Source organism: Hyperolius riggenbachi, chromosome 4 (genome assembly GCF_040937935.1).
Source record: "Hyperolius riggenbachi isolate aHypRig1 chromosome 4, aHypRig1.pri, whole genome shotgun sequence".
Lineage (NCBI taxonomy): Eukaryota > Metazoa > Chordata > Amphibia > Anura > Hyperoliidae > Hyperolius > Hyperolius riggenbachi.
This window is the reverse complement of record NC_090649.1, coordinates 242,611,310-243,661,210: the sequence shown is the minus strand read 5'-3', so window position 1 is coordinate 243,661,210 and position 1,049,901 is coordinate 242,611,310. Positions and strand designations below refer to the sequence as shown.

Genomic DNA, 1,049,901 nt, shown 5'->3' with positions numbered 1-1,049,901 from the left:
CCTCGAGTACTCTGCAGGGGTTCCTATGCATTTTTCCCATCGTGGGGGAAGTATAATAGAGCGCACTATAATAGATGGTACTGTAACAAGAAGCACTAAATTGGGGGGTCAGGAGACAGTATAATGAGTGGCAGTGTAATAGGGGGTAGTGAAATAAACAGCCACACAGATTTTTAAGATCATGCCTCCTGCAAAACAAATGCAGGGGTTCCTCTGGATCAAAAAGTTATTTTCAGGGTTCCTCGAGAGTAGAAAGGTTGAGAAAAGCTGCTTCAGAGTCTCTTTAAAAGTAATTATGCTGTTGCGAATCTTTTAGAGCAGAGGAATTTCTGAGTTCAGGTCCACTTTAAAAAGTGATTACATATTTTCAAGGAAGCTCAGGTCTTTTCATAAGGAATAGTGTATGTGACTGTAGTCCATTTACTTGGCCAAACATTTAACTGTACATATACATGCTAAAAGAAATCATTCAGCTGGTTAAGTAAACCTGTCATCTGCAGAGGAATTCCAAGAGAGTGAGTCAGTGTTGAAGGCAAAGGATTGATATGACAGCCAGGAAACTGGAACTTTTTGGACAGAGGTTAACCGTGTATTATTTCTGGCAATGGAAACTGATTTTAAACCGGATGCTGTGCAAGCATTCTAATTGAGGTCCAAGGGATTAAAACCTGTCTGTACCAATGACAGCTGGGAGAGCTAAAATATAACTTTTATTCAGTCAATTAAAATCAAATACACAAGTGGAGTTCCTATTTTTCCCACTTGCTGAGAAAGGGGGTGACTAAGGGGTGTCTCTGTGTGTGTGATAAATGGGAGGTCTTTGTGGATTCCCCATAGCCCCCCCATCCCATGTGGCATGCTAAGAATGGGGGGGGGGGGGGGGGATTGTTGCCAGCCCTCAGGTCCACCGGAGGTCAGGAAGCACTGCACCGACTAAAATCAATAGATCCTAGTCATGCATATACATTTGTAAGCAGGAGGACTATGTGAGCATCAATGGTATTGGGCAAGTGCTGCACACAAGTGAGGACATGGCTGGTGTACTGTGGATGCCACAGGTCAGCCACTGCTGGTGAGTAAGCAACTATTCAGCCCCCTTGAAGTTTTCCACATTTTGTCATATTACTGCCACAAACATGAATCAATTTTATTGGAATTCCACATGAAAGACCAATACAAAGTGGTGTACACGTGAGAAGTGGAACGAAAATCATACATCATTCCAAACATTTAATAAACAAACTGTAAAGTGGGGTGTGTGTAATTATTTAGCCTCCTGAGTATACAATACTTTGTAGAACTACCTTTTGCTGCAATTACAACTGCCAGTCTTTTAGGGTATGTCTCTACCAGCTTTGCACATCTAGAGACTGAAATCCTTGCCCGTTCTTCTTTGCAAAACCGCTCCACCTCAGTCAGATTAGATGGACAGCGTTAGTGAACAGCAGTTTTCAGATCTTGCCACAGATTCTCGATTGGATTTAGATCTGGACTTTGACTGGGTCATTCTAACACATGGATATGTTTTGTTTTAACCTCCCTGGCGGTTTAATTATTTTGCCAGGGAGGCTGCGGGAGGGTTTTTTTTAAATTAAAAAAAAAGTATTTCATGCAGCCAACTGAAAGTTGGCTGCATGAAAGCCCACTAGAGGGCGCTCCGGAAGCGTACTTTCGATCGCCTCCGGCAATCGAAAGTAACAAGATAGGCCGCAATGAGCGGCCTATCTTGTTTCGCTTTCCTCGTCGCCATGGCGACGAGCGGAGTGACGTCATGGACGTCAGTCGACGTCCTGACGTCAGAGCCGCCCGATCCAGCCCCTAGCGCCGGCCGGAACTGTTTGTTCCGGCTGCGCTGGGCTCGGGCGGCTGGGGGGACCCTCTTTCGCCGCTGCACGCGGCGAATCGCCGCGGAGCGGCGGCGATCGGGCAGCACACACGGCTGGCAAAGTGCCGGCTGCGTGTGCTGCTTTTTACAGAATCAAAATCGGCCCAGCAGGGCCTGAGCGGCGACCTCCGGCGGCATACCCCGAGCTCAGCTCGGGATTACCGCCAAGGAGGTTAAACCATTCCATTGTTGCCCCGGCTCTGTTTAGGGTCGTTGTCCTGCTGGAAGGTGAACCTCTGCCCCAGTCTCAAGTCTTTTGCAGACTCCAAGAGGTTTCCTTCCAAGATTGCCCTGTATTTGGCTCCATCCATCTTCCCATCAACTCTGACCAGCTTCCCTGTCCCTGCTGAAGAGAAGCACCCCCAGAGCATGATGCTGCCACCACCATATTTGACAGTGGGGATGGTGTGTTCAGAGTGATGTGCAGTGTTAGTTTTCCGCCACACATAGCGTTTTGCATTTTGGCCAAAAAGTTCCATTTTGGTCTTATCTGACCACAACACCTTCTTCCACATATTTACTGTGTCCCCCACATGGCTTGTGGCAAACTGCAAACGGGATTTCTTATGCTTTTCTGTTAACAATGGCTTTCTTTTTGATACTCTTCCATAAAGGCCAACTTTGTGCAGTGCACGACCAATAGTTGTCCTATGGACAGATTCCCCCACCTGAGCTGTATATCTCTGCAGCTCGTCCAGAGTCACCATGGGCCTCTTGACTGCATTTCTGATCAGCGCTCTCCTTGTTCAGCCTGTGAGTTTAGGTGGACGGCCTTGTCTTGGTAGGTTTACTGTTGTGCCATACTCCTTCCATTTCTGAATGACCGCTTGAACAGTGCTGCGTGGGATGTTCAAGGCTTTGGAAGTCTTTTTGTAGCCTAAGCCTGCTTGAAATTTCTCAATATCTTTATTGTATCATTCACAGACACCCCTTAGTCACCGCCCTTCTCAGCAAGCGGGGAAAATAGGAGGAACCTCATCCACTTGTATAATTTAATTGATTTGAATACAAATTATATTTTAGCTCACCCAGCTGTCATTAGTTATATACACGGTTTGCTTGGACCCATGTTTCACAGACTACTGCTCCTCTCCTTTCCATTGTATATGGTACATATAACAAATCTACGACAGGATAGATGTAATTCATGAGGCTCAAAAATACCATTGTTATCTGAGAAGAGCTCTCAATGTCTTCTATTGCTCCAGGACAAGGGGTCTCCTACCCATTGTTTGGCTCATTGTATCTGTAGGCCATATTCATGAGGAAAGTAGGTGAACTTACAGGTTTTATTTCAGGTACAGTATATAGGAGCAGAGAGTATGGCTTTGAAGTGCAAACACTCAAGGCAAATCTAATAGAGCTTTCCTCTGACTTGCTTAATTCTTGTAGTGAGATAAAACTCAAATTTTATTTGTGGTCTAAAGCATTAAACAGAGCATAAAACTAATAACCCTAAAAAAAAAAATGACTGGTTTCCAAGTTACTGGAAGGCTTAACACTTTACAATTTCCGTTTTTAGAATCGCCCACATCTTCCCCAGCACAATTTTTTTCTAGGGTGCTTGGGAGGATGTGTGCGACTCTGATAATGGATCAGGACCAGTGCACCAGAGGCTCTGAGCTGCGCACCAGTGGTGGGGAAGGGGTTGTGTGGCCCAGCATCAGTTGCAGGGGTGGGTCCAGCACCAGCTGGTGAGGATTAAAGGATATCTAACATAACTCGCCTAAGAGCCTTCCCAGTCCTCTGCGTCCCTTTTGTTGCAGCAATCCCACTTTATTGTTGAAGCCTCAAGGTCTCCATAAAAGGCTTTGGAGGAACTCTGGTGTCTGAGTACTCCGAAGACGTGTGGCTGTGCATGCACGATCACAGTACAGAGCCATTTGCCTTTGGAAGTACTAGGAGACCTGTGTACTTACGAGGAGACCCAAAGATGCAGCTGGAAGGAAATTTGAATAGGGGAGAGCAGAGCAATGAGACAGATGGACTGGGCAGGCTCTATAGGATTTAGAGCCTTCCCTCTTCTATATATGTAACTTTTTTGTTTTTATAATGCTACTGGTGGTATCCTTTAATACTTTACATAGATGCTAATTGATGATTGCCATTGCCGTCCTGTGTAATCAGATTGTGTTGGAAGTGTGCTAAGCTGTGTAAACAACGCAGAAATGTTTCTGCTGTATCCAGGGGGAAGCAGAGAACATTCTGTTCTTATTTGCTTAGTGGTTACTCAATTACAAGTCACTCTGATAATTTGTCCTGCAGCCAGAAATTATTTAAATTACTGTATTTTTGGACTATAAGACTCACTTTTTTCACCCCTAAAAGTGGGGGGAAAAGTCACTGCGTCTTATAGTCCAAATGCAGGGAGTTCCTGACTTGTGAACACCTGCCAAACACCTGCCAATCTGACCCTCCAAGCTGCCACAATGTTTGGGACTGTACTGTGCCCATGCAGAGGAGGACACGGGGACAAATGGAGGACACGGGGGCACAAAGGGCCAGAGAGGAGGAAACCAGGACAAAGGAGGACACAGGGAGACGCAAGAGGTGTAAGGGGGCATGAGGTACAAAGGGGGCTTAATACACAAGATGCCCCTTCACCATGGATGCACCAGATTTAGTGTATATTTTTTCCCCTGTTTTTTGTCCTCTAAACCTAGGTGCGTCTTATGGTCAGGAGCGTCTTATAGTCCGAAAAATACCGTAGTTTCATTGATTTGTAAATATACATTCAAATGACATTGGGCCAGTCTTCGTGTTTCATATTTATTGTGTACTGTGTTAAATGTTTTAGAACTGAATTTAAGCTCCGCAAGCAAGAAACAGTCTGAGGAACAAAATTTTAGGATAGAATTAAAACTTTAATAATCTATTGCATTTTAGCCTGACCAACATTAGAACTGTGCTGTCCAGTTTTTGTGTATGGACTTACACTTCACAGTAACAAAATGCAAAAAAATAAAGTTTTTGGACCAAAAAGTCTTGTTCCTATTCGCATTATTCTTTGGAGAGCAAAATTATGCATGGTGTAACAATCCCTTTAACGTTTCGTGTCACAAGTGTAAAGTGAAAATAGATTTTTCAATGAATATATTACAAAATGACTTTTTTCTTTGTCTTTACTGCAAGAAAAAAAGCAGGTAGGGAACAATACATCCATTGTACATAATAGTATGAAACCTGCAACAATGAAAGGTGATTTGTGTAGTAAACCATAAGTATAACCCAAAAAGGCACTATACAACAAAGAGAAAAACAATAGCAAAAGGAGTGCAACGTCTTCCTATTAAATAAAAGAAGGCAAGATTGGTAGATTCTTTTTCAGGCCAATTCAACAAATCTACGTGGCAAAATTCTTGCTATTTTGGAGTTCCTGGTTGTCCATTTATTCAGAAAGCTGGAATTATCTGCTCATTTGTGGGGGAAAAATATTACATGCCTATAAAATATGTAGCAAACCAGATAGGTATTTTTATCCTCCTTGTACTGTAAACCAGGTCAGTTCTGTTTTTCTAAAATTAGGTTGGTTATGAAAGTGGATATGTAAGTAAAAAAGCCCCTGGGGGAAACTTATCTCGGGAGGAGAAAGCCTCTGGACCCTAATGAGGCTTCCTCCGTTCCAGCGCTGTCATCTGCTGAAAATCCTGCCAGGCTTCAAACAATCCTGTGTGAGCCTTGCGCAGGTGCACTAGTGGCTTTCGTTCAGGCTCACGCCGAAATAGCACAGCCTGATTGGATCCGTTCTACTGCACAGGCCGGATCCAATCAGGATCTGCTAGTTCAGCCTGAACGAAAGTTGCTACTGTGCCTGTGCAAAGCTCACACAGGATTGTTAAGATCCTGGAACCTAGCATCACTGACTAGTTTTTCAGTGGCTGGCGGCCTTGAGGTGGTCCTCTATTGCGCCTGCCAAGCGCTGCTGTCAATAAAGTCCATGTTGTCCGGACTGTACTGTGCAGGTGCAGAACTACTGCGCCTGCGTAATACAGTCCGGAAAACGTGGACTTGACAGCAGCGCTTGTGCAGGCGCAGTAGAGGACGGCCTGGTGAGACACAGTCTGGGATCCCGGGCCGGCAGCTGAGAGCTGAGCTGCGGCATGAGACATGTCAGTTGCAAGGGGCTGGAGGAACCCCCTCGGTAAGTAGCAGGGGAAAGTATTTATTTGCTTGATGACTACTTTTAAGGGATAAAGAATTTTCCAGTAAATATATTGCCCTCTGCCCTTTATTTTAACCCTCCTGGCGGTTTGCTAAAAAATCGCCAGGGGGCAGCAAATCTTTTTTTTTTTTTTTACATTTTTTTTTTTTTACATTTTTTTTTTTTCATGTAGCGAGACAGTCTCGCTACATGATAGCCTCCGGCGATCAGGAGATCCCGTTCAAAGAACGGGATCTCCTGGAGGGTTTCCCCTGGCGACGGGGCGGGATGACGTCACCGACGTCAAAGGGGATTCCTATCCACCCCATAGAGCTGCCTGGCACTGATTGGCCAGGCAGCGCACGGGGTCTCGGGGGGGGGGGGGCGGCTGCGGCGCGGCGGATCGGCGGGTAGCGGCGGCGATCGGGCACTGCACGCAGCTAGCAAAGTGCTAGCTGCGTGCAGCAAAAAAAAAATTATGCAAATCGGCCCAGCGGGGCCTGAGCGGTGCCTTCCGGCGGCATAGCCCGAGCTCAGCTCGGGCTTACCGCCAGGAAGGTTAAGAACATATCTATTCGGTAGCATCTCTACTCACGGTTTCAGCAGGTTTCCACCACAAATGCTTAGAATCACTATGAAGGGGAAAAGGTACCAGCAGGATAGCCAGGCAACTGGTATTGCTTAAATGGAAGTAAATATGGCAGCCTCCATATACCTTTCACTACAGTTGTCCTTTAACATTACTCACTAACCTGCCCACTGTGGTCTGTTATACACAATTCCTTGGAAATGCTGTGAGTGTGCTACTGGACCCACTCCTGTTAATGCTAGTTGGCTCTAACATTGCTGTGATGAACTGGGCACCCCAGACAGCCACCATGCCTGGAAAATAATTCGTGACACCCTGCTGTGTGCAGACATGGTAAACTGCAACGTGGAAATCTATTACTGATTTATAAATGGGCTGGAATTGCTGGAAGCCGAATTATTGTGTTTTAAAAGCAACTTCAGTGCCGAAGTTACTCCCTGTGCGCTGCTATAGCCGTAATTCCTATTACGGCCTATGGTGGCACCGGCTGCGCCCAAGTCTCCTGCGCTGGGTTAACCGTGTTCGTTCCAGGCCTGAGTCTTGCTGGGAGCATCTAAATGTGTTCTTGCGACCATGCTCCTGTCTGTATTAGCATGGCTGCGCTGCCCTGTTCAGTCCACACCTGCACAGAGGGTCCCTGTGAGCTTTGCCTGGGTAGAGGAAGATTGGAAAAACCTCTATTATCCAGAGGCTTTCTCTAAGTAACTATCTAACTTTTTTTCCACATCACAGGTTTGCTTTAAGAAAAAGTTGTGACTTTAGAGATACATTCCCATAGCCGGTAGTCGTGATTATGGTTTATGGATGTCCATGTGTTTCTGCTACCAAAACCTGGCATGTGTCCCTACATAAGCAAGTATTTGTAGGAATATGAAACTACACCTGCTGAGATGCAAAGTATTTTGCCTGGGACAACTCCTGCAGAGTATAGCAGTGAGATTAACCACTTCAGGACCACCAGTAATATTAAAACGTCCAAATGGACTTTTTTAAAATGTTCGTGTGCGGGCATGTGCACAAGGACCTGTGGGTGCACGTGCATCCGCACACTAATGTGCACTGTAAAACAGCCTATCTGTCCATTGCCACAGCTCTAGCGTCCCGGGATCCCCTCCGATGCAGATACCGACCTTGCCAGGTCGGCATGCTCTGTGAATGCACGAGCGCGTGGCCGCGCTGCTTGCGATCATGCTCGCTCACGTGGCCAGGAGCGTTTTGCGCAGGTGCAGCACTTCTGCGCCATATTCTCCAGCCAACACTCGCAGCCAAGCCCTCGCACAGGCGCAAAGGATAACGACCTGACGAGGTCGGCATCTGCAACGGAGGCAGAACTGCAGTGAGGGACAGATAGGTTGCCAGGGGCTGGTGGAAGCCCAGGTAGATATTTTTGTTTTCACCTCGCATCTGTTTTTTAAGACTGGGTACACTCTTGCAGGGCCGTTTAGCTGCGTCTCCATCAGCTTTTGCGTTTGCGCATGTACGTTTTTCCAGGAACGTTTCCACATTTCTGACGGCATGTACATTATGCAAATGTGCACGTCGTGCGAAAAAAGCAGAAAGTTGTGCAATTTAACAATGCGTGGAAAAACCCCAAAACGTGAACAAAGGGTCGCGACACACGTTTCCCGCAGGAGGCTATTGACTTCAATAGCCTATAGAATTGTGTGTGTTTTGCCATCCATGGGAAAATGCGCACAAACACGTCTAGTGTGTTTCCTACCTAAGGAACCTTAACTTCTGTGCGTTTTTAAAGCGCACAGCTTTCTGATTTTTTTTCCACACAACACATGTTCACATACAGTACATGCTGCCGCAAACGCAGAAACGTTTATGGAAAAACCTTTGCATTAAACACAAACGAAAAAGCCAGCAAAGACCTGGGAATTGCAGGGGAAAATGGCCATGCAAGTGCGTTCCCTGCCTTAAAGTACATGTGTCGGTGCATGTGCATTGTAGAATCGTGCACGTTTTGCCGTCCGTGGCAAAATGCGCACAAACGCGTCTAGTGTGATCCCTGCCTAAAGGGAACCTTAACTTCCACACATTTTTAAATTGCACAGCTTTCTGCTTTTTTTTCTTTCTGCCTGATGCACATTTACATACAGTACATGAAGCCGCAAATGCAGAAATGCGTAAATGTTCACAAAAACGTTTGCGGTAAACATCCTCAAAAAGGCGAAAGCCAATGAAGACCTGGGAATCGCAGGGGCAAATGGCCCTACAAGTGTGTTCCCTGCCTTAGAGTACGTGCGGGAGCGTGCACATGCTGAAGCAGGGGCGTGTGCACTGTAGAATTGTGCGCGTTCCGCCCTCCGTGGCAAAACGCGCACAAATGCGTCTAGTGTGTTCCCTAAACTAATAAAAAGTTTCACTTACCTGCTGCCGCCCTGTACCCATGACGTCCTGGAACGATCCTCTGGTCCCCGCAGTGGCTTAGATTTGATTCCAGCAACAGAGTCGCCAGCAACTGCACGGCCCTGAACGTGCACATCCTCAATCATGCTCCTGCCTCCGGGAGTGTCTTGCGCATGCACACTAGGAGAAAATGCACAGAGCGCTCCCGGGGGAGGATCCCATTCTAGTTTTCAGAATGGTAACATTGACATGTATCAAATATTCTGTCACTCCAGGGCCTGCGATAAGATAGAATGACTGTTACATTTGATGAAAGAACAAAACCGCCTTTAGTGCTACTGGTAGTTTATCATCTGCCATGTGCCCAAAAACTGATTATGTATATAGGTTATGATTTTAGCTGTGACAAGCCAGATAATAGAATTTGGGTTGTTTGAGAGATGAGGCCTATGTCATTTAATTTTTTTTTTTGTGCCAATGTGAAAAACACTAAAAAATAATAAATACCATTTTTAAAGTTATGGTACAATTGCAGCAAAACCGCATAAGTACAAATGTTACAAAATACTGTATGTATATTTGAGTAGACCTGGGTCTCTAGTTTTCAGAATGGTGACATTTATGGCTTTTCTTGACTGTTCAGATGCTCCCTGGGCTTTTCTAAGAAAGAATGAGGGCCCATTTCCACTTGTGCGGTGCGAATTGCCGCGGTAAAATTTTGCATGCGGATGCGAATTTTGCATGCGGGTGTATGCTGAAATTTTATGCGAATTCGCATGAATGACGCTGTATGTGAATTTAACCATGGCAGTGCCTGTGTGCTTTTCCATTGATTTCATGCGAATTCGCATGAAAATTCGCATACACCCGCATAGCGGTATGCGAATTCTGATTGCTCTGCCATGTGAATTTTTACCGCAGACGAAAATGCTCAGAAATCCTGACAAGTGGAAACCGTTCCATCCACTTGTATTGGCTATGCGAATTCGCATGCGGCAAACGCATGCAAATTCACTATAGTGGAAACGGGCCCTGACTATTTCTTTTGGTGAAAAAAAAAATGGGCTTGAAAAATCAGTTTGTGCTGTTTATGGTTAACAGTGTATTGCGTGGCCAAAATCGGATGATGTGTATCGGGCAGTGGTGGCAAACCTTTTCGAGACCGAGTGCCCAAACTTCAACTCAAAAGTCTCTCTTTTTTTTCTCGTAAAGTGACAACACGCCAATTTGAACAAAATGACCCCCCCCTCAGAACATAAGAGATGACAAATACCAGGCCCTCAAACCTACAGTGACAAGATTTTTCTGGGTTCAACCTTGGACAGGGCAGGAGGGGGGTTGTTTGTGGCGTGTGCCGAAAAAATGGGCATGGCCATGACATTGTATGCGCGGAGCTATGTAATGATGTAACAGCAAGGCATAAGAAAGCGGTGTTTCTGCCATGATGTGGTGAAACGAGGATTCGCATCATGGGTGTGCAGAAACTGTGTGATGCTATTTATTAGTATACCCGCCATAACCCCAAAGCAGCAAATATAGCCAACTATGACCATTAAATAATAAATGCAGCAAGTTACCCCAGACACCAGAAAATAAACGCAATGTGGGCAACATTTTCGACAGAAAATACCGTAATGTTGGCAACATTTCAGCAGAAAATAACACAATGTGGGCAACATTTTTAGCAGAAAATAACGCCGTGGGCAACATTTCGGCAGAAAATAACGCAGTGGGCAACATTTCGGCAGAAAATAACGCAGTGGGCAACATTTCACCTGCAAAAAAAGGAATTTACTCACCTGACAGAAGTCTCCTCTCCCGAGCCGGCCTCTGGCGCGCAGCTCCCCCGGAGATATTGCTCCTGCATATCTCCCGCGCTGAATGCAATAGCAGGGCTACGGGAAGATGGCGCCCGAAGCCCTGTACTGGAGACTCAAATAGTCTCCAGTACAGGGCTTCGGACGCCATCTTCCTGTAGCCCTGCTCTGCCTGCCGGAAGACTGCAGGCTGGAGCGAGGCTGTGGGCTATGAACTGGTGCGGCGTCTATTAGACGCCGCGTTCAGTTCATGCAATCGGACGGGACATAGTGCAGCAGCAATGGCGTGCAAGCAAATTCGGCTACGCGTGCCATAGGTTTGCCATCGCTGGTATAGGGTATCATTTTAATCGTAATGAGCGAAATAATAGAATTTGGGTTGTTTGTGATGAGGCCTATGACATTTACAATTTTTTTTTTTTATGCAAACTAAATGAGAAGCAAAAACTTATTTTAAAAAAAAAAAACCTAAAGTGACAGAATTGAAAAGAGAATGCAAAAATAGTTACTTTAGGGCCTCAGTTTTTTATATGTATGCCATGAGGGTGTATTACTCTTATTTTTGCTAATGAAGGCTCGTAATCATTGGTAGTGTGCAATGAGAAACCAGGACAAATAGGCAGATAAAACGTGTGTGTTTTATGGATGGTAGCATTGTATATTTTATAACTATAGGGTATGGAATTGGAGAAATTGGGGATTTTTCATTTTTTTTCCTTGTTTTTCCCTTTAAAATGCATAGAAAGTAAAGTAATTACTGAAAACAAATATCACCCCCAAAAGCCTAATTTGTGGTGAACAATACAAGGTGTATATATCATTTTGTTGTGATAAGTAGTGAAAAAGTTATTGGAAAATGAAAACTAAGCGTTGACAGGTGAAAATTGCTCTGGACCGTTAGGGTAAAAACTCATTCTGGCAAGCAGATGCAATATGCATTTTCTATGCCCTTTTAACTGCTTGACGAGCAGCCCCAGGACCGCCTAACGCCAATTGGCGTCAAATCCTGAGGCAGGGTTTTGCAGGAGATCGCAGGCGCCAATGCGCGCATCTCCGCTTGAATGACAGAGCTCTATCTCCCAGAGGCGATCGCATCTAATAACATAGTAATCTCAGGCAGCGCTGTACTGGGGACAGCTGTGTGACACGGCTGTCACCCTGGGAGGCAAGAGAACGATCGGCTGTCATAGACTGATGCCTATGACAGCTGATTGCACCGATTTGCTGGGGAGGGGGGGTAGTAAAAAAAAAAACAAAATGCAGAAATCAAAATAAAACATAAATGTTTACAAAAAACAAAACAAACATCCTGGGAGTGATCACAGCCCACCAACAGTTGGTGGGCAGAAAAGGGGGGGGGGGGGGAAGGAATCACTTGTGTGCTGAGTTGCGGCAAGGCCTTAAAGCTGCAGTGGCCTATATTGTAAAAAATGGCCTGGTCACTAGGGGGGGTGTAAGCATGTGGTCCTTAACCTCCCTGGCGGTCAATTAAAACCAGGGGGCAGCGCAGCACTTTAATTTTTTTAAAAATCATGTAGCTAGCCTAGCGCTAGCTACATGATAGCCACTGTGCAGCGGCATCCCCCCTCCCCTTCTGATCGCCGGAGGCGATCAGAGCAAACAGGAAATCCTGTTCAGAATGGGATTTCCTGTTTGGCTTCCCCCATCGCCATGGCGACGATCAGGATGACGTCATCCACGTCATGGCGCACGGGGGAGTCCCGATCCACCCCTTAGCGCTGCCTGGCGCTGATAGGCCAGGCTGCGCAAGGGGTCTGGGGGCGGTGCGGCGAATCGGCGCGGAACGGCGGCGATCGTAAAGTACACGCAGCTAACAAAGTGCTAGCTGCGTGTAACAAAAAACCCACAAGTACAAATCGGCCCACCAGGGCCTGAGAAATCCTCCGCGGCGTATTAGCCCTAGCTCAGCTCGGGCTTACCGCCAGGGAGGTTAAAGAGACACTGAAGCGAAAAAAAATGTGATATAATGAATTGGTTATGTAGTACGGATAATTACTAGAACATTCGTAGCAAAGAAAATATTCTCATATTTTTATTTTCAGTTACTGTATATAGTTGTTTTTTTTTATAACATTGCATCATTCTCTAATATTTGCAGTTTACACACTACTCGCCATTCTAAATTATTTTATAGAGCGGGCTAGTGAACTGTTCTCTGCAGAAAAAAAGACAAAACCGTGCCAGACACTTGAGATAATAAGCTTCAGAAGACAGAGCTCTCTGTGACTTTGAAAATCGTGGAGCTCTCAATGGCTCTTTTGCATAGATAACTGGAGTTTCTTAGCTCTTCCTGTATTGGAAACAATATTAGACTTATGTCTCTGCTCCTTATGTTTTATTTCTTAGCTGTACTACACATAAAAATCATATCATATTTTTTCCGCTTCCGTGTCTCTTTAAATTGATGAATGTGTATCTCATTTTCAACCTAACTATGGAAATGCGTTTGCCCTTGATTTTGAGCGGTCTGTTACAAGCTGGGTTGTCAGATGTGTCAATAGACATTTTGACAGCCAGTATAAGTCAGGTGATTCCTAGTCCCTCTTTTTCTTCAATAGCTGTGTGTGTGTGTGTGTGTGTGTGTGTGTTGCCCCGTTGGAGGCAGCTGTGCCTCCCTCCCCCCCACCATCATTTGCAGTTGCTGTGCTCCTGAGCAGTGAGGGAGCCTGGTGTGTTAGCACTGCACCCCGTTCCCAAGAGAGAGGTTCGGGTGGGGGCATGGGAGACCTAAACGCTGCTCCGCTGTTGAGATGCAAAGCATTTTGCGTGGACCAACTCCTGCAGGACATAGCAGTGAGTTAATTTAAGACCCTACACTTTCTGGCAAGCAGATGCAATATGCATTTGCTGTGCCCATTTAACCTCTTGAGGACCAGAGGTTTATGCCCCCGTAGTGACCAGGCCATTTTTTCCAATTCAGCACTTCACAACTTTAACGGTTTATTGCTTGATCATACAACTTAGTACTCAAGTGAATTTTACCTCCTTTTATTCCCACTAATAGAGCTTTCTTTTGGTGGTCTCTGATTGCTGCTGCGATCTTAGGTGGTTGTTTTCTTTTTTTAAATGATCACTTTCTTTTATTCCTCCCACCCCCCCCACTTTAGCCCCGGACTGCAAACCATACACTACACTACACTACACATACATAGCAACAGCCTATGATTGGGATTCGATTGTGAGCCCCGTCAAAGTCCTCAGTACAGCACTGCTCTAGATCGCAGCACTGTATATGTGTGTACACAGTGGGTTGCAAAAGTATTCGCCCCCCTTGAACTTTTCCACATTTTGTCATATTACTGCCACAAACATGAATCAATTTTATTGGAATTCCACATGAAAGACCAACACAAAGTGGTGTACACGTGAGAAGGGGATCGAAAATCATACATGATTCCAAACATTTTTTACAAATAAATAACTGCAAAGTGGTGTGTGCATAATTATTCGGCCCCCTTTGGTCTTAGTGCAGTCAGTTGCCTATAGACATTGCCTGATGAGTGCTAATGGCTAAATAGAGTGCACCTGTGTGTAATCTAATGTGAGTACAAATACAGCTGCTCTGTGAGTGCCTCAGAGGTTGTCTAAGAGAATATTGGGAGCAACAACACTGAAGTCCAAACAACACACAAGACAGGTCAGGGATCAAGTTATTGAGAAATGTAAAGCAGGCGTAGGCTACAAAAAGATTTCCAAAGCCTTGAACATCCCAAGGAGCACTGTTCAAGCGATCATTCAGAAATGGAAGGCGTATGGCACAACTGTAAACCTACCAAGACAAGGCCATCCACCTAAACTCACAGGCCGAACAAGGAGAGTGCTGATCAGAAATGCAGTCAAGAGGCCTATGGTGACTCTGGACGAGCTGCAAAGATCTATAGCTCAGGTGGGAGACTCTGTCCATAGGACAACTATTAGTCATGCAGTGTACAAAGTTGGCCTTTATGGAAGAGTGGAAAGAAGAAAGGCATTGTTAACAGAAAGCATAAGAAGTCCCGTTTGCAGTTTGCCACAAGCCATATGGGGGACACAGCAAACATGTGGAAGAAGGTGCTCTGGTCAGATTAGACCAAAATGGAACTTTTTGGCCAAAATGCAAAACGCTATGTGTGGAAGAAAACTAACACTGCACATCACTCTGAACACACCATCCCCATTGTCAAATATGGTGGTGGCAGGATCATGCTCAGGGGGTGCATCTCTTCAGCAGGGACATGGAAGCTGGTCAGAGTTGATGGGAAGATGGATGGAGCCAAATACAGGGCAAACTTGGAAGAAAACCTCTTGGAGACTGCAAAAGACTTGAGACTAGGGCTGAGGTTCACCTTCCAGCAGGACAATGACCCTAAACATAAAGCCAGGGCAACAATGGAATGGTTTAAAACAAAACATATCTATGTGTTAGAATGGCCCAGTCAAAGCCCAGATCTAAATCCAATTGAGAATCTGTGGCAAGATCTGAAAACTGCTGTTCACAAACGCTGTCCATCTAATCTGACTGAGCTGGAGCTGTTCTGCAAAGAAGAATGGGCAAGGATTTCAGTCTCTAGATGTACAAAGCTGGTAGAGACATACCCTAAAAGACTGGCAGCTGTAATTGCAACAAAATGTGGTTGTACAAAGTATTGACTCGGGGGCCGAATAATTACGCACACCCCACTTTGCAGTTATTTGTAAAAAAAAGTGTTTGGAATGATGTATGATTTTCGATCCACTTCTCACATGTACACCACTTTGTATTGGCCTTTCACGTGGAATTCTAATAAAGTTGATGCATGTTTGTAGCAGTAATGTGACAAAATGTGAAAAACTTCAAGGGGGCCGAATACTTTTGCAACCCACTGTATATACAGTATATATAATTATTTTTTTTCTGTGAAAATCACCCTGCCAGCTCCGATCGTGGCGGCCCCACTGTGTTTAATGCAGGGAACGCACGCTCGAGTGAGCTTTCGTTCCCTGCAAATCTCGGCTCTCAGGACGTAATGCCACATGGCGTGACTGAGAAACCAGAGAGCCGCTCCTTGGCTGCCACTCTGCATTTGGCGGTCACAGAGTGGTCATATTTGTGAATAGACATTTTGGCAGCCAGTATATGCCAGGTGATTCCTGGTTTGAGTCACACCTTTCTTTTCTTTTTTAATGTTAACCTCTTGAGGACCATGGGCTTAAACCCCCCTAGTGACAAGGCTATTTTGTTAAAAATTGGTCGCTGCAGCTTTAAGGCCAAGCTGCAGGGCCGCACAACACAGCACATAATTGATTCCCCCCTCCTTTTGTCCCCACCATTGGTGGGGTCTGATCGCCCCTGCAGTGTTTGTTTGTTTTTATATAAAGAGTTGTTGTTTTTTTTTAAGTAAATGTGTGTATTTTTGTTTTTGTTTTTTCCCCTCCGTCCCTCCCACCCCCCAGGCAGCCAATAACGGCAATTGGCTGTCATAGGCTTCAGCCTATGAGAGCCGATCGCTTTCTAGTCCCCCAGGGGGACAGCCGTGTCACACGGCTGTCCCCAGTACAGCGCTGCTGCAGATCGCAACACTGTACAGTGCAATTAAGCGGCGGTTTTGCCGTTAGTCTCCCGAGCGGCGATCGCCACTCGGAGACTGAAGGCTCCGCTCTGCCCACCAAGCAGGAGATGCACGCGCAGCCTGCGCGCGATCTCCTGCAAATGTAAGCCCCAGGACTTTACGCCAATCAGCGCTAGGCGGTCCTGGGGCAGCCGCCGCGGCCACGCCCATTGGCGTGACGCGGTCGGCAACTGGTTAAATCACATTGGGTCCGCCCTGGCGAGTCTGATAAAAATGGGGGCCGCACAGACAGCCAGCGACATTTGGGAGCCCCCATAGGCCATAATGTGAATTACGGCTTTAGCGGCACTGTAATTTGGGCACTGGCAAAAGATGAGTCCAAATTACAATAAAAACAGCGCACTTTTGACAGATCGCAATAGCTGGAAGCTGAATTGCATCTTGCCCCCACTGTACAGTGCTTTGGAGGGGGAATAGTAATTAACACTGCCAGGAAATTAGCCACAGCAGGGTGAGCCGTTTTTCGGCTTCACCTTGCACCTAAATTGCCTGGCGCCCTTTATTTATTTATTTATTTTTTTACATGTATGCCTGCCCTGGAGCTCATGTTTTTCTCTGTGCTTTCTTTATTTTTATATGAGGACTATAATTATGATTTTAACCAGCAACACAGGATTATAAAGTCTTAAGTTGTTCTTTGTAATTTACAAAGATCAGCATCATTTCCTTTGAACTGAAACTTATGCTAACTTCCAATTACTCAAGTTAATGTGAATAAACTGAAATTGCAATAGAATTAAACTTCATTACCTCTTGCAATTTATCTTAGTCATTTTTGATCTTTTTAGGCATCACTCATCACAAACCAAAGGCAATTCAAGTGATGGGAGTTAATATAAAATATTACGATTTACCAAACTGCAATTTTTTCAGTTGAAGTCTCATACACTAAATCATTCTTAATAGGCTTTAACAAAGATTCCAGTGCTAATAATTGAAGTTTATATTTATCCAACGCCTCTTGCGGTCTTACCTCTGCTAGTGCCTTATATACAACTTATTAAATTCGCTATATGCTTCCTCCACTTCCTAATGTACATTATTATTATGGATTTATATACTGCCATAATTTTGTCTAGTGCTGTACAAAATACAAGATGCTGGTGTACAACATAAATGAGACCATTTATTTATTTATTGTGTTTATAAAGCGCCAACATATTACGCAGCAAAAATCTATTAACCCTTCGCACTCTTGCATGCAAATGTTCAAACAAATGCATTCACAGATTCACTCATCCAGGCACAACTGTTATCCCTACAGCTAAGTTAAAAGCCGGGGTCTTAGTTCACAGAAGAATGCATTCTTATGCTTAGTCACCTATACTGCGCAGAAGTACCCAGGTAAACATAGGTGTCCTAATTACACCAGAGAGGAAATGTGTGCATCAACCAAGTGAACCTGACAAATCTGGCTTTGCAAATTTGGCCTATTGGCTAATCACGAGACATTGCTCATGCAAATATGCATTTGCTTTCGCATGCCTAAATATGCAGGGTCAAATACCAAAACCGCAAAACAATCGCCCTGCGGGAATTAGTTCATGCTACATTAGCACTATCCAGGGGCGCCACGAGGAGGCTTCCCAATGCCCCATACAACCGGGGGGCCGCGGGGGTCCCAGGCTCTGTCACCGCCTGGAACCCACACAGTGGCACTATCCAGGGGCCTGGGACCCCTGTGGCCCCCCGGTTGTATGGGGGCAATGGGAAGCCTCCTCGTGGCGCCCCTGGATAGTGCTGTGTAGCATGAACTAATTCCCGCAGGGCGATTGTTTTGCGGTTTTGGTTTTGACCCTGCATATTTAGGCATGCGAAAGCAAATGCATATTTACATGAGCAATGTCTCGTGATTAGCCAATAGGCCAAATTTGCAAAGCCAGATTTGTCAGGTTCACTTGGTTGATGCACACATTTCCTCTCTGGTGTAATTCGTAAACATAGGTGTCCTAACTCTGGCCCTGTAACATGCATAGTGCAGACATGCAAACACATTCATTGCATCAAACCTATCAATGGATTAGGAGCACACATCCTGACGTCCTCTCCTGGGACAGATAGTGCATCTTACCAATCGCACAAGGGAGCTAACGTAATGTATCCATGTGCACCATGCACATACACCAGCATAAGCGGTGTGCATGCTGACAAACACATACAGGGGAAGGAGGGAGTGCACTGAATTAGACCCTTGCCACAGGGGTCAGTAACAAGAAAAAAATTTGAATTCTGTAGCCTTGCCAGATGCATTTGATAGTCTGATAGCTCCCGGGAAACCAGCACAGTCCCTGGCTTTGATTAATACAGACCTATCTAGGTTCAACTAATATAACATTCCAAATTTGGAAAAAAGATATTCCGGAGGAAGATATTGGTTGCATTATCATACAGGGACTCTGAGAATATAGATCCTTAATTAAAAATGAACAGCACAGAACGTCACATCTACTATTTTTGCACAGAGCGAAATATGCATTTAACATTAAAGGAATACTATCGATTCACATATTTTTTTCAATTGCCACAGGAATTGTTTGGGAAGTGCTGCTAAGTACTGGTGTATACATTTTAGTAGAAACTTCTTTGTTTACTGTTAGCAAAATACATTCAAAGTTTACTGACGCCAAAACGGACAGCTGACTGAGCCATGAGGAGAGTGGAAATTCCCCTCACACTTGATCAGTTACCTCTATGTGTAGCTCTGTGTGTGACAGAGAGAGACAGGACACAGGAGCTGCAGCTGTTGGGAGCTCTGTTTCTGACTGAAGTGTCTGAAGATAGCAGAGGAAATGTAACTAATTGTCACAGCTTTTTCATATTGTTTTTGCTTTCAGAGTTTGATATGTTTGATATTTGCTTTCTGTAGTCTGATATGCAACTCTGGCTGTGCATTGAAGCAGACACCCCTTCTGCAATTGATTTGTCCCAATATAGCTAAATCCTACTCTCAATAAATTACAGCTTTTGCCTCTGATATTTAACATGAAAAGTAGGAAAATGTTTACACAGCTACTTAGACATTATTTGTACACTGTCATTTTAGAACACTTGGGTATCGATAGTATTCCTTTAAGTATAAAAATCCTCCAAGCTACTATGTCCCACAATGCCCTAAATGCAAACATTCACAGGCAGATTTACTACATTGTATTTGGGGATGTTATGCTATAGATCATTTTTGGGACACGGTTATTAAATATGCCAATGCTATATGTCACAAACAAGTGGTAAAGGAAGTGAAACTGTGCCTATTTCACTACTACGACAAGCAGCATGAAGCCTCCTCAAAAAAACCATCGACTTTATTCCATATAATACTGGCCTCAGCCAGGCGTACTATATTTCAACAGTGGATTTCACCGAACTTCCCTACCCTGTCACTACTCAAACGGGACCTATCATCTTTATTTCTATTAGAAAAACTTTATACACTACAATCCCTGGAAAAAAGGACTAAATCCTTCTTCAAAATCTGGAAAAATTATATACTAGAAACTTTCACTCAAGAAGAAATTAATACTTTGATGGGGAACTTTACTTTTACCACTTGGTACTGCCTGGAAGATATAGGTGACAGTCTGGGAGCTCTCAAATATAAGCCATAATTTGCTCAGAGAAGTGTATCCTGCAAAAGCTTGACATAAATAAGAAATAAGGGGGTAATGTATGACCTTGATTTATGGAGAGAGTTTTAGTCAATAAAACGCCTTATACTACAAGTGATTCTTGGCGGCTACGTGTTCATATCCACCGCTGGCATTGAGCACGGGGGGGAATAGGGGAGAGGGAGGAAGGGGGGAGGGACAATAGGAGGGAAAAAAAGGGGAGGAGAAGGAGAAAATGATTGACATAAATGTATTTTTGTGTTAGCATGTACATCTGTTATTGTACACCTTTCCTTACCCTCAAATTATCAATAAAATAAATTTAACCTGTTTTGGTTCCTGGACGTAGAAACTACGTCCAGGAACCATGCGCGCTCCCGCGGCCATCCGCGCACGTGCACGCGCTCTCCCGGCCCGCGGTTCGTTAGCCAGGCAATCAGTGAATGGGGCTATGGTGCCCGATCACTGATTCCTCTCCCCCGCTGAAAAAGCGACAGCTTCTCTCGGAAGCTGCGCCTTTTCTGGCTGTTACCTCCCCCATGCGTCTTACCTCCCCGATGCGTCGCTCTAAGCGTGTGTTACGCTTAGAGTGACATCATGTAAACAAACTCATGGCCGCCATCTTGTGGACAAAAAGTAATACTACAACTAAAAGTAAAAAAATGAAAATCAACACACATTTACATTATAACACTACTGTTTACCTCCCACCCTCCCAAAACTACCCAAATAAAATGTTTAATATAAAAAAAAAACATTACAATAAAAAAACAATGTAAATATTTACCTAAGGGTCTAAACTTTTTAAATATCAATGTAAAGATGAAATATTTCTATATTTTTTTTTATTTTAAACTTGTAAATAGTGATGGATGCAAAATGGAAAAAATGCACCTTTATTTCCAAATAAAATATTGTCGCCATACATTGTGATAGGGACATAATTTTAACGGTGTAATAACCGGGACATATGGGCAAATACAATACGTGAGTTTTAATTATGGAGGCATGTATTATTTTAAAACTATAATGGCCGAAAACTGAAAAATAATCAATTTTTTCCGTTTTTTCTTATTCTTCCTGTTAAAATGCATTTACAGTAAAGTGGCTCTTAGCAAAATGTACCCCCTAAAGAAAGCCTAATTGGTGGCGGAAAAAACAAGATATAGATCAGTTCATTGTGATAAGTAGTGATAAAGTTATAGGCTAATGAATGGGAGGTGAACATTTCTCAAGTGAAAACGACGGAAAGCGAATAGGTTAAAAAAAAACAAAAAAAAAAACACCTGTTCAGTTTGGCATTTGCAGAATTATAACTTTTGTTGTGTGAATACTTCATCCTACTACCAATTACTGAATCTGAGAGAGCCTAAGCGCTTTGAGCTATGGGAGAAAAGCGCTATAGAAATGTTATTGCATTGTATTGTATAAAAAGGAGGACCCTGCCCGAAGGCTTACAAAAATAGTTTTTTGTTATTTTAAAAACAGTATATATATACCGTATATACTCGCAAGCAAGCCGAATTTTTGACCCCCCAAAAGTGGGCCAAAAGTTGGGGGGTCGGCTTGCTTGCGAGTCATGGGTGGATAGGTGCTGTCCCTCCCCGCTCCCCCCGCGGCTGCCGCTGCTATTACCTTAAGCGGCGCCGCTTCCTCTATCCCCGTCCTCCTCCGGTAAATAACTCATTCACAGCAGCGCGCCCCCCGCTGCTGTGATGACGCAGGAAACCATAGAGAGCGGTTCCCATAGTAACGGCATCGCCGCTACAGGAAGCCGCTCTCTATGGTTTCCTCGTCATCACAGCAGCGAGAGGCGCGCTGCTGTGAATGAGTTAGGAGGACGGGGATAGAGGAAGCGGCGCCGCCTAAGGTAATAGCAGCGGCAGCCGCGGGGGAGCGGGGAGGGACAGCACCTACCCACCCATACTGGGGCACTATGCTAGCTATATGGGGCACTATGCTAGCTATAATGGGGCACTATACTAGCTATAATGGGGCACTATACTAGCTATAATGGGGCACTATACTAGCTAAACTGGGGCACTTACTAGCTATACTGAGCACTATACTGGCTATACTGAGCACTATACTGAGCACTATACTGGCTATACTGAGCACTATACTGGCTATACTGAGCACTATACTAGCTATACTGAGCACTATACTAGCTATACTGAGCACTATACTAGCTATACTGGGGCATTTTACTAGCTATACTGAGCACTACCTACCTATACTGGGCACTATACTAGCTATACTGGGACATACTGGGGGGATCACGCGGCCAGCGTTTCCTACCCCCGGCTTACATGAGGGTCAATCATTTTTTCCCTTTTTTGGGGGTAAAAGTGGGGGGGTCGGCTTACATGCGGGTCGGCTTGCTTGCGAGTATATACGGTATTTATTGGTTTGGGTAAAAGTTATAGCGTTTACAAACTATGGTGCAAAAAGTGAATTTTCCCATTTTGAAGCATCTCTGACTTTTCTGAGCACCTGTCATGTTTCATGAGGTGCTAAAATTCCAGGATAGTATAAATACCCCCAAATTACCCCATTTTGGAAAGAAGACATCCAAAGTATTCACTAAGAGGCATGGTGAGTTCATAGAAGATTTTATTTTTTGTCACAAGTTAGCGGAAAATGACACTTTGGGACAAAAAATAAAAAATAAAAAAAGTTTCCATTTCTGCTAACTTGACAAAAAAAAAATGAAATCTGCCATGGACTCTCCATGACCCTCTCTGAATACTTTGGGGTGTCTACTTTCCAAATTGGGGTCATTTGTGGGGTGTTTACTATCCTGGCATTTTGGGGGTGCTAAATTGTAAGCAACCCTGTAAAGCCTAAAGGTGCTCGTATGACTTTGGGCCCCTTAGCGCACCTAGGCTGCAAAAAAGTGTCACACGTGGTATCGCCGTACTCAGGAGAAGTAGTATAATGTGTTTTGGGGTGTATTTTTACACATACCCATGCTGGGTGCGAGAAATATCTCTGTAAATGAGATTTTTTTTTTTTTTTTTTTTTTTTACACACAATTGTCCATTTACAGAGATATTTCTCCCACCCAGCATGGGTATGTGTAAAAATACACCCCAAAACACGTTATACTACTTCTCCTGAGTACGGCGATACCACGTGTGACACTTTTTTGCAGCCTAGGTGCACTAAGGGGCCCAACGTCCTATGAGTACCTTTATGATTTCACAGGTCATTTTGAGGCATTTGGTTTCCAGACTACTCCTCACGGTTTAGGGCCCCTAAAATGCCAGGGCAGTTTAGGAACCCCACAAGTGTCTCAATTTTATAAAGCAGACACCCCAAGGTTTTCCGTTAGGAGTATGGTGAGTTCACAGAAGAATTTATTTTTGTCACAAGTTAGCGAAAATTGATTTGTATTGTTTTTTTTTCACAAAGTGGTATTTTCCACTAACTTGCAACAAAAAATAAAATCTTATATGACCTCATCACACACCTAACAGAATACCTTGGGGTGTCTTCTTTCTGGTGACAGGGGGTGATTGATGGGTGATCAGTGGGTGATTAGAGGGGAGAACAGAAGTAAATAATGCACTGGGGAGGTGATAAGGGGGGGGGGGGGTCTGAGGGCAATCTGAGGGTGTGTGCGGGTGTTTGGGTGCCTGCAAGGGGCAGATTAGGGTCTGATCTGATGGGTAGCAGTGACAGGGGGTGACGGGGTAATTGATAGGTGATCAGGGTCTGATTACAGGGGAGAATAGATGCAAGCAATGCACCGGCAAGGTGATCGGCGGGGGGGGGGGGGGGGGGGTAGGATCTGAGGGTTTGGGCGGGTAATTGGGTGCCCGCAAGGGGCAGATTAGGGTCTGATCTGATGGGTAGCAGTGACAGGGGGTGATTGATGGGTGATCAGTGGGTGATTAGAGGGGAAAACAGATGTAAACAATGCACTTAGGAGGTGATCTGAGGGGGGGTCTGCGGGCGATCTGAGGATGTGGGCGGGTGATCAGGTGCCCGCAAGGTGCAGATTAGGTTCTGATCTGATGGGTGGCAGTGACAGGTGGTGATGGGGTGATTGACAGGTGATCAGTGGGTGATTACAGGGGAGAATAGATGTATACAGTACACGGGGGGGGATCTGAGGGTGTGGGGGGTGATCAGAAGCCCCCAGGGGGCAGTTTAGGACCTAATCTAAAAAATAGCATTGACAGATAGTGACAGTGGGGGATTAGGGGGGTGATTGGGTGCATACAGTGGTCTGGGGGGGGGGGGGGGGGTCTGAGGGGTGCTGTGGGCGATCAGGGGGCAGGATCAGTGTTTGTGTGTGCTTACCAGGGGGGCTGCCTCCTGCCCTGGTGGTCCCTCGATCACTGGGACCACCAGGGCAAGAGGCAGCCTGTATAATACGCTTTGTATACATTACAAAGCGTATTATACGCTTACTATGCGGCAGATCGGGGGTTGACGTTGTGGGTGGGCGGAGCCTAATGCTGGCGGATGCGCTCAATCCCCGGCAGTTCAGTCCCCCAGGTGCCGCCGCCAATTGGCGTTACGGAGTCCTGGGGGTTCCACTTTGCCGCCGCCAATTGGCTGTGGGCGGTCGGCAAGTGGTTAAAGGACCACAAATGCGAAAATCATAAACTTTTAAATGCATATAAACACATTCAAAAAGGAAGTACGGTATATATATATATATATATATATATATATACACACAGTGGAGGAAATAATTATTTGACCCCTCACTGATTTTGTAAGTTTGTCCAATGACAAAGAAATGAAAAGTCTCAGAACGGTATCATTTCAATGGTACGTTTATTTTAACAGTGGCAGATAGCACATCAAAAGGAAAATCGGAAAAATAACCTTAAATAAAAGATAGCAACTGATTTGCATTTCATTGAGTGAAAGAAGTTTTTGAACCCTCTAACAATAAAAGACTTAATACTTAGTGGTAAAACCCTTGTTTGCAAGCACAGAGGTCAAACGTTTCTTGTAATTGATGACCAAGTTTGCACACATTTTAGGAGGAATGTTGGTCCACTCCTCTTTGCAGATCATCTCTAAATCCCTAAGGTTTCGAGGCTGTATCTGTGCAACTCTGAGTTTGAGCTCCCTCCATAGGTTTTCTATTGGATTAAGGTCCGGAGACTGACTAGGCCACTCCATGACCTTAATGTGCTTCTTCTTGAGCCACTCCTTTGTTGCCTTTGCTGTATGTTTTGGGTCATTGTCGTGCTGGAACACCCATCCACGACCCATTTTCAGTTTCCTGGCAGAGGGAAGGAGGTTGTCGTTCAGGATTTCACGATACATGGCTCCGTCCATTTTCCCGTTAATGCGATTAAGTTGTCCTGTGCCCTTAGCAGAAAAACACCCCCAAAGCAAAATGTTTCCACCCCCATGCTTGACGGTGGGGACGGTGTTTTGGGGGTCATGGGCAGCATTTTTATTCCTCCAAACACAGCGAGTTGAGTTAATGCCAAAGAGCTCTATTTTGGTCTCATCAGACCACAGCACCTTCTCCCAGTCACTCACAGAATCATTCAGGTGTTCATTGGCAAACTTCAGACGGGCCTGCACATGTGCCTTCTTGAGCAGGGGGACCTTGCAAGCCCTGCAGGATTTTAATCCATTGCGGTGTAATGTGTTTCCAATGGTTTTCTTGGTGACTGTGGTCCCTGCTAATTTGAGGTCATTCACTAACTCCTCCCATGTAGTTCTAGGATGCTTTTTCACCTTTCTCACTTTCTCAGAACCATTGACACCCCATGAGGTGAGATCTTGCGTGGAGCCCCAGAGCGAGGTCGATTGATGGTCATTTTGTGCTCCTTTCATTTTCGAACAATCGCACCAACAGTTGTCACCTTCTCTCCCAGCTTCTTGCTAATGGTTTTGTAGCCCATACCAGCCTTGTGCAGGTCTACAATTTTGTCTCTGACATCCTTGGACAGCTCTTTGGTCTTTCCCATGTTGGAGAGTTTGGAGTCTGCTTGATTGATTGATTCTGTGGACAGGTGTCTTTTATACAGGTGACTAGTTAAGACAGGTGTCCTTAATGAGGGTGACTAATTGAGTAGAAGTGTCTAACCACTCTGTGGGAGCCAGAACTCTTAATGGTTGGTAGGGGTTCAAAAACGTATTTCACTCAATGAAATGCAAATCAGTTGCTATCTTTTATTTAAGGTTATTTTTTCGATTTTCCTTTTGATGTGCTATCTGCCACTGTTAAAATAAACCTACCATTGAAATGATACTGTTCTGAGACTTTTCATTTCTTTGTCATTGGACAAACTTACAAAATCAGTGAGGGGGTCAAATAATTATTTCCTCCACTGTATATATGTGTATATATATATATATATATATATATATATATATATATATATATATATATATATATATATATATATAGTGTGTGTGTGTGTATACATACATACATACATACATACAGTGGGTTGCAAAAGTATTCGGCCCCCTTGAAGTTTTCCACATTTTGTCATATTACTGCCACAAACATGAATCAATTTTATTGGAATTCCACATGAAAGACCAACACAAAGTGGTGTACACATGAGAAGTGGAACGAAAATTCATACATGATTCCAAACATTTTTTACACATAAATAACTGCAAAGTGGTGTGTGTATAATTATTCGGCCCCCTTTGATCTGAGTGCAGTCAGTTGCCTATAGACATTGCCTGATGAGTGCTAATGACTAAATAGAGTGCACCTGTGTGTAATCTAATGTCAGTACAAATACAGCTGCTCTGTGAGGGCCTCAGAGGTTGTCTAAGGCCTAGTGCACACCAGAGCGGTTCTGCTGCGGTTTGCGATCCGCTTGCGGGTGCGGATCCGCTTGGGTAATGTATTTCAATGGGCTGGTGCACACCAGAGCGGGAGGCATTTTGCAGAAACGCATACTCCCGGGCTGCTGCAGATTTTGGATTGCGGATGCGTTTCTGCCTCAATGTTAAGTATAGGAAAAACGCAAACCGCTCTGAAAAACGGCACTTCAGAGCGGTTTGCCAGGCGTTTTTTGTTACAGTAGCTGTTCAGTAACAGCTTTACTGTAACAATACATAAAATCTACTACACCAAAACCGCTTCACAAAACCGCAAAACGCTAGCTGAAACGCTACAGAAAAATAAGAAAAAGCGTTTCAAAATCTGCTAGCATTTTGCGGATCTGCTAGTGGTTTTTGGTGTGCACCAGGCCTAAGAGAATATTGGGAGCAACAACATTGTGAAGTCTAAAGAACACACAAGACAGGTCAGGGATCAAGCTATTGAGAAATTTAAAGCAGGCTTAGGCTACAAAAAGATTTCCAAAGCCTTGAACATCCCACGGAGCACTGTTCAAGCGATCATTCAGAAATGGAAGGAGTATGCCACAACTGTACACCTACCAAGACAAGGCCATCCACCTAAACTCACAGACCGAACAAGGAGAGTGCTGATCAGAAATGCAGTCAAGAGGCCCATGGTGACTCTGGACGAGCTGCAGAGATCTACAGCTCAGGTGGGAGACTCTGTCCATAGGACAACTATTAGTCATGCAGTGTACAAAGTTGGCCTTTATGGAAGAGTGGCAAGAAGAAAGCATAAGAAGTCCCGTTTGCAGTTTGCCACAAGCCATGTAGGGGACACAGCAAACATGTAGAAGAAGGTGCTCTGGTCAGATCAGACCAAAATGGAACTTTTTGGCCAAAATGCAAAACGCTATGTGTGGAAGAAAACTAACACTGCACATCACTCTGAACACACCATCCCCATTGTCAAATATGGTGGTGGCAGGATCATGCTCAGGGGGTGCATCTCTTCAGCAGGGACATGGAAGCTGGTCAGGGTTGATGGGAAGATGGATGGAGCCAAATACAGGGCAAACTTGGAAGAAAACCTCTTGGAGACTGCAAAAGACTTGAGACTAGGGCTGAAGTTCACCTTCCAGCAGGACAATGACCCTAAACATAAAGCCAGGGCAACAATGGAATGGTTTAAAACAAAACATATCTATGTGTTAGAATGGCCCAATCAAAGTCCAGATCTAAATCCAATCGAGAATCTGTAGCAAGATCTGAAAACTGCTGTTCACGAAAGCTGTCCGTCTAATCTGACTGAGCTGGAGCTGTTCTGCAAAGAACACCCCACTTTGCAGTTATTTATTTGTAAAAAATGTTTGGCATGATGTATGATTTTCGATTCACTTCTCACATGTACACCACTTTGTATTGGTCTTTCACGTGGAATTCCAATAAAATTGATGCATGTTTGTGGCAGTAATGTGACAAAATGTGGAAAGCTTCAAGGGGGCCGAATACTTTTGCAACCCACTGTATATAATCTGTTACAAGAACTGAGAAAACCATGTCTTTCCGAGTTTTCAAGCTTTGTCCTTTCTTCTTAATAGCCCTCATAAACAGCTGCAGAGGCATCTTCTGTAATACTTTAACCTGCCATGTTCTCTACACAAATAATCTGCTCAGCCTTTGCACCCCTCATTTGGGACTGTTGTATTTGATGCACTGTCATTCTGTAAGGCTCTCTAATTCCAGGAGTTCTTTCTATCTAATTCATAATACTTCCACCTGTTTGTATGATTTGTATTGTCATTTCCTATGCTCATGCGTCATTGGGTGACCTTCACACACAGGAAGGATGATCCAAGTATAGGTGTCACGGGGAAGTACAATGATTATGCTAAAATAAACAGTTACTCATGTAAATAATCTGTAAAGCATTACCGAAGCAAGCTGAAAAACATGGGTTATCTAAGGAGAGGGAAGGTTCTGGATCCCATAGAACCAGCTTGGTCCTCTCATACCACTGCCAGGCCCCAGGGAAATTCTTCAACTAGCTTGGTCGAATATGTCTTCGGCTCCCTATGGGCAGCCTTTAAAAGCACTTGCTCTCCAAATACTTCTAAAGATGAGTGGATCCGTACTGTGCACGGATCCGAATGTGCAGAAATTCAATGGTAGGGACATTGGTGAAACAAGGGGATGAAGAGCGGACCAGGAAGGCTCTATAGGAGCCTCCCCTCTCCATAGGTGGATAACTCATTTTTTGCAGTCTTTCAAGAACCACACATGTGCAGAAGGGCACGTGATAAGGCCGGATGCGTGGATGGGCGCGCATGCGTAGTTGCTCACGACTTCAGCGGAAGTTGCCGGAGCCGCCAGTGGGACAATGGAGGAGATTTAGAGAATGCCAAGGGACCTCGCTGTTGAATGTTAGACTTTCATAGCAAACATTTGAAAAAGTTGCAAGCTAATTTAGGCACGACGGTAAATAACGATATTACTAGCAATATCGGTAAATCACAATTTAAGAGTAACATTAAATAACAAAAACGGTACATAATTTAATTGCTATTATTGGTAAATTTATCGATAATGTCGAACCTAACTATAATCTAACCCAGTGATCTGCAAACTTGTCTCTCCAGCTGTTAAGGAACTACAAGTCCCACAATGCATTGCGGGAGTCTGACAGCCACAGTCATGATTCATAAAGGCAAATGCATTGTGGGACTTGTAGTTCCTTAACAGCTGGAGAGCCAAGTTTGCAGATCACTGATCTAACCTCTCCCTACTATCACACAGAACCCTCCCCTGCCTAACCCCCCGTGGTGCCTCACCCTAAAACTCCCCTGGTGGTGTCTAACCTTAAGACCACCACCGCCACTTTTTCAACTGCTCCTACTTTGCATATGTCTTTTCACTTTTCTTTTTTATATGCTCCATTTATAACATATGGAACCCACAGTGGGTTGTTTGTATGCTATATCTTGAAGACATGGCCTTTGTGCCTAATAAAATAATTTAAAAAAAGAAACGTTATTGGCAAATAATAAAGTAAATAAAAAGCATTTACGGAGGTATTATAATGACATATAAAAGATTCTAGTATACTATTTAGGCTACCTACTATATATTAACCAGTTCGGCCTATCTGGACAAGTAAGTTGGTCCAGATAGGCTCTGCTGCTGCTGGGTGGTGCGCGCTCCCGCTGCCTGCCGCTAGCCCCCCGAACAGTGAATGGGAATATAATTCCCATTCACTGATCTAACTCCCCCGCAGAAAAACCGACAGATTCTAATTAGAGACCGCAGTTTTTTTGCCCCAGAAACATTTCCCCAGCCTCTTTGTAGTTCCTGGATGCGAGATTGTTCACATCCAGGACTTTTTTGACTGTGGCCATCTTGTGGCCAAATAGTAAACTGCACCCACATGCATTTTTTATTAAACAATTAAATTATTTTACATTTAAAATTAGCTGTTTCCCTCCCACACCAAAAATTACCCAAATACATTTTTAAATAAAAAAAATTACAATAAAAACAAAAACAACAAATAGTTACCTAAGGGTCTGAACTTTTTAAATATGCATGTCAAGAGAGTATATTTTTATATTATTTTAACCACTTCACCACTGAGGGGTTTTACCCCCTGACCACCAGAGCAATTTTCACCTTTCAGCGCTCCTTCCATTCATTCGTCTATAACTTTATTATTACTTATCCCAATGAAATGAACTATATCTTGTTTTTTTCGCCACCAATTAGGCTTTCTTTAGGTGGGACATTATGCCAAGAATTATTTTATTCTAAATGTGTTTTAATGGGGAAATAGGAAAAAATGTGGGAAAAAATTATTTTTCAGTTTTCGGCCATTATAGTTTTTAAATAAAGCATGCTACTGTAATTAAAACCCATGAAATGTATTAACCCATTTGTCCCGGTTATAAAACCATTTAAATTATGTCCCTATCACAATGTTTGGCGACAATATTTTATTTGGAAATAAAGGTGCATTTTTTTCAGTTTTGCATCCATCCCTAATTACAAGCCCGCAGTTTATAAAGTAACAGTGTTATACCCTCTTGACATAAATATTTAAAAAGTTCAGTCCCTAAGGTAACTATTTATGTTTTTTTTTATTGTATTTTTTTTTTTTTTAAATTACAAAAAAAAAAAAAAATTGGGGAGTGTGGGAGGTAATGAGTTAATTTATTGTGTAAATGTAATGTTTGTATATGTAAAATGCTTTTAGGGTGTAGTTTACTATTTGGCCACAAGATGGCCACAGAGTGTTTGTTTACATGCGACCTGTAAGCGTCCGGAAGGACGCTTACAGAAAGCAGTAGGAGGCTGGGAGACGCACAATGATCTCGCTGTTTCTGAAAGAAGCAGCAGATCATTGCGGGGGCTAGATCAACGAACGGGAATGGATTTTCCCGTTCATTGATCTCCGGGCGAGCGGGCGGCGGCGTGCACGAGCGGCGGGTGCGCGCGCACAAGCGGCGGGAGCGCGGACAGCGGCGGTAGCGCGGAAGGTACGGATTTCTCCGTCCCTGGTTTTTTAGGAGGGAAAAAAGGGGCGGAGAAATTCGTACCGCTGGGGGTAAAGTGGTTAAATTATAAGCTTGTAAATAGTGATGGACGCAAATTGAAAGAATGCACCTTTATCTCCAAATAAAATATAGGCGCCATAAATTGTGATAGGGACATCATTTAAACGGTGTAATAACCGGGACAGATTGGCAAATAAAATACATGAGTTTTAATTACGGTAGCGTATATTAATTTCAAACTATAATGGCCAAAAACTGAGAAATAATGAATTTTTTTCATTTCTTTCTTAATCTCCCTATTAAAATGGATTTAGAAACAAATAATTCTTAGCAAAATGTACTACCCAAAGAAAGCCTAATTAGTGGCGGAAAAAACAAGATATAGATTAATTAATTCTGATAAGCAGCAATAAAGTTATTGGCGAATGAATGGGAGGTGAACGCTGCTCGGATGCATGAGATTTTCCACACTGTGGGGCTGAACCGGTTAATTATCTTGGTTTCAGTATCAGAAATGCACCTTAAATTTACAGAGACATCTCAAAAATAAATAGACCCCATGCAATGTGGTGAAAAGTGATGATTGGCATGACAAATGTTTTCCTTTTTAGGTGTGGTTAGTGGAATGGATTTGCAAGAGGATGAAGCATGCCTCGAACAAAAGTTTCCATGTAATTGATTTGAATTGATTTCCAAAAAGGGCGGATTGTTTAATAACATGAACGAGGTGCGAGCCAAAGGGGAAAAGCCTGTTCCCCTACAGATTCAATTATTTTTCATCAATAAGGTGATTATCCAGTTTGAAAAGGAATAAGGAAACTGTTCATCCACGCCCAGGTTCACCAGTAGTGTTGGTGTTCAAATTCGGGTTGTTGAAATTAGGAATCCTGAATTCTCCCGTCACCCAGGTATGTCAACGGGTCAGGAGGAATTTAATTTTTTTGTGCTTCACATGACTTACATTAAATGCAAATAAGTGAACTCCCCCTAATCCTGTCCACTTATTTGGCTACAAAAATGTGGTGATGGGCGAATTCAGGTTTCCTAATTTCAACAACCCGAATTCAAATACCAACACTGTCCAACAGCTTGACAATTGAGGGTTAGCAAAACAGTTCATGGAATAACCGCCTGATTGCACTGCTGCCACCATGGCAGAAAACCTGCAAGTGAGTTGAAGCACAGTTGTTCGATATCTGCATCAACTTAACTATAATGGGAGAGCTGCAAGTGAACACGAGGTGAGAGGGATATGGAGGCTGCTATATTTATTTCCTTTTAAACAATACCAGTTGCCTGGCAGCACTGTTGATTTATTTCGCTGCAGTAATGTCTGAATTAAAGAGACACTGAAGCGAAAAAAAAATGATATAATGAATTGGTTGTGTACTATGAATAATTACTAGAAGATTAGCAGCAAAGACAATATTCTCATACTTTTATTTTCAGACATATAGTGTTTTTTCTAACATTGCATCATTCTATAATATGTGCAGATTACACAACACTCAGCATTCAAAATGAGTCTTTCAGAGCAGTCTGTGAAGTAATGAACTCTCCTCTGGCAGAGGAAAAGTAAACAGTTCAATTACAGTTGAGATAATAAAAGTCAGATACTCCCTCTCCACGACTAACTTAGTCGGAGAGCTTAATAACTTTTTTGCATAGAGATAACAACTGGAGTTTCTCAACTCTTCCTGTACTGGAAACAATTAGACTGATGTATCTGATCTTAATGTTTTATTTCTTAGCTGTACTACACATACAAATCATAATATCATAATTTTTTTTTTCGCTTCAGTGTCTCTTTAAACCAGAAACAAACATGCAGCTAATACTGTCAGATCTGACAATACTGTCAAACACCTGATCTGCATATGCTTGTTCAGGGTCTATGGCTGAAATGATTAGAGGCAGTGGATCAGTAGGACTGCCAGGTAACTCGTATTGCTTAAAAGGATATAAATATAGCAGCCTCAGTATCACTCTCACCCTGGGTTCACGTTAACAGTGGGCCACAAAGATGGCAAAGCATTATGTGAACTTATGGCAGTGTATAATTTTCTTGAATAAGTCCACCACATTTACCCAGTTTTTCATGTAGTGGATGCACGTGGGTATGTCAACAACCCATTGAAGAATTCCACCTGAATCACAACCCACAGTCAAACTTAGATTTTACCCATAGAACATATATGGGCTAATCTCAATCGTGCCATACAAAATTGTCCCTTGAAACTAGCTTCCCATTGCTAGACTTTTTGCAGTGTTTCAGTGGTGCAAAATTCCCCAGTCCCAGATCAGAGAACCCATTGTTTCGATGCCTGAGTGAAGACTGCACAAAGCTGGAGGTGGATCAACAAAATAATGTATATTGTGTTTAGTTTCTGTATGACACTGTGTAAATCGGGGTGTATATTTATGAGATGACTCACGCGTAAATCATATTGCTGTATATTATGTAACACTGCCCTTTCAGCGATGCTTAGCCTAGGCTATGAAGAAGTCTTCTCCCAGTGTACTTTGGGAGACCAGGCATCGTTTCTGCTCACTCCGCAACAAACATGCATTCCACAGCAATGCACCTTGCCAGTAGTAAAAATGTCATTATCTGTGATAACATAACGTGAATCAGGGTGAGAACAGATTTTACGATGGGAAAACATTGACTAAACTTACAAACAAATATTGTCCAAATTAGCAATTTTATTCATTAAGCTGTAGACAAAGAGCCACGAGCGAATAAGAATGAGCGAGTGCAGTTGTGCGAGAAGTGCCTGTGTGAGCAGGGGGCCAGGGGAAAGAGTTAAAGTGTACAAGAGTTGAAAATAAGTGAAGATTTGATACTTACCCCGCGGTCTGCCATTCAGCCGCGATCAGCCCCGGTAACAGCTCCAGTCGCGTCCAGTTTGGGTCTTCTGCACATGCGCGGGTGGTCATGTGCAAAAGACCCAAACTGGACACAACGGAGCTGTTACCGGGGCTGATCGTAGCTGAACGGCAGACCGTGGGAGGACGGTGTAGGACTCGGGCAAGCTTATGGGGCTGGAGGAAGCCCCGGATTGTTTTCATCTCTGGTTCACTTTAACTTTCTGGTCTCACCACCTCTAGTCACTGCGCTGCACTCCATCTACCCAAAACTTATGCTTTCACAGCACATCTTCCAGCTGTGAAGTCAGCAGTGTCAGAAGGATAAGAGTGCAGTGCTGTATCTGGAAGTTAACTCTCTGTTCCGGCTCCCCATTTGCACACATGCGAGTAGGATTTTGCTTCTCACAAAACTGTGCTCCTTCATCTCTTTGATCCTAAAGAAGGATTAGTAAATACCGGGTTCCTAGGGCATCCAGACTTTTCCTTTTGCCATAAATATGGTTTAATTTGTCCCTCTGTTTTAAAGTCTACAAAACTAGAAAGAACTGTATTCAGATTTGCAAATACAGTTAGGTTCTTAAATATTTGGATGGAGACAGTTTTTTTTGTTTCCTAATTTTGGTTATGTACATTACCACAATGAATTTTAAATGAAAACTCAGATGCAGTTGAAGTGCAGACTTTCAGCTTTAGTTCAATTGTGTGAACAAAACGATTGCATAAAAATGTCAGGTAACTAAAACATTTTAAAGAGTAACTGTCAGGCTGCAGAAGCTAATTTAAACCTCTATTCTCCTGTGTTAAACAGTTTAGACAGAAGCCAAAAAGACATTACTAAAGATAAAGATCTCTCTTACATTTAATGTGTGCTTATCAGCACATCTAAGCTCCTAAGGAGGACGCAAGCCGCATTCCATACTGCAAAGCATTCTGGGGCCCTCCCCTCGGCTGCTAAGGAGAAGACGGGATCAAGTTTCAGCAGCTTCTAACGCAGTCCAGCCACAGCACAGATAAATCTCCGGGAAGATTACTCTGCAGGAGTCCGCTATTGTTCCTAGCCACATGGCTCATTAATATTCACTGCACACTGTGTTATTCTGTACTAGCTCCTCTGTGATCAGAAGCAGGCAGGACATGACGACACATTTGGCTTCACAAACATGGAACCTGCCATGGGCTGTCAGGAGCATCATTCTCTGCATATACTATATAAAAATTCTGTGAAATCCAAACGTGGACAGTGAAATGCATATGTAATGTAAGTACAGCCAATCTTTAGCTACTGATATATGTGTTTATTTTCTCTGAGACCTTATACCTAACAGCTCCTCTTTAACACAATTCCTTCATTTTAGAGGCTCAAAAGTAATTTTGTTCACCCCAGTACATTAAAGATTAAAGTCTGCACTTCAACTGCATCATCATTGTGGTAATGTACTGAACCAAAAGTTCAGTTAGGTCTTAATATTTATGGACGGACCCATATGTATTTTTAACAGGGCTGTGGAGTTGGAGTCGAGGAGTCGGAGCAATTTTGGGTACCAGGAGTCTGAGTTGGTGGTTTCATAAAATGAGGAGTCTTGAGTCGGGAGTCAGATTATTTTTGTTTCGAATCCACAGCGCTGGTAAGTATTAGACTAAGGAGTAATTTTGAGTAACTGGAGTTGGAGTCAGAGTTGGTGGTTTCACAAAACGAAGAGTCGGATGATTTTTGTACCAACTCCACAGCCCTGATTTTTAACACACTGCCTGCACCAGAAATGTACTAATTTTCACATACTTAATTGGCCTAATATGTAATAATGCCAAACTACCAACAAAAAACAAACAATCAAAAAAGTTAAACATCACATTTTATTTCAGTAACTGTAATATTATAACGTAGAACTATGAATATTCTGTACATTTTGGTATTTTACAGCAAATAATTTTTTGGCATTTTTATGAATTCTATTTAAAAATATATTAATCCTTGAAATGCAAAGTTGTTGCATTGATACACGTATTGATATATAAAAATATTGACTGCATAAATAAATTTGTGTATTGTATCAAATAAATTACATTTGTAACGCCCATCGTTTCAGCAGTCTTTCTTACGTTTATCTTTTCCTCTAATTTCAAAGGCTGCAAACACTTTTGATGTCACATAAACTGTCCCAGTTTTTATTTTGTGTTGAAAAGAAGAAGACTGTGTGCAGCTGACCTCACTTTGATCTTCCCATTCTTTCATTTCTTCTTCCCGGATAATTATCGACCTTCCAAGTGACTGCCCAACGAGATGACAGACTTCTTGAGCTTTGCGTCGAGCATTGTTTACTGCAGTTAGGCAAACTTCACGCCTAAAACAGATATTTCTTATTGAATAATGTGAAAGCCATGTAGTTTTCTTTACAATAGGTCACCCATAAGCAGTATGATACTTGCAGGAATGGATAATCTCACCATTTAATTAGGTAATCACACTGAAGGACTTAACACCTGAACAGTATATAAAATTACTGGAAAACGTATTCTCCACTATATTAGTCACTACAATATTCATATCTATCTATCCAATTTACGGCACTGTTAAATTATGTCTACTAAATTATGTATAATCCATATCCTCAGTTTAGGTTCCCTTTAAACAACAATACAGTAGAATCCCATTATAGTAAACTCCAAGGGGCCAGGAAAAGCAGTTTACTATATCAGAATTGGTCATACATTGTATATTTATACAGACTCATTTGCTGGGACCTGAGGACAGAGTTTACTATATCCAGAAGTTTACTATAATAAGATTCTAGTGTACATAGATTAAAATAAATTCTCTTCCACAAAGACAATCTACTGTGTTGACCAGAGTTGCCTGTGTGTCACTGATTCATTCCATATAACTGTACTCCAGAAGCTGGATTTAAACTTGTGACCCAAGATTTTTGTAATGTTTCTGTTGAGAAGCTTTTGGCTCATTACCTGAAAGTTTTCTTTTTATTTACAGCCATATCAGTAAATACCTTAATTTTTCCATATTCTCTGGAGAGTGGTAGAAATGAGGAGAAGAGATGGTTACAGAATTGTCTAGTTTTTCAACAAGCACATTGCAAAGGTTCTGCAATTTTTCAAAGTCCTTGAAAACAACGCAGACCTAAAAATGGAAGAAAAAGAGAATTACCAAAAGAACATTTGAAGTAAAGTTTCAGGAACTTAAAAGAAAATCTAGTACTGCCCCCCCCCCCCCCCCCCCCATACACAGTCTATGAACTGAAAAAAAAAATCTACCTTTTAAAAAACTTTTTCACTGCAGAGAAACACAAGACCGCTATAACTATTGTATTGTAGATCTGAGGCTGTCTAGGGAAGAGTGACAACATGACATCTCAGGTCTTATCTCTCCTATAAGGTACTCAGGACTTGATTTGATGTAGGATACTACACCCACTTTATATACAGCAACCCTGTTCCAGTCATGCGAGCACAATTTAAGATCAGGGAGTAATTGAACAGGAAAGGAAAAGACAGCTGCACTGTCAATAGGAAGGTGGGGGATACCATTAATCCAGTTTACTAGAACACACATATTACACACGACATGTGCTAAACAACAGAGCAGCTTTCGTAGGTGGGGCTATTGGGAAAACAGTGCGCTTGTAGGTTGACAAGTATGGCTGACAGGCTTTAGGTGATGTTGGTGGGGGGTAGGGGTATGGTATAAGGGGCAGTAGTGGTATACGGATAGGAGAACTACAACTTAAAGCATGTAGCTCTCCTCTCCTTATACCACTACAACCCATTATTTTAATGATGTGAGAGAGAGTTTGTAGTTCCTTGAATGGCTGGCTGGATGCATATGAGTGTTTCCTCTATTTAATGGTTAAGAACCCCAGTTGCTCCCAGGCTAAATGTCAAATTGTATGCACGGATCATGAATTGTCTACTTGTATGATGGTATAAGTGGACCAATCCCAAGGAGGGAACCTTGATGATTTTGGTGGGTTGGCCTAATTTGAAAATGCTGCAGCATTTTGGAGATCTTCCATTTTGTTATTGCTGTTTGTTATGCACTGTTCCACGTGCAAGGATTAAAGAAAACCTGTACTAAAAAAAACCATCCCCTGGGGAGTACTCACCTCAGGAGGGGGGAAGCCTTAAAGAGAACCCGAGGTGTGTTTAAAGAATGTTATCTGCATACAGAGGCTGGATCTGCCTATACAGCCCAGCCTCTGTTGCTATCCCAAACCCCACTAAGGTCCCCCTGCACTCTGCAATCCCTCATAAATCACAGTCGTGCTGTGAGGCTGTGTTTACATCTGTAGTGTCAGTCTCAGCTGCTCCCCCTCCTCCTGCATAGCTCTGGTCCCTGCCCCCGTCCCTTCCCTCCAATCAGCAGGGAGGGAAGGGATGCAGGCGGGGACTGGAGTTCTGCAGGAGGCGGGGAGAGCAGCAGACTGACACTATAGAGATAAACACAGGCAGCTCTGACAAGCTGTTTGTCAGCAGCGTGGCTGTGGGAATTGCAGAGTGCAGGGGGACCTTAGGGGGGTTTGGGATAGCAACAGAGGCTGGGCTGTATAGGCAGATCCAGCCTCTGTATGCAGATAATATTCTTCAAACCCACCTCGGGTTCTCTTTAAGGTCCCAATGAGGCTTCCCCCCATCCCTGTAGCTGCAGGCAGTCCAGTGCTGGCTCCCCCGAAGCGTCCCGCAATCCTCCCCCTTTCCCCCAAGCGCTAATTTATTTACCTTGCCGGGATCCAGCGCAGGCGCAGTAGCAGCTCTTCCTGTGGGTAAGTAGCCGTACCCGATCCTATCAGCTCTACTGCGCAGGAGCAAGAGGACTCGCGCCTGCGCAGTAGAGCGGATCGATTGGGTTTGGCTATTTCCGCCTTAACCCAAAGGGAGATCCGCTAGTACGCCTGCCGCACTTTGGGGGCCTGCAGCTGGAAAACGGAGGGACAGAGAAGAACGGGGGAAGCTACCTTAGGATCCAGAGGCTTCCCCTTCACGAGGTAAGTACCCCCCAGGGGACTTTTTCTTAATTACAGGTTTTCTTTAATATTCATTTGCATTTGATTTGGCCACATGTCTTTGCACCTCCCTTTCCCATATTTATGGTTTGTGCATGATAAGCAGTTATTTTTTCAGTCCAAAAATGTCATCTCATCTGCAGCAATATATCATATGGTGCTTATTGAACCTGTGTTCCCACCACTTACAAGGTAAAAACCTGAAGCTTGCAGTATTGTAATGGTTGTTTGAAAAATGCTATGATATACTGAGCAAATTCTGTAACAGGAATGTGGAAAGTAAAAATATTTTAAAAGGAAATTATTTCATAAAATCAAGTAATAAAACAAAAAACTGAAAAACAAAAAAGGGGCAAGAAATATATCAGATTATGTCATGTGTTAATTCATACCTCCGCATCCATCTGATATGTGTTATAGATTCGCAAAATTTCTTTGGAAATGGTTTTGTGTTCATCCTAAGAATTAAACAGAAACTTTAGTTAACTAAATTCTTACTAGATATACCAGCACTGCCCAACTTCAACACCAAGGGCTGTATTTTACCCAAACTGAACTGCAACAGAACCAACGGCTGTATTTTACTCAAAACTAGATGCTGGAGGGCTGGACAATGCCCCCATCACATCTTCACTCACTTTAGAAGATAAAATGGCAGCAGGGGATATGGTCACATGCAACAAAATTTCAGTGCTTGCCTTCAGCCTTTCCTAGTGTATCCATCTAGTGTGTCCCAGTTTATACCTACCCTCCCCCATTTTGACCGCTGATACTTACTGCAGAGACTGGGACTAGGTACCACACCACTGACAGGCACTATGCTGGCATTGACAATGTCATGGAACTACATCAAAAAGATGCAGCAGTGTCCCTGTAATTACCCCAACCAAAAAGGAATTGCACAAATGCTGCTTTTACCTCCCATTACACTAATAAAATGCTTACAAAAATAAATGCAGCATTACTCCACCATGACACTCCCCCAACCAAAAAAATCCAATGAAAATACAGTAAACAAATGTGTTGCAATAACATCACTTACCCCAAAACAATCACTGACTGTATAATGACCATTAACCCTCTTCTCCCCAAGAATTATTCATTTTCCCCCAGAAGTAATTCAGTGATAGACCCCAGTGTAAGGCCAAAACCCTGTGTCAAATACACCTACCCAATTACAGGTCAGATCCCAGTGACACAGAAGACCCCCAGTTACAGATCAATTCATCAGACCCTAGTGACAAAGAAAACTCCAGTGACACAATAGACCAGCAGAGTTACAAAACAGAATCCAGCAGATCCTAGTGACACAGCAAAACTCAGTTACAGGTAAGACCCCAGTAACACATCAGTTACAAAGCAGGCCCTAGTGACACACCAAGAAGATCACAGCTGCCCAGTGACTCTAAAGGCCCGTACCAGCTCGCTATTCTTCCAACAATTTTCCCAACGACTGACGATTTTTTTAAAGTCATTTACATGATCTCGCAATGTGGGTACAGACACACGATCACGCGAACGTCGCTTAACGTCGTACAACTATAACGACTGTCACAGCTGATCGGATCTTTAAAATCCCAGATGACTCCTGCACAAAGTACCGTGATCGCTTGAAGTCTCATCGCGCCCGTCGTGTAACATCGTGCATACCCACCGGCCGGAAGAATGATTGGCGGAGCTTTCGTCGTCAGGGAGACGTCGCTAGATCCTTCTCCCTGCATCACGAGGTGAGTACTTAGCTTAACACACCAAGGTTTTATGCCTCATGCTGTTGCCACCTGCATATACTTCTCTTCCTAAACATGGCATGCTGATTGAAAGGAAAGACTGCATAATTCTGCATCTCATTAACCATCCCTTTGTAAGCTGTGAACAGAATGGTGGGATCTGTGCCATGGTGTGAACAGAGGAGGGGTCAGAGGATACAGTTGTACTGTATCCAGTGTCAGACTGGGAGTTGGAAAAGCTGAGGAAATCCACCTGATGGCCAAGCAGCAGAAATCCTGTATTATCACTCCCAATAGAAACCTGTAGCAAGTCTTCACTGCAAGCAGCAACACCTGATTACTGCTGCTTGGCCAGCAAGTGGATTTCCTCAGCTTTTCCAGCTCCCAGTCTGACGGTATCTATTCTTTATAATTTCATAAAGATGTTAAAGATTGACCACGGGTGACCTGATGTCTGAAAGCCCAAGAAGCCATTAAAATCTACTTCAATTGGGAACAGTGGTTTGCTACTGTTCTTGTTGTATGCTTTGGTATATAAAATGGTAATAAATGGTTAGATCTAACATCCAACTATAGTCAACAACTATATCCAACTATAGTCAAGTGTCAACAAAGACTTTTTTTAAGGCTGGAAAGGATGGCGAAGAGAACATTAATAGAAGGTTCTTATTAACCCGATTACATCAAAGGAGTGCAATTTGTGTTATTTCCAGTGGGTGGGGCTAAGGCAGAATGACTACAAAGGGCTCTATTTATAAAACATTTGCGAGGGAAAAAAATCTTGGAGGGAAGACACTGCATTGGCATTTTAGACTTTTGTGTGCTAATTCATAAAAAAAGTTTACACTTCCGATAAAAGGTCAGGGAATTCCCGCACTAAACTAGCGGTGCTGGCTGAGTTGATACATTTTCTCTGTGTAGAGGCAGAGATACTATAAAGGAGGCACCCCCAACTTCCCTTTAGATGTGCATTTTTTTTAAACTGCCTCTCCTTGCCCTGAATCTTCTCTGAATCTGTCTATTAGTCTTTCTAAACAATCTATTTAATTGCCACAGCTTAGAAGAACTTCAATAAATGTTACACATGCAGGCTTTCTTATGTGAAATTTATCTGAAAACAGGTACCCCAGGGGTTAAAAAACACAGCCTGGGATGCCTTTTTTTGTTCTGCTCTCACTGCTGCTGCCTGGGAGGTCTGTCTCTCCATTAGCTTGCCTGTTACCTCTGGCTTATCTCCTTTTCTAAACAGTTGGTATTCTCCATTCCCATTCCGCCTGCTCTAATCTTTATGAATTGACATTTAGTGACATGTGTTGTGATAATCACCGCACAAGGCGGTAATTTCCTGCACTGCTCAGGAATGTCAGCTTTTCATGCGGAAACAGCTTTTATGAATGGACACTTTGCTAAATGGTCGGTAAAGTCAGCTGTTTTGAGCATTACCGCATGCGGGAATGCTTTATGAATAGCGGCCAAAGTCTCTGCTCAGGTGGAATTCAGAGAATAACTTGTTTAGAAAGCCTGAGGACAGGTTGTCCTTTTGTGGAATGAGGAATTGTGGTCTTGCCACTTTGTATATTTGCCTGATAAATATGCGAAAAAATGACATGCATGTTGCTGGGTTCACTCTGCATTAGATGCACAATGCTGTGGTACACCTGGTTTCTCAACTCATTCACTGGTGGTGCTGCTGCTGCCAAGGTTGTGGATTCGGAGTTGAAGAGTCGGAGCAATGTTGGGTACCTGGAGTCAGAGGTTTCAATAAACAGTCAGATGATTTTTCTACCAACTCCACAACCCTAGTAAGAATATGACTAAGGAGTCAGTGGTTTCATAAACTGAGGAGTTGGATGATTTTCGTACCGACCCCACACCTGTGGCTGCTGCCACCGTTCAGGTCCACCACTGCCGCTCAGGTCCACTCAGGGGACAAATGCTGCTATGCACATCGAAGCAAGGCAAGTTGGTTTGGCGCCTGCTTTGCATTGCACCTGAACTGGACACCGCCATAGGCCATAATGTTAATTACAGCTAAAGCGGCACAGGCGTCGCATTATAGGGCTCTCCATTGGGTTGCAACAGACCAATGGGAATCCTCCCTTGCTTGTGAGGATTTTTATTGGTCCACCACTCAGTGAACCTATGAGAATTCACCCTGGTGAGGGAGGATTCTCATTGGTCTGTTGCAATCCAAAGGAGAGGCATGCTTCTGCCAGGGCTCTGATCTGTAGAGTAACACTTGTCCCCTGCAGTGGATCCAAGCGGCAGTGGTGGCAGCAGTGGACCCAAAGGCAGGTGACAGAAGACATGAGAAAAGTGCTGGAATATATGCAGCGAATAGCCTAGTGTCAATGGACACTGTCCATTCTCATTTGCTTCTGTCATAGATTGATCTCCATGTTCGGAATTATCCCATAGGCTTCTGTTCTGCTTGTCGGACCTGAATGAACGGAGCAGTTCCAAACTGAACCTAATGCCTTGCATATGATCTGTTTGGCCTCGTTCACATCTAAAATCGTAATCGCAAACGTTTTGCAATTTTGTGTGGCTTCTTTCCCCCTCCTGGCTCTCCACTGCACGCTGCGTTTTTGGTAAAAGCGCTTTTCCAGAGCAGTTTTTAAATTCACTCCCTGACGCAAGTCTGGAAGTGAAATCTTTGACCCGGAAAAGAATACAATGTATTTATTCTTAAAAAAACGAACACAATCGCTGCAGAAAGCGATTTTTTTAAGCATTTGCATTTTTCCTATACATTCCATTAAGGCAAAATCACCCCAAAAATGGTACAGGCACCGCTTTGCTGAACACACAGCGCACAAACTGCGCTGATATGAACCCTCTCATAGAGATTCATTGCACAAGCGTTTTGTGAGCGATTTTAAAAATCGCCTGCGCTTGAAAAAAGGCAGAAAAAGCTCTTAGTGTAAAGGAGCCTTCAGTGTGTCTGTTAATCAGCTCAGATGAACAGAACAATTTTCCTCCCTTCTCTCTCCTTCAGAACAATTTTCATGTCAGTGTGAACTCACCCTATTATTATAACCTTTCAGCTTGAATGATTCATCAGCTGTTGATTTATTAATCAATAACTTCCTAAGTTGATGAACTCTGTGCCAAGTTCCTGCTCTGCCCACAGGAATTCTGCTTCCTGTGCAGCAGGGATATTCAGTGTGTCCGTCCGGGTGTCTAGGCAAGAGCACAGGCTATGGGCATCTATGTAACCAAAACAGGCAGAGATTGGCTGTTATGTTTTTTCCCTGAGCTTTATACTGTAGGTTTATCCTCGTATTTCCCGCTGGCTTCCCTCACCGGCACGGCACGAAGTCGGAGGCTCTGCTCGATGTACTCCAGTCTCCGCTGCACGCTGCTCCTCGCCTCGGCCGCAGTCCCTTTGCTGCTCGTCACCCGAATGCACACCCGGGCTGTGTCCGGAGCGGCGCTCATCTCCGCTGTCCCGGTGACTTGCACCTCCCGCCCTCCCCTCTGTCCTATCACTATGCCCGGCCTGTTCTCCTGCTCTTCCCCGCTCCTTTCCGTAATATCCGCCGGCTGCAGGGCTGCGAACATACGAGAGAGCGGGGCCGCCATAGCTGGCAATTGTTGTTAGGGCAACGAGTAGGCGTCCAACCGAGAGTGATGCGCTGCGTGCGTCCTGCAGATGACGTACGCGTATAGCGCCGCTTGCCTCTAGGAGTCCATGACATACAGACTGGGTGTTCAGTGGGTACATCATAATACATGTTAGTTTATGTAATGTAAAATGCTGCCCATGAACATGGTCTATCAATGGCAATAATTTAGAATTTACATTGAAAGAGTACCAGAGATGGGAGCCCTGCCATATACATACCTGGGGCTTCAGGGCCGGCGCTACCATAGAGGCAAAGGAGGCAGCTGCCCCAGGGCCCCAGAGCTTGTAGGGGCCCCCAGTGGCTACAAGAGGAAAAAAAAATTTCAAATCGGCCTTATAGTTTTTGAGAAAATCAATTTTAAAGTTTCAAAGTAAAAAAATACACATTTAAAAACCTGCCGACTTTAAAGAGACTCCGTAACAAAAATTACATCCTGTTTTTTATCATCCTACAAGTTCCAAAAGCTATTCTAAGGTGTTCTGGCTTACTGCAGCACGTTCTACTATCACCATCTCTGTAATAAATCAACTTATCTCTCTCTTGTCAGACTTGTCAGCCTGTGTCTGGAAGGCTGCCAAGTTCTTCAGTGTTGTGGTTCTGTGATGCATCTCCCCCCTCCTGGCCCCTCTATGCACACTGCCTGTGTATAATGATCTCTTGAGATACAAAAGGAAGGATGTATACAGCCTGCTTGTGTATGAATGAATTTTCTATGTGTGGACATACTGTACATCAACCTACTTCCTGTTTTGGTGGCCATTTTGTTTGTTTATAAACAAACTTTTTAAAACTGTTTTTAACCACTTTTAATGCGGCGAGGAGCGGCGAAATTGTGACAGAGGGTAATAGGAGATGTCCCGTAACGCACTGGTATGTTTACTTTTCTGCGATTTTAACAATACAGATTCTCTTTAATGGTTGATAGCAAATCCACCTTACATGCTAGAAACCCTAAATTTGCAGGATATGTTAAGGAGATCATTAAGAATAAGAGGAAAAAACAATTTTTCAAAAAGACCTTATAGTTTTTGAGAAAATCGATTTTAAAGTTCGAAGAAAAAACGTATACTTTTAAATGCGGTAAATGTCACTTTTAGTAGCAAACCTAACGGTAGTGTAATGTTACATGCATCAAACGAAAGCGCAATACATTTCCTGACGGGGTTTCCAGGGGGTCTATACGCAGCCGCAGCGCTTTGGGCAGGGATCGCTATACAGCTGCAATATGGCTGTATGAAGATCCCTGGCATTTTTTCCTATTTTCCCAATTTTTTTTTATGTTGAGAGTGTGGGAATTTAAAAAAAAAAAAAATAATTATGTGGGGTCCCCCCCTAAAACGTTTTAACCCCTTGTCCCTCATGCAGGCTGGGATAGCCAAAATGTGGGACTTCACACCCTGACTATACCAGCTGCAAGAAAGGTCCCCTAATGCCGATTTTTGTTCCGGGGTATATGTTGGGGGGGCCCCCCAGGTTTATTTTGCCCTGGGGCCCTATTGTTTCTTAAACCGGCCCTGTGGGGCTTTCTCCAGCCCCCCTTCAGCCTGATCGCTCCCACGGCATCCTCTTCTCGCTCTCTGTTTGCCCACAACTGACTCCGAAAAACCCTATAGTTGGCGTAGGCGCAGACTGGCCAGGCTCGCTCCTGTCGCTGGGAGCGTTCTGTGCCTGCGCAGGTGCAGAATGCTCGGGTGACGTGAACGTAGCAGGAGTGCGCAGTTGACCCCAGACCGGAGGACTTTCTGCGGCTAATTGCAGAGAAACGGAGAGTGATAAGAGGACGCCGTGGGAGCGATCAGGGTGGAGGAGGCTGGAGGAAGCCCCAGGTATGTATGTTTTATTGCAGGGGTCACATCTCAGTTTTCAGATTTTTCTTAAAGAGAACCTGTACTGAGTAAAAATATTTAAAATAACCACATGAGGTAACTTCAAATGAACATTACATAGTTACCTTGCCATCAGTTCCTCTCAGAAGCTCACTATTTTCTTCTGACAATAATCCCTTCCAGTTCTGACAATATTTTGTCAGATCTGAAATATATCAGTTGCTGTCAGTTATAGCTGAGAGGAAAACTGATGTACCAGGTAATGTCCATGTTTCCCCATGGCTCAAGTGGGCGATGTTACAGTTTAACTGTGTCCTGACCAGAAAGCTGTTATGGGTAATGGCCATTTTCAAAATGGAGGACGGAAAATTCCCTTGATCACAGTGAACAAACAGGACGCGGGACAGGAGGAAGACGCTGAGGAGTAGACTACATGGAAGGTAAGTATGACTTGTGTATGCTTATTTTGACTTTTAATTTTCAGTTCAGGTTTTCTTTAAAGAGAACCTGAACTGAAAATTAAAAGTCAAAATAAACATAAACACGTCATACTTACCTCCTGTGTAGTCTACTCATTATTCTCTTTCTCCTTTCCTACGTCCTGTTTGTCCACTGAGTCTGTGATCAATGGAATTTTCTGTCCTCCATTTTGAAAATGGCCATTACCCCATAACAGCTTCCTGGTCAGCACACTGTTAAACTGTAATATCGTCCACTTGAGCCATAGGGAAGCTTGGCCATTACCTTGCACATTCAGTTGTAACTGACAGCAACTGGTATATTTCAGTTCTGACAAAATGTTGTCAGAACTGAAAGGGATCACTGTAAGAAGAAAATGGTGAGCTTCTGAGAGGAACTGATGGCGAGGTTAGTATGTAATATTCATTTGCAGATACGTCATGTGTTTATTTTAAATAATTTTACTCAGTTCAGGTTCCCTTTAAAGGATATCGGAAGTGAAATGAAAAGATTAAAGTGAAGCCTTGCATCGTAGCCAATAAGACTATTCGGGCTCTTTCACATCTACAACGCATGCAGGAGCCGTTCTCCTGCACGCGTTATATGCCCTACGGCGTGTCATTGGGATGTAGCAGTGCGATGCTATTAGCAGCGGTAGTAATTAATCAACCCGACGGGAAAACGCTGGCTCCCGACGATTAAAAGCTCCTGGGTGCATCGAACCGCAATGCATCGAAACGCAGCGTCGGGTGTGAAAGGTAAAATGAAAGTCTATGGACTTTTATTTTACCTTGGTTAACGCAAAGTTTCGACTTTGCGTTAAACTGCACAAACGGGCTCTGGTGTGAAAGAGCCCTCATCCATGGAAAAAAAGGTGCCTGGAAGAAAGGGCGCAGGGTTTGTCAGAAGTAGAACCTTTGCTAAAATTAGCGATATTCTACTACTGAATTTCCATAGTTGAATATCGGTAACATTTACCGATATTTCACTATGGCTTAACCTAACCCTACTATCACACAGAACCCTCCCCTGGTGATGCCTAACCCTAAGAACCCCCAGTGGTGCCTAACCTTTAGACCCCCCCCCCAGTGGTGCCTAATCCTAAGAAACACCCCCCCCAGGTGGTGCCTAACCCTTAGACCCCACTGGTTGTACCTAACCCTAAAATTCCCCTTGGTGGTGCCTAAGCCCCCGCTTCCCCCGGTGGGGCCTAAACCTAACCCCGCTGGTGGCATCTAACCCTAAAGCCTCCTCTGTAATTTAACCCCTCCTCTTCCACAAAGCCGTGAAATGCGGCTATGAAGGTAGATTTGGGGCCCCGGAGGTGCCCGATTAACGGCAAGGGGGGGCATTTTGTTTGGAAAGGCTTGCAGAACATAAAATGGCTTGCGGATAACTACACTGCAGCATTGCATAGTAGTAGTAGTGTGCTTAAAGAGTAACTGTCAGGCTGCAAAAGCTAATTTAAACCTCTATTCTCCTGTGTTAAACAGTTTAGAAGGAAGCCAAAAAGGCAATACTGAAGTTAAAAATCTCTCTTACTTTTGATGTGTGCTGAACTGCAAGGCTGTTAGACCCAAGCTCTCAAAAGGACGAAAGGCCGCATACCATACTGCAAAGCATTCTGCGGCTGCTTGGGTCCTCCCCTCGGCTGCTAGTGAGAAAGTACAGGCTCATGTTACAACAGCCAGCACTGAAAAATCTCCAGGCAGAGTACACTGCAGGAGCCCGCTATTGTTCCTAGCCACATGGCTAATTAATATTCACTGCACAGTAGTGTTTTCCATTACGGATCTTTTGTGTGAGTGGAATCATCAGGAAGCAGGGAGGTCATGACAACACATTTGGCTTCATAGGAGACAGACAAACATGGAACCTGCCATGAGCTGTCAGGAGCATCATTCTCTGCAAATACTATATAAAAATTCTGTGAAATCCAAACGTGGACAGTGAAATGCATATGTAATGTAAGTACAGCCAATCTTTAGCTACTGATATATGTGTTTTTTTTCTCTGAGACCCTATACCTAACAGCTCCTCTTTAAGACAACTCACTAGCAAACTGGTAGGCAGATCCCTTGTGTGATCGCACACTAGTACACATCATCTTCGGCCCCAAGCTGTCGCGAGAAGTCTGCAATTACAAAATTGCATCAACTACAGTGCTGTCATTTTTAGGGATGATCAAAGTATGCAAATCCTTCCAAGTTGATGCAATTTTTATGCAAATATATGCAGCTTGAAAATGGACCAATCAATTTAAACCTGGGTTTAAATTGATTGGTCCATTTTCAAACTGCACCAATTAGCATAATTTCGGAAGAATTTGCATCTCATTGATCATCCCTAGTCATTTTCCTCCTACTCCAAAAGGCATTCAGCAATGGACACGACCCCCCAGCCTCTGGCTGGGTGGCTGTGGAAGGGTGCATACAGCAAACACTCCTCCAGTAGGCAGAAATGAGGCTGCTCTATGGAGAACACACTTCCTTCCACAGCCGTCTAGTCAAAAGAGAGGAAAATGGTGGCTGGGCACAGCGGTCACAGTAATTTTCTAATGGTGTGGACAGAGCTCCTGGGGAGAAAAAGGACACCACTTTCAGATACTAGTGTGCAATTACACTGGAGGCGTCTTCTAGTCTGCAGGGCATGCAGACTAGTGGGTCAACCCAAGCACACTAGTACAGTACCAGTAATTCTGGCTTTAATGGAAATATAATGCACTACTGCAGCCTTGGACAAGCAAGTCAGGTTGTTTCAGTGCTGGGCTGCACCTTATTTTGGCACTGCTATAGGGATGTAAATTACTGCTGTAGCGACACAGCCAGAGTTCAGTACATATGTTCAGTAATTGAGGTGGCAGCAATAGCTGGACCCCAAATTACGTGGTCATAGAAAAAAAAATTGGTAATCAGTGGAGGAATATATTTGTTATATTCCCCCGAGATTAGCGCAGGGAGAACTGTCTTTCAGCTTTTCCCTGTATCAAAATTACCACATGGCTTGAACATATGTACTTTGGGCAAGGTTCTGGTTGTAATATTGAAAGAAACATCCGAATTTTGATGTTTTATTGTAAAAATGTATCATGCCACTAAAACATTCAGTTTTGTTTTAACCAGACAATGGATTTAATTTTGTTATGTTCAGGAGACCATTGAACCTCCCACTAGTAAGTGGAGCATTGCCCAGCTGTGGGGTCTAAGTGACCACCAGAGCACCCCACAAGGGATGATGGTCTTTGCTGCCTAGTGCCCACCAGGACACACCTAGGATAACTCTGGCTAGTGGTTAGGAGAACGGCGACACCCTAGTAAGGAGACTCCTAGACCCAGGAAGCGAAGTCAAGGTGGTAAGTACCTAGCAGAGTTCAAGAAGGTGTATCCGGTATCCAGGCATAGGTTCAAGGCAGACGGCAAACAGGCATAGTCGGTATCCAGGCAAGATTCAGTGCAAGCGGCAAACAAGTGTAGTTGGTATCCAGGCAAGGTTCAGGGCAGGCGGCAAACTGTTGTAGTTGGTATCCAGGCTAGGTTCAGGGCAGGTGGCAAACAGGTGTAGTCAGGATCACGGGCAGAGGTCAGTAACAGGAATGGCAGATCAAGGATAGTCTGACAGGCTGGGTCACAATGGGAGTACAAGCAAGAAGCAGGGCTGGTCAGAGGCAAAGAGTCACCAGGAACCAATACTAGCTGTCAGAATGAACAGCACCTGACCCAGGGGAGAACTAGCCTTTTATACCTTTAAGATGGCGAATTGGTGGGAAAGTATGTACACCGTGCGTGTGCTTACATGAAACTCTGTGAATGCTCGTGCAAAGCGGGCACATGTCCCTAACCATAGTATTCAACCTGCAGCTGGTGACGCGTGCACGTACGAACGGGAAGGATGCCATCACTGGGACACAGGAGCATAAGTATTTTTATTTATTTATTTATTGTATTTATAAAGCGCCAACATATTATGCAGCGCTGGACATTAGTTTAGGTTACAGACAATATTTAGGGGTGACATACAGCAAAATGACAATACAGGAATACGAGAAAGACCAGATCACGCAGCACAGTATGAGTACAAGGTAATGCTTAGTCAGTCACTGGATGGTAGTGTTGGGCGAACACCTAGATGTTCGGGTTCGCGAACGTTCGCCGAACATCGCCGCGATGTTCGGGTGTTCGCGCTGAACTCCGAACATAATGGAAGTCAATGGGGACCCGAACTTTCGTGCTTTGTAAAGCTTCCTTACATGCTACATACCCCAAATTAGCAGGGTATGTGCACCTTGGGAGTGGGTACAAGAGGAAAAAAAATATTTGAAAAAGAGCTTATAGTTTTTGAGAAAATTGATTGAAAAGTTTCAAAGGAAAAACTGTCTTTTAAATGTGGAAAATGTCATGTTTCTTTGCACAGGTAACATGCTTTTTTTCGCCATGCAGTCATAAATGTAATACAGAGAAGAGGTTCCACGAAAAGGGACCGGTAACGCTAACCCAGCACCAGCAGCAGCAGACGTGATGGAACAGGAGGAGGCGCAGGAGGAGAAGGCCACGCTTTGTGAGACACAACAACCCAGGCCTTGCATGAGGACAAGAAGCGTGCGGATAGCATGCTTTGTACCGCCATGCAGTCATAAATGTAATAAAGATAAGTGGTTCAATAAACAGGGACCACGCGGCAACGCTAACCCAGCAGCAGCAGACGTGATGGAACAGGAGGAGGCGCAGGAGGAGAAGGCCACGCTTTGTGAGACACAACAACCCAGGCCTTGCATGAGGACAAGAAGCGTGCGGATAGCATGCTTTGTACCGCCATGCAGTCATAAATGTAATAAAGATAAGTGGTTCAATAAACAGGGACCACGCGGCAACGCTAACCCAGCAGCAGCAGACGTGATGGAACAGGAGGAGGCGCAGGAGGATAAGGCCACGCTTTGTGAGACACAACAACCCAGGCCTTGCATGAGGACAAGAAGCGTGCGGATAGCATGCTTTGTACCGCCATGCAGTCATAAATGTAATAAAGATAAGTGGTTCAATAAACAGGGACCACGCGGCAACGCTAACCCAGCAGCAGCAGACGTGATGGAACAGGAGGAGAAGGCCACGCTTTGTGAGACACAACAACCCAGGCCTTGCATGAGGACAAGAAGCGTGCGGATAGCATGCTTTGTACCGCCATGCAGTCATAAACGTAATAAAGATAAGTGGTTCAATAAACAGGGACCACGCGGCAACGCTAACCCAGCAGCAGCAGACGTGATGGAACAGGAGGAGGCGCAGGAGGAGAAGGCCATGCTTTGTGAGACACAACAACCCAGGCCTTGCATGAGGACAAGAAGCGTGCGGATAGCATGCTTTGTACCGCCATGCAGTCATAAATGTAATAAAGATAAGTGGTTCAATAAACAGGGACCACGCGGCAACGCTAACCCAGCAGCAGCAGACGTGATGGAACAGGAGGAGGCGCAGGAGGATAAGGCCACGCTTTGTGAGACACAACAACCCAGGCCTTGCATGAGGACAAGAAGCGTGCGGATAGCATGCTTTGTACCGCCATGCAGTCATAAATGTAATAAAGATAAGTGGTTCAATAAACAGGGACCACGCGGCAACGCTAACCCAGCAGCAGCAGACGTGATGGAACAGGAGGAGAAGGCCACGCTTTGTGAGACACAACAACCCAGGCCTTGCATGAGGACAAGAAGCGTGCGGATAGCATGCTTTGTACCGCCATGCAGTCATAAACGTAATAAAGATAAGTGGTTCAATAAACAGGGACCACGCGGCAACGCTAACCCAGCAGCAGCAGACGTGATGGAACAGGAGGAGGCGCAGGAGGAGAAGGCCACGCTTTGTGAGACACAACAACCCAGGCTTTGCATGAGGACAAGAAGCGTGCGGATAGCATGCTTTGTACCGCCATGCAGTCATAAATGTAATAAAGATAAGTGGTTCAATAAAGACATCCATGGCTACAATTACTAGGTTATGCCTAATGATGTTGATCCAGGGATTTTATCTGATTGCCATCTGGAGTCAGGAAGGAATTTTTCCCATTTGGGGCTAATTGGACCATGCCTGGTGGGGTTTTTTTCGCCTTCCTCTGGATCAACAGGGGTATGTGGGGGACGGGCTGGAGTTGTACTTTGTACTGGTTGAACTCGATGGACGTATGTCTTTTTTCAGCCAAAATAACTATGTAACTATGTAACAGGGACCACGCGGCAACACTAACCCAGCAGCAGCAGACGTGATGAAACAGGAGGAGGCGCAGGAGGAAAAGGCCACGCTTTGTGAGACACAACAACCCAGGCCTTGCATGAGGACAAAAAGCGTGCGGATATAGCAGCAATGCTTTTTGCCGAAATGTAGTCATAAATGTAATACAGATGAGAGGTTCAATAAACAGGGACCGGAAACGCTACACCATCCCAGATGTTCATTGGTCATGTTACTTGGTTGGGGTCCTGGAGTGTTGCGTAGTCATTTCCAATCCAGGATTGATTCATTTTAATTTGAGTCAGACTGTCTGCATTTTCTGTGGAGAGGCGGATACGCCGATCTGTGACGATGCCTCCGGCAGCACTGAAACAGCGTTCCGACATAACGCTGGCTGCCGGGCAAGCCAGCACCTCTATTGCGTACATTGCCAGTTCGTGCCAGGTGTCTAGCTTCGATACCCAATAGTTGAAGGGTGCAGATGGATTGTTCGACACAGCTACGTCATCTGACATGTAGTCCTTGACCATCTTCTCCAGGCGATCGGTGTTGGAGGTGGATCTGCACGCTTGCTGTTCAGTGGGCTGCTGCTGCATGGGTGTCAGAAAATTTTCCCACTCCAAGGACACTGCCGATACCATTCCCTTTTGGGCACTAGCTGCGGCTTGCGTTGTTTGCTGCCCTCCTGGTCGTCCTGGGTTTGCGGAATTCAGTCTGTCAGCGTACAACTGGCTAGAGGAGGGGGAGGATGTCAATCTCCTCTCTAAAGTCTCCACAAGGGCCTGCTGGTATTCTTCCATTTTGACCTGTCTGACTCTTTCTTCAAGCAGTTTTGGAACATTGTGTTTGTACCGTGGATCCAGAAGGGTATAAACCCAGTAATTGGTGTTGTCCAGAATGCGCACAATGCGTGGGTCACGTTCAATGCAGTCTAGCATGAATTGAGCCATGTGTGCCAGAGTCCTACCAGAATCCTCATCATCCTCTTGTGAGGGTTGTGATAGTTGTTGTGATGCATCATAGTCGTCACCTTCCTCCTGGTCTGCTTCTGCTGACCATTCGCGCTGAATTGTGGAAGTCCAACGTGCACCGCTCTGGCCCTCGTCAGTGGTGGCATGAAATTCCTGCTCCAACTCCAGCTGTTCCTCCTCCTCTTCTTCGTCATAGCTGCTGGGGCCAGCGTTCCCTGAGGCGGATGGCCTGATGTTGGTACCATCACGCTGATCGTTTTCTCCTTCAGATTCCCCCAGTTGCATCATGACAGCTGTTTCCTTGATTTTCAACATTGACCTCTTCAGTAAACACAGCAGTGGTATGGTAATGCTGACTGAAGAGTTGTCACTGCTCACAAGCAACGTGGATTGTTCAAAATTTTGGAGGACTTGGCAGAGGTCCAACATGTTGGCCCAATCGGATCCACAGAAGCTTGGCAGCTGTCCGGATGCGCCTCGGTACTGCGCCGTCATGTACTGGACCACTGCACTCTTCTGCTCGCAAAAGCGGGCTAGCATGTGCAGCGTAGAATTCCAGCGCGTAGGGACATCACACAGCAAGCGATGGTGGGGGAGATTGAAGCGCTCCTGCATCTTGGCGAGTGCCCCCGAAGCAGTACTGGAATTTCTGCAATGTTTGGCCACTCGTCGCACCTTCAACAGAAGATCGGCCACGCCTGGGTATGTCCTCAGGAACCGCTGAACTACTAGGTTTATCACGTGCGCCAGGCAAGGGATGTGTGTCAGCTTAGCCAACCTTAAAGCGCGAATGAGATTACTCCCATTATCACACACAACCATGCCCGGTTTCAGGTCCAGCGGTGCAAGCCACAAATCCGTCTGTTCCTTTATTCCCTTCCAAATTTCCTCCCCTGTGTGCTGCTTATCCCCAAGGCAGATCAGCTTCAGCAACGCTTGCTGACGCATGCCAACAGCTGTGCTGCACTGCTTCCATGATCCTACTGCTGCTGGGTTAGCGTTTCCGGATGAGGTACAGCTTTGAGATGCGTTGGAGGAGAAGGAGTCAGAGAGGTAGGTGCTGCTGTTGTTATCCAGTGGGAGGGACGGCGGTGCAGCTGTTTGCGGCATGGGCAACACCCGCGCCGTAGCAGGTGAGGAATCGCTGCCAGGCTCCACAAGGTTCACCCAGTGCGCGGTAAGGGAGATGTATCGACCCTGGTCGAACGCACTCGTCCAGGTGTCAGTGGTGAGGTGAACCTTGCAGGCAACGGCATTCTTCAAGCTTCGGGTTATTTTGCTGACCACGTGCTCATGCAACTCAGGCACTGCAGAGCGCGCAAAGTGGTAATGGCTGGGAACCACGTAACGTGGGATGGCCACTGACATCATGCCCTTGAAGCTGTTTGTCTCCACCACTCGATATGGCAGCATTTCGCAGGCCAGAAGCTTGGCTATGCTGGCTGTTACTGCCACGGCCCGGCGGTCATTTGCTGGCAATTTCCTCTTGCGCTCAAACATCTCCGACACAGACAACTGAAACGTAGCGCTGCACACGGAAGGGCTGTTGGTTGTTGTGTTTGATGAAGACTGGGAGACCTCAAGAGCACTACTCCGGAAAGTGACAGTGTCAGCGTCGTCTGATGTTTGTGAATGTTGTGAACCACGCAATGGCTGGGCTACTGCTGCTGCTGAGGCGGGTCTGGTGGTGAGTCTGGTGAACCCAAGGGAGGCAGTGTTGCTGGTACCCTGTCCTGCCGCGTTTGCCCACAGAGTGGGATGTTTGGATAGCATGTGGCGGCTCATGCTGGTGGTGGAGAGGTTGTTAATACTTTTCTCCCTGCTCAGGCGGGTCTTGCACACCTTGAAAATCGCCATGGTAACATCCTCAGTGCAGTCTTCAAAGAAAGCCCAGACTTTGGAGCACCTGCCTTGCTGGCGATTTCTGTTTGCTCCTCTTTTGCCTCTCACTTGAACTTCCACGCTTGTGGTGCCTGAAATTGCGCGCCGCCTACCTTGTGGCACAAGGCGAACTCGTGCAGCAGTGGGTTCTTCAACAGACTCATCTGTGCTGCTGCTACGACGGCGATGTTCTCGTTCACAAACAAAATCTGGGTCTCTGTCCACATTGTCCATACCCTCCTCTTCCATCTCCTGAAACTCGTCATATGTCATTGTGGGGGGCCGCCGCCGTGGAGTAGAGCTCCCCAGAACAACCTCTGCGCAGCTCACTCCAACGTCGTCTTCCAGATCTTGTCGGCCGACCTCCTGCAATTGCAACCCCTCCTGCCCAACTTGCTCTGGGATTTGGGTTTCCGAGTCCTCCTCGGACTCGCCTTGTATTTCAGTGCGCGGTGCATTTCCCACAGTTAATGGTTGTGAATCCAGGCACAACATTTCTGGCTGTTCCTCCATTGACCTTTGAAAGGTGGAAGTTTGTTGGGCTGGGAATAGCTCCTGCGAATACCCCATTGTGTCCTGAGGTAATTCATCGGACTGGTTATCTGGCAGTTGTGTGCGTGGTGTCGCTGCCGGTTGTGTCAGCTTTGTGCCCACTGGCTCCTTGTAACTGGCTGAGGACTCGGACCTCGTGCGTGATGTGCTGGTGCTGCTTAACCCACTGCTGGACGCTTGAGAGGTCATCCAAGTAATTATCTGGTCCTGTTCTTTTGGATTTGTGAGGGTTGTTGTCCTGGACAACATGGGCGGTATTGAGTGGGTTTTCTTGGGTGCTCCCCTGTGGCCTGTACGTGAACCGTCAGGGGAAACACCTCTTCCCTTGCCCCTCCCTCTTTCACCGGATTTCTTCCTCATTTCACTTATCCTTACAGTACACGCTGACTGGCAGCAGTACAGTGGCAGTACAGAATGCTATACAGTACCACTATTCCCAGCAGCGACACAGAGCACAATGCTATACAGTGGCGGGTGAGCGGTGTACCACTATTCCCAGCAGCGACACAGAGCACAATGCTATACAGTGGTGGGTGAGCGGTGTACCACTATTCCCAGCAGCGACACAGAGCACAATGCTATACAGTGGCGGGTGAGCGGTGTACTACTATTCCCAGCAGACACAGAGTGGCAGTAAACAGAATGCTATATAGTGTGGCTGAGCGAGGTACACAGAGTGGCAGTAAACAGAATGCTATATAGTGTGGCTGAGCGAGGTACACAGAGTGGCAGTAAACAGAATGCTATATAGTGTGGCTGAGCGAGCGGTATACTACTATTCCCAGCAGACACAGAACAGTAAACAGAATGCTATATAGTGTGGCTGAGCGAGGTACACAGAGTGGCAGTAAACAGAATGCTATATAGTGTGGCTGAGCGAGCGGTGTACTACTATTCCCAGCAGACACAGAACAGTAAACAGAATGCTATATAGGGTGGCTGAGCGAGGTACACAGAGTGGCAGTAAACAGAATGCTATATAGTGTGGCTGAGCGAGCGGTGTACTACTATTCCCAGCAGACACAGAACAGTAAACAGAATGCTATATAGTGTGGCTGAGCGAGGTACACAGAGTGGCAGTAAACAGAATGCTATATAGTGTGGCTGAGCGAGCGGTGTACTACTATTCCCAGCAGACACAGAACAGTAAACAGAATGCTATATAGTGTGGCTGAGCGAGGTACACAGAGTGGCAGTAAACAGAATGCTATATAGTGTGGCTGAGCGAGCGGTGTACTACTATTCCCAGCAGACACAGAACAGTAAACAGAATGCTATATAGTGTGGCTGAGCGAGGTACACAGAGTGGCAGTAAACAGAATGCTATATAGTGTGGCTGAGCGAGCGGTGTACTACTATTCCCAGCAGACACAGAACAGTAAACAGAATGCTATATAGTGTGGCTGAGCGAGGTACACAGAGTGGCAGTAAACAGAATGCTATATAGTGTGGCTGAGCGAGCGGTGTACTACTATTCCCAGCAGACACAGAACAGTAAACAGAATGCTATATAGTGTGGCTGAGCGAGGTACACAGAGTGGCAGTAAACAGAATGCTATATAGTGTGGCTGAGCGAGCGGTGTACTACTATTCCCAGCAGACACAGAACAGTAAACAGAATGCTATATAGTGTGGCTGAGCGAGGTACACAGAGTGGCAGTAAACAGAATGCTATATAGTGTGGCTGAGCGAGCGGTGTACTACTATTCCCAGCAGACACAGAACAGTAAACAGAATGCTATATAGTGTGGCTGAGCGAGGTACACAGAGTGGCAGTAAACAGAATGCTATATAGTGTGGCTGAGCGAGCAGTGTACTACTATTCCCAGCAGACACAGAACAGTAAACAGAATGCTATATAGTGTGGCTGAGCGAGGTACACAGAGTGGCAGTAAACAGAATGCTATATAGTGTGGCTGAGCGAGCGGTGTACTACTATTCCCAGCAGACACAGAACAGTAAACAGAATGCTATATAGTGTGGCTGAGCGAGGTACACAGAGTGGCAGTAAACAGAATGCTATATAGTGTGGCTGAGCGAGCGGTGTACTACTATTCCCAGCAGACACAGAACAGTAAACAGAATGCTATATAGTGTGGCTGAGCGAGGTACACAGAGTGGCAGTAAACAGAATGCTGAGCGAGCGGTGTACTACTATTCCCAGCAGCGACACAATGACTGGGGGGACCCTGGCTAGCGTGGCTGGAGCGCGAACTACCCTGCCTGCCTACCCAAAGCTAAACCCACAGACAAATGGCGGAAATATGACGTGGTTCGGGTACGTGACAGTTCGGCCAATCAGAGCGCGTTCGGGTCCGAACCACGTGACCCGTTCGGCCAATCACAGCGCTAGCCGAACGTTCGGGGAACGTTCGGCCATGCGCTCTTAGTTCGGCCATGTGGCCGAACGGTTTGGCCGAACACCATCAGGTGTTCGGCCGAACTCGAACATCACCCGAACAGGGTGATGTTCTGCAGAACCCGAACAATGGCGAACACTGTTCGCCCAACACTACTGGATGGGAGCATGGAGATTAGGCAAGTTAGGTACACTCAGATGCATAGCATGGGTAATGGAGGTGCATGATCAGGTAGGTCACAAAAGGAGGAGGACCCTGCCCAAAGGCTTACAATCTAGAGGGAGAGATAAGGACCGGAAAGGTAGGGGACCAGAGTTCAGCTCTGGGTTTAGAGCACTTGTGAGGGGTAGTAGGCCAGAGTGAAAAGGTGAGTTTTGAGGGCCTTGAAGATGTTGAAGGAGGGGGCTGCCCTAATGGGTGGAGGTGGGGAGTTCCATAGTGTTGGAGCAGCTCTTGAGAAGTCCTGGAGGCGTGCATGGGACTGGGTGATTCGGGGGGAGGTCAGGCGAAGTTCATTGGAAGAGCGGAGTGAGCGGCTAGGTGTGTACCTCTGAGTAAGATCGGAAATGTAGGTTGGACAGGTTTTGTGGACAGATTTTTTAGGTCAGACACAGTATCTTGAATCTGATTCTGGACTGGATAGGAAGCCAGTGGAGGGATTCAAGGAGGGGATCTGCCGTGGTGGAGCAATGGGAGCAGTGGATAATCCTGGCTGCCGCATTCATGATGGACTGCAGTGGGGCTATTCGGGTCATAGGGAGACCAGACAGAAGGGCATTGCAGTAGTCAAGGTGGGAAATTATGAGGGCATGGATGAGGAGTTTGGTGGTTGGAGAGTTTAGGAAAGGGCAAATCTTACAGATGTTACGAAGGTGGAAGTTGCAGTACTTTGTAAAGATTTTGGATGTGTGGAGTGAAGGAGAGTGTGGAGTCCAGGGTGACACCCAGACAGCGGGCTTGAGGGCTATGACAAATTTCTCTGAATGTGTAAGCTCATCACTAGTAAAGACATTGGAGGACATCTGTGCACATACTACATTTTAAAGCCTACAGTTAGGTCCATAAATATTTAGACAGAGACTACTTTTTTTTTCTAATTTTGGTTCTGTGCATTACCACAATGAATTTTAAATGAAATAACTCAGATGCAGTTGAAGTGCAAACTTTCAGCTTTAAAGAGAACCCGAGGTGGATTCTAAGAATCCAATTAGCATACAGAGGCTGGGTCTGCATATAATACCCAGCCTCTGTTGCTATACTGTTTTCTCCAGTCTCCCCCCTGCGCTCTGCTATGCCCCCATAAATCAATTGCCGTGCTGGCGACAAGCAGCGTGTCGCCAGCCGGCTATTTACATGTGAAGTGTCAGTCTCTGCCGCTTCCCTGCCTCCTCCATAGCGCCTGTCCCCACCCGCGTCCCTTCCCTCCAATCAGCGGGGAGGGAAGGGACGCGGACGGGGACCGGCGCTATGGAGAAGGCAGGGGAGCGGCAGAGACTGACACTTCACATGTAAACAGCCGGCTGGCAACACGCTGCGTGTCGCCAGCACGGTGATTGATTTATGGGGGCCAGCAAAGCGCAGGGGGGAGACTGGAGGAAACAGTATAGCAACAGACGCTGGGTATTATATGCAGACCCAGCCTCTGTATGCTAAAGGATTCTTAGAACCCACCTCGGGTTCTCTTTAATTCAGAGAGGTGAACAAAACGATTGCATAAAATGTGAGACAGCTAAAGTATTCTTTTTAACACAATCCCTTCATTTCAGTGGCTCAAAAGTAATTGGGCAAATTAAATAACTGGAAAGAGAATGTTTATTTCCATTACTTGGTTGAAATCCCTTTGCTGGCATTGACAGCCTGAAGTCACTCAAGGACATCACCAGATGCTGGGTTTGAAATCCTACTTTTTAATGCTCTACCAGGCCTTTACTGAAGCAGCTTTCAGTTGCTGTTTCTTTATGTTCATTTCTGTCCAATGAAGTCTTCTAAAAGTAAAATGCATGCTCAGTTGGGTTAAGATCAGGTGACTGACTTGGCTGTTCAATCATTTTCCACTTCTTGCTCTAATAAACTTTTGGGTTGCTTTGGTTTTATGTTTTTGGTCAATGTCCATCTCTATGGATGTTTAGACAGACATGGAATTTTACACTGCTGCAATGGTTTCTACCTAAAGTTTCCCCCCACATCCGTCTGCTACAGGATTAAGTAAATGACAAAAAGGGAATGCCAGGCGGCATCTGCAGTCATACAACACTCATTGACTTATATTGTTCAGTTATGTTTAATGCTGCAATTATGTTGTGCGTTGTGCCTCTTCCCTCCATGAATCTGACATGAAATGTTCATATGATTTTGTCGAAAGAACGTGACATGAATGTTTTCATACCATGCATTAGGGCCGGTTCACACGGACGGCAGGCGGCGTCTACCGCCAAGCGTTCGGGACCCATCGGCTAAACGCTCCCATTCAAGTGAATGGGAGCGTTTAGCATTGCGCGGTTACCGTTGATTACCGTCGATAGCATAAGTGCGGCGTTCCAATCCCGATTTAACGCGTCGTTTCGTCCGTCCCTAGAAGCTGCATGCGACGTCCAGGGACGGCTAGCCGACGCGGCTTCATGTCCCCCTGCGGGGAGGAGAAACGCCGATCGCGACGATCTCAGTACTGCCGCCAGCGAACAGGATGTCACAGGACGACACGACTTCCTGGCCGCCCCAACGCCGCCTGCCGTCCGTGTGAACCGGCCCTTAACTATACAGTATATGCAACATTGTTTCTGTTTGTGCACATTCCATGTATTTATTGTACCCACTGTAGTCTGAAATTTACTCCTTACAATGCATGGGAGATGATGGTATTATATTAAAAAGGTCTATTGACCTTAGAACACAGTTTCAGATTTTAACATGATTATTGCCCAGGTACTTTATAGTTTGTACAATATTTTCATTCTCTAGGAATTAGGAAAATCATCCCATTCAACCTGTCAGAGACCCCACCCTGCTTGTCATCATTATTACTCATGACTAAGTAGTGTTTAACTAGCAAGTAAGCAAATGTTTCTTAAAACTGATTAGAACTGGAACTTTTACCATATCCTAACTGTTTTATGGTTATGCTGACTTTCTCATTTGTAAATTATATTTCTACTTCTTAAAGGATTCCAGAGCCGAAACACATATGAGAAACGGGGGGAGCAGGCATGTATGGTGAGCTGTCCAGATGCCCAGCGCTCACCCCGTTCTCCTTTCTGCCCCTCCGCTGCTTCTAAATGCCCTCCGGCACCCTCTCCGAGTGTAGGGGCATAAAGGAGAATGAGGGAGCGGTGGGCATCAGGACAGCTCACCATACATGCCTACTCCGCCCGTTTCTCATATGTACTTCGGCTCTGGTATTCTTTAACTGATTGCATTGCTGAAGTTTACAAGCTTACAAGGTGTTCAGATTGTATAGATTATCATAACAGTCAGAAAACACCATCCCTTACGGTTGTTTTAATATTTCATCTTTAATTCTTATAGTAAATTACTCTGTGCTTAAAATTTTATAAGGGAATTTCCCAGATTTATTTCCTAGGTATTACATTTTTTTAATTTATTTTTTAAATCTGATAAACAACTTGTATGCAGTATTTGTTTAAGCTACCGTATGTCTGAGTTGTATTAGTACAGAAAGGTTTTGATGTTGAGGATTCTTTTTATGCAACTCTGTCATTTCATCTACGGTATTTTTGGATAAGAAACTTCTATTTTTTCTTGTTGCTCTCTTTTCGTTGTGTGCCATATTTAATCAAAATTCTCCTAATATAGCATTGCATTGTCTCCCAGAATATAATCTCTGTTACATCAGGACTTACATTGGTACAATAAAAAATATCAATTTCTTATTTTATTATATTTACTATCTCAGTATCTTTTATTAGTTTTTCATTTATTTTCCAGTGTTTATTACAATTAATTTGTTTGTGGAGTACCCATTATAGAGAAAAGAAGACTCAGGAATGATGAAAAAATATAGAGTTTCCGATTTTAGCTTTACTATCATCCCACAGCAGAGATTGCTGCAAAATAATAAAACAAGGTCTATGCCAGAGTAAGTGTGAACCTGAAAATAAGCAAATATAATCCTCCCCCCCCGCCCCCCTCATTGGTGCATCCTTCAAACATTGATCAATTGATTGAAAATTACTTCTAAGAGATTTGGGTTCATTTTTTGATATGGCAGATTTATCAAGGGTGTTGTCCATATCATGGTCTACAGTGTATTTTGTTCTTTTTATAATATTATGGTGTATCATAGTCTACAGGTGTATTTTTAACACTTTATAATATTATGGTTCCATTTCTATATGGTGCTTAAAGCAAACCTGTGAGAATTATTTGGGAAAAGATTACTTTCCTTGGTAGAGGTAAGCCTCTCGATCCTCCAAAATCTTCCCACGTCCTCCTTCCCACCACCGGTCCTGTGATGGGACCCCCTGAAACCCGCGCCCATACTCCCTTATGAGAACAAGCGCGGCTTCACTGCATCTGAGCAGTACCACGGACCTGCTCAGGCTTTGGCGGAAAAAGATGAGCCCAATCAGATCCATGCTAGTGCTCATGTGCAGTGCTGCTCGTGCCTGTGCAGCAGCATGGACCTGAGCCTGATTAAGTCTGTGCTACTGCGCAGGGACAAGGTGAGCCATTGACTGTTTTTGGGAGGACAAAGTCCTGGAATGGCCCAGTGGAGGTGTATGGGGAAGACTCTGGATTGGCCGACTTTGACCTCTATTCATAAAGCATTCCCGCATGCGGTAATGCTCAAAACAGCTGACTTTACCGACCATTTAGCAAAGTGTGCATTCATAAAAGCTGTTTCCGCATGAAAATCTGACATTCCTGGGGCGGAGCTAGCCATGCTTCCGTGAGGACGTGTTTTCTTGGAGCTCCTCATCCACCCGCCTAACTTTGGCTCAAGATACCGAGTTACCTACCCCAAAAGATCCCACAGCATGTCAGGAAGATCAAAGGGCAAAACAAGATCAAAATCAACTCCCTTCAAGAACGAAACACAGCAGCAAGTCACGAAATATCTTAAGAGGAACGAAGCAACGCAGACACCAGTCAAAATGGCCGACGGGTCTCCGTCCTCCGGCAAGGCGGCAAAGGTCGCAGACACAGAATCAGCTACCATGAAATCTCTCAACGAGATACGGGACTTTCTTCACACCTTACCTACTAAAGATGATCTCACCGATCTGGCAGAGCGCATCACAGCGGCTTCGCGAGCCGAGCTACAGGTGATCCAAGATGAAGTTGATCTGCACGACAATCGAATAGCCCGGCTGGAAAGCGACATGGATGACCTGAAGGCGGATCTTAAACAACTAAAGGAGGAAAAAGAAAAGCAGGCCGTCACTAACTCCATGCTGCGCGCCGGCCTGGAAGATCTTCAAAATCGCAGCCGCCGCTGCAACATACGGGTGAGGGGTCTCCCGGAGTCATACGGAACGGCACAAATAGAACCTGCACTGATGGCGATCTTCAATAAGGTCCTTAACCGCCACGCAGACAACTCTATCAAATTTGACCGGGCGCATAGAGCACTAAGGCCTAAACCAGCAGAGAGAGATCCGCCACGTGACATCATCTGCAAGCTACACCATTATAGCCTGAAAGACGCTATCATGCAAGCAGCAAGACAGATGGACTGTATCGAATATGAAGGCCAAAAAATACAGCTATATCAGGACTTAGCTCCGGGAACTCTAGCTCAGAGAAGAGCACTACAACCGCTGCTGAAGGCGGTGGTCGAAAAAGGCTGGAAATATCGCTGGGGTTTTCCCTTTCACCTGATTATCCTGGAAGAAGATAAATCCCATATTCTGCGGAACCCTGCAGAGCTACCTGAGCTCTTTGAAACACTGCAAATGCAGCCAGTTGCCGTGCCCGAATGGAAACCTGACCAAATGACCACCGGGCTACCGCAAAGAAATAGACGCAAGAGGCAGATTCCACAAAATGGCGAGAATGCTTCTCCTTAGGCCTCACTCTTCCCCAGGCCTCCTACGACGCTGAATAAGGTACTGTAGCCCTATTACATTTATTATCACTGCGTAGATAGACATGCCCCCCCTCCTATGGAGTTTGCATTTAAGCCATATTGGCTCCTCGTGGACCCCCACATTGAGCAGGGCACTTATGGGAGCCCAAGTCGCCTAACACTCACTGTATGATGCTACCAGCACCACTGAACACCCAAAACGGTCGCCCAGGGCCGAAGTAGCCCACCCAGAGAAACTCGATATGGGACGGACCTATATATACGAGGGTGATGTGACATTCCCCACACAAGATAACTTTAAACCACTTCAATCAGAAGACGGCGCACGTCTGATCGTGCTATAATGGCTATTCTTTAAACTTGCTTGGAACACGCCACCACAGTGACTTTGCATGTGCAGCATTCCTGATACATAATGAGATTGGAAGTCTCTGGTCGGAAGCGGCTATGATAATACGCCATCAAAGTTTCATGATATCTACTGTAAGCCTCGAAGGGGGAAACCTATTGTGGCACTTAAGTTATGTACTGATTGAAATGGAGGACTCTGTGCCCGGGGGAAGGAGCGGAAAAGCTGCTACTCAGGCATATGGCCTTAGAGACTTCTAGTAAGCCTGTCATACTGACACGGGGAGTACTGTGTCTACACTTCTAACCTGCAAACATTCGGTACACTGCCTTTAGAAAGCACAGTACAGGGAATTGGGCACGCATGATTGTTATTGCCATCAACTCTTACACGCATGGCTGTGGGGTTGGGGGGAGGGGGGTCCCAGACCAGACCAACAGGAAGCTCAAGAGGGGGAGAACATCTAGGCCTAATAATAAATGGGGCTGCTAAACAAAGTCGTAGGAGAGTCAGAAAGTGTCCTGACAAGGTTATAAAACTCGGTATTATAATAAGTAACGTTTCAACTATATGGGTGGGTGGCTGAGAGGGCCCCACTCCTCGCGTTTGTTATGGTTGCTCGGAGCCCACATAGGGAGACTCTGGTAGTCATTTCCCACAGGTGGGCAGCAGCTGACATTAGTTTCTCCTTCACGTTGAAGGTTAGGAATAGATTTCAGTTTACTTGTTCCCATTCCAGGTTGCTTGTTCTTACACTCATGACACACACCGCTGGCACAGGTATCATGCGTCAACATGGCTGATGTGAAGTGTGTTTCCGTCAACGCCAGAGGTCTCAATACTCCAGAGAAAAGGAGAATTCTCTTGAAAGATATGTGGAAGCAGAAAGCGCAAATTGTCTTTGTACAGGAGACGCATTTTAAAAAGGGACACCACCCCAACTTTAGAGATAAAAACTTCCCAAACATATATTTGGGAGTCTCCCCTGAGACAAAGACAAAAGGCGTTGCTATATTAGTAAACAAAAACCTACCCTTTTCTGTTCTGGATGTGAAAGCTGACGTTAATGGAAGATTTGTACTAGTAAAATGCACTATAAAAGACATAAAATATACACTGGGCTCAATTTACGCTCCCAATGCAGATCAAGTCACCTTTATGTCTAGATTTCTGGATGGCCTGGACTCCTTCGCGGAAGGAAGTATTATCCTGGGGGGGGGATCTCAACACAACATTGAACCCTAAACTTGATAACTCCCAGGGTAGGGCCTCCCTTTCATTCGCTAAAATTAACAAAATAAAACGGATGCTACACGAACGATAATTGATTGATGTATGGAGGGCCACCCACCCTGATACAAAAGATTTTACTTACTACTCCAATGTACATCAGACCTACAGCAGAATTGATTATATTTTGATATCCCATAATCTGCTGACAGAACATGTCTCTGCGGACATTGGAATAATGTCATATTCAGATCACTCCCCTGTAAGCGTAAATCTAAACTGCAGACATAAGAAAGAGTGCCCGTTCACATGGAGACTTAATACGGCCCTTTTACATGATGAAAGCACACATACAGAAATCCTGAAAGAATTAAAAGATTATTTTAATATAAATGATACAGAGGATATCTCCCCAACGTCTCTTTGGGATGCCCATAAGTGTGTGTTGAGAGGCTTCCTTATCCAGCTGGGATCGAGACTCAAGAGGGAGAGGGGCCAGGCCATCCAGACCTTAATAGAAGAGATTCATGTGTTGGAATTAAAACACAAACGCAATCCTACACAGGTGAATCTCACACCCTTGCAGGAAAAAAGAAGGAAACTTAATACATTCCTGCAGGAATACGCGAAGCAAGCAGCCTATCGGTGCCAAAACACCTACTTTATGCTGGGCAACAAACCAGGAAAACTGCTAGCAAGAGCCCTTAAACAACAGAAGCAGAGAACTTACATTCCCCTAATCATAGATAGTAAAGGTACTAGACACGCCAGGAGCGGTTCCATTGCCAGTAGCTTTCAAACTTTCTACACAAATCTATATAACCTACCCCGAACAGGGGGCCTTAATGAATCACAAACAAGACAAGCAGCAATCGAAAATTACCTCAAAGCAGCTAAGCTTCCACAAATAGACCCAGAGATAGCTAAGGATCTTGAAGCCCCCTTTAATGAAGCGGAAATCAAAGGAGTGATCGGGAGTATTAAATCCGGTAAGGCCCCTGGCCCAGACGGTTTCACTATCGACTACTATAAAAAATTTAAAGAGACCCTCACCCCATACTTATGCAAGATGTTTAATAATATAGCTGAGGATACGCCTAACTCCGGCTTCTCGACACAGACCCTTGAATCCCATATCGCGGTGATACCAAAACCCAACAAAGATCCATCCAACTGTGGTAGTTACAGGCCAATATCCCTGCTAAATATAGATATTAAAATCTTTGCAAAAGCTCTAGCAAATAGATTGGCACAGCAGATGAACTCACTAATACATTGGGACCAGGTGGGATTCATCCCCCACAGAGAGGCTAGGGACAACACCATAAGAGCGCAGATCCTGTTACAGCACGCCCGGTCCAACAATATCCCTTGTATGCTCCTCTCTACCGATGCCGAAAAGGCATTTGACCGGGTGAGCTGGGACTGGATCATGGCGATACTTAAAAATACAAATCTAGGACCACATATGCTACGATCCATAGGGGCCCTTTATACTAACCCCACTGCACGAATTAAAATTAATGGAGATCTGTCAAAACCATTACCTATAAGAAATGGCACTCGCCAGGGATGTCCCCTATCCCCACTGATATTTGCACTGGCATTGGAACCGTTCCTACAACACGTGAGAGACAGCAGTGAGGTCTCGGGGATTGCGGTGGCTGACAGCTGTAATAAAATAGCCGCTTACGCGGATGACTTGTTATTCTTCCTTACAAAACCTGAGTCATCCCTCCCAAGTCTGCTCGAAGAATTTAAGAAATTTGCTGAACTCTCTGCATTTAAGATAAACGTAGATAAATGCGAAGCCTATAATGTAGGGATATCTGAGCAGGTGAGGCAAGATCTGGAACAGAAGTTTCCTTTTAAATGGAACAAACAATACATACGTTATCTAGGCACTAATATAGCCCACTCTATGAGTGACACGTTCACATTAAATTTCCCACCTATATTGAAATCCTTTACAGAGGATCTGGAAAAATGGAACTTTCCACACCTATCTTGGCTTGGGCGTATTGCTGTTATCAAAATGAACACTATGCCGCGGCTTTTATACCTGTTCCAGACTCTGCCGATACCAGTTCCATCCAAATTTTTGGCCCGCATCCAAACACTTTTCAACAGGTACATCTGGAAGGGCAAACCGCCCAGAATCAAGAAGGAAATACTTTATAGCACTAAACAATCTGGGGGTTTAGCCGTGCCTAATGTTAGGTTCTACCACTATGCTGCAGTACTCACTAGAGCGGTAGACTGGGCCAGACATAGGGACACGAAACAATGGACCAATTTAGAGCTGAACCTATCGACCTACCCACTTCTAAATTTATTGTGGATGGTAAGGGCAAACAGGAGCGATCAACTAATCTCTCCGCTAAGCCTCTACACATTAAGCTGCTTAAATAAAATTAGATGCCTGCCTGAGGTGTCTCCCCATCCTTCACCTCTCCTTCCTCTTTCCCATAACCCAGAGCTGCACCTGGCAGTCAAACAGGGGAACAGACACCCTAGCCAACGAGATGGTCTGACTTTGGAGAAATTTTGTGGCCAAAACGACTGGTTACCATTGGAAGACCTACAAATTAAATTTCCCAATTTGAAGCTAAATTGGTGGACCCTATTTCAAATTAGATCTTACCTACGAAGCCACAGAATTGCTCCTACAATGGTCAGAAAACCATCTGTTTTTGAGAACCTATGCACAGAGGGGGAACCTATACAGAAAACGCTCTCAGTCATCTACTCCCTATTAATTGAACAAACTACCCCAGATATGTCATTTATCACGAAATGGGAGACAGACACCGGGACATGCTTTAGCACTGAGCAGAGGGTCAAGATATGCCACTTTTCCCATAAAACCTCTAGATCAGCAGGCATGCAAGAAATTAACTATAAAATCCTTACAAGATGGTATTTAACACCCTCCAGGCTCCATGAGATTTTCCCATCCGTCAGACCAGATTGCTGGAGGTGTAACACTGAAAGAGGCACTCTATCACATATTCTATGGTCATGTGCCAAACTTGAAGACTTCTGGAAAAAGGTACATAGCTTAGTGAAATTGGTTATAGATGGTGACATTCCATTCACTATGGAATTCTACATCTTGCACGCCAACTCCTGGTCCTTTAAAAAGTACAAAAAATCAGTAGTAAGACACATACTGAATGCAGCAAAGCGGGTAATAGTCCGGCGATGGCGAAATCCCATTCCACCTAATATTAGGGAGGTACTCTTAGAAATGGACCAAACCTATCTAATGGAAAATATGGCACATATTGGGTCCAATGACTTGGAAAAATTCCAAACAACCTGGAGATTCTGGTCCAGTCTACGAGACTCTGAGGAGATAGGCCTGCTACTTGATGAAGGGTAACTAGGCGAGGTATCAAACATGGAGGGGAGACCTTATCCTGGCGAGGATGGGAAACTGCACTATTACTATATGTTTTCTACCCTGTTGCCAGCAAGAGATGTTGTGTCATGTAATTACAACATAGCATAAGATGGGCGACACATAGGCTCGCACCTGGTAGGCGAGCAGATGTGGTCATATACGCTACAACCTGGAATGTTCTGACTGTTGTGTTTAGATAGTTGTGTTTTTCTTTTATTTAGATAACATTGTTTAAATAAGAATTTATGAAGGCAGACTGGGGAAACATAGTAACAGAACGAGACATTAAAGTCTCATGCGAACTTTATTCAATATAAACATCTCTCTGCTAGATGCACGCTGAGCTTACCCCGATCTGCCAGATATGTATAGCTTTCTTTAAGTTTAATGCTAAAAATATGACCTGCTGGTACATGTTATATATAGCAATGTATGACATATTTCTGTATGTTGAGTGCATTATTATATATTTAGTTGTACAAGGTAAAAACGTTTGTAATTTTCTATATGCCTTTGGATCTAAATAAAGAATTTATAAAAAAAAAGAAAATCTGACATTCCTGAGCAGTGCGGGAAATTACCGCCTTGTGCGGAGATTTCCACAACACATGTCACTGAAGGTTAATTCATAAAGATTAGAGCAGGTGGAATGTGAATGGAGAAACCCGGCTGTTTAGATAAGGCGATAAGCCAGTGATAACAGGCAAGCTAATGGAGAGACAGACCTCCCATGCAGCTGCAGTGAGAGCAGAGCAAAAACTGCATCCCAGCAGAGCCAGCCTTTGGGGGTGGCAAGTGGGGCAATCGCCCCAGGCCCCGCGCCTGGAGAGGCCCCACACTCTCTGCAATGGTGGGGAGAGCAGGCATAGTTGTTAAAAACTTACGTTTCTTCCTCGGATGCTCACAGCTTCCATCTCTTTCCTGTGCCGGCATCTGTGTATTGGTAACAGCGCCCCCTGTGGTGACATGCGGTCACATCATCCCAGGGGGCGCTGTTACCAATACACAGATGCTGGGACAGGAAAGAGATGGAAGCTGTGAGCATCGGAGGAAGAAACATGAGTTTTTAACAACTATCCCCACTCTCCCCACCGCTGCAGCCACCTTCCCATCTAACATGTACTGCAGGCACCTATCTAATCTATACTGCAGGCACCTATCAAATCTATACTACAGGCACCTATCTAATGCACCTATCTAATCTATACTGCCGGCACCTATCTAATCTATACTGCAGCAACTATCTAATCTATACTGTGGGGCACCTACCTATCTAATCTATACAGCAGGCACCTATCTAATCAATACTGTGGGCACCTATCTAATCTATACTGCGGGGCACCTACCTAATCTATACTGCGGGGCACCTACCTAATCTATACTGCAGGCACCTATCTGATCTATACTGCAGACACCTATCTAATCTATACTGCAGGCACCTATCTAATCTATACTGCAGGCACCTATCTAATCTATACTGCAGGCACCTACCTATCTAATCTATACTGCAGGCACCTACCTATCTAATCTATACTGCAGGCACCTACCTATCTAATCTATACTGCAGGCACCTACCTATCTAATCTATACTGCAGGCACCTACCTATCTAATCTATACTGCAGGCACCTATCTAATCTATACTGCAGACACCTATCTAATCTATACTGCAGGCACTTATCTAATCTATACTGCAGGCACTTATCTAATCTATACTGCAGGCACCTATCTAATCTATGCTGCAGGCACCTATCTATCTAATCTATACTGCAGGCACCTATCTAATCTATGCTGCAGGCACCTATGTAATCTATACTGCAGGCACCTATCTAATCTATACTGTGGGGCACTTACCTATCTAACGTATACTGGGGGCACCTACTTTTCTAAACTATACTGCAGGCACCTACCTATCTTACCTATACAGAGTGTGTGTTTCCACAGTGTGTGCGTATGTTTCCACAGCATATCTGTGTGTGTGTGTGTGTGTATACAGTGTGTGTGCAGTGTGTGTGTGAGTGTATACTGTATGTGTGTGTGTACAGTGTTTGTGTGTGTGTGTGTGTGTGTGTGTACAGTGTGTGTACAGTGTGTGTACAGTGTGTGTACAGTGTGTACAGTGTGTGTACAGTGTGTGTGTGTGTACAGTGTGTGTGTGTACAGTGTGTGTGTGTGTGTCCACAGCATATGTCTCTAGGCCCCGCATATGACACTCGCCCCAGGCCCCGCGTACTCTAAGGCCACCTCTGATCCCAGAATACCAAGGCTGTGTTTTTTAACCCCTTGGGTACCTGTTTTCAGATAAATTTCACATCAGAAAGCCTGCATGTGTAACATTTCTGGAACGTCTTCTAAGCTGTGGCAATTAAATAGACTGTTTAGAAAGACTAATACACAGATTCAGAGAAGATTCAGGACAAACAGAGGCAGTTTTAAAAAGAATGCACATGTAAAGGGATGCTGGGGCTGCCTCCTTTATAGTAACTGTCTCTGCACGGAGAAAATGTATCAACTCAGCCAGCAAATGTATCAACTCAGCCAGCACCGCCAGTTTAGTGTGGGAATTCCCCCCCCCCTCCCCCCGACCTATTATCGCAAGTGTAAACTTTTTTATGAATTGCACACAAAAGTCTAAAATGCAGATGCGGTATTTTCCCTCCAAGTTTTTTTTTACCACAAATGTTTTATGAATAGAGCCCTTTGTCTTCTGCCTGCTGACCTTGTTGCTGACCTCTGTCAGAACTGTGACCACTGCAGCCTAGCCTGATGCTGGCCACTGTGGCCTGGTGGCATTTAGCAGCAAAGTAGTAGATTGCCCATTGGGGGAGCAGCCCATCATCCTGTACAGGGTACACTGGTGAAGACCTTGCAGCCACTAAGACTATGCATCCTGGGAGGTGGTTTATCTTACCCTGTTCTGAGTATAACAGTCCCATTGTTTTATATTACAATTTTGTGGCTTTACCAAACTGGAAATGAGTTCCACAAAGCCACTATCAGTTTTATTTATTATCAGTTATTTTAACCTGACTGTTTATAAATCTTATCCTTTAGCCTCTATTGTACTGAATCTAATACCTTCCATATATTGAAATCCAAGTAAGAACATACCTTCCCAACAAAGGGACGATGATCAAGAATGTGTTGTTTTATCAAAAAATTGCAGGTTACCTCTAGTTTCACAATTCATAAATGCACCAATTCTCTATTACTTCTCCTTATTAGCATCCCACAATATTTATTTTTTTTGTACAAAAGAGCATACCGTACTTTGCTTCTCCTACATCTATGCATACCCTTTGGAGGAGGGACTGCTGCTAACCATTTAGTCCTTTTATTCTGTTTGCTGGTACTTTGATCCTCAGAGGAAACCAACTGTTTCTTTAGATTCATGGTCCTCCTTGCCACCATTAAAGGTTATAGACCTACAATTTGGGCAATTTCAGAAGATGCCATCAAAATCGGCCATGCTTTGATCAAGTTCTCTCTCAAAGGATCCCAATGGGAGCCATATTGTGTCACAATTCTTTCCCTATTGGCATTGTTCAATCCATCCCCATTTTTTGGACCAAGAAGGGAAATCCAGTCCCGTTTTTTAGTTTTTTATGCTGCTATTTGACAATGTTTGTGACAAGTGTATAGATAGCCATTAGCCATGTGGGATGCATGGATGGATGCGTGATGTATGTGAAGAGATCGCCTGTTATTCCTGATATGATTTTAACACTTTTTAAATTGTGTGTGATTTGATGTTTCCGGTTATAGACTGTTTGCAATAAAGCTTCATATACCTCTCATTACAGTTGCCCTTTAATTTTGGAAGAAGCATGGCCTGGAAAAAAACATATTTTTCCTCCATTTTTGCTAAGTTTATTAACTTGTTTGCAGGCTCGCAAACTGTTCTTGAGGACATAAGAGTGAATGCTGTATCAGCTACCTCTTGCCCCAGAAGTCCAACAACTCTTCCTATACAGGAGGGACAACATTTATATATTATTAAATGTAATGATCCGCTCAGCTGGATGCACTGGCAGACAGCTGTTTGACTATTCTTCTAGTCTGTGGGCTGCAGGTCTCTGCAAGAGAGACCTGCTTTTCCATTACAAGTTTCTGGTCTGTTCTGCTGCTGAGGAATTTGCATACACTCGTTATGCAAATCCCTTACCTGCCTCCTTTGATGACTGGCAGTATAAAGAGCTATGTTTCCCAGAGTCCTTGGCTGGTCATAAGGGTTAGTTCCTGTGTAACACTCGCCTGGATTGTCAGCCTTGCTCTTTGTTGAAGATTAGCCTAGAGTAATTCCTGGGACTGCACTAGGCAGGTTTCCCTAGTGCAGTTAGGATTGCTTATCTGTTTTGTTTGTCTGTTGCGATTGTCCTGTCCCAGCGGTGGTCGACAGGAAATCGTTCTGTGTGTCTGGGTGCTAACCGGAACAGCGGTTGTTACTGGTAGCCCCTTCTGTTCTGTTTTCCTGGATCGCACTAGCCTCTTGCGCTAGTGCTGTGGATCATTCTGGTCTGCTACCCTCTTGCTGTACTTGGATCGCACTAGCCTCTTGCGCTAGTGCTGTGGATCCTTCTGTTCTGTCTTCCTGGATCGCACTAGCCTCTTTTGCTAGTGCTGTGGATCCTATCTCTCGCTTGTTCCTGTTTTCTTGTGTCTGTCTTGTCTGCAACGAACGCTTGCTGGAGGCTCGGTGAGGTAACCGTTAAGCAAGCGCTCGCGTCCTCTGTTTCATGTTTGTCTGTCGGTGGTTAGTTAGGCGTGCTTGTCTCTGTTGTGCTTTTCACACGGGGACCGCACATAAATGCGTGCACTGTTGCGAATGAGTGCGGTGTTCACGTTTAGCTAGCATTTGTTATTTTCCGTATCTCCTCATTGTATGATTTGCTGTGCCTTTGCTACTCTCGTGCTCTGCCTTGCTGTAGCCTTGTGTCACCTCTGGCAATCGCCTCTCTCGCGATTGCGTTCCTACTTCATATCTGCTGTTGTGTATGCACCGTAGCAGGTTGGCGACTAGTTTGGTGCACACACATACAATCTGTCCCTGTGCTCATTCTCTTCCGCAATCGCTTTTCTTGCGATTGCGTTCTCACTTGGTTTCTTCTGTTGTGTGTCTGCCGTTGCAGGTTGGCGGCTAGATTGGTGGACATACATACATTTCTCATCTGTGCTTATTCGGTCTTGTGTCGCTGTTAGCAATCGCCATCTCCGGCGATTGCCTTCTCGCTTTGCCTTCCTGGTTATGTGTTCATCGTCGCAGGGTGGTGACTAGTTTGGTGGACACACATACCCTCTGTCGCTTTGATCTCTCTCTTTCAGGGCTATCTTTGCCTGCGTTTCTTCCCTTCGTACAATTCCTGTCTGGCGTGTGTGGTAGGGCAGAGGAGCTGTTCCTCTGCACTCCACAGCTCCCCCTGTTGACAGGAATTTCCCTCTACAGGTGCATTGCACCTTTTGCTGGGTTCCCGCAAATTATACACTTGTGGAGGATTTCCGCAGTGTCAGCGCACGTCTTGTGCGCTGATCACGGAGAGAATTCCACAATCGTTACAGTATGAACAAAACAGATAAGCAATCCTAACTGCACTAGGGAAACCTGCCTAGTGCAGTCCCAGGAATTACTCTAGGCTAATGTTCAACAAAGAGCAAGGCTGACACTCCAGGCGAGTGTTACACAGGAACTAACCCTTATGACCAGCCAAGGACTCTGGGAAACACAGCTCTTTATACTGCCAGTCATCAAAGGAGGCAGGTAAGGGATTTGCATAACGAGTGTATGCAAATTCCTCAGCAGCAGAACAGACCAGAAACTATCTGCAGCAGAACAGACCAAAAACAGGTCTCTCTTGCAGAGACCTGCAGCCCACAGACTAGAGGAATGGTCAAACAGCTGACTGCCAGTGCATCCAGCTGAGCGGATCATTACATTAAAACAACTAATCTACCTACCACCGCCGTGCGCGCACCCACACGCCCGCCGCGCACGGCCGCCCTGCTCCCTGACCCGTTCTCCTGTCCCAGCGGTTGACTGTACTGCGCATGTGCAGGGACACACAACCATTCAGTTGATGACGCAGGGACACTTGCATTTTATTGTATAGGATGATAGTAAGTACCAGACAGGCTAACCCAAGCTGACAACAAGCACTAAGTTTAAGTGAGGTAGGCTTTTACGGGAGAGGATTGGACTTTTTGGTGTTAACCTTGGGATGCCGTGCTTGTGCTTTAGATGTACTTCTGTAAGGTTAAACAAAGTCAAAGCCAGTCTCTCATTCATGTGCATTAACAGCAACAGCCTGCTGGCCTTCAGGACAGTAAGTATGACAGTTCTGTTGTTATTGTTATTCGTATTATTATTATTTTGTCTAAGGCCCTAAAGAGGCCCAATAGAGAATTTTCTCCATTCCAAAACATTGTGGTTCATACTGTTAGACCAAGGGATTGATAGACTCTCCCAGTCTTTACTTTTTAATATTGACTATTTTTAGTATTTATTTTGTAGGGTGATTTCTTTGCCATTTTCAGTTAATGGTTCAGTTACGGGTTTCTGAACATTGGCTTAAAAAGTCATTTTGTGTATATCATTCTGAGTGAACAAATCTAGAGTCTTAAAAGGAGATCTTTATTATTTTTTGATAACTTTAGTAAGAAATGCCTCCATTAGTTTCAAGAAATATCTTGCAAAGGACATCTGTCATAGTGCATTTCTCTGTGGTGAACACTCTACCAATACAGTGATTCTGTTTGAGTTGGCTACTTGTTTCCCAGAATTCAAGAGAAAATAACTTGCACCAATTGTTCTACTTATCTTAAAGATATTGGGAATACAGTCTTGAACACCTCAAATTTTAGGATTACGTCTTGAACCATTTACTTACTCACTTTTTGTGAACTTGAAGCGATAATATACTTATGAGATAATTAATTCGATGTGTAGCACGGATGATAAATAGAACATTAGTAACATGGAAATGAGTCTTATATTTTAATGGCTCAATTTATAAGATTGCCTAAGACAGTCACAGTTGCTGCTTAAAGAGTAACTGTCAGGCTGCAAAAGCTAATTTAAACCTCTATTCTCCTGTGTTAAACAGTTTAGAAGGAAGCCAAAAAGGCACTACTGAAGTTAAAAATCTCTCTTAGTTTTGATGTGTGCTTATCAGCAAAGCTGTTAGACCCAAGCTCTTAAGAAGCCGAGAGCCGCATACCATACAGCAAAGCATTCTGGGGCCCTCCCCTCGGCTGCTAGTGATAAGTTACAGGGCTCGTGTTACAAAAGCAGCAGCCCACAGCACTGAAAAAACTCCCAGCAGAGTACACTGCAGGAGTCCGCTATTGTTCCCAGCCACACGGCTAATTAATATTCACTGCACACTAGTGTTTTACATTACCGATCTTTTGTGTGAGTGAATCATCAGGAAGCAGGCAGGACATGACGACACATTTGGCTTCATAGGAGACAGACAAACATGGAACCTGCCATGAGCTGTCAGGAGCATCATTCTCTGCAAATACTATATAAAAATTCTGTGAAGTACAAACGTGGACAGTGAAATGCATATGTAATGTAAGTACAGCCAATGTTTAGCTACTGATATATGTGTTTATTTTTTCTGAGACCCTTTACCTAACAGCTCCTCTTTAAAGAATCTACACTACTCTGCCTTGTTAAGCTAAAACAAAAAGACTGTTTCTCAGCTACTTTAGCCTCTATTTATTTTTCAGGAAACTGAACAGAATTTGAAAAGCCGTCAACAAGCTCTTTTGCATAGATAACAATTCTAGTTTTTAAACTCTCGCTATCCTGGAAAACAGAAAGGGACTTCAGAGAATTAGTTACAAGTGGTAGGATTATATGTTTATTTGTTACTAGGGTTACTAGTATTATACATGTCACATTTCACTTCAGGAACGCTTTAATGAGACTTGCATGTTTGCATATCTAGAAAAAAAGCCTTCTCCATTCACTCCTTCAGAGTTTTGGCATCCAATTCTAAATTTGCTATTGTAACATTTAGTTTTATAATGGCATCTTTAATTGGCTTAATTCATGACTTGTATGTAACAACTGTTTGTATCATTTCTGTTGATTGTTGTGGAGATGCTGTCATTTCTTTAAACATATTTTGTAAGACTTGCCCTGGAAGTTTGTTTGACTGAAGCCGCCGTTCTATTAATTTTCTCATTTCCTTCCTGCAGATTAATGTCTGCATGTGTATTGTCAGCCGGTAAGTTCTTCTGAGTGGTATTACGATCTCTTCTTTGGGTGTGCGTATTCCTCTCATCTTGTGATGACCTTGGGGTCTGGACTAAATTAGTAGCGGCTTCTGAAATCTTTTTGATATGCCTTTTAATATCAGAAGGACTAATAGACCCTGTCATTTTTTCCTTAATAGAAATATTCAAAGCTTCAGTTACTGTTGCTTGGCCCTGTAATTTATTTTACTTAGATGTTTGGATCACTTCTTTCCTGATTTGTAATATCATGTTGAGGTAATTGTGTTTCAGCATATCAAATTTTTGAATTATTCCTGATAGCCGTTGTCATTTTCTCATAATCTAATCTCAAGAAAGCTGAGAAAGGACTGTAAGCTTTGCACTCTCTGGTGGGGAGTATACAAGGATACAGCTGCAGTCCTGGTACTTGTGTTTCTGTCAGGCTACATGAGATTTTTTACCCAGCATAAATACAATATTCCATTAGTGAGCGAAGAGCTTAGGGAGTGACTAAAAAAAAGCAAAACATTCTCACAACAGCCAAGTAGATTTTAGTATATAAATGTATCTTAATTTATAACTGAGCCATGTGCATACCCTGCTTTGTATTCTGCTGTGGTTCCACTGACCAGAGTACCAAACTAAATGGCAAACATATAAGCCAATGGATAAGATAACAGTTATAAAGATAAGGCTGGACAGGAGTTCACAGGAAATCTCTGTACACTCGCTAGCATGTGTATGGTGCCTCCAATGCAATCAGTTTTTGAAGAAAATATTGTTCCAAACTCTGGAAAGTCTGTTCATCTTTCAACTGAGCTAGGTGGAAGTATGTGTGTAGGGTAGGGGTCCAGATCTGTCATAAATTACCCCATTTAATTGGGAGGGGGTGAGTGTATGGGGTCGTCCCTTTATATAAGTCTCCATGACATTTCGCCATATGTGTGGGTTTGTTACTCCCACCTCCCAGAGCATACAGGCAGGGATGAGTCTCTTGCCCTTGTTATTGGCTTTACAAGAAGGAGGAAAGATTGCCCTTTTCTTGCAAAGTCCTCCTCATATTCAATCTGGTATCGATTAAGCAGCAGCTAATACCAGTGGCATGGGGGGGGGGGGGGGGGGGAGTGGGCTATAGAGGTTGGGGAGGGCAATGTTGTTTTTTTAAACAATGTATACAACATATAATTTTTTATTAAAATAAAAATTCAAAAGTGATGCATAGTGCTGAAGACAGCTCCATGTCCAGCATTTCACTTAGGAATCACACACCATCTTGCTAAAGGTCCCCATTACTCTTGAGGTGATTTGTTCAATGTGGTGAGTGAATTTAACCTAAACTCAGCATTTAAGCGCACTAATTCTGGGAATACACTATGGGCTTAATTCACTAAAGCAGCGCAGCTTAGTTTGAGCAGCGCGAGTCAAAATCCTCAGCGCATGCGCTGCGAACGAACGCAGGCTCCCTTGAATTTAGTGGCCGCACCTTTAATTCTGCCCTGAGTTCTGTCACGTCCTGTAGCTGTTTAGGACATGATCCCCGTACTTTGATTGGCCCAATAGGGTGCCTGTCAAGTGACAGGTTTTGGTCATTTTTCTGATCGATTTTCTCATAGAAGTGAATGGAAATCAATCGGAAAAAGAATCAGCCAGTAAATCTGCCGAAAAAACTCCTCGTGTATTCCCAGCATAACTTCTGTTTGTTGTTGAAGAGATATGTCTTGCAGTGAGCTGTTCTTTCTCTTGGAAATGCATGAGACCCCAGGCACTTTATTGAAATCTGACCTTATGCTGGGAAAACACAATTAGTTTTTTTTGGCAGATTTACTGGCAGATCGATTCTGGGATCATTTTTCCGAGCAATTTCCATTCACTTCTATGAGAAAATTGATCAAAAGAACGACCAAAATCAGATCGGTCCTGTCGGAAATTATAATAATTCGAACATTTGTACAGCGCTTTTCTCCTGTCGGACTCAAAGCGCTCAAGAGCTGCAGTCACTGGGACGCGCTCAAGAGGCCACCCTACAGTGGTAGGGAGTCTTGCCTTGAACTCCTTACTGAATAGGTACTGACCCTAGCCAGGATTTGAACCCTGGTCTACAGTATACTATCCAGGCACTGCATTATCCATTGAGCCATGTATCTGCCGAAAAAACTCATTGTGTATTCGCAGCATTATACCACGCGAAGGTCCACAGCAAAGTGGTAATGACAAACATATCAATTGTTTACCACATCTAAAATGCGTAGTCCCACCTTTCGGCATAAATCTGTTAGTGTTGTTCAACTCTGGATTGTAATCTTGGCAGACATGATGTTGGGATAATAGCTAATAAAGCCACATGTTCACATCAAACTTTGCGAAATCTAGGCAAGGCAGATGATTGGTCAATGGTCACAAAGGAGATGTAGAAAGTGTTTTGATATGTGTTCATCCTTATTACGCAAGCCCTGTTACTTCAGTACTTGGCTTTTTAAGCCTGAAAACTTTGCTTTGCTGATTGGCATATATATTCTATTGGCTTGGACAGCACACAGAGCTGACTACCCATTGCCGAGTTTTGCTTGGAATGGGTAGTGGAACAGGTGTCAGTAAATGTTCTCATATCAGGTTGGTGTATTTCCGTTTTCTTTGTGAACCTTGGAAATGTTAAACATGATTTAAAACAGAAAAAGCCTAATTTCAGCCCATGAGCTGTTTCTTCTTTGTGTGTTGACAGCAGAAAGGAACTGGAATTCTAATTGAATTGTTTTCTTTTAAACAATGCCAAGTGTCTTGCATTTTTATTCAATAGTGCTACATGTGAATACTACAGTTGTATGGGCCATGGGATCACATGCCATATTATTGTGCTAGGAAGGCAGCATAATGTGAATGCAATTTTTTATAATTCTTGCTGCAGGATGTTACATACTGTATGTGTTTTATAGAATTTTGTAGATTTAATGTCTATCCACAAAACTCATGTCACATCTGATCTATGTTTCAGTTTATTGTAACCATGTAAATAATGAGATCATTTCTGGTTGCACTTGGAGGTCACAAATTCGGCACACGTTCTTGCATTCTGAACTGGTATAAACCAGACAGGGTAGCCTTGGTTGCATTTCTGCAAAAACTATTTCACTGGGTAGCACTAGATGGCAGCATTACACACAGAATACATTTTAAACATAAAATTGATCAATACGTGAAGCTTTCAGTGGACTTAAAAAAGATGGATGAAAGAGGTAGTAAAATTGCTTAAATTGTTAGGGAGCCCAGGATCTTAAATGGTCTTAAAATGATCTATAACGCTTGAAAATCTCTAGGGACACGGTAAAGAAACAGTGTAGTAGTAACAAGTATATAATGGAATCACATTTTTTTGGCCAACAGTTTCTATGTATGTTTTCTTTTAATGTGCTGGAGTTTACCTCGCCTTTTGATTAGTCAGCTGGATGACTGTGACCACACTGTGTACCCTAAATGTTATTTAGCTCTCTCTGACAATTAATTCATTATCCTGAATATTTTACTTTACTTTTTTACAATTTACATTTTTATGACTAAAGGTGGCCACACACCATACAATTTTTAAAATATCTGTTCAATTTAAGAATTGCAATCAATTTTTCTGACTGATTGTAACATTTCAAAAAATATGACCAATATACCACACACCTATGTTAAATTGTTCCCCAATTATGATAAAAATGATTGAAAACTCTGATAAAATTGCTTGGGTGTGTATATTAATAAATTGACAATCTAACACACACCATACAATCTTTAGAGAAATTGAAGAAAAATATCTGCATTTCAGATAGATAAAAATAGAAAAAAATGGGAAAACCGATCGGATTTTTCAGTCGAATGAAAAAAAAGCTTTCGATTTTTTCGGGAGATCCAATAGTTTTTATCGAATTGCCATAAAATCGGATCATTTTATTGTATTGTGTGTGGCCACCTTAACCTCCTTGCCGGTTATCCCGAGCTCAGCTCGGGGTAACCTGCGCAGGAGGATATCTCAGGCCCCGCTGGGCCGATTTGCATAATTTTTTTTTTGTTACAAGCAGCTAGCACTTTGGTAGCTGCTTGTAACTTCCGATCGCCGCCGCTCGCCGCCGATCCGCCGCAATCCGCCGCGCCGAGTCGCTCCCCCCGCCCCAGAGCCCTGCGCTGCCTGGCCAATCAGTGCCAGGCAGCGTTGAGGGGCGGATCGGGATTCCCTATGACGTACCAACGTCCATGACGTCGGTGACGTCATCACGCCCCGTCGCCATGGCGACCGGGGAAGCCCTGCAGGAAATCCCGTTCTCAACGGGATTCCCTGCATACTCTGATCGCCGAAGGCGATCGGAGTGGGTGGGGGGATGCCGCCGCTTAGCGGCTATCATGTAGCGAGCCCTTGGCTCGCTACATGATTTAAAAAAAAATAAAATTAAAAAAATGTGCGGCGCTGCCTCCTTGCCGGATTTTTTAGACCGGCAAGGAGGTTAATACCATCATTTTCACAAAAGTCTCATCTCTTCTGATTAAATGATAAATATACTCCAGCACAAAAAATTATACAAATGGCACCCTAAAGATTTAGATCAAAGCAACCTCGCAAAGAAAGATGCTGACTAAATCTAGGGCATGCAATCATTAGAATGAATGTTTCAGAAAACCAGCAAGACTGACTGAAATGTGTACACATTGCTCCCACTTCGTATAAAGACACAAACACAGTTTCAACTCCAGGTGCGTGAAATGATCTTTAGTGATCTCCTGGAATTGTCTGCTCCATAGAGAGGTAAGGGTGGGATGAGGGCAGTGGCATAGCAATAGGGGTTTCAGAGGTCTCGACCGCGCCCGGGGCTCTTGGGTCAGAGGGGCCCCCTAGGGCCCTCCCTCAACTGCAGTATTGCTTTTTGCTTGTAATAATCACTTCTATAGATGCTTTGAATGGTAATTATCATTAGCAAGCTTTTCTTCTTCCCCTTCTTGCACCTCTGACACTGTGGTTGTTCTTGGCAGGTTTTGGTACGCCATATCAATTTTTATGTAAAGAGTACTTGGGGGATTCAATGTAAAACTCGCACCAGGGCCCATAGCTCCTTAGCTACGCCACTGAATGAGGGGCTGACAACTCTCTGCAAAACCTTCAAAGTAAGTTCCTACAGGAACAATAATGTTCGGTGGATAGAATTCTACCCTGCTGGAATGCTGAATAGGAGACTGGCAACGTAGTAAGACTCCTCCACACACTTTAGATTTTTGACTGGGGCAACTGGGAAGGATCAAGGAAAATCTAAAGTGTGTATGTAGCTGAAAAATACTTTGTAATATGAGAATTTGGTGTATATCTGTTGTAGCAACATGCAGGGCTGGATTTTTACTCGTTACCACCCAAGGCTACTTTCACCAGCCACCCCCCTTCGGTATAGGTAGCGTGATGACACCTCCCCCCTTCCCCCCAGTATAGGTAGCCAGATGACTCCCTTAATCCCTCCCCCCCCCCCCTTCAGTATGGGTAGCCAGCTCGCCTTCACACCGCAGCAGCCATCTGTGTCACTTATTTCTCCACTCGTCTCTACTGCATAAGCTTCCTCTTCCTCTCCGTCTCCAATGCTGCCCAACTCCAGAGCTTATGGCCACAATGCAAACGTGCACAGAGAGCAAGGTGGCTGCAGCACAGGCGGCTAGCAGCAGAGTACCGCGGTCAGGCGCTCACCTGATCTCCCTGCATTTGCAAGCTTGCACCAGTTTAGCCTGCAGATTTGGTGCCCTTGCTCCTTTGGTGCCCTAGGCCATGGCCTCGGTGGCCTTGCCCTAAATCCAGCCTTGGCATCATGGCATTGTCCTGCATAGCTACACTACAGTTAGAAATCACGGGGTTAAAAGGGTACTATGTTTTATAGTAGGCTTTCCATTTTTAACTGCTGGGCTGAAATTCCTTGTTGCTGCTAATTAACTTCAGACTATTTTATGGTAGCTTAGAACCATAGCTCAGGGTGCCAGCTTTCAAGGGGGCACCTATAGCTGGCTACCTATACTGAGGGAGCCACCTACACCTGATTTTCTATACTGGGGCACCTATAGCTGTATTAGCTGGCTACCTATACTGAGGGCACCTACACCTGACTTCCTATACTGTGGCAGCTATAGCTGGCTACCTATACTGAGGGAGGGAACCTACTCTTGGCTACCTATACTGAGGGTACCAACACCTGGCTACTTATATTGGAGGCACCTACGCCTAGCTACCTATGGGGGGAGACCTACAACTGACTTCCTATACTGGGGGCACCTATGCTTGGCTACCTATATTGAGGCAGGGAACACACTTGACTTTCAGTTTTCCGCGTGCGTTTTTCTGCATACTTTTTCTGCACACTAAGTGTGTTTCCATGCAGGAAAACGCGCGCGTTTTTTCACAGCAGCTGATGTAATTGATACAGAAAACTGCCAAAATGTGCAGAATCAGGATGCAAAATGTCAGTTTTTTTTTCCAAACATTTTTTACAAATAAATAACTGCAAAGTGGTGTGTGCATAATTATTCGGCCCCCTTTGATCTGAGTGCAGTCAGTTGCCTATAGACATTGCCTGATGAGTGCTAATGACCAAATAGAGTGCTCCTGTGTGTAATTAATGTCAGTACAAATACAGCTGCTCTGTAAGGGCCTCAGAGGTTATCTAAGAGAATATTGGGAGCAACAACACTGTGAAGTCCAAAGAACACACAAGACAGGTCAGGGATCAAGTTATTGAGAAATTTAAAGCAGGCTTAGGCTACAAAAAGATTTCCAAAGCCTTGATCATCCCACGGAGCACTGTTCAAGCGATCATTCAGAAATGGAAGGAGTATGGCACAACTGTACACCTACCAAGACAAGGCCATCCACCTAAACTCACAGGCCGAACAAGGAGAGCGCTGATCAGAAATGCAGTCAAGAGGCCCATGGTGACTCTGGACGAGCTGCAGAGATCTACAGCTCAGGTGGGAGACTCTGTCCATAGGACAACTATAAGTCATGCACTGTATAAAGTTGGCCTTTTTGGAAGAGTGGCAAGAAGAAAGGCATTGTTAACAGAAAGCATAAGAAGTCCCGTTTGCAGTTTGCCACAAGCCATGTGGGGGGGACAGCAACCATGTGGAAGAAGGTGCTCTGGTCGGATGAGACCAAAATGGAACTTTTTGGCCAAAATGCAAAACGCTATGTGTGGCAGAAAACTAACACTGCACATCACTCTGAACACACCATCCCCACTGTCAAATATGGTGGTGGCAGCATCATGCTCGGGGGATGCATCTCTTCAGCAGGGACAGGGAAACTGGTCAGAGTTGATGGGAAGATGGATGAAGCCAAATACAGGGCAAACTTGGAAGAAAACCTCTTGGAGACTGCAAAAGACTTGAGACTGGGGCAGAGATTCACCTTCCAGCAGGACAATGACCCTAAACATAAAGCCAGGGCAACAATGGAATCGTTTAAAACAAAACATATCTATGTGTTAGAATGGCCCAGTCAAAGTCCAGATCTAAATCCAATTGAGAATCTGTGGCAAGATCTGAAAACTGCTGTTCACAAATGCTGTCCATCTAATCTGACTGAGCTGGAGCTGTTTTGCAAAGAAGAATGGGCAAGGATTTCCGTCTCTAGATGTGCAAAGCTGGTAGAGACATACCCTAAAAGACTGGCAGCTGTAATTGCAGCAAAAGGTGGTTCTACACTTCTAGTCTTGACTCAGGGGGCCGAATAATTACGCACACCCCACTTTGCAGTTATTTATTTGTAAAAAATGTTAGAATGATGTATGATTTTCGATCCACTTCTCACATGTACACCACTTTGTATCGGTTTTTCACGTGGAATTCCAATAAAATTGTTGCATGTTTGTGGCAGTAATGTGACTAAATGTGGAAAACTTCAAGGGGGCCGAATACTTTTGCAACCCACTGTATTAATAGTATTTTTTCTATTATACATATGTGGTGTATCACAGAGATCTGAGGATTTGGCACAATGTGTCACAACTTCAAAAAGGTTGGGTACCACTGTCCTAGGTGGTAACTCAGGAGAAAAGGTGGGGGGCCATGCTCAGAACACCTGGCTCATTGTTTGAGCAGGACATCTTCTTGATACTGTTTAACTAGGCTTCCTTTTTCTGTTTGCTAATACTTTCATAAGTACTGCCGCATATGATGGTGCATGTGGACAGATTCACCTCTGTCATGCTACATCTCCTTGATCTTTGCCAGTTGTAAAAGTGACCATGATTTTTGTTTATCCTGTGATTGTACTGGTTCCCCTAGCCTAGACAGCTTCCTGTGGTCTCATCCCTGCAAAACTGATCCCTCCTAACCAGTGACATGGAGAGTCCACTACATGAATGAGGTGGTAAAGCTGTATAGTATACAAAAGTTCCTGAGAGAATAAATTAGAGTGCTCTGAGGAAGCCATACATTTGTGAAATGCATCATGTTATTTCTGGGTTGATGCAAGGAGACATTTTTTATGAAGCAAGTGTGTGGACTTGGCCGTGGCAACTGCACATACAAGGCCAGGGTGGCCAGCATTGCATGGATGTTTTGCTTGGATGCATGAATAGCAGGCCAAGTGTATAGCATATAAAATATAAGTAGTGCTTCGGGCATATCTCAGTCCATGATTATTATGAAGAGGCTTCAGTTTGCACACAGCTTCCTGGGAGCTCACAGAAATGTTATACTGTATATAGGTAAGGGGAGCTTGCGTGCACACATGGGACACCATGCTGCCCTGCTTACCAAGCTCTGCACGAACCAATAAAAAGGCAATCCACCAACCTGGTATGGTATCCACCTGCATGGTCATTGCAATAGTCCGTGTCCCCACCCTCTGCTCCATGCACACTTCATGTTGATGCACAAACACTGCTGGTGAATCAGGAGTTGGCTGGATCTTTCTTACCGGACTCCACAAGTGACCACTCCTATACATCTGTAGGATTTACCTCATTCCAAGACGGTATCAAGGATTAGTGGGACTTTGACCTGCTGTTCCTGCAGTTATGTGCAATGCTATTTCATCTCTGTTTCGTTTATGTCTTGAATGCAGCTACCTGTGCTTTCTAATTTGGGACAAGTTATGTGCAGATATATCGGGATAATCCAATTTCATCATTTCTAGCCTAGACATAGGGCAATCCTGTCTAAGGCCTCTTGCACACTACATTTCAGATTCAGATTTAGATTTTTAATTGATTTTCACATGCGATTCCGATATTTAATTGGTACTGCATGCTGCATTTTTTCAGCATTTTTCTTTTGATAGCATCCAGGGAAAATCAGAATAGCAAATCGGAATCGCAAATTGGATTTGCAGTGTGCAGGGAGCCTCATCTGTCTGTTTCGCTGGTCATCATTACCAGCAAAATCACAACTGTTCAGTGTTGTTGCACTTAGTGTGTGTGGTTTTGGTTGTTGCATGGTGGTTTGGCCATTCCATACGCTTTTAATTTTATACTGCTGTGTGTAGCTGTCTATATTCTTAATAAATAATCTTTATACTTGTTATGCTAATGTATGCTTCTGTATTTTGTGTTTATATATACAATACAGGGCACACATGTCAAATCATGTTTCTCTACTCCTTAATTGTGTATATTGTATATAGGTAAAGTTGCCACCAACACTCCACGTGGGTAAACTCACTTCTGTGATGGGAGGAGCAACTGGAGCAACTTGGGGCAGTTACCAAGTCATCCCCCACCTCTGTACCACTTTCACATGGGCAGCTGAAGGTGGCGAATTCCCCACCTATTATAGCTGCTCTTGTGCACTTGCCGGTTTAGCCCATGGTCCTAGTGGTTGACAGGTGCCCCCCCCCCCCCCCCGAGTGACAACTGAGCACAGAAGTGGTCAGACACATGTTTTCTGCTGTGGAGTAGCACCACCCCGTGCCAAGCTCTGACATGCATGGTTTTACAGCCGCTGCCATTCAATTGCACTTAACCACCTCAGGACCACTGTTAGCTAAAACTATGCTGCACTTGTGGCTGCCTAAGCCTGATGCAGCATAGTTTCAACTCCATCGGCTCCCCTGGTCGGGAGGCAATCTCATGACCCCGCCGCCACAGATTTCCACTGTGTAAAGACAGCGGAGTTCTGTACATCAGTCAGGAGACATTTTCATTGGCTCCGAACTGCCTGAGCACTGTGAGCCAATCACACTGATCAGGAAATGTAAAATTTAAAAAAACTCTAGTCCGTAAGGTACCAGAGCATGTGGGTGGCAGACGGATGCTAAACTGCTTCACAAGCATGCCTTAGAGGCCTTAGTATCACCTTCCTCTCTGTACCACTGTGCACTACCTTATTGGAATACCATCACTGGACTGGATACACCTTTACCATTTCCTCAGTAAAAAATAAACTTTTCATAATGTTATACTGTTTTGACTTTTGTTAAAAAATTAAAAATGTGCACTCACAGGGTAATAAAAACAAAGTGCATGAGTTTTTTTTTACAGGTTCTCTCCCACTCACTGACCCTTAGGCTGGCTCACCCCTGCCTGTGCTGACCTGCACCCACCTCTCTAATGTTCCCTATGCGGTACATGCACTTCACTTCCTAGTTCTGTACAGAGGTCCCACCCAACTTGTTTCAACCATCAGCATAACTGATCAGGATCTCAACCATCAGGGGCAAGTGTATGGCATGTCTAGAAGTGATGAGGATAGGAGACAGTCCTGCATTTAGACTCATTGAATACGTACATGCCTGAGACAAAAGGTGTATAGCTTTATCCTTAGTGAAGCTGGCCCAATGAAGGTTGATGTAGCTCACTGAAAGAGTTCCAGCATTCATGAAGGACATCTGAATGCTATGTCATGCTGGTGAACTTAAAGAGAACCTGTACTGAGTAAATTTATTTAAAATAAACACATGAGGTAACTTCAAATGAACATTACATAGTTACCTTGCCATCAGTTCCTCTCAGAAGCTCACCATTTTCTTCTTACAGTGATCCCTTCCAGTTCGGACAACATTTTGTCAGAACTGAAATATATCAGTTGCTGTCAGTTATATATCAGTTGCTGTCAGTTACAGCTGAGGGGAGAATTGATGTGTCCATGTTTCACTATGGCTCAAGTGGGCGATGTTACAGTTTAACAGTGTGCTGACCAGGAAGCTGTTATAGGGTAACAGCCATTTTCAAAATGGAGGACGAAGAATTCCATTGATCACAGTGGACAAACAGGACGCAGGAGAGGAAAAATAGATTGAGGAGTAGACTACACAGGAGGTAAGTATGACTTGTGTATGTTTATTTTGTCTTTTAATTTTCAGTTCAGGTTTTCTTTAAAGAGGAACTCCAGTGAAAATAATGTAATAAAAAAGTGCTTCATTTTTACAATAACTATGTATAAACGATTTAGTCAGTGTTTGCCCATTGTAAAATATTTTAAATCCCAGATTTATATTCTGACATTTATTACATGGTGACATTTTTACTGCTGGCAAGTGATGTAGCTGCTGCTTGCTGTTTTGGCAGTTGGAAACATCTGCAAACAGCTATTTCCCACAATGCAACAGGGTTCAGACAGGAAACCAAGAGTACGTACTCAGAATTTCTTTGTGGGAGGGGTTTTAGAATCAGAATCAGAATCAATTTTATTTCGCCAAGTAAGTTTGCACCTACAAGGAATTTGTCTTGGCAGTTGCTTAACAAACACAAACACAGACAAAAACAAGGGCAGACAGTGTGTATATTACAAGTCAAGGACATTATAAGTATAGTGGCAGTAAGCAGTGTGAGAATGGTTCATTTACAGTTCTGTGCTGATTACTATCAAGTCCTAGCAGCTCTAACGTGGTTCAGCATTAAGTATGGCTACCGCTTGAGGAAAAAAGCTGTTCCTGTGTCTGGAGGTTTTGGTAGCGATTGACCGGAATCTTACTCTGGAAGGCTTGCGCTGGAAGATGGAGTGAGCTGGGTGAGAGAGGTCAGAGGCAATTTTGGTTGCTCTTTTTCTGCACCTGCTAGCGTAAAGATCCTGCAGGGAAGGTAAGCTACAGCCAATTATCCTTTCCGCTGTTCGGATGATGCGCTGAAGCCCCCCCTTTTCTAATGCTGAGCAGAAGCTGAACCATACAGTCATAGATGATGTTATGGTGGATTCAATAATTGCAGTGTAGAACTGCACCATTCAATTTTGAGGTAGGCCAAACTTTTTCAGCTGCCGTAGATGGTACACCCTCTGTTGCGCTTTCTTGACAATAGTGACCGTATTGTTATCCCATTTTAGGTTGTGTGAGATCGTGGACCCAAGAAGCTTGAATGACTCTACCTGGGTTATTGTGGATCCATTTATGGTTAAGGGGAGGTGCTGGGGGGGGGGGAGATCTCCTAAAGTCTATTATCATCTCCATGGTTTTGAGAGCGTTTAGTTCCAAGTTGTTGCTGCTGCACCAGGAGGAAAGCTGTCCCACCACATGCCTGTATGCAGATTCATCCCCGTTTTGTATGAGACCAACTACTGTTGTGTCATCTGCAAACTTCAGAACCTTAACAGATGGATCTGTGGAGATGCAGTCATTGGTGTACAGTGAGTAGAGCAGTGGGGAAAGCACACAGCCCTGGGGTGCACCAGTACTGATGGTCAGAGAGCTTGATGTGTGTTTACCAAGTCTAACACGCTGTCTTCTATCGGTTAGGAAATCGGTTATCCATTTGCAGATGGATTCAGGTATGTGTAGCTGGGAGAGCTTGCTGTGTAGCAGAGATGGCATTATGGTATTAAATGCAGAGCTGTAATCTATAAATAAAATCCTGGTGTACGTTCCTGGGGTGTCTAGATGCTGTAGTACATAATGCCACAATATCAGCCATACAGTGCCCCCTGATGGTCTGTTTGTGAAAAGGAATAGATTTCTCATGTAAAAGGGGGTATCAGCTACTGATTGGGATAAAGTTCAATTCTTGGTCGGAGTTTCTCTTTAAAGTAAACCTGCATTCAGCTGTTGATGGCGTGAGTGTTGAAAAAGGGTATTAGCTGTGGTTGAGATGATGCAGTGGAAGGTCACAACGCACATCAGGGCAGGTGCCCACGTGAAAGAAGCCTGGGTCTGTCACACCAATTAAGTATGGAGATCAGATTTTCTGGCTTTGTTTCAGTGTCTCCACTCTTGTTCCATGTCAGTGACAATACCATGCATTTCTGCATAGACAGGCTGAGCAGACAATGGCAGTTTTCTCAGTACAGGTTACATTATTACTACATTATTAAATTCTCCTAATATAGAACATATTTTAATATGACTTTAAGTGATTATAAAATACATTAAATCACTTATTAGTTTTACATTATTTTTACTACATTTTTATGTTCAATGTCAACACAGAGAACATTGCAGCACTTCTGACTGTGCAAGTGATAATAAAGCACATTATGGAGTAGAAACATTAATATTGGCCATAAAATTAAATTAAATATTCTGTGATATGTGAAATATATGGCTCTAGCTTAACATTCTTCCCTAATATCTGCGTTTGTCACACTTTTAGTTCTTAGAAAGTTGGCAAAAAAGCAGAGAGAAAACAATGGCTCCAAAGATATACACATGCCCCCTTATAAAAATAGGTTATGAATCAGGCAAAGCTTCAGCGCTGCGTAATATGTTGGTGTTTTATAAATATAATAAATAAGGGTAGAGAAGGAAGATCCGCACCAATGTCTCCACATCCAATAAACTTTATTCAGGACGTATCTGAGAGGAAACGCGCAAAAGCCGCCGCGTGTACTAACGGCAGGACGGCTGAATCGGCATCCAGCACAGCGGCTGGCATGCGGAGACGTGCGCCTGGCACCACGAGAGAACGCGGAAAAGCCGCCGCGGGTACTGACAGCAAGGCGGCTGTTTCCGCGTCCAACGCGGTGGTTTGTACGCAGCGGCGTGCAGGTGGTGTGGCTGGTTCTGTTAGTTCACATGGGCAGATGGAGAACTACGCACGCGCGGCCCAGATGTCAGGACCTTTATACCAGCAGGGGAAGTGTCAGCTGATCAGGAGGATCAGCTGATTCCAGCTGGACTCATGATTGGCTGAGTGGCTTGGGCGGGGCGGCAGACTCCAGCAGCTATTTATACAGCTTGCTTGCCAGTTGCTGGTTGTCTGCCATTGCAAACACTTACGTGGAAGCATTCAGACCATAGTCAGATCCTACAGTGTGTTAGAAGCGGGAGGACCTGGGAATTCACACTGAGCTAGATTACTCTCGTATGTTATGCTATAGACTAGTTCCAGGGTGTTGTGACTACGGACCTCACACCCAAGACTAGGGAACTGTATTATCCCTTGTGTTATACTCCAGACTAGTTCCAGGGTGTTGTGACTACGGACCTCACACCCAAGACTAGGGAACTGTATTATCATTTGTGTTATACTCCAGACTAGTTCCAGGGTGTTGTGACTACGGACCTCACACCCAAGACTAGGGAACTGCATTATCATTTGTGTTATATTCCAGACTAGTTCCGGGGCGTAGAGACCAAGGACCTCACGCCCAAGACTAGGGAACTGTATTATCATTTGTGTTATACTTCAGACTAGTTCCAGGGTGTCGAGACTATGGACCTCACACCAAGACTAGCCATTGTTTGATATCTGTTACTATCTTGGGAACTATCTCTCTCCCTTAAGAGATAGTCTCCTGACCTACTAGTGACATCCACCCTTCAGGTGTCACTCCCACTCAGGTTCCTCCTACCTTCAGCCTGACTCCACCCCTTGGAGAGTCTCAGGCTGTTGGAGGGTTCCTGTGTCCTCATAAGCAGTATTCCAGGCTGCTTCTGATCACCTGCTCAGCAGGTGCATTACTCAAAGTATTACTGTTACACCAAACACTCACATACCATAGGTGTCCAGAGGTTAGCAATATATCTGTATTATCGGTGATTCTGCAGATCATCAATAATCGGGTATATAGCTGCATTTTTTGTGATACTGCAGACCACCAATAATCAGATTCTCTCTGCGTGCTGACACCAATCGTTACAGTATCCAGTTACAGGTAGTAGCACTTGACTGACATGTTTCGGACTCCAGGTCCTTAATCATAGTCATTTCATGGCTCTCTGAGTGTGAGTTAAAAAAGGAGAGGGTAGTAAGAGGCGGGGCATGGCCCAACCCATCCATGCCCCGCCTCTTACTACCCTCTCCTTTTTTAACCCACACTCAGAGAGCCATGAAATGACTATGATTAAGGACCTGGAGTCTGAAACATGTCAGTCAAGTGCTACTACCTGTAACTGGATACGTCCTGAATAAAGTTTATTGGATGTGGAGACATTGGTGCGGATCTTCCTTCTCTACCTCTGTTTACTGGGCTTGGCTGCTCGTGTTCCTGCACTGTCCCACACAGTACGGTGAAGCGGTACTTCCTGCTTTTTTCAAATAATAAATAAGGCCAGGGGCGCCTCTGGCCATTTTGTCACTCCAGGCAAGGAAACCTGTGGCGCCCCCCCCCCCCCCTCCATGAAAATATTTACAATGCGGCAATATTCGCAATACTACGAGCCGCCGATCTACTGCCTCTATACCGCTGTGTCCAATTGTAAAAATGTACTACTTGATTGTACTTTTGGTACATTTTTGCCATGGATTGATTGAAATTCTGATCGATGTGGTGGTTGATAATCACCATATTCGATCATTTTGAAAGAATCTGTCTGTAAAAATGAATGCATGTATTGACAGCTATAGGCTAGGGTTACTAATAATAAGATTGGGTGATTCAATTGTAAGGGTAAGATTGGGTGGAAAAGTAGAGAGTAACAAGGAACATTTATAATTACTTTTCTCCTGGCAGACTCAGTGCTGACTTGCTCAGTAGGCAGTAGCAGTGTTAGGGAGTCTTGCCCAAGGTCTCCTACTGAATAGGTGCTGAGTAGGAAGAAGTAGAGATTTGAACCCAGGTTGCCTGTGCCAGAGGCAGAGCCCTTAACAATTACACTATCCAGAGAGAGGCAGATGAAACACACCACAGCTAAGAGCAAAGAGGACTATGTGGAAAAATGGAGGAGTGAAATAAAACAGTCACAAAAGCTAACCATATACCAGTCTCTACAAAGAGAATATAAAATGGCCCCATACCTGGAAAAGCTCCAAAACTCTCAAGAGAGGAAAATCCTGAGTGTCTACAGATTGAGTGCTCACAACCTCGAAATAGAGTCTGGGAGACACAGACAGACGTACAAACTCAGGGAGGAGAGACTATGCCAGCACTGTGAGCAGAAGACCCTTGAGGATGAAAGCCACTTCCTGCTGCACTGCCCCAAATATACTGCAACCAGGGACACTTCCTTTAAGAAATTGTTGGAACTATTCCCAGACTTTCTCACATTAGAAGATGAGAGAAAAACATATATCCTACTGGGAGAAGAAGAATCCACAGTGACAATCGCTGCACACTATGTCACAGCATGCCACAGACTGAGAGGAGGAAATCACAGTAACAATCGCTGCACACTATGTCACAGCATGCCACAGACTGAGAGGAGCATAACGGAACTGTAAACCTAAAAAATGTCCACAGACTGCGTAGCCATTGTCCCCCTACCCCACCCCCTCCCATGTCCCACTGTTCTCCTTGCTATGGCAATACCTGTAATTAATCTTGGTCATGCGAATAAAGCTATATTTGATTTGATTTGAGAGGAGGAAAAGACAGCCAGCACTAGGGGAGGGGGGGGGGGAGGTGAATGAGGGAGAGAGGAGGAGTGGAGAGAGACTGAGAATAGCCTGACATGGAGCAGAGAACTTATCTGTATTGCAGCCACATAACACAGAGGCGCCTTGCCTGTAATGTGACTCCTGTCTCTCACACAAGTCAGAAAGCAGCCCTCCTGGAGTCTAGGGACTGTCGAAAACTTTTCAACCTGTGTAATACCTTATCTAGCTGACCACATGCGGTCTTTACAATGATGAGAAAGCAGACAGAGTTTTTTTCTAAGGACACTGTAGGAGGCAAGCCTCTCTTCTGCATCATGCTGTGTACATTTACCAGCTTGCCATCAAATTGTACATTTATTTCCCTCAGCCAGCCTAGTGCTTCACATTGCCTTATATATTGTGCACATGATTTTAGGTGCTGTGGTGGTGGGCTGAACAGGGAGTAAGCACATAATTGTAGGTGCTGGGGGGAAGTGATGTTCTGGGAGGGAGTGAACACATGATTGAGGCCTGGAACTCACGACAAAACGCTATGGCTAATCGCAATCACTAGCATTTTGTATGAGCGGTTTGTAAGCGATTTCATGAGCGTTTTCGGTAGCGATTTTAAAAAAGTGTAATCAATATGCCAGCGGTTGTGTAGCGATTAACTTCAAAACGCTAGCAAAACAGCTCTGTGCAGGATTTGATGAGCGATTATGCCAGCGTTTATATACTTTACATTGCAAAAACGCTAACCGCTAAAAAATGCATGTCCTGAGTTTTGCGATTTGGTAATCGCAGTCGCTCCAATGGAATTTGGCCCATCCACTAACATTAGATGAGCATTTAGGGAAATCGCTAGCGGTTTGAATTGCTCCCTAAACGCTCCGAAAATCGCTCTAGTGTATTCCAGCCCTCAGGGTGCTAAGGACCAGGAAAATTAATTAGGGCCTATTTCCACCAGCAACCACAAACACACTGCATTGCGATCGCACAAGCTGCCTTTTCCACTTGCCGCATTCGCGCCATATTAGCGTCGGGAATGGAGCACAATAAGGTTTGCGCAAGCCGGCAATCTGCGTTCTGGGAAAAAATGCCATGCACTACTGGGAAAAGAGCACACCGCAATAGACATGTAAAGTGTAATGTAAATCAGCAAAATGGCTGTAATTCACTATTTGAAGCAGATTGCAAGTGGGAAAGGATATGATTTCCATAAAACTATAAATATCGTTTTGAAATGTAAGTCATAAAATGATAAATATCATTTTGAAATGTGTTGAATATGGGTTTTGCTGTGTGTGTGTGCGTGCGTGCGAGCGTGCGTGCGTGCGTGTAGGGAGCTTATAATTGAGGACGCTGATAGGCTGGGGAGTGAGTAAGCAAATAACTGGTGGTGCAGAGAGAGCAAGGGCAAACTGTATGCTACCTGGTGTAAAGTGAATGCTGGAGGGTGGTTACAGCTAAGTGAAGGAGCTGGGTGGAGGGGATTTGTGACTAGGCTGTGTGTTTATGCAGGGAGATGGGGCAGCAGGCACAGCATGTGAGCAGATGGGAGATAGCACACTGACTCCGTAGATCATAGCTGTTTGGAGGATGTTATAATGTGTAGTACCTGGCAGCCTTTTATCCGTAGTCCATGCTGGCTAGAGAATGCAGCATTTAAAACTCCCGGCTAATCCTCTCTCAGCTCTGACATGGACAGCGCTGCTAGCTACAAGCAGGTAATTACAGGCTGATCCTCTCTCGTCTCCACTCTCCAGTGTTGTTCAGGGGGGCGGGGTGGGGGGGTGGGGGCGGGCGAATGAGTCACTGGCTGCTAGCACTAGCAGGCATCTGGGAAGAAGCCTGGAAGTGTAACTGAAAAAAAACTCTTCTTCTGCAAATGCAGGAAAAAAAGTGTCCTTGTGCTACTCACATATGCCTGGCTCTTCTTCGCCCTCCCCCTCCCAGCGCCCTGGCAATAGCAGCCCTGCAAGGCCATAAAAACTGCCCTGATAAGGAGAGGGGGGCAGGACAGGAGTCACTCAGACACACTCAAGATCCCTCTAGAGATAACACTAACATTAGGGAATAGACAAAAGGTTTGTAGATTCCTTATTTGAGGCTGAGCAGCAAAGGCTTTCATTAGAACTTTTTATCCCCGTTCCCTACGTTTTCAGTCTCTAAGGACAGGAAAAATAAACTTTTTTTCCCTCAAAGCGCCTGCCATAAATCTGGCGCTCTAGGCAATTAGCTGGTCAGCTGGTCTCTAGAAGCACCTCTGAATAAGGCTTACCCTTGCAACTTCTCATGAAGCTGTCAGCCTGCGACCCTGACAACTTATTCTAAGCCCCTCAGCTCCTAAATGGTTGGTTGCAAGTTGGGCAAGCAGGGCAAACTGGAAAAATCTAGGCCTGCTCCCACACCAAAAGACCATGATCTAAGATGGAACTGGGCACAAGAAAACATGGGCCCATATGCAATTCACTTTTTCACCTGTGTTTTCTCCTTGGAGATAATTTTTCATCTTCGATTTATAATAATGTTTTAGCACTTTGTAATGGAAAAAGTACCAAAAAGTATTTGAAAAAGTACTATAAAAACTATTTTGAGTATTTGTTTGCTTGCTGGTGGTTTAAAAGGTATTTTATTGACAAGTTCGAAAATATCACCTAGGTGAAAAAGTGAATTGCATATGGGCCATGGTGTCTCCCCAGGCCCTGCATCTGACAACATTAGCACCTCCTCATACCCATATTTTTCGCTAACAGTGGTCTATACTCCTTCCGGGAAGGACCTTCCCCATATGCCTCCCAGCACAGACAGAAAAATCTGCCCCAGCCTCCCAAGCAATTAAAGAGGTATCAAACCGTGGCCAAATCTTGATTAATAAATTTAAACCATCCTGCAGAGGGAACTCGAAGATGAAATGGTCCATATCACCTCGCCACTTACAGTAAGAGAGAAATTAGTGACTTAGGTTCCCGCACTAATGACTTGGAGCAATTCATGGACAATGCTGGTTCTAGATGCACAGGAGAAAGATATCGAACTGTGTAGGCAGACATTTTGTCTGTACAGTATGTCAGTTTACTTGGTTTTGGAACCCTCAGGTAACATTACTTTGTTCCGATTTAAAATTGTTCCTCATATTTAGTCTGTACTCACTCTGGAGTGACTTTCTTCCAGGGTCCATGGCCTGCTGTTTTTGTTCTTTGTTAACTGGAAGTTACTGTGGTTGATTTTAAACTATGTAGCCCGACCGACAGTATGCAGTACTTCACATTGAGTGCTCTAAGTTGCGCTATGATTGATATGACTATTCACTGACTGGTGTTACATACCACTGGATTCCTCTTCTAATGGAACTGGGCATAACTATGCTTGCTCCGGACCCTGTTATTGCAACTTAATGTACGCTGTTTCACTTACACTTCTGGTCTCAAACATAAATTATTTTATCAGTATATTTTACTTGTTTAAGCAATACTTTATATGCCTCAAATAATGCTGATTTTAACTATGATATTATCATGTTATCTTTTATTTATCTGAGTATTAAACCTGGAACATTTTGAATTTAAGATCATGCTCAGGAAGGCTCTGCAATTGTTCCCGCTAGCACTAATATTTTCTCAGTTCACAGCTACCCTTTTCCACCCACCCCTCTCTCCTTCTGCATCTTCTTTCTTCACCCCCCTTTTTCCCCTCCCTCTCAACATATTTCCCCCCTCCCATTCTTCCCTCTGTCATCCCAGTGCTTTCCCTCCCCCTCTTTCCTTCCTACCAGGGCTAGATGTCTACTACCCGGACCTATTTAATATGTATGGATGGTTCTATTACTGCAGCTGCACTTCTCAACTGGGTTTATTGTTAATGATGGTATCCCCTTTTAAGGTTTTTCCTTATCAACTTACCCACTTGGGAAGCAGTTATCAAGGTTTGACATCATGACCCCCTAACCTGTGTCTTTTCTAACTTTCTGCAGACAATCTTTGGGGTGTAAGATCAGCAGGGCACTCATGGTGGCGGAACGCCGAGACCCGGGCTGAAGCGCAAGTTTCCGGGTCTCAGCAGGCCGCTGACGTCACTGGAGTGCAGCCTGGTGCTCAGCTCCCATTGAATAGGCAGCGGACGTGCTCTCAGTACGTGCTCTGCCACTGTAAACAGTAACCACGTGTGTGTGTGTTGCGTGTCAGCTGATCAGCAGACACACTGAGCCTCTATTAGTTGTTTTCAATTCTGTTTGTTTCTGATTGCTTAGTCCTTCTATTTAAGCATGGTGAGCGCCCCCAGACATCGCCCATGGATAGAATTAGCTTTTGGCTCGTTGCTGGGTATGCGCTCACAAAACATTTTGACTCCTGTTGCGGATTCTGCCTTGTATCTTGACCACGCTTACTCTAGATTGATTCCCTGGTGCCGACTCTGCCTGTATCCCGCCCACGCTCTATTGGATTACCCGTTGCCGACTCTGCTTGTATACTGACCACACTCTACTGGATTACCTGTTGCCGACTCTGCTATTGTACCTGGACTCTGTCTGTTTGCCGCCTTGATCGACCTCTGCCTGGATAAAGACTTGCAAGAACGCTGCCTGGACTGACATCTGGCTAGTACTGACCACGTTATCGCTAAGTGCCTGAACTGCCTACCATTACTCCTGCTTGCAGTCATCTGACTCTCATCTGCATTGCCTCATCCTCCAGGCCTCAGGTGACTATTATACTTGTGATAATGTGTCTTGCATTATTGTTATTGGTTCTGTTTGGTGGATACTATCTGTCAGTCTGTATGCTACATCTACCTGCAGGGTTATTGTAGTCCTTTGTTCAGTGGGAGTTTGTGTAGGTGTTGCGGGCTGGGCTAAAGGTCAGTCCTATGGGCATATAGTCTGACCTATAGTCATTGACCAGACAAACCTGACATGGGGAACCTCAGTTATGCAGATTTATTCTACAAGTGCTCACATTCTGTTGTTGAACTTGCATAACCCTGACACTGTTTTACTGTAGTTGTCCTGTTTGCAGTACTAATGGGGTAATATTTTGAACGTGCACAATCTTGGATGCATCTACTCGGCATAGGGCTGATAGGTGTTGCTCCATCTGCTACCTCAATATGATTGGTCTCTCCTGTATTTATATTAACCCTCCCCCTTTCCTTTTTCCCTGGCAGGACTCCTCCTATGAGGGTTCCCCTATATGTTTAGCCGCTCATGATAATCAGCATGGCTGCCCTGTTGGGCTACCTTGCAGTACATGCTCTGAAAGAGGATAGGTGCCTTATTTTCCCCTTATCTTTATTCCCTAGTCACAGTGCTATCACTGTTTCGCAGCATTTTCTTGAAAGTACATGAACATTTAAGCTGTTAATGTTTATTGTTTTCTGTGCGGTTCACACTTTTTCTTCTTGCATTTACGTGCCCAGCATTAACCTTGAAGTAGGTATATTGTTATTTTGACTGATTTATAATGCAGGGGTAGGTCCATGACTCCCTGCGATGATGATGATTCAAATTCTCATGGCAACATGGGCATGCTCGTCCAGTCCTCCCCCCTTCTGGGAATGAGACTGGTCTTGTTTGTTCTTGGGAAAGCCCCTCCCTGTTTTGTCTCCAATTGAGGGACAGTGTACTGTTTCTTTTTTTTTTCTTTACCTCCTCTATCGCTTTTTGTTCTACTCCTCTCTCTCTCTTTTGGTTGTTTCTTTCTCCTAATCTTTTCCTGGTTGCCACCACCAGCACCACCACCACCACAGATTGTGAACGGTTTCAGGCTGAAATCAGTTCACAATCTGTTTGCAGTAAGGCAGCCATACGATCCCTCTCTGATCAGATTTGATCAGAGAGGGATCTGCCGGTATCTGTTGGTCGAATTTGATGGCAAATCGACCAGTGTATGGCCACCGTTATGTCTCTGCTCCTAATGCTTTATTTCTTAGCTGTACTACACATACAAATCATTATATCATAATTTTTTTTTCGCTTCACTGTCTCTTTAAATATAATTTATGTAACTGCGGTTGATACAGTATAATCAGCCTACATATTGCATTAAATAGAATGAAATTTTCTTTATAGGACTACATTAAAACACAACTTTTTATAGGACTGATTATATTATTAAGTTTCTATGCTGTTATGTGAGAATGTACTATACTAAATGCTGCATATTTATAGTTTAGTTTATCTACTTTGCAGCGTCAAGTTTTTCATTTTTGATTTGCTTTGCATTTGGCCTTCTGCATTGTAGACCAATAAGCATTTTTCCCTTGAGAGGAAATGAGTATTTAATTTGCATAACACTATAAATTTGATTCTTTATAATATCAAAGGAAGGGACAATAAATATAACTGTGGAGTTGAACATTTTAGTCCGATTCATTGCACTTAAAGTACTTAAGTGCTATTGTTTTTTTTATATTTTATTTTTCACAGTTAATTACCTGGTAATGTATTTTTAACTGAACCTAATGTAAGGGAAAAGCTCATGTAAAATGCAGCCAGCGTTATTAAAATGTTGCAAAGTGTATTTTCTAAATATGTTTTATGTAGCTTGTGAACAGTTCTAAGGGCTCTTTCACATCAGAGCTTGCGTTGGAGAACGCTCCAAGCATGCGTTTTGTTGTATGCCTTTTAATGCGTTTTGATATGCGTTGCACTGCAGTGAGTGTGCGTATTTAATCCGTTTTCAATCCGTTACAGCACATAGAAAAACGCAGGTAATTTTTTTTTCTTTCAGTTTTCAACTTTCTACATTGTTCCTCTGTTGCATTCTGGGACTGATTGCCTGCGTTAACGGATTGAAAACGTGCATAGTGTGCGTTTTACATTGACTAACATTGTAACGCATAAAGCTAGCGTTGGCTGAAAAACTGCGCCTGGGTGCAGTGTAACACAACGCACAAAAAGGCTGCGTTACATGTGAAAGCTAAAATGAAAGTCTATGGACTTTCATTTCACCTTAGGTAACGCAAACTTTACCCTTTGCGTTGAAACGCAGAAAATCTGCCCTAATGTGAAAGAGCCCTAATGCAGTGTTTTCCTTTTGATTGAATGTAGCAGGTTGAATCTGCTCAGACTTGAAGCTGAAAACAGCAGGCTATGCAGAGAATCATTATGTATTGGGTGAATTAAACTTTGCAGCTGTGATATTTTAATTCTTTTTATTATTATTCATTTGTAACTGTGAAACTTGTGCATATTCAAAGAAAAATACACTCCAAATATCTTTTTTTTTATATGAACCCCAAATAACTTCATTCTGCAGTGCTCCTGTCTGGGATAGTTCTCAATGCTATCCATTGTTAAAATATTGAATTATTGACTTTTTGAAGCAGCCCATTCGAAACGAATTTGTGAAATGACGCAGAAGTCTGTTTTTAAGTTTGCATTTTAAAGGCGAAAATAAAGATAAAGATGCAATGAGGCACATTGTTAAAGCATTGCTGCATTTCTATGCTAGATTAACTTTGTTTGCTCAATGGTAGTGAATACTTGTCAAGTCTTTGGGGCCACGAGGAGCTTGTAGTTAGTAGTGATTACAGTAACACATTTGTCACATGTATTGCTTTGTATGACTTGCACTACATTGCTGAAAGAGCAGCACATGACCCTGTGATGTTAGAGGTCGCTGTGATATGTGTGACACTTGATGATTGTTATTGTTATTGCACAGTTTGCATGGTTCAGTTCCCCGATAATGCTGTCATAATCAGAATGAAGCTTGTTGCCTGAAGGCCACAGTAGGGGGCTCTGAAAAGATTTCTTACAAAAACTCATCCTCTGTTCTAATGGATTGTAGTGGTAGCAGTTATCCGTAGTATATATGTGATATTACTTTCTCTTTTTGCTGTAAGAGATTTTCCTCTTAATGCTGATACTCTGCTGGTGCTGATCGTTCTGATTCTGCATCCTTTTTGTTGGAAGTAATCTGCCAAAACTCTAAGATGTTTGTTCATTTCTTATAGGTCAGAACACATCCAGTAGTATCTGGTGGCCTGACTGTATAATATTGCTTAATTGGTTTGTGTGTGTGTGTGTGTGTGTGTGTGTGTGTGTGTGTGTGTGTGTGTGTGTGTGTGTGTGTGTTTGTGTGTGTGTGTGGGGGGGAGGCAGCTGCACCTGATTTATCCAGTATACCCTCTTTCGTGGACACTGTAGTTTCTAAGGAATTTTGAAAATTCATAGAGTAGACAATCTATAAATTAATGGATGAATTGCTTTAAATTGAAGGTGGGATTGTTTTAGACTCGGCTCTCTTCCTGTCTATATAATAAAAATATATATGTAGCAATGATAAATTAGTGGATTCTGCTGTAGGTCAACATGAAAAGGTTTGCAGAAACACATTCACTTTGCAGCCTACTCTTTGTACACAGACCCATCATTTCCTCTTTAACTACTTTCTCTCAATTGTACTTGTACCGCCTACAGCTGATACAGAATACTGCTGCCAGGCTGCTAACCAACCAACCCCGTCACTGCCACATTACGCCAGTCCTGCACTCCCTTCACTGGCTACCTATAAAATGCAGGGTCTTATTCAAGATCGGCTTACTGACATTTAAATCACTGAATAGCCTGGGCCCTGGATACATAAAAGATATGTTGCAGCTGCGTAGCAATCCCCGCATTCTCAGATCCACAGGTTCTAATAATCTAGTCATACCCAGAGTCCACCTGAAAACTTTTGGTCCCAGAGCCTTCTGTCATGCTGCCCCTACGTTTTGGAACTCCTTACCTCAACAGATCAGGACAGCTCCATCCCTGGACGTGTTTAAATCCAGACTGAAAACCCACCTGTTCAGTTTGGCATTTGCAGAAATATAACTTTTATTGTGTGAATACTTCATCCTACTACCAATTACTGAATCTGAGAGAGCCAAGGCGCTTTGAGTCCTACGGGAGACAAGCGCTATAGAAATGTTATTGTATTGTATTATTGTATTCAATTAACGTTTTGAAGCACTTGCAGAACTGCACCCTTGGGGGCTGCATCTTTTGGAGAGAAAACCTCATACAGTTTATAATAATTTACATTCAATAAAAACATAAAATCTATTAAAAAGGAGTCTCGCCTCCATCAATCGTTGATCAGGAAAGGCCGTTACTTAGGAGTTCAAGAGGACTAGTGTGGCACAACATCGAGGCTCTGTAGCTGTGTACTCCTTTGATCTATACAAGGCTTTGTCTTCCTGCTGCGAGGGAACTCCACTCAGGGAGACAGGTGCACACGCTGCAGCCTTTTTGGCACCTTAATTGAAAGAAGTCTTTGAAATGTAAAGATGATGCATCATGCAAGTACTGTATTAAAAAGTGCTGAACAGAAAAGACTATATTAAAAAAAATTGGCAATTTTTTGAAAAGCATCCTGAATATTGAATCAGAATTTAGAGGCATCTACATTCTGGCTGGTGAGATCAGTTGTGGGATGTAATAAGGTAGAGTGACCAGACGCATCTCGGATTCGGGGTCCGCTGTCCCAGGCTGCATGAGGTCCCGGGAAACGTCCCGCTTTCAGCAGCGGGACGTCCCGGCCTCGGGACTCTGGTCACTCTATCCTCATGAACTGGCAGTGGCGTCTATAGACGCCGTGCTAGTTCATTGCCCGCAGCCCTGCTCCAGCCTCCTTAGTGTCTTCCGGTGTCTTTTCCGACACCGGCAGGCGAGCAGGGCTACGGCAAGATGGCTGCCGAAGCCCTGTACTGGAGACTATTTGTGTCTCCAGTACAGGGCTTCGGGCGCCATCTTGCCGTAGCCCTGTCAGTGCGGGCGACGAGCAGGAGGAAGGTGGTCCCGGGAGCAGCGCGCCAGAGGCCGGAGACTTCTGCCAGGTGAGTAAATGCTTTCTTTTCCAGGTGAAATTTGCTCCCATTACGTTTCTTTTCTGGGGAAATGTTTGCCCGCATTGCGTTTCTTTTCTGGGGAAATGTTTGCCCGCATTGCGTTTCTTTTCTGGGGAAATGTTTGCCCGCATTGCGTTTCTTTTCTGGGGAAATGTTTGCCTGCATTGCGTTTATTTTCTGGTGAAATGTTTGCCCGCATTGCAGTAATTTTCTGGTGAAATGTTTGCCCGCATTGCATTTATTTTGTACTGACATGTTGCCCGCATTGCGTTTCTTTTCTGGTGAAATGTTTGCCCGCATTGCGTTTCTTTTCTGGTGAAATGTTTGCCCGCATTGCGTTTACTTTCTAGTGAAATGTTTGCCCGCATTGCGTTTTTTTTCTGGGGAAATGTTTGCCCGCATTGCGTTTCTTTTCTGGTGAAATGTTTGCCCGCATTGCGTTTACTTTCTAGTGAAATGTTTGCCCGCATTGCGTTTCTTTTCTGGGGAAATGTTTGCCTGCATTGCGTTTCTTTTCTGGGGAAATGTTTGCCCGCATTGCGTTTCTTTTCTGGGGAAATGTTTGCCCGCATTGCGTTTCTTTTCTGGGGAAATGTTTGCCTGCATTGCGTTTATTTTCTGGTGAAATGTTTGCCCGCATTGCAGTAATTTTCTGGGGAAATGTTTGCCCGCATTGCATTTATTTTGTACTGACATGTTGCCCGCATTGCGTTTCTTTTCTGGTGAAATGTTTGCCCGCATTGAGTTTACTTTCTAGTGAAATGTTTGCCCGCATTGCGTTTCTTTTCTGGGGAAATGTTTTCCCGCATTGCGTTTCTTTTCTGGGGAAATGTTTGCCCACATTGCGTTTCTTTTCTGGGGAAATGTTTGCCCGCATTGTGTTTCTTTTCTGGGGAAATGTTTGCCCGCATTGCGTTAATTTTCTGGTGAAATGTTTGCCCGCATTGCAGTAATTTTCTGGTGAAATGTTTGCCCGCATTGCATTTATTTTGTACTGACATGTTGCCCGCATTGCGTTTCTTTTCTGGTGAAATGTTTGCCCGCATTGCGTTTCTTTTCTGGTGAAATGTTTGCCCGCATTGTGTTTACTTTCTAGTGAAATGTTTGCCCGCATTGCGTTTCTTTTCTGGGGAAATGTTTGCCCGCATTGCGTTTCTTTTCTGGTGAAATGTTTGCCCGCATTGCGTTTACTTTCTAGTGAAATGTTTGCCCGCATTGCGTTTCTTTTCTGGGGAAATGTTTGCCCACATTGCGTTTCTTTTCTGGGGAAATGTTTGCCCGCATTGCGTTAATTTTCTGGTGAAATGTTTGCCCGCATTGCAGTAATTTTCTGGTGAAATGTTTGCCCGCATTGCGTTTATTTTGTACTGGCATGTTGGCCGCCTTGCGTTTCTTTTGTACTGACATGTTTGCCCGCATTGCGTTTATTTTGTACTGACATGTTGACCGCATTGCGTTTATTTTGTACTGACATGTTTGCCCGCATTGCATTTATTTTGTACTGACATGTTTGCCCGCATTGCGTTTATTTTGTACTGACATGTTTGCCCGCATTGCGTTTATTTTGTACTGACATGTTTGCCCGCATTGCGTTTATTTGTACTGACATGTTTTCCCGCATTGCGTTTATTTTGTACTGACATGTTGCCCGCATTGCATTTATTTTATACTGACATATTGCCCACATTGCGTTTATTTTGTGCTGACATGTTGCCCATTGTGTTTATTTTCTGTTGTCCGGGGTAACTGTTACTGCATTTATTATTTAATGGTCATAGATGGCTATGTTTGCTGCTTTGTGGTTACGGTATACTATTAGCATCACACAGTTTCTGCACACCCATGATGCAAAGTCTCGTTTGTCCACATCATGGCGTAAACACTGCTTTCTTATGCCTCGCTGTTACATCATTAAGTTAGCTCCGCCCATACAATGTCATGGCCACACCCATTTGGCCATGCGCGCGCCACAGCCCCCCCGGTCTTCATCGCTGCGCGCTCCTCAGTCCTCCCCACTTTTTGCCCCCCTACTCCCTGCGCCCCCCCTCCCTGTCCCAGGTTGGACCCACAAAAATCTGGTCACTATAAGTAAGGGTCAAAAAGATAATCCATTACTTAGGGAATTTGTCTGTGCTTATACTATCCACAGTGCAACATTTTTTGAAGGGAATTCAATGTTTCATCTTCTGAGTAGTAAGAAAAGTTTTTAATTAGGGGTAATTTTGACTGTAACCTAATATATGTAGTGTATAGTATCAAATGTCCATGTGAACTTCTTTATATTTGAAAAACTCTGAAGGTAATGGACCAGAGCCACACAACGTATTTTGTGCCATAGTTGAGACGAGGGAGTGAAAGAAATAAATGTTCATGTAGACTGGTGGCCCGGTGTATAAGGCATTTGGAAACACTTTTCCCTAGGGGGCTTAATAGCTGCTTTGGTTGTTGCTTTATTTATTTAATTGTAAGTACTTTTACTTTGCTTAGGTAATCAGATTTTTCTTCTTTGGCTGCTGTTTCCTGGATAACCACAAGTGGTAAGAACTACCAGCTGGTTCTGTATTATAATATTTTACATTTGAAATTACCTTTGTGTGGGCAATTACCCATACATAGCATTTGTTCCTGAGTTTCTGTACAATTTAAAGCTAGCGTAAGTAATTCCTAAGCTGCCATTACACTGAGAATGGTAGTCTATACTGACATTGCACAGAAACTTCAGTTTAGCCTTGAGCAGATACTGACTTCCCTCTGGCACATGACACTGACAATTCAGTATACAGCTGGCAAAGACTGCTTTACTGCTGCCTGGACTTGATGCCGATCATGCCGTGCTGGACAGTCTCATCTTTATGATCAGTTTCATATTTTGAGTGCTAATATAAAGGAAGGTTTTTCACTTGAAGCTCATTGCGTGAGCTATAAACTTTGTATTCAAAATGAGAATGAGAGGCATGTCTCAAAGATATCTAAAATTATGGCTGCCAAAGGAGTCGTAGAAACAATAGAAATTATACAATGCAAATTATAATTCCTTTCTTTTCTCACACACCTGTTTCTTGAAGCCTGAGAACTCCAGGCAAAAAACAAAACAAAAAGCACATAAAGAGATAACTGTGCACCTGTCTCTCTTTAAGACCTTTTATTCAGTAAACAGCATACAGCCACGAATGCAACAGTTTGACAAATAGTAGAGATACATCAAACCTGGGTGGTGGAGGGTGTCTGGTGAGCTGGGAAGGGTGACCAGGGGGTGAACAGGACGTCACTACAGCCGTTTCACGCCAAGACCGGCGCTTGCTCACGTGCAGTGTCCTTAGGGAGACAACGCCGTACGGCTCCCTTCATAAGATCTTCAGGCCGCGCCCTCGGCGCTGTCTCATTGGCTGGAGTATGTGCAAGGAAGAGGTCAAGTGTGAATGGGCGGGGATCCGCTATCATGCGGCTAAAATTCTGCATGGCGTATTAAATAACATTGCTGGGATGCGTGCTTAATGCGTACACAAATTTGGGTAGCGTGATTCATGCGTACAAAAATGTGGCATGGGTGCAAAAGCGTACAAAACTACAAAAAATGAACTGTAAACCTTATTAGACATACAGAAGAGTCCACAAAGGGCTTAAAGTGAGTGGCATATTTTATAACACGCGTGACCTGGTGCATACATAAACATTGTGCATTATAAAGTGCACCCCTAAACATCAGCATTGTTGCATAACGCAGCTATTGTTAATACCTAACCTTGTTTAAAATCATGCTTTTATTATCACATATTAAAAAACAAAGAAGCCCCCTTAACACTACCCTCAAGCCTACCCCATTAAAAGAAAGAGGGAAGTCCGGGGTGACAAAGCGAGTCCAATAACCCATCAGGGTGAAATCACCCTCTTGCACACCACCATATCGCCCCCTACCGGGGGAGAAAGATAACCTAAAATACTTAGGAAGGTTAAGTGGGTCCCTCGTTTTAATGAACGAAGGATCTGCGGGCATATTACATCCCTATCTATGCACTGCTCATAGGGTCAATAGATCAGACAGAAAGCTAGAAAGAGCAGAACAGAAGACCAGGAACCTCACCAGGACAGTGCAAAATAGCGACCTTACGTCCATAGAGGAATAGGGGAACCCCAAAAAAGAAGAACAGCCCTAAAAGGGCATTAGGAGAGTACCCTGTGTTGGTAGGAGAGAAAAACAAGGAAAAAAGAAGAATAGCCCCCAAAAAACCTGAATCCATACCGATGGAGGGTGCTAGGATCTATGGCTGGTTGTCAGATCCAAGTATTTTCATTTCAGGAACGCAGGAAATATTATTTAAGTAAATATTTTTGTGTGTTTTAACAAAAATATGAATTTACCAAATAATGAGGCATTGATCATGTGACAATTCTATATTTTAATTCTATAGGATGTCTGCTTTCAGAAATGTATATTTTTTTCAGTCTGTACCTTGTATATATGCTTTATTTTCCTGGTGAACATTAAAAATGTTAAAACCGGCTTTGGTAGGGAGAGCTTGGCAGAGAAAGAGTTGATGCACAGGAAGCAAAGTGTTTTTGAATGACCAGATCATTATTCATGTCATGTGGTGTTGTAGTGAGTTTTGATTATTATTTATAGTGTGCTTTGAATAATCCACAGATTATCATAATATTGTAAACCTGCATCTTTTTCATTGTCCATGATAATAAATCTGTATCACAATAGCAAGATTTAATAATGGCACATGATTGCAGCATGTTTCAATTCAGCTAGAAATTATTTTCAATGCGATTAGGCACTGCAATATGTCATAACCTCGTGAAGGATAGATGTTATAAAAGAGAATATAGATTTATTGATTAAACAGAAGAAAGAGTGAGCAATTGAAAACCCATGGTGAACTGTTATCCTGCATACTCTACCTGAGGCAGAGTGAAGGTTTGAAGATTAAATGTTCTTCAGTTGTATGCACTCTTCCCACATAAACATCGTCTTTGCTAAATGTTAGCAGATTCAAATATTTAAATGGTAAAATGAATAATTACACAATCATCTTAATGGTTTTGTTTAGTCACTTTGATTAAATACAGACTTGTCCTTCATAGAAGTTATGAAACACTGTATTAAGTATTTCTTTTGACAGCATGGTGACGTTTTGCTGGCCCTGTTATTAAGGCACTGTGTTCATACAGACCTGATGAAGTGGACGTAGACCCGTGAAACGCATTGTCCTTTTTAGTGGTAAAATAAACTTTTATCCAGTTATTCTGGTCCCTTGCTTTTTCTACAGGAGAGGTAAGAATTATACCTTGTTCATCTGGCACCTGAACCAGTTTATCTTGTTTATCTGATTTGCATGCTTGTTTCAGCAGTGGTGTAGCTATGGAGCTTTGGGTCCCAGTACAAGTTTTACATTGGGTCCTCCAAGCATTCTATGCATAACCATTGATATGGCACAACAAAACCTGTCAAGGACATCCACAGTATGAGGATGTAAGCAGATGAGGGGATCAGTTCAATGATTACACTATTCAAAGCATATATAGAAGTGATCAATACCATCAATGCACCATTGAAGAGCTATTAGTGCGGTTGAAGGAGGGCCGATTCTTTGTGCGATTCGATTACGATTCTATTTACGATCCGATTAAATCCGATATGTCCGATCGGGATTGGATTCGATTCAATTCGATTTGCCATTGTTTTGCAATGGCAAATCGGATTGAATCGAATCCTATCCCGATACAATGGCAAATCGAATTGAATCGAATCCAATCCTGATCGGACATGTTGGATTTAATTGGATCGTAAATAGAATCGTAATAGAATCGCATAAAGAATCGTATCGTGTAGATTGGGCTTTAGGTCAGTAGTCCTTTAAATGGGGCCTTGCTGAGTTCTGGTGAAACCGTATACATTTCACACACACTATTAAATGTTTTCAGTAGAATAGACAGTATGTCACCATTGAAACAAATTACTATTACAATGTAGGGTCATGAAAACTGTGTGCAGCTTGTAATTAAGCTAGTTAAATTCACTCCACAATGATTCTACTTTGCTCGGTTCCAAGCTGCGTACAATTTACATTAAATTTGCATGCTAGTCAGAATTCTTGCCATATCATTGACCATCTCTAAAACTGATGTATTAACATGTATAAAGATTTTTTAGATGAGGATCTTTGAGGCGTTAAAACATAGCATTTGAATGTCAGTAATATAATAGGCCTTACAGGATCTACCTACAGATTTTTGTAGGGTGAGCTATAATTGAGCATTATACTATAGCGTTGGATGTTAGAAAGAAAACAGTTTATACTAATATGTAAGTACCGTATATACTCGCAAGCAAGCCGACCCGCATATAAGCCGACCTTCCAACTTTTACCTGAAAAAAAAAAAACAGGAAAAAATGAGTGACCCTCATATAAGCCGGGGGTAGGAAATGCTGGCCGCCTGATCCCCCAAGTGTGTCACAGTATAGCTAGTATAGTGCCCAGTATAGCTAGTATAGTGCCCAGTATGGGTAGGTAGTGCCCCAGTATAGCTAGTAAAGTGCCCAGTATAGCTAGTATAGTGGCCAGTATAGCTAGTATAGTGCCCCGTATGGATAGGTAGTGCCCCAGTATAGCTAGTATGGTGCCCAGTATAGCTAGTATAGTGCCCAGTATAGCTAGTATAGTGCCCCAGTATAGCTAGTATAGTGCTCAGTATAGCTAGTATAGTGCCCAGTATAGCTAGTATAGTGCCCAAGTATAGCTAGTATAGTGCTCAGTATAGCTAGTATAGTGCCCAGTATAGCTAGTATAGTGCCCAGTATAGCTAGTAAAGTGCCCAGTATAGCTAGTATAGTTCCCAGTATAGCTAGTAAAGTGCCCAGTATGGCTAGTATAGTGCCCCAATATAGCTAGTATAGTGCCCCAGTAAAGCTAGTATAGTTCCCCAGTATAGCTAGTATAGTGCTCAGTATAGGTAGGTAGTGCTCAGTATAGCTAGTAAAGTGCCCAGTATAGCTAGTATAGTGCCCAGTATAGCTAGTATAGTGCCCCAGTATAGCTAGTATAGTGCCCAGTATAGCTAGTATAGTGCCCCAGTATAGCTAGCATAGTGCCCCAGTATAGCTAGTATAGTGCCCAGTATAGCTATTATAGTGCTCAGTATAGCTAGTATAGTGCTCAGTATAGCTAGTATAGTGCCCAGTATAGCTAGTATAGTGCCCAAGTATAGCTAGTATAGTGCCCAGTATAGCTAGTATAGTGCTCAGTATAGCTAGTATAGTGCCCAGTATAGCTAGTATAGTGCCCAAGTATAGCTAGTATAGTGCTCAGTATAGCTAGTATAGTGCCCAGTATAGCTAGTATAGTGCCCAGTATAGCTAGTAAAGTGCCCAGTATAGCTAGTATAGTTCCCAGTATAGCTAGTAAAGTGCCCAGTATGGCTAGTATAGTGCCCCAATATAGCTAGTATAGTGCCCCAGTAAAGCTCGTATAGTTCCCCAGTATAGCTAGTATAGTGCTCAGTATAGGTAGGTAGTGCTCAGTATAGCTAGTAAAGTGCCCAGTATAGCTAGTATAGTGCCCAGTATAGCTAGTATAGTGCCCCAGTATAGCTAGTATAGTGCCCAGTATAGCTAGTATAGTGCCCCAGTATAGCTAGTACAGTGCCCAGTATAGGTAGGTAGTGCCCCCTCCTCTCCCCCCCCTCGGCCGCCGCTATTATCTGAGCTGGCACCGCATCTTCTACTATTCCCCTCTCCGCTTGTAAAGTAATTCACAGCAGCGCGCCCCACGGCGGCTGCTGTGATGACGAAGCAGGAAGCCATAGAGAGAGAGCGGTTCCCATAACTACAGGAATCTGCTCTCTCTCTATGGCTTCCTGCTTCATCATCACAGCAGCCGCCGTGGGGCGCGCTGCTGTGAATTACTTTACGAGTGGAGAGGGGAATAATAGGAGATGCGGCGCCAGCTCAGGTGATAGCGGCAGCCGAGGGGGGGCGCGGACCACAAGTGACTCGCAAACAAGCGACCCCCCAACTTTTGACCCCCTTTTTGGGGGTCAAAAATTCAGCTTGCTTGCGAGTATATACGGTATTTATGATGGTAGAAGGAGATACTCCAGCCAGTTAAATCCAAAGCATGTAGGGATGCAGCCTACTGAAGAGGTTAAAGTGTACCTGAGGCGAGATGTGACATGATGAGCTAAACATGTGTATATACAGTGCCAAACATATTAATAACCTAGACTGTGTTTCTTTTTTTCTCTTTTTGCCTGAAAGAGTTAAACCTTTGGGTATGTATGTGACAGTTTCTCTTGTCAGATTATAGTGTAACCCTCACTGATAAGGAATTACAGCCATAGAACTCTTTCCTAGTAGAGAAGAGTTTCTGACTGCAGGGGATAGATAAAAAAGGTAAATAGTTTATGTAGCTCTGGGACTATTATAGACCACCATTACTTAGTAAATGTTTAAACATAAAATAAAACCATGGAGCATCTAAAAAAGTGTCATTTTTAGGAGTAGGAGGATAGATACAATAATTGTTCATCTCATCAGTTTATTTTCACCCCCCGAGTTCACTTTAAGGGATAAATAAATACATATACAGTGCCAAGTGTCACTATTCCACAAGAATAAAACATCACATTTTTATTAATATATGATTAAAAAGTTTTCATAAATGCAAAACAAGTACAAATATCTAGTCATCAGATTAACAGACTGGAGCCTTCTAGCCTGAGCTCTGTGCAACAGCTCATAATCCGTATCAGATGAGTATTGGCTGTGAGGCAGGATCTGCCTGAGTGACCCGGCAGTGTACTGCATTATATATAGTCCGGCTTAAAGCAGTAACAAAATATAGTTGCTAATTATATTGTGATAGATAAACTCCATACCTAATTCAGCTAAGAAATCAAATAATTACATAGGCTGGGAGTGCCCATATAATTTACATGATTTGTTAGCTGGATGAAGTTTGGAGCTTACTGTATCTATCTCAATATAATTAGAGAGTAAATTATGTATGGATACTGGTTCTGAGCTATTGCTCAGTTAGCACTATTACAGTCTGTTAATGTGATAACAAGAGATGTATACTTGTTTTGTAGTTCAGAAAACATTTTAAAAACATAAGTTCCCATTTATTCTTATAGAATACATATATATTAGAACAACAGTAAATTTAGTGACATACTATTACCGCTATCCTGCGCACTTTGAAACGCGTGCCTTTATCAAATGTACACCTCTTTAGTGAGCTGCATGCCCAAAATGTTTGGGTTTACTAGGTTGGAATTCAAAGTTTAGGTCTTCATGCATAACCCGTTCCCTTCTTTAGGCTGGGAGAGGCATTTAGGGTGGAGAGCTCATGATTTAGAATTCTTTTCTACTAAGGGTATTTATGATAGTACCTCGGAAATCTGTACAGTATATTTCCCTTTGTTTTTCTATTCTGATTTTTTTTTACCCTGATAATGTGTGGTTTTCTGTTGTTCAGTATACAGTTGCACCAAGTTTAGACATAGACCATGTTCTAAAAGAAGAGCATACATTTACAAATGTTTCATGCAGGGGACAAAAAAACAAGACTAGAAAAAGGAAAAGGGAACAGGAACCATCTCTGTCACCTTTAATTTAACACTATATGCTATTTGAGTTAATCTTGCGGCCATTATCCAGCAAACTATGATCTATTTACATTTTGTCTTGATCTGGTATGGACCTTTATTTTCCCAGGAGACACCCATCCCCATAACTTGCCTGCCTTAGTATAAATTACCCAGGGAGACCAAGGCAGCATTCCCCAAAAATGTTTTTAGACTAACGTAGGGGAAATGGGGAGGGACCAAAAGGCACCACGTGATGCTGCAAAACAAAGTCCAAGTGTGGACTTAATAAAAATTGGTAGGTGGTTTGAATCAAGCAGATGTCCTATTCTTCATGGGAAGGTTGTCTTAAAGAAGGATCAACTCCCACTCACCCATTCATAATTTTTTTGTATTCTGTTTCTACAAAAGAGTATCATTCATACCATTGTTTGCAGTGCTGTTTTTGCTTATCATGTAACATTTATGTGAGTTCCTCTATTTAATTCTAGATCTCTAAAAACACTCTTTAGTTATTGGGGGGGGGGGGGGGGGGGGTCAGGTGACTTTCAGTGTCTAGGAATAAAAATTCATGCTACATTGATAGAAAATTAAGTAGGAAACTATTTAATACCTCTTTTAGGTAATACTGGAGTGAAATGTAAAAACAAAATCAGATACTCATCTATTGAGAGGGAAGCCTATCCTGTCCTCGCTCGGTCCCCTCATTCCAGCACCATTACCCCCGGTCCAGGTATTCGACCAACTGGTCAACACCCACAGAGGACTGGGAAGGCTCTATAGGATCCAGAGCCTGGATCCTATAGAGCCTTAATTCTCTACAGATTCGCCAATACTGGTATTGCACAATAGATAATAGAAGGCACCACCTGGGAAAGGTGCCTGTCCTTGATGGGTACATCATAAATTATTATCAAACTTATTACTAGCTATTAGCACATGCCTTCCTGGAAGCCTTTGGATTGATTGCTGGGTATGGCCAAACAACAGGCTCCTTTCTGTGCAAGTGCTGTAGTTGCACATTTCCAGAGGAGAGCAAGGATATGGCATTATGGTCTAGCTATAAACCAATCTTCCTTCACAACTAGGATCTTATCCTGTCTAACAGACTATCCCTCCACCTCCAAAAATTGCGATACTGCAATCAGGTGGGATCTATACCACACCAGGAAGCCAGAGACGACACCATACATAGTCAGGATCATATACAAAAAACTCTTTTTTAAGCATTTTTGTGGAGCGATTAATTTTTGCACTTCCTGACATCAGTCAGGAAGTGAACTCTTGTCATCCTATGGGAATTATTTTCAACATTTTTCCTAACATGAACGTATTGAAAGAAAATGCTTTCCATTGTTGGAGAGAAAACCGCGCATGCTTTCTAGCTGGGTTTCTAAGAACTTCTTCATAATAGGCCATTAGCCTGATGTACATTTTTCTGTATAGTACTGCAATCTGGAAACACATTAGATCTGACCAATGAGCTCCTTCACATCTAATTTATTTATAGCATTTGTGGTAAAAAAACAAACAAACAAAAAAAAAACAATAAAAACAAAATCTGCTTTTTTTGAATGGTGTGTCCATTTTCATATCAAATGTATTTTAGTTTCAATATTTAAATTTGACAGCATCAAAAATACAGACGTGCCAAAATTGGCTCATTGGGTACGTCTTCCTAACATTCAGCAGTATAATAAATAAACGTAATTACTTTGCTAGTATTAACTGAAGTTGCCAATGAACACAGATGAAATGTAATTCAGTAGCTCTCTTTCTTTAGCCGCAGCAATAATAGTACTCAAACACATTAAATAGTGTAAATTTGCCCTTAAGCTGTGTAACTGTAAGCTCAGAAATGTTTCACTTTTTGCAGTGCCTTCAATGACATTATCCCGTGGACAGTATCAGGGTAGTTAAAGTCTAATAAACAAAATTTTAATAACCAATTTGGCCCATGATTTGTTTTAGATTTCATAACCTTACGTGATTGACACGCCTGAATTCGTTGATTACAGCAACATTAACCGGTTCTGGACCTGCACGGTTGAAATCTACTCTCTGCTTGCGGCTGCTGGCTCTGGCTCTGCTTCCGGCTGCTGGCTCTGACAGGACGTAGATTTCAAAAATCGTGGCCACATGGTCTCTCCACTCCTTCTGATTATGCTGCTCTGTCCCCACCGCAACCCACTCGCCCTGCTGTCAGTATGATGGCAGAGCTCTGTGAGTCGGTCAGGAGCCGATTTCATTGGCTCCTGACCCTGTCATTACTGACCCTGTCATTGACTTACATAGATGGACGGGTCATTGGCTTACATTGATGGACTGGGTCAGGAGCCAATGAAAGCAGCTCCTGACCCACGCACAGAGCTCTGCCGTCATAGATATGGCAGAGAGAGGGACCTGCAGTGATGTAAGAGTGGCATGACCGGCGGGTATATGCGGCGATACGTCGGTAAGCACCATTTTGCGGCACCAGCAGTCTCCGGTCCTTAAGTGGTCAAAGACTGGCGGACATGAAGTAGTTAAGCTGGAAGATAGCAATGGGCAATACCACAGCTTAATTAATGAGGCTTTTAATGTTGCTGATGGTGTAAGCAGTTGGCTGATGGTGTAATGGTTAAGGGCTCTGCCTCTGACACAGGAGACCTGGGTTCGAATCTCGGCTCTGCCTGTTCAGTAAGCCAGCACTAATTCAGTAGGAGACCTTTGGCAAGTCTCCCTTACACTGCTACTGCCAATAGAGCGCGCCCTAGTGGCTGCAGCTCTGGCGCTTTGAGTCCACAAGGAGAAAAGCGCAATATAAATGTTATTTGTCTTGTCTTGTCTTGTAATTTGTTTTCTTTATCCAATTTGAAAAAAAATGTACATTCAAGTATTGTAAACTGAAAATCTTTCATTTGTTCTTGAAGATATTTTTTGTTACTACTACTATTTAACCCTCGTATTTATACAGATAATCTATTTACTCCAAACGGACCCACCTGAAACCTATTGTGCAGATGTCAGTTGTTGAAGCTTACTGAGTGATACAGTATATGTTGGCAGTATCTACAGAATTATGTTAAACTGCAGTATAGTAAAGCAACCACAAGATGTCACTGTCTGTAGAATGATGTGAAGATCTCTATGGAATTGTGATTTTCTGTATCCATTCTGAGCTCCTCTTTGTTCTATGTAAGCTTTTTCTCTTGCGTTATCTCCAAGTACACAATTTTCATCTTCTCTTTTAACTAAAATTTCAGCATTTTACAAATGAAGAAGTACCAAAAAGTTGGTGAAAGAGCACTATCAAATTTATTTTGAGTATTTTATTGCTTTCTAGTGGCTTAAAGGGCATTTTATGACAAGTTATGAAAATATCCCCGGGAAGAAAACTCAGGTAAAAAAGTGAATTGCATACGGGCCAGTTTGTGTTAGTTTTGTATTCTGGAGTTTTCAGGATACTTCACTTGAATCTGGACTTCATCAGCAGCCTTGATTGCAGTGTCTTTCTTGTTGACAGAAAGCATCTCCATGTGTTGATCACAACCTGGTTCCTGTCCTGTGGATTGCCATCTGTCAGTTTGCTTGAAAAGGGTCTGGTGGACACTCTTTGATTTCTTTCCCTCCACTAACAGCTTACCACCACTGGCTCCCCTTGTTTGTAGACTTAGCCACAGGCCTGATTTAGTCTGTGTAAATAGAGGAGAGAAATCTGGGGATTACCTGGTTACACCAATGTAAACACATTAAATTGCCTGTGTAGAAAAGTCCCTTACTTACATTTGAATACTTTTAATAGTTGAACTCTTAATATTTTATACTTTAAGAGAGGGAGATAATGTCAGGCGTGTCAGTAAAGATCTGACATGATCAATCTAATAGTTGGGGGGAGGTATATGTCTGTAAAGATTTCTCAGGAATATACACATCTGTTTTCTCTGAGTATTCTCCTCTCCCAACAAATGAATATCTATCTAGACCCACTGATCATGAAACCCACATCCAACAATACCGAAACCCTACATGTTTCACCTCCTTAATTGGAGGCTTCATCGGGGTGCTATACAAGGGGTGCAAAACTGCAAGTGAATAAATAAATAGTTGTGTACCAAATAATATCAATTCAACAGCCTGCCTGTCCCATAGTCATCCATTAGTTAGTAGAGGAGAATACTTTAATATAATTTATAAACCAGGGATGTCACCAGAGTAGGTGAGAGCAGAACATGTCCTACACTTGCACAGGTCCAACAACAAATGTGCTAATAAAGCTATAGCCACACTTAACCACTTGAGGACCCACCCTTTACCCCCCCTTAAGGACCAGCGTTGAATTCTGTGATCTGTGCTGGGTGGGCTCTACAGCCCCCAGCACAGATCAAACACCCGGCAGAGAGATCAGATCACCCCCCTTTTTTCCCCACTAGGGGGATGATGTGCTGGGGGGGGTCCGATCTCTCCTGCCTGCGTGTGGCTGGCGGGGGGGCACCTCAAAGCCCCCCTCCGCGGCGAAATTCCGCTTCCCCCTCTCCTACCTGGCCCCCTGGTGATCGGGGCTGCACAGGACGCTATCCGTCCTGTGCAGCCTGTGACAGGACGTCCCCTGTCACATGGCGGCGATCCCCGGCCGCTGATTGGCCGGGGATCGCCGATCTGCCTTACGGCGCTGCTGCGCAGCAGCGCCGTACAAATGTAAACAAAGCTGATTATTTCCGCTTGTGTTTACATTTAGCCTGCGAGCCGCGATCGGCGGCCCGCAGGCTATTCACGGAGCCCCCCGCCGTGAATTGACAGGAGGCTGCTTCCTGATTAATTAGCCTGCAGCCGGCGACGCAGAACTGCGTCGCTGGTCCTGCAGCTGCCACTTTGCCGACGCGCGGTATGAGTGCGCGGTCGGCAAGTGGTTAATTCTTATTATTTTTTTATTAAGACCCAACTGCAGTAACTTTTATGTTACCTTTGAAGTCAGGTTTCCAAACCACAGGTAGCGGAAGCTATTAAAAAGAACATTCCTATAAAAAATCCTTACATTTATAATAATGAAGGCAAACTTATAACAAAGAAGACTTCATGTTCTTAATGTGGACATTCTGAAAATTACTGATTTAATGCCTTCGTATCCATTGTTTGTGGCAATGTGGTAATAATCTCTTCACTGTAATAGCGTGATCATCTTGTGTTTCTGACGGCAGACCTTTACAACATGGACTGAGAACTAGCAATTTGTGCTAAAGTAACATTGCCAATACAGATGGCCTTGTCCTGAAGCTTGCTGACTGTGTCCAGTGATTTATTTATACTGGGAGAAACAAAGCTGTAATGCAATTATATGCTGAAGAATAAGGAGTTGAAACTGAAAAGTGCTGGACTCTGCTTGAAAGTGGAAGAATCAATAAAATGTCAAGTGTATGTGTCTTAACCATCACTGTCTAGAGACACGTGGATTCTACTATAAGATATAAGTTTGAAACGTATTTATAAGGAAAAGGTTAACAGTTGACAGGTGCTGACAACCAAAGTCAGCTTGTTCTTGGTACGAATTAAACACTTTAATGTGTTCTGTACCATATTGTTGTAAGGGGGAATCTGTATTTCAGTGCAATGAACCAATGGGGTTGATTCAAAAAGCGCAGCTTAATTCCTACAGTGCTTGTTAATAATTCTAAACGTGCGCTGCAAAATTACGCTCTTCATTAATATTTTTATAAGCGGCTTGTTAAACTTAACGAGTGCTCCACTGAACCCGCCCGGCGGGTCCAGTAGCTTTAAAGACCATGATTCCTGCACTTTGATTGGCCCAGTAGGCTGCTTGTCAAGTGACAAGTGTCAAGTGCAGGAATACTGTTCTTTGAAGCTACTGGACCCGCCGGGCTCCGGGTGTGTTCAGTGGAATGCTCGTTATTTAACGAGACGCTCATTAAAATAGCAATGAAGAGTGTAATTTTGCAGCGCATGCTATGACTGCATAGTGTGCGCTTACAATTATTAACAAGCACTGTAGTAATTAACCACATAACGACCGCCCCCAGCCGATGGGCGGCGGCAAAGTCTGGGCCCAAACGACCGCAATACGCCCATCGGCGGGGGCGGCTGCGGGAGTGGCTATGCGGCGATCGCGTCATTCGTGACGCGATCAGCCGCCGGGGACTGGCTCCGCCCCCCGTTCGCCGTAACCCGCCGGCCGTTCGGAAGCGCCGGCGGGTTACTGGCATCCGGATCGCCGCTGCAACAGTGTATAATAGGCTTTGTAATGTATACAAAGCCTATTATACTGGCTGCCTCCTGCCCTGGTGGTCCCAGTGTCCGAGGGACCACCAGGGCAGGCTGCAGCCACCCTAGTCTGCACCCAAGCACACTGATTTCCCCCCCCCCTGCCCCCTGATCGCCCACAGCACCCCTCAGACCCCCCCCTGCCCACCCCCCAGACCACTGTTTGCACCCAGTCACCCTCCTAATCACCCATCAATCACTCCCTGTCACTATCTGTCAACGCTATTTTTTTTTTAAGTCCCTAATCTGCCCCCTACTCCCTCCTGATCACCCCCCCACCCCTCAGATTCTCCCCAGACCCCCCCCAGACCCCCCCCCCCCGTGTACTGTATGCATCTATCCCCCCTGATCACCTGTCAATCACCTGTCAATCACCTGTCAATCACCTGTCAATCACCCGTCAATCACCCCCTGTCACTGCCACCCATCAATCAGCCCCTGATCTGCCCCTTGCGGGCAATCTGATCACCCCCCCACACCAATAGATCGCCCGCAGATCCGACATCAGATCACCTCCCAAATCCATTGTTTACATCTATTCTCTCCTCTAAACACCCACTAATTACCCATCAATCACCCCCTATCACCACCTGTCACTGTTACCCATCAGATTAGACCCTAATCTGCCCCTTGCGGGCACCCAATCACCTGCCCACACGCTCAGATTGCCCTCAGACCCCCCCCTTATCAATTCGCCCGTGCAATATTTACATCTGTTCTCCCCTGTAATAACCCACTGATTACCTGTCAATCACCCATCAATCACCCCCTGTCACTGCCACCCATCAATCACCCCCTGTCACTGCCACCCATCAATCAGCCCCTAACCTGCCCCTTGCGGGCAATCTGATCACCCACCCACACCAATAGATCGCCCGCAGATCCGACATCAGATCACCTCCCAAATCCATTGTTTACATCTATTCTCTCCTCTAAACACCCACTAATTACCCATCAATCACCCCCTATCACCACCTGTCACTGTTACCCATCAGATTAGACCCTAATCTGCCCCTTGCGGGCACCCAATCACCTGCCCACACGCTCAGATTGCCCTCAGACCCCCCCCTTATCAATTCGCCCGTGCAATATTTACATCTGTTCTCCCCTGTAATAACCCACTGATTACCTGTCAATCACCCATCAATCACCCCCTGTCACTGCCACCCATCAATCACCCCCTGTCACTGCCACCCATCAATCAGCCCCTAACCTGCCCCTTGCGGGCAATCTGATCACCCACCCACACCAATAGATCGCCCGCAGATCCGACATCAGATCACCTCCCAAATCCATTGTTTACATCTATTCTCTCCTCTAAACACCCACTAATTACCCATCAATCACCCCCTATCACCACCTGTCACTGTTACCCATCAGATTAGACCCTAATCTGCCCCTTGCGGGCACCCAATCACCCGCCCACACCTCAGAACGCCCTCAGACCCCAGCCCTGATCACCTCGCCAGTGCATTGCTTGCATCTATTTCCCCCCTCTAATCACACCTTGAGACACCCATCAATCACCTCCTGTCACCCCCTAGCACACCTACCCATCAGATCAGGCCCTAATTTGCCCCGTGTGGGCTCCTGATCACTCGGCCAAACCCTCAGATCCCCCTCAGACCCCCTTCCGATCACCTCCCCAGTGCATTGATTGCATCTATTTTCCCCTCTAACCGCCCCCTGAGACACCCATCAATCACCTCCTGTCACCCCCCTAGCACTCCTATCCATCAGATCAGGCCCAATACATCCTGTCATCTAAGAGGCCACCCTGCTTATGACCGATTCCACAAAATTTGCCCCCTCATAGACCACCTGTCATCAAAATTTGCAGATGCTTATACCCCTGAACAGTCATTTTGAGAAATTTGGTTTCCAGACTACTCACAGTTTTGGGCCCGTAAAATGCCAGGGCAGTATAGGAACCCCACAAGTGACCCCATTTTAGAAAGAAGACACCCCAAGGTATTCTGTTAGGTGTATGATGAGTTCATAGAATATTTTATTTTTTGTCAAAAGTTAGCGGAAATTGGATTGTTATTGTTTTTTTCACAAAGTGTCATTTTTCACTAACTTGTGAGAAAAAATAAAATCTTCTATGAACTCACCATACCCCTAACGGAATACCTTGGGGTGTCTTCTTTCTAAAATGGGGTCACTTGTGGGGTTCCTATACTGCCCTGGCATTTTAGGGGCCCTAAACCGTGAGGAGTAGTCTAGAAAACAAATGCCTCAAAATGACCTGTGAATAGGACGTTGGGCCCCTTAGCGCACCTAGGCTGCAAAAAAGTGTCACACATGTGGTATCGCCATACTCAGGAGAAGTAGTATAATGTGTTTTGTGGTGTATTTTTACACATACCCATGCTGGGTGGGAGAAATCTCTCTGTAAATGGACAATTGTGTGTAAAAAAAATCAAAAATGTGTCATTTACAGAGATATTTCTCCCACCCAGCATGGTTATATGTAAAAATACACCACAAAACACATTATACTACTTCTTCTGAGTACGGCGATACCACATGTGTGACACTTTTTTGCAGCCTAACTGTGCTAAGGGGCCCAAAGTCCAATGAGTACCTTTAGGATTTCACAGGTCATTTTGAGACATTTGGGTTCAAGACTACTCCTCACGGTTTAGGGCCCCTAAAATGCCAGGGCAGTATAGGAACCCCACAAGTGACCCCATTTTAGAAAGAAGACACCCCAAGGTATTCTTTTAGGTGTATGATGAGTTCATAGAAGATTTTATTTTTTGTCACAAGTTAGCGGAAATTGATATGTATTGTTTTTTTTTTCACAAAGTGTCATTTTCCGCTAACTTGTGACAAAAAAAAAATCTTCTATGAACTCACCATACTCCTAACAGAATACCTTGGGGTGTCTTCTTTCTAAAATGGGGTCACTTGTGGGGTTCCTATACTGCCCTGGCATTTTAGGGGCCCTAAACCGTGAGGAGTAGTCTAGAATCCAAATGCCTCAAAATGACCTGTGAATAGGACGTTAGGCCCCTTAGCGCACCTAGGTTGCAAAAAAGTGTCACACATGTGGTATCGCCGTACTCAGAAGAAGTAGTATAATGTGTTTTGGGGTGTATTTTTATACATACCCATGCTGGGTGGGAGAAATCTCTCTGTAAATGGACAATTGTGTGTAAAAAAAATCAAATAATTGTCATTTACAGAGATATTTCTCCCACCCAGCATGGGTATGTGTAAAAATACACCCCAAAACACATTATACTACTTCTCCTGAGTACGGCGGTACCACATGTGTGGCACTTTTTTGCACCCTAAGTGCGCTAAGGGGCCCAAAGTCCAATGAGTACCTTTAGGATTTCACAGGTCATTTTGCCACATTTGGTTTCAAGACTACTCCTCACGGTTTAGGGCCCCTAAAATGCCAGGGCAGTATAGGAACCCCACAAATGACTCCATTTTAGAAAGAAGACACCCCAAGGTATTCCGTTAGGAGAATGGCGAGTTCATAGAAGATTTTATTTTTTGTCACAAGTTAGCGGAAAATGACACTTTGTGAAAAAAAACAATTACAATCAATTTCCGCTAACTTGTGACAAAAAAAAAAAATCTTCTATGAACTCACCATACATCTAACGGAATACCTTGGGGTGTCTTCTTTCTAAAATGGGGTAATTTGTGGGGTTCCTATACTGTCCTGGCATTTTAGGGGCCCTAAACCGTGAGGAGTAGTCTTGAAACGAAATTTCTCAAAATGACCTGTGAAATCCTAAAGGTACTCATTGGACTTTGGGCCCCTTAGCGCAGTTAGGGTGCAAAAAAGTGCCACACATGTGGTATCGCCGTACTCAGGAGAAGTAGTATAATGTGTTTTGGGGTGTATTTTTCCACATACCCATGCTGAGTGGGAGAAATATCTCTATAAATAGACAATTGTGTGTAAAAAAAATAAAAAAATTGTCATTTACGGAGATATTTCTCCCACCCAGCATGTGTATGTGTAAAAATACACCCCAAAACACATTATACTACTTTTCCTGAGTACGGCAATACCACATGTGTGGCACTTTTTTGCGGCCTAACTGCGCTAAGGGGCCCAAAGTCCAATGAGCATCTTTAGGCTTTACAGGGGTGCTTACAATTAGGCACCCCCCAAATGCCAGGACAGTAAACACACCCCACAAATGACCCCATTCTGGAAAGTAGACACTTCAAGGTATTCAGAGAGGAGCATAGTGAGTCCGTGGCAGATTTCATTTTTTTTTGTCGCAAGTTAGAAGAAATGGAAACTTTTTTTTTTTTTTTTTTTTGTCACAAACTGTCATTTTCCGCTAACTTGTGACAAAAAATAAAATCTTCTATGAACTCACCATGCCTCTCACTGAATACTTTGGGATGTCTTCTTTCCAAAATGGGGTCATTTGGGGGGTATTTGTACTATCCTGGAATTTTAGCCCCTCATGAAACATGACAGGTGCGCAGAAAAGTCAGAGATGCTTGAAAATGGGAAAATTCACTTTTGGCACCATAGTTTGTAAACGCTATAACTTTTACCCAATCCAATAAATATACACTGAATGTTTTTTTTTTTATCAAAGACATGTAGCAGAATAACTTTCGCGCTCAAATGTATAGGAAATTTTACTTTATTTGAAAAATGTCAGCACAGAAAGTTAAAAAAGTCATTTTTTTGACAAAATTCATGTCTTTTTTGATGAATATAATAAAAAGTAAAACTCGCAGCAGCAATCAAATAGCATCAAAAGAAAGCTGTATTAGTGACAAGAAAAGGAGGTAAAATTCATTTAGGTGGTAGGTTTTATGACCGAGCAATAAACCGTGAAAGCTGCAGTGGTCTGAATGGAGAAAAAGGCTCTGGTCCTTAAGGGGCGAAAAGACTGTGGTCCCGAAGTGGTTAAGCTTCAGCAGCGCAGCTTTGTCAATCAACCCCAATGAGTGGCGAGATAAAATATCTTATTCACACAGCACACTGTTTTCAGTGAGTCAGCCCTGACTCATAGCTTTACCTTAAAATAGTAAAGCTACTTACAGATATTAAAATATTGTCATTCAATTTCACCATTTTTTGTTGTATTGGACAACAGAGAAACATCTGTAGTTTTTCTGATGCCTGCTTACACTCCATTCCTATCCTTCTACATGAAAATATGGATTGATTAAGTTGGACTTTTACTGACTATCACTTATACTCGCATATAAATTGAGTCTTTGAGGCCAAAAAAGTGGGGGTCTTGACTTATACACAGGTCCACTATAATCTGTGCCCCCCCTACCTGCACCACAATGTGCTTTAACCACTGAAGAGTTTTCACCCCTTTAGGACCAGAGCAATTTTCACATGTCAGCGCTCCTCCCATTCTTTCACCAATAACTTAATCACTACTAATCACAACAAAATGATCTATATCTTGTTTTTGTTGTTTTTTACACCACCAATTAGGCTTTCTTTGGGAGGTACATTATGCTAATAATTATTTTATTCTAAACACACTTTAATTGGAATAATAAGAAAAAAAATGGAAAAAAAATCATTATTTTACAGTTTTTGGCCATTATAGTGTTAAAATAAAACATTCTTCTGTAGATAAAAGCCACACATTTTATTTGCTCATTTGTCCCGGTTATTGCAACGTTTAAAACATTTCCCTAGTTCAATGTATGGCGCTAATATTTTATTTGCAAATAAAGGTGCAGTTTTGTGTCCATCACTAATTACAAGCCCGCAAATTAAAAGTTAACAGTAATATACCCTCTTGACATAAATATTAAAAAATGTTCAGTCCCTAAGGTATTAAGTATTTTTTTTATGCCAATTTTTTTTTCCTGTACCAAAAAAAAAAAGTTTGGGTACTATGGGAGGGTGTGGGAGGGAAATAGTTAATTATAAAAGTCAGTGCTGGGATTTTCATTAAATAAAAGTAGATTTTGGTGTAATTTACTATTTGGCCACAAATAGTCATTATTTCCGATTCACGCACGTAAGTACATGAATCAGAAGTAATGAGTAGCACTGTCACAACAGGAAGATAGAATGAATGCAGACATCTCATAGACATCGGCGTTAATTGCATGGGGGACTGCATTCTCATTCATTCATCTCTCCGCTAACAGGCGATGATGGAAGCGTGCATGGCGGCCCCCCGTCGCTGAAGACTTATATTCATGGCCCTGGTACTTCAACTGAAGTTTTGCCAGGCCGTTAATCTACTGCACAAAATGAAGATAAGTAGTTTAACAAGTCAATGCAGCCACGTAAACGGTGCCGCCATTGCCATGTGCATAGTGTTTTAAAGTGCGTATAAGTGGTACCTGTTATCCACCACCCCCCATGCGCCGCTAGATGGGCATTTGTTCTGCAGCCATAGCTTTAACATGGCCTCTCTGTCCCCCTGTGTCCTTGTCGGGTTATGCAGAGCGGGAGTGTGTGCGCGTTTCACTTACCAGCCGCACTGACTTGACTTGGCTATGGCTGCAGCACAAATGCACATCTGTAACACGTTTTATACCCAATTTAAAGAGAGCCAGAGGTGGGCTCATAATGAAAAAAAACCTAGGCTACCTGATCCGGGGGGCTGGGCGGATCAGGTAGCTGCCATCCTCGCCGCTCTTTGCCGTTCCGCTGATTCATTGGCCTGCAATTATTCATTTTTGCTTTCATGACCTCTGGGTCATGACACTGGAAGGAGAGAATTGCTCTTTCCCAGTGAGCAATGAGGCAGGGGAGTGGCAGGGGGTGCAGCCAAGGAGAGAGAGCTGCCCAATGGCAGCTCTGGAAAGCCTGCAGGAAAGCCCCTAGTGGGTATTTTGAGCAGGGAATCCCTCTCCTCCCATTACCCTCTGAGATAGCGTCAAATAATAATAATTTTGGTGGGCTATAGCGCAGCGTGGTGGGGCAGATTGCCTCTGTGTTCCATCTGCCCTCCACACCGCACGCCTCGGTTCTCTTTAAACGCTGCACATGGTGAGGGGGGTGGGGCTTATGCAGCTGCACTGACCTGTTTAAAGTGTACCTGAACACAGGACAGAAGGAAAACATATAGAAATGCACCTTGTCTGTACGTATTTAAAGAGTTTATGCTGTCTAATTCCGCCTCGTCTGTGACTAAGCAAGAGTTATAATTTCATCTCCCCCTGTGTCACCTGATTGCCACAGCAGAGAGCTCATTCGTAAGCACAGGATGTTAACAATATGTCTGCTTCCATGAAAGCAGGAAGTAGACAAACTGCAGATTTATTGTAGGATTTGTTATTATATTGTTGCTTATCTTTTAGAACGAAGGGGAAGTTCTGAGTTTAGGTCTGCTTTAATGCACATTAGGTACCTATTGTATATCCTGACGGACCCCTCTTGTGCCCACAGAGCACTATGTGACAGCAACACTGTACACATGGCAGGGGAGGAATGTGGCAGTGAGAGAGCATAGGACACTTCAAGGGTCACTTCTCTACTAATCTCCATCCTTGGTGAACTTTATTTAATTGCTTTCAGTACTAGGGGAAGGGGAGGGGGAAGTTAATGTTTTAGGGTATAATCAGGAAGATGGAGGTTTCTTACTGACAGATGCAGCTTGTTTCTGTACGGTACCTGTCTTTATACCAACCTACTGTCACCTACACCTACTGCCCTCCTCTGGCAGTTTTCACTGCATATGCCCCTTCTACTTTCTCCAAGTCAACTGACTTCTCCAAGCAATGCTTTGTTCTACACCATAAGGCCACTGCATTTTCTACCCTCGGCTTATACACAAGTCAATCATTTTTCCCAGTTTTTCAGGTAAAAGTTGTGGTATCGGCTTATACACGAATATATACAGTAATTGCTATTGAATTCTGTTTAAGTAATATATCTAAGCAGGCCTCCTGCATCTCTTACTAACCTGTATATTTATTACTAACTATGCATTTGAATAAGTTATTTACAAATAACAGATTAAGGAAAGGATGTCTACATTTCTGCAGCTTTACTTTGTACATTTCTTCTCCTTTCCAAGATACCCGGGGCCATATGCAATTCATTTTTTCACTTGCGTTATCTCCAATATAATTTTCATCTTCTCTTTAAACTAAATTTTTAGCATTTTACAATTGAAAAAGTACCCAGAAGTTGGTGAAAAAGTACTATCAAATTATATATTTTGAGTATTTTTTGCTGGTTGGTGGCTTAAAAGGCATTTTATGACAAGTTTTGAAAATATCACCTAGGAGAAAACTCAGGAGAAAAAGTTAATTTCATATGGGCCCCGGTCCTTAGAATTGGTTGTATGCAGACACAGGAAGAAAACAACATATTGCTGTGTAATTTGATGATTTTCCCTTACCTACTTCACTGTCAGTGTCAAGGATGATTTCAAAGGCACAGAAATAATGGTGGACAAAGATGGGGAGATGAGAAAACCTCTTCTTGAATCCCAGTACAGGTTACAAAAATGCTGGTCCCAAAGCCGAAATGTGAAAATCCAAAATACTTTATGCTTTTTAAGTTTCTTTTATGTACAAATAATCTCTTCTATATAACCAGAAAATGCACATATTGCCTTCATGGACCTACAAAGAATATTTAGGAACACTGGAGAGACTCCTTGCTCTAGGGATGACAGTAGCACAGAAATGTTAAGCCACTCTAAACCTCAGTGGAAGAACGGTGCCATCTGCGTACTGATATAACATGACATTCCTGGTGTTACAGTTAATGTACTATTCAGAACTGATAACCAGGGAACTGGGTTTACAGGTGGCCATACATCAGGTGATTTGGGATCATCAATTCGATTTGATTATTATAATCACATTGGATGAAAATTGGTGCTGCCAAAAGCATGCCCGATTGACCATGCGACCAATTTCGGACCGATATTTGCTGCATGTATAGATTGCACATGCTGCAAGATGTCGGTCCAACGTGCTTGAACGGGTGCGTGGCAGTAACAGAGTACGATATAGGGAAAATTATGGAACCCCTGGAACTGTCCACCCTTGTGTATAATGTTTCCCCCCAGTGCCCGTGCATGAATACTTTACCTGTTGTTGTCCGCCATTGACTCTGTCTGTGCTCTCTTCCTCACATACACACACCCCACGTGATTGCCGGAGTAATGTGGGTGTCGAATCTGCCTATCATCACTACATTTATGGCCACCTTTACAGTCAGAAGGTGTACGTTACAGCAACAATAGGAAGCATGTCCCCATGTGTATAAGCCCACAGTCCCACACAACCAGGCAGACTAAAAACAATCTAATCATAAAACAACACCCTTCATTTAAAAATCAAGTAAAGATCCACAGAGAGAACAGGGTCTTGTTATCAAGCATGGATAATAGCACCGTGAGTCAAAATGGGAGCGAAATAAGGGTAATAGTATATCGGTAATATTACAGATATTCACTATTATCCATTATAGTAAAATATCATTCATTTTACCAATATTTTACCATGTCCTTACCTAACCCTATTCTCACACAGAACCCTCCATCTTGATGCCTAACATTAAATTCCCCTGGTGGGCAGTTAACCTTAATCCCCCCCACATACCTAACCCTTGATGAGTAACTATTTTTAAACCCACCCCCCCATGGCTAACTGTACTGCAGGTGGGTACCTAATCTTAACCCCACTTGTTATGCCTAACCCTAAAGATTCCCCTCCCCCCCCCCCCCTCCCCGGGCACCACCACTGGTGCCCATTAAAAATTTGGCTATGACTTTAGATTCGGGTGTGAAACTCATCTGATAGAATAGCGAGCATCGTGGTCGTCTGTGCTCCAAATTGCGGCTTTTGTTGTCACAGTTCGAGATTACTTCAAGATAAACCTATTGGGAATCCATCCTCCACAAAGTCATAATGAACAGAGCGGTTTTGTACCTCTGCAGGGGTACTGTACATTTATCCTCTATAATTGTGTTGTGAAGAGCTGGAGCTGTTGGGACTGCAGTTTCCGCAACATTTTTAGACTATTGCATTAACAGAGTGTCAATTGAAAGACCTATCTGGATTAACCGTGGGGAGTGTAACGGTTTACTTCAAAAATATAGATCAATGGTGGGCACTATAGAGTCAACGGTGACTATACATTACTCCAATATGCAGTATATATTAAAGATCAATCCCCATAACGTGGATAATTGTTTGCTCCTAAATGTAGAACACACAGTGATGCCCTAAGGCCCGGTTCACATTAGCGTTCGCTGTTCGGATTCGCCTGATCGGATCCGGACCATATACTGTACAAATGGAACGTACGTTCCACATAGCAATGTAAAGTCTATGCGGACGTTCACACACGTCCGTTCAATACGGAACGGAGCTGGATCGGATCTGGACTCCAGACACTTTTCCAACATGCACTATTTTTTGGGGTCCGGATCATCCGGCCCACGCACCCGGACCGGAGCCTAACTGCACCATGCGCTCATAGAAACCAATGGGAAACGGAAAGCACAGAACACACTGGCTATAAAAACAGGACGTTCTACCCCACTTCCTATGCGTTCTCTATGGTACTGGCTGCCATTTTGGATGTGGACACATGGGCCCAGCATTTCTGGAGTGGAGCAGCAGTGACTTTTTGCTGGAGCTGTTTGAAAGTATGTCGGAGGTGGAGTTGAGGCCCTATACAGCAGAGGACCTGATTCTACAGGTGAAGCAGATACTACAGCAATGTGAGGCTTTGCAGAAGGCTGTGGCAGAATATAGCAAAATTGTATGTAGAGGGTTTCGAAAACCTGAACCGCAAACAGCAAACGGCAGAGGGTATGTTGACTACAAGTGTTGTTTTGGGGAGTTTGTGGCTTTTCATATGTGTTTTGGTTGATTGTGATGTATTCCACTTTTGCTATTGATGTGTGTCACCCACCCACGTGTTGCCCACCCACCTTTTGCCCTGCCACCTGTATCCCACCTATGCCGTGTCCCACCCACCTGTGCCATGGCCCACCCACCTGTGCCATGGCCTACCCACCTGTGCCGTGGCCTACCCACCTGTGCCGTGGCCTACCCACCTGTGTCCCACCCACCTGTGTCTTGGCCTACCCACCTGTGCAATGGTCTACCCACCTGTGCCGTGGCCTACCCACCTGTGTCCCACACACCTGTGCTGTGGCCTACCCACCTGTGTCCCACCCACCTGTGCCGTGGCCTACCCACCTGTGTCCCACCCACCTGTTCCGTGGCCTACCCACCTGTGTCCCACCCACCTGTGCAGAGGCCTACCCACCTGTGTCCCACCCACCTGTGTCCTACCCACTTGTGTCCCACCCACTTGTGCCACGGCCTACCCACCTGTGTCCCACCCACCTGTGCCGTGGCCTACCCACCTGTGTCCCACCCACCTGTGCAGTGGCCTACCCACCTGTGTCCCACCCACCTGTGACCCACCCACCTGTGTCCTACCCACTTGTGTCCCACCCACCTGTGCCGTGGCCTACCACCTGTGCCGTGGCCTACCCACCTGTGCCGTGGCCTACCCACCTGTGTCCCACCCACCTGTGCCATGGCCTACCCACCTGTGTCCCACCCACCTGTGCCGTGGCCTACCCACCTGTGTCCCACCCACCTGTGCAGTGGCCTACCCACCTGTGCCCTACCCACCTGTGTTCTGCCCACTTGTGTCCCACCCACCTGTGCTGTGGCCTACCCACCTGTGTCCCACCCACCTGTTCCGTGGCCTACCCACCTGTGTCCCACCCAACTGTGCCGTGGCCTACCCACCTGTGTCCCACCCACCTGTGTCCCACCCACCTGTGTCCTACCCACTTGTGTCCCACCCACCTGTGCCGTGGCCTACCCACCTGTGTCCCACCCACCTGTTCCGTGGCCTACCCACCTGTGTCCCACCCACCTGTGCCGTGGCCTACCCACCTGTGTCCCACCCACCTGTGCAGTGGCCTACCCACCTGTGTCCCACCCACCTGTGTCCTGCCCACTTGTGTCCCACCCACCTGTGTCGTGGCCTACCCTCCTGTGTCCCACCCACCTGTACCGTGGCCTACCCACCTGTGTCCCACCCACCTGTGCCGTGGCCTACCCACCTGTGTCCCACCCACCTGTGTCCTACCCACTTGTGTCCCACCCACCTGTGCCGTGGCCTACCCACCTGTGTCCCACCCACCTGTGCCGTGGGCTACCCACCTGTGTCCCACCCACCTGTGCTGTGGCCTACCCACCTGTGTCCCACCCACCTGTGCAGTGGCCTACTCACCTGTGTCCCACCCACCTGTGTCCTGCCCACTTGTGTCCCTCCCACCTGTGCCGTGGCCTACCCACCTGTGTCCCACCCACCTGTGTCCCACCCACCTGTGTCCCACCCACCTGTGTCCTGCTCACTTGTGTCCCACCCACCTGTGCCGTGGCCTACCCACCTGTGTCCCACCTACCTGTTCCGTGGCCTACCCACCTGTGTCCCACCCATCTGTGCCGTGGCCTACCCACCTGTGTCCCACCCACCTGTGCAGTGGCCTACCCACCTATGTCCCACCCACCTGTGTCCCACCCACCTGTGTCCTGCCCACTTGTGTCCCACCTACCTGTTCTGTGGCCTACCCACCTGTGTCCCACCCACCTGTGCCGTGGCCTACCCACCTGTGTCCCACCCACCTGTGTCCCACCCACCTGTGTCCTACCCACTTGTGTCCCACCCACCTGTACCGTGGCCTACCCACCTGTGTCCCACCCACCTGTTCCGTGGCCTACCCACCTGTGTCCCACCCAACTGGGCCGTGGCCTACCCACCTGTGTCCCACCCACCTGTGTCCCACCCACCTGTGTCCTACCCACTTGTGTCCCACCCACCTGTGCCATGGCCTACCCACCTGTGTCCCACCCACCTGTTCCGTGGCCTACCCACCTGTGTCCCACCCACCTGTGCCGTGTCCTACCCACCTGTGTCCCACCCACCTGTGCAGTGGCCTACCCACCTGTGTCCCACCCACCTGTGTCCTGCCCACTTGTTTCCCACCCACCTGTGCCGTGGCCTACCCTCCTGTGTCCCACCCACCTGTTCCGTGGCCTACCCACCTGTGTCCCACCCACCTGTGCCGTGGCCTACCCACCTGTGTCCCACCCACCTGTGTCCTACCCACTTGTGTCCCACCCACCTGTGCCGTGGCCTACCCACCTGTGTCCCACTCACCTGTACCGTGGCCTACCCACCTGTGTCCCACCCACCTGTGCAGTGGCCTACCCACCTGTGTCCCACCCACCTGTGTCCTGCCCACTTGTGTCCCACCCACCTGTGCCGTTGCCTACCCACCTGTGTCCCACCCACCTGTGTCCTACCCACCTGTGTCCTACCCACCTGTGTCCCACCCACCTGTGTCCCACCCACCTGTGTAGTACCCACTTGTGTCCCATCCACCTGTGCCGTGGCCTACCCACCTGTGTCCCACCCACCTGTTCCGTGGCCTACCCACCTGTTTCCCACCCACCTGTGCCGTGGTCTACCCACCTGTGTCCTACCCACCTGTGCAGTGGCCTACCCACCTGTGTCCCACCCACCTGTGTCCCACCCACCTGTGTCCTACCCACTTGTGTCCCACCCACCTGTGCCGTGGCCTACCCTCCTGTGTCCCACCCACCTTTTCCGTGGCCTACTCACCTGTGTCCCACCCACCTGTGCCGTGGCCTACCCACCTGTGTCCCACCCACCTGTGTCCTACCCACTTGTGTCCCACCCACCTGTGCCGTGGCCTACCCACCTGCGTCCCACCCACCTGTGCCGTGGCCTACCCACCTGTGTCCCACCCACCTGTGCTGTGGCCTACCCACCTGTGTCCCACCCACCTGTGCAGTGGCCTACTCACCTGTGTCCCACCCACCTGTGTCCTGCCCACTTGTGTCCCACCCACCAGTGCCGTGGCCTACCCACCTGTGTCCCACCCACCTGTTCAGTGGCCTACCCACCTGTGGCCCACCCAACTGTGCCATGGCCTACCCACCTGTGTCCCACCCACCTGTGTCCCACCCACCTGTGTCCTGCCCACTTGTGTCCCACCCACCTGTGCCGTGGCCTACCCACCTGTGTCCCACCCACCTGTTCCGTGGCCTACCCACCTGTGTCCCACCCATCTGTGCCGTGGCCTACCCACCTGTGTCCCACCCACCTGTGCAGTGGCCTACCCACCTGTGTCCCACCCACCTGTGTCCCACCCACCTGTGTCCTGCCCACTTGTGTCCCACCCACCTGTTCCGTGGCCTACCCACCTGTGTCCCACCCACCTGTGCCGTGGCCTACCCACCTGTGTCCCACCCACCTGTGTCCTACCCACCTGTGTCCTACCCACCTGTGTCCCACCCACCTGTGTCCCACCCACCTGTGTAGTACCCACTTGTGTCCCATCCACCTGTGCCGTGGCCTACCCACCTGTGTCCCACCCACCTGTTCCGTGGCCTACCCACCTGTTTCCCACCCACCTGTGCCGTGGCCTACCCACCTGTGTCCTACCCACCTGTGCAGTGGCCTACCCACCTGTGTCCCACCCACCTGTGTCCCACCCACCTGTGTCCTACCCACTTGTGTCCCACCCACCTGTGCCGTGGCCTACCCTCCTGTGTCCCACCCACCTGTTCCGTGGCCTACTCACCTGTGTCCCACCCACCTGTGCCGTGGCCTACCCACCTGTGTCCCACCCACCTGTGTCCTACCCACTTGTGTCCCACCCACCTGTGCCGTGGCCTACCCACCTGTGTCCCACCCACCTGTGCTGTGGCCTACCCACCTGTGTCCCACCCACCTGTGCAGTGGCCTACTCACCTGTGTCCCACCCACCTGTGTCCTGCCCACTTGTGTCCCACCCACCAGTGCCGTGGCCTACCCACCTGTGTCCCACCCACCTGTTCAGTGGCCTACCCACCTGTGGCCCACCCAACTGTGCCATGGCCTACCCACCTGTGTCCCACCTACCTGTGTCCCACCCACCTGTGTCCTGCCCACTTGTGTCCCACCCACCTGTGCCGTGGCCTACCCACCTGTGTCCCACCCACCTGTTCCGTGGCCTACCCACCTGTGTCCCACCCATCTGTGCCGTGGCCTACCCACCTGTGTCCCACCCACCTGTGCAGTGGCCTACCCACCTGTGTCCCACCCACCTGTGTCCCACCCACCTGTGTCCTGCCCACTTGTGTCCCACCCACCTGTTCCGTGGCCTACCCACCTGTGTCCCACCCACCTGTGCCGTGGCCTACCCACCTGTGTCCCACCCACCTGTGTCCCACCCACCTGTGTCCTACCCACTTGTGTCCCACCCACCTGTGCCGTGGCCTACCCACCTGTGTCCCACCCACCTGTTCTGTGGCCTACCCACCTGTGTCCCACCCACCTGTGCAGTGGCCTACCCACCTGTGTCCCACCCACCTGTGTCCCACCCACCTGTGTCCTACCCACCTGTGTCCCACCCACCTGTGTCCCACCCACCTGTGTCCTACCCACTTGTGTCCCACCCACCTGTGCCGTGGCCTACCCACCTGTGTCCCACCCACCTGTTCCGTGGCCTACCCACCTGTGTCCCACCCACCTGTGCCGTGGCCTACCCACCTGTGCCCCACCCACCTGTGCAGTGGCCTACCCACCTGTGTCCCACCCACCTGTGTCCTGCCCACTTGTGTCCCACCCACCTGTGCCGTGGCCTACCCTCCTGTGTCCCACCCACCTGTACCGTGGCCTACCCACCTGTGTCCCACCCACCTGTGCCGTGGCCTACCCACCTGTGTCCCACCCACCTGTGTCCTACCCACTTGTGTCCCACCCACCTGTGTCGTGGCCTACCCACCTGTGTCCCACCCACCTGTGCCGTGGGCTACCCACCTGTGTCCCACCCACCTGTGCTGTGGCCTACCCACCTGTGTCCCACCCACCTGTGCAGTGGCCTACTCACCTGTGTCCCACCCACCTGTGTCCTGCCCACTTGTGTCCCTCCCACCTGTGCTGTGGCCTACCCACCTGTGTCCCACCCACCTGTGTCCCACCCACCTGTGTCCTGCTCACTTGTGTCCCACCCACCTGTGCCGTGGCCTACCCACCTGTGTCCCACCTACCTGTTCCGTGGCCTACCCACCTGTGTCCCACCCATCTGTGCCGTGGCCTACCCACCTGTGTCCCACCCACCTGTGCAGTGGCCTACCCACCTATGTCCCACCCACCTGTGTCCCACCCACCTGTGTCCTGCCCACTTGTGTCCCACCTACCTGTTCCGTGGCCTACCCACCTGTGTCCCACCCACCTGTGCCGTGGCCTACCCACCTGTGTCCCACCCACCTGTGTCCCACCCACCTGTGTCCTACCCACTTGTGTCCCACCCACCTGTGCCGTGGCCTACCCACCTGTGTCCCACCCACCTGTTCCGTGGCCTACCCACCTGTGTCCCACCCAACTGTGCCGTGGCCTACCCACCTGTGTCCCACCCACCTGTGTCCCACCCACCTGTGTCCTACCCACTTGTGTCCCACCCACCTGTGCCATGGTCTACCCACCTGTGTCCCACCCACCTGTTCCGTGGCCTACCCACCTGTGTCCCACCCACCTGTGCCGTGTCCTACCCACCTGTGTCCCACCCACCTGTGCAGTGGCCTACCCACCTGTGTCCCACCCACCTGTGTCCCGCCCACTTGTTTTCCACCCACCTGTGCCGTGGCCTACCCTCCTGTGTCCCACCCACCTGTTCCGTGGCCTACCCACCTGTGTCCCACCCACCTGTGCCGTGGCCTACCCACCTGTGTCCCACCCACCTGTGTCCTACCCACTTGTGTCCCACCCACCTGTGCCGTGGCCTACCCACCTGTGTCCCACTCACCTGTACCGTGGCCTACCCACCTGTGTCCCACCCACCTGTGCAGTGGCCTACCCACCTGTGTCCCACCCACCTGTGTCCTGCCCACTTGTGTCCCACCCACCTGTGCCGTGGCCTACCCTCCTGTGTCCCACCCACCTGTTCCGTGGCCTACCCACCTGTGTCCCACCCACCTGTGCCGTGGCCTACCCACCTGTGTCCCACCCACCTGTGTCCTACCCACCTGTGTCCCACCCACCTGTGCCGTGGGCTACCCACCTGTGTCCCACCCACCTGTGCTGTGGCCTACCCACCTGTGTCCCACCCACCTGTGCAGTGGCCTACTCACCTGTGTCCCACCCACCTGTGTCCTGCCCACTTGTGTCCCTCCCACCTGTGCCGTGGCCTACCCACCTGTGTCCCACCCACCTGTGTCCCACCCACCTGTGTCCCACCCACCTGTGTCCTGCTCACTTGTGTCCCACCCACCTGTGCCGTGGCCTACCCACCTGTGTCCCACCTACCTGTTCCGTGGCCTACCCACCTGTGTCCCACCCATCTGTGCCGTGGCCTACCCACCTGTGTCCCATTCACCTGTGCAGTGGCCTACCCACCTATGTCCCACCCACCTGTGTCCCACCCACCTGTGTCCTGCCCACTTGTGTCCCACCTACCTGTTCCGTGGCCTACCCACCTGTGTCCCACCCACCTGTGCCGTGGCCTACCCACCTGTGTCCCACCCACCTGTGTCCCACCCACCTGTGTCCTACCCACTTGTGTCCCACCCACCTGTGCCGTGGCCTACCCACCTGTGTCCCACCCAACTGTGCCGTGGCCTACCCACCTGTGTCCCACCCACCTGTGTCCCACCCACCTGTGTCCTACCCACTTGTGTCCCACCCACCTGTGTCATGGTCTACCCACCTGTGTCCCACCCACCTGTTCCGTGGCCTACCCACCTGTGTCCCACCCACCTGTGCCGTGTCCTACCCACCTGTGTCCCACCCACCTGTGCAGTGGCCTACCCACCTGTGTCCCACCCACCTGTGTCCTGCCCACTTGTTTTCCACCCACCTGTGCCGTGGCCTACCCTCCTGTGTCCCACCCACCTGTTCCGTGGCCTACCCACCTGTGTCCCACCCACCTGTGCCGTGGCCTACCCACCTGTGTCCCACCCACCTGTGTCCTACCCACTTGTGTCCCACTCACCTGTGCCGTGGCCTACCCACCTGTGTCCCACTCACCTGTACCGTGGCCTACCCACCTGTGTCCCACCCACCTGTGCAGTGGCCTACCCACCTGTGTCCCACCCACCTGTGTCCTGCCCACTTGTGTCCCACCCACCTGTGCCGTGGCCTACCCTCCTGTGTCCCACCCACCTGTTCCGTGGCCTACCCACCTGTGTCCCACCCACCTGTGCCGTGGCCTACCCACCTGTGTCCCACCCACCTGTGTCCTACCCACCTGTGTCCTACCCACCTGTGTCCCACCCACCTGTGTCCCACCCACCTGTGTAGTACCCACTTGTGTCCCATCCACCTGTGCTGTGGCCTACCCACCTGTGTCCCACCCACCTGTTCCGTGGCCTACCCACCTGTTTCCCACCCACCTGTGCCGTGGCCTACCCACCTGTGTCCTACCCACCTGTGCAGTGGCCTACCCACCTGTGTCCCACCCACCTGTGTCCCACCCACCTGTGTCCCACCCACCTGTGTCCCACCCACCTGTGTCCTACCCACTTGTGTCCCACCCACCTGTGCCGTGGCCTACCCTCCTGTGTCCCACCCACCTGTTCCGTGGCCTACTCACCTGTGTCCCACCCACCTGTGCCGTGGCCTACCCACCTGTGTCCCACCCACCTGTGTCCTACCCACTTGTGTCCCACCCACCTGTGCCGTGGCCTACCCACCTGTGTCCCACCCACCTGTGCCGTGGCCTACCCACCTGTGTCCCACCCACCTGTGCTGTGGCCTACCCACCTGTGTCCCACCCACCTGTGCAGTGGCCTACCCACCTGTGTCCCACCCACCTGTGCTGTGGCCTACCCACCTGTGTCCCACCCACCTGTGCAGTGGCCTACTCACCTGTGTCCCACCCACCTGTGTCCTGCCCACTTGTGTCCCACCCACCAGTGCCGTGGCCTACCCACCTGTGTCCCACCCACCTGTTCAGTGGCCTACCCACCTGTGTCCCACCCAACTGTGCCATGGCCTACCCACCTGTGTCCCACCCACCTGTGTCCCACCCACCTGTGTCCTGCCCACTTGTGTCCCACCCACCTGTGCCGTGGCCTACCCACTTGTGTCCCACCCACCTGTTCCGTGGCCTTCCCACCTGTGTCCCACCCATCTGTGCCGTGGCCTACCCACCTGTGTCCCACCCACCTGTGTCCCACCCACCTGTGTCCTGCCCACTTGTGTCCCACCCACCTGTTCCGTGGCCTACCCACCTGTGTCCCACCCACCTGTGCCGTGGCCTACCCACCTGTGTCCCACCCACCTGTGTCCCACCCACCTGTGTCCTACCCACTTGTGTCCCACCCACCTGTGCCGTGGCCTACCCACCTGTGTCCCACCCACCTGTTCTGTGGCCTACCCACCTGTGTCCCACCCACCTGCGCAGTGGCCTACCCACCTGTGTCCCACCCACCTGTGTCCCACCCACCTGTGTCCTACCCACTTGTGTCCCATCCACCTGTGCCGTGGCCTACCCACCTGTGTCCCACCCACCTGTTCCGTGGCCTACCCACCTGTGTCCCACCCACCTTTGCCGTCGCCTACCCACCTGTGTCCTACCCACCTGTGCAGTGGCCTACCCACCTGTGTCCCACCCACCTGTGTCCCACCCACCTGTGTCCTACCCACTTGTGTCCCACCCACCTGTGCCGTGGCCTACCCACCTGTGTCCCACCCACCTGTTCCGTGGCCTACCCACCTGTGTCCCACCCACCTGTGCCGTGGCCTACCCAGCTGTGTCCTACCCACCTGTTGCCCTACCAACTGTGGCCCTGCCACACCCTTGTAGCATGCGTGTCTGGGCTGCAAGTGCAATCCTGTGACCTAGACACGCATGCTCTGAGAGCAAACAACATGCAGATGGACCAATGAAAATGTAAACCACATTTTTATTGCACATTTAAAAAAAATGTAAAAATATTAAAGTAAAAACTGTTAAAAAGTAACAAATGTTAACAAATGGTAAAAACTAACAAACTACAGTAAAAACAAAAACAGTATTCAGGGTCGTCCTGGCGGGGTATAGAAATAGTTTTTCAGTAGGTCCCTGTTACGGAGGGACACTGCCCTTGGCCTGGTGGCATACCTCCTCAACGGCAGTAGTGGAAGCACATTTGGGGGTTCCGAAGTGTCATTTTCCTCCTGGCACACAAAGTTGTGGAGGATGCACGCTGCCTTCACCACGTCGACTGCGTTGGCCGGCTTCAACAGCATCGGCGTGTGGAACGCCCTCCACTTTGACTCCAGGATCCCAAATGTGCATTCCACCATTCTCCAAGCTCGGCTCAAACGAGCGTTGAAGTGTAGCTGCCTGGCATCAAGGCTCCTGTCTGGGTATGGCCACATCACATGGTTGGACAAGGCGAAGGCCTCATCCCCCACAAACACATAGGGGTAGGCCGGTACCCTTGTCCCAGGCCAGGGTCTGTCACCAAGGAGATGCAGTCTGCCTTGCTCCATCCGCTGGCAAAGGGCCGTACGCTGGAAGATTCCAGAGTCATTGGAACTTCCGTACGACCCCACATCCGCATAGACAAAGTTGTAGTCCGCATCGGCCACTGCCATTAGCACAATGCTAAAGTATTTTTTATAATTAAAATAATGGCTGCCACTCCCCACGGGTTTCTGAATCCGAATGTGTTTGCTGTCCAGCGCGCCAACACAATTTGGAAACTTGCACTGGGTCCAGAAGCGCTGGCCGATCTCCTGCCATTTCTGGGTGTCTGGCACTGGCATATATGTGGACCTCAGTCTTCGCCAAATGATCCTTGAGGTCCTCACAACGATGCCTGACACCGTGCTCTTCCCAATCCGAAAAGTGACATGTAGCGATGCATAAGTTTGTCCAGTTAAGATATACCTACAAGAGAAATAATCAAAATCAATTTTTTATGTCTTTGCAGGTGAAAAGTACAAGACACGCTGGCGCAGTATTCGGGACGCCTATGTCAAGTTTCTGCGGCGCAAAGCCGAGGAAGAAAGAAGTGGCAGTGGGGCCTCCAAAAAAAAAGATTACCAATTCTCCCAACAATTGACGTTCCTAAATGCAAGCGTGGAACCGAGAGAGTAAGTACCACTATTGCGACCATGAACTGAGAAAGCATTGTATATGACGTTGACAGACAACTACCATGACTTTGATTATGTATTGACAAAACAGGCCTCAATTCACAAGGCTTTATCAAACATTTATCGAACACTTTCTCAAACGTTTGCTAATTTACCTAATGTTGTTTGATAAAGTGTTTGATAAATGTATGACAAAGCTCTGTGCATTTAGGCCACATTGTATGTGATGTTGTTTGGCAAACCAATATATCATTTTTATCATCGACAGGACTCAAGACAATTTTGAGGAACAAGAGGAGGCAGAGGCACAGTACACCAGCGAGGACTATGATGATGAGACGAGGGATGTCACATTTGTCCCAGAGAGAAGGAGGAGGAGGCGGCAGTCATTAAGTTATGTGGAAGACGTGGACCCGACTGGCCTAGAGTTGGGGGAAGACATGGAAGATGAGGTGGCAGGAGCTAGTGCCCCAGCTCCTAGTGATGACGCTCCTCAAGCTCCTACGACCCAAGAAGAAGAAGAACAACAAACGGCAGAGGACATTCGGGCACAACCGCCACGCAGGGCAACCCCTACGCAAGGCAGAGGCCGGGGTGATGAAGCTACCCCCCCACTGAGGCCTTGATTGGCCCCTGTCCACCCTCCAACTAGAAGGGAGACCGAAGCTGAGATGTCCGGTGCTGTCTCAGGACTTCTCGGCATTCTACAGAGCCACGAGGCACTAATCACCAGGCAGCTACAGGATGGGGACAGGGGACATTTAATCGAACAGTATAAGAGACACATTGATTCACTTCAAAGTGAGCTACAATCGGTGCATGGACACTACCGGGAAGAAATAAAATTGATGCACGAGGTGCACCGGGCACAGTTTGACCAGCTGAGTGCGGAACATCACCAAGCGCGTGCAGAACATCAACAAGTGGTGGCACAGCTGCAGCAGATGATGCAGCAGATGCATCAGCAAAGTAGTGAACTCTTGAAACTGCAGGCACACCCGGCATTCCACACAGTCATGTCTCTCCTGCCGTTCTTAGAAAAGGTGCCAAGCAACAACATGATGGCATGCCATTCAAGTATGCTCGATGCTATAAAACAACACATGGAGACGCCATTGATCCTACCGCCAACATTTAGACATTCTCAACCTGCATTGGTGCCCCCCTGGCAATCTTCATCCCAGTCGTACACTGGCTTCAGAGGCAGTCAATACACACCGCTGCTGTCAGGGTCCAGCACCTCCACGACCAGCACCCAAGACAGTCCCGAGTTCCAGGCAGCACCTCCCATGTTCCCAACAAGTGCTATAGACCCTAACATTTGACCAAATTTCCTCTTGTTCCTGGACATGGTCCTCTGAATCCCTCTGAACTTTGGAGGAAGGAGACCAGCACAGGGCTTTAGCCAAAACTTTTCCCTCACCCGTATCAATCAACCAAGGTTCAGAGGGGTTCCGATGATCATGTCCAAGTACTTAGGTTTTTAAAGTGCTTTAAACTTAGGGCCTGGTGTCCCCAAAAGACACCTTGGGCAGCTATGCCCTGCACCTCTGCATAAGCTATGCCCTGCACCTCTGCCATTTGTTGTTGTTCCGCACTCTCTAGTTGTTCCTCACCCTTGCAAGTGATCCTTGGAACCTTGGACGAAGGAGACCTGGACAGGTTAGAGGCAAGCCTTTTCCGGCCCTGTCTCCTTCATCCAAGGTTCAGAGGACCGCGTGCAAGTGGTTCGGTTTTTAAAGTACTTAAATTTAGGGCCTGGTGTCCCCCAAAGACACTATACCTGGGTCACAAGAGTGCCTTTCGGGCAGCTATGCCCTGCACCTCTGCACAAGCTATGCCCTGCACCTCTGCCGTTTGTTGTTCTTGTTCCTCACTCTCTAGTTGTTCCTCATCCTTGCACGTGACCCTTGGAACCTTGGACGAAGGAGACCTGGACAGGGAAGAGGCAAGCCTTTTCCGGCCCTGTCTCCTTCATCCAAGGTTCAGAGGACCGCGTGCAAGTGGTTAGGTTTTTAAAGTACTTAAATTTAGGGCCTTGTGTCCCCCAAAGACACTATAACTGGGTCACAAGAATGCGTTTCGGGCAGCTATGCCCTGCACCTCTTCACAAGCTATGCCCTGCGCCTCTGCCATTTGTTGTTCTTGTTCCTCACTCTCTAGTTGTTCCTCATCCTTGCACGCGACCCTTGGAACCTTGGACGAAGGAGACCTGGACAGGGAAGAGGCAAGCCTTTTCCGGCCCTGTCTCCTTCATCCAAGGTTCAGAGGACCGCGTGCAAGTGGTTCGGTTTTTAAAGTACTTAAATTTAGGGCCTGGTGTCCCCCAAAGACACTATACCTGGGTCACAAGAGTGCCTTTCGGGCAGCTATGCCCTGCACCTCTGCACAAGCTATGCCCTGCACCTCTGCCGTTTGTTGTTCTTGTTCCTCACTCTCTAGTTGTTCCTCATCCTTGCACGCGACCCTTGGAACCTTGGACGAAGGAGACCTGGACAGGGAAGAGGCAAGCCTTTTCCGGCCCTGTCTCCTTCATCCAAGGTTCAGAGGACCGCGTGCAAGTGGTTAGGTTTTTAAAGTACTTAAATTTAGGGCCTTGTGTCCCCCCAAATACACTATACCTGGGTCACAAAAGTGCCTTTAGGGCAGCTATGCCCTGCACCTCTGCACAAGTTAGGTCCTGCACCTCTGCACAAGTTAGGTCCTGCACCTCTGCACAAGTCTTTAGGACCTGCACCTCCGTCGTTTGTTGTTGTTATTCCTCACCCTTGCACGTGACCCTTGGAACCTTGGACGAAGGAGACCTGGACTTGGAAGAGCCAAGCCTTTTCCTGCCCTGTCTACTTCATCCAAGGTTCAGAGGACCGCGTGCAAGTGGTTCAATTACTTACATTAGAGCCTGGTGTCCCCCAAAGACACTATGCCTGGGTCACAGCTAGGTATAGCTAGGTATACAGGGGTGAGGTGTTGTGGGGTGTTTAGAGATGGTGTGTTTAGGTCTGGATACTTACAGCGGTATGGACATCCGGGTATAGCTGTAGAACTTCTCTGGGTGTTGTCTCAGGTCCTGGTAGAGGGTCTGGAACTCTCCCTTCCTCTGCCTCCTGGCTAGTAGAGGATGCACCCACCATCTCCTGCGAGGAGCACGCCTTCTGCCCACATAGTAGTATGTAAACACCAAAAAGGAGAGTATTCCCAGATAAAAGGTGTACAAAACCACTGGATCCATGGTCCAAACTGCAGTCTCTGTATACAAGGATGATCTGCACACGTCAAGCTCTCTCCAACAATGACCCCAGCGCTTCTGCTCACCTCCCAGACCCCTGGAATTTATATAGTGTGTTATCTCTTTAAAAAGACGGAATCCGCATCGCAGCCGTATTCATACCGGACGGAATACGCGTGCGGATGTGGACCGGATCCGGATCGGATCCGGATCTGAACTGTACGGTTCCGATCCGGTCCGGATCCGGTCCGGCCATCCGGTCCATTTGTCAAGAAGCGCAAGTGTGAACGGGGCCTTACTGAATCCACCATGGTGCTAGTTTTTTCAGTCTCAAAGTGACTCTGAAGTGCTTTGTAACATAAGGAGATAAGCATGTGCATGTACAATACTAATGCCTCATAGAGCTTGCCTGTGATTCTTTTTTCTTTTTCTTTTCCCCCTTTTTTTTGACTTTTGGAGAATCAAACTGCAGAGTAGCTCTAAGCTATCTAATTAAAGGTAGTAAAACATTTATGTGGCAGATAAAAACTCCTGGGTGCAGGAAAAAAAGTTGAACACATCTTGTTTTGTTTGGATGCTGAGCAAAGGTTAAAGGACACCTGGCCCAAGACAAAGCTACCGAAGGTAAAAACATAGGTATATTCATGCTGGATCCTTGTCTGTTCCTTTCCTCATTCCTCCCAGTCCCTGTGATCACTCCTTGAAAGATGGGACTTTTGGCTAAAGTAAAATTTTTTAACAGAAAGAGGCAGGCTTGCTGCACTGTTCTCTCCTATCACCTTCCCATTCCTTCCTGATCCATGCTTTAACCCTTTCCACTCTGAGTTTTTTCCTAAAGGGAGTTGCTTCTACTCTACTGCGTTTTTTATTTATTTTTTTACAGAAATGCACTCTCCCTTTTACTCTCTCTCCCATTCTTACATGGAACGTAACACAGTAACATGGTATATCTTAGTTTAACCTCCTTAGCGGTAAGCCGCCGGAGGGTGCCGCTCAGGCCCTGCTGGGCCGATTTACATAATTTTTTTTTTTAAACATGCAGCTAGCACTTTGCTAGCTGCGTGTTTGTTCTGATCGCCGCCACCCGTCGCCGATGCGCCGCTACCCGCCGCGATACAGGCCCCCCCCCCCCGCATACCCCTTTGCGCAGCCTGGCCAATCGGCGCCAGGCTGCGCTATGGGGTGGATCGGGATTCCCTGTGACGTCACGACGTCGGCAACGTCAATGACGTCACTCCGATCATTGCCATGGCGACGGGGGAAGCCCTCAAGGAAATCCCGTTCAGAACGGGATTATGGGCAAGCAGCGCCGGCGGCGATCGGACGCTACGGGGGGGACGCTGCAGGGAGGGGGGAAGCATGTAGCTAGCGCTAGGCTAGCTACATGCTAAAAAAAAAAAGTGAAAAAAACCCTTACCGCCAGCGGGGTTAAAGAACACATTATAATGTTTAATTTAATACCTTATTTGGACAGCTTGGTGTCTTCTATTGGCTGGTAGCAGAGAAGTTGGCCAAAGTATGGTACACTTTAAAACAATTTCCTGGGTGTAATCCTGGCCTGCGTGAGTAAGTTTCGCAATAATAAGGTGTTTTTTCGCCTGCCACCTGGTGCCTTCCTGTCACTGCACACTGTGCAATCTTTGGTGTTTCGATCGGGATTATTAGCAATAAAATGCTGGATGCCATTTAGATGCTCCTCCGCGTCCAATGAAGAAGGGCGGCCATATCTTCGCTGAGGCATTGAGGCTCGTTGTTCAGAACCAACTCGAGAATTAGGTTCTTGCGGTAGCTGATATGATCCTTTTGTTCATGTGGATGCAACTGGTTGTAAATGATGACGCTATTCACTACTGCCAGCTCCAACAATAAAAAAAAGGTCTTCCTCCACCACTTCACTGAGTAACTACTGGTGTAATGATCGAATCGGTCAACCGCTCCCATGTGTTTAGTATATTGTACAACTGCTGTGGGCTTCTCAACATTTTCAGTCACTCTACCTTTCATTCTTATCTGCTGTGTCATTGTAGTAGCAGGGTAGAAAGTGCTAAGCATGTGTATAATACGCTTATCCTTCCATGCCAATACCATCTCTTCACTGTCAAGTTTCCAAGCAGGAACTTCACAACTCTTCAGTTTCAGTTTTTTTATTTCACTTGGTAGACCTTTACGATTGGGCATGACCGTTCCAGTTATGTGAATTTTTTCTTTTAGTAACTCTTGAGCCAATATGTGACTGGTATAAAATCGATCTGTAAATAAATGGTATCCATGTCCAGGAGTGGCTTGTTTCAGATTTGTACAAAGATGAAGGACAATGCGAGCTGAAAATGGCAAGTCTGGCCTTGGCAAGCTTTCCGTAGTTGCAGATCCATAATATGGTTCAAACGCAAAGAGGTATCCAGTCTCACAATCAGCCATAGAAAACACTCGTAGGCCCCACTTGCTTGGTTTCTGAGGATTGTACATCTTGTACTTTGATCTTCCTTTGAAACTAATTGTGCTTTTGTCAATCACTACATTCCTATGGGGTATAAACAGACTTCTGCATCTTTCTTTCATATGTTCTGTCAAGTTCCTGACCTTCCAACCCCTAGTTTGAGGGCCTTCAGGACCACTGATGGGTGGAGAAATATGTAGCGTCCAATGGATCTGACTAAATCGCTCACGAGAAAAAATATCTCCAAAAAAGGGAGTGTAATTGATCCACCGAGTTGAGAAAAAATCCTGGATAGGTCCCCTTTCTTGCAGTGCCATCCTAAGAATTACTCCAAAGTAGGCCTTTATTTCCTGCATAGTAACATCAGTCCAGCTCCTCCAGATGGATCTGGGTGAAGGAGGGTTATTTTCTAACTTCCTTTTGGCATAATCATTTGTTTCATTAATAATTTCTTTTAAAAGGGCCTGTGTAAAAAAAAGCTAAAAAAACTCACTGACAGTTTCTGGAACATTAGCTGCAGGCAGTTGTACCCCTGCATTACACACAGTAAAGGGAAAATTATGCAGCAAGCAGTCACTGGTAGGAGAGAAGCTTGCCCATTTTCTGTGATCACCATCACCCTCCCCACTTTCAGCAGGCTCCCCACTTTCATCAGCTTGCCCACCTTTATCAGCCTCGTCAATATCAGTGTCATCACTGTAGCAATAGTCCTCATCATCAGTGACATTATAGTCACTGTCATCACCAGAATCCGGCACATCTGATTCTGAGCTGCTGTCATTCATAATCTGCTGTGCCACCTCAAACGCTGTCATTTTTCTTTAATGTGCTGCAGAGGATGCCATTGCTCAGCTCTGTAAGGAATTTGCAAAGAATCTTCAAATAAATAACCGGAAGGGATCTGCATGAAGGAACATGCAAGGGATCTGCCAGGAATCTGTCAAAAGTAATCTGCCAGGAATCTGCAATGGATCTGCAAGAAATCTGAATGAAAAAACCTGCAAGGGATCAGCCAGGAATCCACTAGAAGTAATTTGCCAGGAATCTGCCAGGAATCTGCTAAAAAGGCCATGCAGAAAAGCAGGAACAATCAGCATCAACAAAGCAGAGTTGATGCTGCTACTTCCTGCCAGCGGTGATAACCCACTTCCTGTGTAGGGGAGGGGGGTACCACCTGTGTGGGCATGTAGTTTTACATGCCCACTAAGTATAGGGACAGAGATCGGGCTTTCCGTGCGGCCAGATGAGCCGCAAACCTCCGCTGAAAAAATATCCTGCGTGGCGGGACATACGACTGGAACGCGGATTTCGCAATGTCCCGCTATGCGGGATATACGAGTGGAAAGGTTTAAAGAGTACTTGAGCCGAAGCTCGGGTACAAAATTAGATATTTATCTAGAGAGAGGGAAGCCTCAGGATCCCATTGAGGGTTCCCACAGTGCTCTGAAGCCCCGTGCTGATGAGCGTGGCTCCCCAGGAGATTAGCGACAATGCACCGTCGCTATTCATATCAGACCCCGTCAGCTCTTCTTCATCTAGCGTGTTCGCGCAATAGCTGACTCAGCCAGAGATGGTCGTAGTCAGCCAACTTCGCTACGCTAGAACTACGCGTAGTTTTACGCAATTACGCTTCGCCAAACTACGGCTTTGAAATCAAATATTCACTTCATATGCATTTCGTAGACTACTCGTTAAAATACGCAATTACGCATAGTGGGAGGCGTAGTGTATGCAGATGCTTATGCCCTTATGCAGAAAATTGTATGCATTAATTTCACTTTAAATGCTTATACTGGGAACTCTTCTATGCGTACATTCCCCTTTCCAATGCGTACATTTGTAAGCATACAATCGCACGTGGAAAATTAGACGCGAGTAACGCATTCGTAGTACACTACGCAATACACATGTTAACTACGCGTAAATTCGTAAGCGTAGTTTTGAAACTTCACCTACGAACTACGATGCGTAGATGCGAACTACGATGCGTAAATTCGCACTGGCGTTGTTTCTGCTCATCCCTGGACTCAGCCCACCCACTCATACGCAGTAAGCCGGAGCTGCTGGCTCTATGGTACAGTACATACATGGGCGGGCTTACGCGGCTTCGCTTCAGGAAGAAGAGCAGCAACGGGAGGCTTCACATCAGCGAGGGAAGCCTCAATAGAATCCTGAGGCTTCCCTCTCTTAAGGTATCTATCTGATTTTGATCCCAAGCTTCGGCTCGGGATTACTTAACGGAGGAATGAATGGGGCAGAGAAAAAGGAGGGATTGAGAGGGTGACAGGAGAGAACATCGCAGCAAGCCTGCCTCTTCCTGTCTGAAGATTTTACTTTAGCCAAAAGTCATTTTTTTTTCAAGGCATTATTAGTAGGACCTGGGGGAATGAGGAGACGAATGAACAAAGCACAGAGGTATTTGGATCCAGCATGAACATACCTCTCTCTGTGCTTTCCTTAGGTAGCTTTGCCTTATGTCAGGCAGCCCCGTTTCTATGGGCGTGTGATGCGTGCAATCGCCCGGGGCGCTGTATTGTTGCGGCCTGAGGGGGGGCGCTGTGGCGGTGGGAGCCGGTATAATAGTAATAACTCACCTTCGTTCAGCAGAATAGCCGATCTCGTCCCACGCTGCTTCAATGTACTTCCTTTCTCGGCATCTGTCTCAGTAACAGCGCCCCCTGTGTTGATGTTCCGCATGTCAACACAGGGGGAGCTGTTACTGAGACAGATGCCGGGAAAGGAAGTACATTGAAGCAGCGTGGGATGAGATCGGCTATTCGGCTGAAGAAAAAGGTGAGTTATTACTATTATGCCCGCTCCCACCACGCTGCCTGCCCACCTACCTAACCTATACTGCAGCACCTTCCTACCTACCTAACCTATACTGCAGCACCTTCCTACCTACCTAATCTATACTGCAGCATTTACCTACCTACCTAATCTATACTGCAGCTCCTACCTACCTAATCTATACTGCAGCTCCTACCTACCTAATCTATACTGCAGCACCTACCTACCTACCTACCTATACTGCAGAACCTACCTACCTACCTAATCTATACTGCAGCACCTACCTAATCTATACTGCAGCACCTCCCTACCTAATCTATACTGCAGCACCTACCTACCTACCTACCTACCTATACTGCAGAACCTACCTACCTACCTCATCTATACTGCAGCACCTACCTAATCTATACTGCAGCACCTACCTACCTACCTAATCAATACTGCAGCACCTACCTACCTACCTAATCTATACTGCAGCACCTACCTACCTACCTAATCTATACTGCAGCACCTACCTACCTACCTAATCTATACTGCAGCACCTACCTACCTACCTACCTACCTAATCAATACTGCAGCACCTACCTACCTACCTAATCTATACTGCAGCACCTACCTACCTACCTAATCTATACTGCAGCACCTACCTAATCTATACTGCAGCACCTACCTAATCTATACTGCAGCACCTACCTACCTAATCAATACTGCAGCACCTACCTACCTACCTAATCTATACTGCAGCGCCTACCTACCTTATCTATACTGCAGCACCTACCTACCTACCTAATCTATACTGCAGCACCTACTTAACCTACCTAATCTATACTGCAGCACCTACCTACCTAATCTATACTGCAGCACCTACCTAACCTACACTGCAGTCACTTACCTACCTAACCTATACTGCAGCACCTACTTACCTAACCTATACTGCAGTAACTTACCTACCTAACCTATACAGCAGTTACTTACCTACCTAACCTATACTGCAATCACTTACCCACCTAACCTATACAGCAGTCACTTACCTACCTAACCTATACTGCAGTCACCTACCTATCTAAGCTATACTGCAGGCACCTACCTTTCTAACCTATACTGGCACCTACCTATCTAAGCTATCCTGCAGTCACCTTCCTAATAAGCTATACTGCAATAACTTACCTACCTAACCTATACAGCAGTCACTTACTTTCATAACCTATACTGCAGTCACTTACCTACCTAACCTATACAGCAGGCACCTACTTATCTAAGCTATACTGCAATCACTTACCTACCTAACCTATACTGCAGTCACCTACCTATCTAAGCTATGCTGCAATTACTTACCTACCTTACCTATACCGGAGTCACTTACCTACCTAACCTATACTGCAGTCATTTACCTAACCTATACTGGCACATACCTATCTAAGCTGTACTGCATTCACCTACCTATCTAACCTGTACAGCAGTCACTTACCTACCTAACCTATACTGCAGTCACCTACCTATCTAACCTATACTGGCATCTACCTATCTAACATATACAGCAGTCACTTACCTACCTAACCTATATTGCAGTCACCTACCGATCTAACCTATACTGCAGTCACTTACCTACCTAAACTATACTGTAGTCACCTACCTATATAACTTATGCTGCAGTCACCTACATATCTAACCTATACTGCAGTCACTTACCTACCTAACCTATGCAGCAGACACCTACCTATCTAACCTATACTGGGGGCATTTACCTATCTAACCTATACTGCAGGCACCTAGCTAATTAACACATACTGGTGGCACCTACGTAGCTAACCTATACTGTGGGCACCTATACCTGGCTCCACGGTGGGGGGAGGGGCGATTTTTACACCCTCGCCCTGGGTGAAATTTAGCCTAGAAACTGCCCTGATGTCAGGTATCCTTTAAAATTGCCATGCCTCTGAGACAGTCAAAACTTCAAGCCTAGACTTAAACTTTAAATCTCAAAATAAGAATATGGCATTCTAGGAAAGGCATATTTAGGATTAGGATTAGGTTTGTATATAAATATTTATCTCATCAGATTATTTTCACCTTAGGTTCACTTTAAGAATGTATTTATATTGGTTTTGTAGAAAACAGAACACCCATGACATTTTTTTTTTCTTTTTTTAATGAAATGTGTTTTTCAACTATTACTAAGGCTCTATGAAAATTAGAAAGGATTGTATATAGACAGATTTGTTTATTTATTTCCCAATTATAGTATATGCGGTGCTATATGGGTACAAATAGTTTGCGTGTAACTAAGGCTGATGTGGGAAGAACCCTTCGTGGTAGAGGATGATGATTAACCAATAGATGGCACTATTGTGTTTGCTTTACAGTCATTGTACATTGTAAATGTTGAATCCAAAATATGCAGTATAGTGGCATTAAAATGTAAATGAATATTATCGTAATTGTTCTGTTATTTGTTATTTATTTTGTTTTAGGATTGTGGAAGGCTGAAATGAGTTATGCAAACTTGGTTTTAGTGAATTAATTCCTAAATATGGAATGTGCTAAAATGAACAACAGCAGTGCCCCATGGGCAGGATATTTTTGCATAATTTGATCTCATGATAAATTATTTCAAGTTTTGCCAATCAGTGGTTTAATCAACTTCATTAACCTCCTCCTTTGTGGGAAAGATAACTATGTGTTAGTAAAAAAACCAAAAACCTTTTAGCAAGTATTGATCAATATTTACAACCTTTGGGGTTAGTGGGAGGAGACCCACATCTTTGCAGATATGAATCCAATATATTGCGTGGTATGGGCAATTACACTGTTTATTTATTGTTAGTGTGGAATGGAATGTCTACTTTGCTTTATTAATTTTCTTGATTTTGTTCTTTGAATTTGCCACTAGAGATGGCCGAACAGTTTGCCAGCGAACTTCCGGTGCTTCGCGATCGCGGAGAACCGCAAACTTTTCCGGAAGTTCGGTTCACCCCCATAATGCACCATTAGGGTCAACTTTGACCCTCTACATCACAGTCTGCAGGCACACTGTAGCCAATCAGGCTACACTCCCTCCTGGAGCCACTCCCACCCTTATAAAAGGCAGGCACCGCCGGTCATTATACTCACTCGTGTGCCTGCAGTAAATAGAGAAGGGACAGCTGCTGGCAGACTCTCATAGGGAAAGATTAGTTAGGCTCTTGTAGGCTTGTTAGCTTGCTCCTTGCTGATTCTTATTGCTAAAATAGCACCCCACAACAGCTCTTTTGAGCGTTTAATCTTGTTCTTGTGATCTATTTTTTTTTCTGTGTGTCCCACTGACACTTGTGTTGCATAGACACCCTTGATAGTTCATACTGTGTGTGTGCCACTGCCAGGCCCAGCACATTCAGTGACTACCAATGTGTGTGTGAGAGGTGCACATTGTAATACCCATTACTGCATACACCTACCTACCTGTTGTTCACAGTGCACCCACCTACCTACGTGAGTTGAGCGCACGCAGTGCCACTGTGCCTGTCCGCTACCTGTCTGTGTGTGACATGTGCACATTGTAATACCCATCACTGCATATACCTACCTACCTGTTGTTCACAGTGCACCCACCTACCTATGTGAGCGCACGCAGTGTCACTGTGCCTGTCCGCTACCTGTCTGTGTGTGACAGGTGCACATTGTAATACCCATCACTGCATATACCTACCTGTTGTGTTCAGTGCACCCACCTCATCACTGCATATACCTACCTGTTGTGTTCAGTGCACCCACCTACCTACGTGAGTGCACGCAGTCCGATATACCACTCCGTGCATACCTGTTAACTGCACCTGTGTGACTGCACATTGTATTAGTCAAGTCAGTGCATACCTTTCACTTCATCTCCCCCGATATGGACACAACGGACAAAACAGGCAGAGGTAGAGGCAGACCCAGAGGAAGGCCACCCGGCAGGTCTGTGCGAGGTCGTGTTGATGTGATTTCGTGCGGCCCTCGACCAAAGTACAGTGCTCAGAAGAAGGCACATCCCATCAACTCCCAAGATTGTCAGGACGTAATTGACTATTTAACACAGAACACCTCATCTTCCACAGCCACCAGAGCTACTACAAGCACCACATCCGTTGCATTTGACACTTCGCAGGAGTTAATTGGTAGGGAATTAACTAATTCACAGTCATTATTGTTACAACCAGATGAAGGTGCCAAGCAAGTTACACCACATCATATGTCTTTAGGCGGCGACACTATGGATGTAACGTATGAAGATGATGAAGTACCTGCTGTTGGTGCAGTTTTGGAGGTGTCTGAGGCAAGCGAAGCTGGGCAGGATGATTATGATGATGACGATGATATGGATCCCACGTATGTTCCCAATAGAGGAGATGAACAGGGGGACAGTTCAGGGGGGAGTCAGAGAGGAGTAGGAGGAGACTAGTTGCTGAAAGCAGCAGGGGGAGCTCGTCGTCAGAAGCAGCTGGTGGCAGTGTCCGGCGCCATGTATCGCCACCTATGTACAGCCAGACAACATGCCCTTCAACGTCAGCTGCTGATGCCACCATTGTGCCCTCACCCCAGGGGGACTCAGCAGTTTAGACATTTTTTAATGTGTCTGCTTCAAATCAGAGCAATGCCATCTGTTGTCTCTGCCTCTAAAAATTGAGCTGTGGAAAGGCCAACACTGCAATGGGAAGAGCACCTGAGCAAAAGCAGCGCACAAAAGAAAAGCCACCCTCCTTCTCCTCTTCCTCCTTCAGGTGCAGCATCTTCAGCCGCTTTCTCCCTTGCACCTTCACAGCCACCCTCCTCCACTCTGCCTCTGCCCTTGAACGGTTCCTGCTCCTCTTCCCACAGCAGCCAGGTGTCCGTGAAGGAAATTTTTGAGCGGAAGAAGCCAATTTCTGCCAGTCACCCCCTTGTCCGGCGTCTGACAGCTGGCGTGGCGGAACTGTTAGCTCGCCAGCTGTTACCATACAAGCTGGTGGACTCTAAGGCCTTCCGTAAATTTGTGCCCATTGAGACACTGCAGAGGAAGATACCAGGCCGCAATTATTTCTCTAAAAAGGAGATACCCAAACTGTACCGGGAAGTTGAGAGGCAAGTGGTGTAATCTCTGGCCCACAGGGTTGGGTCAAGGGTCCACCTGACCACGGATGCCTGGTCTGCCAAGCATGGTCAGGGCTGCTACATTACTTACACAGCCCATTGGGTCAACCTGGGGACCGATGGCAAGCAGGGAGTACGTGGCTGTGCAGCGGACCAACTTGTGACACCTCCACGGCTTGCAGGCAGGCCTCCTGCCACCTCCTCTCCTCTTGATACATCCTCTTCGCTGTCGTCCTCCTCTTCCTCCTTGGCTGAGTGGCAGTTCAACTCTACTGGTGCTGCAATCTCCTCTCCAGCTACACAGACCCAGCTCCTCAGGGCCTATGCTGCATGCCAGGTACGATGGTGTCACGCCATCTTAGACATGTCTTGCCTCAAAGCGGAGAGTCACACTGGACCAGCTCTCCTGGCTGCTCTTAACAAACAAGTGGATCAGTGGCTGACCCCGCACCAGCTGGAGATCGGCAACGTGGTGTGTGACAATGGCAGCAATCTCCTTTCCACTTTGAATTTGTGAAAGCCGACACATGTACCCTGCATGGCACATGTGCTGAATATAGTCATTCAAAGATTTGTGTCAAAGTACCCAGGCTTAGAGGATGTCCTGAAGCAGGCCAGGAAGTTGTGTGGGCATTTCAGGCGGTCTTACACGGCCATGGCACGCTTTGCGGACATTAAGCGGAGAAACAACTTGCCGGTGAGACGCTTGATATGTGATAGCCCGGCTCGCTGGAATTCGACCCTGGTCATGTTTTCTCGCCTGCTAGAACAGGAGAAAGCCTTCACCCAGTACCCCAGTACCTCTACAATTTCAGTAGGATGACACAATCTGGGGAGATGGGGGTGTTCTGGCCCCCGAACTGGACACTGATGCGAAATGCATGCAGGCTCATGCGGCCGTTTGAGGAGGTGACCAACCTGGTGAGTTGCAGTGAAGGCACCATCAGCAACTTGATCCCGTACGCTTACTTCCTGGAGCGTGCCGTGCGTAGAGTGGTGGATCAAGCTGTGGAGGAGCGTGAAGAGGAACAGTTATGGCAGGAACAGTTGTGGGAGCAATTTTCATCAGAAACAGATATTTCCTCAACACCTGCGGCAGCACAGAGGGGGGAGGAGGAGGAAGAAGAGTCGTGTGGGGGAGAGGAGTCAGACTCAGATGATGAGGAAGGTGTTTCTTTGGAGCAGGAGGAGGAGGAGGCAGCGGCAGAAGAACAACCGCAGCAGGCGTCGCAGGGGGCTTGTGCTGCTCGACGTTCCTGTGGTATTGTTCGTGGCTGGGGGGAGGAGGAGGACTTACCTGACGTCACTGAGGAAGAGCAAGAGGAGATGGATAGTACGTCTGGATCCAACTTTGTGCAGATAGCGTCTTCCATGCTGTCCAGCATGTTGAGGGACCCCCATATTAAAAAAAACTCAAGGGGAATGAGCTGTACTGGGTGGCCACGCTACTTGACCCTCGGTATTGGCATAAAGTGGCGGACATGTTACCAACTCACCAGAAGGCAGAAAGGATGCAGCACATGCAGAACAAGCTGGCAACTATGCTTTACAATGCGTTTAAGGATGATGTCACAGCACAACGCAATAAAGGTATCACTGCCAGTAATCCTCCTCCCATGTCCATGCAGGCAAGGACAGGACACTCCAGCGATCTCATGGTGATGTGGGACATGCAGACATTCTTTACTCCAATGCCAGATCCACCCTCCACCCGACTCCCTGGCCTTAAGTGTGGATGTAGACACTGTGAGCAGTAGTGATGAACCCTTGGACTACTGGGTGCGCAGTCTTGACCTGTGGCCAGAGCTGTCCCAATTTACCATTCAACTTCTGTCTTGCCCTGCCTCAAGCGTCCTGTCAGAAAGGACCTTCAGCGCAGCTGGAGGCATTGTCACTGAGAAGAGAAGTCGCCTAAGTCACAAAAGTTTTCAGTACCTCACCTTTATCAAAATTAATGAGGCATGGATCCCAGAGGCCTACTGCCTGCCCGAAGACTGAGTCAGTCCGCACACACAGCATCTCTGCCTGCACGCCGTGTGACTGGCTGCCAGCCCCAAGACTAAGTTGCTCCCCACACAGCACCTCTGCCCACAGGCCGCTTGACTGCCTTCTCCACCACCACCAACAGGGTCCAGGACTTCAGGCGAATTCCTGAATTTTTTAGGCCACTGCTAGCAGCGGCCGCTATAATGATTTTTCTGGTGCGTGTACATGCCTGCCTAATTTTTCTGGCTGCACTGAGGCTGCAACAACAAAACAAAAGGCATGTACATGTGCCCATTCCCCTTCGTGATCATTACCTTGCCGCGGTGAAGGGGCTTGCGTATCACAATGAAGCAATGCCCGCCGGCTATATGAGTGTCTCGGGGGTGGCACACCAAAGATAATAAGGTCGTTGTTTCATTGTGGACAGACCAAATTTGATCAGCTGGACAGTCACTGTTGTTCTATCATTGAGCTACCACAGCCCAGCGACCATATAGGCTTGAAAACCGCCAAGGCCTGCACTCTGGCCATGGTGCGCACCTGTCCAGCACAGCCGTCACTACACAAACAGCTGTTTGCGGTGCGTTACACAGTGAGTTTGGTGTGTCAGTGTGAAGCAGTACTCTAATTACACTCCCTGATTGATGTATACACATGCAAGATGTTTTAAAGCACTTTAGGCCTGCAATTTAGCATTCAATGTGATTTCTGCCCCTAAACCGCTGCTTTGCGTCCAATCCAGATTTTTCCACGGGACTTTTGGTGTGTATCCTACTCCGCCATGCCCCCCGCCAGGTGTTAGACCCCTTGAAACATCTTTTTCATAACTTTTGTGGCCAGCATACATTTTTTTAGTGTTCAAAGTTCACCTCCATTTGAAGTCTATTGCGGTTCGTGAAAGTTTGCGCGGACCGAACTTTCGCGGGGAACCGAAAATCGGAGGTTCAGGCCATCACTATTTGCCACTGCACTGACATAATCCTCCCTTTTGGATCACAAATAATCACATGAGGAGGCACTCAATCTCGATGAGGAGTCAATCTTATGACATATACAACATATTTTGTGTTATCCCCATTCTTCAGATTTACACTTAAGTAGAGGGGGGATCTGGAAACATCTATGTATGTCCTAAGATTGACAAACACAAGTTAAAGTCAGTGGAGTGCCTCTTCGTGTGATTATTTGTATTGTGGATTGAAGTGGAGTTGGTGACTTATGAGAGGTGTGGCACTGGGCTGGCAACCAGGGGTAAATGCTTGTATAATAACCTGTTCACCAGATTCTAATTTACGCACTGGCAACCAGGTTGTTTGTACCTGGAAGTATAGCTGGGGGGTGAATTACAAGATTATTACCCTTTTGCTTAATCCAGCTGATTCCATAAATAAGGGCAGAGTCTTTGAGATTTCAGTCAATACAGAAGGCTGCATTCAACATGGAGAAGTGCCCGGCTGCACCCAAGCTTACAAGGTTCTTCAACAGCTTTGAAGCAGACTCATAGTAAGAATTTAAACAACCAGAAGAAACAACAGATTAAGATGAGGGTCCCAGAGGATAGTGAAGGTGTCTAGCAACATTTACAATTATACAATTAAAACTCCAGTGGAGTTTATTTACGCCTGTGTACCCTTTGTGGTAGATTGGTATGTGGTCTGCTGAAAGACTCCTTTTACATGTTAACCTGAGTAGGGTTGGGCATTTGGCCACCTCATTTTTTGCTTGTGATTGTATTGCAGACATTGCCAGGAACACAGTAATGACTAGGAATCACATTCCCAATGTTCCATAGTAGGTTGCATGAGGCCTAGATTGTTTCGTTTATTCAGAATTGTTTTTTTTAACCATGGATATAGTAAATCAGGTCCTATGTTTACTGAAACGCTGATAACGCTGCTCTGCTAGCATCCATTTTTTATCTGCAATATACAGTTAGGGGCATACTAGTTGGTGAATTTGTTCAGGCAAAGTGGAATTGCTGTAATCATTAGAAGACGTTGGTGGAATCTGATGTAGTTACATCTAGACTACTGGCCTGTCAATACCCACAATGGATGATAGATAGGGCCAGGGCTGGTTCTAGCCACCATGGCATCCACTTGCCCCAGGAGAGGAGTGTTCAGATCTTCCTTTGTTGTTTACATATTGTCATAAGTGTCAAACATCGGTAAACTGCACCTTTTTTAATATTGGTAAACTGGAATTAGCGGACACATACAAGTACTTTATTGCAGTACTTTCAAAACACAATAAATGGTTTTATGTAACTATATAGTTACATACAAACCATTTCTTGTGTTTTTAAAGTGGATAATAGACTTTTGCAGAAACCTGCAAAACAATGATTTAAGCTGGCCACTAACGGTCCAATTTCTAGCGAAAAATCGTTCGAGTGATCAGAAATTTTGATCGGACGAAAAAACGTTCACTACACCATCAACTAACCAATCATTGCTTCCTATCTATCACGACCACCAAGAAAATCTAAATTTTCGTTTGACGAAAATTCATTCAGGCGACATTTTTTTCACTCGTTCATAATCGATTGTGTCCACCAATGGAAATTATTTACAACCAATCCGATCAGAATTTCTGATCGCTCGAACGATTTTTCGCTAGAAATTGGACCGTTAGTGGCCAGCTTTATGCAAACATGAGTTATCAGTGGTTACATGCGTACAAATTTCCTTGCACCTTTTTTATATATGCCTTCCCACATACAAGCAGTGATCATGGTGCTTGCTTTTACTGATGTCATCAGATCAAAGGATGACATTAGATCAAGCTAAAGCTGGCCACTAACGGTCCAATTTCTAGCGAAAAATCGTTCGAGCGATCAGAAATTCTGATCGGCCCAAAAATCGTTCACTACACCATCAACTAACTAATCATTGCTTCCTATCTATCACGACCACTAAGAAAATCCAAATTTTCGTTCGACGAAAATTCATTCGGGCGACATTTTTTTCACTCGTTCATAATCGATTGTGTCCACCAATGGAGATTATTTACAACCAATCCGATCAGAATTTCTGATCGCTCTAACGATTTTTCGCTAGAAATTGGACCGTTAGTGGCCAGCTTTAGGGAAATAGCTGATCCCTGTCAAAGTGGAGAGGAGTGGGGTTCATACACCAGGGTAAAACGCCCTGTTTAGTGCCATAACTGTTGTCTGGAGTGATGAGCATGCTATTTGGCACTACACACTAACATTTAACCCTTCTGCCAAAATTTGTGTCAGAGAGGACATTGCTATGCTGCAGTGCCGACAACAACTGGTTAAACATACCGGTCCATATGTAATTAATTTTTTCACCTGAGTTTTCCCCTAGGTGATATTTTCACACCTAAAGGCCCAGATGCAATTACCTTTTTCTCCTGCATTTTCCCCTAGGTGATATTTTCACACCTAAAGGCCCAGATGCAATTACCTTTTTCTCCTGAGTTTTCCCCTAGGAGATACATTTTCAGCTCCTTTTTAAAATAACTTTTCAGCACTTTTCAATTGAAAAAGTACCACAAAGTGGGGTTGATTCACTAAACCGTGATAACTCAAATATCACACCTTATCAAAGATATCACACCTTATCAAAGTTAACGTGCCTTATCAGAGTAGCATAGCGAGTGTTACGAACTTATGCCTGTTAATTGGCAATGGCACTCATCCTGCCCTGAGCCCCCACGGATTTGTAGCACTCGCTATGCTACTCTGATAAGGCGTGTTAACTTTGATAAGCTGTGATATTTGAGTTATCACGGTTTAGTGAATCAAGCCCAGTAGGTGAAAAAGTACTATTAAATATATTTTAAGTATTTTCTTGCTTGCTGGTAATTTAAAAGGCATTTTATTGACAAAGTGTAAAAATATCCCCTAGGAGAAACTCAGGAGAAAAAGTTAATTGCATATGGGCCACAATATCTTTAAACCACTAGCAAGTAAGAACATACTCAAAATAAATGCGCTTTTTTCTTTTAACTGAAAAGTTATTTTATAGAGAAGATGAATAATTTTTCTCCTGGGAGTAAACATAGGAGAAAAGGTTAATTGAATAAGAGCCACTGAGGGCTCAGACACACTATAAGCACTTATTAAGTGCTTTTTGGCTCTCAGAGCTTTCTGAGAGCTTTTTAAAACACGCTCCCATTGACTTACATTAAAATCACGGTAAAATTGCACTATTTTACCGTGATCCTGATTTTACAGTGATTTTTAGTGAAAGTCAATGGTAAGGTTTTTTAAAAAGCTCTCAAAATGCTCTGATGGCCAAAAAGCACTCAGAAAAGCGCTTATGGTGTGTCTGAGCCCAAACTGCGTGTGTTCAGTATTCCGAATTCCAGGCAAAGGAGCGTGGGATACTGAACACTAATGCACATAAAAATGATTATGTCAAAATAATTAGCAGAGTAATTTATCATGCTAGCAATGTTTGTTTCCTAGCATATATATTTAATTTACCTAATTATAATCTGTTTTGTTCAGAACAATTAATCTTTACAAAAGTGGCAGTAAAACCGTCCAGGAAATTCTGCATTTAACTTTTTGTTTTCTCCACGGGGAAGTATTTTATCAAATATTGTGCTTGTTACATGTTGCAATCTATTAAGCCTCATCAACTCACCACTGCTTACCTTTGTAGCAGTCGCAGAGTGAATGTTTAGGACCAGGGAACTACGAGGTTGTTATTATGATTGTTTTAGAACATGGGACATGCATAATTAATATTTGCTTTTTCCCCTTTATTTTTTTTTTTAGAGCCTGAGCAGCACATCCTGCCAGGCACAACTCAGTATTCTAAAATCCACACAAAATGAGAAAGCACAATACCTAATACAGTTCAGTGATAAATATATAAATGGCATTGTAAACTTATTGGCTTCTTGACATTTTCAACTCTCAAATATACAGTAGTAGTAGAGTCAACATCATCTGGCACAGGAGGGGATTACTTGATGCTGGATTTGTGCCATTTAATGCCTCAATGTAACCCCCCTTCCCCACACACACACACCCCGAGCACATGCAGAGCAGCACACAACGGAAATCACTTGCCAGAGTTCCGGGTGCCAGTCCTCTTCACTTGCAGCTGCTGGCTGCTTTACTGCATCCTCTGTAGGGCTCCTGATGCCTCATTTGACCCAATGCAGGTCAGGAGGATGACCCCAAGGTGGAGGATGCAGCGGGCAGCTGTAGCAGTTGCAGCTGTGAAGTAAAAGTGAAGAGGACAGGTGCTCTGGTAAGTGGTTTCCACTGCACGCTGCTCTGCTTTAATGAGAGAGAGGGAGAGAAATATGACTCCCCCACTAACTGCCAGTTAGTTGAGACTGCCAGTTGGTTGAGTCAGGGCCAGGCCGAGACAAAGAGGCTCCAGCCTCAGGGCGCAGTATAGGAGGGGGTGCAGAACTCACTCAACTATTATTTCCCTATTGTGTTTGAAGCAGAGAGAAATAAGACAAGGAGATACATGGCAGTGACTGCAAGCCAGATAACTAGAGATTAGGGTGTTGGGGGCCCTGGGACGCCTTTCAGTCTACACCGCTGGTGTATAGCAAGCCTATAGCTTTTAATATTACACAGCCACATCAACGCCACATGTAGACAGCCTGTTTCGGACTTGGTTAGTCTGTTGGACTTTTGGTCCTCATCAGTACATGGCAGGAATTGATATGGCTCTATGGGATAGGGCTTGGACCACTAAGCCCTATCCCATAGAGCCATATCAATCCCTGCCATGTACTGATGAGGACCAAAAGGCCAAAACAGGCTGTCTACACGTGGGGTTGATGTGGCTGTGTAATATTAAAAGCTATAGGCTTGCTATACACCAGTGGTTCTGGATGCTTGCCTGGCTTACGGGGGAGAAAGGCTAAAGGCTCGCAGGCTAAATGTAAACAGAAGCGGAAATAATCCGCTTTGTTTACATTTGTACATCGCTGCTAACAGTAGCAGCGTTGTACTAGATCAGCGATCCCCGGCCAATCAGCGGCCGGGGATCGCTGTCACATGACAGGCAGGAGCCTGTTAGAGGCTGCACAGGACAGATCCGTTCCTGTGCAGCCTCCGATCTCTGGGGCAGGGAGGGAGAGGGGAAATCCTGCGGTGGAGGGGGCTTTGAGGTGCCCCCCCGCCAGCCACACGCAGGCAGGAGCGATCAGACCCCCCCCCCCCCAGCACATCATCCCCCTAGTGGGGAAAAAAGGGGGGCGATCTGGTCATTCTGCCTGGTGTTTGATCTGTGCTGGGGGCTGTAGAGCCCACCCAGCACAGATCAGCGAGATCAGCGCTGGTCCTAGCAGTACTTCCTGCGAGAGCGTGATAGGTCAGTGGAGGAGACGGAGACCAGCCCAGCGGCACACAGCGCTATTGCTCTGATCATTGCCGGTAAGTGATTTCTCGCTGCTGCCGCTGGCTGACTGCACTTTTGGAGGGAGGGTGGAGCGCGGAAGGGGGGGCCCTAGGTGAGGGAGGGGGGGAGGCTTCCCCCCTCCCCGCTGCTCTGTGCACAATTTCACCCCTTCCTGCGCTGTGCCCCCCTCCTCTGCTCTGGGACCCCCACTAACTTAGGGGCTGCATTTGTAGGGAAATCTGCAGCCAATCTCGTCGCATTTGTGGGTCAATCTGCTGCCAATCTCGTATTTGTGGGGATATCTGCTGCCAATCTCGTTGCACATGTGGGGAAATCTGCTGCCAATCTCATCGCATTTGTGGGGCAATCTGCTGCCAATCTCGTATTTGTGGGGATATCTGCTGCCAATCTCGTTGCATATGTGGGGAAATCTGCGGCCAATCTCATTGCATTTGTGGGGAAATCTGCTTCCAATCTCGTTGTATTTGTGGGGATATCTGCTGCCAATCTCGTTGCATTTGTGGGGAAATCTGCCAATCTCGTTGAATTTGTGGGGATATCGGCTGCCAATCTCGTTGCATTTGTGGGGAAATCTGCTGCCAATCTTGTCACATTTGTGGGGAAATCATAAAATTGCATTTGTGGGGAAATCTGCTGCCAATTTCGTCGCATTTGTGGGGAAATCTGCTGCCAATAAGATTGTATTTGTGGGGAAATCTGCTGCCAATAAGATTGCATTTTTTGTAGAATCTGCTATCACTCTAATTGCATTTTGCGGTGAAACTGCTGCAAAAATTTTTTTTGTGGGGGTGGGGGCGGCCGGCCCTCCACCATGTGGTCTGGAAAAAAAACGGCCGTCCGAGCCCGCAAAAGTTGGACAGCACTGTTTTAGAGGATAGGGGTCGTGGGGGGTGGTAGGTCGGAGCACTTTTACAGGCTGGGGGTCGGGGGGGGGGGGGGGGGGTTGGAACAAAAAACAAGCTGAAGAGGCTCCATGTTATGTGACAGATATCACAATTCTGTCACAGAACTGCATTTATCATGTGGTAGAGGTAGGTCTAATTATGTGAGGTAGAAGACATGCAAACACGCACCTTATTTCACTTCAGAATTCAAGTGTGAGGTATTTTACTACTAAATACCACACATTTTTAGTAGAAAATTACCACATGAATTACCTCATGAAATTACATGTGTTAAAACATGAGGCCTTCTCAAAGGACTAGAGGACATGAGCTGCGCATGGAGGAAAAACGTTTTAGCCATTTATTTAGGAAAAGGTTCTTTACAGTAAGAGTGATTAAGATGTGGAATGCATTGCCACAGGAAGTCGTTATGGCAAACTCTATACCTGCATTTAAAGGGGGCTTAGATGCTTTCCTTGCGTTGAAAGACATCCATGGCTACAATTACTAGGTTATGCCTAATGATGTTGATCCAGGGATTTTATCTGATTGCCATCTGGAGTCAGGAAGGAATTTTTCCCTTTTGGGGCTAATTGCACCATGCCTTGTGGGGTTTTTTTCGCCTTCCTCTGGATCAACAGGGGTATGTGGGGGACGGGCTGGAGTTGTACTTTGTACTGGTTGACCTCGATGGACGTATGTCTTTTTTCAACCAAAATAACTATGTAACTATGTAAAACTTTACTTAAACTACCAGAATTCAAAAGTTGATTTCCCTCATGAGGTAAACCCAATTATATGAGGTAATTATTTACTAAACGCTACCAGAATTGAGCCCAATGTCTCCAGAGGTGTTATGGGGGCTCTATGCTGCAGTTTCTGAAAAATAAGAAAAGTGATTCCAATGTTAAGATATAAATACAATACATATTTTGATTTGCATTGATAAGTATTTTTTTCTAGACAAATCAATGGTTATAAAGCAGCCAGAAATGTCCTGCTGATCGTCACCTGGAGCGAATGAGGTAGATATGCCATGTTAAGCATGCCTTGATAAAGGGGGACCCTGCGTGGCCCCCGAAACAATTGTTGGTTCATGTTGTGGAAACTGGCACATTAAAAAGTATGTGCTTTTGAGACTGGTTTGCTGACTATCTTTGCAACTTGCAGTCGTCACCTGGTGCACACATTCTTTCACATTTCTAAGTAGTATTTTTGTTTTGTCTAAACAATGAAGGTTTGTTATCAGCTGCATTTATCTGGTGATAAGCTTATATCTAGATCTTTTCGGTAATCTTCTCCTGCTGTGTCAAGTCTTTTATAACTATTTGTTTTGATATTATAGTCTGCTTTCCTTACTTAATGTACAGTGCTGCATATTATGTTAGTTCTTTATGAATAAAATATAATACATTACTCTTATTTGCTTTGGTTCATCGGTTTGCATGAATTATGCAATGTAAGCATATATTAACATGACAGCACACGTCACTGCTAGCAAAAGCAAGATATACATACTGCAAGTACTTTGGTTAAACACAGATACTGCACTACAATAGGTTTAGTATTCTAAGAAACCAGTAAAGCTCCCAGTGGATATACACATAAAAGTAAAACATATTTTAGGTCCATGGCAGTTTTACATTTGGTCATACATACTCCCAAGTCCCAATACAAATGGCACATCCATTGCTATGACATCACTTCCACACTGAAAGACAAGAAAAAGCAGATCACAGAGAGCTTGTCAGAGCTCCATGGGACATTTCCAGTAGTGAGTAAATAACACAGGGGCACAGAGGGAGACACTGGAGACCGAGGGGGCACAGTTTTTTGACTTACATACATGGGTTGGTCTGGCTACTGGCTAGTCATGGATCTTGCTTGAATGGCCCACTGTCTGGGTGTTTGGGGTCCCATTCTCTGATTCTCTGGCTCTGTGTGTTGGAAAAAAGGGACATAAAATTGAATGCATACAGCTCTATATTGCACTTACTAAATAAAAACATGTTTATTAGGCATATCATATGAAGGCAAATGCTGAAACCCCAGAACAGGAAGTCATATACAGATATGGATCAGTTGGTTTTAATGACAGGCAGATAGTGATAGTTAAATTCAAGTAGCAGTGACAAAGTCCAGTGGCAGGCACTAGGTAAAAAAGTAGTTCTAGCTAGATGGTAATGCTCAACGTAGCTGTAGAACCACACCTCCCCCTGAACAGTGGTGGAGAGCGGGCGAGAGAGAGAGAAAATAAAAAAGAGAGACAGGCAAAAGCACTGCCCCCCCTCCCAAATGTCACTGTGGGAGGTTTAGCCTCTGCGATAACATGGAGCCTACCTCCTACCTCTCGGCTTACCAGTACTTTTAAAGTACCCAAGGCAACGCTACCTAAGATGAGCACAGAGGTATGTTTATGCTGAACTCGCATAACTCATTATGCATGTCCATTCCTCCTCGTTCCCCCTGGTCTCTATAAACACTCTGTGAAAAAAGTTATGTTTATAGTCAGGAAGAGGCAGGCCTGCCACTAATGAGGAGAGGAATGGACAACACACAGAGGTATGTGGATCCAGCACAAACTTACCTCTGTGCTCACCTTAGGTAGAGTTTTCTCGGGTCAGATATATTTTTTAACAGTAGAAGATATACTTTAAATCTAATATCCTGGCTTCTCAGCAATAGAGGGAAAGCATAGGCCAGGAGGTCAGGAGACCAGAAGACAGCAAGGCACTGGAGGTGTGTGCCTGTGGGGTATATTAACTGGTTTGGGAGTGGGACCAGTCATAGCTAAAACTATTCTGCATTTGTGGCTGCCTGAGCCAATCAAAGTGACCAAGAAGTGAACAAAAAAAAAATCCTTAAAGAGGAGTTGTCAGCCATACTATCTCAGAAAAAAACACAAATATAAGTAGATAAATACTTGCTCTACTTACATAACATATGTATTGCACTGTCCACGTTTTGATTTTAGTGACTTTTCTACAGTAAAAATAGAGAAAATCCTTCTTAGCATTTCCCATTTTAAGTGTGGCTATGTTGAAACCAATCCTGATGTCATTTCCTCCCTTACTCTCCTCTGCCTGATTGCGCATGCATTGCTCGCCCTTAAATATAGAAAGTGCATGAGAAATACAGTATTGGCCAATCAGAGAGGAACAGAAGTGTGGGAGGGGAAAACAGTAGGGAAAGAGGCTTCAGCCCAACAGGCTACATCAGTTAAGTCTGAGGGGAAAGTAGAGAAGCAAAAAAGGACAACCCAGCATGCCCTGCAACTTCCTTTGTGTGTACCAAATATGAGTCAAGTAAACTGGGAATGATCATTTACCAACAAGAAAAGTAATAGTAATTTTAACTTTTGGATTGCCTGGTAAGCAACCTTACTACTTGTTTACCAGATAAAAATTGACAAAGCTGTGATACCTGTCTTTATTGTATAACGGACATTTTGTTCTAAATTAGCTCCATTTGGTGATATATGAACAAAATGTGTTAGAAGAAGGCCACATGATGTGTACGTGTTCAGGGACACTTGTTACTCTTGAATATGTCATAATTGTAGATTTACCGTTATTTTGCAATGTCCTAGCTTCCTTGACTTTTAGTGGAAAAGGGGCCCCACAGACAGATTTAGACAAGTGATGTGTTGTCCAGACTGAACCACTTCCCCTTGTGACCTTAAACAGAAGGTTGAGTAAGAGAACAGTGGGTGGTGAAACTCATTATAATATGGGTGGAGAGTTCTAAGAATTAAATGTTAACTGCTTCATGTCTGCACTGATTATTGAACTGTGATTGGTTTTTGTAACACTGACAAATATCCTGGCCAGCCCCAGGGAGTGTATATTTTTGCATACTTGTAACCCTATAAAATCTGCTGTGTGCTAATGATCTGTAGCATTACTCTGATGATGCCTGTATCAACGGCCCTTGATGCATGAATAAATGTGTTGTCTATTTGACGAGGTGTGTCCGAGTCTTCCCTGTCCTTAAACATCTTGGACAGTTTTGGTGGAGAAACGCGGGCAATGAACGACTGACTTTGTGGCACACCTCTGGAGGGACCCTGGACATCTTGAGGAGCGGAACCTTGGAGAAACAGCCGTGGAGAGGTCCAGATATCAAATCCCTAAACAGCGCTGTACCAGGTGAGACTTGATCACCTACTTGATATTTGCACCTCCCTGCTGGTTGCAACCCTACTCCGCTCAGCAGGGTTTCCGTGAGGACCTCCCATGACAACGGTCTCCTGATATGTGGTATGTCATCTTCTATTTCTTACTCTGTACTCTGTATGCATACCGTCTTTTTCTTCTGATTAACTTGGTGCTTGAGATCTAACATATGTTATGTATGCCGTCTGTCTGCTGTGATTAACTTAGTGCATGGAATCTGACTTAGTTGCTATTGTATGGAGTATAGTGTTGTGTGAGTAACGAAAATTCATTACAGTAGTATATGAATGTGGATTCATGTTGAGTAATGTCATATTTCTGAAGAGAACATTCTATGTTGGTATCTTGAGTATTGGGGGTCGACAGAGGAGAGCCAATCTAGATTACAAACTCTGTGAGTCAGCATACTATTGTGTGCATAGCCCTGTGGTGCTGCAACATGCAGCTATTACACAGGATACACACTGTGGAGAAAGTTTTCAGAAGGAAACCACAGGTTGAAAAACTATAGACCGTGGTCATAAATCACAGACAGAATGGAGATTCGCTTCCTTCAAAGCAGAGAACTTGTGGGCTGGCTCTCCCCTGAGACAACATAACTTTGGATGGGATACTTGTAGCAGGGAGATTGAACATGTGTTTAAACTGATGGTGATGTGTAATGGGGTTTTATTGGCTGCAAGGTACCTAATGTGTGCAGCTCAGAGATAACTGTATTTGACTAAGTGTTCTCTTATATGTGTAGGCAACTGTCTTCTCCTTCCCAACAAACACCAAGGTGGAATACACATTAAATTACATCACACTATGTAAAGTCTAGTGGGGCTCATCAGTGGGGCCTACTTAATTGGTGTGTGGAAAGGAGAAAACTAAACTTGCCTGAACTGTGCTGTTTTTGTACTAACCTCTACAGACACTTTAGAGTGTGCCCAGAGTGTCTCACGTCATTGGAAAAAGTACCCAGTATAGTTGAATATTTGATCAGGAGGAGAGTGACCTGCGGCATCCCCAATACCTCTCTAGACAGATACAGGCCAATTGTAATAAGGCCCTATGTGCCACGCCTCCCAGGCAGCACTCAATTCCCCTTATAGTCAACACCCTGGGAGTGTGCAGAAGTGGGTCTTGAATACCAGCCAAAGCCTAAAATAGTCGCTCAGCATTATATTTTCTGTCAAAAATTAGTCGCCCCCTTAGGACCTCCCAATCCCTCAACTATTAGAGAGGGTGGGCCAGGGACTAGACAACTTAGATGACTCAGAAAATTCTGAGGATCTGGAATTAATTGTCCAATCCCTCAGAATTGTGGAGAGGTTGGATCCACTACCTGAGGGTTCTAAGTGTTCAGATAACTCTGATGGCTCACACATCTGAGACAGTATGGCCTGTGTACACCCCTGGATGAGTGAGAAAGTGACCGCATGCTCAAAAGGTCTTATCCTGATCAAATAAATATAAATTTCTCACAGTGTGCTGTTACTTGCCCTAAGAGGGATTGTGAGACACTGATTTATTGGCTCATTGCTACAGTTAGCAGTATAATCATTCTGATAGTCTAGTGGTGTTATATCTGGTGGAAGAATTTGTGTTGTCCTGATTTGGCTGATGAATATGAGACTCAAGCTGCCTTAAGAGGAGGTTTTGAGGTTTGGCTTTGAGGTTTGTCCACCTGGGGAGGAGCTTCCCGACCACGAGAGAGAAGTCTCCGCTCAGCCAGATCCAATTCATTGCCGATCAATAGATTACTGGATGTCACAGGGATTGTGATGCACACCAGACCATTGCCTGCTGGACACAACTGGGCGACCAGGTGAGCAGTACAGCCGAACTTAGGGTTTTGCTGTTCCCCAGGTCGCCCAAGCAGACAGGTGAGCCTTTGTGAAACCTCACTAGTACTGGTGTCTTGCAGGATAATCAGGCAGCAAGGTGGGAACTTTGTAAGCTCTCACTGGGGCTGGAGGGTCTAAGTGGGGCATTGCAGACTTTTGTGACTGTAGTCGGGACTTCACAGGGATTGTGATGCACACCGGACCACTGCCTGCTAGACATGATTGGGCGACCAGGTGAGCAGTATAGCCGAACTTGGGGTTTTGCTGTTCCCCAGGTCGCCCAAGCAGACAGGTGAGCCTTTGTGAAACCTCACTGGTACTGGTGTCTTGCAGGCTAACCAGGCAGCGCAGTGAGAGCCTTATAAACTTCCACTGTGGCTGAAGGGGTCTAAGTGAGGCATCGCAAGCTATTGTGAAAGTCACTAGAAGATTGGCGGGATTGGCTGACCCTTGTGTCAATAAGTGTATTGCACAGAAGCAACACAGAGAGTGTTGCTCGAGTTGCTCCCACTGGGAACCAGAGGATTGGCCACCTTTGGTGTGAGAATTGCGTGGAATTCAGGGTGAACACATGGTCTTTGTTCGGGACTTCACAGGGATTGTGATGCACACCAGACCACTGCCTGCTAGACATAATTGGGCGACCAGGTGAGCAGTACAGCCGAACTTGGGGTTTTGCTGTTCCCCAGGTCGCCCAAGCAGACAGGTGAGCCTTTGTGAAACCTCGCTGGTACTGGTGTCTTGCAGGCTAACCAGGCAGCACAGTGAGAGCTTTATAAGCTTCCACTGTGGCTGAAGGGGTCTAAGTGAGGCATCGCAGGCTATTGTGAAAGTCACTACTGGATGTCACAGGGATTGTGATGCACACCAGACCATTGCCTGCTAGACACAACTGGGCGACCAGGTGAGCAGTACAGCCGAACTTAGGGTTTTGCTGTTCCCCAGGTCACCCAAGCAGACAGGTGAGCCTTTGTGAAACCTCACTAGTACTGGTGTCTTGCAGGATAATCAGGCAGCAAGGTGGGAACTTTGTAAGCTCTCACTGGGGCTGGAGGGTCTAAGTGGGGCATTGCAGACTTTTGTGACTGTAGTACAGATATGGACTATGGGTTTCACGGTATTTGGAGGAGTGGGAGCGGTGGACGAACCATAAATTTGCTAAAAAGGGTACCTTTAAGCCAAAAATTTGGGAAAATCTGTGGGAAACACACAAAATGAGAATGAATCGTCCTAATGAAAGAAAGGCATGGAGTAGATGGATGAAGGAGTCCATCCAGAAATCAGAGGATGTGAACATATTGACAGTGACACAATCTGCAACTGTCACAGGTGAGATGAGACCTACAACTGCAAGCACTGAACAATTGTATGGGTCAGAGGATGAGCAAATAGAGGAGAAGGAGGTAATGGAGATGGGAGCATACCAAGCTTGGTCTGCAATCATGTCCAGGGAGCTGCATGAGTCATTTAATAGAACTGTGTCACAGGACGTGAGCAATAAAGCTGCTGCAGAACCTCTTACAAGAGGCAGTGCTGCAACACAGCCTCTCATTGACCTCACTGAAACAGAGGAAGTACAGTTTCACATAGATCAGAGGCAGAGACAGGATGTGCCAGAGTCAGCAAGCCTAGGAGCTCACAGGGGAAGAGGGGAGCTAGGGAAACTGCGTCATCCCACTATATATCCTCAGCTAACTACTGAAGTAAGGACGCCAACTACCCTAGCACAGTTAAGGGAAGAATCACCACCTGCATACGGGACAGGGAGAGTGTCAGAATACACTCCCCTCAACTATGCTCTGAATACAAATGATGGGATGTACCCCCTCCAACCAATGATGACGGGCACACCTCACTGCTCCCCTTATGAAGTAATCCCTACTCATCTTAGTAATATAAGCAACTACGTAACACACTATATGCAGCCTTCCCCCTTCATGGATCACCCATTATTATCTCAAAGCTGAGTCAGAGAGAGCATTGAGGTTCGGTTTTGGTATCAGGGCATCAGGAGAGCAAACTTAGTGCCACTTCAGAGAAGAGCCCAATCAGTTAGACTCGGTCAGTTGCCATTCAATAGAGATTGTAGATGGTGGTGTCGAGGTTAGTCCATCGGGAGGGGACCCTCTATCAGACCAAGCCAGTGAAGGGTCCACTCAGCCAGATCTAAGTGTTTGTCACCCGCACAATTATTGCAGTTTGGATTTCACAGGGTTGGCAATGTTCACCAGACCAATGCCTACTGGGCAACAGTAAAGGATCGGGTGACCTGTTGGGCAGCAAGGACAAACATAACTGTTTGCCAGACCACGTGAGACAGTGTAATTATTGTGACTCCCTCTACTGTGTGCTGGAGTGAGCACAATATTGCCAGACCACGTGAGACAGTGTGATTATTGTGACTCCCTCTACTGTGTGCTGGAGTGAGCACAATATTGCTGAATAACAAACATAAAACCTTGCTGTTTGCCAGACCACGTGAGACAGTGTAATTATTGTGACTCCCTCTACTGTGTGCTGGAGTGAGCACAATATTGCCAGACCACGTGAGACAGTGTGATTATTGTGACTCCCTCTACTGTGTGCTGGAGTGAGCACAATATTGCTGAATAACAAACATAAAACCTTGCTGTTTGCCAGACCACGTGAGACAGTGTAATTATTGTGACTCCCTCTACTGTGTGCTGGAGTGAGCACAATATTGCCAGACCACGTGAGACAGTGTGATTATTGTGACTCCCTCTACTGTGTGCTGGAGTGAGCACAATATTGCTGAATAACAAACATAAAACCTTGCTGTTTGCCAGACCACGTGAGACAGTGTGACTATTGTGACTCCCTCTACTGTGTGCTGGAGTGAGCACAATGTTGCCAGACCACGTGAGACAGTGTGACTATTGTGACTCCCTCTACTATGTGCTGGAGTGAGCACAATAGTGCTGAATAACATCAGTAAAACCTTGCTGACCCTTGTGAAAATCAACAGAGGGGTGACGGGATTGGCTGACTCCAGTGTGCTTAGTGGTTCACACGGTAGCAACAGGGAGAGAACCTGTTGCTCAAGTTGCTCCCAGGCGAAACCAGAGATTGGCCATCTCTGGTGTGAGAATTGCTTGGAATTCAAGGGGAACACATAGTCCATATTATGGGGAATTCAATTGCTCAGAAGCGAGCGTCAAATCGCGGTGAGCCGCAGCATTTGACGCCGCGAGAAGAGATGTGTAGCAAGTATGGACCGTGGGTCTCCCGATACTTGGAGGACTGGGAGCGATGGACTAACCAGAAATATGCCAGAAAGGGAACTTTTAAACCAAAGGTGTGGGAAAATTTGTGGGATGTCCACAGGGTAAGGATGACTCGCCCAAACGAGCGAGAAGCATGGAGTAGGTGGATGATGGAGGCGATTCGCCGATCCGAAGACGTCACCATCATGACAGTAAAACAATCAGGCACAGGAGGGTCACCACAGCTAGAAGATGAGGGGACTGAAGACACTGATGTGCTGGATATGGGAGCACACCAGGCTTGGACAGCACTTATGTCCGGGTCTTCTCGTAGGCAGACTGACAAGGCCGTGTCTCAGCATGTGAAACACAGAGCTGCTGCAGAAGCTCTTGATGACAGTGCTGACACATAGCCACCAGTTGATCTCACTAAGAAAGAGGAAGTACAGGCACACAGCGACAACAGACAGCTAACGCAGACCTCATTAGAGACAACACACAGTAGCAGTGACAGGCTGGCCCACATACAACCTGACAGGGAGAGAGATGACTCTACATCTGTATGCCAATCCTCGTTGTATTCAGGACTGACTAATGAGTTAAACAAACCCACAGCTCCTACACAGCTAAGGGAGGAAACACCAACAGCCAGCCATGCAGGGTAAGTGACACTAACCCTTTTAAAAATGACATAAGTCTCCTTAATCAACCACAGATACAGCAAGCTTCAAGTAGGCCAAGGAGCAGTGTCAACCTGTCACGATCTCCTGCTGCTCCTAGTTGGGAAGAGGGTCCTCAGTCACCTGAGCTTTTATTCCCCGTTAGAGAGCAAGTGCTATCAGATAATCAGGGTAACCAGACAGGTACTGTTAGACACCATATACCCTGGACTCCCGCAGAAATGAAGGGACTCCTGAGTACCATACCCCATCCAAGAACTGACCCTGCCAAATTTGCAAAGGGAATAATAGATACACAGACGTGCTACAAGGCCACATGGGGAGACATGTTTCGACTTATCAAAAGGGTGTGTGGGGAGAGGGACCTGAAAGAAATAGTCAGCAAGACATTTATACCGAGGGATGTGTCACAGGACTCCAGTGAAAAGGGATATTTTTGGACAAACGCTTTGGCAAACCAACTCAAAATTGTCTATCCACCTAGACCTCGTAGGCGAGGTTTGAGGGTATGTTACAGATGTGGAAGCCCAGGGCATTTCATCAAACAGTGTAGCTACACACCTCAGTCTAACTATAAATCAACACAGACAGATAGGGACACGGAGGCTGAGTTATCTGACTCTTCATCTGACTCTCCAGCTGACTAATGTGATTAGCTTTCAAAGGCAGGGGTCCTCCCATGATGGAAGGGCCCTCAACAGGTGCTTGTCAGTTTCTATGTATAAACTTCCTAGACCTGAATTGAAGGGCTGGACCTCCAGCCTTTCACAGATATTTATACAGCTTCAGTTATGTCAGGAATAGAGAGGGTAAGGACAAACTATGCATTAAACATTAGAGATGTGTGTATAATCATTACATAACCCATGTATACAAATTGCATGGACAAGTTGTCTCCTCTATTTCAGGTTCTAAATTCGGTGACAACTGGAGGGGAAAGGTTCTCTGGATCCATGCATCTCATTGCAAAAGAATACAGGAAAATAATTAAGGCAACTATGCCAACAGGGGCATTTATGTTAGTCTGTATGTTATGTCGTTTGTCAAGTGAATCCACAGGGACTGATAGTTAGCATGTCCCAAATCACCATCAGGAACCTTGGGTTCCACCCAAATCTTATGAAATATGGGGAATAAAAACCAAAAGGATGGGATCCATCCCACCTTCACAGGATAGAGTATAAACATGGGAAATTAGTGCCAAGATACACTGAATGGCATATCCTAGATGAACTTTGTGGCATTGCAGAATGATTCCCCCTTTCCAGGAGTATCCAAAACAGAAGTTGCAGGGAAGACCTGAGATTATTTTCTTTTTGACATATGTCCACGACAAAAATATACTTGACTGTGAGGGACATGAGGACCCTGAAGTAGACATATGTACCATGCTAGAAATTTTTTTTATTACAGACCCAAATGACATAGATGACGACTCGAGCCACTTGACAGTGAAGATCTGAGGGACTTATCCAATTTAAACAATAGAACCTCAGTTGACCCATTGCCAGTAAGAAGTGACAAAGGAAAATTATATCCTGAAGACCCGACAAGAGGAGGGTATGACGACTGGAACATTATGTACATGGTATATAATGTTGGAGAGACAGGACAGTATAGGAAAATATTCTATGACCAACCCAAACCGGTGCAAGGTACTTTGTTAAATAAGTGTCATAACCTAGCAGATGGGATTATGGAGTTCCGAGTACATTGGAACTGTAAACCCTCTGACATACTTGACTCAAGAAAGAATTATGGTTGGACTGAACTGAAGTGTAGTCAAACAAGTCGCCTAGTATGAAGACACTGAAAAAGTCAGACTTGGTGCCTATTTTAGCACCCTGGTATTGCATGTACAAACAGATGCGGAAAGTAAGTCATTTGAACACACCACACCTAAAGAAGGTATAACAGTACGTCAGTATATGGTCAGAATTATGAGAGAGGCCTGTACATCAGACATTGAAGGTCATTATATTAGTGACACAGCGTACTGGTCATCAAATCAGTATCTCTCCTTCAATGGATCAAACCCTTGGAGGTGGGATGTGCTGTGCAATGGGATAGATGCACCAAAGGTAAATGAATGGATGTATGGGATTCCCATGTCTGAGGGATTGAGGGGAGTGTATCATACCACGGACTGGAAAGATTCTCATGGATGGGGAGAGTCCAGTTCCTGGTATGAGCAACCTGTCGATAAATAAAAAGGGATGGTACACATGGGAAGGAAAAGATAAAGTATGTGTAACTGTAGTTCAAGTAGAATGGGAAAAGGATGTTGTGGTCCATGATAAGGTGAGTTCAGACACATGTGAGGTCCCAGCTGTTAAAGCGGCGGATCTAATTGTTCCCCAATTAGCCGCACCACGGGCAGTGTTGGTGGGTACTCAGTTTGTTCTGTACACATGGAGAGTAACCCTAACTGACTTTAGGGTGAGTGCATGAGACAGGAGGTGTGGTGGGTATGTCAAAAATCAGATATACATGCTGAAAGGGTGGTTGGAATCAGGATATAGCCACAATAAAGTAAAAGGGATTTGATGGGTACAGCACTAGGGGCTGGGGGTCTCGGTTTGGGAGCTTTTTGAACACTATGGATTTAGAGGGGCTACAAAATAAACTTGGAGGGTTGGCTCAGCATGTAGGGGAGGGAGTGAAGACCCATTTTGATATAAATCATCTATTGGAGAATTTACAACATGACCACATTGATGCTACAACATCACTGTCAGAAGTAATAAAGAAGAAGTTTAAGGGTTTAATTGCAGGTCTGGTTAAACAACCAGAAGACGTCCAGTTGGCATTGTCATGTACGCAGGTTCAATTTGAACTTTCACAAGATTTAAAGCTAATGATAACCTCGCTGCACGCTGGCCATTTTCCTATAAATTTACGTAAACAGGCTGAAAGATCTGTCCTTGATTTTGCAAGACACATGAAAAATGGTGGCTTACTCAGTTCCATGGGTGTCAGAGCCTCACAGGCACTATTTCCTTCTTAGTGCCTGTTGCTGGCAAAGAATACCAAGCTTATGCAGTGGTAAATCTGGGTTCTATTCTATCTGAAGGTGCGGGTTTTGCACTCCTGGGTTAACCATGAAATTTAGTGCTGTATGAAGAAGGGGAGCCCAGATTAGTAGATACATATGGGCACTGGAAAAAGGAAAATGTTCTCTTATGTCAAGGACAACAACATATAATTTTGAGACAGCAACGCTGGGACAAGGAAGGATAATGTTTGATGGACGCAACAAAAAAGGTGCCGAGCAGGATGAAATGTCTGGGACAGGGTTATTGGTGCTGGTATCAGATGGAGAATGTCACTTCTTATGCAGTGTACACATTGAATTGTACTCAAGGTAGAACACTGACACGAGGGGTGTACTGCACCATTGGCCCAGTCCTAGGGATAGATCTGGCACAGCCAGAAGGGCGAACACCCATAACACCTGAAAAGAGACTCGACATCAAACCTGATACACCTGTCTATTTACAAAAAGATTCCTTTAGGGTGTGGAGCAGAATTGAAAGGGTGGTTATTGGATTTTGGGAAAAAGGATGAGATCATACAAACTCTCGGAGCTTCAGAAAGGCAAGCAACTGTGCTCCTGGAGCATAATCGTGAGAAACTGTTACAGGTCTCACATGCCCTTGAGCAAGATGCTAGTGTGTCCTGGTGGGAAAGCTTATTCGGGTATAGTCCAAAAGCAAGTGCCTTTCTGAATCTCATGCTCAACCCAGTAGTGGTACTAATAGCCCTTACCGTATTGTTTGACCTTTTTCAGTTATTCATGTTTTGTAAAATGAAGAGGTTGAGCCCAAGGATAAATAAGAAATAAAAAGAAATTCAGGGATGTTTTAGTGGTGGTATCCCCGGATGACGAATATGGATAAATGTTGTGTAATCATGGTAATTTTACCCCAATCCCTTGTAGTTAAATAGTGTGAATGGACACGAGTGACTGGAAATCGTAGGGTCCTCCAGCGATGGAGAAAACAAGTTAACATAGGTATGAATGAAACTGATAATTATACAGACTCTTCTTGAACCGGAAGCCAGCGGTCAGACTGCTGAGCTAGGGGCGGGAGGAGTCTGTTAGAAGTGAGAGGGTAGATTTATTAGGCATTGTAATCCCCTATGTGTTATTATTGAACAAATATGATATGGCTCTATTTAAAAAAAAAAAAAAGAGTAAGGGGCCACAGACACCTGGGGCTTGGTACTAGGACTTTATAAAAAAAAAAAAAAAAAAAAAACTTTTTCCTCTGTCCTGCAGACATGTTCTTGTGTTTTCCTTGTGCACCTAGGCAACAACCACATCAATCACCCTCTAGTTCTACCTTAAGATCTACCTCAGAAGACTTAAAGGGGTCCTGGCTTATCACCAAGAAGACACCTAAGAGACTTGTTGTCCATAAGTGTGGCACCTACCTCATGATTTCAACTCTACCTCATGTGTCATCATATAACCTGTTATTCTACAAACCAGTGGCAAGAGGTCCCAAGGATGTGAGGAAAGAAACCCCAGCTGGACAGGTGACAGCAGCTGAATCCTTGGTAAGACATCGCTCCACATCAAAAAGGAGCACTCTTCATCCTGGTATGACACTTTGCTTCAATGGAGGACCTCAAGGAACCTTTTCTGACTCACCCTGAGGAGAGACACAATAATGCTCTCCCAGGGTGCATCACCCAACTCAGAGTTTTGGCTAAGGGTGCGGCTCTGGGGAGGGAGAAGATACTACAATGCCATCCGGTGATATCAGCTGGGGCCCCCCACCAAAGGACCAAGGAAAAACTTTTGATATAAGTAGTTCACAGGGATGAACTAGAGGAGGGAGTGACAAAGCTGTGATACCTGTCTTTATTGTATAACGGACATTTTGTTCTAAATTAGCTCCATTTGGTGATATATGAACAAAATGTGTTAGAAGAAGGCCACATGATGTGTACGTGTTCAGGGACACTTGTTACTCTTGAATATGTCATAATTGTAGATTTACCGTTATTTTGCAATGTCCTAGCTTCCTTGACTTTTAGTGGAAAAGGGGCCCCACAGACAGATTTAGACAAGTGATGTGTTGTCCAGACTGAACCACTTCCCCTTGTGACCTTAAACAGAAGGTTGAGTAAGAGAACAGTGGGTGGTGAAACTCATTATAATATGGGTGGAGAGTTCTAAGAATTAAATGTTAACTGCTTCATGTCTGCACTGATTATTGAACTGTGATTGGTTTTTGTAACACTGACAAATATCCTGGCCAGCCCCAGGGAGTGTATATTTTTGCATACTTGTAACCCTATAAAATCTGCTGTGTGCTAATGATCTGTAGCATTACTCTGATGATGCCTGTATCAACGGCCCTTGATGCATGAATAAATGTGTTGTCTATTTGACGAGGTGTGTCCGAGTCTTCCCTGTCCTTAAACATCTTGGACAAAATAAAGAATTGATTTTCGATTTTATGCCCGACAGTTACAGCAGCCAAATGCTACAGTCAAAAATTATTTAAAGGAGGGAAAATGGGAAAGCCTGGTTCAGCCACTGAATGTAAATGTTACATGGTTATGGAAAGTGGCGGACCCAGGGGAGCTGTCAGTCTGTCCTTATGGTGGATAAGATGTGTAATTTAATTATAATTATTATTAAATGATTAATGAAATGACCCCACCCTAACCTTTCCCCTTTAGTGAGGGGGGCTGTTTAAAAGGTTGTGTAGATGTGTTCCTAGTACACTAATGCCCCACAACAAGCCACAGAGTAATTTTGCAGAAAATATATTTCTGTGAGTGACAGCTGAAAGCTTCTTTATTGTTCTAATGGCTGTATGGCTGTGAAGGGCTGATTTTCCTTGACTTCACTTTTATAGTTTACACACAATCCCTTGGAGACTGATTTACTCTCTTAAAACAATGTGTTGTGTTCTCTAAGTATAGTTTGCCTTCTTATAACAGAAGGGTTTCAGTGTTCTCTAAAACAGCCCGTTCTTCTATTTTCTTTATGAATTCCTTACTTACTACTAAGTCACAGCTGCACCAGAATATATGTCAGCTATACACAAATAACAATGTTTCAGCAGTGACCATGTCACTATAATGCTGTATCTGAATTAGAGGGGCAGTTGGAAGACCTGAGTTAATCTGCTGCAATCTAGCCTTACTATTCAGAAATAAAGCTAATTTAAAAAAATAGTATTTCTAATTTTTATTTGACTTGTCATCCTACATTTGTTTTTCATTTTTTTATAGCTTCAAATTAAACATATTTTCTAGTTCTGCTTGCAGTGTGATATTAATATCCTTTTGTGGCACCACAAGACCGGAGTTTATCAGTACAGGGTGCAAAGCTATTTTCCAGCAGGTTGAATATGCAATGTCTTTCTCTCCTAACCCCCCCCCCCCCCCAAAAAAAAATAAATAAATAAATAAATACAGGAGAAATATATATATATATATATACATATATATATATATATATATATATATATATATATATATATATATATATATATATATATATATATATACACACCACACACGCACACAAAGAATGATAAGTTATTCAAAATATAGCTATTAAACATATGGAGATCGAGGAAAGTGAGAATAATTTTACAGATGGATCAGTGCTATGTACCAAAAGTAGATATTTCAAAATGTTGCCTTATTCAGTCTCAGTCTACAGCTGTATAAAAATACAGTAGTTGAAACGAGCTAAAATCCATTAAGAAATTCAAAATGACCAAATGTATTTTAACAGCTTATGGGCCTGATTTACTAACGCTCTTTAAACTTAACTCTGGAGAACAATGTAGATCAAATGTGTTCCAGCAAACCTGGCCTGAGTTTATTAATGATAATCTGCTATTAGAAGGCAAGGAGGAAGGGCCCGACCCAGCTATGGAGAGAATTGTATCATCGCTGTGACTGTGCATTGTATGGGAGTATATGCAGTATATGCAGATTCCACTCCTAGAGGTCAGTCAAGATCCAATCGCAGAGGCACATTTCCCACATGCAGATTCCACTCCTAGAGGTCAGTCAAGATCCAATCGCAGAGGCACATTCCTCGTTACTTGGATACATTGGTGATGGTTAAAGACCATAGACTGGTTACTGATCTCTTTACAAAGCCCACGGATGTGAACTCCCTTTTACATTTTGGGAGTTTCCATCCGTGGGCTACTAGGAGATCCGTCCCAGTGGGACAGTTTCAGAGAGTACATAGGATAGTTGATGATGATGTGGTCAGGTCACGGAGGATAGATGAGATGCAACAAAAATTTATTAGCAGAGGCTACCCGGAGGACATTGTCCAAGGGGCGAGATCTAGGATAACTCAAGAGAGTCCTGAAGGGAGGAGACAACGGAGGGATGTCAGAGAGAGAATACCATTTGTGACTAGATATAATACACAGAGTGATCGTATAGCTAAAATTGTTAAAAAACATTGGTATTTGCTCTCTGACAGCTTTCCGGATATTGAATATTTTAAAAACCCACCACTCATCTCCTATAAAAGAGCTCCTAATTTGCGTGACCAATTGGTTCATGCAGATTCCACTCCTAGAGGTCAGTCAAGATCCAATCGCAGAGGCACATTTTCCTGTATGAACTGTGTTCATTGTAATTCAGTGATCAGGGGTGATCAGATTACACACCCCCACAGGGGTATTAAATTTAAAATTCATGACTGCTATACGTGTGACTCAAATTATGTAGTGTATGCATTAAAATGTCCTTGTGAACTACTTTATATTGGACAAACTACACAAAAGATTAAAAAACGGTTGTCTTCGCATAAACATGCGATTAGGGAGTCTTTGATTGACCAAGCTGTGGCTTACCATTTTCATAGGGCTGGACATCATGTTAGCGAATTAAGATATATGATCATTGAACAGATTGGGCCCCTTAGGAGAGGGGGTGATAGGGTTAAGAGGCTACTGTATAGGGAAGCATTTTGGATCAAAAAGCTGGACACAATGGAACCACGGGGCTTAAATAGAGAATTTGATTTATTACCATTTATTTAGAATCTTTCTCCCCTGGTTCCATTGTGTCCAGCTTTGGATGTGATGTCATATATACGACATTGTATCCAATAAGAAACTAGTGATTTATTGATTGTGTCATTTGTTTATCAACCCCTTTATTACTGTTGCTTTAAGGTATGATTATCTAATAACAATCTTTGTCTCCCCCGCATAGAGTATATATTCATAATGTCCATTATATTTGTGGTCTCAACGCGTCTTTTTTCCCTCATGTTGGTCTCATCTAATGCATTATATTGTAGAGATAGATAGAGATAGTCCGCTATTTTGTATGCATTCTATATAGCAAGCATGGAGAAGTGAGGGGAGGTGTCCTCCCATTGGTTGCCCTGCGGATACTCCCACTGTTTACATCGTGCAGCGCATGGCGGCGATATATGCCGCCAGCGTCTGCAGTTGCCAGGGAGATGCCGGGGGCGGGGCTTAGTCCCGCGCCGTGCGTCACACAGATATGTTCCCCATCAGGTCCGCCGGAGCGGCGGCCTGGTGGGAGACACCGCTGTGAGTACCTGGCAGATGTGGGAGTGTCGTGAGGGCTGCCAGTGGTGAGGTTAGAGATGTGGGATGGTTCTGTTTGAATCCACCAATGGCATATAGGAAGGTTAGTTCCCCATCAGGTCCGCATGAGGCGGTACTGACACGATTGACTAGATTTTAGCCAGAATCGTGTGATTGGATAGTAATGGCCATGGCTGGTATATAAATAGAGGTATATGTTTCAGTATGTCTTTGAGCATTGACAGCATAGCTTGACAAAGGGGTGGTTGCCCTGAAACGTTGCTTATACTTGCTGCAATGTGTTATACATGAAAATAAAAGAGCATTAATACATGGATGGTGCCGGTTATCTTCTCTTCTACTGCTGAATCGTCTGGAGTGCAGCCGGATTGACTGTGGCACATCCACCATTCATATGCAAGGAGTGCTCTGCGATCACTATTGAAAAAATTATATGGGAGTATATAAATATTAAGAAGAGTGACTTGTTTATTAATGATGACATGGCTTTATATTTGCACTATGTATAATTTTGGTCTTGGTATTTTATAGTAATGAGATGAGACTTTAGAAAATAGTGTGCAGTTCCCCATCTGGTCTAAGGGAACCTGGCTTGTGATCTCATCGGCCAGCTCCCAGAATTATGTGATTGGTTGAAGGGGGTTAATGAGACATACAGTATATATGAGGATTTTGGCAGCTCAGGATTTAGTTTAGCAGCTTGAGAAAGGGTTTATGACCCCACATTCTACTATAATTACTCACTTTTGTTGAGGGTGGCTGTACCTTTTGCTATACTATGTTTATTCACCTTTGTCTTGGATGTTTTTAATGTCCAATTAATAAAACAGCTTTTATCTATATTCCGGTGCTGACTTTAACTACAACAGTAAGAACCATTGGCAATGTTCAATGAACGTAGAATTTTTGACAAACTTTACAATGGCAACACCTGTCTTGGCATATCTATATAGCTCACAGGTTTGTCTTAACATTATTAGATATTGTGTCTGCTCCATTTTTTTCAGTGAAGGATTTTGGGCCTGATCTAATTTACTTTTTCTTCTAGGAGATAATTTTTCATCTTCTGTTTAAAATAACTTTTTCACTCTGCAATTGAAAAAGTGCCAAAAAGTAAGTAAAAAAGTACTGTCTACATTGTTGCTTGATGGTGAGTTAATTTTATTTATTATGTAAAATATCACCTCAGAGAAAAAGTAAATTGAATCGGGTGCTTTGTCTTCTGCTGGAACTTGGGGTTAATATAAAAAATTGTCAAGAGAATGACATCCCCCATGATAGAGGAAATGGCCCAAGTTTATTTCATCACCCCAGAGATAGCTGTAAGCTCTAGTACTGTGACCCTTCCTACTATACTTCTGCCATTTCTGCTTCTGGCTGCCAGCCCATCCACTCTAAAAGCTCATACCCATGTTCCGACTTTTTGCTAAATGTTTCCAATGGCCGCTGATTTTTTGCGCAACGGGCAATTGTTTCAGTGATTCGCAATGTGGGTATGTGTGTGTGATTAACGACTACGTTTTGCGATACTCAGTGATTATGGCAATGCGAGGTGGATGGGACCTTTTAAGATCCACAACGATTCCTGAGAAAAGTGCCACGATTGTTTAACCTCCTATTCGTGCCCGCCGCGTGTTCCTCAGGTAGAAAGATGGATAGGGGAATGCTTGTTCTTCAGGACGCAATGCTGAGAGGTTCCCCTATCCATCTTCCAGCGTCTCCAGGTGAGCATTCAGCTTAATACACGGGGAATGCGTTAGTGGCTAGAAGTACTGCAGAGGTTATAGTAGAGTTCTTTGAAGAGGTTCACTGTGTCACTGCGTGTGCTTATATATATATATATATATATATATATATGTATATGTATATGTGTATATATATATATATATATATATATGTATATGTGTATATATATATATATATATATATGTATATGTATATGTGTATATATATATATATATATATGTATATGTATATGTGTATATATATATATATATATGTGTATGTGTATATATATATATATATATATATGTATATGTATATGTGTATATATATATATATATATATATATATATATATATGTATATGTGTATATATATATATATATATATATATATATATATATATCTGTACATACACACACCGTATATATCCAGACTTTTTATATTAAATGAAAAGAATATGAGCTACTTATACTTATATAGCTACTGAAGATGAATCTGTTTTACCCAGATGCTATGACTATATATTTTTTTTATAAGTTCTGTGATTCAAGGGCTTTTAGAGAAGGTCTTCGAGAGTCATCTGCTTAATAGCTGATTAAACTACTTTACAATATGTTACTGGGACCAAATAATGGCAATACTTTCTTTTAACATTTAAAGAGACTCTGAAGTCTTTTTTTACCTGATTTTCTCATAAAATCCTCTTCAGCATGATTGTCCCACTTGAATCGCCGCTACCCCGCGGCAGATGGGTGATTTATTACAGTGAAATAGCCCATCAAAGCTCCAGGGGCTCCAGGGCTTTACTTCCTCGAAAAGGCAGAGCTTTACGCTGTAGCTCTGCCTCCTCCGCCGTCAATCTCTGCTGATGGCCGCCTCTCCCTGCCCCTCTCAGTCTTCTTTCACTGAGAGGGGCGGGGAGGAGGCGGAGATCCATGGAGATTGATTGCGGAGAAAGCAGAGCTACAGCTCAAAGCTCTGCTTCTCCAGGGCAGCATAGTCTGTGACCTGAAAAGTCATGGAACTTTGCAGGTCGTTTTCACTGTAATAAATCACCCATCTGCGGGGGCGTGGCCTGCAGCCGCTCAAGCTGGACGTGTGTTGAGCGAGCTCCGCTCTTCCCGGCTGCATCGGAGTTTATCCAGGCATCCGACCAAGATAATAGTGGTCGGTCTGTGTGCCCTTTCTCCCGGACCACCCCAGCACTCAGATGGGAGGCAAGGGGAAACGCCAGAACGAGGATTCCGCCGCTGAGAGACCCTCAACAGCGCGCACCCCGAAGGCCAAGATGGCGACGAGCATGAGCAAGCACGAGGACTCGGACCACGGAAACGAGTCAGACGGAGATAGTCGCTTCTCAGGTACAAGGGGCGCCCAGACTCGCAAACAGAAGCGGGGGACCTCGGTGGCAGGGTCCGGCGATATAGACACCCGAGATCAGGACTTGCTGGACAAATTTAAGGTTATCTTACAGAGGGAGTTGGCGGAGTCCTCCAGCAAATTAGCCTCCCGCCTATCCAAGGAAATCAGGGAGTTGGGGGCTAGAACAAACGAACTAGAAAGACGTATGGACAATACTGACATAGTCATAGATGAGCACGAGAAAGATATTGGGGAAATGCGATCGGACCTCCGAGCGACTAACTCTCGTATGGAGGACTTTGAAAACGGCGCCCGCAGAGGCAACCTGCGTGTCCGGGGCCTTCCGGAAAGTATTACGGATCTCACTTCGACAGTTACAGCCCTGTTCCAAGAGTTGGATCATACTATTCCGATTGAGAGGTTGGAGTTTGATAGGATTCACAGAGCACTTGGGCCACTAAGACCCGATGGCACACCCAGAGACATTGTTATCAAGTTTACGTTCTATAAAACGAAAGAAACCCTTTTTCAGGCCGCCAGAGCTAAAGATAAGCTAGAGTTCCAAGGGCATCAATATCAACTATTTGCCGACCTCGCGCCGGCTACAATATTGCGCCGCAAAGAGATGAAGCCAGCCATCAAAATCTTGCTTTCCCATGGCATAAAGTACAAATGGGGTTTCCCCTTTAAATTGATCTTTACGCACAACAATATCACACATACTGTGACGACGCCTGAGGAGGCCCACAAGAAATTAGAACGTCTCAAACTTTCTCTTCCGACCGCATCCCCTGCACGTAGTCAAGGGAGTCAAGGATCCATACGCTCGCAACCACTATGGGAAACAACTAGATCACAACGCTCGAGGAACCGGGGCAAGGAAAAGTCGTTACCCTCGATAGCCTCAGACCCAGGATGACTGTTGGAGCATTCTTATTGGCCCAAAACTTAGGGCCTGCTGCTGAGTTTTGCCTTTGGGCCCCCTGGTCATGTTTTTTTTTTTTTTTTTTTTTTTAATGTGTGTCTTTTTCTGCCCCCAGATACGTACGGAGAGCATCTGAGTTGTACTTTCCATCACCACTGTGCCCCCGATTCAGAGTGCTTTCACTTTAACAGCCTAATCACCATATTGTTGTAATGCAAGCTCTTGAAATATATGACATGCATTCCCTTTTTTTGTTACAGGCCTGATATCTCAGACTTTTCGGGGCATTAGGATTTATTGTTCTTGGGGTAGTAGCTTCAGCCGGGAGCCTTATCTTGCCCCACTGGGCCACTTATTTTGACTAGACCATGCCTGTTTACCCCTCCTTGCAGGGCTTATTTGTTTTACTACAAATCCTTTTTCTACCGACGTGGGGGGGGGGGGGGGGGGGCGGAGGGCGGAAGGCTCTCGGCTGATAGTTCCGGAAGCTTCTGGCTCCCTTATATTTCTATGTTTTTTTTTTTTTTTCTTAATTATTCACTGTTATGCTTCTCGGGGGAAAATTTTGACGGGGTCTAAGGTCCAGGGGATAAGAGGGGATGGGGGACACAGACGGACCTATATAGGTAATTAAGGTTATGTTATAGTGATGCCTTTTAATTGAATTGAAAATGTTTATTATTCATGCAGCCGGGGAGGGCCTCCTCCCCGGGTAGGCGCCAGAATTTGGTTACGCCTACTCTATGGCCTAGGCTGGGTGAGTTTCTCCACCAAGCCGGATGGCTCAAACATGGGCATGGTTCTCCTCTGCCTCTTCATTTTTCTGAAGAGATCAGAGGTTCGGGGTTCTCTCTTTTTTCTCTTTTCCCTCTCCTTTCTTCTTATTTCTCTCTTCTGCCTTGCTCTTTTCTATGCTCTCTCTACTCTCTTCCTCGGGACTCGTGTCACAGGTCTGCACCCTTAGCTCAAATTCACACTGCTATGGGGAGGCACCCAATATTTATACTAGATCAGCCCTACCTTTCATTCTGCTTTAATGGCTCTAACTCCAGCCTTGATTATGGATAGTCTACCCCTAAAAATCATTACACACAACGTGCAGGGTTTTAATTCTCCGCAGAAAAGAGGGAAGGCGTTCCACTACTACAAGGCCTGTCATGCAGACATAGTGTGTCTCCAAGAGACTAGGTTTTCAGCATCCAGCCACCCAGCCTTCCTTAATCGACACTTCCCTCTAGCATACCACTCTTGCGCACCTGACAAGGTACGTGGAGTTACGATTGCTTTCAGGCGCAACCTCCCTTTCAAATGTGATTTTTCTATTCTCAACCCAACAGGGAGATATGTCTTGCTGAAAGGCACCCTTTTTGACAGTAAAGTAACTATAGTATCATACTACGCACCGAATCGGTTCCAGGACCGTTTCTTATCTCACCTTATGCAGGTAATTGATCATCATGTAGAGGGGTCTCTTATATTATGCGGGGACACTAATGTCACCCTTAATGTTGATATAGATAAAGCCCCAGGCCCTAATTCTGCAGCAGCTTCCCAATCTTTTTCCACCACTACCTCACAGACAGTCGGGCAATTGCTCTCTAGTAGGGGCCTACTCGATGTCTGGAGAGAACTCAATCCGACTACAAAGGATTTTACTTTTTATTCCAACCCTCATGGAAGCTTCTGCAGAATAGATCATTTTTTTCTAAACTCCTCAATGATTGCTAATGTCATGTCAGCAAAAATCCTCACAGTCCCATGGTCAGACCATGACCCTGTGCAGATACAAATGTCTTCACTGGTACCAAGAGGCCGCATGTTTAAGTGGCGTATGAACGACTCCTTGCTATCACACCCTGATTGCCTCAATAAGATTCAATCCTGCATCTCTGATTACCTGGATAATAATGAGGGCTCAGTCAGTTCAGCAATCACCCTTTGGGAGGCCATGAAGGTTACGGTTAGGGGAGGAATTATTAGTGTAGCGTCCCATCTGAAAAGGGCAAAAACCCAAACCATATCAGATTTAACTGCCCAGTTGGAGGAAGTTGAGCGTAATTGGAAGACCCTCCAGACACCAGCCCTTAAAATAGAAAGAGATAGACTCCGCATACAACTAGATTCCCTGCTCAGCGAGGTCATAGAAAAACAGCTTAGGTGGCAGAAAAATAAATACTATCGTTGGGCCAACAAACCCCACACGCTCTTAGCTAACAAACTTAAAAATAGGGGATATAAACCACCCACCTGTAGAGTTCGCAGCCCAAACCACCCACCTACAGCAGACCCACATAAGATAGTCTCCCTCTTCCAGGAATTTCTCCAGAATCTATACTCCTCAAGGGTAAATCCTGACCCCTCAGGCCTGGAATCTTTTTTCTCCTCTATCCATCTCCCTCGACTTTCTCAAGAGGCAATTGAGAATTTATCCAAAGAAATTCTCACAGATGAAGTCCTCACTGCAATTAAATCTTTAAAACCCTCTAAAGCTCCAGGCCCGGACGGGTTCTCCCCCTTATTCTACAAAAAATTTGCTACCTCAGTGGCCCCCCTACTTAAACAGGTTTTTAATGAATACAGAGGAGGCTCAACTCCCAACTTTTCCTCACTACAGGCAGATATTGTAATGTTGCCTAAATCGGACTCAGACCCCATAGATATTAACAATTTTCGGCCCATATCCCTTCTAAATGTTGACATGAAACTACTCAGCAAGATACTGGCCACCAGACTTAACCCTTTGCTTTCTAGTATGATAAATAAAGACCAAGTTGGCTTTGTCCCGGGCCGACAAGCTACAGATGCGGTCTTCCGAGCAATCCAAATCTTTGAATGTCTTAGAGCCAGGAAGATACCGGGGGTCTGCCTCAGTCTTGATATATATAAGGCATTTGATTCTCTTTCATGGGAATATTTATATTATGCCCTTCGCCACCGGGGCTTTGACTCTACCTTCTTGAATTGGATCCAATCGTTATACTCATCTCCCTCGGCTAGGGTTAAGTATGCTGGCTACTCCTCTGATACGTTTCGAATCACAAGAGGGACCCGACAGGGTTGCCCCCTGTCTCCTATTTTGTTTATACTGGCTATGGAGCCATTGGCCCAGGTAATCAGGGATGCCGGGGAGGTTAAGGGCCTAGAAATAGCAGGCACCCATCACTCAATCAACCTTTTTGCTGACGACATGCTGCTCTTCATGACGGAGCCCCAGGCCTCTATCCCACATCTATTGACCATTTTAAAAAGGTTTTCACAGGTTTCGGGTCTGACCATCAATCCGCATAAATCCGTTCTTATGAACATTACAATGGACGATAGCGAATGGTCCTCACTAATCAAGGATACTCCTTTCAGAATCGCCACAACACATATAGAGTATTTGGGGATCCGCCTCACTCCCAGGTATGATTCCCTTTTTCATGCTAATTACTATAATTTATCCAAACAGATCTCTCACCTCATTTCCCTATGGTCTACCCTCCAACTGTCCTGGTTTGGGAGGGTGCACTCCACCAAAATGACCCTGTTACCAAAGATCTTATATCTATTCCGCCTCCTCCCAGTCAGGGTCCCACCACACTTTTTACGGTTGCTGCAATCTAAGCATGTAAATTTTATTTGGGGAACCTCTAAGCCTAGGGTAGCTAAAACCACTATGTTCGTACATAAAACCCAAGGGGGCTTGGGCTTCCCCAACATTATGAAATATTATCAGGCTGCCCAGATTGCGCCTATGGTAAGCCTATATAGGGGCTCTGAGATGCCACTTTGGTCCCTCTTTGAAATCGTGGCGGCTGCACCCCAATCAGTCCAATGCTCCATCTGGTTGCCACCTAGGCTGAGGCCCCCTTTATTGGGGAAAATTTATAAGCATTGCCTAAATGTATGGGACTCCTTTAAATACTCTCAGGGGCTTCTCTCTCCCACTCTACCTTTGTTACCTATCCTGGAAAACCCTCTTTTTAACCCGGCATATGATAATCCTACTGCGTTCCGTTGGTGGTCCTCTAAAAAAATATACTTGGTGCAAGACCTGGTCAGGAACTCAAAAATGATTTCTTGGTCTGATCTCCAAGAAAAATACCAGATTCCTACCTCAGAACTCTTTAGATACCACCAACTGAAACATTGGATTAGCTCCCTTCTTGCACCTCACCAGGATCATAGCTCCACATTGTCATGCTTTGAAAGGGCATGCGCCCAGAACCCGGGGGGACATGGTCTCATTAGCTCATTATATTCTGTTTTAAATAGCCCACCGACTTCCTTTTCTCATGCCTACGTGAAAAGTTGGGAGCGTGACCTAAAGGGATCCAAGGATAAAGAAGATTGGAGGTCAGTTTGGGATACTATTAATCATATTTCTATTAATACGAACCTGGTAGAATCCTCTTTTAAGATCCTAATGAGATGGTACTGGGTGCCAGCTAGACTGGTGCATCTGGGCGGGTCTGGCTCCTGTTTTCGAGGCTGCGCAACTAAAGGGGATCTACTTCACACTTTTTGGAAGTGTCCTATGCTAACCCGCTTCTGGACTAAAGTTTATAAACTGCTGCAAGCAGTTTTTCACACCCCCCTTCAGAAGGACCCCTGGTCAGCTTTATTGCACTTCAAAATAGATTCTCTCTCAAAACACCAGAGGGCACTATGCCACTTTATCTTTGTTGCGGCCAAGCAAACAATAGCCAGAGCCTGGAAACAGCAAATGGTATCATTTGAGGAAGTTAAGAATAGGATTATCAACTTCATGACACAAGAAAGGCTGGCAGGAATACTCATGGATAGGCTGGCAAGGGTCGACAAGATCTGGCAGCCCTGGAAGGATTACCTTACCATAACAGGCAGGGGATAATACCCTAGTCAGGAGTGCCCTGCAGAATCCTGGAGCGTGTGGCTGTGGTCCTGGTGCATGAGTCCTTCTTTTCTCTTCTCTTCTTTTCCTTTCTTTCCTTTTCCTCTTTCCTTCCTTTTCTCCTTCTCTCTGGGATGGGGGGGTGGGGGGTGGGTTATGGGTGGGAGGCCCTTCAGGGAAGGGAAAAGGGTCAGTTGAGGGACCAAGTCCACCACTGCCAGGGGAGATCGGCTGTCCTGGGTCGGCGTCCCCTGCTAGATGTATATTGGGGCGGCTCTTTGCCCTCCCACCTTTAATTGTTACTGTGCGGTATGTCATCTTTTGCCTTTGTGATGTATGCTAAGCTAACATGGTTATTGTCATGCTGTCCAGTTCAGGGTGAATATTGATCCCTCACTGGAGTTGTATCTTATTATTTTTTAAAAATTCTCAATAAAATATTTGAAAGAGAAATCACCCATCTGCCGCGGGGTTTCGGGGATTTAAGTGGGACAATCATGCTGAAGAGGATTTTTTGAGTCTCTTTAAGCAGGGAATCATGCAGTACTGAAATTCATTCTACATTACTAGAGTTAATATGAATAATTTTGTTGTTTGTTCTGTTTCATGCTCCTATTTTATATTCTTATTGATAATGATCATTGAAATGTCAGTTGTCAAAAATATTGAATAAACATCTGTCACAAAGCAAATCACCTGTGTGGCTGCTAGGCTCTCAGGAAAGTAGCTGTTTTCAGACAGATATTCTAGCCAGTGAAGATGCGTACATTAGATTTCGCTCACCCTGCTGCTGGTGAAATTCCAGGCTGTGTTAATTACTTTTCTCCCTCCCTCGTAGCAACTTGGAGGGAGAAGCAATTCAGGGTCTGGCATTTGCCGGATCACTGAATTACCCGCGTGCGGGCCGCATACTATACCACTGTTGCTGTAGACACGCCAAACTCAGGTGATACGCCATGTACGCCGAGAAGCCCTGCCTCGAGTAAAGAGCCCAGGTATTTGCTTTCTGACTAGAAATATATGTGAATAAATACCTAGTTAGCACCTGGATACTGAAAACATTTTTGTGATTCTACTATGGTTAGTGAGTTAGCAAGATGTCTTTTTTATTTGCCTGCAGAAATTCCTTAGAAACATTGCCTGCTACTTGAACAGTACAGTGTCAGGCTGTCAGATCACCATACCACGGCCTTCTGGTGTTTTTGGAAGAGGATATCAACATTACAAATCCCAAGAAAAAACAGATGGTCCAGTAGGGAGTGCAAGCATTTGTTGAGCAGTAATTAAAGTAAACCTCAACTCAATTTCCCTACATTTGAGCACATTCCTGGCCTGATCCACGTACCTAAATAACATCATTTTAATACAGCATATTGCTCACTCTCACCCTGCAAGACAGAGCTGAGCTGTTTGCAGCTTCTGCTGCATAAAGGTTCCATTTTATTTATTTATTTTGGGGGGCGGGGGAGGAGAATGGGAATTACCTTACCAGCTGAGCTGATGTCCCAGCCAGCTAAAAGTCAATGCAAATACTATTATTATTTATATATAAATGTATATAATGCCAACATCTTCCATAGTGATTTATAGAGTAAAACTCAGACAATAGTGGGTAACATAGATATACAAGTAGTTCAACATACACTCCAATCAAAAATACATACATAGTGCATGTGTGGTTTTAATCATCACTAATATTGATATATGCTAATTTGAAAAGGTACAGCAAAAACAGGAAACAATATGGGAAAAACCTGCCTTTGCAAGCTCACACTTAGAGTAGGGATGCAAAACTCCAATCCTAAAGGGCAGAGGTCCTCACACATTTTTGGTACATCTTAAATGAATTGATGGCACTGAAACAGAAAGGTGTGATTGAGAAATGTAGAACACATTTCTCCATTCCTCAGTCCATCCTAAACACTGGCATGGATATGGCCTTTGAGGAATGGAGTTCGACACCTGTGCTCTAGAGCAGTGTTTCTCAACATTTTATTGGCATTTACCCCTTTTAACCTGTTGCCGACTGCGTCACGCCGCGGCGGCAGCCTCAGGACCGCCTAACGCCGATTGGCATAAAGTCCTGGGGCTTACATTTGCAGGAGATCGCGCGCACGCTGCGCACACATCTCCTGCTTGGGGGGCGGAGCTCCGCCCCACCTTAAGTCTCCGAGCGGCTATTGCCGCTCGGGAGACTGTTAGACGGCGATCATGCTGTCTATTTATATGGTGCAGCGCTGCGATCGGCAGCAGAGCTGCACTGGGGACAGCCGTATGACACGGCTGTCCCCCTGGGGGACAAGAGAGCGATCGGCTCTCATAGGGTGAAGCCTATGAGAGCTGATCGCCGTGATTGGCTTGCTGGAGGGAGGGAGGGAGGGAGGGAGGGAGGGAGGGAGGGAGGGAAGGATTTTAAAGGAACAGGTCTTTTTTTCTAAAAACACAAACAAAAATATTTATTTAAAAAAAAATAAACATGGGGGGAGCGATCAGACCCCACCAACAGAGAGCTCTGTTGGTGGGGAGAAAAGGGGGGGGGAATCACTTGTGTGCTATGGTGTGCGGCCCTGCAGCTTGGCCTTAAAGCTGCAGTGGCCTTTTTTACTAAAAATGGTCTGGTCACTAGGGGGGTTTAGCCCTGCAGTCCTCAAGAGGTTAAAACCCTGTACTCACTAAGTACCCCCTAGCATAGTAAACACTATCACAAGTACCCCTTGACAAATACATATTTAATCGTACGTAGTACATGATAATTGGTTCTAAACAATTTCCAAGCATTGACTATTGTTTTTCATTAGCTAAATTAATAATTTGTTGTTTTGTGTAAATAAGATTTATAATTTTCTAAAACTCTAAATTTGTTATTCTTGGTTAAGTATATCAAGCATGAGTACCCCCTGGAACCATCAGGAGTACCCCCTGGGGTACGCGTACCACACGTTGAGAGCCTAGGCTCTAGAGGGTAGTAGGATGAAGACACTAGGTGAGTGGATGAAGTGGTTAGCAGATACAACTTTTTTTTAAAAATCTTTCTGTTATTTTTTATCTTTCTGTTATTATGTTATTATGTCCTTGAGCACACGGAACCTCTGACTGTTCTCCATACACGAAAACACACACGCACACACATGGAATGTTCATATAAGAAAAGAGAGAGAGAGAGCGAGAGAGAAAGCAAACATGTGCACTCCAACCCTGTAACCTAAAAAACTAAATATGTATCTGCAAAGCTTCTGTTTTATGGGAATGTCACATGTGTAGAGTTAAATATCTTTGTTTTTGACACATTAAACAGCTTCTGTCACAAATACAGTAGGCACTTGCTTTGATCTGACATAAGAAAATCTGCTCCAAAATGTTATAACTGTTTGCAGGCTTTTCTTTGAAGGAACAGTTAGATTGTCTCTCTGAAACCATTTTGCTAGAGGCAGCACTTGGCTGGCTCCCTGGTAATATGATGTAGTAGGATATGTCTATGCATGTCTTTTGCATAGGCCAGCTCACTCACAGATGCAGAGGAGGTAGAGATTCTTGAATGTCTGCTATGAAGGCTCACAGAGACCTCCTGGACTGAAAGGGCACTGTTCAGTTAAAATGTAGTTCTTACTTATTGATGCAATTTATCGTTAATTAAAATTAACCTGTATCTAACTGATATCTGTCCTTTAAACGTATTTCCAAAATGTTTTATAATGCAGACTAATGCGTATTCCCACACGGTTTGTTTTTGAGCCATTTAGATGACATGTCCGATCTCCCGCTCGATCATTTCGCCGCTCGATTTGTGATAGCATTAAATGGAAAAAGATGAGAAAAACGAGCGAAAGATATGAGAATTGACTGCAGAAGCGAGCGGCGAAACCATCGAACGGGAGAATTGAGCAGCAAAAATGAGCCGTGTATGCCTAGCATAACACTTTGGAGGTGTAAACACATCTATGCTGCCTATAGCAAGTAAGCAGGCAGATAACTCACTTAGTTTTATAGTAACAGAAATACTTTATGTTCTGTCAGATTTTATGAATGTTGTCCTTGATCTGAAAGTAAAAAGTGTAGCAAGCTGGCTAGATAGACTGTTGACACAGCCAGGTTGGCGAGAGAAGGTCCGTATTAGATGAACAGGATTACAATGTAATCATTTTCCTATTAATTTTACTTCACGAGTAGCCTATTATTGAGTACATTTTCAAATCAGATTTATGACTAACTAGAAACTTTAAAAAAAAAAAATCCCTGCTTTGTGTAGCCTGTGACAAACACGTTTCTGGAGTTAACCATTTTGTAATATGAATGTAATGCTTTGTGGAGGTTTGATAATGGCATTCCACAGGCAGTTGTATCCTGCACTGTGATCTCCAAACAACAGAATCCATTGCGTTGGCACAGTGATTTATTCCCCCCCCCCCCCTTCTAATGGAAACATGTAAAAGCTAAATTGCATTTAATGTTAGTTTATGTTTGCCATCATGGGGAATAGATACTCTGATAATTGTCTGTATTTCTATTACTACCATTCCTGCTTCATTACTTTTGTAATATTGACCCTGAGGGTTGAACAGATGATTTACACTATTACAATCTGTCTTTCTTATTGATCCTCGCCGTCCATCTAAACTCATTTGTAATAAAATGAGCTCTGTTGCACTGAATGGCTTCAGCCAAAACTTGTATTAGATTGTAGATGAAGAAATAGGCAGTTTGCTTTATTATTGCGTGTTTGTGGTCTCACTGTAAATAATTATGCAAAAATCACAGAATGAACAAGCATAACTCTTTATTTATTCTCATATCCCTGAACCTGTTTTATGTTACCATCCAGTAGTGTGGGGCTGGAAATAAAAACAACCCTGGAATATAAAGTATGCCAACCCATATTTATATTAACCACTTGCCGACCGCGCACTCATACCGCGCGTCGGCAAAGTGGCAGCTGCAGGACCAGCGACGCAGATCTGCGTCGCCGGCTGCAGGCTAATTAATCAGGAAGCAGCCGCTCGCGTGCGCTTTGTTTACATTTGTACAACGCTGCTACAGTAGCAGCGTTGTAGTAGATCAGCGATCCCCGGCCAATCAGCGGCCGGGGATCGCTGTCACATGACAGCGGGGAGCCTGTTAGAGGCTGCACAGGACAGATCCGTTCCTGTGCAGCCTCCGATTTCTCGGGGAAGGGAGGAAGGAGAGGTAGAGGGGGGATCCTGCGGTGGAGGGGGCTTTGAGGTGCCCCCCCCCCGCCACCCACAGCATGCAGGAGCAATCAGACCACCCCAGCACATCATCCCCCTAGTGGGGAAAAAAGGGGGGCGGTCTGGTCGCTCTGCCTGTCATTTAATCTGTGCTGGGGGCTATAGAGCCCACCCAGCACAGATCTGAAAAAGCAGCGCTGGTCCTTAAGGGGGGGTAAAGGCTAGGTCCTCAAGTGGTTAAACTAAATCTAGTGCTTACACTTTATTTTTATTTTTTTTTCATCTATTTTCTAAGTGTCATATCCTTTCATGTTGTTGCTCTTACAGTTAATTGGATAGAACGAATCTATTAATTTTTGCATGGTTGGAGTATAGTGGATAGGTGGAGGTACAATAATAGACATACAGGTGGTTCTATTCTTCACCATCAGAACACAACACTGGGCAATAAGGCTGTGCATGGCAGGGTTACCTGGAGAAAGCCACCACTGTCCAAACACTGTTGCTCTTCTACGGTTTCCTAAATACCACGTGCATGAGCCAGAAGACTTTTGAAAGAGCATTCTTTTGACAGATAAGACAAAAATAGAACTTTATGACTTGAAACAAAGAAAGTGTTATTTGGTGAAAAGCAAACAATGCATTCTGCAGGAAAGTGTCAAGGTATCTGTAATGAACGGTGTTGGCACGCAGAGAGAATCTGATTATTGGTGATCTGCAGTATCACCAAGAATGCAGATATATACCCGATTATTGATGATCTGCAGTATCACCGATAATCAGATATATTGCTAACCTCTGGACACCTATGGGTATGTGAGTGTTAGGTGTAACAGTAACACTTGAGTGAGAACCACCAGAGGAACTGGAGGTCGGAAGATGAAGGGAGTTCACCCCAAACTGTGGGTGAATCCCTATAAGCCCGAAGGCTCCCTAGGAGAGGGGCCTGGGCTAGGTTGCAGGAAGCCCTGCTGCTAAATAAACCAACTTGCCCTACTGGATGAGAGATCCTGGCTCTCTACACCCTAGTGGCGGGCGTAAGTAGTATAAATACCCAGTGCTAGTCTTGGGTGTGAGGAAAGTAGTTACAGCACCCCAGAACTAGCATACATGACACTGATACAGTCCCCTAGTCTTGGGTGTGAGGTCCGTAGTCACAACACCCCGGAACTAGTCTGTAACATAATATAACATAGAGATAGTTCCCTAAGCTTGGGTGTGAGGTCCGTAGTCACAACACCCTGGAACTAGTCTATAGCATAACATAGCATTGAGACAGTTTCCTAAGCTTGGGTGTGAGGTCCGTAGTCACAACACCCTGGAACTAGTCTATAGCATAACATAGCATTGAGACAGTTTCCTAAGCTTGGGTGTGAGGTCCGTAGTCACAACACCCTGGAACTAGTCTATAGCATAACATAGCATTGAGACAGTTTCCTAAGCTTGGGTGTGAGGTCCGTAGTCACAACACCCTGGAACTAGTCTATAGCATAACATAGCATGACAAGCGAGAGAAATCTAGCTCAGTGTGATTTCCCATGTCCGTCCTGGTTCCAACACACTGTAGGATCTGACTTAGGTCTGTGTGCTAACACATTAAGCATTTGCAACGGCAGACAACGTAAGACTGAGGGACGAGTGGTTATATAGTGCAGCGCTGATCAGCGCCGCCCAGTCCCTTCCAGCCAATCCGCAAACATCCAAGGTTTAGTAAACCCAAGGAGGTCAGCTGATCCCTTTCTGTTTTCCATAAAGCTTCTGCCTCTCCGCGCGCGCGCGTGTATTCCTCAGCCTATGTGCACAGGAAGGCTGCACCAGATCAGACACATGTCGCCGCGCGTAAACCGCCGGACTAGACGCGGAAACAGCCGCCACGCCGTCAGAGCACGCAGCGGCTATTCCGCTATCCTTCACAGTACCCCCCCCCCGAGAGGTGGACTCCGGACACTTGCCACCCGGCTTCCCAGGATGTAAGTCATGGAACTCTTTCCTCAATTCCTCTGCGTGCATGCGGCATTCTGGTACCCAAGTTCTATCCTCCACACCATAACCTTTCCAGTGTACCAAATATTTCACAGAATTTTGCACCAGCCGGGAGTCCAGAATCTTCTCAACCTCATACTCGGGTTGATCATCAATAAATACGGGAGGGGGGGGGAGTGGAATCCACCTGTACTGCCGGCTTGAGCAATGACACGTGGAATGATCTTACACCACGCATACTGGTAGAAAGATCAACAGTATAAGTGACAGCATTAATTCTCTTGGTGACTGGAAACGGCCCAATGAACCTAGGCCCAAATTTGGGTGACAGTTGTTTCAGTGCCAGATGTCGCGTAGACACCCAGACCAAATCTCCTGGTGAAAAGTCCAATTCAGCAGAGCGTCTCTTGTCAGCCTGCTTCTTCTGAGACTTGAAAGCCTTCCCCAAATTAGTTTTCACCAGCGCCCAAATTTGTTTTAACGCCACCTGCCAATCCTCTAATGCTGGAAAAGGAGTAGATACCACTGGCAAGGGAGCAAACTTAGGAGACCTTCCTGACACCACCTGAAAAGGGGAAAACCCAGAGGAAGAACTTTTCAGGTTGTTGTGCGCAAACTCCGCGAAAGGCAGAAATTTTACCCAGTCAGTTTGTGCATCAGCCACATAGCACCTGAGAAACTGCTCCATGGATTGGTTGACCCTCTCGGTCTGACCATTTGTCTGTGGGTGGTAGCCTGATGAAAATGAAAGATCCATGCCCATAAGATGACAAAATGCCCTCCAGAACTGAGAAACAAATTGGACTCCCCTATCTGACACTACATTCTCCGGAATGCCATGCAGCCGGAAAATGTGCTGGATGAAGAGATTAGCCAGCTCTTGGGCGGAGGGGAGTCCTTTCAGAGGGATAAAATGGGCCATCTTGCTGAATCTGTCTACTACCACCCAGATGACAGTCATACCCTCAGACCTGGGGAGTTCACCCACAAAATCCATGGACAGATGGGTCCACGGTTCATTAGGAACCGGCAAAGGCTGTAAGGTCCCCACTGGAGCCTGTCGGGAAAGTTTGCTCCTAGCACACACAGCACACTCTCACACAAACTCCTTACAATCTGTGGCCAGAGATGGCCACCATGCACACCTGGCAAGGAGATCCTGTGTCCTGGTGGCCCCGGGATGACCAGCGTTCTTATGGGAGTGAAACAGCTGTAAGAGCTGTAAACGAAAGGGCAGAGGCACAAACAACACTCCGTTGGGCTTTCCTTCTGGGACATCCTGCTGATATGGGGCCAGAATGGCAGCCCAATCCTTCCAGGTCTGTGTGGCTGCCAAAACCACCCTCCGAGGCAGAATAGTCTCGGGTGCCGAGGACTGTGCCGTCTCGGGCTCAAAACACCTGGACAAGGCATCAGCCTTAACGTTCTTGCTACCAGGAGTATACGTAATTATAAAGGAGAATCTGGAAAAGAACAGTGACCACCGGGCCTGTCGAGGACTGAGTCTCTTAGCATTCTCTATGTACTTCAAATTTTTATGATCCGTGTAAACTGTAATGACATGTTCTGCACCCCCTAACCAATGTCGCCATTCCTCAAAGGCTAACTTGATGGCCAGGAGTTCACGGTTGCCTATATCGTAGTTTCTCTCTGCTGGAGAAAACCTACGGGAGAAGTAGGCGCAAGGATGAAGCTTACTCTGCAAACCGGAACGCTGAGACAGCACAGCCCCCACCCCCACCTTAGAGGCATCAACCTCTACTATGAACGGGAAGGTGACATCGACATGTCTCAGGATAGGGGCAGAACAGAACAGTTTCTTTAGGGTATCAAAAGCCGTGAGAGCTTCCTCGGACCAGTGGTGAGTATCAGCCCCTTTCTTAGTGAGACTGGTGAGGGGCACAACTACTGTAGAGTACCCCTTAATAAATCTCCTGTAGTAATTTGCAAAACCCAGGAATCTCTGGAGGGCCTTCAGACCTACAGGCTGTGGCCAGTCCAGTACTGCGGAGACTTTCCCAGGGTCCATAGAGAGGCCCGAGGTAGATATTACATACCCCAGAAATGCCACAGAGGTCACCTTAAAAATGCACTTTTCCAGTTTGGCATATAATTGATTCTGTCTTAGTCTTTCCAGCACATACTTAACATGTCTCCGATGCTCGGCCAAAGTGGCTGAAAAGACTAGTATATCATCGAGATATACTAATGCAAATTTACCCAAAATTGGTCTGAAAATTTCGTTAATCAGCTCTTGGAAGACGGCCGGGGCGTTACACAACCCGAAGGGCATCACTAAGTACTCGTAATGCCCATCGGGTGTATTAAAGGCCGTCTTCCACTCGTCACCGTCCCTGATGCGCACTAGGTTGTATGCACCCCTTAAGTCAAATTTCGAGAAAATGTTAGCATTGGTGATCTGGGAGAATAAATCGTCAATCAGAGGCAACGGGTAACGATTTTTCACAGTGATCTTATTCAAACCCCGATAGTCTATGCAGGGACAGAGGCCTCCATCTTTTTTTTTTTACAAAAAAGAACCCAGCGCCCGCAGGTGACCGGGAGGGCCGAATGAAACCCTTAGCTAAATTTTCTTTGATGTACTCCTGCATTGCCAACTTCTCCGGCCCGGACAAGTTATAAAGGTGACCCCTAGGGGGCATACAACCAGATCTTAATTCAATTGGACAATCAAAGGGACGATGGTCGGGCAATCTGTCTGCTGATTTAGGACAAAAGACATCAGCAAAATCTTTATACTGCTCCGGCAATCCTTCCACCTGAATACTGGTGTTACCCATGGTTACCTTTGCCAAACAATGATGAGAGCAGCAGGTAGACCAGCTCATTAGCTGACCAGAGGCCCAATCAATCTGAGGGGCGTGAAGTCGTAACCATGGCAGACCAAGAATAATGGTGGAAGTTGCCATCCGTAACACAAAAAACTGCAGACTCTCCTTATGTAAAACCCCTATAGTGACCCCCAACTCTGGAGTCTGGGACAGAGGGTATTTACTCTGCAGAGGAGAGTCGTCCACCACAGTAACCAACACCTTATGACTTAATGGAACAATAGGTATTCCCAAGTTTCTAGCAAAATCATAGTCAATAAAATTGGCGGCTGAGCCAGAGTCGACAAAGGCCTCAGTAGAAACTGTCTGGTCCTCCCATGAAATGGTGCATAGGAGGAGCAGTCGATTGTCTTTAAAAGGTAAATTCTGCGCGCCTAGGGTGTTACCTCTGACCACTCCTAGGCGGCAGCGTTTCCCGACTTTTTGGGACAGTTCTGCGCTTTATGCCCCTCCTCTGTACAGTACATGCAGAGCTGTTCAGCTTTTCTACGACTCTGCTCAACTCGGGACAATTTTGACCGTCCAATCTGCATGGGTTCAGGAGGCTGTGACGTGGGTGGAGAAGAAGCATATGTAACGTATCTCACACTACTCCTACCCCGACTTTGTCTCTGGTACCGTAGGCGACGGTCCACTCTGATCGCTAGAGAAATAGCTTCATCAATAGTTTTAGGCTCAGGATATCCCAGTATTAGATTAGACACTGCATCTGACAATCCTGACAAGAAACAATCTAACAATGCAAATGAGCCCCATCTATCTGACACCGCCCACTTCCTGAGCTCCGCTGCATAAGTCTCCACCGAATCTTTGCCTTGCCGCAACATCTTGAGCTTCCGCTCAGCGGTCGAGGCAAAGTCCGGATCATCGTAAATTATTGCCATCACTTTAAAGAATTCCTCCACAGAGGTCAGGGCCCCATCCCCTGGTTGAAGGCCATATGTCCAGGTCTGGGAATCCCCAGTCAACTGTATTAACAGTCGTCTGAAGGGCTTGTATAGACCCAGACAAGACATTGATCTGGGTCTGATGACTATCCAGCACGCTGATGCAATTCTCCACCGAGGTGGTGAGTGCAAGCAGACGACTGTCAAGTGTGTCCATATTGTTTTGGTCTGCCGTTCTGTAATGAACGGTGTTGGCACACAGAGAGAATCTGATTATTGGTGATCTGCAGTATCACCAAGAATGCAGATATATACCCGATTATTGATGATCTGCAGTATCACCGATAATCAGATATATTGCTAACCTCTGGACACCTATGGGTATGTGAGTGTTAGGTGTAACAGTAACACTTGAGTGAGAACCACCAGAGTAACTGGAGGTCGGAAGATGAAGAGAGTTCACCCCAAACTGTGGGTGAATCCCTATAAGCCCGAAGGCTCCCTAGGAAAGGGACCTGGGCTAGGTTGCAGGAAGCCCTGCTGCTAAATGAACCAACTTGCCCTACTGGATGAGAGATCCTGGCTCTCTACACCCTAGTGGTGGGCTGAAGTAGTATAAATACCCAGTGCTAGTCTTGGGTGTGAGGAAAGTAGTTACAGCACCCCAGAACTAGCATACATGACACTGATACAGTCCCTTAGTATTGGGTGTGAGGTCCGTAGTCACAACACCCCCGAACTAGTCTGTAACATAACATAACATAGAGACAGTTCCCTAACCTTGGGTGTGAGGTCCGTAGTCACAACACCCTGGAACTAGTTTATAGCATAACATAGCATTGAGACAGTTTCCTAAGCTTGGGTGTGAGGTCTGTAGTCACAGCACCCTGGAACTAGTCTATAGCATAACATAGCATTGAGACAGTTTCCTAAGCTTGGGTGTGAGGTCCGTAGTCACAACACCCTGGAACTAGTCTATAGCATAACATAGCATTGAGACAGTTTCCTAAGCTTGGGTGTGAGGTCCGTAGTCACAACACCCTGGAACTAGTCTATAGCATAACATAGCATGACAAGCGAGAGAAATCTAGCTCAGTGTGATTTCCCAGGTCCGTCCTGGTTCCAACACACTGTAGGATCTGACTGAGGTCTGTGTGCTAACACATTAAGCATTTGCAACGGCAGACAACGTAAGACTGAGGGACGAGTGGTTATATAGTGCAGCGCTGATCAGCGCCGCCCAGTCCCTTCCAGCCAATACGCAAACATCCTAGGATCAGCTGACCAAGGAGGTCAGCTGATCCCTCTCTTGTTTCTCATAAAGCTTCGGCCTCTCCGCGCGCGCGCGTGTATTCCTCAGCCTATGTGCACAGGAAGGCTGCACCAGATCAGACACATGTCGCCGCGCGTAAACCGCCGGACTAGACGCGGAAACAGCCGCCACGCCATCAGAGCATGCGGCGGCTATTCCGCTATCCTTCACAGTATCCATCCGGGACCTGAAGCTAAAGAAAAACTGGGCCATGCAACAAGGCATCAATTCTAGTTTCAAAATATTTTATTGAATAAGAAGTTCAGTTAAAACTTACAGCTTTTTGATTAGTCCCTTAGCAAAGGGCATTCTTTCAGTCAAACAGTTCAACAATTAACAATAAAGAATAAACATTAACCAGAAATGCAGGTATTTTCATTGATCATTTGTAGGGTCAACCGTAAGGTTGGGAGTAGCACCTAAAATGAGAGGGCGCAGGACCGCAGACCAAGGGAATTCGAGGCTGAAAGCCAGGGCTGCCAAGTTCGAGTGAAGGTCAAAGTTGTGTCATTAACTATTGCCAGCAATCTTTCAGAAATAAGAATGTTCATTATGATATCGTCTGCCTGATCAAATGATAGGGAGGGTTTAAGCCATTGGCGGGCAATGTGGAGGCGGGCGGCCTTAGCCACATGTTGGGCCAGTCTATGTTGTGGGTACTTCCACCTCTGAGGCTTGTGTCCTAGAAGGAGTTGCATGGGGTCCGGGGCGATATCTATTTCGAGAGCTGTACCTATGGCAGAAGCCAGTCGTGCCCAGAATCTTTTTGCTATGGGGCAATACCACCAAATGTGGGCAAGATCCCCCACCTGGCCGCATCCTCTGAAGCATAGAGGGGATTTGTCCCTATAAATGGTGTACAATTTTTGTGGGGTAATATAGGTGCGATGCAATACTTTGAAGTTAGTTTCAATATGTGAGAAATAGTTACTTCCTTTAGCCAAGGTGAGACAGCATTTGGCCCATTGTTTTATAGTGAGAGTTTGGCCCAGGTCCTCCTCCCATGCAATCATCGTTTGGGTTTTGACGGCCTCTAAGGGTTGTGAAAATACCGAGTATAGGTGAGAGATGAGACCCCCCTCGAGGGGCCTCTGATCACACCAGTGCTCGTATATAGTACGAGTTGGAGTAGTGTGTGTCTTGTGCATTATACCTTTTATAAAGTGATAAATTTGTAGCGCTCTGAAGTATTCCCTGGGGGGGAAGGCAGTGTAGGAACAAAATGCGGGCCAGTTTGGAAGCTGATCGTTGACCAGAAAGTTTGCGAGTGTGGTAAAGTTGTGGTTTATCCACCATTGGAAGGGGCAGGACTGCCATCCTGGTGGGAAATCAGGATTTCCGAATATTGGAAGTTGCTTTGGGGCTTCAGATTGTAGTTTTTTAGTAAACCTCAATCTTTGCCAGACAGATAGTGAGTGAGCCGTTAAGGGCGACACTTTTTTATATTTTGCGGGTGAAAGGTGTAGGGACCATTGGAGGGCAGCCAAATCAATTGGATTTAATAGGTCATTTTCAATGTCAGCCCATATAGGTCTATTGTGGGAAGCATGTAACTGAGCCAGTTGAGCTATTTGGGCTGCTCTGTAGTAGTTGTATAAATCAGGGACACCAAGACCTCCTCTCTCTCTGTTGAGAAACATAGTGGATTGTTTAATTCTGCTTTTTTTATTGTTCGCGATGAACTTAAAGATGAAGGTTTGCAGGTCTTTAAGGGAAGCCTTGGTTATTTGTATTGGAAGAGTTCTAAATAGATAGAGAATCCGTGGTAGTATATTCATTCGTACAGAATGGATGCGCCCAGACCAGGAGATTGATGGAGAGTTCCATTTTGTTAAATCCCCCTTCAGCTCAGATATACCGTATATACTCGCATACAAGCCGAATTTTTGACCCCCAAAAAGGGGGCCAAAAGTTGGGGGGTCGGCTTGTATGCGAGTCATGTTGGTCAGCGGGTCCCCCCCCTCCGCTGGTCCGCGGGTCCCCCGCTCCCCCCACGTCCGCCGCCGCTGCTATTACCTGCCTGCATCTTCTATTCTTCTCTCCGTGCTTGTAAACATTCACAGCAGCGCGCCTGGCGCTGCTACTGTGACGAGGCAGGAGGCAGGAAAGAGCGCGGCTTCCTGTTACTATGGGAACCGCTCTTTCCTGGCTCGCCGCTCGTCACAGTAGCAGCGCCGGGCGCGCTGCTGTGAATGTTTACAAGAACGGAGAGAAGAATAGAAGATGCGGGCAGGTAATAGCAGCGGCGGTGGGGGTGGGGGGAGCGGGGGACCAGCGGAGGGGACCCGCGGACCAGACTATACTACCTACACTGGGCACTTTACTAGCTATACTGAGCGCTATACTGAGCACTATACTAGCTAAACTGGGGCACTATACTATCTATACTGAGCGCTATACTAGCTAAACTGGGGCACTATACTATCTATACTGAGCACCATACTAGCTAAACTAGGGCACTATACTATCTATACTGAGCACCATACTAGCTAAACTGGGGCACTATACTATCTATACTGAGCACCATACTAGCTAAACTGGGGCACTATACTATCTATACTGAGCACCATACTAGCTAAACTGGGGCACTATACTATCTATACTGAGCACCATACTAGCTAAACTGGGGCACTATACTATCTATACTGAGCACCATACTAGCTAAACTGGGGCACTATACTATCTATACTGAGCACTATACTAGCTAAACTGGGGCACTATACTATCTATACTGAGCACCATACTAGCTAAACTGGGGCACTATACTATCTATACTGAGCACCATACTAGCTAAACTGGGGCACTATACTATCTATACTGAGCACTATACTAGCTAAACTGGGGCACTTTACTAGCTATACTGAGCACTATACTATCTATACTGAGCACTATACTAGCTAAACTGGGGCACTTTACAAGCTATACTGAGCACTATACTAGCTATACTGAGCACTATACTAGCTATACTGGGCACTATACTAGCTATACTGGGACACTATACTAGCTATACTGGGACACTATACTAGCTATACTGGAGCACTATACTAGCTATACTGGGGCACTATACTAGCTATACTGGGGCACTACCTACCCATACTGGGCACTTTACTAGCTATACTGGGACAAACTAGGGGAATAAGGCGGCCAGCATTTCCTACCCCCGGCTTATATGGGGGTCAATCATTTTCCCCTGGTTTTTCAGGTAAAAGTTGGGGGGTCGGCTTATATGCGGGTCGGCTTATATGCGAGTATATACGGTAATTGGTTTATAATTTAGAGCATACAAGTCTGCTGGATTGGTTGTGATTTTAATGCCCAAGTAGGTAATGTATTTTGATTGGTAGGAAAGTCCTAGTTTTGTAGCCAGTGCCTCTGCACTGTGTTTAGGTAAGTTAGCGAATAGGACCTCTGATTTGTTGATGTTTAGTGTGAGTCCCGAGAGTTGGCCAAACTGCTTAACTACTTGGAGGAGATTTGGAATGGAAGTGTGTGGGGATGAAAGGGTTAATAGCAGGTCATCTGCGAAGAGGTTGGCTTTGTATTCTGAGTTTTTGACTTTAATGCCCTGTATGTCCACGGTGGAGCGAATTTTGTTCGCTAGGGGTTCTATAACTAATGCGAATATAGCAGGGGACAGGGGGCAGCCCTGTCTGGTGCCTCTTCGAATGGGGATCGGGATTGGGGCGTCAGTGGGAAGTTTGAGTTGGGCTACAGGGTTGGAATATAGGCATTTGACTGCATTTAGAAAAGAAAAGATAATTTCAGCGCTCACAATTGATTTAAAGTCACCCCAGATGGCACAACCACCTCTCTGGGTGTTTAAAGTTCCAATGGCACCTAGCCACAAATGTCCAGATATAAATAAACAGTTATATGGGGTGCTGCAGGATATGCCAGGTTGTACTGGTAAAGTTTATGCAGGTAAGTGATCATGCGCTCCCCCTCATCCACAATAAGCACGTTTCCAAAGAAATTGTAGAGATACAGATCCCCTTTCGGGTACAGACTCACCAGATCCTTAGGTCTCAAGTGACCAAATCGCGCATCCGGGGGTGTTGGCCCCCCGTTGCCTCTCTGGCCACTGTTTATCCTCCAGTGATTGCTGACTCTGCTGGGCTCCGCTGGGCTCTCCTTCTCACTCGTGCAGGATGTTGAGAAAAAATAAAAACAAGAGGACCAGCCTCTAATCGTGTATTACCTTCTTTTATTTTTCCAAGAAAAGTTTAAAAACATGCAGCAAGTTCATATGGCAGTTGGATAACAGATAAAGTTCTTTGGGCTAGGTGGAGTTAGCTCCCGGGTGGCCGCCTCTCACCGTCCCCTCTGCCCCTCCACACTGCTTGTTAAACTGCAAAAAAACGCCCTACGCGTTTCGCTGGTAACAGCTCATCAGGGGCTGTTACCAGCGAAACGCGTAGGGCGTGGCTTGAGTGACGTCAACGCGTACATGCGTAGCGTGTGACGCGTACGCCAGGAAGTACAGCCGAGAGGAGTCACTGGAGTGATCCCCGGCCTGGCGTTTTTTTGCAGTTTAACAAGCAGTGTGGAGGGGCAGAGGGGACGGTGAGAGGCGGCCACCCGGGAGCTAACTCCACCTAGCCCAAAGAACTTTATCTGTTATCCAACTGCCATATGAACTTGCTGCATGTTTTTAAACTTTTCTTGGAAAAATAAAAGAAGGTAATACACGATTAGAGGCTGGTCCTCTTGTTTTTATTTTTTCTCAACATCCTGCACGAGTGAGAAGGAGAGCCCAGCGGAGCCCAGCAGAGTCAGCAATCACTGGAGGATAAACAGTGGCCAGAGAGGCAACGGGGGGGCCAACACCCCCGGATGCGCGATTTGGTCACTTGAGACCTAAGGATCTGGTGAGTCTGTACCCGAAAGGGGATCTGTATCTCTACAATTTCTTTGGAAACGTGCTTATTGTGGATGAGGGGGAGCGCATGATCACTTACCTGCATTTAGAAAAGAGCCTCCGACACCTGCCCTGGTCAAGGTAGTATGCATGAAAGGCCAGTCTATAGTGTCAAAGGCCTTTTCCATGTCGAGGGAGAGCAGGGCAAAGGGTGTCTTAGAGGCCCTGACAATATGTAGTAGGTTAATTACCTTTCTAAGATTATCAGGAGCCTGCCTCAATGGGACAAAGCCCACTTGATCTCTATGTGTAAGTGGGCTCAGGACTTTATTTAGCCTAGCCACTAATATTGCTGTTAGAAGTTTGTAGTCAAGGTTTAAAAGTGATATTGGCCTAACATTTTTAATATCAAGGGGGTCTCGTTTTAAGGCATCAATTCTAAACACACAAGTCAGTCTACAGAATTTTGATTAACAGCCTGGGGAAAGCCACCAAAAAATTTCTACGTCCTGTTTGTGGTTGTTCAAATGTTACTGTTTACTGTTCCTGTGCCTCACACTGCATTCAAAGAGGCCCACACTGGAAAAGACAAACATGGGGTGTCTGCTTTTTGCAACCTCAACTTTTTCTGGACTCTGCTATTTACCACAGAAAAAGACTAGCCACACATACAGTATGTGGTATCATTTTATTGAAAATGACTAACCAAATCACCTTTGAAGTAATTATCTGCAATACCCCAAAGCACATATGTGAAACAACTGAAAAACTGAAGCATCTGAGTAAAAATATGACGTTATTTTCTAGCCATACATTCCATCAAACTCCACAAATAATCTAGACAAAATATTAAATGCACCCATGGATGGTTACTTGAGGGGTGTCGTTTACTGAATGGTAGTATTTTGGTGGTATTTTACTGCTTCAGTAGTTTACACCTTTAAGGAATGTGATGATCACTGCAAAAAAAAAAAAAAAAAAACATTGTCACTCTTGTTCACATAAAAAACAAAAACACACGTTACATAAAATGCTGTGATTATTTGAGTTATTTCCAAAAACATGTGAAAACATTAACCAGGAGTAGATGGTGGCTGAGTATCTAGCACTCCTACCAAGGAGCATTGGAGCTCCAGATTCATTCTTGACCGGAGCACTAAGAATTTTGTGTGTTACTCTCATGTTTTTATGTGTTTTAAGCAGGTACTGTAAGGATTCCTCCTGTGGCGTGTTCTGTCCATTGCGGTGGAGCCGCAAACTGACAGTTCTGGCTTGTCAGCCTGCATTCGGTTTTACATTCGCAATAGGTCACATTGCCATTTACAATTGCTCTGCAGTTCTGGGCAGCTCAGGATGTTGTCATCATTCCACCAATGGTTTATTACAGCTGAGCTGCAGCCTGATAGCCCTGGATTTCCTGCATGCATGTTGTTGCATAGTACTCCATGCATTTGTTATGATAGTCTTTCAGCTAGCAAATGTTAATCAAGCCAGCTCAGGATTGAATTATTACCATTCAGCTGTGTGGAGATTTGCATGCTTGCATCCATTGGCTAATGCCAGCATAAAAGTCTGCCTCCCCTTTCAACCCTTGCCCATCATAGCGTTCAGCTCTCTAAGTTGTCATTGGGTCTATGCGTGAAAGTTGTTATTGTAAATGTATAATGCCTTGCTCTGTATTGCCATGTCTGCTGGATGTTTGCTGACCTGCGGGGGCTCATTGAAATCCTTCTGATCCTGATAGTTAGATTCTGCCAGCACCACGTTGGTGACTGGTAGTATTCCTTCTAGCCTTGTTCTTGAGGATGAACTATAGCAGCGGTTGCCATTCGTTCACTCCTACCTGTTAGTCTTGTCTATCTCAGTGTGAATGTCGCCGTCGCTGAAACAGCGACTAGATAGGCTGAGCATTCCGTCTGTTGTCTGTCTTGTTAATCACCATTAATTGTGCTTAGCTAGTTCTTGATAAATATATTTGCAGACTTGCTAATATATATTTATCCATTAGTTGAGTCGTTTGTTATTTTCTTTATTCGAGTTACAGAGATTTCTCAGTTACTGTGTTAGCTAGTCAGTTTACCACGTTTCAGTAGGTTGCGCTTATCGTGACCACCCGTGCTTAGTTAGCATAGTTGTGTTGCTATTAGTTACGTTCTTTCCTGTAGTCTTGCCTGTGTGGATGCTTGCTGGTGACTTTTGTTAGCCTGCTTGCTCTGCTTCTGTGGTTGTGACTGTGAGCTGCGGTTGCTACTAGTTACGCTCCAATCTATAGTCCTGTCTTGTATCTGTCTAAATGCTTGCTAGCGCAAGAGCAGCGCAACATCACACTGCGCTGCCATTGCTTCTTATTTGTAGTGATATCAGAAGCCCAGAGCTGCAGTTGCTCTAGGCAGCCTGTGTAGCCTCTTCCATTATCCAGCTCGTAGCCTTGTTGTGCTGGGTGGTCAGAAAGTATGACCCCCAGCATTAAATTATGATGGGCCAAACACAAAATCCCATGGAGGAGGCCTCTGACACCGTGTGTTATGGTTCCCTGTCTTTTGAAAGATTTCAAAAGCTTGACTGTGAATCAGCAAGCAAATTTATGCCAGAATTGCATAGATTTTTGTTAAATCCAGATTTTCAGGCTTCTGCATTTTCTACCTAGGCTGATCAGATCGTTTGCACTCAAGGGCAAGCTTTTTGATTGGGCAGTTGATGTTTTAGATCACACTACTCTGAGACAAAAGTCCTTAGAATTCATAGCTTTTGTGATTCATAACTGGTTAAATATATCTCCATTAGGGCTCGTTTCCACTATCGCGAATCTGCATGCGTCCAACGCATGCAGATCCGCACATGTAATACAAGTGGATGGGCCTGTTTCCACTGTAGCGTTGTTGAGGTGCGTTTTTTTCAGCGTGAAAAAAACGCACAAAAGAGCCAACGATTTCGCCTGCGTCGGGAATCCGTGCGAATCGCCGCTAATGTATTTAATAGTAAAAACGCATGCGTTTGTTACATGCGTTTTTACCCGCAATTTCGCGTGCGATTTCGCACCTTTTTCAATTTTATTTAGCCCTGGCAGTGTCATGGTTAATTTCGCATGGCACCCTGCCATGCGAAATCGCATGCGAAATCGCGGGTAAAAACGCATGTGGAAACGCATACGCATGCGTTTTTACAAGCGTCGGAATGCGGCCGAAATCGCGTCGCAACAGTGGAAACAAGCCCTTACCATATCCTCTTAATGAACTCCTGATTGCTAGTCAATCAAATGTCCCTTCAGCAGCATTTAAAAGCAATCTGTATGCAGCAAAGTCTAAAGTCTTGCATAAAACTACGCATCAGACTCTGTCATTAGCAGATAATGAAATGCAATTGACATTCATGGAAGTCAAATGGACCTATGAAACTACCAATGAGTTTTCCTTGCTAGCCATGGAAAATAAAGATTTTTGTTTAAAAGAATTGTCTGAATATTCTTATGAGGAAATATTACAGAGTATTGAGCAAATCAAATTGTTTGTGCAGCAAGGAAAATTGTAATATTCTGCAGTTCAACACTTGTTACAACTCCTGGACATTAAATAGGAATATCCTAGTAATGATCCAGTTAATCGAGTTAATTCTCTGTCAGGAGTGAACCAAGCCAAGTCCACTCCAGCTAGCTTCCTGCAGACTGGTCTAACTGTAAATTATACCCAGAATAATTGTTTAGTTCCTGACAAGAATGAATGGGATCCTCCGTGTGAAAAATGGGAAATTGAAGCTTTGATTTATGAATTGGAGAATTATCAAGAATATTTCTATGAATTTTACACTGCTAAGAGCGACATGGTTTTGCATGCATGCATTGAGTCTGCTTCTTCTTTGATTGAAATGAATCTGTGTGTGCATGACTTTGTGATTCCGCTAATTGATGCGTGGAATGAGATCTTGAATGATCGCTCTGGGAGTCAGTATTAGCAACACTCAGTAACCAATGTCAATTTGGTCTCTCTGTTGCCCATAGCAACCAATCATTTGTGTAGTCACACTAACTTAAGACGTTCCATTTTTGGTCCTGTGATGCTGAGAATCCCTAAGCAATTCGTTTCTGTAAAGAAAAATGCTAATTCTGTTTTGCACCTAACAACGACATCGCCTGCTAGCCTTGTTTCCCTACAACCAGGAAAAGACGCACACCTTGCTTCTCTAACTCGTTATAATGGAGGCAAAAAGTATTTTCCGTCTTTCTTGCAGAATTGCAAAATTTTGAATTCATGTTCTTTTTTCAGATCAGCTACAACATTTCAGCAGTCCAGGTTCATTGTCTTATACCTGCTTGATAGCCAGATGAGAATTTGGGCTGAGGAAGTTGCTGATGAAAATGAGGAGGTTTTTGATGAACCCCTAGGAATTTGTTAAATTAATCGCAAAACATTTTGCGAGAAAATACAAACACATTTCTACTGATTTGTTTTCTGCATCCTGCAAACCATACAATCCAGCAGACACCAATAGATGCACTACATCAGTTCCTGAGTCTCAGCAATCATGTTTAGTAACCTTAGAACCCTAGCATCTGAATTTTACAATTTTACAGTTGAAGAACGGTGGTTCAGATGCGCAAACATTGTGTCCATATCTTCCTGTTTCAACACCTCGCTCTGGTTCAGTGAATGGTTCAGAGCATCTGTTATGTTAACCTGAAATCACAGAATCATTGCCTTGTCCAGAAAATGTTCCAGTAAATTCACCCTGTACCATGAATTACGCAGTAGTTCTGTCCAATGAAGCTCAGGTCACAGAATCATTATGCTGTCCAGCAGGTGCTTCCATGGTTCTGCCCTGCAACATGGACTGTTCAGTGATCCTGTCCAGTGAAGCTGAGGTCGCAGAGTCTTATGCTTCACCCAGTACTTTGAATACTTCAATATCTCTAGCAGAGGACTCAGAAGCACTGCTTACCTCAGTTGGTATTGCAGTAATATTCACCTGTTTAGCAGCTGTCTTAGAATTACAGTCCACTCTAATAAAACTTGATGAATCTTTGTCCAGTGAAGCATTGTCCTTGTCAGCGGGTATTTTGGATACATTGCCCTGTACACAGTCTGATTTTACTACGGTTGTGGAGTCCCTGTCTGATGTTGTAGCAGCCGGGGAACTCCAGCCCTGTCCTCTGAATGTTTCAGAAGTCTTGCCCTGTAACGTGGATAATTCTCACTCTCTGGTAAAAATAATAGAAGTCTCAGAATTTCAGTCCGGTTTAGTGAGGGTTCCTGAAACCCTGCCTTGTATCTTAGAAAATTCTGGTTCTCTGGCCGGTGTGGCAGAGGTTCCAGAGTCCCCTTCCTGTCCAGTGAGTTCCTCAGTTTTGCCCAGTTCAGTGGGGGTTGCTGCAATACTGACTTGTTTTGCAGCTCTTTTGGAGCTCCAATCCAGTGTACTAGATGAGTCGCTGTCCAGTCCAGAGGAAATTGTGGAACCCCTATCTAGTTCGGTGCATACATCAGAAGATTTGTCCTGTCCTGTTAATGCCCCTGAACATGATTCGTTAATAACCTTGCTAGAATCAGTGACATCTAAGTCTGATTCTGCATTCTTTAGTGAGAGTCCAGTAGCTGTGAAGTCTAGTCATGATGATTTTCTGCCTTGTCCTGGTTTCGGTCCTATCGTGACTGACTCTGAGGTCCGCAGTTCCTTGACATGGCCAGAAGTTTCTCTTGTACCAGTGTGCCCAGATGTGCTCTGTGTGCCAGAATGCCCAAGTGTGTCTAATGTGTCAGCATACTCAGATGTTTCCTTAGTGGAGACATGTTCTGATATTGCCAGTCTGCCTGCATGCCCAGAGATGGTTCTGGTCCCTGAAATCCCTGATCTTGTTGTTTGTCCTTGTAACCCTGACTCTGGAATTGCCCTAGGTTCCATAGGGGTTCTTGATAGTTCTCCATGTGACCCTAAAGGGCGTTCTAACCTCTTGGGATCTCTATGGAGCTTCAAAGTGTTCTGGGAGTTTTCTGAGGAAACTTGTCCTGGTGCCTTGGACTGGTTCAACAGTGGGTATTGTGTTGGTAAGGACAGTTCCGGTGGACATTGCAAAAGGTTTGGCATTTTTGGACAGTCCCTGGAAGGTGGTGGGTATCGCTCAGAGAGTTTCGGGGAGCTTCTTCCTGGAAATCACGGTTCCGATGGGTATCACACTGGGGCTTGTAGTACTTATGGGCATTGTTCTGTAGGTTCTGGTTCCAATTGGCCCAGTCTTGGTGAGACTGATTCTGGAATTTGGTCTTTTTGGGCTGTCCCGACCTTCATGAGTTATCAGTCAGATCAGTTTGCTGGATTTTCCACATCTAGTTTTTTTGGTTTGAGTGGTTCAGAATTGTGCCAGTTTCTATAGGCGTCTGGAAGCCGCCTATAAAGGAGGGGGGTACTGTAAGGATTCCTCCTGTGGCGTGTTCTGTCCATTGCGGTGGAGCCGCAAACTGACAGTTCTGGCTTATCTGCTTGCATTCGGTTGTGCATTCGCAATGAGTCACATTGTTATTTGCAATTGCTCTGCAGTTCTGGGCAGCTCAGGTTTCTGTCATCATTCCACCAATGGCTTACTACAGCTGAGCTGCAGCCAGATAGCCCTGGATTTCCTGCATGCATTTGTTATGATAGTCTTTCAGCTAGCAAATGTTAATCAAGCCAGCTCAGGATTGAATGATTACCATTCAGCTGTGTGGAGATTTGCATGCTTGCATCCATTGGCTAATGCCAGCATAAAAGTCTGCCTCCCCTTTCAATCCTTGCCCATCATAGCGTTCAGCTCTCTAAGTTGTCGTTGGGTCTATGCGTGAAAGTTGTTATTGTAAATGTATAATGCCTTGCTCTGTATTGCCATGTCTGCTGGATGTTTGCTGACCTGCGGGGGCTCATTGAAATCCTTCTGATCCTGATAGTTAGATTCTGCCAGCACCACGTTGGTGACTGGTAGTATTCCTTCTAGCCTTGTTCTTGAGGACGAACTATAGCAGCGGTTGCCATCAGTTCGCTCCTACCTGTTAGTATTGTCTATCTCATTGTGAATGTTGCTGTCACTGAAACAGCGACTAGATTGGCTGAGCATTCCGTCTGTCTGTCTGTTGTCTGTCTTGTTAATCACCATTACTTGTGCTTAGCTAGTTCTTGATAAATATATATGCAGACTTGCTAATATATATTTATCCATTAGTTGAGTCGTTTGTTATTTTCTTTATTCGCATTACAGAGATTTCTCAGTTACTGTGTTAGCTAGTCAGTTTAGCACGTTTCGGTAGGTTGCGCTTATCGTGACCACCCGGGCTTAGTTAACATAGTTGTGTTGCTATTAGTTATGTTCTTTCCTGTAGTCTTGCCTGTGTGGATGCTTGCTGGTGACTTTTGTTAGCCTGCTTGCTCTGCTCCTGTGGACGTGACCGTGAGCTGCGGTTACTACTAGTTACGCTACAATCTATAGTCCTGTCTTTTATCTGTCTGAATGCTTGCTATCGCAAGAGCAGCGCAACATCGCACTGCGCTGCCACTGCGTCCTATTTGTAGCGATATCGGAAGCCCAGAGCTGCAGTTGCTCTGGGCAGCCTGTGTAACCTGGGTAGCCTCTTCCATTATCCAGCTCTTAGCCTTGTTGTGCTGGGTGGTCAGAAAGTGCGACCCCCCAGCATTACAGGTACTCTGATTTCCTTCCTTATGTCAAAACTATACTACTAGGGTAAATTGGCTTCCCCTTAAAAACTGATCCTTGAGTATACTAAGGTCTGTGAAACTTTGAGGAACAATGACTTATATACATTGCTCAATGTATTGTAAAGTGCAGTGTAATATGTTGGCACTTTATAACTACAGGAGATAAGCAATCAAATAATGTAAAATTGTTACCTTTGTTCAGCAGAATATCCACAAATTCCTATTTTCTTGCATGAGTATTTTTGCTGGACAAAGTAAATGCTTAACATCCCTTCCTAGATTTAATCAATGTACACATGCTGGACTAAATTCGGCTGAGGAGGCCATTGAAATGTCGCTTGACAGATGTAGTCCCAATCCTTTCAATACTAGCTGGAGTTTGGATATGTAATAGCCTAACTTTGATGACTCTGGTACCCAAATGATATACTGCATAATACTGTGGCCTATGGTGGCGCCCAAAATACCAGTTGGCTGCAGGCGCCCAGATTCTCTGCTTCCAGCTGTAAAACACACCGAACAGTTATCAGGCAATGGGAAACACTTATGAAAATGTGCCTGAAATGACAAAGAATGATTATTTCTGGTGATCTAAGTCTGTACAGGCCTTAAAGCACATCTAAGTGATAGGAATATGGAGGCTGACATAATTATGTTTTTTTAACAACTCAAATTGCCTGGCAGTCCTGCTGATCCACTGCCTCTAATCATTTTTAGCCATAAACCCTAAACAAGCATGCCGACCAGATGTTTCTAACTGAAGTCTGACTGGATTAGACACATGCTTGTTTCAGGTGTGTGATTGAGACACTACTGATGCAAAAAAGATCAGCAGGATGCCAGGCAACTGGTATTGTTTAAAAGGAAATAAATAGGGCAGCCACCATATTCCTCTCACTTCAGGTATCCTTTAAAATAAAACTGAAAGAAAAACAAGTTTTGGGGACTAGTACGTCTTCCTTGTTAAAGTGAACCTCCGGACTAAAAATCGACTCAGCAGCACTGAAAAGGCCTGGTGTTTCTTTAACAGTTTCACAGCATCAGACCTTTGTTTCTCTTATACAAGCCTCATTTTTAGCTGCACAGAAGAAAACTGCCCGGGCTTTTTTCCCCTGATGCTGTGCAAAGCATGATGGGGTTTCTGATTTTGTTGTTCTCATTCTGCTGTTTTGGTGCAATTTTTTTTTTTTTACATTTTGAATTTGACATTTGAAGCCTAGCATGTGCAGCTGGGAGGGGTTATCAGGACACAAGACAGTTGGAACTGTGTCTCCTGCTCCTTGTCACCTCCTTTCAACCAAAAAGATGGCTGCCCCCATGACAAAGATGGCAGCCCCCATGAATCACAAACATTTGCCTGTTCTTTTAAAACAGAGTGGGTAAGAGATTATATTACCTATCTATTCTAATAAACATAACTAATGTAACTTGATGTTTGTTTAGGCTGAAGTTCCCCTTTAAGATGTTTTATTGAGAAGGTTCTCTTGGGAAGAATCAGAGCTAAAAGTGTAAAGTTTGGTTCAGGTATAAAAGCACAGAGTGATTTACACACTGCTAATCAGGAATATTCTGTTTAATTAACAAGGTATTATGAGGACATCCATTACCCAGATGTGCTTTTCCACAGCTCCTCTTTATCTTTGAAAATATTCACAGACACCTGTGCAACTATCTTTCAATGCCATTACCTCTGAATTGCAATGGCTTATTGTTCTCTAAAACAGAACATTTCTACATGAATTTCCAAAGGGATTGTAAAAGAATATGACAAGAGCACAAAGCAAAGTAATTAAACGTACAGGGTAGATGGACTGATAGAGATTGACGGTAGCAAAAGACTAATTCTATTTATTAAGTGTGAGCGGTGTCAGTTTAAAGTATCCAAAAATGTCTGTTGAAAACCACCCAAAATAAGTTCATAGTTTTTTTTTTCATATTTTATATGAACACTGCAAGTGTGAAATGTCTATTTGAAAAGTTGACACCTGCAGTGAATACAGAATTTGACATCTACACAATGCATTATTTGATTATTATTACTGTAGGTTGTCAGATGTGTCACCAACAAAAGCAGAAATTCAGAACTGCAAATAACGTAAATAAAGTGTTCAATGGTTCAACATCAAGTCCATATGAGCCTCAGATATACATTGACTTGATGCGCTAAAAGCTAATATTGCCATGCACAGACAGCAATATTACCGATACTTGTGCTTGCGGAGTACTGCGCGTTGCACAAGTATCGCGACTGTTGCTATAGTAATGCGCACTACCCTATTTGTTTGGCGGCAATATTAACAATGTCTGTGCATGGCAATATTAACTGCTTTTATTGAATACTGCCCTTGTGGTACCTAACACTTTGGTAAAATCAATTTAGAATGAGACTGGTCAAAAAAAAGTCTAAAGGTAGCCATACACTAGCTTGATTTCCCATTGATATATAGCAGATTCAATTGCTGTGATCCAATCTGCTGTAAAATTAACGCAAATGTTGATCGACCGAACGATTTCCATTTGACATCCGTTGATTCAGTCGATTGGTCCAGACGGAAAATTTTGCTCGTTCGCCGGTGGATCAGGAGCACGTTGCCAGCAGATTTCGATTTGGTGAAAAACTACGCAGCATAGCGGCAGCAATAATCTTACCTGGCTGGCGTGGGTCCCTGGGGCTCGTGCTGTCATTTCTTCTGGCTTGTCTTCTTCTCCATGTCTTCTTCACTTCCTGTCCCACCCTGTGACAAGCCGAAGTTCAAACAGTAGAGTGCCCCTTTTTGAACTTCGGCTTGCCACAGAACAGGAGGTAAAGAGGACAAAGAAGAGGAGAGCCAAAAGAAGTGACAGCACGGATCCCGGTTACCCTAACCGGCAGACAGGTGAGATTATTGCTGCTGGCCGAGGGAGCCCAAATGGAGGGAGACCTGAGGGCGACGAGGCAGGCGGCAGCAGTGGCAGCTCCACAGGTTTTGAATCTATTTCATCCTGAAAGTGATTCAAAATCTGTGTGCAGTGTGTGGGCAGTCAATAGATCCCTCTCTGATCAAATTTGATCAGAGAGGGATCTATCTGGTGGTCGATCTGGTGGCTATTGACCAGTGTATGGCTAACTTAAGGATGGTTGCATCCAGCAAACCAATGATAGCTTTTGCCACTGATTAGCCACAGGGTAAATCTAATGCACAAACTAAACATTTCAGGACTGAAATGTAAAGATAATAGAAAACCTGATAAGGTTACATTTTCTGTACCTTGGCAAATGTATACAACCCAGCAGGTTCTCAGTATAGTTTTTTTTATAGCTTTAGTATAGCTGTAGAGATCACGAAATTCCATGGCCAATTCTGAATTTGTCTTTCCGAGTTGAAATTGCAAAGCCAGGCTGCTAACCTTTTTTGCTATCATCAATCAACATCAGTCAATCATCAATCAATTCTATGGAGGTCAGGGTCACTTCTAGGAACATATAATAAATCACTTTTTTTTGTAGTGAGCAAATCTAAGAGGAAAGAAACTGAACTAGGGATAGAACTAATTCCTATATGGAGCTGCGTCACTAAATATTCTAATCTTTACAGTTCATTGATAACTCATGTACAGATTAACGGGTGTATAATGCACACTTTGTATACAGTATGTCACAGCTATTACACACATCATTGATATACTGTATGTAGCATGCATAATGGAGGTTCCAATACTGTAACTTGGTAATGTGCTTTACACACTTTATGTAACACCCGCTAATGTTTAAGTGTGCTGTCGGTGCACAGTAAAGATTACTGAATCAGTCTCATTTTCTGATGGGAATAATTTACGAGTCATAAAACTCTTCGCTATCTTTCTTCCCTAATTAACTTCTTAAACATAGGATTGAAGGGTTAAAATAAAATGTACACATTACACTAAAGTAACAGGCTAATGAACATGGATTTCAGTACATTTACTGCAGTATATAAAATTGCTAACTAATGTAATATCAGTGCAAGCTGACCACACTCCAGTCCAAGCACTTTATAAGGAATAGGGTAAGATCATCGTTTTCTGCAGTCATATTTTCTGCTCTGTTGATTAAACTCATTCTTTTTTATTAGAAATCCATGTTATTTCTGTGATCAGGCAGTAAAAAAAGGTCCCTGCTGTGTCCATCAATACCCACAGCAGTGCACAGGAGGAAAACCACAGCAAATCTAATAAATTAAAATTAACAGACTGTAATATAACATAGCAGGAGCAAGTATTCTTATGCTATTACCCTCTTATAATCAATAACTCAGCATCAGTATTAAACTATTAAGCTAATTAACAGAGACACTGAACAGAATAGATTGTAACTTCTCTATATGCAGTGGTTATCCATCCCTATCATAATGTCCCTCGCTATAATGTATGGTGTCATTTTATTTCATTCAAATTAATTGTTGTTTTACTTTCTTTAATAAAACACGTTGATAGAATTCAAACAATTTATTCCAGCTGAGAACATTGGCAATATTTTATCAAAATGCTTGAGGGAATTGAAACCCCTTTTTGTTCAAGAAGAAGTTTAACCACTCCTGTAGGGCAACTTCACAGATCTAATAAGGTCAAGGCAATGACTACCAATAATCATTATATGAGTACAGGTAGTCCACTCACTTCTGCCAACAATCTAGCTAATTGATACTATTGTGTAGATCAGTGGTGTATCTACAGATCAGTGGGCCCCGATGCCAAACTGAGACATGGGGTCCTCCCACCACTGTGCAAATTTCCTTCCAATCTAGTTTGACGAGCCCAACACCCCCGATTTGTTGCAGAGTGCACACAGTATAGCATCCTCACCTGTTAAGCATAGGTACTTTCCCTTTCTTCCTTCAGTGCCCTTCTGTTGTCATGCGGTGTCTCTGTGACCTGGTGGCATGTATGCAGCTTCCTGTTGGGTAACAAGGACCAAGATGCCAGAAGGATTGAGAAAGAGGGACACTGTATTAAGGAGGTGACAGCAAGCATGCTGGACAGGTGAAAATGCTATGCTATGTGAAATCTGGAGGAGAGGGGGCTGCGGGTGGCCCCTGATACTGCTGATTTGGATAGTGGAGATATGGACAGCACCTGATACCAATATTTGGGTAGAGAGAGGGGATACCCTGTTAACATTTTCCCAGGGTCCCAGTTTATTTTATTTGATGACTTCTGGGCAGCTGCACTCATTGTACAAAGTTGTCTCCACCTGTATTTAGCTGGAAGCAAAGCGGCTGTAAGATATCCCCTCAGCAGCGGCTGTTTTCTAGTGTGCCTGTCTCTGCTCTTCTCTCCTCCAGCCACAGGCATCTGTTCTCTGTTCTCAGTCACTGAAGGGAGAGAGCAGAGCAGAGTGCAGATGCCTGTGATTCGAGAAGAGAGCATGAATAGGCACATTAGATTTCAACCGCTCAGCTGCCGGAGGGGTAAACTTATAGCTGCTCTGCTTCTAGATCTGATATCAGTAATTAGCTATGTCCTTTCCTAGGACCTCTGCATATGCACGCTGGCAGTATTGGGACTTGGTAGGGAGGAGGAGGCACAGGAAGTCACTGTCTTGGGCACGCATGGGTCCCCTTAAAAGAATTGACCCGAACTGTGACTATGGGCCCTACCCTAGTGGCGTAGATGTTGTTTGTTTAAGTGCCTGGCAGAAGTATGTACTGTGTCAAAAACATCACAGCAAGAAAGAAAAAACATCATTCTTTGTTGATGATGAATAGTTGTGAGATTCCTTCTTCTTTCCATTAAGGATGATGGTCCAGTTTCATATAAATGGTGTCTTTCACCCCTCTTGAAAATCAATTGTCTTCTTTGTCTGAAACGTTACCTCACCACCTTAGAAGAGTGTACTTTCTTTTTAAGGTTTGTGGTGAGGATACACTGAGCCATGCACTTTAAAGGACTTCCGAGGCCAAAATCTGCCCCCAAAATGTAAAAAAGTTAACTACCTGCATGACTTTCTATGGCACGGAGGACGCCGTCCGCGCCCTCCGTGCCGTTCCGCCGGGTCCCCGCCTCTCAATATGACCCCGAATGGCTCCCGACCCCACGGCCAGGGTCGGGCTCTGCTGCCTGCATAAAGATGGCCGCCGGCCCTGGCCGCGGCTGCGCACTCCGCATGGCCGCTACTGCGGCTGCGCAGCACTAGGGCCAACCCCCCGATCGACGCAACAGGCTGTTTCCTGTTGCGTGGATCAGGGGGTTGGCCCTAGTGCTGCGCAGCCGCAGTAGCGGCCATGCGGAGTGCGCAGCCGCGGCCAGGGCCGGCAGCCATCTTTATACAGGCAGCAGAGCCCGACCCTGGCCGTGGGGTCGGGAGCCATTCGGGGTCATATTGAGAGGCGGGGACCCGGCGGAACGGCACGGAGGGCGCGGACGGCGTCCTCCGTGCCATAGAAAGTCATGCAGGTAGTTAACTTTTTTACATTTTGGGGGCAGATTTTGGCCTCGGAAGTCCTTTAACACCATTTGTCATTTAATGGTGTACTATCATGTTTTTGTTTTGAAGACAGTGCACGCCTTCAGCCGTACCATGCTAACAACAACTGTTCCTTAGCTCCTTACAGGGACAACAAAGGGACAATTTGCATATTCAGCAGTGATGCATTGTGAGAGACCTTATATGCTCACTCCAACCTGAATAACTGTTTTTAAGTAAGAGGGTTTTTTGGTCCTTCTTAGCCCCTTACACACTCCTAGGAGTTCTGGTTCACCATGAGATTACTGGGCAATCTGTAACTCAACTCCTTGCGATTTGTGTTAAAGGACTACTGTTTTTATACTTCCCTTTTTACTAAGACAACCTCTTTAATTGTTTGCCAGGATGTGTGCAAGCAAGCAACACTTCTGCACAGCCTCAGGCCTGAAATGTCTTTTGTGTGTGGGCCTTTAAAGAGGAACTGTCACAAAAATCTTAAAATTTAAAACACATACAAATAAGTACATTTCTCCCAGAGTAAAATGAGCTATAAAATACTTTTCTCCTATGTTGCTGTCACTTACAGTAGGTAGTAGAAATCTGACATTACCAACAGGTTTTGGGCTACTCCATCTCTTCATGGGGGATTCTCAGCATGGCATTTATTATTTATAAAGATATTCCCTGAATAAAATTTATACAAAGATGCTGGCCAGCCTCCCTGCTCACTGCACACTATTTTGGCAGTTGGACGATGCAACTGCCATTCACTAAGTGCTTTTAAACATAAAGAAAACCCTGAGAACCCTCTCCCCCCTATGAGAAGATGGGCCAGTCCAAAAGCTGTCGGTAATGTCAGATTTCTACTACTTACTGTAAGTGACAGCAACATAGGAGAAAAGTAATTTATGGCTCATTTTACTCTGGGAGAAATGTACTTATTTGTATGTGTTTTATATTTTAAGATTTTCGCAACAGTTCCTCTTTAAAGTGGTATAAAATCCTCACATTAAAATTCAATATTTGTAAATGGCAGGTTAGAGAAAAGTGGGGAGTAAAGCCAACAGATCCTACAGCTAATATGAATGTCAAAAAAGTTTTTATTGTATCAAAAAACAGACAAACACACAAACACTTAACATTAAAAATTAGCTGGGTGGCCACCCTACGACCATGCCGGCACCTTCACACTCATACAAACACAGTAAACCCTGAATGGCTGGATCCACAAATAAGCTCAAAGGAAGGGTTATTCCGGTTATCCTCAAGGGAACCGGCTGGAAAGACCCATAAACACAATGTTCCCAGAAATAAACTCCGAACATCAGCTGTATTAATGAGCATTAGCTGCCAACATTACTGGTAATTGATGATAGATGATATGCTCAACCATGAGTTCAAACAGTCTGAATGGTTTATTTACCATTGCGGATACAGAAACAGCGTAGCCATCAAAGTGCATAAGCAGCGGTAAGAGCCAAAAAGCCAGCGTTCCATGCACAATGTCAATTGTATCTTACCATCCAGATGTCATTCATGTGCGGTTGTACAACCCTATTAGCTCAGGCAATTACCCAGATCCGTGATGGTGATGACCAACTGTATGTCCCAGCAAGCAGGATGCCAGCCAATTGTGGCTACCGTGTAAAGGGTCATTAAGGTTATTGTCACCCAGATAGGTCCCCAGTAGGAGAGTCTCTCCCATAGCAGTGGATCCTGCGGTTTGTTGCACAGTGTGATGCAGATCAGGGTTCAGCGAAACATGTCAGGGACACCTGACATGTTTCGCTGGCAAGCGGCCAGCTTTCTCAAAGGAAGCGTGGTGAATGGCCCTGTACAGCGGCGGGAGCCTTTTAAGAACGCCGCCGAAGCGACGGAAGTGCGTCAGCTCCCAGCGGCACCCACGTCCACCGCCCATCGGCCGGAAGCAGGAAGACAAGACACCTGCGCTCCAGACGATGCACAGGGGAGCGAGCAAACGCTGTGCTCCACCCCAAACCCCCGCACGTGGAACGCAGGGAAGTGATAACACTGCGTCCACCACGGGAGAAGGGGGGGAGGGCAAACGGAGCACACATCAATCAGAACAATTCAAAAAACATAATAACACATAAAGTGATATTCGGCCAGAAAGTGTACTTCCCGGCACATGCGTTCACCATTATCACTGAACTATAAAGTTAAAGTTAAACAAGTAAATGCCTAAGAATATCCCATGAAGAAAATTCAATAAAACCATGTTTTCCTACTTTTTATATGCCATACGGTTATCATATTTGCTTTTGTGCATAAGTATTAGTATTCATTTAGAAATTATACGTTCCCCAAGTACACTTTTTTTTGCTTTTAAAGCTGACCTTGCATTTTATTTATAACTTCTTTATTCCTTATTCATGTACTAACAATCAGAAATGCTTTCTAAATTGTGTGACTTTGTTCAGGGGACCTGGCAGTATCTGAGAAGTGTTTATTTGCATTCCTCACTTGATACAATTAAACTCAAGATAACATTATCTACAACTTCGGATGCGTCCAGATTTCTCTGCACTGAACTTTCAAGTCTTGTGCGTAACCCTTTGAAAGCTGTCCTAGTAAAAAAAATGCTGGTTGTACATAATATGCTGTAAATAATCTATTAGAGCAAAGAAGAAATGCTGGGTTTCATTCCGCTTTACGGAAAAGAGCAATTTGGACAGAGGTTTTACAACCAAATAATAGGAGATCTAGAAAATAAGCTGTAAAACACTACAATATCCCTTTATAATCTAAATTGAACATGACAGCAGAGATAACATTCAGAGCCCACCTTTATTGGGGAAACCCAACAATCAATAAAAGATTATAATGTGCACAGAGATCTATTAATAAAAAATAGAGTTAAGCAATTTCCTTTAATAGGTCTCACTTTTAGGCACAAATATTGAACTCTAATGCCTGATGCTTACAAATAAGTAGGAATCATTTGTAAAAGTATAAACTGAACTACAAAAAAATTACACTAACCAAAGATCATAATGTTTTCCCTTTAAAGTTGAAAAGAAATAAAAGCTGTTGTTTTCTATTTCCATGAGAGAGCTTTCTTTTCACACCTATGAGAGCAAGAAATAGCTGCTTGAAGAGGCTTTGCAACTTTATGCTTTGCCAGCCTGTAACAAGCTTCCTCAAGAAGAATGAGGGCATTATATTTCCTGAATTGTTTGTATCTGTTACATGAAAGGTGTACACTTTGGGTACATTTTAGCAGGGGATGCTTCAAGACATTTTGCTACGTCATATAAGTTTTAAAATGAACATCTCCCAAAACTCATACAAATTGGGATGGTGTCATTATGTCATTCTTATATTAAATAATTGAACCATTGTTGAAGTATTCATTTTTGAACCCATTGACTGTAGCCTCTCCTCAACTCATTGTAGGTGTGCCCCTCCATAATTACCAAACAATTCATAACGAAAGTGTGGTTTCATTGCTCAGCCTACCACATCAACAACTGCTATGTTTGAATTTCTCCTCACTACTATTAGCCATAAAAACCTGAAATACTCATTAGTGTTGGCTTTTAAAATCGATTACTAAATTAAGTTTACAACAATATACCTTATCATTTTCTTATTCCCTTGCTTTTGTTTGCCCTAAAATAAATTCTGTGGTGGTCCCAGCGTCTGAGCCGAAGAGCTATATAATAAAAACTATTTGGTATCCTATTAGTAATCTCGCCCCCTACTCCCTCCCCTTACACCATCCCTTACTAATATTACATACTATTACATTTGCAGATGCTGGGCTTATAGCAAGCCTGGCATAAGGGGATGATAACATTTTAAAGTTATCCTGTATTGAGAGGAATGCAGGTTCTCTATCTTTGATCTTGCTCCTCAGTCTCTAAAGGTACCATTTTTGTTTAACGTTTCAGAATTAAAATCATTTTTTTAGATTGATTGTAATATTTGAAAAATTCTGACTAATGTGTCACACACCTGTGTTTAATTTTACCTCAATTATGAAAAAAGATTGACAACTCTGAAAAAGACTATCACACACCTTCCAATTTGTAGAAAAGTTTATCAGAAAAATCAGTCACTCTGAATCAACTAAATTAGGAAAAATGGGAAATTTCTTGCTTGAATAGATTTTTTTATTTTTTTTTCCAAAATTGCATAAAATGGAATCTTTTTATTATGTCATGTGGCTCACCTTTTATACTTTTAGGCACTCTCTAAGGATGAGTATGCAGTCCAGATGCAACTACTGGACCTCCTCCGTAGTCAAGCCAGCACCATCCGTAGTAATATAGCTCTTTATTGGTTAAAAAAGTAGCATGACAGACATCTCCAACAGCGACAGCAGCGCTGTTTCGGTCAACAGACCTTTTTCAAGCTGCACAGAGTAATGCCACACTAATACAGCACACATCATGCCTTAAATAGTCTTCTCAAACTCCCACAACCAATCAGTGACCAGATCCTATAACCAATCAAAGCGCAGTTGGCAGCTAAGCGGACTGCAAAGAAAACTGCAGTCCTTAATATTAAAATGTGGACATCCCATAATGACACCCAAAGCAATACATCCCTCCCCATAAGAGAACACCCTCTACCCAAGGAGCGGACCAGATAGAAAACCACTCATGGTATATGCAAATCCTATGCACATCTGCGCAAACACTCACCAGATACTGACAGCCGTGTTAGCCGGCGTGCGGGTCCCATCACAGGCCGCTTCCTGCTTCGCAGCATCATCACGACGTATCTAGTCATGTGACCTGCCGTCACCAAGGGGTGTACACACGACGCTCCCACCATGGCAACCCATAACGCGTGTACCCGGCAACCAAAGCCGGCATCACGCATACATATATATTGCAAAGTAATGCGGCTATAGACCACAACTCACCAACCGCCTCCCACCGCTGCAGTAAATAAAGTACAAAGGGAGGGACAATACTTATAGCCACCACTACGCTTGATGGTAAAGAGGATTCTTGTCACCTGTAAAATATAAAACACAAGATTAAAATGAGATCAACCCTCAAAGAAAGTACCACACTCTACACTCAATCCTCACCTAGATACATGGCAGATTATACTCTTTATTAAAGCCACCCCTCCCCAATGTCCCCAATCTGTGGATCAATCCTGCCTCTTTAGTAAGTAACAATTTATTGCGATCACCCCTTCTCGGATGCAGTGGGGCATGGTCAATTACTTGTACCCTCAACTGGGTAACTGTATGGTCAAACTGCTTAGAGTGACTGGAGACTGCCTGTTCATCATCACCCCCTCTAATCGCGCTCTTGTGCGACGAGATCCGATCTTTAAGGGGCTGGGTCGTTTTACCCACATACCCAAAGCCACACGGGCATTTCAAAAAATAAACGACAAAGGTAGAATCACAGGTATAATAATTATTTATATAAAATTTCTTGCCGCTGGAGGGATGAGTAAAGCAGTCCCCTTTACTAATCAAACTGCACATATGGCAATGTAGGCATGGATAGGTACCCTTTCTAGCACATCTCTGTCTAGGCTGTTCAAATGTGTGTACAACCTTATCTTTAATTGTAGGTGGGCGTCTAAACGATAACAAGGGTGGATACCTAAACTCCTCAATATGAGGAAAGGCATTTTGTAACATCTTCCAATGCTTTTTTACAGCTCCTCCTATACGCTCACTCCAACTATTATAAGTGGTCACAAGGGGAATTCTAGGACCAATAGGACTCCTATTTCTTAGTTGCTTTGGCTTAGTATATACTTCTTTAGGATAGCCTCTCTTCTCAAATTTTACCTGCATTTGCTCCACCCTCTCCACTCGTTTTTGTGGGATGTCTGTCATGCTACTTTTTTAACCAATAAAGAGCTATATTACTACGGATGGTGCTGGCTTGACTACGGAGGAGTTGTGGGAGCGTCTGGAGTGCAGAGACGCTGCAGGTCATAGCACATCGCTTTTCCCATCCATTAGGTGCTTGCTATACACTGATCTTTGTTGGATGCAACTACTGGATACATGTTTCATCATGGCAGTCGGGTAACTAAAAAGAAAACAAAGATGGAGGCTTCCTTGCTGTGCTAATAATAGGTTTCATTAAAGAGGAACTCCACTGAAAATAACGTAATGAAAAAAAGGGCTTAGGTCTTACTACAATAATTATGTATAAATGATTTAGTCTTTCCTCTACCTGATTTACATTCTGACATTTATCACATGGCAACATTTTTACTGCTGGCAGGTAATGTCTGTGGAAAGAGATGATGCATTTTTGGCAGTTGGAAACAGCTGTTATTTCCCACCATGCAACAAGGCTCCCACAGTGTGATGTCAGCACCCTGGTGCTGACATCACACTGTGGGAGCGGTTTCACCACAATATCAGCCATACAGAGCGCCCTGATGATACGTTTGAGAAAAAGAAAAGACCTGTCATGGGAAAGAGGGTATCAGTTACTGATTAGGATGAAGCTCATTTCTTGGTTACGGTTTCTCTTTAACTTTCCTAGCGGTAACCCGACCTGAGCGCGGGGTGGGAAAAATGAGCTGCGAGCGGTAAGCCAGAGCTCAGTTCAGGGTAGTGAATTACCTGGGTTTTCATGCCTTTAGGAGTCCCGCACGCGATCGGTGCTGCGCAGCGGGACTCCAGCCTCTGTCTCTGACTGTCTGCAGCCTTTCTTTGGCCGCCGGGATCCCCATACCCCTATTGTTCCGGGAACCCGGCTTCCAATCAATGCATCGGAGCGGCGGCGGCGTGACATCACGTGGGTGGGGACAGGACAAAATTTTAAAGTGGCCTGAAGATTCGCACAGGCCTGTAAAGAAAACAGAGAAATGCGCCCTTTGTTTAATGCACCCTGCATACAGTATACCGTATTTTTCGGACTATAAGACGCACCTAGGTTTACAGGACATAAACTAGGGAAAAAACAAAAACTAAATCTAGGTGTGTCCATGGTCCAGGAGTGTACTATGGTCTTTTAACCTCCCCCCAAGATGTCTTTAAGTTACACTGCTCAGCTAACCTTCGCTGCCTCTGCCAAATACACTACACTTCACTAACCCCTGATGCCCCCACCCGCAGCTACACTACACTTCACTAACCCATGATGCCCCTACCCCTAGCTACACTACACTTCACTAACCCCTGATGCCCCCACCCCCAGCTACACTACACTTCACTAACCCATGATGCCCCCACCCCCAGCTACACTACACTTCACTAACCCCTGATGCCCCCAGCTACACTTCACTAACCCCTGATGCCCCCTCCCCACCCAGCTACACTACACTACACAAACCCCCCTTGCTACATTAACTAACCACTACAATTTCATTAAGATCTCACCTATCCAGCCTGGGTGGCAGCTTCTCCGGAGTTCCAGTGTGACATCTAGCTTGTCCCCAAGCTTGTCCCCACGTTGAAGCAGCAGCAGCTGTGCGATCTGGAATTCCTGTGCAGCATCTAGCTTGTCCCCAGTAAGGCAGCAGCAGCGCGATGTGGAATCCCCGTGTGGCATACTTGTCCCCCAGTAAAGGCAGCAGCACATCCGGAATTTCTGTGCGGCATCCAAGTTTCCAAACTCCCATCTCCGAGCGGCATAGCAGCAGCTGCTGTAAGATTTACATTGCTGGTCTCCTCTTCTCTTCGGGGTTACGTGTCTGTGTGTATATATACAGTATGTATACATATGTAAACATATATATATATCTATATATATATATATATATATATATATATATATAGTGGCTTGCAAAAGTATTCATCCCCCTTGAAGTTTTCCACATTTTGTCACATTACTGCCACAAACATGAATCAATTTTATTGGCATTCCATGTGAAAGACCAATTCAAAGCGGTGTACACGTGAGAAGTGGAATGAAAATCATACATGATTCCAAACATTTTTTACACATCAATAACTGCAAAGTGGGGTGTGTGTAATTATTCAGCCCCCCGAGTCAATACTTTGTAGAATCACCTTTTGCTGCAATTACAGCTGCCAGTCTTTTAGGGTATGTCTCTACCAGCTTTGCACATCTAGAGACTGAAATCCTTGCCCATTCTTCTTTGCAAAATAGCTCCAGCTCAGTCAGATTAGATGGACAGTGTTTGTGAACAGCAGTTTTCAGATCTTGCCACATATTTTCGATTGGATTTAGATCTGGACTTTTACTGGGCCATTCTAACACATGGATATGTTTTGTTTTAAACCATTCCATTGTTGCCCTGGCTTTATTTTTAGGGTCGTTGTCCTGCTGGAAGGTGAACCTCCGCCCCAGCCTCAAGTCTTTTGCAGACTTCAAGAGGTTTTCTTCTAAGATTGCCCTGTATTTGGCTCCATCCATCTTCCCATCAACCCTGACCAGCTTCCCTGTCCCTGCTGAAGAGAAGCACCCCAGAGCATAATACTGCCACCACCATATTTGACAGTGGGGATGGTGTGTTCAGAGTGATGTGCAGTGTTAGTTTTCTGCCACACATAGCGTTTTGCATTTTGGCCAAAAAGCTCAGTTTTGGTCTCATCTGACCACAGCACCTTCTTCCACATGTTTGCTATGTCCCCCACATGGCTTGTGGCAAACTGGAAACGGGACTTCTTATGCTTTTCTGTTAACAATGGCTTTCTTCTTGCCACTCTTCCATAAAGGCCAATTTTGTGCAGTGCATGACTAATAGTTGTCCTATGGACAGATTCCCCCACTTGAGCTGTAGATCTCTGCAGATCGTCCAGAGTCACCATGGTCAAGAGGACTGCATTTCTCACCAGTCATGATCCCCCTAAGAGTCCCTACAATGCTAGAAAATTTGGTACTGCTGAAAAGATTTGAGATTTTGGAAAGTGAAATAGGGAGCCAATGAAAGCCTATGGGGGATTTTACCACTTTTGCACCCCTGTAACTCTGGTTTGCAGAGATGTAGGGAACCCATCTTTGGATTCCAAGTATAACAATATGCCTTCTACCTGCATGAGACATGTCGTGAGATTCAGACGTTGCTAACGGCCATGGCTGCGATTTATGTTCGTCAGAATTTCCACCATTGACATTGCCCAAATAAACAGGTTTTTGTGACCCAAGGCTATGACCTCTTTGGCCTAGGGGCCCAAAACTCACCAGTCATGATCCCCCTAAGAGTCCCTACAATGCTAGAAAATTTAGTACTGCTGAGCCATTGCCCTTTGAAATGGTGTGAGATTTTGGAACGGTAAATAGGAGGCCCAATGAAAGCCTATGGGGGATTTTACCACTTTTGCACCCCTGTAACTCTGGTTTGCAGAGATGTAGGGAACCCATCTTTGGATTCCAAGTATAACAATATGCCTTCTACCTGCATGAGACATGTCGTGAGATTCAGACGTTGCTAACGGCCATGGCTGCGATTTATGTTCGTCAGAATTTCCACCATTGACTTTGCCCAAATAAACAAGTTTTTGTGACCCAAGGCTATGACCTCTTTGGCCTAGGGGCCCAAAACTCACAAGTCATGATCCCCCTAAGAGTCCCTACAATGCTGGAACGATTGGTACTGCTGAGCCATTGCCTTTTGAAAAGATTTGAGATTTTGGAAAGTAAAATAGGGAGCCAATGAAAGCCTCTGGGGGATTTTACCACTTTTGCACCCCTGTAACTCTGGTTTGCGGAGATGTAGGAAACCCATCTTTGTATTCCAAGTATAAAAATATGCCTTCTACCTGCATGAGGCATGTCGTGAGATTCAGACGTTGCTAACGGCCATGGCTGCGATTTATGTTCGTCAGAATTTCCACCATTGACATTGCCAAAATAAACAGGTTTTTGTGACCCTAGGCTATGACCTCTTTGGCCTAGGGGCCCAAAACTCACCAATCATGATCACCCTAAGAGTCCCTACAATGCTAGAAAATTTGCCACAGCTGAGCCATTGCCCTTTGAAATGGTGTGAGATTTTGGAACAGTAAATAGGAGGTCCAATGAAAGCCTATGGGGGATTTTACCACTTTTGCACCCCTGTCGGGCGCTAGCCAATCGGAAGAGGCAGAGAGAAGAGGGGCGGCGCAGCGGCAATGGAGGACGCCGCGACGTCATAGCGGGGGGTGGTGCTGGGCACAATGCTTCAGCGCACGCTGCCCGCCGCCCCCTTCGCTCGCCGGAGTCTTCTTCTATGCCGCGCATCTGCACTGACTCTAGCCAGCGCGGCCGAAGGAGGGGAGACCAGGAAGAGCCCCAGACACCGCCGCTGGAACTGGAGGGAGGTGAGTGGCACCTACACCTAACTACTCTATACCTGGCTAACTATACTGAAGGCCCCTACACCTAACTACACTATACCTGGCTAACTATACTGAAGCCACCTACACCTAACTACACTATACCTGGCTAACTAAACTGAAGGCACCCACACCTTACTACACTATACCTGGCTAACTATACTGAAGGCACCCCCACCTAACTACACTATACCTGGCTAACTATACTGAAGGCCCCTACACCTAACTACACTATACCTGGCTAACTATACTGAAGCCACCTACACCTAACTACACTATACCTGGCTAACTAAACTGAAGGCACCCACACCTTACTACACTATACCTGGCTAACTATACTGAAGGCACCCCCACCTAACTACACTATACCTGGCTAACTATACTGAAAGCTCCTACACCTAACTACACTATACCTGGCTACCTATACTGAAGGCCCCTATACCTATCTACCTATACTGAAGGCACGTATACCTAGCTACCTAAATGTTGGTAGATCTCCTGGGCTTGGCAAATTTTAACTACTTCCCGACCGCCGTATAGACAAATGGGGGCCGGGAAGTGGACGCCGCAAGGACCGCCGTATTGACAAAATGCGGCGGTCCTTGTATGGGCATGGGCAGAGCGATCGCGTCATCCGTGACGCGATCCTCCGCCTGGCGCCGCTCACCCGCCGCAACATCCCGCCGGCCATACGGAAGCGCCGGCGGGATGTTAACCCGACGATCGCCGCATACAAAGTGTATAATACACTTTGTAATGTTTACAAAGTGTATTATACAGGCTGCCTCCTGCCCTGGTGGTCCCAGTGTCCGAGGGACCACCAGGGCAGGCTGCAGCCACCCTAGTCTGCACCAAGCACACTGGTTTCCCCCCCCCATTGCCCCAGATCGCCCACAGCACCCATCAGCACCCATCCTGCCCACGCCCCAGACCCCTGTTTGCACCCAATCACCCCCCTAATCACCCATCAATCACTCCCTGTCACTATCTGTCAACGCTATTTTTTTTTTATCCCCCCCCCCTTGCCCCCTGCTCCCTCCTGATCACCCCCCCACCCCTCAGATTCTCCCCAGACCCCCCCCCCATGTACTGTATGCATCTATCCCCCCTGATCACCTGTCAATCACCTGTCAATCACCTGTCAATCACCTGTCAATCACCCGTCAATCACCCCCTGTCACTGCCACCCATCAATCAGCCCCTAACCTGCCCCTTGCGGGCAATCTGATCACCCCCCCCCCCCCCCCACACCAATAGATCGCCCGCAGATCCGACATCAGATCACCTCCCAAATCCATTGTTTACATCTATTCTCTCCTCTAAACACCCACCAATTACCCATCAATCACCCATCAATCACCCCCTATCACCACCTGTCACTTTTACCTATCAGATCAGACCCTAATCTGCCCCTTGCGGGCACCCAATCACCCGCCCACACGCTCAGATTGCCCTCTGACCCCCCCTTATCAATTCACCAGTGCATTAATTACATCTGTTCTTCCCTGTAATAACCCACTGATCACCTGTCAATCACCTGCCAATCACCTATCACCCATCAATCACCCCCTGTCACCCCCTGTCACTGCCACCCATCAATCAGCCCCTAACCTGCCCCTTGCGGGCAATCTGATCACCCACCCACACCATTAGATCGCCCGCAAACCCGCCGTCAGATTACCTCCCAAATGTATTGTTTACATCTGTTATCTTCTCTAAACACCCACTAATTACCCATCAATCACCCATCAATCACCCCCTATCACCACCTGTCACTGTTACCTATCAGATCAGACCCTAATCTGCCCCTTGCGGGCACCCAATCACCCGCCCACACGCTCAGATTGCCCTCAGACCCCCCCCCCCCCCCCTTATCAATTCGCCAGTGCATTAATTACATCTGTCCTTTCCTGTAATAACCCACTGATCACCTGTCAATCACCTGCCAATCACCTATCACCCATCAATCACCCCCTGTCACTGCCACCCAACAATCAGCCCCTAACCTGCCCCTTGCGGGCAAACTGATCACCCACCCACACCAATAGATCGCCCGCAGATCCGACATCAGATCACCACCCAAGCGCAGTGTTTCCATCTATTCTCTCCTCTAAACACCCACTAATTACCCATCAATCACCCATCAATCACCCCCTATCACCACCTGTCACTGTTACCCATCAGATCAGACCCTAATCTGCCCCTTGCGGGCACCCAATCGCCCGCCTACACGCTCAGATTGCCCTCAGACCCCCCCTTATCAATTCGCCAGTGCAATATTTACATCTGTTCTCCCCTGTAATAACCCACTGATTACCTGTCAATCACCTATCAATCACCCATCAATCACCCCCTGTCACTGCCACCCATCAATCACCCCCTGTCACTGCCACCCATCAATCAGCCCCTAACCTGCCCCTTGCGGGCAATCTGATCACCCACCCACACCATTAGATCGCCCGCAAACCCGCCGTCAGATTACCTCCCAAATGTATTGTTTACATCTGTTATCTTCTCTAAACACCCACTAATTACCCATCAATCACCCATCAATCACCCCCTATCACCAACCGTCACTGTTACCTATCAGATCAGACCCTAATCTGCCCCTTGCGGGCACCCAATCACCCGCCCACACGCTCAGATTGCCCTCAGACCCGCCCCTTATAAATTCGCCAGTGCATTAATTACATCTGGCCTTCCCTGTAATAACCCACTGATCACCTGTCAATCACCTGCCAATCACCTATCACCCATCAATCACCCCCTGTCACTGCCACCCAACAATCAGCCCCTAACCTGCCCCTTGCGGGCAAACTGATCACCCACCCACACCAATAGATCGCCCGCAGATCCGACATCAGATCACCACCCAAGCGCAGTGTTTCCATCTATTCTCTCCTCTAAACACCCACTAATTACCCATCAATCACCCATCAATCAACCCCTATCACCACCTGTCACTGTTACCTATCAGATCAGACCCTAATCTGCCCCTTGCGGGCACCCAATCGCCCGCCTACACGCTCAGATTGCCCTCAGACCCCCCCCCCCTTATCAATTCGCCAGTGCAATATTTACATCTGTTCTCCCCTGTAATAACCCACTGATTACCTGTCAATCACCTATCAATCACCCATCAATCACCCCCTGTCACTGCCACCCATCAATCACCCCCTGTCACTGCCGCCCATCAATCACCCGCTGTCACTGCCACCCATCAATCAGCCCCTAACCTGCCCCTTGCGGGCAATCTGATCACCCACCCACACCAATAGATCGCCCGCAGATCCGACGTCCGATCACCTCCCAAGTGCAGTGTTTACATCTGTTCTCTACCCTAAACACCCACTAATTACCCATCAATCACCCCCTGTCACTGCTACCTATCAGATTAGACCCCTATCTGCCCCTAGGGCACTCAATCACCCGCCCACACCCTCAGAATGCCCTCAGACCCCAGCCCTGATCACCTCGCCAGTGCATTGCTTGCATCTATTCCCCCCTCTAATCACACCTTGAGACACCCATCAATCACCTCCTGTCACCCCCTAGCACACCTACCCATCAGATCAGGCCCCAATTTGCCCCGTGTGGGCTCCTGATCACTCGGCCAAACCCTCAGATCCCCCTCAGACCCCCTTCCGATCACCTCCCCAGTGCATTGATTGCATCTATTTTCCCCTCTAACCACCCTCTGAGACACCCATCAATCACCTCCTGTCACCCCCCTAGCACTCCTATCCATCAGATCAGGCCCAATACAACTTGTCATCTAAAAGGCCACCCTGCTTATGACCGGTTCCACAAAATTCGCCCCCTCATAGACCACCTGTCATCAAAATTTGCAGATGCTTATACCCCTGAACAGTCATTTTGAGACATTTGGTTTCCAGACTACTCACGGTTTTGGGCCTGTAAAATGCCAGGGCGGTATAGGAACCCCACAAGTGACCCCATTTTAGAAAAAAAGACACCCCAAGGTATTCTGTTAGGTGTATGACGAGTTCATAGAAGATTTTATTTTTTGTCAAAAGTTAGCGGAAATTGATTTTTATTGGTTTTTTTCACAAAGTGTCATTTTTCACTAACTTGTGACAAAAAATAAAATCTTCTATGAACTCGCCATACACCTAACGGAATACCTTGGGGTGTCTTCTTTCTAAAATGGGGTCACTTGTGGGGTTCCTATACTGCCCTGGCATTTTAGGGGCCCTAAACCGCGAGGAGTAGTCTAAAAAACAAATGCCTCAAAATGACCTGTGAATAGGACGTTGGGCCCCTTAGCGCACCTAGGCTGCAAAAAAGTGTCACACATGTGGTACCGCCGTACTCAGGAAAAGTAGTATAATGTGTTTTGGGGTGTATTTTTACACATACCCATGCTGGGTGGGAGAAATTTCTTTGTAAATGGACAATTGTGTGTAAAAAAATCAAACAATTGTCATTTACAGAGATATTTCTCCCACTTAGCATGGGTATGTGTAAAAATACACCCCAAAACGCATTATACTACTTCTCCTGAGTACGGCAGTACCACATGTGTGGCACTTTTTTACACCCTAAGTACGCTAAGGGGGCCAAAGTCCAATGAGTACCTTTAGGATTTCACAGGTCATTTTGCGACATTTGGTTTCAAGACTACTCCTCACGGTTTAGGGCCCCTAAAATGCCAGGGCAGTATAGGAACCCCACAAATGACCCCATTCTAGAAAGAAGACACCCAAAGGTATTCCGTACGGAGTATGGTGAGTTCATAGAAGATTTTATTTTTTGTCACAAGTTAGCGGAAAATGACACTTTGTAAAAAAAAACAATTAAAATCAATTTCCGCTAACTTGTGACAAAAAAATAAAAACTTCTATGAACTCACCATACTCCTAACGGAATACCTTGGGGTGTCTTCTTTCTAAAATGGGGTCATTAGTGGGGTTCCTATACTGCCCTGGCATTTTAGGGGCCCTAAACCGTGAGGAGTAGTCTTGAAACAAAAATGACCTGTGAAATCCTAAAGGTACTCATTGGACTTTGGGCCCCTTAGTGCAGTTAGGGTGCAAAAAAGTGCCACACATGTGGTATCGCCGTACTCGGGAGAAGTAGTATAATGTGTTTTGGGGTGTATTTTTACACATACCCATGCTGGGTGGGAGAAATACCTCTGTAAATGACAATCTTTTGATTTTTTTACACACAATTGTCCATTTACAGAGGTATTTCTCCCACCCAGCATGGATATGTGTAAAAATACACCCCAAAACACATTGTACTACTTCTCCCGAGTATGGCGATACCACATGTGTGGCACTTTTTTGCACCCTAACTGCGCTAAAGGGCCCAAAGTCCAATGAGTACCTTTAGGATTTCACAGGTCATTTTGAGAAATTTCGTTTCAAGACTACTCCTCACGGTTTAGGGCCCCTAAAATGCCGGGGCAGTATAGGAACCCCACAAATGACCCCATTTTAGAAAGAAGACACCCCAAGGTATTCCGTTAGTAGTATGGCGAGTTCATAGAAGATTTTATTTTTTGTCACAAGTTAGCGGAAATTGATTTTAATTGTGTTTTTTCACAAAGTGTCATTTACCGCTAACTTTTGACAAAAAATAAAATCTTCTATGAACTCACCATACTCCTAACGGAATACCTTGGGGTGTCTTCTTTCTAAAATGGGGTCATTTGTGGGGTTCCTATACTGCCCCGGCATTTTAGGGGCCCTAAACCGTGAGGAGTAGTCTTGAAACGAAATTTCTCAAAATGACCTGTGAAATCCTAAAGGTACTCATTGGACTTTGGGCCCTTTAGCGCAGTTAGGGTGCAAAAAAGTGCCACACATGTGGTATCGCCGTACTCAGGAGAAGTAGTATAATGTGTTTTGTGGTGTATTTTTACACATACCCATGCTGAGTGGGAGAAAGATCTCTGTAAATGGACAATTGTGTGTAAAAAAAATTAACAAATTGTCATTTACAGAGATATTTCTCCCACCCAGCATGGGTATGTGTAAAAATACACCCCAAAACACATTATACTACTTCTCCTGAGTACGGCAATACCACATGTGTGGCACTTTTTTGCAGCCTAACTGCGCTAAGGGGTCCAAAGTCCAATGAGCACCTTTAGGCTTTACAGGGGTGCTTACAATTTAGCACCCCCCAAAATGTCAGGACAGTAAACACACCCCACAAATGACCCCATTTTGAAAAGTAGACCCTTCAAGGTATTCAGAGAGGGGCATGGTGAGTCCGTGGCAGATTTCATTTTTTTTTGTCGCAAGTTAGAAGAAATGGAAACTTTTTTTTTTTTTCTCACAAAGTGTCATTTTCCGCTTACTTGTGACAAAAAATAATATCTTCTATGAACTCACTATGCCTCTCAGTGAATACTTTGGGATGTCTTCTTTCCAAAATGGGGTCATTTGGGGGGTATTTATACTATCCTGGAATTCTAGCCCCTCATGAAACATGACAGGGGGTCAGAAAAGTCATAGATGCTTGAAAATGGGAAAATTCACTTTTTGCACTATAGTTTGTAAACGCTATAACTTTTACCCAAACCAATAAATATACACTGAATGGGGTTTTTTTTTATCCAAAACATGTTTGTCCACATTTTTCGCGCTGCATGTATACAGAAATTTTACTTTATTTGAAAAATGTCAGCACAGAAAGTTAAAAAAATCATTTTTTTTGCCAAAATTCATGTCTTTTTTGATGAATATACTAAAAAGTAAAAATCGCAGGAGCAATCAAATAGCACCAAAAGAAAGCTTTATTAGTGACAAGAAAAGGAGCCAAAATTCCTTTAGGTGGTAGGTTGTATGAGCGAGCAATAAACCGTGAAAGCTGCAGTGGTCTGAATGGAAAAAAAGTGGCCGGTCCTTAAGGGGTAGAAAGCCCTAGGTCCTCAAGTGGTTAAAGTAGCTCGCGAGCCGAAAAAGTGTGGGCACCCCTGCCCTAGGCTATGACCCCTTGGCCTAGGGGCCCGAAACTCACCAGTCATGATCCCCCTAAGAGTCCCTACAATGCTAGAAAATTTGCCACTGCTGAGCCATCGCCCTTTGAAAAGATTTGAGATTTTTGAAAGTGAAATAGGGAGAGTAATGGAAGCCTATGGCAGAATTCAGCACTTTTGCACCCCTATAATTCTGGTTGGTTATCATCATCACCCGCCGACTTTAGCAGTTAAGGCCCCTTACATCCTAGCAACACCAAATTTGCAGGATATGTTAAAAAGATAGCGGGAAACAATATTTAACGGACTTCCTAGGCCACAAATGTGAAAAAAGTTAAATACCTTTTCATAATCCAGATCCATGGAGGACGCCATCCGCGCCCTCCTGTTCATTCCCCCATGGCTCCCGCAGTAATACCGGCCCCGGTCGGGCCCCGACCCCTCCAAACGGGTCAGGTTCTCATTCCCCCCTCAATATGGCCGCCACAGATTGCCGCTGCTGTGCAGTCTGCATAGGCGCGATTGCGGCTGTGCAGCTCTAGGCCCTCCTCCCACCGCGTCTTCAATATGCGTGCATACATCGGATGCATCGGGAGGAGGTCCTAGAGCTGCGCAGCCGCAATCGCATCTATGCGGACTGCGCAGCCATGGCAATCTGTGGCGGCCATATTGAGGGGGGAATGAGTTGAGAACCCGACCCGTTCAGAGGGGTCGTGACTCGACCGGGGCCGTTATTAATTCAGGAGCCATGGGGGAATGAACGGGAAGGTGCGGATGGCGTCCTCAATAGATCTGGATTATGAAAAGGTATTTAACTTTTTTTCACATTTGTGGCCTCGGAAGTCCTTTAAAAAATGTTTTTATTTTTTTTAAATTATTTTTATGTGCTGTGTGTGGGAAATCTGAAAAAAAAAATGGCGTGGGGTCCCCCCTCCTGAGCCTCTGTAACCCCTTGTCCCCCATGCAGGCTGGGATAGCCAGAATGCGGAGCCCCGGCCGACTGGGGCTTCGCACCCTGAGCTATACCAGCCCGCACGGTCCATGGTATGGGGGGGCTCTGGGGGGGAGGGGCGGCCAAGTCGTCCCCTCCCCCCCCCCGGAGCCCTTGTCCAATCCATGGACAAGGGGCTCTTCCCCACCTCTGGTGCCCCAGGAGGAGGTGGGGGCGACGACTCCCTGGGGGGGGGGGGTTCATGGTGGCATCTGGGAGTCCCCTTTAAGAAGGGGACCCCAGATGCCCACCCCCTCCCAGGAGAAATGAGTATAGGGGTACAAAGTACCCCTTACCCATTTCCACAAAGGGTTAAATGAAATAAAAACACAACCACGAGAAAAGTATTTTATTATTCTAAATTAACCATAAATACTAGACGCAATGTTTGAACCTGTAGGGACTTTTTTCTTATCGGTTGGAGTGTGCGCAGTTTTGTTTTGCCTATACTGTGCACTGCTCGCTGGCGTCCTTTTGTATATAGACGCTTTTGAGCTATATTTACAGATGTCCCTTTATCTGGATTTTTCTTCATGATGATTTCTTCTTTTCTCCTTTTTTATATATATATATATATATATATATATGTATATATATATATATATACATGAATTACAGGGTGCCCAGGTGAGGGATTATCCCTCTGTTCCACCTGAGCAATGTGCGAATGGGATGAATGTTACTAGTTTGGCTGACCAGAGCCACTGTAGCTCGGAGGTACAACAATGCGGACCCATGTGATGCGGGGGCGAGAGCTTGCTGTCCACCTGCTCGCTCCGTTGGCCCGCACGCATCACTTCCGGTCCGGAAGGGCACTTCCGCCTAGCTTCCATTGGCTCTGCAAGCAGATTTATTTCCGCATTGTTGATACAGAGGCACGCCTTCTGATGACGCCGTGAGAACGGCAAAACATGTAAGGGCCATGCCTGTATGAGACGCCGTCTCCTCCCGCGGACCCCTTGCTCACCTTGTCCTACTGCACAATTTTGGGGGACACCGCGCAGCATCTGACTAGCGCTTTGGGCGCTTCCAGCATACCAGGACTGGCACCTCAGCACGTGGTTGCGCACTCCTTTGAACATACCATCACGTCAGTGGATACCAACAGCCACGGCACTGAAAGCTCTACGCACACCAGTTTGGCAATCAGCTGGTCAACCATCTTTAAAAGACAGTCTGCCTGCATCTTTGTACACACGTGGATCACAGGAAGGTGAGATACAGACAGTACCCATATGGTGATCATGATTGATACAGTGTGATGCATGGCTTTAAGCTACGCTTTCTGCTTTTCCACATATTGCCAGCTTGCTCCTGTCTTTGCTTTGGACTGTGAAGTGCTTCCTCCTGCAGTGCTTGTTCTGGATTGTCCCTCCAACAGCGATCTAGTGTTGAATAGCTCTTTTACAGCCATATGAGCTCATACCATTACCTGGCCAGTGATGTGTGTTAGAGGTGTGCATGGGGTCTATGTGAGGAGATGGCCATCTCATTGTTTTTTAATCACTACATGATTCTTAGATGGTATTTCAATAAAATTTATATTTTTATAGATTCTTGATATATCATTTTTTCATACCTGGTAATATCACTGACAGCATCTGTGGAACTTTACCTTCTCCAAATCTGTGTGTGTATTAACCATAAATACTTACCTGTACCTTTAAAAAAGTTTTCCCACGCCAATATCCACGGTAAACGATCCAACGAACTGTATCCTCTTATGTTGTGATCTCCAATTAAGTTGATTGAAGATCTCCGACGCCTCCCACATAGCAGAGAATGCCTCCTTTCGGACGCATAGCTGCCGGCTCCTGCTGTCTCTCCCCACCTCCTCACCTGTCACCCTCACCTAGCCTGGCACCCATGGGTGCACCGGGTGCCAGGCTAGGTGAGGGTGACAGGTGCAGGCAGGTGGGGAGAGACAGCAGCGGAGCCTGCAGCTTCACGTCTTGCTCAGGACGCATTCTCTGCTATACCAACGGTTCATGAATCATCCGGTTCTTTTTAAGGAATCGATTCTTTTTTTTATGAATCGGCTCATTTTACTTTGAAACTTTAAAATTGATTTTCTCAAAAAGTATAAGGTCTTTTTGAAAAAATGTTTTTCCTTTTTGTTCCCACTATTCCACTTAATATTCCCAACAATTTTGGTGTTTTTACTATGTAAGGGGGCTTTGCTATTAACCGCTAAAGTCGGCGCCATTAAAGTCTATGGGCGAACCGAACTTTTTGGAAAAACGGTTCCCGGTTCTCTGCAAAGGCGAACCACCTGAAGTTCGCCTGGAACCGTTCGCCGGCGAACCGTTCGGCCCATCTCTATTACTGACCTCTGCCTGGATTTTGACTACTCTCTGCCTGCTGCCTGCACCGGCCTCTGCCTGGATTTTGACTACTCTCTGCCTGCTGCCTGCACCGACCTCTGCCTGGATTTTGACTACTCTCTTCCTGCCTTATTTGTATAGTTTCAAAAATGTTTACGTTTATTCATACATTTAATTATTTCAACAAATTTGTGTTCTAGTCTTTTATTTATATGCAAAATGTCTACCAGGCTTTTATTCTGACATATTTTGGTGATGTATGACTTAAGAATAGGAGGCCTAAAATTATTGAAAAAAATGTCCTGCTTTTGACTCATAATTCCAGACAGAAATGCACCGCCAGGGAGGTAAAATTTCTTCTACTCCTAATTAAAAATGTCAGACTTTCTTTATGATTAAACAGTAGAACTGTAAAATATTTTTAGTAACACTGCGAAAAGTATAGCATATGCTCCAGCTTCAATAGGATTGCATAGACATAGCTTTATATTTCACCTACTATTTATCCATGTCTATTCCATGTCATACAGTGGCGTTGCTAGGATTGCAAAAGATCGAAAGGTCTCCTGGGCACTAAAAAGTGAGTGGGGCTATGATGGGTCATGGGCGGGGACAAAGATAATTAAACCTAGAAGTAATGTAATTTAAGACAATGGGCCTCTCTTTTAATAAAAAATCAGGCCTTAATTACCATACAAACTGCCTTATGAGATGTAACAAAATAGACATTTTCTGCAACATTTACATTTCACAGCCTCCTAGCAACAGCCTCTGTCCCATTCTCCCTTCTGTTCTTAGATTTATGGTGTTTGCACACACATTTTGTTTGTGAATTGTAAGAGTGCAATAATATTACCATTGGAAGATTTGTTTTAGCTGACATGCTGTTCTCTGTCCGAAGTACCCGAAGCACTGGAAATCTAAGAAGACATAAGTGTTTTGTAAAACTTGTCAATTAACATTTATTTTAATGTTTTTTGACAGTCATCTGTTTCTAAAATGAGAATTATAATATATGCAGTACCATATGTCACTGTTTCTTATCCATACTTGCAGCAGATGAAATATTATGGGTTGATTATGTTGTAACATAGGTTTTCTGTGGATTTGTGGCTTTACAAATTACTTCTGGTTAAAGTGGACCCAAACTAAAAATACAAGATTTCAGAAATAAAATCTATTTTCTAAATTATAATAATAAATAGCAGGCTATTTTTAGCTGCATGATGACAAATATAAAATATTTTACATTTATTGGAGAAACCCCTCCCTTCCTTTCATATTGACGGGACAGAATCCGGCAAACTGGTGGAGTAGATGGTGTACAGCAATGGAGGAATTGCTAATGGCTGCCACCTGTATAACCCTAGTTATGCAAAGAGGAGGGTGAAAAGCATGCACTGAAATGCTCATAAGCTTGAAGGAGTGTTTATTTATATTTGTATGTGTCAGAGTGGTACAACTAAATATTTTGAATTAAAAAAATGTTTGGTTTGGGTCCGCTTTAACTAAAACAAGTTAGTTCTCCTCATTTCACACCAGATATAAACTTTTCTTTTCCTAGGGTATAGGATAAATATTATACTCACTCAGTTTGAGCCCATCCGAGGTGCCCTCTGGGATTGCCCAAATGCTGTCTTTCAGCTTCTCGATTATAGGCTGCCAGCAAATGTGTATGTGTGTGTGTGTGTGAGTGTGTGGAGTCTGTATGTAGGGCATGTGGTCACGGCTAGTCTAAACAGTACTGGTGTTAAACCATGGCTAAACAGCACTCAGTGTTGTTTGCTTCTTACAGCTTCAGCGTGATTCACATTGTCTCCTCACCAGAAAATCTGTCAGTCCTGTTCCCTGGCCTATTAGTCAGTCTGTTGGTCCTGCTATCCTTGTCTGTCAATCCAGTCCTGTCTGCACCAGTCATCCTAGTCCTTGTCTTGTCATCCTGCAATCCAGTCGGCATCTTCCTGTCATGCCAGTTATTCAGTCCTGTCCACAGCCTGTGATCCCAGTTCCTGTCCTACCCCACCCAACCATTAGTTCACTCCACTGTTGGTCATCCATGTCCCTTTCTGGTAGTCTATCAGTACAGACCACAACCTGCACTCCACCCTTGCCAGTTCACTAGCCTATCTTAATCCAAGTCTTATCCTCCTAACACTGCATAGTTTCTCTTTCTTCTGGTCACCAGTGGGGGTATCCTAAAGGGGTTGCAAACTGGAGACCACTTGCAGTAGAGCAGTCCACTGCCTCCTAGGGCTGATGTCCTCTTGCAAGATGCTCTAGTGAAGGCCAATGACCACTTAGATACTGCACCCCAGGAAAACTCCTCTCCTTCTATTGGTGCTGGGATGTGCAGGCTCCTGACAATGAGCTACCTGATTCCCGATAACAGTCACCAGTCCTGATGTGAGCTTGCTCTCCCCATGTGAGCCTACTGAGCTTGTCCTGTCAGTTTTTTACTATAGCACATTTTGAGAGTTGTCGTCTAGCCCAATAGCTGTTTGGTGGCTATCTTATTACCCAAGACAAATGTATGTTGTAGATCCCAGAGTCCTCCAAACTCTTATTTCAGTTAATAGTCGCACTAGTACAATACTTGCCCTTGTGGAAGCGGCTGTTTATTCCCGTAATACTTGTGGGGCACTTCCCAGGGGACCTCCGTTATGCGTGATGCATGGACTTGTATGACTAAATAAACCCGGCGTATTATTTTTGCACCCCATTAGCACCTTATTCAGTACATCTGTATGCTGCTTCATTATTTCTGTGCTTTAGATGATTGTGGGTTTATGATTATAATGTATTAAATGGTTTTGCTCAAGGCATTTTGGCATAATTTATTGCCTCAATTGTACCTGGGTTCATCAGTAAAGCTGTTCAGTAACAAAACCATGAATATGATATATATATATATATATATATATATATATATATACATATTGCCAAGAAAAGGTCAATCATTTGTGGAGCATTTTAGAATAAAGTTGTTTGTTTGTAATTGATTTGGCCATTCTTTTTCTCTGTTGAGTGTCTAGTTTATGTGGTCATTGTACATGTTGTGTGGATGGTGCGGCACAAATCTCAAGACTAATTATTTTAGGAGAACTGAGTGATTTTACAGTAAAAAGTTGGACATTCTGCGAAAGTGTCTGTTAATTCTGCAATGCAGTGATTCCATCCTGCAGACTTCTTGCACTTTCTCTTTCTATCAGTTCCATCAGGAAACTGAGTGTTCCCCGGTGCCATTGAAAAGGCTGGAATCATATACAGAGAGTCTTGTTTATCATCATTTAGCCATCATCCTCCCGCCCAAATGACATATCCCTAGCTTGCCTGAAAACCTGCTCTCGGCAACTCGCTCCCATCCTCTCCACATATTTACCAAGTCACTGAAGGAAGGCAAGGTCCCCGCATGCTTCAAGAGGTCTACTATCATACCTGTCCCTAAAAAGCAGGGGACCTCTGACCCTAACAACGTTAGGCCCGTGGCCCTGACGTCCATTATCCTGATAACCCTGGAGCATGTAGTTCTATCCTTCCTTAAAGGGAAGGTTCAGGGAAACCTTTAAAAAAATGAAAATCCATATCCACTTACCTGGGGCTTCCTCCAGCCCGTGGCAGGCAGGAGGTGCCCTCGCCGCCGCTCCAGAGGCTTCCGGTCGTCTTCGGTGGCCGCTCCGACCTGGCCAGGCCGGCTGCCAGGTCGGGCTCTTCTGCGCTCCAAGGACGGGCTCTTCTGCGTCCCACGCGGGCACGCTGACGTCGTCGGACGTCCTCCGGGCTTTACTGCGCAGGCGCAGAACTACTGCGCCTGCGCAGTACAGCCCGGAGGACGTCCGGTGACGTCAGCGCGCCCGCGTGGGACGCAGAAGAGCCCGTCCTTGGAGCGCAGAAGAGCCCGACCTGGCAGCCGGCCTGGCCAGGTCGGGGCGGCCACCGAAGACGACCGGAAGCCTCTGGAGCGGCGGCGAGGGCACCTCCTGCCTGCCACGGGCTGGAGGAAGCCCCAGGTAAGTGGATATGGATTTTTATTTTTTTAAAGGTTTCCCTGAACCTTCCCTTTAAGCACTCCACTTTGCCCATCCTAGACCCCTACCAGTTTGCCTACAGGGCAAACAGATCCACCGATGATGCGATAAATATCTGCCTGGAACCCATCTATGACCACCTCATCAGGCCAGATGCGTACGCCGAAATACTACTCCTGGACTTCAGCTTGCCCTTTAATACCATCTGCCCACGTATTCTTCAGGAGTCCTTGGAGTCCTCCTAAGCCTACACCTTTGGATCACAGACTTTCTCACCAACAGGTCCTAAGTCACAAGTGATGATCACAAACACAGGTGCTCCTCAAGGCTGTGTCCTTTCTCCTCTGCTGTTCTCCCTTTACACAAATAACTGCAGATCTGAGGCATTCTCTGTCAAGGTCATTACATTTGCTGATGACACCACTATCATTGGTCTAGGCACCAAGGATAATGTCCAGGAGTCCTGTCAACAGGTGGAGAGATTTTACAACTGGCTGGTGCAAGAAGAACAGGCTGGTGCTCAACCCTGCAAAAACTGTCAAGCTAATTGTTGACTTCAGGAAGTCTGCTCCCACCCCACCTCCAATTTATATTGATGGCACTGAGGTACCTAAAGTGCCCTGCGCCTGGCTTCTGGGCACTACTATCTCCAGTAATTTAAGCTGAAAGCCGAACATCACTGCCACCCAGCAGAAAGCCCAGAAGAGACTTTACTTCCTTTGCAAGCTGAGGAAGTTCAGCATGGCCCAAGAGATTCTGACTAGTTTCTACTCCGCCACCATTGAATCGATCCTCGCTCTTCCATGTGGTCTGGTATGCTGGCGCCACCACCAGTGAAAGGAATAACCTACAGGTCGGTGGAGAGGATCATTGGGAGCCCCCTCCCCTCACTTGCCCACCTACACAACAAAAGACTGCGATCCAGGGCACTGAGGATTGCCAATGACACCTCACACATAGGCCATAGCTACTCCAGTCTGCTTCCATTGGGTTGGAAGCTTCGGGCCATCACCACAAAGACCTCTAGACACAGAAACTCTTTCTTCCCCTCGGCTGTCAGCCACCTAAATTCCCTCCACATACTCCCATCAGCGCAACCCACAACGGGCTGCGGCCTGGCTGTGACTCGGCCAACCAGTCAAATGGTCCATAAGACTAATATTTGAGTCATATTTAGAACTGTGATGAATAATTTAACTGATGCTCCTGTTGCTAGCTGCTGTCTGTCTTTGTCTTCTATCTATGCCTCTTCTTCAGCTATTTGTATTGTGCCAAAACCAATTCCGGGCATGGATCAGTCATGCTTGGCGAAATAAATTAATTCTGATTCTGATTCTGAATTCTGATCCTCCCTATGCAAGAAGGTTGGGCTTGGAACATTCTGTGTGCAGTTTATGGAAGGAGAGGATAGACACAGAGTTGATTTAGAGTGACAGATAAATGCCATTGCTTCTCAGCTTTATCTAGCTTATTATTAGGCTAAGAAAAGCATTGTGTAGACAGGATGAGGAGTATATTTTTCTCTGTCTGTGTTTGCATCTCTCTGCTGCTGTCAAAGGTAAAGCACAAACAAAGAGAAGGAATATGGTGATTGTCTTGTCATCCTTTGCCTGGCTGTAACACCTACCTGTCTGCTGATTTGCAGAGTTTTTGTTCTCTGTTTAGCTGTTATCTACCGTTATTTTGGATTTTTTTGATAATACTCAAATCTATTTCGATTACTGTATCCAATCTTATTAGCTGCCATAAAACATATTTCTGTGTAGTCAAATAATCCTTCAAGCCAGTTCAGTTTGGTAGTTTGTGGACAGTGCAGGGAGGATTGCGTACTTCATGCAGCATTTTGGGTCTTGTTCTGATTATTATTATTATTATTGATTTATAAAGCACTAACATATTCTGTGGCACTGTACAAAGTAAGAAACAAACATGGGGTATGTAATAATACAGACAACGGTATAAACCTATATACGAAATACAGAATCGGTACAAAATACAGAATCGGTACAAAATAAAGAATTAGTAATTAGTGAGAAAATGAATATGAATAAATGTGTAACAAATTCCAAGACACAAAAGGGTGAGAGAGCCCTGCCCTTCTGAGCTTACAATCTAATATTAAATTATATTTTCAATAATTGTATTGATTCATTCAAGTGGAGAGAGGTCAGAGAAGTGGCTGGTGGGCTCCTTGATACCCACTAGGCCCCAAGCACCTGCCTAGGTTGCCTGATGGAGAATCCTGCTCTGCTTTTGCCTAACATTTTAAAAATAATAAATAAATCATTTAAAATAAAACATATCCATGTGTTAGAATGGCCCAGTCGAAGTCCAGATCTAAATTCTAAATCCAATCGAGAATCTGTGGCAAGGTCTGAAAACTGCTGTTCACAAATGCTGTCCGTCTAATCTGACTGAGCTGGAGCTGTTCTGCAAAGAAGAATAGGCAAGGATTTCAGTCTCTAGATGTAAAGAGCTGGTAGAGACTGTCACACTCACCGTGGAGGCCGGTCACGTCATTCTGGGATGTCGTCCTTGGTGCGCCCGCAAAGGGGCTCATTCTCTTTCCCGTGTTCCCTTCAGGTGCGGCTGTGCGCATGCGCGCAAAGGATTGCACGTGCAGAGGGTTGCGTGCGCATGCGCGTGCGCAAAGTGTTGCGCACGCTCTGCGCATGCGCGGAGCGTTAATTTCGGCGCCAAATTTAAGTATATAAGCAGCACTGCCCATAGCTGCAGTGCTGCTCGTTCTGGCAGTTTGGCTAGCCTGTTGGTGAACCGTGTTCCTGTTACTGCTGATTCTGATCTGATTCTCTGTTGTGACCTTGGCCTGTGACCCCGACTACCGCTGATCTCTACCTGCTCTGACCCTTGGCTTGTTACCCGGATTACCGCTGTCTGCCGCCTGCTCTGACCCTTGGCTTGTTACCTGGATTACCGCTGTCTGCCGCCAGCCCTGACCCTTGGCTTGTTACCCGGATTACCACTGTCTGCCGCCTGCCCTGACCCTTGGCTTGTGACCTGGATTACCGCTGTCTGCCGCCTGCATGGACCGCTGGCTTGTGACTTCGACCTTCATAGTACGCCTTCTGGCCTGGATCTCTACACTTCATCTGCTCAAGTCTACTTCACAATTAGTGTCACCTGTTCTCCCAACCACTCGCTGAGGCAATCCCAGTAGTGACCTGGTAGGGCACTAGGCAGCGAAGTTCCACATCCCCCTCCTGGGGTTGTGGTCCTGCACTCCCCTCAAGGGGGTGTGGATGAAGACCCGTGGTCACCTAGACTCCACTACTGGGTAACGCCTCTTCCTTCGTGGGAGGGTCAACAGGGACTGAAGAGAACCTAACAGTAACGAGCAGCCAAGATGGACACTAGTGAAGCTCGTTCCCCTGTGGAGATCCTATATGAATTAGTTACGCAACTGCGTGTGTCTGTAGATGAGGTCCAAAGGGGTTATCAAGAATTCCGGGATCAACTTCGCAACACTCTTCCTGTCTCTGATGGAACATCTGCTCCTGTCGCACCCCCTGCCTCTGCTCCTGTGATGCCTTCTCCGGCTGGTGATGGATCAGCGCCAGTCGAGGGGGCTGCTTCTCTTCCTCCGGAACCCAGACTACCTTTACCTGAGAGGTTTTCAGGAGATCGCTCCAAGTTCAGGTGGTTCCAGAGCGCCTGCTGTCTTCACTTCTCTTTACTTCCACGGACCTATTCGAGCGTAGAGATTAAAGTTGGAGCCGTGATATCGCTTCTCCAGGGGGAACCCCAGGCCTGGGCCCTTCGTTTGGTGGAGCAGCAGCATCCCTCTCTCAGTAGTCTTAATACCTTCTTTGAGATTATGGCAGAAATCTATGATGATCCTGGGAGGGCCGCCTCCGCTGAGACTGCTCTCCAATCTCTAAGACAAGGAAGAAGGCCGGTGGAAGATTACGTTATGGAATTCCGCCGCTGGGAAGCAGATGTGACCTGGAACGATTCTGCACTTCGATTCCAGTTTCGTCAAGGCCTCTCAGACACACTCAAGGATGAACTTGCCAGAGTCGGAGTTCCGGAATCATTGAAGGACTTGATCCAGTTGTCTATCCAAATAGACAGACGTTTAAGGGAGAGACGTTCCGAGAGATCAGGGGCTGTCAGACCAGCCTGGAGCTTGCCTAGTCCTAAAGTATCTTCTGCTCCAGTACCTTTTACCCCTGCTGTTCAAGACGAACCCGAACCCATGCAGATAGGCCTGGCCCGTCCGGCCCTTTCACAGGAAGAAAGACAACGTCGGAGATCGTCTAACCTTTGCCTATACTGTGGGGTGTCCGGTCATTTCCGCATGAATTGCCCAGTCAGACCTTCTGGTGAGCCTGAGTTGTCAGTAGGTGCGGGAGGTTTCCCTTCTCCTCCGCTTTCCTCTTCTCACATACCGCTCACCCTCTCGTTACAGGGCCCGCAAGGAGAGACCGTCACGATTAAGGCCATCGTAGACTCCGGAGCCTGCTCCTGTTTTTTGGATTGTCAAGTGGCCCAACAACTCTTGCTTCCCACCTGCCGAAAACGCTCACCTCTCGCCATCCAGCTGGCTGACGGATCAGCTATCGGCTCCGACCCTATCACTACAGAGACCCTGCCACTTCTGGTCACCATCCAGGGGGAGCATCAAGAATACCTCAGCTTTGACCTGCTACCCTCTCCTTTGTTTCCCGTGATCCTGGGGATGCCCTGGCTGAGAACACATAACCCTACCATCAATTGGGTCTCTCGTGAAGTATCTTTCCCCTCAGATTACTGTCGATGCTCCTGTTTTCCATGTGCCGGAACTTTGTTTTGTTTGGATTCTCCTAAGAAAGACATCATTCCGGCAGCATATCACGATTTCTTGGACGTCTTTGACAAGACTAAGGCAGACGCTCTTCCTCCCCATCGTCCATACGATTGTCCTATTGAGCTTCAACCTGGAGCTCCCATTCCTTATGGAAGAATGTATCCACTATCTGAACCCGAGACCGCGATACTCAAAGACTATATAGAGGAGAATCTCCAGAAAGGTTTTATCCGGCCATCCACATCTCCCGCTGGTGCTGGGATCTTCTTCGTCGAAAAGAAGGACGGTTCTCTTCGACCCTGCATAGATTACCGGGAGCTCAACAAGATTACTACCAAGAACCGGTACCCGCTACCTCTCATGCCTGATTTATTCCAGAGACTCAGATCCGCTTGCATCTTCTCTAAGCTGGACTTGCGAGGAGCTTACAATTTGATCAGAATCCACGAGGGAGACGAGTGGAAAACCGCTTTCCGGTCCCGCTTCAGGCATTTTGAGTACCTGGTAATGCCCTTTGGACTGTGTAATGCCCCGGCCACGTTTTAACACTTTGTAAACAATATTTTCAGAGACTATATTGACAATTTCATGGTGGTCTATTTAGACGATATCCTGATCTTTTCTTCATCCCAAGAGGAACATCGAAATCATGTGAAGAAGGTTTTGAGTCGCCTACGCACTCATGGACTTTATGCCAAACCTGAGAAGTGTGAGTTCGATAAAGTAAATATCCAGTTCTTAGGCCTTAAGATATCTCCAGGAGGAGTTGAGATGGACCCTCAAAAGGTATTGACTATTCTCGATTGGCCTGTCCCGGCGGATCGAAAATCTGTACAGCGCTTCATTGGCTTTGCCAATTTCTATAGGAGATTCATCCAGAACTTCTCACGGATAGTAGCTCCTATCACCCGGCTGACCAGCACCCGACAAACTTTTTAATGGACTCCTGAAGCTCAATCGACATTTGAGAAGTTAAAAGCCTGCTTTACCTCCGCACCCATTTCAAAACACCCCGATCCTTTCAAAGCCTTTGTGTTAGAGGTGGACGCCTCCGAGATAGCTGTGGGGGCCATCTTGTCTCAGCGTTTTGGCCCAAACGCCGTTCTCCATCCAGTGGCCTTCTTCTCTAGGAAATTAAGTACAGCAGAAAGGAACTATGATGTGGCTGACCGGGAGCTTCTAGCTATTAAAGTAGCTCTCGAGGAATGGCGCTATCTTCTGGAGGGTGCGGAGCAACCAATTCTAATACTCACTGACCACAAAAACCTGAAATACCTCCGTACTGCAAAAAGGTTGAGGCCCCGACAAGCCCGGTGGTCTCTCTTCTTTTCCAGGTTCAATTTCCACTTGACATACCGTCCTGGGGCTAAGAATGTTAAACCAGATGCTCTGTCCAGGATGTACCAGCCGGAAACCACTGTTGATCCTGCTCCCGAAAATATCCTGTCTTCCCAACATTTTCTGCTTCTGCAGCCTAGCTTGCTGGATCGTATCAAACAAGCCTCCTCCTGCCTCAGCATGGTCCCAGATTTGCCGATTGTGGAGGGTCTTTACTACTTTCAGGACAAGGTTTATGTGCCTGCAGAAGCGCGGTTGTCCGTTCTTCAATCCTGTCACGACAACTGCTTAGCTGGACACTTTGGGGTCAATCGTACCAGAGAACTTCTTCAGAGACATTTCTGGTGGCCGGAACTGTCCAAGGATTGCAATTCTTATGTTTCCTCGTGTGAGGTCTGTGCCCGATCTAAAAGCACCCGTACTCGACCTTGGGGACTTTTGAACCCTTTACCGATTCCAACTCGACCCTGGAAGAACATTGCCTTAGACTTTGTAGTGGAATTACCTCCCATGGAAGGATTCACCACCATCCTGGTGGTCGTGGATCGATTTTCAAAGATGACCCATTTTTTGCCTTTTAAACATGTCCCTTCGGCCTCAGAGACTGCTCAGGTTTTTATCCGAGAAATTGTCCGTCTCCATGGATTACCGCCAGATATTGTATCAGATCGTGGAGCACAGTTTACTTCTAGGTTCTGGCAAGGACTCTGCAAGGGTCTTGGAATCAATCTGTCTCTCTCATCTGGGTACCATCCTCAATCCAATGGGCAGACGGAGCGAACAAATCAGACATTGGAGCAATACATTAGATGCTTTACTTCCGCCGCCCAAGATGATTGGTATCCGTTGTTCGCTCCTGCTGAATTCGCCTTTAATAATTCTACACATTCATCCACACTTCAGTCTCCGTTTTTTATCAATTATGGCTTCCAGCCTTTGTTCCTGCCTGGGTTGGATGTTTCCTCATCATGTCCTGGAGTACAAGAGAGAATCTCTTCTCTCCAAAAGAACTTCGACACTGTTCATCAAGCTCTTGAGTCTGCACAAGAAAGGGGGAAAAAGTTAGCTAACAGACACAGAAGAGAAACTTCAGTTTTTTCCCCAGGAGACCTCGTGTGGCTGTCTACCAACAATCGTAAACTTCGTTGTCCCTCCAAGAAATTAGCTCCAAAATTCATCGGTCCGTTTCCTATCCTACAGCAAATTAATCCGGTGGCTTTCAAGATTTCTCTCCCTGCATCTCTACGAATTCATCCGATTTTCCACGTCTCCTGCCTAAAGAAGGTGATACCTAATTCTTTTCCAGGTCGTTCTCCCCTTCCTCCTCAACCAGTCCTCATTGACGGATCAGAAGAATTTGAGATAGAAAAGATTCTGGACAGTAGGAGAGTGAGGAATTCACTTCAATACCTTATTAAATGGAAGGGTTATGGAGTGGAAGAAAATTCCTGGGAACCTGCGAGTAATGTACATGCTCCTAGACTGGTGAAACCGTTTCATCTAAAATTCCCTGATAGGCCAGGCCCTAGGGGCACCTGGAGGTTGCCCCTAGGGGGGGGGGGGGCAATGTCACACTCACCGTGGAGGCCGGTCACGTCATTCTGGGATGTCGTCCTTGGTGCGCCCGCAAAGGGGCTCATTCGCTTTCCTGTGTTCCCTTCAGGTGCGGCGCGCGGCGCCCTGTGCACATGCGCGCAAAGGATTGCGCGCGCTCTGCGCATGCGCGGAGCGTTAATTTCGGCGCCAAATTCAAGTATATAAGCTGCACTGCCCATAGCTGCAGTGCTGCTCGTTCTGGCAGTTTGGCTAGCCTGTTGGGGAACCGTGTTCCTGTTCCTGCTGATTCCGATCTGATTCTCTGTTGTGACCTTGGCCTGTGACCCCGACTACCGCTGATCTCTACCTGCTCTGACCCTTGGCTTGTTACCCGGATTACCGCTGTCTGCCGCCTGCTCTGACCCTTGGCTTGTTACCTGGATTACCGCTGTCTGCCGCCAGCCCTGACCCTTGGCTTGTTACCCAGATTACCGCTGTCTGCCGCCTGCCCTGACCCTTGGCTTGTGACCTGGATTACCGCTGTCTGCCGCCTGCACGGACCGCTGGCTTGTGACTTTGATCTTCATAGTACGCCTTCTGTCCTGGATCTCTACACTTCATCTGCTCAAGTCTACTTCACAATTAGTGTCACCTGTTCTCCCAACCACTCGCTGAGGCAATCCCAGTAGTGACCTGGTAGGGCACTAGGCAGCGAAGTTCCACATCCCCCTCCTGGAGTTGTGGTCCTGCACTCCCCTCAAGGGGGTGTGGATGAAGACCCGTGGTCACCTAGACTCCACTACTGGGTAACGCCTCTTCCTTCATGGGAGGGTCAACAGGGACTGAAGAGAACCTAACAGAGACATACCCTAAAAGACTGGCAGCTGTAATTGCAGCAAGAGGTGGTTCTACAAAGTATTGACTCAGGGGGCGAATAATTACGCACACCCCACTTTGCAGTTATTTATTTGTAAAAAATGTTTGGAATGATGTATGATTTTCGTTCCACTTCTCACGTGTACACCACTTTGTATTGGTCTTTCATGTGGAATTACAATAAAATTGATTCATGTTTGTGGCAGTAATGTGACAAAATGTGGAAATGTGGAAAACTTCAAGGGGGCCGAATACTTTTGCAAGCCACAGTATATATATATATATATATATATATATATATATATATATATATATATATATATATATATATATATATATATGTATATATATATATATATATATATATATATATATATATATATACACCTTATATACTTGCGTATAAGGCTAATTTTTTAGCTCAAAGAAAATGTGCTGAAAGTTACCCCCTCGGCTTATATGCAAGTCAGTGGAGCAGAATGGATGGTGGAGCAGGTTTTGTTACTGGCAGAGGAGCGTAAGGATTGTGCACTAGTGATCCTGCTCTTGCCAGTTGGCTCACTGCTGTGTCTGTGCCCCACCATCCCCTGCAACATGGTGCACAGAGTGTGCTGCTCAAGACTACTTGTGTCCCCTGGCTTATGGAGAGGAGCATGCCAGCAACGTGTTAGTGGTGCAGTGATCGGGGCAATCCATGTGTCTCATATCTATATGCCATCCAGTGGCATCTTGAGACATGGCTGTATGATCCTCAGGGCACATCTGGCTATGGGGAAGGAGGCTGACTTAAACTGGGGGCACATCTGGCTACTGTGGAGGGGGCTGTGCTGGGGGGTGAGCTTATAGGCGAGTCAATCATTTTATCCTGATATCTGAGGGAAAAGTGACTACCTCAGCTTATATGCAGGTCGACTTATATATGCGTATATACGGTGTATAATATATGTGATATTCCAGCTTGCTGCTATAGGAACTGTGCCCTGCATGTGGAAGAACATCTAGGAGCAAAGACATGCTTTCAGAGCCTATGACTTTCATTCCTGGTAAACACATTCTTAGCAAGGAATTTGGATTTGGTCATTTTTTATCAATGCAAAAATTTCACAAAACGTCAGTCTTCATCCATGCCTGAGTTAAGAAAAACAACCAAATAGAACAAAACTTGCCAAGTTACTTTCAAATGTTTAACACCTACTTCCATGGAATCCCCAAACAACATTAACATTTCCTGTCCTGGAACGCATAATAAGAAGGGTTGAACAGTGTGACATGAAGTGGCACAATATGCTCTAGAGGTTTTTCCATGCTTGACCTCCAGTGTGCTCTCAGAGCGTGTCTGTACTGCCGCTGGGGGTGTCATGATAGATAATAGGACCTGCTGGTAACATGAAAATGTGGACAGGTTACCAGCCATAAAAATGACAGGTGGATCATGACAATGTCTTGTCTCTCCTTTTTGATTCATTGACTAGCCTGTTGCAAATATTCCAAGCATTTCTATATATTTTTGGCTTATTTTACAACCATATCGTTAGTCAAAGAGTCCCACTGTTAGTTACTTATAAGAAACAACATTTTGGGGCCTCTTTTAGACCTTGGGTTAATATATTTAAAAGAGCCTAGATTTCTAAAAGTGACATCTTTATTTTAAAAAAAGTAAACATAATTTTCTAGGTGAAATATATATCAATATGTGGTTGGAAGCTCTTTTTAACCCTTATGAGCAACCGTCAATTATTCGGCAAGAAAATACAATTTCTGTTATGATTTCACAAAATACAGGTTTTTTTAATATGTGGTCTAAAGGTAAAGTACTTGACATAGTTGAAATGGCCAAGTCTTATTATCTTCGTACAGTCTCTATTGAAGATCAACTCAGTAGCTTCATTAACAGCGGCTTGTCTAATATGTCATTGTCTGACACATGGAACAATAAAGTTCCACCTCATTAAATATATTATAAACTGTTTAATCACTGATTTCTCAGTGAGCGTTCATGTACATCCTCTGATTCTTCAACTAAGCCTCAAAGACATATATATATATATATATATATATATATATATATATATATATATATATATATATATATATATATATACAGAGGGGCTGCAGCACACAACAGGAAAACTGTTTAAGCTCACCAACTGCGCCAAAGTGTCCCCGATCTGGTGAGTCCTACTCTATCCAGGCTAAAAATGCTAGATTTAATCAGCGTTCTAGTGGGAACCATACCAAAAGCCCAAGGGTCAACTAAATGGAAGAAATTTAGTTGACCCTTGGGCTTTTGGCATGGTTCCCACTAGAACGCTGATTAAAACTAACATTTTTGCCTGGTTAGAGTAGGACTCACCAAATCGGTGACACTTTGGCGCAGTTGGTGAGCTTAAACGCGTTAAAGCTTAACCAAGAGCCCCTGTCACTGTATCCCTGTTGTGTGCTGCAGTACTCTCTGTATTTATATATTTCTTATGGAGATCGGGGTTCTCCAGTGCTGCGTGCATGCTTTGCATAGTATTGCATAAAATTTGGTCTGTGCTGCTCACCCCCTGACAGATATATATATATATATATACACACACACTAAGGGGGTCTGCCTATAAATATATATACACTAAAGGGGATATCTGCCTACATATACAAGACTAGTAGCCTATATACACTAAGGGGAGGATCTGCCTATTGCAGGCAGATCCTCCCCTTAGTGTATATAGGCTACTAGCCTTGTAGGCAGATCCCCCCCCCCCCCTTTAGTGTATATTGCGTTCCAGGTGCGTTTGCGTTGGGCATTTTTTAATGCCCTTTTTCCCCTTCCCGGCGATTTCTGTGAGTTGGGCGATTTGTGTGAGTTGGGTGGTTTTGGTAAGCATTTTTGTAAACTTTTTTGCAGAGAGATTCTGTTTTTTCACTTCCTGACATCACTCAGGAAGTGAACTCTTTAATCCGGAAAAAGAATAAATATAATGTATTTGGGGGGGCATCAAAATCTGGTTACGCTCAGGGCGCTGTGAAACCTAAGGCCGGCCCTGTAGATTTACATCCTCAGCGATTAATACAGACCAAGAGCAAGCATGAGGATCAATAAAGGAACAATCAGGGAATTTCCCCCTGAGATCTGACCAGCCCCCCCCCCCCCCCCCCCTGCAGATTAGTAAATGGAAACATGTTAGGACTTCTATTAGGTTCTTATTCCTGTCCTGTGTCTCCATCTGTGAGAATTGCCATCAGTTACAGTCCATACACAGAGGTTGGGAAGCTGACTATATCTCGCCAAGTGACACAGAAGCAGGGAGTGAGGGGAACATTCTCCATTGGGCACTCAGAAAGCAATATCCCTTCTATCTCCATACTACTCAAGGAATTGGCCTTTAAGCCTGCCTTAAAGGGAACCAAAACTGAAAGGGATAGGGAGGTTTCCTGTTAAACAATACCAGTTGCCTGGCAGTCCTGCTGATCTCTTTGGTTGCAGTAGTGGCTGAATCACAACCCTGAAACAAGCATGCAGCTCATCCAGTCTGACTTCAGTCAGAGCACCTGATCTGCGTGCTTGTTCAGGGGCTGTGGCTGAAAGTATGAGAGACACAGGATCAGCATGAGAGTCAGGCAACTGGTATTATTTTAAAAGGACATATCCTTCTCAGTTTAGGTTCCCTTTAAGGTGGCCACTAACGATACAATATTTTTCATCCAATTTACCAAATCTATGTAGTATACGGTTAAACTCAGTAAATATATTGAATGGATAATTTAGGCAGTTACCTTATATTACATAGAAATGGCAAGATTGGATGAAAAAGATTGGACCGTTAGTGGCCACCTTTAGAATATGTGTTGGTTCCAATCAATTTTAGACAGGCTCAGTGATCTAATTGAAAATCATCTAGTTCCCCTTAAACTGAATATCAATAACACTGCATTGATTTTCAAGGGGTGTATTCCTCTGAGACAGTGATCACAGTTAGTTCATATTGATTGTGTCAGTTGCAGGATGACTTGTATCATGTGTTGAACAGCACAAAACAATCCATAAAGGCTGCCGCAACTGATTTCTACAAATTTCAGCTCTCGGTGCAGAGTGATAAATCAACAATCACTACTTCCTGCTCTGTACTGTGGTAGGAGAGTGTACTAAACATTGCAATGATCTATCCGCTGTCATTGTGTGGCAGCTTATTAATTTAAAGTGTCACTGAAGTGAAAAAAAATTATGATATAATGATTTGTATGTGTCGTATAGCTAAGAAATAAAACATTAGGAGCAGAGACATAAGTTTAATATTGTTTCCAGTACACGAAGAGTTAAGAAACTATCTATGCAAATAAGCCATTGAGCTCCACGACTTTCAAAGTCACAGAGAGCTCTTTCTTCTGAAGCTTGTTATCTCAACTGTCAGTCACTATATTGTTTTTTTTCTGCACAGGACAGATGATCAAAAGTTGACAGCCTGCTCTGTAAAAATCATTTAGAATGCTGAGTAGTGTGTAAACTGCAAATATTAGAGAATGATGCAATGTTATTAAAAAACACTATATAACTGAAAATAAAAAAATGAGAATATTTTCTTTGCTTCTAATATTCTAGTATTTATCCGTACTACACAACCAATTCATTATATCATAATTATTATTTTTTTCGCTTCAGTGTCTCTTTAACACAAGCAGAGCATATAAAAATATAAACAAATCTGTAATAAGAGGCCATGCTACTTTTCATCAATTTTTATGGGTCACATTAAAGAACATGAACTGACCTGGGAACAAAATGTCAAATATTTACCTAAGTAGAGGGAAGCCTCTGGATAGTCCAGAGGCTTCCCATGTCCTCCTTGACCCCACCTCTGCAAGCAAGGGCTTGTCGCATATGTTCTCATGGCTGCGCTCCCCGCTGTGAATGAGTGCCAGCACAAGTATGGCTACGCATGCGTGGTAAGCAAAGCCGCTCATCCACAAGCAGCACCACACTACTGCGCAGGTGTGGCTGTACACACGCATGTGCAGTATGGCACGCTTGTTCATGAAGAATGTTGCGGCTGCAAATTGTCAGAGGGTCCTGTCTTGTGGCAGTGGTGCCACCGTGGAGGACCCGGGAAGCCTCTGGACTATCTTTTTTGTTTCCCGACAAGTTCAGATTTGCTTTAATTTGTAGTTGTACTACAAATTAAAAAAAAAATTCCATGAGCCATGAACACCATGGATTCTTTATCTGCACTGCATAGATCTGCATAGATCCTATAGATTTTCACCTAAGGATTCCTGCTTTAAGTTGACAGTAGTCTTATGTTAGGTTGATTTTCAGATCGATTTTCGTATCTTTTCTTATCAATCTCCATTCACTTCTGTGAGAAATCGATTAGAAAAATTATTGAAAATAAGATCAGACATGATGGAAATTGTCTATCGACCATCTATCTGCCAAACTATCTTATGGTGTGTACCTAGCATTATAGAGAAGCCCTGCCATACCTATCTGTGATGCGCTACTTCTGAAACCATGTTCAGGAGTCTGAGTAGTTATTTTAAAGTGTACCACTATACTGTATGAAAGGGTTGTTGATCAGGTCACATTGCAGTAATAGGATACTTTATAAAATGAAGTGCAATTCATTCAATGACATATTAGACTTGCTTTCAGCCTGAAAAGAATAATTGTAGTTGTCATAGAGAGCTTCAGGATTTTATGCAAGATGTGCGGTGCATCAAGCTTATAATATTCTCCTGAGATTTGTATTATGTCCCTAATTGTAGGTTTTGTAACCAATGCCTTGTGAGATGATTCACACTTGTATTAAAGTAATATTAGTCATATGAACTAGACTACAACAATAGAAAAATTGTAATACAGTATATCTCAATAAACTTTTTCAGTACAATGATGATACTTTTTGGAAGTTTTCTATCTGATGGGATGGGAGAGTACATTATTGTAAAATGATTAAGTGTTGTAAAAAGGCAGAACAACATATAGAAACAAATTAATCTTACCTGTCATTTGGAAAAAACTCTTGTCATACGAAAGTCTGCCTGCACCAGCAAGTGTGGAATTGTGGGAAGACAGACTCGCTGGGTGAATTTGGCAGGAACTAAACTATTTGTTGTATGGTGGGTGAAACAGAACACAGCATTTGTTGACTATTCGGCACTATTATGTGCAGAAAGGTTGTAGAACAAGGGCATTATATGCTCACGGATGCCAAAACCCTATGGCATTGATAGATGTACTAGAACCTCTGTTATTGTTTTAACATTTTATATAATCAATCTTTTTTGTAGCGCTGTACAGAATAAGAAGCAAATATTGGTGAGCAAAACAATGTATTCATAAATAGATCATATCTAGTTTAAAAACATACAAGAATTACATTTATACGCGGTTGAGGAGGCGAAGCATGTGCAGCAATAATGAGAAGCAGTAAGGGGATATTCCTTGCATTGTGATGTTACAATTTAGAAGAAAATAGAGTAGAGACACTATATAAGGCACTAAGTATACTGTTGCTGTGGTGGGATTGAGAGTCTTGCCAGACCATGCAGGAGGAAGCAGAGGTAGATTAGTGTCTGGATGTCTGTAATGTGAGTTTTAGGGTGTGCATGAATGTTCCAAGGATTGGAGAATGGCAGATACAATATGAAAGAAATTCCAGAAAAGGCGTCAAAGTTGTGAGAAGTCTTGAATGTGTTAGTAGGAAATTATAGGCTATGATTAAGTATGTGCTGTCCAAAACATGTTAGCCAACCATGATGGATGTCTAAATAAAGCTTAGATTTTATCTTCCACTCAATGAGTTGTGGACTCATCAAACTACAAACTGTGTTACATTTGTTTGCAGCACCGCTGTCTGGATGGGAGTTGTTTGAGTGCAGCACTTCCTGCTGGGAGTAGAAAAGGTAATAAACATTAAAGATAAGAGATAGTTTTCAGGGTTTCAACTATTGAGATGACGTTTAGAAATAGGAGAAATTAATATTTTGGTGATTAAATGTAGTTATGCCTAAGAGCTGAGAGATCAAGGGCATTTCCACTCAAACTTGCGTGTTCTGCATTTGTGCATTTTTCTAGACACCATATGTGCTTTTACCACAGCAGTACAATGTAATATATATTGAAAACATTTTTTTTTTGCCACATGCGAAAGAAGGCATTGAGTGTAAACCAGCCCATTGATTAACATGAGATGTTTGATCCAAGTCATTTTCATGTGCAGAAAAACATTGAGAGCCGCAGGTAGAGGAAATCAGCCCATATATATTACTTAGGTTCTTCTTGGTTATGTGCAACATTGACCAATAGTGATGAACTCAAATAAATTATGCATAGTAGTAACGTCACAAAATTTGCAATTACATTGTGAAACCATAATATGCAATTTCAAACTATGTTGAGATTAACTTCACACTTAAAGTGTACCTGTAGTGAAAAAAGTGCCCCAAATGGGTACTTACGGTACCTAAGTGGAAGAAAGCCTCTGGATAATCCAGAAGCTTTTTGTCCCCCAACTCTTCGCCATTCCAGCACCACCCTCCTCCACCCCAAAGTCAACAAGAGCTTGTTAAAGGAGCTCGGCCACACTGTGCAGGCGGAGATGGCTCTTGCCTGGGAAGTAGCACAGAGCCATCCTGCGTCTGTAGGATCAGTGGTCAGGAGGAGGACATGGGAATTAACTACTGAGATTTGATAAACACAAGTTTATTGAGCCACTTGAGTGCCTCCTCTGCCTTTATTATTGAGGACATGGAAAGAAGCTGAAAGCTTCCCTCTACTGAGGTATCAACATTTTTGTCCTATGAAGTACAAAGGTTTGCTTTAATAGTAAGTATAATTTAACAATGAATCATAACACAGTGGATTTACACATACTGTACATATTTTCACAAAAAATAGATTTCTTTCATGCTCCAGAACTTCAATGCAATTAGCAAAAATTACGTTCTTCGATCCCATGTATTTTTGTAGATATTCTCATCTTTATGAAAATTTGGTATTTTTGTGGAAATTATGGTGAAACGAAAATGGCTATTTTTCATTCATCACTGCTCAGTAGACAGTTACATGCATACCACAAATGCTCTTTTGCAAGTGAAGCAAAAACACGTTTATGAATTCCATAACAATAACTTAGTGTTACTAGTGAAAATTAAGTGAAATCAATATCACCCACAAACTCATAATTATTATCAGACATGTAACTGTAAAAATTAAGCGAAAATTCAGAAAATCAAATTTTCCAAATACAACCAAAACTGTACACCAACACTAGTAGTAAATTGTTAGTATTGCATAGGAGATTCAGAATTTCCTGGATTAGTACCACAGGTGGATTCAGTACAGTAATTTGTTTAGATATGAGTGGAATTATCTGCAGGGGACTCCAAGATAATCTTATTTGCTGAGGGGCCAGGGTGAATATTGTTACGCCCCCTGGTTAGTGGTGATGTCAGCTCCTGTAAGGCAATAACTCCACAATATTCAGTAAAAGTTTCAGGAAAAATGCTGTAACACTCAATTTTCCTGTAGGCTTTGCTTCTGACACTGCTCTGCTGCTCGATCTATGTACAAGTGACTAGCTTTCATAGAGGGCAGGTTGAGGACAAACTAGGCCCACATAAAAATCTTCTGGACTTCATAGAAGCCAATGGCAGCGAGGGATGGATATTTCTATGCGTTTGGTATGGTAATAAGATATGGCAAGCCTCATTTCCCCAGTTTAAGCTGGAGGCTGTAGTTAGACATCCTTGGAGGGGTCAGTTAGTGCCAGGGGTGAGTATAGGGTAAGGCATCATAAAAATGGTCCTGATAGGTAGGAGGTGTGGCATATGTGCTGGGGATGCATGATGTAAAAGTATAAGTTCATTATATGAGAGAATAAAATATTGCAGCTATCATCAAATACCTCAGAAATGTCAAACAATTGGAGATTGCAGGGTGTAAACAAATTTTACAATTCAGGAGAGCAAGAAACTAGTAGTGTAACAAAAGGTAACTATATTAGGAATAAGAAGGAAGAGTAGATAAAGACAAAGGATTGTCACCTTGCGCTTCAGGTAACCATGGCTTTGTTGTCAGGTTATTTCAGACCGGTTCTGCAGCAATTTATTGCATTTAAAGGGGTTCTTTCGCGAAAAAAGTAGGCAGTTAAAAAATGTGACAGATGACAGGTTTTGGGCCAGTCCATCTTTTTAAGGGGGATTCTCAGGGCTTTCTTTGTTTTCAACAGCATTTCCTGAACAACAGTTTAACTGCCAAAATAGCAATATACCAGCCGGCCTCCCTAATCTCTTGCACACTATTATGTCAGTTAGATTTTGCAACTGCTGTTCAGGAAATGCTGTTGAAAACAAAGAAAGCCCTGAGAATCCCCCTTAAAAAGATGGACTGGCCTAAAACCTGTCATCTGTCACATTTTTTAACTGCCTACTTTTTTCGCGAAAGAACTCCTTTAAATAAAGCAGTGTCAGTTCTATACCGGCTGTTTGTACACATGGCCACAGCCAGAAACAAGAGCAGCGATTGGCCCCAATGACAGAGCCATTAGTATAGGGTAAGGCATCATAACAGAGGTTTAGTTAGGTGTCATTTTATTTTATTTTTTTTACTTTTGGTCAATGAAAGCTATTATTCCAAAATATCACTTGAAGTGACAGGGCAAACAGAATATCTGTGATCAGTTGTTTGAGGGAATTGCTGTGATCTTCTTGAGCTCGTAAGCCCTTTTGTAACAAATGCTTTACAAAACACGTGCTGCCATAATAACACATCATTTACTGTATTATCTATAAAGCAGTAGGACTGAGCTGTAAGCAGGCTGATTCCAAATTCTGTATCCCTTTTAGCCTGGCAATATATGGTTTTACAGAGGAATGTTTGATGTGTTCTTTTCAAAAACAAATAATCTTGGTCTTTTCAGTCAATGATATCCTTTAAAGCTTTAACGGTGGTTGTTGTTCCTTTTTGGTGTTAGATTTGATGCTCAATTCTGGCCAGTCAGATTATTGATGCCAATCTGTCACTATATCATTTCAACTGCTCTTTATAGATTGACAATTTTGTTATATAGCAGAGGAGACTTAAAGCTCTTGAGGCTTTTTAAAGCAGCCAGTCTTTTCACAATGGGTCAAAGATTGTTTCCAAACATCAGTCACTAAACAGCTTTATTTGTAGCATGCATTAGATTCCCTTTGCCGTTGTGGTAGAAACTGTGCATCTGTCACGGTTCTTTCTTTTTCATCAGAAATGTCCGTATTGTCAACAGTTTCAAAATTCACTTGATTGTGTACTAAGACATTTTGCTTTGTAGTTGTCATTGTCTTAAGCTGTAAGCACACTGCCTTTCTCCGGGATGACTATAAGCTAGTCATTTCATGAAGTGCCAAGCTGACCCGAGTGGATGATGAGATGTCAGGAGAAGCTTGCTCACTGAACTATGTAAATAATGCATCACTACAACATTTAATCATTCATGTATTTTAGTCACTTTTGCTGAATCCTTCAGCTGTTTGGCACATCGGAACTGTGTATTGTTTGAAGTCAGTTATATTTTGTCCTACACACTCTCCCAGCGACAAATAACACATCATTTATTTGTGCTCAGTCTTGCTTTTCATTTCTGTTTTCATTCGCTTTTATTTCAAAAAAAGGTAAACCAGATCTGGAATAGCTCAAATCAAATAAAAAGTACTAATACAGTAGAGTCCCAGTTATCCGGAACTCAACCAACCAGCAGTCTTAATCAACCAGCACAAATTGCCAGAAGTACTCACAGTGGTGAAGGCCAACTTCTTAGCCTGTGTTGTGGGCTCTGCTGTGCTTAACCACTTCAGGTTCCAGGGATTTTACCCCTTGAAGGAATGCTGTAAGGGGGGGAAGAGTTGAACTTACCGGGGACTTCTAATGGTCCCCCGCAGATATCCTGTGCAAATTTAAAGGGGGAAAAATATATATACTGTACCTGGTGTGTTCCCTTCTATCCCCAGTGTGGCTTCTTCTGTCCCCCTGTTTTGCCTCCTCTGTCCCCGTTTTGCCTCCTGTGTCTCCCATTATGCCTCCTGTGTCCCCCATTTTGCCTCCTCTGTCCCCCAGTGTGGCTTCCTCTGTGCTCCCAGTGGGGCTTCCTCTGTCACCCATTTTGCTTTCGGTGTCCCCCGTTATGCCTTCTGTGTGACTCCTGTATGTCTCCCACTCCCCGTGTAGCCTGCTTTTCCCCCAGTGTGTATATAGGAGAAGTGGCAGCATATCTCATCTAATCAATGGCTCCAGTGGGAACACAGACCTCTTGTCTCCTGTGCGGCTCCCCCTAGTGATGGCTTCTGCTGATGATGAGTATATTATTGAAATTCCAACTCAAGTTGCAATCTTCTTAGATATAACCTTGCCTGATCCAATTATTTAAAGAAATATCCCCAGCAGCAGGCATTAGCAGTCTCAAATTAATAAGGTGGTTTGTGTGCCAGGTCCTGATGGGTAGGAGTTGTGGCGTATGTGCTGGGGATGCATGATGTAATAGCATGAGTTCATGTTATCATAGTACGTATTATCCCATCTGGAAAGTTTGGCAGCTTTTTGTTAAATTTCTGTTTGCTCCCCCAGGAAGATCTGACCAGTCCTGGCTTTCTGTTGCACCGGGTCCCGAGTCGGTATGATGCTCAGTTCCCACGTTATGGGGTTTTGAAGGAGGGGTGTCCCCTGAACTTGGCTGCAGAAAGTGCAATTACAGAAGCACGGGATGAACCCGACATGATGATAAGCAGCACACCCGGTTTGTCTTCTTCTTCCTTCGTAGCATAAATCTGTGTCTTCAAAACTTATGTCAAGTGCCCTGGGTCTCTCATTACAGATGAAGGAGCTGCGCAGCTGTGCACCCTCATCTCCTCTCTCTCTTACTGGCGTAGACAGGAGAGTCAATTCCACTGTGCTCTCTGCTGCAAAGTGCAGGGTACACCTGTCCCCCAAACCCCCCCCTAACCTAAGAACGGGGCATCACATTGACTCGGGACCCAGTGCAAAAGAAAGCTGGCACTTCCAGCTTTCCAAAATAGATCTGGCTAGGGGATCAAACAGAACTTTAACAAAAAGCTACCAAACTTTCCAGACGGGATAATACGCAAGTACCGAAATTTCAAACAACTGGAGATTGCAGTGTTTTAACACATTTTAGAATGTAGGAAAGCAAGAATCTAGTAGTGTAACAAAGGTAAATCTATTAGGAATAAGTAGGAAAAGGTGATAAAAACAAAGTGCTGTCACCTTGAGCTTTAGGTAAGCATGGTTTTGTTGTCAGGTTATTCAGATCAGTTCTGCAGCAGTTTATTGCATTTATTGCATTTAAATAATACTGCAGTGTCATCTGCTGGGTGCCTGCTCAGAGCTTGTTCCTATGAGGAATACATTGTACGCCAGCTATGGAAGGGGAGCAGGTTTCGGTGCATGAGTTTACACTTCATCACTGCACTGTACTAGGTCCAAATTGTATTATTGGGACCATAAGACACACTTTTTCTCCCACTCTTGGGGGAGAAAATGTGCTACTTATGGTCCAAAAAATATGGTATGTTATATTAGTGCCTAACCAATCAAAATGTTTAAATAGTTGTGCTTATGCGTATTCTTCTATGGCCTGGATGAGCTGATATTGTTAAAATTAGGGAAATAGATATTAGCGGACCCAGGGCCATGTGCTAGTGCTTTCTTGGCCTGGTTGGGCCACTAAGGTTAACTGAGCTTCATGGTCTAAGCTAATAAAGCTTTGTATAAAAACCATGGCTACCTGCATTTTAGAGCAATGTAATAGTGTGCCCAGACCCTTTCTAGGTTTATTGGAGCTGACGTGATTATCTAACTTTAATTTTGCTAATTGTTATATTTGGTACATATTGCTTAATTACGGTATGTAGTTTGGGTAACATGCATCCTAATTGTTAAGAAATAGATGTTATGGAAAATGTCTATTTGGATATCTCATATGTCTTCAAATAGAGATGAGCAGTACAGGACTTCGCTCAGGACCACAACCCGCATGGTACAAGACAGGAGGCAGAGCAGGTAGCAGCATGCAGGGAACCAATGTCTCTTCACAATCACATACCACTGTGTAGACAATATCAGGGTGTGGCTTATGATATATTCACCAACTTTATTTAATGAAATTAAATTACCAACATGAAAAGGACTAGGGAAAAGGAGGTAACAAAAGGGAAATCGGCCAGCAGCTCTATAGCACCATTGCACTAGACTATATACAGTATGCACAGTGGGAACATTTCAAAAAACAATATGAACAAATGAAATCACTGCATAAGAGCTCCATGATTTGCTGTAATTTTGACAGAGGCGGATTTCCGTGCTACATATGAGCCTGATGAAGCGGGCCTTAGACTGTGAAATGCGTTGCATCTTTGGAGAACAGTACAATAAATATATATTTACTTGAATCTAACAGTAATCATGTCTGCTTTCTGGAGGTAAGTCCACCACTGCCTCTCTAGCAAATTTTAAAGTTTTTAGACCATTTTATCCTACTGACGCCTCTGTTCTCTGGCAAGTCTATAGGGCCATGGCACTAGATGATATATGCACAGTGGGAACATTTCAAGCCTTGAAACCAGGGACAGATTTTTCCTTATAAGCTAATAAAAAAATTGCACACTCAGACTATTTATAAAAGCACTATTTAAACTGCAGTGATTCTGGTTCTCCATGCTGTAATTACAGCCCATCCTAGGATGTGAACTAGGTATATTGATGTGTAAATATTTGTGAAATCCTTGTTAATATCTTACCTGAGGAAATAAATTATATTTTATTTATAGATAACCAACTAAAATTATTGCCTTTAACATCAATCATCTTTTATTTTCTTAATCATACTAATATTTTATATAGATACCGTATATACACAGATGCCAGCCTGTACATGAGCTCTTGACTACTACCCATTAATTGTTCATTTTCTTTGATCTGACTAGGTTGGTGATATTAAAGACATTTTCAATGATCTGATATGTTAAAGTGGGATTATATTTCCAAAACTAAAATTTCAATAACTACCCTTAGGTACATAAAAGAGCATTTGAAAGCATTCCTAAGTATTTCCTGTGTGTAAATGTGTTTATTTTCACTGCAGAGAGAAGTAGAAGCTTGCTTATCTCTGGTCATGAGCAAAGGCAAGAATCTTACTGTGCCATTTCTGCTGAATAGACACATCCCACTGGCAACAGCTGAGTCACTTGCATAGAAAAGGATGGGGGCAGAAATGTTCTATTATGTGACTAAGTGTAGTTACTAAAATTTTAGTTTTGGAAGTATACTCCCTTTTTAAGTGATATTCCCTGACTTTTGCTCATTCCCCTGTCCATTTAATATAAATGGTATTTGGTTACATCATACATTCAACAAAAAGGGACATAATGGTAGCATAATGGTAGCCTTGTGTTAAGATAAGCCATAGTATATTTAGTGGAGTTAAGTAGCCATGCATGGTTATTGGTCTAGCTAGTAGTCAGAAGCATATTGCTTTAAAATCCTATAGATTATCATGGCTTTATGGCTGTATCTCCATGGACTGCTTGCAAAGACATATAGAGAACGTTTGGGGTGTTTGTCAATCATAGATTAATCAGGTTTGAATCAGGTGCCAGAGTTCGCTTAAAGAAGGCAATTCCCATATGTATACAACGTTATGGATGCTGCATGGTTCGTTACAGGTCATTTTGATTATTTGTCCATTAAAATAGTATGAAACTCAGTATTTCCTCTTAACTTTAAAATATTACTTACAGCATAAAATCTACTACCACAAAAACTGTAGCAGAACAGCATCCAAACCGTTAAACACAGCACTTTGTTCTTCAGTGGAAAGCTCCTTGCCGCATCCGAAGAGGTGATAACATTATCTTTTGTTTACAGTCTTTTGTCAGAAACAAACAGCAGCAAACTGCTGAAACTGAGCTCTCTCTGTTTCTAGTATGTGTGAAGCTGAGGAGTAATCAGATAGATTTTTATATATAAATACAGGAGCTATGCAATACAATGCATTGGCAGCTTTCAGAGTAGATAAAATGTACTTTGTGAATTTTAAATTTGTAGACAGACAATATTAATTGTGCTCAAAAAGCAAATTTGATAACTGTATGGGTATTAAAAAAGCAGGAAAACACATTTTTATTAAATGTTTTGTGAGAGTTTTATACCACTTTAAGTATTATAGAAACAATGAAATATGTCTTGTTTTCTTTGTGGGTACGTAGCAAATGTATTGCAAGAAAGTCCAAGAAATTTCTGTGTTAAAGAGTGCAGAGTATCACAGAGCTAAATTATGTATTAAAACTAAAATGTATAACTTGGGAATGGGCGGATATAGCAGGTAAGCTTTATCTCTTGTTTTCTTTTTTAAACCAGGGCTAATGGAAGCTGTTAGGGTGTGAATGGCATTTAACTGACATATCAGCATAAACGTTCATGTGAATCAACAAAGAGACTGTAGCTGGAGAAGATAAACTTGTGTCTAGTTTGTTTGGATTCCTGTAAAGGTTAGCAGAAAGCAATCTTCCTCACCTTCATTTAATGCTTTTCAGATGAGCACTCAGACATAGTTTTACCTACTTTGTGCTGAGGGGTGTGAACAGAAATGCAATTAGATTTTGATTACCTGCTCTGCCACTAAACTAAATCCCCTGACTTTCTTGTTTACAAATATCTGACTGCAACTTTTCCACTTTGAAAGCCAGGGGAAAACAAAATATCAAATGGAAACGTCTAATATCGAGTCATTTACAAAAAACAATATGAGCAAATGAAATCACTGCATTAGAGCTCCTTGATTTGCTGTCATTTTTTTTTTTAATTTAGCAACATGAACATTTTCTTGTTGAGTTTCCACTTAACGATATGAAGTTATAGATTCTGCACCTTCTTCTTCCCCTGCAATGCAGTATTTCAGTAGAAGATAAGTGAGGGCTTGCAGTAATATGGAAAAAGCTTGTGTTTGCATGACTGTGGTATTTAGTGCAGGCAGGGCCGCCATCAGAAATTTTGGGGCCCCTCACAAATCATCAGTCCGGGCCCCCCCCCCCAAACTGAGAAATGTGCGTAGCCATTACATGTTGGCAGAGCTAGTTGGAGGCTTGCTGTCCACAAATTAATCACGAATAACCACGGTGGATACTCGTGATTCAAGTTAGCTCCAATTGCCACAGCTGAGCGGCTAGATGCGGCGGGGTTAATTACCCAGAACGCCACTCTCCGCCCAGCGTTTCAACGAGGTGCAAGTGTCCGAATGGACGCGTTGCAAGCCTCGATATCGAGCACTTCCTCCTTCAAGCCGGAAGGAGGAAGTGCTCCATCATTTTTTTAGAACCTCCCAGTTTTCTTTTCTGTTTAAAAAAGCTAAAAAAAAGTAGGTTTAATGCTATTGTCTCATATGGTAATGATTCAGCTTTTCCCATAGTCTCGCAGTTAGCAATCATGTGACCCCCAACAAACCATGAGGCCCCCAACAAGACAAATTCAGCAATCATGAGGCCCCCAACAAGACAAATTCAGCAATCATGAGGCCCCCAACAAATCATGAGGCCTCCAACAAGACAAATTCAGTAATCTTGAGGCTCCCAACAAATCATGAGGCCCCCAACAAGTAAAAATGCAATCATTAGGCCCCCAACAAGACAAATTCAGCAGTCATGAGGCACATAAATAGACAGCATTTCACATAAATAGGCAGAATGACCCCTTATGGTAGACACCTCTCACCTGGATTCTGACAGGGACCCCCAGGTTAGGTAGTGAGTGACAGGGAGCCCTTTAGGCAGTGAGTGACAGGGAGCCCTTTTAGGTAGTGAGTGACAGGGAGCCCCTTTAGGTAGTGAGTGAGTGCCAGGGAGCCCCTTTAGGTAGTGAGTGAGTGCCAGGGAGCCCCTTTAGGTAGTGAGTGAGTGCCAGGGAGCCCCTTTAGGTAGTGAGTGAGTGCCAGGGAGGCCCTTTAGGAAGTGAGTGAGTGACAGGGAGCCCCTTTAGCAAGTGAGTGAGTGACAGGGAGCCCCTTTAGCAAGTGAGTGAGTGACAGGGAGCCCCTTTAGCAAGTGAGTGAGTGACAGGGAGCCCCTTTAGCAAGTGAGTGAGTGACAGGGAGGCCCTTTAGCAAGTGAGTGAGTGACAGGGAGGCCCTTTAGCAAGTGAGTGAGTGACAGGGAGGCCCTTTAGCAAGTGAGTGAGTGACAGGGAGGCCCTTTAGCAAGTGAGTGAGTGCCAGGGAGCCCCTTTAGCAAGTGAGTGAGTGCCAGGGAGCCCCTTTAGCAAGTGAGTGAGTGACAGGGAGCCCCTTTAGCAAGTGAGTGAGTGACAGGGAGCCCCTTTAGCAAGTGAGTGAGTGACAGGGAGCCCCTTTAGCAAGTGAGTGAGTGACAGGGAGCCCCTTTAGCAAGTGAGTGAGTGACAGGGAGCCCCTTTAGCAAGTGAGTGAGTGACAGGGAGCCCCTTTAGCAAGTGAGTGAGTGACAGGGAGCCCCTTTAGCAAGTGAGTGAGTGCCAGGGAGCCCCTTTAGCAAGTGAGTGAGTGCCAGGGAGCCCCTTTAGCAAGTGAGTGAGTGCCAGGGAGCCCCTTTAGCAAGTGAGTGAGTGCCAGGGAGCCCCTTTAGCAAGTGATTGAGTGCCAGGGAGCCCCTTTAGCAAGTGAGTGAGTGCCAGGGAGCCCCTTTAGCAAGTGAGTGAGTGCCAGGGAGCCCCTTTAGCAAGTGAGTGAGTGCCAGGGAGCCCCTTTAGCAAGTGAGTGAATGACAGGGAGCCCCTTTAGCAAGTGAGTGAGTGACAGGGAGCCCCTTTAGCAAGTGAGTGAGTGACAGGGAGCCCCTTTAGCAAGTGAGTGAGTGCCAGGGAGGCCCTTTAGCTAGTGAGTGAGTGCCAGGGAGGCCCTTTAGCAAGTGAGTGAGTGACAGGGAGCCCCTTTAGCAAGTGAGTGAGTGACAGGGAGGCCCTTTAGCAAGTGAGTGAGTGACAGGGAGGCCCTTTAGCAAGTGAGTGAGTGACAGTGAGGCCCTTTAGCAAGTGAGTGAGTGACAGGGAGCAACCCCCCCCCCGCCGCCCGCCGCCGCCGCCGCTTCCCCTACCTTGCAGCCAGCAGCCCAGCGTCAGACCTCAAGATCAGCGGCGACCCGACCAGTAAGAGCGGGCACCGGAGTGATGTCACTTCCGCATATCAGTGCGGGCGCTGGGTCCTAGCGCCCGCACTATTGTCGCCGCCTGATCGAGGTCTGACGCGGCGGAGGCGGCGGCGGCTAGAGGGATGGAGGGAGGGAGCAGCGCCCAGAGGGGTTGAGCGGCGGCCGGGCGGCACCCGCAGCACCGCGGCGGGGATGGGGCCCCCCTGCAGGACCCGGGCCCGTGACGGGAGTCACGGATGTCCCCCCCTGATGGCGGGCCAGAGTGCAGGGTTCCAGCCTTTCATTTTTTAAGCATTTTATAGTAAAGATTAACTAATTTGCAATGAAAAATGTTTTATGCATTGCATGTATATTCAAAGCATAGACACTTAGCCAGATTCTGTTGATAGCTTAACCACTTGAGGACCTAGGGCTTTCTACCCCTTAAGGACCGGCCACTTTTTTTCCATTCAGACCACTGCAGCTTTCACGGTTTATTGCTCGCTCATACAACCTACCACGTAAATGAATTTTGGCTCCTTTTCTTGTCACTAATAAAGCTTTCTTTTGGTGCTATTTCATTGCTCCTGCGATTTTTACTTTTTATTATATTCATCAAAAAAGACATGAATTTTGGCAAAAAAATGATTTTTTTAACTTTCTGTGCTGACATTTTTCAAATAAAGTAAAATTTCTGTATACATGCAGCGCGAAAAATGTGGACAAACATGTTTTTGATAAAAAAAACCCCATTCAGTGTATATTTATTGGTTTGGGTAAAAGTTATAGCGTTTACAAACTATGGTGCAAAAAGTGAATTTTCCCATTTTCAAGCATCTCTGACTTTTCTGACCCCCTGTCATGTTTCATGAGGGGCTAGAATTCCAGGATAGTATAAATACCCCCCAAATGACCCCATTTTGGAAAGAAGACATCCCAAAGTATTCACTGAGAGGCATAGTGAGTTCATAGAAGATATTATTTTTTGTCACAAGTAAGCGGAAAATGACACTTTGTGACAAAACAAAAAAAAAAAAAAAAGTTTCCATTTCTTCTAACTTGCGACATAAAAAAATGAAATCTGCCACGGACTCACCATGCCCCTCTCTGAATACCTTGAAGGGTCTACTTTCCAAAATGGGGTCATTTGTGGGGTGTGTTTACTGTCCTGACATTTTGGGGGGTGCTAAATTGTAAGCACCCCTGTAAAGCCTAAAGGTGCTCATTGGACTTTGGACCCCTTAGCGCAGTTAGGGTGCAAAAAAGTGCCACACATGTGGTATCGCCGTACTCAGGAGAAGTAGTATAATGTGTTTTGGGGTGTATTTTTACACATACCCATGCTGGGTGGGAGAAATATCTCTGTAAATGACAATTTGTTAATTTTTTTTACACACAATTGTCCATTTACAGAGATCTTTCTCCCACTCAACATGGGTATGTGTAAAAATACACCACAAAACACATTATACTACTTCTCCTGAGTACGGCGATACCACATGTGTGGCACTTTTTTGCACCCTAACTGCGCTAAAGGGTCCAAAGTCCAATGAGTACCTTTAGGATTTCACAGGTCATTTTGAGAAATTTCGTTTCAAGACTACTCCTCACGGTTTAGGGCCCCTAAAATGCCAGGGCAGTATAGGAACCCCACAAATGACCCTATTTTAGAAAGAAGACACCCCAAGGTATTCCGTTAGGAGTATGGTGAGTTCATAGAAGATTTTATTTTTTGTCAAAAGTTAGCGGAAAATGACACTTTGTGAAAAAACACAATTAAAATCAATTTCCGCTAACTTGTGACAAAAAATAAAATCTTCTATGAACTCGCCATACTACTAACGGAATACCTTGGGGTGTCTTCTTTCTAAAATAGGGTCATTTGTGGGGTTCCTATACTGCCCTGGCATTTTAGGGGCCCTAAACCGTGAGGAGTAGTCTTGAAACGAAATTTCTCAAAAATGACCTGTGAAATCCTAAAGGTACTCATTGGACTTTGGGCCCTTTAGCGCAGTTAGGGTGGAAAAAAGTGCCACACATGTGGTATCGCCATACTCGGGAGAAGTAGTACAATGTGTTTTGGGGTGTATTTTTACACATACCCATGCTGGGTGGGAGAAATACCTCTGTAAATGGACAATTGTGTGTAAAAAAAATCAAAAGATTGTCATTTACAGAGGTATTTCTCCCACCCAGCATGGGTATGTGTAAAAATACACCCCAAAACACATTATACTACTTCTCCCGAGTACAGCGATACCACATGTGTGGCACTTTTTTGCACCCTAACTGCACTAAGGGGCCCAAAGTCCAATGAGTACCTTTAGGATTTCACAGGTCATTTTTGTTTCAAGACTACTCCTCGCGGTTTAGGGCCCCTAAAATGCCAGGGCAGTATAGGAACCCCACTAATGACCCCATTTTAGAAGGAAGACACCCCAAGGTATTCCGTTAGGAGTATGGTGAGTTCATAGAAGTTTTTATTTTTTTGTCACAAGTTAGCGGAAATTGATTTTAATAGTTTTTTTTCACAAAGTGTCATTTTCCGCTAACTTGTGACAAAAAATAAAATCTTCTATGAACTCACCATACTCCGTACGGAATACCTTTGGGTGTCTTCTTTCTAGAATGGGGTCATTTGTGGGGTTCCTATACTGCCCTGGCATTTTAGGGGCCCTAAACCGTGAGGAGTAGTCTTGAAACCAAATGTCGCAAAATGACCTGTGAAATCCTAAAGGTACTCATTGGACTTTGGGCCCCTTAGCGTACTTAGGGTGTAAAAAAGTGCCACACATGTGGTACCGCCGTACTCAGGAGAAGTAGTATAATGCGTTTTGGGGTGTATTTTTACACATACCCATGCTAAGTGGGAGAAATATCTCTGTAAATGACAATTGTTTGATTTTTTTTACACACAATTGTCCATTTACATAGAAATTTCTCCCACCCAGCATGGGTATGTGTAAAAATACACCCCAAAACACATTATACTACTTTTCCTGAGTACGGCGGTACCACATGTGTGACACTTTTTTGCAGCCTAGGTGCGCTAAGGGGCCCAACGTCCTATTCACAGGTCATTTTGAGGCATTTGTTTTCTAGACTACTCCTTGCGGTTTAGGGCCCCTAAAATGCCAGGGCAGTATAGGAACCCCACAAGTGACCCCATTTTAGAAAGAAGACACCCCAAGGTATTCTGTTAGGTGTATGACGAGTTCATAGAAGATTTTATTTTTTTGTCAAAAGTTAGCGGAAAGTGACACTTTGTGGAAAAAAAACAATAAAAATCAATTTCCGCTAACTTTTGACAAAAAATAAAATCTTCTATGAACTCGTCATACACCTAACAGAATACCTTGGGGTGTCTTTTTTTCTAAAATGGGGACACTTGTGGGGTTCCTATACTGCCCTGGCATTTTAGGGGCCCAAAACCGTGAGTAGTCTGGAAACCAAATGTCTCAAAATGACTGTTCAGGGGTATAAGCATCTGCAAATTTTGATGACAGGTGGTCTATGAGGGGGCGAATTTTGTGGAACCGGTCATAAGCAGGGTGGCCTTTTAGATGACAGGTTGTATTGGGCCTGATCTGATGGATAGGAGTGCTAGGGGGGTGACAGGAGGTGATTGATGGGTGTCTCAGGGGGTGGGTAGAGGGGAAAATAGATGCAATCAATGCACTGGGGAGGTGATCGGAAGGGGGTCTGAGGGGGATCTGAGGGTTTGGCCGAGTGATCAGGAGCCCACACGGGGCAAATTAGGGCCTGATCTGATGGGTAGGTGTGCTAGGGGGTGACAGGAGGTGATTGATGGGTGTCTCAAGGTGTGATTAGAGGGGGGAATAGATGCAAGTAATGCACTGGCGAGGTGATCAGGGCTGGGGTCTGAGGGCATTCTGAGGGTGTGGGCGGGTGATTGAGTGCCCTAGGGGCAGATAGGGGTCTAATCTGATAGGTAGCAGTGACAGGGGGTGATTGATGGGTAATTAGTGGGTGTTTAGGGTAGAGAACAGATGTAAACACTGCACTTGGGAGGTGATCGGACGTCGGATCTGCGAGCGATCTATTGGTGTGGGTGGGTGATCAGATTGCCCGCAAGGGGCAGGTTAGGGGCTGATTGATGGGTGGCAGTGACAGCGGGTGATTGATGGGTGGCAGTGACAGGGGGTGATTGATGGGTGGCAGTGACAGGGGGTGATTGATGGGTGATTGATAGGTGATTGACAGGTGATTGACAGGTAATCAGTGGGTTATTACAGGGGAGAACAGATGTAAATATTGCACTGGCGAATTGATAAGGGGGGGTCTGAGGGTAATCTGAGCGTGTAGGTGGGTGATTGGGTGCCCGCAAGGGGCAGATTAGGGTCTGATCTGATGGGTAACAGTGACAGGTGGTGATAGGGGGTGATTCATGGGTGATTGATGGGTAATTAGTGGGTGTTTAGAGGAGAGTAAACGCTGCGCTTGGGTGGTGATCTGATGTCGGATCTGCGGGCGATCTATTGGTGTGGGTGGGTAATCAGATTGCCCGCAAGGGGCAGGTTAGGGGCTGATTGATGGGTGGCAGTGACAGCGGGTGATTGATGGGTGGCAGTGACAGGGGGTGATTGATGGGTGGCAGTGACAGGGGGTGATTGATGGGTGATTGATAGGTGATTGACAGGTGATTGACAGGTAATCAGTGGGTTATTACAGGGGAGAACAGATGTAAATATTGCACTGGCGAATTGATAAGGGGGGGTCTGAGGGTAATCTGAGCGTGTAGGCGGGTGATTGGGTGCCCGCAAGGGGCAGATTAGGGTCTGATCTGATGGGTAACAGTGACAGGTGGTGATAGGGGGTGATTGATGGGTGATTGATGGGTAATTAGTGGGTGTTTAGAGGAGAGTAAACGCTGCGCTTGGGTGGTGATCTGATGTCGGATCTGCGGGCGATCTATTGGTGTGGGTGGGTAATCAGATTGCCCGCAAGGGGCAGGTTAGGGGCTGATTGTTGGGTGGCAGTGACAGGGGGTGACAGGGGGTGATTGATGGGTGATAGGTGATTGGCAGGTGATTGACAGGTGATCAGTGGGTTATTACAGGGAAGGATAGATGTAAATAATGCCCTGGCGAATTGATAAGGGGGGGGTCTGAGGGTAATCTGAGCGTGTAGGCGGGTGATTGGGTGGCCGCAAGGGGCAGATTAGGGTCTGATCTGATAGGTAACAGTGATAGGGGGTGATTGATGGGTGATTGATGGGTAATTAGTGGGTGTTTAGAGAAGATAACAGATGTAAACAATACATTTGGGAGGTAATCTGACGGCGGGTTTGCGGGCGATCTAATGGTGTGGGTGGGTGATCAGATTGCCCGCAAGGGGCAGGTTAGGGGCTGATTGATGGGTGGCAGTGACAGGGGGTGATTGATGGGTGATAGGTGATTGACAGGTGATCAGTGGGTTATTACAGGGAAGAACAGATGTAATGAATGCACTGGTGAATTGATAAGGGGGGGTCTGAGGGCAATCTGAGCGTGTGGGCGGGTGATTGGGTGCCCGCAAGGGGCAGATTAGGGTCTGATCTGATAGGTAAAAGTGACAGGTGGTGATAGGGGGTGATTGATGGGTGATTGATGGGTAATTAGTGTGTGTTTAGAGGAGAGAATAGATGTATACAATGGATTTGGGAGGTGATCTGATGTCGGATCTGCGGGCGATCTATTGGTGTGGTTAGGGGGGTGATTGGGTGCAAACAGGGGTCTGGGGGGTGGGCAGGGGGGGGGGGTCTGATGGGTGCTGTGGGCGATCTGTCAATACTGCGGTCCTTGCGGCGTCTGCTTCCCGGCCGCCATTTGTCTATACGGCGGTCGGGAAGTAGTTAAAGGGACACTTAAGTAAAAAAATAAATAAATGAGTTTTACTCAACTGGGGCTTCCAATAGCCCCCTGTAGCTGTCCGGTGCCCTCGCCGTCTCCCTCCGATCCTCCTGGCCCCACCGGCAGCCACTTCCTGTTTCGGTGACAGGAGCTGACAGGCTGGGGACTCTTCGATTCTTCGCGTTCCTGGCCACAATAGCGCCATCTATGCTGCTATAGCATATATCATATACTATATAGCAGCATAGAGGGTGCTAATGTGTCTGGGAACGCGAAGAATCACTCGCGTCCCCAGCCTGTCAGCTCCTGTCACCGAAACAGGAAGTGGCTGCCGGCAGGGCCAGGAGGATCGGAGGGAGACGGCGAGGGCACCGGACAGCTGCAGGGGGCTATTGGAAGCCCTAGCTGAGTAAAACTCATTTTTTTTGTTTGACTTAAGTGTCCTTTTAAAGTACTAATTCATTGTATTATCTGTTATGACCTTCTGCTTCCGTTGACTGTTCTCCTGCTTACTGTCTCTGTACCTCTGCCCATCTGATTCATGTTGCCGACCCTGCCTGTATCTAACACTGAATCAGTCTTCTGTCTTGGTACCTTATCTGTCCGTACGTTGCCTACTCTGCTTGTCTGACCTTTCTTACCTCACCAGTGGGCCTAGCCACTGGCGAGGGATCTGGGGCATTTCACCTGCTCCTCAGGTGAAGCCCAACTGCAGCACTGTCTGTAACACCTGCTCTTCAGGTGTCCCTTGGCTGCAGTGTAGTCTTATTCACCTGCTCCTCAAGTGTCCCTTGTCTGCAGTGTAGTCTGTAACACCTGCTCCTCAGGTGTCCACTGGCTGCAGTATAGTCTTAATCACCCGCTCCTCAGGTGATCATTCTCTGTAGCTCAGGTGGTGATACCTGCTCCACAGGTGGCCACCGACTACAGTACAGCCTGACTCGCCTGCTCCTCAGGTGGTCATAGGCTGCAGTATTGTCTGAAGCACCCGTTCCTCGGGAGACTTCTTATTCCTCATTACTGTTGCACCAAACACTATCTCATATTGGTAGTCCTGTGTCTGGCTATACTGGCATTATTGGTGATTCTGCAGATCACCACATAATCAGGTATAGCGCCTGTATTATTGGTGATACTGCAGATCAACAATAATCAGAAAATCTGTTTAGCTGACACCAATCGTTACACCCATATACAATTAAGTTCTCTCCTAGGAGATAATTTTCATCTTCACTTTAAACTAACTTTTGAACAATTTACAATTGAGAAAGTACCAAAAAGTAAGTGAAAAGGTACTACCGGTATATATTTATTTTGAGTATTTTCTTGCTGGCTGGTGGCTTAAAGTGAATGGGAACCGCATTTAAAAAAATGAGACAAATACCCAAGGAGAGGGAAGGATCTAGGTCCTATAGAGCCTTTCCGGCTCCTCTCCTGGTCCCCTCTTTCCAGTGCTGGCTTGCCCGGTAGCAGAATTTGACTAAATTAGTCAAATACTGCGTTATCCGGCCGAAGGAGGCTTCAGAAGTCTTCAGAGAGCCCGAGTGCTCCTGAAGAAGGGCGGCCCTGTACTGCACCTGCGCAAGCACGCTCTCTTGCACGCTCATGCCTGTGCAGTGTGGAGCCGCATGTCTTTGGGAGGACACGGCTCCCAAAGACTTCCAAATACCCTTTCGGTGGGGGATTGAAACGGGGGGGGGGGGGGGGGGGGGAGCCAGCACAGGATAGAGGGCACCGAGAGAGGAGACGGAAGGCTCTATATGACCCAGAGCCTTCCCTCTCCTTAGGTAAGTATTTGCTTCATTTTTTAAAAAATGCGGTTCCCATTCACTTTAAAAAACATTTTATGACAAGTTGTGAAAATATAACTCGGGAGAAAAAGTAAATTGCATATGGGCCAAAGTATCTGGAAAAATCCCTGTACACAAGCGACAAGGTTGCAAGCCTATATTGGATGGTTGTAATCTTTGGTCACTCAATGAAACTAGACATGATACTGTAGTGGAAACACTGCATGGGCTCAGGCACCGTATGCTGCATCCACAAATGTGAGTTAAAATTCTATCATGTGATGTAGGAACAATACACTGTATTAAAATTATGCAGAAACACTGCTGCCTTGCCTAAACTCAAGATCATTTAAAGGGAACCTGAGGTGAAAGACATATAAAGGCTGAGATGTATTTCCTTTAACATAATGTACATTGCCTAGCTGTTCTGTTGATCTAGTAGCTCTATTACTTTTTGCCATAGACCCTAAACAAGCAAGCAGATCCTAACTTGAGAAAAGAAAAAACACATGGACACTGGGAGCTTAATGTGGTGTAGTAGGGTATGGTAGTGTGGCACAAATATATCAAGGATAATATACTCACAAGTGTTGGTTGCTGAGGAAGCAACCACTCATATTAACACGTGGGAAAGTGCAGTCCCTACTTTATTATCATTAATTATTGTATTTATTAAGCGCCAACATATTATGCAGCGCTGGACAATAAATACATACAATGATACAAGGATGACAGACGTAACAAGATTATACAACATTGGACAAAGTTATACAAGGCAAACAGGGTACAAAATTTATGATCATGCGATTTTGGGCTGGTTTGGTAGGCCCAGTAATACAAGTACGAGGCTGTCATAGGAAAGGAGCACACGATCATGTAGAAATCACTAGGGAAGGGAGGACCCTGCCAATGGCTTACAATTGGACTTGTCAGAGTAGTATATGCTGGTCTCAGCTCCAAGAAAAGAGTTCACTCTAGGATAACCATGGAAGCGGGTCACCCGTGAAGTCCACCAGACTTTGGGGCTCAGTGTTTCCTGATACTCCGTTCCTCCTCATCCAACACGTAAGCACTACTTTCATTTGGGCTTTCTTTTTTTTTGCACCGCGCTTTGTTCATACTGCTGCTGAGTCTTGTTTATTTATTATTCAGTAGCTCAGAGTTTGCTTATCAGTTTTAGCATGGATGCACTTTCTTGCCATTCTATTTATCCTATATAATAAATCCTCTGTGTCCCTTCATCCTCCTGTGTCCCTGTGTCCCTGTGTTTTGCCTAGTGTGCATGCGTGGCACGCGGGCGGACTTGGGACAGCAGTAGGACGGATGTAGGGGAGCAGGTGTGTGCATCAGGGGGCACGGTCATGGACGTGCGGCGGAGCGTGGCCATTGGTGGGGGGAGGAGGTGAGGGGGGTGGCGGCAGAGCCCTAGTGCCTGTTTTTAAATGGGTGGGCTTATTTCTAGTATGTGTATAATGTGACAGCATTTTTTTGCACTTTATTGCATATTATTCAGTCTATTGTTTGACAAGCTATATATTGCATAATCTATTCCACTATTATTATAAATGTAAATATTTTATTATGGATATCACCGGTCCCTATCACCTTGTTTGATTTTAATTTGTTTTATAGTGTGTAGCTTTTTCAACAATGTTTTTTTCACTATCAGAGTGGTGCTGTTCATGGGATGTTCTTTTGTGTGACATAAATAATGTTTCTTTCTTCCCTAGCACACGCTGACTTATTTACAATTAATATTTATGTTGCTTTTCCAAATTTAGTTTATCAATTTAAAGGGAACCTTAACTGAACGGGGGGTTTAGAGTTTTACTTACCTGGGGCTATTACCAGCCCCCTGCAGCAGTCCTGTGCCCTCGGCGCCGCTCTGGAATCCTCTGGTCCCCCGCTGTCACTTAGTTTCGTTTTTGACGACTCACCAGTCGCCGGCCGCCTTGCGTATTATTGGACGCATTCACCAATGCAATTAGCGTTATTGCGGACCGCAACGCGTACAAAAATACGCGTTGCCGCATATCTACGCGTGCAGAATGCGGCAACGCGTATTTTTGTACGCGTTGCGGTCCGCAATAGCGCTAATTGCATTGGTGAATGCGTCCAATAATACGCAAGGCGGCCGGCGACTGGTGAGTCGTCAAAAACGAAACTAAGTGACAGCGGGGGACCAGAGGATTCCAGAGCGGCGCCGAGGGCATAGGACTGCTGCAGGGGGCTGGTAATAGCCCCAGGTAAGTAAAACTCTTTACCCCCCGTTCAGTTAAGGTTCCCTTTAAGCAGACATCTATACAGCAGCACACACAGGTACCTGTTAGGCTGTTCTGTCTGCCCTGATGCTATCAGAGGGTTCAGGCACCTGCAGCGCTCACAGGAAGACTCTAATGGGAGATGGTACTGTGAGAAGGTAGTGCAAATTGTTACAGTATAACCTGCATTATACAAGACTCAAAGTCAGAAATTCAGAACCGTGTATAAGTCACCCTATGATTTACTTTAACAAGTCAGACCTACATTTTTTGACTTATAATGGAGTATATACGGTATCTGGGTGTTTTTTTTATCAGCGCACAGTACTGGCATCTGTGATGGTAAGGGAATGCAAATGTGTGTATAGCTTTTGTAGGGAAGACACCAATAATGCTAAATAATAATGAAGGTGATGAAGCAATGTATGCTGCCTTCTAGATACTGTTTTTTTCCCCAGAAAGTGGCCCCAGAAAGTGCTTATTTCAGCAACAAAATGCTAAACTGCAAACATAACAGCACCACTCGATAATGAAACAGGAGCTAAACTGCCCTGACTGCAGTCTGCCAACTATTAAATAAAAGAATGTGCAGTGGGTAGTGGGTTAAAAGCAAGTACTTACCACGCCTCTCGTTCCCCTCCATCACTCGCCATTCTCCTACAATCAGTGCCGTTCTCCTCGGCAACTTCAGCGACTCTGGTGACATCTGCATGCACAGTATGTCCGTTCTGCTCCCCTGTGGCTGTGCAGTGATGTTACAGGACAGGAGCGCGCTTGCTCCCCCTGTACCTGCATTCCGACGTCGGGACAGCCGACAGTTTCTCCAGAGTTTTTGAGCTCTGGTATCCTTTAATGAATCATTTTTCCACTTCATGAAAACACTAGAAATAGAGAAAGAAGATTAGAAAAATAAAAAAGAGCATTGGAAAAATGTAGCTCAGGGTTTAAAACCTGCATATCCTACCAATATTTGACACTACCGTTCCGAACCAATACGTTTGACACTTGTCAAATGAACTCCTGTGCTGTCTGTGATCCATAGAAAGTTATCCACATGTGAAAACCTGCACTTCCACTTGCTCTGGCAATTTATAAAGTGAAACTTCCTTTTATACTATGTGCTTGCTACATATTAATTAGTCAGCAGGTGGTGCTGTTTCACCAAAGTGCCTGATATGCTAAGATTCCTGTCAGCGTTCATGACATAACATAATGGAGATTACAGGTATAGAGTGATGACTGTTCTGCCAGTTACTTGGGAGGAATAGGCAATTTGTTCTTCAGCTGACTGGTTGCAATTCACTGAGATTGACAGTTTATGAATTTCAGAGCTAGAGGGACCGTAATCCTATATCTTTAATAGAGTGTCAAGCATATGTGTCTTTTTGTGCATATAAACAGATATATTAAAAGTGCAATTTAATGAAATTCATCTTAAAATATAGGCTGTACTAGTTTTCAGACAGCTGTATTCCTATATATATAAATATATATATATACATATATATATATATATATATATGTACTCTCTCTCTCTCTCTCTCTCTCTCTCTCTCTCTCTCTCTCTATATATATATATATATATATATGTATACATGTACATTGTATACATTGCTTGAGGGCCCTCTACTTATTTATTGCTGTCCGTTTTCTAATTAAATAATAAATAACCATTAAAAACTTTAAAGGCATAATTTTAGTTCTTAATATGAGCTGACATTTTCTCCCAAGTATGGGTTGTGCTGTTGCTGGCTCTCTGTTTAGTAGTTGCAGGCCAATATTACATAGTTACATAGTTATTTTGGTTTGAAAAAAGACATATGTCCATCGAGTTCAACCAGTACAAAGTACAACTCCAGCCTGCTCCCTCACATATCCCTGTTGATCCAGAGGAAGGCGAAAAAACCCTTACAAGGCATGGTCCAATTAGCCCCAAAAGGGAAAAATTCCTTCCCGACTCCAGATGGCAATCAGATAAAATCCCTGGATCAACATCATTAGGCATAACCTAGTAATTGTAGCCATGGATGTCTTTCAATGCAAGGAAAGCATCTAAGCCCCCTTTAAATGCAGGTATAGAGATTTTAATATGTTTTGTTACCCCACTTCAGCACTTTAATCTAGCTCTTAATAGCTTCCCCATACCCCTCTTTCTGTTTGATGCGAGGTTAGATTGTTTGGGGATTTCTGCCCCTTAGGTTGGGTGCCCAGGTGTCAGAGCCGGGACAAGGTCCTTCAGCACCCAAGGCTGAGACAGCCCCTCCATCCCTCCCACCCCAGCCTTCACACACTGATTGCTATTAGACTAATAGGTGCACCAGGGCCCCCAACCTACCCAACACCTTAATCTCTAGTTATCTGGCGTGCAGTCACTGTCATGTATCCCTTTTTCTTATTTCTTTCTGCTTCAAACACAATTGGGAATGACAGCTGAATGAATTGTGCACCCCCTCCTGCACTGCGCCCTGAGGCTGGAGCCTCTCCAGCCTCTGCCTCGGCCCGGCCCTGCCAGGTGTCATCACTGGGTGATTTCTGTTATGGACATTTGCTGGATGCTACTTGGGTTTTCTCACAGGGCAGCTGTGTTATTTAACTAAAGATTGATTTGGGTATTTTCATCCTGATAGTTGTTTGTTCAAACCCCCTGGTGGTATTCCTGAGTGTGGCTAGGGGTTACTTACAAGTGCCAAAAGCAGTAACCCCGAGCCACCCTCACAGATACTAGTAGGGGAAAAAGTGCAGAGAGGGCAGCAAAGTGGTATCAACTCACCTCTTCAGATGTATATTGCACCACTATGAACACTGCATAGGGGATGGGGCCCTGTCTGGATACCTATACTGAGGGAAGGGGGGGGGGGGCACTGTTTTACTACATATACTGAAGGGGGGGAGCTCTCTGTCTACCTGTACTGGGAGCGGGCTTCTCAAGCGGCCTTCACACTATCTATACTTGAGGAACCGCTCTGTTTACCTAAACTGGGGCGGGGGGGGGGGGGCTTTTGCTACGTATATCCTACCTATACTTGCATTAAGAAGTGACACCACGGGATCAGGACGCTCGTTCACAGGAAGGGAGTATCTGCTCCCTAAGGTATATTCAGACATCTCCAACAATATGCAGTGGTCACACACTGCTAAGTGATCCAGCACAGATAGACTAGACTATGCTTTCAATACAGTTGAATTGATACATCTTTTGTGTGCTGTCTCCATTCTGTTACATACTAGACTAGACTAATGAAGAATTGTCAGCTATCTCCTTCACTTGGGTCAGAAGGTCAGAAGTAAATAAGAAGCCTTGTGAATGAATGGTGTTTGATTGCAGCTGCAGGCACCCTCCCCAGGAAAAGGTGCTTTTTTAATTAAATCCAGCACAACCTAATGCTGGGCACACACTATACGTTTTTCCGCTCGATTTTCCACCCAATCTATTTTTCCGCCCAATTCTCCGCTCGATTCTGCTCTCAATTCTCTTATCTTCCACTCGTTTTTCTTATCTTTTTCCATACACTTCTATGAGAAATCGAGCGCAGAATTGATCGCGAGGAATATCGGACATGTCGGAAAATATCTATCGAATCCATCGAGAAGAAAAACTTATGGTGTGTACTCAGCATTAGTTTATAAAAATAAAATAAACACATCTCACTGAAGGCTCAATGAGACTGCAATCTCACATCCAGTGCTTTACTATCCTTTCCGAAAGTCCCACCATGTTCTAGTTGGAACAAGCATCAAGAACTGCCATCTTTTTTATACCCAATAACAGACATTTTAAAGCACAAATGAAACTATTCAGAAAAATTGCTGCCAGGGTTTGCCTCTCAGGAACTGTGCACAGTAGTGCAGGTCTGACATGCTAAAAATGTTTCTTACTGCTAAAGGATATTATAATGCAGAGCTGCCAGCAGCAGAGGTGCTTTCTCAGGAACAGACTGCTGCACTCAGGGCAGAATTCCTAGCTATTGGCACAGAGGATCAGGTGCCTTAAACTCCACCCCTCAGACCTTAAAGGGATACTGTAGGGGGGTCGGGGGAAAATTAGTTAAAGTTACCCGGAGCTTCTAATGGTCCCCCACAGACATCCTGTGCCCACGCAGCCACTCCCCAATGCTCCGGCCCCACCTCTGGTTCACTTCTGGAATTTCAGACTTTAAAGTCTGAAAACCACTGCGCCTGCGTTGCCGTGTCCTCACTGCCGTTGATGTCACCAGGAGGGTACTGCGCATGCCCAGTATGGTCTGTGCCTGCGCCGTACGTTCCTGGTGACATCAGGGGGGGCGAGGACACGGCAAAGCAAGCGCAGTGGTTTTCAGACTTTAAAGTCTGAAATTCCAGAAGTGAGCCAGAGGCAGGGCCGAAGCATCGGTAAATGGCTGCGCGGGCACAGGATGCCTGCGGGAGACCATTAGAAGCCCCAGGTAAGTTCAACTCATTTTCCCCCGACCCCCCTACAGTATCCTTTTAAAGAGAGTCTGAAGCGAGAATAAATCTCGCTTCAGACCTCATAGATAGCAGGGGCATGTGTGCCCCTGCTAAACCGCCGCTATCGTGCCGCTAAACGGGGGTCCCTACACCCCCAAATCCCCTCGGTGCAGTGGGGGAGCGCTTCCTGGTTGGGGCAGGGCTAACCGCCGCAGCCCTGCCCCACGCGCGTCTGTCAGCGCGTATCTCCGCCTCTCCCCCGCCCCTCTCAGTCTTCCTTCACTGAGAGGGGCGGGGGAGAGGCGGCGATGCGCCGCTGATAGACGCGACTGGAGGCAGGGCTGCAGCCGTTAGCCCTGCCACCAGGAGCGACCAAGTCTGCGACCAAGTGTTGCAGTGGGGGGTTTGGGGGTGAAGGGACCCCCGTTTAGCGGCGTGATAGCTGCGGTTTAGCAGGGGCACACATGCCCCTGCTAACTATGAGCTCTGAAGCGAGATTTATTCTCGCTTCAGAGTCTCTTTAAAGAGAAACTCCGACCAAGAATTGAACTTTATCCCAATCAGTAGCTGATACCCCCTTTTACATCAGAAAGCTATTCCTTTTCACAAATAGACCATCAGGGGTTGCTGTATGGCTGATATTGTGGTGAAACCCCTCCCACAAAGAAATTCTGAGTACATAATCTTGGCAGTTTTCTGTCTGTGAACCCTGTTGCATTGTGGGAAAAAGCTGTTTACAGCTGTTTCCAACTGCCAAAACAGCAAACAGCAGCTACATCACTTGCCAGCAGTAAAAATGTGACAATCTGATAATTGTAAGAATATAAATCAGGGATTTAAAAGATTTTACAATGGGCAAACACTGACTAAATCGTTTATACATAATTATTGTAAACGTGAAGCACTTTTTTTATTACATTATTTTCACTGTAGTTCCTCTTTACTTATACCAGTAAGGCTTAGGGAGGCACTTTTGCTGCAATAAAAGACTTCAAAAAGGAATAGTTAACAGTGTCGCAGAGAAGCCATTACTTGTACAGCCATTACCCATATAGAAGATGCAGCCATTACAATCATGTATCCCATAGCACTTCCATCCACCATATCTCCCCATATAACAATTTCTTTCCTCCTATGAATCCTCAAAAATACGCTCAAAACACACACACTGCAGAATCTGAATAAGATTTTGATAGATTGATGGTACCGAAATGGCAATACTGACAAGTACGAATTGTATTTAGCAATGAACATTCCTCCCTGTCCCTCAGCCTTGCCACAATCTTTATAAAAATACTAACGAAGCTAAACAATTCTCTGTGATCTTACATGTTTCCATGATGATGCAAGGAATGTGGATATAAAATCTTCCTTCTCTGCAAATCCTGACTCCCTAACCTAGGAAATTCTTTCCGCATTCATATATTGTAGTTCTGAGGTCATGATCTCATATTTATTTTACATACTGGCAAAATGAACTGCATTCTAAGTGATGCAAATCATCACTTTCCTTGACATCACCACGAGCTATATTGAATTTACAGTATTGTTGTCATGAGCATGATAAATGTAAACATAAAATCAGAGAAACACTTTAGAAAACATTGGAATGATTCAGCTCTGCCAAACTGGATTTGCAAGTTTTATATCGGTAATATGTGCTTTCAGCTCATAATATTTTAATGAGTTGTTTAATATAGCTATTTGCACAGTTGTATATTACAAGACCTGAGATTTCTTGTAACCTTCAGCCCTTTTCTGCTATTACAACAAAAATGCATGCAATAATAGCCTTACATATTAACCACTTCCCGACCGCCTAACGCACAGAGGCGGCCGGGAAGTGGAGCCCTTAAGGACCGGCTCACCCACAGAGGCGGCGGTCCATTTAAGGGCATGGGCGGAGCGATCGCGTCATCCGTGACGCGATCCTCCGCCGGCGCCTGTCACCGCTCGCTCGCCGCAACATCCCGCCGGCTATACGGAAGCGCCGGCGGGATGTTAACCCCGCGATGGCCGCATACAAAGTGTATAATACACTTTGTAATGTTTACAAAGTGTATTATACAGGCTGCCTCCTACCCTGGTGGTCCCAGTGTCCGAGGGACCACCAGGGCAGGCTGCAGCCACCCTAGTCTGCACCCAAGCACACTGATTTCTCCCCCCCCTGCCCCAGATCGCCCACAGCACCCATCAGACCCCCCCCTGCCCACCCCCCAGACCCCTGTTTGCACCCAATCACCCCCCTAATCACCCATCAATCACTCCCTGTCACTATCTGTCAACGCTATTTTTTTTATCCCCCCCCTGCTCCCTGCCCCCTCCTGATCACCCCCCACCCCTCAGATTCTCCCCAGACCCCCCCCCAGACCACCCCCCCTGTTTACTGTATGCATCTATCCCCCTGATCACCTGTCAATCACCTGTCAATCACCTGTCAATCACCCGTCAATCACCCGTCAATCACCCCCTGTCACTGCCACCCATCAATCAGCCCCTAACCTGCCCCTTGCGGGCAATCTGATCACCCACCCACACCATTAGATCGCCCGCAAACCCGCCGTCAGATTACCTCCCAAATGTATCGTTTACATCTGTTATCTTCTCTAAACACCCACTAATTACCCATCAATCACCCATCAATCACCCCCTATCACCACCTGTCACTTTTACCTATCAGATCAGACCCTAATCTGCCCCTTGCGGGCACCCAATCACCCGCCCACACGCTCAGATTGCCCTCTGCCCCCCCCCCCCCCTTATCAATTCGCCAGTGCATTAATTACATCTGTCCTTCCCTGTAATAACCCACTGATCACCTGTCAATCACCTGCCAATCACCTATCACCCATCAATCACCCCCTGTCACTGCCACCCAACAATCAGCCCCTAACCTGCCCCTTGCGGGCAATCTGATCACCCACCCACACCAATAGATCGCCCGCAGATCCGACATCAGATCACCACCCAAGCGCAGCGTTTACATCTATTCTCTCCTCTAAACACCCACTAATTACCCATCAATCACCCATCAATCACTCCCTATCACCACCTGTCACTGTTACCTATCAGATCAGACCCTAATCTGCCCCTTGCGGGCACCCAATCACCCGCCTACACGCTCAGATTGCCCTCAGACCCCCCCTTATCAATTCGCCAGTGCAATATTTACATCTGTCCTTCCCTGTAATAACCCACTGATCACCTGTCAATCACCTGCCAATCACCTATCACCCATCAATCACCCCCTGTCACTGCCACCCAACAATCAGCCCCTAACCTGCCCCTTGCGGGCAAACTGATCACCCACCCACACCAATAGATCGCCCGCAGATCCGACATCAGATCACCACCCAAGCGCAGTGTTTCCATCTATTCTCTCCTCTAAACACCCACTAATTACCCATCAATCACCCATCAATCACCCCCTATCACCACCTGTCACTGTTACCAATCAGATCAGACCCTAATCTGCCCCTTGCGGGCACCCAATCGCCCGCCTACACGCTCAGATTGCCCTCAGACCCCCCCTTATCAATTCGCCAGTGCAATATTTACATCTGTTCTCCCCTGTAATAACCCACTGATTACCTGTCAATCACCTATCAATCACCCATCAATCACCCCCTGTCACTGCCACCCATCAATCACCCCCTGTCACTGCCACCCATCAATCACCCGCTGTCACTGCCACCCATCAATCAGCTCCTAACCTGCCCCTTGCGGGCAAACTGATCACCCACCCACACCAATAGATCGCCCGCAGAACTGACATCAGATCACCACCCAAGCGCAGTGTTTCCATCTATTCTCTACCCTAAACACCCACTAATTACCCATCAATCACCCCCTGTCACTGCTACCTATCAGATTAGACCCCTATCTGCCCCTAGGGCACTCAATCACCCGCCCACACCCTCAGAATGCCCTCAGACCCCAGCCCTGATCACCTCGCCAGTGCATTGCTTGCATCTATTCCCCCCTCTAATCACACCTTGAGACACCCATCAATCACCTCCTGTCACCCCCTAGCACACCTACCCATCAGATCAGGCCCCAATTTGCCCCGTGTGGGCTCCTGATCACTCGGCCAAACCCTCAGACCCCCTTCCGATCACCTCCCCAGTGCATTGATTGCATCTATTTTCCCCTCTAACCACCCCCTGAGACACCCATCAATCACCTCCTGTCACCCCCCTAGCACTCCTATCCATCAGATCAGGCCCAATACAACCTGTCATCTAAAAGGCCACCCTGCTTATGACCGGTTCCACAAAATTCGCCCCCTCATAGACCACCTGTCATCAAAATTTGCAGATGCTTATACCCCTGAACAGTCATTTTGAGACATTTGGTTTCCAGACTACTCACGGTTTTGGGCCTGTAAAATGCCAGGGCGGTATAGGAACCCCACAAGTGACCCCATTTTAGAAAAAAAAGACACCCCAAGGTATTCTGTTAGGTGTATGACGAGTTCATAGAAGATTTTATTTTTTGTCAAAAGTTAGCGGAAATTAATTTTTATTGTTTTTTTTTCACAAAGTGTCATTTTTCACTAACTTGTGACAAAAAATAAAATCTTCTATGAACTCGCCATACACCTAACGGAATACCTTGGGGTGTCTTCTTTCTAAAATGGGGTCACTTGTGGGGTTCCTATACTGCCCTGGCATTTTAGGGGCCCTAAACCGCGAGGAGTAGTCTAGAAAACAAATGCTTCAAAATGACCTGTGAATAGGACGTTGGGCCCCTTAGCGCACCTAGGCTGCAAAAAAGTGTCACACATGTGGTACCGCCGTACTCAGGAAAAGTAGTATAATGTGTTTTGGGGTGTATTTTTACACATACCCATGCTGGGTGGGAGAAATTTCTATGTAAATGGACAATTGTGTGTAAAAAAATCAAACAATTGTCATTTACAGAGATATTTCTCCCACTTAGCATGGGTATGTGTAAAAATACACCCCAAAACGCATTATACTACTTCTCCTGAGTACAGCGGTACCACATGTGTGGCACTTTTTTACACCCTAAGTACGCTAAGGGGCCCAAAGTCCAATGAGTACCTTTAGGATTTCACAGGTCATTTTGCGACATTTGGTTTCAAGACTACTCCTCACGGTTTAGGGCCCCTAAAATGCCAGGGCAGTATAGGAACCCCACAAATGACCCCATTCTAGAAAGAAGACACCCAAAGGTATTCCGTACGGAGTATGGTGAGTTCATAGAAGATTTTATTTTTTGTCACAAGTTAGCGGAAAATGACACTTTGTGAAAAAAAACTATTAAAATCAATTTCCGCTAACTTGTGACAAAAAAATAAAAACTTCTATGAACTCACCATACTCCTAACGGAATACCTTGGGGTGTCTTCTTTCTAAAATAGGGTCATTAGTGGGGTTCCTATACTGCCCTGGCATTTTAGGGGCCCTAAACCGTGAGGAGTAGTCTTGAAACAAAAATGACCTGTGAAATCCTAAAGGTACTCATTGGACTTTGGGCCCCTTAGTGCAGTTAGGGTGCAAAAAAGTGCCACACATGTGGTATCGCCGTACTCGGGAGAAGTAGTACAATGTGTTTTGGGGTGTATTTTTACACATACCCATGCTGGGTGGGAGAAATACCTCTGTAAATGACAATCTTTTGATTTTTTTACACACAATTGTCCATTTACAGAGGTATTTCTCCCACCCAGCATGGGTATGTGTAAAAATACACCTCAAAACACATTGTACTACTTCTCCCGAGTATGGCGATACCACATGTGTGGCACTTTTTTGCACCCTAACTGCGCTAAAGGGCCCAAAGTCCAATGAGTACCTTTAGGATTTCACAGGTCATTTTGAGAAATTTTGTTTCAAGACTACTCCTCACGGTTTAGGGACCCTAAAATGCCAGGGCAGTATAGGAACCCCACAAATGACCCCATTTTAGAAAGAAGACACCCCAAGGTATTCCGTTAGGAGTATGGTGAGTTCATAGAAGATTTTATTTTTTGTCAAAAGTTAGCGGAAATTGATTTTAATTGTGTTTTTTCACAAAGTGTCATTTTCCGCTAACTTGTGACAAAAAATAAAATCTTCTATGAACTCGCCATACTACTAACGGAATACCTTGGGGTGTCTTCTTTCTAAAATGGGGTCATTTGTGGGGTTCCTATACTGCCCTGGCATTTTAGGGGCCCTAAACCGTGAGGAGTAGTCTTGAAACGAAATTTCTCAAAATGACCTGTGAAATCCTAAAGGTACTCATTGGACTTTGGGCCCTTTAGCGCAGTTAGGGTGCAAAAAAGTGCCACACATGTGGTATCGCCGTACTCAGGAGAAGTAGTAGAATGTGTTTTGTGGTGTATTTTTACACATACCCATGCTGAGTGGGAGAAATATCTCTGTAAATGGACAATTGTGTGTAAAAAAAATTAACAAATTGTCATTTACAGAGATATTTCTCCCACCCAGCATGGGTATGTGTAAAAATACACCCCAAAACACATTATACTACTTCTCCTGAGTACGGCAATACCACATGTGTGGCACTTTTTTGCAGCCTAACTGCGCTAAGGGGTCCAAAGTCCAATGAGCACCTTTAGGCTTTACAGGGGTGCTTACAATTTAGCACCCCCCAAAATGTCAGGACAGTAAACACACCCCACAAATGATCCCATTTTGGAAAGTAGACCCTTCAAGGTATTCAGAGAGGGGCATGGTGAGTCCGTGGCAGATTTCATTTTTTTTTGTCGCAAGTTAGAAGAAATGGAAACTTTTTTTTTTTTTTTTCTCACAAAGTGTCATTTTCCGCTTACTTGTGACAAAAAATAATATCTTCTATGAACTCACTATGCCTCTCAGTGAATACTTTGGGATGTCTTCTTTCCAAAATGGGGTCATTTGGGGGGTATTTATACTATCCTGGAATTCTAGCCCCTCATGAAACATGACAGGGGGTCAGAAAAGTCAGAGATGCTTGAAAATGGGAAAATTCACTTTTTGCACCATAGTTTGTAAACGCTATAACTTTTACCCAAACCAATAAATATACACTGAATGGGTTTTTTTTTTTATCAAAAACATGTTTGTCCACATTTTTCGCGCTGCATGTATACAGAAATTTTACTTTATTTGAAAAATGTCAGCACAGAAAGTTAAAAAAATCATTTTTTTGCCAAAATTCATGTCTTTTTTGATGAATATAATAAAAAGTAAAAATCGCAGGAGCAATCAAATAGCACCAAAAGAAAGCTTTATTAGTGACAAGAAAAGGAGCCAAAATTCATTTAGGTGGTAGGTTGTATGAGCGAGCAATAAACCGTGAAAGCTGCAGTGGTCTGAATGGAAAAAAAGTGGCCGGTCCTTAAGGGGTAGAAAGCCCTAGGTCCTCAAGTGGTTAAAGTGTATGCTACAGAAGCAGAGACAGAAATCTGAAATTAACTTAATGGGGCTTTTAGTGACATGACTTAATGGTTAGTGACATGAGGCGCCTGGAGATGGCAGCCTCGGCAGCTTGCTCTGTCTTTCTATGTTTGTTTTATGTATTTTTGTTTTTCAACATTGCCTTGTGCAACCCAACCCGGATAACCTTCACCAGTGAACAACTACTGAGCATTCGGAACTTAGCTAAATATAATCTACCCCTGGATATTTCATCTACTCTTGATCTTCTGGGGATTCTGACCAGTGGAGCTACAGTGCTGAACCAGGCAGTGAGGCTTAGAAGAAGAGGGAAACGCTCCGGGATCCAGACTCGCTTTCGACGCAGAGGACTGCGCTCTCCACTACCTGGAATCATACTCTCTAATGTCAGGTCCATATGCAACAAACTAGATGAGCTTCAACTACTGATCAGAACAAAGAAGGACTTTTATCTCTCTGCGGCTATTTGCTTCACAGAAACTTGGCTATCTGAGCTTATTCCAGACAACGCTCTGCCGATAAATGGATTTACACTCTACAGATCTGACCGGGACCCACTTACTTCTGGCAAAACCAAAGGTGGAGGACTCTGCTTCTATATTAATGATAGATGGTGCACGGATGTTACAGTTATTAAGAGGACATGCTCGGCTGGGCTGGAAACACTCTTCATAAACTGCAAACCCTATTATTCACCCCGTGAGTTTTCTTCATTTATTTTGGCTGCTGTGTACATCCCTCCACAAACATGTATGCAGCCTGCGCTCCAAGATCTCGCAGATCAAATCACTGAGGTGGAAAGGGAGTACCCAGATTCTTTTTTTATCATACTAGGGGATTTCAACAGTGCTAATCTTTCCAAAGAACTCCCCAAATACAGGCAACATGTCACAAGCGCAACTAGAGAAGGTAAGACACTTGATCACTGTTACACTATGACTAAGGACTCGTATCACTCTGTCAGCAGGGCAGCTTTGGGGAACTCTGATCATGCTGTTATACAGCTTATCCCAACATACATCCAAAGACTAAAAACTGCCAAACCTGTAGTGACCACAGTTAAGAAATGGACTAGTGAAGCTGTAGAAAAACTGCAGAGCTACTTTGATTTAACTGACTGGAATTTATTTAAAGAATCCTCCAGTGACCTAAATGAATACACTGACGCTGTGACATCATATATTACCTTTTGTGAAGAGTCCTGCATCCCCACAAAAAAGTGCACCAGGTACAATAACGATAAACCCTGGTTCACATCACATCTTAGGAAGCTGCGCCTCGATAAAGAAAGGGCATATCGTACAGGCGATAAAGTCCTCTACAAAGCTGCGAAATACAAACTGCAGAGAGCCATTACCGCCGCAAAAAAAGATTATTCTCAAAAACTTGAGGAAAATTTTTCTAACGCAGACTCATCCACAATATGGAAATCTCTACATGAAATTACCAGCTACAGGAAGAAATCTCCTCCCCCCTCACTACATAACCTGCAGCTTGCAGATGAACTGAATACATTTTATTGCAGGTTTGACACTACTAACAAAAGCCAAACACAACAAGTCAATTTGCATCTCTGCCACAGGCAAACTGAACACTCTTCCTGCCAGCCAATGTCTCCACCCCCTGCGGTGCTTCAGCAACTACACAACACAGGAGGCCAGACACAATCTGCTAACCTGTCCCCAGATGTGCATGCTCTAACAATATGCCAATCAGATGTAAATAGACTCTTTAAAAAACAAAACACCAGGAAAGCAATGGGACCAGACGCTGTGTCTGCGAAATGCTTGAATCTCTGTGCCGACCAATTAGCGCCTGTATTTACAGACATATTCAAAGCATCTCTAGAACTCTCAATTGTTCCTGCCTGTTTTAAATGCGCAACTATTGTACCAATTAAAAAAACAACAAAACCTACATGTTTAAATGATTACAGGCCGGTTGCCCTGACATCACTGGTCATGAAAGCATTTGAAAAACTGATAATGACTTATCTGAAATCCATCACAGATCCCCTGCTGGACTCTTTGCAATTTGCCTACAGACCTAACAGATCCGCAGACGATGCCGTGAACATGTGTATGCATTATGTACTACAGCATTTAGATAACCCAGGAACCTACACCAGGATTTTATTTATAGATTTCAGCTCTGCATTTAATACCATAATTCCATCACTGCTGCACAGCAAGCTCTCCCAGCTACACATACCTGAATCCCTCTGCAAATGGATAACCGACTTCTTAACCGACAGAAGACAGCGTGTTAGACTTGGTAAACTCACATCAAGCTCTCTGACAGTCAGTACTGGTGCACCCCAGGGCTGTGTGCTTTCCCCACTGCTGTACTCACTTTACACCAATGACTGCATCTCCACAGATCCATCTGTTAAGGTTCTGAAGTTTGCAGACGACACAACAGTTGTTGGTCTCATTCAAAACGGGGATGAGTCTGCATACAGGCATGTGGTGGGACAGCTTTCCTCCTGGTGCAGCAGCAACAACTTAGAACTAAATGCTCTCAAAACCATGGAGATGATAATAGACTTTAGGAGATCTCCCCCCCAGCACCTCCCCTTAACCATAAATGGATCCACAATAACCCAAGTAGAGTCATTCAAGTTTCTTGGGTCCACGATCTCAAACGACTTAAAATGGGACAACAACACTGCCACTATTGTCAAGAAAGCACAACAGAGAATGTACCATCTGCGGCAGCTGAAAAAGTTTGGCCTACCTCAAAAGCTAATGGTGCAGTTCTACACTGCAATTATCGAATCCACCATAACATCATCCATGACTGTATGGTTCAGCTCCTGCTCAGCATTAGAAAAGGGGAGGCTGCAGCGCATCATCCGATCAGCGGAAAGGATAATTGGCTGTAGCTTACCTTCCCTGCAGGATCTTTACACTAGCAGGTGCAGAAAGAGAGCGACCAAAATTGCCTCTGACCCCTCTCACCCAGCTTACTCCATCTTCCAGCGCATGCCTTCAGGAGTAAGATTCCGGTCAATCGCTACCAAAACCTCCAGACACAGGAACAGTTTTTTTCCTCAAGCAGTAGCCATACTTAATGCTGAACCACGTTAGAGCTGCTAGGACTGAAAGTAATCAGCACAGAACTAAACATGAACAATTCTCACATTGCTTACTGCCACTATACTTATAATGTCCTTAACTTGTAATATTCACACTGTCTGTCCTTGTATTGTTTTTTGTTTGTGTTTGTTAAGCAACTGCCAAGACAAATTCCTTGTAGGTGCAAACTCACTTGGCGAAAATAAATTGATTCTGATTCTTTATCAAGATAGGTGTAAAGAAAGCTGAAACAAGATGGAACAGTGGGCCAGAGCAACCAATCAGAATCCTTGTTTTCTTTAACACCTGATACCTGAATAGTTGTCTTAGTCAACCATTCCACTTTTGTTAGCTTTATTTCCACCTGCCTTTGAAACAGGGGCGTAACTACAGGATAGCAGCCCCTGCCAATGCAGGGGGGCCCAGAGGTGTTGGGGGGGGGGGGGGGGGGTTGAGGGCTCAGCTAGTAACCTTCCCTCCCTCCAATACTCAAGATCAGGTGTTTCTAAGGTTACACTTACTATTGCTGTGAAGATCCTGATTGCCATGTTTTTTTTGATAGGCAAATTATATATTTTAATATAATCAATAGAGATAACCATCACAACAAAACATTAAAATAGTAATATTCCTAGATAATAGATTGCGGGAAGGATGCATGAAGATTATCTATGTATGACCAGCCTTAGCATTAGAGAGACAATGTCATTGCAATGATAGGACTGCACTGATGAATAGAGATGTCCAAATTTTTCCGCAAATGTTCTCGAACAGGGAATATGGCGAACTGCCATAGACTTCAATGGGCAGGCAAATTTTAAAAGTTACAGACTGTTTCTGGCCACAAAAGTGATGGAAAAGTTGTTTCAATGGGTCTAACACCTGGACTGTGGCATGCCAGATTGGGATCCATGCCAAAAGTCCCACCAAAAATTACGGAGGTGACGCAAAGTTGGGTTTTAATCTCTAAAGGGCAGAAATCACATTATGCACAGCTCTGGGTGTCAGTGGGCTGTGGAGTGTCACACACAGAGTAATGCAATAGTACTATCAGAATACAGTGAAATAATAATGCACAGGAGTGGTACTGTGCGCGCAAATTAATGTAGCAACAGCAGTAGTGTGCACACAGCTCTGGGTGTCAGTGGGCTGTGGAGTGTCACACACACACACACACAAAAAAAACACAGGCGAAAGATGTGCTAGCCCTCAAAAGAGCTGTTTGGGGAGCTTTCACAGCAAGTGAGGAACAAGAACAAAGGCCTTGTTAATGCTTTCTCTACCTATATGCAGCAAGTCTGACCCTGCTCTCACTAATAACAGTCAGCAGCCAGCAAAGAACGAATCCAATATGACTGTCACAACTGCTTTTTGATAGGGGGTTGGGGGGTCCAGGAGGGGATGCTAGCTGATTGGCTACCATGTGTCTGCTGACTATAAGGTAAGGGGTCAAAGTTTAGATCAATGATGATGTATAGGGGTGGGTCAAACAAGCCAAATGTTCGCTGCAAATGCGAATAGAGGAAGTTCACAGAATACTGTTCACCGGCGAACTGCTCCGGCCATCTCTACTAATGAACACTAGAGGTCACACACACCATCTGCCAGCAGTGAGCATCCAGAGACACAGGCAGTCCAGGGTGCCAGTATTGGCAATATGCTCATGTTCAGGCACAGACAGATAACACACTCACAGCCAGACTGTCAGTAGTTTTGAGCCCTCTGAGGGAGGCCCCTGCCTCAATCTCCTCCTCACTGCATCGATCAGGACCATGTGGCAAAATGGCTCTGTGGACTGACTGAAGGCACCGTTTTTAATTAGACCCTGCGTCTCTGCATTGGAGAGAGAGTGGAGGCGGAACTAAGTGGAGGAGTTTGAGGACAGCACACAGGCAGCTTACCTGCTTGGCAAATGCTGCACTAAGCCACTACAGGGCAGCGTTGGTGTGCAGACAGAACCCAGCGCCACCGCCGCTAAGAGATGAGATTATGATGACACAGAGTAAGTGTATTGGGCCGGGCAGAGCCACAACTGCAGGAGCTCACAAGAAACGACAGCTTTTGGACTAGTCCATCTCTTCATAGGGGATTCTCAGCAAGCCTTTTATTCTTTATAAATATATTGCCTAAAAAGGATTTAAGCAATGATGCTGGCCAGCTTCCCTGCTACACAGTTTTTTGGCAGTTGGGCAGAGCAACTGCCATTCACTAAGTGCTTCTGAAAATAAATAAATCCCTGAGAATCCCCCCATGAAGAGGTGGACTAGTCCAAAACCTGTCGCTTCTGTCAGATTTCTACTACTTACTGTAAGTGACAGCAACATAGGAAAAAAGTCATTTATGGCTCATTTTACTCTGGAAAAAAAACGTACTTCTTATTTGTTTATGTTTGCACATGTTTTCAATTTTACAATTTTTCGCCAAAGTGCCCCTTTAACAAAAGAAAACCTGTCTGCTAGACCCTAATTCTGAAACACTTGAAATTCTGCATGCAGTCATTAGGCCTCAATTAGACTGAGGTGTAAGAAGAAAGTGAATTATATATATTTCTCCTTTAAGAAAAAAAAATAGTAAGAGAAATAAAACCAATAGAACATAGAAAGCGCACAGAATCGATTGGGCAGACAGCAGTGTGAGAACAATGCGAAAACATTCTCTTTTAAGTACATTAATAATGGCAGAAAAATGTATTACCACTTTGGAATGTTAATAATACATGATATGTAATTGCCCTTTGGACACAGCTAAACATTAAAAATGCAGGAAAATAGTCTAAAACTTGTTTCCTTGCATATTTTAAACTAATGAACTACAAAACTTCGTCATATGGTGAGCTTCCAGTAATAAAATGTACAAATTGTATCCAACAAGATAATAGAACAGCCATTGAACAGCGTACAATGGCCACATATACTGAGAGATAACTGCTTATTGTTCACATCTTTAATTTAATGTAGAAAGAATGGTCATCCAAAAGTGCCACAATCCATTCATTTTATAGGCACAACCAAGGTCAGACGAGTAAAAAGGCTCCTCAGTCCCGGAGGCTCTCAGGGCAAAGTAATTGAGGAGCATGTGAGTGTAATCAAACCAGATTCATAGAAAATAATACCTTAAACATAGTAAAGCATATGCAAGAACAAATATTAACCCTAGATAGCCTACATCTTGCCAGTGCCAGTTACGTCTTGCCCAAATGTACGTGTACCAAAATTCATTGAGGTGCAAATACATTTAAAATGGTTGAGAATCGTTCTAATTATTATGATACATAATTATGCTAATTAATATGAAAATCTATTGTAAAATGGACTAATGAAATCTTGCAGTGAAAGCAATTGATTGGTCCATTTTCAAGCTGCAGAGATTTGCAGTAACACTTGCATAACTCTGCATCAACATAAAATTATTTGCATATTTAACGTTAAGTAGAAAGTTGGCCCTGAGCCAAAACTTTATACTAAATGGTTTGTAGATGTCCGTGGCACAGGAATATGGGGAAAAATGGCCTATAGATGTCCATTGCAGGTGGAAGGTACTATAGATGTCCATTGCAGGTGGTTGTACTAAAATGCCTTTAGGCATATGTATGTGAAAACAGAATACCTATAGATGTCAGCGGCAGTCTAAAGGCTCATACACACATCAGACTATAGTCTTTGGAAAAAGATCACAGACCAATCTTACCACCCTTCATGTAGTATGAGAGCCATACTCTACACAGTCTTTTCTATAGAGGTGAACTCCCCATCAGAAAAAAAATCTTTGCAAGATGCTGCACACAAAGAAGCTGTACAGACACAAAAGATCAGTATCTGCAAAAGATCTGTTCCTGCCAAAGATCCATTCCTGCAAATTGCATTCATAGTCTATGATATCTGCAGATCATCATACACACCTTGTTTAACTGACATTCATCTGCAGATCTGAAAATCCATCCTGGTGGATCTGATTTGCAGATGAATGCCTGTTAAACAAGGTGTGTATGAGATCTGCAGATATCATAGACTATGAATTTTGCAGGAACTGATCTTTTGCAGGAACAGATTTTTTGCAGGTACTGATCTTTTGAATGTCTACAGCATCTTTGTGTGCAGCATCTTGCAAAGATTTCTGTCTGATGGGGAGCTCAGCTCCATAGAATAGACTATGTAGGTATGGCTCTCATACTACATGGAAGGGGGTAAAATTAAGAGAGACATATGCACATCACCAAACAGGTACATTAAAGCTGCTTGATGAGTCTGCAGCTCCATTCACCTGTCAGTGAATTGCACACAGAGCAAGTAGGAAATTTTGGCCAGACCAGCGCACAGGAAGTTGCGTAGGACTGTCAGGAGCGACACAAGAGTCGCCAGAGACTAGCATATACACGACTGCACCGACGTGAGACTAGCGACGGTTTTTGCGACAGCTATTGCCGGCGATTGGCCAAGTCAATCGCCTGGCGACAGCTCTGACTAGCGACAGTTCGTGGCACGTGCCTCATACACATGGAGGACCTGTTGCCGCAACATGCGCGCACCATGTATTGCCAGTGGCAGTTGTAGCCCGTGTGTATGGGCCTTAAAGATCAGGCCATTTTTTACTAAAAGGGCCACTGCAGCTTTAAGGCGAAGCTGCAGGGCCGCTCAACACAGTACATAAAGTGATTCCCCCCCCCCTTTTTCACCCCACCAACAGAGCTTTCTGTTGGTGGGGTCTGATCGCCCCCAGATATTTATCTTAATTTTTTAAATAAATGTATGTTGTTTTTTTTTGTTCACCCTCCCTCCCTCCCCTGGCCAGCCTATCAAAGTGGAATTGTGATACTGTGCTCAAATGCCTTGCCCTACAGTTGGTCATTCAGAAAACCAATTAAAAAGAGTATTCTTTTGAATAAAAGATAGGACACCAATAACATAAAGGGGAGCCATGTGGATAGTATTTTAAATGGGAACTCCACCCACAACAATTCTGCAACATGGGTGGAAGTTAAATGTTGTTTTACATGTCACATTTACTAGTAAAACAACATAGATAGATCAAGGAACTTGGAAAGAAGGAATGAAGGACCTCCTTTCTGTGACTGTTTTCAAAATCAGTTATTTTATCAGTGAAAGACTCCAACAGTTATCTTTCATCAGTTGACTAAACAGACCACCAGGAAGCTGCAATCCAGAAGCATGATGGATCTGTGTACAATTGGCAGGATACTAAATAATTTAAAATACCTCATATTCTTTGTAAACTGGCCTCTTAAAGATGAAAGTATGACTGAATGTGACTTAAGGTGGCCACACACCATACAATTATTTAAATATCTGTTCAATTTAAGAATTGCAATCAATTTTTCTGACTGATTGCAACATTTCAAAAATATGACCAATGTACCACACACGTATGTTCAATTTTTCCCCCAATTATCATAAAAATGATTGGAAACTCTGAAAAAATTGCTAGGGTGTGTATATTAATAAATTGACAATCCAACACATCTTTAGATAGATTGAAGAAAAATATCTGGCAGTCCGGATCGATTAAAATCGAAGAAAACGGGAAATATGATCGGATTTTTCAGTTGAATGAAAAAAAAGCTTTCGATTTTTTCGGGAGATCCGATCGTTTTTATCGAATTACCATGGTGAAGGTAGTGAAAACTCATTAAACTTCTAGTTTAAATGTAATGAATAGCGGAGATGCCGCCGCGCGGTCTGGCGGCGGGGTGGCTGTCTCCGCGTTCAGACCGGCGGTTTCCGCACAGCAGCAACATGTATCTGGTTTATCACCTGATGAAGGAAGTAATGTTCCGTAACATGTAGTGTACTTGTTCGTGAATACAACAAGTTTGTTGCAGCCAGTGGTGTGCCGTCTCTTTTGTTGTTTGGACATGTATCTGGTTTGCCTGGGCCTTCTAGTGCACACAGATGGAGAGCTACGCGCGCGTGCTAGAAGACAGGACCTTTATGCCAGCAGGAGAAGTATCAGCTGATCAGGACGATCAGCTGATCCCAGCAGAACTCCTGATTGGCTGAGTGGCTGGGGGCGGCGCTGCAGAGCGCTGTAGCATATATAGATCTTGCTTGTCAGTTGCTGGTTGTCTGCCGTTGCGAATACTTACGTGTGAGCACTCAGACCTCAGTCAGATCCTACAGTGTGTTAGAACCAGGTGGACCTGGGAATTCACACTTAGCCAGATTCTGCTCTTGTTATTTACTGTGTTATACTCTAAACCAGTTCCAGGGTGTTGAGACCAAGGACCTCACACCCAAGCTTAGGATTACTGTGTCATTGCTGTGTTATACTTTAAACCAGTTCCAGGGTGTTGAGACCAAGGACCTCACACCCAAGCAAAGGATACTGTGTTATTCTTCAGACTAGTTCCCGGGTGTCGAGACCAAGGACCTCACACCTCAGACTAGGATTGTGCTTGACCTTTTGCTCTGTCGACTTCTCTCTTGCTTTCTGATTCCGTACCTCTGCCTATCTGTCTACCAGTTGCCAACCTTGCCTGTACCAGGTTACCGAATCAGCCTTCTGTCTTTGCACCTTATCTGCTCGTGTGTTGCCGACCTGGCCTGCCCGACCCTTCTGGCTGTCACTCATCCCTCGAGTGTTCAGTCTGTCTGTACAACCCGTGACACTATTCCACCAAGTGTCAGTTAGCTGCAAGGACCTCCTGCTCCTCAGAGAGTCCTTCCTGCAGTGCAGCCAGTGGTCTCTACCCAATAGGAGTCTGCCGGCTGCAGTACAGTCTGATTCCCAGTTTACCAGGGAATCACTGGTGGCAAGATTATCTCTATCCCCTTCTCTTAAAAAGATAATTCCTGCACAGCCGAGGGCCACCTGCTCCTCAGGTGGTCACTGGCCGAAGTAATCTGTGTCTCCCGCCCCACGGGAGATAGCCTACAGTTGCACCAAACACTTACACTTTATTAGGAGTCCAGAGGTTAGTCATACTTGTATTATTGGTGATTCTGCAGATCATCTATAATCAGGTATACATCTGTATTGTTGATGATTCTGCAGATCATCAATGATCAGATTCTCTCTGTGTGCTGACATATATAATTTCTTATGTAATGCTTTATCATTTCTTATGTAATGCTTGTTCATTTGTACAGTAGTTACTAGCATATTAGAAAAATCCATTCCTTAATTACATATACTATATATGTACCGAACAGCAAATATAATTATCCATTAAATAATCATTGCAAACAGCGACTTAGCTGCTCAAATTACTTAGCAATAATATTAACCTTCATTTAATTGATTTACTATCTAACAATATTCAAACTTTAATTAGCCAATTTGAACAACAAATTGCAAGTGAAGGATTATTTTTGGCTGCATATGTCCAATGATGAGGAAAAAATTAAAGTGAAACCCTATCCAATGCTTTTTTATGGTAAAATGAGTGGAGTAGACTAAAGCTTTTTTTAAATATCGGTGGCTACCTATCTGCTGCTCCCACGCACTGAGCAGGCACAGTGAGGAAGCAACACATGCATTTAGTCAGTTCTGGGCATGGCCGCGGCTGCACTGAGATGTGACTTGCTACGGTTTTCTGCTGCCAAGTAACTGCAAGTCGGGTCAAATGCTGACAGACAAGTGTGGGGTTACAATCATTGTTAATAAGCCGCATTACATTGCAGCCAGGAGGTTCTTTAATTTTAATTTGCAAATGTAGTAGAAGACTCGCCACAGCAGAAAGCAGCTCTACTGAAAAGTAATTACAGGTCATAAAATTATGATGCAAGGCTAAATGTAGACTCATGTTACGACAGCTGTTTCCACACATACACCTATGCACTGTACAGAGAGATTATAATGAAAGGATTTCTTTGTATATTATTCCTTTCAACTCGCCATATAGTAGTTTGCTGTGGTCCAAATGAAAAAGCAAGATCTCTCAGTAGGACCAATTATTGCCAAGGTCAGTTTTAATATGTGAACATAATTACCTCTTAGCCATCCTTGTATGCCTGTGTTATGCTGAAGTGTAGTAGAAGAGTCAGCAGGAGTTGAAGAAGCTTAATGGAGTGCAGAATAAAAGCCGGTCGATAACCAAAGCATGTTATGTACTGAGGGTTAAGTAATGAAATGCTGTAGTACATAGCTAAGAGCCATGTGTTCATAAATTGTGGCTGTTATAAAATTCACGCAGAGTTCATATAATACAGACAGTGGACTGTACGGTTTAAGCAGCGCTGTGTGCAACTTAGTGTAATGCTGGATAGTTGTTTAGTTTGTTATTTCTTATTAATTACTTCAGTTACAACAGTACCAGTAACTGGTGTTTAATATTTTTTTTTAAAGAGTGCAACAATCTGAGAACTAAAATACAGCTAATTGTCAGCAACAGAAGGTACAGTAAAGTATTTTAGTTTTTAAAAATTGGTCACCATCAATCTCAGTAAATTGAAAGCGAGACATTAGTAATGGAACAACTAATAAAAGAGGCTGGAATAATCCAGGACTTCATATATAGAAAGTTTAATGAAGATGTTGCAGTAAGCAAATTGGCATGAGATAGTCACCCAGTATAAAGGATTGTAATCTGGGACTGCAAGTGCAGCAGGTGTAAGTGGAGAAAAAAATATGAATTGAGAGGTAGATCGGCACTAAATGCCATGGCATTGCTGGAAGAAGCAGGTGTGATAGTCTTGCCACCAGATGAAGAAATTGCAGTAGTGGATAGAGAGAAGTAACAGATCCGGGCACTGACCACATGCGTAATGCAAAAGCCACCTGTAATCCATCTCCAGCAACCTGACAGTAAGGTGTATGATACGCCTAAGGCATATCACAGAAGGAGGGGATTGCAATGCTGAGACGAACAGAAACAGTGCGGTGATGGCGAACGCGACGGTAAGAAAACAGTACGCATATCTACGCCCCTGATCTGCACGTGAATTATACAAGGATGTAGATACGGGTACCAAGGATCCTGAAGTAGTTAAACAATGCAATTTGCCTGGCTGTCCTGCTGATCCCCTGCCTAAATCACTTTGTCATAGACCCTGAAAAAGCATGCAGATAAATCAGATGTTTGGCTGATGTTTGACTAGATTTGTCGCATGCTTATTTCAGGTGTGGGATTTGGACACTACTTATGCATGAAGGATCAAAAAGATGCCAGGCAACTGGTATTGTTTAAAAGGAAATAAAAATGGCAGCCACCATATATCCCTCTCATATCAGTTGTCTTTTAAAGATATGCTTTAGGCTTGCTTTTGCAACCCAAACTGTCAGTTGAAACGGATCCGTTGAAGTCCGTTCCGGTCCGGCTCCCCTCCGGTTCCGTTCAGTTTTCGTTCTGTTTGTATCCGGTTTTTCATATGTTCTGCATACATTTTAGATCAGTTTCCGTTTTTTAAAGAGATAAGATACTGTATACAAACCTGGGGTCTGGAAGGTGTGGAAATGCACTGTGACCATTGTTGGAGAGAGCCTGCTGTGTGGACGTCATCGGTGGAGACAGAGACTGCTGTGTGGACCATGGATCCAGTGTATTCATACAGCTTCTGGCTTGGAATAGCATCGTTCCTTATATTTACCTACTACTGTGTGGGTCGTACGCGTGCTACTTGCAGGAGATGGTGAGTGCACCCTCTACTAATGAAAAGACAGAGGAAGGGACAGTTCCAGACGCTGTACCAGGACCTGAGACAACACCCAGAAAAGTTCTACAGCTACTGCCAGATGTCCATATGCCTGTAAGTATCCATACCTAAACACCCCACCCCCACAACCCCTTTATCCATACCTAAACTACACCCCCCCACAAAACCCATACCCCTTTATACATAGCTAAACACCCCACCCCCACCCTCCCCACAACACCTTGTCCCACAGCAAACTCTATTCTTCCTTTCGATCTCCTGTCATAGGTTTGATACCCTCCCGGACATGGTGAAGGATGACCTCAGGAAGAAGGATACCAGGATGCGGAGAGCCGTCACACCACAAGAACAACTATTGATTACTCTAAGGTTAGTAAAAACATTTTTTTTATTACAAAACAAAAATTCCAACACTTCCAACATGGAAGTAAACAACATTCTTCCAACAAGGAAGAGATCAAACAAAATGTAACAAATTGTAGATAAATGGTACAACAAATGGACACAATTGTCCACGGGTACGGGTACAATGGGCCACAGAGCCCAACTAGTGCAAAGAAGGGACACTAGTCCATGGATAAATTGTACAAAGTAGATACAGAGCCCCTTGGACATGGCCTTCTAAACCTGGGCCAAAGGAAAGTCAACATGACATGACAAGGCCAAGGTACCAGTGGCCAAGCCATGTCATGTTGTGTGTTTCCTGCGTCACAGGTTCTGAAGGCCATGTCCAAGGGAGAGGACCAAGTGCTAAATTTGTGCAGAGCAGCAGATGCAGCAGACAGTGGTTGCAAAATGGGCCACAGAGCCCAACACTACTAGTGCATAGAAGGGACACTAGTCCCTGGATCATAAAGTGTACAATGTGGGTACAGAGCCCCTTGGACATGGCCTTCTAAACCTGGGATACAGGAATGTCAACATGACATGACAAGGCCAAGTGGCCAAGCCATGTCATGTTATGTTTCCTGCGTCACAGGTTCTGAAGGCCATGTCCAAGGGAGAGGACCAAGTGCTACATTTGTGCAGAGCAGCAGATGCAGCAGACAGTGGTTGCAAAATGGGCCACAGATCCCAACACTACTAGTGCAAAGAAGGGACACTAGTCCTGGATCATAAAGTGTACAATGTGGGTACAGTGCCCCTTGGACATGGCCTTCTAAACCTGGGATACAGGAATGTCAACATGACATGACAAGGCGTGGTGGCCAAGCCATGTGATATTATGTTTCTTGCGTCACAGGTTCTGAAAGCCATGTCCAAGGGAGAGGACCAAGTGCTAAATTTGTGCAGAGCAACAGACAGTGGTTGTAAAATGGGCCACAGAGCACAACACTACTAGTGCAAAAAAGGGACACTGGTCCCTGGATCATAAAGTGTACAATGTGGGTACAGAGCCCCTTGGACATGGCCTTCTAAATCCCGGCCAAAGTAAAGTCAACATGACATGACAAGGCCAAGGTACCTGTGGCCAAGCCATGTCATGTTGTGTGTTTCCTGCATCACAGATTCTGAAGGCCATGTCCAAGGGAGAGGACCAAGTGCTAAATTTGTGCAGAGCAGCAGATGCAGCAGACAGTGGTTGCAAAATGGGCCACAGAGCCCAACACTACTAGTGCAAAGAAGGGACACTAGTCCCTGGATCATAAAGTGCACAATGTGGGTACAGAACCCCTTGGACATGGCCTTCTAAACCGGGGATACAGGAAAGTCAACATGACATGACAAGGCTAAGTGGCCAAGCCATGTCATGTTATGTTTCCTGCATCACAAGTTCTGAAGGCCATGTCCAAGGGGAGGCCAAGACTAACAACTTCCTTTACAATTTGTGTTCTGCACCAGTTCCATAGAAAAGGTTTGGTGAACTTGCGAGGTCAGGAGTGTCAGGGGTATTCACGGTGGAAGTGCTTGAACTTGTTCCTAAGTACCTTCTTTCCTCAAAAGCACTCCCTGTATACTCTTGGTAGCTTTGGGAATTTGATTGCCAGGTGACAGGTGGAGGTGGAGGCGCTCTGTACATGGGCTGTTGGGTCTGAAATTGTGGGTCCATGTGAGATTTGACGGCCTCTAATAAACTGTACTGGCACGCGAGCATGCTGACACTTGGGACTTTGTCCACAAAAGGAAGAAGGGACATGAGGGTGTGGTAGGCTGGGTGCGATTGGTGTCGCATAAGGTCAGCACTTTGATTTTGCATCTGTTGCATCTGCTTCTGCAATTGTGAAACTTGTTGGTGGTGTTGCATTTGCAGTTGGTCAAACTGTGCTCGATATTGTTCGTGCAACAGTTTCAATTCATCCTGGTAGTGCGCGTGCACAACCTCTAGCTCTTTTTGTAGTGACTCGATATGGGCACGATAACCCTCCATCAAATAACTTCTGTCCCCATCCTGCAGCTGCCTAGTTAGGATAGTTTCCTGGCTTCTAAGTATGCCTAATAGGCCTGAAACTGCACCCGACATCTCGGCCTCGGTCTCCCTTCTTGTGGGTACAGGACCAGGAGCAGCTCTACACCTTCTTGCTGGAGGGGTGTCCTCACTTGGTCAGACTCTGGTTTGGGAGACTTGGGTGGAAGTAGTGCAAGGGGGTGCGGGTGCCTGTGCCAGTGGAATGTCCTGTGTGGGTGGTTCAGGGTCAGGAGTACCAGGGAGTACAGGGGCTGTAGTACCAGGGAGTACAGGGGCTGTAGTACCAGGGAGTACAGGGGTTGGAGTATCAGGGAGTACCAAGTCCTCACTAGACCTCCTGGAGTCAGACGAGTCTCGTCTTGCTGGTGGAGTGTAGTCTTAGTCCAAGATAGGGTCATTAACGATGTCATCCTCAAAATCTTCCTCACTGTCCTTTAGATAGACCTCATTTCTGTCCATGTCCACATCCTCCATAAAACTAACTTCAGTCTAGTAGATAATACAAAAGAGAATGTTAACATCATATACCATGTGTTGTAGGTGAACATCATATACCATGTGTTGTCGGTGAATGGTCAGTGAATGGTCAAAGTAGTTGAATAGTTGAACTTACTCTCTAGGGTCCACAGATTTTAGGAAAGCCAGCTGTCTCGTGTAGCAGTAGGGTGTCCTTTTTGAGGAGCCACTTCCACTCCGGTGTTCTTTAGCCGAGATCCTCAGATCCTTTACGTAGGCATCACGAACACTTCGCCATCGGGTTTTGAATTTTTCAACTGCAAAGACAAAAAAAATTAATTTGATTATTTCTCTCCTAGGTTCATTGCAACTGGACAAACGTATGCATCACTACACGTAACATTCAGGATAGGGAAGAGCACGGTGGCAGGCATCTATGTGAGCACCTCCAGAATCCTCTGGAGAAGGCTGAGACCCACAAATATGCCTGTTCCGGACACCCAAAAATGGGAGGAGATCGCAGACCTATTCTGGACCCAATGCAAGTTTCCTAATTGTGTTGGTGCGATCGATGGAAAGCACATTAGGATTCAGAAACCATTGAGGAGTGACAGCCACTACTTCAGTTATCAAAAGTACTTTAGCATTGTGCTAATGGCTGCGGCGGATGTGGACTACAAGTTTGTGTACGTGGATGTGGGGTCATACGGGAGTGCCAAAATGACTCCGGCATTTTCCAGAGTTCGACCCTGTACCAGCGGCTGGAGCAAGACCAACTACAGCTACCCTGTGACAAACCATGGCCTGGGATGAGGACACCCGCATACCCCTTTGTGTTTGTGGGAGACGAGGCTTTTGCCTTGTCTACTCACGTGATACAGCCATATCCGGACAGGGGCTTCAGTGAGAAGCAGACCCGTTTCAATGCTCGGCTCAGCCGTGCTCGGCGAATGGTGCAGTGTACATTTGGAATCCTGGCGTCAAAATGGAGGATGTTCCACACACCTTTGCTGCTGAAACTGGACAACGCTGTCCACATTGTCAAGGCAGCATGCATTCTTCACAATTTTGTGCGCCAGGAGGAAGTGGACGTTCCTGAACCTCCAAATGTACTTCCACTTCAGCCGATGCGGAGGTTTGCTACAAGGCCCAGAATAGTCTGCCTCCGAAAATGGAGGATGTTCCACACACCTTTGCTGCTGAAACCGGACAACGCTGTCCACATTGTCAAGGCAGCATGCATTCTTCACAATTTTGTGCGCCAGGAGGAAGTGGACGTTCCTGAACCTCCAAATGTACTTCCACTTCAGCCAATGCGGAGGTTTGCTACAAGGCCCAGAATAGTCTGCCTCCGAAACAGGGACACATTGGCAGACTATTTCATGTCCTCTGCTGGACAACAATAAAAACTTTTTATTTTGTTCATATACATTTGTTTAGTTGACCTGTTATGTTGGGTTTTTTTTGTATTTTTGTATTTGTTTTTAATACATTTTTGGTTCTACATTTTTAATGGACATCCTGTCGGTTATGTGTGAACAAAGCATGCGTGTCTGGGCCGCAGGCCTGTATGCCTTGCGCCTGCGGCCCAGACACACATGGGTGGGACACAGGTGGCACAGACACATGTGGGTGGCACTGAACGTGGGTGGGACACGGGTACACTCAGAGTGTGCGTGTCTGGGCCGCAGGCCATCGCAGGCCTATAGGCCTGCGGCCCAGACACACGTGGGTGGGCAAGGCCTGCGTGCTACATACTCAATATGATACCCACCCCAAACAACAAAACACAGATGCAACACCACAAGCCCCCCAAATCAATTGGGGTAAACATACCTTGCGCAGTTTTGCGCTTCCGATTCAGTTCATCTAATCCCTCCGCATAGATTTTGGCGATTTCCTCCCACAACTTCCTGCACTTCCGAAGGTTACTGTGGTCTGGGTGCCCATTATCCCAAAGGGCAGGTTGAGCCTGCACTTGGACAATCAGGTCCTCTATGCTGTATAGTCTGATCTCTGCCATCTTCTCCAAATAATCGAGCACAAACTGGGAGGAATCCCAGTCAAACCCTGCTGGGCACATGTGTCAGCAAACAAAGATGGCCGCTGTACCATAGAAAGCATACAGGAAGAGGGCTATGAAGGTCAGTTTTTATAGGCAGTGTATCATCAACTTAATATTGTTATTATTTATTGTATTTATAAAGCGCCAACATATTACGCAGCGCTGGACATTAATTTAGGTTACAGACAATATTTAGGGGTGACAAACAGCAATATGACAATACAGGAATACAAGAAAAGATCACACAGCACAGTATGAGTACAAGGTAATGCTTAGTCAGTCACTAGAGGGGATCATGGAGATTAGGCAAGTTAGGTTCACTCAAATGCATAGCATGGGTGCACAGTAATGGAGGTGCATGATCAGGTAGGACACAAAAGGAGGCGGATCCTGCCCAAAGGCTTACAATCTAGACCAGGCATGAGCAAACTTGGCCCTCCAGCTATTAAGGAACTACAATTCCCACAATGCATTGCAGGAGTCTGACAGCCACAGTCATGACTCATAAAGGCAAATGCATTGTGGGACTTGTAGTTCCGTAACAGCTGGAGGGCCGAGTTTGCCCATGCCTGTGCTAGAGGGAGAGGTAGGGACACGAGAGGTAGGGGACCAGAGTTCAGCTTTTCCTTTAGTTCCTATTGAGCTGCAAAACCTTCCAGATCAGTTCCGCAGGGCACAAGGTTCCGGAAAAATAGTGTCTGCAGAATTTTTCCGGACCGGCTGCCGGAACGTAAAATCCGGAAGGAAACAGATCTGGTGGGACGGACGGATGTGTACGGACCCATAGGTTATCATTGGATCCAATCTCATCCGTTCCGTTTCTACAGTATACGTTCAGTACAGTATCCAGTCCGGAAAAAAACGCAAATGTGAACTGGGCCTTAGTGCTTTTAAAATTTTTATATTTACACTGTAAACATTGATCTCACATTTAGTGTAACAATGGCCCTGATTCATGGAAGGCAAGTAAAATGTATGTGCACAGACTGAGCATGTAAATTTTACCAGTCGTGCAAATCTCGATAGGTACAAAATGTGGGCATTGCTAGCATAACGCACTGTATAGATGTAATGCTCACATTGTGTACAGAACACAAATTGTGCTATTTCTGCAATGCATGTTATGTTGCTTGCATAAACACAGATACAATTTACATGCTTTTTTGTGCACACACATTTTACTTGCCTTTTGTGAATTAGGGTCAGTATAAAAATAAAATGCAACTTTAAATGCTGAAGGTTTTTTTATATAGTCACTGTCAATTTCAGCAAATAACCTGGAATGAAAATCACACCATCTAGTATAAAGGTATGCAATAAGACTGTATATAGATTAACCACTTGAGGACCCACCCTTTACCCCCCCTTAAGGACCAGTGCTGTCTTAGCTGATCTGTGCTGGGTGGGCTCTGCAGCCCCCAGCACAGATCAGCGTGCAGGCAGAGCGACCAGATCGCCCCCCTTTTTTCCCCACTAGGGGGATGATGTGCTGGGGGGGTCTGATCGCTCCTGCCTGCCGGGTGTTGCGGGGGGGCACCTCAAAGCCCCCCTCCGCGGCGAAATCCTCCCCCTCCCTCTCCTACCTGGCCCCCCCTGGAGATCCGGGCTGCACAGGACGCTATCCGTCCTGTGCAGCCAGTGACAGGCTGTCTCCTGTCACATGGCGGCGATCCCCGGCCGCTGATTGGCCGGGGATCGCCGATCTGCCTTACGGCGCTGCTGCGCAGCAGCGCCGTACAATGTAAACAAAGCGGATTATTTCCGCTTGTGTTTACATTTAGCCTGCGAGCCGCCATCGGCGGCCCGCAGGCTATTCACGGAGCCCCCCGCCGTGAATTGACAGGAAGCAGCCGCTCTCACGAGCGGCTGCTTCCTGATTAATCAGCCAGCTGCTGCCGACGCAGTACTGCGTCGCTGGTCCTGCAGCTGCCACTTTGCCGACGCACGGTATAAGCGTGCGGTCGGCAAGTGGTTAAAATACAGCAAGTTGTCAGCACTCAGCAACAGTAAGAGCGATGTAATATTTCTTTTTTTTTCTCTTCAAATTATAGTATAGAGAAAATGTAAAAGTCCTACTGCCAGACAGAAAAAGTATGATGATCAATACTGTGCTAACATTCACTGGCACTATGTCCCTGTCTTCCCCACTGACACAGCCCCGTCCCTGACTAATGGTATTGAGTAGTATCCTGTAAATGCTTTACTAAAGCGCCTTAACAGCAATATAATCTCTAATTTACTCTCAAATACCACCAAGCTAACTATTTCTCCTGCAGCAGAGAGATTTAATCAGCTAAGCACAAGATGGAAATGAGTGCTGAAAGCATGACTGCTCTCTTTTTATACTTTGAATGGTGAAAAATACCAGATGATGCATGCATTGTATACATTGCCTGCCTCCTCCAGACCAGTGGAAACTATTTCCTGCCCCTTCCTGGCTGCTCACTGAAACCTGGGCGCTAAAAGCTAATCCACGACCTCTCCTGAATCTGGCAAAGGTGTTTCTGGTCGGACTGAACCAAAGTAAACTGACTATATTCGGTCCAATTCAGACTTGCTGGTCCTCATTATTGCTAGGCATGAAGTAATATGGTTCTATGAGGTGGGACTTGGGCAATTTAGTGTTACAGGGTCCCCATTTCATTTATGGTGAGCCAGAACCACTATGATTTTGTATGGGACCTTTACTAAAAAGATATGCTGCATATGACTTTTTTTTTTCTTAAAACAGTTATTTGCAAGTATTCAGCTTTACTGTATGTGAGCAAGAAAGATCTCCCATTTAAACTTATACTGAATCAATATTGTAGTAAAAAAAAGGCCTCTGTGGATGAATAGAAAGGTTAAAGATAAAATAAAGAGGAAAAATAATGCCTATAAGGTCCTAAAACAGGACGGGACCGAGGCTGCACTAAGCAATTATAAGGAGTGCAATAAAAATTGTAAAAAATAAATTAGGCTAGCAAAGATCGAAGCTGAAAATCAAATCGCTAGGGATATCAAATCTAACCCAAAAAAGTTTTACAAGTACATCAACTCTAAAAAAAGAAAGGTTGACTGTATAGGACTCCTAAAGGATGAGGGTGGGAACTCAATGGTGCATGACCAAGGTAAGGAGGAGTTATTAAATGCTTTCTTTGCTTCTGTCTTCACAAAGGAAACAGCACTGTTGCAAATTACAGAGGCAGAAGAGTCTCAATCTTCTAACTGTAATATTAAATACTTAACGCAGGAAGAAGTGAAGGCAAGACTAAATAAATAAAAATAGACAACGCACCTGGCCTGGATGGCATGCATCCTCAGGTCCTAAGGGAATTAAGCTCAGTTATAGATAAACCCCTTTATCTTATCTTTTGTGACTCTCTTTCAACTGGCAGAGTCCCAGTGGATTGGCGTACAGCCCACGTTTTCCCATTATTTAAGAAGGGCAAAAAATCAGATCCAGGAAATTATAGACCTGCAAACTATTTGAGGGGTTACTAAGAGATACTATACATGACTTCACAGTAGAAAATAATTTTATTTCTCAGCATCAACATGGGTTTACTAAAGACAGGTCCTGTTTGACTAACATGCTCAGCTTTTATGAGGTAGTGAATGCTAATATGGATATTGGGAATGCTGTAGATGTGATATACTTGGACTTTGCAAAGGTCTTCGACACTGTTCCCCACAAAAGTCTGGTGCAAAAGTTGAGGATGCAAGGACTGGGGAAGAGTCTGTGTGCATGGATAGGGAACTGGCTAATGGACAGAAAACAAAGAGTTGTGGTCAATGGATCATACTCAAAATGGGAGACTGTTAGCAGTGGGGTACCACAGGGGTCTGTTCTGGGTCCAGTGCTCTTCAATTTATTTATTAATGACCTAGTAGACGCAGTAGTGAGCAATGTTGCTATTTTTGCAGATGATACAAAATTGTGCAGAATCATCAACTCTCAGGAAGATAGTGTCATATTGCAACAGGATCTGGATAGGATGGCTATATGGGCACATACATGGCAGATGAAATTCAATGTTGAAAAATGTAAAGTCATGCATTTTGGACGTACTAATGGTCTAGCACCATACAAAATAAATGGGATACAGTTGGGGACATCAAACTTGGAGAAGGACTTAGGAGTACTCATTGACAACAAGTTAAATAATCGTACTCAATGCCAAGCAGCTGCAGCTAAGGCTAACAAAATTTTGGGATGCATTAAAAGGGAAATAAAAACTCGAGATGCTAGCATAATATTGCCCCTGTTTAACTCTCTAGTAAGGCCACATCTGGAATATGGAATTCAGTTCTGGGCACCACATTACAAAAAAGATATTGCAGTTTTAGAGCAGGTGCAGAGACGAGCAACAAAATTGATACGTGGGATGGAAGGTCTCACTTACCAAGAAAGGTTAGATAAACTGGGTTTATTTAGTTTAGAGAAAAGACGCCTTAGAGGGGATCTAATTGACATGTATAAATACATCAGCGGGCAATATAATAGCTTGGCGGATGAGCTTTTTGTCCCTAGGCCTTCTCAAAGGACTAGAGGACATGATCTGCGCATTGAGGAAAAAAAGTTTTAGCCATTTATTTAGGAAAGGGTTCTTTACAGCAAGAGTGATTAAGATGTGGAATGCATTGCCACAGGAAGTCGTTATGGCAAACTCTATACCTGCATTTAAAAGGGGCTTAGATGCTTTCCTTGCGTTGAAAGACATCCATGGCTACAATTACTAGGTAATGCCTAATGATGTTGATCCAGGGATTTTATCTGATTGCCATCTGGAGTCGGGGAGGAATTTTTCCCTTTTGGGGCTAATTGGACCATGCCTTGTAAGGGTTTTTTTCGCCTTCCTCTGGATCAACAGGGATATGTGAGGGAGCAGGCTGGTGTTGTACTTTATACTGGTTGAACTCGATGGACGAATGTCTTTTTTCAACCAAAATAACTATGTAACTATGTAACTATGTATAACTTCCACTATCATGAACTAAGAGCTACTAAGAACTGAGGATTAGTGTACATTATAAGTACACTTCATTAAAGGGACACGGAGCAGTGGTTAAAAAATGAAATTTGGAATTACCTGGGACTTCCTCCAGCCCCCCGTAGCCCGCGAGGTCCCCCGCATCCTCTTCTTCCCTTCCGTGGACCTGTTGCCAGCTCTGGTAATCCGGCAACATCAGCTGAAGTCATGCGTGCGCACCATCACACCAGTCACTGTAAGAGTCCTGCGCATGCACGGTTCTCAAAAGACTGCAGACACCCGAATTTCAGCCGAAGTCCCTAGATTACCGGAGCCAGCAGCGGGACCATGGAAGGGAAACCTCCTGGGCTGGAGGAAGCCCCAGATAAATCCAAAGGTAATGTTTTAGCCACTGCTCAGGTTCCATTTAAAGCATGGTGGCTGAAAACACATATAAAGAAGGTGGGCAGCCCTGTTTAACAGCATTTTAAAAAAAAAATGGTAGGTTCAACCTTTTTCTATTTTAGAAAAGGTTTCTACTTTTTACAGATTTATGGTTCCTGTACCGATTTGGTGGCCAATCGACCATCTGATACAATAATTATTATGGAATCGGATGAAAATCAATGCCACCAAAAGCATGCCTGATTGACTTCGATTTCAGGCCAAAATTGGTTGCATGTATCAATCCAACATGCTGCAAGATGTCAGGCTCATATGCTCGATCAGCCACACGGTGGTAGCAGTGCTCGATAATCACAAATGATTAATGCGATGAGAACCCCTGGCCACTGTCTCCTCTTGTATAAAAAGCTCCCCCTCCCCAGTGCCCCATGCAGTAATACTTTACTTGCTGCCATACGCCACTGTCTCCAGACTCCTCCCGGATTCCTGCCCCACGTGGTTGCCACCTCATTATGTTATATCACGTGGGGCACTTGTGTGACATCACACACACCTCACTTGCTATAGCTCAAATCACCTGCAACCATGTGGGGTGCAAATCCAGAAGGAGTGTGGAGACAACTGCAGGTAAAGCATAATTGCATGGGGCTGTGGGGGGTACATGTACATTATAGGGAAAATGGGCAGGGGTGGCAAGGCAACGAGGTGGCGTCATGAGGCCAATTCCCAAAGGATTTCATTCTGAAATTGCTCAGGAATCGGCTTGCGGTTTATGACGCCCAACAGATCTCACTCTGATCAGATTCGATCAGAGAGAGATCTGTCTCTTGGTCAATCTGCCCATACATCTTATGATGTATGCACACCTTAAGTTGAAGGACATCACTAGGCAGATTTAGAAGTACTGGTAATACTCTTATTTTTGTCAATAGTCAATCTCATTCACAGTATTATGCAAATGTTAATTATCTGAGTGCCTATCCGAGTGTCTTGTACTAACTTCAAAACTTTAGAATTGTATTTGATGACATGCCATGTTTATGGATACAAAGTAGGCTTTTTTTATTCTTTGCCCAAAATGTGCTCCACCGCCCATCCTGAAAAGAGTGTAATTTCTCCTTGAGGTGTAGATAGACTACAGAGAGGCTCTTCAGCAGGAGAGATGGCCCCAACCTCCGATTTTCGTTTCGCGAACCAAGTTTGCAAACTACCGCAATAGACTTCAATGGGGAGGCGAACTTTGAAAACTAGAAACACTTATGCTGGACAGAAAAGTGATGGAAAAGATGTTTCAAGGGGTCTAACATCTGAGTTTTTGCATGGATGAGTGGGATGCCAAAAGTCCCGGGGCAAAATCTGGATTTGATGCAAAGCAGCGTTTTAGGGGCAGAAATCACATTGAATGCTAAATTGCAGGCCTAAAGTGCTTTAAAACATCTTGCATGTGTAGACATCAATCAGGTAGTGTAATTAGAGTACTGCTTCACACTGATGCACCAAAATCACTGTGTAATGCACCACAAACAGCTGTTTGTGTAGTGTAGTGACGGCCGTGCTGGACTGGTGTGCACCATGGCCAGAGTGCAGGCCGTGGCGATTTTCAAGCCCATATGGTCGCCGGGCTGTAGTAGCTCAATGATAGAACAACAGTGACTGTCCAGCTGATCAAATTTGGTCTGTCCACAATGAAGCAACGACCTTATTAACTTGGGTGCACCCCCCCCCCCCCCGAGACACTCATATAGCCGTCGGTCATTGCTTTATGTGATACGCAAGCCCCTTCACCGCAGCAAGGTAATGATCACGAAGAGGAATTGGCACATGTACATGCCTCTTGTTTTGTTGTTGCAGCTGCAGTGCAGCCAGAAAAATTAGGCAGGCATGTACACGCACCAGAAAAAATAGCACAGCGGCCTTAAAAATTCAGGAATCCACCTGGAGTCCTGGACCCTGTTGGTGGTGGCAGAGAAGGCAGTCAAGTGGCCTGCGGGCAGAGGTGCTGTGTGGGGAGCGACTTACTGTAGTCTTGGGGCTGGCAGTCGCACGGCGTGCAGGCAGAGATGCTGTGTGTGGGGACTGACCTAGTTTTCGGGCGGACAGTAGCCCTCCGGGATCCATGCCTCATTAATTTTGATAAAGGTGAGGTACTGAACACTTTTGTGACTTAGGCGACTTCTCTTCTCAGTGACAATGCCTCCAGCTGCGCTGAAGGTCCTTTCTGACAGGACACTTGAGGCAGGGCAAGACAGAAGTTGGATGACAAATTGGGACAGCTCTGGCCACAGGTCAAGCCTGCGCACCCAGTAGTCCGAGGGTTCATCGCTGCTCACATTGTCTACATCCACACTTAAAAGAGAAACTCCGACCAAGAATTGAACTTTATCCCAATCAGTAGCTGATACCCCCTTTTACATGAGAAATCTATTCCTTTTCACAAACAGACCATCAGGGGGCGATGTATGGCTGATATTGTGGTGAAACCCCTCCCACAAAGAAATTCTGAGTACGTACTCTTGGCAGTTTCCTGTCTGTGAACCTTGCTGCATTGTGGGAAATAGCTGTTTACAGCTGTTTCCAACTGCCAAAAAAAACTGCAGCAGCTACATCACCTGCCAACACTAAAAATGGCACCATGTAATAAATGTCAGAATGTAAATCAGGGATTTAAAAGATTTTACAATGGGCAAACACTGACTAAATCATTTATACATAATTATTGTAAAAATGAAGCACTTTTTTTATTACATTATTTTTACTGGAGTTCCTCTTTAAGGCCAGGTAGTTGGCTACCTGCCAGTCCAGGCGTTGGTGGAGGGTGGATCCGGAAGCGCTTAGGCTTAAATTACAGTTGGACTAAAGAATGTCCGCATGTCCGATATCACCATGAGATCGCTGGAGTGCCCTGCCCTTGCCTGCCTGGACATGGGAGAAGGATTACTGGCAGTGGTACCTTTATTGCGTTGTGCTGTGACATCACCCATTACATATTACAATGCGCACCTGTCACACACAGACAGGTACCGGACAGACACAGTGACACTGCGTGCGCTCACATAGGTAGGTGGGTGCACTGTGAACAACAGGTAGGTATATGGAGTGATGGGTATTACAATGTGCACCTGTCACACACAGACAGGTATCGGACAGACACAGTGACACTGCGTGCGCTCACGTAGGTAGGTGGGTGCACTGAAGTGAACAACAGGTAGGTATATGCAGTGACGGGCATTACAATGTGCACCTCTCACACACAGACAGGTACCGGACAGGCACAGTGACACTGCGTGCGCTCACGTAGGTAGGTGGGTGCACTGAAGTGAACAACAGGTAGGTATATGCAGTGACGGGTATTACAATGTGCACCTCTCACACACAGACAGGTACCGGACAGGCACAGTGACACTGCGTGCGCTCACGTAGATAGGTGGGTGCACTGAAGTGAACAACAGGTAGGTATATGCAGTGATGGGTATTACAATGTGCACCTGTCACAGTAGTAATTATACCACCAAGGGGCCAAAAGCCAGCTGCGACTGACTGACAGGGCTGTATATAATGCAAGTGGGCCACACACACACACACACACACACACACAAAAATAGATCACAAGAACAAGATTAGCTCTCAAAAGAGCTGTTGAGGGGTGCTTTTTTTTAGCAATAAGAATCAGCAAGGAGCAAGCTACGAAGCCTACAAGAGCCTAACTAAGCTTTCCCTATAGGTCTCTGCACAGCAGCTCTCCCTTCTCTAATTACTGCAGGCACATGAGTGAGTGAAAAGCCTGACGCTGCCTGCCTTTTTAAGGGAGGGTGGGGCTCCAGGAGGGAGTGTAGCCTGATTAGCTACAATGTGCCTGCTAACTGTGATGTAGAGGGTCAAAGTTCACCCTAATGATGCACTATGGGGGCGAATCGAACTTCCAGAACCACCGAAGTTTGCCGGGAACCGTTCGGGCCATATCTATTCAGCAGTGTTTTTTTCTGCATTATTAACCACTTGCCGACCACACACTCATACCGTGCGGCGGCAAAGTGGTAGCTGGAGGACCAGCGACGCACATCTGCGTCGCCAGGTGCCTCCCTAATTAATCAGGAAAGGCTGCTCGCGTGAGCGGCCGTTTCCTGTTAGATCGCGGCTCGCAGACTAAATGTAAACGCAGGAGACATTTGTCTTCTTTGTTTACATTGAACGGCGCTGCTAGGCAGCAGCGCCGTAAGGAAGATCGGTGATCCACGGCCAATCAGCGGCCGGGGATCGCCGCCATGTGACAGAGAACATCCTGTCACAGGCTGCACAGGACGGATAGCGTCTTGTGCAGCCCCGATCACCAGGGGGGACAGGTAGGAGAGGAAGGGAGGAATTTCGCTGCGAAGGGAGGCTTTGAAGTGCCCCCCCCCCCCCCCCCCGCAAACATCAGGCAGGCAGGAGCGATCAGACCCTCCCCTGCACATCATCCCCGTAGGGGGGAAAAAGGGGGGGCGATCTGATCGCTCTGCATGCACCCTGATCTGTGCTGGGGGCTGCAGAGCCCACCCAGCGCAGATCACAAAAAACAGCGCTGGTCCTTAAGGGGGGGTAAAGGCTGGGTCATCAAGTGGTTAATGATATACAGGTTTTATCAATGTAAGAGATAGATTTATAAGTCTAAGCATATGGAGAGACATTGCAGAAGAAGTGAAGTATTTTATTATTTGAGACTGATTTATTAGATTGTTGAGAATGCAGTTTAAGTCATAAATCTTTCCCTCGGCACTCGCTTCTTTAGTAAAAAACTTGCAACTGACCAATTCTTATTCATATGCTGTAAGAACATTCTCATAAGTATAGCTGTAGCTTTGCCAAAAAACACCTGAAAAAATGTAGTAATTTGCTTTTAAGAGATACAAATACAAATTGCAACACACTAGGCATCTCTACTTCGGCATTGTTTACAATGTTTTTGTAAACACCTGGAATAAGCATAAAGTGTCTTTTGTAGTTATCAATACTTTTTCCAAGCATTTATTGTGAATGCAAACATTTTGCTCTATGAGTTTATCAGGATTGTAGAGCAGATGAGCACCGTGTGTGTATGGCTCGTCAATCAAGGTGTAGAGCACAGGTGTCAAACTCAATATCATTAGAGGCCAAAATCTAAAACAGTCTTAGTTGTGGGCCAAATTGATTTTTAAGATTTAACACGAAGCAATCTCAGTTGGGCACCCTAAAACGTCAGGTGCAATACCTCAATGTGGCCACTGCACTGGTGTGTTCCTCTGGATAAGTGTGTCGTCCTATGCTGAAAAAGGAAGAAAAGAAGAGCACCAACACGTGCTGTAAAATGTAGTCCATGAACATACGCACAGCAAAGTGTAGGTTATATTTGTATTGTTGGATGTCCAGGTGGGTGAATGATAAGGATGTCGGCTCCAAACAGCTAACAGCTGTCAAGGGCCAGTTCAAGCTAAAATAGGGCCCTGGGGCAAAGGTAACTTGGGGGGTCCCTTAGCAATGTCCCCTCTTCCCGCAGCCTCTGAGCCGACACCCAGGACACATCCCATCACACTCCCAGTCACACAAAATCAGTAGCTGTCCATCATATGTCCCCAAAAGCTTTTTTTTTTGGGGACCCCATGATTCCCCTTCTCGGTACCCTTACAAATACGGAGTGTACACACAGCGGAGTCTTACCTAATCCAGGCAGGACACAGGAGGCAGCACCATGCGCTACACTCTGGACTTCTCCCAGCGGCGCCTCTCTTATTCATTTTCTGCAGGCATGTATGGGGTCACCATAGCTGGAGGGGACACACAGCTTGGGAGCCCCTACAGACTCTGGAGCCTTGGGGAAATTGCCCCCTTTGCCTCTATGGGAGCGCCGGCCCTGCAGCTTTAAAGAAAACCTTTCCCTTTGGCTAAAATCTCTTTGGCTGTAGTGGTGTCTGAATCACACACCTGAAACAAGCATGCAGCTAATCCAGTCTGACTTCAGTCAGAGCACCTGATCTGCATACTTGTTGAGGGCCTGTGGCTAAAAGTATTAGAGACACAGGATCAGCAGGAGAGTAAGGCAACTGGTATTATTTTAAAAGGAAAAATCCATATCCTTCTCAGTTTAGGTTACCTTTAAGTCACAATTTGCCAGGGGTATGAATAATTATGGGCAGCACTGTATAAGTCACTGGTCCAGAATGAGCTTGCAGATCACATTTGTTGACTCTGGTCTGACTCCACTCTCTGCATGCTTGTTACAGGTGTGTGAGTCAAGAACAACTAAAGCCAAAAGCTCTGCATGACAGCCAGGCAACTGGCATTGTTTATAAGGGAATGGAGTTGACAGCCTCGATATCTCTCTCACTTCAGGTTTCCTTTAAGAAAATAATTTGCCACAAATCTTGTGGTGTGACCGTTGCCTGCTCATCCCTAATGCTTATGTAGTTCTAATGATAAAATATCAAAATCCTTTAGTATAACATATAAGATTTCATAATACATCTCATTTCAATAAAATTTTACAACCAATATAACATAAACCCACAGTCCTTTGGATTGATTTTGCACATCACTGCAAATTGACGTAGGATACTATTAACCTCCTTGGCGGTTAATTTTTTCTGCAAAAATTGCAGAATTCCAATTTTTTTTTATTTTTTTTTTTAATGTTTCATGTAAAGCTACCAGAGTGGTAGCTACATGAAACACCACTGGAGGGCGCATGTGGCCCTCTAGTCCGATCGTCGCCGGCATCTATAGCAAACAGGGGAACGCGTATATAACGCGTTCCCCTGTTTGGCTTCTCCTGCCGCCATGGCGACGATCGGGATGACGTCATGGACGTCAGCCGACGTCCTGACGTCAGGCACACCCGATCCAGCCCATAGCGCTGCCCGGAACTCATTGGTCCGGGCAGCGCAGGGCTCTGGCGCGGGGGGGGGCCTCTTTCGCCGCTGCGTGCGGCCGATCGCCGCAGAGCGGCGGCGATCAAGCTGTGCGCGCGGCTAGCAAAGTGCTGGCTGCGCGCACAGCAATTTACAGAATTAAAATCGCCCCACCAGGGGCTGAGATCTCCCCCTGCGCGGCATAGCCCGAGCTCAGCTCGGGCTTACCGCCAGGGAGGTTAATAAATGTTAATCAGAACCTAGTGTGGCTCTTCAGTAGTCAATTCTGGTACATCACTAAGTAAATACCGTATTTTTCGGAATATATGACGCTCTGGAATATAAGACGCACCTAGGTTTAGAGGGCAAATATCTGGGGAAAAAAATGTATACAGTATATACTAAACCTGGTGCGTCCATATTCCAGGAGTGTATTGTACAGTACATGTTCTCCCCATTGTCCTCTTGTGTCCACTATGTGTCCCTTTCTGTCCCCCTGTGTGTGGCATCCCCTCCTGCCCCATGTGTCCCCTCATGTCCTGTGTGTCTCCTCCAACCCCCCTCTGTGGTCCTCCAGGCCCCTTGTGTCCACTCCTGTCCCCCTTTGTGTGTGTGTGTGTCTGTGTCCCCTCCTGCCCCCTTGTGTGTGTTTCTGTGTCCCCTTAACCCCACCTGTGTGGTCCTCCAGTCCCTGTGTCCCCTCCTGTCCTCCTGTGTGTGCCCCCTCCTGTGCATATCCATGTGTGGACAGGGGCAGCACGGTGGCGTAGTGGTTAGCTCTCTCGCCTTGCAGCGCTGGGTCCCTGGTTCGAATCCCAGCCAGGGCACTATCTGTAAAGAGTTTGTATGTTCTCTCCGTGTCTGCGTGGGTTTCCTCCGGGCACCCCGGTTTCCTCCCACATTCCAAAAACATACGGATAAGTTAATTGGCTCCCCTAAAAAAAAAAAATTGGCCCTAGACTACAGTACTTACACTACATAATATAGACATATGGCAATGGTAGGGAATAGATTGTGAGCTCCTTTGAGGGTCAGTTAGTGACAAGATATATATATATACTGTACAGCGCTGCGTAATATGTCGGTGCTATATAAACACTAAATAATAATAATAATAATGTGTGCCCCCCCCCCTCCTCCACCCCAGTCCCCATCCTGTCCTCTGCCCCCCCCCCCCATGTCGACGCTCTCCCTTGGCAACAATGATGGCAGAGCAACTCACCTTCCTATGGATTCCAGCGCTGTGTGGTCTGCTGTGTGGTCCTCCGCCTCCGGTATGTCAGCTACACCTGTAAATGAAAAGTTAGCGGCAGAGAAGCTCACCCACTCAGCGGCGGCAGCGACGATCTGCAGACATCTGGTCCTGGGCGGCTTCCCCTAGTGACGGCTCCTGCTAATGACTCATTGAGTCATGGGAAATGACTCATTGAATCATTAACAGGAGCCGTCACTAGGGGGAGCCGCGCAGCTTCCCCTAGTGACGGCTCCTGTTAATGATTCATTGAGTCATGGGAACTGACTCATTGAATCATTAACAGGCTCCTGTTAATGATTCAATGAGTCATTCCCCATGACTCAATGAGTCATTAGCAGGAGCCTTCACTAGGGGAAGCCACCCGGGACCGAGATGTCTGCAGATCGTTGCCGCCGCTGAGTAGGTGAGCTTCTCTGCCCACACAGCAGACCACACAGTGCTGGAATCCATAGGAAGGTGAGTTGCTCTGCAGTTATTGTTACCGGGGGAGCGGGGACCCGGCAGACCACACAGGGGGACAAGGCAGGGAGTCCCCGACAATGCAGCGGATCGGCGGTTGGCATGGGCGGGCGGTTCTGAAGTCAGGGATTCCCTGCCTTTGGAATATAAGACGCAGGCACTTTTTCTTCCTATTTTTGGGGGAGAAAAAGTGCATCTTATATTCCGAAAAATACGGTAATAATATGAACACATTGAAATGAAAGGCTGGATTAGTAGAGCTTGTTTCATTAATCTGTTTTATATGATATTGGTTACATTGAAATGAGATCCGGAAGAAAATCCTACATATAGGAGCAGGCCTGGACTTACATCACAGGAGCCTATAGGCACAGATGTCCTGGCACCCTAGACTTCCCCCTCCATGAACCTACAAACCCCTGCCGATCTGCTCAGCTGTCACTTCTCCCTTACTTCCCTTGCCCATCATAGGTAGCTACAGGTGCCCCTTAGTATTAGGTATCTAGAGCTATCCTCAGTATGAAGTAGCTAGAGGTGCCCTCAAGTATTAGGTAGCTAGAGGTGCCCCTGCGGAAAGGGAGATCTCATCAGTGGAATGCAGAGAGCTGGGCGAGTAATCTCTCATTTCCACTCTTGTTAGGACTCTGCATAGGGAAGGCAAGAGGGAGACGCTCGCACATGCCTACAGTGCCTTACGGTAAATCCGGCTCTGTATAGGAGGCTTTTTTGATTGTTGACTGTATTAACTGAACTTTAGTTTAGGGTGCACATGCCTACATGTAATTGTATCATGTGAAAGTACAGTTGCACCTCCCCCCATCTCAAGCCATTTTCTTAAAGGGTATCAGATTAAAAAAAGTGAAGTATGAAGTGAAGTATTTCAATGAGAAGTAAAAGTAGAGACACTGGTCGGCATAAAAGAGAGTAACCAAGCAGCTCAGGGTGACCCAAACTACTAGGAATGTATAGGGGGATAAAAGGGACCAAAAAGCCCTACTACTAAAAAAAGCAAAGCTTGGTGTATTTGCCTTCTTAAAACAGAAGGAAATCTGCAATAATTCAGCTATAAGTGGACATTTGTGGTTACTCACAATGCACTACTACTGAATATGCAAATGATCCCTTTTTGGTCTGCATAAAGGCATGTGAAAAAGAGAAATACAATATGTTGTTTTTCTATTATGTTAGTTGGAAGCCTCAATTAAGCTTCAGATTTTGTGTGTTTACTCTTACAGATGTAGTAAACTGACCCTTTAATCACTGTCCTCAAAGCTCAAAAGGCAGGTTTTAATGTTAATTACCACTCGTGAGGCACTGGACATGTTTCCTTTAATAGCACATTTCTCTGCTGGCTGCTATGCCACAGGCGCAGATGGTTAAATGTGAATCGCACAGCACTAAGGACAAGACCTCGCTAGATAGAGTTAGTTCTGCTTCCAGTATGTGTACTTGTTAATCAGACATGCTGTTTGATTTTTTTTTACTGCAGCATTTTCCTTATATAATGTAAAGGAATGCTGATGTTTAATACTAGGAAGGTTTTCTTCCCTTCTTGCTTTCCACTAAGGGAATCAATTAATTGAATTTCTGTGTAAATTGCTAGTTATTCTCTTGTGTCTGAATGAAAAAGAACAAGGTCACTTTTAAATATGGTATGGCAATCATTAATTGCTGGCTGGTCACAAAGTACTGACCTTCAAATTACTAACATTTGGAAAAGTTATGGAGGCAATGTTGGTACCACTGATAAATAAAGCTCAGAATCTTACCATGCCGCAGGCTTTCTAGGCTTCAGTTTTGTCTTCTTGTGTAAAAAAGAGTAATGTCTTCTATTTTCAGAGGTGTTTTCATTGTAGCACCATGTTCTTCTGTACTACGTAAAGCTAATCACAAAAGGTGCAATAGTTATTGTAGAACTTTCAAAAGTAAATAATCCTTTACAAAAAATATATATATTATACTGTATATGATTGATACACGGGCCATTTCATAATCCACAGTCAATACAAATTCCCTTTCTGTCTCAGTCTACAGCCAGCTAAGCTTTAGAGATGGCTCGCCGGCGAACGGTTCGCGGGGAACTTTCGGGGTTCGCGATTGCGGAGAACCGCAAACTTTTCCAGAAGTTCGGTTCGCCCCCATAGTGCATCATGAGGGTCAACTTTGACCCTCTACATCACGGTCAGCAGGCACATTGTATTTGTAGCCAATTAGGCTACACTCCCTCCTGAAGCCCCCTTATAAAAGGCAGGCAGCGTCAGGCTTTTCACTCACTCGTGTGCCTGCAGTAATTAGAGAAGGGATAGCTGCTGCAGACGCTCATAGAGAAAGCTTAGTTAGGCTCCTGTAGGCTTCTTAGCTTGCTCCTTGCTGATTCTTATTGCTAAAAAAGCACCCCACAACAGCTCTTTTGAGAGCTAATCTTGTTCTTGTGATCTATGTGTTTTGTTTTTTTGTGTGTGTCCAACTGACACTTGTGTTTCATAGACAGCTTTGGTAATTCCTACTGTGTGTGTCACTGCATGGCCAAGCACTTTCAATGACTACCTGTGTGTGACAGGTACACATTACTCATCACTGCATATACCTACTACTACCTGTTGTTCACTTCAGTGCATCCACCCACCTACGTGAGCGCACGCAGTGTCACTGTTCCTGTCCGCTACCTGTCTGTGTGTGACAGGTGCACATTGTAATACCCATCACTGCATATACCTGAAGTTGTTCACTTCAGTGCACCCATCCACCTACATGAGCGCACGCAGTGTCATTGTGCCTGTCCGGTACCTGTCTGTGTGTGACAGGTGCACATTGTAATACCCATCACTGCATATACCTACTACTCCTACCTGTTGTTCACTTCAGTGCACCCACCCACCTACGTGAGTGCACGCAGTGTGATATACCACTCCGTGCATACCTGTTAACTGCACCTGTGTGACTGCACATTGTATTACTCAAGTCAGACCAAAGTACAGTGCTCAGAAGAAGGCACGTCCCATCAAGATTGCCCCAAGTTTGTCAAGACGTGGTTGACTATTTAACACAGAACACCTCATCTTCCGCAGCCACCAGCACTACTACAAGCACCACATCCACTACATTTGACAGTTCGCAGGAGTTATTTGGTTGGGAAATCACTGATGCACAGCCATTATTGTTACAACCAGATGAAGGCGCAAAGCAAGTTACAACACCTCATATGTCTGAGTTAGGAGACACTATGGACGTAACGTGTGTGGAGGGGGATGATGAAGTACCTGCTGTCGGTGCAGTTTTGGAGGTGTTTGAGGCAAACGAAGCTGGGCAGGATGATTATGATGATACAGATCCCACGTATGTTCCCAATAGAGGAGATGAACAGGGGGACAGTTCAGAGGGGGAGTCAGAGAGGAGTAGGAGGAGATGAGTTCCTGAAAGAAGCAGGGGGAGCTCGTCGTCAGAAACAGCTGGTGGCAGTGTCCAGCGCCATGTATCGCCACCTATGTACAGCCAGCCAACATGCCCTTCAACATGCCCTTCAACATCAGCTGCTGATGCCACCATAGTGCCATCACTCCAGGAGGGCTCAACAGTTTGGAAAGGTTTTAATGTGTCTGCCTCCGATTGGAGCAATGCCCTCTGTTCTCTCTGCCTCCAAAAATTGAGCCGTGGAAAGGCCAACACCCACGTAGAGACAAGTGCCTTACGAAGGCACATGGAGAAAAGGCACAAACTGCAATGGGAAGAGCACCTGAGCAAAAGCAGGACACAAAAGAAAAGACACCCTCCTTCTACTCTTCCTCCTTCAGCCACTTTCTTCCTTGCACCTTCACAGCCACCCTCCTCCACTCCACCTCTGACCTTGAGCGGTTCCTGCTCCTCTGCCCACAGCAGCCAGGTGTCTGTGAAGGAAATCTTTGAGCGGAAGAAGCCCATTTCTGCCAGTCACCCCCTTGCCCGTCGTCTGACAGCTGGCTTGGCAGAACTGTTAGCTCGCCAGCTGTTACCATACCAGCTGGTGGACTCTGAGGCCTTCCGTAAATTTGTGGCCATTGGGACACCGCAGTGGAAGATGCCAGGCCGCAATTATTTCTCTAAAAAGGCCATACCCAAACTGTACCGTGAAGTTGAGAGGCAAGTGGTGTCATCTCTGGCACACAGCGTTGGGTCAAGGGTCCACCTGCTCCTTTGCCCACAGCGTGCCTGCTGACTTCCTTTGATGTGTGGTGGTGGTAGCCGTTTCTTAGGCTCCCACCCTGGACTGGAATCGAACCGTGATAAAGTTGGTGAAATTGTTGGGGAGATGGGTAAGTGTTAGGGCAAGGATTAGGTTTAGTTGAATGTTAGGGATATCGTTAGGCATTAGGTAGGGAAGGGGTTAATGTTATGTGCAAGGCTGCAATGCTTACAAAGGAATTCCGTTTAATGGTAGATCGAAAAAAGGAAAATTAGGGTTATGAAAAGGCTTAGGATAGTGTTGGGGTAGGTGGTAGCTGTAACATAGCAGGGGGAGAGGGGGAGTTTACAAGAGTATGCACATTTAAGCTTTCTGTCTGCTCCTTCGTAATAGCAGCTGCTAACCCCTTTTCTTCCCAAACAAGGACGAATGGTGATGTGACTCCCAAAAGTCAAGGAGTTGTTCTGACACTATGACCATTGACATATATGGACATAGTGCCAGAAAACTCTCCCTTGCTTAAACACCTTATGTATTTTGTATGTAGCGAGAGGGGGTGACATCACCATTTCTTATGAATGAAGGTTTATGCCACAGAGGACAGCATAGCTTAGTGTAAAGGGTATTGCTTCATCTGAAACCCCCATGGTATCTGCAGAAGTCATTGGAATGGTCCAACGTTACTTCTACAGCCTCCTTGAAAGAATTATTGATTGATAAAAATAAGACAATTGCCTCCTCTGTATTTCCCTTCACTAGTACCTTATATACTCTCGTATAAGCCTAATTTTTCAGCACAAAAAATGTGCTGAAACGTTACCCCCATGGCTTGTATACGAGTCAGTGTAGCAGAACGGATGGTGGAGCAGGTTTTGTTACTGGCAGAGGAGCTTAAGGATCTTGCACTAGTGATCCTGCTCTGTGTCCGTGATCTCATCCCCTGCAACATGGTGCAGAGTGCATTGCTCTAGACTACCCGTGTCCCCTGGCTTGTGGAGCAGAGCAAGCAAACAACATGTCAGCAGTGCAATGATCAAGGATTCTTCCTTTGTGGCAATCGCTGTGTCTCATAACTATGACACCATCTAGGGGTGTCTTAAGACACAGCTGTATCACCCTTGGGGCAATGGGGAGGGGGCTGACTTGTACTGAAGGGCACATCTAGCTACTGGGGAGGGGGCTTATATTTGAGTCAATCAATTTTTCCTGGTTTCTGAGGGAAAAGTTGGTACCTTGGCTTATACACGGGTCGGCTTATATGCAAGTATATACAGTAATTTCAGCATTATAAAGTATTACTTTTGTGGATGAGGCTTTAATTATTGTTATTTAACTCATACATCTACATATGTATAATTGTAATTGTATAATTGCAATAATGTAATAATTTATTGTGTAATTAGTTTTGTAATTGAAATTTTATCAATTTAACCATAATGCCCCTTTAAAGCAGGATATAAAACTAAACATATTATTTATAAAAAATAAACTGTAATGTAAAAAATTGATTTTTGTAATCTCAGAAATCAAAGTTTTTTTTCCTGTATTGTCAGTGATGTTGAATCCAAAACAATCAATGTTTTCTGTTGAACTTAAACCACAGGGGTTGGAGTCAGAAGTTAAATACTATAAGTTCTCTGTGTGAAACCTTAACATTATTTCAGACAACTTTCACTGTGATGGGCACACAGATAAAGATGTCAACTTGAATGGAAGCTATTTATCCAATGAGCAAGATACTCGCTATTAAGTATAGCAGGTTAACCCTATGAAAAAGTCATTATAATCACATGTATGTCCTAGTTGGAAGGCATTGTGTGAAGTGTTAATTTTTTTATAACCAATGTAATTTTTTTCTATATAATATCACAATCCATGCATCGCCATCCATTGTTTTTGTATTGAGAAACAAAATTGTTCATTATTTGTCATAAATTACAAATCCTTTATTTGTCATCTTTTTATTTATTTTAGTATTTATATAGCACCGACATATTGCGCAGCGCTGTACAGAGTATATTGTCTTGTCACTAACTGTTCCTCAGAGGGAAAAAAGAAGGGAACACCGAGAGCCCAATGAAGTGTAGTATGTACAATAATGGGTAATGAGAGGTATATAAATGAATGTACTCACAAGTCAGGGCTACTGTATAGGTAACCACTGTAAAGGCAGGTGAGGAGATTAGACCTGTCCTCACTCAGGATTAGGATGTCGCTCTCCGTAGATAGGGAGAAGAAAAGGGGGATTCAACCCCTCCACCAGGGGTGGATGCTGATATTGTAAGGAGAACAGAGGAATGAAATGTATTAAAAAACTTTAAAATTCCTCGGGAGGCAGTGGTGGACTCATCTCCCGAAGTAAACATAATACCGGTAATTTTAATACAAACAAGTTTATTTATATACTCTAATAAACAGTGCAATGCGTTTCGCAGGTATATTCCCGCTTCCTCAGGCAATAACAAATAGGAGTACACACAGTACAGTCTCAAGGTAACGATAAGCGCCTCTGTCTAGAGGTGATTATCGTGACCTTGAGACTGCACTGTGTGACGGTATTATGTCTACTTTGGGGAGATGAGTCCACCACCGCCTCCTGAGGAATTTTAAAGCTTTTAATACATTTTATTCTTTTGGCACCTCTTTTCTCCTTACAATGTCCCTCAGAGGGGATCACAATCTAATCCCTACCATAGTCATATGTCTATGTATGTATCGTGTAGTGCATGTATCATACACTAGGGCCAATTTAGGGGGACGCCAATTAACTTATCTGTATGTTTTTGGGATGTGAGAGGAAAACAGAGTACCCTGAGGAAACCCACACAGACACGGGGAGAACATACAAACCCCTTGCCGATGTTGACCTGGCTGGGATTCAAACCCAGGGCCCAGCGTTGCAAGGCAAGAGCGCTAACCACTACGCCACCATGCTGCAGAGTGCATCTGCAAATAAAGGCTTCAGTAAAGATGTAATATTATCAATAGGGATGGGTGTAAATAGCAGAGTTTCTGTAGAATGTATTGTAGTCATTATAGGGAAAAAATGGTAAATGAAAATATAAAAGGGCTCCAGAGATTTTTGAAAATGTCCCTGAATATACACCAAGTTGTTTTAACCATTTCAGCCCATGGGTATTTTTCACCTTATGGACAACAGGAATTTTCACCTGTCAGCGCTCCTCCCTTTCATTCCCCAATAGCTTTATCAGTACTTGTTGTCACAACGAAATGATCTATACCTTGTTTTTTTCCGCCACCAATTAGGCTTTCTTTGGGTGGTAAATTATGCTAAGAATTATTTTATTCTAAATGCATTATAAGGGGAATAATAAGAAAAAAATTGAAAAAATTCATTATTTTTCAGTTTTCAGCCATTATAGTTTTAAAATTATTCATGCTACCATAATCCACATCCACACATTTTATTTGGCCATTTGTCTCGGTTATTGCAACAATAAAATTATATCCCTAGTATAATGTATGGTGACAATATTTTATTTGGAAATAAAGTTTTACATCCATCACAATTTTTTATCCCATTATTTAATAATAATATGCCATCTTGACATAGATATTTTTTTTTTATTCTCTAAAGGTGTAGGTATAATTTTACTATTTGGCCACAAGATTTCCCTGCTGGGCAAAATCCTATAGCATACAAAGTACGCTACTTAGGAAACAATGTATTGCTACATTGTAACTGGGGAGGTGATGCAGGCTTCCACTGAAGTCTGCGATCACAGTGCCTGCGGGGACATTAATGAATGGGAACTTTGTTCCCATTCATAAATTTAACACTCGGGCAGCAGAAACCGGAGATGTGTGAGTGCGGCGGCTCTATTTAAGAATAAACACTGTTTTTGAACAAAAACATTGTTTATTTTCGGCAGACATGTACGGATTGGCACAGGGGACTTTTGTGCCCTGCAGCTAATCCCCCCTTCACACAGCAACAGAGCGATCGCGGGCACCTGCCCGCAGGATCGCCCGCACAGCACAGCAAACTGCTAGGACGTGACTAGTGCGTCCCTGGGGCTGTAGCAGCTGCCGCTGCGGACGTGGAGAATAGTGATGGCTTGGGATCTTCCATTTAAGAATTCCGAAACACACTGCGTTCAGTTCACTATGCATTACTGCATTCGGTAATGCAGAAAATAGCTGATTTTAGCAAACATCTTGCCAAATGCCAATTCATAAAACCTATTACCGCTGGAGATGGGAAGTTCGGATCTTTTCAATGATCCGGATGATTCGAATAGGATCATTGAAAAGATCTGGATCTTTGATCCGAATCTCGGATCATTTTACTACCGAAGCATTCGGGGGGTGAAATGAACAGCAGGACAGGTCTTTCCCTGCTGTGGACAGGAGAAGGGGAGGGGGGTGGACACACAGAGAAGGGGAAAAGATGGACAGAGGGCAGGGAGTGGACAGAGAAGGGAGGAGGGACGAGCAGAGAGCAGAAATGTTTGCACACAATACCCACATGCTGCAATCATATGATTTACATATATATGTCACCTATATGCTCATCTGTGTACTTTGAATGCAAACTTCGCACAGTGAAAGAAAGCATTCCCCAAAGCATTCCCAGAAGTAAAGTGCAGCTGATCATATTGCGCTGCAATCAGTGCCTGCAAAGTTACTGAGCTGTGCTGAGCTGAGCCAAAAGCTTCCCATGTGATCACTGTGCACAACTACGGAACAGGCAGCTTATAATGATCAGCACATTTCAGCCAGTATGTGTGCTCTACACATATCTGGCAGTGGCACCCATGTCCCCTCTCTCTCATCTACCTGTCTCCCTGCAAGGCTGTCTCCCCTCCAACAGAGCGATCCATCTTAGCTCTGCTTCCAGGACCCCGCTGCTACCCGCTGAGAGGGGGCGTGTCGCTCCTGGTCACGCCCCTTTTGCGATCCGAATCACTCATTTTGATGATTCGGATGATTCGACTCAAAAAATAGATTCGGATCAAAGATCCGAATCGTTCATGATCCGGACAACACTAATTACCGCACTAAAAAAAGTAAAATTACAGACTAGTGAGATGAATGTAAATTTACAAAGATTAAAGCACTCGGCAAGAAAAGATTCAGTATTTAAAGACCTGCCTGTTGATAACCAGCAATCCTTGTTCGGTAAAATAAAAAATTGATTAATTCTTACAGAAATCTTTTTATCAGTCATAAAACACTTGCATGGCAGAGAAGCACAAGATGTGAGTTCAAAACATTAAAACACTGTGTCATTTAGCTAAGACAATAAAAAGACCCATACATCTAGCAATGTAGGGTCAGATCGAGCAAGAGATATATCTCTTGGCTGCCCATACACCGCAGACCGATTCCCAATCTATTGTATTTCAGCATGAAATATTTCCGGAATAACCTCTTGACACCCACTCACTGTCCCCAGACGCTGTCCCCCAAATATTACATGTGCTTCCTGTACGTAAAAGTACTTTACCTGTCCGCTGTCACCAAGTGTCCGCTGTACTTCCACATTTGTTCTACACTGCAGGCACATAGCACATGGAGTGTGTGTGATGCCCCACACATGACACGCCTATACGCAGACAGCATGTGGGGAGCAAATGCAGAATACAGTGGACACTCTGTGGCAGTGGACAGTATTTTCATGCACAGGCACCAGGGGGGCACTTAGAACATTTGAAGGGAACAGCGGCCTGAGGTTCCATCGCGATATTGCACTCCACTACCACCACACACCTGATAGACCACATTGGCCCGAGATTTCCTAGCATGTTCGACAGATACATTCAACCAATTTTGACCTGAAATTGGTCAAATTATCGATTGGACATGATTGTTGCGGAAGTTGATCGGCTGCAAAATCGTCAGATTTAGGTCACCTTGAGAACACTTAACATATGATTTTGCACGGGGGCATAGTGGTTAGCTCTCTCACCTTGCAGCACTGGGTCCCTGGGTTCGAATACCAGCCAGGGCCTATCTGCACAGAGTTAGTATGTTCTCCCCGTGTCTGCGGGCGTTTCCTCTAGGTTTCCTTCCACATCTTAAAAACGTATAGATAATTTAATTGGCATCCCTCTAAATTGTCCCTACACTACAATACATACACTACACTATATAGACATATGACTATGGTAGGGATTTGTTTGTGAGCTCCTTTGAGGGACAGTTAGTGACAAGACAATATATAGACTCTGTACAGCACTGCAGAAGATGTTGGCACTATATAAATACTAAATAATAATACATTTTAGCTTTTTAATCACATAGTAAAACTGTGGAAATCTGTGAAAGTCCTATTTAGGAGTAGATACAATTGTTTACCTCTTGCTCGGGGCCACCTAGCAGCTCTTTCTATTGTTTTAAAATGAAACTCTTAAGCTGGCCATACACTAGGCCGATTCCCCGCCAATCGACAGCAGATTCGATCACTGGGATTGAATTTGCTGTCACATGGTTCACGCTACACGCTAAATTTCCCGTTGATTGCTCCATGCGGGAAATTACCGTCGATCACCCGCGGGTAGGGAGCGCGTCGCAATAGAGTGGCAATACATTAGCTGCTCCGCCGGCGCGACTCACCCCAGTCACTGCTGCTCCGTCTCCGCTCTGGTCTCCGGGTCCGGCATGCTTCACTTCTTCTAGCCCGGCCGGAAGTTTAAACAGTAGAGGGCGCTCTACTGTTTAAACTTCCTGCCGGACAGGAAGAAGTGAAGCATGCTGGACCCAGAGACCAGACCAGAGCGGAGAAGACAGCAGAGACCTGGGGACTGGAGTCACACCGGCGGAGCAGGTAATGTATGCTGGCATGCGGGAGGGGGGAGCGGCGGCCGCACCACCACCACCACCACAGATTGTGAACGGTTTCAGGCTGAAATCAGTTCACAATCTGTTTGCAGTAAAGGCAGCCATACGATCCCTCTCTGATCAGATTCGATCAGAGAGGGATCTATCTGTTGGTCGAATGTAATGGCAAATCGACCAGTGTATGGCTACCTTTAAGCCTCGTACACATGCATGCCTAAAGTCAGCTGAGGCGGCCAATAACGACCGCCTCAATCTATAGTCAGGTCTGTGTACATAGACCCCTGACCTGCAAGCCAATCGCCTGGCAGATCAATTTGGCTGAGCCACGGCTAACTCCTTTGAGCACGCCGCCCCCCGCTGGCTGCATGATGTCATGTACATGCCACTCCGTCATCCCTCCACCCCCCGCCATAGCAACAGAATGCATTGTCAGCTACACAGCTGACTCTGCATCTGTACAGGCTGGCCTGATTGGTGCCATCAGACAAAGGTGTGCACGCACCTTTACAGCATAACTAAAAAAAAAAAAAAAAGAACTGATGACTGAAGCAGCCAGGACAACACATGTGCCTTCAAAGATGGTTAAAACAAAGAGCTTAGAGACCAGGCAAACATAGACATGAAAGGTGGTGAAGCTGCCTCTATTCAAAAGCTACATTTTGCATTTCATTTTCTTTGTAGTCCAGGATATTTATTTTGTTAGAGAAAGGATGAAATTAGACATTCATTGTAAGATGTGCTTTATTGTCCGGTCTTGCTTTGTATAGAATGAAAGCAAAAGTATTTATTAATTTATTTACAGTAGAAATGATCCTGGCTCTTTCTCAAGGCAAAAGAAACACTAAGATTAGCACAGATCTCGATTAGTACTGCAGCAAGCTATTGCTTCTTTAGTTGGATTTATAGAACAATGCTGTATGAATTTCCTAAATAAATGGAAATTAAGCTTTTTACATTCATTGTCAGTGATTTATTTCACATAAAAGCAGCTACCTGTGAGACCATTTTGAAAAGGAATAAAATATCTGCAATGCTCAAAGGTTCAATATATTGTGTAAAACCTCCTGCCATTCTGGAAACTAGAAAATGAATTCTGTTACATGAAACAGTGTTGTTTTAAAAGTGAGACCCTGGTGGATTACAAAAACTGTAAACTTGTAGCAAAATAACACAATGGCCTCCAGTTACCGAACTGTGAGGAAATACAGCAATATTTTCAATTTTCCACAGGGCATTGTAAAGTATCTCCCAAGATTTATCGAAGTCGGAATCTAACACAACATTCACATTTCACTGCCAAACACTTTCAAGAAGACCTTGGGATTTCTTGTCATTCCTTTTACAGAGATATCATGACAAAAAAAACACAAGTGTATTATTTGTGAATGTCATTTAAATGTGTCATCTACCAGATGAATTGTGTTCCCTCCCTGGCTTGCATGCAATGTCTTGCAATCTCCAACAGTGTTATCAAGACAATTATAACTGAACTGATGGCGCTCAAGTGCCTCTAAACCTGGGTACAGAAAGCACAGGGTCAACTTGGTCAAATGTACCTGTTCAAAGTTATGAAGGAGACAAGGGTAGTGAGCAAGGAAGTATGCCTGATGCCAGCAATCTCAGAGGTAATAACAGCAATTCACAGATTAAATACAACTTAGATTATAAGCCTTTGGCAGGGTCCTCCCTTCCCTAGTGTATTCTACCTGATTTTGTGCTCCTTTCCTGACAGCCTCATACTTGTATTACGGGGCCTACCTAACCAACACAAAATCGCATGATCATGTATCTTGTACCCTGTTTGCCTTGTATAGTTTTGTCTCACGTTGTATAACCTTGTTACGTCTGTCATCCTTTGTATCATTGTATGTATTTATTGTCCAGCGTTGCATAATATCTTGGCGCTTTATAAATTCTAATGGATGCAAATAGCCAAACGTGTTATAATAGTGAAGCAGAGCTAGACTGTACTATTACAAAAATAAAAAAGCACACAAACAAAAACACACATGACACAGGTTCAAAGGTTTGTATTGGTTCAGAGGGTGAAGGAGTGATAAGGGATCTGTCTGCACTTCCACTACATGGAAATGCAAGCATTAGGGCATACATGCAACAAGGGCATTGGGGAGATTTGGGTGTTGCAAATAGCCGCTAGTAGGATATTGGTAAAATTAACAATATTCTACTCTTGGGCAGGAATAATTCCTATAGTAAAATATCTGTCAATTTTACCAATATTCTGCTAATGGTAAACCTAACCCTATTCCCACATGAGCCCTCCCTCTACTGATGCCCAAGTCTAACCGACCCCCAACGCCGATGCCTAACCCTATTTGACCCAACAATGCCTAATCCTAAACAACCCCCCACTGCTGCGTAACTTTAGCTGATCCGCCCACTGATGCCTAACCCTAACCATCCCCCACAACGCACACCCGCAGATACCTGAGCCACCTTCCCACTATATACACTAAATATCAGGCGCCAGTGAAGTTATGGCGCAGGGCACCTGATATTTGTAGATGAAGTTTGTATAGCAGGTGGCCCCAATGCTCACTATTTTATTGGGTGCCTCTGGTGCCCCAATTTCTGATTACAGCCAATATTAACATGGGCACCTATGAATTTTCTGTGGCCCTAATAAGACCCACTATGAATCTTACAATGGTTAATTTAGCAAATAGCCAACAGGGATTGGGAAGTAATGCTGCTATAAATCCAGGTTTCATTTTGTTCTAGTGCAGGTCTGCTTTAAAGAGAACCGTAACTGAGAGGGATATGGATGTTTCCTTTTATACAATACCAGTCACCTGGCTGTCCTGCTGATCTCTTTGGCTGCAGTAGCGGCTGAATCACACACCCGAAACAAGCATGCAGCTAATCCAGTTTGACTTCAGTCAGAGCACCTGATCTGCATGCTTGTTCAGGGGCTGTGGCTAAAAGTATTAGAGACACGGGATCAGCAGGAGAGCCAGGCAACTGGTATTATTTTAAATTAAAAAATCCATATCCTTCTCAGTTTAGGTTCCCTTTAAGGCCAAAACTCTGGTGCAGTTTCTATATTTATGTAGTAGAATATGGTTTTATATGGATTATGCATACAAAGGTGTGTAAAGATCAGAATCAGAATCATTTTTATTTGCCAAGCACGACTAGCTCGTGCCAGGCATTGGACTTGGCACAAATAGTAAAAGTATAAAAAAAGGACATTCAATTTACAGCAGAATAACACTATTTCCCAAACAGAAGAGTAACAACAATTCCAAAACAAAAGCAGCTACTACAAAAAAGATATTGCAGTTATTGCAAAATAAGATATTAAAATACCTGCTTAATGATTTACATCTTCGAATTTCATCCTCAGCAATCTTCAGTCGCTTTGTCACCCCGATTTCCCATTCCCAGTCAGGGCTAGTTCACAACAAAATTGCAACTGGAATTGCTAGCGCTTAGCGATTTGCAATTGAAATTTTGTAAAGTGATTTTCAGAGAGATTTTTAAATGAATGAGCATTTTTTAAACATCCATTCAAACTGAATTACTCCAAAAAATGCTACATGCAGCACGTTTGCGATTTGAAAAAAATCCAGACACTGCTGTGGGAACAGCCTTATAGGGTTACATTAGCCAAGCGCTTTTCCAAGAGCTAGTGATGTGGTGGCGTGCATCAGCTCTCAATGGGCCACATGCAATTCACTTTTTCACCTGAGTTTTCTCCTAGTTTCTCCTAATTTTTCATCTTCAATTTAATATAACTTTTTGGCACTTTACAATGGAAAAAGTACCAGAAAGTAGGTGAAAAAGTACTGTCAAAATTATTTTGAATATTTGCTTGTTTGCTGGTGGTTTAAAAGGCATTTTATTTACAAGGTTAAAAATCTCACCTAGGAGAAAACTCAGGCGGAAATGTTAATTGCATATGGGCCCTGGTGTGAGCTGGGGATGAGCAGGCAGCTATCAGTCCATCAGGATAGCTGAAGAAGTAGAGCAAGTAGTTTACTTTTTAAAATGCTAAAAGTTTCTACCTATTAATTTAACATAATGTTTTATAAAAAGCATATGAAAACAGTGACTAGAATTTAAAAAAGCCCTGTATCAAATATATACATACATGTTCAATATATTGAGGACCGTGTTACTTTGATTTTGCCTCTTACATGGTTATGTATTTTGCTGCTCTGTTTATATATTTCTAGTTTTGTTGCATAAATGGAATAACACAACCTTCGTGCAGTTGCTATTTGTCCAGTCTATAATACAGTTTTTTCCCCCTTTCTTCAGTTTCCAGTGATGAACACAGCATGATAAGAGTTTCCTGTAGATTTGGTAGCACCCCTAGTTGAAGTGTTGATTGGTTATTTCCCTGAGGTTTTCATGCTTGCTTGGCTTGGTAGAATTGTTCTGCCCACGCAGTACTACAATAATGTTCTATGCAATTGCCCTGATTTCATCTCTAGGACTATTTGTCCACAGTAAAAGTTGTATTTTGATTTGAAGATTTAAAACTTATACTTGTCCCTAACTGTATATCTCTGAAATTTGTGTCCATTTTAAGGATCTGGACATATATTATATGTATGTTCTGAATACACCTTTGTAGAATTTGTTTGAGTAAGCATTAAATGGTAATGCTAAACTTACATTTCAATATCAGTGTCAGGTACTGCTTATTTGATAGAAGAATAGGGACTGTGTGCCGTTTTTAGTCATAGTTTGTTATTTGGGAAAGGCAAGAAGGACAGTGCGATCTATTCTGTCTCCTGAAACCATTATTATAATTATTTTTCTAATAATTATATTTATAACATGTATTTTCATAGTCAGGGAGCTTGAAACAGCTGCAAAATAATATTTTATTACTAACCTCTATAAATTCTGAAGCAGTGTTTGAGGTGAGACAAGTTTTCATGCTGAAACTGCCATTGTGATTAACTGGAAACTGAAACAAACAGCTTTTTTTACCATTTTTCTTTGATTTTGCTCTTTTCCGAAATCTCTCCTTTAGTCTGGTAAAAACAATATTTTAAGATTCATTAAAAGAAACAAAAGGTGAAAATAAACTGATAAGATAAACAATTGTATATATCCTCCCTCTTCTAAAAATGACCTATTTTTTTAGATATCCCACAGTTTATTTTATATTTAGATCTACTTTTTAAAGTTTTTTCAATGTTTAATTGTCTCTGCTGAATGACACATTCAATGAATTATTCCAGAGCTAAACTCTATGAACTATTGACCTTTTTTAACTCTTTCCTGCTCTCAGAAGCATTTTTCTGCCTGGAAAGTGTTTTATGGCTGTAATTCCTTGTCAGTAAGAGTTATGCTATAGTCTGACAAGGTCCAAACCTGGACAGAAGCGGTCACTTGCATACCTGAATATTAACTCCTTCGGCAGAGAAAGAAAGTAACACAGCCTAGTTATTGTTATGCTTGGTACTGTACATACACATCTATCTCATCATGTCACATGTTGCCTCGTTTATCTTTTAAGTAATGTAAAAATGCCACAAAATACCTGAATATTAAAACTAAGACTGGCTTCAAGATCCCATTAGGTTTAAAAATGCAACCTCTTACTTTGTTATTTAAAAAAGCAATTTTAATTTTAGATAGCCACTGTAAGGCCTAACTGAATCTTTACAATGCAATTTTATCTGCATGAACTGGGAAAGGATATTGTAAAGCACCATGACTTCCCTTTCTCTTGGAGCCATTCCATTTTCTTCTGATCTGCATTCATGTTTATATCTGTGACATCAACAGTAAATCTTCAATCAGACTAACTAGTAGTTCTGGCCAATAAAAGTTGGTATCCCAAGACCAATGACAATCCTGGGGCATTTCCACTGTGTTTTATCACCCCAGTACTAATATCCAATAAGTGTGAGGATTCCATGACAACATTGCAGACATAAATACTGTACGTATCAGCTCAGCTGTTTGGACGATGTTATGTGTAACAGGGTGGCCACCCTCCCCCGCATGAGAAAGGAGCTAAACTGCTTTGTTGTTATCTGCCCTAATCGTGCACATAATGTTGACTTGGTAAGAGGTTCATTATCAATATATGCAGTTATTATTACAACCAGACATTGTTTGTAGCCAAGCAAAATTTTCATGATGAGCCTCTTGTAGTAGTTTGGTAGTGAATGGTCATGGGTGATGTTGTCAAAAGAAAACTCTGATAGACAAAACATCTAGACCTATCCTCTACACCTGATATGGATACCACATATACCCTTCATGTGGACCACTCTAATATTATTATGTATGGGCTTAGAGTCCAGTACTTCCCTTATAACTCAAGAGAAAAGTATTAGGGTGGCATTCACCTTTCACATCATCATGTTTTGTAATTTGTAGATTTATAGTACAATGTCACCTGCAGCTCTAAGCATTCTGTTTATTGACACACAATTTACAGCACTCTGTTGGGTGTATGCAGCAATAGTAGCAACATGTGGCTCTCAAAGTCTTTGATATGTTTTAGTTATTATTTTTTAGAAAGACGAGCAACCTTTTTTTCTTAAATTGACTCAAGTTATGCAATATAAATAGCATTAGGAAAAAACTGTTTTACTAAAGTTTATGTATGATACAACTATGCTTCATACACTTAAATTGTCAGTATAGTTATAGAAAGAAATGCCATTGTTGACTGAAAATTCCTATGGAAAGAGACGCAAAGAACGGCATAAAGACACTGCTGACACTAACTTAGTCCAGATAATAAGTAGCAGCTGGACATAGATTTCCAATAGAACTAAGACAGCAATCCCCGCAGGAAACCAACAGACATTAAATTGTTGTTTTTCTTATACAGCAACTGTTATCTCATGTACGTTAACAAAGACTTATCAAAAATAAAATCACCACATGGAAGTCAAAACAAAGGCAGAACTGATTGAAAGTGCCATCATGTCAGTCAGAAGCATTGTAGGGTCAAACCAATATTCAGCAAATTAGACAGACAAATGAGGTCATAAATAGGCGGCAGTTGGACAGAATGGGTTCCAGGCAGGACAGAGTAAGTCAGTCAAGGTCACGAACATTACATCTGGTTACAGGAACAAGTTTTATTTAAACTACACTCAGACCATAGAATTGTATCCTTCAAGTATAGAGGATTCAGGGCATACATCAGAAAATGGCATGGGGAAATCTGGGTGCTAGGAGAAACCACTTGTAGAATATCAGCAGTGTTATCAATACTCTACTATTGGGCGCTGGATAATGCAGATGGTAGGATATCAGTAATTTTACCGATATTCTACCGTTGATTTACCTAACCTTCCACTCACATTAACTATCCACTACCTTCTACAAAATCTAACGTACTCCTTTCTACACCTAACATTAACCTACCCCTACCTAAGCCTAACACTATCACTTCCCCCACGGCTATCAATATTACTACCAATGTGGATATCATCTACATAATAGCCAAAACCCATGTGCTGATAGCATACCCCCACCACTGCTAACTGTCCCTCTGCCAATATCTTCACCACAATCTCTGCCACTACGTGCTCTCAGCTACCATCTCTGTTGTCATATAGGCAGCGCTCCGCACTTTGGCTACACCCAAATTGTCCACTGGGTGCCGCTATAGCTGCAATTAACATTGTGGTCTATGGCAGTGCCCAAATCTCCAACCAATTGTAGGTGCCTAAATTTGCTGTTTTGGATTCAGGATTATCCCATGCAAGAATCTTGCATTTATATACATCTCCAGTGATGATATTTAGGGATCCCTCATAATAGATCACTAAATGAAAAATGAGTGTACTATACTGTAACTTGCTCATTCTTTCCAACCTACTTTCTTCATAGACCAGAACAGGCTGCTCTTAGTTATACCTGACCAGTAGGCCTGTAAAGTGATCATTCCCACAGCTTTACAGTGTTTTATCTGGCGCTTTGAATGCAGACTGGTTTCATTCTTCTTGATTGCACATTTTTGCTCAAGTTTATTGCAGTCTGGCTCCTTTCCTGTTGCTTGAAGGCTTCATGTATGTCATGTTTGAAGGGCATCAGAAGGGAGTCTGTTCTCTTCCTCAAATCAGCTAAGTTCCGGCTGCCAGCTGTACCTCTGCTTATAGACTCGGCCAGGGTTTTTGGTGGGGTAATACAGTTGGGAATGTCAATCACTATGGGAAATTCAAAAGGGCTTATTTATATAGAGATTAGAGTACTGAGTATTGAACTGAAAAAATGGCATTGAGGATAGTTTCTGAATTAGCACCATATTTACAGAATATAAGGTGTAAGAATGCCACAGGAATGGTTTAGTAAAGTTACAGTGTTCATTTCAAACATCTAAACTGGACATTTTCTGCACTTGATTAGTTGATTTGAAGTGAAACATTGCTGCGTTTCACTGGACATCTCTATTAGTAAATCACTATTCATGGGTATATGCCAAAAAAATTGGTAAAACTTACAACACATTTTGCAGAAGTTTTGTGAAATATACCCATATGGGTGCATAAAAATACATGTAACCAAGACTACACTGTAACAACTGTAATTTATTGTAAAAATCTATTTTTGACAAAGTTAAAAAACAGTATCTAAGAAAATGGAAGCCTCTGGATCCTATACAGCAGGGGTCCCCAAACGTTTTGGGCCCAGGGCCGGGTCAACATACTTCAGACTGCTGGGGGGCCGGAGTATACATAAAATGATGTAGAAGTTTTTGCAGGCCAGACAGTGAAGCATACCTAGGTGATAACCTGCAGTCCAATTGGATAGCAGTGTCACCTGATGTGGAATTTGATTGGAAACCATCGAATTACTGCTTTCTTGCTTCCATGTGGATGGGTGGTGCCAGCACTGCTATTCTATATGCGGACCACCAATATTTAAAGATGTAGCTGACTGCATCTATCTATCTAATCAACTAATACAATTTGTGTGTGGGGGGCCAATAAAAAAGCCTCAGGGGGCCACCTTCGGCCTGCAGGCCTTAGTTTGAGGACCACTGCTATACAGGCTTCCCATGCCGTCCTCTGGTTCTGTTGCCAAACATGGACCCCCAGAAGATTACCAACAAGGGACCGTCAGTAATCTGATCGGGGCAGCGCTCCACTTCAGGCACGAGTATGGCCATACTGCGCCTGCATGAGTATGGCCGTGTCTTCGCAGTAAGCCGGAGCAGCATGTGCAACAGCATCTCCATATTACTGTGCAGGGTTGCTGTGCTTGCACTGTTACAGCACAGCCATAATCATGCCGTTTGTATGGAGCAGGCCTGTTTCATCTGACCTCCCAGAGTGCCGAGGAGAGCGGCGGGGGGGGAGGGGGCGGGGTAATTGCACAGCTGCGGGGAAGAATGGGCATAGAGGAGTTACAACTCACCTTCCATGATCTTCACATGCAGCCTCTATCGTCTTCCTGTCCTAGGCGTCCATCGCATTGGTAACAGTGCCCCCTGTGATGACAGAACCGCATGTCATCACAGTCGGCGCTTACACAGGCGATGGATGCCTGGGACAGGAAGAAGATAGAGGCTGCGTGTGAGGCTCAAGGAAGGTGAGTTGTAACTCCACTATGCCTGCTCTCCCCTGCCCCTGCCTATGCTTGGCTACCTATACTGGAGGCAACTCCCTTACTAACCTATACTGGGGGCACCTGCCTAACTAACCTATACTGAGGGCACCTACTTATCTAACCTATACTGGGGGAACCTATCTATCTTATAATCGGGGCAACTATACTGGCTATCTATATTGGAGGCACCTAAATAGCTAACCTATACTGGGGGTGCTTTATTTATTGTATTTATGAAGTGCCAACATATTATTCAGTGCATATTACCTATCTAGCTAGCCTATACTGGGGGCACCTACCTATCTAACCTATACTGGGGGCACCTACCTATCTAACCTATACTGGGGGCACCTACCTATCTATCCTATACTGAGGGCACCTACCTATCTAACCTATACTGGGGGCACCTTCCTATCCTATACTGAGGGCAACTATACTGGCTACCTATATTGGAGGCACCTAAATAGCTAACCTATACTGGGGGCACCTACCTATCTAACCTATACTGGGGGCACCTACCTATCCTATACTGGGGGCAACTATACTGGCTACCTATATTGGAGACATCTAAATAGCCTACCTATACTGGGGGTGTCTACCTATCTAACCTATACTGGGGGCACCTACCCATCTAACCTATACTGGGGCAACTATACTGGCTACCTATACTGGAGGCACCAACCTGGCTAACCTATAGTGGGGCACCTACCTATCTAACCTACACTAGAGCAACTATACTGGCTACCTTTACTGGAGGCACCAAGCTGGCTAACCTATAATTGGGACAACTATACTGGCTACCTATATTGGGGGCACCTGTACCTGGCTACCTATACTGGGGGGACATATAGCTGGATACCTATACTGGGGCAACTAGACCTGGCTAACCTATACTGGGGGCACCTACCTATCTAACCTATACTGAAGGCACCTACCTATCTAACCTATACTGGGGACAACTTCCTATCTAACCTATACTGGAGGCATCTACCTATCTAACCTATACTGACTACCTATATTGGAGGCATCTAAAGAGCTAACCTATACTGGGAGCACCTACCTATCTAACCTATACTGGAGGAACCTACCTATCTAACCTATACTGGGGGCAAATATACTGGGGGCACCTACCTATCTAACCTATGCTGGGGAAACTATACTGGCTACCTATACTGGAGGCACCTACCTAGCTAACCTATACTGGGGGCAACTATACTAGCTATCTATACTGGAGGCACCTACCTGGCTAACCTATACTGGGGCACCTACCTATCTAACCTATACTGGGGCAACTATACTGGCTACCTATACTGGAGGTTGCTTTATCTTTCTACCTACAGTGGTGTGAAAAACTATTTGCCCCCTTCCTGATTTCTTATTCTTTTGCATGTTTGTCACACTTAAATGTTTCTGCTCATCAAAAACCGTTAACTATTAGTCAAAGATAACATAATTGAACACAAAATGCAGTTTTAAATGATTTTTTTTATTATTTAGTGAGAAAAAAATCCAAATCTACATGGCCCTGTGTGAAAAAGTGATTGTCCCCCCTTGTTAAAAAATAACTTAACATAGGTTTATCACACCTGAGTTCAATTTCTGTAGTCACCCCCAGGCCTGATTACTGCCACACCTGTTTCAATCAAGAAATTACTTAAATAGGAGCTATCTGACACAGAGAAGTAGACCAAAAGCACCTCAAAAGCTAGACATCATGCCAAGATCCAAAGAAATTCAGGAACAAATGAGAACAAAAGTAATTGAGATCTATCAGTCTGGTAAAGGTTATAAAGCCATTTCTAATGCTTTGGGGCTCCAGCGAACCGCAGTGTGAGCCATTATCCACAAATGGCAAAAACATGGAACAGTGATAAACCTTCCCAGGAGTGGCCGGCCGAAATTACCCCAAGAGCGCAGAGAAAACTCATCCGAGAGGCCACAAAAGACCCCAGGACAACATCTAAAGAACTGCAGGCCTCACTTGCCTCAATTAAGGTCCGTGTTTACGACTCCACCATAAGAAAGAGACTGGGCAAAAATGGCCTGCATGGCAGATACCCAAGGCGCAAACCACTTTTAAGCAAAAAGAACATTAAGGCTCGTCTCAATTTTGCTAAAAAAAACCATCCCAATGATTGCCAAGACTTTGGGGAAAATACCTTGTGGACCGACGAGACAAAAGTTTAACTTTTTGGAAGGTGCGTGTCTTATTACATCTGGCGTAGAAGTAACACAGCATTTCAGCAAAAGAACATCGTACCAACAGTAAAATATGGTGGTGGTAGTGTGATGGTCTGGGGTTGTTTTGCTGCTTCAGGACCTGGAAGGCTTGCTGTGATAGATGGAACCATGAATTCTACTGTCTACCAAAAAATCCTGAAGGAGAAGGTCCGGCCATCTGTTCGTCAACTCAAGCTGAAGCAATCTTGGGTGCTGCAGCAGGACAATAACCCAAAACACACCAGCGATTCCACCTCTGAATGGCTGAAGAAAAACATAATGAAGACTTTGGAGTGGCCTAGTCAAAGTCCTGACCTGAATCCTATTGAGATGTTGTGGCATGAGCCTTAAAAAGGCGGTTCATGCTAGAAAACCCTCAAATAAAGCTGAATTACAACAATTCTGCAAAGATGAGTGGGCCAAAATTCCTCCAGAGTGCTGTAAAAGACTTGTTGCAAGTTATCGCAAATGCTTGATTGCAGTTATTGCTGCTAAGGGTGGCCCAACCAGTTATTAGGTTCAGGGGGCAATTTCTTTTTCACACAGGGCCATGTAGGTTTTGAGTTTTTTTTCTCACTAAATAATAAAAACCATCATTTAAAACTGCATGTTGTGTTCAATTATGTTATCTTTGACTAAAAGTTAGCGGTTTTTGATGAGCAGAAACATTTAAGTGTGGCAAACATGCAAAAGAATAAGAAATCAGGAAGGGGGCAAATAGTTTTTCACAACACTGTATACTGGGGGCAACAAGACCTGGCTTACTGCAGGAACCTATTCCTGGCTCCATGGGGGGAAGGTGGAGGGGAAGACGCAATGCTTACATCCTCGCCCTGGGTGCAATTTTGCCTAGAAACTGCACTGGTATGAAGCCAATGGCAGGTCTATGTTAAAATAAATCTAAGACTAAGATAATCTATATGCGTACAAAAAGCTCTAACGTTTGCTGCAATGGACATGATTGTAAATCAGTCAAGATTTGTTGGATAAATAGTATTTCTGCTTTAGGATTCTGCAAATATATTTCTTTTCATGACATACAGTGCAAAAAAAGCACAGCGTATTCTTCAATGTCAACTCCAAGATATTTAAACAACTTATGTGACCCCCTTTAAAGTGATCCTTAAGTAAAAAAAAAATGACTTTTACTCACCTGGGGCTTCCAATAGCCCCCTGCAGCTGTCCGGTGCCCTCGTCGTGTCCCTCCAATCCTCGTGTCCCCGCCGACAGCCACTTCCGGTTTCGCCGTCAGGAGCCGACAGGCTGGGAATGCGAGTGATTCTTCGCGTTCACAGCCACAATTGCGCCCTCTATGCTGCTATATGCTTCATGCTATATGCTATATGCTATAGCAGCATAGAGGGCACAATTGTGGCTGGGAACGCGAAGAATCACTCGCGTTCCCAGCCTGTCGGCTCCTGACGGCAAAACCGGAAGTGGCTGCCAGCGAGGACACGAGGATCGGAGGGGCTATTGGAAGCCCCAGGTGAGTAAAAGTCATTTTTTTTTTTTGACTTAAGGATCACTTTAACTTTCAAATGCTGTTAAATTTTATTTGGCATTCAGTCATTAAAAGTGTACCAAGCAACAATTATTTGTAATACCATTGAAATCACATGAAGAGGAGAGGACTCAAACCCTGCCCTATAACTCAATGGGCCATATGCAATTCACTTTTTCACCTGAGTTTTCTCCTAGGAGATAATGTTTCTTCTTCGATTTAAAATAACTTTCCAGTACTTTTCAACTAAAAGAGTACCAAAAAGTAGGTGAAAAAGTACTTTCAAAATTATTTTGAGTATTTTCTTGGTTTCTGGTGGCTTAAAAGGCATTTTATTGACAAGTTGTGAAATTATCACCTAGGGAAAAACTCAGGTGAAAAAGTAAATTGCATATGGGCCAGTATCCTAATGTGACATTTGTGCAGCCTATCTCCCTGGACAAACTGGGCAAGAAAAGTATAATATCTTCATTGTTGTCCCATGGAAAAAATATAATAAAATATTTACAAAATACGAGAAGCGTGTTCACTTTTGTCAGTTACTGCACATGTATACATAGCTGTAACAATGAAAACTAAAATGGTAAAAAGCTCTCAAATAGGTCTATGAAATCGTGGTGCGACACATTCTTAATGCTGCCAGATGTTTATTAGTTCGTAGATGGAAAGATCCTACACCTCCTGGCTCATCAGAGTAAGTTACAGAACTTGAACATATAAGACTAATGGAAGACTTAGCCCAGACGGCCCTGCACAAAACAGAGAAGTTTCATAAGATTTGGTCTTATTGGGGCACATTTAGAAAATCAGATGATTTCGATAAGGCGTTGGGGGGAAGATAGGGCCAACCTGAAGGATACCGGTTAGAGTGAAAATACCATGAGTTGATAGAGTGCAATCAACCACCAGAAGGTTTGAACATTCTAATACCGTATGCGAGATAACTGAGACACACCATATCTGCCTATGTCAGTTACGGGACTACATTATTATCGAGTTGTATACTGTTCGACATGTGTGCTGACAAGTTCTATTATTGTCTTTCTACCATTTGTAGAAATAGTGGTATACCTTGTAGTTTTGGTTGTTGTTATTAACCACTTTACCCCCGCGCGTACGGATTTCTCCGCCCCTTTTTCCATCCTTTCACCCCCAGGGACGGAGAAATCCGTACTTTGCGCACTCCCGCCGCTGTCCGCGTTCCCGCTCGTAAACACGCCGCCCGCCGCTAGTAAACACGCCGCCGCCCGCTCGCCCAGAGATCAACGAACGGGAAAATCCATTCCCGTTCGTTGATCTAAGCCCCGCAATGATCTGCTGCCGCTCGGCTGAGCAGCGCGATCATTGTGAAAAAATAACAAAGTCCCAGCCTCTTTCTACTTCCTGCAAGCGTCCGGAAGGACGCTTGCAGGTCGCATGAAACAAATTGGTAATGTTGCCATCTTGTGGCCAAATAGTAAAACTACACCCTAACCATTTTTTACACACAAATAAACTTGTTTTACACAAAAAATTAACTCCTTACCTCCCACACTCCCCAATTTATTTTTTTTTGTAATTAAAAAAAAAATAAAAAATTTACAATAAAAAAAAAACATAAATAGTTACCTTAGGGACTGAACTTTTTAAATATTTATGTCAAGAGGGTATAACACTGTTACTTTATAAACTATGGGCTTGTAATTAGGGATGGACGCAAAACTGAAAAAAATGCACCTTTATTTCCAACTAAAATATTGGCGGCAAACATTGTGATAGGGACATAATTTAAACGGTTTTATAACCGGGATAAATAGGCATATACATTTAATGGGTTTTAATTACAGTAGCATGCATTATTTAAAAACTATAAAGGCCAAAAACTGAAAAATAATAAATTTTTCCCCACATTTTTTCCTATTTTCCCATTAAAACACATTTAGAATAAAATTATTCTTGGCATAATGTCCCACCTAAAGAAAGCCTAATTGGTGGCGAAAAAAACAAGATATAGTTCATTTCATTGCGATAAGTAATGATAAAATTATAGACGAATGAATGGAAGGAGCGCTGAAAGGTGAAAATTGCTCTGGTGGTCAGGGGGTAAAACCCCTCAGTTGGGAAGTGGTTAACCACTTTACCCCCGCGCGTACGGATTTCTCCGCCCCTTTTTCCATCCTTTCACCCCCAGGGACGGAGAAATCCGTACTTTGCGCACTCCCGCCGCTGTCCGCGTTCCCGCTCGTAAACACGCCGCCCGCCGCTAGTAAACACGCCGCCGCCCGCTCGCCCAGAGATCAACGAACGGGAAAATCCATTCCCGTTCGTTGATCTCAGCCCCGCAATGACCTGCTGCCGCTCGGCTGAGCAGCGCGATCATTGTGAAAAAATAACAAAGTCCCAGCCTATTTCTACTTCCTGCAAGAGTCCGGAAGGACGCTTGCAGGTAGCATGAAACAAATTGGTAATGTTGCCATCTTGTGGCCAAATAGTAAAACTACACCCTAACCATTTTCTACACACAAATAAACTTGTTTTACATAAGAAATTAACTCCTTACCTCCCACACTCCCCAATTTTTTTTTTTTTGTAATTAAAAAAAAAATAAAAAATTTACAATAAAAAAAAAACATAAATAGTTACCTTAGGGACTGAACTTTTTAAATATTTATGTCAAGAGGGTATAACACTGTTACTTTATAAACTATGGGCTTATAATTAGGGATGGACGCAAAACTGAAAAAAATGCACCTTTATTTCTAACTAAAATATTGGCGGCAAACATTGTGATAGGGACATAATTTAAACGGTTTTATAACCGGGATAAATAGGCATATACATTTAATGGGTTTTAATTACAGTAGCATGCATTATTTAAAAACTATAAAGGGCGAAAACTGAAAAATAATAAATTTTTCCCCACATTTTTTCCTATTTTCCCATTAAAACACATTTAGAATAAAATTATTCTTGGCATAATGTCCCACCTAAAGAAAGCCTAATTGGTGGCGAAAAAAACAAGATATAGTTCATTTCATTGCGATAAGTAATGATAAAATTATAGACGAATGAATGGAAGGAGCGCTGAAAGGTGAAAATTGCTCTGGTGGTCAAGGGGTAAAACCCCTCAGTTGGGAAGTGGTTAATGCAATTACTAATGACCATTTTAGATAGCATTCATGCTTGCAAATGCTTCCATTCTGTTGCCTTATTTTGCGAAAGAAAAGCTGTTAACTCTGCTGATTGGGCAGCTAAATGACCATTTAACAGTGTGAAAGAACACAAACTCTGTGCTCTTTCACAAACTACACAAACTATATTGTAGGATGTTATGTATCTAATGTGCTTCTTGCTTACATTGGCACACACTTCAAATGCATACTTTAAGTAAAACACCAATCAATAAACAAGGTCAGTACATTAAGATGGCTATTAATGCCCCCTTCTTAAATACAGAACAAAAACAAAAGTACTGCTCAAGCACTCTACTGACATTATGACATTAATCGCACAAGCCTTTGTAGAGATTATTTCTGTCTCCCTTTAACTCCCCAAGAAACTGCACCTTCCCCCCGTCAAGTCAAATTTTCAGATAAATCAAACAGATCAGTTTTTGTTAGTAGACAGCGGGCCATCAGCACAAAACACATCAACCCCATGCAGGTCTTATAACTTTGTTTACTGCCAATCTGTGTGTCTCTGTGCCTAGTAATCCCCAAATTGTGCCTGCAGTGTGTGCTCTTCTGGTATATGCACCAAGTGTGCTAGCATACCTTGGCCCAGCTAACCAGGCACACCTCCAAAACCACCCAGGGACCAGCTAAGAATGCTCCATGACATCATTGCACAATGTTTACCTTTGCTTCATATTGGGTTATTTTTTTGAGGGGGGTGGAAGTCTCCATTATTAAATGATCAGCCTCAGATAATCTGTTGGTTAATACAAAAATGTAGTTAATCTATTAATATTTACAAATGTTTTCTCTAATGATGATTTAAATATGTTGCACTGTTTTTGTTGTGCTTAATTACCAATGGGCTTTATTATTAAGGAATTTGCAGAATGCTCTCATGTGTACATCTTAAAAGTAACCCGAGGCGAGACACATATGGAGGCTGCTATATTTATTTCCTGTTAAGCAATACCAGTTGTGTGGCAGTCCTGCTGATCTATCTGGTCAGCAGTGTCTGAATCACAGACGTGAAACAGGCATGCAGCTAATCTTGTCAGATTTTTGTCACACACATCTAATGCCTTGTACACACCATACAATAATAGAGATAATGACCAGTCTCTACCAGTGGCGGCGCCAGGGGGGTGCTTGGGGGTGTTTGTCCAAGCACCCCCAAAGCACCCCCTGGCATGAACTGACTTCAAGCGTCTAAGAGACGCCGAGTCAGTTCACAGCAGCAGCACGGAGCAGCAGGCAGGGCTACGGTAAGATGGCCGCCCGAAGCGCTGCTCTGCAGACTTCTGCAGTGCAGGGCTTCGGGCGGCCATTTTCCCGTAGCCCTGCTCGCCGGATGCAGGCTGCTGCAGGAAGGAAGAGGATCGTGGGAGCTGAGCTGCGCGCCACAAGAAGGTCGGAAGAGGAGGAGGTAGGAACAGGAGGTCTTCTGGCTGTAGGTGAGTAAATGGGTTTTTCTTTTCTTTTTCAGGTGGTGCTGCTGATTGGGGTCAGATCTGATAAGGATTGTGCATATTGGGGTCAGATCTGATAAGGATTTTGCATATTGGGGTCAGATCTGATAAGGATTGTGCATATTGGGGACATATCTGATAACAGTTGTGCATATTGGGGTCATATCTGATAACGGTTGTGCATATTGGGGTCATATCTAATAACGATTGTGCATATTGGGGTCATATCTGATAACGATTGTGCATATTAGGGTCATATCTGATAACGATTGTGCATATTGGAGTCATATCTGATAACAATTGTGCATATTGGGGTCATATCTGATAACGATTGTGCATATCGGGGTCATATCTGATAACGATTGTGCATATTGGGGTCATTGAACATGTTTTTTGTTCAAATCTGCTCACATTATGTGTATTTTCTTGAGAAAACCTGCACAATTATGTGAATTTTTTGAGGAAAGGGTCACCACAACTTGGGCCCTCTGTCTTTGCGTTGCACTTATAAAGAGACCCCGAGGTTAGAATAATATTGAGGCTGCCATATTTATCTCCTTTTAAGTAATACCAGCTGCCTGGCTGCCGTGTTGGTCCTCTGCCTCTAATTCTTTCAACCATTCAACCACCTGAACAAGCATGCAGCAGGTCAGGGGTTTCTGACAATATTGTCAGAACTGACAAGATTAGCTGCATGCTTGTTTCTGGTGTAATTCAGTTCACTACAGCAGCCAATCAGATCAGCAGGGCTGCCAGGCAACTAGAATTGTTTAAAAGGAAATAAATATGGCAGCCACCATATCACTCTCACCCTGGGTTCACTTTAAATTACAGTTAGCCCCGCCCTCATCCGGTCATGACCACGCCCATTTTTCGGAAGCCCACCCATTTTTTGCTACGGCGTGCAGGTCGTCAGCTCCCCCGGAAATTGGTCCAGCACCTGCATTGGTCTAGCACCCCCTAAAAAAAATTCCTGGAGCCGCCACTGGTCTCTACCAATACTTTACAGAAAATAATCTAATTACAGAAAATCTTACAGAAAACCTAACAGAAAAATCTAACAGAAAATTGTATTATGTGTACTAGGCAGTTCAGGGCCTACGACTAAAAGAACTTGAGGCAGTGGATCAGCAGGACAGCCAGACAATATGCAATGTTTAAAAGGAAATACGTATGTCAGCCTCCATATCCCTCTTATTTATGCCGTCTTTAACTGCAGCAAAATCTGTGTAGAGGAAAACTGCTTTGCATCACTTTATTTCCACCTATGCAATATTACTAGGCTGTGCAGCAATGTAAGGCTTTTGGCTGCTTCTGTGCACAGGGAATACTAGCTAACAGATACTGACAAAGGAGCCTTGCTTTAGGCCATTGACACTGATAAAATGCAATCAGGACAGCTGCACAATTAAAATAACTCTTGAGGAAAAGCGAAAAAAACCCCCATCTTTTGTCAGTCAAAGCTAAGACAGGGCATACTATAAGGTTATTAATTCTATTAATTCTCATTTTGAATTGCAGTGTGACAATGAAGCTTAGGACTATTTATCTTTTCTTTTTACTGTTCTTGCAAAACTTTAACATAAACTTAGCATTGATTAATTATCCTAAAGTTGATGGGAATTATACAATAACCTATCTAGCCCAATGCAAGGGAACTTCTACATTTGTACATGCAAACTGAATTACAGATCGTGTATTAACCTCCCTGGTGGTATGATTATTTCTGGATTCTAGGGTCTAAAAGGGGAACAATTTCAGATCTGCAGCAGCCCAGCACTTACTCACCTCCCTGGGGTCCAATTCTCCCTCCATCCTCTGGGTGGCGCTGTAACCCTGTAGTGAGATTGTCGTCTGTTGTCATGATTACAAACCTCACCAGAGGCATACAGCCTCTGAGGATAGGAAGGATAATGGCTGCCAACGTCTGGATCCTGGGGGAGGTGAGTTGAAATGCCTACTGCACGCTATACTCTGCACAGAGCTCCTGGCAGCTACCATGAGTCAGACTCAGGGTTACCACTCTGAGCTGCGGTTTTCCACCCTGATCCTGACTTGGGGTTACCGCCAGGGAGGTTAAAGATAGCAAATACAAAATAAGAAATTGTAATAACTAGAATCCCCCTTAAAGCTCTACTAACAATGTCGCTTAACTGTCCGATAACAACCTACTATCATGTAAATTAAAGTAGACTTAGGTTTAAGCAAGCATAGTATATGGATACCATAAGGGAGATTTTTCCCTCACTGTGGGCCCTTGTGGCAAGTCTATATACTGTAATTTTCTTCTGCAGGGAAAGTTGCATAAAACACTGCCATGTCTCAGAGAATTTTTGTTCCTGAAAACACTTTTTGACTTTGATAATATAACATATCTATCCTGTGGCAGCTTCCAGCACTTACATACTGTGAACTGAAGGAACTTGTACACAGGTGATATTACTTTGCAGGGGCGTAGCAATAGGGGTTGCAGAGGTAGCGACCGCATCGGGGCCCTTGGGCCAGAGGGGCCCCATGGGGCCCTTCCTCAACCAAAGCATTAGCTGTTTATTGGTCCTGTGGTGGTAATAATCACCTCTATAGATGCTTTGAATCGTAGTAATCATTAACAAACTGTTCCCCATCCGATTCTTGCACCTCTAATACTATGTATGACCAAGGCAGGTTTGGTTGCGCCGTATCAAGTGTTATATATAGAGTGCTGGGAGGGGCCCCATGTAAAACTCGCACCGGGGCCCATAGCTCCAAAGCTACGCCACTGTTACTTTGGGATAAAAGCAAGTAGGATAGCTGGATGTGCAATAAAGGAGCAGGGAAATAAGTTTGCATTGTATGTCAACACATTGTCAACAGGAGACAATGAAAGGGGAATACTCCTTAATAAGGACTAACAGTAAAAAAAAGTCAGTTTTATACTTTTTTCTGCCTTATCCAGAAGTAATAATAAGAAAAAGCTTTTGCTTTAGTTGAGCTTCAACAAGCGATATGAACATGCCATCACACAGTACAACAAATGTCCTATCTGTATTCCAAGTGACTGCATTTATTAACAACTAACTGCAGAAACACAGTAATGCTTTATTCACTTACCTAAGGGAATTAATTAAAATATATTGCTAATGGCTTCTTTAGATTGATAATGAATAACCTCAGATTAAACATTGATGATGTTTACTAATTATACAAATATATTTTCATGACTATTGCAGGCACCCCCCTACTGGGAAATGCATGCCCAATAATGAATTGTTTTTAAAACGTGAGACATTGTACAATGTTTTGCTTATAACTTAGTAACAGCTTAGCATGGTTTGCATTTTGATGATTTAATCCATGCAACTGAAATCGTGTTGTGACTGACCCCTCCTGACTTTCTCTCAGTAAGACAACATGGCTGCTGAGAAAAATTACATAAATATTCAGCAATTTTAATAAGTCAAAGTCACTCTTTAACCACTTTACCATCACGGGTGCGTGTATCTACGCTCCTTTTATCATCCATTCCCCACCAGGAGCGTAGATACACGCACCCCCCCGCCGTTACCGCCGCTGACCGCGCTCCCGCTCGCTCGTGTGTGCGCTCCCACATGCCGCCCCCCTCTTGTCCGGAGAACAATGAACGGGAAAAACTGTTCATGTTCATTGATCTAAGCCCCCCAGCAATGATCGGCTGCTTCTATGAGAAGCTGCGTGATCATTGTGAAAAAAAAAAAGATTCCCAGCCTCACTGAACTTCCTGTAAGCGTACTTCCTACGCTTACAGGACGAAAATAAAAAACATTACTGTGGCCATCTTGTGGCCAAAAAGTAAAACTACAGTCAAAAACATTTTTCCTATACAAATACATTCTTTTACATTATAAATTATCTTATTAACTCCCACACTCCCCAATTTTTTTTTTGTAATAAAAAGAAAAAAAAATTACAATTAAAAAAAATACATAAATAGTTACCTTAGGGACTGAACTCTTTAAATATTTATGTCAAGAGGGTATAACACTGTTACTTTATAAACTATGGGCTTGTAATTAGGGATGGACGCAAAACTGAAAAAAATGCACCTTTATTTCCAAATAAAATATTGGCGCCAAACATTGTGATAGGGACATAATTGAAACACTGTAATAATCAGGACAAATGGGCAAATACCTTTGATGAATTTTAATTACAGTAGCATGCATTATTTAAAAACCTAATGGCCGAAAACTGAAAAATAATGATTTTTTTCCCAAATTTTTTCCTATTTTCCCATTAAAACACATTTAGAATATAATAATTATTGGCATAATGTCCCACCTAAAGAAAGCCTAATTGGTGGCGAAAAAAACAAGATATAGTTCATTTCATTGCGATAAGTAATGATAAAGTTATAGACGAATGAATGGAAGGAGCGCTGAAAGGTGAAAATTGCTCTGGTGCTCCAGGGGTAAAACCCCTCAGTTGTAAAGTGGTTAAACACAGTTGTTTCTGTACATTACCGTAGAATATAAACCATCATTTGTTTTGAACTTTAAATACAAAGCATACAGAAAATGGAAAGAAACAAGTATTGGTAAGCTTAAACTTCTGCTTAAAGAGACACTGAAGCGGGGAAAAAAATATGATATAATGATTTGTATGTGTAGTAAAGCTAAGAAATAAAACATTAGTAGCAGAGACATACAGTAAGTCTAATATTGTTTCCAGTACAGAAGGAGTTAAGAAACTCCAGTTGTTATCTATGCAAAAAAGCCATTGAGCTTCACGAGTTTCAAAGTCGCAGAAAGCTCCGTCTTCTGAAACTTATTATCTCAAGTGACTGGCATTGTATTGTTTGTTTCGCTGCAGAGAACAGTTCAAAAGTTCACTAGCCTGCTCTGTAAAATCATTTAGAATGCTGAGTAGTGTGTAAACTGCAAATATTAGAGAATGATGCGGTGTTATAAAAAACACTATATAACTGAAAATAAAAATATGAGAATATATTTCTTTGCTACTATTATTCTAGTAATTATCCGTACCATGCAACCAATTCATTATATCATATTTTTTTCCCGCTTCAATGTCTCTTTAAAATGTCTTTAAATAAGGACATGATCATTCATGTAATATATAATGATAACGTTACCTCCAGTTTGTGCGGAAAAAAACATTACTCTCCTTTTCTACTGAAAATGCTTTTGGATCACACACGATTCCACTGAATGCATTTTCGGATTACACATGATTTGCCAATTGCAAGGAAGCCGGCAAAATAATTGAAATTACCGTGCTCCTTTACCACAAACACAAAACAAAAGCATGAAGAATTTTGAGGAAAACAAAATAGCAAAATGCAAAAAACCTTATAAATAAAAAAAATGTGGACGTCATGCTGAAAAGCTCTGGGAGAGTCAGAAACAGCATATCAAACATAACCATAAGTAAAATAAAACAATCTGCAAAAAGGCAAAACATAAAAAACAAAATAATGTTCAAAAAAGAATTATGAAATCAACATAATTCTGCAACGCAATTATGATGATGACTAGCAGATGCAGTTTCTACATTTTTGGAGTATCCTAAAACAGAGCTGAAATCAATGATGCATATGTAGCCTCATTTTGAGATACTTTAATCACACTTTGCTAACCTGTTGTAAAGTACATTCTCCTAAAGGTGGCCGATAGCAGTACAATATTTAGCGAAAAATCATTCAAACATTCAATTAATCGGACTGACAGAAATTAAACTCTGTTGATGCTCCCAATCGATTTCAAAAGATTCTAAATTGTGATTGTTTGGTGGCAATTTTTTTGATAGGAAACAATTTTATTGTATAATTGGTTGTGGTGGATAGGAAGTACAGGTTAGTTAGTTGATGTCGAAATAATCAGTGTTTTACTTAATTTATTTTCCCATCATATTTACCTTGCTCAAATAATTCTTCACTAAAAATTCTACTGTAGTGGCCAGTTTAACTTTTGCGAGAGAATGGTATTACCACACTATGCAAATGCTGCCATGGAGTCACCAGGAAAGGCACATTTCTCAGTTTTTCCAATGTTTTTTAACCAGTTAAGTACAACGCTAGTTGAAATGTAAACCCTGTTTTGATGCTGTTGTGGCTGCCAGGGCGTAGATTTCAGCTCCCCGTTGCTGCGGGTTCTCCTCGCTCCCACCGATTGCGTCACTCTCTAACCACTGCAGCTCACTCGCTCTGCCGTCTCTATGATGGCAGAGCCCTGTGAGCAGGTCAGGAGCCTTGTCTATCAATGTAAGCAACTCTTATCGGCTTACATTGATAGACACAGTCAGGAGCCAATGACAGGGGCTCCTGACCCGCTCACAGGACTCTGCCGTCATCGAGACGACAGAGTGGGTGGCCTAAGGTTCCCGGCGTGTGGTGTGGATGGTGGTTGCGGTGGGTATGCATGGCGATTCATTGGTATTCTGCCGTTTCTTGTATCAGTGGTCTCTGGTCCTCAAGGGGGCAGAGACCACTAGTATTAAGTGGTTAAAATTGACACTTGTTTTTTTTTTTTATTTACAGCTGTAACTAAATGCTTTTTTCAATATTTAGTATGTTTAATTGAGAAATTGCATGAAGGACTGACCAAAGTATCCTCCTGCCAACATGGGGTACATGTAGGAAATAAATAACATTAACAACCCTAAGGCTAAGTTCACAGTGGGACATTGCATTGTGGTGTGACGTTAAGGGTGCACAACGTAACTATAACACAATGCTAAGTCTCATAATGTGCACTGTGGTCGCATTGGAGTATGCGCTTATAGCGCAAGGGCTATTGAAAACACAGAAGTAATGGATTACAATTGATTATTTTATTTACTCTGCATCTGCTACAACATCAGTACACCTGTGCAAACAGTGTAACTTCTACAATAGATAGTTTTAACCCACTGCATGCACTACTTTAGCCTAACGTAGCATGTTACACTTCAACGCAACGTGTACACTGTGAACGGTGCATAGATTTTTCATTGCAACGCGCTATTTTGCGTTAAAAATGTTTATAACGTGCAACTGTAATGTTGCACTGTGAACTTAGCTCTAAAGCTCAAAAGAATTTTAATCACCTAATAGTACAGCTAAGCCTGTACAAAGAGGCCCATATGACCGCTGTTACAGCAATATTACAGCAAAAAAACTTTTGTGAGTGGTTGGATATATAACAATAATCCATCACTAGATTAGTTGCCAACCTCCACCTGATGAAGAAAAAGGGAAGTGGGGTAGAGATGATAAGTTATTAGAGGATCAGCACAATGGCCATGTAAGTTGCATAGGAAGTTAGAAATGGTGACCTCTATATATCTCAATTTTCTGTGATTGGATACGTTCCTACATTTCATTTGTTTACCTCAGAACACAGAATATGAAAATACTCAGCCACTGAGAAAGCAAAAACGGATGTCAGACTAACCTTGCTATAAGTGTGAGAAAACGCGGAAAAGCCGCCGCGTGTGCTGAAAGCAAGGCGGCTGATTCCGCGTCCAACGCGGAGGTTTGCACGCGTAGGCATGCGTCTGGTAGTGTGGCAGCAAAATCCACGGGGGAACTGGTAGTGTGGCAGAACGCAGAAAAGCCGCCGCATGTTCTAACAGCAAAGCAGCTATTTCCGCGTCCAAGGTGGCGGTTTGTACGCAGCAGCGTGCCTTTGGAGTGGCTGGGTCTGTTAGTCCACATAGATGGATGAAGAGCTACGCGCGCGCGGGCCAGAAGTCAGGACCTTTATACCAGCAGGGGAAGTGTCATCTGATCAGGACGATCAGCTGATTCCTGCTGGACTCATGATTGGCTGAATGGTTCGGGCGGGGCAGCAGAGTTCAGCTACTATATATTCTGCTTGCTTGTCAGTTGCTGGTTGTCTGCCATTGCAAACACTTTGTGGAAGCATTCAGACCATAGTCAGATCCTTACAGTGTGTTTGAACCAGGAGGACTTGGGAATTCACACTGAGCTAGATTACCTTGTACTGTTTATTTGTTAGACTAGTTCCAGGGTGTTGAGATCAAGGCCCTCACACCCAAGACTAGGGAACTGTATTGTCTTTGTGTTATATTCCAGACTAGTCCCAGGGTGTTGACGATCACGGACCTCACACCCAAGACTAGGGAATTGTATTATCATTTATGTTATACTCCAGACTAGTTCCAGGGTGTTGATGATCACGGACCTCACACCCAAGACTAGGGAATTGTATTATCATTTATGTTATGCTCCAGACTAGTTCCAGGGTGTTGTGACTACGGACCTCACACCCCAGACTAGGATTGTGCTATTACTGCATTATGTTAGCCCAGTCCAGGGCAATACCTTTCATATTAGCTGCAGGGCTTCCTGCAACCCAGCCTCGGTCCCTCGCCCAGGGGTCCACAGGCTACAGGAATATCACCCACAGTCAGGGGTGAATTCCTCAGAAGTCTTAGGCCGCCAGCTCCTCTGGTGGTCTCCACTCAGAGTTGTTACTGTTACACCAAACACTCTCACTATTCTGGTGTCCAGAGGTTAGCAGTACATCTGTATTATTGCTGATTCTGCAGATCATCGATAATCAGGCGTATATCTGCATTCTTGGTGGTACTGCAGATCGCCAATAATCAGAATCTCTCTGCGTGCTGACACCAATCGTTACAATAAGTTAAAGATGCCCTGGCAAGGGAACAAAAGAAGTTCAATGTTTCACTGCAGTATTGTCATCTAGGCTCAAATGTTTGCTGACAGCAACGTCAGAACACATTTCAGGGAAACGAATCCTGCTTTGCACCTGAACATTATGCATTCTGAATCTAAAAATCGCTAATTACTATACTACTGTGTGCCTGGCAAATTGATTATTGTAATTTCTTATTGGTTTCTCTCCCAGAATACACACAGACGTGTTGCCAGCTGGTGTGCAGGTACTGCAGTGAGGTTAATCACTAGCATAAAAATTATTTCTACAGAGGGATATTTCCAAGAATTCACTTATTGTGTGTCCTGGAAGAAAATGGGAAACGTACGGATGGTTAATACGCGTGGAATCGAGATATGTAACTTATGGGGAGATGTTTGATTAGTTTAACACTACTTAGCAATATTTAAACCCCCCTTTACTTGGAAGTACAACAGAGCATAAGAGTGTGGACTCCAGTTAAACACTCCTCTAGCTTCCAGACAGTGGCAGTGCCTTTAAATGTGAATTGTTTTATTTTCAAAGTAGACCTGTAGCAGAGTGATTCCAGAATGGAGAAGAGCTTGTACTCTGAAAAGAAGTTCCACCTTAAGATGGAGGGGCATGGAATGTGAAGACATTCTAAAAAATGCTGGACACGCAATCAAGAGGGGCATTATTCAAAAGATTGTCCCAGGAACAAAAAGATGCGGACCCATTAAACCAGAGTGCCCAGCTGAGAGGAATCCCATGGCTGGGAGTCCTATTGAACAGGTTCCATCTAAAGAAGATAGGACCAGGTTAATTGGGGGACCCCTATAGTCCAGGTTCATTTTGATGGAAAAAGGTAGAGTGCTCACTGGATACTGGCTCACAATGGGCATGATTCACAAAACTTTTTCACCTGTTTTCACCCAAACTATGTTACTTTTTTAAGCTCCCAAAGAACAAAAATATAATATAATGAAGGTAAGAAGTGTAATACTGAAATGAAGTTAATCAGGAATCACTTACTTTAAGTGATTATTTTGCTTGTAAATGTGCTGAATTTTTATCAATTAGGTTATAAATAAGTAATGTATGAAAAGTTTTGTGAATAGAGCCCGATGTCACCATTATGAGTGAAGGGCTTTACCGCATTCTGTTTCCAGGCTGGAGGACAGACTCCCAGGCCTCTTGAGTAACAATCACAGCTGGCAATAACCTTCCTATGCGTGTGGCAGGAATCACCTGGATAGATGTGAAACTATGGAGTCAAGACCTAGGAAACAAAGGGGTGATCAACTCCAAACAGGAGTCTTCGCAAAAAACCATAGCCATTCTGGGGATGAATATCATCCAAGATGTTTTGGAGACAGAGGTGAAACATTCTCACCCACCAAGGATATTATTCTAGCATGTATGGTATCTTTGTTATTAACTGCTAAAGTTGGTGGCCATTGACTTCAATGTTAAATGTGCACGCAAATTTTGGGCACATGCAATTTGTAGTAAATGCAAAAAAGTTTGTTCATCCTTACCAGTAAGTTTCAGGGGCTGCAGAGCAGTTGTTCACATTATTGAAGTACCTTGTGCACAATGACAGCAGGGCTAAGAGGCTGTTCTGGCTTCCGGGTCCACTTCACTGATTTAAATTCCTGTGAAGCATTTTGCTTTATCAGTAATTTGCCTGAGCAGAGCCAGAGCACTCTCATCTTTCTGATGTGAGAAATTAAGTGATAAACCACAGTTCACTTCCCTCACACAGTACAGCATACAGTGCATTAGCCAAGCAAAGCAGATTCTTCCCTCCTCCCACCCTCCACCCCCATTACTCTCTTCCGATGCCGACACATTTGAGACAGACATAGGGCTCATGATTACACAAGTAAATAGAGACACACAGTGCATGAGGAATATTACTTATTTTTTTTATTTAGTATTAGTGGCGTAGCTAGAGATCAGATCATGGGGTCCCATAGCAAATCTTTCACGGGGCCCTCAGATGTAGGCACACTCAAGCAATGCCACCTTCCCCTGCCCTATGGATATGAGTTATTTGGGCAATTTACATTCTCATGCAATCTACACTGCACATAGTTCATGGGCACTGAGACAAATTCAGAGGGTAAATGATCACAAGAAAGTTAAAAGTGAAAACATCAATTACCATTGGGCCCCCTCTGCTCCAGGGCCCCATAGCAGCTGCTATGACTGCTATGGCTATTGCTATGCCCCTGATAAGTATCCTGATATTGTTTGATGATTAGAAATGTTTCCATTGAGTGTTGTTTTTTTCTATTTGAAGTTCTCTAGACCAGTGGTTCTCAACAAGTGGTTTGCGTACCCCAGGGGGTACATGAGACCACTGTCGGAGTTACACAGCGCAATCAGCATAGGCATAGAGACTGCTATGGAGCCCGGAGCCACAGGCCCATCAGTCCTAGCTGCCTGTGTATTTTTTTTTTGTTTGTTTGTTTAACGTTTTCTCTTAAGTGCAGCCACTAGGCTGCAATTTCCAGAAGTAAACCCCCCAAATATTGTTACAGAGATGCAGGCAGACAGGTGAAAGGGACTATTTTCACCCTCCGCCTCTCTGAGATCCCTGTTCCTAGCCAACAATTAGTTTATAGTTCCGGCTGGGAACACACTGCACAGGACATATCTCCGCCCCATCACCCTCCCCTTCACAGCAGAGTCTGGGTGGAGTTTTAGAGTGGAATACAGCCAGAGAGGGAGGGAGTCTGGTTACTAGGTGAGGCCCGCCCCCCACATGCACAGCATTGAGGAGAGCTGCACCAATCCACATGGTTTGAATCTGCCAGCAGAGATATGTCTCTGCTCCAGCAGGTCCACCTCCTCCACGAACTGCCATTGCCTGCAGGTATTCTGTTATCTCTCCCACCCTCTGGCTCCCACATTTCTCTCAGTCCCTTCTTCTGTCAGCCTGTTCTACAGACACTGTCTTTCCCCCTCTCCAGTGCACACACTGTCCTGTCTCCCTCTCCCAGCACTGGGCTGAGCCTGCACCAGCTGTCAGCTCTTCTCTTTCCTGTAGTTCACCCATCTCACCATCTCCACTATTTTGCAGACCTTTTTATCCTTCATCATTCTCTGTATTTTTTGGGGGGGTTTATGTATAGTGTGCACTATCAGGTTTTGCAGTTTATTGTAATCCTGGCTTATAGTGATAGCATTTGCACTCTATATTTATGACTATTGTATGCAGTTATCGTCACCCTATTAATTTAACATATCTAGTTGTTTGATCACTGGATTACCTGCTTTGCATTACCTGACTGTCTCGTACTCCTCCTCCCCCTCTCATCTGCTTACCTCTCATCTCCTCTGCCTAATGCCTGGTAAACTCCATGCAATTTCCTGTCAGATTTCATATTGAATTGATATTTTTGAGCAGGTGCGATCTGATTTAAAATTGTTTTTCTGAATGATTTTGTACAGAAGTGATTGGAAAATCGATTATTGATTTGACCCAAAATCTGACAGGAATTTGCATGGTGTGTACCAGGCATAACAATACACTCCCCTCGCCTATGCCTAATGCTGACTTTTTTCTGCCTTATGGTGGTCATTAATTCTCCAGACGATCAACTATCTGATTTGATCACAATATCGAAACGGATAGTTCGTGCCCACTACTGGAATGGAAGCGTCTATACAATTACAATTCAGATTAATGAAAATAATCCATTTTTTCAGATCGATTCCATCAATCTGATTGGATTGGTTAGCTGCTTTACTTCTGTTAGTGATCCAGAATGATAATTTCCGATTGATATTAAAATTGAATCAGACTGTTGATCATCCGGAGGATTACATTGTTAATGCCCACTTTTCCTCTGCCTAACAGTAAGCTCTTCTGCCTATGCTAAGCTAAGCTGTTTTAAAGTGTAAGCTCACTTATTGGATCACCCATTTTTCCTTACTTATTAAGGCCTCTTTCACAATGCGACGTTAAAGTCGCACTTTAGAAAATTTTATGACGCAGACTGACGCACAGCAATACAAAGTCTGTGTGACATTCACAGTGCACACAATGCGTTGTGTATAACTAGGTAGCAATATTTAGAAAGTGCTGCATGCTGTGCGTTTAGCAATACATTTGCCGCGTTATGTGTGTTGCACATGCTGAGTAAGGTTTTTTTAAAAAAATGTAACGCATGCGCCGTTTTCGTTCCATCAGTATGCAACGAAAACAGCGCACCGAGAGACACATAACGCAGCGCAAAATAACATCCAGTTTTATAACCTACATGCGCTGCGTTAGGGGCACGTTCCCAGTTCCCACTGTGAAAGAGGCCTTAGTCTTATGTGACCCTCTACTCTCTGCCCCATCATCACTGCAAATGTAGTAGTAGTAGGTTATTGTAATATGCACACTAAGGTGCCTTATAATTTTTAAGGGAGGGCACCAACCAAAACCTTGCTATGGGGCCCCATGGTTTCTAGCTACGCCCCTGGCTGGCTTACTGTGTCAACCTGCCAGCCACGCTCTGCATGTAAACTGCGCCAGCCGCCGGCAACTTGATCAGCTTCGCTCTTCCTGGGGGTACTTGGCTGTAACTGAATTGCGATAGGGGGTAATTGGGACAAAAAAGTTGAGAAACACTGTTCTAGCCAATTATTAGTCAGTCGAGTTTAATGGCAATGTTTGTGATGTCCCTTCCTGGTAAATTGTAATTTATTCAATATATTGTTTGACTATAGTTTGGTTGCACCTGAGAAAGGGTTCCTACCAAAATATGTAGTGTTTTCTACAATACTGTCTTGTGGTACAATGTACCCACAGGAGGAGCAGCATCAGCATTAAGGAACTAGCTCATTTATATCATCATTAAAATAAAAAGGATGTTTTTTTGTGATAGTTATCCATTATTGAGTTAATAACTAGACGGTTACTCTGTACAACACCACGGAAGATGATGCTATATATGGTGTCACGTAAGACCCGTGAGAAAAGAGAACGCAATCGCAAACGGTTTGCTGCACTGATTGTCGTTGACGTGCTAGATCAAAATCGTATGTTTAGGTACAGCAGACTGTGAGCCTGAGGTATCTGGCTTTCACAGCTGCTAGCAGAACTCTTTTCATGAGGTATGTTTGTTGACCAGTGAAGTTAATGTTTTTTATAATTAACTTGATCAAAAGCAGTTCCTTTATGGGCCAGTGACACCCAAGAGTGAACATGTCCCTTTGAAAGGATACCATTTGGTGATCCTAGCAAAAGCGAGCTTCCCACACAGCAGGGCTCTATACACCGTGGAGCCGTGTAGCCAGCCTTAGGAATGCATGGAGTATATGATTTTTAGCCTGTTTAAGGAATACCGTTTATATGAGAGGTATGAAAGTTATATAATTCTGCTGGTCTGGATCTGGTAAATATTTGAATATTAAATTGGTGTCGCTGACATACCCAGTCACCAAGGCATTCAGCTGCTTCGGGCTAGAACATGTTACCCTAATCAAGTTTGATTTCCTAAGAATTTTTTATATTCTGAGGAATATGAATCTGTTACTGTTATGTGTGTGCGAGAAGTGTGAGCTGAGATATGGAAAATGTCATATTTGATGGGCGCAAGAAACCCACCCAGAAGGTTAACCGCGCCCTGTCCAGCCCCTGGGCTGAACCTGAGATCCCACCCCAAAACTAGCTTCAATAAAACCAAGCTTCAGGCAGAGAGGAGGAGTCCTCCACTTTGAAACATCATCCCGATTATATCCTTGCCAGCTTGAGGACATGCTAGCATACGGCTTGTTTGGACTTTGACGCTGAGTCGCCTGACTCTGAAACCAAGGACTTAGCATTTCTTTTCCAAAAGGACACTTTCACCTAAGCTTAAGTATCTGTTTATTTCTTCCCTTATTTTTATTTTCAAACTGCGCTACTATTGTCTCTATAATTGTTGATTTTAATGATTTTCTGAATATATTTTCAAACTGCGCTACTATTGTCTCTATAATTGTTGATTTTAATGATTTTCTGAATATATTAATTATTTATATTGCATTTATAATATAAGACTCTAAAGTCATTTATTTGTTCAGCTACACCTACTATTCAGCAACACAGAAAGAATCCTAGCATTCTGAAGTGTCGCTACAACTTTTGATAGCTAGATAAAATAGATTGTGTTTAACCGTTTTATTTGCAGGTATTAGTATCAGTGAGATTAGGTCTCCTGCCCTTCTGCAGGATGGTGGCAGTTTCCTACCCTAAAATACTGTGTAATTTGTGTTACCGTAACTGACAAGCTCCCTACTAGCCAGCCTGCTATCAAATTCCAGGGGTTTCTGCGCACCGATTGTGACCACAGATTGCACGGGCTATGTGCTGAAACCGATTGGAAGGCATCGTGTGGTCTGGCCACTAGGGTGTGTGTGACATATGGTGCTATAAATCAATAATAATAATGATAATAATAATTCTGGGTGAATATAAGTATGTCACGGAACACATTGGTCTGCTGATGATGCTGATGATGATCACATACACCCAAGATCCACTTCTTTCCACATACAGTAGCTACAAGGTGATATACCTCAAGCCCATACACATTTTTGTAGGGTCAGAGCCATTCAGATGTTGAATATTATCAGCTACAATAATTTAGTGAAGAGTACTGCAAGCTGCATACGATGAATGCCTGTACAAAATGACAGTCATTTAGTGAGCAGCACGGTGGTGTAGTGGTTAACTCTCTCGCTTTACAGGGCTGCGTCCTTGGTTCAAATCCCAGCTAGGGATTTGAACAAAGGACCACTATCTGCATGGAGTTTGTATGTTCTCCCTGTGTTTGCGTGGGTTTCCTCCAGGCTCTCTGGTTTACTCTCAAATTCCACCAAAAATACAGATAAGTTAACTGGTTTCCCCTAAAATTGGCCCTAAACTATGATACATACACTACACAGTAGACATAGACATATAACTATGGTAAGGATTAGATTGTGAGCCCCTCTGAGGGACAGTTGAGTGACAAGACAATATACTCTGTACAGCGCTGCAGAAGATGTTAACACTATCTAAATACTAAATTATTAATAATAAAATAGCAATGAGTATGGTACATCCCATAGTAAATATAAGTAAAACAGTAAATGTTGTGTTACTATTTGCCCTGAAAGTGAACCTGAAGTGAGAGGGATATGGAAGCTGATATTTATTTCCTATTAAACAAATTGCTTGGCTCTCCTGGTGTTTCTCAGCTGCTAATACATTTAGCCATATATGCTGAACAAGCATGCAGATCAGATGTTTCTGATTGAAGTCTGATTGGATTAGCTGCATGCTTGTTTCAGGTGTGTGAGTCACATGATACGGATGGCAGAAAGTTCAGCAGGATTGCCAGGCAACTGGCATTGTTTAAAAGGAATTCAATATGGCAACCTCCATATCTCCTCACTTCATGTTCCCTTTATTCTTTTTATTGTATTAATACATATTACTATTTGATTTTATATATTGAATAAACTTTTTACTGCAAGAAAAAGTCATGTAACATGGAACATTTTCAAAAGGAAAAGTCAATGAAATTCTTTCTTTATGGTTTCCAATCATAGTCTAATAAGGAGGCTAACTATTCAATTACTTCTTGCCTCTGTAGATGCTCATTTCTCTCCATTTCCAGTCACATAAGAAAATTGGATTCATATTTCCTCTTTTAATTGATAGAGGAGGTGAAGCACCTAATTATCCTTTTCCAGTTCTTTAATCACACTCAGTAATGCTAGAACTAAATTAAATTTCCTCTGTCAGTTTTCAGAACCATAGCAAATGTTGCCTCGTCTTTGCAGGCTCGCATTAGACACGTCAGTTCATTCCTAAAGGAGAGCTCTGGCTAAAACAAATAATTCAAATGATTATTTGGAACGAAAAGATTCACTTGTGTCTGCACTTTAGTTTAGGGTAAGCTGTACAGAAGAAACCCCATTATTCCATGAAACTTTTGGCTTGACATGAAAAAAATGAATATGTTATAACATTTAATAAAAAATCATGTCATAAGACACTAAAACCACAGACAATATTGCCATTACAATTTGATGCAAACCTTCACCAGCACAACCCCAAGGGTCTAATCTTGGAGACATTATTCCATATGCTTTAGATTCTACAAAGATGACTACGGATATGTACAATATCCTATCCTGGGATCACAAGGTGATAAAGCTGAAGGCTCACCCTGACAGTACAGCTGAGCCCCAAACCACACACATTTCTGGACATAAGAATAATCATGAGCAAACCTGTTTACTGTCCTCCCTACAAGCAGGTACAGGAGACCACACATAATCACAAAGCCAAGTTAGTGGGAACAGCGTAGATACAATCCAGTGAAACTAGCTGATGATGATCACATACATCCAAGATCCACTTGTTACCACAGTTACAAGGTGATATGGCTCCAGCCCATACACAAAGTAAAGTCAGCTGTATTTATGCTGTCAAGATCTGGCAGATACCTGTAAAACATACTATGCAATATAATTCAAAGTCATTGGATGCAGATCCACTCTTGTCATTGGATCAGGTATAGTCAGTGTCAAACCTCCACCAGAGGTTGCCTCTCCTGGTGGTTGTACAACAAACAAAGAAGAAAAGAGGCCGGCACACCACTATTAAGCTTACCTCATAACAGCATCATTGTGTTCACACTGGTAAATACAAATCATTTTGACATTACTTTTTAGGTGACTTTTCGGCAACTGCGTTTTTGGATTCTCATTATAGTGACACAATCGCCGGGATAATGCTGCATGAAGCGCATTTGCAAACACTGCAGTGAGAGTAATCCCACAGGATTACTTTTGCAGCACTTGTACAGCAGCGCTTTGCTGATCCCCAGAGATCAGCAACATGCAAATCACGGGCAAAAAGCGCCCAAGTATGAATGGGTCCTTACTTCTTCAGGAGCAGATCCCAGCTACAGAATTCTTGGACATAAGCTTGAATGTAGGACTAGAATCTAGTATGATGAAATGTGTTGAGAAATTTAAATTTAGCTTTGTAAAATTAGCTAAAATGTATGCCTCAATACTAGGGACAATATTTCCAAATTATGGGTGAAAAGGCGGTGTAATATTCACATACGCCCACCCCAGTAGGAGAGAGTACACTTGTTTCCTCTCCTTTATAAATTGGGAGTAGGGGATTTATAATAAATACATCACAGATGTGTGCATATTTTTGCAACTTATATTGGCAAATTAGGGAGTTTTGAATAAGGACAATACTATTTATTGGCTAACTTAGAGATGAACAAACGGTAAGCTTTCGGCTAATAATAAGCCTTCGTCGGACTTGGTTCGACAAAGGCTTATTATTAGCAGGGCAGTTTCTAGGCTAAACTGCACCCAGGGCAATGGTGTAAAAAGTGCACCCCCTTCCCCCCCTCACGAACCCTTACTCTTTAGGGACAGTCACACAGCCACTGGTCACAAGTAGATCTGCCTATTTACTAGTGACCAACCGCTCATCCAGGGGGAAGCAGGGACCAGGAAAACACACAGGCGAAGAAGCCTGGAAAGCCAACTCCTCCATGGGTACCATGCACTGACAGCTTGCAGTACCACTACAGGACATCAGGTGTCATCACCCAGTGGTGATGTGATGATGACTTGACATCAAATGCATGCAGCCCAGGAGGAGTCAAGGAAGGTGATCGTGCTGGTAATCTTCTTTCTTCTTCCATTTGGCTGCACCACACATCACCAGCTCCCTAGCAGTTATGTCCTGCTTGCGCCGGTCAGCGCCCAGGGGGGTCGCCCTACCCATACTGCCCAAGAAACGGCCCTGATTATTAGCCAAAAGCTTACTGTTTATTCATCTCTAAGTTAGCCAATAAATGGTATCATCCTGATTCAAAACTCCTTTATTTTACTGATGGCTAACACAGTACAAACACTCTACTGCTTTTTCAAACATTATTAACTGGTGTCACCTGTGAATTGTTCCACTTTGCACATTTTCACAGCTTACTGCAAAGCTTTACACGGGCTTTATTGTTTCTGTGCACTCTTGCAAAGATTTTTCTCTTCACAGAGAACTGACATGTTAATTTCATCAACTCTACCCTTCTCCATTCTTTCTATACTAAAAGGTGACACCAAGCATCAACAGGGTACTGGTTGCATTATGAAGCCGCGAATAAAATTCAAATTAATTGAGTTAAGTATTGTTCATTAATCGCACCTTGGGAAAACTAACAAGCTCCTCAAACCCCAGTCTAATGTCACATGAGTGCTCAGACTATCTGCTATTGTATACAATGTACTGAGCTAATTGAAACCTGTTACTAAAATTCTACTTCAATGTATCAATAGGGCACATGTAAACCTTGTTCACGTTTTATTCCACGTAAAAAATAATTCTTCTCTTCTGTGAATAAAATACATTGATCCCTTATTTTGCCTTTATTTCATATAGGAATTAAATGTGTATTGAGGAGTGTTTCATGTCATCAGAGACAGGAACATCAAGTCTGTTGTTTTTAGTCAGATAGGCATTCTTAACCACTTCCTGCAAAATAAAAGGAATAACAGTTTATGATTCCACCAACTCCTCCACTCTGACTCCTCTAATTTGCATATAACAATGTTGCTGATTGAAAGTATGTAACATAACAGTCGTTTCATCACTACCAAAGCATACGAATTTTAAACCTTTACTAAGATGGCATCTGCTTTTAGGAACTTAACAAAGCCTCTGGCCAGGAAGCTGACACTCTACACTGTTGACCATTGCAGCCTGTCATTGCCAACGTGAGTGCCCCAACACATTGCCCATATAATAAGATTCACCAGAGCCCATATCAGCCAGGTTCCAGTGTGTAGCCCTGCCACTTTGCAGAAAAAGGCCCCTGCCTTTTCTATATATGATATAGAAAAGACCAGGGCCATTTTCTGTAAGGGGGCAGATCTATGCACTGGTACCCAGTTGATACGGGGTTCCATTGAATCTTATTAAACAGACACTGTGTTGGGACATTCCAACATTTAAGCATTAGCCTACCTCTGTGTGTTTTTCATGTACTCTATAGATGCATTTTAGCTAAACTTAGGATATAGATGTAGAGTAGCTGTCCAATAGAAATCAAAACTAGTCTTTAGTAAAAGTACATGTATGGCTGCAGACAGAAACAGAAAACATCAATTGGGCCCTAGGCAGTCTAACTGTGGGTACATGTAAGTGCCTAGGTCGTGTAGGGATTTTAATGTTCAGTGCCTAGGTCGTGTAGGGATTTGAATGTTAGCATTCCAATTTTGAAAAGGATTCTACATTTTAGTGGTAGCCAGTTTAGTGAGCAAATGATTGGTGTTATGTGGCAATTTCAGGGTTGGTTTGTTAACAGTCTTGCGGCAGCATTCTGTACTAGGCATTATAGGTCTTTACTCTGAAGGCCTGCAGAGAGGGCATTGCAATAGTCTAGCCTTGATGTGATGAAGGCTTGAACTAGGGTTGGAAGATCCTCTGAAGGAATGAGGTGCTTCATTTTTGCAATATTCCTTAGGTAAAAGAAGGAATGTTTCACCAAAGCTGAGATTTGATTCCTGAAGTTTAATTCCCCATCAGTCAGTAAACCCAAGCTGCTGGGTTGGAGCTAGTAAGGTCTGAGTTCCCTAACCTCAGTGGTGTTGACTGTGTCTGGAGCTACTTTGCTGTTAGGTGTTGACCTCCAATGACAAGAACCTCAGTTTTGTCAGCATTTAGTTTAAACCAGTTAGCTAAGCATTTGTTTATTTTTGGGATGGGGTCTGTTATGTCAGGTTTGAATAACATGAATTACACATTCTTCATGTATGATCTGAACTAAGTTTAGGAGTGAGAGACAACACATCTGTGTTCAATGTGCACAACATTCTCAGTGGATTCACAACAGCTCTTCAGGGAGTACATATGGAGAGTATAGTACAGAAAGGTTTTTTGTGTGATATTGTTTTTATGTATGCGTGTATCATTGTTAAGATTTTCTACAATAAAAAATATTCAGCCCATGACATGAAGTGGTTAATGTGAACCTTAAGTAGGCCGGGAAAAAAGTTGTTTGTTTTTGGAAGCACTCAGGGATGCGAGTGCATCTGAAGTTTTCTGAGGATTCCTAAAGAATGAGATGTTGGAGAGAGGACCAGGAAGTCTCTATGGGCCTTCCTTCTGCATAGGTGAATACCTAACCTGAAGCAAGTTACTTCAACCACTTAAGCCTATCTGGACGAGTATTTTTGTCCACATAGGCAAACTGGACGAGAATTCATTGTCCAGTTTGCAAACCGCTGGGGTGTGCGGGCCGCAGCCCGTGCACCCCGACGGTTTTCCGTGTCGGCGATTGGGGAAGACAAAGAAAGCTTCTATGAACCAATCGCAATGCCTGTGATGGAAGGAGATGCCCCCAATCAGAGGCCGTGTCCCTTCAAAAGAATGTAACATTTTTTTTTTTTAACTTCATTAACGTTAAAACACTGCCTTGTAAGCCAAGGAGTGTTTATCGCCATCTAGTGGCGAAAAGTGAAATTACCCTGCACAGATTTTGTATTAAAAAAACAAACAAACCAGTAAATACCCACGACATACCTATTAATAAAAGATAAGTCCCTAAGGCAACTATTACAGTAATGGATTTTTTTTTTAATATTTTAAATTGTTTGCTTGGTAACTGGGGAGGGGGCTTTGGAAGTGGTTTAATTATATTAATTTTAATAGCTAAGGGCTTACAATTGATGGAACACAAAAAAAACCCACAGGAAAAAATACACCTTTATTTACAAATAATATATTGTCACCATAAATTGTACTAGGAAGATAATTTAAATATTGTGATAGCCGTGACTAATGGGCAAATACAATGGGTGGGTTTTATTTATAGTAGCATTGCTTATTTTAAAACTATAGGGGGTGGAATTGGAGAAATAGTGTACGTTTTCTTTTTTTGTGTGTATTTGCCTTCAAAATGCATAGAAAATAAAGTAATTACTGAAAACGAGTATCGCTGACAAAAACCTTAATTTGTGGCGAAAAAAAAAACAAGATGTAGATCATTTACATGTGAAGAGTAGTGATAAAGTTATTGGCGAATGAATGGGAGGAGCGCTGACAGGGGAAAATTGCTTCTGTCCTGAAGGTGAAAACACCTGTGGGCTGAAGTGGTTAAGAATTATTAAAGCTGATCTATCATCTACACTGCAAATCTGTGTCTGTTAAATTTATAAATGTAACTTTATAAGGTACTGATTAGGTGATCACCAAATCTTATTTAATGAGGGAAAGTATAAATAAAAAAACCCTACTATAATCAACACTCTTCTCTTGCAATATGACCAACTGGAGGGCAAAACCCTAGAAGAACATCTAAGGTAATTGTAAATGTAACCTTCCTGGCAGTAAGCCCGAGCTGAGCTCGGGCTATGCCGCGCAGGAAGATATCTCAGCCCCTGGTGGGGCGATTTGGGCCATTTAAAGAGAATCTGTATCGTTAAAAATCTCACAAAAGTAAACATACCAGTGCGTTAGGGGACATCTCCTATTACCCTCTGTCACAATTTCGCCGCTCCTCGCCGCATTAAAAGTGGTTAAAAATAGTTTTAAAAAGTTTGTTTATAAACAAACAAAATGGCCACCAAAACAGGAAGTAGGTTGATGTACAGTATGTCCACACCTAGAAAATACATTCATACACAAGCAGGCTGTATACACCCTTCCTTTTGAATCTCAAGAGATCATTTGTGTGTTTCTTTCCCCCTGCAGCTATCTTCCACTGAAGTGTCAGGCTGTTTCTTCCTGCAGAGTGAAGACAGCTCTGCCTGTATCAGAATCAGAATCAGAATCAGAATCAGAATCAGAATCACTTTATTTCGCCAAGTACAGCAAAAGCTGTAATCGGAATTATTTGTGGTACACATGGCATAGGCCTAAATTAGTATAATACAAGACAGACGCACAACATGTACACTTTAAATGCATTGCTATTACAAACACAGGTAAATAATGATAATAATGATAATAGTAAAGGTGCAGGTAGTGGCCACGAGTCAATTTCGATGAGCCCAGCTAGAGTGCGCTGGTATGCGGGCCAGATAGGGGGAGGTTGGAGTTCAGAAGTCGAACAGCTTGGGGGAAGAAGGTGTTCTTCCGCCTGGTGGTTTTGGATGGTATAGCCCTATAGCGACGGCCCAGCGGGAGGAGCTTGAAGTAGCGGCTGCCAGGGTGAGCGGGGTCACGGGAGATCATGGTGGCCCTCTTCCTCATCCTATTTGAGTGGAGGAGGTCGAGAGGTGGAAGAGGAGATCCGATGATCTTCTCCGCGTCCGTTATGACTCTCTGCAGTTTGTGTTTGTCGCTGACCGTTGCACCAGCATACCAGACAATGACTGAGGAGCAGAGGATGGATTCTATGGTGGAAGTATAGAAACTAGTCAGCAGCTCCCTGGGCATGCCAAATCTCTTCAGTTGGCGCAGGAAGAACAGCCTCTGCTGAGATTTCTTCTGGATTTTGGTGGTGTTCTGTTCCCACTTCAGATTGTTTGTCAGAGTCGTGCCGAGGAACCGCACAGATGTCACTCTAGAAACTTCGGTTCCCCCAATGAGGACAGGTGGGAGGGGGGGAGGGTTTCTCCTGAAATCAGCGACTAGCTCGACAGTCTTTGCTGCGTTGAGGACTAGGTTGTTGTCCTTGCACCAGTTGCATATTCTCTCTACTTCGCTGCGGTACTCCAACTCCCCGTTTCTACCGATAAGGCCAATGATAGTGGTGTCATCTGCGAATTTGATGACTTTCACAGAGTCAGTGGATGAGATGCAGTTATTGGTATAGAGGGAGAACAGTAGAGGTGACAGAACACAGCCTTGTGGAGCCCCTGTATTGGTGGTACGAACACTGGAGAGGTGGTTGCCGAGCTTCACCTGCTGCGTTCTGTTTGTCAGGAAGTCTTTGATCCATGCCCGAAGAGTAGGGTCAACTCCGAGCTGCGTCAGATTGGTGATCAGGATGTCTGGGCAGATCGTGTTGAACGCTGAGCTAAAGTCTAGGAACAGGATCCTAGCATAGGAGGCAGGGCTGTCTAGATGCTCGGTGATGTATGCCATGCTGGCATTGATGGCGTCCTCTACAGATCTGTTTGCTCTATATGCAAATTGGAGCGGGTCTAAAAGGGCGTCCGTGGACTTCTTCAGGTGGGCCAGGACTAACCGCTCAAGGAGCTTCATGATGTTAGAGGTTAGGGCCACTGGTCGGAAGTTATTGTGCTCGGAGCTGCCTGATTTTTTTGGGACTGGTACAATTTTAGATCTCTTAAAGCAGGAGGGGACTGTACCATCCGATAAGGACTGCTTAAATAAAGAGGTGAGCACAGGAGCTAGTTGGTCAGCACAGGATCGCAGGCAGATAGACGACACTCCGTCCGGGCCAGAGGATTTTCTTGGGTTTAGCTTACGGAGGTGCCGGAGTACCTCCGATTCCAGAACAGAGACAGGAGCCAGGGGGACGAGTTCCCCAGAGGGAGGGGTCACCAAAGTCGATGCTGTTTGGCCCACGGGCTGGTTGGGATGCTGCTCAAATCTGCAGTAGAACTCGTTAAGCTCTTCCGCCAGTCGAAGGCTCGGGGGCGCCGTATGGGGTGCTGGTTTGAAGTTCGTGGCTGCTCTCAGGCCCTTCCATACGTCCCGTGTATTTGAGGACTGTAGGCAGAGTCTCAGCTTATGTAATTCCTCAGTATATGAAAGCCCAGCAAGCTCAGAGGAGGATGTATCCAGCTTGTAAAAGATAAGAGAGAAGAGAAAAGCTGCCCTAATCTAAATAATACACAGGCAGTGTGCCTGTGAGAGGGGCCTGGAGGGGGAGATGCATCACAGAACCACAACACTGAAGAACTTGGCAGCCTTCCAGACACAGGCTGACAAGTCTGACAAGAGAGAGATAAGTTGATTTATTACAGAGATGGTGATAGTAGAACGTGCTGCAGTAAGCCAGAACACATTAGAATAGCTTTTGGAACTTGTAGGATGATAAAAAACAGGATGCAATTTTTGTTACGGAGTCTCTTTAAAGTGCTGTACGCGCAGCTAGCACTTTGCTAGACGTGCGTATAGCTTGATCGTCGCCGCTCTACGGCGATCGCCCGCACGCAGCGGCAGAAGAGGCCCTCCCGCCAGAGCCCTGCGCTGCCCGGACCAATGAGTTCCGGGCAGCGCTATGGGCTGGATCGGAGGCGTCTGAAGTCAGGACGTCGGCTGACGTCCATGACGTCATTCCGATCGTCGCCATGGCGCCAGGAGAAGCCAAACAGGGGAGCGCGTTATATACGCATTCCCCTGTTTGCTATTGATGCCGGCGACGATCGCACTAGAGGGACACATGTGCCCTCTAGTGGTGTTTCATGTAGCTACCACTCTGGTAGCTTTACATGAAACAAAAAAAAAAAACAAAAAAAAAAAAGGATTTTTGCCTATTTGGCAAAAAAAAATTAACCGCCAGGGAGGTTAAAAATAACTACTGACCCTGCCAAAACTGCTGAAAATAAAGGTTATCAGTGGGGAACAGAAAGGAACAATTATAGCTTTACTGGAACAATTGTAGCTTTACTGGCACAGGGGTACAGTGAAGGTCAGGTTGCTTCTATACCTAAAATTTAAAAAGCAGCATTACTCTAAAACAAAGTCAAGCAACAGGCACTGGGGACAACAAAGCTGCAACATGCCATTGGGCATAAATGATTCAACCATAAGAGGGTTGACTACAAGCTCACTTGAATGTCTTTCAAGTACTGTAGGCTGACATCAAGTGACCTACAAACAAAGTGAGACCAGGGTAAAGTGTTCATCAAGAATGGTTCAAAACAGGCCCCTACAGGCAAGGATAAAGTCATGCAAAGGCAGAATAAAGCCCTTTATCAGTGAGTGAGTAGGGATGGTCAATGAAATGCAAATAATTCCAAGATGATGGAGAATTATCAATATTCTGAATGCAAATGTATTCAATTGAAAATGAACCAATTAAATCCTGATGAGGTCAAATTTGGTCGGTCCATTTTTTAATTTGCATAATCCTGTATGAACTCAGAATTATTATTTTTTTCACCCTTTCATGCTCGCATACCCCCCTACACCAGCACCATAATATGTTCTGTTAGACACCCTCTCAACAGATACACCTATTGTCTCCACCCCCACCCTTTAGATTGTAAGCCTCTGGCAGGGCCCTCTCCCTTAGTGTTTCCAGCTTGATTATGCAATCTTACTGACAATCACCCCTTTTGTGAACTATAACAATCTCTATTTTGACCTATGACACTGTATTATCAAAATATTTGCATGATCTTGTTTTGTTGTGAGTTTCCTGTATGTCCTACCTTGTATGTTACCCCTTTTATCTATTGTGCAGCGCTGCGTAATATGTTGGCGCTTTATAAATACAATAAATAATAATAATAATAATTATTATTATTTGTGTCTTATTAACCATCTCTATCAGGGAAAAACAAAGAAGAGGCAGGCTGAGATTTGCATAAAACCACAGGAATTGGATTGTAGAGGGATTGGAGTAAGGTCATCTTCTCTGATGAGTTCAATTTTCAGCTTTTCCTAACACCAGACAGCGATCCGGAGAAGCCTGCCACTCACACTGTCTTACACCAGCTATAAAATATGGATGAGGTTCAGTGATGATCTGGCCGTGCTTCAGCAAAAAATGGAATTTTGTAGATGTGTCTTTGTAAAGGCTAAATTAATAAAGCAACACACAAGGTTAGCCTAGAAAACCTTTTGCTTCCTTCTGCTTAGAGGATTGGTATTTCCAACTGGATAATGCTCCATGCCACATAGCCAGGTCTGGATGGAGGATCACATAGTTTGTCTTGGCCAGCCCAATCTCTATATTGAAAATCTTTCAAATAAAATCAAGAGGAAGATGTCATTATAGCAGTATTGCTATTTTTGTTTTAAAGGGAACCTTAACTGAACGGGGGGTAAAGAGTTTCACTTACCCGGGGCTATTACCAGCCCCCTGCAGCAGTCCTGTGGCCTCGGAGCTGCTCTGGAATCCTCCGGTCCCCAGCTGTCACTTAGTTTTGTTTTTGACGACTCACCAGTCGGCAGGCCGCCATGCATATTATTGGACGCATTCCCTACTGCAATTAGCGCTGTTGCGGACCGCAACGTGTACAAAAATACACGTTGCTGCATTCTGCACGCGTAGATATGTGGCAACGCGTCAGTAGCAGTGCTAATTGCAGTAGGGAATGCGTCAAATAATACGCATGGCAGCCGGCCGACTGGTGAGTCGTCAAAAATGAAACTAAGTGACACCGGAGGATTCCAGAGCAGCTCCCAGGGCACAGGACTGCTGCAGGGGGCTGGTAATAGCTCCAGGTAAGTGAAACTCTTTACCCCCCCATTCAGTTAAGGTTCCCTTTAAGCATGAACAGCAATGATTTGGTTTCTTTGAATTATTCAAGTTCTGCAAAAACTGCATCAATTAATATGTATTGCCATTTACTTTAACCACTTGCCGACCGCGTACTCATACCGCGCGTCGGCAAAGTGGCAGCTGCAGAAATAATCCGCTTTGTTTACATTCGTACAACGCTGCTAACAGTAGCAGCGTTGTACCAGATCAGCGATCCCCGGCCAATCAGCGGCCGGGGATCGCTGTCACAAGACAGGCAGGAGCCTGTTAGAGGCTGCACAGGACAGATCCGTTCCTGTGCAGCCTCAGATCTCCGGGGAAGGGAGGGAGGAGAGGGAGGGGGGGAATTTCGCCTCGGAGGGGGCTTTGAGGTGCCCCCCCTGCAACACCCAGGCAGGCAGGAGCGATCAGACCCCCCCAGCACATCATCCCCCTAGTGGGGAAAAAAGGGGGGCGATCTGGTCACTCTGCCTGCACCCTGATCTGTGCTGGGGGCTGCACAGCCCACCCAGCACAGATCAGCTAAAACAGTGCTAGTGCAGGAACATCTACACATACATTTTTACGCGTTAGTGGTGCAACGCGTAAATTTTTACGTGTTGAACCACTAACGCGTAAAATGTATGTGTTAATGCTCCTGCACTACCGGGAATGCGTAAAAATGTACACAATGCGGTGCCCGACCTCCGAGGTTGGCAAAAACTAAACTAGCTGCCAGTGGGGGACTGGAGCAACGGTGAATGACCACGAGGGCACAGGATGGCTGCATGGGGCTGGCAGAAGCCGCAGGTAAGTGAAACTCATTTCTTTTTTTTTGCCTGGACCTTCCCTTTAAAGGGAATCTGAGGTGAGAGGGATAGACAGGCTGCCACATTTATTTCCTTGTGAACAATCGCAGTTGCCACCCTTTTGATCTTCTGGCATGAGTAGAGTCAAACTCCTGGAACAAGCATATAGCTAATCCAGTAAAAAAAGGAGTCAGAGTACCTGATGTGCTGAATGCTCGTGCAGAGTCTATGGCTAAAAGTATTAGAGACACAGGATCAAGTGGAATGCCAGGCAACTGGTATTGTTTAAAAGGAAATACATTTGGCAGCCTTCATATACCTCTCACCTTGGGTTCCTTTTAAAAGAATCATATTTTAATTTGAAAATATTGTCAACAGTACTGAAAAACTAAGAAAAAGCTGATCATTTCAATACTCGGACATACAGTATAAAGAAAACCAGAGGAACTGGTCATTTATGCAGAGGTCTCTTATTTTTTCAGAGCAGTATATTCTATTGCCAAAGAAACAACATACTTTATATGACAGAAAGCTTCCTTGGAGTGATGGGAGCAATGTTATCTCTAAAACGTAAATAAGTCAAGCAGAGTCATGGAAAACAGGTGTGTGTTTGAGCTATATCACCAACAGGAATAGAGCTATATCACCAACTGGAATATGCTAGTCCAGTCCCAGAGCTAAGTAGAGTCAACCTTTGTAATGAACAAATATGGCTCCCATGCATATGCAATAACAGCCTAATCATATGAAGGTTTTTGAATACTGACCTACATTGAGTAAATAATCTCTAATAATGAAATATGTGCCACAAATGTATTCCATGTATTAAGAAGGACTATATTTTTGCTTTAAAGTGCATGAAATATGATTCACAAAAGTGGTCCCCCTGGTCAGTAACACGGTAGCTTTGTAAGATTTAACGTGACATGTAACATAGTTTAAAAAGCATGAATGCAATCTCCACTTCTCAAACATTATAGCGTGCACAACAATGTCAGAGACAATACCACCAACCTAGCTAATAAAGTAACCTATAAACCTAGAAGCAGCAAGAGACAAGGGTAAGGGGATCACCTGTGTATGGTGATGACCAACATTTCATCATGGTCATAAAATCACACAAAACTGCAAGCTGTGCCTTATTGGTTTCTCTGTAGATATATCAAAATGTTCAATCTCTTTACGGTCTTGAAATAGGACTCTTGCGCCCTTGGGTCGTCCTTAACAAAATCATACCTAGAGAATAGGATGGCTACCTAGAGTTAAATCCATACATGCTGTAAACAAAAGCAAAAACGAAGACCATTTAGCAATAAATCAATTCAGTTGTAAAATGCAAGAGTTAACTATTTTCATGGATGAACTGCATATGACAATATTTGAATTTCGCTAAAACACAAAGCTATTTCATTTTGCTTTGAGGCATAATTTTATTCACAGTTGTACCATATGATAAGCCAAAGGTTTCGGAAATCCATGTGCTCTTTCTGCAGCGTGTGCTCACTGAAAGGCTAATGATGCCCTTGTATTCTGTCTCTTAGTGTGTTTCAGCACACATAGTTACATCCAGAAAATGATCTTGTTTTCTGTTTGCAGAAGCATGTTTTCAATAACAATTTATCAAAACAGCCACTTGATTGAATGTGAAGTAGTGCCCCGTAATTGTTTTTCTTTTTAAGGGTGACTGAAAATGGAATGTGCAAGTGCATCTACTTTCATTCATACATACTGTACTCCAAACATCCATTATACAATCAATACAAAAAAACCAAGAAAGCTGAGAGCTAGTTGAGACTCTTGTGTAATGAGCTATTTGCAGTTTGCCTGCTACTCTGCAAATACATTTTACTTTGGTAGACTATACGGATGTAATTTGCTGCATATGTACAAGGCTGAGAGAGATACATTTACAGGTATTGCTAAGCACAAGTTCACACTGGGCACTAATTAATGTTTTTCTAGTAGCACTTAACATGTACATAGCTTGTGTGCCTCTGACAATGTTAAATCCTGTTCCCAGGAAGAAGAATTTTGTGAACTGGGGAAAGAATTTTTAGAATGTTTATTGCAGTCGGTGTTACCATCTTAAAGAATTTCCACCACTTCCTGTCCCAAACCAAAGATATAAGCAATGTTAAACTATTTATGAAGGGGGGAATGCCCTGTTTACAGTGCTTAGTTGTGTTGCAGAATAATTCTGCATGTCAACTCACTGCACATACAATTCCATGGGCATGTTCACATCCCTGCATTGTAATGTATTGCATTATTTTAACTAGCTGCATGCAGGATTTGTATTAAAGTCTATGTTCTGTCTCCATTGCAGTTAACAGTCATTATAAAAAAGGTGGGGGGAAAGGCTGCACTTCCCTAAACACATGTTGCAATTGAATGGTTAATCGCACAGGCATACACCGCCTCTGCCAGACTGAAAAATGCATGCCCTGCATCCAAGACAAGTGCTAACATTTATTAAACTAGGAGGAACTTTAGCTTCCAATATGGTTTGCATGCAAAGTATATTATACTATACACTTGCGCCACGGTGAGGCAAACCTCCGGGCAAGTGACCTAACCTAAATTTAAAACCTTGGGAGCAGCTAAGCAAAAAAAATGTGTAACTTACATTTAGTTGAACAGCGAGGAGAACGCCAGCGCATACCACTAAGGCTGCATCCCAAATGACCACCAGCTCAGTGTGTAGCACCTAAATAGATTTTCTGCACACTTTGCATTCAATTCAGATGCAAATCATACGCAAATCTGCTACTACTTATTATGTAAACAGGAAACTCAGGAGGAGGGGCTGGGAGCAGCTAACCTGACAGTTACATAGTTACAAAGTTAAGAAAAGGTGGGGGGGAAAGGCTGCGCGTCCCTAAACACATGTTGCAATTGAATGGTTAATCGCACAGGCATACACCGCCTCTGCTAGACTGAAAGCCCCTTCAGGGCTATCTTGCCCTGCTTTTCTTCCCTTCGTACAATTCCTGTCTGGCGTCTGTGGCAGGGCAAAGACAGAAAACTGCACGTACTCAACCTCGTAGTGGGGCCTGTATACTGCTGAGCAGGAATAACAGCGTTCAACTGGGTGTCAAGCCCGTAGAAGGCGGGCGCAACGCGTAGGTGGGCGGGGATACAACCCGCACGTTTGTCCTGGAGCTATCCGGAGTGTATCTGAGGCGGGATTCATCATAGGCATTGCTGGCTTGCCTTTGGATTCATGTGGCCGGGAACCTCTCTTTACGGATTGAGGTCCGGCGAAAAAGTGTAAGTTCCCCCTGTGCGCACAGCAGCTAATCAAGGACGACACTTGGATGAAGAGTGGTGAGTCCCGCGACGCGGGCGAAGATTCTTTACTTACCTGTTGCCGTTACCCTGGAAGCCATTTTGACTTTATCCCGGCCAGTAGTTTGACACTTTGCAGGCGGCCTAAATCCCCACTCTGCTCCATTCTCTCCCTGCAGGGTTGATATCCTTGTCGGTGGTACCGGTACCCTGTGTGGGAGGTGTTTTGAGTGTGTGTTTGTGGCATGTCTGGGTACGGAGCGCTCCAGTGCTTTTAAATGGTTTTATGGCTTTTTTCCCATGTGTGTTATTTTTCTACCATTAAAGTTTACTCTATTCATTCAGCCTGCAGAGTGATGGCACTTGTTCTTTTGATACTGCGTCTGCGGCAGGGCAGAGGAGCTGTTCCTCTGCACTCCACAGCTCCACCTGTCGACAGGAATTTCCCTCTACAGGTGCATTGCACCTTTTGCTGGGTTCCCTCAAATTACACACTTGTGGAGGATTTCCGCAGTGTCAGCGCATGTCTTGTGCGCTGATCACGGAGGGAATTCCACAATCGTTACATTATCTATTTAATACATTTATTCAATTTACCCTTTTACTACATAGATTTGGTAAAATTGGATGAAAAAGATTGGATCATTAGTGGCCACCTTTAGAGCGATAAAAAAATTCTGATCAGATTGGTTGTAAATAATCTCAGTTGATGGGCACAATCAATTATGAATGATTGTAAAATTAGTCATCCAATTGTTTTTTCATCAGACCAAAATTTGGATTTTCTTGTTGGTTGTGATAGATGGGAAGCAAAGATTGGTTTGTTGATGGTAGTAAATTATTTTTTTTCCGATCAGAATTATCTGATTGCTCAAACCAGTTTTCACTAGAAATTGGATCATTAGTGGCCACCTTTAGAGATTAATCTGAACAACCGTTGGTTCCCCAATGATATTTGATTTCATGATGCAGCAACATCCTTCTTTTGAATGCAGTTGGCCTAGAAGCACCTCCCATGTCCTCAGCTGCTACCCTTTGTTTGTGAAGCTTTGCCTTTACCTTGCATCTCCATCCTATTTACCTCTAGACTATAGGCCCATAAAATGAGGGTGTGATGAATAATGAAGTGCACTTGCTTTACTGGCTTTAATTCTTTTTAAAAATACAATCATGTCACCTTTGTTGTTTACATCACAAAAATGACTCCTTTTTAGTTCATATCCTGCACTCAGTGTTTGCCGAAGTGCTGATAACATATGTGCAGTGTCGCATCTGTGGTACACACCCCATACACTGTAGATGGTGAACTATTATTTAACCACTTGAGGACCCACCCTTTACCCCCCCTTAAGGACCAGCGCTGTTTTAGCTGATCTGTGCTGGGTGGGCTGTGCTGCCCCCAGCACAGATCAGGGTGCAGGCAGAGCGACCAGATCGCCCCCCTTTTTTCCCCACTAGGGGGATGATGTGCTGGGGGGGGTCTGATCGCTCCTGCCTTGCCTGGGTGTTGCGGGGGGCACCTCAAAGCCTCCCTCCGCGGCGAAATTCCCCCCCTCCCTCTCATACCTTTCTCCTCTAGCAATCTGGGCTGCACAGGACGCTATCCGTCCTGTGCAGCCAGTGACAGGCTGTCCCCTGTCACATGGCAGCGATCCCCGGCCGCTGATTGGCCGGGGATCGCCGATCTGCCTTACGGCGCTGCTGCGCAGCAGCGCCGTACAATGTAAACAAAGCGGATTATTTCCGCTTGTGTTTACATTTAGCCTGCGAGCCGCGATTGGCGGCCCGCAGGCTATTCACGGAGTCCCACGCCGTGAATTGACAGGAAGCAGCTGCTCGCGCGAGCGGCTGCTTCCTGATTAATTAGCCTGCAGCCGGCGACGCAGAACTGCGTCGCTAGTCCTGCAGCTGCCACTTTGCCGACGCGCGGTATGAGTGCGCGGTCGGCAAGTGGTTAAGCCTATAGGGAAATCTGGCTCTGTTTCTTACTATAAACATCTTTTGTGTGTGTTATCCAGCCCTATGGAAAAAATATTGCAGTTCAAGTGTGAAACAGAATGTGTGCTGTTACTAAACACATTTGTTTCCAGATATAACAGTGGATTTATTAACATTGATCTACTACAATGTTTCTTTTATGTTGGAGAGGAGATGGTGGTGTCAGTATGTAGCTTCCTGCTCTGTTTTCTATAGTGATTATAGGAACACTCAGTGATTCAGTATGTAGTGCTTGCAATGGTAGCATTTACGATTCTCAGGTTTCATAAAGGCAGATGGATTGCAACTGTGCTCTAGCAAAGCTATTTTGATGTAATTTATTTATATATTGACTTAATTTCAACAGAGCTGCATGTTACCAAAGGAAATGACTTTAGAAATGTATTGCAGAGCACTATGAGAACAGATACAGAGCTGAATACAATGGAACATTAAGCTATGACAGGTGAATGTCACCTTAATTTTTTTCTCATGCACCATGCTGTATTTGGGAGTTTGAAGTAGGGGTGGTGGGACAAGGAAGCACATTAACTTGTCTCATGAACATCCATTAACCGATTCAGTACTACAAGTACAGGTTTCTTTTGCTAGCAAGTTGTATTTGTATTCGGCATGAGAGATATGGTATGCAAGCACTGTGTAGGTTAGCTGAGAGGTCAAGAGGGAAGAATGTATCAGGTCGAATTCCAATATTTTTTCTACAGCTGAGTAGGATGTGTCACTGAGATGCGATAATGGCTAACATGATTTTTCTGGCAGTTGATCAGGAGCCTGTCTTGTCTCAACATTACGTTCCAAATGATTTTGATCAGCAGAAGTTATCATTTGCATTGTGGGAACGTTAGTGCTGACATTGTGTTAAGTTGGTGAGCTCCGTCACCGATTCTGTTCCTTGTCACGTACAAGTGATGAGACAGCAAATCTTGAATGTCACAAAAGAAAAAACGAAAAAGGAGATGCTTTGTCAATCTGGCATTTAGTGTTCCCCTTGGACGACATCAGGTTATCTCTCCTGTGCTTCAGGGGAACAAAGAATAGAGAAAGTTGGCATCTTTAATTAAATCAGATCACACAAGAGGATCCTGGGCTATTGAAAAACACCTCAGAGCTGCTTCAAATTGACAACATACTACTGACCATAAACCGTGGCATGTCACTGTCTACATTTGTACGCTTTAATTAAAGGTGCATATATTTTTCCTCTCCGATTTGGGACTCCTTCAACTCTGTTTTCTCTTTTTCTTGCAATAAATAATTTGACAATTTGACAATACCTTCACTTTGAACAGGAGGCTGCCCAATCTACTGGAGCTTTGGAAAGAAATTAAACAGATTATTTGAGTGTTTTTTATTACTTTGTATTTGCATTTACATTCTACATTTAATTTTGCCTTATGTTTTAGGGATTAGCCTTCCCTTTTTTATTGCTTTATTCCAATCCTTGCAGGAAAGCAAAGACTGCAGTCAGTTTATTTTTAAAAGCAAGGTCAGTGAAGTGAATTAGTGGAGGGGGCAAAACAAAGGCGTTATAAAAAGAAACAATTGTAACAGGTGAGTGTGTTTGACTGGCTACTCTACTGCCATATCTTTACACATTTTATTTAATTAAATCCACATCAGGTTTAATTATGGTATCCATCTTGAGCAGTGAGGTGCAATGTACATCTTGTGCAGTGTACACATACCTAGAGCTAACTTTCGAGGGTGGCTACTTTTGTACTCGTTGTGTGCAGGTTGTTCAATTACAAACCATGGTAAGGAACTAAATGTAGCTTGCACCACTGAAATCTACTGCCAACATGGAGAACAGCCTTCAGGTCAACGAACAGGTTCTGACGGGTCTCAGTGAGGACAAGGGTGGAGTACAGCAGGGTCAGGATAGCGAGGTTGGTAGATGGGTCACCGTTACAACCAGAAGGGGAAAAAGTGTAAGGGAAGCTAGTACTGAGTAAGCACACGCTAATAAATATGCATGTTTGCATGATGCTGGGGGTGTGCATTCTGGGGTAGGGAGGCTGCAAAAGGATCTGTCCTCCAGCAGCCAGGATAGAAGGTTGGAGGACCTTTTAAATTAGGAGCTGGGGGAGGAGGGAGGTCTAGAGATTACATTGGAAGTAGCTAGTGTAGACAGACAATGAAACCCTCAGATTATAGCAGCTAGAGAGGGAGGTAGAGGGAGCTCAAAGGGTATGGCGGTCACTAAGCATAAGAAAGTGTGGTGGCGTTCAGGGTGTAGATTCCGGGTCATCCCCACCAGGACCACGAGGCACAGGAACTCTTTTTTTCCCTTCTGCAGTTAATCTCCTGAGCTCCACCCACATTTCACCTCCACCCCATCCTTCTTAGGTTCACAGACGTGGTCCTGTCACAGTCATTCTGTGCTTGGAATCTATGGCACTGGTTGCCCTCATGGGCTCAGCCCTCATAGCCTGTCACCACTAGCTGTAGTATCTTGTTAAATCCTTTATCATGTATGTCTCTTGTATATTGCACTATTTTTCATGTCCTTGTAGATGCTGAGCTCTGTATGTGCCAAACCCAATTCCAGGCATGATCCTGTCATGCTTGCGAAATAAATGATTCTGATTCTGAATAACATTAAATGCATATTAACCACTTTACCCCCACGTGTACGAATTTCTCCGTCCCTTTTTCCATCCTTTCACCACCAGGGACGGAGAAAACCGTACTTTCCGTGCTCCCGCCGCTGCCCGCGCTCCCGCTCGCTCTAGCGCACTCCCGCTCGTAAACACGCTGCCAGCCACTCGCCCGGAGATCAATGAACGGGAAAATCCATTCCCGTTCGTTGATCTAAGCCCTGCAATGATCCGCTGCTTCTCCGATACGCAGCGCGATCATTGTGAAAAAAAAAAACTTTCACAGCCTCCTAGTACTTCCTGCAAGCGTCCGGAAGGATGCCTGCAGGTCGCATTAAACAAAAAGTTACTGTTGTCATCTTGTGGCCAAATAGTAAAACTACACCCTAAAGCATTTTTCACATACAAATAAATTAGTTTACACAAAAAATTAACTCCTTACCTCCCACACTCCCCAATTTTTTTTCCACAAAATTCGCCCCCTCATAGACCACCTGTCATCAAAATTTGCAGATGCTTATACCCCTGAACAGTCATTTTGAGACATTTGGTTTCCAGACTACTCACGGTTTTGGGCCCGTAAAATGCCAGGGCGGTATAGGAACCCCACAAGTGACCCCATTTTAGAAAAAAGACACCCCAAGGTATTCTGTTAGGTGTATGATGAGTTCATAGAAGATTTTATTTTTTGTCAAAAGTTAGCGGAAATTGATTTTTATTGTTTTTTTTTCACAAAGTGTCATTTTTCACTAACTTGTGACAAAAAATAAAATCTTCTTTGAACTCGCCATACACCTAACAGAATACCTTGGGGTGTCTTCTTTCTAAAATGGGGTCACTTGTGGGGTTCCTATACTGCCCTGGAATTTGAGGGGCCCTAAACCGTGAGGAGTAGTCTAGAAAACAAATGCTTCAAAATGACCTGTGAATAGGACGTTGGGCCCCTTAGCGCACCTAGGCTGCAAAAAAGTGTCACACATGTGGTATCGCAGTACTCAGGAGAAGTAGTATAATGTGTTTTGGGGTGTATTTTTACACATACCCATGCTGGGTGGGAGAAATCTCTCTGTAAATGGACAATTGTGTGTAAAAAAAAATCAAACAATTGTCATTTACAGAGGTATTTCTCCCACCCAGCATGGGTATGTGTAAGAATACACCACAAAACACATTATACTACTTCTCCTGAGTATGGCGGTACCACATGTGTGGCACTTTTTTTACACCCTAAGTGCGCTAAGGGGCCCAAAGTCCAATGAGTACCTTTAGGATTTCACAGGTCATTTCGCAACATTTGGTTTCAAAACTACTCCTCACGGTTTAGGGCCCCTAAAATGTCAGGGCATTTAGCGGAAAATGACACTTTGTGAAAAAGGAACAATTAAAATCAATTTCCGCTAACTTGTGACAAAAAATAAAATCTTCTATGAACTCACCATACTCCTAACGGAATACCTTGGGGTGTCTTCTTTCTAAAATGGGATCATTAGTGGGGTTCCTATACTGCCCTGGCATTTTAGGGGCCCTAAACCGTGAGGAGTAGTCATGAAACAAAAATGACTGTGAAATCCTAAAGGTACTCATTGGACTTTGGGCCCCTTAGCGCAGTTAGGGTGCAAAAAAGTGCCACACATGTGGTATCACCGTACTCAGAAGAAGTAGTATAATGTGTTTTGGGGTGTATTTTTACATATACCCATGCTGAGTGGGAGAAATATCTCTGTAAATGGACAATTGTGTGTAAAAAAAAATCAAACAATTGTCATTTACAGAGATATTTCTCCCACCCAGCATGGGTATGTGTAAAAATACACCCCAAAACACATTATACTACTTCTCCTGAGTACGGCAATACCACATGTGTGGCACTTTTTTGCAGCCTAACTACGCTAAGGGGCCCAAAGTCTTATGAGTACCTTTAGGCTTTACAGGGTGCTTACAATTAGGCACCCCCCAAAAATGCCAGGACAGTAAACACACCCCACAAATGACCCCATTTTGGAAAGTAGACACTTCAAGGTATTCAGAGAGGAGCATAGTGAGTCCGTGGCAGATTTCATTTTTTTTTTGTCGCAAGTTAGCAGAAATGGAAACTTTTTTTTTTCTTTTTTGTCACAAAGTGTCATTTTCCGCTAACTTGTGACAAAAAATAAAATCTTCTATGAACTCACCATGCCTCTCAGTGAATACTTTTGGATGTCGTCTTTCCAAAATGGGGTCATTTGGGGGGTATTTATACTATCCTGGAATTCTAGCCCCTCATGAAACATGACAGGTGGTCAGAAAAGTCATAGATGCTTTAAAATGGGAAAATTCACTTTTTGCACCATAGTTTGTAAACGTTATAACTTTTACCCAAACCAATCAATATAGGCTGAATGTTTTTTTTTTATTAAAAACATGTTTGTCCACATTTTTCGTGCTGCAGGTATACAGAAATTTTACCTAATTTGAAAAATGTCAGCACAGAAATGTAAAAAAAATCATTTTTTGACAAAATTCATGTCTTTTTTAATGAATATAATAAAAAAGTAAAAATCGCAGCAGCAATTAAATAGCACCAAAAGAAAGCTTTATTAGTGACAAGAAAAAGGAGCCAAAATTCATTTAGGTGGTAGGTTGTATGACTGAGCAATAAACCGTGAAAGCTGCAGTGGTCTGAATGGAAAAAAAGGGTCTGGTCCTTAAGGGGGGTAAAGCCTACGGTCCTCAAGTGGTTAACACCCAGTAAAGGAACACAATCAGAGTTGTGAATCAACAAAGAACCTGCAATTCCAATCAGCCACTTATGTGATGCAGACAATACCAACATACATACTGCCTATCTCTCCAGCTTCCTGTTATCTTGGCAACTGCCTGTCCAATAAGTCTTCATTTTACAGTACTTTACTGTCTAATAAGCAATCAGATAATAACTGTAAAAAAACAGAAAACAGAAGTACAAATACAGATCCTGTGACAGATAAAATGATTCATGTATATCTGTGTATGTAGATGTTTGCCTCACGTTACATGGAAAATTGCATGCTTTAGGCTAATTGGCTATTTAACATATATAATACATTTTCCAAGAAACGTGAGAGCTGTCCAATGAATGTGTGCAATTTTTGCCATTTACATTCAATGTAATTTAGTGAAATAACAATTTCTTTACTTGCAGCCTTTCTGCATATCATGCTATATTTGCATGTTATTATCACAATTAGCTTTCAGGTTCTCTAGCCATATATTTATAGAGTGGTGAATGTCGGATTCACCCAACATTCCCATTTGGGGTACTATATAGTCACTGTTGTAAAATTACTTTTATTTATAAAACATGTTGCCAAAATTCACAATTCCCTGCCATTATTTGGCTAGTTCATCCTATAGAATCATGCTGCATTTGGATATGTAATCTTTGTTATATTTTCAGAGTGCTGAATATTAAACACTTTTGGACCACGCTGATTGAAATCTAGGCACCTGTTGTTTCTGCCAGAGCGTAGATTTCAATCATCCCCGCAACACACACATGCTGCTACCACTGATTAAGCTGATCTCCCGTTGCTCCAATTGATCACAGGGTTTGGAGTACATGAAATCGGCTCCTGACAGGTTCAGGGAGCTCTGCCATCATAGCGACAGCAGAGCAAGGGGGATACAGAGATGGGTGTATGGCATGAACGGCGACAGGGTGGGTCCATGCAGTGTGATGTCGGTAAGCACCATTTTTTCAAACCAGCAGTTTCTGGACCTAAAAGGGGTCAGAGACTGCTGGTTCGTTAGTGGTTAAGATACCCATAAACATTATACCATGCAAAAAAAAAATATATTTTCTGGTTAAATCCCCAATCCGAGAGAATGGGAGATTTCCAGCATGAATGTACTGCTGATAAATCTGCAGAAATTGCATGATGCAATCATGTCAACATCCAGAATCTCAATTTCAAAATAATGTCTTCATCATCTTGTGAAATTGATGGCATGAACAATAGCGGTTTTGAAGGCAAAGGGTGGTCCTACCCAATATTACTATAGTGTGCCTGATAAAAGACCTAATGAGGGTACATACATTTCAAAAGGTCATCAGAAACAGTAAAGCACTCCTTGTAGTGGCTTATAATAGGTAGCTTATCTGTTTACTGTACAATTAGCACTTACAAATGCACTTTTTTTGTGGTCAACACAGTCTTAAAATGGAATTGCAATTTAATTTTTTCTCTACGTCAAAAGATGTGATACACAATTATAGAGTCTAAGAAAATAGCCATGTTCAATACAGCACCCAAAAACGGTTAAACTTCTCTGCTTTTACATTCTCTTGCGATAGGAACTGGGCTGGCAAAGGCCGTATTTCACTTTTATGTATAGATAAGCAGAGAGACTGTTCTGTTTAGTCAGGTAAAGAAGACGAAGACAACTGGCTTAATGATACATTTTGCTTTTAGAATAGCAAAGGGGGTCATTTGGATTGGGAGTTCTCCGAGTGGGGAAGCACTTGGGGAGCATGGCGGTGTAGTGGATAGCACTCTTGCTTTGCAGCACTGGGTTCCTAGTTCAGATCTGGGCCAGGACACTATCTGCACAGAGATTGTATATTCTCCTATATTCTAAATACATGTAAATAAGGTAATATTATTTCCTGAAATAGGCCTTAGACTATGATGGACATATGATAATTTTAGGGATTATATTGTGTGAGCTCCTCTAAGGAACAGCTAGTGACAAGACTATATACTCTGTAAAAGCACTCTGCAAAGTGTCAGCACTATATAAATACAAAGAAAGAAAAAACAACAACAAAGAACAAAACTAGAGAGTTAACAACAACTTTGTAGAGGCTTTATGCACTTTTTCAAAAGCCAGAAAAATTGATTGGAGCACAGACTTAAACTGTAACAAATATCACACACTCTCCCCAAAGCAATGCTACAGAGTAACCAAGCAGCTCAGGGTGACCCAAACTACTAGGAATCTATAGGGGGATAAAAGGAACCAAAAAGCCCTCCTACTAAAAAAGCAAAGCTTGAAATTTGCAATAATTCAGTTATAAGTGAACATTTGTGGTTACCCACAATGCCCTACTGAATATGCAAATTATCCCTTTTCGCCCTTGTTAAGCCAAGCAAGCATCCGGAACCGCTGGTGTATAGCAAGCCTATAGCTTTTAGTTTTACACAGCCATATCAAACCCACATGTAGACAGCCTGTTTCAGACTTTTGGTCCTCATTAGTACATGGCAGGGATTGATAAAGCTGTATGGAATAGGGCTTGGACCAATACAACAGAGTAACCAAGCAGCTCAGGATGACCCAAACTACTAGGAATGTATAGGGGGATAAAAGGAACCAAAAAGCCCTCCTACTAAAAAAGCAAAGACAGCCTGTTTCGGACTTTCAAAGCAATGCTATTCAGTCACTACTGTACTCTTCTGTTATCATCTGTGCCTTACAACAAAAAGAAATCCTTATTATAGAACTAATTAATATAGAGAATGAGTGTAAATTCCGGTTCAATGTACGGATATAATAGTTAATAATACTGTAGTATTTCTGAAAACCACATTCATTTGTAATCCTTATCTGTTGTCAATTCTTTTTTGTGTGTATAACAGAATACGATGGCAATGCTTATTGCTCTCATGTTTTTAGATTAACTCATCTTATTTAACTAAAATCCATTCTGTGTGGCTCGGTATTGTTCCATGGAATGTTCCATATAACAGATGTGCCTTTGTTACATTTTGCAGAGAAACATAGCAAATTTTAAGCTTTTCAAGACTATACATTGCAAATGTGTTTTGAAAAGGAAATTAACACTGTAGGAATGTTCACAAGGTGTCTGATGAAAACATGCGGGAAACAAATTAGCATGGGAAACTTAGGCTGATGGAGGTGTCAGGAACATTGTGAACAGCAAACGGCAAAAAATGTTTACCGGCTTACAAATAGACAATTTTAGTAAAATGTAAAATGCGTAAGGAATTGTGAACAAAGATGACAGCAGTATAAGAAGGCAATGCCCTTTTGGATCTATTTCAAAACAAACAAAAGAGGAGAAAATAGATTTCACTGCATTCTATGAATTAGTTCACATGAAAATGTGTACCAAGTACCACTTATTTGACAGTATTATTACACTCAGGTCTGTATACTTAAATCCATACAAAGTTTAACCTCCTTGGCATTCAATTTCCCCAGGATTTCTGTGCAAAAAGTGATCCAATTAATTTTCATAACCTTTTTTTTTCCTGTAACTTGCCAAAATGTGTTAAGCAAGGGTCTAGTATACAGTGCAGGAGAGTATTGACGTGTATGCATGTCAATACTGTTCACAGCATGTTTTGTATTGATGTGTATAACCGCCAATACCGCTAGGGAGGTTAAGAAAGTTGACCATAGGAAAACTGCCACCTGTATGTGTAAACGGTGAAATTAATAAATATTCCGGGGAGCTCTTTCTTAATCAAAAACCTCAACAAAATTCAGTAGATTCCTTGTCCTTAACCATGAATTGAAGAATTCACTGCTAAACTTAAAGGATACCCGAAGTGACATGTGACATGATGAGATAGACATGTGTATGTACAGTGCCTAGCACACAAATAACTATGCTGTGTTCCTTTTTTCTTTCTCTGCCTGAAAGAGTTAAATATCAGGTATGTAAGTGGCTGACTCAGTCCTGACTTAGACAGGAAGTGACCCTCACTGATAAGAAATTCCCCTTTTTATCTCTTTCTTGCTCTCAGAAGCCATTTTCTGCTAGTGTAAGTGTTTTATAGTTGGAATTTCTTATCAGTGAGGGTCACACTGTAGTCACTTCCTGTCTGAGTGACTACAGCATAGGAACACAGCATAGTTATTTGTGTGCTAGGCACTGTACATACACATGTCTATCTCATCATGTCACATGTCACTTCGGGTATCCTTTAACTCTTACCTAACCCTTTAAAGTGAGCCTAAACTGAAGGGTAAAAAAAAGAGTTTAACTTACCTGGGGCTTCTACCAGCCCCCTTCAACCGCCCTGTGCCTGCACCATGACAAAGCAATCCTCCAGTCCCCCACTTCGACCCTGCTCTGCGCGCCTCCTGATTGCATCTGTGCAGTATGCAAAAATCTCTACTGCCGGTGACAGGACCGAGATGACCGGCCAGAAGAGGATCGCTGCGGGGTGCTTTAGGATCGCTTAGAGATGGTGTGGGCACAGAGCAGCTGCAGAGGGCTGGTAGAAGCCCCAGGTAAGTTAAACTAATTTTTTCCTTCAGTTTAAGTTCCCTTTAATTTAAAGAGGAATTTCAGTGAAAATAATGTAATAAAAAAGTGCTTAATTTTTACAACAATTATGTATAAATTATTTAGTCAGTGTTTTGCCCATTGTAAATTCTTTCCTCTCCCTGGTTTACATTTCAACATTTATCACATGGTGACATTTTTACTGCTGGCAGGTGATGGAAGGAGATGCTGCTTGCTTTTTTGGCAGTTGGAAACAGCTGTTATTTTCCACAATGCAACAAGGCTTCCAAAGTGTGATGTCGGAACCATGGTCCTGACATCACACTGTGGGAGGGGTTTTACCACAATATCAGCCATACAGAGCCCCCTGATGATCCCTTTGTGAAAAGGAAAAGATTTCTCATGGGAAAGGGGGTATCAGTCACTGATTAAGATGAAGTTCAATTCATGGTTACGGTTTCTCTTTTAATAATGAAGCTCTTAAATAGAAATTCCACTCTTGCTAAAAATGATCTCTAATAGTGTACCAGCACAGCACAAATGTTTGTATAATTTAATGTTAAAATTTACCTTTACCTTTCAGTCTACAGCTGGCTATACATTTTGAAAACGGACTGGAAATTAACATTTTGAAACTATTGGTGGCATATAAAGGACCCACAGTAATTTTCTTCACAATAAACATCTCATATCACCTAAGGTGCCCATACACTATACAATACAATATACAATACAATAACATTTCTATAGCGCTTTTCTCCCATAGGACTCAAAGCGCTTAGGCTCTCTCAGATTCAGTAATTGTTAGTAGGATGAAGTATTCACACAACAAAAATTATATTTCTTCAAATGCCAAACTGAACAGGTGGGTTTTCAGTCTGGATTTAAACACGTCCAGGAATGGAACTCTCCTGATCTGTTGAGGTAAGGAGTTCCAAAACGTAGGGGCAGCATGACAGAAGGCTCTTGGACCAAAAGTTTCCAAATGGACTCTGGGTATGACTAGATTATTAGAACCTGTGGATCTGAGAATGCGGGGATTGCTACGCAGCTGCAACATATCTTTCATGTATCCAGGACCTAGATTATTCAGGAATTTAAATGTCAGTAGGCCGATCTTGAATAGGACCCTCCATTCTATAGGTAGCCAGTGAAGGGAGTGCAGGACTGGCGTTATGTGGCAGTGACGGGGTTGGTTGGTTAGTAGTCTGGCAGCAGTATTCTGTATCAGCTTTAGGCGGTACAAGACCTTTTTTGGAAGGCCAGTGTAGAGAGCATTACAGTAGTCCAGTCGGGATGTGATGAAGGCATGGACTAAGGTTGGCAGATCTTCTGGGGGGATGAGGTGCTTGATTTTTGCAATGTTCTTCAGGTGAAAATAGGAAGATTTCACCACAGCAGAGATTTAAGTTCTGAAGTTTAAATCCCAATCAATTAGAACTCCCAGGCTACGCACATGATCAGAGCTGCGTAGAATGAGACATTCTTAAGCAGATTCGAATACTGTGATCAAATCTGCTGAAGATTGTTGCCCCAACATGCTGCCTGATTGTAATTTAAATCTAGCAAAAATTGACCCACATTACCAATCGAACAGGATGGTTCTTTGTTGGACAATTAAAAAAAAAATGCTAAAATCTATTAAAAATCAATGTGCAGTGTGTGGCAGTGAAAGATCTCTCTCTGATTACATGTTAGTCAGAGAAGGATATATCTTTTGGGCATGTCGGTACAAAGTAACATTACTCAGTTATTTAAAAACAAAATATTTGCAAACTTATCATAATTAAAATTCCATTGTTTTCTTGGTTTGTAACATTCTTACAAAATGAACGTAGAGATCTCTGAAAAGCAGAAAGGAAGATAGTAGTTTTATTAGCATACGATTTTGGTTTGAATGCTTTTGATCTATTAGCCTCTCTTGTAAGCCATACGATAAGGAAAAACCATGCAACCTTGTATTTAGCATGTCTTCCATCATTTTTATTTATGATTTATTAAGTTGCTTTTGCACTGTTCAACCAATGCCATACCCTTGAACACAGTAAGTTACATGAAGGTGTTCTTCAATACTGAAGTCAGTTTTGAAAGCTTCAAAATCTCTTTGATGGAAAAGCCTGGTCATAAGCACAGAGGGATTCTGTGTCTGACAAAGTAAATCACATCTTATATTTTCACATTATAAACCTAGAAAAAGACTGATTACTTTGCAAGCCTTTTGGATTTCAGAAAAATTGACTTGATGTCACTTAAATTTAAGTGGGTTTGGTACATGGTCAAAGTGTGTGCACCAGTTGGCACTGCCAGTGATTTAAAATATATTTTTAGACTTGAAAATCCTTGAATGTGTTTGTCAGGGCTTTAAAATATTTATATACCTTACCTTATTTTTCAGGTTTTTACTTTATGGAAGTAAAAAAAATGAAAGAATAAATGCAGTGACTTATTAGAATTATGTCACACTTTTAATTAGTATGTTAAAGATAATTTACATTTATTTTTGTTTAAAAATTCTTTGATTGTAATCTCTGCAATTACAAATTATTCTTCAAACAAAATATGCCAGTCTGACAAAATGATGTCCGCAACACTGGGCAATATAAAGTGTAAATGAGTGTGCTAGGGCCCAAACGAAAATGTTTAGGGAGAGAAAAGAAAGCCCAAAACAACAGCACCACTCAAGAGTAAGCAAAAATTTATTGGTACATAATTACAATATTAAGGACATTTATTGAAAATTCAAATGAAATGAATAAAAACACTAAAAACAGACCACATATACCCACACTAAACAGCTGCAAACAATCCTGCCAAATGAATGACCTATACACTGAAAAATGAATACAGAAATGTGTGTATATACACCACTAAATCACATGTGTGTATAGGTCAGGTCTGGATGAAAATAATACTGAATGGATAAACATGTATGTACCTTGGTGGGCATCAATGAGAGCCCAACAAAGTTTGAACCCGGGTTCAGTAAAGTGCAAAAGTGCCAAATATAATTGTGCATACAAGATACATCACATAGGACCATATACTGTAAAGTGCAATACAAACCACAAGTGAAAAATAGCAAAAATAGCTGCAAATAAATAAATAATGAATATATCGGAGCAGCCTATATCTAAAGTGCATGAGAGGATGTGCGCAAAGGAGATACTTAGCCCAGGAAACAGTAGAACATAGACCAGGCAGCGCGGCTGAAGGTGGGAAGGGTCCCCTCACTTTAGATATAGGCTGCTCCGATATATTCATTATTTATTTATTTGCAGCTATTTTTGCTATTTTTCACTTGTGGTTTGTATTGCACTTTACAGTATATGGTCCTATGTGATGTATCTTGTATGCACAATTATATTTGGCACTTTTGCACTTTACTGAACCCGGGTTCAAACTTTGTTGGGCTCTCATTGATGCCCACCAAGGTACATACATGTTTATCCATTCAGTATTATTTTCATCCAGACCTGACCTATACACACATGTGATTTAGTGGTGTATATACACACATTTCTGTATTCATTTTTCAGTGTATAGGTCATTCATTTGGCAGGATTGTTTGCAGCTGTTTAGTGTGGGAATATGTGGTCTGTTTTTAGTGTTTTTATTCATTTCATTTGAATTTTCAATAAATGTCCTTAATATTGTAATTATGTACCAATAAATTTTTGCTTACTCTTGAGTGGTGCTGTTGTTTTGGGCTTTCTTTTGTCTCCCTAAACAAAATATGCCAGTCTGAAATAAACTAGAAGCACATTAAATGCACACTAGTAAGAAAGTATGAGAAGACAACATTTGGGGTGTCACCACCAACACAGCCCCTTTCATTAAAACATACGTTTTCAGATGTGTAGCTAAGGAGTTGTGGGCCCTGATGCAAGTTTTACAATGGGGCCCCCTGGCACTTTATACATAACGATTGATATGGCGCACCAAAACCTGCCAAAGGCAACTGCAGCATTTGAGGTGCAAGAAGGGGATGGGGAACAGTTTGTTAATAATTACCACTATTCAAAGTATCTATAGAAGTGATTATTATGAGCACAGGACCAATAGAGAGCTAATACTGTAGTGGATGGAGGGCCCTTCAGGGCCCCTCTGGCCCAAGGGCCCCGATGCGGTGGCTACCTCTGCAACCCCTATTGCTACGCCCCTGTAGGTTTTATTGTTTTCACAACCATAAATGTAATGCAGCATGCAAGTGTAAAAGATGCACCTGAAAGATATAAGCATCATTAGCCTTGACAGGTCGACCTTGGGCAGAACTGACTAGGTGCAGAGCACTAGTCCAAACTGAAACTTGAGCACTCTGGGAGACTATGACCTCAATTCATCAAGACTTATCAAATCAATTACCGACAGCTCCGTAAAGTACCGAACTCGATAAGTTGATTTCAGGATTCACTAAAGTTATCCACAGTTGTTAGCGAGCATTCGGTAATCATTCGGTAATCATTCGGTAATGATGCGATAAAACAGAAGAAAGTGCAATTTATGAAAATGAAAGTGGGCGTGGTTTAGCGTTAAATTTAGGATTAGTTATCTCCTTCACTGCTCCGTCGTTATTCCTGTCAGATCACTGCTGACAGAGAAGATGGAGCCATTGGAAGTGGTTATGTATCAGCTGAAAGTGATTCAAAGGCACAAAAGGGCATAAATAAGGTCTAAAACCATATCAATTTGCAAGAGAATGGATTTATTTGCTATACCAGGACATCTGCATTACCCTTGAATCATCCTGTAAGAGAACACAGGCAGTGCCAGGGTTAACTAAATTGCTAGCTGCACTACATTTTTTCAGAATAGGCTCCTATCAAGCCGTAGCTGGCGTAATTGTGGGATTGTCCCAAGCCACTTCTAGAATCCTGGTCCAGGTGTTAAGCCCTATCCGGAATGTTGCTACGTTCCACGGGAATCTTATGGCCTTGTGTTAAATTACCGCTGTGAAATGGAAATATCAAAACGTTACCAAATGGTTACCGCATTGTTATCGATATTTTATCGAATTCACACCGAATACGGAAAAACCTTGATGAATACAACTAGAAATTGATAAACTTCTAATTCGGTAATTTTACCACTTAAGCCCGAAGGGTTGTTTGTTTTTGTTTTTTTGCATCTGAGCAACTTTTAACTCCCATTTATTTGCCAATAACTTTATCACTACTCATCACAATGAATTGATCTAAATCTTGTTTTTTTTTCTGCCACTAATTAGGCCTTCTTTGGGTGATACATTTTGCTGAGAATTAATTTATTCTAAATCCATTTTAACAGGAATATTAAGAAAGAAATGGCAAAAAATCATTATTTCTCAGCTTTCGGCCATTATAGTTTGAAATTAATACATGCTACCATGATTAAAACCCATGTATTTTATTTGCCCATTTGTCCCGATTATTACACCATTTAAATTATGTCTCTATCACAATGTATGGCGCCGATATTTTATTTGGAAATAAAGGTGCATTTTAAATTTGCATCCATCACTATTTACAAGCTCATAATTTAAAAAACTATATTAATATACTTATTTGACATGCATATTTAACAATTCAGACATTAGGTAACTATTTATGTTTTTTTTTATTATTGTAATTTTTTTTTTATTAAAAATGTTATTTGGGTAATTTTTGATGTGGGAGGGAAACAGCTAATTTTAAAGATTAAAAATGTATTAATTTAATAGAAAGTGGTTGTGGGTGTAGTTTTGCTATTTGGCCACAAGATGGCCACAGTCAAAAAGTCCTGGGAGCGATCGATCTCGCTTCCAGGAAGAAAAATGAAGACGGGGAACTTTTTGAGCTCAGAAAAACCGCAGCGTCTGAAGAGACGCTGTCGGCTTTTCTGCGGGGGGCTTCGATCAGTGAAAGGGATCTATAATCCCTTTAATTGATCGCTGGGCTAACTGCCGTCAGTGGGAGCATGCACAGGGGGCCCCTGCGGGAGCACGCGGGCCTGTGGGAGTGCGCGCAGCCCAACTGGATGAGAATGTTCGTCCAGTTGGGCTTAAGTGGTTAACAAACTGGAAAAAGTTATCTCAAAGACAATGATGAATTGAGGCCTTTGTCATGTACCAGCTCACTTCACAGAAGGAAAAAAAAAACATTCCACAGTGGTTCCCTCTGCCACCAGTAAAGATGTCACCATCTGGGATACATTTAAAACCTGGTACACATTTCCAATTTTGATTGGCCCATAATTGGCCAATTTTACCACTGCAATGTGGTATGAGAACTTTCCTAAACAATCAGCATGATTCACAAAGCTTTTTCACCTGCTTTCCTCTGTTTTCACCTTATCTCTGTTAAATTTTTTAAGCTCCCAAAGAGAAAAAACATAATATAGTTAAAGTGGACCCAAATCAAAAATACAAGATTTCAGAAATAAAATCTATTTTCTATATTATAATAATAAATAGCAGCCTTTTTTCAGCTGCATGATGATACATATAAAATATTTTACATTTATTGGAGAAACCCCTCCCTTCTTTTCATATTGCCGGGACAGAATCCGTCAAACTGGTGGAGTAGGTGGTGTCCGGCAAAAGAGGAACTGCTAATGGCTGCCACCCGTATAACCCTGGTTATGAAAAGAGAAGGGTGAGAAGCATGCACTGAAATGCTCATAGGCTTGAAGGAGGTTTATTTATCTTTGTATGTATAAGAGTGGTGCAACTAAATATTTTGAATTAAAAAAAGTTTGGTTTGGGTCCGCTTTAAGGTAAGAAGTTAATCGGGAACAACTTACTTTGAGTCATTTATGCGAAGTTTTGTGAATAGAGACTAATCTGCTCATAGTATTCAAAGTCTGTTGTCCCTCATACTACATGGAGGAAATAAAATTGGATAGTAATGGGCCAATTAAAATCGGATGTGTGTATGCACCAATAGAAAGCAAATCAAGATGGAGAAATATTTTGCAGTAAGCGGCTGTTGCCGCGTGGGTGGGTCACGCTGCTTCTAGCGCTCATTTTAGGCAGGCCTAATTACCTAGTTATGTAATGATTATACAGAGTTGATTTTTTTCACGGAAAATGATGTTGGCAATAGGAAGTGTAATGTGAGTTCTTTTTGTCCAAGATTACTATTATTATGGCGGTGAGAAGTATTATTGTAGGAATTGAATGCGCATGACTGCAAACACAAAGCAGCTATGTCACCTCACCAGTCTTACAACAAACCTTGCTGTGGTTTGAAATTAACCTAATGAAGATTGCACCCTCTTGCCACCTAAAAGCAGATACGTTTCTGGCTTGCATGGCCACTTAAGTAAAGATCTTAAGTTCTGGAATATCTTAGTAAATCTTGATGAAAGAAATGTGAAATTCTTTATTTGTATATGCAATAAAGATCTGTTTACTAAAAACTTATTTTTCATAAGACAACACATGAAAAATAAGAGTTTTCTATACCTTCAACTATTTTTAAACCTACTAAAGCACAGGTACCAAACTCAAGGCCTACGGGGTAAATCTGGCCCTCCTTGCCATTTTTATATGGCTACTGAGAGCTTCAAATGTGCATGACGGTAAGCAGTGAAAGAAAAGGCAGTAATGGAGAGCACCAACCTGCGCCATGCGCTTCAAACATTTAAAAGCACAATGGCTATAAATCATAAAGCATTACCGCATGTGGAAATGCTGAAAACAGCTGACTTTACTGAGCACTTAGCAAAATGTAAATTCATAAAAGCTGTTACCGCATGAAAAGCTCAAATTACCGAGCAGTGAGGTAAATTACCTTGTACTGCCTTGTACAGTGATTACCATATATACTCGCATACAAGCCAAATTTTTGTTTAGTGCTGCACATTCAAGCAGGTGGCTTATCCCCCCAGCGCGCCGCTTTGATGTGTCCACTCGCTGCGTCTCTCGCTGCGTAGTAAAGTGGCATCATTTGCTTACCACCGAGCCGCTGACATTCCTCCGTAACTGATGTCCGTAGAGGTCTCATCTCTATGACGCCCTCTAGTGGCGCCTTGTGTGACGCAAGTATCAGAGAGAGGAGACCTCTATGGACATCTATGGACATCAGCTACAGAGGAATGTTGGCGGCTTAGTGGTAAGCAAATGAAGCTGCTTTACTACGCACACATCTGCGGAGACACTCGGGAAGGAGGGGGAGAGACGCAGCGAGCGGACACATCAAAGCTGCCAGACTTTCTTGTCTGACGGCGCGCTGGGGGGATAATGGCCACCTGCTTTAATGTGCAGCACTAAACAGTGCGCACATGACTGGGGGGGGATCACGCGGCCATTATTGCCTAGCTTTCTATTTTACATTAAGGTGGGTGCTTCACTCGGGGAGGGGCCAGTTACTACCTGTTGGGGCATGCAGTAGGGGCTGCATGGAGAGGGGGGGATCTGAGGAGGACTATCCTGAAAGGGGACCTGAACTCAGAATGTCCTCTCTGCTCTGAAAGATACACAACAGCATAATCATTACAGCAATCATACAGTAATCTTTAAACAAAAAAAAATGTCTTTGTTACAGCTAATATAAATCCAATCACATAAAATGTCATTTTATTACAAATACATTATAAATATAATGATCCGATCAGATCATTTCCATCTGCACCAATCCAGCATTTCCTACCCCTGGCTTATATGGGGATCAATCATTTTTCCTGGTTTTTCAGGTAAAAGTAGGAAGGTCAGCTTATATGCGGGTCGGCTTATATGCGAGTATATCTCAACACATGTCACTAAATGTCAATTCATAAAGATTAACGCAGGCGGTATTGGGATGGAGAATACCACTTGTTCGGAAGAGGCGATAAGCATGCGGATAAGAGCAAAGTAGGCTGTGCAGGGAGCCGAAGTCTCTGCGAGTCTGTGCAGGGAGCCGAAGTCTGTGTGAGTCAGTCTGTTCGAGTCTGTGCAGGGAGCCGAAGTCTGTGTGAGTCAGTCTGTGCGAGTCTGTGCAGGGAGCCGAAGTCTGTGTGAGTCTGTGCAGGGAACCATAATTACAGCTTGCCACAAAAGAGAGATAACACCACATTTCTGCTGTACCGCTCAATGGGCTGCAGTAATTTACCGAACTTCAAAGGCAGCTGTGAAAATGTTTATGAATTAGCACACAAAGGTCTAAAATACAGAATGCGGTGTTTTCTCTCCCAGATTTTTTTACCAAACACACTTTTATGAATGATAGCCAATGTATTTTGCCCTTTCTGCCCATAGTTCCAAAAGTTGCTAAGAAGTGTCCTTTTTATGCAAAACAGCTGTTAGCTGCTCCCCTTATCACCCACCTGCCCGGGGATCTTACAATACAAATGTAACATTTTTCGTTTTCTGTAAGTTTGTTTTCATATCTTATCCATAAAATGCCTTTTGAGCCATCATCAAGCTAGAACATACTCAGAATAATTTTGACAGAGCTTTTTTACCTACTTTTTTTGTACTTTTTCAATTGCAGAGTGATGAAAAAGTATTTTAACTACTTTGGCCTCCTGGACGTACTAGCTACGCCCAGGAGGCCATGTGCACGTCCGCTCGCTCCCGCGTCCGATCGCACGCGTGCACGCGCGCTCCTGGCCCGCGGTTTGTTAGCTAGGCAATCAGTGAATTGGGCTATGGTGCCCGATCACTGATTCCTCTCTCCCGCAGAAAAAGCGACAGCTTCTCTCAGAAGCTTCGCTTTTTTTGGCTGTTGCATCCCCCATGCGTCCCTCTAAGCGTATGTTACGCTTAGAGTGACGTCATGTAAACAAACTCATGGCCGCCATCTTGTGGCCAAAAAGTAAAACTACAACTAAAAAAAATAAAACTCAACACACATTCACATTATAAAACTGCTGTTTACATCCCACCCTCCCAAAAATACCCAAATAAAATGTTTATTATAAAAAAACAAAAAAACATTACAATAAAAAAAACCATATAAATATTTACCTAAGGGTCTAAACTTTTTTTGTAACACTATTTTTATTGAGTATTCAAGATGAAAACAGTTACAATCAGTAATACGGAGTATATAACAGAAGTTGAAGATCTTATGATACATAGGTCAGGCACTTTTTGGTTTACAAAAGATGAGAAAAGAGTATTTTTATGACAACATCTTCAGCCTAGAAGTATAGGCTCAGACAAGTTTCCCTACAAGGCTGGAGGATTATAAGACCATTCAGGGAAAGCCTACTACCGAATATTTTTTAACCCTGGTTCTCACTGATAATATATAAGAAAGACAATGATATTTGACCTAAGCATGATCGAATGTTAGTTATATAAAAAAAAGGGTAGAATGAGAATATTTTAAAGAGCTGATATAAGGTCCATTAGAATGTCTCTATATAGAGGAAAAATATAGTGAAAAAGATAGGAGTGAAAGTAGAGAATCAGAATGTGGGGGAAAGGGTCACCATGCTCAGAGTCCTATTATAAAAGGTAGAAACAATTCACTATTTAGAGAGTGGAATAGGCAAGGAGCCTTAAACATTAGTGTTTAAGTCCATACATTTGTTTTGATATAATCAGGATGTCTCGACAGTTCTAGAATACTGAGACTGCTTTATAATTGAAAAAGATGAGAGGTAAGGGGGATCAAGGGGGTAGATGGTCTACGGTGTATTGAGACCAAGGATCCCAGGTTTTTTGGAATTTATGTTCTGTATTTCTCAAGGAAGCTGTCATTTGCTCCATGGATTTAGTCCAGTTTATTTTATTAATTATCTCAGAAGTAGTAGGAGGAGCTATCATTTTCCAAGATGAGGCTATGGATAGTCTGGTGGCCGTCAAAATATGTGTGATCAGATGGGATTTAGAAGAGTTGATCCCCTTAACTGGCTTATGGGCTGGAGCTGACGAGTTAAGCGGCCATCTTAGTTGCGCCCCGCATGCGCCTCTTTAAGGGTCTAAACTTTTTAAATATCAATGTAAAGATGAAGTATTTCTATATTTTTTTATTTTAAACTTGTAAATAGTGATAGATGCAAAACGGAAAAAATGCACCTTTATTTACAAATAAAATATTGTCGCCATACATTGTGATAGGGACATAATTTTAATGGTGTAATAACTGGGACATATGGGCAAATACAATACGTAAGTTTTAATTATGGAGGCATGTATTATTTTAAAACTATAATGGCTAAAAACTGAGAAATAATGATTTTTTTTTCTGTTTTTTTCTTATTCTTCCTTTTAAATGGATTTCCAGTAAACTGGCTCTTAGCAAAATGTACCACCCAAAGAAAGCCTTATTGGTGGCAGAAAAAACAAGATATAGATCAGTTCATTGTGATAAGTAGTGATAAAGTTATAGGCTAATGAATGGCAGGTGAAAATTGCTCAGATGCGTAAAGTGAAAACGACTGAAGGCTGAAGTGGTTAAACGGACAATAGAAAATTATCTCCTAGGAGAAAACTAAGGAGAAAATGTACATTTTATTGGGCCCATAGTGTGTTATACTAAGGTACATCGACTTACATATATTCCTTTGTAAAATCTGAAATATTAATTTCTACCTATAGCAACACCTCACTATAAAGCAGGACACCAATAGATTGATGGAAACTGCAGTCCAGATTTCTGCACAAATGTCTGTGAACTGATTCTGAAAAGCTTAGGCCTTAGCACAGTGAGAAGAAGAAGTAAAAATCACTGTTAATGTGTTACCCCATTAGATTGGGATAGCCAATTTAGGAAAGGTTTGGTACTGATGATCCAGTAAGTGAGTAAAAATCAATCTTTTATAAATATGGTGACAATCATATTTTTGAAACTGGAGAATGAGAAAATGGCAATTTAAATAGCCCCGTACATTTTGCTCCCTTTGGTTACTAAATTCATAATTGAAATTTAAACAATCCAATCTGTGAGCATAAACAAACCTTTGAGTCTCTGGAACTTTATTATATGAAAGGCGTTGGGTTTAATTACTAAAAGCAGCACGACTAAACCTATACACAGCCAGTAAATGTTTGATAACCAGCTATTCACGGTAATGTCAAGTTACGGTATACTGTCTGCAAAAATATTTTTTAACATAAGCCGCATTGCCTTCAGCCATCCCCCAAGCTAGACAACTTCACCCAGAAGCTATTATGTTTCTGCAGTTGTTGCTTTTTGATTGTACCTCTCCTCACCGTCTTCTCGCTCTATAAAGCGAAGCATATTGCACAGCAAGTAGGCAAACATAGCAAGCAGGTAGGCAAACCTGTCTGTAAAATTACATTCAGCAATTCATCACCAAAGCAATAATGAAAGATTGTTTTGGGTAGCAAATGTCCTCAGTGTGAATGTTGTTTTAGGAAGAGATTAAAGTCTTATACAATCCCCTGTGACCAGGGCTGGGCCGAGGCAGAGGCTGGAGAGGCTCCAGCCTCAGGGCGCAGTGTAGGAGGGGGTGCACAATTAATTCAGCTGTCATTCCTAATTGTGTATGAAGCAGAAAGAAATAAGAAAAATGACTGCACACTGAAAAGTGACATAGCAGTGACTGCAAGCCAGATAACTAGATATTAAGGTCTTGGGGAGGTTGTGGGCCCTGTGGCCCTCTTAGTCTAATAGCAATCAGTGTGTGACGGCTGAAGTGGGAGGGATGGAGGGGCGCACTTTGCTGTCTCAGCCTTGGGTGCTGGAGGACCTTGTCCCGGCTCTGCCTGTGACATACAAAACAAAATTAAGACTGATATCTATTAGTGTTGATCGAACAGTGTTCGCCACTGTTCGGGATTCGGCAAATTTTGTGGTGTTCGAGTTCGCGGTGAACATCATAATCCGAACACCTCAGTGTCCGTGATGGATGATCGGCCACGTGGCTCGAACTTGTCCTTGGCCGAACGTGCGTCTCGCGCTGTGATTGGCCGAGCGGGTCACGTGTTCGGGTGCATAAATACCCGAACGCGCGTGATCGGTGCTATTTGCTTGGGGTTTAGCTTTGGGTAGGTAGGGAGTTTAGCGTAGCGTACTTTCTGCCAGTGCCAGCCACAGGGCTCCAGCCTCCAGCCTCACTGCTGACAGCAGCACCCACAGAGCCTCACTGCTAGTCAGGCCAGCCACAGTGCCCCAGCCTCACGCTGACAGCAGCACCCACAGAGCCTCACTGCCAGCCAGGCCAGCCACAGGGCCCCAGCCTCAACGCTGACAGCAGCACCCACAGGGCCTTACTGCCAGCCAGGCCAGCCACAGGGCCCCAGCCTCACCGCTGACAGCAGCACTCACAGGGCCTCACTGCCAGCCAGGCTAGCCACAGGGCCCCAGCCTCACCGCTGACAGCAGCTGCAGCACCCACAGGGCTGTTAAAAATCCACACGTATTTTTAGTGACTTTTGCTGCATATTGTTTATTAAAAAAACACTTTCAGTGCCGCCAAGTGGGATCACTTGCGTACCACTGATCCACACGTATATTCAGTGACTTTTGCTGAGTATTGTTTATTAAAAAAACACTTTCAGTGCCGCCAAGTGGGATCACTTGCGTACCACCAATCCACATGTATTTTCATGTGACTTTTGCTGCATATTGTTTATTAAAAAAACACTTTCAGTGCCGCCAAGTGGGATCACTTGCGTAGTTGCGTACCACCAATCCACACGTATTTTTATGTGACTTTTGCTGCATATTGTTAATTAAAAAAGCACCTTCAGTGCCGCCAAGTGGGATCACTTGCGTACCAGCAATCCACACGTATTTTCATGTGACTTTTGCTGCATATTGTTTATTAAAAAAAACATTTTCAGTGCCGCCAAGTGGGATCACTTGCGTAGTTGCGTACCACCAATCCACACGTATTTTCATGTGACTTTTACTGCATATTGTTAATTAAAAAAGCACCTTCAGAGCCGCCAAGTGGGATCACTTGCGTTCCACCAATCCACACGTATTTTCATGTGACTTTAGCTGCATATTGTTTATTAAAAAAACACTTTCAGTGCCGCCAAGTGGGATCACTTGCGTAGTTGCGTACCAACAATCCACACGTATTTTCATGTGACTTTTACTGCATATTGTTAATTAAAAAAGCACTTTCAGAGCCGCCAAGTGGGATCACTTGCGTACCACCAATCCACACGTATTTTCACGTGACTTTAGCTGCATATTGTTTATTAAAAAAACACTTTCAGTGCCGCCAAGTGGGATCACTTGCGTAGTTGCGTACCAACAATCCACACGTATTTTCATGTGACGTTTGCTGCAAATTGTTTATTAAAAAAGCACCTTCAGTGCCGCCAAGTGGTATCACTTGCGTACCACCAATCCACAAATATATTCTGTGACTTTTGCTGAGTATTGTTTATTAAAAAAACACTTTCATCCAAATGGGATCACTTGCGTACCACCAGGTGCGCAGAGGTTGTTCTGATGAGCTCTACTCCACTGCACACATATGAGCCCACCATGAGTTCCTTACAGACCTCCGCTGTAAGCAGCACTCCCAACAACAGCAACAGCCAACGCACCACGCAAGTTATAACATCCACTCCAGCAGCCAGTGATCAGCAGCAGCCCTCCCCGGACGAGAGCATTGTGTCCCTCAGTTCGGTGCCAGGGTGATTATTCAGGGTTACCATTAAGGAGATGATGGGGCCTGATGTGGAGGAGGAGGTTTGGCTCAGGCCAGCATCCCAAGTTAATGTTGAGGACAATGAGGGGTCTGTGTCTGGGGATGTTGGGGTGGCAGAGGTGGTGAGGGGGGGGGGGTCAGGAGAAGAATTCTATGATGATGGTGATGATGATCGGGACGATCTGTATGTGCCTCAGACCCTGGAAAACATGTTGTATTATGTGTTTAGGTACTAAAATCTGCGTTCCCACTGCCTTGGTCCACGGATGCATATAATTTTTGGGCAGCACTATCAAACTGTGGTACTATCAGTGAGTTGCCATGGTCCTTCTCTGCTGCCGCACTGACCGTCAACTTTGTCCAGTGCCAGCATTACATGATCACGTGGTCGGCAAAATCACCCGAAGCCTGAAAAATGCCGTTGCCTGCAAGGTTCCCCTTACCACTGACACCTGGACAAGTGCGTTTGGCCAGGGTTGGTACATCTCCCTTACGGCGCACTGGGAGAACCTTGTGGTGCCTGGCAGCGACTCCTCACCCGCTACGGCACAGGTGTTTTCTAACGCCGCAAATTGCCGGACCGGCTTCCCTGAGAGTCAATGACAACAGTGACCTCTCTGGCTCCTTCTCCTCCACCGCCTTTCCAAGCTCTACCTCATCCGGCATCGCTAACCCAGCAACAGGAGCGTGGAAGCTGTGCAGCACAGCTGTTGCCATGCGTCAGCAAGCCTCAAGCCTTACTGAAGCTGATCTGCATTGGAGATAAGCAGCACACAGGTGCAGAAATTTGGAAGGCAATCAAGGAACAGACCCAGTTGTGGCTGGCACCGCTGCACCTGGAACCAGGCATGGTTGTGTGTGATAATGGGAGCAATCTCATTCGCGCCTTACAGTTGGCAAAGCTGAGACACATCCCTTGCCTGGCCCACGTTCTGAACGTAGTTGTTCAGTGGTTCCTGAGGACATACCCAAACGTGGCGGATTTTCTGCTGAAGGTGCGGCGAGTGGCCAAACATTTCCGAAAGTCCAGTGCCGCTTCGGCCGCACTCACCAAGTTGCAGCAGCGCTTCAGTTACGCCTGCATTCTGTCACCATGCCAGGCCTGGGTTTTGTCACTCACAAAGCGTGGCCTTGCTCTCCTGTAGTACATCCTCTTCCATCCTGTGTGCTGGGTTAGCGTTGCCGCTCTCTTTTTAAGGAATATCTCATTCTATTATATTTATCACTGCAAGGTGACAAAATGCTTTGCTGTACGCATGCATTTTGTCGCCAGGCCTGGGTTGTGTCACTCACAAAGCGTGGCCTTCTCCTCCTGCACCTCCTCTTCCATCCTGTGTGCTGCGGGGTTAGCGTTGCCGGTCCCATTGGTAGTACTACAACAGCTTTCCAGGATCTCATTTGCCCCCCCCCCCCCCCCCCACACACTATTCCCAAGCCATTTTGCAGAAGTTTCCCTCATTTTTTAAGGTTTTTCTGGCCTGCAAAGCAGAAATATTCGGGTCCCCATTGACTTGCATTGGGTACGGAATTCGGCCCGAACATGCCGAATATCGGTTGACATTCGACCGAACCGAACCCGAACATTTTGGTGTTCGATCAACACTAATATCTATGTACTATACTAGCAGGTGTCACAAGGTTTTGTCACTTGGACTAGCTAGTGTCACCTAAAAACTTGACTTTATTAGAAACATTTTTATCTTCCTGTCATCAAGCTCAAAATAAATGGTGAAAGTTTGCCTTTAAAGCTCTAGTTACAACTTTGCTCTTTTTCCAAACTGTTAAATGTGTTTTGACTTTCATTCTACAAAAGTTACTTTGCCCGCTTTGAAATCTTAGAAAAGACCATGAGAAAGGGACAGCTAGCAATAAAGATGACATAAAAAGATTGAGGATGGCATGGAGATAAAATATAGTTTTTGTTATCAAGTACAGATATCCTTCAAAAATAATTGTAACACAACAAAAAAAAAGTCTAAAACGTAAAGCTTGAAAACTATCCAACTTTCAAGAAAAAAAAGGAAAAGAAGAAAACATGACTTTTCATGAATATTTTATGATAATTGATTTAGTCTAAAAATCTAAAAACAACTGGATGAGCAGAGATTAGGATTTTTCACAATAATTTACAGATTTTAATGTGAACTACTGACAAAAGCAGAGAAGGTAAATCATGGTCAGTATTAAATAAACAGTATTCAACACTTTATTTCTTAAAGTAAAACCTATATGCAAAATACTATCGGTAGCTTAAAATTGAAAAGAATAATCTTATAACCCAGTCATAGGTGTGTGTACCGTATGTTGTAAAACAAAACAAAAAAAGAGCTATTGCAAGGTAGAGACACAACAATGGAAGCCTGGGCCCCCAGCAATACATTTATTCTTCAGATAACTGCACCCCCGTGTGCTGTCCAGTCATTGATTAGTGGCCACATGCCTTCCCACCGTCAGAGTATTATTGCAGTGGGGCTATGTTAAAATATTTACCTGCTCCCGCTGCCTTATGCATCTTCTCTACCTCCCAGCAGCCCAGAGGTAGATCATTCACAAGGCAAACCTAGGCAGTTGCCTAGGGCCTGGAGTGAATCTAGGGTCCTGGTGGATGCTAGCCCCCACCAAATCTTACTAAAAAAGCCAGGTGATCATCAGCAGTGGGTAAAAACTGCTATACTACCTAGTGCCCCATTTCAACTTACCATTAATCCTTTTCTGCGGCAGCCACTTGCTCTGTGTTGCATACATGGCTCCTCATCATGGGACTTGCACTGGGAGCAGTGTATGCCAATTTCCGGTCGGAAATGCTGAAATTTTATTTATGCAGAATCTGAATGAGCATCCCTACAGCCAAATTGTTTTTTTTGAATCTGCAACAAATCTCTAAGAAAAAATATTGTTCTGGCTGCCTGTGACAATTACTCATTAATCTGCTGCAGCTCCTTTGTCAGTCTGCACAATCCTGCAGACACTTACACACACTCAGTGTTAGCAGGGGCACAGATGCCATAAGGCACGGTTATGTGGCAGGCTCAGGCAGTAAAGATCCTAACACAACAGTAATTGCTGTAAGTGGGGATAAGTGTAAAGGTGGCCATACACTGGTTGATTTGCCATCAGATTCGACCAACAGATAGATCCCTCTCTGTTCGAATCTGATCAGAGAGGGATCGTATGGCTACCTTTACTGCAAACAGATTGTGAATTGATTTCAGTCTGAAACCGATTCACCATCTGCTGAGCGCCCTCTATTTGCACTTCCGCTGTCACTGCAGTGACACAGGAAGTTATACACGGATGCCGGATGCCGTGATGCGGAAGGTGATGCGGAGAAGATGCCAGCCGGCAGCCGGGAGGAGATGCGTAGAAGATGCCGGGAGCCAGCTTCAGGTAATGTATACCTGCGTCGATCGTACGCCAATGCATCAGAGAGGCGTGGGGATCCCTGCCAATGCACTTGACACTGTTGCTCTCTGCTCTACCATGATAAAGGGGAAAGTGGCGTTCAGAGAAGATAAAATGCGTTAAAAACAAATAAAATGAAAAAAGTGAGGTGGCTTACCTCAATGAAGACAAATTCACGTATTTATAGAATTTTATTGCACTGGCAACGCGTTTCGTGGGGGCATACCCACTTCTTCCGACCAAATAGCAGTGCCTAATAGTGCTTGTAGCCACAAATAATGCGCCTCTATAGAGGCTTTATTGTGGAGACAAGCACTATTAGGCACTGCTATTTGGCCTGGTGAAGTGGGTATGCACCTACGAAACGCGTTGCCAGTGCAATAAAATTCTATTGATATGTGAATGTCTTTATTGAGGTAAGCCACCTCATATTTTTTTTGTTTTATTTGTTTTTTAACACATTTTATCTTCTCTGGGCGCCTCTTTCTCCTTTATCCTGTGCCTTCACCTTCCTTTTGGAGGGGGATAAACCGTTTTTGACCAGTTTAGGTCATTTGAGGTTTGCTTTTTATCAAGAGTGCAACCATCACCAGCTCCACCTGGTCACCCGAGTGGAGTTGGGGTTATACATCTCCATCTGCTTCTAGTGGTCGGTTGCCCTTCTGCAACCCACCTTTGTGAGTATAATTCATCCGCATATTTTACATACTTCTGGTACTGTGACATACTGCACCATTTCGGCTCCTGTTGTCTCTGTGTTTTCTTTCTGCAGGGTGCAATTTTTATTATCCCTACTTTTTGTCTGCTCTACCATAGTCACCGCAATGGTGACACAGGTCAGTCCTCCTATTGCTGCACGCACTGGACCATGTTGCTGGAGGGGGAGGGGGGCACAGACACGGAAAACAGCGAAAATCTCCCCCCTTCATGGTGGGCTTCTCTCTCTACTTGTCTCCACTGTAAGGGGACACAGGTCAGTCCTATTACTGCACGCCCCACACTGTCCACGGGTACGGGCACAGGGCACAGCTGGGAGATGGGGAGCACAAACACACCTGGGGACACAGTACATGACTCGTGTATAAGCCGAGGGGTTAACTTTTCAGCACATTTTTTTGTGTTGAAAATTTTTGGTTATACGAAAGTATATATGGTATGTTGTAAAACAAACAAAAGAGCTATTGCAATGGAGGGATGTAACATTGGATGCCAGGCCCCCTGCAGCAACAAAATTATCCTTCAGATAACTCCAACCCATGTGTGCTGTGCAGTCATTAAGTAGAGGCCACATGCCTTCCTTCCAGCAGAGTATTATCACAGTGGAGTTATGTAAAAATATTTACCTGATCCTGCTGCATCGTGCATCTCCTCTTCCTCCCGGCAGCTACTCCCTCTCTGCTGCATACATGGCTGCCTATCATGTGACATGCATTGGATGATGTGTATACAGTACAGAGCAAGTGGCTGCCAGGAGGAAGAGGACATGTGTGAGGCAGCAGGATCAGGTAAATATTTTTACATAGCTCCACTGTGATAATTTATATATAATAATATAATAATTCAGCCTGTGCCTGCAAGTCAACAATAAGGAGCCTTTCCTCTATGTCAAGACTAGTGAAGAACAGAGAAATCACTACAGAAACATGTATTTCATAGCACTGTAGCCTTTACTATGCAATGCTCTAAAATAAAAGTATTTTGTACGACCAGCATCACATAAAAGGCTAAACCAGAGGTATTTCACAATACCTCGCTCTCTTCACTGTCATTTCACACATTGCTTACAGCAATCTCATTATAACCAGCCAAGGTGAGAAGCTGCCATAAGCTAGAAAGGATGTCTGTTCTGTCTTGATGTCTGTGTAGTATCATTGTTTATGCTTTATTATTCTTTGACTCTTCACCTTTTTAATCTTTTTACTTCTTCTTAGAATCTTGTTTTTTAAAAGGTATCAACATTATATGCAAGACTGCACAAAAAAGAAGAAAAAGTGCATCTTATATTCTGAAAAATACGGTAGTGTAATTGCTGATAAAAGATGCAAGCTTTTATACAGAGTTGGAAGGATTACACTGTCAGATTTTTATTGCTGTCTGTATTCCACTTAGGAGGACTTTCCTCACTCTCCCAGTCAGAGACACAGGAGGAAGCTAGAGGAAAAGTCCCCAATACAGATTTATTCACAACACTCTTTTTGGGTGAGAACTGTAAAAATGTGGAGTTCACAAGGACAGATAGTGATAAGAAATATTCATAAAGGAAGAGCAGAGCTAAAAAAAAGAACCTGGCATATAGTGGCGAAGCAATAGGGCATGCAGAGGTGGCAACAGCAGCAGGGACTCTGGACCAGAAGGGCCCACTAGGGGCCCTCCTTCATTCATCTTGTTAGCTTCTCATTGGTGCTATGCTAGTAATGAACACCTCTATATGTGCGCTGCATAGTGGTAATCCTTCGCTGTTTCCTCAATATAAATACACCTCTCCGACACTCCTGCTGTCCTTGGAGGGTTGTGAGGCTCCATATCAATAGAGTGCTTGGGGCCCCATGTAAAACTCACATTGGGGCCCCAAGCTCCTTAGTTACACCACTGCTGACATAAGGTCTAATATTGCTCTGAAATTGAAAAAAAGTAGACCAGGAGGCCATTGTAAAGAAATCTTGTCATTTGTCTTTCAATGTAATCTCCATAATACTATTTGAAATAAAATTACAAAGACAACTTTATAGCCTGACAAGTAACAGGAAGGGGAGACTAAGAAACACTGATCTGATGTAGTTTAGAGCAAAATAATAAATGTCACTAAAGGTCCCCATATATTTACTTGATTTCCCGCCGATAGACAGCAGATTCAATCACTGTGTTTAAATCTGCTGTGAAATTGATTACGCAAACACGGACCGATCAACCAATTTCCAGCTAAATCAGTTGATTCTGTCAATCTGTCCAGGCGGAAAATTTCATTCGATTGCCGGCAGGTAGGGAGCGCGTCGTTACCGGTGTTCGATTCGGTGATGACCGACACTGCAATAATCTCACCTGTTGTGCTGAAACGAGTCCCCGGGCCCATGCTGACACTTTCTTTGGCTGGCCTTTGTTAGAATTTAAGTATTATATGAATTCGTAGGCCTTAGTTACTTTAACTGAGTTTAGTTAAAAGACTTGATTTGCAAAGTATACCTTTAAGGAGCATTTCTAGAAGCACTGAAGAACAGTGTGATGCGAACGGTACAAGGCTACGATGTACAGACAGGGAGGCAGTCTTGTTCTGGAAAACATCGAGTGTTTTCATATTTTTGAAAGGTAAACAATGTTCTTTTTAGATTAAGAGTCAGGTCCCTGGAACATGGAATTTTCCAGGCCATGCGCAGTAAAGACTGTGCTTGTCATGATATCACTGGGTCTTATCAGCCAATAGCAGGCGATGAGGTATTGATCCGTCCCTGCTCAGATGATGTCAGAGTTAAGAGCCTGTAATGCAAAGAGGATTTATTACAGGCCAATTGCTTTCGCTGAGGTGTAACGAACATGTAAAGATAAGCATCTGTATATCTGTTTACTGAATAAACTCCTGAAACTTTGACGACGTCTATGAAGTCCTATCTCCTATGCTGTTTGCTGTGATGAGAGTCAAGTTATCACACTTCCTGTGATATGGTGCCGAACGAAGGCGTAGTGTTGTTGCCAATAGCAACCAACAAAGATTTATTAGAGCCTTCTTCATATTCACTTTACTTCCTGTCCCATCCTGTGACCAGAGGAAGTTCAAACAGTAGAGGGCGCTCTACTGTTTAAACTTCCCCTTCTCACAGGATGGGATAGGAAGTGAAGTGAAGATGAAGAAGGCCAGCCAAAGAAAGTGTCAGCATGGACCCGGAGACTCGCGCCGGTGGAACAGGTAATGTATGGCTGCTGGTGGGGGGACTAGGGGCAGAGAGGCAGATGGCAGCTTCACAGATTGTGAATTGATTTCATGCTGAAATCGATTCAATATCTGTGTGCAGTGTATGAGCAGCTATTAGATCCCTCTCTGACAGGGGCGGCGCCAGGGGGGTGCTTGGGGGTGCTCGAGCACCCCCTAGAATTGTCCAAGCACCCCCAAAGCACCCCCTGGAGTGAACTGACTTCAGGCGTCTAAAAGACGCCAAGTCAGTTCACACAGCGGCAGCACGGAGCAGCAGGCAGGGCTACGGTAAGATGGCCGCCTGAAGCCCTGTTCTGCAGACTTCGGGCGGCCATTTTCCCGTAGCCCTGCTCTCAGCATGCAAGCAGGAAGTCTCGTCGTGATGTCGGGAAGGAAGAGGATCGTGGGCGCGCGGGCGCTTCGCGCCACAAGGAGGTCGGGACAGTGGTCGGGAAAGAAGGTCTTCTGGCTGTAGGTGAGTAGATGGGTTTTTCTTTTCTTTTTCAGGTGGTGCTGATTGTGCATATTGGGGTCATTTCTGCTACGGATTGTGCATATTGGGGTCATATCTGCTCTGGATTGTGCATATTGGGGTCATATCTGCTCTGGATTGTGCATATTGGGGTCATATCTGCTACGGATTGTGCATATTGGGGTCATATCTGCTACGGATTGTGCATATTGGGGTCATATCTGCTACAGATTGTGCATATTGGGGTCATATCTGCTACGGATTGTGCATATTGGGGTCATATCTGCTACGGATTGTGCATATTGGGGTCATATCTGCTACGGATTGTGCATATTGGGGTCATTTCTGCTACCGATTGTGCATATTGGGGTCATTTCTGCTACCGATTGTGCATATTGGGGTCATATCTGCTACCGATTGTGCATATTGAGGTCATATCTGCTACCGATTGTGCATATTGGGGTCATATCTGCGGCCGATTGTGCATATTGGGGTCATATCTGCTACCGATTGTGCATATTGGGGTCATTTCTGCTACCGATTGTGCATATTGGGGTTATTTCTGCTACCGATTGTGCATACTGGGGTCATATCTGCTGCGGATTGTGCATATTGGGGTCATATCTGCTGCGGATTGTGCATATTAGGGTCATATCTGCTGCGGATTGTGCATATTGGGGTCATATCTGCTGCGGATTGTGCATATTGGGGTCATATCTGCTGCGGATTGTGCATATTGGGGTCATATCTGCTATGGATTGTGCATATTGGGGTCATATCTGCTGCCGATTGTGCATATTGGGGTCATATCTGCTACCGATTGTGCATATTGGGGTAATATCTGCTACCGATTGTGCATATTGGGGCCATATCTGCTACCGATTGTGCATATTGGGGTTATTGAACATGTTTTTTATTCAAATCTGCGCACATTACGTCTATTTTCTTGAGAAAACATGCACAATTATGTGAATTTTCTGGGGAAAGGGGCACCAATACTTGGGCCCTCTGTCACTTTTAAAGGGAACCCGAGGTTAGAATAATATTGAGGCTGCCATATTTATCTCCTTTTAAGTAATACCAGCTGCCGTGTTGGTCCTCTTCCTCTAATTCTTTCAACCATAGACCCTGAACAAGCATGCAGCAGGTCAGGGGTTTCTGACAATATTGTCAGAACTGACAAGATTAGCTGCATGCTTGTTTCTGGTGTAATTCAGTTCACTACTACAGCCAAATAGATCAGCAGGGCTGCCAGGCAACTAGAATTGTTTAACCTGCTGGGCGGTCTGGACGAGCTCAGCTCGTCCAGTACCGCCGGAGCCTGCCGCTCAGGCCCTGCTGGGCCGATTTGGCTGAAATAAAAAGCAGCACACGCAGCCGGCACTTTGCCAGCCGCGTGTGCTGCCTGATCGCCGCCGCTCTGCGGCGATCCGCCGCGAGCAGCGGCGAAAGAGGGTCCCCCCAGCCGCCTGAGCCCAGCGTAGCTGGAACAAAAAGTTCCGGCCAGCGCTAAGGGCTGGATCGGAGGCGGCTGACGTCAGGACGTCGGCTGACGTCGATGACGTCACTCCGCTCGTCGCTATGGCGACGATGTAAGCAAAACAAGGAAGGCCGCTCATTGCGGCCTTCCTTGTTTATTCTGGGCGCCGGAGGCGATCGGAAGAACGCCTCCGGAGCGCCCTCTAGTGGGCTTTCATGCAGCCAACTTTCAGTTGGCTGCATGAAATAGTTTTTTTTTTATTAAAAAAAAACCCTCCCGCAGCCTGCCTGGCGATCTTAATAGAACGCCAGGCAGGTTAAAAGGAAATAAATATGGCAGCCACCATATCACTCTCACCCTGGGTTCACTTTAAATTACAGTTAGCCCCGCCCTCATCCGGTCATGACCACGCCCATTGCTTCGCGCGCCGCAGGTTGTGGCCACACCCATTTTTTGCCGCGGCGCAGGTCGTCAGCTCCCCCGGAAATTGGTCCAGCACCTGCTTAGCACCCCCTAAAAAAAATTCCTGGAGCCGCCACTGCTCTCTGATGAGATTAGATCAGAGAGGGATCTATCTGTTGGTCGATCTGGTGGCAATCAACCAGTGTATGGCTGCATTAATTGTCCAACAGAAGAGCTCACAAAATAATGGGCCACCATGGTATGTATGCTTGCAGGATGTTGTAGGAAACTGAAGAAAAAAGACATACACATGAGGGGGGGGGGGGCTGTACATACCCTGTACAGAGAGGGTCTTGCTGGGAATCCCTCCTGGGACGTTTAGCCACTGTGCTGTGGATATAGTTCATTAGGCTTAATACAGAGCTGAAGTGTGGTAAGACTGTACAAAACCAGCAAAGTTGATCTAACAATTATATTTTTCTGCCCTAGAAAGAAATCCAGGACAGTAAAACCTAAGTTGGAAAAGAAGTATCACACTTCAGTTGTATGGTGTGCTTTAAAAAGTTATTTCATTGAGTCGGTTTGAAAACATCTCACGTGAGAAGATTCAGGTTAGGAACACACTAGGCAGAATCGCATATGCGTTTTCCACTATGTGCTATGGGGAAAACTCATGTGGTTCTGCCTAGTGTGTTCCTTCCCTCAGAAGAAAACTTGATGATCGATTCAGATCCTGTGTTTCTTTGCCATAGCCTTTGAGGTTCCCTCCCCTGACTTACAAGGCTGCAGTGGGTTTTCTATGTTTCCTTTCCCTAGCTGGAAACCCCTATAAGCAGGGCCGGCCTTAGGTTTTCAAGCGCCCTGAGCGTAACCAGATTTTGGTGCCCCCCCCCCCCCCCATCCTCTTCGCGTGCACACACGCGCACACACACGCACACACACACTTTTACAAGTTTACAAAAATGCTTACCAGGGGAAGGGGAAAAAAGCATTAAAAACGCCCAAAGCAAACGCACCTGGAACGCAATTTGAACGAGGCCTAACTGTATATAGCATGTTTTTTAAAGGAAAGCCAAGGCTTTCTAACTACAAGCATTTATACTTACCTGGGTCTTTTCTCCTGCCCTCTGTAGGCTATGAGCTCCCTCAAATCCTCCTGGTCCTTTCCGCTTCTTCCCTGTCCAGCCTGGTAGTTTGGGATTACTGCGTATGCACAGCGAAGCGGAACTAAGCCTAATTGCAGCTTTAACCAGGCCAGATGGGAGGAACGGACGAGCCCAGGAGGACAACAAGGAAGCCCCAGGTAAGTATAAATGCTTGTAGTTAGAAAGTTTTCGTTAGAGGGAAACTTAAGTGAAATAAAAAAAAAAGGATTTCAACCTACCTGGGGCTTCTTTCAGCCCCCTGGACACATACTGTGCCCACGACATCCTGCTAACCCCCTCTGGCCAGCAGCAGTAACCCCCGCAAAGCTGGTCTGTCACCGCCAGTCGGTGGCTACTGCGCATGTGTGGCCCTAAGCTGTATGCACCCTGGTCGCACTACCGCCGCCAGAAGCACTCTGTGCAGTATGTGGAAATTGCTACTGTGCATGCGCAGAACGCTTCTGATAGTGGGAGTGCGACCAGAGTGCACGCGGCCGCACATGCGCAGTACCTTGCAACTGGCCAACTTCGCAGGGGTTGACGCTGCTTGCCAGAGGGGATCAGGAAGATGTTGTGGCCACAGTAAGAGTCCAGGGGGCTGGAAGGAACCCCAGGTAAGTTAACGTCTTTGTTCTATTTTTCTTAAGCTATTCGGGCAGTAAAATAAAAAAATAAATAAATGGGGGTGGGGGGATCACTGCAAATCACTACACAAACAGACCCTTCCCACCAATAAGCCCACACTGGCTGCAAACACATACATACTCTTCTCTAACCCCCTCCACCCTCCAAAAAAAACCCAAAACCATCCCCTCCTCCCCAATAAACCCACTTCACTAACACCACACGCTTACCCTTCCTCCCCTCACTACAACCAAATCACCTACACATGCAGACCCTTCCCTCCCCAATAAACCTACTCCAGTAACACACACCGACCCATCCTTCCCCCTCCCCCCCATAAAGCCACATCACAATTCCCCAAGTGCTAGACATTAGAAAGATCGAAATTAAAAGGAAAAAAAATATCACCTCAGACCTCCGTTGTATGTGTGCAATACACTCTCTGGCAGTCTGGCTGGAGCCATAGCACATTGTTGAGGAGCCTGATCCAGTCTGGAGCTGAGGGAGAAGGTGTCAGCGCAGCAGCGTAAGCTGCTCTCTCTTCATGCCTGCACTCCTTGGCCTCCCTGATTGCCGTGCTGGCTCTGTTCTCTTCTACTCACATGGCAGGGCAGGCACTGTCGGGGCTGCGGTATGAATACAGAGCGGGGACTGGGAAAGCAGGCAGCGGTATGAACATGTGCCGCCGCCTCGTCACACATGAGCTCCAATGACTTTGCACGCTGGGCGCATGTGACGTGCAATGCGCTGCGTGCATGAGGGGAAAGGGAGATGCGATCAATCGCGTTGAGAGCGGCTAGGCCGGGTGGGGGTAGGTGCGCTCCCTGTTTTACTGTACATACAGCCAGGGGAGCTGTATGTACGTACGGCCGCTGCAGCAGATCACAGCCACAAAATAACAATATGCGGCCAGGGCGGCAGGAACCGTGCGGCGCCCCCTTGAAAGCCGGCGGCCAGGCGCCCTGAGCGATCGCTCCGGTCGCTCAGGTCAAAGGCCGGCCGTGCCTATAAGGTGCCGAGCTAGTCTTTCACCTTTCTCAATTTACAGTACAATGATCTCAGAATGGTTTGCCCAGGGTCACCACATGAAGGATTGCAGTTTAGGTTTGCTGACAGAGGCATATATATTGGAAAAATATTCTGGTACTTAACCACTTTGTCCTCCTTGACGTATAAAAACGTCAAGGAGGACAGGCGCGCTCCCGCGCGCTCCCGCGGCCTATCGCACGCGTGCATGCGCACTCCCGGCCGCGGAGTCGGTAGCCACGGAATCAATGTATCGGGCTAGGGAGCCCGATCATTGATTCCTCTCCCCCGCTGAAAAAGCGACAGCTTCTCTCGGAAGCTTCGCTCTTTCTGAAGCTGTGTCCCTCTAAGCGTACATTGTACGCTTAGAGTGACGTCATGTAAAAAAAATCGAGATTGCCATCTTGTGGCCAAAAAGTAAAACTACAAGTAAATACCCAAAAACATTACACTACACCAATATTTCCCCAAATAAAACACTTTTATATCCCACCCTCCCAAAAATGCCCACATAAAATGTTTAATAAAAAAAAACAAAAAAAACATTACTATAAAAAAAAACACATAAATATTTACCTAAGGGTCTAAATTTTTTAAATATCTATGTAAAGATGAAATATTTCTCTCTATTTTTTTATTATAAGCTTGTAAATAGTGATGTATGCAAAACGGAAAAAATGCTCTTTTATTTCCAAATAAAATATTGTCGCGATACATTGTGATAGGGACATAATTTAAATGGTGAAATAACCGTGACAAATGGGCAATAACAATACGTGGGTTTTAATTATGGAGGTATGTATTATTTTAAAACTATAATGGCCGAAAACTGACAAATAATGATTTTTTTCATTTTTTTTCTTATTCTTCCTGTTAAAATGCATTTACAGTAAAGTGGCTCTTAGCAAAATGTACCCCCCCAAAGAAAGCCTAATTGGTGGCGGAAAAAACAAGATATAGATCAGTTCATTGTGATAAGTAGTGATAAAGTTATAGGCTAATGAATGGGAGGTGAACATTGCTCGGATGCATAAGCTGAAAACGACTGAGATGTTAAGTGGTTAAGAAAGAAAAGTACTTAAATTCTACTGGTATTGGCTGTCCCACCTATATCAGCCTCTTTGACCTCATGTATAAATTAAATGTGAATGCTAAGAACCAATTCTTCAAGATAATACAGAATAAGAGTAATGAAAGAACAGTTGAAGCCAGACACGGGGTGATAAACACTTGTGGGAAGTCTGTACAGAATAGAGTGAGCAATAACAACTGAGAAGTCTTTACTAAAACAGATTGCCCACACTAAGCAGTGCATGGGTTCACAGGAGAAGAGCCAGCGAGGAAAACAAGTCAATTTCAGGTTATACAGTTGTGTTCAAAATTATTCAACCCCCACTGAAATTGAGTGTTTTGGCCAGTTTGACATTGATTTTGATCGTTTCAGTCTTGTTTACAATAACATAAAAGAGGAACTTGTAAGTCTGACAAATATAACATAACATTTATAATGAAATAACCACAAATGTCTTTCCTATGCTCACATCATTATCAGTTTTATCAACCCCCAAGTGACATTCATTCTTCGTACTTAGTACAACATCCTTTTCCAGTTATAACAGCTTTTAAACGTGAAGCATAGCTTGACACAAGTGTCTTGCAGCGATCTATGGGTATCTTAGCCCATTCTTCATGGGCAAAAGCCTCCAGTTCAGTCACATTCTTAGGCTTGCGTTCTGCAACTGCTTTCTTTAAGTCCCACCAGAGGTTCTCATTCAGATTTAACCATGCTCTAGTGGACTTCGAGGTACCCTGTAGGTACAGGGAAGTTTCAGCGTGTGCAAGGTACCATGAATTCTCTTCAGTACCAGGAGATATTGGATGAAAATGTGATGCAGTCCATCACAAACCTGAGGCTTGGGAGACGTTGGACCTTTCAACAGGACAATGATCCCAAGCATACCTCCAAGTCCACTAGAGCATGGATGCAGATTAAAGGCTGGAACATTTTGGAGTAGCCATCGCAGTCACCAGACTTAAATCCAATTGAGAACCTCTGGTGGGACTAAAAGAAAGCAGTTGCAGTGCACAAGCCTAAGACTGTGACTGAACTAGAGGCTTTTGCCCATGAAGAATGGGCTAAGATACCCGTAGATTGCTGCAAGACACTTGTGTCAAGCTATGCTTCACGTTTAAAAGCTGTTATAACTGGAAACGGATGTTGTACTAAGTACTAAGAATGAATGTCACTTGGGGGTTGAATAAAAATGATAATGATGTGAGCACAGAAAAGACATTTGTGGTTATTTCATTATAAATGTTATGTTATATTTGTCTGACTTACAAGTTCCTCTTTGATTTAATTGTAAACAAGATGACTGAAATGATCAAAATCAATGTCGAACTGGCCAAAACACTCAATTTCAGTGGGGGTTGAATAATTTTGAACACAACTGTATAATAAAGAAGACCTATTGATTTAGGTGTTACAAAAGATGATAATTAAACATCAATGATTATCTAGTAAAAGGCTAAAGGGTACTTAACATGACAACCAGAGATGTAGGAAACCAAAAGACATGATTGAATTCAAAATTAAGGGAGCGCATCGTTAGCGGTGTTCGATTCGGTGATCGCCAACACAGCAATAATCTCACCTGTTCTGCCAGAATGAGTCCCCGGGTCCATGCTGACACTTTCTTTGGCTGGCCTTTGTTAGAATTTAAGTATTATATGAATTTGTAGGCCTCAGTTACTTTAACTGAGTTTAGTTAAAAGACTTTAAAACTATAATGGCCGAAAACTGACAAATAATGAATTTGACGCAATGTTGGACGCGGAAACAGCCGCCTCACTTTGAGAGACATCGGCTTTTCCGCGTTTCATCACAGTACCCCCCCCCCCCCCCCCCGAGGAGTGGACTCCGGACAACTCCTACCAGGTTTCTAGGGGTGTAAGGCATGAAACTCTCTCCTCAACTCATCCGCATGCATGCGAGTCCCCGGAACCCACTGTCTCTCCTCAATGCCATATCCCTTCCAGTGTACCAGATACTGTACCGAGTTCTGGACAATGCGAGAGTCCAAAATTTTCTCTATTTCGAACTCAGGTTGACTATCCACCAGGGAAACAAGAGAACAAGGGTGCGCTCCTATGGTGCATTAACTTTTTTATTTCAAACTTCCACGCTAAAAACAATTGCACTTACAGTCTATGTGCAAGTTCTGCACATGTAGGGGGCCGCCAGCGAGTATCACCCACGTCTTGAGCCTGGCCAGAGCTTCAAGGGTCCGTCTGCGATGAAGAAGCAGGGGGACTGGGGAAAGCCGCCGGCTCCTACACTTCTCGGCAAGCCGTCTGATCGTTACAACGCGTTTCGGTGCTTAGCCACGCCTTCTTCCGGTGCTCCAATGCGAGAGTCCAAAATTTTCTCTATTTCGAACTCAGGTTGACTATCCACCAGGACAGGAGGAGGAGGAGTAGGGCCCACATGGACTGCTGGTTTGAGCAGGGATACGTGAAATGATCTCACCCCACGCATGCTGGCGGGGAGATCAACGGTATAAGTGACGTTGTTAATCTTTTTCGCTACCGGAAATGGACCGACAAACCTGGGGCTCAATTTGTCTGAGGGCTGTTTCAGGGCCAAATGACGTGTGGACACCCAAACCAAGTCTCCTGACTGGAAGCTCCACTCCACCGAACGTCTTTTGTCAGCTTGACCCTTCTGACTCAAAAATGCCTTTTGTAAACTATCTCTCACCGTGCGCCAAATGTCTTTAAAAGACCTCTGCCAGGCCTCCAGAGCTGGAAACGGGGTGGAGGCCACTGGCAATGGTGAGAATTTGGGCAATCTTCCAGACACAACCTGGAACGGAGAGAATCCGGTGGAAGAGCTTTTTAAATTATTTTGTGCGAATTCCGCGAAGGGCAGAAATTTGACCCAGTCGCTCTGCGTCTCCGCAACGTAGCACCTCAAAAATTGCTCCAATGACTGGTTGATTCTCTCCGTTTGCCCATTGGTCTGTGGGTGGTAGCCCGATGAAAATGACAGCTTCATGCCCATTTGTTGGCAGAATGCCCTCCAGAATCTAGAAACGAACTGGACTCCCCGATCCGACACTATGTTCTCCGGAATGCCGTGCAGCCGGATCACATGTGTAATAAACAAGTCGGCCAATTCCTGGGCCGAGGGGAGTCCTTTCAAGGGCACGAAATGGGCCATTTTACTGAAGCGGTCGACTACCACCCAAATGACCGACATACCTTCTGACTTGGGAAGTTCACCCACAAAATCCATGGACAAATGAGTCCATGGCTCACTCGGGGTGGGTAAAGGCTGCAAGGTACCCACAGGTGCCAGCCGGGAGGGTTTACTCTTTGCGCAAACTGCACACTCCCTAACGAACTCCTTGCAGTCTGCTGCTAAGGAAGGCCACCAAGCACACCTGGACGCTAGATCCTGAGTTCTATATGCCCCAGGGTGTCCCGCATTCTTGTGAGAATGAAACATCTGCAAAATGCGGAGACGAAAGGGTAGGGGTACAAACATCACCCCTTCAGGTTTCCCTTCGGGGACATCCTGCTGAAAAGGCCTCAGGGTCTCTGTCCAGTCCTCCCAAGTCTCAGTTGCCGCTAGCACTAGCCTCTGTGGGATAATGGACTCTGGGGCAGGAGGCTGGGCTGTCTCTGGCTCAAAGCATCTGGACAGAGCATCTGCCTTAATGTTCTTGCTGCCCGGGGTGTACGTAATCATGAACCTGAACCTCGAAAAAAATAACGACCATCGAGCCTGATGGGGACTTAACCTCTTAGCCCCCTCGATGTATTCCAGGTTTTTGTGATCAGTGTATACTGTAATCGTATGCTCTGCTCCTTCCAGCCAGTGACGCCACTCCTCAAAGGCAAGTTTAATGGCAAGGAGCTCTCTGTTGCCTATATCGTAGTTTCTTTCTGCCGGAGAGAACCTACGAGAGAAATAGGCACAGGGATGTAATCTTCCCTGCAACCCTGATCGCTGAGACAGCACAGCCCCTACCCCGACCTCTGAGGCGTCCACCTCAACAATAAAGGGGTAAGAAGTGTCAACGTGCCTCAGAATGGGTGCTGAGCAAAACAAGTCTTTCAGAGTGGAGAATGCTCGTAGAGCTTCTGGGGTCCAGTGGTTAGTACTATCCGCCCCTTTTTTTGTAAGACAGATGAGGGGTGAAATGACCGTGGAATACCTCTTTATGAACCTTCTGTAATAGTTCGCAAAGCCTAAAAACCGCTGTAAAGATTTTAACCCCACCGGTTGGGGCCACTCTAACACAGCAGAGACTTTGGCGGGGTCCATACACAGGCCCGTGATGGAAATAATGTAACCCAGAAAGGCGACAGATGTTACTTCAAAAATACATTTCTCAAGTTTAGCGTATAGAGAGTTTTGCCTTAGTTTGTTGAGTACAAATTTCACATGCGTTCTGTGCTCAGAGAGGTTGTTGGAGAAAACAAGTATATCGCCTAGATAGACCAGCACGAATCTCCCCAACACCTCTCTGAAGACCTCGTTGATGAGTTCCTGGAAAACGGCCGGGGCATTACATAACCCAAAGGGCATCACCAGGTACTCGTAATGCCCGTCTGGCGTGTTAAAGGCCGTTTTCCACTCATCACCCTTTCTTATGCGTACCAGGTTGTACGCGCCCCGCAAATCCAGTTTTGAGAAGATCTTAGCGTCCGTGACCTGCGTAAATAAATTGTCTATCAGGGGTAACGGATAACGGTTCTTTACCGTGATTTTATTTAGTCCCCGGTAATCGATACAGGGCCGCAGGCCCCCGTCTTTCTTTTTAACGAAAAAGAAACCTGTTCCAGCAGGCGATCAGGACGGAGGAATGAAACCCTTGGCCAAATTCTCACGGATATATTCTTGCATGGCCAACTTTTCTGGCCCAGATAAATTGTACAAATGACCCCGAGGGGGCATACAACCAGAACGGATATCAATGGGGCAATCAAAAGAGCGATGTGGGGGCAATTTGTCTGCTGCCTTGGGACAGAATACATCAGAAAATTCTGAATATTGCTCAGGTACCCCCTGTACATGAACCCTGGTTTGGCCCAGTGTCACCTTCCCTAAACATTGCTGAAAGCAGTGTGCTGACCAAGAGATTAGTTGGCCGGTGGCCTAATCGATGTGTGGAGAATGAAGGTGCAACCACGGCATGCCGAGTATAATGGTGGAAGTAGACATATGCAACACAAAGAATTGTAATTTTTCCCAGTGTAGAACCCCTATGGTGACTCCCACCTCTGGTGTCTGAGACAGTGGGTGACTCCCTTGCAGAGGAGAGTCATCCACTGCCGTAACCTGGATAGGTGGTTGTACAGGTGTGAGTGGAATACCTAATTTCTTAGCAAACTCAAAATCCATAAAATTTGCCGCGGAGCCTGAATCAATAAAGGCTTCCGTGACCTCGGTCTTATCTTCCCACGTAACGGTGCAGGGAAGAAGCAACCGTTTTTCTTCTAAGGGTAAAAGTCGGACGCCCAGGGTGTTACCCCCTACCACTCCCAGGCGGTAGCGTTTTCCCGGCTTATTAGGGCAGTTTCGTACTATATGCCCCCCTTCAGCGCAATACAGACACAGCTGTTCGGTCATTCTCCGTCTTCGCTCCACCTGGGTCAATTTTGACCGACCAATCTGTATCGGCTCGGATGGAAGCAAGACCGGAGAAGACGAAACAGTAGGAGGTGGAATCACTGGGGCCGTGGTGTAAGACACCCTTCTGACACGGGAACTACCCCTGGTCTGTCTTTGGTAGCCCAGCCTGCGGTCGATACGGATGGCCGCTGAGATGGCCTCATCGACTGTTCTGGGCTCGGGCTGACTTAACATCATGTCAGAGACCTCATCGGACAGCCCTGGCAAGAAACAATCTAACAGGGCATAAGTGTCCCACCTGGCCGTAACTGACCACCTCCTAAACTCGGCCGCGTAATCTTCGACCGGACCTTCGCCTTGACGCAACAGCTTGAGCTTCCGCTCAGAAGTCGAGGCAAGGTCTGGATCGTCGTAAATTACTGCCATAGCTTTAAAGAATTCCTCTACAGAGGTAAGAGCTTTGTCTCCGGTGGGCAGGCTATATGCCCATGACTGGGAGTCGCCGGACAACAAAGTTTTAATAAATGTGACCCTCTGGGTCTCAGTACCCGAAGATTGGGGTCTCAACTCAAAATAGGACAATACTCTACTCCTAAAATTCCGGAAGTCAGATCTGTGGCCGGAAAAGCTTTCAGGTACAGGCATACGTATGTCAGAGCTAGGAGGGGATCGCACATGATCCACTGATGTCTGGAGGGTTTGTACAGACCCTGATAGGGCATCAATAAGAGTTATGTGGGTGCCCAGTACTTGATTGATGTTGTCCACCGAAGCGGCAAGTACACCCAGACGGTCAGTGTTTGCGTCCATTTTGTATTTGGTCTGGCGTTCTGTAATGATCGGTGAAGCACAGAGAGGATCTGATTACCGGTGATCTGCAGTATCACTGGGAATACAGATGTATACCAGATTATAAGTGATCTGCAGTATCACCGATAAACCGATATACTAGCTAACCTCTGTTCACCTGAGTAGAGTGTGGTGTTTGGTGTAACAGTAACACTTAGAGGAGTAGGCCTCAGTGCAGCAAGGAGTACTGCACAGATTCCTTCCGCCGACCTGAGCTCTCCAAGACGGGAGGAGTCAGACTGACAGTAGGAAGGATAGTCTGAGAGTGACACTCAGGAGGAGATGTCACTGACAGGACGAGGAACCGCCTCCAAGCGTAAGGTCGGTTCTCGAGGTCGGACAAGCCAGGTCGTACACACACGGACAGACAAAGTACAGGATCATAAGGCAGAGGCGGAGTCTAGGTACAGGCAGGGTTCGGCAACAGGGTATCAGAAATATCGAGGTACAAGATCAGGAGGCAGAAGCAGAGTCTAAGGACGAGCCGGGGTTCGGCAACAGAGTATCAGAAATATCGAGGTACAAGATCAGAGTTCAGGAGGATAGTCAGGCAAGCAGGAAGTCATAACAGATAATCACAATCAAACTAGTACTTTAGCTATCAACAGAATCTAGCTAAGTGTAGGATTACAGCTCCAGCTGGTCCCGGCACACTTACGGATCTGACTACGGATCTGGGTGCTCCCACATGTGTGATCGCACGCCAGACAAAGAGCAAGTGAATAGCCAGTGGTATATATACACAAGGACCTTTCCAGGACCTCCCTAATTGCTGGACCAATGAGAGTGGTGGAAAATGTCAGCTGACCCGCCTGGTCAGCTGACTCGCTTCTGGCTGTTATTTAAGCTCAGCCTCTGTGCGCGCGCGCGTGTCACTCTGAAGCTAGGTGGACTATCAGTCCCAGCCACACCAGTACTGTCTTGCAATGTATCTAGTGAACTGAGTGCGGGAGCCGCCTCCAATGCGGATTCCGCCGTTCCCAATGCGGATTCCACCGCTCCCAATGCGCATTCCGCCGCTCTGCCTATGCGGCATGCGGTGTTTTTCCGCGTTGTGACGCAATGTTGGACGCGGAAACAGCCGCCTCACTTTGAGAGACAGCGGCTTTTCCGCGTTTCATCACAACCTTTTTTTACCCCTTGTCATAAAATGCATTTTAAAGCACCAGGAAGCAAGAAAATACTTAAAGGGAGGGTTCACGGAGAAATAAAAATACTAATCCACTTACCTGGGGCTTCCTCCAGCCTGTGGCAGGCAGGACGTCCCCTCGACGCCGCTCCGGAGGCTCCCGGTCTTCTCCGATGGGTCACCTGACCTGGCCAGGCCGGCTTCCAGGTTGGGCTCTTGTGCGCTCCAACGTGCGTCTCACGCGGTCACGCTGACGTCATCGAATGTCCTCCAGGCTGTACTGCACAGGTGCAGTAGTTCTGCGCCTGCGCAGTACAGTCCGTAGGACGTCCGATCAAGAGCATGTGATAAAAGGTCTTTATGCCTTGAAACGTTTGTATCGATTGATTGAACGCAATGAAATACTGCTCTCTCGCTTTGGGAAAATAGTGTGGGGGTTGTGACTATTCTAAACAATACTGTCACTGTTTTATTGAATATAAGGTTTTATTTTTACTTTTTTTATTGGGAACAATTGCCTGTGTCTTGTGTATGTGTTTGACACTTATATGGTTATACTGTAACCACACAGTAACACTGTGTAATGCATTATTGTAAACCCTATTTTTTTTATCTTAGTATCACTTGTGCAAATGTAATTTACTGTGCAGAGATGAATGCATAGTCTGTTTTTTTCTGCAATCCAGTAAATAGCATACGTGCATTTCCGTACTGATTCTAGATGCCTGCAATGCTTCCTGTCACAAGTTACTTTATCTTATCATTATCGATTATGCCTGTACCTTTGGTCCTGCATTTGGCATCTCTCAGTGTCTTATTAACAGAGTAACATTAGGGCTGCCACCTGGTGTTCCCAATGCAATCAGCATTTTGTATCCTTGGATTCTGTAAAAAGACCTAGGTGGTACTTAGACTCTGCAGGTTGACTCAGTTTCATGGCATCTCTTTGAGGCATTTAGTATTATTAGTAAAGGGATTTTGAATTACTTATACAGTAGCTCATGCAGTAGAGATAAAATTGAGAGTATGCCTTGCACCTTCAATGAAGAACGAATGAACAGGCAGAAGTCTGAAAACCATTGAACGGCTAGGTAAAATGTATAGTGTATTATCAAAGATTATATAATGATCTGACCAAATGCAACTATTTTCTGATATTCATATTGTAGAGCAGCAGTCACATCTAGAAGAAATCCCTTTACCTTGTAGACAAGGCACAGGCAGCATGGGGTGAATATCTGAATCTAATTTTGTCACCTCTACATATTTTTCCAAGAGATCAGACCTGCTGGTGTACTTAGATTTCAGTGAGGGCATTTTTACATTAACTCAGCATTACAGTGGTTACATGAAATTTAGCAGACCCTAATGTGCTTTGATTTGAAAGAAAAGGTAATGGCTGTTTTGTTTAATGCTCAGCTTGAAAAATATAATTACCAGCTAGCTTGCCAAAATTTGTTGAAGAGGATAATATGTACCTTAAGCAATAATTACTATTTCAGCATGGCTTCAAGAATTCTGAGTTGTGCTGCAAGACGTAATTTTATTTTCTGAAGATTAATCAAGCATAGGTAATATGAAAATGCATGTTGACTGTGGATGTTGACCTCTGTAGTTTTTCTTAAAAGGACAGAATGGCACAAAAACTATAAAATTTCAAAAGCCCCATTTACACGATACGATTCTTTGTACGATTCAATTACAATTCTATTTACGATCCGATTAAATCCAACATGTCCGATTGGGATTCGATTCGATTCAATTCGATTTGCCATTGTTTTGCAATGGCAAATAGAATTGAATTGAATCGAATCCTGATCGGACATGTCGGATTTAATCGGATCGTAGATAGAATCGTAATTGAATCGTACAAAGAATCGTATCGTGTAGATTAGGCTAAATGCATATGAGCACATACATCTGTGGGAGGCATTATTGGATGGATCACCCAATGTAAGCTTGCAAGGGCAGGGCTCTCTCACTCTTTCGTGTCTTGGTATTTGTTACACATTTTTTTTAATGTTCATTCTGTCACTGTATATTTACCAATTCTGTATTTTGTAACGATTCTGTATTTTGTTACCAACTCTGTATTTTGTATATTGGTGTATACCATTGCATTGTCTATATTATTTTGTACCCCATGTTTGTTTCTTACTTTGTACAGCATCATGAAATGTATTGGTACTTTATAAACCAATAATAATAATGCAAAAGCTGGGAGATGTACCGACCGAGTGAGCTTTGGAGATTTGTGAACTTTTAGACCTTATAATCCAGGTCTCAGCTTCTCTAATAAGCCTATGTATTCTGGGTAATGGGCAGCATCTAACTGTAGAACATGGAAGTGTTTAACCAACTGCGCCTGGATCTGTGGTGTATATAATCCAAAACCTGTCAGCAAGAGGTTCCGAGTTTTCAGATTTTCACTACTATAAGTGAAACATTTACAGTGTGTTTACTCTCAGACATTTGTTTAGTATGTTTATGGATATGTATCTAAAATTTGACGTTCTCACAATAGTGCCCCTTTAAATTAGCCAGTATGTCACAGTTCTAACTTTGAAATCTATTACAAACTAATAATGAAGTAAATGGATTTGGAACAGCTAATAAAACTAAAGATCTGTTTATGATGCAGTGATAGATTACCACTTTATACTCTGCTCTACATTGCTGCAAATTACAAAAACGAACCTTGGTGTATGTATAAGAGGTTGACGTGTATTTGTTGAAAAAAATGTCACTGTAATGTTCCTTCTCCAGTTACCAGTTCCTAATTGGCTTAATGATTGATACATCATATTACTCAGCTAACAGCGAACTAACGAGAAAACTGAAAATATCCCTCATTAAAAACAAAGCCTGTGATTGGTGGTTGGTGTTGACTTGGTTCTGAACACAATTTCCTCTCTGACTTGCTAGATTTGAAAGGTGTCAAAACTGGAAAAGAGGCAAAGTGTAGCACTATCATTTTAATTAGTGTTGGTGTTTGCACCTTGCATCCATTTCCCAAGTGATGATTGTTAGACACATACAAAACTTTGCATAAAAATTTACATAAAAACCTGAAAATTAGCATATGGGAAAATGTGTGCGAAATGTAATATCCTAGTGAAAATAGTCCCAAAACAGTGAAGACTGTGGTGGAGATTAAGGCATAAAAATTAATAAGAAGGCAGGAGATCCGCCATGCCTTAGGCTACGTTTTCAGTGTGCTCAGCATGCGTCTTGCGAGATGCGATGCCGGTACAGCTGTCCAATGTCTCACAGCCGAATCACTCTAGCCGCATAATGCACGGCTATAGGATTCGGATGGTGGCGTGAGAATATGCTGCAGGCCGTCAGATTTTTCCCCGCCCACAAATTCAGATGCTTCCTATTGACTTCAATAGGCTGCTACAGCCCACCCGCCCACAAATTCAGATGCTTCCTATTGACTTCAATAGGCTGCTACAGCCCACCCGAATTCGTGGGCAGGGAACCTGCCCGGATTTGCAGCAGTGGAAACCTAGCCTAACAGTGAGGATTTTGCAACTGTGAATATGAAACTTATTCAAGATAATTACTATTTGAATTACATTTTCACTCTTTTCATAAATAGCACTACAATCTCAGCACGCCCTTCAAATAATCTACTGCAGAACTCACATTTTATTTATAGCAGAAATCTCCCAAGTGCTGATCCACTGATCCAATCAACAGAACAACAATCTTTAGCTTGAATATGTTCTTTACTCTTTCTTTTTTTATAGAAGCTGAACTCTGAGATCAAGATGCAAGGCCCTCAAGTAACAGCGAAAACTGAATTTATTGAGAAGACAGTACAGTGTATGAGTGTCACATTGTTAAACAGCTACTGACTTAGTTATTTGAAAGTCCAATAAAAATTCATGGAAATGTAAAAAGTTTCCCACCTGGTGTTTTTAGCAGGAATAGATCCAAATCAATTTTCATTCTCAGTAGGGGGCAGTTAGGTATTACATTTTTATCCTCAGAATAACTGATTGCAAAAGTTTATTTAAAAAATATGCAAAGTAAAATCTCACATTTCCCAATTATTTTTTTCGGACTCCTTTGACTTGATTATTACTGTAAATAGCAGAGGTTCAACTTGTAGAGTTTCAGCAGTAACTGATTTTAAACTTGTGAAAAATAGCTATCACTCTCTATAAACAAGAGATGACATATGCTCTAGTCAGTATCACAGTTTCAAGCACAATATTTCTAAAGATGGAACAAGTTCTGTTTACTGATAGATTGGTGGCTACAGGGCATCTTAAATAGAAAATAGATAAAACTTTAGCAAGGTTAGAAGAGGGATATACAGAACCATTAAGATGAAAGATGGAGGTCAAACTTAAACTTAAACTGAGAAATTCAAACTATAAAGTATTGTTTACGTAAGAATTTTATGTGTTAATATAAAATCAAGATTCCCTTATTTAATATTATTTTAAGCAAAATTTGCTCAACACTGTTGAGCATATTAATCTGGACTTAAAGGGGAACTTCAGCCTAAACAAACATACTGTCATTAAGTTACATTAGTTATGTTAATTAGAATAGATAGGTAATATAATCTCTTTCCCATCCTGTTTTAAAAGAACAGGCAAATGTTTGTGATTCATGGGGGCTGCCATCTTTGTCATGGGGGCAGCCATCTTTTTGGTTGAAAGGAGGTGACAAGGAGCAGGAGGCACAGTTCCAACTGTCCTGTGTCCTGATAACCCCTCCCAGCTGCACGCACTAGGCTTCAAATGTCAAATTCAAAATGTTAAAAAAAAAAATTGCACCAAAACAGCAGAACGATAACAACAAAATCAGAAATCCCATCATGCTTTGCACAGCATCAGGGGAAAAAAGCCCGGGCAGTTTTCTTCTGTGCAGCTAAAAATGAGGCTTGTATAAGAGAAACAAAGTTCTGATGCTGTGAAACTGTTAAAGAAACACAAAGCCTTTTCAGTGCTGCTGAGTCAATTTTTAGTCCGGACGTTCACTTTAATTGAATGTCATCTAGACTTAAATGTCTTGTTCTACAGCAAGTTAAAGAAGATTGTTTGAAAACAAAGTGCTGAAAGAAGCTTATTAGAACCTTAGAATCTATTCACGGGACCCACATGTAGCTCACACAAGCACCCGGGTCAGCTTGATCAATATTGAATTTTTTCACAAAAGACTAAATGGGACAATATTTGAAAAAGCTAGGGCTATATCGGTGGGCACACATCCCCCCAATTCAGAAGGTGTGGACCCCACTCCTATTTACCGTAAGTATATTATTATTCTTTTTAGTATATGAAAAGCAATGTTATCACTAAAGTCCTCCTCCATTGTTTTCTACTGGTCTCTATTCTTTACTTTGTTTTCCTCCTTTCCAACTCTTTTTTTTTTTTCCTCATCAGGTTTTCTATTGATATTTTTGAAAAAGGCTATAATGTAAATTGGATTTCTGGGGAATAACACATTACCGAAACTCGGTAATTTTAGCCCAGTCATAGAACTCAGAAGCATTGGACCAATCAGAGAATGCAGAGTAAACTTGGAAGTGTTTGGTCAATCAGAGAATGCAAAACATGACCATAAAAAGACTCCTCAGAAATTGGTGGAATCGGTAATGGGCATTTCTGGAAATTGAACTTTCTACGGAATCAGAAATCGGCATTTCCGACCATCCCTACACATAGGGGCTGCTCCATTTGTAAATAGCAACGATACGTGAAGAAATTGTTGAATTTAACTCTAGCATTTCACGTGTTCTGAACAGTAATCCACTGTTTTAGTTTCTCAATATCCTGTTAATATATGGTTGTATGACTATGGTTATGTACGCTATGGGATGACAGATAAAGCCCCTCAAGGCTGAGTGGGGACAAGCCACAAAGGGTGAAGACTGGGGTGGGGATTGAGGTATAAGGACTGATAATAAGGCAGGAAATATGTCCTTTTGGTTTTTTGAGAGGGATACATGTGAGTGCAGGACAGTTTGGGGGATAGGGGTTTAGACTTGATAGAAAATGTGTTTGTTTTTCAACCAAATTAACTATATATAGTTTTGAACCACCAAGTCAAAGCCTAGTTCTAACCCACTCAAATGGTGTAAGATAATTTACAATAGGTTTTGCATTCTTTGCACAGATGAAAGCTTTTGCAACACAAGACATGGAAAAAAATCCCTATGTCAAAGTCTAAAAGACAGATAAAGTTTACTTACTCACCAAAGGTTTATTTATGTTTTCCACAGACATAAATAATATATTTATTCTTTTTCATAAATTAAGTTATTGTATAGCTGTTTTTTCATATTTTGCATATTATCTTGTTATATAGTTTTGGAATGAAGATTAGCTATAAACATGTCCATATATGGGAACAAAACTAAAACTTTACATAAAGTTAAGTTTTCCATATGATCGTATATATTTTTATATATTGGGGTGTACCTATCAAGTGAGGTTCTTTGCACCAAGCTGGCCATACACTTATAGATTTCTACACAATGTTCCAAAATGACTGATTCCTTTCCAAAAAGAATCGACTCAGAAGGAGTCAATTCCTACCATAGACTGTACATCAATTAACAATAGATTCCAGCAAGGTATCTATTGGAAATTGATCAAACTGGAGCTTTGCATTGTTCAATGCAATGCAAAGCTATGGAACATCGACCTACCAATGCTCTTGCCCTGCCCTCGATCAACCTAAACTTTCCGTCCTGTCTAATCGATACTTTCAATTTATTTTTTGGTCAAAATTGATTATTATTATAACACAGTGAGCGAGTGGGGGCGGATTTATGAACTCAGCTGCTTACATTCGTAAATGGTACATCTGTTATACCCTGCACAAATCTTTCATTATGTAATAAATGCCATATGACAAACTGCTTGCTGGTATATTGAGTAATATTTATCAATATCAATAGAAAGTTATTTGATCAAAATATGCTAATACAATCTAGAATTGCACGCTTGATGCTTGTTTAATAATAAAACATAATTGCTTAATTTTCATCAACAACAAAAGCAACAAGAAAACATTTGTAAAGCGCTTTTCTCCCATAGGACCCAAATCGCATAAGCTTCATCACATACACCAATAACACCACCTGCAAATGGGAACTAACTAGAGATATACAATTGATTTGCACACGTACAAAAAAGCTTCCTGCTATTATTACTCACACTATTCCCTAATGAGGCTGCAATACATCTCTCTCTGTTAGTAGAGACCAGCATTTTATATCTTCATACCTCCAAATGGTTGCCATTTGCAAGTGATGTTATTGGTGTATGTAATGAAAATCAATCAACTGCAGGTTGGTAAACTCAGTTATTAGACCGAGCAGACTCAATGTTATATGTTATTGCTATGTTCCTTTAGGAAATTTACAATACGTTTTTTTTAAGAATTGCTATTTATTTTAGCAGGAAAAACTGCTGATGAAAATATATGTGATTTACATATGTGATGCAGAAGCTTGACAGGGTTGACAATTAAGTGCTATGAGTACAAGTAAGTCCTGTGTCAGAGGCTCTGCCTCTGACACAGGCGACCAGGGTTCGAATCTCGGCTCTGCCTGTTCAGTAAGCCAGCACCTATTCAGTAGGAGACCTTTGGCAAGTCTCCCTAACACTGCTACTGCCTATAGAGCGCGCCCTAGTGGCTGCTGCTCTGGCACTTTGAGTCCGCCAGGAGAAAAGCACGATATAAATGTTATTTGTCTTGTTTTGTTGCTGTGTACGTAGTACACATAACATATCTCCATAGAAAACTACATAGCTTAGATATCAGTTTAAAAAACACAAAGAAAACCAGATCAGTATTTGCTATGGCTGCCCTTTGCCTGTAAAATAGCATCAGTTCACACAAGTAAAATGTGTGGGCAGTTAGGGGTATAGACATATGGTAGATGGCCCAGTCAATAACTGAACGGGTATATTAAGAAGGCACTAATGGTGAACAAGATAACATGTAGGTTAAAACGCAGTCATTAAATCAGACAGAATCACCTGTGTAGGTGGAATGAAACTGGTGAGGAAAAGCAACTAAAGACAGTTTTTATTCATATTATTTAGTATGTATATAGTGCCGACATCTTCCGTGGCGCTGTACAGTGTCTTGTCACTTAACTGTCCATCAGAGGGGCTCACAATCTAATCCCAACCGTAGTCATATATCTATGTATGTATGATGTTGTGCATGTGTCACAATCTACTGCCAATTCAGGGGGAAGCCAATGAACTTATCTGTATGTTTTTGGGATGTGGGAGGAAACTGGAGTGCCCGGAGAAAACCCACACAATCACAGGGAGAACATACAAACTCCTTGCAGATGTTGCCCTGGCTGAGAGTTTAGTGTAATGCGTTGGCATGGCAAGATTAGACACAAGATCAAGACACAGGGCTGTCTTACAGCATCAGCAAAGTCTTTCACCAAAAATTTCTAGGTGAACAGATGGCATTTCCAAGCTGTTCTGTGGAAGCAAAAGAAACTAATAACACTGAGGCCTGAAAAAACTGTGATCCACCAAGCAGATGCTGACTTTTCTTAACAATCAGAAGAGGTCAGTGGCAATTTCAGGACAGAGGTGACAAAAAACAGTGCCACCCTAGTATGTCTGCCTACAGTATGGAGAAGTCTGACCAGAAGTGGTCTTCATTTGAGCGCGCAGAAAAAAAAATACGAACAACATAGAAACACGGTCACTTGCCTACTCAGGAAAACAGAAAAACTAGTGTGCAGAAAAAAGACAGGAGATCTTCTGAAACTTGAAATATTTGGCTGTCACAAAAGAGCTTGTTAAGCAAAGGCCTGGAGGCAACAGTGAAGCATGGTGGAGGTATACTCTAGATTTGGGCCTGCATGGATGTGAAAATTTGGTCAGTCTCCTCAATGCTAGGTACAATTATCTGACTAGTACTATCAGGGAAGTATGAGATCAGACAATGGGTCTGATGCAGTAAAGTACAGAAAGGTAGTTGTGCACAATTTTACCTTTACTACCACAGGGGGAGCACTGTCCATTAACCCTTAGCGCTGCATGCATTGTCAGGTTAACATGTGCATTGCTATGCTAATACCACGACAGTGGAACTGATGTGAGGGACAAAGAGACTTCAAGGGGCTGTAAGAAGTCCCAGGTAAGTAAAAGTTTATGAGCTGCAATCAGCTTATGTATCCTTTAAGGTCAAGTGAGTACAGTTCACTCAGAACATGAACAGTTATCCATAAACTCAACATTTTAAGGGGAGTGGCACTGAGCAGAGGTGTCTAGAAAGGCTCTATAAATTGCAGTCCAGGAAAAAAAAGTTTATTTTCCCATCCTGAGAGAATGACAACTAAGGACGAGTAAAGAAAAATCTTTCTGCTCTCTGCACAATTGTTCTAATGACTGCATCTGCTCAGCCACTGGTAAGGAATCATACAAAGTTTTGTAGAAACATTTTTGTAGACATTATTCAGTGTGCAGCAGGGTCTTGTGTACAAAGGCATGCCCTCAGGCTCTCCACCCTGCCCCAAGTACTGTGTAGCAGTGCGTTCCTTCCTGATTCTCTGTCTTGTCCCCTCAAGTTTGCAACATAGTCCATGACTCCATCCCGTCCTGACTTTGGAGAACACAGTAACTGTATATAAGCCATTGTGATACAGCCTGACTGTGGCTGTGAGCCCAGTGAATGTTGCATGCAGTTAGCATGTAAATTGTCTGTGATTTCTCTGTCCCTCCTAACTTTCACATAGCTGATGACTCTCTGCATGCCTGTCTCATGATCTTTATGTGTATCTCTCATTCCCTTTGCATGTAATGGTCTCTCTGTGTTTACTACGCTAGACCTAGCCCTACTCTCACATAGAAACCCCCCCACCACATCTAACCTTAACCCCCCCATGCCTAACCTTAAAACCCCACCTACCTGATGCCTAATATTAACCCTTACCTTGCCATAAATCAGTCTAAAAGAAAAGCAACATTTTCAGGTGCTGCCGTAGGTGCTCATAGTAATATTAGTTATAGATGGAAAATTTGGCACCGGAGGCTGCCCACTATGCAAACTTTAGCTACATATAGCAGGCATCCAACTTTCCATCTGTAGCTGATATTAATATGGATGGCTATGGCAGTGCCCAAACTTATGCAATGCAGCCAGTGCCTTATTCTCCTGCTTCAGAGGAGGGGGGACCAAAAAGTTTTGCAGGGGACCCAGATATTTCTAGTTGCGCCCCTGAGATGGAGACACATTAGTATTAACAGAAAACAGAATAAAAGCATAAAGCTCAATTCTGAATTCAACAGATACATTCTAAAAAGCCTAAAAAAAGTATATCAATACATGTAGTGTATGTACCTTAACCACTTCTCTCCCACAGGGTTTTTCACCTAAAAACCACAGCAATTTTAACATTTCAGGGAGGCAAGGGTTAATGGGCTTAATGGGGGTATAATTTATTTTAAAAAACCCTCACTGATGCTGATCACTCACTAATGCTGTATTGGTTATCTGAGATCCTCTCACGAGTGATCTCAGTAACTGTAACAGCATAGTGACTGATTCAATGTTTACACACATTCTGAATGAATGAGCACTGTCATTGGCTTTGGCAGTGCTCATTCAAACTTGTAAGCACTTTGATTGGCTGACCAGCGGGTGCCGAACGCGGCTGCACATCCGCGTGCACGCGACCGCGCATTCGCGTGCACGCGATCGCGTACGCGAACGCTCACAGCGGGAAAACAAACAGGAGATGCCTATCTACGCCCCTGTGCCCCAAGTGAATTTTAAAGGGGCGTAGATAAGCGTGGCAAGGGTTGCTAAGTGGTTAAACATAATACAATCAACAGTCACCTTGATGGCTAATTTAACAGGAATACAACTACATTAATAGGCAGCAATAAAGAAATAAAATACAATTCAGAATTAAATAGACCCTTCCTTTCCATCTAAACCCTAAAAGAAAAATATAAATGGAAATGAGGCTATGCTGTAGGCAATATTCAGTAGGGACCAAGAAAATGATTAATTTGTATGATCATGTCTCCTATTTTCTTATGTACCTATGATTGATTGTCCAATAATAGTCAGATGACATTTCCTTTCTTCAAGAGCCATTGAATTAGCATGCTCGTTTAAAAGATTTTATGACAGTTTTTGTGTGACAATGCATTATATTTGAGAATACAAAAAGAGTTGGTGATCATTAAAAAAAATCTACTTTTATTTTCTTGCTAACAGAATGCCTCTTTGTGTGTAATCCTGAACGATTCTCTACAGCAATCATTTTTCCAGCCGGTAGAATTTTTTCAAATTTTTAAAGTTCGCCTCCCCATTGAAGTCTATTGCGGTTCGCAAACTTTTTCGTGAACCGAACCTTTCGCGAAGGTTCGCGAACCGAAAATCAGAGGTTCGCAACATCTCTATTGAAGAGTACTCATGTATCTCTAGGTCAAGGAACTCCATTATTTTTCTTTTGGGACTTAACTTGGAGTTGCTGCATAATAAACCCTAACTTCTAACTATAGTAGTTTGGGGATAAAAAAAAGTTTACAGTATCCTGTGATAACTACTTTGCAGACCTTATAAATCCATAAGTCTTGCAGTCATTAATATGAATAACTAAATGTTTGTCTAGATGGATTTTACATATAACTGAAGGAGAAATTGATAATACAAATGTGATTTGATATTATGTATTCTGAAGACTTTTCTTAACTTTCTTTCAATTCAGAACATTTTCTCCTGCCTCAGCATATGTATTAAATGCAGAATAAAGCTTTATTGATTCACCTACTTTCTGAGAATTCAGTTGACCCTTGTGGACTTTGGCTGCCCTTTTGTGTTGTATGTAAACTGCGAACAAGACAGACTGAAGCCAATGTAATAATGGTCCTAAGTCAATAATTTTTTTTGCTCCTGAGTTTTCTCTTAGCAGCTGTTTTCTACAAAACACATTTTCGGCTCTTAGAATGTAAAAAAGTACTAATAAAAAGTAGGTAAGAAAAGAAACATCAAATTTAAGTTACTTTAAATCTTTAAATCTGTTTTGAGGATCGTTTTTCACCTTATGCATCCGAAGAATTTTCAAACTCCTAATCATTCGCCAATAACGTTATAACTACTTATCACAATGATTTGATCTATATCTTGTTTTTTTCCGCCACCAATTAGGCTATCTTTGGGTGGTTACAATTTGCTAAGAATTATTTTTTTCTAAATGCATTTTAACGGGAATATTAAGAAAAAAATGGAAAAAAAAAACATTATTTCTCAGTTTTTGACCAGTATAGCTTTAAAATGATACATGCTACCATAATTAAATCTATGTATTTTATTATCCCATTTGTCCCAGTTATTACACCGTTTAAATGATGTCCCTATCACAATGTATGGTGCCAATATTTTATTTGTAAATAAAGGTGAGTTTTTTCAGTTTTGCGTTCATCACTATTTACAAGCTTCTAATTTAAAAAATAATAGTAATATACCATCTTGACATGCATATTAAAAAAAGTTCAGACCCTTAGGTAACTATTTATGTTTTTTTGGGTTTTTTTTAATTGCAATTTTTTATTTTAATAAAATTTTTTATTAGGGAATTTTTTTGGAGTGTGGGAGGTAAACAGTTAATTTTAAATGTAATTGATTGTGTGTTTAATAAAAAAAAAGTATGTAGATGTAGTTTTACCATTTGGCCACAAGATGGCCTCAGTCAATTTTTTTTCTCTTCCTGTAAGCGAGCGCTCTCGCTCTCTATATAAATTTTATTATGGGACATGACTGATGTATACATCCTAAAATAACTTCTTAAGTCTGAGATTGGATCTACACCTATTCATTTTTGTATATGAGATTTACTTTATGAAAATCGTTTTCTTACAGTGTTGCCATTTTCCCTTACTCTTAACTATTTACTATTGAAAATGCAGCTGCCGGAGAGATACGTATAGAGCGTACTACTCTTGCGTCAGACTGGCCACGACTGGCAGAAGTTACGGGACCCTGTACCGGCAACTGAGAAGGCTAAGGACGGTGGTGTGGGAGCAATCCGTGCGCATGGGGTGGGAGGAAGCCCTAGGTATGTATAAAATGTTTAGTTTGTTTAGTCTCTGGTTTCCTTTAAATAGATTCCACCATAGGTTTCCTCAAACTATAACCCAAAGCTTTTTTGGTGGAATGGAGGTGTGTGTGTGAGTGTGTGTGTGCCTGCGTACGTGCGTGCGTGCATGCATACGTGTGTGGGTGTGTACTGCATGTCCCTCAACAATGGAGTAAGGTTGTTTTTAGTGTTGGGCGAACACCTAGATGTTCGGGTTCGGGCCGAACAGGCCGAACATGGCCGCGATGTTCGGGTGTTCGAGCCGAACTCCGAACATAATGGAAGTCAATGGGGACCCGTACTTTTGTGCTTTGTAAAGCCTCCTTACATGCTACATACCCCAAATTTACAGGGTATGTGCACCTTGGGAGTGGGTACAAGAGGAAAATTTTTTTTAGCAAAAAGAGCTTATAGTTTTTGAGAAAATTGATTTTAAAGGGAAAACTGTCTTTTAAATGCGGGAAATGTCTGTTTTCTTGCACAGGTAACATGCTTTTTGTCGGCATGCAGTCATAAATGTAATACATATAAGAGGTTCCAGGAAAAGGGACCGGTAACGCTAACCCAGCAGCAGCACACGTGATGGAACAGGAGGAGGGTGGCGCAGGAGGAGAAGGCCACGCTTTGAGACACAACAACCCAGGACTTGCATGAGGACAAGAAGCGTGCGGATAGCAATTTGCGTTTTGTCGCCATGCAGTCATAAATTTAATACAGATGAGAGGTTCAATAAACAGGGACCGGAAACGCTAACCCATCACAGATGTTCATTGTTCATGTTACTTGGTTGGGGTCCGGGAGTGTTGCGTAGTCGTTTCCAATCCAGGATTGATTCATTTTAATTTGAGTCAGACGGTCTGCATTTTCTGTGGAGAGGCGGATACGCCGATCTGTGACGATGCCTCCGGCAGCACTGAAACAGCGTTCCGACATAACGCTGGCTGCCGGGCAAGCCAGCACCTCTATTGTGTACATTGCTAGTTTGTGCCGGGTGTCTAGCTTCGATACCCAATAGTTGAAGGGTGCAGATGGATTGTTCAACACAGCTATGCCATCTGACATGTAGTCCTTGACCATCTTCTCCAGGCGATCGGTGTTGGAGGTGGATCTGCACGCTTGCTGTTCTGTGTGCTGCTGCATGGGTGTCAGAAAATTTTCCCACTCCAAGGACACTGCCGATACCATTCCCTTTTGGGCACTAGCTGCGGCTTGTGTTGTTTGCTGCCCTCCTGGTTGTCCTGGGTTTGCGGAAGTCAGTCTGTCGGCGTACAACTGGCTAGAGGAGGGGGAGGATGTCAATCTCCTCTTTAAAGTCTCCACAAGGGCCTGCTGGTATTCTTCCATTTTGACCTGTCGGATTTTACCAATTTTGGACCCCTGTAACTCTGGTTTGCAGAGATGTAGGGACCCCATCTTTGGAATCCAAGTCTAACAATATGTCTTCTACCTGCATGAGACATTTCGTGAAATTCAGACGTTGCTAACGGCCATAGCTGATATTTATGTACGTCACCATCACTACCATTGAAATAGCCCAAATAAACAGGTTTTTGTGACCCTAGGCTATGACCTCTTTGGCCTAGGGGCCCGAAACTCACCAGTCATGTTCCCCCTAAGGGTCCCTACAATGCTAGAAAATTTGGTACTGCTGAGCCATTGCCCTTTGAAAAGATGTGAGATTTTGGAAAGTGAAATAGGGAGGCAATGAAAGTCTATGGGGGATTTTACCAATTTTGGACCCCTGTAACTCTGGTTTGCAGAGATGTAGGGACCCCATCTTTGGAATCCAAGTCTAACAATATGTCTTCTACCTGCATGAGACATTTCGTGAAATTCAGACGTTGCTAACGGCCATGGCTGAGATTTATGTACGTCACCATCACTACCATTGAAATAGCCCAAATAAACAGGTTTTTGTGACCCTAGGCTATGACCTCTTCGGCCTAGGACTGCATTGAACGCGACCCACGCATTGTGCGCATTCTGGACAACACCAATTACTGGGTTTATACCCTTCTGGATCCACGGTACAAACACAATGTTCCAAAACTGCTTGAAGAAAGAGTCCGACAGGTCAAAATGGAAGAATACCAGCAGGCCCTTGTGGAAACTTTAAAGAGGAGATTGACATCCTCCCCCTCCTCTAGCCAGTTGTTCGCCGACAGACTGACTTCCGCAAACCCAGGACGACCAGGAGGGCAGCAAACAACACAAGCCGCAGCTAGTGCCCAAAAGGGAATGGTATCGGCAGTGTCCTTGGAGTGGGAAAATTTTCTGACACCCATGCAGCAGCACACAGAACAGCAAGCGTGCAGATCCACCTCCAACACCGATCGCCTGGAGAAGATGGTCAAGGACTACATGTCAGATGGCATAGCTGTGTTGAACAATCCATCTGCACCCTTCAACTATTGGGTATCGAAGCTAGACACCTGGCACAAACTAGCAATGTACACAATAGAGGTGCTGGCTTGCCCGGCAGCCAGCGTTATGTCGGAACGCTGTTTCAGTGCTGCCGGAGGCATCGTCACAGATCGGCGTATCCGCCTCTCCACAGAAAATGCAGACCGTCTGACTCAAATTAAAATGAATCAATCCTGGATTGGAAACGACTACGCAACACTCCCGGACCCCAACCAAGTAACATGAACAATGAACATCTGTGATGGGTTAGCGTTTCCGGTCCCTGTTTATTGAACCTCTCATCTGTATTACATTTATGACTGCATGGCGACGAAACGCAAATTGCTATCCGCACGCTTCTTGTCCTCATGCAAGGCCTGGGTTGTTGTGTCTCAAAGCGTGGCCTTCTCCTCCTGTGCCACCCTCCTCCTGTTCCATCACGTGTGCTGCTGCTGGGTTAGCGTTACCGGTCCCTTTTCCTGGAACCTCTTATCTGTATTACATTTATGACTGCATGCCGACAAAAAGCATGTTACCTGTGCAAAGAAAACAGACATTTCCCGCATTTAAAAGACAGTTTTCCCTTTGAAACTTTAAAATCGATTTTCTCAAAAACTATAAGCTCTTTTTGCTAATTTTTTTTTCCTCTTGTACCCACTCCCAAGTTGCATATACCCTGTAAATTTGGGGTATGTAGCATATAAGGAGGCTTTACAAAGCACGAAAGTTCGGGTCCCCATTGACTTCCATTATGTTCGGAGTTCGGCTCGAACACCCGAACATCGCGGCCATGTTCGGCCCGAACCCGAACATCTAGATGTTCGCCCAACACTACACGTGACCCGTTCGGCCAATCACAGCACTAGCCGAACGTTCGGGTAACGTTCGGCCATGCGCTCTTAGTTCGGCCATATGGCCGAACAGTTTGGCCGAACACCATCAGGTGTTCGGCCGAACCCGAACATCACCCGAACAGGGTGATGTTCTGCAGAACCCGAACAGTGGCGAACACTGTTCGCCCAACACTAGTTGCTTTAGAAGGATCAGAAGACTTTGCGTTCACTTAAAGAGAACCCGAGGTGTGTTTAAAGAATGTTATCTGCATACAGAGGCTGGATCTGCCTATACAGCCCAGCCTCTGTTGCTATCCCAAACCCCACTAAGGTCCCCCTGCACTCTGCAATCCCTCATAAATCACAGCCGTGCTGTGAGGGTGTGTTTACATCTGTAGTGTCAGTCTCAGCTGCTCCCCCGCCTCCTGCATAGCTATGGTCCCTGCCCCCCGTCCCTTCCCTCCAATCAGCAGGGAGGGAAGGGATGCAGGCGGGGACTGGAGTTCTGCAGGAGGCGGGGAGAGCAGCAGACTGACACTATAGAGATAAACACAGCCAGCTCTGACAAGCTGTTTGTCAGCAACGTGGCTGTGATTTATGAGGGATTGCAGAGTGCAGGGGGACTTTGGGGGGTTTGGGATAGCAACAGAGGCTGGGCTGTATAGGCAGATCCAGCCTCTGTATGCAGATAATATTCTTCAAATCCACCTCGGGTTCTCTTTAACCCTCTTAGCGGTAACCCCGAGCTGTGCTCAGGGTAAGCCGCCGCAGAGGACATCTCAGCCCCTGGTGGGGCGATTTGCCTCATTTAAAGTGGCGTACGCGCAGCTAGCACTTTGCTAGCCGCGCGTCCAGCTTGATCGCTGGCGCTCTGCGGCGTTCGTCCGCACGCAGCGGCGGAAGAGGGTCCCCCCGCCAGAGCCCTGCGCTGCCCGAACCAATGACTTCCAGGCAGCGCTATGGGCTGGATCGGAGGCGTCTGATGTAAGGACGTCATTCCAATCGTCGCCATGACGACAGGAAAAGCCAAACAGGGGAACGTGTTATATACGCATTCCCCTGTTTGCTATTGATGCTGGCGACAATCGCACTAGAGGGACACATGCGCCCTCTAGTGTTGTTTCATGTAGCTACCACTCTGGTAGCTTTACATGAAACAGACATTTTTTTTTTTAAAATGTATTTCTGCCTATTTGGCAGAATTAAAGAACCGCCAGGAAGGTTAACTGTTAAGAGTCAATGATAAAAGGCATGTTGTCTGGTTATGGTTCTCTTTCCCTACTTTGTCTTCCAGAATGAATGTCTGTATAACAGTTTAGGTAGAAAATTAAAAAGGAATCTTATACTGTTTCTTTTTCTTTTAATTGCTACATGCCCCCAGGACTGTGTGGGCTTCCTATGTCATTTTGTTTGAAATACATTGCAATGTGAACCAGCTGTGATTGAGTTTGCAATTTAACAATGTAAATGGACTCCACTGACTTTCTGTATATAATTACACACCCTATGATGCTTTTTATACATTCATTGCACTGAATTCTGCAAATTTAAACATCATAAATGCTTGCTTCTAGCTGATTAGAGTTTAATTTGTTGTATCTGGATGAATTTAGTATTTTCCCAAATGTGAACTCTACTGAGATTCTCTGACAACAGTTCTCTTAGGATGGAAGCGCACTTGTCTGTGCAGAAAACCATGATTTTTTGGCCATGTGGGCAGGGGCGTAACTAGAAGTCCCCGGGCCCATAGACTTTCATTTAGGCTTGGATCACACATAAATCTGTGAAGCCCAGTTCCGGTCCAGTCCAGTTTTACCTAACTGGACTGAAAATGTACACCTTTTATGTGTGAACACAGCCTTAAACACATACAAAACTGATGCAAAACTGACAGGACAGGAATGGACCAAAAACGTACAGATTTCTGTGTGAACACATCCATGGACATCCATAGAAACACATACAAATGCCAACTGTCAAAAACTGACAGGACAGGTCTGGGCACCTTTTTATGTATGAACCAAGCCTTAAATGAAACCAGAGACCATATAAAATAAAAGATTTATACATACCTGGGGCTTCCGGAGCTAGTCTACTTTAGGGGACCCACCGTAAATCCCCATAGAGAATTTGAGCTGTGCTGAAAACGGAACGAATTTCCACTTTCAGCTCTTTTAAACCCCCACAAGCCATATATCTATGGAAAGCTGAGACTCTGCTCTACCAAATGATGCTACTTTCGGTGAGCAAAAGGTGAAACTCACCGTGTACGAGGCGCCGATCGCGGCTCAGTCGGCCATCTTACATCTCTGCTGCTCATATTTTTCTCCCTCCTCATTGGAGGGATTGTTAGCTGGGGGCATGCCAGAAACTGCTCTCCCTTCTCCCCGGACTAGGCTCAAACCCAGAAGTAGCTACTGACTGTACTTTTCCTCCCTGGAAATATCAGCAAGTGCTAGGCATTGCTAGGATTAGAAGACTCACAAGTTACCATCTCTACCGACCTTCAGGGCTGTGAAAATAATAGTTTGGCTGACTGAAATTAAACTGTACCGAACAGAAGGAGTTTACATTTCGCGTTTTTTTTTTCTCTGGCACGCCCCCAGCTAACAATCCCTCCAATGAGGAGGGAGAAAAATATGAGCAGCAGAGATGTAAGATGGCCGACGGAGCCGAGATCGGTGCCTCGTACACGGTGAGTTTCACCTTTTGCTCACCGAAAGTAGCATCATTTGGTAGAGCAGATTTTCAGCTTTCCATAGATTTATGGCTTGTGGGGGTTTAAAAGAGCTGAAAGCGGAAATTCGTTCCGTTTTCAGCACAGCTCAAATTCTCTATGGGGATGTACGGTGGGTTCCCTAAAGTAGACTAGCTCCGGGCTTCCTCCAGCCCCATGTGCACGGATCACTCCCATGCCGCCGTCCTCCGCTGTCTGTATAGCCAGAGCCACCAGAGAGATACGTAGAGTGTGCATTTCTCTTTTGCAGGCTAGCTGCTACTCTCCGAAGTTACAGGACCCGTTACTGGTGATACAGAAGGCTGAGGCCGGCGGTGCGGGAGTGATGGGGCTGGAGCAGTGATCTGCAAACTTGGCTCTCCAACTGTTAAAGAGACACTCCGACCAAGAATTCAACTTTATCCCAATCAGTAGCTGATACCCCCTTTTACATGAGAAATCTATTCCTTTTCACAAACAGACCATCAGGGGGCACTGTATGGCTGATTGTGTGGCGAAACCCTTCCCACAAGAAACAAGAAAAGTACGTACTCTTGGCAGTTTCCTGTCTGTGAACCTTGCTGCATTGTGGGAAATAGCTGTTTACAGCTGTTTCCAACTGCCAAAAAAACATGCAGCAGCTACATCCCCTGCCAACAGTAAAAATGTCACATTGTAATAAATGTCAGAATGTAAATAAGGGATTTAAAAGATTTTACAATCAGCAAACACTGACTAAAAAATGTATACATAATTATGGTACTTGTGTATTATCCCGTCTAGAAGGAGACATGTAAACAGTTTGTCAGTTACACAGGCTGGGAAAGTGTATACAATGTTTCTTCAACAGCTGATTCTTCACTACACAGCAGCTGTTAAGCTACATTGATACACAGCCTGCTTTCTCGTTCAATATAGGTGCTGTGGCGCCTCTTAGAAGGAAGCTCTTCTAAGAGGCAGCTCTGACTTGGGCTATCTGCTGGGGGATATTTTGTTGGTGGGGGGTGCACTATATCTTCATTGTATATATGTATAGCACTTTTTGATAAAGCCGTAGGGTGAAACATGTTATAATCTCAGTATACAAGCACTTTGTAAATAGCACCACCATTCATTCTCAATCTCCCCACCTCTATCTAGGTGACAGGATGTACTTGACCATTTGGCAATACCAGTCGGATGTACATTGGAGCATAGACTGAGTACGGCCAGTACAACTGTCCCCTATTTGATTTAAGGTTCTGATCTTTGAGTGGAATAGCTACACCACACTGCAATTCTGTGAGTGTTGGGGAATAAGCAAAGACCTCCACTTATATATATTTTTTCTTGCATACGTATACGTGTTGAACCTTAAATATAGGAGTCACCTGACTGGATGCCCTTGATTGCTAATGAGTTTTATGTCATTTTAATGAACTACCTACTCTTTACCATATACCTATAGGGCCTGTTCTTATGGACTGAGTGTGTGTAGTGGCTAAAGTGTCAGAACTCTGGACAAGCACATTAGAAGTATCTCTTTCTACTGATGCATTTTTGCTTCCCTTTTGACTGGTTGTAAAAGACTAGCTGGTCATGGCAGTACTGTGACTGTTACCTATTCCTGCTACTAATGGCAGACAAGTAGGCAGCAGCAGAAGCAGCACTACCACCCAGAAAGAACGTCTCCAAATATTGCACAATGTCTTCTTCAGGCAGGCCTAAACACTTGTATAAATCACGGGCATAGCCTGCTTATGTCTGGGTATCAAGAAGATAAACCATTGGCTGGAACCACCTGCCAGTTAGCAGGGTCTTAAAGGACAACTGTAACAAGGGGGATATGGAGGCTGCCATATTTATTTCCTTTTAAGCTATACCAGTTGCCTGGCTATTTTACTGATCCTCTGCCTCTAATACTTTTAGCCATAGACCCTGAACAAGCATGCAGCGGATCCGGTGTTTCTTACATTGTCGGATCTGACAAGATTAGTTGCATGCTTGTTTCTGGTGTTATTCAGACACTACTGCAGCCAAATAGAGCAGAAGGGCTGCCAGGCAACTGGTATTGCTTAAAAGGAAATAAATATGGCAGCCTCCATATCCCTCTTGTTACAATTGTTCTTTAACAGAACGAATGTTGAAGGAGGCTAAAGGGTGGGTGACAGACAAATCCATCTGCCTGTAATATATAGAAAAGCAAAAGTACAGATCATGGCCAGAACATTTACTCTAAGATTGTTTAGCAAGGTAGTGGTCATCTTGGAGGTATACTGCTCCGCATCCCAGTTTCCAAAAGAAGGTGATCTTGTTCTGCTTTATTATGTTGGCATTCATGGTTTCTTCAATGAACTGTAGCTCCCCAATATGGCCAGCAGAGCTCATGCAGCCCACAACCATGACACTTGCACCACCATGCTTGACTGTAGGCAAGGCACACTTGACTTTGTACTCCACATCTGGTTACCACACAATCTTGACACCATCTGAACCAAATAAGTTGATCTCATGAGACAACAGGACATGTTTACAGTAATCAATGTCCTTTGTCCGCTTGTCTTCTGCAAACTGTGGGCTTTCTTGTGCATCATCTTTAGAAGAAGCTTCCTTCTGAGATAACAGCCATGCAGACAAATTTTATGCAGTGTGGGGGGTATGGTCTGAGCACTGATAGGCTGATTACCCACCCCTTCTACCTCCGCAGCAATGCTACCAGCTATGATGTTGAGCACATGCACTCAACTACATTGGTTAACTATGGTGAGGCCTATTCCAAGTGAAGCATGTCCTTTTAAACTGCTATATAGTCCTGGCCAGTATACTGCAACTCAGTTTCAGGGTATTGGCTAGGCTGACCAGGCGTCCACTTTTGCCCGGACAGGTCCACTTTTTCTGACCTGTCCGGGCCGTCCTCCCGGGTTTTTGAAATGTCCGGATGAAGAGAGCCGAACACGAGTGAGCCGAGCAATTAGCCGCTTCATTTTGGCTCTTTAGTGAGCCGGACTTTCCATCACTAACCTAACCACTATTCTGGGCTAGAGATGAGTCTCTGCCAGAGAGTCTCTGGCAGGCTGCTCCTCTGGCTGCTCCTGTGAGTCATGAGTCGACTCATGAGTCAAAGATTGCTGGCCTAGAATTAGGGATGCTCATTCGGATTCCGCGGAAATGCAATGTCTGGAATTCCGATCGGAAATTACATTTCCGCATCGGAATGCGGAAATTGGTAATGCAAGTGCCGTAGGCGGATTTCCGCCGGAAATCGCGGAAATTCCACCCGACTTTAACATCGATTTTCTCAAAAACTATAAGGTCTTTTTGGAAACTTTTTTTGCATATTGTTCACAAGATTCAGTTTATAAATAAACCCTGTAAATTTGGTGTTTCTAGGAATTAATGGGGCTTTGCTATTAACCGCTAAAGTCGGCGGATTTTTACTGTAATGTAAAATGCAGAAAATCTGCATCTGCCTATTTTCTGCATTTTACATTACAGTAAAAATCTGCCGACTTTAGCGGTTAATAGCAAAGCCCCCGTAAGTCCTAGAAACACTATTATACCTATAGTTTTTGAGAAAATCGAGGTTCAAGTTGGACGGAATTTCCACAATTTCCGGCGGAAATTCCGCATTGGAATGCGGAAATTGGTAGCGGAAAGCGGAATCGGTAATTGGTACATGACGGAATGCGGATTTACCGCAGAATCGGAAATTGGCATTCCGACCATCCCTACCTAGAATCTAGGCCAGCAATCTTTGACTCATGAGTCGACTCATGGGAGCAGCCAGAGGAGCAGCCTGCCAGAGACTCTCTGCAGCGTGTGAAACCAGAGAGAGCGGAGGGCGGAGGTAGAGAAAATCAGGGAGGAGGGAGTCAGGAGGTGGGACTGGGAACACTCCGAGGAGCAGAGCAGGAGAAGGGTTGTCTATGGAGGGGTGAGTGCGAGATGAGCTCAGAACATCCTCTCTGCCCTAAAAGATAGTAAACAGCATGATAACCGTTATTAATTAAAGTGGACCTGAACTCAGAACATGCTTTCTGCTCTAAAAGATCCACAACAACTACACAACAGCATAATGCCCTTTATTAAAGTGGACCTGAACTCAGAACATTGAATGAATGGTGATAACAGAGGCGCCAAATTAGGATAAAACAATTAAAAACTGTCTAAAAGGAGGGAAGGTTCGGTGGTAACCCCCTCAGGTATATAATGACCAGCCAATGAGTAATATACATAAACAACAACATTTATTATAAGATCTCCAGGCATGCAACGCGTTTCACGGGTCAAAAGCCTGCTTCATCAGGCAATCAGTGTTGGAGACACACAAGGCTGTGTCAATGCACGCACGCGTTGCATGCCTGGAGATCTTATAATAAATTTTATTGTTTATGTATATGACTCATTGGCTGGTCATTATATACCTGAGGGGGTTACCACCAAACCTTACCTCCTTTTAAACTGTTTTTAATTGTTTTATCCTAATTTGGCACCTCTGTTATCACCATTCATTCATTGATCCAGTCCACCGCTGGTGGAGGGGTGTATCCCCATTTCCTGTCTACAGAGAGCGACTTCTTAATACCTGAGTGGGGTCAGGTCATAATACTCCCCACCTGCACATCCAGTGGTTGCCTTTTTGGTAACCCAGACTTGTGAGTATATTACTCGTAATCTTTATCTTATCTCCTGTTGTCATGACATACTACACTATATTGGGGTCTCGGTTTTCACTTTTTTGTATCCTTCCAAGCTGAACTCAGAACACCTTTCTGCTCTAAAAGATACCTCTACCAGAGGTAACGGTTCATGCAGTTATGTGTCGGAGGAAACTGTTGTTGCATTTCATTCGTCAGAGTTAACGGTTGCTGCATTTATCATTTTGACAGTCATTGTTGTCTGAATGCATTTTGTGGTCTGCCGGCCCTCCACCATGTGGTCTGGGAAAAAAAACAGCCTTCCGTGCCCACGAAGTTGTACAGCACACTGCTAAGGTCTTGTATATTTGGCCTCACCCATGACCACGCCCACATGCTGTTGTGATCGTCCTCTTTTTTGGAAATCAAAATATGGTCACCCTAGTATTGGCAATCTTTTTATAGCCTAGGCCATCTTTATGTAGAGCAATAGGTCTTTGTTTAAGATTCTCAGAGATTACTCTGCCATGAGGTGCCAATGATCATGTCAATTACCTTAAAGAGAATCTGTATTGTTAAAATCGCACAAAAGTAAACATACCAGTGCGTTAGGGGACATCTCCTATTACCCTCTGTCACAATTTCGCCGCTCCCCGCCGCATTAAAAGTGGTTAAAAACAGTTTTAAAAAGTTTGTTTATAAACAAACAAAATGGCCACCAAAACAGGAAGTAGGTTGATGTACAGTATGTCCACACATAGAAAATACATTCATACACAAGCAGGCTGTATACACCCTTCCTTTTGAATCTCAAGAGATCATTGTGTGTTTCTTTCCCCCTGCATCTCTCATGCACTGAAGTTTCAGGCTGCTCTTTTCTTCCTGCAAACAGCTTTGCCTTTGTCTGAATTTCCTCAGTATGTGAAAGCCCAGCCAGCTCAGAGGACGATTTATACAGCTTGTAAAAGATAAGAGAGAAGAGAGAAGCTGCCCTAATCTAAATAATACACAGGCAGTGTGCATAGAGGGGCCTGGAAGGGGGAATTCATAGCAGAACCACAACACTGAAGAACTTGGCAACCTTCCAGACACAGGCTGACAAGTCTGACAAAGGAAAGATACATTGATTTATTACAGAGACTGTGATAGCAGAAAGTGCTGCAGTAAGCCAGAACACATTAGAATAGCTTTTGGAACTTGTAGGATGATAAAAAACAGGATTCAATTTTTGTTACGGAGTCTCTTTAAGAAGGTTGTTTTGTGCTTTCCAGTGTTTTTAGTTCACTACATAAAACCCTGTTGGTCCGGGGCCTCCATAATGTAAACTGGGTACTTAATTTACCTAATATTTAATAGTTAAAGCAGAGCTCTGTTACAAACACAAATTAAACACATTTTAAGAGAAAATAACACATTCACACTCCCAGTAAGGATCCCTCTGACTGCATTTCCACCTTGCTAGTTTTTCAGCGAGTGTCGGCTATGAACGTGTGCAACACTGTGGAAGGTAAGTTGGTAGCACCCTATTAATCAAAGGAACTCCCCTTAATTTCCTATTATTATTTTTGCTCAGAAAGGAATGAATTATGGTGACCATCTTGAAAGACACAGCTGGAAGAAATTAACCAATGTCACCAAGGTCAGACGATATCTGCAAAGTAGAGGATGACCAGGGACCATTGTGAGTCTTCTTGAGGAGGTGAGTTTTTCTCCATACAGGTGCATTTCATGTCCAGCCTCCTGACATCTCTGGACTAGGGCGGTTTCAATATGAATGATACTGGAAAATTAGCCTGGAATAAGTTATCTACTACGAAGTTGCAAATATTTTAGTCAGATTGACATACTTTCCTGTAAATTGAGGCAAATTGTTTAAATTTAATTTGGTAATGAAATGGTATTTTAATAAGCTGCTTGTCATGCTCCTTTATTTAAAATTATGAAGATTAGAATACACTTCCACTTTAGGAATCACTGTAATAGAAGCCCAAATTCCCAAGTTCTACTCACTTTTTGTTATCTGTTTATTATTCTTGTTAAAACTGTGGTTGTCTTTGTGAGTTCCCATAACTACTGTATGTCTGAGCTGCTGTGTCTCATTTTAAATGTATTATTGTATTGCAAATGTTTCATTTCTGTAGAAAGTAACACACTGTTCTTTCTCTTTTTCTACTTCTGAACACTGCTGTCATAATGTGTGCAATTTTATGCATAGTGCAAACTGTGCTTTAAGCTGAAGACATTATTTTGGCATTCTTGCATGAGCGAAGAGATTTGTGCTGCTTACTCTTCTATTACTTTTATACCTAACCACTATCATTGTACAGTATTTTTTTATTATTTTGCTTACTTTGGTAACAGTATTTAGCACATTACGATATGTGACCTTATGTATCATTTGTGTTGTAACTGCAGTTATCAGTTTGTTTTTCCTTTTTGTACAGTGACCTACAGTGTCAGCTCATAATACATCTGCTGATAAGTGCCTATAAAGCTTTCTTTAAACTATGAGCATACATTGTACAAAATGTACTGAAACTTCTATGGCAACATGTTGTGAAGACACAATGTACTATGTATATAAGTGGTGATCAGCTGATTAGTCAGAAAAACATGACCAAAGGAATGCATATTGTAGTCTTAGTTGACCCCTCTTACCCTGCTTTTATGGGGTCTCATGGCTGTAAATTTGGAAATAACTCAATGGGCTCGATTCACAAAGCGGTGATAACCCAGTTAAAGACTTTAGGCGTGATAACCATTTTATCATGCCTAAACTCTTGCAACCACTGGTGATGGGCCTCCCTAATGTTTTAAAAGATACCACCCACTTATTACGTACCATTGAGGGGATAGAGATGGAGGAGGGGGACATCTTGGTGACGGCTGATGTAGCCTCGCTGTATACTAATATAGGACATGAGAGAGGAAAGGAGGCAGTGGAATATTACATGAGGAAAGATGGAAGCTTTAAGGATGAGCAAATATGCTATCTCATTAAGCTTTTGGGCTTTGCTCTCAAATCGAATTATTTTTGGCATAATGGGGATTTTTACACTCAGCACAAAGGCTGCGCCATGGGGGCTAGTCATGCACCTAGTGTGGCTAACCTGTTTATGGGAAAGTGGGAAGAGGGAGTGGTACAGAATCCAGATATAAAAATCTGGTATAGATTTATTGATGATTTGTTTTTTGTTTGGAGGGGAGGGGAGAGCCCTTTAAAAAGTTTTTTGGATTCACTAAATGACAACAACCTGGGTATCTCACTGACGGCCACTAGTAGTACAGAAAAAATCCAATTTTTGGATTTGGAACTTATTGTTAAAAACAGTAAGCTGCACACTATCACTTATTTCAAGCCCACAGATAGGAATGGGTACATTCCTACCAGCAGCTGCCACCATCCCCTATGGAAAAAGAACATCCCTAAGGGGCAGTTTCTGCGTATACGCAGAAACTGCACGGACGTAAGGGACTACGATTCCCAGGCTCTAGTACTCAAGAAAAGATTTTTGGAAAAGGGATATGAGGAGGAAGAACTAGAGAGGGAGATAGCCGGGGTTAGAGATAGGAACAGAGCAGACTTAGTCCATCAGTATAAGAATAGGGGAGGTAATGATAAAACATATGAATGTGCATTTGTTACAGAATATAATGGTCAGTATAGGACTCTCCAGAATATTATATATAGGCACTGGGGAGTATTGAAAACAGATCCAACATTAAGAAGTATCATTCCTGAAAAACCCAGGTTTATATACAGAAGGGCAGAAAACCTTAGAAATATGATAGTCCCAAGTTGTGTGGAGCCACCTAAAAATAGCCTTGTCCCCCGAGAGTGGCAAAAACCAGGGTTCACTCCATGCAGAACATGTGTGGCTTGTAAAGAATGTACCCCTAAGAAAATAAACAGCTTTGTGTCATTTGCCAATGGAAAAACATTTAGGATTAGGCAGTTCATTACATGTAATGACCGCTATGTGGTCTATTTAGCCTGGTGCCCCTGTGGATGGCAATATGTGGGCCGTACCACACGCACCTTAAAGGAGCGGATGGGGGAACACAAACGCAATGTGAAAAAAGGTTTTTTAAATCATAGCCTTTCGGCACATTTTGGGGAAACCCATTCATGTGACACTAAATTGTTGTCTTTTTGTGGTATATTCAAACTGACCCCAAACTGGAGGGGGTGTAACAAACTGCGAGCCCTATCACAGGAAGAAACGAAGTGGATATTCAACCTTGGTACACTGGCACCAGGAGGTTTGAATATTGATGTTGATATAATATGCTTTTTAGGGGAACAGTAAGATGCTACTCTATAGGGTCAGATGGGCAGCTGTGATTGTAGAATTATTATACTTTATACTTGTACTGATATGGGTGGATGTAGGAGGGATTTGACTATATGGTTATAGATGTTACATCACCTCTGTAAACGGAGTTTCCCGAGTTGACATTGGGCCCTGCTTTAAATATGTATAATTAGGAAAGTGCTCTTTATTAAACATTAAATTTATCAAACCTTTGCATTTTAGTAGTAACTTCTTTGAGGTGCATCCCCACTTTGGCCCCACAGCGCAATTCCACCCACAGCCCGCTACGTGGGTAACACGCAGGAGGGATAGTTATCCAGCCTGGGTGGAGATTTTTGGCCACTGTAGCGTTGGCTGCAAGCTAGGGGCAGGTGGAACGCACGAAAGTGCGCAGAAGCGACTTCAAAAACGGCGCTGAGGTGAGCGGACCACCGGCGCATGCGTGAGGCATAGGGGGCAGATGGAACGCATGTAAATGCGCAGATGCGGCATCACTTCGGCCGCTGAGGAGGGTGGAGTGAGATCGGCGCATGCTCTAAGCACGCAGGAAGCGCCACAGTACTGGCAAAACTTTGCCAGTGCAGTACGTCACGGCAAGCGACATGGCCGAGGAGGGGATGGACAATTAGGGGGGTGGGAACATTGGGTATGTATATAGCTCTGTGCGAAACCGTGTCCCCCAGCTTCTGATGAGTCATTTATGACGAAACATGTAAGGCGGGGTGAGACACGGAAACAAGCAGAGCTACACACGTGGAATCCCCGAGCGGCGTCCGGAACTGTGTGGGAAGTGGAGGTGCACCCCATTCCAATCACAGCAGAGGAACTACAGGTGCCAGCCGGGGCCCAACGAAACGGGGGAGAGCCCGTATAGAAATTACTCTGTGCTGATCCAAAAGAAACAACACTGTGAGTGTATTTTTATGTTTTTACAAATAAATGTCGTTGGTTTTATGCTATGTGAGGCATTTTCTTTGAGGAAAAACCATATGGGAGTTTGGAAACCATACTGCAAGGATAAGGAGTGTCTGGTACACCAGTGGCAGCAACATCAGTTCGGTGCGGTGGGGGACGGCCCGAAGTGTCCCAAGGCGCAGATAGACCTAATTGAAGGTCTTTTTGTCTGGTGAGTGTCTGTTCACCTGGGTGCTGGTGAAGGTGATAGCAAGATTAAAGGTTGTGAATTACAAGATTCCTTGGCAGAAGTGGAATTATCCCATTGGACTATTAATGTTTTATTTGCTAGTTGTAAGAAGCGCCACCTTCTAGGTTTTTGTGACTGTGAACTGGATTAGAAGGGGCAGCTCCGACCTCAAGGTGGATTGTGGGAAACCACAGGCAGATTTTGGGGTGTAGCGCTGAGCTCCTTGGTTATATATTTGTGTGATCTCGGAAGGAGCAGCGCTCCCTTTCCTTTATCGGGCAGCATTTTTATTATTATTTTTACTGTTATTTTTACTGTTTTTTAAATATCATTGTTTTTAAAAAATGAGTACCATGGATGTATTTGAGCAAAGAGCACGGCGACTCATTAACTTGGATGAAGTATTTATAGTAGATGGGGAAATAATTAGTAACATGGATCAGGAATTTAAAAAACTACAAAACGTGATGACAAAGGAACAAAACACTTGGTGGGAAGTGGCAACTTTAACCAAATATGATAAAGAAGGGATTATACCAAAGCGATTAAGATGGGATATGATGGCCAATGATGGGGAGGACAATGAGGAGAATGACAAGGAGTGGGAGGAGTATTTTAATAAATGTGGCCAGGGGTTGGTTAAGGTGCTTATAAAAAGAAAAAACAGGAGATTGGACAGATTGGGCAAGGAGATAGAAAACATAAAGAAAAATTTAGATCCATTTATCAGTACAGAGGAGTATAAAACGAAATCACAGCGACTCAGTGAGGTAATGGCCAAAAATGAGAGGGAAATAATGAATGAAAAAAAGAGAAAATTTCAGAGGGATGCAGAGGCAACTAGAAAAAAGGAAGTATATAAGTGGCAAATCAAAAGAAAGGAGGAAAAGAGACAGGCTGAGATACAACAGGTCAGTGAGGAAATTAGAGAAAGTGAGTATTTGGCAACAAGGGCACCTCACGTGGGGGTAGGAGGGAGGGGGGGGGACATATGAGGGAAGGGGAGGGGTATACGAGGGTAGGAACACCCGCATAGGATATGGTGAGAGTGATACTAGACACGTTAGGGGTGGAAGGGAGGGGAGAGGAGCCCCGAGAATTCACACAAGAAGCACCCCAATGAACAGAGGTAGGGGTTTTAACAGTCCTAGAGTTAATGGGGACTATGGAGGAGAATATAATGTCCCCATTTCCAATAGATATGACCCTATCCAACAACACAACACTTATGAACCTTTTTTAGGGGGGGGATTTGGACACGGGGGAAGGGGGGATTGGAGGAGGGGGGGTGGATGGCCAGAAGGGGGAATGGGCTACAGAAGATACCCAGGAAAAAGAGGACAAGACGAAGTGGAAGAGGAGGAGGGAGGAATAAAAAGGCGGAGAAACCTATAGGGACAGGGATATATAATTTGAGTGGCACGGAGTTGGAACAGAGGGAAATATCATTACTTGACAAGGGTTTAAAATACGCACCGAAGAAGGGTTTGGACAAATTCTCAACGTATGTGGATATAAATAAGTTTACAAGACAGTTGCATTTGAAAAAGTACTTTGCGGGCCGCACCAATGTAAATGTGTCCAGCCAGGAATCCTCCAGATATAAGCATACCGATTTTCGTAGCAAATCCAATTTTTTCCCCCAGGACAGTGGGTACAATGCCATTGATGTGTTTAAGAACATGGTGATTGATGATATGAAACAAATTCCAGTAATGAAAAGTGGTAATGAACAGAAAATAGCACATGATATGTTGAAGGAAAAGGACCTGGTCGTTCGACCGGCTGACAAGGGAGGAGGAGTGGTGATTTTGAGTAAGGAAATGTATAATAAGGAGCTGAACAAATTGGTTGGAGACCGGGATACTTATAGCCCACTTGGAGGAAACCCCACAGCCAAACTTATGGCAGAACTTAGACATGTGCTCAAGGAAGGGTTAGACCTCGGGCTGATTACAGATTCAGAGTTTAGATTTCTCATCCCGAATACACCACGGGTGCCCATAATATATCAAGTCCCCAAGATTCATAAGAATTTGGAGGAGCCTCCGGGCAGGCCCATCATCAGCGGGATAGGGTCTGTCACCCATAGATTGGGCCAATACCTTGATTTTTTCTTGCAACCACTGGTGATGGGCCTCCCTAATGTTTTAAAAGATACCACCCACTTATTACGTACCATTGAGGGGATAGAGATGGAGGAGGGGGACATCTTGGTGACGGCTGATGTAGCCTCGCTGTATACTAATATAGGACATGAGAGAGGAAAGGAGGCAGTGGAATATTACATGAGGAAAGATGGAAGCTTTAAGGATGAGCAAATATGCTATCTCATTAAGCTTTTGGGCTTTGCTCTCAAATTGAATTATTTTTGGCATAATGGGGATTTTTACACTCAGCACAAAGGCTGCGCCATGGGGGCTAGTCATGCACCTAGTGTGGCTAACCTGTTTATGGGAAAGTGGGAAGAGGGAGTGGTACAGAATCCAGATATAAAAATCTGGTATAGATTTATTGATGATTTGTTTTTTGTTTGGAGGGGAGGGGAGAGCCCTTTTAAAAGTTTTTTGGATTCACTAAATGACAACAACCTGGGTATCTCACTGACGGCCACTAGTAGTACAGAAAAAATCCAATTTTTGGATTTGGAACTTATTGTTAAAAACAGTAAGCTGCACACTATCACTTATTTCAAGCCCACAGATAGGAATGGGTACATTCCTACCAGCAGCTGCCACCATCCCCTATGGAAAAAGAACATCCCTAAGGGGCAGTTTCTGCGTATACGCAGAAACTGCACGGACGTAAGGGACTACGATTCCCAGGCTCTAGTACTCAAGAAAAGATTTTTGGAAAAGGGATATGAGGAGGAAGAACTAGAGAGGGAGATAGCCGGGGTTAGAGATAGGAACAGAGCAGACTTAGTCCATCAGTATAAGAATAGGGGAGGTAATGATAAAACATATGAATGTGCATTTGTTACAGAATATAATGGTTAGTATAGGACTCTCCAGAATATTATATATAGGCACTGGGGAGTATTGAAAACAGATCCAACATTAAGAAGTATCATTCCTGAAAAACCCAGGTTTATATACAGAAGGGCAGAAAACCTTAGAAATATGATAGTCCCAAGTTGTGTGGAGCCACCTAAAAATAGCCTTGTCCCCCGGGAGGGAGGCCGGGCAGCGGGCGGTTCAGCAGTAGTACCGTACTACTGCTGACCCGCCCGCTGCCCGGCCTCCCTCAACGCTTCACTCTCCGGACTCCTCCTCCTCAGTCACTCACTTCACAGTGCCGCCCACTGCCAGCAACCCACTACCACCGGACCGGTACTTCCTGAAACTTTTGTATGGGGAAGCGGGCAGAGGGGGAAGCACTAGCGGAGGGGGTGGGGGGAATTTCCGACCCCCCCCCCCCCCGCGATCGGGGCATGCTCCCCCCTTATGCCTGCGACCCCATAGGGCCCCCAAAAGCGGGATGTTCGGGGAGTTCGGGGTTCGGCCCGAACATGCCAAACATTGCGGCCATGTTCGGCGAACTTTCCCGAACCCGAACATCCAGGTGTTCGCCCAACACTAGTTCCAACCACCTTATAATATTGTAATAATAAAAGTGCTTAATTTTTACAATAATTACGTATAAATGATTTAGTCAGCTTTTTTCCGTTGTAAAGTCTTTTAAATCCCTAATTTACATTCTGGCATTTTTCACATGGTGACATTTTTACTGCTGGCAGGTAATGTAGCTGCTGCTTGCTTTTTTGGCAGTTGGAAACCGCTATTTCCCACAATGCAACATGGTTCACAGACAGGAAACTGCCAGGACCATGGTCCTCAAAGTTTCTTGTGGGAGGGGTTTCACTACAATATCAGCCATACAGAGTCTCCTGATAATCCGTTTGTGAAAATGAATAGATTTCTCATGAAAAGGGGGTATCAGCTACTGATTGGGAGGAAGTTCAATTCTTGGTCACAGTTTCTCTTTAAAGTATACCCGGGGCGATATGTGACATAATGCTGTGGGAGAGCTAGCGGGCACTCGGGCAAGGCTGTGTTGGCTGGCACTAAGCACCCAGTAAACCATGTGCTCAAGACCCAAAAAAAGATGAAAGTCCTTAGTTATGCAACAGAGATGTGGAATGGTCTGGCACTATGATTTAATGAACAGTAGCATAGACACAAATTAGCAGTGGATAACGTGCATTGCAATATGGTAAACAGCATACGAAGGTGGGTTGTGTCATACCATAGTGTCTTGATAGATGCCTGGGTGTGGATGGGAGGCAGCAGGTGTGGGTGCCAATAGGTGCACGGCCTTACGACTGTTTCGTGTGGCTAACGCCAAACTTCTTCTGAGGCTGAATGTGCAACAAGTGTGGGATGTGCAGTGTGGTGTATAAGGAGGCGCGTGATGACGCGCCTCCGCTACACCAATGAAGACCCACCTCTTCCGGAAATCCGAAATCCAAAGTTGCTCCGCCCTGGGGAAGACTGGTGGCACGCATGACCATGACAGCGGAAACATGTATGCGCGTCATAGATTACGCTGTTGGACGCTGGCCAATGGGAAGGTGCGGATATCCTGCTGTGTACGGAGCTGCTTAGACAAGCGCTCACAAAGTACACCAAAGTGGTTGCCATGGCAGCCTCTGCCCTCCTGTGCCCGAAATATACAGGCAGAGGAAAATGACACAGGTACATACGCCAGGCACACCGCGATGACGGATACACATGAATATTTGTGTATCTGAAGCAGGATGAAAGCACGGGGACATTCACCATGCAGTTAAGCTATATTAGCTAAAATTCCAGCTTACTACCAGGGTTTAATTGGGAGCTTGAAAGGGAAGAGGGAAAGATTGGATGGGGTGGGAACAAAAAGGAGAAACAATGTGTATCACCAAAGTGGTTAGTGAAAAAGGAAAGCAAGAGGTTTGGTGTACTTTGTGAGCGCTTGTCTAAGCAGCTCCGTACACAGCAGGATATCCGCACCTTCCCATTGGCCAGCATCCAACAGCGTAATCTATGACGCGCATACACGTTTCCGCTGTCATGGTCGTGCGTGCCACCAGTCTTCCCCAGGGCGGAGCAACTTTGGATTTCGGATTTCCGGAAGGGGTGGGTCTTCATTGGTGTAGCGGAGGCACGTCATCACGCGCCTCCTTATACACCACACTGCACATCCCACACTTGTTGCACATTCAGCCTCAGAAGAAGTTTGGCGTTAGCCACACGAAACGGTCGTAAGGCGGTGCACCTATTGGCACCCACACCTGCTGCCTCCCATCCACACCCAGGCATCTACCAAGACACTATGGTATGACACAACCCACCTTTGTATGCTGTTTACCATATTGCAATGCACGTTATCCACTGCTAATTTGTGTCTATGCTACTGTTCATTAAATCATAGTGCCAGACCATTCCACATCTCTGTTGCATAGCGATATGTGACATGATGAGATAAACATGTATATGCACAGTAAAAAAAACATATTAATAAGCAGGCTGTTTTACTTGTTTTATTTTGCTTCTGGAAAGAGTTAATTTCTAGGCATGGAAGTGACAGCTTCTGTCTTGTCTGTACCTTATTGGGAATATAGTAAACATTAGAGACAGTAAAACATTCAATCTGCTTTGTAAATTTTGAAATATGGGATACTTAAATAATTGTTTATCTCATCAGTTTATTTTCCCCTTGGGTTCACTTTAAGCATGGGCCCTGGACAGGGTCGGACTGGGCCACAGTAGTACAGTTTTTTCCCTCGGTGGGCCCTGCCTCCAGGTCTCTGGTGCCCCCCCCCCTCCTTGTCTGACAGAGCTCCAATTGCTGCCTGCAGCACAACAATTCTCTTCTCAGTGCTGTAATAACTCATGCTGAGAGCAGTGGTGTAGCTAAGGAGCTGTAGGCCTCGATGCAAATTTTACAATGGGGCCCCCCAAGCACTCTATACATAACAATTGATAGGACGCACCAAAACCTGCCAATGGCAACTACAGTGTCAGAGGTGCAAGAAAGGGATGGGAAATAGCTGTTAATGATTACCACTGTTCAAAGTATCTATAGAAGTGATTATTATGAGCACAGGACCAATAGAGAGGTAATACTGTAGTTGAGGGAGGGCCCTTCGGGGCCCCTTTGGCCCAAGGGCCCCGATGCAGTCGCAACCTCTGCGGTCGCAACCTCTGCAAAGTAGGACATTTCTTTATATTGAAGGAGGGGACTCTATTCAAAGTTTTGCTGGGCAGCAGTGTCTCTGAATTACAATGCTGCTAAGATCATGTACATTTGGCCCTGTCCATAATACATCATGACCACGCCCACCTTCCGGTACATGGTCACGCCCTTTTTTACCGCAATCATGGGATGTGTGGGCCCCAGGTTGAAATTTCTTTGGTGGGCCCCCAGTGTCCCAGTCCGACCCTGGCCCTGGACCAAAAGGCCAGCATATTGTGTGCATACCTGGATCAACTCAACTATCAGGATTTGAATGGGTTGGAGGAATGATGTATATTTTCATTCTCCGAACAAGCAAAAGACAGTCCTAGGTACTGTACATGCTACAAATATACTCATGTCTGAACATTTGATAGTACCTTTAATTGGAGATGGCCAGACAGTTCGCCGGCGGACAGTTCCCAGCGAATTTCCCCTGTTCGTGTTCTCTGTGAATGGCAAACATATGGCGTGTTTGAACCGCCCCTTTACATCATCATGAAGCCAAACTTTGAGCTCTTACCTCACCGTCAGCGAACACATGGCAGCCAATCAGCTAGCACCCCCTCCTGGACCCCCCGCCCCCCTATCAAAAAGCAGTTGCAGTGGCCATATTGGCTTCATTCTCTGCTGGCTGCTGACTGTTGATGTGAAGAATGCTTACTGAATTTCTACCATTTAAATCTGAAACATTTTTAGATTGTTTTAGGATGGCCGACAGCATATGAGTCATTGTTCTGATATAAGCAGCTCTTTGTTTTGGGACAGCTCATCAAAATGTAGTTTTCATGTGGCCAGACTACTGTATATAGAAAGTACAACTCATCCTTCCCTCTAGCCAATCACAAAGCAGGGAAAGGGTGGGATTTTTTGATGCTTTAACCACTTGAGGACCCACCCTTTACCCCCCCTTAAGGACCAGCATTGAATTATGTGATCTGTGCTGGGTGGGCTCTACAGCCCCCAGCACAGATCAGGGTGCAGGCAGAGAGATCAGATCACCCCCCTTTTTTCCCCACTAGGGGGATGATGTGCTGGGGGGGTCTGATCTCTCCTGCCTGCGTGTGGCTGGCGGGGGGCACCTCAAAGCCCTCCTCCGCGGCGACATTCACCCCCCTCCCTCTCCTACCTGTCCCCCCGGTGATCGGGGCTGCACAGGACGCTATCCGTCCTGTGCAGCCTGTGACAGGACGTCCCCTGTCACATGGCGGCGATCCCCGGCCGCTGATTGGCCGGGGATCGCCGATCTGCCTTACGGCGCTGCTGCGCAGCAGCGCCGTACAATGTAAACAAAGCAGATTATTTCTGCTTGTGTTTACATTTAGCCTGCGAGCCGCCATCGGCGGCCCGCAGGCTATTCACGGAGCCCCCCGCCGTGATTTGACAGGAAGCAGCCGCTCGCGCGAGCGGCTGCTTCCTGATTAATCAGCCTGCAGCTGGCGACGCAGTACTGCGTCGCTGGTCCTGCAGCTGCCACTTTGCCGACGCACGGTATAAGCGTGCGGTCGGCAAGTGGTTAAGAGGCTCCGCGCATTGTTTCTCTGGCTCTCTGACTGCTGGACGTCATGATGATATGAAGATAGAAGAGAATGAGCTGTGTGCAGGAGTCTTGGAGTTTCCATTGTTTTGACCTGGACAAGCTGATTGAAGGAGACAATGGACATTGAACCCTGATCATATCTCCAAGGACACAAGCTAAAGGCCAATACACATCTCTGATTTTTACAAACGGCGGGTCGTTTGAACGTCCCGTCGTTCAGTCGTTCAGTCGTTCGCCCGCTAAATCGGGCGTGTGTACAGACTGTCGTTCGCGTGATAAGACTGAGTTTGAGCAATCCGCCAGTTTTCTGATTACATTTGAGTGTTTGCAATGCAGGGTGAAGTTCCAGGCTGCATAATGAACACAGAGCAGTGGGTAAATGGAATTTGATTTTGTGGCTGACAATCCCTCTTTGAACAAAAGATGAAACATTATCTCCTAGGAGAAAACATGATAGAAAAAGTGTATTGAATACGGGTCAAATTCTGCGTGTACATGAAGTGTAAGCATTCCAAAATTCAACAAACACAGACATTTTATTTTGTCTAAATATATGCACTATAGATTCTCACTGTCCTAATTCTGGCTCTGTGTGGAAATTAGCTAAACAAAATTACAAATACTATGGTTTCTAATTTACCACTAACAATTCATTTATAACTTAGGAATTTGTAAACCTTGAGGCTCATGCTAGGTGTCAGCTAAATGGAATGGGATACTGTCTATAAGAGGTGGCAGATGGTGGTCTAGTTAGTGAAAGTGATGTTCTGTGACTGTCCCTAGGCCAGGCACAATTACTGTGTCTGGGGGTTTTGTTCAGGGACTGTGCACCTAGGGGGTACCATACTGGTTGTATGAGAGTGGTAGGAAGCTGATCAGTCTCAAAGAAAGGTTACTTCTATCCCTCATCTGAGAAGTAGGGTATTGTACTGTGTTAGCCATCAGTAAAAGTAAGAAGTTTTAAATCAGGATGATACCATTTATTGGCTAACTAAAAAGAATAAGAATACGCGAGCTTTCGGCATTGCAGCCTTCGTCGGGCTTAAATCCTGTTTGCTTGCAGGTTGATGGTACAGACTGCTTTATACATGCATTATCAATAAGGGGTTACAAAGTGGTGAACAAAAGCTTGAATAAGGACAAAAACGTTTTATATTCATATGAGACTGATGATATTTAATGCTAAAACTCTCTCAGCCTGTAGCTAAACTTGTGAACTCAGAATTTACGATGCCTCTGTGACAGTCCAACTCCCAGGTCTGTGAGCATGGTGTATGTAAACAAGGATTCTTATCTCAGCTAACAACCTCCCACCCCATTTAGATGTTCTGTTTCACTTAAGGCATCGTAAAGTGGATCCGAGATGAACTTTTGCATTCATCAGTAATGAGCCCCTTACATAAAATTAATTGTATGGGGAACCTTCTGAATTTTTTTTAAATTGCTAATAATGACTAATTTCGATTTTACTAACTAAGCCATGCCCCCTCAGATCTCCTAACGCCGCGGCGTCAGGTCCCATGCAGCTTTGAATCATGGGACCTGATTGTGGAGAGGAGGAGGCTTTCTGTGAAGGGGCAAGCTTAGGAGGAGGCATGGGCGTTCCGGACAGGGGCTGCTGAAGTCACGCGATACTAGCGTGAGCAGCATCACCTGTCATCTTCATGCCGGCGATTAGGATTAGCCTGGGTCCGGGATCAGGACAGAGCGGTTGGCAAGCCCTCCAACTGTCCCGGGTTGGGGGCCCCTCCCGCTATCCTGCTGCCACCCCCCAATGTCCCGGGCTAGGCTGAGGCGAAAAAAAACGATCAAGGCACCAGCCGCGCAATGCGGGGAGGGGGGGGGCTGCATCATTCCCTCCCTCCCTCCGGCTCTCTGCCTACTGTGTGTGTGTCCCCGGGATGCAGTTTGTGTTTGTGCAGCGGAGCGGTGTCACCTCACCCATCCAAGCACTCATACCGGCAACCGGCTCTTCTCTGCTGGTTCCTGTTTACTATGACGTCATAGTAAACAGGAACCAGCAAAGAAGAGCCGGTTGCCGGTACGAGTGCTTGGATGGGTAAGGTGACACCGCTCCGCTGCACAAACACAAACTGCATCCCGGGGACACACACACAGTAGGCAGAGAGCCGGGGGGGAGGGAGGAATGATGCAGCCCCCCTCCCTGCATTGCGCGGCTGGTGCCTCGATCATTTTTTTGCCTCCTCTGTGCCCAGGCACCCTCCTCCCTACCCACATGCACCCTCTTCCCCACCTATGGGCACCCTCCTCCCCACCCACATGCACCCTGCTATCCACCCCTGGGCACCCTACACTCCACCACTGGGCACCCTACTCTCCACCCAAAGTGGCACCCTACTCCCCACCCCTGGGCACCCTACTCTCCACCACTGGGCACCCTACTCTCCACCCAAAGTGGCACCCTCCTCCCCACCCCTGTGCACCCTCCTCTCCACCCAAAGTGGCACCCTCCTCTCCACCCCTGGGCACCCTACTCCCCACCCCTGGGCACCCTACTCTCCACCACTGGGCACCCTACTCTCCACCCAAAGTGGCACCCTCCTCCCCACCCCTGGGCACCCTCCTCTCCACCCCTGAGCACCCTCCTCCCCACCCAAAGTGGCACCCTCCTCCCCACCCACATGCACCCTACTCTCCACCCATGGGCACCCTCCTCCCCACCCATGGACACCCTACTCTCCACCTATGGGTGCCTTCCCCCGCACCCAGTGGCACCCTCCTCCCCACCTATGGACACCCTACTCTCCAACCACGGGCACCTTCCTCCCCACCCAGTGGCACCCACTTCTCCACCCACTGGCACCCTCCTCCCCACCCAGTGACACCCTTCTCCCAACCCCCTGGCACCCTCCTCCCCATCCACGGGCACCTTTCTCCCCACCTTCTGGCACCCTCCTCTCCACCCCTGGGCACCCTACTCTCCACCCAAAGTGGCACTCTCCTCCCCACCCCTGGGCACTCTACTCTCCACCCATGGGTACCTTCCCCCGCACCCAGTAGCACCCTCCTCCCCACCTATGGACATCCTACTCTCCACCCAGTGGCACTCTTCTCCCCATCCACGGGCACCTTTCTCCTCACCTACTGGCACCCTTCTCCCAACCCCCTGGCAGCCTCTTTAGTGAAAAAAAAAATACACTCACACGTGATCTGAGGTCCGCTTACAATTTAGTGCAATATATATATACTATATAATATATATATATATATATATATATATATATATATATATATATATATATAGTCTGATCTGAGGTCCGCTTACACTTTAGTGATGAAAAAAAATATATATATATATGTATTCTGATCTATTTTGCACTAAAGTGTAAGCAGACCTCAGATCAGACTATATATACTGTATACTGTGTATATGTGTATATATATATATATATATATATATATATATATATATATATACAGTATACAGTGTATATATATATATATATATATATATATATATACACAGTATACAGTGGTGTGAAAAACTATTTGCTCCCTTCCTGATTTCTTATTCTTCTGCATGTTTGTCACACTTAAATGTTATATATATATATATATATATATATATATATATATATATATATATATATATATATCATACCTCCCAGCATTTAGGAAAGGGAAACTGGGACATTAAGGCCACACCCCTAACCACGCCCCCAATACACCCCTAGTCTTGCATTCCATAAAGAAGGTTTAAAGAATTTAAAAAAACAAAACAAAAAAAATGATTGAGGCGCCAGATGGCAATATAAGTTGCAGAATGCCAGTAATCACAATGTATATTTCATGAATACTTCATCCTACTAACTACTGAATCTGAGAGAGCCTAAGCGCTTTGAGTCCTATGGGAGAAAAGCGCTATAGAAATGTTATTGTATTGTATATTATTGTATTGTATATTCATTCGTACCTTTCTCCCTCTGAATGTGCCCCCGTGTCCCCCTGTTTGCAGAGTATAAAGTGCGCAGCGGAGCGGCATTCATCTTACCGTTATCCTCGCCGGCATCTGGCTCTATTGATTCCTGCTTCCTGTGACGTCACAGGAAGCAGAATGAAGCCGATGCCGGCGAGGATGAACAGTAAGATGAACGCCGCTCCGCTGCGCACTTTATACTCTGCAAACAGGGGGACACGGGGGCACATTCAGAGGGAGAAAGGTACGAATGAATATACATTGTGATTACTGGCATTCTGCATCTTATATTGCCGGCTGGCGCCTTGATCTTTTCTCCCCGCTCTCTGCCCATTGCCGGTGGCCGGGACATAAGGGGGCCATATCAGGATTGCGGGAGAGCCCCCCAAAATCGGGACAGTCCCGCAAAATTCGGGACTGTTGGGGAGTATGTATGTATATATATATATATATATATATATATATATATATATATACATACACCTGAACGATTTGGCCTATCACCCCTCAAGTGCTCTAAACCCGCAGCTGAACTCTGGTCCCCTACCTTTCATGTTCCTACCTCTCCCTCTAGATTGTAAGCGTTTGGGCAGGGTCCTCCCTGCTTTTGTGTCCTACCTGATCATGCACCTCCATTACTGTGAACCCATGCTATGCATTTGAGTGAACTCGACTTGCCTAATCTCCATGCTACATCCAGTGACTGACTAAGCATTACCTTGTGCTCATACTGTGCTGTGTGATCTGTTTTTCTTGTATTCCTGTATTGTCATATTGCTGTATGTCAGCCCTAAATATTGTCTGTAAACTAATGTCCAGTGCTGCATAATATTTTGGCGCTTTATAAATACAATAAATATATATATCTGAACTAAGGTCTGCTACACTTTGGTGTAGTATATATATACATATATATATATATATATATATATATATATATATATATATATATATATATATATCTGTGTAGTAAATCCAGGAACAGCTGTATCTGCAGTTATGCCTGTCTTCTTCCACGGTTTGTGTTCCAATACCCTGCTTCTTTTCAGTGGCGTAGCTAAGGAGCTGTGGGCCCCGATGCAAGTTTTACAATGGGGCCCCCCAAGCACTCTATATATAACAATTGATACGGCACATCAAAACCTGCCAATGGCAACTACAGTGTCAGAGGTGCAAGAAGGGGATGGGGAACAGCTTGTTAATGACTACCACTATTCAAAGTATTTATAGAAGTGATTATTATGAGCACAGGACCAATACAGAGCTAAAACTGTAGTTGAGGGAGGGCCCTTCGGGGCCCCTCTGGCCCAAGGGCCCCGATGCGGTCGCAACCTCTGCAACCCCTATTGCTACGCCCCTGCTTCCTTTCATACAGGAGAGCCCCAGCACACACTGAGCATGCACGGGATTTCGGAGGCAAGGGGAGGGAGAGGGGAGGGAAGGGGGAGTGGAGTTTGCACAGTCTGAGGTGTGGAGATAAAGATAAGATTGCCTGTATAATGATTACAAGCAGAACATGGCAGCTCTCATTGTATAACAGGAAAAAATATTTATATACTGATGAAGGTGTTTGCTGATAGTTTACTTTTGAAAACCATCTAAACTTAACTAAACTAAATAAAGACAAATTACTTTTTATAGTTAGTTTTTCACCTCGGATCCGCTTTAATGACATGTATGTATGCTTGAAAAAAATCTATGTAACCCCTTTTGATGTTGCATGTATAAAGCTGTCTACCATCAGCCTACAAGCAAACAGGATTTAAAGGGACTCCGAGCAGTGCAGAAACTATGGAAAGATGCATATCATTTTAAAGCTCTCTTTCTCCTCTTTCCAATGATATATAAATCACCGCCCTACGCCTTTTAGTTTTCGCTACTTTCGTGATCGAAATTGCCACGGCCGCGATTTCGATCGCGAAAATAGAGAAAACTAAAAGATGTAGGGTGACGATTTAGGTGTCGTCAGAAAGAGGAGAAAGAGAGCTTTAAAATGATATCCATCTTTCCATAGTTACATTGTATTACTTATCTCAAAGTCAGCAGCTCCATTCAGCAGAAAAAGTTGCCCTGTGTAATACAATGTAACTATGGAAAGATGGATATCATTTTAAAGTTCTCTTTCTCCTCTTTCTGGCGACACCTAAACCGCGGCCCTACGCCTTTTAAGTTTCTCTATTGTTGCGATCAAAATCACGGCCGCTGCAATTTCGATCGCGAAAATAGCGAAAGCTAAAAGGCGTAGGGGGGCGATTTATATATCTTTGGAAAGAGGAGAAAGAGAGCTTTAAAATGATATGCATCTTTCCATAGTTTCTGCACTGCTCGGAGTCCCTTTATGCCAGACGAAGGCTGCAAAGCCAAAAGCTCGCTTATTCTTATTCTTTTTAGTTAGCCAATAAATGGTATCATCCTGATTTAAAACTTCTTGCTTTTATCTGAGAAGCAAACACAGGGCATCTGTATATATAAAAGCAAAGTCATTTTAAAGTAGATTGGTAAATGGATGTGTCATTCAGCTTCAAAAAGAGGTGGAGGTAGAGGAAACTGTAAAACTAACTACTTTAAACATTGCATAGAATAATTTATTGTTTGCTAGTATTCATTTTCATGTGTCTCTGGTTGACAGGTTTTTATCGCCATTTAAATGCATTACTACTTTATCTTTATTAGTTTTTTTGGAGGAAGTGTGTTCTGCTCATTGAATGCATTGTGTTACAACCAAGGATCTTTTTGTCTAATAGAGCACTCAATATGTGTACAGTAAGCATTTGCATCTTTGAAGGCTGAATAGCTGATGTTATAGACCACTTATTATAGTTGATGCTTTTTACTTTGTTTTTTTACCTTGCAAAAGTATTTTTCTTTTCACTTATTGAATGTTGTGTTACAAGCAGTGCATGACTGATATTCAACTCATTCTTTTATAAGTACGGTATATAATGTTGACCATGAGAATACCAAGTTGCCATGGTTTTCACTTAATGTTTTTAATATCGTCAGCCAACTCTTCTTTCTAAATATGGTTTTGCACAAGAAAGTCCTCTGCTAACCTATTGATGTTTTTCTTGTGTGTAAGTTATCATTTAAAGATATGGTTTCAGCATATGTAGAATTCAGTATATCTGTATCACATCCCATTCCCAGTATTATTGTTGACCTTGCATTGACCTTGCACTCAGATTTACGGCATTTTGTTTCAGGTGTGTGGTTAGGACACTACTGTTAAGCAGAACAGGCAGGGAATTGTCATTGATAAATAAATAAATATGGTAGTCATAAAATCCCTCACATCATGTATCTACACCCCTGTGGACTTCACTTCAGCACTAGGGGCGTAAATACATGTACTGTGGTGTTTACAGTGATCCCCTGTGACCCCCCATGGCTATTGTAACCCCCGTCTGCACGGCAGAGTACTGATCGGTACTGTGCCAGCAGCGAATGATCTTCTGGCATCAATAAGATGCTATCGTCATTCCCATCTCTTCACTACTGCCTATGTGCTGTTCAGTACGCAGGTTAGTATGGGGAAATCTAGTGGCCAAAAATAAAAATACACATATAAATGTTAACACAATTATAAATGTTCATTAATAAAAAATACACCTAATTTTACTACCTTATTTCTCCTCCTGTCTGTATAACTATAGTTATTGTTAAAAAAAAAAAAAGTGACAGCATAAAAAAATCTTAAATAGTTAACTTAGGGACTCAGCTTTTTCAATATGTATGTCATTGGGTATATCTCTATTACTTTTGAAAATTAGGGCTTGTAATTATTGATCTAGTATAAAGAAATGCAAATGGAACACATACACCTTTATCTTCAAATAAAATATTGTCATGATACATTGTACTAGGGACACAATTTAAACTTGCAATAACCAGGACGTGCCAAATAAAACGCGCCAGTTTTATGTATCTCAGTACATTTTATTTCAAACCTATATTGGCTGAAAACTGACAAATAATTATTTTTGTTTTGATTTTTTTTCTTATTACTCCTTTAAAAATGCAGCTGAAATAAAATAATTCTTAGCAAAAAGTACCACCCCCACAAAAAAGTGCCTAATTTGTATTACAGCAAAAACCCCAATGTATAGATCATTTTGGTGTCATAAGTGGCAATAAAATTATTGGTGGATGAATGGGAGGAGCGTGATGTGTGAAAATTGCTCTGGTTTTTAAGGGAAAATCACCTGTGAAGGGGAAGTAGTTAAAATTATGTACGCTATAAATGGGGGAAGATTTATGTAAATGTTGACCATAGGTGCATCCATGCTGGCACTTAAAAATCCACCCAGTGGTTAGCCATACCTTAGCTATGCCCCTATTTAATGTATTGATGCACATTTTGACATACATGTGTTCTACTTTATTATGTTGCAGTACTCCAATATAATATCATTTGCCCCTCTTCCTTATCCATCTTAAACCCTTCTGTGTTTTAGTTTACCAATAACCAAAAGTAATGTAAACAATCACATCTATGAGTCTTTTGTTGTTGTTGTTGTTGTTTTAGTGCAATGCACTTTAGCGAGGAAAGATCAGTTACTAGATCAAAGTGTTAGCCTAGCAAATAATAGCAACTCATCCAGAATAGAGTTAAATGCTAAGCACCCTTTTTCAATGACAGTATAATTATTTTTATGGTCATTCTGCTTTTCACTTGGGTGCTCTTCTGATTTGTGCACCTGTGAAATCACTGCACCTAAGCTCACATGAGAAGTTTCACTCTGAGCTACATATTTTTTTTTTTTTTTACTAAAATCTGGGGAACATAGCACTGGATGATCACAAAGAGCTTTCTCTAGGGTTTGAAATTATTCTTCTGCCACAGGGGTCCACTTCAATGCCACCACATTTTTACCTTTTCTCAAGACTATCTGAGGAACTGCAGGAGTGGAAAAATGAAGAACAAGAGACAACAAGAATGCTGGAAGTTCCCACTCTGAGGCTCTAGAGTGCGCACAATGGAAGTTATCTACTGGGAGTGAGTTCCAGGCCAGAGCTTCTCCTGACTATTGTGATGTGGTGAAAGGCAGAGGAGTGAAGAAACCTGGAAACGCGTGAGTGTAATCAGCAAAATTACTCTTCAGTATGATTTGAATGGACATATTTTTAAATTGGAATTCCCTATTATTGGAATTAAACTTTGGCCGTTTTTGAAGAACATCCATAATGTTTTGTGACATTACAAACTAAATAGCCAGCCTATTGATTAGCTGAGAGACTTGGAGAACATTTGATGATGGAGATACATTATAAATTGATTTGGAAATTGCCAGTAAATACTTAAGACTGAAGTCTGAGTAGATTAGCTACATGTTTGTTTCAGGTGTATAATTTAATCACTACTGATGCCAGAAAAATCTAAAGGATGTCCAGGTAATGAATCTTAATTAAAAGGAACAAAAAATATGAAAGTAAAAAAGGCAGCTCACTCTTGACTATAAAAGGCTATCTCATCCGGCAACATGTGCAAATAGCTCTATAAGCTTAAGTGGGGTTGCCTGATCTTGCGCTGTGAATTACCTGCCTAGAATTTGTTTGATATCCCCCTACAGCCACAACTTGACTCACTACCCTTGATATGCTCCACAGGTTTGACCTTGATACCTGGATAACATGTTTCTGTGGCTCATCCATCTGCCCTGACATCTGACCGTAGACCGTGCTTTTAAAAGTACTCTGCCTGCTCCGTGCCCTCAGCTTGCTTTCAACTATGACTTCTAGGATCTGCCCCTCACTGTGCCTCATGTTCTCAACATCACTAGTTGATGACCGCTGTTGGAAATCTGGAGGGCACTAGGAAACAAAGTCTATCATCCCTTGGAGAGCACTTTGGTGGAAACCCATAGTCACTTAGACTCTGCCACCAGGAGAAGCTGTTCCTGCTAGTGGTAGTGTCAAAGAGTAACCTGTTCACACAACAATATACAGTACTGGAAACTGTGTTCTTAGCTGTGTGCCTGGAGTTCAAATTTAAACTGATTTATTAGAATTAATTTTCTTTTCTTTTAACATCCAAGTTTATTTGAATAATAACTTTAAATTCAAACTTTTCTTTCAACCTACTTGTACGCAATGTCAAAGTTTTACAGATGAACAATTATCAGCTTTCCAAGGAGAGTGAGCATCTCATTGTCAAGTCTATGTCTTATTATCATCATCATGAATAAGAGAACAAGCTTTCATTTATTTTGACATGCCCTTTCTTTGAGGACAATTGTCATTCACCATAGGGAGGTATTAGGAAGAATGCATTTGAATTTGTTTCTCTATGCAGTACGTTGTAGGAAGGTAGCAGGTGTTTTATAAATCACAGTGAGATTTTATTATGCAGAGATTAATGATAATGGAGATATGCTTAGGGAGCTTATTATGATGTCGAACTGACTATGATGAGATTGGCTGAGCATCTGTAAAATGGTTTTCCATCTGAAATTTAGAATCTGTTCCTAGCATCTGCTATAGTTAGCTGATCTATCGTGTGTCTTTTGTTGCTCACTGAAATATAGGAATATATTTAGTATAAGATTGATACATATGAAGCAGTGTTTTGTGCATAAAGTAATAATGATTTGTATAAACCTTTATACAGGGACTTTCCACTTTAAATGGGTATTCTTCATCTACTTTTGACCCTACCATGTAATACAACAATCTGCCATACACAGATTCTTGTCCTACCACAGCACTTTTTTTAAGCACGTACTGTATTTTTTAATTTCTTTTTTAAACTTACTGTATTTTTCGGAATATAAGATGCTCCGGCATATAAAACGCACCTAGGTTTAGGGGGCAAAAATCAGAGAAAAAAAAAACTAATCCTAGGCGCGTCTATGGTGCAGGAGCGTCTTATGGACCTTTTCTCCCTAAAATACACTGCCCATCTACACCACACTGGCCTAAGCTACACTGCCCATCTACACCACACTACACTTCACTTCACTTACCCCTGCTGCCCCACTACACTACACTTCACTGACTAACCCCTGCTGCTGTAACCACCTACTACACTACACTACATTAACCAACCCCTTCTGCCACCACCAAATACACTACACTAGCTAAACCCTGATGAAACATCTCACCTGATCCTGTCGCCACGATCCTCTCCTCCCCCATCTGGCTTTCTTCATCAGAGGGCGCCCGTCATTCAGGATGCAGGTCTTCAGGGTCCCAGCTGCGGCGCTCCTCTTCAGCTGCAGTCTCCTCTCTTCACCCCAGGACGTCTTGTCATGCATTGTGAACGTCTTCAGAGCCCCAGCTGCCCACTGTCCACTTCGCTGCAGTCTTAGTATAGACTGCAGCCTTGCGATATGCATGTGCTGCCGCCGCCATCTTTCCTAGTTACGGCGTCCTCACCCGACGTCCTCCCTAGTTACAGCATCCTTCCCCGATGTCACCGATAGTTACAGCATCCTTCCCCGACGTCCTCCCTAGTTACAGTGCCCTCTGCTGGTTGATCTGCGGCGCACATGTGCGTGTGACGTCAGAGGCACTGTAACTAGGAAGGACATCAGGGGAGGACGCTGTAACTAGGGAGGATGTCGGGGAGGACGCTGTAACTAGGGAGGACGTCGGGGGAGGACGCCATAACTAGGAAGGATGGCGGCGGCAGCACATGTATATCGAAAGGCTGCAGTCTATACGAAGACTGCAGTGAAGAGGAGCACGGGCAGCTGGGGCTCTGAAGACGTTCACAATGCATGACAAGACGTCCTGGGATGAAGAGAGCCAGACGAGGAGGAGAGGATCGCGGCAACAGTATCCGGTAAGTATATTTCGGGGCCACATTTACCGCATCTTTGGAATATAAGACGCACCCACTTTTCCCCCTAATTTTTGGGGAAGAAAAAGTGCATCTTATATTCCGAAAAATACGGTAAGTTGCTCGGTGGCTTGCTTGCTTAGTTATTTGAAAACTGATGAAACAACCATTATGGTATTTTTCAGTAGAAGGTGGTACTGTAAATAAAGTCTTGCAGTTGCATTCATGAACAGTACATACAGGCTTTTTTAAGTTTTGATTTTGTCCATAACTTTTTATTTAAAAAATGAAAACACCATCAAATGTCCACATAAAACAAAACACAACGTTCAGCAAACTGATCTTCTCATAAAGGTGTGTGTGCTCATATGACATCACACTTTCAAGGCAGATTAAACAACAACCATAAACAGTACCGTCATACTCCTCATATAAGGCAAGATTTGGATAAATTACTGTTTGTAATCAGCAATCACAACTGTGATCCTAAAACAATTAAACTGTGTCGGTATAAACAATATTTCACAAATATCGCAAGGGAAAAAAACAAGGGCTATGGAAGAAAGAGGCAGACAGAACAAAGAGAATTAAAGAGGCAAGAAAAAATGACAGAGGTAATTTCTGATCGGAACCAGGCACTTATAAATGAGAGGTGCCAGCGACAGTAAACTGGCACCAATTTTTTTTTTACTATACCTTGTTTGGTGAGCTAGGTCTCTGAAAATACTGAGGACCTGCTATTACAGCACACTAGGGGTTGATTAATTAAGCTGAAGCAGCGCAGCTTAATATGAGGAGTGCGAGTTGTGCCCATGCAACGCGTGCTGCGTTGTGTACGCTGGTATCTTATGTGCACTTATGTGCGCTCCATTCACATGGTCAAGTGACAGGCAGCCTATTGGGCCAATCAAAGAGTGGGAATCACATCCTATGAAGCCACTGGACCCGACAGGGCTCAGGGCGGGAGGAGAGGTGTGGCCGTTATGTAAATGGAGCGCGTGTATGTTACCAGTGCATGCTACGCAGCACTACCACGTGTAGTGTGCACACAACTTGCGCTTCCACACATTAGGCTTCACTGATTTAGCAGCGTAGCTTAATGAATCAACCCCTTTGGCCCTTATTCAATTAACTTTGTCTTGAGTTTTCTCCCAGGAGATTTTTCCTCTTCTGTGAAAAATATCTTTCTCAGCAGAGTTTACACAATTATATATAAGAATATCCTGATTCTAGTAAATAATATGTAATGGACATATACATTCATAGAAATGCTAGATATAGATAAAATAGGGTTAAAGATAAATCAGACTTATAATATTACAGATAAATATTACAGTTGTCTTGTACTTCTCTCTGAATTACCTGAAGGGGAGGTCATTCAGGTGTGACCATGTGATTGGTTTAGATGACCTATTACAACTGCCTCAGCTCATAATCTTGTTTGTGTACAGTGGCCCCCAACCGACGCCTGGCAAACGATCTGCCAGGCGATTCAACTTGCTCAAGCGATGGCTGATGCCTTTCTTCTCATATTTGCGATGCTCTGTCAGCTCCCCCCTCCCCCCCCCCCCACACACACACACACATAGCAACAGAGCGTGTTGTGAGCTGTATAGCTGACTTTGTACCTGTACAGCATTGGCCTGATGATGTTGCCTGAGGGATTGGGTCCCGATCCCTGTTGGGGACATCAGTTAGGCATGGGTACAGGCCTTAAGATTTCAGTCTGCTGAGAGGAAACTAATCAAGCAAGATGGGTCTTATGCTAGGTACACACCATACAAGTTTCTGTTAGATTTTCTCTTAGATTTACCTGCCAGATAGCTTTTTTCCATGTTGTAGGTCAATCTAACAGAAGAATCTAACAGAAGATTGTATGGTGTGTACCTAGCATTAAGGCAGTTCCAGGGATAGCTTCACACAAATCAAAATTATTGTTTTGAGAATTTTCCTTCTTCAGTTTGGGGTTTAGCTGGGCTTTTTATTATTATTAATTAGTATTTATATTGCTCCAACATCTTTTGCAGCGCTGTACATTGTCTTGTCACTTAACTGTCCCTCAGAGGGGCTCACAATCTAATCCCTACCATAGTCATATGTCTATGTATGTATCATGTAGTGTATGTATCTTCGTCTAATTTAGGGGGAAGCCAATTAACTTATCTGTATGTTTTTGGGATGTGGGAGGAAACCAGGTGCCTGGAGGAAACCTACACAGACACAAACATAGAGAGAACATACAAACACCTTGCAGATGTTGCCCTGGCTGGGATTTGGACCAGGAATTCAGCGCTGCAAGGGGAGAGCCCTAACCACAATGCCACCATGCTGTTTTTAGTTAGATTTGTTCAGTTAGAATGGTACACAGCTCCTCATAGCTGGGCTTTTTGGGTTTAGTTGGGCTTTCACCCCCTCCCAACCAATTGCACATGAAATGCCTAACCTGAACCTTTGCTCTAACCACTATGTCAAATGCCTATTTCTATAGTCAGCCTTTTATCTAAGCTTAACCCTAACCTTATTTTTTATTACCTTTTTTGTTTTTTATAATCCCTAACCTATCACCTAGACAAATTAGCATCTCATTATGCCAAAAAACCTTTAATTATGCCAAATTACCTTTAAGCACAGTCTAAGCCTAAATGATTCAGATGTTACACAAATGCCCAATACTAACTTGCTATGACCTTCCTAGCCTTTCACTGCACTGGTAATACTTATGGGGCTTGATTCACTATGCGGTGCTAACCTACTTAGCACGTCTAAAGTTTTTAGGCGCGCTAACCAGGGTGCTAAGTAGGTTAGCACCGGTGTTCTCAATCAGATCGCACGCTAAGTACCGCGTGCAAAGTTTTGCGCGCGCAAAGTCCTATGCGCGGGCTAAGTCCCATAGTCTTTAATGGGCACTTCGCGCGGAGCACCCTGCGCTCTGTGAAGTGCACGCGTACAGTTTTGCACGCATAACTTTGTGCGCGATGTGGTTCGCGCGCAAATTAGCGCGCGAAAAGCTCTTTTAGGCGTGCTAAGGGGGTTTTCACAGGCGTGCTAACAGTTAGCACTGCTTTGTGAATCAAGCCCATTGACTTTTATGCCCAGATGATTGGTGCCAAGCTGGACTGTTTTTTTTCTTTGCTGTAGGCTACCTATAGGTACATACACTATTATGCGTGTTCCCCAAGGCAAACATTTGTCCAAACATGAAATCTAAACTAGATTCAGCTATGTTGGAATAGCCAATAGTGTGGGTTTTCCTGTATTTAAACCCCCCTACTATTAAAGAGGGAGCACACTCTTTCTTATGGTGTAGAGGTGTGTAGTGTTGGTAGCGCTGAGCTGACAGGCTGTTCAGGAATAAATGGGAGAGAGTGGGCCAGTGTAAATGTATATAGTGCTGTTATGTAGCCTGGGCTGCCTTATGTCCCCTAGCCCAACCATCCCAATCAATAACCCTAGCCCAACCATTATCTAAACTGACCTCAGGCTAAGATTAGCAATTGATACAATTGGTTTATTTCCAACCTTTTTGCATAAAATTAGCATAAACATAACAGCAACTTGTTAGTAGCATCTTATTGACCATAGCCAATATCTATAATAATGGGAGAACACAATAAATGTAAAACAAATAAACTTTTTGGGATGCAATTACAGTGTTGTAATGTACACTATTTAACATGATGGGCAGCAAGGTGGCGTAGTGGTTACACTCTTGCCTTACAATGCTGGGTCCCACATAATTTGTATGTTCTCTCTGTGTCTGTGTGGGTTAACTCCAGGCACTCCGATTTCCTCCCACATCCCAAAAACATACAGACAAGTTAATTGACTTTCCCCTAAATTGGCCCTAGACTACGATACATACACTACAAGATACATACTTAGACATATGACTATGGTAGGGAATAGATTGTGAGCATATTTAAAGTTAAAAATTTTGATGACATAAAATGTTTAGAATTGCTATAGATAAATTGGAAAAACCACATATTAAAGGCCTCTCTGAGGACTGGCATTAATTTCCGGTGGGCAGGAAAAATGGTGTGGCTGCAGAGTGGAGTTTCTCACACCGCACATTTTTCAGGCCTACAGTGGACACAATTACAATGTTGTACATCAGTTGACATGACATATTTGAAGTAAAAATTTTGTGGATGACAAACAATTTTTTGAAATGTAATACATATATTTGGAATAACACAAAAATCAGGCCTCTCTGAGGACTGGGGTTCTTTCCGTCAGGCAGAAAGGATGTGGTGGCTGCAGAGTGAAGTCGTTGGCAATGTGCTGTTCGTTTGAAATATTTGAAAAGTTAACATTTTAGTAAGCGAACACAAAAATGAGCCAATTTTATTTACATGAACAACATGATAAGTGCCATCATGAATGTACAAACAAACAACATACATTCAAAAAATGAATTTGAATGTTAAAATTTTAGGTCACAAAAAATTCAAAATGCAATAGATAAATTTGCAATGACATGCATTTCTGGTCTCTGCAAAAGTGGCTGCATATACATTTTTCTAGGTAGGTAATGGCAGCGGACATACTAGACCTTTATCTGAAAAATCTAGAAACTATGGGGTTGATTCACTAACAAAAATAGCGCGAGTAACCTCCTGTTACGCTATTTAATCAGCATGCCTTAATTTAAAGACCCTGCATACTACACGTGCTAATGACAGCGTAGCATGTGTAATTAACCTCAGCCACAGGAGCGCATGCCCAGTGCACGCTATGCTGTGGTAGTGCAGCATAGCGAGCGCTGGTAACTTATGCCTGCTATTTGTTATAGTGGGCTGCCTGTCACTTGGGCCAGTCAAAGTGGGGGCTCAGGGTGGGACGAATGGAGCACCCGTTATTGGCAAATAATGGGCGTAAGTTACCAGTGCTCGGTATGCTGCACTACCGCAGCATAGCATGCTCTGAGCGCGCGCTCCTGTGGCTGAGGTTTATTACGCCCGCTACGCTGCCACTAGCACGCATAACTTGCAGGGTCTACTAATTAACCACTTCAGGACCACAGTGCTAAACCCCCCTAAAGACCAGGCTATTTTTTACTAAAAGGGCCACTGCAGCTTTCAGGCCAAGCTGCAGGGGCGCACAACACAGCAGTTGTTTATTTTTGTTAATATAAATATTTATATTGTCACTTTAGTAAAAAAAAGTTGCTGCTGCCTCCCCCAGCCAGACTCCCTCCCTCCCCCAGCCAGCCTATCACTGCCGATCGCTCCCAAGTGCCCCAGGGGGGCAGTCGTGTCACACGGCTGTCCCCCAGTACAGCGCTGCTGCTGATCGCAGCGCTGCACTGTGTAAATAGACAGCGATCACACGTCTAACAGTCTCCCGAGAGGCAATAGCCGCTCGGAGACTGAAGAGGGGGCGGAGTTCCGCTCCAAAAAGGAGATGCACCCGCATCCTGCGCGTGATCTCCTTCAGTAGCCGGCTCCAGGACCTGACGCCAATTGGCGTTAGGCGGTCCTGGGGCTGCCGCCGCGGCCACGGCCATCGGCGTGGAGCAGGCTTCAGGTAGTTAAGGCACGCAGATTAAATAGCGCAAGGAGGTTACTCATGCTATTTTTGTTAATGAATCAACCCCTATGTGTGATTTTTTGCCATTTACACATGAAAAAAGCCTATGTGATAAATACATAATGTTTGCCAAATATTTCACCCTTGAACCACCTCCACCATGCTGTTGTCCAGGTTTTGGTACACTTTTTTAAAGAAATTGTAGTTGCAGAGATGTCATAAAGGTTTCAGAAGTTTTCAGAAGATGGAGGGAGATGGGGAAGCCTCTGGAGGATCTCCTGAAATACAGTAAGTATCCCACTTTTTCATTTTCCAACTTCACAGGTTTACTTTAATTTATTGTCCTACTCCAGCACCACTACTACAGCTCTGGCTTTCTGCATCACCTTGTGGTTGTTTAGGGTAGTTCCTTCCAATACCACAAAATCTGGTCAGTCATTAGCTGTATTAGTGGTCATATGATGAGGGTGAAGTACATACCTTAATGTACAAAAATGTAATTGGCATACGCAGGTCAGAACTTCAGCAACAAGGTAGGTCAGGGAATAAAGTATGCAGTTATTGTGCCAGTTGTGTAAAGCAGCCCTTTTCATGGGCTGAAAAATGGATTAAAAGAATGTCTAATTTCCTACAAAATGGTTTCTTTCTTGCAGAATGTGAAAGGATTTTTGAAAAATGTCTCACAGCAATCATTTTATTATCCTTATCTTACACATTATTGTTATTCAAATGTCTGTATTTTGTCAGTAACATCATTTACTATTTTAAAAAATACTATTTTAAAGAATTTATATCTATAAAGTGGTAAAATATCACGTAGCGCCGTGCATTAGATAGGAGAGACATTATAACACTAAACAATGGTACTAAACAATTTAAAAAGTGGGACTTTTGGTTGTTTGGACCCAAAACTTTCTTTGGCTACTTGATAGCCCCCTTATTTTATTGGAGAGTCAGCTTATTTAAAGTGGATCCGAAAATGAACTTTTACTCATTGCATAATTGTGTTCCTTTCCTATAGTTTATAGGGCATTCCTCAAGCCAAACACTTTTTTGTTTTTGTTTTAAAACTCAAATCCCCAATAAACTAAATAAGCCCCACCCACAGTTTTCAGAGAGCCTTGGCAGTAGCAAGGGCTCATGGGAGCTCAGTCTGGGCAGGAGGAGGAGGAGGTATTACTAGCCAGAGATTTCAGAGGCAGAGGGGAGGAGGGAGGAGGAGGGGGGAATTAGTTTTTTTTCAGTCTGAGTGCTGATGGTGCATATAAGCCTGCCTCTGTGTAATGTTTACAAACAACATGGCTGCTGTCATTGTATCACAGGAAGAAATAATCATATTCTATTAAAGCAGTATGCAGACAGATTTGCTGTTTAAACCATCTAAACTGTACATAAGATATATAGACAAGTTACTTGTTATAGTTAGTTTTTCATCTCAGATCCGCTTTAATTACTGCAAAGACGACTTGGTGGCCATGGGAAGAAATAATGGCCAGGGAGCAATTGAGGTGGGAGAAGGTACTGGGGATATGGAAAGGGGTTGTATGCAGGAGGCTTAAGCTACGTACAGACATGCGATAACGATCGTTCGTAAGCAACGACGAACGATCAATTAAGGAGAGAAATGAAAAGGTCGTTAGTAAAGAGGTGTTGAAAGTGGGAAACGATCAGATCGTTTCCGAACGAACGATGCGGAAGTGACGAACGTATGATGCAGCGCATCTAGTATGCTAAACGTTATTCAGATCAATGAACCCGGAACGAACGTCATTGTTAATGGCCAGTAGGAAAGAGGAAGTTGCGTACAGATATATATATATATATATATATATATATATATATATATATACACAGGGAGAGAGAGATATAGATAGATATATCTCTATCTATGTCAACATATATCTATATATCTCTATACATCTATCTACATCTATATATACATATATATATATCTATATACATATATCTATATACATCTCTCTGTCTCTCTCTCTCTGTCTGCGCATGTACGGTACTTAACGAACGATCGTTTTTGTAACGATCAGCATACACACGTACTTTTGCTAACGATCGTCGTTACAAAAAATCCGCCAGGACGGATTTCCAGTTTGCAACGACTTCAGTCGCTGATCGTTACCCTTAATGATCGTTAGCGGTTATTTTGTAACGATCGTCGTTATAAACGATCGTTAGTCGTTCGTTACCAACGACTTTAGTCGCATGTCTGTATGCCCCTTTAGGAGGGCATTTGGGATAACTCTATTTTGGAACTACATTTAATTTTTAAAATGTGTTATTACTTAGGAACTTTTCATGTTAAAGACATTAGCAAGGTTATATGAAACAATTAACATTTGCATTAGCATATTTAAATACTGGCAAACAAAACTGTATTTATTTTGGATTTAATCCAAATGTGTGCTGCATACTTTTGTGTGTGGATTGTTTATGTTAAAGGGAAGCTGAGATAAGATCACAATACAAACAGTGATAATTAGAGCAATCAATACAGACAATGAAATAGAGTGGGGAAATGGATATTGGAAATTAAATGACTACCGGGTACATTTTTTAGCATTTTTCATTTGCGCTTTAGCTTTCTTGTTATTTGATTCTTTCTTTCATTAGCTTTCATGCAAATTAGGTTTGCATTTATTTATTTATATCTTGGAACTTGAAAATACAGTTTTTTTTTTTTTGTTTGTTTTTTTGCTTTGCTATAAATATGACGTACGCATGTCAAATAATAATAAAAAAAAAAAAGACAACTCATCAGTAAAGAATGTGTCAAAATCAAAATTTAAAGGAGCAGTTTACTCCAATATTTTAATGCTAGGTATCAAAACTCTCTAAGGTCTTGAGGTTAAAAATGTCCCACTTAGGAAATCACTTGCATCGTGTTTGTGCAGTATGTTTCCCCTGTATTTGATTGAGCTTTTTGTGCATATTCCAGGCTCATCCTACAAACCTTAGAGAGTTAATTGGCTTCCCCTCACTATTTCTCCTTTGAGGTACGGATATTATTATTATTTTTAATTTTAAATATGTCACTATTATTTAAATAGCGCTGACAAATTTTGCAGCACTGTACAGAGTATACAATCTTGTCACTTAACTGTGCCTCAGAAGAGCTCACAATCTACTCCCTAGTCCCTACCATAGTCATATGTCTAAGTATGTATCATGTAGTGTATGTATTGTGGTCTAGGGCCAATTTAGTGGGAAGCCAATCTATATGTTTTGGGGATGTGGGAGGAAACCGGAGTGCCCGGAGGAAACCAACGCACACACGGGGAGAACATACATACTCCTTGCAGATGTTGACCTGGCTGGGATTCGAACCGGGGACCCAGCGCTGCAAGGCGAGAGTGCTAACTACTACGCCACCATGCTGTACGGATATCTGCTTGTGAGTCCTGCTGAGGGACAGTTAGGTTATGTGGTAAATATCATCCTAATAATCATCTGTGCTGGCTATGAGTAACAATTTACTTTCAGTCATTGTACAGATGGGCTTCTCTGCTCAATGCTTTGCAGCCTATTCTACACCATAGACAAGTAAAGGGAGAGAAGGAGCTGACAGTATCTAACAGCTACTACCAGCAGTTAATCAAAATCCCACTTGGCAGGTTACTGCAGGAGGCTGAATATGTTGGTCATTTATAAATCAATAATGCTAATTATAAATAATACACCCTTATACTGCCCCTATATATGGTGTTCCCACTATTATTTGTATTTATTTATTTAGTATTTATATAGCGCTGACATCTTCCGCAGCACTGTACAGAGTATATAGTCTTGTCACTAAATGTCCCTCGTGAAGCTCACAATCTAGTCCCTACCATAGTCATATGTCTATATTGTGTAGTGTATGTATTGTAGTCTAGGGCCAATTTAGGGGGAAGCCAATTAACTTATCTGTATGTTTTTGGGATGTGGGAGGAAACCTGAGTGCCTGGAGGAAACCTACACAGACACAGGGAGAACATACAAACTCCTTTCAGATGTTGACCTGGCTGGGATTCAAACCAGGAACCCAGCATTGCAAGGCGAGAGCGCTAACCACTATGCCACCGTGCTGCCCACAATGCTCCGTCTCACAGAGCACTTTTATGGAAATGCTGGGCGTGCTGGTATATGGCGGGTGCTGAACATTAGGCTGTTTAGGGAAAATATACAAGCACCTGACAAGCTTTATAGTTGTCTCACTGTTCAAACAAAAAACTTATCAGCTTATTTATCTTTTCATGACAATGATAATGATTCCTTTCTTAAGGGGCCCATACTCTGGTTCATTTCAGCCATCAATCGATCGATTCTATGGAATCGATCGATCGGAAATCGTTTCTATCAAATATATCAATCTATCGATTTGAGGCCGATTTCAATCAATTTCGATCGATTTGCTCTATCTGACAGAATGGAAAATCTAGGTCGATCTGCTGCTGGCAGCAGATCGATGGCCCATAGAGTTGCATTGGATTTAATGTTCCAATCATGCATTTAGATTGATTTCCAATAGATTTCATTCTAAAATCTATTGGAAATCTTTTCCTAGTGTGTGTCTCACATCAGATAGATTCCTGTCAGATTTGACTTCACAGTCATCTGACAGAAATCTGATGATCGAATCTGTTGCAAATTTATAAGTGTATGGCCACCTTTAGATTTCACTGATCGATATTCATTTATGTTGAGATCCACAGCAGTTTTTGTTAGAGAGAGGGACACCGGTTTACCCACCTAAAACATTGACTCTAATATCTGCAATATACAGTGGTTTGCATAAGTATTCGCCCCCCTCGAAGTTTTCCACATTTTGGCACATTACTGCCACAAACATGAATCAATTGTATTGGAATTCCACATGGAAGACCAATACAAAGTGGTGTACTCGTGAGAAGTGGAACAAAAATCATACACGATTTCAAATATTTTTTTACAAATCAATAACTGCAAAGTGGGGTGTGCGTAATTATTTAGCCCCCTGAGTCAATACTTTGTAGAAGCACCTTTTGCTGCAATTACAGCTGCCAGTCTTTTAGGGTATGTCTCTACCAGCTTTGCACATCTAGACACTGAAATCCTTGCCCATTATTCTTTGCAAAACAGCTCCAGTTCAGTCAGATTAGATGGACAGCATTTGTGAACAGCAGTTTTCAGATCTTGCCACGGATTCTCGATTGGATTTAGATCTGGACTTTGACTGGGCCATTCTAACACATGGATATGTTTTGTTTTAGGGGCCCTAAACCGTGAGGAGTAGTCTTGAAACGAAATTTCTCAAAATGACCTGTGAAATTCTAAAGGTACTCATTGGACTTTGGGCCCTTTAGCGCAGTTAGGGTGCAAAAAAGTGCCACACATGTGGTATCGCCATACTCGGGAGAAGTAGTACAATGTGTTTTGGGGTGTATTTTTACACATACCCATGCTGGGTGGGAGAAATACCTCTGTAAATGGACAATTGTGTGTAAAAAAATCAAAAGATTGTCATTTACAGAGGTATTTCTCCCACCCAGCATGGGTATGTGTAAAAATACACCCCAAAACACATTATACTACTTCTCCCGAGTACGGCGATACCACATGTGTGGCACTTTTTTGCACCCTAACTGCACTAAGGGGCCCAAAGTCCAATGAGTACCTTTAGGATTTCACAGGTCATTTTTGTTTCAAGACTGCTCCTCACGGTTTAGGGCCCCTAAAATGCCAGGGCAGTATAGGAACCCCACTAATGACCCCATTTTAGAAAGAAGACACCCCAAGGTATTCCGTTAGGAGTATGGTGAGTTCATAGAAGTTTTTATTTTTTTGTCACAAGTTAGCGGAAATTGATTTTAATAGTTTTTTTTTCACAAAGTGTCATTTTCCGCTAACTTGTGACAAAAAATAGAATCTTCTATGAACTCACCATACTCCGTACGGAATACCTTTGGGTGTCTTCTTTCTAGAATGGGGTCATTTGTGGGGTTCCTATACTGCCCTGGCATTTTAGGGGCCCTAAACCGTGAGGAGTAGTCTTGAAACCAAATGTCGCAAAATGACCTGTGAAATCCTAAAGGTACTCATTGGACTTTGGGCCCCTTAGCGTACTTAGGGTGTAAAAAAGTGCCACACATGTGGTACCGCCGTACTCAGGAGAAGTAGTATAATGCGTTTTGGGGTGTATTTTTACACATACCCATGCTAAGTGGGAGAAATATCTCTGTAAATGACAATTGTTAGATTTTTTTACACACAATTGTCCATTTACATAGAAATTTCTCCCATCCAGCATGGGTATGTGTAAAAATACACCCCAAAACACATTATACTACTTTTCCTGAGTACGGCGGTACCACATGTGTGACAATTTTTTGCAGCCTAGGTGCGCTAAGGGGCCCAACGTCCTATTCACAGGTCATTTTGAAGCATTTGTTTTCTATACTACTCCTCGCGGTTTAGGGCCCCTAAAATGCCAGGGCAGTATAGGAACCCCACAAGTGACCCCATTTTAGAAAGAAGACACCCCAAGGTATTCCGTTAGGTGTATGGCGAGTTCATAGAAGATTTTATTTTTTGTCACAAGTTAGTGAAAAATGACACTTTGTGAAAAAAAAACAATAAAAATTAATTTCCGCTAACTTTTGACAAAAAATAAAATCTTCTATGAACTCGTCATACACCTAACAGAATACCTTGGGGTGTCTTTTTTTCTAAAATGGGGTCACTTGTGGGGTTCCTATACCGCCCTGGCATTTTACAGGCCCAAAACCGTGAGTAGTCTGGAAACCAAATGTCTCAAAATGACTGTTCAGGGGTATAAGCATCTGCAAATTTTGATGACAGGTGGTCTATGAGGGGGCGAATTTTGTGGAACCGGTCATAAGCAGGGTGGCCTTTTAGATGACAGGTTGTATTGGGCCTGATCTGATGGATAGGAGTGCTAGGGGGGTGACAGGAGGTGATTGATGGGTGTCTCAGGGGGTGGTTAGAGGGGAAAATAGATGCAATCAATGCACTGGGGAGGTGATCGGAAGGGGGTCTGAGGGGGATCTGAGGGATTGGCCGAGTGATCAGGAGCCCACACGGGGCAAATTGGGGCCTGATCTGATGGGTAGGTGTGCTAGGGGGTGACAGGAGGTGATTGATGGGTGTCTCAAGGTGTGATTAGAGGGGGGAATAGATGCAAGCAATGCACTGGCGAGGTGATCAGGGCTGGGGTCTGAGGGCATTCTGAGGGTGTGGGCGGGTGATTGAGTGCCCTAGGGGCAGATAGGGGTCTAATCTGATAGGTAGCAGTGACAGGGGGTGATTGATGGGTAATTAGTGGGTGTTTAGGGTAGAGAATAGATGGAAACACTGCGCTTGGGTGGTGATCTGATGTCGAATCTGCGGGCGATCTATTGGTGTGGGTGGGTGATCAATTTGCCCGCAAGGGGCAGGTTAGGGGCTGATTTATGGGTGGCAGTGACAGCGGGTGATTGATGGGTGGCAGTGACAGGGGGTGATTGATGGGTGGCAGTGACAGGGGGTGATTGATGGGTGATTGATAGGTGATTGACAGGTAATCAGTGGGTTATTACAGGGGAGAACAGATGTAAATATTGCACTGGCGATTTGATAAGGGGGGGTCTGAGGGCAATCTGAGCGTGTAGGCGGGCGATTGGGTGCCCGCAAGGGGCAGATTAGGGTCTGATCTGATGGGTAACAGTGACAGGTGGTGATAGGTGGTGATAGGGGGTGATTGATGGGTAATTAGTGGGTGTTTAGAGGAGAGAATAGATGTAAACGCTGCGCTTGGGTGGTGATCTGATGTCGGATCTGCGGGCGATCTATTGGTGTGGGTGGGTGATCAGATTGCCCGCAAGGGGCAGGTTAGGGGCTGATTGTTGGGTGGCAGTGACAGGGGGTGATTGATGGGTGATAGGTGATTGGCAGGTGATTGACAGGTGATCAGTGGGTTATTACAGGGAAGGACAGATGTAATTAATGCACTGGCGAATTGATAAGGGGTGGGGGGGGTCTGAGGGCAATCTGAGCGTGTGGGCGGGTGATTGGGTGCCCGCAAGGGGCAGATTAGGGTCTGATCTGATAGGTAACAGTGACAGGTGGTGATAGGGGGTGATTGATGGGTGATTGATGGGTAATTAGTGGGTGTTTAGAGAAGATAACAGATGTAAACAATACATTTGGGAGGTAATCTGACGGCGGGTTTGCGGGCGATCTAATGGTGTGGGTGGGTGATCAGATTGCCCGCAAGGGGCAGGTTAGGGGCTGATTGATGGGTGGCAGTGACAGGGGGTGACAGGGGGTGATTGATGGGTGATAGGTGATTGGCAGGTGATTGACAGGTGATCAGTGGGTTATTACAGGGAAGAACAGATGTAATTAATGCACTGGTGAATTGATAAGGGGGGGTCAGAGGGCAATCTGAGCGTGTGGGCGGGTGATTGGGTGCCCGCAAGGGGCAGATTAGGGTCTGATCTGATAGGTGAAAGTGACAGGTGGTGATAGGGGGTGATTGATGGGTGATTGATGGGTAATTAGTGGGTGTTTAGAGGAGAGAATAGATGTAAACAATGGATTTGGGAGGTGATCTGATGTCGGATCAGCGGGCGATCTATTGGTGTGGGGGGGTGATCAGATTGCCCGCACGGGGCAGGTTAGGGGCTGGCTGATGGGTGGCAGTGACAGGGGGTGATTGACGGGTGATTGACAGGTGATTGACAGGTGATTGACAGGTGATTGACAGGTGATCAGGGGGATAGATGCATACAGTAAACAGGGGGGGGGTGGTCTGGGGGGGGGGGTCTGGGGAGAATCTGAGGGGTGGGGGGTGATCAGGAGGGGGCAGGGAGCAGGGTGGGGGATATAAAAAAATAGCGTTGACAGATAGTGACAGGGAGTGATTGATGGGTGATTAGGGGGGTGATTGGGTGCAAACAGGGGTCTGGGGGGTGGGCAGGGGGGGGTCTGATGGGTGCTGTGGGCGATCTGGGGCAGGGGGGGAGAAATCAGTGTGCTTTGGTGCAGACTAGGGTGGCTGCAGCCTGCCCTGGTGGTCCCTCGGACACTGGGACCACCAGGGCAGGAGGCAGCCTGTATAATACACTTTGTAAACATTACAAAGTGTATTATACACTTTGTATGCGGCGATCGCGGGGTTAACATCCCGCCGGCACTTCCGTATAGCCGGCGGGATGTTGCGGCGGGTGAGCGGCGCCAGGCGGAGGATCGCGTCACTGATGACGCGATCGCTCCGCCCATGCCCCTACAAGGACCGCCGCCAATTGTCAATACGGCGGTCCTTGCGGGGTGCACTTCCCGGCCGCCAATTGTACATACGGCGGTCGGGAAGTGGTTAAGGTAATACCCTTAACAGCATTACATAGATTACAGTTTTTTAAAACTTCAATAAGGGTTATACATTATTTCTGTACTTTATTCAACACCTGAGGTATGGGTGTTATTTCTTTCATATCACAGAATTTAAAAACAAAAGTCCTGGGTATCCATATAGAAAATAGTAACTTTTTATCTAACTATGGTAAAAATTCTTCTTGATTTTGCAGAGCTTCCTAAGAGCCATAGTGTAAGCATCCTGGGCATAAGAGGATTTATAGAAAGAAGGGACACTGCTGCACATCACAGCAGATGCTTAGCACCATCACCAATGATAATTATTTGTTACATTAGGGTAACAAACAGCTTTCTTTTTCCCCAGAAGAGAGAGCTTAGTAGTTCTTAGCGTCTAGTAAGGCTAGTAAGGGAACATTGTACTGTTTAAATCTTATTTCGTATAAATGTTTTCATTTGAGTAGGTTAAACAGATTTGTCAACATAATTTGTTTTTTATTCCACTGAGACAAAGAACACTCACAGGTAAAGTTTCATATCAGTGTGCGCTGTAGATATTATATTGCTGCTAAGCCCAGAATACTTTCTTCTTTTGATGTGAATCTAAATGGAAAATAAACCTATTATATAAATGGGTATATTTATAGAAGTATCCTAGATAGCACTGTGAGAGATATTCCCTAATGAACTAAATAATCTTCCAGGACAAAAGCAAAACACAAAAAGAAAACCCACAAGGAGCACAATATAGATTAGTAAGTACAACAATGAAAGAGATATAGGTAAATTTAAAAGAAATGCTATTCATACACCAGGTTACTGAGCAACAACCACTTACTGAGCCACTATTAAACACTCAATATAATACATAAACATAAAATATCAGCCTCCTGGCTTACAGGGGTTGGACAAAATAATGGAAACACCTAACATTTTGGCATCATAAACTTTGAACATGTTTTAAGCAATCAAAACTTGACATATGTTAATTTTTTTTGTTTATTATTTTTGTTATTTAATTTGTTTAAATGTATAAACTAAAGTTGGTTATACTTTATAAAAATGGCAGATCTCTCAGACTTTCAAAGAGGCCAAATTCTTGGTGCTTGCATTGCAGGCACTACTGTAACAGAAACTGCCCGAATGCTTGGCATTTCAAGAGGTACTGCCTCAAAAGTAATGACTGCCTTTGAAAGAGAAGGGAAAATGTCCCCAGCAAAGCACAGTTGTGGCCGAAAGTCGAGGTTGTCTGAGAGAGACCGTCAGACTCTAAATCAAATTGTTAGAAAAGCTTGCAAGACCACGGCTCCTAAAATCACTGCAGGGCTGAATAAACACCTACGGAACCACAAAAACTGTTCGTCGGGAGCTGCACAAATATGGATTCCATGGAAGAACTGCAATTAGAAAACCTCTGCTCTCAAAGACAAATGTTTCAAAGCATTTAGAGTGGTGTAGAAACCACCAGAATTGGTCCCTCGAGTAGTGGAAAAATGTGATTTTCTCTGACGAATCATCGTTTACCTTATTTTCAACCTTCGGCTGAGTGTACGTTTGGAGACAGCCGAAAGAAGCATTTCATCAAGACTGCCTTCTCCCAACCGTAAAACATGGGGGGTGGTTCTTTGATGATCTGGGGTGCTATTTCTTGGAAATCCCCAGGGCCAATGATTTCCCTTCATGGAAGAATTAACAGCTGAGACTATTTAGGAATTTTGGGTGACCAAGTTCATCCTATGGTTCAAGAACTGTTTCCGGAGGGGAATGCCATCTTTTAAGATGATAATGCCCCAATCCATACAGCTAGAATTGTTAAAGAATGGCACGAGGAACATTCTAATGAAGTTGAGCATCTTATCTGGCCACCACAACCCCCAGACCTCAACATTATTGAGCATTTATGGTCGTTATTAGAGATTCAAGTAAGAAGTCGATTTTCGCTGCCATCGTCTCTAAAAGAACTGGAGGGTGTTTTAACTGAAGAATGGGCTAAAATTCTTTTGGAAACAATTCGCAATTTGTATGAATCAATACCTCGGAGAATTGAGGCTGTAATTGCTGCAAAAGGTGGACCTACACATTATTAAAATATATTTTGTTGATTTTCAAAGTGTTTCCATTATTTTGTCCAACCCCTGTAGACTATAAACAGCTGGAGGTATCAAAATAAATAAATACAATTAGTAAACCAGGTAAAGAATAGAGGTAGGCTTTGGTTTACCATCAATGAAGCTACTAACCAGCACATTAAATGATACTAGTTTATTGAGCATAACAAAGGGGCTACTTTTATTTTTAGGGTGGCTCCAGCTGTATAGAATTCTAGACAGGATTTCCATGGACTCCATGGACCATGTTTTAGCTACCTCACTGGCAAATGCTGCTTCTCTTTACTTTATTCATCAGTTGTACAGGATATGGATGTGACCTAATGAGCATTTTATATGTTCTCTGCTATCAGGAATATGCTGGATGGAGGGCTTAAAATCAGAAACAAGTCACTGTATTTATCAGTATCGATCTTAGTACAACAAGCCAGCGGTTCTTATCCCCACTTCAAGAACAACTGGAGTGAGAAGAATATGGAGGCTGCCAAATTTACTTCCTTTTAAAAAATATCAGTTGCCTGGCAGCCCTGCTCATCTATTTGGCTGCAGTAGTGTCTAAATAACTCATGAAACAAGCATGTAGCTGATTTTGTCAGATGAGACAATGTCAGAAACACCTGATTTGCATATACGTGTTTAGGGTCTATAGCTAAAAGTATTAGAGGCAAAGGATCAGGAGGAAAGCCAGGCAACTGGTGTTGCTTAACCACTTGAGGACCTAGGGCTTTCTACCCCTTAAAGGGATACTGTAGGGGGGTCGGAGGAAAATGAGCTGAACTTACCCGGGGCCTCTAATGGTCCCCCGCAGACATCCTGTGCCCGTGCAGCCGCTCACCGATGCTCCGGCCCCGCCTCTGGTTCACTTCTGGAATTTCTGACTTTAAAGTCAGAAAACCACTGCGCCTGCATTGCCGTGTCCTCGATCCCGCTGATGTCATCAAGAGCGCACAGCGCAGGCCCAGTATGGTCTGTGTCTGCGCAGTACACTCCTGGTGACATCAGCGGGAGCGAGGACACGGCAATGCAGGCGCAGTGGTTTTCTGACTTTAAAGTCAGAAATTCCAGAAGTGAACCGGAGGCGGGGCCGGAGCATTGAGGAGTGGCTGCGCCAACACAGGATGTCTGCGGGGGACCATTAGAAGCCCCGGGTAAGTTCAGCACATTTTCCCCCGGCCCCCTACAGTATCCCTTTAAGGACCGGCCACTTTTTTTCCATTCAGACCACTGCAGCTTTCACGGTTTATTGCTCGCTCATACAACCTACCACCTAAATGAATTTTGGCTCCTTTTCTTGTCACTAATAAAGCTTTCTTTTGGTGCTATTTAATTGCTCCTGCAATTTTTACTTTTTATTATATTCAGCAAAAAAGACATGAATTTTGGCAAAAAAATGATTTTTTTAACTTTCTGTGCTGACAGTTTTCAAATAAAGTAAAATTTCTGTATACATGCAGCGCGAAAAATGTGGACAAACATGTTTTTGATTAAAAAAAACCCATTCAGTGTATATTTATTGGTTTGGGTAAAAGTTATAGCGTTTACAAACTATGGTGCAAAAAGTGAATTTTCCCATTTTCAAGCATCTCTGACTTTTCTGACCCTCTGTCATGTTTCATGAGGGGCTAGAATTCCAGGATAGTATAAATACCCCCCAAATGACCCCATTTTGGAAAGAAGACATCCCAAAGTATTCACTGAGAGGCGTAGTGAGTTCATAGAAGATATTATTTTTTGTCACAAGTAAGCGGAAAATGACACTTTGTGAAAAAAAAAAAAAAAAAAAAAAAGTTTCCAATTCTTCTAACTTGCGACAAAAAAAAATGAAATCTGCCACGGACTCACCATGCCCCTCTCTGAATACCTTGAAGGGTCTACTTTCCAAAATGGGGTCATTTGTGGGGTGTGTTTACTGTCCTGACATTTTGGGGGGTGCTAAATTGTAAGCACCCCTGTAAAGCCTAAAGGTGCTCATTGGACTTTGGACCCCTTAGCGCAGTTAGGCTGCAAAAAAGTGCCACACATGTGGTATTGCCGTACTCAGGAGAAGTAGTATAATGTGTTTTGGGGTGTATTTTGACACATACCCATGCTGGGTGGGAGAAATATCTCTGTAAATGACAATTTGTTAATTTTTTTTACACACAATTGTCCATTTACAGAGATCTTTCTCCCACTCAGCATGGGTATGTGTAAAAATACACCACAAAACACATTATACTACTTCTCCTGAGTACGGCGATACCACATGTGTGGCACTTTTTTGCACCCTAACTGCGCTAAAGGGCCCAAAGTCCAATGAGTACCTTTAGAATTTCACAGGTCATTTTGAGAAATTTCGTTTCAAGACTACTCCTCACGGTTTAGGGCCCCTAAAATGCCAGGGCAGTATAGGAACCCCACAAATGACCCCATTTTAGAAAGAAGACACCCCAAGGTATTCCGTTAGGAGTATGGTGAGTTCATAGAAGATTTTATTTTTTGTCAAAAGTTAGCGGAAAATGACACTTTGTGAAAAAACACAATTAAAATCAATTTCCGCTAACTTTTGACAAAAAATAAAATCTTCTATGAACTCACCATACTCCTAACGGAATACCTTGGGGTGTCTTCTTTCTAAAATGGGGTCATTTGTGGGGTTCCTATACTGCTCTGGCATTTTAGGGGCCCTAAACCGTGAGGAGTAGTCTTGAAACGAAATTTCTCAAAATGACCTGTGAAATTCTAAAGGTACTCATTGGACTTTGGGCCCTTTAGCGCAGTTAGGGTGCAAAAAAGTGCCACACATGTGGTATCGCCATACTCGGGAGAAGTAGTACAATGTGTTTTGGGGTGTATTTTTACACATACCCATGCTGGGTGGGAGAAATACCTCTGTAAATGGACAATTGTGTGTAAAAAAATCAAAAGATTGTCATTTACAGAGGTATTTCTCCCACCCAGTATGGGTATGTGTAAAAATACACCCCAAAACACATTATACTACTTCTCCCGAGTACGGGGATACCACATGTGTGGCACTTTTTTGCACCCTAACTGCACTAAGGGGCCCAAAGTCCAATGAGTACCTTTAGGATTTCACAGGTCATTTTTGTTTCAAGACTACTCCTCACGGTTTATGGCCCCTAAAATGCCAGGGCAGTATAGGAACCCCACTAATGACCCCATTTTAGAAAGAAGACACCCCAAGGTATTCCGTTAGGAGTATGGTGAGTTCATAGAAGTTTTTATTTTTTTGTCACAAGTTAGCGGAAATTGATTTTAATAGTTTTTTTTCACAAAGTGTCATTTTCCGCTAACTTGTGACAAAAAATAAAATCTTCTATGAACTCACCATACTCCGTACGGAATACCTTTGGGTGTCTTCTTTCTAGAATGGGGTCATTTGTGGGGTTCCTATACTGCCCTGGCATTTTAGGGGCCCTAAACCGTGAGGAGTAGTCTTGAAACCAAATGTCGCAAAATGACCTGTGAAATCCTAAAGGTACTCATTGGACTTTGGGCCCCTTAGCGTACTTAGGGTGTAAAAAAGTGCCACACATGTGGTACCGCCGTACTCAGGAGAAGTAGTATAATGCGTTTTGGGGTGTATTTTTACACATACCCATGCTAAGTGGGAGAAATATCTCTGTAAATGACAATTGTTAGATTTTTTTACACACAATTGTCCATTTACATAGAAATTTCTCCCATCCAGCATGGGTATGTGTAAAAATACACCCCAAAACACATTATACTACTTTTCCTGAGTACGGCGGTACCACATGTGTGACAATTTTTTGCAGCCTAGGTGCGCTAAGGGGCCCAACGTCCTATTCACAGGTCATTTTGAAGCATTTGTTTTCTAGACTACTCCTCGCGGTTTAGGGCCCCTAAAATGCCAGGGCAGTATAGGAACCCCACAAGTGACCCCATTTTAGAAAGAAGACACCCCAAGGTATTCCGTTAGGTGTATGGCGAGTTCATAGAAGATTTTATTTTTTGTCACAAGTTAGTGAAAAATGACACTTTGTGAAAAAAAACCAATAAAAATTAATTTCCGCTAACTTTTGACAAAAAATAAAATCTTCTATGAACTCGTCATACACCTAACAGAATACCTTGGGGTGTCTTTTTTTCTAAAATGGGGTCACTTGTGGGGTTCCTATACCGCCCTGGCATTTTACAGGCCCAAAACCGTGAGTAGTCTGGAAACCAAATGTCTCAAAATGACTGTTCAGGGGTATAAGCATCTGCAAATTTTGATGACAGGTGGTCTATGAGGGGGCGAATTTTGTGGAACCGGTCATAAGCAGGGTGGCCTTTTAGATGACAGGTTGTATTGGGCCTGATCTGATGGATAGGAGTGCTAGGGGGGTGACAGGAGGTGATTGATGGGTGTCTCAGGGGGTGGTTAGAGGGGAAAATAGATGCAATCAATGCACTGGGGAGGTGATCGGAAGGGGGTCTGAGGGGGATCTGAGGGATTGGCCGAGTGATCAGGAGCCCACACGGGGCAAATTGGGGCCTGATCTGATGGGTAGGTGTGCTAGGGGGTGACAGGAGGTGATTGATGGGTGTCTCAAGGTGTGATCAGAGGGGGGAATAGATGCAAGCAATGCACTGGCGAGGTAATCAGGGCTGGGGTCTGAGGGCATTCTGAGGGTGTGGGCGGGTGATTGAGTGCCCTAGGGGCAGATAGGGGTCTAATCTGATAGGTAGCAGTGACAGGGGGTGATTGATGGGTAATTAGTGGGTGTTTAGGGTAGAGAATAGATGGAAACACTGCGCTTGGGTGGTGATCTGATGTCGGATCTGCGGGCGATCTATTGGTGTGGGTGGGTGATCAGTTTGCCCGCAAGGGGCAGGTTAGGGGCTGATTGATGGGTGGCAGTGACAGCGGGTGATTGATGGGTGGCAGTGACAGGGGGTGATTGATGGGTGGCAGTGACAGGGGGTGATTGATGGGTGATTGATAGGTGATTGACAGGTAATCAGTGGGTTATTACAGGGGAGAACAGATGTAAATATTGCACTGGCGAATTGATAAGGGGGGGGTCTGAGGGCAATCTGAGCGTGTAGGCGGGCGATTGGGTGCCCGCAAGGGGCAGATTAGGGTCTGATCTGATGGGTAACAGTGACAGGTGGTGATAGGTGGTGATAGGGGGTGATTGATGGGTAATTAGTGGGTGTTTAGAGGAGAGAATAGATGTAAACGCTGCGCTTGGGTGGTGATCTGATGTCGGATCTGCGGGCGATCTATTGGTGTGGGTGGGTGATCAGATTGCCCGCAAGGGGCAGGTTAGGGGCTGATTGTTGGGTGGCAGTGACAGGGGGTGATTGATGGGTGATAGGTGATTGGCAGGTGATTGACAGGTGATCAGTGGGTTATTACAGGGAAGGACAGATGTAATTAATGCACTGGCGAATTGATAAGGGGGGGTCTGAGGGCAATCTGAGCGTGTGGGCGGGTGATTGGGTGCCCGCAAGGGGCAGATTAGGGTCTGATCTGATAGGTAACAGTGACAGGTGGTGATAGGGGGTGATTGATGGGTGATTGATGGGTGATTGATGGGTAATTAGTGGGCGTTTAGAGAAGATAACAGATGTAAACAATACATTTGGGAGGTAATCTGACGGCGGGTTTGCGGGCGATCTAATGGTGTGGGTGGGTGATCAGATTGCCCGCAAGGGGCAGGTTAGGGGCTGATTGATGGGTGGCAGTGACAGGGGGTGACAGGGGGTGATTGATGGGTGATAGGTGATTGGCAGGTGATTGACAGGTGATCAGTGGGTTACTACAGGGAAGAACAGATGTAATTAATGCACTGGTGAATTGATAAGGGGGGGTCAGAGGGCAATCTGAGCGTGTGGGCGGGTGATTGGGTGCCCGCAAGGGGCAGATTAGGGTCTGATCTGATAGGTAAAAGTGACAGGTGGTGATAGGGGGTGATTGATGGGTGATTGATGGGTAATTAGTGGGTGTTTAGAGGAGAGAATAGATGTAAACAATGGATTTGGGAGGTGATCTGATGTCGGATCTGCGGGCGATCTATTGGTGTGGGGGGGTGATCAGATTGCCCGCACGGGGCAGGTTAGGGGCTGGCTGATGGGTGGCAGTGACAGGGGGTGATTGACGGGTGATTGATGGGTGATTGACAGGTGATTGACAGGTGATTGACAGGTGATCAGGGGGATAGATGCATACAGTAAACAGGGGGGGGTGGTCTGGGGGGGGGGTCTGGGGAGAATCTGAGGGGTGGGGGGTGATCAGGAGGGGGCAGGGAGCAGGGTGGGGGATAAAAAAAAAATAGCGTTGACAGATAGTGACAGGGAGTGATTGATGGGTGATTAGGGGGGTGATTGGGTGCAAACAGGGGTCTGGGGGGTGGGCAGGGGGGGGGGTCTGATGGGTGCTGTGGGCGATCTGGGGCAGGGGGGGGAGAAATCAGTGTGCTTTGGTGCAGACTAGGGTGGCTGCAGCCTGCCCTGGTGGTCCCTCGGACACTGGGACCACCAGGGCAGGAGGCAGCCTGTATAATACACTTTGTAAACATTACAAAGTGTATTATACACTTTGTATGCGGCGATCGCGGGGTTAACATCCCGCCGGCGCTTCCGTATGGCCGGCGGGATGTTGCGGCGGGTGAGCGGCGCCAGGCGGAGGCGGAGGATCGCGTCACTGATGACGCGATCGCTCCGCCCATGCCCCTACAAGGACCGCCGCCAATTGTCAATACGGCGGTCCTTGCGGGGTGCACTTCCCGGCCGCCAATTGTCAATACGGCGGTCGGGAAGTGGTTAAAAGGAATTAAATATGGTAGCCTCTAAATCCCTCTCACTTCCGTTATCTTTTAGGCTCCATTCACATCTAAAAACACAAAACACTAGAGATTACCGCTAGCATTTTGCGACAGTGATTTTTCCGTGAGTAACGCGGAAAAATCACTGGACACTGTAGCGTTTTGGGAGCGATCGCGATTAGTGGTTATATACTTGCTAATCACGATCGCTCAGGAATCGCCACCAAAACGCTGCATGTAATGCGTTTGCAGTTAATGCTAACCGCAAAATGCCCGCGATTGCGGCAGTGAGAACACTGCCATAAGATAACACGGGCTAGCAGTTTTTAAAAACCGCTACCCATTTGCGGTGAGCGGGAATTGCACGATTCCCGCTCAAGTGTGAATGAGCCCTTAAAGTGGAAGAAAAAATGAAAACTGGGACACAGATTTTTTTTTGAACTAAAACTGGTACAATGCTTATACATGTTGATTAAAAAAGTTCCCTTATAACCTATATTTTTCTTATGCTTGCTACTCTACACCCCCTTCACCCTCTCCCTAACACAGATGAGCAATTTTGATTAATTCCACTAGTCAGTTGAAATTATGGAACAATAAATTTGGAAGATGTTTTTCTCTCTTTCTGCTTTACTAATATCTCCTTTCTATTTCTTAATCAATAAATAGCATTTTATTTATTTTATCACACTTGTCATGTTTCCCTTGAGAGTGTCATTTTTCTTGTAAAAATGAGGCTCAGGACACTATTTAGAGTTCCCAGTCTCCACCTCTCTAGTGCCAGCTATAAAGGGACTTCTAATGATCGTCATGCACAGCATGTTCAAAACACATTTTTTTTTTTGTTTAAACAAGAAAACCAGTGAAATAGCATAAAACCCTCTACTGACCTAAACTGCATGGATTCATAAAAGCTTTTCTAGTATTCTTTTAATTAGCTATGCATGTACAGTATGGATGAACACCAGCTGGTTGAGGCTGAACTCTGCCAAAACAGAGGTGTTGGTGGTAGGGATCCTGGATGGAAATCTAAAACTCAGACAGCAGGTATCAGATGTCTTCAAGTCTTCCTCCTTCCATCTGAGAAATATAGCGAGAATCAAACACCTTATCCCAGCTGAAGACCTACCTGCCCTGGTTCATGCATTTGTATCCTCCCGCCTAGACTACGACAACGCCCTGTTCATCAGATCTATAGATAAGGTTCTGCACCCCTTACAAATAGTACATACTGTTGCAGCCAGACTCCTAGCCAATGCCCCCCACAGCTCACACATCACCCCAGTACTGCAAACTCTTCACTGGTTGCCAGTAAAATGGAGAATCCACCACTTAATGACTGCCTAACGCCGATAGGCGGCGGCTGGTCGTAAGTGGCTTTACATGGAACCGTTCCATGTCAGTTCACGGAGGGTGTCTCCGTGGACAGTCTGCGAGCCGCCGATCGCGGCTTGCAGGCTAAATGTAAACACGTTTACATCATACGGCGCTGCTGCGCAGCAGCGCCGTAAAGGAGATCGGCGATCCCCGGCCTCTGATTGGCCGGGGATCGCCGGCATCTGATAGGCTGAAGCCTATCCTAGATGGCACAGGTCGGATATCCATCCTGCACAGCCTATAGCCTGCGGGAGAAGGAGGTAAGGGCAGAAAGGGCGGAAATCGCTGCGGAAGGGGGCTTTGAGGAGCCCCCCCCTGCAAATCATAGGCAACCGGCGGTGATCAGACCCCCAGCAGGACATCCCCCTAGTGGGGAAAAAGGGGGTGGGGGAGTCTGATCGCCATGCTGCAAACCTGATCTGTGCTGTGGGCTGGAGAACCCACGCTGCATAGATCAGGCAAAAAGCGCCTGGTCCTTAAGTCCTTAAGATCTGCCTTTTGACATTTAAGACTCTAAACCACATGGGACCCAAATACATAGCGGATCTATTGGAACTTTATGCCCCTCCACGCACCCTCCGCTCTGCCAACAAGATAAAGCTGGTTATTCCCAGGACACACTTAACATTTGGTGCTCGGGACTTTTCCTTTGCAGCCCCTACTCTATGGAACTCACTTCCACAATCAGTATGAGAGGCTCTCTGGACAGCTTTAAAAAAAAGGCTAAAAACTCACCTCTTTTCCCGAGCCTTTGAGACTGCATAATGCAGGGTCACAGCGCTTTGAGTTCCCTGGGAGAAAAGCGCTATAAAAATAGTATTGTTATTGTTATATCAGCTTATAGTCTAAAATTCCTACACACGTACAGTATGATGCTGTCACCAGCAGGGTTTGGGACTTGATCCCTTGGATGGCACTTCGGGCCATATGCAATTCACTTTTTCTCCTAAGCTTTCTCACTGGAGATAATTATTCATCTTTAATTTAAAATAACTTTCAAGTACTTTTCAACTGAAAAAGTACTGAAAAGCAGGTGAAAACGCATTATCAACATTATTTTGAGTATTTTTTTTGCTTTCTGGTGGCTTAAAATGCATTTTATTGACAAGTTTTAAATGATCACCAAGGAGCAAACTCAGGAGAAAAAGTGAATTGCATATGGGCCTTCATGTCTGAGTGCTGTACAGATGCATTGCTACCCTACAGGCTAGTGATGCATTCTGTTACTATGGAAAGGAACAGAAGGACGGAGTGCAGTGTACAGCAGTGCAGGAGGGGTAAGGAAAAAAATACACTCGGCTTGGGCTCAGTCAAGATGATCTTGCACTCCATATATCCCTTTGTGATGCAATGAGGTCACCGTAAAACAGTAAATTCTTACTGGTGGAGGCCCAAACCAGCTATCTCGACTGAGAACCATCTAGCATGTGTTGCAGTTATGTACTTGTAAAAATTGTGTCTATTAGTTGGATAGTCTGCTAGTAGGAAATGAGATCCTAGGAAAACAAACTGCAATAATAATGATGTTGTCAGGAGACTAAGCAATAGAACATTTGTGAAGAGACCGTTATGGATTATGTCAAGAGAAAGACTATTCATAATAACGTGAATAGGCATGTAATGGGTTACTTTTATTTCTGATTCGTCTCCTGGTTTATGTTGTTTTTTTGGTTTAGGTGTTGAAACAGCTTTCAGTGGATAGTGTGGCAGCTCTGTCTTGCACAGGCCCGTACAACTAGCCCAGCCTTGTTCCTTTATTGCAGCAGCGATCCTAACATATATAGCAAATTTGGTGGTGATAACATTTTTGAAACCCTTGCAATTAACTCAGAAAATTGGCGCCATTGAGCTTAAAGTTCAGTGAGCACCCAGGATGCATTTGGGGGCTGCTCCTCTAGCCCACCATCCGTATGGAGTGCACCATGTTCCCCAGGGAGTGTTTGCAGTAACTGGCAGTTCAAAGCTCCTGCCTATGGAGAAAGCTCCCAGCCATTGCAATACATGCCACAATGCATGAAGGGAGCTGTAGTCCAAAGATGTGAGTATATCTCCCACCGGGCAGATGTATGGACTACATCTCCTGTCATGCATTGCGGAGAAGTGAACACCACAGGCATGAGCTTTGAACTGCCACACGTGGTGCAGCAGCATGCCACATGGATGATGGGCTAGAGGAGCAGCTCCTCCATAGGTAAGTGATGGCACAATCAAAGTTGGAGTCGGAAAGTGGAGATTGAACTCAAAACTCAAAATTCTGACCAGTTTTAATCCAGATTGATGTCCAGTTTGGGACAACACCACTGAGTAGCACATATGCAGGCTGAATGGCTAATAATGATCTGCACAGCGCACATTAGGAATTAAGAGGAGATAAGGGAGTGGGGAGACAAGACATATATTATGAAGAACACTTCACAAGCAGAGTTAAACGAACATTTTAAACTAGTTTACTGTCAGTGTTAGCAGAAAGTAACATCTTTTATTGTACATATTGGAGGGACATGCTAGACAATAATACAGTCGTATTGCATTATTGGTCAAAATCCCATTTTTAAGATATTTTAATCAAATTTAAAGGAAAATGACACTTTTATTATAAAAAAAAAAGTTTTCAGTTTGGCTCAGTTTGAAAGGGTTAATAGCAAACATTTTTATCAGCTTGTTAACTTATGTGCAATATAAGTATTCAACACCGTTTCTAACAGAAACTGGCAGCAGAGAGGTTGCTGTTAGTCAGTGGATCAGTCTAAATGCTGAGAAGGAGTACAAAAGCTTTTGTCCTGTGTAGTAAAGATACTGTAGTTGTAATCACTGACTTTAAAGGCATTTCAATGTCAAATCAATATCGAACTTAAATTTTGACAATTCAATGTAGATTGTCGCAAGTCTATGTGATAGTCACACTTTGGCCTTTTTTGTGTGTGAATTTGTGTGTGAATACAGTAAGAAATGTAAGTGTAGTATGACAAATATGTTGAAGAATGTATGACAATTTAATCCTTAATTTAACAGTTTAACAGAATAATTTCAGTCAGTGTTATTTACCACATTAAATGTACCAAACATGGTCTGGATTTTTTTTCTAACATTATGAAAACAAAAAGGGTCTTACCAAACACACAATTGGAGAACCTCACTCCCAAACAGTTCTCTGCTGCTTTATAAAGCCTGCAGGCTTATAAGCCAATGAAAAGTGCACACATAATACACCTAGCTTGCAGTGATAATCAAGCAAAAGCTGAGCAAGTCAGCCAATTAGTAGGAGAGGGCTTCAGTTGCATATAGACAATGGCTATATGACCAGCAGGGGGCACCAGCGTGCAGGATATTCCCTCTCATCTGCCCCCCTCCTAACTAAACTGCATGGGATACTACAATAATTAAAAACAATGGTGCATGAGCCAGCCTGGGGCCCCGGGAACTCTCACTGCCCGGGGCCCCAGAACCAGCATCTAACACCATATGTGAGCGCAGCCAAAACCTTGGAGCTGCCACATCCAAGGCCTGTCTCCTACTGCTCTAAAACTTACCAAACACACAATTGGAGAACCTCACTCCCAAACAGTTCTCTGCTGCTTTATAAAGCCTGCAGGCTGCTTATAAGCCAATGAAAAGTGCACACATAATACACCTAGCTTGCAGTGATAATCAAGCAAAAGCTGAGCAAGTCAGCCAATTAGTAGGAGAGGGCTTCAGTTGCATATAGACAATGGCTATATGACCAGCAGGGGGCACCAGCGTGCAGGATATTCCCTCTCATCTGCCCCCCTCCTAACTAAACTGCATGGGATACTACAATAATTAAAAACAATGGTGCATGAGCCAGCCTGGGGCCCCGGGAACTCTCACTGCCCGGGGCCCCAGAACCAGCATCTAACACCATATGTGAGCGCAGCCAAAACCTTGGAGCTGCCACATCCAAGGCCTGTCTCCTACTGCTCTAAAACTTACCAAACACACAATTGGAGAACCTCACTCCCAAACAGTTCTCTGCTGCTTTATAAAGCCTGCAGGCTGCTTATAAGCCAATGAAAAGTGCACACATAATACACCTAGCTTGCAGTGATAATCAGCCTGGCTCATGCACCATTGTTTTTAATTATTGTAGTATCCCATGCAGTTTAGTTAGGAGGGGGGCAGATGAGAGGGAATATCCTGCACGCTGGTGCCCCCTGCTGGTCATATAGCCATTGTCTATATGCAACTGAAGCCCTCTCCTACTAATTGGCTGACTTGCTCAGCTTTTGCTTGATTATCACTGCAAGCTAGGTGTATTATGTGTGCACTTTTCATTGGCTTATAAGCAGCCTGCAGGCTTTATAAAGCAGCAGAGAACTGTTTGGGAGTGAGGTTCTCCAATTGTGTGTTTGGTAAGTTTTAGAGCAGTAGGAGACAGGCCTTGGATGTGGCAGCTCCAAGGTTTTGGCTGCGCTCACATATGGTGTTAGATGCTGGTTCTGGGGCCCCGGGCAGTGAGAGTTCCCGGGGCCCCAGGCTGGCTCATGCACCATTGTTTTTAACAAAAAGGGTCTTATCTGAGGTTTACATCAATATAACATTCATTTAAAATAAATTAAAATTAGCACTGTAGTAAAATAAAAAGTTTAACATTGTTTATAGCTATCATGGCAGCATACTGTAGCTCAGTAGTTTAGAAGTAGATCCTATTACACTACATTTGTTTTGTTTTGAAGAGTACAGAATAAGGCTTGTCATAGAAGAATTGAACAATAAGTAAAACAACATTATTTTTCATATTATCAGAAAGAAATTTTGTTCCAAGTTTTGCAGGACCTTTAGGAGCTCAGGTCCCACATCAAGTAGTGGAGTAACACAGGGTTATAGTAAATTATTTACTTTGTGTATGGTAATAAATAAAAATGTTGTTATAGTCTCCAGATTTAAACGTTTGGCTTACACACTGCAGTTTAACAACATAGACCAAATTCTCCACACGTATTGCATGATAATTAGTAAAAGTAGCATTGGTGTTAATAAGTACATACTACTGGCAGGGACAGTTTCATATTGTACAACACAGTTATCAGACTGCAGACTATTGGGAGAAATTAGGAGAAGTAGTATTGGCACTGGACTATATAGCAGGCTTTAAGTTATACAGTACAAAATATAAATATAACACTCCAAAGATAATGGTAAAATGCAAGATAATAAAATGTTAAATGTACACCATTGTCAGAGCCAGGCTCTGTGTTATACAGTTAAATTACGTAGTAAAAGCAGTGGCGTAGGGCCCGAGGTCGCAGCAGTCGCACGTGCAACCAGGCCCGCTTCCTGAAGCCTTGAGGGAGGGCCCAGGCCCCCCCACCTGTGTGCGTGTAATGAGTGAGGCGGCACTTTAACTTACTACTAATTAATGCGGCAGCGGCTCCCAGAGACTGTCTCCAGACAGCCTCCTCCTTCCCAATCTCCTTCATCTCACAGACCGCAGTGGACGCTTCAGAGTGACTGTCTGATGACATTTGTGACTATCAGTCACTCAGTCACTCTGGCACCGCCTCTCCTCCACAGCCACCGGCTGACTTAGTGACTCGCATAAGGTCACTCACTCCTCTCCTTCTGCACCGCCCCCTCCAGGCTCCAGTTGGCCCTTCACTGATCTCTGGCTGGCCTGGCTCATCCCATTTTCCTCAAGTGAGCAGAAACAGCCAGAGTCAGTGTGTGGAAGTCTGTGGTAGACGTGCTTGCTTGCCGCCCAGACAGTGCCCATAACGTGCCTGCAATTCTTCTGCCAAGACTGCCATAGTACAAGCAGTAGTAAGTACAAGCAGTGCTAGAACTACCATTTGCTGCCTGGCTGCTAGGTGTATGGATAGGTGTATTGAATTTCTCTGGCTCGCCTGTCACCTCCACATCAGTGTACTGTCTGGTGGACAGTCTGTCTTTCAGGGAGTAGTTGGCTTCTTTCTTTTACCTGCTTCACCGCCATTCCCACCACACTGACAATAGCCCCTGCCAACCACACATACACAAAAACAGTCAATAGTGGGGCCCCTGAAGCAGGGCCTGTCCTGAATGTGTGCTGGAGGGACCCGCGTGTGTTCCAGGTGGCTGTGGCGGGTACTTGCACGGATGCAGCAGCGGCACGCCAGAGTCCCCTTGTGCCACAGAGAACAGAGATGTGGATGTGGCACAATGGTACTCTGGCATGCTGTGGTGTGAGTACTCGTGGCAGTCGCCTGGAACACATGGGCCCCTCCAGCACACAGATGTGACTGTGGGTCCTATGCCCCTGCTGCAGGGCCCCAGGGAGCAGATCCGCTAAGGCAGCAGCATAGGTGTGTATTAGGGGTTCCCTCAGAGGGGCTCACAATCTAATCCCTATCATAGTCGTGTGTCTATGTATGTAACATGTATCATAGTCTAGGGCCAATTTTTGGGGGAAGCCAATTAACTTATCTGTATGTTTTTGGGATGTGAGAGGAAACCGGAGTGCCTGGAGGAAACCCACACAGACACAGGGAGAACATACAAACTCCTTGCAGATAGTGCCCTGGCTGGGATTCAAACTGGGGACCCAGCGCTGCAAGGTGAGTGTGCTAACCACTGTGCCACCGTGCTGCTCATAAGAATAAGGGACTAATGCCTGGTATAGAAAACCCTGATGTAACAGAGCTTCTGTTGTCAGGGACTTTGGGCGCAGCCGGCGCCTCCATAGACTACTATAGGAATCATTCCTATTGAAGCGCTCAGTGAGTAACGTCGGCTCCGTCAGAAGACGGAGCCGAAGTTGCTTAAAAACATAATAATTCGGCCTCCAGCAATCGCTGGAAGCCGAATTATTTCATTCCCCCACTATCCATGTCGGCCTGGAGGGGGAATAGTAATTAAATCCTGTGCTCATAATAATCACTTTTATAGATACTTTAAATAGTGGTAATCATTATCTAGCTGTTCCCCATCCCCTCTGACACTGTAGTTGCCATTGGCAGGTTTTGGTGCACCGTATCAATTGTTATGTATAGAGTGCTTGGGGGGCCCCAATGTCAAACTTGCATCGGGGCCCACAGCTCCTTAGCTACGCCACTGAGTAAAAGTATCACATATCAGAAGAATTACCACCAAAACAAAAAAAATCTTGGCAGCTGCCATATATTTCCTGTAAGGCCCCGTATCTATTAGAAAAAAACATCTCATATATTTCTTCAGAATTTGCCATGTTGTGTGTTGACATGGGCCACGTTAATAGAGCCAGGATTCTCCTGTCTTTCAAATGTTAAGAATCTGTATTTCAGAAAGTTACTTCTAATATAATTTTAAAGAATCTGTTTATCAGACAGTTACTTTTAATGTAAAAATGTGCTATAGATACTGTAGTATGTAGTCATTTGTTGGGGTCCATTTAAAGAAGGCGCACATTTGATCAAACAAGGGAAATGCATATGGTATGTAATTAAATTGAGAATTCTCTACATGACCTATGAGGGCACATGTCCCGCATTAGGTTGTAAATTATGGGTTACATGCATCACTTCTGTATGGAAATTTTGGCAACATTTACTTGGAGAAGTGGTGGATCCTACATTGAAAATGGTAGAAAAGATTAATACGTTGGTAAAATGACTTTAATTTCTCCTCCGCAACCCTCTTACACAAGGCTTCACTGATCACTGAATTTACCAGATTTTTTTTAAATATAAATAATAACAAGACCTCTTTTAATCATGCAATAAAGTGGCCAATTGAGGCACATCTCAATTTAGGCACACCTCAGATGAAGCTTGGCAATCGCCCTGGGAGACGGTCATAAGGCCGTGCACCAATTGGCGCCCACTACTGCTGCCTCCCACATACCCAGGTACAGCTACGAACATTGCACTGCATTTTACAGACTTTGATCATCTGCTACTGTATGATCTCTTTGCACGATCAACCTACACTGCAATTTGCAATACTGTGTATATCATCTGCCACAAAAACTATAGTGCCAGACTTTTTCCTGCTTTTTTTAAAGACTTTGCAAAGACTTTGCCTTTTTGTCTTGAGCACATAGTTTACACTGGGTGCAACAGTTTGCTAGCCAGCAATTTACAGCATCACCCGAGTGCCTACCAGCTCTCCTGCAAACAAAGTGGCCAATTGACACTGCTAGCAGCACAGCTTTTTGGTATGAATAATAGTAGACCTCTTTTTATTGATGACCCTGCTCCACAATAAAATTGGCAATAACACATAAGGAGCGGTACTTTAAAAAAAAAAAATACTGTAAGCAGTAGCAGAGGGGTAAACAGGACAGTCACCCATACATCTTTATTCTTAGGTGCACATAGGAACATATAATGGCGGGTTTATTCAATAATATTGCATGCAAAGTAATAATAGACAATACATTTTAGGTATTGTACCCTGTCAATAAAAAAAAAACATGGTTACACATTAATATTTTGTGAGAGAGAGGTATTTTCAAACAATTGAACTGTTGACTGAACAATGTATCAAGTGTTGCCCCATAAATATATACAATTGTTTTGGTAAAAGGTTTATTGTGTACGTTGTTTTTCCAACAATAATAATATACACAATAAAGAGCTTTAAAAATTTCTCCATAAATATATGAAGCAAAATATCAGTTATATGCTTGCACTAAATTGCACCTTTTCAGACAAGCATACGATCTAACCTAGGACCACTTTCAACCTCAACAAAGGCCAAAACTAAAATAGACATGCCTAATTTAATTTATAAATCAATAATAATGATAATAAACCTTTTTTTTTTGCTGCCACTAAAACAACAACCTCTCAGAAGTACCAGGGTTTTGTTTGTTTTTTACTTCTAGCAGTATGACACCTTTCACCTTTGCCAATCATAGCTTTTACATCGTTTATTTAAAAATACACAATTTTGGTATAATTTTTGTTAAGATATAGGCCTTTCTTTTCTTATCAAATATTCAACTGCATACATTTTAAAAAATGCATCAAAAGATCTATACAGTAGAGTCCCAGTTATCCGGTGCTCAACTCACCAGCAGTCTAAATCAATCAGCACAAATCGCTGGCAAAACTCACAGTGGTGAAGGCCAACTTGTTAGGCTATTTGTGGGGTCTTCTGTGCTTAAAGACTGGGTTCCATGGCTCTCCCACGGTTAATATACTTTCGTTACTGTATTTTAACATTTAATACAGAGTCCATAGTATGTATATAGAGTGGTGTATAGTCCTGTATTAGCTAGGCTTATTTTTAACATCAAGTAACCAGAAAGCACACTTATCTGGAATCAGCCAATCCCCGCTAGTGCCGGATAACCTAAACTGTATTTTGAAAAACTATGGTCTGAGAGCAATCCAGACATGGACATACAAACGGATACAACAGTGGTACCCAACGAAGAATTCCGTCCCTGTAAATCGATTAAGGAGTTTAGATCCATACCCGGGTCACCAGTGGACATTTTCAACCGTAAAGTCCTGCAGGACATTCAGGCCCTAATATATCCGGAGGCCAATTCCAATATAACAAAGGAAGAAAAGACTGCCCTTGAGTGGCTAAGGAACAATCAACAAATAGTCCTGAAAAGGGCTGATAAGGGGGGAAACCTCGTAGTAATGTCCAAGGAATTCTATTTAGGGGAAGCTCTCAGACAATTAGAGGGACCTGATGGCTTTTATGCCAAGCTAAAGGCTAACCCCATACCACAATATAAAACCTCATTACAGGGTTTGTTGAGGCAGGGAGTGGAAAAAGGATTCATTACCAAACAGATGGGGGAGGGATTGTTGCCCGAATACCCGAGAAAACCTGTCTGGTATTTTCTCCCCAAGGTCCACAAGGACCCGATCTCTCCCCCGGGGCGTCCGATAGTGTCGGCTAGGGGTTCTCTCACAGAACCTCTATCCAAATTTTTATATTTCAAATTAAGACCTTTCCTTAGGGTGGTACGCACCCACCTAGCTGACACCTTGGACGCCCTGGGAAGAGTCGAGGACGTGGAGCTTGGGGAGAATGAAATTCTAGCCTCTATCGATGTAGTTAATCTCTACACCCGCATCCCCCAAGATCAGGGAGTTCGAGTGATAGGGGAGCTGTTACTCGAATGTGGGGAAGAACCCCAATGGGTTGACTATCTTGCGCAATGCCTGAAATTTGTCATATCACACAATGTTTTTCTGTTTAACAATAAATGGTACCATCAGAGATCCGGAGTAGCTATGGGAACTCCGGTAGCCCCAACATTCTCTAAACTTTTCCTCGGCCATTGGTACCGATATGTGGATGATGTGGTCATGACTTGGAGGGGCACGGAGGGCGAATTTGAAGAATTCCTCAGATACATCAATTGCAATGACCTCAACATGCAGTTCACAGGCGTAGTGGCTAGTCCTACATTGCACTTTTTGGACCTGGAACTGTATGTTGAAGGGGATCATATACGATGTAAAGGACATCGCAAAGATACAGCCACCAACTCCGTGCTCCTCCAGTCCAGCTTTCATCCGCCACATACAATCCAATCAATCCCCTATGGACAGTTTGTTCGGCTAAAAAGGAATAACTCCAAAAGGGACGATTTCATCCAACAGAGCAGAGAACTGGCCATCAGACTGTCCATTAGGGGATATAATATGAATGACTTGAATCAGGCCTTCCGTAGGGCAGATGCCCGCAATCGAAAGGACCTCTTGACCTCTAGAAAAAGAGCTGGAAACAGCTCGAGATCTGGTGGACAACCTTTCACCTGTGTATTCAATTATTCGCCCATGTCAGATAGAATCAAGGCAATAATTCAGAAACATTGGTGTGAACTCCAGACCGGTGTAGGTCCATCTGGGATTGTCAGTCACAAACCTCTGGTTTCATTCAGAAGGGCACGTACAATTGGTGATATAGTCACCAATAGTGAGTTCAGAGTGTTGCATGAGTCAAATTGGTGGCAAAAACACACCCCAGTTGGCAATTTTAGATGCGGAAATTGCAATCATTGTGCACAATTTAAAACTGGTAAAAGCACATATCTTGGTGCTAAATTTATCAAGTTCAATCAATTCTTGCATTGCCGATCCAAAAATACGGTGTATGCGATCATATGCTCATGCAACAGGTTCTACATAGGACAGACCACTCGCATGATCTGTACCAGATTCCAAGAACATGTCAATTCCATAGTGACAGGTATAGGGGCTGGCAGATTTATTAAACATATGTGAGACTGTCATAATGGTAGTGGAGCCTCACTGCAGTTTATGGGTTTAAAACAAATTCCCATACCCCATAGAGGAGGCAATCATCAGCAGGCACTGCTCCAGAATGAAGCCAGATTAATCTCTGAAACTGGAGCGTGCGGCCCTCTGGGACTCAATGAAAGAAACGAACTTCATTGCTTTCTATCTAAATACTAGTTAACTGGTCTAAATTCTCTAAGTTTTCTTTCCTTAGTTTGCAGGAGCTATTTGGCTACTACTGAACAAGTTTGTGATCATTATTTGTATGTTTTAAATGACGATTGTGTCCTCTTGTATTTATGCAGCAATTGTTTATGATCACCATGGCAACAAAACCGAGATACGGCCAGCGAGCGGGCAGGCTGTGACGCGTAACCCGATGTATGACGCGACACAAGAAGCAGGGAGACTTGCCGCTTCCCTATTGGTTGAAGCATAGTGCGCGCCATTTCCGGGGGCGGAGCCAATACGCCGGACGCCGCGGCCAGGACTCGGAGGGCGTTGCTAACCACCGAGAGGCGGTAAGTGAAACTATTTAATGCTGCATAATACCTGGGTTAGTTTGTTCTTTACCACGCGCCTCTGAAGAAGCTTTTCTAAGCGAAACAGCTGTCAGGCCTCCCCCTCACCCCCACTGTACACCCCGCTGTGTCTGCAACCTAGGATTAAAGGTACACTTTTCATTGCTTCAGTGCCTCGTTTTCTCTCTTCATCCCATACAACTATATATATATATATATATATATATATATATATTTACCAATGCACCCAGCACTGGATAGAAAAGCTATCATACTTTATTGCAATACCTTGGGGAAATTGGGCTTTCACTTATTTTGTATGCTAATTTATAGCAGCTGTCTCTATAATTGCCCTAGGTATATGTATTTGCATTCTACATACACATGTACTTTAATGACCTAGCAAACACAAAAACTTGTCATTCAATGAAAAATATTCTTTTGGAAGTAGAATATTTTAAGAAGTGATGTGTTTTTATCAGCCTTTTAGTTCTTGAAAGGCTGTGGGTGATAATTTCTTCTATGCCATCTTAAATCTGTGTAACAGAAGGTTAGGGTGACCTTCTCCAGTTAAGGTTAAGGGATTCTATATGAGCAAGCACAGGGAAATGATAGGCTTGAAATGATTGAACTTTGGTTGTCACTTTTAAGGGTCTCTTTAATTCATATTCATACTTCAATTTAATAGAAGTGGTGAGGCTAATGTTTGACCTAACCAACTTAGAGATGATTGGATTATGTAGAACCAAAGCCTCATTTTTTTTGTATTAGGATTACATAAAATATGATGTATGTATACGGGTTGCGGAAGTAAGTGACGTGTCTATATACATTATGAAAAGCTCTGAGGAAAATGTCAGTGCTATAATACTAAATCATAATACTACTACTAATAATAATAAGCTAACATAATCATCAGTTTTAGTGTAATGTGTATGAAAAGGTATTTTTTTTAATACACCACCAACATATTCCGTGGTGCTGTATAAAGTAAGAGACAAACATGGGGTACATAATAATACAGACAATGGTATACACCAATATTCAAAATACAGAATTGGTACAAAAATTTTTTTGGGAAATTACAGCCACGAAAGTAACATGATGCATAAAATGTATAACAAATATCAAGACACAAAAAGGTGAGAAAGCACCGACCTTGAAAGCTTACAATCAAAGAAATAGGGGCTTAACAAGAAGGGTAGTATACAATAATCATACCTAGAAGCCGAGTGTTTTTAGGTTATCAAGTAAGGACTGCAACTTGGCCTTAGGTCAAAGGGGAATGGCCTAAGGTAGAGCATATGCTTGTAGGAAAAAAGGAGTTTTGAGGGAGTATTTAAAGATATCAAAGGCAGGAGAGTGATGTATGCGCTGTGGAAGGGCTTTACAGAGGAGGGGTGAAGCATATGCAAAATCTTGTATACATGAATGCGAGGAGGTGATTCTAGAGGACAATAGAAGGTCATGGGCAAATCTGAGATTGTAATTGGGTTAGTATCTGGAAAGTAGTGAGATGTTCAGGGGAGAGAGATTGTGGAGAGCTTGGTAGGTAAGGGTTAAGAGTTTGAACTTGATCCTCTGGTTAATTGGTAGTGAATGACAGTACACGCACTCGGACTGCTGGAGTAGAGGTTCAGCAACCTTTTGGGTTTTCAAGAGAAGTTCTTATTGGTGAAGAAGAGGAGCTGTTCTCTTGACCCATTCCCAACTTTGGAAACATCTTTGAAATATGCCTGCGATTTAAAAGTTGCAAAGGGTCTCTCCCAGAGTTGGAAATCCTGTTTCTTTTCTAAATCAAGGACCCAGTTCTCCTGTACAACATTGTTTAAAGCCAAGGTGAAGTTGAGTTGAGGAGCAGATGATCTGTCTTCAAGCATGTTCTGGGTGTACATCTCAAAGTAGAAAACACTAAGAGTAGCCATACACTGGTCGATTTGCCATCAGATTCGACCAACAGATAGATCCCTCTCTGATCGAATCTGATCAGAGAGGGATCGTATGGCTACCTTTACTGCAAACAGATTGTGAACCGATTTCAGCCTGAAACCGTTCACAATCTGTTGTGGTGGTGGTGGTGCTGCTGCCGCCGCTCCCCCCCCCTGCCCGCATGCCCGCATACATTACTTGCTCCGCCGGCACGACTGCCCCCGGTCACGGCTGCTCCATCTCCGTTCTGGTCTCCAGGTCCGGCATGCTTTACTTCTTCCAGCCCGGCAGGAAGTTTAAACAGTAGAGCGCCCTCTACTGTTTAAACTTCCTGCCGGGCAGGAGGAACTGAAGCATGCCGGAGACCAGAGCGGAGACGGAGCAGCGGTGACCGGGGGCAGTCGCGCCGGCGGAGCAGGTAATGTATTGCCGCTCTATTGCGTCGGTCGTCGGGCACTCGAACGCCGCTAGCGACGTGCTCCCTACCCGCGGGCGATCGACGGTAATTTTCCGCACGGAGCGGTCGACAGGATCGGACGAAATGGATCGAAATTCGGCGTGTAGCGCGAACGATTGACAGCAGATTCGATCCCAGTGATCAAATCTGCTGTCGAAATGGCGGCAAAACCAGTGTATGGCCAGCTTAAGGAACATGTATAGCAGAAGATTCTTCTGGTCGGGTTGGATACAAGATTTCAAACATTTTTGCCAAACTTACCCAGTTTATTAGCTGACAGTGCCACCCACTCACTTCAAGAGCTAACTGCCCCCACTCTCCATTTTAAAACACTATTTGAGGTTAATTTTCTGATTCTACTCTACCTCTTGATGGCTCATTGACACCAGTACATTTTAGTCATTCTGGGTTATGCAACTTGATATCAAGAGGCTGTCCAACTATGGAACATGTCCTCCAAGCAGAGTTGGTAAGACTGTTTAGACAATGTTAATGAGGGTAGTCACGTGGATTGGGAAGTACTGGAATTGTTTGCTTCCTCCTTTGATTATGGCAGTAAGGGAAGTTTATTTATTCATTTATTGTATTTATAAAGCGCCAACATATTACGCAGTGCTGGTTCCTGCAGTCTTTCTATTTAAATGTTTGTAAATGTTGTACCTGGAAAACAAGACTTGAAAGCAGGACCAATACACTATTATAGATAAATAAGAGGATGTAAACTGGGGAAGTAAACTACAAGGACAGATATAGCATGTAACTTTGACAAAGCTGTAGTATTTATTATCATTAGCTATAGTATAGTAGTATAGCTGTAGTAAGACAGGGAAGATGTGTTTTCTTAAAACATTGTGTGGTGCTAACTGAGGCATGCATTTCAGACACCTAGTCCATGCCTCATAAATTGGAGGTCCTGGAATTTGTACAACAGAGCTGGGGATTTTTTCTGACTTTCCAGGGTGTAAACATGTAATCATTCCATGGCAGTTGTGAAACTCCTTTAATGTGTCTAGATCAGCAGACAGCTCAGGAAAATTCCCTGGGTACATTTCAATATATATACTGTAAAGTATTTATAGCAAATAAACTCTTCTTTGGAAACATGTAATTTCTAAATTAATAATAATATGTGTGCACAAAAGCAAATATGATAACTGTATGGGTTATAAAATGTAGGAAAACACATTTTAATTGAATATTATGTCAGTGTTTAATACCACTTTAAGTAAACAAATTGAGGGTATGATTTAAGTGGAGATCTGTCGGGAGTTTGGGAATATTACAAAATATTTATTCAAAATGTTGTCAGTGTTTCAACCCCCTAACTGAGCTGGAAAGGATCAACATATCTGCTATTGTCTAATAAAGGCGGCCATAGACCTGACAATTATGGGCAGATTCGACAAAGAGACAGATTTATCTCTAATCGAATCTGATTAGAGATACATTTGTCTGTTGGTTGAAGCTGCCCATAAACTACAGGCCGATTCCCGTCCGATTCCAGCATGAAATCTTCAGGGAATCGGCTGAGCCCGCCGCGTCCGCCCCGCCGCTGCCCCCCTAATGTATAAATGTGCCCCCCCCATGTGTGCATTTATACATTACCTGTCCGATAGCAGCCTCCGTGCGGTGACAGTCTATCTTGCTGGACAGCCGCATAGCCGCACACACACTGGTGGTGCACAGTGTCTGACGTCAAAAGATATGCGCCGCTAGTAGTGGTGCTCAAATACCCCTTTTCAAAATTCGAGTTAGGTCGAATTCGAATAGTAAATTATTCGAGATCAGTCGAATATTCGAGTCGAATAATTTTTACTATTCGATTCGACCTCGGAATTCGAGCTCACTATTCGAGTCGGTATTCGAGCTCATTATTCGAGCTGACTATTCGAAATGGCCTTAAATAGCTTCCAACACTTGTTTTGAGGGTGAATGATGCAAGAAACCTCTTTTTTTCCAAGTAACAACAGCAAGTGATTATGTGGGGATGTTCCTTTAAAAAAAAAAGTTGAAAAGAGAAGTTGTGTCCAGAAATTTGTTCAGTACTGTATATACTTCTTCTTCTTCTTCTTTATCTTCTATATCTTCTTCTTCTTCTTCTTCTTCTTCTATATCTTCTTCTTCTATATCTTCTTCTTCTATATCTTCTTCTATATCTTCTTCTTCTTTTATATTGTCTTCTTCTTCTTCTTCTTCATCTTCTTCATCATCATCTTCTTCTTCTTCATCTTCTTTTTCTTCATCTTCTTCATCTTCTTCTTCATCTTCTTCTTCATCTTCTTCATCTTCTTCTTCATCTTCTTCATCTTCTTCATCTTCTTCTTCTTCATCATCTTCATCTTCTTCTTCATCTTCTTCTTCTTCATCATCTTCATCTTCTTCTTCTTCATCTTCTTCATCATCTTCATCTTCTTCATCTTCTTCTTCTTCTTCTTCATCTTCTTCATCTTCTTCTTCATCTTCTTCTTCTTCTTCATCATCTTCTTCTTCTTCATCTTCATCTTCTTCATCTTCATCTTCTTCATCTTCTTCATCTTCTTCTTCTTCATCATCTTCATCTTCTTCATCTTCTTCTTCTTCATCATCTTCATCTTCTTCTTCTTCATCTTCTTCTTCTTCATCTTCTTCTTCTTCATCTTCTTCATCTTCATCTTCTTCATCTTCTTCATCTTCTTCTTCTTCTTCATCTTCTTCTTCTTCATCTTCATCTTCTTCTCCATCTTCTTCTTCTTCTTCTTCTTCTTCTTCATCTTCTTCTTCTTCTTCTTCTTCATCTTCTTCTTCTTCATCTTCTTCATCTTCTTCTATATCGTCTTCTTCTTCACTTATTTCTCTTTTCAAATTTTTTTTTTAAAGAAATGCAGCTATTTTTGAGCGTAACAAATAGCTGGTGGCGCACGCATGTTGGAAGCGCCATTGTATGTGCTCCCTGGCAGTGGAAACACACAGACAGCAGGAGGTAAATTCAGCAGCAGGAGGAGGAGGATGAGTGTGTGGCAGCAGGCAGTCAATGAGGCAGGCAGCGTGACATAATAGCCCTGGTACCTAGCGGTGATACCAGGGCTGTAAATAAACACAGCAGGCAGGAGGTCCCAGACAGCGGTCGTGCAGCCCACATTGTGTCCAATACACAACTGGGACAACACAGTTTTCAACCCGGGCACCTCAGAAAAATTAAACCTTTTTTTTTTTTTTATGGTTTTGTAGTTTTGTTTTTACAACAAATTACACAGACAGATATAGCTATTTTTTGACGTAATAGCTGGTGGCAGAGTGGCAGCAGAAGGTAAATCTGTGTACCCTGGCGTTGGGAAACACAGACAGACAGACAGCAGCAGCAGCAGCAGGAGGAATGGAGGAGTAATGTGAGCAGCTATTGTTTGACGTAATAGCTGGTGGCAGAGTGGCAGCAGAAGGTAAATCTGTGTACCCTGGCGTTGGGAAACACAGACAGACAGCAGCATCAGCAGGAGGAATGGAGGAGTAGTGTGAGTGTGGCAGCAGGCAGGCAGCGTGACATAATAGCCCTGGTACCTAGCGGTGATACCAGGGCTGTAAATAAACACAGCAGGCAGGAGGTCCCAGACAGCGGTCGTGTAGCCCACATTGTGTCCAATACACAACTGGGACAACACAGTTTTCAACCCGGGCACCTCAGAAAAATTAAACCTTTTTTTTTTTTTTATGGTTTTGTAGTTTTGGTTTTACAACAAATTACACAGACAGATATAGCTATTTTTTGACGTAATAGCTGGTGGCAGAGTGGCAGCAGAAGGTAAATCTGTGTACCCTGGCGTTGGGAAACACAGACAGACAGACAGCAGCAGCAGCAGCAGGAGGAATGGAGGAGTAATGTGAGCAGCTATTGTTTGACGTAATAGCTGGTGGCAGAGTGGCAGCAGAAGGTAAATCTGTGTACCCTGGCAGTGGGAAACACAGACAGACAGCAGAAGGGCAGTACACAGCAGCCCACTGTAGGTGTAAAATGTGTGGCTGCAGGCGACGTAATAGTCAAAGTGAACCAGGCTGGCTTAGTGAGCAGGAGCCAGGAGGTGGTAAAGGGTGGTAAGGCACATTAACGATGGTTCTTAGCCAGTTCATGTCCCCCTCTCGCCGACAACAGGGGCCAGGAACTCGCCTTCCACCCACGCCTGGTTCATCTTGAGAAACGTCAGTCTGTCCACAGACTTGTGAGACAGACGTGAGCGTTTCTCGGTGACCACACCACCAGCTGCACTGAAGCAGCGCTCGGACAGCACGCTGGAAGGGGGGCAGGACAGCACTTCCAGGGCGTACTGCGCCAGCTCGCTCCAGATCTCCAGGCGCTTGACCCAATACTCCATGGGATCAACAGGGGCATCGCTGTCAAGCCCGCTGTAGGACCCCATGTAGTCAGCCACCATGCGGGTCAGGCGCTGGCTGTGACCGGTGGAGGATGCTGCTGCATGCACCTCCTCTCTAGTCACTGCTGCCGGAGCCTCTACAGTCCTGTAGAGCTCGTGGCTGAGAGACAGCAGGTCTGTGGGGCGCTTGCTGCTGGATGCAGGCACCTGCTGCTGCCTCTGTGCTGGCTGCTGGACAGTGGGGGTGGAAGGCTGGGGGAAGGCTTCCTCCAAGCGCTCAACAAGGGCCTGCTGCAAGCTCCTTATTTGTTGCGCTGGGTCTCCTCCTGCAGGCGGCAGGAACTGGCTCAACTTCCCCTTGAGGCGTGGGTCCAACATCATGCTGATCCAGATGTCCTCCCTCTGCTTCATCTGGATCACCCTGGGGTCTCTGCGCAGGCACGTCAGCATGTGCGCTGCCATTGGGAAGAGGCGGGCCACGTCTGCTGGCACATCGACGGCAGTGCTGCTGTCCTCATTCTCCTCCTCTGCCTCGTCAGCCTCATCCTCTCTCCACCCCCGCACCAACTCAGCTGCACTGTGCTGATCCCCCTCATCAGCAGCAAGGTCAGGGACCTCCACCAAGTCCTCCTCCTCCTCCCCCTCAGAGGTGGACTGTGCAGCTGCTTGCCGCTCCTGCTGGTCCAAGGCTGCCGCTCCCTGTTCCAGCAAAGCATCGAGGGCCCTGTTCAGCAGACAAACCAGGGGCACCCACTCGCAGACCATAGCATGGTCCCTGCTCACCATGTTAGTGGCCTGCAGAAAGGGAGCCAGCACTAAGCACACCTGCTGCATGTGCCTCCAGTCATCATCGGGGACGATGGACGGGATGTTGCTGGTCTTGTCCCTTCTCTGAGCGGCGGAAACAGTGGCCAGGGCAAGGTACTGTTTGACAGCGCGCTTCTGTTCAACCAGACGCTCCAACATCGCCAGGGTGGAGTTCCAGCGAGTCGGAACGTCAAGGATCAGCCGATGGCGTGGCAGATCCAGCTCCTTTTGCACGTCTTCCAGGCTCGCACAGGCTGCAGCCGAGCGCCGGAAGTGACGCACAACGTTCCTTGCCGTTTCCAGCAGTTCGCCCATCCCCTGGTAGGTGCGCAAGAACTTCTGCACCACCAGGTTCAGCACGTGGGCAAGACAGGGGATGTGGGTCAGGTTTCCCCTGTCTATTGCGGCAACCAGATTGGCCCCATTGTCGGCCACCACCTCTCCGACTCTGAGGCCTCTGGGGGTCAGCCAAATCCTCTCCTGCTCCTGGAGTTTGGCCAACACATGGGTTGCCGTCAGCTTGGTCTTCCCAAGGCTGACCAAGTGCAGCAGCGCTTGGCAGTGGCGGGCCTTCACGCTGCTGCTGAGGCGGGGGGTTTGGCCAGGTGTGCCGGAGGATGGCAGAGGATCGGAGGAACCTGCTGCAGTTCCCCTGACCCTGCGGGGTGGCACCACCCACTGTGTTGCTGCTGCTGCTGTGCCCGCTGCTGCTCTCCCATCCTCACCCCCTTCCACCAAGCTGACCCAGTGGACAGTGAAGGACAGGTAGCGGCCTGTCCCGAAGCGGCTGCTCCAGGAGTCCATGGTGACGTGGACCCTTTCACCAACCGCGTGCTCCAGCCCTCGCTCCACATTGGCCATCACAAAGCGGTGCAGTGCAGGAATGGCCTTGCGGGAGAAAAAGTGTCTGCTGGGGAGCTGCCAGTCTGGGGCTGCGCAAGCAAGCAGCGCACGAATGTCGCTCCCCTCCTGCACGAGCGTGTACGGCAGGAGTTGGGAGCACATGGCCCGTGCCAGCAAGCCGTTCAGCTGCCGCACGCGACGGCTGCTGGGAGGCAGAGCCCTAACCACCCCCTGGAAGGACTCGCTCAAAAGGCTCTGGCGTGGCCTTTTGCTGGCACGGGAATCAGCAGACACAGCGGAGGAGGCCACTGAGGACTGGCTGCCAGAACAGGCCTCAGTGTCGGCGGCAGGAGTTGCAGAGGGGGGAGGAGCAGTGCGTTTCCGCACTCCTGCTGGTGCTGCTGGAGGATCAGGAGGGCGGGTGGCTGCTGTTGCTGCTGCTGCTGAAGGCTGTGCAGTGATGGGTGTGGTGCCACTGCCAGCACCAGATGCCTTCAGCCTCTGGAACTCCTGATGCTGGTGGAAATGTTTCGCAGCAAGGTGGTTGATGAGCGAGCTGGTGCAGAACTTTAAGGGGTCTGCACCTCTGCTCAACTTCCGCTGACAGTGGTTGCAAGTGGCGTACTTGCTGTACACCGTGGGCATGGTGAAAAAGCGCCAGATTGGTGACAGAAACATCCCCCTATGGCATGGAAGCGCTGCTGCCTGTCTCCCTGTGGTGGTTGGGGGGGGGGCTTGGGGGGCTTGGGTGCGGCTGGTGGTGGTACTGGCAGATGCTGCTGCTGCTGAGCCTGAGACACCAGCAGGCTGTGGGACCTGCCTACTGCTGCTGCCAATGCTTGCAATGATGCGCCTCCTTGCAAGGCCCACAAGAGCATCCTCCTCCTCCTCCTCAGAGCTGCTGAGGACGACATCCCCTGGAGGTGGTGGCACCCAGTCTCTGTCTGTCACCGGGTCATCAACATCCTCCCCCTCCTGAAACATGTCCTGCTGGGATGAGGACCCCCCAAACTCCTCTCCTGATGCATGGATGGGCTGCTTGACTGTCGCCACAGTCTTGCTGTCCAATCCCTCATCCCCCAAAGTGCCCATCAGCATCTCCTCCTCAAGATCGCCAACAACAGCAGACAATTTACTCATGATGCCTGGGGTCAAAAGACTGCTGAATGACAGGTCGGCGAGTGACGGTGAACTGGCCTCCTCCCCAGACCCTGCTGGGCGGCTGCTGCGAACAGGGGTGGTGGTGGTGGTGGTGGTGAGGGTGGAGGCCTCAGATGCAGAGCTGATGGCGGGCTGCTCATCCTCCGTCATGAGTTGCACCACAGTGTCTGCATGCTTTTCCTCAATGGGACGTTTCCGACCCGGCTGGAGGAAAATCGGAGCAGGTGCTACACACTGCTGCTGCTGTGTCTCTGCAGCGTGAGTTGCAGATGCTCCTGCTGGGCGGCGCCCAAGGTGTCCACGGCCAGTGGCTATGGGAGGAATGTTAGCCACTGACGCTGCTGCTGCTGCTGCGGAACTGTGCATGGTGGCGCGCCCGCGCCCGCGGCTTGCCACAATGCTGCTCCCTCTCCTCCTGATTCCCTTGCTGCCCTTCCCCTTGCCCAAACCGCGCTGGCTGCCACTTCCAGACATCTTCGATGTTTTGGGCGTATAGACAAAAGTTTTTTAAAAGGGCGGGTGAAAAGTGGGGTACTTTAATGGAGTGGGTTGGTGGGTGAGGTGACTGAGTGAGTGTCCCTAGTACAGTAAGTAAGTAGTAACAGTCAGGAAGTACAACTAGCAGTTACAATAATCAGTAGTAATCACAAGTAAATTTAGTGTGTGTACACTACAGACAGTGAGTGCACGCACGCGCAAACACGCGCAGGAGCTAGCCTATGAACAGTGACTGAGTGAGTGTCCCTAGTACAGTAAGTAAGTAAGTAGTAACAGTCAGTAAGTACAACTAACTAATTACAATAATCAATCAGTTATCAGAAGGAAATAGAGTGTGTGTAGTGTGTACACAGACAGTGAGTGCACACACGCAGGAGCTAGTAGCCTATGAACAGTGACTGAGTGTCCTAGACTCCTAGTACAGTAAGAGTAAGTAGTAACAGTAAGTACAACTAACTAATTACAATAATCAATCAGTTATCAGAAGGAAATAGAGTGTGTGTAGTGTGTGTACACAGACAGTGAGTGCACACACGCAGGAGCTAGTAGCCTATGAACAGTGACTGAGTGTCCTAGACTCCTAGTACAGTAAGAGTAAGTAGTAACAGTAAGTACAACTAACTAATTACAATAAGCAATCAGTTATCAGAAGGAAATAGAGTGTGTGTAGTGTGTGTACACAGACAGTGAGTGCACACACGCAGGAGCTAGTAGCCTATGAACAGTGACTGAGTGTCCTAGACTCCTAGTACAGTAAGTAGTAACAGTAAGTACAACTAACTAATTACAATAATCAATCAGTTATCAGAAGGAAATAGAGTGTGTGTAGTGTGTACACAGACAGTGAGTGCACACACGCAGGAGCTAGTAGCCTATGAACAGTGACTGAGTGTCCTAGACTCCTAGTACAGTAAGTAGTAACAGTAAGTACAACTAACTAATTACAATAATCAATCAGTTATCAGAAGGAAATAGAGTGTGTGTAGTGTGTACACAGACAGTGAGTGCACACACGCAGGAGCTAGTAGCCTATGAACAGTGACTGAGTGTCCTAGACTCCTAGTACAGTAAGTAGTAACAGTAAGTACAACTAACTAATTACAATAATCAATCAGTTATCAGAAGGAAATAGAGTGTGTGTAGTGTGTACACAGACAGTGAGTGCACACACGCAGGAGCTAGTAGCCTATGAACAGTGACTGAGTGTCCTAGACTCCTAGTACAGTAAGTAGTAACAGTGAGTACAACTAACTAATTACAATATTCAATTACAATAATCAATCAGTTATCAGAACTTGGAAATAGAGTGTGTGTAGTGTGTACACAGACAGTGAGTGCACACACGCAGGAGCAGCTAGTAGCCTATGAACAGTGACAGTGAGTGTCCTAGTACAGTTACAGTATATAACTACAATACTAATACAATCAGTAGTAAAGGACAGCAGAAATACTGGTATAGAATAGAGAGAAATAAACAGAGGACAGGAGGACAGCTGCCCACACAGGCAGGCCCTGAGGCCTAAAGCTGTAAGCCTGCAGCAGCTGGCCTGTCTCTATGTAACACAAAAGCTACTAACTAAAATACAATGTCTAACTAACTAACAACAATATAGGTGTGTATAGGAGGTGTATGTGAGCAAAAACGCTAGGTAAATGACCACAATAAAGCTCTTGCTAAGCCAAAGCACAAAGGAGCAACTCTCTCTCTATGCAAGTCTCAGGCAAGGACGGAGAAACGTAACATGGCGGCCGCTATTTATAGGGTAGGGGCTGGCCAGGGTCCCCCTCTGTGATTGGCTGCCGTCAGAGGGCCTGGGAGCCCTCTGATTGGCTCTAAGGACATCAATCTGGGCTATGACGCTTTTCGAGCTCGGTACCGAGCTCGAATAGCGCCGTTTGCTCGAATAGCTCGAATAGTGAATGGGCTATTCGAGTGTACGCGAATAGCCCATTCGAATAGCTACAGCTATTCGGAGCTCGAATACCGAGCTCGAATAGCTGGAAAAGAGCTCGAATATTCGAGCTACTCGAATATTCGAGCTCTGCTGAGCACCACTGGCCGCTAGTGTGTATGCTAGTGTGTCAGCCTCCATGCGATGATAGACGATTACCGCATGGAGACCGACACTGAAAAGGTAATGTATAAATGCACACACCGGGCACATTTATACATTGTGGCGGCAGCGGTGAGGGTTTAGTCGTTTCATTGCTCGCTCCGAAATCAGCCGCCGTACCACCGTACACCCAACCAACTTTGGCCCAACATCTTGTGGCATGCGCGATCGACAATGCAATTAATTTCCATCCCGAAATTAGTCACTTTGTTGGTCGGGCATGCACTTGGCTGCACCTATTTTCATCCAATTCGATTATAATAATCAAATTGGATGGTCAATCGGTCACTAAGTCATCTGATGTATGGCCACCTTAAGAGGAGAGGCGAGAATGGTAGAGGAAAATGCAATCCAGGATTTGAAAACTGCTCATTCTATGGGTTGAGGTGGATAGGGTCTCTTCCATGAGGATACCCCACTGTGGTGGAAGAGTCAAGTACGGAACACTGCGCGCAAACTGTTTTTGGAAGCCATCATCCTCCTTTTAATCTGGTAGTAAGAAAATACTGGAATCAGAAAACCTATTTATAGTCTCATTCTGGTAACAAAAAAGCTTTGGTTAGCACAAGTAACTCTGTCATCTGGGCACAGCACAATACATGCCAGGAGCAAGACAGTTTGGTCAGGTGTATGATAGATGTGTAAGTCTCTGATTTGCTAGTAACGATCATGTGCTAAAGCAGGATGTGATCACAGCTAATCAGAGCTTTGCAAATCTATCAGCTGATCAAGCAACTCACGAGCTTCTCCATGAGTTCTCCTGGACATGATCATCACTAAATACAATACAGATGTTGATATATCTATATTCTGTGCCCCTCTGTCCACACATGCATCTCAGGCAACATAATGCCCATTATTAAAGGGAACCTAAACTGAGAAGCAGATGGATTTTTCCTTTTAAAATAATACCAGTTGCCTGGCTCTCCTGCTGATCCTGTGTGTCTAGTACTGTTAGCCACTGCCCCTGAACAAGCATGCACAGACCCGTTTCTAGGGGCCGTGCAGCCGTGCGGCAGCCCTGAGCGCAGACAGCCAAAGGGCGCTGGGAACTCTCCCTCCCTCTCCCCAGGGGACTGCAAAGTAATTAGTTCAGGGAAGCACTGTATACAGCTACACTGACTGGCCAGGGGGGAAGGGGGGCAATCTCCCCCCAGGCCACCTTTCATTCAGTGATTTAGGGCAGGTCTGGTGTCTGGTGTATTTGGGTTTGTTGTAAGGCAATGTGAAACTTGAGGCTAGCTGATAAAAGTGCAATCAGAAGACAGGCAAGCTGGCAAATATACACAGCATGAATGATGCAGAGCTTGCCTGAAGGGTCTGTGGGCAAACATCTGTCTGGTCTCTCCCCATTGTTATTATGACTGCATGTGTGGGTAAGGTGTTATACAAGTTGAAAAGTTTTTGACAGTCCCTAGACTCCAGGAGGGCTGCTTTCTGACTTGTGTGAGGGACTGTCAGGGACAGGAGTCCTATGATAGGCAAGTAGTCTCTGTGTGATGTGCAATACAGATAAGCTCTCTGCTCCATCTCAGGCAATTCTCAATTTCTCTCCACTCCTCTGGGCTAGTGCACGCCAAAATCGCAATAGCAATCGCTAGCAATTTGTGAGTGTGATTTTGTGAAGCGATTTTCAGAGCTATTTTTAATGAATTGCTCCAAAAAATGCTACACACTGCATGTAGCATTTTTTGGAGCAATTCATTAAAAAAAACGCTCTGAAAATTGTTTCACAAAATCACACTCACAAATTGCTAGCGATTGCTATTGCGATTTTGGGGTGCACTAGCCCAGAGAGAGGAGGAGTGGAGAGAAATTGAGAATAGCCTGAGATGGAGCAGAGAGCTTATCTGTACTGCACATCACACAGAGGCTACTTGCCTGTAATAGGACTCTTGTCCCTGCCAGTTTCTCACACAAGTCAGAAAGTAGCCCTCCTGGATTCTAGGGACTGTCAAAAACTTTAACTTGTATAACACCTTATCCACACATGCAGTCATAATAACAATGGGGAGAGACCAGACAGATGTTTGCACACGGACCCTCCAGGCAAGCTCTGCATCATGCTGTGCATATTTACCAGCTTGCCTGTCCTCTGATTGCACTTTTATCAGCTAGCATTGCCTTACAACAAACCCCAATACACCAGACACCAAACCTACCCTAAATCACTGAATGAAAGGTGGCCTGGGGGGAGATTGCCCCCCTGGCCAGTCCGCCCCTGAACTATACTGGATACCTATACTGGAGGCACCTACCTGGCTAATCTATACTGGGGGCAATTATACTGGGGCACCTATGCCTGGCTACCTATATTGGGGGGACCTATAGCCCTCTACCTATACTGAGTGCAACTAGACCTAGCTAACCTATACTGCAGGCACCTATACCTGGCTCCGGCACGGGGGGGCGCAATTTTTACACTCTCGCACTGGGTGCATTTTAGCCTAGAAACTGCCCTGAGCATGCAGATCAGGTGCTCTGACTGAAGTCAGACTTAATTAGCTGCATGCTTGTTTCAGGGTGTGATTCAGCCACTACTGCAGCCACTGATCAGCAGGACTGCCAGGCAACCGGTATTGTTTAACAGGAAAAATCCGTATCCCTCTCAGTTTAGGTTCCCTTTAAATGCTGCAGAAACATTACATTCTTCAGAACAGACATATTCTCTTTGAAATTAAGTTACTTGAAGGCATTCATTTTATGATTTACAAACAAAACTTTAGCAGGCAGGAAATGAGGAGTTATAATGAAATAATTACTTATGGACTTAGGATACCGCTTAAAGGGACACTTAAGCCAGAAAAAAAATGAGTTTTACTCACCCGGAGCTTCCACCAGCCCCCTGCAGCAGTCCTGCGCCCTCACAGCTACTCACTAATCCTCTGCCCCCCCCCCCCCCCCCCCCCGCTGCCAGCTAGTTTCGTTTTTGCCGACAGGACTGGCCACGCGTAGCTTCCTCCGCATTCCCGACTGTAATTTGCACTATTGCGGGCCGCAGCGTGTACAAGAATACGCGTTGCCGCATTACCAACATATAGATATGCGGCAACGCATATTTTTGTATGCGTTGTGGCCCGCAATAGCGCTAATTGCAGTCAGGAATGAGGAGGAAGCTACGTGTGGCCAGTCCTGTTGGGCCTGTCGGCAAAAACGAAACTAACTGGCAGCGGGGGACCAGAGGATTAGTGAGTAGCTGCGAGGGCACAGGACTGCTGCAGGGGGCTGGTAGAAGCCCCAGGTGAGTAAAACTCTTTTTTTTTCTGGCTTAAGTGTCCCTTTAACAGTATTTTACTTTATCCTTGTGCTGATCTGGACAGGATTTCCATTGTGTTATTATAGCAGCACAAAAAGAATTGGTTTGTTCTTTTGCTTATGACCTGTAACTATTACAATGCTATAAATCTCCCTATTCCTATGCTTGAGTTTTATGGGCCATTGCATGCCATAGATGTGTAAAAAATCTATATTATGTACTCAGCAATTTATTACTCTTCGTGTAATTTGAAAAGCGTGACTTGTGTTAAGTGTTCATATTTCTTCTCAATCTTATGCCGCTTTTGCCATAAATCAGGTTTCACTGCACAATCCTTTGATGTGATGAGATGAGCACTATTTGATATGATATTTTGAAAGCAAGCTAATTCCGCAAATATAGGTCAGGCTCTGTCTAGATAGCAGTGCATTGAAGAACAGAGTGCTCTTTAATTGAAAAAAATTGATTGATTCATTATTAGAAAGCCAGCCTCACTGGCCAGATTATTAAACAAAAAGTGTTTTAGTTTCATTTCATTTACCCATTTAGAAATATAAATATTTGGAATTTCTTACCAGGACTGACTGAACAAGGAAGATGAATTAGAATGTTTAGGATTGTATGTGTGGTGATCAATACACTCTATATGTTTTATTTTTGTATTTGGTTTAAGGCTGCTCTTATGACACGGCGAGGTGAAATTCATAGAGCAAATTGACCTTGGGGATGTTCAATTTTTATATGACTGGTTATGATAAAATGTGTACGGTGTAGGTTTAATAAATACTCAAGTAAATTGTGTTACATTTTATTACCTTCTTTTTATATGGATTTAGTTTAAAGCCTGTAAATTATGCATCAGACCTACGTCTTGATTATAAACTAATTTGCACATTCCTTCGTCCTTAGACCATCTCTGAGTTGACTTCAAGCTGTATATAATTTGTGTTAACATTAATGCAGGAATGCTTGTTTTCAATTAGATTACATTGATAGCACTTTGCAGAGAATTACATTTACATGATTTATTGTTTTTCAAAGGGGCTCACAAGTTTATCATTTTAAGGCTGGATTCACAGTGGTCAGTTTTAATGCACACGTTCTAATAAGTGTGCACTGCAATGGAGACTGGGCATAAGCTTTAATACAAAGCCTGCATGCAGCAAGTTAGAATAATGCGATCCGTTACAATGCAGTACTGTGAACAGGCTCATCGAACTGTATGGGCAGTGAGATGACATGCAGAATTATTCTGCAACACAACTGACGCACTGTGAACTAGCCCTAAACATCTCTTACAAAAACAGGATTCAGAAAATGCTTCTGCAACCTCTTACATGCATTTGGATTTCAGTCACTTTTCAAAAAGCAGTATTTAAAAAAATACATTCTAATATTGGTGTTAACATATAGCATGTATTTCTAAGCAATGGACAGATACCATTAAAATCTTCAGCACATTACGGCCAATATGCAATTGACTTTTTCTCCTAAGATTTCTCCTAGGTTATATTTTTACACCGTGTCAATAAAATACACTTTAACCCCCCAGGCGGTATAATTCCCGCGGCTGCGCAGCCGCGGGAGGGTTTTTTTCACTTTTTTTCACTTATTTTTTTAGCATGTAGCTAGCCTAGCACTAGCTACATGCTTCCCCCCTCCCCGCCGCGTCCGCACGTCCCCTCCGATCGCCGCCGGCGCTGCTTGCCCATAAGTAAATCCCTCTCTTAACGGGATTTCCTTGAGGGCTTTCCCCGTCGCCATGGCGATGAACGGAGTGACGTCATGGACGTCATGGACGTCGTGACGTCACAGGGAGTCCCGATCCACCCCATAGCGCAGCCTGGCGGCGATTGGCCAGGCTGCGCAAGGGGTATGCGGAGAGGGGGGCCTGTATCCGCGGCGAGTAGCGGCGCATCGGCGGCGGGCGGCAGCGATCAGACCAAACACGCAGCTAGCAAAGTGCTAGCTGCGTGTTTGAAAAAAAAATTATGTAAATCGGCCCAGCAGGGCCTGATCGGCACCCTCCGGCGGCTTACCCCGTGTCACACACGGGGTTACCGCCAAGGAGGTTAAACCATTGACAAGCAAGAAAATACTCAGAATTATTTTGTCAGTAAATTTTTACCTATATTTTGTACTTTTTCAGTAGCAGAGTGCTAAAAAGTTATCTTAAACAGAAGATGAAAAATGATCTCCTAGGAGAAAACTTCGGATATAAGTAGTGCACCTTCACCTTCAATAATAATATATAACACCCTATATTCAGTAGTGCCAAGCGCCCACCAGATGAGATTGATGCTCAATTACAAACAGCCTCAAAGCATAAGAAATATAACCACGGTCACTCTTCATTGACATCTGTTCATCCTCACTTCCGGTCGGCTGGCAATATCCATCAAAGTATAAAAGTATGCTCCTGCATGAAGAGTAGAGATGGCCCAAACGCAAACTTGTTTGTGTGAACAATGCGAGTTCGACCCGCCCCCTATACTACATCATTGGGCTAAACTTTGACCCTTTACATCACAGTCAGCAGACACATGGCAGCCAATCAGGCTGCACTGCCTCCTGGAGCCCCCCCCCCCCCTTCCTTATATAAGGCAGTAGCGTTGGGCATTTTCTCACTCTGTGTGCTGCTGTATTAGTGAGAGAAGGGAGAGACATTGGAGAGATAGGGAAAGTGATAGTTAGAAGGTCTGTTAGCTTGCTCCTTGCTGATATTTGTTGATGATAAGCACCCCAAAACAGCTCTTTTGAGAGCTAATGTTCTTGTGATGTGTTTTTTCTTTTGTGTGGCCCACTGACACTGCATATATAGCCCTGTCTGTCGCAGCTGGCCCTTGCTCATTGCTATACTGTGCCAGGCTCAGCACATTCAGTGCCTAGTGTGACTGCTGCACATTGTATTGTAATACCAGTCACTGTATACCTTTCACTGCAGCTGTGTGACAGCACGCTGCTTTATATACCAGTCATTGCATACCTTTCACTGCATCTGTGTGACTGCACGCTGTTTTATATACCGGTCACTGCATACCTTTCATTGCATGTGTGACTGCACGCTGTTTTATATACCAGTCACTGCATACCTTTCACTGCATCTGTGTGACCACACACTGTTTTATATACCAGCAGACAGTGCATCCATTTTCACTGCACCTGTGTGACTGCTGCACATTGTATTATAATACTAGTTACTGCATACCTTTCACTGCATCTGTGTGACCGCACACTGTTTTATATACCAGCAGTCAGTGCATCCATTTTCACTGCACCTGTGTGACTGCACATTGTTAAACCAGCAGTCACTGCATACCTTTTCACTGCACCTGTGTGACTGCACCTTGTTCTACCAGCAGTCACTGCATACCTTTCACTGCACCTGTGTGACTGCACATTGTTATATCAGCAGTCACTGCATACTTTTCACTGCATCTGTGTGACTGCACGCTGTTTTATACACCATAAGTCAGTGCATCCATTTTCACTGCACCTGTGTGACTGCTGCACTTTGTATTATAATACCAGTCACTGCATACCTTTCACTGCATCTGTGTGACTGCATGCTGTTTTATATACCAGTCACTGCATAACTTTCACTGCATCTGTGTGACCGCACGCTGTTTAATATATAGCAGTCACTGCATAACTTTCACTGCATCTGTGTGACCGCATGCTGTTTTATATACCAGCAGTCAATTTTCACTGCTCATGTGTGACTGCACATTGTTATACCAGCAGTCACTGAATACCTTTTCACTGCACCTGTGTGGCTGCCCATTGTTCTACCAGCAGTCACTGCATACCTTTCACTGTACCTGTGCGACTGCACATTGTTCTACCAGCAGTCACTGCATACCTTTCACTGCATTGGTGTGACAGCACATTGTTCTACCAGCAGTCACTGCATACCTTTCACTGCATTGGTGTGACAGCACGCTGTTTTATATACCAGCAGTCACTGCATACCTTTTCACTGTATCTGTGTGACTGCACATCATTATACCAGCAGTCACTGCATACCTTTCACTGCATCTGTGTGACTGCAAACTGTTTTATATACCAGTCAGTGCATACCTTTCACTGCACCTGTGTGACTGCGCATTGTATTATACCAGCAGTCAGTGTATACCTTTTACTGCATCTGTGTGACTGCACATTGTATTAGTCAAATCAGCACATACCTTTCACTTCATCCCCCCCAATATGGACAAAACAACAGGCAGAGGCAGACCCAGAGGCAGGCCACCCGGCAGGTCTGTTCAAGGTCGCGCTGACGTGATTGTTTGCAGCCCTGGACCAAAGTACAGTGTTCACAAGGCACGTGCCATCATCTCCCAAGATTGTCAGGATGTAGTTGACTATTTAACACAGAACACCTAATCTTCCGCAGCCACCAGCACTACTACTAGCACCACATTTGCTCCATTTGACACTTTGCAGGAGTTATTTGGTGGGGAATTAACTGATTCACAGCCATTATTGTTACAATAAGATGATGGCGCTAAACAAGTTACACCACCTCATATGTCTGAGTTAGGCGTCACTATGGACGTAAGGTGTGAGGATGTCTGTTGGTGCAGTTTGAGGTGTCTGATACAAGCGAAGCTGTGGAGGATGATTATGATGACGATTATGATGATACTGCATGGATGTCACATGGGTTCCCAATAGAGGAGATGAACAGGGGGACAATTCAGAGGGGGGGTCAGAGAGGAGTAGGAGGAGATGAGTTGCTGAAAGAAGCAAGGGGAGCTCGTCATCAGAAACAGCTTGTGGCAGTGTCCGGCAATATGTATCGCCACCTATAGACAGCCAGCCAACATGCCCTTCTAGGTCAACTGCTGCCGCCACCACAGTGCCATCATTCCAGGGCTCAGTGATGTGGATATTTTTTTGTGTGTCTGCCTCAGATGACAGCAATGCCATCTGTACTCTGCCACCAAAAATTGAGCCGTAGACCAACACCCACGTAGGGACAACTGCCTTACAAAGGCACATGATGAAAAAGCAAAAACGGCAATGGGATGACCACCTGAGGAAAAGCAGCATACAAAAGCAAAGCCACCCTCTGCCTCCTCTTCCTCCTTCAGGTGCAGCATCTTCAGCCGCTTTATCCCTTGCACCTTCACAGCCACTCTGCTCCACTCCGCCTCTCACCTTGAGCGGTTCCTGCTCCTCTGTCCACAGCAGCCAGGTGCCCGTGAAAGACATCTTTGAGCGGAAGAAGCCAATGTCTGCCAGTCATCCCCTTGCCCGCCATTTGACAGCTGGCTTGGCGGAACTGCTAGCTTGCCAGCTGTTACCATACCAGCTGGTGGACTCTGAGGCTCTGAGGCCTTCCAAAAATTTGTGGTGATTGGGACACTGTAGTGGAAGATACCAGGCCGCAATTATTTCTCAAAAAAGGTGATACCCAAACTTTACTGTGATGTTGAAAGGAAAGTGGTGTCATTCTCTGGCACACAGTGTTGGGTCAAGGGTTCATCTGACCATGGATGCCTGGTCTGCAAAGCATGGTCAGGGCAGGTACATTACTTATACAGCACATTGGGTCAACCTGGTGACCGCTGGCAAGCAGGGAGTACGTGGCTGTGCAGCGGACCTAGTTGTGACACCTCTACAGCTTACAGGCAGGCCTGCTGCCACCTCCTCTCCTTCTCCTCCTACATCCTCTTCACTGTCACCCTCCTCCTCTTTGGCTGAGTGGCAGTGCAACTCTACTTTTGCTGCAATCTCTTATCCAGCTACACACCCCCAGCTCCCCAGGGCCTATGCTGCATGCCAGGTACGACGGTGTCATGCCATTTTGGACATGTCTTGCCTCAAAGCCGAGAGTCACACTGGAGCAACTCTCCTGGCTGCTCTTAACAAACAGTTGGATCAGTAGCTGACCCCGCACCACCTGGAGATCGGCAACGTGGTGTGTGACAACGGCAGCAATTTCTTGTCAGCTTTGATTTTGGGAAAGTTGTCACATGTACCTTGCATGGCACATGTGCTGAATCTAATAATCCAAAGATTTGTGTATAAGTACCCAGGCTTACAGTAAGTCCTGAAGCAGTCTAGGAAGGTGTGTGGGCATTTCAGGGGTTCCTACATGGCATGGCGCGCTTGGCCGATATTCAGCAGAGAAATAACTTGCCAGTAAGGCGCTTGATTTGCGATAGCCCAACTCGCTGGAATTCAATGCTCTTCATGTTTGACCGCCTGCTACAACAGGAGAAAGCCGCCAACGAGTATCTGTACAGCTACAGTCAAAGGTCAGGCTCTGGGGAGCTGGGGATTTTCTTGCCGAGGTACTGGACACTCACGCCTAATGCCTGCAGGCTCATGCGTCCATTTGAGCAGGTGACAAACCTGGTGAGTTGCAGTGAAGGCGCTATCAGCGACTTGATCCAATATGCTTTCTTCCTGGAGCATGCCATGCGCAGAGTGGTGGATCAAGCTGTAGAGCAGAGTGAACAGGAAGAGGAAGAAGAGTTGTGGGAACCATCACAACCAGAACAAGATTTGTCATCAACACTGCGGCAGCACAGAGGAGGGGGGAGGAGGAGGAGTCATCTGGGGAAGAGGAGTCAGATGAGGAAGGTGTTTTTTTTGAGGAGGAGGCAGAACAACAACCGCAGCAGGCATCGCAGGGGGCTTGTGCTGCTCAACTTTCCCGTAGTATTGCTCGTGGCTGGGGGGGAGGGGGAGAACTTACCTGACATAACTGAGGAAGAGCAAGAGGAGATGGATAGTAGGTCGGCATCCAACTTTGTGCAGATGGGGTCTTTCATACTGTCCAGCCTGTTGAGCGACACCCGTATAAAAAACTCAAGGGTAATGACCTGCACTGGGTGGCAACGCTACTAGACCCTCGGTATAAGCACAGAGTGGCGGAGATGTTACCAAATTTCCAGAAGGCAGAAAGGATGCAGCACTTGCACAACAAGCTGGCAAGTATGCTTTACAGTGCCTTTAAGGGTGATGTCACAGCACAACTGAATAAATGAACCCCTGGACTACTTGGTGCACAGGCTTGACCTGTGTCCAGGACTGTCACAATTTGCCATCCAACTTCTGGCTTGCCCTGCCTCAAGCATCCTGTCAGAAAGGACCTTCAGCACAGCTGGAGGCATTGTCAGTGAGAGTCGCCTAGGTCAAAAAAGTGTTCAGTACCTCACCTTTATCAAAATAAATTAGGCATGGATCCCGGAGGGCTACTGCCTGCCTGAAGACTAAGTCAGTTCCCAAACAGCATCTCTGCCTGCCTGCCTGCCTGCCTGCCGGCCACTGCTGCCTGCCCCAAGACTAAGTCAGTCCCCCCACACAGCATCTCTGCCTGCAGACCGCTTGACTGCCTTCTCCGCCACCACCACCAACAGGGTCCAGGACTCCAGGTGGATTCCTGAATTTTTAAGGCCAAACAATATTTTTTTCTGGTGCGTGTACATGCCTGCCTAATTTTTCTGGCTGCCCTGCGGCTGTAACAACAAAACAAAAGGCATGTGCATGTGTCAATTCCCCTTCATGATCGTTACCTTGCCATGGTGAAGGGGCTTGCGTATCACAATGAAGCAATGACCGGCTATATGAGTGTGTTGGGGGGGCACACCTGACCCAAGATAATAAGGTCGTTGCTTCATTGTGGACAGACCAAATTCGATCAGCTGGACAGTCACTGTTGTTCTGTCATTGTGCTACCTCAGTCCGACCATATGGGCTTGAAAACCGCCATCGTCTGCACTCTCGCCATCATGTGCACCAGTCCAGCATGGCCATCACTACACAAACAGCTGTTTGCGGTGCGTTGGTCTTTCAGTGTGAAGCAGTACCCTAGTTACACTACCTGATTGATGTATACACACGCAAGATGTTTTCAAGCACTTTATGCCTCCAATTTAGTAATGCAAGGTGATTTCTGCCCTTAAAACCCTGCTGTGTGTCAAATCCTTAATTTTCCCTGGGACTTTTGGCGTGTATCCCACTCCGCCATGCCCCCCCCTCCAGGTGTCAGACCCCTTGAAACATCTTTTCCATCACTTTTGTGGCCAGAATTAGCGTTTGTAGTTTTGAAAGTTCGCGTGCCCATTGAAGTCTATTGCAGTTCGCGAAGTTCGCCGGTTCGCAAACTTTTGCGGAAGTTCGCGTTCGAGGTTCACGAACCAAAAATTGGAGCTTCAAGCCATCTCTAATGAAGTGGAGCATGGCCATGATAAAAAATCCTATAAGCCCTTTTCTCCCCTGTTCTAAAACTTATTTACTAGAAACATCCCATTTTACCAATTTGTTGAATGCAATATTTATCCACATTTAAGATTGTAAGCAAATTTAACTACTTTGGCCTCCTGGACGTACTAGCTACGCGCACTCTCGGCCCGCGGTTCGCTAGCCAGGCAATCAGTGAATCAGGCTATGGTGCCCGATCACTGATTGCTCTCCCCCCGAGAAAAACCGTCAGCTTCACACGGAAGCTGAGGTTTTTCTGTTCCTATTTCCCCCGACGTCACTCTAAGTGTCCGTGTTATGCTTAGAGTGACGTCATTGTAAACAAACTCATGGCTGCCATCTTGTGGCCAAAAAGCTAACTGCATGAAAATGCAAAAAAAAATTAAAAAATAGACCAGTATGTCCTAAAAAAATTGATTTGCATCCCACCCTCCCAAAAATACCCACATAAAATGTTTAACAATAAAAAAAACAAAACATTACAATAAAAAAAAAACACATAAATATTTACCTAAGGGTCTAAACTTTTTAAATATCTATGTAAACATGAAATATTTATATATTTTTTTAATTATAAGCTTGTAAATATTGATGGATGCAAAACGGAAAAAATGCACTTTTATTTCCAAGTAAAATATTGTTGCCATACATTGTGATAGGGACATAATTTAAATGGTGTAATAACCAGGAGAAATGGGCACATACAATACGTGAGTTTTAATTGTGGAGGCATGTATTATTTTAAAACTATAATGGCCGAAAACCGAGAAATAATGCATTTTTTCCGTTTTTTCCTCATTCTTCCTGTTAAAATGCATTTACAGTAAAGTGGCTCTTAGCAAAATGTACCCCCCAAAGAAAGCCTAATTGGTGGTGGAAAAAACGAGACATAGATCAGTTCATTGTGATAAGTAGTGATAAAGTTATAGGCTAATGAATGGGAGGTGAACATTGCTCGGATGCATAAAAGTGAAAACGACTGAAGGCTGCAGTGGTTAAGCATGATCTTCTCTTATGGCTGTACTTAGTATTTATATAACTTAGTAATTTACTACCAGTACTATTACTAATAATATTCTAACCCAAAACTGACCTCTTTCCAGTAGTGCCCTTTAACTTTTGTTGACCTCCCAAACCCTAACAATTACATAACCTTCTCTATCAGGACAGGAGAGTTCCAATATTTACTTCTTCATAGCTTTACACCCAAAGGAACTCAACCCAAATACCACTATAAATTGCTGCTTGGAATAAGCTTTTTAACCAAATTTGATATAAATAATTGTAATCCTTTTGCAGCTCAGTTAAGAAGACTTGCATTAATGGCTCCTTAGCTAACTAAATTCAATTTTTAAAGTATTTAAAAGTCTTTGCACTGTGTTAAAATAATCGTCACACTACAGCAGGTGTGAGCAGCTGTTGCATGCAATGTTTTCTTGCATGGGTACTCACAACACAATCACAGAGTCAAGGTAAATGGGATTTATATGTGAAGCAGGTTTCCATAGAAAATAAAGGTCATAAACTCTACTTGATATTTACTGTTGTAATGCTGGTAATAACTTCTGAGTTCCATGACATGGATATTATAAAGGAAATCCTTGGTGACTTATTGTCAGCATGGCCTTTGTTGAATCGCGAAATAGGTTTTGTAGAAAATACTTTTTTCTGTTATTTTTGTTATTCCATACTATTGTAGCTATTCTATTCTAGTGTAGCAGTAGAATGCTCCCACCCCCTCCACTCTCTGCAACAGAATGCATTTATTCAGGTGTTATTTTGGATGCCACTACCTGAATCTTGTTTTTGCACATATCATCAAATATAGCAACACATTCAGCACAGTCTAGACACAAATATAGTGTAAATGTTTGCAGATTGTTAATTGTGAATCATGCATATACTTCAAGTGAAATGTGTTACAGCAAACAAAACAGCAACCTCATCAAGCAACAATTGAATAGCTGACAAAAGCAAAACATATACATGGTTCAGAGGCAGCAAAGTGAAATAAAATTATCAGTTTCAAAATAGAGAAGGCAAAGGTAAGCTTATCTCCTCATGGGGGAAAATGGTGAGTTTAAGAACTCTATTTTATTGATTTCACATTAACAAAACTGATTGCAATGCATTACTTTGGACTAGGTTACCACTTCTTCAGTCATATAAAGAAAGCAAAATCTCCAATGAGCCGTAGTAGAGCCTAGCATCTCAGACTGAGACCCCTCTAAACTGGTTGAGGCAGAGCCTAGCACATAACACTTTCTGTCACACATTACATTGCTACAGCAGTTTGTAGAGGACCAGATTATAATGCCCATCTGTACTAGGCCACTTATGTTGCATGATGATCTTCCTATGTTATTTTCAACTGATATTCCCGTTCAGCCAAGGACTACATACATTATGTAGACATGCAATTCCCTCTAGTTTTTAGCAGTAATTACCCTCACTTAAAGGTTTGAGATCATGCCGAGTCTTTTGATCTCCGAGTCTGCAAGGATTTTTAAAGTATAGCTACACTTTTTTCCCCAAAAGTACAGAGCTGACTTATAAGAGTCCAAAAAGGTAAAAATAGAGTAAAGGTGGCCACTAACTGTCCAATTTCTAGCGAAAAATCGTTCGAGCGATCAGAAATTCTGATCGGACGAAAAATCGTTCACTACACCATCAACTAACCAATCTTTGCTTCCTATCGCGACCATCAAGAAAATCCAAATTTTTGTTCAACGAAAATTCATTCGGGCGACATTTTTTTCACTCGTTCATAATCGATTGTGTCCACCAATGGAGATTATTTACAACCAATCCGATCAGAATTTCTGATCGCTCAAACGATTTTTCGCTAGAAATTGGACCGTTAGTGGCCAGCTTAAGAATCTTGCTTTGTTCAGTAAAACAGCAGTCATACATAAATAAAAGATTGTATTCAGTTCAACACGATATGGCAAAACACAATCATATTGACTTTACAATACTGCACCCATCTCATGTGGATTTTGGTAGATCCCCTCTCTGTAATATTTCAAGTGCCTCTGTTCTGTTAGCAAATTGTGTTTCTGTTTACCATCACGTCAAAATAAAACCTTTAGGTTGCTTTCTACTATTCACAATTTTATTGCTGCAATTTCTGTCACCCTACCTGGTAACAACATCAGACTCCATTGCCTTACTGTAACCCCTCTTACCATGCGTTCAGCAGTCTTACTACAATCTCGGATCTTCTGCCTACCTCTTAATTTAGCTGGAGAGAAATCCTCTGAAACACTCTTGGCCTTCGAGTCCCAATCAGACTACTGCATCACATTGGCACTTAAACGAAACCAGAGACGTAATAAACTAAAAGTTTTATACATACCTGGGGCTTCCTCCATCCCCCTCCGCACCGATCACTCCCACGCCCCTTTCCTCAGCCTTCTCTGTTGCCAGTACCGGGTTCTTCTGTCAGTCTCAGTCAGTCTGACGCAAGAGAAGTACGCTCTCTACGTATCTCTACGGCAACGTGGGAGCGATCGGTGTGGAGGGGGCTAGAGGAAGCCCCAGATATGTATAAAACGTTTCGTTTATTACGTCTCTGGTACACTTCCAAGTACTGCATCTCCTTTTCAAACAGCCAAATTCTGAACCTGGATCCCAGACAAACTCAAAACACATGCTCAACATTAATAGATTTCTGATACATCTTGTCACATAACCGTCCATTCTGGTCTACTAAGGGATGAGGTTGTGATGTAAGAAGTCCCTCTACTCCTGGTAAAAGGCTACCTCCTCTAAAACTACAGCTACTTAAATTCCAGTGCACCACATGCTCAAAAGTTGCTGACAAGGCAGTACACATTCTTGAAAATAATATCCTAGTGATGTTATTCCCTGTTGTTTTGCAATATGTTCCTTTTCCCCATCAGCAATACATATACTTTAATTTACTTGTTGCACAATTCATCTTTAGTGCAGTTCAGTAGACTTGTAAAGAAAGAGTGAGGCAATTCATTCTCAGTTAAACTCTTCCTTTCTGGAATACAGATTGCTACAGACCAATCCAGATTGTTCAACATCATTGCTTCTCATTTTGCTGTTTATCGGCTTTTACTTGTGGGAATGCCTGAAACATCGTTACTCCATGCTTCAGTTTCAAAAAAGCAAAAAGGTCAGTCCCCAAAATAAAATCTTCATATTCTGGTGACTACAAAAGCATAACAGGAAGGGTACACTGACCCAACTTGAATAACCCATAAAGCTAAATTGTTTCAACAACACTACTGGGATGTATTTCAAGCTCACTACATAAATACAATTACAACATGGGCTGCTAGTTAAAATATACCTTTTATTCTTTGACTATATAAAATCCACATAATAATATAAATATCCCTAAATAGGGTGAACCAGGCAATGTCCTTACAGTGCGCACTGCATAGTGTAATTGGCGATAAATTAATCACCATATTAACCCTGTCTGAGGCCTACAGACATAGGGCCATATCCTATTCAAGGTGATAAGTAGCTTGCAGATGCGAGCTACTTATCACCTTGCCATCGCGCGAGGATTACCGGTAAATCCTATTGCCCATATCCTTCGCGCGATGGCCGATCGTTAGGGAGCATTACTCAGGCGAAAGCCTGAGTGATGCTCCCTTTTACCGAGCGATGGGGAGTGAGGTTTACGCTGTGGTGCTGTCCATCAGCACCACGGCCTCACTCCCCACACATGCGCACTCGCCCGCTAAACATTGCCGCCATCTTCCGCCGCAGCATCTGGGGGTCTCCTTTAATAAGGAGACCCCCAGAGCTCCCCGTCGGGTCGCCGCACAATTTAGAAGCCCCCGCGCAGCTCTGCAAATACTCCCCTGTCATTATATGTACCGCCGCCGATCACCCGACGCCTCTCGCCGCAAAATCCATCACGTAATTACAGTGTATCTAACACTGTAATTACTGTCCGCATAGGAGCCCGGGCTAAGCATCTTTGAATCTGCAGCCGGGCTCCCCATTGGTCCGCTGTCTGAACCAATAAAATGGCTCAGACAGCGGACCAATGGGGAGCCCGGCTGCAGATTCAAAGATGCTTAGCCCGGGCTCCTATGCGGACAGTAATTACAGTGTTAGATACACTGTAATTACGCGATGGATTTTGTGGCGAGAGGCGTCGGCCGTCGGGTGATCGGCGGCGGTACGTATAATGACAGGGGAGCCTTTGCAGAGCTGCACGGGGGCTTTTAAATTGTGCGGCGACCCGATGGGGAGCTCTGGGGGTCTCCTTATTAAAGGAGACCCCCAGATGCTGCGGCGACGACGTGCGTTAGCTGGTTTAGACCTGCTTTTTGCAGGTCTAAGCTAACGCTCATGTCTGCTGGGAAGCATCGCATTGGATACCGTGTTCAGAACTCGCTGGGCGATTATATCGCCCAAGCGAGTTCTATTCCGCCTGGGGGGGTCTAAAGTTTAGTAAGATTAGGTGATGCCCCCATCGCCTAAGTTAAGAACTTGCCAGTGCTTAGTGCTGGCGAGTTCAGAAATAGAATATGGCCCTTAGTCTCTATTGGTAGCAAATATCCATAGATTCCATTAAAAAGATCAGAAAAAAATCATTCAAGAGATGTATATCCCAATGACTATACTGAATCACTGTTCCCCTTCTTGATATATTGCATAATCAGAAATTGATTGAATATTATATATCGACTGATAGTTTGACCATAAGTCCCTAGGCACTGATCATCAATATTTGCAGGGTGAAAATAACTTCATTAAACAATTGCTGCACAGGCGTCTAATGTCCCCATCTAGTTTGCCAAGAGTGCAATTGTAGTAGAAAAAAACAAGAAACGGTCTCACCTTATAAGTAGTCTTATCTCTGTGGATTTGCTTGGTTCACATCAACGGCTAGATGCAGAGACCTATATTCTTATCTCCGGGTGGCGTCTCGCCCTGTGGTTAATGTATCGCTTAATCTCACTCACGGCCGCACTGGTTGATTTATAGTAGATGGCCCCGCCGTCAAATGCAACGGCAACAAGGGCAAAAAGTCCTGTGCAGCACGTCCTCTGTGCATCTGTGCGGGAGATTGCACGTGATATTAGACGCCTGTGCAGTGATTGTTTAATAAAGTTATTTTCACCCTGCAAACATTGATGATCAGTGCTCTGGATGATAATTTTAGGTGTTTCCAGTCCCACGTTTACATAGTTTACACAGCGAAACCCAATATTTGGCACGTTTGGTGGGAATGTTCAAAAAAATGACAGCTAAGAATTTTCAAAACTGTTAGTAAGCTTAAGTTGTATTACATTTCTGGTCTGATATCTTTATTCTGTTTTGCACTAGTTTTCAGTACATTCAGCTTAGCTGCAATGTTGTAATCCCATGTAAAATAGACTTCACATACCATAAACAGCTTATTTTCCACATCTGCACAGTCTTAGTAATTGACATGTACCTCTGACATGCCCATCCTTGAGACACACTGTTATGGCAAACATGAAGAGGCGAGCATATTTATTAGCAAAAAAGTACAGGGGAACATATCAAAGTAAAACTGTGCACTACTAATTAATGCAAATTTACTATCATGTGCCTTAGAAATTGGGAGGCTAAACTAAGGTTTTAAATAATAATTTAATTATACAACACTTTGTTAGTTCATGTAACTGGCTATAAAATCAGACCAAGTATCATTTCATTTACAATATTCGAGGGCAAATCCTAAAAAAAGTTATTACTTCTTCTGAAAGTAACTTCTCAGGTTAATATTTTCCCTACAGGTACATACAGTGGATTGAGCAAAAGACAATTTGAACTAACCTGTCAGCCCATCAAAAAATTTCAGAATAGCAGCCGTCACAGTAGTCTAACATCTTTAGTGAGTAATGCATTAGTATGAAGTCATCTGTAGGTGGGATTCTATCTCACCAAAGGAGTGCATAATGTTCTGATTACCCACTGGGTAAAACACTGAATCAAAAAGGTAGTAATGTACATGGGAGTGACAGCTCCTGCAATTCATACTGTCACAAGCAAGAAAATCTAAAAGTCCTGCTAACCTTGCATACTTTTTTTAGAGATTAAATTTAAAAGCAAACATTTAAGTGGAATTCCAAACACGAAAATTTGCATGTGAAATACGACAATGTCTGATGCTATCCAGTGGGACATTGCTGCTACATATGGTTACCAAAATGTATACTCAGACTGATAACTAGAGATAGAGTTTTCTTCTAGGTGATATTTTTACTCCTTATCAGTAAAATGCCTTTTAAGCCACCAGCAAGTAAGAAATTAATTTGTCAGAATAATTTTGAAAGTACATTTTGAAAGTACTTTTCGCCTACTTTTTAGTACTTTTTCAATTGCAGAGTGCTTAAAGGCCATTTTAAACAGAAGATAAAAAGTTATCTACTAGTAGAAAATGCAGGAGAAAAAGATAATTGCATATGGGCAACATGCATGTGTCTAATCTGGGTACTCTGAAAAAGTTATTTAAAAACAAGTTTGTGGATTTAATATGAGCTTCTACAGCATGTTTTAAAGTGAACCTAAAGCCTAGAAAAAAAAGTGAGATTAACTCACCTGGGGCTTCCCTCAGCCCCCTGCAGCCGATCGGTGCCCTCACAGCTCCGGTCCGATGCTTCTGGACCCGCCGGCGACGACTTCCGTTTTCGCCGTCACCGGCCGACAGGCATGGGAACGCGAGTGATTGTTCGCGTTCCCAGCCTGTATATCGCCCCCTAGGCCGTAATAGCAGCATAGGGGGCGATATACAGGCTGGGAACGCGAACAATCACTCGCGTTCCCATGCCTGTCGGCCGGTGACGACCAAACCGGAAGTGTTCGCTGGTGGGTCCTGGAGCGTCAGAGCGGAGCTGCGAGGGCACCAATCGGCTGCAGGGGGCTGAGGGAAGCCCCAGGTGAGTTCATCTCATTTTTTTTCTAGGCTTTAGGTTCACTTTAAAGCTCACAATAAAACTCTATGCGCAGTTAATTAATAACTTATAACTTGTGTTTTCTACAGGAACTTTTGGTATTGTGAAAAAAAAATCCATTTCCTACGTCACGGTTATCCTATCTAAGAGTCTCCATTCATATCTTCAAAAGGTTCACATCCGTTCAACAGATTGTATGAAGCTTTTACAGGAAGTAAGCCCAACATTGTTTATCCTTTGCAATCACAAAAAAGGACTCAATGCTGTACCGGTATAAGCTATCATGAATCATTCTGAATCATCAATTCACCTCTCAATGGTTTGCAAAGACGTGGCACAAACAGAATAAATCTCTTTCATATCAGTCCTTATTTCCACATTATGTGGTAACACTCAATGCTGAAAGACGTCTCCAATGTTTGCAATTCCATGGGGATGTTCTGGTCAGCATATCCGAGGAAAAGAGAATTGATCCACATAGCATAATATAGAAACATTTATTCCCTGAACCACTAGTAATCTTCTCACTAGAGGGAGTAATTGACTGAGAACATCACCAAGTCCGTCATACAGAGAATACTCCACAGATTGTTAATTCACGAGAAAGTTCAAAACCAGAATAGTGTACTTGTTAATGGTACCACCTTTGAAATGACACGCTATTCAAATTTTAGCTTTACTTTAAAAAACAGACAAAAAAACAAAAACATACCCAGAGTTAATTTCCTCAAAGGGAAAAGGAGTCAGAGCTGAAGTGCAATATTATTCATAACCACATATAGCAGAGATGCCTTCAGAATCACAAACATTTAAAGAAAACATTGGCTACTACTAAATCTAAGTTGCATTGGCTACTATGAATACTAAATCTAATTTTGTATTTAAAGGGTACCAATATTTATAGAGAGACAGTAGAGGCTGTATTTGAACAGCATTTCTCGATTGACCACCTCCACTCACATAATTTTAGAGGATCTATTTCTGCACCCCTGGCCAGGGCCACCATTAGACATTTCTGGGCCCCATACTGAGCAAACCTCCTACTTCCCAACTGGGAAATTTGGGCAACGGAAATAGCCATTAGTAAAATATTGGTAAATTTACATATAGTTTACTACAGTTAAACCTAACTCTATTCTCACACAGATTTAGATTCTACCAATGCCTAACCCTAATTACCCCCCCCCCCCCCCCGATTCCTAACTTTAACCACCCCTCGCTGATGCCTAACCTTAAACTTAAACTTAAGACTTAAACAGCGCAAGTGCAGAATGCAAGCAGGCAGACCTAGCTTGTGATCACAGCTGTGGTCAGGGATCTTTTGGGGGATCCCTGACTCTGGAGGGCAGCACAACTATAGCAAGGGACCTGATAGACTGCTAGGGGCAGGAAGAAGCTCCAGTTACAGAGACTTTGTAACACATTTTACAGCCTTATTTCTTCTATCCTACATGTTACAATATCTGTTCTCATGTGTTATGGCTTACTGCAGCCTCTTCTAGTTCCCCTTCTCTCTACTGTTCCCACTTTTCTTCCTTTTGTTAAGGCTTGTTGAGTGAGAACAGAAAGGGGCTGTCTCTGCTGTAATGGTGACACGTTATGCACGCCCTGTGCACGCCCCTTTCTGTATGTTGCCCCCTCTAATCCTGTGCTAATAAGACTTTTTTCCACAAAATAACAAATAAATTGGGCCGAATTGTATAAAAAATCATCTGCCTCTTTTCTCTCACTTTGACTGTCTGGCTGCAATATTTGGGAGATCAGAATGAATGAGCTTTGTATTTCAGCCAGCTCTGTGCACGTTCATGCAGCATGAGAGGACATACAGCACATGTTCCAATTTGTGCTCCTCTTGTGCACGGCTCACGAATGCGGCCACCCCCTGCAGGGACGCTGCTCTACCCCTGAAAGTACTGCTGGATTTGTGGCCATCTTTTTTGTTTATTATCAATTTATAAAACTGTTGATTTATAGCCAGGATCACGGTGAGGGGGCGGCGGAAAAGGCGCAGAGGGGACAAGGAGATCACAGGGAGCATAATGGTATGTTTATTAATATAAGAATTTGCCATACATTACAGATTTTCTTTAAGTAAATCAAATTCCCCCCCCACCAGCGCCTAACCCTAACTGCACCAAGCACATCTACTTTGTAGTGGCTGCTTCCCTCCAACTTCTTGTTGCTACTTACTCTAAACTATAATCAGAACTTTTCTAGTATGTAACTTTATCTTAAGCAGCTAATGAGTATCCTTCTTTAGCGCTGACTTTAAAAATGGTTTAGGAAATGATGAGAATATGGAAACATGCAAAGGCTTTTCAAAAACTTAGAAGAGGAGATGGACTATTCCAAGATGTTGGTGCAACTTTCTATTATCATAGGGCTAGCGTGATTGCAAGTAAGGAAATTAGCACCAGTAAAGTGCAGTAAATTATTCAGGATACCTATTACCTTTTAAGTTAATCGTCTTGCTATCAACATCAAATACCTTTTTATAGCTATATGTTGCTGTTTATTGCTATGTAGTCCTGCCCTCCGTTGTTTCACTATGTGGAATTCTCCTTCCAGAGCATTCTGGGAGACCAGATGTTATTTTCAATGACTATGGAACGTTCAGTAAACAAACATTTCGCAGAGCTGCCCTAAAGATGTCGCAACCTGCGAAAAATTTTAGAATGTAAATCAGATTGAGGAAAGATTTTCCAATGGACAATCTGAATAAATAATTTATAAAGTAATATTGTAAAAAATAAGCAATTTTATTAATTACATTTTCAGTGCAGTTTAGTCTTTTAAAAATGGGTGTGCAAAACTGGTTTCTACTTTCTAGCCAAATATAAAAGAAACAACAATTTAGTCCACTAAGGTGTTCAGTAAAGCATAAATAATGCCGTAAAGCATTTCATATTATCCCTTCTAATGCTGGGAATTACAAGTAAACACACAAATAAGAAGTATGTTTCTTACAGAGTAAATTGAGCTATACATTACTTTTGTCCTACATTGCTGTCACTTACAGTAGTCATTAGTAATCTGACTGAATGGACAGGTTTTAGACTAGTTCATTTTGTCATATGGGATTCTCAAGATTTCATTTATCCCCCTCCCTTCCCATCTGCACAATATTCTGCCAGTTGGACTGAACAACTGTCATTTAATAAGTGCTTTTGAAAATGAAAAAAACCCTGAGAATCCCCATGAGGAGATAGGCTAGTCCAAAACCTGTTAGTTCTGTCAGATTTCCACTACCTACTGTAAGTGACTGTAACATAGGAGAAAAGTCATTCATAGCACATTTTACTCTGGGGGAAATGTATTTTTTAATGCGTTTTCGTGTATTTAAAATTTTACAATTTTTCGTGACAGTGATCCTTTAAGCTTTAACATTTGCAGCAAACAGTGTATTCTGATTGGCCTAAATTGACCACTTATCTCAGGTTTTTAACTCGTCAGGGTTAAACCATGTCTGCTTCAAAATAAAACATAAAACTTCAACTCATCAGAGACGTTATAATTGCACTGATGTATCATTGATGGCGCAGGAATACCAGTAAGTTAAAATGGGAAAAATAACATCTGTGTTTGTTTTCTTTTTGCCAGTGAATTCAATATTACATCAGTTTATAAACATCTGTGGATACTGCCTGAAGTGAGCCGGTGCAGCGGTATGTACTGTAATATCGAGAAATGGTTTATGTGGAATGACTATAATCCAATTTGTGATTGATCAAATCCTCAGAGAACTTAAATGCCAAAAAATGCTGATATAAATCTGCTAGTTCTAAATTGCATTTATCAATTTGGAAAAGTCAGTGGTGTGAATGTAAATGAAGTACTGACATTTGTAATGTGATTTACCCGAAATGGGTTTTTAATACGTCTGTGTACAGGGTGCTGTGCTAACACTTGCTAACTATTTGCAGAGAAAGGTGTGCAGACTGGCACTATGAATGCATTGATTAATCTTTGTGATAACCCCTGTATACTTAACTCATGGTAAAGGTTCATACTTTGCAGTCTTGCTACCCTAATATCAAAAACAAAAGTTTTCTTTCTTAAAGAGGAACTCCAGTGAAAATAATTTAATATAAAAAGGTGCTTAATTTTTACAATAATTATGTATAAATGATTTAGTCAGAGTTTGCTCATTGTAAAATCTTTCCTCTCCCAGATTCACATTCTGACATGTATTACATGGTGACATTGTTACTGTGGGCAGATTATGTAGCTGTTCTGGCTTTAACAGACAGCTATAAACAGCCATTTCCTGTGTGTGTCATTGTTACATTGTGGCAGTTTGCCCAGAGTACCGTACGGTACCAGAGCCTCTTGTGGGAGGGGTTTCAGCACAAAATCAGTCATACAGCGCCCCCTGATGGTCTGTTTGTGAAAATCATTATATTTTTCATGTAAAAGTGGGTATCAGCTACTGATTGGGATAAAGTTCAATTCTTGGTCGGAGTTTCTCTTTAAAGCAAAGAATTTGCATAATTCAGGTTGGAGTGAGCTCCGAGATGTCTCCGTAATATCAACACCCATTTTCTACTAATGGTTTTTTTTTGGACCCTAGTGGGTCCCTGAATTCATCTGGACTCCCTGCTACTGTCACAACCCCTCCTGCCTATGACTTCTCTCATTGCAACCAGGTTAGGTTGACCTAGCTCCTGTTAAGATTCACTACTAGATTACTGTTTTAAAACACATCAGAGAACTATACCATATTGCAGTTGCGTGCAGTATAAACTATGCTGTAGAATGATGCTCTTCATCTTCCTGATAAACGACAATTGGCTAATCTAGGTTAAAGGATGCTTGAAATATCATGTAGACTGGTTGACCAATGAGAAAGTCCCCAGTAGATAACTGAAGGTCAGCACTGTCAGAATTACCCCCTCGGCCCATATGTAATTAAAAAAAAAAAAGCAGACCGAGAGCCCCAATAGTGCAGTATGTCAAACCAATTGGTCATAAGAGTAAATATATGCGAGTATACTCACAAAGGTGGGTTACCTCTGGTAACCACTCAGTAGGCAGGTGGGGAGATTAGACCCAACCCCACCTGGGTTAAAAATGTTACTCCCTGTAGAAGTAGAAGAAAAGGTGGTAACACCACTCCACCAAGGGTAGACACTCAGAATAAACAGTTGTTCAAACGGAGGTGCCAGATTAGGATAAAATTGTTAAAACACGGTTTAAAAGGGGGAGGTAGTGGTGGACTTACCTCCCACAAGTAGACACACGATCAGTTATTCACTGAAAATATCTTTCTTCAAATAGACTCCAGAGTGATAGCAACGCATTTCACAGGTTACATCCCGCTTCATCAGACAGTATATGGAGCTTGTAAAGATCCAGACCAGGTATGAGCACCTCCAGATGTGGTTTAGCATATCCCTATTCTACAGGCAGCTGTACACAGTCACAAGTGCCAAAATATATACATTTGAAAAAAGTAATAGCTGAACTTCAGAAGCCAGTGCAGTCTTAAATACAAATCTGAATTGATACAAAATAGAATGAGGTTGCTGCTGGGAAATACAACTTGCATTGTAACACTGAACCTCTATATTATTCCCTGGTGGTGTGTATGGCAGACGATGCCTGGTATCAGTATGCATTGATCATTCACGAGGTGCGAGTGGAGTCACAGGCACATAAATACAGTATATACAAATTCAGAATGCACCTGACTGACATCTTCCTAAATGGTTAAAGGTGCACCAAGGCAATGCACATTGCAAAATGTGTTCAAGGGAGTTAGAAGTTCAACAATCACATGAACTTACCAGAGCTGAAATATAAAAAAATAAATACTTGCTAAAGAGGATTTTTTCAACCATTACCTTTCTGGGCAACTGATATTACTTGTAAGCATTCCTTTTTACAGCAAAATTAATGTCTTTCCACCCTTGCATTTTTGTATTATGTCACCTAGAACATTGCTTTCCACAACTGCTTCTATGATAACAGACATAAACTGCAGAGAGACTAGATATAGCAGAGCTCTGTGGATGAAGAACACCATCTTTGGCCAATACATTGCTATAAGTTTATGGTTACTGTAGATAAGCTAAGCTCATTTTGCTTAAAGAAGAAGTGTAGCGAAAATCTTAAAATTTAAAATAAGAAGTACATTTCTCCCAGAGTAAAATGAGCCATAAATTACTTATGTTGCTGTCACTTACAGTAGGTAGTAGAAATCTGACATTACTGACAGGTCTTGGGCTAGTCCATCTCTCAATAGGGGATTCTCAGCATGGCCTTTATTTCTTATAAAGACATTCCCTGAAAAAGATTTACATAAAGATGCTGGCCAGCCTTCCTGCTCACTGCACACTATTTTGGCAGTTGGACGGAGCAACTGCCATTCACTAAGTGCTTTTAAAAATAAAGAAAACCCTGAGAACCCCCCTATGAGAAGATGGGCTAGTCCAAAATCTGTTGGTAGTGTCAGATTTCTACTACTTACTGTAAGTGACAGCAACATAGGAGAAAAGTAATTTATGGCTCATTTTACTCTGGGAGAAATGTACTTCTTATTTGTATGTGTTTTTGTAATGCTTGGGGGGTATACTTTCTGAGTCAGTGCGTGTGCTCAAGACTATGTAGCTGGTTAATGGAAGAGGATCCACAGGTGGCCACAGGAGTAATGAACAAGAGAGCAAGATTGCCCAGAGCAACTGCAGCTCTGGGCTTCCAATATCACCTATCAGGCTAGATGCTATGTGATACAATACACAACAGACGTAGTTGGTAACAGGCTAGGGTCATACACGTTAGATCAGATGGCTGCGCTACAATAGACTAGGCGAAATCGTAGTTGGTAACAGGCTAAGGTCATACACATTAATTCAGAAAAATAACAAACGACTCAACTAACGGATAAATATATATCGCAGATCTGCATATATATTTATCAAGAAACTAGCTAAAGCACAAGTAAAAGCAATTTACAAGACAAACAACAGACAGACAGACGGAATGTTTTGCCAATCTAGTTGTTGCCCCAGCGACGGCAAACATTCACACTGACATAGACAAGACTAACAGGTAGGAGCGTAACTAATGGCAACCGCTGCTTTAGTTACGTCCTCAGGAACAAGGCAAGAAGGAATACTACCAGTCACCAACATGGTGATGTCAGAATCCAAGCTCAGGATCAGAAGGACTTCACTGTATCCCCGCGTATACAGCAAACGTCCAAGCAGATTTACCTGCCAGATTGATATTTTTAACATACCCGATCTTATTTTTAATCGATTTTCAGAATCAGAATCACTTTATTTCGTCAAGTACAGCAGAGCTATACTCGGAATTGATTGCGGTTCACATGGCATAGACATAGTGTAAGAGGACAGAGGACAATTTCACAACACATACAGTTAACAATGAAGTACAGAAATGCAGTAGTGATATAGATATGGCTTTCAGGTGAAAACAGTCCCGAGGCAACAGTTAGTCCAATAGAGCTGCTACTGATAGTGGATGGGTAGTGATGATACAGTGGTGATAAGGACAACGACAGAGACCCGGGCAGTGGGGACCAGGTCATTCGTGAGAGTTGTGCCGAGGAACCGTACCGATGACACCCTTGAGACCTCAGTTCCCCCAATGAGGACAGGTGGGAGTGGGGAAGGGTTCCTTCTGAAATCTACGACTAGTTCAACCGTCTTTGCTGTGTTTAGTACAAGGTTGTTGTCTTCACACCAGTTGCAGATTCTCTCGACTTCACTGCGGTATTTGTGCTCCCCGTTGCTGCCAATAAGGCCAATGATAGTGGTATCGTCTGCAAATTTGATGACCTTCACAGAGTCCGCGGATGATATGCAATGGTTGGTATAGAGGGAGAACAATAGCAGTGAAAGTACACAGCCTTGTGGAGCCCCAGTGTTGGTGATTCTTACGCTGGAGTAGCAGTTTCCCAGCCTCACCTGTTGAGTTCTGTTCGTCAGGAAGTGCTTGATCCATGCCCGTAGGGTTGGGTCCACCCCAAGCTGCGTCAGGTTTGTGAGCAGGATGTCTGGGCAGATCGTGTTGAATGCTGAGCTAAAGTCCAGGAACAGTAGCCTAGCATAGGAGGCAGGGTTGTCTAGGTGCTCCGTGACGTATGCCAAGCTGGCATTGATGGCGTCCTCCACAGATCTGTTTGCCCTATATGCAAATTGGAGTGGGTCAAGGTGGACGTCCGTGAACCTTTTCAGGTGGGCAAGGACCACTCGCTCCAGCAGCTTCATGATGTTAGAGGTTAGGGCCACCGGTCGGAAGTTGTTGTGCTCAGTGCTGCCTGTTTTTTTGGGAATTGGTACAATTGTAGACCGCTTAAAACAGGAGGGGATTGTGCCATCCGATAGAGACCGCTTGAATAAGGCGGCGAGCACAGGGGCTAACTGATCGGCACAGGTTCTCAGGCAGATCGACGACACTGAGTACCTCAGTTTCGTGGACGGCAGCAGGAGCCAGGGTGCCGGATTCACCCAAGGGGGGTCACCATGGCCGCGGCTGTGCGGTCTGCAAGCTGGGTTGGTTGTCGCTCAAACCTGCAGTAGAACTCATTGAGCTCCTCTGCCAGATGAAGACTTGGGGTCACCAGTTGAGGAATGGGTTTGAAGTTCGTGGCCGCCCTCAGGCCCTTCCAAACCTCCCGTGTGTTGTTAGACTGGAGGCAGAGCCCCACCTTCTCGGAGTAAGCCCTCTTTGCTGATCGCAGCTCTCTTTTCAGGGTGTACCTGGCCTCCCTGTACTCCTCGGGTGAGCCAGACCTGTGCGCTTCCTCCTTGCATTTCCGAAGCCGGCAGAGCTTGTCGTTGAACCAGGGCTTGTTATTGGGGAAGACCCTGAAAGTCTTGGGTGGGATGCACGTTTCCTCACAGAAACGAATGTAGGAGGTGACATTTTCGGCCCATTCATCTAGGGAGGGTGCCTCTAGGGTCGACCAGTCGGTGGTGTCAAAGCAAGCTTGTAGCTCCATTTTAGACTCGGCTGTCCATTTTCCGATCGATTTTCATAGAAGTGAACAGAAAATCAATCAAAATTCAGATCGAATATGTTGGAAAAAATCGATTTGGCAGGTAAATCTGCCAGAAAATTGTATCGTGTGTACCTAGCGTAACAGTGTAAAGAAGTGCTGCAGTTTTAGTGGCACCTAAAGGAAACATCAGGGAGTTTAAAAAAAAAATCAGATCTACTTACCTTTTCCTCCAGCCCCTGGAAGGCTATGTGTCTCTCACTGCAGCTCTGTTCCAAGCCAGTCTCCTAGGGTCCCCTCTCGGTAGCAGCCACTGACCCAGCCAGGTCAGCAGCCTCTGTGCATGTGCAAGCAGCGCAACTGTGGCCCGAAGCATTGTGCACAGGCGCAGTACTTCTGCATGCAAAGAGGCCACTGACCAGGCGGTGTCCGCGGCTGCTACAGAGGGGACCCTGGGAGACCGTCTTGGAGCGGAGCTGCAACGAGGGGCACATAGCCTTCTAGGGGCTAGACGAAGGCACAGGTAAGTACATCAGCTTTTTTTAAAAACTCCCTGATGTTTCCTTTAAGTGACACCAACATTTAGCACTTCTTTACACTGTTAAATGCACATACTCCTATAGTGGAATCAATTGCTACTAATAATTAAACACAAAAATTAAATTTGCATTAAGATTATCTAAATTTGGTCAGTAAATAGTCTAAGCAAAATGAGCTTAGTTTATCTACAGTAACCAGTACAGTAAACTCATAGCAATGTCAAGGTGTTCGTCATCCACTGAGCTCTCCCAGGTAAGTAGTGATTCTTTTAAAACTCCCTGATGTTTCCTTTAACCTCTTGAGCCCTAGAGGTTTATACCACTCTAGTGACCAGGCCATTTTTTACAATTCAACACTCCACAACTTTAATGGTTTATTGCTCGATCATACAACTTAGCACCCAAAAGAATTCCCCCTTTTCTTCTCACAAATAGCACTTTCTTTTAGTGGCATTTGATTGCTGCTGCAATTTTTTTTTTATGAATTAAAAAAGACCTATATTTTTGAAAAAAAACTACTTTTTTTTGTTCCCCTCCCCCCTGCCCAAATTGGCTCTAGACTACGATACATACACTACACTATACATACATAGACATATGCCTATGGTAGGGATTAGATTGTGAGCCCCTCCGAGAGACAGTTAAGTGACAAGAATAAACTCTGTGCAGCGCTGCATAAGATGTCAGTACTATATAAATATTTACATTAATAAATACCTAAATAAACAGCCTGCCAGCGTGGAACGGTGGGTGGCAGGCTGATGGCTTGGGTCCCCTGCGCGTAGTGATCTCGTTCCTCACAAGATGAGGCACATATGCATCATGGAGGAACGAGAGAGTCACTCTCCCACTCGCAATCGTGCGTTAGGTGGTCGGGATTTGGTTAAAGAATTCTAAATTCAGTAAATCTATGGCCCTTATTCAATTCAAATTTTCTCCGAGGTGATATTTTTACACCTCATCAATAACATGCCTTTCAAGCCACCAGCAAGCAAGAAAATACTTAAAATAATTATGACAGTCTCTTTTCACTTACTTTTTGGTACTATTTCTCCTAAGGGAATATGTAAGAAAAATAGTGAATTGGGCCAAGAGGCCTGATGCCCAAAATTAAGGTAATACTTCCATGCACAGTCACCGTACAGTAATATTACCCTTACTATCATCACTGTATACTGCTAGTTATGCTATTAGCGTGATCCACGGTGTTTGACTAGCGCAGCTGTTGCTATGGTAACACGTGTTCCTAATGAGCATTACTGTGGTACACAGTGCTGATAGTAAGGGTAATATTGCCGTGCAACAGTGATGAGCGGAAAATGCAAATATTCTTTTCGCTGAATTTTCGCCGAAATAAGTAATATTTTTGCTTTGACAAGCGAAAATTCGCCCGAATATTTTACCATTTATTTTCGCCTAATGTCCGCGATTTTTGCTGTAAATTGCAAAGCCCCCTTACAAGCTAGAATCACCAAATTAGCAGAGTATGTTAAGGAGAACGGTGGGTATAAGGGGAAAAGATAATATTTCAAAAAGACCTTATAGTTTTGGAGACAATAAATTTTAAATTTACGAAAGGAAAAAAAAGTATACATTCATGTTATTTTCTTTTTAAACGCTTCAATATACATAGTGATTTAAATAAAAAAAAATTATTACATGAAGTGCACGTGTCAGTCAGTATTATTACAGAGGCAGAGGGGAGCAGCAGAGTGACCATCATCCCCATAAGGCAGGAGAAGCAGGCAGTGTACATATCCCATAAAATGACAGTAGCGGGTTGAGCAGCGGCTCGGTCAGAGTGACCATAAGACCTTTAAGTCAGGAGAAGCAGGCAGAGTACATATCCCATAAAGTGACAGTGGCTGGGGGAGCAGCAGCTCGGTCAGAGTGACCATCACCCCCATAAGTCAGGAGAAGCAGGCAATGTACATATCCCATAAAATGACAGTAGTGGGGGGAGCATCGGCTTGGTCAGAGTGACCATCACCTCCATAAGTCAGGTCTGGGAGAAGCAGTCCATCACCCCCATAAGTCAGGAGAAGCAGGCAGTGTACATATCCCATAAATTGACAGTGGCGGGAGGGGGGGGGGAATGACTTATAGAGATGGCCCGAACCTCTGATTTTCGGTTCGCGAACTTCTGCAAAAAGTTTGGTTCCCGCACACTTATGCGAACCGCAATAGACTTCAATGGGGAGGCGAACTTGGAAAACTAGAAAAAATTATGCTGGCCACAAAAGTGATGGAAAAGATGTTTCAAGGGGTCTAACACCTGGAGGGGGGCATGGCGGAGTGAGATAGACGCCAAAAGTCCCGGGGGAAAATCTGGATTTGACGCGTTTTAAGGGCTGAAATCACAGTATTTGAATCAAACCAGAAACAAGCATGCAGCTAATCTTCTCAGAAATCTGAAACAAATATCAGAAACACCTGATCTGCTGCATGCTTGTTCAGGGTCTATGGCTAAAAGTATTAATGGTAGAGGATCAGCAAGATAGCCAGGGAACTGGTATTGCTTAAAAGGAAATAAATATGGCAGCCTCCATATACCTCTCAATACAGTTTTTTAAAGGACAACTGTAGCGAGAAGAATATGGAGGCTGTCATATTTATTTCCTTTGGAACAATACCAGATGCCTGGCTATCTTGCTAATCCTCTGCCTCTAATACTAGACCCGGAATAAGCATGCAGCAGATCAGGTGTTTCTGACATTATTTTCAGATCTGATAAGATCAGCTGCATGCATGTTTCTGGTGTGATTCAGACACTACTGCAGCCACATTGATCTGCAGGACAGCCGAGCAACTGGTATTGCTTAAATTGAAATACATATGGCAGCCTTCATACACCTCTCACTACAGTTCTCCTTTAAAAAGGACTTTTGTTTTAGAATACAACTACAATATAGCCTGCTGTATCTTGTATTTGTGGAGACTTTCAAACCACAAACACACAGTAGACTGCAAATAAATGATCAGTAGCTAGTCGTGGCATAGCTAGGAAGCTGTGGGCCCCAGTGCAAGTTTTGCATTGGGGCCCCCCAAGCTCTCTATACATAACAATTGATACGCCACACCAAAACCAAATCAAGGACAACCACAGGGATGGGAAACAGTGTGTTAATGATTACTGCTATCCTAATCATCTATAGAAGTGAATATTACCAGCATACGACCATTAACCACTTAAGGACCACAGCCTTTTTGCCCCTTAAAGACCAGATCCTTTTTCTCCATTCAGACCACTGCAGCTTTCACGGTTTATTGCTCGGTCATGCAACCTACTATCTAAATGAATTTTACCTCCTTTTCTTGTCACTAATACAGCTTTCTTTTGGTGCTATTTGATTGCTGCTGAGAGTTTTAGTTTTATTATATTCATCAAAAAAAAAGTCATGAATTTTGTCAAAAAATGATTTTTTTTACTTTGTTTGCTGACATTTTTCAAATAAAGTAAAATTTCTGTATACATTTTTGTCCAAATTTATTGTGCTACATGTCTTTGATTAAAAAAAAACATTTAGTGTATATTTGCAAAGTATAATAGGAGCACCTGGCGCTCGAAATACAGAGCCATAAATGTGGACAGTCACAATGTTTGTACAGCCGAGTATTAATTGCGGGGATTGCATTGTAGGGACGGCAGCGCCTCCCTTAAGCTACAGTGGATTATCCGTCTTACAAAAGACTCGTGACAGTACCTCTAAGCTGGATCACCAATACCCCAACCGAGGATGATGCCGTCTTCTCTTGTGCTATAATCCGTTCCGGAATGTGGGGGAGAGAGAGAGGCTCTCAGTGGCGCAGCTGGGCTCAAAGCTCGCGCGGAGACACTCCGTCCTTCCCTCTCCACATCCGCCAGTAGTAACGTCACACTCTGCGTTCCACCGCTCTCCAGGCAAGTGTCGGCTTGCTTCCTGGATAAGGGTATACAGAGGGGACAAACTAATTGTGCAGACTACGCTGAATGTTGGTAACGCTGCGCATAAGAATGCACTTACAGGACGGATTCTTGGCTTTATTGCATATAAAAAATTGTATCCCGATCCGGATTTCGGCCTCACGCCTTCATCAGGGGATACTTTATACAAACTAAACAGGGTTTATATAGATGCACATAATTGAATAGATCCTCCTCCCTTCATTCCCATTAATTAGCCGACAGTACAGGAGGCAGGAAGGGACAATTGTATGTCCTAGAAATACAATATATGTACAATCAAGTCAAAGCAGGTGATTCTTAATATATGACAAAAGCTATGGTGATTCATAAAACATATTAATACATATTCAAATGACTAAAACAAATAAAATCTAATCATAAAACCGATTATTCATCCTTGATAAAACAATTAAGATCAATATGGGCATTCAGACCCCCTGGTCTAAGTGTATCTAACTGATAGATCCATCGTGTCTCCAATTGGGATAACGTTTTAATAGTGTTTCCACCCCTCCAATTGGGTTTTACACAATCGATTGCGAAACATCTTATACCTTCAGGGGATTTATTATGACACTCAGCAAAATGCTCCGGAATACTATACCACAAATGACCCCATTTTAGAAAGAAGACACCCCAAGGTATTCCGTCAGGAGTATGGTGAGTTCATAGAAGATTTTATTTTTTGTCACAAGTTAGCGGAAAATGACACTTTGTGAAAAAAAAAACAATAAAAATCAATTTCTGCTAACTTGTGACAAAAAATAAAATCTTCTATGAACTTGTCATACACCTAACGGAATACCTTGGGGTGTCTTCTTTCTAAAATGGAGTCACTTGTGGGGTTCCTATACTGCCCTGGCATTTTAGGGGCCCTAAGCCATGAGGAGTAGTCTTGAACCCAAATGTCTCAAAATGACCTGTGAAATCCTAAAGGTACTCATTGGACTTTGGGCCCCTTGGCGCAGTTAGGCTGCAAAAAAGTGCCACGCATGTGGTACTGTCGTACTCAGAAGAAGTAGTATACTGTGTTTTGTGGTGTATTTTTACATATACCCATGCTGGGTGGGAGAAATATCTGTAAATGACAAATGTTTGATTTTTTTTTTACACACAATTGTCCATTTACAGAGATATCTCCCACCCAGCATGGGTATATGTAAAAATACACCCCAAAACACATTATACTACTTCTCCTGAGTATGGCGATACCACGTGTGGCACTTTTTTGCAGCCTAGCTGCGCTAAGGGGCCCAACGTCCTATTCACAGGTCATTTTGAGGCATTTGGTTTCTAGACTACTCCTCACGGTTTAGGGCCCCTAAAATGCCAGGGCAGTATAGGAACCCGACAAGTGACCCCATTTTAGAAAGAAAACACCCCAAGGTATTCCATTAGGTGTATGATGAGTTCATAGAAGATTTTAATTTTTGTCACAAGTTAGTGGAAAATGACACTTTGTGAAAAATACAATAAAAATCAATTTCCGCTAACTTTTGACAAAAAAATAAAATCTTCTATGAACTCGTCATACACCTAACGCAATACCTTGGGGTGTTTTTTTTTCTAAAATGAGGTCACTTGCGGGGTTTCTATACTGCCCTGGCATTTTAGGGGCCCAAAACCATGAGCAGTCTGGAGACCAAATGTCTCAAAATGACTGTTCAGGGGTATAAGCATCTGCAAATTTTGATGACAGGTGGTCTATGAGGGGGCGAATTTTGTGGAACTGGTCATAAGCAGGGTGGCCTCTTAGATGACAGGTTGTATTGGGCCTGATCTGATGGATAGGAGTGCTAGGGGGGTGATAGGAGGTGATTGATGGGTGTCTCAGGGGGTGGTTATAGGGGAAAATAGATGCAATCAATGCACTGGGCAGGTGATCGGAAGGGGGTCTGAGGGGGATCTGAGAGCTTTGTTATAATTTAAGTAGGCCTCAGTTATTTGGACTGAGTTTTAGGTAAAAGGCTTGTTCGCAGAGTATACCTTTAAAATAGAGTTTCTTGTGATGCAGGCACAAGCCTCTCAGTGTCTGCTTGAAGCAGATGATACAAGCAGATACTGAGAACATGTTCCTGAAGCAAGGCCACAGGCCTACACTGCCCCAGACAAATGGACTACGAGAACAATCAACATAGGCCATATTTACAAAATATCACATTCTTGTAAGTAAGTGAAAAGTGGTCATGGAATATTAATCGAGTAGGTGGGTATTATGACACCACGAGGGGTCTAAGCCAATAGTCGGGTCTGGGGGATGGCTAAGATGAGGTCACATTTAACTCTTTCCTAGTCAGTATTAAGGGGCCGGATGGGCTGACAGAGCGCACTCGGATTCCTACTTTCATGCTCTCTATATGCTGACTGGAACCCCTAATTACTTATTTCCTTCCTTTATGTAATCTGGTATAATGGATGCTGTACATAGTTAGTCTAGATGTAACATAGGATAGACATAAGAAGACCTGATTACCCTCAGCAGGAAGGTAATCACGCAGCTGTAACGCCACATGAGAATCTGCTTGGCTAGGATATGACAAACTGTATCTGTATATATGTTTCCTGAATAAACAACTTATACTTTGAAGATGACTGAGAAAGTCTATCTCCTGCTTGCTGTGATGAGTCGTGTTTGCAACTCTCGCTGATGAGTTTGCTGGTGCCGGAGCAAAAGGTGATTTATAACAGGTTTGGCCGAGTGATCAGGAGCCCACACGGGGAAAATTAGGGCCTGATCTAATGGGTAGGTGTGCTAGGGGGTGACAGGTGGTGACAGGAGGTGATTGATGGGTGTCTCAAGGTGTGATTAGAGGGGGGAATAGATGCAAGCAATGCACTGGCGAGGTGATCAGGGCTGGGGTCCGAGGGCATTCTGAGGGTGTATGTGGGTGATTGGGTGCCCAAGGGGCAGATTAGGGTCTGATCTGATGGGTAGCAGTGACAGGTGGTGACAGGGGGTGATTAGATGGCAGAACAGATGTAAACAATGCACTTTGGAGGTGATCTGAGCGTGGGTCTGCGGGCGATCTGATGGTGTGGGTGGGTGATCAGATGCCCGTAAGAGGCACGTTAGGGTCTGATCTGATAGGTGGCAGTGACAGGTGGTGATTGATGGGTGATTGATGGGTGAATGACAGGTGATTGACAGGTGATTACAGGGGAGGATAGATGTAAACAGTGCACAGGGGGGGAAGGTCTGGGGGGGGGTTGAGGTCATTCTGAGGGTGTGGGCGGGTGATTGGGTGCCCTAGGGGCAGATAGGGGTCTGATCTGATGGGTAGCAGTGACAGGTGGTGACAGGGGGTGATTGATGGGTGATCAGTGGGTAATTAGATGGCAGAACAATGCAATTTGGAGGGGATCTGAGGGTAGGTCTGCGGGCGATCTGATGGTGTGGGAGGGTGATCAGATGCCCGTAAGAGGCAGGTTAGGGTCTGATCTGATAGGTGGCAGTGACAGGTGGTGATTGACGGGTGAATGACAGGTGATTGAAAGGTGATTACAGGGGAGGATAGATGTATGCAGTACACAGGGGGGGGGGGGCTGGGGGGGGGGCTGGGGAGGATCTGAGAGTGTGGGGGGTGATCAGGAGCCCCCAGGGGGCAGTTTAGGGACAAATTAAAAAAATAGCGCTGACAGATAGTGACAGGGAGTGATTGATGGGTGATTAGGGGGTGATTGGGTGCAAACAGGGGTCTGAGGGGTGGGCAGGGGGGGGTCTGAGGGGTGCTGTGGGCGATCAGAGGGAAGGGGGGGCAGATCAATGTGCTTGGGTGCTTACCTGCGTGGCTGCCCTCGATCACTGGGACCACCAGGGCAGGAGGCAGCCTGATCCGGTAGCTAGTAACCCGCCGGCGCTTCCGATCGGCCGGCGGGTTACTGTGCGAGGGGGGAGGAGCCTGTTGCCGCCGCCGGCGATGGGCGTATTGCAGTCGTTTGGGCCCAGCCCTTGCCGCCGCCCAACGGCTGTGGGTGGTCGGCAAGTGGTTAAAGAGCTAATACTGTGGTTGAGGGTGGGCCCCTCCGGGCCCCTCTAGCCCAAGGGCCCTGATGCGGTGGCTACCTCTGCACCCCCTATTGCTATGCCCCTGGTACTAGCTAGCTAAGCTCTCTCTACGCCTATCATATCCACTAACTCTTCCCAACAGAGGCTGGTGTGTCAGAGAGCTTTTCAAGGGGCTGTCTGTTGTCTGATTGGTTGTAGTTATAGGAGTACTGGGTCAATTCTGCAGCTAAGAATCATTGGAGACCTAATATGGGAAGAGAAGACATTACTTCCTATCAATTTTTGAATGTTCATGCTAAACACAGGTCGAATATAGCAGTTATTTTCGAAATTTAGTATTTGGGTGAAAATATGGCACTTTCCCTTTAAATTTCGCTAAAACGTGAAAATGTAAGCTAATTTTTGTGAAAATTTGGCGAAAGCGAAAACGGGATTTTTGCTGTGAAAATGACTTTGCCGGAAATTCGCAAGCAACACTGCCGTGCAATGACTGTGCACAGCAATATTGCTGTGATTATGTGAATCAGGCCCAATGTGTGCAGTCTGCACATAGATCTTCCATTGAACAATATCCAAACACCAGCTTGCTGAGGCACACACTTGCTAATAGATTTTCATTTAGTTCAAATTATGATCTGCACACCAGATCAGCAATATAATCATGGTTCTGGCCATTTATAAGCAATGTCTGTGACATGTACGGTCATGCTTCTGATAGAAGAATATAGCGTTTGTTCAAGTAGCTGGATTTTAATTACTGTTTTACTTGTTAGAAAATTGTCTAAATAAAATTGATGCCCTCATAGAGAAAGGGGCTTTGGAGCAGCCCCATAAGTAAGTTAACCTTAATGCTGCCCCCACAAAAGCCCACATTATTTACGCACCTCCCTTAGGGCGAGCTTCATTTCAAATATTTTTATATAACAAGTGCTCAGGTCACTTTAAAAACATTTTCAAGTTAGGGGAGGATAGTGTCTGATTTCAGTTAGTGTTAGGACCAGGTTAGGATGGATGTAAGTTTATTGGATAGAGGCGAGCCAAGTGAAACAATTGGCCAAGTGTAGGTTTAATAAAAGTTTGGAAGATACATTAAGTTTGGGAATCCTTTAACCCTTCCACTGCCATTGGTCAGATAGATCTTAGCAACACTGTGTTCTTTATTAACAGCCATTGCTAACATGCATCTCATGATGGCTATCAAAGAAATAAAACAAGATTATGGCAGCCTCCCAATCCCAACTATAAACTGCCACAGATGCCGCATCAAAATATATTCATTGTTGCTTCTACTTTGTCTACTATTTATGGTTTTGTGTGTCATCGTTTGTGTAACAACACATAGGCTGGGGATGCAAAATGACCGCTTTGCAGATATGAAGATGGTTTTACACTTTGTTGATGCTTCCTTGTTAAAACTTCCACTAATAGCTAGAAAATCACCTGTGCACAGGGTGGGCTTGACTGAGATCTGCATCTAGAGGTAAGCAGGCTGCAGCAATGTTTGGTAAAGTCCTAGCAAAGCACATAAATGTCCTGGAAGATACTTTTACTCCATGGAGGCTTTTATTTGTTTAATGTGAAGCTAGAATTAGAGGCAAGGGTAGAGTTGTGGTTCGCAGGGAGTGCATGCCAATTTTACCATTACTAATGTCATTACCGCATGTTAACACTTCAGCACCGTGGGCTATACTGTGGTAATGCATGCATTAACCTGGTAATGCCTGTGGCAGGGGCGTTTCTAGGATCCTAGGGGATCCAGGGCAATTTTGGGCACTCCAGCTGGAAAGTGGTTGTGTCCATGCACAAGAATGTGGGTGTGGTCATGGGTGGAGCCAAATTTACATGAGCGTAACAGCAGTCTAAGTAGGCCTTCCCAGAAAAATGTTGGATGAAACCCCCTCTCCATTAATACAAAAAAACAAAACATATAAATAGACAGTGTCACGTAAACATAAGTAGGCAGAATTACCTGGCTTCTGGGCAGGCTTGCCTGCTGCCAGGTTATCTGGCAGTTCCCCCATAGAATTCCCTGACCTTCTAGTGAACCCCCTCCCATGGGCCTCCCATTGAGGTATCACAATTCCCAGCATGCCCTCATATAAGAACTACAGCTCCCTGCATGCCCCCATTAAGGCATCACAGTGCTCAGCATGGCACCACAGCACCCAGTATGCCCACAAAGAGGCAGCACATCATCCCCTCAATGTATGCACAACCAGAGCAGGGACAAGGTCCTCCAGCACCCAAGGCTGAGACACCAAAGTGCGCCCCTCCATTCCTTCCACCCCAGCCGTCACACACTGATTGCTATTAGACTAAGAGGGCCACAGGGCCCACAACCTCCCCAACACCTTAATATCTAGTTATCTGGCTTGCAGTCACTGCTATGTATCCCCTTTTCTTATTTCTTTCGGCTTCATACACAATTAGGAATGACAGCTGAATGAATTGTGTGCCCCCTCCTACACTGCGCCCTGAGGCTAGAGCCTCTCCAGCCTATGCCTCGGCCCGGCCCTGTGAACAACAGCTCCCAGCATGCCCGCCATTGAGGCACCGCAGCTGACTCTGCCTGGAGAACATCCATGGAATCCCAGAATAGATCGGGGGCATGTGCCACTGGTCTTTAAGGCTAGCAATGCCCCTGTCCTGTGGTGTTAAAGGGTTAACGTGTAGTGCACCCCAATGTTAGTAATGTTAAAATAGCCCTGCTCTCCATGCACATCACAATATTACCTCTGTGCTGTACTTCAGGCCCAACAGCTGTAAATATTATGTGTGCTGTTAGTACATGTACATTTTACTAGCATTTATGCAAATTACTTATCACATAATGCACTTGCATTGTACAACAAGTGCATTGTTTGCATGACATCACATATGTTACTGGCTGACTAACACTAACCAAGTCAGCCAGTAACAAATGTTATACAAGTAATGTATAGATTTTTGTATGGCGCAAGTTACGCTATTTGCATAAATGCTGATAAACTTTATGTGCATTGCCTGCACACCATACAATGTGATTGCACAATAGTTTAGCAATCTTACCACATCTGTGCAGTATTAGGTAATAAGAACCTTTTGTTGTAGTTTATATCATGCAATAGCTGGTAAGACTCCACAAAGATGTATAATCAAATTGTGAAGTGTGAGGCCAGCAATAGGTATCAGCAATTTAACCACTTAAGGACCAAGGGTGTTTTGAATAATATGTGCTGCGTGGGCTCTTCAGCCCCCAGCACAGATCAGGTTTTAGGCAGGGCGATCAGACTTCCCCCTTTTTTTCCCACTAGGGGATGTCCTGCTGGGGGGGGTCTGATCGCCGCCGCTGCCTTGTGCCTAGCGAGGGGGGCTCCTCAAAGCCCCCCTCCGCAGCGCTATTCCCCCCTCCCTCTCCTTCTCTCCCTCCCCTCCTCACTATAGGTGATACAGGACAGCGATCCGTCCTGTACCGCCTCAGATAGGCTTCAGCCTATCAGATGCCGGCGATCCCCGGCCAATCAGAGGCCGGGGATCGCCGATCTCCTTTACGGTACTGCTGCGAAAGCAGCGCCGTACGACATAAACACCGGGGATTACTTCCCCGGTAACTTACTTGTTGTAAATGATTAGTTCCTCTGCAGAGCTAGGCTCACTGTGTTTATTTTGGTTCCTTCATTCACAAAATAAAAAAAATTGTTTCTGTCTAACGTTGCTTTCTTTTTAAATTGACGGTTATAACTGTATTATCTAGACTAAATTGAACATACTAAATTGAACAGTTCCAAATGCATACACGTAAAAAGCGCGCTGCAGTAATTTGGGTGCCAAAAAGAGCTGCCAGGAAAATTACTGACATTCTTGTACTAGGCTCTATGTAACTACAATAGTAAAATATTGATAATACTCACCAATATTTTACTAACACCTAAGCAGACCCCATTCACACTTGAAGCCTACCTCTATCAATGCCTAACCCTAACCAAACCCCTCCAACCGAAGCCTAACCAACTCCCCACCAACCGATCCCAAACCCTAACAGACCCCCCAACTGATGCCTAACCCTAACCGACCCCCTGCAATCCCAGCTGATATCCGTGCCGCCTTCACTGCAGCCTGCTATTTTGACGCCTTTGAAGTTCGGGCACCACTATAGGCATCCACGTTAATTGCCATGATTAGTGGCTATAACTTGAATTTGGGCACTGAGCGTGCTGGGGCACCGAGGGCGCCCAAAGATATTGTAAAGACTTCAATATATTTATTGCAAAAAAATACAGACATACACAAAACTCTAATAGCTAATCATTGCAAATTTGTTTTTAATATAATATTTAATAGATTTAATAAATATGACACAGCGCAGATGTACTCCTCTACGTGAATAGTAGGCTTCTCCACTCCTCCACCTGTATGCACTCAGTGTGCAGATAGAGCAGACAGGGAGGCTTTTAGTGGACTATACAAAGGTTTTATTGCTGGATAAAAAGGCATACACAGACAGTTCAAGGATAGGCACTTACTTCAAGAGGACCCTCCCTGGCTGATATCTCTTCCCACTAGAAGTGGTACTCTGGCCCCTCAACTCGATACTGTAGCTTAATTGCCCGATCCTGTCCCGACAAGTTTCGGCTATTGCCGTCTTCAGGGGATAAAAAAAAATAAAAAGATTTAATAAATAGGCTGAGTCTAGGGTTTTAAGTATTTTATGTATTTAATATAAATGGGAAAACACCAATTGTATACCTCTAGGCTAAAAAAGTAAAATGATATTGGCATCTATTCAAATGTTTATTTTGTATAACATCTTGCTTTAAAAAGGTAGAAGCAAAATCTGCATAAGGCTCATCTTCCACACAGTAAAACAAAGTAATCCATAAAGTGTTCAAGTTTCTAAGCATCACACAGTTAGAGCTCATTCATGCTAGAGTAGTGGAGAACCAACGGGAAATTTGATTCAAGATAAAATAAGTGTGAACGGGAAATTAAAAGGGCATTCATGTGTCATCTGCAAAAAAAGCAATAAGACCACACTGCAAGAAGTTATTCTAATATTTAACTTGTATGTAGCGGGTGTATATATACAGACAACAACACGATGCGAAGAAGGATTTTGTGCATGATCCATCTGATATATACGGATTATCTGCTCATCTTTGGGAACATATTATAATCAGGGAAATATTACATTTTCCATACAGCTAATCCTAGCATGACATAAAACATTCACATACTGAGCTCAGGTGGTGAAATTCATCAACTAAAATAACCTAGTATGCTAAATATAATGGCAGCTTTTGTGCCCCAATTTGGTATTGTGCTAGCTACTGTGCAGCAGGAAACTTTAAAGGGACCCTGAGCAGTAAACCCCCCCAGAAATCTGGACTTACCTGGGGCTACCTCCAGCCCCCGGGTGCACATCCATTGTGAGGTCTCCCGACATCCTCTTCGGTTCTTCCTTGGTTCTGCTGGCAGCTCCGGTAATCCAGCAACTTTGGCTGAAATCACGCATGCACACCCATTGCATCATCATGCCAGTCGCCTTAAGCATCCTGGGCAAGTGCGGTTCAGTCTTTAGAGAACCGCACATGCACAGGATGCCTACAGCGACCGACGTGATGACGCACTGGGTGCCCTCCAAGGAAGAACCTGAGAGGATGCCGGGGGACCTAGTGGGCCATGGTGGGCAGGAGTAATCCCCAGGTAAGTCCAGATTTCAGAGTTTTTTACTCTGAAAATCGATTTTTAAAATTCAAAGAAAAAATGGCTTTTAAACTTGTATAAGCAGGCACAGAGGGCAGAGGTGACACAGAGGGGGACACTGGAGGCACAGGGGGGCACATAGGAGGCACAGGGGACAGAGATGGCACATTGTTCAAACTTAAGAACAGATTCAGGTTAAGAACAAACCTACAGTCCCTATCTCGTTCATTAACCGGGGACTACCTGTACAGCAATGTTAGGAAGAGTAAAGTTGCTTTTTTCTTTTTCCTTTTATAATACATGATCACACCACTGTGGTGGCTAATATATGATTTGAACCTAGATTACTAGCTCTGATTGTAACCACTTGTCCACTGTGCTATTCAAGTCAAATTATATATTTACAAGTATAAATACATACCACTTTTCTTCCCAGTTACACATTGTCACACAGCCTCTCTTTCATCCAGGCTCTTTCCTAGACCCATTTGCATTGCTCCCATTTGCACTTACACCCCAAATTAGGTACTGCTCTTACTCTGTATCAGCTCTTCTGTGTTATCATCTTCTCTGGTCCTATCTCCTTAGCTTCTGTTCTTTATTTGTTTACCTGTGTCATAATGTAGTGGGTTTAGGGACCTGATTTACAAAGGCACCTCAAAAAAATCACCAGTGGAGTTGGCATAAGTACAGTAAAAGTGGGCTGGACTCATTAAAAGTCATTTGCTGTTGAGTGATATTTGCAAATCTCACCTGGGTCATGTCAGATCACGGGCAGTATAACTAAAGCTAGTTCAAAAACATCATTATCAACCTTAATCACTAATTATACATAGTTATTAAAGCGGATCCGAGATGAAAAACTAACTATAATAAGTAACTTGTCTATATATCTTATCTAAAGTTTAGATTAGTTTACATATACATATATATCTTATCTAAAGTTTAGATTAGTTTACACAGCAAATATAGCTGCAAAAAGCTTTAATAGAAAATTATTATTTCTTCCTGTGATATAATGACAGCAGCCATGTTGTTTGTAAACATTACACAGAGGCAAACTTATCTGTATCTTGAGCACTAAGCCTGTGAAAAAAACCTAATCCCCCCTCCTCCCCTCTGCCTCTGAAATCAATGGCTAGTAACACCTCCTCCTCCTCCTCCTCCTGCCCAGACTGAGCTCCCATGAGCCCCTGCTACTGCCAAGGCTCTCTGAAAACCTGTGAGCATGGTTTATTTAGTTTATAGGGAATTAGAGTATTAAAACAAAAACAAAAAAGTATTTGGCTTGAGGAATGCCCTATAAACAATAGGAAAGGAACACAATTATGCAATGAGTAAAAGTTCACCTCGGATCCACTTTAATTAATTTCAGTAGAATGTCAGAATTCTAGCGGTATATTTATGCAGGAAAAGCTGTCATATGTGTATGTTTTAAGTTTCAATGTTCTACGCAAAATTTCATTGTAAACTGTAAAGTTAGAGTACTTTTTTAAAATATTGCTTGGAGACATCTCAGCATATTCCAGGCAGTGAAACTCATAATTAGATTATTTTAGTTTAGAAGCTAAAACATTTTTTGTTTATGTTAGAATCATCTTTCAAATGTCAAGGTTATAGATAAGTGTACTGTGTGAAGACTGAAAAGAAGAAGTTTAAAATTCACATTACTGCAGCAGTCATATTGTTAGGCTTGGTGGTATATTCTTCACAGTCAGCACGTGGTGTATATCCTGACGTGAAGGAGGTACACACGCTAGCACAAGGAACCAGGATATCCCCAGTTTAGTGAAGGAGAGAACTGACTCCTTTGCAGGAGATGTGGCGCACAGAGCAGGCGTAGATCCGAACAGCCACAAACAATCCTTTCACTATAGTGGCTCAGCGCAGGGTAGCGCTGAGTGCATAAACCAGAACATAGAAGATCAGGACAGGTAACAGAGTGAACGTTTGCTGAACTAGTCACTGCTTAAGTGACAGCAAGCTTCCATAACAAGACAGACTGGAATGAGGCAGCCAATGCGTTTGCAGCGGTGGCGTGCCTCACAAGGACAGGACAGAATAGTCGGGAAATAGAGTCAAAGAAGGCAGACGTAATACACGCATATATACGATAGGCATGATTTCCTAGCGTACTACGATTACAGCTATCAATGAAACTACAAACGACTGACTGACATATGTATATATCGGCGATAAACTGATAAGCAAGGAACACGAACTAAGAACTGGAGCAGGACAAGGAACAGGAGTAAACTAGCTAAGCACGGATGATCACGATACGCGAAACCTACCAAAACGTGCTGGAAACTGACTGACTGAACACAGGATATAAACAGTTCGAGTACGTATATATCAGCGACACTGATGTATTAACGTAACAGGAATACAAGGAAAATAACAAACACACTAGTATGCGTATATATTGGCGATGAACCGGTATATGATGCAAGACTAGCAAAGTAGCAATTACTGATAAACAGAACAGAACTTAGAAGGACTCACTGACCCCTTTGCAGGAGTCAGTGCAGTCCACACGAGATCTAGGAGCGAGGGGGCCGAGACAGAGTAACAGACTGATCTGAAACTATGATAGCCCGAGGAGCCCTGCAGGAGACAGATCTTTATACTGAGGTCATCCAATGGGAGCAGACATGCAGATTCCCACACAGGTGAATGGTAATCATTCAATCCTGAGCTGGCCAGACCTGCAGAGCCACTGCAGATGGAATCAGCAACTAGTTTGAGTGCAAACCAAACTATGCAAGCAAATGCATGTAATGACATCAGAACTGCTTGGGTTGCAATACCACTGCAGCCAGCAGTAAACGCTGCAGAAGCGATCGTGACACACATATATATATATACATTTTCTCAATTATTACATATCAATATTATTAATCTAAATATTAATAATCAATACAGTCCTTCTAAAGAAAGAAATAACTATTGTTAAATCATATAATTACAATATAATTGAATTTATTACAGTTAAATACTGGATTCTGACAGTGATATTTTGAGCCAGTAAAACATTTTCATAAGATTGTTTTAGTTCTAGAAGATTGTTGACATGTATTTGTTACAAGGCCGTCTCAGCTAGCTGAACATTGATAGCTGATAACACATGATGTTTTGGGAAAAGGCTTCAACAAAATATAAAACAAAAAGAAGGGGTTTTCCCAATTAGTTAAAGATGTTAAAATGGTGACATCTGGCGGTAGAAATTATTAAAGTTATTTCTTCATAAAGGCAAATATATACAACATTATTTTATATTATTACATTTTAATATGCAATTATATCTTATATGATTAATTGTTTTAAGAAGAATTATATAATAAGATTTATATTTAAATAAGTATATTAGAAGCCCTGTATGTTTCAATAAGCCTTAAATTGCTGAAGACTCTTTACAGTGTTACAGTGTCAACCTGACCAATCTTATGTCTGGGAAAGTACAGACACATTCCAAACTAATTAGCAGAAGGACACATTATCAGAAATGCGTCATAAATGACATTGTTTAATGCTTGAAAGTCCCAATGTCTGGGTCAAATAAGTCAAATTAGGAGACAAGATGGCTGGTGACATCTATTTTTTTACTGTGTCAAATATGACCTTTTAATCAAATGTCAAAATATCAAACACTCCAAATAACGTTAATTCTCACAAGATAAGGTAATTAAGGAGTTTAGAAACAAATCTGTATTCAAAACAAAGATAGCGAGCTACGCACGAAAGTTTCAGCCAATCAGAACCTGGGATTCAGGGAAATTCCAGATTAGGCAGCCATATTGCATCCAATCACTATAAAAGTAGGAGCTGAAAGCTTATAGTTTGCACTAGCCTACCAATCTCCTGAGAAGACACACGGGGCAGAAGCTACCTTCCCACACGTGGTTCTACATGCTGAAGAGATGACAGAGAAGGGGTAATATGCTTAATGTTCTGGGGATTTACTTTATTAATTTTTCAGCATTAAGTTATGTTAAGATGTTAGCCTGAAGTGTTTTTAGAAGCTATTTTTATGCTATTTCTTTAAAAGATTACTACAAGTTTTACACAGCTACTAGATACACCGCTATTAATACAGATGAGACTACTTTTGATCCTATTCTACATAACACAACTGTTATATTCTTTTTGAATGTGCTTAGAAGATTGATGATCACTTGACTCTAAAGCCTTGATAAGATGGAATACTGTTAGAAGGAAACACTACTTGGAACTGTTCATATTTTGTATATATGCTGTATGATAAGCAAATCCAATTTTTTATATAAAATCATATACTGAGTGCTCTGATTTATTTCAAGGTACACCGTCAATCTATAATTACTTTTATAGAGGGTTCAGACCCCGGTATGCCGGATTTATATGATAGCAACGCTTTAAAGGCTGGTCTTTTAGTGAGTTAGCAATCATGAAAAAGGCAAGAATCACTGTGGTTTTTGACAGTAGGGCATTCTGTAGAGTGCTAAACGATGCAAACTATTTGCTGTTTAAATTTTCTTTGTCTTCACTTGTTTGCTGTTAAGAAAAGACACAGAGATAGTATACAAACTACATATTTTTCTTTACTGTTATCTTTGCATATAGCATCCTCAAGATTCACTCAGACTTCTCATTCAACCTTCTGTAGGGATGAGAACAAAATTCTTAATTGTCATTCATCTAAAAGAATGTTTTGTAGCTATGTTGCCACCTAATAGATCAGCGGCTAGTAGATCTCATTTACTAGCACATTCTCCATATTCTAGGGGAGTAGAGATTGGGAAGGTAGGATCATTTCTAGTTTTGTTTTGTTTTTTTGTTTTTTATACAAATGGAAGTAAATATGTTTAAAAAAAAAACAAAGTCATTAACTGATTTATTACTTAAGTCTGGTTTTGTTACCATTTTACATGTAATGTTTTAATCAAGCCATATACAGTTGATAACTATCTAATGATAATATATTAGCATTTAAAAAAACCATAGAGTCGGATAGACATCTGCAGCAGTTCAGATCAATCATCTACTGTTTCTTCCTAACACAATACACCAATAACAATTAACAGACATCTAGTGAGGGTAAGTTCCCCTGTTTTTTACATTTCCACACATTACAAATCTTCCACAACTAGATCATTGAAAAAAAATGTTTTATAGATGTTTGGATTCATGGAAAGTTTAAAAGGTGACAGTTTATATTCTTTCGGCCTCTTGCACACTGCACGCGTTTCAGATTCAGATTCCGCTTTTTAATCAGTTTTTACCTCCGATTCAGATTCAGATTTGCAGTGTGCAAGGAGCAAACTGCAAATCTGAATCTGAATCGGAAGTAAAAACAGATTAAAAAGCGGAATCTGAATCTGAAACGCGTGCAGTGTGCAAGAGGCCTAATATTGTAATACATTTTGTGGGGGAACATTTTCCCCTAAAGCTTAAAAGTAGGAATGAGCTTTCGAGTTCTGTGAAATAATGATTTTCAAGTTTAAGCTCTGAATTTCCAAGTTCTGAGCTGAAACATGACATTTGAATTCCAAATTTTGATTTCAATTTCGAGTCACAAACTAATAGCAACTAGCCTGACAAGCAAATCGCTGGATATCCGGAGTTGTGCGTTTAGTGGAAGATGGAGTGCTACAGGCAGAGAGAAGCCAGAGAGACAGGTGCTGTTAGAGTGAGTGAGTGAGTGAGAGAGAGAGAGAGAGAGAGAGAGAGAGAGAGAGAGAGAGAGAGAGAGAGAAAGGAATTAGTGAGGAAAAAAGCACAGAAGCGTACATAAGAGATTGTGTTATTTTTAAGTTGGAGATTGTCTTGTGTGTGTGTGTGTGTGTTTTATATATTTCATGTAGTTTTTTATGATTTAAACCTAAACGTATTTTTGTGTTCATGTCCATGTCTTAAGTTAGTTAGTGCAGTCACTAGTTTTTTCAGCTTTCTTGTTTTAAAAAAAGAAAGAAGGTTATTTTGTTATATCTTTTTCAGTGAGCGTAAAGGTGGCGACACACAATACAATATTTTAAATATCTGTTCAATTTAAGAATTGCAATCAATTTTTCTGACTGATTGTAATATTTCAAAAATATGACCAATGTACCACACACACACGTTACATTTTTCTCCAATTATGATAAAATGATTGGAAACTGAGAAAATTGCTATGGTGTATATAATAATAAATTGACAATCTAACACACACCATACAATACTTGGAAAAATTTAAGAAAAATTTCCAGCATTCCGGATCGATAAAAATTGAAAAAAAACAGAAAATCCGATCGGATTTTTGACTTGAATGAAAAAAAGCAGTCGATTTTTTTCGGGACATCCAATCATATTTATCGAATTGCTGTAAAATCAGATCATTTTAAAGTATCATGTGTGGCCACCTTGAGAGTGACTGCAATTGCCGATTATGCTTATGCTTTTATATTAATGAATAGTTGTTTGTGTCCCATTTCCCATAGTGCCCGCAATAAATGGATTTGGTGTCCCTCTCACACTCTTACCCTCTGCCACGCACACACACAAACACACTTTTTGGTCTTGAAAAAATGTAAAATATTTAAAATGGAGAACGGCAAAGGCAGGATAACACAATTTGTCCATGAATTGCTGAATCCATTTGGAACAATGGCATTGTTGTCTTGGTTCAATTTCTGAAATATTTTTGCTGACGCGACTACCTTGAGGTAAATGTCAGACACACCATTAAAATCACTGAGAGGTGAAATGAAGAACATTGATTATCCTGTTACAATGTCACCTGTCATGAAATGGGATCTATAAGGTAGAAAATAAATAGTCAGTTCTTGAAGGGGATGTGATAACAGGAGAAAAAAGAATAAAGTATAAGGATCTGAGTAATTTTGACAAAGACTAAAGTGTGACAGCTGAACTACTGTGTCTGCATTTTCAAAATGGCAGGTCTTGTAAGCCGTTCCCAGTGGTTAGTGCCTACCAAAAGTGGTTGAAGGAAGAACACTGGTGAACTGGTGATGAGGTCATGGGTGCCTAAGGCTTATTGATGCACAAGGGGAGCCAGGGCCGGCCCGCTCATAAAGTGGGGTGAAACTTTTGCCTCAGTCGGCAAAGTTCTAGGGGCGGCATCCGCCCGTCCGTGGGTGCGGGGGGGGGGGGGGGGAGGAGGGGCGCTGAGCTGGAGGGGTAGCGGGCAGGACGGGGGTATTGGGCCTCCCTGGCCTGGGTCCCCCGATCTGCACTCCCCTCCAGCTTTAAATGTAGAGTAAGCAGCCGACAGACAGTAAGAGGCACGGGCGGGGGATCACTCACCTCCTCGTTCCAGCGTGCGCTCCACTGACATCACTTCCTGCAACGCCGCCCACTGTATTGTACGTGGCTGGCGTTGCAGGAAGTGACGTCAGTGGAGCGCACGTTGGAACGAGGAAGGTGAGTGATCCCCCGCCCGGCAATTTTTTCAAAATTTGCCTCAGGCGGCAAAAAGTCTAGGGCCGGCCCTGAGGGGAGCAGAAGGCTGGCTTGTGTAGTTTGATCCCATACAAACTACACTGAGTTTTGACATCTTTCTGTTATGGCCAGCATTATGATGCTAAAAATCATAATGCTGGCCATAACAGAAAGATGTCAAAACACAGCAAGAGGACCCACAGCAACTTAAAGCACACCTGAACTGAGAGGAGTATGAAGGCTGACATATTTATTGCCTTTTAAATTATGCAGATTGCCTGGCTGTCCTGCTGAGACAATCTCTAATACTCTTAAGGTGACCACACCATACAATTTTTTAAATATCTGTTCAATTTAAGAATTGCAATCAATTTTCCTGACTGATTGTAACATTTCAAAATATGACCAATGTACCACACACCTATGTTCAATTTTTCCCCAATTATGATAAAAATGATTGGAAACTCTGAGAAAATTGCTAGGGTGTGTATATTAACCATTTCTGCCGCCGGACGTGTAGCTCACATCAGGGCGGCTGCTCTGCTGTGGTGGCGTGCTCCCGCTCGCGATCGCGCCCCCGTGCACCCGCTGGGATCAGTGAACGGGAACATGGTCCCAATCACCGATCCGTGTCCCCAGCAGAAAAACCGAAGCGCTCTTACTAGAGGCTTCAGTCTTTCTGCACATCAAAATTTCCATTTCCATTTCAAGGTGGCCATCTTGTGGCCAAATAGTAATACTACATCTACATATTTTTTACATTACTATTTACACATATAACAACATTAAAAATTAACTGTTTATTTCCCACACCAAAATATTACCCAAATAAAATTTTTAATGGAAAAAATTATAATAATAAAAAAAAAGACATAAATAGTTACTTAAGGGTCTGAACTTTTTAAATATGCATTTCAAGGGGGTATACTACGAACATTTTTTAAATTATAAGCTTGTAAATAGTGATGGACGCAAAACGGAAACAATGCACCTTTATTTCCAAATAAAATATTGGCGCCATACATTGTGATAGGGACATGTGAGAAAACACGGAAAAGCCGCCGCGTGTGTTCAGAACAAGGCGGCTGATTCCGCGTCCAACGCGGTGGTTTGCACGCGTAGGCCTACATCTACCATTATGGCTGAACGCGGAGAAACCGCCGCATGCCCTGATAGCGGTGCGGCTGGTTCCGCGTCCAGCGCGGCGGGTGGTACACAACACATGGCTGGTGTGGCTGGGACTGATAGTCCACACAGGTTCAGAAGGACGCGCGCGCGCTGAGAGGCAGAACTTTTATGACAGCCAGAAGGGAGTCAGCTGACCAAGCCGGTCAGCTGACGATTCAACCAGTTCCCATTGGTCCAGCACTTAGGGAAGGCGCTGGAGAGAGCTGTGCTATATATACTGGGGTACTCCACAGTCATCGCACCCCTCACCAGTCTCACAAAGAAAGGGGCAGATACTAACCACTGGTCCCCCGAAGCTCTTGCTGCTTTCTCCACTCTGAAGGAATTGTTTTGTACTGCACCCATTTTGAGACACGTTGACATCTCCTATCCCTTTATTGTGGAGGTAGATGCCTCAGAGGTTGGGGTAGGGGCTGTGCTGTCTCAGCGTTCTGGGTTGCAAGGGAGGTTACACCCATGTGCCTATTTTTCTCATAGGTTTTCACCCGCAGAGAAAAACTATGATATAGGCAACAGGGGGCTTCTAGCCATTAAATTGGCCTTTGAAGAATGGCGTCATTGGCTAGAAGAAGCAGAACATACGATTACAGTCTACACTGATCACAAAAATTTGGAATACATCGAAGGGGCTAAGAGATTGAGTCCCCGACAGGCTCGGTAGTCACTGTTTTTCTCAAGATTCAGATTTATAATTATGTATACCCCGGGTAGTAAAAATGTTAAAGCAGATGCTTTATCCAGATGTTTTGAGCCAGAGACAGCACAGCCCTCAGACCCTGAGACTATTCTCCCACAGAAAGTGGTGTTGGCAGCCACAGAGACCTGGAGGAACTGGACTGAAACTTTAAGTCCCTTCCAGCAGGATGTCCCTGAGGGAAAGCCTGAAGGGGTCATGTTTGTACCATTGCCATTTCGTCTCCAGATATTGCAGATGTTCCACTCCCACAAAAATGCTGGGCATCCTGGTGCCACCAGAACACAGGACCTTGTTGCTAGGTGTGCTTGGTGGCCTTCATTGGCAACTGACTGCAAGGAGTATGTGAGAGAATGTGCAGTGTGTGCAAGAAGTAAACCCTCCCGTCAGGCACCTGTAGGAACATTGCAGCCTTTACCCACCCCAAGGGAACGATGGACCCATTTGTCCATGGATTTTGTGGGTGAACTCCCAAGGTCTGAGGGCATGTCGGTCATTTGGGTGGTAGTCGACAGATTCAGTAAAATGGCCCATTTCGTGCCCTTGAAAGGACTCCCCTCGGCCCAGGAGTTGGGCGATCTATTCATCCTGCATATCTTCCGGCTACATGGCATTCCGGAAAATATAGTGTCAGATCGGGGAGTCCAATTTGTTTCTAAATTTTGGAGGGCATTCTGTCATCAGTTGGGCATGGAACTGTCGTTTTCGTCGGGCTACCACCCACAGACCAATGGTCAGACCGAGAGAATTAATCAATCTCTGGAACAGTTTCTAAGGTGTTACGTTGCGGTTGCACAAACTGATTGGGTCAAGTTCTTGCCGTTTGCAGAATTTGCACACAATAACTTGAAAAGCTCTTCTTCTGGATTCTCTCCATTCCAGGTGGTAACAGAAAGGTTGCCTAGGTTCTCCCCACTGCCAGTAGCTTCTACTCTGTTTCCAGCTTTAGAGGCTTGGCAAAAGTCTTTTAAAGACATGTGGGGAATTGTGAAAAAGAATCTAGAGAAGGCTTTTCAGAGTCAGAAAGGACAAGCTGACAAGAAACGTTCCATAGAGTGGAAGTTCCGGCCAGTAGACCTGGTCTGGGTGTCCACTCGTCATTTGGCTTTGAAACAGCCTTCACCCAAGCTGGGACCCAGATTTGTGAGTCCTTTCCCAGTAACCAGGAAAATCAACAATGTTACTTATGCCATTGACCTTCCTGCCAGCATGCGTGGTGTGAGATCGTTCCATGTATCCCTGCTTAAGCCAGCAGTGCATGTAGATTCCACTCCTCCTCCCCCTGTGATGGTGGATGACCAACCTGAGTATGAAGTGGAAAAGATTTTAGACTCACGTATTGTACAGAATTCAGTACAGTATTTGGTTCACTGGAAGAGTTATGGCATTGAGGAAAGAACATGGGTACCTGATTGCTGCATGCATGTGGATGAATTAAAGAGGGAATTCCACGCCCTACATCCTGAGAAGCCGGGTAGGAGCTGTCCGGAGTCCACTCTTCAGGGGGGGGGGAGGTACTGTGAGAAAACCCGGAAAAGCCGCCGCGTGCGTTCAGAACAAGGAGGCTGATTCCGCGTCCAACACGGCGGTTTGCACGCGTAGGCCTACATCTACCATTATGGCTGAACGCGGAGAAACCGCCGCATGCCCTGATAGTGGTGTGGCTGGTTCCGCGTCCAGCGCGGCGGGTGGTACACAACACATGGCTGGTGTGGCTGGGACTAATAGTCCACACAGGTTCAGAAGGACGCGCGCGCGCGCTGACAGGTTCAGAAGGACGCGCGCGCTGAGAGGCAGAACTTTTATGACAGCCAGAAGGGAGTCAGCTGACCAAGCCGGTCAGCTGACGATTCAACCAGTTCCCATTGGTCCAGCACTTAGGGGAGGCGCTGGAGAGAGCTGTGCTATATATACTGGGTGCTGGTCATTCACTGGTTGTCTGCCGTTGCGATCACTACGTGGATGCACTCAAACCTTTTGTTAGATTCTGTGTTACCAGTTGTTATATCCAGATTAGTTCCAGGGTGTTGATGATCAAGGACCTCACACCCAGATTAGGGACTTGTATTACCATTCTGTTATACTTCAGACTAGTTCCAGGGTTTGATGATCAAGGACCTCACACCCAGATTAGGGACATGTGTTACCAATCTGTTATACTTCAGACTAGTTCCAGGGTGTTGATGATCAAGGACCTCACACCCAGATTAGGGACTTGTATTACCATTCTGTTATACTTCAGACTAGTTCCAGGGTGTTGATGATCAAGGACCTCACACCCAGATTAGGGACTTGTGCTACCAATCTGTTATACTTCAGACTAGTTCCAGGGTGTTGATGATCACGGACCTCACACCCAGACTAGGGAATTGTATTATCATTCTGTTATACTTCAGACTAGTTCCAGGGTGTTGATGATCACGGAGCTCACACCAAGACTAGGCATTGTTTATTATCTGTTATGACCTTCTGCTTTCCTGACCACTCTTCTGATTACTGATTTGGTACTTCGCTATATCTGATATTCTGTTGCCAAACTCTGCATGTCTTAGGATTACTGAATCTGTCTTCTGTCTTTGTACTTATCTGTCCATGTGTTGCCGACCTGGCTTGCCCGACCTCGAGAGCTATCTCCCTACTATAGAGATAGTTCACAGATCATTAGTGACACTCTCCTATTGGTGTCACTAACGCTCTGGTCCTTCCCTCTCCTGGCCTGGCTCCTCCCTTCGGGAGATTCTCAGGTTACTGGAAGGCACCTGTTCTCTTTTGCAGTATAGCCTACTGCTCTGATACCTGTTCTCCAGGTATTGCTCTCAAAGTATTTACTGTTGCACCAAAACTCTCATATCTCTCCGCTGTCCAGAGGTTAGTGATATATCTGATTATCGGTGATACTGCAGATCATCAATAATCGGGTATATATCTGTATTCTTGGTGATACTGCAGATCACCAATAATCAGACCCTCTCTGTGTTACATCGATCGTTACAGGACAAAATTTAAATGGTATAATAACCAAGACAAACGGGCAAATCAAATACATAGGTTTTAATTATGGTAGCGTGGATTATTTTAAAGCTATAATGGCCGAAAACTGAGAAATAATGAATTTTTTTCCATTTTTTTCTTATTAATCCTGTTAAAATGAATTTATAAAAAAATAATTCTTAGCAAAATGTACCACCCAAAGAAATCCTAATTAGTGGTGGAAAAAACAAGATATAGATCAATAAATTGTGATAAGTAGTGATGCAATTATTAGCAAATGAATGGGAGGTGAAAATTTCTCTGATGCATAAGGTGAAAAATCCCCGCGGGCTGAAATGGTTAATAAATTGACAAACACACACCATACAATCTTTAGAAAAGTTGAAGAAAAATTTCCAGCATTCCGGGTGAATATAAATCGAAAAAAAAACAGGAAATCCAATCGGATTTTTCAGTCGAATGAAAGACAGCTTTCGATTTTTTTCGGGAGATCTGATCATATTTATCAAATTGCCGTAAAATCGGATCATTTTATTGTATCGTGTGTGGCCACCTTTAGACATAGGCTCTGAAAAAGCATGCAGATCAGGTGTTTCTGATTTTAGTCTGACTGGAGTAGCCACATGCTTGTTTCAGGTTTGTGATTCAGACACTACTGCAGCCAAAGAGATCAGCAGGATGCCAAGAAACTGGTATTGTTGGAAAGGGAATATATATGGCAGCCTACAGATCTCCAGGTGTGAATTAAAGGACAACTGAAGTGAGAAGGATTTGGAGGCTGCCATATTTATCTCCTTTTAAACAATTCCAGTTGCCTGGCAGTCATGCTGGTCTATTTGGCTGCAGTAGTGACTGAATCACACCAGAAACAAGCATGCAGCTAATCTTGTCAGATCTGACAATGTCAGAAACACCTGATCTGCTGCATGCTTGTTCAGGGTATATAGCTAAACATATTAGAGGCAGAGGATCAGCAGGATAGCCAAGTAAATGGTTTTGCTTAAAAGGAAATAAATATGGCAGCCTCCATATCACTCTTGCTTCAGTTGGCCTTTAAGGCCATGTTGACTCCTACCCACAATGGTCATTTCAATATCAGAAATGGACTGTGGGGCAATGGAGGCAGTTAGAATAACAGAAACCAGAGGTCTCTAGAGATCAGGCAGCGTTTGTGAAGTGCCAGACAGAGGGAGCGAGTACCACATTGGTGGGAATCGTTTAACACCAGGGAGGGTCCTAAGCAGGGCCGTGCAGAGGGTCCTTTAGTTGGGGGTGCTCAACTTTCAAAAAGGGGCCTTGTCTTGCAACACACACACATACATTCAGTCACAGAAGCTCTGGCTGCATTCTATGGAGTGGAGTCAGTCGGACCTGGCACCGGTGTCCGTACGGTCCTCCCTCCTCGTTTCTGGCTAACGGGTCATTGGTTGTCATGTGGGTACTGAATGCCGATGCTGGGAGCCATGTGGGTTCTGGGTGCGGGTAAAGAGTGTCGTGGGTTCTGGATATGGGTGAGTATCGAATGTCATGTGGGTGTTGATTGCAGGTACTTATTGCCATGTGAGATCTGGGTGCGTGTAATGGATGTTATGTGGGTGCTGGATGCAGGTACTGGTTGTGACATGGGTGCGAATACTTGGTGCCATGCCTGTACTGGGTGCTGGCTATAGGTGGGCTTGGGGTGTCACGTGGGTTTTGAATGCAGATACTTTGGGTGTGGGTACTAGTTAGGTGGGTGCTTGGTGCAGATTGTAGGGGCCATGTGGAGGCTGTATGCAGGTGTGAGTACTGGGTGCAATGTCAGGCCTGGGTGCAGGTACTTGATGTCATGTCAGTGTGAGTACTGGGTGCCAGCTATGGAGCGAAGGGGTGTGGGTGGATGTTGGGAGAAGTAGAGGTCAGTGTGGGTGCTGCAAGAAGGGGAAGTCTTTGGGGGTGCTGGGGGAGGGGGAGGTCAGTTTTGGTGCTGGAGGAGGTCACTATGAGTGCTGCTGGGAACAGGAAGGGTACTGCTGTGGCAGGAGGGTGCTGCTGGGGGAGGAAAAAGTCAATGTACAGTGGGTTGCAAAAGTATTCGGCCCCCTTGAAGTTTACCACATTTTGTCATATTACTGCCCCAAACATGAATCAATGTTATTGGAATTCCACATGAAAGACCAACACAAAGTGGTGTACACATGAGAAGTGGAACAAAAATCATACATGATTCCAAACATTTTTTTTACAAATAAATAACTGCAAAGTGGTGTGTGCATAATTATTCGGCCCACTTTGATCTGAGTGCAGTCAGTTGCCTAGAGACATTGCCTGATAAGTGCTAATGACTAAATAGAGTGCACCTGTGTGTAATCTAATGTCAGTACAAATACAGCTGCTCTGTGAGGGCCTCAGAGGTTGTCTAAGAGACTATTGGGAGCAACAATACCGTGAAGTCCAAAGAACACACAAGACAGGTCCAAAACAGGTCAGGGATCAAGTTATTGAGAAATTTAAAGCAGGCTTAGGGTACAAAAAGATTTCCAAAGCCTTGAACATCCCAAGGAGCACTGTTCAAGCGATCATCGAGAAATGGAAGGCGTATGGCACAACTGTAAACCTACCAAGACAAGGCCGTCCACCTAAACTCACAGGCCAAACAAGGAGAGCGCTGATCAGAAATGCAGTCAAGAGGCCCATGGTGACTCTGGACAAGCTGCATAGATCTACAGCTCAGGTGGGAGACTCTGTCCATAGGACAACTATTAGTCATGCACTGTACAAAGTTGGCCTTTATGGAAGAGTGGCAAGAAGAAAGGCATTGTTAACAGAAAGCATAAGAAGTCCTGTTTGCAGTTTGCCACAAGCCATGTGGGGGACACAGCAACCATGTGGAAGAAGGTGCTCTGGTCAGATGAGACCAAAATGGAACTTTTTGGCCAACATGCAAAACACTATGTGTGGCAGAAAAATAACACTGCACATCACTCTGAACACACCATCCCCACTGTCAAATATGGTGGTAGCAGCATCATGCTCGGGGGGTGCATCTCGTCTTCAGCAGGGACAGGGAAGCTGGTCAGAGTTGATGGGAAGATGGATGGAGCCAAATACAGGGCAATCTTGGAAGAAAACCTCCTGGAGTCTGCAAAAGACTTGAGACTGGGGCGGAGGTTCACCTTCCAGCAGGACAATGACCCCAAAACATAAAGCCAGGGCAACAATGGAATGGTTTAAAACAAAACATATCTATGTGTTAGAATGGCCCAGTAAAAGTCCAGATCTAAATCCAATCGAGAATCTGTGGCAAGATCTAAAAACTGCTGTTTACAAACGCTGTCCATCTAATCTGACTGAGCTGGAGCTGTTTTGCAAAGAAGAATGGGCAAGGATTTCAGTCTCTAGATGTGCAAAGCTGGTAGAGACATACTCTAAAAGACTGGCAGATGTAATTGCAGCAAAAGGTGATTCTACAAAGTATTGACTCAGGGGGCTGAATAATAACGCACACCCCACTTTGCAGTTATTGATTTGTAAAAAAATGTGTGGAATGATGTATGATTTTCGATCCACTTCTCACATGTACACCACTTTGTATTGGTCTTTCATGTGGAATTACAATAAAATTGATGCATGTTTGTGGCAGTAATGTGACAAAATGTGGAAAACTTCAAGGGGGCCGAATACTTTTGCAAGCCACTGTAGGTGCTGGTGGAGGTAGGAGTCAGTGTGGGTGCTGGGGGAGGAAGAATCACTGCAGTGCACTGCTAATGCTGGGGAGGGAGAGGTCAGTTTTGGTCCTCGGGGGAGGTCCCTGTGGGTGCAAGGTTGAGGGAGAAGTCAGGGGAGTGAAAGGTCACTGTTGTCAGAGAGACACCATCTTACCTGCTCCTACACAGCTGTGGGGATGTTTTCACTAGGATTCGTGTATGGCACCTTTTACTCCAAAGTGTCCCAGATGGGGAGGAGCTTCCCATGGTTGTGGGTGGGGCTTCCTGCAGGAAGAAGGTGGAGCTTATCACGGCCAGAGGTGGAGCTTTGTTTTTACAGACAAAGGGACTTAAAAAGGGGCACCCAGAGCCCCCCCCCCTTCCACGTGCCTGGTCCTAAGTGGATTAGGACTCTCACTATGTTCGTGCACATTGCTTGATTCTGGATATGATTTACATTTGAAATAAAGTGGACATGTTTGATGAAACGCACCTCTTTGGTTTTCCTGTGCACAGAGGGCACACATGGGTTGTGTTTTTACATGAAAGGGATTCTCGACTGGAATGTGCTGTATCTTTTTGATATTAATCATCAGCGCTATGGCAAATAGTACAATGGAGGTAGCTGGCCTGGTCGGACGATTCACATTTTCTTTAGCCTTCAAGTTTCAGTATTTGATAGATGTGCTAGAATAATACCTTGCAGCTTACATAACTTAAAGATTCTGCTGCTGCTGTTTTGGTGATAGATGCATCTTCAGAAGTATTGTGGAGACCATGGCTCTATAACTCTGAGCTGTTTTGGTGGAATAAAGGAGAGGTAAACAGTATTAGACAGTAACTGTTAATAAGACCAATCAGTGTATTGTACTACATAATGCAATTTGAAGGACCTTACTATGTTTGTTGCACTACAGAGATTTTGATAGTATGGAAAAAGCTCCTAACAGACTCACCCTTGATGGCATATAGATTCTCCTTGAGTTCAATGAGATGAATGCTGACATGGCATGTATACTACATAAAAAAAAATATGTTAAAGTCAACTTGTGTTGGAAAATAATGGCTCTGGTTAGGGTATTCGTGCTGACTGTGTCCCTATCTGGAAGTATTTCCCTCACCTTCTTTCCTGTCAAGAAATGGTTAATTCACCCTAGCAAAAACAGAGACAAGAGACAGCAAAAAATAAATACTTTGTTTTGTAGGGTGGAGAAATGTTCATTACTCCTACAGAGATTCTAAGACATATTATAAGTTCAAGTAATGAATTCATTTCTGCCAACAGTCTAGCTAATTACTATGATTACTCATGAGTTTCTTAGTCTTCCCAGTGTGCAAATCTTTGCACTTCTCAGCAAGTTGGTTTGCTTTTGATTAGTTGTTGGATCCTAAAAGAGGAACATTAACCTAGGTTTGAACCTCATCCTAACTAGTAGCCAATACCCTTTTCCCCATGAGAAATCTTTATATTTTGTGTAAATAGTTCACCAACAATGCCCATGTGGCTGATATTGAGCTGAAACTCATCCTACAGCGTGATATTTTTGCCTAGGTTATGACAGTTTCCTGTCTGTGAACCTTGTTGCATTGTGGGAAATTATTTAGCCTGGTTAGTGGGCATGTTTATAGAAAAGGGAAGTTGGTTCTGTTCAATTTCTATTTATGTCTACCATCACTAAAGATGCTGACCTGCAGGTTCACAGAAGATCAGAAAACTTGAACAAATTAACTGGCAAATATCAATCATTTCTTGATCTATGTTCTATTTTTTAACTTCTCAATTTGCTATGACTATTTTTTTCCCACCTACTACCATCTTTTGAAATAGTTGCTCTTTAACCTCCCTGGTGGTAACCTTGATTCCTGAAGCTTAAGGAGTCCCGCACGCAATCTGCGCTGTGCAGTGGGACTCCAGCCTCTGTCCCCGGCTGTCTGCAGCTTTTTCTGGATCCCCACATCCCCGCTCTTGTTCCAGGGACCCAGCGGCCAATCAGTGCGGTGGTTGCGGCAGTAACGGCATGATGTCGGCAGGGGCGGCAGTGACGCAGTGCCGATCGTGTGCAGGTCTCCAGCCTCTGTCCCCGGCTCTCTGCAGCCTTTTGGATGCCTGGAATCCCACATCCCCGCTCTTGTTCTGGGGATCCGGCGGCAAATCAGTGCGACGGTTGCGGCAGTGACGGCGTGATGTCGGTGGGGGCGGGACTAACTTTCAGGCGGACGTTAACTTTTTTTATGCGGAGGAAAAGTGAGCTATGTGTATCTACAAGTAAGCAATAGCAATGTTAACCTTTGCTGGGAATACACCATGAGTTTTTTGGGCAGATAGATGGTTCGAAAGATAATTTCCAACAGGTCCGATCTGATTTTGATAATTTTTCTGATCGAATTTCTCATAGAAGTGAATGGAAATCAATCAAATATAGGATCAGAAAATTGATTGGAAAACGATCAGAAAAATAATCGACCAGTGAATCTGTCGAAAAAACTCATCATGTATTCCCAGCATTAGACTGCCAGCTATTTTTTTTATAAAATCTATACCCCAGTGTCAGCTATGTATTGTATTGTGTTTATTAAATGTCTTGGTCAAATCTACATGTACCAAAGTCCTAATTAGTCGGTAGGGTTGTTATTAAGGAGCAAATTAATTAAATACAATTAAGAACTATGCTAATTTTTATAATACAGCATTATACTAATTATTATGAAATTCTAATGTAAAATGGACATATCAAATCTTCCAGTAAAAGCATTTCACTGGTCCATATTCAGGCTACATAGATTTGCAGTAATATTTGCATACTTGAAAATATTTGCATATTTCAAGTAAAGAAGAAACTTGGCACAGCGCTAAAACTTTGTTCTAAATTCCCTTTCAAATGTTGTGGCAAATTAATATGAGGACACAAAACACCTATAGATGACGGTGGCACGCTAAGGGTTAAAATATTTGTTTGTATTAAAGTAGATTTACATTTTCCCGTCATAGATTTATATAATTTAAACTATTGACTTATGTTTTTAAAATGACTTCCAAGCTATGGGTTATTATCGCATGCTGCTTTTATTGGTATGGCTACAATTTTATAAACTTTTATTTATGACTTCAGTTGATTATTTTTGTACCTTAGATAGACTGAATGTCATTATTTGTGACAAAAAGTTGCAGATCATTTTTCATAATAATTTCTTAGAGCAGTAACACTGGCATAATACAGAAGTTTGATGCCCATCATTCTTTGTTTCACTTGTCAAACTGTTCAACTCTCTAAAAGCAAATGTTGAATTCTGCTGTGTCAGGAGACTACTCTGTGTTTGAAAAATGCCAGAAAGTGAACATCACTATATCACCATATTTACAAACGGTCTTACCTGAAATACATACATATTTATCTCTGATGCTGTCCCTTGGCAGACTTTCAGTTGTTTAGCACTGTGTACTGGTAAAATCAGGTGAATTTAGACAACATTTAGACTCTACTATAGGTAATAACTAAATCTTTAAAGAGGAACTATTAGCCATACTATGCCAGGAAAAAAACAACACATGTAAGTAGATAAATATTTGCTCTACTTACATAACAGATGTATTACACTGTCCACGTTTTGATTTCAGTGAATTTTATATAATAAATTGGGAGCATTCTGTTCCCTGGCTGGCAGGGGCCATCTTGGGTCCCTCCGGCTAAAGCCAATCCTGATGTCATTTCCTCCCTTACTCCCCTGGCATCCCCCTATTCCCCACAGCATTACAGAGCACCGCATCTATGAGCACCTCTGCATCCATAGAACCCCCCCCCCCCGAAATACTGCCACATTTACAGGGATTCCCCTTGCATCCACTCTCTACCCTGCAGCATCCCCACTCCTCTCGCAGCATTACAAAGCGCAGTGGGGAAGAATAAATGCAGCGCACACAGACTCACCTCAACATGGTTCTAGGCTCTGCAGTTCCCATCTATACTCTCTGCACTATTGTCGCCATGTACGGACAAGCAGACTCACATGTTATATGTTTCCGAATTCCCACTTTTCCCCAACTTATTCCATAAAGGTATGTATATGCAGGTTTATAAGGTGACAAGGTCACAAGACTTGAAGTATTTGTGCTCGACACTAGTAATACATGTGTTTGCATACATATATACACACACATTGCCTCTTATCTAAGAAAATTCAATTCAAATTTTGCAAAAACAGAAAATGTCATGTTTGTTGTTTAATCAAGAAAGACAGACTTACCAACCTTTTTAGAGTTATATCTCAGCAATTGTTGACAAGTGACAGTGAAAGAAAATTAATATTTTTTCCATTATTCTCAAAGTTTCCTTGATGAGTAAATTTAAAAAAGTTGATTTCTAAAAAGTTCAACTACAACTATTTAGGTCAGGAGGCACCCAAAACTTGGTAACTGGATAATAATAACTCTCAAGGAGTGTAGTTTGATAAAAAACACAATGTCCAATTTATTAATAATAAAAAAATATGTATACAGTGCACAGTGACAACATATTTCTCAGCGTAAGCAGCTTCCTCAGGTCAAATACGTGCCGGTCCAAGATGTACAGGAACATCTGAGGTGCCTGAATCATCTATCAATCAAGTAAAACTATTGGTATTATTTTAAATGCAAAACAATATAACATTTAATTTTCTTAAAATTCAAAAGGCAGCTACGTTGTCGACTGTTGAATCTAAGCACTGTGTTATGTAAACGTTGTTTAGAAAGTTATAACTAACTTAAAAAGACACTGAAGCGAGAATAAATCTCGCTTCTTGTCTCATAGTCAGCAGGGGCATGTGTGCCCCTGCTAAAACACCACTATCCCGCGGCTAAACAAGGGTCCCTGACCCCCCAACCCCCCCCCCCCCTGCAAAATCAACGACCAACTTGGTCATAGTCATAGATTTTGCTGCTCTTCAGGCAGGGCTAATGGCTGCAGCCCTGCCTCTCAGCGCCGTCTATCAGCTGCGCATCGCCGCCTCTCCCCCGCCCCTCTCAGTAAAGGAAGACTGAGAGGGGCGGGGGAGAGGCGGAGATACGCGCTGACAGACGTGCGTGAGGCAGGGCTGCGGCGGTTAGCCCTGCCTTAATCCGGAAGAGGGGAAGCGCTGCTCGGAGGGGATTTCGGGGGGTAAGGGACCCCCGTTTAGCCGCGGGATAGCTGCGTTTTAGCAGGGGCACACATGCCCCTGCTGACTATGAGGTCTGAAGCGAGATTTATTCTCGCTTCAGACTCTCTTTAAACACAAAAACTGAGAAAAAAAATATTTAACTAAATATATGGTACATTGTCTCACTTTCAGAAAGTCCAAATGTTTGCTTTCATTGTAAGTCTATGTGACCTTTACCTATCTTGTATACTATTTAATGTGTTTGTGTTTGCCTTGAGGATACTAGAACATGCTGAGTTAATGTGTCTCTTCTTCTCAGTGGTACTTCTCGGTGCCCTTTCATGTTTCAGTACAGTTTACACTTCTAGCTGTTAGATCTCAGTGGTCACATTCTCAAGGGCTGCCTTGTACAAATTTCTTGTGTATAGCATTAAATGAAACCTAAAGGACATGATTGCTGAATCTGGATATCTCTTAAAATATTCATTTTTGTAACTAAATTCTAATTAAGATGAACAGGCAAATAGCAGTGAAACTGCCTTTTTTATTCATCAAGACTAAAATGAAAATTTGCTCTTTCCCCTAAATTTCATTTTAATCATTAAACATTACTATAGTTTTTTTATGTAGTGGGGGCAGTGTCTACAGTTACATGGAAGCAGCTGTTAAGACTATAATGACTATGACCTAGTACTTAAAAGGTGCTGTCATATTAAATCAAAACCTGTGTCAAAAATTAGCTTGCATTATTAATTGCATGCATTATAAGGCTTGGTTCACTCACAAAAAGGTCTCCAGTCCTGTCAGTTTTTGACAGTTGTCATCAGTTTTGTATGTGTTCCTGTGGATGTGTTCTCACATAAATCTGTACATTTCAGGTCCAGTCCTGTCAGTTTTGTATGTGTTTCTATGGCTGTGTTCAAACATAAGAGGTGTACATTTCTGGTCCAGTCCAGTCTCAGTTTTGTATCAGTTTTTTAAGGGTGTATTCACACGATAAATACAAAGGGGCAAGAGGCCCATAAAACTTCAACTGAATGAATTACTGTTAAAATGTTTTATTTTTCAATTTAATACAAGTCATTGGAAAACCTAATATTTGACCAGCATTTTCCCCTCATGGATGTATTCATAAAGTATGAGCACTAAGCAATATAATTACTGCTCATACTTCTTTCTCTCTAGGCATTAGGTGGAGAGATTTTTAGTATTAGAAAAACATGTAAAAAGGCTTAAACAAAAGCCACATATATGCATAAAACATGTGCTCTATTTTTGTACTTATCAATAATCTGCCTAAACAAATGCATCACTCCTTTGTAGTGTGTGCTTGTAAGACAGATTACATTTCTTTGACTTTATTGTTGCTTACAAACTTCATTCACTACCTGGTTGAAAGTTTACAGTGTCCATATACTGTAATTATAAAAAAGTTGCTATACAGTATTTATGTAAACTCATCAGTGCATGTGAATATCCACATATCTATACAGTACTTATTCTATAGTCTATTTTATTTCTGTATTTTGTGTGTACACTGCTGAGGAGTCTAGTAACTGACAATGTTCACACATTTGTATTTTTTCTAGCCTCTGTGTATATATTTCAATTCTGAATAAAAATATTTAATTATGTTTTTTTTTCTACTAGACTTTACATATACTACACATCTGATAAAGTCCAGTTGGACTTTGTTCTGCCATTTTCTCCTTTCAGGAAAAATAGCAAGGTTATGTAGAATCTGCATCTCCAAACTGTGTTAAAAAACTCGGTTATGTAGACCCCTTTTCAGTTCACCCCAAATTTTGGTTCACCTTCGAACTTAAAAGTTCTCCTCCGATTAACAAGGCTTCTAAACAATTTTTTTTAATAATTATTATGAATTGGATTTATATAGCGCCAACATATTAAGGAGCGCTGTCCAATACATAGGATTGCAGACAATGATAACGGATGACAGCACAGCACAGGTAATAAGCAATAGATACAACAAATAATGTTACATTCCTGGAGGATTTAAAAATGTGGCAGGAAGAGCTGGTACCCCAGGACATTGTTTGTTCTTATTTCCAATTACTGTATGATAAAATGGCCTCAAAGACCTTTTTAAATGACACCATCAAGTATCATTGGTTCGCTAATTGAAGAAGAGCAATATTTGTAATTTATACCTTTAACAAGTTTTTGTCCTTCCAATGTTAGAAGCTGGAAAAGTGTTTGCATCCATAAAATGCTCTATGTAGTCAGCTGTTTGACTTATGCTTCTTGAAATAATGTAAGGGATGGATGGTTGGTTTAACGATCAATAATAATAATTCCAGTATTTGTATAGCACCTTTCTCCAGTTGGACTCAAAGCGCTTGCGAGGCAGCTAGTAGAGGTGACTGCTAGGGGATGTGGAGAGATACAGGTCACATTCCCACTACATTATGGAAAATAGCTATTCTTGGATGCAAGACAGGCAGAGCAGTGCTGAACTTGCAGCACTAGCCCTGTTGACTGTTTTTACATTTTTCCTCTAGGAGTGCTTCAAACAAATTTATAACTTATATAAGTTAACTTTCACTCTAAAGTTGCATAGGAAGTGCTTACAGAAAACCTGTAATGATAAAAAGTTCCTTTGGGGGGGACTCACCTCGGGTGGGGGAAGCCTCCGGATCCGAATGAGGCTTCCCCGTCCTCCTTGGTCCCACGGCGGCAGCGAAAAAGCTCCCGGAACGGCAGGGATGTAAATATTTACCTTCCCGGCTTCATCGCAGGCACAGTATCGGTTCTCTGCCTCGGAGATAGGCGAAAATAGCCGATCGCTGTCGCTATTTTCTCCTATCTCCATGCGGAGAGCCTCAACAGAGCCCCCGCTGGAGCCAGGATAGGTAAAGAAATCAGTGCTTATCACCGCTTGTCAGCCTCGTCGAGGGAGGATTCCGGGACACTTAGGGGGACCCAGCGCTGGATTGCCTGCAGCTATAGCGGAGGGGGAAGCCTCATTGGGACCCTGAGGCTTACCCCTACCAAGGTGTGTACCCCCCAGGCCACGTTTTTCTTGTTACAGGTTCTCTTTTAAAAGAACTGCACATTTTCAGTTTTCTGGCTCCTTTTAAAGAAAAAAAAACATTTTGCAAAGAAGCATGGTTTACACAAAATCACAAAAAAGTAAAGCAGAGACATTAATTTAAGGGCACTCCTAACTCACAAATGTACATTCAGCTCTATGGTGAATCTTTTTCAATGGAGACTTACATTTCCCCCTGGGTGAGCTACATTCAATGTCACGTATACCCAGAAGCAACAGACACCAGAAAGGAAAGTAGATATAACAGATTTCCAATGCATAATCAGGCAATTAACCCATCAGTCCCTGCAATAAGCCCACAATACAAAGTGTCTAGACCTCAGGGAAACATGTAATCAATATTGTAGAAAGCAAAGAAAGCTATTTTATGAGCCCTAGGGCTCATAAAAAGTGTATAGCTTATGTTATATCCAGCTTCAAACAAGCAGCTTCAAGAGCCACAGCACATTTCAGTTCTCTCCCTAGAAACCAATTACCAGCATGTTGAGTCCGTGTAACTTAATAATACGCATGGCAAATGAGGATTGCAGCACCCTTAGTTGTCAAAAAACCTTTCCGAAACACTAAGTTTCAAACTTGTCTCGTTAAAACTCCTAATCAATCCAGCCAGCTGTATAATATTAATGGATTTTTAAAATAATTTGCTATAGTGGACAGTATGAAACTGCCAATCAATGAAACATCCTACCAATTACCTCTGTAACTAGTACTAACTGCTTGCTGTTCAGTGTCCCTAAAGTATTCAGCAAGATTTGTTGTTTTCTGACCATTACAAATCTCTAGAGTAAGACATTATAACATGTTAAGCATATAGCATTGCTTAAATAATGTTGTTGCTGCATGAATAAGCTACAGCACAGAACCTCTGGAGACCAAAGTACACATGGCTGAAACAACGGATTCTTAAGCTATAACATTTACTGATCCACTCACCTAAAACAAGGGGAACGGGGGAGTAGTATCAATACACCTACTTGTACACATGTTCAGGGTGAGTGTTTTTGACACTTAGTCTGTTTGCATGGAAATGTGTGCATGTGCACAGTTCTTAAAAACACGTTGCTTGGTTTTTGCTTAAAGAGACTCTGTACTAAATAAAAGGTCCCCTTGGGGGTACTTACCTCGGGAGGGGGAAGCCTAAGGGTTCCAATGAGGCTTCCCCCATCCCTGTAGCTGCAGGTAATCCAGTGCTGGCTCCTCCGAATCCTCCAACAACCCTCCCCTGACAAGCCTGACAAAGCTTGATTGATTTACCTCTCCGGGAACCAGCGCTGGCGCAGTAGCGGCTCTTCGTTTGGGCTAGGCGGAAATATCCGAGCCTGATCGTATCCACTCTACTGCGCAGGCGCAAAAGGACTTGCACCTGTGCAGTAGAGCAGATCGATCGGGTTCTGCTATTTCCACCTTAACCCGCACGGAGAGCTGTTACTGCACCTCTGCTGGATCCCGGAATGTAAATATTTACATTGCTGTACTTCAGGGCACTGCAGCTGGACAACTGAGAGAAGGAGAAGAATGGGGGAAGCCTCGTTAGTATGCAGGGGGGACTTTTTTTTAATTACAGGATCTCTTTAAAGTGAACCTGAGGTGAAAATAAACGGATGAGATAAACAATTATACATTATCCTCCTATTCCTCAAAATGACTTTTTAAAGTATTCCATTGTTTTCTTGTATACACTGAGCAAAAATATAAACGCAACACTTTCAGTTTTATTACCATTGTGCATGAGGTGAACTCAAAGATCTTACACATTTTCTACAGACACAAAAGACCCATTACTCTCAAATTGTAACGATTGGTGTCAGCACACAGAGTATTTCTGATTATTGGTGATCTGCAGTATCACCAATAATACAGATGCTATACCCGATTATGTGTGATCTGCAGAATCACCAATAATACCAGTATAGCTTGACACAGGACACCTAATGGGGTAAAGTGTTTGGTGCAACAGTAAGAAAGGTTATCTCCCGAGGAGCGGGAGATACAGACTCTACTGCAGCCAGTGAACCCCTGAGGTGCAGGTGGCCACTGGCTGTCTTCAAGCTGACCTCCTCGGCGGAGGAGAGACAGACTGTACTGCAGCCAAGGATTCCCTGATGATTGGGAATCAGACTGTACTGCAGCCAAGGATTCCCTGATGGATTGGGAATCAGACTGTACTGCGGCCAGTGGACTTCTATGGGGGTAGAGCCCCCTGGCTGAACTGCAAGAGTGACTTCCTGAGGAGCAGGTAGCCCTTGCAGCTAATTGACACCTGATGGATTAGTGTCACGAGTAGTCCAGTAAGACTGATCACTCAAGGGATGAGTGACAGTCAGAAGGGTCAGACAGGCCAGGTCGGCAACACACAAGTAGGTAAGGTACAGAGACAGAAGGCTGATTCGGTAACCGGGTACAAGCAAGGTTGGCAACTGGTAGACAGATGGGCAGAGGTACCGAATCAGAAAGCTATAGAGAGGTCAAAAGAGCCAGAGGTCATAACAAATATCAACACGCACAATCCTAGTTTAAGGTGTGAGGTCCTTGGTCTCGACACCCGGGAACTGGTCTAAAGTATAACACAGCAAATGACACAGCAATCCTATACTTGAGTGTGAGGTCCTTGGTCTCAACACCCTGGAACTGGTCTAAAGTATAACACAGTAATGACATAGCAATCCTATACAATCCTATACTTGAGTGTGAGGTCCTTGGTCTCAACACCCTGGAACTGGTCTAAAGTATAACACAGTAATGACACAGTAATCCTATACTTGAGTGTGAGGTCCTTGGTCTCAACACCCTGGAACTGGTCTAAAGTATAACACAGTAATGACACAGCAAGCTTCAAGAGCGGAATCTGGCTAAGTGTGAATTCCCAGTTCCAACTGGTTCTAACACACTGTAGGATCTGACTGAGGTCTGAGTGCTCACACGTTAGTATTCGCAACGACAGACAACCAGCAACTGCCAAACAAGTACTATATATACTTACGGCGCTCCGCAGCGCCGCCCCAGCCACTCAGCCAATCAGAAGTCCAGCTGGGATCAGCTGATCGGCCTGATCAGCTGATACCTCTCCTGCTGGCATAAAGGTCCTGTCTTCTGGCGCGCGCACACGTAGCTCTCCATCTGTGTGCACTAGAAGGCCCAGGAAAACTAGACACATGTTGCTGCGCGGAAACCGCCGGCCTGAACGCAGCGACAGCCGCCCCGCCGCTTGACCGCGCGGCGGCATCTCCGCTATTCATTACATAAATATTGTTCAAAATATTGTTCGAAAATCTGTCTGAGGCTCCCTGCACACTGCAAATCCGATTTGTGATTCCGATTCTGATTTGCAATTCTGATTTTTCTTGAATGCTATCAACAGAAAAACGCAGAAAGAAATGCAGCATGCTGTAACGATTAAAAATCAGAATTGCATGTAAAAATTGATTAAAAATCGAATCGGAATCAGAATCACATGTAGTGTGCAGGGAGCCTGAGGGAGGCTCTCTACACACTGCATGACATTCTAATTCCAATTTTTAATCGTTACTGCATGTTGCGTTTTTTTCTGCGTTTTTCTGTTGATAGCATTCAGGGAAAATCGGACTCGCAAATCGGATTTGCAGAGTGCAGGGACGCTAAATCTGTGTTAGTGATCACTTCTCCTTTGCTGAGATAATCCATCCCACCTCACAGGTGTGGCATATCAAGGTGCTGATTAGACAGCATGAATATTGCACAGGTGTGCCAGCAAATAATAACACAGTGATACAGTGTCATCACCCCAATCCTACTGTATGGGGCACCACCATCTACCCAGACCAATCAAACTGGGAATCCAGCCCAACATAAATATTCCATCTGGAGTTCTGCAAACACCTTCTACATGTCCACCGGAGTACCTCAAATAATGCCTGCCGAGCTGAGCAAGGTAGATTCCCATTACTGTTTGAGAAACAGAAGAGAGTGGTGTCCTTCTAGGCCCACCTACAGAGCAGCAGCCCTGACTCCACTACAAAGCCATGCTGTACAATGAAGACCAAGAAAAGCCATGTGCACTGAAAGTAGTGGTCAGCTCTATACTCTTTCCAACCCACGATCCACAGGTCATAACAAGAGTCCAGATAAAACACCGCACAGCCAAGAGCAAAGAAGACTATGTGGAAAAATGGAGTAGTGAAAAAAGCTAACCATATACTAGTCTCTACAAAGAGTATATAAAATGGCCCCATACCTGGAAAAGGTTCAAAACTCTCAAGAGAGGAAAATCCTGAGAGTCTACAGATTGAGTGCTCACAACCTCGAAATAGAGTCTGGGAGACAGACGTACAAACCCAAGGAGGAGAGACTATGCCAACACTTTGAGGAGAAAACTCTTGAGGATGAAAGCCACTTCCTGCTGCACTGCCCCAAATATACTGCACCCAGGGACACTTACTTTAAGAAATTGTTGGAACTATTCCCAGACTTTCTTACATTAGAAGATGAGAGAAACACATATATCTTACTGGGAGAAGAGGAATGCACAATGACAATCGCTGCACACTATGTCCAGCATGCCACAGACTGAGAGGAGCATAACTGTAAACCTAAAAATGTCCACAGACTGCTTAGCCATTGTCCCCCTACCCCAGCCCCTTCCATGCCCCCCTTTTCCCCTTGCTTTGGCAATACCTGTATGAATCTTGGTCATGCCAATAAAGCTATCTTTAATTTGATTTAATACACAGGGGGTCCACCTTTTTACCACCATAGGGGAAAAATTATGTGCAGTGTCCATGACTCAAAAGAAACAAAAACAAAAAAAAAAAAAAAAGTGTTAAGAGATAGAGAAGACAGAAAAAGAAGAACACCTTGGCCCAAAAAGCTTCTATCAGAATGTTTGCACATTCTGCAGAGTAAGCTCCTGAAATCAAAGATAAGCCTAGCAGAACTAAAAAACAAATAATAACAAACATTCCAACTTTAGGGTACTCCTTGTACCCCAGCCATGCCCACTTCAGACCCATATGGAGTTGACATACATCACACGAACAGCGGTCGCCCAGATTCACGGAACCCCATTGGTCCCAGAACTAATAATACAGCTACTGAACATAAAATAAGTATAACTTTTCCTGTACATTTTCAGACTTTTAAACAAGTTATTGAGTTTTCCCGTTTTTGGCACCTTAGCTGAGGATGTCTGCTCCTTAGGCAAAGGATATGGAGGTGAAGCATGCAGTTTTGTTTCAGCATGTTGTGGTGAGGATTTCACATAATTGTCTAGCAATTGTAGCCCTAAAACCTTAGCAGATCACCAGAGTCAGAAGGATCAGAAATGGCATGATAAATTCCTTCCTTTACCATGGATTATTTTTAATGGGTAAGCCCACCTGTATGAAATCTCCTTCTCATGTACAAGTGTTGTCACCAGATGAAGCTAGTGTGATCTTTACCTTTGCCTCGTAATAGTGGAAGTGAACAATGATGTTCTTTAATAAAGCAGTGCCCGTTGGTCTTGGGCCTACAGCCCTGTGGGCCCTTGTCTACCCTCCACATTTCTTTGGGTGTATCTGGGGACAGGGAAGCACATAAGTCAATGATATACTGCCGTATGTCAGCCGGGAATCCCAAGTCAGACACCCCTACAAATCAGCCAGAGGTATAGCAACTGTATCCTTCACAGACCGTGAAATTTTTTTATGAAGATTCGTCAAACAGTTCTTAAGCACATTCTTAGTAATTTATCCCGCTGCAGCCTGCCTGCAAGCTAAGATGCCATTTTGGGACTTAAGAGTGGAGCAGGCCTCAGAAAGTACCGATCCAAAGATTGACTCGTCAGACGGTCTTCCTTGCTTTTTTTGCCCATACACTCGGGCACGAGCGTGATGCATCAATAATAATGGGCCACTTATGTCAGTCGCATGAAATGTGGACAAGAAATTGATTGATGGACATTGCATATAAAATGTTTGTGATGCAGAAAATGCAAATGGATGGCTATGAGCCTGCAGTGTCAGCGGGAAAAATTTGCATAGTTAACGAGACTGGAAAGAATTTAAAACAAGGAGGAATAGCGCCATCTACCTAACCATCTGAGGAAGCCCAGTGTGTGGGCGATACTGGTAATGGTGTGGCCTAGTGCATGTGCAATAATAAAGATTTTGTAACAAATTTATCTGGTGTTGTCTCCGGAGGCTGCTCTGACAGTGTTGAGCAGCTGGAGGAAGCTTCCTCTTCCTCTTTGTTCAGACGCATCCCCGGCTCCCATGTAGATGTGAGTCAACAGATCTGTCACCGATATGCAAATAATCCAAGTATTTCCCTTTAATCCAGCAGATACAGGCAATACATTAGGAGTACAAAGCGGTTGGCCTAACAGCCGTTTCGCAGGTTCCCCTGCTTCTTCTTCAGAAGAAGGGGAACCTGCGAAACGGCTGTTAGGCCGACCGCTTTGTACTCCTAATGTATTGCCTGTATCTGCTGGATTAAAGGGAAACACTTGGATTATTGCATATCGGTGCCAGATCTGCTGTTTTTCCTATTGGATATACTGAAGTGTATGTGATCTAGAGCACGATTCGTTACAACCAAGGTCCAGCTGCTGTTCCCAGTCCTTTTGAGTGCCAGGCTCACTGCTGTTTCTCTCTGTTTAAAAGTAGATGTGAGTCAGTGTGTGGTTTCTGGCAGTTTCCCTAGGAGGACGCACGCAGCTCAGAGCTGCCTTTATAGGTTAAGGAGGCATGTCTGAGACGTGTCAGCTGATTCCTGCGGTCACCTGATACTTGCTACAGGGATGTTGCTGATTGGTCAGAATTTCCTGGGGGCTTAGTCTGTGATCTATTTCTTCTATATAAGCCCTGGGCATTCAGTTACTCGCTGTCCGTTATAGCTGTCAGTTCGCTGATCACTAGGGCCTTGCATTTCTGTGCTTAGTCTAGTTAGTTGATATATATATATATATATATATATATATATATATATATATATATATATATATATATATACAGACACTGCCAATATATGTATATACTCCAGTTATTCCAGTATTCTAATTTATTGTGTATGATCTTTGCTTGTCTTTTGACCTTGATTTCTCTTCACCCTTCTGTACTTCAGTCATCTGATCTAGTGTATGACCTGGCTTGTTTTCTGACTTCGATTTAGTCTAACCCGGTTGTACTGCTGCCATCTGACTCTTGTGAATGACCCTGCTATTCTCGACTACCGATTCTGTCTCTCGATTCTGATGAATGGAAGATGGCTTTTAACACTCAGGATGGACATTACGAATACTTGGTGATGCCCTTCGGTCTCTGTAATGCTCCTGCTGTCTTTCAGGACTTTGTCAATGATATTTTCAGAGATTTTTTGGGCAAATTTGTTGTAGTCTATTTGGATGACATTTTGATCTACTCTAATTCCCTATCAGAACATCGGGAACATGTCATTTTAGTGCTTTAGAAATTAAGAGAGAATTCCCTGTTCACCAAACTGGAGAAGTTTACCGTTCCTAGGGTATGTAATTTCTGATTCTGGTCTGTCTATGGATCAGAAGAAATTGTCCGCAGTCTTGGATTGGCCACAGCCTAGAGGTCTCAAAGCTTTTCAGCGATTTCTGGGTTTCGCTAACTATTATCGCAAGTTCATTAAGAATTTTTCCACCCTGGTCGCACCGTTGACAGACTTGACCAAGGGAGCTGACCCCACTAATTGGTCGCCTCAGGCCTGTGAAGTTTTTGCCGCTCTCAAAACGGCTTTCTGTTCTGCTCCTATTCTGACACATCTTAATATTTTATGGCCCTTTTGTGTGGATTTGGACGCTTCTGAGGTGGGTGTAGGGGCAGTTCACTCACAATATTCCAGTCAGCCAGAACGCTTGCCTTGTGCCTTATTCTTGAAGAAATTTTCCCCTGCTGAACGCAATTATGATATTGGCAATAAGGAACTCCTGGCAGTCAAAATGGCCTTTGAGGAGTGGAGACATTGGTTGGAGGGGGCTGAGCATCCGGTCACTGTGTACACTGATCATAAAAATCTGAAGTACATCGAGGGTGCTAAAAGACTCAATCCCAGACAGGCGCGTTGGGCGATGTTTTTCTCTCACTTCAACTTTACCATCACATACAAGCCTGGTAGCAAGAATGTGAAAGCTGATGCCTTGTCTAGGTGCTTTGATCCTGAGATCTCGCAGCCTGTGCCTCCTATCTCCATATTGCCTGGTTACTGTGTGGTTGCTGCCACTGAAACTCAGGAACTTCCTGCTCTGCTGAGTATTTGTGTTTGTTCCAAGACAAGACAAGACAAATAACATTTATACCGCGCTTTTCTCCTGGCGGACTCAAAGCGCCAGAGCTGCAGCCACTAGGACGCGCTCTATAGGCAGTAGCAGTGTTAGGGAGACTTGCCTAAGGTCTCCTACTGAATAGGTGCTGGCTTACTGAACAGGCAGAGCCGAGATTCAAACCCTGGTCTCCTGTGTCAGAGGCAGAGCCCTTAACCACTACACAATGCAGCCAAAAGGACCTTCCAAAAGGATAGTCCACCAGGGAAACCTTCGGGCATACTGTATGTGCCTATTCATCTTCGACTACAGGTCCTCCAACAGTTTCATGACACTAAGCTGGCAGGACACCCTGGTGAGACCAAGAACTGGGAACTGTTGGCACGCAATGTATGGTGACCAAGTATTAGGAAGGACTGTAAAGCCTTTGTCGGTGTGTGTGGTGTCTATGCTAGGAGTAAGGTTTCCAGGAAGGCTCCTAGGGGAAACCTCATGCCTTTACCCATTCCACAGGTCCCATGGACCCATCTCTCTATGGACTTCATTGTCGATTTACCCTCCTCTGGTAGCAAGAGCGTAATCTGGGTAATTGTGGACAGATTCAGCAAAATGGCACACTTTGTCTTTTTGTGTAAATCACCCTCAGCCAAGGAGTTGGCAGACATGTTCGTGAAGCATGTGTTTTGTTTACATGGTATCCCAGAGAACATTGTTTCCGATAGAGGGGTCCAGTTTGTCTCTCAATTTTGGTGGGCATTCTGTTCCCGGTTGGGGATCTCATTGTCCTTCTCGTCAGGTTTCAACCCTGAGACCAACGGTCAGACCGAGAGAACCAACCAATCCCTGTAGCAATATCTCTGATATTTCGTGTCTGACTGTCAGGAAACCTGCCTGCAATTTCTACCTTTTGCTGAACTTGCATTTAACAACCTTCCAAGTTCTTCTACCAAGTTGTCACCCTTACAGGTGGTTACTGGCCGGAGTCCTAATTTCTTCTCATTTTCCAGTCCACATTCCATTTATCTGGCTTTGGAAGATTGGATTTCTCACATGCAGTCAGTCTGGTCTCAGGTCAAGCAGAATTTGCAAAAGGTGGTTTCACAACAAAAACATCATGCTGATCATCATCGAACCCCTGAGTGGGAATTTACACCTGGGGATCTTGTTTATGTTTCAACTCGTAACATTACTCTGCGCCAGCCTTCTGCCAAGCTGGGGCCCATGTACATTGGCCTTTATCCAGTTTCAGAAAAAATTAATGAAGTCGTTTATCGAGTAACCTTGCCCCAATCTATGAGGGGAGTAAGTTATTTTCATGTGTCTTTATTGAAGTCGGCGGCCAATGTTTCACTGTTATCCGCCCCTCCACCTCCGATTAAAGTGGATGGTGAAGTGGAAAGTATTTTCGACTCTCGGAAATATTGTAACTCTCTGCAGTACTTGGTGGACTGGAAAGTTTATGGGCCTGAGGGAAGGAATTGGGTTCCAGCACGTCAGGTTCACGCCGACAATTTAGTTAGAGAATTTCATTGTCAACATCCTGATAAGCCAGGTAGGGAGTGTCTGGAGTCCATCCCTCGAGGGGGGGTAATGTAACAAACTTATCTGGTGTTGTCTCCGGAGGCTGCTCTGACAGTGTTGAGCAGCTGGAGGAAGCTTCCTCTTCCTCTTTGTTCAGACGCATCCCCGGCTCCCTTGTAGATGTGAGTCAGCGTGTTGTTTCTGGCAGTCTCCCTAGGAGGACATGCGCAGCTCAGAGCTGCCTTTATAGGTTAGGGAGGCGTGTCTGAGGTGTGTCAGCTGATTCCTGCTGTCAGCTGACACTTGCTGCAGGGATGTTGCTAATTGGTCCAATTTTCCTGGGCAGGGGCGCCGCGAGGCACCAAGCAGACCAAGCGGCCTCTTGGGGCCTCAAGGTCTTAGGGGCCTTGGCGCCGGCGGCTCCGTGACGTCGGCGTGACGTTACTATTTTCCCGCAGCCCCGCGGGGCTGGCAGAGCAGAGCAGGGCTACGGGAAGATGGCCACCGCCGAAGCCCTGCCCTGGAGACTATTTATGTCTCCAGTACAGGGCTTCGGGTGGCAATCTTCCTGTAGCCCTGCATTCAATCAGGGCGGGAGATTGGAGGAGGGAGGGAGCTCCGTGGGAACTGCGCGCCTGAGGAGCTGTCCGGGAGAGAAGACTTCTGCCAGTGCCAGGTGAGTAAATGCTTTTATTTTTGCAGCCCTAATTGCGTTTGATATCTGCTGAAAATGTGCCCTAATTGCGTTTGATTTCTGCTGAAAATGTGCCCTAATTGCGTTTGATATCTGCTGAAAATGTGCCCTAATTGCGTTTGATTTCTGCTGAAAATGTGCCCTAATTGCGTTTGATATCTGCTGATAATGTGCCCTAATTGCGTTTGATTTCTGCTGAAAATGTGCCCTTATTGCGTTTGATTTCTGCTGAAAATGTGCCCGAATTGCATTTGATTTCTGCTGAAAATGTGCCCTAATTGCGTTTGATTTCTGCTGAACTGTGCCCTAATTGCGTTTGATTTCTGCTGAACTGTGCCCTAATTGCGTTTGATTTCTGCTGAAAATGTGCCCTAATTGCGTTTGATTTCTGCTGAAAATGTGCCTGAATTGCATTTGATTTCTGCTGAAAATGTGCCCTAATTGCGTTTGATTTCTGCTGAACTGTGCTCTAATTGCGTTTGATTTCTGCAGAAAATGTGCCCTAATTGCGTTTGATTTCTGCTGAACTGTGCCCTAATTGTGTTTGATTTCTGCTGAACTGTGCCCTAATTGCATTTGATTTCTGCTGAAAATGTGCACTAATTGCGTTTGATTTCTGCTGAAAACGTGCCCTAATTGCGTTTGATTTCTGCTGAACTGTGCCCTAATTGCGTTTGATTTCTGCTGAAAATGTGCCCTAATTGCGTTTGATTTCTGCTGAAAATGTGCCTGAATTGCATTTGATTTCTGCTGAAAATGTGCCCTAATTGCGTTTGATTTCTGCTGAACTGTGCCCTAATTGCGTTTGATTTCTGCTGAACTGTGCCCTAATTGCGTTTGATTTCTGCTGAAAATGTGCCCTAATTGCATTTGATTTCTGCTGAAAATGTGCCCTAATTGCATTTGATTTCTGCTGAACTGTGCCCTAATTGCATTTGATTTCTGCTGAAAATGTGCCCTAATTGCGTTTGATTTCTGCTGAACTGTGCCCTAATTGCGTTTGATTTCTGCTGAACTGTGCCCTAATTGCATTTGATTTCTGCTGAAAATGTGCCCTAATTGCGTTTGATTTCTGCTGAACTGTGCTCTAATTGCGTTTGATTTCTGCAGAAAATGTGCCCTAATTGCGTTTGATTTCTGCTGAACTGTGCCCTAATTGTGTTTGATTTCTGCTGAACTGTGCCCTAATTGCATTTGATTTCTGCTGAAAATGTGCACTAATTGCGTTTGATTTCTGCTGAAAACGTGCCCTAATTGCGTTTGATTTCTGCTGAACTGTGCCCTAATTGCGTTTGATTTCTGCTGAAAATGTGCCCTAATTGCGTTTGATTTCTGCTGAAAATGTGCCTGAATTGCATTTGATTTCTGCTGAAAATGTGCCCTAATTGCGTTTGATTTCTGCTGAACTGTGCCCTAATTGCGTTTGATTTCTGCTGAACTGTGCCCTAATTGCGTTTGATTTCTGCTGAAAATGTGCCCTAATTGCATTTGATTTCTGCTGAAAATGTGCCCTAATTGCGTTTGATTTCTGCTGAACTGTGCCCTAATTGCATTTGATTTCTGCTGAAAATGTGCCCTAATTGCGTTTGATTTCTGCTGAACTGTGCCCTAATTGCGTTTGATTTCTGCTGAACTGTGCCCTAATTGCATTTGATTTCTGCTGAAAATGTGCCCTAATTGCATTTGATTTCTGCTGAAAACGTACCCTGATTGCGTTTGATTTCTGCTGAACTGTGCCCTAATTGCGTTTGATTTCTGCTGAAAATGTGCCCTAATTGCGTTTGATTTCTGCTGAACTGTGCCCTAATTGCATTTGATTTCTGCTGAAAATGTGCCCTAATTGCATTTGATTTCTGCTGAAAATGTGCCCTAATTGCGTTTGATTTCTGCTGAAAATGTGCCCAAATTGCATTTGATTTCTGCTGAAAATGTGCCCTAATTGCGTTTGATCTCTGCTGAAATGTGGCCCAAATTGCGTTTGATTTCTGCTGAAATGTGGCCCCGTCTCAACAAACACCCGCTAAACCACACCGCAAGTGTGATGGCTGGGCTAGCTATCATTTCTCCCTTACTTCCATTGCCCGTCATAGGTAGCTATAGGCGTCTCTTAGTATTAGGTAGCCAGAGCTCAGTATGAAGTAGCTACAGGTGGCCCAAAGTATTAGGTAGCTAGAGGTGCCCCTGACTGAAGGAAGTTCTGGTCAGTGGAATGCTGAGACCTGGGTGAGTAACCTCTCATTTACACTCAGCTCGGGACTCTGCATAGGTAAGGAGGGAGGGAGGAACTTGAGGAGGGGAGTGAGCCGCCTTTCCATCATAAGGCGCCTGTAGGCACATGCCTACAGTGCCTTATGATAAATCTGGCCCTGCTAATGTGTGTGCTCTAATGGCTGCTTCAAAAGTGCTTTGAGTCCGACAGCAGAAAAGTGCTATACAAATATTTTATATATATATATGTGTGTGTGTGTGTATATATATATATATATATATATATATATATATATATATATATATATATATATATATGTATGTATGTATGTATGTATGTATATATATATATATATATATATATATATATATATATATATATATGTATGTATGTATGTATACAGCCATGTTCGAAATTATTGGCACTCCAGAATTCTGAAATTGATTAAAGGTTGCGAAAGCAGGATAGTCTGGATGGTGGACAAGCAGCCCCAGACAAGTTCCAAAGAAATTCAAGCTGTCCTGCAGGCTCAGGGAGCACCATTATCAGCGAGAACTATCTGTCATCATTTAAATGAAATGAAATGCTATTACAGGAGACACAGGAGGACCTCACTGCTGACACAGAGACATAAAAAAGCAAGACCACAGTTTGCCAAAATGTACTTGAGTAAGCCAAAATCCTTCTGAGAAAACATCTTGTGGACAGATGAGACCAAGACAGAGCTTTTTGGTAAAGCAGATCATTCTACTGTTTACCGAAAACCAAATGAGGCCTACAAAGAAAATAACACAGTAACTACAGTGAAATATGGTGGAGGTTCAATGATGTTTTTGGGTTGTTTTGCTGCCTCTGGCACTGGGTGCCTTGAATGTGTGCAAGGCATCATGAAATCTAAGGATTACCAAAGCATTTTGGGTCACACTGCAGAGCCCAGTGTCAGAAAGCTGGTGTAATGAATAGCGGAGATGCCGCCGCGCGATCTGGCGGCGGGGCGGCTGTTTCCGCGTTCAGACCGGCGGTTTCTGCACAGCAGCATGCGTCTGGTTTGCCTGGACCTTCTGGTGCACACAGATGGAGAGCTGCGCGTGCTCTAGAAGGCAGGATCTTAATACCAGCAGGAGAGGTATCAGCTGACCAGGACGATCAGCTGATTCCAGCGGAGCTCCTGATTGGCTGAGTGGCTGGGGGCGGCGCTGAGGAGCGCTGGAGTATATATACATCTTGCCTGTCAGTTGCTGGTTGTCTGCCGTTGCGAATACTTACGTGTGAGCACTCAGACCTCAGTCAGATCCTACAGTGTGTTAGAACCAGGTGGACCTGGGAATTCACACTTAGCCAGATTACTTTCTTGTCATTTTCTGTGTTATACTTTAGACCAGTTCCAGGGTGTTGAGACCAAGGACCTCACACCCAAGCTTAGGATTACTGTGTCATTGCTGTGTTATATCTTAGACCAGTTCCGGGGTGTTGAGACCAAGGACCTCACACCCGAGCATAGGATACTGTGTTATTCCTTAGACTAGTTCCTGGGTGTCGAGACCAAGGACCTCACACCCTAGATTAGGATTGTGTTTTATATCTGTTATGACCATTTGCTCCGTTGACCTCTCTCTTGCTTTCTGATTCGGTACCTCTGCCTATCTGCCTATCTGTCTACCAGTTGCCAACCTTGCCTGTATCCGGTTACCGAACCAGCCTCCTGTCTTTGTACTTTATCTGCTCGTGTGTTGCCGACCTGGCCTGCCCGACCCTTCTGACTGGCACTCATCCCTCGAGTGTTCAGTCTGTCTGTACTACCCGTGACACTATTCCACCAAGTGTCAGTTAGCTGCAAGGACCTCTATCCCATAGGATTCCTTTGGCTGCAGTACAGTCTGATTACCAGGTTACCAGGGAATCACTGGCTGCCAGAATATTTCTATCCCCTCTCTTTAGGAGATAGCCCCTGCACAGCCCAGGGCCACCTGCTCCTCAGGTGGTCTCTGGCCTAAGTTATCTGCGTCTCTCGCCCCACGGGAGATAGCCTACAGTTGCACCAAACACTTACACTTCATTAGGTGTCCAGAGGTTAGTCATACTTGCATTATTGGTGATTCTGCAAATCATCCATAATCAAGTATACATCTGTATTGTTGATGATTCTGCAGATCATCAACAATCAGATTCTCTCTGTGTGCTGACACCGATCGTTACAGCTGGGTTTGCGTCCGAGATCTTGGGTCTAGAGATGTAGGCCGTGGCGTTTTTCAAGGCCATATGGTCGCCGGGCTGTGGTAGCTCAATGATAGAACAACAGTGACTGTCCAGCTGATCAAATTTGGTCTGACCACAATGAAGCAACGACCTTATTATCTTTTGTGTGCCACCCCCACCCGAGACACTCAAATAGCCGGCGGTCATTGCTTCATTGTGATGCGCAAGCCCCTTCACCGCGGCAAGGTAATGATCACGAAGGGGGATGGGCACATGTACATGCCTTTTGTTTTTTTGTTGCAGCCGCCCGCAGTGCAGCAAGAAAAATTAGGCAGGCATGTACACGCCCCAGAAAAATTTGTGTAGCGGCCGCTGCTAGCAGCGGCCTTAAAAATTCAGGAATCCGCCTAGAGTCCTGGACCCTGTTGGTGGTGGCAGAGAAGGCAGTCAAGCGGCCTGCAGGCAGAGATGCTGTGTGTGGGGACTGACTTAGTCTTCGGTCGTGCAGTAGCCCTCCGTGATCCATTCCTCTTTCATTTTGATAAAGGTCTGGTACTGAACACTGTCGTGACTTAGGCGACTTCTCTTCTCAGTAACTATGCCTCCAGCTGCACTGAAGGTCCTTTCTGACAGGACGCTTGTGGCAGGGCAAGAGAGAAGTTGTATGGCAAATTGGGACAGCTCTGGCCACAGGTCAAGCCTGCGCAACCAGTAGTCCAAGGGTTCATCGTCGCTTTTCGCAGAGTCTACATCCACACTCAAGGTCAGGTAGTCGGCTACCTGCCGGTCCAGGCGTTGGTGGAGGGTGGATCCGGAAGGACTATGGCGAGGAGTTGGACTAAAGAACGTCCGCATGTCCGACATCACCCTGAGATCGCTGGAGCGTCCTGTCCTTGCCTGCGTGGACTTGGGAGGAGGCGGGTTACTGCCAGTGGTACCTTGATTGCGTTGTGCAGCCACATCACCCTTAAACGCATTGTAAAGCATCATCAACAGCTTGTTCTGCAAGTGCTGCATCCTTTCTGCCTTGTGTTGACTTGACAACAGGTCGCCACTTTGTGCCTGTACCGAGGGTCTAGTAGCGTGGCCACCCAGTATAGGTCATTCGTCTTGAGTTTTTTGATACGGGGGTCCCTCAACAGGCTGGACAACATGAAAGAGGACATCTGCACAAAGCTGGATGCAGACGTACTCTCCATCTCCTCTTGCTCTTTCTCAGTGACGGGATGCAACTCCTCTTCCTCCCCCCAGCCACGAACAATACCACGGGAACATGGAGCAGCAGAAGCCCCCTGTGACGGCTGCTGCGGTTGTTCTTCTTCCGCCGCCTCTTCCTCCTCCACAGAAACACCTTCCTCATCATCACCATCATCAGAGTCTGACTCCTCTCCTTCCCCACACGACTCCTCTTCTTCCTCCTCCTCCTCCCCCCTCTGTGCTGCCGCAGGTGTTGTGGGAACATCGGGTTCGGGTGTAAATGGCTCCCATGACTCCTGCTGCCGTAACTCTTCTCGTTCACGCTCGTCCACAGCGGTATCCACCACTCTACGCATGGCACGCTCCAGGAAGTAGGCGTAGGGGATCAAGTCGCTGATGGTGCCCTCATCGCGACTCACCAGTTTGGTTACCTCCTCTAAGGGCTCCAGGACCCTGCATGCATTTCGCATCAGTGTCCAGTTGTTGGGCCACAGCATCCCCATCCTCCCAGATTGTGTCCTTGTACTGTAATGATACAGGTACTGGGTGACGGCTTTCTCCTGGTCTAGCAGGCAAGAGAACATCAGCAGTGTGGAATTCCAGCGAGTCGGGCTATCGCAAATCAGGCGTCTCACCGGCAAGTTGCTTCTACGCTGAATGTCCGCAAAGCGTGCCATGGCCTTGTAAGAGCGCCTGAAATGCCCACACAACTTCCTGGCCTGCTTCAGGACGTCCTCTAAGCCTGGGTACTTGGACACAAATCTTTGCACGACCAGATTCAGCACATGTGCCATGCAGGGTATGTGTGTCAGCTTTCCCAAATTCAACGCAGCAATGAGATTGCTGCCGTTGTCACACACCACGTTGCCGATCTCAAGCTTGTGCGGGGTCAGCCATTGCTCCACCTGTTTGTTAGGAGCAGCCAGGAGAGCTGCTCCAGTGTGACTCTCCGCTTTCAGGCAAGACATGTCTAACACTGCATGACACTGTCGTACCTGGCATGCAGCATAGGCCCTGGGGTGCTGGGGCTGTGTAGCTGGAGAGGAGATCGTGGCACCAGCCAAGGAGGAGGAGGAGGATGACGACAGCGAAGCGGTGGTAGCAGGTGGAGAGGAGGTGGCTGGAGGCCTGCCTGCAAGCCGTGGAGGTGTGACAAGTTGGTCCGCTGCGCAGCCACGTACTCCCTGCTTGCTGCCATCGGTCACCAGGTTGACCCAATGGGCTGTGTATGTAATGTAGTGGCCCTGCCCGTGCTTGGCAGACCAGGCATCCGTGGTCAGGTGGACCCTTGACCCAACTCTGTGTGCCAGAGATGACACCACTTGCCTCTCAACTGCACGGTACAGTTTGGGTATGGCCTTTTGTGAAAAATAATTGCGGCCTGGTATTTTCCACTGCGGTGTACCAATGGCCACAAACTTACGGAAAGCCTCCGACTCCACCAGCTTGTATGGTAATAGCTGGCGAGCTAATAGTTCCGCCACGCCAGCTGTCAGACGCCGGGCAAGTGGGTGACTGGCAGACATTTGCTTCTTATGCTCAAATACTTCCTTCATGGACAGCTGGGTACTGCTGTGGGCAGAGGAGAAGGAACCGCTGAAGGGAAGAGGCGGTGTGGAGGAGGGTGGCTGTGAAGGTGCAAGGGAGAAAGTGGATGAAGACGATGCACCTGAAGGAGGAAGAGGAGAAGGAGGGTGGCTTGTCTTTTGAGGGGTGCTGCTTTTCCTCAGGTGTTCTTGCCATAGCTGTTTGTGCCTTCTCTCCAGGTGCCTTCGTAAGGCACTTGTCTCTACGTGAGAGTTGGCCTTTCCACGGCTCAATTTTTGCTGGCAGAGACAACAGATGGCTTTGCTCCGATCTGAGACACACACGTGAAAAAATTTCCAACCAGCTGAACCCCCCTGGGGTGATGGCGCTACGGTGGCATCAGCAGCTGACGTTGAAGGGCATATTGGCTGGCTGGCCATAGCTGGTGATACATGGCGCCGGACACTGCCCCCAGCTGTTTCTGAGGACGAGCTCCCTTTGCTTCTATCATGGAGTCGTCTCCTCCTACTCCTCTCTGACTCCTCCTCTGAACTGTCCCCCTGGTCATCTCCTCTACCGGGAACATATGTGGTATCCGTATAATCGTCATCATAATCCTCCTGGCCAGCTGCACTTTCCTCAGACACCTCCTCAAGTGCACCAACTTCAGGTGGTCCACCATCATCCCCATCCACACACGTTACGTCCATACTATTGCCACCTAACTCCGACGTATGAGGTGGTGTACCTGCGCCTTCTTGTTGTTGTTGCAGTATTAGCTGGGAATCAGTGATTTCACCACCACCACCAAATAACTCCTGTGAAGTGTCAAATGCAGCGGATGTGGTGCTTGTTGTAGCGCTGGTGGCTGCGGGAGATGAGGTGTTCTGTGTTACTCAAGAACCTCCTCACGATTTTGGGAAGTGATGGCACGTGCCTTCTTCTAAGCACTGTATTTTGGGGCAGGTCCGCATGAAATCACAGCAACACCACCTCGCACAGACCTGCCGGTGCCTGGTGGCCTTCCTCCGGGTCTGGCTCTACCTCTTCCTCTACCTGGTTTGTCCATTTTGTCCATCTCGGGGGGATGCTAGCTATATGCAGTGAGGTGGGTTCTCACTCAACACAACAGGTATTTAGATGCAGTGAGGTGGCCAGGTGGGTTCTCACTCAACACAACAGGTAGTTAGATGCAGTAAGGTGGCCAGGTGGGTTCTCACTCAACACAACAGGTAGTTAGATGCAGTGAGCTGGGTTCACTGAACAGTAAAGGTACTTAAGATGCAGTGAGGTGGGTTCTCACTCAACACAACAGGTAGTTAGATGCAGTGAGCTGGGTTCACTGAACACAACAGGTAGTTAGATGCAGTGAGCTGGGTTCACTGAACAGTAAAGGTACTTAAGATGCAGTGAGGTGGGTTCTCACTCAACACAACAGGTAGTTAGATGCAGTGAGCTGGGTTCACTGAACACAACAGGTAGTTAGATGCAGTGAGCTGGGTTCACTGAACAGTAAAGGTACTTAAGATGCAGTGAGGTGGGTTCTCACTCAACACAACAGGTAGTTAGATGCAGTGAGGTGGCCAGGTCGGTTCTCACTCAACACAACAGGTAGTTAGATGCAGTGAGCTGGGTTCACTGAACAGTAAAGGTACTTAAGATGCAGTGAGGTGGGTTCTCACTCAACACAACAGGTAGTTAGATGCAGTGAGGTGGCCAGGTGGGTTCTCACTCAACACAACAGGTAGTTAGATGCAGTGAGCTGGGTTCACTCAACACAATGCTAGGTATATGCAGTGATGAGGTGGGTTAAGTAAACACAACAGGTACTGGGTAGTTAGATGCAGTGAGCTGGGTTCACTGAACAGTAAAGGTACTTAAGATGCAGTGAGGTGGGTTCTCACTCAACACAACAGGTAGTTAGATGCAGTGAGCTGGGTTCACTCAACACAACAGGTAGTTAGATGCAGTGAGCTGGGTTCACTGAACAGTAAAGGTACTTAAGATGCAGTGAGGTGGGTTCTCACTCAACACAACAGGTAGTTAGATGCAGTGAGTTGGGTTCACTCAACACAACGCTAGGTATATGCAGTGATGAGGTGGGTTAAGTAAACACAACAGGTACTGGGTAGTTAGATGCAGTGAGCTGGGTTCACTCAACACAAAGCTAGGTATATGCAGTGATGAGGTGGGTTAAGTAAACACAACAGGTACTGGGGTATATGCAGTACTGGGTAGTACAATGTGCAGCTCCCTGTCACACACACAGGTAGTCACTGAATGTGCATGACTGCTGGCAGTGGCACACACAATATCAATTAGCAAGGCTGTGCATGCAACAAAAGTGTCAGTTTGACACACAGAAAAAAAAAATTATGTACAGGATGAGCTCTGAAAAGAGCTGTTGCTGGGTGCTTTAAAAGCAATAACAATCAGTCAGGACAGGAGCAAGCAAAGCAGCCTAGAACCTAACTAATCTGTCCCTAGGAGAAAAAGTCTGCAGCAGATGTCCCTTTCCTCTCTCTAGCAGGCACACGAGTGAGGCTAATGGCCGCCAGACCCTGCCTTATATAAGGGGGGGGGGGGGGGGGCTCCAGGGCTTAGTGTAGCCTGAATGGCTACAATGTGCCTGCTGACTGTGATGCAGAGGGTCAAAGTTGACCCTCATAGTGCATTATGGGGCGAATCGAACTTCCGCAAAAGTTCGCCTGGTGCAGGCTAACGCGAACCCCCTAAGTTCGCCTGGAACCGTTTGCCGGCGAACCATTCGCTACATCTCTACACGGGTCTTCCAGCAGGGCAATGACCCCAAACATATGCCAAAAAGCACCCAGAAATGGATTATAAATAACAGATTACAGTTATTTTTTTCCAAAGGTTGTGCAACCAAATATTAAGTTAACGGTGCCAAAAATTTTGTCCAGCCCATTTTTGGAGTTTTGTGTGAGATTATGTTCAATTTGCTTTTTTTCCTCCCTTTTTTTTCAATACACACAAAGCAAATAAACATGTATGGCAGAATGTTTTGCTGCAATACTTTTCCGTGAGAAATACTTAGTTTTCCGGAAAAATTTCTGGGGTGCCAACAATTTTGGCCATGACTGTGTAAAATATATTATATATATATATATATATATATATATATATACACACATATGCTGCCATTCAGAAGATTACTTTTCAGGGAAGGTCTTGCTTATATCAGAGATAGCATAGCGCACTTATTAGTACAGCAGGCTTTGTAGTTTGGGTAGTGAACTGGCCTGCCTGCAGTCTAGACCAATCAATAAGTAAAAGCATTTAGCACAATTAGTGCACTACAAAACAACCAAAAAATGACAAATGAGACCCCAAAAAGTTGACATCCTATCTCAGGCAAGATTTATCTTTCAGAGCTAGGGCAATTGGTCTCCTCTGTTCCCGAATGTTGTTCCCAGTATATTGTTGAAAGAAAAGTTGATGCAACACTTTGGTATGTATGCCTCTGTCATGAAATAAAAAAATAAGTATATATTTAAGAAAAACATTTTTTTTCAGTTTTTCAAATTTGCCATGTTGGATAGCTTACCGCTTAAAGTGCGATAAAACGAAATATTGCCTGTTTACAAATTACAAGTTCCCAAAGTACAGTTTATCTGCTCTGAAAGTGGCCATTGCATTCTATTACATAGCTGCTGTATTTATATATTAAAATCTATCAAGTGATCATTTCTCAGCTCTCTGGTTCTACAGCATAGAGAGCTAATTTTCAGCACAGACAGGAATGTATACAAGTTGTAGCAGATAAAGAAATGTAAACAAAAAATAATGTTATCACCTCTTCGGATGTGGTAGCAAGCTTTCCATTGAAGAAGAAAGAGCAGTGTTTAAAGGGACCCCGAGCACTGAATAAAAATTACATTTGGACTTACCTGGGGCTTCCTTCAGCCCCCCCTTCCCCCGTAGCCTGCGCGGTCCTCCGGCATCCTCTTCTCCACTTACCTGGTCCCGCTGGTGGCTCCGGTACTTGGTAACTCTCTGGTGAAGTTGCGCATGTGCGCCCCGGCACATCATCATGCTGGTCGTCGTAAGCCTTCTGCGCATGCATGGTTCAGCCTTTAGAGAACCACGCATGTGCAGGATGCTTACAGTGACTGGCATGAAGACGTGATGGGGGCGCGCACGCGTGACTTCACCAGAGAGTTGTTGATTATTGGAGCCACAAGTGGGACCAGGAGAGGGAAGAAGAAGAGGGGGAGGACCTTGTGGGCTACGGGGGGTTGGAGGAAACCTCAGGAAAGTCCAAATGTTGTTTTTAGTTGGTGCTCAGGGTCCCTTTCCCTGTTTGAATGCCGTTCTGCTACAATTTTTTGTGGTAGTATATTTCATGCTCTAAATTCTCTTTTAGAGCAAAGAAGAAAAGCTGAGTTTCATATCACTTTATGATGCAGGGTTTGACCAGGGTTTGGATCCCAGCTTAAAGGGAACCTAAACTGTGAAAGATATGGATTTTCGTTTTAAAATAATACCAGTTGCCTGACTCTCCTGCTGATCCTGTGTCTCTACTTTTAGCCACAGCCTCTCAACAAGCATGCAGATCAGGTGCTCTGACTGAAGTCAGACTGGATTAGCTGCATGCTTGTTTCAGATGTGTGATTCAGCCACTACTGCAGCCAAAGAGATCCGCAGGACTGCCAGGCAATGGGTATTGTTTAAAAGGAAACATCCATATCCCTCTCAGTTAAGGTTCCCTTTAAGCCAGTATGTAAAACAGTAGGAGTCTTTGAGCAAGGCTCTCTAATGATCCTGGTCGACCATGAAGCGGGAAGTGGCTGCAGCCCTTAAAGGATACCACAACTGACATGTGGCAGAATGAGATAGACATGGGTATGTACAGTGCCTAGCACACAAATAACTATGCTGTGTTCCTTTTTTTCTTTCTCTGCCTGAAAGAGGTAAATATCAGGTATGTAAGTGGCTGACTCAGTCCTGACTGAGACAGGAAGTGACTACAGTGTGACCTTCACTGATAAGAAATTCCAACTATAAAACACTTTCCTAGCAGAAAATGGCTTCTGAGAGCAAGAAAGAGATAAAAAAGGGGGAATTTCTTATCAGTGAGGGTCACACTGTAGTCACTTCCTGTCTGAGTCAGGACTGAGTCAGCCACTTACATACCTGATATTTACCTATTTCAGGCAGAGAAATAAAAAAAGGAACACAGCATAGTTATTTGTGTGCTAGGCACTGTACATACCCAAGTCTATCTCATTATGCCACATGTCAGTTGTGGTATCCTTTAAGCGCTTTGAGTCCGACAGGAGAAAAACGCAATATAAATGTTATGTCTTGTACTATTTTCAATTATAGATAGTGATTATCTGATTTGCAAATAATTGCATTCTGCTTTTATGCACACTTTACACAACATCATAACTTTAATGGAAACATGATAGTATAAACAATATATATTATGGCTCTTATATATCTGAAATGCAGCTGAAAAAAAACATATTACATAGTGATGTATAACTTTTTTTTGGATTATGCCCTCCTATAGCCCAGCATCTTTTAGTCTCTGGGATACATTTGGTCACCTTTGCTTTTGCTATGAGCATTTTAAAGCATTAAAAACATTTCTGAGAAATCAACATTTCACTTTGAGCATCCAGAGAACAATAAGCTGTGAACTTCTGTTCAGTTAATCTCCCAAGACAGACAGAAAGAGAACTCTGGAAACGTATTAGCTGTGTTATGAAAACTCCATATGGATTTTTTCTGGCTGCAGTCTGGATTTATTCATTTTCTAGGAGAGAAGCACAGTTGTTACCACACACGCATGCTGATTATAACTTAAGGAAACAAAAGCTGAAATGCAATTTTTAACAGAGAGGTAATAATGCTCAAATACGTGAAAAATATATGAATTAGACTAAATCCTAAACTAGAACGTTAACCCCTGAATTGCCTGAAGAGTGATTACCAATATAGCGGTTCTGGCAATTAGTGTGGGTTTAAAAATGTAAAGAGAGGCATGTTTGACTTAGAATTTGCATTTTTAATCAATGTACCAAAGCAAATAATGGCCTCAATTCACTAAGTTTATGCTGGAGACAATAAGGCAAGAGAAAACTTGCCATCACACAGTGAGAGAGTTATCTTATCTCTCCATTCCTTAAGATACCTCCTCTGTAGTTACGTTACCTCCTCTGTAGTTAAGTTACCTCCTCTGTAGTTATTTTCACACACAGTTAATTAACAGCCTGTCTTAAACTTTAGAATTCTGGAGTTATTTTAAAGGCCCATACACACGTCGGATTTGCGCGAACGACGGGTCGTTTGAACGTTCCGTCGTTCGCACGTTTCCGCATGAAATCCGGCGTGTGTACAGACTATCGTTCGGGAGATAAGACTGGTTACCAACGATCCGCCGGGCGGATCGCTGGTAACCAGTCTTATCTCCCGAATGATAGTCTGTACACACGCCGGATTTCATGCGGAAACGTGCGAACGACGGAACGTTCAAACGACCCGTCGTTCGCGCAAATCCGACGTGTGTATGGGCCTTAAGGATTGAAGAGTTAACCTAAAGACAGAAGAGTTAACTTTAGGTTTGCCTGAGGTAAAATGTTTCCTGAATACTACATACCTCGTCACCTTGGTGATAACCATTGAAACGTTATTAAAGACAGGAGATAAGCTTAGTGAATTGAGGCCAATGCCATTTGCTATGGATTTTTTTTTTCAACAATAGAAAATCTTGTGATTTAGAGGGAAAGTGTATGTTAAATTGTAGTGTGATGACCCAAGGCAATCACCAGTTTCCTTTCAGATCCAATGCCACAATCTCCATTACAATCTCCTCCTCTAGACAAGCCTTGCCTGAACAGGAGACTGAACTTCAGTTGCCCCCAGGACTTTGGGTACAAGATATAGGATTGAGGCCGAGGAAACCAATCAAATAGTCCTTACCCAATTTCACAAAGAGTTAAAAGTGAAATAAAAATATAACCAAGAAGAAAGTATTTTATCATGCTTAATCAGTCATAAAGAATTACCTTTGTACTTTCGCACCCCCCACTTGTTGCTCTCCGCTGCTTTAGCATAGCAATAACCTGGCAAAAGCATCTTTAAATTTGGGCTCTGATTAGTCCATGTACTGGACCAATGAGAATCCTCCTCAAAGATACCCATTTCACCTGGGGGGAGGCATCTTGGGGACCCTTGTTAAAGAGGATCCCAAGATGCCATAATGACACCCCCAGGGCTTACAATCACTTCCTCCTGGGCAGTGGAGGTCAGGATGAGCCACTTTTCCATGGGGTGGACAACAGATTTTGGGGAGGTGGGGAGACTTCACCATCCCACTTCTTCCAGAGCTCCCACATCATGGACCAATGTGGGCTGGTATAGCTCAGGGTGTGGAGCACTACATGGTCCAGGCTCTGAATTTTAGCTATACCAGCCTGCAAGAGTGACAAGGGGTTAAAGATGATTGGGAGGGGGGGGGGCATGTAATTTTTTGGGTGAATTTATTTTTATTAATGCCTCCTCCCAAGCTTAGTTAGCCCCTTGTTACCCCTGCATGCTGATATAGTCAGATTTCAAGGGCTTTTGGGGAGATGGGGTGAGGGGGAGGTTTGGCTGCCCCTTTCTTGCAGAGCCCCCACATATCATGGGCATTTAAGTTGGTATAGCTCAGGGTGTGGAGCGCCATGCATTCTGGACTCCAAATTCTGGCTATATCAGGGCTGAGCAAAGTTTATGCGGCCCGGGACACATTCTGCGGACCACAGGTGGGGCAGCAGTCCAGGAATATTTCCCCTCCTCTCTTCTTCCCCCCTCCTTCCCTACAGAGTCGTGGCCTGGCAGTTATGAACTTAAAACACACCTGATCACCGATTCTCGCATCGCATCTCCTTGGCAGCAGGGCTTCACATGACACGTATAATACACTGTCATGTCCTGACGTTGTGTCATGTGACACCCTGTTGCCATGGAGATGCAACATGGAAATCAGTGGTCAGGTGAGTTTTAAGTTCACCCTAACCGCCGCTCGTGACTCTGCAAGCCTGACACAGCCTGAGGAAGGACATTGTCCGAAACAGCGTCTGTCGCTGCTATGGCTATCTCTTTATTATTTTAAAAAATAAAAGATTTAGAAGTACCATATGACTAGTTTCTATATCCATCCTCCAACTATTTCATCTCCTTGTTTCATATGTACACTGTCACTGTCTCTTAAAAGCAACGGATTGTACAATGAGACAATGATGGACCTTGAACTTAACCTTGGAGATCAACATGTATCTTTTTGGAACATCTCAAAATATTTCTGCCTTTTCTGGGACCTGTGGGAATTATTTTCCTCTTGCAGGTTCATCTAAGAAGGTTGACTATTGTTCCATGCACTTTAAATTTCCTAATAATGCTTGCAATGGTTTTCACAATACCAAGCTGGCTGGAAATGGTCTTATAATCTGTGCCTTTAATATGTTTGTTTATAATTTTCTTTCTGATCTATTTAGACAAATCTGTACTAATCATAGAATGCAGCTAGCGTGAAAAATTACTGTAAGCCAATTAATTATGATTTAAGGGTACTAACACGTGTACAGGCTATTTTCGAATATCTCTGCAAAGTAAGCATTATTTTATCAGTTTTTGCTCTTGTTTATGCAATGATAGTTCAATGGCATGCAGGTATAAGTAAGGCATTTGCTTTTCATTTAATCACCTTTCAATGAACTGAAAGTGGGGCCATACAATTGGTCACATCTGCATGCACAGAGCACTAATAAGAATGCATACTTTTGTATGTTTTCAAATAATACATGAATTCTGCCAATAAACAATTGTCTTATAAGTTTCATTTTCTTGCTTGTTTCCTAGCTTTGAGTAGCTTTGTGTCTATTTAACTCCTAGGATATCTCTCCTGCTGCAATGCAGCAGTTTTAGTTGCATTTGATATTTAGACAATAAAAGCAAACAATATTTATGCCAGTGAAACAGAGCAATCAAATCAACATTAATGTTTTTTTTTAAAGACAATTAAGACAGTAATGCTGAGTCAATGGTAGATTCACATAAATAATTAAGCTATACAATTTAACCACCTCTAAAACACATTAACATGAAATCCAATGACTTCTAATTTCTATTACATCATCACATGAACAAAACATTAATAGGTGACTTATTCCCAATGAATAGCAAGGTGAATGGAAAGCATTTTAAAGGGAAAATCTACTTGGATTATAAATGGCTGCCACACAAGTCTTTTTTTTGTGATTTACTGTTGTTAAAAATTAACACCGTAAACTCAGATTGATCTCCTTTGCAATCTTTCGAGCGGCATTCTGTGTACTGTATTTGGAAATCTGTTGTCTTGAGTTGAAAAAACTTGCTACAGGAGTAAATTAGCTGAATTGGATAGTTACTCATTTTAAACACCTGGGCTAATTATTATTAATAATGTATAGGGTGCCAGCATTTTCCTTGGTGTTTAACAAGAGAAATGGCACAAGCAGTGTAGAGGCAATTACATGATATTCAAAAAATAATCTGAACTTTTTTCCAGTTGAACTGGTGTCTATATCACCTGGAGAGATAAGCATTACCTCTCTCTTTTTATCTATAATTTTTTTTAAGAAACACTATAATATAATACACAGTGGGTGTCTCCTTCCTACCCAATACCAGTCAGACCTCCTTTGGAGGAAATAGCTTTGCAGTTGTTCCATCCAGTATCCAGCAGGACCTGTAGTACTGAGAAAGCCTATACAGTGGTTGCAGTACTGAAACCCATCTTTGTGAGTATATATCTGTATACTTTTATCTTCCCTATACCTGATGACACTACACTATTGGGCTCCAGGTCTCTCTCTACTTCTCATCTAGGTATTCTTGGTCCCTACAAGAATCATCAGAAAAAAACCCCTACAATTACATGATATAAAAAGATAATACATACTTGTATGAAGTACCAGGCAGGAGATCCATATTGGAAAGGCAACAGAAATACTGTGATACATTTTTAAGAGTGGTTCTGTGTTAAGTCTTCAGTCTTTGTTGACCCTCCCACGAAGGAAGAGGTGTTGCCCAGTAGTGGAATCTAAGTGACCATGGGTGTTCACCCACACCCCCTTGAGGGGATTGCAGGACTTCACTGCCTAATCCCCACCAGGTCACTACTGGGATTACCTCAGCTGGTGGTCAGGAGAACAGTGACACTAATTGTGGAATAGACTTGGTCAGACGGTCCAGGGCAGGCGGCATTCTGTGGAGGTCGGGGTCACAAGCCAGAGGTTGGGGTAGGCGGCAATCAATGGTAGTCCAGAAACAGTGTCAAGGGTCGGGGCAGGCGGAGATAAGCAGAAGTCGGGTCACAAGCCAAGGGTCACAACAGGAAATCCAATCAGAAGTCTCACAAACAGGAACAACGGTTCACCGGAGATGGCTAGCCAAGCTGTCAGAACGAGCAGCACTGCAGTTTAGGGCAATGCTGCTTTTATACTGAGCATTGGCGCACTGTGTATGCAGAGAGCGCGTAACACTTTGCGCATGCACTTGTGCGCATAACAGTCTGTGCGCATGCGGGTAGCGTGCAACGCCATACGCCGAGCCGGAAGCGAGCATAGAAGACCCAGCGAGCCCCAGCCCGTGCGCACGAAGGAACACGCACGGGAGCACCGCGGCCGGTTGGCATGGTGAGTGTGACATTGTCCCCCCATAGGGGTAACATCCGGGCGCCCTTAAGGCCTGGCCTGTCAGGGAATCTTTGGTGGTACCGTCTGACCAGTCTAGGAGCATGCACATTACAAGCTGGTTCCCAGGAATTCTCCTCTACTCCAAAGCCTTTCCATTTAATTACATATTGGAGAGAATTCCTCACTCTCCTGCTATCCAAGATCTTTTCCACTGCAAACTATTCAGAGCCTTCTATGAGAACTGGTTGAGGGGGGTTAGAGGAGCGACCAGGGAAGTTGTTAGACACCACCTTCTTCAGACAGGACACATGAAAAACTAGATGGACTCGAAGAGATGCAGGGAGAGACAACTTGAATGCCACCGGATTGATTTGTTGTAATACAGGAAAAGGACCGATACATTTAGGAGCTAGCTTCTTAGAAGGACAGCGAAGCTTAAGATTTGTAGTAGAAAGCCAGACGAGGTCTACTGGGGACAAATCCGGAACTTCTTTCCTGAGTCTATCAGCAAACTTTTTTCGTCTTTCTTGAGTTAGCTTTAAGGCATTGTGAACAGTATCAAAGTTATTCTGAAGAGATGAAATTCTCTCTTGCACTCCGGGACAGGGTGAAGAGAAGTCCAGGCCAGGCAGAAATGAGGGATGGAAACCATAAATAATAAAGAAGGGAGATTGATGAGTAGACGTGTGAATGGAGTTATTGAAAGTGAATTCAGCCGTAGCAAATAGAGAATACCAGTCATTTTGGGAAGCGTAAGTGAAACACCTGATATATTGCTCCAGGGTCTAATTCGTTCTCTCTGTTTGTCCATTTGATTGAGGATGGTAGCCAGATGAGAGAGAAAGATTGATTCCAAGACCTTTGCAGAGTTCTTGCCAGAACCTGGAGGTAAATTGCGTTTCCCGATCAGATACAATATCCGATGGTAACCCATGGAGTCGAACAATCTCCCGGATGAAAGTTTGAGCAGTCTCTCCAGCAGAAGGAACATGTTTGAAAGGCAGAAAATGGGCCATCTTAGAAAACCGGGCTACGACCACCAGGATGGTAGTGAACCCTTCAGAGGGAGGTACGTCCGCCACAAAGTCCAAAGCAATGTCCTTCCAAGGTCGAGTTGGACTAGAAATAGAGGATTCAAAAGACCCCAGGATCGGGTACGGGCACTCTTAGAATGGGCACAAATCTCACATGAGGTAACATAATAGATAGTCTTTGGATAACTCGGGCCACCAGAAATTCCTCTGTATGAGTTCTCAAGTCCGGTTGACCCCAAAGTGTCCAGCTAAACTGCTGTTGTGGCAAGTTTGAAGTACAGACAGACGTGCTTCAGCGGGAACAAAGATCTTGTTTTGGAAGAAATAAAGACCTTCCTTAACTGGTAGATCAGGAGGCGTGCTAAGATGGGAGGTGGTCTGTTTGAAGAGTTCCAACAGACTGAACTGCAGGAGTAGAAAGTGTTGCGAGGACAAGATATTCTCAGGTACTGGATCAGAAACAGTCTCTGGTTGAAACATCCTGTACAGAGCATCTGGTTTGGTGTTTTTAGCTCCAGGACAGTATATTAGGTGGAAGTTAAAGCTGGAGAAAAAGAGATACCACCGGGCTTGAAGTGGCCTCAGTCTCTTGGCAGTTTAGAGATACTCCAGGTTCTTGTGATCTGTGAGTATTAGTATTGGTTACTCCGCATCCTCCAGAAGATAACGCCATTCCTCGAGAGCTGCTTTAACCACTTAACGACCGCCCACTGCACATGGGCGGCAGGTAAGTGGATCCCGCAAGGACCGCCACATGTACGAGAGGCGGCGGTCCTTGTACGGGCATGGGCGGAGCGATCGCGTCATTCGTGACGCGATCCTCCGCCAGGGACTGGCTCCGCCCCCCCTCGCACTGTAACCCGCCGGCCGTTCGGAAGCACCTGGATCGCCGCACACAAAGTGTATAATACACTTTGTAATGTATACAAAGTGTATTATACAGGCTGCCTCCTGCCCTGGTGGTCCCAGTGTCCGAGGGACCACCAGGGCAGGCTGCAGCCACCCTAGTCTGCACCCAAGCACACTGATTCCTTCCCCCCCTGCCCTCTGATCACCCACAGCACCCCTCAGACCCCCCCCCCCGTCCACCCCCCAGACCCCTGTTTGCACCCAATCACCCCCCTAATCACCCATCAATCACTCCCTGTCACTATCTGTAAACGCTATTTTTTATTAGGTCCCTAACTGCACCCTGGGGACTCCTGATCTCCCCCCCACCACTCAGATTCTCCCCAGACTCCCCCCCTATGTACTGTATGCATCTATCCCCCCTGATCACCTGTCAATCACCTGTCAATCACCCATCAATCACCCCCTGTCCCTGCCACCAATCAATCAGCCCCTAACCTGCCCCTTGCGGGCAATCTGATCACCCACCCACACCAATAGATCGCCCGCAGATCCGACGTCAGATCACCTCCCAAGTGCAGTGTTTACATCTGTTCTCTACCCTAAACACCCACTAATTATCCATCAATCACTCCCTATCACCACCTCTCACTGTTACCCAACAGATCAGACCCTAATCTGCCCCTTGCGGGCACCCAATCATACGCCTACACGCTCATATTGCCCTCAGACCCCCCCTTATCAATTCGCCAGTGCATTATTTACATCTGTTCTTCCCTGTAATAACCCACTGATCACCTGTCAATCACCCATCAATCACCCCCTGTCACTGCCACCCATCAATCCGACGTCAGATCATCTCCCAAGTGCATTGTTTACATCTGTTCTCTATCCTAAACACCCACTAATTACCCATCAATCACCCCCTGTCACTGCTACCCATCAGATTAGACCCCTATCTGCCCCTAGGGCACTCAATCACCCGCCCACACCCTCAGAACGCCCTCAGACCCCAGCCCTGATCACCTCGCCAGTGCATCGCTTGCATCTATTCCCCCCTCTAATTACACCTTGAGACACCCATAAATCACCTCCTGTCACCCCCTAGCACACCTACCCATCAGATCAGGCCCTAATTTGCCCCGTGTGGGCTCCTGATCACTCGGCCAAACCCTCAGATCCCCCTCAGACCCCCTTCTGATCATCTTCCCAGTGCATTGATTGCATCTATTTTCCCCTCTAACCACCCCCTGAGACACCCATCAATCACCTCCTGTCACCCCCTAGCACTCCTATCTATCAGATCAGGCCCAATACAACCTGTCATCTAAAAGGCCACCCCGCTTATGACCGGTTCCACAAAATTCGCCCCCTCATAGACCACCTGTCATCAAAATTTGCAGATGCTTATACCCCTGAAGTTCATAGAAGATTTTATTTTTTGTCGCAAGTTAGCGGAAAATGACACTTTGTGAAAAAAAAAACAATTAAAATCAATTTCTGCTAACTTGTGACAAAAGATAATATCTTCTATGAACTCACCATACTCCTAACAGAATACCTTGGGGTGTCTTCTTTCTAAAATGGGGTCATTAGTGGGGTTCCTATACTGCCCTGGCATTTTAGGGGCCCTAAACCGTGAGGAGTAGTCTTGAAACAAAAATGACCTGTGAAATCCTAAAAGTACTCATTGGACTTTGGGCCCCTTAGCGAAGTTAGGCTGCAAAAAAGTGCCACACATGTGGTATTGCCGTACTCAGGATAAGTAGTATAATGTGCCTTGGGGTGTATTTTTACACATACCCATGCTGGGTGGGAGAAATATCTCTGACAATTGTTTGATTTTTTTACACACAATTGTCCATTTACAGAGATATTTCTCCCACTCAGCATGGGTATGTGTAAAAGTGCACCCCAAAACACATTATACTACTTCTCCTGAGTACGGCGATACCACATGTGTGGCACTTTTTTGCACCCTAACTGCGCTAAGGGGCCCAAAGTCCAATGAGCACCTTTAGGCTTTACAGGGGTGCTTACAAGTAGGCACCCCCCAAAATGCAAGGACAGTGAACACACCACACAAATTACCCCATTTTGGAAAGTAGACACTTCAAGGTATTCAGAGAGGAGCATAGTGAGTCTGTGGCAGATTTAATTTTTTTTTGCCGCTAGTTAGCAGAAATGGAAACTTTTTTCTTTCATTTTTTTTTGTCACAAAGTGTCATTTTCCGCTAACTTGTGACAAAAAATAATATCTTCTATGAACTCACCATGCCTCTCAGTGAATACTTTGGGATGTCTTCTTTCCAAAATGGGGTCATTTGGGGGGTATTTATACTATCCTGGAATTCTAGCCCCTCATGAAACATGACAGGGGGTCAGAAAAGTCAGAGATGTTTGAAAATGGGAAAATTCACTTTTTGCACCATAGTTTGTAAACGCTATAACTTTTACCCAAACCAATAAATATAGGCTGAATGGGTTTTTTTTTATTTATCAAAAACATGTTTGTCCACATTTTTCGTGCTGCATGTATACAGAAATTTTACTTTATTTGAAAAATGTCAGCACAGAAAGTAAAAAAAAAAAAATGTTTGCCAAAATTCATGTCTTTTTTGATGAATATAATAAAAAGTAAAAATCGCAGCAGCAATCAAATAGCACCAAAAGAAAGCTTTATTAGTGACAAGAAAAGGAGCCAAAATTCATTTAGGTGGTAGGTTGTATGAGCGAGCAATAAACCGTGAAAGCTGCAGTGGTCTGAATGGAAAAAAAGAGTCTGGTACTTAAGGGGGGTAAAGCCCACGGTCCTCAAGTGGTTAATAGCCAAGAGTTCACGATCAGCTACATCATAGTTCTTTAAGTCATACTTAACTTCCTAGAAAAGAAAGCAACTGGATGGAGAATGGCCTTTGGGGCCAAAACGCTGGGAAAGGATGGTACCCACAGCAACTTCAGAAGCGTCAACCTCCAAAACGAAGGCTTTAGAAGGGTCAGGATGTTTCAAGATAGGTGCAGAGGTAAAACAGGATTTAAGTTTCTCGAAAGCAGACTGAGCCTCAGGAGTCCAATGGAATGATTGGCGGGTACTGGTCAACTGGGCAATGGGAGCAACAATCTGCAAAAAGTTCTTAATGAATTTTCTGTAATTGGCAAAGTGCCCACCAGGTAACTACTGGGATTACCTCAGCAAGTGGTCAGGAGAGCAGTGCTCTAATTGTGGAATAGACTTGGTCAGACGTTGTCCAAAGGTCCAGGGCAGGCGGCATTCTACGGAGGGCGGGGTCACAAGCCAGAGGTCGGAGGGTTGGGGTAGGCGGCAATCAACAGTAGTCCAGAAACAGAGCCAAGGGTCGGGCAGGCGGAGATAAGCAGAAGTCAGGGTCAAAAGCCAAGGGTCACAACAGTAAATCCAAACAGAAGTCTCACAAACAGGAACAATGGTTCACCAGACACAGCTAGCCAAGCTGTCAGAACGAGCAGCACTGCAGTTGAGGGCAGTGCTGCTTTTATACCAAGCATTGGCACCGAAATCAGCACACTGCACATGCGCAGAGCGCATTTAACACTTTGCGCATGCACGCGCACGCTCGCTTTACGTGCACATAACAACTTGCGCACGTAGCTTGCAATGCCATACGCAGAGCCGGAAGCGAGCATAGAAGGCCCAGCGAGCGACCGCGTGTGCGCACGAAGGAACATGCACGGGAACGCCGCAGATGGCAGTCATGGTGAGTGTGACATTCTGCCACTAATATCTCACAATTTAAATGAAGAGAAAGGTCAAACACAATCCCATTCACTTTTTCTCTTAATTTTTCTCCTAGGTTACATTTTCACATATTTTCATTAAAATGCCCTTTAACCTCCCTGGCAATCAATTTTCCCAGGATTTCTGTGCAAAAAGTGATAAAATTTATTTTTAAAACTTTTTTTTTTCCTGTAACTTGCCAAAATGTGTCAAGCAAGGGTCTAGTATACAGTGCAGGAGAGTATTGATGTGTATGCACATTTATACTGTTCACAGCATGTTTTTATGGACAGATATCTGTCCATACCATCAATGGCAAGCAAGAAAATTATTTTGACAGCACCTTTTCACCTACTTGTTTGCACCTTTTCAGTTGCAGCGTGCTAAAAAGTTACTTTAAATAGAATGTGAAAAATGATCACCTAGGAGAAAACTTAGGTTCAGCAACTGAATAACACGGTCAGATTGCTTGATTTAAAAAACAAGCGATACCCATGCTAACCTAGAAATAAAAAACACATATATAAGTAGATAAATACTACTTCTACTTACATAACAGATGTATTGTGCTATCCACGTAATGATTCCTGTGAATTTTATAAAGGAAAAGCAGAAAATCCTATTCTAGGCAGTGGCCATCTTGCCAAGCTAATGCTGACATCATATCCTCCCTGACTCTTGTTTTCCCCCCTCCCTTCTCTTGCTCATTGTGTATTCATTAGCTGCCCTCCTCCCAGAGTCTTCAGACACTGCCACTGGGGTGTATACTAACAACTGCACTGTCTATGTTTTTATTTACACATCCAATCACTCACCTCACCTTGCTTGTGAACACCTCAGCCTTGCTTGTGAACACAAGTAATCAGAGGGTGTTTCTGATAAGCAGCTAGATAGGGAAATAAATGGAAGAGGAGGAATATATTATAAATAAAAAGAACTCCCAGCATTCAACTCTTTGGCACGGTTTGGCACTAGGGCCAGTGCTCCTAAAGTATGTGATAACTAGAAACCATAACAGCAGAAAAAGTTTTGCACATTTTGAATGCAGGATTAGCATCATTATCACTTAATACACTCAGACCAGTTGCTGTTGAAATCTGATTTTTTATGGTAACAATAAGAGGTAAGTTTTAAGATCATATCTGAAGATCTTGCGGGACAGCTAAACTGCCAAATGGAAAGGAGAAGGAGGTTCTGAAGGAGAGAAGAAGCACCCAAAAAGTCTTGAATGTGGAGAATGATTCAAGTCAGCAAGAGGAAAAGATAGTTTTCACAGCAATGCTTGAAGGAGCTGCATAATAGAAAGTTTTATGGGTTTAAGTTATGAGATTGAACTGAATTATTTCTTCGATAGGGAATCAGTAGAGAGTGTTATAGAGGTGAATGAGTCACTAAGCAGAGTTCAAGATAGACTGAGGAGGAGCCAGTTGACTCCTAGGGAAGCTGCACTGGAGGGTGTTCCAGGAATCTAAACAGGATATGATACATGGACTGCCTATATAGTTTTTTTTTTTCCTGTGCAAGGAGATGGCGAATGAAGATTTTTTTTTTGGTTTAAATTGACAGGAGGTTTCAAAGAGAGAATTGAGTAAAGAATGCATCTGAGGTAGCATGTATGAGGAGACAAAGTTATTGATATGCCATTGATATTGATTATTGTATTAGAAAGGGCAATTGATTAAGAAGGAAGAAAAATTACAAGTTCTGTTCTGTCAGAAAGTAGAATACGAAGTAAATGTTGGGGACATGAGATGTTACAGAAGGCAGACCAGGAGCTGAACGGTAGATTTGGATACCATCAGCATAATGGTGGTTATTTTTTGACTTTGATATCCTTTGATATCAAATTTTGACACTCCGAATTCCTAGTTTCTATAAGCAGAACAATGGAATTAGTGTGTTTTATATGCATGTAGAATCAAGAAAATCAAGCTGAAATATTTAAATATTGGACATCAATCCTTAATAGGTTTTTTTTCCCTGAACAGAGTGTAATTTGCCTTTAAGACATAATTCAGATTTATCCTCACTCTTCTTCCAAACTTTCATGCTCTCTCTCAGCTTGGATAGCTTATGTAAAACCATTAGTAACCATTCCTGCCGCCTGGATGTGGTTGTCACGTTCAGGCTGCTGCTGCTGTGCTGTTGCGCGCTCCCGCGCGCCCATTCCGCCACCTGTTAGCCCGGAGATCAATGAATGGGAACATAGTTCCCATTCATTGAACTAAGTCCCCGGCAGAAAAAACTATGGCTTCTTATCAGAGACTGCGGTCTTTCTGAGCAAAAAAAAAAAAGTTTCCCGTCCTCCATATGCTTCCTGGAAGCTAAAGCGTTCGCTTCCAGGACTAAAATAAAAATGTTTTGACTGTGGCCATCTTGTGGCCAAATAGTAAAACTACATCCACATGCATTTTTTATTAAATAAACACATATTATTACATTTAAAATTAACTACCTCCCGCATCAAAAATTACCCCCAAAACATTTTAATGAAAAAAAAAATTACCTTAATAGTTACCTGAACTTTTTGTAATATGCATGTGAAGAGGGTGAATTACTAATATTTTTTAAATTATAAGCTTGTAAATAGTGATGGACGCAAAACTGAAAAATGCACCTTTATTTCCAAATAAAATACTGGCGCCATACATTGTGATAGGGACATAATTTAAATGGTGTAATAAACGGGACAAATGGGAAAATAAAATACATAGGTTTTAATTATGGTAGTATGTGTTATTTTAAAGCTATAATGGTGGAAAACTGAGAAATAATTATTTTTTTCCACTTTTTTTCTTAATATTCCTGTTAAAATGCATTTAGAAAAAAATAATTCTTAGCAAAATGTTCCACCCAAAGAAAACCTAATTGGTGGTGGAAAAAAACAAGATATAGATGAATTAATTGTGATAATTAGTGATAACGTTATTGGCGAATGAATGGGAGGTGAAAATTGCTCTAATGCATGAGGTGAAAAATACCCGCGGGCTGAAATGGTTATTGTCAGGGCCATATTTACCATAAGGCACGTGCCTACAGGCCCCTGATAAAGGAAAGGCAGCTCACTCCCTCCCCTAGTGCCTCCCTTCTTCCTTATGCAGAGTCCTGAGTAGAGGGTAAATAAAAGGTAACTCACCCTTCTCTCAGCATTCCACTGATGAGATCTCCCTTCAACTGGGGGCATCTCAAGCAGGCTAATAATTGGGGTCACATCTGGCTACCTAATACTAAGGGGCACCTGTAGCTACCTATGACGGGCAAGGGAAGTAAGGGAGAGGTGACAGCTAGGCCAGCCAGCACACTTACGGTGCAGTTTAGTAAGGGTATTTAAAGTTCATGGAGGGCGAAGTCTAGGGTGCCAGGACATCTGTGCCTATAGGCTCCTGTTATGATCACCAGGGAATGTCTTAAAGGGGAAGGGAGACCACTATACTACTAGATAATGCTATGAATGGAAAGGAGGACCACTAGACTACCCCTGAAAAATATATACAAAGGGGAAAGGGACAACTAGAGTCCAATGAAAGCTTAAAGCAGACCTAAACCCAGGACTCTGCTCTAAACGATTAGCAATAGCATAATAACCTTTACAGAAAAATACATTTACATGTCACAGCTTATAGAGCTAGTCCAGAAATGCTGCAGTGTAGTTACTTCCTGGTTTGCTGGGAGCACATAAATAGTTAAACTCCTGTGTTTACATATAGCCTAGTCTATATATTTTAAATTACTCAAAAGGAAGGCCTGAGATTGAATGGGACCACCAAACAACATAGAATATTTGTATATTCGTCTATATGACATAAATATTTTCATGCAACCTGCCAACAATAAATATTAGAAACAACAAATTGGAGAATTGAGCCAATTCTCCAATTTGTTGTTTCTAGCCTAGTCTATACAGCACACATCTGACAGAGCTGACAGCTCAAATTACAGTGGCTCATTAATCAGGGAGAATTAGACAGGCTGTTATCTCTTAATACACATCTATGTTTCCTTCTCTCCCATGGAAGAGTTTATTTCCTCTTTAACTAGATCCCAGGAAAAGTTATAAATAAGATCACGAGCGTAAGCTTTAACAAAAAGAGGGGGCTATTACTATGGAAATACTGTTTTGCCACCTCCTATACACCCGCCCACTTTTAATTACACACCCCTACATAAAACCACTAATTTTACAAACCCTTTATTCCCCCTATTTACCTATAGACATGTTTTTATAATGATAGCAGAACTAGGAGAAAACAACTACACAATGCAGAAAAACATACCTTTATTTCAAAATTAAATATCTTCACCATATATTGTACAAGCAACAAAAATTTTATGTTTTAAAATGAATGGGAAAAATAGCCACATGCAACCAGTGTTTGTCATCTATGGGAGCACTTTTTATTTTAAAATAATAGGTTAAACTGTGTATGTATTCAAATTTGTATTGCTGATTAAATAAAGACATAGTTTAAAGTTTAAAATTGCTCTAGATCATAAGGGAAAAACAGGTCTAGGCCCAAAGTGGTTAGTGTCCATTACCTTTTTAGAATTATATGTGAGTAGCATCTCTGAGGACTACTCAATAACATTAGGTTTTAAGTGTGTGTAAAAAGTCAAGAACTGGATGAATTAATTCAACTTGTGTGTGATTTACTGCCAGTCATTGAAAGAAGGCATACAGCCAGACCATTTCATGCTAGTCACATATGCTAAGATTGTCATCCTTTGATGAAAGGATTATTAATTTCATCAATGCAAACCTGAAGAGTAGACTTAATAACAATTGTTTAACTGCACTCATTGCTTTCAAATGCTATCATTTTTTATGAAAAGTCATAAAATGTTGATTGCATAAATCAAACAGTCTTTTTTAAGCCATAAAACAATCTCTTTATATTCTTTTTAAAATGAAAAATTTAAGATGCAGTATATTCATATCTGAGAAGTATTAGTGCTGCATCATGTAATACAAGCAACATGTGGCACAGAGTGATTATGATAAGTGGGTAGACCACAGTGTAAAGGTGAAGTTCAAAAAATTAGAATATTGTGCAAAAGTTCATTTATTTCAGTAATTAAACTTAAAAGGTTAAAGTTTCATATGAAATAAACGCCTAACATGCAAAGTGAGATATTTTAAGTCTTTGTTATAATTTTGATGATTTTGGCTTACAGGTTATAAAAACCACAAATTAAAAATCTCAGAAAATTAGAATTTTGCATTGTGTGCCTCTCCATTCTTCCTCCAGACTCCGGGTCCTTGGTTTCCATATAAGATGCAAAATTTGCTTTCATCAGAAAAAAAGGACTATGGACCTCTGAGCAACAGACCAGTTCTTTTTTTCTTTAGTCCAGGTAAGACGCTTCTGACGGTGTTTGTTGTTCAGGAGCGGCTTGACAAGACGAATACAACATTTGAACCCATGTCCAGGATCCATCTGTGTGTGGTGGCTCTTGATGCATTTTAGCTTCAGACCTCTCCTTGTGAAATTCCCCAACACTTTTGAATTGCCTTTTCCTGCTGCTTGTGCACTTTTTCTTCCACACTTTTTCCTTCCACATAACTTTCTATTTATGTGCTTTTGGGAACAACCAACTTCTTTTGCAATTTGAGTTATAGTTATAGTTTTCTGCACAACTGTCAGGTAAGCAGTCTTTTACATGATTGTAATTCCTACTAACTGAGAAACCATTTAACCTCTGGAGGACCACAGTGCTAGACCCCCCTAAAGACCAGGCCATTTTTCCTAAAATGGACCACTGCAGCTTTAAGGCCAACACAGCACACTAGTGATTCCCCCCCCCCCCCACACACACACACACACCTTTTCTCCTCACTAACAGAGCTCTCTGTTAGTGGGGTCTGATCGCCCCCCAGCTGTTTATTTTTTTAAATAATTTTTTTTTGTTTTTGTATTATTATTATTATTATTTTTTTACAAACCCCTCCCTCCCCCAGCTGGCCAATCTTGGCGATCGGCTGTCAAAGGCTTCTGCCTATGAGAGCCAATTGCTCTTTAGTGCTCCAGGGAAACGGCTGTCCCAAGTACAGCGCTGCCGTGGATCGTAGCACTGTACTTAGTTAAAAGACAGTAGTTTCGCCGTCTAACAGTCTCCAGAGTGGCGACCGCCGCTCGGAGACGGAAGGCGGGGCGGAGTTCCATCCCTCAAGCAGCCTGCGTATGATCTCCTGCAGTAGCCGGCCCCAGGACTTGATGCCAATTGGTGTTAGGCGGTCCGGGGGCTGCCGCCACGGTCACGCCCATTGGCGTGAAGCGGTCGTTAGGTAGCTAAAGGCTCAGGAACCCTTTGCAGGCGTTTTGGTTTCGTTAGCTAATTAGAGTCTAACACTTTGAGCCTAGAATATTGAACCTTTCCACAATATTCTAATTTTCTGATATTTTGATTTTGGGTTTTGCATAAGCCATAATCATCAAAAATTTAATAAATAAAGGCTTGAAATATCTCGCTTTGCATAAAATTAGTCTATTTCATATATTAGTTTCATCTTTTAAGTTGAATTACTGAAATAAATGAACTTTTGCAGAATATTTTAATTTTTTTAACTTCACTTGTATATTTGTGGAAGGCCAGCCAATTCAGACCAGAGGTCACCTGAAGCTGAGAGAACTGCAATCTAACCGAACAGTCAACCAGGCCAGAGGCTATCCAGATTTGAGGAGCGTGCACTTGGTGTCAGCATAAGTTCTGTGATATATATATATATATATATATATATATATATAGATACAGTAGTCTGGTGTAAAGCCACTTTCTAGTATAAAGCCTCTTACACATACTTGATAATGCTTTGCCAAGAAGATAGTCTTCGACTGTCTCAGCCGAAAATCTGGCACGCATACAACTGCCTCATGATGTTGCTTACTTAAAAAAGTTTCAGTTTTAGTTTCACTTAAGTAGTTTTACAAAGTAAATGTCTAATAAATATGGAACACGTGGAATCTGGAATTATTGGATAGGGTTTACTTGCTATCAAAATATTTACATCCAATAAAATTCAACTTTGTTTTAGAAAAATCATTGTTCTGTCTAGGTCAGGTGTATGTATTTTAAGGTTTAAAGGGGACACTTTTTCAGCAACTTACCATGTTTTGAAATGCATGCATATAAAACAATAATTCCACAGTCCTAACAGAAACTGGTAGATAATGATGTCAAAGTTTTGTGAGAATTTATGGATTGATGTGGGTGATAAAAATAAGCAGAATGACTCCAACTTTGTGCAGCTAATTGCCCCTGCTCAGTAACGTACTCCCTGCTGGACAGGAAGTGCATTACTAGGATTCCCATCATCCGTGCATGTGCACCATACCAAACTCTCGATTAAATTCCTGTGTTTCCCATTGACTTCAGTTACTTTTGTGTCACTGCGGAAGTCATATGGTAACGCGCTTCAGACTTTGCGTCAGCTCGGTGGTGATGCACGGCACAATGTAATGCTAGTAAATGTAAAAGGCCCCATACACTTGCATTTCTGTTGCATTACCCTGAAGTAAAACAGGGTAATGCAATGCAATGCAATACTAGTGTAAAAGGGGCCTTAGAGAAAAGATGAAAAATTGAACTTGATCCAATTCACTTTCTCTCCTTAGTTTTCTCATAGGAGATAATTTTTCATCTTCTGTTAAATATAACGTTTGCACTATGCAAATGAAAAAGTACCAAAAACTAGGTGAAAAAGTACTTTAGAAATTATTCGGAGTATTTTTTTTGCTTCCCGGTTGCTTAAAATGCATTTTATTTATAATGTGAAAATATCACCTAAGAGAAAAATTAGATGGGATCTGTCCATTATCTCTTAGGAGAAAACTCTGGAGAAAAAGTTAATTGCATATGGGCCAGGGTTTCCTGTTTGGTGTGGGTTCTTACTAATGAAGAAAAATGGGAAATGGACCATTTTACATAACAAGGGGCACACAGAACTACCGTTTTGGGCCATTAATCGATGCATGCAGTTGCAGGGAGACCCCCTGCAATAAGACCATGACCTTTAGCCCTTTGCAGCATGAATGTAGGTAAATCTTTCATCTATGTGCCATGGTACCACTTCCTTGACTGATTAACCAGTTCGGCCTATCTGGACGAGTAAGTTCGTCCAGATAGGCTCTGCTTCCGCCACTGCGTGGCGCGCTCCCGCCGCCAGCCGCTAGCCCCCCGATCAGTGAATGGGAATATAATTCCCACTCACCAATCTAACTTCCCCGCAGAAAAACCGACACTTTCTATTGAGAGAGCGCAGTATTTCTGCCCCCCAGGAAATTTCTACGTGTTCTTTTAGTTCCTGGATGCGAGATCGTTCGCATCCAGGACTTTTTTCACTGTGGCCATCTTGTGGCCAAATAGTAAACTGCACCCACATACATTTTTCAATAAAAAATTATCTTATTTTTACATTTAAAATTGGCTGTTTCCCTCCCACACCAAAAATTACTCACATACCTTTTTTATTAAGAAAAAAAATACAATAAAAAACCCAAAAACAACATAAATAGTTACCCAAGGGTCTGAACTTTTTAAATATGCATGTCAAGAGAATATGTTATTATATTATTTTAAATTATAAGCTTATAAGTAGTGATGGACGCAAATTGAAAAAATGCACCTTTATTTCTAAATAAAATATCGGCGCCATAAATTGTGATAGGGACATCATTTAAACGGTGTAATAACCGGGACAGATGGGCAAATAAAATACATGAGTTTTTATTATGGTAGTGTAACTATACTGGCCAAAAACTGAGAAATAAATATTTTTTTTAATTTCTTTCTTAATCTTCCTGTTAAAATGGATTTAGAAAAAAATAATTCTTAGCAAAATGTACTACCCAAAGAAAGTCTAATTAGTGGTGGAAAAAACAAGATATAGATCAAGTCATTGTGATAAGTAGCAATAAAGTTATTGGCGAATGAATGGGATGTGAACGTTGCTCGGATGCATGAGATTTTCGGCACTGTGGTGCTGAACCGGTTAATCTGGTTATCCTATGGTTTATTTTTGTAGTGATACATATGTTGAGATATGTCTGCATTTCAAATTCAGTCCAGAGATGTACAGTGCCTTATATATTCCTTTTTTTTTGGGGGGGGGGGGGGTCTCGACCTGCTGTATAATACCAGTAGCATATATCTTTTGATCCAACTAAAAATGATAAGTACATGTAATATATATGACTATTGTGTTGCTGTTACAACTGAAAGGCCAGGAAAGGATGTAAGGGCCCCTTTACACTTGTGCACTTTACTAGCGCTTTCAGCATCACTCAAAAGCACTAGCGTTTCAAAAAGCGCTTGTTTAATGTATTGTCTATGGTTCTGTTCTCATCTAAGTGTTTAGCGTTTTGCTGAAACACAAACGTGTAGCATGCAGCATTTTCTGAACGATTCTGAGCGATTGGCGTTTCAATGTTAAGTATAGAAGCGCTTGTAAATTGCTATAGAAGCGCTGGCTTTTTCATAGTCAGATGAGTTTTTCCTGCGCTTTTACCCACCTAGCCCTGTAATTTTCCCATAAAGCTCCTTGGTTTCCTGTGTAGATGTCATTTCCTGTTGATTTCCTGTGGATGGATGACAGGGACGCGCAGATAGGAGCAGGCATAGTGTACCAAAATGTCTTGGTTCTGCAGAGAGGATCTTATCTCAAAAGTGCAGCAGCATCCTATCTTATATGAGAAGGGCTCTTCTACATATAAACAGGGCAAGAAAGCACTGCGGGTGTGGGCTTCTATTGGGCGAGACCTGTATGAAGGAGAATGGGATGAGTTGCCAGAGTCAGGAAAGCAAGTGAAGAGTAAGTGAATTTTATGTTTTTTGGTGCACTGTGTTGTTCTGTGTCAGGTCAGGCTGTCCATGTATTTGCAACATTTAAGGCGGTGGTGGGGGTGGTGTGGTTTGTAGACAGGCTCTGCTGCATGCTGCATGTTTCTGTGTTCAAGCATATTGGGATTTATCAATAGGTTTGCAGTGCACTTACTAGCAGAGACATGTAGGTGTAACACACGTATGGGAATCAGTTTCAATGCAATGTACTGTAATAATTAGTAAGAAAACACAGAATAGGGAAGTTAGGGGGAAAAAAACATCTTTTATTGAACATGACAACAAAAATATCAGACTGCCACTTTGCAATTAGTGTAAACAGAACTGGCACTTAAACATTTGTAATCTCAACCGCAATGCTGAGTTGCTACCGCGTATCTGTGTGGCTGGTAGCGTGTGTAGGGGGACAGATGGTGAAGTGTCATCCTCAGCCTGTCCTCCATCCTTCACTCTAACATAGTTGTGAAGGACACACATGGCCTTCACAACATTGACGGCATTTGCTGGGGATAACATCATGGCGGTGTGATAGATGAGCCATTTGTTGGTCTTGATGTCAAAAATGCATTCGATCACACGACGAGTCCTGCTCAGTCTGTTGGTAAAAACATTTTTCGGTCTTACAACTGTCGCTGGGAGTGGGGGTGCATCACATTCTCAGACAAAGCAAATGCCTCATCCCCAAGAAACATGAATGGGACATCAGGTTGGTCCGTTACTGGGAGTGGTCGAGGAGGTGGTGTGTTCAAGTGTCCCATTTGTAACTGCATCTGTAACAGCCATCAATACAATATACAAGTATTTTTTGTAATTATAGTATAGGCTGCCGCTGGATGGTGGCATGACCAATCGCACATGCTTGCCATCCACTGCACTGAGACAGTTTGGGTAGGCACGCTTCTCCCAAAATTGCTGCGAGATTTCTTCCCATCGTTGCCTGTTAGGAATAGGTAAGTATTCACTGTGTAGGACATTCCATATTTTGCAGCATCTGTCTTGCACAATGTAGTGGATTGTGCTTTTACCCAAGTGGAATTCAAAGTGGAGTGACGAGTATGAATGATTGGTCGCCAAAAACCTGAAAAAAAGAGAAAATATTATTAGTTTTGTTACTATGAAAAAATGATATTACATTCATTGTAATTTTCTTTTTTTTTCCTCTTTTTTTTGCAGTTAAAGAGCTATCGAAGAGGTGGTAGTCGATAAAGGATAATTTCAGGAGAGAAATTTCAAAAGAAGAGACTGAATCTCGAAGTGGATCTGGTGCTGTTTCTCAGCAAGTACAAATTTACCGGCATATTGGATTTTCTAACTCACAAGAACCAAGAAGGTATGTAAACACACACTATTTATATCATAAAACTTCATTTTTAAGGAGTATGCTAAGTTTTTTTTTTTCTTAGCACTGAAGACAGCTTGGTACCAACGACAGTACAGAAACCAGATCATCAACAGACACAGAGTCTGAAGTGCTTGAAACCTATAGACAGTTCTCTTGATAGTACTGAAAATGTATGTGAATAAAAAGTGTTTCTCAGACACCTCCAAGCCCCTCCACTGTCTCTGTGTGTTCAGAGAATTCCATTCCCTCTGCACAAGGGAAAACAGCAGGGAAAGCAACAGTGAAAACCCCCCACTAAACTTGTAAGTTATGACAATAAGATAATGTCCAGGCAGTAAGTCAAATGCAAAAAGCAGAGGAACAAAAGAAAAAGCAACAAACTCTATGCTACCAGTTCCTTATGAGCATACTTCCAAACTTAGAACAGGTCTGTTCGAAAATCAATAATGGCTTGCATTGACAGTTACTTGACTGTTGAGGGAGAAAATTATTCTCAAAGGAGTATGTATGTTAATGCACAAGTGCCTTACAGTGGACAGCCTCCTTACCCCTACTATGGCCACTATGTACCGGAGGGTCCAAATGTCGAACGACAATATGTAGCAGATAGTCCACTGCGGCAACGCCCTCAGCACAGCACTTTTGCTCGATCACCAGTATCAGTAGTTCAGAGACAACCATTTCAAAACACTTTCTCCACTACTCACAGTACTCCAAGTCCTACAGCACAAAATGAGCGGATGTACACAAATCTCTCTGCACCAACAAGACCAATTAGTAGTGAAGACAGAAGCAGTTTACAGCCCAGTCTGTCGGCATCTATGACCAATTTGCTCTTCAATGACGAGTTGTGGGCATTTTTTTTCTAAAATAATTTGGCTGTTCAAATTTTACACATTTAACTGGTTATGAAACAGTACAATTTAAGCTTTTTTTATGGGCACCGTCATCCTTACATTACATTGTAGGCAAAATCGTCTCATCTGGCCTGCTGTGTTAATGTGAAGATGAAAGAGTGTTCAGAACCACCTCTCTACAGATTGTATTGAAGTTGACTCACAGCCACAAGGGAGCTGTTGTAGCGAGCACAGACCTGGCAACAGTATCTTTAACTTACACTTACCGTACCTCAAAGTAATAAGCAGTCTTTCTGTGGGGGACACAACCTTCCTAAATCTGGAGTCCTTCTGCTGAAGAATAGTCCTCAGTTTTTGCAGCAGTTCATCAAAACTGAAAGGGGAAACAGGAAGCAGTTGTCATTAATTTGCAAATTCAATACATTCACATATTTGTTGACACTACAAAGGTTTTTTGGGATGTTACATTTCCAACTACAGTGTTCCACAACCCTGTCCTCAGGGCCCACCTAGAGTGCAGGTTTTGTAGAAATCCGCAGAGGTAGTTAATTAGCTCTGCTCAGACAGTAATTACCTCACCTGTGCATGTCTCTAGTTTTCTGCAAAACATGTACGGTTGTTGGGCCTTGAGGACAGGGTTGGGGAACTCTATCCTACACTAGTTCAAAAACCTGCAAACTACTCAGGTCCATTTCCACCAATACTGAGGAATTAGAATATTTTAAATTTTGAAAACTATAGCACTGTTAAATATGTAGTACACTTTGCACGTATAAGAATGGGTACCTGTACTACAATAGCAATATTGTGTGTATGATGTACAATGCTCACTGTTCCGTCATGTTAGTTGTATTTTATACCTACAATTTCATTACATGGAGGGCAGTTTTGAATATTTTATATTCTACTGTTATGTTTTATATTAAAAACCCAGTTTATTTGAATTTGCACACGTATAGTGCAACAGTTTGTTATAAAAAATAAATGTTTTTGACATTTGCAACTAATGACTCGAGTACTTATGTTAAACACGTTAAATATATATATATATATATATATATATGTATTATAAGTATTGTAGCATGTAAAACAGCAGTCAATAAGTCCTGTTTTTCAAATTAATTTTTCTGGGTGCTGCCGCAGGTCTTTATATAGGGCCCGAAACTGTCCTTTCCTGGACCTTACCACCAGAATTGGATGCACCCAATATCAGCGGTAAATGGGACGCCGATGCGCCAAAGCAGTCAGGCAAAGCATAAAGACCAACTCTGGTGTCGTCTTCTGTCTGTCTTCTTTTCTCTCTCTGTCTCTCTCTGTTCAGTCTCCTCTACAACCCACACATAGTTCTGTGCTGTTTCTCCTTTTATTGCAGACAGACTTGTTCCAGCAGCCAATAGAAACGTGTCAACAATCAGTGGACCAATCAAATCAAAAGGAAACAATTTGCTGTCAGACCTGATGCTACTTGAGTTAAAATCGATAATAGCTAATCACTAAAAAAACGTTTTCTATACAGTGAAAGCGCTCATAAAAAACGCTGGAAAATGCCAGAAAATCGCTTAGCGCTTGCGCTTAGCGATTTTAGGTGTGAATGGGCCCTATGAGAGAGTGCCAAAGGATAGGTGACATTCAAGAGTCCTGGATGTGAGAGTGAGAGGAGGTGACCAAGGTAGAGGACAAGAAGGTTTAATGATACTTACCATTATGAATGTTTTCCCATCAGTTCACTTAATTAATGTAATAACCTTAATTAAGTGAACTGATGGGAACACAATCATAATTGTGATGGAATAATAATGAGATGAAATCTACAGTTTTAGCAATGCAGTTTTACTCTGTTGCAGATTTTATGATTGGCTGTGGTGGACAGTCTTTTTTTTAATATAGAAAGCAGTTTGAGGTTATTTGGCATGCATATGTACATGTTAGTATGATTTTTTTTATATATATATATATATATACCACTAACATCTTCTGTAGAGCTGTACATAGTACAAAACAGATAATGATGAGAAGCATAGATACAAGAGCAGTTCAACACACTGTACCATGACCATATACAGTATCTATGTTTGTGCATAATTTAACTGTGTGCTATGCTATATTTTCATTTTATGTATTTGTACTCTTCTGATGCTTTGGAAAAGGTGTATTTTACATAGTAACATAGTTATTTGGGTTGAAAAAGGACATGCGTCCATCGAGTTCAACCAGAAAATAAAGTACAACACCAGCCGGTTTCCTCACATATCCCTGTTTTAGTAGTAAAATTTATGTCCAGGTTTCCACTTGCAACTAAACCAGTTCTTTGTTGGTTTACATTGATATGCCTTGGGTGCGGATTTTTCACAATGTAACTATTTTGAACTGATCACATTACAGGGGAACTGATATTTGTGTACCAACAATCATTTTCTTGGAATATGCAATTGTAAAAGTGACTTTTAGCACTGAAATATTATATCCTATGTTAAAACAAAAGCATACAATTGTACTTTAAGGGGTTTATCTCCTACCTCTTTTTGATACCTGGTTCCTAAGGTCTTGTTGATGGAATGAAACTTTGACAGCACCTCGGTTATATAACTGTTGCCTTTCACGTGTTCATCTGTTCATAAGTTGTATGCTGGAACTATGTGTTTTTAAGAAGAAGTTGGAATAAAGTATCACATTTATTGTGCAATCATATGTGCACTGTTGGGACTTGTTTTTTTCTCATATGGCTTATGTGAGAAATTAGCATTCTCATTCCTCTATTCTTTTTAGTTCAATTTTCGTGGAAGCCATTTTTGCATGGACATTAGTTGTCAAATGCAATGAATCTTAAATCTGGATTTAGACAGTTTTCTATCCATCTGTTTTTATTTATTTTTTTACAGTTGTAATTAGCTTTCTCTTGGCATTAGTGTGTGCGTGCGTGTGTGAGATCAATAGGTCAGGGCAACTAATATATCCAGTCATTTAAAAGAAACCACATGACAAATTACAGGAGTATCACCTCCACCTCTACAAATTTTATGTAGTTTTAAATAGCAAACTTAATTGTTAGAATATCAATAACAGAATAAAATGCAGTCAGATAGACCACAGAAGACACACACTTCCTCTAACGGGTACATAGGCCTTCATGAATTATGTGGCATGACAATAACTGGAGCTGGGGTCATGTCGTGCCGTAGCTCATATCATAAGAGTAAACTAATAGCAGACAGTTTTTAAAGATAGTACAAATGAATGTTTACTATGGCAACTAGTTTAAAGAGGAACTTCAGCCTAAACAAACATACCGTCATTAAGTTACATTAGTTATGTTAATTAAATAGATAGGTAATATAGGCCTCAATTCATCAAGACTTATCGAATCGGTTACCGACAGCTCGATAAAATACTGAATTTGATAAGTTGATTTCAGGATTCATCAAAGTTATCTACAGCTGTTAGCGAGCATTCTCTAATTATTCGGTAATAATACGGTATGCGGTCGTTAATGATTCGAGAAAATGGAAGAAAGTGCAATTCATGAAAATGAAAGTGGGCGTGGTTTAGCGTTAAATTAAGGATTAGTTATCTCCTTCACTGCTCTGTCGTTATTCCTGTCAGATCATTGCTGACAGAGAAGATGGAACCATTTGAAGTGGTTATGTATCAGCTGAAAGTGATTCAAAGGCGCAGAAGGGCAAGAATAAGGTCTAGAACCATATCAATTTGCAAGAGAATGGATTTATTTGCTATACCAGGACATCTGCATTTCTCTTGAATTATCTTGTAAGAGAACACAGGCAGTGCCAGGGTTAACTAAATTGCTAGTTGCACTACATGTTTTCAGAAAAAGCTCCTATCAAGCCATAGCTGGCGAAATTGTGGGATTTTCCCAAGCCACTTCCAGAATCCTGGTCCAGGTGTTAAGCCCTATTCAGAATGTTGCTACGTGGTGTTCAAAGGACTGCCTTTTACCCACAATTCCACGGGAATCTTATGGCCTTGTGTTAAATTACCGCTGTAAAATGGAAATATCAACACGTTACCGAATGGTTACCGCATTGTTATCGATATTTTATCGAATTCACACAGAATGTGGAAAAACTTTGATGAATACAACTAGAAATCGATAAACTTCGAATTCGGTAATTTAACGAACTGGAAAAAGTTATTTCAAAGACAATGATGAATCGAGGCCATAATCTCTTACCCACCCTGTTTTAACCTCCCTGGCGTTCTGGACGAGCTAGGCTCGTCCAGAGACGCCGGAGGTCACCGCTCAGGCCCGGCTGGGCTGATTTGAATAATTTTTTTTTAAACACGCAGCAAGCACTTTGCTTGCTGCGTGTCCTACCTGATCGCCGCCGCTTGCCACCGATCCGCCGCGATACACGGGCGCCCCCCCCGAGACCCCGTGCGCTGCCTGGCCAATCAGTGCCAGGCAGTGCTGAGGGGTGGATCGGGACTCCCTGTGACGTCACGACACCGATGACGCCATGGCGACGGGGGAAGCCCTCAAGGAAATCCCGTTCAGAACGGGATTTCTGGACGGATTACTGCGCCAGCGGCGATCGGAGGGCAGGGAGGGACGCCGCAGGGAGGGGGGAATCATGTAGCTAGAGCTAGGCTAGCTACATGATAAAAAAATCTGCAAAAAAACATTCCCGTGGCCGTAGGGCTGCGGGAATCAGAGCGCCAGGCAGGTTAAAAGAACAGGCAAATGTTTGTGATTTCATGGGGGCAGCCATCTTTTTGGTTGAAAGGATGTGACAAAGAGCAGGAAACACAATCCTAACTGTCCTGTGTCCTTATCACCTCTCCTAGCTGCGCGCGCCAGGCAACAATGACAAAAACAACAGAAATCTCATTATGCTTTGCACAGCATCAGGGGAAACATGCTCTTGCAGATTTCTTTGATGAGGTGGAGCTTAGCTTCTGTGCAGCTAAAAATGAGGCTTGGGTAAGAAAAACAAAGTTCTGATGCTGTTACTCTTACCTCCTACGACTCCTGTCATGCCAGGCTCCTCTCTACACATTTTGTGACCATCTAACTCATTAGGGGCTCCAAGCTAAAATAAAATTGCTGCTAGTTATACTCTACACTTCTGGCATTGTGATCTGATCCCTAGGGTCTGAGTAGAACATAACTGGCCATGCATATAACCATTTCTGCATAATCTAAAGTTCATCCACATTAAATTATTATAAATCCAGACCTGCTTCAATTGTTTTTACAGATCCCAAATTCTTATTGCTAAAATCTTATTTCCAGCCATGACAGTGTGAGGTAGAATCTGGTTCATTCAACTCCCGTGGGAGACAGATTAAAATAATCTTTGCTTTCTATTTACTATGAATAGTATTGCATTTGACTGCTGCTTGACTGCCTCATTTGCATAGATAATAGCACTGGTTTTGGTATTGACTCTTGCAATGTAAAAACATAGAAAGTGAACACAGACCAGTTCTAACTATGCATGTACCCATGTTTATCCTATTATGTTACATGTTAATTCAGGAACACTTTAACCTTCCTGGCGGTAAGCCCGAGCTGAGCTCGGGCTATGCCGCGCAGGAAGATATCTCAGCCCCTGGCGGGGCGATTTGGGGCATTTAAAGTGCTGTACGCGCAGCTAGCACTTTGCTAACCGCACGTACAGCTTGATCGCCGCCGCTCTGCGGTGATCGCCCGCACGCAGCGGCAGAAGAGGGCCCCCCCCCCGCCAGAGTCCTGCACTGCCCGGACCAATGAGTTCCGGGCAGCGCTATGGGCTGGATCGGAGGCGTCTGACGTCAGGACGGCGGCTGACGTCCATGACGTCATTCCGATCGTCGCCATGGCGACAGGAGAAGCCAAACAGGGGAGCGCGTTATATACGCATTCCCCTGTTTGCTATTGATGCCGGCGACGATCGCACTAGAGGGACACATGCGCCCTCTAGTGGTGTTTCATGTAGCTACCACTCTGGGAAAATACTAAATGTCCAGCTCAACATAAAATCTCTTAGGATGCGTTTTATAAAATTTGTAAATCAATTTCATAGTTGGACAGTTTTCTTCCTTCACAGCATCCTCTACTCCAGAAAAAGAAAAGGAACAAGTGTCACAAATATGCTTTCTTTTAAAGTACATTGATAAACTATGAGACTCATAACCACCATCTTAGGTAAGGGGAGAGTATCTATAACCTCCTATGACACATATATAACCCTACCGATTTCAAGTTGTGTTATGTGCTACATATTTAGAATTCTATTCTTCAGGTAGGATCAAATACATATTTAATGTAAAGACTGTACTTATTATTCTGTTATTTTTTTTAACATATGTTTTTTTAACATATAGAACTACCTAGTTTGTACAGATGTTCAAGGTGTCCTATAAGACTCATATCACAGACAGAGAAACATCATCTAAGTACCAGGATTATGGTACCCAGAAATGGTCTAGAATGAGGAATACACTTGAAGAGAATGTTTTGAAGGACAAGAAATAAGATAGGTGTTGAAATGACAGCAAAAATGACAGTAAGCTCAGATGTCATAATTCAACTGCCAGCAACCAAGAGCTAATTTTGAAACTACATTTTCCAGAAACAGAAAAAAGTTATCATGGAGAAGTGAAGTAAGACTTGCAAGATGTTCATATTGGATTCACAAGTCACCATGGTCCTTTGAACATTTCACATACAAAATAATGCATTGTCTTAAACATGCCTAATTTTAAGTAAAAGTAAATCTTGTTGCACAAAAAGTTTTTGACATCTCATTATTTACTGGTGGTTGATTCTGTAAAAACCTAATTCAAAGTAACATTAGTATTTTTGGCAGAGTGTATTAATAACGCAAAAAGGGTTTAGGTTATGTTATATTACATGATGATCATCCGCTGAGCTCATAGCCCAGCAAACATCTTTATCCATTAACTAGACAAAACAGTATGGATTAATTAAAAATGTTCGTTCAGCTGTGTTTCTGTTGTTGTAAAATGCATTTTCACATTTAACGAATTCAACAAAAGCATATACTTTTGACCTCAGCTAGCAAAGTAACAACAAATTAGCTTTTAAAGGTAAACAGACAAATGAACAGGAAAAACAAACAAACAAGGACCTAACTGTCTTACTTTGGAAATAGAAACAACTGTACATTACAAAACAGAACTTTGAATCAATAAAGCTGAAGGTCATATGTAAGTAAAGATTCTCATTAATCTGGCTCATCTATGCACATGGATTATTTTAAGGAAAATATGACACTTTCACCTGGCCTTTTTTGTTTCCCTGAAAAGGTTTCACTACTAACAAAGTGGATTTAGGGTACCGCTCAGCGTAATACGTTCCATCATGTCGCACAAAAATACTACATCCCATCATAGAAGCAGTGAAAGCCCTATGGGGCTATCACATTGAATGTGGTGTGGCATGGTGGGTCTCATTTTGGCGATGCAAGAGCTGTAGTGCATCGTGCATGGTTTGCCCGGAAGTGAGGCATATGCTCATTGTAAAGTATGCCTCGCTAAATGGGTTCATAGCAGTGCAATCGTATCACAACGGACTACATGAAGTGTGGAAGGGGCCTTAACATGTCAACTGTTGAAGACATTTGGTTTGCATTTTAGGGATACAAAAAGTAAATAATATTTTAAAAATGCCTTATTTTCATTGGGATGGCAAAGAAGCACTGCCACATTTAACAACCAGTGGGAGGTCTGGAAATGCTTCCTAGTGGCTCTACAAGTAACTCAAGAGACTTGAGCTTGAGGTAATTAAATTGCTAACAATACATTTTAACAGGAATCAGAAGCTCCAAATTAAGTTTTCAGTTAGTGGGCCTCCCAATATTTCAGAAATGACCAAGTTCCCCTTGTTGCACATCAATTTCCAATAGATTCTAGCAGGGAATCTATTCAAAATCGATCCAAATGCAGATTTCCAACAGATTTTCATAGGCCATCGATCTGTCAATGCTTTTGCACCGCCCCTGATTGTTTTACATTTTTCATCCAGTCCGAACTATATTTTTGATAGATTTTTTTGTAAGAAAAAAAAAATCAATTAATCTGACATTTTGGGAATCTATTCCCAGCAGATGAATTGAATTTGCAAGGTTTTATGGATGTGTCTATTTTTATCATATGTAACAACTGGATGCGTCACTTCTTAGCCAAATATCTATCTTACTCACCATTAGTAGTGGCTATCCGCAAAACCCTTTTTAGCATAGAGATGAAATGTATTCAGTGTTTCATCTTTTATTTATCTTGCCTTAATTTCAGAAGCAAAAGGTGACAGTACATATGTACAGGAAATCAGGACTTATAAGGCTCCTTGAAGTTCTTTTTAAAGAAGACAGTGGGTCATACGTGGCATATGGTATCTGATTTACTTGAGCCGGGATCCTCTGTCTGCTGCGCCGCTTAGCTTATTCTCTCTACTTCCTGATTAGCAGGATTCTCACAAGTTAATCAAGAAACATGTTAATTCTGTACTTATGGAAAGTGTCATAATATCACACTTATTAATATATATGGACGTGTGTCTTTTTTCAACCAAAATAACTATGTAACTATGTAAAGTAAGAGGTTTTTAAGATGAAATATAAGATCATTTAAAAATGAACATAAAAAACTGATGGAAGCATGTAAAATATGCCCTAGATTCTTCAATAGAAAGTAGAAACACTGGTAGAATATAAAAATATAGTATTTTATAAAGAAAGTAAGGAATACTTATGAGGCAATTAACCAAGCATAATGGCATACAAAGATACCACAGTAAAAACTCTAAATTAAATTATGGACACAAAGGGCCATATGCAATTCACTTTTTCACCTGAGTTTTCTCCTAGGTGATATTTTCACAACTTGTAAATAAAATGCCTTTTACACCACCACCAGCATGCAAATAAATACTCAAAATCAATTGTATAGTATTTTTTCATTTACTTTTTGGTACTTTTTCCATTGCAAAGTGCTAAAAAGTTAATTTAAATTGAAGATGAAAAATCATCTCCTAGGAGAAAACGTGAGTTGCATATGGCCCAAAGAGTCTTCTAGAGAAGCTATGTAAAAATGAGTACACCGACTAATTTTTAAAATAGGGAAAAAGAGCAGTTTGCAAATTAATGGAAAATATAAAACAGGATTCAGAGACAGAGCAAAAAGGTCATATTTTGCTATCTTTTTACTCAGTTACCAGGTTGTATATTTGGGTCTGTGCCTGGATTAGTGATGAGCCAAAATTTGCGTAATTTCCTGTTTCCGTAATTATGGATGCAAATTTTGCTGCTACAACACAAATTCGTAATTCAATAATTGCCATACAAACCATAATTGGGAATTGCGTAAGCGTAATTGCGTAAGCGTAATTACGCCACAGATTCGCATTTAACATGAAATTTTGTAATTTCATGTTTTCTATAGAAACCAAATCATTTTAATTACGAAAATGGACGTAATTACTTTACTAATAGTAATTATGCAAATTTAAGCAATTAAAAAACTCTGGAAAGTCACTCATTGGTTGCAATTACTGATAATGCAAAGGCCCCTGCAAATGCTGTCACTTTAAATGTATCAAGAGGCTGTACCTGCAGCCACTTCTAAAGACAGGTGCTCTTTGCCAAGGTACACTTAGCGGTCATGCTGAGACACTTGGTTTTGGACCTTGCAATATCTGATAATGGAAAGGTCCCTGCACATGCTGTCACTTTAAATGTATCAGGAGGCTCTACCTGCAGCCACTTCTAAGACAAGTGCTCTTTGTAAAGGTGCCCTTAGTGGTTATGCATACTGAGACACTTGGTGTTGGGCCTTGCAATATCTGATAATGCAAAAGGTCCCATGCACGTGTTGTCACTTTAAATGTATCAGGAGGCTCTACCTGCAGCCACTTCTAAGACAAGTGCTCCTTGTCAAGATGCACTTAGCAGTCATGCATGCTGAGACACTTGGTTTTGGGCCTTGCAATATCTGATAATGCAAAGGTCTCCTGCACGTGCTGTCACTTTAAATGTATCAATTTCGAGAATTGGCGAAATTCCACGTTAAACACGAAATTCTGATTCGTTTCCGTTATGGAAACGATCGGAATTACGAAAAACTATCTAAATTATGAAATTCCGCAAAAAAAGCAAAATTTAGTTTAATTTCGCGAAAATTAGGAATTTCCAATTACATCCGTAATCGTAATTGCGCAACTTATGCAAAATTTCATGTAATCGTAATTAGGTCATTACGCTCATCACTAGCCTGGATATGTGCTTTAACCACTTGATGACCATGGGCTTACCGTAAATCCCCCTAAAGACCAGCCCATTTTTTTTTTACAAAATAGGCCACTGCAGCTTTAAGGCCTCACTGCAGGGCTGCACAACTCAGCACACAAGTGATTCCCCCCACCAACAGAGCTCTGTGTTGGTGGGGTCTGGTCGCTCCCCCAATGTTTATTTCTTTTAAGTAAATATTTATGTTATTTTTCTATGAAATTTCCTTATTTAATTTTTTTTCCCTCCCTCCCCCCGCTAGCCAATCAGCGTGATCGACTATCATAGGCTCCAGCCTATGACAGACGATCACGGTCATCTCTCCCAGGGGGACAGCATTGTTACACGGCTGTCCCCAGTACAACGCTGCCATAGACCTCAGCACCGTATGGCTATAAAAGACGGCATCTAACAGTGTCCTAGCAGCGATCACCAATGGGAGGCTGATGGCGGATCGGAGCTCCGTCATTCACAGGGAGATGCGCACACGATCTCCTGCAAATCCCGGCCCCAGGACTTGACGCCAATTGGCATTAGGCGGTCCTGGGGCTTCCGCCTTGGTCACGCCCATTGGCATTAGGCGGTCTTCAGGTAGTTAAAGCTGAACAGTCCACACCCTTTGTAATACATAGGCCACTTGCACATTACATGCGATTCCGATTAAAAAAAACTATCAGCATGCAGTATTTTTTTTAACCGGAATAAAAAAATCGGATCGTATCAAAAATAGGAATCATACGTAGTGTTGAAGAGGCCTTACTGCCATAAGACAAAAATAAAAATAAAAACACCATGTTTAGAAGTAAGATACGTAAATAGAAAGTATTATATACTGCTTTTATCAAACTGTAGAGGTGCCTGCACTGTGGTTTGAATGAAAAATATCAGTGTGCTTTATTATTTTATGACAAGCAGGAATGTCTAATTGCTAGAGATGATCAATTTACTCCTCTGAAAGGAAAATCACTTCTGTTTCCTATTTTAATCTACACAGGAAAGTAAATGTGAGACATGATGAGGGATAAGCAAAATCATTTCTGGGAAGTTCACAAGATTTTTACAAACTTGCTGTTGGATTGGGAGAATCTCGTGGAACAGTTTTGCTAGAAAGATTAGGCCCCAACAAGTGCAGAAAGATTAGGCCCCAACAAGTGCAGGTGTGGATGTGACACACAAATGTCAGAGTTAATAGAAGCTTTATCAATTGACAGCTTGCTGGCCTGGCATCATCACAAAATACCACAAACACTGGTTATATGGGGAGGGGACTGTGTGGGAGATGCCCACACGCGGCTGTCCCTGTAAAAGATGTCATAACGATTGCGTCCGACCGAGCCTCCCACCTGAATGCTAGTGTGTGCAATTCCTGCTGGATTTGGTATGGCAGGCAAGGGGTGTATGACCGTGCACCTGATTAGCGCCTGCTGACCAGAGAGAGGTGGGAAATTGCTTGAGCTGGTAGTGAGCAAATGTGTGTGTTGCCATCATCACAAAATACATAGGTGTAATTTTACTTACACTTCAGAAACTGTGTCCTTTACATGGTGAAATTGACTACTGGTTTTTCGAGAATAGGGATGGTCGATGAGATTTAAATGATTTTGAGTTGATGCAGGATGATGAAAATTTTGTATGCAAATTTCTGCAGCTTGAAAATGGACCAATCGAATTTTACCTAAGCAGGATTTGATTGGTTCATGTTCAAGCTGCATATATTTGCTTACAAAATTTGCATGATGCTGCATCAACTAGAAATTATTTGGATCTCATGGACCATCCATACTTGAGAATCTTGCTGAGTGAGATAGAGGCAGATTCACTCGCTCATCCCTAGACATGATCACATTTTTGCAACCAGCCAATCAGAGACTTACAAGTTCACCCTATATTGATTACAAGCTTTTTCTTTAATTTCCTCAAGGGGGATTTCTCTAGTACAAACTGATAATTTGTAGTGATAACCAGTGAAGGACCATGAAATATCCTCAACAGAAGTTATTCCATAATATCTGAAATCCTGCATAATTCAAATAATATGGGGGAACTCCCTCCAAAAGCGAGCTTTGTTTGCAGATTATCTTCAATGCATTCAGTTTTTTACAAGGTAGGACCAGATAATTATCTAATCATAACCAAAAATGAAACAAAATCTAATTAACAGCTCAGTCAGATATTCATTTATTTAAGCTTTCTTTAGATAATATTTTTTCTAAACGTTAAGAACTTTTTCAAAAACATGATACACAGCATGCAATATGACTTCTGTTGAGAAAAAACAGAAGGGTCTGATCTACTAATGTGATATGCACTGTTGACTCGCAAGTCACAACCAGGAAAAAATCCTGATTGTAAAGCTGCTGTGCATAGCATATGATGGCATATTATAAATTCAACTGTAATTTCCAGTAATCGTTCTGTGTTTTTTTCCCTTTTTTTTGAAATGTCCTCATCAAGACACTTATTAAAGTGAACCTAAAAACTGAAACAACAACAATAAAAAGGTTCACTTACCTGGGGCTTCTACCAGCCCCCTGCATCCGCCCTGTGCCTACACAGTCAACAAACGATCCTCAGGTTCCTCGCAGCTCCCTAGTTTCGATCAGATGCGCGCGCCTCCTGCTCTGTGCAGAAAGCTCCTGCTAGCAGGAGTATGATCGAGGACGTGCCTAGTCAAGGCTGCGCATGCACAGTGGACCATTGACTTGCCAGTCAGCCAGCTGGAAGAGGGTCGCTGGGGGGGACTGGAGGAACACTTAGTGACAGCGTGGGCACAGGGAGGCTGCAGGGGGCTGGTAGAAGCCCCAGGTAAGTAAAACTTTTTCTTTTTTATTTTAGGGTCAGTTTAACCATTTTAGCCTCTTGGATGTGACTGTCATGTCCAAAAGGCTGCTGTGGCGGTGCTGTGCGCTCCCAGGTGCGCTCCGTGCCGCCCCCGTTAGCTCGGAGATCAATGAATGGGAACATTGTTCCCATTCATTGATCGGAGTCCCTGGTAGAAAAACCGACGGCTTCTTTTCAGAGGCCACGGTCTTTCTGAAAAAAAAAAAAATCACGTCCTCCTTATAGTTCCTGTAAGCGAGCGTGCTCACTCACAGAATACAAAAAGAAAAAAATTACAAATAGTAAAACTACATGCACATACATTACAAAAAGACACAATAAATTACATTTAAACGGTTTACCTCCCACACCAAAAAAATACCCAAATAAAATGTTTAACAAAATAAATAAATTATAACTAAAAAAAAAAACAAAACATAGTTACTTATGGGTCTGAACTTTTTTAATATGCATGTGAAGAGTGTATACAACTAATATTTTTTAAGTTATACGCTTTTAAATAGTGATGGACGCAAAACTAAAAAAATGCACCTTTTATTTCCAAATAAAATATTGGCACCAAACATTGTGATAGGGACATAATTTAACCTTCTGGGGACTGCCTAGTGCCAATGGGCGTGGGCACGGCGGCAACCCCAGGACCGCCTAATGCCAATCAGCGTCAAGTCCTGGGGCTGCAGTTTGAAGGACATCGCACGCAGGCTGCACGCAAATCTCCTGCTCGGGGGGCGGAGTTCCGCCCCGCCTTCAGTCTCTGAGCGGCGGTCGCCACTCGGGAGACTGTTAGATGGAGAAACCGCCGCCTTTACTGTTAGTACAGCGCTGCGATCAGCAGCAGCGCTGTACTGGGGCAGCCGTGTGACACGGCTGTCCCCCTGGGGGAGAAGAGAGCAAAATGCTCTCATAGGCAGAAGTCTATGACAGCCGATCGCCAGGATTGGCCGGCTGGGGGAGGGAGGGATTATAACAAAATATTAAAGAAAAGAGCAAAAAATAATGAAAAAATAACAAATAATTATTTAAAAAAAATAAACACAGGGGGGGGGGGGGCGATCAGACTCCACCAACAGAGAGCTCTGTTGGTGGGGGAATCACTCGTGTGCTGTGTTGTGTGGCCCTGCAACTTGGCCTTAAAGCTGCAGTGGCCATTTTATTAAAAATGTGACTGGTCTTTAGGGGGGTTTACCACTGTGGTCCTCAAGTGGTTAAATGGTGTAATGGGACAAATGGGCATATAAAATATGTAGGTTTTAATTATAGTAGCATGTATTATTTTAAAACTGAGAAATAATTATTTTTTTTCCATTTTTTTTCTGCAAGTGGATGCGAGATGAAAAACTAACTATAACAAGTAACTTGTCTATATATCTTATCTAAAGTTTAGATAGTTTACACAGAATATCTAGTTGCTAACAGCTTCAAAAGTTTATGATTATTTATTCCTGTGATACAATGAGGGCAGCCATGTTATGTTTGTCACAGACAGAGGGCTGGAGATGCTATCAGCTTGCCTGTGTGTAAATTCAGTCCCCTCTCCTCCTCCCCTCTGCCTCTGAAATTAATGGCTAGTAACCTCCTCCTCCTGCCCAGACTGAGCTTGCATAAGCCCTTGCTACAGTGCCCAGGCACAAAAGGAGCTGTGGGCGAGGCTTGTTTAGTTTATAGGAAATTAGAGTAATAAAACAAAAACAAAAAAAGTATTTGGCTTGAGGAATGCCCTATAAACTATATGAAAGGAACTTGTGTTCCTTTATGCAATGAGTAAAAGTTTATCTCGGATCCACTTTAATATTCCTGTTAAAATGCCTTTAGAAAAAATAATTCTTAGCAAAATGTTCGACCCAAAGAAAGCCTAACTGGTGGCAGAAGAAACAAGATATAGATCAATTCATTGTGATAATTAGTGATAAAGTTATTGGCAAATGAATGGGAGATGAAAATTGCTCTGATGCATAAGGTGAAAAACGACTGAAGGCTGAAGTGGTTAAGCCATAACTTAGCCAGGCAGGTTGAATGGTCAAGAAGTTAATGGCTTTCCATGGGGGTGTACGTTGCAAGGGTTTAACAAAGCAATCTTGTCTCAGGCTAGGTTCACAGTGGGACCTTGTTGTCCTGCGTTAATAAAATCTTATAACGCAGGTTACCGCACTGCAATGTTAACCCTATGCGACGTTCACAATGCGACGTTAAAGTTGCGTTGTAAATGGTGCGTTATGGAAACGCACTGCTGCAGTGCATTACCTCTAAACGCAGACATTAAAAGATAGAGAGAGGCATACTTTTAATTGCCTGTATGCTCCACTGTATCTACTGTATGCGATGGTAATGCAGCGTTAAGGTGCGTTGCATTGTAATGTTGGGTTGCGACTTTAACGTCGCATCACCACGCAACCTCCCACTATGAACCTAGCCTCAATGTTCAGAAAGTGTCTGACCCCACTTCTTGTGAGCAGGAGTGGTAGTGTTAATGGTATTGGATGGTTTATATTGCTAACTGGTCATTACCTGACCCTCTACCTACAGTGGTGTGAAAAACTATTTGCCCCCTTCCTGATTTCTTATTATTTTGCATGTTTGTCACACTTAAATGTTCCTGCTCATCAAAAACCGTTAACTATTAGTCAAAGATAACATAACTGAACACAAAATGCAGTTTTAAATGATGGTTTTTATTATTTAGTGAGAAAATAAACTTCAAATCTACATGGCCCTGTGTGAAAAAGTGATTGCCCCCCCTTGTTAAAAAATAACTTAACTGTGGTTTATCACACCTGAGTTCAATTTCTGTAGTCACCCCCAGGCCTGATTACTGCCACACCTGTTTCAATCAAGAAATCACTTAAATAGGAGCTATCTGACACAGAGAAGTAGACCAAAAGCACCTCAAAAGCTAGACATCATGCCAAGATCCAAAGAAATTCAGGAACAAATGAGAACAAAGTACTGTAATTGAGATCTATCAGTCTGGTAAAGGTTATAAAGCCATTTCTAAAGCTTTGGGACTCCAGCGAACCACAGTGAGAGCCATTATCCACAAATGGCAAAAACATGGAACAGTGATGAACCTTCCCAGGAGTGGCTGGCCGACCAAAATTACCCCAAGAGCGCAGAGAAAACTCATCCGAGAGGCCACAAAAGACCCCAGGACAACATCTAAAGAACTGCAGGCCTCACTTGCCTCAATTAAGGTCTTTGTTCATGACTCCACCATAAGAAAGAGACTGGGCAAAAACGATCTGCATGGCAGATATCCAAGGCGCAAACCACTTTTAAGCAAAAAGAACATTAGGGCTCGTCTCAATTTTGCTAAAAAACATCTCAATGATTGGCAAGACTTTTGGGAAAATACCTTGTGGACCGACGAGACAAAAGTTGAACTTTTTGGAAGGTGCGTGTCCCGTTACATCTGGCGTAGAAGTAACACAGCATTTCAGCAAAAGAACATCATACCAACAGTAAAATATGGTGGTGGTAGTTTGATGGTCTGGGGTTGTTTTGCTGCTTCAGGACCTGGAAGGCTTGCTGTGATAGATGGAACCATGAATTCTACTGTCTACTAAAAAATCCTGAAGGAGAATGTCCGGCCATCTGTTTGTCAACTCAAGCTGGAGCGATCTTGGGTGCTGCAGCAGGACAATGACCCAAAACACACCAGCAAATCCACCTCTGAATGGCTGAAGAAAAACAAAATGAAGACTTTGGAGTGGCCTAGTCAAAGTCCTGACCTGAATCCTATTGAGATGTTGTGGCATGACCTTAAAAAGGCGGTTCATGCTAGAAAACCCTCAAATAAAGCTGAATTACAACAATTCTGCTAAGATGAGTGGGCCAAAATTCCTCCAGAGCGCTGTAAAAGACTCGTTGCAAGTTATCGCAAACGCTTGATTGCAGTTATTGCTGCTAAGGGTGGCCCAACCAGTTATTAGGTTCAGGGGCAATTTCTTTTTCACACAGGGCCATGTAGGCTTTGAGTTATTTTTCTCACTAAATAATAAAAACCATCATTTACAACTGCATTTTGTGTTCAATTATGTTATCTTTGACTAATAGTTAACGTTTTTGATGAGCAGAAACATTTACGTGTGACAAACATGCAAAAGAATAAGAAATCAGGAAGGGGGAAAATGGTTTTTCACACCACTGTATTTACAAGGAACTGTTAAAATAAAAAAATATTTTAATAAAAATACACAAATTTGGTTTTGATAATTTTTTTTTTTATTAAAATCTAGAGTCATAGAAATATCTTTAAATCACAAAAACACTTGAGAACCGATCTATAATTATGACAAATGTATAACAAAAGTGCAATTTCCCTTTAACTGTAGTTGCAAAATACACCAGTTATATGTAACATTTAGATACCATCTTTTATATCTGCAGTGACGTTTGCTATTATGCCACATTTCCTTAGTTTATTACTGCAGTTTTGCAAGCCTTTCTGGTACATTTTACAAAACATGTCTGAGTAGTCGAGCCATTTTAAAGGGGAAAAAAAAAGAAAAATTAAATAAAATCACTTACTGGAGTTTTGTTTTTATCCATCTGAATATTGCTTACACTGAGTAACCAAGAGGCATTTATAAATTTGTATTTTGGCCCTTTGTCAGTATGTTTGTAAACCCTTACCCATAAGCTGTAGCATCTCATAATGGATCCAAGCACTTTGCAGAAAAATAAAAATTGACATGAACACAGTGATCATTATTACAATTTGAAAAATTTTTCCCATGTCTGCCTGGAAGTTTTATTTTACTGATTTGTCTGACGACTTCCAGTTGTTCAAGGCAGTTATTACTCGCCTTCACCACTTTTCAAGCTGCTGCATTTACATCAAATCCTCGCCTTCCAAATGCACTGACCTTTTCCTTTTTATGTAAGACGTTGCTATAAATTGGTAGTGAACAGAATGTTTCAGGGACAAACATTGATTCTGTAATTGAAGCATTTGGTTCTGTGTTTGCGCAGTGTATCAGATTTTTACAAAACTGTACTACTGAGTTCAAAACTTTTCCTTCTTATTTGCCAGCTCATTTATTTTTGTTTCAAATAACTTCCTTACTTAATCCTCAAAATGAGATTTATTTTCTGTCACTTTAAATACTGCACATAGCCATGCAAAAAAAAAAAAAAAAAATTCCCCTGTAAGAGAAGGCAATTGCAAAGATGGATGAAATACACTGCATTTCAATAGTTATTGCACATCACTGCGTGCTTCCCAAGGTTATAATGCTGAGGACATGTAGTGTTATTTAAAAGTGGAGAAGAAAAGTGGTATATCAAGGGCTGTTGTCTGTATGCTTTTCTGTGAAGGTCTCTCTCCCGCTATGTTAGTTTGCAGTTTCACAGAATCACATTGGCTTATTCATGCTGAGATTCAAGTTCATTTATCTGCGGCTAGAAAAATCCCTTGAAACTGATAACAGCTAAAGTGACATATATCTTGCACAACAGGTGAAACACAAAGTCTGCAGTGAAAGCTTAATAAGGGTGGTAATAAACAACCATTTTGACTCAACTGCTTCTTGAATAATTTTCTTTTTAAATGTCATTTTTTTTTTGAGCATTAAAGTAGAAAAAAATTTTTAATGTGAAAAAGAAACCATCTTCTTGTTCACTTGTAGACTGGCCACAACATCAGCTCACTACGACCACCATTAATTTTTTTTTAACTTGGCACCAAAAAGAGAATGTGTGGGATTGCTTTCAAATGCTCTTTTATTTAACTAAGAGTAGTTACTGAAGTTGTAGCATTGGTACAATAATATCACTTTATAACTTCAGCAGGTGATAGGTTTTGAATGGCAAAAGTGTTATTAGGTGTGAAATACAAAGGCTATTTGTATTTAATGTACAAATCAATGAATCTTCATGGCAAATTTTATTCTTTAAAAAGTTAATGGGAACCTGTACAAAAAAAAAAAAAAAAAAATAAGCCAGATACTTACCTAAGGAGACCCAGAACCTTCCCGCTCCGTTCTTTCGGCCCCTGTTCAAGAGCTGGCTCCCCGGTAGCAGTATTTAACCAATTTGGTCAAACACTGCTCTCTCTACCACTTCTGAAGTCTTCGGGAGTCTGAGTGCTGCCGAAGACTGACCGCTCCATACTTCGCACGTGTGAGCTCCCTCTGTTGTACGCAGTGTGGCGAGGAGTTCAAACGGGAGAGCCAGTGCTTAACAGAGGGGACCAGGAGAGGAATGGGAAGGCTCTATAGGACCCAGAGCCTTCCCTCTCCTTAGGTAAGTATCTGGCTTATTTTGTCTTTGTAACGATTTCCATTGACTTTAAGCATTTAATGAAAAGGTCAGCTAGACAATAAAATATATTTTCCCAATACAACATAATTTTAACTCTGACAGTTCATGGAAATTTATAAATGCAGCAAAAGTTTAACATTACACAAGCAGTGCTTCTTTTCAGCTCTCCAACCAGGTCCCCCAGTATTGAGGTCATGTTTACAAATATTTGATCGCCATATCCACATACAAAGGTTTTTGATGCTGAATTAGTTGTTATCGCTGACACATCTAATCCTTTTCAAACATATGACACAATAAAGGCAAGTTGCAAGATCACAAAAATGTTTTTGTACCAGTCTGTCAAATTAAATCACAAGCAAAGTAACATGCATTTAAAGTTTAATTGCAATAACTCTAATACCAGATCTTGTGGGAGGAAACGCAATTGAAAGTTTCAGTATTTAGTTATCTAAATAAATGTTTAGCTATATGTATTACCACACTAATTTTGCTACCCTTTTTACACAGCAACAACAAGACAGGCAAGGCAAATGGTGAAACAGACCGCATTGTAAAGCTGCTATCACATTAGGTTTATTCTCCCTCATGAAACACACAACTTTTTTTTTTTTTTTTTGACAGATTCCATTCTTTCATAGTACTGGTAATTAAAATGTTATTGCAGATGCAGTTTGTGAAACCTCAGGAAAGAAAATACATTCCAAGCACAACTAATGATACTCAAAGTTGTCATCTAAGAAGTGACATGTCAAACTGGGGCAATCATAATAGATGTAGATGTCCACATGTCTCTGTCTGTTGTGACTCCAATAAAATCGATTTTCCCTTCGTGTTTACCGCTTCATACATTTCTGGAATTACCTTTTTTTTGCATAGTACTCCCTGCTTGGGATGACATATCTAGGTGGTTTAATAATTTTCTGAAAACTTTATCCTCTACTATGGATAGTGACCAACCACTATCCATAGTAGAGGATAAAGTTTTCAGATCATTTCACCGACCAAACTTGTAGTCGTTTTACCTCTTGTCTCTAGGTCTAAAACTTTGAATTTTGTCCAGAAAGGCTGCCATATTCAATTGGTTAGAAGGTGATGGTACTGCTATGCATTTCATTGTGGGTAGGTTGAACAGACTTAAAGAGACACTGAAGCGAAAAAAATATATATGATATAGTGAATTGGTTGTGTACTATGAATAATTACTAGAAGATTAGCAGCAAAGAAAATATTCTCATATTTTTATTTTCAGGTATATAGTGTTTTTTCTAACATTGCATCATTCTATAATATGTGCAGATTACATAACACTCAGCATTCAAAATGAGTCTTTCAGAGCAGTCTGTGAAGTAATGAACTCTCCTCTAGCAGAGGAAAAGTAAACAGTTCAATTACAGTTGAGATAATAAAAGTCAGATAACAGCCCTCTCCACCACTAAGTTAGTCGGAGAGCTTAATAGCTTTTTTGCATAGAGATAACAACTGGAGTTTCTCAACTCTTTCTGTACTGGAAACAATTAGCCTGATGTATCTGATCTTAATGTTTTATTTCTTAGCTGTACTACACATACAAATCATAATATCATCATTTTTTTTTCGCTTCAGTGTCTCTTTAAAAGATGACTCTGCTGGTCCTGGACTAGGAGCTGAACTACACATTAATGCATGCAGGACTCCCAACAGAAGCTAGTTCATCTGAGGCTGGGCGGTCTTTGTCTTCAGATGGTAAATTCGCACTGTCAAACTGAGGGCTTGAGCTTGAGGGTGAAGCTGGAGGCCACACTGGCAATGGTGAATGTGTACTTTTCAGTTCCTCAAATTTGGACAAATGTTTGACTTTTAAATGTTTCCACATCGTTGAGGTTGTATGTGACTCACTTCCTCTAGAATGTTATCTTTGCTGAACATAGGTTGCAATTTGCACAATTTTCATTTTGTGAAATTTGGTAATGGCTCTAGATATTGGATGCTAATATAGATGATGCCATCATATGAGGTAATATTGGCACACTCTGCCTGAAAGTAAAAGAGTTTTTTTTTTAATCTCTACATTTGTACAGCTCTCTGTCCTTGCTCTCTTCTCATGTCTGCCCCCTCAGTAAATAGTGCCCCCTTAGTAGACTAGATACAGCCTTTCAGTATAGAGCCCCCTTAATAGATGGAGAAGTAATACCCCTTTCTTACACTTCGTAGACTAGCAAATGCCCCTTTATTAGTGTCCCCTTAAATCTGATATATAGGTAATATGCCCCATTACTATACTACTGCTATGTAATGCCCCCTCAGTATAGAACCCCCATAGTAATAATAGTATATGAAATAGCCAGAGTCACCCCAGCCATACCACCTGAGGTCTCCTGGTTTGACACCACAGTGTCACCGTTGCCACAGCTGGATATATCCATTCCTGGTATCCAATAAAGTCACATAGATTAGTATGCCACAGCTCTGGTAAATCAAGTTATCCAATATCAGCAGCATGTTCCACTCTAGAGATCCCTCCTTGATGAAAACACAGCCTGTATAGGAACTCACAGTGCAAAGAAGCAAAGAGGGATTCGCTCAGTGGCTTTCAATATTCAAACTGATTTATTTAGAGTAAAAACAGCCAATAATGATAAAGGATACACTCACATACCGAGGGTCCTAATCCACTTAGGACCCTCCCTGGTGTATTGTGCTTCCCACTCAATGTGGTACCACAACCTCTCTAACTGGCACTATCCAAGCACTGCCTGCTCTCATTCCGACTAGTTACGGCTTCTCGCCATCATCAGGGGATTACTACTCGATGTGGCCCCTTAGTAGTAGTACCTTTTCAGTACACAGTGCCCCCCTCATTAGTGCCCCTTTATTAAAGAATCTCAATCTGAGAATGCCCCCTTTAACCACTTAACGACCGCCCCCAGCCGATGGGCGGCGGCAAAGACCAGGCCAAAACGACCGCAATACGCCCATCGGCGGGGGCGGCTGCGTGGGTGGCTATGCGGCGATCGCGTCATTCGTGACGCGATCAGCCGCCGGGGACTGGCTCCGCCCACCGCTCGTAGTAACCCGCCGGCCGTTCGGAAGCGCCGGCGGGTTACTAGCACCCGGATCGCCGCATGGAAATAGTATAATAGGCTTTGTAATGTATACAAAGCCTATTATACTGGCTGCCTCCTGCCCTGGTGGTCCCAGTGTCCGAGGGACCACCAGGGCAGGCTGCAGCCACCCTAGTCTGCACCCAAGCACACTGATTTCCCCCCCCCTGCCCCCTGATCGCCCACAGCACCCCTCAGACCCCCCCCTGCCCACCCCCCAGACCACTGTTTGCACCCAGTCACCCCCCTAATCACCCATCAATCACTCCCTGTCACTATCTGTCAACGCTATTTTTTTTTTTATCCCCCCCTGCCCACTGCCCCCTCCTGATCACCCCCCCACCCCTCAGATTCTCCCCAGACCCCCCCCCAGACCCCTCCCCCCGTGTACTGTATGCATCTATCCCCCCTGATCACCTGTCAATCACCCGTCAATCACCCGTCAATCACCAGTCAATCACCCCCTGTCTCTGCTACCCATCAATCAGCCCCTAACCTGCCCCTTGCGGGCAATCTGATCACCCACCCACACCAATAGATCGCCCGCAGATCCGACATCAGATCACCTCCCAAATCCATTGTTTACATCTATTCTCTCCTCTAAACACCCACTAATTACCCATCAATCACCTATCAATCACCCCCTATCACCACCTGTCACTGTTACCCATCAGATTAGACCCTAATCTACCCCTTGCGGGCATCCAATCACCCGCCCACACGCTCAGATTGCCCTCAGACCCCCCTTTATCAATTCGCCAGTGCAATATTTACATCTGTTATTCCCTGTAATAACCCACTGATCACCTGTCAATCACCTATCAATCACCCCCTGTCACTGCCACCCATCAATCACCCCCTGTCACTGCCACCCATCAATCAGCCCCTAACCTGCCCCTTGCGGGCAATCTGATCACCCACCCACACCAATAGATCGCCCGCAGATCCGACATCAGATCACCTCCCAAATCCATTGTTTACATCTATTCTCTCCTCTAAACACCCACTAATTACCCATCAATCACCTATCAATCACCCCCTATCACCACCTGTCACTGTTACCCATCAGATTAGACCCTAATCTACCCCTTGCGGGCACCCAATCACCCGCCCACACGCTCAGATTGCCCTCAGACCCCCCTTTATCAATTCGCCAGTGCAATATTTACATCTGTTATTCCCTGTAATAACCCACTGATCACCTGTCAATCACCTATCAATCACCCCCTGTCACTGCCACCCATCAATCACCCCCTGTCACTGCCACCCATCAATCAGCCCCTAACCTGCCCCTTGCGGGCAATCTGATCACCCACCCACACCAATAGATCGCCCGCAGATCCGACATCAGATCACCTCCCAAATCCATTGTTTACATCTATTCTCTCCTCTAAACACCCACTAATTACCCATCAATCACCTATCAATCACCACCTGTCACTGTTACCCATCAGATTAGACCCTAATCTACCCCTTGCGGGCACCCAATCACCCGCCCACACGCTCAGATTGCCCTCAGACCCCCCTTTATCAATTCGCCAGTGCAATATTTACATCTGTTATTCCCTGTAATAACCCACTGATCACCTGTCAATCACCTATCAATCACCCCCTGTCACTGCCACCCATCAATCACCCCCTGTCACTGCCACCCATCAATCAGCCCCTAACCTGCCCCTTGCGGGCAATCTGATCACCCACCCACACCAATAGATCGCCCGCAGATCCGACATCAGATCACCTCCCAAGTGCAGTGTTTACATCTCTTCTCTCCTCTAAACACCCACTAATTACCCATCAATCACCCCCTATCACCACCTGTCACGGTTACCCATCAGATTAGACCCTAATCTGCCCCTTGCGGGCACCCAATCACCCGCCCACACCTCAGAACGTCCTCAGACCCCAGCCCTGATCACCTCGCTAGTGCATTGCTTGCATCTATTTCCCCCCTCTAATCACACCTTGAGACACCCATCAATCACCTCCTGTCACCCCCTAGCACACCTACCCATCAGATCAGGCCCTAATTTGCCCCGTGTGGGCTCCTGATCACTCGGCCAAACCCTCAGGTCCCCCTCAGACCCCCTTCCGATCACCTCCCCAGTGCATTGATTGCATCTATTTTCCCCTCTAACCGCCCCCTGAGACACCCATCAATCACCTCCTGTCACCCCCTAGCACTCCTATCCATCAGATCAGGCCCAAAACATCCTGTCATCTAAGAGGCCACCCTGCTTATGACCGGTTCCACAAAATTTGCCCCCTCATAGACCACCTGTCATCAAAATTTGCAGATGCTTATACCCCTGATCAGTCATTTTGAGAAATTTGGTTTCCAGACTACTCACAGTTTTGGGCCCGTAAAATGCCAGGGCAGTATAGGAACCCCACAAGTGACCCCATTTTATAAAGAAGACACCCCAAGGTATTCTGTTAGGTGTATGATGAGTTCATAGAAGATTTTATTTTTTGTCAAAAGTTAGCGGAAATTGATATGTATTGTTTTTTTTTTCACAAAGTGTCATTTTCCGCTAACTTGTGACAAAAAAAAAATCTTCTATGAACTCACCATACTCCTAACAGAATACCTTGGGGTGTCTTCTTTCTAAAATGGGGTCACTTGTGGGGTTCCATTTAAGGGGCCCTAAACCGTGAGCAGTAGTCTAGAATCCAAAGGCCTCAAAATGACCTGTGAATAGGACGTTAGGCCCCTTAGCGCACCTAGGTTGCAAAAAAGTGTCACACATGTGGTATCGCCGTACTCAGAAGAAGTAGTATATTGTGTTTTGGGGTGTATTTTTACACATACCCATGCTGGGTGGGAGAAATCTCTCTGTAAAAGGACAATTGTGTGTAAAAAAAAATCAAACAATTGTCATTTACAGAGATATTTCTCCCACCCAGCATGGGTATGTGTAAAAATACACCCCAAAACACATTATACTACTTCTCCTGAGTACGGCGGTACCACATGTGTGGCACTTTTTTGCACCCTAAGTGCGCTAAGAGGCCCAAAGTCCAATGAGTACCTTTAGGATTTCACAGGTCATTTTGCGACATTTGGTTTCAAAACTACTCCTCACGGTTTAGGGCCCCTAAAATGCCAGGGCAGTATAGGAACCCCACAAATGACCCCATTTTAGAAAGAAGACACCCCAAGGTATTCCGTTAGGAGTATGGTGAGTTCATAGAAGATTTTATTTTTTGTCATAAGTTAGCGTTAAATGACACTTTGTGAAAAAAAACAATTAAAATCAATTTCCGCTAACTTGTGACAAAAAAAAAATCTTCTATGAACTCACCATCCTCCTAACGGAATACCTTGGGGTGTCTTCTTTCTAAAATGGGGTAATTTGTGGGGTTCCTATACTGTCCTGGCATTTTAGGGGCCCTAAACCGCGAGGAGTAGTCTTGAAACGAAATTTCTCAAAATGACCTGTGAAATCCTAAAGGTACTCATTGAACTTTGGGCCCCTTAGCGCAGTTAGGGTGCAAAAAAGTGCCACACATGTGGTATCGCCGTACTCAGGAGAAGTAGTATAATGTGTTTTGGGGTGTATTTTTCCACATACCCATGCTGAGTGGCAGAAATATCTCTATAAATAGACAATTGTGTGTAAAAAAAATAAAACAATTGTCATTTATGGAGATATTTCTCCCTTCCAGCATGGGTATGTGTAAAAATACACCCCAAAACACATTATACTACTTCTCCTGAGTACGGCAATACCACATGTGTGGCACTTTTTTGCAGCCTAACTGCGCTAAGGGGCCAAAAGTCCAATGAGCATCTTTAGGCTTTACAGGGGTGCTTACAATTAGGCACCCCCCAAAATGCCAGGACAGTGAACACACCCCACAAATGACCCCATTTTGGAAAGTAGACACTTCAAGGTATTCAGAGAGGAGCATAGTGAGTCCGTGGCAGATTTCATTTTTTTTTTGTTGCAAGTTAGAAGAAATGGAAACTTTTTTTTTTCTTTTTTTTGTCAGAAAGTGTCATTTTCCGCTAACTTGTGACAAAAAATAAAATCTTCTATGAACTCACCATGCCTCTCACTGAATACTTTGGGATGTCTTCTTTCCAAAATGGGGTCATTTGGGGGGTATTTGTACTATCCTGGAATTTTAGCCCCTCATGAAACCTGACAGGTGCGCAGAAAAGTCAGAGATGCTTGAAAATGGGAAAATTCACTTTTGGCACCATAGTTTGTAAACGCTATAACTTTTACCCAAACCAATAAATATACACTGAATGGGTTTTTTTTTATCAAAAACATGTTTGTCCACATTTTTCGCGCTGCATGTATACAGATATTTTACTTTATTTGAAAAATGTCAGCACAGAAAGTTAAAAAAAATCATTTTTTTGCCAAAATTCATGTCTTTTTTGATGAATATAATAAAAAGTAAAACTCGCAGGAGCAATCAAATAGCATCAAAAGAAAGCTGTATTAGTGACAAGAAAAGGAGGTAAAATTCATTTAGGTGGTAGGTTGTATGACCGAGCATTAAACCGTGAAAGCTGCAGTGGTCTGAATGGATAAAAAGGCTCTGGTCCTTAAGGGGCGAAAAGACTGTGGTCCTGAAGTGGTTAAACAGAACTAGGTAATTTACCCTCAGTATAGAGCTCTCTTAGTAGTAATACCCCTTCACTACATAGTGACCCTCAGTAGTGCCACTTTAGTAAAGACTCTCAATCTGATAATGTCCTCTTGTAGAAAAATTGGTAATGCCCCAAGCCCAGTTATTTACTGTAGTGGCTACTTCTTACTGTAAGAAGATGAGGCAGATCATGCAGAATCTTGTGAGGCAGCAGAAGGTCTCTGGGTCTGTTACTCTGTTGGTGGTGGTCTCTCTCCAGCTGCAGGGCAGCAGCTTTGGTGGCAGCCTAGGAGGCAGCAGTGGGTCTTTTGGTCTATTGCTCTGTCTGGCGGGTCTCTTTGTCTATTGCTTCAGTGGGCTCTGTATGCTCCAGCGTCTCCTTATCCCTCTCTCGTGAGGGGACAATGTCACTCCCTTAAAGGGAACCTAAACTGAGAGGGATATGGATGTTTCCTTTTAAACAATACCATTTGCATGGTAGTCCTGCTGATCTCTTTGGCTGCAGAAGTGGCTGAGTCACACACCTGAAACATGCATGCAGCTAATCCAGTCTGACTGCAGTCAGAGCACCTGATCTGCATGCTTGTTGAGGGGCTGAAAGTATTCATGACACAGGATCAGCAGCAGAGTCAGGCAACTGGTATTATTTTAAAAGGAAAAGTCCAAATCCTTCTCAGTTTAGGTTCCCTTTAAAGCGCTAGGATGCATCGTTGCTATGTCGCAGGGTTTGATTCAAATAGCAGAAATAACATAGAGATTCAAGTCCACAAATCTCAAAGCTTTCTTAGGATTCAAGGGATTTGTGTGATTCGTTGCCCCACCTCTACTTTCACATAAGGCAAAGCAAAAAAAGGATGATTCATCATCATAATAATAATCATAAAGGCCTGAGCCCACTAATGCAGTTGTGTCCACTTTTCAGCAACACAACAATGTTACAGATGCTCAAAATTGGACAGAAGCGGGCACAACTGCGTTAGTGGGCTCAGGCGCTAATGAACACAGCTATGCAGAAAAAAAAATAGTCAACTTTATTTAAAAATAAATGAGATAAATATTGGCAAAAAACTAAACAAAGAAACATCCTAGGGGTGATCATAGCCCACCAACAGGGAGCTCTGTTGGTGGGCAGAAAAGGGGGGGATCACTTGTGTGCTAAGATGTGCGGCCCTGCAGCAAGCCCTTAAAGCTGCAGTGGCCTGATTTATTAAAAATTGCCTGGTTGGGGGGGGGGGTTCGTTAATCCCTGGTCCTTAAGAGGTTAAGTCAAAATTTTATGCGTGCATGTATATATATACATACTGTATATATATATATATATATATATATATATATATATATATCTGTATATTGTAACGATCGGTGTAACACAGAGAGGATCTGATTACCGGTGATATGCAGTATCACCGGGTATGCAAATATATACCCGATTATTGATGATCTGCAGTATCACCGACAATCAGATATATCTCTAACCTCTGGACACCTGAGTAATAGGAGTGTTTGGTGCAACAGTAATACTTTGAGGAGGGTCCCCGTAAAGGGGATACAAGGCAGTATGGGATACTGCCTGAAGGACAGGCTCCTTCCTCGGCCTGAGGCTCCCAAAGGGGGGGGGCGGGTCAGGCTGAGTGAAGGAAGGACCAGAGTGTGAGTGACACCAAGGGTGGGGTGTCACTGACAGATCTGTGAACTATCTCTAACAGAGGAGATAGTTCTCGAGGTCGGACTAGCCAGGTCGGCAACAGACAGACAGATAAGGTACAAAGACAGAAGGCTGATTCGGTATCCAAGACAGGCAGGGTTTGGCAACGTGACATCAGATATGCGTGGTACCGAATCAGAAAGCAGAGGAATTGTCAGGAAAGCAGAAGGTCATAACAGATAATATACAATGCCTAGTCTCGGCGTGAGCTCCGTGATCATCAACACCCTGGAACTAGTCTGAAGAATAACAGAATGATCATACAAGTCCCTAATCTGGGTGTGAGTTCCGTGATCATCAACACTCTGGAACTAGTCTGACGTATAACAGGTTGGTAACACAAGTCCTTAATCTGGGTGTGAGCTCCTGGATCATCAACACCCTGGAACTAGTCTGAAGTATAACAGAGATATAAAACAAGTCCCTAATCTGGGTGTGAGGTCCGTGTTCATCAACACCCTGGAACTAGTCTGAAGTATAACAGAGATATAACAAGTCCCTAATCTGGGTGTGAGGTCCGTGATCATCAACACCCTGGAACTAGTCTGACGTATAACAGGGATATAACACAGAATCTAACAAAAGGTCTGAGTGCTTCCACTCACTCTCTCAATTCCTGTGTACTGTTATAACTACTAAGGATAAAGTGTGGGTATATCCAAAGGACAAAATGTAAAATGACATTAAATATTCATTAACCACCTGAGCGGTCTGGACGAGCTCAGCTCGTCCAACACCGCCGGAGGTCGCCGCTCAGGCCCTGCTGGGCCGATTTTCATCAAATAAAAAGCAGCACACGCAGCCGGCACTTTGCCAGCCGCGTGTGCTGCCTGATCGCCGCCGCTCTGCGGCGATCCGCCGCGAGCAGCGGCGAAAGAGGGTCCCCCCAGCCGCCTGAGCCCAGCGTAGCCGGAACAAAAAGTTCCGGCCAGCGCTAAGGGCTGGATCGGAGGCGGCTGACGTCAGGACGTCGGCTGACGTCGATGACGTCACTCCGCTCGTCGCTATGGCGACGATATAAGCAAAACAAGGAAGGCCGCTCATTGCGGCCTTCCTTGTTTATTCTGGGCGCCGGAGGCGATCGGAAGATCGCCTCCGGAGCGCCCTCTAGTGGGCTTTCATGCAGCCAACTTTCAGTTGGCTGCATGAAATAGTTTTTTTTTTATTTAAAAAAAACCCTCCCGCAGCCACCCTGGCGATTTAATCAGAACGCCAGGGTGGTTAAACTACATAAAAAAAAATATAAATGATAAACCCCCTTCTACCCCCTCCTCCATAGCTACCAAAATAAAACACATATAAAGAAAAAAAAAAGCTAAATGCCAGCATTAAAAAAATAAAAAATACAAAAATAGTTACCCTAGGGACTCAGCTTTTTTTAATATGTCTGTTATGAGGGTATATTACTGGTTTTGATATGAAGTCTGTGCAGGCGCTCAACATAAATGATAAAAGTCCACAGTCCCAGACCAGTCTGTATTCAAATGGACCCAGACGGTATCATAAGTTCACAGAAATGTATCCACCAAGTACTCTCACCAGATCAGTTGGCTGACTCAATGACAAATCAGCAGACACAGCTTATACATATACTCCAGTAATCTCCCACTGTTATTGGCATCTGTAGGTTCAAACACAATATGCGGACATAGCGTAATACTGCCGTAGATCACAGGATTAAAAGTGACTGTATAATTCACCCTGTGTCAGGTGATCAAATTTGTGTTAAAAAAGGCAATCGAGGATCTATGCAGAGATAGATTAATTAGCCTTGGATATGGGGCCTAATAAAAAGACCTCCGGCTCCAATGCAAAAAATGCAACTCTATCAATCTGCCACTAACACAACCAGTTAATGGTAACTTGATCAAAGACAATGAATTTTGGTCTCACGTGTAATATAAACATACAAATACTTTATTTTATCAAAAAGGGAAAAGGATAAAACAGACATAAAATCAAAGGAAGGGATGTTGCGGAGTCAAAAAAATGGCAATATTCATGGCCGGCCATACAATCATGACAAATCACTCACTCCAAGCATACCAAACCCCTCTCTCTAACCTAGGGAACTAGCGCTGAGGTAATCAGACTATAAGGAGTGCAGCATATTGCAATTCCATATATCTTCATATGTAAATCCAGGTGCTTAAACTAGTGTCCATACTATAGTTCACGATGCAAAGGTCACAATAGATGGTAATAATAGGTCGCATTCATCATATAGAGGCATGTAAGGCACGATCAATCTCGTTAATGTAGCTCCAGCAAGCTTCAAATCAGCATACAGCCATGCATGGAGAGAGAATTCTCATCAATTTAGCTTCTAGCAAATGGCAGTAAGCGGTGCATAAGCATGCATGTCAAGACAATACAGGATGGATCTCACCAGTCTGGATACAAAGTTCCACAGCGCTGTTCGAATGCTCATAGGTTGAGTAGGTGGGTGGTTTTTTGTCATTGGGGGCCCCCTTCCTCCGCTAGGTCGCCATGTAGCAGAAGCTGTCAGCAGGCATATTGTGGGATTAAGGCTGGCTGGCGTCCCAACTCAGCTGTGGTAACGATCTCCACGCTCCTCCAAATGGAACGCTCGCTCTGCTGTCAGCAAAGGCTCCTGGGTAGGGTAGTCCCATGTGAGGGAACGTCAGGACGACCAGACGTGACTTTGACTCCGCCCACCGACGCGTTTCACGCCGTGGGCGTTTCTTCAGGGTGTGAAGAAACGCTCACGGCGTGAAACGCGACGGTGGGCGGAGTCAAAGTCACGTCTGGTCGTCCTGACGTTCCCTCACATGGGACTACCCTACCCAGGAGCCTTTGCTGACAGCAGAGCGAGCGTTCCATTTGGAGGAGCGTGGAGATCGTTACCACAGCTGAGTTGGGACGCCAGCCAGCCTTAATCCCACAATATGCCTGCTGACAGCTTCTGCTACATGGCGACCTAGCGGAGGAAGGGGGCCCCCAATGACAAAAAAACACCCACCTACTCAACCTATGAGCATTCGAACAGCGCTGTGGAACTTTGTATCCAGACTGGTGAGATCCATCCTGTATTGTCTTGACATGCATGCTTATGCACCGCTTACTGCCATTTGCTAGAAGCTAAATTGATGAGAATTCTCTCTCCATGCATGGCTGTATGCTGATTTGAAGCTTGCTGGAGCTACATTAACGAGATTGATCGTGCCTTACATGCCTCTATATGATGAATGCGACCTATTATTACCATCTATTGTGACCTTTGCATCGTGAACTATAGTATGGACACTAGTTTAAGCACCTGGATTTACATATGAAGATATATGGAATTGCTATATGCTGCACTCCTTATAGTCTGATTACCTCAGCGCTAGTTCCCTAGGTTAGAGAGAGGGGTTTGGTATGCTTGGAGTGAGTGATTTGTCATGATTGTATGGCCGGCCATGAATATTGCCATTTTTTTGACTCCGCAACATCCCTTCCTTTGATTTTATGTCTGTTTTATCCTTTTCCCTTTTTGATAAAATAAAGTATTTGTATGTTTATATTACACGTGAGACCAAAATTCATTGTCTTTGATCAAGATCAAATTTGTGTTCCCACCACCGGCACTGTAATAGTTAACTGCTGATCGAAGCTGAGGGTCAGCATTGGAATCTGGTGAGCAGTTAACTATTACAGTGCCGGTGGTGGGAACACAAATTTGATCACCTGACACAGGGTGAATTATACAGTCACTTTTAATCCTGTGATCTACGGCAGTATTACGCTATGTCCGCATATTGTGTTTGAACCTACAGATGCCAATAACAGTGGGAGATTACTGGAGTATATGTATAAGCTGTGTCTGCTGATTTGTCATTGAGTCAGCCAACTGATCTGGTGAGAGTACTTGGTGGATACATTTCTGTGAACTTATGATACCGTCTGGGTCCATTTGAATACAGACTGGTCTGGGACTGTGGACTTTTATCATTTATGTTGAGCGCCTGCACAGACTGCATATCATTTATTTAGGGAGGCAGTTCCCATCCCACTGTGCGGCGACCCATACCTGTTTGCTCCATTGTTTGTGAAACCATCTAGTTAATCGGAGGAGCGCCTATAACCACATTATCTATAATATTACTGGTTTTGTTTTTTTTGTGTGCAAATAAAGGCATGTAATTATTGAAATAATATAAACAAACACAAAACTGAAAATATACACCTTTATTTCCAAAGGAAATATTGTTACCATACATTGGTTGTACTAGGGCCATAATGTAATCTTAGTAATAACTAGGGAAAATAAAATGTATGAGTTTTATCTGCACTAACACATTTTATTTTCAAACTATGATGGCTGAAGCCTGAGAATTACTTTTTTCAATTTTGGTCCTTATTCCTTTAAATGCATAGGAAATAAAATCATTCCTAGCAAAAAATACCACCCAAAGATAGCCTAATTTGTCCTGCAAAAAACAATATATAGATCATTTAGGTGTCATAAGCAGCGATAAAGTTAATGGCATAGGACTATAGGAGGAGTGAAATGTGAATATTGCTTTAGTTTTTAAAGAGAACACCAGGTGGGCATTTTTGTTATAAAAAAAATGTCACCTGATCCGGTAGCCTCAATTACTGCTGCTCTCCAACGCTCCTGTGGCCAGAAATCCTTTAGTTTCACTTTGCGTCTCCTGGGGTCATGACGCTGCAAGCCCTGCTCTGTGTGTCTCATCACAGAGCAGAGTGCAGGGAAGCGGCAGAGCTGCTCATTGAGCTGGGAAAGGAGTGTTAGGAACACCCCCAGTGGGTGTTTTGCAGAAATGCCTCCCCTGCAAGGGAGAGCAAGCTGCATGTTGGCAATTTCAGGGGTGACAGCATGGCACCCGGGGAGGGAGGGCCAGAAAACGGTGCATAGGGGACACAGAGGCATGTCATGGACCAAGAAACAGGCCTCTGTGTTCCTTCTGCCCCCCTTGCACCTCCTTCAGGTACACTTTAAAGAGAACCCGAGGTGGGTTTGAAGAATATTATCTGCATACAGAGGCTGGATCTGAGTATACAGCTCAGCCTCTGTTGCTATCCCAAACCCCCCTAAGGTCCCCCTGCACTCTGCAATCCCTCATAAATCACAGCCATGCTGCTGACAAACAGCTTGTCAGAGCTGGCTGTGTTTATCTCTATAGAGTCATACTGCTGCTCTCCCCGCCTCCTGCAGAACTCCAGTCCCCGCCTGCATCTCTTCCCTCCCTGCTAATTGGACGGGGGCAGGGACCGGAGCTATGCAGGAGGCGGGGGAGCAGCTGAGACTGACACTACAGATGTAAACACAGCCTCACAGCACGACTGTGATTTATGAGGGATTGCAGAGTGCAGGGGGACCTTAGTGGGGTTTGGGATAGCAACAGAGGCTGGGCTGTATAGGCAGATCCAGCCTTTGTATGCAGATAACATTCTTTAAACACACCTCAGGTTCTCTTTAAGGGAAAATAACCTGTAGTAAGGAAGTAGTTAAGGTTTTAATTTGGAAGGTTTAGAAAAGTTTACTTTAAAGGGATACTTAAGCTAGGGATAAAAAAAAAAATATCAGTTTTACTCACCTGGGGCTTCTACCAGCCCCCTGCAGCTGTCCCGTACCCTTGCAGTCACTCACAGATCCTCCGGTCCTCTGCTGCCAGTTAGCTTATTTTCACCTGTGAAGGCACAGTAAGCCTGTCGGAGAAAACAAAGCTAGCTGGCACCGGGGACAGGAGGATCCGTGAGTGACTGCGAAGGCATGGGACAGCTGCAGGGGGCTGGTAGAAGCCCCAGGTGAGTAAAACTGATTTTTTTTTATCCCTGGCTTAAGCTCCTCTTTAAGGTCTATTAGGCTAGCATTCATTAACAATGTGAGTTTAAATCCAAGACTGTATGACATATATAATATTTTTTACAAGACAATGCTAAATATCAAGTCAATTCTAAATATTGAATTCATATTATAGAGGTTATAGTCCTGAACACATAAACAATGAATTGTATTATATTATTAGCACTTACTACCTCTATTAGTGTGGTTGGGCTCTTTTCATTTAGAACAATAAACTTCCACTTGAACGCAGGATGCTTAAGAAAAATTATTACTGCATGACAATACAATTTTAATTACATCCTTGAATAATTAATTGCTCATAAATGTATTTCATTAAAGGGGAGGTTCCGGCCACTACAGAAATACAATGCCATCCCACAGTATACAGTTGTTTACAGGGCCTACACATTAAATAGGAGAAATGGTGACCTTAATTGTAAGTACTGTGGTCATGCTGGGATAATTAGAACAAATTATTTCATTAACAGAGAAAATGTCAAACATGTCACAAGGAAAAACAATGTAATGTAGTGAAAGTAGATGACAGGAAAGAGAAAATTCCATGTTACATACCTGCAGATCAGATGACACAGAATAAAAAGTGCTTGTAATTGTCCTTTATCTAAAACTGGGTACACACATGAGATAAAGTTTTTGGAAAATGAAAGATCCAAGGCCAAATTTTCCACCTCCATGTAGTATGAGAGCTTTCCTGCACGGTCTTCTCTTAAGCTGAGTACACCCATCAGATAAATATCATTGCAAACTGAAGAATTTATCTTTCACATTGGTTTGGTTTGAAACACTGATCTTTCTAAAGATGCTGTACACATGCAAAAGATCAGTTCCTAAAAAATGCTTTCATAGTCTATAATATCTGAAGATCTGATATACACCTTTTTTAATGGACAGATTCACTTGGATGGATCTGAAATATTAACCTATTTTGGTTCCAGGACGTAGAAACTACGTCCAGGAACCATGCGCCCTACCGCGTGCTCCCGCGGCCGATCGCGCGCGTGCACGCGCACTCCCGGCCGCGGATTCGGTAGCCACGGAATCAATGTATCGGGCTATGGTGCCCGATCACTGATTCCTCTCCCCCGCTGAAAAAGCGACAGCTTCTCTCGGAAGCTGCGCCTTTTCTGGCCGTTCCCTCCCCGATGAGTCACTCTAAGCGTGTGTTACGCTTAGAGTGACATCATGTAAACAAACTCATGGCCGCCATCTTGTGGCCAAAAAGTAAAACTACAACTAAAATTAAAAAAAAATTAAACATAACACACAATTACATTATAAAACTATACTTTACATCCCACCCTCCCCAAAATACCCAAATAAAATGTTTAATATAAAAAAACAAAAACATTACAATAAAAAACAACAACATGTAAATATTTACCTAAGGGTCTAAACTTTTTAAATATCAATGTAAAGATGAAATATTTCTATATTTTTTTTATTTTAAACTTGTAAATAGTGATAGATGCAAAACGGAAAAAATGCACCTTTATTTCCAAATAAAATATTGTCGCCATACATTGTGATAGGGACATAATTTTAACGGTGTAATAACCGGGACATATGGGCAAATACAATACGTGAGTTTTAATTATGGAGGCATGTATTATTTTAAAACTATAATGGCTGAAAACTGAGAAATAATGTTTTTTTCCGTTTTTTTCTTATTCTTCCTGTTAAAATGCATTTACAGTAAAGTGGCTCTTAGCAAAATGTACCCCCCAAAGAAAGCCTAATTGGTGGCGGAAAAAACAAGATATAGATCAGTTCATTGTGATAAGTAGTGATAAAGTTATAGGCTAATGAATGGGAGGTGAACATTTCTCAAGTGAAAACGACGGAACCTGAATGGGTTAAGCGATAAATATCTTTTTCGTGTGGCTTTTTTTTAGGTCTTTTGTGAATATTTTTTACAAATATCATTTGCAGATTTATCTTTGATCTTTCACTTTTCAAAGATATATCTTACGTGTATTCAATTTAAGTATTCAAAATCTGTTGGCCGTCATACTACATGGCAGTGGTAAGATTGGCCAGTCATCTTCAAATAAAAATTGGATGTGTGTATGGACCTCAGCATTGGCCTTATTGGTTATCCTCTATGAAGCCAGTCAAAGAATGTTCATTGAACAGTTTTGTTCAGTCACTCATACAAACAGGCTTAAACAGTATGTGGCCACTAGGGATGATCTAGGAGATGTAAATTTATTCATGCATTCAAATTCTATTTAAATGTTATGAAGCTTAAACTTGGACCAATATCAATTGTCAGGAAGTTATTCTGACAATTGGTCCCATTTGAAGCGGAATATCATTTACATGAAATGTGCAGTCAAGGAGAAACACCTTTCTCACATAAAGAAAAACAGGAGGAAAGTTGAGTGACAGGCTGCCCAATAAGCCTTCCCACAACCTCCTATATGCATCATATAAACACCGATACAGTATGTAATGAGGTAACATCACCTTGCCATTAGAGATGGGAACTTTTTCGGAAGTTCGGTTCGCCCCCATAGTGCATCATGAGGGTCAACTTTGACCCTCTACATCACAGTCAGTAGGCACATTGTAGCCAATTAGGCTACACTCCCTCCTGGAGCCCCACCCCCCTTATAAAAGGCAGATAGCGTCAGGCAGTGGACTCACTCGTGTGCCTGCAGTAATTAGTGAAGGGATAGCTGCTGCAGACTCTCATAGGGAAAGCTTAGTTAGGCTCTTGTAGGCTTGTTAGCTTGCTCCTGGCTGATTGTTATTGCTATAAAAAAGCACCCCTCAACAGCTCTTTTGAGAGCTAATCTTGTTCTTGTGATCTCTTTTTTTTTTGTGGCCCACTTGCATTATATACAGCCCTGTCAGTCAGTGTCACTGTATATAAGAAGGGAATTGCCAGGGAGCCACAGAGTTATTGCGCAATTGCTTTTTATCACTCATTTGAACCGTGAACTGGTGCAGCCAGTATCATATACAAAATAGAAGGAGCAACATAAATTGGCCATAAACACCATATTATACTAGTTCAATATAAATCTTTATTGCACAATCTCCACCAAATCACAGGTGTACACCTTTAAGGAACCAAAACACAGATAGTATTTAAAAACTGTTTCTGCGCAGAACCCAGTAAAAATTAAAACCAAGGAGCCATCCCGCATACACCAGATAATCACTCTAGGCTTGTGTGCATGGAGTCTGTCAAAAGGACTCTTATGCTCCATGCACGCAAGCCCAGTCTGCCTAGCTGTCACACATCAGCATACAGCCATACATACAGCAGCTGCCTCCCCCTAATGGGGATGAGTCCTCTGTAGTTGAAAGGAACTGCAGCAAAATTCGTTGGCCGGCTTTATACTAACACAGTTCCACACTTATAAACTGTGCAGGGGGGGCCTTGTCATTGCCCAAAGCATCATCCCTCCATTTATCAAGCAACAATTCAGAGTACTTGCGTTTAGCCCACTCGTAAAGCGTTCTCCGGCATCAGACTGTGTGCACTTTCACCTCCGGGTGTCCTATTCAGCATGTTCTGTCTCCAGCAGTGGGCACATACTCCTTGTTCCTCCCTCTGCTACTTAGCTGATATTCGGGTACACTCGGTGTACGTGCGCATCTTATGGCCTCACAAGTGTCCATTCGCCATAGGGACACCTTAGCTAAGGTCAGTCACGTCCTTGCCTGTGACTGACGGCAGGCAATCAACAAGTGTCAGTGTTATGCCAGCTAGCTGGGTCGGCTTCAGGCAGCAGGGTCAGCGTGGTAGTGTGATGCGGCGATAGGCTCCTCCCACCTTCACCAGTCAGTGTCACTGTGCCTGTCTGTGTGTGACAGGTGCACATGTAATACCCATCACTGCATATACCTACTACCTGTTGTGTTCACTTCAGTGCACCCACCTATCTACGTGAGCACTCGCAGTGTCACTGTGCATATCCGGTACCTGTCTGTGTGTGACAGGTGCACATGTAATACTCATCACTGCATATACCTACTACCTATTGTTCACTTCAGTGCACCCACCTACCTACGTGCACGCAGTGTGATATACCACTCCGTGCATACCTGTTAAATGCACCTGTGTGACCGACTGCACATTGTATTAGTCAAATCAGTGCATACCTTTCACTTCATCCCCCCCAATATGGACAAAACAAAAGGCAGAGGCAGGCCATCTGACAGGTCTGTTCGAGGTCGCGCTGTCGTGATTTCGTGTGGCCTGCAACCAAAGTACAGTGTTCAGAATAAGGCACGTGCCATCAACCCCCAATATTGTCAGGACGTCGTTGACTATTTAACACAGAACACCTCATCTTTCTCAGCTTCTGCACGGAAGTGTGACATATCTTCCAACCTCCTGCTCTGATTCTGGCACCCCACTTAACACTCAGTCGGCCGCCACCACCAAAGTGCCATCATCCCAGTGCTCAGCGGTGTGGACATTTTTTGTGTGTCTGCCTCAGATGAGAGCAATGCCATCTGTACTCTCTGCCACTGAAAATTGAGCCGTGGAAAGACCAAGACCCGCGTAGGGACAACTACCTTACGAAGGCACATGATTACAAAGCACAAACTGCAATGGGATGACCACCTGAGGGAAAGCAGCACACAAAAGCAGATCCACACACCGCAGTGGAAGATATGCAATTATTTCTCAAAAAAGGTGATACCCAAATTGTACCGTGATGTTGAATGGCAAGTGGGGTCATCTCTGGCACACAGCGTTGGGTCAAGGGAGCACCTGACCATGTGGTCTGCAAAGCACGGTCAGGCCTGCCCGAAGAATAAGTCAGTCCCCACACACAGCATCTCTGCCTGCACGTCGTGTGACTGCCTGCCCCAAGACTAAGTCGCTTCGCACACAGCATCTCTGCCTGCAGGCCGCTTGACTGCCTTCTCTGCCACCACCAAAAGGGTCCAGGACTCCCGGTGGATTCCTGAATTTTTAAGGCCGCTGCTAGCAGTACATGTACATGTCTCTTTATGTAGATAGCGCTCCACAGTATTGATGATTAGGAGATAGAAAAAGCCCCCTTTGGGACCTCCGCAAGAAAAACAGGAGGAAAGTTGAGTGACAGGCTGCCCAATAAGCCTTCCCACAACCTCCTATATGCATCATATAAACACCGATACAGTATGTAATGAGGTAACATCACCTTGCCATTAGAGATGGTTCCCAGCGAACTTCCGTGGTTCGTGATCGCGGCGAACCGGGAACTTTTTCGGAAGTTCGGTTCGCCCCCATAGTGCATCATGAGGGTCAACTTTGACCCTCTACATCACAGTCAGTAGGCACATTGTAGCCAATTAGGCTACACTCCCTCCTGGAGCCCCACCCCCCTTATAAAAGGCAGATAGCGTCAGGCAGTGGACTCACTCGTGTGCCTGCAGTAATTAGTGAAGGGATAGCTGCTGCAGACTCTCATAGGGAAAGCTTAGTTAGGCTCTTGTAGGCTTGTTAGCTTGCTCCTGGCTGATTGTTATTGCTAAAAAAAGCACCCCTCAACAGCTCTTTTGAGAGCTAATCTTGTTCTTGTGATCTCTTTTTTTTTGTGGCCCACTTGCATTATATACAGCCCTGTCAGTTAGTGTCACTGTATATAAGAAGGGAATTGCCAGGGAGCCACAGAGTTATCGTGCAATTGCTTTTTATCACTCATTTGAACCGTGAACTGGTGCAGCCAGTATCATATACAAAATAGAAGGAGCAGCATAAATTGGCCATAAACACCATATTATACTAGTTCAATATAAATCTTTATTGCACAATCTCCACCAAATCACAGGTGTACACCTTTAAGGAACCAAAACACAGATAGTATTTAAAAACTGTTTCTGCGCAGAACCCAGTAAAAATTAAAACCAAGGAGCCATCCCGCATACACCAGATAATCACTCTAGGCTTGTGTGCATGGAGTCTGTCAAAAGGACTCTTATGCTCCATGCATGCAAGCCCAGTCTGCCTAGCTGTCACACATCAGCATACAGCCATACATACAGCAGCTGCCTCCCCCTAATGGGGATGAGTCCTCTGTAGTTGAAAGGAACTGCAGCAAAATTCGTTGGCCGGCTTTATACTAACACAGTTCCACACTTATAAACTGTGCAGGGGGGGCCTTGTCATTGCCCAAAGCATCATCCCTCCATTTATCAAGCAACAATTCAGAGTACTTGCGTTTAGCCCACTCGTAAAGCGTTCTCCGGCATCAGACTGTGTGCACTTTCACCTCCGGGTGTCCTATTCAGCATGTTCTGTCTCCAGCAGTGGGCACATACTCCTTGTTCCTCCCTCTGCTACTTAGCTGATATTCGGGTACACTCGGTGTACGTGCGCATCTTATGGCCTCACAAGTGTCCATTCGCCATAGGGACACCTTAGCTAAGGTCAGTCACGTCCTTGCCTGTGACTGACGGCAGGCAATCAACAAGTGTCAGTGTTATGCCAGCTAGCTGGGTCGGCTTCAGGCAGCAGGGTCAGCGTGGTAGCGTGATGCGGCGATAGGCTCCTCCCACCTTCACCAGTCAGTGTCACTGTGCCTGTCTGTGTGTGACAGGTGCACATGTAATACCCATCACTGCATATACCTACTACCTGTTGTGTTCACTTCAGTGCACCCACCTATCTACGTGAGCACTCGCAGTGTCACTGTGCATATCCGGTACCTGTCTGTGTGTGACAGGTGCACATGTAATACTCATCACTGCATATACCTACTACCTATTGTTCACTTCAGTGCACCCACCTACCTACGTGCACGCAGTGTGATATACCACTCCGTGCATACCTGTTAAATGCACCTGTGTGACCGACTGCACATTGTATTAGTCAAATCAGTGCATACCTTTCACTTCATCCCCCCCAATATGGACAAAACAAAAGGCAGAGGCAGGCCATCTGGCAGGTCTGTTCGAGGTCGCGCTGTCGTGATTTCGTGTGGCCTGCAACCAAAGTACAGTGTTCAGAATAAGGCACGTGCCATCAACCCCCAATATTGTCAGGACGTCGTTGACTATTTAACACAGAACACCTCATCTTTCTCAGCTTCTGCACGGAAGTGTGACATATCTTCCAACCTCCTGCTCTGATTCTGGCACCCCACTTAACACTCAGTCGGCCGCCACCACCAAAGTGCCATCATCCCAGTGCTCAGCGGTGTGGACATTTTTTGTGTGTCTGCCTCAGATGAGAGCAATGCCATCTGTACTCTCTGCCACTGAAAATTGAGCCGTGGAAAGACCAAGACCCGCGTAGGGACAACTACCTTACGAAGGCACATGATTACAAAGCACAAACTGCAATGGGATGACCACCTGAGGGAAAGCAGCACACAAAAGCAGATCCACACACCGCAGTGGAAGATATGCAATTATTTCTCAAAAAAGGTGATACCCAAATTGTACCGTGATGTTGAATGGCAAGTGGGGTCATCTCTGGCACACAGCGTTGGGTCAAGGGAGCACCTGACCATGTGGTCTGCAAAGCACGATCAGGCCTGCCCGAAGACTAAGTCAGTCCCCACACACAGCATCTCTGCCTGCACGTCGTGTGACTGCCTGCCCCAAGACTAAGTCGCTTCGCACACAGCATCTCTGCCTGCAGGCCGCTTGACTGCCTTCTCTGCCACCACCAAAAGGGTCCAGGACTCCCGGTGGATTCCTGAATTTTTAAGGCCGCTGCTAGCAGTACATGTACATGTCTCTTTATGTAGATAGCGCTCCACAGTATTGATGATTAGGAGATAGAAAAAGCCCCCTTTGGGACCGCTCTCACCCTCCTAGGTGGACCACTGTTAGATTGGTCATTAGCGTCTCAGCAATCATCCAGGTGGAAATTGATGAAGCCCTCTGTTCGTTGTCAGGATAAGGGTGTTGGGGTCTCCAATATAGTTAGGTGTCTCCACTTCTGGTTAGACCTCCGCACTCCTCAAAGAGGATACTGAACTTCAAGATACCTCACAGAGGAATAAAGTGGACCATAGCGTAATTCCGTATAAAATATAACAATTTATTTTTAAAACATACTCACAAACGTGAATTGGGTACAGGCGTTTAGAGTTAGTAACGGGCTCTCCCCCGTGCCTCCCGGGTAAGGCCTAAAGAGGTGGTCCGCTCCGCTCGGTAACCGCATGTACATGCCTGCTTAATTTTTCTGGTTGCACTGCGGCTGCAACAACAAAACAAAAGGCATGTACATGTGTCAATTCCCCTTCGTCATCATTACCTTGCCACGGTAAAGAGGCTTGCGTATCACAATGAAGCAATGACCGCTGGCTATAGGAGTGTCTCGGGGGGAGGGGTGGCACACCCAAGATAATAAGGTCATTGCTTCATTGTGGACAGACCAAATTTGATTAGCTGGACAGTCACTGTTCTGTCATTCAGCTACCTCAGCCCGGCGACTATATGGGCTTAAAAACCGCCATGGTGCGCACCAGTCCAGGATGGCCGTCACTACACAAACAGCTGTTTGCGATGCGTTACACAGCGAGTTTGGTGTGTCAGTGTGAAGCAGAACTCTAATTACACTCCCTGATTGATGAATACACATGCAAGATGTTATAAGCACTTTAGGCCTGCAATTTAGCATTGAATGTGATTTTGGCTCTTAAAACGCTGCTTTGCGTCAAATCCAGATTTTCCTCGGGACTTTTGGCGTCTATCCCACTCTTCCATGCCCCTCTCCAGGTGTTAGACCCCTTGAAACATCTTTTCCATCACTTTTGCGGCCAGCATAAATTTTTCTAGTTTTCCAAATTTGCCTCCCCACTGAAGTCTATTGCGGTTCGCGAAAGTTTGCGCGAACCGAACTTTCGCCATAGGTTCGCGAACCAAAAATCGGAGGTTCAGGCCATCTCTACTTGCCATTAGCTATGCCCCTTCTATTGACCAGAGAGAGGAGTTTTTTAATGGCTGCAGTAGCCTCTTTCCCACCCAAAAAAGAAGAGAGAGGAGAAGGTGAGAGATACATACACTTGCCCAGTCCTGTCCCACCTGTCCAGTTCTGCCAGTTCCATTCTGCCCTGACCAGTCCTCTCTCACCAGACCAGGTCTGCTAGTCCTGTCCTGTCCAATTCGATCCAGCCCTTCTGCCTGCAACTAGGAAGTCCTTTACCGCTGAATGCTTCTGAAGACCTTGAATGGAAACTGGGGATCAACAAAGTATGTATACCATAATGTTATCAGATTGATATGTTGCAAGTCATATAATGAAACCAATATATAATCCAATAATTATGTAATTTCCATTCTGAAAAAAGACAAGCACCTATAGAGGAATTTTACCAAAAGATAGTAGTATTGGAAAAAATAAATGAAGACATTGAAAAGTGAGAAGTTAAAACATATACGATAGCTCAAGAAATGATTGATACTCACCATGTAATTTGTTCATGATGTTTGATCCACCGTGATCAAGAAATTGTCATGGCTGTGACAATGACATCATACTGTGGGAGGGATTTCACCTCAATATCAGCCACACAGACGTCACTGATAATCCATTAATGAAAATATAAAGATTTCTTGTGGTAAAAAGGGTATCAGCAAATGTCTGGGATGAAGTTTAATTTTGTTCCTATTTAAGTCCACAATTTCCTTAAAAACACAATATGGCTTGCATGATCAAATGTATTTTCATTTGATCATCATGTCATATGTTTACAAATATCTTGAAATATATTTTTTAAATTAGATTATTCTCTTCAGATACATTTTTAATTGGTTCCAGGCATAAAATGACCCATTGAAACTTTTAAGGCCGATTCACGGTCAGCGATCGCGATTTGCGGGCAAAATCTCACGATTTGTGCTTGCGTTTCCCGTTCAATAGAACGAGAATCACTGCGCAGTCGCCCCTGAAACATTGCATGCAGCGCGTTTGCGACTGATCAAAACCCCAAACGCTGTTGTGTGAATGTATCCATAGGGATACACTAATAGCAGCGCTTTGCTGATCGTCGGCGATCAGCAAAGCGCTGAAAAATCACTCAGTGTGAACTAGCCCTTAAGCTGATCGAATTTTTAGCTTCTAAAGTTTAGGATGAGAACATTATACTTAATTTATTATTGACATTCTTTTTCTGCAACTGTACAAAGCTGATATAAATACACAAACCGAAGAAGTATATTGGTTTAAAAAAAAAAAAAGTACAGTTACTCTGGCAAAGTAATTCAGGCCAGTTGCAAACTGTGGAGTGAGAATAATAGACACTGCAGAGATTCTGCTTACTTTATTGATTTAATGTACATATATCTTTTCTCAATCTGCCTCCTGTAGTGACAGCTTTGAAAACTTGCACTGCGTAGACTAATATATTCACATTTGTTCTGTGCAGAGTATAGAAACTATATTTTAAGAGAAAAATATCTACTAACCAGGAAAAAAACAATATTGTTAGTGCAAATATATAATCGGACGCATATTAAGTGCATCAGAATATATTGGCCTATACAAATACTTGGCACAGTACTAGTCATCACCTGCTGCTCTTAAAGGAAACCTGAACTAAGTAAATGATTTAAAATAAACACATGGGGCTTGATTCACAAAGCGGTGCTAACCTACTTAGCACGTCTAAAGTCTTTAGACGCGCTAACCAGGGTGCTAAGTAGGTTAGCACCAGATTTCTCAATCAGATCGCGCGCTAACTTTGCGCGCGTAAAGTTCTACACGCGCAAAGTTTTACGCGCGCTAAGTCCCATAGGCTTTAATGGGCACTTCGCGCGGTGCGCCCTGCGCTCTGTGCAGTACGCGCGTAAAGTTTTATGCGCATAAAGTTTTGTGCGCGTAAAGTTTTATGCGCGAACAGCTTGTTTAGACGTGCTAAGAGGGTTTTCACAGGCGTGCTAACAGTTAGCACCGCTTTGTGAATCAAGCCCTTGATGTACTTACAAATGAATAGTACATACTTACCTTGCTGTCAGTTCAGGGAGAAAGGGGTGAGCACCAAGCACTAAGCAGACTGTAACAACTGTTACTTCCTGTCCTAAGACACTTGCTTTCATTGGGTCATTCTCTCAACTCCATAGCTTTATTGCTGGCCACCAAACGTTCAGTTCACAAACTTTCATGGAAAACTTTGCTCATGGTCCGCAAACGTACTTTCGTGATATTTATCCATCCATGTCTACTTGCCGCTAGAGCTCCAGGCTCACTGCCATCACAGGGAGACTGGAGCTTAAGGGGTGAGTAACCTATAGCCTTGCAACTCACCGCTAAAGATCCAGTTGTAGTGTCAAGTAAGTGCAGTGAGCCTGGAGCTCTAGCAATGAGTACAAAGCTTCTGGGGAGACGAGTGGGCCAGAAGAGGAGTGAGGACAGGTAGCTATGATCTCTCAGTATCCCCTCAATACATGCTATGCATAGGGGTGCCTCACAAAGATTATATCACCCACAGATAAGCCGACCCCAATATAAGCCTAAAAATTGTTATACGAAAGTTGGCTTATCTGCGATGATATATAGAAGGGTTTTTTGGTTTGTTTTATTTGATGTTTCTTGTTGTTATATGAAACATAAATGTAAAAATAGGTTTTTCTCCATTTTTTTTCCTACATGCCCAATTTCAAAAAAAATCAGCCAAAAGTGGTTTTCAGCACGCCATACCACAATGTGTGGTTTCTTTATTAATGTGTCTCACAATACTTACTGAGCAATGTGTCTGACCATAAGTGCTTTTCCAGCTGTGATCTTATGACTGTGGTTGAGAGTCTGCACTTTTTCCTGGACAGGCTCGTGGTTTGGAGATCTGCAGCAGCGTGTAATAAGAGATGGCCCGAACCTCAGTTTTTAGGTTCATTAACCGCTAACGCGAACTTTCGCAAAAGTTCACAAAAACGACGAACTCGGCAAACTGCAATAGACTTCAATGGGCAGGCGAACTTGAAAAACTACAAACACTGTTTCTGGCCACAAAAGTGATGGAAAAGATGTTTCAAGAGGTCTAACACCTGGATGTGGGCATGGCGGAGTGGGATACACACCAAAACTCCCAGGGAAAATTAGGAATTTGACGCAGCGCAGGGTTATAATCCCTAAAGGGAAGAAATCACATTACATTCCTAAATTGGAGGCATAAAGTGCTCGAAAACATCTTGTGTGTGTATACATGTATCAGCAGGTAGTGCAGGAGGAGGAAGATATGTCACAGTTCCGTGCGGAAGCTGAGGAAGATGAGGTGTTCTGTGTTAAATAGTCAAAGCCTCCTGAACACTGTACTTTGGTCAAGGGCCACACAAAATCATGACACCATGACCTCGAACAGACTTGCCGGGTGGCCTGCCTCTGGCTCTGCTTGTTATTTTTTCCATATTGGGGGGGATGAAGTGAAAGGTATGCACTGACTGGACTAATACAGTGTGCAGTCACAAAAATGCAGTGAAAGGTATGCACTGACTGGACTAATACAGTGTGCAGTCACACAGATGCAGTGAAAGGTATGCACTGACTGGTATAATATAGTGTGCAGTCACACAGATGAAGTGAAAGGTATGCGCTGACTGGACTAATACAGTGTGCAGTCGCAGGGTGCAGTGAAAAGTATGCATTGACTGGACTAATACAGTGTGCAGTCACAGATGCAGTGAATGGTATGCACTGACTGGTAAAATACAGTGTGCAGTCACACAGATTCAGTGAAAGGTATGTAGTGACTGGTATAATACAGTGTGTGTTATGCTTCACAGGGAAAACTTAACTTTACCACTGAGGCGAGGACCACCCAGAGCACAGGGTCTAAGTGACCACGGGTCTTCACCCTGAGGCCCACTGGGGCCAAAAGGACTTCACTGCCTAGTACCCACTAGGTTGCACTCCAGGTAGTCCCAACAGTGATTCAGAGAACAGCAACACTGCAATGTGGAGAAAGCGAGGTACAGGATCAGCAGGCAGTAGCGAGGTCGAGACAGTTCCGAGGTCAGGGCTAGCAGAGTTCAGTTGTAACGAGAAGACAAGCTAGGGTCGAGGCAGGCAGAGTACTTTCATGAGCGATAAACAGGCAAAGGGTCGAGGCAGGCGGAGATCAAACGTAGTCAGGAACAGGCCGAGGTCAGGTAACAGGTAATCAGAGGAATAGCTCGCAGAGTAACAGGAACAACTGCTGGCAAGCTGTATGAACAGACAGCACTGGTGTGCTGGCAGGGCAGGTTTAAATAGGCCGCTTGGCGCCAATTACCGGACACTGTGCATGCGTACAAACGTCCGCGTGAAGGCGCGCATGCGTGACCCAGTCAGCATGAGGTCGCGCATGCGTACTAACCTTCGCATAGACCCGATCAGGCGCGAACGTGCATGCACATAACTTAGTACGCGTCACGCCGAACAGCGTGACTCCGTGAAAAAAAAAAACATGTCGGCCCCTTCTGCGCCCGTGCATGCGACCAAGGACCTGGCAGGGCCCACCAGATGACACAGACCGGTAAAGACTATGCCTCACGGTTTAGGGCCCCTAAAATGCCAGGGCAGTTTAGGAACCCCACAAGTGACCCCATTTTAGAAAGACAACACCACAAGGTATTCTGTTAGGAGTATGGTGAGTTCATAGAAGATTTTTTTTTTTGTCACAAGTTAGCGGAAATTGACACTTTGTGAAAAAAATAAAATAAAAATCAATTTCCGCTAACATGTGGCAAAATATAAAATCTTCTATGAACTCACCATACCCCTAACGGAATACCTTGGGGTATCTTTCTAAAATGGGGTCACTTGTGGGGTTCCTATACTGCCCTGGCATTTTAGGGGCCCTAAACCGTGAGGAGTAGTCTTGAAACCAAATTTCTCAAAATGACCTGTGAAATCCTAAAGGTACTCATTGGACTTTGGGCTCTTTAGCGCAGTTAGGGTGCAAAAAAGTGCCACACATGTGGTACCGCTGTACTCAGGAGAAGTAGTATAATGTGTTTTGTGGTGTATTTTTACATATACCCATGCTGGGTGGGAGAAATATCTCTGTAAATGACAATTTTTTGATTTTTTTTTACACACAATTGTCTATTTACAGATAGATTTCTCCCACCCAGCATGGGTATGTGTAAAAATACACCACAAAACACATTATACTACTTCTCCTGAGTACGGCGATATGACATGTGTGACACTTTTTGCACCCTAACTGCGCTAAGGGGCCCAACATCCTATGAGTACCTTTAGGATTTCACAGGTCATTTTGAGGCATTTGGTTTCTAGACTACTCCTCACGGTTTAGGGCCCCTAAAATGCCAGGGCAGTATAGGAACCCCACAAGTGACCCCCTTTTAGAAAGAAGACACCCCAAGGTATTCCATTAGTAAAATGGTGAATTTATAGAAGATTTTATTTTTTGTCACAAGTTAGCAGAAATTGATTTTTTTTTTTCACAAAGTGTCATTTTCCACTAACTTGTGACAAAAAAAAAATAAAAACTTCTATGAACTCACCATACTACTAACGGAATACCTTGGGGTGTCTTCTTTATTCTTCTTTCTAAAATGGGGTCACTTGTGGGGTTCCTACACTGCCCTGACATTTTAGGGGCCCTAAACGTGAGGAGTAGGTTGGAAAGCAAATGCCTCAAAATGACCTGTGAAATGGACGTTGGGCCCCTTAGCGCACCTAGTGTCACACGTGGTATCGCCGTACTCAGGAGAAGTAGTATAATGTGTTTTGGGGTGTATTTTTACACATGCCCATGCTAGGTGGGAAAAAGATCTCTGTAAATGGACAATTGTGTGTAAAAAAAAAAAAATCAAAAAATTGTCATTTACAGAGATATTTCTCCCACCCAGCATGGGTATGTGTAAAAATACACCACAAAACACATTATACTACTTCTCCTAAGACGGCGATATGACATGTGTGACACTTTTTTGCACCCTAACTGCGCTAAGGGGCCCAACGTCCTATTCACGGGTCATTTAGAAGCATTTGCTTTCCAGACTACTCCTCACGTTTAGGGCCCCTAAAATGCCAGGGCAGTATAGGAACCCCACAAGTGACCCCATTTTAGAAAGAAAACACCCCAAGGTATTCCGTTAGGTGTATGGTGAGTTCATAGAAGATTTTATTTTTTGTCACAAGTTAATGGAAAATGACACTTTGTGAAAAAAACACTTAAAATCAATTTCCGCTAACTTTTGACAAAAAATAAAATCTTCTATGAACTCGTCATACACCTAACGGAATACCTTGAGGTGTCTTTTTTTTTCTAAAATGGGGTCACTTGTGGGGTTCCTATACTGCCCTGGCATTTTAGGGGCCCAAAACCGTGAGGAGTAGTCTGGAAACCAAATGCCTCAAAATGACTGTTCAGGGGTATAAGCATTTGCAAATTTTGATGACAGGTGGCCTATGAGGGGGCAAATTTTGTGGAACCAGTCATAAGCAGGGTGGCCTCTTAGATGACAGGTTGTATTGGGCCTGATCTAATGGATAGGAGTGCTAGGGGGGTGACAGGAGGTGATTGATGGGTGTCTCAGGGGGTGGTTAGAGGGGAAAATAGATGCAATCAATGCACTGGGGAGGTGATCGGAAGGGGGTCTGAGGGGGATCTGAGGGTTTGGCCGAGTGATCAGAAACCCACACGGGGCAAATTAGGGCCTGATCTGATGTGCTAGGGGGTGACAGGTGGTGGCAGGAGGTGATTGATGGGTGTCTCAAGGTGTGATTAGAGGGGGGGAATAGATGCAAGCAATGCACTGGCAAGGTGATCAGGGCTAGGGTCTGAGGGCGTTCTGAGGGTGTGGGCAGGTGATTGGGTCCCCTAGGGGCAGATAGGGGTCTGATCTGATGGGTAGCAGTGACAGGTGGTGACAGGGGATGATTGATGGGTAATTAGTGGGTGTTTAGAGGAGAGAACAGATGTAAACAATGCACTTGGGAGGTGATTTGACGGCGAGTTTGCGGGCGATCTGATGGTGTGGGTGGGTGATCAGATTGCTCGCAAGGGGCAGGTTAGGGGCTGATTGATGGGTGGCAGTGACAGGGGGTGATTTTTGGGTGATTGACAGGTGATCAGTGGGTTATTACAGGGAAGAACAGATGTAAATAATGCACTGGTGAATTGATAAGGGGGGTCTGAAGGCAATCTGAGCGTGTGGGCGGTTGATTGGGTGCCCGCAAGGGGCAGATTAGGGTCTAATCTGATGGGTAACAGTGACAGGTGGTGATAGGGGGTGATTGATGGGTAATTAGTGGGTGTTTAAAAGAGAGAACAGATGTAAACAATGCACTTGGGAGGTGATCTGAGGGCGGGTTTGCGGGTGATATGATGGTGTGGGTGGGTGATCAGATTGCCTGCAAGGGGCAGGTTAGGGGCTGATTGATGGGTGGCAGTTACAGGGGGTGATTGACGGGTGATTGACAGGTGATCAGGGGGGATAGATGCATACAGTACACAGGGGGTGGGGGAGTCAGGGGGGGTCTGGGGAGAATCTGAGGGGTGGGGGGGTGATCAGGAGTCCCCAGGGGGCAGTTTAGGGAATTTAAAAAAATAGCGTTAACAGATAGTGACAGGGAGTGAGTGATTGGTGATTAGGGGAGTGGTTGGGTGCAAACAGTGGTCTGGGGGGTGGGCAGGGGGGGTCTGAGGGGTACTGTGGGTGATCAGAGGGAAGGGGGGGGGCAGGATCAGTGTGTTTGGTGCAGACTAGGGTGGCTGCAGTCTGCCCTGGTGGTCCCTCGGACACTGGGACCACCAGGGCAGGAGGCAGCCGGTATAATACACTTTGTATACATTACAAAGTGTATTATACACTTTGTATGCGGCGATCGTGAGGTTAACAACCAGCCGGCGCTTACGAACGGCAGGCGGGTTGTCGTCGTGGGTGGGCGGAGCCAGTTGCCGGGGGAAGCGCGCGTCACCAGTGACGCGATCGCTCCCCCGGCATGCCGAAAGGACGCAATGCCCTTGGGCACATTGCGGTCCTTTCGCCGCCCATCGGCTGTGGGCGGTCGGCAAGTGGTTAAAGTGGGCTGCCAACCCCAGAAATGTTATTGAATCTGGTGACTGTACAAACCTTTGACCTCTGTACAGCATTAGTATGTATTATTTTTGCCTAATGGTGCCCATTAATGAAACAAGCTTTTTTGGTGCAGTCTTACCAAATCTATGTAGTGGAAGGCTAAACGTATTTTGATACATTTCAAATGGACATTTTTGGTAGTCCTCCATATTACATATAAATCGTAAGATTGGGAAAAAAATTGTATCATTAGTGGGCACCTTTAGTTCCAGTAAATCCTAGTCATCCTAAATAGCCGTTGATTGCATTCTGGTCTACTAACCTCAGCTTGTCCCCCACACTGTGTGAACACTGCCTGCCCAGACCTCACCTTGTCCATGGTATTGCTTGACTGTCTGACCTGACTTCTGCTTGTCCACTGTGAATTTTCCACTGTCCAGAGAGTCTTACACCTCCCCTGTTCTTGATGGCAGCAATCTTGATGAATATGATTTGCCAATATTTGCCAATATTCAAAAGCAAAGTCAACAAAAATTAGAAGAAGACTGACACTAGATCCCGGCTGAATAATCACTGGCTGCACTGGATCCTGTACTCCATATCATAACATGCTCTCAGAAGGTAGACAATTCATACAAACAAAGGAGGAGGTGGAGGCACTGTATATGCAAAGCAGAATACCTTTAATCAACAGTGAACAGACATCTGGGTATTCGCTTTGCATATACAGTGCTTCGACCTCCTTCTCTGTTTGCATTCAGAAGCAAATTGTCTGGTGTCTACTAAGGGTACCAGCTCATTATCCCTTGCAAGGCACTCTAGCGATCACTAGAGGACTCAAATGAATCAACCTTCTAGGTGAGCCTAGATCAACTACCATTTGTCAGATCATAAAAGCTGGCTTATTTAAAGGAGCTAAAAAAGCATACGCCATTTTATTTTTCAGAGCTCATAAATTACAGAATTGTAAAGCCAGAAGGATTTCAACAGGTATCCTCTGAATGAAGCAGGAAAGTCTGGTAAACTAATTAAGGGCACAAATACACTGCTCAAAAAAATAAAGGAAACACAAAAATAAGACATACTAGATCTGCATGAATGAATGAAATATTCCTATTAGATACTTCGTCTTTCACATAGTTGAATGTGCTGACAACAAAATCACACAAAAATGATCAATTGAAATCAAGTTTATTAACCCATGGAGGTTTGGATTTGGGGGTCACACAAAATTAAAGTGGAAAAAAACATTACAGGTTGATCCATTTTTGATGTAATGTCCTTAAAACAAGATAAAATGAGGCTCAGTAGTGTGTATGGCCTCAACGTGCCTGTATGACCACCCTACAATTAGAGATGTCGTGAACCCACGTATTTTAGTTCACGTACTGGGAACGCGAACTTGCAAAAAAGCTTGCGAACTGGCGAATCATCGTTAACCGCAATAGACTACAATGGGCAGCACGGTGGCGTAGTGGTTAGCTCTCTCGCCTTGCAGCGCTGGGTCCCTGGTTCGAATCCCAGCCAGTGCACTATCTGCAAAGAGTTTGTATGTTCTCTCAGTGTCTGTGTGGGTTTCCTCCGGGCACTCCGGTTTCCTCCCACATTCCAAAAACATACGGATAAGTTAATTGGCTCCCCCTAAAATTGGCCCTAGACTACAGTACTTACACTACATAATATAGACATATGGCAATTGTAGGGATTAGATTGTGAGCTCCTTTGAGGGACAGTTAGTGACAAGACAATATATATATATACACTGTACAGCGCTGCGTAATATGTCGGCGCTATATAAATACTAAATAATAATAATAATAATGGGCAGGCGAACTTTCAAAACTACAAACACTAATTCTGGCCACAAAAGTGATGGAAAAGATGTTTCAAGGGGTCTAACACCTGGAGGGGGATACATGCCAAAAGTCACGGGGAAAATTATGGATTTGACGCACAGCAGGGTTATATTTCCTAAAAGGCAGAAATCACATTGCATTCCTAAATTGGAGGTCTAAAGTGCTTGAAAACTTCTTGCGTGTTTAGACATGGATCAGGTAGTGTAAGTAGTGTACTGCTTCACACTGACGGTCCAAAGTCACTGTGTAACACACCGCAAACAGATGGCCATGCTGGTGTGCATGTTGCCGAGAGTGCAAGCGATGGTGGCTTTCCAACCCGTATGGTCGGGCTCAATGACAGAACAACAGTGACTATCCATCTGATCGAATTTGGTCTGTCCACAATGAAGCAACGACCTTATTTTCATGGGTGTGCCTCCCAACGCACTCATATAAGTCATTGCTTCATTGTGATAGGCAAGTACCTTCATCGCGGCCAGGTAACGATCACGAAGGAGAATTGACACATGTACATGCCTTTTGTTTTGTTGTTGCAGCCGCAGTGCAGCCAGAAAAATTAGGCAGGCATGTACACGCACCAGAAAAATTATTATAGCGGCCAATGCTAGCAGCGGCCTTAAAAATTCAGGAATCCACCTGGAGTCCTGGACCCTGTTGGTGGTGGTGGAGAAGGTAGTAAAGCGGCAGCAGGCAGAGATGCTGTGTGGGGACAGATTAAGTCTTGGAGTAGGCAGTCACACGGCGTGCAGGCCGAGATGCTGTGTGTGGGGACTGACTTAGTCTTCGGGCAGGCTTGACTGTGCTTTGCAGACCAGGCATCCGTGGTCAGATGGAACCTCGACCCAACGCTGTGTGCCAGAGATGACACTACTTGCCTTTCAACATCACGGTACAAGTATCGCCTTTTTTGAGAAATAATTGTGGCCTGGTATCTTCCACTGTGGTGTGTGGCTTTGCTTTTGTGTGCTGCTTTTCCTCAGGTGGTCATCCCATTGCAGTTTGTGCTTCTTCATCATGTGCCTTTGTAAGGTAGTTGTCCCTACATGGGTCTTGGTCTTCCCACGGCTCAATTTTCGGTGGTAGAGAGTACCGATGGCATCGCTCTATTCTGAAGCAGACACACAAAAAAATTTCCACGCCGCTGAACACTGGAATGATGGCACTTTGGTGATGGCTGCCGACGGAGTGTTAAGTGGGGTGCCAGAATCAGAGCAGGAGGAGTAAGATATGTCATGCTTCCATGCAGGAAGATGAGGTGTGTTATGGAATAAAAGTCCATTGATCGGAGTAAAAGATTTATTTCAGAGGTGCAGAGAATACAATACAGGTCAGTATAGCCAGTATTGGAGAACTCCAATGAAGTCAACTTACACAGAGATTATATAGCCTTATACATCTGCAAATGATTATAGTCTCATCAGATCCGTGATATTTATCCAGTCCAGAGAGATTAAGCAATAATAAACACAAGTTACATAATTTCCAGGAAACAGTTGGATGTCCATGTTGGCAGGAAAGACATGTCAAAAAGGATGGATTACAGGGCCACGAAGGAAAATATCCACCCTTGGCCGAGTACTAAGTAGAGTAAAGTTCACTGTAATGAACACTGATACAAAATGGAGATTAGATACAAAATGGAGAAAGGCAAGATGCTAAATCTTCCTTATCAGTTCCCCCTTTTGTTCATACATAGAACTTTACTCAAACTCCAGTACCAGACTTAATCATTTGAGTACAACAACACATGCAAAATCTAGCAGAGATATATAAGACTACAATGAGTACAATACATACAATAATTGGTTGGATAAATGAGCTTAAAAAGGAAGTTAACCATGTTCCTATACTACCCATCCAAGATAATGGGTTAAATGTCTGATTCTCCAATTCCTTAGCTTCCTTCTGTAGGCTGTTAATTTTAGCTAGATGTTCCTGGATTGCATCTTCACTATCCGTTATCCAAGTACAACATTCGCTTCCTATTAATTTACAAACACCTCCCTGTGATGCTAGTAGGAAGTCTTCAGCCAAGCGATTCTGTAGAACCACTTTCCTCTTCTGAGCCATTTCAGAGGACATGTCAGCAAATGCATCCCTTGTCTCATTGATAATACCATCAATAATTTCGGCATAAGCATTCAACTTATCAATGGTATTTATCCCTCCACCCATCCAAGATGGAAACCAGGCCCAAGCTTTATCTGACTCGCTAAATATGGATCGCTTAGATCTAAACAAAGGTTTAAGATCCCAGTGTGGTAGCAGATCCACAGCTGTAAGATTCTCCCTGACGTGAATAGCTGGAATGATTCTACCAATTGTACAATGTCCTATAGAATTGGAAGGGAGCCAGTTATAAGCATTCCTCCCACACAGGAAGTATAGAGAATGGGGAAGGCTTATAGGGTCATGGTTAGCATACGTAGGGGCAATAAACCATTTCGCTACAGGAAAATATTCTGGAATCAAGGATTCCTCGGCTTCTCTACAAGGGGCAGACGCATCAACAGGTTTTGAATTGGAACCCTCCTGTAACATAAACCCACAAGTAGAATCTGTCTGGACTTTTTCCTGACTGCTGTCTTCATCCCTGCTAACCCTTTCACTAGGCTCATATTAGTAAAAATCATACATAAATAAACCATCAGGGCCAATAAGGGAAGTACCCAAACCTATGGAATAGTATGAACGGGGAGCACACAATTTAGGACAATTGGTCTGGGTACAAACCTTCCCATCAGGGCCCAGGGCACCAATCCGTGGGACTGCAGAACAAACCTGGAAAACTACAGAGGCATTATGTAAGTTGGCGGCAATTTTTAACTTCTGAGAAGCAGACCAAGCATGACGTTTCTCTAGAACTCTCTTAAAATTAGGTAACTGTTGCAATAACTCTCGCATCTCATCCCTTTGCAGAGGTACCCCTATGAATGGGACTCCCCCTTTAGACACAGTAGGTATATGGCTACACACCCAACAATCAGTAACATTCAAATGTTTGGCAGTATATTTATGAAGGCGCCACAGTTCGTTATCAGTCCAAGCGCGTCGATCTCGATGAACATCTGTATGTGGACTGGGTAACAGAATCCATAAGGTGATGTATAAAGCCAGTACTGCAATGCAACAACCATACTTTGTGATGAGATCCGTGTCAAAGAGTGGCCTCCTCCTTTTGGCCCTCTGACCATTCTCTTTCCCTTTGGCATGTATGGATTTTGAAATGTTCGGCATTGCAAGTGAAAGTCAAAGTTCAAAAGTCAAAGTTCAAAGTACTCCTAGAATGGAAAACACTTAAATGTTCAGTTCAATCCTCTGATGGTGCAACAACCTTTTTGCAATGTGAGGCGTGTAACCAGTTAGGTTTTCCCTCCAGCTTAACAGATGTGGGGGTAGTCAAAAGTACCTGGAAGGGTCCGTCAAACCTCGGTTCCAAGTGTTTTCGAACAAACCTTTTTATGACCACCCAATCTCCCGGCTGGAGGGTGTGAGTTCCTTCAAGGTTTTCCGGATCTGGTGTGGAAGAGAAAACTTTCTCATGCAGTTTAGTCAGTTGTTTCTGTAATTGAATAACATAGTCAGTGAGTGAGGAATGACATCCTTGGAGTTCTTGTGGAAAGAACAGTCCTGTGACAGGTGGTCTGCCAAACAGAATCTCGAAAGGGGATAACTTTTGTGGTCCCCGTGGGGTGTGTCTAATGGATGATAAATCAAGAGGTAAAGCTTGTACTTATGTTAATTTAGTCTGCTCACAAATCTTATTCAACTTATTCTTTAAAGTAGCATTAAAACGTTCTACCTTCCCTGATGACTTTGGGTGGTAAGGGACATGTAAATGTTGCTGTACCTGCAGGGCTGTAAGAATCTCTTCTAATACTCTTCCTGTAAAATGAATCCCCCTATCAGACTCAATAACTTCTGGTAAACCATATCTACATACAATGTCTGTTATTAATGTATTTGCCACACTAGTAGTGGTGGCACTTGCCAGGGGCCATGCTTCAACCCAAGATGAGAACATGTCTACACATACCAAAACATACTCATATGGTCCACATTTGGGCAACTGTATAAAATCTATCCGCAGGCGTTGGAAGGGATAGAGAGCCTTTACCAAATGTTTCTGTGGGGGCTGTTGTGTAGTACCTGGATTATGTTTACAACATATCATACAGTTGTTACAGTATGTAGTAGCATATTGAGTAAACCCAGGGGCATACCAGTGTTTGTCAACCTGTGCAATCATTCCCCCTTTGGAGACATGAGATGGTAAGTGGGAGAGCTGAGCAAGACAGGGAAAAAGTGCTGGAGGAGCACACAAACGTCCATCCTCATGTCTCCATAAATGATCAGTAACGGAGCAATTTTTGCGAGCCCATTTGGAACGGATAGAGGCAGGGACGGAAGACTGTAATGAGGATAAAATAGATAGGTCAACAGACACCGGCTGAGGAGCAGGAGTTTGTTGCGCTAAAAGTATGCGTTGAGCAGCGGATTTAGCAGCTAAATCTGCCCGTTCATTGCCCAAAGACACAGAATCCCGAAGTTTGGAGTGAGCCTTGCATTTGATAACAGCCACCTGTTTAGGCAAGGAAACATCGTCCATGAGTTCATTGATAAGTGAAGCATGTTTAATGGGCTTACCGCCAGAAGTCAAGAAGTTACGGTGTTGCCACAGGAAACCGTAATCGGTCAAAATCCTGTGGCTGTATTTGGAATCCGAATCCTGTGGCTGTATTTGGAATCCGTGTAGATATTTACAGTTTTGTCTTTAGCAAGTTCAAAGGCTTTTATCAATGCAAGTAACTCCGCGCTTTGGGCAGAGTGGCGAGTAGCATCCAAGGTCTCTGAGTGGAGGACTGAATGATCATCAACAACAGCATAGCCGGCCCCAAACCCCCCTTGGGGTAGTTGTTGGTGAGAGCCATCCACATAAAGAATTAACTCTGCATCAGGTAAAGGATCATCAGAGACCTGTGAATTAGGGAGATAGAACTGATCTACCAAAGCAGAGCAGTCATGATCAGTTGAGATGTCATCGGTAGAGCCTGTGATAGGCAATAAAGTTGCTGGATTCAGAATATTACAGCGTTTAAGTGTAATATGAGCTGGAACAAGCAATGCTATTTCATATTTGGTTAACCTAGCCGCAGAGATATGTTTGGTGGTCAAAGTATGCACCAGTGCATGAACAGCATGTCGTACCGTCAGAAATAGTTTGTTTCCCAGAACAACGTCTGCGGTCTTGTCAACCAAAGCTGCAGTAGCAGCAACTGCACGAATACAGTTAGCAGTTGCATTGATCACAGAGTCTAGTTTACAGCTGAAGTAACCCACTGGCTTATGACATCCGCCATAGAGCTGTGTTAATACTCCAGAAGCCTGTCCCTGTTGTTCATGACAGAATAAGTAAAAAGGCTTCCTGTAGTTCGGCAGAGACAAAGATGGTGCAGTGAGGACAGCCTGTTTAAGATTGTCAACAGAGGAACGTTGTTCCTCATTTAAGGTGAGGCGGCCCGTGGTAGATGTTAAGGGATAGAAAGGGGCAGCCAATTGTGACATATTAGGAATCCACTGTCTGCAGTATCCAACCAGACCAAGAAATGCTCTGATTTGTTTTGCACTCTGTGGGTAGGGGCATTTCTGGATAAGAGAAATCCTGTCTGTGGTAAGATGTTTAGTACCCTTCGAGATACAATGACCTAGAAAGGTAACTTTTTCTTGACAAAATTGTAATTTGGATAGTGAAACCTTGCAACCCTCGGAGTGTAAGTGGTGTAACAAGGAAAGGGTAGCTTCTTCACAAAGAGCTGCATTAGGGGCAGCTAACAGTAAATCATCCGCATATTTAACGATAGTAATTGTCCTGTGTGGAGGATCCCATCGATCCAACACCTGTTTCATCACAGCACTGAATTCTGAAGGACTGGAAACCATGCCTTGAGGAAGGCGTGTCCAGGTCCACTGTTGACCCTCAAAGCAAAAAGCAAAGAGGTATTGGGATTCAGGATGGAGTGGCACACAGAAACATGCATCTTGTAAATCGAGGACAGAAAAAGAGGATGCATTGGATGGGATTTCTCCCAAAATAGTATAGGGGTTAGGAACCAAGGGAGTGTCCTCTTGGATGATTTTATTTATTGCCCGAAGGTCATGGACAAAGCGGTACCGAGGTGGTGAGCCAGGTTTAGGTACCGGGTAAATTGGACAATTCACAGGGGATTTAGTTGGTTTTAAGATTACCTGTTTAACAAAAGAATAAATGAGTGGGTGTATTCCATTAATTTGTTTCTGGCCCAGAGGATATTGTGGAATACGTGGAAGGACAGAACCAGGTTTGAGGGTGACTCGGACAGGTTCGGCTTTATGAATAAAGCCAATTGGTCCATCAGGAGTGGACCATAAAGAGGGTGGTAGGGAGGAGAGGGAGGGATGGAGCGGGGGCTGAGAGGGGATGGTAGCAAGGGTCATCAGTAGAACGAGACTTTGTAAAATATGACAATTCTCATCAGTGCTGCAAGGAACAGAAACAATAGGACCATCAACAGTATATTGGATATTAGCTTTCAGCTTCATCAATGCGTCTCTCCCTAGAAGGTTGCAAGGCACAGAGTCACTTAGTAAAAATGACAAGCTGGTATTCAAGCTGCCAGCAATACAAACATGGGTTTCCACTGTTTTAGGTAAAAGGGTCTGATCACCATTTAAACCTATGGCAGCCACGGCACCAACGATAGGTAAATGAGGTGCCTCGGAGGTGCGTAAAACACTTGTGGATGCGCCCGAATCTACCAAACAGTCAAGTGAATGAAAGGGCATATCAGGTAAGGTAAGTTTAATAAAGGCATCCTCCTCAGAAACAGTAGAGATGACTGGTAGAAGCGGGGTCTCCAGAAGTCACTGGGTGGCGGGGGCTGCCCTAGGGGGAGATCTGCAATTGCGGGCAAAGTGACCCTGTTTACCACAGTTAAAACAGGTAACAGGTTTCTTATCCGTGCGTTTGTTTGAGGTAGACTGTACAAACATCACTTTGGGAATTCGTTTAGCCTCAAGGTCCTCAATGTTTCTCTGGACAGCGCTTGCAAGGCTCATAAGAGCAGAGGCAGTGTTGTCTCTCCAATCAGGGGCACTTGCAGTCAGCTTGTCATGAATGTCTTTATTAAGTCCAGATACAGTAACAGCTGAGTCTAAATTGAAAATATAACACCATAATAGGCGTCCCATCAGATGCAGAATAGCTGCATAATAACAAAAAGAAAAGATCATCTGTATGGGCATGTAATCAAAGAACTAATACGCAAAAATAAAGCTTAACATAATCTTTATTGAACACACTGAGACAAAGAAGATAAAACCAATTAAAATTGGGTAGCACCCATTGAGGGACACTGATACAAATAACGTAATCAAAGATAGCATGAACAATGCACAAAATTTAAATAATGCACCAGACAAAAGTAACAACAGCAACAGGCTGACACCTATATTCCAGTGTGTAGAGAATGTATACACAAGGACAAGACAATATTAGAAATGGTTCATCAAACAGCAAGCTGCAAAATGGGCACAAAAAGACCTCTGTACAAATACCTCACAGTGCTTGAATCTAGCCTGGAATGAAACTGCCACAAAACCGCTTTCAGAAGTTGCGGTGTCATAAAGAAGATGTGAAACAATTACCTGCTGGTGCTTAGTATCAGTCAAAGTTGTCCCCCGGGTGCGCCCCTCAAAAGGGCGCACCCGGGGGACAACTTTGACTGATACTAAGCACCAGCAGGTAATTGTTTCACATCTTCTTTATGACACCGCAACTTCTGAGGGGCGCACCCGGGGGACAACTTTGACTGATACTAAGCACCAGCAGGTAATTGTTTCACATCTTCTTTATGACACCGCAACTTCTGACAGCGGTTATGTGGCAGTTTTATTCCAGGCTAGATTCAAGCACTGTGAGGTATTTATACAGAGGTCTTTTTGTGCCCATTTTGCAGCTTGCTGTTTGATGAACCATTTCTAATATTGTCTTGTCCTTGTGTATACATTCTCTACACACTGGAATATAGGTGTCAGCCTGTTGCTGTTGTTACTTTTGTCTGGTGCATTATTTAAATTTTGTGCATTGTTCATGCTATCTTTGATTACGTTATTTGTATCAGTGTCCCTCAATGGGTGCTACCCAATCTTAATTGGTTTTATCTTCTTTGTCTCAGTGTGTTCAATAAAGATTATGTTAAGCTTTATTTTTGCTTATTAGTTCTTTGATTAAATGCCCATACAGATGATCTTTTTATATTAAGTCCAGAGACTAAGGAAGTGCGTAACATAGGTCCCAGACCAGTGTCATCCAATTCACTACCCGCTGCCTCCACAGCCTGTCTAAAACGTTCAAAGTAGTCTTCCACATGCTCTTTGGGGCATTGGGTAAGGTTAGTAACTCTGGACCATGATTGAGGAGGAAAAATACGGGTAATAGAATGAGTAAGCTTCTCAGTCAAATCTATGGCAATAGCAGGAATATCCTCCTTAGCGGGTGGATCCATTTTTACCTTTAGGGTGTTAGCAATCGCTTTAGCATCAATATGTCCAGCAACTGCAATAATGAGTTGCCAGATATCCCAAACAGTGGGTGAGTAACTCAAAGCAATGTTATGGAGCTCTTTGGCAAAAGCATGAGGATTAGTACGGGGTTTAGGGATGGTAGTGAGGAAAGTACGCATTTCAGCAGGAGACCAAGGGACATGCTGGGATAGTTTGTGAGTGTCACCTCCTTGAAGGTTCATGGTTTGTTGCCTAACTGGCAAAGCCTGGGCACGTTCTTCCAGAATTTCAGCATCATAACCCATCCTGTAATCCTCTGAATCAAGAGATGGTTTATGGGAAATGGGAGGTGGAATATCAAACGGTTGGAAGAGAACAGTGCCTTTCACATGGCCATCAACGGTAGCATTACTTGCGCCTTCAAAATATTGGGGTGGGTCGTCAGATTGTTTAGGATGCGGGGTGGCAGGATACAGTTTAGGTGGAGGGGAAAACAGCGGTGCAGAAGCAGGTGTGGAAACGGGGACTGTAGGGGGGGGGGGGAGGTGTGGCATGCAGGTGCATTAGGCATAGAGGGGGATTTTATAGAGATAGAAGAAATAGTACGATTGGGGGTAGTGACAGAAGCCAAAGGTTTGTCCGCAGGAGAGTGTTTGGGTGAGGAGAGGTTAGGGTGGGTAAAGGTAGATATTATTGCAGCAGCATTATCAAGATATGGATCAGTATCTTGTAAATCAGGAGAGTCAGAAGCATTGGCAGGGGGGGGTTCTTTAGAAGCTTGGCCATTGCTGCGTGTAACCACAAACCCATGTTCAGCATACAGTTTTGCATAAGAATCAACCAGCCATCTACGCCAAGCATCAAGTTCATTTGCAAGAGTCATCTTTGTCTCATACATGCGATACAACATAAGCCATCTGTGCACATCAAATGTACCAACCAGTGGAATTGAAAAATCTGAGTTTCTTGTTAGCTTATACCACTTAGTCAAGAATTTGGAAACCCAGTTTCCATGCTTGTCAATCATCTCCTTCTTAGGAGTTAAAGGCGCCTTATTTCTTCTTATGGGGACCCAAGGGGTTCCTCGCATCTTCTGTAAATTGCTTCCCATTTTGAAAGCAGAGGGGGAACGATCACGCCCACACCTCGATTTACAGGCAACCAAGTAGAAGTGGTGCAAGCTAACCCAGAAAGCAGAGATGTATCTAGGCGACCAGTGTTCCAAACCGCCCAAAACAAATATGCAAGAAACAACAATACAGACAGTAATGCAAAAATCTCAAATGCTTGTAATAGAGTGGAGCAGTGAGTCTCATGAAAAACACAATAAATATTACTCGTATCATTCAAGGTAGACATAGACATACAATGCATAAGCGAAAAGACAGACAGAGAAAATCAAATGACAAATATAGAACCACCACATAACATGTAGGCGAGAGAGCATAGACTGAAAGAAAAATAAAATAAATACCTCCGATCAAGGGTCCGTAGAATATGTACTCTCAGGAGTCAGCCAGATAGGAGAGGGAGCGGGAGTGGATAGTAAGATAATAGAGGTAAATTTACCGTTGTGCGCGCTGCTTAGTATTCAGTCCAGCTCCATCACCAGCGAACGGCTGCATCCAGATTTCATACCCCCAGAAAGGGTTTCGCACCAAATTGTTATGGAATAAAAGTCCATTGATCGGAGTAAAAGATTTATTTCAGAGGTGCAGAGAATACAATACAGGTCAGTATAGCCAGTATTGGAGAATTCCAATGAAGTCAACTTACACAGAGATTATATAGCCTTATACATCTGCAAATGATTATAGTCTCATCAGATCCGTGATATTTATCCAGTCCAGAGAGATTAAGCAATAATAAACACAAGTTACATAATTTCCAGGAAACAGTTGGATGTCCATGTTGGCAGGAAAGACCTGTCAAATAAGATGGATTACAGGGCAATGAAGGAAAATATCCACCCTTGGAGGAGTACTAAGTAGAGTAAAGTTCACTGTAATGAACACTGATACAAAATGGAGATTAGATACAAAATGGAGAAAGGCAAGATGCTAAATCTTCCTTATCAGGTGTTATGTGTTGAATAGTCAATTACATCCTGACAATATTAGGGGTTGATGGCACTTGCCTTCTTCTGAACACTGTACTTTGGTTGAGGGCCGCACAAAAGCACAACAGCACGGCCTATTTTGTCCATATTGGGGGGGGGGATGAAGTGAAAGGCATGCACTGACTTGACTAATACAATGTGCAGTCACACAGATGCAGTGAAAGGTATACACTGATTGCTGGTATAATACAATGTGCAGTCACACAGATGCAGCAAAAGGTATACACTGACTGCTGTATAATGATGTGACGAATATACTTGAAATCCTATAACGAGAATCTGTTATGGAGGGCAAGTCTGTCATCTATTCAAGTGAAAGGTATACACTGACTGGTATAATGCAATGTGCAGTCACACAGGTGCAGTGAAAAGGTATGCAGTGACTGGTATATAAAACAGCGTGCGGTCACACAGATGCAGTGAAAGGTATGCAGTGACTGCTGGTATAACAATGTGCAGTCACACAGGTGCAGTGAAAGGTATGCAGTGACTGCTGGTATAACAATGTGCAGACACAGGTGCAGTGAAAAGGTTGCAGTGACTGCTGGTATAACAATGTGCAGTTACACAGGTGCAGTGAAAATAGAGGCACTGACTGCTGTTATATAAAACAAAACAGCATGTGGACACACAGATGCAGTGAAATGTATGCAGTGACTGCTATATAAAACAGCGTGCGGTCACACAGGTGCAGTGAAAGTTATGCAGTGAATGGTATATAAAACAGCGTGCGGTCACACAGATGCAGTGAAAGGTATGCAATGACTGGTATGTAAAACAGCGTGCAGTCACACAGATGCAGTGAAATGTATGCAGTGACTGCTATATAAAACAGCGTGCAGTCACAAAGGTGCAGTGAAAATGGATGCATTGACTGCTGGTATATAGAACAGTGTGCGGTCACACAGATGCAGTGAAATGCATGCAGTGACTGCTATTTAAAACAGCGTGTGGTCACAAAGGTGCAGCGAAAGCTATGAAGTGATTGGTATTATAATACAATGTGCAGCAGTCACACTAGGCACTGAATGTGCTGGGCCTGGCACAGTATAGCAATTAGCAAGGGCCAGCTGCGACAGACAGGGCTGTATATGCAGTGTTAGTGGGCCACACACACAAAAAAACACATCACAAGAACATTAGCTCTCAAAAGAGCTGTTTTGGGGGTGCTTTTCAGCAACAAATATCAGCAATATCTGCTGCAACCTCTCTCCCTTCTCTGGCCGACACTGGGGGAGGGGGGGTTCCAGGAGGGAGTGCAGCCTGATTGGCTGCCATGTGTCTGTTGACTGTGATGAAGAGGGTCAAAGTTTAGCCCAATGATGTAGTATAAAGGGCGGGTCGAACCGGCATAAAGTTTGCGATTCGATGCGAACGCAAACCCACGTTGTTCATGCAAATAAGTTTGCATGCGAACCGTTCGGGACATCTCTATCTACAATGCCTGGGCATGCTCCTGAGGAGGTTGCGGATGGTCTGCTAAGGGGTCTCCTCCCAGACCTGGACTAAAGCATCCACCAACTCCTGGACAATTTGTGGTGCAACATGGCATTGGTGGATGGAGCGAGGCCTGATGTCCCAGATGTGCTGAACTGGATTCAGGTCTGGGGAATAGGTGGGCCAGTCTATGGCACCAATGCCTTAGTCTTGCAGGAACTGCTGACACATTCCAGCCACAAGAAGTATAGCATTGCCTTGCATTAGTAGGAACCCAGGTCAAACCGCACCAGCATATGGTCTCGCAAGTGGTCTGAGGATCTCATCTCGGTACCTAATGGCAGTCAGGCTACCTTTGGCGAGCACATAGAGGGCTGTGCGCCCCGCCCAGAAATGCCACCCCACACCATTACTGACCCACTGCCAAACCGATCATGCTAGAAGATGTTGCAGGCAGCAGAACCTTCTCCACAGCATCTCCAGACTCTTTCATGTCTGTCACTTGTGCTCAGTGTGAACCTGCTTTCATCTGTGAAGAGCACAGTGTGTCAGTGGCAAATTTGCCAATCTTGGTGTTCTCTGACAAATGCCAAACATCCTGCATGGTGTTGGACTAGAAGCACAACCCCCACCTGTGGATGTCAGGCCCTCATACCACCCTCACGGAGTCTGTTTCTGACGTTTTAGCAGACACATGTACATTTGTGGACAGCTGGAGCTCATTTTGCAGGGCTCTGGCAGGGCTCCTCCTTGCACAAAGGTGGAGGTAGCGGTCCTGCTGCTGGGTTTTTGCCCTCCTACGGCCTCCTTCACGTCTCCTGATGTACTGGCCTGTCTCTTGGTATCGCCTCCATGTTCTGGACACTACACTGACAGACACAACAAACCTCCTTGCCACAGCTTGCATTGATGTGCCATCCTGGATGAGCTGCACTACCTCAGGCACTTATGTGGGTTGTATATTCCATGTCATGCTACCACTAGAGTGAAATCACCACCAGTATTCAAAAGAGACCAAAACATCAGCCAGAAAGCAAAAGAACTGAGAAGTGGTCTGTGGTCACCACTTGCAGAACCACTCCTTTATTGGGGATGCCTTGCTAATTGCCTATAATTTCCACCTGTTGTCTATTCCGTCTGCACAACAGCACGTGAAACTGTTAATCAGTGTTGCTACCTAAGTGGACAGTTTGATTTCACAGAAGCGTGATTGATTTGGAGTTGCATTGTGTTGTTTAAGTGTTTTGAGCAGTGTATATACTTTGTTTTAAGAGATATGTTCATATATGAGATCTGTCACTTTCCTGCTTTTTTATGGCAGAAGAAAAATGTCAAGGCAAAACCAACATGCAACCAATGACAGTCAAAGCTTCTCTGGCAGAAACTTTTTTTCTTCTTCTTTTTTTTTTTTAAAGCCTAGAATACATGATGGCTTGAATGTTTAATATGAAGAAAGATCTCAGCCCACAAAGTTGAAACCTTAACCTGTTAACAAGTTTCTTGCCAGTTTGCAACTGCCAGAGATAATGGAAAAAAAATATTGTCTGTTAGAAAACAGAGTTAGTACTAGTGTAAAACCAAATAATGCATTTATAATCTAAACATAATTTTGCCTTCTTAAAACAGAAGGAATTTGCAACAATTCAGCTTTAAGTGATTAACTGTGGTTTCCATTGATGCATCACTCCTAAATATGCAATGATTTCTTTATACCCCGGGTAGCTAGGCTATCTCTTTATGCCCCAGGAAGTAATGCTTATAATCAGCATTGATTGTTACAATACTCAGTATTGAAATAAATAAAGCTGTCCTTTAACCACTTCAGTTCCTGCTCAAGGACGTAGAAATTTGTCTTTTACAGAATGTGTCAACTGCAGGCTCCCGCGCAGGTACTTGTCGCCACCAGTTAGAATGTTCCTATTCATTGATCTAAGTCCCTGAGTCAATGATCGCGTGCATCAATGAGATGCCTGGAGTCATTGTAACTAAGGAAGTACTAATAGTACACACAGGAAAGTAATGCGCGAGGACCTCTTGTGGCCAAATAGTAAAATTATACCTACAAACATTTTTTTTTCATAAATTACACACACACAAACATACACATACCATTTAAATTAACCCTTTACTTCCCACACTCTCCCAGAGTTACCCAAATAAACTATTTGAAAAAAAATTACAATTAAAAAATAAATACATAAATAGTTACCTTAGGGACTGAACTTTTTTTAATATGTATGTCAAGATAAAATATGGGCTTGTTGTAAATAGTGATGGACTGAAAACTGAAAGAATGTAACTCTATTTCCAAATATTGGCACCATACATTGTACTAGGGAAAAAAATGTAAACGTTGCAATAACCGGGACAAATTGGCAAATAAAATGTGTGGGTTTTAATCACAGTAGCATGTATTATATTGAAAATATAATGGGCAAAACTGAGAAATAACGCATGTTTTCAATTTTTTTAAAACATTTTTCCTTTAAAATGCATTTAGAATAAAATACTTTTTAGCATAAAATCTCGATAGATTAACCACTTGAGGACGACAGTCTTTTCGCCCCTTAAGGACCAAAGCCTTTTTTTCCATTCAGACCACTGCAGCTTTCACGGTTTATTGCTTGGTCATACAACCTACCACCTAAATGAATTTTCCCTCCTTTTCTTGTCACTAATACAGCTTTCTTTTGGTGCTATTTGATTGCTGCTGCGAGTTTTACTTTTTATTATATTCATCAAAAAAGACATGAATTTTGTCAAAAAAATGATTTTTTTTAACTTTCTGTGCTAACATTTTGCAAATAAAGTAAAATCTCTGTAAACATTTTTGTCCAAATTTATTGTGCAACATGTCTGTGATTAAAAAAAAATCCATTCAGTGTATATTTATTGGTTTGGGTAAAAGTTATAACGTTTACAAACTATGGTGCCAAAAGTGAATTTTCCCATTTTGAAGCATCTCTGACTTTTCTGACCACCTGTCATGTTTCATGAGGTGCTAAAATTCCAAGATAGTATAAAAAAAACCCAAATGACCCCATTTTGGAAAGAAGACATCCCAAAGTATTCACTGAGAGGCATGGTGAGTTCATAGAAGATTTTATTTTTTGTCACAAGTTAGCGGAAAATGACACTTTGTGACAAAAAAAAAAGTTTCCATTTCTGCTAACTTGTGACAAAAAAATGAAATCTGCCACGGACTCACCATGCCCCTCTGTGAATACCATGAAGTGTCTACTTTCAAAAATGGGGTCATTTGTGGGGTGTGTTTACTGTCCTGGCACTTTGGGGGGTGCTAAATTGTAAGCACCCCTGTAAAGCCTAAAGGTGCTCATTGGACTTTGGGCCCCTTAGCGCAGTTAGGCTGCAAAAAAGTGCCACACATGTGGTATTGCCGTACTCAGGACAAGTAGTATAATGTGTTTTGGGGTGTATTTTTACACATACCCATGCTGGGTGGGAGAAATATCTCTGTAAATGACAATCTTTTGATTTTTTTTTTACAAACAATTGTCCATTTACAGAGTGATTTCTCCCACCCAGCATGGGTATGTGTAAAAATACACCCCAAAACACATTATACTACTTCTCCTAAGTACGGCGATACCACATGTGTGGTACTTTTTTGCACCCTAACTGCGCTAAGGGGCCCAAAGTCCAATGAGTACCTTTAGGATTTCACAGGTCATTTTGCGACATTTGGTTTCAAGACTACTCCTCACGGTTTAGGGCCCCTAAAATGCCAGGGCAGTATAGGAACCCCACAAATGACCCCATTTTAGAAAGAAGATACCCCAAGGTTTTCTGTTAGGAGTATGGTGAGTTCATAGAAGATTTTATTTTTTGTCACAAGTTAGCAGAAATTGATTTTAATTTCTTTTTTTCACAAAGTGTCATTTTCCGCTAACTTGTAACAAAAAAATAAAATCTTCTATGAACTCACCATACTCCTAACGGAATACCTTGGGGTGTCTTCTTTCTAAAATGGGGTCATTTGTAGGGTTCCTATACTGCCCTGGCATTTTAAAGGCCCTAAACCCTCACGGTAGTCTTGAAACAAAATGTCGCAAAATGACCTGTGAAATCCTAAAGGTACTCATTGGACTTTGGACCCTTTAGCGCACTTAGGGTGCAAAAAAGTGCCACACATGTCGTACCGCCGTACTCAGGAGAAGTAGTATAATGTGTTTTGTGGTGTATTTTTACACATACCCATGCTGGGTGGGAAAAATATATCTCTGTAAATGAAAATTTTTTGATTTTTTTTTTACACACAATTGTCCACTTACAGAGAGATTTTTCCCACCCAGCATGGGTATGTATAAAAATACACCCCAAAACACATTATACTACCGCTTTTGAGTACGGTGATACCACATGTGTGACACTTTTTTGAAACCTAGGTGCGCTAAGGGGCCTAACATCCTATTCACAGGTCAATTTGAGGCATTTGGATTCTAGACTACTCCTCACAGTTTAGGGCCCCTAAAATGCCAGAGCAGTATAGGAACACCACAAGTGACCCCATTTTAGAAAGAAGACACCCCAAGGTATTCTGTTAGGAGTATGGTGAGTTCATAGAAGATTTTTTTTTTGTCACAAGTTAGCCGCAATTGACACTTTGTGAAAAAAAAAACAATACAAATCAATTTCCACTAACTTGTGACAAAAAATAAAATCTTCTATGAACTCATCATACACCTAACAGAATACCTTGGGGTGTCTTCTTTCTAAAATGGGGTCACTTGTGGGGTTCCTATACTGTCCTGGCATTTTAGGGGCCCTAAACCGTGAGGAGTAGTCTTGAACCCAAATGTCTCAAAATGACCTGTAAAATCCTAAAGGTACTCTTTGGACTTTGGGCCCCTTAGCGCAGTTAGGCTGCAAAAAAATGCCACACATGTGGTACTGCCGTGCTCAGAAGAAGTAGTACAATGTGTTTTTTGGTGTATTTTTACACATATCCATGCTGGGTGGGAGAAATATCTCTGTTAATTAAAAATTTTTGATTTTTTTTTACACACAATTGTCCATTTAAAGAGAGATTTCTCCCACCCAGCATGGGTATGTGTAAAAATACACCCCAAAACACATTATACTACTTCTCCTGAGTATGGCGATACCACATGTGTGACACTTTTTTGCAGCCTAGGTGCGCTAAGGGGCCCAACGTCCTATTCACAGGTCATTTTGAGGCATTTGTTTTCTAGACTACGCCTCACGGTTTAGTGTCCCTAAAATGCCAGGGCAGTAAAGGAACCCCACAAGTGACCCCATTTTAGAAAGAAGACACCCCAGGGTATTCCGTTAGGTGTATGGTGAGTTCATAGAAGATTTTATTTTTTGTCACAAGTTACTGAAAAATGACACAAAAAACAATAAAAATCAATTTCCGCTAACTTTTGACAAAAAATAAAATCTTCTATGAACTCGTCATACACCTAACAGAATACCTTGGGGTGTCTTTTTTCTAAAATGGGATCTCTTGTGGGGTTCCTATACTGCCCTGGCATTTTTACGGGCCCAAAACTGTAAGTAGTCTGGAAACCAAATGTCTCAAAATGACTGTTCATGGGTATAAGCATCTGCAAATTTTGATGACAGGTGGTCTATGAGGGGGCGAATTTTATGGAACCGGTCATAAGCAGGGTGGCCTCTTAGATGACAGGTTGTATTGGGCCTGATCTGATGCATAGGAGTTCTAGGGGGGTGACAGGAGGTGATTGATGGGTGTCTCAGGGGGTGGTTAGAGGGGAAAATAGATGCAATCAATGCACTGGGGAGGTGATCGGAAGGGGGTCTGAGGGGGATCTGAGGTTTTGGCCGAGTGATCAGGAGCCCACACGGGGCAAATTAGGGCCTGATCTGATGGGTAGGTGTGCTAGGGGGTGACAGGTGGTGATAGGAGGAGATTGATGGGTGTCTCAAGGTGTGATTAGAGGGGGGAATAGATGCAAGCAATGCACTGGTGAGGTGATCAGGGCTGGGGTCTGAGGGCGTTCTGAGGGTGTGGGTGGGTGATTGGGTGCCCTAGGGGCAGATAGGGGTCTAATCTGATGGGTAGCAGTGACAGGTGGTAACAGGGGGTGATTGATGGGTGATTAGATGGCAGAACAGATGTAAACAATGCACTTTGGAGGTGATATGAGGGTAGGTCTGGGGCAATCTGATGGTGTGGGAGGGTGATCAGATGCCCGTAAGAGGCAGGTTAGGGTCTGATCTGATAAGTGGCAGTGACAGGTGGTGAATGACGGGTGAATGACAGGTGATTGACAGGTGATTACAGGGGAGAATAGATGTATACAGTACACGGGGGGAGGTCGTTCTGAGGGTGTGGGTGGGTGATTGGGTGCCCTAGGGCCAGATAGAGGTCTGATCTGATGGGTAGCAGTGACACGTGGGGACAGGGGGTGATTGATGGGTGATTGATGGGTAATTAGTGGGTGTTTAGAGGAGAGAACAGATGTAAACAATGCACTTGGGAGGTGATCTGACGTCCGGTCTGTGGGCGATCTGATGGTGTGGGTGGGTGATTAGATTGCCCGCAAGGGGCAGGTTAGGGGCTGATTGATGGGTGGCAGTGACAGGGGGTGAGTGGCAGGTGATTGACAGGTGATCAGTGGGTTATTACAGGGAAGAACAGATGTAAATAATGCACTGGCGAATTGATAAGGGGGGTCTGAGGGCAATCTGAGCATGTGGGTGGGTGATTGGGTGCCCGCAAGGGGCAGATTAGGGTCTAATCTGATGGGTAACAGTGACAGGTGGTGATAGGGTGTGATTGATGGGTAATTAGTGGGTGTTTAGAGGAGAGAACAGATGTAAACAATGCACTTGGGAGGTGATCTGACGTCGGATCTGCGGGCGATCTGATGGTGTGGGTGGGTGATCAGATTGCACACAAGGGGCAGGTTAGGGGCTGATTGATGAGTGGCAGTGACAGGGGGTGATTGATGGGTGATTGACAGGTGATCAGTAAGTTATTACAGGGGGGATAGAGGCATACAGTACACGGGGGGGGGGGTCTGGGGAGAATCTGAGGGGTGGGGGGTGATCAGGAGGGAGCAGGGGGCAGTTTAGGGAATAAAAAAAACAATTAGCGTTGACAGATAGTGACAGGGAGTGATTGATGGGTGATTAGGGGCGTGATTGGGTGCAAACAGTGGTCTGGGGGGTGGGCAGGGGGGGTCTGAGGGGTGTTGTGGGCGATCAGAGGGAAGGAGGGGGTGATCAGTGTGCTTGGGTGCAGACTAGGGTGGCTGCAGCCTGCCCTGGTGGTCCCTCGGACACTGGGACCACCAGGGCAGGATGCAGCCTGTATAATAGGCTTTGTATACATTACAAAGCCTATTTTACACTTTGACAGCGGCGATCGGGTAGCTAGTAATCCGCTGGATCTTCCGAACGGCCGTCGGGTTACAGTGCGAGGGGGGAGGAGCCCGTCGCCGGCGGCTGATCGCGTCATGAATGACGCTATCGCCGCATAACCACGCCCGCCGCCGCTGCCGATGGGCGTATTGCGGTCGTTTAGGCCCAGCCTTTGCCGCCGCCCATCGGCTGGGGGCGGTCCTCAAGTGGTTAAACCACTGACCAATTTATTTCAGGTAAGAGTGTTTTATTTTAGTAGCATTTATAGAAATGTATGTTTTTTTGTTTTTTAGGAAAAACGTCAAAACATAAAAATATGTTAGTGTTTCAAATTACAGTTTAAATACTTTCAAAATAAGATTCTGCTACACGTATAGTATACTATGAAGAGTTATTTAACCTCCCTGTCGTTCTATTAAGATCGCCAGGGAGGCTGCGGGAGGGTTTTTTTTAAATAAAAAAAAAACTGTTTCATGCAGCCAACTGAAAGTTGGCTGCATGAAAGCCCACTAGAGGGCGCTCCGGAGGCGTTCTTCCGATCGCCTCCGGCGCCCAGAATAAACAAGGAAGGCCGCAATGAGCAGCCTTCCTTGTTTTGCTTACATCGTCGCCATAGCGACGAGCGGAGTGACGTCATGGACGTCAGCCGACGTCCTGACGTCAGCCGCCTCCGATCCAGCCCTTAGCGCTGGCCGGAACTTTTGTTCCGGCTGCGCAGGGCTCGGGCGGCTGGGGGGATCCTCTTTCGCCGCTGCTCGCGGCGGATCGCCGCAGAGCGGCGGCGATCAGGCAGCACACGCGGCTGGCAAAGTGCCGGCTGCGTGTGCTGCTTTTTATTTTGTAAAAATCGGCCCAGCAGGGCCTGAGCGGCAGCCTCCGGCGGTGATGGACGGATATATTCGTCCATACCGCTGAGGAGGTTAATCCATGTAGTTAATTTGTTTGCAGGGCACATAGGACCTAGAAGAGTGACTTTGGCTCTGATTTAATTAACTTTTCTCCTGAGTTTCCTCCCAGGAGATGATTTCAATCTTATCTATAAAATACCTTTCAGTGCCTAGCAAATGCAAAATACCATAGGTAAAGCCTCATATACACACTGGGCATAATATGGCCAAGGCGGCCGCTTGAAGCCAACAACCTAGCATGTGTAATAATTACACAGTATCTGATTTATAAATATATTAACAAAATTATACCTATGTCAGAGAGCATAATTTAAGACTTAAGGTGAACCTGAAGATCGTTTTGGTATCGCTGACTTGCAAGTCTACGTCCTCATTCGTGCTCCTGGCGCTGGGAGTGTCCTGTGCAGGCACATCAACTTGCAAGTTGGCCTACAATGGAAAAGGGAATTTTTTTTATAAGAAAAGTGATTGGATCCCAGACATAAGTAACTCCTCACTAGACATGTTTGAGGGAGCTGTTTTACATGAAGTGAGAGGTCTATGGGATTGTTACAATCAAAAAAAGAAACTAAGGATGAGTAACAATTTGTTAGTCCTTGAGAAAGAGGCATTAAAAAGCCTGCAGGCGAATGATGATATTTTGATAAATAGAGCTGACAAGGGAGGAGCGACAGTTGTGATGGACAGGTCTCAATATATACAGGAGGCCATGTGGCAGCTAAACTGTGAAAACCATTATAAAGTGTGTGATAGAGATCCCACTGTTGAAATTAAGAGAAAGGTTAATCAGCTTATCAAGCAGGGGCTAGAGGACGGTATCCTTGATGACCAGACGGCGGCGTTTTTGCAAACTGATAACCCACAGATACCGATTTTTTATTTACTGCCCAAATGCCCAAAGTGCATAAAGATCTTGATAATCCACCAGGTAGACCGATCGTGCCTGGCATCGGGTCCCTCCTCTATCCCCTTGCAAAATATGTGGATCACACGCTGCGGCGTTTGGTCTCTGGGATTGAGACGTGTCTGATCGATACGAAAGATCTATTATGTAGACTGGAGAGCATTGGGCCTGTGCCAGAGAATCTGATGATGTGTTCCCTGGATGTACACAGTTTGTTTACATCGATCCCTCAAGAGGTAGGGATGAGATGTATCGAGGAGAGATTGTTGGGGGCATCCATCCCGAATGGTACTGTATATTTTTTACTGGATGCATTAGAACTGATCTTAAGGTCTAACTACTTTAGATTCCTTGAGGAGTTCTATATACAATGTCAAGGTACGAGTATGGGCTCTTCGGTAGCCCCTTTTTTTGCCAACTTATTCCTTGCTGGCCTTGAGATAGACATGTTCATCAAACACGAGAAATACAAAAAGCATGTGGTGGAATTTTTTTCGTTTTGTCGACGACATTCTCATCCTATGGGATGGGACACGGGAACTTTTTGAGGAGATGGTGGATGAAGCCAATGCGGCTCATCCAACCATTACATTTTCGGCTGAAAGTTCGACTGAACGCATCAACTATCTTGATGTGACCATTTTCAATGAGAATAGTCACTTACGCACCAGACCACCAGACCAATTTTTGAGGGCGCGTCGGAGATCCTCTAGGTTAGAGGATTACGATGAGGCATCAGAAAATTTTATTAAGAAAATGGTAGAAAAAGGATATGATGAGGATGTCCTTCGGAGGGTCAGCATTGAAGTGAGAGCTGTGGTTAGACAGAGTCTTTTATTGCCTAAGGTTAAAAAAAACTTAGAGCAGATTGCCATTTGTTTGTAATTATGGCTTCTTCTCTGAGCGGATCCGATCGGTTGTACGCAGATTCTGGCCGATCCTGGGGCAGGACCCCGTTTTTGGGGAATTGTTCCGTGACCCACCGGTATTTACATACCGCAGGGGTAAATCAATCAAAAACTTAAAAACTGGGTTAGTAAATCAGATAATAAGCCTGTGCCTAAGAATGTGGTTACTGAATCAAGGAGAGGAACAGTACCTTGCCTCAGCTGCAATTGTTGCAGTGCTATTCTGAGGGGCAATTTTATCTCCCATCCGTCCACCGGTGTGAGGGTACCAGTCAGGGGCAGGTATTCCTGCTTGAGCATGTACGTAGTGTATGGGCTCAAGTGCCCCTGCAGGTAGGTCTACATCAGAAGACGGAGAGGGAGGTGAAAAAGCCTATCCAAAGACATAAGAGAGATATTTCTAATTTTGCACAGGATGAAAAAAGAACATGAGACTTCGGTCTCACGTCATTTTTTTGAGAGACATCACACTGTAGCCCAGCCGTGGTGGTTTGTCATTGATAATGTTCCTCTCCTCTCTAGAGGAGGTGACAGAAAGAAGCTGTTGCTACAACATGAGGCCAGGTGAATTAAAAAATTCAACTGTGTTAACCCATACGGGCTGAATGAGTGCCCAAGTCTGAAGTGTTTACTCTTGATATATTAAGAATGTATTACGTGGTTGTAAAAAAAGTTTGACAATTTAGGGGTGATCGATCCTCAGTGAAATGCTGGGGTAGACACTGTATGTGTAATTCCCCATATGTTTATATTTGGTGACTGTTTATTACACTGTATATTTTTTTTGTTGTATTTTTATTTCGTGTGACCAGGTTGTGTCATGTGACTTCCTGTGGGTGGGGTATAAAGAGATTGTGTGCACTGGGTGTGGCACACCTGAGGAAGGGCTATGCCCGAAACAAGTTGTGTGCTCTGCATGCTCTGTAACTGTATGACTTGAATACAGATTACTTCAGAAGCTTTGTGTATGCCCTCTCCGCTTTATTTATGGTTACAATCATGGTCACTTTTACCCAGAACTATCTGAGTTGTCAATTAATAACAAAACACCACAAATGCCAATTGCACAAAACAACCAGAGGAATAATTTATCTACTATTTTTTCATTTAAACATTGTTAATGTGAAGGAGCTTCTGCTGAAAGTACTTTTAAAGTTAATGTAGCCCTATGAGTGTTAGAAATACAAAGGATTACCGTTTTATAGAACTGCATGCAGTATGATGAATGGAACAAGCCACACACAGGAAGGGAGCTTTAAGTGGGAGAGTGTTAGCATGACTTGTGGCTGACCCGAAGTACAACAGTATCCATCTGCTTCAGTAATCTGCAGTACTGGTAAACATGTAGCGGAATGATACCGTTTCACTCCTCCTGCAAGTTATGCTGAGCCCATTCCATCCATCAAGATTCACGTAAGGGACCACTCTCCCGCTGTGACATTGATGGAGGAAGTACTGTAAAACCATAACTCTTTGCGGCCCTCTGATTTCACACAGGATGACAGAAACCCAGGCCAGCTTTTAGAACACTTGCAGCAATGAAACATCAGTTTTGACAGTATGAAAAAGGAATCGCATCAGATGAATCACCTTATAATTATTTTGCCTTACCAGTCGTCCATAACCACAAATAAAAATTAAGGTAAATAAAGGAGCAGACCGATTTGTCTTACAGCACATTTTTTTCTGTATTTGTGACAAAAGGTGTAACAATGGAATATTCATTTTTTTCATGATTTCATTTTTTTGTATTTAGATTTTTATTGAAGAAAGCAAAAGTTTTTACATACTTGGTGTACAAACAGATAGCATGTAACTGTATAAAACGTTTCAGTAACAACATATTTTTGTATGCAAAGTTATATGTAACCCAGGAGACCTATGCGTACACATCTTGTCTCAATGTGCAAAAATGCATGTATGAATTGTAGCCTGGGATGTCCTGGAAATACCAGTACCTTTAATAGTAAATAAGGGACAGAACAGAAAAAGAGATAGAAAAGAAAGGAAAGAGAAGAAAAGAGAAAATTGGTGTCTCCGGACACCCACAACTGATTACTCATATTACAAATATACCCATTAGAAGGAAACCTTTTCCCAAACCTTTTTGAAAATTTGCAACTCATCAATAATAGCAAACAGATCTTCTATTCCGTAGATATATTTAATTCTGTTACGTACAGTGCTGCCCATAATTATTCATACCCCTGGCAAATTTTGACTTTAACCATTTGAGGACCACAGTCTTTCTACCCCTTAAGGACCAGGCACTTTTTTTCTATTCAGACCACTGCAGCTTTCACGGTTTATTGCTCGGTCATACAACCTACCACCTAAATGAATTTTCCCTCCTTTTCTTGTCACTAATACAGCTTTCTTTTGGTGCTATTTGATTGCTGCTGCGATTTTTACTTTTTATTATATTCAGCAAAAAAGACATGAATTTTGTCAAAAAAAAATGATTTTTTTTAACTTTCTGTGCTGACATTTTTCAAATAAAGTAACATTTCTGTATACATTTTTGTCCTAATTTATTGTGCTACATGTCTTTGATAAAAAAAAAACTATTCAGTGTATATTTATTGGTTTAGGTAAAAGTTATAGCGTTTACAAACTATCGTGCAAAAAGTGAATTTTCCCATTTTGAAGCATCTCTGACTTTTCTGACCACCTGTCATGTTTCATGAGGTGCTAAAATTCCAGGATAGTATAAATACCCCCCAAATGACCCCATTTTGGAAAGAAGACATCCCAAAGTATTCACTGAGAGGCATGGTGAGTTCATAGAAGATTTTATTTTTTGTCACAAGTTAGCGGAAAATGACACTTTGTGACAAAAAAAAAAAGTTTCCATTTCTGCTAACTTGTGACAAAAAAAAAATGAAATCTGCCACGGACTCACCATGGCTCTCTCTGAATACCTTGAAGTGTCTACTTTCCAAAATGGGGTCATTTGTAGGGTGTGTTTACTGTCCTGGCATTTTGGGGGGTGCTAATTTGTAAGCACCCCTGTAAAGCCTAATAGTGCTCATTGGACTTTGGGCCCCTTAGTGCAGTTAGGCTGGAAAAAAGTGCCACACATGTGGTATTGCCGTACTCAGGACAAGTAGTATAATGTGTTTTGGGGTGTATTTTTACACATACCCATACTGGGTGGGAGAAATATCTCTGTAAATGACAATCTTTTGATTTTTTTTTACACAAAATTGTCCATTTACAGAGAGATTTCTCCCACCCAGCATGGGTATGTTGTACACATGGGGTGGGTGGGAGAAATCTCTCTGTAAATGGACAATTGTGTGTAAAAAAAAATCAAAAGATTGTCAATATACACCACAAAACACTAAACTACTTCTCCTGAGTACGGCGATACCACATGTGTGGCACTTTTTTGCACCCTAACTGCGCTAAGGGGCCCAAAGTCCAATGAGTACCTTTAGGATTTCACAGGTCATTTTCAGACATTTGTTTTCAAGACTACTCCTCACGGTTTAGGGCCCCTAAAATGCCAGGGTAGTAGAGGAACCCTACAAATGACCCCATTTTAGAAAGAAGACACCACAAGGTATTCTGTTAGGAGTATGGTGAGTTCCTAGAAGATTTTATTTTTTGTTAGCGGAAAATAACACTTTGTGAAAAAAAACTATAAAAATCAATTCCGGCTAACTTGTGACAAAAAAATAACATCTTCTATGAACTCACCGTACTCCTAACGGAATACCTTGGGGTGTCTTCTTTCTAAAATGGGGTCATTTGTGGGGTTCCTATACGGCCCTGGCATTTTAGGGGCCCTAAACCGTGAGGAGTAGTCTTGAAAACAAATGTCTCAAACTGACCCTTGAAATCCTAAAGGTACTCATTGGACTTTGGGCCCCTTAGGGCAGTTAGGGTGCAAAAAAGTGCCACACATGTGGTATCGCCGCACTCGGGAGAAGTAGTTTAATGTGTTTTGGGGTGTATTTTTTACACATACCCATGCTGGGTGGGAGAAATATCTCTGTAAATGGACAAGTGTGTGTAAAAAAAAAAAAAAGTTGTCATTTACAGAGATATTTCTCCCACCCAGCATGGGTATGTGTAAAAATACAACCCAAAGCAGATTAAACTACTTCTCCCAAGTGCGGCGATACCACATGTGTGGCACTTTTTTGCACCCTAACTGCCCTAAGGGGCCCAAAGTCCAATGAGTACCTTTAGGATTTCAAGGGTCATTTTGAGACATTTGTTTTCAAGACTACTCCTCACGGTTTAGGGCCCCTAAAATGCCAGGGTAGTATAGGAACCCCACAAATGACCCCATTTTAGAAAGAAGAAACCCCAAGGTATTCTGTTAGGGGAAGGAGGGGAAGGTGTCCGTCTGGACATAGGAGCTGCCGCCCCAAAAATCCAAACCCACCAGCTCGTATGCCCAGGCAAACCTGATTTATTCATCCACATCGATCGATGTGAATGGAGAAATCATTGCTTGAGTTCTTTTTTGATACAAAGTGTTTGCCAAAGCATATGAACTCCAACACCGCTCCTCAGCTCATATGCCTCTGCAAACGTATCTTTTTGACTGCGTGTGAGGATCCGCGTGGCTGCCTGCGCAGGCAGGCAGCCTTTTGACCACTGTTCAGGTCTGCATTCTGCAGGTCTCTGGAAGAGAGGCCTTTTGTCAGTTGTGCAGCTTGCTGCTGAGGAATTTACATATGTTTGTCATGCAGATTGCCTAGCCACATCCTTTGTGGGCTTGCTCTATAAAGAGCTACGTTTCCCACAGTAAGTTGCTGGTCATAAGAGTCAGTTCCTGTGTAACACTCGCCTGGAGTGTCAGCCTTGCTCTTTGTTGAAGATTAGCCTAGAGTAATTCCTGGAACTGCACTAGGCAGTTTCCCTAGTGCAGTTAGGATTGCATATCTGTTTTGTTTGTCTGTTGCGATTGTCCTGTCCCAGCGGTGGTCGACAGGAAATCGTTTTGTGTGTCTGGGTGCTAACCGGAACAGCGGTTGTTACTGGTAGCCCCTTCTGATCTGTCTGCCTGGATCGCACTCGCCTTGCGCTAGTGCTGTGGATCCTATCTATCGTTTATTCCTGCTTTCGTGTATCTGTCTTGTCTGCTACGAACGCTTGCTGGAGGCTCGGTGAGGTAACCGTTAAGCAAGCGCTCGCATCCTATGTTTCATGTTTGTCTGTTCGTGGTTAGTTAGGCGTGCTTGTCCCTGTTGTGCTTATCGTGCGGCGACCACGCATAAATGCGTGCACTGTTGCGAATGAGTGCGGTGTTCGCGTTTAGCTAGCGTTTGTTATTTTCCTTATCTTCTCATTGTATGATTTGCTGTGCCTTTGCTACTCTCGTACTCTGCCTTGCTGTAGCGTTGTGTCACCTCTGGCAATCGCCTCTCCCGCGATTGCGTTCCTACTTCGTATCTGCTGTTGTGTGTGCACCGTCGCGGGTTGGTGACTAGTTTGGTGCACACACATACAATCTGTCGCTTTGCTCTCTCTCCTTCAGGGCTATCTTGCCCTGTGTTTCTTCCCTTCGTGCAATTCCTGTCTGGCGTGTGTGGCAGGGCAGAGGAGCTGTTCCTCTGCACTCCACAGCTCCCCCTGTCGACAGGAATTTCCCTCTACAGGTGCATTGCACCTTTTGCTGGGTTCCCGAAAATTATACACTTGTGGAGGATTTCCGCAGTGTCAGCGCACGTCTTGTGCACTGATCATGGAGAGAATTCCACAATCGTTACAGTATGACCAGCCCAACCGAAATTCCCAGTATAGAGGGAATTTCCGATTTGTACGATTTGGTCAAAGATGGGTCCTGTATCTTTAAGAGGTTTAAGATACTGGACTCAGAAACCAGAGATGAGTTTATATCAGAATGTTCCAGATTCTTGGCAAATCCTGAATTTCAGGCCACCAATATTTCCACTTGGAGTGCTCAGATTGCTTACAATCTTTTTTAAGGAGATCTGTTTGTGTGGGCGGATGAGTGTGCCAGACACGTGAATCTGAGACATAACCCTTGCAGATTTCTGAGTCATGTATTTTCTCGTAAGCTTAGAATTCCCCTGCCAGGTCATTTCTATGAGGTTTTTCCTGCAGAGCATGATGCTGATCAGATCAGGTTATGCAACATTTCAGTGTCATTACCATATGTTAATGAATTGGTGCTTGCAGGCCAATCTGCTGATTTGGCTTGTCAGCCAAAAGATTTGTTGCCCATAGCAACCACAAATAGAGAAGCCATTCAGTATGACAATGATGTTTACCATGATGTTGCTCTGTCTCCGGGTTTTTTGCCTCAATCCAAAGCTTATCTGGATCCTACTATAGGTAGGATCGCACACTATATTACAGCAGTTAAAAAAATCTGTTCTTGTTCCTGAACTCCACCCATATGGAGATTATCTGGATACTGGCCTGTTTGAACCTCCATTTGCCTCATGGGACATTGGGGCCTTGATGGAGGAATTTGATTTTGATTGGAAAGCCTTTTGCGATTTTTACATCGCAAAAAGCGAAGATGTTTTGAATGATTGTCTCAATTCCGTGTACACTTTGATAGATTCTGATGAGTGTGACAGGTGTTTTGTGGATCCAGTGTTGTATGTGTGGCAGACGATTTTGGATGAGTTGCACATACACCAATCAATTGATTCCAATAAAGAGACATCGTTGTCGGATGATTGTTCCTGCCTTTCTGGGGTAAAGCATGTAAGTCGTGACACTGTGCGATCTGAAGTGAGTGGGTGTGCCACTGTGGTTGATTCCTGTGCGAATCCTGGAGGATTCTCTCCTGACTGCGTGCGGTTTGAATCTGTGCGATCTGATGCCTGTTTCTCTGATGTTCCTGCAGATTGTGATTGGCATGAATGTGCCAGTTTTCTCAAGGATGTGTGGGACCCCTTGTCATTTAGAGACAGATCTTTAAGATCTTCTATCTGTGATCCTGCTATGGGGAAAATTCCTAAATTATGCAGCATCAAAAGTAAAATTAATATGTCTAATAAAGTTTTTCCTGATGTTGTTGCTATTTCTACTGCAGATGCGTCTTTGTCTCACCCTGTTCACACCTGTAAGGGCCCGTTGCCTGGTGACAGTTGCTCCAGTGTTTCTGTCCTGAACGCCTTACAGTCTGCCCCGCAGATCGCGGAGGTTTGCGCTATGGAAGCGTCAATTTCACAACCTGAAGCGATTTTTGATTCGCAAGTTTTGCGTTCTGACTCCTCGGATTTGACATTGTTAGCCGAATCTAAGAGTGAGACAGAGCTTCGGTTTTGCGAATCTGACTCTGAAGCATCTTTGCTGGGTCCAGAGAAAGTTTCTCTGAGCCTGTCCTGTACCATGAAAAACAATATGATGTCCAATCACACTGACATTTGTGAGTCCCTTTCTTGTTCTGAGGAAAATGCTGATTCTGCACCCTGTACTCTGGATCAGTTAATATGGTCTTGTTTAGAGTCTCCTGCAGTGTCCCTAGAGGCTCGTCTAGGTATTGCTACTATACTCACCTGTTTTTCTGCAGTTTTGGAGTTGCAAGCTAGTTTGACTACTACACAGAATTCTGGGTGCAGTGAGATTAAAGTTAGGGAGTCAGTGTGTGTTCCAGTAAATATTCCTGTACATTACGCTCATGATGATGAAATTCAGTCTCAGTTTATGGTGGAACCTTCCCTGGGACATCTGCCCTGTCCACAAGATAAAGTTCCAGTTTTGCCCTGTAACATGGATAGTTCAGAATCCTTCTCAGAAAACTTGAAAAATTATGTTCCTGAGGTCTTGTCTGATGTCCTGGAGACCTCCGAGTTCCTCCCAAAGGGTCCAGAACTTGTAGGAGATTTCTCCTGCCCCCCAAGTCCTTCTAAGGTGCTGCCCACTTCAGTAGGCATTGCTGTTGTGCGGACTACCTTTGCAGCTCTGGTGGAGCTTCACTCATATGTAGTCAATGATGATATTTTTGTCACAGAGATTTCTAGGTTTGAGTCCAAGCCTTCTTTTGAAAGTTCTGTGCTTGAGACCACTGCTGATGATGATTCTCTGCCCGGTACTGGTTTTGGTCCTGTCGTGCCGGACTCTGAGGTTGGCAGTTCCCGGACATGTTCTGAGGTTTCTCCTGTACTGGTGTACCCCAATGTGCTCTGTGACCCAGAAAGCCCAAGTGTGCCTCGGTTACCAGCATGCTCAGATGCTTCCTCGGTGGAGACATGCTCTGATATGGCCTGCCTGCTTGCATGCCCAGAAGTGGTCCCTAAGAGTCTTGATCTTGATGGGTGTCCTCGTAATTCTGAATCCAGAATAGTCATTGGTTCCATAGGAGGGCTTGATAGTTCTCCATGTGAGCCTGGTGATTGTTCTGCCCTCTTGGTATTGTGGCAGGTTTGGTATTTTCGGACGCTCCTTGGAAGGTGGTGGGTATTGTCTGGAGGGTGTCGATGGCTTCTTCTCTGGTGTTCACAGTCCTGATGGGTGTTATACTGAGACTGGTAGTACTGATGGATATGTTTCGGTGGCGTTTGCTTCCGATGAGGTCGGTTTCGGCTGGACTGACTCTGGAATTGGGCCTTGTCGGGCTGTCCTGACCTTCGTGAGTCTTCAGTTAGAGTCTTTTGCAAGTATCAGGTTAGAGGGTCGTCTGGAATCCAACCCTAGGGGGGGGGGGGGTACTATGAGGATCCGCGTGGCTGCCTGCGCAGGCAGGCAGCCTTTTGACCACTGTTCAGGTCTGCATTCTGCAGGCCTCTGGAAGAGAGACCTTTTGTCAGTTGTCCAGCTTGCTGCTGAGGAATTTGTATACGTTTGTCATGCAGATTGCCTAGCCACATCCTTTGTGGGCTTGCTCTATAAAGAGCTACGTTTCCCACAGTAAGTTGCTGGTCATAAGAGTCAGTTCCTGTGTAACACTCGCCTGGAGTGTCAGCCTTGCTCTTTGTTGAAGATTAGCCTAGAGTAATTCCTGGAACTGCACTAGGCAGTTTCCCTAGTGCAGTTAGGATTGCATATCTGTTTTGTTTGTCTGTTGCGATTGTCCTGTCCCAGCGGTGGTCGACAGGAAATCGTTTTGTGTGTCTGGGTGCTAACCGGAACAGCGGTTGTTACTGGTAGCCCCTTCTGATCTGTCTGCCTGGATCGCACTCGCCTTGCGATAGTGCTGTGGATCCTATCTCTCGTTTATTCCTGCTTTCGTGTATCTGTCTTGTCTGCTACGAACGCTTGCTGGAGGCTCGGTGAGATAACCGTTAAGCAAGCGCTCGCGTCCTATGTTTCATGTTTGTCTGTCCATGGTTAGTTAGGCGTGCTTGTCCCTGTTGTGCTTATCACGCGGGGACCGCGCATAAACGCGTGCACTGTTGTGAATGAGTGCGGTGTTCGTGTTTAGCTAGCGTTTGTTATTTTCCTTATCTTCTCATTGTATGATTTGCTGTGCCTTTGCTACTCTCGTACTCTGCCTTGCTGTAGCCTTGTGTCACCTCTGGCAATCGCCTCTCCCGCGATTGCGTTCCTACTTCCTATCTGCTGTTGTGTGTGCACCGTCGCGGGTTGGCGACTAGTTTGGTGCACACACATACAATCTGTCGCTTTGCTCTCTCTCCTTCAGGGCTATCTTGCCCTGTGTTTCTTCCCGTCGTGCAATTCCTGTCTGGCGTGTGTGGCAGGGCAGAGGAGCTGTTCCTCTGCACTCCACAGCTCCCCCTGTCGACAGGAATTTCCCTCTACAGGTGCATTGCACCTTTTGCTGGGTTCCCGCAAATTATACACTTGTAGAGGATTTCCGCAGTGTCAGCGCACGTCTTGTGCGCTGATCACGGAGAGAATTCCACAATCGTTACATTGCGGAGGAGAAATCTCATCCTGCAGCACTGCATGCACCAATTTTGTGTAACCTGACAGACGCGCAATGTTCTGTCAGGATGCACCATCAGTGCTGCAGCTGGTAAGTCGTTCGCTCGGTCCACCTGGAAGGTTAATGGATGGAAAAAGAGAAAAAAAAATACAAAAAAACAAAACAAAAAACAAGCAATCAGCAAAGCAATTACTTCATTAACATTAATAAACTTTGAACTTTTTTAATCAAAACCTTAAAATTGCGAACCAAACATTAACTTTTTTGCTTACCTGGTTTTTTTTTTTGATTTTTTTTTAACTTACCTCCCGAGGACAAACCTCTCCTTCCCCATGGGACAATGTGCGAAGTGCAAATCGCACAGAGTTGTGGCGAAGTATATTACGCATTTTGTCCCAAGTGAAGGGAGAGGTTTCTGGCAGCCCTGTGTATTACGGTCTCTCGAAACCTGATGTTTGGTTTCACACTGCATATTGACATATCCGGTGGGTCAAGCCCGCCGCACCGTATCGTCCAAAACAGACTAGGGAATACCACAAGAGTAGCATTCGGCCTAGTAATGAACTGCGTCGCCATAGAATAACATAACTTCCGGGCCGATCGAAATTGCCACAGAAGCCATGCAGAAACGTAGGCATGCACTTCCGGCGTAGGGGAGGACCGCAAAGTGCGACTTTCGCTAGGCATTTTGCCCTAATCATAGCAGCTGTGTGAAATAGCACTGAGAGACCCTTGTGTGCCTACCGCTGTGTCTGGAGTTCCCTACTCTCTAATAGTGTACCTGCTCGTGGTACCTCTCAAAACACTCCCCTAGGCATAGGCCAGGCTGGTCAGGACAGGTGGGACAATAAACAGTGTTGTCATGCCTTATTCCAGCCCTGCTGCAGACACGACAACGTTTTCTTCTGATTCGGTGACCTGGGGTACTCGGAATTGGATAGGCGTAATGCCTTCCATGCAGCCGGGTAGTTGCATCTTGGGGTTGGGCCACGGCACCTCCTGGATACAGGAGTTCCATAGTGATCTGTCTCTGAAATTGTAGAAACGATCCAGTTCTCCCAGCCTTACTGTAGAGAACAAAGCTGTTGTAAATTGCCAATTGAATGAGGTAAAAAGACACTTTTTTATACCAGCGTCTTGTTTTTCGGGCAACTAAATAGGGCGCTAACCTCTGGTCATTGAAGTCCACCCCTCCCATGTTAGTATTATACTCGTGGACGACAAGGGGTTTTTCAGTGACCTTAGTTCGTCGTTGAATTTCAACTGTCGTGTCTGCGTGAATGGTGGACAGGAAGTAAACCTCCCTCTTGTCCTTCCATTTCACCGCGAGCAGGTCATCAGCATACAAGGCAGCCCTCTGCCCCCGTTCAAGTCTGGTGGTAATGAGCCATTGAGGGAAGCCCCGGCGACTAGGCCGCACTGTGCAACAGCATCTGATTTTTTTCTATTTTTAAGTGCTGAAAGAGGGCCACACTTGTGTAATAATTGTCCACAAAAAGATGGTACCACTTCTGGAACAAGGGTGAGACCAAGTCTCACACAACCTTTCCACTGCTCCCCAGGTAGTCAGGGCATCCGACCGGCTCCAATTTTGAGTCTTTCCCCTCATAGACCCTAAAATAGGATGTATAGCCTATGGCCCTTTCACAGAGCTTATACAGTTTCACCCCATACCAGGCGCGCTTGCTTGGGATGTACTTTTTGATGCGAAGGCGCCCGGTAAAACGTATGAGGGACTCGTCTACGCAGATGTCCTGTTCAGGGGTATACACATCTGCAAATCTGGATGACAAGTGGTCTATGAGGGGCCGAATTTTGTGGAGCCGGTCAAAAGCAGGGTGGTCATTTCGATGACAGGTTTCGTTGTTATTGAAGTGCAGGAAACGCAGGATGTTCTCAAATCATGTCCTGGACATGGCAGCAGAGTACAGGGGAACGTGACATGCTGGGTCCGTAGACCAATAAGACCGCAACACATTCTGCTTTAGTAGTCCTGTTGAAGGAGAAGGCCCAAAAAAAATTTCATTTCGGAAACTTGGACTGGTTTCCACCGAAAAGGCTGGGCAAGGAACTTTTCCGGATTGGCGGTTATATATTGTGTGGCCTTACGGTTGGTCTCTGCCACAATTAAGTCTAAGAGATCCTGGGTGAAGAACAGATAGAAAAAGTCTAGGGCCGATCCTAGATTATCTGTCTCTACCTGGACTCCAGACTGGGCGGTGAAAGGGGGAAGTACGGGTGCGGCGGAATCAGGGGATTGCCAATTTGGGTTTGCCAGCACCTCTGGTAAACTAGGGGTAGTACGGGCCCGTCTTCTTCTTGGTGGCTGCGACTGGGATCTTACTGCACATGCCACCGAATCAGTTTCAACTTCCATGCTGGTGCTCACTACTTCACCAGGGTCTACGGAAGCACTGGTGCTAGGTCCAGGAGATGTTGTGCTGCTGGTGCCTGCCCCACCATGAAATCTCAGACCAGCACTAACACCACTCTGCTGCCCTTGAGGCCGATCCTGCGCCACCTGCGGTCCAACAACATGGGGTGTGGTATGCCTGGCTCTAGCCTGGACCTCAACCTCGTCATCACTATCATTCAGTGAGCCACTGCTCTCTACAGGTTCAAACTCTGACCCGGAAGATTCATCAAATTAGGCGTCCCAATCGTCCTCATCCAACTCGGCCATGTACCTGTACGCCTCATCATCGGAATACCTCTTTCTTGCCATGGTGGACTGCTAAATTTAGGGGGTATTCCTCTGAGACTACCCAGAAAAAAAGAGCACCTACCTAGCAAAAGGGAGTATTTGAGAGGTAGAAAGCTGTGGTCACTGAGTTTTGATTAAAAAAAAAATCAAAACTGATCTTTACAGTGCCACAGCTATTGTACAGTGTTTTTTGCAGTGATCAGAAAAAAAAAATTCTGTCACTGCGGTGGGGCGGGCTGAACGCAAGTGCAGGCGAACGATCAGGCCTGATCACTAATTTAGCAAACACTGTGTTTTTTTGTGGATCCTAGTGACCCTAATATAGATCTGACTGCGATCAGTAATGATCACTTACAGATACTATATAGTACCAATGTTGATTAGCGACAGTGATGACGCTAATTAGTGACTGTGGTGCAGTGGGCTGAGCACTAACTGACACTTACAAAGGGGCCTAGCTAACTGGCCTAACTGCTAACACTAGTGATACTAAAACAGTGACAGTTTTCACTGATCACTGTTTTAAGATCACTAGGATAGTGACAGGGGGGTGGTGGCGAGTGGGGAATCAGAGGCAATCAGAAACAATCAAAGGAAAATCACGGGACAATCAAAGCCAATCACGGGCCAATCAAAGTCAATCACGGGCCAATCACAGGGCAATCAAAGCCAATCACGGGACAATCAAAGCCGATCACGGGACAATCAAAGCCGATCACGGGACAATCACAGGCCAATCACAGGGTAATCACAGGCCCATAACAGGGCAATCACAGGGCAATCACGGGACAATCAAAGCCGATCACGGGACAATCAAAGCCGATCACGGGACAATCAAATACAATTACAGCACAATCAAATACGATGTCAGCACAATCAAATACAATGGGCCTGATTCACAAAGCGGTGCAAAGTGTTTGCACGCCAGTGAAAAGCCCTTTATCACGCCTAAACTCAGTTTAGGCATGATAAGAAGAAACTCGCGCGCCGCACGGTGCAGTGCGCGCAATGCGCCTATTAAACCTTATGGGCGCTGCGCGCGGAGTTGCGCAATTGCGCGCGCAAAACTTTGCGGGCGATAAAGAGCACAAAGCGGTGCTAACTCAGCGGTGCAAAGGTTATCACGCCTAAAGTCTTTTAGGCGTGATAACTGAGTTATCACCGCTTTGTGAATCAGGCCCAATGTCAGCACAGTCAAATACAATTACAGCACAATCAAATACAATGCACTGGGAAGGTGATTTGGGGGGGGGGGGGGGTGTCTGAGGGCGATCTGAGGGTGTGGGGGTTTGATTAGGTGCCCGCACAGGGCAGACTGGGTCCTGATTTGATGGGTGGCAGACACAGGGGGTGACCGATGGGAGATCAATGAGTGATTACAGGGGAGAATAGATGTAAACAATTCACTGGGGAGGTTATCAGGAGGGGGGGACTGAGGGCAATCTGAGGGTCTGGGTGGGTGATCAGGTGCCCCAAGGGACAGTTTAGGGTCTGCTCTGATGGGTGGTGGTGACAAGGGGTGATAGGCAGGTGATAGACAGGTGATCAGTGGGTAAGGCAGCTGTATACAAACGTATACAGGGGGGTGGTCGGGGGGTCTGGGTGGGATCTGAGGGTAGGAGGGGTGATCAGGGGACCCTAGGGGGCAGTTAGGGACCTAGTCTATGGGATAGCGTTGACAGTTAGTGACACGGAGTGATTGATGGGTTTTTATGTGGGTGCTTGGGTGCAAACAGTGGTGTGCTGGGGTGGTCAGGGGGGGGGGGGGGGTTCTGTGGGCTGGGCGATCGGGGGGTCTGTGTGGGTGAAAAGAAGAGTTTTGGTACTTATCAGCAGGCTGCCTGTCCTCTCTGATGGTCCGGCGGCGATGTGACCATCAGAGGAGGAGGCAGCCAGTATAATACACTTTGTTACAATAACAAAGTGTTTTATACGCTTCTGATTGGCCGGATAGCCGCATTTAAAACCCGCCGGCGCTGCTATTTGGCCGGCAGGTTACGTGCAGAGTGGGCGGAGCCTAATGGATGACGCGATCGCCACACAGCCACCGCCGATGGGCGTATTGCGGTCGTTTGGGCCCAGTCCTTGCCGCCACCCATTGGCTGGGGGCGGTCCTCAAGTGGTTAAGTTACTTTTATTCAACCAGTAAGTAATTTTTTGATGGGAAATAACATAGGTGTCTCCCAAAAGAAAATAAGACAATGTACAAGAGGCATTATTGTGGAAAAAAAACAAAAAACATTTCTCAGTTTTTATTTACATTTGAGCAAAGTGTCCAGTCTAAAATTATTCATACCCTTTTCAATAATCAATAGAAAAGCCTAATCGGCTATTACAGCAATCAGACGCTTCTTATAATTGCAGACCAGCTTTTTGCATATCTTCAGAGGTATTTTTGCCCATTCATCTTTAGCAATGAGCTCCAAATCTTTCAGGTTGGAGGGTCTTCTTGCCATCACCCTGATCTTTAGCTCCCTCCACAGATTCTCAATTGGATTCAAGTCAGAACTCTGGCTGGGCCACTCCAAAATGTTAATATTGTTGTCTGCTAACAATTTCTTCACCATGTTTGCTGTGTGTTCTGGGTCATTGTCATGCTGAAAAGTCCACTGGTGCCCAAAGCCAAGTTTCTCTGCAGACTGCCTGATGTTGTCGTTGAGAATCCTCACGTATTGCTCTTTTTTTCAAGGTGTCGTTTACTGTGATTAGGTTCCCTGGTCCATCAGCTGTTAAACACCTCCAAAGCATTACGTTCCCACCACCATGTTTGACAGTGGGGATGGTGTTCTTTAGGTTGAAGGCTTCTCTTTTTTTACACCAAATGAAGGAAACAGCATTGTGACCAAACAATCTGATATTTTTCATCTGACCATAATAACACAGAAGACCAGAAGTCTTTTTCCAGATGAGCATTTTCAAAGGCCAGGACAATAACAGAGGCGCCAGGAAGAATACAATACTTTAACATTTCTAAAATGGGGGGTAAAGGATGACTTACCTCCTCAGAAAGGGCACAAAGGTAATTATCGTAAACAATTTACTTCCAGCAACCCATACTTGTGAGGCTAAATGTTTTCAAGGTCCAGTGGCTACATTGCAAAGTATTATTAAAAAAAATACAAGATTTTCCGTACTGTGAAAAATCTCAATGGACAGGGTCAGAAGCCAAAAGTGACACCTGTGCTGGCCAGCAAAGTGAGAGAGATGAAAAAGAATCCAAGGATCACCACCAAGGCCATCCTGGCGAATCTGGGCTCTGCTGATGGCAATGTCTCAAGGCAGACAATCCAACGGACACTGCACACTGCTGGGTTCCACGGATGCAGACCAAGGAGGATGCCACTTCTCCAGATAAGGTGCACAAAAACTGGCTTGGCCTTTGAAAATGTGAAGAAAGAGAAAAAAATCGAGAGCCCTAATAGTGTATTATTGTTGATTAATAATTGTAAAATTGTATAAGATTATACTCACAAGTATGGGTTGCCGGAAGTAGGCAACCACTAATAGTGCTTGAGGGGATATTAGGCCTGTCCCCACTCAGGCTAAGATGTCGCTCTCCGTAGATAGAAGAAGGTGATCACACCCATCCAACAAGTGGATATAATTTCAGGACAATAAGTGGGGACAGGCCTAATATCCCCTCAAGCGCTATTAGTGGTTGCCTACTTCCGGCAACCCATACTTGTGAGTATAATCTTATACAATTGATTTTACAATTATCAATCAACAATAATAAACTATTAGGGCTCTCTATTTTTTTCTCTTTCTTCTTCACATTTTCAAAGGCCAAGCCAGTTTTTGAGCACCTTACCTGGAGAAGTGGCAACCTCCTTGGTCTGCATCCGTGGAACCCAGCAGTGTGCCGTGTCCGTTGGATTGTCTGTTTTGAGACATTGCCACCAGCAGAGCCCAGATTCACCAGGATGGCATTGGTGGTGATCCTTGGATTCTTTTTCATCTCTCTCACTTTGCTGGCCAGCACAGGTGTCACTTTTGGCTTCTGACCACGTCCATTGAGATTTTTCACAGTACGGAAAATCTTGTATTTTTTTTAATAATACTTTGCAATGTAGCCACTGGACCTTGAAAACATTTAGCCCTTTGCTGACTTGTGAACAGCCACAACGCGCAGCCGCAGGTCTTCCTCATTGAGCACCTTTATCTTAGCCATGACTGTACACAAAGCAACTGCAGAGAGCTGCTGTTTTTCACCTGTTGAGGTGAACAGCTGTTCCCAATTAATTAGGGTAATTAGGATTAGTAATTAGGGTACTTTAGAACAGCTTGGACTATTTGGAATGGAATAGAGCATTGGATTTTCCCACAGACTATGACAGAGGGAGCTTAGAGAGTTAAATAAGTGGCTGAGAAATTGGTGTAGGAAGGAGGGCTTTGGGTTCCTGGAGAACTGGGCAGACTTTGCAGTCGGCTACAGGTTCTGCAGCAGGGATGGGCTGCACCTTAATGGGGAGGGTGCAGCTGCATTGGGGGAGAAGATGGCAAAATGGTTGGAGGAGATTTTAAACTAGGATCTGGGGGTAGGTGGGGGGGGTAAAGTCTCAATATGTAGACAAGATAAGGTAAAAAGACAGTGGGAGCCTAACATTATGGGGGGTGGAGAGGGGGGTGGGGACAGTGTAAAGTGTAAGGAGGTTGGTAATACTTTAAGTAGCCCATTTCAGGTAACCAAAATTGGAAAATGTGGTGGTAAAAATATAAAGTGCATGGTAACCAATGCTAGGAGCCTTGCAAATAAAATGGACGAACTAGGAGTTAATTCTGATTGACAAAGGCTATGACATTGTGGGAATAACCGAGACATGAATGGATGAAAGCCATGACTGGATAGCGAATTTAGAGGGATACAATGTGTTTAAGAAGGATAGAACAGGGAAAAAAGGTGGAGGGGTTTGTTTTATTGTTAAGAACTCTTTTACAGCTGTCCTAAACGATGAGATGGATGAAGATTGCGAAGATGTGGAGTCCGTTTAGTTAAATATTCATGGTGGAAAATAAGGTTGACAATTGCTTATTGGGGTATGCTACAGGCCACCACATATTCATGAAGCTGCAAAACTGCAATTACTACAGCAGATTGAAAAAGCTGCAAGTAAAAATGAGGTCATAGTAAAGGGTGACTAACTTTCCAGACATTGACTGGAGTATTGAGGCTACCCAGGGCCGGCCCGCTCATGAGGCGGGGTGAAACATTTGCCTCAGGCGGCAGATCTGGGGGGGGCGGCACCCGCCTGTCCATGCACTGGGGGCTGCCCACCGAGCTGGAGGGGTAGCAAGCAGAAAGGGGGTATTGGGCCTAGCGGCGGGGAGGGGGGTCGGACCCCCCCTCCCTCGCCTGGGTCCCCCGATCTGCGCTCCCCTCCAGCGTTAAGTACAAGCCTGCATATGATGAAGAGGCAACGGGCGGGGAATCACTCACCTCTTCAGCGTTCCATCGTGCGATCCACTGACGCGTCCACTTACAATGCAGTGGGCGGCGTTGCAGGAAGTGACGTCAGTGGAGCACGCGATGGAACGCTGAAGGGGTGAGTGATTCCCCCGCCCATTGCCTCTTCATCATATGCAGGCTTGTACTTAACGCTAGAGGGGAGCGCAGATCGGGGGACCCAGGCGAGGGAGGGGGTGTCCGACCCCCCCTCCCCCCGCTAGGCCCAATACCCCCTTTCTGCCCTCTACCCCTCGAGCTCGGCGCCCCCCCCCCACCCCCCGGGGGGCGGCGATTTTTTCAAATTTTGCCTCAGGCAGCAAAAAGTCTAGGGCCGGCCCTGAGGCTACCCAATCTGGTAAAAGCAGCAGATTTCTGGCCTCACTACAGGACAGTTACCTGACTCAAATGGTAACGGAACCAACTAGAGGGAAACAGTTACAGGATTTGATCATTTCAAATAGACCAGATAATGTATCAAATGGGCAGGTTCAAGAACATTTGGGAAATAGTGATTACAACATGATAACGTTTGATCTGGTGACTGATAGACCGCGGGCATGGGCGTCCGCAGAACATTTTCCAGGGGGGGCAAAAAGGAAGGGCGGTAAGCTACGCGTGCCGCGCCAAAAAATGGGTGTGGCCAAGGACCAGAATGCGGGTGTGGTCACGGGTGGAGCCAAATTTACATGAATTAAGCAATTGTGGGACATTAGACTAGGACAGTGGTGGCAAACCTTTTGGAGGCCGAGTGTCCAAACTGCAACCCAAAAGTCACTTATCTATCGCAAAGTACCAACATGGCAAATTAAACTAAATACAAACTCGTACATGAACATTATGGAAAATCCAAGTTGAAAATAAACTGTGAAGATAAACAATTTCATCCATCCTACTCCTGAAAAATGTATTCATCTTTTTAGAACGTCCCAGTTTTCATTTTCTGTTTTAAAAAACTAAAAAAGTAGGTTTAATGCTATTGTCTCATATGATGATGATTCAGCTTTTCCCATAGTCTCTCAGTTAGCAATCATGTGACCCTCAACAACACAAATTCAGCAATCATGAGGCCCCCATCAAGACAAATTCAGCAATCATGAGGCCCCCAACAAGACAAATTCAGCAATCATGAGGCTCCCAACAAACCGTGAGGCCCCCAAAAAGACAAATTCAGCAGTCACGAGGCACATAAATAGACAGCATTTCACATAAATAGACAGAATGCCCCTTAATATGGTAGACACCTCTCACCTGGCTTCTGAATTCTCCTCTACTGGCGGTGATGCTGGGCTGGCCTGGCTGGCGGTGATGCTGGGCTGGCCTGGCTGGCAGTGATGCTGTGGCCTTTTGGCAGTGATTCTGGGCTGGCTGGCCTGGATAGTTTAGGTAGCGCCAGGAGCCCTCCAGTGTGGGTAGTGACAGGAGCTACCGAGTTCAGGTAGTGACAGAGACCCACAGTCTAGGTAGTGACAGGAGCCCCCCAGTTCAGGTAGTGACAGAGACCCACAGTTTAGGTAGTGAAAGGAGCCCCCCAGTTCAGGTAGTGACAGAGACCCACAGCTTAGGTAGTGACAGGGATCCCCAGTTCAGGTACTGAAATGGACCCCCAGTTCAGGTACTGACAGGGACCTTCAGTTCAGGTAGTGACAGGGACCCCCAGTTCAGTTCAGGTAGTGACAGGGACCCCCCAGTTCAGTTCAGGTAGTGACAGGGACCCCCCAGTTCAGTTCAGGTAGTGACAGGGACCCCCCAGTTCAGTTCAGGTAATGACAGAGACCCCCAGTTCAGTTCAGGTAATGACAGGGACCCCCAGTTCAGGTAGTGAAATGGACCCCCAGTTCAGGTAGTGAAATGGACCCCCAGTTCAGGTAGTGAAATGGACCCCCAGTTCAGGTAGTGAAATGGACCCCCAGTTCAGGTAGTGAAATGGACCCCCAGTTCAGGTAGTGAAAGGGACCCCCACGAACGCTACATAACCCCCTGTGCTGTCCCTCAATGTAAAGTGTGTGCCCAGGTGCCCTGTGCGTGGATGTTACCTGTCTGTGTCCACCAATGTTTTAGCACTGCTTCACATACACACACCCTGGGTGGCTACTGCCATATACGTGGGTGCATGTTGATGTATACGCATACCCCGGCAACTACGTAGAGCATATGTCTGTGAGGCAGTGCAGAGACGGACACTGACAGGTAACATACACTGCACAGGGAACCCGGGGACACACTTTACATTATGGGGTCAGTGCAGGGGTGGATGTGGGGTCACAAGGCTGATTCTTGACAGAGTTCATGCAGAAATCAATCGAGAATCAGCTTGTGGTATATGGGCAGCTGACAGATCTCTCTCTGATCAGATTAGTCAGAGAGAGATCTGTCTCTTAGTGGATCTGCCCACAATCGTTAGATCTATGGGCACCCTGGTCCCTGAGCAAAGTCCTAGATAATTGTTCTAACTTAGTGTGCCCTTGTTTATCTCCCCCACCCTTCCCCCCACACTGTCAGCATGAATGTATTTATTGCTGCTCTTTCTCCCCAGCAGGTGGTCAGTCTCTGTTTTTATCAGGAGTGACTATCTCCTGATCTCCTGGCAGCAGCGCTGATTAGAGCAGGGGATGTGTGAGTCTCCTGACAGGCAGCTATGCACTGTGAGCCGCTCAGGGATGTGTATATCAGCATCCTACTGTTCATATGCTACATGCCGATATACACAGCTCTGGGCTCACACAGGGAACAGCTGCCTGTCAGGAGACTTGTCCTCTCTCCTCTACGCTGATTTCAGTCCACCCCCCCCCCCCCACCCCGCAGCTCGCCCTCACCTCTGCCATGTTATCACATTCAGGGGGATGCATTGTAGCAGCACTCTAGTGACCTCGAGCGTCTGGCTGGTGGGGGCGGGGCAAAGGCGGGCCAGTGGCAGATCCACAAGCTCTGTGGATAGGATACTATGCTATAAGGAAGGGGCGGAGAGGTGGGGAAGAGCTGTGTCTCTATTGGCCAGGGGGCGGAAGGAGACTGTAGTAAGAGCGCTGTGGGGAGAATGAATGAACGATCGGGAACTTTAATAAATGTTGGTAGTGGACGGCCAGGGGGGGGGGGGGGGGGGGCGGGGGGTCAGCTGGCGGCCAGGGAGAGGCAAATGCCCTATTTTGCCATATGTAGGGACGCCCATGACCGCGGGGCAGCGGGACCTCTAAAACTATGAATTTTAGAAAAGCAAAGTTCAATCAACTCAGGCAGGCACTAAGTTTGGTGAACTGGGATAATGTACTACAAGGGGAGGACACTGAAGGTAAATAGCAAGCTTTTAAACGTATTCTCAATCAATATTGTAGTAGGTATATCCTATATGGAAACAAAACGTCTAGGAATAAAAAAAAGGCCTCTTTGGATGAATAGAAAGGTTAGAGAAAAATAAAGGGGAAAAAGAATGCCTATAAGGTCATAAAACAGGAGGGGACCGAGGCTGCATTAAGCAATTATAAGGAGTGCAATAAAAGTTGTAAAAAAAAGAAATTAGGCTGGCAAAGATTGAAGCTGAAAATCAAATCACCCAGGATATCAAATCTAACCCAAAGAAGTTTTACAAGTACTTCAACTCTAAAAAAAAGAAAGGTTGACTGTATTGGACTCCTAAAGGATAAGGGTGGGGGCTCAATGGGGAATGACCAAGGTAAGGCAGAGTTATTAAATGCTTTCTTTGCTTCTGTCATCACAAGGGAAACATCACTGTTGCAAATTACAGATGCAGAAGAGTCTCAATCTTCCAATTGTAATATTAAATACTTAACGCAAGAAGAAGTGAAGGCAAGACTAAATAAATTAAAAATAGACAAGGCACCTGGCCCGGATGGCATGCATCCTCGGGTCCTAAGGGAATCAAGTTCAGTTATAGATAAACCCCTTTATCTTATCTTTTGTGACTCTCTTTCAACTGGCAGAGTCCCCGTGGATTGGCGTACAGCCCACGTTTTCCCATTATTTAAGAAGGGCAAAAAAATCAGATCCAGGAAATCATAGATCTGTAAGCTTAACATCAGTTGTATGCAAACTATTGAGGGGTTACTAAGAGATACTGTGCATAGTAGAAAATAATCTTATTTCTCAGCATCAGCATGGGTTTAACAAAGACAGGTCCTGTTTGACTAACATGCTCAGATTTTATGTGGTAGTGTATGCTAATATGGATATTGGGAATGCTGTAGATGTGATATACTTGGACTTTGCAAAGGCCTTCGACACTGTTCCCCACAAAAGTCTGGTTCAAAAGTTGGGAATGCAAGGATTGGGGAAGAGTCTGTGTGAATGGATAGGGAACTGGCTAATGGACAGAAAACAAAAATTTGTGGTCAATGGATCATACTTAAAATGGGTAACTGTTAGCAGTGGGGTCCCACAGGGGTCTGTACTGGGTCCAGTGCTCTTCAATCTATTTATTAATAACCTAGTAGATGCAGTAGAAAGCAATGTTGCTATTTTTGCAGGTGATACAAAATTCAGCAGAATCATCAACTCTAAGGAAGATAGTTAAATATTGCAACAGGATCTGGATAGTATGGCTATATGGGCACATAAATGGCAGATGAAATTCAAAGTTAAAAAAAATGTTAAGTCATGCAATTTGGTCGTACCAATGGTCTAGCACCATACAATTAAATGGGATACAGTTGGGGACATTAAACTTGGAGAAGGACTTAGGAGTACTCAACAACAAGTTAAATAATCGTATTCAATGCCAAGCCTCTGCAGCTAAAGCTAATACAATTTTGGGATGCATTAAAAGGGAAATAAAAACTCGAGATGCTAGCATAATATTGCCCCTGTTTAACTCTCTAGTAAGGCCACATCTGACATATGGAATTCAGTTCTGGGCACCACATTACAGGAAAGATATTGCAGTTTAGAGCAGGTGCAGAGACGAGCAACAAAATTGATACGTGGGATAAGAGGTCTCACTTACCAAGAAAGGTTAGATAAACTGGGTTTATTTAGTGTAGAGAAAAGACGCCTTAGAGGGGATCTAATTAACATGTATAAATACATCAGAGGGCAATATAAAAGCTCGGCGGATGATATTCTTGTCCCTAGGCCTTCTCAAAGGACTAGAGTACATGATCTGCGCATGGAGGAAAACCATTTTAGTCATTTATTTAGGAAAGGGTTCTTTACAGTAAGAGTGATTAAGATGTGGAATGCATTGTCACAGGAAGTAGTGATGGCAAATTCTATATCTGCATTTAAAGGGGGCTTAGATGCTTTCCTTGCATTGAAAGACATCCATGGCTAAAATTACTAGGTAATGCCCAGTGATGTTGATCCAGGGATTTTTATCTGATTGCCATCTGGAGTCGGGAAGGAATTTTTTCCCTTTTGGGGCTAATTGGACCATGCCTTGTAAGGGTTTTTTGCCTTCCTCTGGATCATCAGGGATATATGAGGGAGTAGGCTGGTGTTGTACTTTGTTCTCTGGTTGAATTTGAAGGATGTATGTCTTTTTTCAACCCAAATAACTATGTAACTATGTAAGTTTGTGAAGGGTATGAATAATTTTGACTTTTTACATTTGAGTAAAAAGTGACTGCTGCTAGCAGCAATCATTCACAATAAGAACTGTGCATGAGCACATGCACAAACAACGGGAATGTGAACGTGCGCGATCGCAGTGGCGGATTTTAGAGCTGGACGTGAACCTACAATGTAACTAATTTGGATGTGAGACTTACGTCCAAAACCTTAAGTGGTTAGTAGCTCCCACTGGGGCTCCCCATTGATTCACCAAATGGACCAATGAGAATAATCCTCAGAATCCTGAGGCGGATTCTAATTGGTCCCCCTAGTGGACCAATGGGGAGCTCTGGTGTGAGCTCTAATGTTCATGCTTACTACAGGAAGCAGCAGAGATTCGGTCCTGGCCGGTTTGGTGGGTTTGCACAGGGCAATGTAAAGCGACAGTGCCAGGAGAGCCTGGCATGTAGTGGGCGGATGTTGGGTGGATGCCAGGAAACCTGGCATGTAGCGACAGCAAGCAGCGGGTGCAGATGTAGTTGTAGCAACAGGGAGCGCCAGTTAGGGAAGATTCTTTAATAAAGATTAAAAGAGAAGGTCGAATAAAAAAAGGAAAAAAAATTAGAAATGACCAATGAAAAACAGAAAAATATAGAAGTTGTTATTCTTTTAACAGAGTTTAACTTCACTGTTTACAAAACAAAGGTAGAGGGTCAAAAGTGACCATCTATACCCATTTACCAGGAAGAGGACAGACATCTGGGAGAGCCCCCATTAAAGGAGGGTCCATCGATTCCATCATCAATCCCCCTGGACCTATCCCCACATGCGCACCGGAGAAGCTCATAATCTAGGGGCTTTTGAACACCTACAGAACCTCCACATTAGAGGAGTCAGCAGTCATAACTTTCTAAAGGAACTTAATTGCTATGTTAACTTGTGTTTGATTCCTATGTTGTTTGTACCAAATTCAGAGCACTTATTACAATTTTTCAGGCATTGCTATTTGCACATAACCTGGGCAATCATATATACTTTCACCACTAGATGGTGACACTGTTACCTGATCACCACAAAAAATGGTGTTAATGTATATACTCTTCTAATCTGTTGGTTTGCTAGCAGTGTAATATGATATTTATTTTTAATTTTTAACAACTAATACTGGATGTTAACCACTTGAGGACCTAGGGCTTTCTACCCCTTAACCAGCTGAGCGGTCTGGACGAGCTCAGCTCGTCCAACACCGCCAGCGGCTGCCGCTCAGGCCCTGCTGGGCCGATTTTAATGAAATAAAAAGCAGCACACGCAGCCGGCACTTTGCCAGCCGCGTGTGCTGCCTGATCGCCGCTGCAGCGCGGCGATCCGCCGCGTGCAGCGGCGAAAGAGGGTCCCCCCAGCCGCCCGAGCCCAGCGTAGCCGGAACAAACAGTTCCGGCCAGCGCTAAGGGCTGGATCGGAGGCGGCTGACGTCAGGACGTCGGCTGACGTCCATGACGTCACTCCGCTCGTCGCTATGGCGACGATATAAGCAAAACAAGGAAGGCCGCTCATTGCGGCCTTCCTTGTTTATTATGGGCGCCGGAGGCGATCGGAAGAACGCCTCCGGAGCGCCCTCTAGTGGGCTTTCATGCAGCCAACTTTCAGTTGGCTGCATGAAATAGTTTTTTTTTTATTTAAAAAAAACCCTCCCGCAGCCACCCTGGCGATTTAATCAGAACGCCAGGGTGGTTAAGGACCGGCCACTTTTTTTCCATTCAGACCACTGCAGCTTTCACGGTTTATTGCTCGCTCATACAACCTACCACCTAAATGAATTTTGGCTCCTTTTCTTGTCACTAATAAAGCTTTCTTTTGATGCTATTTGATTGCTCCTGCGATTTTTACTTTTTATTATATTCATCAAAAAAGACATGAATTTTGGCAAAAAAATGATTTTTTTAACTTTCTGTGCTGACATTTTTCAAATAAAGTAAAATTTCTGTATACATGCAGCGCGAAAAATGTGGACAAACATGTTTTTGATAAAAAAAACCCATTCAGTGTATATTTATTGGTTTGGGTAAAAGTTATAGCGTTTACAAACTATGGTGCCAAAAGTGAATTTTCCCATTTTCAAGCATCTCTGACTTTTCTGACCCCCTGTCATGTTTCATGAGGGGCTAGAATTCCAGGATAGTATAAATACCCCCCAAATGACCCCATTTCGGAAAGAAGACATCCCAAAGTATTCACTGAGAGGCATAGTGAGTTCATAGAAGATATTATTTTTTGTCACAAGTAAGCGGAAAATGACACTTTGTGAGAAAAAAAAAAAAAAAAAAAGTTTCCATTTCTTCTAACTTGCGACAAAAAAAAATGAAATCTGCCACGGACTCACCATGCCCCTCTCTGAATACCTTGAAGGGTCTACTTTCCAAAATGGGATCATTTGTGGGGTGTGTTTACTGTCCTGACATTTTGGGGGGTGCTAAATTGTAAGCACCCCTGTAAAGCCTAAAGGTGCTCATTGGACTTTGGACCCCTTAGCGCAGTTAGGCTGCAAAAAAGTGCCACACATGTGGTATTGCCGTACTCAGGAGAAGTAGTATAATGTGTTTTGGGGTGTATTTTTACACATACCCATGCTGGGTGGGAGAAATATCTCTGTAAATGACAATTTGTTAATTTTTTTTACACACAATTGTCCATTTACAGAGATATTTCTCCCACTCAGCATGGGTATGTGTAAAAATACACCACAAAACACATTATACTACTTCTCCTGAGTACGGCGATACCACATGTGTGGCACTTTTTTGCACCCTAACTGCGCTAAAGGGCCCAAAGTCCAATGAGTACCTTTAGGATTTCACAGGTCATTTTGAGAAATTTCGTTTCAAGACTACTCCTCACGGTTTAGGGCCCCTAAAATGCCAGGGCAGTATAGGAACCCCACAAATGACCCCATTTTAGAAAGAAGACACCCCAAGGTATTCCGTTAGTAGTATGGCGAGTTCATAGAAGATTTTATTTTTTGTCACAAGTTAGCGGAAAATGACACTTTGTGAAAAAACACAATTAAAATCAATTTCCGCTAACTTTTGACAAAAAATAAAATCTTCTATGAACTCACCATACTCCTAACGGAATACCTTGGGGTGTCTTCTTTCTAAAATGGGGTCATTTGTGGGGTTCCTATACTGCCCTGGCATTTTAGGGGCCCTAAACCGTGAGGAGTAGTCTTGAAACGAAATTTCTCAAAATGACCTGTGAAATCCTAAAGGTACTCATTGGACTTTGGGCCCTTTAGCGCAGTTAGGGTGCAAAAAAGTGCCACACATGTGGTATCGCCATACTCGGGAGAAGTAGTACAATGTGTTTTGGGGTGTATTTTTACACATACCCATGCTGGGTGGGAGAAATACCTCTGTAAATGGACAATTGTGTGTAAAAAAATCAAAAGATTGTCATTTACAGAGGTATTTCTCCCACCCAGCATGGGTATGTGTAAAAATACACCCCAAAACACATTGTACTACTTCTCCCGAGTACGGCGATACCACATGTGTGGCACTTTTTTGCACCCTAACTGCACTAAGGGGCCCAAAGTCCAATGAGTACCTTTAGGATTTCACAGGTCATTTTTGTTTCAAGACTACTCCTCACGGTTTAGGGCCCCTAAAATGCCAGGGCAGTATAGGAACCCCACTAATGACCCCATTTTAGAAAGAAGACACCCCAAGGTATTCCGTTAGGAGTATGGTGAGTTCATAGAAGTTTTTATTTTTTTGTCACAAGTTAGCGGAAATTGATTTTAATAGTTTTTTTTCACAAAGTGTCATTTTCCGCTAACTTGTGACAAAAAATAAAATCTTCTATGAACTCACCATACTCCGTACGGAATACCTTTGGGTGTCTTCTTTCTAGAATGGGGTCATTTGTGGGGTTCCTATACTGCCCTGGCATTTTAGGGGCCCTAAACCGTGAGGAGTAGTCTTGAAACCAAATGTCGCAAAATGACCTGTGAAATCCTAAAGGTACTCATTGGACTTTGGGCCCCTTAGCGTACTTAGGGTGTAAAAAAGTGCCACACATGTGGTACCGCTGTACTCAGGAGAAGTAGTATAATGCGTTTTGGGGTGTATTTTTACACATACCCATGCTAAGTGGGAGAAATATCTCTGTAAATGACAATTGTTTGATTTTTTTACACACAATTGTCCATTTACATAGAAATTTCTCCCACCCAGCATGGGTATGTGTAAAAATACACCCCAAAACACATTATACTACTTTTCCTGAGTACGGCGGTACCACATGTGTGACACTTTTTTGCAGCCTAGGTGCGCTAAGGGGCCCAACGTCCTATTCACAGGTCATTTTGAAGCATTTGTTTTCTAGACTACTCCTCGCGGTTTAGGGCCCCTAAAATGCCAGGGCAGTATAGGAACCCCACAAGTGACCCCATTTTAGAAAGAAGACACCCCAAGGTATTCCGTTAGGTGTATGGCGAGTTCATAGAAGATTTTATTTTTTGTCACAAGTTAGTGAAAAATGACACTTTGTGAAAAAAAACCAATAAAAATTAATTTCCGCTAACTTTTGACAAAAAATTAAATCTTCTATGAACTCGTCATACACCTAACATAATACCTTGGGGTGTCTTTTTTTTCTAAAATGGGGTCACTTGTGGGGTTCCTATACCGCCCTGGCATTTTACAGGCCCAAAACCGTGAGTAGTCTGGAAACCAAATGTCTCAAAATGACTGTTCAGGGGTATAAGCATCTGCAAATTTTGATGACAGGTGGTCTATGAGGGGGCGAATTTTGTGGAACCGGTCATAAGCAGGGTGGCCTTTTAGATGACAGGTTGTATTGGGCCTGATCTGATGGATAGGAGTGCTAGGGGGGTGACAGGAGGTGATTGATGGGTGTCTCAGGGGGTGGTTAGAGGGGAAAATAGATGCAATCCATGCACTGGGGAGGTGATCGGAAGGGGGTCTGAGGGTTTGGCCGAGTGATCAGGAGCCCACACGGGGCAAATTGGGGCCTGATCTGATGGGTAGGTGTGCTAGGGGGTGACAGGAGGTGATTGATGGGTGTCTCAAGGTGTGATTAGAGGGGGGAATGGATGCAAGCAATGCACTGGCGAGGTGATCAGGGCTGGGGTCTGAGGGCATTCTGAGGGTGTGGGCGGGTGATTGAGTGCCCTAGGGGCAGATAGGGGTCTAATCTGATAGGTAGCAGTGACAGGGGGTGATTGATGGGTAATTAGTGGGTGTTTAGGGTAGAGAATAGATGGAAACACTGCGCTTGGGTGGTGATCTGATGTCGGATCTGCGGGCGATCTATTGGTGTGGGTGGGTGATCAGTTTGCCCGCAAGGGGCAGGTTAGGGGCTGATTGATGGGTGGCAGTGACAGCGGGTGATTGATGGGTGGCAGTGACAGGGGGTGATTGATGGGTGGCAGTGACAGGGGGTGATTGATGGGTGATTGATAGGTGATTGACAGGTAATCAGTGGGTTATTACAGGGGAGAACAGATGTAAATATTGCACTGGCGAATTGATAAGGGGGGGTCTGAGGGCAATCTGAGCGTGTAGGCGGTCGATTGGGTGCCCGCAAGGGGCAGATTAGGGTCTGATCTGATAGGTAACAGTGACAGGTGGTGATAGGGAGTGATTGATGGGTGATTGATGGGTAATTAGTGGGTGTTTAGAGGAGAGAATAGATGGAAACACTGCGCTTGGGTGGTGATCTGATGTCGGATCTGCGGGCGATCTATTGGTGTGGGTGGGTGATCAGATTGCCCGCAAGGGGCAGGTTAGGGGCTGATTGTTGGGTGGCAGTGACAGGGGGTGATTGATGGGTGATAGGTGATTGGCAGGTGATTGACAGGTGATCAGTGGGTTATTACAGGGAAGGACAGATGTAATTAATGCACTGGCGAATTGATAAGGGGGGGGGGTCTGAGGGCAATCTGAGCGTGTGGGCGGGTGATTGGGTGCCCGCAAGGGGCAGATTAGGGTCTGATCTGATAGGTAACAGTGACAGGTGGTGATAGGGGGTGATTGATGGGTAATTAGTGGGTGTTTAGAGAAGATAACAGATGTAAACGATACATTTGGGAGGTAATCTGACGGCGGGTTTGCGGGCGATCTAATGGTGTGGGTGGGTGATCAGATTGCCCGCAAGGGGCAGGTTAGGGGCTGATTGATGGGTGGCAGTGACAGGGGGTGACAGGGGGTGATTGATGGGTGATAGGTGATTGGCAGGTGATTGACAGGTGATCAGTGGGTTATTACAGGGAAGAACAGATGTAATTAATGCACTGGTGAATTGATAAGGGGGGGTCAGAGGGCAATCTGAGCGTGTGGGCGGGTGATTGGGTGCCCGCAAGGGGCAGATTAGGGTCTGATCTGATAGGTAACAGTGACAGGTGGTGATAGGGGGTGATTGATGGGTAATTAGTGGGTGTTTAGAGAAGATAACAGATGTAAACGATACATTTGGGAGGTAATCTGACGGCGGGTTTGCGGGCGATCTAATGGTGTGGGTGGGTGATCAGATTGCCCGCAAGGGGCAGGTTAGGGGCTGATTGATGGGTGGCAGTGACAGGGGGTGACAGGGGGTGATTGATGGGTGATAGGTGATTGGCAGGTGATTGACAGGTGATCAGTGGGTTATTACAGGGAAGAACAGATGTAATTAATGCACTGGTGAATTGATAAGGGGGGGTCAGAGGGCAATCTGAGCGTGTGGGCGGGTGATTGGGTGCCCGCAAGGGGCAGATTAGGGTCTGATCTGATAGGTAAAAGTGACAAGTGGTGATAGGGGGTGATTGATGGGTGATTGATGGGTAATTAGTGGGTGTTTAGAGGAGAGAATAGATGTAAACAATGGATTTGGGAGGTGATCTGATGTCGGATCTGTGGGCGATCTATTGGTGTGGGGGGGTGATCAGATTGCCCGCAAGGGGCAGGTTAGGGGCTGATTGATGGGTGGCAGTGACAGGGGGTGATTGACGGGTGATTGATGGGTGATTGACGGGTGATTGACAGGTGATTGACAGGTGATTGACAGGTGATCAGGGGGATAGATGCATACAGTAAACAGGGGGGGGGGTGGTCTGGGGGGGGTCTGGGGAGAATCTGAGGGGTGGGGGGTGATCAGGAGGGGGCAGGGAGCAGGGGGGGGGGATAAAAAAAAAATAGCGTTGACAGATAGTGACAGGGAGTGATTGATGGGTGATTAGGGGGGTGATTGGGTGCAAACAGGGGTCTGGGGGGTGGGCAGGGGGGGGGGGTCTGATGGGTGCTGTGGGCGATCTGGGGCAGGGGGGGAGAAATCAGTGTGTTTGGGTGCAGACTAGGGTGGCTGCAGCCTGCCCTGGTGGTCCCTCGGACACTGGGACCACCAGGGCAGGAGGCAGCCTGTATAATACACTTTGTAAACATTACAAAGTGTATTATACACTTTGTATGCGGCGATCGCGGGGTTAACATCCCGCCGGCGCTTCCGTATAGCCGGCGGGATGTTGCGGCGAGCGAGCGGTGACAGGCGCCGGCGGAGGATCGCGTCACGGATGACGCGATCGCTCCGCCCATGCCCTTAAATGGACCGCCGCCTCTGTGGGTGAGGCCGTCCTGCAGGGCTCCACTTCCCCGCCGCCCCTGTGTAGTGGGCGGTCGGGAAGTGGTTAACTTGGCTGGGAATAGAACCAGGAACCCAGCACTTGCAGGACGAGAGTGCTAGCCACTAGGCTACCATGCTGTCCTAATGTCCATGTTTGCATTCCTGCCTCATGACCACTTCCAGGTGTGCCTATATTGGCACACCTTGCTGACATGGCAGTTTTTGATTAGTTCATTAGGATCAATTAGTGCAACCGAACTCCCTATATAAGCAGAGCCTCCTCATACATCTACACAGAGGCGCTCACTTCTGCATCTAGACCCATTGAGGTAAGTCACTCTTGCTGAGGTGTTGAATTTTTTTATATCAATTTAGACTGTTAGCACTTCTTCTCGCAAGTTAGCTCTAGGGCCATAAACTAGTACTATATGTTATACTTACTAAACTGACTATCCTTTAATCTAGAAGCTGATGAACTTTAACATATCAATTGACAATTATGGAGATTTACTAACTTTTGTTTACATTTTGGATTCTTGTGGATATTTTATGATCAATTAGATGCAATTTTTAGACATAGAGCGAGTTTTACTACACTGCAAACAAAAATGTTACAATTTTACCATGTCTTCTCATGTTTTTATACTGCACCTTTACTTTAAGTTATTTTTATGGGTCATTATGTTTGTATATATTTCTGTTTGTTTTATAGTTATACTCCTGTTTGCCTGAAGAAGCAGGACCACACCTGCGAACGCGTTGCACTTAGGAGTTAAACAAAACGTTTTTTTTGTATTGATATATTGTGACTCAATTGAGTTCTATATTTTCGAGGGAGGTAAGTCCACCTGAACATCCCCCTCTTTTAGACGGCTTTTAAACATTTTTATTCTACTCTGGCGCCTCTGTACACCTAAGCCTTGCTGAAATTCTAATGGAACTGTTCTACACCACACTGCCTGATCTGAACATTGTCTTTGTGGCAAACAGATTGTGTCTACAGACCTCTGTGACTACTGGTCAGACACGTGTACTATTTTTGATGCCAAAGAAAATGCTATTTTTCAGCTATAGGGACAGAGCCACTTTTGACTTTAAAGCGGAATATAACCCTGCATTTCAACTTTGCTCTAAAACATTATTTACAGCATATTATATGCAACCAGTATTTTTTTTACTAGACCAGCATTGGAATGGTTACACACAGAGCTTTAAAGTTACATGGATAGAAATGCAGATGCATCCGAGTTTAGATAGATACATTTAAGTAAACACAATGTAACAAGTGGTGAATGTTACACACTCTCTGGCTGTCCTCCAGCTCCTGCACAGTCAGAGTGTGTTCACATTCCACACTTGTTACATTGTGTTTACTTAAATGTATCTATCTAAACTTCGGATGCATCTGCATTTCTATCCATGGAACTTTGAAGCTCTGTGTGTAACCCTTCCAATGCTGCAGAGGCGTAGCTAGGGCTTTCAAGCGCCCGGGGACAAAAGGTACTATTAATGTGCCCCCTAAGGTGAAAAAGGGGCGTGGCCACATATTAAATGTGGGCATGGTTATGGGTGGAGCAAATGTACAGGAAGTTAGCAGGCTCACGCTCCACCCACCTCCTCAGTATGTACCTTCCAGCATGTTCCAAGACAAATTGAGCAATCATGAGCCCCCAACCCATCAAGACAAAATGAGCAATCATGAGGCCCCCAACATGACCAACTCAGCAATCATGAGGCCCCCAACAAGACAAATTGAGCAATCATGAGGCCCCCAACATGACCAACTCAGCAATCATGAGGCCCCCAACAAGACAAATATTAGCAATCATGAGGCCCCCAACAAGACAAATTCAGCGATTCTTGTGGCCCCCAACAAATCATGAGGCCCCAACAAGACAAATTCAGTAACCATGAGGCCCCCAACAAGACAAATTCAGCAGTCATGAGGCACATAAATAGACAGAATTTCACATAAATAGGGCAGATGCCCCTTATTATGGTAGACACCTCTCACCTGGCAGCAGTTTCCCCAAAATACACTCAATCTGACAGCAGTGGTTCCCCCAAAATAGGTAGCCCTTGGTCTATAGGTGTCCCCAGAATAGGTGGCCAACAGTTTAGATGTCCCAGACTAGGTGGCCAGCGGTATAGATGTCCCCAGAACAGGTAGCCAGGGGTATATGTGCCCAGTATATGTAGCAGGGGTATATGTGCCCAGTATATGTAGCCAGGGGTATATGTGCGCAATATATGTAGCCAGGGGTATATGTGCCCAGTAAATGTAGCCAGGAGTATATGTGCCAGTAAATGTAGCCAGGGGTATATGTGCCCAGTAAATGTAGCCAGGGGTATATGTGCCCAGTAAATGTAGCCAGGGGTATATGTGCCAGTATATGTAGTCAGGGGGTATATGTGCCCAATATATGTAGTCAGGAGGTATATGTGCCCAGTATATATGTAGTCAGGGGGTATATATGCCCAGTATATATGTAGTGAGGGGGTATATGTGCCCAATATATGTAGTCAGGAGGTATATGTGCCCAGTATATATGTAGTCAGGGGGTATATATGCCCAGTATATATGTAGTCAGGGGTATATGTGCCCAGTATATATGTAGTCAGGGGGTATATGTGCCCAGTATATATGTAGACAGGGGTATATGTGCCCAGTATATATTTAGTCAGGGGGTATATGTGCCCAGTATATATGTAGTCAGGGGGTATATGTGCCCAGTATATGTAGTCAGGGGGTATATGTGCCCAGTATATGTAGTCAGGGGGTATATGTGCCCAGTATATGTAGTCAGGGGGTATATGTGCCCAGTATATGTAGTTAGGGGGTATATGTGCCCAGAATAGGTAGTCAGGTGTGCCCCCCAGCAGGAGGGGAGCAGCGCAGTGGAGGGAGAGCTGTGAGCACCTTAGGGGGCTCTCCCTCGCTCGCTCTCCCCTCCAGAAGTAATGTCCGGGTGGCTGGCTGGCAGGCCCCCCGCCCCGCACTGCACCTTGGTCCTGGGATCAGATTCACCTGGGGCTCCATGCACGCATGGCACGTCCACGCTGTCTGCGGCCTGCCTGGCCCTGTTTAGCCTCTAGAGGGATGGTGCTGGCTGGGCTGGGGCTCAGGGCAGGGGCCGGGCTGGCTCGCTGGCTGGCGGCGCCTCATCTGCTGACTTGCCGCTCTGCGCAGCGTTCCACCTCTATATGGACACTGCGCGGCGGTGTGGCGGGCGATCATGACGTGTGACGTCAGTGACGTCACTCGCTGACTGGGGATGGGGAGATCCGGATTCCGGCCCGGGCCGGCTGGCGGTGAGCGCTGCATAGCAGCTCGTATCGATAAAATAAATGTATATATATATATAAAAAATCACTGCAGCTGAGCTGGGGGCGCCCTTGGGGACCTGGCGCCCGGGGGCACTTGTCCTACCCCGACCCCCCCTAGCTCCGCGCCTGCAATGCTGGTCTAGTAAAAAAAAAAATGCTGGTTGCATATAATATGCTGTAAATTATGTTTTAGAGCAAAGTTGAAATGCAGGGTTATATTCCGCTTTAAGGAAAACAATTTAGAAATCTTCAGTAACATTTTGCGCCTTACCTTTCAAAAGAGAAGGATGTTAAAGCCAATTATTCTACTTCAGCCAAAGGGCATCACCTAAAGATGGGCATTTTATTTTAGCCCAATTGTAAATGGCAGACAGCATAGCCCATACATTCAGGAATCCTGAATATGGTCTCAAGTTACTTTCTAAACTAGACCTACACCACTCTCCTTCAAGGAGCCAACTGTGCAAGCTCCAATTATAAGTGACAAACATGTCCAAGATCTTTCACTTGCCTGGATGAAAGCTTCAACCTCACATTTACCTCAAAGCTGCTTGCTCTCTCACATCTCCATAACGTAAAAATATGTACATTGTGTATATAATTTATGTTCAGCTGATGGTCTCTCTATTAGATTATATAATTAACAGCCTATCTCCTTATGGGTCTTGTTTCCCATGTTGTGATCCTCAAATGTACAGTAGATGGTTTTGTAGAGTGTCATCGGTTTGGGGGAGGAGGGCTGAGGGAGTGCTACTGAGCAGCAAGCCTGTCAAATGGATATGTTAAGCACCATCATGCTATCTGTTTGGAGAAAGACCTGCAATCGGAAATTACATCCCTAATATAACAGAAAATGAACTTAATAAGGCTCTGATTTACTTAACTGCAAAGTGACTAATAGGTTGATTATCAATCATTATAGTTTGATTATTATTCTGAACTGGTGATCAGTGCAATGCATGAACAATTACACAAATTAAAAGGTTTAGATACATATTAATTCAATTCCATTTACAGCAAAGACATTGTCGCGTAACTGAATTGCTGTCCTTGTACAGTGTTTAGCCAATGTCAAAACTGAGAGCTGCTAGATCTCTAAAAACAGATAACACATTTTAAAAAAATATATAACCGCAAAGCAAAATATTCACGGCATTTTACATTTCTGCCTAAACTAATAATATAATAACTCTCACACTAAGTGCTGTTTGCGGGTCTGAAGTGATGTTTCTTAGCAAATATTACATTTTCAACTGAAGCTAACAAATGAAAGAGTAAATAATTGCAGTCAGCCTAAATAATTAGACTTTAACTAATTGGGCATAACAAACAAAGAATTGGAGCTAATGCAACATGTAGTATAATTCTGGTTACTCATCTGGCTAAATATTTAAATCATTTATCATGGGATTTAATAATTTTATTGGTGGTTGCTCTGTCTGCTTGTTTCCACATCGGCAGACTGCAAAGATTAATTACACTTTACTGAAGTGGCAATAATGGATTTTATAATACACTAAACCAGACAACATTTACAGATTCCAAGTCAGCTCAACAGAATTTATTTACAAACAGTGCCTCTTTCACGAACAGTAATAAAAGTGTGTGTACATATGGCACAGTAGTACAGAACAGGGAAAATGACTACATAGATCAACTTAAGAATCACAGAAAGCAGATTCTTTTAATGCCAGTCACTGTATAAAACCTTATACACAAGCTACATGATTCTCAACGTGTGTATGCTGGTCCCCTCCTTACATTTCCCTCTCTATCATGCTCTTTGCATCATTCCGCACCCTGGTTCTATAGCAACAGAACACTGGTGGCATGTCTGTACAGCACTTGGCCCCAAACTGTCACCCAAGAGATAAAGTGCTGATGCCTGTGGATGACAGTACCCTCAGCTGAATGCACTAAAGATTATGCAAAGGCTCATGCCTTGCACACACATGCATATTCCCCAGACACAAATGCAATTGATACCCCACACAAAGGTACCCATTCATGCCAGTGCATGCCACTGATGGCTCACCATTCTTTTGTGACATGCCCCTTTAAGGGGAAGCCTTCGTTTGCCCTCCTGAGCAAGACGCTCAATGTCTTTTCCTGTCTTTGAGTATACACATTTACCGTATTTTTCGGAATATAAGACACACTTTTTCTCCCCCAAAAATAGGAAGAGAAAGTGCCTGCGTCTTATATTCCAAAGGCAGGGAATCCCCGACTTCAGAACCACCCGTCGATCCGCCGCATTGTCGGGGACTCCCTGCCTTGTCCCCCTGTGTGGTCTGCCGGGTCCCGCTCCCCCGGTAACAATAACTGCATAGCAACTCACCTTTCTATGGATTCCAGCGCTGTGTAGTCTGCTGTGTGGTCCTCCGCCTCCAGCATGTCAGCTACACCTGTAAATGAAAAGTTAGCGCAGAGACACTCACCTACTCGGCAGCGGCACGATCTGCAGACATCTCGGTCCTGGGCGGGCTTCCCCTAGTCACGGCTCCTGCTAATGACTTATTGAGTCATGGGGAATGACTCATTTAATCATTAACAGGAGCCATCACTAGGGGGAGCCGCGCAGCTTCCCCTAGAGACGGCTCCTGTGAATGATTCAATGAGTCATAGGAAATGACTCAATGAGTCATTAGCAGGAGCTGTTACTAGGGGAAGCCCGCCCAGGACCGAGATGTCTGCAGATCGTGCCGCCGCCGAGTAGGTGAGTGTCTCTGCGCTAACTTTTCATTTACAGGTGTAGCTGACATGCTGGAGGCAGAGGACCACACAGCAGACTACACAGCGCTGGAATCCATAGAGAGGTGAGTTGCTATGCCGTCATTGTTACCAAGGGAGAGCGTCCATATGGGGGGAGGGCAGAGGACAGGATGGGCACGGGGGGGGGGGGGGGGGCACACACATGACATGCACAGGAGGGGGCACACACAGGAGGACAGGAGGGGGACACAGGGACTGGAGGACCACACGGGAGGGGGGTGAAGGGGACAAAGAAACACACACAAGGGGGACAGGAGTGGACACAAGGGGCCTGGAGGACCACAGAGGGGGGCTGGAGTAGACACACAGGACATGAGGGGACACATGGGGCAAGAGGATCACACAAGGTGGCAGGAAGGGATGCCACACACAGGGGGACAGAAAGGGACACATAGTGGACACAAGAGGACAATGGGGAGAACATGTACTGTACAATACGCTCCTGGAATATGGACGCACCAGGTTTAGTATATACTGTATACATTTTTTTCCCAGATTGTTGCCCTGTAAACCTAGGTGCGTCTTATATTCCAGAGCGTCTTATATTCCGCAAAATACGGTAAATCTGACTCCTACCAGTTTTCTTGGGCCTGACAATAAATACAGACAAGCAAATATAATTATTACGACTTAGTAATCCATTTATTGGGCTACACAAAGAGCATAACACTAGGAACAAGAGGCACGCATATGGAAAAAGAGACATACTCCTTTAAGTGATCCAAAAGCATAATGCTAACTCAGTCGATAAAACACGTTAAAGCCAATTACAACTTCTCCAAACTCTGATAGTAATCAGAAAACCTACTGCCATAAATATTATTATACGTATATAAAATGTTTATGATATCTCAGTAACCAGTAGCCAAGTAATTAATGCTGTACAAGTGTCTGTGCAGAGCAGAATAAATAACAATGCAGGTGCAATCAATGGTAGCTAGTGTGCATAGAGAAGGAAATACGGTGCAGAGTTAAGCAAGAGGCTTACTGAGTACTGGCTGGGCAGAAGAGGAGCGGAGAATAAGCCAACGTGCTTGAAGTCAAGCTGCTTCTGTGGGGGAAATCGCAGGAAAAATTTTGCCACAATTTTCAGTATGGAAAAGACTGCTTTTCACACTGTTATTTTCTGTTATTTCTCTGCTCTCTACTAGACTGTTGTGTCAGTGCTGTGTCTGATGCTGTGCTTTTGCTGCTATTTTTCTGTTCTTTACTAGGTTGCTATGCCGATGCTGTGTCTCATCCTCCTATATCAACAGTATTAAATGATGCTATGAATATTAAAGGCTTGATATCTCAGCACTCCCATACACTCCAAATTTTGAGGGTAGTGTTGTTAGTTCAGGGGGTTCCTTCCCTACTCTCAAATTTTGGAGTGTGTAGGAGCTATGGGTGCTGAGATATATCAAGCCTTTATTATCAGCATATGCAAATTAGGAATGAGCTGCATGTAATGTCCACAAGGCTGTGCATCAGTAGGCCGAATTTTAATAAGGCCTACACTGTGGGAGGGGTTTACCCATTTCAGATGGATTTCCATTGGCTGTAGGGACTTTTTCCCATCTAAAACTGGGTTTTCCTTGACAAACCTGCCATCAGCTTCACACTGGTGGGGAGTTAATTTCCACCTTACAGCTCCTCTTTAAAGTCACTTTTTAACAAAGCTACAAACTCGATGCAAATAATAATAAAAATAGCTAAATGACATAGCAATGTACTGCAAAATACACTAGAACAAAAGCATAGCCTACTTTATGAACAGTAAACTGCAATAATTATGCAGTAACATTACAGCTTTGCCATACCTCTTCCCCTATAGAGTGGTGTGTAACACTGCAGATTTATCCACAAAAAAATGCTTCTGTACTAAAATTATGTAAGAAAGGAAATATCATTGTCAAGTAAATTTAAAGACAATTCATTGAGTACTTTTTTGCTTGTTGACAGCTAAAAAGGTATTTTATTGATAAAGACATCATCTGTCAGAAAACTCAGGGGAAAATATTACTGAATCCAGCTGCTCTTGTCCATACAATCACCTGTGTGAGTGTGAGCAGTGGGGCGTCAGCGTTTATGAACCTTAATATATCAATGTTGTTTGATCTTGTAACTGTTCAGTTTCAAGACCCCTACTTTCATGATCAGTGCTGCAAAACAAAGAACTGGGTAAGACAGAAAAGTAGATACAGTGCATAAAGAGGGACAACTTTAGTGGTCTGTTTAAGCACTTCCCCTCTCCTGGGATGAGTAACTATGTCCCTGTATTTCCCCATGTCGACGTAGCTACTACGTCCCTCTCCACTGTGCATTCCCGCTCGCCCAACACCCCCCCCCCCCCCCCATGCGTTCCTGCTGCCGATACTGCCGCTGATTGCTAAATGGGAGATCAATGAATGGGAACACAGTTCGCATTCATTGATCTAAGTCCCTGTGTGAATGAACGCCTCACTGTCTATAAGACAGCACAGTAATTCACAAAACCTAATAGTTACACATCCACGCATTGCTTACTCTTTGCGTGGTAATGCTACAGATATGGAAGTTTTACGCGAGGACATTTGTGGCTAAAAAGTAAAATTACATGTAAAAACATGTTTTTTAAATAAAAAGACCTATTTTTACATTTTAAATGAACCCCTTACCTCCCACACTCCCCAATAATTACCAAATTTTTTTTTGTAAAAATAAATCAATAAAGAATGTACAATTAAAAAAACAACATAAAGTTACCTTAGGGACTGAACTTTTTTAATATGTATGTCAAGAGGGTTACTGTTACTTTATAACTTATGGGCTTGTAATTAAGGAGGAAAGCAAAACTGAAAAAATGAACCTCTATTTCCAAATAAAAAATTGGCGCTATACATTGTACTAGGGATACATTTTAAACGTTTCAATAGCCTGGACAAATGGGCAAATAAAATGTGTGAGTTTTAATTACGGCAGCATGTATTATTTTAAAATTACAATGGCCGAAAACTGAGAAATAATGAATTGTTTCCATTTTTTTCTTACTTTTCCTATTAAAACACCTTTAGAATAACATAATTCTTAGGAAAAATTACCTCCCAAAGCAAGCCTAAGGTATAGATCATTTGTGATAAGTAGTAATAAAGCTATAGGCGAATGAATGGAAGGAGCGCTGACAGGTGAAAATTGAGATTTTTTTAAGGGGAAAAACTCTTGGAGGTGAAGTAGTTAAACGTCTGATGATAAATTAAATGTATAAATATGTACATGGTAAGCATAAAATATTAGCAAGCGTGTACATACTAAACTCCCTGCTAAGCTACACATGGTTTGTCTACACTTTTAACTATTTAAAGACCGCCCCATGCCAATGGAAGTGGTCGCGGCGGCAGCCCCAGGACCGCCTTACGCCAACTGGCGTCAAGTCCTGGGGCTGCATTTTGCAGGAGATCGCGCACAGGCTGTGCGCGCATCTCCTGCTCAGGGGTGGAGCTCCGCCCCCTCTTCAGTCGCCGAGCAGCAATCGCCACTTGGGAGACTGTTAGACGGCATGATCGTGTCTATTTACATGTACAGCACTGCGATTGGCAGCAGCGCTGTACTGGGGACAGCCGTGTGACACCGTGAGACTGGGGAGTGACCGGCTGTCATAGGCTGAAGCCTATGACAGCTGATCACCCTGATTGGCTGGCGGGGGGAGGGAGGGAACAGGGGAGCACAAATTAAAAAAAAGCAACATTTATTAAAAATAAATAAAATAAATATTTATAAAAAACAACAACTGTGCAGCGACCAAACCCCACAAACAGAGAGCTCTGTTGGTGGGGAGAAAAGGGGGGGGGGGGAATCACTTGTGTGCTGTGTTGTGCGTCCCTGCAACTTGGCCTTAAAGCTGCAGTAGCCAATTAACAATAAAAAGGCCTGGTCTTTAGGGGGGTTTAACACTGCGGTCCTCAAGTGGTTAAGGTCCACCTGCCATGAAAGGAATAAGAAACGAGCCATTGCTGACTCCCAAAAAATTATATCTTTGTGGCTGTGATGATTAGTTTTTGGCTAAAATTCTTTTCACATCAGTCATCTGAATCAAGTAAACAAAACAGGTGTTCCAAGCTTTCTCTGACAAACCTCATTGAAATATTTGTTCTAGGTGCGCTGAACAAATCCATATGACTAGGTCCCTCAGAAAAAGTTCGGTAATAGCAGCTCCTATAGTTCACTCTAAAAGTCTACCTTAAAGCAGTTTTATAGTGTACTGTGAATTGTAAACATTTCTTGTTGTCAGGCTCCATACCATGCTGCCTTACCACTTTAGCAGCTATCCACTTTAATGTTAACAAGGCTCTCCTAAGTGAAAGCAGGTCACCAAATTTAGCTGAAAGTTCTAATATTGAAGTCTAGTCAAATATCTTCCTTCCCAGGATATGCCCCTCCCATTAAGGCTACTATCTATCCAAGTACATCACAGGCCATGCCATAGACACAAGCCCCATGAACAGCAGAAAGACTCAGAGTAAGGTCTGCTCTACTGTTAGATTTGTATCAAGACTGGGGATCCATCAAGGTTGCAGAGAGACCTTCAAAGGCTGCATAGTATGCAGTATTGTAAAAGGACACCCGTCACAAAAAAAACACAAGTACTAAGAGCAGTTAAGTTCTTGACACATCTCTCTCTCATCACATTAATTCGGAAGTCTGCAGATAAACTGATGGACTGAACCATTTCCTGCACAGGAGAGATTTCAATCATCTCCTCACAGCATACAGGAGAGTGGGAAAAAGACTAAGCTGATCGGAGGAGATCTAATAGGTAGCCAGAAGTGTTGTCATGTAACTAGCACTCCTGACTGGCTGCTTGTTATGATACATTTCTGGCTATCTCCAGTATCTCCTGCTTCCTGAGTTCCCAACTGCCATCCATGCTAGGAGGAGACATTATTGTTAGAAGAAAATTGTGAGCTTCTGAGAGGAACTGATGATGACGTAAGTATGTAATATTAATTTAAAGGTACATTATGTGTTTATTTTAAATCATTTTACTTGGTTTAGGTTCACTTTAAGTGGTGAGATGACAGCAATCAACTGAATGCTAAAAACAAAATAACTTTTTAGAGCTTATTTTAGTTTAATTCTAGATATTATTATTTAGTTTAATTCTAAAAATGTGAATTAGGTGAGGTTCTTAAGCGAGCTCCCTAAATATACTTTTAAAAATGAATTGTTGTTACAGTTTCAGAAGCATGCACCTACTTATGCTAACATATCTAACATATCCTAACAGTACTTTCTAAATAGGCATTGGTTTCATCTTCTATAACTAGCATTTACACTGTCAAACATTTGTGCAAGCATGAGGCAGCACAAAATATTAAAAAACAAACATGAAACTCCTCATGGTCTTTTCATTCATAAGATCTATGAATTGGGAGGTGGGGGACTTTAATTAAGCCTGCAAAATGCTTTGTAGTGGTGCATGGGGAAATGGAACTTTGGATTGGCCATCGGAAATGCTAAAGCAGAGCCAGTCTCAGCAAATGTGTTAATAACTGCATGCATAATACAATGTTGAATATTAAAATCATAACAAACAACTTTTAATTTTTGAAGGTGTATGTAAAACCAGAGAGTGCAAAATGACATGCCCATGAAAAGGTCCAGCGATTACAGCAATAGCAGACATCATGCAATGCACAATTTGGCTCATAGGCGTAAGATATGAAATAGCAACCAGAATCATCAGTGTGTGGGATGGTTAAGCATATTAATGCATGAACTACCCTGGCTGCAGTGCAGCAGGATAGTTAAGTCAATATGCAAAGTGGCTTGACTGAAATCTTATATGATTATATGCTTGTTCAATTAAATCTCACATTTAGGGTAATTTAACTCATTGGAAGACAGTAAACTGCCTAAAGCCCATGCAGCAGCTGTAGCTTGTAAACAAATCAAGGAGTAAAGCAGGGACATAAGGATAAAATCCAAGGTTTCAGTGATAGTACTAAAGGTGTTAACACCGTTTAATAAATGGAGCTACATTCAGCCAATATTTATAATTTGTATCCTGGCAAGAACAAAATTTCAAAAGTAGAAGATATTTTTAGGAATTTCATATGAAACCATGCTGTAACCAACCTTTTATCATGATGAAGTTGTTTTTTTTTGAAGACCAGTTTTGACTGTTAGTTTGATAGTAAAGGTTTTCAGGGTTTATTCACCTAACAATATAATTTCTTCCCCAGTCAATCCAACCACTTGACTGTAGTCCTGAATAGCGATTGTCAATGAGGTGCAATTAATTTTAAATTGATTCAGGATTATGCAAATGTTGAATGCACATTTATGCAGCTTGAAAATGGACCATTCAAATTGCATCACTGCAGAATTTGGTCCATTTCTAAGATGCATACATTGGCAATTAAATTTGCATACTACTACTTTAACTTGGACTTATTTGCATCTCATGACCATCCCTATTCTTGAATCACAACAGCCAGCAACCTTTTCTGATGCAGAGCTACAGTGAAACACAGAGGTGCTTGTTGGCTGAAGCCATTTATTATCCAACAACAGCTTGAAGTCTCTCGTTGTAGTTGTGGACGAGGCTCTTTGTCTTCTCAGAGGTTAAAGCTGCCCATTCCTACCTGGCAAAAAGCCTCTAGCTCCCATAAATCTTTGGGCTGTCTTGCATGAACTGCACATTTGAGGTCTCTCCAGAGTGATATATATATATATACACACACACATACATGTATATATATATATATATATATATATACATACATATATATACACATACATACATATACATATACACACATATATACATATACATAAATATATGTATAGGTGTATATATATATATATATATATATATATATATATATATATATATATATATATATATATATATTGTAACGATTGGGTGCTGCAACTCAGATGTCTGATTATTTGTGCTCTGCAGAACCACAAATAATACAGACGCTATACCTGATTATGTGGTGGTCTGCAGTATCACCAATAATACAAGTATAGCTAGCAGAGAGTAAGGTGTGGTGTTTGGCGCAACAGTATAGACTACTCCAGTGGAGCTGGAGAGTCTAACAACACAAATATAAACAATGGACCTTTACCAGAGGAGCTGGTAAAGTATAAGCAAAAGAGAGTGTCAAAGCAGTTTGGCTAAACCTTACCAGAGGAGCTGGTAAGGTACTAACAGCACAAGTGACTGAGTAGTTTAGCTAGCCCTTACCAGAGGAGCTGGCAAGGTACTATCAGTCACTGGAGCTATATACTAACTCTGAACCTCACCAGAGTAACTGGTGGGTACTAACTGGAATCAACGCTAGCCCTCACTAGTGGATCTGGTGGGTCCTAGCTACAACAGAACGAGATAGTTTGGCAACACCTTACCAGTGGAGCTGGCAAGGTACTATCAGTGATAAGACAGTATTAATTAACAAGACTTTACCAGAGGAGCTGGTAAAGTACTATCAGACACGGTAACTGTATAGTTTAACAAACCCTTACCAGAGGAGCTGGCAAGGGACTATCAGAAACAAGTGTCACCTCACCAGAGGAGCTGGTGGGTAGAAATAAACACCTCACCAGTGGCAAGGGCCCACTGGTGAGAGGAGTGGTCAGATAGGCAAGGTTCGGCAACAGAATATCAGTACAGAGCGATAGGCAAGAGAATAGTAGGTACCGTATTTTTCGGAATATAAGACGCACTTTTTCTCCCCCAAAAATAGGAAGAAAAAGTGCCTGCGTCTTATATTCCAAAGGCAGGGAATCCCCGACTTCAGAACCGCCCGCCGATGCCAACCACCGATCCGCCGCATTGTCGGGGACTCCCTGCCTTGTCCCCCTGTGTGGTCTGCTGGGTCCCGCTCCCCCGGTAACAATAACTGCATAGCAACTCACCTTTCTATGGTTTCCAGCGCTGTGTAGTCTGCTGTGTGGTCCTCTGCCTCCAGCATGTCAGCTACACCTGTAAATTAAAAGTTAGCGCAGAGACACTCACCTATTCGGCGGCGGCCGCACGATCTGCAGACATCTCGGTCCTGGGCGGGCTTCCCCTAGTGACGGCTCCTGCTAATGACTCATTGAGTCATGGGGAATGACTCATTGAATCATTAACAGGAGCCATCACTAGGGGGAGCCGCGCAGCTTCCCCTAGAGACGGCTCCTGTGAATGATTCAATGAGTCATAGGAAATGACTCAATTAGTCATTAGCAGGAGCTGTCACTAGGGGAAGCCCGCCCGGACCGAGATGTCTGCAGATCGTGCCGCCGCCGCCGCTGAGTAGGTGAGTGTCTCTGCGCTAACTTTTCATTTACAGGTGTAGCTGACATGCTGGAGGCGGAGGACCACACAGCAGACTACACAGCGCTGGAATCCATAGAAAGGTGAGTTGCTATGCCGTCATTGTTGCCAAGGGAGAGCGTCCATATGGGGGGGGGGCAGAGGACAGGATGGGCACTGGGGGGGGGGGCACACACATGGACATGCACAGGAGGGGGCACACACAGGAGGACAGGAGGGGGACACAGGGACTGGAGGACCACACGGGAGGGGGGGTGAAGATGACATGGAAACACACACAAGGGGGGCAGAAGGGGACACAGACACACACACACGGGGACAGGAGTGGACACAAGGGGCCTGGAGGACCACAGAGGGGGGCTGGAGGAGACACACAGGACATGAGGGGACACATGGGGCAAGAGGATCACACAAGGTGGCAGGAAGGGATGCCACACACAGGGGGACAGAAAGGGACACATAGTGGACACAAGAGGACAATGGGGAGAACATGTACTGTACAATACGCTCCTAAAATATGGACGCACCAGGTTTAGTATATACTGTATACATTTTTTTCCCAGATTTTTGCCCTCTAAACCTAGGTGCGTCTTATATTCCAAAGCGTCTTATATTCCGCAAAATACGGTAATCAGGCAGAAGTTCAGCAACAGGGATCAGATAGGCGGAAGTACAGAATCAGTAAGCAAATGCGAGGTCAGAGTATAGCCAGAATCATACACAAGTAATCAATAACAATATCACGATTCCTAGTCTGGTGTGAAGTCCTTGGTTTCAACACCTGGGAACTAGACTAAGGTCTGAGCGCTAACAAAAAGTATTCACGACAGCAAACAGTTTGCGAATGGTGAACGAAGGCTTTATGAAGCCAAGGAAGACTCTCAGCCGCGCCCATCTCGGAACAGCCAATCCGAGCGGAGAGAGTCACCGACGTCAGCCAACCAGCAGGTCAGCTGACGCGTCTTCTCCCAGCATAAAGGTCCTGTCTCCGCCGCGCGTGCCCGCGCGAGACAGCGACCCTGTGAGCAGATGACAATACCGTTCCCGGCGTGCTAGATGCCGACGAAACGGATGAGGTCTGAGAAGAGGAAGCAAAGGCGGCTGCGGGGACACCCTGCATGTCCCCAGCCGCCATTCCTACAGATGTGTATATATATATATATATATATATTATATATACACACACACATATATATATATACATATATATACACACACACACACACACACACACACACACACACACACACACACACACACACACACACACACACACACACACACACACACACACACACACAGTTGTGCCCATAAGTTTACATGCTCTGGTTGCTCTGGTGGAATGTATGATTAATGTATAGCACTTACTCCCTGAAAGGCCTAGAATGTTTGACTTTTATATACTGCCTAAAATACATGAAGAAGGAAATCCAGGCAGACCCATAATCTCAGGGAGCGCAACTCTCAAAGAAAACATCTCAAGGTAGTTGGAGAACAACTTGAAACCTCTGGTCTGTATAAAGCTGGCCACTAACCATCCAATTTCTAGCGAAAAAAAATTGTTCGAGCGATCAGGAATTCTGATCGGATGAAAAATTGTTCACTACACCGTTAACGAACCAATCTTTGCTTCCTATCTATCACAACCAACAAGAAAATCCAAATTTTGGTTTGACAAAAATCCAATTGGACTATTTTTATAATCGTTTGTAATCGATTGTGCCCATCAACTGAGATTATTTTCAACCAATCCGATCAGAATTTCTGATCGCTCGAACGATGTTTCGCTAGAAATTGGACTGTTAGTGGCCACCTTTAGACCCAACTACATACAGGATACCACCCACCTCCTGGACCTACTGACTGAGGGAACCATTCTGAAAGTGGACCCAAATTAAAAATACAAGATTTCAGAAATAAAATCTATTTTCTGAATTACAATTTTAAAGAGCAGCCTTTTTTCAGCTGCATGATGACAAATATAAAATATTTTACATTTATTGGAGGAACCCCTACCTTCCTTTCAAATTGCCGGGATTTTTCCGGCAAACTGGTGGAGTAGATGGTGTCCAGCAAAGGAGGAATTGCTAATGGCTGCCCCCAGTATAACCCTAGCTATGAAAAGAGAAGGGTGAAAAGCATGCACTGAAATGATCATAGGTTTGAAGGAGTATTTATTTATCTTTGTATGTGTCAGAGTGGTGCAACTAAATATTTTTAATTAAAAAAAATGTTTGGTTTGGGTCCGCTTTAACGCTGTGGATGTGGCATCTCTGTACATTAACATCCCCCAAGATGATGGTATCGAGGCCTGTTGTAAATATCTTCAGGGTCTAGAAATAGCTATAGAGCCAGTTGCTGGGCTGATGAAATTCATTCTCACCCATAATTATTCTACTTTTGTACAGGACCTCTATATACTGCAGTTAAGAGTGGCAATGGGTTCATGATTTGCACCACAATATGCAAATCTCTTCATGGCAAAAATCGACTAGCAGTACCTGGATTCATGTCAAATAAAACCCACAGCCTACTTCCGTTTCATAGACAATATTATAATCATGTGGTCTGCAAGTGAGGAGGGTTTTCTCCAATTCCACAGGGACTTAAATGCCTTTCATTCCACAATCAAACTGAAACGAAACTATTCTCACACAGAGATGAATTTCCTTGACTCCACCATATACATCGGAGGAACAGCCTACAGTATATACTGTATGTACTGCAAACTAACCGACCGCCCCACATACCTCAGACATGACATTAGCCAACCCAAGCACATAAAGTACTCTATAATTTACAGCCAAGCTATAAGGTACAACCAAATTTGTTCTGACAGAGTGGACAGAGACAAACACCTGAATTACCTGAAGAAGAACTTTGTTAAACAAGGATACAACCTTCATGGCTGAGGCACAAATCAAGAAAGCCAACATCAACCCTAAGACTGAACTCCTCAAATGTAAGCAAAGCAAGGAAAAAGTGTTGTGTCCTACTGGTTGTTACCTACAACTCACACCTGGAAATTGTAAGAACGATTGCAAAAGAACTGCATCCCATTTTACACAAGGATCAGAGACTGAGAAAAATATTCCTAAACCTCCCCTCCTGGCATATCAACAGCCACCCAATGTAAAAGAGATGATTGTCAGGAATTCTTTAAATAGGCCACAACAGAATGGAACATTCCCCTGATATACTATATATTACGTGGTACTACATTGTCAATGTATTATTATGATGCATTTATATAGCACCGACAAATTTCATAGTCATATCACTAACTGACTCTCAAAAGCGATGTAATTAACTTTATACTTTACTAGGTGACCTAAGCCCGTTTAAAAATGGGTCTAGGTCAGTCCTCGCCGCAGCATGCACCCACCCGCTCGCCGCACACACACACACTTCCGCTCCGCCATCTGGCCCTGTCCTGCGTCCTATCCCAACAGCTGTTAGTGCTTGACATGCGCAGTAGCGCAAAAGCACTGACACACGGACAGGACGCAGAGACACTGGCAAATTATTATATAGGATGTAATACTTATGTATTTAGATAAAAATGTATTATAATTCATGCTACTTATATTGATTTTGTTTAGAGATTTCAAAATATTCTTGATATAAAATGTCGACAGACTAAACATATGTCTAAATAGGTGATAACAGATTAGAGTTGAATTAATAAAACTTGTCAGTCACATATGTCACATATAAGTGGTTTTGACATTCATATCCAGTAGCGTAATCATTTTAATAAAACTATAAAGGTTATGAAAGATTAACACCATCTCAAAACGTTGTGGTAATTAGTTTATTCATTTTATGCGTCTTAAGGAGAATTATATTTTCAAATTAAAAAAAAAAAGTTAAGAAAAGAAGTAATACATTCAGCCCAGTATGCATTGCAAAGATAAATGACAAACATTATTTTACATTGAGTTTATTTTTTATTGCTTACAGAACAAAGCTATTCCATGGTGTTTCCAAAAAATATTGTTTGATGGGAAGAACAAAATGTGTAAACAAAAAATGTTTGGATACAGTAGATAGACTGATTGCGAGTGGAAAAGTTTATAATCCTCTCTGGACCATTATAATGTTCAGAAATTCTGTGATGGAGGGGCTATGTGGTACATCCCATGTATTGCACATATCGTGCAGGATATCATGTACACCACAATGGGCTCTATTCACAAAACTTTTCCTAAATGACTTATTTATCACCTAATTGATAAAAATAACCTTTCAGCACATTTACAAGCAAAATAATCACTCAAAGTAAGTTGTTCCCGATTAACTTCATTTCAATATTACTTTACTTACCTTAATTCCATTATATTTTTGCTCTTTAGAGGCTTAAATGTAACAGATAAGGTGAAAACAGAGGAAAATAGGTGAAAAAGCTTTTGCGAATCATGCACATTGCAGGATTGGCAGTTAACATACTGCTTCATATTGAAAGTTTTCTCTAGAGAGAAAAAGAGAACACCTCTTGGGTCTGCTTACGTAATACCTGCAAGTGGCATAACCACATTTATAAGAGCCCTTCATGTTGAGCCAGGTTGGAGAATGGCTAATGGTAGATTGAAAGAGACAGAGGGGCAATGAGGATTTTACATCATTACTATTACTAGAAATGTAGGAGCAGGTGTCGGGACAACCTGCTCTATCTTTGCTAGAACACTTGTAAATATACGCTTATTCTGTGGCTTCATACATAATGAATGCTGAGGTGCAAGAGTTGGATTAAGTCTGCCAAAACTACAATAACTATAGATACAGAGTACACTGTATTTATTAACAATGTTCTTTTTTCACAATTCACTGTTACATTCAAAACCTAAATCAGCACTTACCAACGCCTCATTAGGTGGCTTGCAATTTCAGGAGATAATCATTTTGTTATGTGGAAGTAATTCAAATCTAATTTGCTCTTATCAAAAAGTACTGAATCATTTATTTAAATAAACTTGTCAACATTAAGATAGTCAATCATTCTCATATCTATATTTTTTACAGAAAGAAAATTATGAAAGCGTCATTATTCTCGAGCTGTGCTTAATAAGCCATTGCTGACAGAAAATTAAAGAGCTGAGTAGGCATTCTGAAGGAACACAATTTAGTACAAATTTACAATTCACAATTATAATTTGATATGATGAAGCAAGTCTTCCTTCATTAAACACCACAGACATTCTAACACAATATGTGATAAGAAATACAGCACAGATGCCATTTCCCATGAACTGGTTCACATCAGTTATAAATTCTAAAAATATTAATAAATTTTCTCTGTGATATAGGCAGCAATGAAGGCAGAAGAATGTCACATGATCATAGGGGCTGCTCCCCTCTATTTACGCCCCCGGTCCTGGGAGATCTAGGGCACCTGGTAAGTGTTGAGCTGTGGCAAAAAATGGGCATGGTCATGTACTGGAAAGTGGGCATGGTCATGGGTGTGGCCAGTGTGACAGGTGCGTTCCCACGTACAAATATCATAAATAGGCAGCATTTCACAATAATAGGCAGAGTGTCTCCTCACCTAGCTTCTGTGTTGGCAGGGGTGCTGTTCTCAGCTGACATGGTGGTGATGCTGTGCTGGCTAGCCTGGCAGTAATGTGTGCTTGCTTGGCTGGCGGTGATGCTGAGCTGGCTGGCAGTGATGCTGCAAAATATATACATTTTCCTGTATTTGTGTTTCTTTTGGTTCATGTATTGTCATACTATTTAGTAATCAAAGCCCTTAAAATGCCAAATGCTGCAATAACGTCAAAGTAGCAAATGCAAAGTAGCAAATGCAACCACATTAACCATCAAATAATAAATGCGATAAATGCCACAGTCAAGAAATGCGGTAAACGTTACATCTCATGAATGATATGCAGCAAACATTGAATACGATACATGAAATGCAGTGAATTTTACATCTGACACAGGAAATATGGCAAACGTTCCATTTGACACAAAGTGCACACATCTAGAATATAATAAAGCAAACTTTTGTTTTTCTTAACATCTTAGTAAGGGGGCTTTTAGGACCATTATAGTCCCTTACACACTCCAATGAGTTCTGGGTCACCATGAGCTTGCTGGTTAGTCTGTGCATCTAGAATATAACACACACTGCAAACAAGACACACAGACAACACACACACTGCAGACATAACACACACACACATTGCAGGCACAACACACATACACACCGAAGACACAACACACACACACTGCAGATACACCACACACACACTCCAAGCACAACACACAAACTGCATAATGCAGACACACAACACAAACACCACAACACACACACCACAACACACCTGTTCGCAGTGCTTCTTCCCTTACATGCAGCTTCATAGTTGGGCTGTGTAGGCTTGGCTGGGCAGGGCTGTGTTTGCTGCAAGCTGGCACGTGCTGCAGTAGCAAAAGCCTCATGGCCAGGCTGTGGGTGTAGCTACAATCACACAACCTGCGTTCAAACCTGTGGAAGCTGCGCCCCCCCCACCTAGATTGGCACTGCAGACAGGAAATCGCAAGGCTGCCCTGTAGTGTCCAGGCTATTGGTGATGATCCTGATTGGATAGGGGGTGGGCCAGGCACACAATATGCGCTACATACTGAAGCCACAGCAGGGGAGGGCTCAGCCTCTACTTGCCCCTGTGACCAACCATTTGCTCCATGCGCCTCCTACCTAGATGATGGCACTCCGTCGCCATAACGACCAGAACACAGAGATTTGGGGGTACGCAGGTGGGCACATTGAGGCTACACCTTGTGGGCACACCATCTATAGATCCCAGGTAGTGCCCTGGATCTACCTCCTAGTGACACGCCTGATGACCATCACTACTGACCATTTATCTTTTAATTGTACAGACAATTTGATGTGGATCTGGTGGAACGGACAAACATCATTCAATTGTATGATTAAATTTCATCTCAATTTAGTGTAGATTGTGAAGAGGTGTCTAGGACAAAGCTGTGTGAGAGGGAACACTGCAGAGGTAATCTATAGCTTCATTGCCTTGCTCCATACGTTGGCATGCCCAGGCCTGCGGTTCATCATGGAGTAGTGAGAGGATTGTCGTGACCTTAATTTTCTCATAGGCAAAGCATCTCAGTTGCAGGGAGAAATACATCACACTAAAACTTTGAAATAGATTAAATTACTGAGATCTCAGAGAAATGATCAGGCAATGAAGCAATCCAATGATTCTACACACCCTTCCAGTTGACAGTTATCCTATGGAGCTTCCTAAACTGAGATTCATAACTGCAATTTGTTTGCAGAACTGTTAGTTTGGATTATTCTTATACAAGTTCCATTTTTGCCTAACAATTATTGTTAAGATTATTACCAGTTGTTAAAGAAAAAAAAGACATGTAGAAGAAAGTATGCAGATTCCCAAAAATGAGAAAAAGCAATTCCATAACAGCATTACCCACACAAAGTGTAATTGAAGAATTGTTTCCAATGTCAGCAGCATTGACTCAATGCAATTTTGCTCCATACTTTGCCAGAAATGTGAAAGGTGCATTTTAAAGCGAAATACACTGCAATACTGGAAAAAAGTTTTGTAAGCAAAAACCGGCCAGTTCTCAGTGAAATCAAGCCCCTAAGGGTTTAAACCCACTAGCAGCCTTGTCTAAGCGCTGGTGATATGAAAAGCTCTTGCTAATGCAATGTTACGGGGGCTTTTTATAAAATACCATCCCTCTAGTGGGATCACACCCATAGCATTACATTAGCAAGAGCTTTTCAAATCACAAGCGCTTAGAAATGGCTAGTAGGTTCCAGGCCTAATGCACATGACTGAAATCACACAAGGGGCATTACACCAACCTTTCAGCAGACATCTTCATGGACCAATATGTCATAAAAAGTTCCACTTTGACTAAAGGAAAAAAAAGGAAAAAATGATCATAAACCTAGAATAGTATGCCTAAGTTTTTTCAGTTTTTTTTATTTAATGTTATTAAAAATGATGTTGCTAGGTAAATATGAAGCCAGCTAAGAGTTTCCAAAACTAGCAATAATCTCAGACTTCTTTTTGCAGTCTTAGCAACAAAATTTTCTATACTCACACCTTAATACTTCTTTCTACAAGTTACTGTGTCATCAAGCTGAAAAAAAAAAAAAACAAACCTATCATGGATTCTTGCAATATGCAGATCAAAACGGAAAACAGCATTTCTTAACAAAGGAGGGATTTTAATTTCATAAATCCATTTTTTTCCAAGATAATTAATGTTCTGTTATTTTCAGCTTTGGAGAACATCTGTAAATCAGTTCCACTGTACTAAAAAAATCAGTTTTTTTTAGTACATTGTGAATATATTTAGTAGAGTATATTTGACTTTCAAAGCATAAAATTAATGAATTCTTTATGTATGATGGTGCTATTGCTGGTTAACATGTACTGATCTTGATGCCATGCATTACTAGAGCTACAGACTACCTCAGGCTTAACAAGATGTTTGATTTTGATTAGTCACAGCACTGAAGATCATGAGGCTGCTCACAGTTCTATATGTCCCTTTATGAGTAATGTGTGCCAGTTGCAGTGTATCAGTTGAATAGATAAATGTTTCTTGTAGTAAATGTTCACTCAGGTGAGGTTAATAACATTTTGTTATACACAATACTCTGTATTACATTTTAAATACCTGCTTCGCATTGCTTCACTGGTATCCAGTTCTGATGCTTGACCTTTCTAGTAACAGAACTTAACCTCTACGTAAGCTGGGACAATTTGTTTTACCAGTCCTATCATTTGCTGAACAGAAATGTCAGTGGTTAGTGAATAATCAGCCCTATCATTTTCCATCCATTATGTACCTTGACATTTTACTGAATCTGTTTCTGGTGACATTATTGCTGAGTGCACACACAGCACTTTGCAATTCTTAGTTACAGTGCGTCTCTGAACACTTGTAGTATAGGAAGCTAGAAGCCTTCATTTATTTTTTCAGTTTACATATTTTTATGAACTGCTTGCCTGTGAATAGATTTTGAACAAACTATAAATATGTAACTATATGACTATCAAATTATCATCTTTTAAGAACGCAGTGGGAGCAGACGGAACCAGAATGCTATGTGCTCGAAGACAAAATGGTTCTGCATACAGTATCTCACAAAAATCGGTACGACTCTCACATTTTTTGTAAATATTTGATTATCTATTATTTATAGATATATTTATCTTTTCATGGGACAAGACTGAAGACAACACTGAAGATGACACTACTGCTCCCAAATAGATCAGCAGCACTACCAGTTTAAAAGGAAATAAATATGGCAGCCTCCATATTCTTCTCCTTTGTTCTTTGGTTGAACTCGCTGGACGTATATGTCTTTTCTCAACCCAAATAACTATGTAACTATATTCATTTCACTTCAGTTGTCCTTCAGGGCCCTTTCACACTGGGGTGGTGCGGTGTGGTATTTTTACCGCACCCCACTGCCGGGCAATGAAAGTCTATGGAGACTTTCATACTGCCACGTTACAGTGCGACGGAAGTGACATCCCCGACGCGGGGCCGAAACTACGTTAACGCTGCAATGCTGTGTCGACTTGCAGCGATCTGCTTTGTCCCGGGAAGTCATGTTAGTCTATGGTGACACGTTTCATTAAACATGTTGGCTACGCGGCACGCATTTGCTGAAGCATATTTTAACAATATGCTTACTCATACCCGAAGCAGGAAGTGACAGCAAGCGCGCGTCACTTCCTGCTTGGCCAGTGGCACAATAGTGCGGTGTTCCCTGAAGGCCTGTTTTTGGCGGTGCGATGGGCGTGAAGCACCGCACTGCTAACACTGGTATATAGTGTGAAACCAGCATTAAGGTTTGCAATCTACCTGGACTGCAGCATTTAAATAGGCTGAGGTACTTTGCAGAATACCTTTTAACAATTAGATGGTCAAACATAGAATGGTTTTGATATCAGCAGCTAGTATATTCTACTCCAGCAATGTGAAAATTCTGTGTGAGAGTGACTTGTTAGTTCTGCTGAGTTTTGTCCCTCCATGCACACTTATATTGAGGTGGCATCATTTTGAATCATGTGGCCATGCATGCCACGTTTAGCCTTCTTACCTTAATTAGATTATATTTTTGCTGTTTGGGACCTTAAAAAAGGAACATACATAAGGCGAAAACAGAGGAAAACAGGCGAAAAAGCTTTGTGAATCATGCCCAATGTGACTACGCTTTCTAATAAAAATGTTTGAAAAAAAATGGTTTTCTATAGCCTCCACTGCACCTTGACATTCAATTTCAAGAGTTCTTTGAAATAAGCATATTTTCATTGACACGATTATTATTCTGCCTTTTTTCATTATTGGCACAGGGAAAATGACAACCTTTCTTGCTTATCATTCAACAAGTGAACAAAGGATTAAATAAATGTACCTAAGAGTATAATGAAATTAAAATCAGAATGCAACCCTTAAGAACAATTAAAACAGTAATTGTTTTTCCTTTTCATTAACAATGAATATTGTTAATATTGGATATTGACAGTCCAACTTTTGCTGAATTCTGTGAAACTATACCATTTTTACCCAAATTTATATGAAATATATTTCGCTCATCACTGATGCAGTCCATGCTGACTCCTGTCCACCGCTGAGGAGACCTAAATGAGAACATAAAAACTTGATTATGGAGCTAGGGAAGGATGATGGCACGGGAAACCTACTGGGTTCTTCTGGAACCCATAACTTGACAGGACGAGATGTTTGAGCAGTAGAAAGCAGAAGGGCAGTACAGAATATTAGGCAGGTGGCTTAAATGTTTTGCCTGATCACTGTAGATGACAATGCTCATATTATTTAAATACACGTTTCTAAAACTACTCTCCCATTACGAAAATGTGTAGTTGTGTGTGATCCTAATACAAAGCCATTAAAAGGTATTACTTTTTACAAGACTGTGGTTTTTTTTCGATCCTAATACAACCTATTCCAATTGTTAACTTCCAGATTATAACTTGAACAGCTCCAGCTATAGTATTATTAATAATAGTATTCATACTACACTTCCAAGTGCCTTTAGACAGATACATATCTTGTCATCTTTTCAGTTTATTGCTAAAGAGTAAATAGCTATAAATATTGACAGTCCATTCAAGGCAATTTTTCAACTATGTTTGGAAGCAAAAATCAAATCAGTGTACATCATGTGTCAATAGCTAAAGCTCTCCCAGTTCGCTTTCCAGACATTAGGTTTATAAATATCGATCTTGCTTCTGGTCTGTCAAAATACAAAATGTATCCAGAAACCATATGATATTTACATTGGCATTCAGAGCAAATCGAGATAACCTGACATAACAGTTTGACAACAGAAAGAGTGATAAGGGATAAAATCTAAATTAGGGTCTATACATTTAACATGACAAAATTAAATCAATTATAAAAATTACAGTGTCAAAAAAAAATCTAACCAATGTGTGTACAGAGGTAATTATGATTAGGTTTGCCCTATCATTCAATCTTGTTTTGCTTCTGAAAATCATTTCCTTATGTAGCCATACCAATGTGGCAAGTAGCAGAGTTTACAGTCCTGTTTTTAGTCTTGAGAAATTCCTGTTCAGTCTCAAAATCGTGTCAGATCTTCCAAGTACTCTTAGGCTTCCTGCACACTGCAAATTTGTTTTCCGATTCAGATTTTCAATTCAGAGTTTCCCATTCAGAAAAACGGATCAAAAAACGCAGCATGCAGTAAAGATTAAAAATCGGAATCGGATGTAAAAACAGATTAAAACGCGGAATCAGAATCACATGCAGTGTGCAAAGAGACTTATATTGTACTCGTAACACTGTCTTGCCCAAAATATTGATAGGTACTAATCAGAATCCTTTTATTTGGCTAAATAAGTTTGTACTTAAAAGGAATTTGACAAGTCTGAATAACTAAGCTGAAGGATTAAAAATTGGCTCAGTACACCACTGCAGCTGTAACCTTCATACTCCTTAGGCTCTGTGCACATCAGCAGTAGAGATGGCCCAAACTTGTTCTATAGCGAACAGCTATGGGGAATGACCTTGGGGCCATTTTCGCATAAGTCATTTTACGCATTACTGCGCAGACGCTTTCCCGGCGGCCGTGCGTCCTTGATCGCACACCAGCACCCAGGAGTGTTCTGCGCAGGACGTTACCGGCTGCAGGTGCGCGATCAAGGACACGCAACCGCCAGGAAAGCGTCTGCCCAGTAATGCATAAAATGCTGTATGCGGAAATGACCCTGAGGTCATTCCCCATAGCTGTTTGCTACAGCACAGGTTCGGGCCATCTCTAATCAGCAGCTGCTATCAGCTCAAATAAAATCAGGTATAGCGTGTGCACATTCTATATCAAGAATAAATTACACTACTATAACTGCAGGTGTAGGTTTACTTCTTGTTATGTAAAAAATGTACCCATGCAGCACGATGCCTGGCACATGCTTTTTCTTACAAGGCATATCAGCGTGCATGCACAGTTTGTACAAATAAAAATGTCCTTTTTTGAATTTTCCAAAGGGCTTCCATTTATCCATATGGGTTGACGAATGTAAAGCCTCAGCAAGGAGTTTAGAAAAGAATATTTAAGTACAGACATGGATTACATTATTGGATTTTGATAAAATACATAAAAAAAGATTTGTGTTAAAATTAATTCGTTTATTTTTGTGTGTGTGCATGTTTTTTTTTTTTTATTTAAGTCTGAGGTACTAATCACTTTTAGTCATTTACTTATGTGGGTGAGGCTCTTTTGTGGGCCTCCCCATTAATGGTGTGACAGAATAGCACAATAAGCCTCTCCTGGGCACCAGAAGATTACCCACTTGTTCCCCAACACTGGGACGAGGGTACTTTGTGGGCGAAATTGTACTCTTGTCTACTCTTTGCTCCATTCCTTTCTCTGCCCCTTCCATGGTATTGAAAGCCATGCATTTTTGACAATCGTCAAAGGGTGGAGCATCAAGTTCACTGGCTTTGCCTTCCTGGCCACTAAAGCTCACTGGTTCTGCCTTCTTGACCACCCAACTTGCCCCCCCCCTCCTGATCTCACCATTACCTCTTGACATGGCAATAATAAATTGGCCTCACTGAGTTGGACATTAGATGAGCATGGAACTATAGATTGTCTGAAGTAGCTTGGGAGTTAAGAGTGCCCGTGGAGCAAGGGCCCAAAGCAAAAAAAAAATGATAGGCATTACAGATGGCTTCCAATTAATCCACATCTACGGAATAACTATGCAGCTAATTACTCATACAGCAACATGGTAATAACTAGGAAGTCTGTCCTCAAAATACAGCACTGTTGCCAAGGTTTCAAAGTAGTACAGTTTCAGAATGCTGACTGGTTTTGAAATTAAATGGGTGGCTGCAAAAAGAAATAGAAGACATGTTAACCTCCCTGCCGGTTATCCCGAGCTCAGCTCGGGGTAACCTGCCGCGGAGGATTCCTCAGGCCCTGCTGGGCCGATTTGCATAATTTTTTTTTTGTTACACGCAGCTAGCACTTTGCTAGCTGCGTGTAACTTACGATCGCCGCCGCTCCGCTCCGATTCGCCGCAACCCGCAGCATCAGAGGGTGCCCCCCCCCCGAGACCCGTGCGCCGCCTGGCCAATCAGTGCCAGGCAGCGTCGAGGGGTGGTTCGGGACTCCCTCTGACGTCACGACGTCGATGACGTCGGTGACGTCATCGCGCCCGTCGCCATGGCGACGGGGGAAGCCCTCCTAAAAATCCCGTTCAGAACAGGATTTCCGGATGGGTAAATGCGCCGGCGGCGATCGGCGCATTCGGGGGGACACCGCAGGGAGGGGGGAAGCATGTAGCTAGCGCTAGGCTAGCTACATGCTACAAAAAAAAAAAGCCAAAAAACACCCTCCCTGCCGTGCGCAGCAATTTTTTATAACGGCAGGGAGGTTAAACAACTTTAAATTACAATTTATACACACTGCAATGATTTACTAAAGCCAGGGAAGGAGAATATGGTGCTAAATGTTTTTTGAATATGGAACCTAGGATTCCCATTGATTAATATTACTCTATTTTGTTTGCCTCAAGCTGGACATATTGCAAGTAAAGCTGGTTCACACTAGGGGCTTGATTCACAAAGCGGTGCAAAGTGTTTGCACGCCAGTGAAAAGCCCCTTATCACGCCTAAACTCACTTTAGGCATGATAAGAAGCAACTCGCGCGAAGCTCCCATTAAGCCCTATGGGACTTTGCGCGTACGCGCGGAAACTTTGCGCGAGTTAGAGCAAAAATCGGTGATAACTCAGTGGTGCAAAGGTTATCACGCCTAAAGTCTTTTAGGCGTGATAACTGAGTTATCACCGCTTTGTGAATCAAGCCCTAGGTCTGGAAACGTATCCGTGGCTCTGTTTCTCAGCCCTGATTAAAAACGGAGCCATGGACAGCAATGTTAAAAATAGCAGCCGTCTTCACCCAAGAAAAAAACGGATCCGTCTGCATTTGCGGGGACTCGTTTTCAAAACCTGAACGGACAGTCTGGATTTTCTGCATTATCATGGACCCCGGATATACGGAGGGGTAGTGAATAGCAATGGGAAAACGGATCCCCATCTTCACAGGCAGTTTTGGACACAGAAACAGATCAGTTTCTGTGTCACAGCCTGTGGGTGAAAGGTGGCCGCTATGCTGGAGGAGTATAGCAGGCAGGACGAGGGTGGCAGCGGGGGTCGGCCCCCCCCTCCCTCACCTGGGTCCCCCGTCCCTGCTACCCCTCCAGATAGCAATATTGTTTATCAAGATAACGTAGCAGGCAGCGAGCGGGGAACTTACTTCCTTCCGTCCCACCGCTGCTGCGTCACTTCCTGTAATGCCGTCCTCTGATGTTCATTGGAGCAGTGGAGCGCAAGGAAGCAAGTTCCCCGCCTGCTACATTATCTTGATCTTAAACGATTTTTAAATGATTGAAACTAGCTGTAGGGGGAGTGGGGAATAGGAACCCAGGTGAGGTGGGGGTCACCCCCCCCCCCACCCACCGCTGTCCCCTTTCTGCCTGCTCTCGATGAGTTGCCAGATGTTGTAAAAATATTTAACTCAGTGTTGCCAACTCATCCCTTTAATTACTGACACATATGCATTATACAGGTTTTGTGGCTAGGTAGATGCAGTTAAGGCATTGATAATGTGCAAATCGCCCCAGAACCTGTATAACTTAGATGTGTCAGTAATTAAAGGGATGAGTTGGCAACACTGCTTTTACTGCTTTATTGTGAATGTTATCAATGAAGAAAACGAGGGCTGGAAGATTAGTGAGCACTGAGCAGTAAGAGTGCAGGCCACTTATTTGTTGAGCTGCTGCGTAAACCATCTATTTAACAAATACACAAAAGAAAAGAGCGGGTTGGGTGTTAGCACCTCCAAGTGTGTCTGTCAAGGTAAAAGTTACTGCAAAAGATAGTGTAAACTGCTTCTTGAGAATGCTGGCTGGGGAACTTAATAGTTTTAGACAGCATAAGTACTTGTTGCCTCTTAGTTGTTATGTTAAGTCTTAATGAGTCCTATGAAGTGCAGTAGGGTTATTAAGCCAACTTCTGACTGGCCATCCTCCAGTGTAGTAAGTTCAAGGAAAAACCTGTGTGTCTCATTATCCAGTAGCTGCAGTCTTTTTGATTCCCAATGTTCCTTGTGATGTTTATCACCTGGATTGTGACAGATGCAGCATGTGCGGTGAGGTAACAGCAAACAGCTGTTCAGGCCATGTGAAATCACTGGATTGTATATAGCATTGGTTGTTTGTAATTGAGAAAGGGATGTTTGAAATTTCCCTTCTAAAAATGGTTTAATGCATGACATATTTCCTTTGTAAAAGGTACTTTATTACTATAGGTTACCAATGAAATTCGCATATAGAAAAGATTGGATAGTGTGTAGACACTCACACATTATATGTAAATATATATGGGTCTCATCCATTTACCACATTTTCCGCTGTATAAGACGCTCCGGAATATAAGACGCACCTAGGTGTAGAGGGCAAAAACCAGGGAAAAAAACATATACTAAACCTGGTGCATCCATGTTCCAGGAGCGTCGTGTACATGTTCTCCCCCAAATGGTTTCCTCCTGTGTCCCTATGTCTCCATCATTGTGTCCCCCATGCCTGCCCAATGTGCCCACCTGTGTCCTCCATGCCTTCTCCATGTGTCTGCCTGTGTCCCCATGGATGCTCCATGTGTCCGCCTGTGTCCTCCATGCCTGCTCCATGTGTCCGCCTGTGTCCCCCATGCCTGCTCCATGTGTCCGCCTGTGTCCCCCATGCCTGCTCCATGTGTCCGCCTGTGTCCCCCATGCCTGCTCCATGTGTCCGCCTGTGTCCCCCATGCCTGCTCCATGTGTCTGCCTGTGCCCCTCATGCCTGCTCCATGTGTCCCCATGCCTGCTCCATGTGTCTGCCTGTGCCCCTCATGCCTGCTCCATGTGTCCCCCTGTGTCCCCATGCCTGCTCCATGTGTCTGCCTGTGCCCCTCATGCCTGCTCCATGTGTCTGCCCGTGTCCCCCATGCCTGCTCCATGTGTCCCCCTGTGTCCCCATGCCTGCTCCATGTGTCTGCCTGTGCCCCTCATGCCTGCTCCATGTGTCCCCCTGTGTCCCCATGCCTGCTCCATGTGTCTGCCTGTGCCCCTCATGCCTGCTCCATGTGTCTGCCCATGTCCCCCATGCCTGCTCCATGTGTTTGCCTGTGTCCCCCGCAAATGTATAGTGTGCCCGCTCCCACCACATGCCTCATCTCCCTCCACTTTGTGGTTCCTGGCTCTTCCCCCAGGTGTTTATCTAGAGTGGGCTTACCTCTCTCCACCATGCGAGGATTGGAGACCTCCTCCCCATCCACACAGCTCTCCCTAATGATCAGCATGTGATGGTTGCGCCATCATCGCATGCCGATCACTAGTGCAAGCTTCACAGCTGTGAAGGAGGTCTCCAATCCTTGCGGGCATGGAGGAGAGGTAAGCCCGCTGCAGATAACCCCCCCCCCCCCGGGGGGGGGGGCAGGAACAACAAGGGGGAGAGAAATAAGGCAGCGGGAGGGGGTACACTATACACTTCCCAGGACACAGGCAAACACATGGGCCCATATGCAATTAACTTTTTCACCTGAGTTTTCACCTAGGTGATATTTTCACAACTTAAAATAACTTCCCTTTTAAACTATTAGCAAGCAAGAAAATACTCAAAATAATTTTGATAGTACATTTCTACTTACATTTTGGTTCTTTTTCACTTGCAAAGTGCTGAAAAGTTATTCTAAATAGAAGATGTAACATTATCTTCTAGGAGAAAACGCCTGAGAAAAGGGGAATTGCATCTGGCCCCTGAAGCAGGCATGGGGGAGGGACCGGGGGCATTGGGAACACTTAACACACACAGGATTGGCGGTTCATATCGGTGGGCATTTGTAAGTCAGGGATTCCCTGCCTTTGCCGTATAAGACGTAGGGAGTTTTTCTACCATTTTTTGGGGAGAAAAAGTGTGTCTTATACGGTGGGAAATACGGTACATTTTTTTCTCCTAAGTGATATCTTTTTCATCTTCTGTTTAAAATAACTTTTGCATTCTGCAATTGAAAAAGTGACAAAAAGTGAATTGGATCGGGCCCATAACTCATAAAATCAAATTAACATATATTAAAATTATTAAATATGTGGACATGCCAGACCAATATAAAGACCAAACCTGAACAATCCACTTTTATCAATACTGATCACAAAAAAGTATGCATTGTAACTGATTAATGCAGTAACAGATGTTAGATCTAATTCACAGATGACATGGCACAACACATCATTAAGTCTAATCCACAATCTTCAAAAAAATCTCAAAAGAGTTTGCAGCATAAAATGTCATCAAGCTAAGGAATGATCAAGTGTTAAAAAAACATGTATATTATTTTGTGATCAAATTGTTTTAGACAAAGACAAGACAAGACAAATAACATTTATATTGCGCTTTTCTCCTTGCGGACTCAAAGCGCCAGAGCAGAGCAGCAGCCACTAGGGCGCGCTCTATTGGCAGTAGCAGTGTAAGGGAGACTTGCCAAAGGTCTCCTACTGAATTAGTGCTGGCTTACTGAACAGGCAGAGCCGAGATTCGAACCCTGGTCTCCTGTGTCAGAGGCAGAGCCCTTAACCATTACACCATCAGCCAACTGCGGGAACTGTGGGAGGAGGGCTGTGATAATGATTGGACCTTGGTGTATGGGTTGTACTACCACTTTAATTTGTGTTCTGCCCCAATTAGTTGCCCTCTGCTTACCCCCACCCAGTAAAGCCAGCCAATATCACTGCCTCCTTGTCCTTTGACCTCCTCCTTGTCCTCGGATGGCTCCAGTGCACTTCAGGTTGCTGCTTTGCAAAATAGCCTGTGGTCTACCAATTCATTAACCACCCTGGCGTTCAGTTTCCCCAGGATTTCCGTGCAAAAAGTGTTTCAATTAATTTCCAATAATTTGCAACCATTTTTTTTTGCAACCAATTTTTTTTTAATATTAAATTTAATACAGATTATTGTATTGAATTCAATTAAAAAAAAAAAAGTGTTTTCTGCAAGATGTTGATGACGCTGTGTGACCCTGGTGTCATCAACGCCGATCAACGGGGGACATGTGATCGCTGAGGAAGAAGCAAAATCCGCCAAGGGACATGGAAGAAGACACTGGGGAAGCTATCAGAGGTACGCGACGAGGGATCAGCATGCCAATGGTGAGTATAAGACCCAGATGTATAGGTAGAAGATGTGCAGCCAGGTATAGTTAGCCAGATGTGCAGCCAGGTATAGTTAGCCAAGTATAGTTAGCCAAGTATATAGTGAGCCAGGTGTTTAGCCAGGTATATAGTGAGCCAGATGTTTAGCCAGGTATATAGTGAGCCAGATGTTTAGCCAGGTATATAGTGAGCCAGGTGTTTAGCCAGGTATATAGTGAGCCAGATGTTTAGCCAGGTATATAGTGAGCCAGGTGTTTAGCCAGATTTATAGGTAGCCAGATGTCCCCCTCCCGATCCTCCTCCCCCCCCCCCCAGCACGCTGTGGGTAGCAATCTGTGCTACCCACAGCGTTCAGAACAAGCATCCAGCCACCCTAGGGAATCCCTGGGCAGCCAGCGGGGCAGAGAATGTGCGGGGATCCCCCTTGTATGTGGAGGCTGTGCTGGCGGGGGATCCCCCTCTGTGCGGGCGGGGGGAACCCCTTTATATGGTGGCTGTTGCGGGCAGGGGATCCCCCTCTGTACGGGCGGGGGGATCCCCCTTCTATTGTGGCTGTTGCGGGCGGGGGATCCCCCTCTGTGCGGGTGGGAGGATCCCCCTTCTATTGTGGCTTTTGCGGGCGGGGGGATCCCCCTCTGTGCGGGTGGGGGGATCCCCCTTCTATTGTGGCTGTTGCGGGCGGCCTGTCCCCCTCCGCCCCCTCCCTCCCGATCTCGTCCCCCGCACATTCTCTACCCCGCTGGCTGCCCAGGGTGGCTGGATGCTTGTTCTGCACGCTGTGGGTAGCACAGATCGCTACCCACAGCGTGCAGTCAGGCATCCAGCCATCCTGGGGAATCCCTCTGATAAGAAAAAAATGCAGCCGGCGGGGCAGAGAAACAGGAAATCTCCCTGTCGGCATGGACGAGCTCAGCTCGTCATTAACGTTTTTTGCAAGTTTTTGCTGGACGAACTCAGCTCGTCCATACCGCCAGGGAGGCTACTTTTAAATATGCTAGGAGGGGGTGTGACCATAAAATTTAACATTAAAAGAAAAGTTAACCCTATGCACTCGACCACGTTATAGTTGACTCTTATAACTGCATAAAAACAGGGACTATGAAACATGGACTGTCTGCTCACTTCTGTTCAAAACCAGGAACTAAATATACATGGTTTAACCACTTTACCCCCAGCGGTACGAATTTCTCCGCCCCTTTTTTCCCTCCTAAAAAACCAGGGACGGAGAAATCCGTACCTTCCGCGCTACCGCCGCTGTCCGCGCTCCCGCCGCTCGTGCGCGCGCACCCGCCGCTCGTGCACGCCGCCGCCCGCTCGCCCGGAGATCAATGAACGGGAAAATCCATTCCCGTCGTTGATCTAGCCCCCGCAATGATCTGCTGCTTCTTTCAGAAACAGCGAGATCATTGTGCGTCTCCCAGCCTCCTACTGCTTCCTGTAAGCGTCCTTCCGGACGCTTACAGGTCGCATGTAAACAAACACTCTGTGGCCATCTTGTGGCCAAATAGTAAACTACACCCTAAAAGCATTTTACATATACAAACATTACATTTACACAATAAATTAACTCATTACCTCCCACACTCCCCAATTTTTATTTTTTTTTGTAATAATAAAAAAAAAAAAAAATACAATAAAAAAAAAACATAAATAGTTACCTTAGGGACTGAACTTTTTAAATATTTATGTCAAGAGGGTATAACACTGTTACTTTATAAACTGCGGGCTTGTAATTAGGGATGGATGCAAAACTGAAAAAAATGCACCTTTATTTCCAAATAAAATATTGTCGCCAAACATTGTGATAGGGACATAATTTAAATGGTTTTATAACCGGGACAAATGGGTTAATACATTTCATGGGTTTTAATTACAGTAGCATGCTTTATTTAAAAACTATAATGGCCGAAAACTGAAAAATAATAATTTTTTCCCACATTTTTTCCTATTTCCCCATTAAAACACATTTAGAATAAAATAATTCTTGGCATAATGTCCCACCTAAAGAAAGCCTAATTGGTGGCAAAAAAAACAAGATATAGTTCATTTCATTGGGATAAGTAATAATAAAGTTATAGACGAATGAGTGGAAGGAGCGCTGAAAGGTGAAAATTGCTCTGGTGGTCAGGGGGTAAAACCCCTCAGTGGTGAAGTGGTTAAGCAAAAGAGCTAAAATCTACACAAAAACAGGGACTGTCACACTTGCTACAAAAATGGGGATTTTGATTGTTATTAGCATATAAGCTGCATATAATATCTGCAATAATAAGTGCCAGCTATAACATGGTGGAGTGCAGAGGGTTAACTTTAATATCTTTTTATTCAAATTGTTTTATTGAGAAGCAAATGCATGAAACAGTACAAAATGATCAATGTGAGAACCATATAAAACATAGAAAATACTCAATAACAACAATTAACCCACACTGGGCACAAGTCCAGGGCATCAAATTTATAAATATAACATTTCAGAATTCAAAGCGAGGAGGTTGTGGGAATATAATATTCCCCTGTTAACCAGTTCACCCCCAAGGGTTTTTATCCTAACGGACCAGAGCAATTTTCAGTTGTCAGCGCTCCTCCCTTTTATTCCCTAATAACTTTATTACTACTTATCACAAGTAAATGAACTATACCTCGTTTTTTTCGCCACCAATTAGGCTTTCTGTGGATAGTACATTTTGCTAAGAATTTTTTTTATTCTAAATGCATTTTAACGAGAAAAACAGAAAAAAATCATTATTTCTCAGTGTTCAGCCTTTATAGTTTTAAAATTAAACATTCTCCTGTGGATAAAACAAACACGTTTTATTTGCCCAGTGGTCCCGATAATTAAACCGTTTAGATTATGTCCCTACCACAATGTATGGCGAAGGTATATTATTTTGAAATATAAGTGGTTATTTTTCTGTTTGTTCTGGCCATAATTACAAGCCCCTATGTAATAAATTAAAATTAATTTTCCCCCATAAAATATAGAATAAAAAAAGCTGAGTCCCTAAGGCAACTATTTATTTATTTTTTTTAAGCTGATTTTTTTTTTTTTACAAGTGTTTTTTTTTGGGGGGGAGGGTTGGAAGTGTAATTTTATTAATGATGTGTATATACTTGAAAATGTATGTATTTTGTAGGTGTAATATACTTTTTGGCCACAAGATGGCGCAGGTGAACACTCATAGGACGTGTTCACTTTTTTTTTTTTTTACACTTTATTAAACTGTTACATTTCCTGTTTATGTGAATGGACGTAGCCGCTGTTCGCGGTCAGGTCCATTCACTCCAGGCACTGCGATTGGGTAGAGGACTGTTCGGTCCTCTTCCCCAATCACCCAGCACGGGATCCCGACGGTAATGGCGGCGGTAGCGGCGGACACACGGCGGTATCAGCGGCGGGAATGCGCGACGTATTAAAACGTCATGTTGCTGTTAATAGCGGTAAGCATGACGTTTTAATACGTTAGGATGGCGGTAAATGGTTAACTTTACTTTCAATGTTGGATTATATGGCCACACCCCCTCCTAGCATTTGCTGTTAGGTATATAAATGCTGAATGGTGTGAGCACAGGCTACTTTGTCTCTAATTTGTAACATGTAGGTCCAGTGACCAGATCTCAACTTGCAGCCTCATCCCAACTTGACAAACCCCTTCTGAACTGACATTTCTCTCTGAGCAAGGTGCACTGTACAGTTACATAGTCGTAATGCCCAGTTGAAAAGGACTCACCAGACCAAGGATAGATTTTTGGCACTGGTGAGCTTATGCCCTAATCACAATCAAAATCCCTGTTTTTGTAGCAAAAGTGTGTCAGTCCGTTTTTATGCAGAGTTCCTGTTGTAGAGCAGCTTTAGCTCTTTCTCTTATACTATGTATATTTAGTTCCCGTTTTTAAACAAAAGTGAGCAGACAGTCTATGTTTTATAGTTCCTGTTTGTATGCAGTAATAAGTGTCAGCTATAACATGGTGGAGTGCACAGGGTTCACTTTACTTTCATTGGTGCTTTTTTTTTCGGGCTGCTCCGTTTATTTGTTTTACAACTTTGTAGACCTTACCTATGTAAACGTGCAATCATTGCAAGCCAGCAGTCTGTGGTGTGCTGTTCCCTCCTTCCCAACATCTCCAGATATAGTGATTGGTGGGTGTCCAGAGGGGCATGTTCATATACAGGGTGGGGGAGAGTTGTTGGAGGGTGTGATGAGCAGGATTATGGAAGATGACACTGGGGGTGTGGTTTCTGTAATAATTAGCAAGTAGTATATGTATGGCAGTAAACTACATCTAGGGATGCTCATTCGGATTCCGCGGAAATGCAATTTCCGAAATTCCGATCGGAAATTGCATTTCCCCATCGGAATGCGGAAATCGGTAATGCAAGCGCGTTAGGCGGATTTCCGCCGGAAATCGCGGAAATTTACACCGGAAATCGTGGAAATTCCGCCCGACTAACATTGATTTTCTCAAAAACTATAAGGTCTTTTTGAAAACTTTTTTTGCATCTTGTTCACAAGATTCAGTTTAATAACCCCTGAAAATTTGGTGTTTCTAGGACTTACGGGGCTTTGCTATTAACCGCTAAATTCGGCGGATTTTTACTGTAATGTAAAATGCAGAAAATCTGCTTCTGCCTATTTTCTGCATTTACATTACAGGAAAAATCCGCCGACTTTAACGGTTAATAGCAAAGCCCCCGTACGTCCTAGAAACACCAAATTTTCAGTGTTTATTAAACAGAATTTTCTGAACAAGATGCAAAAAAAACTTATGGGCCTGATTCACAAAGCGGTGCTAGCAGTTAGCACGCTGGTGAAAAGCCCTTTATCACGCCTAAACTCAGTTTAGGCATGATAAGTTTAGGTGTGATAAGTTTAGGCATGATAAGTTTAGGTGTGATAAGTTTAGGCATGATAAGTTATAAGTGCACAGCTGATCAAAAGTTTTGCGCTAGCAAAGTCTGGTGCACTTTGCATAGAGTTTAATGGCGCTGCTTTGCGTGCGGGACTTTGCACGCTATCTACACTTATCTAAACTTAGCATGCCTAAACTTATCACACCTAAACTTATCACACCTAAACTTATCACGCCTAAACTGGCCTTTCACCAGCATGGTGCAATGGTTATCATGCCTAAAGTCTCTAACTGAGTTAGCACCGCTTTGTGAATCAAGCTCATCACACCTAAACTTATCACGCCTAAACTTATCACACCTAAACTTATCATGCCTAAACTTATCATGCCTAAACTGAGTTTAGGCGTGATAAAAGGCTTTTCACCAGCGTGCTAACTGTTATCACCGCTTTGTGAATCAGGCCCCAAGTGTGTCTATCAGTAAATGTCAGTATCAATTGAAACCCTATGGCAGTGAACACAGAACAGGCTCTAAGCCATTCCGTGACTGTACATATAAAGTAAACAAACATCCCACCAGTGGATGATAGGGCTAAAAAACAAGTAGTCATACTGGACACTGTATTACCACAGAACTCCCGTTCACATGCACATGTGTGCTACAGACCTAGGTGGCCAAGTACGACCTGAGGCAGCCTGTAGTTAAGGGCAGTTAATGGCCTCAATTCACTAAGATCATGCTAGAGATAATAAAGCAAGAGAAAACTTACCTCCACACATGAGAGAGTTATCTTACCTCTCCATTCCTTAAGTTACCTCTCCTGTAGTTAATTTACCTCCTCTGTAGTTATTTTCACACGCAGTTAATTAACAGCCTGTCTTTGACTCTGGAGTTATTTTAAGGATTGGAGAGTTAATTTAAAGACAGAAGAGTTAACTTTAGGCTTGCCTGAGGTAAAATGTTTCCTGAATACTACATGCCTTATCACCATGGTAACAACTCTAGAAGAGTTATTAAAGACAGGAGATAAGCTTAGTGAATTGAGGCCAAAGAGAGTCTGAAACGAGAATAAATCTCGCTTCAGACCTCATAGAAGGGGCACGTGTGCCCCTGCTAAACTGCCGCTATCCCACGGCTTAACGGGGGTCCCTTCACCCCCAAATCCCCTCATTTCAGCGGGGGAGCGCTTCCTGGTTGGGGCAGGGCTAACCGCCGCAGCCCTGCCCCACGCGCGTCTGTCAGCGCGTATCTCTGCCTCTCCCACGCCCCTCTCAGTCTTCCTTCACTGAGAGGGGCGGGGGAGAGGCGGCGATGCACCGCTGATAGACGCGACTGGAGGCAGGGCTGCAGCAGTTAGCCCTGCCTCCAGGAGCGACCAAGTGTCGCAGTGGGGGGTTTGGGGGTGAAGGGACCCCCGTTTAGCGGCGCTATAGCGGCGGTTTAGCAGGGGCACACGTGCCCCTGCTAACTATGAGCTCTGAAGGGAGATTTATTCTCGCTTCAGAGTCTCTTTAAATGAGAAGACTGGCAGTCTCCTACCGATGATGTAAGTGGTCTCAGGTGGCCATATTGAAAACTGGCATCTATGTCAGGATGAAGTGTACTATATCATGCTGCAGTGGTGGGCTGCATCTGCAGATTGACCCCTAAAAGACATAGGAGGAAATGGAAGCTTCAACATAATAAAGCATGTAGAACTAAAAAATGAAAAAGACGAAATCAAAAATGAAAATGTGAGGATCCGCTCGGCTGCCTGCGCAGGCAGGCAGCTTTTTGACCACTGTTCAGGTCTGCATTCTGCAGGTCTCTGGAAGAGAGACCTTTTGTCAGTTTGGCAGCTTGCTGCTGCTGAGGAATTTGCATGCGTTTGTCATGCAAATTGCCTAGCCACATCCTCTGGAGGTTTGTACTATAAATACCATGTGATATCACAGACCTGGGCTGGTCATAAGGGTTAGTCCTGTGAAACACTCCTGGAGTGTCAGCCTTGCTCATTGTTTAAAGATTAGCTCAGAGTAATTCCTGGGACTGCACTAGGCAGGTTCCCTAGTGCAGTTAGAATTGCATATCTGTTTGTTAGTCTGTTGCGATTGTCCTGTCCCAGCTGTGGTCGACAGGAAATCGTTCTGTGTGTCTGGGTGCTAACCGGAACAGCGGTTGTTACTGGTAGCCCCTTCTGATCTGTCTTGCCTGGATCGCACTCGTCTTGCGCTAGTGCTGTGGATCCTATCTCTCCCTTATTCCTGTTTTCGTGTATCTGTCTTGTCTGCTACGAACGCTTGCTGGAGGCTCGGTGAGGTAACCGTTAAGCAAGCGCTCGCGTCCTCTGTTTCATGTTTGTCTGTCGGTGGTTAAATAGGCGTGCTTGTCTCTGTTGTGCTTAACACGCGGAGACCGCGCATAAACGCGTGCACTGTTGCGAATGAGTGTGGTGTTCGCGTTTAGTTAGCGTTTGTTATTTTCCTTATCTTCTCATTGTATTATTTGCTGTGTCTTTGCTACTCTCGTGCTCTGCCTTGCTGTAGCCTTGTGTCATCTCTGGCAATCGCCTCTCTCGCGATTGCGTTCCTACTTCAAATCTGCTGTTGTGTATGCACTGTTGTGGGGTGGCGACTAGATTGGTGCACACACATACCCTCTGTCGCTTTGCTCTCTCTCTTTCAGGGCTATCTGGCCCTGCGTTTCTTCCCTTCGTACAAATCATGTCTGGCGTCTGTGGCAGGGCAGAGGATCTGTTCCTCTGCACTCCACAGCTCCACCTGCCGACAGGAATTTCCCTCTACAGGTGCATTGCACCTTTTGCTGGGTTCCCCTCAAATTATACGCTTGTGGAGGATTTCCGCAGTGTCAGCGCACGTCTTGTGCGCAGATCACGGAGAGAATTCCACAATCGTTACAGAAAAGTACGGACATGTCATGTAGCAAACCCATCACAAAAGGGAGGTCCGGGTTATTTGAGCATCACTAGTTCAAAAAGCAAATAAGTTATATGGACATGCATCAAGTCTGGCATTTTGCTGAAGGCCTAATGCCGCAATAATCATTCTTTATTTCCTCATCCCCCCCTCTTTCTTTATTTTCCCTTCCTCATCTCGATCCTCCCCATACCCTTCTGTCCTGTGCTCTTCCTGTTCCTCTCCCTACCCACTTTCCTTCCTCCCCACCCAGTTCCCTCCTTTCTTCTCCTCCTTTCCTGTGTAGCTCTTTTGCATAAGGGCTGGGATTTTCACAGTATTTTGGTGATGGAGTATAGATCACCAGAGTGCTACATGTATTCTGTAGTACATCTGTCATTATTTCTTATGGGCCATTTAACGAATATTGTTTTCTGGATACACTCTTAACATACTACAGGTTCCACCATATTGTACTAACATATATGGTAATTTGTATATGTTATATCTGTGTATATACATCATTGTCCTTTTTTGGATATCCATGGATTATCCGTGCTGTACTATGGATACTCTTCAAATTGCATATTTGTTTTTTTGTAGATATTGTATTTTTAGTCTTGTCCTCATGTACGTTACTCTGAGGAAGTGGCCTTGTGGAGGCCATGAAACATGCTTCACGCTGTTTGTTGTAATTGTATACACTTTAACGTGACAACCTCATCTTTTATGGATTGTTGGTGGCTTGAAAGGCATTTTATTGATAAGGTGTGAAAATATCACCTAGGAGAAAACTTAGAAGAAATAAGTTAATAAGAGCCAGTGCTACTTTAATTTTTGGAATATATACACAGCATGATTTACAATAAAGGACAAATTTACCTGCATACTAGCCAATCTTTTGCAACATGCAATATTTATGTGTTTTTGTTGGAAATATGCAGGGTGAAAGATCATGGTTATAGGTTTATATACAATGAATGAAGGTTTGATGCATGAAGTGCTTGCTTGCTGTGCTGTTTGGCGTGAGGCAGTGTAAGGACCAGTTCACTGGAGGAAACCGTTAGGAACTGGCTCGATACAAAACATCAAATTCTTTAGTAATGTAAGATCCACAATTTTAACATTTGTGGTTTTTATTACTGTTGTACAGGTTGTTGCATAAAAGTATTCATGTACTGTATATAAAGCAGAGAAAATCAATTAACCCTTCGCAAACTCACATGCAAATGTTCAAACAAATGCATTCACAGATTTACTCATCCAGGCACAACTGTTATCCCTACAGCTAAATTAAAAGCCAGGGTTTTAGTTCACAGAAGAATGCATTCTTATGCTTAGTCACCTATACTGCGTAGAAGTACCCAGGTAAACATAGGTGTCCTAACTCTGGCCCTGTAACATGCATAGTGCAGACATGCAAACACATTCATTGCATCAAACCTATCAATGGATTAGGAGCACACATCCTAACTTCCTCTCCTGGGAAAGACCGTGCATCTTACCAATCGCACAAGGGAGCTAATGTTATGTGTCCATGTGCACCATGCGCATACACCAGCATAAGCTGTCTGCATGCTGACAAACATACAGGGGAAGGGGGGAGTGCACCGAATTGGACCCTAGCCACAGGGGTCAATGATAAGAATAAACATACATATATCCAGGCACATCGCCTTTAGTTAGGACATTAAATAAATTATTAGGGAAAGGGAGGTGCTGAAGGGGGTGTGGCTAGAAACAGCAAAAGGGTTAATTGATTTTTGCTGTTTCTAGCCACACCCCCTTCAGCACCTCCCTTTCCCTAATAATTTATTTAATGTCCTAACTAAAGGCGATGTGCCTGGATATATGTATGTTTATGTATATAAAGCAGAGAGGATTTTTTTCCCATGATCATCCCTGTCCACTTTTTTTTTATTTACCCATCTTTCTTCTGGCTCAAACAGAAGAATGTGTTAATCCACCTCCCAACATTCACCTACAGGATCCTCTATTGCAGCAATATAAGGGAAGAGGTCATTCCCCTCCAAGTGGGCTTGGTTTCTGCTTCATGCACTGATTTGGCTTTGAACTCCTTATTCCAAGGCCGTGCCTCGCTCATAAGAAAAAACAGGAGAAAGGTTAAATGACAGGTCAACATCTCCTCTCACATCCTTTATTGAAGCAATTTTTAGAACTCCACAGCACTTCCAACAATCTCTGGCACTAAATCTATCCTTCAAGGACAGAATGAGATGAAAATCCTAGTCTCTGCAACAAACATACCCTGTGCAAAAGAAACAAAAACGGAGAAGGCAAGTGGCGAGTAGTACACGCGCAAAACATCCCTCATAAGGGGCACTGTGGGTTGCAATAAAAATGTGTCACTGGGATTCTAGCAGAAAGTACCAATATGAATTCTTAAATTTCACTATGGTTTTCATAAGTATCTTGGAGGAATGTGATTTATTGTAAAGAACAAAGACACAGATTTTCAGGGGGAAAAAAAATCCCAGACACCTGCTTTAAAAGTGCAGTGAAAAAAAATGTAACAAAATGGTGTTTTTTTTTAGAAAAAGGATAGTGTCGGTTGGCACTCTCTTGCAATTCTGTGCATTGACATCTCTCCAATACAGGCTGAGGATGTCAAAGAGCTGTTGCATCTGTGAAGTAGTATTGATGATTTATAAACAGTTGCTTGATGCTGTGAGTCAGTGGTTACAGCGACAATTTTGTGGAGATAGGAGCACATCAGCATGGTCATGTCTCTCAAACTGATTTTAAAATAGGAAAATCTTGCTGTCTCTTTCTGGTCTACTGAATAATATAATTAAATCACACATTTTATTTCCTCTAAATAAAAGTAAAATGCCATCTGCTGTGGATATTTGATTTATTGTCAGTACTCATAGGTGTGTATATAGGCCTCCTTTGGCCACAAGAAATATCATGAGGTAATGAAAAACTGCTTTAGTTAAAAAATAAATAATGATAAAAAGAGCTCAAGTCAAAATACGTAAAGGTACCAACTGTTTAGGGTCCTTTGATGTCCAATTGACTAATCCCTTGTTTTTTAATGAAAACGTGTCTTACCAGGAGGTAACCTGGCTCTTTAGATTTTCATCTATATTTCCAAGTATATTTACTGACAGTGCAAAGGAAGAAACAAGGCTGTTAAAGGTTTACTAGGATTTTTCTATGACTAAGTTATGAAGTTTCCCCCGGTGGCTGTCACATGCAATGCTAATTAGTTTTTATTACTCATTAAGTTAAATCTTATCAAAGAAGCCAGGCAAAATGTGCCTGTGGTGCACACTTACACACAGTATGAGATATAATCATATTGTCATCTAATATAGTAAAGGTCCTGTGGCTTTGAAATTGCCACACAGTTATCACCACAGCTAAATAAGAGGTTCCTGTGATCTATAAGATGCTTGCAACTTTATCAGCCACCTACATCATTTCGGCAAAATTCAAGACAAGAAGATTTTTAATAATTTTCCGGTCAGCTGTAAGTTTGTGATCTGATTAAAATGTGTTGCATGTTTGTAAAATGGGCCAATATAAAAAAGTCTAAATTAATAACACCATTGACAATAATTCTAAATGGAGAATAAATGTAGAAAAATTGAACATTATGTCTGTAAATGGTTTATTTCCAAGAAAATTTTAAAACCGTAAATTTATTTTATTAAAACTGAAGATGCTCTTTGTTAGGTATAAAGCTATAAATATTTGAAAACATAAAAAATTTGGACACCTGTCCAAATAGCATAAAAGGCCAACTATAGAAACATGCTTGAGTTAGAAGGGGGGGAAAAAAATCAACCATGTACATGTAAAGCACACCTGAAATGAAAGGGATATGAAGGCCAACATATTTATTTCCTATTCAACAATACCAGGCAGTCCTGCTGATTTTTCTAGCAGCAGTAGTGTCTGAATCAATCTTGTGGCTAATCCAGTCAGAGTTTAGTCAGGAATACTCTTGATCTGCATGCTTGTTCAGGGTCTATGGCTAAAGCTATTATTATTATTATTTATTGTATTTATAAAGCGCCAACATATTACGCAGCGCTGGACATTAATTTAGGTTACAGACAATATTTAGGGGTGACAAACAGCAATATGACAATACAGGAATACAAGAAAATCAGATCACGCAGCACAGTATGAGTACAAGGTAATGCTTAGTCAGTCACTGGAGGGGAGCATGGAGATTAGGCAAGTTAGATTCACTCAGATGCATAGCATGGGTGCACAGTAATGGAGGTGCATGATCAGGTAGGACACAAACGGAGGAGGATCCTGCCCAAAGGCTTACAATCTAGAGGATCTAAAGCTATTAGAGGCAGATGATCAGCAGGACAGCCAGGAAATTTGCATTGTTTAAAAGAAAATAAATATGGCAGCCTCCATGTTCCTATCACTACAGGTGTCCTTTAACATTAACAAAAAATTATCTGAATTATCTTATCTAGAGAGTTAACTGTAAAGCCCGCAGATATGCTCTCACAAGAATTATGGAGGTCAAGGAGTATCACACTTAGATAAATGGGTGTCTGGTGTACATAAGCACCACAAGTACCTGCTTTTTTAACATAATTTATTACTGGAGCCCCTCAGCAACACATCAATGCTTTGGCAAGAGATTATTTCAATGTTTTGGAACTCTTATCTTTTTGATTACCCTCCACCCACCTAAACTGGCATATGAGCAGGCATCACAGTAGCTGAAGCCTAAATGTTAGTTGCTTTTTTGGTATAGAAACATATACGCTCAGAACACCAATTTAGTGTTATTAGGTGAGACATTTTTGCTCAACAAAAACATAAAAATAAATTAGGTAAATAAATTAAAAACATAACAGCTTGAAAGTGGGAAAATACAAAATGAAAATAAGATTTTATTTGTAATTAATAAATTGAGCAAAAACACAAATGAGGAACACATTTCATTAAGTCAATGGCAAATAAAAGGATGGTAAATGCAATTTGGGTGATTGGAATAAAAAAAAAAGTCTTATTACAGAATAAAGAGAGCAGAGGAAACCAAACCAGTTAATCAACAATATCTGAATTGTGGTGATAAAAAAATGTACATACAGTCTAAATGCGTAGCCTGCATGCAACTTCATTCTTTTTTTAAACATTGTTTGGTGGGTTGCTTGACGCTTTTCTTTTGACTTCTTTTGAACTGAAAAACTAACGAGGCTGTATCTACAAATAGCTATCTGAAGAGGAGCGCTGTAAAAGCATCGCAAGAGATTTGGGTGTAGCCAGCGCCACTATAGGTTGTAATAGGAATTACGGCTATAGCGACACTCAGTGTGTAATTTGGGCGACATCAATAGACGGAACACAAATAACTATAAAAATAGCTGGCAGCCGAATTACATATTTCCCCACTATCCACAGCAACCAGGAGGGGGGATTGTAATTTGTGCCACCAGGACTTGTGCAGGAGCAGGGTGAGCTCTTTTGTGGCTTTATCCTGTGCGCAAATCTGGCGTCTGCAAAATCATATACATGCACCTGAAAATGCTAGGAAAAAAGGTATACAATAAAGAGTACTTATAGTTAGTGTGCTCACACAGTATGTCCAGACACTACCATGCAGTTGTAAATAAAATCCACAGCAGAACTGAAGGGCAGCATCATGCTGAGGCTTCCAACTGAAGTCACAAAAAAGTATCCCAGCTTCAATGTGACATTGTCTTTACCCATAACCTCTTGCTTGAGCATGATAACTAAGGACAATTCTAATTATTTTCCCACTCTATTTCAGGTTTGAGTACAGGTCAAACATTAAGGATTAATTCTTACAAAAACAAGTCCCCAAGAACTAAAACACGTAAATATACGTTTCCAAAATGTCAAGAAAAGAAAGATTTCAATTGTCTTCAAATTCTGTTTGTGAAATTAAAGTAGTTATCCTCCATAAAGTAATACTTAACAATGGAAACCTGTCAGAAATCTTAAGGATTGAACAGTGAAAATACTGCACAAACATTTGTTTCGCTTCATCCAAGATTTCAGGATGTAATGTTTCTTGTTCTTTTAGTTGCTGAAAAAGCATTTCCAGTAAGGAACATAAGTAAGAAATATTCTCATATTTGCTAATATCATATCTTCTCTGGCCCTGTATGAATAACAAAATAAAAATTAGAAAAATCTAATGTTTTTTAAAGTCTCTCTCTATATACACATACACGCACCTAATGTGCAAACATGACTGCATCCACGTACAGTACATAGAGTAAATTAAATATACTGCCGATAGATGTTTGAACTGAGTGTTTCTGTTACTTTATTAGATCACCTTAAGGCATTATAACAAAAATCTTCTAAGAATTAGCACTAGCAAATGTACTATACCCCCATGACACACACATAAAAAAAAGTCCCCAAGGTAACAGTTTATGTAGTTTTTCTTTTTTTTTTTAATGATGTAATTTTTTTAACAAGCGTTTTATTTTGGCAACTATGGGGTAGGGGTGGAAGGAGTTATATAATAAAAATGTATTTCATCTTGCTACGTGAAAGTGTATTTGGGTGTATTTTTACTTTTTTGGCTACAAGATGGTGCTACACTAACTTCTGTGTTCTGCTGACAGAAGCTCTGATTCATCACAGGCACAATGTTTGGGATTGGTAACAGCTGCTACCCATTCCCGATCATGGGAGGACAGGATTGCGGTGAATGCAAATGGGAGACACGAATTTGTTATGCAAAGCTTATCCAATAATGGTCTAAAGGTCATACACAGCAGAACAGAAATAAAAACTTACATGTTAAAACAAGAGCAAGGTCAGGTTCAATTCCAAAGTTGGTCCAGGCAGAAGTCCACAGGAATGTCAAAATGTCAGGCAAGGTCATTCATGAGAAAAACCACACTCAGTTGCACCCACCAGAATATCCTAAGGCAACTTAACTCTATCACAGGCAAGAGCACATTGACCGAGATACCCTTTTATAGAAACAGTAACCAGTCAGATGCCAGTGAGCATGGGCAGCCCATAGGCTCTGCTTCATTCAGTAAGCCAGGGCTGGTAGGGTGTAAATGAATAGGACGGGCGCATGGCTGCATGCGCCCATAGCTAGAGCATGTACAGCCACCTAGAGGAATGCGGAGAATGCTGCACACACGAGAGGGAACCCAGCCACACTACTAAGACCCGGAAGCTGAGGACTCCAGCCGATACGGAGCAGAAGACCTGGCTACATACAATATGTAAGTTCCTTACAGGAGATCAGCATTCACCCACAAAATACTATAAGCACTCTATTATAACTCTAATAGGTGCCCACTTTTTCATATAACAATACATATATGTAGACGTTGAGCAAAGAGAAGCCACCCTACATGATAAGACAAATCCGAACACAAGAATGTACCATAGTAAACAAAATAAATAAATAAAAAGGTTGGAATACCATGATCCTGAATACTATAATTTCAGCAAGTGTTGCACATTTTATTGGGTTCATGGCCATATCCATACTCAGGACATATTGAAATATTAATAACAAATACAATCATATATTGTCAGGGTATGCCAAAAGTGCATCAAACAATTCTGGTGCAAAAGCTCTACTATAACCATTTTACAACACAAAAAATGGAATCCCCCGCTAATTCAGATATAAAAGGTTAACATGCCTTCCACAGACCAAGTACATGTATGCCTTTCCTTCATTTTTTCTGCAATTATCAGCAGCATTACAATGCTTTCCCCGAATTGCATATTCTGGTTTCATCATCACGCTCTTTAGTATAGGGGCTTGATTTACAGCTTTGTTTGCTACTAATATAAAATAATAATGATTTATTGTAGTCTATGTACATTTGTTATGTGCTGAGTATTCCAGCAACAAAACAAGAAAGAAGCAGAGGAATAAAGAAAAACGCAGAGAAAAAAAAAATCACATCAGATACACTGGTGAGGTAGTGTGAGTGTAAAAGTAGATTGTTTTTGAGATCGATGGGAAGAAATAAGGAAACAAGTAATAAGAAATAGGCAACTCCATTCTTCTATATAATGCTCCTCATTTCTAGCCTACTCATTCCACTTGCAGCCTCCCCTTTCATATAATGCAGCCTTCTCTTTCATATGCAGCTGCCCCTTTGTGAAGCACAGTAACAGACAAAATTAATTGTGAGCTCTAAAAGGCAGGGTTCTCTTTTAGACGCAAACTTACCTATAAAACATCTTTAAAGCTTCCAACAGGCAGGAAACTAAATAGGTTTGATATTGCTTTTATTACTTACTTCTCAGTATTTTTTCAACTGTTAAGTTTTGCAAAGTTATTTTTTTTTTATTAGATGAAAATGTATCTCCTGGGACAAAAAAAAAAAAGAATTGGATAAGGGCCCTAGTGCAGGGATGTCAAACCTGTCCTATGAGCTGTTTACCTGTGCCAAACCCAATTCCGGCCACGATCCAGTTGTGCTTGGCGAATAAACCAATTTCTGATTCTGTCCTTCGAGGGCCGAGGGCCTCACAACATTTTTGACACAGCTCAAATTAATTGATGGGACTGAATCAGGAAAGGTGTGATCCATCATGTAGAACGCATTCCTCTCTTCTCAGTCCATCCTAAACACAGGCATGGATCTGGCCCTCCAGGCCTGGAGTTCGACACCTGTGCCCTAGTGTGTTCTAATACTGGTGTGCGCACGCATGTGTGTGTGTGTGTCTATTTAGTTGTGTACTTTCTTTCAATTGTTCAGGCATCATTGTGTACTGTGTATTGTCTACTGTACAGTGCCTTGGAAGACTTCCATAGCATATAAATCATTCATAGCAAATTTAAGCACAGATCTGAAGAATCGCACAGCATGGCACTTTAGTAGTTTTAAATCCTCTGTTGTGGCAATTGTCATAAGCCTGTTTTTTTTTTTTTTTAGAACATCTGGCACGTCCTCAGAACCTGCCCAGTGAGACCTGAAGGACAAAAATTAAGTAATAGCACTTCTCCTGTAACTGCTGGAAATTTTTTTTGTATCAGGATGATATAATTTATTGGATAACTCAGAAGAACAAGAGTAAGCTTTCAGCTATGAAGCCTTCCTCGGCTTGATTCCTGTATACTGACAACATGTAGAACACACAGCTTATATACACATATACACAACACATTAAAATAAGAAACATTGTTCTTCAAACATAAATAAATGTCATTGGTTGCCTTAATTACAAGATCAGGAGGGTCTCACAGGAATGCTAGCTAATGTATGACACATGGATAATGCCACAATTATTTTTAAATTGTTGTGCTAGTAAGATGGGGTTTAAATTCCACAATTCTTTTTAGCATATAACAAACATTGTAAGTACTCTGACCTATTTACTTTGAAACTCTGGTTTACGATGTCTCCTCATCACACGGAGTCTGTCATATGTGAAGTTTAAAGAGAGCCCAAGGTGGACTTCTATAATTAAATAAACCTAGGCTACCTGATCTGGGGTGCTGGGCGGATCAGGTAGCCGCTATCCCCACTACTCTGTTGGCCTGCTAGGGCCCACTTTCACTTTTGTGACCTCTGGGTCACAAAGCTGGAAGGAGAGAGAGATCTCTCTCTCCCAGCGTGCAGGAGGGCGGGGAGTAGCAGGGAGTATGGCCAGGGAGAGAGAGCTGCCCAATGGCAGGTCTGGAAAGCCTGCAGGAACGCTCCTAATGGGCATTTAAGCAGGGAATCCCTCTCCTCCCATTACCCTCCGAAATAGCGACAAATACTGAAACTAACTTGAAACGATCTGCTCTCTCTATAGAGAACAGTCGTCCAGACTGGTAAGGAAAACCGCTCACTGCCCGCTCTGAATGGCTGCGCTACCTAAGTTTAGATGCACACACTGGCCTGACACAACTCGTTCAGGGCTGTTAAAAGGTTAAGGCTAGTGACTTAGTAGTCTTATAGCAAAGTAGTCCACTTCCCACTAGGTGTAGTTGCCCATCAACGCTTGTGGGATATGCTGGTGATGCAAGCGACTACTTAAACTCTGCAACAAAGGTATGACACTCTCTCTGTCAAGCAGTAAAATCATTACGACACATAAACCGCCGCCCTACGCCTTTTAGTCTTCTCTATTTTCGCAATCGAAATCGTGGCCGCGGCAATTTCGATCGCGAAATATCGAAAACGAAAAGGTGTAGGGCGGCGGTTTATACATCATTGGAAAGAGGAGAAAGAGAGCTTCAAAATGATATGCATCTTTCCATAGTTTCTGCACTGCTCGGAGTCCCTTTAAACGCTTGAGCGAGTGACATTTTAAAACCTTAACTTTTACATGGTTAATTATGGTGAATAAGAGATAATTTCTACATGTCATGACAATATATTTATATATTTATACAGTCATGTAACATAAGTTGTTGCCGCTTTTATAAATACAATAAATAATAATAATAATATTAGGACACCTTAAAAAGCCTGTATGTTTTTGTCACATTCCCGGGCTTATTGATATATAATCTCAGTTTTAACCATGAGATTCAAGTAACATAACTAAATATTTAAAACTGAAAAAAAAAACAAAAAAACAAAGATATTTTGTAAAATGTTCTACAAAAATGCAATTTCTGGTAAGAAATAAATCGTGAAACTCCCCACTTTTATTCCCACTTACAGTGGTTCAAATAACACACAGGTGTAACAGCATTTTGAGGGAAGCTTGTCCTATTTAAACCTCAGACATTTTGTTTTGTTTGCTAACTGTTAAGGTGAGCGTAAACAATACACACATGCACATACAGTAATATAACTATAATATCGTGGGAGAATTTCGGGATCGACACTACAATGTGGAAGTGGCTGGTGTGGTACAAACAGTCAGCACTTGCTTCGGTATATACAGTAGCAAGAAAAAGTATGTGAACCTTTTGGAATTATATGATTTCTGCACAAATTGGTCATAAAATGTGATCTGATCTTCATCTAGACAATCACAGTCTGCCTAAACTAATACAACTCAAATAATTAAAATGTTTCCACTTTTTTTATTGAACACACCATGTAAGCATTCACAGTGCTCGTGGAAAAATTGTGTGAACCCTTGGATTTAATAACTGGTTGAACCTCATTTGGCAGCAATAACTTCAACCAGACGTTTCCTGTAGTTGCAGATCAGACGTGCACAATGGTCTGAAGTAATTATTGACCATTCTTCTTCACAGAACTGTTTCAGTTCAGCAATATTCATGGGATTTCTGGTGTAAATCACTTTCTTGAGGTCATGCCACAGCATCTCAATCGGGTTGAGGTCAGGATTCTGACTGGGCCACTCCAGAAGTCGTATTTTCTTCTGTTTAAGCCATTCTGTTGTTGATTTACTTCTATACTTTAGGTCTTTGTCTTGTTGCAACACCCATGTTCTGCTGAGCTTCAGCTGGTGGACAGATGGCCTTAAAGGGAACCTAAACTGAGAAGGATATGGATTTTTCCTTTTAAAATAATACCAGTTACCAGATTCTTCTGCTGATCCTGCGTCTCTAATACTTTTAGCCACAGCCCCTCAACAAGCATGCAGATCAGGTGCTCTGACTAAAGTCAGACTGGATTAGCTGCATGATTGTTTCAGATGTGTGAATCAGACACCACTGAAACCAAAGCGATAAGCAGGATAGCCAGGCAACTGGTATTGTTTAAAAGGAAACACCCACATGCCTCTCAGTTAAGGTTCCCTTTAAGTTCTGAAAAATGTCTTGATAAACTTTGGAATTCATTATTTTTTCATTTTCATTCCTTTGATGATAGCAATCCGTTCAGCTGTAACCAACACCTCCACTCTCATCTCATTTATTGGACTCCAGCTGGCTGACACCTCCCTCCAATTAGCTCTTGGAGAGGTCATTAGTCTTAGGGTTCACATACTTTTTCCACCTGCACTGTGAATGTTTACATAGTGTGTTCAATAAAAAACATGGAAACATTTAATTATTTGTGAAGCAGATTGTGATTGTCAATTGTTGTGACTTATATGAAGATCACATAATTCCAAAAGGTTCACATACTTTTTCTTGCAACTGTAAAACTTGCAGCGTGTTCTGGGCTATATGAAAAAAAAATCAAACTCTTTCTAGAAATATGCAGAGAGTCCTTGCAGTGCTGATATTTTTTCTTGCTGTTTTATTTTAAAAATGCGCAACAAACAATCTTCCTGTAAAATTTCACATATAAAAAGTGCTCAAGTGGTTACTGGGGTGATAACCAGTGTGTGCCACTTGAACACTTTTGACATTATTCTGAAGTTTGCATGAGGATCGTTTAGCACACTTTTTTAAAATAAAAACAGCAAGAGTGATGAAAATTGAGATAGTCATATCCTCAGTGTTGTCACATGAAAATATATAATAAAAAATTTGCAATGTGAGAGATGTACTCACTTTTGTGAAATACTGTATATTTGTGCTGTCCTTGATTAGATACTAACTACTATTTTATTCGTTAACCACTGAGGAGTTTTCCCCCATGGACCAGAGCAATTTTCACATTTCAGCACTTCTCCCTTTCATTCGCCAATAACTTTATCACAACGAAATGATCTATTTCTTGTTTTGTTTTGTTTTTTAACCACCAATTAGGCTTTCTTTTGTAACACATTTTGCTAAGAAATATTTTATTCTGAATGCATTTTAACAGGAATAATTAGACAAAAATGGAAAAAAAATCATTTCTCAGTTTTAAAATGTGCTACTGTAGATAAAAGCCACACATTTTAATTACCCATTTGTCCTGGTTATTACAACATTGAAATTATGTCCCTAGTACAATTTATGGCAAAAATATTTTATTTAGAAATAAAGGTGTATTTTTTCAGTTTTGCTTCCGTCACTAATTACAAGCCCTTGCAAAAATAACAGTAATGTACCCTTATGACATACAGATTCAAAAAGATAAATCCCTAAGGTAACAAGGTTTTAATTTTACGTCTTTTTATATACAAATGTTTTATTTTGGTAACTATGGAAGAGTGTGGGAGGTATGGTGTTCATTTTAATGAGGGATTTTTATTCATTTTAATGTATTAGGGTGTAATTTACTATTTTGCTGCTAGATGTCCCCCCGTTTTTTTCCTCCTGTGTACTGTACAGAGAAAGTAATGTGTGTATGTTTTAACTTCACTTTTGTCAATGAACACCGGCATCTCATTGATGCTGGTGATCACTGATCAAAGGCACTTAGATCGGTGAATGGGAACTGTGGTCTCATTCACTGATTTAGAGTATTAATGGGCAGCAATGAGAATGCATGGAGCGGGAAACAAATATCTACGTCTCTGTGACTTCAGATGAAGTCTGTCAGGGCGTAGATATACTGCATGCGGTGCAGTAACTACTTAAATAACATTGGGCTGCACACACTTTAGGTTTGCATCCACTGTTTATTGTGTGTCCAGTACCAACTCAACAACCAAACCATTTTGTGAACTACCAATGTATTACCAGTAACTGGGTGGATAACTCAGAATTTGCCTCTTAAAACCACACGCACATCGCTATACAGCCACAATATGGCTGTATAAAGATCCCTGGCAACGCTGGATGTTTTAAAGCACTTCATTACACAAATTTAGGAATGTAATGCGATTTCTGACCTCAATTAAAGCACGACTTTGGGTCAACTATGTAATTTTCCGTGGGTCTTTTGCCATGGATCTCCCTCCAGCATGCTATGATTCAGGTGTTAAGGTTCATACACACCTACCAACTATCTGTCCAACTATCTACCAAACTTGTCTGTTAAGCACTATACAACTTGTGTTGTGAAACAAGTTGAAACAACTAAAAAAAAAGTTTTTTTGCTGTAGTTCAAACAGCTGATGAGACTGATAAGAAGTCAATCCAACTGGTGGATTGACTTTTAATCAGTCTTATCAGCTTTTTGAACAATAGCAAAATACTTTTTTTTTTTGTTTCAACTTGTTTCACAACAAAAGCTGTTTGACAATTGTGCTGCATAAACTGTTGTGTGTGTGAATGACACGTTTGGCAGATAGTTGGTAGGCGTGTATGAACCTTTAGGTCCCTTTAATCAACTTTTCCACCACTTTTGTGGCCAGAAAAAGTCCCTCTAGGTTTCAGAATTCACTTGCCCATTAAAGTCTGTGGCGGTTTGCACGGTTTGTGAATGTTTGCGGCAAATTTGCGTTTGTGCACTGAAGATTTCAAGTTCGCAACATTACTAGTAGAGATGGCTCAAAAAGTTCATCGGCAAGCAGTATTCTGCGAACATCAGAAGTACCATGAACAGCGAACATTTGGAGTGTTCAATTCCCCCCTATACATATATATACATAGCTAAAATTTGACCCCTTACCTCACAATCAGCAGACACATGGCAGCCAATCAGCTAGCACCCCTTCCTGGACCCCCCAACCCCATATCAAAAAGCAGTAGCGGTGGCCATATTGGATTAGTTCTCTGCTGACTGCTGACTGTGAGAGCAGGGTCAGACTTGCTGCAGATAGGTAGGGAAAGCATTAGCTAGGCCTGTGTTCTTGTTCCTCACTTGCTGTGAAAGCACCCCAAACAGCCCTTTTGAGGGCTAGCACATCGTTCTCCTGTGTTTTTTTTGTGTGCAACACTCCACAGCCCACTGTCACCCAGTGATGTGTGCACATTATTGCTGTTGCTACATTAAGTTGCAGGCAAATAACCACTCCAGTGCATTATTATGTCACTGTAATCTGATAGTACTATTGCATTTCTCTGATGAGACACTCCACAGCCCACTGACACCTAGAGCTTTGCATAATGGGATTTCTGCCCTTTAGGGATTAAAACCCGACTTTGTGTCAACTCCATAATTTTTGGTGGAACCTTTGGCATGGATACCCCTCAGGCATGCCCCTGTCCAGGCGTTAGACCCCTTTAAACTACTTTTCCATCACTTTTGTGGCCAGAAACAGTCTTTGTAGGTTTTAAAATTTGCCTACCTATTGAAGTCTATGGCGGTTCGCCATATTCCCCTGTCTGCAAACATTTTGCGGAAGTTCACGTTTGCCATTCACGAACGGAAAATTCTATGTTTGCGACATCTCTAATCACTAGTACGGACCCCCTGGAAACCCCATCATGAAATTCATTACTCTTTCTTTTAATATATGTAAATTAACACTACCGTTAAGTTGATACATAATCTGTCATTTGTCACATTTAAATGTATACTTTTTTCCCTTCATAATTTTAATATTGATCTTCTCCAAAACTATAAAGGTCTTTTTTCCTCTTATACCCACTGTTTACCTTAACATACTCTGCAAATTTGGAGCTTCTAGCTGTCATGGGGGCTTTACTATTAACCGCAAAAGTCGGCAGCCATTAGGCAAAAATTTTAGCACATTTCCATGGAAATCTGGAAAGCCAAACCAAAAATGGGGAAATTTCGCGAGCAACACTGTTATGGAGGCCATTAGTAAGGCATTTATATTATATATATAAACATAACTTAATATAAAGTGCAGCACAATAACCATGCATGCACATGTGATAACACGCTGGTGTGCTGCATGCCTTGAGCAATAACCACTGCTCTTGAATGACCGCCTGCTTGCTGTACAAAATGAATCAGATCTGAAATCCATGGGTAACCATCACTTGTGCTAATCAAAGTAACTAGTAAGGCAGTTGTGCTCGACGTGACTTCTCGAAACCTGTCCACCACTACCCAAATGACAGTTTTACCCTGGGAAACTGGTAGGTCAACCACAAAATCCATGGGAATACGAGACCATGGTTTCTCAGGAATGGGCAAAAGCAAGAGAGTTTCCCGAGATGTAGATCGGGGACAGAGCACGATTTCACAAAAGATTCAACATCTTTGCTAAGACATGGCCACCAAACACTTCTGAGAAGCTCAATAGTTTTTTCTAACCCCAGGATGACCTGCTGATTTATCTGCATGAAATGGTTTAAATACCTCCTCTCTCAGATTATCACTTGTGCTAATCAAAGTAACTAGTAAAGCACTTGTGCTCCACGTGACTTCTCTTTATAAAATCCATTTGAGATATATTATGGCTGAACGGGCAAATAAAAACAGCTAGTGAAGAAGCACCTCAGCAGAGCTGGGTTTTTCTTTTCCTCTATTTTGATTAATGAAGTAAAGAAAAAGTTCAGAAACAAGTAACCTAATGAGCCTGTCTGACATTTCTCACTTTCCAACGCTGCTCATTTGCAGTTGGGGCCCAGAAACGGCAGAGGGCCCGTGGGTCCCTCTCCTGTAAAAATGACAACTAAGGGCACGGAGAGAAAAAAATGTTCTGCTCTCTGCATAATTGTTCTAATGACTGCATCTGCTCAGCCACTGATAAGGAATCATATAAAGTTGTGCAGAAAGTTTTGTAGACAGTCCCTATTTAGTGTGCAGCAGGCTCTTGTGTAACACCTCGCCCAGCCCACAACCTTTCTAACCTTCTCCAAATGCTCTGTATTGTAATGATGCTGGAGGAGTCTGAAAAGCCAATTTTGCTCCAACAGAAATGGACAGAGTGAGTGTAATAAGTTGAGGCTGGACGCACACTCGTCTGTCAGTTTTCTGTACACCAGGTGGGTCTGTATGTATGAAAAAATACACGGTTTATTACAGAAGCTAATGTAATTGATAGAGAAAATGCCTGCAGTGCTTCACTGCTGTCTTTTTTTAGCTGCATGGGAAAAACACATTCAAGTGTGCACTAGGCAATTGAATAACACAGGTTCTCAGTTCACCTGTGCAGAAAGCGAGGTGTGTGTGTGTGTGGGGGGGCATCCAAAGTTTTGCACGACGGCACAGATCAGGTGCAGGTGAAAAATCCAACACTGCTCTAAAGACTGCTTCAGTAATGTCAAGATAAAAACACAAACATCTATGTACATAACATAATCAAAGCAAAATATAATTTTACTGGTTGCAATCAAGCCGTTTGTTCCTCAAAATTGTTTGAGCATTGCTGAATCAATAGAATACTTTGAACCCTGTAACTTAAGAAGAAATATAAAAGACATTGATTCCTTTTCAGCCTCAACAGGTCAGGTCTACAAGATGCATTTCTTCTGGGATGTAAACATTAGAAGAACAGTGCTTTTTTATCTTATCACATTTTTAATAACAGCACGATACTAACAAGTATGAACTGTACAATACATTACAATACTCAACAAGCTGCTTTATCTAACAGGCAACAAATATTTTTCTTTATTTTCAAAAATGGGCATCGACTCTTCATTTAGCACCCAAATTAAAAGCTAGTTTTGACTCTAGAGGAGGAGAAAACTAAAGAAAAAATAGGCAAACCTATAACTGGATTCACAACATTTTCAAAGGGAGGCAAACTGTTTTTATTTTTTAAGAGCAGCAGTTATTAAATCCATTTGTGGGGAACATCACTGTCTGCAGCAATACTACAGCACAAAAAGCACAGATGGAATAGCAGGTTCTGAAAATACTTCCGATTTAGACTGTAATCAGAAGTAGACCACTAGAGGTTATTACACTTTCTTTCCTAATGATGAGAGGCATGTCTGTCTGAGCATTAGTAAATAAGTTCAAACAATTTGTTTTTAAAATGTCAAACGTCAGTGACTGCAAAGCACACTTATCTATAGAATATATTGATGCACATAACACTCTCGATACCATGGATCCTGCTACTTTTAATGCACCTCAATTTTTTTCACCACAGATTTTACATGTTATTCCTCACCCTGCTATTAGAGGAAGTTCTTTACACAACCTGTACAGACACAATCTGACATCAACAAAGCATAAAGAGCAAATGCTTGATCACAATTACACCAGGAGCCCTCAGCACTGTAAAAAAGTGTGACCATGCAAAACTAAGTACAGCTGGGCTAGCATATCCATTCGGCCTCATTCCAACTATATGCTCTGGCGTGCTGCGCATTACGGCAGTGCATATAGTGTGCGACACGCAAAAATGGTAGAAGTGCATAGACAGCGCTTCTACCATTGCAAAAACCAAAGATTTGGGTCAGCACCAATAGCTGGTAAGTATTAGACCAAAGGTGATAAATACTATGAGAGTGTGCAGAAACAGATCATAGAACAATATGTGCACAAATAAGAAAAAGAAGATCTGTGCAAAACCGCACCACTCAGAACATAATGGTAATCAATAATTCTTTATTTTCATAGCAAACATCACTAAAATTCCATAAAAACTATTAAAAAACAAGATGTTATAGGTCTCACCTAAATGTGCAGCCTTTGGATATAAAGGTGCAACTGATGACCTACTAGTCTACAAGATCTTTCCTTCAGGCAGTGGATGCCAGACATTATGGCCCATATGCAATATCCTTTTTCTCCTGAGTCTTCTCCTAGGTGACATTTTCACACCTGGTCAATTAAATACACAATAATTTTAATAGTTCTTTTTGGTACCCTTTCAATTGAAAATTGCTGAAAAGTTATTTTGAAGAGAAGATGAAACATCTCCTCGGAGAAAAAGTTGACCCAGGGGGGGCAGCGTTTGTTTTTATAAAGAATGTGGGGATATGTGGATTCAGAAATTCCACACAACTTTTGGGAATGAGGATTTTAGCAAATGTGTTGTCAACCTTGCTATTGGTGCAGACAGCATGGCGCCCTGAAAGCAGGATACACGTGATGGATACTCTCAGGATACATGTTATACACTACCTACTCCATTACTGGAGCATAAGCCCTACCACTTGGCTTTTAGAAATCAGTTTATTCAAATAGAGGCCTTTCTCCTTAACAATTATGGCCGTTATACAATTACCCGCTTTCACCATTGACCTCTACTTCGCTCCGCAGGAGACTGTATTATACATTACATAGAAAACGCACCAATTATCTGAGCTACACAATCCCAACACTGCCTTACCACGCACTTATCCACACAGGGTACCGTTGCACTGGACACTTATCCTGAAGTGATATTTCATGTAACGCATTGATCCAGGTAATCTGCCCTTTCAACTTGCGGTTTCAAATCTTGCATGTACATTGTACTACCTTAGTGAAGACATACAATATATAATTACTGTTTTTTCTACTACACACTTGGGGTTATGAACTGACTATACCACTATGGAAAATGTGTTCATATTTGTCGATTATGTGATGTATGAATCTATACTTATGGCGCAATTACGTTGGTTTATCTTTTAACGTTTGGATTACGCACCTTAAAGCGGAATATAACCCTGCATTTCAACTTGCTCTAAAACATTATTTACAACATATTATATGCAACCAGCATTTTTTTTTTTTTACTAGACCAGCATTGGAAGGGTTACACACAGAGCTTTAAAGTTCTGTGGATAGAAATGCAGACGCATCCGAAGTTTAGATGTTTAGATTTGAAATGTAGGGTTATATTCCACTTTAATGTGTTGTCTAATAACAGCATATGTTTTATTACCGTAACTAAACAAATGATCTATGAAGAAGTTGATTTACTGCTAAATTACCTATACCATTTAAATTCTAGTAGACTCCCATTGTTTATTAACTTACAGCTTACAGATACACCCAAACTTTGGTTCTATATCATATTTCAACTGTCTGTATTTGGCTAGTGGGATAAAGAACTGTCAGGAGGTTTTCTGCCATACATACAGTTCTTTCTAGAACACATCAGTCATTTGTAGAGGATTAGACAACACAAGTAGACAACACTTGAAAATACTTTGAAGTCAGCCAACATTTCTGACACGTCCATCAAGAATAGAGAAAAAAGATATTAAAAAATGTTTTAATTGTAAGAAAAACAACATCACGCTTGAAGACTAAAGAATGGATTAAGAAATAAATCAATCTGACCAAACCGTCCATTGAAAACTAGGACAGTTAAAATGAGATCAAAATGCAGCGTGCCTTAAAATATTAATAAGCCAACCTCTGAATAGTGTACACTGATGTGAAATCTGTGGTGCACTGATCTATCTTCCCAAGCAAATGTAGGCTAATAATTTGGATTCAAATGGCCATATGCAATTCATTTTTTCACCTGAGTTTTCTCCTAGGTGATCATTTTAAACTTGTCAATAAAATGCCTTTTAAGCCACCAGCAAGCCAGAAAATACTCAAAATAATTTTGACAGTACTTTTTCACCTACTTTTTGGTACTTTTTTAGTTGAAAAGTTCTGGAAAGTTATTTTAAATCGAAGATGAAAAATTATCTCCTAGGAGAAAACTCAGGTGAAAATGTGAATTGCATATGGGCCAAAGTGTTTTCAAATGACTATGAGATTTTAGGATTTCTTTCTTTTTTTTTTTTTTTACTGGTTTTAGTAATGTTTCCTTCACCCTACTATGTTCAATTTAAAGTGAAAATCCATTCTAAGTGGAATTATTTCCTAAAATGCCTCCTATGTTCGGTCATAACATGTACTAAAAAGTTACCTACTCTGCTGCCCTCTGCAAAAACCACTATGTTCAGTCAGAAGGCAGCATACATATGCCTACATCTGAGATCTGGCAGGGCTTTGGGCACAGTACATCGCTCCATACCACCAGAACTATACAAATAGATTCCGGCCCACGCATAATATTGCACATAGTGTATGGATTCCACTCCAGATGGTAGTTTCAGGTGGACAAAGCGAGCTAGGGTCGGGGCGGAAAACTGCAGCTAAGAGTGGTAGTTCAACCCTCTAGTCGGGGTAGGCACCGGAAGCTGTGTGCAGAGTATAGCGTTCAGCGGGCGGTTTTACATACCTCCCAGGGGATCCCGACATCGGGGGCTCTGCTTCCTGCTGGTGAGATCGCCGGCTGTCATCATGACAGCCGGCAATTTCACTTTAGAGTTGCAGCGCCACCCCGGAGGATGGAGGCATAACTGCAGGGAGGTGAGTGATTGTAGGACACTGCTGCAGATCTCCCTGGCAGCATGATTTTTTCCAGGTTTTAGGGTCTGAAAGGGTGTAAAAAAAAATTGTACCGCTTTTAGACTCCAAAATCCAAAAAGAATGATAATGCCAAGGGGGTTAAGAAAGAATGGCACACACTGAGGACATCTTAGTTAGGGGTTGTGATGATCAGAGCAGATATCTGCTAGTTTTTGGTGTGGATTTGGATGAAAAGCTCCTGGATAGTGTCAGTTGTTGCACGTTAGCCACAACACTATCGTGCACATTCATTTGGCATCGAGGGCTGGCTTAGCTTTCACAAATTGTGATATTCTGGGGGAAGTTGAGATGTTTGGCTCATATTGGTTGAGATCAAAGCACAGAAGGGTCACAACATACCAGCCAGTGAGTCTTTTTAGGGTTAAAATAATACAGCTTTATTTGTCATTCACACCAATGTCCATAACAGAAACAATCCACCACACTTGGTATTTCGCTATCACACTGTAGGCACAACACTCTGCTTCTGTGCCAACCCTAACCTCAGGTTATCTTCGGGGTTACTGCATACCACCCCTGTTTACTCTCAACAGCCACATCGGCTCTTCACTGACACTCTGCAATGGGCCTTATGGCAGTCCTGGGCCACTAACATTTTCCAGGCTTCTCCTGGATTACAAGTACTGGAGTCCAACTCCCTCCAGCACTTCAGCACAGCAGCGTCCCTGCTGCAACAAGCCTGGCAGCCCTCTCTGCTGCACAGCCTTTCAGGAGCCTTCTTGCTCCACACACAGCCAGCTGCATACTGAGAGATGCAGCCTCTTATGCAAATAATGCAGGTGAGCCAGTTAAACCTCGCTCTGCCAGACTCTGGCCTGAACTTGGAGGAATGGCATGCAAGGCCAAGCCTTCTCCCAATACACGCCAGCCCTAGAACCCCAATGAATCTGCATGATAGTGCTGTTGCTAACGTGCAGGACCTTTTCATCCAAATCCACACCAAAAACAAGCAGATACTTGCTCTGATAATCACAGGGTATTTCTGCATTTTTTAAAAATGTCATTTTAAACAAAGAATATTTTCTACATCCCAGAGAAACATTTACAGAAGTTTCAGTCTTCCCACTGATCATCAAATAAGGAGAGTGACTCATGTGAAACAAAATGTGATTACCTACCAAATGAATCATTAATCAGCATTATTCCTATTATTTTAGTTTTCCAGTAAATAGTATTTTGGAGATGGGTTACTTTTATGTTAATGTTTGTAGCTTTGTTTCCAATGGCTATAAGCAGGTATTACTGCCATTTACTAGCCTTTATTATAAACATCAGCGACACCTAAATCCTGGAGAGCTTTAAATGCCTGATACCTTCTCAGAGTTGTGTCTAAGAATTTGACATTTTCCCGTGTAAGTGCTGTTACTCTAGTTTCTAGTTTTCTAGCAATTTCTATCAGTTGTCATTGCAAGTGAAATTTTCAAATTTGTTCACACAGCAAATCAGCCCCAATTTTGCTTAGCGCGATTCCTGAGAAATCAGAAGCAAAACTTACAATTTACATCATTCATGAACTATCAATTTTTTTAATTTTTTATTGTGTATTGTAATCTCCCCAGAGCCCAAGGTATGCACATTGCTAGAGTTCATGCATTTTATGGATTCCAATATAAGGAACACTATATTCCCGATCTAGGGGTCAAACTCACAAATGATATTAATACACGTTATAAATGGAACTATAGTGAAGCCTTGGAAAGCCTTCATAGGTATCTAAATTATTTGGAATTCCATACTATCTCCTGGGCAGGGAGGATTGCCACTGTAAAGATGAGCCTCCTGCCAAAGCGAACATACTATATTTTTTGGACTAGAACACTCACTTCTCAACCTCCCCCCTCCCCCCAATTGGTGAAAAAAAATCACTGCGTCTTATAGTTCAAATGCAGGGAGTTCCTGACTTGTGAACGCCTGCCAATAAGAACCTTCAACCTGCCACAATGTCAGGGACTCCCTGTACTGTGCCCATGCAGAGAAGGACACAGGGGGGCAAACAGAGGACCAAGGAAGACACAAAGGGGCAGAGAGGAGAAAACAAGGAGGACAGAGGCGGATACATGGGGGCACATGAGGGCACAAGGGGGACAGAGGATGACACAGGGAGACAAGAGGTAGAAGTCATGAAGGAGTCCGCACACAGACTTCACGGAGCAATTTACATCAATTTATTGTCCCATCACATGTGTGTAGATACATAGTCTGACCTGCATAGGCCGACGATCGTTTCGGGGCCACTCAGGGTCCCCTTTATCAAGGCAGATAGCAGCAAAGACAAATACATTGTGTCCATACAAAAACCACAATAAATACCCCCAAACAGAGATTACTGATCCCACCCATAGGCGTTCCCATCAATCAATAAAACGTTACATTTTCAAAATACAACACTGTGCAATGCTATTTGGCTCACCCCATTGTCAATCAGTCTGCTCCTCTCCAGGATTCCATCAGCCGCGCTGTAAATTCCCACACGCCGCTCATCTTCCGTGAACATAATGGGCGTCATGCTCGGCATCATGCCCAGCCAATCAGCCACTCCGAGAATACACCAATCAAAACGCAACAGCGTCATGCGTCACACGTACGCACCTCCGCATCGTCATATGGCATACCAATGTACGCCATGACGTGCGCATAGCCCAGCCGCTCAATGCAGTCTCAAAGGGGCGTGTAATCGTAACGTCGCATACTGCCCTGCGCCATGGTAACAGAAGTTCACGCGGCCACATCACATTGAATTCTACGCGCATGCGTGCGCTTCGTATTGCTCCATGAAGTCTGTGTGCGGACTCCTTCTTGACTACTGTGACTTATGGCCTTGGGGCCCGGCACCAGCATACCCTCTGACGTGAGTGCGGTCCTTGGATTGAATTGAAGAGGTAGAAGGGGGCATGATCCATAAGATGCTCCTTCACCATGGATGCACAGGTTTAGTATTTTTTTTCCCCCTGGTTTTGTCCTCTATACCTAGGTGCATCTTATGGTCAGGAGCGTCACATAGTCCAAAAAATACAGTATATATATATATATATATATATATATATACTGTATATATATTATATATATACTGTATTTTTTGGACTATGTGATGCTCCTGACCATAAGACGCCCCTAGGTATAGAGGACAAAACCAGGGGAAAAAAACATATTTCAATTAATCTGGGCCTATAAGAAGCATCGGTTGGATCACCAGAAAGGTAATGCAATGGCACAAAGCTGATGGTGGGGGGGGGGGGGGGGATATCAGTCCCCAATATCTCATTATTGCAGGGCTTTCCAGCTTGCTCAGCTTCCCCTACTCTACGCTGTCTCTTAAATGCCCTCATGGGTAGACATAATAGATTAAATGATGTCACCACACTCCAGGAAAGGAGTAGTGTGGGCATCCAATCACTGCTTCCGTCTTATTAAGAAGCTCTCCCCTGTCACAGCCCATACCCTGAAGATATGGCATTAGTCTAGGTTTAAATATGGCCTCTGGTCTACTCCCTCCCAGTTGATCGAGTTATTCTCAAATTCTGATTTCTCCAATGGGAATGGCCTTCACATGGTGGAAAAATAGGTGTATTCTCACTGTTCAGAACCTTATGGAGAGGGGGAAACTCCTAACCCAGTCTGCTTTCAGTGCAGCTCATCAACCTCCATCCTTTGAATGTTTTTGAGTAATTGAAGTCTTCCATTATATTAAATTACTCACTCCTAATGCTGAAGCGACCAACAGTCTTTCAACAACTTTGCTGTCAAGGCCCACTGAGGAAGGGCACCATTTCTTGGCTATACAGGATGTTAACTCCCTTCGGGTTATAGACTACTGTACATGAACAAATGGAAGGGAGACCTGGATGTCCAGATGTTGGACGCCCAGTGGTTGCATTGTTAGCTCACTCTGACCAAGGGGAGCTGGCAGACTAGTGCAATGGAGGTTTTGACCAGGCTGTACCCATGGTCATCCATAGACTATACCCCCAATACCTGAACAGTGCTTTTGGGGATGCCTATTGACTGGAGGTATGATGCAAACATGAAGGAAATGGAAATTCTGTCAGAATTCTACTACCTACTGTAAGTGACAGCATCATAGGAGAAAAGTAATTTACAGCACATTTTACTTGAAGAAAAGTACTTTTTATCTATGTGTTTTCATGCATTCAAAATGTTAAATTTTTTGGCAATAGTGGTCCTTAAAGAGGAGCTGTTCGGTATAGGGTCTCAGAGAAAAAAAAACACATATCAGTAGCTAAATATTGGCTGTACTTACATTACATATGCATTTCACTGTCCGCGTTTGTATTTCACTGAATTTTTATATAGTATTTGCAGAGATTGATGCTCCTGACAGCTCATGGCAGGTTCCATGTTTGTCTGTCTTGTATGAAGCCAATTGTGATGTAATATCCTCCCTTACCCTGCTTCCTGATGATTCGACTCACAAAAAAGATCAGGATCAAAGATCCTAATGGTTTATGATCCGGACAACACTACTATGCAATAAATATTAATTAGCCATGTGGCTAGGAACAATAGCGGACTCATGCAGTATACTCTAATGGAACATGTGCCCTGTGAACAGCACATTGATTTTTCAGTGCTGTGAGTTTAGGCCGCTGTTACAAGCTGCTGTAACATGAGCCTGTAACTTCTCACTGTGAAAGCAGCCTTAGGGTGGGATAGGGAAATGAAGGGGAGGGCCAAGGGAGTGCAGTGGGGAGAAGAAGCAGCCCCAGCATGCTTTGCAGAATCTGTTATGCGGCCTGCCGGCCTCCTTAGGAGCTTGGGAATAAAGAGCCTTGCTGTTCAGCAAACATCAAAGTAAGAGAGATTTTTAACTTCAGTATTGCCTTTTTGGCTTCCTTCTAAACTGTTTAACACAGGAGAATAGAGGTTTAAATTAGCTTTTGCAGCCTGACTCTGGAGAATGAATTAGCAAAATTAGCCATGCAATTAGGCTACTAGCCATACAGCCACTATACTATTGAAATTAGGTTTATATTGTAAAAGATACTATTATCTGCCATTTCACAAATAATATGCCCTACTGATTACACAGTACCCTATTCTAGACACATGCATACATGTTTACACAAACCTGCAGATATTCTAACTCTCACTCAGTGAAAACAACAAGTTTATTGTTGTCTCCACCTCATTTATAGAGATTTTCCTTCATTTCCTATCCTCCATAATGTCTCTGAGAGGAACTGGAAAGTAGGGAACAGCTTCTTAATGAGCCCACATACATCAATCTTAATCTGAATGAGGTTCTTTTCTATCCTTGCCTTATTGAGTACAAACACAAAGCTCTAGGTACATTTAACTTGTAAGAAAAAGAAAAGTAACATTTTAGAAAAACGTTTTTTCAATAAATTTGCAGTAGATTATTGTACTATGTTCCCCATTAGTAAAAGCGAGAGTTTTCTAAAACTATTGCTCTACAGATTTGAATGATAAATATTTTACACCAGGGCCGGATTTACCATAAGGCACTGTAGGCTCATGCCTACAGGTGGCTGATGATGGAAAAGCAGCTCCTTACCGTTCCAAATTGATCAATAATGAGACAGTACTCACCCAGCTCTCTACATTCCACTGACAAGATGTTCCTTCTGTCGGGGCACCTCTAGCTATCTAATACCTGAGGCCACATCTAGCTACTTATTAGGTAGCCAGAGGTACACTCACTATTAGGGGACACCTGTAGCTACCTGTGATGGGCAAGGAAAGTAAGGGAGAAGTGACAGCTGGGATAGCCAGCATATTTGTGGTTGCGGTTAGGTGGAGGATTGTAGGTTTGTGGAGGGTGAAGTGTAGGGTGCCAGAACATCTGTGCCTATAGGCTCCAGTGATGTAAATCTGGGCCTGTTTTACACTACAACCTTGCTACATTCTTATTTTATTTCTGGAGGTAGTAATTATCTTACTTTACCATTTTACAAAACGTTTTTCACAATGTTTTGAAAGACATAAAATGTGGCTAATTATGTGAGAATAAGCTAGGTGGAAATGCTGGACATATTACTAGCTGTGTTTTCTGGTAAAGCATAAAGAAAGTGTCAGATGTCTTCTGCTAGTGTTGGTTGTACGCATACTATTTGCTTGTCCGCCTGAGAAGAAGAGCAAAGGCTCTGATGCTATCAGGAAAGGCTGTGTACAAGCACCTTAGGCAAGGGTTACACTTGAGGTAATTGCACGCAGTTTCTCCACTTGCAGAATCACGTCAGAGGTGACAGTCTGTTACGTTCTGCAATAGCCGGAGCTCAAATTAGCCAAAAGATAAGGTTCCCATGAGTTGCTACAACATGGAGTGGGAATAGTAGTAAGCGCGGGCAGAAGTTTGGATAGAGCAGGGCGAGACGTCTATTGGCTTCACCCTGCGCCCAAATTTGCCTGCTCCATTTTTTAATGTGTGCCCAAGTCAATCTCGGTCATCCCTGTACACAGATCCAAAATTGGATGGCCAATTGTACCAATTCATGTAGTATGAGTGTCAACAGATTTTGGATACTATGAACACATTAAGGAGGTAAGCTCTCATAATAAATGGAAGTGGCAAAACTGCCCAATCAAAATTGGATGCGATTACACACCATTAAGCATGGGACACACCTTCAATTTTCATTGGCCAATCACTGACCAATTTTACCACCTTTTGTAATATGAGAGTTTACCTACACAATCTGTTCATAGTATGAATGAACAGTGTAGTATCTGTTGAGACTATACTCATGCTACTTGCAAGTGATAAAATTGGGCAATCATTGGCCAATCAAAATTGAAAGCCTGGCACACACTTTCAATTATGATTAGCCAATCATTGACCAATTTTACCACCTCCATGTAGTATGTCTATCAACAGATAATGCATACAATGAGTAGATTGTGTAAATAAACCCTCATATTACATGGAGGCAGTAAAATTGGCCAGCGATTGGTCAATCTTAACTGAAAGTGTGTACTGGGCTTTACAGTCAATTTCCAGATTTCAAATCACTTACTTCCCTATGGCCATAAAGCCATCCACATCAACGCAGGTTTTTACGCACCCATTATGAGATATACATAATACACATAAGTCATATACGATACAAAGAGTGAAAAGTGAATACAGCTTATTCCACTTTAACATTAAAAGGTTATGAGTACCAAGACAATAGCCCATTTACTGCGGTATATCTTATATAAAGCTTGTGATATCGCCACACTGTTAAAAGGTATGTCTATAATGATTTATTAGAATATAGCTGTATATTATAGCTGACAATCACACACAAGGAAAAGAACAAAGCAAGCACAAGTGGATGCATGATACAATTCTTCAAACTTTCAAACGCTTATCAGAAAGGAACACAAGGATTTCTAATGAACACAAAGAAGCTTATTCCTGTATTTCAAAAAAGAAAAAAAAGGCATTACATCAAATTACACTATTACTTCCAGCTGAATTCAGTCTAGCCAATTTATTGATTGCCCTATGCTATACAGGCTTGAAGCCATCAACATTTGTCTGATAGAGTATTTCAGCCACTTTAAACACGGCAATAAAATTCATTATCATAGCACAATGGCCAAACCGATTCCCCAAAGCTAAAGCAGTCACCTGTCAGCATTTGTTTGCAGCAGTATAACCATAATTACTCGGTTCAGTAGAAAACAACACTGAATTTATATTTACACTAATGAGCCACACTGAAAGCAGGTGATATCAACAGCTGCTCTATAGGTAATATACTTTTCAAATTGCTAAAGATCAGTCACAGCTTCTATCATTTGCTTTGGAAAGTTGCATCTGTGCATTGTATCTAGCCTTGGGTAGCTCCAACAACTTCAGTTAAAGCAGACCTGAACTCCAAACTTCTTCTCTCTTCTAAAAGATAAGCAACAGCATAATAACCTAAAGAAAAAAAATCCTTTGTTACAGCTGATAAAAACACTGCTATAAATCTGCAGTTTGTCTGGTACTTATCCGTTAGCCGGGCGCATCCGGCAGGTGGCGCTAATTACTATTCCCCCTCCAGGCCGACATGGATAGTAGGGAAAGATGTAACTCTGGTGGAGTTTTGTCACCACCTATGCGCCCGGTTAACGGATAAGTACCGTTTGTCTTCCTGCTTTCATGGAAGCAGACCTATTAACATCCTATATTTACAAATGAGGTCTCTGCCATGGCAGTCAGCTGGTGCAGCTAAGGGATCAAATTACATTTTGTGCTTACACACAGATAAGGGGGTAACAGACAGGCTAAACTCTCTAAATACATGCAGGGTGCATTTCTCTATGGTTTTCCTTCTGTCCTGTGCAAGAGTCCAGGTAGACTTTAACGTAAACCTTAAAGGAAACATGCTATTTTAATCTATAATATACAATGAATGACCAATCATCTCGTCAGCTAAACAAAATGTGTTATGCCTAGTACACACCATATAATTTTCTGTTATGATTTTCTGTTAGATTTACTGTAATTAGATTATTTTCTGTAGAGACTGGTCATTATCGCTGGTGCATTGTCTTCTGGTTATCTCCTGCTGAGTAGAACAATACCTAATTGCTAGGCAGATAGATAATTTCCAACATGTTGGAAATTATCTATCTGGCAGGTAAATCTAACAGAGAAATCTAACATCAAATTGTATGGTATATTCTGTAAAGTACTGGTAGAGACTGGTCATTATCTCTGGTGCATTGTCTTCTGGTTATCTCCTGCTGAGTAGAACAAATAGATAGTTAGATCATTTCCAACATGTTGGAAATTATCTATCTAGCAGGTAAATCTAACAGAAAATCTAATGCCTAGTACACACCATAATGTGCGTGAGTAGATCGTTCAGAAACAGCCTTATCAGTCCGCCGACAGCGCGTACACACGCGCATACTGTCGGCTAAAGACCGCCCAGCGGGACGGTCCAGAGGACCCATCGTTTCCTTTTGTAGTGCGTGTGTATGCACCTATACAATTTTCTGTTAGATTTTTCTGTTGGATTAGTACTGGTAGAGACTGGTCATTATCTCTGGTGCAGTGTCTTCTGGTTATCTCCTGCTGAGTAGAACAATGCCTAATTGCTAGGCAGATAGATGGTTAGATAGATAATTTCCAACATGTTGGAAATTATCTATCTGGCGGGTAAATTTAATGCTGATATTACACGGTACGTTTTTTGCGTTCGATTCGGCGCGCAATCTATTAGCCATTCGATTTCCTGCTCGATTCTCTTATCTTCCACTCGTTTTTCTTATCTTTTTTTCCATTGACTTCTAGAAGAAATTGAGCTGAAACTAATCGAGCGGAATATCGGACATGTCAGAATTTTATCATCGAAGGCATCTATCGGAACGATTCTTACAAAAAAACGTACCGTGTAATCCCAGCATAACAGAAAATCTTACAGAAAATTCTATATTGTGTACTAGGCATAACAGAAAATTGTATGGCGTGTACCTAGCATTAAACGTAAAACTAAAGCCCCATCTACACCATACAATATTTTGTCCAATTTGATTCGATTCAATCAGACATGTCCGATCGGGATTCGATTCGTTTCAATCTGCCATTGCAAAACAATGGCAAATTGAATCGAATTGAATCCGGATTGGATATGTCAGATTGAATCGAATCGAACAAAAAAATTGTATGATGTAGATGGGGCTTAACTTGGCTCCACACTGTTCTAATAACATGATGATTAAAGCAAGGCAGATAAACTATGATGCGGCCTTTGCCATAGACACCTATTCAATTAACTTTTCCCCTCCCAGGAGATAGTTTCACATCTTTTCAATAAAATACTTCTTAAACCAAAGAGAAGAAGGTGGTCCTCTTTAATGTCACACAAAATTAATTTATTTGGGACTTATCCCAGGACAGCCACAGGACACTCAGCTAACATGTTTCGGACCTGGAATGGTCCTTAATCATAGCATAGTTATGGCAATCACATCACAGTTTTAAAAGGCATGGCAAGGGGAGGGGTTGGCCCAGATCCACCTACAAAGGGGTGAAGTTGGTCAACATGCAACATCCCTCCCTTACTCATGTTACAAATATGAAAATAAAATCAAATATAAGAAACAACGAAATATAAAAAAACTTTTTTGAGGAGAATACTACAAAAGGTGCAATATGCTAAGAGTACCCCAATACTTTAAAGTGTACATAGTATGCATACAAGGAAGTGTACAAAAATAAGTCTAGACACAAGCCAAAGTGAAGAAAGATACAAGGACAAACAGTAACATCCCCAAAATGGGGGGGATTTGCCAGAAAGGAACACTTAAGCTGTAACGAGCGCCAGGTCCCATCTGGCATTTAGGCCCCGTGGGGTTCTTGTTTCCATACGGAAGATCCAGAATGCCTCTCTCTTCTTAACCACTTCAGGACCACAGTCTTTCTACCCCTTAAGGACCAGGCACTTTTTTTCCATTCAGACCACTGCAGCTTTCACGGTTTATTGCTCGGTCATACAACCTACCACCTAAATGAATTTTACCTCCTTTTCTTGTCACTAATAAAGCTTTCTTTTGATGCTATTTGATTGCTCCTGCGATTTTTACTTTTTATTATATTCATCAAAAAAGACATGAATTTTGGCAAAAAAATGATTTTTTTAACTTTCTGTGCTGACATTTTTCAAATAAAGTAAAATTTCTGTATACATGCAGCGCGAAAAATGTGGACAAACATGTTTTTGATAAAAAAAAACCCATTCAGTGTATATTTATTGGTTTGGGTAAAAGTTATAGCGTTTACAAACTATGGTGCCAAAAGTGAATTTTCCCATTTTCAAGCATCTCTGACTTTTCTGCGCACCTGTCAGGTTTCATGAGGGGCTAAAATTCCAGGATAGTACAAATACCCCCCAAATGACCCCATTTTGGAAAGAAGACATCCCAAAGTATTCAGTGAGAGGCATGGTGAGTTCATAGAAGATTTTATTTTTTGTCACAAGTTAGCGGAAAATGACACTTTCTGACAAAAAAAAGAAAAAAAAAAGTTTCCATTTCTTCTAACTTGCAACAAAAAAAAATGAAATCTGCCACGGACTCACTATGCTCCTCTCTGAATACCTTGAAGTGTCTACTTTCCAAAATGGGGTCATTTGTGGGGTGTGTTCACTGTCATGGCATTTTGGGGGGTGCCTAATTGTAAGCACCCCTGTAAAGCCTAAAGATGCTCATTGGACTTTTGGCCCCTTAGCGCAGTTAGGCTGCAAAAAAGTGCCACACATGTGGTATTGCCGTACTCAGGAGAAGTAGTATAATGTGTTTTGGGGTGTATTTTTACACATACCCATGCTGGGTGGGAGAAATATCTCCATAAATGACAATTGTTTTATTTTTTTTACACACAATTGTCTATTTATAGAGATATTTCTGCCACTCAGCATGGGTATGTGGAAAAATACACCCCAAAACACATTATACTACTTCTCCTGAGTACGGCGATACCACATGTGTGGCACTTTTTTGCACCCTAACTGCGCTAAGGGGCCCAAAGTTCAATTAGTACCTTTAGGATTTCACAGGTCATTTTGAGAAATTTCGTTTCAAGACTACTCCTCACGGTTTAGGGCCCCTAAAATGCCAGGACAGTATAGGAACCCCACAAATTACCCCATTTTAGAAAGAAGACACCCCAAGGTATTCCGTTAGGAGGATGGTGAGTTCATAGAAGATTTTTTTTTTTTGTCACAAGTTAGCGGAAATTGATTTTAATTGTTTTTTTTCACAAAGTGTCATTTTCCGCTAACTTGTGACAAAAAATAAAATCTTCTATGAACTCACCATACTCCTAACGGAATACCTTGGGGTGTCTTCTTTCTAAAATGGGGTCATTTGTGGGGTTCCTATACTGCCCTGGCATTTTAGGGGTCCTAAACCGTGAGGAGTAGTCTTGAAACCAAATGTCGCAAAATGACCTGTGAAATCCTAAAGGTACTCATTGGACTTTGGGCCTCTTAGCGCACTTAGGGTGCAAAAAAGTGCCACACATGTGGTACCGCCGTACTCAGGAGAAGTAGTATAATGTGTTTTGGGGTGTATTTTTACACATACCCATGCTGGGTGGGAGAAATATCTCTGTAAATGACAATTGTTTGATTTTTTTTTACACACAATTGTCCTTTTACAGAGAGATTTCTCCCACCCAGCATGGGTATGTGTAAAAATACACCCCAAAACACAATATACTACTTCTTCTGAGTACGGCGATACCACATGTGTGACACTTTTTTGCAACCTAGGTGCGCTAAGGGGCCTAACGTCCTATTCACCGGTCATTTTGAGGCCTTTGGATTCTAGACTACTGCTCACGGTTTAGGGCCCCTTAAATGCCAGGGCAGTATAGGAACCCCACAAGTGACCCCATTTTAGAAAGAAGACACCCCAAGGTATTCTGTTAGGAGTATGGTGAGTTCATAGAAGATTTTTTTTTTGTCACAAGTTAGCGGAAAATGACACTTTGTGAAAAAAAAAACAATACATATCAATTTCCGCTAACTTGTGACAAAAAATAAAATCTTCTATGAACTCATCATACACCTAACAGAATACCTTGGGGTGTCTTCTTTCTAAAATGGGGTCACTTGTGGGGTTCCTATACTGCCCTGGCATTTTACGGGCCCAAAACTGTGAGTAGTCTGGAAACCAAATTTCTCAAAATGACTGATCAGGGGTATAAGCATCTGCAAATTTTGATGACAGGTGGTCTATGAGGGGGCAAATTTTGTGGAACCGGTCATAAGCAGGGTGGCCTCTTAGATGACAGGATGTTTTGGGCCTGATCTGATGGATAGGAGTGCTAGGGGGTGACAGGAGGTGATTGATGGGTGTCTCAGGGCGCGGTTAGAGGGGAAAATAGATGCAATCAATGCACTGGGGAGGTGATCGGAAGGGGGTCTGAGGGGGACCTGAGGGTTTGGCCGAGTGATCAGGAGCCCACACGGGGCAAATTAGGGCCTGATCTGATGGGTAGGTGTGCTAGGGGGTGACAGGAGGTGATTGATGGGTGTCTCAAGGTGTGATTAGAGGGGGGAAATAGATGCAAGCAATGCACTAGCGAGGTGATCAGGGCTGGGGTCTGAGGACGTTCTGAGGTGTGGGCGGGTGATTGGGTGCCCGCAAGGGGCAGATTAGGGTCTAATCTGATGGGTAACCGTGACAGGTGGTGATAGGGGGTGATTGATGGGTAATTAGTGGGTGTTTAGAGGAGAGAAGAGATGTAAACACTGCACTTGGGAGGTGATCTGATGTCGGATCTGCGGGCGATCTATTGGTGTGGGTGGGTGATCAGATTGCCCGCAAGGGGCAGGTTAGGGGCTGATTGATGGGTGGCAGTGACAGGGGGTGATTGATGGGTGGCAGTGACAGGGGGTGATTGATAGGTGATTGACAGGTGATCAGTGGGTTATTACAGGGAATAACAGATGTAAATATTGCACTGGCGAATTGATAAAGGGGGGTCTGAGGGCAATCTGAGCGTGTGGGCGGGTGATTGGGTGCCCGCAAGGGGTAGATTAGGGTCTAATCTGATGGGTAACAGTGACAGGTGGTGATAGGGGGTGATTGATAGGTGATTGATGGGTAATTAGTGGGTGTTTAGAGGAGAGAATAGATGTAAACAATGGATTTGGGAGGTGATCTGATGTCGGATCTGCGGGCGATCTATTGGTGTGGGTGGGTGATCAGATTGCCCGCAAGGGGCAGGTTAGGGGCTGATTGATGGGTGGCAGTGACAGGGGGTGATTGATGGGTGGCAGTGACAGGGGGTGATTGATAGGTGATTGACAGGTGATCAGTGGGTTATTACAGGGAATAACAGATGTAAATATTGCACTGGCGAATTGATAAAGGGGGGTCTGAGGGCAATCTGAGCGTGTGGGCGGGTGATTGGGTGCCCGCAAGGGGTAGATTAGGGTCTAATCTGATGGGTAACAGTGACAGGTGGTGATAGGGGGTGATTGATAGGTGATTGATGGGTAATTAGTGGGTGTTTAGAGGAGAGAATAGATGTAAACAATGGATTTGGGAGGTGATCTGATGTCGGATCTGCGGGCGATCTATTGGTGTGGGTGGGTGATCAGATTGCCCGCAAGGGGCAGGTTAGGGGCTGATTGATGGGTAGCAGAGACAGGGGGTGATTGACTGGTGATTGACGGGTGATTGACAGGTGATTGACAGGTGATCAGGGGGGATAGATGCATACAGTACACGGGGGGAGGGGTCTGGGGGGGGGGTCTGGGGAGAATCTGAGGGGTGGGGGGGTGATCAGGAGGGGGCAGTGGGCAGGGGGGGGGATAAAAAAAAAATAGCGTTGACAGATAGTGACAGGGAGTGATTGATGGGTGATTAGGGGGGTGACTGGGTGCAAACAGTGGTCTGGGGGGTGGGCAGGGGGGGGTCTGAGGGGTGCTGTGGGCGATCAGGGGGCAGGGGGAGGGAAATCAGTGTGCTTGGGTGCAGACTAGGGTGGCTGCAGCCTGCCCTGGTGGTCCCTCGGACACTGGGACCACCAGGGCAGGAGGCAGCCAGTATAATGGGCTTTGTATACATTACAAAGCCTATTATACAATGTAAGTGCGGCGATCCGGGTGCTAGTAACCCGCCGGCGCTTCCGAACGGCCGGCGGGTTACTACGAGCGGTGGGCGGAGCCAGTCCCCGGCGGCTGATCGCGTCACGAATGACGCGATCGCCGCATAACCACTCCCGCAGCCGCCCCCGCCGATGGGCGTATTGCGGTCGTTTGGGCCCGGACTTTGCCGCCGCCCATCGGCTGGGGGCGGTCCTTAAGTGGTTAATTAGGGCCTGCAAGTTCCCCCCCCCCCCTTCTTTTAGGCAAAAAAACCTCTCTACACCCTGAACGGAGAAAGAGGACATGTCACCTCCATGCACACATCTAAAATGTTTAGCTACATTAGATATGTGGGTAGTGGACCACCCAGCCCCCAAGAAATGCTCTGAGATCCTTGCTCTAAGAGGTCTGGTGGTACAGCCCACATACTGTAATGAGCATGCCAAACACGTTACAATATAGATCACATTTTTTGTTCCACAATTAATTAAATGTTTCATTGTAAAGGAGGTCCCAGTAGCACATGATCAAATAGTGCGGGTCTGGCCATGCACAGAACAGTAACGGCAAGTTGTGACCGCACATCTGTACGAACCTTTCACAGATAGTCAGGTGGAGGGCTGCAGAGCAGGGGTGAAAAGGCTAGGTGACAGGAGACTACCAAGAGTCTGGGCCTGACGGCTGGCAAACCTAACGCCACTCTGTAGGAGAGGCTGCAAATCGTCATCTCCCTCTAAAACTGGGAGGTATTTCTTTACAGTCTGAGCAACCTTGGTATATTCAGAACTGTAAGTGGTGACGAAAAAGGGACCTCCCCCTGAGGTGCGCATAGGAGTCTTATCACGTACCAAATTAGTGCGAGGAATAGAACGGGCTCATCTCTTGCCTCTCTCTATCATCCAGCACGGATAGCCCCTTTCATGTAACCGCCTCTCAACCTCCGCAAATTCCTTATCCAAAGTCTCCGCATGGATGTCACCCTGATGGGAGATAAAGCTTTTAAATCCATCAGGACATGTACATATAGGAAACCTTGCGCGGGCAATTCACCTCTGAAAGCAGGCAGTTGCCACCCTGGGCATACGATCCGAGCCATTCCGGTGGGTAAATTCATCCGGGCCCGCCAGAATTGCTTAGATGCGGAGACTTTGGATAAACCACCTGCAGGCAAGAAAATACTCAAAATAAGTTTGATAACTTTTTTTTTTACCCATTTTAGATGAAAAAGTATCTCCTTGGAGAAAATTCATTTTTTTAAATATCTATGCCTCCCCTAATTTATCCATAGCATTGGTCATGCCAGTCCCCCCTATGATGCCCCCCTCCGTTATCAGCCCACCGGTCAAGTAGCAGCGCCAGCAGGCTGTACGGGTACAATCTGCCCGGGAGAAGTGTATAATACACGTTGTTTTGGAAACAACGTGTATTATACAGGTTGCCACCTCCTCTGGTGGTCACAGTGCCCCCAGATCAACCATCAGGAGAGGACGGCAGCCCTGCACGTGAGTCACACCACACATTGCCCCCCCCCCTGATTGCCTGCTGATCACCCTTCACTGTCCCCTGACAGGTCTGATTGACATCTGTTCGGCTGTCATCAGCTCTGATTAAGGTCTGATTGGCATCTGATTGAGGTCTGAGTGACAGCTGATCGTCTGTGCACTGTTGATTGACATCTGATTGCCTGTTTTCACTCTGATTAGCATCTGATTGTCTCTGATTGCCCAGTGATTGACTGCTGTTCACATTGTTTGGCATCTGGCAGCTGTGATTGACATCTGCTCACTTGTAATCAGGTCTGATTGGCGCCTGATTGACATCTGATTGTCTGTGCACTGTTGATTGACATCTGATTGCCTGTTTTCACTCTGATTGGCATCTGATCGGCCTCTTGATTGCCCTGTGATTGGCTGTGATTCACCTCTGTCTGTTTCTAATTGCATTTGATTGCATCTGATTGCCTCTAAATGCATTTGATTGTTTTCAATTGCTATCTGATTGCCTCTGATTGTATCTGATTGCCCTCTGATCACCCCCATGTCACTATCCTAGTGATCTAAAAACAGTAATCAGTGAAAACTGTCACTGTTTTAGTATCACTAGTGTTAACAGTTAGGCCAGTGAGTTAGCTAGGCCCCTTTGTTAGGTAGTTAGCGTCAGTTAGCACTCAGCCCACTACACTGCAGTCACTAATTAGACGCTGATTAGCGTCATCACTGTCGCTACTCAGCATTGGTACTATATAGTATCTGTAAGTGATAAGTACTGATCGCAGTCAGATTTATATAAGTACGTTAGGGTCACCTTAGAGTAGGCTCCACTAAAAATGCAGTGTTTGCCCGATCATGCCTGATCATTCGGCCGCACTTGCGTTCAGACCACCCCACCACAGTGACAGAAATTTTCTGACCGATTGAACAACCAGCTGCAACACTGGTGGTGTATCCTGACAGAAGCATTGCGTTGGTGCATGCAGCGCTGCAGGACGAGATTTCTCCCCCGCAGTAAGATACGTTTGCCGAGGCATATGAGCTGAGGGGCGGTGTTGGAGTTCCTATGCTTTGGCAAGCACTTTGTATCAAATTTGGCAACATTTTTTTCATCCACATTGATTGATGTGAATGGATTAATCGGGTTTGCCGGGGCATACGAGCAAAGTGGGTTTGGAACATTTTGTGGGTGGTGCTCCTATGTCCTGGCAAATGCCATACCCCTCTTTTTTCACATTTTTCGGCAGATATTTTTTCATCCACATTGATCAATGCGAATGAGAGAATCTTTGCTGTTCATTTTTCCTTTTATGGAAAAAAAAATGCATCACCCGTATGCCCAATTTAAGGAGTATAGCAGAAACTCCTAATACTGGCCATACATGTAATGATTGCAGAGATTTTATTTTTTGTCACAAGTTAATGGAAAATGACACTTTGTGAGAAAAAACAAAACAAAAAAAAATTTCCACTAACTTGTGACAAAAAATGAAATCTTCTATGAACTCACTATACCCCTCACTGAATACCTTGGGTTGTCTTCACAATATGTTGGCGCTTTATAAATACAATAAATAAATAAATAAATAAAATGGGGACACATGTGGGGTTCCTATACTGCCCTGGCATTTTAAGGGCCCTAAACCATGAGGTGTAGTCTGGAAACCAAATAAGTAAAATTGACCTGTGAAATCTTAAAGTTGGACTTTGGGCCCCTTTGCACAGCTAGGCTGCAAAAAAGTGTCACACGTGGTATTGCCGTACGAAGGAGAAGTAGTATAATGTGTTTTGGGGTGTATTTTTACACATACCCATGCTGAGTGGGAGAAATATCTCTGTAAATGGACAATTTAGTGTATAAAAAAAAAATCTAAAAAGTTGTCTTTTACAGATATATTTCTCCCACCCAACATGGGTATGTGTGAAAAGACACCCCAAAACCCATTATACTACTTCTCCTGAGTACGGTGATAGCACATGTGTGACACTTTTTTTTTGCTGCCTAGCTGCACAAAGGGGCCCAAAGTCCAATGACCACCTTTAGGCCTTACAGGGGTGCTCACAATTTAGCCCCCCCAAAATGCCAGGGCAGTACAAGTATCCCACAAGTGACTCAATTTTGGAAAGTAGGCACTCCAAGGTATTCACTGAGGGGCATGATGAATCCATGGAAGATTTTTTTTTTTTTGTCACAAGTTAGCAGAAATGGAAACACTTTTTTTTTGTCACAAAGTGTCATGTTCTGCTAACTTGTGACAAAAAATAAAATGTGTTATGAACTCACCATGCCCCTCAGCAAATACCTTGGGGTGTCTTCTTTCCAAAATAGGTTGATTCGGGGGGTATTTATACTATCCTGGCATTCTAGCACCTCAAGAAACCAGAGCCGGATTAAGGCTAAATGGGGCCCTAAGCAAAGTAACTGATTTGGGCCCCCCCATCATGTCGTAATAGAATCAGAAGATGCAGCTGCACAGCAATATGTCGCACACACCGGGCAGCCGAGCTACTGGTTGCTATGGGCAACAGCACGCTTTCCTCTGTGGGTGCACAATGCAGGGAATAGCAGCGGCAAAATGCAGAGTGAGAGATGAATGGCTGGGACATTTGCACTCAGGGGCTGGGGCACCCCTGTGAAGAGGGCGCCAGATATCACAGCAGCAGCACTTTCCCCCTGCATCTCCAGCCTGGCAATAGCAGAAAGCTCTGGACACCGCCAAACCGGAAGCCGTTCCCCAGACAGAATTACATAACCACTCCCACCAACGAACAACCAATTTCCTCCAAAAATAGACAGCCACCATGCAGCCTCCATCCCAGTGAATACGATAGTCCAGCAGAGAAGGCAGCCGCAGTGGGGGAGAATGACAGCACCAGATGAATCACATTCACCTATTGCGATCCAAGCAATAGAGGTCTCGTCATCCGGAGCCCATCTGTCTCCTCTACAGTGCTGCCGCTCTGTTACTACTACTATTACTACTTCCTACTTCATGTCTGATCTGAGAATAAGGAAGTTCAGAGCGAGCGGCTGCACTGTAGAAGAGACAGATGGGTTTCAGATGACGGGATCTCTATTGCTTGGATCATGGATAGGTGAGTGAGCGTTTGCCATCTGCTGCTATCATTCTTGCTGCAGCTGTGGTTCTCTGTGGGAAGGGAGGGTGGAGTGGGCAGCGGCAGAGCGCACAGTAGCAGGAGGGGGACCTAGGAGGAGAGCCTGGCTCTGAAGACAATCAGCAGCGCACGGCATCATTTGACAAGACAAGACAAATAACATTTATATTGCGCTTTTCTCCTGGTGGACTCAAAGCGCTAGAGCTGCAGCCACTAGGACGCGCCCTATAGGCAGTAGCAGTGTTAGAGAGACTTGCCTACGGTCTCCTACTGAATAGGTGCTGGCTTACTGAACAGGCAGAGCTGAGATTCGAACCCTGGTCTCCTGTGTCAGCGGCAGAGCCCTTAAAGGGACTCCAAGCAGTGCCTGTGGATATGCCTTTAAGCATACCCACAACTAATTCATTACATCCTCACACCTACCAGCATGATGTTTGTAATTATATCCCCCTGGGTTCCTTATATTTCATTGCATTGTGCTGAAGCGAGCTGCCAACTTTGGAGAAAAGTCGTCCTGTGGCTGTGATTTTGATCGTGAAAATATCAAAAACTAAAAAGCATAGAGCAGCCGTTTATATATCATTGGAAAGAGGATAAAGAGAGCTTTAAAATGATATGAATCTTTCCATAGTTACTGCACTGCTCAGAGTCCCTTTAACCATTATACCATCCAGCCACCGCTGACTTTGGAGAAAAGTCGTCCTGTGGCCGCGATTTCAATCGCGAAAATATCGAAAACTAAAAGGCATAGAGCAGCCATTTAGATATCATTGGAAAGAGGAGAAAGAGAGCTTTAAAATGATATGCATCTTTCCATAGTTACTGCACTGCTCAGAGTCCCTTTAACCATTATTCTATCCAGCCACCGCTGACAGGATGGCAAGGGCTGGTTTATGTGCTAATGGGGCCCCTTTGACTCTGAATGGGGCCCCAAGCGACTGCTTTTGTTGCCTGGTCGTTAATCCGGCCCTGCAAGAAACATGACAGGTGCTCAGAAAAGTCAGAGCTGCTTCAGTGCAAATTCACTTTTTTGTACCATAGTTTGTAAACGCTATAGCTTTTACCCAAACCAATAAATATACACTTATTGAATTTTTATTTTTATCAAAGACATGTAGCACAATACATTTGGACAAAAACTTGTATAGAAATTTTATTTTATTTGAAACATTTTACCACAGAATGTTAAAAATATAATTTTTTTGACAAAATTCCTGTCCTTTTTGATGAATATAGTAAAAACTAAAAATCACAGCAGCAATCAAATAGCACCAAATAAAAGCTGTATTAGTGACAAGAAAAGGAGGTAAAATTCGTTTGGGTAGTAAGTTGTATGGCTGAATAATAAACTGTTATAGCTGCAGTGGTCTGAATTATAAAAAATGGCTTGGTCTTTAAAGGGGTTTAACACTACCGTCCTTAAGTGGAACAACAAAAGTTTGCTTTCTTAAAACAGAAAGAATTTGCGATAATTCAGGTTGGAGTGCGTTTGAGATGTCTCCCAAGGCATCACTGCTGAATATATGCAAATTAACCATTGTACCCTTAGAAGCTAAACACACCTCCAGAACCGCTGGAATGCAATGATGTGTCAGCTTGTTAATTTGTACAGAGCCATAATAATCCAACATGCATACAGACTGTTTCGGATTCTTTGATCCTCATCAGTGAATGGCATGGATTAATTTGGCTCTATGTGTGTAAGGGACCATTGTAGTCCCTTACACACTCCAATGAGTTCTGGGTCATCATGAGCTTGCTGGTTAGTCTGTCCCTCTCGGTGTTACAAGCCCTACTGCATAGAGCCATAGTGCCTGATGACCAGCTGGACAGCCAGGAAATTTTCATTGTTTAAAAGAAAAGAAACATGGCAAAAATGCAAAGCATTGTTGCAATCACTGGCCCACAGAAGGTTGCAGTCTCACACTACCCCATACCAGGGGTCTTCCATCAGATCTCCTTCCCATGCAGCCACAGCTCCATCAATTCTCCAAGTAGAGTAGCTCAGTAGCAGAATGAAAATAGACCCATACTACAGACCTCATTTGGCACCGCTTCAAAAGTCATGGAACTGCTTAAAGAGGAGCTGTCAGCCATACTATCTCAGAAAAAAACCCACACATATAGAAGTAGATAAATCAAGAAAAATTAATTGATCTGGTGCACAAGTCCCTGAAAGACTTAGTTCACCTCAAGAAAACCTGAGGGAAGGCAGGTTGAAAAATACAAACCATATTAAATTTAGGAACAACCGCCACTCTTCAGAACTTTATGTCAAAAATAGTTTATTGGTAGAAAAATATGTAACAAACACCCCTCTGATACACCCTAACCCCTAAAAACAACAAGGACACGGGCATCCATTTACAGGAGTACTCCTGGTACACACAATCTGACACTCAATCCACATACACTTCAGATTTAGATCAAACGATCTGTTATACTGCATGTGCCTGTGATTTGCTGAGTTGGAACAGGAATCTCTTTCCACATCAAACTTAGGACAGTCCAGATATTCACAGATATATTTCTGCTCTAAAGCATATCCACAGTCCTAGATGAATTCATGTGCATAAGAATAGTCCTTGCTCCCTACAAGCCCTCCGGCAACAAGTAGCTCCGCAGACAGCACTCAGTGCATATATCATTCCAATGTAACTAGATCTCTCTGGGCTACTGCCCCCTCAGATCATTGAAAGGTCAGGTTACCTTCTCCTCTTGGAAAAGAACTCCTCTCCAGGACTCAACTCACCACGGCGTCCCGTGGGTCACAGGCACCTGTGAATGGATAGATGTGTCTGCAGCTCCCAGTCAAGGCAATCAGCTTACCATTTGCTGTTCGGAGTCATCAGCGTGTCAGCAACTTGCTGTATCCAGGAGTCACTCCAACCCGGCGTCCTCACACACGCCCACACACGTGTTCCGGTCCACTAACACGTGGCCTTCATCAGTGTGATTATACACTCTGCTCATAGAAGTAGATAAATACTTGTTCTACTGACATAACATATGCATTGCACTGTCCACATTTTGATTTTAGTGATTTTTCTATGGTAAAAAAAAAGAGAAAATCCTTCTTAGGGTTATCCATTTTAACTGTGTCTATCTTGAAGCCAATCCTGATGTCATTTCCTCCCTTATTCTCCTCTGCCTGATTGTGTATGTATTGCCCGCCCTCCTCGCAGTCTTCAGGCACTCCCACCCAGCTCTGCAATAGAAAGTGCATTGTCTGAGCATGAGAAATATTGGCCAATCAGAGAGGAACTGAAGTGTGGCAGGAGAAAACGGGGGGGGGGGGGGGGGGGGATTCTTCAGCCAATCAGGCTGCATTAGTTAAGACTGAAAGGAAAGTAAAGAAGCAAAAAAAAAAGACAACCCAGCATGCCCTGCAACTTCTTTTGTGCGGCAATGTTCCATATAAGAGAGTCAGGTAAACTGGGAAATGATAATTTATCAACAAGGAAGTAATAGTGATTTTTAACTTTTGGATTGCCTGGTTAGCATACTTATTACTTGTTTATTAGATAAAAATAAAGAATTGATTTTTTATTTAATGCCCGACAGTTACACTTTAACGACAGGTAGTAAATCCAGTAATAAAACAAAATAGGAGGCACAAGCTAAAAATTAAGTGCAATGTATTTGCAGATGCTTCCAGAGGAGGCATCAGATGGAGAGCGCTTCATATTTATCCTGTGCTTGGCTTGCTATTTTTTGTTGTCCTATGGCATGATTTGCAATTACACCTGGTTGCAATGACATTAAAGAAAATGTCTTAAAAGCTGCTCATGTTCAACTTTAAGCGCTAATGATTAAAAAGCACTAAAGGTATTTGGCAACTTTGAAAAAGTGTGAATCTTCTGATTAAAAAGTTCTCATAAAAGAATGAAAAAGTTCTATTGAATTTATGCACTTGTTATCCAGATTGCTAGAAAAGAAAACATTTAAATAACTACTGGAAAAACTACTGGACTGGAAGAAAAAAACCCCTCAAACTTACTGCATGCCTAGTCAAGTTTAATTACACAAAATATAAAGGGTGTTAACCAACAGAAAAGTTGTTATAGTGTTCTTATTGAATTTAGCAAGCTTTTGTATGAAATGTTCTAGGCAATTATTTTATTATTGCAGTTATTTAACAAATACAGCAATTTTGGAATAGCTTAGTGCTACGAACATTCACAATAGCAGCTGCTAATTACTGATATGAATAGAAACCGCTCATATAAGTCACATTCAAATGTATACTCATTGTTTTTCAACAACAACAAAAAATAAAAAAAAATAATTGCCTAAAGATACAGAAAATATAATTTTAGTAGGCTGCAAATTGTTTTTGTTTAGTACAGTTATTTTAGTTTTAAGTACAGCAAAAAGAAATAATTAATGCTAAAGGGAACCTGTCAGCTAACCTGGGAGCTAGCATTACATACCGTATTTTTCGGCATATAAGACGCTCCGGCATATAAGACGCACCTTGGTTTAGAGGGCAAAAATAAGGGGAAAAAAAATAAACTAAACCTAGGTGCGTCTACATTGCCGGGGCGTCTTATGGACCTTTTACCCCCTAAAACTGCCTCTAAGCTACTCTATCTACACTACACTAATCCCTGCTGCCCTAACAACTAAACTACACAGCAATACAATACACTACACTACCACAACACATTAATACACTTCACTACACTATGCTACACTACACTACCACAACACACCACTGCAATACCCTTCACTACACTATACTACACTACAATGCACTGACACAACACACAGCTTCACTACACTACACTGTACTATACTAACACTAAGCTGCACTACAATGACATTAATACTACACCTGTTCCTGCCGCCATGCTCCTCTTCCCCTCGCTTCAGCCGCGATCCTCTTCATCTCCTCAGGCGCAGTTCTCGGATGCCACCTCCGCCGCCAGGTCCTCCTCTCCTGTGAAGGGGAAACGAAAACATTAGTGGCATTGTCCCCCTCTCCTGCCGCGATCCGCTCGACGCTGCCACTCACGGAAAGCCGCCGCCGCCCCCTCTGCCGCTACACGCCGAGCGTCCATCCTCTTGCCCTCCTACTTCTTGTTTACATCACGTGCAGCCGCGTCATGCGTAGCCCGAGCGCAACGCGGCTGGGGCTACGCATGACGCGGCTGCACGTGATGTAAACAGGAAGTAGGAGGGCAAGAGGATGGACGCTCGGCGTGTAGCGGCGGAGGGGGCAGCGGCGGCTTCCCGTGAGTGGCAGCGCCGAGCGGATCGCGGCAGGAGAGGGGGACAATGCCACTAATGTTTTCTTTTCCCCTTCACAGGAGCGGAGGACCTGGCGGCGGAGGTGGCATCCGAGAACTGCGCCTGAGGAGGTGAAGAGGATCGCGGCTGAAGCGAGGGGAAGAGGAGCATGGCGGCAAGATGGGTAAGCGCTTCCCTGCGCACTCTGCAACATTTTTTTGGGTGCATTTGGCATATAAGACGCACCCAATTTTCCCCCCCTGTTTTGGGGAAGAAAAAGTGCGTCTTATATGCCGAAAAATACGGTATTTGGTTATATAGCAAAAAAATCTATTCAAATTAAGAAATAAACAGTACTCTTTTGGTTAGTTCTAATTTTATTAGCAAAAACAGTATTGCATGTATTTGATGTGCATATAATGAAATAAAATTTTACAGGGTGGGCCATTTATATGGATACACCTTAATAGAATGGGAATGGTTGGTGATATTAACTTTCTGTTTGTGGCAAATTAGTATATGTGAGGGGAAAACTTTTCAAGATGGTTGGTGACCATGGTGGCCATTTTGAAGACGGCCATTTTGAATCCAACTTTTGTTTTCTCAATAGGAAGAGGGTCATGTGACACATCAAACTTATTGGGAATTTGGCAAGAAAAACAATGGTGTGCTTTTAACGTAACTATTATTGCATTAATTATTTACAAGTTTCTGACCACTTACTGCCCATTGTGTTGGATTGTCAATGCAACCCTCTTCTCCCACTCTTCACACACTGATAGCAACACCGCAGGAAAAATGCTAGCACAGGCTTCCAGTATCCATAGTTTCAGGTGCTGCACATCTCGTATCTTCATAGCATAGACATTTCAGATGACCTCAAAGATAAAAGTCTAAGGGGGTCAGATCGGGAGACCTTGGGGGCTATTCAACTGGCCTACGACGACCAATCCACTTTCCAAGAAACTGTTCATGTAGGAATGCTCGGACCTGACACCCATAATGTGGTGGTGCACCATTTTGCTGGAAAAACTCAGGGAACATGCCAGCTTCTGTGCATACAGAGGGAAACACATCATCATGTAGCAATTTCGCTGGCCCCCAAGGTCTCCTGATCTGACCCCTTTAGATTTTTATATTTGGGGTCATCTGAAGGCAATTGTCTATGCTGCGAAGATACGAGATGTGAAACGATGGATACTGGAAGCCTGTGCTAGCATTTCTCCTGTGGTGTTGCTATCAGTGTGTGAAGATTGGGAGAAGAGGGTTGCATTGACAATCTAACACAATGGGCAGCATATTGAACACAATTTATAAGTGGTCAGAGACTTGTAAATAACTCTTGAAAGAATAAAGTTACCGTATTTTTTGGACTATAAGACGCTCCGGACTATAAGACGCACATATGTTTGGAGGGCAAAAACTGGGAAAAAAATACTAAACCTGGAGCATCTATAGTGCCAGGGCGTCTTATGGACCTTTTCCCTCTGAACAGTCCCTATCTACTCTACACTGCCCAGCTACACAAACCCCTGCTGCACTCCCAGCTACATTCATTCACTGCACTCTCAGCTAACAATCACTCACAGCCCTTCCAGTAACACTCCCAACTACACTAACTATACTGCCAGCTATACTCACACCTACAATTATAGCTACACTTCACTCACTACAATCACAGCTACACTACACTTGCTACACTCACTACAATTGCTTGGAGGCCCCTTTCACCTATGCAGTGGCATGCTCCATTTAGTGCTCAGAGATGCGTTCCTTTGGGGGTCACATGACGCAGTGTGCACTGTCATCAGCTCTTCCAGCGGGCAGGTCACATGAGTGCAGGAGCCGTTACCGGGATCTCCACAGTCCCCTTGCAGACTCTCTAGCCTGGACCTCCCGCAGCACACATTGCAGGCCCAGATGTCCTGCCGCATCCATCGCAGGCCCGGATGTCGGCCCCATCCATCACTGGTCTGGAACTCCCCCACCGGCCGCTGCATGCACCTCTAGCCCGGACCTCCCGCAGCACACATCGCAGGCCCAGGTGTCCTGCCGCATCCATCACTCGTCTGTATATCCCGCCGCTGCATCCATCTCTTGCCTGGAACTCCCACAGGATACATCGCAGGCTCGGATGTCCTGCCGCATCCATCGCAGGCCTGGATGTCAGCCCCATCCATCACTTGTCTGGATCTACCCGACGGCCGCTGCATCCATCTCTGGCCCAAACTTCCCGCAGGATATATCGCAGGCCCGGATGTCTCGCCGCATCCATCGCTGACTCGGATGTCCTGCCCTATCCATGGCTGGCCTGGATTTCCCCAGCTGGCCGCTGCATCCATCTCTGGCCCCGATCTGCAGATGAGGGGAGCTGAGGCACCTGTAAGACAGCCCGGTTATTCAAAACAAGCAGGAAGAGGTCCGGAGCTGTGAAAGCTGGCAGATGTCCACTGCCGGTTAGCTCACAAATGTACGCCACGGGGGGAGCGATCAGACATCCACCACGGGGAGAGAGGAGTGTGGCAAGCTGTGGGGAAACTACGAACAGCTGCCGCTCCCTTTCTTTATGCAGGTGCACTGGAGCAGAGTATTCGGCAAGCCCTGGATGTGTAAGCTTGTGTGTGTATGTGTGTGTGTGTGTGTGTGTATCGTATTATTGGACAATAAGACGCACTGACTCGTGGCTGGATGGTGTAATGGTTAAGGGCTCTGCCTCTGACGCAGGAGACCAGGGTTCGAGCCTCGGCTCTGCCTGTTCAGTAAGCCAGCACCTATTCAGTAGGAGACCTTTGGCAAGTCTCCCTAACACTGCTACTGCCTATAGAGCGCGCCCTAGTGGCTGCTGCTCTGGCGCTTTGAGTCCGCCAGGAGAAAAGCGCGATATAAATGTTATTTGTCTTGTCTTGTCTTGACTCCCAGGTCCCATTTTGGAGGGAGAAAAAGTGCATCGTATAGTCCGAAAAATACGGTACGTTAAAACCAAGCACACCATTGTTTTTCTTGTGAAATTCCCAATAAGTTTGATGTGTCACATGACCCTCTTCCTATTGAAAAAACAAAAGTTGGATTCAAAATGGCCGACTTCAAAATGGCCGCCATGGGCACCACCCACCTTGAAAAGTTTCCCCCTTCACATACACTAATGTGCCACAAACAGGAAGTTAATATCACCAACCATTCCCATTTTATTAAGGTGTATCCATATAAATGGCCCACCCTGTACATTAACAGGAACAGGAAGAGTGCCAATCTCACATCCAATTAAAATTTTTCAGTTGTTCCACTTCCATATAGTATTAGAGCTTACCTACACAATCTGTTCATAGTATTCAAAATCTGTTGGCCCTCATATTACATGAAGGCAGGGGCGGCGCCAGGGGGGTGCAAGGGGGTGCTCGAGCACCCCCTAGAATTGTCCAAGCACCCCCAAAGCACCCCCTGGAGTGAACTGACTTCAGGCGTCTAAAAGACGCCAAGTCAGTTCACACAGCGGCAGCACGGAGCAGCAGGCAGGGCTACGGTAAGATGGCCGCCCGGAGCCCTGTTCTGCAGACTTCGAGTCTGCAGTGCATGGCTTCGGGCGGCCATTTTCCCGTAGCCCTGCTCTCTGCATGCAGGCAGGAAGTCTCGTCGTGACGTCGGGAAGGAAGAGGATCGTGGGCGCGCGGGCGCTGCGCGCCACAATGAGGTCGGGATTCGGGACAGGAGGTCGGGAAAGAAGGTCTTCTGGCTGTAGGTGAGTAAATGGGTTTTTCTTTTCTTTTTCAGGTGATGCTGATTGTACATATTGGGGTCATATCTGCTACGGATTGTGCATATTGGGGTCATATCTGCTACGGATTGTGCATATTGGGGTCATATCTGCTACGGATTGTGCATATTGGGGTCATATCTGCTACGGATTGTGCATATTGGGGTCATTTCTGCTACCGATTGTGCATATTGGGGTCATTTCTGCTACCGATTGTGCATATTGGGGTCATTTCTGCTACCGATTGTGCATATTGGGGTCATTTCTGCTACCGATTGTGCATATTGGGGTCATTTCTGCTACCGATTGTGCATATTGGGGTCATATCTGCTACGGATTGTGCATATTGGAGTCATATCTGCTACCGATTGTGCATATTGGGGTCATATCTGCTACCGATTGTGCATATTGGGGTCATATCTGCTACCGATTGTGCATATTGGGGTCATATCTGCTACCGATTGTGCATATTGGGGTCATATCTGCTACCGATTGTGCATATTGGGGCCATATCTGATAACGATTGTGCATATTGGGACCATATCTGCCACCGATTGTGCATATTGGGACCATATCTGCCACCGATTGTGCATATTGGGACCATATCTGCCACCGATTGTGCATATTGGGACCATATCTGCCACCGATTGTGCATATTGGGACCATATCTGCTACCGATTGTGCATATTGGGACCATATCTGCCACCGATTGTGCATATTGGGACCATATCTGCTACCGATTGTGCATATTGGGACCATATCTGCTACCGATTGTGCATATTGGGACCATATCTGCTACCGATTGTGCATATTGGGACCATATCTGCTACCGATTGTGCATATTGGGACCATATCTGCTACCGATTGTGCATATTGGGACCATATCTGCTACCGATTGTGCATATTGGGGCCATATCTGCTACCGATTGTGCATATTGGGGTCATATCTGCTACCGATTGTGCATATTGGGGTCATATCTGCTACCGATTGTGCATATTGGGGTCATATCTGCTACCGATTGTGCATATTGGGGTCATATCTGCTACCGATTGTGCATATTGGAGCCATATCTGATAACGATTGTGCATATTGGGGTCATTGGACGTATTTTTTGTTAAAATCTGCTCACATTACGTGTATTTTCTTGAGAAAACCTGCACAATTATGTGAATTTTCTGGGAAAAGGGTCACCAAAACTTGGGCCCTCTGTCTTTGCGTTGCACTTTTAAAGGGAACCCGAGGTGAGAATAATATTGAGGCTGCCATATTTATCTCCCTTTAAGCAATACCAGTTGCCTGGCTGCCGTGCTGGTCCTCTGCCTCTTATTCTTTCAACCATAGACCCTGAACAAGCATGCAGCAGGTCAGGGGTTTCTGACAATATTGTCAGAACTGACAAGATTAGCTGCATGGCTTGTTTCTGGTGTAATTCAGTTCACTACTACAGCCAAATAGATCAGCAGGGCTGCCAGGCAACTAGTATTGTTTAAAAGGAAATAAATATGGCAGCCACCATATCACTCTCACCCTGGGTTCACTTTAAATTACAGTTAGCCCCGCCCTCATCCGGTCATGACCACGCCCATTTTTTCGCCGCGGCTTGTAGCCACACCCATTTTTTGCCGCGGCGCGCTTTGCGCGCCGCAGGTCTTCAGCTCCCCCGGAAATTGGTCCAGCACCTGCATAGCACCCCCTAAAAAATTTCCTGGAGCCGCCACTGCATGAAGGTGGTAAAATTGGTCAGTGATTGGCCAATCAAAATTAAATGTGTGTAGAAGGCTCTATACCCAGGTTTGCAAAACAAGTGAAAAGAAGTATTATTGTACCCTCTTTAGATATGCTAGAATCAAAATCTAACACCAGAGAACCAGAGATTTGCAGAGCTTTGTAGAGCAAATCATTCGAGTAGGAATTTGGGAGCATTGCATACACCAAAAAGGCCATACCATACACGAATTAGAGTACAGTTAGCATTGTTGTTAAGAATTGCTGTAACGATTGTGGAAATCTCTCCGTGATCAGCGCACAAGACGTGCGCTGACACTGCGGAAATCCTCCACAAGCGTAATAATTTGAGGGAACCCAGCAAAAGGTGCAATGCACCTGTAGAGGGAAATTCCTGTCGGAAGATGGAGCTGTGGAGTGCAGAGGAACAGCTCCTCTGCCCTGCCACAGACGCAAGACAGGAATTGCACGAAGGGAAGGAACGCAGGGCAAGATAGCCCTGAAAGAGAGAGATCAAAGCGATCAAACTGCAGAAAAACAGGTGAGTATAGTAGCAATACCTAGACGAGCCTCTAGGGACATTGCGGGAGACTCTAAACAAGGCCATATTAACTCATCCAGAGTACAGGGTGCAGAATCAGCATTTTCCTCAGAACAAGAAAGGGACTTGCAAATGTCAGTGTGAGTGGAGATCATATTTTTATTCATGGTACAGGGCAGATTCAGAGAAAGCTTCTCTGGGCAAAGCAAAGAAGCTTCAGCATCAGATTCGCAAAACCGAAGCGCTGTCTCACTTTTAGATTCGGCTAACCATGTCAAATCCGAGGAGTCAGAACGCAAAGCTTGCGAATCAAAAATCGCTTTAGGTTGTGAAACTGACGCTTCCATAGCGCAAACCTCCGCGATCTGCGGGGCAGACTGTAAGGCGTTCAGGACAGAAACACTGGAGCAACTGTCACCAGGCAACGGGCCCTTACAGGTGTGAACAGGGTGAGACAAAGACACATTTGCAGTAGAAATAGCGACAACATCAGGAAAAACTTTATTAGACATATTAATTTTACTTTAGATGCTGCATAATTTAGGAATTTTCCCCATAGCAGGATCACAGATGGAAGATCTTAAAGATCTGTCTCTAAATGACAAGGGGTCCCACACATCCTTGAGAAAACAGGCACATCCATGCCGATCACAATCTGCAGGAACATCCGAGAAACAGGCATCAGATCGCACAGATTCAAACCGCACGCAGTCAGGAGAGAATCCTCCAGGATTCGCACAGGAATCAACCACAGTGGCACACCCACTCATTTCAGATCGCACAATGTCAAGACTCACATGCTTTACCCCAGAAAGGCAGGAACAATCATCCGACAACGATGTCTCTTTATTGGAATCAATTGATTGGTGTGTGTGCAACTCATCCAAAATCGTCTGCCATACATAAATCACCAGATCCACATCACCCTCGTCACATTCATCGGAATCAATCAAAAGGTACATAGAATCGAGACAATCATTCAAGACATCTTCGCTTTTTGGGATGTAAAAATCGCAAAAGGCTTTCCAATCAAAATCAAATTCCTCCATCAAGGCCCCAATGTCCCATGAGGCAAATGGAGGTTCACACAAGCCAGCATCCAGATAATCTCCATATGGGTGGAGTTCAGGAACAAGAACAGATCTTTTAACCGCTTCAATACAGTGTGCGATCCCACCTATAATAGGATCCACACAAGCCCTGGATTGGGGCAAAAAACCCGGAGACTGAGCATTATCATTGTAAACATCATTTTCATACTGAATGGTTTTGCACATTTCAGACTTGACAGAAATAACCTCTTTATTTGTGGTTGCCATGGGCAACGAACCTTTTTGCTGTCAAGCCAAATCAGTAGATTGGCCTGCAAGCACCAATTCACCAACATATGGTAATGACACAGAAATGTTGCATAACCTAATCTGATCAGCATCATGCACTGCAGGAAAACTCGTAGAAATAACTTGGCATGCAAGTTCCAAGCTTACGAGAAAACACATGAGACAGAAATCTGCGAGGGTTATGTCTCAGATTCTTGTGTCTGACATACTCATCAGCCCACACGAACAGATCCCCTTGGAAAAGATTGTAAGCAATCTGACCACTCCAAGTGGAAATATTGGTGGCCTGAAATTCAGGATTTGCCAAGAATCTGGAACATTCTGATATGAACTCATCTCTGGTTTCAGAGTCCAGTATCTTAAACTTCTTAAAGATACAGGACCCATATTTGACCAAATCGTACAAATCGGAAATTCCCTCTACACTGGGAATTTCGGTTTGGCTGGTCATACTGTAACGATTGTGGAATTCTCTCTGTGATCAGCGCACAAGATGTGCGCTGACACTGCGGAAATCCTCCACAAGCGTAATAATTTGAGGGAACCCAGCAAAAGGTGCAATGCACCTGTAGAGGGAAATTCCTGTCGGCAGGTGGAGCTTTGGAGTGCAGAGGAGCAGCTCCTCTGCCCTGCCACAGACGCAAGACAGGAATTGCACGAAGGGAAGGAACGCAGGGCAAGATAGCCCTGAAAGAGAGAGATCAAAGCGACAGAGGGTATGTGTGTTCACCAAACTAGTCGCCACCCTGCGACGATGAACACACAACCAGGAAGATAAAGTGAGAAGGCAATCGCCGGAGATGGCGGTTGCCAACAGCGACACAAGACCGAATAAGCACAGATGAGGAATGTATGTATGTCCACCAATCTAGCCGCCAACCTGCGACGGCGGACACACAACAAAGGAAACTGAGTGAGAACGCAATCGCCTGAGAAGCGATTGCAAATAAGATTGAGCAAAGGGACAGATTGTATGTGTGTGCACCAAACTAGTCGCCAACCCGCGACGGTGCATAAACAACAGCAGATATGAAGTAGGAACGCAATCGCGAGAGAGGCGATTGCCAGAGGTGACACAAGGCTACAGCAAGGCAGAGCACGAGAGTAGCACAGGCACAGCAAATATACAATGAGAAGATAAGGAAAATCACAAACGCTAACTAAACGCGAACACCGCACTCATTCGCAACAGTGCACGCGTTTATGCGCGGTCTCCGCGTGTTAAGCACAACAGAGACAAGCACGCCTAACTAACCACCGACAGACAAACAAAGCAGAGGACGCGAGCGCTTGCTTAACGGTTACCTCACCGAGCCTCCAGCAAGCGTTCGTAGCAGACAAGACAGATACACGAAAACAGGAATAAGTGAGAGATAGGATCCACAGCACTAGCGCAAGAGGCTAGTGCGATCCAGGAAGACAGAACAGAAGGATCCATAGCACTAGCGCAAGGCGAGTGCGATCCAAGCTAGACAGGCAGATGAGATAGCTGGTAGCAACCGCTGCTCCAGCTATACTCCAAGAACAAAGATCAGAACGATCTCCTGTCGACCACCGCAGGGACAGGACAATCGCAACAGACAAACAAAACAGATATGCAATCCTAACTGCACTAGGGAACCTGCCTAGTGCAGTCCCAGGAATTACTCTAGGCTAATCTTCAAACAATGAGCAAGGCTGACACTCCAGGAGTGTTTCACAGGACTAACCCTTATGACCAGCCCAGGTCTGTGATATCACTTGGTATATATAGAGCAAGCCTACAAAGGATGTGGCTAGGCAATCAGCATGACAAACGTATGCAAATTCCTCAGCAGCAAGCTGCAAAACTGACAAAAGGTCTCTCTTCCAGAGACCTGCACAATGCAGACCTGAACAGTGGTCAAAAAGCTGCCTGCCTGCGCAGGCAGCCGAGCGGATCCTCACAATTGCCATTCGAAATTCCTAGAGATTTAAAAAATTATAGCTGCCTCCAAAATTTCCTGAGTTGCATAATATAAATTCTTAACAAAGGTGCAGTTACATGTTAGAGAGAGCCCTCATACTTGTTTTTGCTTTTCTGAACCAAAGCAAAAAACAATGACCACCAAAATGCTTTATACCCTGTACTTGTTTCAAATAAGTCATGTGAGTTAACAGACCAAGATTAGCTAATTTGGTGCAGCTGCACAGATAGTTTGGGTGCTGCCAAAGGCCGTAATTAGAATTACGGCTATAGTGGTGCTCAGTGACTAATTTTGGCACCAGCGATTGCTGGAACTCAAATTATAAAATAAAATCAAGGTAAATTTGGCCACTGGAAATAGCTAGTGTACAAATTACATGTATTGCCCGAATTGCAACATTGGGGGCACGGTGAGCTGCTTTTCAGCTTCCCCCTCAGGTAAAAGTTGCTTAACCATTTATGCTGCCTGGACGTGATTGTCATGTCTAGGCGGGTGCTGCGTGTGTGTCATCCCCAGTTAGCCAGGAGATCAATGAATGGGAACATAGTTCCCATTCATTGATCTAGGTCCCTGGTAGAAAGACCGACGGCTTCTTATCAGAAACCGCCGTCTTTCTGATAAAAAAATTTTTTCCCGTCCTCATTATGCTTCATTGGAAGCAAGAGAGTTTGCTTCCAGGGCTAAAAAAAAAATGTTTTTGACTGTGTGGATATCTTGTGGCCAAATAGTAAAATTACATCTACATACATTTTTCAATGAAATGAACACACATTATTACATTTAAAATTAACTGTTTACTTCCCACACCAACAATTACCCAAATAAAATTTTTAATGAAAAAAAAAGAAAAATTACCATAAAAAAAAACATAAATATGACCTAAGGGTCTAACCTTTTTTAATATGCATGTGAAGAGGGTATATTACGAACATTTTTTAAATTATAAGCTTGTAAATAGTGGTGGACGCAAAACTGAAAAAAATGCACCTTTATTTCCAAATAAAATATTGGCGCCATACATTGTGATAGGGACATAATTTAAATGGTGTAATAACCGGGACAAGTGGGCAAATAAAATACATAGGTTTTAATTATGGTCGCATGTATTATTTTAAAGCTATTATGGCAAAAACTGATAAATAATGCATTTTTTCCATTTTTTTCTTAATATTCCTGTGAAAATGCATTTAGAAATTTTTTTTTTTTTAGCAAAAAATGTACCACCCGAAGAAAGCCTAATTGGTGGTGGAAAAAACAAGATATAGACCAATCCATTGTGATAATTAGTGATAAAGTTATTGGTGAATGAATGGGAGGTGAAAATTGCTCTGATGCATAAGGTGAAAAATACCCACGGGTTGAAATGGTTAAAGAGACACTGAAGCGATAAAAAAATATGATATAATGAATTGGTTGTGTAGCACAGATAATTACTAGAATATTAGTAGCAAAGAAAATATTCTCATATTTTTATTTTCAGTTCTATAGTGTTTTTTATAACATTGCATGATTCTCTAATATTTGCTGTTTACACACTGCTCAGTATTCTAAATGATTTTACAGAGCAGGTCAGTGAACTATTGAACTGTCCTCTGGAGAGAAAAAGAAAATACAATGACTGACAGTTGAGATAACAAGCTTCACAAGACAGAGCTCTCCGTGACTTTGAAAGTTGTGGAGCTCAATGGTTCTTTTACATAGATAACTGGAGTTTCTTAACTCTTCCTGTACTGGAAACAATATTGGACATAGGTCTCTGCTCCTAATGTTTTATTTCTTAGCTGTACTACACATACAAACCATTATATCATAATTATTTTTTTTGCTTCAGTGTCTCTTTAACCTATTTTGGTTCCTGGACGTAGAAACTACGTCCAGGAACCATGCGCTCTACCGCGGCCGATCGCGCGCGTGCACGCGCGCTCCAGGCCCGCGGTTCGTTAGCCAGGCAATCAGTGAATCGGGCTATGGTGCCCGATCACTGATTCCTCTCCCCCGCTGAAAAAGCGACAGCTTCTCTTGGAAGCTGCGCCTTTTCTGGCTGTTCCCTCCCCGATGCGTCACTCTAAGCATGTGTTGCGCTTAGAGTGACGTCATGTAAACAAACTCATGGCCGCCATCTTGTGGCCAAAAAGTAAAACTACAACAAAAAGTGAAAAAAAATGTAAATCAACACACAATTACATTAAAAAAAATATGGTTTACATCCCACTCTCCCAAAAATACCCAAATAAAATGTTTAATATAAAAAAAAACATCCATTACAATAAAAAAAAAACATTTAAATATTTACCTAAGAGTCTAAACTTTTTAAATATCAATGTAAAGATGAAATATTTCTATATTTTTTTTATTTTAAACTTGTAAATAGTGATAGATGCAAAACGGAAAAAATGCACCTTTATTTCTAAATAAAACATTGTCGCCATACATTGTGATAGGGACATAATTTTAACGGTGTAATAACCGGGACATATGGGCAAATACAATACGTGAGTTTTAATTATGGAGGTATGTATTATTTTAAAACTATAATGGCTGAAAACTGAGAAATAATCAATTTTTTCAGTTTTTTCTTATTCTTCCTGTTAAAATGCATTTACAGTAAAGTGGCTCTTAGCAAAATGTACCCCCCAAAGAAAGCCTAATTGGTGGCGGAAAAAACAAGATATAGATCAGTTCATTGTGATAAGTAGTGATAAAGTTATAGGCTAATGAATGGAAGGTGAACATTGCTCAAGTGAAAACGACGGAACGCGAATGGGTTAAGGTTGCCACTCATTTACGGCAAAATTTTATGGATAAAATCAAAAGCACAAGTGGATCTTTTGAAATTTAATTATGGTTTTTGATTATAGGACTATACGAGTATAAGCATATTTTTTATAAATGATGAATTATTGTTCTCCCTCTCCATTGAAAGCATTGCTACACATCTACCAGGTATTTCAGCCAGGTACTTAAGATGCAATGCACATAAGCTATAAGGAGTTGCTTGAAGAAAACCTTCAGATAAAGAAGATAGAGATTATTTGATCTGTCATTATTGAAACTGCCAATAAATATTTTCATTCATGGCCATTACATTTTGGGCATAGCAAATCAACAAAACTCAAGAATAAGAATGTTTTATTTATCAGGCAACATTCAAAGAATTCATTATGTTGGATTATAAATGTCAGGATTCCCAGGGGTATCAAATTGGACCTGAAGGTCTGTGAGAAACTAAATGCATTTTGGTTTTACTTTGTAAACAATTTGCTTCCTCTCTCTAAACAAATAGTAATCGACCAATTAATTAAAAAGTGACATTTTTTATTAAAACCTAAAAAAAATGAAGATTGAACGTAGCAACCTTATTGTAGTTTGAAAACATTTAACATCATTTTCTGAATCTAAATTGATTAGTTGCAAGTAGCAAGTAGTTTTTCAGATCTTAAACTGTGTGAGAATGATTACATTTGGAATACATTTTCATATCTTTTGGTAGATAGAAAGGAATGGCTCATTTAATTGAAAATGAAAGATTATAGAGTACATGAAATAGTTTTTCCACACAAAAATGTGCACTTTGTAAGCAAAACCAAAGTGTACAAAACACACACACTTTTTTCCTTCTTTGCATTTTTCTATAAGTCACTCATGCATCAACCGGTACAAATTTGAGAATCTCGTAGAATACAATATTCTAATATATAGTTAGGTCTATAAATATTTGGCCAGAGACAACTTTTTTCTAATTTTGGTTCTGTTCATTAGTACAATGAATTTTAACCACTAATGGAGTGCCAGTAGTATTAAAACATCCTGTTGGTCCCTCTTAATGGACCACAAGAGATTTTAAAAACATCCTCCGCTGCCACGCACTCACACACTCATGCGCGTACCCGATGAGTCTCTGAGAGCCGCGATTGGTAAAAGGGAAGAAGTGTCCTCTGAACCAAAGTGCCTGTAAGGGAAAGATCATGGCTTGAACGAAGAGCCAATGATCTTTCCTGTAACACTATCTGTGTGCTTGCTCAAAGCACACAGATTAGTGAGTGTGAGGACATCTAGTGGTAAAAAAAACGTACAAATATAAAAACACACATTTTACACTAAATTTGCCACCTTTTTACATTAAATAAAATAAATGTCTCCTTCCCTCCTCCCTTGCTCCCCATAGTAATCAAACTAAAACACTTGCCGAAAAAAAGACAATTGAAATAAAAAACAAAACAAAAAAAAAAACCAAACAAACCCATAAATAGTTATGTTAGGGACTATGCTTTTTTATTTTTATTATGTATGGCATAAGGGTATATAACAATTTTTTGTAAATAAATTAAAATTAGATTAAAAATGCAAAACAGAACAAATACACCTTTATTTCAACATCTAATATTGTCACCCTCAACATCAGTTGTATGCAAACTATTTGAGGGGTTACTAAGAGATACTATACATGACTTCATAGTAGAAAATAATCTTATTTCTCAGCATCAACATGGGTTTACTAAAGACAGGTCCTGTTTGACTAACATGCTCAGCTTTTATGAGGTAGTGAATGCTAATATGGATATTGGGAATGCTGTAGATGTGATATACTTGGACTTTGCAAAGGCCTTCGACACTGTTTCCCACAAAAGTCTGGTGCAAAAGTTGAGGATGCAAGGACTGGGGAAGAGTCTGTGTGCATGGATAGGGAACTGGCTAATGGACAGAAAACAAAGAGTTGTGGTCAATGGATCGTACTCAAAATGGGAGACTGTTAGCAGTGGGGTACCAAAGGGGTCTGTTCTGGGTCCAGTGCTCTTCAATTTATTTATTAATGACCTAGTAGATGCAGTAGTGAGCAATGTTGCTATCTTTGCAGAGGATACAAAACTGTGCAGAATCATCAACTCTCAGGAAGATAGTGTCATATTGCAACAGGATCCGGATAGGATGGCTATATAGGCACATACATGGCAGATGAAATTCAATGTTGAAAAATGTAAAGTCATGCATTTTGGTCGTACCAATGGTCTAGCACCATACAAAATAAATGGGATACAGTTGGGGACATCAAACTTGGAGAAGGAGTTAGGAGTACTCATCGACAACAAGTTAAATAATCGTACTCCATGCCAAGCCGGTGCAGCTAAAGCTAACAAAATTTTGGGATGCATTAAAAGGGAAATAAAAACTCGAGATGCTAGCATAATATTGCCCCTGTTTAACTCTCTAGTAAGGCCACATCTGGAATATGGAATTCAGTTCTGGGCACCACATTACAAAAAAGATATTGCAGTTTTAGAGCAGGTGCAGAGACGAGCAACAAAATTGATACGTGGGATGGAAGGTCTCACTTACCAAGAAAGGTTAGATAAACTGGGTTTATTTAGTCTAGAGAAAAGACGCCTTAGAGGGGATCTAATTAACACGTATAAATACATCAGAGGGCAATATAATAGCTTGGCGGATGAGCTTTTTGTCCCTAGGCCTTCTCAAAGGACTAGAGGACATGATATGCGCATGGAGGAAAAACGTTTTAGCCATTTTTTTAGGAAAGGGTTCTTTACAGTAAGAGTGATTAAAATGTGGAATGCATTGCCTCAGGAAGTCGTTATGGCAAACTCTATACCAGCATTTAAAGTGGGCTTAGATGCTTTCCTTGCATTGAAAGACATCCATGGCTACAATTACTAGGTAATGCCTAATGATGTTGATCCAGGGATTTTATCTGATTGCCATCTGGAGTCGGGAAGGAATTTTTCCCTTTTGGTGCTAATTGTAAGGGTTTTTTCGCCTTCCTCTGGATCAACAGGGATATTTCAGGGAGCAGGCTGGTGTTGTACTTTATACTGGTTGAACTCGATGGACGCATGTCTTTTATCAACCAAAATAACTATGTAACTATGTAACCCTATATTGTACTAGGGACATAATTTAAACGTTATAATAATCGGGACTAATGGGTGAATACAATGTGTGGGTTTCATTTACAGCAGGATTGTTTATTTTATAACTACAGGGGATGGAATTGGAGAAATAGTGTATTTTTCTTTTTTTTCTTCTAAAATGCATAGAAAGTAATTACTGAAAACAAATATCACCTCCAAAAGCCTAATTTGTGGCAAAAAAACAAGGTATAAATCATGTATTGTGATAAGTACTGATAAAGTTATTGGCGAATGAAAGTGAGGAGTGCTGGCAGGTGAAAATTGCTCTGGTCCGTTAGTGACTTTCAGCTTTAAATTCAGTGGGGTGAACAAAATAATTGCATAAAATGTGAGGCAAAGCATTTAAAGAAAAACTGTCACGAAAAAAGTTCCCTGGGGGTACTCACCTCGGGTGGGGGAAGCCTCCGGATCCTATCGAGGCTTCCCCCGTCCTCCTGTGTCCCACGGTGGTGGCGATAAAGCTCCCCTGAACAGCGGGGATGTAAATATTTACCTTCCTGGCTCCAGTGCAGGCACAGTATCGGCTCTCCGCTCGGAGATAGGCGGAAATAGCTGATTTCTGTCAGGCCGCTCTACTGCGCAGGCACAAGTCTCCTGCACCTGCGCAGTAGAGCAGAACCGATGGAGATCGGCTATTTCCGCCCATCTCCGTGGGAAGAGCCGCAACAGCGCCCCCGCTGGAGCCAGAAAAAGTAAATATTGCACAGCCTGACAAATTGTCAGCTGTGCGTTCCATGGGCTGCAGCGAGACCGCCGTGGGACACAGGAGGACGGGGGAAGCCTCGATAGGGTCCAGAGGCTTCCCCCTACTGAGGTGAGTACCCCCCAGGGGAACTTTTTTTGTTACAGAATCTCTAACACAATCCCTTCATTTCACTGACTCAAAACTAATTGGACAAATTAAATAACTGGAAATAAAATGTTAATTTCTAATTGAGAACCCTTTGCAGGCAATGACAGCTTGAATCTTGAACTTAGAACATTACCAGATGCTGGGTTTCCTCCTTTTTACTTCAGTGGCTTTCAGTTGCTCGCTGTTTTGTGGGGCTGTCTGAAGTTTAATCTTAAACTAGTGAAATTTATGCTCAATTGGGTTAAGATCAGGTGACTGACTTGGCCATTCAAGAATTTTCCACTTCTTTGCTTTAATAAACTCCTGGGTTGCTTTAGCTGTATGTTTTGGGTCACTGTCCATCTGTATCATGAAACACCGCCCAATAAATTTGACTGCATTTAGCTGTATTTAAACAGACAGTAAGTCTTTGAGTCGCCAGAGCCCCGAATTACCAACTACACGGGGAGCGTATCATAGCATTGCTGCTATGACGGCGCCAAGTTTCGGCGTTCGGCTCTCAGAGCCGCGCACCGAAATGAACTGATCCGCCCTGCAGCTGTCCTGTGCCGTCGCAATGACAATTGGATCCTCCTGTTCCCTCTGCCAGCTACTTTCATTATCTACCGAGTCTCCTTCTACGTGTGGCCAGGCCTGTCGGCAAAGTGAAAGTAGCTGGCGGTGGGGAACAGAAGGATCCAATAGTCAGTGCGAGGGCATGGGACAGCTGCAGGAAGCTGGTAGAAGCCACAGGTGAGTAAAACGGATTTTTATTTTTCAACTTAAGTGTCTCTTTAAAGTTGAAAGTCTGCACTTCAACTGCATCTGAGTCGATTCATTTAAAATTCATTGTGGTACTGAACCAAAATTAAAACAAAGTTGGCTCTGTCCAAATATTTATGGACCTAACTGTACATAAGTCTTTTTGGGGGCATATTTATAAAACAATGAAAATATTAGATTCATTTACATTTTCACCATTTCTACAAATCGTTCACCATTTTTTCTTCACAAGACGTACACTATATTCATGCTTATTAATTCGTTTGTATACATCCTTGAGTGTAAAGTAGCTTCAAAGTTGAAAACAGACCAGAAATAGAATTAGTTAGAAGTCATCATCACATCATCCCAGTAGCAGAGATAAAACAACAGGTCAAGAGCATGAAGAGTTGAACACCTGACCTTGACTTAATAATACTATAATTAAGTCTGTGCTGATGCAAAGCTAGTTATTTTGCACTGGAATAGGTGTTTAAGGATAAGTGCAATCAGGAGAAATTGTGCATTGTTTATGCAATGGGTACAATGAGCAATATTTATATATTGGAATTAGCATTATTTTCTGGATCAATTTGATTGTATTGCTTATAGGTGTTAGTGTGGCTTACTTAAACGTTGTTTCTATATCAGTAATTATTTTCTTTTTATTATTTATATACACCATGCTGGAATTTTATTTACTAATTTAATTATTTTATTGGTACATAGTCAGAGACATTGGGGAAATGTATTTCTTAATTCTATAAGGTCCTTCCTTATAATTATTATTCAGCTTGTGTCACTTCAACTATGTATGATGGACTTACAATCGTGGGCAACATTCTTCATCAGAGCTTTGCATAAGAGTGCTGCTTTAGGTTCATCCACCTTTCAGCTGAATGGACATTTAGACCTCAGAGGCACAAGGGTGGGAAATAGAAATGCAGAGGTTAATTGCTAATTAACTTTGGCCATTGTGATATAAGTTTGCTCAGCCTGCCCACCTCGTAAAGCCCCTGATAAATGCAATTGGAGTGGATGAAATGCTTTGGATGAAGCTACATGAGGGAGGCATCGCTGAACATGTTGTCCTGTAGAGGCACTGGGGAAGTGAGAGGTATGGAGCCAGAGTGCCTGTACTACAACAGGGATACATGCTCTTACATACTTACTAAAGAGTAACCAAGCAGCTCAGGGTGACCCAAACTACTAGGAATGTATAAGGGGATAAAGTTACATGCTTTTCACTATTGTATTTATATTTACAGATTACATGCAGGTGTTTTTAAAGTTAATATATAGGCTACACCATTAGAGCTCTGTTTGAGCCATTTTTACTTTATCATTTGGGACATCTGACGCTGTGCAATAGCTTGGTTATCCATTGATGGTGACAGAATACAAAGGCTTGATGTATTGATGCTCTGATTGTCACAATCAGTCAAGCGGCCACCTTCAGTTAACACATGTTCTCATGAGTTGTGCAAGTGGTGGTTTTCTGCAGAATATACTGCGCTATGTTTAGTTTATATCCCAAGGAGTAAATGAGAAGCTGCAATTTGTGAGCTTTGATCTGGAGGAGTGTTGAAGTGAAGTCCCCCTCATACATCATGATCGATACCTACTGGCTAAGGCCTCGTCACCATGTGTGCGTCGCTGATCCTGTTTTCAGCAATGCCTAGCGATGTGATCTGCAAAGCCATCAGAAGTGCATAGACTGCATTGAGGTTTCCATACGTGTGTTGCGATTCAGCATGGAATCGCAATGCATGATTGCATGCATTATTTGTGCAGCACAGTGTGATTCCATTCATTATAATGAATAGGATTGCATTTGCCTCACAGAAAATTGCATAGCAATGTAAGTGTCTTATGCTTAAATGGCAACCTGTGTTGCATGTAGCATTAAAGTGTGGTAAAGCCTAAAGAAACTAACACCAGTGTATGAATCCCTGGTAGTACAGATGAACAAGCTAACTGAAGCAGTTTCCCACCCAGACAGGCTAACCCAAGCAAGCCTATGACTACAGGAAAGTCTATTAGTGCCACCCACATGAAGACATGGAGCTATAAAAAGTGATCAGAACTAGCGATGTAGGCAAACTCGCGAGCTGCTCCCCGGAGAGCAGGCCCTGTACTAATTCCGGGTCGCAATGTCCTGGAGCAGTACGCCTGCCCGTGCCTGAACACGTCCTTTAGTACGCATGCCCTGGCCCAACAGTTCATTGAAAAGATCCGGATCTTTGAACCGAATCTTCGAATCATTTTACTAGGGAAGCATTCTGGGGGTGAAATGACTAGCAGGACAGGACTTTCCCTGCAGTGGACAGAGAAGGCGAAGGGGGTGGACAGAGAAGGGATGAGTGGACGAAGAGGGGTGAGCAGAGAGCAAAAATGTTTTTTGCACACATTACCCACATGTTGCAATCATATGTTTTAAATATATTTCACCTGTATGTACATCTGTATACTTTGAATGCAAACGTCTCACAGTGAAAGAATGCATTCCCCAATGTGTCCTTTTCTAACCTCAAACACTCATCATAAATGTAGGGAGAAGTGAAGTGCAGCTGTTTAGAGCAGAGTGCAGGAGGATCATATTGCACTGCAATCACAGTGCCTGCCCCGTCATTTTAGCCCAGCACGCTGTCTGCAAAGTTACTGAGCTGTGCTTCTGAGCCAAAAGTTTCCCATTTGTTCACTATGCACAACTACGGAACAGACAGCCTAAAATGAGCAGCACATTACAGCCAGTACGTGTGCTCTACACATATCTGGCAGTGGCACCCATGTCCCCTCTTTCTCATCTACCTGTCCCTGCAAGGTTGGCTCCCCTCGAACTGAGCGATCCATCTCTGCTCTGCTTCCAGGACCCCCCTGCCTGCTGAGAGGGGGGGGGGGGGAGTGCCGCTCCTGGATCCACCCCCTTTGTGAACCGAATCGTTCATTGTTATGCTCCAGATGACTCGACTCACAAAAAAGATCCGGATCAAAGATCCGAATCGTTCATGAACCGGACAACACTAGTTGCACTCAGGGACGCGCACTGCCAAGCCAGGGCAAGCGTACTAAAGGACATGTCGCAATCTCGCAATCTCAGATCGGCACATGATCTTCTGTTGTCCTCCTCTAGAATCAACTCCTCACATTCACGTTTACAAGACTTCGCACGCGCTTCACCCCTCCTCTGGAATGCCCTCCCACAACACATCCGTCACTCGCCAACCTTTGTTACCTTTAAACGCTCTCTAAAAACACACTTGTTCCGACAAGCATATGCTCTACCTTAGGCCACTTCCCTTTGTACTAAGACCAAATTGCACTCCTACTAGGTATCCTAAAACACAAAGCCTCTATATATTTGCTGCATACTACCCCTCCTCTTGTTCCCCCCCCCCCCATTCCCTTTAGATTGTAAGCTCGCAAGGGCAGGGCTCTCTCCCCCTTTTGTGTCTTGGTAACCATTATACATTTTATTCATCATGTTAATTTTATCACTGTCATTACCAATTCTATAATTTGTATTTTGTATCATTCTTAGTATTTTGTCACTAATTATGTATCTTGTATATTGGTGTACACCATTGTCTGTATTATTATGTACCCCATGTTTGTTTCTTACTTTGTACAGCGCCACGGAGTATGTTGGCGCTTTAGAAATCAATAATAATAATAATAATAATAATAATGTGCAGACACAGGCAGGCGTGCTACTCTGGGACATTGCTACCCGGAAGTAGTGCACAGCCAGAATTCCCCATAAACATTCGCTGGCGAACTGTTTGCTAGCATCTCTTATCAGAACACTGAGAACCTTCCTGAAGATCTCTGAAGGGCAGTAGAAGGTAAAAATAGATGTCAATTCAAGACAGCTAGCACAAGTGGCCATTTAGTGCAAAATATACTATGGAAATGCATTATCCCGGGGGCTGTTTTGCATAGGCTTGTCTTTCCTCAGCCAAATAATAACAAAAACTAGAGACAGATTTTAGAGTGGAACTAACATCTGCCATCTACAATACATTAAGACATTAAGCTGTATACTAAGAGTAAACAAGACATTGACTCTGAACTACCTGACGTGGATTTACAGCAAAGACACTGGGAAGTCATTTGGACTGTGGCTATATGATGGACAAAAATTGGGTAGTTAGCCAGGACTGATGGGGTTAAGCTACCAGTAGAACACATAGCTGACCAGCTACAATACAACTGGCATCCCACAATCAGAATACATCCAAGATAAGAAGGAAAGAAAGACAAAAGTACCACAAAAGAGTAAAACAGGTGCTGAAGAGCCAGCTCAATGGGGAAAAAAGATCCATGCCATTAACCACTTGAGGACCATGGGCTTTACCCCCCTTAAGGACCAGGCACTTTTTTTCCATTCAGACCACTGCAGCTTTCACGGTTTATTGCTCGCTCATACAACCTACCACCTAAATGAATTTTGGCTCCTTTTCTTGTCACTAATAAAGCTTTATTTTGGTGCTATTTGATTGCTGCTGCGATTTTTACTTTTTATTATATTCATCAAAAAAGACATGAATTTTGTCAAAAAAAATGATTTTTTTAACTTTCTGTGCTGACATTTTTCAAATAAAGTAAAATTTCTGTATACATGCAGCACGAAAAATGTGGACAAACATGTTTTTGATAAAAAAAAAACCCATTCAGCATATATTTATTGGTTTGGGTAAAAGTTATAGCGTTTACAAACTATGGTGCAAAAAGTGAATTTTCCCATTTTCAAGCATCTCTGACTTTTCTGACCCCCTGTCATGTTTCATGAGGGGCTAGAATTCCAGGATAGTATAAATATCCCCCAAATGACCCCATTTTGGAAAGAAGACATCCCAAAGTATTCACTGAGAGGCATAGTGAGTTCATAGAAGATATTATTTTTTGCCACAAGTTAGCGGAAAATGACAGTTTGTGTCAAGAAAAAAAAAAAAGAAAAGTTTCCATTTCTGCTAACTTGTGACAAAAAAAAAAAATGAAATCTGCCACGGACTCACCATGCCCCTCTCTGAATACTTTGAAGTGTCTACTTTCCAAAATGGGGTCATTTGTGGGGTGTGTTTATTGTCCTGGCATTTTGGGGGGGTGCTAATTTGTAAGCACCCCTGTAAAGCCTAAAAGTGCTCATTGGACTTTGGGCCCCTTAGCGCAGTTAAAAAAGTGCCACACATGTGGTATTGCCGTACTCAGGAGAAGTAGTATAATGTGTTTTGGGGTGTATTTTTACACATACCCATGCTGGGTGGGAGAAATATCTCTGTAAATGACAATTGTTAGATTTTTTTTTTTACACACAATTGTCCATTTACAGAGAGATTTCTCCCACTCAGCATGGGTATGTGTAAAAATACACCCCCAAAACACATTATACTACTTCTCCTGAGTACGGCGATACCACATGTGTGGCACTTTTTTGCACCCTAACTGCGCTAAGGGGCCCAAAGTCTAATGAGTACCTTTAGGATTTCACAGCTCATTTTTGTTTTAAGACTACTCCTCACGGTTTAGGGCCCCTAAAATGCCAGGGCAGTATAGGAACCCCACTAATGACCCCATTTTAGAAAGAAGACACCCCAAGGTATTCCGTTAGGAGTATAGCGAGTTCATAGAAGATTTTTTTTGTCGCAAGTTAGCGGAAATTGATTTTAATTGTTTTTTTTTCACAAAGTGTCATTTTCCGCTAATTTGTGACAAAAAAATAAAATCTTCTATGAACTCACCATACTCCTAACGGAATACCTTTGGGTGTCTTCTTTCTAGAATGGGGTCATTTGTGGGGTTCCTATACTGCCCTGGCATTTTAGGGGCCCTAAACCGCGAGGAGTAGTCTTGAAACCAAATGTCGCAAAATGACCTGTGAAATCCTAAAGGTACTCATTGGACTTTGGGCCCCTAAGCGTACTTAGGGTGTAAAAAAGTGCCACACATGTGGTACCGTCGTACTCAGGAGAAGTAGTATAAAGTGTTTTGGGGTGTATTTTCACACATACCCATGCTGGGTGGGAGAAATATCTCTGTGAATGACAATTGTTTGATTTTTTTACACACAATTGTCCATTTACAGAGAGATTTCTCCCACCCAGCATGGGTATGTGTAAAAATACACCCCAAAACACATTATACTACTTTTCCTGAGTACGGCGGTACCACATGTGTGACACTTTTTTGCAGCCTAGGTGCGCTAAGGAGCCCAACGTCCTATTCACAGGTCATTTTGAAGCATTTGTTTTCTAGACTACTCCTCACGGTTTAGGGCCCCTAAAATGCCAGGGCAGTATAGGAACCCCACAAGTGACCCCATTTTAGAGAGAAGACACCCCAAGGTATTCTGTTAGGTGTATGGCGAGTTCATAGAAGATTTTATTTTTTGTTACAAGTTAGTGAAAAATGACACTTTGTAAAAAAAAAAACAAATCAATTTCCGCTATTTTTTGACAAAAAATAAAATCTTCTATGAACTTGTCATACACCTAACAGAATACCTTGGGGTGTCTTTTTTTCTAAAATGGGGTCACTTGTGGGGTTCCTATACCGCCCTGGCATTTTACGGGCCCAAAACGTGAGTAGTCTGGAAACCAAATGTCTCAAAATGACTGTTCAGGGGTATAAGCATCTGCAAATTTTGATGACAGGTGGCCTATGAGGGGGCGAATTTTGTGGAACCGGTCATAAGCAGGGTGGCCTTTTAGATGACAGGTTGTATTGGGCCTGATCTGATGGATAGGAGTGCTAGGGGGGTGACAGGAGGTGATTGATGGGTGTCTCAGGGGGTGGTTAGAGGGGAAAATAGATGCAATCAATGCACTGGGGAGGTGATCAGGGCTGGGGTCTGAGGGCGTTCTGAGGGTGTGGGCGGGTGATTGAGTGCCCTAGGGGCAGATAGGGGTCTAATCTGATAGGTAGCAATTATAGGGGGTGATTGATGGGTAATTAGTGGGTGTTTAGGGTAGAGAACAGATGTAAACACTGCACTTGGGAGATGATCGGACGTCGGATTTGCGGGCGATCTATTGGTGTGGGTGGGTGATCAGATTGCCCGCAAGGGGCAGGTTAGGGGCTGATTGATGGATGGCAGTGACAGGGGGGTGATTGATGGGTGGCAGTGACAGGGGGTGATTGATGGGTGATTGACAGGTGATCAGTGGGTTATTACAGGGAAGGCACTGAGATCACGCGCCCTCACTGTATCGTAACCGGGACATATAGCTGTGGTGGATGTACTGTTTGCCGATTTTTATTCATTGGGAGGGAAGTTGTCCTTCCCAACGGTCATCACTGGCGTCTACAACATTTTGTGAATTGCAATACCAAATTTGTGGACTACCTTTTATTGTGTCCTTGTGGCGCTTTTTATATAGGTAAGACCGGACGTGATTTCAAATCTAGAATTGGCGAACACATCGCCAATATTAAAAGCATTACATCCACCACACCGGTTGCGAGGCACTTTAGATCCGAGCACGGTGGTAATGCCTCAGGTATACGATTTGTCGGTCTCGACCGTATACATACCATGATTAGAGGGGGCAACTTTGATCGTTTATTGTTATAAAAAGAGTCTAGGTGGATCTATGAGTTGGAGGCCACTGAATACCCTGGCCTCAATGAAACGGTCGGTTTTGCGGCCTTTCTGCCTAATTGATGCTTCCCGCTTTTTCCCACTTGTCCTGCTGTCTCCTTTCTTGCCCCCCTCCGTTGGTCTGCTCCTCCATTGCCCCCTGTGTCTGCGGGTTTGTATGCGCTCCGAGCTGTTGTCTCCATGTGTCTTCCCCTGTGGTATCTGCCGTTATAGCTGGCATACGTTGTTGCTCAGTTTTTTGTTTTTTTTTGCCTTTTTGAGTGCGCCGATTGTCCGCACTGTTTGGACTGTGGTACTGCGTTATCGCAGTCCCCTTGGGTCCAACTTCTATAGTAAAGATGATTGTATGATAATATTTGCTGACTCTGAGTTATGAATATATAGATTTCTTTTTGCTTGTCTGTGTATGTTGCGTTTGCATGGTTTTGATTCACTTTATTTGCATATACGTTTTTGCTGTTATATTTTTTATGTACTCATGTGCTGCCCCACAGCCCCTTTTCTCTGCCCCCACCTTGCCCTCTCACCTGTGATTGCCACCATCACGCATCAGGCCGACTTATTTTGTCTGGCCTGTTGATTGGGCCATTGGTGGGGGCGAGGCTGAGCTGCGTGTCCGTTGCGGCGTTAGTGCGCATGCGTACGCGTTGGTTGACGCGTACGTAATTACGCGTGCGTGCGCGCACGTGACTGATGACGCTGCCCTATAAGGAGCCTCAGGCAACACATGATTCCAGCCACGCCTCCCTTTGAAAAAGCCGGTAGACCCGGCGAAACATGTCAGGGCTGCCGGCGTGGTGCTAGCACCTGTCTGCCTCTGTCCCGCTGCCCTTCCACTCTCCGCATCCACCCTCTGCTGGCCTGAGGCATCTCTACGATCTCCACTTGGAAGGCCACTAGCTCTCTGCCTACATGGGACTCTGCTCTGACCATCATAGCCTGCCACACTAGCACATTGGACCTGATTCCTCTACCGGATCAAAAGTCACTCCCCCAGCCTTGGGCTTCTACACATGGGGTTGAGAGACCAGACAGCCTTCAGGAGCTAACTGGACTCCGCACTGCTGTACCAGGATTGGGTATAGTATGGCTTATGCTTCATGCCATTTTTCTGATTTGTGCTTCAACCTGCATTCCATCCGTCCATGCTGGCTATGCTGCTTCATTGAACTGTTTGTCTGCAGATGCTATATTGGCTTCCTGGCCTTTGCTGGATATATTGACTTACTTTGCCTCTGACATCTGTACCGGCCTGCTAAAACTGCTACTTTCCCATTGTCCCCATTTTTTGATGCACTATACTTGTCTAGGCCTATTTTTTATACGACATTTGGGATCCCTGATCACATTAGGTGGTCTTAGGCAGTGGTGTGTTTGATGGTTGATTGGTTGCTGAGCGTGGTCTCTTGGCAGTTTACACTGGTGGTTTTTAATATGTTCAATTATAAAATTAATACATTTTGTAATTTTTCACTCATTTTTTGATTTTTGTGATTTGTGACATATGCTCCCCAGCCCCCCTTTTTTCCTTTACATTTATGTTTTATTACAGGGAAGAACAGATGTAAATATTGCACTGGTGAATTGATAAGGGGGGGGGGGGTCTAAGGGCAATCTGAGTGTGTAGGCGGGGGATTGGGTGCCCGCAAGGGGCAGATTAGGGTCTGATCTGATGGGTAACAGTGACAGGTGGTGATTGATGGGTAATTAGTGGGTGTTTAGGGTAGAGAACAGATGTAAACACTGCACTTGGGAGGTGATCTGACGTCGGATCTGCGGGCGATCTATTGGTGTGGGTGATCAGATTGCCCGCAAGGGGCAGGTTAGGGGCTGATTGATGGGTGGCAGTAACAGGGGGTGATTGATGGGTGATTGACAGGTGATCAGGGGGATAGATGCATACAGTACACAGGGGGGGGGGGTCTGGGGAGAATCTGAGGGGTGGGGGGGGTGATCAGGAGGGAGCAGGGGGCAATTTAGGGAATAAAAAAAAATAGTGTTGACAGATAGTGACAGGGAGTGATTGATGGGTGATTAGGGGGGTGATTGCGTGCAAACAGTGGTCTGGGGGGTGGGCAGGGGGGGGTCTGAGGGGTGCTGTGGGCGATCAGGGGGCAGGGGGGGGGGAATCAGTGTGCTTGGGTGCAGACTAGGGTGGCTGCAGCCTGCCCTGGTGGCCCCTCGGACACTGGGACCACCAGGGCAGGAGGCAGCCTGTATAATACACTTTGTATACATTACAAAGTGTATTATACACTTTGTATGCAGCAATCCGGGTGCTAGTAACCTGCCGGCGCTTCCGAACGACCGGCAGGTTACAGCGCGAGGGGGGCGGAGCCAGTCTCCGGCGGGGGATCGCGTCACGGATGACGCGATCGCTCCGCCAATGCCCCTACAAGGACCGCCGCCCCTGTGCATGCGGCGGTCCTTGCGGGATCCACTTTCCGGCCGCCCCTGTGCAGTGGGTGGTCGGTAAGTGGTTAATATATATGCTCTGCCAGTTTTTAGATACCTTGCCAATATTGTAAAGCTAGCCAACAGAGTATAAGGAGGCTGCTGAGGTGATTGCGTGGCATCTCCTCACAATGCACAATGGACTCATTTCCAAAGTTTAACACCCAGAGACTGTACACCTGCCGGAAAGAGTGGTCTGATGCGTGTCAGTGCCACTGTACTGGATAAAGCCTGGAGCAGAATTTTTGGAGGGGGAACTAGGATGGAAAAATTGAGAAAAAAAAAACAGCATTGCAAATATCCTAAAGTGAAGGAAATAAGCTCCACTGAAATAAAGATCAAAGCCCCAATGACTTGCACTGATGTAAAAAAATGAAAATAAACACCAAAAGTGGAGAGCAAGCATTGGGGCCTATTGATAAGCAATGTGTGGTTAAAAAAATGCCCTTTTAAGATTTGCTTTGTTTATTGTAGTGATCTAATTTTTGGTGGCAAAAGTGCTTTGATCATCTACTATAACTACCCCAAGGGCCCCTGTACATAGAGATTTGCATTAAAGGTCAACTGAACTGAAAGGGATATGGAGGCTGACATATTTATTTCGCTTTAAGCAATACCAGTTGCCTGGCTGTCCTGTTGATCCTCTGCCTCTAATACTTTCAGCCATAGACCCTGAACAAGCATGCAGCAGATCAGGCGTTTCTGACATTATAGTCAGATCTGAGAAGATTAGCTGCATTCTTGTTTCTGGTGTTATTCAGAGACTGATGCAACCAAACAGGCCAGCAGGACTGCCAGGAAACTGGAATTCTAGAGATACGGCAGCCTTCATATACTTCTCATTACAGTTGTCCTTTAAAGAGAACCCGAGGTGGGATTTAATTATGTTAGTGGGGCACAGAGGCTGGTTGTGCACACTAACACCAGCCTCTGTTGCCCCATGGTGTGCCTCCAGGACCCCCCTGCGCGACGCTATCCCCTCCGCAGTGCTAGCGACACACAGCGTGTTGCCAGCACAATGTTTACCTATGCCTGTCTGTTAGCTCCCCCGCCTCCTCTGTATCGGCGCTACCCACCCGCGTCACTTCCCTCCATTCAGCGGGAGGGAAGGGACGCGGGCGGGTAGCGCCGATACAGAGGAGGCGGGGGAGCGGCGCTAACAGACAGGCATAGGTAAACATTGTGCTGGCGACACGCTGTGTGTCGCTAGCACTGTGGGGGGTTTAGCGACGCAGGGGGGTCCTGGAGGCACACCATGGGCAACAGAGGCTGTTGTTAGTGTGCACAACCAGCCTCTGTGCCCCACTAACATAATTAAATCCCACCTCGGGTTCTCTTTAAGATTGCTTTAGTATCTTAATTGTATAAAACATTTGTGTACACATAACAAAAGAGTAAACTGCAGAAAATGTAGTTGACCTACACTACAGCTAATGTTACAACATTACAGCTAATGTTTAAATGACACAGACAGCAGAAAAAGGTCTACACAGCTCCTAAAGCTATGATTCACAACTTCACTGCCTAGAAAATAAGGGACAACTGTAGTGAGAAGAATATGGCAGCTGCCATATTTATTTCCACTTAAAGGAAAGATCAGGCAAATTAATAAAAAGCAGATTTACTTATACCAGGCTTCCTTTAGCCCCTGGAAACTTGTGTGTCCCTTGCCGCAGCTCTGCTCTCAGCAGGTTGCCAGGGGTTTCCTCTGTAGCAGCTGCTGACCTGGTGAGGTCAGCAGCTACTGCGCCAGCAGGAGCACGCCGCCGCGCACATTCATGCTCCCATTGGCAGGAGTGTTCTGTGCAGGCACAGTAACCGCCGACCTCTTCAGGTTGGCAGCTGCTACGGATGGGATCCCAGGCGACTCATAGAGTGGAGCTGCGGCGAGGGACACACAAGCTTCCAGGGGCTGGAGGAAGCCCCAGGCAAGTACATTTTTTTTATTATTAATTTGCCTAATGTTTGCTTTAAAAAATAACAGTTACCTGGCAGCCCTGCTGATCTATTTTGCTGCAGTAGTGTCTGAATCCCATCAGAAAAAAGCATGTAGCTAATCTAGTCAGATCTGACAATCCCAGAAACCCCTGATCTGCTGAATGTTTGTTCAGGGGCTATGACTTAGGGCCCGTAAACACGCCGGACTGGAGGCAACGACGGGTCCGTAGTCACCTCCCGCTGGGTGGGCGTTCCAACGACAGTCCGGCGTGTGTACGCACTGTCGGCTGAACGCCCACCCAGCGGGAGGTGACGACGGACCAGTCGTTGCCTCCAGTCCGGCGTGTGTACGGGCCTTAAAGGTATTAGACACAGAGGATCAGCAGGGTTGCCAGGCAAATTGTATTGCTTAAAAGGAAACAAATATGGCAGCCTCCATATCCCTCTCACTGCAGTTGTCCTTTAAGCCTCAGGTTGTATTCTGTAAGTGGTCTGAAGCGGTTTGTTGCCCTCCACTGTATATGATGTTCCTGGTCCCCTGCAGTGAATTGTGGACTAGAAATGGCCTCAAAACCTCTCATGGCCTATGAACATTCAAACAAAAAGTTGGAGAGCAATAGGCAGCCATAGACCAGTCTAGTGACAGCGCAAGAGGGGAATCTGTGCTGTGGGGAATTGGATGCATGCTCCGAGAATCTACAGCATGCATCTGATTCCTTTCCCGGGGTCACATAGCATCAGGAACTGAAATGCAAAGTCAATGGAGACTGCTCCATTTATTTGCATTAGTTTCAGCTTGGATCCAATGTGATACGATGCAATGATCGCATCGGATAGCAGCAGTGGAAACGGGACCTAAATTAGAGTAGGAGGAGGGGTACCAGGACTCAGCTCCAATTAAGATAAGCCTCTGGATACAAAAAACACTGGAAGGGTGGTAAACCAGAATATCATGCAGCCCTAACACACATTTTTGGTGCAGCAATCTGTTTCAGAATCAATTTAAATTAAACCAAAAATACACAACAAACCTGTAGTTGAAGAAGCTCATCAATAAAATTCTTGATTTCAAAAGAAAGTAAATGTATTAAAACTCCACAGACCACAGGGCATTTCCCAAGCTGATACAGACAATCTGCTCTAGCTTCCTGTACCTGAAACTAAAACAGAAACATTGTCAGTGGATAATAAAAGGCTGAAAAGTAATAAATACATGTAAACACACAACATTAATAACTTTCTTCATCAAAACTGCCTGCAGAATATAAAACGAATGATACATAATTTGCATACAACACTAAATACCAACAATTCAAAAGAAAATGTAGACATTCAGTGGCATAGCTAGATTATGGGGCCCCATAGCAAAACTTAATGGGGCCCTCAGATGGAGGCACTTGAGACATCCCTCCCTGACTCCCTCTTCATCATCCTAGGAGAATTCAACAGGGCAAACCTTCGCCAAGAGCTACCTCGATACAAACAACACATCACCTGCCCAACAAGGAACCAGAACACCCTGGACCACTGTTACACAGTCCTCAAGAAAGCGTACAGGGCTACTAGCCGACCTGCTCTAGGCAGCTATGATCACTGCATAATCCACCTGATCCCCACCTACAGAAGGCATCTTGAAACTGACGGAGGAAGCAAAGGTGCACTTCAGGCCTGCTTCGACTGCACTGATTGGTCAGCCCTGGAATCTCCCTGTCTGGAGGAATGGTCAGAAAATGTCACCTCCTACATTAGATTCTGCGAGGAGACATGCATTCCAGCGGCGACCATTAAGATCTTCCCAAACAATAAGCCCTGGTGCAACGGCAGACTACGTAAGTTACGCAAGTCAAAAGAGGAAGCCCACAAATCAGGTACACCAGAGGAGTTCAGGGAGGCCAGGAACACCTTAAAACGGGAGCTGAAGGTGACAAAGAGGGACTACTCCAACAAGCTGAAAACTAACCTTCAGTCCAACAACGCTCCTGAGGTCTGGAAAGGTCTAAGGGCTGCCACAAACTTCAGGCTCCCTTTTCAGCACGCACTTCCAAACACCACACTAGCAGAGGAACTAAATCCATTCTATTGCAGGTTCAAGGCTGAACCCATCCCCCTGAGGATCTGGCGCCCACATCCTCTGCCAGACATCCACTCCCCTCCTCTCCTCCGCACTCTGGTCTGCCCCCCCTTGCACTGGCTACAGTCGAGGAGGCCGACGTACTAAAGCACCTCCGGAAGCTAAAGACAAGGAAGGCTTCTGGCCCGGATGGCATATCCCCATCCTGTATGAAAACCTGTGCAGGTCAGCTAGCCTCAGTCCTCACCTCCATTTTTAACAGATCGCTGGAGCTGGGCAAAGTTCCCTCCTGTTTCAAAAAAGCTGACATCATTCCAGTCCCCAAGAAGCCAGGAGTCACGGATCTAAACAAATTCAGACCTGTTGCTTTAACTCCAATCATCATTAAGACCTTCGAAAGATTGGTTCTATCCTATCTGAAGAACCACACTAACACCCTACTAGAGCCTCTCCAATTTGCATATAGGGCCAACTGGTCCGTGGGCGACGCCATTAACATCATTCTTGCACACATCACTGAACACCTGGACAAACCCAAGTCATATGCCAGGATCCTCCTTCTGGACTTCAGTTCCGCACTCAATACCATCTGTCCGCACATTCTGCATGACAATCTGAAACGACTCGGTGTGGACCCCACCCTCTGTGCCTGGATCAAAGACTTTCTCACAAACAGGACACAGCTAGTTAGACTTGGCGGCCGCCCCTCCAGTGTAAGAACCACCAACACTGGTGCTCCGCAAGGGTACGTACTGTCACCGATGCTCTTTTCCCTGTACACAAACAGCTGCACCTCATCTGCAGGCACAGTCTAGGTCATTAAGTTTGCAGATGATACTACCATTCTAGGTCTCATCGTCGATGATGAAAGAATTCTGATTCTGATTGAGCAATGCCACCTGCCCCTACCCTATGGATATGAGTTAATTGGGCAATTTACACTCTCATACAATCAACACTGCACATAGTTCATGGGCACTGCCACAAACTAAGAAGGTGGAGAAACACAAGAAAGTTAATGGAGAATATATTAAAGGGGCACTACAGCGAAAAACTGTAAAATTTAAAATATGTGCAAACATATACAAATAAAAAGTACATTTTTTTCCAGAGTAAAATGAGCCATAAATTACTTTCTCCTATGTTACTGTCACGTACAGTAGGTAGTAGAAATCTGACAGAAGTGACAGGTTTTGGACTAGTCCATCTCTTTATAGGGGATTTTCAGGAATATATTTATTTTTAAAAGCACTTAGTGAATGGCAGTTGCTCTGTCCAACTGCCAAAAAACTGTGTAGGGAGCAGGGAGGCTGGCCGGCATCATTGTTTAAATCCTTTTTAGGGAATATCTTTATAAAGAATAAAAGCCTTGCTGAGAATCCCCTATTAAGAGATGGACTAGTCCAAAACCTGTCACTTCTGTCAGATTTCTACTGCCTACTGTAAGTGACAGCATTATAGAAGAAAAGTAATTTATGGCTCATTTTACTCTGGAAAAAATGTACTTCTTATTTATATATGTTTTCACATATTTTAAATGTTACAGTTTTTCGCTGTAGTGCCACCTGCTATGGCTATTTCTACGCCCCTGTAGATATGCCTTCTTAAAAAGAAAGAAAAAGAAAAAAAGTGACAATATCTTCACCTTCAAACAACAGACAATCTCATCATAGCATATTTCCATTGTTAATTATTTTTCATAGCTTATTTTTGGTGCCTGTCTTTTTCTCCCCATGCAAGCATGCTGGTTGATTTAGCACTATGCACAGGGAATTCTTAGGATTCTAGAAGTGTACCTGAGGCGAGCTTTTAACGTAAAAAAAAAAAACAGAGACTTACTCAAGAAGAGGGAAGCCTTTGGATCCAGCAGAGGCTTCCCGTGTCCTCCTGGCCCCCATTGTTGCTGTGCTCAGACCCCCGAAATAAATCTGACAGAAGCTTGTCAGATTTGTGATTGCTGCTGTGCTCCTCTTCATGAGCGAGCTAGGCCGCACTGAGCTTATGCAAGCAGAAACTGCACAGTGAGCATATAGAGGAGTACAGTTGCTATCTTCAAGAGGGTCCTAATCAGCTGTAGTGGTATTGAGGACATGGGAAGCCTCAGGAGGATCTAAGATTAACTTTTCTTAGGCAAGTACAGTGCTGTCCATAATTATTAATACACCTGGCAAATTTTGACTTAGTTACTTTTATTCAACCAGCAAGTAATTTTTTGACGGGAAATGATACAGGTGTCTCCCAACAGATAATAAGGTGATGTACATGAGGCATTATTGTGGAAAAAAACATTTCTCAGCTTTAATTTACATTAGAGCGAAAAGTGTCCAGTCCAAAATCATTCATTCCCTTCACGAACTGTCACAGTCTGTGGGAAAATTCAAAGTTCTATACCAATCCAAATAGTCCAAGCTGTTCTAAAGCATCCTAATTACCCGGATTAATTGGGAACAGCTGTTTTAATCAACTCAACCGGTGAAAAAAAAAAAAACCAGCAGCTCTCTGCAGTTGGTTTGTGGACAGTCATGGCTAAGGAGCTCAGTGAGTACCTGCAGCTGCGCATTGTGGCTGCTTACAAGTCTGGAAAGGGCTACAAGGCTATTTCTAAAGGTTTTCACATTCCAGTGGCTACAGTGCAAAGTATTATAAAAAAAATACAAGATGTTCCACACTGTGGAAAATCTGAGCGGACGTGGTTGGAAGCCAAAAAGGACACCTGTGTTGGCCAAGAGGATAGTGAGAGAGGTGTAAAAGAATACAAGGATCACCACCAAGGCCATCCTGGTGAATCCAAGCTCTGCTGGTGGCAATGTCTCAAGGCAGACAATCCAACAGACACTGCACACTGCTGGGTTCCACGCAGACCAAGGAGGACGCCAGTGGATGTATACAGTATTATATCTATATCTCGGGTGTGTGTGTGCGCCGCCATCTCTCGAAAATATATTGACCGATTTCAACAAAACTTGGTATACAGATCCCTTACTACAGATATGTTCTGGGGTCTCACATCAGCCCTGCACACCTGGGCAAAACCGCAAACGTTCAATCCGATTTCACCCACTCATGGCAATGGAAAAATGTAAAAGGCTGCCATTCTCACAGTAATAAAGCCAAACTTGGCACAGTTGCTCACTTGGTAACCAAGGTTGATAATTCAGGGAAAGTGGCTGTAGCATAAAACAGCCAATGAAATGTCAGCCATTCATTTTTAATGGGAAATTGTAAACTGCTGCCATTCTTATGCCGGGAATACACGGGACGTCTCCGCGGCTCGATTATGCCACCGGATCGATTCCCGCTCGCTGCGATTACTCTTACCATCAATCCATGAAGTCCTCCACGATCAGGACTAGACCTTCCCTGGTATGGCGAGTCCTCTTCTATTTTCCAAGTAATAACAAAGTGAATTACCTTTGACAGTATCCAGTTTGCGGCTCTGAGGAACTTCTGATGTTCTGCAAATATGGGGACATGACAGTAGGCATCCCAAAAAAAATCATTTGACGCCAGAAAAAAGTCCCTGCCCCACAGGAAGATCCTTCCTCCTATCCCAAGGGTCAGGAAAGTACTGAGGGATGGAAGTGGCTGTTGACTTTTAAACTGATTTTGCTTCCTGCCCCTTAGATTGGAGGCGCAGTCTCCTGGTCTCTGTTGTGGAGGATAAGCGGAACCAAAATGTTAAGCAAGCTATTAGGAAAAAGGGATATTTGTGGAATGAGTAGGCTGCTGTGCTTACAATTTCAAGTCATTAAATTCTGTGGCTAGATGCATGTGGCATATGCCAGGCCTTCGTGTGGTTAATATAAGGCCATGCCTGCCATTTCGTGCATATACACACACATCTTTAGATCAGAAGAGGGATGGCATCAAATGGAACTTCTACAATGTGAGCCACATGCCAACCATGCTCAGTGCAATAGACAGCAGTGGTCATCCCAGCCAGTTCCAGCAGGGTGCTGTGCCTGGGTAATTTCTGCAAGTGCCAGGCTGCAGAGATGCAGAGCGATTAGCAGCAGAGCATGTCACCATGCTGTGCTCCCCTGGCCTCAGTATATACTGCAGAGTATGGGTGCAGCTGGAAGCCATGTGTTTCTCATCTCCTCCGGGTGCTCCAGAAATGCCTGTGGTCGGTATCTCTTCCTGCCTGTCTCGTGTAATACTAGACTATACACTAAACATAGGGACCACAAGGTATCTACTGGCAAAATACACATTTGTTAAATTTGCACATCACAAAGAACGTAAAAATTATAAAACCTATTAAAAACACAAGCTAATCAGCATAACAGAATGGGACCTGTCAATAGGATCATGTGTAGTTGTACCCAATCTAATGATCAACTATTGGTACCATATAGTATCTTCGGGCCTCTTTATTGGACATCTGTATGTGTACACAGAAGCGCAGAGCTTAGTGCACGTTGTTATGCTATAACCCTAAACAACGCGGACCCAACAAGACAATATAAATGTGGCAATTGTGGTATCATTGGAGTGCAGTGCTATGTGGTTCAAATTGATGTTAAACCGTGATATAATGCACATAGGCCCATATGCAATTAACTTTTTCTCCTGAGTGATATTTTCAAACTTGTCAATAAAATGCCTTTTAAATCACTATCAAGCAAGAAAATGCTTAAAATTGCTTTGATAGTACTTTTTTCACCAACTTTTTGGTACTTTTTCAGTTGCAAAGTGCTGAAAAGTTTTTCTGAATAGAAAATGAAAAGTTATCTCCTAAGTCTAGGAGAAAAAGTTAATTGCATATGGGCCATAGTGTGAACATACCCTAAGCTGGCTATAAGGGAAACGTGTCAATTCAGTTGTGTGCTAAAGCTCACTGCAACTGATTCAGTGTAAACCACCCCTAAGATGCTCCTCATAGCAGGCCCAGTGAAGATGCAATATATTCTTAGATAATTACCACTGTCATTATTGCATTTGTCACACTAAAATACAAATTGTTTTCCTATTGATTTTTTTTTGTACTCTTGTAAATGTATAGCACTATTCAAAACAAAACACTGCCACTAACTAGCTGACAGGATAAGCACTCCAACATAACTGATTAGTACTTGCACGTCTATTAAATGCATTGGATTAATTTAACACATTAAAACGTAATATCTTAATTTGTATTTTAATGTTAGTCTACAGATAGCTCAATTAATATAAAACTAATTAGAAAATAATTGTACAGTACTGAAAGCAGCTGGCTCAGCTTTGCTAATCTGAAGAGTGCCTGTACGTTACCAGTGCATTATAGTGGTTAGAAACCTTGCATTTGATGACCTGAGAGTAATTACCCTTTAAATTGACAATATGCAAATAAGCAAACAGAACAGTGGTTTTAAACGGAGCATCTACTGAAGGTATCAGTTGTTTGTTAATGAAAATTTTAATGGATGAATAGTTACTAGCTACTTTTTGGTAATTATGCATTAAATAATAATAATCTATCAATTGTAGTTAATGCCCAACTAGACCAAAAAATGAAACAAGGAATATTTATAAGAGTAATACTGTTAATTACAGCAATTTAGATGCATTGCATCTGGGGGTCGTGGCCAGCTATGAGTGAAGACATGCTCTCTCTCACTCCCGCTTTAGGCCTCCAATTAAGCCACCAGAAGCATCACTTGCCGCTCTCCACGGTACCGCTGACTGGTCATGACAACAAAGAAGGCAATGGGAAAAAAGTAGCCGACAAGTCGGGCACAAACATGCCAGAGATTAGCCACTTTTTCAGAGGCAGCTGGCAGGACCTTGGATCGGTAAAATCCAAGATGCCATCCAAATGCACATCACTAGGGGACACTGATCCTAAACTCTCTCAGCCCAGACATACGCGTACCTGGTCCCAGAGCCAAAGGGGAGGTAGGAAGGAGTTCCACTCAGATTCAGAAGAGGAATTGATGGATGCTGGCTCTGGGGTAGGTGGTTCACCCCAAGGTCCCGGCACGGCTAGGCAGCATCCAACTTCTAATAAACCAAACAAAGGGATATGGATGGTGATCTGAGGGTGTAGATCTATGGGCGAACAACTATAAAGGACTTAAGATTCACTTGCCACCAGACTAGAGGAGTCTTTTAGGAGGGGCTGGATAAGCTCCATAAGGATATCACAGGGATTGGGCACAGAGTCATGGGCCTAGAGGGAAGGGAGGAGACAACTGATTCTACACTATTCTCTGTTCAGACCAGGGTGCTCAGCTAAGACAGAAAGCTGGAAATACTCTGCATACAGCTGGATAACTATGAAAACTGGCCACAGTAACAAAATATCCGTATCAGAGCATTACCAGAGGCCACTGGGTCGGAGGATGTGAAGCGGACCTTACTAGACAAATTCAATATCTTCTTGCAACCACCTGCACAGAGCTCTTTATACATAGAGAGAGCTCACCGGGCTCTTTTACAGAAATATTCTGACCCAGTGAAGCCCTGCAGCATAGTTTGCCATTTGGGGATGTATAGGAGTTTTTCTTAAATTAGAAGGCAGAAAGTTCCGGGACTTTGATGGGGAAAAACTTTCCTTTTACCCAGACTTATCTAGACAAACACTGATGCAAAGTCGTGCAGGCGCCTGCTGTTAGAGGTGTTCAGGAATGCAGGGGGCACCTACAGGCAGGGCCATCCTTTTGCTCTCACAGCTAGAGTAGGTGGGAAATATACCACTCTGTGTACAAGAGATAACCTGCAGGAATTCCTGGAAAAATTAGAATTGCCCAACATGGATTTCCTGGACAGGAGAGGCCCCCACAAATGCCTCCCCTGCCACAGAGGGGCAGAGGGCAGGGCAACAGCTCACAGAAATGAAAAAATAACACAGCTCCACGCTAAGCAGTGTTAGGCTAAGAGGTCTACAGGGTGCTCCAAGGAAAGTTATATATCCAGATTTGACGTAGAGAACTCTTTGTTTTACATTCTGCTCATGCTCCGCCCCTTTGCTGGTGGCTCTGCATAATTGTGTCTCAGACATATCCTGGGGAGGTCTGTGCAGCACCAAAAATACTTCTTATAGGTGCCACCTGAAATCTGGGTCGCCTTTCTCTTGCATCTCAGGCTCACGCTCTAAACATAGGTTCTATCCATGCTGGGGTCTTGACCAGCTGGTAAATGAAAATGAAGAGAGAGGAGCCAATGTTGAGATGGTTATGCCATAATATTATGTTGTGAGTTATCTCGATGCAGATTACGTTTTAGAAGGTATGGGATAGGAGCTGTAAGGTAGTTGGGGACCTTGGCTGTGGGTGGGGTATCGTGATTCCTAGGTGGTACACAACTCCCGCTAGTGCTTCCCAAGTCTGTGGGATATTAAGGGCTTTGTGCTCATTGAGGGTAATTATGACACGGTTTAGTTATATATTTGGTTTGGCTGCTGATGAGATCTATATCTACAATGGTTTGCTGAGAAACACTAACTATAGGTTCACTTTGAGTATTGACATACAATGCAAGTGGCCTAGGCTCGTCTAACAGAGAAAACTGTGGCTAGAAATGGAACATCAAACACGGGTTCTCTTACTGCAGGAGACGTCCTATCTCATATTTACCTCTAAGTTACTTCGATCACTGGTTTCTAGAGTCCTTACCAATAAGGAGGGCTTGGGGTGTGGCGATTACACTGAGTAAGGCTTGTCCTCTGAAGGTTTTAGACACTCTGGTAGATGCACTGAGCAAATACATAAGGGGAATGCAGAGGTTTGAAATATGCATTTATTAATGTGTATGTACCTAATAATAAACAAGGCCAATTCTTTAAAAAGGTAGCTGATAAACTTCAGGCTTTTCAAGAGGGATGCCTGATATTAGAGAGGAACCATGATTTAATCAGTAATCCGAAGATGAACTCCTCTTCTGGGAACTCATCAATGCCGGTGTCTTCTGTCGCCAGGTACAACCAGATCCTTAAAGTGAACCTCCGGACTAAAAATCTACTCAGCAGAACTGAAAAGGCTTGGTGTTTCTTTAACAGTTTCACAGCATCAGAACCTTGTTTTTCTTACTAAAGCATCATTTTAGCTATATTTTTTAGCTAAGCTCCACCCATCAAAGAAAACTGCCCAGGCCTTTTTCCCCTGATGCTGTGCAAAGCATGATGGGATTTCCTATGTTGTTATTCATGTTGCCTAGCAACTGGAAGGGGTGACAGGTGGAACTGTGTTTCATGCTCTCTGTCACCTCCTTTCAATCAAAAAGATGTCTGCCTTCATGAAATCAAACATTTGCATGTTCTTTTAAAACAGGGTGGGTAAGAGATATTACCTATCTATTTTAATTAACATAACTAATGTAACTTAATGACAGTATGTTTGTTTAGGCTGAAGTTCTTCTTTAAGGCTTCTCACCTCAGACTGCTGAAAAGAGTTATACCCCTTAGACAAGGACAATTCAAAATATTTGCATGTACATAACTTGTACACTAGAATTGATGAGTGTATATTGATCAGTACCATTTGGGCAATGTTAAGGCGACTTAAACTGAGAACTGAACCATATCAGTCCACGCTGCAGTACGGATGGACAGGACATTAAAAGGGTATGCTAGGGGGCAGTGGCACTGGTGTTTGAATTATTCCCTATTAGATGAGGATTTTGAGGTTAAGTCTCTTACTCTAATGCTTAAAACCTTATTTTTGGAAAACAACTGTGAGGGAATGTCTCATGGTATTGTGTGGGAAAGCCATAGGGTGGTGGATAGGGGAGAACTGTTGGCAATGGGAGCGAGAAAGAATAGGAAGGATAAGGAACTAATCTTTGCTTGACTCCATATCCAAATTAGAAGCAATTCATAAACACATGGGTTCCAGGGAAGGTGAAAGAGCCATAATAGCTGATAGACAAAGATTAGATTTTATGTAGGCCAGAGTAATGAGACAATGAAGGCTTTGGCTGGCAAATTCAAACGAGTACAGTAACACGAGTGGCAGGCATTTAGCTAGGACTATGGCAAAAAAAAGGGAAAACACTTTGTGCATCAAATTAAGAATGAGAAAGGACTGCTAGAGTCCCATTCACAGAAAATTGCAGCAATCTTCTGACATTACTATGCTTCCTTATATGATTTAGGCCCTTGGAACTAAGCACTTTGGCCAATAGCAAAGATGTGATGCGGAGTAGCATCTATATGCCTGAGATTAACAAGCCATCTTTGCCAGATGATTATAGCAAGACTCTCAAAGTCCCTGTAATGTCGGATGAAATACGGCGGGGTGTTCTTAATGATATGACTCTGGGGGGAAATACACAGGCCTGGATGGGCTCAATAAAAATACTATAAAACATTCTCCCATATCTTGCTTAAGTCCTTGACATTCTTTCTAAACAAATTGGTGACTGGAGAGGTTTTCCCTAAACAGAGCTTAGAGGTGCACATTGCTGTCCTGCCTAAAGAGGAGAAGAATCTACTTAGTGCCACAGTTACAGGCCGATCTCCCTCATGAACCTTGACAATCTAATTGTTCTCCAAGGCTCTAGCCAACCGAATAAAAGATTATGTCCAAACTTTAGTACACATGGGCTAGATGGGTTTTGTGAGAGTGAGGCACGGGATAATGCTAGTAAGGCACTAAAAAAATAAAGCTAACCCTTAATGATTCTCTTCACAGATGTTAAGAAGGCTTTTGACAAAGTGAGCTGGATTTTAATTGAAGTAGTTCAGAAACACATGCATTTCAGTCAACTATGGTTAAAGGGGAACTTTAGACTAAACAAACATACTGTCATTAAGTTACATTAGTTATGTTAATTAAAATAATTAGGCAATATAATTTCTTACCCACCCTGTTTTAAAAGAACAGGCAAATGTTTGTGATTTCATGGGGGCAGCCATCTTCTTGGTTGAAAGGAGGTGACAGGGAGCATGAGACACAGTTCCAACTGCCCTTTGTCCTTATCACCCCTCCCAGCTGCGCGCGCTAGGCTTCAAATCTCAAATTTAAAATTAAAAAAATAATAATTGCGCCAAAACAGCAGAAGGAGAACAACAACATCAGAAATCCTATCATGTTTTGGACAGCATCAGGGGAAAATGCCTGGGCAGATTTCTTTGATGGGGTGGAGCTTAGCTTCTGTGCAGGTAAAAATGAGGCTTGGGTAAGGAAAACAAAGTTCTGATGCTGTGAAACTGTTAAAGAAATGCCAAGGCTTTTCAGTGCTCATATTTTTAGTCTGGAGGTTCACTTTAAGTGGGCTATGGCCTCATATTCTGTTCACTAGGGTAAGGTAAGGGTAAATGGGGTACTGTCTGAATGGTTTTCAATAAAAAAATGGAAACAGGCAGGTTTGCCCGCTGTCGCCTCTTTTTGTTCTCACACTGGAACCACTGCTTTGTAGCAGAGAGAATGGAGATGTGAGGGGAATTCAGGTTGGTGGTAGAGAATACAAACTGTCTTTATTTGCAAATGAAGTCCAATTCTACCTCTGCAAACCATATATTACCTTACCAAATCTATTAAGAGAGATGTGGGAATATGACTAATTAGCGAATTTTAAAATTAATATTTTCAAATTTCCCAGAACTATCCCTTCCCTCACCAAGACCCTAGTCACTATGTTACCTAGGGATTTACCTCCCAGCTGACCTTGTTCTACTGTATGGTGATAATATCCAATCACTAATGGATATTCTGGGGTCAGACTTCAAAGAGCTGGGATAAGGATCAGTTTACTTGGTTTGGGAGAGTAAGCATTCTGAAAATAAATGTGTTGCCCAGAGTCCTCTTTTTTTTTCTCAACATGATACCCATTCCAGTACCTAAACATTTCCTTGTTAGGGCCCGTTTCCTTTTCCACTGGGAGCGGTGCAATGCGGCTACATAGCCGCATCGCACCGCGGGTGTGCTGAAACACATGCATGCAAGTGGAAGAGTTTCCACTGCGTGCAGACTGTGCGGTGCGGAGCGATCCGAGAATCTGCAGCATGCTGCAGATTTTCACACGGCCGCATCCGCCCGCAGCCGTGTCCCATCTCCTCAATTCACTTCCACATCGGGAGATGCGGAAGTGATGCAGCCGGCGGCGGAAGTGATGCGATGCGGCTAGGTAGCCGCATTCGCATCACTTACTAATGGAAACGGGCCCTTAGACTTAGATACCTGGAGACTGAAACTAATTGGTAAACTCCCCTTTTGATGATCGGGAAAAGGTATCAGATTGGGTTGCTTTGTTCATCAAGAAGTCCAAAACAGGACATTCAGGGACCATTGTTATACTAAAGAACGTGGGAGAGAGCAATAGGGGACATGTTGAATGAATCCCAGAACAATATCAGTCTTCAGTATGCACACACCTCATCTATTAGAACTAGGATTCAGGAGAGTAACTTAAAAATCTTGACAAGGTGGTATTGGACACCAGATAGGCTAGCCATGGTGTATAAGACTAGAGACAATAGATACTAGAGAGGTTGTGGTGGGTAAGGACACTCTCATACATCATCTCTGGTCTTGCCTTAAAATGAATGGGAGGGATATCATACGGATATGTAGAACTGTGTCAGTCCAGAAAATAGAGGACCCTCCGTGGAGTGTCGTCCTTCATTAGAAAAAAAAAAATAGCAATACTGGGAAGATGTCTTGCCACATATGCTAAATGCAGCCAAGAGCCTGATCCCACTTAAGTAAGAGTCAAGCAATGTCCCGATGGTGAGGGTTCAAGAGAATAAATGTAGTACAAAATATAGAGGAACACATGTTAGAGAGCAAGGATAAATATGACAAAAATACTGTACAACTTGGGCGGTCTGGACAGACTACAAAGACTCCACATACCATGGTTACATATCTTAATATGTGATATGTCTTATTACTTGAGACCTCTGGATCGTTTTTTGTTGGCAGCCACAGTTATTATGGTTGTATGTTTTGGTTGGTTTATAATGATGTTGGGTGTTACTTTTAATACTGGCAAACACAACAGCCTTTAATTTGGGTGAACAGTATGTATAAAAGTGAAGGAATGGAGCTCTGAACGAATCTGATAGGGACTAACCATCTCACATACCTAGGCTAGCTCAGCTATACCTGTTCAGAGTTTCTTAATCCTTTATAAGTGGATATGTCTAACAAAATTGTGCTTGCTTTGACATTGTTGAGAGGAAATACACCTATGCGAGTAATTCTTTCTGCACATTAAAGTATTATGTTAAAAAAGTTATATAACATCTTGAATTGAGCTATTCATACTAAAATATTCTTTGTCCAGCTGGATTTCCTTGTAGCCATGCAAAAAAAAAAAAAAAAAAAGACTCAGTATTGCAAGAATTTTCTAGTTTCCCAGGATTTTATAAATTGCTCAATGCCTACTTTCTGCTGTGAAGTCTGCATTGTCACATCAAGGACATATTATCTACAGTAGTGCAGTCATGCTGAAAAAAAAATGTAGGTAAGCATTTATTGTTCTTCCGACTTCTAAGTCATAGGGCAGAGGGAGCAAGCTGCTGTGAAGTTTCTGAGCATATTTGACCAATTAAACATGCATTCTGTCCACCACTTTGCGTATATGTTACGGCCAGAACCCGAAGTTTGGCCAGAACTAGAAGTGGCCGGCCACTTCGGGTTCTGGCCGGCCAATGCGCGAACTGGCCGCTGCGCTGCGGCCAATGTGAGAAATGAAACAATTCCTGTAAGGTTTAATGTGATGTTGTGGCCGCAGCGCAGCGGGGGGCAAAAAATGTATCACACATCTTTACTTTATTCAATGGCATTAAGCCGCCCGGCTTTTTCCTCTGCCTCTCTCTCCTCCCCCCCCCCCCCCCGCCTCTCTCTCCCCCCTTCTCTTATGGGCACAGCCGGGCGGGGACACGCGTGTCCAGGAGAGTCGTTCCTCGCGGCAGGAGAGCAGAGCGGGGGAGGCTGCAGACATTGCTTCTGCCAGCACCCGCTCTGCAAGAACGGCAGGATTCCCCTGCCGCGACGAACGACTCCGGAGGGACACGCGTGTCCCTGCCCGGCTGTGCCCATAAAGAGAAGGAGAGAGAGAGGCGGGGGGGGGGGGGGGGAGGAGAGAGAGGCAGAGGAAAAAGCCGGGCGGCTTAATGCCATTGAATAAAGTAAAGATGTGTGATACATTTTTTGCCCCCCGCTGCGCTGCGGCCACAACATCACATTAAACCTTACAGGAATTGTTTCATTTCTCACATTGGCCGCAGCGCAGCGGCCAGTTCGCGCATTGGCCGGCCAGAACCCGAAGTGGCCGGCCACTTCTAGTTCTGGCCAAACTTCGGGTTCTGGCCGTAACATATACACTGGTCAGCCCAAGCATTGTGCCTAACATTGTGTAAATGCCCCTCGTACTTCAAAAAAAGCCCATAAAGGCATGCACTTCACAAAACCTTGGAAGCTCTGTGGTATCTAGCACATCAGCAAATGATTCATTAAGTTCTGTAAAATTGTGAGGTGGGATCTGCATTGATCAGACTTGTTTTTCCAACACATCCCACAGAGATTAGGGGAATTTGGAGGACAAGGAAAATGGGATACACCAGGACAGGCCACCTTCCATTACTCCATGGTCCAGTTCTGACAAACACTTTCTCTGGATATGCCTTATCAACCATATTGAGGGCAATTCCCAGAGAGGCAGCTAAGAAAACGCTTGACAACACAAGCATACTATTCTGGATCACCCCAGCCATCCTGGGACCCGGAATTTTATCCTTGTGTTTTTAACAGGCAAGATGGAATAATCAATCAAAGATGGAAATCGGATTCTAATCTAAATCTAAGGCAGTCTCAATTACTTGTCACTGTCAAAGCGAAACAAAATTATCCAAGACAATTTGTTACCTTCTGCTCAAGGATTCACAGTCACTAGACCCCCTTGCAAGGCCTGAGAGCCAAATAATGACAGCCACTGGGCACAATGGACATAACCCTGACTCAATGGAAATGACTGGACTTTTATGCTCTCTCCCTGTAAAGATGGGTGTCCAAATAGCAATCCCAAGTCAGGCGAATGTGTAAAAAGGGTCTTTAAAAGCATACATATGACCCAGTCCTTCAGTTGGGCACAGGGTGAGCTGAAAGATGCTCATCCTATGACCCCTGAAACTCAGGGGTCACGTTAAAACTATTCCTCCTCCGAGTTGTGGAAACTCGGGGGAGACGTGTAATTTGGGGTCTGGGTATTGCAGACACCCAAATTACAGGGATATCCTGCACTGCCACAACTGTATTAACATTATGGTTTATGGCGGCATCCAAGTATGGTGCAGCATGGTGCGGATCAGGTGCCAGGATGACCTAATCCACTTTAAGGTCCAGGGGCACTGAAAATTCAAAAACTCGAGAAAAAATTCCAGTAACATTTCAAATTCTCTTTCAAGGCCTTTTTAAAGTACGGCGTTGCGGTAAACATTTTTTTAGTGCAAGAGGCCGCAAAAGTCAATGAAAGTCTATGTTGACTTTCCTACTTAATGCGATGTAATGGCAGCATTCAAACTGGCGCAATGCCATCGCAGAGTCAACAGTGTGTTACCATATGATCCGTGCATAGGGATTATGCAGTAATGCAAGTCTATGGAGACGCAGTCAAGTGTAAATAATGGAGCATGATGCACCCAGTGACATACTTCCTGTCCAGCATGGAGTATGTCACTGAGTGGCGGGCCTATGCACTTAACCCTGTCAGCACACTCTGTTGCAGGGTCATATGAAGTATGGATTTGTGCACCCTCAAAAAGAAGCCTAAACTGCTAGCTAAATACTTCTAGTGTGACCCTCACTGATAAGAGATTCCCCTTTTTATCTCTTTCTTATCCCCAGAAGCCATTTTCTGCTAGGAAAGTGTTTTATAGTTGGAATTTCTTATCAGTGAGGGTCACACTGTAGTCACTTCCTGTCTGAGTCAGGACTGAGTCAGCCACTTACATACCTGATATTTAACTCTTTCAGACACAGAAAGAAAAAAAGGAACACAGCGTACTTGTTTGTGTGCTAGGCACTGTACATGCCCATGTCTATCTCACCATGTCACATGTCACTTCGGGTATCCTTTAAGCACAAAGCAAAGTACTAGCTGACCTGCCACTAATAGCAGTAACTATACCCTATGTGTGCTGATAAACTAGCCTATCAGGATATACTTGTTAAACTGTGTACAAAAATGCTAAAGGCTATAGGCATAATGTGAAGAAAGTATAAGCTTCTCAGAATTTAAAGTAGATCATACCCAAATACAACACAATTGACAAATTCCCAATTTTCAGAGATCTGGCAAACATTTTAGGATTTTTGTATTGTTGTGTTTAAACTGGGAATATTTAACCTGAACAGAAAACATTCATGGAGACAGGCACAGACATGTCTAATAAGTACTGCATTTCGCGATTACTGCAAGATTGTATGCTCATCATTTTTTTCCCCAAATCATAGATCACAGAAGAACTTTATGTATCAGGTATGCAAACTTGTCCACAACATTACTCTAAATAGATAGTTCCCAACAGTTTATCAAATGTGCATGTGAAGACTTGTCTAGAGTTTTAGAACGTAAGAAAAAGGGAGTTTTGTGGAACTACAATTTACACATGAGCAATTGTATCTTTGGTGTGCCATACATTTGATCACACAAACCATTACAAGGTTGAATGGGACACTGCATCAAAGGCGTAAGATGCAGTGCTCCACTTCCCGAACACAGAGGCTGAGGGCTTAGTCACAGGACTGTGAACTTGGAGCTTATTGAAAGTAACACTCGGTCAGCTTGAATAAATGTTAACGGCAATTCAGACTTTAAAGTGAACCTGAGCTCTGTATGTCTTTTCCAATTTATAGATATTTGTATATTCACTTCTCAAGCAAGAATAAATCCATATGTTTACAATATTAGACATTTCTTTTTTCCCCTCAATGTGGACAATTTTTATTGAACTTTTTTTTTATTACAGTGCAAAACATAACCGGTTTAAAGGGAACCTGAAGTGAGAGGGATATGGAGGCTGCTATATTAATTTTCTTTAACCTCCTTAGCGGTAACCCCGTGCTGGACACGGGGTAAGCCGCCGGAGGGTGCCGCTCAGGCCCTGCTGGGCCGATTTTCATAATTTTTTTTTTTGCTGGACGCAGCTAGCACTTTGCTAGCTGCGCCAGCACCCCGATCGCCGCCGCCGCGCGCCCGATCGCCGCGGCGCGCGCCCCCCCCCCCAGACCCCTGCGCTGCCTGGCCAATCAGTGCCAGGCAGCGCCAAGGGGTGGATCGGGTCTCCCAATGACGTCCCGACGTCGCTGACGTCATCCCGCCCCGTCGCCATGGCGACGGGGGAAGCCCTCCAGGAAATCCCGTTCTTTGAACGGGATTTCCTGATCGCCTATCGCCGGAGGCGATCGGCGGGGCTGGGGGGATGCCGCTGAGCAGCGGCCATCATGTAGCGAGCCCTGGGCTCGCTACATGATTTAAAAAAAAACATTTTTTTTAAAAACTGCTGCGCTGCCCCCTGGCGGTATTTTTCATACCGCCAAGGGGGTTAAACAATACTGGTTGCCTGGTGGTCCTGTCTTTGGCTGCAGAAATGTCTGAAACACACACCTGAAACAATCATGTGGCTAATCTAGTCGGTTTTCAGTCAGAAACATATGATATTCATGCATTCTACAACAGTTCAGCATTTATGACTAAAAGCATTGGAGGTAGAGGGCCAGCTGGACAGCCATGCAATTGACATTGTTCAAAAGGTTAAAAATTGTCAGCCTCCATATCCTTCTCCCTTCAGGTGTGCTTTAACTCATTTCTTTATTCTCTTTCTGAGTACTGTGATTGGCTCACAGTAATCAGTAGGGTCAGGAGCCAATGAAATCAACTCCTGACCGAGGTAAGGGTCCAGTGTACAACAGTGGGCGGCATTAAAAATATGCTGCATCAGGCTTAGGCAGCCACAAGTGCTGCATAGTTTTAACTAGTGGCAGTCCCGAACTGGTTACATATATGCTGGTTACAAAAACTGCCCAAGTCCATAAGGGGGAAAACATTTCCAGGTCCAAAGTAGTAAACATGAAGACACACACACAGCACATTTCCTACAAAAAATTGTAGCAGCTGAGACTGAAGTTAAAGAGACAAAATAGTAACACATAGTAGAATATAGTAAAGTTACAAAACTACTTTGTACAATGATGGTGTAGGTTATATACATTTTGGTATTAAAGTGAATTAACCCTTTAAAGCCCTAGGTCATCCCCACTTTGTAATACATAGAACAGTAATGGCTTACTTATGTGCTATTAATAGTAGGTTATTAGGAAGGGATCGCATAGATTTATTTTAGGTGTTGCTTTCTGGGTTGAGGTGCATCACTGTTAATTTTTGTAGCACTAGTTTTTGGACATAAGATTTATAAAGAGTAATGTCACACACTGGAATGCTTTACATCACTCATATATATGGGGTTTTATAGTCCTCCTTATTGAATGACAAATAGGGGAAAAGAGGCACCCTGGTTGTGGTCGGGGTGGTCCTGGCAGGAGGTGGTCGCTCTCTTGGATAAAATGGAGACAGATGTCCACCGTGGTGGCAGCCACGGGTATACTGTCACCACCCCTCGGACAGGTTATGTACAGGGGTGTACTATGCACAATAGGGGAAAAGATGCGCCCTGGTTGTATAAAAGCTTGTAAAAACAGTTTAAAAACGAAAAAGGATAAAGAGGTATCTTACCTCAATGATGAAATCTTTGTGAACTACAAAAGATTTTTATTTAGCACAGGCAACGCATTTCGCGGGTCTGAGCCCGCTTCCTCAGGCCAATAACAGTGCCAAATGATCAAAATCAGTCAGCATAGGGAGCCTCTCTATGCTGACTGATTTTAATCAGTCAGACTTCAATTCCCTTTTGCTGTTACTATTTTAGACGTTGGGGAGTTACGGTATATTTTCCGGTTACATTTTTTGATTAGTTGCTTGACCATACAAGTACTGCCAACTGTAAGTAGTACTCTAATGTATATTTTTTTTACGGATCCCAATATACAGGATCTTCTCAAAAAATTAGCATATTGTGATAAAGTTCATTATTTTCTGTACTGTACTGATAAACATTAGACTTTCATATATTTTAGATTCAAATACACACAACTGAAGTAGTGCAAGCCTTTTATTGTTTTAATATTGATGATTTTGGCATACAGCTCATGAAAACCCAAAATTCCTATCTCAAAAAATTAGCATATTTCATCCGACCAATAAAAGAAAAGTGTTTTTAAAGCAAAAAAAGTCAACCTTCAAATAATTATGTTCAGTTATGCACTCAATACTTGGTCGGGAATCCTTTTGCAGAAATGACTGCTTCAATGCGGCGTGGCATGGAGGCAATCAGCCTGTGGCACTGCTCAGGTGTTATGGAGGCCCAGGATGCTTCGGAAGCGGCCTTAAGCTCATCCAGAGTGTTGGGTCTTGCGTCTCTCAACTTTCTCTTCACAATATCCCACAGATTCTCTATGGGGTTCAGGTCAGGAGAGTTGGCAGGCCAATTGAGCACAGTAATACCATGGTCAGTAAACCATTTACCAGTGGTTTTGGCACTGTGAGCAGGTGCCAGGTTGTGCTGAAAAATTAAATCTTCATCTCCATAAAGCTTTTCAGCAGATGGAAGCATGAAGTGCTCCAAAATCTCCTGATAGCTAGCTGCATTGACCCTGCCCTTGATAAAACACAGTGGACCAACACCAGCAGCTGACATGGCACCCCAGAACATCACTGACTGTGGGTACTTGACACTGGACTTCAGGTATTTTGGCATTTCACTCTCCCCAGTCTTCCTCCAGACTCTGGCACCTTGATTTCCGAATGACATTGTAAAAGTTTCTTACATCTGAAAAAAGTACTTTGGACCACTGTGCAACAGTCCAGTGCTGCTTCTCTGTAGCCCAGCTCAGGCGCTTCTGCCGCTGTTTCTGGTTCAAAAGTGGGTTCATGCTTCCATCTGCTGAAAAGCTTTATGGAGATGAAGATTTCATTTTTCAGCACGACCTGGCACCGGCTCACAGTGCCAAAACCACTGGTAAATGGTTTACTGACCATGGTATTACTGTGCTAGATTGGCCTGCCAACTCTCCTGACCTGAACCCCATAGAGAATCTGTGGGATATTGTGAAGAGAAAGTTGAGAGACGCAAGACCCAACACTCTGGATGAGCTTAAGGCCGCTATCGAAGCATCCTGGGCCTCCATAACACCTGAGCAGTGCCACAGGCTGATTGCCTCCATGCCACGCCGCATTGAAGCAGCCATTTCTGCAAAAGGATTCCCGACCAAGTATTGAGTGCATAACTGAACATAATTATTTGAAGGTTGACTTTTTTTTGTTTTAAAAACACTTTTCTTTTATTGGTCGGATGAAATATGCTAATTTTTTGAGATAGGAAATTTGGGTTTTTATAAGCTGTATGCCAAAATCATCAATATTAAAACAATAAAAGGCAGGAACTACTTCAGTTGTATGTATTTGAATCTAAAATATATGAAAGTCTAATGTTTATCAGTACAGTACAGAAAATAATGAACTTTATCACAATATGCTAATTTTTTGAGAAGATCCTGTATATGGTCATTTAGTCTCTCAGTTGTACCTATATGACCCATATGGGGTCAAAATTAACATACAATGTTGTGTGTTTAATGTTTAAGATGGCTCCTTTGTAGGATCACAAGTTGCCTCTTTACATCTGATGAAGCTGCCCTTGTGCTGTGAAACATTTGTTAGGCTGCTATGAAATAGAAAGTGCACTGTGGAACAAGAGCATTAAGACCCTTATCTAATTCACGTTTTTTCCAAGGTTTTCTCCTAGGTGATATTTTCACACCTAATCAATAAAACGCCTTTTAAACCACTAGCAAACAATACCCAGAACAATTGTGACAGTACTTTTACAACAGCAGAGTGCTCAAAAGATATTTCTAACAGAAGATGAAAAATTATCTCCCAGGCAAAATGTAGGAAATAAAGTTAACTGAATAAGGGTCCAAAGGCCTATTTGTGCTGAACTGTATGGTCTGTTTGTTGTTGTAACTTTTTGATATTGTCCTTGAAACCTCGTTGTATATAAACTGTTGGTTTTGTGTAATAGTCAGGTGTTCCTGCAACAGGAATCCCAGTTGCATCTGTCCCTTTGTTACATGACTGTGTTGCTGTAGTTACTATCTGTATGTTTATTTTTATCTGCTGGGAAGGGAGAGAGTACAAATAAGCCAGCTAGTATGTTCCATACACCAATGCGGCAAATTATATGGTTTGGAACAGTATGTAAAGAAGCAGATGTCCTCTGTGAAGCATACAGTATTTGTGTCTAAAGTTTATTTGCCATTTGATACACCTGAACTGTGTTTTATTGTTCAAAGTAAGTGGAACTTGCTTCAGTTTTTGTGATTTTCCACTCCTTATTTCAACTAAGAACCTTTTTACTGTGTTTCAATGAAAAATTGCGTTGTATGGAAAACTAGGGCTCCATCAATCAATATACAATAGATACTGTATATTGACAAAACATTATTTTGGAATGCAAATCAGTCAAGTAAGCAATGCACAGATATGGAAGAATGCAAGATTAATTAGCTTTGCACTACATCGGTCATTACAAAGCTAGCCTTGTCAGTGCACTGATATTCAATCAGATTTCTGTTTAAATCCAATATTTAGCAATGCAAGGTGCTAGTCCAATCACATAATCATCAAAAGAAAAATGTCCAATATTTACCTGATCTACTGCAAATCTACTATTACACAAATCTACTATTAGGGCCAGTGCACACCAAAAAGCGCTAGCGTAATCGCAAACGCTCAATGCTTTGTGAAGTGATTTTCTAGGCGATCCTAGGCATGTGCCAAGCAATTTTCTAATCATGCCTAGCGATTTTTGGAGCGTTTTGGTGTAGCTTTTTTTTTTGTTTGATTTTTTTTGTTTTTTGTTACAGTAGAGCTGTAACTGAACAGCTTCTGTAACAAAAACGCTTGTAAAATCTCTCTGATCTAACACTTTTTAGAGCAATTTTCCACTTTACTATACTTAACATTGAGGCTGAATCGGCTTGGAAATCAGCAAAAATGCTGCAGGACCTGCGTTTGCATTTGAAAGAAAATCACATCGCTCTGGTGTGATCCATCCCATTCACTACATTAGCCAGCGCTTTTCAAAGTGCTGGCGTTTTTTAAAAGTGCTCAGAAGCGCTCTTGGTGTGCATCAGCCCTTACTCTCAGCCATCTCATCCTGAATGCCAGGTTCTTAAAGTTAAACTTGGATAAAACATAACTCTTAATCTGCCCACCCCATGTAGTCTCACCCCCCATGGATATCTATGTCAATGTCAACATTACAATCATCCGCTCAACTACACAAGCGCACTGCCTGGGTGTCACCCTGGATTCAGTACTCTTCTTCACCCCCCACATCCAAAACCATTGCTAGGGTCTGCAACTTTAATTTACGCAACATCTCCAAGATCTGGCCCTTCCTGACCCTGGGCACTGCCAAACTCCTTGTCCAAGTGCTCATCTCCGTCCTGGACTACTGCAACACTCTTCTGTCAGGCCTTCCTGAGAGCCGCATCACCCCCCTACAATACATCATGAAGCAGCAGCCAGACTAATCTACTAATCCCACCGTTCTGTCTCCACAACTCCCCTATTCAAATCCCTTCACTGGCTTCCAATACGCTGCAGAATGAGCTTCAAGATCCTATGTTTGGCCTACAACTCTATACACAAGTCCTGCCCAACCTCCAGCTCTGACCTGTTCAACAGATACACACGTGGCCGCCCACTTCGTTCCTCCAACAACCTCCTCCTAACCACCCCACGCATCTCATACTCCCAACTACAGGACTTTCCTAGAGCTGCACCCATACTGTGGAATTCTCTCCCATTGCACATCAGACCTGCCCTCCTCCTTCAACACCTTCAAACAAGCCCTCAAAACTCACCTCTTCAAGGCGGCTTACTTCACCTCAATGCTGCCCTAACTTTCTCTGCCGAGAACCTCTTGACACAGCCCCTCTTTCATGTCACCACCCCTTTCTCCTTGTGTATCATACTTGATTCTACACTCCACCCAGAGTAATGTGAACTTGTACTAGTGGGACTTCCACTCCAGTGTATGATCTCGCATTGTATTACTACCGTATTGTGTTGACGGTCACCCCTGTCTGTAATCTTATGTATTGTACAGCACTGCGTAATATGTTGGCACTATATAAGTCCAATAAATAGTAATAACAGTGTTAGCTATAAAGCAGTCAAACATTTCCATCATAAGAACATGTCCTTTGCTAGGGGATGATTCTAATTTACCTCATGACTAGGGTTGGCGGGATGCCACCCGAACAGGTTTGCAGACCTGTATTCATATCAGAATTTGTGAGTTTGCCTGCTCTCCTTCATAATGCTCATCTAGCTCTCTTGTGTGTGCTTCCTGGCTCTGGTGAAAAGCAAGGCTGACTCCTGTGGTGAATGAGCAGGCAACGGGGCAGAGGAAGAAGAGGCTGAGGCGGCACACGTGGTGCAGTTCAACGGGCAGAGCCACATTCGCATCAGAATTTCAGTTGGTAACCAACAATTCATAAAACATTTCAATGGTATGTTCACTGGTATGCTGCAATCTATGACCTAGTTTTATTAAATGCAAATACAGCGTGCCCTACACATTATTTACTTTTTCATGTATATTGGCTTCATAGGTCTCTTTGTCCAGAGTACGCTGTATATACTGAGCTCTAGAGTTACGTACACACCACAATATAAAATACTGTGAAACGACAGATTAAAGGCCGATCCATGATCAAATACAGAAGTTGTTAAGTGATGTGATGCAGAAGACTGTAACTGAAATGCCAAACGATTGTTAACCTTCTAGCAGCCAAATAAAGTAAAACTTAATTTGGTATCAGAGCCGAATTTTTTCTGCCACTGGGGAAGAATTGTACCTTTCCAAGCCTGGCAGGCTAGGCAGGGTATGCAGAGCAGGGTAGGGAGCATTTACCCGTTTTCGGACACTGGATCGGCTTCCTCTCTTTATCCACCTGCAGAAGAGACTCTTCCATATCACCACGGAGTGACGCTGTCATATCATGTAATGGGAAGTCAGAAAAGGATGCCGAGAGTGCAGTGCCGCGGGCGGATCAAGAGGAGAGGCTGGTACAGCATCCGGAACAGGTAACTATAAAAACATTTCATGCGCCGTTCTGCATGACCTCATTAGACATAACAATGGGTTCTACCAGGCTGAGGTCACAGATAGTTTGTTCATCATTCCCTTAAGCCATCATTTGTGCTCTGGATTTTACATCTGAAAGTCATTGATCATTTTTTTCAATTACTTATACTTTCCTTTTTTACAAGGCTTTAGCCAATCTCCTCTCTTTACATCGTGCTCCCTGGTTAATCACCCTGATGTCCAGCTGAGACCTTTCCGAGTCCCTGTCCTTCCCTCACCCTCCACATATAGATACCTGTCATTTTAAATGCATTTTTTATTCTTAAAAGATGTATTGAAAACGATTCTTGAACTAGGCCTTGAAAAACATTTCTACTGTCCAAAACATACATATATGAAATGTCACCATTGTGCGGTTTGTTTCCATACACATTTTACTTTTTTAAATAGGAATTTTAACTTGTATGTTTAGATCATAGTACTTAGAAAGCAGATCCTTGCTTAGATTTGCTGAACTGCTGGGTGCACACAGACACAAGACACCACCCACTCCCAAAACACTAAGCGTGTAAATGGACTCTTATAGCTGATCTCACCAGATGGCACTGCAGGTAATATCTTCTTCCCAGCATCAGATTAACAAAAGTGTGACAAGGGAAGCTAGACATTTGTATTTAGTCTCAAATTTCAGAGTAATACATTTGTATAGCAAATTGGCACTTACAGTTTCCAATGTCAGGCAGCAAATTAATACCTTTGAAATTCAGTTTCTTTCTGGAAAAATGGACTTGACTTTACATATACTTTACAAGTAAGTATAGTACTTTGCATTTCAAGTCAAGACAACCTTTCTGCCTTTAAAGAAGGTAAAATGCCACATTCAGCTAGAAGCTAGTGATTTTCTTTAGCATTACCGATTGAATGAAAGAAAAATGCACAAAATGTTTGAGAATTTGAAAGCTTGACGCTGGCTTAAGCCTGTTTGTAAAGGTTGTTACGAACGCCTGGAATACTGATAAGTTATCTCAGCAATCAGTTTAGTCATAAGGATAACATCATGAAGAAAGTTTTGATATTGAACCCATGGAGACAAATACAGTTAAATGTATACATTACATACATTACCATGCCCTGTTCCTCAGGGCACTGTATGGAACTACCTATGCTTTAGCATTACTCAGAGTAATCAATATGAAAAATCTCCCTAAGGCTACGTTCACACGCTGAGATGCGATACGCTTCCCCGCCGTTCCCGTCACAGTCCCCATTAGTCTCTATGAGACTGGCCATACTACTTGCGGTGCAATGCGATGCGGCAAAAGTGGTAGCAATGTCGCAGAGGCGGTGCAGACTCTCCAGTGCGTTACCAAAGTGTCAGGCATTTGTGTCTATGGCGCTGATACAATCTATTTGGAGGAGTGTTGTGGTGCTGTGTGTATGCGCCATTGGCCGATAAAGCAACGTTCTTCCTGTCCAGCAGGGAGCACATCACTGGGGGTGGAGCTGAGCATATTACCTTGGGGGTGCACTCTGCTGTAGAGTAATGTCCAAGGGTAAAATGGTGCACACGGTGCGATCTCATGCCGCAGAGCAATCGCACTGCGCCATATGTGAAACCAGACTTAACTAAACAGATCTGTGCAGAACTCTCCAATTTCCAGAAACATTAACTCAGGGGCATCAGTTCTCTGCACTGCCTACAGATTAGGATTTTCAAAAATTCAGTGTGAAATGGTGGCATTATTTCATAGAGTTTTGGAGGATAAATTCACCTCAATCTGAAATTATAATCGGAATCACATGCTGGATTTAATATCTCATGGCAAGGCATTGGAAATGCCACAATTTTACCAAGCCAGATAATAACGTCTACTCTTCAGCTACGCTGTAAAGTCAGCTGGTGTGCAGAGCTAGTCTTATGTTTCAGTGTCACTGTTAAAGCATGATTTTTGTGGTAACAGACCACAGCCGCCGCGCCGTCAACATCACATAAGTGGAGCATTGCAGTGTGGCAAGCTGCGTTACAATGTAGCCAGCAGCGTTACAATGTGGCCATTATGCTGCACCACAACGTACCACTGTGAACAAAGTGTCAGACAGGTATGACTAATGCATCACCTGGGAAAGCAGTTTCTGTGCATCATCAAATACTGTTTTGCTCCTTACTGCTCCCAATTTGGATGTTTTTCTTTCTAAAATACCCCATGCAGCCTATGCTCTGGTGGCAACACTATTTTTCACCCTTCTCTTTTTGTGCAGAACTTGGTGACATTGTCATATCATGGCTGTATAAGGAATAAAAAGGCAGGTGTGATATAGAAGTGACAACTTTAGATTTGTAACAGAGAAGGGTTACCGGATGCTTAGAATTTAACATAAGCATCTACAGTGGGTTGCAAAAATATTCCACATTTTGTCATATTACTGCCACAAACATGAATCAATGTTATTGGAATTCCACATGAAAGACCAACACAAAGTGGTGTACACGTGAGAAGTGGAACGAAAATCATACATGATTCCAAACATTTTTTTGAAATCAATAACTGCAAAGTGGTGTGTGCATAATTATTCGGCCCCCTTTGGTCTGAGTGCAGTCAGTTGCCTATAGACATTGCCTGAGGAGTGCTAATGACTAAATAGAGTGCACCTGTGTGTAATCTAATGTCAGTACAAATACAGCTGCTCTGTGAGGGCCTCAGAGGTTGTCTAAGAGAATATTGGGAGCAATAACACCGTGAAGTCCAAAGAACACACAAGACAGGTCCAAGACAGGTCAGGGATCAAGTTATTGAGAAAATTAAAGCAGGCTTAGGCTACAAAAAGATTTCCAAAGCCTTGAACATCCCACGGAGCACTGTTCAAGCGATCATTCAGAAATGGAAGGAGTATGGCACAACTGTAAACCTACCAAGACAAGGCCGTCCACCTAAACTTACAGGCCGAACAAGAAGAGCGCTGATCAGAAATGCAGTCAAGAGGCCCATGGTGACTCTGGACGAGCTGCAGAGATCTACAGCTCAGGTGGGAGACTCTGCCCACAGGACAACTATTAGTCATGCACTGTACAAAGTTGGCCTTTATGGAAGAGTGGCAAGAAGAAAGGCATTCTAAACAGAAAGCATAAGAAGTCCCGTTTGCAGTTTGCCACAAGCCATGTGGGGGACACAGCAACCATGTGGAAGAAGGTGCTCTGGAACTTTTTGGCCAAACTGCAAAACGCTATGTGTGGCAGAAAACTAACACTGCACATCACTCTGAGCACACCATCCCCACTGTCAAATATGGTGGTGGCAGCATCATGCTCGGGGGGTGCATCTCTTCAGCAGGGACAGGGAAGCTGGTCAGAGTTGATGGGAAGATGGATGGAGCCAAATACAGGGCAAACTTGGAAGAAAACCTCTTGGAGACTGCAAAAGACTTGAGACTGGGGCGGAGGTTCACCTTCCAGCAGGACAATGACCCTAACCATAAAGCCAGGGCAACAATAGAATGGTTTAAAACAAAACATATCTATGTGTTAGAATGGCCCAGTCAAAGTCCAGATCTAAATCCAATCGAGAATCTGTGGCAAGATCTGAAAACTGCTGTTCGCAAACGCTGTCCATCTAATCTGACTGAGCTGGAGCTGTTTTACAAAGAAGAATGGACAAGGATTTCAATCTCTTGATGTGCAAAGCTGGTAGAGACATACCCTAAAAGACTGGCAGCTGTAATTGCAGCAAAAAAGGTGGGTCTACAAAGTATTGACTCAGGGGGCCAAATAATTACGCACACCCCACTTTGCAGTTATTTATTTGTAAAAAATGTTTGGAATGAGGTATGATTTTCGTTCCACTTCTCACATGTACACCACTTTGTATTGGTCTTTCACGTGGAATTCCAATAAAATTGATGCAGGTTTGTGGCAGTAATGTGACAAAATGTGGAAAACTTCAAGGGGGCCGAATACTTTTACAACCCACTGTATCTTTTCCAGCTGTACTATTAGTACAGATCTTGGTATATGAATGGAAACAGATCAAAATTTCAGAAAGTCATGTATGCATCTAAAAAACAAGCAAGGAGCGGTTTAAAAATGTGTTACAAATTTATGGATGCTTGCCTTTATTCCTCTGAAAACGGCTTAATTTAGAAATAATAATAATAATAATAGGTACTTCCATATTAACCCATCGACCATTCACTGTAACGGTGGCAGTGTGATTTACAGCCATGTTAGTGCAGAATGCTGTTGGACTAATATGCAAGTACTGTTAAAGGATAATGATCACTGGGCTCAGTCTCCCGTTTTACCATCCCCTGGCCTGTCGTCACTCCTTACCCTTTTGTTCTTCCTACATCCTGCCCAGTGTTCTCTACGTGCTGCTCAGTCCTACATGTGGCCACCATGCAGAATGCGGTTCTGTTTTTGCACACACACATTACCTGTTCAGGCCCTTAGCAGCAGATCTTGAAGGCTGAATGGCTCAGGTGTCACTGCTGTCCACACTGCCCATGGTGGTACCACCACTGTCACAGTGATGATATGCTCCCGCACCTCCCCCACCTATTCAACAAATTGACCTGAAATTCAGATGTGTCCTTAAACTAAAAACAGCAAACTATAGGGTCCTTGCAAATGATTCTTAGTTATCCAGACATAAATTGAAACATTTGCCCTGATATGTTTAATTGTTCTGTCGCACTTTCCCCTTTTCTATAATAGCAAGGATTAGCTTTCAGGATCGGCAGACATATGTAAGCCGGGGATTCCCTGCATTCGCTGTATAAGATGCAGGGACTTTTTCTCCCCACTTTATGGGGAGAAAAAGTGCATCTTATACTGTGCCAAATACGGTAAGTGGAAATCATATCTTAAGAGGAAAAAAAAAATAAAGTGTCCATCAGGCCTGGTGGGGTCAAAGTCTCTGTCTTGTGCTCTGTCTTATTTATTCTCACAACTGCAATGACTACACCAACCACCTTCAGCATCTACGCTGTTACCTGTCTGTGAGAAATCGCGGAAAAGCCGCCGCATGTGCCAAGAGCAAGGCGGCTGATTCCGCGTCCATTGCGGCGGTTTGCACGCATAGACACGCGTCTGGTAGTATGGTGGAATGCGGAAAAGCCGCCGCATGTCCTGACAGCAAAGCGGCTGTTTCCACGTCCAACGCGGCGGTTTGCATGCAGCAGCGTGCGCTTGGTGTGGCTGGGTCTGTTAGTGCACATAGGCAGATGAGGGCTACGCGCGATCGGGCCTGAACTCAGGACCTTTTTACCAGCAGGGGAAGTGTCAGCTGATCAGGAAGATCAGCTGATTCCTGCAGGACTCATGATTGGCTGAATGGCTCGCGCGGGGCGGCAGAGTCCAGCAACTATATATTCGGCTGCTTGTCAGTTGCTGGTTGTCTGCCATTGCTAACACTTACGTGAAGGCACTCAGACCATAGTCAGATCCTTACAGTGTGTTTGAACTAGGTGGACCTGGGAATTCAAACTTAGCCAGATTCTGTTGATAGCTTAAAGTACTAATTGAATTGTATTTGTTAGACCTTTTCCAGGGTGTTGAGATCAAGGCCCTCACACCCCAGACTAGGAATACTGTGCATCTTCTGTGTATTCTCTAGCATAGTTCCAGGGTGTTGATGATCACGGAACTCACACCCAAGACTAGGGAATTGTATTATCATTTATGTTATGCTCCAGACTAGTTCCAGGGTGTTGTGACTATGGACCTCACACCCCAGACTAGGGAATTGTATTATCATTTATGTTATGCTCCAGACTAGTTCCAGGGTGTTGTGACTATGGACCTCACACCCCAGACTAGGATTGTACTATTACTGTGTTACGTTAGCCCAGTTCAGGGCAAAACCTTGTATATTAGCAGCAGGGCTTCCTGCAACCCAACCTTGGTCCCTCGCTCAGGGGTCCACAGACTACAGGAATATCACCCACCGTCAGGGGTGAATTCCTCAGGAGTATAGGCCGCCAGCTCCTCTGGTGGTCTTTACTCAGAGTTGTTACTGTTACACCAAAACACTCTCACACACATAGGTGTCCAGAGGTTAGCAATATATCTGATTATCTGTGATACTGCAGATCATCAATAATCGGGTATATATCTGCATTCTTGGTGATACTGCAGATCGCCAATAATCAGATTCTCTCTGCGTGCTGACACCAATCGTTACACTGTCAAACCTGTTATTATGGTGATGATGATGATCCCTCCCAGTGCCTTTTGTTTGTGCTCTGTGGCTTACTCTATTATTCTACACAGCATGGATCTCTGGAACGGACTTCTAATTCACCTAGGAGGATATAATGAAAATGGGAAGCATGTGGTTGCTAGATCATGGAGAGGTGAATTGTATACTGCTTTACTGCAAACTATGGGATGGGGGTTCCTTGTCTGGCTACCTATATGGGGAGGTGGGGGTCAATGTCTGGCAGCCTATAAAGGGAGAAGGGGGGCACTCTCTGGCTACCTATACTGGGATGTGGCACACTGTCTACATTTAACCCCTTAAAGGTGGCAGCCCCAGGACCACCTAACGCCAAAATGCGTCAAGAGCGGTGGACGGAGATTAGCGGGGATCGTGCGCGCATCCCCGCTTGTGTGACGGAGCATCAACAGTCTACCAGCGGCGATCACCACTAGTAGACTGAAAAGAAATGTCCGTTTCTTTTCCTTGTACAGCGCTGCAATCTAATGCAGCGATGTTCTGGGGACAGCCATGTCACTCGTCTGTCCCCTAGAGAGGCTCCAATTGCGATCCCTTCTCATAGGCTGATGCCTATGTGAGAGAATTGCCCTGATTGGCTGTTGGGGGAGGGAAGGGAGTAATAAAAATAAATAAATAAATAGAGAAATGTATTAAAAAAAACCACAAATAAATAAAAAAATATATGGCTCTGCAGCAAGCTATTAAAGCTGCAGAGCACTACATTGCCTGGTCACTAGGGGGGTGTAAGCCCTATAGTCCTGAACTGGTTAATGGTAGAGCACTCTTTGGCTACCTATACAGGTGGGCTCTCTGGCTACCTATACTAGGTCTGATTTCTTAACTATTTTTAATTGTGGAGTGGCAAAAAAATTACCGCTTTATGCAGAGAAAAACATGAAATAATGATTACACTGGAGAGGTTAAAAAGGACTCTGTGACCTTATGTAGAAAGAATATTATGTTGAAACTACAGGGTTCTAGGAGCTCATAATAAAGTGCTTTACAAAATCTCTTATATGAAAAACTAATCTACTTGCTCCATTTTTTCCAAAATGGAAAAGTTGCACCTTCACTTTACTCAGTTACAAAAAAACAAAACAAAAAAACAAACAAACAAAAAAAAACACCTGCCTTTTAGAATTAGCAAAATGTAATAGTTTTCTTAACCAGACTAAGAAAAACAGCATTGCAAAATATTATGTAGTTAATATAAAATGAACAGTGTTATGAAAATTAAGTTAATTAAGTCTTTGTATGGGAAATATCTTTTTTCAGAAAAATAATAATGTTATTAGTCAGTACTGCAACATTTCTTTCTTCATGACAGCATCTCCGAAAGCAATGTCATTATTAAAAATAAGCAAATGTTAGTCTGTGAGAACATAAATTAATTCCTGAATTATTACAGAAATATTGCTAATTAAGATCAGCTTTTCAATAAACTTATTTTCATACAGTACTTAATTAAAAAAAAATTACCTTCATTTTCGGAAAATATAAAAACACTCCGCACATAAGATGCACCTAGGTTTAGAGGGCAAAAATCACACTGCCCAGCTACATTACATTACTCCCTGCTGCCCCTGCCAGTTACACTACACTTATCCCTGCTGCCTACCAACTAAGTTGCACAGCAATGCACTACACTACATTGCACTAAACTACACTGCACTTTCACGTTAATACTATACCAGCTCCTACTGGCTGCAATCCTCTCCCTCTAGCTCCAAACAGCAAAGTGAAAAGTCCAGGTAAGCACACCGTTTCAAGATGCAAAGAATATCAATTTATTGCTTCAAAAGCACATAAGCATGACAATTGTTTCGGGGCCACGGCGGGTCCCCTTCCTCAGATAGTGCAAACAAACCTCCCTCTAGCTCCAGGTCCTGTCAGCACGTTCCTCGTCTTCATCTGCAGCGATCCTCTCCCTCTGGCTCCGGGTCCTGGGTTCTGGTCTTTAAGCAATATCAACCGCTATACAGTACCGATGGGTCCTCAGTCGGCGCACGTGCACCGGGGGTCACACTTGACGTCATGCGCAATCCTTGGCACGTGTTCTGTAAACACAGTGTGTATGCAGGAGGACAGAGAATCCGGCCATACTGAATAGCAGCAGGCGGCCGATGTCCCTAGATATGGCTTCAAGACCAGAAGAGGAATGTGTTGCCAGGACCTGTAGCCAGAGGGAGAGGAACGCACCTGCAAGAATAGGTAGTACCACTTCCCTGCGCACACTGCATAACAATTTCCGTACCTTTAGAATAAGGCACACCCACCCAAGTTTTGGGGGAGAAAAAGTGCATCTTATATTCTGAAAAATATGGTACATCTGGCAAGCTAGGCACCAGTCCATGTTTGCTTAGCACTCCATAGACTGGAGCCACAGCACTCGGCCTCTTTCTCGCACAGGCCTGTAAAATCATCAGCCTGAATGTTGCATGGAGATCTCACTGTGGTGGTAAAGGTGGAAAAATGTATTCTATGAACCTTTTACCCCGAGGAACGGAACTAGACAGGGTTGTAACCTTTCCCCTTTAAAGAGAACCCGAGGTGAGTTTTAATAATCCTATTAGCACACAGAGGCTGGGTCTGCATATAATGCCCAGCCTCTGTTACCATACGGTCTCCCCCCAGCCCAACCCCCCCCCCCCCCCCCCCGCGCTCTGCTTTCCCCTATTAGAGATGGCTCGAACCTCCGATTTTCAGTTCGCGAACCTCCGCAAATAGTTTGGTTCGCGCGAACTTCCGAGAACCGCAATAGACTTCATTGGGGAGGCGAACTTCGAAAATTAGAAACATTTCTGCTGGCCACAAAAGTAATGGAAAAGCTGTTTTAAGGGGTCTAACATCTGTGTTTTTGCATGGGGGAGTGGGATACACGCCAAAAGTCCCGGGGAAAAATCCGGATTTGACGCACAGCAACGTTTTAAAGCGGAATATAATCCAGAATTTCTTCTTTGCTCTAAAAGATTATTTATTTATTTATATACTAACACACCGTTTTTTTTTAGTAAAACAGCATTCAAAGGGTTACATCACAGGGCTGACTTTCTTCTGCAGGGAGAACCCGCATCCGAACTGCTTATAATCTTATCTTGTGTACACATTCTTTACTTGATACATTTATGTAAACATTCTCTGGCTGTGCAGGACTTCAGCTGATGAGTCCTGGGGTGAAACACAGGTCAGAAATCATTACTGGCTGCATTCACAACAGAATTACAACAGTTATGAATAAAATGCTCCAGCAGCTTTCAAAGTAAATTAACTGAACTTTGGGAAGTTATAATATCTAAATGAATATTAATACTTGTGCACAAAAGCAAATATGATAATTGTATGGGTTATAAAAAGTAGGAAAACACATTTTTGTTGAAAATTTTGTCAGAGTTTTAAACCACTTTAAAGGCAGAAATCACATTGAATGCTAAATTGGAGGCCTAAAGTGCTTTAAAACATCTTGCATATGTATATTGTACATCAATCAGGTAGTGTAATTAGTGTACTGCTTCACACCGACAGACCAAACTCACTGTGTAATGCACCGCACACAGCAGTTTGTGTAGTGACGGCCGTGCTGGACTGGTGCGCACTATGACGAGAGTGCAGGTGATGGCGGCTTTCCAGCCCATATGGTCGCCGGGCTAAGGTAGCTCAATGACAGAACAGTGACTGTCCAGCTGATCGAGTTTGGTCTGTCCACAATGAAGCAATGACCGTATTAATTTGGGTGTGCCCCCCAATCGAGACACTCATATAGCCGGCGGTCATTGCTTCATTGTGATACGCAAGCCCCTTCACTGCGGCAAGGTAACGATCATGAAGGGGAATTGACACATGTACATGCCTTTTGTTTTGTTGTTGCAGCTGCAATGCAGCCAGAGAAATTAGGCAGGCATGTACACGCACCAGAAAAATTATTATAGCGGCCGCTGCTAACAGCGGCCGTAAAAATTCAGGAATCCGCCTGGAGTCCTGGACCCCGTTGGTGGTGGCAGAGAAGGCAGTCAAGCAGCCTGCAGGCAGAGATGCTGGGTGGGGACCGACTTAGTCATGGGGCAGGTAGTCACATGGCGTGCAGGCAGAGACGCTGTGTGTGGGGACTGACTTAGTCTTCGGGCGGGCAGTAGCCCTCCGGGATCCATGCCTCATTCATTTTTGATAAAGGTGAGGTACTGAACACTTGTGACCTAGGCGACTTCTCTTCTCAGTGACAATGCCTCCAGCTGTGCTGAAAGCCCTTTCTGACAGGACGCTTGAGGCAGGGCATGACAGAAGTTGGATGGCAAATTGTAACAGCTCTGGCTACAGGTCAAGCCTGCGCACCCAGTAGTCCAAGGGTTCATTGCTGCTCACAGTGTCTACATCCACACTTAAGGCCAGGTAGTCGGCTACCTGCCGGTCGAGGTGTTGGTGGAGGGTGTATCCGGAAGGGCTAAAGCGAGACGTTGGACTAAAGAATATCCGCATGTCCGACATCACCATGAGATCGCTAGAGCGTCCTGTCCTTGCCTGCGTGGACATGGGAGGAGGAGGATTACTGGCAGTGGCAACTTTATTCCGTTGTGCTGTGACATCACCCTTAAACGCACTGTAAAGCATAGTTGCCAGCTTGTTCTGCAAGTGCTGCATCCTTTTTGCCTTCTGGTGATTTGGAAACATCTCTGCCACTTTGTGCCTATACCAAGGGTCTAGAAGCGTGACCACCCAGTACAGCTCATTCCTCTTGAGTTTTTTTATACAGGGGTCCCTCAACAGGCTGGACAGCATGAAAGACGCCATCTGCACAAAGTTGGATGCAGACGTACTATCCGTCTCCTCTTGCTCTTCCTCAGTGATGCCAGCTAAGTTCTCCTCCTCACCCTAGCCATGAACAATACCACAGGAAAGTTGAGCAGCACAAGCCCCCTGCGACACCTACTGCGGTTGTTCTTCCGCCGTCTCCAGCTCCAAAAAAAAAAACCTTCCTCATCTGACTCCTCTTCCCCCCACGACTCTTCCTCCTCCTCCCCCCTCTGTGCTGCCACAGGTGTTGAGGAATCATATGCTTCTGCTGAGAATCGATCCCACAACTCTTCCTCCTGTTCCTGTTCAGGCTCCTCCACAGCTTAATCCACCACTCTATGCACGGCACGCTCCAGGAAGAAAGCACATGGGATCAAGTCGCTGATGGCGCCTTCACTGCGACTCACCAGGTTTGTCACCTCCTCAAACAGCCGCATGAGCCTGTAGGCATTTCGCATGAGTGTCCAGAACTTCTTCCAGAACATCCCCATCTCCCCAGTGCGTGTCCTTTGACTGTAGTTGTAGAGATACTGTTTGATGGCTTTCTCCTGTTGTAGCAGGCAGTTGAACATCAGTAGGGTCGAATTCCAGCGAGTCGGGCTGTTGCAAATCAAGCGTTTCACCTGCAATTTGTTTCTCCGCTGAATATCGGCAAAGCATGCCATGGCCATGTAAGACCACACCGACACACCTTCCTGGACTGCTTCAGGACGTCCTGTAAGCCTGGGTACTTAGACACAAATCTCTGCATTATTAGATTCAGCACATGTGCCATGCAGGGTACATGTGTCAACTTTCCCAAATTCAAAGTCGAAATGAGATTGCTGGCGTTGTCACACACCACGTTGCCGATCTCCAGTTGGTGCGGGGTCAGCCACTGATCCACCTGTTTGTTAAGAGCAGCCAGGAGAGCTGCTCCAGTGTGACTCTCCGCTTTGAGGCAAGACATGTCTAAGATGGCGTGACACCGTCGTACCTGTCATGCAGCATAGGCCCTGGGGAGCTGGGGCTGTGTAGCTGGAGAGGAGATCGCAGCACCAGTAGAGTAGCACTGCCACACAGCCGAGGAGGAGGATGACAGCGAAGAGGATGTAGCAGGAGGAGAAGGAGAGGAGGTATCAGCAGCAGGCCTGCCTGCCAGCCGTGGAGGTGTCACAAATTGGTCCACTGCACAGCCACATACTCCCTGCTTGCCAGTGGTCACCAGGTTGACCCAATGGGCTGTGTAAGTAATGTACCTGCCCTGACCGTGCTTGGCAGACCAGGCCTCCGTGGTCAGATGGACCCTTGACTCATCGTTGTGTGCCAGAGATGACACCACTTGCCATTCAACTTCATGGTACAGTTTGGGTATCACCTTTTTTGAGAAATAATTGCGGCCTGGTATCTTCCACTGCGGTGTCCCAATGGCCACAAATTTTCGGAAGGCCTCAGAGTCCAGAGTATGGTAATAGCTGGCGAGCTAACAGTTCCGCCAAGCCAGCTGTCAGACGCCGGGGAAGGGGGTGACTGGCAGACATAGGCTTCTTCCGCTCAAAGATTTTCCTCACAGACACCTGGCTTTTGCTGTGTACAGAGGAGCAGGAACTGCTCAAGGTGAGAGGCGGAGTGGAGGAGGGTGGCTGTGATGGTGAAGGTGCAAGGGAAAAAGTGGCTGAAGATGATGCACCTGAAGGAGGAAGAGGAGGAGAGTGGCTTTTCTTTTGTGTGCTGCTTTTCCTCTGGTGCTCTTCCCATTGCAGTTTGTGCCTTTTCTCCATGTGCCTTCGTAAGGCACTTGTTGCTACGTGAGTGTTGGCCTTTCCACGGCTCAATTTTTGGCAGCAGAGAGAACAGATGGCATTGCTCTGATCTAAGGCAGACACAAAAAAAATGTCCAAACCGCTGAGCCCCCCTGGGGTGTAGGCACTATGGTGGCCTCAGCAGCTGATGTTGAAGGGCATGTTGGCTGGCTGTCCATAGGTGGCGATACATGGTGCCGGACACTGCCACCAGCTGTTTCTGAACACGAGCTCCCCCTGCTTCTTTCAGCAACTCGTCTCCTCCTACTCCTCTCTGACTCCCCCTCTCAACTGCCCCCTTGGTCATCTTGTCTCTTAAGATACCACGTGGCATCCGTATCATAATCATCATCCCCAGCTTTGCTTGCATCAGACACCTCCTAAACTGCACCCAACAGCAGGTACTTCATCATCCTCCTCCTCACACGCTACGTCCATAGTGTCGCCTAACTCAGACATATGAGGTGGTGTAACTTGCTTAGCGCCTTAATCTTGTAACAATAATGTCTGTGAATCAGTTAATTCCCCACTAAATCACTCCTGCAAAGTGTCAAATGCAGTGTGTGTGTGTGTGTGTGTGTGTGTGTGTGTGTGTGGGGGGGGTGAAGTGAGAGGTGTGCACTGACTTGACTAATACAATGTGCACTCACACAGGTGCAGTGAAAGGTATGCAGTGACTGATATTACAATACAAGGTGCAGCTTTCACACAGGTGCAGTTAACAGGTATGCACGGACTGGTATATTACACAGCGTGCGGTCACACAGGTACTGTGAACAATTATGCAATGACTAGTATTACAAATTTGCAGCTGTCACACACACAGGTACCGTGGACAGGTGCAGTGACTGGTATATAACACTGCTTGCTGTCACGTAGGTAGGTGGGTAGGTGCACTGAACAGGTGGGTATGCAGTGATTGGTATTACAAATTTGCAGCTGTCACACACACAGGTAGTCACTGAATGTGCTGGGCCTGGCAGTGGCACAGTAGGAATTACAAAGGGGCCAAGGTCCCACCAGCAGCTGCGACTGACTGACAGGGCTGTATATGCAACACAAGTGTCTGTGGGACACGCACACAAAAAAAAAAAAAAAAGAGATCACAAGAACAACATTAGCTCTCAAAAGAGCTGTTGAGGATGAGGAGTGTTTTTTAGCAATAAGATCAGCAAGACAGAGCAACCTAGGTTCTCTCCCTTCTCTAATTACTGCAGCCACACGACTGAAAAGGCTTACGCTGCCTGCGTTTTATAAGGGGGGGGGGGGGCTCCAGGAGGTAGTGTAGCCTGATTGGCTACCCTGTGCCTGCTGACTGTGATGTAAAGGGTCAAAGTTGACCCTAATGATAGGGGGCGGGTTGAATTTGCATATAGTTTGCGGCTCACCGTGAACGACCGAAGTTCGCGTGAATACGTTCGCGGGCGAACCGTTCGGGCCATCTCTATCCCCCATAAATCAAACCGCCGTGCTAGAGACACGCAGCGTGTCGCTAGCAGGCTGTTTACATCCACACTGTCACTCTCCGCCACCTCCTCTATATTGACGCTCCCCGCCTGCGCCCCTTCCTTCCCTGCTGATTGGAGGGAAGAGACGCAGGAGGGGAGCGGCGATATAGAGGAGGCGGGGGAGCGGTGAAAAGTGACAGTGTGGATGTAAACAGCCTGCTAGCGACACGCTGCGTGTCACTAGCACGGCGGTTTGATTTATGGGGACAGCAGAGCGCAGGGGGGGCCTGGGGGAAGACAGTATAGCAACAGCGGCTGGGCATTATATGCAGACCCAGCTTCGTGTAGTAATAGGATTATTAAAACCCACCTCGGGTTCTCTTTAATGTTTATCTTGGCAACATTAGCTATTATTAGACATATCAATGCAAATAAGGACGTTGAAGGATTTCAAAGGGGAAATATACAGATAGTAGAACTAGAATTCATCCTACATTAAATAGTTTATTCTGACATGCAGAATTTTTTCTACTGTGTATAAACTTTTTTTTAACAGTTTCCTCCACAATGCTAATGCATGCCAGGTAACATTACACTTGTTTCTCGTGTATGCAAATCTTCTAACATATTTACATGCATTCAGAGAACAGAATGGGCACTTTTCAAGCATACCACTTGGCTTAGACCTCCTGCTTAAAGTGGAATAAAACCCAGCATTTCTTCTTTGCTCTATACGATTATTTACAGCATATAATATACTAACACATTTTTTTTTAAGTAAAACAGCATTCAAAGGGTTAAATGACAGGGCTGACTTTTTCTCTTGCAGGGACAGCCCCATCCGAACTGGTGATAACCTTATCTTGTGTTTACATTCTTCACTTGATACAATTAAGTAAACATTCTCTGACTGTGCAGAAACTTCTGCTAATGAGTCCTGAACTGAAACACTGCTCAGAAATCATTACTGGCTGCATTTACAATAGAAATACAACAGTTATGAATACAATGCACCAGCAGCTTTCAAAGTAAATAAACTGAACTTTGGGAACTAATAATTTCTAAATGAATAAGAATACTTGTGCACAAAAGCAAATATGATAATTGTATGGGTTAAAACCGCTTTAAGGGCTGTTTCAATGTAATGGGTTTTCTCAGAAGCACCCAGTCCCACTATACCTCCGGTCATAGGCTGGGTAGTCTTCCTTTTCACACTATTTTAGCACACGTATAAAAGTGGCACTTCCCTAACACCACCCATAAGAATCACAAGCCAATCCATGGCCATAGGGCATTTTGTGCCTTCCGTAACTTAAGGGAAGTTGCACATGCAACTTCCCTTTAAAGCCGACCGAGGGACACAGCAGTGCCTTCAATATATGTAGCTCATAAACAAAGATCCTAGAATTCCAACTGTGTCCAAAACTTATGGAAGGTCAGGTTAAGTGGTATGCTTAAAACTAATTATTTTAGGGTTAATAACACATCACCAGTGTCGATTTTACAAAGATAAGTGCCTTCTCACCACCACATGAAAAAAATTGGGATTATTTTAGAGGAATATATTTTAGCGCCGTAATCAGATTGCCCTACAATGAGCATGTCAGGTTGTTTCATACACACAAACCAGAGACTTGAAATGCATTTGTTATTGAGATCATTATAGCCTCATTTTTAGAGCAAGATTTGGTGTCTATCTCCACCTCTAGCACTGGTAAACACTCAACAGCTCAATGAAAGACATTTTACATCTTCTCCATGTACTTTATTCACACTATGCATTTTCTTGGGACATTCGTTTTCTGTGCAGATCAACCTGACATGCTCCAACAAGCAGATTCTGAGACGACTGCATTTCCTGTACATAATTTACTACAGGTACACATACAACACAATTAGTCCTGCAAGTGATCAAATTACTTACCTCCCACTGTTTACACCCCAACAGAGCATCTTTCTCCTTCCTCACCATCCAACAGAAAGGAACTACCAGCCGAGACCATTCTCTCCTTTAGCTAATTCTCTCCTCACTTTTCCTTAAAATTCTCTCTGTACAATTTCATTTCCTATGGATTTGCTCCTCCAGAATATAACTTATGGTTAGTTCCCGGCGAACCGTTTGCGACTTCCCTATGCTTTCCCATGTAGCCATTTTTTTACCCTTCACCCTTAACTCACATGGGGCAGTACAGCCAGACAGGATCATCACCGGGCCACTCCTCCCCATAAAAGGCATGATCCTGGTGGCCATTTTCACTCTGCTTGTAGGCAGTGTATAGAGAGGACCTGCAGCTATAGAAACAGAGATAGCTTTAGATAGGCTGTATTGTGATACTGTGCTGTGTAGCGGCTTCCCAGGTGCTCTGCTACTTGCAGTGCACCAGCTAGGGACCCCAATAGTCCTTTTGAGGACTCCTCCTGAAAGTCATTTTGTGCACGGATATGGACCTTGCTGCACTGACATTTTGTTGTTGCATTGTGGTGTGGTGTGTGTTGTAACAACACAACACCCGTATAAAGTGTAGTGTGGGGCTGGCTGTGTCACAGTTATAGCCCACAGTCACTGTGCATAAGTGATTATCACTGACCCCCACACAGCATCACCGGGTCACCTTACTGTGAGTTAGTGTTGGTGATATCAGTGTGTCATGAAATAAAGTATACAGTGTCAGGGAAATTTGTGTCATTGTCATTGTGTGATAACATTACAGTGTGTAATGCTTGTGTGCATAAGCAATACTGTCTGTTTACAAATAACAAGTGTAATGCTTGGGGGTTAAACTTTGACCACCCAGAGCAACAAGACTGGTAGCTGATTAATGAAAGAGGCTACACAGGCTGCACAGAGCACCTGCAGCTCTGGGCTTCCGATATCGCTACAAATAAGACGCAATGGCAGCACAGTGAGATGTTGCGCTGCCTTAGTGATAGCAAGCATTCAGACAGGTACAAGACAGGACTAGATTGGAGCGTAACTAGTAGCAACCACCGCTCACAGTCACGTCCACAGAAGCAGAGCAAGCAGGCTAACAACAATCACCAGCAAGCATCCACACAGACAAAACTACAGGAAAGAACATAACTAATAGCAACCGCAGCCTATAGTTATGTTCCTAGAACTAGAGTAGCAGGAATACTACCAGTCACCAACGTGGTGATGGCAGAATCCAAGCTATCAGGATAATGGACTTCACTGATCCACCGTGGATGCAGCGAATGTCCATCAAGCATGGAAGTAGGCAATACACAATGATAAGGAAAATAACAAACGACTCAACTAACGGATAAATATATATTAGCAAGTCTGCTTATATATTTATCAAGAACTATCTAAAACACAAGTAATAAGGTCGCATTGAACTACAATAACAGAACTATACAGAGTAGCACAGTGCCCAGCAGACCAGTATAGTGATAGCTATGATGGGCGAGGTCTAAAAGGGGAGGCAGACTTTTATGCTGGCATTGACCAATGGATGCAAGCATGCAAATCTCCACACAGCTGAATGGTAATCATTCAATCCTGAGCTGGCTTGATTACCATTTGCTAGCTGGTTGTGAATGCAAAGGACTCCCATAGGAAATACATGCAGTATTATGTAACAACATGCCTGCAGGAAATCCAGGGCTATCTGGCCGCAGCTCCGCTGTAGTAAGCCATTGGTGGAATGATGATAGCATTCTGAGCTGTCCAGAACTGCAGAGCAACTGCAAATAACAATGTGACTCATTGCGAATGCACAACCGAATGCAAGCAGACAAGCCAGAACTGTCCGTTTGCGGCTCCACTGCAACGGACAGAACACGCCACAGGAGGAATCCTTACACAGTGTTACACCAACACACCTGTCGTCTAAACTCAGTGTGAGTTACTGTAAGTGATATCCGACAGTCAGTGTGTCCTGAATAAATAAAATTATTATAATATTTATATATGGTCATGGACATTTGTGTCACTGAGTGATTAGCGTACAGTGTTACACTAACACACCTGTGTCACCTAACCTTACTATAAATTACTGTCGGTATTATCAGACAGTCGGAGAGTCTGTGGAGTGTCACAGACATTTCTGGCAATAGTCCTTGGCTGATCAATCACTACAACAAACATGACAGGCAGGCCAAATCGCAGAGGTTCTTGGGGTGGTGCGCCATCCCGTGGCTGAGGCATATGTGATCTTCTACAGAAGAAAGCCATTACTTCCCAGAAAAGAGGTGGTTGACTGTCTCAGTCAGCATTCCACCTCTTCTACCTCTTCAGCTGCCAACATACAATCTCATTATTACAGTACACATGATCTTTTGGAGAGTTCTAAGACAAAAAAATACCATTCTTTGGTAACTGGCAAAAACGAACTACAATGCCCCATATAAAAGAGAATGATTGGAAGAATGTTTTAATTCATACAAATAAAGAATCTGAATGCCCTTGGTCAACAGTCAAATTACAAAAATTGGACTCAACAGTATAAAACACCACAGAAGCTTCTTTCTCTTCAGTCAGACAGATGCTGGAGATGCCAATCCGATTTTAGAATCTTTCATCTCTAGTTCCGGTTTCTTATTAATGGATGAACAATAGCAGAGTCTACTACAGGTACAAAGCGGTTTCTAGTGGGCACAGTAAGGGCATGTGCTCGTTCCTCACTGTCCTTTAAAGGGGATCTGAAGTGAGAGTGATATGGTGGCTGCCATATTTATCTCCTTTTAAACAACCGTTGCCTGGCTGTCTTGCTGATCTATTTGGCTATAATAGTGTCTAAATCACACCAGAAACAAGCATGCAGCTAATCTTGTCAGATCTGACAATAATGTCAGAAACACCTGATCTGCTGCATGCTTGTTCAGGGCTATGGCTAAAAATATTAGAGGCAGAGGATCAGCAGGATAGCCAGGCAACTGGTATTACTTAAAAGGAAGCCTCCACATCTCTCTCACTTCAGTTGCCCTTTAAAGCTGTATTGTCAGCCATACAATCAAATTCCATTTACCCACTGCTCTGTGTTTATTGTGCAGGCTACAACCTGATCCTGCATTGCAAGCATTCCAATATAATCATAAATGTTTCTGCTGTAATAAAGTTTATCTCAGCCTTGCTCTATTTGGTACATTGCTAAGGAGAGGGAAGCTCGTTATTTCCCCTCCCACAATCCTTTTCCTCACTGATTGGCTGAGGGCAGTTCAGTGCGACATGAGGCCGAGAAGGGAAATACACCTCACCCCTCTGCAGAAACTGTGGAAATTACATCAGGATTGGATTCAGACAGAGACAGTAAAGATGGAAAATGCCTGAAACAGTTTTCTCTTTACCTACTATATAAAATGTACTGAAAGTTTAATTTTAATGGGAGTCCTAGTTTATTTATCTTTTATTTTCTGCAATAGCCATACACACACACTATATTTTATAGGATATATCTGTATACATACACACTTCCTATTCTAGGTTTTTCTTGCTCCTGGTTTTTCTTTCTGTGTGTTAAGTATTATTTTAAGCATATAAAATAATATTTGAATCATAATTACATAATTTACAAGCAAGTAGGATCACTATGTAGTTGTTGTAGATTAAGTTAAAAAACAGCCTTGCTCAGCATCACAGTGAACAGAAGGAGATTATAAATATAATGTTATATATTATTCATGTGCTAATTAATATAAAGAATCTTATCATGGTTGCGCAGTGTTTCACAGGCTTGTCTTATTTACATCTGCTCCATATGTTTGCTGGTTGCTAAGCCACTTTATATGGCTGCTTGTTGTATCTTGTGCTCTTCTGGAAAAAAAATCATAGCTGTTTGCTAAGCAACCCATCCATGTGCAGCTACAGGGACAATGAAAACATTTATGCAATAAATGTGCCCATTTGTGGATGTGCATACTTTAATGGAAGGTAGGAAATATATTTGGGGAAGATAAGGATAAAATGGCTCAAAGCAATGTGAACTCCCTTTTCCTGTCTATAACCTTCCTATTCAGTCTGACAGTTTTTATTTTACACTCCCATCCCGACTGAGCAGTACACTGTACATGAAAATATTGGAATCACCGATTCTTGCAAATGCGGGTTTACTTCTACCTGCACCTGTGTGCCTGCAAAGTCTAATTTCTGGAAACTGAAAGCAGAGCTAGCAAATAAAATTCAGTAGTTGCTGACTGATCAGTTGGTAGCTGTTAGCACTGTTGACCAGTCTGTCAACTATTTGAACTTCCATTAAACACTCTGGGACTGTGTGTAATTAAAGCATGTTTATGTATAGATTTAACTACTTTGGTTCCATGTGCCCCTGCCACGACTACTCGCATAAGCTGCTGCTAACCCAGCTTTCTAATAACAGCTGAGTTGTACAAACTGATGTGGAACCCATTTCATTGGCTTCTGACTCTGTGATCACTGTACAAGAATAGAAAAGTGGTCTGAAACTTTGACATAACATTAAATAAAAATGTGCTTTCCTACTTTTTATTACCCATTCAGCTACCATATTTGCTCGTTGTCAGCACAGCTCATAATATAACAAGCTGAAGGGGTTTTCCAGTGTAGAACAAAGTGCTGTGTATAAATGTTTGAATGCTGCTCTACTACAATTTTTTGCTGTGCTGGTAGGTTTAGGGCGCGGACGATTTTTTTTCCACGAGTAGTGCGGTAAAATCACTGTACACTCCCACGATTCAGAGCGATCACAATCAGCACTTTGGTCAAGCACTGTACCACGATCGCTCGAGAATTGCGGCAAAATGCTGCAGGCAGCACGTTTCCCGATTGCCGTTAATCACAGAGCGCGCGTGATTGGTTGTCAATGGGATCACTTCCATATAGTTATAATTGCTCTAGCACTTTAAAATGTGCTAGCGCTTCGGTGATTAGTGGGAATCACCCACTAATCACCCTAGTGAGAACAGGCCCTTAAAGAGGAACTCCAGTGAAAATAATGTAATAAAAAAGTGCTTCATTTTTACCATAATTATGTATAAATGATTTAGGCAGTGTTTGCTCATTGTAAAATCTTCCCTCGCCCAGATTCACATTCTGACATGTATTACATGGTGACATTTTTACTGTGGGCAGGTTATAAAGCTGCTCCTAGCTGTTTTGGCTGTTACAGACAGCTATAAACAGCCATTTCCTGTCTGTGAACATTGTTACATTGTGGCAGTTTGCCCAGAGTACCGTACGGTACCAGAGCCTCTTGTGGGAGGGGTTTCAGCACAAAATCAGTCATACAGCGCCCCCTGATGGTCTGTTTGTGAAAATCATTATATTTCTCATGTAAAAGGGGGTATCAGCTACTGATTGGGATAAAGTTAAATTCTTGGTCGGAGTTTCTCTTTAAAGAGACTCTGAAGCGAGTCTAAATTCACTTTTTTAACATGCAGTCATGTTAAGAACTATAACCCCTGCTAAACCGCCGCTATCCCACGGCAAAATGAGGGGTTTATACCCCGCAAAATCCACGACTTTCTTGGTTAAGGATTTTGCTTCTCATGGAGGCAGAGTTTTCAGCTGCAGCTCTGCCTCCATGCGCGTCAGTCGCCGCGCGGATCCCCCCCCCTTCTCTGTGAAGGAAGATTGAGAGGGGCAGGGTGAGGCTGCGATCAACGGGGATTGACGTGCTAAGAGGCAGAGCTACAGCCATAAGCTCTGCCTTCTCAGTTTAGGTTCCCTTTAAGGAGGCAGAGCAGCTCAGTGCTGAAGAGGATAATAAGCATAATGTCCACTTCCTGGGTCAGTGGAGACTAAAGGCTCATACACACATCAGACCATAGTCTTTGGAAAATGAAAGATCACAGACCAATTTTACCCCCTTCCATGTAGTATGAGAGCTATACCTACACAGTCTATTCTTTTTTTTTTAACAATATTTTATTTGCTTTTTCAAATCTGAATACAAGAATACATGTTTTGAGGCACCAAGGCTCAACGCCAACATGTCCAGTGCCTGTGTACATTTTATACACTGCATGTTTCACAATATCTCCTCTGAGATTTAAAGCATGGGACATTTTTGCAGCATTTGTTTTCCAAAGCAGATATAAATTTAACAATATAAAACATCCCCCCTCAGCCTATCTCTTACCCCTCTATCCCTCCCCCCCCCCTCTTATACCCCTCCCACCCTGTCTCTTCTCTCTGCTGCGTCTTTTAAGGTCAGATAAATAGTTTTGCAGTTACTTTCATTCGGGACTTGGTTGTAAGGGACATTTTCATCTTGTGTCTTTATTACGTATCAATCTTGAGTGGGCCCAGCTTGCCTAGCAAGTCCATGGTCGCGTACCATTCTGTGTAGCGGAATGGTTCCATTATGTCTCTAATTTATCCTCTTGAGTGTGCATATGGGATATATTTTTTCCATTTTTTAAAGAAAGATTTGGAACTTTTTTCTTTGTGTTGCAAAGTGTAAGATTTATCAAGGTTGAATAGATGATATAGCTCTTGATTCACGTCCCAGACTGTTGGGGCAGAAGGGTAAATCCATTTATTATATATCACTTTCTTTGCCGCTGCTAATATGATATGGCCCAGGGGTGATAAAGGATTGTCAGTTTTTGTTTTCCCCCCCTCTGTTGTGGTTTCCTGTTGTTCCTCATAATGGAATAGAAGGGCCTGTGGTGACATGTTTATGTCTTTACCACATATTTGCTTGATCATAGATTGTATCGAGCTCCAAAAGTAGGAGATGACATTGCAGCCCCAAATGCAGTGGTATAGTCCAGCTTGGGGCAGTTGGCACTTTGGACAAAAAGCTTTGTAGTTTGCTGGTGGGTTTTTGTATTTTATGTCGAAGGCGTACTTTGCCCTGTGCAGCATTTTAATGTGCGACTCTCTCTTTGTTGTCTGTATAAGATATTTCCTTCCACTATTTTTTTTTGAGATTTCTGGGTCTGCTATATCTTTGGTCCATCTCTGAAAAATCGTTTGGCGATAAGTTCCCTGTTGTGTACTTTGTAGCTGTCTTTGTATTATGGTCAAAGGAAGACCATATGTCCTTGGCTTCAGGAATGAGTCAAAGTCATTGAGTTTCGCCACTCGAGAAAGATCAGTTACTGAGGACTTTACGAAGGATTTAACTTGTGCATAGTAGAGGAAATGAGTTCGTGGCAAACCATATTCCTGCTTCACCTCTGGAAAAGATTTCCAGTTACCAGAATCTACGTGAAACAACTTTCCCAGTTTGTCTAACCCCTTATCCTCCCACAAACTGAAGCACTCATGTGCAATGCTTGCCGGAAACCCTGGGTGACCCCAAAGGGGCATATATTTTGATATTTGCATTGGTAATTTGTAGGTTTTACGAAGTTCCCTCCACGTGACCCATGTATCTCTCATAATTCCACTTTGTCTAATTTTCTGTGGCAATTGGGCAAATTTGGGTGTAGGATAGCTGCTAGGGACCATGGTTCCGCCAGAGCTTTTTCTAGTTGCAGGTTAGAGAACACACTGGACTCACAGAGCCAATCTCTGATGTGTCGACTTAAACATGCTAAGTTGTACCTTCGTAGGTTCGGGAGACCTAGACCCGCTTCCTCCTTTGGGAGTTGTAACTTCTGGAATGCTATTCGTGGTCTCTTTCCAGCCCAAATAAAGTAGGACATTGCTTTTTCCAGATCTTTTACATGTTTGTGCTTTAAGAGTAGGGGTATTGTTTGAAGCGGATAGAGGATGCGGCCAAATATTATAGATTTTATCAGGGCTATTCGTCCTGTAATGTTAATTGGTAAATGATTCCACTGTGTCATTTGTTGTTTTAGTTTTTGTATCAAGGGTAGATAATTTAGATCATAGACAGATGCAGGGTCACGTGTGAGATGAATTCCCAAATATTTTATTTTAGAACTGATTTTTACCCCCAACCCTCCCAGTGATCTGACATTAGAAGCCTGCGATGAGAGGAACAGTAACTCACTTTTGTTCTGGTTTACCTTGAATCCACTTTTGTCACCTATTTCGTTTATGAGGTCAAATACTGTTTTGATCTGTTCCTGGGGTTTGGCCATGAACAACAAAATATCATCTGCAAATAGTGTTTGTGTGAGTTCTATTTCACCTATTTTGATGCCTAGTATTCTCTTTTCTAGGAGTTTTGCCATGGGTTCCACTGCAAGATTAAAAAGGAGGGGTGACAGTGGGCACCCCTGTCTGGTTTCTTTCTGGAGGGTGAACTTTGGAGATAAGAAACCTGGCGTGTAGATTTGTGCTGTTGGTGTTTTTTGTAGCGCTTCTATGAGGGATAAGAAAGGACCAGAAAACTTCATGTGCTGAAGGACTTGACCTAGCCACTGCCATCGCACATTGTCAAAGGCCTTTTCGGCGTCTAACATTAGTATGGCGTAGTCTTTTGAGGTTTTCGGGTAGAGTTTAGTGTAATCTAACACTGTGAGGACTTTTCTCATATTTGCTACTGCTGATCTATTTTTGACAAATCCGGACTGATGTTTGCCTATCAGGGCTGGAAGAATGACAGCTAATCTGTCTGCCATAAGCTTTGTTAAGATTTTTAAATCTTGGGGTTCATGAGAGATATAGGCCTATATGCCTCTGGTAATTTTAAGTCCTTGCCCTCTTTTGGTAGAACTTTTATGTAAGCATTATTGGCTGTGTCAGGTAGTTTGCCTGTTTTGATTATCTTATTGAACAGTGTACAAAGATGTGGGACAATTTCATCCTTCAGCAACTTGTAGTATTCTGCGCTAAGACCATCTGGTCCTGGTGATTTTCCATTGGATAGTGTTTTTATGATGTTTTTTATTTCTGATTGGGTTATCACCCTGTTTAACTCCTCTAGATCTTCTGGTCTTATTTTTGGTAGGGCTGCTTCTCTCAAAATAGTATTTACCTTATTTATATCTATGGGGTTACCTTTGTCCTGATATAAGTCAGCGTAGAATTGATGGAATTTTCCGTTTATTTTTTGGGGGTTACTAGTCAAGGTCCCCTGACTATTCTGTAGTACTGGAATTTGAGTCGTAGGTCTGGAGCCTTTAACTAAATTACTTAGGAGTTTTCCCATTTTATTTCCTAATTTGTGAAAACGGAGGGCTTGGTAAGATTGGTATCATTTCTCTTTTGTTGTTAGCCATCTGTCTACTTCTATTTTAGTTGAGAGCCAGTTTTTCCTGTTGATTTCTGTGGGGTGTGATTGGAAAGTTTTGCTAGCCTTTCTGACTTTGTCTACTGCTTTCATATAAGCCGCATTTGCTTCTTTTTTTTCCCTGCTAGGTGAGATATCATATGTCCTCTCATCACAGGCTTCGAGGCCTCCCAAAACAAGTATGAATCCCCTGAGCATGCATTGTTTTCCTCAGAGTATTGTATCCACCAGTTTTTCAATAGGGCCTTAAATTCCTCGTTGTCATACAGCTGGGTTGGGAACCTCCAAAGGATATCTGTACCCTTTGGGGTATAATTTTTAATTTCTATGGATACAGGGGAGTGGTCTAAAATAACTAGCTCGTGGATTTCTGCTGTCACTAGTTTATTAAGGAGACCGGGGGATATTAGTAAGTAGTCTAATCGAGACCACATATCGTGGGGCTGTGAGTAGAATGTGTATTGCTTTTCGTATGGATGCAATATTCTCCAGGAGTCTAGCAGGTGCATGTGTTCTACGAAGTTGCTAAACTGCTCAGCTTTTTTCTTATAGAACCTTGTTACTTGTTTTTTGGCTGTTCTATCTTCCTGTAAATCTATGATAGCATTGTAATCTCCTCCGATAACCACATTACTATATCCCGTTGCCGTAACATTATAATTAAGTTCCTGTAAAAAAGAAGCATTGTCATCATTAGGAGCGTATACATTGTCTATGTCAATTTCCTCTGTACCCTGCTGGATCCGAATCCTTACCCATCTCCCCTTGGCACCCATGTTAGAGTGCGTTACGTTTTGCATGAGGTGTTTATGAACTAGAGTGATCACACCTGCTCTTCTGTCCTCAGCAGCCGCGCAGTAAACTTCTCCCACCCATCCTTTTTTTAAAAGTCTGGCACAGGAGGCACTAAGATGTGTCTCTTGAAGTAACACGATATCTGCGTGTAATTTCTTTAGATGTCTCAGGATCTGAGATCTTTTAGCTGGAGTACGCATTCCTTTTGTGTTCCATGAAATAACTCTCAATGTCATGTCTGCAATAGGGATGGGTAAGGATTTGGATCGCTAACATAACATGTATTTATTTGCCTGTCCCCTTTTAGTGCGCAGCAGAGAGATTCCCTTCCCCCTTCTATACTAACTTTGCCCAAACCCCTGTCTATTAAACATAGCCTGTAACAATAAACTGCCCATAACATAAAATTTCCCCATATAACTTTGAAATTGACTTCACTTTTTTCCTGGTGAGTGAAACCGATCATCGCTATCTCAGTCTCTGTTCTTCACAGACCCATTGTTGGAAGTTTGTGTAAAAGATTGTGCTAATCAAAGTGCAGTGCCCCTCTGCATAGATCCTAAGTTGTAGATATCTTCAGTCACCTTCCTCTTGTGTGTTATCTGCGTCCTCTGATGGAGGGTGGGTTTGACCGGCTGCCTCCTCTGCTGTGGAAGCTAGGAAGTTCTCTGCCTCTCCTGGGTTTTTAAATATGTGTAGTTTCCCAACATTGTCTGTGACACGTAGTATGGCTGGGTATGCTAATGCGAATTTCCATTTTCTTTTGATACACTGGGAGCAGGCATTTGTAAAGCCTTGCCTTAACTTGGAGATTTCAACAGAATAGTCATTAAACAGGCGAAGCGTAATGCCTTGATAGGTGAGCGGTTGTTGGAGCTGCCTGAAAGTGCGCATTATAAGATCTTTGTCTGCATAATCAAGGTATTTAACCATGATCACTCTAGGTCCCTTATTTTTAGAATCATCTCTCGGTGGGCCTACTCTATGAGCACGCTCCACTTTATAGGATGTAGGAAGGCCCAGTAGTTGTGGTAAAGTGTCCGCACAGAATTGCATGAGCGTAGCTGGTGTATGTGATTCAGGCAGTCCTACAATGCGCACATTGCTTCTCCTCGACCTGTTTTCCAGGTCTTGTAGTTTGTCTTTCATGGTAGCGTTATCTGTTTCAAGCCTCTTAATCTTTGTTTTATATATTATGTGCTTATCTTCTAGCGAAGAAGTGCGCTGTTCTACTTGTTTTATCCTATTTGCCTGTGCTAGCATGTCTTTGTGCACTTTTTGTAGGGCCTGTGTCATGGCGGCGTGTATCATTGCTTGTAAGTCTGGAGTGAGTTTTTGCACCACCATAGAGGCTAGATTGTGCAAGTGTGCTGGGTCGATGTTTATTTTCGACTCACCCTGCTGGTCTTCAGATTCGGTGTCCCAGTCGTTCTCTCTGGGTTTGTGCTGTTCCCATTCCGGGGACTGGCGTGAGTGCTGTGAGCTCTGTACGGATTCCACTCGTCGTCCTTGTCCGGCGGCCATTTTGGGCTCTGGGGAGCGGCCTCCTCTCTTACTTTGCTTTACCTCGGGCCGCAGCAGGTACCGGTCCATCTGCCTATCGGCTTTGCCTGGTTTCTTCCTCGACCCTCCCAGCGTGGCAGAGTGTCAGTATCGGGGCACTTTAGCTGATATCTCGCCGTTATTCTGGGTCTCTTGTGCGGAGCTCTCCTCCTAGCTGCCGCTCATCCAGGCGCCGGAACCGGAAGTCTCTACACAGTCTATTCTATGGAGCTGAACTCCCCATCAGACAGAAATCTTTGCAAGATGCTGCACACAAAGATGCTGTAGACATTCAAAAGATCAGTATCTGCAAAAGATCTGTTCCTGCAAAAGATCCGTTCCTGCAAAATGCATTTATAGCTGTAAAGAAGTGGTCTGGGCGCTCCTCAATGTCACAGAGCCTCTCCAAATTAAACGTCTCAAGCTGTTGGGAGGATCACTATACACTGGGGATAGCCCTTCCCTATAAGATGTAGAAGAAAAAATCTGTACAGCGCTCACTCCTCACAGTAGTACATAAGTTTCATAAACCACAGAAATCCCACTGTCTGCAACTGCCTCCAGTCTCTAGTAAAAATAAATACTCTCACCGGCGTTCAGAGGCTGATTTGCCACAGATCAGCTGAACACATATTTCTGTTGAATTCCAAATTTTGCTCTCTTCCCTCTAGCACCACGATCTTGGCTCCACTTTTCCTCAAAAAGACATACAATAGAACATAGCGTAAAACTGTAACTTTAAATTTCCCAGTTCCCTTGCATGCCACAGTGAGTGCACCTCTACACCATAAGTGCTCCCCACTGTGTGTGTCTGTGCTACGGCCTCCACCGAACTGTGTATAAAAAATGCCTCCTCACCAGATAAATATGCTGTCCTGTTACAGATCAGCAAACATTCGTATGGATATCACTACTCCAGTTGTTCAAACGGCAGGATTCCACATTGGTAGCAATTCGCCTTGAAGTATACCTCAGAGAGAAACAACAGTATACATAGAGTGAACCTGTCACACTTCACAGTTCCTAATTACTCTGCTTGTGCACAAGTGAGTGCACCCTCTCCTCCGTGCACACCCTTCACACTCAGTGTCCTTACTTCGGTTTTCCCCAAACCAAAAAATGTCCCTAACCGCTCACCAGATAAGCTGCTGACCTGTCATGGATCAGCAAACAGAGCTTTGGTGTCAGCGAAGGGGTTTCAGCCAGATCTTGTCACACTGTCAGAATCAGAATCATTTATTTCGCCAAGTACAATGGGGGTTGTACCCGGAATTATTTTTTGCACATACAGAGTCGGTGATGGTACAGTAACAGCAGAATCATAGAAATATACAAGACAGTTGCAGAGATATATAAGCAGTCATCATATTACATTACACGTTGCACATTACACAATACATTTGACTAGGTGGGACCATCTGAGTGCTATGTCGAGCAGGAGCTACCACACTATGCGGTGCTCAACTGCTCTGCAGCAATTTCAGACACCCCACCGCATGTCTTGGAAAGTGCAGGTGGTGAAATAGGAGGAGAGAAATAAGAAGGAGCGATAGGAGAGAGATAGAGAGTTCAAGTGTTCCCAGAGGTGGAGAACAACAGTCCCGGCCATGCTTGCAGAAATTTAGCCCCAAGGCAGGCTTACAGCCTGGCCCAGTGCGGATGGTGGTAAACAACAGACCTGGTCGTGCCTCTTGCCCCGAGGCCATACATGCAAAGACTAGGCTCGGGCCTAGGGCCTGATCCAGTGCAGGTGGTCAGCGCTGGAGTGGCTGGTTGTAGTGCAGTGCATCCAGGGAAGGCCCGCAATGGCCTTGCAGCATGCATGGGGCTTCCTGATGCAATCTCTGGATGTCTCCCTGTAGCATCCAGATTACCTATCCAGCACAGCTGGAGCAGCAGGGACTGTGCGACTGGATCCCCCTGGAGTGCTGGAGTCCCATGAGAGGCAGGGTGGCCTTGGGGTGATGCCAGCTCGGAGTGTTCAGATGGAGGCAGGATCCCTGTGGCCGCCATCCAGGGCTGGATGTGGTGACTCGGCAGTGGCCCCATCAATGGTGGTCAGGCCTGTGGGAGAGCTCAGAGGAGACCAGAGGAGCTCCTCCACGTGGGTGGACCAGCGGGCTGGAGGCGGTGGTGGAGACTGCCTCTGGAGTGGCCGGCAGAGCCGCTCTTGCAGTGAGGAGCTCCTCCACGTGGGTGGCCCCGCGGTGGTGTCCCGACGCAGAGCACCAGACCACAAGGGTGGCGGCGTCAGTTGATGCCAGGGCAGCCAAACGATGCTGTGCATCTCTGGTGGTGACCGTGCCCTTCACTAGCAGTGGCGGCCAGGCTGATGATGAGCGGGCACAGCAGGCAACTCCATGGCCTCTCCTCTACTGTGCTCTGTGGGACGGCGCCATCGGGTCGCGGTGGTGAAGCAGCTGCGTCTCCAGGGTGGCTGCGCGGAGCGGTGGCGGTCAGGCCTCCTCTGGAGTGGAGTGTCACGCGTGCTCCGTCCCGGCGTCCTGGACTCGCTGACAACAGCGGTGCAGCAGCCCGCGTGGTGGAGGGGATCCGGCCGCTTAGGTCAAGTAGCCTCAGCGATCAGCTGCGGAGGACGGATGTCTCCCACGCACCACAGTAGAGGAGTGATCAAACCGCACATAGCGGCTGGTGGCATCAGGCAGCGTTGGAGGATGGATGCGGCGATGGAGCGGGCCTCTCACAGTTGATCAGAATCCGCTGCGCGGCATCCTGGTTTCCTGTGACTGCAGAGAGCAGCATCTGGTTCCTGGCAGCGGCACAAGCAGCGAGGGCTGGCTACATGCAGACCGGCAGTCTGAGTCTACAGCCAAGAAGGAAATTGAGCAGAAAAAGGTAAAAGGTTGAAAAGGGCCGGAGCCCTGTGTGCCGTGGCTACCTAGTCCGGCGCCATCTTGTTTGTGTGTTGCCCCCATAGCCTCGAAGTCCTGGTCTCAATCAGCATGGAGAGAAGAACATACAGAAGATCTGAGATTTTATATCAATCCTGCAGGCACAGTGTGACAAGATCTGGCTGAAACCCCTTCGCTGACACCAAAGCGCTGTTTGCTGATCCATGACAGGTCAGCAGCTTATCTGGTGAGCGGTTAGGGACATTTTTTGGTTTGGGGAAAACCGAAGTAAGGACACTGAGTGTGAAGGGTGTGCACGGAGGAGAGGGTGCACTCACTTGTGCACAAGCAGAGTAATTAGGAACTGTGAAGTGTGACAGGTTCACGCTATGTATACTGTTGTTTCTCTCTGAGGTATACTTCAAGGCAAATTGCTACCAATGTGGAATCCTGCCGTTTAAACAACTGGAGTAGTGATATCCATACGAATGTTTGCTGATCTGTAACAGGACAGCATATTTATCTGGTGAGGAGGCATTTTTTATACACAGTTCGGTGGAGGCCGTAGCACAGACACACACAGTGGGGAGCACTTATGGTGTAGAGGTGCACTCACTGTGGCATGCAAGGGAACTGGGAAATTTAAAGTTACAGTTTTACGCTATGTTCTATTGTATGTCTTTTTGAGGAAAAGTGGAGCCAAGATCGTGGTGCTAGAGGGAAGAGAGCAAAATTTGGAATTCAACAGAAATACGTGTTCAGTTGATCTGTGGCAAATCAGCCTCTGAACGCCGGTGAGAGTATTTATTTCTACTAGAGACTGGCGGCAGTTGCAGACAGTGGGATTTCTGTGGTTTATGAAACTTATGTACTACTGTGAGGAGTGAACGCTGTACAGATTTTTTTCTTCAAAATGCATTCATAGTCTATGATATCTGCAGATCATCATACACACCTTGTTTAACAGACATTCATCTGCAGATCAGATCCACCAGGATGGATTTTCAGATCTGCAGATGATTGTCTTATGTGCAGATGAATGTCAGTTAAACAAGGTGTGTATGATGATCTGCAGATCTCATGGACTATGAATGCAATTTGCAGGAACAGATCTTTGGCAGGAACAGATCTTTTGCAGATACTGATCTTTTGTGTCTGTACAGCATCTGTGTGTGCAGCATCTTGCAAAGATTTTTTTCTGATGGGGAGTTCAGCTCCATAGAAAAGACTGTGAAGGTATGGCTCTCATACTACATGGAAGGGAGTAAAATTGGTCAGTAATCTTTCATTTTCAAAAGACTATGGTCTGATGTGTGTATGTGGCCTTAGGCCTCTTTTCCACGAACTGTTTCTAGGCAGTGAAACGCCTCTCAAACTCTCACAACTGCTAACTGCTGCCTGGTAACTGCTTGTCGCTGCCTGGTAACTGCTCACTGCTTCCTGGCAACTGCTTGCTGAGCACACAGCTCAACAGTTCGTGGAAAAGAGGCCTTATGCATTCTAACCTGACATGTTACTCTCTATATAGCCTGCAGTGTACTTCCCTAGCAAACACCACTGGTCCTTCGCATATGCAGCGTTGTAGTATATCTGGAAAATACACCACCACCACCACTGCCCATTCACAGCTTGATCACATCCATAGCATTACAGTAGCAAGAGCTTTTCAAACCACAAAGCGCTCAGAAAAGCGCCCCTAGTGGGTTCCAGGTCCAAGACTGATGCTCTCCTCAGGATATACTCACCAAAAAGATAGAAAGTTTAAAACTTGTAATAAGCAATAAAAAATAATTGCTATTCAACCAAACTATGACATGCATTGTACATTGCTTACTGTATGTGTGGCCATGTTATTCATTTTATGTTCTCTGTTTTTGAAAATTCCAATATAGTCATAAAAACACATCAAATGTTCGGTAATAAACAACAAGTACATTTTTGACACATGCATTTAATTTCTATATCAAAATATTTTTTAGTTATAGTCATTAATTTTCATGTTTGGTTTTAGAGCTACATCAGGATTCCTCTCATTTAACTTATGTTATTTTCCATCCTTATTACTGTAAGAATCCCTCCTGTAGTGTATTCTGTCCATTGCAGTGGAGCTGCAAACGGACAGTTCTGGCTTATCTGCTTGCATTCGGTTGTGCATTTGCAATGGGTCTCATTGTCATTTGCAATCGCTCTGCAGTTCTGGGCAGCTCAGGATGCTGTCATCATTCCAACAATTGCTTGTTGCAGCTGAGCTGCAGCCATATAGCCCTGGATTTCCTGCATGCATGTTGTTACATAATTCTGCATGTATTTCTTATGGGGGTCCTTTGCATTCACAGCCAGCTAGCAAATGGTAATCAAGCCAGCTCAGGATTGAGTGATTACCATTCAGCTGTGTGGAGATTTGTATACCTGCATCCATTGACTGATGCCGACATAAAAGTCTGCCTCCCATTTTATACCCCGCCCGTCAGTGGTCAGTACGCTGATCTACTGGGCACCTTGCTACTCTGTATAGTTCTGTTATTGTAGTTCTATGCGACCTTATTACTTGTGTTTTAGCTAGTTCTCGATAAATATACCGGTATATGCAGACTTGCTAATATATATTTATCCGTTAGTTGAGCTGTTTGTTATTTTTCTTATTGTGCATTGCCTAGTTCCATGCTTGATCGACGTTCGCTGCATCCGCAGTGGATCAGTGAAGTCCATTATCCAGATAGCTTGGATTCTGCCATCACCACGTTGGTGACTGGTAGTATTGCTGCTACTCTAGGTCTCTGGGAACGTAACTATAGGCTGCAGTTGCTATTAGTTACGTTCTAACCTGTAGTCTTGCCTGGGTGGATGCTTGCTGGTGACTGTTGTTAACCTGCTTGCTCTGCTTCTGTGGACGTGACTGTGAGCTGCGGTTGCTACTAGTTACGCTCCAATCTATAGTCCTGTCTTGTACCTGTCTGAATACTTACTTGCTATCGCTAAGGCAGCACAGTGCGAACTAAGACTCAGAAAGTATGACCCCCCCAGCATTACAATTACCTTCTTAATTTCTGCTCAGATATGTTGAATTTCACATAAAGGTAGGGTACATGATTTTTTTGTGAGAGGCATTTTCTTTTCAAGTTTAATACCATTTAAGACTGTCACATGAGTGCTTTACTGTACAAAATGGCTTTTTTAAAATCAATGATACATTTTTCTCAGCTTCTTAACATGATGAAAGATAAATAAGCAGGATGTGCTTTATATAATGAAATGCTACATTTGCAAGAAACCCAGCATTTCTTCTTGTCTATAAAAGATTATTTACAGCACATTCTGTACTACCACCATAAAAACTTTTGAGGTTTGCAGATATTTCTGGTTTCTTTATGGACTTACAGATTAGCAAGTCATTTGGCTCTGGATTTACCTGCTAGTTGGTAACATACTGTATAATACTAATGAGCTTGATTGTATTAAATGAGCTTTGAACAATAGAAGGGAGAACCATGACTCTGAATTATAATTGTTTGACTGACTGGTAAATTCCAACAGCTAGTAAAAGTCTGTGTATGGCTTTTCATCTTCTAAGGCAGAGTTCCCCAACCCTGTCCTCAAGGCCCACCAACAGTGTTTTGCAGAAAACCACAAACCTGCACAGGTGAGGTAATTAGTGTCTCAGCAGAGCTGATTAACTACCTGTGTGGATTTCCACAAAACATGCACTGTTGGTGGGCCTTGAGGACAGGGTTGGGGAACACTGTTTAGGGACTGTGCAGGTATTCAGCAGTAGTAACCAAATAGATAGCTTATAGGGAAGGTTCAGGGAGTGGGGAAAAAAAATACAAATCCATATCCACTTACCTGGGGCTTCCTCCAGCCCGTGGCAGGCAGGAGGTGCCCTTGCCGCCGCTCCGCAGGCTCCTGGTGGTCTCCCCGACCTGGCCGGCTGCCAGGTCGGGCTCTTCTGCGCTCCAACGACGGGCTGTTCTGCGTTCCACGCGGGCGTGCTGACGTCATCGGAGGTCCTCCGGGCTGTACTGTGCAGGCGCAGAACTACTGCACCTGCGCAGTACAGCCCGGAGGACGTCCGATGACGTCAGCGCGTCCCCGTGAGGCGCAGATTGGAGCGCAGAAGAGCCCGACCTGGCAGCCGGGCCTGGCCAGTTTGGGTCGGCCACCAGAGACGACCGAGAGCCTCCGGAGCGGCAGCGAGGGCACCTCCTGCCACAGACTGGAGGAAGCCCCAGGTAAGTGGATATGGATTTTTATTTTTTTTTCCCACTCCCTGAACCTTCCCTTTATATTCTAGTTTTTTGCAAGCTAGGGAAAATACATGGTCAATGAGCTGCTAATAATTTTGGCTTGCATGCAAATGTAATATAACTTATATGCAGCTTGGAACTGGGCCAAATACACTTCCTGGCAATTTGATTGCCCAATTCCAAGGTGCATGCAATATGCATTGCATTTGCATGTAAGCTGGAATGAATACCCTCTCCCTGACCATCTAAGGACTGGATGCTGTGGGTTGGAGTGAGGTGTTAAACTTAATATGGGTGCAGGGAGAGGGATGACTACAACACCTTTGATGGCGAAAAGGTGGCTAGAGAAAGATTCTAAACTAATGATAGATTGAAGTGGGAAGAAATACTACAAGCTGATACAACTTTGATGCAATCTCCTTAAAGGACTTCCGAGGCCAAATAGACAACAATTTTTTTTACCTGTATCATTTTTAAATCCAAGGCAGAGACCCTCCGTGCCCTCCGCTCCATTCCGCCGCCAATGTATCTATTTCAATGCCCCCAGGTCGGGTGCGACCCCACCGGACGGGTCGTGCGCTATTCCACCTCTAATATGGCCGCCGAGAGGAGCCGCGGCTGCACAGTACGCATGGACGCTAGTGCGGCTGCGCAGCCTTTAGCCCTCCTCCAGCCGCATACTGGGTCCCGGCATCCTCCTGAGCGTATGTCGGGCGCAGTTCATCTCGACACGCGGCTGTGAGCGCTGTCATAGCAGCAGTGATATACTGCGCACCCCGCATAGCGGTAATTCGAGGCTCCGGCAGTTCCCAGACCCCAAATTACCACCGAGATGTGACAACTCAGAAGAGGAATAGTATTTAACACCCAGTGGCGTACCTAGGGTATTTGGCACCCGGTGCGGATTATCCACAGTCACCCCCCCCCCCCCCCCCCCCCCCCCCCCGTAATTGGGGCTACGTTGCGCGAAAAATGTGTGGTCATAGACCAAAATGTGGGTGTGGTCACGGGTGGAGACAAGTTTACATGAACTTAGCAATGGTGGGGCATTAGATTAGGACAGTGATGGCGAAAAGTCACTTATCTATCGCAAAGTGCCAACAGCAATTTCAACTAAATACAAACATTTGAACTCATACATGAACATTATGGAAAATCCAAGTTGAAAATAAACTGTGAAAATAAACAATTTCATCCATCCTACTCCTGAAAAATGTATTTTTTTTTTTAGAACCCCCCAGTTTTATTTTCGGTTTTAAAAAGCTAAAAAAAAGTAGGTTTAATGCTATTGTCTCATATGATGATGATTCAGCTTTTCCCATAGTCTCGCAGTTAGCAATCATGAGGCCCCCAACAAATCATGAGGCCCCCAACAAGACAAATTCAGCAATCTTGAGGCCCCCAACAAGTCAAATTCAGCAATCATGAGGCCACCAACAAGACACATTCAGCAATCTTGAAGCCCCCAATAAATCATGAGTACCCCAACAAGACAAATTCAGCAATCATGAGGCCCCCAGCTAGACAAATTCAGCAATCTTGAGGCCCCCAACAAGACAAATTCAGCAATCATGAGGCCCCCAGCAAGACAAATTCAGCAATCATGAGGCCACCAACAAGACAAATCCAGTAACCATGAGCCCCCCAACAAGACAAATTCAGCAGTCGTGAGGCACATAAATAGACAGCATTTCACATAAATGGGCAGAATGCCCCCTTAATATGGTAGACAACTCTCACCTGGCTTCTGAATTCTCCTCTACTGACTGCTGTGCCTGGCTGGCAATACTATTTTTTGTCTGGATTGGGGATGATGTGTGGGCTGAAAGGCCTGGCAGTGATGCTGTGGCCTGGCTGGCGGTGATGCTGTGGCTGGGCTGGCTGGCGGGGATGCTGTGGCTGGGCTGGCTGGTTGAAGTAAATGCTAGCCTGACTGGTGGTGATGCTGTGGCCTTTTTGCCAGTTATTCTGGGCTGGTTGGCTGGTGGTTATGTTGGGCTAGCTGGTCTAGATAGTTTAGGTAGTGAGAGGTGCCCCCTAGTTTAGGTAGTGCCAGGAGCCCCCCCCAGTTTAGGTAGTTACAGGAGCCCCCAGCTCAATTAGTGACAGGAGCCCCCCAGTTCAGTTAGTGACAGGTACCCCCCAGTTTAGTTAGTGACAGGAGCCCCCCAGTTCAGGTAGTGACAGGAGCTCCCAGTTCAGTTAGTGACTGGCGACCCCCAGTGTGTGTAGTGACATGAACCCCCAGTTTAGATAGTGACAGGGACCCCCCGGTTAGATAGTGACATGGACCCCCCGGTTAGATAGTGACAGCGACCCCCCAGGTTAGATAGTGACAGCGACCCCCCAGGTTAGATAGTGACAGCGACCCCCCAGGTTAGATAGTGACAGCGACCCCCCAGGTTAGATAGTGACAGCGACCCCCCAGGTTAGATAGTGACAGCGACCCCCCAGGTTAGATAGTGACAGGGACCCCCCAGGTTAGATAGTGACAGCGACCCCCCAGGTTAGATAGTGACAGCGACCCCCAGGTTAGATAGTGACCACCAGGTTAGATAGTGACAGCTACCCACCAGGTTAGATAGCGCCAGGGACCCTCCGGTTAGATAGTGACAGGGACCCCCCAGGTTAGATAACGACAGGTGCCACCCAGGTTAGATAGCGACAGGTGCCCCCCAGGTTAGATAGTAGGACCCCCTCAGGTTAGATAGCGACAGGTACCCCCCAGGTTAGATAGCGACAGGTACCCACCAGGTTAGATAGCGACAGGTGTCCCCCAAGTTAGATAGCAACAGGGACCCCCCAGGTTAGATAGCGACAGGGACCCCCCAGGTTAGATAGCGACAGGGACCCCAGGTGCCCTTCACTCACCAGCAGCCCAACTTCAGACCTCTGTATTAGCCGGCGAGCAGTTAGAGCGGGCGCACCGATCTCGGTGAACACCACGCTGTATATGCGGAAGTGATGTCACTTCCGCATATCAGTGCGGTGTCCGCTAGGTCCTAGCGCCCGCAAAGTGGTCGCCGGCTGGTCAGAGGTCTGAAGCTGGGCTGCTCCTGCCTGACAGCGTGGCCGGGCGGGTGTCAGGGGGGGGGGGGGGGGGGTGTCAGCAGGGACGGCCGCGGGGGGGGGGGGGGGGGGGGGGTAGCGGGTGTAAAATTTGGCAACACAGGGCAGCGGCAGGGGCGGCAACACAGGACTCCGGGTGTCACCCCCTGGCATGAAGACACCCGGTGCGGGCCGCCCCTGCCGCTTGACGGTAGGTACGCCACTGTTAATGCCACCTCAAAGTTTAGGGGCAGCAGGAAGAATCGCCTTTCGGCTCGCCCTGTGCCGAACTGCCCGACACCAAGATGACCTGCACTCGTACATTTGTGCATTATCAGTGTATAGATGATATTGGAAGCCAAAGGAACTGATTAGCGGACCAAGACTATAAGTCCAAGGACTGAGTTATAAGAAACTCCAGAGAGGGGTCGTGGAATGGAGGTGGTGCCGGAGTGAGTAACGCTGAAGGTCAAATCTGTGAGATGAGAGGAAAGCCAGGAAAGAGCAAGACCCTGAATGCCCAAGGATAAGAGGATTCATTTTCTTGTGCTAATTGAGACAGTACCAGCAAGATTGCCATTCCAATATAACACACATTCAATTTTTATTGGCCAATCAATGATCAATTTTACCACCTCCATGTAGTAAGAGAGTTTACCTATGCAATCTGTTCAGAGTATTAAAAATCTGTTAGCCCTCAACGTCTGCTGCTTTCAGCGTTAATACAGACAGCAAGTATATACTAGTTCAACCTAACACCAATTGCTTCCATATGCACCAGTCAAGGCAGGGGTTGTGTATGGATGCAGTGCCAAGGCAGTGACATGAAAATAATGGACAGATGAGCGCAGCAGGAAACGTGTGTGACAGACGCACTCCAGGCTCCAGCGGCAACTCCTGACAGCTAATGGTGCTCAAGGTAATGGCTTGGAATGACCATCAACTCCCATAAATTTGCAATATCTGAAGCATACATTGTTCTTCAGCCATTGTTCCAAAATATTAATTGCCATTCAATATGTGAATGGATTCAAATAATATATTCAAGATGTTTTGTATCTTAAAGAGAACCTGGGTTTGGCATCTAAAAAAAACAAAACAAAAAAAAAACTAAGCTCCCTGATTCGGGGGCTGGGCAGATCAGGTAGCCGCCATCCCTGCCGTTCTCCACTGCTCCTGTGCCCTGCTACAAGTTACTTTCACTTCCGTGACCTCTGGGGTCCGGGCGCTGGAAAAAGAGAGTTTCTCTCCAAGTGAACAGGGAGTGGCAGGGGGTGCAGTAAGAGAGAGAGAGCTGCCCAATGGCAGCTGGGGAAAGCCTGCAGGAACGCCCCTAGTGGGCAATTTGAGCAGGGAATCCCTGTCCTCTCATTACCCTCCGAAATAGCGCTTGTGGGTCTACAGCATGGCGGTGGGGGACAGAGAGCAGAGTCTGGGGGACTCAGAGGCATGTCATGAGGCAAAGAACATGCCTCTGTGTCCCTTCTGCCCCCCCCCCCCCCCCCCCCCCACGTACCGCCTCGGTTCTCTTTAAAGAGAATCTGTACTCTAAAATTCTTACAATAAAAAGCATACCATTCTATTTATTATGTTCTCCTGGGACCCTCTGTGATGTTTCTGCCACTCCCTGCTGCAATCCTGGCTTGTAATTGCCAGTTTTAGGCAGTGTTTACAAACAAAAGACATGGCTGCTAACAGCATGTGATAGGCTGAGAGTAGAGTAGCTCAGTGTGTGAGCCATACAGAGCTTGGAGGGGGCCTGGAGAGGGTGTGTATAGCTTCTATCCTATCACAAGCAGACCTGCACATTCCAGCTTGAGTGCCTGAGCCCGAAAGAGCCAACAGAGGAAAGAAGATTAGATTATATAACAGAGATAACACAGCCATTGTGCAACTAGGAAAGGCTGCAGTAAGCCAGAGCACATTAGAACAGGTATAGGAACTTATAGGATAGAAGAAATAAGGCTGAAAATTTTGTTACAGAGTCTCTTTAAATTTCTTTTATGGTTTTACTTTAACTTTAGCAGCCCAATTCCTGAATATAACTGACATATTGTTGAAGAGAAAAGCCACAGTTAATAAAAATGAGCTGATGTGTGTACCAAAGTAATGGCTAAAGTTTCACAGTGAACAGAAAAGCAAGACCATGCATTTTCTCTTTACAAAAGTGATTAAATTAGCTATCTAGAGAGCAGGCTGATATGTGATTGACTGGTCAGCTAGCTCATGCCCTCTGCAGGGTGCAGAATCATTACATTAGTGTTGGTTACATAGACATGTGCCTAGGAAAGAAGATGTAGCTCAAGATATTGTCAGACCATTAAAATGTACTGCTGCATCCAAAAGATCAAGTAGAAAATTGAGTGGAGCTGTAATTAAGAAATTACGCATAGAGCACCATCAGCCACTATTTTTCCCAATCTTCTCATCTTCTGCTATGCTGTAGTCTCATATAGCTCAGTGTGTGGAGGCTGCAATCTTTATTGGATTTGGTTATAAAACACGTTCCAGATGCCTGGCTGTCATGTTGATAGTTTAGCTGCAGTAGGTTGCATTACACACTTGGTACAAGCAGTAATCAGACTTTAGAAGGAAAAGCAGGTCTGCTTGTTCTGGGTCAGTAAAGCAGGTAAAGGGAAGGAAAACAACAACAGCCATGGGAGAAGCATGCTTTAAAAGTGATAAAGTTTCTGCTAGTGGCATTTATTCAAAATTCATCAACAAAACTGATAGTAATACTGTGTAATAATTTAAGGATTTCATACTTAATATGTACTGTATTTATACAGTGTTCTTATGCATGGTATATGTACTCATGTCACTTATTATCCCCCCAGAGGAGCTCACAATCGAATGTTTACCATAGTCATTATCTTATGTTCCTCCTGAAGTCTAATGCCTAATACACACAATGAGATTTTCTGGCACATTTCTTGCCAGATCGGTTATTTCCAGCATGTCCGATTTCTGATCGATTTTACCATAGAAGTGAGCAGAAAAATTGATTGGAAATCAGATGGGACATGCTGGAAATAATCGATCTGGCAAGCAATCTGCCAGAAAAATCTCATTGTGTATATTAGTCATAAGGCTGAGTTTTGGGGTGAACCAATTAACCTATCTGTATTAGCAATGTGTGAGGAAACCGGAGAACATGGAGGAAACTCCATGATGACCATGTCCTAGCCCAGACTTCAACCAGAGAAACATGAATTATTAGTCCATGACACAAGCTTGACATATAAAAGTTCTGTTTGGGACACAGATTTGTCTTTGTACTTCATGGCAGTACAGCACCACAATTATCATTCCTGATATACTGTACTGTGCTCTTGTCATCTGTAGCTTCGTACTATAATTAAAAAGGCAAAGTGAGCCAAAAATACTGAAAATATTTTCACTGTATTGTAGTATTTTCACTGATGCAGTGCTGTTTGAGATAAAATTAGTTTGCTTTTCCTAATCACAGACTGGTTCAAACACACAGAGGGGTAAATATTTATAATCTAGGTTATATAAAAAAAATCAAACAAGAGGGCAAGGAATTGAACTATGAATTACAATGGACACATGAACTTGTACATTCATATGTTATGACACCAATCACCTGGAGCTGTGCTCTGATACGCAAACATAATATCTGCATGACATGTAAAGGATGAATATGAAATGAAAAACAAGTTATTCTGTTTCTTATGCTTCTATTACATATTCTAGAGGTCATTTTTTTTTTATAATTCCAGATCCTGTGTGAATGGTATGGAAGTACTCCTGTGATCCACAGCCAACATTAGACAATATCTTAATTTATTACATTGTAAAGAGAGAACAGGCTGGAGTCAAAAAGCTATAACATGACTTAAAGAGACACTGAAGCGAAAAAAAAATTATGATATTATGTTTTGTATGTGTAGTACAGCTAAGAAATAAAACATTAAGATCCGATACATCAGTCTAATTGTTTCCAGTACAGGAAGAGTTAAGAAACTCCAGTTGTTATCTCTATGCAAACAAGCCATTAACTCTCCTACTAAGTCTTAAGGCCCATACACACGGGCTACAAGTGTTGCTGGAAACACATGGCGCGCGCATGTTGCGGCAACAGATCCTCCATGTGTATGAGGCGCGCGCAAGCAACTGTTGCTAGTCAGAGCTGTCTCCAGGCGATTGACTTCTTCAATCCCCGGCAACAGCTGTTGCAGCAACCGTCCCTAGTCTAAAGTCGGTGCGGTCGTGTGTATGCTAGTCTCTAGCAACTCTTGTGAGTCCGACAGTTCATTGAACCTGCGACAGAAGTTGCTGAGCAACAGTTTCCGCTATGTTGCAGACAGGTTGTTGCCGCGTGTATACAATCGTTGCTTGTATACAACTGTCGTTGCTGGAGACTTTCAACTGTTGCTTGTCTCCATGCAACTGCAGACATCCGTGCCTCATGTGTATGTAGCTTAAAGAGGATCTGTAACATGAAAAGATCCCCTGGGGGGTACTCACCTCGGGTGGGGGAAGCCTCCAGATCCTAATGAGGCTTCCCACGCCGTCCTCCATCCGTCAGGGGTCTCGCTGCAGCCCTCCGTGGAGTCCGTGCAGCGGTGACGTCAATATTTACCTTCCTGGCTCCTGCGCAGGCGCTCTGACGGCTGTCGGCTCCGAACTACACGGAAATACCCGATCGCCGTCGGATCTGCTCTACTGCGCAGGCGCAAGTTTCCTGCGCCTGCGCAGTAGAGCGGACCCGAATGAGATCGGGTATTTCCGTGTAGTTCGGAACGGAAAGCCGCCACAGCGCCCCCGCTGGAGCCAGCAAAGGTAAATATTGAACTGACAGTCGGCACAGTCGCCGGCTGTTCGGAGGGCTGCGGCAAGACCCCCGTGGGACAGAGGACGGCGTGGGAAGCCTCATTAGGATCCGGAGGCTTCCCCCACCCGAGGTGAGTACCCCCCAGGGGATCTTTTTAATGTTACAGAGTCTCTTTAAGTCTTGGAGAGGGCTGTTATCTGACTTTTATTATCTCAACTGTAAGTAAACTGTTTTCTTTTCCTCTGCTAGAGGAGAGTTCATTACTTCACAGACTGCTCTGAAAGACTCATTTTGAATGCTGAGTGTTGTGTAATCTGCACATAATATAGAATGATGCAATGTTAGAAAAAACACTATACACCTGAAAATAAAAGTATGAGAATATTTTCTTTGCTGCTAATCTTCTAGTAATTATTCATAGTACACAACCAATTCACTATATCATATTTTTTTTTTCGCTTCAGTGTCTCTTTAAAGGGAACCTGAAGCGAGGAAAATTTAAAATAAACACATGATGTACCTGCAAATTACAATTACATACTAACCTTACCGTCAGTTCCTTTTAGAAGCTCACCATTTTCTTCTTTACAGTGATCCCTTCCAGTTCTGACAATATTTTGTCAGAACTGAAACATACCAGTTGCTGTCAGTTATATATCAGCAGCTGTCAGTTAGGGCCCTTTTCCACCAGCGCGTTTGCGCTGGCTGAATCGCAAAACCGCAAACCGCTAGCGATTTTACAATCGCTACGGTTTGCTTTTTAACATAGGAATCGCGGTAGGTCATTTCCACTACCGCGATTCGCTTTTGTCGGGAACGCGAACGCGCGGCGGAGCGATAATTGCCGCGATTTTGCTATACAGTGCATAGCATAGCAAAATCGCGGCGGCGAACGTCGGGGAATCGCCGGTAATTGCGATTCAGCAATCGCTAGCGTTCAGCGTGAACGCTAGCGATTGCAAGTGGAAAAGGGCCCTGACAGCTGAATGTGCAAGGTAATTTCCATATTTCCCTATGGCTCAAGTGGGTGATATTACAGTTTAACAGTGTGCTGACCAGGAAGCTGTTAGGGGGTAATGGCCATTTTTAAAAAGGAGGACGGAGAAATCCATTGATCACAGTGGACAAATGCCATGCAGGAGGGGAGAAAGAGATTGAGTAGTAGACTACACAGGAGGTAGGTATTGTCACAGACCGCGAGCCGGTCTGCGGGTGGGGTAAATCGATCAGCGTCAGAAATCCTCTTACACGGTCATTTGTTCATCACGAAGGGTAACCCGCATTCGCAATTTGATGAACTGACTCGCGAAGGGAGCGTTCTGATACCAACCGAATCACTCCACACACATATACAATTCAAAGATCTGCCACCAAGCGAGTTACACAGCCCGCTACTGTAATTTTACTAGGACTTCGAGAACACTTTAGTAACCCCTAGCAGTATGCAAGAATCTGGGCCAGATCGTTATGTCTGGGCCGGGTTCTCGCATACGGGTTATAAATGTATACTTCTATTAAACACAGGGTAGCGAGTTCAGGAGAATAGGTACGATTGTGTATGTTCAGCAACAGGTCATAACCGCTAAACGATTTTTAAACGTTTAATAACACAAATGCATTACATACAGTTATATACACCTATTAACATATAAAACACAGAGCTTAAAAATAAAAGGAATAAAACAGAAAGTTCTTACTTAGTTAGCTGAGCAGTCCATTTGAAGCATGAAGAAAATAGTCCAGTTTAAACGTAGGCATTCAGCTTAAAAGTCCTTTGTACACAACATGCGCCCGGTTCTTCCGTGAGCACATGTCTGGACTTCCCTAGTCGATGTAAATTGAAGAACTGGGTGGAGTTCCTTGCAAACGCTTTTTACTGACCAGAGTTTTGGGGCGGTCACTACCTGGAAAATAGGTGTGTTTGAGGCAGGGTTACCTCCTAGCAGTCAGGTTACCACCCACAGACTTGGAGCAAGGAATGTACCAATTATTAATAATTTGTGTAATTCCGCCCCAGATGGGTGCAACGCAAATCCGAGACCATATTCATAAGCAGCATGCGACTCTGTATTAAATGAGACTATACATGTCTAGTCTAATGAATTTGCTCTACGCATGCCGGATAAAGTGGTCTCTCTATTGATTCCTGATAGCCAGAAAATTATAAATCATGTGAGTGATAGAACTGATTTCTGGGTATCAGGAAATGTGTTTGTTGTCTTTCTGTGCCAAACCCATCTTGAATTATTAATAAAGTAAAGGTTCTCATTGTGTGAAGCTATGAGCTTGGAGGGAAATGTGAGTCTCAACCAGTTTGAGCTGGTTTGGTGGAACATGAGCTATGTGACCAAATGTCTGCTGTCCAGGTGGTCTGGCCACGTGTGAATTCTTTCCTGACCTGAACAGGATGTGGGGGGAAGGTTACTGTTCTCAGTAAGAGAGAGGGAAATTGACATCTATTGTGCATTTGTTATTCTACCCAGGGCTGACAGGAACTGTGCACGACCATGCGAAAGTCGATGGCGATTTTGCGCACAACTTTCCGTAATGTCCGTCACAGGTATGACCTATGTATAGTTATTTTGACTTTTTATTTTCAGTTCAGGTTCTCTTTAAAGTAAAATATCCCATAATAGACTAATTGTCTCCAGGCTAGAGTTTGAGGAACGTTAGCAATCAGTTGTGAGGTTATAAATAAGGGTTTAGAAGGACTACCTGTGAGATAGCAGGAAAAAGAAATGGGGAGGGGGGACAAGGAGGGAGTGAAAAGATCGTTAAAATAATTGCAAAATGAAAGTCCGGTTGTATGATACAAATCCACGAGAAGAGTTGTATAGCCATCCTCACTGACAACAACACTGTTTGAAAGGAGTCCACAATGTCCCCGCATGGTGGAGGAAGTGGAGGATACAGGTATGTACACATATCATGCTGGGACCAAGTAATGTGCAATTACGCTCTGCATTTATTATATATAGGACTGGGCTGCCCTAGAATTATTACACACAGAGTGATACAATTCAAACGTTTATTACTTTTCATTGTGCTTATTATGGCCTACAGTTAATGAAACCTAAACACTCTCACACATGAGTGCTTCATTCCACTCAGCTAATCTGCCCAAAATATCTGCAAAGGTGATCTTTCAGTCTGGTTCAGAAGGCCGCACTATCATGGGAAAGACTGCTGACAGTTGCCCAGAAGACAGTCAGTGAAACTCTCCACAAAGAGGGTAAGTCACAAAATGTAATTGTTAAAGGACACCTTAGAGGTATATGGAATCTGCCATATATATTTCCTTTTAACCACTTGAGGACCAGAGCCTTTTTCTCCATTCAGACCACTGCAGCTTTCACGGTTTATGGCTCGGTCATACAACCTACTACCTAAATGAATTTTACCTCCTTTTCTTGTCACTAATACAGCTTTCTTTTGGTGCTATTTGATTGCTGCTGCGAGTTTTACTTTTTTATTATATTCATCAAAAAAGACATGAATTTTGTCAAAAAAAGGATTTTTTTTACTTTCTGTGCTGACATTTTTCAAATAAAGTAAAATTTCTGTATACATTTTTGTCCAAATTTATTGTGCTACATGTCTTTGATAAAAAAAAAATCCATTCAGTGTATATTTATTGGTTTTAGTAAAAGTTATAGAGTTTACAAACTATGGTGCCAAAAGTGAATTTTCCTATTTTGAAGCATCTCTGACTTTTCTGACCACCTGTCATGTTTCATGAGGTGCTAAAATTCCAGGATAGTATAAATACCCCCCAAATGAACCCATTTTGGAAAGAAGACATCCCAAAGTATTCACTGAGAGGCATGGTGAGTTCATGGAAGATTTTATTTTTTGTCACAGGTTAGCGGAAAATGATACTTTGTGACAAAAAAAAAAAAAGTTTCCATTTCTTCTAACTTGCGACAAAAAAAATGAAATCTGCCACGGACTCACTATGCTCCTCTCTGAATACCTTGAAGTGTCTACTTTCCAAAATGGGGTCATTTGTGGGGTGTGTTTACTGTCCTGGCATTTTGGGGGGTCCCTGTAAAGCCTAAAGGTGCTCATTGGACTTTGGGCCCCTTAGCACAGTTAGGCTTCAAAAAAGTGCCACATATGTGGTATTGCCGTACTCAGGAGAAGTAGTATAATGTGTTTTGGGGTGTATTTTTACACATACCCATACTGGGTGGGAGAAATATCTCTGTAAATGAAATTTTTTTTTTTTTTTTTTTTTTTTTTTTACACACAATTGTCCATTTACAGAGATATTTCTCCCACTCAGCATGGGTATGTGTAAAAATACACCACAAAACACATTATACTACATCTCCTGAGTACGGCGGTACCACATGTGTGGCATTTTTTTGCACCCTAAGTGCGCTAAGGAGCCCAAAGTCCAATGAGTACCTTTAGGATTTCACAGGCCATTTTGCGACATTTGGTTTCAAGACTAGTCCTCACGGTTTAGGGCCCCTAAAATGCCAGGGCAGTATAAGAACCCCACAAGTGACCCCATTTTAGAAAGAAGACACCCAAAGGTATTCCGTTAGGAGTATGGTGAGTTCATAGAAGATTTTATTTTTTGTCACAAGTTAGCGGAAATTGACACTGTGAAAAAAAAAACAATACAAATCAATTTCCGCTAACTTGTGACAAAAAATAAATTCTTCTATGAACTCGCCATACACCTAACAGAATACCTTGGGGTGTCTTCTTTCTAAAATGGGGTCACTTGTGGGGTTCCTATACTGCCCTGGCATTTTAGGGGCCCTAAAACGTGAGGAGTAGTCTTGAACCCAAATGTCGCAAAATGACCTGTGAAATCCTAAAGGTACTCATTGGACTTTGGGCCCCTTAGCGCAGTTAGGCTGCAAAAAAGTGCCACACGTGTGGTACTGCCGTGCTCAGAAGAAGTAGTATAATGTGTTTTGTGGTGTATTTTTACATATATCCATGCTGGGTGGGAGAAATATCTCTGTAAATGACAAATTTTTGATTTTTTTTTTACACACAATTGTCCATTTACAGAGATATTTCTCCCACCCAGCATGGGTATGTGTAAAAATACAACCCAAAACAGATTAAACTACTTCTCCCAAGTGCGGCGATACCATGTGTGGCACTTTTTTGCACCCTAACTGCGCTAAGGGGCCCAAAGTCCAATGAGTACCTTTAGGATTTCAAGGGTCATTTTGAGACATTTGTTTTCTAGACTACTCCTCACAGTTTAGGGCCCCTAAAATGCCAGGAACCCCACAAGTGACCCCATTTTAGAAAGAAGACACCCCAAGGTATTCTGTTAGGTGTATGGTGAGTTCATAGAATTTTTTATTTTTAGTCACAAGTTAGTGAAAAATGACACTTTGTGAAAAAAACAATAAAAATCAATTTCCGCTAACTTTTGACAAAAAAATAAAATCTATGAACTCGTCATACACCTAACAGAATACCTTGGGGTGTCTTTTCTAAAATGGGGTCACTTGTGGGGTTCCTATACTGCCCTGGCATTTTTACGGGCCCAAAACCGTGAGTAGTCTGGAAACCAAATGTCTCAAAATGACTGTTCAGGGGTATAAGCACCTGCAAATTTTGATGACAGGTGGTCTATGAGGGGGGGGGGGCGAATTTTGTGGAACCGGTCATAAGCAGGGTGGCCTCTTAGATGACAGGTTGTATTGGGCCTGATCTGATGGATAGGAGTGCTAGGGGGGGTGACAGGAGGTGATTGATGGGTGTCTCAGGGGGTGGTTAGAGGGGAAAATAGATGCAATCGATGCACTGGGGAGGTGATCGGAAGGGGGTCTGAGGGGGATCTGAGGGTTTGGCCGAGTGATCAGGAACCCACACGGGGCAAATTAGGGCCTGATCTGATGGGTAGGTGTGCTAGGGGGTGACAGGAGGTGATTGATGGGTGTCTCAAGGTGTGATTAGAGGGGGGAATAGATGCAAGCAATGCACTGGCGAGGTGATCAGGGCTAGGGTCTGAGGGTGTTCTGAGGGTGTGGGCGGGTGATTGGGTGCCCTAGGGGCAGATAGGGGTCTAATCTGATGGGTAGCAGTGACAGGTGGTGACAGGGGGTGATTGATGGGTGATCAGTGGGTGATTAGATGGCAGAACAGATGTAAGCAATGCACTTTGGAGGTGATCTGAGGGTAGGTCTGGGGCAATCTGATGGTTTAGATCTATAGCTTTTTTTTTTTTTTTTTTTTTTGTAAATAAATAATGTATCATTTGCTAATATTTGAAACTACAAGCCTCACGCTGTATTTAATGCTAGGTAGGCAAGGGCTCACGAGTCCCTATGGACTTGTGAGTTAAATGAGGCTTAATTGCCTCAGCTGTGCGGCTGGGAGAGAGAGGGGGTTAGTTATCCATAGGCCCGTTGGACTTCCTGCGTTCCAAACGTCATGCACGCGTCCTATTGGATGACTCACTACAGCGCACTTCCTCCTTGCGGCTTGAAGGAGGAAGTGCGCGGTAGTGAGTCTTGCAACACATCCTACTGACATCCTATAAGGCGTTTGGGATGCATAGAAGACGACGGACTTATGGGCAACTAACCCCCTCTCTCTCCCAGCTGCACAGCTGAGGCAATTAAGCCTCATTTAAATCAGGGATTCGAGTCCTTAGGGACTCGTGAGCCCTCCACTAATGCTAGGTACATACCATACAATTTTCTGGCTCGATTATTTCCAACATGTCCGATCTGAATTTTGATCAATTTTTGTGATTTTCCTTTAAAGAGACTCCGTAACAAAAATTGCAACCTGTTTTTTATCATCCTACAAGTTCCAAAAGCTATTCTAATGTGTTCTGGCTCACTGCAGCACTTTCTACTATAACAGTATCTGTAATAAATCAATGTATCTTTCCCCTGTCAGACTTGTCGGCCTGTGTCTGGAAGGCTGCCAAGTTCTTCAGTGTTGTGGTTCTGCTATGAACTCCCCCTTCCAGGCCCCTCTATGCACACTGCCTGTGTATTATTTAGATTAGGGCAGCTTCTATCTTATCTTTTACAAGCTGGATAAATCGTCCTCTGAGCTGGCTGGGCTTTCACATACTGAGGACTTACAGACAAGGACAAAGCTGTTTGCAGGATGAAACGAGCAGCCTGACACTTCAGTGGAAGATAGCTGCAGGGGGAAAGAAACACACAAATGATCTCTTGAGATTCAAAAGGAAGGCTGTATACAGCCTGCTTGTGTATGGATGTATTTTCTATGTGTGTACATACTGTACATCAACCTACTTCCTGTTTTGGTGGCCATTTTGTTTGTTTATAAACAAACTTTTTAAAACTGTTTTTAACAACTTTTAATGCAGCGGGGAGCGGCGAAATTGTGACAGAGGGTAAGAGGAGATGTCCCCTAACGCACTGGTATGTTTACTTTTGTGCGATTTTAACAATACAGATTCTCTTTAATCCTTCTTTCGATCAATTTTCATAGAAATTAACCAAAAATCAATCGAAAAAAATTAAAAAACGATCGGAAAATCAAAAAAATCTATCAAAATTCATATCGGACATGTTGGAAATAATCGGTCTGGCAGGTAAATTTCCCAGAAAATTGTATGGTGTGTACCTAGCATTAAACTATAACACACAAGCAGAGCTAATAACTCTTTCAACTTCCCAGGAGTACAAATGTCATCTAAACCTGTCCCTGACTGTTTCTTTGATGTATAAATGCTCCAGAAAGCAGGACCTAATTGGTTGTGGATCTCAGATAAGAGTTCGTTAACCTCCTTAGCGGTAACCCCGTGCTGGACACGGGGTAAGCCGCTGCGGAGGATTTCTCAGACCCCGCTGCGTGTTACCTATGATCACCGCCGCTCCGCGCCAATTCGTCGCTACCCGCCGCGTTAGAGGGTGCCCCCCCGAGACCCCGTACGCTGCCTGGCCAATCAGTGCCAGGCAGAGCTGAGGGGTGGGTCGGGACTCCCTCTGACGTCACGACGTTGATGATGTCATCGCGCCTGTTGCCATGGCGATGGGGGAAGCCCTAAAGGAAATCCCGTTCAGAACGGGATTTCCTGATGGGTCTGATCGCCGGAGGCAATCGGAGGGGGTGGGGGGATGCCACTGCTCAGTTTATTTTCACTTCAGATTCCCTTTGAAGGGAACCTAAACTGAGTAAAAGTATTTAAAATAAACACATGATGTAGCTGCAAATGAATATTACATACTTACCTCGCCATCAGTTCCTCTTAGAAGCTCACCATTTTCTTCTTACGGTGATCCCTTCCAGTTCTGACAATATTTTGTCAGAACTGAAATACACCAGTTGCTGTCAGTCATATCAGCTGCAGTCAGTTACATCTGAATGTGCAAGGTAATGTCCATGTTCCTCTATGGCTCAAGTGGGCATTATTACAGATTAACCAGTTCACCCCCAAGTGGTTTTTACCCTAACGCAGGGGTCCCCAACCTGTTGTCCGCGGCCCACTGCTGGTCCGTGGGACGTTCGCAGTTGGGCCGTGGGACTGTCCTCTTGCCTCGAACCCCCCCCCCCCCCCAACGCCGCTGTGTTATCTAAGCCGGCGGACGCTTCCTATAATCTCTTACACGCCGGGCAGGAGACTGAGGAGAGGGGAATATAGAGGAAGTGGCTGACGGATAAGGTAATAGCAGCGGCGGCTGCGGGGGGGCACTACCTACCCATACTAGGGCGCTATACTGGGCACTACCTACCTATACTGGGCACTATACTAGCTATAAAAATATAAAACTCTGCGCTAATAAAAAGGTGTAGAATAATCGGTGGTGCGCTATCCAGATCAAGTTATACAATTATATATATTAAAACAACGCACATATGGAGTCCAAAAATGAACTAAGGATCAAAAGTCCACAAGTCCACTATGACACTTGACTCACAGTAGTGATGTATACAGTAAGTAGCCTCTACAGTGCGTACCACCACCACACCCTTAAGATGGGACACTCACCGCAACAAATTGACCCACTATGAGACTGGGTCAAACAGCGCCTGCAGGGATATCAAGGCCTCCCTCTGCCTATACCGATCATCACTGATCCACTCCACAAATTCAATTATGGCTCCATACTGGGGCACTACCTACCCATACTGGGCACTATACTAGCTATACTGGGGCACTACCTACCCATACTGGGCACTATACTACCTATACTGGGCACTATATTAGCTATACTGACGCACTACCTACCCATACTGGGCAGTATACTAGCTATACTGGGGCACTACCTACCCATACTGGGCAGTATACTAGCTATACTGGGCACTAAACTAGCTATACTGGGGCACTACCTACCCATACTGGGCACTTTACTAGCTATACTGGGGCACCACCTACCTATACTGGCCACTATACTAGCTATACTGGGGCACTACCTACCCATACTGGGCACTATACTAGCTATACTGGGTCACTATGCTAGCTATACTGGGGTAACTATACTAGCCACACTGGGGCAACTAAACTATCTATACTGGGGCAACTATGCTAGCTATGCCGCGGCAACCCCAGCCCTCCCACCACTGCCCCTTACCCCCCCATCCAACTCCCCCCCCCCCCTCCCCCCGGTCCCCGGAGAAAAATTTGGTCAGAAAGTTGTACCCGGGACGGAAAAGGTTGGGGACCCCTGCCCTAACGGACCAGAGCAATTTTCCCCTGTCAGTGCTCCTCCCTTTAATTCCCTAATAACTCTATTACTACTTATCACAACAAAATGATCTTTACCTCGGTTTTTTGCCACCAATTAGGCTTTCTGTGGGAAGTACATTTTGCTAAGAATTTTTTTATTCTAAATGTGTAAGAACGGAAACAATAAGAAAATAATGGAAAAAAAAAATTATTTCTCAGTTTTCAGCCGTTATAGTTTGAAAATTAAACGTTCTCCTGTGGTTAAAACCGACACATTTTGTTTGCCCAGTTGTTTCGATTATTAACACGTTTAAATTATGTCCCTATCACAATTTATGACGACAATATATTATTTAGAAATATATTTGTAATTTTTCTGTTTGTTTTTTTTTTGTCCGGTCCATAATTACAAGCCGCTATGTAGGAAAGTAAAAGTAATTTTCCCTCATAAAATATAAAAGCGGAGTCCCTAAAGCAACTGATTTTTTTTTACAAAAGTTTTTTTTGGGCAGGGTGGGGGGGGGGGGCTGGGGTTGGAAGTGTAAGTTATTAAATTTATTAATATTGGGTATAAGTGTATGTGTACGTATGTGTCTGTATGTGTAATTTTACATTTTGGCCCCAAAAAATGGCACTCCTGTTTAGGAAGTGTTCGCTTTTTTTTTTACATTTTACTGAACAGTGACGGCTTCCTGGTTTATGAATGGACGTAGCCGCTGGTCGCGGTCACGTCCATTTATTCCAGGCATTGCAATTGGGTAGAGGAGCACTCGTCCTCTTCCCCAATCATGGAACACAGAGACCTGACGGGTATCTGCAGCGGGAGCAGTGCGAACACGTGCAGAGCGGTGGCGGGAGCAAGCAACTTATTAAAACGTCCTGTTGCTGTTAGGGTAAAACAAGACATTTTAATAAGTCAGTTTGCCGTTAATAGGTTAAACAGTGTGCTGATCAGGAAGCCGTTATGGGGTAATGGCCATTTTCAAAATGGAGGACTGAGAATTCCATTGATCACGTTGGAAAAACAGGAAGCAGGAGAGGAGAAAGAGATAGAGTAGTAGACTACACAGGAGGTAAGTATGACATGTTTATGTTTATTTTGACTTTGAATTTTCAGTTCAAGTTTCTCTTTAAAGCAATACCAGTTACCTGGCTGTCCTGCTGATCCTCTGCCTCTAACACTTTTAGCCATAGACCCTGAACAAGCATATGTAGATCAGGTGTTTGACATTATTATAGAGTCTGCTTTATGTCATGTTGAGGATTCTATTGATCTTATCAATTTAGATAGGATGCCTGGGAAAGCCTCCTCAGTAACAGTTAAGGCATCTAATTACATTTATGCTTGCTAAAGAATGTTTCTCCTCTGTATGTCAGTGTATATAAGCTGTGTTTTTCAGTTTTGGTCAGGAACCAGTCCGACGAAGGCTTTTTATAAGTCGAAAGCTCACTGTTTATCCATCTCTAAGTTAGTGTAACATTTGGTGAGGCAGCTGCGGCGAACAGCACCGCCACCGCAGCTGCCTCTGTGCCCCTGTCCGTCTCACCACCTGTACCTCGGGCGTCTAGCATGCCGAGGACAGGTATATCGGGGCCCCATAAGGTCACATTGACGCGTGCGCACCCACCATCATGACCTTTATGCGAGGAAGAGGCGGCTCAGCTGACCGGAGGGTCAGCTGACGTCACGCCAGGCGCCCGCCGCTCCTGATTGGCCAGGCGCAGGGGGGGCGTGCCTCAGGCTCTCCTCGGGCTCTTAAGCCCGGAGGATTCATTCATCGGGTGTCTGCCGTTGCGAATGCCTCGTGTGAGCACTCAGACCTAGTCAGGTTCCTGCGCATGATAGATGTATATGCAGTGTTTGCGATATACATCTATCTATAGTTAGTTATTGTATTTGATTATCTGTGTATGACTCCTAGCTCTGTTTGACTACCCTCCTGTTTAGTGATTCTGTACTTTAGCCTATCTGATCTTACTGCCAACTCTGCCTGATTACCGTTTACTCTCTGCCTTCTGATTCTGTACTTTATCTGCCTGCCTGTTGCCGAACTCGATTTTGTCTGACCTCTCTACTCACCAGTGAGCCCTCATCACTGGTGAGGTGTTCGCTGTACTGACAGTGCCCGCCAGCTCCTCTGGCGAGCTCCTGCCATAGCTGTCAGTAACTACTGTTGCACCTAAACACACAGTGCATTCAAGCATCACTCTTGTCTGTGTACTATACCTGCATTATTGGTGATTCTGCAGATCACTACATAATCAGGTATAGCATCTGTATTATTGGTGATACTGCAGATCACCACATAATCAGAGATCTGGTTGTTGCACACTGATTATTACATAACGGTAGACCATGACTTCTATGGACACACTGTGCTGCCAAGTCGCAGCATTGACCACTGCGGTGAACGCCTTAACCGACACGGTCAATGCTCAACAGGCTCATATCACCCAGCTGTCTGAGACAGTACGTACCCTTCAGACAGCAGCAGCACCAGTACAGTCCCCTCCAGTTACTGAGCCCAGAATGCCCATGCCCGAGAAATTTTCAGGGCATAAATCGGATTTTCGTAACTTCAGAAACCGATGTCTCTCGTACTTTGAGATAAGACCATTATCTTCAGGTTCTGAGAGTCAAAGGATAACTTTCATTAAAACTTTGTTAACTGGGGACTCTCAGACCTGGGCTTACAGTCTGCTTAATGGTCATGAGGCTTTGACCTCAGTACAGACATTTTTTAAATCAATGGCGATCATTTACGACGATCCGGACATCGCCGTGACCGCTGAGAGGAAACTTAAGATCCTCAGGCAGGGACACAACACAGTAGAAACCTACGCCGCTGAGTTCAGGAAGTGGGCAGTATCGGCTAGGTGGGGTCAGTTCGCCTTGTTAGATTGCTTTCTGACCGGCTTGTCTGACTCAGTGTCAGATTTAATGCTCGGCCATCCTGAACCAAAATCAGTGGACGAGGCCATTGCACTGGCAGTTAAGATCGACCGCCGTGTCCGGTACCAAAAACAGTCCCGGGGTAAAACTGCTATTAAAGCGGCCCCGTTCTCCTTATTCCCCCCTACACCTCATGATGAACCGATGCAGATCGGTCAGTCCCGATTATCTGAGGTGGAAAAATCTCGGAGACGTAAAGAAGGCCTCTGCTTATACTGTGTGGAAAAAGGATATTTAGCCTAGAACTGTCCAAAGAATGAGGAAAACTCTGCCACCTAGGTGTAGCAAGGAGGTACTACCCTAGGCGAGCCAGTCTTACCTCTACCTGATAAACGGTTACTACTCCCTTGTTCTATTACCTGGGAAGACCGCGTTTTGTCTACCCAGGCATTTATAGACTCGGGATCCGAGGCTAATTTTATTGAAGCAGAGTTTGTTAAGAAATGGGGGATACCGCTGGTTCCTTTGGACAGGCGAGTTTTTGGTACAGCAGTGGACGATTCTCCTTTGCAGGGCAGGCAGGCAGGCCCTCTCACAGACACCAGTTCTTTTATGTCATGTGGGGGTATTACACAAAGAAAGCTTACAGTTTTTTGTCCTTAAAATGGCCACCTCTACTGTTATCCTAGGTATGCCGTGGTTGAAAAAACACTCTCCACACATTAATTGGAGCTCCGGTCAATTGTTAAGTTGGTATCCATTCTGTCACCAGCATTGTTTGGAGAAAGTAGCCGTATGTACAACCAAGGTTCAGATAGAAGGGGTCCCTTCACAGTATGCTGAGTTTACGGATGTGTTCTGTCCTAAATCAGCAGACAAGCTCCCTCCTCACAGGAGTTTTGACTGCCCCATTGATTTACGACCAGGTTGTATGCCCCCTAGAGGTCATCTTTATAATCTTTCTGGTCCTGAGAAACTGGCCATGCAAGATTACATTAAAGAAAATTTGGCTAAAGGCTTCATCCGTCCTTCAAGGTCTCCGGCCGGAGCAGGGTTCTTTTTTGTACAGAAGAAGGATGGTGGGCTTCGCCCATGTATTGACTACCGGGAATTGAATAAGATAACCATAAAGAATCGTTATCCACTTCCGTTAATTGACGATTTGTTTTCTCAAATTACTGATGCTGGTATCTTCTCTAAGCTAGATCTGAGAGGGGCATACAACCTGGTACGCATCAGGGAGGGCGACGAGTGATAGACGGCCTTCAACACGCCCGACGGGCATTACGAGTATTTAGTTATGCCCTTCGGGCTGTGCAGCGCCCCTGCAGTCTTTCAAGAATTTGTTAATGAGATCTTTAGAGAGATGTTGGGGCGTTTCGTTCTAGTCTATCTTGATGATATATATATTTATTCTCAAAATGTGCCTGAACACAGAAAGCACATGAAATTTGTTTTGAGGAAACTTAGACAGAACCATCTATACGCTAAACTCGAGAAGTGTCTTTTCAAGGTGTCAGAGGTTCCCTTTCTGGGCTATGTCATTTCCACTTCTGGTCTCTCCATGGACCCCAAGAAGGTTTCTGCCGTCTTGGAGTGGCCGCCACCAGCAGGCCTAAAGGCACTCCAGAGATTTTTAGGTTTCGCCAACTACTACAGGTTTATTAAGGGATTCTCCTCAGTAGTGTCGCCCCTCACTGATCTTATCAAGAAGGGGGCAGACACTTACAATTGGTCATTGGAAGCACATTCAGCCTTTTCTACCTTGAAAAGTATGTTTTGCTCCGCCCCAATTCTACGACATGTGGATGTCACCTGTCCGTTTATAGTGGAGGTGGACGCATCCGAGATTGGAGTTGGAGCTGTCCTGTCACAACACTCTGAGTATCAAGGTAGATTGCATCCATGTGCTTTTTTCTCACGGAAATTCTCTCCGGCTGAGAGAAACTACGACATTGGAAATCGGGAATTGCTGGCCATTAAACTTGCATTTGAGGAGTGACGTCATTGGCTTGAGGGGGCAGAACATGTCATTACGGTCTACACAGACCATAAAAATTTGGAGCACATTGAGGGGGCTAAGAGACTCAGTCCTCGACAGGCTCGCTGGTCCCTATTTTTAACAAGATTCAGATTTGTTATTACCTATAAACCTGGAAGTAAGAACGTCAAAGCAGATGCTCTATCCAGATGTTTTGAGCCAGAGTCAATCCTTCCCTCAACTCCTGAAAATATTCTGCCCGAGAAAATTGTTATAGCAGCCACTGACACATGGGAGGACTGGGCACTTACTTTAAGACCGTATCAAACGGAAGTTCCCGAGGGGAAACCTGAAGGGGTGTTATTTGTACCTTTACACCTACGATTACAGATCGTACAGTTATTTCATGCTCACAAGATTGCAGGTCACCCAGGAGTAGCCAGGACACACAATTTGCTGTCTAGATGTGTATGGTGGCCGTCTTTATCCCTAGACTTCAAGGAATTTGTGAAGGATTTCTCAGTCTGTGCTAGGAGTAAACCTTCTAGACAGGCTCCAGCAAGCACCCTTCAACCTTTGCCCATTCCTGAAGAACCATGGACTCATTTATCCATGGACTTTGTGGGCGAACTACCTAGGTCAGAGGGGAAGACGGTCATTTGGGTGGTGGTTGACAGGTTCAGCAAGATGGCCCACTTTATTCCCTTGGAAGGACTCCCTTCTGCACAAGTGTTGGCAGAACCCTTTGTTCAACACATCTTTCGGTTGCATGGCATCCCGGAAGATGTAGTGTCAGATAGGGTGGTCCAAGTTCTGGCGAGCTTTTTGTCACCACCTGGCTATGAATCTGTCATTTTCATCTGGCTACCACCCCCAGACCAATGGTCAGACTGAGAGGATTAATCAGTCATTGGAACAATTCTTGAGGTGTTATGTGGCCGATGCTCAGCAGGAATGGGCAAAGTTTTTACCATTCGCTGAGTTTGCACACAATAATCTAAGAAACACTTCTTCCGGCTTCTCACCCTTCCAGGTGGTCTCGGGGAGATCCCCCAAGTTCTCTCCGTTACCAGTAGCACCCTCTCCTTTTCCTCCTTTGGAGGATAGGCAGAGTTCTTTGAAGGGAATTTGGTCCATGGTTAAAAGTAATCTAGGAAAAGCTTTTCAAACTCAGAAGACTCAAGCAGATAAGAAACGGTCACCAGAATGGGAGTTTGTACCAGGGGACTTGGTATGGATTTCAACCAGCCATCTGGCCCTTAAGCAGCCTTCGGCTAAGTTGGGTCCCAGATTTATCGGCCCATATCCCATTTCCAAAAAAATCAATAATGTGACTTATGCAGTGACATTGCCATCCAGTATGAGAAGTATGAGATCTTTTCATGTGTCTTTATTGAAGCCGGCTGCACATGTGGATTCCTCTCCCCCCGCCCCCTGTGGTGATTGACGGAGAGCCAGAGTATGAGATTGAACGGATCTTGGATTCACGTTGGGTGCGCAACTCAGTTTCAGTATCTGGTTCATTGGAAGGGGTATGGGCCTGAGGAAAGATCTTGGGTTCCAGGTCATCGAATGCATGCTGAGGAGTTGAGACAGGAATTCCATAGACTGCATCCTGGGAAACCATGTAGGACGTGTCCGGAGTCCACGCCTCAAGGAGGGGGGGTACTGTAACATTTGGTGAGGCAGCTGCGGCGAACAGCACCGCCACCGCAGCTGCCTCTGTGCCCCTGTCCATCTCACCACCTGTACCTCGGGCGTCTAGCACGCCGAGGACGGGTATATAGGGGCCCCATAAGGTCGCATTGACGTGTGCACGCGCACCGTCACGACCTTTATGCGAGGAAGAGGAGGCTCAGCTGACCAGAGGGTCAGCTGACGTCACGCCAGGCGCCCGCCGCTCCTGATTGGCCAGGTGCAGGGGGGGGCGTGCCTCAGGCTCTCCTCGGGCTCTTAAGCCCGGAGGACTCATTCATCGGGTGTCTGCCGTTGCGAATGCCTCGTGTGAGCACTCAGACCTAGTCAGGTTCCTGCACATGATAGATGTATATGCAGGGTTTGCGATATACAGCTATCTAAAGTTAGTTATTGTATTTGATTACCTGTGTATGACTCCTAGCTCTATTTGACTACCCTCCTGTTTAGTGATTCTGTACTTTAGCCTATCTGATCTTACTGCCAACTCTGCCTGATTACCGTTTACTCTCTGCCTTCTGATTCTGTACTTTATCTGCCTGCCTGTTGCCGAACTCGATTTTGTCTGACCTCTCTACTCACCAGTGAGCCCTCATCACTGGTGAGGTGTTCGCTGTACTGACAGTGCCCGCCAGCTCCTCTGGCGAGCTCCTGCCATAGCTGTCAGTAACTACTGTTGCACCTAAACACACAGTGCATTCAAGCATCACTCTTGTCTGTGTACTATACCTGCATTATTGGTGATTCTGCAGATCACTACATAATCAGGTATAGCATCTGTATTATTGGTGATACTGCAGATCACCACATAATCAGAGATCTGGTTGTTGCACACTGATTATTATAATTAGCCAATAAATGGTATCATCCTGATTCAAAACTTCTTGCTTTGACATTATTGTCAGATATGTTAGGATTAGCTGCATGCTTGTTTCTGGTGTTAAAGCGAAAGCACCAAGAGCCCAATATAGTGTAGTATGTATTGAAATACATTGAAGAGTTAAAGTGTGAGAACAAGTGACTCACAAACAACGGTTACCTTCCAGGCAACCATTGTAGATGCAGGTGAGGATTAGACCTGTCCTCACTCAGGATTAAGAAGTCGCTCTCTGTAAATCAGAAAAGGGGTAGGTCACCTCTCCACCAGGGGTGGACACAGTACAAATGCTAGAGAACAGAGGCACCAGCAGGATAAAAAAAAAAAAAAATCTAAAAACTTTTTAAAAATGGGAGGCAGTGGTGGGCAATTCAAACATACAAATTTATTGTATATTCCCCAAAAGATGCAACGTGTTTCGCAGGTGTGGCCCGCTTGATCACCACTGCCTTCCAAGCATTTTTAAAGTTTTTAGATTTTTTTTTATCCTGCTGGCGCCCATTCTCTAGCATTTGTTTCTGGTGTTATTCAGACACTACGACAGCCAAATAGATCAGCAGGACTGCCAGGCAACTGGTATTGTTAAGAAGGAAATATGGCAGCCTCCATATTCTTCTCATTTCAGTTGTCCTTTAGAGCACCTGACTGTTCACAGAGTGTTGCATGCAGGTTGGGTGAAAAGTTACAGAAAAAAAGGGGTTTAAACATCAGGATTAACCACAGCCTTGAGAGGATTGTAAAGCACAGCCCATTTAAAGGAGAACTGAAGAGAGAGGTATATGGAGGCTGCCATGTTTATTTCCTTTTAAGCAATACCAGTTGCCTGGCAGCCCTGCTGATCCTCTGCCTCTAATACTATTAGCCATAGCCCCTGAACAAGCATGCAGCAGATCAGGTGTTTCAGACTTTAAAGTCAGATCTGACAAGACTAGCTGCATGCTTGTTTCTGGTGTTATTCAGATACTACTGCAGAGAAATAGACCAGCAGGGCTGCCAGGCAACTGGTATTGATTAAAAGGAAATAAATATGGCAGCTTCCGTATACCTCTTACTTCAGTTCCCCTTTAAGAATGCGCAGGAGATTAAAAAAAAAAAAAAAAGAATGGACTGAAACTGTGTTAGTGCTTCAAGAGGCACCACACACAGACATATCCGGGACATAGGGGACAAGTGTTGCATTCTTTGTGTCAAGCAACTCCTGAATCAGGGACAGCACGAGACAATGATGCGGCATACATGGGCTAAGTAGAGAAAAGACTGGATGGTTTCTTTTCAGTAAATTGTGCACTTCATTTAGAAAGCAAGGTCCCAAAGCCTGGAGGAAGAGTGGAAAGGCACAGAATACAACTTGCTTGAGGTCCAGTGTTAAGTTTTCAAAGTCAGTGATGATTTGCAGAATGGGCATCTGCTGAGCAAATTATTTAATTCCATAGCAAGCCCCATCAGCCAATGAGAAGAGATCCCACCACAGGCAGATATTAACCACTTAAGCCCTCGGTCGTTTTTACCTTATGAATCCGAGCAATGTTCACCTCCCATTCATTAGCCTATAACTTTATCACTACTTATCACAATGAACTGATCTATGTCTCTTTTTTTCCACCACCAATTAGGCTTTCTTTGGGTGGTACATTTTGCTAAGAGCTACCTTACTGTAAATGCATTTTAACTACTTCCCGACCGCCTAACGCACAGGGGCGGCTGGGAAGTGGAGCCCGCAAGGACCAGCTCACCCACAGAGGCGGCGGTCCTTGTAAGGGCATGGGCGGAGCGTTCGCGTCATCCGTGACGCGATTCTCCGCCCGGGATCGATAACCCGGCATTTTGTCTCCGCTCGCCGGCCACTTAGCAGCGCCGGCGAGCAGAGGAATCCGCACAATTAGCCAATCAGGTAGTATAAGGCACTTTGTTAGGTAAACAAAGTGCCTTATACGTGCTTCCTCCTCGCCTCGTGGTCTCATTGTTGCAGAGACCACCAGCGAGGAGGAAGCACTTTGTAAGTTTCAACGCACACTGCCTTTTTTTGTACCTAGCCCCCCTGATCTCCCACCCCAGGCCTCATACCCCCCCCCCCCTGATCACCCCAGCAGACCCCTGCCCAGTACCCTTGCACCCCTTTAAAATCCCCCCCCCCCCACCTATCACTAACCATCGACGCTATCCCCTGCGTTAGGTCCCTAACTGCCTCCTAGTCACCCCTGATCCCCCCCTACCTTTAGATCACCCCCACACCCCATCCCAGACTACCCCCCTGTATACATCTGTATACAGCTACCTTACCCCCTGATCCCCCACTGATCCCCCTCTGATCACCTATCACCTGTCCAGCACCCCCACCCATCAGAGCAGACCCTAACTGCCCCGTGGGGCTAACCGATCACCTGCCCAGGCCCTCGATTGCCCTCATACCCCCCTTCTGATTACATCCCCTGCTCTTTGTTTACATCTGTCCTTCCCAGCAATCACTAACTGATCTTTGATCAGTAACCCCCTGTGTCTGCCTCTCATCAGATCAGGACTCCGTCTGCCCCGTGCGGGCTCCTGATCAACCCCCCACCCCCTCAAATCGCCCTCAGACCCCCCCCCCCCTAATCATCGTCCAAGTGCATTGTATTTGACTGTGCTGTGATTGGATTCGATTGTGCTGTAATTGTATTTGATTGTCCCGTGATCGGCTTCGATTGCCCCGTGATTGTTTGACTGCCTGAGACCCCACTTCCAGCCACTCCCAACCCCACCCTCCCCCCATCACCTTCCGAGTGCATCAGATTTGATTGTGCTGTGATTGGATTCGATTGTGCTGTAATTGTATTTGATTGTCCCGTGATCGGCTTCGATTGCCCCGTGATTGTTTGATTGCCTGAGACCCCACTTCCCGCCACACCCAACCCCATCCATCCCCCCACCACACCCAACCCCACCCTCCCCCCCCCCCCCCCCACCACACCCAACCACCACCTTCCGTGTGCATCAGATTTGCTTGTGTTGTGATTGGAGTCGATTGTGCTGTAATTGTATTTGATTGTCCCGTGATTGTTTGATTGCCTCTGAGACCCCACTTCCCACCATCCCCAATACCTCTCAAATACTCCCTTTTTGCTAGGTAGGTGCTCTTTTTTTCTGGGTAGTCTCGGAGGAAAACCCCATTAATTTAGCAGTCCACAATGGCAAGAAGGGGGCTTTCCGATGACGAGGTATACAGGTATATGGACCAGTCGGATGAGTTCTTTTGGGAAGAATCATCCGTTGAATCATCCGGGTCCGAATTTGAACCTGTGGAAAGCAGTGGTTCCCTGACCGAAAGTGATGACGAGGCTTTGGTCCCGGCTAGAGCCAGGCGTACCAGACCCCATGTCGTTAGACCGCAGAGGGCGCAGGATCCACCTCAAGGGCAGCAGGGTGGTGCTAGCGCTGATGATAGTTTTCTTGGTGAGGCAGGCACGAGCAGCGCAGCATCTCCTGGACTTGGTACCAGTACTTCTGTAGACCCTGGTGAAGTGGTGAGCACCAGCATGGAAGTTGAAACTGGTACGGTGGCAAGTGCAGTAGTACCCCCGTCGCAGCCACCAAGAAGAAGACGGGCCCGTAGTACCCATAGACTCCCAGAGGTGCTGGCACATCCAGATTGGCAATACCCTGATTCCGCCGCACCCGTAGTGCCCCCTTTCACCGCCCAGTCTGGAGTCCAGGTGGCGACAGCTCATCTAGGAACGGCCCTAGACTTTTTGCAGCTGTTCATCACCCAGGTTCTCTTGGACTTAATTGTGGTTGAGACCAACCGTAAAGCCACACAATTCATCACCGAGCACCCGGAGAGCATCGATGCCCAGCCTTTCCGGTGGAAACCAGTCCAAGTTTCCGACATTAAAATCTTTTTGGCCCTTATCCTTCACTTGGGACTAATGAAACAGAATGTATTGCGGTCGTATTGGTCTACGAACCCAGTACATCATGTTCCCTTGTACCCTGCTGCCATGTCCAGGACACGATTTAAGTCCATCCTGCGCTTCCTGCACTTTAACGACGACGAAACCTGTCATGAAAAGAGCCACCCTGCTTATGACCGGCTCCACAAAATTCGGCCCCTCATAGACCACCTGTCATCAACATTTGCAGATGCTTATATCCCTGAATAGCACATCTGCGTAGACGAGTCCCTCTTACGCTTTACCGGGCGCCTTGGCATCAAACAGCACATCCCAAGCAAGCGCGCCCGGTATGGGGTGAAACTGTATAAGCTCTGTGAAAGGGCCACAGGCTATACATGTCGTTTTAGGGTCTATGAGGGAAAAGACTCAAAATTGGAGCCGGTCGGATGCCCTGACTACCTGGGGAGCAGTGGAAAGGTTGTGTGGGACTTGGTGTCACCCTTGTTCCAGAAGGGGTACCATCTTTTTGTGGACAATTATTACACAAGTGTGGCCCTCTTTCAGCACTTAAAGTTAGAAGGAATCCGATGCTGTGGCACTGCGCGGCCAAGTCGCCAGGGCTTCCCCCAACGGCTCGTTACCACCAGACTTGAACGGGGGCAGAGGGCCGCCTTGCATACTGAAGACCTGCTCGCGGTGAAATGGAGGGACAAGAGGGACGTTTACTTTTCGTCCACCATTCACACAGACACGACAGTCCAAATTCAACGGTCATTGAAAAGCCCCTTGTCATCCACGAATATAATGTCAACATGGGAGGGGTGGACTTCAATGACCAAGACGCTGGTATAAGAAAGTGTCTTTTTATCTGATTCTATTGGCAGTTTATAACAGCTTTGTTCTCTACAGTAAGGCTGGGAGAACTGGATCTTTCCTCCAATTTCAGGAACAGATCATTCTGGACATCCTGTATCCAGGAGGTGCCAGCCCTCCCCCCCCCCCCCCCCCCCCCCCCCCAGATGCAACTAGCCGACTGCATGGAAGGCATTACGCCTATCAGCTTCCGTGTGCCCCAGGTCAACGCATCCGAAGAAAACGTTGCCGTGTCTGCAGCAGGGCTGGAACAAGGACTGACACCGTTTATTATTGTCCCCGCTGTCCTGACCAGCCTGGCCTATGCGTAGGGCAGTGTTTTGAGAGGTACCACGAGCAGGTACACTATTAGAACCTAGGGAACTCCAGACACAGGAGTAGGCACACACTCAGTGGTCTTTCGCACATTGTCGCAGGGAGAGGAGAGGTAAGCTTGAAAACCAAACGGGTAAGCATAAAAGTTGGAAGAAGGATCAGTTTCCATGCTCGATATTGCTGATCTGTCCTGGGTTGGCGATATAAGACAGCATGTTGGAATTTCCCTTGAGTGTGGACACCCCCGGTTTATATGTGATTTGGGCCTATGATGATGCTTTAATGCCACACAGAGTCATCTCTATTGGCAGGCATATTGCTGTATCCTACAGGCATAATGCTGTATACTAAAGTTCTGAGGCCCAGTCACATAAGTTGGTGGCTCACCCTGAGTGCAGGGTGGCACAGGGTGTCTCTCTCCTGAGGTTATCACTGCCATTGATGTGGAGGAAGATCTGCCATTGATGTGGAGCAAGGTATGTTTGCCGTTCATTTTTCCTTTCAGCCCAGAGTGCATTACCCGTATACCCAATATAAGGAGTATAGCAGAAACTCCTAATACTGGCCATACATGTAATGATTGCAGAGACCCTAAAATGCCAGGACAGACTTCACAAATGACCCCATTTTGGAAAGAGGACACCCTAAAGTATTATGTGAGGTGCACGGTGAGTTCATAAAAGATTTTAGTTTTTGTCACAAGTTAGCAGAATTTTTTTCTTATTTTTTTTTTTAACAAAGTGTCATTTTCCATTTACTTGTGACAAAAAATAAAATTTTCAATGACCTCACCATTACCCTCATGGAATACCTTTTTGTGTATTCTTTCAAAAATGGGGTCATTTGTGGGGTTTGTTAACTGTCCTGGCAAGTGGGCGGGGGGCTAAATTTTGAGCACCCCTGTAAAGCCTAAAGGTACTCATTGGACTTTGGGCCCCTTAGCGTACTTGGGGTGTAAAAAAGTGCCACACATGTGGTATCGCCGTACTCGGGAGAAGTAGTACAATGTGTTTTGGGGTGTATTTTTACACATACCCATGCTGGGTGGGAGAAATAACTCTGTAAATGGACAATTGTGTGTAAAAAAATCAAAAGATTGTCATTTACAGAGGTATTTCTCCCACCCAGCATGGGTATGTGTAAAAATACACCCCAAAACACATTATACTACTTCTACTGAGTACGACAATACCACATGTGTGGCACTTTTTTGCAGCCTAAGTGCGCTAAGGGGTCCAAAGTCCAATGAGCACCTTTAGGCTTTTCAGGGGTGCTTTCAATTTAGCACCCCCCTAAATGTCAGGACAGTAAACACACCCCACAAATGACCCCATTTTGGAAAGTAGACACTTCAAGGTATTCAGAGAGGGGCATGGTGAGTCCGTGGCAGATTTCATTTTTTTTTTTCGTCGCAAGTTAGAAGAAATGGAAACTTTTTTTTTTTTTTTCCACAAAGTGTCATTTTCCGCTTACTTGTGACAAAAAATAATATCTTCTATGAACTCACTATGCCTCTCAGTGAATACTTTGGGATGTCTTCTTTCCAAAATGGGGTCATTTGGGGGGTATTTATACTATCCTGGAATTCTAGCCCCTCATGAAACATGACAGGGGGTCAGAAAAGTCATAGATGCTTGAAAATGGGAAAATCCACTTTTTGCACCATAGTTTGTAAACGCTATAACTTTTACCCAAACCAATAAATATACACTGAATGTTTTTGTTTTTTTTTTATCAAAAACATGTTTGTCCACATTTTTCACGCTGCATGTATACAGAAATTTTACTTTATTTGAAAAATGTCAGCACAGAAAGTTAAAAAAAACATTTTTTTTGCCAAAATTCATGTCTTTTTTGATGAATATAATAAAAAGTAAAAAAATCGCAGGAGCAATCAAATAGCACCAAAGGAAAGCTTTATTAGTGACAAGAAAAGGAGCCAAAATTCATTTAGGTGGTAGGTTGTATGAGCGAGCAATAAACCGTGAAAGCTGCAGTGGTCTGAATGGAAAAAAAGTGGCTGGTCCTTAAGGGGTGTAAAGCCCACGGTCCTCAAGTGGTTAACAGTAAGAAAAAAAAAACCCTGAAAAAATTCATTATTTCTTAGTTTTCGGCCAGTATAGTTTTAAAATAATACATGCCTCCATAATTAAAACTCACGTATTGCATTTGCCCATTTGTCCCGGTTATTTCACCATTTAAATTATGTCCCTATCACAATGTATGGCGACAATATTTTATTCGGAAATAAAAGAGCATTGTTCTGTTTTGCATCCATCACTATTTGCAAGCTTATAAAAAAAAATGAAATATTTCATCTTTACATAGATATTTAAAAAGTTTAGACCCTTAGGTAAATATTTATGTTTTTTAATTGTAATTATTTTATTATTAAACATTTTAGGTGGGTATTTTTGGGAGGGTGGGATGTAAATAGTGTTTGATTTGGGGAAATATATGTGTATTGTAATTTTTTTTTTTTACTTTTAGATGTAGTTTTTTTTACTTTTAGATGTAGTTTTACTTTTTGGCCACAAGATGAGTTTGTTTACATGATGTCACTCTAAGCGTACTCTTAGAGGGACATAGGAGTCAGAAAAAGCGAATCTTCCGAGAGAAGCTGTCGCTTTTTCTGCGGGGAAGAGGAATCAGTGATTGGGCACCATGGCCCGATTCATTGATTCCTGGGCTAACAAATCCGCGGCCGGGAGCACGCGTGGGAGTGCACATGTCCTCCTTGACGTAGAACTACGTCAAGGAGGACAAACTGGTTAATGGGGGTGGAGGCAGGGGTTTTTACTCCGTCTTGCATTATCTGTGTGAAAGACAAGACAGGGAGAGAAGTGTATGCTTCAGGGAGAGAGAGTTTGCAGTTAGGTCTGTTCTACCAACTTAGAACTGTGATGTATAGGGTGTATAGTGTGCAGAACTTATAGGTTTAGTTGTATCGCACCACATGCAGCGCATTACAATGCCGCAATTAGTTATACCGCACCCGATGCACTGTCGATTTCGCCTTGTATGGGACACAGTTTGGGGACCCACACTATTGGAAGGGCATTGACATACTAGAACAGGTACAGAGACGGGCAACTAAATTAATCAGAGGGATGGAAGGTCTCACTTACCAAGATTAACATGTATAAATACATCAAAGGGCATTACAAAAACTTGGTAGATCAACTTGTTGTCACTAGGCATTTACAGAGGACACGATCTGTCCATGGAGGACAAAAGGTTTTGCTATTTAATTTAGGAAGAGGTTCTATACAGTAAGAGTAGTTAAAACGTGGAATATTTTACCACACGCAGTAGTTATGACAAATTCTATATCGGCATTTAACCACCCTGGCGTTCTATTAGAACGGCCAGGGCGGCGGCGCAGCACATTTTTATTTTATTTTATTTTTTTAAATCATGTAGCTAGCCTAGCGCTAGCTACATGATCGCCGCTGTGCAGCGGCATCCCCCCGCCTTTTCTGATCGCCTCCAGCGATCAGAGCAAACAGGAAATCCCGTTCAGAACGGGATTTCCTGTTTGACTTTCCCCGTCGACATGGCAACGATCGGGATGACGTCATCGGCATCATGGCATCGTAGGGAGTCCTGATCCACCCCTTAGCGCTGCCTGGCGCTGATAGGCCAGGCTGCGCACAGGGTCTTGAGGGGGGGGGGAGCCCGTTAAGCGGCGGGTAGCGGCGCATCAGCGGCGAGCGGTTTTAAAAAAAGAATTATGAAAATCGGCCCACCAGGGCCAGAGCAATCCAGCGCGGCGGTCATGGACTAGCTGAGCTCTTCCATACCGCTAAGCTGGTTTAAAAGAGGCTTGGATGCTTTCCTTGCATTGAGGGGCATCCATGGCCATAACTACAAGTCAATTCCCAGCCAAGTTAATCCAGGGTTTTTCTTTGACTGCTACCTAGAGTCGGGAAGGAAAAGCCGGGCAGCCGGGCGGGGACACGCGTGTCCCTCCGGAGTCGTTCGTCGCGGCAGGGAAGCCTGCCGTTCTTGCAGAGCGGGTGCTGGCAGAAGCAATGTCTGCAGCCTCCCCGCTCTGCTGCCCCTGCTGCGACGAACGACTCCCGGGGGGACTCGCGTGTCCCCCCCCCCCCCCCCCCCCCCGCCGGCTGGCCATAAGAAGAGAGAGGGAGAGAGATGAGGCAGATGAAAAAGCCGGCGGCTTGAATCGTTACATTGCCGCCGGCTTAAAAATTGCAACAAATTAATACGTTTGGCCGCTGCGCTGCGGCCAGAAGATACATTCATATCAGAGTAAACGATCCGTTTCTAACATTGGCCGCAGCGCAGCGGGCACTTCGCGAATTGGCCGGCCAGAACCCGAAGTGGCCGGCCAGAACTAGAAGTGGCCAAACTTCGGGTTCTGGCCGTAACATATACATCCTTAGCTTTTCTAATTCTTACATGATTCTGCACCATTTGACTCCTGGTCTCCTTTTGTCTTTTAGATGAACCTGGGGTTGTTACAATCACAGGAACCATCAACATAAGCTATCATGTTGGAAAATCTAATGCACTCCATCACCCAACACTTTGCTACTATTGATGGGGGAGATCATGGTGTACATGCAGTTATGAGTAGCAATCTAGCATGTGTACAGGTAACCCCTAATATTGCATACAGATCTGGCATGCCCCTGCTATTGTATTTGTATATCAGGTCTAAGTAAGTGATTGGTAGCAGGCTGAGGCACACCCAACTGGTAATTTTAGCTATGTGAAACAATTGTAGTTTATTTGCAAATAAAACAAGGTAATGAAGCTGAAATAATATTTCCCAATATTTGCTACTTATAGAATTTAAATGATTGCTAAACTTTCAGAAAAATAGAAGAATCTCCATTTAACCACTTGCCGACCGCCCACTGGAGATTGGCGGAGGCAAAGTGGCAGCCCCAGAACCACGTAATGCAGATTGACGTCGGGTCCTGGGTCTCTTTCGGGCCAGGGATCGCGCATCCGCCAGCAATAGGCTCCACCCACCCGCCGGCCGTTCGGAAGCGCCGGCGGGTTGTTAACCCCACAATCGCCGCATACAAAGTGTATTATACAGGCTGCCCCCTGCCCTGGTGGACCCAGTGTCTGAGGGACCACCAGGGCAGGCTGCAGCCACCCTAGTTTGCACCAAACACACTGATCCTGCCCCCCCCCCTTCCCTCTGATCACCCACAGCACCCCTCAGACCCCCCCCCCTGCCCACCCCCCAGACCACTGTTTGCACCCAATCACTCCCCTAATCACCCATCAATCACTCCCTGTCACTATCCGTCAACGCTTTTTTTTTATTAGGTCCCTAACTGCACCCTGGGGGCTCCTGATCACCCCCCCCCTTCAGATTCTCCCCAGACCCCCCCCCCCGGTGTACTGTATGCATCTATCCCCCTGTAATAATCCACTGATCACCTGTCAATCACCCATCAATCACCCCCTGTCGCTGCCATCAATCAGCCCCTAACCTGCCCCTTGCGGGCAATCTGATCACCCACCCACACCATCAGATCGCCTGCAGATCCGACGTCAGATCACCTCCCAAGTGCATTGTTTACATCTGTTCTCTCCTCTAAACACCCACTAATTACCCATCAATCACACCCTATCCCCACCTGTCACTGTTACACATCAGATTAGACCCTAATCTGCCAGTGCATTATTTACATCTGTTCTTCCCTGTAATAACCCACTGATCACCTGTCAATCACCAGTCAATCACCCCCTGTCACTGCCACCCATCAATCAGCCCCTAACCTGCCCCTTGCGGGCAATCTGATCACCCACCCACACCATCAGATCGCCCACAAACCCGCCGTCAGAGCACCTCCCAAGTGCATTGTTTACATCTGTTCTCTCCTCTAAACACCCACTAATTACCCATCAATCACCCCCTGTCACCACCTAGGGCACCCAGTCACCCGCCCACACCCTCAGAACACTCTCAGACCCCAGCCCTGATCACCTCGCCAGTGCATTGCTTGCATCTATTCCTTCCTCTAAATCACACCTTGAGACACCCATCAATCACCTCCTGTCACCCCCTAGCACACCTACCCATCAGATAAGGCCCTAATTTGACCCGTGTGGGCTCCTGATCACTCGGCCAAACCCTCAGATCCCCCTCAGACCCCCTTCCGATCACCTCCCCAGTGCATTGATTGCATCTATTTTCCCCTCAAATCACCCCCTGAGACACCCATCAATCACCTCCTGTCACCCCCTAGCACTCCTATCCATCAGATCAGGCCCAATACTACCTGTCATCTAAGAGGCCACCCTGCTTATGACCGGTTCCACAAAATTCTCCCCCTCATAGACCACCTGTCATCAAAATTTGCAGATGCTTATACCCCTGAACAGTCATTTTGAGGCATTTGGTTTCCAGACTACTCCTCACGGTTTTGGGCCCCTAAAATTCCAGGGCAGTATAGGAACCCCACAAGTGTCCCCATTTTAGAAAAAAAGACACCCCAAGGTATTCCGTTAAGTGTATGACTAGTTCATAGAAGATTTTATTTTTTGTCAAAAGTAGCGGAAAATTGATTTTTATTGTTTTTTTCAAAGTGTAATTTTCCACTAACTTGTGACAAAAAATAAAATCTTCTATGAACTCACCATACACCTAACGGAATACCTTGGGGTGTCTTCTTTCTAAAATGGGGTCACTTGTGGGGTTCCTATACTGCCCTGGCATTTTAGGGGCCCTAAACCGTGAGTAGTCTAGAAACCAAATGCCTCAAAATGACCCGTGAATGGGCCCCTTAGCGCACCTAGGGTGCAAAGAAGTGTCACACATGTGGTATCGCCGTACTCAGGAGAAGTAGTATAATGTGTTTTGGGGTGTATTTTTACAAATACCCATGCTGGGTGGGAGAAATATCTCTGTAAAGGACAATTTATTTATTTTTTTTTATACACAATTGTCTATTTACAGAGATATTTCTCCCACCCAGCATGGGTATGTGTAAAAATACACCCCAAAACACATTATACTACTTCTCATGAGTACGGCGATACCACGTGTGACACTTTTTTGCAGTCTAGGTGCGCTAAGGGGCCCAACGTCCTATTCACAGGTCATTTTGAGGCATTTGCTTTCTAGACTACTCACGTGTAAGGCCCCTAAAATGCCAGGGCAGTGTAGGAACCCCACAAAGGACCCCATTTTAGAAAGAAGACCCCCCAAGGTATTCCATTAGGGGTATGGTGAGTTCATAGAAGTTTTTATTTTTGTTGTCACAAGTTAGTGGAAAATGACACTTTGTGAAAAAAAATCAATTTCCGCTAACTTGTGACAAAAAAAATAAAATCTTCTATAAACTCACCATACTACTAATGGAATACCTTGGGGTGTCTTCTTTCTAAAATGGGGTCACTTGTGGGGTTCCTATACTGCCCTGGCATTTTAGGGGTCCTAAACCGTGAGGAGTAGTCTAGAAACCAAATGCCTCAAAATGACCTGTGAAATCCTAAAGGTACTCATAGGATGTTGGGCCCCTTAGCGCAGTTAGGGTGCAAAAAAGTGCCACACATGTGGTATCGCCATACTCAGGAGAAGTAGTATAATGTGTTTTGTGGTGTATTTTTACACATACCCATGCTGGGTGGGAGAAAGCACCAGTTAGTCTTACCGGTAACAGTGTTTCTGTTCAGCAGCCGGGATACCCTCTTGAGTGAGTGCCACGCCCCCTCACTGCGGAAACACAAGCCAAAAAAGCATAAAAGAGCTCCCACCCCCCTCAAACCTCAGTGCATATAAAGTAAAAGACCAACACCAGGTAGAAGAGGGGCGACGCACCTCCTGGTGAAACCAATCTTATAAGAAAAGTCAAAAGGAAATGCGACAGAAGAAAGAATGGGCTGGGTAGTAGACGGTATCCCGGCTGCTGAACAGAAACACCGTTACCGGTAAGACTAACTGGTGCTTTCTCTAATTCATCAGCCGGGATACCCTCTTGAGTGATACCCAAGTAAATACCCACCTAGGGAGGGACTACAGCCTGGAGCACTTTCCGGCCAAACGACAAATCTTGCTGGGAAAGCACGTCCACTCTATAATGTTTAACAAAAGTAGACGGACTTGCCCAAGTGGCCGCTTGGCATATCTGCTGGACCGTAGCGCCCGCTCTCTCTGCCCATGATGAGGAAATCGAACGGGTAGAATGCGCCCTGATACTCGATGGAGGAGTGGAGTCAGACATCTGGTAGGCTGAAGCAATCATATCACATATCCACCTAGCAATTGTCTGCCTAGAGGCTTGCTGACCCCTCTTTTTCCCCTTAAAAAGAACGAATAAATGAGAAGAACACCTGAACTCTCTCGTCCTATCCAAATAAGCTAAAATTGCCCTTCTTACATCTAAGCAATTGAATTCGGCCTCCTTAGCACAGGAAGGGTTGTCACAAAAGGAAGGGAGGACAATGTTTTGGGACCTATGAAAATCCGACGCAACCTTGGGTAGGTACATAGGATCTAACCTTAACACCACCCTATCCGGAAAAACCGAAAGAAAAGGGTCTTTAATGGAGAGTGCATGGAGATCACCTAATCTCCTAGCGGACGTAATCGCAACTAGAAAGGCCACCTTAAGCGTAAGGTATTTTAAATCGATTTGATTAATCGGTTCAAAGGGGGGCTTGGTTAGTACTCCAAGCACTAGGGATAGATCCCATGGGGGCAACACCTTTTGTCTTACTGGCGTTGATCTCTGGATTGCCCGGAAAAAATCTCTAATCAACTTTTCCTGTGCCAAGGACTTATCTAGTAAAACTGATAAAGCTGAACATTGCACCTTAAGTGTGCTCAAGGCTAAACCCTTATCCACCCCATCTTGGAAAAAATCCAAAATAGATCCAATTTTTGACTTGTCTCTTTGATGTGAAGAACACCAGGATAAGAACACCCTCCAGACCTTCCTATAGATACCATGTGTAACTGGTTTTCTGCATTTTAGAAGAGTATCGATTACTTTATCCGATACCCCCTTGCTCTTCAAAATCACCCTTTCAGGATCCAAGCTGAGAGATTGAGCATTTCCGGTCTGGGATGGACTAGAGGTCCCTGCAGTAAAAGATCCGGACTGACCGGAAGTTTCAATGCAGGTGCTACTGCTAGCCTCAAAATTGTAGAGTACCACACTCTCTTGGGCCAGGCAGGTGCCACTAGGATTAGAGTTACTCCCTCCCGCTGAACTTTCTCCAGAACCTGTGGTATTAGTTTTAGAGGGGGAAAAGCGTAACCGAGGTTGAAAGTCCAAGGTACCGATAGGGCATCCAACCCCAGAGACTTCTGACTGTCGTAAACGGAAAAGAACTGAGGAATCTTTGCATTTCTCGGCGACGCAAAAAGGTCGACGTCCGGTTCCCCCATCCTCTCTGTGATCCACTCGAATACCACTTGATTTAATTCCCATTCTGAGTGGTCTATCTCGTGGCGGCTCAAAAAGTCCGCCTCGCAATTTAACACCCCCCTGACGTGAATTGCCTGTATCGACAGAAGATTGTCCTCTGCCCAGGAAAAAATCTCCGACGCTAGCCTCAACAGTGCCTGGGCTCTCGTACCGCCCTGTTTGTTCAGATACGCAATTGTTGTGGCGTTGTCTGAAAAAACTAGAACGTGATTGTGAAAAATTATGTCTCTGAACGACAGAAATGCCTCTTTCACAGCCAGAAGTTCTCTGAAATTGGACGATTTTCTGGCATTTGCCCTGGACCACCTCCCCTGAGAATGAAGACCCATGGCCATGGCCCCCCATCCCCAGGCGCTTGCGTCCGTATGAATCCTGATCGGATTCTCCTGTCTCCAAATCCTCCCTTGCCCCAGTTCTGGGGACTCCAACCACCAGTGAAGACTCTGTTTCACTAGCTGGGGGATTTGAAACCTTACATCCAGTGATTCTCTTGATTTGTCCCAGGTCTCTAGTACCCAATTTTGTAATGGTCGGCTGTGGAACTGCGCCCACATCACTGCCGGAATAGAGGATGTCATTAAACCCAGAACTCTCATGAGTTCTCTTAAGGAACTGTCCCGGCCTAGAAGAAGATATCTTATCTCCTCCTGAAGCCTTATCACCTTCTCTGACGTCAATAAAATCCTTTGACTTCTGGAATCTATCACATAGCCTAAAAAGATTATGGACTGAGTTGGACTGAGATTCGACTTCTGGTAATTTAACATCCAACCCAAATGTGTCAGGTTCTGAATTACCAAATCTCTGTGAAGAATGACCTCTTCCCGAGATTTGGCAAAAATTAGCAGATCGTCTAAATAAGGAACAATGGAGATTCCCTGCTGCCTTAACATCTTCATAACCTCTGCAAGCACCTTGGTAAAGATCCGCGGTGCTGAGGCTATTCCGAAGGGCAGGGCCTGAAATTGATAATGCCAAGTTTTGTTCCCCACCCGAATTGCAAATCTTAAAAATTTTTGGTGGGACTTTGCAATCGGAATGTGGAGATACGCGTCTCTTAAATCGATTGATACAAAATATTCCTCCCCCTGAATAAGGGACCTTACAGAAAAAATGTTCTCCATTTTGAACTTTTTGTAAACTAAAAAGGGGTTCAGACTCTTTAAATTCAGAATGAACCTGAACTCTCCGTTCGCTTTGGTTACCAAAAAAATGTGGGAATAATATCCCTGAAGTTCCTGACACATTGGAACTGGAATAATCACTCTCTTTAACACAAGCTTCTCTATCTCTAATTGTAGCCCCTTGGCTTTGGTAGGATCTCGCGGAAGATTGTTTATAAATACCCTGGGGGGAGGCGGAACAAAAAATTGAGGTCGATATCCCTCTTTTATAATTTTTAAAATATATGGATCTGGATTGATCGCATCCCATTGGGATAGAAAAAATTGGAGCCTTCCCCCCACTGGCAAAGAGTCATTTGTTTTCTTTTGTAATATTGGGTTTTGCAAGGGCGAAACCTCCCCGACCTCTACCTGCTGGAAAGGACCATTTCTTTTGCTGGTTTTGAGGTTTAGGTTGCTCTTGTACTGGTTTCCTGAATATACCCTGAGGTTTTCCTTTGAAAACTCTACGCTTACTCGGGAACTGCTTCCCCTTTTCAGCAGATCTGGAAAGCACCTCATCCAAATCTTTGCCAAAAAGTAAATTGCCTGAAAATGGAATTGTACACAATCTATTTTTAGACATCAAGTCCCCCTCCCACGTCTTCAGCCAGAGAGCCCTCCTAGCCGAGTTCACCAAAGCAGTTGTGCGGCCCGAAATACGAACAATCTCAACTGCCGCATCAGCCAGGAAGGCAACCGACCTCAAAACAACAGGAAGGGACTTAATGTATTTGTTTATATCAGACCCTGCTTTGATATGAGAAAGCAGATTGTCCATCCAAACCCGGAGGTTCCGCGAGATGCAAGTGGCCGCAACCCCCGGGAGAAAAGCAAAAGAAGCCGACTCCCACGCCTTTTTGAGCAAGATATCAATCTTTTTATCCATTGCATCTCTTAAAACCCCCGCGTCCTCGAAGGACAGGTCTGCCCCTTTAGAATGCTTGGACAAGGCCGCATCCAACTTAGGACATTTAGTAAATTGTTCCATGTCTGTGTCAGCAAATGGATACTTCTTTTTAGCAGATTTAGGGATAAAGACTTTCCTCTCAGGATCTTTCCACTGGGAAAAAATGATATCTTTGAGAGATTGATGGAAGGGAAAAACCCGTCCCGTCTGCTGAGACAGACCTGAATAAACTTGATCCTGAGCTGATAACTCCCGTTGTATCTCCGGGATCTGCTCAGTGGAATAAACAGCCTTTAACAACTCGTTAGTTTCATCCGTGTTAAAGAGAAACCTAGCTGCCTTTCCTAAATCCTCCTCAGATTCCAAGTCTGAATTAATATTCTCCCCCTCCTCAATGTCAGAGAACTCCTCTCTACCCTCTAAATCTTCCTCCTCCTCCTCCTCCTCCGCCCCCACAGCTGATCCCAACGGATCTATAGGCGACTCCGGATCACCCCCTTGAGGCAGACTGCCCCTGGGTACCTCCGGAATTGAGGAGGGACCGGGAACAGCCTCCAAATTTGCGGGCTGCATAGATTCTCTAAATCTTTCAAAGGCAATTGACATATCCTTCTTAACAGTCTTTAAAACATTTTTAAGAATAGAAGAGGACTCAGAAGCAATGACAGCATCTATGCAAGTTTGGCATAAAGATTTTGCATAAGAAGAGGAAAGTTTAATCCCACATTGACAGCATTTCCTAGACCTAGATTTACTAGAAGTGCTAGAGCCTCCAGATCTAGACTCCACTCTAGCCTGCAGTAAAAGAAAAAGAGGAGGAAGGAAAGGGAAAAACAGGGAGAAAAAAAGAGCACCATTAACATCATAATTACATAGGTGACTCTTCCTTTTAAGGGAGATTAATATCTCCCACTCACCCCACCATCAGCATGCCCCTCTCTCTCAGCGGGTGTAGAAGTGGTGGCGGCGGAAGTCGACATTGTTGCAGACGCTGCGGCGGCAGCAGCCGGATTAGCCTCCTGCTCCTCCATAATGCTGCCACCGCCGCACGCCACTGCTCGGCTTATGAGCACATTCCCCCATCTGTTTCCGGGATTTGCCTCACTGGAACGCCCCCTTTCGCCGGATATGACGCGTGCGCTCCACCGCTACATAGGGCGGCGCACGTCTTGCGCAGGAGGAAGGCGTCCGTTTGTCCTACCCTACCTCTGTGGGCACCGACAGTCAAGGCAGCAGGACCACGAGACCTCCCTGCGTTCCTCCAGGTACTCTGCCGCCATTACACTCACCCTCTGGTGAGGATAATAAAAAAATAAAACTGGGAGCCAAGCTCTTCTGGTGTTTCCTGGGCGGAAACACAAATGAACTGAGGTTTGAGGGGGGTGGGAGCTCTTTTATGCTTTTTTGGCTTGTGTTTCCGCAGTGAGGGGGCGTGGCACTCACTCAAGAGGGTATCCCGGCTGATGAATTAGAGAAATATCTCTGTAAATAGACAATTGTGTATAAAAAAAAAAAAAAAAAATTGTCCTTTACAGAGATATTTCTTCCACCCAGCATGGGTATGTGTAAAAATACACCACAAAACACATTATACTACTTTTCCTGATTACGGCGGTACCACGTGTGGGACTTTTTTGCACCCTAACTGCGCTAAGGGGCCCAAAGTCCAATGAGTACCTTTAGGATTTCACAGGTCATTTTGAGAAATTTGGTTTCAAGACTACTCCTCACGGTTTAGGGCCCCTAAAATGCCAGGGCAGTATAGGAACCCCACAAGTGACCCCATTTTAGAAAAAAAGACACCCCAAGGTATTCCAATAGGGGTATGCTGAGTTCATAGAAGATTTTATTTTTTGTCACAAGTTAGAGGAAATTGATTTGTATTGGGTTTTTTTTCACAAAGTGTCAATTTCTGCTAACTTGTGACAAAAAAAAAAAAAATCTTCTATGAACTCACCATACTCCTAACAGAATACCTTGTGTTGTTGTCTTTCTAAAATGGGGTCACTTGTGGGGTTCCTAAACTGCCCTGGCATTTTAGGGGCCCTAAACCGTGAGGCGTAGTCTTGAAACCAAATGTCTCAAAACGACCTGTGAAATCCTAAAGGTACTCATTGGACTTTGGGCCCCTTAGCGCAGTTAGGGTGCAAAAAAGTGCCACACATGTTGTATCGCTGTACTCAGGAGAAGTAGTATAATGTGTTGTGGGGTGTATTTACAGAGATATTTCTCCCACCCAGCATGGGTATGTGTAAAAATACACCCCAAAACACATTATACTACTTCTCCTGAGTACGGCAATAACACATGTGTGGCACTTTTTTTGCAGCCTAACTGCGCTAAGGGGCCCAAAGTCCAATGAGCACCATTAGGCTTTGCAGGGCTGCTTACAATTTAGCACCCCGAAAAATGCCAGGACAGTAAACACACCCCACAAATGACTCCATTTTGGAAAGTAGACACTTCAAGGTATTCAGAGAGGGGCATGATGAGTCCGTGGCAGATTCCATTTTTTTGTCACATATTAGCAGAAATGGAAACTTTTTTTTTTGTCTTAAAGTGTCATTTTCCACCAACTTGTGACAAAAAATAAAATCTTCTATGAACTCACCATGCCTCTCAGTGAATACTTTGGGATGTCTTCTTTCCAAAATGGGGTCACTTGGGGAGTATTTATACTATCCTGGAATTTTAGCCCCTCATGAAACATGACAGGTGCTCAGAAAAGTCGGAGATGCTTCAAAATGGGAAAATTCACTTTTTGCAGCATAGTTTGTAAACGCTATAACTTTTACCCAAACCAATAAATATACACTGAATGTTTTTTTTTTTTTTTAATCAAAGACATGTAGCACAATAAATTTGGACAAAAATGTATACAGAAATTTTATTTTGACAAATTTTATCACAGAAAGTTAAAAAAAAATAATTTTTTTGACAAAATTCACGTCTTTTTTGATGAATATAACAAAATCTAAAAAACGCAGCAGCAATCAAATAGCACCAAAAGAAACTATTAGTGACAAGAAAAGGAGGTAAAATTCATTTAGGTGGTAGGTTGTATGACCGAGCAATAAACCGTTAAAGCTGCAGTGGTCTGAATGGAAGAAAAGGCTCTGGTCCTTAAAGGGATACTGTAGGGGCGTCAGGGGAAAATGAGTTGAACTTACCCGGGGCTTCTAACGGTCCCCCGCAGACATCCTGTGTTGGCGCAGCCACTCACCGATGCGCCGGCCCCGCCTCCGGTTCACTTCTGGAATTTCAGACTTTAAAGTCAGAAAACCACTGCGCCTGCATTGCCGTGTCCTCGATCCCGCTGATGTCACCAAGAGCGCACAGCGCAGGCCCAGTATGGTCTGTGTCTGCGCAGTACACTCCTGGTGACATCAGCGGGAGTGAGGACATGGCAACGCAGGCACACTGGTTTTCTGACTTTAAAGTCAGAAATTCCAGAAGTGAACTGGAGGCGGGGCCGGAGCATCGGTGAGTGGCTGCACCAACACAGGATGTCTGCGGGGGACCATTAGAAGCCCCGGGTAAGTTCAACTCATTTTCCCCCGACCCCCCCTACAGTATCCCTTTAAGGGGTTTTATGACTGCAGTCCTTAAGTGGTTAAGTTTCCTTGTACAGATATACTGAAATAAGCTGGCTTCTTCTGCTGAAAATATACACGTGTGGGGATACCTGCAGCTTATATTGATGTACATCATCTCAATATGCATCTATTTAAGCAGGATATTCATTAGTGTGGCAACAGAGGATGCAGATTTTAGGACAACACCAGGGCCCTGGACCAGAGGTAAAACTCTGTACACTCATTTAAAGTACACCTGAATTGAAAGGGATAGGGAGGCTGACATATTTATTTTCCTAGCAATACAGTACTGTACTGTGTTAGCCATCAATAAAAGCAAGAAATTTTGAATCAGGAGGATACCATTTATTGGCTAACTTCAAAGAATAAAAGAGTAAGCAAGCTTTCATCGGGGTTCAATCCTGTGATACAGCTGAAAGCTTGCTTAGGCCTAAAACCCACTAGGAGCACTTTTTTGAGCACTTTGCGATTTGAAAAGCTCTTGCTAATGTAATGCTATGGCTGTGATCCCACTAGAGGGATGTGATTTTATAAAAATCCCCCATAGCATTGCATTAGCAGGACCTTTTTTAAATCACTAGCGCGTAGAAAAGGCTTCTAGTGGGTTTCAGCCCTTACGCTTATTCTTTTAAGTTGCTTGGCTGTCCTGCTGATTCTTGGCCTCTAATACTTTTAGCAATAGGCCCTGAACAAGCATGCAAATAAGAAGATTGATTAAAGTTTGATTGGTTTTGCCGCAGGCTTGTTTCAGATGTGTGATTTAGACACCACTGATGCATGAAAGGGCAGCATGACTGCCAGGTAGGTAACTGGTATTGTTTAAAAGGAAATAAATATGACAGCCTCCATATCTCTCTCTCTCTCCCTCCAGGTGTCCTTTAAACCGTTGAATTAGCTCTTCACTTGTGTTATAGTGCTAGGTTATTTCAATATGCTTCGAATAGCGTTAATTTCAGAACCGACCTCTGCTCACACCTTTCACATGCTGTGGCTGTCCTTGTAAAGAGGGTTTTGGTGGTCATAATTACATGATTGTTATATATACAGTACAGAGTTTGGGGCAGTGTCTTTTTTTCACTGGCGCATTCAACATTGGCTATATAACAAGTGCATGGCTGTATAGCTATGACAATATCGTAGGTGCAATCATATGATTCTGACTGAGCCCAGGTAGAGTTTTTTTTTTCTTCCTCTGTATAAATTAAATAAAGTAAATTAAGTACTGGGTAGCAACTTGTACTCAGGGGTATAACTATGGGGACCAGCCCCAGCAACCACAGGAAGGGCCAGAGCTGTGAGGGGCCCAACACCTTTCTCCCCCTGCGAGCTCCATCATTTTGCATATCAGGTTTTATTGTAGCCACAATGGTTATTGTGAGTGGGGATGATGATGGCCATACTTGACAGATTCCCCCTGGCAGGTCATCAAGGAGATTCAGGGAAAAAGGTGTGATCATTGGAGGGGCCCCTTCAAGTTTTAGCAGGGGGGGGGGGGGGGCAGGGCATGCTTTGTAGTTTTGCTATTGCTTGTACTGCTGCCTGCTAATGATATATTTGAAAAATTAATTCCACATTATATTTCCAAAACGGCTAATAAAACAAAATAAAAAAAAATCCCATTATCCCCATGAACATGGCATGGCTGTTGTAAACCTGCAGTTTTCTTTCCATATGTGATCGTCATTTGGAGGCAGAGATATTGAAGCTAGAACTTATGAGGCGTATGCAAATAAACCATGGATATTCACAAAAACAGAGCAATTAGATGATGGCTACCTAGGTAAAGTGTTCTGGAAATATTGGAATGATAAAAATGAATGGCTTTATAAATGATTACAATAGATTAGAATATGACAAGATAGGAAACAGAAATGTGAGTAAAGACAAAATGGAACTGTAGACTAAAAGAAATTGCTGTTACTTTAGAGGGTATAATGGCACAGTATCTTATCTATATGAAGCTTGTTTTAGAACTGTGGTTTGTGAGCTTTCAAAACACTCCACTATGGCTAGCGCATGACTACATTTATCTGTGCCTTTTGTATCTTGTACGTCATAGGCCAATCCATTATTTGCCATGACTCTATGCCTGATATGCTTTGTCAATAACTCGCTAGGTTAAACGAATCATTCTGAATGGAACTGATGTTCTTTTTGAGGTTTTATATTTCTGACAGTAGCTTTGCACCACCTGAGCTAAGAGGAAGCCCAGGCAGTGTAAAAGCACTTGTAGCATCAGTCTGCTTTCATTCACTTTGACACCATTTCACATGCCAGATGCGCTAGGGTAGTGAAACCAGGAATAAACTGAAGCCACACTGATCAACTTATATTGAAGTGACATTAATTAACTGTCATTACTAAGGTGGTGCTGACCCTCCACCATTTGATTGCTTTAGTGGCTCTGAGGAGTACATTGAAGAGGTACTGTAGTGACATATGCAGTAGTAGAAGGTAGTAAAATATTTAGGATACCCACTATTAATCAAAATTATTCAAATACCTAATTGTCCTGGTTTCAGCAGGAGGAACACTGTATGTTGCTGTATATTGGTATGTAGCCCTGCCCTCCCAGGGTTGTTACAGACTAGGCTATTTAGCTATGCGGAAATCTCCCCCCAGAGCATTCTGGGAGACCAGGTGTTACTACTGATTTTAGAACAAGGTGTAAAACATTTTGCAAGAGATGTACCTGACAGCACTTAAGACAGCCCTATGCTTTTACATGAAACCAATAAAGATTTACTTTGGCTGTGTCAGCTTTTTCTTCTATTGAACACTGGAATATAAGACGCACCTAGGTTTAGAGGGCAAAAAACAGGGGCAAAAAAATATACTAAACTTGGTGCGTCCATGTGCCAGGAGCGTCTTGTAGATGGTTTCCCCCAATTGGTGTCCTCCTGTGTGCCCGGCTAACCCCCCCCCCCCTTTGTTTCCTAAACCCCCGTGTATAATTAGCAGTGTAGCATGAGCATCTCACAACTAACTCATGGCTCACACAAGGGATCGAAGACCTCTTCTCTCCCACACTGCTCCTCTACTGTTGGCTTCTGCTAATCACATTATCAGCAGAAGCTGTCCCCTAGGTGGAGCTGTGCAGGACAGCAGGGCTGTGGAGTCGGAGTCGGAGTCGGGCAATTTTGGGTGCCTGGAGTCGGAGTCGGGAAAAAATGCACCGACTCCGACTCCTAATGAATTTGTAACTGTAATTAAAATAGAAAATATGATAAAATGTTCTATTTCTCAGATGATAGTCATTAAAAATAATGTATATATACAGTATATATACAGTAATAGCTGTGCTTAGTCCACAAAAATGATATAAACCAATCAAAATTAGTTACTTGTGCTGCTTCAATAAAGCAGTCCCCGTATTTTTAAGGTCAGATATACATATCTGATGTGACTGTATATATGATGTGTACACAGGAATCTCTTATATATACTAAATAACATCTATGCTGTAAGAATAAAGCCTGATGTGTAGCTGTGTCACTAATAGAGATGGTCAACGAGATGGAAATAATTCTGCGTTGATGCTGGTTTATGCAAATGTATGCACTCCCTTTGCTGATGAAATAAAATAATTTGATATGTTGTTAAAATTTGGTTTGGTGACTACAAATTAAAGGGTAACTGAGACGGATGAAAAGTAAAGTTTTATACATACCTGGGGCTTCCTCCAGCCCCCTTCAGGCTAATCAGTCCCTTGCTGTCCTCCACCACCTGGATCTTCTGCTATGAGTCCTGGTACTTCAGCCAGTCAGCGCTGTTCGGCCGCATGCCGCTCCCACAGCCAGGAACATTCTGCACCTGCGCAATAGTGCTGCACAGGTGTAGTATGCTCCTGGCGGCGGAGTGTGTGCATGCGCACTACGCCCGACTGGCTCAAGTACCTGGACTCATAGCAGAAGATCCAGGTGGTGGAGTAGGACAACGAGGGACTGATTATCCTGAAGGCGGCTGGAGGAAGCCCCAGGTATGTATAAAACTTTAATTTCATCTGTCTCAGGTTTACTTTGTTACACAGTAGTACTATACTCTACATATGCACTCCCCACAGAGCTGCAGGGAATCCACTAGTAATGCTGTGCACATTGAACACAGAGGTGATGTCTGTTTACAATCTCCTCATTCTCCTGCAGAGTACCTGCACATCATTCTTACATGTACCCACACTTACATTACCTAGGGCCTGATAGATGTTCTTTGTTCCAGTTTGTACCTTTTACAAGTTCTCTTACCAAGGACTAGTTTTAGTCTAAAGGGAATAAATATAGTAGTCTACATATCCTCACTTCAGTTGTCTTGTAAAATTCCTAAGCGTTGGCAGTTAAGAGACGAATTTCATGTTACATACTTTTAATCAACAGAATTGTAATATGCAAATTAGAGGAGTCGGAGTCGAGGAGTCGGAGTCGGTGGAATCCTAAACTGAGGAGTCGGAGTCGGTGGATTTTTGGACCGACTCCACAGCCCTGCAGGACAGGAGAGGTCTTCAATTCCCAAGGGAACCATGGATTAGGTGAGAGACTCTCCCGCTACACTAATTATACACAGGGGATCAGGAGACACGGGGGTAGAAGACACACAGGGGGAGCCGGACACACACACATGGAGGATCAATGCAGGGAGTCCCCGACGTTGCGGTGGGCCGGCGGTTTGTATCGGCGGGCGTAAGTAAGCCAGGGATTCCCTGCAATTGCCATATAAGACACAGGGACTTTCCCCATTTGCTCTATAAAATGGTTTGTTTTAAGTGGAACCAAACTCATGCCCAGCACACAATGAAAAGTATTTATTCCACATATAGTTGCTGAATAAAACCACTGTGGTGTTTCGGTGTTCAGTTTAACCCAATCAACGTGTCTACTTCGTTCTTTAAAGCAGTCGTGAAGAGATACAAGAGCACCACCTTGGCACTCTCCTCATACAGTAAACACTGAGGTTTAACCCCTGCAGTGCTCCCTGAAAAGGATTTAAAAAAAAAGAAAAAATCATGAATTACACTGTGCAAACCACCTTGCACTATATTGGTGATATATTAACTACTTGAGGACCACAGTGGTAAGCCCCCCTAAAGACCAGGCTGTTTTTTTTGTAATTGCCACTGCAGCTCTAAGGTCAAGCTGCAGGGCCGCACAACACAGCACACGAGGGATCCCCCCACCCCCTTTCTCCCTTGTGTTTTTTTTTTTTAATAAATATTTATGTTCATTTGTTAAATATTTTTTACTATTTGTTATCTTTTCCTCAATCCCCTCCCTCCCCCCAGCTGGCCAATCACGCGATCGGCTGTCATAGGCTTCTGCTTATGAGAGCCGATCGCTCTCTTGTCCCCCAGGGGGACAGCCATGTCACACGGCTGTCCCCAGTACAGCGCTACACTACATGTAAAGACGGCGGTTTTGCCGTCTAAGAGTCTCCCGAGCGGCGATCGCTCCGTCCCCGAGCAGGAGATGCGCATGCAGCCTGCGCGTGATCTCCTGCAAACTGCAGCCCCAGTACTTGACACCAATTGACGTTAGGCGGTCCTGGGACTGCTGCCGCGGCCACGCCCATTGGCGTGGAGCGGTCTTAGAGTAGTTAAAGGGGAACTGAAGTGAGAAAAATATGGAGGCTGCCATATTTATTTCCTTTTAAACAATACCAGTTGCCTGGCTGCCCTGCTGGTCTATTTGGCTGCTGAAGTCTCTAGAAACAAGCATGCAGCTAATCTTGTCAGATCTGACAATGTCAGAAACACCTGATCTGCTGAATGTTTGTTCAGGGTCTATGGCTAAAAGTATTAGTGGCAAAGGATCAGCAAGACCGCCAGGCAATGTGCATTGTTAAAAATGAAATAAATAGCCTTCATATCCCTCTTGCTTCAGTTGCCCTTTAAGGGAAACGTATAATACATTTACAAAACACACTATGGTTAGCTCTATTTGTAGAATGAGTGTATCAAAGATCATATTTGAACTTCATATAAAAAAGGTAAAGCTATTGATATGAGTCAACCAAATGGAATTAGATGTTAAAGCAGACCCAAACTCTGCACAAGAGACAAGTAAACCACAAATAAATACACCCTGTGTGTATTTTCAAAGAACAGCCTAATTCTCCCTTAACTGCAAATAATAATAAATGTAATTTGAGCCCTCAGCTCTGTGGTGAGGTGTGTCCACTCTGTGCTAATATGTAAACACAGGTGGTTAACTCTTTCTGTGCTCCCAGCAGATTTACTGCAGCAGTTGTGCACGCTATAACAAGGAAATGTTTTTCTTTAAAGGTTATTACGCTGTTGCTTATGTTTTAGAGCAGAAAGGAAGTTCTGAGTTTAGATCCGCTTTAACTGTGAGGTGATTTGTTTGTCAGGCTAAGAATAGCTAAATTCTACATATTGTTCTTTATGCAAATTATAATACGCATGATCTGAAATATTACATGCTACACTATTATACCAATGTAAATAGGAACACTTACCCTGTTTATCCTGCTGTTTGTTAAAATACTTTGAATTATACTTTTTCCAAATTCCTCTAATCTTTTCATGCACTCTTGGAGAATATTTTTAGATAAACGTGAATTAGTGAGAAGGTCTGTTACAGTTCTAATGGCTTCTGTTTGAAATTCGGAGACAGATGGTTTAGGATCTTTATACAAGCTAAGTAAGCCATTCAGCAGCCCAGACACCGACTCTGCTATTACACTGCAGTCGTTCCCAAACTTACTCAAATCTGCTAGATGGCTTCCTGCTGTTGTCAGTCTTCTCAGGCCAAGAAGATGATTAAGAAAGTGTATGTGACTAGACAGCTGTCCTTCACCAACTGTAACATGTTTCTTAATTGGGAGTGGATTTGAAGGAAATGCAAGACTTGACAGGCTTGTTAAGAGTTGGTCACAGCAGTTAGAAGTCTGAGAGCTTGTCAGTGCATCTACTCCATCTTCATTAGAAACATCACATCCAGAATCCTCCTGTAATTGACTTGCTGGTCTAGAATCTTCAAGTGGCTCTGATGTCAAGTTGATGACTCCTGAAAAAAATAAAAAGTAAAATTTACACAAAAAAAATCCCTTAACTCATTAACATAAACCATATCACCTTTGTATGCACCTCTCTTTAGAACTGATCTGGCCAAATCTGTAGATCTTCCTCAGTAAAAATATGTTGCATGCACAGTGAGAGCACACACACAAAAAAAAAAAAAAAAAACTAAAAACTGAAGCTCGCAATCTTCTTCTCTGCTTAAAGTGAACCTGAAGTGAAAATAAACTGATGGAATAAACAATTATAATTATCCTCCTAAAATTATTTTTTTTTTTTAAGTATCCCATGGTTTTCTTTTATATTTAAACTTTTAGAAAGGTTGAGTGTTTTCCTGTCTCTAATCAGTGGCCACCTTTTAAGTGTCCTATAGCTAGAAAAATGCAATATTTCATGTATTTTATCTCTCCCCGCCCTCAGAAGTTGTATTCTGCCGGGAAAACTTTTATTGCTGTAATTTACTTATCAGTAATGTGTACTATATTCCCGGCAAGGTACCGACAAGACAAAATCTGTCACTTCCGTGTCTAGAAATGTACTCTTTCAGGCAGCAACATAAAAGTAAACAGCCTGGTTATTAATAAGTTTTGTACTTTACATACACGTTTATTTCATTACATGAATGTAAAATAAACCACACAGTCATCATTTATTACAAAATGTATAGCAGTAAGGTAAAAGCTTCTCCTGGCATAGAACTCCAATTGGCATCATCTGGGGATTTCATAAGCTACTCTTAAATAATATCTTGCACTTCCATTACTTCTTTAATTTGCGCAGCCTGATTAAAAGCTTAGTTAAATATGCATGCATTTCCAATGTTTCATGACCCTAGAAAAGTCAGTGTTAGAATTGTATTCTTCTTTACACTGCATACAACATTAAACTGCAAAACTGCTTATTGACTGCATGGGACCACTCACAGTCAAACAAGGTTTGATGTTTGGTGGAAAATTACTTACGATTAACAAAAGTTACCAAGAAAGACAGCATGTGTAAGGATTAAAGGATACCCAGAGCTGAAAAAGGTTGGAAAAACTGGGAGAGCTGTCCTAATGGGCAGCGCTCCTCCCGATCTCCACTGACACCCCTCTTTCTCACCTAAAAACCTCCCGCAGCTTTTTCTGGGTCACTGGGAGTCTCCATCACTGTGCAGATGTTGGCCAGGCAGTGCATGTCCTGCAGTGCGCGACCACATCCAGGAGCGCACTGCGCTTGTGCATGACGTCAATTGTGACATCATGAGCAGCGCAGATCGCTCACGGCCGCTGTAGGAAGCGCACAGCTGGGCCAACGTCTGTGCACTGATGGTGATTCCCAGCGACACAAAAGAAGCTGAAGGGGGTCTTTAGGTAAGAAAGATGTGTGTCATTGGAGAACAGGGGGGGGATGGGGGCCAAGCGGTGGCCATCAGAAAAACTCCCCCTAAATGCCTGCTCCCCCCCGTTTCTCCAACCTTTTTTGGCTATGGTATCCTTTAAAGAGGATCTGTAACGTCAAATGATCCCCTGGGGGGTACTCACCTCGGGTGGGGGAAGCCTCCGGATCCTAATGAGGCTTCCCACGCCGTCCTCTGTCCCACGGGGGTCTCGCTGCAGCCCTCCGTGAAAGATGACGTCAATATTTACCTTCCCGGCTCCTGTGCAGGCGCTCTGACGGCTGTCGGCTCTGAACTGCACGGAAACACCCGATCGCCGTCGGGTCTGCTCTACTGCGCAGGCGCAAGTTTCCAGCGCTTGCGCAGTAGAGCGGACCCGACTGAGATCGGGTATTTCCGTGTAGTTCGGAGCCGAAAGCAGCCACAGCGCCCCCGCTGGAACCAGCAAAGGTAAATATTGTACTGCCAGTCGGGTCTGTCGCCGGCTGTTCGGAGGGCTGCAGCGAGACCCCCGTGGGACAGAGGGCGGCGTGGGAAGCCTCATTAGGATCCGGAGGCTTCCCCCACCCGAGGTGAGTACCCCCCAGGGGATCTTTTTTTGTTACAGAGTCTCTTTAAAGAAGAAAGTGCATTTTCATCCTCTGCAACAGGTGCATAGAAATATTGGTGTTGCTGCCTAATTAATACAGACTGAACTTTTCATAAAAAAGTCACTAGGCATTAGCCAACCCCATAAAGTCTTTTACTTCTCCCATTGTTTAGCAGCAATACACCAGTGCTCACCATAACCTGTGGTCTGGTAGCTGGTGAGCAGCTGTAGTGGTAAAATAGACAGTGAATGATTCACTATGCATTTTTTTTTTCATAAATCTGATTTTAGATTCAGTCAAAAGCATCATGAATACAGACAGTGGCAACGTTAACAATGCTATGACGTTCAAAAATACTGTGACATCCAAGAATGACAGTAGGAGCACTAGAAACTCTTGACCAAGTTTTTGTAAGGAAAGTAGGTAAGGAGGACCAAGGATGGAAAACTGGGTTAGGTAGGCTAGGGCGAATAAGAATAAGGGAGGTGAGGAAAGAGGGGAGGGTGGGTAGAGCAAAGGAGTGAGAGGAGGGGGGGGGGGGGGGCGGACAAAAGAGCAACTTCACAGACATTGGCATAATACTTCTTTATAAATCTTGATGACTAAGACATACAAAACGTGAGGAATATTCTATGTACTGTACCAGTATTAACCACTTCGCATCCAGACCTTGTTTTCAACTTATTGACCAGAGCAGTTTTGACAGTTTAGCTATGTCCCTATTTAATCAGAAATAACTTTATCCCTACTTATGACACAAAAATGAAATATATATTGTTTTTTTTCAAGACAAACTAGGCTTTCATTGTATGCCATTTTTTCAGTCAAACAAATTTTTGTTTTCTATGAATTTTAATGGGAAAAAGAAAAAAATAGAACAAACATGTATTTCTCAGTTTTACCAATTCCGGTTTAAAAATAAAAAGTGCTACTGTAGATAAAAAACACAAATTTTGTTTGGCTATTCTTACTGCTCATCACAAAACTTAGATTATGTTCCTGTCACAATTTATGGTGAAGATATTTGATTCTGAAATAATGCTACAGAGTGTGTTTCTCACTATGAAATGAGAAAATACAAGTATTTTTAATAGTAAAAATCAATCTCATTAGCTCAGGAAACATATTCCCATTCACCAATTAGTCCTGCATCAGATCGTGCACAGGAGCAAGCCCAATCCTGCACAGCACTGCTTCAATACAGGTCAGTAGATCTACTGACCTGTGGCTTAGATGAAGTCCCAGAGGATGTATATCTACTGACCTGTGGACGAAGTGGTTAAATAGACTATAGCCTTATTTGAAGTGCTACAATTGAGCAGGCTTGAGGTGAGACCCAGGGAGGTGAGGGTAATACCTTGCTGTCTCAGCTCGTTAGCCCTAAAGGAGCTAAAGTAAGAAGGAGAAGCCCCTGTTAATGAATCACTGAAGGACCCATAAGCAATTAATTTTTTTCTCCTGAGTTATCTCCTAGGAGAAAATTTTCATAGTCTCTTTAATATAACTTAAGCATTTTACAATTGAAAAAGTACCCAAAACTTGGCAAAAAGTACTATCAAAATTATTTTAAGTATTTTCTTGTTTGCTGGTGGTTTAGCCTCCCTGGCAGAAACCCTTGAGCTTAGCTCAGGGTAGGAAAAAAAAAAAGGCAAGAGTGGTAATCCCAAGCTCAGCACGGGGTAGCTAAATACTTGGCTCTGATGGCTGTTCTGAGTTCCGCGGCGCTGCATAGCTGGACTCCAGGCTTCTCCCCGCAGCCTCCGGGATCCCCATGTTCCCAGCTCTTCTTCTGAGATCCAGGCAGCGATGCGGCATGATGCATACGGCGTTATGCGTATTGCGTGAGGTCATCGGGGGCGGTGGGTAAATTTAAAGTGGACCTGAACTTTTGCACAGTGCAGAAGGAAAACAGAGGGAAATGTACCCTGTATGTATGTATGTAGAGAGTTAAGCCTATCTAATCCCCCAACTAGACCAGATCTTTTGCACAGGACAGATGGAAAACAGAGAAATGCAGCCTGTATGTAGAGTTTATCCTGTCTAATACCCCCTCTAAACCTGAACTCTTGCACAGGACAAATGGTAAACATATACAAATGCACCTGGTATCCTCTCATTTGTCTCTAATCACAGGTTGTAATTTGATCTCTCCCCGTGTCAGCTGACTGTCATGACAGATAAGCTCATATGAAAGCACAGGATGTTAACAATATAGCCATTTGTTTCTTAACTGCGCTGCGCAATATGTTGGTGCTTTATAAATACAATAAATAAATAAATAAATAACTGCTTCTGAGCTAAGTGCTTCTTCTGATCTGCCTTACTGTTACCGATTTTTGCCTGGATTTTGCCTACTCTCTGCCTGCCTCCTGAACCGACCTCTGGCTGGATTTTGACTACTCTCTGCCTGCTGCCTGTACCGATCTCTGACTGGATTTTTACTACTCTACAAAAGGATTTATGGGGGAGGTGCTGAGTGGAAGGTGTAGTCTCTGTCTTTGGGATGAAATGTCCTCCAGCTATCGACAAGTCTAAGGTCTTGTAATTTCTTTTTTAATTTTAATGCTCGTGGGGAGGCTGGAGTAGCCAATTGAGGAGTCAACATCAGGATTTAGGCATAAGTTTAAGTCAGCCCCCCATTATAATCTGGCCTTTAGTAAAGGCTTCCAATTTTGGTGAATAGCGAAGAAACCATTGACCTCGATTCTGATTCGGCAAATTAAAAGGAGGCCACAGTGAATTTCTTGCTGTACACCTTCAGTTTGATTAACAGGAATCTTCCCAGGGGGTCAGATAGGGCCTCGACCTCAGAAAAGAGGAGAGGCCTATGCAGTGCAATAGAGACTCCTTTGGATTTGAAAGCTGGGAAGGTGCTGTGAAACCAAGTGGTGTAAAATTTGTCTGACTAAAGGTTGGTTGTTTGATTTAAAAAGGAGTCTCCTGTAACATTAAGATTTTTACTTTGGCCTTGTGCATGTTGTACAGGATCTGAGAACATTTATTGGGGCTATTAAAACCCTTCACATGTAGTGTGGCATATATACAATCATCTCCCTTCATCAACGATGAAGCCAAGTGGGTAAGTAAAAATTGCTATTGGGAGTAACAGTCATAGAGGTTGTGATATTGCTAGAAACATTTTGAGGATATTTTTAAAGCTAATGTGTGAGGAGCCAGTGTGAGGTATAGAAAACAAGTTGTACAAGTGTGATAAGGAAAATAACCATAAAACAGTAATAACTACAGCATTAACAATAACAATCATTTGCAGTAAGCAAACCAGGTTTGTATGAGTTGGAGCATGGAGGCCAAGAGCAGCTAGCATCTCCCTACAGCCTGACAAACAGGCACAAGTAAATCCCTGACTTAGACCCGTAGAGGCTTGGGATTGTAAGAGCTCAGGCAAGGAGGTTAAGATGTGTGCATCAAATTTGCTAGCAGGGCCTAGATTTTCCTTCAGGACAGTTTCAGATTAATGGCAACTGGTAGGTATGCTATTAAAACCTGTTTCTGGGGCAAGTTAAAGTTAGGCCCAGTACACTGAATGTAAGACGGGATACTGCCATGTGTGAACCGCAGGGCACATGTTACAGTTACCAACAGATTCTGAGGTCAGTGGCCTCCAATGCATGGGGAACCAGCAGACAAAAGCAAGGGTGTACTCATGCAAGGGCAGCAAGCAAACAGGAGGCATGTAAATGAGTTGTGTCAAGTTGCTCACTACACCCCTCACAGGATTCTCACCCATTATAAGTGGCCTTCAGAGGAGTGGATGGGGAGCCGTCATCGAGTGACCGTCCCTTTGTGACTCCTTGACAGGAGACAGTACTCAACATTGAGGGTCTTATGTGAGCTTTATACTCCTTGTTATTGATGAAATTGGTGTTACATGTATGTACATATGCTTAGCAGACGTCAAGTGTACTTGTCTGTGGTATGCAGACAGCGATGGGGTATGGAAACTCACAAAGCTGAATCTTGGCCATCTGCTGCAAGCAGCTAAACTGATCAGAAGCCTTGCTGGCTGGCAGGGCTCTAAATGTCATATCAAACAGCCCCTTTGAATTTGCCCATGGATTGGCCCAAGGTATGAACCTATAAAAAAGGTCTGGCAAATAAAAAAAAATGGCTGCTGAAGGGACTCCTAATAAATGTATCAGCAAAGGCAGAAAACAAAGCATGGAAACTTTAATAAAAATATGACAAAATAATACAGAAGAATGAAGAAAATAATGCAAGAACAGAGGGTTAAAAAAAGCCTAAAGATTGAATGAGAACGTTTACAGATGAAAATGGCAAGTCAAAAGTATATGGAAGAATAGGATGTCACAGGAGACAAGGAAACAGAAGAAGATAGATGAATGCAGATAAAAAAACAGGAGAGTATAGTTTATTCTTTTCTTCCATTTCATAAAGTTTATATTCAGCACTCTAAAAAAGTGTGTGAGTGTGTGAGTGTGTGAGTGTGTGTGTGTGTGGTGCTGTTTCCCCATTCTGTTTAACTGAGTTGTACACAGGTTTGTTAGCATTCTGGGTGTGACTCCAGGGCCCATATGCAATTCACTTTTTCTCCTGAGTTTTCCCCTAGGTGATATTTTCATAACTTGTCATAAAAGGTTTTTAAACTACCAGCAAGCAAGGAAATACTAAAAAAAATAAAAAATGAATACTACTTTTTCACCAACTTTTGGGTACCTTTTCAGTTGTAAAATGCTGAAAGGTTATTTTAAAGAGAATATGAACATTGTCTCCAAGGAGATAAGTCAGGAGAAAGAAATTAATTGCATAATGACACAAAAGTGCAATAGTTTGCATTTCAGACTACACATTGGCACTCGCCTAGTACTTAGGTGATCTCAGCAGCACAAAGACAAGGGATTGAGCATAGCAAGCCCTCATTTTAGTAAATGAGTCTCTATGATATATGTATACATTATGGGGAAGGGACATGGGCAATTATGGTTTCCATGAATAGTGGTAAATCAGTTTCAAAAAAGGAGCCTCTTATTCACCTGTCTTCAATGTTTTTTTTTTTGTTTTTGTTTTTTTAGCAAGACAGAACAAGGAGATTTTGATGTGGGTCTACCCAGTCCTGGAACTAGGCTTATTTCTACAGAAACAACACTACTATGGTTATTGTATTGTCCTATATAAAAGCAATAAGAAGTTCTCCTGGGAAATTCTCTGGTCATTTTTGAATCACTCTAGGTATCAATTTTCATGCAAGACCCAGGTAACTATTACATTGTATTGTACATGTTAAATAAAGACATGTATTTCTGAGTCATCAATTGTCAAATGGAAGCATAAGAGAAAAAGTAAAAGCATTTGGACACTTTTAAAGTAAAAATGGACCTGTTGCTAGTCTATTCATTTTAGATAGCTGCATGAAATCACTCAGACTTCAGATTTAGTTTTATTCTTGCTTTTGAAGCTGTATCTTTCAAGCTCTAACTCCTATTCATCACCAGTAATGCTTACAAATCTCTGCAAGTTACATCAATTATAGAAAGCAAATAAATTTCATGACCTTCCTTTATCCTCAAGCCATCCCATAGTTCTAGCAAGTAAAAACAGCACTAAGTGACCAACATCCCTACATTTACAATCTTCCTCTTCTAATGTTTGCACAAATGTGGCTTCTAAAGGCGTACAAATAAGATTTGATAATTGTAGAACATTACATTTAAAATATGTGTCTGTCATACGTTAAAAGCCAAAAAAATGCACTTGTAAAACAAATTGTCAGTTAGCCAAAGCCACTGAAAAATTATGGAGATTTATCCTGAGAGAAAATATATTAAAGGTCCTAACAGGGGCGCCTGTTGCCATAGGCAATATAGGCAGTCGCTTGGGGCGGCGTCCAATCACAAGGCGCAGCTGCGGCTGCCTGCATATAATACTGTATATTTTATTTCTGTCCCAGTCCTCCTGTCTGCAGCGGCAGCCAGCATCCGGGTGATGTCACACGCGAGTGCAGCGTGCTACCGCACTCATGTCTCTCCCCACCGCCCCCTGGAGCTGTCCGGCCAATAGACAGGGAGGAAGACTCTGCTCCACGACTCTCCCCCTCTAACCAGCCACAGACACAGTGTTTACTGCGTGTAGCCATGCCCCTAACTCCGCCCATTGCCAGTCAAGCCTGGAGTTACCTAGATGCCAGGCTGTATGTTGCTGATGACCTCTGACTTTAGGAGCTGGCCAGTCTATGCCCCCCTGCGTCCCCCGATGGACAGCAGAGCGGGAGAGAAGAGAGAGCGAGCCAGCTTCAGCCAGAAGGACACGAGGGTCAGAAGCACCAGCGCAGCATTGTTATCTGACAGGACGTCTCACGTGAGCAGAGAGAGCTGTGTGAGGAAGCCCCCCTCGCCCCTCTGATTACAGGAGCAGAGAAACAGACACACTGAAGAAGGTAATAAACCTGTAAAGTTTGTGTGTCTGGCTGCTCTGTGTGATTTCTCTGCTGGACTCTGTTCCCATATGCTCCATCTCTCTCCCTCCTCTTGTGTTCCCCAGACCCTAGTGCTTCAACATGCCCCTTTCAAACAGGACCACCTGTGGTGAGACACATCTGTCTCTCACTCATTAACTCTGACTCTCCATCTTCCAACATCTCTCCTTCCTATCTACTCATTTTCTTTCCCACTCTCCCTTTCCTGTACCCAGGGGGGTACTTGTGAAACGCTGCCCACATTATGATTTCTGGTGAAACGCTGCACACATTACAATTATTTTCTGGTGAAACATTGGTGCACTACGATTGCTGCATTAAGATTATTTTCTGGTGAAATATTGCTGCATTATGATTATTTTCTCGCCACAGGTTTTCTCGCCTGGAGTGACAAAATGGCTAGAGGCGCCCCTGGGTCCTAAATATAACCAGCCCAAAATAGTACTGAGGGATAATCAACAGTGCATGTACTGTACATAGACAGCCCTCACCAGGTGGGCAGCAGCACCACCTTCAGGAACTCAGATGGGCTGTGGGGGTCATGATAAGCCTGTCCAAACAGACATGATCCTGAACTCTTTCTTACAAACACAGAGGGGGTAAGAGGTGCACAGGGATTGTTAAAACGGAGTTAAAAACAGATAACATTTCATCATAAAAATGAACCACAATATCATATAAAAAAAATGGAAATTTATTTAGCACAAGCATATAAATTTCGTTTTTAGATGAGGTTGTGTTCTTGAGGTAAGCCGCCTCCCCACGTTTTCCTTTAATCATACTTTAACTCCGTTTTTAACCCCTGGGCACCTCTTGCTTATACAACACAACCGCCCCCCCCCCCCGAACCCCCCAAGGTCGGAGAGGTACATTTGACCTCGTGGATTTGACCACAGCAAGGCCATTTATTTTCATTGAGAAAGTGACTGAATTCATCTCCACCTGCTTATGCTATTTGGGCTGCCGTTGTCTCTATGATTTCTTTTTAAAGTGTCAAGGTACCCACACACTTACGACTCTTACAAAGTGCAATTTCAGATTCTTACCATAGTCCATCAGTGGTTTGTCATGAAACTTGTGTAGAAGTAGCTCCTGACGCAAACCAAGAACTTCAGCTTCTAGTTCCATCACCCTAGCTTTCATTTTGACATCTTGGTTAGAAATGTGTCTAGCCAGCTCCTCAGTATATGTTTTGCTGCTTTTACCATCTGGCTTGCTTCGAATTATAGCAATTGCCAGAGCCACTTTTGCTGTTATTCGTTGCCATTTTTCACTTTCCATTTTATATTACAATACTAGAAGACAAAACACATAGAATATCCCAATTAGCAGAATAATTAGAACAATTTGTCCTCTTTATCAAGTTAGGGCTCGTTTCCACTATCGCGAATCTGCATGCGTCCAACGCATTCAGATTCGCACATGTAATGCAAGTGGATGGGCCTGTTTCCACTGTAGCGTTGTTGAGGTGCGTTTTTTTCAGCGGTGAAAAAACGCACAAAAGAGCCACAGAATTCGCCTGCGAGTGGAATGCATGCGAATCGCCGCTAATGTATTTAATAGGGAATTTGCCTGCGGCTATGGTATGCGAATTTTCATGCAAATTTTCATGCGAAATCGCATAGGTACCAATGTAACTTCAAACAGGCAGTGACATGGTTAAATTCGCATATACCCTCACCTATGCGAATTCGCATGCGCATGCTATTTCATCAACGGTGGAATCCAGGCGATTCTGCACCGCAATAGCGGAAACGAGCCCTTAGGCAGTTATATCACATAGCTGAAACACTAAATTGGGATGAACAGGGATATTCAATGAGAGAATACAAATTTTGAGTTGATGCAAAACATATGCTTGTTTGAAATGAGCCCTGCCACATTTGGTCTATTTTCAAGCTGCATATATTTAAATAAAATTAACATGTTCTCATTGTATCTACAAAATACATTTTCCTTGCTTTGCAAGTAAAGTACAGAAAAATCCCTGCCTACTATCCAGCACCCAAGCGCCAAGATTCCCTGAGGACCATGGGGGTGTGCAGCTCTGTCTACTCCCCAGCTATGCAGAGCAGCAAGCAGCAGAGCAACTTACCAGAGACCTGGCTGTCTACAGTTTTGCGGCATCCTCCATAAGCTCCCAATGCACGCCTATGGAGGATGCAGCAGCATAGCTGGTTCTGTCTTGCCAAGACTTAAAGAGACACTGAAGCGAAAAAAAAATGATATTAGGATTTGTATGTGTAGCACAGCTAAGAAATAAAACATTAAGATCAGATACATCAGTGTAATTGTTTCCAGTAAAGGAAGAGTTGAGAAACCAATTGTTATCTCTATGCAAACAAGCCATTAAGCTCTCCGACTAAGTTAGTCGTGGAGAGGGCTGTTATCTGACTTGTATTATCTCAACTGTTCCTGGACTATTTACTTTTCCTCTGCTAGAGGAGAGGTCATTACTTCACAGACTGCTCTGAAAGACTCATTTTGAATGCTGAGTGTTGTGTAATCTGCACATATTATAGAATGATGCAATGTTAGAAAAAACACTATATACCTGAAAATAAAAGTATGAGAATATTTTCTTTGCTGCTAATCTTCTAGTTATTATTCATAGTACACAACCAATTCACTATATCATATTTTTTTCGCTTCAGTGTCTCTTTAAAGATAATGTCAGAGCTGCAAAACAAAATGGCATCTACTTACCCAGGGGCTTCCTTTAGCCCCTAGTAGCTGCTATGTCCCTCACTGCAGCTTCGGCTCTCTGTCCCCCACGATGCAGAGGCCGACCTCGCCAGGTCACCCTCTACTGCGCCTGTGCCGCTGTCAATTACTCGCACATGCTGTGTAGTGTACTGAACAGGCGCAGAACTACTGCACCGTACACTTCACACCACATGCACCGTACACTTCAATTTAACATGCAATGTGATTTCTGCCCTTAAAACGCTGCTTTGCGTCAATTCCAGATTTTTCCCCGGGACTTTTGGAGTCTATCCCACTCATCCATGCAAAAACTCAGAAGTTAGACCCCTTGAAACATCTTTTCCATCACTTTTGTGGCCAGCATAATGGTTTCTAGTTTTCAAAGTTCGCCTCCCCATTGAAGTCTATTGCGGTTTGCAAAAGTTTGCGAACGTTTGCAGAGGTTCACCAACCTAAAAGCAAAGGTTCGGGCCATCTGTAATGAGGATCAACCAATCCGAAACAGTCTGTATGCATGTTCGATTGTTGTGGTTCTGTACAATTAACAAGCTGATACATCATTGCATTCCAGCGGTTCTGGAGGTGTGGTTAGCTTACAGGGACAACAAAGGATTATTTGCATATTCAGTAGTGATTCATCGGGAGACAGCATATGCTCACTCCAATCAGAATAATCGCAAATACCTTCTGTTTTAAGAAGGCAAACTAGTTTTGATTAGAAGCTAGTGTGTTTATATCTAAACCTTGCTTGGGGTTGCTTTGAAGCTCTTGCTGGTTAGTTAACATCTGGATTTCTCTGAGGCCTAGCTATCGAAGAACTCTTCTGTATGTATCTTACATTAATGAAACAACTTAGGTTCGACTAGATTAAGTCAGACTTCAAGCAGGAACATCTGATCTGCATGCTTGGTCAGAGTCTATGGCAAAAAGTATGTATCTTATGCTGATGAAAAGCTCTACTCGTTTGTCACACCCTTAGCTACCACACTGCTCATGCCACGTTGCAGCAAACAGGAGATTTGAAAACCCCATTAATAAGCCTTGAGAACTATAGAAAATGTTGATTGATGACCAGGTTCACAGCAACGCCATTAAATGTCCAGGAAGCACCAAATAGTAGCTGTATAGTGTGCTGGTTAGGGGCACAGCCTCTGACAGACTGGGGTTTGAATCTTGGTTCCTCCTATTCAGTACCTAGCCAGTACTTATTCAATGAGGAGTACTTGGGCAAGACTACCCAACGCTGCAGGGTGGGCTGGTGGCTGCAGCTCTCAAGCACTTTGAGTCTGACAGGACACAAATACTATACACGTTAAAATGATTTTATTTTTATTAAAAGCGTCCTTCTTCCATTCATAGCCTTACTCTCTAAAGGAAGCGGTCATAGGTGCTTCTGATGACCAATCACAGTGGAGCTATGGACGGAAAAAGGAAATACAGAGACCCGATAAGTTTTTACAATGGCTAATCGCTCAGTCCCCCAAAGAGCTGCATAATTACTTTAATAAGCGATTTATGCAGTGTTTATATACTTTGCATTGAGCACAAATGCGCTCAAAATGCTACATGTCCTGCGATTACTTCTAATCATGGGTTCACCCCCACTCACTTTCACTTGCAAAGAGTTTTTGGGAGTCGCCAGTGATCCCAAAACGGTGGGGGGAGGGGGAAAAATCGCTGCAGGATCCAGTGATTTTTCTGCGTTAAATCGGAGAAAGATCACTCCCGCAAAACACCAGTGGTAATCACCGGCGTTTTGCGCTTTTAAGTGTGAATGGGGCCTTAAGCTGATACTGAACAGCTTCTGTAACAAAAACGCCTGGAAAACCGCTCTGATCTAGCGGTTTTCAGAGCGGTTTTCCACTTTCCTATACTTTAACATTGAGGCAGAAACACCTCAGAAATCTAAAAAATGCTGCAGCCCCCGAGTTTGCGTTTGTGGAAAAAACAAACCGCTCTGGTGTGCACCAGCCCTTTGAAATACATTACCCAAGCAGTTTTCAAACAGCTAGCGTTTTAAAAAAACCCAAGGGTACGTTCACATGTTCTGCGAAAAATCACTGGACACTGCGGCGTTTTGGAGCGATCGCAATTAGTGGTGCTATGCATGCAAACCGCTTCATGTAACACGTTTGTGGTTAACACTAACCGCAAACGCGGCAGTGAGAACACTGCCATGTGTTACATGTTGTGGAGTTTTTTTAAAACCGCTAGCAGTTTGCATTGAGCGGGAATCGCGCGATTCCCGCTTAAGTGAAACCGGTCCCTAAGGCCCCGTTCACACTGCACGCGTTTCCAGCCGCGTTTTGGAAACGCGTGCAGGTGTCCGACACGCACGACATCAGACATTGCATAGAGTGCAATGTCTGATGTTCACACTGCATGCGTTCCGGACCTGTGCGGTCCGGGAACGCATGCTGTACGCATTTTTTGTAAAACCGCGTGGCTGTCCCATTAACTTTTCAGTGATGGGATCAGCCACGCAACGCACAGAGACGCACATGACGTGCGTTCCTGTGCGTTGTGTTCTAAACGGAACGCGCCTGCGTTCCGTGATATGAACGGGGCCTTAGGGCCTGTACACACTGAAAAACGCAAGCAAAAACACAAGCGCATGCGTTTTTAAAGTGCATGTAGTTTTAAAAACGCATGCGCTTTTGCCTGCGTTTTTTGTGCGTTTGCGTTTTTCTTGTAATTGCTGATTGGCTAAAGAATCCTTTGTTTTTTTTCTAGTTTACATTTCAACAGGAATCAGGAGATTGCAGAGTCTTCTGGGACATAGGTTCTCAACGTGTGGTACGAATACCCCAGGGGGTACTTCGGATGGTTCCAGGGGGTACTCGGGCTTGATATACTTAACCAAGAACAAATTTAGAGTTTTAGAAAATGATAAATCTTATTTAAACAACACCAACTTAGTATATTAGCTAATTAAAAAGCAATAGTAAATGCTTAGAAATTGTTTAGAACAAATTAGCATGTACTACGATTACTTATATATTTGTCAAGGGGTACTTGTGATAATGTTTACTATGCTAGGGGGTACTTGGTGAGTACAGGGCCTTAAAAGGGGTCCATACTAATAAAATGTTGAGAAACACTGTTCTGGGATACTGACTTCTGAAAAATGCAGGCAAAAATGCAAGCGCATGCGTTTTTAATGCGTTTTTAATGCACTGCGCTTAAAAAAGCGCAGCAGGCACTGCGATTGCGTTTTTCTAAAAACGCATCGCACCAGTGTGTACAAGTCATCACGATTTTCATTCTTTTTCAAAAGACCTTGCGATTTTAAAAACGCATGCGTTTTTAAAAACGCAGCGCAAGCGCAGCAGTGTGTACAGGCCCTTACTGAGGTCCTTACATGACCTGCATTGACACAGATTCCATATGACAAAAGAGGAGATTAGAGCATTGGCGCTGTATCAATTTAAACTGCTGCAAGGCAGACTTTTTTTTTTTTTTTTTGAAGACTATGGGCCTGATTCACAAAGCGGTGCTAACAGTTAGCACCGTGGTGAAAAGCTCTTTATCATGCCTAAACTCTGTTTAGGCGTGATAAGTTTAGGTGTGATAAGTTTAGGTGTGATAAGTTTAGGTGTGATAAGTTTAGGTGTGATAAGTTTAGGTGTGATAAGTTTAGGTGTGATAAGTTTAGGCGTGATAAGTTTTTAGGCGTGATAAGTTTAAGCACCAACTGGGTTAGCACCGCAGTGCACAGCTGATCAAAAGTTTTGCGCTAGCAAAGTCTGGTGCACTTTGCATAGAGTTTAATGGCGCTGCTTTGCGTGCGGGACTTTGCGCGCGTAATAACCTTATCTAAACTTAGCACGCCTAAACTTAGCACGCCTAAACTTAGCACGCCTAAACTTGGCACGCCTAAACTCAAAAATGGTTATCACGCCTAAAGTCTTTAACTAAGTTATCACCGCTTTGTGAATCGAGCCCTATGTAACAGCTTAGCAGTTAGCACCCCTACCTGTAGCTACTGAAACAACGGCAGATATAGAATGACACTACAGGCAAGAATGATCAGCACTGGTCAAAAACAAAGAGTTATTAATAATAAATCGATCCTCGGATCAATTTATTATTAATATCCCTTTAAAGGGGAACTGAAGTTAGAGGTATACAGAGGCTGCCATATTTATTTCCTTTTAATCAATACCAGTTGCCTGGCAGCCCTGCTGGTCTATTTCTCTGCAGTTGCATCTGAATAACACCAGAAACAAGCATGCAGCTAGTCTTGTCAGATCTGACTTTAAAGTCTGAAACACCTGATCTGCTACATGCTTGTTCAGTGGCTATGGCTAATAGTATTAGAGGCAGAGGATCAGCAGGGCTGCCAGGCAACTGGTATTGTTTAAAAGGAAATAAACATGGCATCCTCCATATACCTCTCACTTCAGTACCCCTTTAAACTCACAAACTGCTACAAGGCAAACTTTTTTTTTTCTTCTCTTTTTCTAATACAAAAGCCAAAACTTTAACAAGAAATGTTAAAATGCATTAACGTCTTTGCTTCATACAAAATATAAAAGGAGCATTATCCTCACAGACATTAATCACCCTGCAAGCCTCTTGCAACAAGGAAGTGCAAGCATTAAGAGATTAGAAAATAATTCGACTTTTAGGCAGATTTTTCATGTACAGGAACTGACTGGAATTAGTGGGAGCCAGGGGCGTCGCTAGCCCTATTTTGGGGGGGGCACGTGCCCCCAATCTGTCCTGGGGTGCCACGGATCTCCGCCCGGCCGCCCCCTTTAGCAGCAGCTCCCTCCAGCCGCCGCGTCACTCAGACCTCAGGATCAGGCGGCGAGTCGGCGACCAATCGTGCGGGCGCTAGGACCCAGCGCCCGCACTGATATGCGGAAGTGACATCACCTCCGCATATCGAGCGGGTGCGTCCAGCGACCGCTCTTACTGGTCAGGTCGTCGCTGATCCTGAGGTCTGCTACGAGGTAAGGGGGGGTGGGGGGAGCGGCGGCGGTGGGGGGGCCTCCCTGGCATTCACTCACTCCCTGAAGGGGCTCCCCCCGGCGCTCACTCACTCCCTGAAGGGGCTCCCCCCGGCGCTCACTCACTCCCTGAAGGGGCTCCCCCCGGCGCTCACTCACTCCCTGAAGGGGCTCCCCCCGGCGCTCACTCACTCCCTGAAGGGGCTCCCCCCGGCGCTCACTCACTCCCTGAAGGGGCTCCCCCCGGCGCTCACTCACTCCCTGAAGGGGCTCCCCCCGGCGCTCACTCACTGCCTGAAGGGGCTCCCCGGCACTCACTCACTGCCTGAAGGGGCTCCCCCCGGCACTCACTCACTGCCTGAAGGGGCTCCCCCCGGCACTCACTCACTGCCTGAAGGGGCTCCCCGGCACTCACTCACTGCCTGAAGGGGCTCCCCGGCACTCACTCACTGCCTGAAGGGGCTGCCCGGCACTCACTCACTGCCTGAAGGGGCTCCCCGGCACTCACTCACTGCCTGAAGGGGCTCCCCGGCACTCACTCACTGCCTGAAGGGGCTCCCCGGCACTCACTCACTGCCTGAAGGGGCTCCCCGGCACTCACTCACTGCCTGAAGGGGCTCCCCGCCACTCACTCACTGCCTGAAGGGGCTCCCTGGCACTCACTATCGGGGTCCCTGTCACTCACTACCTAACTGGAGGCGCCTGTCACTCACTACCTAACTTGGGGGGCTACCATATTAAGGGGGCATTCTGCCTATTTATGTGAAATGCTGTCTATTTATGTGCCTCATGACTGCTGAATTTGTCTTGTTGGGAGCCTTATGATTTGTTGGGGGCCTCAAAATTGCTGAATTTGTCTTGTTGGGGGCCTCATGATTGCTGAATTTATCTTGTTGGGGGGGTCACATGATTGCTAAATGCGAGACTATGGGAAAAGCTGAATCCTTATAAGAGACAATAGCATTAAACCTACTTTTTTAGCTTTTTAAAACAGAAAATAAAACTGGGAGGTTCTAAAAAAATGAATACATTTTTCAGGAGTAGGATGGATGAAATTGTTTATCTTCACAGTTTATTTTCAACTTGGATTTTCCATAATGTTCATGTATGAGTTAAACCGTTTGTACAGTATTTAGTTTAAATTGCGGTTGCCACTTTGCGATAGATAAGTGACTTTTGGATTGCAGTTTGGGCACTCGGCCTCCAAAAGGTTCGCCACCACTGTCATAATCTAATGTCCCACCATTGCTAGGTTCATGTAAATTTGTCTCCACCCGGCCGTTACCACACCTATATTCTGGTCCATGGCCCACCCATTTTTCGGTGTGGCACGATAAGCACGCCGCACAACGTGATCCTCATTTTTGGCACGCTAGCTGCAGTGTGCTGAATTCTGCTGCCTACAGTATGTACAGTATACGCTGTTCTCTAGTGTGTACAGTGTAAGGTGTTACTCTGTGCCTTTACTGATTGTAAGTCAGCTATATTGTATGCTGATCCCTGCTACTTTCAGTATGTACAGTATTAGCTGTAAAGCCTGGTACACACATACAATTTTGATTAGCCAATTTTAGCTCTGTTCATAAAATTCATTGTCTGTTGGCCACTTACTGCACGGGGGTGGTAAAATTGGAGGTCAGTGATTGACCAATCAAAATTGTATGTGCGTATACATCTTTGATCTATGCCTATACTGATTGTAAATTATCCAAATAAAGGACAGGGGGCTCCATCCAATATTTCGATGGGCAGGCCCGTTATCTGTAGCTTACACCGCTGCTAAGTTCATGTACATTTGGCCCCACCCATGGCCACGCCCATTTTTTGCCGCACCTCCCCACCTGGTGCCCACAGGTGCCCCCGATCTCCAAGGACCCTAGAAACGCCCCTGGTGGGAGCAAAGCCAGATCTTTGCATGGGGCTAATCAGAACCTCTAGTGAATTATTAATGAATCAAGCTGTTAGGTAACGAATCATTAGCTCATTCACCAAATCTGAGTAGCTTCGTTCAAAGATCTGGTTCAGCTTCTAATGATTCTGTTAATTACAGCTAGGGGAAAAAAAACCTATACAGTAATTCTAAATTTCAGATCACATCCCTGAAGAGCATTGCAAAGGAAACCTGAAATGAAGCATGTAGTTGAGGTAAAGTAGTAAGCACCTCCCCTCATGTGTTCAAATTCCTCATTTGTTTAAACAGCAGGAGGTATTGCTATGTTTATGCAAACAGCGGCATGCACACATCCTGCAGTGTCCTCCGTGTGTACAGCGACCCAGTGTCCCTGTGTGTAGTGTGACATCCTGCAGGGTCCCCGTGTATAGAATGACTTCCTCTGGTGATCAGAGCGAGCCCATTGGTTCAGTTATGCAGAGACTGAATCCTTCTCACCTCACAGCGTCTGGCACATTCCACACAGCTGCTGTTCCACGTACTCGTGATCAAAACCATTTACAGCAGAGAGGGGAGGCACTAAATTATCGGTGGGGCGGTTCCAAAATCAGAACTATGAATCCAGAGTCCAGTATAACGATTGAGTGTAAAGTGACAATAGAATATGCAAATTAGAAGTGTGTGTGTGAGTTTTTTGTTTTTCCAAAAAACGTTCTGAAAACTAGAAGCATTAAAAATGCTTCAAAAAGCCTTAAAGAGACTCCGTAACAAAAATTGCATCCTGTTTTTTATCATCCTACAAGTTCCAAAAGCTATTCTAATGTGTTCTGGCTTACTGCAGCACGTTCTACTATAACCATCTCTGTAATAAATCAACTTATCTCTCTCTTGTCAGACTTGTCAGCCTGTGTCTGGAAGGCTGCCAAGTTCTTCAGTGTTGTGGTTCTGTGATGCATCTCCCCCCTCCAGGCCCATCTCTGCACACTGCCTGTGTATTATTTAGATAAGGGCAGCTTCTCTCTTCTCTCTTATCTTTTACAAGCTGGATAAATCCTCCTCTAAGCTGGCTGGGCTTTCACATACTGAGGAATTACATATGGGGAGAGCTGTCTGCACTCTGCAGGAAGAAACAGCCTGACACTTCAGTGGAAGATAGCTGCAGGGGGAAAGAAACACACAAATGATCTCTTGAGATTCAAAAGGAAGGCTGTATACAGCCTGCTTGTGTATGGATGTATTTTCTATGTGTGTACATACTGTACATCAACCTACTTCCTGTTTTGGTGGCCATTTTGTTTGTTTATAAACAAACTTTTTAAAACTGTTTTTAACCACTTTTAATGCGGCGAGGAGCGGCGAAATTGTGACAGAGGGTAATAGGAGGTGTCCCCTAACACACTGGTATGTTTACTTTTGTGCGATTTTAACAATACAGATTCTCTTTAAAGGGAACCAGAGAGGAACGTTACTAAAAATAGAGCAAGCTTTTATACATACCTGGGGCTTCTTCCAGCCCCATAAGCCTGGATCGCTCCCACGCCGCCATCCTCCGCTTCCTGTATCGGCGGTATCAGGTTCCGTTACTTCCAGGAGACGCGGCCAATTGTCCGCATCACAGGGGCTCCCTCCATACCCGTACGCATGAGGCTGCGCAGTAGGCAGCCTCATGCGTACGTATATGGAGGGAGCCCCGTGTGATGCAGGCATTTGGTCGCGTCTGCCGGCCGACTCGTGGCAATGACGGGACCCAGCACCGGCGGATCCAGGCAGCAGAGGACGGCGGCGTGGGAGCGATCCGTGCGTATGGGGCTGGAGGAAGCCCCAGGTATGTATAAAAGCGTCCCCTCAACGTCTCTGGTTCCCTTTAAAGGAAACCTAAAGCAAAAAAAAAAAAAAAAACAAAAAAAAAAAAAAAAGTTTAACTTACCTGGGACTTCTACCGGCCCCATGCAGCTGCCCTGTGCCTGCACCGGAACTAACCGATCCTCCTGTCCCCCTGCATCGACTCATCTTTTATTTCAGTGACTGAGCCAGTCGATGGCCACTGCTCCTGGGTGACCCTGGCTGCTCATGTCGTCAATCGTGCTCTCATCGCCAGGAGCGTCCTTCGCATGCACAGTACGAGATTTTGTACGGCGCATTGGGTGTAAGGAGTGTGAATGAGACCGCGCATGGCCGTCCATCGACTGGCTAAGTCGACAAAAACAAGTCGCTGCGGGGAACCGGAGAATCAGTATGTCAGGGCACGAGCACAGGGCGGCTGCAGGGGGTTGGTAGAAGCCCCAGGTAAGTTATTCTGGATTTTTTTCCTTTGACTTTAGGTTTCCTTTAAATCTGTGCCCAATCTCTGTGAGGTGCTTTGCAAAGTTTTGAAATGCCAATATATATGTGACAAGTCGAAAATTCAGAGCAGTATTTTAACATACATGTATACTGTGTGCAAAATATGCCAATAGTTTGTTAATTTACATAGTTACAGCTATGTAAATTAACATAGCGGCGTCCACGAGTGAAGTATCGCAGTAACAATACTCCACAGGACCACCCGCAGTTGAAGTTACGCATGTTGCTATGTATGCAATGTGCGTAACTAAGGAAGCAACGCTCCTTACATAGCAGTGAGCGCTGCTATGTAAAGGAGGCAAAGTGGCTGCTCCTTCACATTAAGCAGCGTAGCTTGAGGAATCAGGCCCATAGTGTTGTGTTCATTCCCACTGCTCTGAAATGCAGTCAGCATACTTTAATACCTGTGTTCAGGACCATTTCTGGCCTTTTTGGTGCCCCAGGCACTGCAACTTTGCAAAATTTGTGAATAGAGTGATCGTAAAAAAAATTTCTGGCATCACTAACAAATTGATAGGTTATATGCAGAATTTATGTTATTTCTCAAAGCTCCCCTCCTACAGGTGTCACCCCAGGCATCTGCCTGGTTTACCTTTGCCTAAAAATGGCCTTGCCTATGCTTAAAGAGGATCTGTAACATCAAAAGATCCCCTGGGGGGTACTCACCTCGGGTGGGGGAAGCCACTGGATCCTAATGAGGCTTCCCACGCCGTCCTCTGTCCCTCAGGGGTCTCGCTGCAGCCCTCCGAGAATAATGACGTCAATATTTACCTTCCTGGCTCCTGCGCAGGCGCTCTGACGGCTGTCGGCTCCGAACTACACGGAAATACCGGATCGCCGTCGGGTCTGCTCTACTGCGCAGGCGCAAGTTGCCTGCGCAGTAGAGCGCACCCGACTGAGATCGGGTATTTCCGTGTAGTTCGGAGCCGAGAGCAGCCACAGCGCCCCCGCTGGAGCCTGCAAAGGTAAATATTGAACTGCCAGTCGGGTCTGTCGCCGGCTGTTCGGAGGGCTGCAGCGAGACCCCTGTAGGACAGAGGACGGCGTGGGAAGCCTCATTAGGATCCGGAGGCTTCCCCCACCTGAGGTAAGTACCCCCCAGGGGATCTTTTTGACGTTACAGAGTCTCTTTAAAGGGAAGGTCCAAGGTGATTAAAAAACAAAAATCTACTTACCTGGTGCTTCCTCTAGCCCCTAGCAGCCGTCCTGTACCCGCAGCTCCACTCCCCACCGGTGGCCCAGGGTCCCCTCCGGTGCAAGATGCCTACTGTGCCTGCGCAAGAGACTCCTGGAGCCACGCTGGTGTCATCTGGACTGTACTGCGCAGGCGCAGTAGTTCTGCTCCTGCGCAGTACAGTCCAGATGATGTCAGTGAGACTCCGTGAGCTGCACGCTGAAGTGCAGACCTGGCGAATTCTGGACTGGAGCGGACTGGCAGCCACCAGAGCTGCGTCGAAGGCACAAAACAGCTGCCAGGGGCTGGAGGAAGCCTCAGGTAAGTAGATTTGTTTTATTTTTAATCACCTCGGACCTTCCCTTAAGGCTGCTTTCACATGAAGACGTTACAGGCGCACGTTAGTGCAGCCTGTAACGCAGCCCCACCGCACAGTAATGAAAAATCAATGGGCTGTTCACAGTGCCCACGTTGCGTTACATTGTAACGCAGCACATCCGTTGAGAGTGCTACATGCTGTGCGTTATGCGCGGCTAAGCCGCGTTACACTGTGCGCACATGCTCAGTAGTGTTGGGGAGGAGTAGAGAGCGGCCAGGCACATGGCTAATTAATATTCACTGCACGGTGTGACGTGCAGTGTTTACCTCCTGGAGCGGCCGCTCTGTGCGGCGATTGGCCGGGCGGGACCATGTGATGCCGCATGCGTCCAAGAGTACTCATCACGGACGCCAGAGTGAGCAGCACAACGCGGCTCACTCTGACGTCCACATCAGAGAGCACCAGGCGTTGCGTTAGGGGCACGTTATGTGCCCTATAACGTCCCCTAAACGTAACGTCCTGGGGTGTAAGTAGCCTTAAAGGGAAGGTTCAGGGACCGTTGGTAAAAAATAAAAATCCGAATCCACTTACCTGGGGCTTCCTCCAGCCCGTGCCAGGCAGGAGGTGCCCTCGGCGCCGCTCCGCAGGCTCCCGGTGGCCGACCCGACCTGGCCAGGCCGGCGGCCAGGTCGGGCCTCTTCTGCGCTCCATTGTGCGTTCCACGCCGGCGCGCTGACGTCATCGGACGTCCTCCGGGCTGTACTGCGCAGGCTCAGAACTACTGAGCCTGCGCAGTACAGCCCGGAGGACGTCCGATGACGTCAGCGCGCCGGCGTGGAACGCACAATGGAGCGCAGAAGAGGCCCGACCTGGCCGCCGGCCTGGCCAGGTCGGGTCGGCCACCGGGAGCCTGCGGAGCGGCGCCGAGGGCACCTCCTGCCTGCCACGGGCTGGAGGAAGCCCCAGGTAAGTGGATTCGGATTTTTAATTTTTACCAACTGTCCCTGAACCTTCCCTTTAAGGGTTTTGTATATGCTGAGGCGAATCTATGGTATGGCAGGCATTGCATGTGCTGTAATCTGTACCCGGAAAAAGAGCGCCAAGGTAATTTTGGTGCCAAGTGAAGCTGCTAATAGAATATCAGTAACATTACTAATACTTGAATACTGGGAACTTACTAATACAAGAGAAGAATATCAGTAATGGGGCGTTTCTAGGGTCCTTGGAGATCGGGGGCACCTGTGAGCACCAGGTGGGGAGGTATATGAAAAAATGGGCGTGGCCATGCGGTGAGTGGGCGTGGCCATGGGTGGGGCCAAATGTACATGAATTTAGCAGCGGTGTAAGCTACAGATAACGGGCCTGCCCATCGAAATATTGGATGGAGCCCCCTGTCCTTTATTTGGATAATTTACAATCAGTATAGGCATAGATCAAAGATGTATACGCACATACAATTTTGATTGGTCAATCACTGACCTCCAATTTTACCACCCCCGTGCAGTAAGTGGGCCAACAGACAATGAATTTTATGAACAGAGCTAAAATTGGCTAATCAAAATTGTATGTGTGTACCAGGCTTTACAGCTAATACTGTACATACTGAAAGTAGCAGGGATCAGCATACAATATAGCTGGTTTACAATCAGTAAAGGCACAGAGTAACACCTTACACTGTACACACTAGAGAACAGCGTATACTGTACATACGGTAGGCAGCAGAATTCAGCACACTGCAGCTAGCGTGCCAAAAATAGGAGGATCACGTTGTGCGGCGTGCTTATCGTGCCGCACCGAAAAATGGGTGGGCCATGGACCAGAATATAGGTGTGGTAACGGCCGGGTGGAGACAAATTTACATGAACCTAGCAATGGTGGGACATTAGATTATGACAGTGGTGGCGAACCTTTTGGAGGCCGAGTGCCCAAACTGCAATCCAAAAGTCACTTATCTATCGCAAAGTGGCAACCGCAATTTAAACTAAATACTGTACAAACGTTTTAACTCATACATGAACATTATGGAAAATCCAAGTTGAAAATAAACTGTGAAGATAAACAATTTCATCCATCCTACTCCTGAAAAATGTATTCATTTTTTTTAGAACCTCCCAGTTTTATTTTCTGTTTTAAAAAGCTAAAAAAGTAGGTTTTTATGCTATTGTCTCATATGATAAGGATTCAGCTTTTCCCATAGTCTCGCATTTAGCAATCATGTGACCCCCAACAAGACAAATTCAACAATCATGAGGCCCCCAACAAGACAAATTCAGCAATCATGAGGCCCCCAACAAATCATGAGGCCCCCAACAAGACAAATTCAGCAATCATGAGGCCCTCAACAAATCATGAGGCCCTCAACAAGACAAATTCAGCAATCATGAGGCCCTCAACAAATCATGAGGCCCCCAACAAGACAAATTCAGCAATCATAAGGCCCTCAACAAATCATGAGGCCCTCAACAAGACAAATTCAGCAATCATGAGGCCCTCAACAAATCATGAGGCCCCCAACAAGACAAATTCAGCAATCATGAGGCCCTCAACAAATCAGGAGGCCCCCAAGACAAATTCAGCAATCATGAGGCCCTCAACAAATCATGAGGCCCCCAACAAGACAAATTCAGCAATCATGAGGCCCCCAACAAGACAAATTCAGCAATCTTGAGACCCCAACAAATCATAAGGCTCCCAACAAGACAAATTCAGCAGTCATGAGGCACATAAATAGACAGCATTTCACATAAATAGGCAGAATGCCCCCTTAATATGGTAGCACCCCAAGGTAGGTAGTGAGTGACAGGGACCCCCAGGTTAGCTACTGAGTGACAGGCACCTCCAGTTAGGTAGTGAGTGACAGGGACCCTGATAGTGAGTGCCAGGGAGCCCCTTTAGGGAGCGAGCGAGTGCCAGGGAGCGAGCGAGTGCCAGGGAGCCCCTTTAGGGAGCGAGCGAGTGCCAGGGAGCGAGCGAGTGCCAGGGAGCCCCTTTAGGGAGCGAGCGAGTGCCAGGGAGCGAGCGAGTGCCAGGGAGCCCCTTTAGGGAGCGAGCGAGTGCCAGGGAGCGAGCGAGTGCCAGGGAGCCCCTTTAGGGAGCGAGCGAGTGCCAGGGAGCGAGCGAGTGCCAGGGAGCCCCTTTAGGGAGCGAGCGAGTGCCAGGGAGCGAGCGAGTGCCAGGGAGCCCCTTTAGGGAGCGAGCGAGTGCCAGGGAGCGAGCGAGTGCCAGGGAGCCCCTTTAGGGAGCGAGCAAGTGCCAGGGAGCGAGCGAGTGCCAGGGAGCCCCTTTAGGGAGCGAGCGAGTGCCAGGGAGCGAGCGAGTGCCAGGGAGCGAGCGAGTGCCAGGGAGCGAGCGAGTGCCAGGGAGCCCCTTTAGGGAGCGAGCGAGTGCCAGGGAGCCCCTTTAGGGAGCGAGCGAGTGCCAGGGAGCGAGCGAGTGCCAGGGAGCCCCTTTAGGGAGCGAGCGAGTGCCAGGGAGCGAGCGAGTGCCAGGGAGCCCCTTTAGGGAGCGAGCGAGTGCCAGGGAGCGAGCGAGTGCCAGGGAGCCCCTTTAGGGAGCGAGCGAGTGCCAGGGAGCGAGCGAGTGCCAGGGAGCCCCTTTAGGGAGCGAGCGAGTGCCAGGGAGCGAGCGAGTGCCAGGGAGCCCCTTTAGGGAGCGAGCGAGTGCCAGGGAGCGAGCGAGTGCCAGGGAGCGAGCGAGTGCCAGGGAGCGAGCGAGTGCCAGGGAGCGAGCGAGTGCCAGGGAGCGAGCGAGTGCCAGGGAGCGAGCGAGTGCCAGGGAGCGAGCGAGTGCCAGGGAGCCCCTTTAGGGAGCGAGCGAGTGCCAGGGAGCGAGCGAGTGCCAGGGAGCCCCTTTAGGGAGCGAGCGAGTGCCAGGGAGCGAGCGAGTGCCAGGGAGCCCCTTTAGGGAGCGAGCGAGTGCCAGGGAACGAGCGAGTGCCAGGGAGCCCCTTTAGGGAGCGAGCGAGTGCCAGGGAGCGAGCGAGTGCCAGGGAGCGAGCGCCAGGGAGCGAGCGAGTGCCAGGGAGCCCCTTTAGGGAGCGAGCGAGTGCCAGGGAGCGAGCGAGTGCCAGGGAGCCCCTTTAGGGAGCGAGCGAGTGCCAGGGAGCCCCTTTAGGGAGCGAGCGAGTGCCAGGGAGCGAGCGAGTGCCAGGGAGCCCCTTTAGGGAGCGAGCGAGTGCCAGGGAGCGAGCGAGTGCCAGGGAGCCCCTTTAGGGAGCGAGCGAGTGCCAGGGAGCCCCTTTAGGGAGCGAGCGAGTGCCAGGGAGCGAGCGAGTGCCAGGGAGCCCCTTTAGGGAGCGAGCGAGTGCCAGGGAGCGAGCGAGTGCCAGGGAGCCCCTTTAGGGAGCGAGCGAGTGCCAGGGAGCGAGCGAGTGCCAGGGAGCCCCTTTAGGGAGCGAGCGAGTGCCAGGGAGCGAGCGAGTGCCAGGGAGCCCCTTTAGGGAGCGAGCGAGTGCCAGGGAGCGAGCGAGTGCCAGGGAGCCCCTTTAGGGAGCGAGCGAGTGCCAGGGAGCGAGCGAGTGCCAGGGAGCCCCTTTAGGGAGCGAGCGAGTGCCAGGGAGCGAGCGAGTGCCAGGGAGCCCCTTTAGGGAGCGAGCGAGTGCCAGGGAGCGAGCGAGTGCCAGGGAGCCCCTTTAGGGAGCGAGCGAGTGCCAGGGAGCCCCTTTAGGGAGCGAGCGAGTGCCAGGGAGCCCCTTTAGGGAGCCCCTTTAGGGAGCGAGCGAGTGCCAGGGAGCGAGCGCCAGGGAGCCCCTTTAGGGAGCGAGCGAGTGCCAGGGAGCGAGCGCCAGGGAGCCCCTTTAGGGAGCGAGCGAGTGCCAGGGAGCCCCTTTAGGGAGCCCCTAGTAGGGAGCGAGCGAGTGCCAGGGAGCCCCTTTAGGGAGCGAGCGAGTGCCAGGGAGCGAGCGAGTGCCAGGGAGCCCCTTTAGGGAGCGAGCGAGTGCCAGGGAGCGAGCGAGTGCCAGGGAGCCCCTTTAGGGAGCGAGCGAGTGCCAGGGAGCGAGCGAGTGCCAGGGAGCGAGCGAGTGCCAGGGAGCGAGCGAGTGCCAGGGAGCGAGCGAGTGCCAGGGAGCGAGCGAGTGCCAGGGAGCCCCTTTAGGGAGCGAGCGAGTGCCAGGGAGCGAGCGAGTGCCAGGGAGCCCCTTTAGGGAGCGAGCGAGTGCCAGGGAGCGAGCGAGTGCCAGGGAGCCCCTTTAGGGAGCGAGCGAGTGCCAGGGAGCGAGCGAGTGCCAGGGAGCGAGCGAGTGCCAGGGAGCCCCTTTAGGGAGCGAGCGAGTGCCAGGGAGCGAGCGAGTGCCAGGGAGCCCCTTTAGGGAGCGAGCGAGTGCCAGGGAGCCGAGCGAGTGCCAGGGAGCCCCTTTAGGGAGCGAGCGAGTGCCAGGGAGCCCTTTAGGGAGCGAGCGAGTGCCAGGGAGCGAGCGAGTGCCAGGGAGCCCCTTTAGGGAGCGAGCGAGTGCCAGGGAGCCCCTTTAGGGAGCGAGCGAGTGCCAGGGAGCGAGCGAGTGCCAGGGAGCGAGCGAGTGCCAGGGAGCCCCTTTAGGGAGCGAGCGAGTGCCAGGGAGCGAGCGAGTGCCAGGGAGCCCCTTTAGGGAGCGAGCGAGTGCCAGGGAGCGAGCGAGTGCCAGGGAGCCCCTTTAGGGAGCGAGCGAGTGCCAGGGAGCGAGCGAGTGCCAGGGAGCCCCTTTAGGGAGCGAGCGAGTGCCAGGGAGCGAGCGAGTGCCAGGGAGCCCCTTTAGGGAGCGAGCGAGTGCCAGGGAGCCCCTTGCGTGAGTGAGTGCCAGGGAGCCCCTTGCGTGAGTGAGTGCCAGGGAGCCCCTTGCGTGAGTGAGTGCCAGGGAGCCCCTTGCGTGAGTGAGTGCCAGGGAGCCCCTTGCGTGAGTGAGTGCCAGGGAGCCCCTTGAGTGAGTGAGTGCCAGGGAGCCCCTTGAGTGAGTGAGTGCCAGGGAGCCCCTTGAGTGAGTGAGTGCCAGGGAGCCCCTTGAGTGAGTGAGTGCCAGGGAGCCCCTTGAGTGAGTGAGTGAGTGCCAGGGAGCCCCTTGAGTGAGTGAGTGAGTGCCAGGGAGCCCCTTGAGTGAGTGAGTGAGTGCCAGGGAGCCCCTTGAGTGAGTGAGTGAGTGCCAGGGAGCCCCTTGAGTGAGTGAGTGAGTGCCAGGGAGCCCCTTGAGTGAGTGAGTGAGTGCCAGGGAGCCCCTTGAGTGAGTGAGTGAGTGCCAGGGAGCCCCTTGAGTGAGTGAGTGAGTGCCAGGGAGCCCCTTGAGTGAGTGAGTGAGTGCCAGGGAGCCCCTTGAGTGAGTGAGTGCCAGGGAGCCCCTTGAGTGAGTGAGTGCCAGGGAGCCCCTTGAGTGAGTGAGTGCCAGGGAGCCCCTTGAGTGAGTGAGTGCCAGGGAGCCCCTTGAGTGAGTGAGTGCCAGGGAGCCCCTTGAGTGAGTGAGTGCCAGGGAGCCCCTTGAGTGAGTGAGTGCCAGGGAGCCCCTTGAGTGAGTGAGTGCCAGGGAGCCCCTTGAGTGAGTGAGTGCCAGGGAGCCCCTTGAGTGAGTGAGTGCCAGGGAGCCCCTTGAGTGAGTGAGTGCCAGGGAGCCCCTTGAGTGAGTGAGTGCCAGGAGCCCCTTGAGTGAGTGAGTGCCAGGGAGCCCCTTGAGTGAGTGAGTGCCAGGGAGCCCCTTGAGTGAGTGAGTGCCAGGGAGCCCCTTGAGTGAGTGAGTGCCAGGGAGCCCCTTGAGTGAGTGAGTGCCAGGGAGCCCCTTGAGTGAGTGAGTGCCAGGGAGCCCCTTGAGTGAGTGAGTGCCAGGGAGCCCCTTGAGTGAGTGAGTGCCAGGGAGCCCCTTGAGTGAGTGAGTGCCAGGAGCCCCTTGAGTGAGTGAGTGCCAGGGAGCCCCTTGAGTGAGTGAGTGCCAGGGAGCCCCTTGAGTGAGTGAGTGCCAGGGAGCCCCTTGAGTGAGTGAGTGCCAGGGAGCCCCTTGAGTGAGTGAGTGCCAGGGAGCCCCTTGAGTGAGTGAGTGCCAGGGAGCCCCTTGAGTGAGTGAGTGCCAGGGAGCCCCTTGAGTGAGTGAGTGCCAGGGAGCCCCTTGAGTGAGTGAGTGCCAGGGAGCCCCTTGAGTGAGTGAGTGCCAGGGAGCCCTTGAGTGAGTGAGTGCCAGGGAGCCCCTTGAGTGAGTGAGTGCCAGGGAGCCCCTTGAGTGAGTGAGTGCCAGGGAGCCCCTTGAGTGAGTGAGTGCCAGGGAGCCCCTTGAGTGAGTGAGTGCCAGGGAGCCCCTTGAGTGAGTGAGTGCCAGGGAGCCCCTTGAGTGAGTGAGTGCCAGGGAGCCCCTTGAGTGAGTGAGTGCCAGGGAGCCCCTTGAGTGAGTGAGTGCCAGGGAGCCCCTTGAGTGAGTGAGTGCCAGGGAGCCCCTTGAGTGAGTGAGTGCCAGGGAGCCCCTTGAGTGAGTGAGTGCCAGGGAGCCCCTTGAGTGAGTGAGTGCCAGGGAGCCCCTTGAGTGAGTGAGTGCCAGGGAGCCCCTTGAGTGAGTGAGTGCCAGGGAGCCCCTTGAGTGAGTGAGTGCCAGGGAGCCCCTTGAGTGAGTGAGTGCCAGGGAGCCCCTTGAGTGAGTGAGTGCCAGGGAGCCCCTTGAGTGAGTGAGTGCCAGGGAGCCCCTTGAGTGAGTGAGTGCCAGGGAGCCCCTTGAGTGAGTGAGTGCCAGGGAGCCCCTTGAGTGAGTGAGTGCCAGGGAGCCCCTTGAGTGAGTGAGTGCCAGGGAGCCCCTTGAGTGAGTGAGTGCCAGGGAGCCCCTTGAGTGAGTGAGTGCCAGGGAGCCCCTTGAGTGAGTGAGTGCCAGGGAGCCCCTTGAGTGAGTGAGTGCCAGGGAGCCCCTTGAGTGAGTGAGTGCCAGGGAGCCCCTTGAGTGAGTGAGTGCCAGGGAGCCCCTTGAGTGAGTGAGTGCCAGGGAGCCCCTTGAGTGAGTGAGTGCCAGGGAGCCCCTTGAGTGAGTGAGTGCCAGGGAGCCCCTTGAGTGAGTGAGTGCCAGGGAGCCCCTTGAGTGAGTGAGTGCCAGGGAGCCCCTTGAGTGAGTGAGTGCCAGGGAGCCCCTTGAGTGAGTGAGTGCCAGGGAGCCCCTTGAGTGAGTGAGTGCCAGGGAGCCCCTTGAGTGAGTGAGTGCCAGGGAGCCCCTTGAGTGAGTGAGTGCCAGGGAGCCCCTTGAGTGAGTGAGTGCCAGGGAGCCCCTTGAGTGAGTGAGTGCCAGGGAGCCCTTGAGTGAGTGAGTGCCAGGGAGCCCCTTGAGTGAGTGAGTGCCAGGGAGCCCCTTGAGTGAGTGAGTGCCAGGGAGCCCCTTGAGTGAGTGAGTGCCAGGGAGCCCCTTGAGTGAGTGAGTGCCAGGGAGCCCCTTGAGTGAGTGAGTGCCAGGGAGCCCCTTGAGTGAGTGAGTGCCAGGGAGCCCCTTGAGTGAGTGAGTGCCAGGGAGCCCCTTGAGTGAGTGAGTGCCAGGGAGCCCCTTGAGTGAGTGAGTGCCAGGGAGCCCCTTGAGTGAGTGAGTGCCAGGGAGCCCCTTGAGTGAGTGAGTGCCAGGGAGCCCCTTGAGTGAGTGAGTGCCAGGGAGCCCCTTGAGTGAGTGAGTGCCAGGGAGCCCCTTGAGTGAGTGAGTGCCAGGGAGCCCCGTGAGTGAGTGAGTGCCAGGGAGCCCCTTGAGTGAGTGAGTGCCAGGGAGCCCCTTGAGTGAGTGAGTGCCAGGGAGCCCCTTGAGTGAGTGAGTGCCAGGGAGCCCCTTGAGTGAGTGAGTGCCAGGGAGCCCCTTGAGTGAGTGAGTGCCAGGGAGCCCCTTGAGTGAGTGAGTGCCAGGGAGCCCCTTGAGTGAGTGAGTGCCAGGGAGCCCCTTGAGTGAGTGAGTGCCAGGGAGCCCCTTGAGTGAGTGAGTGCCAGGGAGCCCCTTGAGTGAGTGAGTGCCAGGGAGCCCCTTGAGTGAGTGAGTGCCAGGGAGCCCCTTGAGTGAGTGAGTGCCAGGGAGCCCCTTGAGTGAGTGAGTGCCAGGGAGCCCCTTGAGTGAGTGAGTGCCAGGGAGCCCCTTGAGTGAGTGAGTGCCAGGGAGCCCCTTGAGTGAGTGAGTGCCAGGGAGCCCCTTGAGTGAGTGAGTGCCAGGGAGCCCCTTGAGTGAGTGAGTGCCAGGGAGCCCCTTGAGTGAGTGAGTGCCAGGGAGCCCCTTGAGTGAGTGAGTGCCAGGGAGCCCCTTGAGTGAGTGAGTGCCAGGGAGCCCCTTGAGTGAGTGAGTGCCAGGGAGCCCCTTGAGTGAGTGAGTGCCAGGGAGCCCCTTGAGTGAGTGAGTGCCAGGGAGCCCCTTGAGTGAGTGAGTGCCAGGGAGCCCCTTGAGTGAGTGAGTGCCAGGGAGCCCCTTGAGTGAGTGAGTGCCAGGGAGCCCCTTGAGTGAGTGAGTGCCAGGGAGCCCCTTGAGTGAGTGAGTGCCAGGGAGCCCCTTGAGTGAGTGAGTGCCAGGGAGCCCCTTGAGTGAGTGAGTGCCAGGGAGCCCCTTGAGTGAGTGAGTGCCAGGGAGCCCCTTGAGTGAGTGAGTGCCAGGGAGCCCCTTGAGTGAGTGAGTGCCAGGGAGCCCCTTGAGTGAGTGAGTGCCAGGGAGCCCCTTGAGTGAGTGAGTGCCAGGGAGCCCCTTGAGTGAGTGAGTGCCAGGGAGCCCCTTGAGTGAGTGAGTGCCAGGGAGCCCCTTGAGTGAGTGAGTGCCAGGGAGCCCCTTGAGTGAGTGAGTGCCAGGGAGCCCCTTGAGTGAGTGAGTGCCAGGGAGCCCCTTGAGTGAGTGAGTGCCAGGGAGCCCCTTGAGTGAGTGAGTGCCAGGGAGCCCCTTGAGTGAGTGAGTGCCAGGGAGCCCCTTGAGTGAGTGAGTGCCAGGGAGCCCCTTGAGTGAGTGAGTGCCAGGGAGCCCCTTGAGTGAGTGAGTGCCAGGGAGCCCCTTGAGTGAGTGAGTGCCAGGGAGCCCCTTGAGTGAGTGAGTGCCAGGGAGCCCCTTGAGTGAGTGAGTGCCAGGGAGCCCCTTGAGTGAGTGAGTGCCAGGGAGCCCCTTGAGTGAGTGAGTGCCAGGGAGCCCCTTGAGTGAGTGAGTGCCAGGGAGCCCCTTGAGTGAGTGAGTGCCAGGGAGCCCCTTGAGTGAGTGAGTGCCAGGGAGCCCCTTGAGTGAGTGAGTGCCAGGGAGCCCCTGAGTGAGTGAGTGCCAGGGAGCCCCTTGAGTGAGTGAGTGCCAGGGAGCCCCTTGAGTGAGTGAGTGCCAGGGAGCCCCTTGAGTGAGTGAGTGCCAGGGAGCCCCTTGAGTGAGTGAGTGCCAGGAGCCCCTTGAGTGAGTGAGTGCCAGGGAGCCCCTTGAGTGAGTGAGTGCCAGGGAGCCCCTTGAGTGAGTGAGTGCCAGGAGCCCTTGAGTGAGTGAGTGCCAGGGAGCCCCTTGAGTGAGTGAGTGCCAGGGAGCCCCTTGAGTGAGTGAGTGCCAGGGAGCCCCTTGAGTGAGTGAGTGCCAGGGAGCCCCTTGAGTGAGTGAGTGCCAGGGAGCCCCTTGAGTGAGTGAGTGCCAGGGAGCCCCTTGAGTGAGTGAGTGCCAGGGAGCCCTTGAGTGAGTGAGTGCCAGGAGCCCCTTGAGTGAGTGAGTGCCAGGGAGCCCCTTGAGTGAGTGAGTGCCAGGGAGCCCCTTGAGTGAGTGAGTGCCAGGGAGCCCCTTGAGTGAGTGAGTGCCAGGGAGCCCCTTGAGTGAGTGAGTGCCAGGGAGCCCCTTGAGTGAGTGAGTGCCAGGGAGCCCTTGAGTGAGTGAGTGCCAGGGAGCCCCTTGAGTGAGTGAGTGCAGGGAGCCCCTTGAGTGAGTGAGTGCCAGGGAGCCCCTTGAGTGAGTGAGTGCCAGGGAGCCCCTTGAGTGAGTGAGTGCCAGGGAGCCCCTTGAGTGAGTGAGTGCCAGGGAGCCCCTTGAGTGAGTGAGTGCCAGGGAGCCCCTTGAGTGAGTGAGTGCCAGGGAGCCCCTTGAGTGAGTGAGTGCCAGGGAGCCCCTTGAGTGAGTGAGTGCCAGGGAGCCCCTTGAGTGAGTGAGTGCCAGGGAGCCCCTTGAGTGAGTGAGTGCCAGGGAGCCCCTTGAGTGAGTGAGTGCCAGGGAGCCCCTTGAGTGAGTGAGTGCCAGGGAGCCCCTTGAGTGAGTGAGTGCCAGGGAGCCCCTTGAGTGAGTGAGTGCCAGGGAGCCCCTTGAGTGAGTGAGTGCCAGGGAGCCCCTTGAGTGAGTGAGTGCCAGGGAGCCCCTTGAGTGAGTGAGTGCCAGGGAGCCCCTTGAGTGAGTGAGTGCCAGGGAGCCCCTTGAGTGAGTGAGTGCCAGGGAGCCCCTTGAGTGAGTGAGTGCAGGGAGCCCCTTGAGTGAGTGAGTGCAGGGAGCCCCTTGAGTGAGTGAGTGCCAGGGAGCCCCTTGAGTGAGTGAGTGCCAGGGAGCCCCTTGAGTGAGTGAGTGCCAGGGAGCCCCTTGAGTGAGTGAGTGCCAGGGAGCCCCTTGAGTGAGTGAGTGCCAGGGAGCCCCTTGAGTGAGTGAGTGCCAGGGAGCCCCTTGAGTGAGTGAGTGCCAGGGAGCCCCTTGAGTGAGTGAGTGCCAGGGAGCCCCTTGAGTGAGTGAGTGCCAGGGAGCCCCTTGAGTGAGTGAGTGAGTGCCAGGGAGCCCCTTGAGTGAGTGAGTGAGTGCCAGGGAGCCCCTTGAGTGAGTGAGTGAGTGCCAGGGAGCCCCTTGAGTGATGAGTGAGTGCCAGGGAGCCCCTTGAGTGAGTGAGTGCCAGGGAGCCCCTTGAGTGAGTGCCAGGGAGCCCCGTGAGTGAGTGCCAGGGAGCCCCGTGAGTGAGTGCCAGGGAGCCCCGTGAGTGAGTGCCAGGGAGCCCCGTGAGTGAGTGCCAGGGAGCCCCGTGAGTGAGTGCCAGGGAGCCCCGTGAGTGAGTGCCAGGGAGCCCCTTGAGTGAGTGCCAGGGAGCCCCTTGAGTGAGTGCCAGGGAGCCCCTTGAGTGAGTGCCAGGGAGCCCCTTGAGTGAGTGCCAGGAGCCCCTTGAGTGAGTGCCAGGGAGCCCCTTGAGTGAGTGCCAGGGAGCCCCTTGAGTGAGTGAGTGCCAGGGAGCCCCTTGAGTGGTGCCAGGGAGCCCCTTGAGTGAGTGCCAGGGAGCCCCTTGAGTGAGTGAGTGCCAGGGAGCCCCTTGAGTGAGTGCCAGGGAGCCCCTTTAGTGAGTGAGTGCCAGGGAGCCCCTTGAGTGAGTGAGTGCCAGGGAGCCCCTTGAGTGAGTGAGTGCCAGGGAGCCCCTTTAGTGAGTGAGTGCCAGGGAGCCCCTTGAGTGAGTGGAGTGCCAGGGAGCCCCTTGAGTGAGTGAGTGCCAGGGAGCCCCTTTAGTGAGTGAGTGCCAGGGAGCCCCTTTAGTGAGTGAGTGCCAGGGAGCCCCTTTAGTGAGTGAGTGCCAGGGAGCCCCTTGAGTGAGTGAGTGCCAGGGAGCCCCTTGAGTGAGTGAGTGCCAGGGAGCCCCTTGAGTGAGTGAGTGCCAGGGAGCCCCTTGAGTGAGTGAGTGCCAGGGAGCCCCTTGAGTGAGTGAGTGCCAGGGAGCCCCTTGAGTGAGTGTCAGGGAGGCCCGCCGCCGCCGCCGCCGCCGCTCCCCCACCCCCCTTACCTCGTAGCAGACCTCAGGATCAGCGGCGACCCGACCAGTAAGAGCGGGCGCTGGACGCACCCGCTCGATATGCGGAAGTGATGTCACTTCCGCATATTAGTGCGGGCGCTGGGTCCTAGCGCCCGCACGATTGGTCGCCGGCTCGCCGCCTGATCCTGAGGTCTGAGTGACGCGGCGGCTGGAGGGAGCCGCTGCTAGAGGGGGCGGCCGGCACCCCAGGACAGATTGGGGGCACGTGCCCCCCCCAAAATAGGGCTAGCGACGCCCTACCTAACCTTCTTCTCACGCTAATCCACCCTCTGCTTACCTTACTTCTAATACTAACCTATCCCCCACAGAGATCTGCTCTGCAATCCTCACCACTAAATTGACTATCTGCTAATAAGTACTGTACCGCCCTCCACCACTGTTCGTGTCAGCTAAATTTCATCTTTAGCATCCTCCCCGGCGTCAAAATTATACACTGGATACCGCTATACCCACAATTATCATTGTGGTGTATGTGGCACCTGTATTAAAACTCGGCCACCGGCTCCTAAATTACCTGCTTCGGCTCTAACAATTTTCTAACAACAAAATTCCTTAGATGCACTAGACTAGAGAGCCTGACCACCAGAGAGTGCTGCATTTAGCAGGAACATTCTACTGTCACAAAAGCTAAAAGAAAAAGCACAACCTAGGGTCATCCTGGCAAATATGTGGGGTGGACTACATTGTTCATGGATGGGACACCGCTCAGATCACCTTAGTTTACCTTGTCTCACCCATCCACCTTCAGGTCAGGCCAATGAGACATATTAAAGGGAACCAGAGAGGATTCAATATACATACCTGGGGCTTCCTCCAGCCCCATACGCACGGATCGCTCCCACGCCGCCGTCCTCCGCTGCCTGGATCCGCCGCCACCGGGTCCCGTCATTGCCGCGAGTCGGCAAGTCGGCCGGTGGACGCGGCCAATTCTCCGCATTACAGGGTGCTCTCTCTCCATACAGATACGCATGTGGCTGCTTACTGCGCTGCCGCATGCGTACATGTATGGAGGGAGCCCCTGTGATGCGGACAATTGGCCGCGTCCGCCGGAAGTGACGGGCCCGGTACCGGCGGATCCAGGAAGCTGAGGACGGCGGCGTGGGAGCGATTCAGGCTTATGGAGCTGGAAGAAGCCCCAGGTATGTATAAAATCATTTTCTTTTTTCAACCCCCCGTTCCTCTCTGGTTCCCTTTAATACCAGTGTGTATATGTACATATGTACACTCACTGGCCACTTTATTAGTTACCTAGGGGATGAAGGCCTTGTTTACATTACAAATCGCCAGCGCTATAGCAAGCTGGCGATTTGGTGAGCACTTTTCCCTGCGCTTTTCGAAGTGCTTTTGCTCAACGATTCATTTTTTTTACTATCTGACGTTAGTCAGGAAGTAAACTCTTTGACCCGAAAATTAATAAATACAATGTAGTTATTCATTAAAGCTTTTTCAAGCGTTTTGTGATTTCCCTATACTTTCTATTGAACACAAACGCTCAGAAAAAGGTGCAGGAGCCGCGTTTGTGATTCAAAAGAAAGCGTATCGCTCCTGTGAGAATACTCACATAAGTGACCATTGCACTAGCGCTTTTAAGGCAATTTTTAAAATCGCCAGCGCTTCAGAAAGAGCAAGATCGCTCTTAGTGTGAACAAGCCCTAAGTCACTTTGAATGTGGCGTTGTGTGGACAAATATCCCGTGTTGATGCCAGAGGTCAGAGGAAAATGAGCAGACTGATTGAAGAAGATAAAAAAAAAAAACAGTAGTTCAAATAGGGCCTGAGCCCACTAACGCAGTTGTGCGCAGTTGTGTCCGCTTTTCAGCAACACATCAATGCTACAGGTGCTGAGAAGCGGACAGAAGTGGACACAACCGCGCACAACTGCGTCAGTGGGCTTAGGCCCATAACCATTCCTTACAACAAAGGTGTGTAAAGTAAGCGTTGTTGAAAGTGTACCTGAGCAGCTGAAGCTCCATTAACAAAAAGATAATTACCTAAAGAGAGGGACGCTTTAGGATCCTATTGAGGCTTCCATTACCGTTCTGCAGTCTTCCTTTGCCTAATGCGGACCCCCAGAAGATTGCAGACAGCGGATAGTCGCAATGGTATCGGGACCATGCACCTCTTCTGGCATTAGTGCCGACACAGCCATGCATGTGCAGTAAGCCAGAGTCGCTGGTGCACAAGCAGCTTAGCGCTACTGGGCATGCACGGCTGTGCTCATAACAGAATAGGAGTTCAGCTCTGACGTGAAAGGGGTCCGCACTAGCCGGTGGGACAGCAGAGGATGTGATGGAAGCCTCAATAGGATCCTGAGGCTTTCCTATGCTTAAGTAATTATCTCTTTCTTAACCCGAGCTTCAGCTCAAGTTCCCTTTAACCACCACAGTCTACCTGAGTATTGTTGATCACATCCATCCCTTTATGACCACATTGAACCCTTCTTCTGGCTAATTGTAAAATGTAAGCAGGGTCGGACTGGGACACTGGGGGCCCACCAAAGAAATTTCAACCTGGGGCCCACACATCCCATGATTGCGGTAAAAAAGGGCGTGAGCATGTACCGGAAGGTGGGCGTGGTCATGATGTATTATGGACAGGGCCAAATGTACATGATCTTAGCAGCATTGTAATTCAGAGACACTGCTGCCCAGCAAAACTTTGAATAGAGTCCCCTCCTTCAATATAAAGAAATGTCCTACTTTGCAGAGGTTGCGACCGCAGAGGTTGCGACTGCATCGGGGCCCTTGGGCCAAAGGGGCCCCGAAGGGCCCTCCCTCAACTACAGTATTACCTCTCTATTGGTCCTGTGCTCATAATAATCACTTCTATAGATACTTTGAACAGTGGTAATCATTAACCACCCTGGCGTTCTGATTAAATCGCCAGGGTGGCTGCGGGAGGGTTTTTTTTAAATAAAAAAAAAACTATTTCATGCAGCCAACTGAAAGTTGGCTGCATGAAAGCCCACTAGAGGGCGCTCCGGAGGCGATCTTCCGATCGCCTCCGGCGCCCAGAATAAACAAGGAAGGCCGCAATGAGCGGCCTTCCTTGTTTCGCTTATATCGTCGCCATAGCGACGAGCGGAGTGACGTCATCGACGTCCTGACGTCAGCCGCCTCCGATCCAGCCCTTAGCGCTGGCCGGAACTTTTTGTTCCGGCTACGCTGGGCTCAGGCGGCTAGGGGGGCCCTCTTTCGCCGCTGCTCGCGGCGAATCGCCGCAGAGCGGCGGCGATCAGGCAGCACACGCGGCTGGCAAAGTGCCGGCTGCGTGTGCTGCTTTTTATTTCGTTAAAATCGGCCCAGCAGGGCCTGAGCGGCAGCCGCTGGTGGTGTTGGACGAGCTGAGCTCGTCCAGACCGCTCAGCTGGTTAACAGCTATTTCCCATCCCCTTCTTGCACCTCTGACACTGTAGTTGCCATTGGCAGGTTTTGGTGCCTCATATCAATTGTTATGTATAGAGTGCTTGGGGGGCCCCATTGTAAAATTTGCATCGAGGCCTACAGCTCCTTAGCTACACCACTGCTCTCAGCATGAGTTATTACAGCACTGAGAAGAGAATTTTTGTGCTGCAGGCAGCAATTGGAGCTCTGTCAGACAAGGAGGGGGGGGCCCACCAGAGACCTGGAGGCAGGGCCCACCGAGGGAAAAAACTGTACTACTGTGGCCCAGTCCGACCCTGAATTTAGGTACATATAGTAATATGTATATGTACATATATATTATATGTATGTACATGTGTGTGTATTGGCAGCTAGTGACTTTCAAGAGTCCCAGTCCATCTTACGATTATTTCTGGGCCCAGGCACTCTCTGGGGCTTGGAAATCAGGTACACCTACACCCCCTTTCCCATTCCCATCGGCTTTGGGCAACATGTTGTGTTAATTCCCCCAGTTATTGTGGTGTATGCGCTTAAACTTTACATACGCAAACAACACTCATAAAGTTTCCCAGAATTTGCACACACTACACAATGCATGTAATGTAAATAGCATGGCTGTATACATGTAACATGCAACCTATATTATGGTTGTAAAATATTTGTTTCTGGGCTGGCCGATTTCCCAAGCAATGTATACTTTATAATAAACGTGTAAAATGCGATGCAAGTTACACTATTTACATAACTCTTTGGCATACTTTACATCTGATTGGCTGTGTACTGTGCCATGCAGAGTGGAAGAGGGATTATCAGAATCAGAATCAATTTATTTCGCCAAGTAAGTTTGCATCTACAAGGAATTTGTCTTGGCAGTTGCTTAACAAATGCAAACACAAACACAAGATATACAAGGACAGACAGTATGTATATTACAAGTCAAGGACAGTATGTAAGTATAGTGGCAGTAAGCAAGGTGAGAATTGTTCATTTTCAGTTCTGTGCTGATTACTTTCAAGTCCTAGCAGCTCTAGCGTGGTTCAGCATTAAGTATGGCTACCGCCTGAGAAAAAAAGCTTTTCTTGTGTCTAGAGGTTTTAGTTGTGATTGACCGGAATCTTGCTCCTGAAGGCATGAGCTGAAAGATGGAGTGAGCAGGGTGAGAGGGGTCACAGGCAATTTTGGTTGCTCTCTTTCTGCACCTGCTAGCGTAAAGATCCTGCAGGGAAGGTAAGCTACAGCCAACTATCCTTTTCGCTGTTCGGATGAAGCGCTGCAGCCTCCCCTTTTCTAATGCTGAGCAGGAGCCAAACCATACTGTCATAGATGATGTCATGGTACATTCGATGATTGAAATGTAGAACTGCACCATTAGATTTTTAGGTAGGCCAAACTTTTTCAACTGCTGTAGATGGTACATTCTCTGCTTCGCTTTCTTGACGATAGTGGCCGTATTGTTATCCCATTTTAGGTTGTTATTATGTGTGGTTTAGGTTGTTATTATGTGTGGCATGATGGAGCAGCTCCTCAATAGCCATAGCAGATGCTATGGGGCCCTGGAGCAGAGGGGGCCCAGGTAGTACTTAATGTATTCACTATTAACTTTATTGTGTTTCTCCACACTCTACCTTTGTCTACCCAGTCCCCATGAACCATGTGCAGTGTTAATTGCATGAGAATGTAAATTGCCCAATTAACTCATCCATACAGTAGGGGCAGGTGGCATTGCTTAAGAGTGCTGGCATCTGAGGGCCCCCTGTTGAATCACAAGCAAATAATACCAATGACAGGCAGATAATGATAGGTGGTTTCTGGTGACAAATAAGCAGATAGTGATAGTTGGTTTCTAGAGACAGGTAGGGTCTTTCAGAGGATCCTCTTGGCAAATGTGCCCAAATCTAAAAAAGAGGGCATACTACGGCAGTGGCTTTCAGGAGTGCTGATAGGGTGGGGCCTCCTCTTATATTTTAATATAGTAATTGAGATTTTATACAACTTGTACCCAAAAAAATTAATATTATCAAGGCTGCACAAAGGGACATTATAAGTCAGGGGCGTAACTAGGCCCCACCGTGCCCCCCTGCAAAATTTCAGAGCGGGCCCCCTCCCCTCTGCCTGGGGCCCGCTCGGGCCGTTTTGTGGGGGCTGGAGGGGTGGCAGCATGAAGGGAAAGCCTTGGCCACAGTCGGCGGGGAAAGGGGAAGTTTCCCCCCCTCTCCCTCACCTCGGGGCTTTCCCCTCTGCGCTCCCCTCCAGCTAAAGTTGCGGGCAGCGGCGGGCAGATACATACCTTCCGTGCGTTCCACCGCATACTCCTCGCTCTAGCATCTGACGTCACTTCCGGAAGTGACGTCACTTCCGGAAGTGACAGACGCCAGAGCGAAGATTATGCGGTGGAACGCAAGGAAGGTATGTATCTGCCCGCCGCTGCCCACACTATAAATTTAGCTGGAAGGGAGCACAGAGGGGAGAGCCCCGAGGTGAGGGAGAGGGGAGGAACTTCTGAAGTTGGATCCTGGAACCTGCAGCAACTCATGATCTGATAAGCGATTGTTCCCCAATCCAACTCCTGCTGCAGTAACTCACGGCGGGTGCGATGCGATCGCGGTACTGTGCACAGGTGTCTATGGGGATCGTATGCGTTATGATGGTAGTGATCGCAGAACATTGCTAAACATCATTTATCTAACTTTCATTAAACAATGTTACATGATATAATGAAAAATGATCGTTAATCCCAAAAAAGTCGCCAGTCGCGGGAATAAACACCGCAAAAATCGCATCATGGGTATGGGCCTTTACACTACTCTGGCCCAAATTATCTTTAACTTCTCATGTGCAGGGATGGGATTATAAACAAATATATGCACTAGTTCAGTGCATGTGTTGCAGACCTTCACACCCGCCCAAGGGAGAGGATGCCTGAAAGGGGTCCGAAAGTAAAAGTATTAGTGGAAAAAGAATATGAAAAGAGAAAAGCACGAAGATGGAGAAGAGATTAACGTTTTGCAAGATTATGTAGGCCCGCGCTGACACGACTGAGCAAGTTACCGGGGCTGATCGAGGCTGAACAGCAGACCGCGGGAGGACAGCAAGGGACTCCCATGAAGCCCCGGGGAAGTATCAAATCCTTACTATTCACAATCTCTGTGTAACGATCGGTGTCAGCACACAGAGAGAATCTGATTATTGGTGATCTGCAGAATCACCAAGAATACAGATGTATACCTGATTATTGATGATCTGCAGAATCACCAATAATACAGATATGACTAACCTCTGGACACCTATATAGTGTGAGTGTTTGGTGCAACAGTAATGACTTTGAGTAGGACCAACCGAGGAGCAGGCGGTCCTTGGCAGTATGAGGAATACCTCCCTCTGGGAAGTATGAAGACCTTCCAGCAGCCTGAGACTTCCAAGGGGATGGAGCCCCAGGCTGAATAGCAGGAAGGCTAATTTCTCTAGAGAGAGTGATAGCTCGCAAGGTCGGGCAGGCTAGGTCGGCAACACACGGGCAGAGAAAGTACAGAGACAGTAGACTGATTCAGTAACCGGGGACAGGCAGGGTTTGGCAACAGGAAGGCAGATATGCTGAGGTACCGAATCAGAAAGCAAGAGCGAGGTCAACAGAGCAAATGGTCATAACAGGTAACAAATAGATTCCTAGTCTGGGGTGTGAGGTCGTGGTCTCAACACCCAGGAACTGGTCTAAGGTATAACACAGTATTGACACAGAATTCCTAAGCTGGGGTGTGAGGTCTGTGGTCTCAACACCCTTGAACTGGTCTAAAGTATAACACAGTAATGACACAGTAATCCTAAAATGGGGTGTGAGGTCCGTGGTCTCAACACCCTGGAACTGGTCTAAAGTATAACACAGTAATCCTAAGCTGGGGTGTGAGGTCCGTGGTCTCAACACCTTGGAACTGGTCTAAAGTATAACACAGTAATGACACAGTAATCCTAAACTGGGGTGTGAGGTCCATGGTTTCAACACCCTGGAACTGGTCTAAAGTATAACACAGCAAATAACACAGTAGTAATCTGGCTCAGTGTGGATCCCCAGGTCCTCCTGGTTCTAACACACTGTGGGATCTGACTATGGTCTGAGTGCTTTCACGTAAGTGTTCGCAACGGCAGACAACTTGAGACTGACCAGCAATAACTATATATAGAGCGGCGCTCCCTGGCGCCACCCAGCGCTGATCAACCAATAGCTGCCCGCTCTGAGATCAGCTGACCAGCCTGGTCAGCTGATCCCTCTCCGTTTGTCAAAGGTTCTGCCTCTCAGCATGCACGCGCGTATTCCTCAATCTATGTGCACTAGAAGGCCCAGCCACATCAGACGCATGCCGCCGCGTGTAAACCGCTGAGCTGAATGCGGAACCAGCCGCCTCGCTGCCAGTCCATGCGGCGGCTTTTCCGCAATCTATTACAGTACCCCCCCCCCCCCTGAGGAGTGGACTCCGGACACTTCCCACCAGGCTTCCCAGGATGTGAGTCATGAAACTCCTTTTTTAATTCCTCTGCGTGCATGCGACAATCTGGCACCCAAGTTCTCTCCTCTATGCTATATCCCTTCCAGTGAACCAGATACTGCATGGAGTTCTGCACTAGCAGGGAGTCCAGAATCTTTTCTATCTCATACTCAAGTTGGTCATCAATCAACACAGGGGGGGGGGGGGGGGGGGAATCCATGTGTACTGCCGGCTTAAGCAAAGACACATGGAATGATCTTACACCTCGCATGCTGGTAGGGAGATCAATAGCATAAGTGACATTATTAATTTTTCTGGTCACTGGAAAAGGACCTATGAATCTAGGGCCCAGTTTGGGTGACAGTTGTTTCAGAGCCAAATGTCGTGTGGACACCCAGACCAAATCCCCTGGAGAGAATTCCCACTCTATGGATCGTCTCTTGTCAGCCTGTTTCTTCTGGTTCTAAAAAGCCTTCACCAAATTTCTCTTAACCATTCCCCAAATTTGTTTCAAGGCCCTCTGCCAATCCTCCAGGGCTGTAAATGGAATAGACGCTACTGGCAATGGGGCAAATTTGGGTGACCTTCCCGACACCACCTGAAATGGGGAAAATCCTGAAGAGGAACTTTTCAGATTGTTGTGTGCAAATTCTGCAAATGGCAAAAACTTTACCCAGTCGGTTTGTGCATCTGTAACATAACATCTAAAGGCCCGTACTCACGGGCTGCAAAACTCGCCTGTCGCCAGCACACGTGAGCGTGTGGGCGACAGGCCGGCGACAGCTTCTCGCCAGGTCCCTCCGCGTACACATGCGGAAGAGGGACCAGCGGCAAGGCGGAAGCTGTCGCTGACGTTCCTCCTCCCCCCGCCGGAAGGTCTGTGAACCTCAATGGAGGTTGCTGTCGCTAGTCCGCGTACTCACGCGGACTAGCGACAGTTGCGGCGGGGGGGGCAGCGGCGACTGTCGCCATGCGATTGAAAGTTTCAATCGCATGGCGACATAGCGACGGGCGACAGTTCGGGGGCGCGCGGGCGTGCGACGGCCCATACTCACGGGCGACCTGTCGCCGCAACACGCGCGCGCCGCGTGTTGAGGCGACAAAAGTCCCTCGTGAGTATGGGCCATAAGAAACTGTTCCAGGGACTGGTTGATTCTTTCGGTCTGGCCATTGGTCTGTGGATGATAGCCTGAAGAAAAAGAAAGATCCATGTCCAACTGATGGCAGAATGCCCTCCAAAACTTAGATACGAATTGGACTCCCCGATCTGACACTACATTTTCCGGAATGCCATGCAGCCGGAAAATGTGCTGGATGAAGAGATCAGCCAATTCCTGGGCCGACGGGAGTCCTTTCAGGGGGACAAAATAAGCCATCTTACTGAATCTATCTACTACCACCCAAATGACCGTCATGCCATCAGACCTGGGGAGTTCTCCCACAAAATCCATGGACAAATGGGTCCAAGGTTCACTCGGAACTGGTAAAGGCTGCAACGTTCCAACAGGTGCCTGACGGGAGAGTTTGCTTCTAGCACACACTGCACACTCTCTCACAAACTCCTTACAGTCTGTTGCCAAAGACGGCCACCAAGCACATCTAGCAAGCAGGTCCTGAGTTCTGGTGGCCCCAGGATGACCAGAATTCTTGTGGGAATGAAACAGCTGCAACAGTTGTAGGCGAAAAGGCAATGGCACAAACAGAACCCCCTCAGACTTCCCCTCTGGAACATCCTGTTGGTATGGGCTCAGAGTGACAGTCCAGTCTTTCCAGGTCTCAGTGGCTGCCAAGACCACATTCTGAGGTAAAATGGTCTCAGGGGCTGAGGGCTGTGCTGTCTCGGGCTCGAAACACCTGGATAAGGCATCGGCCTTGATGTTCTTACTACCAGGGGTATACGTAATATCAAATCTGAATTTTGAAAAGAACAACGACCACCGGGCCTGTCGAGGGCTAAGTCTCTTGGCGCCCTCCATGTACTCTAAATTTTTGTGGTCCGTGTAAACTGTGATGGTATGTTCTGCCCCCTCTAGCCAATGTCGCCATTCCTCAAAGGCCAACTTGATGGCTAAAAGTTCCTGGTTGCCGATATCGTAGTTTTTCTCTGCAGGTGAAAACCTACAAGAGAAATAGGCAAATGGGTGGAGTTTTCCCTGCAAACCAGAACGCTGAGACAATACAGCCCCCACCTCTGAGGCATCAACCTCCACGATATGGGAAGCTGACATCTACATGTCTCAATATGGGTGCAGAACAGAACAGTTTTTTAGAGTGGAAAAAGCAGCATGGGCTTCTGCGGACCAGTGGTGAGTATCCGCCCCTTTCTTGGTGAGACTGATGAGAGGCGAGACCACCGTAGAGTACCCCTTTATGAACCTTCTGTAGTAGTTGGCGAACCCCAGAAATCTTTGGAGTGCCTTCAGTCCCACAGGCTGAGGCCACTCCAAGACAGCAGAAACCTTTCCAGGGTCCATAGAGAGGCCAGTGGTCGAGATAATGTACCCCAAAAAGGCGACAGAGGTCACTTCGAAAATGCATTTTTCCAATTTGGCATACAGCAGATTCTGTCTCAATTTCCGTAACACAAACTTAACATGTTTCCTATGCTCTGAGAGGTTGGATGAAAAAATCAGTATATCGTCTAGATACACTAAGACGAATTTGCCCAACACCTCCCTGAACACCTCATTAATCAGCTCCTGGAAGACGGCCGGGGCGTTACACAACCCGAAGGGCATCACCAGGTACTCGTAATGCCCGTCGGGTGTGTTAAAGGCCGTCTTCCATTCATCACCGTCCCTGATACGTACAAGGTTGTATGCACCCCTCAAATCCAGTTTCGAGAAAAATTTTGCGTTGGTGATTTGAGTGAACAAATCGTCAATCAAAGGCAAAGGATAGCGATTTTTCACTGTAATCTTATTTAAGCCACAATAATCAATGCAGGGACGGAGGCCTCCATCCTTCTTTTTCACGAAAAAGAATCCTGCCCCTGCTGGTGACCGAGAGGGACGAATAAAACCTTTAGCCAAATTTTCTCTGATGTACTCCTGCATAGCCAATTTCTCTGGCCCAGACAAATTATAGAGAGGACCTCTAGGGGGCATACAACCAGACCTGAGATCGATGGGACAATCAAAGGGACGGTGGGGAAGAAGTTTATCCGCTGATTTGGGACAAAACACATCAGCAAATTCTGAGTACTGGCTTGGCAAACCTTCCACCTGAATCTTGGTGTTACCCATGGTTACCTTCGCTGAACAATGATGATGGCAATGGGTAGACCAGCTTGTTAGCTGACCTGAAGCCCAATCGATCTGAGTGGAGTGAAGTTGTAACCATGGCATGCCACAGGGGCGTTTCTAGGGTCCTTGGAGATCAGTGACACCTGTGGGCACCAGGCGCGGCAAAAAAATGGGCATGGCCATGCGGTGAGTGGGCATGGCCATGGGTCGGGCCAAATGTACATGAACTTAGCAGCGGTGTAAGCTACGGATAACGGGCCTGCCCATCGAAATATTGGACGGAGCCCCCTGTCCTTTATTTCGATCATTTACAATCAGTATAGGCATAAATCAAAGATGTATACGCACATACAATTTTGATTGGTCAATCACTGACCCCCAATTTCCCACCCCCGTGCAGTAAGTGGGCCAACAGACAATGAATTTTATGAACAGAGCTAAAATTGGCTAATCAAAATTGCATGTGTGTACCAGGCTTTACAGCTAATACTGTACATACTGAAAGTAGCAGGGATCAGCATACAATACAGCTGGTTTACAATCAATAAAGGCACAGAGTAACACCTTACACTGTACACACTGGAGGTAAATCAGCACACAGTGCAAGCACTAGAGAACAGCGTATACTGTACATACTGTAGGCAGCAGAATTCAGCACACTGTAGCTAGCGTGCCAAAAATATGACGATCACGTTGTGCGGCGTGCTTATCGCGCCGCACCAAAAAATGGGTGGGCCATGGACCAGAATATAGGTGTGGTAACGGGTGGAGACAAATTTACATGAACCTAGCAATGGTGGGACATCAGATTAGGACAGTGGTGGCGAACCTTTTGGAGGCCGAATGCCCAAACTGCAACCCAAAAGTCACTTACCGGTATCTATCGCAAAGTGGCAACAGCAATTTAAACTAAATACTGTACAAACGTTTTAACTCATACATGAACATTATGGAAAATCCAAGTTGAAAATAAACTGTGAAGATAAACAATTTCATCCATCCTACTCCTGAAAAATGTATTCAATTTTTTAGAACCTCCCAGTTTTATTTTCTGTTTTAAAACGCTAAAAAAGTAGGTTTAATGCTATTGTCTCATATGATAAGGATTCAGCTTTTCCCAAAGTCTCGCAGTTAGCAATCATGTGACCCCCAACAAGACATATTCAGCAATCATGAGGCCCCCAACAAATCAGGAGGCCCCCAACAAGACAAATTCAGCAATCATGAGGCCTCCAACAAATCATGAGGCCCCCAACAAGACAAATTCAGCAATCATGAGGCCCCCAACAAGACAAATTCAGCAATCATGAGGCCCCCAACAAATCATGAGGCCCCCAACAAGACAAATTCAGCAATCATGAGGCCCCCAACAAATCATAAGGCTCCCAACAAGACACATTCAGCAGTCATGAGGCACATAAATAGACAGCATTTCACATAAATAGGCAGAATGCCCCCTTAATATGGTAGCCCCCCCAAGTTAGGTAGTGAGTGACAGGGACCCCCAGGTTAGCTAGTGAGTGACAGGCGCCTCCAGTTAGGTAGTGAGTGACAGGGACCCCGATAGTGAGTGACAGGGAGCACCTTTAGGTAGTGAGTGAGTGCCAGGGAGCCCCTTTAGGCAGTGAGTGAGTGACAGGAAGCCCTTTTAGGCAGTGAGTGAGTGCCAGGGAGCCCCTTTAGGCAGTGAGTGAGTGACAGGAAGCCCCTTTAGGCAGTGAGTGAGTGACAGGGAGCCCCTTTAGGGAGTGAGTGAGTGACAGGGAGCCCCTTTAGGGAGTGAGTGAGTGACAGGGAGCCCCTTTAGGGAGTGAGTGAGTGACAGGGAGCCCCTTTAGGGAGTGAGTGAGTGACAGGGAGCCCCTTTAGGGAGTGAGTGAGTGACAGGGAGCCCCTTTAGGGAGTGAGTGAGTGACAGGGAGCCCCTTTAGGGAGTGAGTGAGTGACAGGGAGCCCCTTTAGGGAGTGAGTGAGTGACAGGGAGCCCCTTTAGGGAGTGAGTGAGTGACAGGGAGCCCCTTTAGGGAGTGAGTGAGTGACAGGGAGCCCCTTTAGGGAGTGGGTGCGTGCCAGGGAGCCCCTTTAGGGAGTGGGTGCGTGCCAGGGAGCCCCTTTAGGGAGTGGGTGCGTGCCAGGGAGCCCCTTTAGGGAGTGGGTGAGTGACAGGGAGCCCCTTCAGGGAGTGAGTGCGTGCCAGGGAGCCCCTTTAGGGAGTGGGTGCGTGCCAGGGAGCCCCTTTAGGGAGTGGGTGCGTGCCAGGGAGCCCCTTTAGGGAGTGAGTGAGTGACAGGGAGCCCCTTTAGGGAGTGAGTGCGTGCCAGGGAGCCCCTTTAGGGAGTGAGTGCGTGCCAGGGAGCCCCTTTAGGGAGTGAGTGAGTGACAGGGAGCCCCTTTAGGGAGTAAGTGAGTGACAGGGAGCCCCTTTAGGGAGTGAGTGAGTGACAGGGAGCCCCTTTAGGGAGTGAGTGCGTGCCAGGGAGCCCCTTTAGTGAGTGAGTGAGTGACAGGGAGGCCCCCCCTCTAGCCGCCGCCGCTCCCCCCTACCTCTCAGCAGACCTCAGGATCAGCGGCGACCCGACCAGATGTACGAGCGGGCGCTGGACGCACCCGCTCGATATGCGGAAGTGATGTCACTTCCGCATATCAGTGCGGGCGCTGGGTCCTAGCGCCCGCACGATTGGTCGCCGGCTCGCCGCCTGATCCTGAGGTCTGAGACGAGTGTCAGTGACGCGGCGGCTGGAGGAAGCCGCTGTCTTGACAGAGGGGGCAGCCGGGCGGAGATCCGTGGCACCCCAGGAAAGATTGGGGGCACGTGCCCCCCTAAAACAGGGCTAGCGACGCCCCTGGCATGCCAAGAATGATCGTGGAAGTTGTCATCCGCAAAACCAGAAATTGTAGACTCTCTCTATGTAACACCCCTACCGTTTCCCTTAACTCTAGGGTCTGAGACAGAGGGTATTTACTCTGCACAGGAGAGTCGTCTACTGCAGTGACTAGAATCTGTTGGTTCAAAGGAAAAATAGGAATCCCCAATTTTTTCACAAATTCGTAATCCATAAAGTTGGCTGCTGAGCCAGAGTCTAAGAAAGCTTCAGTAGCAACTGTTTGATCCTCCCATGAAATAGAACAAGGAAGGAGCAAACGTTCATCGTTTAGAGGTAAAGACTGCGCGCCTAGGGTAATACCTCTGACTACACCTAGGCGGCAGTGTTTCCCGACTTTTTGGGACAATTCTGCACTCTGTGACCCTCCTCTGCACAGTATAAACAGAGCTGTTCTGTCTTTCTGCGATTCTGCTCCACCCGGGACAATGTTGACCGACCAATCTGCATTGGCTCAGGCGGAGGTGAAGCGGGTGGAGGAGAGGCGTAGGAGACATATCTCACATTGTTCCTACTCCGAGTCTGCTTCTGGTAGCGTAGACGACGATCAACCCTGACTGCTAATGAAATGGCCTCATCAATAGACTTCGGCTCAGGATGTCCCAACATTAGATCAGAGACTGCGTCTGACAACCCTGACAAAAAAACAGTCCAGAAGTGCAAATGACCCCCATCTAGCTGATACTGCCCATTTCCTGAACTCAGCTGCGTAAATTTCAACGGATCCTTGCCTTGCCGCAAAGTATTGAGCTTCCGCTCAGTGGTGGAAGCAATGTCCGGATCATCATAAATTATAGCCATTGCTTTAAAAAATTCCTCAACTGATGTTAGGGCCTCATGCCCTGTCTGAAGACTATATGCCCAAGTCTGGGAATCCCCTGACAACAGAGTCTTAATAAAAGTAATTCTCTGTGTCTCGGTTCCTGATGAATTAGGCCTTAACTCAAAGTATGACAACACTCGATTTTTAAAGTTCTGAAAGTCAGATCTGTGACCAGAAAACCTTTCGGGCACAGGCATACGCAAATCTGTACCTGGAGGAGATCGCACTGTATTCACAGCCGTCTGAAGGACTTGTAAGGACCCAGACAAAGCGTTGATCTGGGTCTGATGACTGTCCAGCACTCGGATGTAATTCTCCACCGAGGTGGTGAGTGCATCAAGACGGCTGTTAAGTGTGTCCATTTTGTTTTTATGGTCTGCCGTTCTGTAACGATCGGTGTCAGCACACAGAGAGAATCTGATTATTGATGATCTGCAGAATCACCAAGAATACAGATGTATACCTAATTATTGATGAACTGCAGAATCACCAATAATACAGATATGACTAACCTCTGGACACCTACTGTATATAGTGTGAGTGTTTGGTGCAACAGTAATGACTTTGAGTAGGACCACCCGAGGAGCAGGCGGTCCTTGGCAGTATGAGGAATACCTCCCTCTGGGAAGTATGAAGACCTTCCAGCAGCCTGAGACTTCCAAGGGGATGGAGCCCCAGGCTGAATAGCAGAAAGGCTAATCTCTCTAGAGAGAGTGATAGCTCGCAAGGTCGGGCAGGCTAGGTCGGCAACACACGGGCAGAGAAAGTACAGAGACAGTAGACTGATTCAGTAACCGGGGACAGGCAGGGTTTGGCAACAGGAAGGCAGATATGCTGAGGTACCGAATCAGAAAGCAAGAGCGAGGTCAACAGAGCAAATGGTCATAACAGGTAACAAATAGATTCCTAGTCTGGGGTGTGAGGTCATGGTCTCAACACCCAGGAACTGGTCTAAGGTATAACACAGTATTGACAGAGAATTCCTAAGCTGGGGTGTGAGGTCCGTGGTCTCAACACCCTGGAACTGGTCTAAAGTATAACACAGTAATGACACAGTAATACTAAGCTAGGGTGTGAGGTCCGTGGTCTCAACACCCTGGAACTGGTCTAAAGTATAACACAGTAATGACACAGTAATCCTAAGCTGGGGTGTGAGGTCCGTGGTCTCAATACCCTGGAACTGGTCTAAAGTATAACACAGTAATGACACAGTAATCCTAAGCTGGGGTGTGAGGTCCGTGGTCTCAATACCCTGGAACTGGTCTAAAGTATAACACAGCAAATAACACAGTAGTAATCTGGCTCAGTGTGAATCCCCAGGTCCTCCTGGTTCTAACACACTGTGGGATCTTGGTCTGAGTGCTTTCACGTAAGTGTTCGCAACGGCAGACAACTTGAGACTGACCAGCAATAACTATATATATAGAGCGGCGCTCCCTGGCGCCACCCAGCGCTGATCAACCAATAGCCGCCCGCTCTGAGATCAGCTGACCAACCTGGTCAGCTGATCCCTCTCTGTTTGTCATAAAGGTTCTGCCTCTCAGCGCGCGCGCGCGTATTCCTCAATCTGTCTGCACTAGAAGGCCCAGCCGCATGTCGCCGCGTGTAAACCGCTGAGCTGAATGCAGAACCAGCCGCCTCGCTGCCAGTCCGCGCGGCGGCTTTTACGCAATCTATTACACTCTGGTTTACTTTAAGCATGCATATGGAAAATGTCATCACTGGTGCATTTTCTTCTTTTACCATTGAGTAGTCATGTAGGCACATGGTACAACCAGATTTGAGGGATGGGATGGTTACAGGGCTGTTTATATACTTATATATGAACTATTGACCTTTTATCTATCCTTTACTGGTAGAGAACTGGGCTTACTAGAGCAAAGTATTTGATGGCTGTTAGGCTCCCTGCACACTGCAAATCCGTTTTGCGATTCCGATTCTGATTCCGTTTCCAATTCTGATTTTCAATTCCAATTTTCCCTGAATGCAATCAGCAGAAAAACGGAGGAAAAATGCAGCCTGCAGTAACGATTAAAAATCGGAATCGGATGTAAAAACCGATTTAAAATCGGAATCGGAATTGCATGCAGTGTGCAGGGAGCCTAATTCCCTATCAGTGAGGGAGGCTATAGTCTGACTGGTTCACCACTGGAAAAAAACTCAGTTGCATAGCTGAATATTAACTCTTTCAGAGAAAGAAGAAAAGCATCACAGCATATTTGTTTGTATACGTGGCACTGTACATACACATGTGTATCTCATCATGTCACATGCCTCATTCACATCTAGCTAGCGCAGATGGCTGTGCGATCCGAATGCAACGCATACGATCACACACCATCTGCGCCATTGCCCGCTGCACTGCTGATCCCATCCATTGAAAGTGATGGGATCAGCTCTGCGCTTCCGGGCAAAATGCAGGCAGCAGTACGCAAGCGCTTCATAGTGAATTGTACTGCTGTTCAGCGCAGTAGATATGAACGGTAGAAGGCTGTCTATGCCCTTCTGCCATTCCTGCATTTCAGCACATCATATGCGCTTCCAAATGCGCACAGAAGTGCGTATGATGTGAACAAGGCCTTAAGGTTCCCTTTAACACACACCATTATTATTTATTTGTTATTACCATACCAGTTTTTTCTGCCACACTGTTTAGACTTTAAGCTTTTTCACATTAGAGCACATTCCTGGGAAAGAACAAAAGCATTTGCCAGACCTGGCATTTCACTTACTTCTCTGATGTCTATGTGTTATGCAGTTGATGGACAATCACGTTTTCACATCTCTCCAAGGAGCTCACATTTTGCTCTTTCTTCACATCTCTCTCTTTAATTTGTTAGCTAGTCCAGAAGAGTTTTAATGGTGTTGCCATACATTTTTTTTTTCTGCATTTTTACAAAATCCTGATCAGTGGAAATGTTACTCCAGATTTGATTTCATACCTGAGCAATACTTAGTTATGCTGAAAACAGCATGACAGGCAATGTATTACCTCATCAGACCTCATATACAAGTTGAAAAATTGCATCCTTCTTAGCACAAACAAACGGTCGAATCCTTTGATTTATAATTCTGCAGCAGACAAATTTCATATTTTTTTATCAAAAATTCAGTCTGTTTTTCACTTTTACACTGATAACAGCCTTGAAGTATGAGGAATATTTTGATTTTGCTGGTCACCAGGTGATAAAATAAAAATGTATAAACCTCTGTAAAAACGACTGCCTTTACAGAGTATGTAAAACAAAATAGGAAACAAGTGAAAGCCCCTGATAGTGCCATTACCGTAGTTTGGTTAAATAATCTCCAATATTTGTAAGTAGTGAATTATTACTCAGAAAGGTGTGTAGGCAGGTGGGGAGATTAGACCCGATCCCACTCGTGTAAAACTGTCACCGTCTGCAGGTGTTGAAAAACAGCAAGAAAAGGGGGAGTTACACTCCTTCACCAAGGGTGGACTGGTAATGATGAAGCAGCTGGATACAGGGTCCAATAGTGGATAAAGTACACTAAAAACAGTAAAAAAAAATAGGTAGTTAGTGGTGGACTTACCTCCCACAGTATAGACTCAGAAAGTCAAATTTCAGCATAAATCAGACCCCTGCAGTAGTAGAGTGCCTAACTAATTTGTTAGTTAGCTAATTTAGTTACTCAGCACAGCAGCACTCAAGGAATGCCATAGCTGACAGTTCTTTTCACAGTACTAGGTGCAGTGAACACCTAGCAAACAAGCTGGAGGACTACAGGTACCTTGCTGTAATTTATCACTAAGCACACCCGTTGTAATCTATGTACACAGTACAACGAACAGAAATCACAATTTTATGTTGGTAAACCAAACCCTAAGTACAAACATCTGTCCCTGAAGCATACACTTCTCTTCCTGTCTCTCTAGCTGCTATCATACAGGCAATGCAAAATGAAGTGAAAAATGCTTCATGAAGAAGGAACCCATAAAGATTGAACAATCTAAAGAAGAAATAAAAATTAAGAGACCATTACCACCAAACTTTCTGAGATACGAAAGAGGGGCACCTTTAAACACACCCCTGACTCGCCCCCGACACGTCCCTAGTCCCATATACCATTAAAAATGTATGAGGAACAGCTATAAAATAGTCTATACATCAATTTAGAGGATTAGAATAATCCCCCACATATAAATATAAGTGCATACTTATTTTGATAAATAAGTATGCACTTATATTTATATGTGGGGGATAGTGTGGATCGTAATATGAGCATAGATACAATGTGATTTGCTAAGTGGTGACGGAGCAGGGATGAGGAAGAATACCTAGATAGGTGCTATCCGGCAAGAAGTGATGGTGGAACGCAAGCGAGGGAGCCGCACATGCGCAGTTATCCCCAGAAACATAACATCACCCTTGCCCCGGATGCGAAGGACGTGCGCCAATCAGAGCACACGCCCCTCGACATCCAGAGCGTGGCCGCGCTCTCTTCTCATTCCCTATACGCCACCATATTTAAACAACAGACGGCATATCGTCAGTAGCCTCTTCTGAAGCAGCCGCAAGCTGCAACCGCGTTAGGTATTCTCTAGGATCCCCCTCTGGATCTTCTCTTGGGTAAGCGGTGCCTCTTAGGTTCACTATGTCATTTCTCTATGTTCTGCACATTGGCACATAGCACTTTATTTTCTTGGAGGGTACATATGCAGTGTATATTTTGGCACATAGATTGCGCAGCTCTAAGTTTATAGCACAGGTTTATTAGAGATTGATTGGTGTTTGACATTTTGCACTAGTAGATATATGTGTTTTTTATATATGGTAATTTAAGTCCTTGTTTTTGTAGCACGTGCTGTGTGTATGCGGGCGCCCACGATGTTTGGCGTGGACGCGCGCATGCACACACCAATCATGTTTATGCATTTATTATCTGCACTGTAGCACTTTACTTGGAAACGAGAGAGGTGTGTTTAGCACTTGTGTATATCACGTGGCACCCCTGCCCCATTGTATTGTATGCTATTTTAGCATAAATCTTTGATATTGATTCTCTTCCAGAGGGTGATAGTGCCAGTTACAATTGGCACATACCAGGAGACTGTATTTTAATTGTTTTTATATTTTGCTGGTTTGTTAATAAAGATTATATATTTTGCTCAATGAGATCCATATTGTCCTTGGGATATTATTTATGGCCCAAATAGGCTTTTCTTTTTCTTTGAATGAGGGTTCTGTGTGTTAACGCTAAATAATGATAAGGCTTTAACGTTAAATAGCGATAAGCGACAAACAGATTAGCGGCAACACCGTGCGCCATTATTCGCAGGCTCCATTTTCAGATGGATCCTCCTGGTGGCCCACTGGACAGCGCCAATCGGGCGCGGGACCCAGGAGAGCCACAGAATATAGGTATTTAGCTACCCCTGGGTTACCGCTCCTGACATATTTATTTTACCCTGAGCTCAGCTCAGGGTTACCGCCAGGGAGGTTAATAGTCTTCTACTCTATGACACTGGAGCTCTATGAATAATAATATATCCGTAAGTCTGTTTTTAGGTTTAGATGCATTTGTTTTAATCAATCAGATTTCTTGGTACAATCTAAAACTTGAGCAAAAGGTTATTTAAGAAGGTCATATCAAGAACCTCTCAAAAAGAGATAAATATGAACATGTCCAATTTATTAAAACTTTATAAGGGCTGGAAGCCACTAGAGCAATTTTTTTGAGCGTTTAGGAAGCGCTTTAAATCGCTAGCTCTTTTCCTAAATTCCCTGCCAATGTAAGTAACAAATTCCACAGTAGCGATTACAATTAGCAAAATCGCAATCGTAGGACATGCAGCATTTTGGTAGCGTTTGCGCTTCAATACATTACATTGACAAATCGCTCATGAATCACTATACATAGCGATTTGAGTGCGATTTTAAGGTACTGCAAGCTGTAAAAAAAAATTATGATACATTGAAAGAACCAATCAGAATTAAAATCACTAATCGCAAATTGCTATAGAATCGCTGGCAAAAAGCTTACACTTTTTAAAATCGCTCCCAAAGATGCTTGTGAAATCGCTTACAAAACGCTAATTAAAAACGCTAGCGATTGCGCTAGTGATTTTCTTTTTGTAGTGGGTTTCAGGCCTTAGACTAAGCCATGTTTACTATTGAGATTGAGTGCTCCATTTAATACTGATTCAGGTATTCCAAATATATTGGCCTCCGCAGACCTATTCGTTAGTGCATGGTTAGCGTGACATCATCTCCTGTTTGCCATGTGTGGACATGCCATTTACCTATTTAAATTCTCTGTGTAGTGCTTTTTAAACTATGTTTTCCTTTCTTGAGTAAGCAGCATAACTACCAGTAAATGTGGCCACACACCATACAATTTTTAAAATATCTGTTCAATTTAAGAATTGCAATCAATTTTTCTCACTGATTGTAACATTTAAAAAATCTGACCAATGTACCACACACCTATGTTAAATTTTTCCCCAATTATGATAAAAATGATTGGAAACAATGAGAAAATGACTAGGGTGTGTATATTAATTGACAATCTAACACAGTGTTTCTCAACTTTTTCGAGCCAAGTACCCCCTATCGCAATTCAGTTTGAGCCAAGTACCCCCTACCAAGTGCCGCGCGCACGTGTGCGTGCGTGCGTGCGTGTGTGTGCATGCGTGTGTGTGTGCGTGCGTGTTTATACACCCCCCAGGTATTGGTGCCCCCAGTATAGATAGCGAGGTATAGGTGCCTTCTCCAGTATAGGTGCCATCAGTATAGCTAGGTATAGGTGGCCCCAATATAGCTAGTTATAGGTGCCCCCAGTATAGCCAGGTATAGGTGTCCTCAGTATAGCTAGGCATGGGTGCCCCCAGTATAGCCAGGCATGGGTGCCCCAGTACATCTAGGTATGGGTGCCCCCAGTATTGCTAGGTATGGGTGCCTCCAGTATAGCCAGGCATGTGTGCCTCCAGTATAGCTAGGTATAGGTGCCCCCAGTATAGCTAGGTATGGGTGCCCCCCAGTATAGGTGCCCTCAGTATAGCTAGGTATAGGTGGCCCCAGTATAGCTAGGTATAAGTGCCCCCCCCAGGATAGGTGGCCCCAGTATAGCTAGGAATAGGTGCCCTCAGTATAGCAAGGTATAGGTGCCCTCAGTATAGCAAGGTATAGGTGGCCCCAGTATAGCTAGGTATAGGTTCCCCCAGGTATAGGTGCCTTCAGTATAGCTAAGTATAGGTGGCCCAAGTATAGCTAGGTATAGGTGCCCCCAGTTCAGCTAGGTATGGGTGCCCCTAGTATAGCCAGGCATGGGCGCCTCCAGTATAGATATGTATAGGTGCCCCCAAGTACAGCTAGGTGTGGGTGCCCCCCAGTATAGCCAGGCATGGGTGCCCCAAGTATAGCCAGGAAGGGGACGCAGCGCATGAGGGGAGCAATGCCCACACATAGCGGCGGGGAGGGGGGTCCACTCCCTCCCTCCCTCACCTGGGCTCCCCCATCAGCGCTTTACCCCCTCCGACACATTACAGGGGCATGGTGAAAGGAACGCAAACTTCTGCGTTCCACGCTGGAGGTCCGATCTTCTTTGAGCCTGACGCAACTTCCTGATAAACAGGAAGCAGCGTCATCGCTAACAGAGAAGAATCTCCGGCGTGGAACGCGGAAGTAAGTCCACGTTCCTTTCACCATGCCGCCGGTGTTAATGTGTCGGAGGGTGAAAGCGCTGACGGGGGAGCCCAGGTGAGGGAGGGGGGACTGGACCCCCTCCCCGCCGCTATGTGTGGGCATGCTCCCCCGTTTTGCACTGAGTCCCCCTCCTGGCTGCGTACCCCCGGCTGGGGTCTCGCGTACCCCCTGGGGTCCGCGAACCACGTGTTGAGAAACACTGATCTAACACACACCATACAATCTTTAGAAAGATTGAAAAAAAATATCTGGCATTCCAGATCGATAAAAATCGAAGAAAACGGGAAATCTGATCGGATTTTTCAGTCGAATGAAAAAAAAGCTTTTGACTTTTTTCGGGAGATCCGATCATTTTTATCGAATTGCCGTAAAATCAGATCATTTTATTGTATCGTGTGTGGATACATTCTTAAAAAGAAAGAACGCACCGGTGAGCTCAGTAACATCAAAAGACCCGGAAGACCACGGAAAACAACTGTGGTGAATGACCAAAGAATTAATTCCCTGGTGAAGAAAACACTCTCTCAACAGTTGACCAAATCAAGAACACTCTCTGGGAGGTAGGTATATGTGTGTCAAAATCAACAATCAAGAGAAGACTTCATCAGAGTGCATACAGAAGGTTCACCACAAGATCGAAACCATTGGTGAGCCTCAAAAACAGGCATGTCAGATTAGAGTTTGCTAAACGACATAAAAAAAAGCCTTCACAGTTCTGGAAAAACATCCTATGGACAGATGAGACCAAGATCAACTTGTACCAGAGTGATGGGAAGAGAAGAGTATGGAGAAGGAAAGGAACTGCTCATGATCCTAAGGGCCCTTTTACACTTAATCAGTTGCTCTCAGTTAAAACGGAAAGAAAACTGATTTTCAAAGTAAGTCCCATGTTTTCCTATGGCACCTTTCACACTTAACGCGTTTTAACTGAAATCTTTGTCACAATGCACTGCTATGGAAAAAACGCGTACTAACGCGTACCAACGCGTACTAACGCACACCAACTGATTAAGTGTAAAAGGGCCCTTAGCATACCACCTCATCAGCGCAGGGTGGTGGTGGTAGTGTCATGGTGTGGGCATGTATGGCTGCCAATGGAACTGGTTGTCTTGCATTTATTGATGAATTCAGCCAAATGCTTGAGAACCTATTGGAAGGCACTTCACAGTACAGATGAACAAAGACCCAATGCATACTGCAAAATCAAGGCATTGTTAGATCCTTTTTACATGGGAAGCAGGCAGTGAATCCACTGTCTGCCAGCTGTAATGTACTGCTGAGTACTGGGAGGTGTTCGGGATGGGCAGCTGGGAATCTCTTGTCTCATGGAGGCACAACTGGGTTTGTCCCCTGCTGTACTCAGACATGACATGGAGCAGTTTTTTGTTGCCTTGTTAACTCACCACCCATCCATGTATGAGTGCGGTATCACTGTGCAGGTGCCACTAGGATTTGTGGCTGTACAGTATCTCAAAGCCGCTTGTACACTAAGGTAAAAGCCTTGCACAAGCAGCTTTGTGCTACTACGCAAATGCGAACCCTACTGCACCTGCACAGTGCAGCCACACTCGTACATGGACATGAGTGTGGCTGTGAGAACATATATGACAAGCTCAAATATATTAGGAGAGTCCCAGCACTGGAAGCATTTTCAGTGAGGAAGATAGAACAGTTGATTTTGCAAATATGTTCACAGAAAATGTGTGAAACTCTTAATGTTTGTTCAAATTGTCATGGATAGAGCTAGCCTGGAAAGATTTTTTTCTTTCTTCTCCAGCAAAGTGTTGTCATGCTTTAAAATACCTTAGAACACTTACAACAAATACAGTGGGTTGCAAAAGTATTCGGCCCCCTTGAAGTTTTCCACATTTTATCACATTACTGCTACAAACATGCATCAATTTTATTGGAATTCCACGTGAAAGACCAATACAAAGTGGTGTACATGTGAGAAGTGGATCGAAAATCATACCTCATTCCAAACTTTTTTTTACAAATAAATAACTGCAACGTGGGGTGTACGTAATTATTCGGCCCCCTGAGTCAATACTTTGTAGAACCACCTTTTGCTGCAATTACAGCCGTCAGTCTTTTAGGGCATGTCTCTACCAGCTTTGCACATCTAGAGACTGAAATCCTTGCCCATTCTTCTTTGCAAAACAGCTCCAGCTCAGTCGGATTAGATGGACAGCGTTTGTGAACAGCAGTTTTCAGATCTTGCCACAGATTCTCGATTGGATATAGATCTGAACTTTGACTGGGCCATTCTAACACATAGATATATTTTGTTTTAAAACATTCCATCGTTGGTTTAATGGCTTTATGTTTAGGGTCATTGTCCTGCTGGAAGGTGAACCTCCGCCCCAGTCTCAAGTCTTTTGCAGTCTCCAAGAGGTTTTCTTCCAAGTTTGCCCTGTATTTGGCTCCATCCATCTTCCCATCAACTCTGACCAGCTTCCCTTTCCCTGCTGAAGAGATGCACCCCCGAGCATGATGCTGCCACCACCATATTTGACAGTGGGGATGGTGTGTTCAGAGTGATGTGCAGTGTTAGTTTTCTGCCACACATAGCACTTTGCATTTTGGCCAAAAAGTTCCATTTTGGTCTTATCTGACCAGAGCACCTTCTTCCACATGGTTGCTGTGTCCCCCACATGGCTTGTGGCAAACTGCAAACTGGACTTCTTATGCTTTCTGCTAACAATGCCTTTCTTCTTGCCACTCTTCCATAAAGGCCAACTTTGTACAGTGCATGACTAATAGTAGTCCTATGGATAGAGTCTCCCACCTAAACTGTAGATCTCTGCAGCTCGTCCAGAGTCACCGTGGGCCTCTTGACTGCATTTCTGATCAGCGCTTTCCTTGTTCGGCCTGTGAGTTTAGGTGGATGGCCTTGTCTTGGTAGGTGTACAGTTGTTCCATACTCCTTACATTTCTGAATGATCACTTGAACAGTGCTCCGTGGGATGTTCAAGGCTTTGGAAATCTTTTTGTAGCCTAGGCCTGCTTTAAATTTCTCAATAACTTGATCCCTGACCTGTCTGGTGTGTGCTTTGGACTTCACGGTGTTGTTGCTCCCAATATTCTCTTAGACAACCTCTGAGGCCCTCACAGAGCAGCTGTATTTGTACTGACATTAGATTACACACAGGTGCACTCTATTTAGTCATTAACACTTATCAGGGCAATGTCTATAGGCAACTGACTGCACTCAGATCAAAGGAGGCCGAATAATTATGCACACACCACTTTGCAGTTATTTGTTTGTAAAAAATGTTTGGAATCATGTATGATTTTCATTCCATTTCTCATGTTTACACCACTTTGTGTTGATCTTTCATGTGGAATTTCAATAAAATTGATTCATGTTTGTGGCAGTAATATGACAAAATGTGGAAAACTTCAAGGGGGCCGAATACTTTTGCAACCCACTGTATATTGTCAGTCAGTACCCATTAAACACTTTTTGTTCAAGTAATTTAAGATACCCATCATCACTTGCCTCATTAGGATAGCATCATGGTCAAGTGATTCTGGAGCAAGGCTGTTAACTCTCTCCCTTTGACCTTGCTTTTGCCAAATTGGAAAATGCATTTTTTATACTTCAGTAAGCAAGAAAGCACTTTTTCTATGCCAGTTTGAGCTGAACACCTTCTCACAATGAACTGCTGAATGACACTCGGGATTTCATAGAGAGGAGTTAATCAGATATTAATTTAGTAAAATGGATATTTGATAATCTGTGTCATAAGATTTAATGCACAACCAAAGAAAATATAGCTAATTGAGCAGATGGATGTAGCAAAACAATATACAGTGATTTGCCAAATATGTACTAGAGAATATGCTAAAAACAATAGCTAAATATTGTTATTACCATTTTAAACAGATGATATTGCAGTAAGCTTGAAAATTCAATTTAATTTCTCTGTTGCTGAATTATTTCATTCATTGTATGGCTTTAAGTACAAACAGCCTAAAAAAAGAGCTTGGCATGTACTTCCACAGCTTTGGGGTTGATGCACAAAAGGGCGATAACATTGCACACTGTGAGGCAATGTTACCGGCCTGTACTAAACCTAGTAATGCTCATTGCACCATAACAACGCATGTAAATGGTGTACACGTGGTACGGCAGTATTGTAGCGTACGCTATGCTACTCCTGTACTGCGCGTACACGGTTTACTCATGTTGCTATGGTAATGCTAGTCGTGCTATCAGCGCAACAAACGTTACTAGGTTCAGTACAAGTTTCAAGTGTCCATTGACTGCTTAATACAAGAAGCAAAGGAACTTACTGACTTGAAAAAGCAGAGGACGTTCTTCCGCGAAACGCGTTGTCTATTTTATATAAAACCTTTTATTCCCTTTAAATTTTAGTTCTCCTTCCATATACCACATACCCAGCGGTTTTTTACTTATTCAAATCATTTATCCGCATACGGAGAAACAGGCCCTGCTCATCACGCAGTCTCAGCGTGTGATTGAGCAAGCGTTCTGGTCTCCTTAGTGACAGTTACGAGGAGGATCTAGGAGGGTGACGTCACTTCTGTTCCGCCGATGCAGAGAGCCCGGTCCCCGGATAGGCATAGAGCGACGCAAGCTTATCGTGGCTGTGTACGCTGTACCGGCCAAAAGACAACCAGGTGAGACCTCTTCTGCTGGAACGCTACATTTTTTTTTAGGAGTCTCAGAGCGCCCCTCTCTTTTGTATATTTAATACAAGAAGCAGACTGTTAAATCAAACCTGAAGCCTATTTAAAATAAATAAAGCAGATACCTAAGGAAGGGAAGGCTCTCGGTCCTATAGAGCCTTCCTGGTCTTCTCATGGTCCCTTCGTTCCAGCACAGCCTCTGCGGGAGGCTTCAGAAGTCTTTGTGAACCGGAGTGTTCCCAAAGATAGGCGGTTCTGTGCTGCACATGGGTGGGTGTGCTAGAGAGCGCACACTACAGAGCCGCCGGTCTTCGAGGGTGCTTAGAGTCCTGAAGACTTCCAAAGCCCCCCGAGGCAGAGTGCAGTCTCTGACCCTTTGGTGGGAGACAGTGCTAGAACGAGGGGACCGTGAGATTATTATTATTATTTAGTATTTATATAGCGCCAACATATTACGCAGCGCTGTACAGTGTGTATGTATATATATATATATATATATATATATATATATATATATATATATATATATATATATCTTGTCACTAACTGTCCCTCAAAGGAGCTCACAATCCAATGAACAGGAAGACTCTGTAGGACCCAGAGCCTTCCCCCTCCTTAGGTACAGTGGGTTGCAAAAGTATTTGGCCCCCTTGAAGTTTTCCACATTTTGTCATATTACTGCCACAAACATGAATCAATTTTATTGGAATTCCACATGAAAGACCAACACAAAGTGGTGTACACATGAGAAGTGGAACGCAAATCATACATGATTCCAAACATTTTTTACAAATAAAGAACTGCAAAGTGGTGTGTGCATAATTATTCGGCCCCCTTTGATCTGAGTGCAGTCAGTTGCCTATAGACATTGCCTGATGAGTGCTAATGACTACATAGAGTGCACCTGTGTGTAATCTAATGTCAGTACAAATACAGCTGCTCTGTAAGGGCCTCAGAGGTTGTCTAAGAGAATATTGGGAGCAACAACACCATGAAGTCCAAAGAACACACAAGACAGGTCAGGGATCAAGTTATTGACAAATTTAAAGCAGGCTTAGGCTACAAAAAGATTTCAAAAGCCTTGAACATCCCACAGAGCACTGTTCAAGTGATCATTCAAAAATGGAAGGAGTATGGAACAACTGTACACCTACCAAGACAAGGCCATCCACCTAAACTCACAGGCCGAACAAGGAGAGCACTGATCAGAAATGCAGTCAAGAGGCCCATGGTGACTCTGGACGAGCTGCAGAGATCTACAGCTCAGGTGGGGGAATCTGTCCATAGGACAACTATTAGTCAAGCACTGTACAAAGTTGGCCTTTATGGAAGAGTAGCAAGAAGAAAGGCATTGTTAACAGAAAGCATAAGAAGTCCCGTTTGCAGTTTGCCACAAGCCATGTGGGGGACACAGCAACCATGTGGAAGAAGGTGCTCTGGTCAGATGAGACCACAATGGAACATTTTGGCCAAAATGCAAAACGCTATGTGTGGCAGAAAACTAACACTGCACATTACTCTGAACACACCATCCCCACTGTCAAATATGGTGGTGGCAGCATCATGCTCTGGGGGTGCATCTCTTCAGCAGGTACAGGGAAGCTGGTCAGAGTTGATGGGAAGATGGATGGAGCCAAATACAGGGCAAACTTGGAAGAAAACCTCTTGGAGACTGCAAAAGACTTGAGACTGGGGCGGAGTTCACCTTCCAGCAGGACAATGACCCTAAACATAAAGCCAGGGCAACAATGGAATGGTTTAAAACAAAACATATCTATGTGTTAGAATGGCCCAGTCAAAGTCCAGATCTAAATCCAATCGAGAATCTGTGGCAAGATCTGAAAACTGTTGTTCACAAACGCTGTCCATCTAATCTGACTGAGCTGGAGCTGTTTTGCAAAGAATAATGGGCAAGGATTTCAGTCTATAGATGTGCAAAGCTGGTAGAGACATACCCTAAAAGACTGGCAGCTGTAATTGCAGCAAAAGGTGGTTCTACAAAGTATTTGACTCAGGGGGCCGAATAATTATGCACACCCCACTTTGCAGTTATTTATTTGTAAAAAAAAAAATGTTTGGAATGATGTATGATTTTCGATCCACTTCTCACATATACACCACTTTGTATTGGTCTTTCACGTGGAATTCCCATAAAATTGATGCATGTTTGTGGCAGTAATGTGACAAAATTTGGAAAACTTCAAGGGGGCCGAATACTTTTGCATTCCACTGTAAGTATATGTTTTTTTTTTATTTAAAAAAAGGCTTTAGGTTTGCTTTAAAGAGGAGCTGTTAGGTATAGGGTCTCAGAGAAAATAAACACATATATCAGTAGCTAAACATTGGCTGTACTTACATTACATATGCATTTCACTGTCCATGTTTGGATTTCACAGAATGTTTATATAGTATTTGCAGAGAATGATGCTCCTGACAGCTCATGGCAGGTTCCATGTTTGTCTGTCTCCTATGAAGCCAAATGTGTCATCATGTCCTGCCTGCTTCCTGATGATTAGACTCACACAAAAGATCGGTAATGTAAAACACTACTGTGCAGTGAATATTAATTAGCCATGTGGCTAGGAACAATAGCGGACTCCTGCAGTGTACTCTGCCAGGAGTTTTTTCAGTGCTGTGAGCTGCTGCTGTTATAACACGAGCCCTGTAACTTATCACTAGCAGCCGAGGGGAGGGCCCCAGAATGCTTTGCTGTATGGTATGCGGCTCTCGGCTTCTTAAGAGCTTGGGTCTAACATCCTTGCAGTTCAGCACACATCAAAACTAAGAGAGATTTTTAACTTCAGTATTGCCTTTTTGGCTTCCTTCTAAACTGTTTAACACAGGAGAATAGAGGTTTAAATTAGCTTTTGCAGCCTGACAGTTACTCTTTAAGTAGGGTTAGTGTTAGAAATTGAATCAATGTTAAGCTTGACCCAATTATGACTGTTGAAATTTGGGCCTTCCAAACCTGAAAAACAGGGTATTCGATGGAAGAATTCGGCCTCCAATCACAGGGAGAGGATCCTCTGTTCCATCTTGATGATGGCAGGAAAGACATTTTCCAATGTCTTGTAATTAAAAGTTCAAAGAAAAAATGGTTTTCAAACTTGTTAACCACTTAAGGACTGCAGTCCTAAAACCCCTTAAAGGGAAGGTTCAAGCAAAATAAAAAAATGAGTTTCACTGACCTGGGGCTTCTACCAGCTCCATGCAGCCATCATGTGCCCTTGTAGTCACTCACTGCTGCTCCAGTCCCCCGCTGGCAGCTTTCCGACCTCGGAGGTCGGCGGGCCGTATTGCGTACGTTTTTACGCATTCCCGCTAGTGCAAGAACATTAACACATACATTTTTACGCATTACTGGTTCAATGCGTACATTTTTACGCATTAAACCTGTAATGCGTAAAAATGTATGTGTTAATGTTCCTGCACTAGTGGGAATGCGTAAAAACGTACGCAATGCGGCCCGCCGACCTCCGAGGTCGGAAAGCTGCCAGCGGGGGACTGGAGCAGCAGTGAGTGACTACGAGGGCACAGGATGGCTGCATGGGGCTGGTAGAAGCCCCAGGTAAGTGAAACTCATTTTTTATTTTGCTTGGACCTTCCCTTTAAGGACCAGACACTTTTTTTTTCCATTTAGACTTTAACGGTTTATTGCTCGGTCATACAACCTACTATCTAAATGAATTTTACCTCCGTTTCTTATCACTAATACAGCTTTCTTTTGGTGCTATTTGATTGCTGCTGTGATTTTTAGTTTTTATTATATTCATCAAAAAAGACATGAATTTTTTCAAAAAAATGATTTTTTTTAACTTTCTGTGCTGACATTTTTCAAATAAAGTAAAATTTCTATATACATTTTTTGTATAAATGTATTGTGCTACATGTCTTTGATCAATAAATAGACTCTTATTGGATTTGTTTTTGTCTGGGTAAAAGTTATAACATTTACAAACTATGGTGCAAAAAGTGAATTTCCCCAGTTTGAAGTATCTCTGGCTTTTCTGAGCACCTGTCATATTTTATGAGGTGCTAGAATTCCAGGATAGTATAAATACCTCCCCAAATGACCCCATTTTGGAAAGAAGACATCCCAAAGTATTCACTAAGAGGCATGGTGAGTTCATAGAAAATTTTATTTTTTGTCACAAGTAAGCGGAAAATGACGCTTTGTTAAAAAAAAAAAAAAAAAAAGTTTCCATTTCTGCTGACAAAAAAAAAAATTAAATCTGCCACGGACTCACCATGCCCCTCTCTGAGTACTTTGGGGTGTCTACTTTCCAAAATGGGGTCATTTGTGGGGTGTGTTTACTGTCCCGGCATTTTGGGGGGTGCTAAATTGTAAGCACCCCTGTAAAGCCTAAAGGTGCTCATTGGACTTTGGGCCCCTTAGCGCAGTTAGGCTGCAAAAAGTGCCACACATGTGGTATTGCCGTACTCAGGAGAAGTAGTGTAATGTGTTTTGGGGTGTATTTTTACACATACACATGCTGGGTGGAGTAAATATTGGCAGTGGGTGGTCGGCGAGTGGTGAAAATGACACTTTCCTGCAGTACTCTTTAATATATATGGAGTTCTGAGTTTTATAAACATTTTAAGAAAATGGACAGCGTAGAGGAGACCCCCGTCTCAAGCCTATTTAATCACTTGTCTACCATACAGTGCTTGTATAGCCAGAATTCAGAGCACAAACCACGTGGGGCTCCACATACTAAGCTATTGGGGGGAGGGGGGTCATGGAAAAAGGGGTCCCAGTTGGCACTGCAGAGTTTTTGTTATGTGATAAATAAAAGGTCTTTTTGAAATTGACTGTTTGTTTCATCAACTAGGAGGTAAGTTCTCCACCACTTCCTTTTTATTATTTTTAATATATTTTATACTTGTTGGCGCCTGTGTTACATTACTAGTTGTGTTACCAGTTGTCCACCCTTGGTGGAGGGTTACCCCTGTCTTTATTACAGAGAACAACTTCTTAACCAGATTGAGGTTGGGTTTATTCTCCCCATGTGCTTTCACAGTGTGAATATACTATCATTTAACACACCCTGCATCAAGCTGTGCACCTGAGTGAGGCAGACCTCTGGTCAAAAAGCAAATACTTACCTAAGAAGAAGGAAGCATCTGGATCCTATAGAGGCTTCCCACACTGTCCTCCAGTCCCTCATTGCTGAGTGCGTCCCCCCCCCCCCCCCCAAGGAATCTGCCAAGAGCTTGTCAGATTCCAAACTTGCAACCGTGCTCTTCTTCAAACATGATCGCTCCATGCTACTGTGCAGGCACGGCCGCACTCGTGCAAGAAGAGTTGCAATGTGCGGGAAGGTCAGGATGTGCAGGTGGTCTTGGGCAGAGGACAACATGGGAAGCCTCTGGAGGAACCAGAGGCTTCCCTCTCCTTAAGTAAGTATTTGCTTTTTAACCATTTGGACGCCACAGGTTCTCTTTAGGCACATTCAATGTAGTTAGATAGAAGTGGTGACATACTTAATCATAACAGACATATCAGTTGAGCATTTTGTTACACTGAAGCCAAATGCATTATAAAGAACATTTATGTGTCTTTGCACAAAATTTTATTCACACATGCACATGGGATTATGCACCAAAAATGTATCATGTGCTGATAGCTTGGCTCACTTCCAGTACTGGGTGTTTCTACTTTTTTTGTGATCTGACTTTCTGAGTGCCACCTGCCCTGACCACCCCATTATACCATACTTACCCACACCCACCAGTCCTGACTTCAGTTGTCCTCAGAGAGCAAAGCGTAGTTTTATTTTTCCATCATGTGTCAAACACTATAAGTTGACAATTATTTTGGGGCCACACAGGGTCCCCTTCTTCAGAACAGTGCAGTCTGCATCTGGCATTGTATTATTACTTGTATTGTGCTGTGTATCTTATTGCTTATTATAATAATAATAATAATTGCAGTATTTGTATAGCGCCTTTCTCCTGTCGGACTCAAAGCGCTTGCGAGGCAGCCACTAGAGCGCACTCAGTAGGCAGCATCAGTGTTAGGGAATCTCGCCCAAAGAACTCATTACTGAATAGGTGCTGGCTTACTGAACAGGCAGAGCCGAGATTCGAACCCAGGTCTCCTGTGTCAGAGGCAGAGCCCTTAAACATTACACTTTCCAGCCACTGTATTGTGTTGTCGGTCACCCGTTATTGTACAGCGATGTGTAATATGTTAGTGCTATATAAATCCAATAAATAATAATAATACTACATCCCTTGGCAAAGCCCTGCTTGCCACTACTGACAAACAGTATGTTGGCTTTAGATGTCCATTCCATTTCTTTAGATCTTAAGAAAAGAGAAGAGCTGGTATAAAAAAGAATTAGCTGTGTCTGTTAATTGGCTTTTCACTTTTGCACAGGACCATGTTTGGACATCAGTCTGGACTCCAGTCTGTATGAACTGTAATCCACTGTCTTATGTAAAAAGCTTTGTTTGGAAAAGTTCTGAAGCGTTAACTACTCAAAACCAAACCCCATCAAAATATTTATTTAGGTTAGTTTTTAGCCGGGGCACTTCAGGAAAACATGGAGGTAAAAATATGCAGGATTTGAAGGATCTGTTGGAAAAGCTCCTATTTATAGCACAACAAAATATCTATATATTACTATGAATCTACTAAGAAGCACCTAATCTCTAATTAATGTCTCAATATGATATGTGTGCATCAGTAGATAATTAACATTCTGAGGTGTCAAAAGTAAAATAATAAACTGTCAGGAAATGCTCTTGTGGGAGTATCGTAACATGACTTCCAGTGACATTGCTAAAAGACTTTGTTTCCAGTGGGGAAATTATCTCTTTGTTATAATGAACTTTGAGCAGTAATTGAAATGCACTTGGAATAAAACACACAAGTCTAGTGGAGTTGGGAAATCATATATATATATGAACAAGGAGAATGACTGCACATGCTAGTTCCCACAAGATTATTACAATGACTGAATTCCTATTTTGTTTAAAATTTCATGCTTCATAAGTTTGAAAATTTTCCAATGTATTTAACAGTAAATAATTTTGAAGATGAGATACATATTTCACTAATCCAGTAACTGCTTTGGTCATTTCTCTTAGGAAGTGGGTAAACAATATTATTATTGTAATAGCCCCATGCTTTATTTTGCACTCTAATAATAATAAGGTGTTTATCAGGACTCTTGAGTTAAGACATGAGACCAAGAAGACAGGTCAGGAATAAGAGGTCCTGTTGGATATCATCCACACAGTGTTTCGTGTAATTTATAGCTATTAAAGAGACTCTGAAGCCATTAAAAATAGGGCTTTTAATTTACCATTCCACTTCTGCCGCATCAGCTAAGATGAATCGCCGCATTCCTGCGGCAAAACGAGGTCTGTAACCCCCCCGAACTGCCGGGGCAAAAATCCACAACTTTCTAAGTCGTGGATTTTGCTGCCCGGGGAGGCAGAGCTTTGGGCTGTAGCTCTGCCTCCAGTACAGTCAATCAGTGCTGATTGCCGCCTCTCCCCGCCCCTGTCGGTCTTCTTTCACTGAGAGGGACGGGGAGAGGCGTCGATAAGCGCTGATTGACTAAACTGGTGGCAAATGCTACAGCCCAAAGCTCTGCCTCCTCCAGGAAGTAACAGGGGATTTTTGCCCCAAGGCGTTCAGGTTGTTACAGACCTCGTTATGCTGCGGGAATGCGGCGATTCATCTTAGCTGATATCGCAGAAGAGGAATGGTATTCAGTCTCTCTTTAAGTCTACGTATGCTGTCTGTGGAGCACCAGCCTCTTTAGTTTTGAGCGGAAGTTGATCAATTACTGTTTATTTAAATTCTCTCAAAGTAATCTCTCATATGATACTTTGGGTGGAGGCACCCAAAAGAATAAAATAATTAAAAGAAGTTTTATAATGATTTCGGTGATTGAGGTGGTTGAGTCTAACTACTCTCTGCCCATTGGTAAACTTTTGGTGGTTGCTATTTGACCTGAGGAAGTGGGAAATATGTATGAAATGCATTGTCGTCTGACCGTAATATTGGCTATTTTTTGAGATCTTCAGGAAAGGTAAGCCAACCATACCTCTCCTTTTTTAAACTGTTTTTAATTATTTTACTATATTTTGGGCAACTCCATCCACAAATACTTTTGCTTATAACTCTGTTGGGAGGTTGTATTGCTTTTAAGTCAAGACCTACCAAGAGTTAGAGATGGCCCGAACGGTTTGAACCCGAACTTTATACTACATCATTGGGCTAAACTTTGACCCTCTACATCACAGTCAGCAGACACATGGCAGCCAATCAGGCTGCACTCCCTCCTGGAGCCCCCCCCCTCCCCCCCACCCTTATAAAAGGCAGCAGCGTTAGCCATTTTCTCACTCTGTCTGCTGCTGTAATTAGTAAGAGAAGGAAGAGACATTGGAGAGATAGGGAAAGCGTTAGTTAGGAGGTCTGTTAGCTTGCTCCTTGCTGATATTTATTGCTGAAAAGCACCCCAAAACAGCTCTTTTGAGAGCTAATGTTCTTGTGATGTGCTTTTTTTTTTGTGTGGGCCACTGACACTTCATATACAGCCCTGTCTGTCGCAGCTGGCCCTTGCTAATTGCTATACTGTGCCAGGCCCAGCACATTCAGTGCCTACCTTTTCACTGCACCTGTGTGACTGCTGCAGCTGTACATTGTATTCTAATACCAGTCACTGCATACCTTTCACTGCACCTGTGTGACAGAATGCTGTTTTATATACCAGTCACTGCATACCTTTTCACTGCATCTGTGTGACTGGCTACTGCACATTGTATTCTAATACCAGTCACTGCATACCATTCACTGCACCTGTGTGACCGCACGCTGTTTTATATACCAGTCACTGCAACCTTTTCACTGCACCTGTGTGACTGCATGCTGTTTTATATACCAGTCACTGCATACATTTTCACGGCACCTGGTGACTGCACATTGTTATACCAGCAACCACTGTATACCTTTCACTGCATCTGTGTGATCACACACTGTTTTATATACCAGCAGTCAGTGCATCCATTTTCACTGCACCTGTGTGACTGGACATTGTTATACCAGCAGTCACTGCAACCTTTTCACTGCACCTGTGTGACTGCACATTGTTATACCAGCAGTCACTGCATATCTTTCACTGCACCTGTGTGACTGCACATTGTTATACCAGCAGTCACTGCAAACCTTTTCACTGCACCTGTGTGACTGCACATTGTATTACACCAGTCACTGCATACCTTTTCACTACACCTGTGTGACTGCACATTGTATTATACCATTCAATGCATACCTTTCACTGCATCTGTGTGACTACAAACTGTTTTATATACCAGTCAGTGCATACATCTCACTGCATCTGTGACTGTACAATGTATTATACCAGCAGTCAGTGTATACCTTTCACTGCACCTGTGTGACTGCACATTGTATTATACTAGCAGTCAGTGTATACTTTTCACTGCATTTGTGTGACTGCACATTGTACTAGTCAAGTCGGTGCATACCTTTCACTTCATCCCCCCCAATATGGACAAAAACAGCAGGCAGAGGCAGAGCCAGAGGCAGGCTACCAGGCAGGTCTGTTCGAGGTCGTGCTGACATGATTTCGTGTGGCCCTGGACCAAAGTACAGTGTTCAGAAGGCACATGCCATCAACTCCCAAGATTGTCAGGATGTAGTTGACTATTTAACACAGAACACCTCATCTTCCGCAGCCACCACTGCTACCACTAGCACCACATCCGCTCTATTTGACACTTTGCAGGAGTTATTTGGTGGGGAATT

At 44.2% G+C, this 1,049,901-nt stretch overlaps 2 protein-coding genes across 11 annotated transcripts; both read right to left on the bottom strand.

The window, feature by feature from the left end:
• Positions 1–36,041: 36,041 nt before the first annotated feature.
• Positions 36,042–44,560, bottom strand: IRAK1BP1 (interleukin 1 receptor associated kinase 1 binding protein 1). The gene is made up of 4 exons (XM_068281522.1): positions 44,251–44,560; positions 39,610–39,675; positions 37,208–37,338; positions 36,042–36,547 (listed from the first exon to the last, which is right to left on the bottom strand). Exons 1-4 carry the CDS (start codon positions 44,527–44,529, stop codon positions 36,289–36,291), a joined length of 735 nt encoding a protein of 244 aa, XP_068137623.1. The 5' UTR covers positions 44,530–44,560; the 3' UTR covers positions 36,042–36,288.
• A 345,808-nt stretch (positions 44,561–390,368) lies between these two features.
• MEI4 (meiotic double-stranded break formation protein 4) lies at positions 390,369–1,013,040 on the bottom strand. 10 transcript variants are annotated; one of them, XM_068281515.1, is made up of 7 exons: positions 1,012,958–1,013,040; positions 987,996–988,244; positions 977,969–978,519; positions 867,504–867,632; positions 573,602–573,720; positions 564,852–565,067; positions 390,369–390,559 (listed from the first exon to the last, which is right to left on the bottom strand). In XM_068281515.1, exons 2-6 carry the CDS (start codon positions 988,228–988,230, stop codon positions 564,854–564,856), a joined length of 1,248 nt encoding a protein of 415 aa, XP_068137616.1. In that variant the 5' UTR covers positions 988,231–988,244; positions 1,012,958–1,013,040; the 3' UTR covers positions 390,369–390,559; positions 564,852–564,853. The 10 variants fall into 10 exon arrangements, 7 of the variants coding, with proteins under 7 accessions (XP_068137616.1, XP_068137618.1, XP_068137619.1 ...); XR_011031448.1 differs by lacking the exons at positions 390,369–390,559; positions 564,852–565,067; positions 573,602–573,720 and adding exons at positions 642,947–643,770; positions 645,163–645,264; positions 771,460–771,582; XR_011031447.1 differs by lacking the exons at positions 390,369–390,559; positions 564,852–565,067; positions 573,602–573,720 and adding exons at positions 642,947–643,770; positions 645,163–645,264; positions 718,919–719,056.
• Positions 1,013,041–1,049,901: the final 36,861 nt, after the last annotated feature.

What these genes read in the sequence shown, in the direction of transcription:
- IRAK1BP1 (XM_068281522.1), bottom strand. Translation starts at nt 44,529, where the DNA reads ATGGCGGCCCCGCTCTCTCGTATGTTCGCAGCCCTGCAGCCGGCGGAT. An exon ending in TCCGACTTCGTGCCGTGCCG is followed by an intron (nt 39,676 to 44,250) that starts GTGAGGGAAGCC and finishes TTTAATTCTTAG; the next exon opens with GATGAACACAAAACCATTTC. An exon ending in CATATCAGATGGATGCGGAG is followed by an intron (nt 37,339 to 39,609) that starts GTATGAATTAAC and finishes TTCCATTTTTAG; the next exon opens with GTCTGCGTTGTTTTCAAGGA.
- MEI4 (XM_068281515.1), bottom strand. Translation starts at nt 988,230, where the DNA reads ATGGAAAGTGAAAAATGGCAACGAATAACAGCAAAAGTGGCTCTGGCA. An exon ending in CAAACAGCAGGATAAACAGG is followed by an intron (nt 867,633 to 977,968) that starts GTAAGTGTTCCT and finishes TTTCTGTTTTAG; the next exon opens with TTTCAGGTACAGGAAGCTAG. An exon ending in ATGAGCTTCTTCAACTACAG is followed by an intron (nt 573,721 to 867,503) that starts GTTTGTTGTGTA and finishes TATCCCCTGAAG; the next exon opens with ACGGCAATAGCCGAAACTTG.